Consider the following 1,153,433-nt stretch of genomic DNA (forward strand, 5'->3'; position numbering starts at 1 on the left):
TTTCTCTCTACTATGTTCCAAAAACATGTTACCCTAGTCTAATCGTGAGGAAAACAATAGTCAAATCTTAATTGAGAGATATAGATATACCTGACCAGACCAGGTGCGATGGCTCCTGTCTGTAATCCCAGCACTTTGGGAGACTGAGGCAGGAGGATCACTTGAGGCCAGGAGTTCAAGACAAGCCTGGGCAACACACTTTTACAACATAAAAACAGGCCGGGCACAGTGGCTCATGCCGGTAATCCCAGCACTTTGGGAGGTCAAGGAGGGCAGATCACTTGAGGTCAGAAGTTCAAGACCAGCCTGGACAACATGGTAAAACCCCAGCTCTACTAAAAATACAAAAGTTAGCCAGTCAGGGTGGCGACACCTGAGGTTCCAGCTACTCAGGAGGCTGAGGCACCAGAATCCCTTGAACTTGGGAGGCAGGGGTTGCAGTGAGCCAAGATCACGCCACTGCACTCCAGCCTGGGCGACAGAGTGAGACTCCATCTCAAAAAAGAAAACAACAACAAAAAAATAAAAACAATTAGCCAGCCATGGTGATGTGCTCCTATAGTCCCAGCTACTTGAGAGGCTGAGGCAGGAGGATCACTTGAGCCCAGGAGTTCAAGACTGCAGTCAGCCAAGATTGTGCCACTGCACTCCAGCCTGTGTCTCAAAATAAATAAAATAGGCCAGGTGCAGTGGCTCATGCCTGTAATCCCAGCACTTTGGGAGGCCGAGACGGGTGGATCATGAGGTCAGGAGATCGAGACCATCCTGGCTAACAAGGTGAAACCCCATCTCTACTAAAAATACAAAAAAAGTAGCCAGGTGTGGTGGTGGGCGCCTGCAGTCCCAGCTACGCGGGAGGCTGAGGCAGGAAAATGGCATGAACTCGGGAGGCGGAGCTTGCAGCAAGCGGAGATCACGCCACTGCTCTCCAGCCTGGGTGAATGAGTGAGACTCTGTCTCGGAAAATAAATAAATAAATAAATAAATAAATAAATAGACAAATACAATACAATAAAATAACAGATTGGCAAAAGAGTTTGTGGCAGAGAGAATTATGGCCCTCTAGAGATGTTTATATCCTAATCCCTAGAATTTGTAAATATGTTCTTATATGGCAAAAAGACTTTCCAGATATGATTAAGCAACTTGAGATAGCAAGATTGTCCAAAATTATCTGGATATGTAATCACAAAGAGCCTTATGAGGGAGGCAGGAAGAAAGGTCAGAGTCAAAGAGATTGAAATTTGAAGATGTTGTGCTGCTGGCTTTGGAGGTGGAGGAAAAGGCCATGAGCCAAGGAATGCAGGCTGCTTCTAAAACCAGATAAAGGCAAAGAAATAGATTCTCCCCTAGAACCTCCAGGAAAAAATGCAGTCCTACTTCCAGAATTGTAAGATAATAAATTTGTGGGGTTTCTTGTGTTTCTTTGTTTGTTTGAGACAGAGTCTCGCTCTGTTGCCCAGGCTGGAGCACAGTGGCACAATCTTGGCTCACTGCAACCTCCGCCTCCTGGGTTCGCGTGATTCTTCCGCCTCAACCTCCCAAGTAGCTGGGACTACAGGCTTCCGCCACCACATCCGGCTAATTTTTATATTTTTAGTAGAGGCAGGGTTTCACAATGTTGGCCAGGGTGGTCTTGAACTCCTGACCTCAAATGATCCACCCACCTCGGCCTTCCAAAGTGCTGAGATTACAGGCATGAGCCACTGTGCCTAGCCAATTTGTGTTGTTTTAAGCCAACACAAATTTGTGGTAATTTGCTTTCCAATTGCTTTTGATTTTTTTTGAGACAGGGTCTCACTATGTTGCCCAGGCTGGAGTGCAATGGTGTAATCTCGGCTCACTGCAGCCTTGACCTCCCAGGCTCAAGCAATTCTCCCACCTCAGACTTCTGAATAGCTGGGACCATAGGCATGCACCACCACACTTGGCTAATTTTTTTTTTTTTTTTTTTTTTGAGACGGAGTCTCGCTCTGTCACCCAGGCTGGAGTGCAGTGGCCGGATCTCAGCTCACTGCAAGCTCTGCCTCCCGGGTTCACGCCATTCTCCTGCCTCAGCCTCCCGAGTAGCTGGGACTACAGGCGCCCACCACCTCGCCCGGCTAGCTTTTTGTATTTTTTAATAGAGACGGGGTTTCACCGTGTTAGCCAGGATGGTCTTGATCTCCTGACCTTGTGATCCGCCCATCTCGGCCTCCCAAAGTGCTGGGATTACAGGCTTGAGCCACTGCGCCCGGCCGGCTAATTTTTTTTTAATGTTTTTGCTTTTTTTTTTGAGTTAAGGCTTGCTCTATCGCCCGGGCTGGAGCGCAGTGGTGTAATCTCAGCCTACTGCAATCTTGACCTCCCAGGCTCAAGCAATCCTCTCATCTCAGTCTCTCAAATAGCTGGGATTACAGGTGCGAGCCACCACAACTGGCTTTTTTTATTTTTATTTTTATTTTCTTTAGTAGAGACAGGTCTTGCTGTGTTACCCATAATGGTCTCGACCTCCTGAGCTCAAGCAGTCCTCCCACCTCAGCCTCCGAAAGTGTTGCGATTATAGGTGTGAGCCACCATATCCAGCCATTTTTTTAATTTAAAAAAATGTTTTTAATTTGAATAGCTTTTAAGGTACAAGTAATTTTTGGCTACATGGATTAATTGTAGAGTGGTGAAGTCTGGGATTTGAGTGCACACATCACTCGAGTAGTGTACATTGTACCCAATATGTAGTTTTTTATCACTCGCCTCCCTTCCACTCTCCCCCCCCGAGTGTCCATAGTCCATGATATCACTCTGCATACCTTTGCATATCCACAGCTTAGCTCCCACTTCTAAGCAAGAACATACGGTATTTGGTTTTCCATTCCTGAGATACTTGACTTAGAATAATGTCCTCCAGCTCCATCCAGGTTGCTGCAAAATACATTATTTTGTTCTTTTTTATGACTGAGCAGTATTCCATGGCTGGGTGTGGTGGCTCATGCCTGTAATCCCAGCACTTTGGGAGGCTGAGGCAGGAGGACTGCTTGAGGTCAGGAGTTCGAGACCAGTGTGGCCAACATGGTGAAACCCTGTCTCTACTAAAAATACAAAACAATTAGCTGGGTGAGGTGGCGTGTGCCCGTAATCCCAGCTACTCGGGAGGCTGAGGCAGGAGAATTGCTTGAACCAGGGAGGTGGGGATTGCAGTGAGCCAAGATAGCGCCACTACACTCCAGCGTGGGTGACAGAGTGAGACTCCCGTCTCAAAAAAAAGAAAAAGAAAAGAAAAGAAAAAGGAAATCTCCATACTGTTTTCTATAGAGATTATACTAATTTACATTCCATCAACAGTGTATATGTGTTCCCTTTTTATGGGGCAACTTGTTTTAGCCGCAGTAGGAAATTAATAGGAGTTAAAAGTTAAATCAAGGAAATCGCTTAGAAGTCAGAAAAAAAGGCTGAGTGTAGTGGCTCATGCCTGTGATCCCAGCACTTTGGGAGGCCCAGGCAGGAGGATCCCTTGAGCCCAGGAGTTCAAGACCAGTTTGGGCAACATGGCAAGACCCCAATCTCTACCAAAAAAACAAAAATTAGCCAGGCACTGTGGCATGCACCTGTGGGTCCAGCTACTCAGGAAGCTGAGGTAGGAGGATTGCTTGAGCCTGGAAGTGGAGGTGGCAGTGAGCCAGATTGTGCCACTGCACTCCACCCTGGGCAACAGAGCAAGACTCTGTCTTTAAAAAAAAAAAAAAAAAAAAAGTCACAAAAAAGACAAAGAAACATAAAATAGAAGAGACATGTAAGAAAACTAGAATATCGGCCGGGCGCGGTGGCTCAAGCCTGTAATCCCAGCACTTTGGGAGGCCGAGGCGGGTGGATCACGAGGTCAGGAGATCGAGACTATCCTGGCTAACATGGTGAAACCCCGTCTCTACTAAAAATACAAAAAACTAGCCGGGCGTGGTGGCGGGCGCCTGTAGTCTCAGCTACTTGGGAGGCTGAGGCGGGAGAATGGCGTGAACCCGGGAGGCGGAGCTTGCAGTGAGCCGAGATCACGCCACTGCACTCCAGCCTGGGAGACACAGCGAGACTCCGTTTCAAAAAAAAAAAAAAAAAAAGAAAAAAAAAAGAAAACTAGAATATCAATTCAGGAGGTCCAACATCCAACCAATAGAAGTTGCAGAAAAAAACAATAAATACAAGGGAGAAAATGATTTAAAAAAAAATTACAGGCCGGGCGCGGTGGCTCAAGCCTGTAATCCCAGCACTTTGGGAGGCCGAGATGGGTGGATCACGAGGTCAGGAGATCGAGACCATCCTGGCTAACACGATGAAACCCCATCTCTACTAAAAAATACAAAAAACTAGCCAGGCGAGGTGGCGGGCGCCTGTAGTCCCAGCTACTCGGGAGGCTGAGGCAGGAGAATGGCGTGAACCCGGGAGGCGGAGCTTGCAGTGAGCCGAGATCCGGCCACTGCACTCCAGCCTGGGCGACAGAGCGAGACTCTGTCTCAAAAAAAAAAAAAAAAAAAAAAAAAAAAAAAAATTACAGGAATTTTTCCAAGAATTGAAGAACACAGATTTCCTAAGGTTGGAAAAGTCTACTAAATGCCTGGAAAAATAAAGAAAATAAGATTTTCACCAAAGCATAGCCTCAGGAAATTCAGATCTTTAGGGATTAGAAAAAAAAGATCCAAAAGCTTTTAGAAAGAAAAAAGAAAATCTTATACAAAGAATCAGCAATCAAAATGGCATCATATTGGCTGGCACGGTAGCTCATTCCTATAATCCCAGCTCTTTGGGAGGTAGAGGCAGGGGAATCACCTGAGGTTGGGAGTTTGAGACCAGCTTAACCAAAATGGAGAAACTCTGTCTCTACTAAAAATATGAAATTAGCCGGGTATGGTGGCGCATACCTGTAATTCCAGCTACTCGGGAGGCTGAGGCAGGAGAATCACTTGAACTTGGGGGGCAGAGGTTGCAGTGAGCCAAGGTCACGCCATTGCACTCCAGCCTGGGCAACAACAACAAAATGGCATCATACTTCCCAATAGCAACATTGCACATAGGAGACAAAGGGGAAGTATTTTCACAATCTGTAGAGTACTGGTACTGTACTCTACCTCCAGCCGAACCTTCAATCAAATGCTACTGTACGAAAATACATTTTTAGACATTCTGATCTCAAAAAAATTATCTCCATGTACCATGTCTCAGGACACTATTAGAGAATGTGCTTTACCAAAACGAGAGGATAAACTATGAAAGAGGAAGATATAGTGTTCAACCCTGAAGGCAAGCAAAGTGGATGCCCAGGACATCAGTCAAGAGAAGTCTCTGGGTAGTAGCTATGCATAGGGAGTAGCATAGGGAGTAGCATAGGGAGAAACTTCCCCAGACTGGAATGGAACAGAGGCTTCCAGGCTGGGCATGGTGGCTCACACCTGTAATCCCAGCACTTTGGGAAGCCAAGGTGAGCGGATCACTTGAGCCCAGGAGTTTGAGGCCAGCCTGAGCAGCATGGCAAATCCTCGTCTCCACAAAAAATTCAAAAATTAGCTGGGCATGGTGGCATGCATCTGTAGTCCCAACTACTTGGGAGGCTGAGGTGGGAGGCTTCCAGAAAAGAGGTCTCCAGGGGGGAAAATGGAGCTGAGACATGATCTGACAGGTTCAAATGTAGACTATCCTATTAGAAGTATTTTTTTTTTACCTTTCTTTTATTATTATACTTTAAGTTCTAGGGTACATGTGCACAACGTGGAGGTTTGTTACATATGTATACATGTGCCATGTTGGCGTGCTGCACCCATTAACTCGTCATTTACATTAGGTATATCTCCTAATGCTATCCCTGCCCCCTCTCCCCCCACCCCACGACAGGCCCCGGTGTGTGATGTTCCCTACCCCGTGTTAGAAGTATTTAATGAAGATGCTGGGAAACTGAACCTATGAAAAACATTAGGCATTTTCTTAACTCTAGAAAAAGCAAAACATGGTTCAAGAAAGGAAATGTTATCAAATTTTACTTGGTCAGCAGTGAACAATATTTACAAATTCATAGACATGGAAATGCTGAACATGGATTTAAGTAAAATGTATAATACATCCATAGGACGGTGGGGAGGGAGAGGGCCATAAGAAGGATAAAATCTTTTTTTTTTTTTTTTTTGAGACTGAGTTTCGCTCTTGTTGCCCAGGCTGGAGTGCAATGGCGTGATCTTGGCTCACCGCAACCTCTGCCTCCTGGGTTCAAGTGATTCTCCTGTCTCAGCTTCCCGAGTAGCTGGGATTACAGGCATGTGCCATCACATCCAGCTAATTTTTTTGTATTTTTACTAGAGATGGGGTTCCTCTATGTTGGTCAGGCTGGTTTCAAACTCCCAACCTCAGGTGATCTGCCCACCTTGGCCTCCCAAAGTGCTGGGATTACAGGTGTGAGCCACCGTGCCTGGCCCTTTTTTTTGTTCTTTTTCTTTTTCTTTTTCTTTTTTTTGAGACAGAGTCTCACTCTGTCACCTAGGCTGGAGTGCAGTAGTGCCATCTCAGCTCACTGCAACCTCTGCCTCCTGGGTTCAAGCAATCCTCCTGCCTCAGCCTCCTAAGTAGCTGGAACTATAGGAATGAAACACCATGCCCAGTTAATTTTTTTTTTTTATTTGTAGCGATGGGGTCTCACTATGTTGCCCAAGATGGTTTCAAACTCCAGGGCTCAAGCGATTCTCCCACCTCAGCCTCCCAAAGTGCTGGGATTATAAGCATAAGCCACCATGCCTGGCCAGAGGGATAAAATCTTACCTGCCAAAACCTATAATATATAACATCAAAATCGATGAATACCAGAAAAAAAGCTAAAAGTTGAAAATGGTAACCTCTGGGCAGAGTAGCTGCTGGGTTTTTAAAAAATATGTAGGCCAGGTGCGGTGGCTCACACCTGTAATCCCAACACTTTGGGAGGCTGAGGCTGGTGGAAGATCACTTAAGGTCAGGAGTTTGAGACTAGTCTGGCCAACATGGTGAAACCCTGTCCCTACTAAAAATACAAAAATTAGCTGGGCATGGTGGTGGACGCCTGTAATCCCAGCTACTAGGGAGGCTGAGGCAGGAGAATTGCTTGAACCCAGGAGGCAGAGGTTGCAGTGAACTGAGATCCTGCCATTGCACTCCAGCCTGGGCAAAAAGAGCAAAACTCCATCTCAGAAATCAAAAAATAAAAAAATAAAAATAAAAAAATAAAACATATATATATACACACACATACACACACATATATTATATACCTTTGATGCACCAAATATTTATTACACAAGAAAATATGACCTCTTAGGTTATACATAATTTTCTAACAAACTATAGGAGTTGCTTTTTAAAATACTAGATAAAAGGGGGCTATTGATTAAATGAAGTTCCTGAGATGGTAAGAGGGTATATAATTCAGGACAGGAAGTGCTGATCATCTGGGGCTGGAGTTAAAGAGGTGAGGTGGGTGTGGTAATAGATACTCCTGCAGGTATTGCAGCTTCCAGGGGCAGAAAGTTGAGGAAATCCATGCCTGATAAAATAGGTTATAATGTCACCTGCTGGGAGCAAAGGGAGTCTAGGCGTTAAGCAGCTTGAAGACAGTGTGAAGGAACATACACAAGGAGCAGGATGTTACTGTGGAAATTTCAGGCTGGGCATGGTGGCTCACACCTGTAATCCCAGCACTTTGGGAAGCCAAGGCATGAGGATCACTTGAAACCAGGAGTTCAAGACCAGCCTGGGCATCATAGTGAGATCCTGTCTCACAAACATTTTTTTTTAATTACTCAGGCATAGTGGTGCACACCTGTATTCTTAGCTACTTAGGAGATTGAGGTGAGAGGATCGCTTGAGCCCAAGAGTTCAAGGCTGCAATGAGCCATGATTGCACCACTGCACTTCAGCCTGGGCGAGATAGCAAGGTCCTGTCTCTAAAAAAAAACAAAAAACAAAAATCGGCTGAGTCGCCAAAGTGGTAGATATTAAAAACCAAAGTAGTGAGTTGTGTAACAGACCATTATGCAGAAATTTCTTTTTTTCTTTTTCTTTTTCTTTTTTTTTTTTGATACACAGTCCACTTTGTCACCCAGGCTGGAATGCAGTGGCGCGATCTCATCTCACTGAAACCTCCGCTCCCAGATTCAAGTCATTCTCCTGCCTCAGCCTCCCCAGTAGCTAGGATTACAGGTACGTGCCACCACACCCTGACTAATTTTCGTATTTTTAGTAGAAACAGTGTTTCACCATGTTGGCCAGGCAGGTCTCCAACTCCTGACCTCAAGTGATTGACCCGCCTTGGCCTCCCAAAGTGCTGTGATTACAGGCATGAGCCATAGTGCGTAGCCTACCCTTTCTTCTTATACCAAGAATATAAAAGAGCTGGAGAAATTGGAGACAGAGGCAGAAAGAAAATTTTGGGAGGCAGCTGTGTTGTGAATCCCACTGCCCTTCAGGGGAAGGGGTCAAGAAGCTTCACTGCAAGGCAAAGGAGAAGGCTACGAGGGGCCCACTCAAAGCTTAAGATGTATCGCCTGCAGTTTAGAATCTGAAGGTCAGAAGTTAGGCTGGGCAACTGCTGAGGGATGAGGCCAAGCAAAGGAGGCTGATTGAGTAAGAACAAGCCCACATGCCAGAACTGGCCATGGCAAAGCATGTGTGAGTGCTTCCCATGGATAAGAGGGAGGTCATGCCTGAGAGGGAGCTGGAATGGGGCTGTAGCGACTTAGACCTGGAGGACTAATGTGTCCTTAGCAGAATGACACTGTAGGTGGCCACCAGGTGCCTAGGAGCTGTAGAAGGAACAGGTAGCCAGAGTGGAGATGCATAGACCTAGATCAAAGTTATTGCAAGTGGGGGACTCTCCCAAGAACCATTAAGTCCACAAGACTGACAGCTGTGAAGAGTTGCCAGATACAGAGAGTGTGAAGCCATCTAACCACACGACCAGTCAAGTAAGACATTTTCTGCCCTCTTCCTCTCTTGTTTCCTCCGCTCCTGGAAGGGTCAGAAACCAGTGAAACAGTGGGAGAAAGAAAAAAGGGTTCACTTTGCGTGGGTCCAGGGTTTCTGCCTAAAGCATGTCCTGTCCGGGATTACAAACAGACGACTTACTTTTGAATGGAGATTGAAGTTTTGGTTGCTACCACCATACACTGAACATTCGCATTTAACATTGAGATTGTCTTTTTTTGTGATTTAAAGTAATCATCTAGGCCCAGTCAAGATGGCTCATGCCTATAATCTCAGCACTCTGGGAGGCCGAGGCAGGCAGATCACCTGAGGCCAGGAATTTGAGACCAACCTGGCCAGCATGGCGAAACCCCATCTCTACCAAAAAATACAAAAATTAGCCAGGCGTGGTGGTGGGTGCCTGTAATCCCAGCTAATTGGGAGGTTGAGGCACAAGAATCACTTGAACCCGGGAGGTGGAGGTTGCAGTGAGCCAAGATCACACCACTGCACTCCAGCCTGGGTGATAGAGTGAGGCTCAGTCTCAAAAAAATAAAATAGGCCGGGTGCGGTGGCTCATGCCAGTAATCCCAGCACTCTGGGAGGCCAAGGCGGGTGGATCACCTGAGGTCAGGAGTTTGAAACCAGCCTGGCCAACATGGTGAAACCTATCTCTACTAAAAATACAAAAATTAGCCAGGCATAGTGGTGGATGCCCGTAGTCCCAGCTACTTGGGAGACTGAGGCAAGAGAATCGCTTGAACCCAGGAGGAGGAGATTGCAGTGAGCTTAGATCACACCATTGCACTCCAGCCTGGGTGACAGAGCAAGACCGTCTCAAATAAAAATAATAATAATAATAATAATAATAATAATAATAAAAGTAACCATCTAACTTTTTATTACCAATAAGTATCCAGAAAAGCCATGAGTCCATCCAAATATACATCCAAGGCAAAGAAGATAAACGAGCTCCACCAGAAAAATAAATAAATAAAGGGGCTGAGGAGATGAGAATAAAGTTGCTTTTCTGGCTACTCTGTTGTTCACACAAGTCAAGAGGAAGAGGGATGCCTATAAGCAACATGATAAAAAAATACAGATTTTTGAAACAAAGAGAATTGAGTTTGTAATGTGGCTCTGCCACTTCCTAGCTATGTGGCCTCAGGTTGATAACATAAGTTCTCTGAGTCTGTTTTCTGCATTGGAAAATGGAGCTAGTTAGGCACATCTCCCAGGGTTATTTGGGAGGACTAAACTAGATAACATTTGGAAAAAGACTTAAAAACATACTGGTTTTCTTCCTTTCTCCTCTTTGTCATAGGATGCTGTGGTTGGCTGGTCAGCCTGGTTAAGCCAGGGAAGATTTCCTGCAGGTGGTGACTCTTTACACTTTCTTCTCCAAAGGACAAAAGAGAAGCAGATTAGCAGAGGGGGATCATGGGGTGCTCCAGACAAAAGCAAGATAAGACTAGGGTTGATGGATAAAAAGCAGGATACCCAATTAAAGTTGAGTTTCGGATAAACAACAAATAATTTTTAGTAGAAAAAATGTTTGCGATCTACTGATACTAAAAAAAAGCCGTTATTTACCTGAAATTCACATTTAACTTAGTATCTTATGTTTTTACTTGCTCAATCTAGCAACCCTGAATGAGACAGAGTTGGACTGCTTAGCTACAGTGGAGAGAGTGGGCTGAGTGTCACACAATAGGACAAGTCCCATCCTTGTATCTACTTCTCTAGCTGTTTCTAGGGGTTCTAGTTGAGAGGAAGTAACTAAAGCTGCAGTATTGAGAAGTTAGCTTAGACTGAGTTGAATTGAGATGCTCTGAGTCATTTACACACAGAGCAAGCAGGCTGTGGAGGCTGGGCCCTTAGGACAACAGCTCTCCTAGCAGGTTGGCATCCTTTTATGCCTGGAAGCAGAGGAATGGATGACCTCAGAAAGGGTTCAGAAAGAAATGGAGGCAAGTTCTCCCCCAGTGCCTGCCCTACTGGCTTTTCAGGCCCAGCCAGGCCCTGGCTCCCCTGCCTGTTTAAAGAGGTAGAAAGGCACAGCTCAAAAAAACAAGATCCTGTAGCAGCAGCCCCTCATCGGGGAGGTGGGTGCATGCTGAATGCTGACTGGGCCCTTTGCTTTGTACCCATCCTGCTTATTCCCACACAACAAAAGTGCTGCTGAGCCGCCTGGCCAACTCCATTGTGCACTTACCACAAAGTGCTGAGTCCAAGGGCTTCCCTGGCCCCATGACCTCACTCCCTCTCCCCTGGCCTAGAAGCAAGGCCAGGGAGTCCAAGCCATTCACAAAATTCCATTGAGCATCTACAATGCTTGGCATGTAGCCCTGGTGTCGAGAAGCCCAAGGTTCGAACTGCCCAGGTTCCATTTGGGGAGCTGTCACAGTCCTCTTAATGTCAGATATCACCCCTAAATCTAACAGCGCACCCCTCTGGACAGCCAGTTTTCTCACTCAGTTGTGCAATGAGTGTGTAGGCTGAGAACACAGTTTGCAATCTGTGTCCCCAGTAGATCCATGCCCTTTAGAAAACTAGACTGACAAAATACGCTGCTAAAATTTAATAAAGAAAAATATCGGAAAACAAGAAAAATGGAGTGAATTTTCCAAATTCAAAGGAAACATTTTTTATGCTTTTTTTTTTTTCTCTAAAATCTGTGCTGCTTGCTCCCATTTGTCTCTATGAGAATCTGGCAAAAGATGGTATCTGACTTGGCACAATCAGTAATGCAATTACCATGTGGTGATGAGTTCTGAGTACCTAGCATTGCCCTAAACCCCTTTATTTCCCTTCCTCTGATAGCAGTGGTTAAGGTAGATATTACCATCCTACTTCGTGCCAGGAAGAAAGAAGATGGGCTTTGCAGTCAGATAGACATGTACTGAAGTCCCTGCTAGGTTCCCTGGCCCAGAACTTCCCTGGCCTCTCAGAACCTCAGTTAGCTCATCTATAAAACGGGTATTATTATTATTATTATCTACTTCATGGCATTGTGGTAAGGATTACAAAGGCACTGTCTGGTTTTGCAGTCAATGCTCAGTAAGCTGTAGTTAGTATTAACAAGGATGAGCAGGAGAGACCCAAACCCAGCCTGGGAGAAGGGATTCCAAGCTGGTTGCTCCCTTCATTCCCACTCCTTGAGTGGCTCTGCTTTAACTTTCCTGGAACGAGTTGGGGCTGGGGGCTGCAGCAAGGGAAGCAGCAGGGCCAGACAATGTCAGAGGGAGAATCCTCTAGAACTCTGTTAAAAACTGTATTGAGTTGATATTTGGAAGGCTTGGTGGTCAGTACTGGACAGCTGAGAATCCTCAATCTTTTGGGACTTAAGGTGATTGAGAAAAGTGGGTTGAAGCCAGACGAGGACTTAGGACTCCAGGAATGTTTGATGGATATTTGTAAATTGTTTGCACAATAACCCTGATTCCCACCTGACCCCCACTATAGTTCTGTGCATGTGCATTTGGGCTTTTCAATCAAACATAAAAGCCCCGCTTCTCCGCAAAAATTAAAAATTAGCTAAGTTGGTCTCCATGTACTAGCAATTCAGTAGGATGGAAAGCCCCCATATTACAATGCTGAGAGTGTGTGAAGCACAAGCAGGCCAGTTGTGGCTGGGGTGAGAAGGCCAAACTCAGCTGGGTGCTCCTAACAATAAGGACTATGCCACCAAAATCACAAAACCCATTCATTCATTCATTCATTCATTCAAAATATACTTATTGAGCTAGAAGTTATGCTTAGAGCCAAAACCGTAACAATGAATCAGGCAGGGTGCAGTGTCTCACACTTGTAATCCCAGTACTTTGCGAGGCTGAGGCCAGTGAATCCCTTGAGTCCAGGAGTTCGAGACCTGCCTGGGCAACACGGCAAAACCCTGTCTCTACAAATACAAAAATTAGCTGGGCATGATGGCACACACCTATCATCTCAGCTACCTGGGAGGCTGAGGTGGGAGGATTGCTTGAGCCTGGGAGGTGGAGGTTGCAGTGAGCCATGATTGTGCCACTGCACTCTAGCCTGGGCAACAGAGTGAGACCCTGTCTCAATAACAAAAAAAGAGAAACAAACAAACAAAAAAACCCAGTGAACTAGACAGATGAAGCCCCTGCCCTTTTAGAGCATGGAGCCTAGTGGAAGAATTAGATAGGTAAACAATGTTTTATTTTTTTAAATCACTTTGTTTTAATAGAAAATATGTTCTCAATGTTCAAAATTTAAAGATTACAGAAAAATATACTATGAAAAGTCTTGTCCTTTATCTGAGCCCCAAGTGCCTCAGTTCCCCCGAACCCTTGGAAACCAGTACTTCTAGTTCCTAAAGCAATTTCTGCAGCATGATCAATGTGACTTTGTGTAATTGGAAAAGCACAAGATGCAATGAGGACACACCGTGAGGGCCTAAGCCAGCCTAAGAGTGGATGATTGAAAAAAATGACTAAATGAGTGTTTCCCGAAGACCCTAATTCTGGAGAGGAAAGGAAGAAGAGAAGGGAGAGGAAAGGAAGAAGAGAAGGGAAAGGAAAGAAAAATCACCAACCATAGACAGCTAGTGCTTTAAGCCCTTGCACAGCCACCAGGTGGCCAGAGCATGCTATGATACCAAAAGCAACTCTGTCCCCTGCCAGACATCCGTCCAGACATCATGAGTTAATCAAGGCATCAGAAACATCCTTGGGGCAATGTGCCATGCTTAGCATCAGACTTACATGTCTAAGAGCAAGTGTGTCCAACTGGCAGCCTGTAGGTGGTGTGTGGCCCAGGACAGTTTTGAAAGCATCCTAACACAAATTAATAAACTTTCTTAAAACATTATGAGATTTTTTTTTTTGCAATTTTTTTTTTTTTTTTTTTTTTTTTTTAGCTCATCAGTTATCATTAGTGTTAGTATATTTTATGTGTGGGCCAAGATAATTCTTCTTCTAATGTGCCCCAGGGAAGCCAAAACATTGGACACACCTGGTCTGGAATGTTCTGCCCAAATCTGCAAATACTTGAATACATACCAGACCTCACCCCCTTATTTTTGGTTCTGAAAAAAAAGGGGGCACTGATGAAACTTGAGTCAGGGGCTGCAGAGGAAATGGGAGAACTTTCTTCTTCTCTCCAAGCTGCTATGAAATTTTCAATAGTATCTGTCATTAGAAAGAGAGTAGGGTAAGGAATCATAAGCCTACAATGTATCAGGCAGATATTCTATTTTTGAAGTTGAGAGAGTCTGAGTGACTTGTTCAAATCTCCCAGCCAAGAAACTGGGATTTGAACCCACATCTGCCTGGCTCAAAGACCTCCACATCCATTGCAGCCTCTTGCTTCTCACAATATCTGTGATGCTTGAAGAACACATCTGCCTCTTCAGGGCCCCTGGGGAGGCCCACGATTCCCCTACCTAACCTTCATCAAATGTCCTGAAGTTTCTGGGGAGAAGTCATTTTACCCTTTAAGGTACTATATACATAGTAACTTGGGCCTGTGAGATTTCCAAAGACCTAAAACAATACAGTAAAACTTCAAAATTGGCTGGGCATGGTGGCTCACACCTGTAATCTCAGCACTTTGGGAGGCCGAGGTGGGCAGATCACTTGAGGTCAGGAGTTCATGACCAGCCTGGCCAACATGGTGAAACCCTGCCTCTACTAAAAATACAAAAAAATTAGCTGGGCATGGTGGCAGGTGCCTGTAATCCCAGTTACTCAGGAGACTGAGGCAGGAGAATCACCTGAACCTGGGGGGCAGAGGTTGCTGTGAGCCAAGATCGCACCACTGCACTACAGCCTGGGCAACAGAGCGACACTCTGTCTCAAAAATACAAAAAAAAAAAAATTGGTTTTGGGCCGGGCGCGGTGGCTCAAGCCTGTAATCCCAGCACTTTGGGAGGCCGAGACGGGCGGATCACGAGGTCAGGAGATCGAGACCATCCTGGCTAACACAATGAAACCCCGTCTCCACTAAAAATACAAAAAAATTAGCCGGGTGTGGTGGCGGCGCCTGTAGTCCCAGCTACTCGGGAGGCTGAGGCAGGAGAATGGCGGGAACCCGGGAGGCGGAGCTTGCAGTGAGCCGAGATCGCGCCACTGCACTCCAGCCTGGGCGACAGAGCGAGACTCCGCCTCAAAAAAAAAAAAAAAAAAAAAAAAATTGGTTTTGAAGGTGTGGATGGCAGAAATTCTCGCCCCTGGCCTGGGTGAGCTAGAGGGGAGAAGCAAGGACATCTAGGTCCCTATCACCACTTGCCTAGACAACGTCACAGGAAGGCCCCTGGGAATCTGAGATGGAGCAGGTGAACCCTTCACATCTAGATGGTGAGTCCAGAGGAGGTATTCAGAGGGTTGCCTTCTTCCCCTTCCTACTGCTGCCCAACGATGGCCCGCAGGCTGAAAGAGCCCTTTCCTCCTGGAACTGACATGGGACCTGGCCTGTTTGGGAGCAGAATGGTGAAAGGAATTAACATTAAAGACAAAGGGACAGGCAGTCAAGGTAATTTGAGGAGGAAAAATTGCTTCATTTCTAGGCTCCTTCCCCTTTTGAAACAGATAAAGTTGCAACCCTTATATGCTCAGTGTTTATATTCAGAATTGCAGTTCTAGCCAGGGAGGTCTCTTTCCTCTCCCGGAATTTTCTGGGCCATTTATGCATTACTCCTGAGGGAGGGCCCGTGCAGGGCAGTGACTTTAGAACTGGGTTTGAGTCTGGGCTCTGCCATTATAAATATTGTGACCTTAGGCAAGTCACTTGATCGTTCTCTGTCTTAGTTTCTTCATCTGGAAAAGAGGTGAAAATAGCACTGTTGTGGTGGCTGTGGGAAAGTATTTCTTTCTTTTCTTGTGGAAAAGTATTTATTTATTTATTTATTTATTTTGTTGTTGTTGTTGTTGTTGAGACAGAGTCTCGCTCTGCTGCCCAGGCTGGAGTGCAGTGGCCGGATCTCAGCTCACTGCAAGCTCCGCCTCCCGGGTTCACGCCATTCTCCTGCCTCAGCCTCCCGAGTAGCTGGGACTATAGGCGCCCGCCACCTCGCCCGGCTAGTTTTTTGTATTTTTAAAGTAGAGACGGGGTTTCACCATGTCAGCCAGGATGGTCTCGATCTCCTGACCTCGTGATCCGCCCGTCTCAGCCTCCCAAAGTGCTGGGATTACAGGCTTGAGCCACCACGCCCGGCCGTGGAAAAGTATTTAATTCAAACCTTTCAAGTAAAGCATTTAACACATGTCTAATATATAGGAGTTATTCAATAAATGGTTTAATTCTTTTTTGAAAACCCCAAAAGTTATAGCTCCAAAATTTTAAAAGAAAATTACAAAAGTAAAAGGAATATTTAATAAAATAGCTACAGAGAGACTCATGTCTGCTAGTCAACTACAATTGAAGTCAACTCTTACATAGTTATATATAAATACAGCATAAAAAAGATTCCCAAGAATACAATGAACCATTTTTTCTCAATAGAGTTCAGAATTATAATAATTCTTTCACATTTTTAAACAACAGGAAATGCATATCCTGTATGGAAGTGAGGTGCATTTTGATGTGTTTGATATGACATGGGGTCTCCCAGGGTCTTAGGAAGATCCTAAGGTGGTGTGAGGAACCTGGAGAAGGACAAGAGACAAATACTCATGGCAGAGACCTCTGTCCTCACCCCCTAGCTGCTCTAAGATTAAGAAAGACTAGAGCAGCCAAGGCCTGCAGCAGCCAGCCATGCCCACAACAGAGGGGCCTCTCTGGATTTCTGTATCCCTGGTTTAAACAAAGGCCCAAGGGATGCCTGCCCAGCAAGCTGAACCACCAAAGCTCTGGGGATCAGGGGGAACAAAGGCAGAGGGACAGCAGAGTGCTGACAGGGCCAGAGGCCAGAGGCCACAGGGCTATAAAGAGGGGGGCCACAGAGCAAGTGGCACCAGATGGAGACCCAGACTGTGCAGCAGGAGCTGGGTGAGTAAGGCCCTCAGGGTGCCCTTGCCCTTCCTCTCCTTGCCCTGCAGAGACATGACCAGGAGAGGGCCCAGTTCTCCTGCCTAGTGTGTAGAGCCTTCTACGGTGGCTGGAGAAGACTGGGGAACTCTGGCGGAAGGCAGCCTTCTCTTGTCATCCCAAGAGGAGTCACTTATATAGCAATAACCACTGCCCTAGCAACCAAGGCTGGGGGGTGGGCATGAGCCCCCAAGAAATGAGCAGGGAGAAGGTATGGGGGCAGGACCTGGGAAATGTTGCTTATTCAGAGATTGAGAATGGAAAGATATATTACAGAGCTTACACGCATCATTCCTGGGCCCAATACCAGCCAGATGGAGGGCCATGAATATCTGTCCTAAGTCAAGAAACCTAATACACACCTGCCTGTCTTCCTTCTTCCCTTCCCCCCCGCTCTTTTCCTTCCTCTTTCTTGCTCTGTGATTCCTTTTTTCAAACTCATCCTACCATCTTTACTGTCTACCTAACCTCTATGAGCCTCAGTATCCTCATTTGTAAAATGGGGATAATGATGATTCTTAATTCATAGGCTTTGTGTGAAGATTAAATGCGTGAATGCAGGTAAAGCATTTAAAACAGGGCCAGACATGTAGATAGCCATTGTTGAGTGTTAACTACTGTAACTCTTTTCTTCTTCACTTTCCTTCAATAAGTCTTTTTCAATGTCTCCCAATCCCTCATCCCCACATGTGCTCAGCACGATGCTATACCAATCCCCTAGAAGACCCAGGCCTTGCCATTGAGGTGCTCACCAGGACATCCAACAACCAGAATACAGATTGGTACTGTGATGAGTGCCAGAAATCAAGAAAGAAGGCAAGTGGCTGTGGGCTGGAGAAGGCAGGAAAGCATCTGAGGAGGCAAGGTCAAGGTTGGGTAGGACCTAGGAGATAGAAAAGCAGAAAGGAATGGCCAGGCACGGTGGCTCAGGAGTTCCAGACCAGCTTGACCAATATAGTGAAACCCCTGTCTCTACTAAAAATACAAAAATACTCCGAAGAAAAAAGAAAGAGAGAGAGAGAGAGAGAGAGAGAGAGAAAGAAAGGAGCCAGATAAGGATGAGACCGTGAAGGGTTACAAGGGAGTTTGGAGCTTGGGATCCTGGCATGGCTGGTTGTTTGGCCAGTCACATGAGGGGTCTGGCCTAGGCGGTTGCCAGAGAGTTTATATTGTGGACAGAGGCAATGCTGTCACCTGAAAGCAAATGAGAGGACGGGGTTACAATGCTTGTCAGTGCTTTACCTGCATTATTGTTTCTGATCCTTTTGTTTTTTTTTGAGATGGAGTCTCACTCTGTTGCCCAAGTTGGAGTGCAGTGGCGAGATCTCAGCTCACTGCAACCTCCGCCTCCTAGGTTCAAGTGATTCTCCTGCCTCAGCCTCCCGAGTAGCTGAGACTACAGGTGTGTGCCATCACACCCGGCTAATTTTTGTATTTTTAGTAGAGACAGGGTTTCACCACATCGGCCAGGCTGGTCTCAAACTCCTGACCTCAGGTAATCCACCCGCCTCAGCCTCCCAAAGTGCTGGGATTACAGGCGTGAACCACTGTGCCCAGCCTATTGTTTCTGATCCTTACAATAACTCTGCACGTTGAAGCTTTACCAATGGAAAAACTGAGGCTCAGTCTGGGTGCGGTGGCTCACGCCTGTAACCCCACCACTTTGGGAGGCCGAGGTGGGTGGATCACTTGAGGTCAGGAGTTCAAGACCAGCCTGGTGAACATGGTGAAACCCCCATCTCTACTAAAAATACAAAAACTAGCCGGGCATGGTGGTGCATGCCTGTAGTCCCAGCTACATGGGAGGCTGAGGCAGGAGGATCGCCTGAGCCTAGGAGGCAGAGGTTGCAGTCAAGTGAGATTGTGCCACTGCACTCTAGCCTGGATGACAGAGCAAGATCCTGTCTCAAAACAGCAGCAACAACAACAACAACAACAACAAAATCCCGAGGCACAGCTAGTGAGCGGCAGAGCCAGAATTCCAACCAAAGTCTGTCTTGCAGACTTCAAGTCTCCTTTACCTTTCAAGGCATTCCGTCACCTCACCCTCCTCCCCAGAGGCCACCTCATTCATGTGTGCTCTGTCTTCCAGAAACCCTTCCAACCACGAAGATGGCTCAGACCAACCCTACGCAGGGGTCCCTGGGGCCATGGAAGGTAAGCCCACCCCCATCACATCCAACAGGGCAGGGGTGAGATGCTGCACAGAGCAGGCCCCAAGCCTGTGCTCATCCATGAAGCAGTGACTGACCAGAAAAAACCCAGTTTGTAGGGGAAAGGTCCACACAAGCTCCAGTGGTGTCAAAGGAAGGATCTCTCAGGATGTCCTGTTGGACAAAGGAAGGATGACTCTGGATGCCAATGATGGGTGGGAGATGATACCTAGTTTCCTAACTCCTCTCTCCTTCCCACTAAAGTCATCTTAAAATACAGCAGCCCAGCAATGATTATATCCATGGAGAAAATGAGGGCCCATAAAGAGATTTACTACTAGATCCCAAATCAATTACAGGACTCAGCCTTCCAGCCTGAGGTTGGCTTTAACCATTGGCTGAAGTGGCTGATCCTCAGGCCTCTCACTGGCCTCTCTCCAACACTCCCCATTCTCCTCATTGGCCAACTCACAGCTTTGGGAGTGGTCCTCTGGCCAGGTCCACAAGCCAGGTTTTAGTTCAAAGTGCAAAAAGGTTGACCATAACTCTCCTTTACACCCTAGGTTTCTATGGGGGTGTGGCTGGAGAAGCTAAGAATCTGTAAGGAACTCCTGGGACTCCCAGAATCCTGGCCTCTGGGCCATGCTTATGAAGGAACTGTGGTGGAATGGGAGCCCATAAGTCCTTGGCCTGTCCATTGGTCTAGCTGTTATCCCTTCAGACCATTTCTACAATAAACCAATCCTCCCTCCACGTCATCCCTACTCTGGGCAAATGAACACCAACCAGTGGCATTAATTCAGACCCCTTCCTGCCCTGTCTACACTGGAAGATACCTCATCAGACATCCCAGGCTACAGCTGGTAACAGAGAGCACCGAGTCAGACACAAATTAAGCTGTTGACCTGGGCCTCTGTTTTTCCTGATGTACCAGGTTCTAGCTCTCTTGTGCCATTCAATCTCATTTCAGATAACCATCTATGATCAGGAGAACTTTCAGGGCAAGAGGATGGAGTTCACCAGCTCCTGTCCAAATGTCTCTGAGCGCAGTTTTGATAATGTCCGGTCCCTCAAGGTGGAATGTGGCGCGTGAGTATGGATCTCTGTAGAACCACAGTCCCTTATTTCAAGTCCCTTCAGACATGGGACCATAGAGTGGGGATAGGGGAAGAAGGATGTCCCCCTAGGCTCTAGTCATTTCTCAGAGAGAGGCCTCAAAAGAAATCACTACATGCATAATTTAGTAAGCCAAAGCTAAAAGGAACATGAGGTTCTTAGGCCTGGTACTAGATTTCAGGGGCTGGATAAATACATACATACAATGGGGTGGGGCAGTGGCAGTAATCAAATTTTTGATTCTGGGGCTCACAGGCTGCTACCTAGGGTGCCCTCAGAACAGCCACAAGACCCTTGAGTTTTTCTTGCCTGCAGAAAATTGGTAAAGAAGAAAGTGTCAAGTGGCTGCCTCTATGGCTAACTCTCCTCCTGCATGTCCCAGAGCAGACACTGTTAGCTAATTTCTTTATGAAAAAAAAAAAACAAAAAACCTTAACCCCATGACTCCAGAGACATATTAGCTCCTGATTCATCTTTCAGGCAGTTTCTTGTTGATGGTTAATCTTGGTGAGGGAGACCTTCTCATTTTTGTCCTCTGACTCTTGGCAGAGTAGTTGAGACCTTTATCATTAGCCTGAAAACACCTAAGGAAAAGACTCGCCCTTGACTAGGCAGAACTGGCCTTGCATGTGGATAGGCTTCCACAAGTTGCTTGCCACCAATATTAAGCTCTTCAGTCCTTTGAAAGAAGTAACACTTTAAGGTGTCATCACTGAGACCCAATTGTGAAAAACTGAACTTGAGTGTTTCAAGTTTTAAGTATGGGGCACTAGGAGAAAGAACTTGCAAGTCACAGGAAAAAAGATACTAGTAATCCATCAGTTGCTTGTTCATCCCTGTGCTTTCTTAAGAATAAGTCAACTGGTTTGGCTTGAGCCAAAGCAATAGTCCAGGGGTGTCTAATCTTTTGGCTTCCCTAGGCCACACTGAAAGAATTGTCTTCGGCCACATATAAAATACAATAACGAGAGCTGATGAGCTAACAACAACAAAAACTCAAAATGTTTTGAGAAAGTTTACAAACTTGTGTTGGGCTGTGTTCAAAGCTGTCCTGAGTTGCATGCAGCCCTTGGGCCACAGGTTGGACAAGCTTGCAATAGTCAGTCACCAGATCCTGAACCAGGTATGGAGGAAAAAAAAAAAATTTTTTTTTTTTTTTTTTTTGAGACAAAGTGTTACTCTGTTGCCCAGGCTGGAGTGCAGTGGCACAATCATGGCTTACTGCAGCCTCCACCTCCAAGGCTCAACCCTCAGCCCCCTGAATAACTGGGACTGCAGTACTGTGTCACCACGCCTGGCTAATTTTTGAGTTTTGTAGACGGGGTTTTGCCATGTTTCCCAGGCTGGTCTCCAACTCATGGGCTCAAGCGATCTGCTTGCCTTGGCCTCCTGAAGTGTTGAGACTACAGGCGTGAGCCACCACACCCAGCCCGGAAATACAATTTTAGATTGGCTTTGCTAATATACTTCACTCAGACCAGTGACGTAGACAGACCTTTTCAGTGATAATCCCAAAACAATTATTACATTCATAAACCTGCTTAGTATACCTGTCAACTCATTCCTCACCTCTTGTGATAAATTACTTTGTACAGCTCTACTGGGATTGGCTTGATATTTTACCCCACTATTAACTTATCTAAAACGAAAGATGCCTTCTCCCCAAGGCCATATAGGCTTTGAACACCATGAACAAACACTACATGTCTTTGGCAGCTGGATTGGTTATGAGCATACCAGCTTCTGTGGGCAACAGTTTATCCTGGAGAGAGGAGAATACCCTCGCTGGGATGCCTGGAGTGGGAGTAATGCCTACCACATTGAGCGTCTCATGTCCTTCCGCCCCATCTGTTCAGCTGTGAGTCTCTGAAATTTCCACTTCTGTGCATATGAGGGATGGGACAAGAGGGTGTGGACAGACTGACGTTCATGCTATTTCTCATCAGTTATGCTGAATGTGGCAGGAAAAAAGACAAAAGCAAAAAAAAAGAGAAAACATCACTTTCTCCTCTAAGCCTGCTATTTGATTTTTCTCCACCAGGTGGTATTTCCCTTAAGCTAAAACTAAGGGTCTTACAGGTGGCAATAAGTGGATACTCAAGAGCCCAATAAACTTGTGAAACACTAGTAAATGAGTGAATGTCTTTACCCTGTAGTAAAAAGCAAATCCTTGGCCAGTTAAATTTCAATCTGTGCAACATTTTACCGCAGAAACAGGGAAATGCTGAAGTAACCTTTCGGTAAGTGGGAATGACTAAAAAATAGGCAAGTCTTCCATTATCTATCTACATTCATTGATAATCATCTTCTTGTTCTGAACACTTAAGTATTACTCAATAATGCATCAGGCTGGGATGTTTCTGGTCTTTTTTGGAAAGAGTTCAAGCAGAAAGCAGGATGATCTTCAGGGGTGTGCTGAAAAATAATCCCTGTATTAGGAGTTAGGTTGGGCTAGAACCTTTCCAAATATTCAGTCTATATGTGAGTTTCTCGTGATTTTGGTTAATAATCTCACCTTGGTTCAAAGTCTTGCCAAAATTCAACTGATGGAGAAGTTAACCGAAATAGCTCTAATCCAAACAAATAGTTCCCTATCTGGAAATTATTTCAATCTCACTTTTAAAAAAACATTTCATTTTTCCACCCTAAGTTATAACTGACCTACAGTAAAATGCACAGATCCTAAGTGCATATTCTCATGAGTTTTGAAAATATATAGATCCATGTAACCAACACTCTAACCATATAAAGAACATTCCATCATAGTTCCCTGGTGTCCCTTTCCACTCAGTTGCTCCCCTACCACTTTCTATCATCAAACAGTTTTGTCCATTTTTGAAGTTCATACAGGTTGGTCTCTGCCTTTTTAATGCTTGTGTAGTATTCATGTCCCCTACTGGACATACAGGTTATTTCCAACAACACACATACACACGCAAGCGCACACATACATATTTGGGCTTACTTTTTGTATTAATTTGTGAGATCTTTTTTCACATTAGTGAGTATTCATCCCTTGGTTGGCTGCATTTTGTTAGTACTTTTTCCCACTGTCAAATCCTCTTCATTGTTCCAAAATAGTGTATCAGTTATTTGTACATTCCAAATGTTATGGTATTTAAATTGGAATAAACAAAATTATGGGTAACTTTTTTCTCACATATCTGTTGCCTTAATCTTTTTAAAATAAATTATCACATGCTTCCTTGTGTAATCCAAAAAAGTGTTTCAATTTTGAAAAACATGAATGATAGCCATACACCAGTACTGAACATTTTAAAACAATTTCTGAATTACAGAATCATAAGGAGTCTAAGATGACCATCTTTGAGAAGGAAAACTTTATTGGACGCCAGTGGGAGATCTCTGATGACTACCCCTCCTTGCAAGCCATGGGTTGGCCCAACAACGAAGTCGGCTCCATGAAGATACAAAATGGGGCGTAAGTACAAAAACAGGGTTGGAATACACTTCAAAGTAATTCCTGAAGTTGCATCAATGGTTGTTTTAATCAGATTTCATATGTATTGGTATAGATGTCACATTCTAGTTATACATAATTTTGAATCACAAGTTCTTTATACCAACTACCACTTAAGGTTGCAGATTTATCTCCCCCAGACATGCCTCTATGGAAGAATTTATGTTCACTTATACCTCTTTTGATGATTAAGGCTAATCAACTAGCTGTAGCTGTATTATGCTTGCAAATAGTGCCTGACACATTTAGGATAGCTATATTTTTCTAAGACCAAAAGCATCCCATACCATTAAGTTGAGGAAAGAGGCTCAGATTTTGGGGTGTTAACCAGATTCCTAATTAGTTTTAATAATGAAATGTACTTTGAATTTCCCAGCTGGGTTTGCTACCAATATCCTGGATATCGTGGGTATCAGTATATCTTGGAATGTGACCATCACGGAGGAGACTATAAACATTGGAGAGAGTGGGGATCTCATGCCCAGACTTCCCAGATCCAATCGATTCGCCGAATCCAACAGTAGCTGATTAAAAGCTCCAAGTACGATAATTCCTCAAGCATGAGACCTTGCTAAGCACTCTAGAATGAGTTTTATGTTCTGCTCACAGACATTGCTTTCAAATGTTAGCTGCTGAAATCCACAATAAACATCATTAAAAACAAAACAAAACAAAACTTTGTAGACTGAATTAACTACCATGCTTCACATAAATCACACCTATGTGGATGAGAATTTTTTTTTTCTGAGGTGGAGTTTCACTCTTGTTGCCCAGGCTGGAGTGCAATGGCGCTATCTCGGCTCACCACAACCTCCGCCTCCCGGATTCAAGAGATTCTGTCTCAGCCTCCCGAGTAGCTGGGATTACAGGCATGCACCACCACACCCAGCTAATTACTGTATTTTTAGTGGAGATGGGGTTTCTCTATGTTGGTCAGGCTGGTCTCGAACTCCCGACCTCAGGTGATTCTCCCGCCTCGGCCTCCCAAAGTGCTGAGATTACAGGCATGAGCCACCAACGCCCGGCCTGTGGATGAGAATTTTTGTTGTTGAGACAGGGTCTGTCACCCAGGCTGGAGTGCAGTGGTGCGATCTGGCTTAACTACAGTGTCGATCTCCTGGGCTCAAGTGATCCTCCTGCCTCAACCTCCTGAGTAGTTGGGACTACAGGCGCCTGCCACCGTGCCTGGCTAATTTTTGTACTTTTTGTAGAGATGAGGTCTCACTATGTTGCCCAGGCTGGTCTTTAACTCTTGGGCTCAAGTGATCCACCTACTGTGGCCTCCCAAAGTGCTGGGATTACAGGTGTTGAGCCACTGCACCTGCCTGGATGAGAATTTTTAGTTAAGCTTCCATAAAACTCCACATTCTCCTTGTGTCCTTGCAAGTCACTTACCAGGCCAAGGACAATTATTCCTTATCTCAAAGAACAATAAAGCATATGACCTAAATGTTATCAATCTCTATAGTGACTGACACTTTTGGTAAATGTTTTTATGTCCTTTCCTCCCGTCTCCTGCTCTTTCTAATAATGCTGAAGTTGGCATTGATTTTCCTTTCACCTTGTGACAAATCAGTACTATAGAAACAGGAAGTTTCTCCAGTGTGTACTGCCACATATTTCAACATAAAGTTATGAATAAATTCAGAATACTGGCAGCTTAACATTCTAGTTGCTTAACTGCTTAGCTCAATTTTGATTTATTTCAACTGGAAAAGCATAAGACTTAATGTCCTGCAAAAAGGCAGGATAGCTCTGGATTTTTCAATAAGCATGCTAATTCTAAGCACTGTAAAAACCTCTATGATTAAAAAAAAAAAAAAAAAATTCACAGGACCATAGTACACTTAAGACTTAAATTCTTCACATATTTGACCCTTTGGAAAAAAATCATTATCAATATCACAAACTTAGTTTTCAGGTTTTTTTTTTTTTTTTTTTTTTTTTACTTTTTATCAGCTGAATTTAAGATTCGTCAGTAAAGACTTTTTAAAAAATTAAAGCACACAAAAGATAACAAACACCTCAGAAACTTTAAAATTTTTTATTCAACAATGTACACTTATTGTCTCTCAATTTGATCTACAAATTTCTCAAGTTTTTTTTTTTTTCTGATAAAATAAGTAAATCTGGGTATGGTTGTAGAGTGTTTGTATTATATTTTTAAAACACTGAACATGATGAAGTAAGACAACAATAAAGGAAGATCATCACGTAACTGACACTTCCTCAGAATCCATGACATCAGAAACAGCTATAGCAAATACCTAAGCATTTAGCAAAAGGGAAAATTTCTGGTCACTGTTCTTATATCTAGAAAAGACCTATATTTTTGACTGGGCAAAACAAACATTGAAACTTTTTTTGAGAGGGGGAAGGGAAAACATCCATTAACATAACTGTACTCCATTTATCATCCATTCCCCTAGATTAAGATGTAACTCAGCTCCTAAGTGCCTCTGCACAAGACAGAGAAATTACTTTGCTTTTCCAATAGGTTCTAAGACTGAACATAAGTGAACTACTGACAGATGCGGAAGAGGAACCATAGCCATCTAAGATGATGCTTGCTACACTCCTGCATTTCTGCCTTTTAAGGCCATGCAATTAATTATGGGTCACCTTTCGAGTCTTAACTGGATGACTTCGTTTTTAACTGCCACTATCAATGAAGATACATATAGAAGGGTTTTGCTGTGTCCTCAAAGGCAACATACTTGATGAAGAAGTAACCCTCTTCTGTACATTGAAAAAGCTATAAAATGGAAATATTTATTTTATATGTAGGAACACGGGGAAAATACCATCAGTAATATCTTCTACTTAAACATATTAGCCTCTCCTACAAAAGTCCTGAAGCAATTAAAAAAAAAGCTTTAAAAAAGATGATTTGACAAAACCTGGGCAGTACATCTATACATTATAAGTACACATACACACAAAGTAAAGCTATTTAGTACATGCACATTGCAGCACTTGAACCAAATGTACCCAATTTCTAAACTTGTTCTAATTAGCTTGGGCAATTTTTTAAAAGATACATGTTATCTTTAAAACCACCTGTGCTTTGATCTTACAAACAACTGAATAATTCTAATCTCAAGCCAGTCAATTCAGTAAACCAAATTTATGCAACAGCAATAAAAGTAAAAGGCTATCCTACCTTTAAACCAGCTTTAAGACATAAAATTGTCACCAAGTTCCATGTGACAAAAAAGGGTCTTTCAGTTTGAATTACTTTCCATTTCTATTTGATCAAATAAACCAAAATATTACTAAGGAAGAGCATCCAATGATTTGTAAAGCTGATAAAACTGCCCTGTTTCAAGAAAAGCCCTTTAATAGATACAAGTCAAGCTCTCGTTTAAATTGAACTTTATTAAAATAGGTGCCAGTTTTCCTCTCTCCTAGTTCCACTGATGAGCTAGCCCAGACCTATATAACTTTGAGCCAAGTTTCCAAAGATGGTAAAGCTAAGAACAGCAAAGTAATAAGGACAAATCGGTCACTTTTGGTAATGACACACAAATTAAACTTTCAAAACATGTGCATAGCTTTATTCATCTACTTAGATCTAACCTTTTCACGGAGCTTCGGCAAAATTCGAGTGTGCAAAATGCATTTCTAAAACGTAATGCAAGCAAAGCTTTCACATTTACACTGGCAGGAAATACAGAGAGAAACTAACAAGTCACATTAGGGAGAATTCAGATCTTTTTTTTTTTTTTAATGACAAGAATTGCACAGTTTATTATTTTGAGACAATTGTTGCAGACATAAATATTTTAAATTTTCTAAGCAAGGTGCTTTTAACAAAATTTTTAAAGTTGGAAAGAGCTGGTAACTTGGATCATAGCTCACGCAGAATTCCAAATTAAAGTGGACTCCATTATCTCCCTACATTTTGCAAACAATGCTTTGTATAACACTTCTTTAAAACACTAAAAGAGACAGCAAGCTGAAACTTTTTTCAAAGCACACAAGAAATGTTTACTTGAAGAAGGTGCTGAGGGGAGAAGAAAAGAGAGTGAAGAATCCTTTAATTATTTCCCACTACAGGACAGCCACTAATAGATTAAGAACAAAAAAGATACAACAAAAAAAGTAAATCACTTCCCCAGCTTATAAAATAGTTCCAGTTTGACAAGATCTATAACTTTAAACAGAGAGCACCAGTTGGGCAATAGAATGAGCATTTCATACTGCATAAAAATTAGTGAGGTGGTAAGAACCATCAACTATCTCAGGCATTACTACATGGCCTTTCCAATTCTTTTTTTTAATATACACGCAAGGCACATTGATATAAAAATAGATCTCTGGCCAACAAATATATTAAATAAGCAAATTAAAATTTTGGCTTTGCGATATTGGCAACATCAAAATATAACCAGATAGCTTTGGCCCACACATCTTTCTCATATTCCTCCACCTCATTTGGTGTTTCCCACCCATTATTTTGGGTTCAATCACCACCTTCAAGTTTGGGTATGTGCTTGAGAAATGACTTTTCTTCTTGTCAAGTAGCATTCTTACTAAAGTTTTCCTTTGCTAAGTAAAAAGACAAGAGAAACAGAATAGTTGGAGTTTTGATTGATTTGATTTAAACTAAATCTGATTGGTTCAGGGCAGCATTATTTCTTCTCTATATACAAACAAAATTAAGTCCCCAGCTTACATAGACAAATGTTTTCTAAAAGATCAGCAACATGTCAATGACACCACATCCTTTAAGCCATTCTTCCCAATTCCTCTTTCTGAGGCAGAGAGAGGGAGTAATAGAAACAAAGCTAAGATTTAAACTATTTTCAGTAGTAGAAGACATTTAAGGCCAAAAAGTGTACTACTATTAACAGAATTCTTATATTCCTAAGTTATTGTCCTTCATAGGCCAATATCAGCTGAGAATTAGTTACTTGTACTGATTCCCTCCCAAAGAGAATTTTATAATTCACTCACTCTTGTTAGTGGCTGTGCTACAGTAAAGGTATCAAAGCAACCTATGGTATATGTATGGTATATAGTAATGTAAAAAGTGCATCACATTCTTGATTTTCAGTTTCTCATAGCAGCAGCAGGATTAATCTAAGACAGAAAACAGTTGTATTTTCATTCTTAAAATGCAACAGTATCTAATGAAATGTATTCAAGATCATGAAAGGATCCTCCTCTATGAAGGATAAATGAAAACAGACTAATAATAATAGACAAACAGGGTAAACTAAAGGCATTCATTCATATTTACATATTAAAACCACTTTTGTTAACACCAAATCTTTACATCTAGCAAAAGAAATAAGCATTTTAAGAATAATGGAGACATTACTAAAGCAGTATCCATTTTCAGAGCCTTTGATTAGCACCTGAGGAAAAAAGGGTATATGGAAAGCTATATAATTTGCCCTCAAGTTAGTTTGTTGGTCTGAAGAGTATAACTTTGATATGCACTGAAAGTAAAACTAAATTGGAAAATAAATGTTTGTAGCTAGTTTAGTAAGGCTGTAGAAAAGGGATACTTGGCCCGGGCACGGTGGCTCACACCTGTAATCCCAGCACGTTGGGAGGCCGAGGTGGGCAGATTGCCTGAGGTCAGGAGTTCAAGACCAGTCTAGCCAACATGGTGAAACCCCATCTCTACTAAGAATACAAATTAGCCTGGTATGGTGGTGTGCGCCTGTAATCCCAGCTACTCGGGAGGCTGAGGCAGGGGAATTGCTTGAACCAAGGGGATGGAGGTTGCAGTGAGCCAAGATTGCACCACTGTACTCCAGTCTAGGCAACAGAGAGTCCGTCTCAAAAAAAAAAGGGGGGGGGATACTGCAGTATTATAAAATGGCTTTAGAACTCTGGACATAACAAAATTGTATGGATAAATAGGGAAGTCTGAATCAGCATCCCAGGATGGCTGTTCCATAGTTTCTAGCCCATAACTGATGTACCATTCCCAGTAATGCAAAAGCAATATTCCAATCATGCTGCACTGGGTGTTTTCATCATGCAGACAACTGAAAATTCTATTCGGACTATTGCTGGCATCCTTTAACTACTTTAAGACCTTTCTTGAGCAGCAAAACGGTGTGAAATTTAAAACTCAGTAAAGCAATGCTTTTGAGTAGAGCCAATGATTCATCACTCTCCCAGGTGGTCCCGGTTCTCACAAAGGTGATATATATTTTAAAAGAAACATTTTAAAATACCAAAACAGAAGCCCACCTTTTTCACCATGAAAGAATCTTGGTGCTCTGTTGATTAATTACATTAGTAAAAATAACATCGATATTAAGAACTAATGTTAAGCTATGTGCCTCTGGCAAACTTAGAGCAGCTATTTATGCTTCTAATCTTTTCCTCTGCCTCTCCCTTTTAAACAAATTATCAAAATTTTCTGGGGGTGAAGGGGAGGAGAGCAAATCCTACGTTTTCCTTTCAAATCCAACAGTTAAGTCATGGGTAGGGTTATTAAGATACTGCCCTATCAGACTCTACCTTGACTGGTGTGGCATCAACCAATCTGACCCTAAGGACCATTGTATTTGTCCTATAGCATAACTGTTCTGCACAGTTAACATATTTATACAAGAGGGATCAGCTGTTATTTGAGGATATGGCCCAGTGGCATAACTATACTCGTAATACCTGGAAATTGGACTTTTAACCTATTTCTCTGAAGAGACCCTCGCAGGAATGACTCCCTCCTTATTTACAGTGGAATTTAAATTGAGTAAAGTCCCTTTCCAATAGCCATTTGATACCTGACAATTTCACACTAAATGGCTTTATTTTAAAAAGTTTACAGCAATTACAAAAGATAAATCATTAGATGCCTCTGATGTGGGGAAGCAACAAGTCTAACAACCAAGTATGAAATTACCCTTATGTAATGTTTTTTGAAAATTTGTATTGTGGACAACTCCCATAGTTGAGGTTTTCCCTAAAACTGTTATTTGTAAAACAATGCAGCACTTTTCCTTTATGAAGTTTCTGCAGATTGAGTAATGACTAGGTAAGCAGATGACTAAGGAGGACAGCAAAATTCTAAAATGGAGAAACTCTCTGGCCATTTATTTCAAAGAAAAAAAAATCTGTTATTAAATTCCTAGTTATTGGAATTTAATCCCCTCCTAGAAAGTAGAGGAGAAAGGGCTGGCTACCATAGATGCTGTAAATACACTTTATGTGAAGGTTCATTACTAAGGAGGTTAGAAGAAAGGCTATGTAATTAACTTCAGTTCAGCAAAGTGAGGGTGAATAAAGAGAAAGATAATACACCCTGTGTGTTTTGCGGGAAAAAGGGATTATTGAGGACACCTACAAGAGTGGTATGTGACACAGAAGCCTACAATAATCAAAACAGATTTAAAAAGAAATCTTCACCCATAATTAGTATCTTCATAGCTATTAAAAAAATAGGTCATAATTTCATTCTTAGTGCCATTTTTCAATACTACCCTTTTAAGGATTTAAACCACCTGACTTTTTTCTGTGTAATGAAAACAAATGGCACAAAATAAATACAAGTTCATTCTCTGAATACTAATGTCTTATACACATTCATTTACTAATTTTTAATATCTCCATCTTTTCCTCACACACACTCAACACACACATACACATACATACACACACACCCCTTTTTCAGTCTTTATAATGGAGGGATGTTAAAAATCCCCTCTAGACTGTATTTGGTTTATGCTACAGTACTAATACTCTGAGTTGGAGGAAAATTCTTTACACCAAACAATAACACGTTATTTAAATGTGCTAAATTAATCACAGCTGAAGTCTGTTTAGAAGCTTACACAAAATAATCAGAAAACAGATCAACTCTTAAGATTTTTTTTTTTAATAAGTGCTCTGTAAGGAATTGTGTGAGGACCTAAGGAGAAAGATTGCAACAAATAGAGTTAAGTGTTACCAAACAGCACAAAGAGATTTGTCCCAAAGTCCTGCTTGTACCTAGGCAATTAAGTCTATTAACCTAATGCCCCCAAAATACTGACAGTTAATATGATGGGGCACTAGGGTTCTCAGAAAGTTAACAGACATTCCTAACTACATACCTCTAACCATATAATCAAGGAACTTTCAGTGGAGAAATCAAAGTGAAATGTTGCATTGTTTCATTTAAAAGTGAGACTCTCCAAAACCTTTGGACAGACAGAGAAGTGATACATTCTTTTTGGCTTCTCCAAACACTGAGGCCTGAGGGATATGGAAAGAAATTAGAAAAGCAACAGCTTTCTAAAAATGTTCAATCAAGTGTTGCTTCTAAGTTAAAAAGCCCAATTCATGTGGGGGCTGGGTTTGTCTTTTTTTTTTTCATTTTCAAATATATATTCATTCAATCTCTGTATGTCACAAACCCAGAAAGTTTCTTGTGAGTTGTGAGACAGAAGAACTTTAAAATTCCAGGCAAGCAAAATGGACATTTAAAAAGGGGGAGTGGTGAGGGGAATCTGGCCCTAAGGCGACAAGTGGTTACACAAGGCAATTGAACACACAGCAGAACTTTAAAACCTGTAAAACAAACTGGAGCCTTTTTTCCCTTTAATCAACCTTATATGTTTTTTTTAAACTTTTTGAAAATTTTTATTAAAAAAACACAAAAACACAGACTTTTTTCACTTCAGTTATGTGGTATGTTGCATTTTCCAGTTTGTTCAATGCTTTAAAGCTCAAGGATGCCTCTGCTTTCAATTGTACATGGGCCTGAAGCATCCTAGCTTTTGGCAAGCAGGCAGGAGACTCAACAAAAATCAAAATAGGAACAAGGCAGACTAAATGCAGGGCACATCTGTAAACATATTATACATTTGAAAATTACAATATCAGTAAAAGTGATACAGTTTACAGGTGAAATGAAACTATCTGGAACTGGCCTACCACAAGTTTCTGAACCTGGACTGATACAATAAGTTATTTTATATATATATATATATTATGTATAAAAAAAAGTTTTGTTTACATCAAGTGGAATTGGCAATCCATGCTTATACTTTTAAAATCTAAGCAGGGCAGAAATCCAGACTAAAAAGATAGTTACTCTACTCTATGTTGAGTCCAACAGCTTCTTTCATGAACTACTTGTTTTAAAAGCCTCAAATAATCAACAAAACAAGAAAACCCATCCATACTACAGTCACTCAAAACTGGACATTTCTAGGGGTAGAGCAAAAGTAGTTACTTTCTCCCCAAATACCCCAGGGGATCCAGTCTACTTTTATCAGAAGACTACAACTCTTTATATAAATGCCCTGATATTTTAACCTGTATTTGACATACATGGATATACTAATTTCTGTGTGTGTGATGTGATGCTGTGTCAGGCCAGACAACTTGTTATTATGCTACTAACATCACCCAATCTCAATTGGACCCTTAATTTCTGCACACACACACAAAAATTTATTTTAGCATGCTATACACAAGCTGCAGTGCAACAGGATGGCAATGTAATAAGACAGGGCTAATGCTCTTCTCTGCCCCAAAGAAAATTTCCAGAATTTCACATTATTTTCCTTAAAAACCCATCTTGCTCTAGTAATAAAATATATTTATTAAGATATAATTAGAAGCTAATAAGCTCAGAAGTATAGTTTGCATGAAAACACACCTTCTACAGTCAGGGTTTATTACCTTCTCACTGGCTAAAAACATGAAAAGTTTTAGTTTTCATGGACTTTTTACTTCCCCTTTTAGATTTTTTTGAGAAATTAAAAGAGAATTTACAGAAAGGTCTAAGTTTGTCTTAAATGTTTGATGAAAAATAAGGAAAACAGCACATTTAGTGTTAGTGACAGAGAGCAAGTCTGGAGCACCTACAGTTGAAAAGCAGAATATATTTTTGCTCCCAGTTATACAATTACATTAAAATATGGGCACAGGAATATTTTTCCAGATTGTATATCTAAGCCAAATGCTTGTTCTGCAACTTTTCTTTAAATGACACGCATAGATTCTTCAGTTGTTAAAGTCCAATATGTAACCGAAGCCAAGTTAACTATGTACCATCAACTATTCCAGAATTGTAGAACTTCAATGCCCTCCCCTATCCCCCCACCCCACAAAAAATAAATGGAAAGAAATAAAGTATTCCCCCAACACCCCACAGAGGCCGCTTAACTCCTGGCAAGACATGCAAATCATATTCGCTAAAAAAATACACCCTGCTAACTTCAAGGCATTTATCCAGCATTCTCGCAGGGCTTAATTAAAGTAAAACCAAAAAGATCAAGGGAGGAGTGGGGGAAAATGTTGAATCATTCTGGGTTCCCCGTCATTAGTGTATCACTTCAGTCACAGAACAAGATACAGAGATCTTTTAAGTGGATTTGCCTTTCCAGTGGGTCATTTGTTGCCCAAGTTGATGACAGCAGGAACTTTAGAACCACACTTGTTAAGTCTGTATTCATTAATCACTTGCATTCACACTTAAAAACAAAAACTAACAGAAGAAAAAAAACCTATTCAGTACCGGAGATTAAATAACCATGTGTAGTCTCTTGAAATAAATTTGATTCCTTAAGAAGTCTAATTACTTTCAGTTGCCTTTTTTAAATAACTATATATATATATATGTATATATATATATTTGTATATATTATCCTGTGATTCTACTTATGGTTCCTCTGCTGCGTTGAAGATCTAGGAGCATAAAAGCCTTGTGTCCCCCATGAACGATGGCTCTAATGCTGCAGAAAGGTTACGAATAGGCAGTCTGGTCCTTCATTGATCTGGACTATCCATGGCTTCATTGTAAGTGATTATCCTTTTGGGATCTAGAAAGGTTAAAAAATAAAAATAAAAATAAGTTCTAGAACATCAAAATACCCATGTTCCAATAACAAATCCCAAATAACCATCATTTAAATCGCCCCATTTTTTTATGAAAACAAAACTTCAAGCCCATTTCCTCTTTGTACTAACACACATATGATCCAGTTTCTCAACCTGGAAGTAGCTGTTTGGAATTCCAATGAATTCCAAGTACAGGGTCCTCTAGACAGTGAGGGCCTCAACTCCTACAGATCAGAGATGGTTGAGTTCACTTAATAAGAGTTTTATGTACTTCTACTGATTACAAAAGCAGTGTATTTGAAAACAGCAGCCAAAGAAAAAAGCTTGTCACCAATAATCCAATATTAAAAGAAACACTTGGATTTTTCTTTTGTTGTTCTCAGCAAATGAAGTCAAAATTTATTTATTTATTTATTTATTTATTTATTTATTTATTTATTTTTGAGATGGAGTCTGGCTCTGTCGCCCAGGCTGGAGTGCAGTGGCGCGATCTCGGCTCATTGCAAGCTCCGCCCCCCAGGTTCACGCCATTCTCCTGCCTCAGCCTCCGGAGTAGCTAGGACTACAAGTGCCCGCCACTTCGCCCGGCTAGTTTTTTTTTTTTTTTGTACTTTTTAGTAGAGACGGGGTTTCACCGTGTTCGCCAGGATGGTCTCGATCTCCTGACCTCGTGATCCGCCCGTCTTGGCCTCCCAAAGTGCTGGGATTACAGGCTTGAGCCACCGCACCCGGCCCGTCAAAATTTATTTTAACCAGTGTGGGAACTATCTAAGTAAAACCTGGCACCAAAAACTTGACATTAAATTAATTAGCAAAACTACTAATTCAGTCCTAATCAAGGCTTACTCAATTTCCCACAGTAACACCAGCCTTTATTCTCAGCAGTAACAGAAGCCTATGGATCTTTCAGATTCAAAATATAAAACTGTTAGAATGTGTCTGGACAAAGACTCCAGGGTTATTCTAAATTCTTACTATTTAGCTGCATGCTCCCCTCTTCTGGAGGGGCACTGTTTTTATTATATATATACTATTTTATATATATATACACACACACACACACACGTAATTTCTACCTATCCTAAGAACTTTTTCAAGTATACATGCTTTAAAAAAAAAAAAAAAAAAAAGGCAAGTCAATACAACTGGTTACCCAATAGAAAATTTTAAAGGCCTGAAAATAATATTGGAAAAACTCAAGTCCACTTCAGCCTAACAATCAATCTAGTTTAGTCCAGAGATAATATAATAATATCCTTTCTGGGACTCCTAGGGCCACCCACTGGAAACCCTCCATGAAGAACATGCTCATTCCAAAGAGTTAATGGCCATTTTACAGTAAAGACAGGTAGGTCTACTTTTTCGGGTATATTTTCTTTTCCTTTTTTTTTGGCGAAGTTTCGTTCCTGTTGCCCAGGCTGGAGAGCAATGGTGTGATCTCAGCTCACTGCAACCTCCATCTCTCATGTTCAAGCGATTCTCCTGGTTCCGCCTCTCTAGTAGCTGGGATTTACAGGCATGTGCCACCACGCCTGGCTAATTTTGTTTTAGTAGAAATGGGGTTTCACCATGCTGGCCAGACTGGTCTTGAACTCCTGAACCTCAGGTGATCCACCTGCCTCCGCCTCCCAAAGTGCTGGGATTACAAGTGTGAGCCACCGTGCCCAGCCTGCAGGGTGTATTTTTCAGTCTGTTTTTTTCATTTGTTTGGTAAGATACACAGAAAGTAACTCCAGAAGAAAGAGCAAAGTTGGGAAATCAGGGGAACCTACATTCTAGTCCTGCCACTTTCTAGTTTATAGGAACCTCACTGGAACTCATTTTCCTAATACGTAAAATAAGAGAATTTCTTACACATTTCAAGTTCTGAAATTCTAGGAATTTCACATCCATCTGAAACTCACTTGTATTAATGAGCAAAGTAAATGAGGAATAGGATACAATTCAGTTCCATGGTTCAAAAACCCAAATCTATTGTCAGTGACTACTACAAAACTCTCACTTTATTTCATGTATTCCACAATAATCATATTTTAATATATTCAGGAAGAAGGTACACAATAATCAGGATAATCTATTTTAATTTTTAACCATCTTTTCAGGGAATATCCAGCCCAGATAAGGCTCCTATAACAGCTAATATTTTTCTGAACTATGAATTTCAGTTCTTAGGCTATTTGTTGTCTACCACACAAATACAGAGAAAGACCAGCCAAAGTGGAAATACTTATTCATGTTGGTTTCCCACATTAAAAACATTTATGGCTTGTCTTACTTTCATAACCAGGAGGGGAAAAAAAATCATTCGTATCTTTACCTAGTAGGTAAAGAATACCTTCCTGTTTTTTTCACTTACAGTATTGCCCCATCCTCACCAGTCGTGGTATGGTAGTATCGTTTTGTCGCTTTTTCTTTTTTCATATTCACTCTTAATACTATCACTTTTTTTTTTCTTTGAGATGGAGTTTCACTCTTGTTGTCCAGGCTGGAGTGCAATGGTACAATCTCAGCTCACCGCAACCTCCGCCTCCTGGGTTCAAGTGATTCTCCTGCCTCAGCCTCCCGAGTAGCTGTGATTATAGGCACCTGCCACCATGCCCAGCTAATTTTTGTATTTTTAGTAAAGATGGGGTTTAACCATGTTGGCCAGGCTGGTCTTGAACTCCTGACCTCGGGTGATCCACCCGCCTCAGCCTCCCAAAGTGTTGGGATCACAGTTGTGAGCCACCGCGCCTGGCCCTACATTTTTTTTTTTTTGAGACAGAGTCTTGCTCTGTTGCCCAGGCTGGAGTGCAGTGGCATGATCTCGGCTCACTGCAAGCTCTGCCTCCCAGGTTCATGCCATTCTCCTACTCAGGAGGTGGGACTATAGGCACCCGCCATCAAGCCTGGCGAATTTTTTTTTGTATTTTTAGTAGAGGCGGGGTTTCACCATGTTAGCCAGGATGGTCTCGATCTCCTGACCTTGTGATCCGCCCGCCTTGGCCTCCCAAAGTGCTGGGTTGCACTCCAGCCTGGGCGACAGAGCGAGACTCCGTCTCAAAAAAAAAAAGAGAGAGATAGGGTCTGGCTATGCTGCCCAGGCTGGTCTTGAACCCCTGGACTTCAGCAATCCTCCCACCTTGGCCTCCCAAAGTGTTTGGATTACAGGCATGAGCCACCCAGTCCAGTTGCTAGTGCCTTTTGATTATAGTTATTAAATAACTCAAAATACAAAGTCTATTTGGTAAATTACCACCCATCTGTTAATCCCACCCAAAAATAATGTCCAGTGATTACTTATTAGTGACATTTTAAGTAATCTAATCATTCTTACCTTGCTTCTGCAAATTCCAAATAGATTCCATTTCTGCAAAGAAAAAAAGAGAAATACATACTAAGTTTTGGTGAACAAAGTTTGAAGCTATGTTTTTCATTTTAAATCTAAAAATCCTAGGCTGATTTACTGCCAGACCGGAGGTAGGGCTGAAAATGGCAAAATTCTATGATGCTCAGACAAAGCATTCACATTTTCCTATAATTTTTTTTTTTTTTTTTTAAAGACATGGTCTTGCTCTGTTACTGCAGCCTCCTAGGCTCAAGCTATCCTCCCACCTCAGCCTCTTAACTACAGCTGCATGCCATCACACCCAGCTAATTTTTTTTTTTTTTTCCTGGTAGAGACAGGGTCTGTTGCCCAGGCTGGTCCTCCCACCTCAGGTGTGAACCTGGCTCCTGTAATTCTTTTTTTTCTTTTGAGACTGAGTTTCACTCTTTGTTGCCCATGATGGAGTGAAGTGGCCTGATCTCAGCTCACTGCAACCTCTGCCTCCCGGGTTCCAGCAATTCTCCTGTCTCAACCTCCCAAGTAGCTAGGTTTACAGGTGCCCACCACTACACCCAGCTAATTTTTGTATTTTTAGTAAAGACAGGGTTTCACCATGTTGGCCAGGCTGGTCTGGAACTCCTGACCTCAGGTGATCCGCCCACCTCAGTCTCCCAAATGCTGGGATCACAGGTGTGAGCCATTGTGCCTGCCCAGCTGGCTCTTATAATTCTTAAGTGTCATGTAGATTATTATTATCTGAAATCAAACTGCAAGAATAATTTTGTCTTCACAAATTGTAAGGATACGCAAGAAGCATGCTACAGATAAAATAATACTTCTCCTAACAGCTCATCATTATTTAAAAAACACCAAGTATTTCTTGGTAATCCACTGACTCCTCAATGAGGTGCCCAAATTTTTTGAACAAAGCATTCATCAAATTTGACTAATTAAAATTGACGCTTAATTAGTTTAACCATTCAGGCAAGTGGCTCTAACCTCTAAACCACACCTTTCTTTCTTTTTTTTTTTTTTTTTTGAGACGGAGTCTCGCTGTGTCGCCCAGGCTGGAGTGCAGTGGCCGGATCTCAGCTCATTGCAAGCTCCGCCTCCCGGGTTTTTACGCCATTCTCCTGCCTCAGCCTCCCGAGTAGCTGGGACTACAGGCGCCCACCACCTCGCCCGGCTAGTTTTCTGTATTTTTTAGTAGAGACGGGGTTTCACCGTGTTAGCCAGGATGGTCTCGAACTCCTGACGTCGTGATCCGCCCGTCTCGGCCTCCCAAAGTGCTGGGATTACAGGCTTGAGCCACCGCGCCCGGCCACCTTTCTTTCTTTTTTTGAGACAGTTTCACTCTTGTTGCCCAGGCTGGAACACAATGGCGCGATCTCGGCTCGCGGCAACCTCCGCCTCCCAGGTTCAAGTGATTCTCCTGTCTCAGTCTCCCAAGTAGTGAGGATTACAGGCATGCGCCACCACACCCAGTTAATTTTTTTTTTTTTTTTTTTTTAAGTAGAAACAGGGTTTCTCCTTGTTGGTCAGGCTGGTCTAGAATTCTCGACCTCAAGTGATCTGCCCACCTCAGCCTCCCAAAGCGTGAGCCACCGCGCCCAGCCCTACCCACACCTCTTATTTTAACCTATAAGGTCAAAATGCCAATCCACACCTATTATTAAAGGCACACAATCCCCATTTGTTCCAATTTCATCCAAAATGTCTACAATGTGCTTAGTTTGGCATCTTAAAATAAGAAAATTATGTAGATGTCCAAATTATAATGACATACAGAGAATACAGTTAAAAACTCTACCTGTGATACATGAAAGCTTCAGCTATATATAGTCAATAGTAGTTGAATATTACACAAGAACCAAATAATTGGACCTTGAAAGGAAATATTCTATCTGGAGATTAACACAAACTACTTAGTAATAGAAATGAACTATAACAAACGTTAAGGATAAATAGTCTTTCTGTAGTAATAAAACTATCATTTTGAAACGACAAAAAGATTATTTTAACCCTGCTTAACTGTTATGTGTAACTACATTCCAATTTAACAGCAATCAATTATAATTAAAGAAAAGTAAAACCGAAACTCATTAAGATGGGATACATCTAGACTTGGGTTACAGTTAAGGCACAACATAATCCCTCCATAGGACTATAACATACAGATCTAAAATTATTATTTTCTGATTGTATGTGTATAAATAGGGGCCGGGAATGGTGGAATCATATTCCTATTTCTCTCCCCACTCCCCAAGCAAAAATTAAAACTGTGTCTAAAAACCAGTTTTTTTTTTTGTTTTTTTTTTTGCGCAGGGGGCAGTGAGCAGGGGGACAAGGTCTTGCTCTGCAGCCCAGGCTGGAGTACAGTGGCATAATCATGGCTCACTGCAGCCTCAAACTCCTGAGCTCATCAAGTGATCCTCCTGCCTCAGCCTCCCAGGTAGCTGGGACCGCAGACACATACCATTTGTAGAGATGGGGTCTTGCTATGTTGCTCAGGCTGGTCTTTAACTCTTGGGCTCAAGCAATCCTCCCTGCTGGGATTATAGGCGTGAGCCACCAAGCCTGGCACTTTTTTTTTTTTTTTTGAGACAGAGTCTTGCTCTGTCACCCAGGCCAGAGCGCAGTGGCGCGATCTCGGCTCACTGCGAGCTCCACCTCCCGAGTTCATGCCATTCTCCTGCCTCAGCCTCCCGAGTAGCTGGGACTACAGGCACCCGCCACCACGCCCAGCTAATTTTTAGTATTTTTAGTAGAGACAGGGTATCACCGTATTAGCCAGGGTGGTCTTGAACTCCTGACGTCGTGATCCACCCGCCTCAGCCTCCCAAAGTGCTGGGATTACAGGCATGAGTCACTGCACCCAGCCAAGCCTGACACTTTTAAAAAGTATCTTTTACAGTACTCTCGGCCTTTTGAAAATTTGTCAGATCCATATATTGGGATCAATTAATAATTCAGGATGAACAAGATAATTATCCAGATAAAATCCCATTCAATATATCATACTGATTCCCTGATTAAACCAAATCTGGGAGTATGCAGAAAAACTGCCAATTGTCCAAGCTTAGTTGTATGGTATGGTATGTCCATCAAATCTCTGCACAGACACCTATACAAAGAAAGGCAGGAAAATTCCCTTTCTCCTGAGAGGTCTAAAAAGGGGAGAACTATCTAATCTGGAGGAAAAAAAAAAAAAAAAAAAAAGATGACGGTCGGGAATTCTACTCATAGAAATCATACTTATCACTTTTTTTCCATTAGTTTCAAACAATGAGGAACAGTTTAAATGGTCTTTATTATCTTACAAATTTCTGGATTTCAGAATAGCCTATTTTAACAAGTCCAAATATAAGCTTTCTCTTGGTTGACCTACTGCAAAAAAACTGATCCAATACAACCAATATTTTTTAGTTTAGTTAAAGCACAGAATTTTCATATTTTTTAGCCAATAAACTCCTGAAGAATTTTGTATATAGTAATAACTTGATACTCATTTTGTCTACTGCAAAGATAAATCTATATTTAGTTGTATGTTGAAAAAAATAGAGATAGTCCGGGTGTAGTGGCTCATGCCTGTAATCCCAGTACTTTGGGAGGCCAAGGCAGGAGGATCACTTGAGGGACCAGCCTGGGCAACACAGGGAGACCCTGTCTCCTATTATTAAAAAATAAAAAAAAAAGAAAAAAGAAAAAGAAAAAAAAAGGAAAGAAAAAAAGTTAACCCAACTTTTCTTTTTTTTTTTTTTTTTTTTTTTTGAGACGGAGTCTCGCTCTGTCACCCAGGCTGGAGTGCAGTGGCCGGATCTCAGCTCACTGCAAGCTCCGCCTCCCGGGTTTACGCCATTCTCCAGCCTCAGCCTCCCGAGTAGCTGGGACTACAGGCGCCCGCCACCTCGCCCGGCTAGTTTTTTGTATTTCTTAATAGAGACGGGGTTTCACCGTGTTAGCCAGGATGGTCTCGATCTCCTGACCTCGTGATCCGCCCGTCTCGGCCTCCCAAAGTGCTGGGATTACAGGCTTGAGCCACCGCACCCGGCAACCCAACTTTTCATGTTACCCACCTATAAATAACATTTTCTTTTTTCTTCCCCACTGGAAACTCAACCTGTCCCTGCACTTTCCCCCTTTTTTTTGAGAATACACTTCAGAGTCACAGTAACAAACACATTGCTTTAAAAACAAAGCAAACATACACATTTTAGAATAAAGAAGACAAAACAACTATTTACAAACACCCAATTTAACAAGCTGAAGACACTTCTTTACCACAGCTTAAGGTTTTACTCAAATACTATACATTTAAAAATGATTTATGATAAAATGTTACTACCCTTAAATGTGAGCTCTGGAGTAGTGAATTTCATCATGACTTCTGAGGGGGAAATAGGGATGTATGATGTACCTATAAAACTAGCCATGAAGCAAGCCAACTTCTAGCCAAGAAATAAATCAGCATATTCCTAGTGCGGTGGCTCATACCTTTAATCTCAGCATTTTGGGAGGCCGAGGCAGGCAGATCACAAGGTAAAGAGTTTGAAACCTGCCTGGCCAACATGGTGAAACCCCATCTGCTAAAAATACAAAAAATAGTCGGGCATGGTGGCACATGCTTGTAATCCCAGCTACTGAGGAGGCTGAGGCAGGAGAATCGCTTGAACACAGGAGGCGGAGGTTGCAGTGAGCCGAATTCGCGCCACTGCCCTGCAGCCTGGGCAAAAGAGTGAGACTCCATCTCAAAAAAAAGAAAGAAAGAAAAGAAATCAGCATTATCAGAAATGCTGAACTGAGAACTGAATGCAATTTCCCTTCCTGTTACTTAATATTAATTACTTCTTTCACTACTAGTAACTTCATTTCCTTGATCAAAATTTAAAAGTTTCCCCAAAACTCAAACAAGGTTAGGATCAGAAAGAGAAAATGAATCAAATAGCATTTACATGATGCTATGCTTAACCTTAACAAAACTAACAAGAAATGACATGGCCGGGCGCGGTAGCTCACGCCTATAATCCCAGCACTTTGTGAGACCAAGGCAGGTGGATCACCTGAGGTCAGGAGTTCGAGACCAGCCTCACCCAACATGGTAAAACCTCATGTCTACTAAAAACACAAAAAAGTTAGCCGGGCATGGTGGCGGGCACCTGTAGTCCCAGCTACTTGGGAGGCTGAGACAGGAGAATCACTTGAACGCGGGAGGCGGAGATTGCAGTGAGCCCAGATCACGCCACTGCATTCCAGCTTGAGCAACAGAGCAAGGCTGTCTCAAAAAAAAAAAAAAAAAAAAAAAGAAATGACATTATCGATAGAACACATAGGAAAGGGCTGACATTACATTCTGTCCTCTTTTAGGTTACCTAAGTCTCAACTCAGAGTTTAAATATGAAATGTGTTCGTTTGTGATTTTTTTTTTTTTGAGACAGAGTCTCGCTCTGTCACCCAAGCTGGAGTGCAGTGATGCTATCTTGGCTCACTGCAAGCTCTACCTCCAGGGTTCACGCCATTCTCCTGCCTCAGCCTCCCAAGTAGCTGGGACTATAGGTGCCTGCCACCATGCCCAGCTAATTTTTTGTATTTTTAGTAGAGACGGGGTTTCACCGTGTTAGCTAGGATGGTCCCTATCTCCTGACCTTGTGATCCGCCCACCTTGGCCTCCCAAAGTGCTGGGATTACAGGCGTAAGCCACCGCGCCTGGCCCCTCATTTGTGTAATTTAATGTTTTGACTATCCCGAGAAGCAAAGCAAGTGAATAGTATAAAGAAGGCTAAGGAAGGCAATTTGAATTATACAAAATCATCATACACGTACAAGTTCAGTATCCTTATCTGAAATGTTTGGGACCAGAAGTGTTCTAGATTTTGGAATGTTTCCATTATATTATTGGACAAGGAGCATTTTCTTTTTGAACACCATGTCAGTACTGAAAAAATTTTGGATCTCAAAGCATTCTGGATCTTAGAGTCTCAGATTTGGGATGCTCCACCTCAGTAACTGATTCTTTGGGGTTTTTTTTCTTTTTCTTTTTCTTTTTTTGAGAGAATCTCGCTCTGTCGCCCAGGCTGGAGTGCAATAGTGAGATCTCGGCTCACTGCAATCTCTGCCTCCCGGGTTCAAGCGATTCTTCTGCCTCAGCCTCCCAAGTAGCTGGGACTACAGGCGCACGTCACCATACCCAGCTAATTTTTGTAGTTTTAGTGGAGACAGGGGGTTTTATCATGTTGGCCAGGCTGGTCTTGGAACTCCTGACCTTGTGATCCGTCCGCCTCGGTCCCCCAAAGTGCTGGGATTACAGGCGTGAGCCATCACACCCGGCCAATTTTTGTATTTTTAGTAGAGACAGGTTCTGCCATGTTGGCCAGGTTAGTCTCAAACTCCTGACCTCAGGTGATCCACCCACCTTGGCCTCCCAAAGTGCTGGGACTACAGGCATGAGCCATCACACCCAGCCTTGATCTTTTAACACTGCTCTCTTCTACACACACAGACACATCACAAAATCTAACTTGCCAGTTCTTTCTGAAGAGTGATCACAGCATCTAATTATGCAAATATTTATTGAGAAATGCCCACAGGGCCAGACCTAATAGAACCTAAGTAAAAGTTTTTGCTCCTAAGATATACCAAGTATATCTTAAGAGCAAAATCCTGTATTTTAAATCACTACCACCACCCAATCTGAAATTTCTTTATATCAAAACTTATATTTAGCTACGTCACTCAAATGAAAAGTTAATGTTCAATTTCCTAGCGCAGACTTTCTACGTAATACCACCCTATCACAATGCTTCCTATAGCGAAATGTCCACTTATCCACAAGTTCTTAATTCCAAGTTGATTGAAAAAAAATACTACTCACCAGCTCAGGGTATAGATGCAAAACCACAAAGAATCTGCCCTCTGTGAGCTTATTCTAGTAAGCAACTTCACTTGGGAGGGTGGGTTATCGGCAAGAGCATCAGCAATGAACAAAGGTTAGTGGTATGTGTGTGCTTTAACAAGGTATGTTTGAGCAGGGGTGAACAAACGATTACTATCCACCATCTGTTTTTGCAAATTAAATTTTAATGAGGGCCTGTGGTGGTTCAGACCTGTAATTGCAGCACTTTGGGAGGCAGAGGCGGGAGGATCACTTGAGACCAGCCTTAGCATGATGGTGAGACCCTGTGTCTACAAAACATTTAAAAACTAGCTGGGTGTGCTAACAGCACATGCTTGTAGTCTGTTACTCAGGAGGCTGAGGCAAGAGGATTGCTTGAGTCTAAGAATTCAAGGAGACAGTGAGCTATGATCATGCCACTGCACTCCAGCCTAGGCAATATAGTGAGAACACCGTGTCTTAAAAAACAAAAAAAAGTTTTAATGGAACACAGCCACATCCACTGTATATGTACCATCTATGACTGCTTTTGAGCTACAATGCAGAACCAAGTATTGAGTGGTTGCAACAAAGACGCTATGGTTCACAAAGTCACTAAGAGATTTAAAGAACATTATTCAGGGGACAGAGTAAAAAGCTACATATGAAATAAAGTTTATTACTTAATCATATAGGTGAAGGGAAGCCACTGAAGAAATCTAAGGTTATTGTACTAAATAGTAATGGTTCTTCCAGGTAATGAACAGAACAGAACAGATGAAGTGACAATATAGAGAGACAGCCCAATAAATGTTAAGAAGAAATGAAGATAGTATCTGAGATAGAAAAGAAAAAAATGGAGCTCTTAGAGAAATGGTCCATATAATCTAATGACAAAAAATTGGGTTAATGCTAATTCACTAAGGGCAGGAAAGAAAAAGCAGGTTTTGGAAAAGAATGAATTCAATTTAATATATATAGAATTGCAGCGATGATGTGGAATATATATGGTCTGAACTCAAGGTTTTTTTTTGTTTTTTTGAGACAGAGTTTCACTCTTGTTACCCACGCTGGAGTGCAATGGCTCGATCTCGGCTCACTGCAACCTCCACCTCCTGGGTTCAGGTGATTCTCCTGCTCCAGTCTCCCAAGTGGCTGGGATTATAGGCATGTGCCACCATACCTGGCTAACTTTTTGTGTTTTTTTGTACAAACAGAGTTTCACCATGCTGGCCAGGCTGGTCTCGAACTCCCGACCTCAGGTGATCCACCTGCCTTGGCCTCCCAAAGTGCTGGGATTACAGGCGTGAGCCACCACGCCTGGCCTCTGAAGAAGTCTTAAGATTATCCAGAGAAATTGACATAACATGAAAAGGGAACTCAAGGAACATTTGAGAAACAGAGAATGACCCCAAGACAGTTATAGTGAAGGTGTAGGATATAAGAGTGGGTAGAGTCAAGGAAATTCAAACTAAGGAATTTACAGAGGCAATGTTCACCTCTGGTAAATCTTAACCAAAGGTAAGACACTTGCAACTTTCTGGTTATCTATCTCTTTTTCTCTAGCCCAATGTCATTGCCCTGGCTCAAACAGTAGTATCTTTTGCATGTTTATGCAGTTGCCTTTTAACTGGCCTCCTTTGCCATTACTCAGGCCTCACTTTCCTTTAAAAATATAAATCTGGGCCGGGCGCGGTGGCTCAAGCCTGTAATCCCAGCACTTTGGGAGGCCGAGACGGGCGGATCACGAGGTCAGGAGATCGAGACCATCCTGGCTAACACGGTGAAACCCCGTCTCTACTAAAAATACAAAAAACTAGCCGGGCGAGGTGGCGGGCGCCTGTAGTCCCAGCTACTCTGGAGGCTGAGGCAGGAGAATGGCGTAAACCCGGGAGGCGGAGCTTGCAGTGAGCTGAGATCCGGCCACTGCACTCCAGCCCGGGCTACAGAGCAAGACTCCGTCTCAAAAAAAAAAAAATAAATAAATAAATAAATAAATAAATAAATAAATCTGTTAGCCAGGTGCAGTGGCTCATGCCTGTAATCCCAGCACTTTGGGAGGCCAAGGCAGGCAGATCACTTGCGGTCAGGAGTTCAAGGCCAGCCTGACCAACTTGGTGAAACCCTGTCTCTACTAAGAATACAAAAATGAGCCGGGCGTGGTGGTGCACACCTGTAATCCCAGCTACTCAGGAGGCTGAGGCAAGAGAATCGCTTGAACCCAGGAGGCAGAGGTTGCAGTGAGCCAAGATCGCGCCATGGTACCTAGGTGACACAGACAGACTCCGTCTCAAACATATATAGAGAAATCTGAAAGTGACCACACTGCTCAAAACTTTTCAATGGATTCTCACTGCCTACAGCAAAAGCTACTAGCACTGTGAAATTGAATTTGTATCTCCTGGCACCTGACACAATAGCTAGTACATCAACATATTAATTAGATAACTCAGTTATCTAATTATAAAGGACTTTAAACTTGTACTATTCACCTTCCTTTAAACAAACTGAATGGCTGGCAATCTTCAAACACTATTATTTCTTCCACCTAAAGTAATCTTACTATCTGGGCACAATAGACAGACTAACACCCACTTCTTTTTGGAATCCTGACTGCCCTTCCCTCACCCTGCCCCCACCTTACGGGTTCCAACTACATTTGGCACAATCCTGGCTCACTGCAACCTCCATCTCTCAGGTTCAAGCGATTCCCCTGCCTTAGTCTCCTGAGTAGCTGGGACTACAGGCACGTGCCACCATGCCCGGCTAATTTTTGTATATTTTTTTAGGAGAGATGGGGGTCTCACCATGTTGGCCAGGGTGGTCTCTAACTCCTGACCTCAAGTGATCCGCCAGCCTTGGCCTCTCAAAGTGCTGGGATTATAGGTGTGAGCCACTGTGCCCAGCCAACAAGAGTAATACATTTCTTTCCATGTGTTTCTCTATTAGACCAAGTTTCTCAATGACACAAACCCTCACCTTTCATCTATTTATCACTACTGCTTCCCACAGGGCTTGGTGCAATAAGTAAATACTGAGTTGAACAAATACTATTCATAAATCAGCCAGGAAGTAATAATATAACTGTAAACAGTATTAGGTAGACCCATTTGGCATTGCTCACACTCAACTTCTGACCTACAAAAACAGCAATTTCATATAATCAAACCAAACAGATCCGGCATTTAATTATTAAATCCCTCATGGAAGCTAAAAGGGCTAAAGCTAACTAGAAGCTTATTTTTTGCATTTAAAAATGAATAATACCATTGTCTCAGCTAATAGAACATTTTGTTTGTTTTTTGAGATAGTCTTGCTCTGACACCCAGACTAGAGTGCAGCAGCACAATCTCGGTTCACAGCAACCTCTGCCTCCTAGGTTCAAGAGATTCTCCTGCCTAAGCCTCCAGAGTAGCTGGGACTACTCTACAGGCTCACGCTACTATGCCTGGCTCATTTTTATATTTTTAGTAGAGACCGGGTTTCACCACACTGGCCACGCTGGTCTCAAACTCCTGACCTCAGGGGATCCGCCCACCTCAGCCTCCCAAAGTGCTGGGATTTGCATGTGCCACTGTGCCTGAACCTAGAACATCTTTTAAAAATTAACATCTAAAGTAAATGGCTCCACCAGAGATAGAGAATAAATCAAACATAATGCCAAACAAACTGACTCCCACAACTGAGAACCCCCAAATCAATTTATCACTAATCATGCTTTCCAATACCTTATTAAGACATTTTGGATCAAATCCTGTACAATTCGGCAAGGATGATATGATAAATTAAAATTCTGCTTTTCCCCTTTAATTCAGATTTGCCCATTTTTTGGATGATTACAGGTTATTATACCATGTTTTGCTGTTCTGATTTCCTTTTTCTTAACCAGTCTGCCATACTTGCCTATTCTTTTACAAAGAAGCTTGTCAGAAATTTCTACCACCCTTTTTCAGTTTGACAATACCCAGAGAGAAATATAGCCATGTTTTCAGGCCACGTGCAGTGGCTTATGGCTCTAAACCCAGCACTTTGGGAGGCCAAGGTGGGTGGATCACCAGAGGTCAGGAGTTTTTGAGACCAGCCTGACCAACATGGTGAAACCTCAGTGTCTACTAAAAATACAAAATTAGCCGAGCGTGGTGATGCACGCCTGTAATCCCAGCTACTCAGGAGGCTGAGGCAGATCACTTGAGCCCAGGAGGCAGAGGTTGCAGTGAGTCGAGATCACGCCATTGGACTCCAGCCTGGGCAACAAGAGTGAAATTCTGTCGAAAAGGGAAAGGGAAAAGGAAAGGGAAAGGAAGCGAAAGAAAGCAAAAGAAAAGAGAGAAGAGAAGAGAAGAGAACAGCATGTTTTCAAGTAATTCTGAATTAAGACAGTTAGAAGTCACCACCTTTTCAGTAGACCCCTTAATGAACTCTTCTCTGAAGCTACAACAAACCAGGATAAGAATTATCCAGACTACCCCTAAATAGAAACTCAGAACTCAAGTTGTTTTTGTTATTTTTCTCTTTTCTACTGCTCTACTTATTCTAATCCCATGTACTTTATAAGGGTAAAAGTTGCTTGGAATGGAACTGCTACTACTATAATAGTAATAAACAATTTCTGGTTTTGCTACTACCATTACAGTAATAGTGTCTGCTCTTCTTACAGCATAGATGGTTATTTCCCTCACACTCAGGACTTAAGCTAGTGAAATCTGGAAGTTAAATTTTAACTTCCATAAGTTCCTTACAAGTGATCTTTCACCAGTATCAAGGTGAATTTATTATTACTGTATTCATAAAGCAGACATCATGACACATCAAGAAGCCAGTATGGGTGCTAAACAGCCAGTATGAGTTCTTTCACTGGGAGAATGGAGATCTTATACCAAATTAGTAATTATTTGTTACATTCATTCCTATATGTCCCACATTATTATATCCTCATAAACAGGGATCCTTTTCAAATCTAGGGAATCCAACCAGGGCTAAAACCAAAGCAAACCTTAAAACTGTAAAATTTGCAGGTGCACATTAATAAGATTATTAGGAAGACAGCTGTGATGCCATAGGCATTCAGGTAGCAATTTCAATAAAATGCAGCAAACGTGAAAATACTTATTCACATTGTGTTTAGAAGAGAAAATTTAATATTCAGATCCTTCTGTAAACAAATGTCAACTATACCTAGTCCCTGTCAATTTTATGGATTAATCATAATTTGTCTCTTCATATTCTATTTCCTAAATCTTGTTGATGTAATCTTATCCATTCCCTTATGCCCTTTCCCAATCTAAAAGCTTTTTAAAAAAATGATTTTTAAAACTTCAGATCATTTACATGGTTGAAAATACAAAGCAGAAAACCTTTATTATACCTCTGCCTGCACTATTCCAAGAAACTGATCTTCTAGTCAATAGAAAAATGGCTTCCAGTCTACCCAAATTGGTGCCATATTAATCTACGTGAACATAGACCTGTAAGCAATTGCTTAATACCAACTGTTTTGTTTTTGAGACAGGGTCTCACTCTGTTGCATAACCTTGAGTGCAACAGCATGATTATGGCTCACTGTATCCTTGACCTCTTGGGCTTGGTGATATCCTCTATCTCAGCCTCCACATGCCACCATGCCCAGCTAATGCTTAAAATTTTTTTGTAGCAATCAGGACTCGCTATGTTGCCCAGGCTGATCTCAAACTCCTTGGGTCAAGCGATCTTTCTGCCTCAGCCTTCAAAAATGCTAGGATTATAGGCAAGAGCTACAGTATGCAGACTATATTTATTTTCATTTTTTGAGATGAAATCTCGCTGTCTCCTAGGCTGGATAGAGTGCAGTGGTGAGATCTCGGCCTCACTGCAACTTCCACCTCCCAGATTCAAGCGATTCTCCCACCTCAGCCTTCCAATTAGCAGAGATTACAGGCCTGCACCACTATGCCTGGCTAATTTTTGTATTTTCAGTAGAGATGGGGTTTCGCCATGTTGGCCAGGCTGGTCTCAAACTCCTAACCTCAGGTGATCCACCCGCCTCGGCCTCCCAATGTGCTGGGATTACAGGTGTGAGCCATGTCCGGCCCCAGCCTACTTTAAAATGAATAGATCAAAATGTCAGCATTTCAAATGCTTCATATCCTTCAGTGCCATAACAGCCATGCAAGACAGATCAACCCAGTTCAAACTGGCACTCTGACCAAACACACAACTCATATCAATTATTATTTCAAAAGACTTGGCTTCAAATGACCGAGATAACAACTTTTAAGAAGGCAGTTATATGTCTCAGGTACATACACTAATAGCCATCACAAACTAGACATGGTAGCTCATGCCTGTAATCCCAATACTTAAGGAGGCTGAAGCAGAAGGATCACTTGAGGGCAGGAATTCCAGACCAGCCCAGACAACATGGGTGGTGGCATGAACCTATGGTCCCAGCTACACACACAGGAGGTGAGGAGGGAGGATCCCTTAAGCCCAGGAGTTCAAAGGGTGCAGTGAGCTAGGATCGTACCACTGCATTCCAGCCTGAGTCATGGGGTGAGACGCTGTCTCTTAAAAAAGCCATCGGAGGCCGGGCGCGGTGGCTCAAGCCTGTAATCCCAGCACTTTGGGAGGCCGAGACCGGTGGATCACGAGGTCAGGAGATCGAGACCATCCTGGCTAACACGGTGAAACCCCGTCTCTACTAAAAAAAAAATTACAAAAAACTAGCCGGGCGAGGTGGCGGGCGCCTGTTGTCCCAGCTACTCGGGAGGCTGAGGCAGGAGAATGCCGTAAACCCGGGAGGCGGAGCTTGCAGTGAGCTGAGATCCGGCCACTGCACTCCAGCCTGGGCGACAGAGCGAGACTCCGTCTCAAAAAAAAAAGAAAAAAAAAAAAAAAAAAAAGCCATCGGAGCCAGGTGTGGTGGCTTATGCCTATAATCCCAGCACTTTGGGAGGCCGAGGCAGGCAGATTACTTGAGGTCAGGTGTTTGTGACAAGTCTGGCCAACATGGTGAAACCCCATTTCTACTAAAAATACAAAAATTAGGCCGGACACAGTGGCTCACGCCTGTAATCCCAGCACTTTCAGAGGTGAAGGTAGACGGATCATTTGAAGTCAAGAGTTCAAGACCAGTCTGGCCAACATGGCGAAACCCCATCTCTACTAAAAATACAAAAAATTAGCCAGGCATGGTGGTACACGCCTGTAATCCGCATTACTTGGGAGGCTGAGGCAGAATCACTTGAACCCAGGAGGCAGAGGTTGCAGCGAGCCAAAATCGCACCATTGCACTCCATCCTGGGTGACGGAGTGAGGCTCCGTCTAAAAAAAAAAAAAAAAGTTAGGACAGGCATGGTGGCCCACACCTATAATTCTAGCACTTTGGGAGGCTGAGGCAGGAGGATCGCTTGTGGCCAAGAGTTCAAGACCAGCCTAGATAAAATACAGAGACACCATCACTATATACATATATACACACACAAAACTTAGCTGGGCGGCCGGGCACAGTGGCTCATGCCTGTAATTTCAGCTACCAGGGAGGCTGAGGCAGGAGAAATCTCTTGAACCTGTGAGGCAGAGGATGCAGTGAGCTGAGATCACGCCACTGCACTCCAGCCAGGGCAACAGTGCGAGACTTCATCTCAAAAAATAAAAATAAAAAAATTAGCGAGGCATTGCGGTACACACCTGCTGTCCCAGCCATTCAGGAGGCTGAGGCAGGAGGATCACCTGAGCCCAGGAGTTTAAGGCTACAGTGAGCTATGATAGTGCCACTGCACTCCAGCCTGGGTGACAATGAGATCCTGTCTCTTTAATTTAAAAAAAAAAAAGGCTAAAAGGAAAATCCCAAGAATCAGAATCCACACAAATCCCTTTTATGCTCTATTGTATCTTTACTTCATACCCTCAACTGTACTAACACTCACATTTTTAAAAATCCGTATTACACTTACACTTAATCTAAAAAGTTTCTGTATTAAAAAAAAAAAGTCCTAGCCGGGCGCGGTGGCTCACGCTTGTAATCCCAGCACTTTGGGAGGCCGAGGCGGGCGGATCACAAGGTCAGGAGATCGAGACCACGGTGAAACCCCGTCTCTACTAAAAATACAAAAAATTAGCTGGGCGTGGTGGTGGGCACCTGTAGTCCCAGCTACTCGGGAGGCTGAGGCAGGAGAATGGCGAGAACCCGGGAGGCGTAGCTTGCAGTGAGCCGAGAGTGGGCCACTGCACTCCAGCCTGGGCGACAGAGCAAGACTCCGTCTCAAAAAAAAAAAAAAAAAAAAAAAAAAAAAGCCCTTGCCAGAAGCCGCCACCATGCACTTGGACTTCCCAGCTGCCAAAATCTTGAGTCAAATAAACACCTTTCTTTGTTGGGTGCAGTGGCTCACACCTGTAATCCCAGCACTTTGGGAGGCCAAGGCAGGTGGATCCACGAGGTCAGGAGACCAGCCTGACCAACATGGTAAAACCCCATCTCTACTAAAAATACAAAATTAGCCAGGCATGGTGGTGTGCACCTGTAATCCCAGCTACTCAGGAGGCTGAGGCAGGAGAATCACTTGAACCTAGGCAGCAGAGGTTGCAGTGAGCCAAGATTGCAACACTGCACTCCAGACTGGGCAACAGACTAAGACCCCGTCTCAAAACAAACAAACAACAACAACAACAACAAAATAAAATAAAAATACCTTCCTTTATATAAATAAATAGCACACCATTCCCAAAGAAGTGACATAATGTACTCTCTTACCCACTATTTCCAAATTAAGTTGCTGAACAGCTTATTTTTGAAGTTAGGAGAAATGCAGAAAACTTCCAATTCTAAGCCCAACTTCAACTCACTTAGAGATTACTACTGAACATTTGAAGACTACACTAAAGCACAAAGAAAATAATACAGATGTTCTTAAAGGATATTCCAGTAGCCCAACTGATTATGACTTCTTCTAGAGTTTAACTTAAAAAAAAAAAAAAGCCTTCACTTATAAAAGATCTTCAAATCTAATTCAAGTAAAGAAAAATGAGTGGGCCAATGGACCACTCATGGACTAATCAACATTTGGCAGGAATTCAAAGAACTTGCTACTCTGGAACCTAATTGAACTGAATATTATTTATTGTTCTAGAGGAGTAAAAATTTTGATGCCAATCTGATTAATTTCCAATCATGTCCAAATACAAAACTCAAGATGACACACTTTATCTAAAGCAAATTTTTTCATTAACACCAGCAAAACTAAATATAACTGCACCCATATAGGGGTATTCAGCTTATCTAAATACCACTGATTTCATATTCAGTTAGCCCATGGATAGGGAAAATGTATAAAGAATAATGCAAGTTAACATTCCCATTTAAAAATGGCCTGCAATTCCACATAATAGAAATTGTACATAAAACTATTAACCAGTCACCTAAGGGAGCATATCCCACGTTTTGTTGTTTTGTTTTGAAAGACAGGGTCTCACTCTGCTGCCCAGGCTCGAGTGCAGTGGTGCAATCATAGCTCACTGCAGACCTGGATCTCCCAGGCACAAGTGATCCTTCCTCCTAAGCCTCCCAAGTAGCTGGGACTACACATTGTTGCCCAGGCTGGCCTCAAACTCCTGAGCTCAAGTGATCCTCCCACTTCAGCCTCCCAAAGTGCCGGGATTACAGGCATGATCCAGCACACTGGGCCTCCTACAATTTTTTTGGAGATGGTAAGAGAACATAACACAACCAGATATCCTCTCAGGCTCACACAATGATCACCAGTGCAAAATACTTGGGTAAACATTTTCTAGTGACAGTCTCTAGAGGGCAGACGGCACAGAAAGCAATACCAAAAAACCCAACTCCCCCGGCAGAGGCTAACTAATGTACAATACATGTCTTAAAAAATGAAGCATTTCTTTTTGTCCTAATATTCCTAAAACAACCAACTCCTATATTTACCTCCAAAGAGCAGAGCTGGAGAACAAGTGAAATCAGGTAAATGTTATCTTTGAGAATTCCTACTCTTAAAACTTCCATTAAGCAATTCTACTACTTCCATTTTTAAGGAAGTAAAATAATATTAAAAGGACATCTATTTATTATACTCAAGTCTTCCAGCTTGCAGATAAAGAAAGGTATGCAGACTAGGAAATATGCTTAAAAGTCACATAAATTGCTTTGTTATTCATCTCTCAGGCAATATTTCTTCCAGAGAGAATATGGTAATGACCTAATTCCCACAATCTGGTATGGTCCCCCTTCCCTGCAAGTCACTGCCTAAAAGAACCACTATTAAAATGGGAATATACACTATGTACTAAGTGTGTACATGCATGCATGGAGTATGCATTTCTGTTAGAGAAGGGAGGAAGACATAGCAAAGTACGGGAATACTGAAACCCACTGTTCTCAAAAGCAAAAGGATATAAACATCATTCGTTAAACCTCATTATTTGCTCTAAAGATTTAGATTAGAGTTATGCCATACAGCAAAATTTTCTTTAAGACACAAACATATCACATTCTAAGAAAGTTATTAACATGAGGCCCGGCACAGTGGCTCACACCTGTAATCCCAGCACTTTGGGAGACCCAGGTGGGTGGATCACCTGAGGTCAGGAGTTTGAGACCAGCCTGGCCAACATGGGGAAACCCCGTCTGTACTAAAAATACAAAAATTAGCCAGGCGTGATGGTGGGCGCCTGTAATCCCAGCTATGTGCGAGGCTGAGGCAGGAGAATCGCTTGAACCCGGGAGGCAGAGGTTGCAGTGAGTCAAGATCACGCCACCGAACTCCAGCCTGGGCGACAAGAGACTCCATCTCAAAAAAAAAAAAAGAAAAGAAAGAGAGTTACTAGCGTGAAACTTGAAAGATATCTCGTTCCCTTTAAACTTGGGCTTTGGGGCTATAAAAAGGAGACTCCCAAGAGCCTGGTCTTGACTATGCTTATCATGCTTGACATTGTAATTTGTCTAACTTATTTTCTAGTTACAAATTGGCATCCATTACTCCTTTTAAGACTTATCAGACTCCTCTTCAAAAATAGTGCTTCTACTCATTTTAAGCAAATTAGAACTACTAAATGAGCTCACTAATAAAGAAGCATATGATACAAAAAGCAAAGGAGAAGCTGGGCGCAGTGGCTCACACCTGTAATCCCAGCACTTTGGGAAGCAGAGGGAGGCAGATCACGAGGTCAGGAGTTTGAGACCAGCCTGGCCACCATGGTGAAACCAGTCTCTCCTAAAAATACAAAAATAAGCTGGGCATGGTGGCACATGGCTGTAATCCCAGCTACTCGGGAGGCTGAGGCAGGAAAATCACTTGAACCCAGGAGGCAGAGGCTGCGGTGAGCCGAGATCCCACCACTGCACTCCAGCCTGGGCAAGAAAGACTCCGTCTCAAAAACAAACAAGAAGCTGGGCGCGGTGGCTCACACCTGTAATCCCAGCACTTTGGGAGGCCAAGGCAGGTGGATCACAAGGTCAAGAGATTGAGACCATCCTGCCAACACGGTGAAACCCCATCTCTACTAAAAATACAAAAACTAGCCGGGCGTGGTGACACGTGCCTGTAATCTCAGCGACTCAGGAGACTGAGGAAGGAGAATCGCTTGAACCTGGGAGGTGGAGGTTGCAGTGAGCCGGGATTACACCACTGCACTCCAGCCTGGCAACAGAGTGAGACTCCCTCTCAAAGAAAAAACAAACAAACAAGCAAAGGAGAAACAAAAAAGCAAAGGAAAGAGAACATATGTTCAATAAAATTTTTTTTAAAGCACTCGGTCAAAAGAAAATATAACATCAACACCTTTAAGCAAGTTCTCCTCACTTCTTTGAACCAGGTAGATCAATTATGTTTGTATTTTTAAAAACCATTTTAAGTTGGAAAAGTGAACATTTCTTCTAAGTTTTAATCATACTAGTTCCAAAGACCCTGAATCAGTTTGATGTTAGTTGCTTATCCACATTGTCATTCTCTTAAAATACTCTTAATATGAACAACTAATTCTCTTAAAATTCTTAATATAAATATACTAAATTGGCCAATAAAAATCTTTGCATAGGAAACAAATGAGTTACCTTTAGTGTGATATACAATAGCAGCCCTCAGGTCAAATGAACCCCAGCTATCATTCCTTTCTAGGCCTCTCTGGTATCTCTGTTCTTTGGCAGAGCCTAACAAAGTGTTCGTAGGAGAGGCCAGAGGATTTTGATTTTCTATCTCGTAGTCCTTTGAGAGAAACACTAAAGCACCTTGACTACTGGTGTCTGCTTTCTGCAGGTCACCTATATGACTGGGTTCCAAGGATAAGGCTCCACTCTCACTAGTAGTCCCAGATTTTAGAATGCTACCCAGAACTTGAGGACTAGTCCGTTTCTCCAGCTCATAAGCCTTGGGAAACACAGGATGCTCAGTTCCTGAGGGAATTATTTCAGCACCCTGTGAAACCAAAGTGGCAGGATATTCTCCTTGAAATGTCACCTCCATCACTTTATGCTCTGATGACTTCCCAATAACAGTCTCAGGGCCAGCACTGGGCTCATTTATAAATGATAAACCCCACTGATTCTGGAAGATATCCCCCAGGTTTTGCTGATCTGTCTGAGAGGGCAGATCCACTTGTGCTGTGCTCAACAGCATAGTTTGCATATTTGAAGGATAGATAAAAAGGCTAGTCTTAATTTGTTCAACAGCTGCTGAAGTTAGACTCATGTCCTGGAGAACTGAATCTGTCCCAGAAGAGACGGGTGTTAGAGTATTAGCAGCAGTAGTTAGCAGTGGCTGACCCCCTGGAGGATAAACATTTGCATCAGTTCCTGCTAAAACAGGCCCATTAGAAAAGTTGGCAGAAGTAACAGATTTCAGCGCTGACATAGGGACCTGGGACAAGCGACTTGATGACTGGGTCTGAGTTTCCCCAGTAGATGATGATGATGATGAAGATGAAGTTGGTGACACAGAAGAGTTTTGTATAGTTTTGTTGAGGTTTTCCTTAACTTTGCTTGCATAACTTATTTTAGGAACTATTTTAGCACTGCTATTGTCCACTGGAAAAACTGGGGGTGGTTTAAATAGGGTCCATGAGTCCTCTTTGGAGGCAACAGCTGAAGCATGCTTTCCTTTGGGCCGATCATCAAACTTTTTGCTGCTCACACCAGGTTTACTATCTGAGCTTTTCCGAAGCATATCACCCACAGCAGGTTTTCCTCGACTTGTTCCTCCAGGCCCAGTTTCATACTTCCAAATGGGCTTCGAACCATCTACTCGATTTCCCTTTTGTTCACTATAGTCAGGCTTGAAAGTTTCAAGTCCCTGTTTTAAGGTTGGGACAGTGGTCTCTTGTTGCATTATTTTGTCCTGTACTATATTAAGGTTTTCACAACCCTTAGCACTATTGCGCCTAGCTTTCCTTTTTTTAGGAGTTGTATATCCACTCTCAGATCCACTACCATCATTATCTGCTCCTTTACCCATATAACCATTAGTAATATAGCCAGAATTATTTGTTACCACACCATTTGGAATTGGTATAGTATCAGACTTATCTACAGACTGGTTCTCTCCAGATTTATTTTCATAAGACTTTCCATTCTTTTTGTCCATACTGTTTTTCTGAATGTAATTCTTGGTTTTAATTCCTGCTTTCCCAAAGGTGTTGGCCTTTACAGTCTGCTTCAGGCTAGTGTCTACAATTTGCTGGTTGCCATTGAGGACCCTGGAAATAGGGTTGGTGGCTTCATCAGAACTCAGGTTCTTTAAAGAGATTTCTCTTTCTCCAGCATTACCGTTTAGTTCACCATAGCCTAGGGGAGGGAAAAAAACGGTTTATTAAAAAAAAAAAAATCACAACATGTAAATTACACTAATACCTAACATTTAAGAAATGTTTATTTACTGTATGCTAGACACTATGCTATGAACTGTAGCTTTATATTATTTCACATCTCTATGAGAAGACACTTGTCAGCCCCATTTCACAGACTAGGAAATGCAATCTACTGCTAAGCAAAGCAAGAGGTAGAACTGAGCCAAAATTCAAAGCAAAGTCTGAGGCCAGAAAAAAAGACCTCTTAAGCAGTATGCCAAATACCTCTCATCTAACAAAATCAATCTACCCATCACTCTCACAAGGCTGTTATAAAATTTTCTTTTTTTTGAGACAGAGTCTCGCTCTGTCGCCCAGGCTGGAGTGCAGTGGCATGATCTCAGTTCACTGCAACCTCCACCTTCTGGGTTCACGTCATTCTCCTGCCTCAGCCTCCAGAGTAGCTGGGACTACAGGCGCCCGCCACCACGCTCGGCTAATGTTTTTTGGATTTTTAGTAGAGATGGGGTTTCACCATGTTAGCCAGGATGGTCTTGATCTCCTGACCTCGTGATTCGCCAGCCTCGGCCTCCCAAAGTGCTAGCATTACAGGCGTGAGTCATGCACCCGGCCTAAAATTTTCTTTACAATTCAGAGCAGAGATACCCTCTGGGTAAAAATCAAGTTTTATTGAAACAGTAATTATTACAAGGAAATTAAAGACTTCATTTCTACAAAACCATAAATAGCTGGTAGTCACTATCAGCAGTTTCCAATGCATCTATCAGACAACTATCTAAAACGTGTGAACTTTTTCTAAAGTATTCTTAAATTTCATTTTGACATTTCCCAGATATTGGATCACACTGTTAACACATGAAATTAAAATATCTATGCACCAATGTTTCTAACCTTTATAAAACATATTTTCTTCATTTTACATTTAGATAAACAGACTTTGAGAGATGAATTGTCAATCCTGACAATTGACAGAATTCCAGTTCTGTCACTGGAAATCTGACCTCCAGTCTATCTGCAATCCATGGTTTCCTACCACTATGCAATACTGCCTTGACTCAAAAGATGTGATGAGAAAATATCTAACAAAACTACAATAAAAAGGATCTAATTTTTTAGTGTTATGGTATTCAGGTTTAATTAAAAACTGCCAACTGCCAGTGGCTCATGTCTGTAATCCTAGCACTTTGGGAGGCCAAGGCAGGCAGACTGCTTGAGTTCAGGAGTTCAAGACCAGCCTGGGCAACATGGAGAAACCCTGTCTCTACTAAAAACACAAAAATTAGCTGGGCGTGGGGCATGTGCCTATACTCCCAGCTGGGGCTGCTAAGGGAGGAGGATAGCTTGAACCTCGGAGGTCGAGGCTGCAGTGAGCATGTACTGAGATGGCACCACTGCCTTCTAGCCTGGGTGACAAAGTGAGACCCTCTCTCAAGAAAAAAAAACCTTCAACCACCATAAAAAGTCAATTCTATTATAGCTAATGCAAATAGTTTTTCACTATAACAAAATGGTGCTATTAGTTATCTACCTTTTTATGAAATGTTCACAAAAGCATCCTGAGGTCAACTCATTAGAAACAGATATACAGGCTAGGTGCAGTGGCACCCAGCACTTTGGGAGGCCAAGGTGGGTGAATCATTTGAGGTCAGGAGTTCGAGACCAGCCTGACCAACATGGTGAAACCCTGTCTCTACTAAAAATACAAAATTAGCCAGGCATGGTGGTGCACGCCTGTAATCCCAGCTACTTGGGAGGCTGAGGCAGGAGAATAGCTTGAATCCAGGAGGCGGAGGTTGCAGTGAGCCCAGATTGGGCCATTGCACTCCAGCCTGGGCAACAAGAGCAAAACTCTGTTTCAAAAACAAAAAACAAAAAACAAAAAAACACAATAGGATACTCTACATATTTAAGGCAGCAGAAATGAGGACTCTAATAGGAACACTATTTTTATAAGTCTGAGAATCATTGTTCCAAAATAACTTAATGTATACGTCTATTAGATTCACAACAAGACTTACTCATTCTACATTAGAAAAAAAGGTACAATGGCCGGGTGCAGTGGCTCAGCCTCCTTTGGGAGCCTGAGGCGGGAGGATCATGAGGTCAGGAGATCGAGACCACCCTGGCTAACACGGTAAAACCCCGTCTCTACTAAAAATGCAAAAAAAATTAGCCGGGCGTGGTGGCAGGCGCCTGTAGTCCCAGCTACTCGGGAGGTTGAGGCAGGAGAATGGCGTGAACCTGGGAGGCGGAGCTTGCAGTGAGCGGAGATCGCACCACTGCACTCCAGCCTGGGCGACAAAGCGAGACTCCGTCTCAAAAAAAAAAAAAAAAAAAAAAGGTACAAATACTAAAACTGAACAAATAAAGGCATTTTCTTCTACTGTATTAAACTAACCCAAGAAAATATACTCAAGGCATAATCATTCCTAAAACAGACTGGCACAAAACTTGTACCACGAGATAATACATCTTATAAGAGTTATTTTTTTCCTTTTTTTTTTTTTTGAGACAGAGTCTCACTCTGTGGCCCAGGCTGGAGTGCAATGGTGTGATCCCGGCTCACCACAACCTCCACCTCCCAGGTTCAAGAGATTCTCCTGACTCAGCCTCCCAAGTAGATGGGATTACAGGCATGCACCACAATGCCCGGTTTCGCCACGTTGGCCTGGCTGGTTTCAAACTCTTGACCTCAAGTGATCCACCCGCCTTGGCCTCCCAAAGTGCTGGGATTACAGGTGAGAGCCACCACACCAACCTCTTAAGATTTCTTAGAACTCTTAAAGAGTTCTTAGATTCCACAGGGTTACATTTTTTAACATTTTTTGGCTGCTGGAAAAGCTATGACAGCCAATCAAATCAAATTTTTGGTGGCACAATTTTAACTATGAAACAGGAAGAATGTTTTCTAAAAGTTTATTTTTTCCTCAGAAAAATGCCAGGAGCAGTGGCTCACATCAGTAATCCCAGCACTTTGGGATCCCAGGCAGGTGAATCACTTGAGGTCAGGAATTTGAGAACAGTCTGGCCAATATGGTGAAGTCCCATCTCTACTAAAAATCAAAAAAAAAAAAAAATTAGCTGGGCATGGTAGCATACTCCTGTAATCTCGGCTACTCAGGGGGCTGAGGCAGGAGAGTCGCTTGAATCCGGGAGGCAGAGGTTGCAGTGAGCTGAGATCATGCCACAGCACTCCGGCCTAGGCCACAGAGTGAGACTCCGCCTCAAAAAAAAAAAAAAAAAAAAAGAAAGGAAACAAAAGCAGAAAGTCCCCTAAATAAAGGCTGTCATCATTTTTAATAGATATAACTTGGAAACAGTTAGAAACCAGCTGTTACGTTTTAAATAAGCTTTTGCATTGACATTCATTAATTTCATAGCATAACTTTTCGCTTTTAAGCTTCTTGTTCCTTTAATGTTGTCCTGTTGCAGGAATTCAAGCCACATTTAAAAAATTCAAAAATGTAACATACATTACCTAACTCTGGAGGGAATACAAGACTACCTATATCATTTAACATACCAACAGGTTAAACAAAGGTTTGTATCCTTGGGCCCATTAGTCACAACTTTTCAGATTTCAATTAAAGATGAGCAACTTGAAATAGCAAAAAATCCAATCTCCAAACTGAGCTGAACCAAAACTAACTAGAATAATTCTTCCTAAGATTCTAGTTTGTAGTGACTCAGCTATTAGAATTCACCAAACAATGAAAAAACGGCTTAGAAGCCACTGTGCTCCCACCTGTAAGTTTTAATAACAAAAAAGAGAAAGAAAATCTCGTTTAACTACATAAAACTTTCCTCATGACAACCTTGTTGGTATGTATAAAGTATGCCAGAAATAAATTTTTTTATATCTTAGATATTTAAGAAAAATGTAAACATTATAGAATAAATTTAAGAAATTAAAGGACTCCTAGCGCTTTTATTATTTAGGGCTGCTTATACATACTAATCCTACTTCCAAAAGACTCAGCAAAACTTGAGTCCTGATAAATCTAGCTTTTCAATTAGAAACAAATTACTCAACACATTTGGCCTTCTCTTGCGCCCTCTTCTGGATAAACAAAAAAAACTGTTCCTCTTTAGGTTTGTGAGTAATGGGTTACAAAAGCCTACCTCAACATGTTACAGATAAATTTCAAAAATATTGTAATGTTTTCTTAGTTATTAGCATAATGCATGTCAAAGCAACAGTACTGTGACCAAACCATACACTCGCCCCAAATTGTTTATACTCTGTCAAAACTCCTAATTCCAGTTTCCTCCTCTTTATCCACGTCTTCCGAGATAAGAAATATTTGGAGGAATACCACCTTGAATGGTTTAGGGGCTGCTTCTACATGTAGAGAGAAGTCTTGCAAGAGTATATTTACCTGACCGATGAAATACAATTTTTCAGTCTCAACAGTAATATTGCCTTATGCAGCCATAATACGGTAGTATTTTCTCATCTTTTGAACAAGATCTAACGCTAAAAAAATCTAGTTATGTAGTCCCTAACAGTTTTTAAACTGCTCTAAATCTTTAGGATTAAACACCTAACTCGTGTGTTACGTGTTCACTTCTGTTGCATACCATCGGGTCCCTAACGAACTCCCAAAATGGAAAATCTGACACTCTAATTTCAGTCTTCAAGTTACAATCTGCAATTTAAAAAGCACTTAGTTTTTCTCCAGCTCTCAACAATTCCTTCTATCAAATTTGATACGCTGGGTTTAACATACGCTTTATGCTTCCTTTCTCTTCGATTTATATAGAGCCCTTATTTTTCAAAATATGCGAGGGTTATAAACTTTTAAACTTACTTCTCGTGAAATACTTTCTTACATGACTTTTACCCTCAATTTCTCGTTTGTTAATATTAGTTTGGGGATCAATATCGACTTTAAAATACGAAAAAACACCTTTCTTTTTAACATGGAGAGAAGCCTCATCCGAGGCAAGATGGTAGTAATCTAACCTCATGGATGAGCCACTTGGGTTCACCCTTAAGGACAAGAAAGGGGGTCAAAAAGCTCGCCCTGTTCCTCATCCTAACATTTTAAAAAATCTCTCACCTCAAAGACACTACCCAAGCTCAGAAGGTAAGTGCCGGCTGGGGAGGGGAATGGAACAAGGTTTTTGTTAATTTTTTTTTTTTTTTTTTTTTTTTTTTTTGTAGAAAATGAGCTGCTAGAAGGAAAAGGCCCAAGTGAAAGCCTCAGAGGCGGAGTCGTGAGCGAACCTGGCAGGAGACGAGGTTCCTGTGGCAGAGAAACTCGTGACCGGGGAGCTGGGTTCCCGCTGGGTACCCCACCCGGCCTCAGGCACCGCCTCTACCCAAAATGAATCCCCCCGCCGCCCCCCCAGGCCTCCTGCCCCTAGGAGCGCCGCGGCCGCCGCCGCCGCCCGCGGCCTCCTTCCCCCTCAGCTCCGCTTCGAGGCCGGCTCCCCGCCCCGACTGCCCGCGCCTCCCGCCGCACCCGGGAGCGGGAAACGCGGCCGCTGGCGCGCGGGGCCCTGCGCAGGCCGCTCCCCTCGTGGCCGCTTCCCTCCCCCACCCCAACCGCCCCCGCCCCTCACCCCAGGGACCCGCCCGGGGCCTCGCGCCGCCACCGGGTTACACAACCCCGGCCGGTGACGGGGGAGGGGCGGCCGCGGAGCGGGGGGCGGCGGCGCCCCCGCAGTGCAGGGGGCGAGGCGGCGGCCGGTGGTGATCCCAGGTCACCCAGCTCCGACGCGCCGTGTGGCCCTCGACACCCTTCCCCCCCGCTCCTCAGTGGGCCGGAGTCGGTGACAGGAATCGGCTTCCAACATGGCGGACAGGAAGCGGCCCCGCGAGGAGGAGAGAACATTCCAGCCGCGCCGGCTCTGGGGGGAGCGGGCCCGGGGCACCAGCCTTGGGAGGAGCCGCGGGACAAGACTGCGGGGTCCGGCGCCCAAAAAAGGCGTCTAGTGGTGGAAACGACCCGTGAGATGAGGGGTCCCAACAGCCCCCCCAACAAGATGGGGAGCCCCAAGGCCACAGGTGGGCTTGGGGTGGCGGGTGAGGGGCACTTCCTCAACTCAGCCTACCTACCCACCCCTGGCCGCCTGCAAAAGGGTCTCGCGACACCATCCGAGGCGGGATTCGCTAGGCCTTCCTGAGTTACACCTCGAGGGATTTTTTTGGGGGGTAGGTTTACCCCATCTCAGGGCCCCCATATTGAGGTAACTCCAGGGACGCAGAGAGGTGAATGGAAAAGAATAACGAGGTTGGACTTGCAAGGCCGACCCAGTGGGTCTCCCTTCAGCCGGGGCGGGGGCCGGGAAGGTCACGCTGGCCTGGCTGGGCCTCTCCCATGCTGGAGGGAAGGAGGGCGCTGCAAACCCCATTGCTCAGCCCGAGCCCTAGAATGAAAGGGGCATCCCCAGAGCCGGAGGGCACACACACACACACACATCCCGACCCCGTCCGCGCTTCTCGGATCCAGCCCCACCCCCATCTCCCCTGTCCTCCACCCCCAACCCCCTTCCCCCACCCGTCCTCCCTCCCAGACCTGTTTTCTTCTTCGGCGTTTCCTGGTGCTGCTGGAGGGTGTGTTTCTGCTCATGTTTCAGCGGCTTTGGCTGGGCCTTGGGGCTGCCCTCGGCTCCATGCTGCAGGTATTGGTGAGGCTGCTGGTGATGATGGTGGTGGTGGTGGTTGTGGCTGTGGTTGTAGAAATAATAATGGTGGTGGTGGTGCGGCTGCTGCTGCTGCTGCTGAGGGTGATGGTGCGGATGGTGGTGGCTGTGATGGTGCTGAGGCTGTGGCTGGCCGGGCTTCTCCTCCATTGAAAGCGGCTGGGACTCCCTGGCTGAGGCTGCGGGCTGCTGCACCGTCAGGATCTGAGACTGCTTCTCAGGGCTCACTCAGTATATCTGAGCGCGTCTCGCCAGCGCACTGGTTAACCGAGCGATTCTGCGAGATTGGCAGCCGCGCTCCAACAATCAGGAGCCACGCTGTACCGCAAGCCCCGCCCCCAGCTCAAATCCTCTTTCCTTCCCCTTCGCCGCTGCCGCCTGGCCAACGCCACTTACCCTGTGCAACCTCACAGGGCCGGGCCTTCAACGTCAGCACTATGGCTCTCTCTTCTGTCGCTTTCTCTCCTTCACCACGCAGTCTGCGAACAGCACTTTCTACACTCCTCGCCGGCAAGCAAGCTCATGTCGAGGGTAGCAGATTCCACTGGCGATTCCACTGGCGCTGGGAGCCATCTGTTGGTTTTGCACCTATTAGAATCTGGTGGTTTTTTTGTTTTTTGTTGTTTTTTGTTGTTAATCCTTTTCCGGGTAACCAGAAAGGGAAGCTCAATTCCCTTAACCCTAAGACCACTAAAGGGGCAATACAAAAAGAGGAAATAAATACATTTTTAAGAATACAAGAGCTTCACAATCCAGTAGATCATTTTGTATTCTGGATTCATTTTGCTTTGTATTCATATGCTAATCTCTTCCTTTCCACGAAGGGATTATAGGGTTCCACAATGGGGTATCTGTGTAATTTTCTAAAAGGGCACAAAGGGTTTAAATCATTGTTTCTTTGTAGTTGGAGGCAAGGGGGAGCGGGAGGAATGAAAATCTACACTGAAGGTTGTGGGTTTTTTTTTTTTTTTAATTAAACTGCAGGTGAGGTCAACTATGGCACCAAAATAGGTTTTAGAATATGAAGTTTCAAGAGCAAAGGAAGGGGAGAAAGAGCATTTAAAAGTTATTAAGTGGGATTTTTTTTGCACTTATGGAAAAAATGAAATTTAAAGAAATATTCTGTAGCGTGTTGTAGTGTAGATTTAACTTATCCTGCATTACCACATCACAGTATGATTTTCAAAAGCAAATGTTAGAGCCATGATAGTGCTTACTCAGGAAAAGAGGGTTGTGATGGGGAGGGACACAGGTTACTGATAATATTTCATTTTGGGGGCTAGGTGGTGATTATACATATATTTGGTGGTGATTATTTGTTAAACAATATACAGGTAAAATGTACTTTTCTCAATGTATGTTATAGATTGGGGGATTTTTTAAATTGTAAAATATTCATAATATAAAACTTACCATCTTAATATTAAGTGTACAGTTCAGGAGCATTAGGTACATTCATATTGTTGTAGAACCATGACCATCATCCATCTCCAGAACTTTTTCATCATTCCAAACTGAAACTTCATACCCAATAAAAATACTGTCCTTTCCCTCCTCCTTCTATCCCTTGATAACCACTGTTCTGTTTTCTGTCTCTACTAATTTGACTATTCTAGGTACCTCATTTAAGTGGGATTGTACCGTATTTGTCTTTTTGTGACTAGCGTTTTTGCGTAATGTCTTCAGAGTAGCATATATCAGAATTTCCCTCTTTTTTAAGGCTGACTAATATTCCATTATATGTATATACCACATTTTGTTTATTCACTCAGCAGTGGACATATGGACTGTTTCCTCAATGTATGTTAAATTTTTGAATTTTTTAAATGTGGCTTGAATTCCTACAACAGGACAACATTAAAGGAACAAGAAGCTTAAAAGCAAAAAGTTTATGCTATGAAATTAATGAATGTCAATGCAAAAGCTTATTTAAAACATAACAGCTGGTTTCCAATAACAAATGTCATTGAGTCCTGAAAACCATGACCAAATTTTGGCATGTTCTGTATAGTGAAGATTTGTATTGCCTTGCTAAAATTGTATTTTATTTTATTTCATTTTGAGATGGAGTTTTGCCCTTGTTGCCCAGGCTGGAGTGTAATGATGTGATCTCGGCTCATCGCAACCTCCGCCTCCCGAGTTGAAGCGATTCTCCTGCCTCAGCCTCCCGAGTACCTGGGATTACAGGCACGTGCCACCGTGCCAGGCTAATTTTGTATTTTTAGTAGAGATGGGGTTTCTCCATGTTGGCCAGGCTGGTCTCAAACTCCTGACGTCAGGTGATCTGCCCATCTCAGCCTCCCAAAGTGCTGGGATTACAGACATGAGCCACTGGGCCCAGCCAGCCTTGCTAAATTTTAAAGAAAAACCTCTTTGGGGGTACATTTACCCAATTTTGAGAATGAAAACCCTAATAATAATATCATATCACAATAAATAAGTCTTTGCCATTGAATAATATTCTACCACATTTCCAATTATTAAAGAAAAAACAGGTCAGGTATGGTGGCTCACACCTGTAATCCCAACGCTTTGGGAGACCAAGGCAGATCAGTTGACCCCAGCAGTTCAAGACCAGCCTGGGCAACATACAGAGACTCTCTCTCTACAAAAATTTTTAAAAATTAGCCTGGCATGGTGGTGTGTGCCTATAGTTGGGAGGCTGAGATGGGAGGATCACTTGAGCCCTCAAGGTGGAAGCTGCAGTGAGCTGTGATTGTGCCACTGTACTCCAGCCTGGGCAACAGAGCGAGACCCTGTCTCAAAAAAAAAAAAAAAAGAAAAGGAAAAGAAAAGAAGAAAGAAAAGTATATATAAAATGTAGGATTATGTTGGAATTTTTTGTTGACTTAGACATTTAGTTGGAAGACTTGAATTTCTGAGTTCCGATTTCCCTGTCTAGGTTTTCTACATTATACTTGCAGGCAAACCAAAAGCACTCATTCTGTATCTCTGATTTATCACACTTTTGCCTGCCTTAGCTTTTCACTTACAGTTGTACTGACTGAGTTTAAGAAACTAAATCTTATTCTCAGATACTCTAGTTACTATGAATGTTGCCTTAGTAGTGTGCAGTAGTATGGAGAAAGGTTTATGATATAATGTAAGAAAAAATGCAGAATATTACATTCTTGTATACATTAGAATCATAATCTTGAAGAACATGAATTTTAAAAATAAGGATGGAAATACAACAGTAAAACATAGACCTTTTTTCTTCTTGATTTTTCTGAAGTTGTTGTATACAAAATATGTTTGGGATTTGCCATGAATGTTAAATATTCCATTATAATAATGCCCTAGGCTGGATGTGGTGGCGCACTCCTGTAATCCCAGCACCTTGGGAGGCCAAGGTGGGCGGATCACGAGGTCAGGAGATCGAGACCATCCTGGCCAACATGGTGAAACCCCGTCTCTACTAAAAATACAAAAATTAGCTGGGCACGGTGGCACATGCCTGTAATCCCAGCTACTCGGGGGGCTGAGGCAGGAGAATCGCTTGAACCAGGGAGTCATCAGAGGTTTCAATGAGCCGAGATTGTGCCACTGCACTCCAGCCTGGAGCCAGAGCAAGACTCCGTCTCAAAATAATAATAATAATAGTAATAATGCCCTAATACTAAACTGTTGTGAAAAGAAAATAACTGGTTCTACTTATTTCAAGCATGTTTTTATAAAATGGAATCTGCATTGATGAAAAAAACACAAGAAGGGAATATAGCATGAGTCTGATGAAATTATAGAGGCTTTTTTTAAAAAAAAAATTTCTCTGTTTTCCAAATGTTCGTTAGTAGTTGTTACTTTTCATATACTTTCTTTTTCTTTTTTGAGATGGGTCTCACTGTGTTGTCCAAGCTGGAGTACAGTGATGCCATCACGGCTCGCTGCAGCCTTGAACTTCCTAGCTCAGGTGATCCTCTCACCTCAGCCTCCCAAGCTGGGACTACAGGCACATGCCACCATGCCTGGATGATTTTGGGGTTTTTTTGTTTTGTTTTGTTTTTTGGTTTTTTATTTTGTTTTGGTTTTGAGACACAGTCGCGTTCTCTCGCTCAGCCTGGAGTCCAGTGTTGCAATCTCGGCTCGTTGCAACCTCTGTCTCTGAGGTTCCAGTGATTTTCTGCCTCAGCCTCCCAAGTAGCTGGGATTATAGTCATGAGCCACTGCACCTGGCCTTGTGAAAATTTTAAAAGTAATTATTTTTGTATTTTTTTCTTATTTTTCCCCAAAGATCTCACAAGTCAATTTTTTTTCTTCAATTTCTGTTGACCAGAATCCAGAAGTCATTAGAAATTTTTGCATTTTTCTTTTTTCTTTTTCTTTTTTTTTTTTTTTTTTGAGACGGAGTCTCACTCTATCGCCAGGCTGGAGTGCAGTGGCATGATCTCGGCTCACTACAACCTTTGCCTCCTGGGTTCAAGTGATTCTCCTGCCTCAGGCTTCCAAGTAGCTGGGACTACAGGTACCTGCCACCACACCCAGCAAATTTTTGTATTTTTAGTAGAGACGAGATTTCACCATGTTGGCCAGGATAGTCTCCATCTCTTGACCTCGTGATCCGCCCACTCGGCCTCCCAAAGTGCTGGGATTACAGGCGTGGGCCAGCGTGCCCAGCTACATTTTTTTTTCTTAATGAGAGTTCCCCAAAACCTAGATTCGCCTCTACTTATGGTCATTTTGGAATTCGACTTAGAAGTATTGTAATTGCAGTAAGTACTTTAAAGGATTATATTTCATAACAATACGGAAAAACATGGACACCAATAACTCAAGTACAAAAAGCAAAGCAAATTATATATATGTAGTATGACTGCATACAAAATACAAATTCAGGCCGGGTGCATTGGCTCAGGGCTATAATTCCAGGATTTTGGGAGACCGAGACGGGCAGATCACTTGAGGTCAGGTGCTCGAGACCAGCCTGGCCAACATGGTAAAACCCCGTCTCTACTAAAAATACAAAAATTAGCCAGGCACAGTGGCGGGTGCCTGTAATCCCAGCTACTCAGGAGGCTGAAGCAGCAGATTGCTTGAACCCAGAAGGCGGAGGTTGCCGTGAGCCGAGATCATGTAATTGCACTCCAGCCTGGGTAACAAAAGCGAAACTCCATATAATAATTATATATATATATAATTTCAGCCAGGCACAGTGGGTTGTACCTGTAATCCCAGCATTTTGGGAGGCCAAGGTGGGTGGATCACTTGAGCCCAGGAGTTGGTGGATCAGCCTGGGCAACATGGCAAAAACTCATCTCTAATAAATGCAAAAAATTAACTGGGTGTGGTGATATGTGCCTGTGGTCCCAGCTACTTGAGAGACTATGGTGGGAAGATCACCTGAGCCCAGAAGGTCAAGGCTGCGGTGACCCATGATTGCACCACTACACTGCACTCCAGCCTGGGTGTCTCAAAATACATACATATAAATTTTTTTTTTTAAAGTAAAGAATATATATATATATGTGTGTGTGTGTGTGTGTGTGTGTGTGTGTGTGTGTATATATATATATAAATTTAAGGACCATGAGAGAATTTGAAAAATAAAAGCAATTTTTTTTTTTTTTTTGAGAGGGAGTCTTACTCTGTCACCCAGGCTGGAGTGAAATGGTGCAATCTTGGCTCAACAACCACCACCTCCTGGGATCAAGCAGTTCTCCTGCCTCAGCCTTTCGAGTAGCTGGTACTACAGGGACTACAGGCATGTGCCACCATGCCTGGCTAATTTCTTTGTATTTTTAGTAGAGACAGGGTTTCACCATGTTGGCCAGGTTGGTCTCGAACTCCTGACCTCAGGTGATCCACCCCTCTCAGCCTCCTAAAGTGCTGGTATTACAGGCGTAAGCCACCGTGCCCAGCTGCAATAAATTGTTTTATTCATTTGTTCACTCACAAATATGTATTATGCAACTTTTATGTACCAGGTATTATATATATTTTTTTCATTTATTTTTACAGCTTTAGAAATTGGTTAAGTGTATTTGCAAGACTGTCTCGATAATCAAATGAAAATTTTCACAGGCCATTAATCTTATACTTTGTGTACTATGACAACCTAAAAGAGACAGAAATGTTTAACTCTCTGGGCTTCAGTGTTCTCACCTCTAAAATATGGAGGATGAGGTAGGTGGTCTCTAAATTTGTTTCTACTGTAGCATTCCATGGTCATATTCTCTGCTCTTTCTTCCCAAACCATGCATTTCTTTCATTGTAATAAAACCATACAACCACAGGAAATTTTGCTGAAAAAAATCTAGTTTTCAACTGTAACAATTGGCTGTAACTTTACAGAAATTATAATCAGAAACAGTATTATGTTGTTTTATATAAATGGAAATTGGCTCTCTGATGATAGTTCCAGTTTCAAAATGAGGCAAATCACTGGTAACATTCACTGTTTTATTTCAGCAGGAAAAGAATTTTATTAATGTATATTTCTTTTAGATCTTAAAATTTTTGCCTAGAGACACTAACTTCAAAAACTTTCAAAGGAATGGTACAGAGGTGTGGATAAATTAGGTTGGTCTCTTAATAACTGGAATATGATGATTTTTCTGACTATGAAAGTTTTTTTTAATGACATTATAAAAAGTATAATGGGAAAAAGTTTGAGGGAGAAACTACAGAGAGGTGTGAGCATAAGTTTTATAGTCAAATAGAACTGAGATGGAATCCCTTTCATGAAACTCCTTATCTTGTTTGGGCAGATTACTTAACCTCTCTAAACCTTAGTTTACTCATTTGAAAACTGAGGGTAATCTTATTGCCCAACACAGAAGGTTCAGTGAGGTTTAAATAAAATAATGGGAAAAAAGTTGTCTAGTATAGCACTTATAACATCGGTAAGTGGTACTTTTTTTTTTTTTTTTTTTTTTTGAGACAGGCTCTGGTTCTGTTGCCCAGGCTGGAGTACAGTGGTGCAATCCGGGCTCACTGCAACCTCCACCTCCTGGGCTCATTCGATCCTCTGACCTCAGCCTCCCTAGTAGCTGAAACTACAGGCGCACGCCACCATGCCCTGCTAATTTTTGTATTTTATTTTATTTTATCTATTTATGTTTTTAGATGGTGTCTCACTCTGTTGCCCAGGCTGGAGTACAGTGGCGCAATCTTGGCTCACTGCAACCTCTGCCTCCTGGGTTCAAGCGATTCTCCCGCCTCAGCCTCCTGAGTGGCTGGGATTACAGGTGCCTGCCACCACACTTGGCTAATTTTTTTTTTTTTTTTAGATGGATTCTAACTCTGTTGCCCAGGCTGGAGTGCAGTGGCATGGTCTCAGTTCACTATAACTTCCACCTCCCGGGTTCAAGTGATTCTCCTGCCTCAGCCTCGCAAGTAACTGGGATTACAGGTGCCCGCTATCATGCCTGGCTAATTTTTTGTATTTTTAGTAGAGACAGGGTTTCACCATGTTGGCCAGGCTGACCTCAAACTCCTGACCTCGTGATCTGCCCACCTCAACCTCCCAAAGTGCTGGGATTACAGGCGTGAGCCACTGTGCCCGGCTCACCTGGCTAATGTTTGTATTTTTTAGTAGAGACAGGGTTTCACTATGTTGGCCAGGCTGGTCTCAAACTCCTGACCTCAGGTAATCCATCCGCCTCCACCTCCCAAAATGCTGGGATTATAGGCGTGAGCCACTGCGCCCAGCCTGAGTTTTGTATTTTTTTTTTTAAGAGACAGGGTTTTGCCATGTTGCCGAGGCTAATACTAAATATTAAATATTTGTGATACTGAGTTATTAAATATTAGGTATATAAAGCTAACCTTTCAGATATTTCATTAAGGAAACTGAGTTTTAAAGAAATCGATTATCTATTTAACCAAGGATAGAGTGTTTTCCCAAATTTTGAAAGGACAGGCAGATGCTGTCAACTGAAATTCAAGAGCACATTCAGGCCGGGCACGGTGGCTCCTGCCTGTAATCCCTCCCTTTGGGAGGCCGAGGCAGGCAGATCACGTGAGGTCATGAGTTCAAGATCAGCCTGGCCAACACGGTGAAATCCCATCTCTACTAAAAATACAAAAAATTAGCTGGGCATGGTGGTGGTGCCTATAATCCCTCCCACTTGAGAGGCTGAAGCAAGAGAATCACTTGAGCCCAAGAAGTGGAGGCTGCAGTGAGCTAAGATCATGCCACTGCACTCCAGCCTGGGTGACAGAGTGAGACTCCATCTCAAAAAAAAACAAAAAACAAAAAAACAAACAAAAAACTACATTCAATCTCAATAGCAGTCCTCTCTAAGTGTCAGATTCCAAAGTGACTTTTGGCCAGGCACAGTGGCTCACACCTGTAATCCCAGCACTCTGGGAGGCCAAGGTGGGTGGATCACCTGAGGTCAGGAGTTTGAGACCATCCTGGCCAACATGGTGAAACCCTGTCTCCACTAAAAATACAAAAAATTAGCCGGGCATGGTGGTGGGCCCCTGTAATTCCAGCTACTCGGGAGGCTGAAGCAGGAGAATCACTTGAACCCAGGAGGTGGGGGTTGTGGTGATCTGTGATCACGCCATTGCCCTCCAGCCTGGTCAGCAAGAGTGAAACCCCATCCCCCCCACAAAAAAAGTGACTTTCGCTTTCTTCTTTCTATTTATTTCTCTAAATGTTGAACATTAAATATGTATTTCTTTCCTGTAAAAAGAAAAAATCGTTGTTTTTAAAGAATGAATTCAGCATTCAACTGTCTTATAAACATTAATCTAAAATAAAGACCAAGGGGCTGGGCGTGGTAGCTCACACCTGTAATCCCAGCATTTGGCGAAGCTGAGGTGAGAGGATCACATGAGACAAAGAGTTCAAGACTAGCCTGGGCAACATAGTGAGACTCTTCTCTACAAAAAACTTTTTTAAGATTAGCCATATGTGGTGGCCTGTACCTGTAGTTCTAGCTACTTGGGAGACTGAGGTGGGACGATCACTTGAGCCCGTGAGTTCAAGGCTGCAGCAAGCTATGATCGTGCCAGCCTGGTGCACTCCAGCCTGGGTGACGAGCAAAAACCTGCAAACAAAATAAAGACCAAGGGAATTAGTATGCCATTTTAAATCTCTAGAAGACATGATGAATTTATGTATGAATGAATTAATAAATATTTAGTTGTCAGTAGGTATATGCAGTATGTTAGAATCAATAGTTAGATGCATCCAGAAGTTTGTCTAAAGGTGATCCCTGAAAGTAAAACTAGTAAGACTCAACATAAACTGGGTTAAATTAGCCACTAATAAGAATCTAGTCAGTATGATTTGATGTCTAAGAAGCTATAAAAAAATTGCAACCTATTGGCCAGGCATGGCGGCTCACACTTGTAATCCCACACTTTGGGAGACGGAGGTGGGTGGATTGCTTGAGCCTAACTCTTCAAGACCAGCATGGACAACATGATGAAAACTTATCTCTTAAAAAAAAAAAAAAAAAAAAATTAGCTGGGCATAGTGGTGTGTGCTTGTAGTCCCAGCTACTTCGGAGGCTGAGGTAGGAGGATCACTTGAGCCCAGGAGATGGAGGCTGCAGTGATCCATGATCACACCACTGTACTCTAGCCTGGGTGACAGAATGAGACCATGTCTCAAAAAAAAAAAAAAAAAAAAAACCCACAAAACTACAACCTATTGATATTATTTTCTTCCTCTATTCTATTTTAATGCTTCAAATTAGTATTTCACATCGTATGATTGGTATTGTTAGTTATTGCTACTAACAATTTACCCCAAAACTTAGTGCCTTAAAACAACAAACATTGATTGTCTCACAGTTTCTGTGAGTCAGGAATCTGGGTGCTGATTAGCTGGGTGCCTCTAGCTCAGGGTCACTCATGAAATCAGTGGGAAGATCTACTTCCAAGCTCACCCATGGTTGTTGGAAGGACTTAGTTGAGGTGTCGGACTGAATAACTCAGTTCCTCACGACTTTTCACTGAAAGTTTCTCCATAGGGCAGCTCACAACATACCAATTGCCTTTCCTCAGAGCAAAGAACAAGAGAAGAAGCTACTGTCTTTTTGTAACCTAATCTCTGAAGTGGCATACAGTAATTAATACTTCTACATCCACTTGTTAGAAGTGAATTATTTAGGCTGGGCACAGTGGCTCATGCCTGTAATCCCAGCACTTTGGGAGGCCAAGGCGGGTGGATTGCTTGAGGCCAGGAGTTCGAGACCAGCCTGGCCAACATGGTGAAACCCTGTCTCTACTAAAATACAAAATTCAGCTGGGCGTGGTGGCGCATGTCTGTAATCTCAGCTACTTGGGAGGCTAAGGCTGGGGAATAGCTGGAACCTGGGAGGCAGAGGTTTCAGTGAGCTGAGATCTCACCACTGTACTCCAACCTGGGCGACAGAGCAAGACTCCCTCTGGGGGAAAAAAAAAGTGAGTTACTCAGTCCAACCTATATACAAGGGGAAGGGATCACACAAGCTGTAAACAGTAGGAGGCAGGGATCATTGGGGGTCATGTCACAGGGGTCATACCCTACTACAGGTATAAAAACATTCATCAAACTTTACTCTGCTTGCTCTGATGTCATCACTATATTCTGAATGTAATTTTATTTCATATATGAGTTGTCTACAAGGAGAGAAAGTATACTAACTAGCACACAGGTATTCCTCATCATTTATTACATTAATATTTTTACATGCTTGAATTTTGTCTTTTGTTGGACTTGTGATTTGGGTTACTGTGATTCCATGTCCCTAATACTAGTCAGTATCTGAACTGAACTTAGGACCAGACCCAGGACTATAGTTCTGCCTTGAGATGGCCTACCTGAGCAGTTAGGAGGCTGCTCTGGGCAGCAGAAGTGACAATATAGAATGCATACTTGAAAAAAAATGCATACATGGGCCAGGCACATAACTTGGGCTACGTTACTTGTGTATAAGCAAATTTTGGTGTAAGAAACATTTCTCCCAACACAACATCAAATTCTATAGTTCTATTAAAATACATACCTGTGTACCTTAAGAACTAGATGACTTAATTTCTCAGTGCAGTATCTACAAAAAGATAATGCACACACAGACACAGACACACACAAATAAGTGCATGTGTAACAGGTAAAATCTGAATAAGCTCTATGGATTATACCAGTCTCAACTGCCTGATTTTATTTTTTTATTTTTTTATTTTTTTTGAGACGGAGTCTCGCTCTGTCGCCCAGGCTGGAGTGCAGTGGCGCAATCTCGGCTCACTGCAAGCTCCGCCTTCCGGGTTCACGCCATTCTCCGGCCTCAGCCTCCCGAGTAGCTGGGACTACAGGCGCCCGCCACTGCGCCCGGCTAATTTTTTTCTATTTTTAGTAGAGACGGGGTTTCACCATGGTCTCGATCTCCTGACCTTGTGATCCGCCCTCCTCGGCCTTCCAAAGTGCTGGGATTACAGGCGTGAGCCACCGCGCCCGGCCTGCCTGATTTTAATATTGTGTTATAGCTGTGTAAAATGTCAACATTTGGCTGGGCACGGTGGCTCATGCCTGTAATCCCATCACTTTGGGTGGCCATGGTGGGCCGATCACTTGAGGTCAGGAGTTCGAGATCAGCCTGGCCAACATGATGAGACCCCTCATCTCTATTAAAAATAAAATAAAATAAAAAATTAAAAAAGCCGGGCATGGTGGCATGCACCTGTAAACCCAGTTATTCGGGAGGCGGAGGTAGGAGAATTACTTGAACCCGGGAGACAGAGGTTGCAGTGAGCCAAGGTAGTGCCACTGCACTCCAGCCTGGGCAACAGAGGGAGACCACGTCTCAAAAAAAAAAAAAAAAAAAGTCAACATTTGCAGAGGCTGGAGGAAGGGTACATAGGAATTCCCTATATGTTTCTTTGCAACCTCCTGTGAACATGTAACTTTTTTTTTTTCCTAAGATGTAGTCTCGCTCTGTCACCCAGGCTGGAGTACAGTGGCTGGATCTTGGCTCGCTGTAACCTCCATCTCCCAGGTTCAAGCAATTCTGCTTCAGCCTCCTGAGTAGCTGGGATTACAGGCACAAGCCACCACGCCTGGCTATTTTTTGTATTTTTAGTGCAGACAGGGTTTCATCATGTTGGCCAGCCTGGTCTTGATCTCCTGACCTCGTGATCCAATTGCCTCAGCCTCCCAAAATGAAAAATTTTTTTTGACAAATAATCTGTTCCCAAAGTAAATTTAGCCCTCAACCTCTTCTGTAATTTATTTATTTATCTTTCAATGTAATTATATTGTAAAGCCTTACTTGCTGCTGGACGCAGTGGCTCACGCCTGTAATCCCAGCACTTTGGGAGGCCAAGGCGGGTGGACTATGAGGTCAGGAGTTCGAGACCAGCCTGGCCAACATGGTGAAACCCCGTCTCTACTAAAAATACAAAAGTTACCCTGGCGTGGTGGCAGGCGCCTGTAATCCCATCTACTTGGGAGGCTGAGGCAGAGAATTGCTTGAACCTGGGAGGTGGAGTTTGCAGTTAGCCAAGATCGCTCCAGTGTACTCCAGCCTGGGTGACAGAGCAAGACTCTATCTCAAAAAAAAAAAAAAAAAAAAAAAATTCTTACTTGCATAATATTGACTTAAAACTAAAAAGTATTAATAAGAAAAGAGGCCAGACACAGTGGCTCACGCTGGAAATCCCAACACTTTGGGAGGCTGAGGTGGGCAGATCACGAGGTCAGGAGAGCGTGACCATCCTGGCCAACATGGTGAAACTCCGTCTCTACTAAAAATACAAAAATTAACTGGGCGTGGTGGCACACACCTGTAGTCCCAGCTACTCAGGAGGTTGAGGCAGGAGAATCGCTTGAACCGGGGAGGCAGGGGTTGCAGTGAGCCGAGATCACGCCACTGCACTCCAGCATGGCAACAGAGGGAGACTCTATCTCAACAAATAAATAAGAGGCCAGACACAGTGGCACATGCCTGTAATCACAACTCTTTTGGAGGCTGAGGCAGGAGGATTGCTTAAGCTCAGAAGTTCGAGACCCAGCCTGAATAACATAGTGAGACCCTGTCTCTGCAAAGAAAAATCTTTTTTAATTAGCCAGGCATGGTGTTGAGTGCCTGTGGTCCCAACTACTCAGGAGGCTGAGGTGGGAGGATTGCTTAAGTCCAGGGATCACCTGTGCCTGGGAGATCAAGGCTGCAGTGAGCTATGATCGCACCACAGTACTCCAGCCTGGGCAACAGAGCAAGACCCTGTCTCAAAAATTAATTAATTAATTAATAGTTAAAAAATAAAATATCCAGCCGAGCGTGGTGGCTCACCCCTCTAATCCCAGCACTTCGGGAGGCCGAGGGGGTTAGATCACGAGGTCAAGAGATCCAGGCCGGGCGCGGTGGCTCATGCCTGTAATCCCAGCACTTTGGGAGGCTGAGGCGGGCAGATCATGAGGTCAGGAGATCAAGACCATCCTGGCTAACGTTGAAACTCTGTCTACTAAAAATACAAAAAAATTAGCTGGGCGTGGTGGCTGGTGCCTGCAGTACCAGCTATTCAGGAGGCTGAGGCAGGAGAATGGCGTGAAACCAGGAGGCAGAGCTTGCAGTGAGCTGAGATCGCGCCACTGCGCTCCAGCCTGGGCGACAGCGTGAGACTCCGTCTCAAAAAAAAAAAAAAACAGAGATCGAGACCGTCCTGGCCAACATAGCGAAACCCTGTCTCTACTAAAAATACAAAAAATTAGCTGGGCGTGGTGGCATGCGCCTGTAGTCCCAGCTCCTCGGGAGGCTGAGGCAGGAGAATCGCTTGAACCCGGGAGGCAGAGGTTGACGTGATAGATCGCGCCACTGCACTCCAGTGTGGCAAAAGAGTAAGACTCTGTCTCAAAAATAAAATTAGGCCAGGCGCGGTGGCTCACACCTGTAATCCCAGCACTTTGGGAGGCTGAGGCGGGCGGATCACGAGGTCAGGAGATCGAGACCATCCTGGCTAACACGGTGAAACCCCGTCTCTACTAAAAATACAAAAAATTAGCCGACGCGGTGGCGGACACCTGTAGTCCCAGCCTCGAGGCTGAGGCAGGAGAATGGTGTGAACCCGGGAGGCGGAGCTTGCCATGAGCTGAGATCCGGCCACTGCACTCCAGCCTGGGTGACAGAGTGAGACTCCGTCTCAAAAAATAAATAAATAAAATAAAATAAAATAAAATAAAATATCCCGCTCCTTAAAAAGTTTATTTTAAGACAAAGTAAAGAGATATGAATACTTATGGAGCATTTTGTCAAGCATGAAAGTTATGTCTAAAAGGTAAAATGAAACTGTTTAGATTAAAGTCACTGTTGTGTATCAAAAGGAAAATCATGGTTAACTTAGCAGTACAGCATGGAAATTTCCACAGCCGTTTGGTAAAAGCAGATTTATCATTTGTCAGTTATTTAGTAAATGTTCCTCCCTCTATATATACATCTATCCTTCAATCCATCCATTCATCCAACCATGTCCTCTATCTTGAATTTGCAGACCATTGTCACTTCTTCTGTCCATCAAATCTCCCTCTGACTCACTCTTACAGACACTTGTCATTGAATTTAAGGACCACCCAGATAATCCAGGACAAACTCCTATTCTAAAAGTCCCTCATCACATCTTTTCACATAAGGTGGTATTAACTCTTTTGCCATAAGACGTGATATCCATAGGTTTGCGGGATTAGGACATGGACATATCTTTCTAGGTACCAACACTCAGCCCACTATAAAGTCATTATCTATGGAGAATTTTAGAATAATAGCAAAACTGACTAAAAGTCCACCTATTTTATTATCACCATGTGCAGCCAATTTTATTTATATTATAGTTATTTATTTATTTATTTAGAGACAGAGTTTCACTCTTGTTGCCCAGGCTGGAGTGCAATGGCATGATCTCGGCTTACTGCAACCTCCACCTCCTGGGTTCAAGTGATTCTCCTGCCTCAGCCTCCCAGGTAGCTAATTTTTGTATTTTTAGTAGAGACGGGGTGTCTCCATGTTGGTCAGGCTGGTCTCAAACTCCCGATCCCAGATGATCTGCCTGCCTCACCTCCCAAAGTGCTGGGATTACAGGCATGAGCCACCACACCTGGACTATTTTATTTATTTTTATTTATTTATTTATTTATTTGGAGACAAGATGTTACTCTGTCACCCAGGCTGGAGTGCAGTGGTGCAGTCTTGGCACACTGCAGCCTCAATCTTACAGGCTTAAGTGATCCTCCCATCTCAGCCTCCCAAAGAGCTGGAACTACAGGCATGGGGCACCATGCCTGGCTAATTTCCGGTTTTTTTGTTTGTTTGCTTTTGGAGAGACAGTGTCTCACTATGTTGCCCTGTCTGGTCTTAAACTCCTGAGCTCAAGCAATCTTCCTGCCTCAGCCTCCCAAAGTGCTGAGATTACAGGTGTGTGCCACCTGCCCAGCTGGCAATTTTATTTATTTATTTATTTATTTATTTATTTATTTATTTATTTATATTATTATTATTTGAAACAGAGTCAGCAAGACGGAGTCTTTCTCTGTCACCTAGGCTGGAGGGCAGCGGCGGGATCTCAATCTCTGCTCACAGCAACCTCTGCCTCCCAGGTTCAAGTGATTCTCCTGCCTCAGCCTCCCTAGTAGCTGGGATTACAGGCATGCTCCACGATGTCTGGTTAATTTTGTATTTTTAGTTGAGACGGGGTTTCGCCATGTTGGCCAGGTTGGTCTCAAACTCTTGACCTCAAGTGATCCTCCAGCCTTGGCCTCCCAATGTGCTGGGATTATAGGCCTGGGCCACCGTGCCCCGCCTCCAGCTGGTAATTTTAATTATCAGTGATGATAAAATACTCCCCATGGGAGCAGGCCACTCCCAGCCACCCCCCTTCTTGGTGCGCCACTACTGAATATTCCAATGCAAGCTATTTGGCCTGCCTTAACTTTTCAGGGCCAAATACTGCAAAAAACAATTTGGTTGCTCATCACCCCCTAATCTTGGTATGACTGACTCTCCATCCTTTAGGAATCAGTAAATGTCACCTCCTCAAGGAAAGTTGCCCTAAATATCCTATCCAGCAAGGCTGGTTCAACATACGCAAATCAATAAACGTAATCCAGCATATAAACAGAACCAAAGACAAAAATTGCATGATTGGCCGGGCGCGGTGGCTCAAGCCTGTAATCCCAGCACTTTGGGAGGCCGAGACGGGCGGATCACGAGGTCAGGAGATCGAGACCATCCTGGCTAATATGGTGAAACCCCGTCTCTACTAAAAAAATACAAAAAACTAGCCGGGCGAGGTGGTGGGCGCCTGTAGTCCCAGCTACTCGGGAGGCTGAGGCAGGAGAATGGCGTAAACCCGGGAGGCGGAGCTTGCAGTGAGCTGAGATCCGGCCACTGCACTCCAGCCTGGGCGACAAAGCGAGACTCTGTCTCAAAAAAAAAAAAAAAAAAAAAATTGCATGATTATCTCAATAGGTGCAGAAAAGGCCTTTAACAAAATTCAACAGCCTTCATGCTAAAAACTCTCAATAAATTGAGTATTGATGGGACGTATCTCAAAATAATAAGAGCTATTTATGACAAACCCACAGCCAATATCATACTGAATGGGCAAAAACTGGAAGCATTCCCTTTGAAAATTGACACAAGACAGGGATGCCCTCTCTCACCACTCCTATTCAACATAGTGTTGGAAGTTTTGGCCAGGGCAATCAGGCAGTAGAAAGAAATAAAGGGTATTCAATTAGGAAAAGAGGAAGTCAAATTGTCCCTGTTTGCAGATGACATGATTGTATATTTAGAAAACCCCATCATCTCAGCCCAAAATCTCCTTAAACTGATGAGCAACTTCAGCAAAGTCTCAGGATACAAAATCAATGTGCAAAAATCACAAGCATTCTTATACACTAATAACAGACAAACAGAGAGCCAAATCATGAGTGAACTCCCATTCACAATAGCTTCCAAGAGAATAAAATACCTAGGAATCCAACTTACAAGGGATGAGAAGGACCTCTTCAAGGAGAACTACAAACCGCTGCTCAACGAAATAAAAGAGGACACAAACAAATGGAAGAACATTACATGCTCATGAATAGGAAGAATCAATATCGTGAAAATGGCCATACTGCCCAAGGTAACTTATAGATTCAATGCCATCCCCATCAAGCTACCAATGAATTTCTTCACAGAATTGGAATAAAACTACTTTAAAGTTCATATGGAACCAAAAAAGAGCCCTCATTGCCAAGACAATCCTAAGCCAAAAGAACAAAGCTGGAGGCATCACGCTACCTGACTTCAAACTATACTATAAGGCTATAGTAACCAAAACAGCATGGTACTGGTACCAAAATAGAGATATAGACCAATGGAACAGAACAGAGCCCTCAGAAATGATACCACACATCTACAACCATCTGATCTTTGACAAACCTGACAAAAACAAGAAATGGGGAAAGGAGTCCCTATTTAATAAATGGTGCTGAGAAAACTGGCTAGCCATATGTAGAAAGCTGAAACTGGATCCCTTCCTTACACCTTATACAAAAATTAATTCAAGATGGATTAAAGATGTAAATATTAGTCCTAAAACCATAAAAACCCTAGAAGAAAACCTAGGTAATACCATTCAGGACATAGGCATGGGCAAGAACTTCATGCCTAAAATACCAAAAGCAATGGCAACAAAAGCCAAAATTGGCAAATGGGATCTAACTAAACTAAAGAGCTTCTTCACAACAAAAGAAACTACCATCAGAGTGAACAGGCAACCTACAGAATGGGAGAAAATTTTTGCAATCTACTCATCTGACAAAAGGCTAATATCCAGAATCTACAAAGAACTCAAACAAATTTACAAGAAAAAAACAACCCCATCAAAAAGTGGGCAAAGGATATGAACAGACACTTCTCAAAATAAGACATTTATGCAGCCAACAGACACATGAAAAAATACTCATCATCACTGGCCATCAGAGAAATGCAAATCAAAACCACAATGAGATACCATCTCACACCAGTTAGAATAGCGATCATTAAAAAGTCAGGAAAGATCAGGTGCTGGAGAGGATGTGGAGAAACAGGAACACTTTTACACTGTTGATGGGACTGTAAACTAGTTCAACCATTGTGGAAGACAGTGTGGCGATTCCTCAAGGATCTAGAACTAGAAATACCATTTGACCCAGTCATCCCATTACTGGGTATATACCCAAAGGATTATAAATCATGCTCCTATAAAGACACATGCACTCATATGTTTATTGTGGCACTGTTCACAATAGCAAAGACTTGGAACCAACCCAAATGTCCATCAATGATAGACTGGATTAAGAAAATATGGCACATATACACCATGGAATGCTATGCAGCCATAAAAAAGGATGAGTTCATGTCCTTTGTAGGGACATGGATGCAGCTGGAAACTATTCTCAGCAAACTATCACAAGGACCAAATACCAAACACCTCATGTTCTCACTCATAGGTGGGAATTGAACAATGAGAACACTTGGACACAGGGTGGGGAGCATCACACACCAGGGCCTGTTGTGGGGTGTGGGGAGTGGGGAGGGATAGCAATAGGAGATATGCCTAATGTAAATGATGAGTTAATGGGTGCAGCACACCAGCATGGCCCATGTATACATATGTAACAAACCTGCACGTTGTGCACATGTACCCTAGAACTTAAAGTATAATTTAAAAAAAAAAAAAAACCTATCCAAACCCTAAGTACCATCCCCCACTTATTTCCTGTATTTCTTTCACTCCACTCACTGAAATTTGTAGTTATTTTATTTATAAGTTAACTTTTTCATCTCCCTTACTAGTCTGTGAGCTCCTATACTTGTCTGTCATGTTCTAAGTTATCCCCAGAGCCTAGCACAGTGCCTGGCACATGGTAGATGCTCAATATATGTCTATTACCACTGTATTCTCCTCAGTTTCTGTGCTGCCAGCAAAGTGCATTTGCTCAACATTGGACAAATCCTTCATTCTTCATCTCCTGTCCATTACTAAAATAAAATAGCTGCTTGTTGTCTAAGATTGGTGAAATAGCCATTTAGCAGCGTAATTCAGAAACAGCTGCAGCGTCATGGATCTTAGTAAAGTTGTTTTCTCTCATTCCAAACTCCAACTCAGGCGTGATTAGGAATGTTTTATTCTGAAAACTCATGGAGATACAGTAAGATTGAATCATAAAATAAACTATAAATGTAGCATGAACATTTGAAAAGGGACCTATATATTTTGCTCAGGCACCGTATTAGGAACGATGGGAACCCAGTTAGGACCCCAAACTTGTCAAGTTCCAAACATAAATCATCAACTTCCTCTCTAAACCACATGCTCCTCTTAATTTCTTTCAGCATTTCTTTTCAGTAACATAACTGCTCACCTGGTTAGTTCTCCAGGCTCAATTCTGGGATTTCTTTTCTTTCCTTTTTTCCCCTACCTTCTCATTGGTGCTGGTATGCGCTCTCTTTTCTACTCTCTACATTGTCTTCCTAGGAGATCTTACCCATTTCCAGGGCTAAAATATTATCCCAGTAGTGTTCACTCCTAGTATATGTCCCCAGTCCTCTCCTCTGAACTCCAGACATGCACCTGTCCAGCTGTGATATCTTTTTAGATACATCACAAGCATTTCAAATTTATCATGTCCAAAACCAAACTCTGGCCAGCTGTCGTGGCTCATGCCTATGATCCCAGCACTTTGGGACGCTGAGGTGGGCAGACCACTTGAGGTCAGGAGTTTGAGACCAGCCTGGCCAACATGGTGAAACCCCGTCTCTACTAAAAATACAAAAATTAGCCCAGCTTGGTGTCACGCACCGGTAATTCCAGCTACTCAGGAGGCTGAGGCAGGAGAATCACTTGAACCCGGGAGACAGAGGTTGCAGTGAACCAAGATCATGCTACTGTACTCCAGCCTAGGTGACAAGAGCAAAACTCCATCTCAAAACAAAACAAAACAAGACCAACAAACAAAAAAAAACTCTTAGTTTTTCTTCTCCAAATCCCTTTCTTTCTGATCTTCACCATCTGTAATGATACCACCGTTCCCCAGTGACTTGCTCCAGAAAGTTGGGAGTCATACTTGTTTCTTCTTTTTCTTCCACCCCTTCAACTAGTTCATTGATAAGATCTATCAACTCTACTTACAAATATATACTAATTGGATTTTCTTCCTTCTATCTCCTCTACATCCTAGTCTAAGCTACAATAGTCTCCCAATAGGTCTCTCTGCTTTCATTCTTTTGTTGCCCCCTCAATCTTGGTGTCATCCTATCTACCTTCATTCTCCAACTCCTACCCATTCCCCCACAAAACACATGGAGTAATCTTAAAACATGAATCTAATCACTCCATTCCACTCTAACCTCATTTTATCTCACTCTCTGCTCAACCACTGTGTCACCACCATTCATCATGACTTTTACGTCTTTGCACAAGTTAGAGCCTTAGTACATTCTGTTTATTCTGCTCTTCCCATAGTACATTCCTGCTCTTCTTAAGGCTTGATTTAAGTGCCACTTCAAATAATCTTTTCCTTCCTGTCTTGTCAAAGTATTTCTTGCCTGTCCTACTCTTATTTGCATTTATTGTATCCTATACATTTTCTTCATAACACCTTATGTAATTAATATATTTGATTAATTTTCCTCCCTGGAAACTATGTGTTGTCTGTTTATGTATATCTAGCTCCTAGTGCAGTGTCTAGCATACAACAGGTATTTAATCGCTTGTTGAACAATTAAGTTGCCCTATTCTGTTTTGGCCTATAGGTTACAAGTGTGATACATTTGCACAACGTTGCGCAGAGGAAGAAAAAAGATTTTTTTGAGACAGGGTCTCACTCTGTTGCCCAGGCAGTGGGGCAGTCATAACTCACTGCAACCTCCACCTCCCCAGGCTCAGGTGATCCTCACACCTCAGCCTCCTGAGTAGTGGGGACTAGAGGCACACGCCACCATGCCTGGCTGATTTTTTCTATCCACACGCCACCATGCCTGGCTGTTTTTTCTATTTTTGTAGAGATGAGATCTCTCTACGTTGCCCAGGCTGGTTGCAAACTCCTGGAGTCAAATGATCCACCGGCCTCGGCCTCCCAGAGTGCTGTGATTACAGGCGTGAGCCACTGAGCCCAGCCATAAGGAAGACATTCTTATTCCTTCATTTCATGTCCATTGCTTCTAAAAAGTCACATGTCTGAGACTAATGACAGAGAGAGCCACTTATCTCCATAGTGCAGAAATAGCTGCAGTGTCATGGATCTTAGTGAAGATAATATCTTTCCCCACGATTAGGAAAATTCCATACTGAATCTTATAGAAATTTCATTTAACAACTGAATCATAAAATACAGGAAGGATTAATAGCATAAGGGGGGTAGAACAGAAAAGTTTTACCTGGCACAATAAGATATTTTCTTTAAACTAACTTCCGAGATAACTATACAGATATTTCTTTTTGCACACTTTCAAATCATCTCACAAAAATAGACAACATCTGTGGCCTGTGCTGGTCAGAAGTACGAAAGTTGTTTACAGAGGCATAATTAACCCACCAAGAGACCTTCATTTCCATAAAGAGGGGAGGCAAACTAATTTCAGATAAATCTGGTGTAGTAATTTCACCTAACAAAAAAGTGAGACTACATTCACCACTCTCTCGAATCTTACACAAGATGACAGTGTCCAAAGCAGTGTCTCTACCCCAACTATACTTCAGAGCTGTTTTGCTTACCAGGGCTTCCCAGCAACCAGGCCTCATCTGCTATCCCTCAAGCACACACTCTTTGGGCTATCAAAGCTATAATAGCATTCGAACAATAACAAAAAGTCCTCAGATTTCCTTATTGTCTATCTTTGAACAGTTCAAAGAGCTTCCACATTTATTTTTTTCGTAATGCTTTCTCTGTCACACTGTGACGTAAGAAAATCTAAGATTAGAGAATCTGAAGTTCAAATGGTTTGTTCAAAGCTGCAGTGAAATTACATACCACAATCAGAATCCATTCTCTCAGTTCCCACTAGACCATGTAGCTTCCCAAGGGATTTGAAACCTTTTATGAAAAAATGTTAAAACTACATATAATTATGAGTCTTGAGCATTTTTTTCTAACCTTCTTCACACAGAAAAAAAAAAATGTTAGTTTGTGGTTTTTAAATAAAATGGCTTTGTGAGGACAAACTTCTAAATTGCCTCATTCCAAATTCACATTGAAATGATCAAAGGAATAAAAATAGAGGGAAAATTTTCCATATGCCAGAAACTTTGAGGAATTTCTGCTAGTTAGAATGTGGAAGGTCCCAATTAGAAGGAGAGGTCAGTTCAAGATTCTATTTCTATAAAATATCTTATCACCCCGTTAGAGTTCTATGAACACCCCATTACTCAGGGTTGTAGACTAGGTGAGGGCAGTGGAAAGGGAAGATAGGGGATATACTAAGACCCATTCCAGTTCTTTTTTTTAGACAGTCTTGCTCTGTTGCTCAAGCTGGAATGCAGTGGCACAGTCTCAGCTCACTGCAACCTCCACCTCCCAGGTTCCAGCAATTCTCCTGCCTCAGCCTCCTGAGTAGCTGGGATTAACAGGCATGCGACACCATGCCTGGCTGTTTTTATATTTTTAGTAGAGACTAGGTTTCACCATGCTGGTCAGACTGGTCTCGAACTCCTGACCTCAAAAGATCAGCCCCCCAAAGTGCTGGGATTACAGGCGTGCACCACCGCGCCTAGTCACGTTCCAGTTTCTTTTTTTTTTTTTTTGAGACGGAGTCTTGCTCTGTCGCCCAGGCTGGGGTACAGTGGCCGGATCTCAGCTCACTGCAAGCTCCACCTCCCGGGTTTACGCCATTCTCCTGCCTCAGCCTCCTGAGTAGCTGGGACTACAGGCGCCCGCCACCTCGCCCGGCTAGTTTTTTGTATTTTTTAGTAGAGATGGGGTTTCACCGTGTTAGCCAGGATGGTCTCGATCTCCTGACCTCGTGATCCACCCGTCTCGGCCTCCCAAAGTGCTGGGATTACAGGCTTGAGCCACCGCGCCCGGCCGTCACGTTCCAGTTTCTAACAGAACTCTCCGCAATCCTCATTTAAGTATTATTGAAAGGTGGTCAAGCATAGACCTCTTTATGTTAAGATGAGCAAGTGGTAGTCAGGCTCAGTGCTTCATGTCTGTAATCCCAGCATTTTGGGGGGCTAAGGCAGGAGGATCACTTGAGGCCAGGAATTCTAGACCAGCCTGGGCAAGATAACGACACTCTGTCTCTATGTCCCAGCTACTTAGAAGGCTGAGGTGGGAGGATCACTTGAGCCAGGAAGGTAGAGGCCACAACGAATCATGATTGTTTCACTGCACTACAGCCTGGGTGACAAAGTGAGACTGTCTCAAAAAAAAAAAAAAAAAGAGCAAATGGAAAAAAATCATAGGACTATGAAAAGATGCTATAGGCCGGGCACAGTGGCTCACACCTGTAATCCCAGCACTTGGGAGGCCAAGGTGGGCAGATCACTTGAGGCCAGGAGTTTGAGACCAGCCAGCCAACATGGTGAAACCCATCTCTATTAAAAATACAAAAATTAGCCCGGCATAGTGGTGCGCACCTGTAGTCTCAGCTACTCAGGTGACTGAGGCATGAGAATCGCTGAACCCAGGAGGCGGAGTGCAGTGAGACAAGATCGTGCCAGGTGACAGAGCAAGACTGTCTCAAAAAAAAAAAAAATTATCTCTAAGGAACAAAAGTCAAGCTGGCCTCAGAATTCTGCAACTCTGTTTTTTTATTTTATTTATTTTTTTGAGACAGAGTCTCGCTCTGTTGCTCAGGCTGGATTGCAGTGGTGTAATCTCGGTTCAATGCAACTTCCACTTCCTGGGTTCAAGTGATTCTCCTACCTCAGCCTCCTGAGTAGCTGGGACTACAGGCGCCCACCACCATGCCCAGCTAATTTTTGTATTTTTAGTAGAAAGGGGGTTTCACCATGTTGACCAGGCCGGACTTGAACTCCTGACATCAGATTATCCGCCCATCTCAGCCTCCCAAAGTGCTGAGATTACAGGTGTGAGCTACCAGTCCAGGCAGAATTCTGCAACTCTGTAAGCCACAAGTCAATAAAGCATATTGTACAGAATTCTGAGGATAAATGTTTATAATTTAAGAATTCTACATTCAGCTAAGTTGTCATGCAATTGTGAAGACCTCAGAAATGAGTACTCAGATATAAAAGACTCAAAAATGATACCACCCAGGTTATCTGTTCTGAAAGAAAACTGCTCAAAGACATACTTCTGTTGAATGAGAAATTAAGAATAAAAAAGAACTATAAAAGGACTTATACATAATAGAACTTTATTTAAATGTCCAAAATAACTTTTGTAAGAAAAAATCGTAATGTAAAAAAAGAAATGTCTTTTTCCAAGAGGGATAATAAAGGTTTAAAAGGACAAATAACATTAATAAAACCAAGCTGGGAGGGTTGGGAGTGGGAGGTAAAAATGAGGGAAAATAAAAGTGTGCTAAATATTCCAACCATACACAGGATAAATCAAGAGGTGCTATTTCATTTTAATATTGAAAATAGGTGGGGTTTTTTAAAATTTAAAGGTAAGCACTTTTAGAATAAAACCAAGATGATTATCTTTCGAAGCAGTAGACAGCATTTTAAAAACAAAGAAAACAGTTCATATAGAAAGAGGCAAAAGGTGGGGTGCTGTGGCTCACGAGGCCCAGGCAGGTGGATCACGAGGTCAGGAGATCGAGACCATCCTGGCTAACACAGTGAAACCTGTCTCTTCCAAAAATACAAAAAATTAGCTGGGCGTGGTGGCGGGCACCAGTAGTCCCAGCTGCTTAACGGGGCTGAGGCAGGAGAGTTGCTTGAACCCGGGAGGCGGAGGTTGCAGTGAGCCAAGATCACACCACTGCACTCCAGCCTGGGTGACAGAGCGAGACTCTGTCTCAAAAAAAAAAAAAAAGAGAGACAAGAAAAAGAGAAAGTCACACAGAATATAAAAAAAATTAAGATGATTAAAATAGTCTCAAACATCAGAACATCTATTCAATCTAAGCTTTACCAGTGTGTGTGCGTGATAAACAATATCTTATTCATTCAATTATTATTTCCTTAATCTTATAGATAATAAAATCATGAAAATTAAGTTAGTAAAATGTGAAATGCTGTAAGAGCCGAGCGCAGTGGCTCACACCTGTAATTTCAGCACTTTGGGAGGCTGAGACAAGCGGATTGCTTGAGCCCAGGAGTTCCAGACCAGCCTGGGCAACATGGTAAAACCTCATCTCTAGAAAAAAATACAAAAAATTAGCCAGGCATGGTGGTGTGTGCCTATAGTCCCAGCTGCTCAGTAGACTGTTTTTTGTTTTGTTTTATTTTTTTGTTTGTTTGTTTTGGAGAGGGAATCTTGCTCTGTTGCCCAGGCTGGAGTGCAATGGTGTGATCTCTGCTCACTGCAACCTCCGCCTCCCAGATTCAAGCCATTCTCCTGCCTCAGCCTCACAGGTAGCTGGGATTACAGGCGCCCACCACTACACTCAGCTAATTTTTGTATTTTTAGTAGAGACAGGGTTTCACCATGTTTGTCAGGCTCATCTCTAACTCTGCACCTCAGGTGATCTGCCCACCTTGGCCTCCCAAAGTATTGGGATTACAGGCATGAGCCACCACGCCTGGCCTACTTGGGATATTGAGGTGGGAGGATCGCTTGAGCCCAGGAGGTTGAGGCTGCAGTGACCTGTGATTGCACCACTTCATTCTAGCCTAGGCAACAGAGCAAGACCCCACCTAAAAACAAAACAAAACAAAACAAAACAATTTCTATGGTAATTCCAGTTTGATTTAAAACATAGAAATGTACACGCAGCTATATAGCATAATGATTGAGATTATAGACTTTTAGATCTAGATTTGCATCTCAGATCTACCATTTACTAATGACATGATCTTAAGCAAATAAATGGATACTTTCAGCCTCCGTTTACTCATTTGTAAAGTAAGAATAAAAACATCTTCCCATATAACTACTGAGAGGATTACAAGAGGTAATATGTTTAAAAAGGAAATGAAGTTTCCTGGCATATTCAGTAAATAACTAGTATATCCTTATGTATGTGATTATTATTATTATTATTATTTTTGAGACAGAGCCTCACTCTGTCACCCAGGCTGGGATGCAATGGTGTGATCTCGGCTCACTGCAACCTCCACCTCCCTGGTTCAAGAGATTCTCGTGCCTCAGCTCCCTGAGTAGCTGGAATTATAGGCATGTGTCACCATGCCCGGCTAATTCTTTGTATTTTTAGAAGAGATGGGGTTTCGCCATATTGGCGAGGCTGGTCTCCAACTTCTAGCCTCAAACAATCCGCCCACTTTGGCCTCCCAAAGATTACAGGTGATAACTATTATAAATATATGTGTGCACCTACCCAAACATACACATAGAAATAAGGCTGAGCTGGCCAGGCACAGTGGCTCACACCAGCACTTTAAGAGGCTGATGCGGGCAAATTGCTTGAGCACAGGAGTTTGAGACCAGTCTGGGCAACATGGTGAAACTGTGTCTCTACAAACAATGTAAAAAATTAGCCAGGCAGCTGGGCGCGGTGACTCATGCTTGTAATCCCAGCATTTTGGGAGGCCAAGGTAGGTGGATCACTTGAGGTCAGGAGTTCGAGACCAGGCTGGCCAACATGGTGAAACCCCATCTTTACTAAAAATACAAAAATCAGCCAGGCGTGGTGGCATGCGCCTGGAATTCCAGCTACTCAGGTGGCTGAGGCATGAGAATCCTTGAACCCTGGAGATGGAAGTTGCAGTGAGCTGAGATGGTGCCACTGCACTCCAGCCTGGGAGATAGAGTGAGACTCTGTCTCATAAAAAAAAAAAAAAAAAAGATTAGCCAGGCGTGGTGGCTTGTGCCTGCATTCCCAGTTACTCAGGAGGCTGAGTGGAGAGGAATGCTTGTGCTTAGGAGGCTGAGGCTGCAGTGAGCCATGATTGCACCACTGCACTCTAGCCTGGGTGACAAAGCAAGACCCTGTCTCAAAAAAAAAAAAAAAGAGAGAGAGAGACAGAAAAGAAAAGAAGGCCGGGCGCGGTGGCTCAAGCCTGTAATCCCAGCACTTTGGGAGGCCGAGACGGGCGGATCACGAGGTCAGGAGATCGAGACCATCCTGGCTAACACGGTGAAACCCCGTCTCTACTAAAAAAAAAAAAATACAAAAAACTAGCCGGGCGAGATGGCGGGCGCCTGTAGTCCCAGCTACTCCGGAGGCTGAGGCAGGAGAATGGCGTAAACCCAGGAGGCGGAGGTTGCAGTGAGCTGAGATCCAGACACTGCACTCCAGCCTGTGCGACAGAGCGAGACTCCGTCTCAAAAAAGAAAAGAAAAGAAAAGAAAAGAAAAGAAAAGAAAAGAAAAGAAAAGAAAAGAAAAGAAAAGAAAAGAAAAGAAAAGAAAAGAAATAAGGCTGAGAGAAACTATACCAAAATGTTAGCAAGGATAATCACTAATGATGAGATTCTGAGTAATATTTTTTGTTTCTTTCTACTTTTTGCTTCTCCTTCATGCTTTTCTGCATCTTCTAAAATTTCTACAAAGAACATACTTGTTTTTACAACTAGAAAAAATACATTATTAGTTAAACTATATAATACAAAGTTGGTAGGATATCTGTACAAATAGAAATAATATATTATTTAGGCCAGGCGCTGTGGCTCATGCCTGTAATCCCAGCACTTTGAGAGCCTGAGGCGGGTGGATCATGAGGTCAGGAGTTCAAGACCAGCCTGGCCAACATGGTGAAACTCTGTCTCCACTAAAAATACAAAAATTAGCTGGACATGGTGGCGCATGCCTGTAGTCCCAGCTACTCGGGAGGCTGAGGCAGGAGAATCGCTTGAACCCGGGAGTTGGAGATTGCAGTGAACCGAGATCATGCCACTGCATTCCAGCTTGGGCAACAGAGTGACACTTCATCTCAAAAAATAAATAAATAAAATAAAATAAAATAAAATAAAAATTATGTCCATCCAAAAATAATGCCCACTCTTGGATACCTAAAATGCACAAAATTATCTATAAATGCAGCTGTGTCTTTCATATAGTTTAAGTTCAGTTTTAGCAAAACAAAACAAATGTCTTTTCCTTTGCATGGTGAATGCCTTAGAGTTACTCCAGAACAACATTGAATTATTCACATTGAATGGTGAATGCCTGGAGTTAATCCAGAATAATATGAAATCAAACTTTATTTCAGTAAGAACCTCTAAGCCTAAAATCCTGTAAACTGAATCAGTCTTGGTACATGTATCTATTCCAAAAACTAGTCTCTAAATATACAGAGATTAGGGCTTGGCACTAGGAGATTAGATGTGGTAGACAAATGCTACTTAATGGTGAGGGTAGAGATGGGGTGACAGTAGAAGATGCTTAAACCCAACATCAATCATTTAAATATTGTTAGTAACATTTATTTCCACCCCAAGCTATCCTTTACCAGAGTAGCATGTGATAAACAACATTTCATTCATTCATTCATTCATTCATTTATCCTCTCAATTAATATGTATTTAAAAGCCTGGTATACATGCAGGATGCAGCACTGTGTTAGGCACTGGGTTAACATGAAGAACAAAGCAGATAGGGGGCCGGGCGCAGTGGCTCACACCTGTAATCCCAGCACTTTGGGAGACCGAGGCGGGTGGATCACTTGAGCTCATCAGTTTGAGACTAGCCTGGGCAACAAGGTGAGATCCTACTAAAAATACAAAAAAATAGGCCGGGTGCAGTGTCTCACACCTGTAATCCCAGCACTTTGGGAGGCTGAGGCAGTAGATCACCTGAGGTCATGAATTCGAGATCAGCCTGGCCAACATGGTAAAATCCCATCTCTGTTAAAAATACAAAAAATTAGCTGTGCATGGTGGCGGGTGCCTGTAATCCCACCTACTTGGGAGACTGAAGCAGGAGAATCGCTTGAGCCCGAGAGGCGGAGGCTGCAATGAGCTAGGATCATGCCACTGCACTCCAGCCTGGGTGACAGAGTGAGACTCCATCTCAAAACAAAAACAAAAACAAAAAAATCGCCAGATGTGGTGGTGTGGTGGTGCACACCTGTGGTCCCAGATACTCAGGAGGCTAAGGTGAGGTGGGAGGATCACTGGAGCTCATGGAGTGTGGGTGTGGAGGTTGTAGTGAGCTAAGATCACGCCACTGCACTCCAGCCTGGGTAAGAGAGCAAGACCCTGTCTCAAAACAAACAAACAAACAACAACAACAGAAAAAAACAGACAAAAAAAACACACACACAGATGGTATCCCTGCCTGCATAGGGCTAAGAGCCTGGTAGAGAAGACAAATACACACACAAGTAGACATATAATTGCAAATTGTGATGAGTACTCTGGAGGAAAGTATAAAATACTGTGAAAGAGAATGAGGGAGGTGGAGCAGGAGAGGGATACCAAAACAGTCTCTCTGAGTAAGTGACATCTCAACCAGGACCCAAAAGATAAGAGTTAGGGGAGGGACCAGGCACGGTAGCTCACACCTGTAATCCCAGCACTTTGGGAGGCCAAGGCAGGTGGATCATGAGGTCAGGAATTCAAGAACAGCCTGGCCAAGATGATGAAACCCTGTGTGTACTAAAAATACAAAAATTAGCCAGGCGTGGTGGTGGGCACCTGTAATCCCAGCTACTCGGGAGGCTGAGGCAGAGAACTGGTTGAACCCAGGAGGCAGAGGTTGCAGTGAGCCAAGATCACACTACTGCACTCCAGCCTGGGTGACAGAGCGAGACTCCGTCTAAAAAAAAAAAAAAGAAGAGTTAGGGGAAGGACGGAGAAGAGGATTCCAGGAAGAGAAATGGCATATACAAAGGCCATTAAGATAGAAAAAAGCTTGGAGCCTTGGGGTAACTGAAAGAAGACCAGTGCAACCTCTTATGGAAAGGCATGTCTAGGCGTCCCAATAAGAACAGAGCACAGTGCAATGATACAAAACACAGATGGCAGCAGCACAGGTCTTTCTCAGGTCTGACACTTAACTGTTTAACTTTATTGCTGGGCCTTGTTTGAGCATCGTCAAAATGAGAATAATGGATTTCCTTCCTGAACCCCTTGTGAAAATTCATTCTATTTCATCTGTACAAATACTTGCCCTTTTGATAGTACATAAGCATATATATCATGTAATAATCAACAAAATGTGGCATTTTTACTATTAAGATGCACATTCTGAAGAAGAAGAGTAGAAACTCCCCACCAGTATAGGAAAGTGAAAGGAGAGAATTCGCGCATTAGCAATTGTCATTCACTTCCAGAGGGCTAATTATGATCATGAGCTAGGTCACCTATTTTTGTGAAAGTAAACTGTTATTTGCAAGGAAATGGTCTACTTGAAGCTTTCTCAATGGAAATCCACTGGCTTAGCCTAAGAGTTTTCTTGTAAGGTTTCTAGATCTTCATGGCTTTCACTTAAACTCTTGCTTTGAGCCATGTGGTACCTGGATAAGTGTCAGAATCAAACTGACAAAAATATATCCAGAGCGAGTCTCACCCCAACCTCTACCACAATTCTGCATTGGTCCTTAACTCCCATTTGCCAGGCACAGTGCTGAACACTTGCATACAATAGTTTAGTTAAGCCCTGCAACAACACTACGTATGAGATAGTGAATGATTGTTAATTTTTAGTAGTTGTATTTTTTGTTTGTTTGTTTGTTTTGAGACAGAGTCTCATTCTATTGTCCAGGCTAGAGTGCAATGGCGCGATCTCGGCTTACTGCAACCTCTGCCTCCTGGGTTCAAGCAATTCTCCTGCCTCCGCCTTGCAAGTAGCTGGGATTACAGGCGCCTGCCACCATGCCCGGCTCATTTTTTGTATTTTTAGTAGAGACCAGGTTTCGCCATGTTAGCCAGGCTGGTCTCAACTCCTGACCTCAGGTGATCCACCTGCCTCAGCCTCCCAAAAGTGCTGGGATTACAGGCGTGAGACACTGCGCCCGGCCTATTTTTAGTAGTTGTATTTTATTTTATTTTATTTTGAGACGGAGTCTCACTCTGTTGCCCAGGCTGGAGTGCAGTGGCGCGATCTCAGCTAACTGCAAGCTCCGCCTCCCGGGTTCACGCCATTCTCCTGCCTCAGCCTCTGGTGTAGCTGGGACTGCAGGCGCTCGCCACCACGCCTGGCTAATTTTTTGTATTTTTAGTAGAGACGGAGTTTCACCATGTTAGCCAGGATGGTCTCAATCTCCTGACCTCGTGATCCGCCTGCCTCAGCCTCCCAAAGTACTGAGATTACAGGCCTGAGCCACGGCTCCTGGCAGTAGTTGTATTTTATAAAGTATCCATGAACACTGAATTAGTGAATAGCAAGCCATTGCTCCTAAGGGATACACAGGGTTAGGTTCCTTCGAGCCTCTGATCACAATATTTTCATCAACCAATGAAAGACATTATGTTCAATAGATACTGTTGATTCCTTAACATTAAACCCATAGCTGGGTGTGGTGGCTCATGCCTGTAATCCCAGCACTTTGGGAGGCTGAGGCGGGAGGATCCCTTAAGCTCAGGAGTTTGAGACCCGCCTAGGCAATATAGTGATACCTCATCTCCAAAAAAATTAAAATTTAAATTAAAATTTAAAAATAAAAACATTGAACTCATGGCCAGCAGCATTATAACTCATGGGTGAATGAAGCTTATCTAACACACATATTTTTTCCATCTTTTTCTCCATTACAATTTTCTTGCACTTAAGAACTGTAGACAGAACTTCAGCAATACACTTGGGGGCCATTTTAAACAGTGAAATCACCAATAAAAAGCACAGAAATATAAAAAGCATGGCACTAAATAGACCACAAAGAGTACACTCGTTACAGTATGAGAGCTAAAACAAGAAGGCAAAGCATTGCCTTGTTCCACCTTGGCTAGGGACATGCATTATGGGCAGCTCAAATGCTTTCCTCTTCTGTAGTGTCAAGCAATGAGCGCAAAAACGTCATGAGTATTGATTTTGGGATTACAAATAAATTTTGGCATGTAAACAAATTCACAAATACAGAATCTGCAAATTATGAGAATAAATTATAGGGTAATGATTTTCATAATCCAGATGAAAAAATTGAAGATGAGAGAGGTTAAGGTCACTTACCCAAAGTTACTCTGATAATAAATGATAGAGATGGGATTTAAACACAGATCTGCCCAACACCAAAGCCAAATACACTTGACCACTATTATCTTCTGACGTCCTGAGAGTTTTCGTGTAAGTTCCTTTCTAAAAGTTCCCTTTAGTAAGGAACTAGTTAAACAAATTATGGTAGTAAAATTCTACGGAAAGCTACATAAGGTGATAAGTGGGTGATACTTTAGTATTACATTTCTACTATTTAATAAGAGCTACCAGAAGAGATCTTAGATGCTATACAAGGAATTTTCTATTTATTTCTTACTTGATTCTCACAGTTACCCTATGAAGTAGGTGCCATCAGAATTACCAGTTAATGGATTAGAAAATTGAGGCTCAGGGTGGGTGCAGTGGCTCACGCCTGTAATCTCAACACTTTGGGAGGCTGAGGCGGGTGGATCACTCGATGTCAGGAGTTCAAGGCCAGCCTGGCCAACATGGTGAAACCCTGTCTCTACTAAAAATACGAAAAGCTGGACATGGTGATGCATGCCTGTACTCCCAGCTACTCAGGATGCTGAGACAGGAGATTCACTTGAACCCGGGAGGCGGAGGTTGCAGTGAGCCAAGATTGCACCATTGTACTCCAGCCTAGGCAACAAGAGCGAAACTCTGTCCCCCCGCAAAAAAAAAGAAAAAGAAAAAGAAAAACAAATAGAAGAAGAATCATTTCTTTCTATAGGTGTCTTATTACTAGCATGAAAAATCTTTCCCCAAAGACATTCTCACTCCCCGCAGCAGACCTGTTTTTATATATCATTAGCCATAATATATATACATATATATATAATATATAATTATATCACATGCTCATGCCTAAACTTTGACTGGCTTAGCCCAGTGAAAATTCACCTCCTGGAGATAGGGAGGACCCAGATATCTATATCTTAATAAAACTGGGATTCTGTTAGAAAGAAAAAAATGGGAGGAGGGAGCTGGGTGCTGTGGCTCACACTTGTAATCCCAGCACTTTGGGAGGCCAAGGTGGGCAGATCATGAATCAGGAGATCGAGACCTGGCTAACATGGTGAAACCCCGTCTCTACTAAAAATACAAAAAATTAGCCAGGCATGGTGGCACGCGCCTGTAATCCCAGCTACTGGGAAGGCTGAGGCAGGAGAGTCGCTTGAACCTGGGAGGCGGAGGTTGCAATGAACCGAGATCACGCCACTGCACTCCAGCCTAGGAAACAGAGCAAGACTCTGTCTCAAAAAAAAAAAAAAAAAAAAAAAAAAAAAAAGTATATGTTGAAATGCTACCCCTAAGGTCATGGTATTAAGAGGTGGAGCTGGGTGTGGTAACTCATGCCTATAATCCCAGCGACTCAGGAGGCTGAGGTGGGAAGATGGCTTGAGGCTGGAAGTTCAAGATGAGCTGGGCAACATAGCAAGACCCTGCATCTAAAACACAAAAAAATTAGGCCCAACACAGTGGCTCATTCTTGTAGTTCTAGCACTTTGTGGGGCTCAGGCAGGTGAATTACTTGAGCCCAGGAGTTCGAGACCAGCCTGGGCAACATGGCAAAACTCTGTCTCTACAAAAAAATACAAAAATTAGCCAGGCATGGTGGTGTGCACATGTAGTTTCAGCTACTCAGAAGGTTGAGGCAGGAGAATTGCTTCAACTCGAGAGGTTGAGGCTACAGTGAGCCATGATCATGCCCCTGCACTCTAGCCTGGGCAATGAAGCAAGACTCTATTGGGAAAAAATAAATAAATAAATGAATACAAATTTTTAAAAATTAACCAGGCAAGGTGGCTCATACTTGTAGTCCCAGGTACTTAGGAGGCTGAGGTGGGAGGATCACTGGAGCCCAGGAGTTTGAGGCTGCAATGAGCTTTAATTGCACCACTGCACTCCAGCCTTGGCAACAGAGTGAGATCTTGTCTCTAAAAAATAAAAATAAATAAAAGAATTTAAAAAATGGCAAAGCCTTTGAGAATGGAATTAGTACCCTTATAAAGGAGGCCTGAGGGAGCTTTTTGCCCTTCTGCCATGTGGGGACATATAGAAGGTGCCATTTCTGAGGAACAGGGCCCCTTGCTAGATGTCAAATCTGCTGGCATCTTGATCTTGGGCTGGGAAGCCTCTAGAACTGTGAGTAATAAATTTCTGGTTTTTATAAATTAGCCAGTATCAGGTGTTTTGCTATAGCTTCCCAAACAAACTATGACAGTGTATATTATACATTCAAATTTAAATAAATCACAACACTTAAACTAGAGCCTTGCTACTCCACAGACCGTATTATCGGTATCATCTGGGATCCTGTCAGAAATACATGACCGGGTGCAGTGGCTTACGCCTGTAATCCCAGCACTTTGGGAAACTGAGGCGAGCAGATCACATGAGGTCAGGAGTTTGAGACCAGCCTAGCCAACATGGTAAAACCTAGTCTCTACTAAAAATACAAAAATTAGCTGGGCGTAGTGGCATGCGCATGTAATCCCAGCTACTTGGGAGGCTGAGGCAGGAGAATTGCTTGAACCCAGGAGGCAGAGGTTGCAGTAAGCTAAGGTAGTGCCACTGCACTCCAGCCTGGGTGATAGAGCGAGACTCTGTCGAAAGAGAGAGAGAGACAGACAGAGAGAAAGAAAGAGAGAGAAGGAGGGAAGGAGGGAAGGAAGGAAGGAAGGAAGGAATCTCGTTCCACATCCTAGACCTACTGAATCAGAATCTGCATTTAACAAGATCCTCCCAGGAGATTCATCTTCATATTAAAATTTGAAAAGGATTCAGGGCTGAGAGCTGTGGCTCACATCTGTGTAATGCCAGCACTTTGAGAGGCCAAGGTGGGAGGATCACTTGAGCCCAGGAGTTCGAGACCAGCCTGGACAATATAAGGAGACCTCGTCTCTACAAAAAAATAAAAAATTTAAAAAATTGAGCCCAGGAGGTCAAGGCTGCAGTGAGCCATGACTGTGCCACTGCACTCCAGCCTAGGTGATAGAGCAAGACCCTGTTTCAGAAATAAATAAAAATAAAAATAAATAAAAAGCAATGAGTTAGAACAGTCACCAGCTAGTAGCAAAATCTACTCTGGTTTTACTCACAAAATGTAGGTAGTAAAAGTTCATCTCCTCTAGCCCTAGAAGTTAAAGAATTAAATACTCCTAGCCAGGCGCAGTGGCTCATGTATGTAATCCCAGCACTTTGGGAGGCTGAGGTGAGTTGATCACTTGAGATCAGGAGTTTGAGACCAGCCTGGCCAACATGGAAAACCCCGTGTCTACTAAAAATAAAAAATTAGCAAAGCCATGGTTGTACATGCCTGTAGTCCCAGCTACTTAAGAGGCTGAGGCACGAGAATTACTTGAAACCGGGAGGCAGAGGTTGCAGTGAGCCAAGATCGCGTCACTGCACTCCAGCCTGGGTGACAGAGTGAGACTCCATCTCAAAAAAAAAAAAAAAAAAGTAAGTACTCCAGCCAGCAGTGGCATGCACCTGTAGTCCCAACTCAAGTCCCAAGGCCAAAGCAGGAGGATTGCTTGAGCCCAGGAGTTCAAGTCCAGTCGGGGCAACATAGCAAGACCCTATCTACTAAAAAAAAAGTGATTATATCTTATTTCTTCCCTTGTACTACTATTTTTATCCCCTCACTTTCTTCTTCTCTTCCTATGTGTCTGCCTGCCTCATCCCTTCCTCCTCTCCTTTTTAAATGCCTTGTTCCCCTAACTAGGTGATACACAGGTTTATAATAAGAACCATTTGTCCTGCAAGTTTATAGTGTAGTAGGCAGATATCAAAAAGTCTGGCTAGTGATTTACACACTAACTTCAGGGGAGCTATATCTAAAGAGTACAATGAAATAAAGCCCAGTTAGATTGCTCTACTTTCGGACTTAGCTCCAAATCAGAGGACAAATTATTTTTCATTATTTTTCTTACTAGAAAATGTTAGCATTTCAATTTTGGAATCAGACAAATCTGGATTCAGATATCATTCTTCAACTGTGGGCTGTGTAATCTTGAGCAAGTCCCTTAAACTCTCTGAACTTCCATTTCTATTTTTGGACTGCTTAAGCTCATGAGCTTTGTAATTAGAGAGACTAGCTTTCGGCCGGGCGCGGTGGCTCAAGCCTGTAATCCCAGCACTTTGGGAGGCCGAGGCGGGCGGATCACAAGGTCAGGAGATCGAGACCATCCTGGCTAACACGGTGAAACCCCGTCTCTACTAAAAAATACAAAAAACTAGCCGGGCGAGGTGGCGGGCGCCTGTAGTCCCAGCTACTCGGGAGGCTGAGGCAGGAGAATGGCGTGAACCCGGGAGGCGGAGGCTGCAGTGAGCTGAGATCCGGCCACTGCACTCCAGCCTGGGTGACAGAGCAAGACTCTGTCTCAAAAAAAAAAAAAAAAAAAAAAAAGAGAGAGACTAGCTTTCAATCCTGCTTTTTCTTCTTCTTACTTATGTAGACTTGAGCAAACTATTTGCTCTCAATAAAATACAGACCTAGGCTGGGCACAGTAAAATACAGACCAGGCCAGGTGCAATGGTTCACACCTGTAATCCCAGCACTTTGGGAGGCCAAGGCAGAAGGATTGCCTGAGCTAAGAAGTTTGAGACCAGCCTGCACAACATAGTGACATCATGTCTCTAGGACAAAATTTTAAAACATTAGCCAGGCGTGGTGGCACATGCCTCTAGTCCTAGCTACTCTAGAGGCTGAGGCAGGAGGATTGCTTGAGCCAGGAGTCTGAGGCTGCATTGAGATATGATCACACCACTGCACTCTAACCTAGGTGACAGAGCAAGATGCTGTCTCTAAAAACAAATAAAAAATTAAAAAAAATACAGACCAGGCAGGGCGTGGTGGCTCACACCTGTAATCCCAGCACTTTGGGAGGCCAAGGCGAGTGGACCACTTGAGGTCAGGAGATCAAGACTGGCCTGGCCAACATAGCGAAACCCCATCTCCACTAAAAATACAAAAATTAGCCGGGTGGGGTGGTGTGCGTCTGTAATCCCAGCTACACGGGAGGCTGAGGCAGGAGAATCACTGCCAGGAGGTGGAGGTTGCAGTAAGCCTAGATTGCACCGCTGGATGACAGGACAAGATTCCTTCTTAAAAAAAAAAAAATGCAGACCTACTTCAAAGGTTTATCATGGGAAAATGCGTATCAAGTGCTTATCACAATGCCTTGGCACATATCACATGTTCAATAATTATTAACTTTATGTTCTTTTCTTTCATTTTGAAATAAAGGTAATAAAAATCCACAGCAAAAGTGTTTGTGAAGACTTAGATGAGATGGCACACAGTCTGAAAAGTGTTTGGCACAAAAAAGTAAGTGCTCGGTAAACATTAGCTATGATAGGCACACAGAGTTGTTGTGAGGACTCAGTGGGATAAGATATACTCGTAATCATTGTTGTCCTCTGCTGACAATGGGAAATTCTCACCCTGAGTTCAGAGAATTTTAACTATACTGTTTTTTGTTTTTTGGAATTTTTTGACATGGAGCCTTGCTCTGTTTCCCAGGCTGGAGTGCAGTGGCACAATGTCAGCTACTGCAACCTCTGCCTCCTGAGTTCAGGCAATTCTCCTGCCTCAGCCTCCCAACTGGCTGTGATTACAGGTGCCTGCCACCATACCTGGCTAATTTTTTTTTTTTTTTTTTTTTTTTTTTTTGAGATGGGGTCTCACTCTGTCACCAGGCTGGAGTGCAGTGGCGCAATCTCAGCTCACTGCAACCTCCGCCTCCTGGGCTCAAGCGATTCTCCTGCCTCAGCCTCCCAAGTAACTGTGACTACAGGCACATGCCACCACGCGCAGCTAAGTTTTTGTATTTTTAGTAGAGACGGGGTTTCATCGTATTAGCCAGGATGGTCTCAATCTCCTGACCTCGTGATCCGCCCTCCTAGGCCCCCCAAAGTGCTGGGATTACAGGCATGAACCACCGCACCCAGTCTAATTTTCATAGTTTTAGTAGAGATGGGGTTTCACCATGTTGGCCAGGCTGATCTCAAACTCCTGACCTCAAGTGATCCACCCACCTTCGTGTCCCAAAGTGCTGGGATTACAGGCATGAGCCACCACACCCGACCTTGACTATACTGTTTATAACCTGCATGGGTTTTTAAAAAGCCATTCTAGGCCGGGCGTGGTGGCTCACGCCTATAATCCCAGCACTTTGTGAGGCCAAGGCGGGCAGATAACCTGAGGTCAGGAGTTCGAGACCAGCCTCAACATGGAGAAACCCCATTTCTACTAAAAATACAAAATTCGCCAGGTGTGATGGTGCATGCCTGTAATCCCAGCTATTCGGGAGGCTGAGGCAGGAGAGCCCAGCCTGGGAGGCAGAGGTTGCGGTGAGCCCAGATCGCGTCATTGCACTCCAGCCTAGGCAACGAGTGAAACTCTGTCTCAAAAAAAAAAAAAAAAAAAAAAGCCATTCTACACCTTGCTTAATCCCTACACTTATCACTTATTTACATCCTGGGATGCTCTAGAAGTCAGCAACCAGTCATTTCAACTCAGACCAGTCTTGGTAGTGTCTCTTTGATCCTAACGTCCTGCTCCTGAAATGGCCGGTGCCATCCAGCTTTTCCCAGATGAATAGCTGGACCAGACGTCACAAAGAGAAAAGGAAAAGCAGATGGAAAGAAATGTTCCAAAATCTTCTTTAAAATAAACGGCAAGGACTACGTCTGCCTGGGAAACCACTTTAAAGGCCATGCAAAGGATAAAAGGAGGAACGGTGGAAAGAGCAGCATCCAATTGCTATGGCAACTGAAATTTTGCAAATAAATACTTCAACATAGCTTGTTTATCAAACAAACTGACCTTTCTGTTCTTCGGTCCCCCTCCTGCTTCCTCATCCTTCCTTCATTAGTATACACCCATTCCTACCATATCTTGGGACAAAAGGAAAAGTATTCTCTCTGAGCCATTTCCCCTGCCCCCAAAATAAAATCTGGCAGTACATTGTTTGTTCATACACTGGAACAGGAAGTGTCTTTACTATATATCATGAACTCTGTCCCTTTACGGGTGTTGTCATATTGAGTTCCTGGGAAGTATGCTAAGCTAGGAACCTTTTCAAACTCCTGACAATCAAAGCCACACTGGTCTACTAATGACTAGCTGAGTCACCAAATTTCTCTAAGCCTCCCTTTCCCTGTGTGCATGAGGGAAGTACTGCTCTAAATTATAGGAAATATGGGCAAGATTTGGGTCATTTGTATTCTTATTCAACTGACCCAGTTTGGGCCCAGTCTCTCTTTCTAGCCTAAGCTCTCACTGGTCTCCTGTGCCTTAGCCAAACACGTCTATTGTTCCTGGCACACACATTTCTGTGCCTTGGCTCTTGCCATTCTTTCTGCCTGGAATGCCCTCTCCCCTTCTCTCCATTTCCTCCTTCTATTTTATTAAACTCTCATCTGTCTTCCTATATGTCTCAAACCAAATAGCACCTCTTCCACAAAGCCTTCTCTGATTCTATAACTGGTAGAGATCTTTCTTCTCTTATTTGTGTGCTTTTCTGGCATTTGTGGTTGCTTATGTGCATCTTTCATCACCCCCTGCCACCCCCAGAACAAATAAGCACCTTGAGAGCAGAGACCATGTTTTCTCCTTGAGCACCCCAAATTATAAGTGGCCTTTTAATTAGGTGTATCCCTCCCCAATTAACTTTTGACTTATAAGCTCTTTGGGACCAAGGGCTACTTCTTGTTCCCCATTATCTACCCAGCACCTAGTTCATTGCTTGGCACATAATTGGTACTCCAAAAACATTGGTTAAAGTAATGAATAAAAATAGATGCTTTTTGGGGAAATGAAGTTAATCAACTTGTAAACGAGAGCTTGAATGGGAAAAGTATGTTGAGCAGTTACAGCTGTATGGTATTCATTCATTCATTCATTCATTCATTCAGCAGTGATCAAGCCAATTTTTTTTTCTTTTTTTCTTTTTAGATGGAGTCTCAGTCTGTTACCCAGGCTGGAGTGCAGTGGCACGACCTGGGCTCACTGCAACCTCTGCCTCCCTGGTTCAGGCAATTTTCCTGCCTCAGCCTCCCGAGTAGCTGGGATCACAGGCATGCACCACCACACCCAGCTAATTTTTGTATTGTTAGTAGAAATGGGGTTTCACCATGTTGCCCAGGCTGGTCTCGAACTCCTGACCTCAGGTGATCCACCCACCTCAGCCTCCTAAAGTGCTGAGATTACAGGCGTGAGCCACTGCACCCTGCTGAAATTTTTTTTTTTTTTTTAGTTGAAGCGGGGTCTCACTCTGTCACCCAGGCTGGAGTGCAGTGGCACAATCATGGCTCACTGCAGCCTCGACCTCCTGGAGCGCAAGCAATCCTCCTGCCTCAATTGGGACCAAAGGTGCATGCCACACAACGGGCTAATGTTATTATTATTGGTTTTTAGTAGAGATTGGGGGTTTCTCATTTTGTTACGCAGGCTGATCTCGAACTCCTGGACTCAAGTGATTCTCCCACCTCAGCCTCCCAAAGTGCTGGGATTACAGACGTGAGTCAGTGCACCTGGCCCCAAATGAGCAATGAAAATCTTGACTTTATGAATTTTTTTTTTTTTTTTTTTTTTTTTTTTTTTTTTTTTGAGACGGAGTCTTGCTTTGTCGCCCAGGCTGGAGTGCAGTGGCACCATCTTGGCTCACTGCAAGCTCTGCCTCCTGGGTTCACACCATTCTCCTGCCTCAGCCTCCGAGTAGCTGGGACTACAGGCACGCACCACCACGCCCGGCTAATTTTTTGTATTTTTAGTAGAGACGGGGTTTCACCATGTTAGCCAGGATGGTCTCGATCTCCTGACCTCGTGATCCGCCCGTCTCGGTCTCCCAAAGTGCTGGGATTACAGGCTTGAGCCACCGCGCCTGGCCATGAAACTTATATTGAGGCTGGGCATGGTGGCTCACACCTGTAATTCCAGCACTTAGGGAAGCAGAGGCAGGATTCCATCTTGGAAAAAAAAAAAAGAGAAACTTATATTGTAGTGGAACAAGTAGAGAATCAACAAATACAAAAATAAATAAATTCACATTGTGAAGAAATACACAGGTCAATGAAATAGAGTCATTTTAAGTAGGATGTTATTTAAAGTATTGTTTGTAGGATTTCCCGACCTCTGCACTATGGACATTTTGGGCTAGATAATTCTTTCTTGCAAGAGGCTGTCCTGTGTACTGTAGGATATTTAGTAATATTCCTAGAGGCATGTAGTGGCCTCTAACCACTACAGGCCAGTAACAAATAATCCCTAGAGTTGTGACTATCAAAAAATCTTTCTAGACATTGTCAAATCTCTGGGGATCAAAATTACCCCTACTTGAGAACTATTGTGTTAAAGGGGTGCCTCTTTGAGTGAATGACATGAGCTGAGACCTAAAAGACAAGACAAAAATAAACCTTCAACACTAGTGAAGTATATTCCAGGCAGGAAAGTGGACAGCAGCACAAACAATGGGACCATAGTGGCCAAAGGTAATGAGTGAGGAGGGGAGTGACATATGATGAGATCGGAGAGATAGGCAAAGACATAATCATGTAGTTGCTTGGAATCATATAAGGAAACTTAGATTTCATTTTAAAGTAGTGGAGGCCATCAAAGTTTTGTGTGTTTTTATTTTGTTTTGTTTTTCTTGAGATGGAGTCTTGCTCTTGTCACCCAGGTTGGAGTGCAGGGCACAATCTCGGTTTACTGCAACCTCTGCCTCCCGGGTTCAAGCAATTCTCCTGCCTCAGCCTTCCAAGTAACTGGGATTAGAGGTGCATGCCATCACACCTGGCTAATTTTTGTATTTTTTTTTTTTTTGTAGAGTTGTATTTTTTTTTTCACCATATTGGCCAGGCTGGTCTTGAACTCCTGGCCTCAAGACATCTGTTCGCCTCAGCCTCCCAAAGTGCTGGGATTACAGGTGTGAGCCACTCACTGCGCCCAGCCAACAAGCTTAGTTTATGTTTATGTTTTTGAGGAGCTGCCTTACTATTTTTCATAGTCTCATACCATTCTACTTTCCCACCAGTAATGTATGAGGGTTCCAATTTCTCTACAACCTCACCAATATTTCTTGTTTTCTGTTTTTTGGTAATAGCCATCCTGATGGGTGTGAAACGGTATCTCATTATAGTTTTTTGTTTTGTTTTGTTTTGTTTTTTTGAGACAGGATTTCACTCTGTCACCCAGGCTAGAGTATAGTGGCGTGATCAAGACTCACTGCAGCCTCCACCTCCCTCGCTCAAGTGATCCTCCCACCTCAGCCTCCTGAGTAGCTGGGGCACCAAGCACATGCCACCATGCCCAGCTAACTTTTATACTTTTTGTAGAGATGGGGTTTTGTCATGTTGCCCAGGCTGGTCTCCAACTCCTGGGCTCAAGCCATCCACCCATCTCTGCCTTCCAAAGTGCTACAATTACAGGCATGAGCCACCACAACTGGTTGACTTGTATAGTTCTTCATGGATTCAGAATATTAATTCATTATTCAATATAAAATTTGCAAATATCCTATTTTGTGGATAAGATGGACGTTTTAAGATTTAGTGCCTGCTTAAGCAAATGCTGGGAAACAACTTCACCGAAACAAGCTCTAGCCTTGTTTCAGCTTGCTCCAGAGGTCTGGGTCGAGGTGATATTAAATAGTGGCTTAAAACAGTTCATGGTAGGCCGGGCGCGGTGGCTCAAGCCTGTAATCCCAGCACTTTGGGAGGCCAAGACAGGTGGATCACGAGGTCAGGAGATCGAAACCATCCTGGCTAACACGGTGAAACCCCGTCTCTATTAAGAAATACAAAAAACTAGCCGGGCGAGGTGGCGGGCGCCTGTAGTCCCAGCTACTCGGGAGGCTGAGGCCGGAGAATGGCGTGAACCCGGGAGGCGGAGCTTGCTGAGATCCGGCCACTGCACTCCAGCCTGGGCGACAGAGCGAGACTCCATCTCAAAAAAAAAAAAAAAAAAAAAAAAACCAGTTCATGGCTGGGCACAGCGGCTCACGCCTATAATCCCAGCACTTTGGGAGGCCGAGGCAGGTAGATCGCTTGAGTCTAGGAGTTCAAGACCAGTCTGGCCAACATAGCAAAACCCGTCTCCACTAAAAATACAAAAATTAGGCCTGGGACAGTGACTCATGCCTGTAATCCCAGCACTTTGGGAGGCAGAGGCGGGTGGATCACTTGAGGTCAGGAGTTCGAAACCAGCCTGGCCAACATGGTGAAACCCTGTATCTACTAAAAATACAAAAAAATTAGCGAGGTGTGGTGGCAGGTGCCTGTAATCCCAGCTACTTGGGAGACCAAGTCAGGAGAATCGCTTGAATCCAGAAGGCGGAGGTTGCGGTGAGCTGAGACTGCGTCACTGCACTCCAGCCAGGGTGACAGAGTGAGACTCCATCGCAAAAAGAAAAAAAAGAAGTACAAAAATTAGCTGGGAGTGGTGGTGCAGGCCTGTAATCTCAGCTACTCTGGAGGCTGTGGCACGAGAATTGCTTGAACCTGGGAGGTGGAGGTTGCAGTGAGCTGTGATTGTGCCGCTCTACTCCAGCTTGGGAGACAGAGAGAGACTCTCTCAAAAAACAAACTAACAACAAACAGTTCATATCTACTTCAGAGAACCCCCCTGAGAAGCTGGTTGTGTTTCAGATTTACCTCCTAGATATTTTATTTTCCTCCTTAAAGATCAAAGAAGGCAGAGGAAGCCATGAATGAGAGAGTCACGGTAAGGCTAGAAATAAAAGATGTCTTATTCTTATCACGACTGCACTGGATTATTCTCTTATTTTCTTTTCTTTTTTTTTTTTTTTTTTTTTTTGAGACGGAGTCTCGCTGTGTCGCCCAGGGTGGAGTGCAGTGGCCGGATCTCAGCTCACTGCAACCTCCGCCTCCCGGGTTTTTACGCCATTCTCCTGCCTCAGCCTCCCGAGTAGCCGGGACTACAGGCGCCCACCACCTCGCCCGGCTAGTTTTTTGTATTTTTTAGTAGAGACGGGGTTTCACTGTCTTAGCCAGGATGGTCTCGAACTCCTGACCTCGTGATCCGCCCATCTCGGCCTCCCAAAGTGCTGGGATTACAGGCTTGAGCCACCACGCCCGGCCTATTCTCTTATTTTCTAACTTAGTCTGTAAATTTCTTGATAGCAGGTACTGCTATATAAATTTAAAACTAATATTCTATTCAGCACCTAGCACATTAGGTTTTACATAGTAAATGCTCAATAAATTATTGTTTATTGATGTTAGTTGATTAGCAATTCCTATAATTCTAGAAGATTGTCATGAAGTGGTCTATATTATTTCATATGAATAATAACAGATTGCATTCTTACTTGAATATTTGATATCAAATAAATATTTTATAAAGTATTTATAAAATTATAAAATAAAGATATGCTATATAACTTATATTTTTCTTTCCTTTTTTTTTTTTTTTGAAATAAGATCTTACTCTGTCCCCCAAGACTGGAGTGCAGTGGCACAATCACGATTCACTGCAGCCTCGACCTCCTGGGCCCAAGCAATCCTCCCACCTCAGCTTCCCAAGAATCTGGGAGTCTCTGGGACTACAGGAATGTGCCACCATCCCTGGCTAATTTTTTTGTAGAGATGGGATTTCGCCATATTACTCAGGCTGGTCTTGAACTCCTGACTCAAGCGATCTGCCCATCTCAGCCTCCCAAAGTGCTGAGATTGTAGGCGTGAGCCACCATGCCCAGCTAAAATTTATTTTTAAATTCAATAGACATGAGGGCCAGGTTCAGTGGCTCACGCCTATAATCCCAACAGTTTGGGAAGTAGAGGAGGGCAGATTGCTTGAGGTCAGTAGTTTGAGACCAGCCTGGCCAACATGGTAAGACCCCGTCTCTACTAAAAATACAAAAATTAACTGGGTGTAGTGTTGCGCACCTATATCCCAGCTACTAAGGAGGCTGAGGCACAAGAATCACTTGAACCTGGGAGGTAGAAGTTGCAGTAAGTCAAGATCGTGCCCCTGCACTCTAACCTGGGCAACAGAGTGAAACTATGTTTTGAAACAAACAAACAAACAAACAAAAAACAACTTTGTTAATGACTAGACCTGTGATAGATTGGGAGGATTCAAAGGTGGACAAGGCAAATCCTTTGAAGAATTTGCAGTTTCATAGTTAAGTAGACAATAAGCAGCAACCATGCCATGATAATGGAGTGCTATAATACAAGTAAGCACTGGGTGCCATGGAGCAGAACATAAGGAGCACCTAAGTCGGTTCGTAATCGGAAGAAAGGGAAGTTGGAAAGGTTCCTGAGCTGCTTCTTAAGAATAAGTATGGGCCGGGCACAGTGGCTTGCACCTGTAATCCCAGCACTTTGGGAGGCCGAGGCGGATGGATCACCTGAGGTCAGGAGTTTGAGAACAGCCCTGCCAACATGGCAAAACCCCATCTCTACCAAAAATACAAAAATTAGCTAGGTGTAGTGACAGGTACCTGTAATCCCAGCTACTTGGGAGGCTGAAGCAAGAAGAATCACTTGAACCTGGGAGGGAGAGGTTGCAGTGAGCTGAGATCACGCTGCTGCACTCCAGCCTGAATGACAGAGTGAGACTGTCTCGAGACTGTCTCAAAAAAAAAAAAAAAAAAAAAGTATGATCAGTTCTTATAAGTACAGAAGTAAACTCTCGCATTTATGGTCAATTGCTTTTCAACAAATGTGCCAAGATAATTCAATGGGGAAAAGAAAAATCTTTCCAACAAATGGTGCTAGGGCAACTAAAACAATAAAAATCTTAGAAGAAAATATAGAAATACATCTTTAGGAACTTGAGTTAGTTAAAATCTTCTTAGATATGAACCTAAAAGCACAAAGCAGCAAAATAAATAAAGTGAATTTCATCAAAATTAAAACTTTTGTTCTTCAACGAAAGGCCTCTGGAAAGTAAAGACACCTCTCAAAATAGGAGAAAATATCTGCAAATCACATTTTTTTTTTTTTTGAGACAGAGTCTTACCCTGTTGCCCAGGCTGGAGTGCAGTGGTGCAATCTCAGCTCACTGCAGCCTCCACCTCCCCAGTTCAGGTGATTCTCCTCAGCCACCTGAGTAGCTGGAATTACAATCATGCACTACCACACTCGGCTAATTTTTGTATCTTTAGTAGAGATAGGGTTTCCTCATGTTGGCCAGGCTGGTCTCAAATTCCTGGCCTCAGGTGATCCGCCCACCTCAGCCTTCCAAAGTGCTGGGATTACAGGCATGAGCCACTGCACCCGGCCATGCAAATCATATATCTTAAAAGGGATTTATATTTAAAATATCTAAAGAGTCTTAAAACTCAATAATAAAAAAGACAACCTAATTAAAACATAGTAAAGGGAAGGATGAAATAAAATCATCTTTGTCACAGATGACATGATTATGTAGAAAACTGGAAATAAATGACGACAAAAAAAAAAAACACTTGGAACTAATAAGCAATTATAGCAAGTGATGATAGTTGCAGGATGCAAGGTTAGTATACAAAAGTCAGCCAGTTGCGGTGGCACGAGCCTGTAGTCACAGCTACATGGGAGGCAGAGGCAGGAGGATCACTTGAGCCCAGGAGTTCAAGGCTGCAGTAGGCTCCATGCAGTGGCTCATGCCTGTAATCCCAGCACTTCGGGAGGCTGAGGAGCACAGATCACTTGAGTCCAGGAGTTTGAGACCAACCTGGGCAACACAGTGAAATCCCGTCTCTACAAAATATATGAAAACTAGCTGGATGTGGTAGTATGAGCCTATAGTCCCAGCTTCTTGGGAGACTAAAGCAGGAGGATCACCTGAGCCTGGGAGGCGAAGGTTGCAGTGAACTGAGATTACACCACTGCATTCCAGCCTGGGCAACAGAGTGAGACCCCCATCTCAAAAAAAAAAAAAAAAAAAGGGTGCAGTGCATGATGATCACACCTATGAATAGCCCCTGCATTCCAGCCTGGGCAACATAGTGACACTGTCTCAAAAAAAAAAAAAAAAAAAAAAAAGCCAATGGCTTTCCTATATATCAGCAATGAACAAGTGGAATTTGAAATTAAAAGCAAGCGCAGGCTGGGCGCCATGGCTGACACCTGTAATCCCAGCACTTTGGGAGGCTGAGGTGAGCAGATCACAAGGTCAGAAGATCGAGACCATCCTGGCCAACATGGTGAAACCCTGTCTCTACTAGAACACAAAAAATTAGCTGGGCATGGTGGCATGCACCTGTAGTCCCAGCTACTTGGGAGGCTGAGGCAGGAGAACTGCTTGAACTCAGGAGGTGGAGGTTGCAGTGAATCGAGATCACACCACTGCACTCCAGCCTGGCAACAGAACAAGACTCCGTCTCAGAAAAAAAAAAGAAGGAAAGAAAACACAATTTCATTTACATTAGGCACCCTCCAAAATGATGTTTTTCTCTCATATGGAGTTTCAGTCTTATTGCCCAAGCTGGAGTGCATTGGCACGATCTCAGCTCACTGCAACCTCTGTCTCCTGAGCTCAAGCGATTCTCCTGCCTCAGCCTGCCAAGTAGCTGGGATTACAGGCATGCACCACCACACCCAGCTAATTTTGTATTTTTACTAGAGACAGGGTTTCACCGCCCTGGCCTCCCAAAGTGCTGGGATTACAGGTGTGAGCCACCAAGCCCGGCCTGAAATGTTTTTTTACAAGAGCACAAATCCACTTTTATTCATTGACTTTTCATTAGTTTAAATCCTTGAGGGGTACAGCATGAGGGTACAGCATCACTTGGATTCTGTGTCCAATAGCCTTAGCAGGAAGATTGCTTCAGAATTTGGCATGAACCATGCCACTGTTTCTGTGGGCCCGAGTTACCTTTCCCCAGATTACTCTTGTTTGGTTTGGTTTGCCGCCAGGAGTCACTTTGTTGTTCTTTGCTTTGTATACATAAGCACATCTCTTGCCCAAATAGAACTCTATTTCATCTCGGGCATAAACACCTTCAATTTTAAGAAAAGCTGTATGCTCTCTTTGGTTCCGGAGACTCTGCTTAGAGCCAGCAAAAATGGCCTTGGACCACAGCCTTCCAGACATATTTTCTTTTAGAAGATTTGTTCCCAGCAGGATCCAAGATGGCGGGAAAAAACAAAATGAAATATTTTGATATAAATCTTTTTTTTTTTTATTTTGAGACAGAGTCTTGCTCTGCTGCCCAGGCTGGAGTTCAGTGGTACAATCTTGGCTCACTACAATCTCCGCCTCCTGGGATCAAGTGATTCTTCTGCCTCAGTCACCTGAGTAGCTGGGATGACAAGCACCTGCCACCACACCTGGCTAATTTTTTTTTTTTTTTTTTTTTTTTTTTGTATTTTTAGTAGAGACAGGGTTTCACCATGTTTGTCAGGCTGGTCTCCAACACCTAACCTCAAGCAATCCACCTGCCTTGGCCTACCAAAGTGCTGGGATTACAGGCATACACCATCGCACCTGGCCTATATTTTGATGTAAATCTAACAAAATACGTTTAAGATCTAGGAGGAAAATTAAAAACTCTGATTTTAAAAAATCAAAGAAGAACCAAATAAATGGAGATATTCAATGATTGTAGGTAGGGAAACTCAATAAGACATCAGTTCTTCACAGCTTGATCTATAGATTTCAATATAATCCCAATCAAAATTCCAGCAAATGATTGTGTGGATATCAACAAACTAATTCTATAGTCAACACAATACTGAAGGAGAAGGCAAAGTTAGAAGACTGACAAAGTCAGAGGACTGATATTACCTGACTTCAAGACTTACTATAAAGCTACGGTAATTGAGACAGTGTAGTATTGCTGAGAGAACAGACAAATAGATCAATGGAAAAGAATAGAGACCAGAAAGAGCCGTGGCAGAAAAGTAGAGTGGGAGGGTGGTAGGATGGGGAAGGGAAGAGAGTGGAGAGGAGAGAAGGGTGGGTAGGGGAGGTGGAGGACAGATAGAAGATTCAAAATGGATGGAGAGACAATGCCTGGAATACAAACCAGGATGTGTTCTAGAGCACCTGTGGATAGGCTTGGAGAGCAGGCAGGACTCTTTTTCCTTTGAGACTGGGGAGAAAGATGGAGACTGCTGGTAAGACAGAGGTAATTTGTTCAGAGGCAGGGCAAGAAGTTGAGGGAATCCCTGACTGATGTAACAAGTTATTCATCCAGCAAATGTTTATTGGGCAACATTTATGTGTCAAGCCCTAAGCCTAGTGCTAGAGATTTAGAGATGAATAAGACAAGGCGCTTGCTCCCTCAGAACTTAGAGTCTGGCCAGGCATAGTGGTTCGCGCTTGTAATCCCAGCACTTTGGGAGGCCAAGGCAGGCAGATCAGTTGAGGTCAGGAGTTAGAGACCAGCCTGGCCAACATGGTGAAACCCTGTCTCTACTAAAAGTACAAAAAATTAGCCAGGCATGTTGGCGTGTGCATGTAATTCCAGCTACTCAGGAGGCTGAGGCAGGAGAATCGCTCAAACCTGGGAGGCGGAGGTTGCAGTGAGTAGAGATTGTACCACTGCATTCCAGCCTGGGCAACAGAGCAAAACTCTGCCAAAAATAAAAAAAACTTAGAGTCTAATGGTCTTTCTTTCTTTCTCCTTCTTTCTTTCTTTCTTTCTTTCTTTCTTTCTTTCTTTCTTTCTTTCTTTCTTTCTTTCTTTTTCTTTCTTTCTTTCCTTCTTTTTCTTTTTTTTTAGAGAAGGTCTCACTGTGTCACCCAGGCTGAAGTGCAGTGGCGTGATCTGGGCTAACTGTAGTGATTCTAGTCTCAGGATACAAGACATCCTGGGGCTCAAGCAATTCTCCGACCTTGGCTTCCAGAATAGCTGGGACTACAAGCGCCACTGCACCTGGCAATTTTTTTTTTTTTTTTTTTTTTTTTTTTTTTTTTTTGAGACGCAGTCTCGCTCTGTCGTCCAGGCTGGAGTACAGTGGCGCGATCTCGGCTTACTGCAAGCTCCGCCTCCCGGGTTCACCCCATTCTCCTGCCTCAGCCTCCTGAGTAGCTGGGACTACAGGCGCCTGCCACCTCGCCCGGCTAGTTTTTTTTGTATTTTTTAGTAGAGACGGGGTTTCACCGTGTTAGCCAGGATGGTCTCGATCTCCTGACCTCGTGATCCGCCCGTCTCAGCCTCCCAAAGTGCTGGGATTACAGGCTTGAGCCACCACGCCCGGCCAACCTGGCTATTTTTTATAGAGACAGGGTCTCACTAAGTTGGTCAGGCTGCTCTCGAGCAATCTTCCTGGGCTCAAGCGATCTTCCTGCTGTGGCCTCCCAAAGTGCTGAGACTACAGGCATGAGCCACTGCACCCAGCCCTCTACTTTCTTTATGAAGAAGAAGATAAAGTTTTGCTGGAAGGAAGTATGTGGGAGAGGTAGGGGAATTGAGTAGAGTGGTGAATATTTAGAATACTTTTTCAGGAAATGGGAAATCAAAAATGAATAGGAAAATGTAAGAATTGCTGCTTGCCATGAAGTATCGAGATGAGAACAGATATGTTTATGGTAGTATGAATCCAAAAAGTTATGTTATTTTTTTCCTACTAAATTTCAGTAGCTCAGATGAAGTAGTAGAGGAGATTGAGGGATAGATTCATCTGGAATTGGAGGCTTATGAGGTAGTTGCAATAGAAGGACAAGGAAGAGAGAGTTGACAGTGCTGGCAAGAGAAGAATTGAACTGATAAACTACTGGATAGGGAATTAGTCTCTTCAGTTGGCAAGAAGCAGAGACGCCCTTAGTTCAGGTTATCACAAAGGCTGAGGTAGAAGATAATGACACTGAAATGTAAGGGAGGAAGCCCAGGAAACTTGCGCCACAGGCAGGCATTGGGGAGAAATGAAAAAATGCCTAGAATAGGATGCAATAGAAGTTCTATTCTATTGAATATAAGTTCACCCCAATGTCAGCTCTAATCATCTGGTTTGCTTCTACCCTCTCAGAAGTAAATGCTCATTTGCTCCTTTTTCCAGGAATTCTCCCATATTCATAACTCAGCTTCTTACTGTTTAGTTTCTCTCTCTCCTCTTTTGCACATACTTACTACTTTTCCCTGTTTGTATTAATTTTTCTGTGTCGTGCATCCAAATTCCCCCAAAAGAGGACTTGATTGAATCAGTTAGATTCATCCAATTATGGACCACATTAAAGACTTCTGGTCTCCCCTTGTGTTTAGCCTATAAATGTTTATCTTCTGCTATTTTATAGATTTCTGATCTAGTCAGCCACAACCAGGGTAACACAATGATGGTGCCAGAAAAACGTCCCAACCCAGACTCCAAAAGAGGGGTTCTTGGATCTCATGCAGAAAGGAATTCAAGGTGAGTCACAGAGTGCAGCAAGAAGAGATAGTTTATAGAAAGCTACTCAGTTACAGAGTAGGGCATCGTTAGAAAGCAAGCGAAGGAATGAGCACTGTCTTTGTTTTGTTTTGTTTTTGAGACAGAGTTTCACTCTTGTTGCCCAGGCTGGAGTGCAACGGGGTGATCTCAGCTCACCGCAACCTCCGCCTCCCGGGTTCAAGCGATTCTCCTGCTTCAGCCTCCTGAGTAGCTGGGATTACAGGCATGCGCCACCATGCCTGTAGAAATATACCATGCCTGTATTTTCACCTGCTAATAGAAAATAGCTCGGCTAATTTTCTATTTTTAGTAGAGACAGGGTTTCTCCATGTTGGTCAGGCTGGTCTCAAACTCCCGACCTCAGGTGATCTGCCTACCTCAGCCTCCCAAAGTGCTGGGATTACAGGTATGAGCTACTGTGCCCAGCCTCTTTGTTTTAAACTCTTCTTATATAAAGGTCTTATCTATGTAAAAGCTAAGCTATGCCTACATGCGGGTAGGCTGACAGCATGACAACATTTATTACTTTGTTGATTTAAAGAAAGTTATCCTTGGCATTTTAGTGCGTAAGTACATCAAAGCATAACTATAATCATCTTAAAAGCATATATTGTTATGCGATATCGGGACATCTGGACATTCTGTGGCTGCAGGAGTTTGTCCTTGCAGGCATTATTAAGCTGCTTTCTTAGCTGTAAACATCTTGTGACCATGGGTCATAAACTGGTGAGGAATGTGCCTTGCTAGCTTTTAGATGGAGTTTATTTTAAAATGGTGTCAACCTTGCTCTCTGATATTCCTGTTTCCCTAACAATTATATAACTTACAGCATGGCCACCCCAGCCTACTTTTCTCAGAAAGGAATTGTGAGTAGAGTTTCATGGACCATGGAGGACTGCATCATAGAAAAGGAAAGAAAAGCAGGAGGGGGATTGATGGCCAGGTGTGGTGGTGTGTGCCTGTAGTCTTAGCTACCCCAGAGGCAGAGGTGGGAGAATCACTTACACCTGGGAGGTGGAGGCTGCAGTGAACCCTGATCACGCCACTGCACTTCAGTCTGGGTGATGGAGCAAGACTCTGTCTTTAAAAATGTGACATATATAGCTCCATAATCTTAAAGAACCGGAGTATTAGGAGTGGGGAAATGAAAGAGCTAGAAGGAACGATAAGGAATTTCAGATTGTTAGAAGGGTGAAAATAATGGGATGGTATAAGCCAAAAAAATGTTGAGGACAGAATCTTAGGTGGCTCATCCACATGAATAAAGTTACACAACCTAGAAGATGACAGATGCTAGGTTGAAAAAAAAGCCAGATTATCAAAGTTTGCAACAAATGTGGAGGCATGTCTTGGAAGTCAGTACAAAACAATGATCAGGAGAGATAAAAGATAAGATGAGGAAAGGGTGGACTGCAAAGTGTAGTGGTTGAAAATGCATCTGAGGAATGATGACATAATCTCTCATCCCCAGGATGCAGGGGACATGAGGGAATGCATAGGGAAACATGTATGTTATGTAAGACAAAATTAATGCCTAGTGTATATTAGAAGGTGCAGTAATCTATAAAGTAAGTATATAAGACACAGAAAGCACCATTCTATTGTTTTGTTTCACAGCTTTTGTCTGAAATTAGTGTATGTGATATAAGAAACATTAAATTGACCAGGCGCGGTGGCTCACACCTGTAATCCCAGCTCTTTGGGAAGCAGAGGTAAGTGGATCACCTGAGGTTGAGAGTTCCACACCAGCCTGACCAACATGGAGAAACCCTGTCTCTACTAAAAATACAAAAAAATTAGCCTGGGGTGGTGACGCATGCCTGCAATCCCAGCTATTCAGGAGGCTGAGGCAGGAGAATCGCTTGAACCCGGGAGGCAGAGGTTGTGGTGAGCTGAGATCACACCATTGCACTCCAGCCTGGGCAACAAGAGCGAAACTCCATCACAAAAAAAAAAAAAAAAAAAAAAAAAAAAATTAAATTTTAAAATTAATGTTTATTTTGCTAATAGTGTTAGAGATGAGGTAATTAAGCATCCTCATTTTACAGAAAGTTTCAAAAGGTTTAGTGATTTCCTTAAGGCTGCCCAGGCTGGAGCGCAATGGCGCGATCTCAGCTCACCCCAATCTCCGCCTCCTGGGTTCAAGTGATTTTCCTGCTTCATCCTCCTGAGTAGCTGGGATTACTGGAATTTAGAAGTTTTTTTTGTTTTGTTTGTTTGTTTGTTTTAGACGGAGTCTCGCTCTGTCGCCCAGGCTGGAGTACAGTGGCTCTATCTCCACTCACTGCAAGCTCCGCCTCCCGGGTTCATGCCATTCTCCTGCCTCAGCCTCCCGAGTAGCTGGGACTACAGGCACCCGCCACCGCGCCCGGCTAATTTTTGTATTTTTAGTAGAGACGGGGTTTCACCGTGTTAGCCAGGATGGTCTCGATCTCCTGACCTCGTGATCCGCCCGTCTCAGCCTCCCAAAGTGCTGGGATTACAGGCGTGAGCCACCGCGCCCAGCCTAGAAGTATTTTTTAAGCACCTTGGGATTACAGGCATGAGCCACCACGCCCGGCCTAGAACTTAGAAGGATTTTATGGGGAGGATGACATTGTTGGCCCAGATCTGTTAAACTGTTAAAGTGTTAAAGTTTGATTTGAATTTTTTTTTTTTTTTTTTTTTTTTTTTTTTTTTTTGAGATGGAATCTCACTCTGTTGCCCAAGCTGGAGTGCAGTGGCGCAATCTCGGCTTACTGCAACCTCCACCTCCCGGGTTCAAGCCCAGATTTTTGTGCCTCAGCCTCCAGAGTAGCTGGGACTATAGGCAGGTGCCACCATGACAGGCTAATTTTTGTATTTTTAGCAGAGATGGGGTTTCGCCATGTCGTCCAGGCTGGTCTCACTTAGCCAGGCTGGTTTGACCATGTTGGCCAGGCTGATCCTGACCTCAGGTGATCCCCATGCCTTGGCCTCCCAAAATGCTGGGATTACAGGCATGAGCCACTGCGCCTGGCCTCTGTTTGTTTGTTTGTTTGTTTGTTTGTTTGAGACAAGTTCTCACTCCGTTGCCCAGGCTGGAGGTCACTGGCACCATCACAGTGCATTGTAACCTCAACCTCCCTGGCTCAAGTGATCTTCAAGTACCTGGGACTACAGGCATGGGCCACCACACTCAGCTCATTTTTATTTTGTAGTGATGGGGTCTCCCTGTGTTGCCCAGGTTGGTCTAACTCCTGGACTCAAGTGATTCTCCTGCCTTGGCCTCCCAAAGTGCTGGTACAGGCATGAGCTACAGCACCTAGTCCTCTTTCTTTTCTTCTTTTTTTGTTTTTTGGTTTTTTGAGACAGAGTTTTGCTCTTGTCACCCAGGTTGGAGTGCAATGGCACAATCTCGGCTCACTGCAACCTCCGCCTCCCGGGTTCAAGCAATTCTCCTGCCTCAGCCTCCTGAGTAGCTGGGATTACAGGCACTCACCACAAAGCCCGGCTGGTTTTTTTTTTCCCCCTTTTTTTTGAGATGGAGTCTTACTCTATCACCCAAGCTATAGTGCAGTGGCGTGATCTTGGCTCACTGCAACCTCTGCCGCCTGGGTTCAAGCAGTTCTCCTGCTCAGCCTCCTGAATAGCTGGGATTACAGGCGCCTGCCACCGTGCCTGGCTAATTTTTGTATTTGTAGTAGAGACAGGGCTTCACCAACTTGGCCAGGCTGGTCTTGAACTCCTGACCTCATGATCCACCTGCCTCGGCCTCCCAAAGTGCTGGCATTACAGGCATAATTTTTGTTTTGTTTTGTTTTGTTTTGTTTTGTTTGAGATGGAGTCTCATTCTGTCGCCCAGGCTGGAGTGCAATGGCACTCTCAGCTCACTGCAACCTCCGCCTCCCGGGTTTAAGCGATTCTCCTGCCTCAGCCTCCCGAGTAGCTGGGACTACAGGTGCCTGCCATCATGTCCAGCTAATTTTTTGGTTTTTTTTTTGTAAAGACGGGGTTTCACCATGTTAGCCAGGATGATCTCTATCTCCTGACCTCGTGATCGGCCCACTTCGGCCTCCTAAAGTGCTGAGATTACAGGCGTGAGCCACCGCGCCCGGCCCAATTTTTGTGTTTTTTTGGTAGAGATGGGGTTTCGCCATATTGTCCAGGCTGGTCTCAAACTCCTGACCTCACGTGTTTGGGAGGCCCGCTTCAGCCTCCCAATATTTTTTTCTTAATAAACTTCCTTGTAAACCAGAGTACGGTTCTCAAGGCCAGCTCCAGCTCCACTCCTAATATTCTAGTTCTGACTAGTTCCAGCTACTGAAGACTGTGGTGGGGGAATCCCTTGAGGCTATGATTGCATCACTGCACTCCAGCCTGGGTGACAGAGTGAGACCCTATCTCAAATAAATAAATAAATAAATAAATTTCCTTGTAGCAAAGAGACACAGTCGGAATCAGTCTAATGATCTTCAAGCTGTTTATAAAATTAGGAGCTCCATAAGTATTGTGGTTGATGATTATGGCATTTCTCCCATGGAAGGCGTATTTTAAAGTAATGGTTGACGAAATACATCTCCCTTTCTCTTTCACTTTCCTCCTCTACACGTGCAACTCTTGGATGACAACTAAGCCAATCACTATATCTCGTATTCCTTTAACTCCTCTCACTCCCAGATTGGTTCAGGAACAGGAATGTAATCATATGACCCAACTAAGGATATTCAATGCTAATAAGATTAAGTTTTTGGAACTTTTTTCCGGCTATCAGGAAAATTGAGTCTCTTTTCTACTGGATGGAAGTACATAACTTCAGGACCTATTAGCAGCCAGCTTGGCACCATGAAAGGAAAGCCAGACCAGAAACAGAGTCATCACCAAGAAAGAAGATGTCATTTGAACCCTGGATCAAGTTTCTTCCAAGAAGAAGCAAGAAACTGTTTGACTGGCATATGAGCAATAATAAACTCTTTGTTGTTGTTGTTGTTGTTGTTGTTGCTGCTGTTAAATCAGTTCTGGTTGGCTTTTCTATCATTTGTAACATATAGTCCTAATACAGATAAGTTCTGGTATACAAAAACATAGTAACCATGTTTCTTTTTTTTTTTTTAAGATGGAGTCTCACTCTGTCACCCAGGCTGGAGTGCAGTAGTGCAATTTCAGCTCACTGCAAACTCCGCCTCCCAGGTTCAAGAGATTCTCCTGCCTCAGCCTCCTGAGCAGCTGGGATTATAGGCACGCACCACCATGCCAGCTAATTTTTGTATTTTTAGTAGAGATAGGGTTCCACCATGTTGGCCAGGCTGGTTTCAAACTCCTGACCTCAAGTGATCCGCCCACCTCAACCTCCCAAAGTGCTGGGATTACAGGTGTGAGCCACCACACCTGGCTGTAACCATGTTTCTTAATACAAGTCTGCATTGCAACTAGCTATATACAAAGATACAGTTTTAAACTGTGATTTTTGGAATTCTTGAGACTCTTAACATGCCATCACTCCACTTCACACTTTATTTGAAAACCATCAAAAAGAAAAATAAAAGGCCATGTCTTAAATACAGGTTTAAAAAATCTATTCAAAAATAATTTCCTCTTAATAAAATGGAAATCACTATATCCCAAAGTCAATTCAATTGTTGCAACAGATAAAGGATTTCTTTCCCTTTTCTTTTCTTATTTTTTTGAGATGGAGTCCTGCTCTGTCACCCAGGCTGGAGTGCAGTGGCGTAATCTTGGCTCACTGCAAGCTCTGCCTCCCGGGTTCACGCCGTTCTCCTGCCTCAGCCTCCTGAGTAGCTGGGACCACAGGCGCCCACCACCGCGTCCGGCTAAGTTTTTGTATTTTTAGTAGAGACGGGGTTTCACCGTGTTAACCAGGATGGTCTCAATCTCCTGACCTCATGATCCACCCGCCTCAGCCTCCCAAAGTGCTGGGATTACAGGCGTGAGCCACCGTGTCCGGCCTCCATTTTCTATACTTTGCTTTCACCCAAACTTAGATTCAAATTTAAACACAGATGTTTTAAGTGGTACATTAAAATACTCTTCATATTTGCTAAGATAGATAAAATGAATCTCTGACTTCCCATATAGTACTATGCTTGTTTTATGCAAAAACTGGAAATGAAGAAGTAAAAAGTGGTTTTAAAAAATGTGATATAGGTAGGTCTTAAATAAACATTGTTAAGCTGAGTAGTATAATATAGTAAGTATCATAAAAGGGATATAAGCAAAATGTTTTTGGAAGCCCAGAGAAGGGTAAAGTAATGCTGGCACAGTCAGAGAGGAAGTGACATTTGAGCTATGCTAAAAGATTGAGAAGGAATTTGCCAGGCAGAGAAGAAAATAGTCATACTATACAGGAGGAAGAGTTACGACATTTTCAAAGTCTGTTACGTAGTAAACTTTTCTCTGTCTGTCTTAGAAGCTAACAACTGAAAAATTACCTATTATTATTTGGGTCTGGCGTTGATGACTGTGAAGGCAATGTAGAAAATAAAGATTGGAAGCTGCTATGCCTTTTATGACCCAGTCTCTGAACTCAAACACCGTCACTTCTGCTGTATTCTTTGTATTACAAGCAAGTCACTTTGTATTACAAGCAAGCCCACACTCAAGAGGAGTGGGATTAAACTCAGTCACTTAAAGGGAGGAGTATCAAAAATGTCTGTGGACATATTTTAAAACCACAACAAATATCTAGCATACTGTTGCTCCTTGAGGGTAATCTTGGACACTCTTTTCTTCTCTATTAATCTTTTTTTGTTTCTTTTTTTTTTTTTTTTTTTGAGACAGACTCACTCTGTTACGCAGGCTGGAGTGCAGTGGTGCAATTTTGGCTTACCTCAACCTCCACTTCCCTGTTCAAGCCATTCTCCTGCATCAGCCTCCCAAGTAAGTGGGATTACAGACATGCACCACCAAGCCCAGCTGATTTTTTTGTATTTTTAGTAGAGACGAGGTTTCACCGGGTTGGCCAGGCTGGTCTCAAACTCCTGATCTCAAATGATCCACCCTCCTCAACCTCCTAAAAAGCTGGGATTATAGGCGTAAGTCACTGTGCTCAGCCTGTTTTATTGTGCTTTGGTTTGTTTTTTGAGACAAGGTCTCAATCCATCAGTGGTGTGAGCCACCGTGCCCACCTATTTATTTATTTATTTGTTTTGAGACGCAGTCTCGCTCTGTCACCCAGGCTGGAGTGCAGTGGCATGATCTTGGCTCACTGTAACCTCTGCCTTCTGGGTTCAAGCGATTCTCCTGCCTCAGCCTCCCAAGTAGCTGGGATTACAGGCGAATGCGCCACCACGCCCGGCTAATTTCTGTACTTTTAGTAGAGACGAGGTTTCACTATGTTGGCCAGACTGGTCTCAAACTCCTGACCTCAAGTGATCTGCCCATCTCAGCATCCCAAAGTGTTGGGATTACAGGCGCGAGCCACTGTGCCCAGCCTTCTCTATTAATCTTTATTTTCTTCCAAGCCTGGTCTTCCATTAGCTTTCCTCTTCTTAGTAAATGACACTACCTCCACTTAGTTACTAAAAGCCACAGTCATCCTTGATGCTTTTCTTTTCCTCAACCTCCATTCCCTAATAAATCCATCAGCAAAGATAAAGTATATACCATGTTCCTTGATATCTGTGGGGGACTAATTCCAGGTACCCCTTGGATACCAAAATCCATGGATGCGCAAGTCCTCCATACAAAATGGCACAGTATTTGCATATAGCCTACACATATCCTCCCATATACTTTAAATTATCTTTAGATTACATATAATACAATGTAAATGCTATGTAAATAATTGCTATTTACAAGCATTGTTTACAGAGTAATGACAAGAAAAAAAAGTCTGTACATGTTCAGTACAGATGCATTTATCCATTAAAAAAATTTCCATTCACAGTTAGTTGAATCCACGGATGCAGAACCCACAGATATGGAGGGTCAACTGTATATGTCATTTGTTTATTCCATCTTCCAGCCATTAATCCATGCCACCATGAACTCTTGCTTACTTCAGTGGCCTCATAACTTGTCCTCTTCTACCTTTGCCTTCCTACTGTCCATCTCTACACCCCAGCCACCTTTTTTTTTTTTTTTTTTCAGAGACAGGGTCCTCCTCTTTTGTCCAGGCTGAAATACAATGGCAAAATCATAGCTCACTGCAGCCCCAAACTCCTAAGCTTAAGTGATCCTCCCACCTTAGCCTTCAGAGTAGCTAGGATTACAGGGGCACACCACTATGCCTGATTAATTTTTTTAATTTTTTTTTTTTTTTTGAGACGGAGTCTCGCACTGTCACCCAGGCTGGAGTGCAGTGGCGCGATCTCAGCTCACTGCAAGCTCTGCCACCTCCCAGGTTCACGCCATTCTCCTGCCTCAGCCTCCCTAGAAGCTGGGACTACAGGCGCCCGCCACCACACCCAGCTAATTTTTTTGTATTTTTAGTAGAGACGGGGTGTCACCGTGTTAGCCAGGATGGTCTCGATCTCCTGACCTCGTGATCCACCCGCCTCGGCCTCCCAAAGTGCTGGGATTACAGGCGTGAACCACCGTGCCCGGCCTAACTTTAAAATTTTTAATTCTTATTTAATTTAAATTTAAATTTAATTTAATTTAACTTATTTATTTATTTTTGAGACAGGATCTGGCCATGTCACCCAGGCTAGAGTACAGGGGCGTTATCTCGGCTCACTGCAACCTCCGCCTCCTGGATTCAAGCAGTCCTCCCACCTCAGCCTCCTGAGTAACTGAGACTACAGGCGCATACCACCACACCTGGCTAATTTTTGTATTTTTTTCATAAAGAAGGAGTTTCACCATATTGGTCAGACTGGTCTCTAACTCCTAAACTCAAAAAATCTGCCCACCTCAGACTCCCAAAGTGCTGATATTACAGGCATGAGCCACCACTCCTGGCCTAATTTTTAAATTTTTTGTACAGATGAGATCTCACTATGTTGCTGACCATAGGTGTGAGCACCAGTTTAGACTGGCCAGCCAGCGTTTTTTTTTTTTGTTGTTGTTGTTGTTGTTGTTTGTTTGTTTTAAGACAGCCTCTCACTCGTTGCCCGGACTGAAGTGCAATGGTAAAATCATAGCTCATTGCAGCCTCAAATTCCTAAGCTAAAATCTTCCTACCTTAGCCTCCGAAGTAGCTGAGACTACAGGTACATGTTACCACACCTGGCTAATTTTTTTTTTGTAGAGACAGGGTTTCTTCATGTTACCCAGGCTGGCCTTGAATTCCTGTGTTCAAGTGATTTGTTTACCTCGGCCTCCCAAAGTCCTGGGATTATAAGCATGAGCCACTGCATCTGGCCCAGCCGGCCACCTTTTATTAAGCATGTACTTTGTGCTTTGCAGAACAATAAGTAATTTGCATGTATCATCTAATTTAATCCTCACACCCATCTGAGAAATAGTTATTACTATTTAACACCCTTGCTTAAAAACCTGTTTTCACTATTATAAAGATAATGCATCTTCACAAATATATTTTTTCCTTCTCCTGTTAAAATTATTTTTCTTAGGATAAATTTTCCAAAGCAGAATTACTAGGTTAAAGAATATAAAGATTTTAAAGCCACCAATAACCCTTTTTCTATTCTTACTTGGAGGACTTATCAGTTCTCTTTCTTTATGTTTAATTTTTCACAGTGGTGGGAGGTGGTCCTCCATTTTCTGATGTCCTGTCCATGAGTAGATACATGTTCCTGGAAAAAAGTCTAGAATAGTAGTTCTCAAGTTCAACTGCACATTACAATTACCTAGGGAGCTGTTAAAAATACCAATGCCAAGGACCCTAGATGTTCTGATTTAATTAGTCTAGAGGAGCATGAGCATGGACTTTTCTTTTCTTTTTTTTTTTTTTTTTTGAGGCAGAGTCTCACTCTGTCGCCCAGACTGGAGTGCAATGGCACCATGTCGGTTCACTGCAACCTCTGTCTTAAAAATGTCCATGCTTGGCCAGGTGCGGTGGCTCACACTTGTAATCTCAGCACTTCAGGAGGCCAAGGCAGGCAGATCACTTGAGGTTAGGAGTTTGAGACCAGCTTGGCCAACATGGTGAAACCCCGTTTCTACTAAAAATACAAAAATTAGCTGGGCATGGTGGCGGCTGCCTATAATCCCAGCTACTTGGGAGGCTGAGGCAGGAGAATTGCTTGAACCCACGAGGTGGAGGTTGCAGTGAGCTGAGATTGCAGTGAGCTGAGATTGCGCCATTGCACTTTAGCCTGGGTGACAAGAACAAAACTCTGTCTTTAAAAAAAAAAAAAAAAAAAAAGAATATCCTTGATGAAACAGAAAAAAATATATTGGTTTTATTAGATCCCTCAGAACATGTTTTTAATTATTTGGTATGACAAGATAAGTGTGCATGAAGCACTTCTGGTGCATATCAGAGAATGATTGGTGGTCATCTTGAGAAAAACCAGTTCTCTAGTTCATTGAGTTGTGAGCTAATCTTTTTCACTGACCACTATTTTTACTTGAAAAACTGACTAACAGACAAACTATGGCTATCAAAACTTGGGTATTTGTCTGAAATTTCCCCAAAATGAAGAACGTGAGCTTGTACGTCAATAAAAATAACTGATAAACTGATATTGCTTCTTGCCAATGACAAAATTTGAGTTTTCAAACAAAAATTAGAATTTTGAAAACTTATATCTACTACCATGATCTTGACAGTGTCCCAATACTTAAAGATTTTCCTGATGATAATAAATGTGTTTTTTTTTTTTTTTGCAGGGGGGGTATCATATAATAAAATGTGTCAACATTTGGAAGATATGCATATCTCAGGAACCAATATTTTTCAAATGACTAGTGCATATATTACATCATGCATGGGTAAAAGATCCATTCAAAGAGAAAGACAGACCAGTGGATTTTATTTTATATTTTATTTATTTATTTATTTATTTATCTTGAGATGGACTTTTGTTCTTGTTGCCCAGGCTGGAGTGCAATGGTGAGGTCTCAGTTCACTGCAACCTCCGTCTCCCGGGTTCAAGCGATTCTCCTGCCTCAGCCTCCCGAGTAGCTGGGATTACAGGTGCTCACCACCATGCCCGGCTAAGTTTTGTATTTTTTTTAGTAGAGATGGGGTTTTTACCACATTCCCCAGGCTGGTCTTGAACTCCTGACCTCAGGTGATCTGCCCGCCTTGGCCTCCCAAAGTGCTAGGATTATAGGTGTGAGCCACCACACCCAGTCCCAATCGATTTTAAAAAAACAGAGGACAAAAAGTTCCTTTAATAAGGCTTCAGATTGTACATTGCAACTAACTTTTTTTTTTTTTTTCTTTAAAGACATCAGGTCTCATTATGTTGCCCAGGCTGGACTCAAACTCCTGGACTGAATTAATCCTCCCACCTTAGCCTCCTGAGTAGCTGGTACTATAAGCCCACACCACTGTGCCTGGCTGCAACCAACCTTTAAGAAATTACAATTTGTTGGCCGGGTGTGGTGGCTCACGCCTGTAATCCCAGAACTTCAGGAGGCTGAGGCAGGTGGATCATGAGGTCAGGAGTTCAAGACCAGCCTGGCCAACATGGTGAAACCCCGTTTCTACTAAAAATACAAAAAAAGTAGCTGGGCATGGTGGGGCACACCAGTAATCCCAGCTACATGGGCGGCTAAGAGAGGAGAATCACTTGAACCCGGGAGGTGGAGGGTGTAGTAAGCCAAGATTGCGCCACTGCACTCCAGCCTGGGACAGGGCGAAACTCTGTCTCAAAAACAAAAAGAAATTACCGCTTGTTGCATTTCCATGTAGTATCAAAGAAAAACCACAATGATCAGAAAAAAACTATCTAAAAACTTCTTCCAGCTACATAGCTGTGTGAAGCCAGATTTTCTTCACATCCTTCAACTAAAACAACATATTGCAACAGACTGAATGCAGATGCATATATGAGAATCTACTAGCTAAAGCTGACATTAAAGAAATTTGTAAAAATGTAAAACACTGACACCCTTCTCATTATATTTTTTGTTTTGGAAAGTATAGCTGTTTTTCATAAAAATATTTGTGTTAAAGTACAATGTTTGCTGTTATTTAGTTTTAAATTCTAATACAGTAATTGATAATACACATATCCCACATAAACAAAAGCTCATTAATTTTTAAGACTTCTTGTTTGAGAACTACTACTCAAAATTTTTTGTTTGTTTGTTTGTTTTGAGAGAGGGTCTCTGTCGCTCAGGCTGGAGTGCAATGGCACAATCATAGCTCCTGACTATAACCTCAACCTCCTGGCAACCCTCCAATCTCAGCCTCCTGAGTAGCTGGGACTACAGGTGCACGCCACCACACCTAGCTTTTTTTTTTTTTTAATTATTATTATTATTATTTTTTTTTTTTTTTTTTTTTTTTTTTTTTTTGAGACGGAGTCTCACGCTGTTGCCCAGGCTGGAGTGCAGTGGCGCGATCTCGGCTCACTGCAAGCTCCGCCTCCCGGGTTCCCGCCATTCTCCTGCCTCAGCCTCCTGAGTAGCTGGGACTACAGGCGCCCGCCACCGCGCCCGGCTAATTTTTTGTATTTTTAGTAGAGACGGGGTTTCACTGTGGTCTCGATCTCCTGACTTTGTGATCCGCCCGCCTCGGCCTCCCAAAGTGCTGGGATTACAGGCTTGAGCCACCGCGCCCGGCCAATTATTTTTATTAGAGATAAGGTCTCACTATGTTGTCCAGGCTGGTCTCAAACTCCTGAGTTCAAGTGATCTTTCTGCCTAGGCCTCCTAAAGTGCTGGGATTACAGGTATGAGCCACTGTGTCCCGCCTAGAAGTTTTGCTAAATTTTAGAGGTCTAAAATCTGAAATAGTTAAGAACCACAGACCTTTGAAAAGGAATAGATGAACTGATTGCATATTCTCCGTGAAGATTATTTCTTTCAGTTAAAAGCTTTTGAAAAGTATGAAATGGCAATGAGTTCTAGATTCTATTCCTGGTAAGAACTTGCCAACAGCTCTGACATGCCAATTAACTGCTGACCCTTAATATTAATGGGTTTTAAACAACTCTTAGACGTTCAAATCGCAACTCCTTAATATGATATACAAAGCATCCTGTATAAACTGTGCTTTCCAAGAATTAACTGATTTAATTTGTGACAACTCTATGTAGCAGGTACTGTTATCATGTATGATTTGTACATTCTGTTGAACGAATGAATGAATACAATGAGTAAATAAAAATAAGAATTTTTTTTTTTGAGACAGAGTCTTGCACTGTTGCCCAAGCTGGAGTGCAGTGGTGTGATCTCTGCTCATTGCAAGCTCCTCCTCCCGAATTCAAGTGATTCTCCTGCCTCAGCCTCCTGAATAGCTGGGATTACAAGCACGCACCACCAAGCCTAGCTAATTTTTGTATTTTTTAGTAGAGACAGGAGTTTCACCACATTGGTCAGGCTGGTCTCAAACTCCTGACCTCGTGATCTGCCAGCCTCAGCCTCCCAAAGTGCTGGGATTACAGGTGTGAGCCACCGGCCCAGACTAAGTAATTTTTTTTTTTTTTTTTTTTTTTGAGACTGAGTCTCGCTCTGTCGCCCAGGCTGAAGTGCAGGGTCACGATCTCAGCTCACTGCAAGCTCTGCCTCCCAGGTTCATGCCATTCTCCTGCCTCAGTCTCCCAAGTTGCTGGGACTACAGGTGCCTGCCACCACACCCAGCTAATTTTTTTTTTGTATTTTTAGTAGAGGCGGGGTTTCACCATGTTAGCCAGGATGGTCTCGATCTCCTGACCTCGTGATCCACCCGCCTCGGCCTCCCAAAGTGCTGGGATTACAGGCGTGAGCCACCACGCCCGGCCAGTAATTTTTTTTTTTTTTTTTTTTTTTTTGAGACGGAGTCTTGCTCTGTCACCCAGGCTGGAGTGCAGTGGCCGGATCTCAGCTCACTGCAAGCTCCGCCTCCCGGGTTTACGCCATTCTCCTGCCTCAGCCTCCCGAGTAGCTGGGACTACAGGTGCCCACCACCGCGCCCGGCTAGTTTTTTGTATTTTTAGTAGAGACGGGGTTTCACCGTGTTAGCCAGGATGGTCTCCATCTCCTGACCTCGTGATCCGCCCGCCTCGGCCTCCCAAAGTGCTGGGATTACAGGCTTGAGCCACCACGCCCGGCCAGTAATTTTTAAATCTAGATCCAAGTTCAGTTTAGAAAAGAGAAGCATTCTCAATTCCAGCTCTGTTCACCCAATTAATGATCACTTCCTGTCTTTTTCCTCATTATCTGCAGTTTTCTTCTGTGTTTTTACTGCCACCTGCTTCTCTGTTTCATCTCTTCAAAAGTCTCACTGTTAATTCCTTTCTTTCTTGGGATTTTAGATCCCTCTAAATCTGCATGCACCTTTTGAAAACAAATACAAACATCACAATCTTTACCAACTAGTCTCATAAGAACTAACCTTCACGGAGTCATCACTACGTGATACATGCTTTACTGCATGACCTGACTTAGTCTTCATTGGGTAGCTACGGTACTATTTTTATCATCCCTATTTTACAGGGATGGGAAAACAGAAGTTAACAGAACCAAAATAACTTGGCCAAATTTCACAGCTAGATAGTGGTAGAGCCAGGATTTGATTTAAACCTGTGTCTTTTCCTCCTACAGCTTTAATTAGAAATAATTTACAAGTTATAAAATTCACCTATTTTAAGTGTACAATTAATGCTTAGTAAATTTATAGAGTTGTGCAACTATCACCACAATTCAGTTGTTAGAATATTTTCCTCACCCCAAAAAGTTTCCTTGTGCTCATTTGCAGTCAATTCCTGCTCCCACCCCTAGCACCAGACAACTACTAATCAGCTTTCTGTCTCTAAAGAGTTGTCTTTTGTGGAACTTACATAAATGGAATCCTACATTGCATGTAAATGGAATCTTTGTGTCTGGCTTTTTTCATTTAGCATGTTTTTGAAGTTCATCCATGTTGTATAATGTGTCAATCATTCATTCCTTCTTATTGCTGAACAATATTCTGTTGTACAAATGTACCATATTTTGTTTATCCATTCACCATTTGGGGCGTTTCCACTTTTTGGCTATTATGAATAATGCTGTTGTGAACATTCACATACAAGCTTCCGTGTGGTCATATATTTTCATCTCTCTTGAGCAGTACCTAGGAGTGAAATTTCTGAGTCATAGAGTAAGTTTATATTGAATTTTTTTTTTTTTTTTTTGAGATGGAGTCTCCCTCTGTCACCCAGGCTGGATTGTAGTGGCACAATCTCGGCTCACTGCAACCTCTGCCTCCTGGGTTCAAGCAATTCTCCTGCCTCAAACTCCCAAGTAGCTGGGACAGATACGTGCCATCAGGCCCGGCTAATTTTTGTATTTTTAGTAAAGATGGGGTTTCACCGTGTTAGTCAGGATGGTCTCAATCTCCTGACCTTGTGATCTGCCTGCCTTGGCCTCCCAAAGTGCTGGGATTAGAGGATTAAGCCATCGCGCCTGGCCTATGTTGAACTTTTAAAGAAACTCCAAAACTATTTTCCAAAGTGGCAGTATCATGTTATATTCCCACTAACAATGCATGAAGGTTCTAATTTCTCCACATCCTCATACACATTTGGCATTGTCAGTCTTTTTAAATATAACCATTCTAGTGAACGTAAAGTGGTATCTCTGTGGTTTCAGTTGGCATTTCCCTAACAACTAATGCTGTTGAATATCTTTTCCTGCATTTGTTAGCCATCCATATATCTTCTTTGGTGAGAACTCACGACTACAGAGTAAGTGCCACTCAACCAATGTTTCCCAAACATGCCATACTCATTCTTGCCTCTCTGCTTTTCATTTATTTATTTTTTTGAGACAGGGTCTCCCTGTATCACCCAGGCTGGAGTGCTGTGGTGCCATCACAGCTCACTGCAGCCTCAACCTCCCGGGCTCGAGCTCGAGTAGCTGGGACCACAGGTGCCTGCCATCAAGGCTGGCTAATTTTTGTGTTTTTTGTAGAGACGGGGTTTTGCCACGTTGCCCAAGCTGATTCAAACTCCTGAGCTCAGGCAATCCGCCTGCCTTGGCCTCCCAAAAGGAGACCTCCCAAAGTGCTGAGATTACAGACATGAGCCGTTGTGCCCGGCCACCTCTCTGCTTTTAAGTATACTCTTCCTCTAATCGAAAATGCCCTGTTATTTTATGATCCAAATTTACCATTTCAAACAATTTATCGGCCAGGCATGGTGGCTCACACCTGTAATCCCAGCGCTTTGGAAGGCCGAGATGGGTGGATCACCTGAGGTCAGGAGTTCAAGACCAGCCTGCCAACATGGTGAAACCCTGTCTCTATTAAAAATACAGAAAATTAGCCAGGAGTGGTGGCACAAGGCTGTAATCCCAGCTACTCGGGAGGCTGAGACAGGAGAATTGCTCGAACTCGGGAGGCGGAGGTTCGAGTGAGCTCAGAGATCATGCCATTGCACTCCAGCCTGGGCGACAGAGTGAGACTTCCTCTCAAAAAAAAAAAAAAAAATATATATATATATATATAAACTAGCCAGGCGAGGTGGTGGATGCCTGTAATCCCAGCTACTCAAGAGGCTGAGGCAGGAGAATCATTTGAACCCGGGAGGCAGAGGTTGCAGTGAGCTGAGATCACTCCACTGCACTCTAGCCTGGGCGACAGAGCGAAACTCTGGCACAAAAAAAAAAAAAAAGTAAGGCCAGACGCGGTGGCTCATGCCTGTAATCCCAGCACTTTGGGAGGCCGAGGCATATGAATCACCTGAGGTCAGGAGTTCATGACAAGGTGGCCAACGTGGTGAAACCCCGCCTCTACAAAAATACAAAAATTAGCACCTGGGTGTAATCCCAGTTACTTGGGAGGCTGAGGTGGGAGAATTGCTTGAACCCGGGAGGCAGAGGCTGCAGTGAGCTGAGATTGTGCCACTGTACTCCAGCCTGGGCAACAGAGCGAGACTGTCTCAAAAAAAAAAAAAATTATCCACAGATTCTCCTCTCCTATAAGAGTAATGTTGGTCCAAGCCTTTATACTTCCTATCTGTCACAGTATTCTGCATATAGCAATAAGACAATAAATGTTAAGTTTATGAATGAACTTTGACCTGGTTAAAACATACAAATTCTATTCCATTTCTGAGTAGAACAGATCCTCAATATATATTTTTTGAAAACAGGTACTATAGAAGATACAAAGACAAATAAAGCAAAATAAAATATAAAAATGTTTTATTGGCCAGGTGTGGTGGCTCATGCCTGTAATCCCAGCACTTTGGGAGGCTGAGATGGGTGGATCACAAGTTCAGGAGTTCAAAACCAGCCAGGCCAAGATGGTGAAACCCTATCTCTGCTAAAACTACAAAAATTAGCCAGGCGTGGTGGCAGGTGCCTGTAACCTAGCTACTCGGGAGGCTGAGGCAGGAGAATTGTTTGAACTTGGGCAGCAGAGGTTGCAGTGAGCCAAGATTGTGCCACTGCACTCCAGCCTGGGTGACAGAGTGAGAATCCGTCTCAAAAAAAAAAAAAAGTTTTATCATCTAATACGATGCACAGATATGGGTCCTGCTCTGGTTTGAATGTGTTCCCCAAGGAACACATGTTGGAAACAATCCCCGACACAACAATGTTGGGAGGTAGGGCCTAATGGGAGGTGTTCAGGTCATGAGGATGGAGCCCTTATGAATGTGTTAATGTCCATTTTAAAAGGGCTTGAGGCTGTGAGTTCTACGGCCTGCATTCACCCTTTGCCTTTCACCTGCCAAGGGATGACACAGAAAGAAGGCCCTCATCAGATGTGGGTCCCTTGAATTTAACCTTCCCAGCCTCCAGAAATAAATTTCTTTTGTTTGTAAATTACCCAGTCTGTGGTATTCTGTTATAACAACACTCAGACTAAGACAGGCCCAAATGATGCAAAAGTATATCCTCTGCAATTGTACTACCACTTCAGGCCTAAATAAGACCCAAAGGCCTAGTATCCATTTATCTATTAATTTGTTTAACAATCATTTATTAAGCATCTTTAATGTATTTGCCACTGTGTAATAGCTATTGTTAGATGAAGAATAGAATTAATAGATACGATCTTTCTATTTGTTCATAGAAAGATGAAAAGAAATGATAGGTAATCAAATAATTCTAATACAATGATAAGTGCTATAATAAAGGTTGCTCCGGCGGGTCGCGGTGGCTCACGCCTGTAGTTCCAGCACTTTGGGAGGCCTACGTGGGCGGATCATGAGGTCAAGAGATCAAGACTATCCTGGCCAACACAGTGAAACCCTATCTGTACTAAAAATACAAAAAAATTAGCTGGGCGTGGTGGCCCGTGCCTGTAGTCCCAGCTACTCGGGAGGCTGAGGAAGGAGAATCACTTGAACCCAGGAGGCAGAGTTTGCAGTGAGCCGAGATCGCCCCACTGTGCTCCAGCCTGGCGACAGAGCGAGACTTCGTCTCAAAAATAAATAAATAAATAAAAATAAATAAATAAATAAAGGTAGCTCCACCTGTAGGACTGCACATGTTATCACAGTGTCACAAAAGAGATGACTTTGATTTGGTTCTTTAAAAAAGAATATTAGTCAAACGAAACATAGGGCTTCCTGGTGTCATTCTGGCCCAGCTCTGGGTTTTTCCCTCACCACAAACTGTCAAAAAGCCTGATCCAATTTTGTATCAGTAAAATAATCAAGACATTCGAAAAAGTGCTGGACTGATCTGGGTTCCTGGGGTTATTGGGATAATGTTAACAATAGCACTTCCCCCCACATTTCCCCTTTTCTGGAATCATTTCTAGGTATATCCTGAGTTTTTAAGACACTTAAGTAGTTTTAGAAACTAACAAGGGTAGTCTGGGTGCGGTGGCTCATCCTGTAATCTTAGCAATTTAGGGGGCTGAGACCAGAGGAGAGCTTGAGCTCAGGAATTCAAGACCAGCCTGGGCAACATAGCAAGACCTCATTTCTACTAAAAACCAAAATAACTAACTTGGCATAGTGGCACATGCCTGTAGTCCCAGCTCTTCAGGAGGCTGAGGTGGGAGGATCACTTGGGCCCAGGTGATCGAGGCTGCATGAGCTATGATCATGCCACTGCACTCTAGCCTGGGCAACAGAGCAAGAACCTGTCTCAAAACAAAACAAAACACAACATACAACAACCACCACCAAAAAAAAAAAAAAAAAAAAAAAAAAAAGGAAAGGAAAAAGAAATCAATAAGGGTAGGAGGACCTGAGGACTAGATAAAAAATGAACCTCTTGAAAAAGACTGTCTTTAGCAGTCTGATCTCTCCAGTCCTGGAGGAGAGCCCAAGAGCTGGAGGTGAGCCCAAGAGCTGGAGGCTCTGTATTATAAATAGGGTTAGTTGTTCCCAGGTAAACCATTAGGTTTTTAGATCCCCAAATTCTGCCCATTGGTATTGCTCAGTTATTGTTTGGTTTTAGCCCATACAGCCTTTTATTTAAACCTCTCTTGGACGGCTTAATCTGGAAAGCAAAAAAGGATGATGGCCAAGGAAATAGGGAAAATATGGAACAGTAATATTTGTTCTGGGCATCATTATTCTGAATAACAAGAAGCTATTTCCACGGCCATCAACCTGGTGTAATGAAAGACATTCAAATTTCAGTCATAATTTGAATACTGATGCTGAAATCTTGCTCAAACTACTCAACACTATTAAATCAGAAGCTCTTTAACAGAAAAATAATCTACCTTTAATTCTTTGGTGAAAATTAGAAGAAAGTATGTAGCAACCCCTCGTTATCAGTTTGACGATGGTGATGATAATACTAATACTTCTACTACTCACTTACATTTATAGAGCATTGTCTATGTGCCTGGCAGATTTCAGAGTGCTTTCTATGATAATGATGATTTGTTGAATTTCTAAGTCTCAGTTTCTGATATTACATCAGCTCCCTACTACGCCTGTATGAAAGACCAGTGTGTTGCAGATCACTTGTGGACAGGAGTTTGAGATCAGCCTGGTCAACATGGTTAAATCCCGTCTCTACTAAAAATTCAAAAAAAATTAGCTGGAAATTGCTTGATCCTGGGAGGCGGAGGTTGCAGCGAGCCAAGATCGTGAAACTGCACTCCAGCCTAGGCAACAGAGTGAGACTCCATCTCCAAAAAAAAAAAAAAAAAAAAAAGGGCTGGGCACAGTGACTCATACCTGTAATCCCAGCACTTTGGGAGGTCGAGGTGGACAGATCACCAGATCACATGGCAAAATCCCATCTCTACTAAAAGTACAAAAATTAGCTGGGCCATGGTGGTGGGCACCTGTAATCCCAGCTACTCAGGAGGCTGAGGCAGGAGAATCGCTTGAACCCAGGAGGTGGAGGTTTGCAGTGAGCCGAGATCACACCACTGCACTCCAGCCTGGGAGACAAGAGCGAGACTCCGTTTCAAAAAAAAAAAAAAAAGCAAAGAAAAAAAAAGACCAGTGTGTTGCTGTTTGTCTTAGGCAGCTTGAGGTGCTGTAACAAAATACCGTAGATTAAGTGGTTTAGACAACAGATTTTGACCGGGTGCAGTGGCTCATGCCTATAATCCCAGCACTTTGGGAGGCTGAGGCAGGTGAATTACCTGAGGTCAGGAATTCAAGACCAGACTGACCAATATGGTGAAACTCCATCTCTACTAAAAATACAAAAATTAGCCAGGCTTGGTGGCAGGCACCTGTAGTCCCAGCTACTCAGGAGGCTGAGACAGGAGAATTGCTTGAACCCAGGAGGCAGGGGTTGCAGTGAGCCGAGATCACGCCATTGCACTCCAACCTGGGCGACAGAGCAAGACTCTGTCTAAAAACAAACAAACAAAAATAAAAAAAAAAACAAGCAAAAAAAACCCAGATATTTATTTCTCGAAGTTCTGGAGGTTGGGACATCCCAGATCACAGGGTCAGCATGATCAGGTTCTTGGTAATGGCCTTCGGCCTGGCTTGCAGATGGCCAACTTCCAGCTGTGTCCTCACATGGGGAGAGAGACACACACACACACACCTATCAAGACACTAATCTCAATATGGGTCTTTACTCTCAAGACTTCATCTAAATCTAATTACCTCCCAAGGTCTCACCCCTCAAAACCCACCACACTAGGAGTTAGGGCTTCAACATGCAAGTTTAAGAGGGGCACATTCTGTCCGTAACGTCGTTCTAGGAACTGCTTCTCCAACCTGGCTGCACATTTTATCATTCAGGGAGGCTTTTAAAAAATACCAATGCCTATATGCTAGACCAATTAACTCAGAATATCTGGAAGTAGAGCCTAGCTCCTCTTTGTAGATTGAACGAGAGTTAGAAAAGGGTAACTAAGGCCAGGCGCGGTGGCTCACACCTGTAATCCCAGCAGTTTAGGAGACTGAGGCAGGCGGATCACCTGAGGTCGGGAGTTTTAAACCAGCCTGGCCAGCATGGTGAAACCCAGGCTCTACTAAAAATACAAAATTAGCTGGGCATGGTGGCCACATGTCTGTAATTCCAGGTACTCGGGAGGCTGAGACATGAGAATCACTTGAACCTGGGAGGTGGATGTTGCAGTCAGCCAAGATCGTACCACTGCACTCTAGCCTGGGCGACAGAATGAGACTTTGTCTCAGAAAAAAAAAAGAAAGAAAGAAAGAAAGAAAGAAGAGGGTAACTCACATTCACATTTTCCCTCAGTAAGGAGCATCCAACTTCTTTTCTTAAAGCCTTAGTGGTCAGCCCAAGGAGCCCTGATTTCACTCAATTTTCACTCCGTTTCTGGGTTTCTGTTTTTCTATGTGGGAAGAAAATCTAAACAGAAGCTTCTTTGAGGATTTCTATGTTTTGTTTTAAGACCAGGTTTTGTTTTGTCACACGGGCTGGAGTGCAGTGGCATGATCAGGGCTCACTGCAGCCTCAGCCTCTTGGGCTCAGGTGACCCCCTCCTTTAACCTCCCAAGTAGCTGGGACTACAGGCCTGCAACACCATGCTGGCTAATTTTTGTAATTTTTTTTTAGATGGGGTTTCGCCATGTTGCCCAGGTTGGTCTTGAAATCCTGGGCTCAAGTGAGCTGCCCCCCTTGGCCTCCCAAAGTACTGGGATTACAGGCGTGAGCCACTGTGCCTGGCCAATTTCTTTTTTCTTTTTTCTTTTTTTTTTTTTTGAGACAGAGTCTTACTCTGTTGCCCAGGCTAGAGTGCAGTGGTGCGATCTCAGCTCGCTGCAACCTTTGCCTCCCGGGTTCAAGCGATTCTCCTGCCTCAGCCTCCTGAGTAGCTGGGAATACAGGCGTGTGCCACCACGCCTGGCTAATTTTTGCATTTTTTAGTAGAGACAGGGTTTCACCATATTGGCCAGGCTAGTCTCGAACTCCAGACCTTGTGATCCGCCCACCTCGGCCTCCCAAAGTGCTGGGATCCGGCGCCCGGCCACCTGGCCGATTTCTATGGTTTTTAAAGAAAAGGTGTTTTTGAGGCATGATTAACACAGTATTTTCCTTTTCTCAGAGTCCTATCAGGTCTCTTATTATTCGTTTCTGGGATAACTTGTGTTTTTCTTTTGAAGATACTCTGCCCTGGATTTACTAATTTGCTTACTATATATTGACTGCATTCCATGCATCAAGAGCTGTGCTGAGTGGTGGGGATTTAAAGAAGATAATGAATCTCTTATCCCTAAAGAATTCACTCTTCAGGGTAAGAGACCCACACAAATAACACATATAAAATGTGAAAAGTTAATGTAAAAGTATTGTGAAAGGCTCTGGGAAGGGAGCAGTTAATTGTGGACTATCAGGGAAAACTAAAAAGGGAATGCGCTTGCCCTTTGAGTTGAGCTTTAAGGACATGATGACAATATGGGATGGGAAGTAGAGGGAGTAGAGGGGGGCATTTCTGGGAGAGGAATAGTGCAAACAGTGGTTTAGAGGTGTGATGGAATGTTAAGTGGTCCAGTTTAACTCAAATTCAGGGCATTTAAGGAGATTATAGAAAATGAGAACAGTGGCTCACTCCCAGCACTTTGAGAGGTCAAGGCGGGCCCATCACCTGAGACCAGGAGTTAGAGACCAACATGGTGAAACCCCATCTCTACTAAAAATACAAAAAATTAGCTGGGCATGGTGGCGGGCACCTGTAATCCCAGCTACCCTGGAGGCTGAGGAAGGAGAATCGCTTGAACCTGGGAGGTGGAGGTTGTAGTAAGCCAAGATCGTGCCATTGCACTCCAGCCGGGGCAACAAAAGGGAAACTCCGTCTCAGAAAAAAAAAAAAAAGAATAGGATAGTAATTTCTATCTTATTTTAAGGAGGTAAAGATTAGAGGAGGAAGTTTGAAGAGAGTGGTTTAGCCTTGAAACAGCCATTTTGCAGAATGAAAAAGGGAGTTCACTAGGAATAATGACATCAGCTACCATTTATGAGTGCTTACTATGTGCTAGGCATTCTGCTAGGTTCACCATATATATTGATGAACTAAGCAGCCATGGTCCTTGTTCTCTTATGGAGCCTACAATCTGGTAGGGGAGATAGAAAACAAATAGGTATATTCTTTTTGGGGGATGTAGGGGGACAAGGTCTCACTCTGTCACCCAGGATAGAGTACAGTGGTGTGATCACTGCTCACTGCAGCCTTGACCTCCAGGGCTCAGGTGATCCTCCTGCCTCAGCCTCCCAAGTAACTGGGACCACAGGTGGAAGCCCCCATGACTTGCTAATTTTTTATTTACTTATTTATTTTTTTGAGATGGAGTTTCGCTCTTGTTGCCCAGGCCGGAGTGCAATGGCACGATCTTGGCTCACCGCAACCTCTGCCTCCCAGGTTCAAGCGATCCTCCTGCCTCAGCCTCCCAAGTAGCTGAATTACAGGCATATGCCACCACGCCCAGCTAATTTTGTAATTTTAGTAGACACAGGGTTTCCCCCATGTTGTTCAGGCTGGTTGCGAACTCCCCACCTCAGGTGATTGGCCTGCCTTGGCCTCCCAAAGTCCTGGGATTATAGGCGTGAGCCACTGCTCCCAGCCTGCTAATTTATTTTTATATTTTGTAGAGAGAGGGGTCTCCCTATTTTGCCCAGGCTGGTTTTAAACGCCTCTTGTTTTTTTTAGACAAGGTCTCACTGCGTCACCCGGGCTGGAGTGCAGTGGTGTGATCTGGCTCATTGCAGCCTCAACCTCTTGGGCTCAAGCAATCCTCCCACCTCAGCCTCCCAAGTAGCTAGAACTACAGACACGCACCACCACATCCAGCTAATTTTGTTTATGTAGAGACAAAGTCTCACTATGTTGCCCAGGCTGGTCTCCAACTCCTCAACTCAAGTGATTCTCCCACCTCGTCCTCCCAAAGTGCTAGGTTTACAGGTGTGAGCCACCTTGCCCAGTCTAGATTAGTATTTTTTTACATAGGTCTGAAGAGGAGACCGATGGGCCAGCCGCAGTGGCTCACACCTGTAATCCCAGCATTTTGGGAAGCCGACGCGGGCAGATCACCTGAAGTCAGGAGTTCAAGACCAGCCTGACCAACATGGAGAAACCCCGTCTCTACCAAAAATACAAAAATTAGCCCGGCGTAGTGGCGGGCACCTGTAATCCCAGCTACTCAGGAGGCTGAGGCAGGGAGAATTGCTTGAACCTGGGAGGTGGAGGTTGCAGTAAGCTGAGATTGCATCACTGCACTCCAGCCTGGGAGACAAAGCAAGAAAAAAGAAAGAGGAAACCTATGAAGTTTTGAAATAATAAGATATTGGATAAAATGGCATTCATTGGGAAATTGTCTCTTGTACAAAATGCCTAAGTAGGGTCTCTATAAGAAAACTGTAATTAAAGGGGAGTGAAAACAAACCCTTTGCTTACAGTTTCAGTGGGTTTAATGAAAATGTATTTATATGGATGAGCCAGCGCACCCCACATGCAGTTTGTATCTAATGTATTTGGATTTAGAGTTATTGCAAACAAATTCAAAAACACTAGAATAGATTCATTGTCTCCTATTTTCTGTAGGAGAGGCAGTACAACCTAATTGTTAAATTGAGGGCATTAACATTAGACAGACCTGGTTTTGATTCTTGCTCAGCCACTTCCTAGCCCTGGGACCTTAGGCAAGTTATTCAACCTCTCTAGGCCTAGTTTTCTCATTAGTGCTGTGCAGATAACAAAAGAACCTACTTCAAAGGATTGTTGTAAATATTAAATGAAAATTTAAAGCATTTAGCCCAGTGCCTGGAAGGCAGTCACTGACACATTCCATTGCAGAAAGACATAATAGAAACAATACAATATCAAACACTTATTATGCCAGCTACTGTGCTAAGTATTTTAAATTCATTATTTCATTTAATCCTTTGAGATAGGTATTATTTCTTATTCACATTTCACTTGAGGAAAGGGTGGTTTAAGGAATTTCAGTAACCAGAGAACTATACAAATATCCAGTTAGCACCATCACCCTCAGGTGTGTATGTGTAATTTGATGCAAACATACGCATGCATGTAAATCCAAGAATATTTACATACCCATTATTGCCTGTACCATGTTTGCTGGCACTTCCACCTGGATTGATGGTGCTGTCGTAACATAGTGGCATTAGTGGAACTGGCTGGAGGAGCACCCACTCAACCAGAATGGGTGTTTTATTGGAAAGGGTGATGCATTGCAAAGGCCCAACTCTGTCTCTACCTTGCCCTCAGACCTTGAATAAGTCATTTAACTAAGTCTTTGGGCCTCAGTTTCCTCATCTGTAAAATAAGGGGGCTGGCTCAGGTCTACTCTAATCAGCTCTGAATCAAAAGCAGCCCTCAGTCCTGCCACCTTGTATACGCAGTTCTATACAAACACACTCGCCCCCATGGCAACAGCCACTCAGCTCTCAGCAGCACTGGTATGCCGCTCTACTCCAGCCAACAGTACTATTTCCATCGCAAATTCCTGGGTGAATAGAGGGCTTGGATGGGGGAGGGATCTGTTCATCAGTAATCTTAAAGCCCCTGGCATTAAAAGAAAGTCTAGAATAAATTGTCTGTGGGTGGTGCATATGTGCTAAATCAGAAACATAGCATCAGCATTTAATTCACAATATCATCCTTCTAGGAGGTGGAGGAGCTATCTTAGCTGAGGTGAAATTTAGAGGGTCACTTTGCCACTGAAGTGCTGAGTCCATGAGTGGAGGAAACTGTGACCCAAGTTATTTAAAATTGGGGAGGATGCCAAAAGAACATTGCCAGAGGGTGTTTAAATCAATCTGGATTTTTGAGAAGCAATTCCAGTGTTTATTTCCAAGCTACATAGATAGACTCTCTTATTATCTTATTACAGCAGACATTTATCAGAGCTCCATCTTGGAAGCACAGAGACTCTGGGGCAAAGGGACTGAGAGTCAAGATTCAAGAGAAAGAGAACATCTCTTTTCAAAAAAAGGAGGAGATATCCTTGAGAAGGCTGCCCTATATCTGCCCTACCCTCTATTTTCAAACCTTCACCAAGTTGTTTCTAGAGTCTGTTGCTGATAATGGTGAAATGGTGATGATGACAATGATGAATTCATGACAAGGATTAGCTCTTGCCTTTTCTTCCTCCACATTGCATAGATTTGAGCCAAACGGGGCACTATTCTTTTATAACTCAGATGAAAAGGAAGTGGATGCTCACTAAGATACAGTTTGAATTGCCTTTCTCAGAAGGAGTGGTTCCAGGAGAAATGTAATAGGCACTTCACTAAGTTTCCAGCTGAGGGCAGCCGTGTTAGCCTTTGCTGACTGTAGTCAGAGACACAGCTGTGTCCATGAGCTGGGGCAATCCAGGAATGAATAGATGGTCTTTGCTGAGGATTGTATGAGCCGCACAACTTTCTGAGCTATGACATGCAGGGCAAATCAAAGCTGGCTGCTCCTTACAAACCTGTGGAGTTGGACTTGCTGTTTTTCCTCTTGCCACTAGAGGGTAGACTATGAAAAGAAGATTAGCGTATTTTTATCCTTGCCTAGTTAGCCCTGTACGAATTCTAAGTGTTCAAGGATAAGAAATCTTGATCTTGCTAACACATATTTCTGTCCAAGCTATTTCCTGGCTTACACATGTTCAATGGCTCCCTAAATTTTCCAGAATAAAGTCTGAGTTGATGAGAATGGCATACAAGTTCTTCCCAAATTCGCCTTGGTCTTCCCTCATAACTCTGCCCTTTAGTCCCCTGCTCTTCATCCAAAATACAAATCCTTGGGGAAGTAGTGTAGTGGAAAGAACATAGGTGTTGGAGCCAACTAGAAGTCAGTTAATTATCCCAGGCCACTAATTTTCCATCAGTACCACATTGTATGTCTATTGTATCTCTTAGAGAAACTCTTTGAGGGCAGGGACCATGTCCACCTTGCTCAAACTTGTATCTTTTTGTTTGTTTGTTTGTTTTGAGACAGAGTCTCGCTCTGTCACCCAGGCTGCAATGCAGTGGCGCAATCTCGGCTCACCATAACCTCTGCCTCCAGGGTTCACGCCATTCTCTTGCCTCAGCCTCCCATGTAGCTGGGACTACAGGAGCCCACCACCTCGCCCGGCTAATTTGTTGTATTTTTAGTAGAGACGAGGTTTCACCGTGTTAGCCAGGATGGTCTTAATCTCCTGACCTCGTGATCCGCTGCCTTGCCTCTCAAAGTGCCGGGATTACAGGCGTGAGCCACCACGCCCAGCCTCAAATATATATCTTTAGTGCCTAGCACTCTTCATGGGAGCTCATTAAATATTTATCGATCAAAACAATACATGAATGATTACATCTATAGCACTGTTGTCCTCCTGGTCCAAGTTACTACCACCTCTCACCTGCTCTGCAGTGGGGTCCCAAGTGGTCTCCCTACATCTCCTTTTGCTCATTACAATCCATTTTATACTCTGCAGCAAGAATGATCTTTCCAAAATGCAATTTTGCTTTAAAACCCTTCAATGGCTTCCCATTGCTCTTAAAATAAATACTGTTATATTCTGAATATGACCCACAAAGTAATTATAATTTCATTTATTAGCAGTTTGGCCACTTGCTAGTTATGTGATTATTAGACAATTAGTAAATCTCACTGAGTTTTGGTTTCCTCATCTTAAAAATGTGAACAATAGGCCAGGCACAGTGGCTCACACCCGTAATCCCACTTTGGGAGGCCAAGGCAGGCAGATCATTTGAGGTCATTGAGGTTCAAGACCAGCCTGGCTAACATGGTGAAACCCCATCTCTACTAAAAATACAAAAAATTAGCTGGGCGTGCTGACAGGTGCCTGTAATCCCAGTTACTAGGGAGGCTGAGGTAGGAGAATCACTTGAACTCAGGAGATGGAGGTTGCAGTGAGCCGAGATCGTTCCACTGCACTCTAGCCTGGGTGACAGAGTAAGACTACATCTCAAAAAAAAAAGAGAGAGAGAGAGGCCTGGCGCAGTGGCTGGCACCTGTAATCCTAGCACTTTGGGACGCTGAGGCAGGTGGATCGCCTGAGCTCAGAAATTCGAGACCAGCCTGGGCAACATGGTGAATCCCATCTCTACTAAAAATACAAAAAAAAAAAAAAAAAAAAAATTGGCTGGGCGTGGTGGCATGCGCCTGTATTCCCAGCTACTGGGGAGGCTGAGGCAGAAGAATCACTTGAACCCAGGAGGTGGAGGTTACAGTGAGCTGAGATCATGCCATTGAACTTCAGCCTGGGCGACACAGCAAGACTCCATCTCAAAATATATATATATACACACACACACACACATACATGAACAATAATTATTCCTACCTCATAGAATTGTTGAGAAGATTAAATAAGCTAATACACACAAAATAATGAGCATAGTGTTCTGTTCTGTGTTCAGTAAATGGTAACTACAGTTTTTAACACCTGAATGATGTAGTCCCTGCATATCTCTTGCTATTCCCCCTCATTTTCTAATAGTTTCATTAAGTTTCTTTCAGATCCTGGAATCCATGCTCTTGTTTTTTTTTTTTTTTTTTTTTTTTTTTTTTTTTGAGAGTGATCTGTTGCCCAGGTTGGAGTGCAATGGCAATGGCGCGATCTTGGCTTACTGCAACTTCTGTCTCCCAGGTTCAAGGGATTCTCCTGTCTCAGCCTCCCAAGTAACTGGGATTACAGTTGCCCGCCACCACGCGGAGCTTTTTTTTTTTTTTTTTTTTTTTTGAGATGGAGTTTTCACTCTTGTTGCCCAGGATGGAGTGCAATGGTGCGATCTTGGCTCACTGCAACTTCTGCCTCCTGGGTTCAAGCGATTCTCCTGCCTCAGCCTCCTGAGTAGCTGGGATTACAGGCATGTGCCACCAAGCCCGCCTAATTTTTTTGTTTGTTTTGTTTTTTGAGACAGAATTTCCCTCTGTCACCCAGGCTAAAGTGCAGAGGTGCAATCTTGGCTTACTGCAACCTCTGCCTCCCAGGTTCAAGCAATTCTCCTGCCTCAGCCTCCTGAGTAGTTGGGATTACAGGCATGTGCCACCACACCTGGCTAATTTTTGTATTTTTAGTAGAAACAGGGTTTCAACACGTTGGTCAGGCTGGTCTCAAACTCCTGCCCTCGTGATTCGGCCGCCTCAGCCTCCCAAAGTGCTGGGATCACAGGCATGAGCCATCATGTCCCCAGCTAATTTTTTGTGTTTTTAGTAGAGATGGGGATGCACCTGTTGGCCAGGCTGGTCTCAAACTCCTGACCTTAGGTGATCCGCCCACCTCAGCCTCTCAAAGTCCTGGGATTATAGGTGTGAGCCACCGCACGCAGCCTGCCATGCTCCTTTTTATTCCTACGTCTCTATCTGATCCCATGTGGAGCTTCCTTCCTCTGAGTAACCCTTCTTGATATCCCACGTCTTGTTTGGGTGACCCTGCAATGGGCTCCCATGTCATCCTAACACTCATCAAAGCATTTGTTATCTATTCCTTACATAGTGACTGACATTTAGCAATCCTTCGGTAAGTGTCTGTTGAATCAACTCCAGACACTGCGTTTCTCTTTCCCAGGCTCTTTGTACATGTTGTTTCTTATTTCTGTTCTAGACAGAAGATCAAGACTGCTACATCCACATTTCCTTCCCAAGGGAAACTTTCCCACCCACAGCCTCTGTTGAAGAGACAGCCCCTAGGTAGCCATAGTCATGTCCCTTTTGCCTTAGTTGACTGGACCAGAATTGGCATCTGATGCAATGGTGGATAATCCAGGACCTGGCTAGCAACTTCCAACATATCTGACAATTAAAAAGGAGTAGATTGATCAGATCTGTCTCTCTTTTTAAAAACGTATTATTTTTTAAAGATATGTGAAACGGGGTCTCACTGTATTGCCCAGGTTGGTCTCGAACCCCTGGGCTCAAGGGATCCTGCCCACCTTGGCCTCCCAAAGTGCTGGGATTACAGATGTGAGCCACTGCGCCTGGCCCAGATTCTCTTTATTTATTTATTTTATTTTTATTTTTATTTTTTTGAGAGGGAGTCTCTCTACGATGCCCAGGCTGGAGTGCAGTGGTGCAATCTCAGCTCACTGAAACCTCTGCCTCCCAAGTTCAAGCGATTCTCCTGCCTCAGCCTCCTGAATAGCTGGGATTACAGGTGCGTGCCACCATGCCCGGCTAATTTTTGCAGTTTTAGTGGAGACGGGGTTTCACTATGTTCGTCAGGTTGATCTCAAACTCCTGACCACATGATCCGCCCGCCTCGGCCTCCCAAAGTGAGGATTACAGGTGTGAGCCACCACGCCCAGCCTATTTATTTATTTATTTATTTATTTATTTACTTACTTACTTATTTATTTTGAGACAGCGTTTCACTCTTGTCACCCAGGCTGGAGTGCAATGGCACGATCTCGGCTCACTGCAACCTTTGCCTCCCAGGTTCAAGCAATTCTCCTGCCTCAGCCTCCCGAGTAGATGGGATTACAGGTGCCTGCCACCACACCCAGCTAATTTTTGTATTTTTATTAGAGATGGGGTTTTACCATGTTGGCCAGGCTGGTCTCGAAGCCCTGAGCTCGGGCAATCTCCCTACCTTGGCCTCCCAAAGTGCTGGGATTACAGGCATGAGCCACTGCACCCAGTCTCTCTTAATGTTTAAATTTTGAGTTAGCAAAAGGAGAAAATGCAGCTTTTTGTTTGGTTTTGAGTTTTGTTTTTTGTTTGTTTTTTTTTTTTTTTTGAGACAGTGTCTCACTCCATCACCCAAGCTGGAGTGCAGTGGCACAATCTTGGCTCAGTGTAACTTCCTCTGCCTCCCAGGTTCAAGCAATTCTCCTGCCTCAGCCTCCCATGTAGCTGGGATTACAGGTACCTGCTACCATGCCCAGCTAATTTTTGTATTTTTAGTAGAGATGGGGTTTCACCATGTTTGCCAGGCTGGTCTACGAATCCTTAACCTTAAGTGATTCACCCACCACAGCCTCCCAAAGTGCTGGGATTACAGGCATGAGCCACCAAACCCAGCCTGAGGATGCAGCTTCGAATGCTAAGAACAAAAGCTGAAATTATACCTAAAGAAAAGCTATTAATATTAAGATAAATTCAGAGCCATGAGGAATCAAGGAAACCTACAAGGAAATAGAAACTATGAGGCAGAGAATATTCATCTGAAGGGAAGAATAAGGAATCAATCAGTACTGGTGGAAGAGGCCCTGCCAGGAGGAAAATAGCTAAGTCATGCTAATGAGTGAACATTAGAGTGAAAATATTAAAAATGCCATTTCTTGCTCTTCTGGGCTCTTAGTTTTCCTGAGTTTCTGTGACATAGATCCTTAAAATAAAATTGTTTAACTAAATGGAGCAAGTTATTATTTGCAACCCAGAGTTCCTAACTGACACACCATTTCTCTGTTTTGGGAAAACCCAACCATCCTTTAAGGGTAAATTTCTGGCTCGCTCCTCTGTTTTCTCTCTTCATTTAGAGAAACAATTGTCACATTACCTAGATATTGGTTTGTCTCTCTCTACCCAGAGAATATCAGGCTGTGAACTCTTTGAGGACAGGTTACCTTGTCTGTGTTTCACAGCAGCATACCGTGTCTAGTAGTAAACTTGATATAAAAAAGATGCTCAGCATATAAAACCAGCTACTGTTCTAAGCACTTTATAGATTTGAATTTATTTAATCTTCCCCAAAACCTCTGAAGCAGATGCTCATTTTTTTTCCTTCATTTTTACAGATGGGGAAAGTGAGGCACAGAGAAAGGCTTACGAAAAGTTGCAAAGTAGAAGATTCAATCCAGGAAATTTGGCTCCAGAGTCCCAGAGCTTAACTACTATACTATATAGCCCGAACTAAAGAGGAAGGAGGGCAGGGAACACTAGTTAATATGAATATTTGAGCACTTATATAAAAGCACTTTCACACATAAGAGTCCCCTCATTGTGGGAAACTAGCCAGAAGTTCTATCCCTGAAATACCAAATACCCAGATTCTTCCTACAGGCACAGAAAAATGAAAATAAGTAAAGGGCACATGCAGACTTATTTTGTAAAAAATTCCAAGGACACCTGGTAGGTGGGTTTGATTTATAGGCTAATGTCTAAAGAAAGAATTGTATTAGGGCCGGGCGCGGTGGCTCAAGCCTGTAATCCCAGCACTTTGGGAGGCCGAGACGGGCGGATCACGAGGTCAGGAGATCGAGACCATCCTGGCTAACACGGTGAAACCCCGTCTCTACTAAAAATACAAAAAACTAGCCGGGCGAGGTGGCGGGCGCCTGTAGTCCCAGCTACTCCGGAGGCTGAGGCAGGAGAATGGCGCAAACCCGGGAGGCGGAGCTTGCAGTGAGCTGAGATCCGGCCACTGCACTCCAGCCCGGGCTACAGAGCAAGACTCCGTCTCAAAAAAAAAAAAAAAAAAAAAAAAAAAACAAGAATTGTATTAGAGTATGAAAACCTTTCATATGGGGCAAAGCAGCTACTTTCTCAGCTATTCCAAGAACTGCGAGTCTCTCCCTAAAGCAACAATTGAGGGTGTGTATGTGGGGTGGTAGGGAGGGTGGATATAGTGGTGATTCCATTTTGTATTATTGTTTTTAAAGGAGTCTGGCTTTAGGGAGCTCTTGCAGATGCCTTTATTGGCAGTGTCAACCGTTTCTTTTGAGTTGCCATGACACCCAAAAGACAAAGCTGGGGGGTTGTTTATTAGTGAATGATTAGGAGCCAAATAAAAAGGAAAGTTCTTTGAGGGAAGGCTGGGGTTGTTTGGGGAGTTGGGTGGAGATGGGTGTTTAAGTATTGGTATAGGGTTAATCCAGACAACTCTTGGCATGATCCATACACAAGCAACAAAGACCAGAACAAACAGGAAGGCTACCTAGGAGCTTTCTAGCATGGTTTCTTCTTCCCAATTGCCTATGTCTAGGAGAGATCTGAGTAAGTGACCAGAGGAGAGGTCTGAAGGTAGCAACTGTTCAGCACTGAAAATGTTAAGTATTACTGGTGCCCTGTACGGACAAAAAGAGTCTTTGGGCTCCTCAGCAAGTGAGGGAACAGCAGAAGCTGCCTGTACCTGAATAAAATTCACCAGGGAAGTGAGTGAGATTTCTGTTTGGGATGAATTCCTGGTGACACAGCCATATGGCTTTTACTGACTGCCATCCTCCAGATAGTATACTCTTTTTGGGGAGCAGTTAAAGTATACAGAAAATTGTGCTTTCCTCACTGTCATCTTTAATCCCTCCCCCATCATTAGCTGGAACTCTTAAATGAAGACTCAAGTGCCCCAATCTATCCTTCCAGCCTGAATTCCTGCCCAAGATTGAGGGCCCCCCTTCCCTTTCCCCAAGCCACTTCCCCACATCTCTGATTTTCTCCCTAGAGTAGGAGGCTCCAGGGGACCACAGCTGACTCTGCCAGGCACAGAGGGTTGAGTCATCCTGCAGGCGTCAGAGCTGTTAGCAACAGCTCTGCTGATCTGTATGCAGCTCCAACTCCCTCAGAGTTTTGGAGCCGTCTCGTTCAGAAGTAAAGAACAGAACACAGATGGCTGGTAACAGGATCCCACAGGGGCCTCCTTTCCCACTGAGCCCATCCTGCTAATCCTTTTACAGAAGACAAAATAAATGGTGAGTGGAGAGAGAGGAAAAAAGAAAAAAAAAAAAAGAGGAGTATCAGCTTCTGTATTGTTCTGTGGGTCCTGGTGCAAGGTCTCTGGTAACAACCCCAAGCTACTTACTAAATTTCCCAGGCATATTCCCTTCCTGATCCTTCTTTCTCTTCATCCATTTCATTTCCCTTCCAATCTCCCCTTCTCCAACCCAGTTCCCTTTTCTCTGTAATATCTTTTAATCTGATGGAGTATTTTGCCCGAATACCTTCTATTTGTGCCAAGCAATTCTAATCCATATGTGTATAGGACAATCAAAAGTACTGGGAGTTCTTGGCTGGGCGCGGTGGCTCACGCCTGTAATCCCAGCACTTTGGGAGGGCGAGGAGGGTAGATCACAAGGTCAGGAGATCGAGACCATCCTGGCTAACATGGTGAAACCCCATCTCTACTAAAAATACAAAAAATTAGCCAGGTGTGGCGGGCGCCTGTAGTCCCAGCTACTCGGGAGGCTGAGGCAGGGGAATGGCGTGAACCCGGGAGGCAGAGCTTGCAGTGAGCCAAGATAGTACCACTGCACTCCAGCCTGGGCGACAGAGCAAGACTCTGTCTCAAAAAATAAATAAAGGCCAGGCGCGGTGGCTCACGTCTGTAATTCCAGCACTTTGGGAGGCCGAGACGGGCGGATCACGAGGTCAGGAGATCGAGACCATCCTGGCTAACACGGTGAAACCCTGTCTCTACTAAAAAAAAATACAGGCCGGGCGCGGTGGCTCAAGCCTGTAATCCCAGCACTTTGGGAGGTCGAGATGGGCGGATCACGAGGTCAGGAGATCGAGACCATCCTGGCTAACACGGTGAAACCCCGTCTCTACTAAAAAAAAAAAATACAAAAAACTAGCCGGGCGCGGTGGCGGGCGCCTGTAGTCCCAGCTACTCGGGAGGCTGAGGCAGGAGAATGGCGTGAACCCGGGAGGCGGAGCTTGCAGTGAGCTGAGATCCGGCCACTGCACTCCAGCCTGGGCAGCAGAGCGAGACTCCATCTCAAAAAAAAAAAAAAAAAAACTAGCCGGCGAGGTGGCGGGCGCCTGTAGTCCCAGCTACTCAGGAGGCTGAGGCAGGAGAATGGCGTAAACCCGGGAGGTGGAGGTTGCAGTGAGCTGAGATCCGGCCACTGCATTCCAGCCTGGGCGACAGAGCGAGACTGCGTCTCAAAAAAAAAAAGAAAAAAAAAGATGCATTTAAAAATAAATAAACAAACAAACAAACAAAAACAAAAGTACTGGGAGTTCAGAGTCGCTTATTTCATCAATTTTATCTCTTGGGAGGTCCCCATAGCTCCTCCTCTTCTACTGAGGTAGCACTGTGCATTATAAACAACACTGACTTTAGGTCAGGGTGGTAGCTCACACCTGTAATCCCAGCACTTTGGGAGCCCGAGGTGGGTGGAACACTTGAGGACAGGAGTTTGAGACCACCCTGGCCAACATAGCGAAACCCCATCTCTACTAAAAATACAAAAAATTAACTGGGTGTAGTGGTACAGGCCTGTAATCCCAGTTACTCAGGAGAATGAGGCTCAAGAATTGCTTGAGCCCACGAGGCAGAGGTTGCAGTGAGCCAAAATAGTGCCACCACACTCCAGCCTGGGTGACACAGTGAGACTTCAAACTCTGTTCTAAAAGATATATAAACAGGTTGGGCGTGGTGGCTCATGCCTGTAATCCCAGCACTTTGGGAGGCCGAGGCGGGCAGGTCACGAGGTCAGGAGATCGAGACCATCCTGGCTAACACGGTGAAACCCTGTCTCTACTAAAAATACAAAAACAAAATTAGCCGAGCATGGTGGCAGGCGCCTGTAGTCCCAGCTACTGGGGAGGCTGAGACTGGAGAATAGCATGAACCCAGGAGGCGGAGCTTGCAGTGAGCCGAGATTGCGCCACTGCACTCCAGCCTGGGCGTCAGTGAGACTCCGTCTCAAAAAAAAAAAAAAAAGGTACATAAACAGATAAATAAAAAGTTAAAAATTCTGCTCTGCCATTTACTAAATATGTGAGCTTGGGCAATTTACTCAAACTTTCTGAGCTCCAGGTATTGCATCTGATGATATCTATACTAGCATCTACTTTGCCAGTTGGCTTACAGATTAGATAGAGGTAAACCATACTATCTGGAATATAATAGGTCCCCAGTAAATATTAATTCTCTCTCTATCCCCCCGCTGCTGTAAGTGCCAGGTCCCTGTTTTCAAGAACTGAAAGAAAAAAAAAATCTCCCACTGAGAAAGTTAGCATTCATGCTCAATTACTGCTGATACAATTGAGGTAAGAGAGTGGGAAGTGTGGGTGAGTTTTGCAAGACTAGAAGTCTTTGTAAAAACTAGCATGTGAATACACTAATGTTGGTTTTCCCCAGCACAGGGATTCTTGGTGAAGAGCGCTGATTTCCTCATGTTGGTGTTGCAGCATGGCTGATACTAATTTATTTTCCTTAGAAAATAAGATGCTGATGCCAGGCACGGTGGCTCACACCTGTAATCCTAGCACTTTGGAAGGCCGAGGCAGGTGGATTGCCTGAGCTCAGGAATTCTGGACCAGCCTGGGCAACACGGTGAAACCCCATCTCTACAAAAACACACACACAAAAAAAAAAAGGAAAAAGAAAGAAAAATTAGCCGGGTGTCATGGCAGGCACCTGTAATCCCAGCTACTCGAGAGGCTGAGACAGGAGACTCGCTTGAACCCAGGAGGCAGAGGTTGCGGTAAGCTGAGATCATGCCATTGCACTCCAGCCTTGGTGACAGAGTGAGAGACTCTGTCTCAGAAAAAAAAAAAAAAAAAAAGAAAAGATGCTGATTTGCTGATTGTGTGGCTTTAGGTAAGTTCTTATCCCTCTCTGGGCTTCACTAGAACAAAAGATCACTGCTCCTCTTCACTCCGGGAAATTAGGAGGATTTGTTGAAGTTTGTGTAAACTCCAGGTGAAAAGTTAAGTACAGGATGGTATTATCCTTGGCACTGAGAATCCCGGAAGTGTTTTTGCACAATCAGGTCAAATGCCATTGTTCAGTTTATGTGATCACCAAAGACTCAGCTGACACAGAGTTATGGTTTGACATGGTTCCTTTGTTCCAGATAATAAACATGTGTAATGTCAATTATACTAATTGTGTTTTGTTCTAGTCGAAACAAGAAGGAGGCTGGTGATGAGGCTGGGACATCATACTTCATTCTCTCTGACCAGGCGCACTCTGACAACACGTTTTTCCTGTCTCTCTTTGTAACTGGTAATTAGGTTCTCAGCTGAGCTGTCAGGAATCTTGATAGGTTTCCCAGGCAGTCACCATCTGACAATTTACAACTTTGGGCTTTTCACAACTGGCGTATTCCCCTCCAGGGAACGAAAGTTTCTCAATCCTATGTTCCTCCTATCATTCAAATAGTCTGATCTGAGATAAATGCTAGCTTTCTCGATGCATTATCTAATTCCAAAGCAGACTGTTGGGTCTCTTAGCAGTAATGGGGAAAATCTCTGTGTTCATGTGTGTCCTGAGCAATAAGGGCTGCCCCTATGGTGTGATAAGGGAGTGAAGGTCATCAAAGCCAGAAGTGGCACGGGTGTATGGGAATTTAACATAGCCTTTCAAAAGGAGAGGAAATAATAGTAAAAATTAGTAGAGTTGCTTTTTCTTTCTTTTTAAAAATAGACGGATCACGAGGTCAGGAGATCGAGACCATCCTGGCCAACATGGTGAAACCCCGTCTCTACTAAAATACAAAAAATTATCCGGGCATGGTGGCACGCCTGTAGTCCTAGTTACTCAGGAGGCTGAGGCAGGGAATTGCTTGAACCTAGGTGGCGGAGGTTGCAGTGAGCTGAGATGGTGCCACTGCACTCCAGCCTGGCAACAGAGCAAGACTATGTCTCAAAAAAAAAAAAAAAAAAAAAAAAAATAGAGATGGGGGCCGGCCACAATGGCTCACACCTAGCACTTTGGGAGGCCGAGGTAGGCAGATCACCTGAGGTCAGGAGTTCAAGACCAACCTGGCCAACATGGTGAAACCCCATCTCTACTAAAAAAAATACAAAAATTAGCCAGTCACAATGGCTCCCACCTGTAATCCCAGTTACTCGGGAAGCTGAGGCAAGAGAATGGCTTGAAACTGGGAGGCGGAGGTTGCAGTGAGCCAAGATCGCACCATTGCACTCCAGCCTGGGTGACAAGAGTGAAACTCCATCTCAAAAAAACAAAAAACAACCAAAAAAAAGGAAACTTTTTTTTTTTTTTTTTTTGAGACGGAGTCTCGCTCTGTCGCCCGAGCTGGAGTGCAGTGGCTGGATCTCAGCTCACTGCAAGCTCCGCCTCCCGGGTTTACGCCATTCTCCTGCCTCAGCCTCCCGAGTAGCTGGGACTACAGGCGCCCGCCACCTCGCCCGGCTAGTTTTTTGTATTTTTTAGTAGAGACGGGATTTCACCGTGTTAGCCAGGATGGTCTCAATCTCCTGACCTCGTGATCCGCCCGTCTCGGCCTCCCAAAGTGCTGGGATTACAGGCTTGAGCCACTGCGCCCGGCCAAAAAGGAAACTTTTTAAAAAAATTTTTGTACAGGTGTGATAATGATATTGTGGTAATGTTACAATAAAGGTCTTTGTTACAGATACATACTGAAGTATATACAGGTGAAATGTTATAATTTACAAGAGGTTTATTTAAAAATACTCCAGGGGCCTGGGAGAGGTGGCTCACACCTGTAATCCTAGCACTTTGGGAGGCTGAGGCGGGTGGATCACAAGTTCAGGAGTTTGAGACCAGCCTGGCCAAGTAGCCTATCTCTGCTAAAAATACAAAAAAATTAGCTGAGCATGCTCTACTAAAAACAAAAAAATTAGCTGGCATAGTGGGGCATGCCTATAATCCTAGCTACTCGAAGCAGGAAAATCACTTGAACCTGGGAGGCAGAAGTTGCAATGAGCTAAGACTGTGCCACTGCACTCCAGTCTGGGTGACAAAGTGAGACTTTGTCTCGAAAAAATTAATAAATAAATAAATAAATAAATAAACAAACAAATAAATAAATAAAAATACTTCGGGGGTGTTGAGTGGGTGTGAATGGCTCATGTCTATAATCCCAGCACTTTGGGAGCACTAGGCAGGAAGACTGCTTGAGTTCAGGAGTTGAAGAGCAGCCAGGGACACATAGTGAGACCTCTATCTCTACAAAAAAAAATTTTTAATTAGCTGAGTATGGTGGCACACACCTGTAGTCTAAGCTACTTGGGAGGCTGAATGCGGAGGACTGCCTGAGCCCAGGAATTTGAGGCTTCAGTGAGCTATGATTGTGCCACTGCACTCCAGCCTCGGAGAGACAGTGAGACCCTGTCTCTAAAATAAACTAAAAAAAAACAAAACAAAACTCCAGCAGGGAGAATAAGGGCTTATGGCAGAAGAGGTAAAAGAGAATGATAAAGTGTTTATATGAGTTCAAGCTAGGTGACAGACACGTGGAAGTTTATTATTTATTGCACTCCTTTTGAATATATTTGAAATTTTCCATAAAAAAATTTAAAATTACTAGGGAAAGCCTGAATCTCTTTCCACTCCCAAATGTATGAAATAACTAGAAGAGAACATTCTTGCTATCACAATTTCAGGAAAAGAGATCAGGATTGGAGGGGCATCTTTTAAGGGGTAGGTGAAGGAAGAGGACCCTGCCAGGACAGGAAGGTGGAAGGAAATCTGGTTTTGAGTGGTGTTGAAAAAGCCAAGGAGGAATACAGTTTCAAGATGGAAGGAGTGTCAATGATGTCAAATACTGCAGATGACAGGAAGAAAAGTATTAAATGACTTCACTAGACATTGCAACCAGGAAGTCAGTCTTGACCTTGGCAAGATCAATTTCAGTAGAGGTGGGAAGATAGATAATTTGGAATTCCAAGAAGCTTGGCTGTAGACAGAAGAGACGAAAGTAATCTTTCTTTTCTCCCCAAAGAAGAAGAAACTAGGGCATGTTTTTAATGCTGAGGGGGAGTTGCCATCTGAGAGTGGTTGACAACATAGGTGAAGAGAGGAATGACCAACTCAAAGAGCAAGGACCCTTACTACAAGAGGTAGTGTTGAGAACAAATCATATACACATCCCACTGAAGCAGATAGCTTGCTTTTCGGATCCTTATTTTAATTTTTATCTTTTTATTTTCAAGACTGAGTCTCGCACTGACGCCCAGGCTGGAATGCTGTGAGCCACTATGCCTGGCTGTGAGCTTTTAAAACAAGCAAACAAAAAGCAGGTTTGGTGCAAGGGCTCACACCTATAATTCTAGCACTTTGGGAGGCGGAGGTGTGAAGACTGCTTGAGGCCAGGAGTTTGAGACCAACCTGACCAATAAATCAAGACCCTGTCTCTATTTTTATCTTTTATTTTTGGAGACAGAGTCTTGCACGGTCGCCCAGGCTGGATTGCAGTGGCATGATCTCAGCTCACTGCAACCTTTGCCTCCCGGGTTCAAGCAATTCTCCTGTCTCAGCCTCCTGAGTAGCTGGGACTATAGTCGCACACCGCCACACCCAGCTAATTTTTTTTGTATTTTAGTAGAGATGTGTTTTCACTGTGTTGCCCAGGATGGTCTTGAACTCCTGAGCTCAGGCAATCTGCTCGCCTCGGCCTCCCAAATTGCTGGGATTACAGGCGTGAGCCACCAAGCTGAGCCTTTTTTTTTTTTTTTTGAGACAGAGTCTTGCTCTGTTGCCCATCTCACTCAAACATGTCTACAGAAGGATGCCTGATAGAAGTGTGGTTTTACAGACTGGAAAATAAAGCTGATCATGTACAGAGTTTCTTCTTGAGCTCTATATTCTCATATAATGTGATCCATTTTGTGAAAATCTTTTAAAAATGCCAATCCTTTTAAAATGCCCTGCACATGGAGGCAACAGATTCTTCCTTTTTAACCCATAAGGGCCAAGGTACTTGGGCCAAGTACGCAACAGTTGGTAGAACACAATTCAATATAAGAAAGTCCTGACCTAAAAACCTTTTAGTATCAAGTACCTATCAGATACACATCTGCACCAAGCCATTAATAAGTTAAAGAAGCCACCTCAGGCCAGGCGTGGTGGCTCATGCCTGTAATCCCAGCACTTTGGGAGACTGAAGAGGGTGGATCATGAGGTCAGGAGATCGAGACCATCCTGGCTAACACAGTGAAACCCCGTCTCTACTAAAAATACGATAAATTAGTTGGGCAAGGTGGCGGATGCCTGTAGTCCCAGCTACTCGGGAGGCTGAGTAATGAGAATGGCGTGAACCCAGGAGGCAGAGCTTGCAGTGAGCCGAGATGGCGCCACTGCACTCCAGCCTGGGCGACACAGCGACACTCTGTCTCAAAAAAAAAAAAAAAAAAGAAGCTCCCTCAGAGTCCAAAATAAATCCAGCCCTGAAGAAATGAAGCAGTGGATGGAAAAGTAGTACAATACAGCAGCAGTTAAAAACATTGACTTTGGGCTGGGTGCGGTGGCTCACACCTGTAATCCCAGCACTTTGGGAGGCCCAGGTGGGTGGATTGCAAGGTCAAGAGATCAAGACCATCCTGGCCAACATGGTGAAACCCTGTCTCTACTAAAGAAAAAATACAAAAATTAGCTGGGCGTGGTGGTACACGCCTGTAGTCCCAGCTACTTGGGAGGCTGAGGCAGGAGAATTGCTTGAACCCAGGAGGCGGAGGTTGCAGTGAGCCAAGATTGCACCACCACTGCACTCCAGCCTAGAGACAGAGTGAGACTCAGTCTCAAAAACAAAACAAAAACAAATTGACTTTGGGTTGGGTGCAGCGGCTCATGCCTGTAATCCCAGCTACTCAGGAGGCTGAGGCAGGAGAATTGCTTGAACCCAGGAGGTGGAAGTTGCAGTGAGCTGAGATTGTGCCACTGTACGACACAGTGAGACTCTGTCTCAAAAAAAAAAAAAAAAAAAGACATTGACTTTGGAGTTTCATGTAGAAGGTCGGTGACTGCCCTTACTTTGTGTCATTTTCATAACCAAGCCGAGGATTCTTTTCTTTATCTGTAAAATGGGGTTAATGTTACCTTCTTCAGAGGGTTGTGTGAAGATTAAGTAAGTTAGATTAAGTAACATGTAAGGTGCTTAGCACCATGCCTGGTCCATGGAAAATGTTTTATAGTGTTAGCTATTACTGTGTATGTGTAAGGAGGTAAATATTCATCCCACTTCTCTGACACTATCTTCTGGCAGGCATCCCATGATCAGTGCATCACGGTTGATTGTCTGGGACATCTGTGACTATAGGAAGGGTTGGGCAGCATGTTTGTGGACTGAGAGGTTTTTGGAATGTATCTTCAGAACCAGTTGGTGATTTTGTTATGCCCTTTGCTTTGGCTGACATCTGCCAGGATTAAAAAAAATCTACATCAATTCCTACCAGATTTCTGCCACACAGCATATGAAACATAAACAGCTGGCAATCAAAACATAAAATAAGTTAGTATTTTATTGGCTTGGGATTTTCTTTAGGCTTCCTCTTTGGACTTCTCTTTACCAAATAGGAGTAATATACCAGTAGGAAGTCTTTTGGGGCCAGGTGCAGTGGTTCACGCATATAATCCCACGAATTTGGCAAGCCAAGTCAGAAGGATTACTTGAGGCTAGAGTTCGAGACCAGCCTGGGCAACATGGCTGGACCCTGTCTCTACAAAAAATAAAGGTAAAAAAATTATCTGGGCATAGTGGTGTGTGCCTGTAAGTCCCAGCTACTTGGGAGGCTGAAGCTGGAGGATCCCTTGAGCTCAGGAGTTCGAGGCTGCAGTGAGCTATGATCACCACTGTACTTCAGCCTGAGTGACAGAGCAAGACCCTGTCTAAAAGAACAAAGAAGAAAGAAAGAAAAAGGTGACAATTCATATCAGCCTTTTTTTTTTTTTTTTTTTTTTTGAGATGGAGTCTCGCTCTGTTGCCAGGCTGGAGTGCAATGGCCTGATCTCAGCTCACTGCAACCTCCGCCTCTCGGGTTCAAGCAATTATCCTGCCTCAGCCTCCCAAGTAGCTGGGACTACAGGCGTGCACCACCACGCCTTGCTAATTTTTGTATTTTTAGTAGAGACGGGGTTTCACCATGTTGGCCAAGCTGAACTCGATCTCTTGATCTCGTAATCCGCCCGCCTTGGCCTCCCAAAGTGCTGAGATTACAGGTGTGAGCCCCTGCGCCCGGCCCAAATCAGTTTAAGTTTGGGAAAAACAAAATATATTAGGCCCTGTAACTGAAAAATCAGCGCTGTAGGAGCTTAAAAAGTTTTGTTAAGTGTTTGACTCTGTCTCCCTTTTTTCTGTCTCTCCACACACCACACCCAGCTCCCAATTCCTGGGTATTTTTCTCTATAGATTGAGTTTTGTTATAAAGTTGAGTGTCCATATTGGGGCAGGGGATACAGCTGGTGAACTGGGGACTTGGGTGCTTCCCACTGCTGCCACGTAGTTTAATACACCTCAACACTGAATGCTGCCATCAATACTGTTTACACACAGGAAATGAACAAGGAAAATTTCTAATATCTGTTTTAATCAAATGCTTCCTTTGGCCAGGTGCAGTGGCTCACGCCTATAATCCCAACACTTTGGGAAGCCAACGCAGGCAGATCACTTGAGGCCAGGAGTTCGAGACCAGCCTGGCCAACACGGCAAAACCCCTTCTCTACTAAAAATACAAACATTAGCCCAGCATGGTGGTGCATGCCTGTAATCCCAGCTACTCAGGAGGCTGAGGCACGAGAACTGCTTGAACCCGGGAGGCAAAGGTTGTGGTGAGCCGAGATTGTGCCACTGCACTCCAGCTTGGGCAATAGAGTGAGACTCTGTATCAAAAAAAAAAAAAAAAAAAAATGCTTCCTTTAATGGTATGTTGTATTATACCCACTAGAGACAGTGAGTGTCTCAAAGTTCAGGTTTTAAACAACCTCTCCTACATAACCAGCTCTCTCCTACTCACTGCGGAGACCTCTCCTGCATAACCTGCTCTCTCCTACTCACTGCTCAGAAACCCCTGAAGAAGGGACAGAGGTCTGGCCCGCTTATCATATGGCACCATGAAAATGATTATCATGAAACTTGCCCTTTATTTTTCCTCTTCATAAATTTACTCAACACAGAAATGTTAGAATATTGTAAATGTAGAATTTGAAGGCATTTGAAACTTTGTGAGGATGAGATCAGAACTTGGAGCTTATGAACCATAGACATGCTTCTATAAGCAATTTAAGCAGGTTTCACATAGATCATACGGAGGAAAGCTTGCATCTTGGTAGTTTATTTTATGCAACAGAGGGATGCTGGATAAGGGAGATGGGGTCTGCATGGGAAGAACTTTCATAGAAAGTCTAGATTTACATCATCCCAGTTTATGAGCCCAAAGGCAAAGCAAAACTCACTCTCACAAAGCAGTATATAAAATCCAAATGAACATCTCTGAGTGGTCCAGCTTGGGCTCTGTGTCATGTGCCCTTCCCTGGCCCAGTTGCTTCACCAAGGGGTGAGCTATTTTGGCTGCCCACGCTGTGATGGTGTGCCCATCTGTAGCAAGAGGCCCCAGAGTAATAACTCCACAAGAACTCCACAGAACAATGGAGAGGAAACTTCTCTAAGAACTGTAGAGTACTTAAAAAAAAATGGTTTCTTTTGAGACAGGGTCTCACTTTGTCACCCAGGCTTGAGTGCAGTGGTGTAAACAGGGCTCACTGCAGCCTCAAACTCCCAGACTCAAGTGATTTTCCCACCTCAGCCTCCCTAGTAGCTGGGACTATAGGTGCATACGAGCACACCCAGTTAATTTTTGTAATTTTTGTGGAGACGGGGTTTCCCTATGTTGACCAGGCTGGTCTCAAACTCCTGAGCTCAAGTGACCTACCTACCTCAGCCTCCCAAAGTCCTGGGATTGCAAGTGTGAACCACCACACCCGGCCATAGGGTACTTTTTGCCAGAAGAAGAGGGAGAAATTTGGGACAGACAAGAACAACAGATGTTCACTACAAGTGGAATGGAACTGCTAGTGAGGCTAACTGATATGTTTTTTGTGGGGATGCTAGCTACAGTAGAATATATTAGCACTTGTGGTCAGGTGAAAGAAAGCAGTTATCACCTGGATACAACAGAACTTTCATATGCAGACAGGATCTTCACCATAAGTCTGAGACATGGGTAGGGCATATTCATTTTACAGTATACACTTTTGGGAGTCAAGAGACGCAGAGAAGCATAGCAGAAAATACATAATTTACATGGCAGAACTAGCTATAACTGGTATGTACATCAGTTTGGGAAGCAGGTGACCACAACACATTCTTAGAACCTTAGACAATCCTGAAAACAACTGACATGTATAAGACTCTAGATATACCCATCAGCCAGGCACATAGCGCCAAAGTGACAGTAACCTCCAGAGAACTCTAGCATGTGTGTACATCTTTTCCTAGAGTTCTTGATCACACTAACCTTTGCGGCAGCTATTCTTCCATACACTCCAGGCAAACAGCTTTCAGTCACTCTTCTTGACATCTCCCACACCTAACCCAATTTCTGACACATAGGAGAAAATGTTTGCAGAATTATTGAACTGATAGCAAACATTTGTTGAATGTCATTATGTACATTATGCTAAGTTTGTGGACATAGATATAAATAAGACAAACATTCATATGCTCGTGTAGATCACAGCCTGGTGGGAAAGGCCAAAAAATAAACAGTTCTGTGTGAGGACTATTTGGTTGCAAATGAAAGAGAACCAGACCCAACGTAGCTTAAGAAAAATGGGAATGTTTTGGCACGCGCATGCCAAAAACTCCAGGGTCAGGACTGCCTTTAGACAGAATTAGTTCCAGGTCTTCAGTGATCTGGTTTTATCTCCAGAATGTGTTTTCCACTGAGTTGCCTTTGTTCTGGGGCTTCACAGCAAAAGGAAATAGCAATTCCAGTCTTTATATTCTCTCAAGGAAATAGAATTGCTTGAACCTGGGAGGTGGAGGCTGCAGTGAGCCGAGATCGTGACACTGCACTCCAGCCTAGGCAACAGAGTGAGACTCCGTCTCAAAAAAAAAAAAAAAAAAAAAAAAAAAATATAGGCCGAGCATGGTGGCTCATGCCTGTAATCCCATCAATTTGGGACGCCAAGGCAGGCAGATCACAAGGTCAGGAGTTCGAGACCAGCCTGGCCAATATGGTGAAACCCCCTGTCTCTACTAAAACTACAAAAATTAGCCAGGCGCAGTGATGCACGCCTGTAGTCCCAGCTACCCAGGAGGCTGGGGTAGAAGAATTGCTTGAACCTGGGAGGCAGAGATTGCAGTGAGCTGAGATCGCACCACTGCACTCCAGCCTGGGCGACAGAGCAAGACTCTGTCTCCAAAAAAAAAAAAAAAAAAAAAAGAAAGAAAGAAAAGAAAAGAAAAAAAAGAATATAGTGGTTCAGGGTGAAAGCTGAGTTTGACAACTGGCTTCACCACAAACCGGCTATAAGAACTTAGGTAAGTTAATCAAAATTCTTCTCTGTGCCTCAGTTCCACTCTCTCTCTCTCTTTCTTTCCCTCTTTTTTTTTTTTTTTGACAGAGTCTCACTCTGTTGGCCAGGCTGGAGTGCAGTGGCACTATCTCCTCTCACTGCAACCTCTGTCTCCTTGGCTCAAGCAATTCTCCTGCCTCAGCCTCCTGAGTATCTGGGATTACAGGTGTGTGTCACCATGCCTGGCTAACTTTTTCACCATGTTGGCCAGGCTGGTCTCGAACTCCTGACCTCAGGTAATCCGCCCACCTCAGCCTACCAAAGTGCTGGGATTACAGGTGTGAGCCACTGCACTAGGCCCAGTTCCACCATTTCTAAAAGGGAATATTAATTATACCTACCCAATATGGTTATTGTGAGGAGTAAATAAGTAGAGTGTTTAGAACTCTCTCTGGCATATAATCGGCACTCAATAAGTGTTAACTATTTCACTATTTTTGTTATTATCATCATCATCAAATTTCAGAAACTTTGCATAGTGGCAGTATTGTAACCAAAGAGATTTATCCGAGGTATGATTATTGCTCATTGAAAAATCAAAGGCTGGGCACAGTGGCTCACACCTGTAATCCTAGTACTTTGGGAGGCTGAGGCAGGCAGATCCTTTGAGGCCAGGAGTTCAAGACCAGTCTGGGCAACACGGCGAAACCCATCTCTACAAAAAACCACAAAAATTAGCCAGCATGGTGGCATATGCCTGTAGTCCCGGTTACTTGGGAAGCTGAGGTAGGAGGATCGTTTGAGCCTGGGAGGAGAGGTTGCAGTGAGCCAGGATCATACGATTGGACTCCATTTCGAGAATTTAATACATATATTACATTTTCGGGAGAAAGTAAGAAAACTTATTTCCCAAAAAAGCCAGAGAAAATCTTATTACACCCATTGGCTCTAATTGGATCATGTGCCCATCCCTGAGCGAGACTGGAGGATGGTCATACATACACTGTATACACGGATTGCTTAGGCCTGATCAACATGCTTCTTCCCTGGAGCACAGATCTACTATGGCCAGCCTGGTCTTGAACTCTTTACCTCAGGTGATCCGCCCATCTCAGCCTCCCAAAGTGCTATAATTACAGGCGTGAGCCACCACGCCCAGCCCAGAGTTAATTTTTATTCACGAAACTCACATAACAGGTTTATTTATTTCAGTCGTTTTGTTGGTTAAAGAACCAAGATTTTTTTTTGTTTTTCAGAGTGATTATTCTTTTAATACCTTTACTTCTCATCAGGTCCTAATTCTTATTTGAACAAGATTCCCCCTTTTGGGTCTGATAATTGTAAAGTACATGCAAGTGACCTGCTTTTTTTTCTTTTTCTTTTCTTTTCTTTTTTAATACATTTATTTATTTATTTATTTATGTTATACTTTAAGTTCTAGGGTACATGTGCAGAACCTGCAGGTTTGTTAACATATGTATACATGTGCCCTGTTGGTGTGCTGCACCCATCAACTCGTCAGCACCCATCAACTTGTCATTTACATCAGGTATAACTCCCAATGCCATCCCTCCCCTTTCCCCCCTCCCCACAATAGGCCCCGGTGTGTGATGTTCCCCTTCCCATGTCTAAGTGATCTCATTGTTAAATTCCCACCTATGAGTGAGAATATGTGGTGTTTGGTTTTCTGTTCTTGCGATAGTTTGCTGAGAACGATGGTTTCCAGCTTCATCCATGTCCCTACAAAGGACATGAACTCATCCTTTTTTATGGCTGCATAGTATTGCATTGTATTCCATGGTGTATATGTGCCACATTTTCTTAATCCAGTCTGTCACTGATGGACATTTGGGTTGATTCCAAGTCTTTGCTATTGTGAATAGTGCCGCAATAAACATACGTGTGCATGTGTCTTTATAGCAGCATGATTTATAATCCTTTGGGTATATACCCAGTAATGGGATGGCTGGGTCATATGGTATTTCTAGTTCTAGATCCTTGAGGAATCGCCACACTGTTTTCCACAATGGTTGAACTAGTTTACAATCCCACCAACAGTGTAAAAGTGTTCCTATTTCTCCACATCCTCTCCAGCACCTGACTTTTTAATGATTTTTTAATGATTTTCTGACTTTTTAATGATTGCCATTCTAACTGGTGTGAGATGGTATCTCATTGTGGTTTTGATTTGCATTTCTCTGATGGCCAGTGATGATGAGCATTTTTTCATGAGTCTGTTGGCTGAATAAATGTCTTCTTTTGAGAAATGGCTGTTCATATCCTTTGCCCACTTTTTGATGGGGTTGTTTGTTTTTTTCTTGTAAATTTGTTTTTCTTTGTAGGTTCTGGATATTAGCCCTTTGTCAGATGAGTAGATTGCAAAAATGTTCTCCCATTCTGTAGGTTGCCTGTACACTGTGATGGTAGTTTCTTTTGCTGTGCAGAAGCTCTTTAGTTTAATTAGATCCCATTTGTCAATTTTGGCTTTTGTTGCTGTTGCTTTTGGTATTTTAGACATGAAGTCCTTGCCCATGCCTATGTCCTGAATGGTATTACCTAGGTTTTCTTCTAGGGTTTTTATGGTTTTAGGTCTAACATTTAAGTCTCTAATCCATCTTGAATTAATTTTCGTGTAAGGAGTAAGGAAAGGATCCAATTTCAGCTTTCTACTTACGGCTAGCCAATTTTCCCAGCACCATTTATTAAATAGGGAATCCTTTCCCCATTTCTTGTTTTTCTCAGGTTTGTCAAAGATCAGATGGCTGTAGATGTGTAGTATTATTTCTGAGGGCTCTGTTCTGTTCCATTGGTCTATATCTCTGTTTTGGTACCAGTACCATGCTGTTTTGGTTACCGTAGCCTTGTAGTATAGTTTGAAGTCAGGTAGCGTGATGCCTCCAGCTTTGTTCTTTTGACTTAGGATTGTCTTGGCAATGCGGGGTCTTTTTTGGTTCCATATGAACTTTAAAGCAGTTTTTTCCAATTCTGTGAAGAAAGTCATTGGTAGCTTGATGGGGATGGCATTGAATCTATAAATTACCTTGGGCAGTATGGCCATTTTCACAATGTTGATTCTTCCTATCCATGAGCATGGTATGTTCTTCCATTTGTTTGTGTCCTCTTTTATTTCACTGAGCAGTGGTTTGTAGTTCTCCTTGAATAGGGCCTTTATATCCATTGTAAGTTGGATTCCTAGGTATTTTATTCTCTTTGACGCTATTGTGAATGGGAATTCATTCATGATTTGGCTCTCTGTTTGTCTGTTATTAGTGTATAAGAATGCTTGTGATTTTTGCACATTGATTTTGTATCCTGAGATTTTGCTGAAGTTGCTTATCAACTTAAGGAGATTTTGGGCTGAGATGAGGGCGTTTTCTAAATACACAATCATGTCATCTGCAAACAGGGACAATTTGACTTCTTCTTTTCGTAACTGAATACCGTCTATTTTTTTCTCTTGCCTGATTGCCCTAGCCAGAACTTTCAACACTATGTTGAATAGGAGTGGTGAGAGAGGGCATCCCCGTCTTGTGCCAGTTTTCAAAGGGAATGCTTCCAGTTTTTGCCCATTCAGTATGATATTGGCTGTGGGTTTGTCATAAATAGCTCTTATTATTTTCAGATACGTTCCATCAATACTGAATTTATTGAGAGTTTTTAGCATGAAGGGCTGTTGAATTTTGTCAAAGGCCTTTTCTGCATCTATTGAGATAATCATGTGGTTTTTGTCTTTGAAGAACCAAGATTTTTTATGACTGTACTTTTAGTGTTACTGAATAAGTACTGAAGGGGTTTTCCCTTAACAAAAAAAAAGTTTTGAGATAAAAGAATATAAACTGTACTTCTTCTCTGCATTGGAGTCTTTAGTTTGTTTGCTGCTCTTGTTCCAAAACTTCTCATTACTCAACTTACTAAACCCACAGACACTTTTCAAGAAGTTATCTCTTTTCTACCATCACCAATATATAGGGTGGCTTAGATCTGTATTTCCAAGTCTTACTGTCGTTCCAAGAATTACTATCAACTATTAGAATCTCAAAAACTCAACTGCATACTGATTGCGCTGCCCAGTGTACCTCTGAATCCCACCGGGGAGGGGGTGTCGAACCAAGTTGTGCAGGAATGGGATATTCCACACTCCAGGGCAAACTTATTCGTAGGATCAGTGGCGGGCTTTGGAGGTGGGAAGCCGGAAGGAAGGGGAGTGCAGATAAACCCTTCTGCAGATCTCCGGGGTGAAATGAGTGCACCTGATGCCCGCATGGCATTAGAAGCTCCCTGAACTCAGTGAGGGTATGCTGGACAGAGGCTGGGACTCCGGGCCACCGGGACAACTCCGCCCATAGCAAGCGTTGCGCGCTCCTGTGATGGCGCGCGCGCGCATGTAGTCGTGTCTCGCGCTGGGTCGGGCCTGTCAGGCGGGAAATCTCGCGAGATCAGAGACGGGGCTGACGGTCGGGAGGAGGGGAGTGGTGTCGGGGAAAGGGGGGGAACCTGGGCAGCGGCCGGGCTCTGTGGCTTCAGGGCTCGGGGAGAGAGAGGGAGGGTGGCAAAGAGAGTGAGTCGGTGCCGCCGCCTGCCTGAGGAGAGAGGAGGGGTCCCGCTCGCCCTGCGCCCTTCGCGGGCCGAGCGCACTAGGCACTCGAGAACATCTGAAGCCTCCCAGCCCCGGGGGACCCCGCCCCACCGTCCGCCGGCCGGCCCGCGGCCTCTCTTCCCTTTGTGAGCGCCCCCTTCCCAGGGGTGGTGGTGGTGGCGGAGGGCTGCGCGTGGGCCCGCCCGCCGAGGGGCCGCGGCGGGGGACCGAGAGGGCCTCGGCTGTGTGAGGACGAGAGGCGGCCGAGGCCCGGGCCGGTTCCCCCGAGGCGGCAGCGGCGGCTACGGCTCCCGGCACTTCCCCGCGCCATCTTAACTGAGCCCAAGCGCTAAGGGCGCCTCCTCGACCCCGGTAGTCCCTTCGCCCCCCCCCCCGCCGCCCCTTGTTGCAGAGCTTGGGCTGGGCGGCTCGCTGGGGCTCTTGTGGGGGGGGGGGCGGCGGTCTGTCGCCGGGCCCCCTCCTCCTCCTCACTCCTCACCCTCCAGGGTAGCGGCTACCAGAGCGCTGCCGGGGGCTGCGCCTGCCTGCTCCGCCCCAGACCTGTCGGCGAAAGGGTAAGGGCACCTCTGCTTTGGGAAAGGGAGATATGGAGGGGGGCGGGGAAATTCGGCCCACTCGGGCCTGTGTGTGGAAGACGGAATGTGGGGGTGGGGTGGGGGAGGGAGACAAGGAGGGTCTGTGATTCTGTGGGTGGGGTGAAGAAGCTGGTGAGCTGGGCGCCCTCCCGTTTTAAGGGGCGAGAGCAATTCCATTCCTTTTTCCTGAGGGTCACCGGAAGGGGTGTTGGAAGGGGGATGTTTCGAGGAAGGTGTGGCTCTCACAGGGAGACTGGCTTGATGTGCACCCCGGTTTAAAGGCGCGAGGTCCCTTTCCCCTCTGGTGCCTCTGCTCCTCCCGCTCCTTCTCCTTTGTAGTGTCTGTGTATTCTTGGGAAGGGAGACTGCTCTGAGTGGCTTGCTGGGTGGATTCCACCCCCTAGCACAGGAAATCTATACCCCTCTTCTGCAGGGGTGATGGAAGCGTTTCTCTCCCCCTACCCTTCCCCCTTCCCCATCCTCTAGTCTACTGCAATGCTGCAGAAGTCCAAGGCAGTTTCTTCATACACAGACTCATGTATACACAGAAGGGAGGGGGAGCAGGAGAGGGAAGTAATGGCGCTTCCCTTTAAAAGGTTACTCTTTTTCCTTTGGTTTTAAATCGATGACAGTACCGTTTTAATACTCTTCCCCTGAGATCTGTCCATGGGAAGTGTATCTGCTCCTGGTGTTATTGTTGGAGGATATGGCCTCTCGAGAGGGACTCCTCTTCTGTTAGAACAGTTTTGGTGTCTCTCTTTTTGAGAGATGTCTGAGTTGACATTTTTTTGTGAGCAGGTTGGGTTTTAATTAGAATTCAATAAAATAATTTTGTACCTCCTCATCCTCATTTCCCTTTTCTTTTTCTATGACTTTTGTAGTTCATTGGCCAGGCGCGGTGGCTCACGCCTGTAATCCCAGCACTTTGGGAGGCCGAGGCGGGCGGATCACGAGGTCAGGAGATCGATACCATAACACTGTGAAAACCCGTCTCTACTAAAAATACCAAAAATTAGCCGGGCGTGGTGGCGGGCGCCTTTAGTCTCAGCTACTCGGGAGGCTGAGGCAGGAGAATCGCTTGAACCCGGGAGGCGGAGGTTGCAGTGGGGCGAGATGGTGCCACTGCACTCCAGCCTGGGCGACAGAGCGAGACTCTGTCTCAAAAAAAGAAAAAAAAATTATTAACGATTATTACATACAGACAGCCTGTCTGATGGGCATTTCTCCCTAAGCTGCGAATTTTTAGGGTTAATACTGTTTTGTATAATATTGAAATTGGAATTTTTTGAAAATGGTTGGGTTACAAACCTTTCTGCAGCTGTTGCTTTGTTCTTATTAATCTGCTTAATTATTCTGTGATCTGTTTTCTGTAGTCAGTCATTTTTTCACTTCTTTTGCTACCTATCATATTTGTCTGAAAGCAGATCATCTTATCTGATTTACAGTAGTACTTGTTGGTTTTGTTCTTAGTTGAGTAGAAATAAATAAAAATTTAAACATTCTGGAAATGTGCTGCCAAGTGCTTTTTGTGACCAGAGTAGTTTTCAAGTCTCCATGTACTGATGATACATTTTTTTCTTTTTAAGTGTTTAGTAAATACTGGTGATGTGATTTTAAAATATTCCACATATGACTATTAGTAGAATTAAATTATTTTTTCCCAAAGTGAAGAAGAAGACTAAAATGTGTACAGATGAGTTGTCTTTGGTGTATTTAGTGTTTTCAGCTCTACTTAGTGACTTATTTTTAAATATTTCCAAATGCCATCTGCATTTTATGTTGTCATTAAATGTTGTCCAATAGAGCTTTTTTGGTGTGTTTGTTGCATTTTGAAACCTGTTTTAAGATAGGGATTTAAAGATGTTAGTAGTAGGGCCAGGCACTAATTTAGTTTCTGTCATTTTATATCATGATTTTGATGTAGGAGACATGGTTCGTTAAATAAATTTTATTTATTTTTTTCCTCAGAAGACGGAATTCTCTTTGCTTTCTTTATTGCCTTTTAATGGTCATCTCAATTCATTGAAGTGAAATAACACTATTCATTTGGGTATTTATTTCATGGGACAAAGCTGCATGTTGTTGATACGTAGAGTTTTCTCCATTATGGCAAATTATGCCAGGAAGTCTAATTCTCCGTATTATGGCTTGTTGATAATTAATTCATATATACTAGCATGTGTTGATCGAAGCATACTGCTCAGTAAAGAGTGACTGCTTTTACCTTGGAAAGTTGCAGGCAGAGAGGATTTATCAATAGAGGCTACAAAACTTAAAGGATTTACACAGGGTGTAGGTTAACTATTTACTTGCTATATTTCAGCATGCTATAATTAAGGAGTACTCTTCAGGACAACTGAAAAAAAAAACAAACAAAAAAAACTCTTTTTCAGAGCTGGTAGGAATGTTGCCTAAAAGTAGAAAAATATGTTCATGATCAATTAAATACATTATTAAGGAAAAATTGCCTGAGGGTTATTTCAGATGACCTCTGATGCCACTGTCAGAAAGAAAATGCTGAGAGCTGTTAGTCTGAGTTGATTCCAGATTAGTATGGCACTTCTTATGTTTCTAAATAGTTCATCTACAAAATGGCAGTGTAAATCACTTCCTGTTCTTTCACAACTGGCTCTTTCACTGGATTCTCTTTTAATGACTTAATTTTTGGCATTCTGATATCTGATTTGTTAATTTGGTTATAATTCTCATGTTTTATAGGTGGAAGAATTTCTGAGAATCAACTGAATTTAAAGGCTTTTAATAGTCTAAGATTATCTTGACAGTAAGAAAACATTGCTTCTAAACTAAAGGATAGTATTGCAAACAAATTTAAACTCTGAGAGGTTTTAAAGAAATACAGCAATGTACAGGATCAAAAATGTGAGTGCACTGAATAGAAAATAATTATTCTATTTTTTATAATGTCGATTTTGGGAGAAGTGCGGATATGGCAGGTAATTGAATGGGTAGTGATATAAAATAAGCTTTCTGTATAACAAGGTATATATATGATATTTGGGCCCATGTTACGATGCCATTTTAACAATAAGAAAACAACTCATTAGTTAACAGGATACTAGAAAGACTGGATGCTCATAACTAACCATGAGTATGATTTATTTTAATAATTTGCCAGTTCTTAGTAGACATGAATATTTAGTAAATCCAGAAGTTACCTAGGGGTCAATTGTTGGCTTTGAAATTAGAGTTGAGATTAATCTGTCTTTCATGTCTTTCACCTGGAAATAAATTCTGTGTTTTGCATTTGGCTTATTTGTATATTAAAATCACTTAATTTTTTCATTTGTATCTCTGTTTTGTTTTCAGTGGTCTTTATTATAACAACTAATTGCACTCATACTAATTTAATCTTTTATAAATGAGGAGCATTTTTGGTACATATTAGTTGAGGGCTGATGTTTGGATGAGGATCATATATGAACGAATCTCTTCAAAAAAGTATTTCTGGGCTGGGCGAAGTGACTCAGGCCTGTAATTCCAGCACTTTGGGAGGCTGAGGTGGGAGGATTGCTTGAGGCCAGGAGTTCAAGAGCAGCCTGGGCAACATAGCATGACCCTGTCTCTAAAAAAAATTTTTTTTTTTAATTAACAGGGACTAGGTGTGGTGGTTTATGCCTATAATCCCAGTATGCTGGGGGCTGAGGCAGGAGGATCACTTGAGCCGAGGAGTTTGAGGCCAGCCTGGGCAACATAGTGAGACCCTATCTCCAAAAAATAAAAAATGAAAATATTATGGGGTGTGATGGTGCATGATTGTTGTAACTGCCTGGGAGGCTGAGGTGGAAGGATTGCTTGAGCCCAGAAGATGGAGGCCGCAGTGAGTTGTGATCATGCCACTGCACTCTAGCCTGGGCGACAGAGTGAGACTGTCTAAAAACAAAACAGAAGCCGGCGTGGTGGCTCAAGCCTGTAATTCCAGCACTTTGGGAGGCCAGGGTGGGCGGATCACCTGAGGTCAGGAGTTCAAAACCAGCCTGGCCAACATGGTGAAACCCAGTCTGTACAAAAATTAAACAAATTAGCTCTGCATGGTGGTGGGTGCCTGTAACCCCAGTTACTGGGGAGGTTGAGGCAGGAGAATCACTTGAACCCGGGAGGTGGAGATTGCAGTGAGCTGAGATTGTGCCACTGCCTGACAGTCTGGGCGATAGAACGAGACTCTATCTCAAAACAAAATGAAACAAATAAAAAAGTGTTATTTCTCTAGTAAAGTTTCGCATAAAATTGAGAAGTTCATTAAGCAGAGTACCAACATATGCTCACTTACCTTTAGGTATGTGGACTTTTTTTTTTTTTTTTAAATTTGAGACAGGGTTTTTGCTGTGTCACCCAGGTTGGAGTGCAATAGGGTAATCACAGCTTATTGCAGCCTCAGCCTCCTGGGTTCAAGTGCTCCTCTCACATCAGCCTCCCAAGTAGCTGGCACTACAGGTACATCAGGTACATGCCACCATGTCTGGCTAATCTTTTTTTTTTTTTCTGTAGAGATGGGGTTTTGCCATGTTTCGCAGGCTGGTCTTGAACTCCTCAGCCTTGGCCTCCCAAAGTGCTGGGATTACAGACATGAACCAGTGCACCCGGCCTGACTTCTGTACTTATTACTAATGGCTGGATTTTAAAAATTATTCTTCAGGTTTTCCTATTATAAAATGTGAGAGGATACAACCTGTATTAGTTCATTCCATTGTATTCCATTGTTAAAGTATTTTAGTTTTTAGTAATTAAAAATTGATGTTTAATTTCATTAAAGATGTCTCATACCTTCTAAAAATCTACATGAATTAAAAAGTTGTGTGGAGGGACTAGCAACAATTATTTTCTTTTTCTTTTTTTTTGAGACAGAGTCTCGCTCTGTCACCCAGGCTGGAGTGCAGTGGCCTGATCTGAGCTCACTGCAAGCTCCGCCTCCCGGGTTCACGCCATTCTCCTGCTTCAGCCTCCCGAGTAGCTGGGACTACAGGCGCCTGCCACCACGCCCGGCTAATTTTTTTTATATTTTTAGTAGAGACGGGGTTTCACTGTGTTAGCTGGGATGGTCTCGATCTCCTGACCTCGTGATCCGCCCATCTCGGCCTCCCAAAGTGCTGGGATTACAGGCATGAGCCACCGCGCCCGGCCGCAACAATTATTTTCAATTGGGATGTTTCTGTCATCATTTGGTAACAGTTATTTCTGTATCAGTCTATTCTATTTGTGCCAGAAGCAGACTTTTTGTTCTAAAATACAGTCTAAGGCTGTACCTTTTTGATGACAAAATTAATTATCCTATAAAAGTTGGAAGAGTTTTTAAAATGGTAAGTACCTGGCATGTAAATAAAGTAAATAAAAGTATAAATTAGTAAGTGCCTTCCATAATAGATATACTACAGCCTCCTAAAAATGCCAGTGACCGTTATGCTGTAGGTTATTATTTAAATATAATGACACTTAATTACCATCTAATTTATCTTTAAAGCTGAGAAGGGGCTAATTTTTCCTTTTGATAAAATTATTCGATCAAATAGTTTTATGCAGGTTTAAAAGTAGATGAATTACTGCAACATTTAGAAAGACATTCAAAGTTTAGTTTCTGAGAAATGTTAATCAAATAATAGGATGGAACAAAACTTTCTGGTTTGCAGCTATTAATAATAAAATTGGCGCTTACTATATATTAATGTTGGCTGGGCGTGGTGGCTCACACCTGTAATCCTAGCACTTTGGGAGGCCAAGGTGGGCAGATCACGAGGTCAGGAGTTCGAGACCAGCCTGGCCAGCATGGTGAAGCCCCGTCTCTACTAAAAATACAAAAAATGAGCCGGGGATGGTGGAGCATACCTGTAGTCTCAGCTACTCAGGAGGTTGAGGCAGGAGAATTGCTTGAACTGAGCAGGCGGAGGATGCAATGAGCCAAGATCTTGCCATTGCACTCCAGCCTGGGCAACAGAGTGAGATTCCATCCCCCTCCCCCCCAAAAAATATATATGTCACCATTTACTAGTGTAAATGTGTAACTTTTTCGTGTTTTGTTTGTTTATGTTTTTTGAGATGGGGTCTTGCTGTGTTACCCAGGTGGGAGTGCAGTGGCACAGTCATAGCCCACAGCAACCTCTACCTCCTGGGCTTAAGCCATGAGTAGCTGAGCCTACAGGCCTGTGCCACCATGCCTGGCTTATTTTAAAGTTTCTTTCTAGAAACGGGGTCTCTATGTTGCCCAACCTGGTCTCAAACTCATGGGGGCTCAGGCAGTCCTCCCTCCTCAGCCTCCCAAAGAGCTGGGATTACAGGCATGAGCCACAGTGCCAGGCCTGTGGTAACTTATTTATCTAACTATTTATGTCTCACCTCCCTCCCCTCGCCCTCCCCTCCCCTCCCCTCCCCTCCCTTCCCCTCCCTTCCCCCTCCCCTCCCCTTCCCCCACCCTTCCCCTCCCCTCCCCCCACCCTTGCCCTCCCCTCCCCCTCCCCCTCCCCTTCTCTCCCCCTCCCCCTTCTCTCCCCTACCCACTCCCCTATCCCCTCCCTCCCCTACCCCTCCCCTCCCCCTTCCCCCTCCCCTCCCATCTCCCCTTCCCCTCCCCCTCCCTCCCCTCCCCTCCCCTCCCCTCCCCCTCCCTCCCCTCCCCTACCCCCTCGCCTACCCCCTACCTCCCCTACCCACTCCCCTATCCCCTCCCTCCCCTACCCCTCCCCTCCCTTCCCCCTCCCTCCCCTCCCCTCCCCTCCCCCTCCCTCCCCTACCCCTCCCTTCCCTTCCCCCTCCCTTCCCTTCCCCCCCTCCCCTCCCCTCTCCCCTTCCCCTCCCCTCTCCCCTCCCCTTCCCCTCCCCCCTCCCCTTCCTCTCCCCCCTCCCCTTCCCCTCCCCTCCCCTTCCCCTCCCCTTCCCCTCCCCTCCCCTTCCCCTCCCCTTCCCCTCCCCTTCCCCTCCCCTTCCCCTCCCCTCCCCTTCCCCTCCCCTTCCCCTCCCCCTCCCCTTCCCCTCCCCCCTCCCATTGCCCTCCCTCTCCCCTCCCCTTCCCCCCTCCCCTTCCCCCCTCCCCTCCCCTTGAGACGAAGTTTTGCTCTTGTTGCCCAGGCTGGAGTGCAATGTCATGATCTCGCTCACTGCAACCTCCGCCTCCCAGGTTCAATCAATTCTCCTGCCTCAGCCTCCCAAGTAGCTGGGATTGCAGGTATGCGCCACCATACCCAGCTAATTTTTTGTATTTTTAGTATAGATGGGGTTTCTCCATGTGGGTCAGGCTGGTCATGAACTTGTGACCTCAGGTGATCCACCTGCCTTGGCCTCCCAAAGTGTTGGGATTACAGATATGAGCCACTGCGCCCAGCTTTTCTTTTCTTTTCTTTTTTTTGAGACGGAATTTTGCTCTTGTTGCCCAGGCTGGAGTGCAATGGCATGATCTCGGCTCACTGCAACCTCCGCCTCCCGGGTTCAAATGATTCTCCTACCTCAGCCTCTGAGAAGCTGAGATTACAGGTGTGTGCCACCACACCTGGTTAAAGTTTTTGTATTTTTAGTAGAGACAGGGTTTTGCCATGTTGGCCAGCCTGGTCTTGAACTCCTAACTCCTGACCTCAGGTGATCCACCTGCCTTGGCCTCCCAAAGTGCTAGGATTACAGGCGGGTGTGAGCCACCGCACCGTGAGCCACCGCACCCTTTAATGTGAAGGTAGTATATACTGGGTTGTTTAAACAGGATAATGCTTGCAAAGTACTTAACTTACTGCCTGATACATGCTAACACTCAATAAATTGTTGGCTATCACACATTTGCTGCCTAATGTAAATGTTTATTAGTACATAAAGAGAATGTTCTTTTCTTTTCTTTTTTTTTTTTTTTTTTGACGGGGTCTCACTCCTGTCACCCAAGCTGGAGTGCAGTGGCACGATCTTGGCTGACTGCTGCCTTGACCTCCTCCCCGGCTCAAGTGATCCACCCACCTTTGCTCCCAAGTAGCTAGGACTACAGGCAAATGCCACCGCCCAGCTAATTTTTGTAGAGATGGGATTTTGCCATGTTGCCTGGCCTGGTATCAAACTCCTGAGCTCAAATGGTTCCACCTGCCTCAGCCTCCCAAAGTGCTGGGGAGAGTCTAATATTTAAGGATGAGTTGCATTATATAATTTTGATTTGATATTGGATTTATTTTTATTTATTTATTTATTTGAGACGGAGCCTCTCTCTGTCGCCCAGGATGGAGCGCAGTGGCATGATCTCGGCTTACTGCAACCTCCACCTCCTCGGTTCATGCCATTCTCCTGCCTCGGCCTCCCAAGTAGCTGGGACTACAGGCACCTGCCACCATGCCTGGCTAATTTTTTTGTATTTTTAGTAGAGACGGGGTTTCACCGTGTTAGCCAGGATGATCTCGATCTCCTGACTTTGTGATCTGCCTGCCTCGGCCTCCCAAAGTGCATGAGCCCAAAGGCCTGAGCCACTGCGCCCGGAGATATTTATGTATTTGGAGTCTGACATGTATTTTTGAAAGAAATAGTTAGAATATCAATGTAGCTTAGTAACTTTTTGCACCTATAATGAACTACTATGTAGTACTTAATGGGATTTTTTTTCTATCTTTGGGATAGATTCTCACTCTGTCACTCAGGTTGGAGTGCAGTGGTGAAATCAAAGTTCACTACAACCTCAATCTTCTGGACTTAGTGATCCTCTCACCTCAGCCACCTCAGCAGCTAGGACTACAGGCGTATACCGCCACACCTGGCTAATTTTTTTTTATTTTTAGTACAGACGAGGTCTCACTATGTTGCCCAGGTTGGTCTTAATCTTCTGAGCTTAAGTGATCCTTCTGCCTTGGTCTCCCAAAGTGGTGAGATATAGACAGGAGCCACTGTGCCCACCTCTGATGGGAGTTTTTAATTTATCACAGGTTTTCTTTTTCCTTTGTTGGATATAAAGCTTGTCTTAAGAAATGACGTTTCAGGCTGAGTGTGGTGGCTCAGGCCTGTAATCCCAGCACTTTGGGAGGCTGAGGCGGGTGGATTGCTTGAGGTCAGGAGTTCGAGACCATCCTGACCAATGTGATGAAACCCCATCTCTACTAAAAACACAGAAATTAGCTGGGTGTAGTAGCAGGCACCTGTAATCCCAGCTACTTGGGAGGCTAAGGCAGGAGAATCACTTGAACCAGGCAGAGGTTGCAGTGAGGCGAGATCATGCCATTGCACTCCAGCCTGGGAGACAAAAGCAAAACTCCGTCTCAAAAAAAACCAAAAAAACAAAAAACAACATTTCTTTTCCAGTACTTAATTTGTTTATTTAAGAAAAATTTGGTATCCCTCTTCTACCTTCTGGAACTTTTTTTACCATCCCTGGCTTTGAAGGGATTCAGAGTACCCATGTTCTTCTAAGTGGTTTTATTTAGGTATCTTTTGTGGGTGTGTCCTTACCTTGAAAGTGCCTTACGTTCCAAAATGTATTAATTCAACAAACTTTAAGTGATTATTTTGTGCCAGATAAGACAACATATCAGCCCTGGGAGAATTCCACCTTCTGAATAGTTTTCTCAAGCTAGATATTCATAGGAAGACAAGGACTTTCCTATTATTTTTAGTTCCTCTAAGCCAGTGCTTTCAAACTTTAGTTTGTGGTCCATTAATGGCTTGTAAATTCAATTTAGTGAGTCACAATAACAATTCTAAAAAGTGATGGGGAGTGTTAGTATGGTGCATAAAGTAAGGGTAAACATTATTATGGGAAACTTTTGTTTGCCTCTTTTTTTTTTTTGATGCCAGGGTCTTGCTCTGTTGCCCAGGCTGGAATGCAGTGGTGTGATCATAGCTCACTGCGGCCTCTACTTCCTGGCTCAAAGGATCCTCCCACCTCAGCCTCCTAAGTAACTGGGACTACAGGTGTGCACCACCACACCTGGCTAATTTTTGAAAAAATTTTTTTGTATAGACAGGGTCTCGCTATGTTGTCCAGCATGGTCTCAAATTCCTGAGCTTAAGTGATCCTCTTGCCTTGGCCTCCCAAAGTGCTTGGATTACAGGTGTAAGCTACTGCGCTCAGCAGTTTGCCACATTTTTATATGTTCTGGGTACCTGGTTACACTGTTATAACAGTGGGAGGCCACTGTTTGGCCTCCCAAAGTGCTGGAATTATAAGGGTGAGCCACTGTGCCTGGCCTAAAATTTTTTTACCTCATCCCTTTTACTTCTAATCTTCTGTCTCTGAAGTATGCTTGTTTCAATTTTTGCTTTTTCCTTTTTCTTTCAACAACTCTTCTTCAATCTCTATTGATTCATCTGTAGTCCATTTAGTGGTCATATTGGGTATATTTACCTTTCCTGGGTTTCAAAGCTTGGGAGATAGCAAGGACTTTGCCTAAAAGATCCTGGGCAGGGTACCAGTAGTTTTGGGTAATCATGGTAACTTCTGAGGTTTTTGTATTAAGGAACATGTGTTATCAGATATCTAATGTCACACCCTATGTGTGAGTGCAGTTTCTCATGAATTGCAGAATTTTAAAAAAAGAAGACTTTTTATTTTTTATCTGTTTATTTTTTTAAGACGATCTCACTCCCCTTCCCTATGCTAGAGTCCAGTGGCACAATCATGGCTCACTGCAACCTCGACTTCCTGGGCCGGTGACCTTTCACCTCAGCCTGCCAAGTAGCTGGGACTGCAGGCATGCGCCACCATACCTGACTAATTTTTTTGTATTTTTTGTAGTGATGAGGTTTTGTGACATTGCCAATGCTGGTCTCGAACTCCTGAGCTCAAGCAATCTGCCTGCCTCAGCCTCCCAAAGTGCTGGGATTATAGGTGTGAGCCACCGTGCCTGGCTGAAAACTCTTTATTTGGAGGATATTAAGAAAATGTCTTTTATTTTTATTTTATTTAGAGACATATATAGATTTAATTGAATTGAAATATGTCTGTTCATAAAATTACTATGTGACTAATTAAGTATATAAAGCGTACTTAAAAAGTACCAGGCCGCGCGTGATGGCTCACGTCTGTAATCCTAGCACTTTGGGAGGCCGAGGTGGGTGGATCACATGAGGTCAGGAGTTCAAAACCAGCCTGGCCAACATGCTGAAACCCTGTCTCTACTAAAAATACAAAAAAATTAGGCCCGGCACGGTGGCTTACGCCTGTAATCCTAGAATGGAGGCCGAGGTGGGCAGATCACAAGGTCAAGAGATCAAGACAGAGTGAGACTTATTCTCAAAAAAAAAAAAAAAAATTAGCTGTGCGTGGTGGCAGGCAGGCACCTGCAATCCCACCTACTAGGGAGGCTGAGGCAAGAGAATCGCTTGAACCTGGAAGGTGGAGGTTGCAGTGAGCTGAGATCATGCCATTGTACTCTAGCCTGGGTGGCAGGGCAAGATTCTGTCTCAAAAAAAAAAAAAAAAAAGGCCGGGCGCGGTGGCTCAAGCCTGTAATCCCAGCACTTTGGGAGGCCGAGACGGGCGGATCACAAGGTCAGGAGATCGAGACCATCCTGGCTGACACGGTGAAACCCCGTCTCTACTAAAAAATACAAAAACTTAGCCGGGCGAGGTGGCGGGTGCCTGTAGTCCCAGCTACTCGGGAGGCTGAGGCGGGAGAATGGCGTAAACCCGGGAGGCGGAGCTTGCAGTGAGCTGAGATCTAGCCACTACACTCCAGCCTGGGCGACAGAGCGAGACTCCGTCTCAAAAAAAAAAAAAAAAAAAAAAATCAGCGTGCTGCAATGTGTTACATCTAACCATTATATTTATGTTTTAGTTGATGTTTTTAATTCACTCATGATAGTAGTTATAAACTTCTAGTTTGTATTTTGGATTGATTTGTTACAATTTATTCCCATGAGACTGAGAAAGAGGTTTCAGAAAAAGTTGATGAACAGCATTACTAAACAAGGTCAAGGTTTTTCCGTTTTTAGACTTGGGGAATTTAGTGTTACTGAAAATTGGAAAAGCTTTGTCTCTTTGCCAAAAGTATCCATATCCTTGACTGTACTTGGTGAGGAAACTTTGTTCTTCATTGTTGTACAGAAACTTTGTATGGTATATGTTGTTTTATTTAATATATAGTATTTAAGTAATCTCCTACTGCTTAAATGGTAGATGATGATGGTGTTTTATAGGGCTCATTACATGATAGGAGTATGGTATTTCAGTTGGTTTTATTTACTAGAATAGAGTTCTGAGTCCCAGAGGAGCAATATAATGTGCTCACTTTCAGATTGTTTTTTGTTTTTTGTGTTTCTTTTGAGACAGGGTCTTGCTGTGTCTCCCAGGCTGGAGTGTAGTGGCACAATCACAGCTCAGTGTAGCCCTGACCTCCTGCACCGAAGCAGTCCTCATATCTCAGCCTCCCAAAGTGCTGGGATTACAGGTGTGAGTCACCATGCCTGGCCTAGATTCTTTACTTTGACATGTAGTTATTAGAGATAATGACTTTTTAATTCTCTAGAAAAGAACAAATAATTTGAAAATGGAGAAATTAAAAGATCATTTTATCTTCAGTTTAGGTAGTGACAAAGTATTTTTGTGTTTTATGTATGAATGTCTAGTTCTGTAAAATAATGCCATTAATCTTTAATCAAGAATGAAAAAGTTGGCTGGGCATGTAAAAAATAAAACAGTGTTGAGATATCAAATATTTCTCTGTGTGTGGGAGGGAGATTTTTTTGTTTTGTTTTGTTTTTGAGACAGGGTCCTACTCTTGTAAGAACCTGTTGTAAGACTCCAGACTGGAGTGCAGTGGTAGGATCACAGCTCACTGCATCCTTGATCTCCTGGGCTCAGGTGATCCTCCTGCCTCAGCCCCACAAGTAGCCACAGGCCTGTGCTACCACACCCAGCTATTTTTTTGTATTTTTAGTAGAGACAGGGCTTCACCATGTTGCCCAGGCTGGTCTTGGATTGCTGGACTCAAGTGATCCACCCAGCTCAATCTTCCAACGTGCCAGGATTACAGGCATGAGCCACCACACCTGGCCTGAAATATTTGCTAAAATAAGTAAAATAATTATGATATAAAAACTTTCGGCTGGGTATGGTATCTTCTGCCTGTAATCCCAGCACTTTGGGAGGCTGAGACAAGGGGATCGCTTGAGCCCAGGGATTCAAGATCAGCCTGGGCAACATAGTAAGGCCTCATCTCTACTAAAAATAAAAAATTAGCCAAGTATGGTGGCATGTGCCTGTGGTCCCAGCTACTCAGGACGCTGAGGCAGGAGGATTGCTGGAACCTAGAAGGATGGAGTTGCAATGAGCCATGATAGTGCTACTGCATTCCAGCTTGGGCAACAGTGAGACCTTGTGTCTAATTTTTTGACAATATGTTAAAGTACACTACCATTCTGTATTTTAACATAAATTTTATTAAAGTTAGGTGAAATGATAGCCTGGATTTTAGTATCCATTATTTTACTCAATTTTATTCAAATGGCACTATGAGATGTGTTCAAAAAATTTTTGAAACAGCGTCCTTTTTTTTGAGATGGAGTTTCGCTCTTGTTGCCCAGGCTGGAGTGCAATGGCATGATCTTGGCTCTCTACAAACTCCATCTCCCAGGTTCAAGCGATTCTCCTGCCTCAGCCTCCCAAGTAGCTGAGATTACGGGCATGTGCCACCAGGCCCAGCTTATTTGTGTGTGTATGTGTGTGTGTGTGTGTGTATGTGTGTGTGTGTGTGTGTGTGTGTATGTATGTTTAGTAGATACGGGGTTTCACCATGTTGGTCAGGCTGGTCTCAAACTCGTGACCTCAGGTGATACACCCGCCTTGGCCTGTGTATTACACAGTGCTGGGATTACAGAGTGCTGGGATTACAGGCGTGAGCCACCATGCCCTGACAAAACAGTGTCCTTTTAAAAATCCTTTTGGAACACAGTCATTAAGCCAGTTGGTTTACTCATGCTGCAGTAAATTTGGAAATCAATTTCAATTTAATGCTCTTTTGAGATACTCACATAGTTATAATTTGTAATTTGTTGGTATGTCCTATGCACCAAGTCAGAATAGTGATTGATGGAATTTGCTTTTAAAGACCACAAGTTTAGGCCAGGCGTGGTGGCTCATGCCTGTAAGCCCAGCATTTTGGGAGGCTGAGGTGGGTAGATCACCTGAGGTCAGGAGTTTGAGACCAGCCTGGCCAACATGGCGAAATCCCGTCTCTACTAAAAATGCAAAAATTAGCTGGGTGTGGTGTCTCTCACCTGTAATCCCAGCCATTCAGGAGGCGGAGGTAGGAGAATTGCTTGAACCTGGGAGGCGGAGTTTGCAGTGAGCCTAGATTGAACCTTTGTACTCCAGCCTGGGAGACAGAGCGAGACTCCATCTCAGAAAAAAAAAAGACCACCAGTAAGTGTAGCCAGTAAGTTATGTAGCTTTCATATCAAAGTAAGATTCAGCAATGACACACGTATTTTTGTATTTTTTGAGTGCAGCATTCTAGGCAGTGTGGTTATTAAAATAGGTTCAGTAATGACACATCTGTATTTATTAATAATTTTTTTGATGTGTTATTTTCTAGATACTGCGCCAGTATACAGCAAAGAGTAAGAATTGATCCCTCCATTTTGTAGTTTAGTAGGGATACAGGCTTGCAAGTAAATACGTACAATAGTGTAATGCAGGGTTTCCCAACTGTGGTAGTATTGACATTTTGGCTAGGATAATTCATTGTGTGGGGATCTGTGCTATGTATTATAGGATATTTTGCAGCATCACTAGCTTTTACCCATTAGATGCCAGTAGCATCACCCCTGGTTGTGATGATCAAAAAATGTTTCAGTTATTACCAAATGTCCCCTAGGGAGCAAAATCACCCGATTGAGAACCATTTATTTAGCTGTTATACAGGTAGAGTTAAGGGGTGTTTAGGAGTAGTGATTCCTGAGGGAGTGAGATTTTGTATGGGTCTTGAAAAAAAATAAAAGTGCAAAGGGTATTATATACCTGAGAGCATGAACGATCAATATTGAAGAGGGTGATAACTGATCATTTGTGGCTATAGGTTATTTATGTGATTTGGGATGGATGTCTGGCAAAATGAAGCCGAAAAGGTACTTTTGGGCCATATCTTTTTTCTTTTCTTTTTTCTTTTTTGAGACATGATCTCACTGTTTTGCCTAGGCTGGAGGGCAGTGGCACAGTCATGGCTCACTGTAGCCTTGCTTGACCTCCCTGGCTCAAGCAGTCCTCCCACCTCAGGTTCCCAAGTAGCTGAGACCACAGGAGTCCACTACCCACCCCCAGCCCCCCAACTGAGTAGCTGGGAGACAACTGGCATATACCGCCATGGCCAGCTAATTTTTGTAGCGACAGGGTTTCTCCATGTTACCTAGGCTGGTCTTGAACTCCTGTGCTCAAGTGATCCTCACACCTTAGCCTCCCAAAGTGCTGGCATTACAGGTGTGAGCTACCATGCTTAGCCATTTTTCTTTTTTTTAAACTGTTTAATTGAGGTATAATTAATGCAACAAAGTGCATAAATATGAAGTGTAAGCCTGTTGAATTTTTACAGATGTATATGTTCATGTAACCACCACTAAGAACAAGATAGAGAACATTCCTAGTACCTCTTACAGTTCTTTCTTTTTTTAGATACAGGGTCTTACTCCTTTGCCCAGGCAGGAGTGTAGTGGTGCCATCATAGCTCACTTCAGCCTTGAACTGCTGGGCTCAAGTGATCTTCCCATCTCAGCCTCCTGAGGAACTAGGACTGACTACAGGCATATATAGGAATGAGGACTTGTTGTGTTACACAGGCTGGTCTTGAACTCCTGGCCTTAAGCCATTCTTCTGCTTTGGCCTCCCAAAGTGCTGGGATTACAGGCATGAGACACCATGTCTGACTGTCTTTCTTCTTAAAATTTGTATTTCTGGCCGGGCGCGGTGGCTCATGCCTGTAATCCCAGCACTTTGGGAGGCCGAGGCGGGCGGATCACAAGGTCAGGAGATCGAGACCACGGTGAAACCCCGTCTCTACTAAAAATACAAAAAATTAGCCGGGCGCGGTTGTGGGCGTCTGTAGTCCCAGCTACTCGGGAGGCTGAGGCAGGAGAATGACGTGAACCCGGGAGGCGGAGCTTGCAGTGAGCCGAGATCGCGCCACTGCACTCCAGCCTGGGCGACAGAGCGAGACTCCGTCTCAAAAAAAAAAAAAAAAAAAAAAAAAATTTGTGTTTTACTGGTTATTCTTTCTGACTGCTTTTAATAGTAGGTGTCTCTTAACACAGTGCTTTTCTGTCTCTCTCTCTTCCTGCTTCCTCCCCAACTCCATCCTTTATACCCAATTGCCTGACTGAGATAATCTTTTTTTATTTTTATTTTTATTTCTATGTTTCTTTGAGACAGAATCTCACTGTCGCCCAGGCTGGAGTGCAGGGGCACAATCATGACTCACTACAACCTTGACCTCCCCAAGTTCAGGTGATTCTCCCACCTCAGCCTCCCTAGTACCTGGGACTACAGGTGCTCACCATTACACCTGGCTAATTTTTGTATTTTTTGTAGAGATGGGGTTTCCTCATGTTCCCCAGGCTGGTTTTGAACTCCTGGGCTCAAGCAATCCGCCTGCCTTGGCCTCCCAAAGTGCTGGGATTACAGGCGTGAGCCACAATGTCCAACTGAGGTATCTTACTCTTTTAGAAGACACATTGGGGTGAACATATCTAAATTGAACTCATCTTCTTAATCTTTTGCAAAAGGTTCCCCTTGTTTACCTACCTATTTCAATGTTAATAACATGTTTTGCTTAGTTTTGTTTCTGAGGTAGAGTCTAGCTCTGTCACCCAGGCTGCTGGAGTGCAGTGGCATGTGCTGCAGCCTCGAACTCTTGGGCTTAAGTGATCCTCCTGCCTCAGCCTCCCAAATAGCTGGGACTGCAGGAGCTTGCTGCCACTCATTCCTGACTAACGTTTTGATTTTTTGTAGAGATTTTCTAGATACTGTGCCAGGATACAGAAATGAGTCAGACTTGATGCTTCCCTAGCCTTGCCGTATTGCCTAGGCTGGTCTCAAACTCCTGAGCTCAAGTGATACTCCTGCCTCAGCCTCCCAAAGTGGCGGTATTACAGGTGTGTGCCACTGCACCTGGCCATAAGGTTTTTTTTTTGGTTTGTTTTGTTGTGTTTTGTTTTTGACACAGGGTCTTGCTGTGTCCCCCAGGCTGGAGTGCAGTGACGCAATCTCAGCTCACCCCAACATCTGTCTCCGGGGCTCAAGCTGTCCTCTCACCTCAGCCTCCCAAGTAGCTGGGACTACAGGAGTGCATTACCACACCTGGCTAATTTTTGTAGAGATGGGATTTCGCCATGTTGCCCAGGCAGGTCTCAAACTCCTGACCTCAAGTGATCTGCCTGCCTCGGCCTCCCAAACTGTTGAGATTACAGGCATGAGCCACTGTGCCTGGCCCATAACGTTTTTTCAGTTTTACCAAGCTATAATTTATTTGCAGTAATTTCACAAATTTTTAATATACAGATCAGTGGCTGTACCAATCACTTTAATAATAGAGTAATTTTTATTTCCCCCCAAAATTTCCTAGGCCCCTTTGCGGTCTCTTTTCAGTTTTATTGCTGTGCAGCCACTGATGTGATTTCTTTCTTCTTTTTTTTTTGGAGATGGAGTCTCACTGTGTCACCTAGGCTGGAGTGCAGTAGCACAGTCTTTGTTCACTGCAACCTCCGCCTCCTGGGTCCAAGCAATTCTCCTGCCTCAGCCTCCCAAGTAGCTGGGATTACAGGCACATGGTGCCATGCCTGGCTAATTTTTTGTATTTTGGTAGAGACGGGGTTTCACTGTGTTGCCCAGGCTGGTCGTGAACTCCTGAGCTCAGGCAATCCACCCGCCTCAGCCTCCCAAGGTGCTGGGATTACAGGCATGAGCCACCACACCAGGCCTCTGATGTGATTTCTATTGCTATAAATGAGGTTAGTCTTTTCTAGAGTTTCATAGAAATGGCATTATACAGTATGCAATTTTGTGTTTGGCTTCTTTCTCTTGGCATAATAGCTGTGATATTTATGTTGTGTGTTTCAGTAGGTCATTTCTTTTTGTTGCTTAGTAATAGTCCAGTGTTTGGATATATCACTGTTTATCTGTTCACTTGTTGATTGATAATTGAATTATTTCCAGTTTTTGGCTATTATGAATAAGATTGCTAGCAATATTTGTATATAGGCTTTTTTATGGACATATATTTTTATTTCTGCCAACCCTAAGTCCTCTAAATTAGAAACTTTGGGATTATTTTTGATTTGTTTAATCTCTTTTCTCAACTATATTCACACAAAAGGTTATGAAGTCATGGGATTTCTTCTTTTGAAATGTGTTTCATTCTTTGTTCTGTTTTCCAAGTATCTGTAACATTATTGTGAGAGGGTGTGTGTGTGTGTGTGTTTGTGTATGTAGCCTTATTTTAGGAGTAGGGGATATAAGGATGATTGTGCAGATGATATGTTTGCTCAGTGAGGTTTATAGTCAGGCGGGGATGCTGACATTGAATGTATAGGATGGGGAAAGGGGCTATTGCTGTTGGAAGCACTCTATCTGTAAAAGTATCATTTTAGTCCCTGTTTTTGTTCTAGTCTTATTGTTGCTATTTTTAGTTTGTTTTTGTTTTGTTGTGTATTTATGGATACGTATGTGGTGTAAAGTGGTGAAAAAGTTTGTTGTCATGGGTATTGTCATTGTTATGTGAGCCTGGGCAAAGCACTTAATCTCTGGGCCTCAGTTCATTGCCTGTAAAATGGGAATAATAATACTTTCCACATAGTGTTAAAAGGATTAGATGCATTGTTGTATGTATAACTCTTAGTTTTGTTTTTGTTTTTATTTTTGTTTTTTGAGATGGAGTTTTGCTCTTGTTGGCCAAGCTGGAGTACAATGGCATGATCTTGGCTCACCACAACCTCCGCCCCCCGGGGTTCAAGCAATTCTCCTTCCTTACCTTCCCGAGTAGCTGGGATTACAGGCACACGCCACCATGCCTGGCTAATTTTTTTGTATTTTTAGCAGAAACAGGTTTTCACCATGTTAGCTAGGCTGGTCTCGAACTCTTGACCTCAGGTGATCCGCCCATCTCGGCCTCCCAAAGTGCTGGGATTATAGGCATGAGCCACTGCACCCAGCCTGTATGTGTAGCTCTTAGAATAGTACCTGGCGCCGGGCGCAGTGGCTCACGCCTGTAATCCCAGCATTTTGGGAGGCTGAGGCAGGCGGATCATGAGGTCAGGAGATCGAGACCATCCTGGCCAACATGGGGGAACCCTGTCTCTACTAAAGATACAAAAAATTAGCCGGGTATGGTGGCAGATGCCTGTAGTCCCAGCTGCTTGGGAGGCTGAGGCAGGAGAATGGCATGAATCTGGGAGGCAGAGCTTGCAGTGAGCTGAGATCATGCCACTGCACTCCAGCCTGGGTGACAGAGTGAGACTCCATCTCAAAAAAGAAAAAAAAAAAAAGAAAAAAAAAGAATAGTGCCTGGCATATTGTGTTACGTAAGTGTTAGCTAGTTTTTTTTTTTTGAGATGGAGTCTCGCTCTGTCGCCCAGGCTGGAGTGCAGTGGCACGATCTCAGCTCACTGCAACCTCCACCTCCTGGGTTCAAGCGATTCTCCTACCTCAGCCTCCCTAGTAGCTAGAATTACAGGTGCCCGCCACCACTCCTGGCTAAGTTTTTGTATTTTTTTTTAGTAGAGACAGGGTTTCACCATGTTGGCCAGATTGGTCTTGACCTCAGGTGATCCACCCGCCTAGGCCTCACCAAGTGCTGGGATTACAGGCGTGAGCCACCGTGCTCAGCCAGCTAGTACTATTATCTTAATTCTACATTACTTAAAAGGCTGTCTTTTTCTCTCCCATTTCAGTTCCCCTTACCTATTGGTATAAGACTTATCTCCTTATGTAGTATCTTATTTTTTACTTCTACAAACCTACAAAAGTACTTTCTTTTTACTTTTTTTTTTTTTTTGAGACAGAGTCTCACTTTGTTGTCCAGGTTGTAGTGCAATGGTAGGATCTAGGCTTACTGCAACCTCTGCCTCCAACATTCAAGCAATTCTCCTGCCTCAGCCTCCCAAGTAGCTGGAACTACAGGCACATGCCACCATGCCTGGCTAATTTTTTTTTTTTTTTTTTTTTTTAAGTAGAGATGGGGTTTCACGGTGTTGGTCAGGCTGGTCTCAAACTCCTGACCTCAAGTAATCCACCTGCCTCGACCACCCAAAGTGCTGGGATTACAGATGTGAGCCACTGTGCCTGGTCTACGGAAGTACTTTCTATATCATAATCTGGCAACTCTTTGTGTCTATTTTTTTCAGTTGTGATGTACAAACAAATGCTTAAATGAATTTTTTTTTTTAACCAATGTATCTACTAAGATTATGTTACGGAAAGTTTCCAACATTCCTGAAGGCTCCCTCCTGTCCCTTCTCCCTCATAACCATCCCTCCATATCTGTTCTGACTCTTTACCATAAAGAATTTTTCCATGTAATTGTTTTCATTGTTTCTTAAGATTATCTGTGATTGACCCCTCCATATCTATACAGCCTCCTTCCTTCCTTCCTTCCTTCCTTCCCTCCTTCCCTCCCTCCCTCCCTTCCTTCCCTCCCTCCCTCCCTCCCTCCCTCCTTCCCTCCCTCCTTCCCTCCTTCCCTCCTTCCCTCCTTCCCTCCTTCCCTCCTTCCCTCCTTCCCTCCTTCCCTCCTTCCCTCCTTCCCTCCTTCCCTCCTTCCCTCCTTCCCTCCTTCCCTCCTTCCTTCCTTCCTTCCTTCCTTCCTTCCTTCCTTCCTTCCTTTCTTTTTTCTGAAACAGGATCTCACTCTCTCTCCCAGGCTGGAGTGCAGTTGTACAATCTCAGCTCATTGCAACTTCCATCTCCCAGGTTCAAGTGTTTCTTCTGCCTCAGCCTCCCGAGCAGCTGGGACTACAGGCATGCACCACCATGCCTGGCTAATTTTTGTGTTTTTAGTAAAGATGAGGTTTCACCATGTTGATCAGGTTGGTCTCAAACTCCTGACCTCAAGTGATCTGCCTGCCTCGGCCTCCCAAAGTGGTGGGATTACAGACGTGAGCCCCCACACCCAGCCGATACAGCCTATTTCTGATTACTGCCCAGCACACTTTGCCTATGTTCATGATGTCTCTTTTAGTGCCCTTTTGGTCTCATCTCTTCTTTCTCTCTGTCCATTCCAATCCTCTTCCATGAAGTTGTCCCCAACTGCTTCAGCTTATGTTGTCCTTGTTCTTCTCTAAGTTCTTTTTGGCTCATTTATCAGTGTCCCAGTTTAGTACTTAATGAGATATTTTCCTTTTTTTGTAAGTACTTAATTGTCTTAGCTTTTACTAGGACTATGGTTATTTTGTGTCCCTCCCATTTAATGGCTACCATAGGACATACAGTACTAATTGTTGGATAGAATCTAATTGAATTTTTAAAGTTTAAGTTCTTTAAGTGTTGGATAGCAGCTAGCAGTTATAGTAGATAATTTGGCAGTGAACTAGGGCAACTATTTGTATAACGAAAATAAAAAGCACAGCATAGCTTCATGAACGCATATAAATCTTGATACTATTCCACTGTATTAGACCGTAGTAGAATCAGAAATGCTGAACCCATGGGAATTGCTTGCATGGGTTACAGTAGGTCTATGAACTTCCTGAGGTTGTGTACAATTTGGTATGAATATGTACATGTGCATTTTTCTGGGGTAAGAATTCATACCTTAATTGGGTCTTCAAAGGTATCTGTGACTAAAAAAATTAAGATCCTGTGATCTAGCAAAAAATGTCATTTTACAGATGAGACAACTGAGACTCAGAATTAACACACAAGAGGAATGGCTTACTCATAGTCATTGTTACTCATAATGGTGATCCTGAGTCAACAGGAAATATTAATTAGGTTCAATGTGGTCTGCCTTATAAAAAGGGAAATAAGACTCCATGGAAGTGTCTGAATACAGTTAGGAAATATTTCCACCCCAAATAGTTAAACGTAAAAAAATTGAGGTGAAATTCACATAACATAAAATTAATCATTTTAGACCAGGTTTGGTGGCTCCTGCCTGTAAGCCCAGCATGTTGGGAGGCTGAGACAGGTGGATTGTTTGAGCTCAGGAGTTCAGACCAGCTTGGGCAACATGGCGAAACCCTGTCTCTACAAAAAGTACAAAAATTAGCTGGGCATGGTGGCCATGTGTCTGTAGTCCCAGCTGCTTGCGAAACAGAGGTGGAAGGATCACTTGAGTCCAGGAGGCAGAGGTTGTAGTGAGCAGAGATCACGCCACTGCACTGCAGCCTGGGTGACAGAGTGAGACCCTGTCTCAAAAAACAAAAACAAAAAACAAAAACAATAGCAAAATTAACCATTTTAAAGTAAACGGTTCAGTGGCATTTAGTACCTTCACAGTGTTGTATAGCTACCACATGTGTGTTCCAAAGCATTTTCCTTAACCCTCAAGGAAACCTTGCACCCATTTATTACAGCAGTTGCTCCCTATTTTCCTGTCTCTTCCGTCTCTGATGATCACCAGTCTTTGTTCTATGTCTATGGATTTGCCTATTCTGGATACTTCATAAAAAAGAAATCATACAATATTGTACAATACAAACATTTGTATACAAATACAAATATTTGACCTTTTGTTTCTGGCTTCTTTTTTTTTTTTTTTGAGATTGAGTCTTGCTCTGTTGCCTAGGCTGGAGTGCAGTGGCGCGGTCTCAGCTCACTGCAAACTCTGCCTCCTGGGTTCATGCCATTCTCCTGCCTCAGCCTCCCGAGTAGCTGGAACTACAGGCACCTGCCACAATGCCCGGCTAATTTTTTTGTATTTTTAGTAGAGACGGGGTTTCACTGTGTTAGCCAGGATGGTCTCGATCTCCTGACCTCATGATCCACTTGCCTCAGCCTCCCAAAGTGCTGGGATTACAGGTGTGAGCCACCACGCCTGGCCTGTTTCTGGCTGTTTTTACTTAGCATAGTGTTTTGGAGCTTCATCCATGGTGGAGCATGTATCAGTACTTTATTATTATTTGACACGGAGTCTTGCTCTGTTGCCCAGGCTGGAGTGCAAGTGGCATGATCCTGGCTCACTGCAACCTCCACCTCCAGGAGGGTCCATGTGATTCTCCTGCCTCAGCCTCCTGAGTAGCTGGGATTACAGGCACAAGCCACTGTGCCTGGCTAATTTTTGTATTTTTAGTAGAAATGGGGTTTCACCGTGTTGGCCAGGCTGGTGTTGAACTCCTGACCTCAAGTGATCCACCCGCCTTGGCCTCCCAAAGTGCTGGGATTACCCGCGCCCAGCCCAATACTTTATTTATTTATTTATTTAATTTGTATTTATTTTGAGATGGAGTCTTGCTCTGTCACCCAGGCTGGAGTGCGGTGGCACAATCTCAGCTTGCTGCAACCTCCGCCTCCCGGGTTCAAGCGATTCTCCTGCCTCAGCCTCCTGAGTTGCAGGGATTACAGGCACACACCACCATGCCCAGCTAATGTTTTTGTATTTTTAGTAGAGACGGGGTTTCACCATGATAGCCAAGCTGGTTTTGAACTCCTGACCTCAAGTGATCCGCCCGCCTTGGCCTCCCAAAGTGCTAGGAGTACAGGCATGAACCACTGCGCCTGGCCTACTTTATTTTTTTTTTTTATGGCTGAATAATATTCCATTGTATTTATGTACCACAGTTTGTTTTCCCATTCATTTGTCAATGGACATGTGAGCTGTTTTATACCTTTTTTTTGCACGGGGGTGGGGGAACGGAGTTTCGCTCTGTCACCCAGGTTGGAGTGCAGTGGTATAATCTTGACCTAGGCTCACTGCAACCTCCGCCTCCCGGGTTAAAGCGATTCTCCTGTCTCAGCCTCCCAAATAGCTGGGATTACACGTGCATGCCACCAAGCCAGGATAATTTTGATATTTTTAGTAGAGACAGGGTTTCGCCATGTTGCCCAGGCTGGTCTGAACTCCTGAGCTCAAGTGATCCACCTGCTCAGACTCCCAAAGTGCTGGGATTACAGGCGGTAAGCCACCGCACCCAGCTGTTTTATACTTTTTGGCTACTATGAATAGTGCTGGTGTGAACATACTTGTACATTAGTATGTATTGTTTTCAGTTCTTTTGGATGTATACCTAGAAGTGAAATTGCTGGGTCATTAACTTTTTAAGGAAATGGCCACCTATTTTCCATAGAGGCTGAACCATTTTACATTACCACCAAAAATATATGAAGGTTCCAGTTTCTCCACATCCTCTTCCAACAATTATTTCTCATTAAAAAAATTTTATAGCCGTGACTGAGTGTGAAATGGTTCTTCTTTGTAGTTTTGATTTGCATTTCCCTGGTGACTAATGATGATGAGCATCTTTTCATGCGCTCATTGGCCATTTGTTTATCTTCTGTAGACAAATATAAAATAAACATAATTCTCAAAGAGGTCTGCTTCAGTTAGCAAGAAAAATGTTTGAAGATGTAAAGTATTTGGTTCTTCTATATAATCAAGTGCCAAACTGGTACAAATATAGAATACTGTGGTAATTAAAAAGAGAAGATATGGTGAAACTGGTTTAAACTTTGTCTGAAAGCAAGTGTATGGGAACCCTTCTACCATTATGTACAGTTATAAACTGTAATGCAGATAATTTGATTGGAGGATTTTCATGCTTCAAATATTCACATATTACCCTTTGACTTGGCATTGAAAGATGTCTATTCAATTTTCTGCATTAAAGAACAGTTTTGCCAGGTGCGGTGGCTCATGCCTGTAATCCTAGTGCTTTGGGAGGCTGAGGCAGGAGAATCACCTGAGGTCAGGAGTTCAAGACCAGCCTGGCCAACCTGGTGAAACCCCATCTCTACTAAAAATATAAAAAATTAGCCAGGTTGTCAGGCGCGGTGGCTCACGCCTGTAATCTCAGCACTTTGGGAGGCCGAGGCAGGCGGATCACGAGGTCAGGAGATCAAGACCATCCTGGCTAACATGGTGAAATCCTGTCTCTACTAAAAATACAAAAAAATTAGCCGGGTGTGGTGGCGGGCGCCTGTAGTCCCAGCTACTCAGGAGGCTGAGGTAGGAGAATGCCGTGAACCCGGGAGGCGGAGCTTGCAGTGAGCCGAGATCGAGCCACTGCACTCCAGCCTAGGTGACAGAGCAAGACTCCTTCTCAAAAAAAAAACAAAAAAAAAAATTAGCCGGGCATGATGGCGGGCACCTTTTATCCGAGCTACTAGGGAGGCTGAGGCAAGAGAATCACTTGAACCTGCTAGACAGGTTGCAGTGAGCTGAGATTACACCACTGCACTCCAGTCAGAGCGACACGGTGAAACTCCTTTTCAAAAAATAAAAAGATTATGTACAGGGATTTTATTGCAACATTATTTATTTTTAGTTTTATTGGATAGATTTAGAAGTCTGATAATTTTTTTGCTCTTCTTCGTTTCAAAGCATAGAGAGAAATAAGTCACATGGAAGATTCACAGTACCCTTTAGATTTAATGGGAAAAAAGCTAGTCTTAAGACTTCTCAGAGAGAAGTATTTGGTTTTTCTAAGACTTCTCAGAGAGAAGTCTTAGAGAAATCAATTGGATCATCGGAAAAGGGGCAGTTATACATTGGAAATACAAATTAAATATTACATTGTCTAATTAAATGTTACATTAAATAATACAACAAATTAAATAGAACACATTGAATGGCTTCTTTCCTTAATGCAAGCTGAAAGTATGTATTTGCCATCTTTTAGGCTTGTTTAATTTTAAAACTTTGCTGAGTAACATTTTTAACTAAAACTTGAGTTTTTAGTTTTCCTCCTTGGACTTGTATTCAGTGTCACGTTTGATACTACTGTAGAGAGACAAAATTTGAACTCATTAATTTTCTAAAAGGGGTAATCTTCAGGGCAAGGCTATCTTTTATTCTTTTATATCTTTTAGTTTATTTAATCAATATTTGTTAAATGCAATTACAATCAAGTTTTTATCATATTTCCCCCTCCCACTTAATTATTTCTGAACCCAGCATTTACGACAGTGCCGGGGTTATGGTAAAGGTCTGAATTATGCTTATTTTAGTTTACCAGTTTTTTTTTTTTTTTTTTTTTTTTTGAGATGGGGTCTCACTCTGTCGTCCAGGCTGGAGTGCAGTGGCACTTTCTTGGCTCACTGCAACCTCCACCTCCTGGGTTCAAGCAATTCTCCCTGCCTCAACCTCCCGAGTAGCTGGGATTACAGGCGTCTGCTACCATGCCTGGCTAATTTTTGTATTTTTTATTAGGGGTTTTGCCATGTTGGCCAGGCTGGTCTTGAACTCCTCTGATCTCAGGTGCTCCACCTGCCTTGGCCTCCCTAAGTACTGGGATTATAGGCGTAAGCCACCGCCCCCGATCCCTCCCCTCCAGTTTTAAGTTGGGTTGTTTGTTTTCTTATTGTTTAGTTTTGAATTCTTTAGGTATTCAGGATAAGCCCTTATTAGATGTAGGTTTTGCAGATATGTTCTTTTCGTTTATGGCTTTTTGTTTTTTCCCACAAAAATTTATTCTTAAATGTACAACAGGCTCCAATACAACACTTCAGTCCAGCTATAGGTGGCAAAAGATGGTATAGCAGGGAATGAAATCAAGGGTCACCATCGCCTCAGGCACATGGAACAGCTTACTTTTTGCCAGATTTCTTAGTTACACCTGTGGCCAGGGGCGCCTTCCCTATAGTTTCTTCTAGTCCTCTTTTTGTTTCTGCCTTGTTCTGCTTTCTGGGCTGTTTCAGGGGTTCCTTCTTGCCATCTTTGTGGCTGGACATGGCACCTGCCGCCTCTTCCCCAGACCCTGCCACTGGAAACCCAGTTATGGCTTTTAAATTTTTTTCTTAATGGTATCTTTCACAGAGCAGAAGTTTTTAATTTTGATAAAATCTAATTCTTTCATTCTCTGTCTTCTCTCTCTTTTCTTTCTTTTTCTTTCACAGGGTCTTACTCTGTCATCTAGGCTGCAGTAGAGTGGCATGATCACAGCTCACTGCAGCCTCGACTTCCCAGGCTCCAGTGATCCTTCTACCTCAGCATCCCAAGTAGCTGGGATCACAGGCACACACTACCACACCCAGCTAATTTTTGTATTTTTAGTAGAGATGGGGTTTTGCCATGTTGCCCAGGCTGGTCTGAACTCCTGAGCTCAAGTGAGCCACCTGCCTCAGGCTCCCAAAGTGTTGGACTTACAGGCGTGAGCCACTGTTCCCAGCCTCTTCATTTTGTTTTGAGATAGGATCTTGCTCTGTTGATGAAGCTAAAGTGCAGTGGTGTGATTATAGCTCACTGCAACCTCAAACTCCTGGGCTCAAGTGATCCTCGCATCTCAGACTCCTTAGTAGCTAGGACTGCAGGCACATGCCATCATGCCTGGCTAATTTTTAAACTTTTTTTATTTTTTATTTTTTTGTAGAAGTAGGGTCTTGCTATGTTACCCAAGCTGGTCTCCAAGTCCTGACCTCAAGTGATCCTCCCACCTTGGCCTCTCAAAGTGCTGGGATTACAGGTGTGAGCCACTGCCCCTTGGCCTACACTGTCTTGAGTATTGCAGCTTTATTTATTTATTTTTTGAGACAGGGTCTCACTATGTTACCCAGGCTGGAATGCAGTGGTGCAGTCTCAGCTCACTGCAGCCTTGACCTCCTGGGCTCAAGCGATCCACCTGTCTCAGCTTCCTGAGCAACTGGGACCACAGGTGCATGCCACCATGCCCAGCTGATTTTATCTATGTGTGTGTGTGTGTGTGTGTGTGTGTATTTATTTATTTTAAGACAGAGTCTAGCTCTTTTGCCCAGGCTGGAGTGCAGTGGCATGATCTCGGCTCACTGCAACCTCCACCTCCTGGGTTTAGGCAGTTCTTCCACCTCATCCTCCTGAGTAGCTGGGATTATAGGTGTGTGCCATCATGCCTGGCTAATTTTTGTATTTTTGGTAGAGATGGGGTTTCACCATGTTGGCCAGGCTGGTCTCAAACTCCTGGCCTCAAGTGATCCTCCTCCCTTGGCCTCCTGAGTGCTAGGATTACAGGTGTGAGCCACTGCACCCAGCCTATTGTAACTTTATATAGTCATTCCTTGGTATCTGTGTGGGATTGGTTCCAGGACCCCTGTGGATACAATCCATGAATGCCTAAGTCACTTATATAAGATGATGTAGTGTTTGCATATAACCTACAAACATCCTCCTGTATACTTTGAATCTTCTGTAGATTACTTGTAATACTAAATGCATTCTCTACACATCACTTCATTCTTCTGGATTCAGTGTACTACTTGGTGCATGGCAAATTCAAGTGTTGCTTTTTGGAACTTTGTGGAATTGTTTTTTTCTGAGTATTTTTGATCCGAGGTTGACTGAATCCAGGAACGTGGAAGTAAGGATACAGGGGGCTGACTATAGTAAGTTTTGGCATCAGTTAGAGTTCTTCACGTTTATTCTTTTATTCAAGTTGTTTTGGCTATTCTGGGTGCTTTGCTTTTTTTTTTCTTTTTTTAATGTATGTTTTAGAATCAGTTTGTCAGTTTCTTCAAAAAAAGCTGCTGGTTTTTTGGGATTTTGTTGAATCTTTGGATCATTAGTGGGACCATAGATATCCTGACAATACTGAGTCTCCCAATCTATGAATTTAGTATATTTCTTTATTTATTCAAGTCTTTTTCTTATTTTCCTCATCAGTGTTTTGTAATTTTCAGCATACAAATCATACACACATTTGTTAGATTTATCTCTATTTTGTAAAAATTTTTTTTTTTTTTGAGATGGAGTTTCACTCTTAATGACCAGGCTGGAGTGCAATGGCATGATCTCGGCTCACATCAACTTCCACCTCCTGGGTCCAAGCGATTCTCCTGCCTCAGCCTCCCCAGTAGCTGGGATTACAGGCATGTGCCGCCATGCCTAATTTTGTATTTTTAATAGAGACGGGGTTTCTCCTTGTTGGTCAGGCTGGTCTCGAACTCCCAACCTCAGGTGATCCACCTGCCTCAGCCTCCCAAAGTGCTGGGAATGTGAGCCATTGTGCCTGGCAAATTTTTTTTTTTTTTTTTTTTGAGATATAGTCTCTCTCTCTGTTGTCTAGGCTGGAGTACAGTGGTGTGATCAAGGCTTACTGCTGCATTCATCTCCCAGGCTCAAGCGTTCCTCCCACCTCAGCCTCCTAAATAGCTGGGACCACAGGCACACACCACCATGCCTGGCTAATTTGTTTTGATTTTTAGTAGAGATGAGGTCTTGCTGTGTTGCCCAGGATGGTTTTGAACTCCTGAGCTCAAGCGATCCTCCCACCTCAGCCTCCCAAAGTGCTGGAAGTATAGGCATGTGCCACTGAGCCCAGCCGTGATTTTTAATTTTATTGAAAATGTTGTCTACCCCCCACCCCAATTTCAGTTTCATTATGAGTATGTAAACATACAATTGATTTGTTTGTTTTGTGAGAGGGTCTCACTCTGTCGCCCAAGCTTGAGTGCAGTGACAGAATCTTGGCTCATTGCAGCCTCAACTTCCCGGGCTCAAGTGATCCTCCCACCTCAATCTCCCAGGTAGCTGGGACTACAAGTGTTGCTGCAACACCTGGCTAATTTTTTTTTTTTTTTTTTGAAATGGGGTCTTACCCTGTCACCCAGGCTGGGGTACAGTGGTGTGATCTCAGCTTACTGCAACCTCTGCCTCCTGGGCTAAAGCAGTCCTCCCTCCTCAGCCTTCCAAGTAGCTGGGACTACAGGTGCATGCCACCATGCCTGGCTAATTTTTTATTTTTTTAGAGTTGGTTTCTGCGTGTTGCCCAGGCTGGTCTCAGACTCAAGCAATTCACCCGCCTCGGCTTCCCAAAGTGCTGGGATTACAAGAGTGAGTCACAGTGCCGACCATAATTGATTTTTTTGATATTGACTTTGTATTCTGCAACCTTGATAAATTCACTTATTTCTAGTAGCTATTTTGTAGACTGGGATTTTCTATGTACACAATTACGTTTATTAGTACAGTTTTATTTCTTACTTGCCCGTCTGAATGCCTTATTATTTTTTTTTTTCTTCTTGCCTTATTGCACTGGGTAGGTCCTAAAGTATAATGTGATGGTGGATATCTTTGTCTTATTCCTCATCTTATGAGGAAAATACTTAATCTTTTTTTTTTAGACGGAGTTTCACTCTTGTTGCCCAGGCTGGAGTGCAATGGCACGATCTCTGCTCACTGCAACCTACGTCTCCCGGGTTCAAGCGATTCTGCTGCCTCAGCCTCCCGCATAGCCGGGATTACAGGCATGTGCCAGCACACCCAGCTAATTTTGTATTTTTAATAGAGACGTGGTTTCTCCATGTTGGTCAGGCTGGTCCCGAACTCCTGACCTCGTGATCTGCCCGCCTTGGCCTCCCAAAGTGCTAGGATTACAGGTGTGAGCCACTGTGCCCAGCTGGAAAATACTTAATCTTTTATCATTGCATATGATATTAGCTCTAGGGATTTTTTTTTCTTTTTGAGGCAGTGTCTCGCTCTGTCATCTAGGCTGGAGTGCAGTGGTTCAGTCTCAGCTCATTGCAACATCTGCCTCTCAGGTTCAAGTTAGTCTTCTGCCTCAGTTTCCCAAGTAGCTGAGATTACAGGCACCCAGCACCATACCCAGCCAATTTTTGTATTTTTTTATAGAGACAGGGTTTCACCATGTTGGCCAGGCTGATCTTGAACTTCTGACCTCAAGTGATCCACCTGCCTTGGCCTCCCAAATTGCTGAGATTATAGACATGAGCCACCATGCCTGGCCAGCTATAGGGTTTTTATAGATGCTATTTATCAGGTTAAGGAAGTTTCCTTCTATTTGCGGTTTTCTAAGAGTTTTTGTCATGAATTAATTCACATTCATTTGTCAAAGACTTTTTTGGGGGACAGCTCTTGAACTCTTATGGTTATACTTTTGTGTGTGTGTGTTGAGACTGAGTCTCGCTCTGTTGCCAGGCTGAAGTGCAGTGGTGCGATCTCGGCTCACTGCAACCTCTGACTCCCTGGTTTAAGTGATTCTCCTGCCTCAGCCTCCCGAGTAGCTGGGATTACAAGCACGTGCCACCACACCCACCTTATTTTTGTATTTTTAGCAGAGATGGTGTTTCACCATGTTGGCCAGGCTGGTCTTGAACTCCTGACCTCAAGTGATCCACCTGCCTTGGCCTCCCAAAGTGCTGGGATTACAGGCGTGAGCCACTGCGTCCGGCCGGTTATGCTTTTTTAGACTGATAAAGTGAATTATATCGATTGATTTTTATTCCTGAGAGGAATCCCACTTGATAATGATATATTCTTTTGATAAACTGCCAGCATCTATTTGTAAATGTTTTTTGCAGTTTTTGCATTATACCCGTTTGAGATACTGGTTTATAGTTTTCTTGTTCATATCTGGTTTTGGTATCATGGTAATGTTGACCTCATAAGGTAAGTTGGTAAATGTTTATATACTAGAAGAGTTTATGCAGAACTGGTATTATTTCTTTCTTAAATATTTGATAGAATTTCCCTGTGAAACCATGTGGACCTAGAGTTTTCTCTAGGCAACACTTTTAATTATGAATTCCATTACTTTAATAGAAACAGTGGGTTAGGTTGTCTTTTTTTGTTTGTCTTGCTGTGTCACCCAGGCTGGAGTGTAGTGGTGCCATCATGGCCCACAGCAGCCTTGACTTCCTGGGTTCAAGTGATCTTCCGCATCAGCTTCCCAAGTAGCTGGAACCACATGCACACCCAGCTAGTTAAAAAAATTTTTTTGGGTGGAGATTGGGTTTTGGCATGTTGCCTGGGCTGGTCTCAAACTCCTGGACTCAAGTGATCCCACTCGACTTCTACAGTGCTGGGATTACAGGTATGAGCCACTGTGCTGTCCTCTATTTATCCTTTTTTTTAATTTTTATTTTTTGAGATGGAGTCTCGCTCTGTCGCCCAGGCTGGAGTGCAGTGGCACGATCTCGGCTTGCTACCATCCCCATCTCCTGGGTTTAAGCGATTCTCCTGCCTCAGCCTCCCGAGTAACTGGAACTACAGGTGCGTGCCACCACACCCAGCTGATTTTTTTTTGTATTTTTAGTAGAGACTGGGTTTCACCATGTTGGCCAGGCTAGTCTAGAACTCCTGACCAGCCTCAGGTGATCCGCCTGCCTCAGCCTCCCAAAGTGCTGGCATTACAGGCATGAGCCACAGCTCCTGGCCCCTCTGTTTATTTTTGAGTGAACTTTGATAGTTTGTGGTTTTTTTCATGTGGTTTTCTTCATTTCATGGGAGTTATCAGATTAACTGGTAAAATTATTCATCATAATCCCATATTTTTCTTTTAATGTTGATAGCGTCTGTAGTGATATCACCTCTTTAATTCCTGATACTGGTAATTTGTTTCTTCTCTCTCTTTGACATTAGTTTGTCTACAGAGTTACCTAGCTAGCTTTTGAGGCTGGCATGCTACTGCACGCCTATAATCCCAGCACTTTGGGAAGCAGAGGTGGGTGGATCATGAGGTCAGGAGTTTGAGACCAGCCTGACCAACATGGTGAAACCCCGCTCTACTAAACATACAAAAATTAACTGGGCATGGTGGCAGGTGCCTATAATCCTAGCTACTCAGGAGGCTGAGGCATGAGAATCACTTCAATCTGGGAGGCAAAGGTTGTAGTAAGTTGAGATCACCTCGTTGCACTCTAGCCTGGGTGACAGAGCAAGACTCCATCTCAAAACGAAAACAACAATAACAACAAAAATCTAGCTTTTGGTGTCATTGACTTTTCTTTATTGGTTTCCTTTTTTTTCCCCATTTTTTTGATTTTGGCTCGTTATTTCCTTTTGCCGTGTTGTATTTAATTTGCGCTTCCTTTTTTTTTTTTTTTAAAGTTTCTTAATCTGGATGTTTGTATTTTGATACTAAATATTTCTGCTTTTCTAATACAAGGATTTAATGTTATAAAATTTTCCTATGTCCCTGTATTTCAATTCAGAATATTTTCCAATTTCACTTTTATATTTCTCTTTGACAAACTATGTGTATTTAGAAGTGTGTTTAATTTCTAAATATTTAGGAATTTTCTTGATGTTTTTCTGATATTTGATTTATGATTTAATTCTGTGTGGTCAGAAAACATACTGTCTGAATTTAATTCTTTATTTATTAAAACCTATTTCAGGCTGGGCGTGGTGGCTCACACCTGTAATCCCAGCACTTTGGGAGGCTGAGGCGGGTGAATTGTTTGAGGTCAGGAGTTCGAGACTAGCCTGCCCAACATGGCGAAACCTCGTCTCTACTAAAAGCACAAAAAATTAGCCAGGCGTGATGGTGGACGCCTGTAATCCCAGCTGTTCTGGAGGCTGAGGCAGAAGAATCGCTGGAACCCGGGAGGCGGAGGTTGCAGTGAGCCGAGATAGTGCTACTGCACTCCAGCCTGGGCAACAGAGGGAGACCCTGTCTCAAAAAAAAACAAACAAAAAAGCAAACTTGTTTCATGGCCCACTATATGGTCTATTTTGGTTGTTCTATACATACTTGAGAAGAATGTGTATTCTTCATTTGTTGTATATTGTGTTCTATAAATGTGAATTATTAGATCAAGTTAGTTTGAGTGTGGTTTACGTTTTCTGTGTACCGATTGATTTTCTGTATTTGTTTTCTCAGTTATAGAGAGGAATGTTGAAATGTCAGCTATAATTATTCATTCGTTTTCAGATAGAAAGCCTGTACCCATACAACTTACCTTGTTTGTTTAGCTTCTCTCAGAGATCGTAGTCCTGTGTTGCCTCTTATTCAGTGTCCAAAAAGTAGTTTTATATTTTTCGAGTTTCTCAGGTGTTTATGGCAGGAAGGTAAATCTTGTCCTAATTAGGTTATCATTGCTCAGAAGCAGAAGTTGATCCCAAGTTTGTATACAACAAGTTTTAAAAACAATTTTATTGGTTTAAATTTTATCATAGTATTATGGCCAATATTGCAACATTGGTCGAAGTGTGAGAGCATGGAGTGATTTCACAGTTATTATGACTATGAATCTGTGCTTTTATGCACCAAGGGATAAATAGAGTTACATACTTCTGAAATGCCTGTTTGGGCTATTTAGCAGAATAGTTTATCCCAGAATAGGATTTATTAGGATAGTTGGTAATCACCTAGTTATATAAAATTAAATATTTAGTACTTCAGTAGTGAGAAGCCCTTGCTTTTTACTTAGCAAAACAGCGTCATTTAGAATAACTGCACATTATTTTTTCATGGAAACTCGGTTATTGTTTTTATAAGCAGAGTCACATAAATGGTTCATTGAACAGTAGTTATAGTTTGGAGACGGGGCATGGTGGCTCACGCCTGTAATCCCAGCACTTTGGGAGGTCGAGGTGGGCGGATCACTTGAGGTCAGGAGTTTGAGACCAGCCTGGCCAACATGGCAAAACCCTATCTCTACTAAAAATACAAAAATTAGCTGGGCGTCATGGTGTGCACCTGTAATCCCAGCGACTCGGGAGCTTGAGGCATAAGAATCGCTTGAACCTGGGAGGCAGAGGTTGCAGTGAGCCAAGATTGCACCACTGCACTCCAGCCTGGAGGACAGAGCAAGACTGTGTCTCAAAGAAAAAATAAAAAAGGTCGGCCACGGTGGCTCACGCCTATAATCCCAGCACTTTGGGAGGCCGAGACAGACGGATCATGAGGTCAGGAGATGGAGACCATCCTGGCTAACATGGTGTAAAACCTTATCTCTACTAAAAATACAAAAAATTAGCCGGGCGTGGTGGCAGGCGCCTGTAGTCCCAGCTACTCGGGAGGCTGAGGCAGGAGAATGGCGTGAACCCGGGAGGCGGAGCTTGCAATGAGCCAAGATCACGCCACTGTACTCCAGCCTGGGTGACAGAGTGAGACTCCATCTCAAAAAAAAAAAAGTAAATAGAGGCATGGTAACATTTGCTAAGGAAAGAAAAGAAATACTGGGCAGAGAAATAGGAAGACTCATCCACTTCTCCTTGGTTGCTAAAGTATAGAAGTTGGTTGACCTACATATCTTTCTTTGGAAGTTATGCTTATCAGAAAAAAGGAGGTCAGTAGTAGGAGATGCCTATTTTTGTGTCATGTGTTGGATTACTTGTCAGAAGTTTTCTTTGTTGACTGCTGACCTTTAGTTTCTCTTTTTGCTGTTTAGAAAATAGTTTGACGTTTTGTACAACTTACGTAAGTTTAAATTTTTTTTTTTTAATGGAACGTTTCACGAGTTTGTATGTCATCCTTGCACAGCAGCCATGCTAATCTCTGTATTGTTCTGGAGTTTTAGTGTATATGCTGCTGAAGTGAGCACATGTAAATTTCTTTTGGAATTTTTTTTTTTTTGAGACGAAGTCTCGCTCTGTCACCCAGGCTGAAGTACAATGGCTGGATCTCAGCTCACTGCAGGCTCTACCTCCTGGGTTCACGCCATTCTCCTGCCTCAGCCTCCCAAGGAGCTGGGACTACAGGCGCCCGCCACCTCACCCGGCTAGTTTTTTGTATTTTTTTAGTAGAGACGGGGTTTCACCGTGTTAGCCAGGATGGTCTCGATCTCCTGACCTTGTGATCCACCCGTCTCTGCCTCCCAAAGTGCTGGGGTTACAGGTGTGAGCCACTGTGCCCGGCCACCTTTTGGAATATTTTAACAGTTTTGGTGTAATTGTCATTTTTCGTTATAGATTATATACAAAATTTATTACTCTACCTGTACTAAAGATTAATGTGCTATTGAGATATACTGCTTTGTCTCTATTATAACAACCAGATAGTTAGAAGTACAGTTATTTAAAAGTTAGACCATTAAATTTGTTAGTAAATACTTATTGGTTTTGGGTTTTTGAGGTGGAATCTCGCTTTGTCACCCAGGCTGGAGTGCAGTGGCATGATCCTGGCTCACTGTGACTACCACCTCCCAGGTTCAAGCGATTCTCTTGCCTCAGCTTTCCCAGTAGCTGGGATTACAGACACACACCACCACGCCCCGCTAATTTTTTTTTTTTTTTTAATTTTTTAGTAGAGATGGAGTTTCACCATGTTGGCCACGCTGGTCTCAAACTCCTGACCTCAGATTATTCACCTGCCTTGGCCTCCCAAAGTGCTGGGATTGCAGGTGGGAGCCACTGTGCCTGGCCCATTTTGGTTCACTTTAAAACTTCTATCTGGGCTTGGTGGCTCCTGCCTGTAATCCCAGCACTTTGGGAGGCTGAGCCGGGTGGACAACTTGAGATTCACGAGTTTGAGACCAGCCTGGGCAGCATGGTGATACCCATTCTGTACAAAAAATACAAAAATTAGCTGAGTGGGGTGGTGTGTGCCTGTAGTCCCAGCTACTCGGGAGGCTGAGGTGGGAGGATGGCTTGAGCCTGGGAGAGCTGAGATTACACCATTGCATTCCAGCCTGGGTGGTAGAGCCAGATCTTGTCAAAAACAAAAACAAAACCAAAAAAAAAAAAAAAAGAATGAAACTTTTTACGTTAGTAAAGGAGATATTGAAAGATGATAAATTACGTTTGAAAATATCATTCTTGTAATCTAAGATCAAGTGAAATTAGATTCTGTTAAAATTGATAGGTCATTTAAAGATTGCAAAATTTCTCTTATTTTCATGCATTTTACATAAGAATGAATCAGTTTGATTCATGGTTACATTGATTTGGCACCTACTATGTTTAGGTGCTATGTAGTAGGTGAAAATGTAAAGGTGAAAAAATGTGACCTGTATCTGTAGAGAGCGTATTGTTCCAGGATAGGAAATCAAAGGAGAAAATAAGTAATTATAAGCTAGTATGATAAGTGCAGTTTCAGAGATATTTTATTATTACAGAAACACAGAAGAGGGTTCTGAATCCAAATTAGAGATTAGGGAAGAGAGTAACTATAGTAGTCTGGGAGGACATATAGGAGATAGTTTCTGAGCCAAAGGTAGAAAAAGGCATTCTGAGATGCAGTAAAAGGCTAGAAGAAAGAGAATATGGGAAGAATGTGTGGCTCCAAGCCAGGCATCTGTCTAAGGGGCGAGTGAGGACTGAAATTCAGCCTGTGTTGTGCTATCCATTATTTATGTCTTGTCCTTATGGAGTTGCACATCCTTAAAAGGAGTCCCTTTTTCCAATTTCTTAAAAGGGTCAGTGGCTTAAGAGGCCCCTTATATGTAGGACCAGCTGTTGGTACATTGTATGATTAGTTATGGATTTTGAATTTGATTTTCTATGCCTGTTATTCTCTAACTTAGATCTGAGCAACTTCAGGGTGTTCTGGAGTGGAATCCTGGTGAGATTATGGAAACCCCTAAATAACTTCTTATATTTTCCTTGAATATTTTGTAGTGAAGGAAAATAGATTATATGCTGGAGCTAAGCTGTCCAATATGGTGGCCCCTAGCTACCATAAATTTCAGTTAAACTTAATAAAACTTAAATAAAATTCAGTTTCTTAGTTGCACCAACTACATTTGAAGTGGAATTGGATGAGAATTGATACACAAGGCAACAATGAAATAGATTTGGAAGGGTGGATAAGATTTGTAGACAGATGTGGCGGTTTTGTGGATAGCATTCCAAGTAGAGAGAATAACATTAATAAATACATGTAATGCCATTGGTGGAAAATAAGTTTAGAAATGTAGTTTGGACCAAAATGGGGAGAACCCTGAAAACTTAACCTGGAGAAGATTATATAATATTGAGAACTTGTAGGTTACAGTTTTTGAGCAGGAGGATTGAGTGATGCTTTAGAAGTGCTTTAGAGATCTTGGCTGGGTACGGTGGCTCATGCCTATAATCCCAGCACTTTGGGAGGCTGAAGCGGGTAGATCACTTGAGATCAGGAGTTTGAGACCAGTCTGGCCAACATGGTGAAACCCTGTCTTTACCAAAAAATACAAAAAATAGCGAGGTGTGGTGTTGCATGCCTGTAGTCCTGGCTACTTAGGAGGCTGAGGCAGGTGGATCGCTTGAACCTTGGAGGCAGAGGTTGCAGTGAGCCGAGATTGTGCCACTGCACTCCAGCCTGGGCAACAGAGCGAGACTCTGTCTCAAAAAAAGAAAAAAAAAAGAATAGAAAGAAATGCTTTAGAGATCTTGTTTGAGTTAGGAGTGATGTATTTGTTAGGGTTTTTGGAAGCAGAGAAGTGATACCAACTATCTTAAGAAGAATTTTCTTGACCAGGCGCAGTGGCTCATGCCTGTAATCCTGGCACTTTGGGAAGCCAAGGCGGGCAGATCATTTGAGGTCAAAACTTCCATACCAGCCTGGCCAACATGGTGAAACCTTGTCTCCACTAAAAATACAAAAATTAACTGGGCGTGGTGATGGGCGCCTGTAATCACAGCTACTCAGAAGGTTGAGGCACAAGAATTGTTTGAACCCAGGGGTGGAGGTTGCAGTGAGCTGAGATTGCACTTCTGCACTCCAGCTAGACTCTGTCTCAGAAAAAAAAAAAGAAGAATTTTATTATAAGACTATTAAGTTGCTCATAGACTGAAAAGGAAGGCTGGAGAGAGTCTAGGATAGCTCCTGGGGTCTTGATACAAGGAATGAGTTGACAGTTTCATCAGGATGCCACCCAGATGAATAAGTGCCAACCGTTTTTTTCCAGACTTGTATCATTTGTTCAAGATTCAGAAACTCCAAAAGCCAAGTACACCTTTCCTAGAGGGGAATACCTAGGCAGAGGAGAGGTAATAATCTCAAAAGGAAATCTAAGACCATTACTAAAACATCCTCATAGATGTTGGGAGGCTGAGCAAGAAACTATTCTTTACTGTTCTGTACAGAATGGACTAAAGGGAATAAGACTAGAGATTGGAATGCTTGAGAGGTGTTTTGCTATAGAACAGACCTGAACAAAAAGTAGTGGCAATGGGATTGGCAGTGAGGGTTTTGATGTGAAAAATGCCGTGGAGGTAGAATCTGTAAAATTTAGTAACAAATACTTCTTTTTATATACACAGATGACTGTATAGTGCCTAGATAACCTAGAGAAAGTTGATGATGAGGTATTATGGAAATCTGGCTCTGTTACTTAGTAGCTATATGATAGTGAGCAAATTATTTACATGCTTTGAGCTTCAAGTATAATTTGAGGTGACAATTATTTTAAAACAGTTGTCAGATTTACATATATATTTTTCTTTTTTGAGACAACATCTGGCCGTTACTCAGGCCCGAGTGCAGTGGGTCAACTGCAGCCTCTGCCTCCTGGGCTTGGGGAATCCTCTCACCTCAGCCTCCCAAATAGCTGGGACTACAGTTGTGCACCACAATGCCTGGCTAAATTTTGTGTTTTTTTCTTTTTTTTTTGTAGAGACAGGATTCCACCACGTTGCCCAGGCTTGTCTCGAACTCCTGGGCTCAAGTGATCCTCCCACCTTGACCTCCCAGAGTGTTGGGATTACAGGCGTGAACCACTGCGCCCACCCCGGTTATGAGAATTAAATAAGCAAAATGCCTGGAATATAGCGACAAGTCAATGAGTGTTAGTTCCTTTCCCTATTAAACAGAAAACTAGAGGATATTTCTTTTGATTGTTTTTTGTTTGAGGGTGCTACAGGCAGGTGCTATAGTTTGTTATCTTTGTATACTTGGTTTTAGAACTTAATGCCTTTGTAGATTAGATGGGTATTCTTATGGAAACAGATGGGAAGTATTCTGGATTAGAAATCAGTTTTAGATTTAGAATTTTAAAATAAGCCTTTTATTTTTACTTAATAATTTCAGATGTACAGAAAAAGTACAAAGAAGATAGTACAGAGTTCTTGTAAACCTTTCATCTACTTTCCTCTGAGTTTTATTTTATTTTATTTTATTTTTGGAGAGAGTCTCACTCTGTCCCCCACACTGGGGGACACTACAACCTCCGCCTCCTGGGTTCAAGTGATTCATGTGCCTCAGCCTCCCAAGTAGCTGGGATTACAGGTGCACGCCATCAGGATCAGCTAATTTTTGTATTTTTTGGTAGAGACAGTGTTTCACCATGTTGGCCAGACTGGTCTCAAAGACTTGACCTCAAGTGATCTGGCCACCTCAGCCTCCCAAAACTACCTCAGCCTCCCAAAATGCTAGGATTACAGGTGTGAGCCACCATGCCTGGCCTTTCCTCTAATGTTAACATTTTAAATAACCACGGTCTATTTGTCAACGCTAACAAGTTAACGTTGTTACAATATTATTAACTTAACTACCAACTTTATCCAGATTTTCCACTAACATCCTTTTTCTGTTTCAGGATCTAATTTAGGATACCACCTTGTATTTAGTACCTTTAGGTTTTTTAGTTTTGTTATTAACTGTGACCTTAAGCACACCACCCAACCCTTCAGACCCTTGTCCATCTAAGATACCTTTTATCTCTGAAGTTTTGAGTTTGTTTAATATCTGTCATACAGTGTGCCCTATTTTTATTTTGAGATAAATAAGACTATAAGATCTAATCAATACACCTGATCTTGTTGACAGTAAAATTTAATTTTTATCTTGTAATTTTACTTTAGTATTAAAGGAAAACTATAATAATGTTGAGTTTTGGGAAGACTCACAAGAGTTTTTTCTTCCATTCGAAACAAAAAGATAAAAAGAGAGGACTTGTATTTTTCACCGGTAGAGGGTCATGACTCCAGGTTCTTGGCGTTTTGAACAAAGAATTGGTCAAAATGTCCAGCAAAGAAAAGAAAGAATGAAGTAACAAAAAAATGAAAGCAGGGATTTATTGAAAATGAAAGTACACTCCCCAGTGTGGGAGCACACCCGAGCTGCAGCTCAAGAAGCCCAGATGTAGAATCTTCTTGGGTTCAAATACCCCCTATAGGTTTCCCATTGGCCGCTTCATGCTCACCTCATGTAACTGAAGCGGTAGCCTGCAGTCAGTCTGATTGGTTGTGGAAAGCAGCCAACCAGAGGCTGAGGTGACGTTACAAAGGTCACACTCCTGTACAGACATCTGATTGGTTGCAAAAACTTTGTAACTTCACATCTGCAAAAAGCAACCAATCAGAGGCTGGGATAAAGTTACAAAGTTGCAAGTGAAGACTCCACCAGCAATCAGTCTAATTTGTTGGGGACAGCCAATTTCCGGTCTGCAGTGCTCAGGAAAGGTCAAAGGGAGTAGCCTCTGGTCCTTTTGTTACCTAGGCATGGAAAGTTAGGGTTTTCCTTTCAATTTAGTTCTAGGAAGTTGGCATGAAATAGCCTTAGGTTCCCTGACTCTAGACCCTATTGTCCTGCCTCATCTTTCTCCAAGATGGAGATGTGATCCCCATAAATCTTTATGGGAGGCAGAGGGACTGAAGGTCTTTCTTTTGTAACTGCTTCATGCTGATTTGGGGCGTAGTCCCTACCTGTTGGAGATCACGGAACTCTCACCCTGTTCTGTCTGGTGGAGGGAGGTAGCTTTTTGATAGACAGGGGTGGTGTCTTCACCTGGAACTGGCTGGAACCTTTGTTGCGTGATCATCTGAAGCTTGGTGGTCTCTAGGTGAGAGGAAATGAAATTGATTAAAAGACTTAATGGGAGTTTTGGGAGTGGATGCCTATGCTGTTTGTTATAGAAATTTGCTGGAGAAAAAACAAAACCTGGTCTGTTCTAGAATCTGTGTGTTTCCTTAAAGTCTTAGCACACATGACTCCATTTTGGCTTGGTTTGCTGGGGCCTAGTGCATGAATTTAGTCCAGAACAATGACCTCCCAGAATTTTGTTTAAAAAAACTCCCCCTTTTTGGTCAGGTTCTCACTTAGGTGAGAGTGCTTAAGCTCTGGAGTTTGAGGCCAGCCTGGGCAACATAACAAGAGTTGTCTCTACTAAAAATAAAACATATTAGTTGAGCGTGGTGGTGTGTGACTGTAGTCTCAGCTGCTTAGGAGGCTAAGGTGGGAGGATCACTTGAGCCCAGGAGATCAAGGCTGCAGTGAGCTGTGCTTGTGCTACTGCACTCCAACCTGGGCAACAGAGCAAGATCCTGTCTCTAAATAAATAAATTGTGAAAAATAACTTAGGTTTTTGGATTACTAAATTGGATACATTAGTGTAGCACACTTTATAGGAAACTCAAAGAAGATTGGCTTGAATGACTAGATTATTTTGAGTTAGAAATTTCTTTGAGATATTGAAGTGGAGACATCATATGGTTTTATAAGTAAATAAATGTAAATAAGTATGTTTATAGGTTAATATTTTTTTTTTTTTTGGAGACAGAGTTTTGCTTTTGTCACCCAGGCTAGAGTGCAATGGTACGATCTCGGCTCACTGCAACCTCCGCCTCCTTGGTTCAAGCAATTCTGCCTCCTTGGCCTCCTGAGTAGCTGGGATTACAGGTGCCTGCCACCATGCCTGGCTAATTTTTTTTTTTTTTTTTTTTTTTTGAGACGGAGTCTCGCTCTGTCACCCAGGCTGGAGTGCTGTGGCCGGATCTCAGCTCACTGCAAGCTCCGCCTCCCGGGTTCCCACCATTCTCCTGCCTCAGCCTCCCAAGTAGCCGGGACTACAGGCACCCGCCACCTCGCCCGGCTAGTTTTTTTTTGTATTTTTTAGTAGAGACGGGGTTTCACCGTGTTAGCCAGGATGGTCTCGATCTCCTGACCTCGTGATCCGCCCGTCTCGGCCTCCCAAAGTGCTGGGATTACAGGCTTGAGCCACTGCGCCCGGCCATTTTTTTTTCCTTTTTGAGATGGAGTCTCACTCTGTCGCCCAGACTGGATTGCAGTGGCTCAATCTCAGCTCACTGCGACCTCTGACTCCCGGGTTCAAGTGATTCTCCTGCCTCAGCCTCCCGAGTAGCTAGGACTACAGGCATGTGCCACCACACCTGGCTAATTTTTGTATTTTTTAGTAGAGATGGGTGCCAAGACCAGCTCAGTTTCGGAGACCCTAACCCAGCGTTGCTAGAGGAATTAAAGACACACACACAGAAAAATTAAGAGTGTGGAGTGGGAAATCAGGGGGCTGACAGCCTTCAGAGCTGAGAGCCTGGAACAGTTTTACCCACATATTTATTGACAGCAAACCAGTGATAAGCATAGTTTCTATAGATTATAGATTAATTAAAATGGGAAACAAAGGGATGGGCCAAAACAAAGGGATGGGCTGTGGCTAGATTTCTGCAGCAGGAACAAGTCCTTAAGGCACAGATCGCTCATGCTATTGTTTGTGGTTTAGGACCGCCTTAAGCAGTTTCCGCCCTGGGTGGGCCAGGTATTCCTTGCCCTCATTCTGGTAAACACACAACCTTCAGCATGGGCGCCATGGCCATCATGAACATGTCACAGTGCTGCAGAGATTTTGTTTATGGCCAGTTTTGGGGCCAGTTTATGGCCAGATTTGGGGACTTGTTCCTAACAGATGGGGTTTCACCATATTGGACAGGCTGGTCTCGAACTCCTGACCTTGTGATTCATCTGTCTTGGCCTCCCAAAGTGCTGGGATTACAGGCATGAGCCACTGTGCCTGGCCTGCCCGGCTAATTTTTGTATTTTTTTGTAGAGATGGGGTTTCACCATGTTGGCCAGGCTGGTCTTGAACGCCTAACCTCAGGTGATCCACCCACCTTGGCCTCCCAAAGTGCTGGGATTACAGGCGTGAGGCCCCCACACCTGGCCAAATTTTTTTTTCTTTTTCTTTCTTTCTTTTTTTTTTTTTTTTTTTTTTAGAGAGAAACAGTCCTGCTCTGTCTCTCAGGTTGTAGCTTACTGCAGCCTTAAACTCCTGTGCTCAAGGGATCCTCCTGCCTCAGCCTCCTAAGTAGTTAGGACTGCAGGTGTTTACCTCCACACCTGGCTAATTTTTAAATTTTTTGTAGAGACTGTGTCTTGCTGCGTTGCCTAGGCTGGTCTTAAACTCCTGGGCTCAAGCAGTCCTCCTGTCTCGGCCTTCCTAAGTGTTGGGATTATAGGCATGAACCACTGACTCTCCAGGGCGTTATCATGGTTATCTTTTTGAATTACTGGTAATGCAAGAGAAGGTAAGTAGAGTTTGAGTCTCAGTTACAGGGCTGATAAAAGAATGTAGCCGGGTGCTGTGGCTCACGCTTGTAATCCCAGCACTTTGGGAGGCCGAGGTGGGCGGATCATGAGGTCAGGAGTTCAAGACCAGCTTGCCCAACATGGTGAAACCCCATCTCTACTGAAAATACAAAAATTAGCGGATGTGGTGGCAGGCACCTGTAATCCCAGCTACTCAGGAGGCTGAGGCAGGAGAATCCCTTGAACCCGGGAGGTGAAAGTTGCAGTGAGCCAAGATCACGCCACTGCATTCCAGCCTGGGTGACAGAGCTAGACTCTGTCTTAAAAAAGAAAAAAGAAGAAGAGAAAAAAAGAATGTAAAAAGATTCGTCACTCTAGAAATCAACTAAGGCAGCGCTGTTAGCACTGCAGGACTTTTCCTTAGTTCAGCTAAAGACAGGGTTCTTGTCCGTCCCGTGGCCATGAAAATTTAGGCTTGCAGACAGTTTAAAGGGTGAGTGAAGCAGAGGATTTTATTGGGTGAAAACGGGAAATAGGGATACCCCGCAAGGCCGGAGTCTCCTGCTAGAGCACTTCCAGCCCTGCTGTTCAAATCTCAGGTTCTACACAGGAAGAGGAGGGGCCAGACCTCCCCCCAGCTGCAAATGGCATGAACCTCTTGAGGCTAAGCTCCAGTGGGCAGGCTGGTTGTAGTTCCTCTGGGGACCCCCTCCCACCTGGCTGTCTCATTTCCCCTCTAATCTAACAGTTGTTAGATTAAGGACACGGAGAAAGACTGATCTTAACTGCTTCCTGCTGACAGAGGGGGCTGTTTTGGGGGAAACAGCAGTCAGAGCCCCCTAAGAGGCCTATTTAGGGGTTCCCAGCAGAAAGGGTCACCATCCGAGGCTCTGGTTGCATGACCATTTGGAGTTTGATGGCCTGAAGGCAAGAACAGACAAACCGGGTTATTAGAAAACATGCATCAAAACGAAACAAGGGGAGGGGTAAGGACAGCCGAAAAATTCTGAGGCCTTTGACCAAATTTCACAGGGAGAGGGAGGCCAAAAGCTTGACTGGTAAAGAAACTTTACCCTTTTGCTGGCATGTTGGGCTTTTGGGTTCCCTTCCTCTGAGCCCAATCCTAAGCCAACCAGTTTAAAGTTTGGGAAATTAACTCTTTCTAGTTCGGAAGATGCGTTTAAGGGGAGTGTCTTGTAGTGCAGAAACACAATTACCTATTAGTGAAGAGAGAACTGAGGAGAAAGGGGAAAAGGCGCTTTTTAAAGGAGTCCCAGAGGTTCAGGATGCATTTGAAAGGGGTACAGATTGAAGATGAATGGCTACCCATCTAGAAAGAGGGAAGCAGACCTTCCTGGTTCCCTTATTTTCCTAGCAGATACCCCGGATACATGAGGGTGAGAGGAAAGAGTGTCTTCTTTCAGTCTTCTGTTCGTGCATCCCTGAGTTCTGGCAACCTTGTCAGGTGCCACCATGAGTACCAAAGTGGCTTGCATCCATGAAGCAGGGGTGTCTAGACAATAGGAATTATTTGTCTCACCTATGTCTCTTTCCCACCTACTGTCGGTAGCCTTGGAGTTCCCTAGGCCTCATTTATGCCATGGATATTAATGTGGCCTTTATCTGTGAAACAGGAAACTTGGAGTTGGCTTAATCAGTAGGAGTCAGCCACGCTCACCTGTGATGTGCCTTTTAACCTCTGTTGTCATTTGCCTCTGCCTCAGATCCAGTTTTTTTTTTTTTTCCTAGGGCTTTGACCCGAAATTTGGAATTGAGTCTGGGACAAAAATGTGTTTCAGGGGGTTGCATGGACTCCTTATCATAAGCCGAATGCTAAGGTCAAACTGTGGAACTGAGGCCTCCTGCAGTAAGGGAGAGGAAAAGATGTCTTGTAACACACCCAGATAACTGGTGGCGCTAGTTATGCTTGCTAGGATTTGGGTGCATGGTGCTTGGCTTTGGTTAGCTCCCTTGGTCTTACTTTCCCAAAAGGAAACCTGAGTGATGGGCATCCTGTGTATTCCCATCACCTGGAAGAATTTGAAGGATAATTGCTCAGAACTAGAATATTGGTCCAGATTTTTACGTTACCCATCTCTCTTGTTCTTTCTGAGGTGCAGCTGGAGATTGCTGGTTGGTTCACAGGAACAAGCAGGGTTAGTCTAAAATGTAGGTGAAAACTTAAAAACAACTAATGAGTTTCTAATTTAATGACAAATGTATGATAAATTGTAGAACATGATTTCTCTCTTTTCAGTTCTCATTTTTGTTAAAAAATCATGATAGGACTGAGTGGTTTGCAAAATCCCTTAGTCCTGTACTTGACCTGATGATTTGCCTAAAGTGTAGCAAGAATAATTATGTCTACATAGGCCTTTTAGGTTGGCCTATGGAACTCTATTCCCCAAAGAATCTCAGATAAGACCTTGAAACATCTATGAGTTGGGGGATCCTCTCCTTTTAAGGTCCCAAGATAAACTTGGAGCTCCTAGAATACACACAGATAGGCCGGGTGCGGTGGCTCATGCCTGTAATCCCAGCACTTTGGGGGGCCGAGGTGGGTGGATCACCTGAGGTCAGGAGTTCAAGACCAGCTTGGCCAACGTGATGAAACCCCATCTGTACTAAAAATACAAAAAAAATTAGCTGGGTGTGGTGGCTGGTGCCTGTAATCCCAGCTACTTGGGAGGCTGAGGCAAGAGAATCGGTTGAACCCGGGAGGCAGAGGTTGCGTTGAACTGGGATTGAGCCATTGCACTCCAGCCTGGGCAACAAGAGCCTCAAAAATAGGTAAAAAATTTTTGGCCGGGAGCGGTGGCTCACACCTGTAACCCCAGCACTTTGGGAGGCAGAGACGGGCGGATCACAAGGTCAGGAGATTGAGACCATCCTGGCTAACACGGTGAAACCCTGTCTCTACTAAAAATACAAAAAAATTAGCCGGGCGTAGTGGCGAGTGCCTGTAGTTCCAGCTACTCGGGAGGCTGAGGCAGGAGAATGGCGTGAACCCGGGAGGCGGAGCTTGCAGTGAGCCGAGATCCGGCCACTGCACTCCAGCCTGGGCGTCTGAGCAAGACTCCGTCTCAAAAAAAAAAAAAAAATTTAAATTTAAAAAATCAAAAAATTAAAGAATACTCACAGATAGTTTCCAAATTTTAGAGGCACCAGGCAGAGAGAAACATACATGCTCCAAATTTTTGTTTATAGGAGTATACCTTACTCAATTATTAAAGGCCATAAATAGTTCAAAATGAGTTTCCTTGACTCTGAAAAACAAAACAAGGATCAGCAATATTCCAACCAAAAGTCAAAAAGATTGCTTCAGCTTTCTGAGTTCAGTCCATTTCCTTAACTCTTGTTTTGCTTGATACCTGTAAACATTTCAGCTCTTCCATGAGTCCTGTTCATTTTCCTTTATTAAAATGTTACAGTCTCCAAAGTTGTCTGAAGTCTGTATTTGAGAGCACCTATTAAAGTCTTACAGCCTATTATAAACCATCTTCTGAACAGGATTAAAACAAGACAACAATCGTCTGTGAATAGCCAAGTGGTCAGAAACACAGTTGGCAAAGAAGTTTGGTTATCTCCATAGTTTACAATAACTTAACCTTAATTTTGATTGATAGCATATACTGGGACATTAGAATTTTAGAAATCCCATAAAAATTTGGAACATACATCAGCATTGTTTACTAAGATATAACCTAAAGAACATTGAAGGTCATTTTGGCAATTCTATGTACCTAAACACGTCACATAATCCTGTTTGCCTTTCTTTTCTAGACACTTCAGGGGCCCTCTGAAGTATCTGAAAAGCCAGATGCCAGGGAAGACAATTTTGAAACTGAAGTTTGTTTTTGGGAAGGCTGCTAAATGTACACACTTGATATTACGAAATAAAATTTGAGATTACCATAAGTTTTGCCAAAATGATGACTCAAAAATTTTAAAGAAGAAAAAAAACTTTTTTTTTTTTTTTTTTTTTGATATGGAGTCTGGCACTGTTGCCCGGGCTGGAGTGCAGTGGTGTGATCTTGGCTCTGCAAACTCCGCCTCCCGGGTTCAAGTGATTCTCCTGTCTCAGCCACCCGAGTAGCTGGGATTACAGGCACCTGCCACAATGCCTGGCTAATTTTTTTGTATTTTTAGTAGAGATGTGGTTTCACTATGTTTTCCAGGCTGGTCTTGAACTCCTCATCTTGTGATCTGCCCGCCTTGGCCTCCCAAAGTGCTGGGATTACAGGCGTGAGCCACCATGCCTGGCCCAAAAAACCTTCTATAATGCTTTACAAATTTTGCCAAAGAGCAGATTAGCACCTTAGGAAAACCTTGTGCTTTTATTTCAGTGCTCAATTTACAGAAAAACCATATAATACCCTCTTTCTAGGCAAAAGTTTACATTTCCATGCGTTCTCATAACCTTTTACTAAAAACCACATTTCACTGTTCTTACTCACCTTCCATGTAAATCTATTTCTGGTAGTTTCAGTTAACTCCTAGCAATTTTTAACTTTAAGGTAAAACTTGGTGAGTTGCTTTAAATGTGTGCTAACTGCAGCCAAGGTTTGCTCTCTTACTTAAGGGCATGGTTGATTCCATGTGTCCCCAGGCCTTAACAGTTGTGAAGCAGGCAAGACAGACAGTTTATAATCTCAAAACACTTAGGAAACTTTGGATTTGACCTGCATTTTACCATAGTCTTCAGGGCTATTTTCCTTTTTCTTTTTTTTTTTTCCTTTTCTTTTTGTTTTTTGAGATGGAATCTTGCTCTGTTGCCAGGCAGGAGTGCAGTGGCACAATCTCGGCTCATTGCAACCTCTGCCTCCCAGGTTCCTGTGATTCTCCTGCCTCGGCCACCCGAGTAGCTGGACTACAGGTGCGTGCCACCACGCCCAGCTAATTTTTGTATTTTTAGTAGAGATGGGTTTTCACCATGTTGGCCAGGATGGTCTCGATCTCTTGACCTCATGATCTGCCCACCCCGGCCTCCCAAAGTGTTGAGATTACAGGCGTGAGCCACTGCGCCTGGCCAGCTGTTTTTATTTCTTGAAGATTAAAGTCACATGAACTGAAAAGTACCACAGCATTTATTTTGCCTTAAAAAAATATTAGAGCCAAGCCTTTGTCTTTCTTTAGTCCAAATTAATTAGAGCTCTTTTTACAGGCATCACACGCAGTACACACACAGAGAAGTGGAAGAAAACCCATTTGCTGGGTGGGGCCCTTTAAGAGACAGGGCTGCTAGGAAAACATGCAGATGTCAAACCAGAAAGAAACATTCCCTAAGGCAGGATTGCTAAACAAAGACTTGCCTGGGAGTTAGAAGCCATGCCCTTAGGATGTTGGGAGGCTTGTAGCAGGAACCATACAGACATGCAAAGCACACCAGATTGGCCGCTGCCCAAGACTAGCCCCACAAATCCTTTTTCACAATTAAAGCTTTACAGAAAATATAAACTGATAGCTGGGGGACCTGGCCTACTAAAGGGAAAAAGATATTTTAAAGGTTAACCTGTTGATGGGTTAGAGAAGGGGAAAGAAAAGAAACAGTTTAAAAATGCCTGGGGAAGAACTTCTTTGAATTTTTCTTTTTTCTTTTTCTTTTTCTTTTTCTTTTTCTTTTCTTTTCTTTTTTTTTTTTTTTTTGAGACGGAGTCTTGCCCAGGCTGGAGTGCAGTGGCACGATCTCGGCTCACCACAACTTCGCCTCCCGGGTCCAAGTGATTCTCCTTCCTCAGCCTCCTAAGTAGCTGGGACTACAGGTGTGGGCCACCATGCCCTGCTAATTTTTGTATTTTTAGTAGAGACGGGGTTTCACTATGTTGGCCAGGCTGGTCTCGGACTCCTGACCTCTATTCTTATGCAAGTGGTTCCTTCACCAGGGAGAAAAGTTTAATTTCTGTCTCACAGAGTTGAAACCCCTTGGCTGGGTAAGGGGAAGGCTGCCCTGATGTGTCTGGGAACCAGTCTATTGGCTGTTCCCAGCCAATAGATAGGCTGTGTGGGACCCTTGGGCCATGCGTCCCAGTCCTGACATGGAGGGGAGAGTGGCTGGGATCTGCTGCTCCCCAGTCCCTCCTGAAAAAGTAGCAAAAGATGATGAAAAGGCCCCCGACCCCCAGGAGCGACGGGGTGGGGGTGCAGTTTCCCATAAGCTCAGAAGTCTGAGGATGAAAAGGCTTAGAAACCACAGCTAGAGGTTTTGAGTTCCCATTTACTCACTTTTCTCAAGCCCCATGCTGGGCGCCAAAAAGTTGCAGGACTTTTCCTTAATTCAGCTAAAGACGGGATTCTTGTCCGTCCCATGACCAGGAAAATGTAGGCTCCCAGATGGTTTAAAGGTGAGTAAAGCAGGGTTTTATTGGATGAAAAGGGAATAAAAGGGGAAACAAGGATATTCTGCAAGGCCAGAGTCCCTTGCTAGAGTGCTTCTCACCCAACTGTTTGAATCTCAGCCTCCACACAGGAAGAGCAGGGGCCAGGCTCCTCTGTGCTGTAACAGGTGTGAACTTCATGAGGCTCCACTTCAGTGGGCAGGCTGGTTGGAGTTTATCCAGGGACCCCTCCCACCTGACTGTCTCATTAGGACAGTTCTCCTTTGGAGATGACAGAACCAAAATACACCCTGGGAAAAGATCAGTAAAAAGAGGTCAAAAAGGGCAAATCTAAGTTTAACATAACAATTTAAAAGCAATATATTTTGAATATTGGATTAAATATTTGCTTCCTTTTGGTAATAATTTTTTTTTTTAACTTTTTTATTGAGATGGTGTCACTGTCACCCAGGCTGGAGTATGTTGGCACAATCTTGGCTCACTGCAACCTCTGCCTCTTGGGTTCAAGCGATTCTTGTGCCTCAGCCTCCTGAATAGCTGGGACTACAGGTGCACACCACCACGTCTGGCTAATTTTTGTATTTTTAGTAGAGATGGGGTTTCGCCATGTTGGCCAGGCTTGTCTCACCCTCCTGACCTCAAGTGATCTGCCTGCTTTGGCCTCCCAAAGTGCTGGGATTATAGGCATGAGCCACCACTCCTGACTGCTTTTGGTGATGATTCTTGCCTTACCTAAACTATAGTTAACCAAGTTGTTGCACATGTACAATGAGAATAGTTATACCAGAAGGGAAATTTTTTTTTCTTTATTTCCCCCATCATATTCATTTTATGTTGCACTGATAAGTTACTGTATTATATTATTTTATATATGTGAGTATCTTGGGTATTTTAACTATTCCCTTTAAATTTTCTTGAAAATCAGAAGTGGCGTGACTAAGATTTGTTTTTCTTTTTTTCTTTCTTTTTTTTCTTTTTTCTTTTTGAGAGAGTGTCTCTGTCACCAGGCTGGAGTGCAGTGGCATGATCTTGGCTCACTGTAATCTCCCCCTCCCAGGTTCAAGTGATTCTCATGTCTCAGCCACTGGAATAGCTCCCACCATGGCCAGCTAATTTTTTTTTTTTTTTTTTTTTTTTGGTATTTTTTCATAGAGACAGAGGTGCACCATGTTGTCCAGGCTGGTCTCAAACTCCTGTCCTCAAGTGATCCTCCTTCCTTGGCTTCCCAGAGTGCTGGGATTACAGACATTAGCCACTGCCCCCAGCTGGTTACTAGATTTTGATTATTGAGCTTAGTTCAGTAGTTTCATTTATCAGAAAATATGTTGAAGTTTGAATATGTTGAAAATATGAATACTTCTTGAAAGTACTGCTATGGAACTAATAAGACCAAGCTTTTGATGTAGATTTTATAAGTTCTAGGTATTTGTAATACTGGTATTTGTGTTACTGATACTTTTTAATTTTCTGGAAAAAACAGTTTTAAAAGTACTTCATATATGACTAGAACATAAGGAAGATTAAAACCATACCTGATTTTACCACCTAGAGATCATCAGTGTTTTGGCATATTTCCTTTATTATTGCTTCTCTGCATTTTTACTGTATAGGCAGTATATAGTATAGTAGTTAAGAAGGGATTTTCTAGGATGAAACCTCTTGGGTTCAGATTTCTGTTCCACCACTTATTAGGCTGTGTAATCTTAACAGATTGCTTGATGTCTCTGAATCTTGAGTTTCACATCTATAAATTGGGGATAATAAAAGTAGATATTGTTGTTCCCTGTATGCCAGGTACCTTGCTAAGTATACTATGTGTAAAATCTTACTCCTCCTGACATCTTTACTTAAGAAGTACTTAAAAGTGCCTTTAAGAGGATCAAATAAAATGTAACTTACTTGGTATAGGAGTTTTATATAATTCCTTTTTTTTTTTTTTTTTTGAGATGGAGTTTTGCTCTATTGCCAGGCTGGAGTGCAGTGGCACAGTCTTGGCTTGCTGCAACCTTTACCTCCCAGGTTGAAGCCATTCTCCTGCCTCACCCTCCCAAGTAGCTGGGATTACAGGCATGCACCACCACACCCACCTTGCTTGCTTGCTTGCTTATTTATTTATTTATGAGATGGAGTCCCCCTCTGTCTCCCAGGCTGGAGTACACTGGTGAGACCTTGGCTCACTACAACCTCCACCTCCCAGGTTCAAGCAATTATCCTGCCTCAGCCTCCCAAGTAGCTGGGACTACAGGCGCCTGCCACCACACCTGGCTAATTTTTGTATTTTTAGTAGAGACAGGGTCACACCATGTTGGCCAGGCTGGTCTCGAGCTCCTGACGTGATCCGCCCGCCTTGGCCTCCCAAAGTGCTGGTATTACAGGTTTGAGCCACTGTGCCCGGCCTAAGTTTTGCATTTTTAGTAGAGATGGGGTTTCATCATGTTGACCAGGCTGGTCTTGAACTCCTGACATCAAGTGATCTGCCTGCCTCAGCCTCTCAAAGTGTTGGAATTACAGGCCTGAGCCACTGCGCTGGCCTGTGTATTTCTTAACATTGGTTTTATAGAGTATATTTAACCTATTATTAAAACTTGTTTCTGATTAAACTCATTAGTCCATGTCTGATTAATTTTGGCATATAAGATAAGATACAATAATCTAACTTGGCTTTTTGAAGTAGAAAACCTGGAAGTGGGAAATAAGTTTTGCATTCTGTTTCAATTCTGATAAAATGAAGGAGTACTTATGCCTTTGGAACTGCCTTATATTCTTTTTTTTTTTTTTTTTTTTTGAGATGGAGTCTCACTCTGTCACCCGGACTTTAGTGCAGTGGTATGATCTCGGCTCACTGCAACCTCCGCTTCCCAGGTTCAAGTGATACTCCTGCCTCAGCCTCCCAAGTAGCTGGGATTACAGGCGCCCACCACTACGCCCAGCTGATTTTTTGTATTTTTATCAGAGATGGAGTTTCACCATGTTGGCCAGGCTGGTCTCGGCCTCCTGACCTTGTGATTCGCCCGCCTCAGCCTTCCAAAGGGCTGGGATTACAGGTGTGAGCCAGCATGCCCGGCCGTAACTGTCTTTATATTCTATGGGGAAAATGGTGTGGTGGATTAGCAATGTCTTTCTTCCACAGGTATAGGGTGATGGTATTGAGAAGACTGTTACAAAACATTCTTATGTATAATCCCAAATTTAAACATTGTTTCAATATTACATTTTTTAAATTTATTATTTTTATTTTTCGAATGTTCCAGTATTACTTTTTGAATATTCTGTTGAAAATACCATTTAAAAAAAAAAAAAAAGAAAATACCATTTTTATATGAATTCAGAGTAAAATTGGTTTGTGGATTTTTCTTTTTCTGTTCTGTTTACTATTAGAATTATGTGAGCATCAAAACAAATTTAAAAGTTTCTTTTCTGCTTTGAAGTTTGCAAATACCTATAAAACTATCAGGTTCTGGCTGGGTGCAGTGACTCATGCCTGTAATCCCAGCAGCACCTTAGGAGGTTGAGGCAGGCAGATCGCGTGAGCACAGAAGTTCGAGAATAGTGTGGGCAACATGGTAAAACCCATTGTCAAAAATACAAAAATCAGCTGGGCGTGGTGGCACATGCCTGTAGTCTCAGCTACTTGGGAGGGTGAGGTGGGAAGATCCCTTGAGCCCAGAGCTCAGGAGGTCAAGGCTGCATTGAGATCGTGGCACTGCATTTCAGCCTGCGTAACAGAGTAAGGAGACCTTGTCTCAGAACAAACAAATAAAGCTATCAGATTCTAAAACATGATTAGAAGTTGTTACTCTTTCTAATTACTGTCTAACAAGAGATAACATTCCCACCTCTTGAGTGAGTTTTAGTAATTAATTATTTAGTCTACTGTTGTTGGGCTTTAGTAATTAGTCTACTGTTTAGAACTTTCCAACTTTTTATTTTGAAAAATGTAAAACTTACCGAAAAGTTGCAAGTCTAGTAAAATGAATAGCCATTATACCTTCATGAAAGCTTACCAATCCATTAACTTATTGCTCTATAACATGTGTTGCTGTGCTACATAGGCACTTTTTTTCCCTGAACCATTTGAATTAGTTGCAGAATCATGACCCTAAATACTTCAGTATGTATTGCCCAAGAATATTTTCCTGCTAAGCACAATATAATCGTGATAGGAAATTTAGCAGCAATATAGTATTCCTATCAAATATACAGTGTTAGATTTTCTCTAATGTCTTTTTTTTTTTTTTTTTGAGACGGAGTCTCACTCTGTTGCCCAGGCCGGAGTGCAGTGGGGTGATCTCGGCTCACTGCAACCTCTGCCTCCCGGGTTCAAGCAATTCACCTGCCTCAACCTCCTGAGTAGCTGGGATTACAGGTGCGCGCCACCATGCCTGGCTAATGTTTTTGTATTTTACTAGTAGAGACAGTTTCACCATGTTGGTCAGGCTGGTCTTGAGCTCCTGACCTTGTGATCTGCCCGCCTCAGCCTCCCAAAGTGCTGGGATTACAGGCGTGAGCCACCGCGCCCAGCCAATAATGCCTTTTAAAGCTGGAATTTTTTTTACCCAATCTGGGATTCAGTCAAAGGCCATACATTGCATATTGTTGCCATGTCTCTTTAGTCTCCTCCAGAACAGTTCCCTATGTATTTTTTGTCTTTAATGACGTTTTCAAGAGTCCAGGCCAGTTGTTTTATAGAATTTCTGTTTTGACAGAAAATCCTTCTTGTTAGATTTGTTAGTGTGGAGTTATAGATATCTAAATAGTCCATAATTACAGGGCAAGGACTACAAATCTGTAGTCCCAGCTACTTAGGCGGCTGAGGCAGGAGAATCTCTTGAGCCCCAAGAGTTTGAATCCAGCCAGGGCAATGTAGTGAGAAAGACTCTGTCTCTTTAAAAAAAATTGTTTTTTAAAAGATAGTCTGTAATATGATAGTGGGTAGTTATAGGTATCTAATTTGACAGTCCTGCTTCCCCTCGTCATCCTCAGCTTAAAAGTAATATTTTAGGAGAATGTCTTCCAGTGTATGCATGGAATTTTAAAAAAAGAACAAAAATCTTTCTACTTTGCAAAGTTGTAACACTTACAGATTTTGAACTGTGATATTAAACTTAAAAAATTACTGCTTCACCCCTGTCTTGCGTTTACCTTTCTGACACTTGAGAATAGTCACAACTCCTTTTTTTTTTTTTTTTTTGAGACGGAGTCTCGCTCTGTCGCCCAGGCTGGAGTACAGTGGCGTGATCTTGGCTAACCGAAACCTCCGCCTTCCCGGTTCACGCCATTCTCCTGCCTCAGCCTCCCGAGTAGCTGGTACTACAGGCGCCTGCCACCATGCCTGGCTAATTTTTTTGTATTTTTAGTAGAGACGGGGTTTCACCGTGTTAGCCAGGGTGATCTCGATCTCCTGACCTGGTGATCCGCCTGCCTCGGCCTCCCAAAGTGCTGGGATTACAAGCGTGAGCCACCGCGCCCGGCCTTAACTTGCATTTTAAAAATTCACACAAGCAATGTTAATTGTAAGCAAAATAAACTAGAAAATTCTGATAAGGAAAATGACGAAAATAAGTCTTATATAAGTCCTAGCACTCACATAGAAAAACTGTTAACATTTTGGGTCAATACTCTTTCAAACTTGAAGGAATGTAAGTGCTTGTGAGAGAGACATTACAAGAATTTTTGTATTGTATTGTAACTCTGTGTTGTAGTTTGCTCTACAACCCCCCAAAAGTGGCTACAGTGTTAAACAGTGAAAGCAGGGAAAAGTAGAGGTACCATATGAGCTTATTAAAAGGAAACAGCTGGAAGGAGAGGCTCTTGTCTTATCAGTCAGTATTTAGATACTTATTATATACTGTAAATAATTCTTAATGGTTATATCAATTACTTTTTTTTCTTTTTCTTTTTTTTTTTTTGTGACAGAGTTTGCTCTTTCGCCCAGGCTGGAGTGCAGTGGTGCGATCTCTGTTTACTGCAGGCTCTGCCTCCGGGGTTCAAGCAATTCTCCAGCCTCAGCCTCCTGAGTAGCTGGGTTTATAGGTGTGCGCCACCACGCCCTGCTAATTTTAAAATTTTTAGTAAAGATGAGGTTTCACCATGTTGATCAGGAATTCCTGACCTCAGGTGATCCAGCCGCCTCCGTCTCCTAGTGCTGGGATTACAGGCGTGAGCCACCAGCCCAGCCTGTTGAGTGTTTTTATTACGAAAGTGTATTGCATTTTATCAAATGCCTTTTCTGTATTTATTGATTTGATTGTGGGTTTTTCCCCTTCATTTTGATAAAGTGATATGTTACATTGATTTCTTTTCATATGTTGAATCACCCTTGGATTCCTAGAATAAGTGCCACTTGCTCATAGTGTATAATCCTTTTAACATGCTGCTGGATTCAGGTATTTTTGTTGAGGATTTTTGAGTCTATATTCATAAGGGGTATTTGGTCTGTAATTTTTTTCTTCTTGTGATAGCTTCGTCTGGCTTTGTATCAAGGCACTACTGGCCCATAAAATGAGTTAATTCTTTAAATATTTGGTGGAAGTCTGGCTTGGTGGTACATGCCTGTAGTCCCAGACTTGGGAGGCTGAGGCTAGAGGATCACTTGAGCCCATGAGTTCGAGTCCAATCTGGGCAACATAGCGAGACCCCCATCTCTTTAAAAAAATTGTAGACGCCATGAGTGAAGCCATCTAGTTCCAGGCTGTTTCCTCTGACAGTTTTCTGATTACTGCTTTATCAATGTTTTTACTTGTTGAAATTAGATCTAGGTCAATTTAGTCTGTTGAAATGTTCTGTTTTCTTGAGTTAGTTTTGGTAGTTTGTGTGATTTTAGGAATCTGACCATTTCATCTAGATTACCTAATGTTTGTTCATATTATTCTCATATCCTTTTTATTTCTGTAAGTTTGGTAGTAACATCTCTGCTTTGGCCAGACATGGTGGCTCCCACCTGTAATTCCAGCACTTTGGAGGCTAGGGCAGGCGGATCACGAGGTCAAGAATCTAGACCATCCTGGCTAACATGGTGAAACCTCGTCTCTACTAAAAATACAAATACTAGCTGGGTGTGGTGGTGCATGCGTGTAGTCCCAGCCACTCAGGAGGCTGAGGCAGGAGAATTGCTTGAACCCGGGGGGCGGAGGTTGCAGTGAGCCGAGGTTGCAGTGAGCCGAGGTTGTGCCACTGCACTCCAGCTTGGTGACAGAGCAAGACTCCGTCTCAAAAAAACCCCCAAAAAATGAACAAAAAAACCCCAAATCTCTGCTTTCATTACTGATTTTAGTAATTTGAGTCTTCTATCCTTTTGTTCTTTTCTGTTTGGTTAATAGGTTTGTCTATTTTGTTTCAAGAGCCAACTTCTTGAAAGTTGGCTTTGTTGATTTTTCTGGTTTTTTTTTTTTGAGACAGGGTCATCCAGGTTGGAATGCCATGGTACAATCATGGTTCACTACAGACTCAACCTCCCTGGCTCAAGCGATCCTCTCACCTCAGCTTCCTCCCAAGTAGCTGGGACAACAGGCATGTGCCACCACACCCAACTAATTTTCACATTTTTTTGTAGAGATGGGGTCTCCCTAGTTTGCTTAGGCTGGTCTTGGACTCCTAGGCTCAAGTTGTTTTCCCACCTGGACCTGCCAAAGTGCTCGGATTACAGATCTCACCACTTACTGAGCCACTGTGTCCAGCCACTTTTTCTCTTTTTATGGTTTATTTTTTTCTGTTTTTAAAATATTTTCTATTTCACTTACCACTGTTCTGCTAGCATATTTTTGTAAGTTTACTGGCCATTTGTAATCTTATTCTTTGAATTGCCTATTTATGGAACCTGTTTTTTGTTATTGTTTTTGTAGAATGCTTTATGTATTGTGGCATATGTTAACAGCACCAGGACCTCTGAACGATGCTGAATAATAAAGGTTTCTTTTTGGCTGTAATAGAAATATATTTCACCATTAAATAGGATAGTATGGTTAAGAAAGTTTCTTCATCTTTCTAGTTTACTAGGAGTAAGTAATTGTGATGTATAAGTTTCCTAAAAAAATATAGTGGTATATCCGTACAATAGGATACTACTTAGCAATAAAAATGCTCACAACAGGCCTGGCATGGTGGCTCATGCCTCTAATCAAGCACTCAGGCAGGCTGAGGCTGGCAGATCACTTGCGCCCAGGAGTTTGAGACCAGCCTGGCCAACATGGTGAAACCCAATCTCTACTAAAAATACAAATGTGTAGGTAAGCCTGATTTGTCCTATAATCTCAAACTTCTTGCTGATATTTCTCAGTCTTATTTATCATTTCAGTTATTGGTATAATTACATATGTATGTGTGTGTGTGTCTGTTGAGGGAGGATATAGTAGATAGTATAATCTCTATGAATTCGGTGTAAAGAAGCAATTTTCTTTCTCCAGAGGACTGCACATTTTACTAAATTGGCTGTTTTCTAAGCCTGAACCCTTTGACTAACAGATGTAGGGAAAAGGGCTTTATAATATTAAATCAATTGCTTAGGACCAACAATGTCCTTTTTTTGTGAAAATCTGAAGGTTCTTAAAAGATGGAATACTATGACATTATCCTTGTTGATTCAAGGAGCATTCCTCAAGTAATACTGAATGTGCTGTAATTATCAGTACCTTCCCATCTTCTTTTTGTTGCTCTTGAATGATGTTATTGTCAATTATTTGACTATGTTTTGCAAATTTGGAACAGTTACTTATCTGAAAATCCTACTTTGGTCTGAGATTTTAAAATAAATTATATTGGATTTTATTCTTGTTTTATCAGCTTTCTTGGAGATGTGTGGGTTTATGATTGGATAAAGTGATACCACCCACAAAAATTATGTATGCCTTTCACATTTTCAAGTGTAAATAGCCTAATAAGTGCTAGGCTTCTCTGGTCTACTTTTGTGGAACCAGGAATAAATTAGATCTCATTGGCTGTTGATGTGATTGTTAGTTTCTTTTTATTGTTCGCTTTATTAGGAAGCATAATGGTAAATTACTTTAATGATATTTTCCTCTAAGAACAGATTAGATAATTTAAAAAATGTAATCTAATAGACTTTTTAAAGAAAATTGTATATGCTGTTTCATAGTACCTTTAAAAAACTTGTTACAAATATTTATATTTAAAACCTGATCTAGGCTGGGCGCGGTGGCTCACACCTGTAATCCCAGCACTTTGGGAGGCCAAAGCGGGCAGATTACCTGAGGTCAGGAGTTCGAGACTAGCCTGGCCAACATGGTGAAACCCCGTGTCTACTAAAAATACAAAAATTAGCTGGGCATAGTGGCACACACCTGTAATCCCAGCTACGTGGGAGGCTGAGGCAGGAGAATTGCTTGAGCTCTGGAGACAGAGGTTGCAGTGAGCCGAGATGGCGCCACTGCACTCTAGCCTGGCCGACAGAGTGAGACTATCTTCAAAAACAAAAAGTCTGATCTATGGTTTATCCACTTATATTAGTCCTACATTTTGTTTGGGTATTTATGTATGTGTATTTAGCAGACTAGAATAATTATGAAGTCTAGGATTGCTGTGAAAGCTCCTTGCTGCTGTTTCTTTCCTGTAGTTTTTTCATGACAGCTATTAAAAATGAAAAGACCTTTCTTTGTTAGTTTACATTGATGGCTCTGTTATAGCAATATTCTGAGTAGGTACAGGGCAACCAGGATGGTGCTAATTTTTATAATGTACTTTTAGGAACTTTAGTGTGTATGGAAAAGAAGCAGGTATGCACTGGATGCTGTTAACTCTAGTTTAACAATATAATGATGTATTTCAGAGTTGTCTTTTGAGGGTTCTCGTGTACTTATGTATTTTATTTTTTACTTTTTCCTGTCTTCTAACAATCCAGACAATATACATAGGTGTTATTGGATCTTCAGGTAATGTGAGTTCTTCACCTTTATTCTTTTTAAACAGTTATTTTGGCTACTTTGGAGCTTTTGCCTTTTCATATACAGGCTAGAATCAGTTTGTTGATATCTACAGAAAATCCTGTTGGACTTTTGAGATTGTGTTGAATCTATGAATCATTGAATTTTTGGATCAGTTAGAAGAGAATTACCTCATAACAGTATTGAGTCATTCAGTCTATGAATACATGTCTCCATTTAATTAGGTTGACGTTTATTTCTTTCACCAGATTTTTATTGTTTTTGCTGTATAAATTCTACCCACATATTATTAGACTTGTGTTTACTCAGTTTTTTTCCCATTGCTATTTTGTACATTTTTGGGATTTTCTGTGTGCACAATAATATTGTCAGTAAGTAGAGACAGTTTTCTTTTTTTCTATTACGTATGCCTTTTAGTTCTTTTTCTTTCCTTATAACACTGACTAGAACTTCTAGTACAGCGTTGATTAGGGGTGATTAGAGTGGATATCATTACCTTCTTTTTTAATTTAGTTTTTACTTTTAATTTTTGTGGGTACATAGTAGATTTATATATTTATGGGGTACATGAGATGTTTTGAAACAAGCATGCAATGCAAAATAAGCACATACGAAGAATGGGGTATCCATCCCCAAAAGTGCTTATCCTTTGAGTTGCAAACAATCCAGTTATACTCTTTAAGTTTTTAAAAAATGTACAAATATGGAACACTTTACAAATTTGCGTGTCATCCTTGTGCAGGGGCCATGCTAATCTTCTTGTTCCAATTTTAGTATATGTGCTGCCCAAGCAAGCACCCTTTGTGTTATTTCTAATCTTTAGAGAAAAGCTTTCAGTCTTCAAGCATTAAGTATGATGTTAGCAGCAGGTTTTTTGTAGATACCTTTAATAGGTTAAGGATGTTTCTTTCTATTCCTATTTTGAGTGTTTTAGCATGAATGGATGTTGTCAGTTTGATTTTCTGCCTCTGTTTATATTTCTTCTTTAGTATGTCTAGAATCGAGTATGACAATGATTTTCTGATGCTAAACCAGTCTTGCATTTCTAGATAAATCCTGCTTGATTGTGCTGTGGTGTCATTTTTATATATTGCTGAATTTAATCTCATTTTGTTGATGATATTTTGCTTTTATGTTGATGACTTTTGCTTTTATATTGGTCAGAAATCTTCAGTTTTTGTCAGTTTTCTGAAGCCATCAATGTCATGATGTTTTCATAAAATGAATTGAAGAATTTATGTAGAATTGGTATTATTTTTTTCTTTAATATTTAATGGAATTTGATAGTGAAACTGTCTAGGCCTGTAGTTTTCTTTCATATACATATGACTAATCAGGTTACTTTCTTGAGTGACTTTTTGGTAGTTTTTATCTGTCAAAATAATTTGTCCATTTCATTTGTGTTGTCAGATTTAGGAGCTTAAAGCTGTTCATTGTATTTCCTCATCTTTTTGATGTGTATAGGGTCTGTAGTGATACACTCTCTTTTGTTTGCATTATTGGTAATTTATATCTGCTTGTTTTCCTTTGTTAGTTTGGCTAGAAGCCTTTTCGTCTTACTAACTTCCTCTGCTTCCTCCGAAATAACCAATTTTTGACTTAAATTTTTTTCTCTATTGGCCTTTTGTTTTCTATTTCACTGATTTCTGTTCTGTTCTTTAGTATTTCCTTCCTTATATTTACTTTTGGTTTAACTTGCTTTTTTCTTTCTATATATTCTATATATTATATATATATTCTATATATATATATTCTATATATATATATATTCTATATATATATATTTTTTTTTTTTGAGACGGAGTCTTGCACTGTTGCCCGGGCTAGAGTGCAGTGGCGCGATCTTGGCTCACTGCAACTCCCGCCTCCCGGGTTCAAGCCATTCTCCTGCCTCAGCCTCCCGAGTACCTGGGATTACAGGTGCCCGCCACCACCCCCAGCTAATTTTTTTGTATTTTTAGTAGAGATGGGGTTTCACCATGTTAGCCAGGCTGGTCTCGAACTCCTGACCTCGTGATTTGCCCACCTCGGCCTCCCAATGTGCTGGGATTACAGACGTGAGCCACCGTGCCTGGCCTCTATATTCTTAAGATAGAAGCTTAGATTATTGATTTGAGTCCTTGTTTTTTCTAATATAGCAGTTAGTACTATAAATTTCCCTCTAAGCACTGCTTTAACTGTATCCTACACATTTTATGCTGTATTTTTTTTTTAATTATGTTTTTTTAAACGGAGTCTCACTCTGTCGCCCAGGCTGGAGTGCAGTGGGGCGATCTCAGCTCACTGCAAACTCTGCCTCTGGGGTTCACACCATTCTTCTCCCTCAGCCTACCGAGTAGCTGGGGCTACAGGTGTGCGCTACCACGTCTGGCTAATTTTTTAGTAGAGACAGGGTTTCACCGTGTTAGCCAGGATGGTCTCGATCTCCTGACCTCGTGATCCGCCTGCCTTGGCCTTCCAAAGTGCTGGGATTACAGGTGTGAGCCACCACACCCGGCCTGTATTTTAGTTTTTGTTCAGTTCATAATCTTTTTCTAATTTTCCTCAAAACTCCATTACTGACTCATGAGTTAGTTAGAAGTATGTCATTCACTTTCCACATGCAGTCATGCACCATGTAATGATGTTTTCAGTCAAAAATGGACCACACATAAAACCATGCTCCCGTAAAATTATAGTAACTGTATTTTTACTGTACTTTTTTTTTTTTTTTTTTTGAGACAGAGTCTTGCTCTGTCACCCAGGCTGGAGTGCAGTGGCCGGATCTCAGCTCACTGCAAGCTCCGCCTCCCGGGTTTACGCCGTTCTCCTGCCTCAGCCTCCCGAGTAGCTGGGACTACAGGCGCCCGCCACCTCGCCCGGCTAGTTTTTTTGTATTTTTTAGTAGAGACGGGGTTTCACCGTGTTAGCCGGGATCGTCTCTCGATCTCCTGACCTCGTGATCCGCCCGTCTCGGCCTCCCAAAGTGCTGGGATTACAGGCTTGAGCCACCGCGCCCGGCCTACTTTTTTTTTTTTTTTTGAGATGGAGCTGTGCTCTTGTTGCCCAGACTGGAGTGCAATGGCACGACCTCAGCTCACTGCAACCTCCGCCTCCCAGGTTCAAGTGATTCTCCTGCCTCAGCCTCCTGAGTAGCTGGGATTACAGGCGTGTACCACTATGTCCGTCTAATTTTTAGTATTTTTAGTAGAGGCAAAATTTCACCATGTTGGCCAGGCTAGTCTCGAACTCCTGACTATGGATAATCCACCCGCCTTAGCCTCCCAAAGTGCTGGGATTACAGGAGTGAGCCACTGTGCCTGGCATCTTTTTTTTTTTTTTTTTTTTTTTTTTTAAGGGAAGAGATCTCACTTTGTTGCCCAGGCTGGAGTGCAGTGGCTATTCACAGGTATGGTGAGAATGCACTACGATCTCAACACTCCTGGGCACAAAGTGATTCTCCTGCCTGAACCTCCTGGGTAACTGGGACTGTAGGCACCCACTACCATGTCTGGCTTCCCCCGTTTTTAGTAACTATATTAGGGGTATTAGGATGTTGTCCATTTCTTCTGTGTTTTTCAAAACTCCACATTGTTAAAGATATTAACTCTTATGTAAGTTTCAGACTTTTTAAAAGTGTATCTTATTATTTGAGACAAGGTCTCGCTCTGTCACCCAGGCTGGAGAGCAGTGGCACAATCTGCTCACTGCAGCCTCCACCTCCCGGATTCAAGCAATTCTCCCGCCTCAGCCTCCCGAGTACCTGGGACTACAGGCATGCACTGCTACACCTGGCTAATTTTTGTATTTTTAGTAGAGATGGGGTTTTGCCGTGTTGGCCAGGCTGGTAGGCTGATCTTAAACTCCTGACCTCAAGTGATCTGCCCACCTTGGCCTCCCAAAATGATAGGATTACAGGTGTGAGCTACCTTGCCCGGCCCTTTTTTTTTTTTTTTTTTTTTTGAGACAGAGTGTCACTGTGTCGCCCAGGCTACAGTGCAATGACGAGATCTTGTCTCACTGCAACCTCTGCCTCCTGGGTTCAAGTGATTCTCCTGCCTCAGCTTCCCGAGTAGCTGGGATTACAGGTGCCTACCGCTGCACCCGGCTAATTTTTGTGTTTTTAAAAGAGACGAGGTTTCTCCATGTTGGCCAGACTGGTTTTGAACTCCTGACTTCAGGTGATCCACCCGCCTGCCTCCCAAAGTGCTGGGATTACTGGCGTGAGCCACCACGCCCGGCCTTTTTTATTTATTTATTTTTAAATTCTTACAGATGTACTTCCTGCTTTCATACCAAGTTTATCTGTTTTTTATTATTTTTGGTGTCTTTTACTGTGTTTCCTCCTCTCAATTTTTCTTTTTTATATTGTCAAATATGTTTTTTTCTTACTGCTTTGCATGTAGATCATAGATAAGTTTCTTCATACTGATTACAAAGAAATTTACTCATATTTCCTCCCAGTACTTGTGTAGTTGCTTTTTTTATATTTGTGTATCTGATCCGTATGTAATTCTGATGTTCAGTTTGAGGAAAAGGTATGATTTTTCTCTCACTTGGCTTTTAAGCTCTCCTAACAACACATTTTTATCAAATCAGTCTTTTCCCCATTGATTTGAGATGCTTTTTTAAGCATTTAGCAGTTATGTTTATGGTAAGATATGTGATAGGCATATAGCCTTTTTTTTTTTTCCAAATGGATTGTCAAGTTTTCTCAACCTTTATTTCTTCTCCTTTAACTGTGTGTGTTAAATTCCAAGATAGACATACATGGGTTTGTTTCTGGGTCTTTTAGGTTATTAATTTCCTTGTCTTTTTGTTTTAGTATTTTACTCTTGTGATGGTGATAGTATTGTGTTATCCTTTGGTCTTTGGTAGAACAAGTATATCAATTTCCTAATTATTTCTTTTCTCTCTGATTTTCTGGAAGTTGTTATCCTGCATTTTCTCTGTTCTTAATAACTTTAATGTGTTTGTATATCTTAGTCTTATGCATACTGTTTGTTCTGTAAGTATTTATGGAAATGAAATTTTTAGGAATTACATAGAAGAGAATTAAATATATTGTTTTATTCAGCAATATTTATATAATATTAACTGTAGATGGTAAGGGGTAGAAGCTGGAGAAAGGATACAAAAATGAATGAGACATGCTGTGCCTGCTTATTTAGGAAAGAGAGAGTTAAATAATTGCAATATAGCATGGTAAATGCTGCAGGATGAGTTGGAGGCATAAAGGGAGAGTGATCAACTCTTCCTAATAGAGTTAAGATTTTGCAAACATTGTGACATTCAATCTAAATCTCGAAAGACTTTGAGTGGGAATTTGTTAGGTAGATAAGAAAGAAGATGCAGATCATGGACCCAGTTAGAAAATTTTAATGTAAAATAATTCTTCTAATAAGGGTACTAAAACTTATTCAGAATTCTTAAATACGGTCTTAAGTAACACTGAAGTTTGTTTTTTTAAATAGGTTGATTAATAGAAAATGTATACTTTGTATGGAATTTAGTTCAGCCTACTCAGTTTAGGAATGAGAAGTTAAGTGACTTTGCTGTGGTCACATATTCTTGGAAGAACTGTGATTGAGACTGCTCCAGGGAACTTCTAGAACAGGGAAATTGGTAAAAGTATGTGGGGCAGCCTTGGATGTATATTAGAAATTGAATGCAAATTAACAATGTATCTTTTTATTGCAGTGTAGTGTTAATTTAGGGAGGTACAAAAGATATATAAATGTATTTTATATAGTTACAAAGAAGTTTTCTAGTAAGAATTAAAATTGCTTCAGTTACTTGACAAGAGTTGGATGGAGCTGTTTTTTTCTCTTAAAAGTCTGATGAAATCAGGCCAGGTGTGGTGGCTCATACCTGTAATCCCAGCACTTTGGGAGGCCGAGGCAGGCGGATCACTTGAGGTCAGGAGTTTGAGACCAGCCTGGCCAACATGGTGAAACCCTGTCTTTACTAAAAATACAAAAATTACCTGGGGGTGGTGGTGCATGCCTGTAGTTCCAGCTACTTGGGAGGCTGAGGCAGGAGAATTGCTTGAACCTGGGAGTTGGAGGTTGCAGTGAACTGAGATTGTGCTATTGTACTCCAGCTTGGGCGACAGAGTGAGACTTTGTCTCAAAAAAGGAAAAAAAAAAAAAGCCTGATGAAATCAATTTTGGAGTTTTTAAAAATTGCTGAATTTGAGCAAGTTAAAATAAAATAGCTAACACTTACTGTAGTGCTTATTATGCCAGAGTATTACTCTATGCTTTGATTTATTAACTCATTTAACCCTCCCGATTACACTATGAAGTAGATTATTTCCTCCTTTCTTCCTTTCCCTTCCCTTCCCTTTCCTTCCCTTTCCTTTCCTTTTCCTTTTCCTTTTCCTTTCTCCTTTCCTTTCCTTTCTTTCATCTAACAAACAGGGTCTCTGTCTCTCTCTGTTGCCCAGGCTGGAATGCCATGGGGTGATCACTCACTGTAACCTCAAACCCCTGGGCACAAGTGATCCTCCCACCTCAGTCTCCCAGGTAGCTTAGGACTATAGGAGCACACCACACCACCCAGCTAATTTTGTAATTTTTTGTGTGGGAACATCTTGCTGTGTTGTCCAAGCTGGTCTTGAGCTCCTGGCCTCAAGTGATCCTCGCACTTTGACCTCTCAAAATGCTTGGATTACAGGTGTGAGCTTTCACACCTGGCCTATATTCATTTTACAGATTAGGAAAATGATATTACCTAATTTCAGAACTAGTGTTGCTGGAATTCCTATCCGGCAGTGTCATTCCAGAGTCCGGTTTCTGAAGCCTCTTAGTTATGACATCCAGTTTTGTTTTGTTTTGAGACAGGATCTCACCCTGTTGCCCAGGCTGGAGTGCAGTGGTGTGATCATAGCTCACTGCAACCTTGACCTCCTGAACTCCAGTGATCCTTCCGCCTTAGTCTCCGAAGTAGCTGGGACTATAAGTGCATGACACCACTCTTGACTAATTTTTTAAATTTATTTTTTTAGAGACAGGGTCTCACCATATTACTCACGCTAGTCATGAACTCCTGGTCTCAAGCGATCCTTCTGCTTTGACCTCCCAAAGAGCTGGGATTACAGACATGAGCCACTGAGTCTGGCTATGACAGCCAGTGTTAAAACTGGGTAATCTGATATAAAGGAATTGATAGGATAACTGCCAGGAAATTTTCTGGTTATCTGTATTTCTACTTATTTAATGAAACAGAGTTGATAAAGGGCATACTTTAATGTGAATCAGGTGAATCAAGTTTATGGCGAAACAGTTGTCTGTGTGAAATACATTACTTTCTCCCACTGTATTTTTCTTTGAATGTCTGTTAGAGTTGATTAATACCCTGGCATATGGTATCTGAACAGAAAAGGAAGCTTCCTGTTGTCAAAAATACTGTGGGCACATCTTGAGTTATTATGTATTTTTAAAATAGTCTCTTTTATATTATCTTCTCTATTGATGAGATAAGTGCATCAGAAGGGGATAAATTTTTAAGTATTGATTTAGAAAGCCTCCCAAAGTACAAAGATTATCTCATTTTTTAAAAATGCTGTATAATAGGAATCTGTTTTTGAAGTACCATAGGTGTTTATGATGATGAAACAGGTTTAGGAGCTACTGCAGTAGTATCCACACTGCCTTTTCAGTGAAATTTTAGACATGAGAGAAATTTGTAGATCAGTATATGACCTTATACTAATTATTCTTAACAGTTTTTGCCTTTTCTGATTTTTTTTTTTTTTCTATTTTTCTACAGTAGTTTATGTCAACGTGACTTCATTCATACAGATGAACCAAGGATCGGGATAGCAGTATAAAATTAGAATCAGACAGCTGACTGCTCAGCAGGATGCCATCAACTAACAGAGCAGGCAGCCTGAAGGACCCTGAAATTGCAGAACTCTTCTTCAAAGAAGATCCAGAGAAGCTCTTCACAGATCTCAGAGAAATTGGCCATGGAAGCTTTGGAGCAGTGTATTTTGTAAGTGTTAATGGCTTGATTTTAGTGACCAGCATTTACTTAATGTGCGCTCCTGACAGAGCAAAATACAGTGATGAAAAGAGATATAGGCCATAGTCATTTTATAGTCACTTGCATAGGTGGGGGGGAGAGAGAGAGAGCGAGAGCATGATTGAGTGAGTGTGTGTGTGTGTGTGTGTGTGTGTGTGTGTGTGTAAGATTCAAATATGAAAATAGATTTATTTATTGAACTACTTGGATTATTGAAAAAATGAGAAAGAATATTATTTTGTGGGCCAGGCTTGGTGGCTCATGCCTGTAATCCTAGCACTTTGCAAGGCAAGGTTGAGTGGATCCCTTGAGCCCAGGAGTTCGAGACCACCCTGGGCAACATGGTGAAACCCTGCCTCTACAGAAAATACAAAACTTAGCCAGGTGTGGTGGTGCACACCTGTAGTTCCAGGTACTCAGGAGGCTGAGGCCGGAGAATCACCTGAGCCCAAGAGGCAGAGGTTGCAGTGAACCGAGATTGTACCACTGCATTCCAGCCTGGGTTACAGAGCCAGATCCTGTTGCAAAAATAAACAAACAAATGCATAAATAAATAGAAAGAAAGAATAAGAAAAAAAATTATTTTGCTTTAACTTATGTGTTACTTTTTTAGAATTCTTAGCACACCTTTTTTATGAGTCTCATGGCTTGCATTGCTATAGAGTTAAATACTGCAAAACATAAACTTTGACTGATTTCTACTTCCATAAAGTCCCATTCAGAGTCAATCTTAGTCTTGTGGAGGTCTAGGATTATTATTTGACAGATATACCAAAGTCTGTTTCTTTTATATGCATTTGTGTGTGTGCATGTGAGTTAAAAAAAATTATCAAATTTGCTATTTTAATTATCTTTTAACATTTGCACAAACATTACCACCATCTACTTCTAAAACATTTTCATCACCCGAAATAGAAACTCTGTATCCATTAACAGTAACGCCTATTTCACCCTCCACCCAGCCCCTGGTACCTGTAATCTCCCTTCATCTCAATGAATTTGCTTAGATATTTCTAGATATTCATAGAAATGGAGCCAAACAATATTTATTCTTTTGATTTCTAGCTTATATTATTTAACTGATTGTTTTTGAGCTTCATCCATATTGCATTATGTGTGAGAACTTCATTCTTCTTTATAGCTGATAATATTCCATTGTATGTATAAACCATAATTTGTTTATGCATCTGTTGATGAACATGTGGGTTGTTTATACTTCTGACTAGTGTGAATGATGCTGCCATGAACATTGATGTGTATCTTGAGTCCCTGTTCTCAATTTTGAGTATGTACCTAGGAGTGGATTTGCGGGTTCCTACAGTATTCTGTGTGTGTTTGTGGAACTGCCAAACTGCACCACAGCAGTTGCACCATTTCCATTCCCACCAGCAATGTATGAGTGTTCCAATTTCTTTACGTCCTCAACAGTGCCTTTTGTTTTCCATTATTTTTATTATAACCATCCTACTAGATGTTAAGTGATATCTCATTGTGGTTTTGGTTTATATTTCCCTAATGACTGATGATGTTGAGCATCTTTCCCAGTGCCATTTGTAGATCTTCTTTGGAGAAACGTGTATTCCTTTTCCCATTTTTATATTTGGGCTGTCTCTTTCTTGTTGAACTGTAGGGGTTCTTTGTTTGTTTGTTTGTTTTGAAAAGGAGTTTTGTTTTTCTTGCCCAGGCCAGAGTGCGGTGGCGCAATCTCGGCTCACTGCAACCTCCGCCTCCCAGGTTCAAGCGATTCTCCTGCCTCAACCTCCCAAGTAGCTGGGATTACAGGCACCCACCACCATGCCCGGCTAATTTTTGTATTTTTAATAGAGACAAGATTTCACCATGTTGGCCAGGCTGGTCTCAAACTCCTAACCTCAGGTGATCCACCCGCCTTGGCATCCTAAAGTATTGGGATTATAGGCATGAACCACCATGCCCAGCCAGGGGTTTTTAGTGTATTCAGGATATAAAATCTTTATCAGATATATGATTTGCTAGTATTTTCTCCCATTCTGTAGTTTATTTTTTTTACTTTCTTGATAATTGTCTTTTGATACACAAGAGTTTTAAATTTTGATGAAGTCCAATTTTTTTGTTGTTCCTTATGCTTTTGGTGTCATGTTTAAAAATATATTGCCAAATTCAAGGTCATGAAGATTTATTCTTATGTTTTCTATGAAGAGTTTTATGGTTTTAGTTCTTTTTTTTTTTTTTTGAGGCAGAGTCTCGCTCTGTTGCCCAGGCTGGAATGCAGTGGTGCGATCTCGGCTCACTGCAAGCTCCACCTCCCGGGTTCACACCATTCTCCTGCCTCAGCCTCCCCCAGTAGCTGGGACTACAGGCTCCTGCCACCAGGCCCAGCTAATTTTTTGTATTTTTAGTAGAGACGGGGTTTCACCGTGTTAGCCAGGATGGTCTTGATCTCCTGACCTTGTGATCCACCCGCCTCGGCCTCCCAAAGTGCTAGGATTACAGGCGTGAACCACCTTGCTTGGCCAGTTTTACCTCTTATATTTAGGTCATTTATCTATTTTGAGTAATTTTTTTTTTTTTAATAAGGCAGAGTCTTACTCTGTCGCCCAGGCTGGAGTACAGTGGCGCAGACTTGGCTCACTGCAACCTCCACCTCCCGGGTTCAAGCAATTCTTATGTCTTAGCCACCCAATTAGCTGGGACTAGAGGCACATGCCACTAACCCCTGGCTAATTTTTGCATTTTAGTAGAGACGGAGTTTTGCCATGTTGGCCAGGCTGGTCTCAAACTCCTGACCTCAAGTGATCCTCTTGCCTTTGCCTCCCGAAGTGCTGGGATTACAGGTGTGAGCCACCACACCCGACCTATTTTGAGGTAGATTTTTGTTTTTGTTTTTTTGAGACGTAGTGTTGCTCTGTTGCCCAGGCTGGAGTGCAGTGGTACGTTCTAGGCTCACTGCAACCTCCACCTCCCGGGTTCAAGCAATTATCCTGCCTCAGCCTCTTGAGTAGCTGGGATTACAGGTGCACGCCACCACACCCAGCTATATTTTGAGTTAGTTTTTATATATGATGTGAGGTAGAGGTCTAACTTAATTCACTTTGGGTTTTTTTGTTTTTGTTTGTTTGTTTTTTTGAGACAGGGTCTGTCACTCTGTTGCCCAGGCTGGAGTGCAGCAGAGTCATTATGGCCCACTACGTCCTCAACCTCCCTGGGCTCAGGTGTTCCTCCCACCTCAGCCTCCAGAATAGCTGGGACCACAAGTGTACACCACCAGGTCCAGCTAAGTTTTTTGCTTTTTTTTTTTTTTTGGAAATGGGGTTTTGCTATGTTGCCCAGGCTGGTGTTGAACTCCTGGGCACAAGCAGTCCACCCACCTTGGCCTCTCAAAAGTGCTGGGATTATAGGTGTGAGCCACCACACCTGGCCCCAACTTCATTCTTTTGTGTGTGTAAATCCAGTTTTCCCAGTATATCTGTTAAAGAGACTGTTATTTCCCCCATTGAATTATCTTGGCATCCTTGTCAAATCAATTGATCATATTTCGTACATTAATTTCTGATCTCTTAATTCTGTTCCACTTACCTATATGTCTTATCTTTCTGTCACTACCACACCATTTTGATGACTGCAGCTTTGTGGTAAGCTTGAGATCAAGAGGTTTTATTCCTCCAACTTTGTTATTCTTCTTAAGGTTTGTTTTAGAGCTCCTTGAAATTTCATATGAATTTGAGGATTGGCTTTTTCTTTTTTTCTTATTACCACTTTCCCGTTGACATGGCTTTTTTATTTTTTCAAGAAAAGACTTAGAATTTTGATAGGGATTGAGTTGACCCTATAGATCACTTTTTGTAGATCTATAGATTACTTATCATAATAATATTAAGTCTTCTAATCCATGAACATAGAACGTCTTTCTAATCTAAATTAAAGATATTCTATTTATATCTTTAATTTCTTTGAGCATTATTTTGCATTTAGTTGTAAATGTTTCACCTCTATGCAACTTATTCTTAGGTTTTTGTTTTTTTTTTTTTGAGACGGAGTCTCACTCTGTCGCCCAGGTTAGAGTGCAGTGGCACGATCTCAACTCACTGCAACCTCCGCCTCCCGGGTTCAAAACAATTCTCCTGCCTCAGCCTCTGAAGTAGCTGGGACTACAGGCGCGTGCCAGCACGCCCAGCTACTTTTTTGTATTTTTAGCAGAGATGGGGTTTCACTGTGTTAGCCAGGATGGTGTTTTTTGTTTTTTGTTTTTTTTTTGAGACAGAGTCTTGCTTTGTTACCCAGGCTGGAGTACAGTGGTACGATCTTCACTGCAACCTTTGCCTCCCAGGTGATTCTCTTGCCTCAGGCTCATAAGTAGCTGGGATTACAGGCACACACCACCACACTCGGCTAATTTTTGTATTTTTAGTAGAGATGGGGTTTCACCATGTTGGCCCGGCTGGTCTCGAATTCCTGACCTCAAGAGATCCGCCCAAGTGATCTGCCTGCCTCAGCCTCCCAAAATGCTGGGATTACAGGTGTGAGCCACTGCACTTGGTTATTCCTGGGTATTTTATTCTTTTAGATGCTAGTGTAAGTGGAATTACTTTCTTAATTCTGTTTGAAATTGTTCATTGCTGATGTATGGAAACGTAGCTGTTTTTTGTATCTTCATCTTGTACCCTACAACTCTGCTGAGTTTGTATGTTCTAGTATCTTTCTGTTGAACTCTTTGAAATTTCTACATACAGTATTATATCATTTGCAAATGGAGATGGTTTTACTTCTTTCTTTGCAACTTAAATGCCTTTCATTTTTCCTGTCTTAATACCCAGGGCTAGAACTTTCAGTACAGTGTTGAACAGCCATGGTGAAAGTGAGCATGTTGTCTTGTTCCTGATGTTAGTGAGAAAGTCTTTTTAGCCTTTTACTATTGAGTATGGTGTTAGTACTGGGTTTTTAATAAATAACCCTTTATCATGTTGAAGAAGTTCCTTTTATTCCTATTTTTTTGAGTGTTTTTTTTTTTTTTTTTTTGAGACGGAGTCTCACTCTGTTGCCCAGGCTGGAGTGCAGTGGCCGGATCTCAGCTCACTGCAAGCTCCGCCTCCCGGGTTGATGCCATTCTCCTGCCTCAGCCTCCTGAGTAGCTGGGACTACAGGCGCCCGCCACCACGCCCGGCTAGTTTTTTTGTATTTTTTTAGTAGAGATGGGGTTCCACCATGTTAGCCAGGATGGTCTCAATCTCCTGACCCCGTGATCCGCCCGTCTCGGCCTCCCAAAGTGCTGGGATTACAGGCTTGAGCCACCGTGCCCGGCCTTTTTGAGTGTTTTTATCATGAAAGCGTTGGATTCTGTCAAATGCCTTTTCTGCATCAAGCTGGGTCGTGTGTTTTTTTTTTTTTCTTCATGTTATTAATGTGATATATCAAATTGATAGATTTTGTTAGGTTAAATCACCCTTACATGTCTGGGATAAATCAAACTTCATCGCGGTTTGTAATTCTTTTAATATGTTCTAGGTTTCCGTTTGCTAGTATGGTGTTGGGAATTTTTCATTCCACATTTGTAAGAGATGCTGGTCTGTAGTTTTCTTGTGATGTCTTTATCTAGTGTTGGCACCAGGGTAATACTGCCTTCATAGGGTGAGTTAGGAAGTGTTCCCCTCTTTTCTATTTTTTGTTAGAGTTTTTTAAAGATTGGCGTTAGTCTTCTTTAAATGTTTGGTAGGGCCGGGTGTGGCGGCTCATGCCTGTAATCCCAGCACTTTGGGAGGCCAAGGCAGGCAGATCACCTGAGGTCAGGAGTTCGAGAACAGCCTGGCCAACATGTCGAAACCCCATCTCTACTAAAAATACAAAAATAAGCTGAGTGTGGTGGCGCATGCCTGTAGTCCCAGCTACTTGGGGGACTGAGGCGTGTGAATCGCTTGAACCCGTCCGTGAGGTGGAGGTTGCAGTGAGCCAAGATCATGCCACTGCACTCCAGCCTGGGGGATAGAGCGAGACTCTGTCTCAAAAAAAAAAAAAAAAAGAATGTTTGGTAGAATTTACTAGGGAAGTCATTTGGTTCTGAACTTTTCTTTCTTGGGAGGTTTTTGATTACAGATTCAATCTCTTGTGATAGGTCTGTTGAGATTTTCTATTTTCTTGGGTTAGTTTAGTTTGTAAGTTTCTAGGAATTTGTCTGTTACAGGTTGAGCATCCCAAATCTGAAAATTCAGTGCTCATTCGAGCATTTCAGATTTTGGATTTTCATACTGGAGATACCCAGCCAGTAAGTATAATGCAAATATTCCAAAATATGAAAAAATTTGAAATCTGAAACACTTCCAGTCCCAAGCATTTTGCATAAGGTATACTCAACCTGTAATATTCTTATTTATAGAGACTATATCTCATATATAGTTCTATTTCTATAACGTTCCCCCATTCTTTTCTTCTCTCTTTTTTTTCTTTTTGTTTTATTTTATTTTAGTTTTTTTTTGAGACAGAGTCTCACTCTGTCGCCCGGGCTGCAGTGCAGTGGCATGATCTTGGCTCACTGCAACCTCTGCCTCCCAGGTTCAAGCAACTCTCCCACCTCAGCCTCCCAAGTAGCTGGGAATATACAGGTGCATGCCACCACACCTGGCTAATTTTTGTATTTTTTGGTTGAGTTGGGGTTTCACCATGTTGGCCAGGCTGGTCTTGAACTCCTGACCTCAAGTGATCCGCCCACCTCAGCCTCCCAAAGTGCTGGGATTACAGGTGTGAGCCACTGCACCTGGCCCCACATTCTTTTCTGATTTACTTACTTGCATCTTCTCTTTAATTCTGTGTGGAGATTTTCAGTAAAAGACTCTTAGTAAAAACTTCCCATGTTCATGTAAAGGTAACATACCAACTTTAAAAACAAAAGCATTGGTCCGCGCGGTGGCTCACGCCTGTAATCCCAGCACTTTGGGAAGCCAAGGCAGGTGGATTACGAGGTCAGGAGATTGAGACCATCCTGGCTAACACGGTGAAACCCTGTCTCTACTAAAAATACAAAAAATTAGCCGGGCACGGTGGTGGGCGCCTGTAGTACCAGCTACTCTGGAGGCCGAGGCAGGAGAAGTGCGTGAACCTTGGAGGCTGAGCTTGCAGTGAGCCGAGATCGCGCCACTGCACTCCAGTCTGGGTGACAGATCAAGACTCCGCCTCAAAAAAAAAAAAAAAAAAAAGCATTAAAGGAAAGAAACCATTAATTGTAATTATTTTCCTTTCAGGTAACCACTGATAATATTTTATTTTCTTTTTTTTACTTTTTTTTTTTTTTTCTTTTTGAGGTGGAGTCTGTCTCTCGTGCCTAGGCTGGAGTGCAGTGGCGTGTTCTCAGCTCACTGCAACTTCTGCCTCCCAGGTTCAAGTGATCCTCGTGCCTCAGCCCCCCAAGTAGCTAGGATTACATGTGTGTGCCACCATGCCTGGCTGATTTTTATATTTTTAGTGGAGACGGGGTTTCATCATGTTGCCCAGACTGGTCTTGAACTTCTGACCTCAGGTGATCCAGCCGCCTTGGCCTCCCAAAGTGCTGGGATTACAGGCATGCGCCACCGCGCCTGGCCTCACTTTAAATCTTTTCAGCTTTTAACATAATATGTGTATATCTCCTGTCATCCTAGTTTGACCAGGACGCTCCCAGTTTATCAGTGAAAGTCTTATGTCCTAGAAACACCTTAGTCCAGGGCAACCTGAGATGTTTGGTCATCCTATATGTATCTATAACACATAATGTTTAATGTGTATTCTGTCATTCACTATGTATTTTCTAAAACAGAAGCAAACAATATTGTTACGTATTTTGCTGTATTGCCCATTTTTTTCTATGTAATCATATATGTATTTGATATACCATAATTTGCTTTTTGTCATTCGATATGATTAGATATTTAGGTCATTCCTCCCCCTGCCTTTTTTTTTTTTTTGAGGTAGAGTCTCACTCAGTCACCCAGGCTGGAGTGCAGTGGCGCGATCTCGGCTCACTGCAAGCTCCGCCTTCTGGATTCACGCCATTCTCCTACCTCAGTCTCCCAAGTAGCCCAAGTAGCTGGGACTACAGGCGCCCGCACCACGCCTGGCTAATTTTTTGTATTGTTTTTAGTAGAGACAGGGTTTCACTGTGTTAGCCAGGATGGTCTTGATCTCCTGACTTCGTGATCTGCCCGCCTCGGCCTCCCAAAGAGCTGGGATTACAGGCGTGTGCCACTGTGCCGGACCAGGTCATTCCTCCCCTTTTTTTTTGCTATTAAAAATAATGCTGTGATGAACATCACTATATTTCCCTCTTGTGGACATTTTTGCCACTTTGGAGGGAAAAGGAATAAAAGGAGAGTAAGGCAGTGTGAATAACCTAGAATATAATGAAAAAGGATATTACACAGGAGAGGACTAAAGGGAGCTTTGAACTGTCAGTTATTAAGAGTTACAACACAGTAAGTAAAGCCATATGGTGTTAATGCCCAAATAGGCAAAGAGAAGAGTGAAACAGAAGAGTGAAACCAGAAACAGTAATAGTACAATATATTAATTTAAAAAGCCTTTTTTTGGGAAAATATTTTATTGTGTTTGTCCATTGGGTAGTTTCTTATGCAGGTACACACATACACACATGCACACACACACAGATAACAGTTTCTTTATTTACTTACAGGAATTAGCTCACTTGAAATGTGGAGACCCAGGGAGGAGTAGTGCTGTTTGAGTCCAAAAACCATCTGCTGCCAGAATTTCCTCTCCCTCAGGGGGAGGTCAGTTGGTTTCTTAAGGCTTTCAATTGATTGGATGAGGTCCATCCACATTATGGAGGGCAATCTGCTTTACTTAGAACTTACCGATTTGTTATTTATTTATTTATTGTTAGACAGAGTCTCACTCTGTTGCCCAGGCTGGAGTGCAGTGGTGCAATCTCGGCTTACTGCAGCCTCCACCTCCCGGGTTCAAGCGATTCTCATGCCTCAGCTTCCCAAGTAGCTGGTAGCTGGGATTATAGGCGTGTGCCACCATGACCAGCCAAAATTTTTTTTTTTTTTTTTTTGAAACAAAGTGTGGCTCTGTAACCCAGGCTAGAGTGCAATGGCACGATCTCGGCTCACTGCAACCTCCACATCCTGGGTTCAAGTGATTCACCTGCTTCAGCCTCCCGAGTAGCTAGGATTACAGGTACGCACCACCATGCCTGGCTAATTTTTGTATTTTTAGTAGAAATGGGGTTTCACCATGTTGACCAGGCTGGTCTTGAACTCCTGACCTCAAGTGATCCACCCGCCTCGGCCTCCCAAATTCCTGGGATTACAGGTGTGTGCACCTGGCCTGAGTTTACTGATTTAAATGCCATCCAAACAATGCCTTCACAGAAACATATAAATAGTATTTGACTAAAGATCTGGGTAACATGGACTAGCCCAGTTGACAGATAAAATTAACCATAACAAAAGGCCGGGCACGGTGGCTCACGCCTGTAATCCCAGCACTTTGAGAGGTTGAGGCAGGTGGATCACGAGATCAAGAGATCAAGACCATCCTGGCTAACACGATGAAACCCCGTCTCTACTAAAAATACAAAACAAACAAACAAACAAAAAAATTAGCCAGATGTGGTGGTGGGTGCCTGTAGTCCCAGCTACTCAGGAGGCTGAGGCAGGAGAACGGTGTGAACCTGGGAGGTGGAGCTTGCAGTGAGCCGAGATTGCGCCACTGTACTCCAGCCTGGGTGACAGAGTGAGACTCCGTATCAAAAAAAAAAAAAATTAACCGTAACAGTGTTGTATGATTACTCCACAGTTTGTTTCTCCATTCTTCTGTTGGCAGAAAGCTCTACTGTTTACAGTTTTTGGCTATTATGAATAAAGTTGCTGTGAACAATTCATGTACAGTTATTTTTTTATGGATGTTTTCATTTCAGTAAATATCAAGGTTGGGGTTGTTGAGTCATTGGGCAAGTTTATGTTAGTTTTATAATCAATTCCCAGATGTTTTCATCAAGAGGTAGAAATTTTACACTCCCATCAGCAGTGTATGAGAATTTGGTTTGCCCTTTATCGTCTCCAGCATTTGGTATTGACAGTCATTTTAATTTGCATTCTGATGGGTGTGTAGTAGTATTTCAATATGGTTTTGTTTTGTTTTGTATTGTTTTTGTTTTGAGACGAAGTCTCGCTCTCTTACCCAGGCTGGAGTGCAATGGCACGATCTTGTCACACTGCAACCTCTGCCTCTGGGTTCAAGCATTACTCCTCTCTCAGCCTCCCCAGTAGCTGGGATTACAGACATGCGCCACCACAGCTGATTAGTTTTTTGTATTTTTATTTTTTGCTTGCTTGTTTTATTTTACTTTATTTTATTTTATTTTTTTGTGAGACAGAGTCTCACTCTGTTGCCCAGGCTGGAATGCAGTATTGCGATCTTGCCCTACTGCAGCCTCCGCCTCCTGGGTTCAAGCAATTCTCCTGCCTCAGCCTACCAAGTAGCTGGGATTATAGGCATGTGCCACCACGCCCAGGTAATTTTATTTTATTTTTATTTTTTACTTTTTTGTATTTTTAGTAGAGATAGGGTTTCACCATGTTGGCCAGGCTGGTCTTGAACTCCTGACCTCAAGAGATCTACCTGCCTTGGCCTCCCAAAGTGCTGAGATTACAGGTGTGAGCCACTGTGCCCAGCCTAATTTTTGTATTTTTAGTAGAGATGGGGTTTCACCATGTTGGCCATTTATTTAAGGAGAATTTGTAGATTCTTGAGCTTCTGCTTTTCAGCTTCCTCTTCTGAGATTGTGCTTTTGTTAGCTTCTAACTCTGGCTTCTGTCTCCTCAGCCTGGCTTTCTTCTTGGACTGTTTCCTTTCACAAATTCAGAGATGAAGCTGGAGTAAATTTGGAGTTCATTTTGCATACTGTTGGTTTTTCAAGGATTGTAGTCTCTAAAGTTATGGCTGCATTTGTTGCTCTTTGGTAATTTTATATAATTGTTTTATATATATTGCCTGCTTTGTCAGCTCACTGCAAACACTGCCTGCTGGATTCAAGTGATTCTCCTACCTCAGCCGAGTAGCTGAGATTACAGGTGCCTGCCCCTATGCCCGGCTATTTTTTTTGTTTTGAGTAGAGATGGGATTTCATCATGTTGGCCGGGCTGGTCTCGAACTCCTGACCTCAAGTGATCCACCTGCCTCCCAGTTACAGGCAGGAGCCACCACACCCGGCCTCATTCTTTTTTTATGGCTGAATAGTACTTTGTATGTATGTACCGCATTTTCTTTAACCATTTGTCTGTTGATGGACACTTAAATTGTTTCCAGCCTTGCCTGTCATGAATAGCGCTGCAATAAACATGAGAGTGCAGATATCTCTTTGATAATACTGATTTCCTTTATGTTGGGCATATACCTAATAGTTGGATTGCTGGATGATATTTGGTAGCTCTATTTCTAGTGTTTTGAAGAACCTCCATCCAAACTCTTTTTCGTAGTGGTTGTGCTAATTTACATTCCCGACAGTGTATGAGGGTTCCCTTTTCTCCACATCCTCACTAGTCATATTATTTGTACTTACCTGGGCTTTTCATATATCCTTCTGTAAAGATGTGGTGTTTTGGAGCAGTTGGTCTTTCGTTGTTTTATTGGAAAGTTTTGAATTTCGGCGGGTTTTTGTCAGACCTCTTTAGGCCTGCCTATATGATCTACAAAGTGGGGAAAATAATGTTTCTTACCCTTTTCCTTTCATTAAAAGAGACGTAAGTCCCATCTTGGCAAAATATCAATGATTTAACTTTTTCAAAATAAAACTATAAAATTGCATTATCCCAATTCTAGAACTTTGTCAGTAGTCTTTTTTTTTCTGAGATGGAGTCTTTCTCTGTCACCCAGGCTAGAATGCAGTGGTACAATCTCAGTTCACTGTAACCTCCGCCTCCCAGGTTCAAACAATTCTTCTGGCTCAGGCTCCTGAGTAGCTAGGATTACAAGCATATGCTAACACACCTAGCTAATTTTTGTATTTTTAGTAGAGACGGGGTTTCACCATGTTGGCCAGGCTGGTCTTGAACTCCTGACCTCATGATCCACCCACCTCGGCCTCCCAAATTGCTGGGATTACAGGCGTGAGCCACTGTGCCTGGCCTGTCAGTAGTCTTTTTTTGACGAGTATGACTGAAGTTGGTATGTCTAGGATCAAGTATATAGTGGGAACTAAAGATGCAATGGGAAAAAAGAAAGATAATCAAGGGCTCTTGAAATACCTACTACATTACTCTAAGAAATATGGGCTTTATTCTGAAGTCTTCAGGGAGCCACTGAAGTACAACAGAAATATTTTATTTCCATTTGTGAAATAAAATTTACTCTTGTATTAATGTAGAGGAAAGGTTGGCATGTATCAGATCGAAGCAGAGAGACTGATTAGGATGCTTTTGTAATAATTTAGGAAAGAAATGTGGAGAGCTTAGTTAATAGCAGTGAGAGTGGAGAGGTGAGTAAACAGTTGAGAGTTAAAGTTTAAATCGGTAGAATGAAGAGCATTTATATTCTGATAAGGGGTGTATGTGGTAGTGTCTCACTCCTAGAGTAGAATTATTATTATTATTATTTTTCTTTTTCTTTTTTTTTTGAGATGGAGTCTCGCTCTGTTGCCCAGGCTGGAGTGCAGTGGCCGGATCTCAGCTCACTGCAAGCTCCGCCTCCCGGGTTTACGCCATTCTCCTGCCTCAGCCTCCCGAGTAGCTGGGACTACAGGCGCCCGCCACTGCGCCCGGCTAGTTTTTTGTATTTTTTTTTTTTTTTAATAGAGACGGGGTTTCACCATGTTAGCCAGGATGGTCTCGATCTCTTGACCTCGTGATCCGCCCGTCTTGGCCTCCCAAAGTTCCGGGATTACAGGCTTGAGCCACCGCGCCCGGCCTGGAGTAGAATTATTAAAGAGAGTGAGAGGAAGTGATTCTCTGTTGTTTGCACTTCCTTATGTGATAATTGCTAAGATTCTTCTACCCAAGCTGGATTATTTCAGAGAGCTGTAGTTGAAGGTCTCATAGTCTCAGAAATAAGATTCTAACAGGACAACAAAAACAAATTGTTCTAAGTCAGATATCTGGAGCTGGTTTAGGAGAGACTCGGAAATTAGGCATAATGTGTCGTCCTGGATTAGAAAAAAAATTCCTGTAAAGAGCATTACTCAGACGTTGGTGAAATTTGATGCGTATTATGTATGCATCTGGATAATGGTATTATATCAGTGCTGAATTTTCTAAATATGGTAACTGTACTTTGGTTATTCATGAGAATGTTCTTGTTCTTAGGAGATACATGAAGTGTTTTAGGAGTAAGAATCAGAATATCTACTTTCTAATGGCTCTTTAATTATAAAATAATGATAATGGTAACAATATGTATGTTTAGATAGAAAATTTCAAAGGAAATGTGGCAAAATGTTAACCAATAATTTTTCTATAGACAGGGTGAACAAATTACAGCCCTGACACCAAATCCAACCTGTGATGTGTTTTTGTTCAGCTCCTAAACTAAGAGCAGTTTTAACATTAAAAAAAGAAGAATGTGCAACATAGATTGTATGTGGCCCACAAAGCCTGAGATTTCTACTACTTGCCCTTTGGAGAAAAACTTTGCTCACTTCTGATCTAGAAGAAGGCATAACAAGGGTTCACTGTGCTGTGCCAACTTTGTCGTATGTTTGACAGATTTGTGTAATGAAATGTAGAGAGGGATTTTTTTTTTTTTTTTTTTAATACTGATTTAGGAGGCCAGAAAACTCTCCAGTTCAGGTTAGGACCATCCCAGAAACAACTGAATGAAAGCACAGAGTCAAGGTTAATGAACTCAAAGCAGGTGTTTTCTGTTATGCTTCTTGATGTGTGGGAAACATGAGCATGTAGATGAGGAACGTTTGAATGTAGTCCAGAATTGAATCTTTTTGCTGTAATTCTATTTCTGGGTCACTAATCTTCATATTTTGTGGTATCAGAGAAACCCATGCACACACTTTTCTGTTGTTACATTTCCTCTCATCCGCACTCCATGACAGGATGAAATGTGCAGTGTTTGTTTATAGACTATCTAAAGGAAGGACCCTGTGGTCAAATTTTTTTAGGTGGCTGAAAATAGCTCTTTAACACACTTCTAAATTTTAATTAATTGGCAGTTAGGGATAACCTCAAATTAAAAAATACTCAAATTGAGTCAGCCAGCATGGCTGTTTCATCAGGCAAGCTAATTAAGGGCTGGTATCATAGTGAGTATTTGAAACTAAACCAGAGAGTCAGATGTCCGAAAGGATCACTGTCTCTAGATTACCAGGAAGATAAACATAATCTTATAGTTTCCAATACCTTAAATAGAACCAATGTGATGTCAGTAGATGGGTCACACAATAAGAAATATAAAAGTCAAAGAGAACACTGGCTTGGGAACCAGGTAGCTTGCTAACAAATATGGTAGACAATGTATGGTCCCAGCGAAATCATTTATTTACTTTCTAACAAAGTAGGTTTTTGTTCCTTTATTGAAATGGGATGTAATATTTACCTGTTGTTTCCTAGTGTAAGATTTTACTAATCTGTTTTTTCTTAGCAGGTTTGCAAGTTTTGTATTTTCAGTGATTACAGTACATTGTTCGGTGGTGTTCACATTAGTCTCATGAGACCATTTATATATAATTAATTGATATAGTGATTTCAGATCATTCTTATGAATTTATTAAGATAGATCCCAAATGAATCTTCACAGACAATTTCCTAGTTTGAAACAAAATTATTTATTGTATGTATTTTCTTTTTCCCACTCTCTCTGACTATTTCTGTTCCCGTTTTTTTCTCAACAGTATCTAATTTGTCTTTAGGACTACAACTTATTTTGTTTTTGCTCTTTTTCTCTGTGGAGGTGAGAATAGATGATGTGTAGTATTGTGTTCTTTAGTTACTTACAGTTCATTTGGTTCTGTTCTACACAGTGTTTTATTATGTAAACAAACACTTTTTTTTTTTTTTTTTTTTTTGAGACGGAAACTGCTCTGTCGCCCAGGCTGGAGTGCAGTGGCGCGATCTCGGCTCACTGCAAGCTCCGCCCCCCGGGTTCACGCCATTCTCCTGCCTCAGCCTCCCGAGTAGCTGGGACTACAGGCGCCCGCCACCACGCCCCACTAATTTTTTGTATTTTTTTTAGTAGAGACGGGGTTTCACGGTGTTAGCCAGGATGGTCTCGATCTCCTGACCTCGTGATCCGCCCGCCTCGGCCTCCCAAAGTGCTGGGATTATAGGCTTGAGCCACCGCGCCCTGCCATAAACAAACACTTTTGCAAGCTTTCCTACTGTTACCTTACTCTCTACTAGAAGAACATCCCATCTTTTTTACAAGTTCATTTGTTAATATTCTATCATGTCGAGTAAAATGTAGAAAGTATTTACCCCTTTCCATATTCTTTATGCTATTCTTGTCATATGTATTGTATCTGTATATATTATAAACATATAATACAATGCCATAATTTTTGTTTTAGATAATTTTTTGCTTTCTAAATGCAAAAGAATGAAATTGGATTGCTACCTCATACTATATATAAAAATTAACCCAGGCCAGGCATGATGGCTCATGCCTGTAATCCCAGCACTTTGGGAGGCCAAGGCAGGCAGATCACCCAAGATTAGGAGTTCGAGACCAGTCTGGCCAACATGGGGAAACCCTGTCTTTACTAAAAATAAAAAAAATTAGCCGGGCATGGAGGCATGTGCTTGTAATCCCAGCTACTCGGGGGGCTGAGGCAAGAGAATCACTTGAACCTGGGAGGCAGAGGTTGCAGTGAGCCGAGATCATGCCACCGCACTCCAGCCTGGGTATCAGAGCAAGCCTCCATCTAAAAAAAAAAAAAAAAAAATTTAAAATAGATGAGAGACATAAATTTAACAGTTAAAACTATAATACTCTTAGAAGAAAATGTAGGGATAAATCTGTATAACATTTGTTTTGGCAAAGCCTTCTTAGATGGGACACTAAAAGTATGGACAACAACAGGATAAATTGGACTTCATCAGGATTAAAAACTTTCCTGCTTCAAAACAGTGAAAAGATAACAGGAGAAAATATTTGCAAATGATATATCTGACAAAGGACTTGGGTCTTGAATATATGAAGAACTCTTACAAGTCAATAATAAAAAGACACTCAATTTTAAAAATAGGCAAAGGACCTTGAGTCAAGATTTCTCCAAAGAAAATATACAGATGGCCAAGAAGCACATGAAAAGATCCTCAACCTCATTAGTCATGAATTTTGACATTATGCTAAATGAAAGAAGTCAATTACAAAAGACCACATATATGATTACATTTATATGAAATGTCTAGAATGGCCAAATCTCTAGGGACAGAAAGTAAATTATTGCTTAGGTCTGGGAGGTAGGTAAGGAGACAGGAGACTGATAGCTAAAGAATTTATGGGCCGGATGCAGTGGCTCATGCCTGTAATCCCAGCACTTTGGGAGGCCGAGGCTGGCAGATCACGCGGTCAGGAGATCGAGACCATCCTGGCTAACACAGTGAAACCCTGTCTCTACTTAAAAAAAAAAAAAAAAAAATTAGCCTGCCATGGTGGCATGCACTTGTAGTCCCAGCTCATCAGGAGGCTGAGACAGGAGAATTGCTTGAACCCGAGATGGGGAGGTTGCAGTGACCTGAGATAGTGCTACTGCACTCCAGCCTGGGTGACAGAGCAAGACTGTCTCAAAAAAAAAAAAAAAGAGTTTATGGAGGCTGGGCATGGTTGTTCACACCTGTAATCCTAGCACTTTGGGAGGCCAAGGCGGGAGGATGGCTTGAGCCCAGGAGTTCAAGACCAGTCTGGGCAACATGGCAAAACCTTATCTCTACCAAAAACTATCAAAATTAGCCAGGTGCAGTGGCACATACCTGTAGTCCCAGCTACTCAGGAGGCTGAGGTAAGAGGATTGCTTGAACCCACAAGGTTGAGGTTGTAGTGAGCTATGATCGCACCACTGCACTCCAGCCTGGGTGACAGAGCAGGACCTTATCCCAAAATTAATAATAATAATAATAATAATAATAAAGAGTTTATGGGTTTTTCTTTTTTTTCTTTTAAATGGAGAAAAAGATTTTTGTTGTAAAATATATATATAATGTAAAATTTGTCTTTAACTGTTTTAGGATTTCTTTATGAGGAGATAAAAAAATGTTCTGCAGGCCAGGCACAGTGGCTGACGCCTATAATCCCAGCACTTTGGGAGGCCGAGGCGGGCGGATCACAAGATCAGGAGATCGAGACCATCCTGGCTAACACGGTGAAACCCCGTCTCTACTAAAAAAAAACACAAAAAATTAGCCAGGCATGGTGGCGGGCGCCTGTAGTCCCAGCTGCTTGAGGGGCTGAGACAGGAGAATGGTGTGAACCCGGGAGGCGGAGCTTGCAGTGAGCTGAGATCACGCCTCTGCACTCCAGCCTGGGCAACTGAGCGAGACTCCATCTCATAAAAAAAAAAAGTTCTGCAATTGACCGTTCTAATGGTTGCACGTATCTGTGAATGTACTAAAGACCATTGAATCGTGTACATTAAAATGGGTAAATTGTATGGTATATGAATTATTTCTCAATAAAGCTGTTATATGACCTTTTAGTCCTATTAATCACAATCAGGGGCTCACAGATAGGTGAGTAGAGAACATTTTGGAAAAAGAAATTTATACCTGACGAGACTTATGTGGATAGATCTACTTCATTCTTTACAGTGAGTGGTACAGGTTTCCATTAACCAATCCACCGGCAGTTGAAATTAAAATGTCCTTAGTTCTTCACTGTACTCACGTAGCAGAATGCAGATAATAAGCTCTGTCTTTTTTTTTTTTTTTTTTTTTTGAGACGGAGTCTCCCTCTGTTGCTCAGGCTGGAGTGCAGTAGCGCAGTCTCAGCTCACTGCAACCTCCGCCTTCTGGGTTCAAGCGATTCTTGTGCCTCAACCTCCCGAGTAGCTGAGACGACAGACATGTGCCACCATGCCCAGCTAATTTTTGTGTTTTTAATAGAGACGGGGTTTCACCAAGTTGGCCAGGCTGGTCTCAAACTCCTGACCTCAAGTGATCAGCCCACCTCGGCCTCCCATAGTGCTGGGATTATAGGCTTGAGTCACCGCGCCTGGTCTTACTTAAAAAAAATTTTTTTTTTTTTGAGATGGACTTTCTCTCTGTCGCCAGGCTGGATTGCAGTGACTGGAGTGCAATGGCATGATCTCGGCTCACTGCAACTTCTGCCTTCTGTGTTCAAGCGATTCTCCTGCCTCAGCCTCCTGAGTGGGATTACAGATGCACGCCACCACACCCGGCTAAGTTTTGTATTTTTAGTAGAGATGGGGTTTCACCATGTTGGTCAGTCTGGTCTCAACTCCAGACCTCATGATCCGCGCGTCTCGGCCTCCCAGAGTGCTGGGATTACAGGCGTGAGTCACAGCGCCTGGCCCTTATTTAATTTTTTAAAGCAACCTTTATTGAGGTATAATTTTACAGGTGCTATCCTTTTTAAAAAAAAATTTTTTTTGAAGTATAATTTACATACCATAAGTCTACCAGTTTTAAGTGTACATTTCAATTATTTTTGGTAGATACAAGTTTTGTAGCCATCACTACATTCCACTTTTAGAACATTTTGTCTTTGGGAATTCATTAGAGCCTGAATTGAAAACGAGTTCTTGCACAGATGGTTTGAGATGGTTTCTAACCCTTTTACTAAACTCATTTTAAATATTTCACAGCTATTGCCTTGTACCTTCTTAATATTTATTATAATTTTTTTGCATATAGTGAGAGTTTGGCTCTTTTTTAAGAGTTAACTGTCATGTTTCTGTGCCTTTTTTTTTTTTTTTCCTTCAGAATTTCCACAACAGTATTAAATACTCATCATGGCAGCACTTTAAGGAGTCTGGTCTTGATCCTGATTAGCAGTTGTTTTCAATAGACATGATATGTTGAAAAATTACCTTGCTAATTTTGTTTTTCTAAGAGTTTGGCCTTCTCTACAATTGAATACATTTAGCATTAGGCCTATCTCACATTTTCAGCTTTTATTGAGAGTTTATATATGTTTTTCCCCTTGACTTTTAAAAGATGTGGTGAATTATGAAATGTTTTTCTAGTTTCAAAATTTTCTGCATTCCTGTGATAGTAATTTGTTTTGTTTTGTTTTTTTGAGACAGAGTTGCTGTCTAGGCTGCAGTGCAGTGGCACAATCACGGCTCACTGCAGTCTCCGCCTGCCAGTTTCAAGTAATTCTCTTGTCTCAGCTTCCCGAGTAGCTGGGATTACAGGTGTGCGCCACCACACCTGGCTGATTATTTATATTTTTAGTAGAGATGGGTTTCCATCATGGGTTTTTACCAGGCTGATCTCAAACTCCTGACCTGAGGTGATCCACCCACTTCACCCTCCCAAAGTGCTGGGATTACAGGTGTGAGCCACCACGCCCAGCCTGTAATAGTATATTTTATCCAAAGGAAAAATCTTTTAATGCCCTGTAAAATTTGGTTTGCTAATTTTAGAGTTTTCCCATCTATATTTACAAATGAAATTGTTGGTACCTAACTTTCAATTTTGTACTCTTTGTGAGGTTTTAGTTATAGGGTTAAACTGCCTTTGTAAAATTAATGGGATACCTTTTGTATTTTTCTCTTATATATTCTGGAAAGTTCCTTTGGTAGAACTGTTTTTCACTGAAGACTATGTTAAAGGTCATTCATTGGTGTTCTTTCCAATCTGCCATCATTGTTTTACTCATGTTATTGTCGTTAGGTCTGTTTTAGTAATTTGTTCTTTCCTAAAAAGTTGTCTGTTTCATTGAGATTTCAAACTTTATTAGCATAGACTTTTATACACTTGCATTGTATTGTCTGTTTATAGTACTACTCAAATTTCTGTATTTTTCTTCTCAATTAGATTACTCAAAGGCTTATTTTTTTTTATTTTTTTATTTTTTGAGATGGAGTCTCACTCTGTCGCCCAGGCTGGAGTGCAGTGGCCGGATCTCAGCTCACTGCAAGCTCCGCCTCCCGGGTTTATGCCATTCTCCTGCCTCAGCCTCCCGAGTAGCTGGGACTACAGGCGCCCGCCACCTCGCCCGGCTAGTTTTTTGTATTTTTTAGTAGAGACGGGGTTTCACCGTGTTAGCCAGGATGGTCTCGATCTCCTGACCTCGTGATCCGCCCATCTCGGCCTCCCAAAGTGCTGGGATTACAGGCTTGAGCCACTGCGCCCGGCCTCAAAGGCTTATTTTCTTATTTTTTTACTTTGCTTTATTTTCTTTCTAAAGTACTAGCTCTAGGATAATTTTATAAGTATTGCAGTATAGTGTTATTTTAAAAATTTTCTTTAAAAGAGGTTTTGATGTCCTTTTTGACATGGTAGTTTACAAATGCTTTTATATTCACAAAGAAATAGTTGCCTAGATTTCACCTGTTAATTTTTACAATGTTTCTTTCTTTGTTCTTCTTTAGGCACGAGATGTGCGTACCAATGAAGTGGTGGCCATCAAGAAAATGTCTTATAGTGGAAAGCAGTCTACTGAGGTAGGTTAAATGTGTACATTCTTGTTTTTTCTTATATTTATCTCAGAATAAATACATACATTCTTTTTTTTAATTTCTTTTTGAGATGGAGTCTCACTCTGTAGCCCAGGCTGGAGTGCAGTGGTGCAATCTCAGCTCACTGCAAGCTCCACCTTCCGGGTTCACGCCATTCTCTTGCCTCAGCCTCCCGAGTAGCTGGGACTACAGGCGCCTGCCGCCACGCCTGGCTAATTTTTTGTATTGTTAGTGTAGTCAGGGTTTCACCGAGTTAGCCAGAATGGTCTTGATCTCCTGACCTCATGATTCACCCGCCTTGGCCTCCCAAAGTGTTGAGATTACAGGCGTGAGCCACCGCGCCCGGCCAATATATACATTCTTATTGATATGTTAGAGGAAGACATAATTTTTAATTGGGAAGGAAGGGTGGGAATTTTTTAAGTGTTAATAGGTGAAGTATGCAAATCTTAAGTGTATATCTCAATGAATTTTTTTTTCCCAAACTGATGTACCCATTTAACTCTAATAGTGCTGAGAGCCATAAACAGAGCATTATTGCTCTCTCCAAAGTCCCCCTACTTGTGCCTTCTGCTTTTAATTTTTTTTTTTTTTTTTTGAGATAGAGTCTCGCTCTGTCACCTAAGCTGAAATGCAGTGGCATAGTCTTGGCTCACTGTAACCTTCGCCGCCTCTCAGGTTCGAGCAATTCTCCTGGGATTACAGGTGTGTGCCACCACACCTGGCTAATTTTTGTATTTTTAGTAGACACAGTGTATCTCCATGTTGGCCAGGCTGGTCTCAAACTCCTGACTTCAGGTGATCCGCCTGCCTTGGCCTCCCAAAATGCTGGGATTACAGGTGTGAACCACTGTGCTCAGCCTGCTTTCAGTTTTTTTTTGTTTTTTTTTTTAAAGAGATGGAGTCTCGCTGCACTGCCCAGGCTGGAGTGCAGTGGTGTGATCTCAGCTCACTGCACCCTCTGCCACCCGGGTTCTAGCAATTCTGCCTCAGCCTCCCGCGTAGCTGGGACTACAGGCACATGCTGCCACGCCCGGCTAATTTTTTATATTTTAGTAGAGACAGGGTTTCATCATGTTGGCCAGACTGGTCTCAAACTCCTGACCTCAGGCAATCTGCCTGCTCCCAGCCTTAATTTTTTAAACTGTTGTTTTAAATATTATTCTCTGTTTATCTTGGAAGGATTATCAGTTTCTAAAAATTAAAGTAGAATAAGATGTACTTGACAAATTATATTGGATATGACCTTTTTTTTAAATATATTTTTTGAGACATAGCATCTCTGTGTCCCCCAGGCTGGAGTGCAGGGTGCCTTCTTGGCTCACTGTAACCTCCACCTCCCAGGTTCAAGTAATTCTGCTGCCTCAGCCTGGATTACAGGCACCTGCCACCATGCCTGGCAAATTTTTTGTATCTTTAGTAGAAGTAGGGTTTCATCACATTGGCCAGGCTGGTCTTGAACTTCTGACCTCAAGCGATCCACCTGCCTTGGCCTCCCAAAATGCTGGGAGCCACCACACCTGGCCTATGATCTTTAAAATTGTTTAAACATTGTTTAATGCCTGTTTTAAACAAACTTTAATCAACATGAATCTATATCTAGTCTGAGAAACAAGCAATGTATAACAATTTGAAAAATTAAAAAATGAAACAATGCTACATTGAATGTACTTTAGTTCACTAATACTCTAATTAGTTCTCTTCAGATTATATTCTACCTAATTTCATAAATTTATGAAATGTAGTCTGCTTTTAAAAATCTACAATTCTGCCTGGCACTGTGGCGCACACCTGTAATCCCAGCACTTTGGGAGGCCGAGGTGGGTGGATCATTTTGAGCCCAGGATTTGAGACCACCCTGGGGAACATAGTGAGACCCCGCGTCTCAATCAAAAAATGAAATATTTATAAATGAAAAAAGAAAAACTCTAGAATTCTCTTTAATCTTAAATTACTTTTAAATTATTTTTAATTGTGGTAAAATATACAACATAAAATTTGCCATTTTAACTATTTTTGTTTTTTTTTTTTGAGACGGAGTCTCGCTCTGTCGCCCAGGCTGGAGTGCAGTGGCTGGATCTCGGCTCACTGCAAGCTCCGCCTCCCGGGTTTACGCCATTCTCCTGCCTCAGCCTCCCGAGTAGCTGGGACTACAGGCGCCCGCCACCTCGCCTGGCTAATTTTTTGTATTTTTTAGTAGAGACGGGGTTTCACCGTGTTAGCCAGGATGGTCTCGATCTCCTGACCTCGTGATCCTCCCGTCTCGGCCTCCCAAAGTGCTGGGATTACAGGCTTGAGCCACCACGCCCGGCCCATTTTAACTATTTTCAATTCCACATTTCAGTGGAATTAAGTACATTCACATTGTTGTGCAACCAACCATTATCGCCATGCATCTCTAGAATTCTTTTTATCTTGCAGCATTAAAACTCTGTAGTCATTAAACGGTAATTCCCCAGCCTCTTGCAACCACCAGTCTACTTTCTGTCTCCATAAATTTGACTAGGTACTTAATATAAGTGGAATCATTTGGGATTTGTCTCTTTGTGACTAGCTTGTATCACGTAACCTAATATCCCAAAAGTTCATCCATGTTGTAGTGTATGTCAGAATTTCCTTCCTTTTTAAGTCTGAAAAATATTCCATTGTGTATATGTATGTGTATATATGTGTGTGTGTGTGTGTATATATACACATGTATCTGTATCTGTCTGTTTCGGAGTCTGATTAGTCATACCTAGAACAAAAATTTTCATTTACCACATCATCTTTTAATATCTAATGTTGGCATCCTTCATGAAAATCTTTTTATGTTGAGGAATACATTTTTTTGAGTTTGCCTTCCAGAGTATTCAAATTTGAAACTTAAAGACCATGGAACAGATTTTCTGGATTTAGCATTTTATAATGTATCTTACACATTTTACACAAAACACTGTGAAACTTTTTTTTTTTTTTTTTTTTTTTTTTTTTGAGATGGAGTCTTGCTCTGTCGCCCAGGCTGGAGTGCAGTGGCGTAATCTTGGCTCACTGCAAGCTCCGCCTCCCGGGTTCATGCCATTCTCCTGCCTCAGCATCCCGAGTAGCTGGGACTACAGGCACCCGCCACCATGCCCGGCTAATTTTTTTTATTTTTAGTAGAGACGGGGTTTCACCATGTTAGCTAGGATGGTCTTGATCTCCTGACCTCGTGATCCGCCCGCCTCGGCCTCTCAAAGTGCTGGGATTACAGGCGTGAGCCACCGCACCTGGCCCACTGTGAGCATATTTTGCTGTGTTCTGTTAAGGCCTTGTGAAATAACATAGGAGGTATATGATCTTAAATCTAGTATAGAACATCTCTTTAAGTATTCTATTTATATTGCTTTCCTTGCCATTAAGAATATAGCCCAAACCAATGATAAAACTTTAAAAAATTAAAAAGAGCAAAAACAGATTTCTAGTCCTCCTCTCACACCTACTAAATCTGTAGAATTTCTGGGTATGGACCAAAGGATCTGTATTTTTAGAGTTCTCGGGTTGCTTCTTAAGAGTAACTGTGTTTAGGATGTGGCCTGAGTAGTTAAGGTTGTCATGAAGTAGCTTAAGACCAAAGGTTTATCTGTATTTCCTGATAGGTATTAGTAAACTATGTAGGAAAAGATTTTTGTACTGCTTGGTTTTTTTCTGTGAACTTTTCTATATAATAGCTAATTATTCACTAGCATTTTAGAGTCTGCATTTAGGAACTTGAATCTCAGAGGAATTAGTTCATTTGAGTTAAAAACAAAAAGAAACTCTAACATTTGGTAATAAAAATAAGCCAAAAACACAACTGGTGAACTTCATGGTATATAAATTATGTATCAATAAAACTGTATGAAAAAAAGAAAGGTTGAACTTTTGAAGAAAAATCACTGAATATGGTATATAGTTATCAACATGATTGGTGTATGATTGTAAAATTTTAATAAGAGTCATTAATGATAAATTTTATCAAACTCAAATTTATCTTACCTACCTTTAGTGAAATAATTTTGTAAATTATGTAATTGAGTTGTAAACTATAAGCATGCCTTGGAGATATTGTGGGTTTTGTTCTCAACCACTACGATAAAGCAAATATCATAAAGCAAGCCATATGAACTTTTTGGTGCCTAGTGCATATGAAAATTATGTCTAGGCCTGGTGCAGTAGCTCACTCCTGTAATCCCAGTACTTTGGAAGGCCAAGGCAGGCGGATCACTTGAGGTCAGGAGTTTAAGACCAGCCTGGCCAACATGGTGGAAAATCCTGTCTCTACTAAAAATACAAAAATTAGCCAGGCGTGGTTGCATGTGCCTGTAATTCCGAGGTACTTGGGAGGCTGAGGCAGGAGAATCACTTGAACCCAGGAGGCAGAGGCACGAGAATCACTTGAAGCCAGGAGGCGAAGGCTGTAGTGAGTCAAGATTGTGCCGCTGCACTCCAGCCTGGACAGCAACATGAGACTCCATCTAAATATATATATTTATATATATATATATATATCTCCATGCTATACTGTAGTCCATTAAGTGTGCAGTAACATTTTGTCTAAAAAAGACAATGTACATACCTTAATTTTAAAATATTTTCTTTCTTTTTTTTTGAGATGGAGTCTCACTCTGTCACCAGGCTGGAGTGCAGTGGTGCAGTCTCAGCTCACTGCAACCTCCGCCTCCCGGGTTCAAGTTATTCTCCTGCCTCAGCTTCCCGAGTAGCTGGGACTACAGATGCCTGCCACCACACCCGGCCTAAAATATTTTATTTCTAAAAAGATGCTAATGATCATTTGAGCCTTCAGCATGTCATAGTATTTTTGCTGCTCGAGGATCTTCTATGTTGATGGCTTCTGACTGATCAGGGTAGTGGTTGCTGAAGGTTAAGGTGGTTGTGGCAATTTCTTAAAATCTGATAACAGTGAAGTTTGCCCCATCAGTTTTCTCTTTCACAAAATATTTCTCTGTAGAATGCAATGATGTTTGACAGCATTTTACCACAATAAAACTTTCAAAATTGGAGTCAATCCTCTGTAACTCTATTACTGCTTTATCAACTAAGTTTATGTAATATTCAGAAATTACTTTCTTTGCCCATCTATTACAAGCAGTTTCTCATCCATTCAAGTTTTATCATGAAATTGCAGGAGTTTAGTCACATCTTCAGGCTCCATGGCAATTCCAGTTTTCCTGCCGTTTCCACCACATCTGCAATTACTTCCTCCACTGAAATCTTGAACCCCTCAAAGTCATTCATGAGGGTTGGAATGCACTTATTCCAGACTCCTGATAATGTTGCTAATTTGCACTGCCATCAGTCGGAAATGTTCTTAATGGCATCTATAATGAATTATTTCCAGAAGAACTCAGTTTACTTTGCCACTGTCCATCAGACAAATTGCTGTCTACGGCAGCTATAGCCTTTTTGTTTTGTTTTGTTTTTTTGTTTTTTTGTTTTGAGATGGAGTTCACTCTTGTCGCCCAGGATGGAGTGCAATGGCATGATCTCGGCTCACTGCAATCTCCGCCTCCTGGTTCAAGCGATTTTCCTGCCTCAGCCTCTCGAGTAACTGAGATTATAGGCCTGCGTCCCCATGCCTGACTGATTTTTGTATTATTAGTAGAGACAGGGTTTTGCTGTGTTGGCTAGGCTGGTCTCGAACTCCTGACCTCAGGTGATCCACTTGCCTTGGCCTCCCAAAGTGTTGGGATTACAGGCGTGAACCACCATGCCCGGCTGCTACAGCCTTTCTTTTCTTTTCTTTTCTTTTTTTTTTTTTTTTGAGATGGAGTTTCGCTCTTGTTGCCCAATGGCATGGTCTCAGCTCACCACAACCTCCGCCCCCTGGATTCAAGCGATTCTCCTGCCTCAGCCTCCCAAGTAGCTGGGATTACAGTCATATACCACCACGCCCGGCTCATTTTGTATTTTTTTAGTAGAGACTGGGTTTCTCCATGTCGGTCAGGCTTGTCCTGAACTCCCGACCTCAGGTGATCCGCCTGCCTTGGCCTCCCAAAGTGCTGGGATTACAGGAGTGAGCCACCGTGCCCAGCCAGCCTTTCTTAAATAATACGGCTTGGAACTCGAAATTATTCCTTGATCCGTGGGCTACAGAATGGATGGTGTATTCACGGGAATGAAAACAACATAAATCTCCTTTTATGTCCCTATCAGAGTTATTGGGTGGCTAGGTGCACTGGCGAAGACCACTAATATTTTGAAAGGAATCTTTCTGAGCAGTAAATCTCAACAGTGGCCTTAAAATATTCACTAAACCATGCTTAAACAAAAGTACTGTCATCTAAAGGCTTTGTTGTTTCATTGAACAAGCACAAGCAGAGTAGAATTTTTGGAATAGTAAATGTGCATTGACTTCAGCTTAAAATCACAAGCTGCATTAGCCCCTAACAAGAGAGTCAGCCTGTCCTTTGAAACTTTGAAACCAGGCATTTCATAGTTGCTCTGTAGCCATGAAAGTCCTAGATAGTATCTTCTTCCAACATAAGGCTATTTCGTCTACACTGAAGATCTCTTGGCTGGGCTTGGCGGCTCACACCTGTAATCCCAGCACTTTGGGAGGCCGAAGTAGGTGGATCACTTGAGGCCAGGAGTTCGAGACCAGCTTGGCCAACATGGTGAAACCCCATTTCTACTGAAAATAGAAAAATTAGCCAGGTACGGTAGTCCACATGCCTGTAGTCCCAGCTACTAGGGAGGCTGAGGCAGAAGGAATGCTTGAACCCAGGAGGCACAAGTTGCAGTGAGCCAAGATCATGCCACTGCACTCCAGTGTGGGTGACAGTAAGACTCTCAACAAAAAAAAAGAGAGAAAATCTGTTGTGTAATGTAGCTACCTTCCTCAATGACACATTGGCTAGATCTTCTGGATAACTTGCATGTAGCTTCTACATCAGTACTTGCTGCTTCACCTTGCACTTTTCTTTTTTTTTTTTTGAGACAGTCTCTCTCTGTCACCCAGGCTAGAGTGTGGTGGCACTATCTTGGCTTACTGCAGCCTCCACCTTCTGGGTTCAAACAATTCTGCTTCCTTTGCCTTTCCTCCCTAGTAACTAGGACTACAGGCACACACCAACACAGTCAGCTAATTTTTGTATGTTTAGTGGAGATGGAGTTTCACCATGTTGGCCAGGCTGGTCTTGAACTCCTGACCTCAAGTGATCTGTCCGCCTTGGCCTCCCAAAGTGCTGAGATTGATTATAGGAGTGAGCCACCATGCCGGCCTACCTTGCACTTTTATTTTATGGAGATGATTTCTTTCCTTACACCTGATGAAGCAACCTCTGTTAGTTTCCAACTTTTCTTCTTCAGCTTCCTCACCTCTCTCAGCCTTTGTAGAGTTAAAGAGAGTTAGGGCCATCCTCTAGATTAAACTTTGTTTTACAGGAATGTTGTGGCTGATTTGATTTTCTATCCAGGCCATTAAAGCTTTCTTCATATCAACAATAAACTTGTTTTGCCTTCTTATCATTCATATATCCACTGGAGTAGCACTTTAAATTGTCTTCGATAACTTTTTCTTTGCATTTACAACTTGGCTAACTATTTGGCGCAAAAGGCCTAGCTTCAAAGCCTGTCTCAGCTTTTGACATGCCTTTCTCACTAAGCTTAATCACTTGTAACTTTTGAATTAAAGTGACAGATGTGTGAGTATTCCGTTCACTTGAACACTTAGGGGTCACTATGGGGTTATTAATGGCCTAATTTCAACTTTATTGTGTCTCAGAGAATAAGGAGGCCCAAGGAAAGGGAGACAGACAGGGTAATGGCTGGCTGGTGGAGCTGTCAGAATACATTTATTGATTAAATTCACCGTCTTATATGGGCACAGTTCATGGCTCCCCAAAACGATTACAATAGTAACATCAACAATTACTGATCACAGATCACCATAACAGATATAATAATAATGATGAAAAAGTTTGAAATATTGTGAGTTACCAAAAGGTGACATAAAGGCATCAAGTGAGCACATGCTATTGGAAAAATGGTGCTGGTGGACTTGCTTTGACACAGGATTGCTACAACCCTTCAATTTGTTTTAAAAAAAAAGTAATATCTGTGAAGTACAATAAAGCGAAGCACCGTAAATTGAGATAGGCCTGTATATGAATATTACTTATATTTTATTTTTGAGATGGAGTCTCGCTCTGTCACCAGGCTGGAGTGCAGTGGCTCGATCTCAGCTCAGTGCAGCCGCCACCTCCCGGGTTCAAGCAATTCTCCTGCCCAGCCTGCCGAGTAGCTGGGACTATAGGCGCGTGCCATCATGCCCAGCTAATTTTTGTATTTTTAGTAGAGACAGGGTTTCACCATATTGGCTAGGATAGTCTCGATCTCCTGACCTCGTGATCCGCCAGCCTCAGCCTCCCAAGGTGCTGGGATTACAGGTGTGAGCCAGTGTGCCCGGCTGAATATAATTTATTTAAACTTTTTAATTTTGACATTTTATCTAAAAATTATCACATTTTGAGAGGCCAAGACAAGTGAATCACTTGAGGTCAGGAGTTTGAGACCAGTCTGAGCAATATAGTGAAACCCCATCTCTACAAAAAATAGAAAAATTAGATGAGCATGGTGGTGTGTGCCTGTAGACCCAAATACTTGGGAGGCTGAGGGAGGAGGATCATTTGAGCCCACGAGATGGAGGTTGCAGTGAGCTGAGATCGTGCCACTGCACTCCAGCCTGGGTGAAAGAGCGAGACCCTCCCAGTAAGTAAGTAAAACCAAGCAAACTTGCATGTTAACCCTTCTCAATTTAGTAATTACTCAATTTAGTATTACTTTTATTCTCATATAACTTTCTGAGGAAAAGCCCTGTTCATAATTCTTTACCTTTTTTCTCCCCACAGAAATGGCAGGATATTATTAAGGAAGTCAAGTTTCTACAAAGAATAAAACATCCCAACAGTATAGAATACAAAGGCTGTTATCTACGTGAACACACAGCATGGGTTGGTATTTGCTTTCCCCTTGTTGCAGTTTTAGCTGATTTTGGTTTATAATGAATTAATTCAGAATATCTCATATAGGTTGTGTAAACACATGCAAAATCACCTGAAATGTTAGTTCATACTGAAAGAAAACAAACAATATTTCCTAGAACTTGTAGGCAATAAGAGATGATAGAATTTTTGCAAGTCTTACTGCAGAGATTTTTCAGAATTCTGTTGACCTTTTTGTGTATAATAAAATGTCCTCTGACAGTTTTAGTAGTACCATTCAAACATTGTGAAAACAATCATGTTACTTGAGATTGAAAGTTAGCATATATTTTCTTGACATAAATGTACTTTAATGCATTTAACCAGAAAGATCTTGGTGAAATTTGGGTGAATCCTGGTGAAGTTAGAACTGATCATGATTCCTTGGCCGAATAATATAATACTAAAGATAGAGAATTGTTGCCCTTTATTATAAGAAGTAGAAATTAATTTTGTCCTTTTGTTACCAGGAATGGCCCCTTATTTTGAATAATTAGTAAGCCACAGCTAAGTATCATTTTAGTATACTTACTGTAGATTTAGATTTGTAGTGTTTGGTGCATTTTTATCCAGTTTGTTTTGGTGGTGGTAGTGATGACTTATAAAATTGAGGCTATGATTAACGAAAAAGCAGTAATATTAGACGGGTAACCTCTCTGCCTCTCAGGGTTCTCCATCCATAAAATAAGGATACTAATAGGACCTACCTCATAAGGTCATTCTGAGGATTAAATTGGTTACTATATAAAAAATACCTGGCACAGGCCGGGCGCGGTGGCTCAAGCCTGTAATCCCAGCACTTTGGGAGGCCGAGACGGGCAGATCACGAGGTCAGGAGATCGAGACCATGCTGGCTAACACGGTGAAACCCCGTCTCTACTAAAAAATACAAAAAACTAGCCGGGCGTGGTGGCGGGTGCCTGTAGTCCCAGCTACTTGGGAGGCTGAGGCAGGAGAATGGCGTGAACCTGGGAGGCGGAGCTTGCAGTGAGCTGAGATCCGGCCATTGCACTCCAGCCTGGGCGGCAGAGCGAGACTCCGTCTCAAAAAAAAAAAAAAAAAAAAAAAAAACCTGGCACATAGGAAGTGCTCTGTGTTTGCTTTCAAAGAAACAGCTGTGACCTAAGCTTTGTATATAGTTTTTCCTCAGTATCTGTGGGGAATTTGCTTCCAGGACACCCACCCCCAGGATACCAAATCCCTTCTGTAAAATGGAGTATCTGCACATAACCTGTGCACATCCATCTATGAATTTTTTCAATCATCTGTAGATTAGTTATAATACCACAATGTGAATGCCATGTAAATAGTTGTTATGTTGTATTGGCTTTTTGTTTTATTTTTGTTGTTATGTTGTAATTTTTTAAAATTTTATTTATTTATTTTTGAGACAGAGTCTCTGTGTCGCCCAGGCTGAAGTGCAGTGGTGCAGTCTCGGCTCACTGCAAGCTCCGCCTCCCAGGCTCACGCCACTCTCCTGCCTCAGCCTCCCGAGTAGCTGGGACTGCAGGCACCCGCCACCATGCCCAACTAATTTTTTATATTTTTAGTAGAAACAGGGTTTCACCATGTGAGCCAAGGTGGTCTTGATCTCCTGACCTGGTGATCCACCCACCTCGGCCTCCCAAAGTGCTGGGATTATAGGCGTGAGCCATCACGCTTGGCCAATTTTTTTATTTTTTCAATTATTTTTGATACATAGTTGGTTGAATCTACAAATCTAGAACCCACAGATGTGAAGGGCTGACTATACGTATAATTCTAGAGAACACAGTTTTCTGTCTTCTAACAATGATGAGTATTGTTACTATTTTGTAGTAATGGAATATGTGTATTTCTTCATAATTTTAATTAGTAATTATATATGAAATGCACAGCTTATAGAAGTTATTATTATGTTGGCATTATTAAAAGATTAATGTATCATTGGCTTGACTGCATTTAACAAATCACTGAATACGTATTTTTTATTAAAAAATTTTAAAAATATATTTTTCTGAGAAATATCTATATAACTATTTTTTTTTTAAGGTAAATGGTGACTAGAATTTTACTTCAAACTATCTTCTTGATCTACTGGGTAAACTTATTTTATCTTAAATAGAATCTTTATAATAATATATTTTAATGCTTTTATAATTTTTCCATGTAGCTTGTAATGGAATATTGTTTAGGATCTGCTTCGGATTTACTAGAAGGTAAGTTTCCTTTGATTATTATTATTTTTTCTTTCCTTTTTTTTTTTTTTTTTTTTTTTTCTTTTGAGAAGGAGTTTCACTCTTGTTACCCAGGCTGGAGTGCAGTGGCACTCTTGGCTCACCGCAACCTCCGCCTTCCGGGTTCAAGCGATTCTCCTGCCTCAGCCTCCCCAGCAGCTGGATTACAGGCATGTGTCACCATGCTCGGCTAATTTTGTATTTTCGGTAGAGATGGGGTTTCTCCATGTTGGTCAGCCTGGTTTCAAACTCCTGACCTCAGGTGATCCGCCCACCTCGGCTTCCCAAAGTGCTGGGATTACAGGCGTGAGCCACTGCGCCCGGCCTCCTTTGATTATTTTTTAAAAAGTATTCACAGAATAAAATGATAATTTAGTTTGACATTATTTAAATGATATTAATACCAAATAATGTCAAACTTTCCAGAAAGAGCAGAACTCTTAGTCTTCAAATTCTCAGCATGGTATATGCTGTCCTTATTAAATATTATATGTTATACAGTAGCTTAAAATAGTCATGTTTTCTCTCATTGTGACTTTACAAGTGTTTTTCTGAATTCTCTGTTATCCTGCTCCTCCTGTTCAAAACAAAGATAAGTGAGAATAAAGAGAGAGAACTCTGCTGCTATTGTTTTTACATCACCAAATAATTATTCAATATCATTAGCTAAGAGAAGAATTGGCTATGAACTGTGCTTTGACAACTGGCACAACTGTGTACAAGTTACAAAGTTTAATAATCTTTATCATCTTGGAAAATAAATCTCTTCTTGCTAAGTATCAGTTTTTTAAAATTGCCCCATGTATTAGATATGTATTTTTTTAACAAAAATGTTCTGTGTATTAATTATTTTCATATAAATTTTAAGTTCACAAAAAGCCATTGCAAGAAGTGGAAATAGCAGCAATTACACATGGTGCTCTCCAGGGATTAGCCTACTTACATTCTCATACTATGATTCATAGGTAAGTGCTTTGGAAATTATCATATGTTGATAAGTAAATGGCTTGTTGCATATTACCAACTTTAGAATTTATTAACCCTAAAGTTTTTATTGGTTAAAGCCAAATAAAATAATATAAACTCATTTTTTTTAGACTTTTCATATCCTAAAATGAACATAGTGGTATACTTGATCTCTCTAGGAATTTTTTTTTTTTTTTTGAGACGGAGTCTCGGTCTGTCACCTAGTCTGGAGCGCAATGGCACGATCTCGGCTCACTGCAACCTCCGCCTCCCGGGTTCACACTGTTCTCCTGCCTCAGCCTCCCCAGTAGCTGGGACTACAGGCTCCTGCCCCCACACCCAGCTAATTTTTGTATTTTTAGTAGAAATGGGGTTTCACCGTGTTAGCCAGGATGGTCTCGATTTCCTGACCTCGTGATCCACCCGCCTCGGCCTCCCGAAGTGCTGGGATTACAGGCGAGAGCCACCGCACCCGGCTCTCTAGGATAATTTTTATCTTTGCCTGTATGTGCTGCTTGACCTTGTAAAAGTATGTATACTTTTTAGATTAGTGTTAGAAACTTAGCTGTAGAATCATTTAATTTGCAATTGGATTGGGCATTAGAGAATCATAAAATTTTTCTCATTTTACAGGTAAAATCACTGATGTCTCAATTTGTGACTGTAATTTCCTAAGGGTTGCAAAGCTGAGTAGATTAGAGCTAGAACTAAATCTAGATCTTTTGTCTTCTTGGTAACTGATAATGACAGATTTATTCCATTGATTCCATGACATATGGACGAATAAAAGTTGCTTAAGGCCAGGCAAGGTGGCTCACACCTGTAATCCCAGCACTTTGAGAGGCCTAGGTGGGTGGATCACTTGAGGTTGAGAGTTCTGAGACCAGCCTGGCCAATATGGTGGAACCTTGTCTCCACTGAAAATATGAAAATTAGCTGGGCTTTGTTGTGGGCATCTGTAATCCCAGCTACTTGTGAGGCTGAGGGAGGAGAATCGCTTGAGCCCGGAAGGTGGAGGTTGCAGTGAGCTGAGACTGTGCCACTACACTCCAGCTTGGGTGACAGTGAAACTCTGTCTCAAAAAAAAAAAAACAAGCTGCTTAAGACTCTTTATGCTTTTGAGCTGTGGTCCTTGATAATCCTTGATTATGGATAATAACTTTGAAGTTAAAACATTTTATAATAAATTTTTGGCACTGGTATTGGTTCTAGCTGTTGTAGAAGAAAGTTAGTATTTTCTTATACATGTATGAACGAGGCAGTACATATTAAACTATATAATAGAGTCATTGTGAGTTAATGGGTTATCATTTTTTAACATCGGGATAAGATCTGAGAGATACCCACAAGCTAGTAAATAAGTGAGTGCCATAGTTGGAATTTCAACCTAAGTTTTTCTCAAATTTAAGATACCTCTCCATTTAAAAAAAATCAAATGTAAGAAAAATAGATTCACTTTGTGTTATGCTCTAAAATATATAGTAAGAATTAAGGGCTTGGAAGTTCAGCACTTTAATTTCTATTTTAATTTTTGAATGATTAAGTATATATTTAATGCTAATTAGACAGTCTTATTATATAAATACCTGTTTTCTTAGTTTAATAGACTGTTGCTGTTTCAGAAAAGTAAATTTGGGATCATTGATACTACATTATCCATATATTTCAGTTTTTATTTTATATTTAGGAAAACTATGCTAAAGTTTGTAAATGATACGAATACATCTTTATGTATTTACTTATTTTGAATAAGTCTTTTTCAAAAAGTTTGGAGAATAAGGTTCTTTATTTTTTTTTGTTTTTATGTTAAGTATGGATACTCAGAAATCTTATGTATGATAAACAGATTGTTTGCTAATTACAATGTATTTTTAAAAACCATTGTTTCTACCAATAAACAGAAACTAAAATATAAACTGTGTGCTCCAGTGAACTAATTTTCTTTTCTTTTTGCTGCTATTTGTCTTCTCTTTTAGAAAAGTATTACTATATGTTTATTTGAATTCTGTAATTTTTTGTTTTCTAATTTGAATATTAATTCTCATTATCCCAATTATGTGATTACCCCAGCACTTAATTATTTTGATTTCTCCTTCTCTATTTTATGAATTCTTGTTTTTTTTTTTTTTTTGTTTTAAACATAATCTAATGAGGGAAAGTTAAGTAATTTTCTGTATTCCCTAAACCTAGAGATATCAAAGCAGGAAATATCCTTCTGACAGAACCAGGCCAGGTGAAACTTGCTGACTTTGGATCTGCTTCCATGGCATCACCTGCCAATTCCTTTGTGGGAACGCCATATTGGTAAGAATAGTTAAAGCAGTCAGCAGCCGTTTTAAGTGTCTATCTGTGTTTAACATGAAATACAAATGAAGTGGAAGGTAAAGTACTGTCAGGAATGTTAAACTCGGCCAGATGCAATGGCTCACACCTGTAATCCCAGAACTTTGGGAGGCCGAGGCAGACAGATCGCTTAAGGTCAGGAGTTTGAGACCAGCCTGGCCAAAATGGTGAAACCCTGTCTCTACCAAAAAATACAAAAATTAGCCGGGCGTGGTGATGCATGCCTGTAGTCCCAGCTACTTGACAGGCTGAAGTGGGAGAATCACTTGAACCCAGGAGGCAGAGGTTGCAGTGAGCCGAGATTGTGCCACTGTACTCCAGCCTGGGCGACAGAGTGAGACCCTGTCTCTCAAAAAAATAAAAAAAGATTAAAAATTTAAAAAAAGAATATAGGACACTAATTGAAGGCATGAATTAGTGCTTCATTTACAAATAAGATACCCATAAGATTGATAATTGTGTGATTGAGTTGTAAGCTGCCCTGGCCACTTTTATCATGGAATACCATTTTTATTTGAAAGAAAGACACAAACTATGATTATTCAGTCTTCAGTCTTGGTGATTGTGGCAGATAATTTTCTTTAATAAACGACATGAGCTTATAACTTCAAGGAAAACAACTGACAATACTTGTTGCCAATAGTAAAATTCGATCTTTTAAGCAAAAATAGACTTTTTTTTTTTTTTTTTTGAGACGGAGTCTCACTCTCTCGCCCAGGCAGGCTGGAGTGCAGTGGCGTGATCTTGGCTCACTGCAACCTCCGCCTCTTGGGTTCAAGCGATTCTCCTGGCTCAGCCTCTTGAGTAGCTGGGATTACAGGCGCCAGCCACCATGGCCAGCTAATTTTTGTATTTTTGGTAGAGATGGGGTTTCACTATGTTGCTCAGGCTTCTCAAACTCCTGACCTCGTGATCCGCCCGCCTCAGCCTCCCAAAGTGCTGGGATTACAGGTGTGAACCACTGCGCCTGGCCAAAAATTAGACTTTTGTAATGGGATCCTGAGACCAAAATATTTGAGAACCACTGGCCTAAAGGATATGAAGTATTATAATCTGCAAACTGGAGCAGATGCAGAATATAATTGTGCCTTGGGAGCTTCTTTTTTTTGGGGTAGCTGTTACATGATAATGACGGGATAGTGAGAATAAATCTCACACTGTATATGCATTGCTAAATATTTACCTTACAACCTGTAATGCACTTAGTTCCCATTATAAAAATTCTTATGTCCAGATATATTGACTAGAATTCAAACCAGCGATCTCCAGGTAGATGACTTACATTCTCAAAGAATAGTATACTTTTAAAAAAAATCTTTAAATTTAAATGAACATTTTGTTCTAGGATGGCCCCAGAAGTAATTTTAGCCATGGATGAAGGACAGTATGATGGCAAAGTAGATGTGTGGTCTCTTGGAATAACATGTATTGAACTAGGTAAGCATTGTTCTTCATTACTGTGGATTAAGGTTTGATCAATGTTTTACATCAATTTCTGTACCGATCTATAAAAATTATAGATTTTTATCTTAAATGTCACTTTATAAGGGGGGCAATATATTTAGTAAGGTTTTCACTTTGGTTATTTGGTAATTTTTATTTATATTAGGGTTAGCTGTATTATATTTGCTCTGTTCCATTATATCCAAAATAATTTTCCACTGTGGTTTTAATTATGTTTGAGGAATCTATGTCTAACATTAATGAGTATTTGTTAAACACCTAGAATATGTTTATGATTACCGGATTTACCAGCTGTAGAAGATCTGTAAAGCATTTATAACTAGCTGGGGTAGTTACTACTGTTTTTTTGTTTGTTTGTTTGTTTGTTTTTACTTTGAATTAGGAATGAAATTAGATGTCAGACTGTCATACCTACATACCATTTTGTAACAGTTTGATATATATATTTGATATATATATGATTTATAAGATGGTAAGTCCGACTTCATTCAACAGGGGCCATGATGATAGGTATATGGATCACTGTAGCAGGGTCTTGCAGTGAAGGAGAGAGATTGGATTCAATTTCCTGTAGCAGTTTGATTTTAAGCACACATTTTGTTCAGTTGCTCATAAATGGAATGTGCTAAAAACAGTGGACCGTCATAACTTATGTGAGCCAATAAACTGTCACTGCAATTGAAGATGCTGGCCATCTTCTTGCTCTGGATTTCCCAATGGAGGTCTACCAGCCCAATAGTCTTTTCCTTTTCCTTTTTATCTTCTTTTAGAGCATTGCATTGCAGTAAACTTTACTTATTTATTTGTTTATTTATTTACTTATTTATTTTTGAGACATAGTCTTACTCTGTCACCCAGGCTGGAGTACAGTGGTGCAGTATCAGCTCACTCTAACCTCTGCTTCCTGGAATCAAGCAGTCCTCCCACCTCAGCCTCCCACATAGCTGGGACTGCAGGCGCACACCACCACACCAGGCTAATTTTTGTATTTTTAGCAGAGACAGGGTTTCGCCATGTTGTCCAGGCTGGTCTCAAACTCCTGGGCTCAAGCTGTCCTCCTGCCTCAGCCTCCCACAGTGGGGGGATTTCAAGCATGAGCCACAGCGCTCATCTAAGCCATTCTGAAAGGAGTGACTGAGGATGGAAAATAATACATTAAAAGTAAAATCTATTGGTAATTTTGATTAATCATTATCTACTCAAGTTTGTCAGTTTTCGAAAACAAGTATAGGGAAAATGAGGTAAAATGAAGGTAAAATCTTGCTTGTTATTACACAGTAGATTAAAGTTATGATTTCTATTACAACCAGACTACCTTGCAGTCCAGTTTTTTTTTCCTAAAACATAATCTTTAAGTATTTTCACTTTTGTTGGAATTCCTATGTTAACTACTCCCTTCAAGCTCCACATCCTGCTCTTTGTTTTATAGTTTAATAGCATCAACAAACAGAGATTTGGAGATGACCATAATGTCATACTTGTGATTTCTTTGTCTTAATTTGAAGTTTGCAAAACTATTTCTTCCATTTGAAAGTACCTTTAAGTGTCCTAAACTCTAATCTCTATTCTTTTACATATGATTCTTTTTCCTACCCATAGATCCTAATTAATTTCTTAAGAATCCTGGATACACATGTAGAGAAGCTGGTTAATGTACTCTTTGCCCATGGGATCCTTTTACTTTCTTAATGCTGGCTCATGCATACATGTGCCCCTCAGTGATAGTGAAATTGCATTAATGGACCTGTTAGATTTCATTGATATATTTTATTTGATTAGAAGGGATTTGTTGGCTCATTGTTCTGCTTAGAACAAAATATACCTAAATTTTGTAGTTTCCGTGAAATGGCTTCTTATTTCTAGCTTTTTATTCTACTTCATAAAACAGAGTTCCTTCACAATAGAAGTTTTTATACTTAAAGCAACTTTAGATGTGACTACCTTTAAATAATTTTACATGGGTGAAATATTTGAAATAACTTCTTAGAATTTTAGGCATTCATTTGGTATCTTCACTTTTATAATCTTTCATAATAACGTTAAGCATTTTACTTACAAATGTTTTGAATGTCTTGAAGTGCTAAGTCAGGAACTATATTTTAAGCCTGATTATGGTTATAGGTGAAAGGTCTAAAGTAGCACAGGCTAGGAAAACTTTTTGCGATGAAGGAAGTGTTCTGTATGTGTGGCTTTTCAGCTAAGGGAGTGAATTTTCTAAAATTTTGTTTAAATACATTTGCATTTAAATAGTCACATGTGGCCAGTTAGCTACCCTGTTAGATAACACAGGTCTAGAGGTATGATTTTCGTTTTTTTTTCTTTTCTTTCTTATTTTGGGGGCAGGGTGATAGAGTCTCGCTTTGTTGTCCAGGCTGGAGTGCAGTGGCACAATCTTGGCTCACTGTAACCTCCACCTCCCGGGTTCAAGGGATTCTCCTGCCTCAGCCTCCCGAGTAGCTGGGATTACAGGTGCCTGCCAGCAAGCCCAGCTGTTTTTTTATTTTTAGTAGAGATGGGTTTTCACCATGTTGGCCAGGGTGGTCTCCAACTCCTCACCTCAGGTGATCCACCCACCTCAGCCTCCCAAAGTGCTGGGTTTACAGACAGTGAGGTATGATTCTCAATGCAAATCAGATTCAGTCTTGGGACACATACTTATTATAATATGCTTTTCTATGTTGGAAGAGTTAAGGATAGCAAATTAAAACAAACTATTTTCTTACAGCATAGGTAATAGAAAAAATTTACATCAACCATACCATTATTGGTCTTGATAAACATAGTTGTGAATAGATAGACATGACTCTTTCATGCTTTAGTGTCACAAAGGTTGAAATTACTTGGTTATGTCTTAATACTAAGAAATCTTATAATACATAATTTTTCATGAGTGGGTTTGGTTACATGTTTCTTTATAGTTCATCTGATGAAAATTCTTAGTTTCTTGTTATTTGAGCTGCATGATTATATAATCTTTGTAAAAATGTAATTTATCATTTTAAATTACATAATATGTTTAGGGTATAAAATTATAGAAATACAAAAGGAGTGAAAAGAAAATATTCATAGTTCTACTGTCAGCTAGGTACAGTGGCTTTACATCTGTAATCCTAGCACTTTGGGAGGCCAAGGCGGAAGGATTACTTAAAGCCAGGAGTTTGAGACCAGCCTGGACAGTATAACAAGACCTTATCTCCACCAAAAACAAGACAAATTAGCTAGGCATGTAGCCTCACACCTGTAGTCCCAGCTACTCGGGAGGCTGAGGTGGGAGGATCCCCTTTAGCCCAGGAGTTTGAGGCTACAGTGAGCTATAATTATGCTACTACACTTCAGCCTGGGTGATAGAGTGAGACCCTTTCTAAACAAACAAATTAATTAAATTAAAATAATACAGGAAACAAAAGTACACAAAGTCATTTTTCCCGTTGAGAGGAATAAATGAAAATACTACATTTGAACCCATTTATCTCACCCTTTGGTGATTACTCTTCTGTATAAGTATATATAATTTGAACTCTTTCTCTGGAAATTTTATTATTGGACATTGTTTCTGAGATTTACTTTCTAGACCGTTCAGTGCTTCTGTCTCAGTTTCATCTAATTTCCTTTTGAATTTTGGAGGTATTAATTTTACAGAAGCAGTTCAAATTTATGGGTAGAGACAGTTTAGAAACATGCACAAGATAATAAGAAATAGTATCTCTAACTTAGAATAAATTTGGTTTAAAATTAAGTGGTGGCTCATGCCTCTAATTGCAGCACTTTAGGAGGCCACGGTGGAAAGATCACTTGAGCTCAGGAGTTGGAGGCCAGCCTGGGCAACATGGAGAAACCCCGTCTCTACAAAAAAATACAAAAAAATTAGTTGGGCATGGTGGCATGCGCCTCTAATCCCAGCTGCTTGAGGGGCTGAGGTGAGAGGATCACTTGAGCCCAGGAAGTCAAGGTTGCAGTGAGCTAAGATTGTGCCACTGCACTCCAGCCTGTGTGACAGACCAAGCCTTTATCTCAAAAAAAGGAAGAAGTTTAGTAGTAGCTTATAAAAATTTGAGACAGAAAATATTTGGCCGGGTGCAGTGGCTTATGCCTGTAATCCCAGCACTTTGGGAGGCCAAGGTGGGCAAATCACTTGAGGTCAGGAGTTTTAGACCGGCCAACATGGTGAAACCTCATCTATACTAAAACCGCAAAAATTAGCTGGGTGTGGTGGTGCATCCCGGTAATCCCAGCTACTTGGGAGACTGAGGCAGGAGAATCTCTTGAACCGGAGAGGCAGAGGCTGCAGTGAGCTGAGATCTTGCCGCTTCACTTTGATCTGGGTGACAGAGTGAGACTCTGACTCAAGAAAAAAAAAGTTATTTGAATTTATGAGAGTCTAATACATAAATTCGGTGAATCTCTTCTGTGATTTTTAGCCAAGTTTAATGTTCTTTGATAAAATTGAGAGATTTTTAATTTAATAGTGAATGACAAAATTAAAAAGATATGTTCTAGTTTGATATGTTTGATATATTGATGGTATACCATTTAAAAGACTTAGTGACCAAGAGGTTTATTCACACTGTAGGGTGAAGTGGAATGGGGATTCAGAATTTGAACAGAGAAAGGAGGGCATCTGCTTAAGGAGAGAGAAGATGATCACAAAGATGGGATATTGGTTACATGGGAGGAATTTATCAGATAGAAAAATATATTAAGGGCCAGTCGTGGTGGCTCATGTCTGTAATCCCAGCACTTTGGGAGGCCAAGGCTGGCAGATCACCTGAGGTCAGGAGTTCAAGACCAGCCTGGTCAACATGGTGAAACCCTGTCTCTACTAAAAATACAAAAATTAGCCGGGCATGGTGGCCCATGCCTGTAGTTCCAGCTCAGGAGGCTGAGGCAGGAGAATTGCTTGAACCTGGGAGGCGCAGGTTGCAGTGAGCTGAGATTGTGCCACTGCACTCCAACCTGGCAACAGAGCGAAACTCCGTCTCCAAAAAAAAAAAAAAAAAAAAAAAAAATATATATATATATATATATATATATATATATGTATGTATGTTAAGGATAATGAGAGCAGGGTTTCTCTCATTGTCAGAGAAGGATTTTACAAATATGGAAAGAGAAAGCTAGAAATAAACATGATGTTGTTGGATTGGAATTTGAGATATTGTACTACAATATTTATTGTTTTCAAATATAAATAATATGTATTTGTACACATAGGTGTATAAATGTATTGTGTACATGTATATATTCCCAACTCTGTTCATTGAGCGTGTCTGAGAGCAGTGACACCCCAGCAGCAGTAAGCACACCTAGCACAACAGCCCCTTGAAGAAATGATTGATCCAGGGTCTGGGCTAGGGAAAGCATAAGATGAAGCTAGGACATCTTAGTGTACCAGAAAGCAAGAAAGTAACCAAATAATAATGGGACCATGTCCAAAAGATACAAGCCAGCTTAAAAAGGTTTCTACTGTTCAAATATGAGATAATTTGAACATCAAAATAAATGATATAACTTATTAAAATAAAAATCTGTGACTCCATATAATAAAAGAATAAAGTTGAAAGTTTCGTGAGAAGCAGAATATTTATGTAGATTCAGAGTACCATCTTGCAAAATGCTTATTAATTACAAAGGAGAAAAGAGAAACTTCATCATGAGGAAGACTGGCAGACATGGGCCTTAATCAAGTGATCAAAGTGAATACCATCAATAACAGAACTTCTCAAAATCAAGTGCCACATCATAGGATACAAATTATAGCATTACCTCTGTGATACTCCTGCCAAAGGTGTTTAGCCTAACTCTGATAATAGGAAATGTCAGAAAATCTCAAAGTGAGGTACATTCAAGAGTCCTGTATATCTCAGTATCTTCAGAGGATTGGTTCCAGAACTCCTTCAGATAAGAAGATGTGCAGATGCTTAAGTCTCATATAAAATAGCTTAGTTTTTCATGTAACCTATGCATATCCTCTCATATACTTTGAATAATCTCTGGGTTACTTATAATACCTAATATAATATAAATGCCATGTAAGTAGCTGTCTTAAAAATTTGTATTTTTGGCTGGGCGCGATGGCTCACACCTGTAATCCCAGCACTTTGGGAGGCCGAGGCGGGTGGATCACCTGAGGTTGGGAGTTTGAGACCAGCCTGACCAACATGGAGAAACCCCGTCTCTACTAAAAATACAAAATTAGCCAGACATGGCAGCGCACGCCTGTAATCCCAGCTTCTCAGGAGGCTGAGACAGGAGAGAATTGGGAGGCTGAGACAGGAGAGAATCTCTTGAACCCTGGAGGTGGAGGTAGTGGTGAGCCAAGATCGCGCCATTGCACTCCAGACTGGGCAACAAGAGTGAAACCACGTCTCAATAAATAAATAAATAAATAAATAAAAATTGTTAATTTTTTTATTGTTAAAAAGTCTTTGTTGTTATTTTTATTATTTTTTCCCTAGATGTTTTCAGTCTGTGGTTGAAATATTTCAGTTGGTTGGTTCAGTCTGTGGATGCAGAACCTACAGATACAGAAGGGCAACCATACTTCAATTTGTCAAAGTCATGACTTCAACTTTTACCTTAAGAAACTAAAACAAAGAGCAAATTGAACACAAAATAAGCAGAGGATTATGATGATCAGAGCAGAAATCAGTTGAATAGAAAACTGAAAAACAATAGAGAAAATCAGTGAAACCAAAAACTAGTACTCTGAGATCAATAAAATGGTTAAACCTCTAGCCACACTAATCACAAAATAAAAGACGACACAAATTTCCAATATCAGGAGTAAGAGATTATAATCACTATAGATTTTACAGGTATTAAAAGAGTAATGGGGAAATATGAACAATTTTATGTCAATAAATTTGACAACTTGGATAAAATGAACAAATTCCTTGAAGATTGCCAATACTCAAAGCTCACTATTGCTACACGGGATATTATTGGGACATTTGAATGAAACTTGAATGTAGTTTGGGGATTGGATGATAGTCTTATATCACTATTAAATGGCCTGATTTAATGGATGTATTATGATTATTTAGGAAAATGTTCTTCTTTATAGGAAATATACACTCAAGTATATATTAAGGATGGTGAGGCATCAGGTCAGCAATTTGTTCTCATTTGATTCACTTGAAAAAGTTCTTGGAGGCTGGGTGCAGTGGCTCACACCTGTAATCCCAGCACTTTGGGAGACTGAGTTGGGAGGATCACTTGAGCTCAAGAGTTCAAGACCATCTTGGGCAACATGGTGAAACCCCATCTCTACAGAAAATACAAAACATAATTGGGCATGGTGGTGCACACCTGTGGTCCCAGCTACTCGGGAGGCTGAGGTAGGAGGATTGCTTGAGCACAGGAGGTCAAGGCTGTAGTGAGCTGAGATTGTGCCACTGCACTCCAGCATGGGTGACAGAGCGAGATCCTATCTCAGAAAAAAAAAGAAAAAAGGAAAAAAAAAAGCTCTTTGAACTCTACTTGCAATTTTTTGTATAAGTTTAAGATTGTTTCAAAATAAAATCATTAAAAAAGAAAAAAAAGAAAAACGTGCCCAGTACTAGAGTACCCCGGCACCTATTTTAACAAGAATGTTTCCTTTCTTTTACAGCGGAAAGGAAGCCTCCTTTATTTAATATGAATGCAATGAGTGCCTTATATCACATAGCCCAAAATGAATCCCCTACACTACAGTCTAATGAATGGTGAGTATTGTTAATATATATATTGCTCAATGTTGAATAAATGAAATGCTTTTTCATAATCTGTTATCAAAGTGATTTAATTTCAATTAGGTAAAATGTATCACCTTATAAGATATTAAAATAGATTTATTTTAGCCTTTTAAATATTATATTTATTCTTTATCGTGTTTCCATTTTATAGCATATGTATAACTGAGTTCAGAAAAGGATGGATGATGTCACATGAATGCAAAAAGTATTCATTTTTACAAGAATTTGTATTTTACTTTTTCTTTAAATTTAGGAATACCTAATCCTTATTAAATAATAAGTAGCATTTAAGCATTAATATTTTATAACTAAACTATATTTATTATTACAACCTATAGTGATATTTGATTGCAGGATGGTTTGTAATTTATATGATATAAAAATATAGGTAAAATGATTTGACTTTATCAAAATTACCAGGTAATTAAAAATTTTGGGATCACTCTAACTATAATATGTTATTCAGTTTTATCTGATATTCCTTCTAGGGCTTCGTTGATTTGATAAAATTTAGTTCATTCGTGTAAAGAGGTTTATGGACAACAGATTGACAATTTTAGAAAACTAGGATTTTTTATCAACAGTATAAAATTGTAGTAGAAAATTAATTCCTCAGGTGTACCTAGCATTTGATAAATTCTAGGGGAATAGCTAGCATATTTAATTAGTATTTTGAAAATCACAGATATGTAAATTAGGGGTACTTAATTATTTAAAGAGTACATAATTATGTCTCATTCATATAAGTCTTTGCCATTTAAGAGTGTGCCATGTAACTCTACTAAACTAATAATGCTAAAACTCTGTGCCAAAAGATTCTTTCTGTATAACTCTGTGTTTAGAATTATGTAGAACGAATCTTTTGGCACTGAGTTTAGGGTTATGGTATGCTTTAGTACATTTTGTGCTGCTGTAACAGAGTATCAGAGGCCGGGTAATTTATAAAGAACAGAAATTTATTTCTCATTTTCTGGAGGCTGGGAAGTCCAGAATCAAGGCACTGGCAGGTTAGGACCTGGCCCTCCTGCTTACAGTATAGTGCCTTTAACTCTGCATTCTTTGCGGGGGAGAAGCATTGTGTCCTCACATGGCAGCGAGCAGGAGAGAGAGAACCCTCTCCCACAAGCCCTTTTTATAGCAGCATTAATCCATTCATGACCTGAACAACTCCCATTAGGCCCCACCTCCCAACACTGTTGCATTGGAGATTAAGTTTCAACATCAGTTTTAGAGAAACAAAAACATTGAAACCATAGTTGATACATGTAAGTAATAAATATATTGAACACAGACTGTCTTTACACTGTGTTTGAGACTTGGGGATTTATAAAAGAATTCTTGCCTACAAAGAACTTAAAATCTTATTTGAATATTGGAGACAAACATTGATGGAGTAATTATTTACTGCCTTACTCACTGAACTCTTGTCAATAACACTATATAATAATGTGTTACAGACTTCTAACATTTTAAAAAATATCTTAATAGGTTTTCTAGGTTTAATGGAAGTCTTTCCCATTTGCTCAGGGGCACCAAATACTCAGGTATAAAAACGCTCTCTCCAGAGCAGACAGAGTGATATTCTGAAACATGCTATATGGAAGACGATCCAAGGGGCAAATAAGAAAAGAGCTTATTATAAGAAAGGCTTAGCAAAAAGGAAAAGAAAAAAAGGGAATTGGAAAGGAATATTATCTTGGGTTTGAATGCAAAAAAAAAAAAAATGTAGATAGGCTTCCCTCATTTTGCCTCAATACAGTAGTATGAGTTGTGATATTTAAATATGTAGGAGCAGGATTTTAAAGTAATCTGTGTGAATTTATCTTTGGAAAATGGTAAACATTCATTGGTTGCTTTAGATAGATCTTCATAGACTTACATGAAACTATATAGTCTCTGCTTTTTTTAAATCATTCCCTTTCCATTCCCCCTCCCACCAATAGGCACGTGCCTTGATTTGTGGATGTATTTTTAAAGGAAATAGCAATGTGTTCACTTGATACTTTCCTTTACAATAGGTCTGATTATTTTCGCAACTTTGTAGATTCTTGCCTCCAGAAAATCCCTCAAGATCGACCTACATCAGAGGAACTTCTAAAGGTCAGTTCTATTACAGTTTATTTATTTATTTTAAGACAAGGCCTCACTTTGTCACCCAGGCTGGAGTGCAGTGGCACAATCACGTCTCCTGCAGCCTTGACCTCCCAAGCTCAAGCGATCCTCCCACCTCAGCCTCCCAAGTAGCCAGGACTATAGACACACGCCACTAAACCTGGCTAATTAGGGTTTTGTCACATTGCCCAGGCTGGTATCAAACTCCTGGGCTCACGTGATCCACCTGCCTCAGCCTCTTAAGTGCTGGGATTACAGGTGTGAGCCACCAGTTCCATTATACTTTAAATTTGTTCTTACCCCTAAGAAATGATTGTAAATAATGTGTTTTATTATTTGATTCTGAATTAGGATTAAGTATACTCTACTAGTTTTTACTAATACTAGTTTTTTATACTATTGTTTCTGAGAACTTCTCTTAGATACTAAATTTTTTAATTTCTTTTTTCAAATTGATTAGCTGCTCTTACCATGTCTAAATAGAATGTATAGTTAAGTATTCAAATAGCTCAATACTTAATATGTTCAAGAATATAATCATGAGTTATAAATTTTAATTCATGTGGAACAATGTCTTTTTTTTTTTTGGAGATGGAGCCTTGCTCTGTCGCACAGGCTGGAGTGCAGTGGCCAGATCTGGGCTCACTGCAAGCTCCGCCTCCTAGGTTTACGCCATTCTCTTGCCTCAGCCTCCCGAGTAGCTGGGACTACAGGCACCCGCCACCTCGCTTGGCTAGGTTTTTTGTATTTTTTTTAGTAGAGACGGGGTTTCACCGTGTTAACCAGGATGGTCTCGATCTCCTGACCTCGTGATCCACCCGTCTTGGCCTCCTAAAGTGCTGGGATTACAGGCTTGAGCCACCACGCCCGGCAGAACAATGTCTTATTTCAAAGTTGATAAAACATAGTTTAGCTGGGCACGGTGGCTCACGCCTGTAATCCCAGCACTTTGGGAGGCTGAGGTGGGTGGATCACAAGGTCAAAAGTTCGAGACCATCCTGGCCAACATGGTGAAACCCCCGTCTCTACTAAAAATACAAAAATTAGCTGGATGTGGTGGCGCACACCCGTAGTCCCAGCTACTCAGGAGGCTGAGGCAGGAGAATTGCTTGAACCCCGGAGGCAGAGGTTGCAGTGAGCTGAGATTGTGCCACTGCACTCCAGCCTGGCGACAGACCGAGACTCCGTCTCAAAAAAAAAAAAAAAAAAAAAACATAGTTTAACTTTTTGCTTAATTTTTATGTATTGATCTGTACAATATTAATATAATATGAAAGAAAGATGACATGTATTTACATAATATGTTGGAGAAGAGAAACTTAAAAATGGAAATAATATCTTTGCTTCCTTTTTTGGAAATATATTTTTCTAACTTAGCAATGAAATATTTTAAAAATATGTGAGTTCTGTTGAGTTTTCAACAGGCTTGGTTGAGTAATTTAAACACATGATTAGTGTATGCTTTCTGGTCTTAAAAAATTATTTCATTTGGGCATCGACTGTCTTATTAATAGCAATAGTAGTATTGTTGAATTTAATATAGTTCTTAAAACATGTAGATTAGGCAGTAATAAGTAGGATTTGACTATCTTTTTGGGACCCTAAGGAATCTTCTTAATCTTTCACTGTAAGATTTAAGTCAACTATATTTACACTAATGTTTTAGAATTTCAAGGAAATTCAGTTTATTTTCACTGACACATCAGTTAAAGCCACAAGTTAGTTTGAAAGGGTCACATATATATTCAGCAGTATTATTTGCAGCCACAGTGTATAGAAAAACCATGCAAAATTTCAGTAATGCTTGAGAAATTCCAGGCAGTAAGCTTACTTGTCATTTCAGAAATGAAAGCCTGAATACACAGGCACTCATAGTAGCTAGTAGAAGCTTTAATATAGCTAGGAATTATGTTGGTTAAAAAAAATAAGCAAAATCTAACAAACAGTGAAACTTAGAAATAGAAGGTTTTGGCTGGGTGCAGTGGCTCACAGCATTTTGGGAGGCCAAGACGGGTAGATCACCTGAGGTTGGGAGTTCAAGACCAGCCTAACCAACATGGAGAAATCATGTCTCTACTAAAAAAAAAAAACAAAACAAAATTAACTGGTTGTGATGGCGCATACATGTAATCCCAGCTACTCGGGAGGCTGAGACAGGAAAATCGCTTGACCCAGGAGGCAGAGGTAGTGGTGAGCCGAGATCGCACCATTGCACTCCAGCCTGAGCAACAAGGGCAAAAGCCCTTCTCCAAATAAATAAATAAATATAAGGTTTTATGTTTTTGGATAAAACAATATTGTAAATAGTAGGCCGGGAGCGGTGGCCCATGCCTGTAACCCCAGCTCTTTGGGAGGCCGAGGTAGGCAGATCCCTTGAGGTCAGCAGTTTGAGACCAGCCTGGCCAAAATGGTGAAACCCTGTCTTTACTAATAATACAAAAATTAGCCGGGCGTGGTGGTGGACTCATGTAGTCCCAAATACTCAGGAGGCTGAGGCATGAAAATCGCTTGAACCCCAGGAGGCGGAGGTTGCAATCAGCCAAAATCGCGCCACTGCACTCCAGCCTGGGAGATAGAGTGAGACTGTGTCTCAAAAAAAAAAAAAAAAAAGAGGCCGGGCGCGGTGGCTCATGCCTGTAATCCCAGCACTTTGGGAGGCTAAGGTGGATAGATCACGAGGTCAGGAGATCGAGACCATCCTGGCTAACACAGTGAAACCCCATCTCTACTAAAAATACAAAAAATTAGCTGGGCGTGGTGGCAGTGCCTGTAGTCCCAGCTACTTGGGAGGCTGAGGCAGGAGAATGGTGCGAACCCAGAAGGCGGAGCTTGCAGTGAGCCGAGATCGCGCCACTGAACTCCAACCTGGGCAACAGAGCGAGACTCCGTCTCAAAAAAAAAAAAAAGAAAGAAAGAAAGAAAGAAGACAATATTGTAAATAGTGGTATACACCAAATTAAAGAAAAAGGAAGAATGGCCAGGCACAGTGGCTCACGCCTGTAATCCCAGCACTTTGGGAGGCCAAGGCAGGCAGATCACCTGAAGTCAGGAGTTCCAGACCAGCCTGACCAACATGGAGAAACCCTGTCTCTTTTAAAAATACAAAATTAGCTGGACATGGTGGCGCATGCCTGTAATCCCAGCTACTCAGGAGGCTGAGGCAGGAGAATCGCTTGAACCTAGGAGGCGGAGGTTGTGGTAAGCGGAGATGGCACCATTGCACTCCAGCCTGGGCAGTCAGAGGAAACTCCATCTCAAAAAAAAAAAAAGGAAGAATGTGACTGGCTTCTTACATTTGCCAAATAGAAGCAAAAGAAACCTTTCTAACTCATGTAGTAGTAACCCAGCCCACTAGTATTTGGTGATTAGATTCTAAATCTGCATATATTAATAGTATTCATTTGCCTGGCCCCTAGTATATATTATCATACCCCTATTTAAAATGATAGGAAGTATTTATCATGAGCTTCTTATCTTTTGGCCTAATTACATTTCTGTTGCAGTCTATCATAAAGAAAAAAACTAACGAAAAAATTTTAATATATGAAGCTGTTTATCATGGAATTAAAAATTAGAAATAGCTGCCCCAAATTAGAGTAATGGTTAGGTAATTTGGGCACAAACATTTGATGAAATATTCTACAAGCATTATGTTTATGAATTTGAAATAATAATTATTTTTTTGTTTTTGAGACAGACTCTTGCTCTGTCACCCAGGCTGGAGTGCAGTTACATGATCTCAGCTCACTGCAACCTCCGCCTCCGAGCTTCAAGTGATTGTCGTGCCTCAGCCTCCCGAGTAGCTGGGATTACAGGCATATGCCTCCACGCCCTGCTAATTTTTTATATTTTTAGGGTTTCACTATTGGCCAGGCTGTTCTTGAACTCTCTGGTCTCAAGTGATCTGCCTACCTTGGCCTCCCAAAGTACTGTGATAACAGGTATAAGCCACTGCGCCCAGCTAAAATAATAATACTTATTATGACTGTGAAAATTGAATAAAATATTGTATAGAGGCTGTGCGTAGTGGCTCATGCCTGTAATCCAATGCTTTGGGAGGCCATGATGGGAGGGTCACTTGAGGCCAGGAGTTTAACTCTACCCCCACCAAAAAAATCAAATAAAATTAGCTGGACATGGTGGTGCACACCTGTAGTCCTAGCTCCTTGAGAGGCTGAGATGAGAGGATTGCTTGAGCCCAGGAGTTTGAGGTTACAGTGGGCTACGATTCATAGTTACAACTCTTTGCTTAAAGAAGAAATAAATGTGAGCTAACAAAGGAGGTAAAAGTTGTCTTAGGAATTCAAGGATATCTCATGGAACTCAAGGGATGGCAGAATATGTCTTTCTGGAATTTACATGCTAACTATGTATCTACAAAACATTTTATATATAGAAAATTTCTGAAAAGAAGTATATTACAATGTAACTGTGATCATCATAATGGTGGAATTGTTTTTTCTACTTTTTGTATTTGATAAGGTGAAATTATATTAAACGCTAGTGATAAACAGTAATAATTTAATGGCTTTTAATCTCTGTTAGTATTTTATGCAGAATATTGTTCACCAGCATATAAAGATATTAGATATAAAGATATCTAATATCTAAATTCATCTTTCATAATTCACTATCATTAAATACATTCCTGTTGAAACTAGTATGACTCATAACTGAACACGTCTTTTGTGTGAAATCATCAGTTCTTAGAGTATGTAAACCTTGAGAGCTCTGATTGGACTTAATTCTTAGTGTTTAGACCCTTCAATTATTTTAACTCTGCATTTTTAGTTGGCCAACAAAAATATTATGTTCAAAATAAAAAGAGTAGTTGTGTATACACAGAGTATATGTATGTAAATGATAATTTTATAAATAGGAGAAATTTAACAGAATTATGTAGGTATAGATTATATGCATTATCTATCATAGGATATTATCTCTAGGGTCTGAGAAGGAGTACCTTGGCACTAATTGAAAAAAAATCAACCTTTTACCTTCTCCCCTATCTAGCACATGTTTGTTCTTCGGGAGCGCCCTGAAACCGTGTTAATAGATCTCATTCAGAGGACAAAGGATGCAGTAAGAGAGCTGGACAATCTGCAGTATCGAAAGATGAAGAAACTCCTTTTCCAAGAGGCACATAACGGACCAGCAGTAGAAGCACAGGAAGAAGAAGAGGTAACAGATAAAAAATGACTCCAATATTGAATTTTCACTATTGGTTTCTTTCCTTATGCAGCTTGCCCTGCCATAATTTACCTTATATACCAATGGTTTCCAGGTTGTATTTTCTTACCATTGGTCCTATAAAATCCCAGTTAGGAATAAAAAAAAGGTCCCTTTTTCTTGGAGAAATAAGAAAAATTAAAAAAAAATTTTTTAAGTCTTTAATCATGTTAGATTACATGCCCCTTTATGGTACACAGTGTCATAGTGAAGGTTCTGAGAAGTCCTTTGTTAAAGAAACCTGTTCACCTTTGTTTAATCTAGTCCTTCTCTAATTTCTTGACCACCGAACCTTTTTTGTTTTTTTGAGATGGAATTTTGTTCTTGTTGCCCACGTTGGAGTGCAATGACATGATCTCGGCTCACTGCAACCTCCACTTCCCTGGTTCAAGCGATTCTCCTGCCTCAGCCTTCCTGGTAGCTGGGATTACAGGCGTGCACCACCACACCCAGCTAGTTTTTATTTTATTTTATTTTTTGTATTTTTAGTAGAGATGGGGTTTCACCACATTGGCCAGGCTGGTCTTGAACTCCTGACCTTAGGTGGCCCACCCACCTCGGCCTCCCAGAGTGCTGGGATTATAGGCATGGGCCACCGTGCCCAGTCTGAGCCCTTTTTTGACCTATTGTCCAGTTCCATATGATGTGCTTTTGGAAGTTCTTGAAATACAGAATCTGAAGGTTGAATGTACTCTCTCAGAAGTCATGAGAAAGTTACTAGGCATTCTGCTGTGTCACCAAAGAAACTTGATTTCATTCCATCTACACCGTTCTTTTTTTTTTTTAAGACAGGGTCTTGCTCTGTAGCCCAGTTTGGAGTACAATGGCGCGGTCTTGGCTCACTGCAATCTCTACCTCCTGGGTTCAAGCGATTCTCCACCTTCTGCCTCCCAAGTAGCTGGGACTACAGTTGCGCCACCACGCCCAACTAATTTTTTATATTTTTAGTAGAGACGGGGTTTCGCTATGTTGGCCAGGCTGTTCTCCATCTCCTGGCCTCAAGTGATTCATCTGCCTCAGCCTCCCAAAGTGCTGGGATTACAGGTGTGAGCCACCGCGCCTGGCCTACACTGTTCTAAAATACTCATTTTACAGATACCAAAAGCAAGGCTCAGAATAAATTAAGTTGCTCACTGTAGGTAGAGGAACATGGGTTCAAATTCATACCTCTTTTACTCTCAAGACCAAGTTCTGTCTTGCCTCTTAGGGAGAATGGAAATACAGATTTGCTGTAGAAGTGTTACAGAACTTCCTCATGAAGAAATATACATATAAAGTATATTATGTGTAAAGCTATTTTTTCCCTCTAAATATTTTGTTTCTTCTTTGCCCCGTCAGAATTCGAAAATTTTATTCTTTTCTATTGGTTTTCATCGAGAGAGACCACTTTGCATTCTGAAACCATGAGCAATAGTTTATTTTCTTTTTCTTTTTAATATCACTAAATAATTAATGAACTGTCAAATATAAGACTTTCTAAACTTACAATTTTTGGATTTGGGGATTTTTTTTAGTTCTTAATGGTAGTCACTAGAAAATTGGGATTATTTCAGATATGTGAAATACTTTAATAAAGTGAAATTAATAAAATTCTATGTAGTTAAATTGTTAACAATATATGTGTTAGGCTAGGAATGTAAGAAAAGTCCCTATCTACATATATGTCTGTGTTTATTAAATTCTACGTATCTTAAAGAATTCTGGTATGGTAAGACTACTGTAACGTTAGTGCCCAGATACTACACCTGCCTGTTTACATCAGAATAACATTCTTATGATTGTGATTTGAAATAATATAATATGTAATTATTAGTTTACACAAGAATAGGTAGGAATTAATGGTAAATTATTTGGTGGTAAAAAGATAATCTGGTGTTCCCCAAAAACCTATTGAAATACAAAAAAGAAAAAGAAAGAAAGGAAGGAAGGGAGGAAGGGAAAGGTAATCTGGAGACTGTTTTCCAGAAGAAAGAAGAATCTACTTATGAAAGGCTGGTTTAATAAAAAAGAGTAACAACTACAATGAAGTTTCTAATACTTTTTTTTTTTTAAATGCTCCTTATGGAGCAGGGCTACCCCATAGGCACTGTACCCAGAATAGCCAGTGCTTTTTTTTTTTTTTTTTTTTTTTAAAGGAGGGATTTGTATTAACCAAGAATTATTGAGAAATGAGCAGGATCCCTATATATGCCCCATGAGAAGTATAAATGGTTATTTTAAAATAACAAGCAATGTAGATAAAATATTCTAGTTTGAAAATCACCCAAAAGTGATCAGCTGACTTTGTTTTAGACAGTTGGCTGAGTTTTTTTGTGATTTACTTGTTGGTCATTTTTGTTTTTCAATAAACTAACAGTTGATAAACTTCTTGGTCTTGGAAAATAAAAGCAATTTCTCATGATAGACCAACTTTCTGAGACTGTCTGCCAAGTGGTATGCTAGGTGCTTATAATCAAGAATTCAGAAGAGAGAGATGTATATAAATATTTGAACTGAATTTGAATGTTCTTTTCTCTTAGGAACAAGATCATGGTGTTGGCCGGACAGGAACAGTGAATAGTGTTGGAAGTAATCAATCCATTCCCAGCATGTCCATCAGTGCCAGCAGCCAAAGCAGTAGTGTTAACAGTCTTCCAGATGTCTCAGATGACAAGAGTGAGCTAGATATGATGGAGGGAGACCACACAGTGATGTCTAACAGTTCTGTTATCCATTTAAAACCTGTGAGTATTTGGATTTCATTGAAAAAAATTCAATGTTGGTAAACTGTTTTCTTCGTCTATTAGTTTAAGAGAAGGAAGAAGGAGGAGAAGGAAGTTTCCCGAAGTTTGGAACATGGCCGGGCGCAGTGGCTCATGCCTGTGATCCCAGCACTTTGGGAGGCCAAGCCGGGTATATCACTTGAGGCCAGGAGTTCAAGACCAGCCTGGCCAACATGGTGAAACCCTGTCTCTACTAAAAATAACAGAAATTAGCCAGGCTTGGTGGCACGTGCCTGTACTCCCATACTCCCAGCTACTTCGGAGGTTGAGGTGGGAGAATCACTTGAACCTGGGAGGTGGAGGTTGCAGTGAGCCAAGATCACACGACTGCAGTCCAGCGTAGGCGACAGAGTTAGACCCTGTCTCAAAAAAAAAGAAGTTTGGAGCATTTTTTAATGAAAAAAGCCTTGTTAACTCCTAACCTGTTATCTCCATTTGGAAAATTATGTTTTGAGAATACAAAAAGAATGTGGAACTATTTCAGAATATTAGAAGAAAAAGTACAGAAACCTCAAATACATTATTTGACATTATTTACATGGAAAATAAAATACTAAAAAATAGGAAAGATACACATAAAATTCATGATAATGGTTGCCTTTGGAGAGTGAGAAATGGTTGGGATGAGTGATGATCAAAAGTGAATTTTATGTTATCCGTAATATTTATATCTTTTTTTTTTTTTTTTGAGACGGAGTCTCACTCTGTCACCCAGGCTGGAGTGCAGTGGCCACAGTCTTGGCCCACTGCAACCTCCACCTCTCAGGTTCAAGCGATCATCCTGCCTCAGCCTCCCGAGTAGCTGGAATATACAGGTGTGTGCCACCCTGCCCGACTAATTTTTGTATTCTTAGTAGAGACGGGGTTTCACCATGTTGGCCAGGCTAGTCTCAAACTCCTGACCTCAAGTGATCCACCCACCTCAGCCTCCCAAAGTGCTGGGATTACAGGTGTGAGCCACTGCGCCAAGGCGTTTGTATCTTTTTTTTTTTTTGAGATGGAGTTTTGTTCTTGCTGCCCAGTCTGGAGTGCAGTGGCACCATCTTGGCTCATTGCAGTCTCCGCCTCCCAGATTCAAGCAATTCTCATGCCTCAGCCTCCTGAGTAGCTGGGATTACAGGTGCGTGCCACCACGCCCACCTAATTTTTTGTATTTTTAGTAGAGAAGAGGTTTCATCATGTTGGCCAGGCTGGTCTCAAACTCCCAACCTCAAGTGATCCACCCGCATCGGCCTCCCAAAGTACAGGGATTACAGGCGTGAGCCACTGCACCCAGCCTGTCTCTTAAAAATAAAGCTGAATATAATTGTAGAAAACTAGATTCTGGATTTAGGAAATATGGGTGTTTGCTGCATTACTCTTTATCCTTTTGAGTGTAAAATGTTAAACCTGAAAAATATTGAAAAGTCAGTTAACTCCTTTTAACAATTAATAGGAATGCTGAGGCTGGGAGTGGAGGCCCACCCCTGTAATTCCAGCATTTTGGGAAGCTGAGGCAGGCAGATTGCTTGAGCCTGGAGTTGGAGACCAGCCTGGGCAACATGGTGAAACCCTGTCTCTACAAAAAATTTAAAAATTAGCTCGGCTTGGTGGTGCATGCTTCTAATCTCAGCTACTCAGGAGGCTAAGGTGGTAGGTTCACTTGAACTCAGGAAGTAGAGGTTTTCAGTGAGCCAAGGTTGCACCACTGCACCTCTGCCTGGGTGACAGAGTGAGACTATCTCAAAAAACGAACAAACAAAAATAGGAACGCTTCCTTTTTCACTTCACAGCTTGTGTTACTATCTAAAAGTAGTAGGTACAATGGCTAAAAGATGGAAACAACCCAAATTATTCATCAACGGATGTATTAACAAATTGTGGTTTGTAGGCCAGGCACGGTGGCTCACGCCTGTAATCCCAGCATTTTGGGAGGCCGAGGCAGGTGGATCATGAGGTCAAGAGATTGAGACCATCCTGGCCAACATGGTGAAACCCTGTCTTTACTAAAAATACAAAAATTAGCCAGGCGTGGTGGCACACACCTGTAATCCCAGCTATTTAGGAGGCTGAGGCAGAAGAGTCGCTTGAACCCAAGAGGCAGAGGTTGCAGTGAGTCGAGATCATGCCACTGCACTCCAACCTGGCAACAGAATGAGACACTATCTCAAAAAACCAAAAAAAATTGTGATTTTTACATCCAGTAGAATATTATTCAGCTATAAAAAGGAATGAAGTTCTAATACATGCTGCCATATGGATGAATCTTGAAAACATTTTAAGTGATGAAAGTAAAATGTGCAAATTCATAGTGACAGGAAGTACGTTAGGAGTTACCAGAGACTGGGTGGAGGTCAAAATAGTTATTGCTAATGGACGTAGTTTCTGTTTGGGTTGATGAAAAAGTTTTGGAAGTAATACTGATAGCTGTACATCATTGAGAGTATAATTAATACCACTTAAAATGGTTAAAATAGGCTGAGCGCTGTGGCTCATTCCTATAATCCCAGCACTTGGGGAGGCTGAGGCAGGAGTATCACTTGAGGCCAGCAGTTCAAGACCAGCCTGGACAACATAGGAAAACTCCATCCATTAAAGAAAAAAAAAAAATAGCCAGGTGTGGCACATGCCTGTGGCCCCAGCTACTCAAGAGGCTGAGTAGTGAAGGCCCACTGAGTAGTGGAGGATCGGTTGAGCCTGGGAGATCAAGGCTGCGGTGAGCCTTGATCATACCACTGCACTGCATTCTGGGCAACAACAACAACAAAAAATTATTACCACAATTAATTGGTTGCTACTTAACTGATGTTCTATTCAGCTAACAGATTGAGTTCAGGGAAAGATATCAGTCCTTCAATTTTTTGCAACTGTTTTTGTTTTTGCTTATTTTGGACAGATGGCAGAAGTATTATAAAGATAACTCCATTGCTTCCAAAACCCAAGAGGCTTTGAGCAATTTTCTACTACTCCTGTTTAAAACATTGACTATATTGGCTGCATGTTTCATCATCTTTGTTTTCAAGTTATGTTAAAGCTTTTCAATTTTGCACATAATCGGTAGGATATAAATCTAGTCATGTGCCAGGCACAGTGACTCATGCCTGTAATCCCAGCACTTTGGGAGGCCAAGGCAGGCAGATTGCTTGAGCCCAGTAGTTCAAGACCAGCCTGGGCAACATGGCAGAACCCCATCTCTACAAAAAATACAAAAGTTAGCTGGCATGGTGGTGCATGCCTGTGGTCCCAGCTACCTGGGAGGCTGAGGTGGGAGGATCGCTTGAGCCCAGGAAGTTGAGACTGTGGTGAGCCGTTCAGGGTACCACTGCACTCCAACCTGGGTGACAAAGTGAGACCCTATCTCAAACAAACAAATCAATCAATCAATCTAGTCATGTGCATTTTCTTATCCTAAGTCTGTGTACTATTTTATACCCTGTACAGATAATTTATTCTAATTCTAATTATATTGAAAATAAAGCTGGACATATTGGCTTGCACCTGTAATCTCAGCACTTTGGAAGGCCAACGAGGGAGGATTACTTGAGCCCAGGAGTTCTAGACCAGCCTAGTCAACATAGGGAAACCTTGTTTCTAAAAAAATAAAACTAGCCTGGCCTGATGGCCTGTGCCTGTAGTTCCAACTTCTCAGGAGTCTGAGGTAGGCAGATGGTTTGAGCCTAGGAGGTTGAAGCTACAGTGAGCTATGGTCACATTACTGTACTTCAGTCTGGGTGACACAGCGAGACCCTGTTTCTAAAAAAGAAGAAAAGAAAAAAGAACAGCATTTCTACTTTTGGTTTTGCTTTTTAAAATTATGTCTGTGAGATTTGTTGATCAAGTTGTCTTTAAACTTTAATTTCCATAAAGATTCAAACTGTTCACCTTACATAGTATTATCTTTTTTTTTTTGCCTAGGAGGAAGAAAATTACAGAGAAGAGGGAGATTCTAGAACAAGAGCATCAGATCCACAGTCTCCACCCCAAGTATCTCGTCACAAATCACACTATCGTAATCGAGAACACTTTGCTACTATACGGACAGCATCACTGGTATGTACTTCCCCGAATTAAAGATAAATATATTTTTCATGTGGGACCTTGGCAATATAAACTCAAGTATAGCTATATGTTGTTTTGTATTTGGGTTTTATTTTGCGAAATACTCATTTAATATTTAATTGCCTGTTATGAGAAAGATGTTATTCAGAGAACTCTGAGAAATGTTAAACTAACAATGTCTTCATGACACGTACACAAAAAACGAGTATGTTAGAATATCTTAAATACTTAAGATAACTACAGGACACTAAACAGGAATTCAGATAACTTTTTATTAGGAGCATAAATGAAGTATTTATGAAATAAATAGTTTGAGTATTTAAAATTAGTAAGATTTAGGCACAGCAGGGAGAGGAGAAATGAATGGTATTTCCATATAAGAAGAATATGGACAGTAAGGAAATATATTGTGTGAGGCTAACCAGAAAGAGGGGAATATTGGAAATGGCAAGCAGTACAATTTGGTGCACTCTAAAGTCATTCTGATTTTCCAAATAATATGGATTATCTCTTCATTACAAGGATGCTATAATGGGGTACTTAAAATCTTAATCAGACAGATAAGTAAAACCAAAGCATGATAAAGGATCCTAAGGATACAATGAAATTACATTAAGATACCATAAGAAAAGTAGGCTATTAGAAAACATAATGGAAAGGCTGGGTTTGGTCGCTCATGCCTGTAATCGTAGAACTTTGGGAGGCTGAGGTGGGTGGATCACTTGAGCTCACGAGTTTAAGACCAGCCTGGGCAACATGGTGAAACCCCATCTCTACAAAAAATACAAAATTCAGGTGGGGTGTGGTAGCTCACACCTGTAATCCCAGCAATTTGGGAGGCTGTAGTAGGTGAATCGACTGAAGTCAGGAGTTTGAGACCAGCCTTGCCAATATGGTGAAACCTCGTCTCTGCTAAAAATAGAAAAATTAGCTGGGCATGGTGGTGCACCTGTAATTCCAGCTATTCAGGAGGCTGAGACTGGAGAATTGCTTGAACCTAGGAGGCAGAGGCTGCGGTGAGCTGAGATCGTACCTCTGCACTCCAGCCTGGGTGACAGAGGTAGACCCTGTCTCCAAAAAAAAAAAAAAAAAAAAAAAAAAAAAAAAATTCAGCTGGGTGTGGTGATGTGTGCCTGTAGTCCCATATACTTGGGAGACTGAGTCAGGAGCATTGATTGAACCCAGGAGATGGAGGTTGCAGTGAGCCGAGATCACACCACTGTACTGCAGCCTGGGTGACAGTGCCAGATCCTGTCTCAAAAAAAAAAAAAAAAAGAAAGAAAGAAAGAAATGAGGCCGGGCGTGGTGGCTCACACCTGTAATCCCAGCATTTTGGGAGGCCGAGGCAGGTGGATCACCTGAGGTCAGGTTTCAAGACCAATTTGGCCAACATGGTGAAACCTCGTCTCTACTAAAAATACAAAAATTAGCTGGGCATGATGGTAGGCACCTGTAATCCGGGTTACCTGACAGGCTGAGGTAGGATAATTGCTTGAATCCAGGAGATGGAGGTTGCAGTGAGCTGAGATTGCACCATTGCACTCCAGCCTGGGCATCAGAGCGAGACTCTGTCTCAAAAACTAAAAAAGAAAAAAAAGAAAAGAAAATATGATGGGGGAAAAAAAAGATATGATAGCTATCTGACTTCTCAACTATGTAATAAGCAGATGTTATAAATCCTATGCTGTCATGAATCTATATGACGTGGGGTTGGGAACGTAGTACCCTACCCTAAGTCAGGTTATTCCTACTATTCTGCAACATGTAAATAGCACTTTTAACAGAGCAAGTGGTAAAGATTGCTTAATTTTTGCATGACTATTTTGATAAATATGTTGAGAAGGACCAGCTTAAAGGAAAACCTCTCAGTAACTTGGCATAAGTTAAATCTTTCCCAAGAAAGTGTTCTGTCCCAAAGTTTGGCTTCCTCAAATCAATTAAGGGCATTTTAAATTTACAGATTTAATGAATCAAAATCTGAAAAAGATTTGTATTTTTAAAGCCAGTAGTTTCATTTATTTCACTTAAAATATTCAGAGCATAAGTAGTTTTTTAATACAAATAAGCATAGCTATATTATTCATTATAAGTGCTATATACCATCACAGCCTACCTTCTTCTGCCTTGGATTTTTTTCATTCAATAAAATGCACAGATCTTAGGTATTCAATTTGAAGAGTTTTTACAATTCTATACACCTGCCTTAACCGTCTGAAACAAGGTATAGTTATCCCTCAGTATCTGTGAGGGATTGGTTCCGGGACCCTCCATAAATCCCCAAATCCACAGATAAGCCAAGTCCCTTATATAAAATGGTGGTCCGGGCGGAGTGGCTCACAGCTGTAATCCCAGCACTTTGCCAGGCCGAGGCAGGCAGATCACTTGAGATCAGGAGTTCGAGACCAGCCTGGCCAGCATGGTGAAACCTCTTCTCTATTAAAAATACAAAAATTAGCTGGGCGTGGTGGCAGGCGCCTGTAATCTCAGCTACTCAGGAGGTTGAGGCAGGAAAATTGCTTGAACCCGAGAGGCGGAGGTTGCAGTGAGCTGAGATTTTGCCATTGCACCCCAGCCTGGGGGACAAGAGCGAGACTTCATCTCAAAAAAAAAAAAAAAAGAAAAAAATCAGGAGTTCGAGACCAGCCTGGCCAACATGGTGAAACCCTGTCTCTACTAAAAATATAAAAATTAGCTGAGTATGGTGGCGCATACTCGTAGTCCCAGCTACTCAGGAGGCTGAGGCGGGAGAATCACTTGAACCTAGGAGGCAGAGGCTGCAGTGAGCCAAGATCGTGCCACTGTACTCCAGCGTGGGCAACACACCGACCCTGTCTTTGAAAAAGAATTGAAAATGTTATCAACAAGATGAAAGATAACAAGTGTTGGCAAAAAGGGGAACTCTTACACATTGTTGGTGATAACCTAAATTAGTATGGCCATTTTGGAAAATGGTGTGGAGGTTCCTCAAAAAACTAAAAATAGAACTGCCATATGATCCAGTAATTCCACTTCTGGGTACATACTTAAAGGAACTGAAATTCGTATGTTGAAAGGATATCTGCACTCCCATGTTCATTGCAGCATTATTCAAAATAGCTAAGTCATGGAATCAACCTAAGTGCATATCAGTGGATGAGTGGATAAAGAAAATGTAGCATATATACACAATGGAATACCATTCAGCCTTAAAAAGGAAAAATCCTGTCATTTGCAAGAACATGTATGAATCTGGAGGATTATGTTAAGTGAGATAAGGCAAGCACAGAAAGATACCACATGATCTCGCTTTTATGTGGAATCTAGAAAAATAAAGTTGAACTCATAGAATAGAGGTAGAGAGTAGAGTGATGGTTACTAGAGGTTAGGGACAGAGAGAAATGGGGAGTTGTTGATCAAAATGTACAAAGTTTCAGAAAGATAGGAGGAACAGGTTTTGAGATATTTTGCATAGCCGGTTGACTATAGTTGACAATAGTATATTGAATATTTTGAAATAACTAAAAGTAAATCTCAAATATCTCACCATAAAAAATGATGCATAAAGAAGGTGATGGATATGTTAGATTGATTTAATTTAATATGTTGAATACATATATCAGTATATCACACTTGTACTCCATAAATGTATACAATTATGATTTGTCAATCAAAACATTAACATTTTTTAAAGGAATTGAAAACAGGTACTCAGATAAGTGCATGTACACACATAGTCACAGCAGCAGTTTTCACAGTGGCCAAAAGACGGAAACAATACAAATGTCCATCAGTGGATGAGTGGATAAACAAATTGTGCTATATACATACAGTGGAATTTTATTCAGCCGTAAAAGGAAATGAAATATTGATGCATACTACAACATGGATAAACTTCAGAAACATGCTAAGTGAAAGAAACCAGCCATAAAAACTCGTTTATTATATGACACTACTTATATGAAATATGCAGAATAGGTATATCTATAGAGACAAAAAGCAGATTGATGGTTACCAGGAGGGGAGAATGGAGAGCAACTGCTTAACAGGTATAGAATTTTCTTTTGAGATGATAAACATGCTTTATAACTAGATAAAGGTGATAGCTGCATGGCACGGTAAATATACTAAACATACTGAATTGTTCATTTTAAGGTGATTGATTTTATGTCATGCGTATTTTATCTTGTTTTTTTTTTTTGTTTTTTTTGAGACAGAGTCTCGCTCTGTTGCCCAGGCTGGAGTGCGGTGGCGCGATCTCAGCTCAATGCAAGCTCCACCTCCCAGGCCCACACCATTCTCTTGCCTCAGCCTCCGGAGTAGCTGGGACCACAGGCGCCCGCCACCGTGCACAGCTAATTTTTTTTGTATTTTTAGTAGAGACGGGGTTTCACCGAGTTAGCCAGGATGGTCTTGATCTCCTGACCTTGTGATCTGCCCGCCTCCGCCTTCCAAAGTGCTGGGATTACAGGCGTGAGCCACCGCGCCTGGCCTATCTTGATTTTTAAATTGAGGTTTTTCTTTTTTTTTTTTTTTTTTTTTTTGCTTTGTGGTCAGTGTTTTTTGTGTTCTGCCCAAGAAGTGTTTGCTTACTCCAGGGTTATAAAGATATTTTGTGTTTCTGCTTTGTGATTCTGGGTTTTACGTTCAGGTCAAATGATCCTTCTCAAATTAATTTTTATATATGACATAAGTGATATAGGGAGTGAAGGTTTATTTGTTTTTTTCTATGTAAAGAACCAGTAGTTTCAGCAGGATTTGCTAAAAACACTATCCTCTGAATTAACTTGACTTTCTTGGTAGAAAAATCAATTGAACATATGTGGATCTCTTTCTAGTTTTTATTCTCTTTCCTTGATCTACTTAGCCTATCTTAAAGCCAGTACCGTATTGTCTTGAGTACTGTAGGGCTGCATGTCCTCCAAATATTTTTGTTCCTCAAGATTGTTTTGGCTATTCTAGATTCTTTTATATCCCCATATAAATTTTAGAACCAGTCTATTTCTTTGAAAGACTTGTTGGAAATTTTCTTGGAATCTGCTAACATTGGGATATTTTATACTAATTCCCTACTTAGTTAATATAGAATGGTTTAAAAGGCTTTTCGAAGAAGAATGTTTTATTTTCTTCTTTTCCTTCCATTATTTGTATGTCTAGGTTACAAGGCAAATGCAAGAACATGAGCAGGATTCTGAGCTTAGAGAACAAATGTCTGGCTATAAGCGAATGAGGCGACAACATCAAAAGCAACTGATGACTCTGGAAAATAAGCTAAAGGCTGAGATGGACGAACATCGCCTCAGATTAGACAAAGATCTTGAAACTCAGCGTAACAATTTTGCTGCAGAAATGGAGAAACTTATCAAGAAACATCAGGCTGCTATGGAGAAAGAGGTGGCTTATTCAGTATTATTAATTTGCTTGTTTTAGGTTTTGAATGTCTCAGAATTAACCAACATGGCAGTTTGATGTTAGAGTATCTGTTCCAAGGAACCAAGCAAATTGGGGAAAAGGAGAAACATTTATGTGACTTATATAAAGGTTTCTGTAAATTGATATTACAAAAAAAGGTGATATCTGTGTGTCTTATCTCTCACTAATTTTGTGTGTGCATCATTTAAAACAAATCAGTCTTAAAACTATTCATTGGGGTAGTCCACTTTATAGTTTATGTAATAGCCAGCAAAATTTTGAATATGAAAAATTGATGTATTTTAATATCAAGTACTAGGCCTGGGAACTAATAAGACATGGGACCATTTCCTGATTCTTGAGAGTTTTATAGTGTCACAATCGGTAAGTTACTCAGTTATTTTAAGCTTTTCATTTTCTGGTTATCTGAGGAGTTTGCTAAATCTCCTGTCATTAGGTGATTTAGGTCTCAAAAAGTCATTTTTATTCTCTTTTTTGTATTTTTTGGAAACTACCCTTGAATTTCTGGCAGCATTTTAATATCAGAATGATTGAAGATTACTGTAATAAATACAATGTTGGAGGTTATAAGTTATGAAAGATTCAGATTCATGAATTTGATTCAGAATCAAATTCATTTGATTATTGACAAATAATTGTCATTATTTTACATGATAAAAGTTTAGTTTTTAGGATTTTTGTTATGTGAAACCTTTTCTTCTAATGTTTTCGGTTTCCCATTGTTTTACTTTTTTTCGATAGTCATGTTTGTCAAGTAGAATTTAGAATTCTCAGTAAATTCACACATATCATTAAAATATGTCCAGGTAGTCTGCAGTGAGGCATTATTTATCATAGCTACCCTCTTCTCCCTTTTCACAAAAAAAGAACCATTCTCATAGTAGTAGGGACTTTGACAAAATAATTTATGATATAAATAAATATTTGATTTTGAAATAATTTGATAAAACAATGTATACATATTTAAAATCCTCTGGGCATTGAATATTTTTATTTTTTATTTTATTATTATTATTTTTTGAGACATTCTCTCTGTGTTGCCCAGGCTGGAGTGTAGTGGCGTGATCTCAGCTCACTGCAACCTCTGCTCTCCAAGTTCAAGCAATTCTCCTGCCTCAGCCTCCCAAGTAGCTGAGACTACAGGTGCATCTACCATGCCTGGCTAATTTTTGTATTATTTTTATTTTAGTAGAGAAGGGGTTTCACCATGTTGATCAGGCTGGTCTCAAATCCCTGACCTCAGTTGACCTTCCCTTCTCAGCCTCCCAAAGTGCTGGGATTATAGGTGTGAGCCACCACACCTGACAGATATTATTTTTAATAGCTTGGGAAAAGGGGATACTAACATATTTAGGAAAACAATTGCTGAAGCAGATGTGCAATGTGATAACAAATTTGTTTTAAAAGTATATAACCAGGATGGGTGCAGTGGCTCACGCCTGTAATCCCACCACTTTGGGAGGCCGAGGTGAGAAGATTACTTGAGCCCAGAAGTTCAAGACCAGCCTGGGCAACATAGGAAGACTCTGTTTCCACAAAAATAAAAAATAAAAAATGAGCTGAGCATGGTGAAATACACCTGTAGTTCCAGCTACTCGGGAGGCTGAGGTGGGAGGATCACTTGAGCTCAAAAAGAGGCTGCAGTGAGCCATGATTGTACCACTGCACTCCAACCTGGGTGACAGAGTGAGACCCTGTAATACATTTTTTGAGACGGGCACTCGCCTTGTTACCCACTGGTCTTGAACTCCTGGGCTCAGGTGATACTCCCACCTCAGCTTCTCAAAGTGTTGGGATTACAGGCATGAGCCACAATGCCTACTTAATTATATACATACACATATATATGTGTGTGTGTATATATTTGAGACATGTACATTTATAGAAAAAATTAGAGGCCGGGCACAGTGGCTCACATCTGTAATCCCAGCACTTTGGGAGGCTGAGGTAGGTGGATCACCTGAGGTCAGGAGTTCGAGATCAGCTTGGCCAACATGGCGAAACCCTGTCTCTACTAAAAATACTAAAAATACAGGTGTCACACACCTGTCATTGCAGCCACTCGGTAGGCTGACACAGGAGAATCACTTGAACCCGGGACGCGGAGGTTGCAGTGAGCTGAGCTTGTGCCGCTGCACTGCAGCCTGGGTGACAGTGAGACTCCATCTCAAAAGTAGTAATTTTTAAAAAAGAAAAAATTACAAAAGATATGCACCAAAACAAGATTTTTCTTGTTTTTCTGTATTTTGTAAATGTTCTACAGTGAACGTGTATTGGATATAGAATCAGAAATAAAGTATAGCATTTGTTTCATTTTACTAAGGGATTGAGGGTTGGAAGGAGGGTATACTTCTGTTAAATGAAATAAAAAGTTGACAACATGTTTGACATTTCAAAGATGAGTTTCATCTTACTGATTCTATGAAGTTCAAATGATAAGGATGCCAAGTAGCACGTGTTTATAATTTGGTTCAGTCTTTTATTTTGGTAATGTTTCTACTGATTTCTTGTTCTTAGAAAATAAAAGATTTTTTTTTTTTTTTTTTTTTGAGACGGAGTCTCGCTCTGTCGCCCAGGCTGGAGTGCAGTGGCCGGATCTCAGCTCACTGCAAGCTCCGCCTCCCGGGTTCACGCCATTCTCCTGCCTCAGCCTCCCGAGTAGCTGGGACTACAGGCGCCCACCACCTCGCTCGGCTAGTTTTTTGTATTTTTTAGTAGAGACGGGGTTTCACCGGGTTAGCCAGGATGGTCTCGATCTCCTGACCTCGTGATCCGCCTGTCTCGGCCTCCCAAAGTGCTGGGATTACAGGCTTGAGCCACCGCGCCCGGCCAGAAAATAAAAGATATTCTTAGTGATGTATATTAAACTGCTACTTTAAATCTGTCTACTTAACTAATTTGATTCATTTTTTAAACTTCATATAGGCTAAAGTGATGTCCAATGAAGAGAAAAAATTTCAGCAACATATTCAGGCCCAACAGAAGAAAGAACTGAATAGTTTTCTAGAGTCCCAGAAAAGAGAGTATAAACTTCGAAAAGAGCAGCTTAAAGAGGTACTTATGTCATAAAACTTTTCAATAAATTTTCTGCTTATTAATTATATCCAATGGTGACCAACTCACAGAAGCATTAGGATAAAATTATGTTTTGTTGTTTGTGGTCACTAAATGGATATTAGTTTAAATGATGACTTTAATTATAATCAGTTACCCTTAACTGAGTTATCTAGTTGAGGATCTAAAATGAATCATTTCCTGAAAATATACTTTTTTTATGGTTTTATTTTTATTTATTTATTTATTTATTTATTTATTTATTTATTTTTGAGACAGAGTCTTGCCGTGTCGCCCAGGCTGGAGTGCAATGGTGTGATACCAGCTCACTGCAAGCTCCGCCTCCCGGGTTCACGCTATTCTCCTGCCTCAGCCTCCTGAGTAGCTGGGACTATAAGCGCCTGCCACCATGCCCGGCTAACATTTGGTATTTTTTTTTAGTAGAGACGGGGTTTCACCATGTTAGCCAGGATGGTCTTGATCTCCTGACCTCGTGATCCGCCCGCCCCGGCCTCCCAAAGTGCTGGCATTACAGGTGTGAGCCATTGCGTCCAGCCTTATGTTCTTATTTTTTGTATGTATTTTTTGAGACAGTCTTACTCTGTTCCACAGGCTGGAGTGCAGTGGCACAATCATAGCTCACTGCAGCTTCGACCTCCCATGCTCAAGCAATCCTGCCTTAGCCTCCCCAGTAGCTGTGAACACAAGCACGCACCACCACTCCTGGCTAATTTTTAAATTTATTTTTTGTAGAGACAGGGTCGTGCCATGTTGCCTAGTCTGGTCTCAAACTCCTGGGCTCAAGCAGTCTGCCCACCTTGGCTTCCCAAAGTGCTGGGATTATAGGCGTAAGCCACTGTACCTGATCACATTTTGTTATGTGAAACCTTTTCTTCTAATGTTTTTGGTTTCCCATTGTTTTACTTTAAAAGTAAACAGAATAAGGGGGATATTTGCTTATCAGTTTTTTTTTAGGTAGAATATGCTGATTATTTCTTTGTGGCTACAGGGTTTCATATTTCTTTGCCCTTTCTTGTGCTGCCCCCTCCCTCTGCTTTTTTTTTTTTCCCGAAACACAAGTCTCACTCTGTTGTACAGGCTGGAGTGCAGTGGTGTGATCTTGGCTCACTGCAACCTCCCCTCCCCCGAGGTTGAAATGATTCTCCTGCCTTAGCCCCCCGAGTAGCTGGGATTACAGGTGTGTGCCACCATGCCCAGATACTTTTTATATATTTTTTTAGTAGAGACGGGGTTTCACCATGTTAGCCAGGCTGGTCTCAAACTCCTGACCTCAGGCAGTCTACCCACCTCGGCCTCCCAAAGTGCTGGAATTACAAGCGGGAGCCACCACTCCTGGCTCTTGTGCTGCCTTTTTTGTTTTGTTTTGTTTTGTTTGTTTTTTTTGAGACAGAGTCTCACTCTGTTGTCCAGGCTAGGGTGCAGTGGCATAATCTTGGCTCACTGCAACCTTTGCCGCTTTGGGTTCAAGTGATTCTCCTGCCTCAGTCTCCTGAGTAGCTGACATTACAGGCACCTGCCACCACGCCCGGCTGATTTTTGTATTTTTAGTAGAGATGAGGGTTTCACCATCTTGGCCAGGCTGGTCTTTTTTTTTTTTTTTTTTTTTTTTTTGAGACGGAGTCTCGCTCTGTCGCCCAGGCTGGAGTGCAGTGGCCGGATCTCAGTTCACTGCAAGCTCCGCCTCCCGGGTTTACGCCATTCTCCTGCCTCAGCCTCCCGAGTAGCTGGGACTACAGGCGCCCGCCACCTCGCCCGGCTAGTTTTTTTTGTATTTTTTAGTAGAGACGGGGTTTCACCGTATTAGCCAGGATAGTCTCGATCTCCTGACCTCGTGATCCGCCCATCTCAGCCTCCCAAAGTGCTGGGATTACAGGCTTGAGCCACCGTGCCCGGCCACCAGGCTGGTCTTAAACTCATGCCATTCTCCTGCCTCAGCCTCCTGAGTAGCTGGGACTACATGTGCCCGCCACCAAGCGTGGCTAATTTTTTGTATTTTTAGTAGAGACAGGGTTTCACGATGTTAGCCAGAATGGTCTCGATCTCTTGACCTCATGATCTGCCCGCCTCGGCCTCCCAAAGTGCTGGGATTACAACTGCGCCTGGCCTGACAACTTCTTAAAGAGGATCATTATTCAAGATAGGCACCAGGAATGGAAAATGATATGTCTTTTAATTTACACTCCTGTCTTACAGGATGATTGAAATTTTTAGTTCATATAATTAATTAGCATACCGTGATACATCAATTGATTTTGATAAAATAAGTATAATCAATTTGATATTAATGATTTGTGTGTGTGTAGGAATTTGCCTTATAATCAGATATGTATGTCTTCTTGTGTACATATGGGTGGCACAAAGACTTGCTCTATACCCTGCCAAGTGAGCGTCATTGACAAGATTTTTCCAACTCTAAAGGGTATAATTTGTAGTATATTCCCATGACTATAATTCAAAAGCCAAACTCTATACTGGAACTTTGAGTTTGAAACAATAGTAAATAGAGTTTCCAACTATAAATAAATCTCCAACAAAATGCAGTTGTTTTGTTTTCCAGTGAAATTTAAAACAATGTGGAAAGTCATTAATTTTGATTTGTTCAGTGGTTATTAATGCTGAAAATTAAATACCATTCATAAAGTAGGTCTCTATTCTCCCATGGTTTTGTTTATTTTCCATTTAATTTCCAGTTTTCTTATATCGAATCCTTCCATAATTTTGCCAAAAATCTTAGCATCAAGGATGTCAAAAACCAAGAAGCGAGATGTTTAACTGTAATTTTGCCCTAGTTCACTTGCGATTTTTACCTAAAAGCACTATCTTCTGTTTCTTCTTGGGAAGGTTTTAAAGAAGGATGTGTTTTACTTTATTAACCAATCACTGTGTACTTCGAAGTTAGGAACCATCAGAAATGTAGCTGTGCAGAGACAAAAGGTACACGTTTTCTGGTGTACATATCTCTCTTTCCTTTCCGATTGAGTGGGTAACTCAAGAAAGATCTAAAGGCTGGGCACAGTGGCTCACGCCTCTAATCCCAATAGTTTGGGAGGTCAAGGTGGGCGGATCACGGGGTCAGGAGATCGAGACCATCCTGGCTAACATGGTGAAATTCCGTCTCTACTAAAAATACAAAAAATTAGCTGGGCATGCTGGCAGATGCCTGTAATCCCAGCTACTCGGGAGGCTGAGGTAGGAGAATCGCTTGAACCTGGGAGGCGGAGGTTGCAGTGAGCTGAGATCGCACCACTGCACTCCAGCCTGAGTGACAGAGCAAGACTCTGTCTCCAAAAAAAAAAAAAAAAAAAAAAAAAATGTTGTAAATACCACTTGCCTTCTAGAGATCATTGGTCATTGCCCTGCCTGAGTATTAGAGAAGAAACACACTTAAGAACTTTCATTTATTGATTGATTGATTGAGATGGAGTTTTGCTCTTGTTGCCCAGGCTAGAGTGCAATGGCGCGATTTCGGCTCACTGCACTGCAACCTCTGCCTCCTGGGTTCAAGGGATTTTCCCGCTCAGCTTCCCGAGTAGCTGGGATTGCAAGCCTGCATCACCATGCCTGGCTGATTTTGTATTTTTAGTAGAGATGGGGTTTCTCCATGTTGGTTAGGCTGGTCTTGAACTCCTGACCTCAGGTGATCTGCCCACCTCAGCCTCCCAAAGTGCTGGGATTACAGGCGTGAGCCACCGCACCTAGCCAATAACTTTTATTTAAAATTTACTGATGCAAAATGATAACATTCATTTAGGTAATTTTTATGGGGTTTTTGTTGTGGTGGTGTTTTTGTTTTTTTGAGACGGAGTTTCACTCTGTCACCCGGGCTGGAGTGCAGTGGCGCAATCTCGGCTCACTGCAACCTCTGCTTCCCGGGTTCAAGCGACTCTCCTGCCTCAGCCTCCCAAGTAGCTGAGACTGCAGGCATGTGCCACCATGCCTGGCTAAGTTTTTTTTTTGTTTTTTTTTTTGTTTTTTTTTTTTGAGACTGGGTTTCGCTCTTTTTGCCCAGGCTGGAGTGCAGTGGCGCTATCTCAGCTCACTGCAACCTCCACCTCCTGGGCTCGAGTGATTCTCCGCCTCACCCTCCCGAGTAGCTGGCATTACGGGCATGCGCCACCATGCCTGGCTAATTTTGTATTTTTGGTAGAGGCAGGGTTTCTCCATGTTGGTCAGGCAAGCTCCTCCTCCCAGGTTCATGCCATTCTCCTGCCTCGGCCTCCCGAGTAGCTGGGACTACAGGCGCCCGCCATCACGCCTGGCTAATGTTTTGTATTTTTAGTAGAGATGGGATTTCACCATGTTAGCTAGGATGGTCTCGATCTCCTGATCTCGTGATCCGCCTGCCTAGGCCTCTCAAAGTGCTGGGATTACAGGCGTGAGCCACCACGCCCAGCCTAATTTTGTATTTTAGTAGAGACAGTTTCACCATGTTGGCCAGGCTAGTCTCGGACTCCTGACCTCAGGTGATCCGCCCACCTTGGCCTCCCAGAGAGCTGGGATTACAGGCATGAGCCACCGTGCCTGGCCCTATTTTTATGTATTTTTACCTGAGTTGTTTTTTATGTTGCCAGGAGCTAAATGAAAACCAGAGTACCCCCAAAAAAGAAAAACAGGAGTGGCTTTCAAAGCAGAAGGAGAATATACAGCATTTCCAAGCAGAAGAAGAAGCTAACCTTCTTCGACGTCAAAGACAATACCTAGAGCTGGAATGCCGTCGCTTCAAGAGAAGAATGTTACTTGGTCGTCATAACTTAGAGCAGGACCTTGTCAGGGAGGTAAGTTTGAGCGATGAGAAATTTTAAATCCTTTATCAAAAGCATCTTTCCTGAAAATACTCCAATTCCATTCTAGTCTCAGGGACTTTGCACTTCTACTTGCCTCTGTCTGAATCATTCTTCCTCAGATATTCACATGGAGTGTTTGCTCCCTGTATATCTTTACTCAGATGTCATTTCCTTAAAATCTCTTAACCACCAATTTTTTTTTCCCCCAAGAAAGAGTCTCTCCATGTCGCCAAGTATGGAGTGCAGTGGCGCCATCTTGGCTCAGTGCAATCTTCACCTCCTAGGTGTGAGCGATTTTTGTGCCTCAGCCTCCCAGGGTAGCTAGGATTACAGGTGTGTACCACCAAACCCAGCTAAGTTTTGTATTTTTAGTATAGATGGACTTTCGCCATGTTGGCCAGGCTGTTCTCAAACTCCTGGCCTCATGCAATCTGCCTGTCTCAGCCTCCCAAAGTGCTAGGATTACAAGCATGAGCTACCATGCCTGGACTTAACCACCACATTCTTCTGCTTTATTTAAATATTATTCTTTGCAGCCAGGTATGGTAACTGTAATCCCAACACTTTGGGAGGCCAAGGCAGGCAGATCACTTGATTCTAGGAGTTTGAGACCGGACAGGGCAACCTGACAAATCCCTGTCTCTACAAAAAATATGTTTATTAAAAAAAATTGGCCGGGCGCGGTGGCTCACGCCTGTAATCCCAGCACTTGGGGAGGCCGAGGCGGGCGGATCACAAGGTCAGGAGATCGAGACCACGGTGAAACCCCGTCTCTACTAAAAATACAAAAAATTAGCCGGGCGCGGTGGCGGGCGCCTGTAGTCCCAGCTACTCAGGAGGCTGAGGCAGGAGAATGGCGTAAACCCAGGAGGCGGAGCTTGCAGTGAGCCGAGATCGCGCCACTGCACTCCAGCCTGGGCGACAGAGCGAGACTCCGTCTCAAAAAACAAAAAACAAAAAAAAAAATTAGCTGGGTGTGGTGGTGTGCACCTGTAGTCCCAGCTACCTGGGAGGCTGAGGCATGAATATTCCTGAGCCCAGGAGGTTGAGGCTGAGTGAGCCATGATTATGCCACTGCACTCCAGCCTGAGCTACAGAGCAAGACCCTGTCTCAAACAGACAGACAACTAACTAAATACATATGTTCTTCTTTGCACTTTTCTTTTTCACGTGAATATGTGTATGTTCACAAAACCATGTGTTTCTGCAGGGTAGGGAGGTTGTTCCTGACTCCCTCACTACAATGGAAGTTGTATGAAATCATAGAATTGATGCAGTTTTTTTAATCTCCAGTTTCTGATTCATAGTAGGCATTCAATAAATCTTAGCCAATCCACAAATGAAAAATGTTGATTTTTATTTTTATTTTTACTTTTATTTATTTATTTATTTTGAAACAGAGTCTCGCTCTTTCACCCAGGCTGGAGTGCAGTGGCGATCTCGGCTCACTGCAACCTCTGCCTCCCAGGTTCAAGCAATTCTCCTGCCTCAGCCTCCCAAGTAGCTGGGACTACAGGCATGCATCACCACACCCGGTTGATTTTTGTATTTTTAGTAGAAATGGGGTTTTGCCATGTTGGCCTGGCTGGTCTCCAATTCCCAACCTCAAGTGATCTGCCTGCCTCAGCCTCCCAAAATGCTGGGATTACAGGCATGAGCCACCATGGTCAGCCTTGATTTTTACATATGAGGAAATTCATTGGGCAGTTTTTGCCTCTGACCTGAAATGGGTTCCATGAAGTGTGTGTTGCCCTTAAATACATTTTTATCATCATGTGATTATTAATTGGTAAATGTTGTAGAAACTCTTCTGCCAATGAAAACAATTATTCTTGGCTGGGTGTGGTGGCTCATGGCTGTGATCCTAGCACTTTGGGAGGCCGAGGCAGGTGAATCACTTGAGGTCAGGAGTTTGAGACCAGCATGGCCAACATAGTGAAACCCCATCTTTACTTTTAGTAGAGATACAAAAAAATGAGCCAGACATGGTGGCAGACACCTGTAATCCCAGCTACTTGGGAGGCCGAGGCATGAGAATCAATTGAACCTGGGAGGTAGAGGTTGCAGTGAGCTGAGATCATGCTGCTATACTCCAGTCTGGGCCACAGAGCAAGTCTCCATCTCAAAAAAAGAAAAGAATTATTTTCATTATTAAGATACCTGTGAGTATAGATAAATTTCTGAGAGTGGGTTGAAATAATATATTTCATGCTTGTAATATATTATGCTTGTAATATAGCATAATTGTGCGAGTTTACTAATAAATTCAAATTAAAACAGTTGCATCCATTATGTAAGAAGAATGTAAAAGATTGATACATTCAATCCTAGTAATGGCGTGTGTTAACAGACACTATTAGTAAGACTATAAATTGATATTGCCCCTTTGGAGCATGATTTAACAGTAGCTTTTAAAATTTAATATGCACGTAGCATTTATCCATCAAATCCACTTCTAGAACTCTGTCCTACAGAAATAACAACATTATTCTATGATACAGTATAAATAGATACTTATTGAAACTTTGTTTTTAAAAGTGAAATGTGGGCTGGAGCAGTGGCTCTCACCTATAATACTTGAGGTCAAGAGTTGAAGGACAGCCTGGTCAACGTGGTAAAGCTGTCTCTACTAAAAATATTTTTAAAATGAGCTGGATGTGGTGGTGCACGCCTGTAATCCCAGCTACTCAGGAGGCTGAGGCACGATTATTGCTTGAACCTGGGAGGCAGAGGTTGCAGTGAGCTGAAATCGCACCACTGCACTCCAGCCTGGGCAACAGAGTGAGACTCTGATTAAAAAACAAAACAAAACAGTGAAACATAGAAGCAGCTTAAATGTCCAAACACACAGAGGAATGATTGAAAGAATTATGGCATCACAAAGCACTAGGTTACAATGAAACTTTTAAAATTTCTATGTACTGGCTGGGTGCAGTGGCTCACACCTGTAATTCCAACACTTTGGGAGGCTGAGGTGGGAGGATCACTTGAGACCAGGAGTTTGAGACTACCTTGGGCAACATAGCAAGACCCTGTCTCTACAATGTTTTTTTTTCCTGAGACTCCGTCACCCAGGCTGGAGTGCAGTGGCATGATCTCGGCTCACTGCAACCTTTGCCTCCTGGGTTCAAGCCATTCTCCTGCCTCAGACTTCCAGGTACCTGGGACTACAGACATGCACCACCATGCCCGGTTAATTTTTTTTTGTTTGTTTTTTAATTGAGACAGAGTCTTGCTCTGTCACCCAGGCTGGAGTGCAGTGGCGCGAGCGTGATCTCGGCTCACTGCAAGCTCCGCCTCCCGGGTTCACGCCATTCTCCTGCCTGAGCCTCCCAAGTAGCTGGGACTACAGGTGTCCGCCACCATGCCCGGCTAATTTTTTGTACTTTTAGTAGAGACAGTTTTCACCGTGTTAGCCAGGATGATGTCAATCTCCTGACCTTGTGATCCACCTGCCTCAGCCTCCCAAAGTGCTGGGATTACAGGCGTGAGCCACTACGCCCGGCTGTGTCCATGTTGTTAATCACCACACTCACCAGAGTAGACTGCATGTAAAATAATTGAATAGAATACTCTGAAGAAACTGAAAGGATAACTTAGGAGCCCAATTCAAATATAAAATTAGGAAGTAAACAAAAGAAAAATGTTAAACCTCTTGATATAGATGTAATAATGTCTTAAGCTAATGGCAATAAAATAATATGAATAAATAGTAAATGAATATGATAAGGAAATTTGTGCTACTAATTGCCCATTTAAAGAGGTAAAAGTCACAACCCTAATATTTACTATGCAATTATAATTGAATAACAGGGTTAATTACATCTGTTTACTGGTTATTCTGTTTTTTAGGATTTTTTTCTGGCATTATACAGCAGTAAATTATACCTTTGTCTTTTGTGTTATGGATTAGGAGTTAAACAAAAGACAGACGCAGAAGGACTTAGAACATGCCATGCTACTCCGACAGCATGAATCCATGCAAGAACTGGAGTTCCGCCACCTCAACACAATTCAGAAGATGCGCTGTGAGTTGATCAGATTGCAGCATCAAACTGAGCTCACTAACCAGCTGGAATATAATAAGCGAAGAGAACGAGAACTAAGACGAAAGCATGTCATGGAAGTTCGACAACAGCCTAAGAGTTTGAAGGTATGGTTAGCCTAAGCTTTTTGACAACAGGGAAGAGAATGAAAAGATATCCATGTAAGCAGGAAAAGTCTTAAGACGAATGTCTAGTCATAAAGAAATTGACTAAGCTTCTTTTCATTTTTAGCATCTTTGGTTGATTTTAATGTTGAAGGCCTGTTGCTACAGTCTTTTGCTTGTGTATTTCTCATCAAAGTACAAAAAAAAGTGGCCAAAACTTTTAACCATGGGAAGTGCCAGTAGATAAGAATCAAGATTCTTGTTTTAAACTTACCCAAGGGCAGAGCACGGTGGCTCACGCCTGTAATCCCAGCACTTCAGGAGGCCAAGGCAGGTGGATCACCTGAGGTCAGGAGTTCAAGAACAGCCTGGACAACATGGCGAAACCCTGTCTCTACTAAAAATACAAAAATTAGTTGGGTGTGGTGGCACATGCCTATAGTCCCAGCTACTTGGGGGGCTGAGGCAGGAGAATCCCTTGAACCCAGGAGGCAGAGGTTGCAATGAGCCGAGAACACACCACAGCACTCCACCCTGGGTGACAGAGCAAGACCCTGTCTCAAAGAAAAATTTACCCAAATGTCCAAGGTCAATATTATATTCTGCATGTCAACAAGCTAACCATTTGGCTTATCTCTGTTGTTCCAAGTAAAATTTTAGAACCATAATTTGCTGTAAATATGACTTGTACAAAATTTAAAAACATGAAAGTGCATTATAAAATAAAAAGTTTTAAGCTGCATAGCCACTAGTTAGAAAAATAATAACAAGAAAAAAGTTTTCTTCTTTATGCTTGTTCCTCCAGCCACCTGATCCATCTCTCTCAAGGACAAAGTCAACTACAGTTACCAATTCTGAAATTTTTGTTTGTTTTTGAGACAGAGTCTTACTCTGTCACCCAGGCTGGAGTGCAGTGGGGCGATCTCGGCTCACTGCAAGCTCCGCCTCCCGGGTTCACTGCATTGTCCTGCCTCAGCCTCCGTGTAGCTGGGACTGCAGGCACCCGCCACCATGCCCAGCTAATTTTTTGTATTTTTAATAGAGACAGGGTTTCACCATGTTAGCTAGGATGGTCTCAATCTCCTGACCTCGTGATCCGCCTGCCTCAGCCTCCAGAGTGCTGGGATTACAGGCGTGAGCCACCACGCCTGGCCCACGTGAATCTTAATATACAAAACCACCCACTATATAGTCTGTCATCGATGATAAGCACCTTAGTTGCCCTGTACATATCTGTACATTTTAAACTTTTGTTTATATTCAGTAAGGTCCAGTTTCCACAGTATTTCCTATTTAAAGCTTCCCCTGTACTCCTACCCAGCCATTTTTATAAGCTATTTGATATTTAAACTATAAAATGGTTCTTGGTTTTACTCTGAGTAACTGTGCTGGAGTACAGTGAAATTCATTCACAGAGGTAGTCTGTGTGAAAATCTAGAAACTACAACACACTCAATGGTATTCCCAATGCCCACCCAACTCCATTCAAACAAGCTGTCCTGAACAAAGTATAGAAACGATGTTAAGATGCTTTATTGTTTTCATGTGAATGTGAGTAAAATTTCACGTTGCTATGTCTTCAAAATAGGTAAGTTTTATTTACAGAGTGGTTATGTTGACTACTAACATAACCTTCCTTAGTTAATGCTTAGAAAAACTGGAATTGTAATGATATTTTAGATTTATTTTGTTTTTGCAGTAAGGAGATACATAATCATTTAGCTACAGAAAGACAATCTCCCATGAAAAGATTTTTAAACTAACATGTCAGCAAAGTCAATTGTGATTTTAAAGCCAACAGCACCGAGGAATAAACCAAACTGAAAGTCGTACTGTAAATCTGATATGACTGACTGCATTTCCCTGGGGCTTGGGTAATGGATAGTTGTTTGACATTTAACCATTTCTTTCTATTTCCTGTCATTAGAACTTTTCCGTTTTAAAGCTTATAAACAGTAATCTGATTCTCTCAGATAGTATATTAAAAGTGAGGAGAAAATAAAGCTTCATTAATCATAGTCAGACTTTAAATAAAATGCCTTTCTGATTACAGGTGAGCTCAAGGTTTCCTGTTAGGGAAGAAAAATCACCATTTTCCTCATATTTATGTGTATCTATTTACTTAGTCAACTGGAGCATTTTAACCCCAAATCATCACATTTCTATTTACTTAAGTAATTGTTGCCTTTTCCAGTTTTCTTCTTAAGTAGTGGAGGCAGAATTTAGAATATAGCATCAACTGTGTTTGATGGAGGAGAGGAGATTGCAGTTGGAACATTTTATTTATGTTGATTAGGATCTGTGGGGGTGGGGTGCTGTTTCTGTGGAAAGGGTCGGGTGAAAAATCTGCTGCCTACTCTGCTGTTTCTTCAGCTTTCATCCAGATGATGCTTTGTCAGCACTAAATGAGTAGAAATAACTGAAACTTGCATTCATCTCGCTTTCATTTGAGTCACACATTGAGGGATATAGTTTATTCTTAGTATAAGCATTAATTTTACTCTTGTTAAAGAAAAATTTTTCAAGGAGTTATTTTTTCTCATTAGGCAGGGATGTGGAATGATTACAGTATTCCTGGCACAATGTTTTTTTGTTTTTGTTTTTGTTTTTTTGGTTTTTTTTTGAGATGGAGTTTCGCTCTTGTCGCCTAGGCTGGAGTGTAGTGGCGTGATCTTGGCTCACTGCAACCTCCACCTCCCGGGATGAAGTGATTCTCATGCTTCAGCCTCCCAAGTAGCTGGGATTACAGGGGCCTGCCACCACACCCTCGTGTTTTTAGTAGAGATGGGTTTCACCACCTTGGCCCTGCTGGTCTCAAACTTCTGACCTCAGGTGATCTACCCGCCTCAGCTTTCCAAACTGCTAGGATTACAGGTGTGAGCCACCACGCCCAGCCCAGCACAATGCTTTAAAAATAAAAAGTTTTGGCTGGGCGCAGTCACTCACACCTGTAATCCCAGCACTTTGGAAGGCTGAGGCAGGGGATCACCAGGTCAAGAGACCATCCTGGCCAACATGGTGAAACCTCGTCTGTACTAAAAATACAAAAATTAGCCGGGCACGGTGGCGCGTGCCTGTAGTCCCAGCTACTTGAGAGGTTGAGGCAGGAGATTCTCTTGAACCCGGTAGGTGGAGGGTCAGTGAGCCAAGATCGTGCCACTGCACTCTAGCCTGGCGACAGAGCGAGACTCCATCTCAAAAAATAAAAATAATGTTCAGGTGCGGTGACTCATGCCTGTAATCCCAGTACTTTGGGAGGCTGAGGTCGGGAGTTTGAGACCAGTCTAACCAACATGGAAAAACCCTATCTCTACTAAAAATACAAAAGTAGCCGGGCGTGGTGGCGCATGCTTGCTGTCCCAGCTACTCGGGAGGCTGAGGCAGGAGAATCGCTTGAACCCGGAAGGTGGAGGATGGTGGAGGTTATGGTGAGCCGAGATTCCGCCATTGCACTCCAGCCTGGGCAACGAGGGCAAAACTTCATCTCAATAAATAAATAAATAAATAAATAAATAAATAAATAAATAAAAATAAAACCTTTTAAAAGAATGGATGCTATTTTACTGAGGCAGAAGATACTATCTAAATTTCATTGTTCCATTTCTGTCTAGAAGCACTTGAAACAACTTTGTTAACCATGAATGGTTGTTTTTGTTTGTTTTCGCTCTGTCACCCAGGCTGGAGGGCAGTGGCACAGTCTTGGCTCACTGCAACCTCTGCCTGCCAACTTCAAGCGATTCTCCTGCCTCAGCCTCCCGAGTAGCTGTGATTACAGGCATGCGCCACCACACCCGGCTGATTTTTGTATATTTAGTAGAGAAGGGATTTCGCCATGTTGACCAGGCTGGTCTTGAATGCCTGACCTCCAGTGATCCACCCGCCTCAGCCTCCCAGACTCTTGGGATGACAGGCGTGATCCACCACACCCCGCCTAAGAATGATATTTTAAAATGGTGCTACTCAGCCTGAGCAACATAGTGAGACCCTGTCTCTAGAAAAAATTACCAGCCTGGGGGAGCATAGGGAGATCTCATCTCTAAAAATAAAGCCAGGCACAGTGGCTCACGCCTGTAATCCCAGCACTTTCGGAGGCTGAGGCGGGCAGATCACGAGGTCAGGAGATCAAGACCATCTGGCTAACGGGGCAAAACCCCATCTCTACTAAAAATAAAAAATTTAGCTGGGCGTGGTGGTGTGCGCCTGTAGTCCCAGCTACGCAGGAGGCTGAGGCAGGAAAATCACTTGAACCAGGTAGTCAGAGGTTGCAGTGAGCTGAGGTCATGCCACTGCACTCCATCCTGGTGACAGAGCAAGACTCTGTGTCAGGAAAAAAAAAAAAAAAAGAGAGCATGATGACATGCCTGTGGTGGTCCCAGCTACTCAGAAGGCCGAGAGGCAAGAGGATCACTTGAACCCCAGGAGGCTGAGGCTATGGTGAGCCATGATCATGCCATGCACTCCAACCTGGGCGACAGAGTGAGACCCTGTTTCAAAAAAAGAAAAGAAAAAGATTAAAAAGCCAAACGTGGTGATGGCTCACACCTGTAATCCCAGCTACTTGGGAGGCTGAGGTAGGAGGATTGCTTGAACCTGGGAGGTCAGGGATGCAGTGAGCCATGATCATGCCACTGTACTCCAGAGCCTGGAGGACAGAGTTGAGACTCTGTCTCAAAAATAAAAGCAGGCTGGGCACGGTGGCTCAAGCCTATAATCCCAGCACTTTGGGAGGCCGAAACGGGTGGATCACGAGGTCAGGAGATCGAGACCATCCTGGCTAACACGGTGAAACCCCGTCTCTACTAAAAAAATACAAAAAAATAGCCGGGCGAGGTGGTGGGCGCCTGTAGTCCCAGCTACTTGGGAGGCTGAGGCAGGAGAATGGCGTGAACCCGGGAGGCGGAGCTTGCAGTGAGCTGAGATCCGGCCACTGCACTCCAGCCTGGGCGAGAGAGCGAGACTCCGTCTCAAAAAAAAAAAATAAATAAATAAAATAAAAGCAGTGCTACTAAGTGCCTCTACTAAAACTCTTAGCTAAACTAAGAGTTTCTCTTACTAGCTAGACGTTTCTTGACCCCTCACAAAATAAAGACATATTACTAGGATCTAGTGCCTCAGATGGTGAAAAATACAGAAAGGCATATTTAATGTTGTAGTATTGAGGGGAGTACTTCTTAGATACGTGTGTAAATTTGGTCACATATCCATTTGTTGCATGATGAATCAGCCAATCAATACCTGGCGGTATTTATATTAAGGTAAAAAAATAATTTCAACTATAGGTTCTGCCTCAGTGCAGTAAATCAATGTGTTGTCACTTGTAGGATCAACTGGTACACCTTGCAGAAACAGATCTCATCTTATTAAAACTTCTTAAAACCTGAGTTCATAGAATACCCAACCTGCTGATTAACCAAACACTAAAGCCAAAGATCTTCTGTCTCTAAACTTAAATATTTTCATCTTAGAAATGTTTATATACTGTAGTTCATGTCTGTTACCCCAACAAGAGGGCTGTCTCCTCACGTTAGCACATGAGTTTTGTTTAACCTTTGAAAGATTAGTTTTGTTATGGTTTTGTGTGTGTGTGTGTGTTTGAAACAGAGTCTCTCTCTGTTGCCCAGGCTGGAGTGCAGTGGTGCAATCTTAGCTCTCTGTAGCCTCCATCTCCCGGGTTCAAGCAATTCTCATAGCTCAGCCTCTTGAATAGTTGGGATTACAGGCATGTGCCACCACGCTGAACTAATTTTTGTATTTTTAGTAGAGACAGGGTTTCACCATGTTGGCCAGGCTGGTCTCAAACTCCTGACCTCAAATGATCTGGCCACCTCAGCCTCCCAAAGTGCTGGGGTTACAAGCGTGAGCCACCATGCCTGGCCAAGATTAGTTGACTGACGTTTAAGTTTTTGCTTGTGTTAAAGAGTAAACCATTGCTAAGTATATCTCTACCTAGTTTATTCTCTTAAGGAAAAGACCATTGTAATAACAGTATTAATAATTCCGAATAGAGATTTCCAAGTTAGCCTCACATTTGGTACATAAACTGTATAGTTGGAGTTGAGAGTGTCATTAAAAGAAATTGGGGGCAAGGCACAGTGGCTCATGCCTGTAATCTCAGCACTTTGGGAGGCCAAGTTGGGCAGATTGCCTGAGGTCAGGAGTTCAAGACAAGCCTGGCTGACATAGTGAAACCTGGTCTCTACTAAAAATACAAAAATTGGCCGGGCGTGGTGGCACAAGCCTGTAATCCCCGCTGCTTGGGAGGCTGAGGCAGGAAAATCGATTGAACCCAGGAAATGGAGTCTGCAGTGAGCTGAGATCGCACCACTGCACTACAGCCTGAGCAACAGAATGAGACTCCGTCTAAAAAAAAAAAGAACAGAAAAGAAAAGAACAGAACAAAAAGAAATTACAGCAAAGTGTTTCTAAAACAAACAGAATAAATGTGCTTTATTTTCTGTCTGTAGATCTGATAAGATATTGTCTCACCAATAAAGTGCTTTTATATCTTTTTTTTTCTTTCTTTCTTTTTTTTTTTTAGAAACCAGTGTCTCACTCTTGTTCAGCCTAGAGTCCAATGATGCAGTCACGGTTCACTGCAGCCTTGAACTCCTGGGCTCAAGTGATCCTTCTGCCTCAGCCTCCCTAGTAGCTAGGACTACAGGTGCGCATCACTGTGCCTGTCTAATTTTTAATATTGCTTTGTAGAAATAGGGTCTCACTGTGTTGATCAGGCTAGTCTGGAACTCCTGGCCTACAAACAATCCTGCCGTGGCCTCCCAAAAGTACTGAGATTACAGGCGTGAGCCACCATAATTGTATTATGCTTAATTCATGAGAAAAAAATTTAATTTTCTAAGCCACGCACAGTGGCTCATGCCTATAATTACTGTACTTTTAGAGGCTGAGGTGGGAGGATCGCTTGAGGCCAGGAGTTTGGAACCAGCCTGTGCAACGTAGGGAAACTTCATTGCTACCAAAAAAAAAAAATTAGCCAGGATCTGGGTGTGGTGGCTCATGCCAGTAATCCCAGCACTTTAGGAGGCCGAGGCAGGTGGATTGCTTGAGCCCAGGAATTTGAGACCAGCCTAGGCAACATGGTGAAACCCTGTCTCTACAAAAAATACAAAAATTGGCCAAGTGTGGTGGTTCACGCCTGTAATTCCAGCATTTAGGAAGCCAAGGCAGGCAGATCACTTGAAGTCAAGAGTTCGAGACCAGCCAGGCCAACATGGTGAAACCCTGTCTCTACTAAAAATACAAAAATTAGCTGGGCGTGGCGGCACATGCCTGTAATCCCAGCTACTCGGGAGGCTGAGACAGGAGAATTGCTTGAACTCGGGAGGCAGTGGTTGCAGTGAGCCAAGATTGCGCCATTGGACTCCAGCCTGGGCGACAGAGCAAGACTCAAAAATAAAAAGCCGAATGTGGGTGTGGCACACACCTGTGGTCCCGGCTACTCAGGAGGCTGAGGTGGAAGGATTGCTCGAGCATAGCAGGTTGAGGCTACAGTGAGCCGTGATTGTACCACCGCATTCCAGCCTGGGTGACAGAGTGAGACTCCATCTCAAAAAAAAAAAAAGAAAAAATGTAATTTTCTGTCATGAATATGCATAATAATCAAAGCTAATTTTAATATCTACTCAGGTCACTAACTTTATTAGTGAAACAACAGATACTGTTACAAGTCCTATCATAAATGGTGTTCTTTATGCCCTAATGTTTTAAATGAAGTTTTTTGTTGTAAAACTGCATAAATTTCAGTCAGCGGTTTGGCCAAATAGCCAAGTGCAAAAAGTATCTGCAACTTTATGATCTGACCTGTTTGGTTTTCCTCTCATTTTTTCCTAATAGTCTTTATTTTCATGTATGTAAGCATACCATATACCAAATACCTTGTGTTACAACTTACATAAATCTTTTTTTTTTCCCCCCCAGTCTAAAGAACTCCAAATAAAAAAGCAGTTTCAGGATACCTGCAAAATCCAAACCAGACAGTACAAAGCATTAAGAAATCACCTGCTGGAGACTACACCAAAGAGTGAGCACAAAGCTGTTCTGAAACGGCTGAAGGAGGAACAGACCCGGAAATTAGCTATCTTGGCTGAGCAATATGATCACAGCATTAACGAAATGCTCTCCACACAAGCCGTGAGTTTGCTTTTTTTGGGCAAAACAAATTTAGTGCCCCTTTTCTTCCACTACTTGAATGAAATCACAGCAATTAAAGTACTAGTTGAAAATGATAGCTCTCCTGCAGCTTGGGAAATGTGGTGATGGTTCATTTTCTTTCTATTCTCAACATTGCTTGAAAATGTCATGATGCATGAGGTATGTCATGATGCATCAATTTTCTTTTTTTTTTTCTTTTTTTTTTGGTTGAGACAGAGTCTTGCTTTGTCACCCAGACTGGAGTGCAGTGGCCGGATCTCAGCTCACTGCAAGCTCCGCCTCCCGGGTTCACGCCATTCTCCTGCCTCAGCCTCCCGAGTAGCTGGGACTACATACGCCCGCCACCTCGTCCGGCTAGGTTTTTGTATTTTTTAGTAGAGACGGGGTTTTACCGTGTTAGCCAGGATGGTCTCGATCTCCTGACCTTGTGATCCGCTCGTCTCGGCCTCCCAAAGTGCTGGGATTACAGGCTTGAGCCACCGCGCCCGGCCGATGCATCAATTTTCATTTATACATTTAGACAGGAGGTTCTAAATAGGCTCCCTGCCAGCACAGATCCCAACACCTTACTGAGATTGGCATATCAGCTTTGGGAAGCAGTGAGCAAAAGGTATTATTATAATGGGAATAAAAATGGTTGTGTTTGAGTACAAATAGAAAATTTTTTTTTTTTTTTTTTGAGATGGAATTTCACCCTGTCGCCCAGGCTGGATTGCAGTGGTACGATCTCAGCTCACTGCAACCTCTGCCTCCCGGGTTCAAGCGATTCTCCTTCCTTGGCCTCCCGAGGAGCTGGGATTATAGGCGCAAAATATTTTCCATATAAGAGCTTTGTAAACTTTTTTTTAAAGGGCCAGATAAGGCTGGGCACAGCGGTTCACGCCTGTAATCCCAGCACTTCAGGAGGCCTAGGCAGATGAATCACCTGAGGTCAAGAATTCGAGAGCAGCCTGCCCAACATGGTGAAACCCCATCTCTACTAAAAATACAAAACTTAGCCAGGCGCGGTGGTGGGCGCCCATAATCCCAGCGACTCAGGAGGCTGAGGCGGGAAAATCACCTGAACCCGGGGGGCAGAGGTTGCAGTGAGCCAAGATTGCGCCGTTGCACTCAGACTGGGCAATTAAATGAGACTCTGTCTAAAAAAAAAAGAGGGGGGGGCCAGATAAGACTTTTTAGACAGGAGGCAAAACTAAGGCTATTATGTGGGTACTTACATGACCGCTTAAGATGTAACCCTTTCAAAATGAAACATCATTCTTAGCTCATGGGCTGTAAAAGACAAAAGAACAGGCACCTGCCCATACTTTGCTTGTAGACTATGGTTTGCTGGTCTTTGTTCTATAGTTATTTCCACTACAGAGGAAGAGATTCAGAGATCTAAAGAGATTCTAAGTTTTTCTTAAGAAAAATGTGGTTATTCAGGCATCCTCCAAATAGCTTATGATAGCTTTATCTTCATAATACTATTGTTAGTTATTCTGCCTTTCTTTTTCAGAGATGTTTACTCCAAGATAAAAGACAGAATCCATAGGTCATGCATTGATAGCTAACAGTAGGATATATCTGTTTCGTTTTTTTTTCTCTCTCTCTCAGCTGCGTTTGGATGAAGCACAGGAAGCAGAATGCCAGGTTTTGAAGATGCAGCTGCAGCAGGAACTGGAGCTGCTGAATGCATATCAGAGCAAAATCAAGATGCAAGCTGAGGCACAACATGATCGAGAGCTTCGGGAGCTTGAACAGAGGGTCTCCCTCCGGAGGGCACTCTTAGAACAAAAGGTATAAGTAATAGAAGGGAAAATCATTGTTTTCAAATTAGCTTTTGTCAAAAGCGTTTTATAAATATATTTTCATGTTGGCAGGGGTCACATTAGATTTCTTTCACAAAACCACATTTCCTGAATTCTGGTTATGGCAGCAGTTTTTTCTTTAAAATTACTGATGAACCTTATCATTAATGAGCTCCAGAAATCAAGGGAATATAATTAAGTAGTAATTGCTAGAGAAAAGATATGGGTGTGTGAAGACAGTCAGTTGAATTTGAGAGTAGCAGCTCTGAATCCATGTTCCTCACTTCTGTGTTCCTAGCTTGCTCTACCTAAGGAGGTTGGAGAAAGACTTAACTAGTGAAGAAAGAGAGCTGCATTAATTGCCTGAGAGAGCCAGGGACAAAGGATCAGGAATATATACTTTACTTATATGTCCTTGGCCTGGAGCTATACAGATTGGTAGAGGATTATTGAGGGATAGAAGGTAAAATCAGTTCCACACAGGTGAAAAGTCAGGCTGAAAAAATGTTGTTTCTAGATGCACATCTTTTTCTGAATTATTCTTGTCAGATATATTAGAAAATAGAACTAGAATCCCCAAATTTCCATCCTTTGGGATACTAAGGTATGTGTGTGTGTATTAGGGAAAAGGGTGATGGACAAAAGGTTTTGAAAGGTAAAGAGAAGAAAGGCATTTGTTGCAAGAAGTGGAGATTAGGCTGGGCTTAGGCCTCCCAGCACTTTGGAAGCCAAGGCGGGAAGATGGTCTGAGCCTAGGAGTTCGAGACCAGCCTGGGCAACACAGGGAGACTCTATCTCTACAAAAAATTTAAAAAAGTAGCTGAGTGTGGTGGCACGCCCCTGTGGTCCCAGCTACTTGGGAGGCTGAGGCGGGAAGATGGATTGAGCCTAAAAGGTTGAGGCTGCAGTAAGCTATGGCTGCACCACTGCACTCTAACCTGGGCAACAGGGCAAGATCCTGTCTCAAAATAAATGAATAAATAAAACAGTGGTCGATTATCAATTGTATCCAGGATTCAGAGATACATTCCAGAACTCTTGAGTCTTAAATTCCCAACAACTGATGTAGTCTTAGGTCCCTCGGTCATTGCATTTAATACTTACCTAATGATCTTCCTAAAGTTGTCATTGTTTCTGGGCCATAGGCCTGTAGATTTTTCCTCTATTTCCTATAGTTCTTGTGCTAAAAATAGAATGCCTTATTAAAGTAAAAAATATATTTTAAACCAGGTGTTGTGGCTCATGCCTATAATCCCAGCACTTGGGAGGCGGAGGCAAGCAGATCGCTTGAGCTCAGGAATTCAAGACCAGCCTGGGCAACATGGCAAAACCCTGCCTCTACAAAAAATAAAAAAATTGGCCAAGTGTGGTGGCACACTCCTATAGTCCCAGCTACTAGGGAGATTTAGGTGAGAGGATCGCTTGAGTCCGGGAGTTAGAGGCTGCAGTGAGCTGAGATCATGCCACTGCACTCCAGCCTGGGTTACAAAGCGATACCCTGTCTCAAAAAAAAAAAAATCTTAAAAAATATCACCTCAATAAGATATAAGATATTACTATTTCTCTAGCACAGCTGTCTTTATTACTGGCTTCTTTGAGAGGTATTTGCATCTAAATATTAACTCAATTTTATTTCTTATTCAAGATGAGAAAGCTAAGGCCAGGCACAGTGGCTCATGCCTGTAATCCCAGCACTTTGGGAGGCCAAGGGGGCAGATCGCCTGTGGTCAGGAGTTCAAGACCAGCCTGGCCAACATAGTGAAACACCATCTCTACTGAAAATACAAAAATTAGCCGGGTGTGGTGGCAGGCGCCTGTAATCCCATCTACTCGGGAGGCTGAGGCAGGAGAATCCCTTGAATCTGGGAGGCAGAGGTTGCAGTGAGCTGAGATGGCGCCACTGCACTCCAGCCTGGGTGACAGAGCGAGACTCCGTCTCAAAAAATAAGATGAGAGGCCAGGCACAGTGGCTCATGCCTGTAATCCCAGCACTTTGAGAGGCCAAGGCGGGCGGATCACGAGGTCAGGAGATCAAAACCATCCTGGCTAACATGGTGAAACCCTGTGTCTACTAAAAATACAAAAAAATTAGCCAGGCGTGGTGGCGGGCACCTGTAGTCCCAGCTGCTCGGGAGGCTGAGGCAGGAGAATGGCGTGAACCGGGGAGGCGCAGCTTGTAGTGAGCCGAGATAGCACCACTGCACTCCAGCCTGGGCGACAGAGTGAGACTCTGTCTCAAAAAAAGTAAATAAAAATTAGATGAGAAAGATAGAAACATAAATTTTGAAAAATATAGTTTGTTCCATGTGCAAATTTCCTAAATCTGTCTCATTCCAACTTTTTTTTTTTTTTTTTGAGACGTAGTCTCGCTCTGTCACCCAGACTGGCGTGCATTGGCATAATCTCCACTCACTGCAAGCTCCAACCAGGCTTGAGTGCAGTAGCCCGATCTCCGCTCACTGCAAGCTCCGCCTCCCGGGTTTATGCCATTCTCCTGCCTCAGCCTCCCGAGTACCTGGGACCACAGGCGCTCACCACCACACCCAGCTGCTTTTTTTGTATTTTCAGTAGAGACGGGTTTTCACCGTGTTAGTCAGGATGGTTTCGATCTCCTGACCTCGTGACCCACCTGTCTCGACCTTCCAAAGTGCTAGGATTACAGGCGTGAGCCACAGCGCCCGGCGGTCTCATTCAAACTTTTATAGTTAAAATTTAAAGTTTTCTTTTAGGCTTCAGTATTATCACTAAATGAAAAACTCCCTATGGTATTTCAAGAATGGTGTTACAAGAGAAATATCGGCACTATTAAAGTGTGATTGTAATTTTAGCTCCACCTGGTGGTTAACAGTTAAACAGCATTAATTAGCATCTTAGTCTTATTTAATATCCTAACCAAAAACTGCATGTTAATACAAAGCCATTACAATGCAGGCATAAAATCAGTACTCATTGACTCATTGGTGAAGGTACAGTAACACTTTTATACAGTGCTAATACATCTTGGAAAGCAATTTGGAGTTGCATGTATGTATACTTGTTTGGTTTTTTTGTTTGTTTGTTTCAGCAGTCTCTCTGTATTGCCCAGGCTGGAGTCCAGTGGTACAATCTCAGCTCACTGCATTCTCCATTTCCCAGGCTCAAGCAGTCCTCCCACCTCAGCCTCACAACTACAGGCATGCACCACCATGACCACTAATTTTTTTTTTTTTTGGAGGGGGCAAGGGTAGAAATGGGGTTTCTCCATGTTGCCCAGGCTGGTCTCGAACTCCTAGGCTCAAGCAATCTTCCCACCTCGGCCTCCCAAAGTGCTAGGATTGCAGGCCTGAGCCACTGCGCCTGGCCTGGAGTTGTATATTTAGCCTTGTAAATGTTAAGTGTTTAAAACTTTGAGGAAAAGAAATCCAAATTACAGAAAGAAAGGAAAAGAAATCCAAATTACAGAAAAAAACACTGCATAAGTGTTAATTATAACAACTTTATAATAGTTTAAAACAACCTATTTAAAATGGAGAAATGGCTGGGTGCTGTGGCTCATGCCTGTAATCCCTGCACTTTGGGAGGCTGAGGCAGGTGGATCACGAGGTCAGAAGTTCAAAACCAGCCTGGCCAAAATGGTGAAACCCCATCTCTACTAAAAATACAAAAATTAGCTGGTCATGGCCCAGCTACTCAGGAGGCTGAGGCAGGGGAATCGCTTGAACCTGGGAGGCAGAGGTTTCAGTAAGCTGAGATCACGCCACTGCACTCCAGCCTGGCAACAGAGCAAGACTCCGTCTGAAAAAAAAAAAGTAAATATGGCCAAGCCAAACAATAAAATCTTACTCAGTCATTTAAATGATGTCTGCATAAACAGTACTAATAAGGAAAAATGTTTGTGATTAACAAAATTTTAAAAGACAAATCCTACTTGAAGTAATGTTAGTAGTGGCTATGTTAATGTGATAGGTTGATTTTTTTCTCTGTTTCTTTTTTAAATATGGTTTTATTCATTTCATAATGGAAAAATGCATACAATTAGTATTTAAAAGAGTAAAAGAACAAAGGATGGTACATCTATAGTGCTTCAAGGTGTTACTTGGTTTTTATGGCTAATATTTTGCCTTTCAAGCGAAGTATGTGACTGCAAGGCAGGCTGGGGTCAATTAGCAATCACTAAGACCCTGTACCCTCTCTACAAAAACTTTGTAAAATCCTAGAAGCTGTAATTTTTGCACTTTATGCTTGCCGGTTGTACATACAGATGAGGAGATATCTGAAAATAAATAGAAATGGAACTGGAGTGAATGTTAGTTGATTCTAGGTGAAAAATCATTCTGTTTGAAGATTGTTGTAAGTCTCCAAGTGAACCAAAAATTGTTCATTTAGGTTGAGACACAAACAAAATGAGCCTCACATGTACATGAAGTCTTGTTTCAATATTTGTCATCCTTCATTTACATTAAATTTTTAGATAACAACACAACTATAAATGTTAAATTATATGTGAAATATATATATATGAAAAGTAGTAGTATTTCCAGAGTATAAATGACCTTGTTTTATCATCTCATTTACTTTTCTCTCAAGATTTCTCTTAGTATTAACATCATGGTTAGTAATGTTTTTAAGTAAGAATTAAAATTTGGGGGTAGGTGCAGTGGCTTATGCTGTAATCCTAGCACTTTGGAAGGCCAAGGGGAGCGGATCACTTGGTGCTCAGGAGTTTGAGACCAGCCTTGGCAACATGGCGAAACCCCACCTCTACAGAAAAAAAAAAAAACACAAAAATTAGTTGGGTGTAGTGGTGTGCACCTGTCAGCTCCTCTGGAGGCTGGGGTGTGGAGGATTGCTTGAACCTTTGAGGTAGAGGTTGCAGTGAGCCAAGATTGCACCACTGCACTCCAGCCTGGGCGACAGACCAGACCCTGTCTCAAAAAACAACAAACAAACATATTTTTGCATAGGAAACAAATAAAAAATTGCAGAAGAGGCCGGATCACTTGAGATCAGGGGTTTGAGAGCAGCCTAGGCAACATGGTGAAACTTCTCTACCAAAAATACAAAAAATTAGCCGGGTGTGGTGGTGCATGCCTGTTTTTTTTCTTTTGTTTTGTTTTTTGTTTTTTTGAGACAGAGTTTCACTCTTGTTGCCCAGGCTGGAGTGTAATGGCATTATCTTAGATCACTGCAACCTCCGGCTCCCGGGTTCAAGCGATTCTCCTGCTTCAGCCTCCCGAGTAGCTGGGATTACAGGCATGCGCCACCACGCCCGTCTAATCGTGTATTTTTACTAGAAATGGGGTTTCTCCATGTTGGTCAGGCTAGTCTCGAACTCCCAACCTCAGGTGATCTGCCCACCTCAGCCTCCCAAAGTGCTGGGATTACAGGCGTGAGCCACCACGCCCAGCCAATTTTTTTATTTTTAGTAGAAATACCCAGTTACCCAGGAGGGTAAGGTGGGAGGATTGCCTGAGCCTGGGAGGTGGAGGTTGCAGCGAGCCAAGATCGTGCCACTGGACTCCAGCCGGGGTGACAGAGCAAGACCCTGTCTCAAAAAAAAGCAAAAATTGCAGTAGAATGTGGCAAGATATAATAACATTTCATAAGGTACAGCATAAATACAAAAGTATAGGAGTGATTTACTCTATAGGGGAGGGAAAGTGGGGCAAAGAAATCTCAGGGAGATGGAATAAAGAGTGCTTTCTGAAGGAAGAATAGGTTAACCAGGAACACAAGGAATGTGTAAAGGCGTGGAGAAATGATAAAATAAGAAATATTTGCGAGAAATTACAAACAGGCCAGGATGGACTGGAGTAAGAAGAGTTTGAAAATTGTTATTCTAAAACATGTTATTAAAAAGGCATTAGAGAGGCATTTTATATGAAGGTTGAAGGAGGACTTAAACATGGATTATTTTTCTCAGGGAAAGATACCAAATGTCTGTATGTCTGTACCATCTTCTTTGAGACTTATTTGCTCCACTTTTCCTCCCCTATAGAGCAAAAAAAAGTTCGATACTTTTTTTTTTTTTTTTTTTTTGAGACTAAGTCTCACTCTGTTCCCCAGGCTGGAGTGCAGTAGCCCAATCTTGGCTCACTGCAACCTTCACCTCCCAGTTTCAAGTGATTATCCTGCCTCAGCCTCCTGAGTAGATGGGATTACAGGCACCTGTCACCACTCTCAGCTAATTTTGGTTTTTGTTTTTGGGTTTTGTTTTGTTTTGTTTTGTTTCTTGAGACGGAGTTTCACTCTTGTTGCCCACGCTTGAATGCAATGACGCTATCTCGGCTCACCGCAACCTCCGCCTCCCAGGTTCAAACAATTCTGCTTCAGCCTCCCGAGTAGCTGGGATTACACACATGCACCACCATGCCCATCTAATCGTGTATTTTTACTAGAGATGGGGTTTCTCCATGTTGGTCAGGCTGGTCTCGAACTCCCAACCTCAAGTGATATGACCACCTCAGCCTCCCAAAGTGCTGGGATTACAGGCGTGAGCCACCGCACCTGGCTAATTTGTGTATTTTTAGTAGAGACAAGGTTTCGCCATCTTGGCCAGGCTGGTCTCACCTCCTGACCTGAAGTGATCCACCCGCCTCAGCCTCCCAAAATGTTGAGATTACAGACATGAGCCACCATGCCCGGCCTCGATACATTTTTTATTTCTGTAGTATCCTTAAAAATATCTTAACCCATTCTATTGCAGTTTTTTATTTGTATTTGCTTCCCATGAAAAAAATTTTGTACAGTTTGTTTGTTTGTTTGTTTGTTTTGAGATGGAGTCTTACTCTGTTGCCCAGGCTGGAGTGCAGTGGTGTGATCTCTGCTCACTGCAACCTCTGCCTACCAGGTTCAAGTGATTATTCTGCCTCAGCCTCCCAAGTAGCAGGGATTACAGACGTGTGCCACCACGCCCAGCTAATTTTTGTATTTTTAGTAGAGATGGGGTTTCACCATGTTGGCCAGGCTGGTCTCGAACTTCTGACCTCAAGTGATCTACCCGCCTCAGCCTCCCAAAGTGCTGAGATTACAGGCGTGATCCACCACGCCTGACCCATATAGGACTTTTGACTTTAACGGAATCATAATTCCACTGTGATATCTAACAGAATTCATAATAATTTTTTTTTTTTTTTTTGAGACGGAGTCTCGCTCTGTCACCCAGGCTGGAGTGCAGTGGCCGGATCTCAGCTCACCGCAAGCTCCGCCTCCCGGGTTTACGCCATTCTCCTGCCTCAGCTTCCTGAGTAGCTGGGACTACAGGCGCCTGCCACCTCACCCGGCTAAGTTTTTTGTATTTTTAGTAGAGACGGGGTTTCACTGTGTTAGCCAGGATGGTCTCAATCTCCTGACCTCGTGATCCGCCCGTCTCGGCCTCCCAAAGTGCTGGGATTACAGGCTTGAGCCACCGCGCCCGGCCTTTAATTTTTAAATGCATGTCTAAATTTCCCCTATTATCGCAAATCCCCAATCCCAGCACTTTGGGAGGCTGAAGTGGGAGGATCATCTGAGGTCAGCAGTTCAAGATCAGCCTTGCCAACATGGTGAAACCCCGTTTCTACTAAAAATACAAAAATTAGCTGGATGTGGTGGCACATGCCTGTAATCCCAGCTACTCGGGAGGCTGAGGCTAGAGAATCGCTTGAACCCAGGATGCAGAGGTTGCAGTGAGCTGAGACAGTGACATTCCACTCCAGCCTGGGCAACAGAGCAAGACTCCGTCTTGGGAAAAAAAACAACAACTTGATTTTACACATTTAAAAAATATAAATTATACTGATTCCCTGATTCCTAAGGGACATCTCTTTTTATTTTTATTTATTTTTTGTTTTTTATTTTTTTGTGAGATGGAGTCTCACTCTGTCGCCAAGGCTGGAGTGCAGTGGCATGATCTCGGCTCACTGCAACGTCCACCTCCCAGGTTCACACCATTCTCCTGCCTCAGCCTCCCGAATAGCTGGGACTACAGGGGCCTGCCACCACCATGCCTGGCTAATTTTTTGTATTTTTAGTAGACATGGGGTTTCACCATGTTAGCCAGAATGATCTCTATCTCCTGACCTCAGGATCCACCTGCATCAGCCTCCCAAAGTGCTGGGATTACCAGCGTGAGCCACCGCGCCCGGCCTTGATTTTTAAATGTATATCCATAGCGTCAAATAATAGACACTAGAGACTACAGAAGGTGGGAGGGTGGGAGATGAGTGAGGGATGAAAAATTACCTGTTGGGTATAGTGTTCCCTATTCAAGTTATGGGTGCACTAAAAGCCCAGACTTCACCACTACGCAATACACACATGTAAAAAAATCTGCAGTTGTACCCCCTGAATATATAAAAACTTTAAAAATTTTTTAATAAAGGGAAAAATTTAAATAAAATTTGAAACTCATGGACAAATGTACATCCATAAAATAGCCACTTCAAAGCTGAATGATTATTACTTCCTTTATTTATAGACTTAAAAAAAATAAATTGGCTCTCATTTTTCTTCCTTCGTCCAATCTCCAACAGATTGAAGAAGAGATGTTGGCTTTGCAGAATGAGCGCACAGAACGAATACGAAGCCTGTTGGAACGTCAAGCCAGAGAGATTGAAGCTTTTGACTCTGAAAGCATGAGATTAGGTTTTAGTAATATGGTCCTTTCTAATCTCTCCCCTGAGGCATTCAGCCACAGCTACCCAGGAGCTTCTGGTTGGTCACACAACCCTACTGGGGGTCCAGGACCTCACTGGGGTCATCCCATGGGTGGCCCACCACAAGCTTGGGGCCATCCAATGCAAGGTGGACCCCAGCCATGGGGTCACCCCTCAGGGCCAATGCAAGGGGTACCTCGAGGTAGCAGTATGGGAGTCCGCAATAGCCCCCAGGCTCTGAGGCGGACAGCTTCTGGGGGACGGACGGAGCAGGGCATGAGCAGAAGCACGAGTGTCACTTCACAAATATCCAATGGGTCACACATGTCTTATACATAACTTAATAATTGAGAGTGGCAATTCCGCTGGAGCTGTCTGCCAAAAGAAACTGCCTACAGACATCGTCACAGCAGCCTCCTCACTTGGGTACTACAGTGTGGAAGCTGAGTGCATATGGTATATTTTATTCATTTTTGTAAAGCGTTCTGTTTTGTGTTTACTAATTGGGATGTCATAGTACTTGGCTGCCGGGTTTGTTTGTTTTTTTAACTTTTGGGGAAATTTTGAAAAGTGGAGTTGATATTAAAAATAAATGTGTATGTGTGTGTATATATATATACATATATACACATATATTATGCATGTGGTGGAAATAATTGGCTAGATAGGGGATTTTTCTGAACATGGCAAAAATAAAACACAGCAAAGTGGCTTCAGTTATCACTTTTGGGTGTCTGTATCGTAAGAAGTTTTTGAAAAGATGTAAAGCCTTTTTATCCCATATCCCAAATTCTTATGAGCCACTCACAGCAGGCAGCATATGTTGAAATAAGTTATTACTGGTACACACCTGCATCCCCTCACTAATATATTTATTTGTTATTAAATTGATCTGACTTCTCAGCCTCATTTGGACTAAAAAAAGGAAGCAGAAATCCATGAACACATTACTTCTCGGCCTTTTGGCTAAGATCAAGTATAGAAATCCATGAACACTAAACGACTGCATTGACTTTTTCAGAGAGTAGAAAACAACCTAGTTTTTTTTTTTCCTGAATGCTTCATAGGCTTGTGAGTGATTTTTGTCCATTCAGTTGTGCCTTCTTTGTATTACGATAAGATGGGGGTACTTAAGGAGATCATAAGTTGTGTGGATTGCATTAACAAATCTGTGAGCCTTCAATGGGGAAGACCAGAAGGGTGAGAGGGGCCCAGAAAGTTCATATGGTGGGTATGTCCCGCAGCAGAGTGAGGTGAAGCTTACATGTCCTGATGTTTTGTTGCTTATACTGTGATATCTCATCCTAGCTAAGCTCTATAACGCCCAAGACCCCAAACAGTACTTTTATTTTGTTTGTACAAAAAGAAAGACATATAGCCAATACAAATCAAATGCCAGAGGTATTTGAATGATGCCATATTTGCAAATTGCCATCTATTGAAATTCTCATCACACTACATAGACATAATTATTATCTCCTTTTGGCTTATGTGATTTTCTGTTTACAAGTAGAATAGCCAATTATTTAAATGTTTAGTTGCCACAGTGAACCAGGAGTCACTGAGCCAATGACTTTACCAGCTGCTGACTAATCCTCATCACCACTGTAGATTTTGCTGCATGTGCAGGTCCTCTATTTTTAATTGCTGTTTTCATTGCTGCAGTACTTTACAAACTTCTAGTTCGTTGAGGCTTAGTGGCCATTTGGCATCAAGTTAACATCACACAATAGGAAACACCACTTCCACAAGTCTCAAGCCTCAGTGCTAAAGTACTACTGAAAAGGAACTAGGAAGTTTGGCCAATTAAGAAAAAAAAGTAAAAGTAAGTTATAGTGGTCAGGGAATCTCTTGACGAAAGCTAACTCTTTTTCAGGGGGCACATGTTTTGTTTTGTTTTTTGTTTTGTTTTGTTCTGTTTTGTTTTGTTGTACAATGAAGGATGAACCCAATGCTAAAAAGTCAGTTGTTTTGTTGGTTTTCCATTTTTTGTATAGAAATTGAGTTGGAGGTGGGTAGGAAGCTGTGAGTATGACTTGAAGAAAAATATCCTTTTCAGTGACAAATCAGAGTTTCTTACAAGTTACTGTCCTGCTCCCTTCCAAGTTGTCTTGAAGAATCCTTGCTGCTAACTCTGGATCCTGCTTCTCCTATAGTCAGGGGGCTCCAAGGTAGAACTCTCTTAAGTCCCTCTCAGTGGCACTCTTTGCCTAGACCAAACTAATGACCAAATAGTAATCAATCTATCGCTGTTGAAATCCTGGTTTTCTCAACCAAATTTTAAGTCTTCCCCAGATATGTCAGTCGAGTTGCCATGAATCCTCGCCTGTAGGAGTTTCTGAGATTCAGGAAACTGGAAGGAAATTAATGTTTTAATGTAAATGTTTTTAAAACCAAAATCACCATAGAGTTCACACAAAATTTTAGGCAGTGTTTCAAGAAGCACTCTTATGTGTTGTCCTTTCGGCCATGCTCCAGGTCACCAGTTTTTAGGTAAATATGACATGTACTTAAAATATCAGTGAAAGGGGCTTTTGGTTGTCTCAGTATCTTTTTTGCATTCAGGTATTATAGTGTTTCCAACAAATTGAGAAATCTACGTATTTGGTGTCAAATGATAAGAGAGAGCTTTAGAATTTAATAAAATATCAAAAATATAATTTGATACCCTTAAAAATTTTTCATAGATCTGGCTGCTCTGTACTACTGGATGGGTGGAATAGGGAAGCAGATTAGTTTTGCATACAAAACTCTTTCAAACCCAAAATACTACTGGTGGTACATTTTAAAGTCCAGTTGTGGACTTAAATTTAAGTCAAATTGAGTTACTGAGTCCATTCAGATCTCCAGTAGGGTTTTTTATCTTATGTAATTATTTGGCCACCTGTTTTACATGTAGATCATGACTCTGCCTGGATTTTACCATTAAGTTAATTTTAAAGTATATATATAGTTTACAAAAATGATTCAAATTAATTGCTTTGTATATGTTTGTGAGATCTAGCTTCTGAGGAATCTCATACATGGTAGGAACCATCACAGAGTAAAGCTTGTAGCAGAAAAATTGGAAAGGTTTCGAGATATCCTAGGGAAAGAGCAAGCACTCTCTGGGGAATCAGTGGGCAAATATCAATATTTGATCAAATTAACACTACCTCCTTCCCAGTGTTGGTGTTCACTCACTATATATGTCTTTAAGAAAATTAAAAGTGTGGAAAATTTGTGTAGCATATCAAGAAGTTGTAAATGCTATATCTGGTATCCAGAGGCTGGCTGTAAAAAGTTCCTTGGTGTCACTCTATCTCCCATTTTTTTGGTTAGCATTTTAAAAATGCAAAGCCACATACTTTGAAATATATTATTCCAAATTGAGCTCCCTTCCCTTTGCACATATTTTTTCCTCCCCTTATTGAAGTCAGCTCAAACCCCAAATTCTAGTATCCAGAAGTATTTTTGTTTGTATAATGTTATCTGAAAAATGTGTTTATATTATATTTTCAGAGCTGCAATTCTTATTTGCCATTTCAATACCTACAGATAAAGAGTCTTACATTTGAAGCCACACACACTGGTGTAATATGCTTAATACTCTAGGTCAAGGATTTGTTGGTAAATGGAACATTTTAGCATAGTCATTATGATATTTGGTTGCCTAGACATCAGGCAAACATTCAGTACACTAAAGAAACTATCCTGGACACTCCCTCCCACCTCCACCAATTTTTTTCTCACCCCCTTTTCAAAAATTGAAAACTCTATGAGTGTCTTTTTCAGACCATAAAGCAGACTTTAGTGACTTTCTATTTCTGTAAATACTAAATGTCTGGCATTTTAAACTTTTATAGAATACATTGTGTTGGACACTGGAATAATACTATTTATTTTCACCTGTGAAAAATGACTTCATTGTACTTGAAACACCTCCTTTGCATTTCTTCATTTGTGCCATTCACTAGTGGAAATAAATTGTATTATACCATGATCTACTGGCTTTTTAAAACTGTGTTAAATATGCACATTTTTGGCACAGCTATTATCATTTGTATGTATATATTGTATATACATATAAGTGTGTGTATAGATAGATGGATGGATGTAACTCATACTGTACATTTCCATCAGGGCACTTAAAGTTCTGTTATTTTTGTTTGGTTTTGTTATTTCAGTCCTCAGTTAAGGCAAGAATGCATGTGTTTCTTAAGAATGTGTACTCTGCGTTGATATTTATGAGAAGGTCATCATTAGATGCAGTCTTTTCCTTTTTAATCCCCTCTTGGCATTTGTGTGAGTGGAGAGGACGTTAAATAAAATTTGGAATCATAAGTTGCAATGCAGTAAAATGGTGCTGGGGAAGGAGCCAGTTAGTGTTTCTGTAAGTTTGTGTTGTGATGCAATAAAAGATAAGTAATGCAGAGAGAGATGAACCATGGAAAGTAAGAACACTGGTGGTGATTCCTCTGCAAAGATGATTACATCACACAATCTTCATGTGCTTTCTGTATGTATTTCTTAGTAGTGATACCATTGATCCTCTTACTTTTTTTACTCCATTAATACTAATAATTATATACTTTGCTGAGGATCAAAACAGCCAAGAAAGGAATTACTGCTAAAACATCTAAGATTCTCCTAAACTGTAACGTCAACAGGAAATGGCCACTGGGAGAGAAGGATTTGGTATTGGGTGAGGGGCTTTATCCCTTTACCTGCCTCTTCTTGCTTGCTCTAATAGTTCTTTGTGCACCTTCCACCACTTCTGAGCCACTACTATTCAAGTAGAGATTTGCCCCAACACATGAACTTTTTCCTTGGAGGTTTAAATGGCCCTGCGTTTTGTCCTATGCTCACAATGTGAAGTGTCTTGTGTATTCAAGTCAAAAAATAGTATGTTTAAGGTATATAAGTGTGAATCTCCTATAATGATGGAAGAAGATATTCTCTTGTCTTAGATAGAAAAGAGCCTTCTCTAAGAGCAGTGTCAAAACTTGGGCTGTCATCTTTGAGCTGTTTACCAAAATGCAGACCATTATTGAAGAAAAACAAATTCTCTATTTTGTTTTCCCCCATCTAACATGATAGTGCCCACAACCAGGTTGTAGCATTGCCTTTTAAAAGAGACTCACTCACTCTTAGTTTTTAAGAACTGGAAATTTCCCATCCTCAGATTCCTTCAAGGATGAAGAGTTGGCTGTACACTTAGCAGACTTGCCTCTTATATGCAAGGACTACTGATTGAAGTCTGTTTTGCTGTGTCTGGTTATGTTGTCTGCACTTTTATGAAATCACTACAATAGGTCTGCATTGGAAATGACAATTTGTAAAGAAGTAAGTTTTATTAAACACTGTCTAGAAAAAGAAAGTGAAGCTGAGAACTCTTCCTTTATTGTACTTTTATATTTTCTGCTGAATTCTGGTAGTTCCTTTAAAGTCATGTTGACTAATGTTTTCCTCCTTGTTTGTATTCAGATTTCCAAAATTTCACTCATACAAGGGAAGAGACTCCATCTGGCTTAATAGTAGTCTTTAAATCATAAGAAATATATAAATTAGCATGCACCTTATCTGCCTGTTGTGGGTTTCTTAAACTTGCACTTCCTACCCACCCAAAGACAGATATCCTTTAAAGAAAATAAAGGCAGAGAATTAAAACTGGGGAGCCATTTACTATGTCACCGTCACTGTTAATTGTTTCCCAGCAATCTAAACTTTCTGAAGTTTCAGAGGTTTTTTTTGTTTGTTTTTTTGGGTTTTTTTTTTTTTTTTTGTATATATGTCTGTGTGATTGTATTGTATTGTTTTGTTTTTAAATATACAAGGAATTCTTTAAGTAGAGAAAAAGGTTAATCCTCACTGAAACACCAGGATGCCCACTGGATATACTAATCTGAACATCTGTAGGTAGTTTGCCATGAAAAAGTGGAGAGAAGATGAGACTTTTAAATGAATGAAAAAGGGTATCTTGATGCCCAGAATTCCCCCCAAAGTACGGGTAATTCAACCTGCACAGTTTTGTTTCACTCAAAGTATTTAGCACTTGTGAGTGAAAAATCATGTAATTATCTGTAAATATGTAGCTAACAAATTGACCTAGTTTCTGTATTTTTTTGTTTTTGTACTAAAGTTTATAGGTCTGTGCCAGCTAGAGAGAAGTTGCTGTCATTACCAGTTGTGGTCCTAGCATCTAACCCTGAAACCATCCTAGGTGACATTTTTAGAATTAATACTTAAATGTTGTTAAACAGGGGGAAATAAAGCTTAATCATTGGTCAGGTTTGAGATCTTTTGCAGTGAAATAACTTTATTTAATATAAATGATCACATGTCCTCAATCATGAATGAGGTAGGGAGCCTCTCTCCCCCAGTGGCCATGTTTACAAAAGTGTGTTTTGTCTATAAAGTGCAAGTGTTTTAATGTTTATGTAAATTATGCAGGTGATAAAATGGTTTGGAACTGTTTATTGGGCTCTTTAACTGAATTTTCAAATGAAATGAACTATGCTTATTGCTGGCACATTGATCCCATTTCTGGAACATTACGTATGTTCTTTTGTCATTACCCAATTTAACCTCCCTTTCTCTGATATGCCTTGTAGCCAAAGTATTAAAGGCTGATGAACATAGACGAGGGAAATGCATTTCTTAGAAATCCATGAACTCTCAGTTGTATGCTTTCAGTACTCGTGTTAATATGTTTCTATGGCAACTCTGAGGTCAGTGGTTTAGAAATGAGATACCAGTGTTAATGAAAAGTGTGTGCTCTTTGCTTTTGCATGGCTTGGCTTAGTATCCAAGGTGTATTAGGGCCACTTGAAAGCATGAAGACCAGTTATATAGGGAACAGGATTCTCTCAGTGGCACATTTTGCTTTTTCTGAGCCCCAAATACATTGCCTGGGCATGAACATAGTTACCATAAATTGCACATGGTCATGGAGTGAATTATGTGACTTTAAAGGAGGTAACTGCCCAACATTTGCTGATTCTGGGTGGTCTATGTGACCGTTTGGCACGTATCCAAAAACCCAGAGGCTATTGGAACCCTTCCAACCCTTTTTCCTTTGTCATAGACAAGTGTATATATAACTTATCAAGATGTTGGTTGTCCTGGTGTATTGCCAGACAGCTCTCTTTTGGTTCCCATTCCAAATGTGCTGCTGTCCTTCTTTGCATTTCACAATATCAAAGAAACCACCACCCTTCTTCATAACAGCATTTTATGCCTTTTATTCCACATTAAATGGGAATTGTGCCTACTTAGGAGTGCCCCTCCAATTAATTACATGCGTCCAAGAATAATCCAAGCCAGAGACACAAGGTGGGAAAACATTTCAAACAAACAAAAAAAAGTCCTCTTAAGGCCAGTAATTTATCTGCAAAGGTATTTTATCACACCTTGACACCTTATATATGAGCCTGTTAGGAGTTGCAGGTGGTTTCATTGAGTAAAATCCAAGAAAAGAGAAGGATGTGTGTGTGGGGTTTCTATTAGAAGATAATTTTGTTCCCATTTTACCTTTCCTTTTTCGATCCTTCTCTGCTAGAACAGGTTAATTCTCCAAATCTTTTTTTTTTTTTTTTTTTTTTTTAGGGAAATTTTTACAAAAGCAATGGTTGGATGTAAATAACATTTAAAGTATACTGCACATAACTTCCCCGGACTGTTCCAATCTGATAATTTGTAAATGCTTTAGAGTTTTTTAAATTAACACTTGTGTTGCTAAATCCTATTTATGTAAATCTGCTAAAGTTTTTTAGCCCACTTAAAACTTAAGACAACCATTTAAATAATGGATGGGTTACTATAAGCAAATTAGCTTTCAGAACCCCCTTGTTTTAGTATATGAAAAAGCCTAATGCGCATTAATGAGGTTGAAGAGACTATGAGAAATATGTATAGTGTATATTTTAAAACAGCTTTGCTTGTATTGTGAAGATTTAAAAACAAACTTGAGATTTCTAACGTAACTATTAACACAGTTTTAACATAAGTTATCCCACTGGGTTTAAGAGCATCTTGAATGTATAATCCTTTTTGTAACCCAGGTTGGTTTCTACTTTTACCAGTCACCCAAACGTATTTATGTTTTTAGTTTTATGTACTCATTTCCCTTTGTTTTCCTCAAACAGCATGATTTTTTTTTGCACATGTAGAAATTTTTTAAAAGAAAGAAATTAGTACATCATTTTCTCTGGATTTTCTTCACTTCCGTCTTCCTTTCTACTAACCCCTTCCTTAAAGGCCATATCACTCCATTTGCATTATTTGTGCAAATGCCAGGGTTGGTTTTTATTTTTATTTTTGCTATTTACCTAAAAAAAGAAAATGCTTCGGTCAATTGCTTTTTTATTTAAAAAAAAAAAAAAAAAAGAAAAGAAAAAAAGCTGTAACCTTATCATTTCTGAGTAGACCATTGAGAGATGAATGCACACCTGTAATAGCCCAGGACCAGCTCTGGTGGCTAAAGGGAATATGTTAACTAAGCAAGAGGTTCTTTTCTAAAAGTGGTATCTGTTATCCACAATGTATTTCAGTTATTCCCACAAGTCAGGGGTCCAGATAAAATGAGGGTTATCAGCTAACTGATATGCTATCATTGAGGTTCATCAATGAATTTGTACATTTCTAGTTCCCTTTGGTGAAGGGAAAAATGATGATTTTGCAAGACCTAGATTTTGGCTTGGTTTCTTGCCTCCTTTTTTGGCAGCCTTCATCTTCTCATCTCCCAAACCCCTTGAGCCTGTAGGGTTTTCATAGTGGACAAAGAACTTGTGGTCTTTTAAAACTGGGACTGATATTTTTTTGAGAGAGTATCGTGTTGAAAGTGTGATGTTCTACCACTTTACCAATAACTAATTTTAAATACACACTGTCCTCTCGATTTTTGGACCAAACAGACGCTCACAGTGGAGGCTTATCAAGGGTTGCATTGGGGAAGAAGCCTCTCCCTTTCTGTCAGCACCAGCTGGTAAAGGTGACTGTACAGATGTGCATTTTCCTTTTGGTATAAATGGTCCACAGCACTAACTGGTAAGGCTTATTGTACAGTATATTGTCAGTATTCTTCTGGTTCAGCATACCTTATAGTTCATATATAACCTGTATTAATTGTATAGATCGTGCATTTAAAGCTGTTACCAAGTTGTCAGAACATAAGAGCGAAAACAAGGTCATATGTAATATTTTGTTTGTAAGTATCCTTTGTATCATAGCAAAGGAAATGTTTAAAAAAATCAACTGTAATAAAGTAATTTTAGTACACAGTGTCTGTCCAGTTTTTTAAAGCAATTTTATTCCCATGAAGATAAACTCTTTCTGTTGAGTGACTGTTGGATAATTACTGAACCTTAGGCAGTGTGCTGAATGTTGGGGTTACAAAAATGGGATTACCACTCAGACGGTAAGAGTGTACCATCTGATAAAGATATAAACCCTCGTCCGGGTGTGATGGCTCTCGTCTGTAATCCCAGCACTTTGGGAGCCTGAGGTCAGTGGATCACCTGAGGTCAGGAGTTCGAGACCAGCCTGGCCAACATGGTGAAACCCTGTCTCTAGTAAAAATGGAAAAATTAGCTGGGTGTGGTGGCGGGCACCTGTAATCTCAGCTACTTGGGAAGCTGAGGCAGGAGAATCGCTTGAACCCGGGAGGTGGAGGTTGCAGTGAGCTGAGATCGTGCCACTGCACTCCAGCCTGGGTAACAGAGTGAGACTCCGTCAAAAAAAAAAAAAAGAAAAGAAAAAGACATAAACCCTCTAGGCTAATTGGCTTGCCTCCTGTCTGCCCAGAGTGAAGTGGCCTATTGTGTTCTGGGTGTGAGATTATTCTAGTTGAAATTCTGACTGCTTGATCCAAGTTTTTAAATTTTATTTATACCTTGTGGTCTGCATAACTACAGCTCCGATACATGGAGCCATAAATGTAAGCAGTTCCCTTGGGTCTTGCACAAAGCCTCAAAAGGTAGTCTTATCTGGGCTTATCTCCCTAGATTTGAAAAATCACATTTTAGCCCTGTATGGGGGCAGTAAGCCATCAAATCAAGTCCTATTTAAAACCCTGTGACTTTTTTTTGTCAGAAGACTAATTCAGAGGGGGAAATGCTTAGGGGCTGGGATTTATGTTTTTTAATTTAAAAAGAAAATATGGCCGGGCGCGGTGGCTCAAGCCTGTAATCCCAACACTTTGGGAGGCCGAGGCGGGTGGATCACGAGGTCAGGAGATCGAGACTATCCTGGCTAACATGGTGAAACCCCGTCTCTACTAAAAATACAAAAAAAAACTAGCCGGGCGTGGTGGCGGGCGCCTGTAGTCTCAGCTACTTGGGAGACTGAGGCGGGAGAATGGCGTGAACCCGGGAGGCGGAGCTTGCAGTGAGCCGAGATCACGCCACTGCACTCCAGCCTGGGAGACACAGCGAGACTCCGTCTCAAAAAAATAAATAAATAAATAAATTTAAAAAAATTTTAAAAAAAGAAAATATGGCGAAGCATGATGGCTCAACCTGTAATCCCAGCACTTTGGGAGGCTGAGGCAGGCAGATCATCTGAGGTCAGGAGTTTGAGACTAGCCTGACCAACGTGGTGAAACCCCATCTCTACTAAAAATACACGGTGAAACCCCATCTCTATTAAAAATACAAAAAGTTAGCCGGGCATGGTGGCGGGCACCTGTAGTCCGAGCTACTTGGGAGGCTGAAGCAGGAGAATGGCGTGAACCTGGGAGGCGGAGCTTGCAGTGAGCTGAGATTGTGCCACTGCACTCCAGCCTGGGCAACAGAGCAAGACTACATCTCAAAATAAAATTAAATAAATATATAATAAAAATACAAAAATTAGCCAGGTGTGGTGGCACATGCCTGTAATCCCAGCTACTCAGGAGGCATAGGCAGGAGAATTACTTGAACCTGGGAGGCGAAGGTTGCAGTGAGCCAAGATCAGGCCACTGCACTGTGACCTGGGTGACAGACCGAGATTCCATCTCAAAAAAAAAAAAAAGAAAATAGCTTTTGGGTTTTTTGTTTGTTTTTTGTTTTTGAAGCAGCCTCTCTCTGTTACCCAGGCTGGAGTGCAGTGGTGTGATCTTGGCTCACAACAACCTGTGCCTCCCAGGTTCAAGTGATTCTTGTGGCTCTCAGCCTCTGAAGTAGCTGGGATTACAGGTGTGTGCCACCTCGCCCAGCTAATTTTTGTATTTTTAGTAGAGATGGAGTTTTTCCATCTTCGCCATGCTGGTCTTGAACTCCTGACCTCAGATGATCCACCTGCCTCGGCCTCCCAAAGTGCTGGGATTACAGGCGTGAGCCACCACACCCAACCAAGAAAACAGTTTTAAGTACCATTTTTTAAAGTATAATTTAGGGTACCTACCATATTGAAAAGAAGACTTAAAGTGGCAGTTTTTTAACTCCTAGGATGTCGATATTAAACTTTTGAGATTAACATTTATATAGTGTTTAATTTGCTTGCCTCAAACAGCTGTGTGGCAGCCAGATGCAGTGGCTCATGCCTGCAGTCATACCACTTTGAGAGGCTGAGGTGGAAGGATTGCTTGAGACCAGGAATTTGAGACCAGCCTGGGCAACATAGTGAGACCCTATCTCTACAAAAAAATAATAAAAATATTAGCTAAGCATGGTGACACATGTCTGTAGTCCTAGCTACTTGGGAGGCTGAGGTGGGAGGATCGCTTGAGCCTGGAAGGTTGAGGCTGCAGTAAGCCGTGATCATACCACTACATTCCAGCCTGGGTGTCAGAGCTAGACTTTGCCTTGCAGAGCCAGAATTAGACCCCAGACCTCATCTCCAGTATTTTCAACATACCCACCTGAATTTGGAGTAACTCAATGGGATTAAAACACAAGATTTCTACGGCATAAAGGTTCACACCTATAGTTCCCCCTACTCGGGAGTAGGATGGGATGAGGTGGGATGATTGCTTGAGCCCAGGAGTTTGGGGTCCAGCCTGGGCAACATAAGGAGATTCCGTCTCTAAAAAAAGATTCTGGCCGGGCGCGGTGGCTCACGGCTGTAATCCCAGCACTTTGGGAGGCCGAGACGGACAGATCACGAGGTCAGGAGATCGAGACCATCCTGGCTAACACGGTGAAACCCCGTCTCTACTAAAAAAATACAAAAAACTAGCCAGGCATGGTGGCGGGCGCCTGTAGTCCCAACTACTCGGGAGGCTGAGGCAGGAGAATGGTGTGAACCCGGGAGGCGGAGCTTGCAGTGAGCTGAGATCCGGCCACTGCACTCCAGCCTGGGTGACAGAGCAAGACTCCATCTCAAAAAAAAAAAAAAAAAAAAAAAAAGAATTTAAAATCTATCCTACCTGATTGTAAAAGAAATTTGAACATAAAATTAGTCATGGGAGGCCGGGCACAGTGCCTTATGCCTATAATCCTAGCACTTTGGGAGGCCAAGGCGGGTGGATCACTTGTGGTCAGGAGTCTGAGACCAGCCTGGCCAACATGGAGAAACCCTATCTCTACACAAATACACAAATTAGCTGGGTGTGGTGGCGTGTGCCTGTAGTCCCAGCTACTCGGGAGGCTGAGGCAGGAGAGTTGCTTGAACCCAGGAGGTGGAGGTTGCAGTGAGCTGAGATCACGCCACTGAACTCCAGCCTGGGCAACAAAGTAAGACTCTGTCTCAAAAAAACAAACAAAAAAAATTAATCAGCTAGCTTCACAGCCCTTATGCCATCACCTACATCACGTGATGTCAGCTGCAGAATCAGGGTCTTCCTGTATGTATCCTGGGCAATTAATAACTTTACCTTTTGCCACCCTATTTTCAGATACTTGTTCTTAACGGATACAGGGAGAGAAAGGCTGCTGAGGGTGTTAGCTCTGTGCAGGCTGTGCAGTGAACTTTAAAGAGTGCCATTTATAGATAAATGTGCATGGCTCCCCTCATGCAGTTGTGCACCCCGCAGCTCTGAAGAGAGATTCCCTGAAACCCCCACCCTTTTGTTAAAATCCTTTACGTTTTGGAGTTCAAAATGAACATTGTTTAGTACCATCTCAGACAGTGATTAGGAAAAGGCAAATAACATATGGCATAAAGAGCACTAATTTGGGTCTGGTCTTAGCCCCATCACTAACTGTGAGATCTTAAAAGTCACATCCTCTCTGACCTTCATTTATTTATTTATTTATTTATTTATTTATTTTTTGAGACGGAGTCTTGCTCTGTGCCCCAGGCTGGAGTGCAGTGGCGCGATCTCAGCTCACTGCAATCTCCGCCTCCCCGGGTTCACGCCATTCTCCTGCCTCAGCCTCCCGAGTAGCTGGGAGTACAGGCGCCCGCCACCTCGCCCGGCTAATTTTCTTGTATTTTTAGTAGAGACGGGGTTTCACCGTGTTAGCCAGGATGGTCTCGATCTCCTGACCTCGTGATCCGCCCGTCTCGGCCTCCCAAAGTGCTGGGATTACAGGCTTGAGCCACCGCGCCCGGCCCTCTGACCTTCATTTATAAGAAATAGAAATGCAGATGGTTTTTGACCAAAATTGATTTGAAACCGATAAGCTGTGACATGGTATCAGTGCGTGTGTACATATATGGGGGTGGGGATGGGGAGAGTTTGCCCTCAACTGGGCAACCCAAACCCAACCTATGAGGCTCAAAGGTGCTGCTCTTCCAGGCCCTTCCCAACTTTGCAGTGCAATTAACAGCTGGAACTTCTTAGCCTTATAAGATGTTGATCAGAGAATAAAGATTGTGATTTGAAAGCAGATGCCACTTCATCATGGAGGTCTTTGAGCTCTGGCTGAGGAATTAAATAGAGTCTTGGAGAATGGGATCCGTATGCTACTAACTATCTCATTATATCCTAACAGACCTTATAAATTAAGGCCTATACACATTCCCAGTCTTTTCATATGGAACAACTCATAAAATAACTTTCTCAGGGTCACTTAAGTCATCGATGAAGTAGAAACTGGAACCCACATCTCCAAACTATTACTTCAGTATCCTATCAACACACAAACACCATTTGTCCACTGAATAATGTATTTGTTGTAGGTACCATCAATTATCAGGGAATTGTACGCCTGCTGGGAAATTATTAGCCCAGAACAGGAGGCCTGGTTACTGATTAAACAGAGATGCTACTGGTTAGTGTTAGGCCACACGAGGCTAGATCTACAAAAGTGAGGCAACAACCAGTGGATAGAGAATGTGCAGTGAGGCTCTGCTAAACGCCACAGCAGGCAAGCATGGCTTAGTACACAGAGGACTTCAGAAGATAAACAGCACATATTTGTTTCTGGAGATTTAAAAAATAGTAACATTCCAGTGTTACAGGGAGACTGATTTACTATTCAGAGACAAATAAGTTGGAGAGAAATGTTTTGTTCAATCATACTAAATACTAAGGCAAGGTATTGCATTATTACAAGGAAAGACTACAGGGACTAGAGACTTACTTTTGATGCATGAGTATCTTATTGTTTCAATTAAGTATCATTTTACCTTCAAAACTTTAGCTCTGAGCAATTGTGACTAGAGCATAATCATTGTATATCTTAAAAATATATTCTGAGGCCAAGTGTAGTAGCTCACGCCTATAATCTCAAGTTTTTGGGAGGCCGAGGTGAGCAGATCCCTTGAACCTAGGAGTTCAGTTGAAGACCAGCCTGAGTAACATAGTAACAAACCCTATTTATACAAAAAATACAAAAATTAGGCAGGCATGGTGGTGTGTGCCTGTAGTCCCAGCTACTTAGGAGTCTGAGGTAGGAGGATCACCTGAGCTCGGGAGGTCGAGGCTGCAGTAAACCATGATCACACTACTGGGCACTCCAGCCTGGGTGACAGAGCAAGACCCTTTCTCTAAACAAAATAAAACACTCTGGCAGGAATGGTGGCTTATGCCTGTAGTACCATCACTTTATGAGGCTGAGGTGGGAGGATCACTTGAGCTCAGGAAGTTGAGGATGCAGTGAGCCAAGATTGCACCACTGCACTCTAGCCAAGGTGACAGAGCAAGACCTCAAACAAGCAAACAAAAGCCACAGACACACACACTCACTCTGGTCACTATAGCAGGGCATTAAAATTTATGTTATCTCTCAACTCCCAGGATCCTGGTCAGGTCTGTGGTTTTCTGATCCTTGAGTCCAGAAACCCACCTTAAGTTGTTACACACACTAAGATCATTAGCATTATTTATTTTAATTCACAGACCTTAGAGGAGAAGAAACTGGATATCTGATCTAGTTCATCCTCATTTCTTGCCACATGTTATCTCCATGATATGTGCCAAGGGGCAGTCTAGCTTGAATATCCCACTGATGATGGAATTATCATGGGAATCATGGGATAATAATCATGGGATTATCAGTGGGAATATCCCACTGACGATGAAGGAAACTTACTGTTTCCTGGGGCATTCATTTCGTCTCTGAGTACTTGGACACTCCCTATATACAACTTCTCAAGCCTTCCTGAATGCAATCTTATATCTGCAAATTGTGATAATGAGTCAAAGCAATTTCTGGTGTCATCCTTTGTGGCTTGACTGAAAAATCACAAATACTCCTTTTATTGGCATTGTTACCAAGTTCTACCAGAGTGGCCAAGTGTATCAGCTTGTTTAAGCAGGAAGAGGAATTCATGCTAAAGTTCATCTCTAAAGGAAGATACCTCGGCATTCATTACTAACGGTGACGGATTGAGAAAGGATCTTGTGGTTTGGGATGGAAGATGAATACAGAAGAGTTTCTGACTCTAGGTGGTTCTGAGGTTACGTTTAAAGTCAAGGTGACACTTCCTTGTTTTGAGACCTTTTTTCTTTTTTTGAGACAGGGTCTTGCTCTGTTGCCCAGGCTGGAGTGCAGTGGCATGTTTACAGCTCACTGCAGCCTTAACTTCCTAGGCTCAAGTGATTCTCCCACCTCAGCCTCTCTAGTAGCTGGGCATACAGGCATGCGCCACCATACACGGCTAATTTTTGTATTTTTTGTAGAGACAAGTTTTCACCATGTTGCCCAGGCAGGCTGGTCTCAAACTCCTGGACTCAAGCTATCCATCTGCCTCAGTCTCCCAAAGTGCTAGGATTACAGGTGTGAGCCACCATGTCTGGCCAAGGCCCCCTCCCCTCCCCTCCCCTTCCCTTCTTTCTTTTTTCTTTTTCTTTTCTTCTTCTTCTTCTTCTTTTTTTTTTTTTTTTTTTGAGATGGAGTTTTGCTCTTCTTGCCCAGGCTGGAGTGCAATAGTGCAATCTCAGCTCACTGAAACCTCCACCTCCCAGGTTCAAACAATTCTCCTGCCTCAGCCTCCCAAGTAGCTGGATTTACAGGCATGCACCACCATGCATGGCTAATTTTGTATTTTTAGTACAGACGGGGTTTTCTCTATGTTGCTCAGGCTGGTCTCGAACTCCCGACCTCAGGTGATCTGCCTGCCTCGGCCTCCCAAAGTGCTGAGATTAGAGGTGTGAGCCACCGCACCCGGCCAAGGCCTCTTTTCATCAGTATCCAAGTCTTAGGATATTGTCACTCAAAACAGAGATGATGGCTTCTCAGAGAATTTAGTGCTGTGTTTTTCAACTGTCATCTCCAGCCAAGCCACCCTGGAAATCTATATATAAATACATAAAATACTAAATTATGAGAATTAAGTTATAGCTTAGCACAATCTTGATATCAGAGATGAGAACTTAGAACTCACAGAAACTTTCAGAAGCAGTTGTCTGCTTTCCGCATTCTGATCCATGGCTAGAGACAGAGGACTCAATTGCCACTTCTGAATTAATGCCTCCCTTTAGTCATTGGCTTTTTGTTTTATTATTTTCATTATTATTTTGAGACAGGGCTTTGTTGCCCAAGATGGAGTGCAGTGGCGCAGTCTTGGTTCACTGCAGCCTCTGCTTCCCAGGCTCATGCGATTCTCTCACCTCAATCTCCCAAGTAGCTGGGACTACAGTCATGTGCCACCACACCCAGCTAATCTTGTATTTTTTGTAAAGATGGGGTTTCACCATGTTGGCTAGGCTGGTCCTGAACTCCTGGACTCAAATGATCTGCATGCCTCGGCCTCCCACAGTGCTGGGATTACTGCACTTTGCAGTGAGCCACTGCACCTGGCTCGTTTCCTTATTTGTATTAATTTTTTAACCTTACCATTTGAAGATGTTGGTAAATAACGGACACCAAAAAGGAGGCAAGCAAATAATGAGGCCTGAAGATCACTGAAGACCCACCACCTGCAAAGTCCACCTCAGTGGTACTTCTTAGATGTTTGGGAGGGGCTCACTGAAGTCTCGACCTCCAGGGCTGAAGCAGTGCTACCACCTCAGTCTCCCAAGTGGCTGGGACTACAGGGTGCACCACTATGCCTAGCTAATTGAATTTTTTGTAGAGATGGGGTCTTGCTATGTTGGCTAGACTGGTCTCAATCTCTTGGCCTCAAGTGATCGTCCCACCTCAGTCTCTCAAAGTGCTGGTACTGCAGGTGTGAGTCACTGTGCCCCGCCTATTGGTTGGTTTTGTTGTTTGTTTCTTGCTTCCTCAAACTCATAACTTGCCATTTTGTTCAAGGGCCACCCGTTCGTAGAACAGTGTGCCTGGGGCTCCTCCAGCTGGCTTCACACAATTAGCTATTTACCAAAGCAGAATTCACCTGTGTGATTCTTGAATCATTAGGCTAAAGGACAGGGTTATCCAAACTTTCCTGCTTGAACAGAAACTACACTTTCTCAGCAAAACAAACAAACAAACAAACAAACAAAACAGGCATTTCAGCCCTAGTCTTCAAGTAGTAATGGGAAAATGAGAGAATGTTCTTGGGATATGCAGTGGGTGCATCTAGCACAAGAGCCATGGAAGAGGAATACTTTAGGTTTCAGGTCACTGGAGTTCAGGGTTCAAAGGAATTAATGGAACCTCAACTGGGGCTGATTCTGCCATTCTTCACACTGTAACTACAAAGTTTATACATTTCTCTCCCTGGAAAACTTTTTTTCCTATCAAAAGGGAAAGGAAAACCAACCCTATTTATCCAAAAGCTATTCTACTGAAGAACCAGAGTCCTGCGATATCTGGATAGTTTCTAGAGAAACGATGCAGATTTTCACCCTTACGGACTCTTTAAGCTTTAGGGTTTAAAAACCACTAGGCTGCTTCCCATTTTGCAGGGCAACTGGGACTGCAAGACCCTAATTAACTGAAATCCCTACTATTCCAGATGTGGAGGGCAGCTGGTGGTAGGGGATGGCCAGATGGCAGTAAATATCCCTCACCAAGCCTTACACCAAGGCTGTTGTTCACAAGCAGTAGAACAGCTTCTGTAATTTCAGTTCCTTTTTATTTATCCTGCTTAGAAATGGCAAAAGAAAGTCAGATGAGGAATGTGGAGGAGGAGAAACAAGAAGTGTTTTTTTTCTTTTTTTTCTTTTTTGAGACAGAGTCTCACTCAGTTGCCCAGGCTGGAGTGCAGTGGCGTGATCTCGGTTCACTGCAAGCTCCGCCTCCCAGGTTCACGCCTGAGCCTCCTGAGTAGCTGGGACTACAGGCGCCCACCGCCACGCCCGGCTAATTTTTTGCATTTTTAGTAGAGACAGGGTTTCACCGTGTTAGCCAGGATGGTATCGATCTCCTGACCTCGTGATCCACCTGCCTCGGCCTCCCAAAGTGCTGGGATTACAGGCATGAGCCACCGTGCCTGGCCCTTTTTTTCTTTTTTTTTGAGATGGAGTCTCACTCTGTCACCCAGGCTGGAGTGCAGTGGTGCGATCTCGGCTCACTGCAAGCTCTGCCTCCCAGGTTCACACCATTCTCCTGCCTCAGCCTCCTGAGTAGCTGGGATTACAGGTGCCCACCACCACGCCCAGCTAATTTTTTGTATTTTTAGTAGAGATAGGGTTTCACCGTGTTAGCCAGGATCTCCTGACCTTGTGATCCACCCACCTCGGCCTCCCAAAGTGCTGGGATTACAGGTGTGCACCACAGCTCCCTGCCAGGAGGGAGATAATTTTTCACAACAGGATAATGTGCCTTAGACAATCGAGTGTTGTCTACATTTCAGTGCAGATTCTTGGAGTTATTTCAAAGTTTCTTCTGATTTGATCTAGAAGAACAAGGCTGGGGCAAGATTATCCAAACCTGAAATCATGGCCTCAGGAATACCTTTATGCCAAGTCTTGGGATGTGGGTTTTGGTATAAGCAGCTCTTTTCTTTACAACTGCTTTGCTGTTTGTGAGGTCAGAACAGGAGCCCTCTTTCTCAATGACGATTAAAATAAAACTTCAGGGTAAAGTTTTTGAATCTTAGCAACACATGGAAACATATGTCCTGTTGCCAAAAAAATTTTAATTGCCTAATCCAAACCAGAATATTTAGATCAACTTGTATACTGTATCTTCTCTGATGTACTATCTCTAGTCCTCAGCATTATTCTTCATAAAACCAAATACCCACTTAGTTGCTGAGTGGCCAGATCTAAGAGGAAGCTTCTCTGCCTTTAAAGGGATGGCCTTTTGAATAACTGAGCAGACAAAACATTGTAATGTGAAATATTTGTAAATCACTGGTCAGCTCTAGTCAACCTCTTGGTGCTTTTGTTTCCTCTGGTTCCAGATGTGTCTCCTGGCTCTGGAAAGGGAAAGGCCAGTAGTAGCATCAGAAAAGGGAGCAACTAACTAGAAAACACCTAAGTTATGAGGTTTGTACTTTTCCTGATTTAGAGAAAGTCCACATCTCAGGAGATAAACAGCTCTGGCTGCAGCTCTCTGGAGTAATCCCCTGAAATGGTGCCAGAGGGAGCATGTAGGGTAGCCAAGATTCTGACTCCTTGAATCATGGTCTAGCAAAGCCCTCAGACCCTGCATGAGAGCGCTTCCTATTTGTAAAATACCCTTGGGATCTCTTCAGTGAGGCTTGGGGGCCAGGTCAGCCCCATTCCCAGCTGGGACTTGCAGAGCTCCTCTGAGAGACTGGACCTTCACATTCCTTGAGATGGACGTTCACATTCTCTAACTGCTGGGCCCTCACCAGCCAGCCCCACTGCCTCTGCGGCCCTTCTCACACACAAGCCTGCTGCCGCAGGTGCCAGAGCATTCGGTCAAAGCAGGGCGCCACAACCACAGAGCAAATGAGGGAAGTGGGGCCGAGACACAAACATCCTGTCCTAATGACATCAAGTGGCTCCAGCTTGAGAATCGGGGTCACTGCCCTATGACATACACAAACGTCTCATCCCTCTAGTCACTGCCAGTAAGAGGGCACTTTCTCCTGTGTCCATGGGTTGAAAAAGTGCCATCCTTTGGCTTGTGATGTCAGTGATAGGAGACAGTGACTGGAACACTCCGCTGCTGACCGGATGAGTAGGGATATGCTGAGCAGAGGCCAGGCAGGAGATCTGCTGAGGATGAAGTGAGCGCAGGCTCGCAGGGCATTCCATCTCCTTCAAGGCACCAGTTTAAGAGAGAGGGACTGAATGAGGAGCACAGAGCCGGAGCTCCCTCCGTTCAGTCCACCCCATCTTTCCAGGACTCTCCCTTGCCCAGCTCTGTTTTTCTTTGCAGGACTTGGGGGTTCTTGGGCCAGGTCTCTCATCTTGTGTATGATCGCTTCCAGCTAAAGATCTCCTCCAGGTTGGAAGAGGAAGCGACCTCTCGCCTCTGCAAGGCTCCCCCGCGACGACGGCCCCCAAGGAAGGAAGCTCTGTGCCTGCTCAGCCCTTTCATCCTCTCCTCCATTCGGAAGAACTCAGTCAAGGCCCGGAAGGACTCCAGGATGACCTCGTGGCTCCAGGCTGGCAAGGGCTCCTGGCGCAGGAAGCCACAGTGGCCTCCGTGGCGGCTGAGCAGGAGGAAGAAGTAGGGGTTGCTGTGGAAGAGTTCAGTGGTCAGAGTGTGGTCTGGGGGTCCACACACGGGGTCGTCAGCACTGCAGATACATAGCACAGGCACGGCCGCCTCGTCCACATCCCGGAGGGGGTCGTTGCGGTCCCAGTAGGTATCCCAGCTGATGGGGAAGCTTTTGGTGTGGCAGAAGAGAGCCTCCTCAAACTCTCGAAGGGAACGGCTCCTGAACAGTCTGCTGGTGTCCACAGTGTCCTCCAGGGCTGTGGCATACCTGGCAGCGAGTTGTTGGGTGGGGAAGGTGGGAAAGAGAGGGAAGAATGAGAACATCAGGTGACAGCAGATGAGATAGAGAGACAGCCCGCATTCCAGATCTGGCCACAGAAGCTTTCTTTGGCCATTTAGGGCTTTGAAAAAATTTCATTTCATGGCCATCATTTAAAACCAGATGAGGCTGGTTGCGGTGGCTCACACCTGTAATCCAAGCACTTTGGGAGGCCGAGGTGGGTGGATTGCTTGAGTCCAGGAGTTTGAGAACAGCCTGGGCAACATGGCGAAAACCCATCTCTAAAAAAAAAAAAAAAAGAAAAAAAAATTAGCCTGTTATGGTGGCTCAAGCCTATGGTCCCAGCTACTCAGGAGGCTGAGGTGGGAGGACTGCTTGAGCCTGGGAGGTCAAGGCTGCAGTGAGCTATGACTGTACCATTGCATTCCAGGCTGGGTGATACAGACCCTGTTTAAAAAAATAAACAAAATAAAATAAAATAAAATAATAAAATCAGCCAGGCACGGTGGCTCACGCCTGCAATTCCAGAACTTTGGGAGGCTGAGGTGGGTGGATCACAATGTCAAGAGATCGAGACCATCCTGGCCAACATGGTGAAACCCCAGCTCTACTAAAAATACAAAAATTAGCTGGGTGTGGTGGTGCACACCTGTAGTCCCAGGTACTCGGGTGGCTGAGGCAGGAGAATCGCTTGAACCCGGGAGGCAGAGGTTGCAGTGAGCCAAGATCATGCCACTGCATTCCAGCCTGGTGACAGTGAGACTCTGTCTCAATAAATAAATAAATAAATAAAATAATAAAATTAGAAGATTTCACATAAAATGCGGGTGTCTGGCTTCTCTAGGGAAGTGGGAAGATCCAGCCACATGGGTGGGCATTTCTCAGCACAACAATGGGTTCCTCCTCCCTCCTTCTTATGTGAAGACGGTGCCCACTAGGCCTGTCATTCACAGCATCACTGCACCTGCCGATGTGCCCTAGGGGCAGCATTTGACTTCACAGCTGCTGACAGTTCTCCTCCTAACCGCAAATTCTGGCCCTCTGTAGAGAACTTGCTATGAACTGTAACCTCCTGAACTGCTCCTAGAAGAACTTGTTGGCTCAGAGTATCCAAACCAGCAGGTGACACGTCTGCTAATCATTCATATTTGACTTTAGGTTGCATTCATTGTTTTTATTTTTTTATTTATTTATTTTTTTTGAGACGGAGTCTTTCTCTGTCGCCCAGGCTGGAGTGGAGTGGCGCGATCCCCGCTCACTGCAAGCTCCGCCTCCCGGGTTCACGCCATTCTCCTGCCTCAGCCTCCCGAGTAGCTGGGACTACAGGCGCCCGCCACCTCGCCCGGCTAGGTTTTTTTTGTATTTTTTAGTAGAGACGGGGTTTCACCGTGTTAGCCAGGATGGTCTCGATCTTCTGACCTCGTGATCCGCCCGTCTCGGCCTCCCAAAGTGCTGGGATTACAGGCTTGAGCCACCGCGCCCGGCCTATTTTTGTTTTTTTAAACTAACATCCTGTCCTGGTAATGTCACATGAGTGTGATGTTGATCAGGTATAACTGGGGTAGATATTCCTACAGAGTGTGCTGCCTGGCAGAGGAAGCAATTGAGTCTGTAATTTACTGGGTGGATTCCTAAATGGGGGCCTCAGAGCAACTGCTTTGGGTAACAGAGAACATCTATGCTGTTTCTAGCCCCCTGGAGAGGGTTTGGCATTCTGACAAGGAGGCCAGGATGGGCAGCTCCGTCTTTTGAGTAGCTCAATCCAGCCTCAGTTGAAATTAGATGTTCATCTCTGACCAGGCACAGTGGCTCACACCTGTAATCCCAGCACTTTGGGAGGCCAAGGCAGGTGGATTCCCTGAGTCCAGACATTCAAGACCAACCTGGACAACATGGCACAATCCCATCTTTACAAAAAATACAAAAATTAACCGAGCATGGTGGCATGTGCCTGTAGTCTTAGCTACTCGGGAAGCTGAGGTGGGGGTCTGACCCCCACACCCCAAGTCTTTCTGCTACACCACACTGTTGCCATAATGACTTCGACCTCATTCTGCCCTCTCCTAAGAAAGCCAGAGTGCAGGCTGGGAATGTCACCTGAGTCCAGGAACTCAAGGCTGCAATGAGTGGTGATCCCGCCACTGCACTCCAGCCTGGGTGACAGAGTAAGATCTTGCCTCAAAAAACAAACAAACAAAGAGCTGGGCACGGTGGCTCACACCTGTAATCCTGGCACTTTGAAAGCTGGGGCAGGCGGATCACTTGAGGTTAGGGGTTCCAGACCAGCCTGGCCAACGTGGAGAAACCCCACCTCTACCAAAAAATATATTAAAAATTACCTGGGCTTGGTGGTGCACGCCTGTAGTCCCCAGGTACTTGGGAGGCTAAGGCAGGAGAATAGCTTGCACCCAGAAGGCGGAGGATACAGTGAGCCTAGATCATGTCACTACACTTCAGCCTGGGTGACAGAGTGAGACTCTGTCTCAAAATAAATAAATAAATAAAATAAATAATTTTAATAAATGCCTGTATGTGTGTGTGTGTGTGTGTGTGTGTGTCTGTGTGTGTATATACATATATATATATTTTTTTGAGACAGGGTGTAGCTCTGTCACCCAGGCTGGAGTGTAGTGGCCTGACCAAGGCTCTCTGCAGCCTCGAACTTCTGGGCTTGGGTGATCCTCCCATCTCCACCTCCTGAGTAGCTGGGACCACAGATGCATGCCACCACACCCAGCTAATCAAAAAAAGAAATTTTTGTAGAGACTGGTTTCCCTATGTTGCCCAAGTTAGTCTCAAACTCTTGGGCTCAAGTGATCCTCCTGCCTTGGCCTCTCAAAGTGCTGGTATTACAGGCGGGAGCCACTGCACCTGGCCTCAAATGCTACCATATTTCTGATTCTTGTCACCTCCAGGCTTAGAGACTGTGAGTAAACATTCTGGGCAGATAATCGTTTGCAGTGGCTTCCGGAGTGCTCTTTGCTGAGTTGTCAAGCTGCAGGCTAAGTGGTAAATGTCAGGTATCTCTGCTGTCGTGGGCCAGGTGCTCAAATTGCTAGGATACAGCCGGGGGTGCTGAGATGAGGCAAGGAGCCGGGGCAGGAGTCCCTGCTCTAGCACAGTAATACCGATGACCTTTAAACCCGCTTCCCCGGTTCTGTCTAGATTACAGGATTTGGAAGGCTTTGGAAGATGCGTTCAGAGAACTTTGCCCAAACTAGCCCACGCCTGTTTGTTCCAATGCTATGCATAGCTGTTTCTGTTTCTTAGCCAGCTCAGGCCCTCTATTCCTTCCATTCTGGTCTGCGGCCTCCGTTACCCACCTGCTGAGGGCGATCTTCTGGTGGATCAGAAAGCCCCGCTCGTAGGGCCAGGGTAGGCCAGTCTCGAACCACTCGCGGCAGCGCAGCACGGGTGAGATGCAGGCAGCGCCTGTCACGTAGCTGGAGGAGCCGCACTCGCCCAGGTAGGACAGTAGCAGCGCCGAGCCCGAGCCTTCACTCACCGCGAACAGCGGCGCCGCCGGGTGTCGGAAGCGGATGTATGTGACCGCCTCCTTGAGGTCGGACGGGTCCCCGAAAGGCTGCAGCCGGGGGCTGACCAGTGGGCAGCCGTGGTGGCCGCGACGATGGAAGATGACCGGGTAGTAGCCGCGCTCCAGGGCGAGCAAGCAGAGGCCGAGCACGTTGCGGGTGAGGCGACCCCACGCATTGGGGATCACCAGAAGCACCGCAGGAAGGCCCCCGGCGCTGGTGATCCGGCGGCCCCTAACACAAGGTCCCACCACCCAGTCCAGGGCCACCAGCCCATCGTCCGCCAACTGTAGGTACTCCCGGGCCAGCTCAGGCCCAGGCGCCACGGGCAGGACGAAGTGGCAGAGGGTCTGCAGGTGGGGCCCGGAGAGCCAGGAGCGCGGGCCGGGCTCCAGTGCCGCCGAGCGCCGCAGCGCGCGCAGCAGGCACTGGGCCAGGGCCGACGGCTTGCAGACAAGGCTGCACCCGCCCGGCAGTGGCTCGCTCCTGTCGCTGAACTGGTCCCCGGGGGCTCCGCCGTCCGCCTCCTCGTCGTCTCGGTCTTGGGCCCCCGGCAGGGTCCCCTCTCCGACGGCGCGCCCCCAGGGTCCCCGGAGCCGCGGGCTGAGCAGGCGGAGCAGGGCGAGCACGGCCAAGATGAGCGCGAAGGCGGCGCCCCATGGCGGCATGGCGAAGCCAGAGAGCCCCGGCGGGCGGCGGGCGGCGGGCGGCGGGCGGCGGGCGGCGGGCGGCGGGCGGCAGGGCCGTCTACTCCACGAGCTCCGCGCTTTGCCCGCGGCTCCACCCGCCGGCGGCGGCTGCCCAGGGCCCTCCCGCGCGGGCGCGCTCTGGATTGGCCGTGGCCCGGCAGAGGCAGCCAGTTCGGGCCCGGCTGCCCTCGCCCGGCCCCCACCTCTGCCCGGGCCCTTTGTACAGCAATTGCAACAAGTGGGAGCAGAGGGTGAGAGGAGCCGCTGCCACCAGGGAGGGAGGGCGCGCCGGCAGCCGGAAGGGAGTGGGGAGGGCACGAGCCGGGGAGAGCGGTGTTGGCCATAGAAACGTGGGAGGACTGGAGGCCGAGGCCTGGGGACCCGACTGCCATCAGGGTCTTCTGCCAGACCCTGTGCGCTGCGCCCTCAGAGGCCGATGAAGAGAAGCAGAAGGGAGAGGTGAGTAAGTCGCAGCTCCGGGCGCCAGCTCCCGGGCCCCAGCTCCCGGGCCCCCGTGGGGCGGCGGCTGCGCGCTCTGCCCTCAACCGGCCCCGCTCTCCCCAGCCCAGCCACGCAGCCCCGCAATAACTTGGCTGGGCGGGATCCCGCACCGGGCCAGCGAGGGCGGGCGCGGCGTCCGAGCCGCTGGCGGGAGGCTGCTGCTTCCCTGCCTGCATCAGTGCGGGCCCCGCGGACTTCTGGCCCCCGTCCCGGAGAGCTCGGGGCTCCACGTAAAGGAAATCTTCAGCCCGGGAGGGGCTTTCCCAGAAGGAGCAGCCCCACGCCTCCGAGAGTCAGTCGGAGAAAAGGACACACTCAGGCGCCCTGCGACAGGGATGCCCGTCCGACCTACAAGGAACGCCTCGTAAACCGGGGTGCATGGGAGACCAAGGAAATAACACGTTCTCGCTGTTTCCAAACTTTGGGATGGGCATCTCGACCCCTCGCTCTCTACCCACGTTTTCCCCCCAAATCCTGAAGAGGGAACCAGAACCAGCGCCCCGCCGCGGGGCGGGCCGGCCAGCGCACCTCCTGGGGGTGAGGCCTGTAGCTTCCCCATCCCGCGGCGACCAATCTCTTTCTGGACGCGCGCCCGCCACCGCTGGGCGACGGCGGAGGTGGGGAACACAGCAGCCTCTCGGCCGGCTCCGGCCTCCCGGGGCTTCTGGGTCTGGAGAGTTTGGGGAGCGGAGACACCCCAGAGGTTCCTCCGGGTTCGGACCCTATTTGCGAGGGCGGGAGTGGGGTGGGCCGACGGCGAAGTTCCAGAGGTGGGACCCTCTCCCTTCAGCAGTTCCTCCTGCTTTAATGATTCTGCCCCTCTTGTTGCAGGTCACACCGACAAATCTGAAGCGGGTTTGCCAGAGGAGTGTACCCGTCTCCCTGGCCTGGGCCACCGGGTCCACAGGGATCCCATTTCCGGCCCTACACCCCGCTCCACGATCCCATACGGGCGCTGCAGCTGTGTTCTGCAGGCTGCAGGGACGCGCTGAGACGAAACCCCGGACGAGGCAAGGAGCCCCTGCCTGCCCTGCTGAGACTTACGCGCTGACCCGGGTCATACACTTAACTTTTCCGGCTTCAGGTTTAGGACGCGTGCGCGCACGCTCCACTGCTGTGGGCGGGCATTGGGGCGGGGCGAGACCGGGGGCCCACTGTTAGGGGAGGGGCGCGCGCGAGCCCAGGGCCTACGGACGCGCGGGTGGCGCGGGCGGCGCTGGGGCTGGAGGGGCGGGACGCGCGCGTTCTCTCGCTGGCAGGGCGGCGGGCCGGGCCTGGGGCCTCCTGGGATGGCGCCTCCTCCGCCTTCGCCCCAGCTGCTTCTCTTGGCAGCCCTTGCGAGGCTCCTGGGTCCCAGCGAGGTAAGGTGACCCGCTCCTGGGAAGGCCTCGGCCCGGGAGCTCAAAGCGCTTTGCCAAAAGTTCGTCCTGGAAGGAGTGGCGCGCCGAGGGGGACGCGGAGTTCTTCCCCTGGCGGTCTGGGCCTGGGGAGGGAGAGGGCAGGGCCTCGTCGTGTCCAGTGCCCCAGCTCTGCGCTTTGGACTCACAGGTGATGGCTGGGCCGGCGGAGGAGGCGGGAGCCCATTGTCCCGAGGGCCTGTGGCCTCTGCCCCCGCAGGTAGGAGCCCTGGAGGGCCCAGGGAGAGAGGGGTGTGAAAGGCTAGCCCAGTCCCGCTCAGTTCTCTCCGCACCCTCCACAGTCACCATCTGGGGACCTCTGCCCGTTCCTCCGTCCTCAGTAGCCAATTCTCCATCCCAGCCTGGCGCTTGGGGCCTGCCGTCCCCTCCCCACCACACACACACACACACACACACACACACACACACACACACACACACACACGGAGTCCCCCAGCTGCCCTAAGCTCTGTTCTTTCCCCATGTATAGGTGTCACCAAGAGTGACCTACACACGAGTGAGCCCAGGACGGGTGAGTACAAGCAGGGGCCCACCCTTGGTGTCCACGCCTGGAGACAGGAGCTCCTAGCAGGCTTCCCCACCTTTTCTGCTGATCGACCCCATTCCTTACCACTTCCCTCAGGCAGAGGCAGGGCTCTAGTTCTCCACCCCACCTCCAAGCCCAGGACAGATCAGCCCCAGGACGGATGGCTCAAAGACAGTGAGCCATAGGCCTGTCATCTGCAGTACTGTGTCAGGATGCTGTTGGGTAGCTGGCTCTGTGGACAAGTGGCTGTGAGTGGAACTGTCTCTGAGAGTAGCTGGAAAAAGCCCAGGCTCCAGCTCCCTGAGGGGACAGCGGGAAGTCTCCTGACTTTGTGAGCCCTAGTTTTCTGTAGGAGAGGGTAGGAATTTTGTCTCTACCTGTGAGCAGCGAGGGAGGGTGTGTGCCAGCACCGGGGACAGTACAGAGCTGCAAAGTGGAAGGAGTGTGCCTCTGGTTCCCAGGCTCCACACTGCAGGCTCAGCTTCCGTGGCAGCCTCTCCATCTTCATTGCCAGCTCCTCTGATTTTTCCTTTGAAATACTTATTATTATTATTTTTTATTATTATTTGAAATGGAGTCTCACTCTGTCGCCCAGGCTGGAGTGCAGTGGCACTTACTGCAACCTCTGCCTCCAGGTTCAAGCAATTCTCATGCTACAGCCTCCCGAGCAGCTGGGATTACAGGCGTGTGACACCTACCTCAGCTAATTTTGTATTTTTAGTAGAGACAAGGTTTCACCATGTTGTCCAGGCTGGTCTTGAGCTCCTGCCCTCAAGTGATCTGCCTGCCTCAGCCTCCCAAAGTGCTGGGATTACAGGCGTGAGGCACCATGCCTGGACTGAAATACCTAACTTAAATTGGCCGGGCACAGTGCCTCATGCCTGTAATCCCAGCACTTTGGGAGCCTGAGGCAGGTGGATTACTTGAGGTCAGGAGTTCAAGACCAGCTTGGCCAACATGGTGAAACCCCATCTCTACTAAAAATAAAAAATTAGCCAGGCGTGGTGGCACACCCCTGTAATCCCAGCTACTCGGGAGGCTGCGGCAGGAGAATTGCTTGAGCTGGGGAGGCAGAGGTTGCAGTGAGCCGAGACCGTGCCACTGTACTCCAGCCTGGCTGACAGAGCGAGACTGTCTCAAAAAAAAAAAAAAAAAAAAAAATTCTCTGTAATAGCTCCAGGCCAAGAGTCATTGCCTCACTTTGCCACCTACCAGATTCCTTTCCTCAAACACCCTTTCATGAAGTCATTCCTCTGTTCACAAACTGTCAATGGCTCCTTATTTCCCACCTTATCGTGGCTGTACTCTCTGGCCTGGCTTTTCAGGCCTTACTTAAGTAAGCTTCGTCTGACCTCTCCACATCCTTGGTTCCTCTCCAGTTGTGTCAGGCTGTTTGCCACAGAAATGAGTTCCAGCCTCGCCCCCAGCACAGCCCCTTTGCTCCTGTTTATTCTCCTCCACACCTGGCCTATCCTGAATCAGAGAGTGCAGCTCCCTCCCCTCCTGTCATACTCTCCCATCCCTCTTCCCAGCCCCAGCAGGAGTCAGCTCCCCCTGAGACACTGCCTGATGGCATCAGCCTTTATTCCTCCCCTCCTCCTCTGAATTTATCTCTGATAATTTAGCAACTAATCACTAAGTTTTATTAGTTTGCTCTTTTATTTGCATTAGTTGTTTCCCTGAGTTTCTTTTTTTTTTTGAGACAGTATCTCGCTCTGTCGCCCAGGCTGGAGTGCAGTGGCGCAATCTCGGCTCACTGCAAGCTCCACCTCCCGGGTTCACGCCATTCTCCCGCCTCAGCCTCCTGAGTAGCTGGGACTACAGGCGTCCGCCACTACACCCGGCTAATTTTTTGTATTTTTAGTAGAGATGGGGTTTCACCGTGTTAGCCAGGATGGTCTCGATCTCCTGACCACGTGATCCGCCCGTCTGGGCCTCCCAAAGTGCTGGGATTACAGGCTTGAGCCACCGCGCCCGGCCTCCCAGAGTTTCTTATACATTCCTTGCAAGCAGAGTCCAGGAGTTCTTTGGCATCTCCTACAGCATCTAGCACAGCACTGAGCACCAAGTCAACTCAATCAAAGAGTAATGAATGATTGATGGAGTATTTCCATCCTGAGATTGTGCACCTGCTGCCTGCCTGCTCTGTATCTGGATGCTCTTGGGAGATTGTATAGATCGGATTGATGGTCTTCATTTGGGGGATGCTTATGGCTTGGATTGTGAACGTGTAGAGCCATTGTTACACCTGCAGGGAAATATAGCTCGAGTGTGGTCTGAGTCTGGCAGGATTATCCAGGCATGCTGTGAGCTTTGAAGGGTGGCACTTGATGGAAAGGAAGGGTGAAAGGAACACTCAGAGGCAAGAGCGGGTACCTGCCAATACCCAGGGCCCTTTGTCCTTTCCTGGACCCTGAAGGCAGAAGAGCCATCCAGCTTATGGGAGTACCTTTAAACTGGCCCCCTGGATGGGAGAACTTGAGATTCTCTGGGAGGGCTCTGGGCCTGCTTTGATGTCTGTGTGCCTTTCCTCCAGGCTGAGGATGTCACCTTCCTCTACCACCCCTGTGCCCACCCCTGGCTGAAGTTCCAGCTTGCCCTCTTGGCCTATGCTTGTATGGCTAACCCCTCCCTCGCCCCTGACTCCAGCCTCACGCAGGATCGGGTATGTAGCTGATGAAAGGTGCTTGCCTGGCCCTGGCAAAAGGCCCTGTGTGCAGGGAAAGAAAAATTCAAGGGTTTTCTCTTGCTTGTCCCCCACCTTCCTCATAGCTCTAACAGTTACCTCCTCTCATAGCCCCTGGTGCTGACTGCATGGGAGCTGGCGCTGGAGATGGCCTGGGTAGAGCCAACCTGGGCCGCCCACTGGCTGATGAGGAGGCGGAGGAGGAAGGAGAGGAAGAAGAAGGCATGGATCTACTGTGAAAGCCTTTCAGGGCTGGCGCCCACCGAGCCAACCCTGGGTAGAGGGAGGCTGTGCCGGAGAGGGTGTGTGCAGGTGAGAGGCGCTGGGCCCAGGCTTGTTGGTCCTTGGGTTCTCTGAGAGGGGCAGCAGGGTGATTGCTGTCTCCCCTCTCCTTAGGCCCTGGCTCTGGCCTTCGCTCTGCGGAGCTGGCGGCCCCCTGGCACAGAAGTGACATCTCAAGGGCCCAGGCAGCCCTCTCCCAATGGTGCCAAAAGACGGAGGCTGCGGGCTGCCCTTGGTCCCCAGCCCACTCGCTCAGCCCTGAGGTTTCCCTCTGCTTCCTCAGGGAGCTTGAAGGCCAGGCAGCCCATGGTGGGAATCCCTGGTAGGGAGAGTAATGCCCCATCTGTGCCCACTGTCTCCTTCCTGCCCGGGGCGCCTGGAGGCAATGCCAGCTCCAGGACAGAGGCTCAGGTGCTCAACGGGCAAGGCAGCCCTGGGGGCTGTGTCTGTTCAAGTCAGGCTTCCCCGGCCCCTCGCGCAGCAGCGCCTCCACGGGCAGCCCGCGGCCCCACCCCACGCACTGAAGAGGCCGCCTGGGCTGCCATGGCCCTAACCTTCCTGCTGGTGCTGCTCACCCTGGCCACGCTCTGCACACGGCTGCACAGAAACTTCCGACGCGGGGAGAGCATCTATTGGGGGCCCACAGCGGACAGCCAGGACACAGTGGCTGGTGAGGAGTTCCCACCCGAGGCCCCCACCCCACCTTGCGTGGCCCCGGCCCGCCGCCCCCCATGGCTTCCCTGCCCTCCCGCCCTTGACTGCTCGGCGCCTGGCCCACAGCTGTGCTGAAGCGGAGGCTGCTGCAGCCCTCGCGCCGGGTCAAGCGCTCCCGCCGGAGACCCCTCCTTCCGCCCACGCCGGACAGCGGCCCGGAAGGCGAGAGCTCGGAGTGATGGCCTAGGACCTGCCACTGTGGCATGCGGCTCTTCCCCGCACCTCTGCCACGTGGACCTATGCCACGTGGACCGCGCGCGGGGCGCCCCCTGGTGGCGGTGGCACGGCCCTGACGGAGCACCGCGGGGGTTTTCCTCTTTGTTGATTGCTGAGTGGGCGGCCAAGGGGAGAAAAGGAGCCGCTTCTGCCTCCCTTGCCAAAACTCCGTTTCTAATTAAATTATTTTTAGTAGACTCTGGAGTTGAGCTTTTGCATCTGCCGCACAGAGACACTCCCACCCGGACCCTAGTCCTAGGCCATGAAGGTGATATTTTTTGAGGCAGGCGTTTACCAGATTGGCCACCACCAGCCCGCCCCCGCTGGCCAACCTGTCCCTGGACATGGGGCTTTAGGAGTATCCTCGTGGGAGGGTGACATTATTGTCATACATGTTAGAATAGTTACATATTCCCAAAGTAACTCTTCCACTAGACAGATGTTCCCAGCACAGGGGCTTCCCTAGGGTGGGGGTCCTGGGGCACTTGCAGTCACCCTTTCACGTCTGCCACCTCCCTCCAGCCCCCATTCTCAGCATAAGAAACAGCTCATGGTCACTTCTTTATTTTTGATACAAATGTACATGACACGTCTTGACAGTCAGCCCACCCACCACCACACAGGTAGGGCCTGGCCCCCCAGGGAAGAAGCGGGATGGGGAGAGAGCTGGTGGGTCCCACCGTCTGCCTCTCCAGCCTTCCCAGGCTGCCAGCCAGGTTCCCAGACCTCCAGAGGGTGGGACCACAGCAGGTGCAGGTAGTGATGGTGGGTGCTGGCCTTGTAGAGGTTACAGGGAGGGGACTCAGCTCCACAGCCACCAGCTGAATCGGACACCCCGGGGAGCCAGCCCCAGGCTCAGGTGCTCTGTCCTCCACCCTAGCCAGCACATATTCCCCCTCCACACAGGAGCGGGAGGAGATGGAGGGAAGTGGTTTTTGATTTAAGTTCATAGAGAAGGGGCGAGAGTGGGGAGGGATCAGGGAGGCAGCGGGCAGGACCAAAACTGGTTACACGGGCAGTCCCTGGCTCCAGGTGGGGAAGGGAAGCTGAACCCCACTCTGGTCCCACTGCTCTGGTCCCCTCACCCCTCAAAACTCCAGATGGACCAGGCCTCCGGAACGGCACTGCCGCCCGCACACTCAACACGCAGGCACGCGGGGACACTCAGTTACCACGAAGTTAAAATTAAGGGGTGGGGAAGAAGAAAGGGAAAAAGAAAAAACAAGACTTTCCAGTGTTTGCTGCTGGGGACCCCCAGCACACAGGTTGGGGCCTGTGCCCTAGGCAGGGGCCGTTTGGCATTAAAGGGAGAGCAGCAAGGGGCTGGTAGCTACAGGGCAGGGACATCCATGGAGACTATGTACAAAGGAGGGGATGCCCCTGCTCAGCCCCCAATAGGGCTGAACTGGCTCATGGGGGTGGGTCGCATGTACGGAGAGCTGCCCCACATGGAGTGTCCCCACCCGCCCCTTTGCTGAGGGTGCCCTCGAAGGCGAGGGGCTGGGAGTGATGCCTTGCAGGCCCCTGCTCACTAGGAGTGGGGAGATGCTATATACAGAGGGGAGGTGCATGGAATGTGGGGGACAGAAGCTCCTGCCACCCCACCTCCCCATCCTTAGGGGCTTGACGGGTGGGCACCAGGGCGCCTGGCTACCAGGGACAGTGGCAGCACTAAGGGCACTTGTGCCAGTGGCTCTGTTGGGGTGGGGATTAATGTCTGGAGTGGCCCAGCTCCTGTGGCCAGTGAGGTCCTAGGGTGCAGGTGAGGGTGTGGGGAGAGAGGTCACTGCTTCTTCTCTCGGGTGGTGATGGTGACCAGCTGCTTGGCAGCCTTGGCGATGTCGTAGGCGCACTGGATCACCTGCTGAGTCAGCAGCTGGAAGTCCACTGGGGCGCCAGGCTCTGGCGGCACTGTCTTCCGGCACTCACTCTGCAGCCGGTAGGCGCTGGCGTTCAGCAGCCGCAGTGAGCTCCGCACTGGCTCCAGGGCTGGCCTCTGGAGGGGGCAGAAGTGAGGCTGGACCTTGGACTTTAAGCCGCCAGCTGCCACCAGGGCCCAGTATCTCTGTGTCTCCACCCGGGTAGCAATCAGATGGGATTCTCCACGCCTGCCCCAGCCCGAGGCCCTCCCACTCCTGGTCCTCTCTTTGGCCCCTGTACCTTTGGGAAGAGGGAGGCCATCTCGGTCACAGCCAAATGGATCTTCTCTGAGCAGGGCACGAAGCTGCGGGGAGAAGGGAGGGTATAAATCAGGGGGCTCTCAAGGGAGGTTCCCAGGGACAGCAGAACCTAGGGCCCCTCATGCCCTCTGCAACACCCTAGAAACCAACAGGAACTGCATCCCCCCCGCCCCCTCCACTCAGTACCTGTCATGCTTGAACTCCTGGGCTGCCCGCAACAGTTCCTGAATGTTCTTGGTGACCTGCTCTGTCTTCAAGATGACATCCTCTGTGCTGGGAAGCCCAGGATCGAGGTCTCCATCCAGGCTTTCCAACTCTGGGTGGAAGTCTTCCTCTTTGCCCAGCTCTAGAAACCTCTTCCCTTCCAGCCTGAGGCCCAGGTCCGGAAAAGAGAGACAAAGATATATATAGAGAAACACGTTCCAGCCTCGGAACCGCCTGCCTCGGTCCTCACAGACACACTGGGGACCCTCTCAACCTCCCCGCCTCGGTACATGAGCAGGCTGAAGACCCAGGGAGCCTCACCCCAGCAGTGGGTCCCCACTTTGTGTGTTCTCATAATCACTGTCGGCTCCGCTGCCATGGCGGGAAAGCTTGCTCTGGAGGGCGGAGGGAAGGGGCTGTGAGCGCTGTGCTCCTGGACCCACACAACCCCCAGCCCACATGGCCCCCAGCCAGGCTGTGGGCACTGGGTATGGAAACATTACCGTGTGGCGGCTTCCTTCCTGGGAGCAGGACAGCAGCGGGGAGGAGGGAGTGAAGGGCACAGCTGAGGCAGACACCCCCTTCCGGATCTGAAACCCAGGGCAGTGCTGGATGGAGTCAGTGTGCCCCACTGCCCCCTGCTCACCAGCAGTGCGGCAGGGACCGGGTCAGCCTAATCATCTTAGGCCCCGCATTCAGCACAGAGCCCAGAACCCCCTGGGGCTCAGAACCTACTGCCTAAGATGGACACGCCTTCCCCAGGCTTACCCGGTAAAGGCCAGCAGGGACGTGCACTGAATAGATGGCGTCGTCCTCTAGCTCCTGGGGATGTTAGCACAGTGAGCGTCATGGTGGACCCTGCAGCAGCCCCAACCATCTCCCCACACCTTGAGACCCACAGGTGACTCACAGTGCTGTGGAAAGGCTGCAGCCGTGTAGTAAGCTCGTCCCCAGGGGGGCCCCCGAAGGGCTTCAGGGCGGAGCCGGGTTCATACATGGAGAAGGCCTGGCGGTCCCTGCGGTGTGTGCTCCCGCCTGGTGCCATGGGTGTGTGTTCTGCCCGTTCACTGGGGAGTGGAGGTGTGGGCACTGGCCCTGGAGGCTGCCGGAGCTGCAGGTTCTCCGCCTGCAGCTTGTGGATCTGTGAGTGCAAAGTGCTGTCAACCCCCCTGGAGTCCTGGGGCTCCCCCTCCCACAGAGGCTGCAGCCTCACCTCTCGCTGCAGCCTCCGGAGCTCGTCGCTTAGGCTACTGTTGACCTTCATGAGCTGCTGCACCTTTGCCTCCGATGTAGCCAGGGCCTTCTTCAGCTCCAGGTACTCCTGCAGCGTCACAGCCCCATCAGACAAGTCCGAGGAGTCCATGCTCTGCAGAAAGAGACCTAAGCCAGTCAGCACCTGGGGGCAGGGAGGCCAACACCCACAGGGGACAGTTATTGAGGCTAGGAGCAGCCCGCCTGTCCCTCAGGCCCCTGGGCTACAAGAGGAAAGAACTGGGTCTCGGTGAAGGCCTGGGTCAGGGCACACGGGAGTGGGAGGGAGGGTGGGACTCGGACCCGGGCGCGGTTGCTCCGAGTGGCGCCGGTGCTACGCAAGGGTTCCTGGTCTGTGTCCTCGTCAGAGGCCACGCTGTCATAGTCGTGCTGGTCGTCGAGGTCACTCTGGCTCCGCAGAGACAGCTCAAGGTTGTCTGAGGACACAGGGGCGTCACTCAGGCCTCACTCCACCACACAACCCGTCTCTCAGGCCACCACTGGCAGAGAGAGCCATGTAGGAAAGACCCCTGGAGCCCCGCCCGCTGCCTGCACCACCCCCCACAACCCTCCCACCTGTGGGGCTGCTCAGGCTCTTGCCCTGCTGTCTCCGCTTGGCCTCACTGAGAATGTCGATGATCAAGGTGGCAAACTCTCGGGCATTAAAGCGGGCCAGCTTTTGTCGCCCCTGCAAGGCAGAAAGGGCCAGGCTGGCTTCAGGGGACCCCTTATAACTGACGCAGAGGGGTGGGGACCAAGCAGCAGGGCTTGGCTCTGCCATCTAATTTAACCCCAGCTAAAGCGTCCCAGCCTTGCTTCACCTGGCCAGTCAGCAGCTGAGGCCACGCGGGGCAGGGTATGATACAGTAGGGTGCCTGAGCAGAGGCCGGAACACCCGCCGGAGCTGCTCACCAAGTGCTCAAAAGAACGGCCTCCTGCCTCTTCCCAAATCCCAGTGCCAGCTGGGCCCTGAGGGAGGCCCTGGCAAATGCTGGAGAGCTGGCTCAGGCCCCAGCCCACTGCCGGATGAGGAGGGACCGCCCGGATGAAGGAGACCACCCCAGGCCCCCAACCCAGCCCCCTTACCTGATTCCTCGTGGCTGAGTATTCCGGGTTAACAGGCAGGAAGGGCACGACACTGCGCTCTGTCACCAGAGTGCTGTGGTTTTGGGTAGCCAGCCACACTGGAGGGGAGGGACAGGAGCAGATCAGCCACGGTGGCCAGGCCCCCACGGTGGGGGTGGGGAAGCACTGAGCCCAGCCTTCCTAGCTGCCCCCACGCCCATTGAGCACTGGTGTTCAGAACAGGGGTGCTCTTCAGGCACGCAGAGCTAGGCTGGGTCAGGGCAAGGCTGGGCACAGCCGGCTGGGGATAGACAAATGGAACAAGGCGGGTCCCACCCATCCAGACCCAGAGTTTGGGCTGGAATCCGGCTGTGGCCAGGAAGGAGTGATGCAGGAGGGCGGAGCAGTACCAGGGAGACAGCCAAAGTGGGAGGCTGCCAGAGTGAGAGGAGCCCCAGTCTGAAGCTGGGGGAGGAGCAGGCTAGCCGCCTCCCCCTCAGCACTCTGCCCAGCCTGGGATGCTGCCCAGGCAGGTTCACAGCCAGCAGGGGCTCATCTGCAGGCCTCTGAGCAGCCCCAACCCGAGGCACCCCTTCTTAGCCCAGTAAAGGACCAGAGACCCATGCCTGGGCCGCTCGGGTCCTCCGTGCCAGACACTCCTGTTCCCCGACTCACCTGCATCATTTTCTCTTCGATCCACCTCATCATACACGTCCATGGCGAGTTCCTCAAAAAGCCGATTGCTGAGCTGGAAGAAAAGAGGGGCCCAGATTTTGTCAGATGCATTGGCTCCCAGTGCCAAGGCCAGCTCCACAGCATGTTGTGAGCCTTGGGGAACCGGTGGCCTTCCTCGTGCTGCCCAGCCCCTACAGTCTCAGAACGGGTAAGTGGGAAGGGATCATGTTCCAAACTCCAAGGTGGGAGAGAAGGGACCAGTCCGTCCCCTTGTGGGGAGATCAGACTGCTGAGGCGAGTGAGGGGACAGGTCAAAGACTTGGAAAAGTTCACTGAGTCAGAGGCAGGGGAAGCAAGGGCAGAGGGTGGGGAACCAGAGAGGGGCCAGCTCCAAGTGTCAGGGCACTGTTGGAGCAGACTTACTGCCTGCAGCTTCTTCTTAGCAGCTTTGGCCAATTCGGATAGGTCCAGGCTGAGGGCGGAGGGAGACGAGAATTGGGAGGAGAGGAGAGACCTGAGAGGTGGCCAGGCCCATGCCAGCAACCTCCCCAACATGCAGGGATCCCAGGGAGATGGCACCCCAGATGCTGCACACCAAATGCCTCCCCACCCTACCCCACCTTCAGGCCTGCTGCCCCGGCAGGCACCATATACCTCTGAGACATGCACTTTTGCCGAGATCTAAGTCCAGAGAAAGGCAGCAGAGGGAAGAACAGGACAGAGGCAGCAGTTACCCAGGAGCAGGGCACGTCAGGCCCAGACCCATCTCCGTGCACACCCGGCCCAGAAGGGACAAAGCTCAACTCGTCTCACCGCGTCCCCCACCCCTCCTCCTCTGGCTTGCTCTTCCTCTCAGTGACCTGTTCATCCAGCACCAGTGTCAGCCACCTGGCAGTCACCTGAAGTCTCCTTCACCCTCCAGTCCTAGTGAAGCTCCCCATGTTCCTCAATCACTTGCTGCCTGGGCTTTGCAACAGTTTCTTAATCTCCCTCCTTCTAGTCGTGTCCCTACAATCCTGTTCTACCCAGCAGCCAGGGTGATTTTTTGGATACACCTGGCTGCACTATCCCTTGCCTTAAAGCACTGCAGTAATAACAGGTGCATACGGCACACTCCAACCATACTTCATCAGAATACCCTAGGGCCGGATGCAGTGGCTCACACCTGTAATCCTAGCACTTTGGGAGGCCAACCTGGGAAGTTCACTTGAGGCCAGGAGGTGGAGACCAGCCTGGGCAACACAGATACAAAGCAATTTAAAAATTAGCTGAGCATAGTGGCATGTGCCTGTAGTCCCAGCTACTCAAGAGGCTATGGTAGGAGGATCGTTAAAGGCTGCAGTAAGCTATGATCGAGCCACTGCACTCCAACCTGGGCAACAGAGCAAGACCCCAACTCTTAAAAAAAAAAACAAAAGCTAAACATTTTGCGTACATTATCTAATCCTCTCCTCCCTGAAAAACAGATACTGTCATCTCCATTTCCAGGAGAGGTAACCAAGGCTCAGAGAGGTCAAGCAGCCTGCAAGTCACACAGCCAGTAAGCAGCAGAACTGACTTCACACTTCTATGCCTGGAACTCTCTGCTCTTGGGATGGTCACTGCTCCTGCTGATGCTCTCGGGGCTGCTCATTCTCCTGCTTGTCTCTATTCCAGTCTTGCTCGTAGGGTTCCCTGCCTCCCATGCTGTGCTCCAGCCCCAGGGGCTGCCTCCATTCCCATGCAGCACTTCTACCTTCCATGCCTCTGCCTCTCTTGCTGCGCTCCCCCAAGGGGACTAGAATCACCTGCCTAGGCTGCCTCCCCAGCTAGACTGTGAGCTCCTCAAGGGTAGGGATTGTGTCTCAGGTGCCTCTGTGCTCCCAGTGCCAAGAGCAGTAGCTGGCTCCGGGAAGGTGCTCAGCTAATGTGCTGTTGAATGGAGCCCATATGTGGGTATATTTACCATACACACACATGCATGTAAACACGCACACACACACTCACAGCCCAGGTAGAATCAGACCACTGAAGTAGGAGCCTTGGGGTCTCGAGGAGGTCTGGGTTTAGGATCTGAGTTGCCCAGGCTTGGCTATGTCCATCTGCCCACACAGGCCCTTGGGGAGGAGAGCACCTCCTCTCTCCAGATCCAGGCCAGAAGGCACAGCCTGGCGGCCAGAAGGCACAGCCTGGCATGAGGACGTGGCCATCAGAGGTGGCCACCAGGTGGCACTAGCATCCATCTTATGTGCTGGGTGAGTGGCAGAGGGTGTCCCACACTGCCTGGGCACTTGGGGCCTCTCAGACGGAGGCAGAAACACCTCATTCAACCAGCCTCAGGGCACCTGCCTAATTTCTGAGCATGCTCGAGGCCTAGCGTGCAGTCTCAAAGTTAGTCACATCCCTGAAGCCCACCCATCTTTTCAGTGAGGAGCAGAGGCTTCTCTAAAGACAGTGGGGTCAGTGCCACTGAGACAGAACCCAGTGGCCCACCCTCCCAGCCGAAGGTAGCTTTTTTTTTTTTTGAGACGGAGTTTTGCTCTTGTTGCCCAGGCTGGAGTGCAATGGCGTGATCTCAGCTCACCGCAACCTCCGCCTCCTGGGTTCGAGGGATTCTCCTGCCTCAGCCTCCCGAGTAGCTGGGATTACAGGCATGCGCCACCACACCTGGCTAATTTTATCTTTTTAGTAGAGACAGGGTTTCTCCATGTTGGCCAGGTTGGTCTAGAACTCCCGACCTCAGGTGATCCGCCCGCCTCGGCCTCCCAAAGTGCTGGGATTACAGGCGTGAGCCACCGCGCCCGGCCCACAGGTAGCTTCTTACACCCAAGCCCTCCATGTACTTGACAGTCACAGGGCTCAGGCTATGCTGGCCACATACGGAGCTAACATTTTTTTACCTGCCTTGGGGCCCAGCATTAGGGACTGAGGACTAAGCTGTGCCTCTAGTCTCTGGGGGGTGGGGAGCAGGGTCCTAGGCCCCTGAAGCCTGGGCTGGGAGCTCTGGGGGTCAGCTGCCCACATGGCATCCAACAGCCTCTGGAAAGGGGCATCAGGTGGGCACTCACCTGTCAGCCATCTGTGGGATGATGTAATGCCCATTCTTGTGATCTGAACAAAAATAAAAATGCCAAGTCACTCACTAGAGCTGGGTGGCATCAGCAGCTGGGAGCCCACCTCACTGCTATGAGCAGGGCTGGCACCCAGAAGTGTCAGGGGAAAGGGGGGAGGGCAGGCCACCCCCAAGAGTGCTGGGAGCTCAGGGGAGGATGCAGGATGCCCACCCCCACTCCCTAGCCCCAACGATGCTGTGGCCCAGAGCCTGCAGCAATTTCACAGGAGCCAGTTGCCTAGCAACACTGCTCCCCAGTCGCTCTGTCACCATGGCACCTGCTGCTGGGTGTGTCCAGGTCCCACCTGCCCAGCCCAGCGAAGCCCGCTCCAAGCTCTGCTCACCCGGCTTGCGTCCACAGAGGTAGAAGGCCAGCCGGTCAGTGAGCTCATATTGGCATTCAACCAGCCTTTCCGCCAGCTCATGGTGCCCCGCCTGCCTGTGGGGAGGGGGTATGGCTCAGCCCTGCAGCAGCAGCCCTCACCCACACCCCCACCCACCCACGCTGCACCCTTCAGCTGACCCTCACCTGGCATAGTCAATGGGTGTGCGGCCATTAACATCAGGGGAGCCAGGGTCAGCCCCATACACTACAAGCAGCTCGGCCTGCAGTATCTGCCCTGCCTTGGCAGCCACGTGCAGAGGTGTTGTGCCCTTCTCTGGGTGGAAGAAGTTGGCCTGGGCACCCAGGGATAGCAGGCGCAGACATGTCTCCAGGTTGCCTGTCCGCACGCTTGAGTGCAGTTGCTACGAGGAGCAGAGCGTGCAATGAATACACATTGCGTGAGGCGCACCTCTCCACCTGCAAGCTGCACCCTGGCTGCCCCTGGGACGCCTAGCAGCTCCAAGGAGGCCTGCCCAAACCAGGCTATGTCAGGAGGACAGAGGCTCCCCACTAGGGGTTAATGCCAATCAATAAACGCTGCTGTCAGTCACCATCTACCACGTGTGCTGTGTGCCCTGCTTAAGATAATGTCTTCATGAAGTAGATGCTGTTATTTCTTTCCCATTTTACAGATGATGAAACTGAGGCTGTGAGAGGCTAAGCAACTACCCCCAGGTTTTCCCAGCTTCTGAGTGGCAGTTGTGGGCTTCTAGCCTTCTGTGTCCACTTGGTTGCTGAGGAGCCTCAGCCGCACATGGCTTGACCTAGCAATCTGCTCTTTCCATCCTGCCTACTGTTACCACCTGACCTTGCGGCCTTTGGGGCCCAGGCCTCAGTGGGGACAAAGGAGAGGCCTTCAGAGAGTCAAGGGTGGGAAGAAGAGGGGGCCACCCATCTGTTGTAGGGCCCCTCAAACCTTGCTGAGGTCTTTGGCGGTGACCCCATCATCGTCCCGGCAGGGAAGCTTGTGCACAAACGCCAGCATCTGGTACTTGGCCCTGATGAACTCTGACTTGATGGGGCTGCATGGGGCACACAGGAGGAATGGGGGGCATGGTGGGAGAGGGTGGTCACTTTGCCACCTCCCAGGGCCCTGTCCCAGACTGTGCAGTCTCTGCCCACCACCCCTCCAGCCCCACTCACTGGACTTTGTCTTGGGGGTTGGCTTTACGCCGGCCGCTCTGCACTTGTGCGGGGTCCAGCAGGGAGTGCTCCCAGATGGAGTTGGCCCCGTTGCTGGCAAGCGTGTGCACCATCTGCGGGGAAGAGATGCCAAATGAGAGAGTGCCCACTGCGTGCTGGGCACTGGGGGAAACACCTCCTGAGCGCCTGCTGTGGCTGGCGTAGCTGGAAACAGTACCAAGGGGGCCTACGGTGTGCCCACACCACCACACCTCCATCTAGTCCAGCTGCCCAAAGACACAGATCCCATGTAGCACTTCAGGTCGCATGATGAGTGTGCCAAGGCTCAGAGAGGTGAAGCGACTTGCTCAATGCTACACGACCACGTTGATAAGCGGCAGAGTGGGGGTGTGAGCTACTCTTCTGCATGAAGTGAGTAGATGGGAGGAAAGGGTCAGGATTAGGCTCTGCCCCAGCTGCCCCTTGGAAGCTGCAGATTCCAGACGGGGGTGTGTGTGGGTGAGGGGTAAATGCCCTCATGTTCAGCATGCTCTGCCTGTGGGGAAGGAAGAACCACCTGACCGAGCCCTGTACCTGCAGCAGCGTGGGAGGCCAGGCGCTGTGGCGAAGGTGCTTGACAATGGAGATGTGGCGTCCCAGGCTCCGGTGCACGCTGCAGCACTCGTCGCACACCAGCACACCCCTGCTGATGGATGCCCAGCCAGGATCTGCCAGAGTGAGGGCAAGGGTCAGCCGGAGTCAGACGATAGGCCAGACCTTCTGAGCACTGACCGCTCTGGCCCGTGCCAAGCTTAGTACTCTCCACACATTCACTCACTCAGTCCCCAACAGCCTAGGAGATGGGACCATCACTACAGTCAGGTTACCAGTGAGGGATCTCCGCAAGAGCTCACAGCTGAGGGCTGACAGAGCCATGCCGTTTCCTACATCCTTACCCCTCTGGGACATGCAGTCCCCAGAGTCCATTCAGCAAGCACAGGTTCCTGCCCTGCAGCCACTGCTACCAGTCTCTCAGCCTTTTCCCAGGAAACAAGGCGTCTGCCCTAGCCCATCCCGAAGGGAGGCAGGGATCCCCAAGGGGATGCAACCCAGATGCTGCTGCGTGCCAGATGCTGTTGAAACATGCCTGACAGATCACACCCATCCACAGGTCCTGCCTCTGGCCTCCTGCCAGCAGGTGAGGTCCTTTCATGCTGGAGCCTCCTGCCACCATCACTGAGGGTGTGAGCTGGAGCCCTCTTAAGGAACACGGACAGAGCAAAGGAGCTGGGCTTGACTGGGCACCCACTGGGTACCAGCTGGGTACATTATGTATGATGCTGCTTGCAACTGTCAGGCAAGGTAGGACATGCTACCTCTGCGATGAAGAAACAGTGGCTCGGAGGTTAAAGGGCTTGTTCAAGGTCACAAGGCTAATGAGTAGAATTGACAGGATGTGGCACTTTGATGCCTGAGACCATGCCATGTCCACACTTGCTGCTATCCTTCTGCCTCTATAGCCTGCTCTCCACTCTTTAGGGAAAAGTGAACTTTGGAAAGAAGAAGTGGGGCCAGGACTGGGTGGAAATTTCGGGGTCCTTCTCACGGGCAGAGGAGATGCCACCCATCCTAGGCCCCTTGGGAGATGGGGAGGAGACAGCTGCATACGACTCAGGCTGCAGAAAGGTCACGGGGGAGAAAGCAGGCATTGTGTGCCGCCTGAGAGTGGGGGCAGGGCGCCTCTCTCCCAGGACACTTTGCTCTGCCCAGCGGCCCCCGCCCTGTCTCAGGAAACCCTGTCCTGGGGTGGGGGTGGAGGACTGGCTCTCTGCCTTGCCCTGTACCGCTCAGGGTGTTCAGAAATGCCCCCACCAGGGGAGGGACAGCCTTAGGGGGATAAGAATCTCCCCCAACTAGAAGGCAATTCTCAGGCCCTTCCCCTCTAAGGACTTCCACCAAAGTTCCCAGGAAAATTGAGGAGACTCTGAGTCAGGGGTCCAGCCTAGGCTCTGCCCACAGCAAGTGGCCCCCGCTGAGGCATGGAAACAGGAAGTAAAGGAGGGAGGTCTGTCTTTGGGTTTAGGCTTTTTAAGGGAACCCCTCCCAATCAGGGCAACAGAGGGATGCCCAAGGTGACTGCCAACACCTTCCTAGGGGGCTGACTCCAGGGCTCAGGAGGAAGGGATGAGCCTTCTTCACCAAGAGGGGGAGTCCTAGCATGCACCTCTGTGCTGGCTTTACCCAAATAGTGAGGCACCCCAGGCGTGGAGAGCTCCCTCTCCCCACTCCAAACACCACTGGGTCAGGGGGCTGCCAGCCAGTCACCTCCGGCAGCCCAGGCAGGAAGCCGGAAATGATGCAGCCCAAATTCCTCTTGGTGGGGTTTCCTGTAAGTGGGGAGCCGCCCAGGGCAGGATCATAAATGGACTGACCCGAGGTCTACGGTCCTACCGGAGAAGCCAGGCGGGGAAGGTTGACTAGATATCCACAGCCAGGCGCTCCAGAGCCCCAAGCCATGGGCAGACCAGATGTGGTGAGTGACCCTGGATATGGCAGCAACCAAGACCAGGGTGCAGGAACGTGGTCCAAGGGTTTGCCTCGCACTTTCCCCCAGCCTGGGGGAGGGGTTCTGCCTCTCCTCCAGGTGACCTGAGAGGAATGGTAGGCAAAGGACACTGTCCTGGTCTGGGCAGCTGACACTGGTGTCATCTCATTTCTGGATGACACAGATGCGATGCCCACCCTAACCATTCTCTCTCCTCTCTCTGTGCAAGTGCCCTTGGGTCTACCCAGATTGTAGTTTAAGGTGAAGGGATCCTTGCCTCAAGAGGCTCCTTGGACCAAACCTGGGACGGAAAGGACAGGAACTATAAGGGAACTTGTCAGCCCTCCCCCTGGGCTTCTGGCTCCACCAGCAGGGTACGGGTCTGTATGTCTGGCGAGGTAGCAGGTGTGATCCTGGGATCACGTTAACCAGTGCCAACCCCAGGGAGGCCTCTACTATGGTGAATTCCTGCCACCACCTGAAGCCATCAGTGGCCTCCAGGGCCAGTAGGTTTGCACATACAGGCCAGCTTCAGGCCTCCCTCCCCTGAGCTAAGGGCCAGATCCCCACTAGACTAAGGGAAAAGCCCACATCATGACGGCAAGCAAGAGTAGTCCTTGGGGTAGTCAGAATGGTGGTTACCTCTGACTGCACAGACTGAGAGGGGGCACTTGAAAGCTCCCTAAGGTGATGGAAATGTTCTATAACAAGCTTGTCCAACCTGCAGGCCATATGCGGCCCAAGGCAGCTTTGAATGTGACCCAACACAAATTCATAAATTTTCTCAAAACATTATGAGACTTTTGTGCAATTTTATTTTATTTTTATTTTTTGCTTGTTTTAGCTCATCAGCTATCATTAGTGTTAGCGCATTTTAGGTGTGGCCCAAGAAAATTCTTCTTCCAGTTTGGCCCAGGGAAGCAAAAAGATTGGATACCCCTATTCTATAACATGATCGGAGTAGTAGTTACACAGGTATACACACATGTAAAAGCCCATCAGTGTGAACACTCAGGTGCGGGCACAGACACATACAAGTTCTACCTCAATAAGGCAGGAAGAGGAGCCCAACATTTGTACCACTCTGCAATCTACACTATGAAGAGACAAATCAGCCTGCAGCTTGTCCTGTAACATGTCCCCAGCCTTGCTCACCAGAGATGCCTAAAGGACAGGCATCTTGAGGCCTTCACTCTCACCCCCAGGGCTGCCAAAGTGGAAAAGGCTGAGATAGAAGCCCATGGGGTGAGGAGAGGCCCTTGACTGAGACCATGTGGCAAGGTGGGCCAAGGCAAAGGAAAGGGGAAAATGCACATTCTCCAGGGCTCCCTGCCCCCTTCCTCTCTTGGACTCCCCAGGCAGGCAGGAATGCACACGGTGCCTGACAAGGTGGCACAAGCTGCCAGAGCAGCCACACCATGTCCAGTTGCCTACCAACACACTCGCACTTGTCCCGTGTGCCCAGGCCCGGGAGCAGAGGGAGGATGGGGCTCTCTGGGAGCAGGCTGCATCTCACCTCTGACCTCCATGACTCCCCAAATTAACCAAGCACAAAAAGTCCCTGGCCCCACTCCTGTGGCTGGGACTGCAGGGCTCCTATCACAATAAAAGAAGGCTGTGACCCTGGGGTGGAGCGATACACCATGGGGCTGGCACTGGATCTGGACTCCAGACTGCTGGGTACCCTCATGCCTCTCTGCCTGAGATGCCACAGGACCCAGACCAAACACGTCGCTGCATGCCAGGGCCAGCATCCTAGGGTCCAGGTGTGGGATAGTCCCAAGCAGCCAGCCAGGGTCCCGACAAGAAGCCAGACACTCAGGGAGCGCCTGCCATGTGCTGGACACTTCGCTGGTGCTAGGTGGGCTGATGTGTAAGACTGTCCATATCCTCCCCACCCTACCATCCTCACCTTCTCACCACCTTCCTGACCTCTATTGTGTATCAGGGGAAAAGAGTCATCTGGGGCACAAATTCCTCTGACGGATGAGGACCTGGGAGTAGGAGCTGGGCAATCCAACACATCTGATGCCCACCATTCCTCCCTGAGCCCACTGGGCATCCAGAGGCTTTGGATGACATTCAATGCAACAGAGAAAGGACAACTGCCTTGCTGCCTTGCTGGTGCTGCCCTTCACCCCTCCACCCCAGAATCAGATCACAGCCCCCCCAGAAACCATTTCTACTCCAATTTCTTTGCCTCCTAATTAAGGAAACTGAGGCCCCCACAGTGAGGAAAGTCTTTTTGGGGTTACAGAGTAAGCTGGGAACAAAGGCAACACTATGCCCCAGGCTTCCCCGATAGGGTGCCTGCTAAGCCTCTCCTCCACATGCATGCCATGCTCACCCCATGGAGGTGCGGAACAGTGGGCAGACATTTATAAGGCAAGGTGTGTCCTCAGCCCTGCCATCCCCAGACCTGCCTGCAGCTGGGGGAAGGGAGTCATAGTTTCTTAGGGGTATGGACCCTCAACCCCAGGGCCCTCTAAACCAAAAGCCCCAAGGAGGAGAGTATCTTGTGCCCAAGCCCTGCTGGGTCACAGTTCCCAAACAGTCTAGCTTGGCACCACCCCCAGAACCACCAGAGCATCTGTGAGGCTCAACCTGTGGGGTCCTGGGCTTGCTCAAGGGGTGGCTGAAAGTTATGGACCCACAAACCAGCACCCCATAATCTCACTCTTAATAATGCCCACAGCCCCGCTAGAGTTCACAGACCTCCGAAGCCTGCCCAGGGGCCTACTAGGGAGATAGCTCCTTTTCTAAAGAAAGAATGGATGGGGGCTAGAGCTTCCCTCCCAGGCCAGCTGCAGAGCCCAGTCACTGGCTGTCCTCCCCCATCAGAAGGGAGCAGACTCTTGGATCATTACCCCTGACTTCCTCAGCAGGCCTGGGGGGTTTCACTCCAGCCCAGTCCTGACTCTGTTAGGAAAAAGAAGAGAACCACCATGTAAATACAGCCAGGAGGCAGGCTAGGAAGCCAGCAGGATGCGGGGAATCTAGGCAGTGCCTCCCACCCATTTCTCGCCAGACTGGGCTAGGGGACAGGGAGGGGCCGGGGCCCAGGATAGCTTGATGCCAAGCTCACTTTCCCAAGCGGGCCTTACGGTGAATAGGAACAGCAGGGTCCAGCCGAGCTGTTCCCAGTCACCACCAGCAGGCCTGGTGATGCCTCCCGATAAGACACCCGGGTCTGAACTGGCCCTGAACGCCAGGCCCCGCAAAAAAGCGCTAGCCTTAGGAACCCGCGGCAGGGAGTCCTGGGAGTAGCCACTGCTCATCTGCTCCTGAGGAGACGGTATCCAGGCCCCGCTGGCGCATCTGCCCGGCCCTCTGCTCCTTGCCCTCCACCACCCCGGCAGGCGTGCCGACCACGCGAGCAGCAGGTGCAAGACGCGGGGGTGGCACTGAGATGACACAAAACCACACTCGCCCCCACCTCCCAAGCCCTGCCGGCCTCCGCCACTGCCCTCCTGCCACCCCAGGCTGGCGCTTCCGTCGGATAGAGATGGAGGTGGAGGGGCAGCCAGCTGCCCGCCTCCCTCAGACCGAGGGGCGGGAGGCAGCGCCGGGAACGTCCTTCTTCGCTCGTCCACGGCCTCCAGGGAGCATGGGCCCCCCAGGACAGCCCTCCCGCCAAGGACGCGGCTCCGCAGTGGCCGGGGCGGGGGCCGAGCCCGGAGGCCGCAGCCCCCCGCCCCGCCCAGCCCAGCCCAGCCCAGCCCTCCGGCCCCGCACGGCGCTCTCGCCAGGCCCCGGCGCCCGCCCGGCGGCGGCCTGGCTGTGCGGTCCCGCCCCCGGCCCCGCCGCGCTTACCCGGGGCGCTGCAGTCCGCACACACCTCCGCTCGCGGCCCCTTTCGGGACATCCTCAGCGGCGACGCGGCCGCAGCCCTCTGGGCCAGCGTGGGGGGCGCGGGCGGCGGGCCCGGGCGGCGGCGGCGGCCCCTGCTGCCCGGCCCGGCTCCGGCGAGGCCCCGGCGAGGCTCCGCGCGCCCGGCCAACCGTCCGCCCCGGGGCTGGCCCGGAACCCGCCGTGCCCGCCTGCCCGCTCGCCCTCGGGCGCCCTCCGCCCCACGCCGCCCCGCCGCCGCTCGCGACTCCTCTCTCCGCCCCCTGCGCGGCTCCGGGCCGCTCCTGCAGGAAGCGGCGCAGGCCCTGCCCACCAGGGGAGGGGCCGCACCCCCGCCCCGCCGCGCGCTCCCGGCCGCGCCCCCTGGAGAAAGGAAGCCCGGGCGCGGGCGGGAGGGGGCGGGGGCGCTTAAAGGGGCCGCGGCTAATGCCCGGCCCCGGCGGGCAGCGGGGCCTGCGGTCCTGGCCTCCGCTGCGGCGCTCGCCTGGCCCGGAGGCAATGTGAGTCACCCTCACAGCCCCCTCCCCTTCACTTTCCGCGTGGGGTGGCCTGGGGGACGCTGGGCCGAGGGATGGCGAGGGCGGGGATTAGGCAGGAAGGACTTGGAGGCCCAAGTCCCGCTCCAGGTCAAAGGGGCTGTGCCTTGGGGTACCCTTCTATCTCTGGTTGGGGTGAGGTGTGCCTCCCGGTCCTGTAGGTGTCCACATCTGTGTGTCCAGGTGTGTGTGCGTGTGTCACACTCTTGCTGAATACGCTCATTGCCAACAATATGGACGCCCAGGTGCTAGAAAGGTCAGGCAGTGTATTCCCCTGCCTCTGGACTAAAAATATATCTATCTCTCCATGCATGCTTCCATCCAGAGAGGAATCTGGGCGGTTTTTAAAGACCTCCCAAGGAGTGACCACTGTGCCTGTGTGCACTCAAATCCACTTGTCATCCGCCTTATACACACGGTGTTTCTGGGCCACCAGAGGTGTGTGCGTCCAGAAAGGGTGCATATAACACAGAGGGGCCGTTTCAGGTGACAGCCTTTCTTCCTGGACTTCACACGAAGAGGCAGGCAAAGGCAAGGCAGGTGAGGGACGTGGGTGGGCTGGGGGGCAGGGAGCCTAGTTGGAGGCCTCACATGAGCACAGCCCCCGCACTGAGCATGCTCCCCCATACACGTGTGCCGCGCGTGCACCCAACCCCCAATCCCTGCAGCAGCAAAAGGCCCGGGCACTCTGCTTGTGGGGAGAGGGCAGAGGTCCCCAGGGCCAGACCTGGGGGCCAGGTCAGTGGTGACAATTGAGGAGGGGTTATCGAAGTCAGAGACTCCTGCTCGGTAACAGATGGGGGCAGTCCTTTGGCAGGGGTGCTCAAGTTGGTCGATTTATCCCAGCGGTGCCAGAGCGGCAGTGACTTGTGGGTGGGCAGGCTCCTTCCCTAGGGGAGACAAGTAATTCTCATGAGTCACACCACCCGAAATACATGCAAAGCTGCCTCCATCGCCTTTTGCTGCGGCCCGGATTGACAAGTTTGTTTGAAATCGCGATCCATGGGCTTTATTTATAATTGCACCTTAAAAAAATCTTTCAGGCCTCCCCTCCCCAGACAGCCAGCCGCTCAGCTGGTGGGGCTTTTGCAAGCAACGATACCTAGCTGCTATGTAGGGAGGAGTACTACCTGCCGCCCCGAGCTGCTCTCTCACCAAAGAATCCATGGGCTTTGGTGGCCCCAGTGGGAAGGGGGTAAGGGGCGGGGGGAGTGAGACGGAAGGAGTGGCCAGGCAGCCGGTGCCGGGCGCTCAGTCGACGAGCGGTGGCCTCCCGTTCACCCCCGGTGGACCCCCAGCCATGGAATTTCATTTATTAAATGTCGAGGAGGCTGCTGGCAGCCCTGCCGCTTGGCTGTCTTTGTTTCTCCGCTGTGTGGGCGCGTCTCGAGCACGTGGCAGCTGAGCGCGCAGGCGAAGCGCAAGCGACCTGGGTTCAGTGTCTACCGCCGCCTGGCAAAGAAAGAACCCGGCCGCCCAGGGGACAGCTCCCCACAATCGACAGCTCCCCACAACTCCCCCTGCCCTCGGACTCCTGGGCTTTGCTGGGGAAGAAGGATGACTCACTCTGCTTACCAACCCCCCGCAGCCCCACTCCCCATCTCCTGGTTGGCTCGGAGGCTACCTGGGAGTGGCCCCGGCGCGGACACACCGTCCAAACTTTGTTTCCCCCAGCCCCGTCACAGCCAAACTTCTGGGCCTGGGACTGGAGATAAAAGGGTTTCTGGATTCCCCCATGGAGATGTCACCACCCCAGGAAGCAGGACTGCTACAGTGGAATCACATACAAGGTTCGAAAGACAATTTAATAAGGAAACGCACTGGCTTGCTCCCGGCCACTCCTAGATGCCCCTCCCCCGCGACAGCCCCCCTCCCCTACACCAGTTGCAGCCACGACACTCTGCTGACCCCTGGTGGTGCAGGCGGGCAGCGGTCCCGGGCCGCCAGAGAAGCCAGCTGGCTCCTCCCAGGCGGGAGAAACGGGCGAGGCAGCCCGCTCCTCCCTCATCTCTTCCCGCCGGGGCCTGGCACCGCAGGGTGTGGAGGAGGAAGGAGAGAAGACCACACAAAGAAACCTGAGAGAGTTTGCAAGCTTTTGCTGGCACTTCCCACACAAATACTTCTTGGATTGTTGTTTTAAGTAGGGCCGGTGTGGAATCCCTTATTCCTGCCTTGTTTTGAGGTGGGCTCAAGAAGGCACCGTGCCTGGTCCCGCCACCTGTCTCGGCCCGCCTGGTTTGGGGAGGGAGGCGCTGTTTCCAGGGCAGTCATTATCCTTAGCTCAACCCAGGAGGTAGTATCTAGAGTCTCATTTTGAAGGGGAGTGGACCGAGAAAGTCGGAAAAATTAAGCAGTTTGCTTTTTTAAGGTCAGGCAGTTGGAGGTATTCGAACTCTGGTCTCTCTGACATCACAGTCCCCTCCCTCCAGGGACTGGTCCAAGCCTCTTGGTCCTTCCAGGCCTTGCAATTGGCGCCGAGAGGCCAATTCAACTTGTACCACACCCTCTGCAGGGACCGTTCTGGAAGTACCTCTTCGCCCTGGGGTCATTCAGGAAGAAGACAGTCTCTGGAATCAGTCACTTCCCTTCCTGAGGGACCAGCTGGGTGGAGGAGCGAAGCTGCCACCTGCTGCTTTCTCTGTCCAACTTCACTCTGGTTCTTGCTGGGGACAGTGTGTCTGGGGGGAAGGACCGTCTTTCCCGCCTTACTGGACATTCTGTTTCCAATGACATGTGTGGAAAGATGGAGTTTAATTTTCTAACAGGGCAGGGAAGACTCCTCAGAAATGTTCCAGGGGCCAGACCCCTGGCTGCGCCAATGACCCCTGGTACTGATGCCCCACATCTTTCTCAGGAGTTTCCCCTCATCAGTCACTGTCTTCTGGGAATCCGGATCCTTCTTCAAGGCCCCTGGGACCCAAGCTCAATTCTGAAGATTACACCTCCACCGTCTCCCAAACGCTCGAACTAGGCCCGTGCCCCTCCTTCCCCAGCAAAAGGCAAAATGCCAGCGGGGCAGGTGCACCCCAGCCCACCTGGCGTCAGGGCCCTGCCCGCGTCTGGGCCAGGCCTGACTCCCCGCCCATTCTCCCACGGGATCCGGGGACAGTGCGGACCCTCTCCGGCCACCTGCCACCCCCAGTTTCACGAGGCGGACTACAAGCCCCATGATGCCGCGGGGCTGAGCTGACAAGCTCTACCCGGGGCGCCCGGTCCCCTTCCTCTCTCCCCATCATCCCCGCATCCCTCGCCGGCCGCTCGGGCTGAGGGCCGGGCTATGCAGCTGCGGGGAGCAGGGGGCTGCGGGCGCGCGTCCCTGCGGCGGCGTCCCCGGGGCCCGCGCCCCGTGCGCCCCCGCGCCCGCTGCGGGCGCCTGCTCCCTCCGTCGAGCCGCGTCTTTGTGTGCGGGGGTGTGGGAGGCGAGCGCGAGTCCGCGCCGCGCTGCCGAGTGCCCGCTCCCTCCCAGGGCGGGTGGGGGCCTCTCCGCGCCACCCGCCGCCGCCGCCGCCGCCTCGCGAGGACGCCCGTCGCCCGCGCCGCCCGCACCGCGCCGGGCGCGCCGCCCCCGCCCGCCGCCGCTCGCACATGCCCGAGCCGCAGCCCCGCGAGCAAGCAGCGCCGGCCCCCCGCCCCGCGGCCCCGGGCCCCGGCTCCGGCGCCGTCCCTCCTCCCCGGCCGGGCGCCGCGGCCCCGGCATGAGGAGCGGGCGATGATCCCCGCCAACGCCTCCGCCAGGAAGGGGCCCGAAGGCAAATACCCGCTGCACTACCTCGTGTGGTACAACCGCCACCGCGAGCTGGAGAAGGAGGTCCGCGCCGGCCAGGTAGGAGCGCCGTCGGGTCGCCGCGGGGACCCCACGACCAGGCACGCCCGTCCGGCCAGGGGAGGGGGTGCGGCGCGGGCTGTCCCGCCTCCCCGGCGAGTTTGCGGCGCGTCTTTGTTTGCGGCCGCGGCTTTTGTGTTTGTTGACCGGGAAAGGGTGATGGGAGCGGGCCCTGCCCACTCCCCTCTGGCCGGGACCGGCGGGACCACACGTGTTTCGGACCCTCCTGGATGGGGGTAGGGGCCACTGTGCCCCTCCTCCGCCGGGGCAGTGAGGGCTGCAGGGAGGGGCTGCGGGCTGGGTCGGTGTTCCATGTGGTGGGAGAGTCCGCCCCAGCCAGTGGAGCAGCGACACCTCCCGAATGAGGGTGCGGAGGTGGGAAAGGCTTGCGTGGGGAGGGGGCCATAGGTCAAGGATGGGGAAGAGGCTGTGTCACATTCCCAGGCATCCCAGCCCCACCCAGCGCCCTCTCCCCAACGGTGAGCGCTTTCTCTTTTAGCTCTCAAACTGAGCAGATCCTTGGATCCCTCAGACCCCAGCCCCAGCTCAGGAACGGGGAGTGGAGAAAGACCCTCTTGGGAGGCCCCAAGGGCCTTGTCCAGGTGCTGAAAAGCGCTCTCCTGCCCTCTGGTGCTGGGGCCTGGCTTCTAGGCGCAGAGGAAGCTGGGGGGCCCTGGCTGCTGGAAGGACTTGAGGTTCTGCACACGAGGTGGGCTCCCTGGTTTCTGCTGGTCAGTAAGACCACGTGGGTCACCAGCTTTGGGCTGGGCAGTGGTCTCCAAGAAAACGGAAAAGGGGGATGTCTTCTGGCCATGCTTCAGGACAAAGGCAGGCACAGGTCACAGATTGCCACTTCTGCCCTTGGCACCCAGGCCACAGGTAGGCACTCATGGCAGAGATGCCCCCCCCCTCCAGGGTGGGCAGCAGGAGCCAGAGCTGGGCCCAGGCCCCATGGGTTGCTGCAGGTTGAGAACCCCAGTTTCAGTCTGGGTCTGAGACCCTGGGACCATGGGCTGGGGGTGGTTAGCGCAGTTGCCCGCTGTGGGAATTTACCTTCTGAGGGCCACTTCTTGAGTCAGGAGAAGTTCAGTCTGAGGAGCTGTGCAATCGCCAAGGGAAGCATGGAGGTGGAGGGCAGGCCATCAGACTGAGCAGGCTGGGGATCAGGATGTGTCTCTGAAGTCCCACGCTAAACCAGCTCCGAGGCCTGTACGGCATCCAGCTCTGCATGGCAGTCCCTGTAAATATCCAAGTGACCTGTGCCTGCAAGCCTCTGGGCGGGTCTGGGTGACCACTTCCTGTTACCTGTGCTTACGCCAGCACTCTCCAAGTTTCTCTTTGGACTGAACTCCTCAGACTCTGTCTCTGTTTATTTATCATAAAGGCAGTGCTCTGCAGCCATGAGAGGCCTGTTAAAGAGAGTGGGTTACAGTGCCCCCGGGAAACAGATGAACAAACAGGGCACCAGCCCCTGCCCTCAAGGAGTCTCTGTTCTGGTGAAGCAAGTATGAACAGGGAATTCCAGGTGATGTGCAGAGTGCTAAGACAAGGCCAGCCACCCTCTGCTGGCTCTTCTCTGCTTTCCTTTTCTGAAAGCAAAAGAAGACAAGCCTCATGTGGGAAGAACTTCCCAGGGGTCCAGGGATCACTAGGCAAAATGCTGAATCTCCAGAATGCCTCAGTCCCACTCCCTTGCCTGAGGGTGGGTGGTCCTTTCACTGCAGAGACTGGAGAGAGGCAGAATGCCCTGGTTGAAAAGACTTCTCCAGCAGGCCTCTCTGCTGATAGTCCTGAAGTGGGTGGCCATCTTGCTGGGGTAGGGGGCACTGGAGCCACTGCAGGTAGAGGTGTTGGGGGCTGCTCATGTGTTTCTCTCTCCCACCGCTCTGGCTGCCTCAGAAACAAGGTCCCAGGTTCACCCCTACCCCTGCCCCAGTGAGTTAATGTCTCCTTGAAATGGACACTGCCTGCCCTGGATGCAGGCCAGGGGGAATATAGGGCACTGGTGGAGGTTAACCCTTGTTCAACCACAGAGGAGCCAGGCCAGTCCTCTCCTTCCCTCGGGCATGCCAAAAAGGGGAATGCCACTCCGTGTGGGTGGGAGAGTTCCCTGGTTGTCTCCCCCTTCGAGGACTGGCCCAGAGTGAGGCTTGTATCCAGATGTACGCTGCCTACTCCCCAGGGCACCAGGCTCTGTTTTCTGCAGGGGGACCTGGGGACAGCCACCTAACATCATGATAAAAGCACTGTGGAACCCTGGCATCCCAGCCGGGGTCCCTGGCCTCTCGTCCCCCTGGTACCAGCCGCCACGGAAACAGCTCGGCTTTCCTCAAGCACTCAGGAGCTGGGTTTCCCTGGTCTTGGCTTGGCATAGCTGCCTCTTCTTCACTCCAAGAAAGCCCCGCAGAGGCCCTCTGTGGGCAGGCTTGGCAGTGCAGCTGGCTGAGGAGGGGGTCAGCATGGCCACCTTCAGAGGAGGTTAATGGGCTTTACTCAGGCCCTAATTGTTCTGCTGGAGGCTGGAAGCAGGGAGTGGTAGGCAGAGAGGAGGTGCCTGGTGAAGGGAAGGGGCACGCAGCAGTGCTGTGATGCCGGCGCGGTGCCCTGCTTGCCCGCGTGTTCCCTGCCAGGTCAAGGGGGACAGGGTTGGAGGCCAGGGAATGTGCCAGTTCCCCCTTGCCTGGCATGGCCAGCTGGGCATGGCCCTGGTTCTGGAGTCACGAGATCTGGAGTCCCTGGGGTGGGAGCAGGGGGAAGGGTTAGCCTGTGCAGCTCCCGTGGGAGGGACATGTGTAGGCTGGGCTTGGGGAGCAGGATTCTGCCCCTGGCAACCAGAACCCTGAAGTGGGCAGACTGTGGTCCCAGAGAAACATTTTCCTTCTCCCTGGGGCGTTCTCCACCATGGGCTTGCTTCCTGCTTTCCCTGTTCACTCTTCTGACCTAGAGGCAGGGGAGATGGGTTGTGGGGCCCGGGATGGGCGGGGAGCACCTCAGACCCCTCCCTTTGCCTACAGTGGGCAGTCCTGGATATGGGGCATCACCACAGTTGGTAAGCTAGGAAGCTCAGGAGAGGGAGCCGCAAACCCCAGAAACCAAAAATCAATGTGTTCTGGGATGAGGGGTAGGGGCTGCACGGGCAGGATGGGAGGGGCGACATGGAGGGAGAAGTCCAGGGTGCAGCCCCCACAGCCCATGGCCTCCTACGCAGCTTGAGGACACATCCTGCCTGCCTCCCCTTGAATGAGCTCAGGCAGACCTGCCCCGCCCCCCGCGTTGGGCAAGAGAGGTCAAGTAACGACCACACCAGACTCCTGCTTTCCTCCCGGTGGGCTGGGGAAGGGGCTAAGCAGGCATGGCCTTGAGCACAGGCTCTGCGTCCCTCACCTTCCTTGCAAGCACCATGTTTAGTCCATACATTAGGTGTATGCTTTTCATACTTCCCTTAACCAAAGGATTCTGCTCATGCTAAAGGAGTTTGGAAAGTACCCTGCTAGTGCACGTGGGTGTGAGGGGTGTTCCTGTGCAAATATGCTGGCAGCGCACACACTCGTTACACAGGAGTGGACTCCTGCAGGGCCAGAAGGCAGCTGGGCACGCGTGTGCTTGTACACTTAAGGGCACACGTGAGTACCTATGAGCGAATGGGTGTGTATTTGTATGGTACCTGTGTGTACTAGCGTGTGGTATGTGTGCCTGAGTGGAGGCCGGGGGGCTTTCTGCCCAGGGAGCCCCAGCTACGAAACTCCAAAGACCCCAGGTTTTGACACCAGCTGAGGCCTGCTGGGATAAGGAATCTCCATTCTCTTGGTGGGGAGGGCTGGGTGTTGGGTTTCATGGGAAACCTTTTCATTCCAGCAATTAAATAGCTAGAGGCCTCTGCTGAGGAGAAGCTGGAGGCCTCTGCTGAGGAGATTAATGAATTCTCCTACCTGGGTCCAGGGCAAGGTGCCACTTGCACTGCAGGTGGCACTCTGGGCTTGTGGGGAGAGCTGCTCTGGGGCTTGGCTGAGTGCCTGGGGTTCTGCATGGGGTGCATGGGGTGCTGAGCCATCCAGGCCTCCCTGGGGAGGCGCGCTGGGGAGCACTCCTGAGGTGTGGGGTGGGGAGGGGCACCATGCCTGCAAGGGAGTGCCATCCTGTCTCTGGGGCCTGGAGCTGAGGCACCTGAGTGGGAGGGAGGCAGCATCTGGAGCCCTGAGGCGAGGCAGGGGCCCTGCCAGCTCCCTAGGGCCTTATTAGCTGCAGTGGCTGCGGCATGTGGGACAGGGCTGGGAGGCCTGGATGGCTCAGCACAGCGCCATCGGGAGGCTCCAGACTTCCCCAGTCAGCTCGGGTCCTGTGGCCCTCTCCCACTCCCTCTGCAGGGCTCAAGACCCCACCCAGGTTGCAAGCCCGGGGGTCTAGCCCAACCAAGACAGGACAAGAGTAAACAGTGCTCCCCTTCTCTGTGGGGGGCCACAGCTCAGAGGCCAACAGGGGCCGGGCCCACTGGTTTTTTTGAGGCTTCCAGTATATTGAAAAATGAAGAAATGTCAGAACAAGGCTATAAAAATTATATAAATAATCTTAAATTATTTAAAATGTTTCATTTTTGACAAAGGAGTTCACGGTCATGCTTTAAAATATTTAACTGTTGGTAGAAGATGCGTAATGAAAAGCGGTGCTCCTTGCTCCGCCTCTCCCACCTCCCCAGAGGTGACCACTTCAAACGCTCCTGTCCTTTACCTCCCTAATTATACACAATATCGTTCCCTCCCCTCCCCCCCTCCTTTCGCCTCCCCTCCCCTCCCTTCCTCCCTCCCTTCTCTCTCTCTTTCTTTCTTCTTCTTTTTTCTTTTTTAATAAGACAGGTTCTCACTCTGTCACCCAGGCTGGAGTGCAGTAGTGTGATCATGGCTCAGTGCAGCTGCTGCCTCCCAGGCTCAGGTGATCCTCCCATCTCAGCCTCCCAAGGAGCTAGGACTACAGGTGCCACCATGCCAGGCTAATTTTTGTATTTTTTTGTAGAGATGGGGACTTGCCGTGTTGCTCAGGCTGGTCTCGAACTCCTGAGCTCAAGTGATCTACCTACCTTGGCCTTCCAAAGTGCTGGGATTACAGACCTGAGCCCCCCGTGCATAAACAATATACTTCTGCAATGATTTCTTGGTTAATTACCTTCCCCTCCTCGTGCCCCCTCAGCCTAGTACTCTATGCATTTGTCTAGCAAATATTTATGTGCCAAGTGCTGCCTGGGGAGTGGGGAACCAGCAGTGAACAAAGCAGACAGGGACCTGGCTGATGGGGCTTTGCTCGAGGTGCAGGAGGTGCTAAACAGGCACACTTGGTTGGGCAGTGGATAGAGCCATAGCAGCTGTCACCTCAGATGGGCTATCAGGGTGGGCTTTTCTTTTTTTTTCTTTTTTTTTTTTTTTTTGAGACAGAGTCTTGCTCTGTCGCCCGGGCTGGAGTGCAGTGGCCGGATCTCAGCTCACTGCAAGCTCCGCCTCCCGGGTTCACGCCATTCTCCTGCCTCAGCCTCCCGAGTAGCTGGGACTACAGGCGCCCACCACCGCGCCCGGCTAATTTTTTGTATTTTTTTAGTAGAGACGGGGTTTCACCGTGTTAACCAGGATGGTCTCGATCTCCTGACCTCGTGATCCGCCCGTCTCGGCCTCCCAAAGTGCTGGGATTACAGGCTTGAGCCACCGCGCCCGGCCCAGGGTGGGCTTTTCTAAGGAGGTGACATTTGAGCAGCAGCCTGAGTGAAGGGACAGAGAAAGCCTTGGGGCTCTCTGGAGGACCCTGGAGAATGTTCCAGGGAAGGTCGTTGGCGAAGGGTGGAGCAAATGAGTGCAAAGAGAAGTCTGGGGCCATTGGATTCCCTGCTAACTACGATGGGAAGCCACTGGAAGATTTTGAACTAAAGAGTGTCAGGACCTGAGTAACACTTCACAGGATGACTTTAGCTGCCATAGGTGAGGTGGACAATAGAGCTTGGGGACAAGGGGAGCAGCAAAAAGACAGTGAGGGGCTGCCAGTGAGAGATGGGGTGGCTACAGCCGCAAGGTGGTGGAAACTGGGAGGCTTCTAGGTCTGTTTCGAAGGCAGAGCCTACAAGTTTTCCTGATGGGTTAGATGTGGAGGGTGCGGGAAAAAGAGGAGATAAAGACAGTTTCAAAGTTGTTTTTTTTTTTTTTTTCCACCTGAAAATGAAGTAAATTCAGGTGATGTTTATTGTTTACGGGGCAGGTGCAGCTGTCCAGGAATGCAGAAAACAAGGAAAAGTTAAGAAAGTCACTTCCAGAATGAAGGCAAGAGAAAGGGCAGGAGACATCATGGAAAGCCAGGCTGTCCCATTTTGTTTCATGGATTCAATGATCTTTTTATATTTTCCTGAGGATGTAAATTACTGTTTTCCCCCGAAGAGTTTTCTTTTATTCCCTGCATCGAGAGAATTTCCTCTGGGTTCTTAGCATCTAATTTGTATGTTTTGGTTTGTTTCACATGGGAAGCTTTCATCAAGTGTCCAGTTTCTCCTGGCTGTTGGATCATATTTAAGAATGGGGCTGTGGAGTTCAGGGATGTGTGGGTGCTACTGTAAGGTGATCAGGTGGCAGGCTGGCCTGTTCATTGTAGGGTCACCAGATGTCTGTATTCTGAGGTCTTTGGGACAACTTCTTGCTTGGGTGGATAGGGTGGTGGTGGTGTGACCTGGCTGCCAGTAGTTCAGGACCCAGGCAGGGAAGGGGCTGCGGTTTCACGGGTCACTGGCTTTCAGCACCATACCTCATCCTCTGCTGTGACCAATACCCCTGAGTCCAGAGCATCTCATGCCCAATTTCTGCAGAGAATAAACCCCTGGTGTCCTGTGGTGAGGAAGGGGTTAATGAGGCTGGGAAGGGAACGAGGGGGCTCTGAATTGTAACCAGCCTCCCTGCACTCAGCTCTAGCCTCACCTCCACTTCTGCCTTCCCCACTGCCTGCGGGTCCTACCTACACCTTTCAGGGGGGCCTGGGGGGTCATCTGGCTTGCTCTTTACACAGACGTTTCCCTCTGTGGCTGCTTTAGTTTCGGCTTCCTCTGCTCCCCTAAGTCAGTTGGTGAGGCCCTAGCCACTTTCCATGTTCTTAAGTGTGTTGAAGTTTCCCATCTGCTGACATCTCTTTATTCTTGTGGGTTTTAAATATTTTATTGACTTTTTTTTGTTTTGAGACAGGGTCTGGCTTTGTTGCCTAGACTGGAGTGCAGTGGCATGATCTCTGCTCACTGCAACCTTCGGCTCCCTGGCTCGAGGGATCCTCCCACCTCAGCCTCCCAGTAGCTGGGACTATAGGCATGCACCACCACGCCTGGCTAATTTTAGCATTTTTTTGTAGAACGGAGTTTCACCACATTGCCCACGCTGGTTTCAAACTCCTGGGCTCAAGTGATCTGCCCACTTCGGCCTCCCAAAGATTACAGCATGAGCCACTGTGCCCAGCCTGACATTTTTTTTTTTTTTTTTTTTTTTTTGAGACAGAGTCTCTCTCTGTCGCCCTGTCTGGAGTGCAGTGGTGCGATCTCTGCTCACTGCAACCTCCACCTCCCAGGTTCAAGCAATTCATGTGCCTCAGTATCCCTAGTAGCTGGGATTACAGGAATCCCCCACCACACCCAGCTAATTTTTGCATTTTTAGTAGAGATGGGGTTTTACCCTGTTGGCCAGGCTGGTATCAAACTCCTGACCTCTGCTGACCTGATCGCCTCGGCCTCCCAAAGTGCTGGGATTACAGGCGTGAGCCACTGTGCCTGTCTCCTGACATTCTTATACATTTAACATTTTTTGGCACTCTTCAATCCTTTGTACAGATTCAGATTTCCATCTGGGATCATTTTCTTTCCACCTGAAGAACTCCCTTTAACATTTCCTGCACATCTGGCAATACATTCTTTTAGTATTTGTTTGTCTGCCAACATATTTATTTCTTCTTCAGTTTTGAAGAATATTTTCACTGGGTATAGAATTCTAGGTCAATACCAGTCAGACTGGATTAGAGGGAAAAAAAATTCTAGGTTGAAAGTTTTTGTTTTTGTTCTTTCCCCCAGCACTTTAAAGATTTCATTATATTGTTTCTTGGCTTGCATAGTTTCTGATATGAAGAATGTAATATTTCCTGTATTTGTTCTTCCATACATAATAGACCTCATTTCTTTCAATGCTTTTAGGATTTTCTTTTTACCACTAGTTTTCAGCATTTGATTATGATGGACCTTGGTGTAGTTTACCTCGTGTTTGTCTTACTTGGGGTTCATTGAGTTTCTTGGTTCTGTGGCTTTATCTTGGTATTAGTTTCCACAACAAACTACTACAAACTAGGTGAGTTAAAACAACAAATATTTGGCCAGGTGAAGTGGCTCACATCTGTAATCCCAGCACTTTGGGAGGCCGAGGCGGGCGGCTCATGAGGTCAGGAGATCGAGACCATCCTGGCTAACACGGTGAAACCCCGTCTCTACTAAAAATACAAAAAATTAGCCAGGCGTGGTGGCAGGTGCCTGTAGTCCCAGCTACTGGGGAGGCTGAGGCAGGAGAATGGTGTGAACCCAGGAGGCGGAGCTTGCAGTGAGCCGAGATCACGCCACTGCACTCCAGCCTGGGTGACAGAGTGAGACTCCATCTAAAAAAAAATAAATAAATTCTCTCACAGTTCGGGAGACGTAAGTACAAATTTGAGATGTTGGCAGGGTGGCAGTCCCTCCAAAGGCTCTAGGGAAGAGTCCTGCCTTGTCTCTTTCAGATTCTGGTGACTAGGCCACAACCCTCTTGGCTTGTGGCTGCAGAACTCTAGTCTCTGCCTCCATCTTCACATGGCCTTCTCACCTCTCTGAGTGTTTTAGAAAGACACTTGTCATTGGATTTAGGGCCCCCTGGGTGATCCAGGATTATCTCGTCTTGAGATCCTTAATTATGTCTGCAAAGACCCTTTTTTCATATAAGGTCCCATTCATAGGCTCTGAGGGTCAGAATGTGATGTGGACATGTCTTAGGAGGGGCACCATTCTTCAACCCACCATAGTAGTTTTTTATCACATTTAGAAAAATTTTGGACATTCTTTCTTTCTTTTTTGTTTTATTTATTTATTTATTTATTTATTTATTTATTTATTTATTTTGAGATGGAGTCTCCCTCTGTCACCCAAGCTGGAGTGCAGTGGCACGATCTCGGCTCATTGCAACCTCCCCTTCCCAGGTTCAAGCGATTCTCCTGCCTCAGCCTCCAAGTAGCTGGGACTACAGGTGCCTACCATTACGCCTGGCTAATTTTTATATTTTCAGTAGAAACGGGGTTTCACCATATTGGCCAGGCTGGTGTTGAAGTGACCTTGTGATCCATCCACCTTGGCCTCCCAAAGTGCTGGGATTACAGGCATGAGCCACCATACCAGGTCTGTTTCTCTAAATTTGTCTTATTTGTCCTACTTCTTTATTCCATCCTTTGGGATTCCAATACATATATGTTAGAGTGCTTGATAATGTCTTACAGATTATGAGGCTCCATAGAGACAGGGTCTTGCTCTATTGCCCAGGCTGGAATGCAGTGGTGAGATCATAGCTCACTGCAGCCTCAAACTCCTGGTCTCAAGGGATCCTCCTGCCGCAGCCCCAGAGGAGCTGGGACTACAGCTGCTTGCCACCATGCTCAGCTAATTTAAAAGTGGGGTTTTTTTTCTGTAGAGACAGGGTCTCGCTATATTGCCCAGGCTGGTCTTAAACTCCTGAACTCAAGCCAACCTCCCGCCTTGGCCTCCAAAAGTGCTGGGACTATAGAAGCCCAGGCAACTTTATTTTTCAGTACTATTTTTCTTTCTCCTCTGTGCTTCAGTTTGGAAAGTTCTATTGCTGTCTTCAAATTCACTGATTTTTAAAATTGTGCAGTATCTAATCTGCTGTTATTTTCATTCAGTGAATTTTTCATTTCAGTTACTGTACTTGTCATCTTTAGATGGTCCACTGGCTTTTTTTTTATACCTCTCATTCCTCTCCTCATGAACATCTTTTTCATGTTTTTCTTTAAACTCTTGAGTATATTGAGCCGTCTATCATCTTTATCACTTCTGGGTCTTGTTTCTATGAAATTATTTTTCTCCTGATTATAGATTATATTTTCTTCTTCTTTTTTTTTTTTTTTTTTTTTTTGGAGATGGAGTCTCGCTCCGTCACCCAGGCTGGAGAGCAGCGGTGCCATCTTGGCTCACTGCAAGCTTCACCTCCCAGGTTCACGCCATTCTCCTGCCTCAGCCTCCCGAGTAGCTGGGACTACAGGTGCCCACCACCACGCCCAGCTAATTTTTTGTATTTTTAGTAGAGACGGTGTTTTACCGTGTTAGCCAGGATGGTCTCGATCTCCTGACCTCATGATCCGCCTGCCTTGGCCTCCTGAAGTGCTGGGATTACAGGCATGAGCCACTGTGCCTGGCTGTGTCTAGTAATTTTTAACTGAATGTTGGACATTGTAAATATTATGTTAAGCATCTGGATTTGTTATTGTCCTTTAAAGAGTGTTGGGCTTTGTTCAGGCAGACTAGGTAAATTACTTGCAAATCAGCTTGACCTTTTTGAGGCTTTTTTTTTTTTTTTTTTTTTTGAGACAGAGTCTTCCTCTGTCACCCAGGCTTGAGTGCAGTGGCCCAATCTCAGCTCATTGCAGCCTCAACCTCCTGGGCTTAAGGGATCCTCCTGCCTCAGTCACTGAGTAGCTGAGGCTACTGGCACATGCTACCGCACCTGGCTAATTTTTTGTATTTTTTGTAGACACGGGGTTTTGCTGTGTTGCCCAGGTTGGTCTTGAACTCCTAGGCTCAAGTGATCTGCCTGCCTCAGCCTCCCAAAGTGCTGGGATTAGAGGCATGAGCCACCATGCCTGGCCTTCGATGCTAATTTTTCTTTTCTTTTTCTTTTTCTTTTTTTTTTTTTGAGATGAAATCTTGCTCTGTCACCAAGGCCAGAGTACAGTGGTGCAATCTCAGCTCACTGCAACCTCCGCCTCCTGGGTTCAAGTGATTCTCGTGCCTCTGCCTCCTGAGTAGCTGGGATTACAGGCACCCATCACCACACCTGGCTAATTTTTTGTATTTTTAGTAGAGATGGGGTTTCGCCATTTGGGCCAGGCTGGTCTTGAACTCCTGACCCCAGGTGAGCTGCCCGCCTCCGCCTCCCAAAGTGCTGGGATTACAGGCATGAGCCACTGCACCCAGCCTGAGGCTAATTTTTAACTTGTTAGGGTGGGTCTAGGTGAGCCTTTTCTCTAGGGATAGTTTAGCTCTACTACTAAGGCATAACCCTTCTGGGGTCTGATTAAATATACTTCTGCATTCTAGGAGGCTGGAGCTTGATTATCTCCCTGCCATTGGTGAGCTCTGAGAATTTACCATTTTATTGCTCCTTTTTGCATGGTATTACTGAGTTTCACTATACATATGTGTAGTTTAGTATCCAGCAAAACTCGAAGAGACCCCTGTGCGGATTTCTGGAATTTTTTGAGTAGTTTACTCCTTTCCAGAACTGTGCTCTGCTGCAACTTTTAGTACTCTGGCTTCCCTGAACTCCTGTCTCCATCTTCTCAACCCAGGAAGAGCACCATGCTCTGCTCGGGCTTCCCCTCCTTGAATTACAGTCTGGAATGTTCCTCCAGGCAGAAATCCAGGGATGTTACAGAGCTCAGCTTTTTCATTTTCCTTATTTCAAGGATCACAGTTCTGGATTTCTAAAAACTGTTATTTCTCTTTACATATATTTTCTATATAGAGTATGTGTGTGTGTGTGTGTGTGTGTGTGTGTGTGTGTATTTGAGACAGGGTCTCACTCTGTTACCCAGCCTGGAGTGCAGAGGTGTGATGATACCTCACTGCAGCCTCAACCTCCCAAGCTTAAGCGATCCTCCCACCGAGTAGCTCCGAGTAGCTGAAACTACAGGCACAGGCCATCATACCTGGCTAATTGATTTGTATTTTTTGTAGAGATGGGGTTTTGCCATGTTGCCCAGGCTGATCTCTAACTCCTGTGCTCAAGCAATCCTCCAACCTTTGCCTCCCAAAGTGCTGGGATTACAGGGGTGAGCCACTGTGTCCGGCCTTCATATATTTTGCAGCAATAATTTTCTCATTGTTTATGGTGGGAGAGTAATTTCATTTATTATGATAGAAGTTGAAGCCTTTTTATTGGCATTTTAATCAAGTTTTGAGGAGGAGAGGAGGGAGTTACATGCATGTGGTCAGTACACTGTTCTTTTTTTTGGAGATGGAGTTATGCTCTTGTCGCCCAGGCTGGAGTGCAATGGCATGATCTCGGCTCACTGCAACCTCCGCCTCCCGGGTTCAAGCGATTCTCCTGCCTCAGCCTCCCGAGTAGCTGGGATTACAGGCACCATGCCTGGCTAATTTTGTATTTTTAGTAGAGATGGGGTATCTCCATGTTGGTCAGGTTGGTCTCGAACTCCCGACCTCAGGCGATCCGCCCGCCTCAGCCTCCCAAAGTCCTGGGATTATAGACGTGAGCCACCGCGTCTGGCCTGTCAGTTCACTGTTCTTAACTAGAAGTCCTAGACTCTTGAAATATACTTAAATACTTACGTTTAAGGCCGGGCGCGGTGGCTCATGCCTGTAATCTCAACACTTTGGGAGGCCAAGGCAGGCGAATCATTTGAGGTCAGGAGTTGGAGACCAGCCTTGGCAACATATCAAAACCCCATCTCTACTAAAAATACAAAAATTAACCTGGCATAGTGGCGCCCGCCTGTAATCCCAGCTACTAGGAAGGCTGAGGCATGAGAATCGCTTGAACCTGGGAGGTGGAAGTTGCAGTGAGCCAAGATCGCACCACTGTACTCTAGCCTGGGTGACACAGTGAGACTCTGTCTCAAAAAACAAACAAACAAACAAACAAAACTTATGTTTAACAAACATGCTTTCTAAGCCAGGTGCAGAAGCCTGTAATCCCAGCTGCTTGGGAGGCTGAAACACGAGGATTACTCAAGCCTAAGAGTTTGAGACCGGCCTGGGCGACATAGTGAGACCCTGTCTCAATTTAAAAAAAAAAAAAAAAGAAGATTTTGTCTGGGCTCTGTGGCTCACACCTGTAATCCCAGCACTTTGGGAGCCCGAGCCAGGTGGATCACCTGAGGTCAGGAGTTCAAGACTAGCCTGGCCAACATGGTGAAAACCCATCTCTACTAAAAATACAAAATATTAGCCAGACATGGTGGCGAATGTCTGTAATCCCAGCTACTCGGGAGGTTGAAGCAGGAGAATCGCTTGAATCCAGGAGACAGAGGTTGCAGTGAGCGGAGATCGCGTCATTGTACTCCAGCCTTGCCAACAGAGTGAGACTCCATCTCAAAACACACACACACACACACACACACACACACACACAACAAAGCTTTTATCACTTTTATCACACAACAAAAATCTCATGCAATGTAATCATGTTATTCACAAAACTATAGGATTTGTACAAATTTTAATGCATAGTGTCCCACATGCACATGACCTGGTTGTGAAATTGTATGAATACCGTGGACTTGTTATTTCATTCCTGTCTATTACTCTGTTTGTTAAACCTCACTCGATAATGTCAGTGATCTAAATTGGTAGCCCTTCCTGAAGGTGGTTTGGGACCCCTAGGGTAGGTCTGGTCCCAGGTGAGCTCCTTGGCCAACAGCCTCTTTGCCACCCCACTTCAGTCCTGGGCTTATTCTTGGCAGGCAGGCCACTGGGCCTTGGAGGAGAGGACCCAACCAGGGGCCCTTGGTGGACAGGAAGGGAGGGAAGGCCCTCCCCCTTCCAGAGTTACTTTCTGTCCTGTCTTCTAAGCCCCTTTGCATCCACCTGACCCCAGCTCATAGTGTCTGTCTTTCCGTTGCCTTGTGAGGTTGGCGAGGCAGAGCAGCCCCAGCAGGGGGTGGGGGTTGCTGTCTGTTCCAGGGCTGTCGGGCTCCGGAGGGCTGTCTCCGAAGTGACTGGGGCTATATCTTCCACTCCCTCCTCCTCCAGGTGGACATCGAGCAGCTGGATCCCCGCGGCCGGACTCCCCTGCACCTGGCCACCACGCTGGGGCACCTTGAGTGTGCCCGTGTGCTCCTGGCGCACGGCGCAGACGTGGGCAGGGAGAATCGCAGCGGCTGGACAGGTGTGCAGCCCTGCTCACCCCAGCCCCACAGCCAGGGCCTCCCCATCATCATAGACCTATGGTTGGCTGAAGGATCCTGCCCTGTGACCTTGCCTCCCCCTCCCCCAGTGCTCCAGGAGGCTGTGAGTACGCGGGATCTGGAGCTGGTGCAGCTGGTGCTGCGGTACCGGGACTACCAGCGGGTGGTGAAGCGGCTGGCGGGCATCCCCGTGCTCCTGGAGAAGCTGCGCAAGGTGAGGCCCAGCCTCTCAGCCTCCATGGGAGCCCTTGAGCCCTTCTCCAGTGCAGACTTAGCCTCTCTCCCCTTCGTCCTCCAGGCCCAGGACTTCTACGTGGAGATGAAATGGGAGTTCACTAGCTGGGGTAAGCGGGCTGCAGTAGGTCGCTTCTGGGCTCTCTCGCACTTTAGGTCCTGCACTTGCTCCCTTGCCTGGAATGTGTTCTCATAGCTCTTCCAGTGGCTCCCTCCATCCCTTAGCTCAGCTCAGGGCCACCGCCTCAGCTAGGCCTTTCCAGATTGCCCCAGATACTGTCTTGATTCCATTATTATTCCCTTCACTGTGTCATGATTTGCTTACGGTATTCATGACCTGCCGTTCCTTGCTAGAAGGTAAGCTCTGAGAGGGCAGGAGTCCTGTCTTTTTCACCGTTGTATTCCCAGTGGCTGGAACACTCAGTAGGTGTTTCATAAATATTTGTTGAAAGAATGGATGAAAGAGTGAGTGAATGAATTAATAAATGGTGGACACTAGGGACTTAGTGGTGACAGAAACACGCCCGTCCCGACCTCAGGTTGCTCTTCTGCGTGAGTATGGTCAACATTGGCCAGGGAGGGGTTTCGGAGGAGAGGCCACTCTCTCATCAGTCCCCTCCCCCATTCCTGGCCACACGGATCCCACACCCCATGCCCTGAGCTGGCCCAGGCTGGGTAGGCCAGACTGGTCAAAGCCACCTCCAACCTCCACTTCCACCAGTGCCCCTGGTGTCCAAGATCTGCCCTAGTGACACCTACAAAGTGTGGAAGAGCGGCCAGAACCTGAGGGTAGACACCACGCTCCTGGGCTTTGACCACATGACCTGGCAGCGAGGGAACCGCAGCTTTGTCTTCAGGGGCCAAGGTCAGGCAGGCAGGAGGTGGGGCGGGGTGGGGACAATGGGAAGCAGCCCCAGGCCACCCCTGAACCCCCTGTGCTGTTCCGTGGCTGGCAGACACAAGCGCTGTGGTCATGGAAATTGACCACGACCGCCGGGTGGTGTACACAGAGACCCTGGCATTGGCTGGGCAGGACCGGGAGCTGCTACTGGCTGCTGCTCAGCCCACTGAGGAACAGGTGCTGAGCCGGCTCACCGCGCCTGTCGTCACCACGCAGCTTGACACCAAGAATATCTCCTTTGAGAGGTGGGTGGGCATGGCCTTGGTCAACCTTGAGCCAGCCCGGTGGGGTGCCTGCCTCAGCTGGACCACTCTGCTTCCCCAGGAACAAGACTGGCATTCTGGGCTGGCGCAGTGAAAAGACGGAGATGGTGAATGGGTATGAAGCTAAGGTGAGGCTGCAGCTCCCAGCTGCCAGCCCAGCTGCACTCTTGTCTGCAGCAAGCTGTGCAGGGGATTCTGGCCTCCCTTCCCCAGCCCTGGAGGTGCAGAAGCAATGCAGCGTGGTCAAGCACTTATATTTGGGTTCAAGGCACTGCTCTGGTATTTTATATGGATGTGTGGATGTATACACAGGGCATGTGCACATGCACACACACACTTAATCCTCACAACCCATTCTGGTAGGTGCTGTTCTATTAGTATTCCCATTTTATGCATGTTTATTGAGTCCTTTCCTTGGCATCCCATTTAGTCTTCACAACAATCCCAAGAAATAGGGATGATTGGTCCATTTTATGATGAGGAAATACAGGCTTAGAGTGGTTCTGTAACCTGTACAAGGTCACACAGCTGTTAAGTGGCAGAGCTGGGGTTCAGATCCTGGCTGGCCTGATCCTAGAGTCAGGCCTTTATCCCTAAAAGTCTTCCTGGCCAGGCGTGGTGGCTCACGCCTGTAATCCCAGCGCTTTGGGAGGTCAAGGTGAGTGGATCACCTGAGGTCAGGAGTTTGAGACCAGCCTGGCTAACATGGTGAAACCCCGTGTCTACTAAAAATACAAAAATTAGCCGGGTGTGGTGGCATGTGCCTGTAGTCCCAGCTACACGGGAGGCTGAGGCAGGAGAATCACTTGAACCTGGGAGGCGGAGGTTGCAGTGAGCTGAGATCGCACCACAGCACTCCAGCCTGGGCAACAGAGAGAGACTCCATCTAAAAAAAACAAAAAAACAAAAAAAACCCCAAAAGGCTCTGCCTGTTACTCTGGGACCCCTATGTTGCCCATGACATGAAAGCAGGACCTAACAAATGCCCTGGGTTTTGTGTGTGGTATCTCCTCTGAAAGCCTCCCCTGCTTCTGTAGGCTGGGAAGGCCTCTGTGCTACCCCCACCAGTGCATGGACCATGCTGTTGTAACTCCATTTTATTGTCTCCTTCTAGAGATTGTAAGTCTCAGGAGGGCAGGGATCATGTCTGGCTTGTTTACTGTATCACTGATGCCTACCTCAATGCCTGGCACAGAAAGGCTTCTCAAAAAATGTTTGTTGAATGAATAAGTGAATGAATGAATGAATGAATGAATGAAAAAATGACCTCATATATTTACTTATCCAAAAGCCTGGAGCAGAGTCTCTCCAGGACCCTTTGCTACAGGGAGTGATCCCAATGCCCTTGAGGGTAAGACACAGGGTAAGACCAGAACTGCCTATGAGCCCTTTCTTTATCTGTCCCCAGGTGTATGGAGCATCCAACGTGGAGCTCATCACCCGGACACGGACAGAGCATCTTTCAGAACAGCACAAGGGCAAGGTCAAAGGTAATGAGGCAGAGGTGGATGGGGAGAGGTATTGCAGGATTGCGGGAACCAGCTCCCACTTCAATGCTTCCATCAGTATTCCCACAGGCATCCTAGCAAGAGCCTGGATGCTTTATTCAGGCCAATAGATTTTAATTCAGGTGCCAAGCCCTAATGATGGATAGTGGCTTCCTAGAGTACTAAGAAGATTCTAAGGACTCATCTGGGTTCAGTGGAGAGGCATGCTGCAAGTGATTACTAATGTCGGTGTTGAATTTGGGAGGGGAGAGAAATGCCATGTATGCCATTTATTGGCCATTCTAGTCCAGTGGGACATATCCTAGTTAGAAAGTCAGGGGACCTTGCCATAGATTCTGTATGCCCACTGATGCCACACCTGATTCTGTGGGTACCAGATACTGTGTCCGAAGTGAAAAAGCATAATTTCTACCTCACAGGGGAACAACATGAAGTCATACCTATGAAAGTGCCTGAAGCAGAGCACACACACGCACATGCACACCCTACAATGCCTACTGGGGAAGGCGTTTTACTGTCCAGGGTCACCGAGCTGGAGAGGAGCACTTTTGGAAGTTGCTTCTGAGCCCTGGGCCTACTTTTTACTGTTTTTTTTTTTGTTTTTTTTTTTTTTTTTTTGAGACAGAGTCTTGCTCTGTCGCCCAGGCTGGGGTGCAGTGGCCGGATCTCAGCTCACTGCAAGCTCCGCCTCCCGGGTTTAGACCATTCTGCCTCAGCCTCCTGAGTAGCTGGGACTACAGGCGCCCACCACCTCGCCCGGCTAGTTTTTTGTATTTTTTAGTAGAGACGGGGTTTCACCGTGTTAGCCAGGATGGTCTCGACCTCCTGACCTCGTGATCCGCCCGTCTCGGCCTCCCAAAGTGCTGGGATTACAGGCTTGAGCCACCGCGCCCGGCCACTTTTTACTGTTTTAAGCTGTGCTCACAGAGGCCTGGAGCCCTGGCCCTTGGAGCCCTCAGTCCTCTTCAGGTGAAGGTGCCTGAGTATGTGGTTGGGTGAGCAGGCCCCACCCCAGGAAGCAGCCTCTTTCCTAGGTCTTGGGTGCTGTCACCTCTGATGAGGTGCCCAGGTGTGTGTGGAGCTACAGTGTCCTCTGAGATGCCACATTTCTTGTAGGCTGTAAGACGCCTTTGCAGTCCTTCCTGGGAATCGCTGAGCAGCACGGGGGCCCCCAAAATGGGGTGAGTGTGTGTAGGGGTACCCATAAGTGGAGGGGTGTGGATGTGGCTCAGGAGGTGGCTTGGGAGGCTTAGCATGGCCCATGTGGACCTCCTTTCCACAATGCCCAAGGCCATGTCCGTGCCACACTGGCAGAGGGGACAGCTCGGGGGCCCTGTGATGGCAAATGAGCTGGCCTGGCATCAGGAACTGAGGGGAGCTCCTGGGCCCCTCCCCATGTGGTACAGACCCTGATTACTCAGACTCTGAGCCAAGCCAACCCCACTGCCATCACTGCAGAAGAATACTTCAACCCCAACTTTGAGCTGGGCAACCGTGATATGGGCCGCCCCATGGAACTGACCACCAAGACACAGAAGTGAGGCCCCTGCCGGTGCTGGGAGGGTGGGGGGCTGGGGCTCCAGGAGATGCTGGGAGGCCATGGCTTCCTGCAGTGTCCCTCACCCCTTGGGATCTGGTGGGGGCAGGTTCAAGGCCAAGCTGTGGCTGTGTGAGGAGCATCCCCTGTCCCTGTGTGAGCAGGTGGCCCCCATCATTGATCTCATGGCCGTCAGCAATGCGCTTTTTGCCAAGCTCCGGGACTTCATCACCCTGCGCCTGCCTCCTGGCTTCCCGGTCAAGATTGGTAAGACTGCACCGCCATTTCTCCTGAGCCCGCGGCAGGCGGGCCAGGGTTTAGAGGAGGTTGGGGCGGGGCGGGGCGGGGCTGAGGCTGAGGTGTGAGGGGTTGGGTGGTGGTGCCTGATGGTTTCCTCATCCTCAGAAATCCCCATCTTCCACATCCTCAACGCACGCATCACCTTCGGGAACCTCAACGGCTGTGACGAGCCGGTGCCATCGGTGCGAGGCAGCCCCAGCAGCGAGACGCCTTCCCCAGGCAGCGACTCCTCCAGTGTCAGCAGCTCCAGCTCCACGAGTGAGGCCCCCTCCCCGCGAGAACGCCTGCCCCTCGGCTCTCCCCGGGGTGGGTGGGAGGGGCGCGCCCGGCCGTGCCTGACCCAGCCCCCGCGCCCCCAGCCTCCTGCCGCGGCTGCGAGATCTCCCCGGCGTTGTTCGAGGCCCCGCGCGGCTACAGCGTGATGGGCGGCCAGCGGGAGGCGGCGACCCGGGACGACGATGACGACCTGCTGCAATTCGCCATCCAGCAGAGCCTGCTTGAGGCGGGCAGTGAGTATGACCAGGTGCGTCTCCGCAGGCGCGCGGGTCCACGGGACTGCGGCGCCGCCACGGCTAACGCCCATGCCTTCCCGCAGGTCACCATCTGGGAGGCGCTAACCAACAGCAAGCCTGGCACCCACCCCATGTCCTACGAGGGTCGCCGACAGGACAGGTCAGTGCCTGCTGGGCCGGAGAGAATCCTCCGGAGAGGATCCTGTCTCCCCTAAGCCAGGACACAGCCCGGAGAACCCGCGGGGCCCTCGGCAGGGACCCTTCTGGTATCGGGATGGCTTCTGCCACCACTCTTTCCTGGCTCCAAGGCGGCAGTCAGGGGGCAGGGATCGAGGCCTCACCGCGGCGTTCAGACTCTCCCCAGGCATTGACGGGGAGAACTTGGTAGGGGCTGGGCTCCCCCACGACCAGGTGGGGGCCAGGACGCCGTGGGACTGACGGCCTCCACTAGAGGGTGGTGGCCCTGGGCCGCCCCGGAGCCTCCACGCCGTGTCCTGGCCCGGGCCGGTGGGTGGGTGCGCCCGGGAGCCCGCGACATTCCTTCCCCACCCCCAGGAGCGCCCCGCCCACGCCGCAGCGCCAGCCTGCGCCCCCGGCGTCAGTGCCCAGCCCTCGGCCCAGCTCAGGGCCAGGTTCCAGCGGCCACGTGTTCCGGAGCTACGACGAGCAGCTGCGGCTGGCGATGGAGCTGTCGGCGCAGGAGCAGGAGGAGCGGCGGCGGCGCGCGCGCCAGGAGGAGGAGGAGCTGGAGCGCATCCTTAGGCTCTCACTGACCGAGCAGTAGCGCCCCCTGCCGGGACCCTCGCCTGCGCCATGCGCGCCACGCCCAGGGCCAGGAGCCAGACAAGCCTAGGCCTGCGCGCCTGCAGAGCGGCGGCTGGAGACTGGAGCCACTGCCTCGCCGGTGCAGCAGCGCAGCAGGCACGATTCGGGGAGGGATTCGGCATGGCCGCGGGGTACCTTCCCAGCCCAGGGCCCTGGAGGCAGCTGGCACGGCCTGGTTCCCCTGCTTTGCTGTATGCTGATTCCCCAACCCGCTCCCCTGGGCTCAGATCTGTCCTGGGGCGGAGCCAGGCGGTCCTGAGGGCGAGATGAATCCTTAGAGGAGCGCTGTCCCCATCCCTTGCTCCTTGTGGCCGGTCCGCATTTCTGTTCACTAATCCCACTCCAGGACACTGCCCCTGAAGCCTTTGCATCTCTGCTCTTCACTCCTGGGGGTCAGCTGAGCTCCTCGCGTGCTGTGTCGCTGCTTTGTCCCAGACACAAACCAGCACGTCTAGGGCCCAGCCCCTCCCCAACCCCGGCATTTCAGCGTCAAGTGCACTTACCGGGGTACCCGGCTCCCCCAGCCCCCACACCCGTCCTGGGTCTCAGGGTGGTTCCAGCTTCTCCTTGGGCAGCCAGAAGTTGGAGTCCCATCCCCCAAGGCACATTTTTTTTTTTTTTGGGTGATCAGGGAGTGTGTCCAAGGTAGCCCCCTGGCCTGGGCAAGCCCTGACTCCCTCATGGTGCCTCAGAGAGTGGGGAGCATATTGGGCTGGGTAAGCACTAGACCCGAGTAGACTGGACACAAAGGGCTCGCCCAGGGCCCTGGCACCACCCCCACCCCTTCCCACCAGCTGCTGCTAGCCTCTGTGGTTGTACATCCCACTTGCCCCCACACGGAGACTGACTCTAAAACCCTTCATCCAATGGTGCTAACACCCGGCTCTCCCCTGCCCCACCTCACCCACCCAGAGAAGCACAGACCCCGCTAGGGGCAGGGGCCCACCGCACACCCTTGTCCCGGGCCTGTCTGGGACTGGCCTTCCCGGCTCAGCCCCTGAGGCTCAGAGGGGACACAAAAAGGGATGGAAGAAAAGAACAAAGAGAAACTGTTCCTCTCACCCCCTTCCCTGATGCCAGGGGCACCAGACTGATTCTGAGGCACAAATAAAAGAGGCTTCAAACCGGAGGCTTTTGCTACCTGACTTTACTGGGGGGAACACCTACGGTGTGGGTTGGGGTCCTTCTGAACCTCAGAGTGGGGAGAGCTCTAGGGTAAGAGGCTGCCTGGTGGGCCCTGAGCCCCGGAGTGCATCGCCAGGTCTCCCAGGAGCATGGGGGTAGCATTTGCAGAGGCTGGGGGTCTTGTTCCCCTCACTCCCACCCATGCAGGAGGCACAGACTGAACGCTTAGTAAAATGTTTCATTCAGTACGTCTTGTTTTTCTGAGAGAGGCAACAGCAGAGGGTTGGGGGGCAGTGTGTGTGTATTTGTGATGAACCTAATTTCTCATGCCACTTCTCTCAAGATTTCTCCGCGGGGGCTGCCGCGAGGAAGCCGCCCTCGCCCCTGTCGCTGGAAAGAAGGAAGAGAACTCTCTACCACAGACCTCTGTGGGTGTAACTGGGTCCGGCTCTGCAGCAAACGGGATGTGTATGTGTCTGCAGAACTGGGGTGACGCCCATCTGGTTTACCACTCAGGGTGATGGAAACCAGTGAGCTGATTAGGAGAAGCGCTGTCATTTTCCCCAGCCTGGGGGGACCCATCAAATCGCCACCCATCTGAGGTCAAGCTCAGGCTCCAATGTCCCCAAGCATCGCGTAAATACTAAGCACTTTCCCTGCCCTGGGCAGAGGACAAAGGGGGACACCACCTCGCCGTGCAGCACCATTGCTGGTCCCCCCCCCAGACCTCCCTAGGCCAGTTCCAGCCGAGTCCCAGACGAGGCGCGCCGTCCAGCTTCCGCCGGACCGACATGGGTCTCCCCTGTGCTCCAAGAGTTACGGTCTCCCGCGAGGGGCGGAGTTCCCCTCCCAGTCCCGCCCCCGGCCCCAGCCCAAGAGGGCGGGGTCCGGGACCAATAGCTGGGGCGGGGCCGAGCTTGTGCTCCCCGCCCCGCTCCGCCTGCCTGGCGCGCCGGGCTAGTCCGTGCCGTCCACCAGCTCGCACAGCATGTTCTCCAGAGCCGTGATGCGCTGCTCCTGGGCCTGCACCCGCTCGCGGAGGGCCTTGATCTCCTCCAGCAGCGTCTCCAAGGTGTGCTGCTGCTGGGGCGGAGGACGGAGAGGCCGTGTCGTATAGGGGCGGTAGGGGGAGATGTAGATTGGGCCAGGGTGCAGCAGGGTCGATCTTACCGACAAGGGGGCGTCGCTGGATGACTGGCTGCGGCGGGGGACGGAGGGCGGGCGCACGTCCAGGATGTTGCGCTTCGTGACCCGGAGCTCGCGGTGCTTCGGAGGCACGTAGCCGTCCCTCAGCGAAATGAGCACCGGATCGGCGTCCTGACCGGATAGCCATTCGTCCGCTTCTAGGGCCGGCTCCGGGCCCGGCGTATCCGGGTACAGATCGTCCTGGAACAGGTCTGACTGCGGGGGTGGGTGGGACAGGGGGACCTGCGTGAGAGGGTTGCGGGGCCTGCTCCGCTCCCTTCCGCCTAGTAGCCCTGCCCAACCCTTCTCCCGGCCCCTCACCTTGCGGGGCACAGTCATGATGATAGGTTCACACTTTCTTTCGTGTAGCTTGTAGAACCTATAAGGGAGCAGGGTTCAGCACCCCCGCAGACTTCCACGTCCTTAACTTCTCCTGTCTAAGACCAAGGGGGTTGGAGGCCAACACTTGCTGAGCGCCTACCATGCATATTGCACATTACACACATTATTGGTTCTATAGTAAAAGACTGAAGTTGAGAATGTAAGGCTAGTGAGCAGTGGGTCTGGCACTGAAACAGAACTGTCTTATCCCCCTGTCCCCCTTTTCCAAAGCACTGCATTACTGGGGAAGCCCCGTGGCTAGGACCCGACATGAGTAGGGGACAGAGGCGGGCAGGTGTTCGGGAGGGGCCAAGGCAGCTGACCGGGCGATCTCACACTTGCTGACATCCAGTCCCCTTTTGGGCATGAAACCCATGCCCCGCTGCGGCTCTTTGCTGCTGAACGTGTTCAGGTAGTGCACGAAAGGCGGCTCGTCGGTAATCTCAAAGTACCGAATGCTGCTGTCGCCCTGCAAAACCAGTCGGTTCAGGGGCGCGCCGAGACAAGGCCCTCCATATCTCCATCCAGCCCCGTGTTCTCCCTGCCCGGCCGTGAGCACCTTGCCACACAGGTAGACGATGCTGGAGTCGGGATCGTAAAAGGGCAATAGGACCCCGTTGCTTGTGTCCATCTCCTGCAGTGCCACTGGCTCCTCGAAGTTGTTCTGCCCGAGTACAGGAGGCGTGACCAGCCCTGCCCCACCCTCCCGTGCTACTTCGGGACCCCCAGAAGCCCCTTTACGCTTCCTGGCCTTCCCAGACCGTATGCCCCAAACCTCTAGTGACCAGAGTTGCAGGCCCCTCCCCTGGGCACGTCTCTCCTCCTCCCCTGCGCACATCGCTCCTCCTCCCGGGCACATATACCCGCTGCGCGCCGCATGCAGTCACAGCAAACCACCCCCAGGGACTCGGCATCACCAGGTGGGGGCGCCAGCGCAGGATCCTTCACGCGACGCAGCAAAACTGGGCAGAGGGGTGGGTGTGAGAATGGCAGGCGCTGCAGAGGTGGCAGCAGCCTTCAGTCCTGTCCAGGTGGGCATGCCCTGCGGGTGGGGGGCGCCTGGCCACTCTCCCGTGATGCCAGTCCCCGGGGCACACACCCCAAGCCTCCAGCTGCGTTACCGGGTCCCACAGGCCCAGCTCTCGCTGGCTCATGCGGGTGAAGCCGGTGGTGAAGATATGGCCCTGTCGCGTGAAGACGGCCCGCATGGGCCTCATCCCCTCGTGGGCCGCAAACCTCTCCTGGGGGGAGGGGGAGACAGGGAGGGACATCACCCAGCCGCCTGCTCTGAGCAGCATGGAGGGACGAGCAACCAGCTTGCTGACTTGGGTGTCCGGGGTGGAGGAGCGGAGGCGGGGAAGAGACAAAAGGGGCCTAAGCACTCAGCTTCCTGCGGGGCCACGGCTGGCCCCTGACCTGGAGAGCATCCGCGCCTGGAGAGAGCAGGAGGCACGCGGCTCTCAGCCGATCCCGAACCCTTAAGCGCGCTCAAAGGCCGATCCCTAGAGCAGGGGTGTCTGCTGGCTCCCCGGAGTCGCAGCGAGGCTTTTCCTGAACGGGGAGCTCCCCGCTCAGCTCGGGCCTCTTGGGCGCCAGCCACAGCCAGGGAAGGCGCTCCCGGCGGACCCAGCGAAGGAGCGAGCTAGCGCGCCCGGCGCGGCCTGGCCTACCGGGTCCCAGAGCGCGAGCTGCCGCTCACTCATCCTGCTGAAGCCGGTGCTGAGCAGCTTCCCGTCTGCGGTGAAGACAGCCCGCAGCGGGCGGGCGCCCTCGTGAGGCCGGGCTCTCTCCTGCTCGCGGGGTTAGTGGGTTAGAGCGCCCGCGCGCCCGCCCGACCGCGCTCGGCGCTTGTGCTCCACGCAGACATGCAAGCGGCCCACGCACCCGCACCCCAGGTTAGACTGAGGCCGGCGAGGCCAGGGCCTCAGCCCACCCAGGGCACCCGGCTGGGATAAGCAACATGCGAGGGTTGCCCCCCATCCCCCGCCCAGTGGGTCCACAAGGAGAAAGGGCCAGCCCTCGAGCCAGTGTCAGGCCCCAGACCCTGGAAGATGCGTCTGGGTGCCGGCTGAGAGGAGAGGGGTCCGGGAGCTCAGGTTTCATGCAGGTTCTGGTGGGAGGGTGGAGTTTCCAGCTTCTCCCCTCCTCAATCCCAAAGCGAGGAGCCCTTCTCTGAGCTTCTGAGATGCAAGGGAGGGGAGGGAACAGGAGCCGGGCAGAGAATTGTAGGCTGGGGGCTTACTTAGGGCAGAGACCTGTGGTTGCAGAGACGGGGGAAGAGGGCTAGTCTCTGGAGCAGGGATGTGACAGGTGAAAGCCAGGACCAGGGGCTCTGATAATGGTGGGTACAAGGTGCTGACAGCTGGCCACTGGTCAGGGGATGCTGGGGAGTGGCTAGGCCAGGCACTCACCGCCACCACTTGGCCTTTTCTGGGGTCAATGATGCGCAAGGTCTTGTCCTTGCAGGTGGTGGCTAGCAGGCTACCGTTGCTGTTCCAGCACACACTGTGGATGACATCTGGGTGCATATCATCCAGGCTCAGCAGCACCTCCCCGGTGCCCACATTCCAGATGATGATCATATTGTCACCACCTGCCCAGAGTGGCCAGGCATGGTCACCTGGGTCCCGCCTTTGCCACCACCCACCCGTCTATGGGGGACCCCTCCCTTGCCCCCAGACCTGCACTGAGCAGGACATTCCTGGCAGTAGGGTGCCAGGAGAGGATGCCCACACGCTTGGAGTGGCCCTCAAGTGTGATGATAGGTTCCGTAATGTTGCGCATGGGGGTATAGTCTGGAATCTGCCACACCTGGGTAGGAAGAAAAGGCATATGGTAGGTGGAATGAGGAGCCACCCTGTGCTTCCCTGCCGGCTCTCTTGAGTGGTAAGGGTGAAATGCAGGGCAAGATGTGGTGGCGCATGCTGAGAGCCAGGAGGGGGCACTGCCAGCTCTCCAGAGACCTCCCATTCACTCCAGCAGGGAGACTTCAGAGCGCTGCCCTGCTGCTCTGCAGGCACCACCTTGGCCATGGCTATAATTAGTCCTAAGCAGTGCATCCTGGGAAGGGGTAGGCATGTAGCTAAAAATAGTCTGGGAGCTGGGCAGGGCAGGGCTCTGGGACCAAGCACCTCCCTTATTACCACCCTTAGCACCTTCCCCAGCACAGGTGAGGCAGCCTTCCCTGCTCCCCTGCTCAACTGCCCAGCAGTAGCCCCCTGGCTCCTACCATGATGGTGGTGTCGTCTGAGGCACTGGCGATGACATTGTCATTGTGTGGACACCAGTCAATATCCAGCACAGGGGCAGTGTGCCCAGTGACCAGTGGGTAGTTCTTATCCACTCGCCCTGTCTGAGGGGTTGGAGAGGAAGATGTGGGGCTACTCTCCTATGAGGTTTTTAGGGGGTGGGTAGCAGATCTGCTTACACCTCAATTCCCTATTATCTATTTTCTTTTTGCAGATCCCTCTCCACATTTCTAACACCATCCAGTCCACTTGCTGCACTTTACCGAAGGCAGAGTTGAAACAGTTTAATATTAGGGACTCTGACACAGAGAGGTAAGATGGCCTCACCAAGGACACACAACAAGATACTCATAGAGCTGAGATTTGAACTTTCCAGTCCAGTGCGCTTCCAAAGACACCTACTTGGAGGAGGCTGTTCTTCAGCCCGTTCTCCTATTGAAATGTCTGTGGGATTCTCCTGGTGGAAGAGGTCAAGGTAAGGTAATAGTGTAGTGCTGGACAGCCCTTTGCTGGCCTCCCTTGGCAGATCTCTTCCTTGTGGACCACTTTCACCTTGGAACCACAAGCAGCAAGCATTCCTGGTGCCTACTATCGCCAAATGGGAGTTGGGGGCCCACCTATTTTTTGGTCTTCACAGGCTGCTTGTGGGGGTTCTGAGACTTCTGCAGGGACAGGCACTAGTCCAGACCAGGCAGCGGGGGAGAGGGTGGCTATGTGGTACTGAAAGAGCAGACATATTGGGGGAGGAGGCAGCTCCAGCTGAAATTTGAGCCCTGAGGCCTGTGTCCCAGGATGGTGTCTGCATTGTCTAGGGTGAGTCACTGGCTTTGTCAGGCCTCTTCCTGACCCTGCCCCCTGTGGAGCCTCCCCTAACAAGGTGTAGGGGCCAGAATCCAGGTCAGGGTCATACCTTGGGGGTGGGGGGGAGTCATCCTTGGGATGTGGATGGCCAAGGGGCTTAAGGTTATGAAGCTAACATGGCAGTCATTGCCTGGTCCCCATCCTAAGGGTAAGGAGGGCTCTGGCCTCATGTATCATGTTCCCCTTCCTTTCCCTTCCCTTTCTTTCTATTTCACTGCAACAGCCCTTGGAGGTAGCCAGGGACTCTTTGGATGGAGCCTGACCCTGTCCTCAGTTTGCTGCTCTGAGATGTGACTTAATCAAATGGTCATCTTGGGCTAGGGAGGAGGTTTTCCACACCCAAAACATGAGGGGATGCGGCATTAGGAGAGGCAGTGATGGAATCTGGCCAGGCTTGGCTGTGCTGTGTCCCAACCATCTCCATCACCCGGCTCCCCTCCTGGTCCCTGCTGGGAATGGGGTGGTGCGTGGAGAGGTGGGAGGGCTAGGGAGTGGGAGTAGGCCACCCTGATGTTAGGGTGGGGTGGGGTGGCCTCCCCTCTGGTCCTTGAGGGCTTGGGGAATAGGGAGGAGACAATCCACACAGACACTTCTCCTGACTGTGGAATGCAACTAGGTGAGAACACAGGCTGCCTTGGGAGTTCCCAGGGGCCCCGGCCAGTGTCTTCCCACTTGCTTCCTTTCCCTGGTCTCTCACCTTGGCCAGAGGCAGGACGATGAAGGCACCGCCGCCTCCAGCCTCCACAATAATGGCCAGGAATTTGGGGTTGACGGCACAGAAGGAGCTGTCCCATGTGACCTTGGACACACGGATATCCTCATAGGCCTGGTCGGCCTTTGCTGCCTGCCCAAACACATGGCGGAACTTGCTTTGCCGAACCACACGTCTGCTCATAGCTGCGGGCAGAGAGGTAGGATCTCAGTGCCCAGAAATGCTTTGGTCCTTAGTCCTGTGAGCTGTGGGAGGGAGGAGGAGTGGGGGGGTGGCTTATGAGAAGGGTTATGTGGTCAGGAGTCCGGTATAAGTCCATATAGTGTCTGGTCCTAGAAGCAGGGAGCTTTCTTCAAGGTGGTCAGAGTATGGGAAAGTTATTTTGCTGTGTAAAATGCTGTTTACAGTAAGGGGCTAGGATTTGGGGCCTGACTTCTCCATAGAGACCCAGGCTGAGGGGATTGTGGAGCCTAACGGACTGAAAGCTTTCTGGACGTTGGAATGTTTTTAGGAGGAGCCTCAACGCCACATTGCCCGCCTCCATCCCCCACCCCCCACCCCCGCTCCTACAGTCTTGATGAGCATCTCTTCACGGAAGTGATTGTAGCTCCAAGAGGCACCCTGTCCAGAAGCAGAGGCCTTGACCATTGGATCTTGGCTTAAAGCCAGGTATGGGGCCAGGACTGCACCACCACAGGATCCCGAACTTGCATCTCTGGAATAGTTCAGGCAGATGGGGTTTTGCCTTTTTCTAAAAATTTGCCAAAGGGGAAGTTCCTCCTGTCAGCCAACCTGAGTCCTTTCTGCTAGTGTTTTCATCCCATGCCTTGTGGGTGGACGGGTGGCAGCACAGAGTGAGGTGGGTCCCTCTTCTCCCACTCCTCTCTGCACTGGCTTCTCCAGGGAGCCCTGATCATGGTCTTCCGGCTTTTGCCTACCATACGCTTGTCCGGTTTCTCCTCTGGGTCCCCTGCCCTGGCTGGGCCTTCTTCCTAGTGAACTCTTCTGGGGGGGGATCCTCAACCCCATCCTCCACCCCTGCCCCCTCCGCGGCCAGGCCAGATTTGCAGGGATGGGGAGGGTGTGGTGCCTTTTCTCCAGCTAGGGCCTCTCTAGATGACACACTGAGTACTCCCAAAGCCCCAGCCAGTAGCTCCTGCCCCACCCCAGCCCCAGCATCCGCGTGCCCTTCAAGGCACGTCTGCGGCCCCGAGCCTGAGGCCCGGCCTCCCCGCACCCTTCTCCAGCCTCCTGCCCCAGCACTGCGTTCTTGCGAGACGAGGTGTCTGCGCCCTCCGGGAGCGCTGGCCAAATATAGACACCACGTCCTCCCCGCCCGAAACCGAATTTGGCGGCGCGGGGGGAGGGGGCGCAGACCTCTGCCCCTCAGGGACCCCGCCCGCTCCGCCGGCTGCGGTGGCGGCCGCGTGTTGGGGGCTGGGTACCTGGTCCTGAGCGGGCTGCGGGGCGCTCACGCTGCGAATCCTCTGCGGAGGGGGCCCGAGTGCGTAGGGGGCCGAAGAAGTCGTCAGAGCGAAGGAGCCGGCTCTCCGGGTGTCCGTAGTATCTGGGACCCGGGTGTCCGGCTCCACACTCAGGCCGCTGCCTGCGGCTCTCCAGGGCCCGGCGCCGCTGCAGCCCCAGCTGCTGCTGCCATCAACCTGAGGGGGTGGGGACTAGCTTAGGGGCGGGGCCAGAACCAAAGTTGCCCCGCCCCCTCTAGCGGCGGGAAAGTCGAGCGCCCCCAACCGCGCTCCGAGCTTCCGCTGGCCTCGGAAAAGCATCAAAAGTAAGTGTGCCGCTGTGTGCTGGGTACGCACGCTCTTTCCCTCCCTCCGTGACTCCCGGGTAAGCTGGGGAGGCTCGGGTTCGCAGACCCAGAGCAGGACGCTTGGAGAGGGAACCGGCGAGGGGGCGTGCTCCCCTAGAGCCGGCAGCCGTGCGAGATCAGGTGCCTCCGCCCGCATTCCAGCCGCAATCGCGCTCCCAATTTAGCTGTCCCGACCGGCCGGGACTGCGGGACTGCACGTCCAGGCGTCCCTGGGGGAAAGAGGCCCTAGAGGATGAGGTCCCAGGCTGATCTAGGGCAAGTGCGAGGGCACCCGACACCGGGCTGCGAATGTTATTGTTATGAATAGCAATAGCGATCATTTGAGAAACCTAAAATGCTGGCTGTGTGCTAGGCATTTCACCCCATTAGAGGGGATTCCATGGACCAGAGCAGGAAGCAGCTGAAAGACCAAGGAGAGGACCGAGTGTAAAGTGAACCCACCTTGACACTCCCTCCCCTCCAGATGCCGGGGGAAGAGGCTGGCACAGGTCTCTAGTCACATTTTAGGGGTCAGAGAAGCCAGCCCAGAGGCCAGACCCCTAATGTTTTCTGGGCCTTGTTTGAATTGGTGCCCAGCTGTGTTCCAGGTTAACTTCCCCCATATCCCCCAATATCCACAGAACTGAATGCTGACCGAGGTCAAGGAGATTAAAGATAAACTAATCAAAATACAGCCAGTGAAGACCAACCAGTCCCGTAGCTCCAGTCTACCCAGTGTCTTCACATTGTCTGGATTTCTTCCCTTGGATCATAGGGGCATCTGGGACCAGTTATTCCTTCCCACTCTCCAGTGCACACCTGGGAGCGAGTGAATGGAACACAGCGTTCCGGAGGGCAGATACCAGCACTGGGGAGAAAGGGGAGGGAAGGTGGTAGAAACCATGAAGGGCCCCACAAGGCTCCTTTGTTTCTCAGGAAGAGTCCAGGTGGCTTGTAGGGACAGACTCAAATCAAGAGCCAGTGGCTTGTAGGGGAACAGAATAAAAAACCGTTACGAGTGCTCCAGAAATAACTCCTGGCATAGGGGTGCGGGGGCAGGGTATGAGGGTACATGAGTCATCTCTCTTTTACCTAAAGATTCCAGGCACATGATTAGGAGGAAAATACCTGAGTGACTCAGTTGCTCCTTTACAACAATAACCCATGCTTATGTGCTAGGCACTGGCACTGTTCTAAGGGCTTTATACGTATTAATTTCATACTCTTAACAATCCTCTAGGCTGGTCGCAGGTGGCTAATGCCTGTACTCCCAGCACTTCGGGAGGCTGAGGCAGGTGGATTACCTGAGGTCAGGAGTTTGAGACCAGCCTGGCCAACATGGCAAAACCCCATCTCTACTAAAAATACAAAAATTAGCCAGGTGTGGTGGTGCACACCTGTAATCCCAGCTACTCAGGAGGCTGAGACACAAGAATTGCTTGAACTTGGGAGGCGGAGGTTGCAGTGAGCTGAGATCGTGCCACTGCACTCCAGCCTGGGTGACAGAGTGAGACTCTGTCTCAAAACACACACACACACACACACACAAACAAAAAACAATCCTCTAAGGTGGGTACTGTTATTATCCCTATTTAACAGTTGAGGAAATTGAGCCACAAAGAGGTTAGGTGACTTACCCATCACAACCTCAACAGGTAGTTGATGTAGCTATGATTCTTATCCACGTGGTCTGGCATCTGGTCCATGCCTTTCAGCAGCACGCATTTCTATCTGTCCCTGAAGGACAGTGCCACTTTATCTCACAAGTGCTGAGCTAAAGCGTAACAGAGTTTATACTGTGTGGCACAGAGGGAAGGATGCCTGGAATGAATTAAAAAACTGGTTCCAGTCCTGGCTCAATCGCCATATTTTTACAGCTCTCTAAACAGGATTGGGTCAGATTCTTTCCAACTCTGCGCCACTCCTTAGCAGAGTAGGGATTTTATGTGCTGCCTCCTCTGAAATGGCGTTTCCCCTACCCCACCCTCCTTCTCTTTAAAGAGAACAAGAGACTCCCTTCTAGAGGGAAGGGCTTGGGACTAGGAAGCAGGAATCCTTCAATGCATGCTCCCTTCAGTTCCATCATCTAGGAAGGGTGGTGCTTTCTGAGTACAGGGATTCAGATATTTGCTTGGGCCTGGCGTAGCTCAGCCCTGCCCTCTAGCCTTCTTCTGGCTGCCAAGGCCTGGCAGAGCTGTGAGTGGGCAGAGTTAAGGCAAGAAGAACCAATCAAGGAAAGGAGCTACTTGGGCTTCGTGCCTCCCTTTTGAACTGTTATCTCTGAACGGCAATCCATAGAAGACAGTCATGGATTTCATCTTTTAGGAAGCCATTTTCTGGATGAGGTAGCTGGCAACTTAGCCATGATTTGGTCCATCTGCTTTGGCTAGAAAACCAAGACTGAGCTTATCTAGATTGGTCAGGGATCCCAGGGTGAAAGACCTTACCTTCACCATCATGCACTCCAGCTAAAGACCAGCACTGTGCCCCTCCCACTTGATATGGATGATTCAGAATGAAGCAGGCTGACTTTAGTTCAAAGCAGTTTTTTCTCTTTTGGCGGGGGAGCGGGGGGAACTTCAGCAAATTTTGTTAGCAATTGGGAACTGGAAACTGAGCTCTTCCTAGATGATAGCCCTGCCTTGTATGTGATGAATGGCACCACTAAATATCTCAAGATGTTCATGTCCCATTTCTAGAAATTTTTCAGTGGGCTGAGGTGTTTCATTTATTTTTGGGGGCTCAGCTCTCTCTTCAGGGTGACATGATTGGGATCAATCATTGAAAACTACTGCTGTTCACTGTGTTTCTTCTTCTGACCCTCCCTCCTTCTCCAGCACCCCCCTCCTTTATTGCATCTGATGAAGTAAGTACACGTTTCATCTTCAAAATAAAAATTTATTCAATCTGTAACAAGAACATTGAATCTGCACATTTGCGCACAAGTTCACATTTAAAAACAGCGGAGCACATCAGTAATAAAAAAATCTATGATACAAGTGGAACATCCCAACCACCAGGAAGATTAAGGAAGGAGATGAGACCACTCTATATTCTGCTTCAAATGCCTCAAAAAGGTCCCAGAGATTCCAGGGAGCACCTGCTTTAATAAAATGTGAGCATAAAAGTTTGGGGTGGCTTGGGGCAAAGGTAACAGTCAGAAGGAGTCTTCTGGACTTGTTTTCCATGTTAGAACAAGTCCTGCAAAACAAAGCAGAAAGAAAAAAAAAGAAAAGAAAATAAAAGAAAAGGCACCTTTAGATATGCCAAGCAAACCAAAACCCAACAAAACGTAAAATTCAAACATTTCCCTGTGGGCTTACAAGCACTTCAGGGCCAGTTACCCAGGTTTTAGTTTGGGTATTAGCTCTGCACGTGTACACAGGACGCTGCCATCAGCATTGCTTTGAGGACACAGATGGCAGCACCAGTCAAATGCCTCTTAGGGGATCTTCAAGCTGATTAAGGATGATTCCAGTTTAGAAATCCTATCCTAGATCTCTGGGGCACTGAGAAAATGAGGCTGGTTATCTTCTCATAGCAGGAACCAGGGCTAGTCACCCTCCATTTCCAGGCTGGAAAAGTACAGAAGCACCTTGCAATAGCTTTTCATGGCGTCAAGGGACCCCACACCCTGGGAGAAGGGTTAGGAGTGTGCAGCTTCCTGCTTTGGTGGCAGGCCTTTTCCTAATATGGGTGTCAGAGGAGTTGAGACAGCAAATATGCTTGTGTCTAAAACATGCCTTGATCTTTTAGTTAGGAAGGGAAAACAAAGTCCAAGATGCTTTTAAGTTGGATTGATGCTGAAACAGCTAAAATTTCATCTTATCCACCATCAAAAGCAAAACAAAATTAAACAAAATGACACTAGCCATTCACCATTACAACCATCACTATAAGACACACCATCACTGAGGAAATGACAACTATTTCCATAGAGAGTGCTGGATGGGAGGGCAGGACATAGATGGAAGTCAGCTTCAGGGTATACCCACTTATTCACAAGGGCTGACCATGATGGCACTGCTCTGCATGAGGACTCACAGGACAGCTAGGGCACTGATGCCTGCAGGACTGTGTGGCCGACAGGATGATGCACATTTTAATATTCAAAATGTAAACAAAGCATCCACAAATAGTCCAAAAAAGCCAAAGAATGGCTTTATTTAAAAATTTTTAAATGCCCTTAAAAGTGACTTTTTGCATAATGTGTTCTTAAAAGAACTCTCACAAAAACATTTTTACCAAACATGCCTAGATCGCTTCAGAACTGAAATCCTCAGATGAAACAGGTGAACACTTCTGTGACCTGCTACATCTCAGAAGCTTCTCATAGGAAGCTTTGGGTTTACCCAACAGCATCTGTCTGGGGCCTGTGAGCAGGGGGCTCAAAGCCTGGGGCACTGAGATCTTCAGGCTGTCCTTGGAGCTCTGGGTAGTTAGAAAATTAGAAAGAGGAACTATCAGTAGGGATAAAGACAGAATCAAGAAATCCATAACCCTGTCTCAAGCCTCCTCAGAACCAGGAAAATACTAAAGATCCTGAAGAGACTGAGATGATAGGAATGATCCCAAACATTTAGAATCTGAAAGGCAACTAAAATTAGGAGAGATGAGTATTACAGTACTATAGTACCACATGTCTACTAGAGTATCCATTACTCCTGGGTGTTTCCAAAAATCAAGAAAGGTTGGGGTTTCCCTTTCTACTGACCAGGTTCAGCTCAAGTTCTGTATGCTTCTGGAGCTTTTACCCCATGCATCAAAACATCAACTCTTTTTACATATGTACATATGTGTACACATGCACACACACTCCTCCAAAATAAGTGAGAGTCTATTGGTGGTTGAGAGAAAGACAGAGAGAGAGAGAGAGAGAGGTAGACACTGGGCAAGAGTCAAAGTGTTTCCTATTCATCTTTGCCAGTCTATCTGCTCTTTCAGGTCTGGGCTTTCCATGCACAGAAGAAAAGGGAAAGAGGCCACTGGAGATTATAAAAGAGTCTGAAGAGAAGACAGTCTGCAAAGTCCTTGACAGTTCATTACGCACCTCCCCTGGACACTGCTCAGCTGTGTAAATAACCCAGGAACACCCAATTCTGGGAGTCTGAAAAGGCTGGCAAACACTCCTTGGCATGGCTGAATTACAGACACTCTGTAGAAGATGTTTATTAGGCAGGTAAATTAAACGATAAAAAAAAAATGTAATTATAAAAAGGCAGAAAGACTTTCCTTTGCTCTTAAAAAATTTTTTTCCCCACAGCATTAGTGGGTTTTGTCCCATCTTTGTTGTTATTTAATGCAATGAGTGAACATTAAACACAGTGGAGGGGAGAAGAGGGAAAAGTCCAAAACTCTGGTCCTGCTTGTACCTCTTAGTGTGGGATGTCATCATGGTAAGGGGTTACCATGAGTGGATGCCACTCTCTGAACTTCCAGGCAAATCCTCTCCCCACTCTGCCACAATTTCCTGCCCTTCCCCATCATATTGGTGGTGGAACTGCTTCAAGAAGGCAGGGCATTCTAGATGGAAGAGCCCTGGAAATCCATAACCCTGTCTCAAGCCTCTTCACATTAGTTCATACCACCTAACAAAACACTTTACAACACACAAATATCCAGGAATCACAAAACTGTGTGGATGATATACTTGAACATTCAAGGAAACTACTGAGCAACAGCACAGGATACACATAATCACTACACCATAAAGATGCTTTTAGCAAGTGGTTTCTGTCCAACCCGCCTCCTGATAGTGATGTCAGACCCAACCTCGGCTTCCACACAACTTCACAGCTCCTCTTAAGCCCCAGTGGCCCCGTCTACCTTTTCTCCATCTTTTGGGTTACCCTGCCATCTGCCCCCACCAAACTCTGGCCTCTGACATCACGCTGACAGTCTGTGCATTTGTATTTTCCTCTTCAGTGTTGTGACGAGCCAAAAACCTGTCTCCAGTCTGTACTCAGTCAATCCTCAGTAATGTGGACATCAACGAAAGCTAACAGAAAGCAATCTGCAAGCCTCTTCAGTTTTAGTGAGCTGCAGAGGTGTTTCATGCTAGACTAAATCTGTCTTCTGTAAGAAGCTACAAGAGGCTTGTTTATGGCAGGTGCTGCTGCGTTAAGGATCTCCACAACAGTAGCAAAGCGACAGCATCCTAAATGGAGTCACTGTGGGCACCTGCCCCTGGCTGAGGCCTCCCCTGTGGCCTTCAGCCTCCACTAGAAGCTTCCACTCTGAGCAACTCACGTATACTTCCTGGTTGTGGTTGAGATACTGGCAAACAATGTTCTGGGATTTCAGTCTCAGAAAGAAATCAGCTTTCAGTCACGCTGTAACCTAATGGGAGCCTTTAGGGGTGTCTCTGAGGAAGAAGTTACTAATGCATAATTTGGCAGGAGCTGGTGATTAGAAGTCTCCATTTAAACAACTACAACCACCATCAACATACTGTACAGATTCCTATCAACACCCAACGGTTTTATTTCCGGTGTCTGTGTGTTTTCCAGTTGCAACTCTACTCCTTCTTAAAAAGAATAAATCAAAAATACCCTACATAATGAACAACAAGACACTGTAAGACAGTGACAATATTATGTACATAAATACTGTGTACAAACTTTAGAGAAATGACAAACCTTCCAGGAAAAGGAAAAAAAGTGTTAACAGTGATAATACCGAAAATAAAATATTGCATTCAATGGATGTTAAACATATGTAATGTTAACAATTCAAATATAATCTATGAAATTTAAAAAAATAGGCAGCATGGGGACAACAGCATGGGGAAGGAAAATAAACTGGAAGAAAATATGGCCATTAAACTCAGAAGGCCCAAAGAATTATTCAAGTAATGGAAGGGTTAAAACCCTACATACGTATTCATTTTACAAGAACACACTGACTTTCGATTGCTGCTTTTCAAACATGTCACTGTTGTTTTCAGTTGGGAGGACACTGCAGGCACATTTTTCTGGTAGGGAGAGCCAAGATGCCCATCTGTGTGGATCCACCAACCCAGCAGTTTCTGGGCAGCAGCCTCTCCACCCCCAACTTTATGTCTTCCTCCTCTTATCATGCTTTCCTCTACAGAAGACCACTTGGATTTGGGGTCCTGTTTTAATTTCAAAAATAATTTTCTTGGGGAAGAAACTATATGATAAATTTGCAGAGCTGGCCATTATCATGCTTTACTGTAATGATACACTCTGGAATACCGGAAGATCCTCTTTTAAAGCAAAGCGGAACCTGCCTCCTTCAGGAACTCTAAAGGGCTGCGGCTGGACAAAGGCTGAGAGCCCTCTGACTTCTGGCTGCCCTTTAGCCCATTGGATGCCTCAGGTCTGGAAACCAAACCATCATCACAAAGGCAGGGGAACATTTCCAATTCCCAGCTTTATCTCCAAATAATTTCCTCCGAATCTGTTTCCTTCCCTCAATCAAGGAACCATGCCTTTTCTCAGAGGGCAAAATGAGAGGCAGGTGGCAGCTGACTGAAAAACAGCAATTTGCCTTTGATAAAGGTGTTCTCTGAAAATGACTTTTTTGAGGTTTGATTTTTTTAAAATAAAAAATGATAAACGGTCTTGCCATCCAGATCAAGCTCTCTTTCCCCTTACATATACACACACATACACACTGAAAACCCAAAACCTGCATGCGCCAGAAACAGTAAAATGACCAAAATATTATAAAATTAACCAATAAAGTGCATGTTCCTTACATATTACACCTGCCCCTTTTACAAACATTTCTTCTAGAAAGTCACATGTGTAGGCTCAGAATCACATGGTATTATAGAAGGGGTTGGTTGTCCGTTTTTTGTCATTTGCCTTTTTCAGTCTCCTAAGGGGGTGAGTTCTGCCGTGTTGCTGACGGGGTGCCACGGCCAGCCCTGGAGCTGGGCATGCACACTGCAGTCCCTGGGTCTGTAGCATGGGAAGGCCTCCTTCAGAACTAGTCAATTCAGGTCCTGCCCTGGGAAGCAAACACTGCTGACTGGAACCAAATTCTTTGGCATACTGCACAAGGGGCCTCTCCACTGGCTTGCTCTGCACAATACACTCTGTTGTTGTGAGCTGTTCTACAAAATACTTGGTGGGCTCTGGGTTGTGGGGGGCACCTGGGTTTTCTAGGGACTCTTGGTCCTCCATGGCATGCATGCCTGAGTCTGTTCTGAGGAAAGGCTGAAGCAGTTTGAGATGAGGGGATTCACAGGAGGCAGGCTCCCTCTCTGGTAAGCAGTCTTTACAGAGGTCCAAGTAACCTAATTTGGCGAGAGAAGCTGAGCGCCTCATTTGGGATGGTTTGGTGAGCCCTGCCTGGAAAACCACTCGAGACTCGATTTCTTTAGCACGCTCCTTCACCACACCGGGGCTGTGGCTGAGACCCTTTATGTTTTCACTACTAGAGCTATGTGGTAGTCGACAGGCTACAGGCAATGGGTCCAGTTTCTCCTGTAACTCCCCAGTGTTGTCACCAAGTTTGCTAATTAAACTTAGGTCTGCGCTACTCAGCTGGGAGTCCTTATATGGCACCTCACTGCCACTGGAGAGAGGGCTGTCCTGACTTTCTTCCCAGCTAACCTGTTCTGCAGAGGGCTCATCTGTGGTGCTGCTCTGCTCTGTGAAGCCCTCCAGGTGAACCATAGTCTGGGGATGCAGGTAATCCAAACTGGCAGACAGTAAGTGGGTTGTATGACTGACAAAAGGTGCCGCTGTCTCCAGGGCTGTTGACAGGCTGCTGCCTCTGTCTTCAGGGCTACTCAGCGTGGAGGTCGGGTGGTCAGTGGGCCTGTTGTGCTCAGGAGAGGAAGAATGAGGCGGAGGTAGCACTTGGGGGTGCAGAGAAACCTGGTTGGGGTCCAGAGTCCTGTTTAGATTTTCATCCAGTGTGCAGAGCACAGTGACAGATTTTTCCACGTTCACTTTCCTTAGTCCTTGCTCTCCGCTCTTCTCGCCGGTGGCTATTTCACTCCCTGACCCAGTGTGATTGGGTGATGTAACTGTGTGGGTATACTCAATGATTTCTACCCTCTTGGGAAGGGGAAGAGGGACTGCCTGTGTCTCAGACTCCTGGTATGGAATCACAGTCCTCAGATCCTTCAGGACTCCTTCCTGCTGTGTTCCAGTATCCGACCCTGGGCCCTCCTGAGGAGCTGGCAAGTGGTCAAACCCCAGCACCTTGGGAGCTGGAACAGTGGCATTCTGCTCAGAATGGGACAGTGAGCCAGCCTCAGGCCCACTGTATTTCCCTTTGCCTTTGCTCATCTCTGGTTCCTTGGGGACAAATGAATGTTCTGGGGTGGCTTCGTCACTCTTCCCTTTTGGTGCCAGGTCTGCCACAGAAGAATCATTCTTTGAATTCTTACGAGTGGACAATGAGGTACATGTTGAGGCAGCACCATGATGCTCTTGCTCCTGCCGTAAGCGCTCTTCAAACTCCAAGGTGGCTCGCCTCACAGACCCAGGGTACCACTTGGCACCTGGGTGCATCCCTGAGCCCTGGAGCTCTTGTTCCCCCTCAGCTGGTTCCCCTTCTTCCAAGTCTGCTGTAGATGAGCATGTGGTTAGGCAGCCTTCTGGGTTGCACATCCCTGAGTCTTTGGCTAGTCCAGGCTGGGCTGTGCAGGAGCCCTCGTCTTGCTCCAGATGTCCAGGTTTGTTCTCTGGGGTCTGGGCCCTCTCAAAGAGCAGCTCATGGATGCTGTTCTTCTTTGGTGTATGGCACGGGTTGGATAAGATGTCTCCTTTCAGTTGAATCTGTCCAACTCCTTGACTGATGGACTCAATTTCAGTGACAATTTCTTTGACTGAAATTGCATTTTCCAAGTGAGACTGCATGAAGATGTCTGGGCTGACCAGTTCTGAAATTGCCTAAGAAGAGAAAGTAGTGAGAAGATTATGGCAAATTGTAGTCTAACTGAAAATGCTTGATTTTCTGCTTATTAATCCTCTGATCCAGGACAACCTATCTGACTATGAGAATACCAATCATAGAGTTCCTGGGACCGTACTCTACCCATCTGTTTTGTCAGACTACAAGAAAAAACTGGATTCATCAAGGCTAGACATAAAATTTGTGATAGGTTGTGTTATTCTCTACTAAACTTTCTGTTCTGTTTACTCAAGCAGAATTCCAATCCAAAACTTTGCTCCCAAATGAAAAGCAAATATTTTTGGAGTCTCCTATAATCTATATTTTCCTAAGACTATGAGCCTCCAGGATTCAGGCCACACTGTAGTAAATGAAACCTTTCCCCCATGGCCTATCAACTTTCAGTTTGATCCTAACCTATCTGAGGGAAAGAGTTCCATTCAAGGCTAAGATACGTCCTTAGATATGTCCTGGTGATAGAGCTAGATGGACGAGGCTATCATTTGATTTCTGATTTGGAGACTCACTGTTCTCTTCACTCCTCTGTCTTGCTAGCTTTCACTCACATCCTCTCACTGCTTCCGCTAGCAGCAGCATCCCAGTACCTACAAGCAGGGAGAATGCACTGTCTGACTACCCAATCTCTAAGTTTCACATGGTTCCTTCTGGGAAAGGTTTACTTGGCTTACACAGTCACATGCCTTAGCAAACTTAGAAACCATAACTCTCTAGTATTTTACTATTTTACCAGCTATAAATTCCCAGATGGATTTAGAACAAGGCCAAAGAATACTGACCAATGCAAAATCAAGTCCTACTGTAAAAAAACAAAACAAAACAAAACAAAACAAAAAACAGAAGAATCTCAAAATCTGGGAATAGCCCTTGGATACCTCTTAAAGTAGTATCATTATGAGTATCAATCTAGTTAACATTTTTATAAGGCTTCGAAGTATATTTCCTTGGAACTGTTCTGGTCTTTCTCCTTCAAAAGAGAGTCATAGTTAGTATAATCTAACAGGGTCAGTAATGCCTTTGGGGGAAATGTGCCATGACATCAGGCAGAGGCAAACTTGCCAAGACTGGGAGAGAAGCCACAGTGGGCCCTGTATGTGCATGGGCCATGGAAGGAGTGCTCATATGACCAGGGACTGTGGAGAAGGCTATTTCTGTCAGTGCTGCTATAGTCACTGGTCCAAAGGAGAGCACAAGCAGTCTGCCTTCTCAGTAGAAAGGAAACAGAGGCACAGCTTTGGGGGTGGTGAAAAGACAGAAGCAGAGGCAAGAATCACAGCGGGGTAGTTAAGGAGAGAGAACAAATCGTTAATGGACAAAGTGGTAAATATAAGCAGACAGACATCAGGAGATGCAAAGAATCTATGACTAGCTCCACTAAAATCATTAAGTGAAGTTTGGTATGTTAGAGTAAATCTGTCACAGTTTATTCCCCAACTACTATATTGTATTAAGTATTTAAGATGTCAGAAGTATCAAAATATGAATAACTTGTGAGTCTTAGAATAAGTGTGAGTCTTAGAATTGATGTGATATAGTGATTCTTTCCCTGGTTTGAGATGGCTTGTAAGAGTATCCTAAAATCCACAAAGAATTTTAGGATTCTGTCTGCTGGCAAATTCATTTCCTTTTGATTCTCTTTTTTTTTTTTTTTGAGATGAAGGCTCACTCTGTTGCCAGGCTGGAGTGCAGTGGCGCGATCTCGGCTTACTGCAACCTCTGCCTCCCGGGTTCAAGCGATTCTCCTGCCTCAGCCTCCCAAGTAGCTGGGACTACAGGCACACACCACCACACCCAGCTAATTTTTGTATTTTTAGCAGAGATGGGGTTTCACCATGTTGGTCAGGATGGTCTCAATCTCCTGACCTTGTGATCCGCCTGCCTTGGCCTCCCAAAGTGCTGGGATTACAGGTGTGAGCCACCGTGCCCGGCCATCTTTGGGCTTCTCATTGTTCAGCCAGGACACTTGTTTTTGGTTCACTCCTTCCTCTGTCATCCCCTCTTAGAAGTGCTTCCAATGACACCAGAAAGGTAAATTCCTAAAAGGCAAATTCTTTAAAAAATATTTAAACCCTAAGTTTTCAAGGAAAATCTCAGGCAGATTCTCCATCAAAAATAAACATAACAGAATCCCAAATACTTTACCTTTGAAGAGAACTTCATTAGGTGGAAAACTACAAAGACAATTTTTACCTTTGACTGTTCCTCATCCATTGAAGATTCTTCTGATGCATGGGGAGTATTACTCAAAGAGCTGCTTCTCTGGTCATCAGTTGTCACTTTGGAAGGGGCTACTTCTACCACTGACAGTCGATAGCTCTCACTCCTTCCTCCACCCAGTTCCTCCATCCTTGAATGGGAAAAAGATCGTGACCGGGTTTCTTGGGAGAGCTCCACAAACTTCTCTAGGGCACTAAAAAAGTCAATGCGATCTGTACTGAAATCTGAGATTTCAGTCTGGCAACTGGGTTGGGGGCTTGGTGACTCAGGATCAGGGGACATGGGGAGGTCTTTCAGTCGAGATGTCAATTCTTCCATAGGCAGTAGGTGGACATTCATGTCTGCTTTCAGTGCGTCTGTCTCCAAATCTTCCACTGTTAAGTCTGGAAACTTGTTGGCCATTTCTGGGACATGTCCAGGCTGAATTAAGGCTTTGGATGCATGGCAGTTGTCAAGAGGAAATTTTGATTCATTCAGACAACACCCTGATGAGCATCCATTGATGTCATTTAAGTTTAATTCATCCTCAATCTGTCCAGCATGAAATTCCGTAGAAGTAAACTCCAAGCAGATCATTCTTTCTTTGGTACATAGGCCTTTCTGATTTGCATCTTGTGGGACCACATGTTCCACAAAGACAGGAGGTATGGGTGGGTGACTCTCCATGGTCTTCACCTCAGCAATCTGGTCTGCTGAGGTGGTGATCTCCTTCTTGTTGAGTTCTAGCCCAGGTTTGCAGATGGGTTCGTGGTGGTCTGAGAGGTCACTATCTGAATGAGATCTCCATAGTTTGTTATGCCGCTGTTTGCTGTGGAGGACATACACAGGAAATATCTTAATCTGGTTTGTAAAGATAATCAGCACCCTCCCAGGAAAACACCCCCAGATAAATCTTAACTTGTAAAAATGCTTTGTTATTGCTCAGTGGACTAGGCAATTAACGTTTGAAAAGACACTCAATTTAATAGCAAAAAACAAAGCAAAACAACAACAAATGAGTGTGAGATTTTTTTTACCTATCAGTCTGACAGGAATTAAAATGGTTGGTAATAGCCAGTGTTGATGATGGTATGGCTAAACAAGCCCTCTCATACACTGGTAGGAGTGTGAATTCAAAATTTTTGTTTTTTGTTTTTTTTTCAGACAGAGTCTCGCTTTGTTGCCTATGCTGCAGTGCAGTGGCATAATCTCAGCTCACTGCAACCTCTGCCTCCCAGGTTCAAGCAATTCTCCCACCTCAGCCTCCCGAGTAGCTGGGTTACAAGAACATGTCACCACGCCTGGCTAATTTTTGTATCTTTAGTAGAGACGGGGTTTTGCCATGTTGACCAGGCTGGTCTTGAACTTCTGACCTCAAGTGATCTGCCCACATTGGCCCCCCACCACACCCAGCTGAACTGTAGATTTTAAGACTGAAATCTGGCAATAGCTCTCCAAATTTAACATTTTCACCAACATTTCTTCCTTAATAAATTTTTCTTGGAGGAATGCTATTACAAGTGCATATAGATATCCATATGGCCAGGTGAGGTGGCTCACACCAGTAATCCCAGCACTTTTTAGGAGGCCGAGGCGGGTGCATTGCTTGAGCCCAGGAGTTTGAGACCAGCCTGGGCAACATGGTAAAACTCCATCTCTACAAAAATATAAAAAACTATCCAGGTGTGGTGGCATATGACTGTAGTCTTAGCTACTCAGGGGGCTGAGGCGGGAGGATTGCTTGAGCCCAGGAGGGTGAGGCTGCAGTGAGCTGAGATTGCGCCACTGCACTCAGCCTGGGTGACTGAGCAAGACCTTGTCTCAAAAAAAATAAAAAATAGGCCGGGCGCGGTGGCTCATGCCTGTAATCCCAGCACTTTGGGAGGCCGAGGCGGGCGGATCACAAGGTCAGGAGATCGAGACCACGGTGAAACCCCGTCTCTACTAAAAATACAAAAAATTAGCCAGGCGCGGTTGTGGGCGCCTGTAGTCCCAGCTACTCGGGAGGCTGAGGCAGGAGAATGGCGTGAACCCGGGAGGCGGAGCTTGCAGTGAGCCGAGATCGCGCCACTGCACTCCAGCCTGGGCGACAGAGCGAGACTCCGTCTCAAAAAAAAAAAAAAAAAAGAAAAGATATATAAAGATATTTACTGGCTGGCTGCCGTGGCTCATGCCTGCAATCCCAGCACTTTGGTAGGCTGAGGCGGGCGGATCGCTTGAGGTCAGGAGTTCGAGACCAGCCTGGCCAACATGGTGAAACCCCCGTCGCTACTAAAAATACAAAGATTAGCTGGGCGTGGTAGCGGGTACCTGTAATCCCAGCTACTCGGGAGGCTGAGACAGCAGAATTCCTTTAACCTGGGAGGCAGAGGTTGCAGTGGGCCGAGATTGCACCAATGCACTCTAGCCTGGGCACCAGAGCGAAACTCCATCTCAAATAAACAAACAGACAAACAAAAAAAGATATTTACTATGACACTATTTGTGATACTAAAAGATGAGACACCAAACAACAACAACAAAAAAGGATTTACATTATAATCCATACAACTATATGCTGTGAAGCTGTTTAAAAACTCTCAGGTCTACAGAAGTCTTCTGTGATAAGAAAAAAAAAAAAATTAAAAGGGAAAAAAGACCTGTCAGGTATTTTAGTGGAATGATAAACAAGGTATACTATTAAGTAAAAAAGAACCTCAAACACATTTGAAATTAGTGTCTATATTAGAATAATATACTCTTAAATATAATACACTCTTAAATAATATACACTCTTAAACAGTTCCCAAAATCCCAGCCAAAAAGAGAAAGGTGGCCCTGTGGATGGTCAGGTTCATCTGCCCAGGAAACAGGTCACTAAGTGTGGTCCTTGGGGGTGTGGTCTCCATGACTTACAAGCTGATGAGGAGTTACCAAACCGCAGGGTGGAATGGGAAACTCAGCCCAAAACAACTTGCCCTGGGCTCTGGGCCATGCCTGGGCTCTGCCGAGTCATGCTCAGGCGCCTGCACTAATGTGACCCCCTGTTTGTTCTCAACTCTGCACCTGCTCTCAGCTCCCCCTGCCTGTCTGCTGCTTGGGTGGGGCTCTCTCTGACTCATGCCTGCACAGCAGAGGGCTGCTTTCCTGGGAAGGAGTAGGTCAATCTTTTTATGAAGACAAGCTGTAATCAATCAGCTGGGTATAAGATGGGGTTTTCACCCTTCCCAAGCTGCATGAGCTCCAGCCACCCCTAGGAGGAGACAACATAACACATATCTCAAACAAGTGAGTGGCTATGGGAAGGGGAAAGCTGTTTGGATAGGTGGGGCCTAAGTTGTACATTATGACCAACTGAGGCCAGTGGTTTCCTCAGTTTCTTCTCCTATATGCGGCATCCTTGTTTCCTGAAATAAATATGACTCTATTCTCCAATTTCTATCCCTCACCTATCATGAGGATGTTCAAACCTGCACCAGCTTCTCTCACCCACCACAGGACAATGCCTGGGATGCAAATGCCTGGGGAGACCTCTCAAGGGGTGGCTGTTCTCACTCTTCTAATAATAGAACAGGCAAATGAGAAGTTTCATGATCCCAAGAACCCTCCAAAGTATGTTTGTGTGTGTTGTTTTTGTTTTTTTGAGATGGAGTCTTGCTCCATCACCCAGGCTGGAGTGCAGTGCCGTGATCTTGGCTCACTGCAAGCTCCGCCTCCCGGGTTCACGTCATTCTCCTGCCTCAGCCTCCCAAGTAGCTGGGACTACAGGCGCCCACCATCACGCCCGGCTAATTTTTTGTATTTTTAGTAGAGATGGGGTTTCACTGTGTTAGCCAGGATGGTTTCCATCTCCTGACCTCGTGATCTGCCCGCCTCGGCCTCCCAAAGTGCTGGGATTACAGGTGTGAGCCACTGCGCCTGGCCCCTCCAAAGCATGTTTTTAAAATTGCCTGCAGATTGCTAATCAGTCAGGAGAGAATGAGAGACTGAAGTTTTGCTAATAGGAAGCAACAGTGCATGTTTCAGAGGAAGTCTGACATTGCAGCTGTGTAACCAGCATGGATTTCCTTCTCTTCCTTCGGGAGATAATCATTAGAAAATACTGGGTTGGGGCTCTGGAATTAAACTGACACTTGTAAAAGAGAGAGTGAAAAAAAAGCCAATCTAAAGATAGGTCTGATGCTGCTGCCTTGTTTTCATTTTTGCAACAGGACCTGGAGGGAGAATGGCAAGCAGCTGATTCATCTCCGTTGCCTGTGAAACGCTGCTACTCCACGTGTAGCTTCTCACTCAGGGGACCCCTCCTCACTCCTCCCCACTCAGGCGTAACCTCTATTCTGAATTTTGTGCTTATCATTCCCTTTTTTTTCTTTATAGTGTCTACATGGTTTGTTCTTAATACTGCTTTGTTTTGCATTCTTGAACTTTATATAAACGGTATCCCACTGTATGTATTCTTCCTCAATGGATTTTTTTAAAAAGATTCATCACTGTGTATAAAGGTAATCCACAGAGTGTAATGAGTATGCCACAACTTATTTCCCTTCTGTTGGTTCAAGCAATTATCCTGCTTCAGCCTCCAGAGTAGTTGGAATTATAGGCATGCGCCACCATCCCTGGCTAATTTTTGTATTTTTAGTAGACACGGGGTATCACCATGTTGGACCAGGCTGGTCTCAAACTCCTGACCTCAAGTGATCTGCCTACCTCGGCCTCCCAAAGTGTTGGCATTACAGGCATGAGCCACCACGCCTGGACTCATCATGTTTTAGTTGGTTACACCAAACTGTTTTCCAATGAAGCTTTGTCCTGAGACAGTTTATTCTAACATTTCATCACTGGTAGGAATAGATGTAATATATTAAGATCATATCTATTATCTTAAACTGTTAAATTTTAAACTCAGTCGACTCCCCACCTCCCACCCCCTTCCAGGCAGGCAGCAAATAAACAGCTTGCCAAAAAGGAACTTCAGAGTTGGTCTATATCCTGGATGATATAACCAAGTCTCAGATCCTTTTCCCCCTTGAGTGGCCTGTGACCTGAATGTGGACTCATATAAAGACAGAGACATACATAAGGTGATTAGGTCATTCTGGGAAAGAATTGGCCTTTTACCTAGGTTAACGTACAAGAGGAAATTTTATCTTTATTTTTACATATTTTTAAGTTGTCAGCCTTGTGCAGGGGCCATGCCAATCTTCTCTGTATAGTTCCAATTTTAGTATTTGTGCTGCCCAAGTGAGCACAAGAAGAAGGAAATTTAAATGACAGATGCATAAGGTGTCCCATCATCTTGCTTCCACTTTCATATTGTTACATGTTTGGTGAAACATCAACTCTGAGAAAGTTATATAAAGGAAAAGGCTGCTAAAAATGGAGTACTTGCGCCTGTAATGTGGCTACTCAGGAGGCTAAAGCATGATGATCACTTTGATCACTTGAGCCTAGGAGTTGAGTGAGACTAGCCCGGACAATATAGACATTGTCTCTTAAAAAAAAAAAAAAAAAAAAAAGAGGGCCAGGAGTTATAGTAAAATTAGGCTGTCTATAGTTACTTTTCAGGGTGTTAGGCAGCCTGTATAAAGGAAGAGAAAAAGCATTATCTGAATATTTTTTTGTGTGTGATGTGCATCACCCAAGATGCTTTAAGATTATTTAACTGGAAAGCTAGTAAGAAAATCCTTTTAAATCTCAATTGCTGTTGGCTGACCAGGAGTCCACGTCTTTCCTTCTCAAGTTGCCTGCTGCCAGCTGACCAATGTGTACCAGCTAACTAGACCTCAATGTCTCCACCAGCAAAGTCAGGGTAAAAGACAACCCTGCCTCCTCTGGCCCTTGTGGCGGGGCACTCAAAAGAATCAAAACTGACATTTCTGAGGAAACGTGGCACACACTCTCCCTGGTCGCCACCCAGTGTTTCTTCCTTGCCCCCTATACACTGAAACCTAATACCACAGACACACGGTCCAGCTTGCAAATGGTCTGCTTGAAATCTATACCTGTCTAATGGAACATAAATCTGCCAGATACCTGCAGGATCAGAGTGCAAAATAACAAACAGGGCTGCTAGCAGTTTAATGGAGTTTCAAAACACAGGCACACACACAGACACACCCCACCTCCCTCCTCTTGTTTTGCTCCCATCCCCCATCTATAAAAACAGAAAAAATAAAATCAGATATGAATACTATAAGGTTTATGATACCCTTCTTTTTAAATCTAATGGGAAATATTAAACATTAGCCTTCTCCAGGCTCTTAATGATATACTGGAGGTACAAAAAGTCCCTTGTATTTCAGAGGGGCTTGGCCCATACCCTCACACTCTGATTAAGACTGTTACAAATTCATAAATCAGTACAGGAGCCTGGTGTCACTTTGAACACTTCTCTTCTACTAAGGTCAAAGCACTAAGTGAATGCCCTCAAACAGAGAGCTGCCACCTCAAATTAAACACCCAGGGCCACCCTGGCTAACCATGGAGCTAGAGAATGCTAGGATCAGGGCTCTGCCTCTTCGAGAAAACCACCACAGGCCTCTTGGGATAAAATATAATATGCAAGATCTAAACACTTGGACAGGAAATGGACTTTTTCTACAAACAATGGGTGAGATTTTTCTATGGATTTTCCTCTCCTGCTTACCTAAATGGCAAGGCTTGATAGAGCTTCATACAGTCACAGGAGTCTGGGGATTTTTTTCTTTGCTCTTCTAAGCAGGCAGATCTGGAGTGGCACTTTAGTGCTGGGCAAGTCTGCTGGGCCTATTCACTTGCCAGTTAGCCTACAAGTGCCATGGTTTCCTAATAACACATCATAGATTGCAGACCCTAACAGCTATATATCCAACAGCCATTTTTCTTACTGTCAGAGCCTGATTTGATTTGGGTGTTCACTATCCCATGGGTTCAGGAAATGTGGCACTTCCCTAGATCCAGAGGATAAATATGAATATGCTGTTTTTTTTTTTGTTTTTTTGTTTTTTTTGAGATGGAGTCTCACTTTGTCGCCCAGGCTGGAATGCAGTGGCGTGATCTTGGCTCACTGTAAACTCTGTCTCCCGGCTTCATGCCATTTTCCTGCTTCAGCCTCCCGATTGGCTGGGACTACAGGAGGCCCCTACCATGCCTAGCTAATTTTTGTATTTTTAGTAGAGACGGGGTTTCCCCATGTTGGCCAGGATGGTCTTGATCTCCTGACCTCGTGATCTGCCCGCCTTGGCCTCCCAAAGTGTTAAGATTACAGGCATGAGCCACTGCTCCTGGCCTTTTTTTTTTTTTTTTTTTTTTTTAAAGACAGAATTTTGCTCTTTTGCCCAGGCTGGAGTAAAGTGGCATGATCTCGGCTCACTGCAACCTTTGCACCTTGGGTTCAATGATTCCCCTGCCTCAGCCTTCTGAGAAGCTGGGATTTGTAGGTGCCCACCACCACACCTGGTTAATTTTTGTAGTTTTAGTAGAGATGGAGTTTAGCCATGTTGGCCAGACTAGTCTCGAACTCCGGACCTCAAGTGATCCACTCGCCTCGGTCTCCCAAAGTGCTAGGATTATAGGCATGAGTCACTGTGCCCAGCTGCGAATATGTTTTATCCAGTCCTGGAAATTCTGTTTTCTTGGCCATATGACCCAGTCCTGGCCAATGGGTGGGGAGCTTTTGGGGAAGGTCTTCCTATCCGGTTTAAATGCCCCTTTTCTTCAGCCAGATGCTGTACAATTTACAGATGCCTAGCGATGTGGCAGACATCTGGCAATCATCAGATAACCTCAAGGACCAAGCTGTTAACAAAGGAAGGTGGAACCGAAAGCTGTAGAACACCAGAGTCCATGATTACATTACCACTGAGCCATTACAGACAGTACTTCTGTGTTTTTTAAAGGAGATAAGTGGTACAACTTATAAACTACCTGTAGCTGGGTGTTGGGCTAGATATCTTTTATTTGCCCCTGCAGGGTCCATTCTTCAGCTTTTCCACCCTGTTTGCTGCTGCGGAGACTGATCTACAGACCACAACAACAGGTACCCTAGTTTTCTGACTTCCAGAGGGTTTGGCTAATGGGGAGTTCTGGAAGGAGACTGGAGGAAAGAGAGTGAGGGCAAGGTATTTACTCCTCTAGCTCCCTCAGCATGGGGCTGCCTCGGGCTAGCTGTGTCTCTCTGACAGAAAGTTATTGCTTGCCTCTGAAAGTGCCTTTCTCTAACAAGAGTCTCTTTCCAGGTTCTAGGAACTGCTTCCTCTCTTTCTGGGTCTAGGAGCTGCTTCCAAACAGCCCTGCTGATACAAGACCCTTGATTCCACTACAATGCCACGCTTGTAAATAGTCCCTTTATAAAACCCTCCTCAACAGCCGGGCGCGATGGCTCACGCCTGTAGCTTCCAAACAGCCCTGCTGATACAAGACCCTTGATTCCACTACAATGCCACGCTTGTAAATAGTCCCTTTATAAAACCCTCCTCAACAGCCGGGCGCGATGGCTCACGCCTGTAATCCCAGCACTTTGGGAGGCCGAGGCAGGCAGATCACGAGGTCAAGAGATCGAGACCATTCTGGCCAACATGGTGAAACCCCGTCTGTACTAAAAATACAAAAATTAGCTGGGAGTGGTGGCACATGCCTGTAGTCCCAGCTACTCGGGAGGCTGAGGCAGGAGAATCCCTTGAATCTGGAAGGTGGAGGTTGCAGTGAGCTGAGATCATGCCACTGTACTCCAGCCTGGTGACAGAGTGAGACTTTGCCTTGACAGACAGACAGATGGATAGACAGACAGACAGACAGACAGATAGATAGATAGATAGATAGATAGATAAAAAACCCTCCTCAAATAATCCTAATCTGAGTCTGCTGTTTCTTGCTGAAATCCTGATTGAGGTATTTGATTACTTGCAGCCAAAAGCAGCCTAAGTCACATCCCTACCACTAGATAGTACTTAAAATCCAGAAAACACCACAATATAGGAAATTCTAGGAACATTTTCCATTCCCGTTTTGAATGGAATATGTCTGGGGGTGGCAGGATGCAGTGAGAAATGCCATGGAAGTGGGAATAAATGGCACATACATGTGTCTTCTGGGTAGCCTTGGAGGAATATGAGAATCATATCTGAATAACTCTCAACAATACACAATAAACATTCATACACATTTTTATTCACAGTAACGCTCTGAGATGGATCTCTTGATTTTCATTTTATAGATGGGGTCAGGTAAGGATGAAAAATGTAAAGTAACTTCTCAGGGTTGCAGCAAGAGGGTGAACCAGGAATGGAAACCAGATCTACTGACTCAAATTCTGTGCTTTTCTCTCCTCAGGGCTTGTCCCTCCCCCTCCATGAATCAAGCCTAGGAAGCTGAGATGGAGCAAAAAAAGGAAGGGAAAGGGGAAAAAAAAGGTGATTTTGGGTTTATACTGCCCTTCTTATCCTCATCTAAGATTTTTCTGAAATTCCTTCAACAACTAAGGAAAACCACACACACTAAAAAAACCCAACCCAACAGCTTGCAGTAGCCTGGGATTCCAGAATAAATACCAAAATTGGCAGGACACATAGTATCCTTCCTCTCAGTGGGTCACGTGAGGACACTGTCCAACATCTGTCATGTGCGTCTGGGAATATATATTTATTTCTTGCTAAATGCTCAGATGCCTCTTTCTTGTGCCAAAAAGAACTGCTACATCCTACCTTCTGATCTAATCTAAAAATGCCATCAAAATCTGGCCCCAAAGACCTACAAATTCTTTTAAACACAGGATGCTTCAGTATCCTCCCAGCCTCCTAAGAGAATGGTTCAGATAAACTCATGCCAAATGTTGAGTAAATGGGAGGGGTTTTTTAGTGGAAACCATAATGCTATGCTGTGGCCACATTTTCACAATACTTCGGGGGTGGGAGGGTGATCCCTCTGCCTGAATAGGCTGGAAGGCTATGTAACATTTTGTTCAGGGGAAACACAGTCCAGATTCAAGAGTCAAGACCAAATCATAAGACTTACTGGAGTCAAACACTGGCACCAGCCCCAACTGCTTCTCGACAGCTGTGCCTTCACCCTAACAAAACCACCTAGAACATACCTACATGGAAAAAACAAAGCAGAATCTAGAAATCCACAGAATTTCAGCATGTAGCATCTCAGGAAGCTGATCCTTAAATCATTTAATATCTGATGCTTATTCCCAAGAGCTGCTGAAGGTGGCTTTAACCACCAAAAGGATAATAATGTAGTGCAATTAATTACTCATTTTATAACCAATTACCAAATTATTATTGAAAATGGCTGGTTCTTACCGATACAGGAAGACATTCAAGACCTAGTACTGAGTGGAGAGGTAGACTACAGAACAGTTTTCGTGGAGAAAATAGCCACCAAAATATGTGACAGAGTAAAACCTTGAGAAACAGGTAATGTCAACTGCTGTCTATGTGTATTGAGCTCATAAATTATTTTTTCCTTTTGCAATTTTCTGCATTTTTGAAAAGCATATATACAATTGGATTTATTTATTTATTATTATTATTATTATTTGAGACAGAGTCTCACTTTGTCGCCTAGGCTGGAGTGTGGTGGCATGATCTCAGCTCACTGCAACCTCCATCTCCTGGGTTTAAGCGATTCTCCTGCCTTAGTCTCCTGAGTAGCTGGGACTACAGGTGCCCATCACCATACCTGGCTAATTTTTGTTGTTTTAATAGAGATGGGGTTTCACCATATTGGCCAGGCTGGTCTTGAACTCCTGACCTTGTGATCTGCCCGCCTCAGCCTCCCAAAGTGCTGGGATTACAGGTTTGAGCCACCGTGCCCGGCAAAAAGATTTTTTTTTTTTTTTTTGTGAGAGGGAGTCTCGCTCTGTCACCCAGGCTGGAGTGCAGTGGCTGAATCTCAGCTCACTGCAAGCTCCGCCTCCCGGGTTTACGCCATTCTTTTGCCTCAGCCTCCTGAGTAGCTGGGACTACAGGCACCCGCCACCTCGCCCAGCTAGTTTTTTTTGTATTTTTTAGTAGAGATGGGGTTTCACCGTGTTAGCCAGGATGGTCTCGATCTCCTGACCTCATGATCTGCCCATCTCGGACTCCCAAAGTGCTGGGATGAGCCATTGCGCCCGGCCAGGATTTTTTAAATAAGAAAGAATTGTGTCTAGGAAGTGCTTTTATACCCAACGGGGTCATATACATCCCTATTCTGCTGATTTGTCACAAGATCAAAATTACTAGAGAAGGCTCAGTGAAACCAAGCACTGAGGTAAACAAAATACCCAAATTAGCAGATGGTGCTTATTTCTTTTTAAAGAGTGGGCCAAAGGTTGCAGTGAGCTGAGACTATGCCACTGCACTCCAGCCCAGGTGACAGAGTGAGACCCTGTCTCAAAAAACATAAAAAATACAAACAAAATATGAATGAATGGGCCAAAAAATTTCCAAGAATTTCAGCTAAGCCTTGCATTACCTTGGGAGTCATTGGTATCCTTTTTTTTTTTTAACAAGGCAGCTGAATCTAGTCTTATAAGATGTTGAAAAGTGGTATTAATATTTAGTATTTCCATCCTTTAGTTTAATTATATCAACCTGAAAGATTAAATGCTTAATCTTCCATACTAGTCTATTTGTTTTCTTTAAAAAAATTTTTTGGTACTGCTCCTTATGGGGCAGGGCTATCCCACTGGCAGTGTGTCCAGGGAAATCTTTCTTTTTCTTTCTTTTTTTTTTTTTTTTGAGATGTTTCGCTCTGTTACCCAGGCTGGAGTGCAGTGGTACGATCTCAGCTCACTGCAACCTCCACCCACGGGTTCAAGTGATTCTTCTGCCTCAGCCTTCCAAGTAGCTGGGATTACAGGCACCCACCATCATGCCCGGCTAATTTTTGTATTTTAAGTAGAGACGGGGTTTCATCATGTTGGCCAGATTGGTCTCGAACTCCTGACCTCAAATGGTCTGCTTGCCTTGGCCTCCCAAAGTGCTGGGATTACAGGCATGAGCCACTGTGCCCGGCCAGCCCATGCAAATCTTAAATGCTTACACTTATTTTTTGAAAACTGGATTGAGGCCGGGCGTGGTGGCTCAAGCCTGTAATCCCAGGACTTTGGGAGGCTGAGACGGGCGGATCACGAGGTCAGGAGATCAAGACCATCCTGGCTAACACAGTGAAACCCCGTCTCTACTAAAAAAATACAAAAAACTAGCTGGGCGAGGTGGCGGGCGCCTGTAGTCCCAGCTACTCGGGAGGCAGGAGAATGGTGTAAACCCGGGAGGCGGAGCTTGCAGTGAGCTGAGATCCGGCCACTGCACTCCAGCCTGGGCAACAGAGCCAGACTCCGCCTCAAAAAAAGAAAAAAAAAAAGAAAAAAAAAAAAAGGAAAACTGGATTGATAGAGAAATAAGTCTTTTTTGAAAAAATATCACATCCAAATCAGCTTGAGAAGCAGCTACCGAGAAGGACACTTCATCTTGCTTTAGGGAACTTAAAAGGAGGGAGAATCGGAGAAAGTCACTTAAGGACTCACCTTGCCAGCAAGATCCCCTGATACTCTTCCAGTTGTCTCATGAAGCTGGGGTTGGGCTTGGTCACTGTTCGTCTTTCTTTCACGTAGTCATAGGCTCGGTCCAGATTCCAGCCATATTCCTTCATTGCATAGGCAATCACGGTGGAGGCTGAGCGACTAACCCCCATTTTGCAGTGCACAAGGCATTTAGATCCATGTTTCCTTGTTTGGGGGATTAAGGTAAAGAACAGAGGAAAACACAGTAGTGGGGATATTTTAAAAGTTGGGTTCTACATTTTTCCAAGTATCCTTTTCTTGCCCTTCCATTTTCTTGCTATGTAATCTCTCTACTTTGGTGCACTCGTATACATTTATAATCAAATGTGTAGGTAGGGTAGGGTAGGCAGCTCTAATGTATTCTTAAGCAATATTCAATGTTAATATTATGCTTTTTAAATCCATTCAGCAAACATTTACCAGGCATTTACAATATGTGTAAGGCAATGTGCAAAGTGCTGGGATGCAAAGGTAAGTAACATAGCTTTTATCCTAAAGGGTAGGATTCAGTGGGAGAAACATACAATTAAAATGCAATATGGGGCTAGGTCTGGTGGTTCATACCTGTAATCCCAGCACTTTGGGAGGCTGAGGCAGGTGGATCACTTGAGGTTGGGGGTTCGAGACCAGCCTGGCCAACATGGTGAAACCCCGTCTCTATTAAAAATACAAAACTTAGCTGCACAGGCTGAGCATGGCGGCTCATGCCTGCAATCCCAGCACTTTGGGAGGCTGAGGCCAGTGGATCACGAGGTCAGTAGTTCAAGACCAACCTGACCAAGATGGTGAAACCCTGTCTCTACTAAAAACACAAAAAATTAGCCAGGCATGGTGGCCTGTGCCTGTAATCCCAGCTACTCGGGAGGCCAAGGCAGGAGAATTGCTTAAACCCGGGAGGCGGAGGTTGCAGTGAGCTGAGATGGCACCACTGCACTCTAGCTTGGGCAACAGAGCAAGACTCCATCTTGAAAAAAAAGAAAAAAATCAATATGGTAAGTGCAATGACAATTGGTCACAGGGTGTAGAGGGAGCATTTAAAATTTAGACTGGAGCCCATTTTGTGTGTGGTGGAGGCCAGTTCCCTCATAGCCCCAGGGGCATGTTTCATGGCTGACACTCTCCCGAATTACAGGTGTGACAGTGACTGAACTAATTTATTCAAATGTTATGAATTGTTTCCAGTTTAAGTTCCAGTAAGGGTTCTGTCCTTAGAAGAAAGTAGAAACCAGACGAAACTAACCCTCCTCTCTACTCAGATGTAGCCCTAAATATTACTTTTCACAACCCTGCAACCCGGGTCCTGTCTAGGTGGCTCTACCACCGAGGAGTTGGATGGGGGCATATGGTGTGCCACATGGCTTTCTCAGTGATGAGGGGGAATGAAGGAAAACCGTGGGGTTTTTTTCTCTTTTATATTAGGTGGAAGAAAGAGAAAACAAAGTTACCTAAAGCTATACTAACAAACAAAACCCCTATGTCAACATACTGGAGCTTATAATGGAATATGAACATGATTCAGTATGCTAATTATGCTAATAACACACTGTCTGGCACATACTTTCAAATACTAAATATTTGCTATACATATAAAAAAACCTGTGAATCTGCAGATTAGATCTTCTAGGTGCTTAAAGTAGGAACAACATTAAAAAATCTGGAAATAAGAACTGTTATTCTTATCCCTAGTATACATGGGCTCTGGAATCTTTCCCCAGTGACTATTCTAATAAACTAAAAATGTACATGTCAGCATAACAAGGGAAATCTATTCATCCGTTCACTCACTACTATGATGGTAGAAAAGCTTCCTTTCGGCCGGGCACAGTGGCTCAAGCCTGTAATCCCAGCACTTTGGGAGGCCGAGACGGGCGGATCACGAGGTCAGAAGATCGAGACCATACTGGCTAACACAGTGAAACCCCGTCTCTACTAAAAAAATACAAAAAACTAGCCGGGCGAGGTGACAGGCGCCTGTAGTCCCAGCTACTCGGGAGGCTGAGGCAGGAGAATGGCGTAAACCTGGGAGGCGGAGCTTGCAGTGAGCTGAAATCCGGCCACTGCACTCCAGCCTGGGGGACAGAGTGAGACTCCGTCTCAAAAAAAAAAAAAAAAAAAAAAAAAAAAAAGGAAAGGCTTGTTTTCAGAAGTTTATAATCCTGCTTCTGGAGAAAGAGACATATGAAATACTTCAGTATAAATGCAAGGAGGTATGAGGTTGAGTGCCAAAATAAGTGAGCCGGATAAGCTACAGGAATGCAGAGAATGGGCTATAATAATTGAAAGTCTCAAAGAGAACGTAAGATTAACCTCCCACTTGTGAATTAGGTACAAAATTTGGGTGTCCTAACATTAGTCGGGGTGTGTGTCTCTGTGTGTAGTTTAGCCCAAATGAATAGTAATTATCTCTTTTACTTATGGCACCCTAGGGTTTTCATTTAGACTACAGTTAGGAAGCCAAGGTGGTATGTTAGAAGGAAGTTTAGACATGTGCTCTATATTTTCCCATCAAGCTCTAATAACTTTAATGTATCAAGTTTCAGGTCTATGCCTGTAGGCATGAAAGGTGCTCAAACTTGGACAACCGTAAGTAAAATTCAATTATGAAATTCACTTCCATGAAGACATCTCTTTGACATATTTTCTTTTTTTTTTTTTTTTTTTGAGATGGAGTCTCGCTTTGTGGTCCAGGCTGGAGTGCAGTGGCCGGATCTCAGCTCACTGCAAGCTCCGCCTCCCGGGTTTACACCATTCTCCTGCCTCAGCCTCCCGAGTAGCTGGGACTACAGGCGCCCGCCACCTCGCCCGGCTAGTTTTTTGTATTTTTTAGTAGAGACGGGGTTTCACCGTGTTAGCCAGGATGGTCTCGATCTCCTGACCTCGTGATCCGCCCGTCTCGGCCTCCCAAAGTGCTGGGATTACAGGCTTGAGCCACCGCGCCCGGCCTCTTTGACATATTTTCAACTGGGCTTTTTTGGTGTTTGGCTTCTAACTCTTTTTTTTTTTTTTTTTTTTTTTGAGACAGAGTCTCGCTCTGGGGCCCAGGCTGGAGTGCAGTGGCGGGATCTCAGCTCACTGCAAGCTCCGCCTCCCGGGTTTACGCCATTCTCCTGCCTCAGCCTCCCGAGTAGCTGGGACTACAGGCGCCCGCCACCTCGCCCGGCTAGTTTTTTGTATTTTTTAGTAGAGACGGGGTTTCACCGTGTTAGCCAGGATGGTCTCGATCTCCTGACCTCGTGATCCGCCCGTCTCGGCCTCCCAAAGTGCTGGGATTACAGGCTTGAGCCACCGCGCCCGGCCTCTTTGACATATTTTCAACTGGGCTTTTTTGGTGTTTGGCTTCTAACTCTTTTTTTTTTTTTTTTTTTTTGAGACAGAGTCTCGCTCTGGGGCCCAGGCTGGAGTGCAGTGGCCGGATCTCAGCTCACTGCAAGCTCCGCCTCCCGGGTTTACGCCATTCTCCTGTCTCAGCCTCCCGAGTAGCTGGAACTACAGGCGCCCGCCACCGCGCCCGGCTATTTTTTTGTATTTTTTTAGTAGAGACGGGGTTTCACCATGTTAGCCAGGATGGTCTCGATCTTCTGACCTCGTGATCCGCCCGTCTCGGCCTCCCAAAGTGCTGGGATTACAGGCTTGAGCCACCGCGCCCGGCCCGGCTTCTAACTCTTGTAATGAAGGATCTGAAGTCAGGTATCCCCTAACCCAATTCCACCTTTCAGTGCCCCCACCCATGCTGGACTGTCCAGATTAACGCTGGTATCATATTAAGAATCAGGATCCTGGGCTGGGTGCAGTGGCTCACACCTGTAATCTCAGCAGTTTGGGAGGCTGAAGCAGGCGGATCACCTGAGCTCAGCAGTTTGAGACCAGCCTGACCAACATGGCGAAACCCATAAAATCAGCTGGGCATGGTAGCACGTGCCTATAATCCCCAGCTACTCGGGAGGCTGAGGCAGGAGAATTGCTTGAACCCGGGAGGTGGAGGCTGCAGTAAGCCAAGATTGCACAACTGTACTCTAGCCTGGGCGACACAGCAAGACACTGGCTCAAAAAAAAAAAAAAAAAAAAAGAAAGAAAAGAAAGAAAAAAGAAAAAAAAATCAGCGTCCTGATTAGGATGAGACATAGGAGCATTTAAAGAGATACTCTTAGGTGCTGATTTAGGCCTGCAAAAGCCTGAGTGTGAGTGCCCCCAGTTGTGCCCTGGGTACCCCATACAGCTCTCCCTAATCCTAAGTAAAATTAGCCTTGCTTTTCATTGGGACTGGGGCCTAGCCTTCTTGTACCTTTTCCTTATAGAACTAGACTATTCCAGTACCCTTGGATTCTGAAAAGAGACAGTATTTTTTTTTCCCCCTAAACCCAGGCTCAAGTGCCATGGTGCGACCACAGCTCACTGCAACCTCAACCTCATGGGCTCAAGCGATCCTCCCTCCTCCCTGAGCCTTCCAAGAAGGTGGGATCACAGACATGCACCACTGTGCCCGGCTAATTAAAAACAAATTTTTTTTTATAGAGATAGGAGTCTTGCTCAGGCTGGTCTTGAACTCCTGGGCTCGAGTGATCCTCCTGCCTCAGCAAGATCTTTGTTCAAGTCCTATCTTCACCACTTATTTGACCTCTCTGAATGTCGACAAGAGCTACCCCTCTGAATCTTAGAAAATACATGAAAGAACAGTAAGCATACCATGAATGGTATTATTACTGGGAATAATTTATTAATAGAATGCAAAAATACAAAGTACTCTTTTAGGTACTTGCTAGAGACTAAAGGAATAGGCTCAAAACTAGAGTATGAGGGTTTAGGGAAACTAAGAGGAAGAACTTCCTGACCATGAAGGTACTTAAGAGAAGTGTGAAATTATTTTTGAAGGAGTTTAAATACAAAAGCACTTCTCATCTGCCAGGGATGGTTTGAACATAGTCCTACCTGAAGGGAGATGTGGCAAACAAGCTCGTTTATGGTTCTCTCTAGCAAAGGAATAAACAGGATTGGCAAGGAAATCCCCAAGGACTTAAAAAAAAAAAAGCAGTGTTGACATTAATACCAAACACTGAGTTAATACAAATACTTTCACTAAAAGAGCCAATTAATTTAAGGAAGACATCAACAGAAGGGCCACGGAAAATTTCATCATTTCAAGTATCATAAAAATAGAGTAAGAGAGTAGGAAAAGATTTCCAAAGTTTGTCTCCTTGTCTTTAGCGGGGAGGACCAGTATTCTATCTAACTGGAATAATTTCTACGATATAACTTTTAAATCTCCCCACTGGCAACTTAAGGGTTTCATTCAGAATTTCTTCCTTCTCTCATTTCTGTAAAAAAATGCTGCAGTCTAAGTCTATTTTCTTTAATTCTGTGCTCAGTGGAAATAGCCAACATGAGGTTACCTTCTCCTAGGGGTTTATTTAACGTAAGTCACTAGTCTTTTGCCTAGGATTAAAAAGGTTTCAGTCTCCTCCTTTCTTTAGTTCCTTTTTCCTGAGTACCATCAGTAAGTTGTCTATAGCCCTCACAACCCAGCCATGCATGGGGCAAGAGTAACAGAGGTCACAACATTGTGCAGGACTATTACTCACTTTGCTTTAGAGATGAATTTGTAAGTGTCGTTCCAGTAAGCCAGGAGATCCGTTGCCTCTTCATCATATACCCGAATGTTATGATACTCAAAGACTCCTGGGAAGAAGTTATCTATCTCTCGAGTGACGTTCAAGATATACCGTACCCTGCAAGGAAACCAAGGGAGAATATGTGCTCTACTGCTCAGGCTAAATCCAATTCCCAGCAATGTTTTCTCTTACTTAAAACTTGTTTATTCCATAGGCTGAAATTAAATACAAAAATAATGAAGACAGCTAAAGAACTAAGAGGTTATATTTATATATTACAGAAATTATACAACAGGGTTCCTGGGCATACCTGGGCACCAGGGAATTATTAAGCAAAAGGTTATCCACCATGTTCAACATCTAAATTCCATTTTCAGTTTATGTAGTTGCACAATCTCATCTTTGATAGTATTCTGAAAATATGCCTCATATTTTACTCCAAAGAATCAACTTGAGGCCATAATCAGACACTTTGTTACTAAAATTATCAGCAATACAATTTATTCACTGAAAGTCATCTGTATAAAATCAGACTACTGACATGTACTCCAAGGAAAAAAACAGAGAATGAATAACGACTTCTTCCTATTTTTCTAAACGCCAGATTGTTAGGCTTTGTGCAATTACTCTCTCTTTGTGCAATTACGTGAAAGGCAAATGTGGAGAGAACTGGAAGGAGAAAAGCTGGACTTAAAACTCCCTTAAACTCATCTGACTGCATTACTGGCTGCTATGGCATTGATGTATCTGAAGATTCTTCCACACTAAGATGCTTGCAGAAGAGAATTTCTCTATCAAAACAGTCTTCTATTATCTTTCTCACTGTACAATCTCAATAAATGCTTGAGTTTCATTTACCAAATGTTATCTTTTCTTAATGCTCTCTGTTTAGACATAGCTGGATGTCTAAGTTTACTCCAACAATACAACATGGACTCACTCATTTCTCTCTGAGACATTGCTTCCTTCTCAGCACAAATATGAAGTTCTATAAACCCAAACTCTGAAATCAATGAAATGAATACAGAAAAAGAAAGCAGCCATAGCTAACCAAATCTGTGGTTAAGGTCAAGTGGCCAAAAATTTTCTCAGACACGAACTGAATCTGTTTTAACTTGGCATCAAAGCCCATTACTACAAAATTAAAAAAAAAAATTTAATTTAAAAAGTGAGCTTGGCCAGGCGCAGTGGCTCACGCCTGTAACCAGCACTTTGGGAGGCCAAGGTGGGCGGATCACCAGAGGTGAGGAGTTTGAGACCAGCCCGGTCAAGATGGTGAAACCCCGTCTCTACTAAAACTACAAAATTAGCTGGGCATGGTGGCACATGTCTGTAATTCCAGCTACTTGGGAGGCTGAGGCAGAAGAATTGCTTGAACCCAGGAGGCAGAGGTTGCAGTGAGTGAGCCGAGATTGCGCCATTGCACTCCAGTCTGGGCAATGAAACTCAGTCTCAAAAACAACAAAAAAAAAAGGTGCAATTGCTATGGAAAACAGTACAGCAGTTTCCCCAAGGGTAAACACAAAATTACCACAGGACTCAGCAATTCCTTTCCAAAGAATAAATCCAAGAGAAATAAGCCTACCCGAAAACTTGTACACAAATGGTCACAGCAGCATTATTCAAAACAGCCAAAGAGTGGCTCTTAGTTAGTTGATGAACATTAGTGATTTCTAGGAATTGCTGGGGCAGGGGTAAGAAGAAAAATGGAGGTGACTCTTGAAGGGTACAGACTTTCTGAGTTGGAAAAATGTTCTAAATGGATTGTGGTGATGGTTGCACAGCTCTGTGAATATACTAAAAACCAACAAATTATACATTTAAAATGGGTGAATCATATGGTATGTAAATTATATTTCAATAAAACTGTTAGAAAAAAAGGCAACACTCCAGCCTGGGTGACAGCAAAAAAAGGAAAAAGAAAAAAAGGCAGGCAACACACTTTCCTTATTTTATTTTATTATTTATTTTCCCCAAGATGGAGTCTTGCTCTGTCGCCCAGACCTGGAGTGCAATGGCATGATCTCAGCTCTCTGTAACCTCCGCCTCCCTGGTTCAAGCAATTCTCTTGCCTCAGCCTCCTGAGTAGCTGGGATTACAGGTGTGTGCCACCACTTCCAGCTAATTTTTGTAGTTTTAGTAGAGATGGCGTTTCACTGTGTTGGCCAGGCTGGTCTCAAACTCCTGACCTTGTGGTCTGCCTGCCTCGGCCTCCCAAAGTGCTGGGATTACAGGCGTGAGCCACCTTGCCTGGCCTCCTTTTATTTAAAATAAAAACGAACAATCTCCCACCTCTAATCCCATACCTCATAATGAATTATGGCACTATCTTTCTAGAGGCAGGACACAGCTTCCCAATCCTTTTCATTACAAAGCTATAGGCAGTCACTGCCAACTGGAACTGAAACTCCTTGAAACTTTTTTCCCATCTCAGCACCAAATGACTCTAGATAGAGTAACATTTTACTTTGGGTTAGATTCTGAAGTCAGTAGATTGGATGGAAATGGCCTTAATGTCAAAATTACCCTTGAAAATCCCGTAAGTCATCTATAGGCGGCATGGTTTTGTGTACAGATCCCTAAACTGTAATTCTTCACATACTAAAATTTAACAATCACTGAATTTAAGAAACAAGATCTAAGTAGCTATCGGTGAATTTGACCACAGTGTTTTTAAAGACAACTAGATATAGTTAGTTGCATTTTATAATTTAGTCTTCTAAGAAACAAATGAGATGATAGGTCTCATCTCCAGCTGGGGTTATATTCTAAATTCATATGTATATATGACATGATTCCAATGCTTTTGGCCAACACTGCTATACCACATCTCAGACTTAATTTTAACACTATATCTAAGTTTCCCAGAAATACAGTTTTTTTTTTTTTTTTTTTTTTTCTGACAGAGTCTCACTCTGTTGTCCAGGCTGGAGTGGAGTGGCATGATCGAGGCTCACTGCAGCTGCCACCTCCCGGGTTCAAGCAATTCTCCTGCCTCAGCCTCCCGAGTAGCTGGGATTACAGGCACCTGCCACCACACCCAGCTAATTTTTTGTATTTTTAGTAGAGACAGGGTTTCACCATGTTGGCCAGGCTGGTCTCAAACTCCTGACCTCAAGCGATCCACCTGCCTCAGCCTCCTAAAGTGCTGGGATTACGGGTGTGAGCCACTACACCTGGCCAGAATTACAGAATTTTTAAAGCTTGATGATTTGAGAAGTTTGTAAAAAACATTGTCCCACTCCTAAAGAAATCTTAAGGAGACTCCTGTATATAAAGCAGATGCAATGTTATTAATCTTGTTGAATTACGGGGTCCTTATGCTTCAGGGGCATTTCCAAATAAGGCAAATGGCAGACACAGGATTAGAAGTGAGGTCTCTGAGTTCCCAACACAGTTTGCTAATTGATTTTCTCTCCTTATCTGCCATCAGCCAAGTCACAGTTCTCAAATATGTGTGAATATACCTATCATTCATTCACATTTACTGAGCACTCTCTTATTATACAGCTCTGAGCTAGGTAGATAATAAGCTATAAACAAGACTAAGATACAGTCTCTGCCTTGAAGAACTCCAGACTCAATTCTTATTAAGTTTTCCAAGTTTTATTTAACTTCAAATCTTAAATTAAGCAACCAGATCCTCCCCCCACTCCCCGCCGTGGAATTCTCTGTATAATCATTTGGCTTAAGTCCTGTTCCAAGTTCCTTTTGCCAATTATGAAATACCTTTCATGTGGGGAAAAAGTAGGGCGTATTTATCCACTAATGGTGAAGATAACCAGGAGGCTTATGGCTGAGAAAACAGGCAGCCAGCAACCATCACTACCTCTGAGTCTCAGCTGGTCTTGTCTCTTTCCACGAGGAGTTAGCATGGCAAATTTCAGACCTGATTCAGGAGATCGAGACCACCTGGCTAACACGGTGAAACCCCGTCTCTACTAAAAATACAAAAAAAAAAAAAAAAAAAAAATTAGCCGGGCATGGTGGCGGGCGCCTGTAGTCCCAGCTGCTTGGGAGGCTGAGGCAGGAGAATGGTGTGAACCTGGGAGGCGGAGCTTGCAGCGAGCTGAGATCATGCCACTGCACTCCAGCTTGGGCAACACTGCACTCCAGCCTGGGCAACAGAATGAGACTTCGTCTCAAAAGAAAAAAAAAAAATTCAGACCTGATTTTCTCTTTTCTTATTGGGATGATCTGACCTCCTAAAGTGAATGAACTTCAATAAGAAACTTAGTAGGCATCAGCTAAGGGAAGAATGGCAGCTTTTTACTTGCTGAATGTTCACTGTAGTCTCCATTGTTACAATCAAACTTAATAACCATGCTGCTTAGGGACAATTTTTTAAACATAAGGTAGGTCCTCTTCAGTTTCAGAAGCTTGTCCAGTTCACATCCATAACCTACAGTCTTTAAGCAGCTTACTACACAGGATAGGGACTGAGTCTTACTTTATCTGTGGATCCCCAGCACCTAGCACTTTGTCCCACAGAAGATGCTCAATGAATGTTGAATGAATGGCTCTGTGAACCCAACATATGCAATTCTATGTATTCTTGCATAAAAATAAAAATTTGATTTTAAATATCACCAATGGTTTGCACATTTGTTTTTCAAAGCCCTTCAATTAAAGCAGCTGATATTTTTGGGAGGTGGCGGGACGAAACAGAGGGAGAACAGCTGTTTTTCTTTTCCTTTTCTTTTGTTTTTGAGACGGAGTCTCACTCAGTCACCCAGGTTGGAGTGCAGCGGCGCGATCTCGGCTCACTGCAAGCTCTGCCTCCCAGGTTCCTGCTATTCACCTGTCTCAGTCTCCCGAGTAGCTGGGACCACAGGCACCCGCCACCATGCCCGGCTAATTTTTTGTATTTTTAGTAGAGACGGGGTTTCACCGTGTTAGCCAGGAGAGTCTCGATCACCTGACCTCGTGATCGGCCTGCCTCAGCCTCCCAAAGTGTTGGGATTACAGGCATGACCCACCGCACCTGGCCCAGCTGTTTTTATTTTTCTTAGATTACATCTGATTACAATCAGTCAGATGCAACTCTTAAGATTAAAGTTATCCACTGATACCTCTTTGATGGGAAAAGGAAAAGATAAAACAGGGACTTCTGTCACACAGGGGTGCCAGCTACTGCTTTGTGTGCTTACCCTCGGTTCTGTAAGTCCTCTAAGTTGGAGGCATTCCATTCTGAGCCCTATGGAGCCAAAAAGACAAGGTTAAGGAGTATCAGCAAACCAACCAAATAACAATACTTGAAAAGGAGCGAGGGAAGGAGAACTTTCAAAAAGAAGACTAATAACATCCACCCAGTACCCTTTAAGTTGCCAGGCACTTCATATGTTATCACATTTAGTTTCCACAAATGATAGAGTAAGAATGTTATTTTCATCTTCATTTTTACAGATACAAAAACCAACTCAGAATTCAAATAATTTTTGCCCATGATCATAGAACAGCAGAGGTGTCTTTAACTATCATCCAATCTAAATTAGGTATCTTCTGTTATTCTTGCTTATAGTAATCTGATACTTTCCTCAACAGCATGTATCACAATTTGCACCTATATATTTATTTACGTGCTTACTTTCTAACTACCTTTAACATAAGCTCCTAGAGGTCAGGAACTAGCTCTTTTCTTCCCGATGGAAACCCACGCACCTTGCACAGTGCCTGGCACCTGGTAAGTGCTCAATAAACATTTGCTGAATTTTTAATAGATACAAAAGCAGCATTATTATGCATTGAACTACACCTTATTCCAAAGCTCACACTCCTTTTTTTCTGAGACAGCGTCTCGCTCTGTCGCCCAGGCTGGAATGCAATGGCGCAATCTTGGCTCACTGCACCCTCTGCCTCCCGGGTTCAAGCGATTCTTCTGCCTCAGCCTCCTGAGTAGCTGGGATTACAGGTGTGTGCCACCATGCCCAGTGAATTTTTGCATTTTTTAGTAGAGGCGGGGTTTCACCATGTTGGTCATGCTGGTCTCAAACTCCTGACCTTGTGATCCGCCTGCCTAAGCCTCCCAAAGTGCTGGGATTACAGATGTGAGCCACCGCACAGGGCCGCTCACACTCTTTTTAGTGCATCTAAGGAGTTAAAGTTGCATCTAAGGAGTTAAAGGATAGAACTTGTGTGTGGCAGGAGAAAACAGTGAAATAGCAGATTCTGTCAAATGAGGGAAGCATTACATGCAAAATTTTAAGATAGGGATAAATGGCAAACTTTGGGGGAGGAGTTTCTGTCAATGACCTGGAGGACACAATGATTAATATTTTGCCATATTTGCTTTCTTTCAGTACATATCATACTTTTTTCCCCCCAAACCATCTGAGAGCAATTTGTGCACCATGATACTTAATTTCAATACTTCAGCATGTATCATCTAAGAACATTTTCTTACATAATATCATGATCATACCAAAGACATGTAACATTAATACAATAACCTAATATACTATACATATTTGAATTTCTACAAATGTCCCCAAAATGTCCTTTATATTTACTCAATCAAGGATAATTCTTCACATTTTGTCATGTCTCTATCCTCTAGCTACATTTTTTTTTTTTTTTGAGATGGAGTCTCGCTCTGTCGCCCAGGCTAGAGGGCAGTGGTGTGATCTTGACTCACTGCAACCTCCACCTCCGGGGTTCAAGCGATTCTCCTGCCTCAGCCTCCCGAGTAGCTGAGATTACAGGCAAGCATCACCATGCCCAGCTAATTTTTGTATTTTTAGTAGAGATGGGGTTTCACCATGTTGCCCAGGCTGGTCTTGAACTCCTGACCTCAAGTGATCTGCCTGCTTTGGCCTCCCAAAGCGTGGGGATTACAGGCGTGAGGCACTGCACCCAGCCTACTTTCTTTTTTTCTTTTTGAGACAGCAGTTTCGCTCTTGTTGCCCAGGCTGGAGTGCAATGGCACAATCTCTGCTCACTGCAACCTCCTCCTCCTGGGTTCAAGTGATTCTCCCGCCTCAGTCTCCCGAGTAGCTGGGATTACAGGTGCCTGCCACCATGCCCAGCTAATTTTTTGTATTTAGTAGAGACGGGATTTCACCATGTTGGTCAGGCTGGTCTCAAACTCCTGACCTCAGGTGATCCGCCTGCCTCAGCCTCCCAAAGTGCTGGGATTACAGGTGTGAGTCACTGCGTGCTACTTTTTTTTTTTTGAGACAAAGTCTTGCTCTGTTGTTTAGGCTGGAGTGCAGTGGCACACTATAGCCTTGAACTCCTGGGCTCAAACCATCCTCCTGTCTCAGCCTCCTGAGTAGCTGAGACTACAGGTGGGCAGCACCATGCCTTGCTAATTTTTTTACTTTTGTTTGAGAGAGATGAGGTCTCACTATGTTGCCCAGGCTGGTCTCAAATTCTTGGCTTCAAGTGATCCTCCCCACCTTGGCCTCCCAAAATGTTGGGATTGCAGGAGTGAACCACCACACCCAGCCTAGCTTTAATCTACAACAGTCCATCTTCTGCTTTCTTTGGGAGTGTGGGAGGGGATCTTTCATAATATTGACATATTGACATTTTTGTAGACTCCACATCTGTTATCTTGGAGAATTCCCCACGATCTGTATTTTATTTATTTATTTATTTTTGAGACGGAGTCTTACTCTGTTGCCCAGGCTGGAGTGCAATGGCACAATCTTGGCTCACCTCAACCTCTGCCTCCTGGGTTCAAGGGATTCTCCTTCCTCAGCCTCCTGAGTAGCTGGGATTACAGATGCATGCCACCATGCCCAGCTAGTTTTTGTATTTTTAGTAGAGATGGGGTTTCTCCATGTTGGTCAGGCTGGTCTCGAACTTATGACCTTGTGATCCGCCCACCTTGGCCTCCCAAAGTGCTGGGATTACAGGTGTGAGCCACTGTGCCCGGCAAAAAGACTTTTTTTTTTTTTTTTTTTTTTTTTGAGACGGAGTCTCGCTCAGTCACCCAGGCTGGACTGCAGTGGCGCGATCTCGGCTCACTGTAAGCTCCGCCTCCCGGGTTCACGCCATTCTCCTGCCTCAGCCTCCCAAGTAGCTGGGACTAAAGGCGCCCGCTGCCACGCCCGGCTAATTTTTTGCATTTTTAGTAGAGACGGGGTTTCACCATGTTAGCCAGGATGGTCTCGATCTCCTGACCTCGTGATCTGCCTGCCTCGGCCTCCCAAAGTGCTGGGATTACAAGCGTAAGCCACCGCGCCCGGCCTGAATTTTTTTTTTTTTTTTTAAGAGGTGGGTTTCGTTATGATGCCCAGGTTGGAGCTCAGTGGCTATTCACAGGTACCATCATTGTGTGCTATAGCCTTGAACTTCTGGCCTCAAGTGATCTTCCTGCCTCAGCCCCCTGAGTACCTGGGACTGCAAGTGCATGCCACCATACCTGGTTTGTATTCAATTTTAGAGTGACTTTTCTATTATTTTCCATTTACTATTTTGGGCATACAAAAAAAAAGTCAGGCCGGGCGCGGTGGCTCACGCCTGTAATCCCAGCACTTTGGGAGGCCGAGGCGGGCGGATCACAAGGTCAGGAGATCGAGACCATCCTGGCTAACACTGTGAAACCCCGTCTCTACTAAAAAAATGCAAAAAATTAGCCGGGCGAGGCGGCGGGCGCCTGTAGTCCCAGCTACTCGGGAGGCTGAGGCAGGAGAATGACGTGAACCCGGGAGGCGGAGCTTGCAGTGAGCCTAGATCGCGCCACCGCACTCCAGCCTGGGCGACTAAGCGAGACTCTGTCTCAAAAAAAAAAAAAAAAAAAAAAAAAAAAAAAAAAAAAGTCAAAATCTTATTAAAAAGTAAACTTAGAGCTCGGGCGCAGTTGCTCACGTCTGTAATCCCAACACTCTGGGAGGCCGAGGCGGGCGGATCACCTGCGGTCGGGAGTTCGAGAGCAGCCTGACCAACATGGAGAAACCCCGTCTCTCTGGGTGTGATGGTGCATGCCTGTAATCCTAGCTACTCAGGAGGCTGAGGCAGGAGAATCGCTTAAAACCAGGAGGCGGAGGTTGTGGTGAGCCGAGATTGCGCCATTGCCCTCCAGCCTGAGCAACAAGAGCGAAACTCTGTCTCTCAAAAAAAAAAAAAAAAAAGTAAACTTAGAAGTCTCACTCTCAATCCTCTTTAATTCCTATTGGTGACATTTTCATTAGTTTCTGATTTATTCTATTTTGAAAAAATACAAGCAAACATATACTTATTGCTATTTCTTACTCATATTACCAATTCTTACACGAAAGTAACATGCTACATATAATTTTTTATTCATTGCTTTCATTTTACATATATTTCATTTTATATATCCTCAAAACCACTAAATGTAACAGTTCATAGAGATTTTATTCTTTCCTACATCTGCATAGTACTTCACAAGTAGTGATATAATAGTTTATTCAACTAGTCTCCTATGAATGATGTTTCTTATTCGTGGAAGCAGGTTTGCTGGGTCGAAGGCAGAATACAGTTTTGTTAAACACTGCTAAATTTCCCTCCATAGAGGCTGAAACAATTCTGTGGTCCCACCAGCAATGCATGAGAGCACCACTTTCCCCACAGCCTTTCCAATAAACTGTGTGGTTAAGAATTTTTGCCAATCTGATAGGTGTCTCAGTGTAGGTTCAATTTGCATTTCTCTTAGAAGTAAGAGTGAGCAACTTTTCATTGTTTAAGGTCTATTTTCTATCTTTGAGCTATCTGTTCATATCTTCTGAAAAGACAGACATTTTATTATTTATTTATTTATTTGTTTTGAGACGGAGTCTTGCTCTGTCGCCCAGGCTGGAGTGTAGTGGTGCGATCTTGGTTCACTGCAACCTCTGTCTCCCGGGTTCAAGAGATTCTCCTGCCTCAGCCTCCCAAGTAGCTGGGACTACAGGTGCGCGCCACCACTCCCAGTTAATTTTTGTATTTTTAGTAGAGACGGAGTTTCACCATGTTGGCTAGGATGGTCTCCATCTCTTGACCTTGTGATCTGCCCGCCTCAGCCTCCCAAAGTGTTGGGATTACAGACATGAGCCACTGTGCCTGGCCACCCTCTGTCTTTATTTGTAAAATGAAAACACCCTCCTCACCCCAGTCCTATATATTTAATGGGTACCTTTCCCTCAAATTATACATGCAAAGTTTTTCCCATATTCCCTCTCTCTGTCATAAATCCTCCTGCAGACTCTGTCCTTGCTCTCTTTCCTTCATGGCTTCATAGAAATAAAGTCAAATACTCACTTTCTGGATGGGCGCAGTGGCTCACGCCTGTAGTCCCAGCACTTTGGGAGACTGAGGTGGGTGGATCACCTGAGGTCAGGAGTTTGAGACCAGCCTGGCCAACATGGTGAAACCCTGTCTTTACTAAAAATACAAAACTTAGCCTGGTGTGGTGGTGTGTGCCTGTAATCCCAGCTACTTGGGAGGCTGAGGTATGAGAATCACTTGAACCCGGGAGGTGGAGGTTGCAGTGAGCCAAGATAGCACCATTGTACTCCAGCCTGGGCAAAAAGAGTAAAACTCTGTCTCAAAAAAAAAAAAAAAAAAAAAGCAAATACTCACTTTTTCTATTTCCTGGTTTCCCACATGTCTCATCCATAGCACTTGGGCCTCCACTCTCATCACTCTTGCTGATGTTACTAATGACCTCTCCTAATTGTCTTATCACCACTGTATCCTTATTCCATTGGCCTTCTCTGAGTATCTATCTGATATGGCTCATCATGCTCTCCTTCTAGAAATAGATCAGACTGTACAAATACCTAGTCTCATGCCTCACACAATAAAGAGGATCGACAAATGTTTGTTAATTGGAAGATCAAATGTGACCAGGAAACGAAGCACTATGAAAATTGTCGTGTTGTGTAAGTACTATCATATTACAGGTGATCTGTAATCTGGCCATTGAACTGGGAGAGCTCAAGGACACTGTGCTTAAGTTCCATTTAGGAAAAGGTCAGTAAGTGATGTACAGGCAAGGGCCCTGCTGGCTTGTTTTAAAAAAATATGGGAGGCTCTGAAGGCTCTGCTCAACCTTAGAAAACAAGCTCCTGCACCAAAGAAATAGGTAAGAACTACAAAGGACTTCAAGGAGACAGATGCCAAACAATAGGGGCTGAGAGGTTAAACTGGAGCCAGCGAAATGTGACCACCTCACTTCTTAATTTAGAAATCTAAATTCTTCATGGAACTCTGTCCAGTTAGATGAAAATAACACTGACGTGATGGATAAAGTCCCTGGTTTTCATCTACCTGTCCAGAGAGAGTTCAACCTGACAATGTGAAGTGATACCTATCCATTGGCAAATGAATTAAAGGCACTGGTTACTGACTCACTGAAGCCCATATAAAGTGACTTGGGCTACAGTCAGTGCTGCTTCAGGTTCAATCTGAAAGACCTGGAGACCACCTGGTATAATTACATTTCTGTCCTCAATACAAATGCCATATATATTAGACTTCTGGGGCTCTTCGCAGACCCAATATTCCCCCCCATGCTTCATAGGCTTATGGTGACAATTCTCCCGGGGTTTCCGTTATGTTTTATGTAATTACGTAAAGCATTTTCTAATTTTACTGAAGTATAAAATGAAACATTTGGACTATAATACATTTTAAAGTAAGTTCATTTCCATCTTTTACTTCGGTTCCCTTGCACTGTACGCTGGCCCAAAGACCCAAGTAACTGATTTCTTTTCATGTTATCCTTAGGAAATAGCCTTGCTGGAGTCCAACTGTCCAAGGAAAATAGAAGAGGACAGCACATTTATAGCAAATAAGGACTGTACTGTGGGAGTTCTGCTAAGATAAATACAACTTGACATAATATCCAAGGACTGGTATCTCTGTCCATATTTTATCATATCATTTCTATAAGCCTCAATACTGTAAGTCACATTACTGTGGCAACCAGGCATAAGCTCTTTATTAACTTTTCCTTCTAAGAGAAGTTTATGCCACACCTCCATTCAGGCACAAAAATCATGAATGTGATAAAATAATCCTTTTGATTACTGTCTCATCTATTTACACACCCTCTGTTTCTCTGCATCTACAGTAAAAGTAACCAATTTGATGACTTTTTTTTTTTTTTCCCCAGACAGAGTCTCGCTCTGTCTCCCAGGCTGGAGTGCAGTGGCGTGATCTCCACTCACTGCAAGCTCCGTCGCCTCCCGGGTTCACGCCATTCTCCTGCCTCAGCCTCCCGAGAAGCTGGGACTACAGGTGCCCGCCACCACGCCCGGCTAATTTTTTTGTATTTTTAGTAGAGACAGGGTTTCACCATGTTCACCAGGATGGTCTCGATCTCCTGACCTCGTGATCTGCACACCTTGGCCTCCCAAAGTGCTGGGATTACAGGCGTGAGCCACCATGCCCGGTGAGGATGACTTATTTTTTTATCTATTTTATTTTATTTTATTATTTTTTTTGAGATGGAGTCTCTCTCTGTCGCCCAGGCTGGAGTGCAGTGGCGCGATCTCCACTCACTGCAAGCTCCGCTTCCTGGGTTCACACCATTCTCCTGCCTCAGCCTCCCGTGTAGCTGGGACTACAGGCGCCCACCACCGTGCCTGGCTCATTTTTTAAAATGTATTTTTAGTAGAGACGGGGTTTCACCATGTTAGCCAGGATGGTCTTGATCTCCTGACCTCGTGATCTGCCCGTCTCGGCCTCCCAAAGCGCTGGGATTACAGGCGTGAGCCACTGCGCCCGGCCTTATTTTTTTAACTTTTAAGTTCAGGGTTATATATGCAGGTTTGTTACATAGGTAAACTTGTGTCATGGGGGTTTGTTGTACAGGTTACTTCATCACCCAGGTATTAAGCCTAGTACCCACTAGTTATTTTTTCCTGATCCTCTCCCTAGGCTGAATTTTTCTCTGAAAAGGAAACACTTTCCAAAAAGATGTCAAATACTGTAATGTCAAATCTTGGAAAAGATAATCAGCAGTAAAAGTTCTGACTATTTTTTAAATTCACAAGCAAAATTACTGGTTATGTGTCCAATATACTTGTTTGCCTGCTTTTCTGCAAAGGGTCTCTGTCAACATCTAGCTTTTTCTCAGCCAAATCGGACAGCCTCCAGGAGAGCTGTTGATACTGAAACTTAGTTGGGCAAAGGCTTCCAGCTCAGAGAAGTGATATGCTTGTAAGGGTGTAGAATCTCTTTTTCTAGAAACAACCTGGCTTCCCACCAATCAATTCTCTCTTCTCAATGCAGCTTTTATTTAAGCTATAATCTACACTTTCCCACTCCATACCAGCTGGATACTTTCCTTAATAAACAGATCTCTGTGCAGTATACTGCAGAGCTGAGCATTCTTCCAAAGGGAGGGAGAAATCCTGTTGCCTCTCTTTACTCAATCTGGTTGAGCTCCAGGCATGGCAGCTATGCACAAGATGAGATGACTTTGCAGAAAATCAACACCACTTGCAGCTAGAATGCCTCTTTTTCCATGTCAACTGCTGGGAAACCCAGCAGGGCAAAGACTCAATGGAGAAGAGATAGGGATTTGGACATAGGATATGGCAGCGTTAACAAAGGGAGGAAGCCACCAAGGAACAAGTATAATAAGATGTTTAGACAACTTGTTCATGCATTTACTTTGTTAGGTAGGAGTTAAATTACAGGGTTCCTCAATTTTGAAGCTTTTTTTTTTCCCCCAAATAAATATTCACAATGGAAATAAAATGTCCATTTTCTAGAATACAGAATTATACCTGAAGCTGAAGACATTTTCACTTGTTCAAAAATATGTACATATATACACAATGCTGATGTGCAAAAAAAGTACACAGATGTGTACTTAAAAAAACACTCTATGTGATACTCTAATAGTGAATACATGTAATAAATTTGTCCAAATCCATACAACGTACAACACCAAGAGTGAACTCTATTGTAAACTATGGGCTTTAGTTTATAATGATGTGCCAATGTAGACTAATGAGCTGTAACAAATGTACCACTCCGGTGGAGGAGTTGACAATGGCACAGACTATGCATGTGCTGGGATAAGTTGCAGATGGGAAATCTCTATACCTTTTGCTCAATTTTGCTGTGAACCTAACACTGTTCTTTAAAAAAATAAAAGTCGGCCGGGCGCGGTGGCTCACGCCTGTAATCCCAGCACTTTGGGAGGCCAAGACGGGCGGATCATGACGTCAAGAGATCAAGACCATCCTGGCTAACACGGTCAAACCCCATCTCTACTAAAAATACAAAAATTAGCTGGGTGTGGTGGTGGGCGTCTGTAGTCCCAGCTACTTGGGAGGCTGAGGCAGGAGAATGGCATGAACCCGGGAGGCAGAGCTTGCAGTGAGTGGAGATCGTGCCACTGCACTCCAGCCTGGGCGACAGAGCAAGACTCCGTCTCAAAAATAAATAAATAAATAAATAAAATAAAAAAATAAAAAAACAAAGTCAATGTATTATATCTGTGTGTGTATACACAAAAATATATATGTACATCTATAAATAAAAGTAAAAAAGATTGGAGCTGGGGGCAGTGGCTCATGCCTGTAATCCTGGCACTTTGGGAGGCTGAGGCGGGTGGATCAGGAGTTCGAGGCCAGTCTGGTTAACATAGTGAAATCCCATCTCTACTAAAAATACAAAAAATTAGCCGGGTGTGGTAGTGTGTGCCTGTAATCCCAGGTACTCGAGAGGCTGAGGCAGGAGAATCATGTGAACCTGGGAGGTGGAGGTTGCAGTGAGCTGAGATCATGCCACTGCATTCCAGCACGGGTGACAGAGCGAGACTCTGTCTCAAAAAAAAAAAAAAAAAAAAAGATTGGAAGGCAATATTATATAACAAAAGATGATGGTGATTATCAGTCTTGATGATTAAATAAATATAATAATCTATTGTCTTCTAAAAGTTTTAAAAATGAACATGGATTATCATTATTTTTAGACAGGGTCTCACTTTGTTGCTCAGGGTGGAGTGCAGCGGCATGATCATGGCTCACTGTAGCCTCCAACTCCCAGGCTCAGGGGATTCTCCTGTTTTGGCCACCTCAAGTGCTGGGATTACAGGTGTGAGCCACCACATCTGGCCAGAATTATTTTATTTATTTATTTTTTTGAGACGGATTCTCGCTCTGTCGCCCAGTTTGGAGTGCAGTGGCGCGATCTTGGCTCACTGCAAGCTCCGCCTCCTGGGTTCATGCCATTCTCCTGCCTCAGCCTCCCAAGTAGCCGGGACTACAGGCGCCTGCCACCATGCTCAGCTAATTTTTTTGTATTTTTAGTAGAGACAGGGTTTCACCATGTTAGCCAGGATGGTCTCGATCTCCTGACCTCGTGATCCACCTGCCTTGGCCTCCCAAAGTGCTGGGATTACAGGTGTGAGCCACCGCGCCTGGCCCAGAATGATTTTTTTTAATAAGAAAAAAACTCAAGACAGAAGATTACACCTGACAATAATGAAATCATGGTATTAATCTACTGGCACAAATGCTCAAATGCATTTGTAGTTGATTAGGGAAATGTAATTTTGGGGAAATTGGATTTTTTTTCTGCTTACAATACTATTAAAATTTGCTTGCATGGCCTAAAATATACCATTTGAGGAGTAGTTCTTGAGTGGGTCAAGAACACAGGGAAGCACGCATGAAATAAAACAGGTTGATCAGTCAGAAACTGACTGTATTTGATCTTCATCATGTCTATATTCTTTTAAGTGTTAAAAGCCAAGCTCAATGGGAAACTTGACTCCCAAGTTTGCAGCTTCAGTCACATGAGCTCCTTTTGACTACAGGTATTTGCCCTTCATAAAAATTAGTCTTCAAAAACAAAACAAAACAAAACAAAAACAAAAACAAAAACAGTTGGGAGGGCCCCATAGAATGAGTGACTCACAAGTTTTCTATAGATAACACAAAGTTTCTTTCCAACAATACAAGAGCAGGATGTATCTGAATCCTTGTGGAAGTATACATAAGAGACAACAAAGCCAGGTGCCTTGCAAATGGAAAAGCCAATGCCAGTTTTGTAGTATGATCTACAACCAGAAATGCCAACACATATTGGTCAGTTAAAGTAATGGAAAGTAAGTCCCCCTCCCAGCTCACAGCTTTTCATGAGTAATTTCATAGCTAATACGCCACTATGAATCACTCTAGACACATATATCCTAGAGTGTCAACAAGTTATTTCAGGGCACAAGTCTTCAAAGGCATAGTCTGAGTGTCTCATGAAATAAACACTTGAATATTCAGAGTGAGGTGGATCTAGTTTAGTCAGTTCCTGAGCATTTATTCCCCTTCTCTTGTGTTTCCCAGCTTCTAATCATTTCACAGTTTATAAACGTCCTCAAGAAGAGAAAGGAAGTGAAATTCAAACCAACTGATTGTAAGCATTTTTGGTGAAAGTGTGGGAAGTGGACACAAAATGAGGTTTTGGCATTCTCCATTGATTTTAATTATTCTTGTTAACTTTGTTCCCACTACATGTAACAGATAAGAACTAAAACTCTAACATTTGAGAGAGAAATAGGTTTTAGGATTTTAGAAGCTTTCATAATCTACCTGTCAGAGAGGTCTTCTTGGGCTAGTTACAAGGTCACTAAATGTTCAGGAACCATGAAGAACAATTTTTAGTCACCAATTTTTTGGTAATCGTAAAAGTAGGGACTCAAAGTGTAGCTACAAGGTTTCATATGTTTGAAAGTCCAGTAGTCTCCTCTCTCAGTTATATAGTAGCTCCCACCAGCTCTGCTCAGATATATTAGACCTTAGACACATTTGGCAGATTTGAGAGTGACCTTAAAGGATCATCCTATTTGGGGTCAGGTGCGATGCCTCATGCCTGTAACCCCAGCACTTTGGGAAGGATGAGGTAGGCGGATCACTTGAGCTCAGGAGTTCGAGACCAGCCTGGGAAACATGGTAAAACCCCATCCCCACAGAAAATACAAAAATGAGACGGGGGTGGTGGCACATGCTTGTGGTCCCAGCTACTCAAGAGGCTGAGAAGCGAGAATCACTTGAGCCTGTGAGGTTTAGGCTGCACTGAGCCGAGATTGTGCCACTACACTCCAGCCTGGGCAATAGAGCGAGACCCTGTTTCAAAAATAAAAACAAAATTAAAAATGAAGGCCAGGCACAGTGGCTCATGTCTGTAATCCCAGCACTTTGGGAGGCCAAGACGGGCAGATCACCTGAGGTTAAGAGTTCAAGACCAATGTGGCCAAGATGGCAAAACACCGTCTCTACTAAAAATACAAAAATTAGCTGAGTGTGGTGGTATGCACCTGTAGTCCCAGCTATTCAGGAGGCTAAGGCAGGAGAATTCCTTGAACCCGGGAGGCAGAGGTTGCAGTGAGACGAGATCGTGCCACCGCACTCCAGCCTGGGCAACAGAGCGAGACTCCGTCACACACACGCACGCACACAAAAAAGTAATAAAATAATTAGGAAGTGATGAGGTTTGAGTACTTATCACTTTTGTCTTTAATGTAAGTTACATTTTATTGATGTATAATAAAATTTAACAATTACCCCCGCCCATGAGTCCATAAGTACACCACTTAAAGTGGCCTTAAAACTTACCAAGAACACATGCTCAAATATTTGTGTAGGGCTATCCATTTGACCAAGGATCACTATCATTTCGTTGTCTATAAATTCCTTGAATTCCCGCAAGTTGCACACCATTTGCATTTCCAACTCTGTTCTTATCTGAAACAAAGATGACATATTGTACCCATCTCTTAAAGTCCCTCTATACTTTCAACCATGCACTATTTCCAGCCCCACACCTACTGTTATACCACTGCTAGCCTCGGAACAAACAAGGACTCAAGGTCTCTTACCTCTTTGGATGTAATATTCTCCAAATCCTTCTGCATCATGATCTCCCTTAATTTGGTTTTAATTAGCCTTTCTGTTCGTTCACGTTCAGTAGGTCTGAAAAGAGAGAAATAACGATTATTCTTAAGCAGGAATTTGACTAAGTTAATGAATGTACCATTTGATTAGGCTTCCAATTTAGCAAACCTTGCCTTTGTTACCCTCAAATTCATATTGTGGAAGCATGGCAAAATAAAATCATATTTTAAAAAGCTTATTAATTTTCAGAATGTACAGAATTTAAACATGTTAGAAATTATTACTTTGAAGAGGTTATATGTGTCTAAAGCCCTTAAATACATTCATGTATTTAGATCATGAGGGAGCAAAGATAATTTGGGTGTACTGATTGTAATATATATATTTTTTTGAGATGGAGTCTCGCTCTGTTGCCCAGGCTGGAGTGCAGTGGCGCAATCTTCGTTCACTGCAAGCTCCGCTTCCTGGGTTCATGCCATTCTGCCTCAGCTTCCTGAGTTGCTTGACTACAGGCACCTGCCACCACACTCGGCTAATTTTTTGTATTTTTAGTAGAGACGGGGTTTCACCGTGTTAGCCAGGATGGTCTCGATCTCCTGACCTCGTGATCTGCCCGTCTTGGCCTCCCAAAGTGCTGGGATTACAGGCGTGAACCACCGTGCCTGGTAGATTGTAATACTTTAATGGAGGACGACACCCATACTTGTTTCTGTATTCTGGGTATTACTTACTGAGCTAGAATACCCAGCTCAGTAGACCAGTACTATGACCTCCCATGGAACTAAGTCTCCTGTGGTTTAAAATGCCACCTTATGCTGATAAGTCAATGTTGTGGTTCTAGAAAATGGGAAAGAAAGAAGAATGATCAGGCTGGGCGTGGTGGCTCAAGCCTGTAATCCCAGCACTTTGGGAGGCCGAGACGGGCGGATCACGAGGTCAGGAGATCGAGACCATCCTGGCTAACATGGTGAAACCCCATCTCTACTAAAAAATACAAAAAACTAGCCGGGTGAGGTGGCGGGCGCCTGTAGTCCCAGCTACATAGGAGGCTGAGGCAGGAGAATGGCGTAAACCCGGGAGGCGGAGCTTGCAGTGAGCTGAGATCCGGCCACTGCACCCCAGCCTGGGCGACAGAGCGAGACTCCGTCTCAAAAAAAAAAAAAAAAAGAAAGAAAGAAGAATGATCCTGCCTTCTTCAATAAGGCAAATCCTCTCCCAAAATCGGTTGTAGAGATCAACTACTTAGAGCAGGGGTACCCAATGGGTACTGGTCAGTGGCCTGTTAGAAGCGGGCAGCAGAGCAGGAGGTGAGCGGCGGGCAAGCATTACTGCCTGAACTCCACCTCCTGTCAGATCAGCGGCATTAGATTCTCATAGGAGCGCAAACCCTATTGTGAACTGCACATGTGAGGGATCAAGGTTGCATGCTCCTTATGAGAAGCTAACTAATGCCTAATGATCTGAGGTGAAACAGTTTCATCATGAAACCATCCCCACCCCACTGCTCCCTGTCTGTAGGAAACCGGTCCCTGGTGCCAAAAAGGCTGGGGACTGCTGACTTAAGAGCCCTTCCATCCAGAATGCTTTCCTTTTAATGACAGTTCTCACAATATCTCTGTGAAACAGTTATCCTTGTTTTACAGGTAGAGGAAACAAACAACTGAAAAGTTAAATGACATGCTGATAACCACACTGGCGCAGGACAATTAGAACACTCAGCCTAGCCTAATGCTCTACCTGAAGGATTGTCACTTCCTTTAGTCTTCTGACTCTCTTAAAAATAAAATCACCCTTAGAACTTTAATATGAAATCAAACTAGGTAGCTGCCTCTCCAATTATTAGAAAAGTAGTGGTTCAATGTAACTAGATACTTCTCTTCTAAAGCATTATTTCAGATTATGCAGAATTTGAATGAGGTTGACAGGGAGTACTTTGTTTCATCTCCTCCCCAACTCCCACCACCTACTCAAGAAAGGTATCTGGCTCTGCACCTCCTTATTTGGAGATGAAAATGGACTAAGCCTTCAGGCATCCTGCCTGCCCTTGCTGCCTACAGCCTTATCGCTGGTTGCAAAAATAGCTTTGGTAATCTCCAGAGATGGATGCTCTAACCCCACAACCTTGGGGCTTCCCACCACTTGTGCTCTTAATTTCTCACGAACCCTACAGAATACAGCTAATACCTGAGGTGTTTCTCTTCAATCAGCCAAGGTATTCCGGGTCTTAACTAGGATTAAAATTCTTATCCATGCTTTATTTATCCTAGACATAGCTAATGTAGAAAATAAATGTATAATTTCAGTCTTCCATTAAAAATAAATATTGGGCCAGGTGCAGTGGTTAATGCATGTAATCCCAGCACTTTGGGAGGCCGAGGTGGGTGAATTGCTTGAGCTTAAGAGTTCGAGACTAGCCCAGGCAATTGGCGAAACCCCATATCTACAAAAAATAAAAATAAAAAATTAGCCAGGCATAGTGACACACAGCTGTAGTTCCACAGCTACTTGGGAGGCTGAGGTGGGAGGACTGCTTGAGCCCCAGAGGTGGAGGCTGCAGTGAGCTCTGATTGCACCACTGCACTCCAGCCTGGGTAACAGAGCAAGACTCTGTCTTGAGGAAAAACAAAAAGGTAAAAGCAAATTTTAGTACCTGTGTTCATGGGTCAGATTCCCTAGTTCCTAAGCAATTTTTCCTTTAATCCTTCACAGGTGTTTGAGGCAGAGTGGTTGGGGAGTAGAAAGACCTAGGTTTTAATCCCAGCCCTGCTATTGGTGGTGTGACTTCTAACAAGTTCCTTCTCTTCCCTGCACCTCTGTTTCCTTTTCTATAAAATGAGTAGAGCAGGCTGGGTGTGGTGGCTCACACCTGTAATCTCAGCACTTTGGGAGGCTGAGGCAGGTGGATCACCTGAGGTCAGGAGTTCGAGACCAGCCTAGCCAGCAGGGTGAAACCCTGTCTCTACTAAAAATACAAAAATTGGCCAGGCATGGTGGCAGGCACCTGTAATCTTAGCTACTTGGGAGGCTGAGGCAGGAGAATTGCTGGAACCCCGGAGGCGGAGGTTGCAGTGAGCTGAGATAGTGCCATTGCACTCCAGCCCAGGCCGAAAACAGTGAGACTCCATCTTAAAAAAAAAAAAAAAAAAAAAAAAAAAAAAAAAAAAAAGAGTAGAGCAATAATACCTGTCTCATGATAGTCTTATGAGAACATGTATGAAGTGCTGGCATAACACCAGATGTATATCCCATATATGTATATTCCCTTCTTCCTCCTTTCCCTGGATTTCAAAATATAAATTCACAGTAGAGTATTTAAGTCCATTTTGGCACACATTCTCCCTGTATTCTCAGCATCGTTTTATAGGCTTTTCTAGTCAACTTAGGGAGGAGGAGGAATGGAAAAAGCATTATAACACACAAATCTGCTTTTTCCTCCTCAATTTCATTGGAGAAAAATTTGGAAAATATGTAAAAATATAAAGTAAATAAAAACCACTGAAAATCCCTCTACCTAGAGATAATTATTAACAACACTCTGGCCTACAGCTTTCGTGTATTCTTTTTCTGTAAACAGACAAATTCTTAAAATATATCTTAAAATTAGGGTTATTATTGTACATACTAAGAACTAACAGTTAGTAAGCCTTTATCATTTGCCAGGGACTGCCTTTATGTTTTTTGCTTAGGGATGTAAACAGAGTAAGAGTAATTTTCTTCTTCTTCTTGTTTTTTGTGTAGTGTCAAAATCTTCGCTAATAAAATCTTTTTTTTTTTTTTTTTTTTTTTTTTTGAGACAAGAGTCTCGCTCTGTTGCCCAGGCTGGAGTGCAGTGGCACGATCTGTGCGATTTTCTCGGGTCAGTGCAACCTCCGCCTCTCAGATTCAAATGATTCTCCTGCCTCAGCCTCCTGAGTAGCTGGGATTATAGGCGCCTGCAACCATGCCTGGCTAATTTTTGTATTTTCAGTAGAGACGGGGGTTTCATCATGTTGGCCAGGATGGTCTCGAACTCCTGACCTCAGGTGATCCACCTGCGTTGGCCTCCCAAAGTGCTGAGATTACAGGTGTGAGCCACTGTGCCCAACTTGTCTCTAATAAAATCTGGAAAAAATGGGAAGAAAAGTTATCTCTCTCTCATGTAAGTCTGGTTTAGAATGTGCTTTTTTGAGCTAGATGAGACATCCATTTCTCTGAAACTCATCACCTAGCTGTAAAGCATGAAATCACCAGTAACATTTCCCATGAATTTTTATCTTTTCAATTACTGTGAGATTCTGAAAAGACCAAGGCTACTGAAAAGAAGGTCCTAGTAGCAATAACACCCTGTGCAAAAAAAGATTCCACTGCTTTTTTGACTGTTCCTTTCATACAATTTCTGGAAAGTTCACCTTTTCTAGTAAAGAGCATTTTTTAGGCCAGGTGCAGTGGCCACGCCTGTAATCCCAGCACTTTGGGAGGCTGAGGCAGGTGGAGACCAGCCTGGCAAACATGGAGAAACCCCGTCACTACTAAAAATACATAAATTAGCTGACCGTGGTGGCACACGCCTGTAATCCCAGCTACTCGGTAGGCTGAGGCAGGAGAATTGCTTGAACCGGGGAGGCAGAGATTGTAGTAAGCCAAGATCATGCCACTGCATTCCAGCCTGGGCGACAGAGTGAGACTTAGTCTCAAAAAATAGAATAAAATAAACTATTCTGTTAAAAAAAAAAAAAAAAAAACTCGGCCGGGCGCACGGTGGCTCAGCCTGTAATCCCACCACTTTGGGAGGCCGAGGCAGGTGGATTGCCTGAGCTCGGGAGTTTGAAACCAGCCTGGGCAACATAGCAAAACCTTGTCTCTACTAAAAATACAAAAAATTAGCTGGGTGTGGTGGTGGACACCTGTAATCCCAGCTACTCAGGAGGCTAAGGCAGGAGAACTGCTTGAACTCGAGGCAGAGGTTGCTGTGAGCAGAGATCATGCCACTGCACTCCAGCCTGGCGACAGAGCAAGACTCTGTCTTAAAAAAAGAAAAAAAAAAAAAAAAACCCCTCCCCCCGCCCAAAAAAAAAAACCAGGAACTGTTTTGGCATGACTTTAGGAATCTAAAGGAGAATCCTGTTTGTAAGGTCAGACAGTAACTAGCTACTCTTCTTTCCCTGCTGTAGAATACCTTGGAAGTGCAGAAAGATCAATTTAGAGCAAAAGAAACATCATGACGAATTTACAAAGCAGGCACTAAGTGTAAAAAAATTTCCAAAATAGCCACAGAAGTTTCAACACATAGACCTAAAAAGGAAATAAACATCAGCTTTACCTTAGGCTGTTATCTAACTCACAGTACACTAGGGAGATTTAATTAAATTGTACTGACAAGGACTTATCAACGGAAAGGTAGAGCAGAATAAGACATTTGAATGATAAAATATTTAAAAAAATTTTTTAAGTTAAAAATTAACAGGCTGGGTGTAGTGGCTCACACCTGTAATCCCAGGATTTTGGTAGGCTGAGGCAGGAGGACTGAGGCCAGGAGTTTAAGACCAGCCTGAGCAACATAGTGAGACCCCATCTCTAAAAAAATAAAAATTTAAAAATTAGCCAGGTGTGGTGGCACATGCCTGTAGTCCTAGGTACTTTGCAGGCTGAAGTGAGAGGATCACTTAAGCCCAGAAGTTTGAGGCTGCAGCGAGCTATGATTGTGCCACTGTACTCCAGCCTGGGTGACAGAGTGAGATCCTGTCTTTTAAAAAAAAAATTAGCTTAACAAGTTAGGCATTAAGTTGACTGGAAACATCTTGTTTTCTTAAGTATTACAAACATGACTTTGAAAGCTTCTTTATATCACCAGTAATGCTTACTAATCTGATTCTTTCAGATAATGCAAACTCAAACTTCAGCGCAACTCCTTTAAACTCAATTTTCAAATTAGTGGAATCTGAATAATGAAATTTTATGGTATTGCAGTTTTTGACTATGGAGACTCCACTGTGCCTTGGGGTGAAGCTTCTCAGGCCTTTGCAGGCAACAGCAAGAATAGGATTCTTCATATGTGGCAGATATGTGGTACTGACAGTGACTAATATTCCTAGGTAAGATTAATTCCCCAAGAGAAAAGATTAGGGAGGAACATGCTTCTTATGACTCCTCAGGACATAATGTAGAGAACTTCCATAATCCTTAGCAAACTGACTTACATGTCGGTGAAGAGAGCTGGAGAGTCGGGCCGGTGGGACTGGACATCTTGCATAGCATTCCATTCATTGACTGAGGATTGATCTGAGTTGATATGGCTCTCATAATAACTCACCCAGGTGAGAAATAGGCTGCCTGGGTAGTAGTTATGCGCTCTGGCGACTTCACAAGCCTTGTGTAAGCTCTGTAGTGCAGACCTGAAAGATATGCTGGGAAATGAGCACCACAGAACTGTGGGGTGCCAAAGGCCAATAACCTGTGTACCTCAAACTCTTCTAATTTTTAAATTCTATAGAATTTGTCCTCTGGAGAATCTACTCCTTGAAATTCAAGATTCTCCAATTCTGATTATACCATATTATCTACCCACAGCAAGGGACAAGACATTTGCTGAAAGATATGATGCATCATTAAGGTAGGGAGAAGATGGGGAAGGAGAGCTGACAACTCACCAGTGAAAAATAGGTCCAGGTACCTACGGAGCACATGATCCATGCAGTGACTGCTGTATCATTAGAAAACTAAAGATCTGACTAATTTGCCATATAAGGATTTGTTTCCCTCAGCACAGGATGTTACAGCATACATTTTCTGTAATTCTTAAGAGGCTTCACAAAGATCACATAGATGGATATCCCTAAGCCTTGAGGACATGTCCTTTAATGTTCAGGAAGTATTGATCTAATGATATTTATTATTCCTGCTGCCTTAGTCTCCTAGTCTCTTTAAATCCATGAGCTACTTTCTAAGAACAGATCTGGTTATTCTTTTTTGTTGAGACAGCGACTCACTCTGTCGCCGAGGCTGGAGTGCAGTGGTGTGATCTCTGCTTACTGCAACCTCTACCTCCTGGGTTCAAGTGATTCTCATGCCTCAGCCTCCCGAGTAGTAGCTGGGATTACAGGTGCATGCCACTACACTAGGTTAATTTTTGTATTTTTAGTTGAACAGGTTTTTGCTATGTTGGTCAGGCAGGTCTGGAACTCCTGGACTCAAGACATCCGTCCGTCTTGGCCTCCAAAAATGCTGGGATTACAGGTGTGAGCCACTGTGCCTGGCCTAACTCTGGTAATTCTGAGACTAATTAAACCTTCTGGCTCTCTCTGAACTCAGGAACCCAAGAAGAGTAAACAAATTGAAAAGTACATTTTTCATTATATATGTGGGAAAAGCTTAAGCTAGAAATACAACGAAGTAAGTTATACAAGAGCAAGAACCTTGCTACACTTTGTTTACCCAAGTGAGTAAAAGAATACCTAGTTCATAGGTGGAGCTCAATTAGTATTTGTTGAGTGAAATGTCATTAGCTATAAACTAATGTCTCTCTAAGAAAAAAGACATTATGGCCAGGCATGGTGGCTCATGCCTGTAATCCTAGCACTTTGGGAGGCCAAGGTGGGTGGATCACTTGAGGTCAGGAGATCAAGATCAGCCTAACCAACATGGTGAAACCCCATCTCTACTAAAAATACAAGAATTAGCCAGTGAGCAGTGGCACATGACTGTAGTCCCAGGTACTCGGGAGGCTGAGGTGGGAGAATCGCTTGAACCTGGGAGACGGAGGCTGCAGTGAGCTGAGATGGTGCCACTGCACTCCAGCCTGGATGACAGAGCAAGACTCTGTCTCAAAAAATATATATATATATTTTTGTTTCCCTCGTAACAAAAATGATGCATGTCTACTTTAGAAAATTAGGGACCTCAGAGAAAAGGCAGAAATATCCTGTAATCCTACCACCCTGAAATAACCGCTGTTAAGGTTTTAGTGTAGATTTTTCCAGTCTTTTTGGCTATGCATAGATGTATAATAAACAAAGATATGACCATATTCTCCATACCATCTATAACTTGCTCTTTTGTTTTACAGCCTATCATCAACATCTTTCCATGTCAAATATTTTTCAACTGGATCATTTTTAATGGTTGCATAATATTTAATGATATAGATGTACCATAATTTACTAATTCCTATTTTTCAATCATTTAAATTGTTTTTCATTTTTTGCTATTATTAGAACACTGACAAACATTCTTATAGCTAAAATCTTTGCACACATCCATGTTTACAAACATGGAGTAAACTCATAGAAGTAGAGTTACTAGGACAAAGATCATGCAAAATGATAAGGCATATTGGCAAATCACTCTCCAGAAAGGCTGCTCCAGTTCATTCTTCCACCAATAGTACATCACAGTGTTTGTTCCTTGAATCCCTGTCCACCCTATACAATGTAAATTAAGAAAACAAATTTAAACCAATTTAATAAGGGGAAATGTGTTGGTCCATTTTTATTAGGAAAACACAAATGTTTTCCTTAAAAAAAAGTTGCAGAGTCTTTTAAAAATGCTTTCTATTATTCAAAGTAAGCCAAAGTCTCAAGAGAATAATCTGAGAATTTCAGTTTCATTACACAGATTCAAAGGTAAGAGCCAGCTTAGTGTAACTTACAGAATGCCTAATGCATGTTTCTTCATCTAGGAAACACATGCTCCAAAAGCATATGCCACAGAGTCTGGTGCAACTGTCCTAAAATATACTCAAGGCCTAGGCACCTCAGATACTCCAGCTGCATCGGAGTGGGAGGCTGCAGTAACTATCTTCCTGTGAAGGAAACACCTGGTCTAAACGTTGCTTTGATCCACACATCATCTATTTTTTTTCTCCTGTGACTTCAACTCACTACTCCCCATAAGGTACATCAAGAAAAGTTTATTCTGCAATAAGAGCTAGGATCAGTTTACTTTTACAGGGATGTCCAATTTTTTGGCTTCCCTGGGCCACATTGGAAGAACTGTCTTGGGCCACACACAGAATACACTAATGATAGCTAATGAGCTAAAAAAAAAAAAAAAAAAAAAAAAAAATTGCAAAAAAAATCTCGTATTTTAGCAAAGTTTTATGAATTTGGATTAGAATTTTAGGAAAGTTTTATGAATTTGTGTTGGGCCGCATGCAAAGCCGTTCTGAGATGCATGTGGCCTATGGGCCATAGGTTGGACAAGCTTGCTTTAGAACATCAAAGCTTGATTTAAGGTTATTACTTGAATTAAGACTGCTCTGTACTCTTCCCCAAAATATACCTGAAAATGCTGTCATTTATGGTTGTTACTGCTGTTTGGATTTACTTGTTACTTAAGAACAGATAAGTCAGGCCGGGCGCGGTGGCTCAAGCCTGTAATCCCAGCACTTTGGGAGGCCGAGACGGGCGGATCACGAGGTCAGGAGATCGAGACCATCCTGGCTAACACGGTGAAACCCCGTCTCTACTAAAAAATACAAAAAACTAGCCGGGCGAGGTGGCGGGCGCCTGTAGTCCCAGCTACTCGGGAGGCTGAGGCAGGAGAATGGTGTGAACCCGGGAGGCGGAGCTTGCAGTGAGCTGAGATCCGGCCACTGCACTCTAGCCTGGGCGACAGAGCGAGACTCCGTCTCAAAAAAAAAAAAAAAAAAAAAAAGAACAGATAAGTCAATTGTCTTTAACTGAACCTTAGTCAAAGGAGGTCATAAATTTCCTAAGTTTTCCATGAGAAACTTACCTGCAAAATATGTCCTAACTCTAAAAATCTGGTCTAAACACATGACCTGAAACTGTCCTATCTCAATCACTGCAGGTAATGATAAGACTTAATTGTTCAGTGACGCTTTGGACTCCACCCACTTCCATCCTATCAATTCTGTTTTCAGGGGTAGATTATCTCCCCGGGGTCTTTTTCAGGCTCTTTTATTTCTTGTTTTGCTTGCATTCTGTCCATTCCACTCCTCACAGGGACTTCTACTACCTAACAGGCAGCTGAATAAGAAATCGAAATTCAAATCCCTGACTGGGGAATGAATTCTGAATCTTAGTCACATCATTCTCTGGCTATACTAGATAATTTTCTTTTTCTTTTTTTTTTTTTTGAGACGGAGTCTTGCTCTGTCGCCCAGGCTGGAGTGCAGTGGCCCGATCTCAGCTCACTGCAAGCTCCGCCTCCTGGGTTTACGCCATCCTCCTGCCTCAGCCTCCCGAGTAGCTGGGACTACAGGCGCCCGCCACCTCGCCTGGCTAGTTTTTTTATTTTTTAGTAGAGACGGGGTTTCACTGTGTTAGCCAGGATGGTCTCGATCTCCTGACCGTGATCCGCCTGTCTCGGCCTCCCAAAGTGCTGGGATTACAGGCTTGAACCACCGCGCCCAGCTATTAGATAATTTTCTAGATAATCTAAAATAAGAGAATAAGAGGCGAGGTGAAGTGGCTCACACCTGCAATCCCAGCACTTTGGGAGGCCAAGGCAGGAGGACTGCTTGAGGCCAGGAGTTCAAGACCAGCCTGGGCAACACAGAGACACCCCCATCTCCACAAAAAAATTTAAAAAATAAGCCAGGTGTAGTGGCACATGCATGTAGTCATAGCTGCTTAGGAGGCTGAGGTAGGAAGAACACTCGAGCCCAGGAGTTGGAGGCTGCCATAAGCTATGATTGCACCACTGCGCTCTAGCCTGGGCAACAGAGGGAGACCTTGTCTCTTTAAAAGAGAGACAGAGAGAGAGAGAGAGAGAGAGAGAAATACCTATCCTGTCTAAATGTAAGAAATACTCTCAGGGCAGTTATGTAACCCCTCCAAAGCATGTTTTCTCACCCATAGTAAGGGGCTAATAATATTATTTTGGGGGCTTGGTATGATGATTAAATAAAATCCATGTAAAACATCTGGCATGTAGTAAATAGCCCTGAAATGTCCATATGCCAGCTGATGGTTATTAGCAAGTATAATGTTTTCTCTAGGCTTTATTTGCATTATGCAAATAGCCACCAGCAGTTTAAATGGAAATTTATCTATCCATAAAGTAACTCTGTGAATGCTATCCCTGGTTACCTTAAGAAATAGCTAATGCAGGCCAGGCGCAGTGGCTCACACGTGTAATTCCAGCACTTTGGGGGGCTGAGGTGGGCAGATCATGAGGTCAGGAGTTTGAGACCAGCCTGGCCAATATGGTGAAACCCTGTCTCTACTAAAAAATACAAAAAAATTAGCCAGGCATAGTGGCACGTGCCTGTAGTCCTAGCTACTCGGGAGGCTGAGGCAGGAGAATCGCCTGAACCTGGGAGGCAGAGGTGGCAGTGAGCCGAGATTGCGCCACTGCACTCCAGCCTGGGCAACAGAGTGAGGCTTCGTCTCAAAAAAAAAAAAAAAAAAAAAAGAAAAAAAAGAAATAGCTAATGCGTAGCATTGTATGTTCTAGATTTGGCTCTTAGTCCACTAAGTAATTAACTTAGTCAATGTGTCCCTAATAAAGCTCAGTATCAACTGGCTTATCTAAACCGTTAAGTCTCTGCCAGAGCCTAAGAATACCACCTCTGAATTCCTCTGAATTTCACTTGTTCACCAATACTCAAGGCCTTCCAGTTGTTAAAAATTTGAATATTGCATTTCTAGGTCATCTTTAACTACGATGGTTACACAAACAGATCATTTAGCATTTTCAAAGCAAATTGTACCATTTCAGACATTTCTTACAAAATATTGCTCCAATAACATTAAAACACTTTTGTAGAGATAGTAAAAGTCATCTTACCACATTGCCTGCACAGATACAGGTTTGAATATGTGAACTCTGTTATCCGTCGATACACTGAACCCACTAAGGACAAATGAGAACAAGACAAAAATCCACAAATTAGGGTAGGTTATTTCAGTTGTGAGTTTTCACGGATGTATCCCAGGCTAACCACAACTGGCTCCGTAGAGGGAATCATCAGGCATTTCATGTAGAAGTTTTAACTAGAGAATAAGACTTGACAGAAAAGCTTTGACAGATTGTCTTGACTTCATCTACCAAGCAAAATGAATGGATTCCCATATTGGAGTTAGGGAATTAAATACAGTTTCCCAGTTGTAGCTATGGACAAAATGTTCTGTATATTTCTATTTGGAGGTCTTGTGGGTTCTTAGCAAACCTGACCCTGGTTTTATAAACTGGAGCAAACATCTTGGTCTCTTGGGGACACATTCTAAAAACATTAGGAGGTAGGGTGGGGGTGGGGTCACTGGAAGGAACTGGCATAGCAAAGGGGTTATACTGTAGGCTGACAGCTGGCAGAGGCGGCAAGAGGTTATTTGAAACAGAACATATCATCCTTTGGGAGAGCATTGCAACAGTCCCACATGCTCAGATTAAAGAGCCAACAAACTAGTTCTTCTTTGTCTTGATTCCTACCACAGTTGGCCTAGAAGAACAGAAGTGAGAGACCCTGGCAAGTTGTATTTTTACTCCACTTTACAAAACAGGAGTTTAAAAGGACTCATTGAGCTGCTGACATGAAAGTTCGGTTGGCACACTGGGCCTCCCTTTTAGCTGAATGAATGTGCAGTAAGATGGAGCCCCACCCCTTGGCTTTCTGTAACAGAATAAAAAAGGAAATCTCTTACCCATCACCATCCAAATGAATTAGCGTGTCGCTCCAGAGAGGCAAAACTAAGCCCATGGTACAAGTGCTACTGCAAGACAAGAAATAGTCCACAAGTTACTCCCTGTTACTCTGGGAAGCAGTCTTTTGTTTACTAACTCTTTCAACACCAAGGATAAACCCTTAAATTCTAAATTCTGGCATACGTGTTACAGTGAAGAAATTTCTATCATATCACTATTAATCTTATGTATGTCCTCAGGAGCTGTTTTAAAGAGATAGTGAGTCAGTTCCTTAAATATTTAATGAAGAAAACTTGCTGACTCAGCTTCCTACATTGTCATCTTGCAAATGACCACTATCTAAAAAATGCAGATGATTGCTGCTGACTTGCATTTGGCAGGTCTTAGCACAAGGTACAGTGCCCAACTGAACTGCAGTGATTTTTTTTTTTTTTTTTTTTTGAGATGCAGTCTTACTTTGTTGCCCAGGCTGGAGTGCAGTAGCACAGTCTCGGCTCACTGAAACCTCTGACTCCCGGGTTCAAGCAATTCCCCTACCTCAGCCTCCCCAGTAGCTGGGATTACAGGTGAGCGCCACCACACCCGGCTAATTTTTTGTACTTTTAGTAGAGATGGGGTTTCACCATGTTGGCCAGGCTGTAATCCCAGCACTGTGGGAGGCCGAGGTGGGCGGATCACCTGAGGTCAGGAGTTCAAGACCAGCCTGGCCAACATGGTGAAACCCTGTCTCTACACTAAAAATACAAAAATTAGCTGGGTGCAGTGGCAAGCGCCTGTTATCCCAGCTACTCAGGAGGCTGAGGCAGGAGAATCACTTGAACCTGGGAGGCAGAAGTTGCAGTGAGCTGAGACTGCACCATTGTACTCCAGCTCTGGAGACAGAGCAAGACTCTGTCTCAAAAAGAGTGATTCCAGAGCTCAGGAGATTCAAATCAAGACTGAAAGAGCTTATCCACATTGCAACCTGGACCTGAACAACAGAAACACAGCTACCATGCCAGAGTCCAGGAGCAAGACAGCTCTACCACAAGTTTTGTTGAGCAGATGAGATGAGCGCACAAAAAATTTGTTTTGAAAATGGCTTCACAAGATGAAGTCGGGATAGTTTTACGGTAGCTTTTTGCTTTGTATTTAGTGAGTGCTTAGCCAGGTTCTTAGCAACAAGTATAATTTGGAGTATAAATATGATGGGTTGGTAGCCCAGTGACAAATCCAGAAATTAACTATATAAAAAGATATAGACGCTGCAAAAGGGTGTGATCTATAAGCTTGTGACCAGATTTTGGTTAACCTTTGGACAAGTGACATTGATAGACAGGAACCAACATTACATTTTTGGCTTGTATTCAGGCCAGAATGCTTTTTTACATTAAGCAGCAGCTTTTTTAGCTGGGTGTGGTGGCTCACGTCTGTAATCCCAGCACTTTGGGAAGCAGAGGTGGGCGGATCACAAGGTCAAGAGATCGAGACCATCCTGGTCAACATGGTGAAACCCCGTCTCTACTAAAAATACAAAAATTAGCTGGGCATGGTGGTGTGTGCCTGTAGTCCCAGCTGCTCGGGAGGCTAAGGCAGGAGAATCGCTTGAACCCGGGAGGCGGAGGTTGCAGTGAGCCGAAATTGTGCCACTGCACTCCAGCTTGGCCACAGAGCGAGACTCTGTCTCAAAAAAAAAAAAAAAAAAAAAAAAAAGAAGTAGCTTTTTCACACAACAGGAAGGAAAGGCCTGAATAAGGCACACTTGGTATTTTTATCCAGGTTACCTCAGTCTCTCAAGATTTTTCTCCATTAAAGTATAACTACTTACTTTAGTAAATATTCAACTCATTCAATAACGATTTATTTAGTGCCTACTATGTACCAGACATTTCAAGGTGTCAGGAGTACAAAAAGAAATGGAAAAAAAAAAAACACAACAACAAACCACGAAGATCTATTATTTTATAACTTGAAATATATGTTACATTTTAGAAATCAAGATTATGCTGCATACTAAAAAATTTATTTAAATATAATACTCAAAGAACTTGTAAATGGGCTAAATGAATTGGCTGCGACATATTATTAAGAACTATTTGTACTTGTCATTATCTGGGTTCCACTTAGGCTTAATACTATTTTGAAGCATTAACATTTTACATTCTCAGATATGAAATGATACAAATTCAAATTCCTTCAACAACAACTGAGACAGAAATGATTTTAGATTACGTGAGCACCTGAGACTTCTTACAGTCCAAGGAACTCATTAAAGCGAGGATGTATGGGAATTTCATAATAGTAAGTTTAGCAAACAGAATGAAAACTAGTTTCTAGTGTTTCATGTCTTATTTTGTCTTCTATAAACTAAAATTTCCTTTGGCTAGTGACACTGGTCAGATATGAATCAGACAGGGCTATTGGCAAAAGATAGATGTAATTCACTGAGTATAAACTACTGGGTACCTATATTAATATGCATTCTTTCTGGTAAAGTTTAGGACAAAGTGAAAGAGATTAAGATTTAGACATGTGCTTGCTGATATTCTGGGTCAGGAGAATCTGCGGTTATTGTCTTCTGTCTCTAGGGGAAGATTCAATTGAAGCTTGGTGAGGTTCCTGTTCCTGTTTTATAGGGTTTTCAAGGGAGGGGGTCAGGGAGAACTGAACAAAGGAAATACTAGCTAGAACAGTGCTGTCCAACTGAACTTTCTGCAAGAATGGAAAATGTTCTATACATGTACTAATATGATAGCCACTAGCATATATGGTTACTGAATACTTGAAATGTGACTAGTTGGAACTGAGGAACTGAAATTTCATTTAATTTTAATCTATTTAAAAAGACACATGCATGCTGTATGCAGTCGCTCATGCCTATAATCCCAGCACTCAGGAAGGCAGAGGCAGGAGCTCAGGAGTTGAGACCAGCCTGGACAACATGGAGAGACCGTGTTCTCCACAAAAAGGAAAAAAGAAAGGAAGGAAGATGAAAGAAGGAAGGAAGGCAGGCAGGCAGGCAGGCAGGCAGGACGGCAGGCAGGCAGGCAGGCAAGAAGGAAGGAAGGGGCACATATGGTTAGTGGCTACTATACTGGACAATACAGATCTAGAGAGATTAAAAACCTAAATTAGAGGTCCTAAAATCCTAATGAATGTAAACAAGGTAGGTGCTGTTATAGGAAAATGCTTACTGAAAGCTCCGTTGCTTAATCAGAAGTTAAAACCATGCAGGAGAAAGCTTCCTAAATGTGGTTTACAAGCCCGTGTAAATTTAGAGCCTACAATTAAATGCTGTTAAGTGGTATACAAGCTAATAACTTTGGCTTTGGGAATCCCTGTGAATCCCCAAGTTATTTTCAGGTTGACTTCTATATAGGAATAAGGTAAACATTGGTTTGGGAAACTTTCTAGTGATAAAATGATTTTTTTCCCCTCAACATCAGGACAATTAGAATCATTCCCAGGCTCCTCCTCTCTTTGTGACTAAATTTCCCTAGGCCTGGGTCACACCCCTAGCTACTCCAAAGTTCCATTCTAGTCCTGAACCAGGAAGTCAATGCTTTGAGACATCTGGCAGGATTTCCTGAGGCTTATTATCCAGGGTGTAAAGATCTGCTTAGCAGCCACATTCCACAGTCTTCCGAAGGTTTCTCCAGAAAAAGTGGGAAAAATAAAAAAGGAAAGCAACAAACCTTAACGACACACAAAAAGGACAGGTGTTGTGTGTTATCTTTCATCATAGAATATAAAGTACAGCTAAAGCCAAAGGTACATAAAAAGTTCTGCTTTGAGTTTAAGGAGCCATCCTGTACCGCCCCTGCCCGCCCCTCCACCATCCTTTTTAACTCAATAAAAGGAAAAAGGAGGCATAACATTTGGTAAAAGCAAGGTTTAAGGACATGGATAAACAAAACAGATGGTAGTTTAAGTGGGATCTCTTTGGATCTGGGACCACTGGTATACTACCACAAAGGCTGGGTGCCCTATAATCACCAAAGTGAATCATTACTGACTACAATAGAGTAGGCCAGGTGCAAGGCTCATGCCTATAATTCCAGAACTTTGGGAAGCCCAAGTGGGAGGATCGCTTAAGCCCAGGAATTCAAGACCAGCCTGGCCAACATAAGGAAATCTCGTCTCCAGAAAAATAAGGAAAAAAAAAAAAAAAAAAAAAAAGACCAAATAGCTGGGTATGGTGGTGCATGCCTGTACTTCCAGCTACTTAGGAGGCTGAGGTGGAGGAATTTGAGGCTGTAGTGAGCTGTGACTGTATCACCGCACTTCAGCCTGGACAACAGAGTGAGACATTGTCTCAAAAAAATAAATAAAAAGGCAGCTTTTTAAATGTAACTTTGAAACCACTTGCTTTATATTGTGACTATCTAAAGATGAGATGAAGGTATGGAATAATGGTAAATTAGAAACTCAGAACCAAAGACATTCACTAAACATTCTTGTTTCTCAAGACTGTGGCTAAGATACTTATGTTCTTTAGTTTTATGTCTTGTACTTTAACAGCAGAACTGCACAAGATATTTTTGTGATGAAAGGCAACTGGGGTCAGGCACGGTGGCTCACGCCTGTCATCTCAGCACTTTGGGAGGCTGAGGTGGGTGGATCACTTGAAGTCAGGAGTTTGAAACTGGCCAACATGGCAAAACTCTGTCTCTACTAAAAATACAAAAATTAATCGGGCATAGTGGTGCACACCTGTAATCCCAGCTACTCGGGAGGCTGAGGTAGGAGAATTGCTTGAACCCAGGAGGCAGAGGTTGCAGTGAACCAAGATTGTGCCACTGCATTCCAGTCTGGGCAACAGAGTGATGACATTCCGTCCCCCTGCCCCCCACCAAAAAAAAAAAAACAACTGGAACAGGTTACTTAAAACGCAGTTTTCACATTTTGAAATGGTACCACCATACCTGTCATTAGAGGAGAAATCCATTCCTAGGACGATGCTTTCTTCGGTGTCTTGTCTACCATTAGTTGAAACCACTACCATATAGCGTGTTCGATTCTGGTAAGTACTTTCCAGTCTTACAGCCTGGAAGTTAGCACACAACAGAGATATTATGAAATTTAGAATGTTAATTTCAGATCATTTCAACCCCTTTTCATCAGCATCTTTAGCATACTCAGGAAGGCAGCAGAGTCAGTAGTTAGGAGACATAAATTAAAATCTCAGCTTGTATACTAGCTATAAAACCTTTGGTAAGTTACTAAATTAATTGGAGGGAGATATAATAATACCTATCTGTCTGGTTGTTTTAAGAATCTTATAAAATAATACATGTAAAGCACCGTGCTTGGCACACAGTAAATGCTCAATAAGATGTTTGTTATTAGCGTAATTTATACTAATTACCACAGTGTGTAATAAAGATTGAAGAGGGAAATGTGAGGTATATGAATGTGAGCATTGGTCTCAGAGATGCAATTCCCACAAACAATTATAATATGGAGCAAACTATTAGCAACATCTAAGGCGAGTATTGACTTTGCTATACTGAATTCCTGCATGTTAATGCACTATAAGATTTTCTTAAGTTTCAATGATAATTAAAGGAGATTGCATTTTCAGAAACTTCTCATTTTTTGTCAAAAGTTTTAATTTATTGCTTAAATTTTAAAAAGACCCTCAGAAAATTTGAATACGGACAGGGTCTTAGATGAAATTAAGGATTTACTGTTAATGTAATAATGGCATTGTGACTTTTTCTTAAGTACTGGGAGTGAAATGACATGGTTTCTGAGTTTTACTCTAAAATGTTCCAACAAAAAAATTTAACACAGAGTGGGGATAGATGAAAGAAGTCAGGCAAAAGGTTGATGGTTATTAAAGGTAAGTAATGGCCAGGCGCGGTGGCTTACGCCTATAATCCCAGCACTTTGGGAGGCCAAGTAGGCAGATCACCTGAGGTCAGGAGTTCAAGACCAGCCTAGCCAACATGGTGAAACCCTGTCTCTACTAAAAATACAAAAAAAAATTAGCTGGGTGTGGTGGCACTTGCCTGTAATCCCAGCTACTCAGGAGGCTGAGGCAGGAGGATTGCTGGAACCCAAAAGGCAGAGGTTGCAGTAAGCTGAGATCACACCACTGCCCTCCAGCCTGGGTGACAGAGTGAGACTCTAGTCCAAAAAAAAAAAAAAAAAAAAAAGCTGAGTAATGAGTTTATGAGGATGTACTTTCTTTCTTTCTTTCTTTTTTTTTTAACAGGTGTGAGTCACCATGCCTGGCTAAGGATGTACTTTCTACTTTAATATGTTTGGAAATTTTCTTAGTAAGTTCCAAAAGGTATCCTTTTTATTTTTTTTTTTTTGAGACAGAGTCTTGTTCTGTCATCCAGGCTGGAGTGCAGTGGCTGGACCTCAGCTCACTGCAAGCTCCGCCTCCCGGGTTTACGCCATTCTCCTGCCTCAGCCTCCCGAGTAGCTGGGACTACAGGCACCCGCCACCTCGCTCGGCTAGTTTTTTTTGTATTTTTTTTTTAGTAGGATGGGGTTTCGCTGTGTTAGCCAGGATGGTCTTGATCTCCTGACCTCGTGATCTGCCCGTCTTGGCCTCCCAAAGCCAAAAGGTATCTTATAAGCCTTAAAAATAAAACAACTACAGGCAACACATTCAAATAATACACATATATTTATGTATATATTATGAATATTTATGTAAATATTTATTATACATATACAATAACAATGCCAAGTGCTGAGGATTCAATGGTGGAAGAGAGAGACATGATCTATGCCCTCATTGAGTGTATAGTCTAGGCTACTCTTCTTTCATTTGTTAATAATTTTAAAGACAGCTTTTTTTTTTTCAAGAGACGGAGTCTTGCTCTGTCCCCCATGCTGGAGTGCAGTGGTGTGATCTCGGCTTACTGCAATCTCCGCCTCTCAGGTTCAAGCAATTCTCCTGCCTCAGCCTCCTGGGTAGCTGGGACTATAGGCACATGCTGCCATGCTTGGCTTTTTTTTTTTTTTTTTTGTATTTTAGTACAGATGAGGTTTCACCATGTTGCCCAGGCTCAGGCAATTCGCCTGCCTCGGCCTCCCAAAGTGCTAGGATTACAGGCGCGAGCCACTGCACCTGGTTTTTTTTTTTTTTTTTTGAGACAGGGTCTCCCTCTGTCACTCAGGTTGGAGTGCAATGGCGCGATCTCGGCTCACTGCAACCTCTGCTTCCTGGGTTTAAGCGATTCTCCTACCTCAGCCTTCCGAGTAACTGGGATTACAGGCGCACGCCACTGCGCCTAATTTTTGTATTTTTATAGAGACAGGGTTTCATCATGTTGGCCAGATGGCCAGGCTGGTCTCGAACTCCTGCCTCAGGTGGTGCACCCACTTCGGCCTCCCAAAGTGCTGGGATTACAGGCGTGAACCACCCACCTGGCAAAATGACAGATCTTTGAAGCCAGAAAAATGTGCTCTGGAGGCAAATTCTTCTGTGTAAAATAACCCCTCTTCCTTAGAGAAACAATTCTAATCCATCAACTGGCTCATTATATTTGTCAGAAATTTCTATTTGGAATTTTTTTTTCAGTGCTGCTGTTCTTAGAGTCTCCCTCCTCTTAACTCTGTCACTATTCCAAAATGGCCAGGCAAAGGGAAAAAGAGGCATAGTTACATAGCTCAAATGACCCATTTAGCAAGGCAGAGGTGAGATTCCCGTGGCTATCTTTTTGTCTCTATTCTGATACTCCTAGGAAAATTTAGGGAAGCATAAATGACAGAAGTGGCTACATTAAATCTTGTTTCTAATAAGAACAGATATAACAAGAATGTAATGCTTACCATTCTGATGCCAAATGCATAAGATAGAGAACTGTACTTCTGACTTCATGTTCCATGAAGTAATTGAGCATTTAAAACCAAATTCACTTATGAGAAGCTAAGAGGAACTAACATTTAAATAGACTAAGATCTAGAAGGCTGGGATCAAGAGTGGGACATTACACACACAGAACAATGAATAAATAGTAAATGTACATGTGGCCGACTGGGAGGCAGTACTGACTCCTTCTCTGATTGTAGACACACTCTACAACATGTTAATTCATCAGAAATCCTGGTGCAGGTAAACTAGAATTTCTTATAAACAAGATCTTGTATATTATTACATATTTACATTTGGGCCTCCCTTGGCCCAAGTTTCCTGAATGTATTAGAGACTCTTTTATTCTCTGTCAAGGCTCCAAGAATTTCTGGCAAGGCTCAAATACAAATGGCCTGGGAACAACTGAACTTTGTTTCTGACAATTTATCTACAACTCCTACACCAACCAGTGGCAATTGATTGGCTAAGTCAAAGCTGATAAAAGGAAAAATATAACTTTCATAAGTATTACCTATAATGCAAGTTACCAGGCCAAGTTAGAAGTGGGCTATAAGAGTTTCTTTGTAAGTGATATTCACTGCAAACATTAGTTGTCTCTTTTTTTTTTTTTTTTTTTTTTTGAGATGGAGTTTCACTCTGTCGCCCAGGCTGGAGTGCAGTGGTGTGATCTCAGCTCACTGAAACCTCTGCCCCCTGGGTTCAAGCAACTCTCCTGCCTCAGCCTCCCGAGTAAATGGGATTACAGGTGCCTGCCACTGCGCCTGGCTACTTTTTGTATTTTTAGTAGAGACGGGGTTTCACCATGTTGGCCAGGATGCTCTCAATCTCTTGACCTTGTGATCCACCCACCTTGGCCTCCCAAAGTGCTGGGATTACAGGCGCAAGCCACTTCGCCCGGCCAGTTGTCTCTTTTTAAAAAGTTTATTTTATAATATCAAAAGCATTTCAAATGTTTGGCTCACCCTTGCTTACTCAAACTGTAACAGAAGTTCCCAAACCTAATGAGAAGGGCCCCAGCCATTTCATACTGACTTAGGCTTGAATACCATGCATATTTCAGATCCATTCAATTTTCAGCTTCTTTTTTGTTTTTGTGTTTCACTCTGTTACCCAGGCTGGAATGCAGTGGGGTGTTCTGCAACCTCTGCCTCCCGGGGTCAAGCAATCCTCCCACCTCAGCCTCCCAAAGAACTGGGACCATAAGTGCCCGCCACCATGCTTGGCTAATTTTTTGTATCTTTGGTAGAGATGAGGTTTCACCATGTTGTCCAGACTGGTCAATTTTAAGCTTCTTAAATGGAAGAATAGCACTTAAGAGTTCCTGGAATTTGATCACAGGCCTCTAGATAGTACCTACAGTATTAATTCAACACCTATCTCCTAATTAGAAGGATGAGATAAAAATCTTTGAAGAAAAAATTCTGAAACGTGAGGGGATAAACCCAAGACTTTATTTAAAGTTCCTTTTAGGCTGGGCGCAGTGGTTCACGCCTGTAATCTCAAAACTTTGGGAGGCTGAGACAGGCGGGTCGCTTGAGGTCAGGAGTTCGAGATCAGCCTGGCCAACATGGCAAAATCCTCTCTCTACTAAAAATACAAAAAAAATTAGCTGGGTGTGGTGGCGTGTGTCTGTAATCCCAGCTGCTCAGGTGGCTGAGGCAGGAGAATCACTGGATCCCGGGAGGAGGAGGTTGCAGTAGGTTGAGATCACGCCACTCCACTCCAGCCTAGGCAACAGGGTGAGTGAGACCCTCAAAAAAAAAAAAAGTTCATTTTAAGCTTCAAGATTCTAGGTTAATGAATTAAAAATCTATGTGCCACAGCCATAAGGAAAAGTCTAACGCCCATCCTGGTTTGAGGTTTATTTCATATTCCTCCATTGGAGATAAGATTAAGCAAAATGTAATAATTTAATTTATTAACACAATCAAATAAATTTAAAATGACAATTTTGTTCATAATACCCTAATTTTGAAAATGACAGCATTTCCAATGTTTCTTCAGTCTCCAGAACTTATATTGAAATCAATGACTGGAATAAGACAATTGAGATGCATTTCATTAATCAACTAAAGTTCTCCTTGAAAAGGACACTACTGAAGTACATTTTAATTGTCTGAACAAAACAATATCCTGGATTTTAAAACTTGGCAGCAACAGTAACTGAGCTTATATTTCCAAGAAACTACATTTACTGCCTAAATTTGGAATGCTATTACAAGTTTCAGGTGAATTGTATCCAGCAGTCTTAGGACTGAAGTAGGTCTGAGAAGTCATCCCCTGCCTCTGCTTTATTCCTGAAAAACCCAACCTGTTTTCAAAGCTCATCTATCAAAGAATAATGCTATTCCCTCGGCATCTAATTTAAATCCTTAACCTAATTACAAGCAGTTTACAAACACCACCTGATAAAAGAGCTTCTCTTGGCTTAGAGCGGTGGCTCGCACCTGTAATCCCAGCACTTTGGGAGGCTGAGGCGGGTGGATCACTTGAAGTGAGGAGTTCGAAACTAGCCTGGCCATCATGATGAAACCCGGTCTCTACTAAAAATACAAAAATTAGTGGGGCGTTGTGGTATGTGCCTGTAATCCCAGGTACTCAGGAGGCTGAGTCACGAGAATCTGTGGAACCTGGGAGGCAGAGGCTGCAGTGAGTCGAGAACGCACCACTGCACTCCAGCCTGGGTGACAAAGCGAGACTCCATCTCAAAAAAAAAAAAAAAAGAAAAAAAAAAAAAAAAAAGAGCTGCTCTCTTCAGCATCATCTAACATCAGGAAATACTCCTCCTCAAGCTTAAACTGTACCTTTGCCTTTAATTTTTTTTCACCGCTGGGCACAGGGGTTCATGCTTATAATCCCAGCACTTTGGGAAGCTGAGGAAGGCAGATCACCTGAGGTTGGGAGTTTGAGACCAGCCTGACCAATATGGAGAAACCCCATCCCTACTAAAAATACAAAAAATTAGCTGGGCGTGGTGGCGCATGCCTGTAATCCCAGCTACTCAGGAGGCTGAGGCAGGAGAATCGCTTGAACCTGGGAGGCGGAGGTTGTGGTAAGCCGAGATTGCACCATTGCACTCCAGCCTGGGCAAAAGAGTGAAACTCTGTCTCAAAAAAAATAAACAAACAAACAAACAAAAAAAAGAATTTCTCTATACCAAGAGTCTTACATGCATGCCCCTGCGTGCATGATGTAAGACTCTTTGTGAAAAGAAATTAATTACCCCCAGTAAACTACATTATAAAGACCCAATGTCTAAGACAGGCAGTTCATCTAACCCATCAGAGAGAAAGGTTCCAAAAGTATGTAAATATTAAACGCTAGTCAAAAGAATGAAGCAAAATCAATAGCCAAAATTAAAATAGGCTTCACTTGTGACACTAGTAGACTAAAGAACACTGTCTTCAAAAGAAAAAGATTAGAACTTGAGGAAGTCTCTGAATATTTTTTTAAAATCAGTCTGTCTCTATGAAATTCTTAAATATGAATTGTATTCTGTGTAGCCATTAAAAACCACGATTTATTTATTGACATGGAAAGACATCCATGATAAACTATGAAGAAAGTAGGTTACAAAAAGGTATTTCTATTTTTGTCACATTTTTGTAGAAACAAAACAATGCTCTTCCTCTCACTCTTTACACTCTCTCTCTCTCTCATATATACATATTTTTAAAAGAGTGGAAGGATGCTTATCCAAATTGCTAACAATGATTTTCTCAGAATGTAGAATACAGAGTGATTTTTACTTTATTTATACTTTTTTGCATTGTTTGACTGGGATAAAAAAACCCCACATAATATATTTATAGCTAGAAAAAATAAACCAATTTCCATTTTAGAAGCAACATATGATGAAAACCAAAATAATAAAACTCCTCATTTTCTTAAATTCTCCTGCAAAGTACTCAAAAAAGACCTCTTTGTACCTTATCAGCACTTCAGCTTTAGTTAAGAACATCAATTGAAGTTACTTCAAATGTCCTGAGAATTCTTAATTTCTCAGATTATTGTTTTAATTAAATGGTTGATCTTTGGTAATGTGCAAGAGTACTATAAAACCACTTCCTTTATTTTACTAGCTACAGTTTTCCTAAGAACTAAAGTTAATGCTTGATGCCTGTATTTGGAACACAGAGCTTCCCTGGAGGAAAAGATTGGCTTCGTCCTATTTTCAATGCTAAAGCAAAATGTGTGGTTTGGTTGGGTTATTTAAAAAATAAAGGCAAGACTTTTAGTGGGTGCGGTGGCTCATGCCTGTAATCCCAGCACTTTGGGAGGCCAGATGGGGAGATCACCTGAGGTCAGGAGTTTAAGACCAGCCTGGCCAACATGGTGAAAACCCGTCTCTACTAAAAATACAAAAAATTAGCCGGGTATGGTGGCGCATGTCTGTAATCCCAGCTACTCGGGGGGCTGAGACAGGAGAATCACTTGAACCCAGGAGGCAGAGGTTGCAAAGAGCCACGATTGAGCCACTGCACTCCAGCCTGGGCGACAGAGATAGACTCCGTCTCAAAAAAAAAAAAGGCAAGACTTTCAGTTGACTATCAAAGTTCTAACCTTCTGCACAAATCTTAAGAGTTTCAGCATTCCAAATTTAACTCAAAACAAAAGCCTTTGCTTTGAGTCTACAAATGCTCCTTTCAGTTAGAGAAGTGCTAATTTGTCCAAAGTCATACAATGCATTGACTCATTTTCTTGAAGATGACTCACTCAATAATCTGAAACATAATGACTATGTGTTTGTAACAATTCAAAACAACTGTAAAATGACTTGTCATGTGAACTTTGAATTCAGAGGCGTAAGTTACATTTTCTGAATTTATTTTATGTAAAGCAACTGAAGATGCATATTTTAGTAAGAAAAGAATTGCCAGCTCTGCCTTCATAACTGCTTCCTTCATGTTCTTCCAAGTCTCTATGTAGTTAAAATTATTTTAATATTTAGAGGTTCACACCAAATTCCAGAAGGTTATCAATGAGAAAATGATAAAGTGATGTTACATCTCTTTAAAGCTTTAGCTTTACCAAAACACACAAATTTTGAAAGCTATCAGCAAATATTTATTGGGCATCCAGTATGTGCGTATGTGCAAATGATTGTTGTTATGGGTTTTCAAAGAGGTGTACTCCAAGCGTGACTCCTGGATCAGCAGCATCAGCAGTATTTCAAAACTGGCTTAAAAATACAAATTATCTCTGCTTCCCCTTTACTAATCAAACTCTGCATGTGCAGTCCAGTAATTAGTGATTTAACAAACCTCTCCAGGTGATTTTGATATATTTTAAAGTTTGAGAATCATTGCTTCAGATGATGATGATGATTATTATTAGAGACATGGTCTTGCACTGTTGCCCAGGTTGAGGGCAGTGGCGTGATCATGGCTCACTGCAGCCTTGACCTGCCAGGCTCAAGCAATACTCCCACCTCAGCCTCCCGAGTAGCTGGCATGCCACTATGCCCAGCTAATTTTTTACTTTTTGTAGAGACAGGGTTTTGCCATGTTGCCTAGGCTGGTCTTGAACTCCTGCCTCGGCCTCCCAAAGTGCTGGGATTACAGACATGAACCACCACACCCCAGTCACTCCAGATTATTAATACTGTAAGAATTGCATCCCCCTGTTCCCTTTTAAATAACAATAATAACATTATGATTATTTTTTGAGACGGAATCTCATTCTGTCATCCAGGTTGGAGTGTAATGGCGCAATCTTGGCTCACTGCAACCACCGCCTCCTGGGTTCAAGTGATTCTCCTGCCTCAGCCTCCTGGGTAGCTACAGGTGTGTGCCACCACGCCTGGATCATTTTTGTATTTTTAGTAGAGACATGGTTTTACCATGTTGGCTAGGCTGATCTCGAACTCTTGACCTCAAATGATCTGCCCACCTCAGTCTCCCAAAGTGTTGGTATTACAGGCATGAGCCCCTGCGCCCGGCCTTAAATAATTATTTAAGAAAGAAATATATCAAGAAATACAGACAAGATTTATATAAATGTATAATGTTACTTTTGGTTAGGATATAAAACATTAAAAAAATTAAAAATAAGATATAAAACAACTATGAAAGGATTCCTTTAAATTTTTATATATTCTAATCAGAGGACTCATTACCACATGCCTAGATTACTGCAATAACTACCTTAGCAGGCCTCCCTGATTTAAAATGATCTTTTCCTCCTCTCTATTCTGCATTAGCTTCTGAGGAATCTTCCCTAACTACTATAGCTGTCTCATGGCATTCTTTGGCTGAAAAACCTGTGATGTTTCACAACCGCTTATTTTGAAAAGGGAGAGGTACTACCTTTAGTTAGTAATCTAGAGCAAGCAGCAAGCTTGTGCAATCCATGGCCTATGGGTCACATGTGGCCCAAGATGGCTTTGAATGTGGCCCAGCACAAATTCATAAACTTTCTGAAAACATTATGAGATATTCCTGATTTTTTTTTTTAAATTCATCAGCTATCGTTAGTGTTAGTGTATTTTATGTGTGGCCCAAGACAGTTCTTCTTTTTCCAATGTGGTCCAGGGAAGTCAAATAATTGGACACTCCTAAGAGGCTCAGATGGGAAACGTAAATGAGGAAAGTAAGCCACGTGAATATTGAATGGGTAGAAATACTTTCCAATTTCCACAAAGAAATATGCTCATCTCGGTTTTGTTTTCCTAGTTTTATTGGAGGTACTACTACAACAGTGCAGGAATGATGACAAATGGTGACACTTGACTTAAGAAGACAATAGGGGCTGGGCACTGTGGCTCATGCCTGTAATCCCAGCACTTTGTGAGGCTGAGGCGGGTGGATCACAAGGTCAGGAGTTTGAGACCAGCTTGCCCAATTAGGTGAAACCCCGTCTCTACTAAAAATACAAAAATTAGCTGAGCGTGGTGGCGCATGCCTATAATCCCAGCTGCTTGGGAGGCTGAGGCAGGAGAATTGATCGAACCTGGGAGGTGGAGGTTGCAGTGAGCTGAGATTGTGCCATGGCACTCCAGGCTGGGCGACGGAGCGAGACTCTGTCTCAAAAAGAGGATTATGGTAAATTAAGAACCCATGCTAGACCTCACCTAACTTTAAAATTCTGGCTTACATTTTTTTAAAAAAACGCTGTGATCCAAACAAAACATATCTCTGGCCTATACACTGCCAGTTTGAGACCTCCAGTTTACAGCACTAAATCCATATTTGCCTGCCTTGTTTTCTAGTCTCTATCTTCCCAATAATAATCCCCATACTTAGACAGCATTTTGCACTATTCAGTATGTTTTCATGTCCAGTTGACCCTCTCAACAGAAGAGGTAGTCAGGAGATGAGGAAATGAGCATAGAAGGGTAAAGTAACTTGTCCAGTATCATATGACTTAGCACCTAAGTTCAAGTCTCCTGAGTCTGAAGCCAGCGTCAATCTTTGGCCATTTCACTCCTTCCTTGTCCTTCTCTATGTGTGTTTTTGCTTGTTAAGTCCTTATCTAGAATAATTTCTTTCTACCAGTCCAAATCTCATCATCTTTCAAAAGTCACCTCAAGCTCCGCTGACTACATAAACCTTCCTCATCTAGGTCAAATCCCCAAGTTTTTTCTTGATTTTCTGAACTTCAATTGTTATTATAATTAATAACTTACAAACTGGTGCTTATCAACAGTCTTAAACCATCAAATTATTTCACAACATTCCACATTATCTTCTGTCTTACTTCACATAGTTCCCAGCACTGTGTTGGGATGTAAAAATGACTGTTCGATGTTGGCTGGCTATCTTAGATAGTCTTTTGAGGAAGAAAATTATGATGACACCACTAACTTACCAGCCTGATGTTGTCTTCTGGGCGGAGTAATATGAACATTGCTTGGAGATGCTGTTGGAGATCGCCTGGTGAAATTTACAAACCAAAGGATAATTATTCTCCATTCTAACATTGACAGAGAGGATTCCTTCTACCTCAGTGACTTTTGTAAAAGAAAGTTCTGATTCATTAAAGGACTCTGATTAGACATAGAAAATTAAATGATTATTGACTTCTTTTAAAATGGAAAGAGAGACTGCTAGACTGCATCTTAATACATTTGCTTTTAGTCTATACTATATTAAAACTTAGGTCTGTCCTATGAAAGGTACACTTGAGACCAGTCTCAGTTTTGTATTATGGTGGATGTTGATGAGAGACTTGTTGTTGAGATCTGTTAGGCAGAGGCAGCACTCACTGGCTGTATTTTCAGGCTCACTGAAAGTAGCAATGAGGGCACTTTGAAAATGGGTGTAGTAGTGTAGTGTTAGAGGAATTATCCATAACTTTTAAAAAGCTAACCATTTTGTCATTCCTATTTCTATAATCATATGCTTTGGTTGCATTTGACCTAACAAGACTTTTGGATTCTCCCTAGAATAAGGTCAATAGTTTAAAATGACTTTCATATTAGTGACTGAAATTATTATTTATCTTAATTTTTTTTTGAGACAGAGTCTCGCTCTGTCACCCAGGCTGGAGTGTAGTGACTGATACTATAATGAGAGTATATACACACACACACACACATATGTGTATATATATTTTTATGTGTATATATGTATATATATGTATATACATATGTGTGTGTGTGTGTACATATGTATTTTTTGTTTTTTTTGAGACGGAATCTCGCTCTGTTGCCCAGGCTGGAGTGCAGTGGTGTGATCTCGGCTCACCGCAAGCTCCGCCTCCTGGGTTCACGCCATTCTCCTGCCTCAGCCTCCCAAGTAGCTGGGACTACAGATGCCTGCCACCATGCCCGGCTAATTTTTTGTATTTTAGCATTTTAGAGATGGGGTTTCACCATGTTAGCCAGGATGGTCTTGATCTCCTGACCTCGTGATCCGCCTGCCTTGGCCTCCCAAAGTGCTGGGATTACAGGTGTGAGCCACTGTGCCCGGCCAATGAGATTATATATTAAGTATGCCACATAAGGGATATACATTCTCCTGAACATATTATTAGGTTCTTTAAAATGGCCAACCATTATTTGAATCCTCACTTGTTCTTACACATTTTGTCAAACTAAGTTGAAATTTCTTTGTTTTAACTATTATAGATTTCCTCATATTCCTAGGAAATCCGAGGCTTTAGATAGCAGGAGATAAATAATGTACTATCATAAATTATGAAAATCTGTGAACAAAAAAACCTCACTCTTGCCCACTCAGATATTGCCCTTATTAAAGTCTAAGGTGACTGATACAGTCACATAACCATGAATGCCACTATAACTTGTTCTCACATTGGTCTTGAAATCTACATACTAATTTTCCTTCAGTTAACTAATAGCTGTTAATTATGAGATGAAATACTGTTATGTACAAGAAGTGGATAGAGGCAGGAAGAAAAAAAGTAGGTTGGCAAATGGGTTGGTGCGTTTATACAAATGACAGCAAGTCTGAAACTCTTTCCTTTCTTCTTAAACAGAATAGTTTCCTTACTCTCACCACTTTGGGAGGCTGAGGTGGGGGACTGCTTGAGGCTAGTGAGCTATGATTATGCCACTGCACTCCAGCCTGGGTGACAGAGTAAGACCTCACATTTAAATATAAATAAATAAACAAAAAACCAAACACCCACCCCCCCACCCCAAATCAAAAAGGATGGTTTTCACTGCTGGCTTCTGACCAATTAATTCCATATTGCAGAATCTTTCAATTTTCAAAATTAAAATGGAGAGTCATTATGTTTGGCCAGATCCATTCTACTACCTTTCAAGGCCAGGGACACAATCTTAAGTCTCATATGCGTAAACCCAAGAGAAAAGAAAACATATGTCCACCCAAAAAGTTGTACACGCATGTATATACAGCATTATTCATAATAGCAAAACAGTGGAAACAACTCAAATGTCTATCAAATGATGAATGGATAAATAAAATGTGGTATTATCCACAAAATGTAGTATTATTTGGTCATGAAAAGGAATGATGTACTGATACATACTATACCATAGATGACCTTTGAAAACACGCTAAGAAAAAGGAGCCTGTCTCAAAAATCCATTTATATGAATCCATTTACAGAACACCCAGAATAGGCAAATCTACAGAGACAGAAAGTAGATTCGTGGCTGCTTAGGGCTGGGAGAGAGGGTGAGAGAAATAGGGAGTGACTGCTAATGGGTATCGGGTTTATTTTCAGGGCGATAAAAATGTTCTAAAATTAGATTGTGGTGATGGCTGTACAACTCTGTGACTCTTCTAAAAACCAATGAATGTACACTTTAAATAAGTAAACTGGGTGAATTACATGGTATGTGGATTATATCTCAATAAAGCTGTTAAACAAAAAATAAAAGGACAAGTATGAGGAGATAAAGTGTTAGGTATAAACAATGAAAAGCTACCTGAGTTACAAGTTGCAACTGCATTAAGCAGCTGAGGATACTTTTTATTTTATTTTTTCCCGAGACAGGGTCTTACTCTGCCACCCAGAATGGAGTACAGTGACGCCATCACGGCTCCCTACAGCTGTGACTTCCTGGGCTCAAGCAATCCTCCCACCTCAGCCTCCAGGGTAGCCAGGACTACAGGTGTGCACCACAACGCCTGGCTAATTTTTTGTATTTTTTGTAGAGATGAGGTTTCACCATGGTGCCCAGGCTGGTCCCGAACTCCTAAGCTCAAGCAATCTGCCCACCTGGGCCTCCCAAAGGGCTGGGATTACAGGCACAGACCACTGCACCAGGCCGGAGCTTCTTTAAAACTAAGTTTCCTTCTGTCCTACCAGTAGAAATAACCAGAGGAAAGGATTTTTAGGGTGGAGAACTTCTGGAGGAGAACCCTAAATAGCAGCCCAAAGTCTCCACTCCGAACACTACTGGCCCAAAGATTCAGCTGGCTTTTCTGAAGCTCAGACAAAAAAAGTCAGGAGGCCTACTCAAATAAGCCTTCTTATGTGAGTTGGAAGCTCAGGTTTGTTAGCTGCAAAAAGTACTGCTCTGAGCAAACTGCATATCATTTCCTATTGGGCAACTGTTCTTCACAGAGTCTAATATAAGGCAATATATTGACATGGCATTAAGATAACCTTCCCTACATTTTTCCACCATATACTTCACTGCTAGGAGCTAAATTTCAATTTTCTATTGGATTTTATAGACTTTTCATTGTTTCCATTTAAAATACTGGCAGACATTCGCCTGTAATAGCCTTCTTTGCAAAATACTATTTGGATATTTCAAATGCAGGCCAGTTAAAAAATTCTAACTAGTTCAAGAAACACGCATAAGGAAATACAACTAGACACGGTAAGTCCTTGACCTGCTCTCAATTCTGCCATCAACTTGCAGTTACTGTGGGCTTGGCCAAGACAGCTTCACTTTATGTGACAGCCTGGCTCTTGTAAGCCAAGTTTATACTCGCACTGCCTCATCTGTTCCGGTCTGGATCACAAATCAAGTCCATTCAGCTTGTGTTAAATCTGCTTTTCTTTTTAGTATGAGGAAAGCTAAGTGAACGATGTCAAGCAGAAACCTGGGTGGCAGCTGAGTGTAGAAGTTTGACCAAAGAAAAATGCCAACCAGTGCCAGGAGCTTTAAAAGCCATTGACCCCATTAACTATTACATGCCATAGAGTAATTTGCCCAACATCCTAGTCAAACTGGATTTAAACCAATAATTTGTCTTCTTTTTACTGTAAGGGATAAATATCCACACTAAAAAGAAATAAAAAGCTTAGTGGGCATACTTCTTCCGCACATTCAAGTGTTTTGGGGAAGCGTCCTCCCCTACCCGACCTCCAGTACTGGACACTGGGGAGGAAGGTTTTAGAAAGTGCAATCCAAGCTAATTTCCAAAAGAGGTTATTTCCTCCCTTACTCTGAAAAATTTTCCATGGCTGGAGAGTTCTGGTAGGAGGAAAATATTGTCCAAACAAAATGGATTACAATTCTGAGCTGCCACAATTGCAACTAGGTGAAGGCCCAGACAAGTAGCAGGGCAGCCACTAAAATAGCAGATATTATCTCACTAAAGCTATGCTCAATTACTGGCTCAATGGGATCCAATATTTTTGGCTTTCACCTCTGACCTAAACACTTAAGGTTATTGTAGTCTTTGTTCCTTTCTTAGTAATTACAATTTTTTTTCCCACTCCTGGAGGTCACAAGTAGTCAAAGTGTCACATTTATGACAACAAGCAATCTGCCTCTTTGTATACTATTGATCAGGATTAGTGTCCTCAAGCTTTTATTTTTTTTCCCCAAAATGATAAATAAGGTCTGCCGGTAGAAGAGAAGCATCAGGTTATCTTCTTAAACTGTGGATATTCTACACCTGGAGATCTCTCTCCCTAGGACACATTTTCTACGGTTCTTTTTAAACGTCATCACCACAGGTGTTCCTGATTTTAGAGAAATCCAATATAAAATAATACAATGCATATACTACTGTTAGTTGATATTTCAAAACCAGAGCTTATACTCATTCTTTGTTTATTTGATGCCTCTTTGTTTATAGAAGTCCTCTGGGTTAAATTTCCAGTCTTTTTAGTGTATACAGTCAAGTAGTAGACACTGGCACTTTAATATGTGACGTAATAACTCATTATCACAGCAAAAAGTTTATCTTAGTATATTCTGTATCATTCTCCTCCTCATACCATCACTAGAGAGCAGAAAGAAATCAGAAATTGAATCTTTGATTAGTTGAAGTAACTCTGAATAAGATTCAAGGGAACAGCTAAACTTTTTTTTTTTTTTTTTTTTTGAGACGGGGTCTCATTCTGTCGCCCAGGCTGGAGGACAGTGGCACGATCTCAGCTCACTGCAACCTCCACCTCCCAGGTTCCAGCAATTCTCCTGCCTCAGCCTCCTGAGTAGCTAGGACTATAGGTGCGTGCCACCATGCCCGCTAATCTTTGTATTTCTCTTTTCCTTTTCCTTTTTTTTTTTTTGAGATGGAGTCTTACTCTGTCACCCAGGCTGGAGTGCAGTGGTGCGATTTCGGCTCACTGCAAGCTCCACCTCCCAGGTTCACACCATTCTCCTGCCTCAGTCTCCTGAGTAGCTGGGACTACAGGCACCCACCACCACACCCGGCTAATTTTTTTTGTATTTTTAGTAGAGACAGGGTTTCACCAGGATGGTCTTGATCTCCTTGTGATCTGCCTGTCTCGGCCTCCCAAAGTGCTGGGATTACAGGCATGAGCCACCATGCCAGGCCTAATTTTTGTATTTTTTGTAGAGATGGGGTTTAGCCACGTTAGCCAGGCTGGTTTCAAACTCCTGACCTCAGGTGATCCACCCGCCTTGGCCTCCCAAGGTGCTGGGATCACAGGCACGAGCCGTGCCTGGCTCTTTTTCTTTTTTTTTTTTTTTGAGACAGGGTCCGACTCTGTCACCAAGGCTGGAGTGCAGTGGTGCAAAGATGGCTCACTGCAGTCTCAACCTCCCAGGCTCAAGTGACCCTCCCACCTCAGCCTCCCAGGTAGCTGGGACCACAGGTGTACACCACCACAATTCACTAATTTTCTTTTTTTGAAGCCAAGTCTTGCTCTGTTGCCCAGGTTGGCATGATCTCGGCTCACTGTAACCTTCGCTTCCCAGGTTCAAGTGATTCTGCTGCCTCAGCCTCCAGAACAGCTGAGATTATAGGAATGTGCCACCAGGCCAAGCTAATTTTTGTATTTTAGTAGAGACAGGGTCTCACCATGTTGGCCAGGCTGGTCTCGAACTTCTGACCTCAGGTGATCCACCTGCCTCAGCCTGCCCAAATGCTGGGATTATAGGTGTGAGCCACTGTGCCCGGCCACACTTGGCTAATTTAATTTTTTTTTAATTTTAATTTTTGTAGAGATGGGATTTCACTATCTTGCCCAGGCCAGTCTCAAAGTCCTCGACTCAGGCAATCCTCTTGCTTCAGTCTCCCAAAATGCTGGGATTACAGCTGTGAGCCAATGTGCCTGGCCCACCTGAACATTTTTAACCTGAACACTCAAAACCTTAACTGAGGGCCAGGCGCGAGGGCTCACGCCTATAATCCCAGCACTTTGGATAACCGAGGCGGGCAGATCACCTGAGGCCAGGAGTTCGACACCAGCCTAGCCAACATGGTGAAACCCCATCTCTACTAAAAATGCAAAAATTAGCTGAGCGTGGTGGTGGATGCCTGTAGTTCCAGCTACTTGGGAGGCTGAGGCAGGAGAATTGCTTGAACCCGGGAGGCGGAGGTTGCAGTGAGCTGAGATTACACCATTCCACTCCAGCCTCGGCGACAGAGTGAGGGTCTCGAAAAAAAAAAAAAAAAAAAAAACCTTGGCCGGGCACGGTGGCTCAAGTCTGTAATCCCAGCACTTTGGGAGGCTGAGGCAGGTGGATCACCTGAGGTTAGGAGTTCGAGGCCAGCCTGGCCAACATGGTGAAACCGTGTTTCTACTAAAAATACAAAAATGAGGTGGGTGTGGTGGTGGGCGCTTGTAGTCCCAGCTGCTCAGGAGGCTGAGGGAGAAGAATCGCCCCCAGGAGGTGGAGGTTGCAGTGATCTGGGATCATGCTACAGCACTCCACCCTGACAAAGCGAGACTCCGTCTCAAAAAAACAAAATGAAACAAAAAAAATCTCAATCTTAACTGAGAAGTTTCATATAGCTTCATTAGAGTATTTTGGTACCTTCTTATAATTATTCTAACAAAAATGTATTGAACATCTACTAAGTGTAAAAGACTTAGTTTGCTAAGTGCTAAAAAAATGGTCTCTGAGGGTAAAAGAAAAGTGATTACAGCACAGTACAACACTTTCTTTCACCATTTAAAGAACTTCTGAAGAGATGGGGATGAGGTAATCAGCCTTTTAGAATGTAACACAAGATATAGTTACCAAGAAAGAAATAGTATATATGCCAGCGTTACCTGCATGTTTGTTCCGTCTGTGGCTGATTCTTGGTGTGGATGAGCCATTTCCCCGTGGTAGAAAAAGGGCAGCACCTTTGACAGTTAGAAAGCTCTCGCTGATGCTACAAGGAAAAAGTCAAAAGAAAATATATTATTTAGGAAAGGAAATCAAAGGATAGGATGGATAACCACTTTAGGATTCTCTCTTCCCTATTCCAAAGTTCCAACTTCATGGAACGAAGTAAAAACATAATCAAGAGAGGCTGTGGTTACTCACGCACACACTCCTGCCTACTCTAGACAAGTTTTCTTTCTTTTTCTTTTGTGAAAGGGAGTCTTGCTCTGTTGTCCAGGCTGGAGTGCAGTGGCGCAATCTTGGCTCACTGCAACCTCTGCCTCTTGGGTTCAAGCGATTCTCCTGCCTCAGCCTCCTGAGTAGGCTGGGATTACCGGCGCCCGCCACCATGCCTGGCTAATTTTTGTATATCAGTAGACAGGGTTTCACTACATAGGTCAAGCTGGTCTCAAACTCCTGACCTCAAATGATCCGCCCACCTCGGCCTCCCAAAGTGTTGGGAATACAGGCGTAAGCCACCGTGCCCGTCCTCTAGATAAGTTTTCTGAAACAAAACTTACAATATTCTTCTTTTTTTTCTTTTTGAGATGGGAGTCTCACTCTGTTGCCAGGCTGGAGTGCAGTGGTGCGATCTTGGCTCACTGCAACAACCTCCACCTCCTAGGTTCAAGTAATTCTCCTGCCTCAGCCTCCTGAGTAGCTGGGATTACAGGAGTGAGCCACTATGACCAGCTAATTTTTGTATTTTTAATAGAGACGGGGTTTTACCATGTTGGTCAGGCTGGTTTTGAACTCCTGACCTCATGTGATCCACCCACCTTGGCCTCCCAAAGTGCTAGGACTACAGGTGTGAGCCACTGAGCCCAGCCAAAACTTACGATATTCTATATACATTACATGGCGGCAGTTAAGAGCGGAGGCTCTGAAACCAGAATGTCTGAGTTTGAATCCTAGCTTTACTTCCTCCTACCAGAGTAGGCCTAAATTTCCTTATCTGTAAAACAGGGATAATAGGCCGGGCGCGGTGGCTCAAGCCTGTAATCCCAGCACTTTGGGAGGCCGAGACGGGCGGATCACGAGGTCAGGAGTTCGTGACCATCCTGGCTAACACGGTGAAACCCCGTCTCTACTAAAAAATACAAAAAACTAGCCGGGCGAGGTGGCGGGCGCCTGTAGTCCCGGCTACTCGGGAGGCTGAGGCAGGAGAATGGCGTAAAAACCCGGGAGGCGGAGCTTGCAGTGAGCTGAGATCCAGCCACTGCACTCCAGCCTGGGCGACACAGCGAGACTCCGTCTCAAAAAAAAAAAAAAACAAAACAAAACAAACAGGGATAATAAAATGAAGTTGTTGTGAAGAGCCAATGAGAACACAGCGTCTTAAAGTGGTGCCTAGTATACAGCAAAAAGCCCTTAATAAATATTAGTTATAAGTAGATTAGTAGAAGGTTATCAGTAATGATGTTTCAATACTGTCCTAATCAGATGTGAAGTATGTTACAATATTTAGCTACTAATAATAGGTCCAAAGTTTGCAAAAAAGATTTATGTTTAAAATATACACGACAGTAAAGTATTACCTCAAAATTTTACTACTGCCAACTTGCATCCCCATACTCAGTGAAAAGAAGTAGTGGGCAGGAAGTGTGTTTAACCCACTGGAGTTTGTCATTCACAAGATGATAATAAAGGTGCAGAATTACTGCTGAGGATAGCGGCTCTTCAAAATAAAATTACTGGTCTAGTCACAGTGGTTCATGCCTGTAATCCCAGTGCTTTGGGAGGCCAAGCCAAGAGGACTGGTTGAGGCTTGGAGTTTGAGACTAGACTAGGCAACACAGTGAGACTCCATCTCCAAAAAAATATTTTAAAAATTAGCTGGGGGTGGTATCACATGCCTGTAGTCCTCGCTATTCAGGAGGGTGAGGTGGGAGGATCGCTTGAGCCTAGGAGTTCGAGATTATAGTGAGTTATGATGGCGCCATTGTACTCCAGCTGGGGTGACAGAGCAAGACTCTGTCTCTTAAAAAAAAAAAAAAAAAAAAAAAAAAAGCAAAAAAAACTAGTGGATACCCATATATAACCAGAAAATAAATCTAAGTTATTTCATATCAATAAACTAAATAAGCCTTTCAAGTTATCCATCAAGTTTCTCACAGAATCTGAAAGGATAGAACTTAACTCACGAAGGCCAAGTTTAGAAATACTTAATAGGGGATTCTAAATTGCTTTTGAGTATAGCACTGCTATTGAAGGTTAGCTAGCGGATTGTAAATGACATTGTCTACTCAATATTTCCACTTGGAAATCTTAATTGGCATGTTAAATTCACGTTGCCAAAACTAAATTCTTGAGTTCCCCTACCCTTAAGTCAATCTCTGGCCTCGTTCTGCAGCCTCATTCTCCCAGTTGTTTAGGCAAAACACCTAATAGTCATCCTTAGTGTCTTTCCTTCCTATAATATATATCTAATCCATTAGCAAGTCCTGTGAGCTTTACTTTTTTTTTTTTTGAGACGGAGTCTCACTCAGTCACCCAGGCTAGAGTGCAGTGGTGCGATCTTGGCTCACTGCAAGTTCCGCCTCCTGGGTTCATGCCATTCTCCTGCCTCAGCCTCCCGAGTATCTGGGACTATAGGCGCCCGCCACCACACCCGGCTAATTTTTTTGTATTTTTAGTAGAGACGAGGTTTCACCGTGTTAGCCAGGATGGTCTCAATCTCCTGACCTCGTGATCCACCTGTCTCGGCCTCTCAAAGTGCTGGGATTACAGGCGTGAGCCACCGCACCCGGCCAGCTTTACTTTCAAATATATCTTGAACCTGCCCACTTATTCCTATCACCACTATCACACTGGTCCATGGCACCATCATTCCTTACTTGGACCACTATTTAAAAAGTTTTTCTTAAAAAAGCCTTTTACTACAGAAAATGTCAAACATACACAAAAGTAGAGGGAATACTATAATAAGGCCCCGTGTTCCCATCACATTCAAGCTTTAATTTGTGGCAAATTTTGTTTCTTCTACATCCTCACCCATTTACCTTGCCCCTGAAGTGAAACAAACCCCAGGCACTGTATGAAAACAAAAAACAAAAAACAAAAAAACTTCTTAACAGGTCTATCTGCAACCACTTCTGCCCTCCATCATCTACTCATCAAACAGCAACCAGAGTGACTTAAAAATCATATAGATCATACAGTGTCACTTCCCTGCTTAAAACCCTCCAAAGGCTTCCTTTTGTACTTATAAATAAAAAAGCCAGTCTTTAGCTTGGTCTTCAAGGCCCTGTAACATACTACAGGACTACTCCTTTGATCTTACATCATCTCCCCTTTTGTTTACCATGATCTGTGATTCTTCTTTCTGTTTCTTCGATGTTTCAGGGCCTTTGTGCTCTCTGTTCTCTACTTGGAATACTTTTCTTGTGGCCTGTTACTATGTAAGTCTCAGCTCCAATATCACTGCTCCTTCCCCCAATTCCAATCATACTTTATCCTGTTGTTCTGTTTTGTTTCCTTCAGAATATTTATCATAAACTAAAATTATATTTATTCACGTGCATACTTGTGGTTACCTTCCTATAGTAGAATATAAGCTCCATGAGAGCAAGGACTTAATTTTGCGCATCACTGTAGCTGCAGCACTGGAAACAGTGTAAGGCACATATTAGCTGCTTGAACAATAGGTGATGGATGAATGAATTTATCCCAGGTTTTTTCCACACTGTATATCTGTCCTGTCACTGTAGCAGAAACTGTAATTTAGGACAAGTCTCACATGTAAAAATAATCATTATAGAACTCAATATATGTGGCAGATTAATGGACTTTAAAATGTTTGATGATAGATTAGCAAATGAAATTAAATCACCTCTATAACGTTATCAGACACTGATTCAATTTTATCCTTTAATAAAGTCCATGAAGCTAATAAAACCTTTGAGGTAACCTGCCAAATAGACTGAAACATGTCTTCTAAAAACAAAAGAATAAACAAATGTCACTTTAAAAATTTGCATGCTGGCTGGGTGTGGGGGTGTCTTGATTTTGTTTTGTTTTCATCTTTAAATAAAGCATTGCTCTCTTGTGGTCTGTTGCACAAGCCTTGTCTGTTGTTACGTCCGTGATGTTCACATGCCACCCTACTGTGGGTCACTCTGTTCCACTCACATTACGGGAACAACCTAAAACAAAATGTCTGAGTGACAGGATGAGTGGGCTACACCACAGACAGGAAATGAAATTCACACTTTTGCCAACACAGCAACTGTTGCTTTACTAAATGAAAATATTTTAAAAATAAAGGTTAAATACTCTACCTATTCACCAGGCAAAGTAACAGCTTTGGACACTGTAGGTTCCAGTAAACAAAGGAGTTCGCTACATCTACAAAAGAAGTGTGTGTATTTGTTGAACAGTTTAAAACAATTGAACATACTTCAGTCATTCCTTTTGTAAGATAGGTAGTTTCTCTTTGACAAACACTATTTTAAGAACTTCCTGGTTTTTGGAGTTCAGTAATACTGTTTTTTTTATAGATATATTTGTTGCTTATGCTTTAAAGCATATCTAAGTACATTCTTGCTTTAAAGCATATCTAAATGTGTTATTTAAAATGTATGTAGGGCTTTCTCAAAGTAAGGGTTAAGGAGCTAAACAAAGGCCATTGGTTAGTTCAAAGCCACCTGGACTCTGAAAACTCCTGATTATAAAAGAAAGGTCAGGAACCAAACTCACATATAGTATAAATATCACAAATTCACACATAAGAGGCTTTCCTATTTGAAACACAAATGTCAATAAATTTTTCTGATGGAACAAAATGCACAAGGTAGGCCAATAGACTACTATTTGTTTTTTTTTTTTTTTTTTTTTTTTTTTTTTTTGAGATAGAGTCTTGCTCTGTCGCCCAGGCTGGAGTGCAATGGTGAGATCTTGGCTCACTGCAACCTCTGCCTCCCGGGCTCAAACGATTATCATGCCTCAGCCTCTCAAGCAGCTGGGACTACAGGCATATGTCACCATACCTGGCTAATTTTTGTATTTTTAGTAGAGATGGGGTTTCACCATGTTGCCCAGGCTTGTCTGGAACTCCAGACCTTAAATGATCCGCCCAAAATTGGCCTTAAATTGGCCTCCCAAAATGCTGGGATTACAGGTGTGATCCACAGCGCCCGGCCCGAGACTACTATTTAATACTATTATAATAGGTGCGATATAGGCTCCCAGAGACTTGTGGCAGACAATCTGGATGGTATAATCAATCCTCTTTATTCTGTGGCCCCAGGTTATGACCCCTCAGTTATCAAAAAAGTGACATTCTGTTGGTCACAAGGGGACCAGAAGTAAGTGTGTGGCTGATTACAAAAATCTCTTATCATAACGGAAAAAAATTCATAGCATGGAAGTGATAAAACAAAATTTATAACCACCACCAGAGTTTAGGGAGATAAAATTCCACTTGAAAATTAAATGCTTTATTTGCATCTGAAGAAAATTATATGTAAATTTAATTGCATATACTTTTGTGTAAGGTAAAAGGTTGGTATATCTTGCCAGAATAATAAAAGATTTATTATGTAAATATGTCTTTCTGAAATAGTTGCTTAAAAATTCAATTGACATGGAGTTGTCAGTTGTCTAATTAAAAGTCTGTTCTTGCTGGGTGCAGTGGCTCACGCCTGTAATCCCAGCACTTTGGGAGGCCAAGGCGGGTGGATCACCTGAGGTCAGGAGTTGGAGACCAGCCTGGCCAACATGGCAAAATCCCATCTCTACTAAAAACACAAAAAAATTAGCCGGGCGTGGTGGCGGGCGCCTGTAATCCCAGCTGCTAGGGAGGCTGAGGCAAGAGAATTGCTGGTACCTGGAAGGCGGAGGTTGCAGTGAGCTGAGACTGTACCACTGCACTCCAGTCTGGACGACGGAGTGGAACTCCGTTTCAAAAAAAAAAATCTGTTCTTTAAAAAGGCAGGTGAAAACTTTTTCATGTTTCTGAATTGACTAGTTCTGTAGAGTCTAGCACAGAAACAGAACAGCAGTAAACTCTATGAAGTCATTTGTATGTGATTACAGATGCCTAAGTTAAATATAACCCCAAAGGACTTAAGAACCCCTACAGTAAGGAATAAATGAGATAAAGATAATACTATTTTCTTGATCTAAAGAGAATAATTAGCTGCTTGATACAAATATGACAGGATCACCTTTCTAATAGAGCACTCGTGACAGTGAAGTCCTCCAGAGTCTTTATAACTTAAAAACATCTATGCTTCTCTTTGCCATAGACTGCTTGCTCAACAAGGGGAAAGTCAGCCCTGGTTAAGAAATATATATATATATGTATATATATGTGTGTGTATATATATGTAAATATGTGTGTGTATGTATATATAATGAGCTAATAATAGCTAACTCAACTATATATCTACTGTATGCTGGGTGCATTTTACACTACTTTATTTAACCTTCCTAACAATTCTATGAAGTAGGTACTAGTAAAAGACTGAGGGCTCAGAGATCATAAATTACTTGCTTAAGATCATACAGCTAGTAAGCCTAGCAAGCCTCAGAGCAAGGATTCAAACCAAGATTTGACTTGAAAGCTTATGTTCTGAATCATTCTCTACCATGTTGTTTTCGCTTTATGATATAGTTTATGGTAGACGAAATACAATGTCTTCCGTATACACCTTTTCAACAGAATGGAATTTAAAAGTAGAGTACAGGGGCTGAGTGTGGTGGTTCATGCCTGTAATCCCAGCACTTTGGGAGGCCAAGGAGGGTGGATCACTTGAGGCCAGGAGTTCAGGACCAGCCTGGCCATCATGGTGAAACCCCATCTCTACTAAAAATACAAAAATCAGCCAGGTGTGTTGGCTCACACCTGTAATACCAGCACTTTGGGAGGCCAAGGAGGGTGGATCATTTGAGGCCAGGAGTTCGAGACCGGCCTGGCCATCATGGTGAAACTCCGTCTCTACTAAAAATATAAAAATTAGCCAGGTGTGGTGGCACACGCTTATAATCCCAGCTACCTGGGAGGCTGCGGCAAGAGAATTGCTTGAACTCTGGAGGTGAAGTTTGCAGTGAGCTGAGATCATGCCACTGCACTCCAGCCTGGGCAACAGAGTGAAACTCCATTTCAAAAAAAAAAGAAAAAAAAAGAAAAAAAAAAAGGTAGAGTACAGGAGTGAGAGAAAACTACTGAAATCCATTTGGATTCCAACTCTTCTCATTTTCCCCAGCACTTTCCCAACAAGGCCATAAACAGAAAGACCATACTGAGGGGGATAAAGAACATGTCTGAGAGATGAATCCAGACAGTAGAGCAAGTTGTAATATCTGCTGGGAATGACGGTGGCATCTCAGTCTCAAAATATTGAGGAAAGAGTACTCGGCCTTAAAAATATTTGGGAAAGTGCTCTGTGACAATCCCTTCTGATCAAAATCACTTCCTAAAGTACAACATTTGTTAACTGGTAGTTTCTTCTTAAAAAGTGTGGAGGAAAAGGTCAACTAAGGGAAGAAAATACTTAACTGTTCTGAGGTTGAAATAATCTTTGAGGAATGTGGCCAGGGTGATCATCCATGACCAGCAGGAAGGTCAAGAAAGCAAAACAAAGCAACAACATACCTGGCCTAATTGCTGAACGTCAGTTGGATAGAAATTCCACTGTTCTACATGCACACATACAAGAAATGGCTCATTTACTATGAGAAATCAAGTGGCAGAAAGTAGATGTTATACTAAAATGAAGGAAGCAGATTTTCATGTTTATAATGTTTGTAATGCCAAACTCTGGAGTTGGTTTGAAAATTCTGCTTGAAGACAAAATCAGCAGGCATATTATTGTGTAATATTGGCTGCATGCAATATTATTGCACAAGGTGAGTGGTTGGTATTTACGTTAATTTCAAGTACCACACATAATCTGAACTCATACTTTCGTCTTGAAGAATACTCATCTAGCAAAAACTTTCAAATACATTCCACTCTCCCAATATTTTTCCCCTCCTGATAAGCTTTCTCTGCTTAGTTAATTTTCAGATTCAAGGTGCTAGGACAGCTTCTGTCAACCCCACTAGGTGGAAAGGAATTCATGTTCTCACTTGGTGTGACCACACCACAGACAGGGAATTTCAATATAAAAAGTTTCAAATATCAGACCAGAGTTCAAGGAACTACACAACTATCAATACTAATGCCTAATGAAAAAATCTGGCCAAACTCCTAAAACAGGAAGGAAAAAGTAATTATTCCTTGATGTATGCAACCTGGCTGCAAAAGTCAAAAGGACACCTCCAGGTAGTGAAGAAAATGTGATTCTGTAATCCTAAAGGAATTCAGAATACAACAGGAGAAAATCCAAACCCAAATATCGTACTGTTCTCTGTAAGTAGACATTCCTCCCCTACCCCCGCAGCATGACCAAACACTGAATATTAGAATGCCCAGCCATACCTGGAATCCTCTCTCTGAGGGCATTGATTTCCCAGACACATGCCTCTGAATGCAAGTGTCAGGATTATTTCTATCCTTATCACCAGACAAGCAGAGACTGGGCCACATGAGTAGACCAATTACTGGCCAAAGCAGAGAAGAGCTTAGGACTCTGGTTCTTACTCAGTAACAATAACCATCAGACTTAGTTCCAGCTAATCTTCCACTTAAACTCTGTTGCACAATGCCCAGCACAACTACACTAGGATGCAGCTATCTGTTTTTCCCCTTTCCTAAAACTGAAGGGGAGAAAAAGGATCTTTTTGTTTAAGACTGAGAGACAAATTCCAATCTGGACAAAACTCCCTGGTCATTTCACTACAGATCATAAATCGAAGGCAAAAACAAAACAAAAAACCCAAATTACTTGTTCTGCTCATTTTGAATGTTCATTTACTGATAAGATCTTCTAATTCCATTTTTGCTTTAACCATGTGCATCTTAGAAATGTCTGACAGAGACATAATTTAGGATCAATAATTTTACCACTGGCCATACAATTAACCTTCTAGTTTTTACAGATGGGGAACATCTGCTTTGACATTTGTTGTTTTTGGCTGTTCAGCAATAGATTTATCTTTTTCAATGTCACCCTACTCTCCTTTTGGGGAATCCATTCAAATGTGGTTTTGGTGGCTTCCAACTCTGGAACTGCAAGGGGTTTTGTAGGAAGCTGGAATGTGGCTTACATCTGGCCAGCTGGAAATTCTCCCCTTGGAATCTGAATCTCCCCTGGAAACTTTCCCCTGGGACCATACCCCATTATTCCTATTGCTTTGGATACATGGGGAGTGTCGAGGTATGGGACAGTCTGCTCCTGCTTCCTGGTCTTCCCTGAATGACCCTAGCTCTTTCCTTTGAATCCCAAATATCTGAGACAGGTCTCAGTCAGTTTAGGAAGTTTATTTTGCCAAAGTTAAGAATGTATGCCCGTGACACAGCCTCAGGAGGTCCTGACAACATGTGCCCAGTGTGGTCGGGGCACAGCTTGGTTTTATACATTTTAGGGAGACACGAGACATCAATCGATATATGTAAAATGTACACTGGTTCTGTCAAGAAAGGCGAGATAATTTGAAGTGGGGAGAGGACTTCCAGGTAATAGGAAGATACAAGACAAATGGTTGCATTCTTCTGGGTTTCTGATTAGCCTTTCCAAAGAAGGCAATCAGGTTTGCATTTATCTCATTGAGCAGAGGAGGGATGACTTTGAGTTCTGTCTGTCCTTTGTCCACAATTCCTAGTGAGGGAGGTATGTAGCTTTTAAAAATCTTAGTAGCTATCTTTTTAGGAATAGAATGAGGGGCAGGTTTGCCCTAAGCACTTCCCAGCTTGACTTTTCCCTTTGGCTTGGTGATGATTTGGGTGATGATTTGGTGATGATTCTGAGATTTATTTTCTTTTCATACATCTGTTCTCTAAGTTTGGTCCTCTAGTCTTCCATTAGGATGCCTGACATCTTTCTGACAAATATTTTACTTATGATAGTTAAAATTCATTTCTGGCTGGGCGCGGTGGCCCACGCCTGTAATCTCAGTACTTTAGGAGGCCGAGGTGGGCGGATCACTTGAGGTCAGGAGTTCGAGACCCATCTGGCCAACATGGTGAAACCCCCATCTCTACTAAAAATACAAAAAATAGCCAGGCGTGGTGGCATGTGCCTGTAATCCCAGCTACTCGGGAGGCTGAGGCAGGAGAATCGCTTGAATCCGGGACGCGGAGTTTGCAGTGAGCCGAGATCACATCACTGCACTCCAGCCTGGGCGACAGAGTAAGACTGTCTCAAAAACAAAACAAAACAAAACATTTCTGAGCTTGTGACAGAGAATCTAACATATCAACTGAAGCCCAGAGAATTTACTGATTTACCCTAAAATCACATAGCTAGTTAGCAGTAGCGCCAGGCTTAAGCCCCCATGTCATCTGACACTCTGGGCAGCACTTTAGTCCTTTATTCTGTTAGATGTCATTACAACAGGACATATTGCTAAATAATAGCTTAAACAACTAGCAGTTAAAAACACTGCTGGTCAAGGCTGGGCGTGGTGGCTCACACCCGTAATCCCAGCACTCTGGGAGGCTGAGGCAGGTGGATTACAACATCAGGAGTTTGAGACCATCCTGGCTAAAACAGCGAAACCCCGTCTCTACTAAAAATAGAAAAAATTAGCCGGGTGTGGTGGCATGCGCCTGTAATCCCAGCTACTCAGGAGGCTGAGGCAGGAGAATCACTTGAACCCGGGAGGCGGAGGCTGCAGTGAGCCAAGATTGCGCCATTGCACTCCAGCCTGGGCGACAGAGTGAGACGCCATCTCAAACAAACAAACAAACAAACAAACAACAACCAAAAAACACCACCACCACTGGTCAGTTCATCTGAAGAGAAGAAAGGCAGGATTCCACTGCAAAGCTTGGTATGATGCTTGTTCTACTTTTCTTTCTCTTTCTTTTTTTTTTTTTTTTTTCTTTTAGCTTTTGGTTTGAGTTTTAAAGTACTACCAAATCATGGAAGATCAGAGCTCGAGGGCCTTTAGGAGTGTAAGGCAGGGCTCTAAATGGAAGTAGTTGGGCCTAATTCACTATATGTCTTGTGAGACCAAGCACAGATCTAAAATAATTTTGACTTTTGAATACCTTTGAAAAGAACACACCCTATCCCATTCCTCCAGGTAGCCACCATTCTTGGATTTACACCAGGCAGCCTTGCTACAAAACACTTCTGAGTTTGAGCTAAGACCCAAAAGACCAGACTTTATCACGACACCACTGCTGTCTTCTTGTCTTCCTCTTTGTGCGGCCACCTTAGCAAGGCTCGGCCTCAGTCTTGCCTCCAGTAGCCATCCAAACATAACCACCACCTCCCTCACCCCCAAACAAAACCAGAAAACAAAAACCTAGGTGCCCAGGAAAGGAACTGGTCTCAAGCAACTTCCCAACACACAACCGACCCTAGTTCTCCTGGTGACTGACAGCGGTGGAGAGTTTTGTTTTTGAGAAGGTCCTCCTCCAAAGAGAGGAGAAACTGCCTCAGCTCAAAGGAACCCATTTCCCTTACAGACTGAATCCACAAAGCTTCTTGGTCCTGCAGCCCTAAACTCTAGATTTAAATACCATTTCAAAACGGAAAAATTTAAAAGCTGTCTGGACCCAAAAGTAAATGACCTGAAAAGTTCTTTCTCAGTATTTAAAATGCTGGATGTCTTGGTTACTAAGAGACATGACCAACATGTCTTTTTGTTTTGTTTTGCTTACAAACAAAATAAACAAAATAAAAGGAGATTGACTCAGAAAAACTGTTCAGCATTTGAAAAATAATTTCATTTGCATGATTCAACAAATGCCTTCCCAGGTATTTAAAAACACACCTGCAGAAGAAACGCAAATTAGGCTTTCAAGCATTTGGCCTAAGTGTCAAACCCTGTTTTCAGACCATTCTCTTTCACCCTTGGCAATGTGTCTTTGAGGCTAAGGTCATCTTCTGTTCTTTGTTGCTGTTACCTTCTGATATCCTTGTCACTCTTTTTTTTTTTTACCCCTTATCTTGTCCAATCTTATTTCCCCAATTCCTACTATAATCTTAAGATATTTCAGTGTTCATACAGATGAACATCCAACAACTTTGTCTCAAAATTTCCCATCCTCTTGGTCTTTAAAGACCTTCACTCCTTTTAGACTTCTAATTCACAGAGTCCCTCTGGAAGTCACGAGTTCTTGATGGACTTAATTTCAGAAATTAAACTCTCACTTTCTGATTACAACTCCCTCTCCTTGTAATTCCCAAGTGTTCACTCCCTCTTCAAGCTGAGGGAGACTCCTAGACCCCTGATTCCTCAATTTTTCCTTTTTTTTTTTTTTTTTTGTTTTTTGAGACAGAGTGTCGCTCTGTTGCCCAGTAACGGTGCAATCTCGGCTCACTGCAACCTTTGCCTCCTGGGCTCAAGCAATTCCCCTGCCTCAGCCTCCAGAGTAGCTGGGATTACAGGAACGTGCCACTGCACCCAGCTAATTTTTGTATTTTTAGTAGAGACGGGGTTTCGCCATGTTGCCCAGGTTGGTCTTGAACTCCTGACCTCAGGTAATCAACCAGCCTCGGCCTCCCAAAGTGCTGGGATTACAGACGTGAGCCACCACGCCTAGTGACTCCTCAGTTTTTTTTTAGGCTATCAACCTCCTTTTGGCTTTTTCTTCCCTAACCAACCTAGTCCCATGTCCTATTTCTTTCCTTTTTTTTTTTTTTGAGACGGAGTCTCGCTCTATCACCCAGGCTGGAGTGCAGTGGTGTGATCTCGGCTCACTGCAAGCTCCGCCTCTTGGGTTCACGCCATTCTCCTGCCTCAGCCTCCCAAGCAGCTGGGACTACAGGCGCCCACCACCACACCCGGCTAACTTTTTGTATTTTTAGCAGAGACGGGGTTTCACCATGTTGGCCAGGATGGTCTCAATCTCCTGACCTCGTGATCCACCTGCCTCGGCCTCCCAAAGTGCTGGGATTACAGGCATGAGCCACCGCGTCTGGTCCACATGTCCTATTTCTTTCTTTCTTTTTTTTTTTTTTTTTTGAGACAGAGTCTCGCTCTGTTACCCAGGCTGGAGTGCAGTGGCGTGATGTCAGCTCACTGCAACCTCCGCCTTCCAGGTTCACATCATCTCCTGCCTCAGCCTCCCAAGTAGCTGGGACTACAGGCACCTGCCACCAGGCCCGGATAATTTTTTGTATTTTTAGTAGAGACGGGGTTTCACTGTGTTAGCCGGGATGGTCTCAATCTCCTGACCTCGTGATCTGCCCGCCTCGGCCTCCCAAAGTGCTGCGATTACAGGAGTGAGCCACCACGCTTGGCCTCCATGTCCTATTTCTCAACTGGTTTCCCTACAATCTATTCTCTTTGCTCCTGATTTCCCTTCATAATACTACAGCTTAAAATGATATGGCTATTTGATGTGTTATTTATTATTATTATCTGTCTGAGCAGTAACTCTCTGTTGTTTAGCACATTACCTGACACTAAATAAATGTTTAGTAATTATAGTAATTCTACATTGGAATCAATGAAAGAAAAGCAGCTGAACACTTAAGGAGGTAAGAAACCATGCCTCTGGATGCCACAGCACATTCACGGTCTCAGTGCAAGGATATCAGAGATGACAGCAACCACACTGACTTGACTCAGCGGGGCACTTAACACCTCTGGACAGCTCCCTCTCCTATTCTTTTCCACTGTTATTTCAAACCCTCTCTACTCTCCCAAAGTCCCATTGCAACTCCTATTTCCTTCAACTTTCCACAGTTAACTTGACCTTCTACACTACCAAGAAAATGGAGGCTAGCTAGTGTGATTTCTCTCAATTACTTTCTCTCACCTGCAGACTTATCTCCTTCAATCTGAGAGAATGATGCATTCAGCTGTCACCTATGTCTTTGGTCCCATTCCCTCAACTCCTAGTTTTCTCTCTCTAGTGACTACTTCTCCTCAGCTTGGAAACATGCTCAAGTCTGGTCTTTCATACCCTTAAAAGAAAACAACCTCCATGCCCCCAAACCTTAACTTGATCCTGTGTTCTAAGTTCTTATTTATTTATTTATAAATTGCAGTCCAGAGGTCTTTTATTTATTTATTTTGTTAACACCTATTATGCCATGAATTCACAGGGAGTAGGTTCCAGCAGCTCAGGCTCCTTCCCATTGGTTCTCACAAAGTGTGCTTCTCTGGGTGGAGCAGGCTTCAGTTGAACCAAGGTACCTTTCTCTTTGGCTTCTTTCTTTTTCTGATCATTTTCCTTCACGTGTTTCAGGAAGCTATCTTGGCTCTTAGAGTGCTTTATGTGCTCAATACACACATTAATTCTCTTGGCAAGAATCTTGCCCTTAACTTGTTTGTTTACAACAATGCCAACAGCATGCCAGGTCACACTGCAGACTCTCCAGTTTAGCCATGGTAACACTTGTGGGGCATTCCTTTTTGGACAGCACCCATTCCCTTGATGTCTACATTATCACCTTTCTTATAGATTCGCATATACATGGCCAAAGGAACAACTCCATGTTTTCCAAAAGGCCTAGAGAACATATATCAGGTGCCTCTCCTCTTTCCCTTTGTGTTCGTCATTTTGGTGAATTACTGGAAGATGGCAGTTCCGGCTGAAAGTCTAAGTTCTTTTTATTAAGAAGGAAGTCTATACCTGCTGTCCCCATTTTCTTCCCTTGCCAGTCAATTTTTCTACCTACTGGCATCTTGCTTCTGTCTCACCACTCCTCTGAAACTCCTCCCCCACTCTGAGTTTGCCAATGATTTCCCCAGTGATAGATCCTAAGGACAAAGACCCCCAGTCTTTAGCTTAGCATCAATTTCTGCTCTTCATTTAATACCTAATGTGTACCGGCAAATCACTTTCTCCTTTTTGACTACCCTGCCCCTGTTCCCCTTAGTTTCTAAGACATTAAGTCCCTCTGGTATCTCTCTGACCATTCCAGTTCCATATCCTTTGTCAGTAACCCTACCCTATCCACTGCCCTTAAAACAGAGAGTCTGTTTGACCTTCAAAGTGCTTTGAAACATAAATTTATTGACAGTTTTTTTTTGAAGCAGGGTCTCACTCTGTTCACCTAGGCTGGAGGGCAGTGGTGTGTTCATGGCTCACTGCAGCCTCAACCTCATAGGCTCACGCAGTCCTGCCACTTCAGCATCCTGAGTAGCTGGGACTCCAGGTGTGTGCTACCATGCCTGGCTAATTTTTTAATATTTTGTAGAGATGAGGTCTCGCTATGTTGCCCAAGCTGGTATAGAACTTCTGGACTCAAGCAATCCTCCTGCCTTGGCCTCCCAAAGTGCTGAGATTATAGGTGTGAGCCACTGAGCTCAGCCCACTGACAATTAATTATACTTAAAAATCCAGCTTCTTTTGAACAATCATGAAATGTGAACACACATGTCCATCTAGCAACAACTGGCCAGAGATAAGCAGTGGCTGCCATTTTAGACATGAGATGTTGGTAAGTGCTATGGAGAAAAATGAAGCGAGAAAGAGTAACAGGGAGTGCTGCTGTGTATACTTACTTGTGTTATAAGATATGGCAGGGAAAATCTCTTCACTAAGCTGACATTTAAACAGAGATCTGTAGGAATTAGGGGAGGGAGCCATGTAGCTGTTTGGAAAAAGAACATTAAAGGCAGTTGGGGGAGCTGGGCGTGGTGGCGGGCACCTGTAATCCCAACTACTCTGGAGGATGAGGTGGAAGGATCACTTGAGCCACGAGTTTAAAACCAGCCTGGGCAACATAGCTTGCTATCTTAAAAAAAGGTAGTGGGAGCAACAGATGTAAAGGCCCTGAGGCAGAAGAGTGACTGGTTAGCTTGGGAATCAGCAAGGAGGTCAGGGGCACTGAAATGTAGTGAGCCAACAATGAGTGGTAGAAAATGAGACCAAAGAGGTAGAGAAGGGCAAGTGGTGTAGGGTTTCAGTGTTTCTACTTCCTCATTTGTAACTCACTTTCCAATACATTGTAATTGGGATTTTCTTTTGCTTGTAAAATCCAATGAACATTTTCTCAGTCCTTATCAAATGTCTGACCATTTGATATTGTTAACAACCATCCATCTTCTTGAAACTTTCTTATTATTCCTTCTATGTTTCTGACTATTCCTTCACATTCTCATTTGTGGGCTCCTATTCTTTTGCCAACTTCTAAAATATGATGTCTTCTATGATTTCGTGGAAGACCACTCCTCTCCTTCTTCTACATACACTCTTCTGAATGTCTTTAGCCAAACTTATGGCTATCACCATCCTATATGTTGATGACTCCTGATTAGTTATCTATTAATGCATAGCAAATTATCCTAAAACTTAAAAGCCTAAAACAATAAAAAACATTTATTATGTCACACAGTTTTTGAGAATCAGGAATTCAGGAACAGCTTAGCTGGGTGGTTCTGGCTTAAGGTCTCTTAAGAGGAGGCAGTCCCGTCCTGGCTAACAGGGTGAAACCCCGTCTCTACTAAAAATACAAAACATTAGCTAGGTGTGGTGGCAGGCACCTGTAGTCCCAGCTACTCGAGAGGCTGAGGCAGGAGAATGGTGTGAACCCGGGAGGCGGAGCTTGCAGTAAGTCGAGATCGCACCATTGCACTCCAGCCTGGGTGAGAGAGTGAGATTCCATCTCAAAAAAAAAAAAAGGAGGCTGCAGTCATCTGAAGCCTAGACTGGGACTGGAGGATCTGTTTCCAAGATGGCTCATTTACATGGCTGCTGATAGGAGACCTCAGTTCTTTGCCATGTAAATTTCTCCTCTGGGCTGCCTGAGTGTCCTTACGACGTGGCAGCTGACTTTCCCCAGAATGAGTGATCCCAGGGAGAACAAGGTAGCAGAACAATGCTTTGTGACTTAATTTTGGAGAACACACATCATAATTTCTGCAACATCTTATTGGTAATATAGGTCAGCCCTATTTAGTGTAGGAGGGGACTATATAAGGATATCAATACTGGGAGGCAACAACCACTATGGACCACCCTGGAGGCTAGCTGCCACAACTCTCTAACTGGCTCTCTAAAAGATAAGCTCTAACATCAGAGCCCCAGAACTATAAAATCAGCTGCCTACTGGATAGCTGTTGTTTATAATGGCAAGAACTTTACCATTATTTCACAAACGTTCATTTGTAAAAACTCAGAATCTGTTACAATGGCACGTCCATCAAAATATTCTCTTTGGGAGTTGTGTGATGGTCATGGTTATGGTTAGGTGTTGGCTCTGAGCACTGTGAAATAAAGTTAAAGAGGAGTTTGGGCCCGGTGTGGTGGCTCACGTTTGTAATCCCAGCTACTCAGGAGGCTGAGGCAGGAGAATAACTTGAACCCGAGAGGTAGAGATTGCAGTGAGCCATGATCATGCCACTCCAGCCTAACAGCCTAACTGACAGAGCAAGAGCAAGACTCTGTCTCTAAAAAAAAAAAAAAAAAAAAAAAAAAAAAGAGGACTTTGTAACTATCATTTATTGAGTGCCCAACTTGTGTTAGGCATGATGCCTAGTACTTTACAGCCACCATCTCACAACAACTCGATGAACAGAGGTTCTTCTTCCCATTTCACAGATGAGAAAACAAAGGTTTTGAGAGTAACTTGCTTAAACTTACCAATTACACAATTAGTAAATTACAGAGCAGGGGTCAAAATGTAGGCTTCTTTTCTTTTCTTTTTTCTTGAGACAGAGTTTTGCCCTTGTTGCCCAGGCTGGAGTACAATGGCACAGCCTCTGCTCACTGCAACCTCTGCCTTCTGGGTTCAAGCGATTCTCCTGCCTCAGCCTCCTGAATAGCTGGGATTACAGGTACCTGCCACCATGCCTAATTTTTGTAACTTTTTAGTAGAGACGGGGTTTCACCATGTTGGCCAGGGTGGTCTCGAACTCCTGACCTCAGGTGATTCACCTGCCTTGGCCTCCTAAAGTGCTGGGATTACAGGCATGAGCCACTGCACCTGGCCTATAGGCCTATTTTCAAGTTTTGTTGTTTTTGTTTAAAACATCACTCCCTGGCCCTCTAGCATTTTGAATTCTTTGCCTGTTCTATACAACAAGGACACCACAGTCGCATTTTAGCATATCCACCAATGCACCAATAGGGTTCTAAAAGTGAATTCTCAAATACTAGAACACCAAGGAGTTTTTTTGTTATTTAAAAAATTGAGTCAGTTCAGTGCTACTTTATTTCAACCTTACCAGTAATTCTCAAAATTCACTGGTCACAAAAACTGAACTCCATCTGCAAAACACGTTTCTCAATTTTCCTTACCAAACCATCTCTTCTATAGCTGTTTTCTGCCTTATTAGGCTAAACATAAAAAATATTTTGCTAGTAGGACCCCTTAAAAGTTCCTCAAAGTTACTAATTCCCAAATATCAAACAACAGGGAACAGAGAAAGGCATGGTAAAGTATGTTGACTCTCTTTTAAATCTACTGCCTGGTTTTCTCTACTATCGCTGGACTGCCTGACTTTTTAAAGTCCCTGGACAAATTCTTCTTTTTGTAACTGTTTAAATGCATATTACAGATCACTTGGGCCATGCACTAATGCACAAACAAAATCTAGGAGGGGCACTGCTGCCAGTGCTTAGGTTCTGACACTTGCAAAAGCAGTTAACTTTTGTTTAAAAAAAAAAAAAAAAAGTAATGATGATGGAGGAGGAGGAACAGGAGGAGGAAGAGAAAAAAAAAATAGTAAATGGCAAAGTCCAAATGACAATTTAAGGAGCTGTCAAAGAAAAGGGAAAAGAGAAAGCAAGTAGAAGTCACTGTCCTTAATTACCTTACAATTTTTCACCCATTCAGTGTTCCCTGCTTCCTAGTTTTTTTCCCCTTACAGAATCACTACAGAATTGTACCACTATTACAGATGAAAATTCACTCTACTGGTTTCTTGCAAATTTAATTTATTGAGCTTTCTTGATGGTCCATTCCTGTGTTTAACAGTTCAAATTCACTAAATGCACATTTTAAAGTAAATTTATGAAGACACAATGATCCACAGCTCTCGGGGAGCTGGGAACAAAGAGATCACATGGTAGTATTTTGCAGTACTCTAGAGTGCAATGTGAAATAACGGTAATTCCAAACATTTTAGTTAGGGTTTAGAAAAAGAGGAAAATATCCTAATCAAAATGATCCAAGAGTAAATTTAACTTTCATATGTGTTTTAAATGTACTGGAGGAAAGAAGTTAAGATTCATTATATATTTGCTGCAGCATAGGAACGGACATTGCAGTACAATCTCACACTTGTTCCCTGATTGCTTTCAGGTCTTGGTTGAGCTAGGTCCTATAACCTATCCCAATGGCAACTCAGGACCCAGGAAAACCAGGGAAAAAGGAAAAACTTTTAACCACCGGTTTTACTACTAAAGGCAAAATTTCTCTGCAATGATTGGAAGGAAAGCTATAATTCTGAGGATCTTTTGTTTTCTCACACTGTAAGACAGATAGCACAGCTGTATGTAAGTCCTGCAGACTTCCTAAGTCATCAGGGGACCCTAGACACCACAGGTCCAACCCTTGAAATGTCTAATTATCGGGGATTACGGTTTCTGAAAGGAAGGTGGCTGAAGATATTCAATTGTGAACTTTCTACCAAAACAAGGAAACATGGTCCATTTTGTTCTTTTTGTCAAACAAGAAAGGGAAAATGATGACGAGACATGGATGTGTCCTTATTCACCATTAAGAAGACATAATAGCTCTGAAAAGGGAGACAACCAGTTACAAGTGAAACACTGTTACTAACAAGATTAGTCAGGTATTGGAAGAAATGAGGCTTGCAACTCAACAAAAGGCAGAAAAGTACAGACACGCTTTTTTTTTCTAAATGAGGCTGTCCTTGGGTGGGCAGGGTAATGTTTCTTGAAAGTCAATGTAAGGCCGGGTGTGGTGGCTCACGCCTGTAATCCCTGCATTTTGGGAGGCTGAGGCAGGTGGATCACGAGGTCAGGAGTTCAATACCAGCCTGGCCAAGATGGTGAAACCCCATCTCTACTAAAAATACAAAAATTAGCTGGGCATGGTGGCCGGCACCCGTAATCCCAGCTATTTGGGAGGCTGAGGCAGAGAACTGCTTGAACCCGGGAGGTGGAGGTTGTAGTGAGCCAAGATCGCGCCACCGCACTCCTGTCTGGGCGACAGAATGGGATGTCTATTAAAAAAAAAAAGTCAGTGTAATTTACAACAGCAGTTTCTAAATATTAAAAAGTCCTTCACACGCATTATATGTCTTACTTTTAAAAAGTTGGATCTCAGCCATACTCTAAATACTAGAGCACTTGGGTTTCAAAAGTCAGAAAGGAAAATAAAAATAAGGACTCATCGACAGAGTACTGATAAGCAGCAATGCCCTTTCAGTAACTCAAGACCAAAAACCAAAAGATAATGCCAGGAAAAAAACAGGGAAGTGGCTAAATGACAAAGTATCTGAACTTCTGCTTAAGACAAAGGACATAACTAGGCAAAAAGCTATGCATGGGAAGATAACACGGCAGGAATGAAAACAGCATCAATAAGGATAGTAATATTGTGGGTGTTTTTTTCTTTTTGAAAATTTTCTTAAATTATGTTATTATACTGTGTTTTCAGTTTTTAAAAAGGACCAAAAAATGGGGAGGGGCAGTACAGGAAAACACACCGTGGGAACAGAGTCATGCACACAGATGTTTTGCGTAAGCTAAATTTTCAGACATCTGCCTTTGTGCAAGACTGGAAAAAGTAGAGCTGCTGTCAACAAGTTCTTCTCTGTAGTGAGAGAGGGGTGGAGCCTGAGAGAAAGTGAACTGTGAAGAAACCAACAATCCGAAGCCACAGGGCTGAAGAACAAATAGTTTCTTAGATTAAGTTCCTCATTTATGAGCTACTCCTCTTCCCAAAATGCTTTGCCATCGGCAATGTCTACTACTCAAATAAGGAGACCTTAAGCTGCCTATATGTCTCCACTTCAGTGATTGAGGTTCTCTGTCAGTAGCACTACTTAGCTCTATGCAAGATATCCTATCCCTGTGGGAGATGAGATATGGTACAATATACTGTATAAAAATCTGGGTGAGATGCAAATTGCCCCAATCCTCCCTTCATTTTCCAATTCCAAATAAAAAAAAGCTTATCATGCACAGAAAACTCATGTAAAAGCAAAGATAATACAGTTATTCATCTGCTCTACTGCCTTGCTTTGATATATGTTTAACTTTATTTCTGTTTAATTAAATGAATACTTCTGGGCCTATATTGTTTGCTCTTGCATGTAAGGCAATGAAGGGAAATTGCCATTCACACTGCTTTACACAGTGCCCCGTGTAACGCTATATACACAGTGCTTAATGAATGTGATCTGAAAATGGTAATAGGGATGCTGAAGACTCAAGCACACTCTGGAAGATAATAAAGTATAGAAGATACTACAAAACCTCTTCTCCGGTGCATGTGAAGAACGCGAAGGTGGCTTGGCAGGAAAGGAACTTAACATTGTGGGTTATTTTTTCTCTTTTTGAAAATTTTCTTAAATGATATTACTCTGTGTTTTCAATTTTTATAAAGGACCGAAGTAATTCTGGGGTGGGGGTAGGGCAGCTCTTCTGGCAGGTGAGAAAGCCCACATTTGTCATAAAAACCACAGGAAAGGCCTTATCTGTTCTTGTTTGCAGCCTTCAATCAGGCCTCATGCTAGGGGGAACTTCTTCCACTTGAAAAATAACTTTCAATTTACTTGCAAAGTTCTATCTGGTGTTCTGTCTTGAACTTCCCTTTTCTGAGAAGTTGGGTGTATTGTATGGGATACTCCCATACATCTACCTTCTGGGTAAGCTGACTACAAAAGACATGGGAAATCTCTTGTTCAGGCACAGTAGCCTCTCTTAGGTCCTATATACGCTCTTCTTCCTGAATTCTTATCAGCCAGTCAATTCCACATAGTTCGCAGGACCCTTATTTTCCTGTTGGTCCTGTCACAACAGACCAGATTATAATTTAATCAACTAGATACAGATTTTAACTCAAAGGTGTAATACATGCAAAACAGAGGAAGGTACCTGTTCTTTCTGTACTCATATAATCTAACTGGAGTTTTGAAATGTGGATGTCAGAACCTATTCTAGACGGGCAGGGTGGCTCACACCTGTAACCCAGCACTTTGGGAGGCTGAGGTGGGTGGATCGGCCTGAGGTCAGGAGTTCAAGACCAGTTCTGACCAACATGGTGAAACCCCATCTCTACTAAAAATACAAAATTAGCCGAGCGTGGTGGCACATGCCTGTAATCCCAGCTACTTGGGAGGCTGAGGCAGGGGAATCAGTTGAACCCGGGAGGAGAGGTTGCACAGAGGCAAGATCGTGCCATTACACTCCAGCCTGGGCAACAAGAGCGAAACTCTGTCTCAAAAAAAAAAAAACAAAAAAAAAACAAAAAAAAAAAACCCAAAAAACCTATTCTAAGGACCCAAATTTGGTAATTTTTTTTTTAAAGAGACGGAGTCTCGCTCTGTTGCCCAGGCTGGAGTGCAGTGGCATGTTCTCAGCTCACTGCAACCTTCACCTCCCAGGTTCTAGCAATTCTCCTGCCTCTGCCTCCCGCATAGCTGGGATTACAGACACATGCCACTATGCCTGGCTAATTTTTGGTATTTTAGTAGATAAAAGGTTTCACTGTGTTGCCCAGGCTGGTCTCAAACTCCTGAGTTCAGGCAATCCACCCACCTTGGCCTCCCAAAGTGCTAGGATTACAGGCGTGAGCCACCACGCCTAGCTGTTAATATTTTTTAAAGATGTTCTAGTTGATTCTGAAACTCAGTTTGGTTTGAAAACTTTTCAAGAATACATCATAGATTTCATTCAACAGGTATTTGTTGAGAGCTTATTATGTGGCAGGTCCCATTCAAGGCCCTGGAATATAGCAATGAACTTTTATAAAAGCCAGGGAATTGGCCAGGCGCAGTGGCTCATGCCTGTAATCCTAGCACTTTCGGAGGGCCAGGCAGGTGGATCACGAGGTCAGGAGATCGAGACCGTCCTGGCTAACACGGTGAAACCCTGTCTCTACTAAAAATACAAAAAATTAGCCGGGCATGGTGGTGTGCGCCTGTAATTCCAGCTACTCAGGAGGCTGAGGCAGGAGAATTGCTTGAACCCAAGAGGCGGAGGTTGCAGTGAGCCGAGATTGCACCACTGCACTCCAGCCTGGGCGACAGAGCAAGAATCAGTCTCCAAAAAAAAGAAAGAAAGAAAAAAAAAAAGGCCAGAGAATCCCATTATTGGGTATATACCCAAAAGATTCTAAATCATTCTACTATAAAGACACATGCCACATGCACATGTATGTTTACTGCAGCTATATTTACAATAGCAAAGACTTGGAACCAACCTGAATGCCCATCAATGATAGACTGGATAAAGAAAATGTGGCACATATACACCATGGAATACTATGCAGCCATAAAAAAGGAATAAGTTCATGTCCTTTGCAGGGACATGGATGAAGCTGGAAACCATCATTCTCAGCAAACTAACACAGGAACAGAAAACCAAACACTGCATGTTCTCACTCATAAGTGGGAGTTGAACAATGAGAACACATGGACACAGGAAGGGGAACATCACATACTGGGGCCTGTCAGAGGGCTGGGGGCAAGAGGAGGGAGAGCAGTAGGACAAAGACCTAATCCATGTGGGGCTTAAAACCTAGATGATGGGTTGATAGGTACAGCAAACCACCATGGCACATGTATACCTATGTAAGAAACCTGCACGTTCTGCACATATATCCCAGAACTTAAATTAAAAGAAAAAAAAAAGCCAGGGAATCAACAGATTTGTGACAGTGGAGGTAGAGAGAGACAAGTAAAATGTCAGGTGATAATAAATGCTGTGAAGTAAGCAGCAGGTAAGAGGCTAAAAAATGACAAGGTGCACTGCTGTTTTAGGTAAGGTGGTCAAGATGATATTTGGGCAGAGACGTAAATAAACAATAAAACAAACACACTGACTGCCCTCTCCAGAAGAGAGGGGAGGTAGAACTCTTCTTCCTCCATGGAGGAAGTCACACATAAAATCTATTCAATCCATTCTGGAGCCTGGGTAGGCATAAGTCAGGTGAAAGGAGGTTGGGAGGGAAAAGAAAGGAGATTCCAGGCAGCGGGAGCATGTGCAAAGGCCTGGTCAGGGAGAGAGAACAACCTCAATCCTATTGTATGGCAAAACAGTGGAGAGAGGGCTTCAGTAAAGATGGGGAGAGGTACAGATTTGGAAGGGTTTTCTATGGCTTGCTAAGGGATCTAGACTTTATTCTGAGGCTAAGAGAGAGCCAGAGTTAGCACTTCTAGAAAGATTCCTCCAACTACAATACAGAGAATGGATTGGAAGAGGGGTAAAACTTAGAAAAAGGGAAATAGATGTTACTTTGGTATTCCAGGCAAGAAACAAGGGTGGTCTGATCTGAGCTAATGAGAACAAAGAGAATATAGATACCATGGGGGCTATTTATCTAGTTTATTTTTTAGTACTATGGTAAATTTACTCCATGAAGATATTCAAATTATAAGAAAAACAAGATAAATGTTTTGATATGTGAAAATCTTTTGCATTCATAAAGAATGTTTTTTCCTTGAAGTTCTTGATTCTTCTGACAGGTCCTTGTCTTTAAAAAATTGCAAGGCTTTGAGTCACCCAGCAGGGTCAAAAAAGAAGTCTATCTACATGGCTATTGCCTTTCATACCATCTGCCTTTGCCCAAACTTTTCTCAAAATAGGTTTTTTCCACCATCTCAATTTTGTCTTAAGTTACACTTGTGAATCCTCAGATTTGGATATCAAATCTCCCTTAACCTATCTACCAGCTGCCAGCCAATCATCCTGGACAAGCCAGGGAAGCTTACAGGCAACTCGTCCTTATGTCATTTTGTTATCACACACGTCTCTATCATTTCCTGCTAGGCACCAAACTTACAGCGTTAGGGAGGAACAGCTGAAGAGAACGCTTTTACACAAAGGACTTCCCTCCGTCCTTATCCCCCATTCAACGGATATGGCAATATACTGACGGGCTCTAGTCAAATGAACAATAATGCAGATAAATTCTGAAACTACCATTTTAAACCAATAATAGACAAAGAAAGTTCAGTTTCCTGAACACAGTAACAAGGAAAAGATGAATCGGAAATCTGAAGCCGGCTTCAATCAAAAGAAGACAAGTGAATTTTACAAATTCATCTGTATTACATTACAATAGGATGTTAGTGAAGAACTGGCAAGCAGGTAATGCTAAATTTCTTTGACTCTCAGCTAAATTAAGTAATCCATTATTAAAAAGTATCTATGAGAAGACAGTTTTCAGGAACTCGAATTTCCCCAGTTCTAAAATCAGTAGTTGTGTAAAACATGGCAGATGGAGAATGAGAAGAGAATTTACATTAAAGATGAACCACAGGCTATCCCCTAGGAAACAACTGGTGGAGTGAGTCCAGAGAATAAGATTTGATCCAATCTGTATCTTAACCACAGAAAAGTTGTCATATTTTAATAGGTGACTAACTTTGCTTCTTACCTCTCTTCTACAAATGCAATTGTAACACTTAGAAAGATGTTAGAACCCACAGCTAGTATGTCACTGAAAGGGGAAAAACGGAAAACCCTTCCTCTAAGATCTGGAACATAACAAGGATGCCTGCTTTTACCACTGTTATTCGAAATAGTGCTAGAAGTCCTAGCCAGGGCAATCAGACAAGAAAAGAAACAAAGAGCATCTCAACTGGAAAGGAAGAAGTCAAATTATCCTTGTTTGCAGGCCAGGCGCGATTGCTCACACCTGTAATCCCAGCACTTTGGGAGGTCAAGGTGGGCAGATCACAAAAGGCCAGGAGTTCGAGGCCAGCCTGGCCAACATGGCGAAACCCTTTCTCTACTAAAAATACAAAAATTAGCTAGGCATGTTTTCGAACTTCTAGCCTCATATGATCCAGCCTCCCAAAGTGCTGGGGTTACAGGCATGAGCCACTGTTCCCCGGCAGATGACATGATCTTATATTTGAAAAAAACCTAAAGACTCCACCAAAAAACTACTAGAACTGATAAACAAATTCAGTAAAATTATAGGATACATAATCAGCATACAAAAATCAGTAGCATTTCTATATGCCAACAGCAAACAATCTGAAAAAGAAATTTAAAAAGTAATCCCATTTACAGTAGTCACACATAAAATTAAATACCTCAGAATTAACCAAAGAAGTGAACAATCTCTATAATAAAAACTATAACACACAGGTGAAAGAAATTGAAGAGGACACCAAAAAAGGAAAAGATATTCCATGTTCATGGATTGAAAGAATCAACATTGTGAAAATGTCTATACTACCCAAAACGATCTACAGATTCAATGCAATCCCTATCAAAATACCAATGACATTCTTCACAGAAACAGAAAAAATAATCCCAAAATTTACATGGAACCACAACATACCCAGAATAGTCAAAACCATCCTAAGCAAACCAAAACTACAATGAGATATCATTTTATCCCAGTTAAAACGGCTTTAATGCAGAAGACAGGAAACAATAAATGCTGGTGAGGATGTGGAGAAAAGGGAACCCTCATATGCTGTTGGTAGGTATGTAAATTAGTATAACCACTATGGAGAACAGTTTGGAAGTTCCTCAAAAAACTAAATAGAACTACCATACGATCCAGCAATCCCGTAGCTGGGCATATACCCAAAGAAAGGAAATCAGTATATAAAGAGATACCTGTACTTCCATGTTCATTGCAGCTCTATTCACAATGACCAAGATTTGGAAGTAACTGTTCTCCATAGTGGTTATACTAATTTACATACCTACCAACAGCATATGAGGGTTCCCTTTTCTCCACGTCCTCACCAGCATTTATTGTGTCCATCAACAAGTGAATGGATAAAGAAAATGTGGTACACTTATACAATGGGGTACTATTAAGCTATAAAAAGAATAAGATATCATCTTTTGCAACAACATGGATGGTCTGGAGGTCATTATGTTAAGTGAAATAAGCCAGGCACAGAAAGACAAACTTCACATACTCACTTATTTGTGGGAGCTAAAAATTAAAACAATTGAACTTACGGAGATAGGGAGTAGAATGATGGTTACCAGAGACTGGCAAGGGTAGTAGGTGTGGAAAGGAAGTGGGGATGGTTAATGGGTACAAAAATATAGTTAGATAGAATAAGATCTAGTATTTGATAGCACAACAGGGTGACTAAAGTCAACAATAATTTATTGTACATTTAAAATAAGTAAAAGAGGCCAAGCATGATGGCTCACACCTGTAATCCTAGCACTTCGGGACAGGCCAAGATGGGCAAATGGCTTGAGCTCAGAAGTTCAAGACCAACCTGGGTAACATGGTAAAAGCCCATCTCTACTAAAAATACAAAAAATTAGTTTAGTGTGGTTGCACACACCTGTGGTCCCAGCTACTTGGGAGGCTAAGGCGGGAGGACTGCTTGAACCCAGGAGGTTGAAGCTGCAGTGAGCTGGGTTCACTCCAGCCTGGGTGACAAAGCAAGACCCTGCCTAAAAAGAAAAATAAATAAATAAATAAATAAATAAATAAATAAATAAAATATATATAATTTGTTTGTAACACAAAGGAAGGAAAAATGCTGGAGGTGACAGATACTCCATTTACCCTGATATGATCTGACTTTTCTATTTTTTTTTTGGAGACAAGGTCTTACTCTGTCACCCAGGCTGGAGCAGAGCGGCATAATCACCGCTCACTGTAGCCTTGACCTCCAGGGCTCAGGTAATCATCTCACTTCAGCCTCCCAAATAATTGGGACTACAGATGTGTGCCACTACACTCGGCTAATTTTTTTTGGTATTTTTTGTAGAGACAGCATTTCACCATGTTGCCCAGGCTGGTCTCGAACTCCTGGGCTCAAGCAATCTGCCTGCCTCGGCCTTCCAAAGTGCTGGGATTACAGGCATGAGTCACTGCACCCAGCCTAATGTGATTATTACACATTGCATGCCTGTATCAAAATATCTCTTGTACCCCATAAATATATATACCTACTACGTACCCACATAAGTTTTTTTAATTTTAAAAAGATATGAAAATAAAATATGATGAAAAATATGATAAGGTGACTGTTACATTCAGAATATAGCTATTTGAGAAGGGGCTCATCACTAGAAGTTCAAAATATCTCTAAATCAAACCTTTCCATAAATGGACTTACAGTACTCAGATCATGTTTTCATTGACTTGGTAGAGGTAGATAACAGTAGGTACACACTTGGCTAAGACTCAACTGACCAGGATTTTCTAATCACACTTCACTTATGGCTGGGGGCCTTTGAGTCAGTTTCAGCATTTTACTCAGTTTCTCCATTTACATGAGATAAGGGTAGTATCTCAACATTTAAAGGCAGATAGGAAAAACGTGGAATTGACAGGTGACCTGGAGTTCTTGCTCTGTCACTAATGAATTATATAACATGTGGTGACACAATCCAGATCTCATTTCCTCATATTAACATTATAAACTCTTAAAAGTCAATGATGTTAGGAGATTATCACTGGGGACCTCAAAAGCACTCTATTAAAGATGAGATCACCATATTTCTATAGCATTAAATAAGCAAAAATACCAACTAGCTTTTTCATAGCAGAAAAAGTAATTTATTTTATTAATTAAATTAAATTAATTAATTAATTTTGAGATGGAGTCTCACCCTGTCGTCCAGGCTAGAGTACAATGGCACGATCTTGGCTCACTGCAACCTCTGCCTCCCGGGTTCAAGCGATTCTCGTGCCTCAGCCTCCTGAGTAGCTGGGATTATAGACATGCGCCACCACACCTGGCTAATTTGTGTATTTTTAGTAGAGATGGGGTTTCACCATGTTGGCCAGGCTGGTCTTGAATTCCTGGCCTCAAGTGATCTGTCCACCTGGGCCTCCCAAAGTGCTGAGATTACAGAAGTAATTCTTAAAGAATGCCTCTAAAGGTTATGTCACAATGGTCTGGGCTTCTCTGCAAATGTGACTGTTCAGCCCCTATAGGGTACTAAACCCTCTTTAGTAATCAAATGATTAATTTGTTCATTCATTGGATCCTTGCTTCCATTGGAAAATTTTTCTGCAAATTGAATCCTGTCTCTCCAGCCCCCTCACCCCACAACCCCAGTGTTGGTCAATTAAAAAAGAAAGGGATGGAGGGAGAATTTCTTCCACAAAAATTATTGTAACAGAGAGCCTGCTTGGGTGATTTTACGCTCACAAAAGAGGGTAAAAGACAGCTGCCTGAGCTAAAGCGTGGTGAAGTGGTATCTCCTGCATTGGTTATATTATTGATTCACTTAGTCCCCTAGAAAAGTCATTTTACTTCTCTGCATCTGAGTTTCTTCACCGGTGAAATTAAATTAATGATATCTACCTTGTCTCACATACTTGGGAATAAAATATTTCTTTCTTAGTAGTCAAAAGCTTGCAGAAGCATTCTAAAAAGTAGCAAGCACCAGGATTATATAAATGCAAATTATTATTCTAAAGAACATAAGGTACATGAAAAGCTTAGGCATTACCTTTCACATTCGGAATAAATGTTAAATTTTGGACAACGAAATAGAAACAGAACCCACCCTCCAGGCATGTTTTCATGTGGAATTAACTTCTGGCTTCTTTCTAAAATACTTTGCTTCGGCTTTTAAAACACTTTTTTGGTCTAGTGCAAAAAACTTTACCTAAGGAAATTGAGCAGCTGGAAAGAGCATTTCAGCCTATAAGCATAACAAAAAGTTTTCCTATTACGTTAAATATAATTCTAACAGTAGAAATGGAGACCAGCTAAGGTCATTTTACTGTCTCTCTCTATATCAGCCAAGTTCACACCTCGCTATATTTAGGTAAGGTATGCACACCCATTAAAGATAGAAGGAGACTCAGGCTTAGGCTCATAGCAGTGAGGTCATTACCTCAGCTGAGGGGAAAAGACACTAACAGAAAAACTGTATTGATGTGTTCCTTGGAAACCAACAGAAGAACCAATGATCAATTTTATTTCATCCTGAATAGATAAATGTATAATCTCTAATATGTACCTAGCAATCTCTACCACACGTAACTGGTACAGTCATGCCTAAAGTAAAGCAGCAAATATCTTTCAGGTAACTCACTTTCCAGAACTGCCTGCCACGCCTTAGCCAGAGACAAGAGCTACCCAGGTCAACAGGGTAAAATGTTCAGCAGTTTAGTCTCCTGGGAAATGGAAAAAAAAACAGGTTTTCAACCTGGGAATCACCATTGTATCAATAACACCAGGGTCTAGCTGGGAAGTCTTCCAGCAGTCTCTTAGTTGATAGCTTCCTGGATCCAGCATCCAGCAAAGAAAGAACCAAATGGGGACAGAGCTCACTTACAGATTTAGTAAAAACAAGCAAACAAATAAAAAATGAAACAAAAGCAAATCTTGTGGAACATGGATTTTCTAATAAAGAGTGTGTTGAAGCGAGTCAGGCACAACAGGTGCCCTCAAGAGGAATATAAGAAAACCCCACTAACAACCAGATGTTTTTGGAAGCTCCTCAACTGTCAGGGGAAAAAAATTAAATAAATTGAAAGAATGCAGTAAACATACTTCTGAAACATAAGTATTACAAATAGAAATGTTTATCTTCATTCAAAGAAACTGCATGTTGCAATTATGAAATTTCTTCTGCAGGAAAGTTAAACAGATGTTAGCTGTTTCCCCAAAGGTTCTCTAATGTCACTGAAGAGGATTATGAAATCTGTTGTACTTTTTTTCCAAATCAGCAGTTAGTGATATAAAGGTAGTATTTTGAATGTTTTACTTTCCTCTTCATATTTAAACAATAGTTACCAAACAGAAACTTAACATACAGTTTATATGCATTTAGGCATTCATTTTCCAATATTTACTTCTAAAGCAAAAGTTGTTTATAAATAGTTCAATACTTTAAAAAGGGTGAATTTTGAAAAATCTCATCTTGTTTCTTCTGTATTAAAAACACTATTTAATGAAAAATGTCTATCTAAATATTCTCATTTAACACTAAAAAGCTGAAATAATCCCCTTGGAGGAAAAAATTGTAAGATACGTAAGTTTCTTCTTCATAGAGTGTTTAATTTCTTTTCTTTCTTTTTTTTTTTTTTTTTGAGATGGAGTCTTGCTCTGTCGCCCAGGCTAGAGTGCAGTGGTGCAATCTTGGCTGTCTGCCTCACTGCTACCTCCACCTCCCAGGTTCAAGCGATTCTCCTGCCTCAGCCTCCCAAGTAGCTGGGACTACAGGCACCTGCCACCACACTTGGCTAATTTTTGTATTTTTAGTAGAGACGGGGTTTCACCATATTGGCCAGGCTGGTCTCGAACTCCTGAACTTGTGATTTTCCCACCTCGGCCTCCCAAAGTGCTGGGATGACAGGCATAAGCCACCGCACCTGGCCTAATTTCTAAGAGAGAGAAAATGGTCTGAGTTTTCTCAAGGCTTTCTATGCCTTGAAAAAGCCCAGAAATTTTTGCCAGCACAAATAAGAAAATGGCAATGAGGCAAAAATGGCACATACAATGTGGTTGCTCACACTTCCAAAAATTCATAACTATGCATGGTAGGCTGCAGAAATCAGCCATACTAGCAAATAATGGCTTAATGGGTTGAATTATTGGCCGTCAGTGCACAAACAGTTAAACACCACATTCATTCCACTAAATATCCAAGCCTAGGGCAGCGGTCTTCATTCCTAATCCTCGTAACAATCTCTTTATAATTAATTCAATAGGTACCTATAGTAAAAGCAATTAGAAACTCTCCTATTGCCTCTCAAACTTTTTCTTGAGAGTAACAACCTTAAATCAATTTTGCCTCCCTGGAATAGTTCAAGCACTAGCAATATTTTACCCTAATGTCGCTTCATTTTATTACCACATAGGTTGTGCTGAGAAACACAAATATTCAGGCTTTATTGTAATATTTCAAGTTTTCTTTAAACAAATACCATTCTTGGAATATCTACTCTAAGATTATTAAGAGGGAGAGAGTATTCAAAAGGCTGCATAATCCTCAATAGAGAGAAAACATTAGCTCATATTCTTTCAGCTTGGGGAAATCATGAGTGATTGCTTAAAAATGGATAAATAAATCTCCGTGGTTAAGTTCAAAAAGCTTAAAAAGAATTTACTTGGGTTTCTAAATCAAATACCTAAAGCAGTCCATTCAAGGTTCGTAATTGGGGGTGGGGAGGATGTTGGGGGAACGTCATTAGATTCCTTTGAGAATCAGATGAAAGCTATGGGCTTTTCCTCCAGAAAAAACTAATGCTCTGCTCACGTATAGGTCCACATTTGCATATTATTTCAGTGTATTCATGAATTTCCTGGTCCAAAACTCTGGACTAAAGGAACCTGATAAACACCCTAAAGAAATTATGGGTAGGTAAGAATTAATAGCCTCCCCACTACTACCTCTCACTTTTTATTTTTTATTTTTTATTTATTTATTTATTTTTTTTTCGAGACGGAGTCTCACGCTGTTGCCCAGGCTGGAGTGCAGTGGCGCGATCTCGGCTCACTGCAAGCTCCGCCTCCTGGGTTCACGCCATTCTCCTGCCTCAGCCTCCTGAGTAGCTAGGACTACAGGCGCCCGCCACCGCGCCCGGCTAATTTTTTGTATTTTTAGTAGAGACGGGGTTTCACTGTGGTCTCGATCTCCTGACCTTGTGATCCGCCCGCCTCGGCCTCCCAAAGTGCTGGGATTACAGGCTTGAGCCACCGCGCCGGCACCTCTCACTTTTTAATAGATAACAGCTCACCTTTAACAAGAGGCAAACACTGAATGATTTTTGCTTGGCTTTAAATTTGAAACCAGAGGAAACACAATGGATGGGAGTTTCACAGGTTCTTCTGTTAATACTGTGGACTCTCATTTTAGAGCATACTATAGGGCCAGATGTGGTGGCTCATGCCTGCAATCCCAGAACTTTGGGAGGCTGAGGCAGGTGCATCACCGGAGGTCAGGAGTTTGAGACCAGCCTGCCCAACATGGTGAAACTCTGTCTCTACTAAAAATACAAAAATTAGCTGGGCATGGTGGCACATGTCTGTAATCCCGCTACTCAGGAGGCTTGAGACAGTAGAATCACTTGAACCCGGGAGGTGGAGGTTGCGGTGAATTGAGATTGTGTCACTGCACTCCAGCCTGGGTGACAGAGCAAGACTCAGTCTCCAAAAATAGATAAATAAATAAGTAAATAAAGCACACATCAGGCAAATCCTATCAAGACTCTCTACCTGTCCCATCACGCTGTCTCCTTCACTCCCCATTTTGGAAAAATCCCTCTACAATAAACATTTCTAGCTTGTAATCCCAGCACTTTGGGAGGCTGAGGGGGGCAGATCACTTAAGCTCAGAAGTTCGAGGACAGCTTGCCAATGTGGAGAAACCCCGTTTCTACCAAAAATACAAAAATTAGCTGGGTGTAGTGGTGCGTGCTTGTAATCCTAGCTACCTGGGAGGCTGAGGCACGAGAATCACTTGAACCCATGAGGCGGAGGTTGCAGTGAGCTGAGACTGCACCACTGCACTAAAGCCTGGACGACAGAGTGATACTATCTCAGAAAGAAAGAAAGAAAAAATTCTATATTACAAAGATTTCCAAGCATTAAGTGAGAGTTGACCTTCTGAGGCCCTATAGTATTAGACATAACAGGATTTCAGTATAATAAAGGATTTTGGATAAGGTTTTGAAATTCATTAAAATTAAATCTGACTAGCAAATGAGGTTTTACACTTCTCTGAACTTGTTGGATACTCTAAAAATGTCAACAGCTACACAGAGCATGCCATTTGATCACAGCACTTATTTTCCAACAGTATGAGAAATTTAAGATCTTATGCAGAAAGTGATTCAGCATGAAAGGAAATGACTAGATTTAGGGCTTTACTGATCTTGATTTTATAATCCATGCTACATGGGAAAAGAGATTAAACAAAAGGTATAACAGTTACTATAAAGGCTAATTTTTTGGCCGGGCGTGGTGGCTCATGCCTGTAATCCCAGCACTTCAGGAGGCTGACGTGGGCAGATCACGAGGTCAGGAGATCAAGACCATCCTGGCTAACACGGTGAAACACCATCTCTACTAAAAATACGAAAAATTAGCTGGGCATGGTGGCACATGCCTGCAGTCCCAGCTACTCAGGAGGCTGAGGCAGGAGAATCGCTTTAACCCGGGAGGTGGAGGTTGTAGTGAGTCAAGATCGCGCCACTGTACTCCAGGCCTGGGCGACAGAACAAGACTCTGTCTCAAGAAAATAAAATAAAATAATAATTAAAAAAAGGGCCAGGCATGGTGGCTCACGCCTGTAATCCCAGCACTTTGGGAGGCTGAGGCAGACAGATCACAAGGTCAGGAAATCGAGACCATCCTGGCTAACATGGTGTCTCTACTAAAAACACAAAAAATTAGCTGGGTGTGGGGGCAGGCGCCTATAGTCCCAGGTACTCGGGAGGTTGAGGCAGGAGAATGGCGTGAACCTGGGAGGCGGAGCTTGCAGTGAGCCTAGATCGCGCCACTGCACTCCAGCCTGGGCAACAGAGCGACACTCCGTCTCAAAATAATAATGATGATGATGATAATAATAATAATAATTTTTGTAACAGTTAACAATCCTAATCTATTTTCATTATGTCTATTAATGCAGTGGCCGTATATTATTTAGATTATCTGTTATATATACCTAAAAATCAACTTACACATTTACATAAAATGTCTACACTTTGGTTTGTGGTTCAAGTAACAGTTTAACAGTTTTCTGACCATTTTCTCTAAAATAGTCTCTCCCTACCAGCTTTCTTTCTGTCCTGCAGCTAATTATTTATTTATAGTAATTTATTTACAGTCTGGAATGTAAGTTCCAGAGCTGTGACTTGGTCTTTTTTTGTCCACTGATGCATTCCTAGTGCCTAGAACATGGTAGGTGACCAATAAATGAATGTTTTACTAAGTAGGGATATAAAATTAACTACAGGCAAATAAGGCACAGTACAAAAGCTTGGGATATAAAGTTAGAAGACCTGAATTTCAGTCACTTCCCTTTTTTCATTTTCAACAAGTCATTTAATCTCTTGAACCTCAATCTTGTTTCTTTAAAATGATGCTGAAATACTACAACACAGGGTTATTCCAAGGGTTACTGCAAATAATAGAAGTGAAAACTTGTAGTATTACTATAACCCAGCAGTTATTCTCAGAACACTACCAAAAATTCCATAAAGTAGATTGATCTTGAGAAAGCAAGATACTCTGACACCTTACCTTTGATCTTACAAAACAGTAAAGGCAGAATGAAATAGTGAGAAAAGTCACGGGCTTGAACTTCACTTACCAGCTGGTTGACCTTGAGAAAGTCTCTTATTTATTTATTTATTTAATTTTATTATATGTTAAGTTCTAGGGTACGTGTGCACAACATGCAGGTTTGTTACATATGTATACATGTGCCATGTTGGTGTGCTGCACCCATTAACTCGTCGTTTACATTAGGTATATCTCCTAATGCTATCCCTCCCCTCTCCCCCCACCCCACGACAGGCCCCGGCGTGTGATGTTCCCCACCCTGTGTCCAAGTGTTCTCATTGTTCAATTTGCACTTATAAGGGAGAACATGTGGTGTTTGGTTTTCTGTCTTTGCGATAGTTTGCTCAGAATGATGGTTTCCAGCTTCATCCATGTCCCTACAAAGGACTTGAACTCATCCTTTGTTTATGGCTGCACAGTATTCCATGGTGTATATGTGCCACATTTTCTTTTTTTCTTTTTTGAGACGGAGTCTTGCTCTGTGCCCCAGGCTGGAGTGCAGTGGCGCGATCTAGGCTCACTGCAAGCTCCGCCCCCCCCCGGGTTCACGCCATTCTCCTGCCTCAGCCTCCCAAGTAGCTGAAAGCCCGGCTAATTTTCTTATATTTTTAGTAGAGACGGGGTTTCACCGTGTTAGCCAGGATGGTCTCGATCTCCTAACCTCATGATCCGCCTGCCTGGGCCTCTCAAAGTGCTGGGATTACAGGCTTGAGCCACCACGCCCGGCCATACGTGCCACATTTTCTTAATCAAGTCTTTCATTGATGGACATTTGGGTTGGTTCCTAGTCTTTGCTATTGTGAATAGTGCCACAATAAACATACGTGTTCATGTGTCTTTATAGCAGCATGATTTATAATCCTTTGGGTATATACCCAGTAATGGGATAGCTGGGTCAAATGGTATTTCTAGTTCTAGATCCTTGAGATCTTGAGAAAGTCTCTTAAACTCTCTGAGGCTTAATTTTCTTTTTTTTTTTTTCTTGAGACAGAGTCTCGCTCTGCTGCCCAGGCTGGAAAGCAGTGATGCAATCTTGGCTCACTGCAAGCTCTGCCTCCCAGGTTCATGCCATTCTCCTGCCTCAGCCTCCTGAGTAGCTGGGACTACAGGCGCCTGCCACCATGCCCGGCTAATTTTTTTGTATTTTTAGTAGAGACGGGGTTTCACCGTGTTAGCCAGGATGGTCTCGATCTCCTGAACTCGTGATCTGCCTGCCTCAGCCTCCCAAAGTGCTGGGATTACAGGCGTGAGCCACCGTGCCTGGCCTCTAAGGCTTAATTTTCTTACCTATAAGATGAGAGGAAAAAATACTAACTGCCTCAAAAGCATAATTGTTTGAATCAGATGTTATATGAATTACAAAAAAGCTTTTAAAACTATAATGTGGTGTATATATTTTTAATAAAATAAATTAATCAGTTTCCTAAAAACAAAACTCTAATCTTGATTGCCACACCAGCCAAACAGAAGGAAATACTATTGCAGAAGTTCTCACATGGAAAGAAAGTAAGTATACATATTCTCAACTCTTAGTGCAGGTTCTCCAACTTTGGCAAGAGGATAGACTAGAACAAGAAAAAATTTACAGGAAGATAAAAATATAGAGAAAACAGGGATTCAGAAACAACATAAATAACTAGCAGAGTTCTAATAAAATCCACTGTCTATTTAACTTCACATCTCAGTCAGGGATGGACTGTGACCTGTACAGGGTTTGGTGCCAGAAGGGTCCCAAAATTGGTTTAATGCTCTGCTGTCTTGAAATTCTTGTTTCTGAACAACAACAGCCCTTGCCTTTTCACTTTGCACCAGGCCCTGAAAATTATATGGCTGTCCCGCTCACAATCTTTTTACTAGACTACAGGACAAGGACAACAGCTTAGCTTACAGTCTTTCAATAATTCTATATGTAGGGACCCCTGCTAACTTAAAGGATATTCCCTAAAAAGTAAACTTTGAATCAGGCTGAAGATTAGGTATTTGTAGTATCTGAATTCTGAAGTTAGCCAAATACTTAGTAAAAGCCAATTTAATTAGAAAGTGTTAGCCCTAATAATAAATGCAAATAAGATTTGCCTTTCCTAATGCTCCATCAGATCCCAATAGGGCAAAAGGTGATGTTAGTATATGAAATACCTGAACCTAATCTAATAGACTTTCCATTAAAAAAACCAACAAAAGGCCCTAGTGATTGTGGTTTACCTTTGGTTTTTTTATTTGATACCTGCATTCTCACAGTAAGCAAAGCAACACACACAGAAACCATTTCTGGAGAGAAATCTCTAATACATCACAATTTAATTAAATTGCATCCTTTAAAAAAGCTTTCTTTCTTTCCTGCTCCTGCTGACTGCAGAAACAGCTAGTGATTTTTCTTTGACTGGAGCTGAAAGGCCAAAGCTGATGAGCTGAACATCTCTCAGGCTGCAATTCAGTTTTTGATGCCTGCACGTCAAAACAACTGCTTTCTCCTTAAAGCTGGATTGACCTCACACTATCTATTTTGAACTTTGAACTCCTTATCAGTCACCTTTGGTCTCTGACAGTAGGTGGACAGGCCAACCACAAAGGTCCACTCTCCAGTGAACAAAGGCTTGCTATGTAAAACGGATGAGCTGCGGGCAGAGATCCGATCTGAAGAGAAGATGCTGAACTCATCCTCTGTTCCAGCACCATGTCCAGAACTGCTGCCACTACAAAAAGTGAATCTTCACCCAAAAGCACTTTCCCTGTCTGTGATTTAAACACACACCGTATGGAAGCATCGTAGTCTCAAAGAGAGGCAGACAACCAACACTACTGAAGCCAGCAGTAACAGACAAGAAACCTCCTTCCTGTCTATTCTTTTTCTTTTATTACCCCCCCTTTTTTTGGTAAATTTGTCATAGGTTCCTGTGGATACTGTTTAGATCTGCTGGTGACATTTAAAGAAAGAGTCTTTGAGAAACATGCATACTTTTCTCTTTTCTCCTATATTCAATACTCATATAGCCTAAAAGATGGAAACTGGTTCAAGAATTTAAACGACTTGTTCCCTAAAAAGTTAACCTCCTCACCTTTGTGAAATATGTCAAGTGCTTTCTATAAATAAGGGCAGGAAATGCTACCTTCATAAGCATAGTCCTAGTCACTAAAATAATTTATTTGATCATCTTCTAAAATTTAAGTATCATAGTAAGACAGTACTATGGGAAATCTCAATACACTTAACATTTCCTAAACAGAACAATGAAATGTTGTTCAAGGTCTGAATGAATTTGCTACAGGACCTAAGCAAGTCTGTTTGCTTATCTTTTGGCTTTAAAATTCTTTAACTCTAAAATAGTGATAATTTTAGAATAAACTGACAATATGGGGAGCAAACTCAAATTCACAAACACTACCCATGTGCTCAAAAACTCCCTGGGATAATTAGTTTCCTCATCGTAACTACTGATGTACTATTATCTCATCTTTCCATTAGTTCTACTCAAATAGCTCACAAACTAAAGCATTTTTCACCAGTACTTAGGTATGAAAGAGGATCTTGATAACAAAGACAAATGAGAATCAATTTTTCTGGGTCTTCAAGTAGCTCAGATGAACTGAAAGATAGAATCGTATTTTTAAAAACTTTTATTTATCATTTCAGGAGCATTAGAAATATGAATTACTGCTGGGTGCGGTGGCTCACGCCTGTAATCTCAGCACTTTGGGAGGCCAAGGCAGGCAGATCACAAGGTCAGTAGATCGAGACCATCCTGGCTAACATGGTGAAACCCTGTCTCTACTAAAAATACAAAAAAGTTAGCCGCGCATGGTGGCACACGCTTGTAGTCCCAGCTACTTGGGAGGCTGAGGCAGGAGAATGGCGTGAACACGGGAGACAGAGCTTGCAGTGAGCTGAGATCATGCCACTGCACTCCAGCCTGGGCGACAGAGCAAGACTCCGTCTCACAAAACAAAACAAAAAAAAAGAAATATTAATTACTACAACTGTTGATGGGAATGTAGACTGGTCCAGCTGGTGAGCAAACCAGCAGTCTGTATCAAAAGCCCTAGACATATGTATGTCTTTTGTCCTAGCAATCCCCGAATTGACCCTTAGGATAGAAGCAAGGTTGAAGCACAAGGATGTTCATTCATTGAGGTTTTGTTTATAACTGCAAAAAACTGGACATAATCGAAATGTTCAACAATTGGACAGAATATGAATCAGTTTTATGGAAAACAACCAGCTAAAAGGATATGAAAGAAATGCATGTGGGGGGACAATGGCAGGATGTTCTCAATATGCTGAAATGAAAATAATGAGGCTACAAAGCAGTAGACATGAAAAAATCCCTTTTTTTTTTTTTGAGACATTGTTTTGTTCTTGTTGCCCAGGCTGGAGTGCAGTGGCACGATCTCAGCTCACTGCAACCTCCACCTGCCAGTTTCAAGCTATTCTCCTGCCTCAGTCTCCTCAGTAGCTGGGATTACAGGCGCCCGATACCACGCCTAGCTAGTTTTTGTATTTATTTTTGGTACAGACGGGGTTTCACCATGTTGGCTAGGCTGGTCTTGAATCCCTGACCTCGTGATCTGCCCGTCTAAGCTTCCAAAAGTGCTGGGATTACAGGCGTGAGCCACCATACCCGGCCAACAATCCCACTTTTCTTTTTTTTTTTTTTTTTTGAGATGGAGTCTCGCTCTGTTGACCAGGCTGGAGTGCAGTGGTGCGATATAGGCTCACTGCAACTTCTGCCTCCCGGGTTCAAGTGATTCTCCTGCTTCAGCCTTCCAAGTAGCTGTGATTACAGGCACGTGCCACCATGCCCGACTAATTTTTTGTATTTTTAGTAGAGACAGGGTTTCACCATGTTAAACAGGATGGTCTCGATCTCCTGACCTTGTGATCCGCCCGCCTCAGCCTCCCAAAGCGCTGGGATTACAGGTGTGAGCCACCAGGCCCGGCCGCTTCACTGATAAGACTAGTTCAGTTAAAAAAATAATAAAAAAAAATCACTCACCCAGGACAAGTTCTTCGTGTGTGTTTTTTTTTTTTTTTTTTTTGAGACAGGTTCTCGCTCTGTCACCCAGGCTGGAGTGCAGTGGCACGATCACTTACTGCAGTGGCACAGCTTACTGAAGCCTTGACCTCCTGGGCTCAAGCAATCCTCCTGGGTCAGCCTCCTGGGTAGCTAGGACCAGATGTATGTGCCACCACATCCAGCTATATATATATTTTTTAATTTAATTTTTTGTGGAGGTGAGGTCTCACTATGTTGCTGAGACTGGTCTTGAACTCTTGGGTTCAAGCAGTTCTCTGGCCTTAGTCTCCCAAAGTGCTGGTATTACAGGCATGAGCCACTGTGCCTGGCCAGAAGTTTATTTTTTATTTTATTTTATTTTTTGAGACGGAGTCCCACTTTGTCACACAGGCTGGAGTGCAGTGCCAGGATCTCAGCTTACTGCAACCTCTGCCTCCCGGGATCAAGCAATTCTCCTGCCTCAGCCTCCCAAGAAGCTAGGATTACAGGCCTGCCCACCATGCCCAGCTACTTTTTGTATTTTTTTTTTTTAGTAGAGACGGGGTTTCACCACGTTGGCCAGGCTGGTCTTGAATTCCTGACCTCAAGTGATCCACCTACCTCAGCCTCCCAAAGTTCTGGGATTACAGGCTTGAGCTCCTTTTGACTTTTTTTTTTGAGACAGAGTCTTGCTCTGTTGCCCTGGCTGGAGTGCAGTGGCGCAATCTCGGCTCACTGCAAGCTCCGCCTCCCGGGTTCACGCCATTCTCCTGCCTCAGCCTCCCAAGTAGCCAGGACCACAGATGCCAGCCGCCACGCCCGGCTAATTTTTTTGTCTTTTTAGTAGAGACAGGGTCTCACCATGTTAGCCAGGATGGTCTCGATCTCCTGACATCGTGATCCACTCGCCTCAGCCTCCCAAAGTGCTGAGATTACAGGTGTGAGACACCGCGCCCGGCCTTCTTTTGATTTTTTGAGACAGAGTCTCACTCTGTCACCCAGGCTGGAGTTCAGTGGTAGACCTCAGTTCACTGTAACCTCTGCCTCCCCAGTTCAAGGGATTCTCATGCCTCTGCCTCTCGAGTAGCTGGGATTACAGGCATGTCCCACCACGCTGAACTAATTTTTGTATTTTTAGTAGAGGCAAGATTTCACTATGTTGGCCAGGATGGGCTTGAACTCCTCGCCTCAAGCAATCAAAAGTACTGGGATTATAGGCATGAATCAGCACGCACAGCACAGAAGTTCATTTTTAAGCTGAGTTCATTATCAGCTTTACTGTATTTAATGGTAGACAGGTTTTTTTAAACGCCTAGGGGATTCTCCATTTGGAAATTTATCCTAAAGTTATTTATAAGATTGCCATAAAGAAGAGCATTGACATTCAATATTTATTTGTTGATTTTGATTCTAATTGAGGAAGAGACTAGATTTGTTTTTTTTTAAGCATAACAAACTTTTTCATTATGATACTATCATTTTCTGACAAACGGGGCATATGGCCTTACTGAGAATTTCTCCAAGCATCTAAAGTAGCAACAAAACAGGCAGAGAAACTTCCAGTAGCATGGGCATAGTAGACTATGATAACCGGGACTGACTATGGGAGAGCCACAGGGGTGAATAAGCCCCGGCACACTAATAACCAGGATTAATGCGTGTTCTTAAGAGACATGCTCAAGCACTTCCAGAGGGAAGCAATAAAAAAAGTATGATTAAACCAACAGTTTTTCATCTTTACATTAGAGATAACTAGCCAGTCTACTATATTATTCAGTTTTTAATTTTGAAAAAAAATTATACTGGGTTTAAATTCATTTGGTAAGAATCACTAAATGTTATGAAATATGCAATTTATCTAGTTTCAGTATGCCATTTTTCTTGGCATAGGCATTATTAGGGCATAATCTCTAAATTTTTAGTAGCTGCAGTATCTCTTTTTTGACTCAATATCATTAAATTATCATTTGGGCTTAGTGTAACATGGCATTTATATAGTTTTTGATCTTTACTGATTAATGTATAATCACAGGCTTACTATTTGTATGGAAGATTCTTGTATCCACTAGGGTGATTTTCATGTGTATTTGACTTAGAAACTAAAGAGTTGTACATTGCTTATACAGAACACTAAATACATTAAGCCATTAACTGGCAACTAGGCCATTAAGCTAGTAACTAAGCCAATAATAACAAGGAAAAACAGCAATCAGCACACCCTTCCCCTTATAGCTCACTCCATTGTAAATATTATAAGCCCTCTGTGTCATGGGAATAACCCTGCCTACCACGTGATGCTGATGTAATAATAATATCAAAAGCTAAGCACCTGGAGGAAGAAGAGAAAGAAGTTTTGCTTTGGATTACTGAAATGTGTGTGTTTTTTTTTTTAATTAAATAAACAAACCATAAAGCCACTAGCAGATAGTTTAATGATTTCTGTTCTTGTGTGCCTGTGGGGATTTCACATTGTGCTCACAGTCACTGGTACTGATTCAATAACAATGGCCTTGCAAAACTGGCAACCTTCCTAAATAAACTATGTAAAATCTGCAAACACTGGTTACTGTGCCTTGTGCCTAGTAGATACTCTGGATGCTCTGCCCATATGATATACCCAAAGTATGCTCAAAGTAATTTTCTTTTCTTTTTCTTTTTTTTGAAACAGTCTTTTTCTGTCACCCAGGCTGGAGTGCAGTGGCAGCATCTCAGCTCACTGCAACCTCTGCCTCCCAGGTTCAAGCGATTCTCATGCCTCAGCCTCCTGAGTAGCTGGGATTACAGGTGCCGTCACCACACCCGGCTAATTTTTGTATTTTTAGTAGAGACGGGGTTTCACCATGTTGGCCAGGCTGGTCTTGAACTCCTGACCTCAAGTGATCTGCCTGCTTCAGCCTCTGAAAGTGCTGGGATTATAGGCGTGAGCCACAGCACCCAGCTACAATGATACCCTTCTGTTCTCTGAATTTCTAAAGCATAAATTGTACTGTTCATCTGACACTTAGCAGGCAATAAATTGAGCTCTTATTTATCCTTTCATTGCCATCTTATTTCCTCAACAAACTGAGTTTGTGAGGAAACTCACTGCAGGAACCATGTCTTGTATTTCTTTATCTCTTACTTCTTACACAGAATAGATGCAATTTAGGATAATGATGGAAAGACACAATGTTTACCATTATGCTAGGGTGTCACTCTATTTCTCCTATAATTTGGCTCAGATCAAAAGGGTAAAATGAGCAAAAATTTAAGCTACCATTTGCTTCACACATATCATATTTAATCCTCACAGGTATTATAAGTTCCATTTTACTGATGAGGAAACTAAGATTTAGGGTGGTTATAAAATATGTTCAAAGTCACACAGATAATAAATGATGAACTCTGGAACTCAGGTCTGTTTCATTTCAAACACTACACTATTACTATTAGGTACAATAACAAATGGCAAGTAGTTATTCTGAATATGTGACCCAAGAAATCATTTAAGAGTTTTTAAAGAGAGTGTTTAAGGAACAGGATACTTTAAGAATTAAGGATGAGATTTTATTGAAGAGGGAAGGGCATCACAGAGGTAGGATTAACACAATGATAGATATCAAGTCTGGTCAAAGGAACTTCAAAGAATTCAGTTTTATTTGTTTGAATCCATTTATTTCACTCAGCTCTTAGGAAGAAAGATTTACATTGAGAATTCACACCCCACCACAGAAACCCTAACTTCTCAAACTAAAGCTCCCCCTAAAAATAGAGATGAGGCCAGGCGCGGTGGCTCATGCCTGTAATCCTAGCACTTTGGGAGGCTGAGGCAGGCGTATCACTTGAGGTCAGGAGTTCAACACCAGCTTTACCAACATAGCAAAACTCCGTCTCTACTGAAAAAAAAAACAAACCAAAAATTAGCTGGGCGTGGTGGTGGGCACCTGTAATCCCAGCTACTAGGGAGACTGAGGCAGGAGAATCCCTTGAACCTGGGAGGTGGAGGTTGCAGTGAGCTGAGATTATACCACTGCACTCTAGCCTGGGCGACAGAGCCAGACTCCGTCTCAAAAAAAAAAAAAAAAAAGAGATGATACAATTACGGGAAATTAAAATGTTTGATGTTCATGAGAACTGTGCATATTAACATTAAGAGAAAGAGTAACTTAAAGGGACACGGGACAGAGGAGAGTCCGGAAGAAATGGCATCTCTCAAGAGCTCTGTTGTAAGTGGTATTTATTTAAAATCAGAGAAAAAAAACTCTCATTCAATTTAGCCCTCATGGAGACTAACTGGTTTTTATGATACAAAATTCAAAGAACAGCAGAGACAAAAATGCACTGATAAGATGCTGAGCTCATAAACCTGACCAGCTTTTTGCTGGGGAGATGAAGTATGCTTAAAGTGTTGCTTAAGTTGCAAACAGATAAAGCCATATGCAGCATAAACTTTTACACAGTCACCACAGAAGACAAGCAATATAAAGTCCACAATTAGAATGCTCAATTAGAATGCTCAGGATATTAAATATCCATGTAAATTTTGATGGATAAATATTAAGTACAGATGATAAAAGTAACAACCATAACTGGAATTTTTATTGTTCTTTCTTGTGAATAATTATCTCACGTGATATCCAAAATGTCCTGAAATGAGGCAGATACCATCCTCAAACAAACACATACAACAATTTAAATAGTTTAGTTTATTACCAAAAAAAAAAAAATCAAGTAATTCTACTTCTTCTACCCTGGAAGCCTAAACTGCTACAACTTTTTAAGAAAGTTTATAATTGGCTAATACTGAGGCTTTTCTTTATTTTGGAGTGATTCAAACCTCTGGATTTTGTTGCTTTACCAACTGTAACTAAGCCAAATCCCTCGAATTACTAAAAGAAGGGTCATATCCCTCTAAAAATAGATTAATGCAGAAAACATAAGTTGTTAAATTCACACAACATGCAAAAAAGGTGAGCCCAAATTTGCCCTTTGGTGTGCAACAATAACTATTTATAAATTATTGGCTACGTTCTTTCCAAATTACAGGAACACCTAAAAAGGCCTTGATGTTCTTAGCATATTTCTTTAAGGTAAACTTATTTATGTTGGTTATACAGCAGTCATCCTGTATCATTCAACAATGCAAAGCTAACTCTAACCCTAACTAAAAATAGGATACTGATTTTTTTCTTTCACTTTAGAAATTGAAAAGGTATGTGAAAGATTCAGAAATTGTGTGATAACATCTACATCACTGTTCTTTAGCCCCAAGGCAGTTTAACATATGGTAGATTAATAGGACTCACATTTACAGGAAGGACCCAAGAAGAGATGTGAGCAAATACAGCAGTCTGAGCCTCTCTTACTCCCAGACCCAAAAGGTCTTAGAAACAGAGACTGACAATATATGTAGTTATTTGGCTTTGGGCAGTGTTTATCAGTGTTAAGTCTAGAGACATTTCCCAATTTCAGGAGTAAATACAGGTGAGCACAAAGGCAAATAGTAGTAATTTAGAAAAAAAGAAATCCATTCTAGACTTATCAAAAAGAAATCTTGACTTGAGCATATCACTACCTCATCATTCCTGTTCATCTTCATTGTGCAGATTTATTTTTCAGTTACCTTGGCTAAGTATGATTCCAAGAAGGCCAAAGATGAGAACTCTGTTTTTATACCCCTCAGTTATAGGCTAATTACTGCTCTACTAATTTTTTTTTTTTTTTTTTTGAGACGGAGTCTCGCTCTGTCGCCCAGGCTGGAGTGCAGTGGCCAGATCTCAGCTCACTGCGAGCTCCGCCTCCCGGGTTTACGCCATTCTCCTGCCTCAGCCTCCCGAGTAGCTGGGACTACAAGCACCCGCCACCGCGCCCGGCTAGATTTTTGTATTTTTTTTAGTAGAGACAGGGTTTCACCGTGTTCGCCAGGATGGTCTCGATCTCCTGACCTTGTGATCCGCCCGTCTTGGCCTCCCAAAGTGCTGGGATTACAGGCTTGAGCCACCGCGCCCGGCCTCACAAGTGTGGATAAACCCACAGACAGTTACCACAATAATAAAAACACAAATGCATCTTTATACTTTGACAGGGGATCATTAACTGTTCCTTCACATTTGAAGGCCATAACACCCAGAAGATTCACTAGATGTAAACCAATTTGATCAGTTTCTTTAAAATATTCAATTTTAAGGCTATATTCTCTAAGGATCAAAAATAACCACAAAAAGTCATTATTAATTTAAAATCAAAGAGGCATCTCATACCTCTCTTAAATATTAATATTAATATTAGTCTCTTTATCCATGAAAAAGAGAAAAAAAAGCCCTTAAACCATAAATGAATGCCTGGTTTCAATTACTCAATTATCAATTATTCAGTTATGTTTGTCCATTTCTGTAGAAGACAAGATCTAGATTTTAAGAGCCTCACAGATGATAATTATATTTATTCAATGAGAACATGGAAATTTTAAAATGTGAATGGTAAAAAAAAATTCCTAAAATAAAAACACTTGGAATAAAACTTCTTGGTTCCAAGCTTTAAAATACAGATAATCCTACTACAGAGCTGTTTCAGAGCACAGAAAAAAATGAAAAATTACCTAAATCATTCTGTAAATCAAACATAAGCTGGACGAAGACAGCATCAAAGATTCAACAAATATTTAGATCCCTAAATGCAAAAACCTTAAACATTTGTAAACCAAGCCTAGCAATATGTTAAATGAATAATGCAAAAAGGGTGTAGTTTAGTTTAGTTATGTAAGGATGATTCAATCTCAATAATTCAATGTGTCATTGCAATACCAGTAAAGGGGAAAATATTATTCCATAGATATAAAAAAGCAGTCAATAAAATTCAATAACTATACCTAACTGAAAAATCTTTGCAAATTAGCAACAGTAAGAAATGCCCTCAGCTGAAGCCTTCTTTTCACACAAGCCCACTAGTATCACACTATTTAACATTAGAAGGCCTAGCCAAAGCAATGAGAGTTATAAATACAGTCATGCGTCACTTAATGACAGGAATATATTCTGAGAAATTCATCACTAGGCAAAGTTATCATTGTGCGAACATCATAGAGTACACTTACACAAACCTATATGGTACTGCCTACTATATACCTTGGCTATATGGGATAACCACATAGGTGACAAACCTGTACAGCATGTTACTATACTGAATACTGTAGGTAACTGTAACATAATGTTAAGTATTTGTATCTCTAAACATATCTACGCATAGAAAAGGCACAGTAAACAGTAAAAATGTGGTACAAAAGATAAAAAATGGTACACCTGTAAGGGGCACTTACCATCAGTGGAGCTTGCAGGACTGGAAGTTGCTCTGGGTGTCAGTGAGTGAGTGGTGAGTGAATGTGAATACCTAGGACACGACTGTAATTACTGTGGACTTTATAAACACTTAGGCTACACTAAATTTATTTTAAAAACTTATTTTTTCTTGTTTGTTTTTTGAGATGGAGTCTTGCTCTGTTGCCCAGGCTGGAGTGCAGTGGCATGATCTCGGCTCACTGCAACCTCTGCCTCCCGGGCTCTAGAGATTCTCCTGCCTCAGCCTCCCGAGTAGCTGGGATTACAGGTGCCCGCCACCACACCCGATTGCTTTTTGAATTTTTAGTAGAGCCAAGGTTTCACCACGTTGACCAGGCTAGTCTCAAACTCCTGACCTCAAGTAATCTGCTCACCTCAGCCTCCCAAAGTGCTCGGATTACAGGTGTTGAGCCATTGCACCCAGACAAGCTTTCTCTTTTTTCAATAATAAGTTAACTTTACCTTACAGTAACTCTTTTACTTTATAAATGTTTTAATTATTTTAACTTTTTGGCTCTTTTGTAATAATACTTAGCTCAAAACACAGAAAAATTAGCCGGGAGTGGTGGCTCATGCCTGTAATCCTGGCACTTTGGGAGGTCGAGGCGGGCGGATCAGTTGAGGTCAGGAGTTCGAGACCAGCCTGGCCAACACGGCGAAATCCCATCTCTACTAAAATACATACAAATTAGCCCAGCGCGGTGGCACGCACCTGTAATCCCAGCTACTCGGAAGGCTGAGGCAGGAGAATCACCTGAACGCAGGAGGTAGAAGTTGCAGTGAGCCAAGATAATGCCACTGCACTCCAGCATGGGCAACTGAGTGAGACTCCATCTCAAAGAAAAAAAAAAATAAACAAATAAAAATAAAACAACAGAAAAATTGTATAAATGTACAAAAATATTTTCTTTCTTTATATCCGCCTCCTCCTTTTTCTTATAAGAGACAGGGTCTCCTCCGTTGCCCAGCTTCAGTGGCACAATCATAGCTCATTGCAGCCTCAAACTCCTGGGTTCAAGTGATCCTCCTGCCTCAGCCTCCAGAGTAGCTGGGATTATAGGCACAAGCTACTGTACATGGCTATATCCTTATTCCATAAGCTTTTCTATTTTTAAAATGTATTTTTTTGGCCGGGCATGGTGGCTCATGCCTGTAATCCCAGCACTTTGCGGGGCTGAGGTGGGCAGATCACGAGGTCAAGAGATCGAGACCATCCTGGTCAACATGGTGAAACACCATCTACCAAAAACACAACAACAACAAAAAAAAGTATTTTTTTTTTTTTACTCTTGAAACTTTTTTGTTAAAGACACAAACACACACACTAGCTTAGGCCTAAAGAGTCAGGATTACCAAGATCATTGTTTTCCATCTCTATATCTTGCCACACTAGAAGGTCTTCAAGGGCAATAACATATATAGAGCTGTCAACGTGTATGATAACAATGCCTTCTTTTAGAATACCTCCTGAAGGACCTGCCTGAGGCAGCTTTACAGTTAACTATTCTTTTCTAAGTAGAAAGAGAGTACAGCCTAGGCTGGGCACGGTGGCTCACGCCTGTAGTCCCAGCACTTTGGGAGGCTGAGGTGGGTGGATCACCTGAGGTCAGGAGTTCAAGACCAGCCTGATCAACATAGTGAAACCCCATCTCTACTAAAAATACAAAAGTAGCCGGGCGTGGTGGTGCATGCCTGTAATTCCAGCTACTCGGGAGGCTGAGGCAAGAGAATCGCTTGAACCCAGGAAATGGAGGTTGCAGTGAGCTGAGATTGTGCCATTGCAATGCAGCCTGAGCAACAAGAGCAAAACTCTGTCTCCAAAAAAAAAAAAAAAAAAAAAAAGAGAGTACACTCTATAATAATGATAAAATGTTCAATACAGTAAATACATAAACCAGCAACATAGTCGCTTATTATCAAGTATGTACTGTACATAACTGTATGTGCTATATTTTTATACAATGTAGGTTTGTTTGCACCAGCATCACCACAAACACATGAGTAATATATTATGCTATAACATTATGACAGCTACAGTCACTAGGTGATTTTTCATCTGCATTATAATCTTATGGGACCACTGCTGTATATGTGGTCTGTCATTGACCAAAATGTTGTTATGTGGTGCATAACTGCACTCAGAGAGACAAAACGCATTTACAGATAATACAATCATCCATGAAGAAAAGTCAAGAAAATCAAGTAAAAACATATACTAGATATTAGAACCAAGTAAGAGTTTTAGCAAGATGGTCTGATATAAAAGCAAATATCAAAAGTGATAGTTTTATGACCCACCTGCTGTAACTAATTAGAAAATGTCATGGGAAAGTGGAGCTCATTCACAAGAGCAACAAAAACTTTTTAAAATGCCCATGAATATATCTAATAAGAAATGTGTAATTATCATAAGGAAAACTGTACAATTTAAATGAAGAACATTTAAAAAACAGTGAATAATAGACCCACATATCACATTCTTCACTGGGTAGGCTCATTTTGTAAAACTGTTAATTTTTTCCAAAATTAATTCAGAAAAATTTCAATCAAAATCCTAGTACAATTTTTAAAAGTGAAAATTGGTAAGCTGATTCTAAGATTTATCTGGAAAATAAAATAAACAAAAATAGGACACTGAAAAATACTAACAAGGAAGTAAAGCACTGGCATACATTTGTCCACTAAATCTATAATAAGTAAAATGAGTACTGGTGTATGAACAGAAAAAACATGAACAGAACTTAAGAGTACAGAAGTATACTCCAAGCATCTGTAAGAATTTAATATATATGTAGCATTTCAAATTAGTGAAGTAAGAATGTATTAAATAATGGTATTAGAATAACTATCCAATTGGAAAAAAACGGTTAAGCTAGATTCTTCCCTCACACTATAAATAAAAATAAATTCCAGATGTTTTAAAGAGTTAAATATTTAAAAATGTAAACATGCTAGAACAAATATAAAATAATACTTTGATAATCCTGAGGATGAATGGTAAGAGGTTTTTAAAAAGCAAGATGCAAAATCTTGAAATCATAAGATAAAATACAACAAATGTGACTACATAAAAACGTGAAACTTTTATATGGGATGCAAAGTTAAAAGGCAAACAATAGGCTGGGAGAAAGTATTCTTGCCACATACTCAGAATATATATAGAACATAAAAATGAAAAAAGCCAAATATCAATAGGAAAATGGTCAGAAGCACAAACATTCAAATCACAGAAAAATCACATAAAAAGATGCTAAACCTCCATAGTAATAAGGGGAATTGTAAATAGAGAGGTATTTAAGAGCAGGGACTCAGGTACTCTGGAGTCAGACTGCCTGTGTATGCATCCTGGCCGGATAATCTCAGACAAGTTAACCTCTCTGTTCCTCTCTTCTGTAATTGAGGATAATATCTAACTCATAAAGTTGTTAAGAAGAGACAATGAAATAATACATCCACTGCTCAAAACAGTGTCCCTTAGATAATAAATGCTCGGTAAAAAATTATCTGCCTTTTTTTTTTTGTAGACAGAGTCTTGCTCAGTCACCCGGGCTGGAGTGCAACAGCATGATCTCGGCTCACTGCAACCTCCGCCTCCTGGGTTCATATGATTCTCCCTCCTCAGCCTCCCGAGTAGGTGGGATTACAGGCACCCATCATCATGCCCGGCTAATTTTTGTATTTTTGTAGAGATGGGGTTTCACCATGTTGTCCAGGCTGGTCTCAAACTCCTGAACTCAGGTGATCCCCCCCACCTCAGCCTCCCAAAGTGCTGGGATTACAGGCGTGAGCCACCGCGCCCGGTTTATCTGCTATTAATATTAATATTATTGGGGTTGGTGAAGATATAGGGAAAGATATGTTTACACACTGCTGGTTAAGAGCAAATCGGTAAAGCCTTTTTAGAAAGCAATTTGGCAATATGTATCAAATTTTTAACATATACACAACATTAGGTCCAGAAATTCCAATGCTAGAAATTTATCTAAAGAAATGTTTACATATGTATACAAAGATGTGTGTATCAGAACTGTGAGTGCAGCACTATAGGAGCTCTGGATTCAGAGACAAGAAACTGCCGGTTCTAGTTTCAGTTCTACCATCAAGCCATGTAGCCTTGTGCAAATCACTTCAGCATTTTGATTCTCTAGTTTGTTATGCTATAAAATGTGGACGATGACTTGCCCAATCTGCCTCAGAGGAAGACTTTAATTAAGTCAGGGTCCTTAGGCCATCATCACAGCATCATCTAGGAACTTGTTAGAAATGCAAATTCTCCAGTCACACCCTATACTTACAGAATCAGAAACTCTGGGGACTGTGGGTAGCAATTTGTGTTTTAACAAGCCCTCCAGGTGATTCTGATGCAAGCTTAAGTTTGGAGATGAGTTCATGTGAAAACCCTTGTACAACTACAAAGTGGAACTGAAAGAGCATTACTACTATTACTAATATAAAAAACAAGACTTTCTACCTTTTGATTTCATGAAAAGGCACATTTTGGATGAACATCCAATATGCTCCTCTACTGTTGAGCCTGAGCCTTAGAAAGCACTGATATGCTTCTGGGAAGTCAAGTTCATATATGAACCAAGTAAATAAAAATGTTTTAGGTCAAGTATAAAAAGCTTAAGGTAACCTCATTAGCAAATCAAGCAATGTTTCAGTGCCTTAGTTTCAAGACAAGACTTTTTTGATCAGAGGTTTTCATAATGGGAATATTTTATTTAGTTTTATTTATCTATTTTTGAGACAGGGTTTTGCTCTGTTGCCCAGGCTGGAGTGCAGTGGCACCATCTCGGCTCACTGCAACCTCTGCCTCTCTCGTTCACACCATCCTCCCACCTCAGCCTCCCAAGTAGCTGGGACTACAGGCATGCACCACCATGCCGGCTAATTTTTTGTAGAGACAGGGTCTCCCTGTGTTGCTCAGGCTGGTCTTAAACTCCTGGGCTCAAGGGATCCACCTGCTTCGGCCTCCCAAAGAACTGGGATTACAGACCACTGCACCCAGCCGGGAATATTTTAAATGGTAGTCTTTGCCAGCATTTTATCTAACAATTTTGTACTCTTTCCTGGGCTTTTTAGGACATAAAAATGGCCACTTGTTTAGTATATAATGATAACACTAACACCTTGGCTCCTTGCTTAGTGACTACTTCCCAGGGACTGGATAATAGCTCTCTAAAAAATAATACAGGCTTCCATATTTTTCAGAAGTTCAGGTTTTTGTTTTACTAAAATGCATGTACAGACCCTCAAAGGGTATGAACTTTTTACGATCATTCTCATCAGTCTAATCCAAGACTCTTGAAGTCTGACCAAATGCTACTCTGGGTTGCTCATATATACATTTTTTCTAGTAGAATTAACACTTAATAGTACAATAGTAACTATCGTTTATTTCTGGAATGATTTTGATCATTTATTAATGTTCTTCATTGACAGGTAAAAAATAATACCATATTTGGTGAGTTTTATACAGCGGCAAGGGTAGACCTTCATCTAATAATGATGACATAATTACCAATAAAATACAGTAATACCCCAGCTATTCCATAATTTCACCTATCATATATAACACAGTTGAAAGTAATAAGAGCCTATGAAATTGCCAAAATAGATGCCCAAAAGCCCACGCTCCAAAAGTCATAAACTTTCCTTCCTAAGAGAGTCCACAGGATTTCACTTTGGTCTATTTACTTTTTTAAATTTTATTTTCAAAGAGATAGAGGCTGGTCACAGTGGCTCACGCCTGTAATCCCAGCACTTTGGGAGGCCGAGGCAGGCGGATCACCTGAGGTCAGGAGTTGGAGACCAGTCTGACCAACATGGAGAAACCCCATCTCTAGTAAAAGAAAAAAAAAAATTAGCCAGGCGTGGTGGTGCATGCCTGTAATCCCAGCTACTTGGGAGGCTGAGGCAGGAGAGTCGCTTGAACCCAGGGGGCGGAGGTTGTGGTGAGCTGAGATGACGCAGCCTGGGCAACAAAAGCAAGACTCTGTCTCCAAAAACAAACAAACGAACAAACGGAAAAAAAAAAAAAAAAACAAAACAAGAGAGACAGTCTCCCTCTATTGCCCAAGCTGGAGTGCAATGGCACGATCATAGCACACCGTAACCTCAGATTCCTGGGCTCAAGCAATCCTCCTGCCTCAGTCTCTTGACTAGCTAGGACTACAGGCATGAACCACTACACCTGCCTGCCTGCCTATCTAACTACCCATCCATCCATCCATCCATCCATCCATCCATCCATCCATCCACCCACCCAACCACCCATCTATCCTCTCTCTTATCTATTTATTAGAGACAGGGTCCTGCTACATTGCCTGGGCTGGTCTGAAACTCCTGTCCTCCCAAAGTGCTGGGATTACAGGTGTGAGCCACTGCCCTTGGCTCCAATTTACTCTTTAACACAATTCACATAGGATTTGTTTCTTGGTGGTTTTTTTTTGAGACAGAGTCTCACCCTGTCACCCAGGCTGGAGTGCAGTGGCACGACCTTCGCTCACTGCAACCTCTGCCTCCCGGGTTCAAGCAATTCTCCTACCTCAGCCTCCAGAGTAGCTGGGACTACAGGTGCGTGACACCATGCCTGGCTAATTTTTTTGTATTTTTAGTAGAGACAGGGTTTCACCATGCTGGCCATGCTGGTCTCGAACTCCTGACCTCGTGATCCACCTGCCTCGGCCTCTCAAACTGCTGGGATTACAGGCGTGAGCCACTCCGCCTAGCTTGTTTCTTGGTTTCTAAACCTACAGCAAACCTGAGGGTAGCAAATGAGAAAGGGCAAAAAGCTCTTTTGAGTGGGTTCTCAGCAGTGACAAGAGAACCACTGGGCTAAGTGTACTCATGTATCAAGGCACCCCCCCGCAAATACAAAATCTTTTGAGTCAGTCTTCACTTAGGACCCTAAATCTGAATTGTTTAGCTGCTCCCACTAGTTGTTATGTCCATATCTGTACCACAGGGAAATGCTCACAGCAGTTGCGGTTTATAGAATCAGGTCTTAGAAATAACACTTCCCTTTAGGAAAGAGCTTCTTAATCTCTTTTGAGATCACAGATCACTTTGAGAATCTGATTTTAAAATATATTTATTTACTCAACATTTTCATACAATCTCAAGGGGTTTGATTTTTTGAAGCCAATCCATAGACCTCTAGGTGACCATGGACCTCAAATTAAGAACTTCTTTATTAGGTGCTAACAGTGGGTATACTTAAGTTCATAAAGTTTAGTAGTGTACTCAGAATGATTCCTAATAATTTTTTTAATGATGATGAGCTGCGCAACATTATAAATGCTAAATAAACATGACCTCTAAAGTAATAATAACAAATACAGTTCGGAAGAAGTGAATATTATAGCAAGTCTCTTCAAAGAAAAAAGAAGTGGCCAGGCACAGTAGCTCACTCCTGTAATCCCAGCACTTTGGGAGGCCAAGGCAGGAGGACCACTTGAGAATGGGAGTATGAGACCAGCCTGGGCAACAAAGTGAAACGCTGTCTCTACAAAAAAAAAAAAAAAAAAAAAAGAGAATCGCTTGAACCCGGGATGGGGGTGGCGGGGCAGCAGAGGCTGCAGTGAGCTGAGATCATGCCGCTTCACTCCGGCCTGGGTGAAAGAGTGAGACTCGGTCTCAAAAAAAAAAAAATCAGCCAGGTGTGGTGGCATGTGTCTGTGGTCCCAGCTACACAGGAAGTTGAAGCAAGAGGACTGCTTGAGCCCCGGAGGTCGAGACTGCAAGTGAGACGTGTTCAAGCCACTTCACTCCAGCCTGAGTGACAGAGCAAGGGCCTGTGTCAAAACAAAACAAAACAAGAAACAAAGAAAAAAGAAGTAGGGAAATAGAGACAAAAATAAAGGACAAATATTCCAAAAATTCTTTAAAAGTTTGTCTTAGTAGCAAAACTCAGTATAGCAAATATATTTTTTCAGGAAGTTGAAGATTTCAGCAGTCAAAGACAATTCCTCAGTCTGCCAAGTCTCAAAAGTGACCTTGCAACTACTAAGACAAAATACCATTTTTATAGTGGTTAAGGGCAGTGGCCTAGGAAATAGATCTAGATTCTAAGGACAGTTTTGTCATTTACTACCTATATGGCCTTGAGCAACTACTTAGCTTCTCTAAGCCTCAGTTTCATTATTTATAAACAGATCAAATTAGTTCGTAAGGTTGCTATGATGATTAAATGAGATAGATGTACATTAAACTCAGCACAGTGAAAGTGGTCAAAACACGGCAGCTATTAGTTATTAATTTCAATTAACTTTTTGTGTAGAGATTTACAGTTCACAAAGTGTTACCAAATATATGATCTCTTATGATCTTATAGGGTAAAAACCACTGTATCCCCATTTTACAGTGGAAGAAACTGATGTCAAATTATTTCCCAAAGACACTAACTAGCAGGAAAAACAATTTGGACTTGATTGACCAGAAAATATGATTCACAACTCCTTTCCCCCCAAAAAGTTTAGAATTTAAAAATTATTTTATGAGCTTCCTCTTGCGGGCCAACGTGCTCAGGGTCATGGGGCCGGCTCATGGGGCCTTTTAAAAATTATTTTATTATTATTTAAAGAGGCAGGGTCTTGCTCTGCCACCCAGGCTGGCAAGCAGTGGCACACTCATGGCTCACCGCAGCCTTGAACTCCTGGGCTAAAGTAATCCTCCCACCTCAGCCTCCTGAGTAGCTGGGACTACAGGTGTGTACCACCACACTCTGCTAATTTTTAAAATTTTTCATAGAGACAGAGTCTCAGTATGTTACCCAGGATGGTCTTGAACTTCTGGCCTCAAGTGATCCTCCTGCCTCCCAAAGTGCTGGGATTACAGGTGTAAGCCACTGTGCCTGGCCTTTGTAATTCTTTTTTATTTTTTTGAGACAGGGTCTTGCTCTGTCACCCAGGCTGGAGTGTGGTGGCATGATCACGGCTTACTGTAGCCTCAACCTCCGAGCTCAAGCTATCTTTCCACCTCAGCCTCCTGAGTAGCTGAGACTACAGGCATGTTGGTTAATTTTTTCTATTTTTCTTAAGATGGAGTCTCACTATGTTGTCCAGGTTGGTCTCCAATTCCTGGGCTCAAGTGATCCTTGCACCTCAGCCTCCCGAAGTGCTGGGACTATAGGTAAAAGCAACCACACCAGGCCCTTTTAAATTCTTTTTATTATGCTTATTAGGTTGGTGAAAAGTAACTGCAGTTTTTGCTATTACTTTCACTGGCCATGAATATACATAGCATAAAATTTACCATTTTAACCATTTTAAGTGTATATTTCTAGGGTATTAAGTACTTTCACACTGTTGTGCAACTACCACCATCCATCCCTAGAATTTTTTCATCTTCCTCAAATGAAACTTTGTACTCTTCAAATACAAATTTCCCACCCCTTCTCCCTCAACCCCTAGCAGCCACCATTCTACTTTACTTCTCTCTGAATTTGACTTCTATAGATAGGTACCTCATATAAATGAAATCATATAGTCTTTATACTTTTGTGACTGGCTTATTTCACTTAGAATAGTATCTTCAAGGTCATTCATACTGTAGCATATGTCAGACTCCTTCCTTAAGGCTAAATAATATTCTACTATACATACATACCACATTTTGTTAGTCCATTCATCCATCCATGGACACTTGGGTTGCTTCCACTGCCATTTTTAAAGTACTGTTAACACTATTATTTTCATACTGGTTATCAGTGTCAGATTATTCACCCATTAACTTCTCCTTCACTCCATGTCCCTTCCCCTTTTTAGACGGAAAATGCAAGTCAGTCAGTTTATTTAATTGTGGAGCTTTTACAGTACAGGGCAGTAAAACAACTTTTGTGATTTTTTTTCTATTTTTTTAGAAGCTCCACCATGAATCAGTCAGGGGTAAAAAAGAAACTCAAACGAGTTTAATTCTATTTGGTAGGCTAGGAGGGCAAACCATCTATGAAAATAATAAATTAGTTATACGATTATCTAGAAATCACCTTACATGCTATTCTCTAGACCTTTAATAAGGGATAATGTAAAGTTTCTGTTGTTGGACATTAAAAAGTTGACCTGGGAGGGAGACAGTAGCTTTGCTTAAGTGCAGAGTCTAGGAAAACCTCAGCAGGTGACTCCTCTGAAGCCACTTGGAATGAGTGTCAATACACTAACACAGACCAAACTGCTGCTAAGTAACCTTAAACCACTGCATTGATTTAAGGATGGAATCTAAATAGGAAAAGTTCCTCTACTTGATAACTGTGAGGTGAGATTAACCACAAGCTTCAGCACACACACTTCTCAGAACTTCAACTCTCTAGAGACTTCAAAAACAGCGACGATTTAAAGATGCACTTGCACTTTGGTGAATGAAGGTGTGCGTGCAGGTTTGGGCTGTGAGCACGTATTAGTAGTACAGGAGGAGAAAAAATAGAAACTACCGAAATCTAGCTTTCTGGAATCACTCCAGACTACAACCAGCAGGAGCGAAGAATGACCTTTCTTTTTGTAAATGGCTAGCAACAGAAACTTATTTAAAACAAACAAAACCCATAATCATGGAAGGCTGCTCACTAGCAGGACCCACAGGGACTCCCGCTTCCGATTTTGTCGACCACCCTTCACCCCAGTCTTCCAAGTGCCAAACGGCTCAGCTGTCACTCGGTCACCACAACTACTCACGGACAACTCGCACTTTCAAAGTCCCTCAAAGTTTACCGGAAATTCTCCCAAAGGATTCTTCCGTCCAATCCCACCCCGGGACACTTTCCGCCTCCATGAATCCCCCCATCGTTCTGCCCCAGCATCCTTCCCTCCAGACGCCCGGAGACCTCCAGGCACGCAGGATGCGCGCTCGCCCTCGCTTGCTTGTTTGTTCCCAAGGATGCTGGGGAAAGAGGCTGTTGAAAGACCAAACTTTCTGAGCGTTCGCGGAGGCAGAGGGCGCGCGGCGGACTCACAGCTGGTTGATGGCGTTCTGCGAGATGACCGCGTTGGCGGAGAAGTAAGGAATCATGTCGGGGCCACCAAGGCTGCAGGTGCAAGTGAGAGGCGCCTTCCTCTTGCGGGCCAACGTGCTCAGGGTCATGGGGCCGGCTCAAAGTGCACAACTCCGCATCCTGGCCTCTGCTCTGCTCCGGCACGAGGCGCAGGCGGTGCGGGAACCTGGCGGTGGAGGCGGGCCCGCCGGGTCGCGCGGAGGCAGCCGCCGAAGCCCCGGGACTGGCAGTAGAGTCCGGACTGACGGGCACCGCCAGCAGCCCGCCCCTACCCGCGTCCGGGGCGGCGGGGTGGGCGGGTCCTGAGAGCGGAGAGGGTAGGCCCGGCCAGCGCCCCGCCCCAGATCTCGGGACGCCCGCGCGGATCCCGCAGCGCGCGTCACAGCCTTTAGGGCATCCGGCGGCCTCCAAGACAGCGGTGCCTCGGTAAGGGAGTGAAGCTAGTCGGGGGTGCGCGAGAAAGGCTTGCATTTCTCTAAAGGAGGATGTTTCAACAGAAAAGTCCTCCCTCTTAAAGATTGGCTTTATACATTGTACCTCAAACCCGTTTTTGACAGATCTTAAAAAGTTTAAAGGCCATAAATTCACAAGTGCAACAAATATGTATCAGAGACTTCCTATGTGATGTGGAAATTCAGAGCTTACACTCACATACGTGTGTGTGTGTGTGTGTGTGTGTGTGTGTGTGTGTGTGTGTGTATATATATATATATATATATATTTTTTTTTTTTTTTTTTTTTTTAGACGGAGTTTCTGCTATTGTCGCCCAGACTGTAATGCAATGGTGCGATCTCGGCTCACTGCAACCTCCGCCTCCCAGGTTCAAGCGATTCTCCAGCCTCAGCCTCCCGAGTAGCTGGGATTACCGGTTTGCGCCACCACGCCTGGCTAATTTTTGTATTTTTCGTAGAGATGGGGTTTCACCGTGTTGGCCAGGCTGGTCTCAAACTCCTGACCTCCGGTGATCCACCCGCCTCGGCCTCCCAAAGTGCTGGGATTACAGGTGTGAGCCAGGGCGCCCCACCAGCTTTTTTTTTTTTTTTTAAACAGTTGAAGTTATGATCAAACAAACAAAACAATTTAGACTGTCGATAACATCTACTAATCTTTGTAAGTACATCTATAGAGGGCTTTTTTAGCCATCCCCCAATCCAAGGATTCACAGCCTTAGCTGCACATAGGAATTACTTGTGGTAGGTTTAAAAAATCTCAGTGCCCAGGCTGCACCTTAATAGAATTGGAATCTCTTGAAGGTGGGATTTAGACGTATTCTTCAAAGCTCCCCGGGTGATTCCAAAGTGCAGCCATGGTTGAGAAGGCAGGGTAGAGATCATATCTTCACTTTACAGATATGGTAACATTTAAGGTCTAAACAGATGACCTCGTTTATAAATAATGTCACTCAGGAACCCAGGTTTTATGACGTTTGATCTAGGGCTTTTACCTTCAAACGGTATTCCCTGACGTCTTTACAGTTTTAAGCCCTTAACCATGTTCCTTCCAATTCACTAAGCAGTGCCTTTCACCTGACCAGGGACCAGCTCTTTGTGAAATATGACTGCGCTCTCTCTCTCCTGAATGCTGTGCTTACAAAAGGGGCTGGCACGATGCAGGCATTCAATAGAAGTTAGCTTCCTTTTATTTTACCTTTCCAGTCTCATTATGCTACAGCAAATATTTTCAGGTATCAGCATTTTCAGCATTTTTGAATACTAGACTAAAATATGTATCATTGAAGCTGCCTTAGGAATTCTGGAGTCAGAAATTAATAATAATTTCTAAAAACTTCACTAACCAATTAGAAAACAGATTAAAATTAGGAAGAAGTCACTTTAAGACTCAACATGCTATAATCAAGAAAATAATAAGCCTTTGTTTTATATAAATATTCATGCCCTTTTCCCATTGGAAAGTTTGGCAATTTTCAAGATACTAGTAATGAAATAATCAATCCAAATTACAAGTTTTGTGCCTAAAACCAGAAGTACTCGTTAGTTGATTCTCCCATAAAACTTATGGCTGTTGCCAAATCACTTTGAGGGACTTGAAATACTGCAAACTCACACTGGAAAGAGTTATCTAAGTTTCTGAGATATCTGGTAATAGGAAAGCACCAGGTGGCAAGTGAAGAGTTAACGAAAAGTCTGGATCTTGGAGTTCATCATCTTCATCCATCTCTAGGAAGGAAAATGTTTGAAAGATTTATTCAGGCTGTGTCAGCAGGCACCCAAATGGTAGTGTAAGAAAAAATCTGCTGATACACCCCAAAATAAATTGCTTAAAATATCTGGCAAACTTGCCAGTTTGAAACTTCTTCCAGGCTGTAATTTATTACAGCCTCCTGCTGTGATTAAAAAAAAAAAAAAAAAAAAAAGCAGCAGGCACTTTAGAACAGCACTGTTAAGGTGAGTCCAGTTCCCAGTTCCTTTCATGACACAGCAGAGAGAGGATTTTATTGAAGTCAACACTAAATGATGCCATTTGGGACAGATAATGGCATGGTAATCATCTGTATCTGTCTGAAAAAACAGGAAATATATATTATTCAATTCATACTTAATATCTCTTGCATTTAAAAATGCCAGAGACAAAGATTTCATAAATATGTATCTTGTCTTTTATAAATAGGTTCCTATAGCGACGCCCCAGAAGTGCATAGTCCTTTCCTTTCTCCTCAGAAGACCTCTGTCAGTGTCTGTTCAGCAAAGGAGGCTATGTTAACATCCCTATCCAGGCTTTTTCAAAAGCTTCTCAAAGTTAAATTCTCACTTTGAACTGCAATATAGGAAATTGAGAAAGTGCTAGAACATGTCTCCTGCTTTTTTTTTTTTTTTTTTTCTTCTGAGACGGAGTTTCACTCTTATTGCCCAAGCTGGAGTGCAATGGCGCGATCTCAGCTCACTACAACCTCCACCTCGCGGGTTCAAGCGATTCTTGTGCCTCGGCTTCCCGAGTAGCTGGGATTACAGGTGACCGCCACCATGCTTGACTAATTTTTTGTATTTTTAGTAGAAACAGGGTTTCACCATGTTAGCCAGCCTGGTCTCGAACTCCTGACCTCAAGTGATCTGCCTGCCTTGGCCTCCCAAAGTGCTGGGATTACAGGCATGAGCCACTGCGCCTGGCCTGTCTCTTGCTTTTTTAAGAAAAAAATTAAATCATCTTTGCAAACTGGGATACCTTTAAGAAAATAGTTTTCTGCTACTGCCTGTTTTTAAAAGTTGAACAAATTCCTTTTCTTTGCATAGTCTGCAGAGTGTCAAAATCCCAATCAATTTAGTTTCAGCTCAATTTAATTCTTTACTCTCCACTGTCGGTAAACAAGGCGCTAGGGAGCAAGCTCTCTGTACCCATGCATCTAGGAATTCAAAAATGATTTCAAATTAGATTGAGCAGCATGAAATAAACTAAGTTAGTTTTTTACTCTACATGAAGTCAGAAGGGGCTTTCTCTAAAAAACAAATTTTGCACAAAGGCCCTGAAGAAAAATTGCTGCCTTTCTTTACATTCTGCTTGAGTTGGAAGATTTGAAATTAGCTTTGTCATGTCATTTGCCGACCATTTCAAGATTCAAAATGTGAATATTCTAAAATGTTGGCTCTTGACAATATTAGCTATGACCAAATTAAGTTTTTATAGGATGACACATTAATAGTATTTAAAATGTGGCTGGGTGCAGTGGCTCACGCTTGTAATCCCAGCACTTTGGGAGGCCGAGGCGGGCAGATCACGAGGATAGGAGATAGAGACCATCCTGGCTAACACGGTGAAACCCTGTCTCTACTAAAAAATACAAAAAATTAGCCGGGCATGGTGGCGGGTGCCTGTAGTCCCAGCTACTTGGGAGGCTGAGGCAGGAGAATGGCGTGAACCCAGGAGGCGGAGCCTGCAGTGAACTGAGATAGTGCCACACTGCACTCCAGCCTGGGCAACAGTGCGAGGCTCCGTCTCAAAAAAAAAAAAAAAAAAAAAAAAAAAAATGCTTAAGTAGAAAATGCTTAAAGTACTTCCATTACTGTGTATCCATGTATCCCTTATGGTATAATCACTGTAAAACAGTGAACACTGGAGACTTACATGCTGACCTAACTGTATTCCAGGACAGATCTGAAGGTACGCTGAAATGAGAATGAAGGATGTAGTAGATATGTTTTTGCTGCTGTGACAAAATTTCAACATGCGTAGATCACTTGAACTGATGCCAAAAGCAATATGCTATAAGCCAGGGGACCTAATCTGTAGTTCTAACATAGTCATTTAATAAACTGAGACTGGCCAAGTCCCTTCATCTATAAAATGGGATAACAAAACCCTAAGGAAATGTCCCTACATCTGTTCTTATGAGAGTTGGAAAATTTTTAGAAAGGAATCTCATCCTTCTGGAGAAAATGTATTTAATCCAGTTAAGCAGTCACCTAGTGCAAAGCAGTAGAGCCCAGTAGTTAAAAACTCTGGCCTTGGAATTAATAGGCCAGGTTTGGATCATACTGCAACCATTGGCTATGAATTTCGGTTACTTAGTCTTTGGCTCAGTACTTGGCACTTAATTTATGAAGTTATTGTGAGGATTAATTAATTTACATAAAGTACTTAAAAGAGTGCCTGGCACAAAAATTTACTCTTTCGCTTTAATGTCTGGCAACTTGAAGGTAAGACTCACCGTGCACCTTATTCACTGAGAAAATGAAAACGTTAGAGATTATCCTCTATGCTCTTCCACAAATCTGAAAAATAGCTAAAGTGGACAACATTAGAAAGTGGCAATGATGCTGATATCAGAAGTTCCAGGTTCTAGTTGCTTTGTCTATGGGCAAACCTTAATCTATCCTAGCCCTACTTTCTTTAATCTTAAACTGGGGTAATCAAACTGAGGTAATGTTTACCTCACGGGCTGATTAAGATACAGGGACAAAAGGCTGGCACAGTGGCTTATGCCTGTAATGTCAGCATTTTGGGAGGCCGAGGCAGGTGGATCACTTGAGGTCAGGAGTTCAAGACCAGCATGGCCAACATGGTGAAACTCCTTCTCTATTAAAAATACAAAAATTAGCCAGGCGTGCTGGTGGTTGCCTGTAATCTTAGCTACTCGGGAGGCCAAGGCAGGAGAATCGCTTGAACCTGGGAGGCAGATGTTGCAGTGAGCCAAGATTGCACTGCTGTACTCCAGCCTGGGTGACAGAGTGAGACTCTCCAAAAAAGAGATACAGGGACAAAAGTACTTTGTGAACAACACCAAATTTTTTTATTGTTATTATCATCATCATCCATATATTGGTCAATCAGCTTTCAATAATAGAAAGCTAGTTGTATTTGTTTTCTTTCATTACCCTGAAGTTGACGAATGAATGAATATTAAAATACCCGTCTGGGCACAGTGGCTCACACCTGTAATCCTAGCACTTTGGGAGGCAGAGGCAGGATAATTGCTTAAGCCCAGGAGTTTGAGACCAGCCTGGGCAAGATAGTGAGACCCCATCTCATTAAAAAAATAATAATAATAAAGAAAAAATATATATATATACAAATTTCCCCTATGTACCACCATTTCATCCAGGAAGTCTTTACTATGATTGTTTGCCAGGTAGTTTTACATTAACTCAGTATTACTATCTGTAGTAATGTGAAATGTGCAGTGCTCAATTTTTGTATTTTTAAAGCTTTCATGTAATAGCTTTAATTTACGTAATTTTAGTTTTAAAATACTTAGTCATAAGAAAAAATGATTATACCACAGGACCTATTTGTATTTTTATGTTTTCTCTAAGGGCTCAATGTAGAAAAATAAACGGTAAGTTAATCCCCTGAGTATCAAAAGGAAGAAAACCAACACTTAGAATTACAGAGTAATGCAACATTCTGTCTCCTGTTAATCTGTAAAACATTAGGACAAAACTCTCAAGATAATATCTGAATTTTCACCAAGAGGTATCTTACTACACTTAGTCAATGGCATTCTTTATATAATACAATAAACCAAACTCTGTAAACAAAAGCAATCATGTTTTGCAATCACCATGTGGCTAATTTTTTAAAAAAGAATATCTGACCATAGTTTTAAACACTGGATTGAACAATGTCACTGAACCTTTATAGTCTTTTCCATAGAATTTTTCCTCCATAAGAGTAATGGAAAACACTGAAAAGATCTGCCTATCAACTGTAGGAGAGGTGATCTCTAACGCATTCATCCCCTCATGGTCTTAAACACCATATGCTCCTGTAGGAAGAGATGCTGAAATGCTGCTTTCTTCAGGTTACAAAAGCCCCAAACTCTATTGTTTAGTAAAAATAATAGGTATTTACAGATCACTTTTCACATCAAACACACTTTACAAAACATTTAACCATTTAGTCCCCACTTTATCTCTTTAAATGTTTTCTTTTTTCTTTTTCTTTTTTTCAGACCTCTCCGAGATGAAACATTTTATTTTTTAAACTAGTTGTTTTTAAAATAATATTAACACATGCTGAATGTTTAAATCACTTTTTAGAATTCAGAAAGGTAAAATAAAAGTCACTATTCTCATTCTCATCATCTTACTCCCAGAGATGATTGTTATTAATATTTCCAGAAATTTTGCTTGTATACGCAAGCAGCAATAGATTGTAGCTGCTCTTTAAGAAGCACACACACACGCGCGCACACACACACACACACACACAGAATTATACGTATTACTCTGCTTGCATTCCCCCCTACTTATCACTATACCTTAGACATTTTTTCCATGTTATTGTAAATCTCCTTCATTCTTTCAAATGAATATAAGGCATTTTATTGTACAATCATATATAATCTATTTAAACAGTCTTTTACTTAGGGGCATTTAAGTTGTTTCCAGTCTTTACTATTATATACAATATCACTATGAACATGTGTTTGTATAATTTTTGTTCATGTCATGACAGGGATATTGAAAAAAATATTTGTGCATACATGTGAATATACTTGTTGGATCAATACCTAGAGGTGGAATCGGCAGTTTGAAATACTTTAAACATCTTAGGACTTGGTAGATATTGTCAAACTGCCCTCATAAAGAGTTTAGCTTTTTATTTTCCTGTGCATTCTAAGTGTCTCCTGCTACTCCATGATCTATTAAATTAACTCAGGGCCCAATTTGCTGTTCTATACCCCATCTTTTACACGTTACATTAAAAGCTAAAAATATATATATTAGAAAAGTAAAATATGCTTATGGAAATAAACTAGAAAATTTATAAAGAAAAACATTATGAGGAAATATATTATGGATTATTGTTTCCAAAGAACTACTTAGACTATAACAAGATAAATGTAAATTTTTTTTTTTTTTTTAGACGGGGTCTTGCTCTGTCATCCAGACTGGAGTGCAGTGACACAATCACAGCTCACTGCACTCTCAACTGCCTGGGCTCAAGCAGTCCTCCTGGCTCAACTTCCAAGTTGCTGGGACCGCAGCCATGTGACACTACACTTGTCAAGATGAGGTCTTGCCATGTTGCCCAGGCTGGTTTCAAACTTCTGGGCTCAAGTGATCCTCCTGCCTTGGCCTCCCAAAGTGTGGAGACTACAGGTATGAATCATCATGCCTGGCTGGTAAATGTAATTCTTAAGCTACTTTGAAGATAATATAATATTAAATTCAGAAGATTTTAAAATTATTTATTTACTTCTATTTTAGGAATATATTGGAGCTTTTCTATAAATTCAGAAGATATTTTAAGATCTGTTCAATGATAATGCTGTAGAACTTATTATAGTTGAATGAACCAAATGTGGCCTAATACCATCAGTATCCTAGAATGTAGTAAGACAGAGATAGAAGAATGGGAAGTGATTTTGGGAGTAACAAAGAATGGAGGCTAAAGGAGCCAAGAAGGTTTTGAAAATAAAATAACTGAAATTTTTGAGCTGACATTCAGTGTGTGTCAGGTGCTCTATTAAGAGTGTACATGGCCACTTTGGGAGGCTGAGGCAGGAGGATCCCTTGACCCCAGGAATTTGAGACCAGCCTGGGCAACTTAGGGAGACCCTATCTCTGTAAAAAAATAAATAAATTTAAAAAATAAAAAAAATAGAGTTTAAATGCACAATCTCACTTAATTCTTATAAACAATCCTGATTCTATTATTATCTCTATGAGGCTCAGAGAGGTTAAATAATTTGCCTAAGATTATACAGCAGTATTTCAAATCCAGTCAGTTATTCTGGCTCCAGAACCTTCTTTCTTAAACAGTATTCTATATTGTCTCCATGATGATGGAGGTTCATTACAGGTTTAAACTGAAAAGGTCTATTGCCAACAGGGAGAATTCTTGGGGACCTTAAATACCTGACTGCACTTGGTATTTTCTTCTCTACTTGATCCTACTGATGCCTAGCATGGTTCTGACAAAAATAGGGACATAACCTGGTACTAAATATAGCAGTAAGATGATCTTTTGGCTGCTATATACCATCCTCTTGCTACCAGATCCTTTAGAACTCTGTATTTCAAACTTATATTCATCACATTTTCCAAAGCACTTATATCTAAAGATATTTTTGTTTTCGTAGTTTTTACACAACATCCTACATGAAGGAGGCATTTAATGTATTTGTGAATGATGATGGCATCACCATCATCTTATTTGATGTTTAAAACTACTAGCTGGCTGGTATTATCATTCCTTGTTATAGTTAAAGAAAAAGATGAATCAGACTAACATTGAGTTGATAAGAAGCCTAGATTCTAGGCTTATTAGATGTGTCCAATTCATCCTACATATTATTGACAGATAACTAAATTCAGTTTGACTAATCTTTAATACCTGTATGCCAGGCACTATGTTACATGCTGATTATCAAAATGAATGAGTTAAATAACTTTTACACTAATTCCCTACTCAAACTCCCCAAATACTTCTCTATTCCCTTTCAGATCAAGTCTAAACTCTTCGTTCTAGCCTTCAGATCCACCATAATTCAAATCCTAATACAATCCAGTCATTACGGCATATAATCCTCAACTTCATCCTTTCTCTAACATAATCAGTGTTATGTTACCTTTCAAAACAAATTTTTGCTATATTTAGTTTTTTTTTTTCCTTTCTTTTTTTTTTTAGACAGAGTCTTACTCCATTACCCAGGTTGGAGTACAGTGGTGTGATCTCTGCTCACTGCAACCTCTGCCTCCTGGGTTCAAGAGATTCTAGTGATTCTCATGCCTCAGCCTCCTGAGTAGCTGGAATTACAGGCTTGAGTCACCACCCCCGGCTAATTTTTGTATTTTTGGTAGAGACGAGGCTTTGCCACCTTGGCCAGGCTGGTCTTGAACTCCTGACCTCAAGTGATCTGCCCGCCTTGGACTCCCAAAGTGCTGAGATTAGAGGCGTGGGCCACTGTGCCTGGCCACCTTGCCCAGCCTGTTTAGATTATTTCTATCCTGTCCTTCTATATTCCTGTCCTTCTATATTTTTATAATTAAGTAACTTTTTTTTTTTTCAAGATGGAGTCTTGCTCTGTCACCCAGGCTGGGGTGCAGTGGCATGATCTTTCCTCACTGCAACCTCTGCCTCCCAGGATCAAACGATTCTCATACCTCAGCCTGCTGAGTAGCTGGGACTACAGGTGTGTGCCACCATGCCCAGCTAATTTTTGTATTTTTAGTAGAGATGGGGTTTCACCATGTTGGCCTGACTGGTCTCGAACTCCTGACCTCAGGTGATCTGCCCACCATGGCATCCTAAAGTGCTGGGATGACAGGCGTGAGCCACTGTGCCTGGCCCAAGTCATATTCTCCTATGTTTAAATTGTTCCCATTCTGAGACCACTTCTATTCAGCCTTTCAGGTTTTCCATGTATAACATATTTTTCAAGACCTAGTTTAATTCTCAGCTCTTTCAATAATCAGAAACTCTATAGTGTTTTCATATCCATCTTCACTTGATTCTAATTAAAATCCTGTGTAGGTAAGAAGAGCTAGCTAGGATTATCAGCTTTATTTTACAGATGAGGAAACTAAGGCTCTGAAATTAAGGGACCTACCCAAACTCACATATTAAGTGTCAGAGCTAGGATTTGAACCTACGTCTTCTGATTAAGTCCAGTGATCAATTCCTGGTTTATAGTATGCTGTGACACTTTTCTAAGTCCTCTGGAATTTATAATCTATATTATGTTATTCGAAGTCTTATTTTCTATGCTCTATTTTGTGGCACATAATGCATATTTACATAGACAACAATTAGAGCATATTTATTTGTTGTCCTCTAATTGCTGCCTATATAACTTATCTCTCTACTGGAGCAAATCAGACACTGTAACTCTTTTCTGGACTTCACATAGCCTAGTATAGTGCTATGCGGGTCATAAGCACTAAATACATCCTGGTTAGATGACTGATCCTTTGCACTACATCACTTTATATCTTTCTTAAGGCCATCTTTCTTTCACACACACATTATGCTCTAGTAAATATTTCCTTAAAGAATCAATACATTAATGATGGAAGTTCTTTTTCCCTGGGAGCACTCCCTCACTAAATAAGGAGCAGCCCTTAAGACTCCTTTTCACCGCCTTTACATCTCTCTCTTGCTGCCTCTTGTTCTTTGGATAGATACCTCCTTCATACACAGAATTCAGTAGAGGGCCTGAAACACAACCTAGTAAGTAGGTAAGGGTTTTATTTTTATATTCAAGCCTGCTCTAGACTTTCAGGAGCCAAAAGTTCAAATCACAGCAGGACTGATTCAGCCCTTTCACAAGCAATTTAGTACTATGCAGTTTGTTTAGGATGGTCAAGTTTCCAGGCCCTGGCAGAGCAGCATCATTATCTCTCTTAGCCTTCATGTATCAACTTCCCTGGCCATATTTCACTTTCTATGTCTTTCTTCTCTGAAATCAGGTGAACATACAAAATCAGACACACATACAAAATCAGACATACATTTTTCAACAACCATGTCAAATATGTTCAAGGATTTACCACAATATTGGAAGTTGTTTTTCCTCTCTGGATTAGATAAAACCAACAAGTATGCAAAAATTACACTTCTCAATCCTTAGTAGAAAGGGGGCACTATTTATTATTCTTCAGCTAGTACATCAACTAACTGAGAAAAGGTAAGTTTTTTTTTTTTTTTCAGATTCTATTCAGTCCACCTCACAGCAACATAACAGCAGATGTTATCCTCATTTTACAAAATGAGGAAATTGAGGGCTACCATAGTATGAGGTGGGACAGAACTAAAATCAAGTCTTTTTTTTTTTTGAGACGGACTCTTGCTCTGTCACCCAGACTGGAGTGCAGTGGCAGGATCTCGGCTCACTGCAAGCTCTGCCTCCCGGGTTCATGCCATTCTCCTGCCTCAGCCTCCCAAGTAGCTGGGACTACAGGCGCCCGCCACCACACCTAGCTAATTTTTTGTATTTTTAGTAGAGATGGGGTTTCACCGTGTTAGCCAAAAATCAGGTCTTCTTACTCTTAGTTAATTGCTCTTTCTCTCTGTGGTGGTGAATTTTAGGCATCAATGTAACTGGATTACAAAATACCTACAGAACTGGTAAAGTATTACTTCTGGGTATGCCTCTGAGGCTGTTTCCAGAGACGACTGGCATGTGAGTTGGTGGACTGAGTGGGGAAGATCCAGTCTCAATGTAAGCAGGTACCAACCAATCTACCTGGGCTGCGGGGCCAAGATAGAACATAAAAGGAGAAAAAAAGCTTTCCTCTCTCCTCCTGGAGCTAGGATACTCTTCTTCTCCTGTCTTTGGATGTCAGAACTCCAGGCTCTCTGGACTTGGAACTCCAGGACTTACTCCAGTGAACCCCTCCAGGTCCTTAGGTCTTTGGCATTTGACTGAGAATTACCCTAAACACTTCGGCTTTGAGGCTTTTGGACTTGGACTGAGCCACACTACCGGTATCCCGGTGTCTCCAGCTTGCAGATGGCCAGTCATGGGACTTCTCAGCTTCCATAATTGCATGAGCCAATTCCCCATCTGTCTGTCCGTCTGTCCATCCATCCATCCATCCATCCATCCATCCATCCATCCATCCATCCATCATCCACCCATCCATCCTATTAGTTCTGTCTCTCTGGAAAATTCTTACTAATATATCCTCCATTACTCTGCTGGACATCCAGACTTCCCTTGAGGACCCCTTTGTATACAAAAAGAAAATCAACACTGCACACCTGGAATCCTACCTAACTAAACAGGAAGACTAAATCAGAACTGAGTTTCTATCCGTAGAAATAATATTACAATGTAAAAAGAAAAGGGGTCCTATTCCTTGTCATTACACAGTAGAATAGAAAATATATATTTAAAACTTATATACAGTTTTTGTTTAATTACATTTTTAAAAACATTTTACTTTTACCTGGAAAATCTTTTGTTTTTCAGAAATCTTGTTTTCTAAGCACCTCATGAAAAGACGGCAAACATTTTGACTCTCTTTTCAGAAGACCAGTATTCTACAAATAATACTAATCTTCAACATCTTAGTTTTATTAAATGCTCTTTAATTTCACTTTGTAAGATTTCTCCATCAGATGGTTTACACACCGCCTTTTGAGATTATTAAATATGAATTTTGTTAAAGTGATATGAAGACATTGGCAGTTTGAGAGATCATTGGGTTATTTTTATTTATTTATTTATTTTTAGATGGAGTTTCGCTCTTGTTGCTGAGGCTAGAGTGCAATGGCACGATCTCGGCTCACCACAACCTCCGCCTCCTGGGTTCAAGCAATTCTCCTGTTTCAGCCTCCCGAGTAACTGGGATTACAGGCTTGCACCACCACGCTTGGCTAATTTTTAGTAGAGACGGGGTTTCTCCATGTTGGTCAGTCTGGTCTTGAACTCCTGACCTCAGGTTATCCGCCTGCCTTGGCCTCCCAGAATGTTGGGATTACAGGAGTGAGCCACCGCGCCCAGCCATTTGGGTTATAATAGGAATCTTTCCACAGTGTCTGTTTCCTTAAAAATATATTTAAGACATAAACATATGAATAAGGAGCCTATACATACATGTTTCAAGGTAAGAAAAACCATGTATATAAGGAGTTCCTAAAGTTTATACTGTTTAAACTCATAAACATAAGATCAGAAGAGACGGAAAACAAAAATGACCTTATACTAAACTCAGCAATTCTGAATTGTGTTCATAATAAACCTTTCCTAATAGCCTTTTACTTTTTCATCCAAAACAAATAACTTGTAGTGAACAAGAAGGAAAGTATGTTAACTTAATTTTTTTTTTTTTTTTGAGATGGAGTTTTGCTCTTGTTGCCCAGGCTGGAGTGCAATGGCGGGATCTTGGCTCACTACAACCTCCGCCTCCTGGGTTCAAGCAATTCTCCTACCTCAGTCTCCCAAGTAGCTGGGATTACAGGCATACACCACCATGCCCAGCTAATTTTGTATTTTTTAGTAGAGACAGGGTTTCACCATGCTGGTCTTGAACTCTTGACCTCAGGTGATTCACCTGCCTTGGCCTCCCAAAGTGTCGGGATTACAGGCGTAAGCCACTGCACCCAGCCTATTAACTTTTAAAAGTTTCCTACATACTTCCTGGAGGAAAGTGAGATTCTAATTTTGGGGGTTGGGATTGGAGAGTAGAGAAGTGGATAAGAATGATGGGCAAAACTTTGGTTCTTATATATATGCTGCTGCTTTTTTAAAAATGAAATTTTTATTCAATTGGGAAAATCATACTGGGAGAGGGTAACAGTACTATAAAAAGTTAATCATCCGGTCATGAATTACATTTAAAACTGGAAGGTGCAGGATGGCAAGACAAGCAAGAAGCTCAACATTGCCAACTATGGACAACTTGAGTAAGTTTGACTTGTGTTTTACCTTAACCACCAGACCATTCCTTCTGTAGCTCAGGAGAGCACCCCTTCACCCCATTTGCTCGCAGTATCCTATACTCTTTGTGCTCTCACTGCAGTTCCCTTTGGCTTCCATGTTTTCCTTGTTCCCCTCCATGCCTAGCTGGATTGCAGAATTAAGTTTATGATTACCAAATAACAAAACAAAACTGTAAGGTGCCTATTGCTATACAAGCTTCCCTAGTTTCAATTTATACATTTATCACTCATTTACTCAGTAATTTAACAATTAGGTAATTCATGCTTATTAATTGCCAGGGCTTGGATTGGACCTTGAGGATAAAAAATGAAGAATGCATGAGATCTGGCAGCCTAGAAGGGAGACAAACTGGAGTGTGAAAAATGAAGCCCTTCTTTATCTTTCCCTTCTTTCTTTTCCCTTTCCCTTTCCTTTTTCCTTTCCCCTTTCTTCTCTTTTCTTTTTTGACAGGGTCTGGCTCTAGCACCCATGCCGAAGAGCACTGGCGCGATCTTTGCTCACCTCAACCTCTGCCTCCCAGGCTTAAGTGATCCTCTTGCCTCAGCCTCCCATATTATGAACTTTTCATTACTAAATTTATTCACCAAATTAATATACAACAGAATTGCAAATAATACAGTTCTCGAACAGAATTAGCAGCAAATTCACTAAAACTTTTTTCTTTTTAATCAGTGAGGAGACCATCCTTTGAATGTCATTTTTTGAGGATATATAGCTGTCTTTTATTTGTAGGTTCTGTTTTTTTTAATTCATAGAAAAGAAAGTCCTCTCCTGATCTGAATGTATGCATTCAAACTTATTCCCTAGGGTTAACCTTGGCTGTTTCATTTTGTCTGTAGGGTAGGGACTTATCCTGAGACAATGGTCTTGATAAGTTGGTAAAGCCATTCCATCACAAGTCATCAGTACTTTATCTGTGCCCTTGAGTTTTTCACAACATGAGTTGGTTTTAATTTTCAACATAATCTGAAAAGAATTCTTCAAATGCTTCAAATACTCTGTGTTTTGGGGAAGACATCAGGCCTAGCAGGAATTTGGATCATGAGCAGATTATAGAATCAGGCTCTGGCTAGTAGAATCCACATATCTGCCTGTGTAGATTCCTTCAGTAGCAGCTTGGCATGGTTCTTGCCAAGGTCCTCTGGAGCACTGCTGCTCTGTTGCCCTAAAGGTTGAAGGCCAGTTCAGTACTGAGGAAGGTTCTATTGGTGGTCTCAGCAAAAAGTGATAGCCCAAAGCCCAGAGACTCCTCAGGGTTGGCTCCTTTCATGTGATCCATGTAAATAAAGTAAGAACTTGTTGAACATGCTCCTCAAGAGTGCCGTGATTTAGTCAGCCATCTGAGGTGATACACCTACAGAGTATGCTATTCCTCTAACACTTTGGATTTTTCTAGGATCTGTGAGCTGAATAGGTCTCAAGATCTTCCTTCAGGACGTAAGAAAAATATTCTACCACCTCTATGAGGCATGCCCAACACACCATCTTTAGCTCAAATAACTTACCAACAATCCCAAACTATCTCAGCAGAAGGTTGTGGTCATAAAGAGCCAAGCAAAGAAAGTTTCCAAGTAAAGCCACCACTGTAATGGACATTACAGTTGTGCTCCACAGACCCACCATACAAAGGCCTACTTAATAATTAAGGGTTGTTCTTGTTTTGTTTATTTTCGTTCAATAATCATTAGTTTTTCCATCCACTAGCTTTGTGAAGTTGACTTCAAAATGTCTGAAGCCTGCATTGTGGTCTTTGGCATGGATCTTTTGGAATTTGATGGGGTGAACAGACACTGACACAAGAAAGTTGCAGCCTACAGAGGTGAAAAAGTGGATCTGGATTGTCATGTGGGTGCCATAGAGTTATAGGGGGGCTATCAGTGAAGCATGGAGGTGATGGTGATGGCTGTGGCTTCAGCTTCCTCTTGCAGTCCTCCTGACTATGTCTTTTAAAACGGATTAACTTTTAAAAGGATATTTGTATAGCATTTTGCAATTACTGAAAGTAGGCTTTTTATTCAAAAAAGTACAGAAACCACATTTTAGATTGTGGCTAAAATTTTAAATTCATGGCTGGGTGTGATGGCTTATGCCTGTAATCCCAGCAGTATGGGAGGCTGAGGCAGGCAGATCACCTGAAGTCAGGAGTTCAAGACCAGCCTGGCCAACATGGTGAAACCTCATCTCTACTAAAAATACAAAAATCAGCTGGGCATGGTGGTGCACATCTGTAATCCCAGCTACTCGGGAGGCTGAGGCAGGAGAATTGCTTGAATCCGGAAAGTGGAGGTTGCAGTGAGCTGAGATCTCACCACTGCACTCCAGCCTGGGTGACAGAGTGACAGAGTGAGACTCCGTCTCAAAAATAAAATAAAATAAAATAAAAATACATTTATTATGATTATCAGCTATTTAATCATTAAATCTTATACCTCACAGCATCTATCTAGTTCTTATTGGAAAGGTCTCCTTGGCTTTAGTAGTTAACACATACATACTTATGGATTATTGAGAATTGTTTATTTTGATGGAGGCAAACTCATATACTTTTAATTACTAGCCCATCCTATTTAAGGACTCATGCTTTGCTTATAAAGTGTTACTCAGGGACAACCTAATAAGAAAATGTATGGTGCACTGAAATAATGAAAATGCACAATTCCATGGTACCTACATTCATTCTGCAAAGAATAAGGACAGAAAGAGAATCTTCCAAGCACCAATCCTTGCCTTTAGAAAATTGAAATTTCATTACAAACAATTCTTTCTACAACCAGCTACTGGTTGATCTTACATTTCATCTGGTGTGCAATGGCTGCAAACAGCAGCCTCCTTGGTAGTGTTTGCAGCCTGTTGCTTGTATGGGTTACTCTAATGGATGCTGGAGACAGCCCTTTCCAATGTATATTCATGTCTCTGACCCTGCACTATCACCAAACTAGAAAAACAAAAACAAAAACAAAACCTGATCTGGAGGGTCTTTGAGATAGAGGTCACTGTTACCACATCCCTTCCTGCCTTGCAGCCTGTGCAGCCTGCCATGAGTGAGGGGACAGCAGATGGGAACAGTATCCTCTCAACTGTTCCTCAAGAGTTCTTGACTGTCAGCTCTTTCCCCTCCCATGAAAGGAATTCTCCTGATATGATTATACTGTTGCCTTTTCCCATTCCTCTTTCCCCTACTAGGAAAAAAAAAAAAAAAAAAGTACTGCAATGAATGTGAGAATATTTGTTCTAACATTTTACAGTTTTTCAATGAGAACTGAATTACGGGATATATAAATGTTTCGCATGGTGGAAAAAGGGTAGAGGTCACAATTTCACAGCTACCCAAATCACACTTCTCTGTTAATAAAGGAATTCTTTTAATAAAGTCATGTAGCCTGGATGGGCGTGGTGGCTCACGCCTGTAATCCCATCACTTTGGGAGGCTGAGGCGGGGTGACCACCTGAGGTCAGGAGTTCGAGACCAGTCTGGCCAACATGGTGAAACCCCATCTCTACTAAAAATACAAAAATTAGCTGGGCATGGTGGTGTACACCTGTAATCCCAGCTACTCAGGAGGCTGAGGCCAGACAATCGCTTGAACCCAGGAAGCAGAGGTTGCAGTGAGCCGAGATCACGCCACTGCACTCCAGCCTGGGTGACAAGAGTGAGACTCTGTCTCAAAAAAAAAAAAAAAAAATTAGCCAGGTGTGGTGGTGGGCACCTGTAATCCCAGCTACTCATAAGGGTGAGGCAGGAGAATTGCTTGAATGCTGGAAATGGAGGTTGCAGTGAGCCAAGATCATGCCACTACACTCTAACCTGGGTGACAGAGTGAGCCTCCATCTCCAAAAAAAAAAAAAAAAAAAAAAGAAAACAAAAGAAAAAAAAAGTCAGTCATGTAGCTAAGAGGATTTTCTTACTACTAAATAATCAGCATTGATAGGCCATTTGAGTTTTTATTAGTCTTTGGGTTTTTATAATATCCAGCAAAACAACTCTTCCAAAAGTCAATTTGGCAAAATCAATAATCGAAGGGACATTTACTTTGTTTGTTTTTCTTATACCATGAAGAATAACATCTGGGGGAAAAAGTAAAATGATTTACCTAGATTTGAAATATATACCTAATTTTTTTACTAGTGGAAGGAAGGAAGGAAGGAAAGAAAGGAAGGAAGGAAGGAAGGAAAAGGAGGCAGGGAAGAAGGGAGGGAGGAAGGCCGGCCAAATTCAGTTATGGCTGTGATAATCAGATTTGCTTTTCAAATCAGATTTAAGAACTATGGCTTTCACAGCCACCAGATACAGTACACATCATACAAATATAAAATAGTGTCTGTGAATACATTCTTCAGAAACAAAGAATACTTCAGTGAAATGAAAATTCTTACTGCTGTTAAATAGCTAGGAAAAGAGCCTTTAAAGGTGTACACTTAACCATCCCAGCAAGGCTACTCTGTACAATAGCAGACATTTAAGAAAATGAGAAGATAGCTCACTACACCCCCTGGTGGCCACCCCCCAAACACTTATAAACAACAGATAGTTCTCTATTCTGTACAGGAAGTGTAACCCACATGGTGGGAGGTTCACAGGGTGCAGAGAGGCCCACAGCAAAAGATGAACGGTGGCTGGGCACGGTAGTTTACGCCTGTAATCCCAGCACTTTAGGGTCCAGAAGTTTGAGACCAGCCTGGCCAACATGGTGAAACCCTGTCTCTACTAAAAATACAAAAAATTAGCTGGGCGTGGTGGTGGGCCCTGTAATCCCAGCTACTTGGGGGGCTGAGGCAGGAGAATTGCTTGAACTCAGAAGGTGGAGTGTGCTGAGATCGCCCCATTGCACTCCAGCCTGGGCGACAGAGTAAGACTCTGTCTCAAAAAAAAAAAAAAAAAAAAAGATGAACAGTTTCTATGTGATCAGTTACAGCCACTTTCTAATAAATGGAAAGCTCTACTTTTGTTTAAAAACAGCAACAAAACAAAACAAAACAAAAAAACAACTCTGGCCAGCCGCAGTGGCTCACACCTATAATCCCAGCACTTTGGGAGGCCGCCGGATCACCTGAGGTCAGGAGTTCGAGACCAGTCTGGCCAACATGATGAAATCTCATCTCTACTGAAAATACAAAAATTAACCGGGCGTGATGGCACGTGCCTGTAATCGCAGCTATTCGGGAGGCTGAGGCAGGAGAATTGCCTGAACCTGGGAGGCAGAGGTTGCAGTGAGCCGAGATCATGCCATTGCATTCCAGCCTGGGCGACAGATCGAGACTCCATCTCAAACAGCAACAACAATAAAAAACCCTCTGTTTCTCTTTCTAATGTATATTTCCTGTCCTAAGTGCAATCAATATTCAGCTTCTCCATGAAATGTTAACATCATCACTCTATTTCTTAAAGAAGAGTGAGGTGATAGAGCATTTTATTGCCAAATGGCTCAGAAAAAAAGTTCCTGGTATTGTGTTTATAATTTATCTGTAAGTATGAGATTGTTTCAATTTTTTTTTTTTTTTTTTTGAGACAGTGTCTTGCTCTGTCTCCAGGCTGGAGTGCAATCTCAGCTCACTGCAACCTCTGCCTCCTGGGTTCAAGCGATTCTCCTGCCTCAGCCTCCTGAGTTGCTGGGATTACAGGCACGCGCCTCCAGGCCCAGCTAATTTTTGTATTTTTAGTAGAGACGCGGTTACACCACGTTGGCCAGGCAGGTCTCGAACTCCTGACCTCGTGATCTACCTGCCTCGGCCTCCCAAAGTGCTGGGATTACAGGCGTGAGCCACCGCACCCAGCCTAAAAATTTTTTTAAAGATAAAAAAGATGAGGATTAAATTATCAGCTCATATTTACAATGGACCTGCTTTTTTCCCCACTTTTTCTCCCTTTTAAAAATTTAAGTACAATACTTATATTCTCAAGGCTTATATAGTCTTTAACTAGAACATATATATACTGATGCAGAAATACATTTTTCCTCTTTTCACAGCTGAAAGATGGACAATGTAGTAAATATATTGTCATGATATTTAAATCCATAGAAAAATTATTTCACCAAATAGGTTTGAATAAAGATGAAGTCCTATCTCAAAGATAAAAAATAAACAGAGCAAATACATGATAAAGAAAACCTGACAAGGTACCACAGAAATCTGGAAGAAAAATTTAGCTGCAAATTAGTAACAGTGCCACTGAGAAACCATCTCTTATATAAGGATATGCCCTAATCCTGTGTTTTTTGTTTTTTTTTTTTTGAGATGGAGTCTCGCTCTGTCGCCCTCGCTGGAGTGCAATGGCACAGTCTTGGCTCACTGCAACCTCCACCTCCTGGGTTCAAGCGATTCTCCTGCCTTAGCCTATCAAGTAACTGGGACTACAGGTGTGTGCCACCACGTCTGGCCAGTTTTTGTATTTTTAGTAGAGACAGGGTTTCCATTATGTTGGCCAGGCTGATCTCGAACTACTGACCTCGTGATCCGCCTGCCTCAGCTTCCCAAAGTGCTGGGATTACAGGTGTAAGCCACGGTGCCCGGCCCAATTTTTCTTTTCTTTTCCTTTTCTCTTCTCTCTCTTTCTTTCTTTAACAGAGCCTCGCTTTGTCGCCCAGGCTGGGGTACAGTGGCAAAATCTCAATCTCGGCTCACTGCAACCTCTGCCTCCCAGGTTCAAGCAATTCTCCTGCCTCAGCCTCCAGAATAGCTAGGATTACAGGCGCGCATCACCATGCCTGGCTAATTTTTGTATTTTTAGTAGAGATGGGGTTTCACCATGTTGGCCAGGCTTGTCTTGAACTCCTGACCTCCGGTAATCTGCCTGCCTTGGCCTCCCAAATCCCATGTCCGGGATTATAGGCATGAGCCACCATGCCGGCCCTATGTTTTCTTTTAACTGCCTTTAAACTATTTCTACTTGAATATTGTCCTGTTGTTTCACATATCCAAAGGCAAACTCTTCATATGGCTTCTGACAGAGTTCCCTTTTTTAACTAATATTATTTGTAGTACAGTAATCAATATTCTTCTATTCCTGTTCATTCACTAAGCATTTACTGAGTGCCAACTACATGCTAATTGGATACCCAAGTAAAAGACATAAACCCTATCCTCATGCTGCTCTCACACAGGAACTAGCTATTTGCCTGAATAACTGCAACAGCTTCCTTGATAGTTTTCTTGCCTCCCCTCCCCTCATGCTGTATAATACTGCCAGACTCCTTCTGGCAGTCATGTTATACATTTTTTCTTTTGTGTATGTGTGTGAGACCAAAGTTTTGTTATTACTCAAATCAGTCTCCCTGAAAACTTGAGGATCAGAGTTGTTTTTTGTTTTTGTTTTTTTTCTGAGACGGAGTCTCACTCTGTTGCCCAGGCTGGAGTGCAGTGGTGCAATCTCGGCTCACTGCGACCTCTGCTTCCTGGGTTCAAGCGATTCTCCTGCCTCTGCCTCCCGAGTAGCTGGGATTACAGGCATGTGCCACCATGTCTGGCTAATTTTTGTATTTTTAGTAGAGACAGGCTTTCACCATGTTGGCCAGGCTGGTCTGGAACCCCTGACCTCAGTTGATCCTCCCATCTTGGCCTTCCAAAGTGCTGTGATTACAGGCATGAGCCACCGTGCCTGGCCTGGATCAGAGTTTTGGTATAAAGGATAATTTGTTGGGTAGGGGACCATTGAATTGGGAGTGCTGATTGATTGGCTCAGAGATAAAATCATAGGGAGTTGAATTTGTTCTCTTATGCTGAGTCAGTTCCTGAGTGGGGACCATAGAACTGGTTGGCAGGTCCACGTGGGGTCATCTGGTTGTCAGAAATGGAAAAACCTTATGTATTAGTCAGAGTTCTCTAGAGGGACAGAACTCTATATAAATATATTTATATGAGAGTTTTTTAAGTATTAACTTAAAGGTCCCACAATAGGCCATCTGCAAGCTGAGGAGCAAGGAGAGCCAGTCCGAGTCCCAAAACGGAAGAACTGAAGAACCTGGAGTCCAATGTTTGAGGGCAGGACGCATCCAGCATGGGAGAAAGATGTAGGCTGGGAGGCTAGACCAGTCTGTCCTTTTTATGTCTTTCTGCCTGCTTTATATTTGCTGGCATCTGATTAGATTGTGCCCACCAGATTAAGGGTGGATCTGCCTTTCCCAGCCCACTGACTCAAATGTTAATCTCTTTTGCAACACCCTCACAGACAGACCCAGGATCAATACTTTGTATTCTTCAATCCAATCAAGTTGACACTGAGGATTAACCATCACACCTGAAAAGGCATCTCAAAAGGCTGATCTTAGGTTCACAATAGTGATGTTACCTTTAAGAGTAATTGGGGGCTGGACACAGTGGCTCATGCCTGCAATCCTAACACTTTGGGAGGCCAAGGTGGGCGGATCACCTGAGGTCAGGATTTCGAGACCAGCCTGGCCAACATGGTTAAACCCCGTCTCTACTAAAAATAAATATAAGCTGGGCATGGTGGCATGCACCTGTAATCCCAGCTACTCAGGAGGCCGAGGCAGAAGAATCGCGTGAACCTGAGATGGAGGTTGCAACGAGCCAAGATCGTGCCATTGCATTCCAGCCTGGGCAACAGACCAAGATTCCGTCTCAAAAAAAAAAAAAAAGTAATTGGGGGCCGAGACAGCTGAATCACTTGAGGTCAGGATACAAAAATTAGCTGGGTGTGGTGATGGGCGCCTGTAATCCTAGCTTCTTGGGAGGCTGAGACAGGAGAATCACTTGAATCCAGGAGGCGGAGGTTGCAGTGAGCCGAGATTGCACCCCAGCCTGGGTGACAGAGTGAGACTCCATCTCAAAAATAAAATAAAATAAAATAAAATAAAATAAAATAAAAAAATAAATAATTGGGGAAGTTGTGAATCTTATGACCTCCTAAATAATGGCTGGTAATATTTAGAATTAGTTATGTCATTCTTCTACACATAGATCTATCAAATCGAAACTCCTCTGCTTTTAAGGTATACACAGTTACCTTGTTACTGTCCTAAAACACATTAGTGCCTATTTTCAGAGTTTTGATGATATCCTTCCATTCTCCCCACTCTCCTATGTTTGGAATGCTACCCTTTTCTTCTCTTCTCCTATCTAAATCCCATTCATTCATCATGACTCAGCTCTTCCAAGAGGTTTTATGAGATTTCTCTGGCCCACATTGCTTTTTTTCCTCTCCTGCAAATTTTATTTTCATTGCTATCTTTGAAACAACTGGGGAAAAGACCGAATTTTCTTTTTGTTTTGTTCTTATTTTGCTTAATTTTTCCCTCATAAAGACCAAATTTTCCAAGGTAAAGATTTTTTTCAGCAGATAGTGAGTAATTTTTTATGTCCATGAAAGACTAAAGAGGAAGAAACTAGGCTTAAAAATAGGGGAGGGTTTCAGCTGAACATGAAAAATAATTTCTTCATTTTCAGAGTAATTAAAAAATAAAAAGTATAATATATGTATTGCTTGAATTGAGAGAAGAAATGTAAAACTCCTTTATACAATTCTTATCTTGGGGTTGGCACACACAAGAATGAAAGAATTCTACTATAATTAAAATTAAATTAAGATCTCAAAGTACTTTATTTCCTACCATACCTATTCACTATTCTCCTTAAAAAAGGTGTCCTGAGATTGCAAAGATACATTTCAGTGCAATCTTGTTCATTTTTATTTATCATCTTATAATTGTAATAGGTTGACCCATATGAGACAGCTGTTTACAGTTAATATGGTTGAATGTTGGCGTTTGATGTTTTTTTTATTTTTTGTTTTTGAGACGGAGTCTTACTCTGTCGCCCAGGCTCTGGAGTGCAGTGTTACCATCTCTGCTCACTGCAACCTCTGCCTTCCGGGTTCAAGCGATTCTCCTGCCTCAGCCTCCTGAGTAGCTGGGATTACAGGCGCATGCCACCACGCTTAACTAATTTTTGTATTTTTAGTAGGGACGGGGTTTCGCCATGTTGACCAGGCTGGTCTCGAACTTGTAACCTCGTGATCCGCCCGCCTCGGCCTCCCAAAGTGCTAGGATTACAGGGGTGAGCCACCGCGCCCAGCCGGTTTACTTTTATAGTTATCTTCCTGGCTATTCCTCAGTCAGCAAAGTGGGTCATCACACAAGAAAAAGCTGAGTCCATAAATATGCAAAAGAAATACTGGCATCACATTTCATCCATTTATCTTTTCACAGACAGGTTGGAAAGGTTCCCTGGCAAAACTCCAGCCAGCCTGCATACTGGGGTGGAGCTTCGGGAAGTTCGCACAATTTGCATGGGGCGGAGCCTGGCCCCTCCTCTTCCTTTGTGAAACCAGGGATTCAAACTGCAAGGCAGGAAGCGAACCAGCAGGAATTCTAGCCTTGCAGAAAGTCCCTGTTCACCTTTTGTTTTCCTTTTTGCCCCATAAATCCCATTATTCTCACCCTTTAATCGTCTGTGAGACAAAATTTTTGTGGCCATGGGACAAAGACCCCGTCTTTAGCTGAACTAAGGAAAAGTTCTGCAACAACAGTTAATGATATAAAACATGATTTTCTGTAATTATGTTATCTTTTTATGCCTGTCTTCTGAGAAAAAAAAAATATTGCTGGAGTTTAAATATCACAAAAAGGTGGCCAGCCATGGTGGCTCACACTTGTAATCCCAGCACTTTGGGAGGCTGAGGCAGGAGGATCACTTGAGCCCAGCAGTTTGAGACCAGCCTAGGCAACATAGGGAGACCCTGTCTCTACAAAAATAACAGAAAATATTAGCTGGGCATAGTGTTGCATGCCTCCTACTTGGGAGGCTCAAGTGGGAGGACTGACTGAGCCCGTTACTGTATCGCTGCACTCCAGCCTGGGTGGCAGAGCAACACCCTGTCTCAATCAATCAATCAATCAATCACAAAAAGGGGCTAGTATGGCATAAATACATTGTTTCTTAATTCTGGTAAAATAAACATAAAAATTCCATCCTAACCACTTTTAAGTGTACAGTTCATTGGCATTAAGTACATTCACAATGTTGTGCAATCACCACCACTATCCATTTCTAGAACTTTCTTCATCTTCCAAAACTGAACCTCCGTACCCACTAGGCAGTAACTTCCCACCCCATCCCCCAGTCACCATTATTCTGTCCGCATGAATTTGATTATTCTAGGTATCTCATGTAAGTGGAATCATACAGTATTTGTCTTTTTGTGATTGGCTTATTTCACTTAGCTTAATGTCCTCATTTTTACCCATGTTGTGGCATGTCAGAATTTCCTTTTTAAAGGCTGAATAATATTCCATTGTACATATAATACCTCATTTTGTTTATTCATTCCCCATTGATGAACGCTTGGATTGCTTCCATCTTTTGGCTACTGTGAATAGTGTTGCTATTAACAGGGGTATATGAATCTCTTGAGACCCTGCTTTCAATTCTTTTAGGTATCTACCCAGGAGTCCAGAAGTGGATTTGCTGGATCATATGATCATATTCTATTTTTAATTTTTTGAGGAATCACCATACTATTTTCCATTGCAGCTATGCCATTTTACATTCCTACCAATAGTGTACAAGGCTTCCAATTTCTCCATGTCCTCACCAATGCTTTATTTTGATAGTGGCCATCCTAATGGGTATGAGGTAGTATATCTCACTGTGGTTTCGATTTGCACTTCCTTAATGATTAGTGATTTTGAGTTTTTTTTTTTATTATTATTAGAGACAGGGTCTTGTACTGTTACCCAGGCTGGAGTGCAGTGGAACCTTCTTAGCTCACCACAGCCTTTAATTCCTGGACTCAAGCAATCTTCTCACCTCAACATTCTGAGTAGCTGGGACAGGTGTATGACACCACACCTGGCTACATTTTTTTATCTTTTGTAGAGATGGAGTCTTGCCGTGCTTCCCAGGCTGGTCTCAAACTCCTGGGCTCAAGAAATCCTCCCTTCTCAGCCTCCCAAGTGCTGGAATTCCAGGCATGAGTCACTGCATTCAGCCTTGAGCATCTTTTCATATGCTTATTGCTTATTTGTTTATCTTCTTTGGAGAAATGTCTATTCGAGTTCTTTTCTATTTTTTTAATTGGGTTGTATGATGGTTAATTTTATGTGTCAACCATCAACCTGACTGGGCCACAGGATGTCCAGTATTTGGTTAAATATTATTCTCAGCTTATCTGTGAGGGTGTTTCTGGATAATATTAACCTTTGAATCAGTAGACTGGGTAAAGCAGACTGTCCTCTCCAGTGCGGGTAGGCCTCACTCAATCTATTGAAGGCCTGAATAGAACAAAAGGCTGAATAAGGGAGAAGCCACTCCTTCTGCCTTTGAGCAAGGACACTGGTCTTCTATTTTCGGACTCAGACTTGGACTCAACGAATGGTGGACTGAGCCACCATTGGCTCTCCTAGTTCTTAAGTCTTTGGACTTGGACTGGAACAATCTCTATGAGACACCTTTTTTGGTTCTATTTATCTAGAGAATCCTGTCTAATACAGATATTGGTAATGAAAAATGGGGTGCTGAGGCTTTGAAACTGGGTAATGGGTAGATGCCAGAAGAGTTTTGAGGTGCATGCTAGAAAAAGTCAAGACTGCCATGAAGGGACTGCTAAAGGTAATTCTGGTGAGGGCTCAGAAAGGATAGAGGAGATCTGGAGAAAATACTTCCATCTTCTTAGAGAATACATAAAGAACCACGAACAGAATATTGGTAGAAATATGGATGGAAAAGCCCATTCTAACGAAGACTCAGATGGAAACAAGAAACATATTAGTGGACAATGGAGAAAAGGCAATCCTTGTTATAAAGTGGCAAAGAACGGGCTGGATTGTGTTTGTGTTCTAGTATTGTGTGGAAGGTAGAACTTGCAACAATGGAATTGGACATTCAGCTACAGTGGTTTCTAAGCAAAGTGGTGAAGGAGTGGTTTGACTCCTTCTGGCTGCTATAATAAAATGCAAAAAGAGAGAAATGAATTGCAGAAGGAATTGTTAAGCAAAAGGGAACCAGAACTTACTTGGAACATTCTCGGCCTGTGCATATTGCAAAAAATGAGAAAGCATGTTTGGAAGGGAACACCAACAGTGGGGCTGACTGACCATATAAGGATGGTAGTGTTGGTGTGAACCACAGGCCTAATCAGCCATCTCAATAGAAGCCAGGATAGAGAAGGGATTATGCAAACAGAAATACTGCAAGCTAGGATTAAGGGAAACAGAGAAAATGAAATGGAATAAAGGAAGACTGTGACTATGCATTATCCTTCAAGAAAGGGGAAGAAAGATCCCCAAAGGCAATTCAGTGATGATCATCAGGGCTTCTACTCTCATCACACCCACCATGGGTGGGGATCAGGGAGCAAGGCTGTCTTCACTTCAGTTTCAAAGGCTAGGACCACTGCCCAGCAGAGTTGTGTGGGCAGGGCTTTTGTAGAGAGACCTGTGGATGGCACTCCACTGAGCTGAAGGGGCAGGACCACCACATGAAGCAATGAGGGTGACACTGCCACTCAAGTGCATCTGGAGAGCAGAGCATCAACCAAGGAGGATTATTCTTAAGTCTTAAGACCTAATAGGATTTGCCTTGCTAAGTTTTAAACTTCTTTGGGACCTATCACTCCTACTTTCCTTCTGATTTCTCCCTTTTGAGATAGGAATATCTATCCTATGCTTACCTCACCATGGTATTTTGGAAGTGCTTAACTTACCTGATTTCACAGGTTCGCAGCTGGCGAGGAATGCTGGCTCAGAATGAATCATTCTTGGTCTTACCCATATCTGATTTAGATGATATTTAGATAAAACTTTGGACTTTAGGCTTCAGAATTGATGCTGGAATGTTTTGTCTTTTAAGGATGTTGAGATGGAATGAATATATTTTGTATATGAGAACATGAATTTTGTGGGTTCCCGGGCAAAATATTATGGACTTAATGTCTGTGCCCCCTGCTAATTCATATGTTGAAGCCCTATCCTTGAAAGTGATGGTATTTGGAGGCAAGGCCTTTGGGAGGTAGTTAGGGTTAGATGAGGTCATGATGGTGAGTCCCCTGTGACATGTCCTTATAAGAATAGGAAGAGACCAGAACATGCTCTCTCTCTCTTTCTCCCCACCAAGTAAGAACACTGAGAGAAGGTGGCTGTCTGTAAGTGTGGAAGAACACCCGTACGTGAACATGCCAGCACCTTGATCTTAGATTTCCCAGCCTCCTAGGACTGTGAGAAATAAATGCCTATTGTTTCAGCCACCCAGTCTAGGTATTTTGTTATAGTGGACTGACTAGGGTTTTGTTTTTGTTGAGTTGTAGGAGTTCTTTATATCCATATTCTGGATATTAACCCCTTATGATTTGCAAATATTTTCTTCCATTCCATGGGTTGCCTTTTCACTCTGTTGATAGTGTCTTTTGATGCACAGAAGTTTGAAATTTTGATGTAGTCTAATTTATCTATTTTTGTAGTTATGATTGTTATCTGTGAACAAAGCCATCATAGTTTGGTCTAATTGTACTGAAAGATTTTTTTTTTTTTGAGACAGAGTCTTGCTCTGTTGCCCAGGCTGGAGTGCAGTGGCGCAATCTCAGCTCACTGCAACATCTGCCTCCCGAGTTCCAGTGATTCTCCTGCCTCAATCTCCTGAATAGCTAGGATTACAGGCACATGCCACCACACTCAGCTAATTTTTGTATTTTTACTAGAGACAGGGTTTCTCCATGTTGGCCAGGCTGGTCTCAAACTTCTGACCTCAGGTGATCCACCTGCCATGGCCTCCCAAAGTGCTGGGATTACAGGTGTGAGCCACTGCGCCTGGTCTGAAAGATTATTTTTATGACTTTGTCGATAAATGGCATTTGGTTAAAATAAGATTATTATTGGCCGGGCGTGGTGGCTCAAGCCTGTAATCCCAGCACTTTGGGAGGCCGAGACAGGTGGATCACGAGGTCAGGAGATCGAGACCATCCTGGCTAACACGGTGAAACCCCGTCTCTACTAAAAAATACAAAAAACTAGCCGGGTAAGGTGGCGGGCGTCTGTAGTCCCAGCTACTCGGGAGGCTGAGGCAGGAGAATGGCGTAAACCTGGGAGGCGGAACTTGCAGTGAGCTGAGATCCAGCCACTGCACTCCAGCCTGGGCGACAGAGCAAGACTCCGTATCAACAACAACAACAACAACAAAGATTATTATTATTATTACTATTTTTATTTTTGAGACGTAGTTTTGTTCTGTTGCCCAGGCTGGAGTGCAGTGGCTCAATCTCAGCTCACTGCAACCTCCACCTCCAGGATTCAACCAATTCTCCTGCCTCAGACTCCTGAGTAGCTGGACTACAGGCATGCACCACCACACCCGGCTAATTTTTTGTATTTTTAGCAGAGATGAGGTTTCACCATGTTGGCCAGGCTGGTCTTGAACTCCTTACCTCATGTGATCCGTCTGCCCTGGCCTCCCAAAATGCTGGGATTGCAGGCATGAGCCACTGCCCCCGGCCGAAATAATAGATTCTTAATGCAATGTCTTTTTTGTTACCTGGAACTGGCCTTTAATTTTAATGATATGCTGTTTACTATTTAATTTCCTACTACAAGCTACATTTGAACCCACAAACTGACCAGATGAGTTTGGGCACACTTAATGAAACGATTCAATGCTGGTTTATTTTGTGGTAAGTGATGGAGAACTCCAAACAATCTATAGCAGTCAAACATACAAAAATCAATCTCTTACCATATAGCTACGAGGGGCATTCAACTGGCAGGTAAGATAAGTTTCTTTGCTCTGAGTCAGACTAAAGCCTTTAGATTTAGAAATAGCTTGGCAAACACACTAAATATAAGACATTACAACAGATTAGCAAATTTTGATTTTTTAATAGTTGCTACTAGGTTTTCTTCATTTCTTATTTCTATAAGTAATCCTTTTCTTGTGAAAAAAAGAAGCCTGCAAAAACCCTCTGCTGGTCAAAGTGACAAAGTATTGCCAAAAACTTTAAAAACAGGTCTTTATGGTTCTTCTTCTTTTTTTTTTTTTTTGTAAGACAGAGTCTCGCTCTGTTGGCCAGACTGGAGTGCAGTGGTGCGATCTCTGCTCACTGCAACCTCCATCTCCTGGGTTCAAGTGATTCTCTTGCCTCAGCCTCCTGAGTAGCTGGGATTACAGGCATGCATCACCACGCCTGGCTAATTTTTTTTTGTATTTTTAGTAAAGATGGGGTTTTACCACGTTGGTCAGGCTGTTCTCAGACTCCTGGCCTCCCAAAGTGCTGGGATTACGGGTGTGAGCCACCGTGCCCGGACTTTATAGTTCTTAATAGCTTGACAATTCAGTACTGTGAATAACAGAATAGACTTCCATTGCCTCATCATTAGGTAATTTTTTTGGAACAACAGTATTCCAGTGGATATTGAGTCAATATGTAAAGCTTGAAATTGACCCAGAGAGCTTTAAATCTGACCTCCTAGAAAATATAAGAATTCTTTTTTCATTCTAATGGGAATATGATTATGATGCCTCTCGTACACATTCAGTTAAAATTTATTTTGGGTTTCTATCTCCTTAGCCCTATGCAAAAGAATGACACTTCTCTTTGCTAAAGACACTGAGAAATTAAGCTTTAAGCCCAAAATTTATGTGATAACCAAGTCAGGAAAAATACTGCCAATAATCTCAGTTACTGATGAAAAGGAACTATTTTTATATTAAGTTATAGTTTACAAGAAGGAGGTATATATCAACAAACACCTGATAATATAATAATAATAATAATTTGTTTGTTTGTTTTGAGACGGAATCTCGCTCTGTTGCCCAGGCTGGAGTGTAGTGGCATGATCTCAGCTCACTGCAAGCTTCGCCTCCTGGGTTCCCGCCCATTCTCCTGCCTCAGCCTCCTGAGTAGCTGGGACTACAGGCGCCCACCACCATGCCCAGCTTATTTTTTGTATTTTTAGTAGAGACGGGGTTTCACCATGTTAGCCAGGATGGTCTCGATCTCCTGACCTCGTGATCCACCTGTCTCGGCCTCCCAAAGTGCTGGGATTACAGGCGTGAGCCACTGCGCCCGGCCTGATAATTATTAAAGAAGCATTCCCTTTAGCCAGCTTCTTCACAATGAGCATGCTTATTGTATCCTTTCTCTGTATCATCTAGAATGGCTCATTTGAGTTCAGAGGATACAAGTTTGGTAACATTGAAATGACCATCTAGAACTTACCAGACCTGTTTCTTGTGGGAGGGAGTTACTTTCAAAAACCCCTTAAAGGAGATAAAATAAATGTTATTTTATCCTTCCTAGATTTCTCTCACAATTGTTTTCTTTTAATGTCAGTGGGTACTGGCACCCTTCTAACAACATGCCCACTATTCCATGAGGGGGGGTAAAAAGATTTCACTGCATTTTAAAAGATTGGGTATGTTACTCAGTATACCCTTTGTATAAAAACAAAGTCAAATATTTACCAATCTGCAATAATTGCCAAAATTTGTCAAACATGAATGAAAAACACAAGTACAAAACTGAAGGCTGAAATGTTCTTCAGTTGATATTTTCCTAAAAGGTAAGGAAAATTTGCTTTTTTATTACCCTAAGATAATTCCTTGGATGCTTGGGTGAAAACTGAGCCAAAATTGACCTTTCTGCCTCTTTTTAAACCAGTGTACCATTTAAAAATCTTTCTGAGTCAGTAACTGGATTCCTAAAGCAATCACTCCCACTCTTTCTTTTTCAAAAGAGAGGAGGGTCCTCATACGTTGTCTCGAACTCCTGGCCTTAAGCAATCCCAAGTAGCTGGAATTACAGGCACAAGCCACCATGCCCAGCTGCAATCTGGTTTTTTGAGAGACCAAGGAAGCATGCTGGAAAACCAGGATAAGCTAATCTGATAATACGGAAAAAGAATTAGAGAAAAAACAATAACTACTACAAAAATATCCTATAACAAAAATGCTGTAGGATATAATAAACAAACATACCTCCTGGGCTGTGACCGGCATTCTTCCTCCCCACTGTCTGCCTCCTGTATAGACAGAAAATGAAAAAAAAAAAAAAAATTAAAACCTGAGGTTTCATATCATAATATCACTAGTACAATTTTACTAAGTTTCACATGTTGTATACTTGAACTAAATTACTCATGTTGTATACTTGAACTAAATTCTCGTCATAAAAAGTGACTTCAACTAACCCAGGAGGTTGATGTCAATAGAACTTATTCCTGGAGGTAACTTCAACAATAGTCCATGAACAAATTTCATTGACAATGAAGTGCTACTCATTAAAATAATTACCTCTGAAAACCAACTAAACATGTTATTTTACTGTTATGCTACTTCAGCTTCAAAATGAGTGGGCATTCTGACTACCACCAATAAATCTCATCAAGATAACCTATTAATGATTCTGATCCCCAAAGAACAACCTAAACAATGAACACCACTTAAAAGAGAGTGCTCATGATCAAATCACCATCAACATCAACATAATGGCTACCACTTATTGAGTACTTACAATGTGCTAGGCACTGTGTTCATCAACTTAAGTACATTACTCTACTTATTCCTTATAAACCCAGAAGGTTGATGGTACCAATTATTTTTAACTTATTCAAATACACACAATAACATAGGATAAATCAATGTGATATAAAAGCACTGACGGTTAATGACCCACCCAGGGATGCCAAACAATGACAACAACAAAAAGCACTGAATCATAGTTCAATTACAATATTTATTTCTTCTTAGTGTGGCACATAAAGTAATAGAAAGTCTTGTAACTTATGGCAACTTAGACTCAATGAATATTTTACAGATGAAGAAGCAAAAGGGAAATAAGTTGTCCAGGGAGACTCATGTGGTGAAGAATTAAAATGAAAAAATATTGACTCCCAACTAGCTGAAAAAGCTTATCATTTACCTCTCCCTGCCCTGGGTTGAAAATTGGTGTATGTTATGATATTATACAGATCTTCACAGAGGCAAGAATATTGACATGAAGGAAAAGTGAGGAAAGATGGAGAGGCTTTTTCTTTAAATTTGCTCCCTGACAATTTGTATTTGTTCTCTCATCACTTTTGCCCTATCTGGTAAACACAGAACTATTAGGTAGAAGGAGAAAAATAATCTCAGAGAATATGTGTACTGTCTGCCAACAAGCCACCTGCATTTTCATTTATGAAGCCATCCTCATCTACCTTTATATCATTCGGCCTCCATTCCTGGGCAGCCAAGGCTAGCCCTATAACTTTAATTCCCATGTTACTTTCATTATTGATTTCAAACATGTCTTTCTCTCTCTCTCTTTTTTTTTTTCCACCCCACAAAGGAAGAATAAAACAAAGATTCTGCTCCCAGAGGGAGTACAGGTAGAAAGTGTCATAGTGTATTACACTCTTTGCATATAAGAGAGAGGTTTTAGGTTAGAAAGGTATGCCCTGTAGAGACTGAAAAAAGGTTTAAAATGGGAAAGAACTATCTCTAGAATCAATAATCAGAACCTGGAAAGTTTGCAAGAATGAAAATGAAAAGACTCAGATAAACAAATGTAAATGTTAGATTTTTGTGCCCAAAGGAACTGTAATAAATAGATATGATTTCCTGGAATATCATTTAACAAAGAGTGCTTCAGTATTGTTATTATTAATATATCTCAAATTATAATGTAGTCTTCTCACATTTTTTCCTTTATTTTTTTATTTTTTTATTTTTTTTAAAGATGTTGTCTTGCTCTGTCGCCCAGGCTGGAGTGCAGTGGTGTGATCTCGGCTCACTGCAACCTCCACCTCCCTGGTTCAAGCAATTCTCCAGTCTCACCCTCCCAAGTAGCTGGGACTACAGGTGCCCGCCACCACACCTGGCTAATTTTTGTATTTTTTAGTAGAGACGGGGTTTGGCCATATTGGCCAGGCTGGTCTCAAACTCCTGACCTCAGGTGATCCACCCCCCTTGGCCTCCCAAAGTGCTGGGATTACAGGAGTGAGCCATCGCACCTGGCCACATTATTTTTTAATTGTACTAAATATTATATAAGAATATGCTTAACATACAAGTTATGAGGTACAATAAAATGAGAACCTATGAACACGATTCCACCTAAGAGCTATAATAGTACCAACACTGTTGCTTCTACCTGTCTGCCTCTTATCTCCCATTCCTCTTTCTATTATGTGACTACTGTCCCAAAGTTTATACTTTTTTTGTTTCTACCTCATTTTATTATTTAAAAAATTTCAAACATAAAATTGAAAGATCTTATAGCAAACTTGTATATCTACCATCTAGATTGTATATATTTTCTATACTTTTTTTTTTTTTTGACAGAGTCTCGCTCTGTTGTCCAGGCTGGAGTGCAGTGGTGCAATCTCAGTTCACTGCAACCTCCACCTCCCGGGTTCAAGTGCTTCTCCATTCTCCGCTTCCTGAGTAGCTAGGATTACAGGCATGTGCCACCATGGCCTGGCTAATTTTTGTATTTTTAGTAGAGACGGGCTTTCTCCATGTTGGCCAGGCTGGTCTCGAACTCCTGACCTCAGGTGATCCGCCCACCTTGGCTTCCCATGGCCTGGGATTACAGGCGTGAGCCACCATGCTCAGCCAATATTTTCTATACTTTTTTAAAAAATCATATGTTTATTCATCTCTCTTTCCATCTATCAGTCCATCTTATTTTTTGGATGTGTTTCGATGTAAGTTACTGATATCAGTACATGTGCTTTTAAATGCATAATAATTAATTAGAATTCAGTTTTTCTTTACAGTTTTTTCCTTTCCTTTTTTGTTTAGAGATAAGGTCTTGCTCTGTCACTTGGGCTACAGTGCAGTAGCATTATCATAGCTCACTGCAGCCTCAAACTCCTGGGTTCAAGCAATTCTCCTGCCTCACCCTCCTGAGTAGCTAGGACTACAGGAGCACACTGCCATGCCCAGCTAATTTTGTTTTTTATTTTTAAATTTTTGTAGAGACGGGGTCTCACTATGCTGTTCAGGTTGGTCTCAAACTTCTGGCCTCAACCTGTCTTCCTGCCTTGACCTTCAGAGTGCTGGGATTACAGGCATGAGCCACCGGCACCTGGCCAGTTTTTTTTTTTTTTTTTTTTTTTAAGGTAAAATTTATATACAATGAAATATACAATCTTAAGTGCCCCATTTAATGAGGTTTGATAAATGTATGTGTCTACGTAATTCAAACTGCTATCAAGAAATGGAACATTTCCATCACCTCAGAAATTTTTCTCATAGCCATTCCCAGTCAAAATGTGGCACCACCCACTCCTCAGGCAATCCTGTTTTGATTTTCCACCACAGATTTTTGCCATAAAAATTTAGTACACAGGATATGATTCCATTGTTCATTAAATGGGATTATATACTATGTACTACTTTATGGGAGGATTTTTGAAAAACATTCAGCATAATGTTTTTGAGATTTATCCCATGGTGTTGTATAAAATAGCAGTTCATTCCTTTTTATCACTAAGGATTCCATCACATGAATATACTAGTTCATTTATTCATTCTCTTATTGATGGGTACATTTGGGATATCTGAGTTTTTGCCTATCATGAACAAAGTTATTAGCCAGACATGGTGGTGCTTGCCTGTCATCCCAGCACTTTGGGAGGCTGAGGCAGGAGGATCACTTGAAGCTAGGAGTTTGAGGCCAGTCTGGGCAAAATAGCAAGTCTCTACCAAAAAAATAAAATAATTAGCCAGACATGGCACCTGTAGTCCTACACTGGAGCCTGAGGTGGGAGGATTGGTTGAGCCCAGGAGTTTGAGGCTGCAGTGAGCTATGATCACGCCACTGCATTCCAACCTGGGTGACAGAGTGAGACTCTAACATTAAATAAATAATGCTATTATGTGAATATTCTTTTGTGAAGTTTTTTTGGGGGGCAGTTGACATATGCTTTTATTTCTTTTGGGTCACAAGACAGATGCATGTATAGTTTTATATAAAATTGCCAGGACTTCTCCCAAAGCATTTACACCACTTTATACACTCATCAACAATGCGTGAGAGCTGTAACTTTAATTGGCAATTATTTTCCCCTATGGTTATTGTTTTCTAGGTTCTCAGAAACCTTTGCCTACCCTCTAGTCATGAACATAGTCTATCATATTTTCTTTCTTTCTTTTTTGAGACAGTCTCGTTCTGTTGCCCAGGCTGGAGTATAGTGGCGCGATCTCGGCTCACTGCATCCTCTGCCTCCTGGGTTCAAGTGATTCTCCTGCCTCAGCCTCCCAAGTAGCTGAGATTACAGGCGTGTACCACTGTGCCTGGCTAATTTTTGTAGTTTTAGTAGAGGTGGGGTTTCACCATATTGGCCAGGGTGGTCACGAACTCCTGAACTCTTGATCTGCCCGCCTCAGCCTCCCAAAGTGCTGGGATTACAGGCGTTAGCCACCGTGTCCGACTCAATCTTTTATATTTTAAAGAATGTTTCTTTAAAGAATATCAATAGGTCATATTTTTGGCATATTTAAATTTTTACAGAAAGAACATCATAACCATTATGATTATTATCTTTATGCATATTACATAACCTCATTGAGTGTTTCTTCTACACTAACACTGTTCTACCAACATGTGAGATGGCTATTATAATTATCCCATTTTAGGAATGAGGAAATTGAGGTACAAACTGGTTATTGCTTTTTGCCCACAGACAGCATTTGAATCTTATTTTATCTATTATGACAATCTTTGCCATTAACTGTAGTGTTTAGTACATTAACATTTAATACAATTTTTGATATTGTCAGATTTGTGTCTACCATGTTACTATTTATTTTCTGTTTGTCCCCTGTATTTGTATTCCTCTCTTCTTCCTTTTCTGCCTTCTTTGGTATTATTTGAATATTTTTTAGAATTTTGTTTTAACTTGCCTATTGGGTCTACCTCTTTGCATTATTTATTCCCTTGTTTTTTAAAAAATTACATATGCCTGTATTCTTAAACAATGTATTACCATTTTTGATTGTTTGAGGGCTTAAAAACTGTGTTATACTGTGTATAGTTTTCTCAATATGCTTTTTAAAAACTAAATATCATGCTTAAAAGATTCATCTACTTATTCATATAGCTATAGTTCACTCATTTTTGATGGGGTAAAATTCGAATATATCATAGTTTATCCATTCTATTTACACAGACTAGATTGTTTCTATTTTTTTGGTGACATACAAGAATGCTATCAGCATTCTTGTACCTGTCTTTTGGTGTACATGCAAAATATATCAACAGTATATATACCTATGAGTGAAACTGCAGGGTCATAGAGTAAATAAAGGTTCAACTTTACAAGATAGTACCAAATTATTTTCCAAAGTGGTTGTACTGATTTATACTCTCACCAGAAAGAGTAAGAGTTTTAGTTGATCTAAATTCTAGCCAACACTTAGGATCATCAGATGTTTTCCATTTTTGCCAATCTAATGTTATATCTCATTATGGTCTTAATTTGCTTTGTGTTGAGATTAACTAATGAGGTTGGGCATCCTTTCATATGTTTATGGGCTACTACTAGTTTCATATCCTTGCCCTTATTTCTAAAATAAGCACACCAAAAGAGGGATAATTCAAATTATTTTCAGTTTTTTGGTGGATTTTCTACCTATGAGAATTGTGATGAGAATATGTGGATAAGTAAAAAGCAAAAACACCCTTGATGCTTTCTTATAGGGCACAAGCAGCCAAAACCAGTTATGTTTACAGGGGTGAACTACATTTATTGAGTACTAGTATGGGCTAGGTACTTTAGATGTTGTTTCACTGAATGGGTACCACACCCTATGGGACTTATTCAAGGTCATAAATGGTGGAGTCAGGATTTGAACGTGGGTCTATCTTTCTGCTATAATCAGCTGCATCTAAACTAAGAATCTTACTTTGATACTTATACCCGAAGATGGCAATTCGGAGGGAGCTGAAGAAGGAATATCTTTTTTCATGGCTTATAATAAAGTAATATCCTTTGCATCTTTCCTCTATGACTTCTACACTTTAAAGTAGTGCCAGAAGTGTAGAAAATTCCTTTGTCTCCCCAAAAAAGCAAATCAGAACAGTGTTTTTCATACAAGATCCCCAAATATTTTTTTCTTTATGTTTCAATAGCCAGCCAAATGAATAATTTGCTTTCCCTTCTGTTTACTTCGAAAAAGAAACTTGAGGGAAAAAAACCTCAGCATATCAAGGCATTGTAGGTCTTAGGGTGAAATGGATTTAAAAGGAATGAAAAAAATGTTCAATTATGTTAATTTCAGCAGAATTCACTGCCAAAAAAGCAAAGATACAACATTTCTTATTTAATAAGAGTAACTATCAGGTAATGCAGTTATCTTGAACAGTAGCATTCAAATGGTAGCCAAAGGTGGAATGCTTACCATTCTATTTTAACAAGTGCAGAAACCAGATATAACCATCTTCCTTGTCAAGTAACTTCACACATTGTTACTGAAAAATGCCAAACAGTCAGCCTGTTCAAAACATTGGAAATTACCAGGAGAAAAGTGTAGAGACAGCTCTTAGTTTCTTAGTGAACAGAATACTTTCTGATACATAGGAGAATATCTAATTAATTAAATGACTAAATACATGTTTGTTGGCTTTTTTATGATCTAATTTCCAAGAGCCCTATTGTTAAATAGCTTTTAAAGAGTATAATTACTTCTTATGTTCTTAAGAAAAAATTGACCTAGAAAAAGTATTACATTTAATTTTAGGGTGTTCAGGAACCATTAAGTCTTTTTTTCTTTTCTTTTCTTTTTTTTTTTTTTTTTGAGATGGAGTCTCACTCTGTCACCCAGGCTGGAGTGCAGTGGTGTGATCTCGGCTCACTGCACCCTCTGCCTCCTGGGTTCAAGCGATTCTCCTATCTCAGCCTCCCGAGTAGCTGGGATTACAGATGTCTGCCACCATGCCCTGTAATTTTTGTATTTTTAGTAAAGATGGGGTTTTGCCATGTTGGCCAGGCTGGTCTCGAACTCCTGACCTCAAGTGATCTGCCTATCTCAGTATCCCAAAGTGCTGGGATTACAGGCATGAGCCAACATGCCTGACTCCATTAAGTATTAATTGAAAGATTAAAGCATTCTTATTAATCTGTTTACTACCTCATCAAAAAAACAGGTCACTAAATAAAATATGTCTGGAAAATACAGAAGCACCCAAGTAATATTTGCTGAGACACAGGCTTGGCGGAGGGAGATGCTGCCAGCCTTGAACACTGGGCTAGCAGAGTGTTAAGCAATATTTTCCCAAATCTTATTCAAGATTCTTTACACTTTCTATTTGCTCCAATCCAAGCCGTCTCATTTATCATTCTCCAAATGTACCAGTTGACTTCCCTTGTTCATGCTGTTGTATCAACCTAGAAAGCCCCTCTCCCCTCTCCTATATTCTTTTCCAGCCTTCAAAGCTAGTTTCAAACACTAGTAGTTTGTGACATTTCTTTTTTCTTTTTTTTTTTCTTTTTTTTTGAGACGGAGTCTCGCTCGCTCTCCCAGGCTGGAGTGCAGTGGCGCGATCTCGGCTCACCGCAAGCTCCGCCTCCCGGGTTCACGCCATTCTCCTGCCTCAGCCTCCTGAGTAGCTGGGACTACAGGCGCCCACCACCACGCCCGGCTAATTTTTTGTATTTTTAGTAGAGATGGGGTTTCACCGTGTTAGCCAGGATGGCCTCGATCTCCAGACCTCATGATCCGCCCACCTCGGCCTCCCAAAGTGCTGGGATTACAGGCGTGGGCCACCGCACCCGGCCTGTGACATTTCTTTTATCACCTGACTGATGCTCTCTGTCTCCCTCCAAACCTAACGGTTACTGCGCATCATTTTTGTAGTACTACCAATTCTGTTTCTGGGTCACAACTGCATACTTGTTTTATCTCCCATCATCAGATTGTAATCTCCTTAAGGGCAGGAACCATGCCTCATTGCCCTTAGCATCTCACTCTGTGTTTGGCACAATGCCCTATGTGCAGATGGAATTCAATAAAGAGTCGAATGAGTGACTGGAGCAGCTAACTAATGCCATGTGAACGCTTGAAGCTAACTAGCTATACATTTTCTGCTAGTAAGGACTCTATGCCAGTTACATTTTAGCCTTTCCAGGTTAAAAGAATGGTTTTTGTTGCTCAGGAGTCGCCTGTGGCTAAGTTCTGGCAATACCTTAATACCTTACCCAAAGGCTTTCCTTTTGCTTAAGCAGACAAAATCATTTACTTGCTCTCAATTTTTAAAAAATACTATTTTTTTTTTGAAAGATGAGATCTCGCTGTGTTGCCGAGGCTGGTCTTGAACTTCTGGCTTTAAGCAATCCTCCTGCTTCAGCCTCCCAAAGTGCTGGGATTACAGGTGTGAGCCACTGCACCCAGCCCACCTGCTCTCAATTATATATTCATTCATTCTCATTCATTCATTCATTCATTCAACATTCATTGACTACCTATTATGTTTCAGATACTAGGCACCAGGAAATGAAAGTAAGCACAACTGTCCTTAAACAGTTCATATTGTAGTGGGGGAGACAGTTCCATAAAACAGAAATTATAACGATATGTCATTTAGGCCTACAGCAGAAGGACATACAAAATGTTATAGACGCAACAGAGGAGGAAGTGACTAACTGTGATGTTGGGAAATCCTTCACAGTTATTTTTTTTTGGCTGGGCTTGAACTAGTGGGTTTTTGTCAGATGGAAAATAAGAGTATTGGCCAGGCATGGTGGCTTATGCCTGTAATCTCAGCACTTTGGAAGGCCAAGGTAGAAGAATCCCTTGAGGCAGGAGTTTGAGACCAGTCTGGGCCACATAGCGAAACACCGTCTCTACAAAAAAATAAAAATAAAAATAAAAAGTAAGTAAGAGTATTTCAGGGAGAAGAACAGACAAAAGAGCTGAAAACTGTAAATGAATGACAGTCTGATAAATTTGGGGAAGAGCAGCTGTGCATTTTTGAAGCAAAGGTATAGGTATTGGGGGTTAAGGCTATCAAGTAATATTAGTGTTATGAGTCTATAATGATGGAAATTCCAAGATAACAGTTCTATGATCAGAAAAGATGGTTGTGAATTGTCAATTCACTGGATATCAGATTATCCATCAGTTACCTCAGCCTTTGGAAATAAATGAATAGTAGGAGGTATCTATCAGACAGGAAAAAGGAATCTAGTAGTCTTTCTAAGAGACAGTATGTGCTTTGAAACTGGAAGAGATAATGCCATGCTTCTGGCTTTTGAAAAAAGTGGATATAAAACACACAGGCTTGAGGAGGAATAAAGGCACCAGGCCTGCCACTTGGCTACTTGAAAGAGAAGGCTTAGATCCACTGCTAGAAACAGAGGAAAAACAGCTGTTTGAGTTATTTATTGCTTTATAACAAATTACTGCTTTATTATATTTCATGATTTTATGGGTCAGAAATTCAAGCAGCACTTAGCTGGGTGATTCTTTAGTTCTACATGGTATTGCTAGGGGTCATTCAGTGCTATTCAGGTGATAGTTAGCACATGAGCTGGCATGGAAGATCTAAGCAGCTTCATTCATATGTCTAATGTCATAGCCTAGATGGGTGGAAAGCTGGGCTCAACTGGAAATGTCAACTGGAATGTCTAAACATGATTTCTAATTTATCTTGGGCTTCCTCAAAGCATGATATCCTCAGGGTTGGTCTTCTTGAATAATAGCTCAGGGCTCCAAAAGGGCTAGTCCTCCTAAAGGCTAGGCTCAGAGCTGGCATAATGTCATTTCTGCCACACTTCATTGGTGTACCAAAAAAGTCCAACACAGATTCAAGGAATTTGTGAGAGGAATTAGATTCCCCTCGCGCAATGGGAGAAGTAGCAAGAATTTGTAGCCATCTTTAATCAACCCTATCAACCCTGGTGATTAACTGAATAGGTGGAAAAAATGAACAGGAAAGAAAAACAGGTAGTTAATGATAGTGAATGAAGTAGAGCTCCTAAAGGCTAGGGCCATAGAGCTATTTAGGAGGGTAAGGCAGCTAACTCTTAGGTCAGTGCAAAGTGGACTGAAGGCCATATGGATATTTTTACAGGCTAATGTCTATAAAGAAGTGTTCTCCTTATTGAGAGGCTAAGGACAAGAAAGGATCTGCAAGTGTGGCAGTAAAGACACACAGTATGGTCCAAGACCAGAGTGTATACCTAGGCACTCATAATCTGAGAAAGCTGGTTTGGAAAAGGCTCAGACATGATCACATCAGGAGTTCCCATATAATCTGACCTTGTTTTAAAGTCTAATTTAGATCAAGATATATACTATTGGCTGGAATCAGGAATCAGATATTCAATTTAATCATATTTTATAGAGACGTGACATGCATTAAAGTAAAAATAAGAAAGTCAGAGGATTCTGGAATACTTACAATTAAAATCAAAGTCACATTATGCTTATTAATGTTATGACAGGGTTTAAGAAACCTTAAATAAATAAACTTTCTTCCCTATAATTTTCAAGCAATAGAAAACCTCTGTGAGACACCTGCTATTTCTCTAGTGTTTCTTTCAAACTCCTTTAAAATACAAATACGTGTGAATCACAGTCGGGATGGTCAGCAATGAAAAAGCGAGCTTGATTAGAATTTTGCTGAAATAGCTTTGATTCTAAAGAACGAAAAGTCCTTGGATAACAGCTAATTTAAGAGACATCACAGTCCAGTCAATGCCCTATAGAAAATCGGAGCTCTGGATGTGAAACTGTTACTGGATGTCTTTTGTCTTCAATCCTTATTCCACTTTTTAAAAAGTTATTTAATGTGTGTACTTGTGACAATTTCAGAGTTGTTATACAGTCTTTTCTATCACTAGAGATCAAATTCACTGGTTTTAGAAAGCAACAAGTCTTTGTCGTTGTTGTTGTTTTGTTTTTTTGAGCCAGGGTCACGCTCTGTTGCCCAGGCTGGAATGCAAAGGCACGATCGTAGCTCACTATAACCTCAAATTCCTGGGTTAAGCGTTCTCCTGCCTCAGCCTTCATGAGTTCACAAGTAGCCAGGACTATAGGTGTACACCACCACATCTGGATTTTTTTTTTGGGGGGGGAAGAAATGAGGTCTAAGTTGCCCAGGTTGGTCTCAAACTCTTGGCTTCAAGTGATCCTCCCACCTCGGCCTGCCAAAGTGCTAGGGCTACACGTACGAGCTACCACACCTGGTCATAAAAGGCAACAAGTGTTCTGAACCTGTCACATCTGACAGGCATGCAATATGGAAACTTCACAAGTCACTGGTTACCTCTGGGTTCCTTTTAGAACTTTTTTGGTAACAAAAAGCTCCAGGCCTCATGTCTATAAATTACTATTACTATTATTATTATAATTTTTAGATGGAGTCTCGCTCTGTCGCCTAGGCTGGAGAGCAGCGGCATGATCTCGGCTCACTGCAAGCTCTGCCTTCCGGGTTCACGTCATTTTCCTGCCTCAGCCTCCCGAGTATTTGGGACTACAGGCGCCCACCACCACGCCCAGCTAATTTTTTGTATTTTTTAGTAGAGACGGGGTTTCACTGTGTTAGCCAGGATGGTCTTGAACTCCTGACCTCATGATCCGCTCGCCTCAGCCTCCCAAAGTGCTGGGATTACAGGTGTGAGCCACTGTGCCCGGCCCTCATGCCTATAAATTCTTATTCTTTAGCTCTGACATTGGTCCACTGGTGTGCTGGAGCTGGCTAGGTTGTTAGATAACAATTGTTACATTTTTAGGAACCTTGTGAGACACATTGGTAGCCAAGGCAGATGTGTTTATCAGCAAAATCAGCAAATGCTACACATAAGCCCCTGCTTAGAAAACAGGCTTTTAAACATTTACCAGCATACAAGTTGTGGGGCCTGGGAATCAGTACATTAAAAAAGCTCTGTAGATAACTGATAAGCAGTTAAGACTGTAAACCTTTGGCTTAAAGGTTTGGAGAAACAACATCAAAAAGCCCAGGGTACACATAGCCTCTACCTACTCAAGGTACCTGTGCTAGGTAACTAAGGAGAGCAGTATGATTATAGAAACTCAGCTCTCAAAAAAAAAAAAAAAAAAAAAAAGTCCCTTCCTAGACTGTAAGCTCTGTAGAGCAGGACTATGTTTTTATAGTGCTAAGCATACAGAAGATGTTCAGTAGATATTAGACAAATTAATAAATGTAGTCCAAGATTTCACAACCAGTAAGTCGGAAAACCAGAAATAAACTAAGGCTAATTTCACTATATTTTGTACTTTTTTCCTCCGTTAAGTTATTAGTCATATACTTGGTTTGCCAATCCAGGATGAGTGCTTAAATATGGGGCAGACAGCATGCGGCACCCATCATAAGACAGTAAGAAGACTCTGCCTCTGTGTCATTCTCTTGTTTGCCAGAACCAGAAAAGTCAACAATCTCTTCATGATTATTGTCTCATGTGAACCACCCTGGAATGAATGCCATGTAGGTATGATTATAGCCTTATTTTTCAGTTGATGAATCTGCCTCACGGAAGTGAGAAAATTTGCTCAAAGTAACCTAAGAGTACACAGCCAAGCCAGGATTCTGTCTGAAAAGATCAAATACACCTTCTGCCAGAACAGGTTGCTCCTCTTGTGTTAAAGGAATGCTCCAGACTCTGCTCCCTTCTATTCAGGTGAAATTCCAGATCCCACTTTCTGAAGACCCCACACTTGGTCCATTTCCTTCATTATAGCCTGAGCCCTCAAGATGGACATAGAGTCTTATGTTCAGCCAAGGCATACTGATACAGCTGTACTAACTTAAAATATTGAAATAGTGGCTGCCTGGAGCCCCTCTAAGTATGTCACGATCCAGCAACAACCAGGTAAATGCCTAGTGCAGCAGGGGACTTCCAGATTTTGCTCCCATCTTTTCTGATTGGTTGATGGCTATACCATACTAGTTGTGAAATATTTTGAGTATCTCCTCCTCTACTTATAGCCACATCGCTTCTGTTCTCTAAACTTTGGTTTAAAACTCTTTAACTGTGATCTTAGCTTCACCTTGGGGATCCTGCCTGTATGCCACTTTTGCCTATATATGTTTTCTTGTTTGTCTGTCCTACCAGCTATACTAATTGCTTAGCCTGGCTTCTGGTTTTAGCACCAGGCCTCTGCTACACATGATTACCATGCTTCCACAAGAAACTTAAACAATAAGAGGCACTCACAACACTTGGAAGAGGCTAAATAAAATCTATCTGTTTTTTTCTTGTAGCATTAAACATTCTAATTGTTCATGGATATAAAGAACAAGAGGACTAACCAAGGTTACAAACGGAAACATTATCTAGAAATAAGGACGAAGAACATGTAAAAAAGGATAATGAAGCAACGCCGATTACTTAACAAATACTCCTAAATGAACAGCATAATTTTCTCAAACTTTCTAAAATCACTTTCAAACTACAAAGTAGGGAAATACAGTTAGTGGCCCAAGTAAAAAATAAATTAGAATATTTAAGATGTAGGTATACTGCCAAGACAGTTTTCATTAGGGGGAAATGAATTGTTACTATGTTAATATTTTAATATTTATATTTAAATCTAGACAATTAGCTTTTCAGCTATCAATAGAGGAAAAGAGTCAGCATATTGAATATCTCTGAACAGCAAATAATCAATATACTCACTGAAAGCTGCTGGAGTCTACAGGGGACACAGAAAAGTGTGAAACAGTACCATACTGAAGGAGGTCATCTGCCTGAAGGGGTAAGGCTGTTTTATCTGAAAAGTTGATCCAAAGTATACAGTATAAATGTATGGCACAGGAAGTACATGTCACAGGAATTCAGAATAGATATGAAGAAAAGAGAAGAGCAGTAGAAATACATTTGACACCTTGGAGTGGCAGTGAACTGACTAGCTGAGTTGAAACCCAGAGCTTTCCTTAAGGTAGGCTGCAAAGATAAGCTGCAGGAGACAGGACCCTGAACCTGATGCTATGAGCCAGCCAAGGAAGGTATTTATTAGCATCTTAGAAAATTATAAATATGTTGTTTTCATGGCAATTTTTTTTTTTTAAGGAAACAGACTACAATTTGGAAAGCCAATGGAGAAAAGTTAGGTAGTTTTTCTAAAGCCAGTGACACTGGTTAACTTAACTATGGGCCTCCACTAGAGGGCAGACGAGTCAAAGCTTACACTGTGGTTGAGAAAGCAGTGCATTCATAGAAAATTCCAAGAGAAAATTATTTTGTTTAAAGACCATTTCAGTGCCTTCAAACTTGGACAGTCTTTAGCTAGCAGATCAGTCTTTCACATAAAATCTTTCTGTGGTATAAAATGTTTCTTTTTTTTGTTCTGTTTTTGAGACGGAGTCTCGCTCTTGTCACCCAGGCTGGAGTGTGGTGGCACAATCTTGGCTCACTACAACTTCCGCCTCCCAAGTTCAAGCAATTCTCCTGCCTCAGCCTTCTGAGTAACTGGGATTACAGGCACCTGCCATCATGCCTGGTTAATTTTTGTACTTTTAGTAGAGACGGGGGTTTCGCCATGTTGGCCAGGCTGGTCTCGAACTCCTGACCTGAGGTGATCCTCCCGCCTCGGCCTCCCAAAGTGCTTGGATTACAGGCATGAGCCACCACAACCAACCTAAAGTTATTCTTAATTGCAAAATAGACCACTAGAAAAGTTATACTTTGGGAATCTGGCTCAGCTGACAGCCACATGTGCTTATATGTGGTAGGCATACCTGGAATGCCAACAACAGCACTCATCACTGACTATCTTAACTCGATCATCCCCACCCATCTCAGGCACATCCTAACCATCACCCAAGCTGATGTCTAACTATGTGTATAATATCTGGACCATAATTTCAATCTAGGTTCTCCTTTTCATTTTGGTCAACTGGGGAAGTTCTCTTTCTCTTTAAAGTCAGAAGTAAGGTGAGGACTCCAGACAGAGACTCTGATATGTATATTTGCCTCAGCAGGCTGAGGAGCTGTTATATGGTGGAGTGGGGGTTGGCAGGAGTCTTCAGTTCTCATTAACTAGAACACAAGGTGAATGTTAACAACTAAATAAAAAGGTTGAGAATTTCATTAAACTTTTGAGAGGCTAAGGCTAGATTTTGTAAAGTATTATGAACTCCTTTTTCTGCTTTGATCTCTTGTCAAAAAAAGATGTAAGAGCAGGGTGGGCATGGTGGCTCATGCCTGTAATCCTAGGATTTTGGGAGGCTGAGGCGGGCAGATCACTTGAGCTCAGGAGTTCGAGACCAGCCTGGCCAATATGGCAAAACTTCGTCTCTGCTGAAAATAAAAAAAAATTAGCCATGCGTGGTGGCACACGCCTGTAGTCCCAGCTACTCAGGAAGTTGAGGCACAAGAATCACTTGAACCTGGGAAGCAGAGGTTGCAGTCAGCCGAGATTGCGCCACCGCACTCCAGCCTGGGCAACAGAGTGAGACTCTGTCAATAAATAAATAAATAAATAAATAAGCAAGAGCAGTCCTATTTAGTAGCTTGATAGTCTGCCATTAGCTGGAAGTTAATTTTCCTCTACTCCTTACCAGTGTATCACAAGCATTTTCTTTTACCTACATCTTAGAAAATGATACCATTTAGTTTCAGATACAGGTACACTTCAACTGCAGGTGAATTTTGCTGTACTTAAAATCTTGTAGTATCTCTAATACCCCACTCCATCTTGTCTCAGACTTTACTGTTCCCTCTGCCTAGAACACTCTTCATTCCCCCTTTTGCTTGCCTACTTCTATTCATCCTTTATTCCCACATTCATGAGATGAAATCTAACTCTGTAGCCTACACTGCAGGGCAGTGGTGTGATTATAGCTCACTGCAGCCTTGAACTTCTAGGTTCAAGTGATTCCCCCACCTCAGCCTCCTGAGTAACTGAGCCTACAGGCACACACCAGCATGCCCGGCTCATTAAAAAAAAAATTTTTTTTAGAGACAGGGTCTCGCTTGGTTGCCCAGGCTGGCTGGCTTTGAGCAATCCTCCCACCTTGGCCTCCCAAAGTGCTGGGATTACAGGCCTAAGCCACCCCACCAGGCCTACTTATCTTTTAGATTGGAGCTTAGGTGTCCTTCTTTCCAGAGGCCTTCCTTGATCCCTCTAGGACTGAGTTCCATGGTCTTTCCAAATATAGCCATACTCCCTCTACAGTTCTCTAGTGTAGCAATTCTCATGCTGCCTGTTTACTTGTTTGTCTCCATATTATAAGCTTGAAGGCAGGAACTGTCTCTTGATCACTGCTGTATACTCAGCACCTAGCAATGCTGAATAAATATTTTGAATAAATGACTAATGTAAAAGAAAGGCCAAGTATTGTAGGACAGATTCTCCAACCAAGGTCCCCCATTTTCTATAATGTAGATTCAGTCTTCAAACACCATGATTTAAAATACAAAAAGATAGTAATTCCTCAAACAAGAATATTCATAGCTATAGCCACCCCACATTTTCACATACGTAATCATTTTAGAGACTGCACAACAGAATTCTCATAGAAACACAGATGAATGGGTCAATGTTAATAATAATCATAAATTAGGGAACTAATCATCATCATCTGCTTTTAGAAGTGGGTTTCATTTATTTTATTTTAGATAGTCATACCTAACAACTTTATGGCTTCTATTTTTTAACTTGCATATTTAAATAAGTTTCCCAGAAAGTAGTTCATTAATTCATCTACAATTTATTGTGGCATATGGTTGAAGATAGAGCTATCTAACATAATTTTCTCCCCAAATAGTTAATTGTTATTACAGCACTATCTGGCTATTTATCCATTTTCCCCAATCGACTTGAAATTCTACCTTAATCATACACTAAATATTTTCATGTACTAAGGTCTATTTCTGGGCCTTCTAGGCAACATCCGCTATGTTGATCTATTTCTTTCTTGTACACCATGCTATTATTAGCTTATAATTGTTCTCAATATGTGACTGTGAGAATCTCATCTTTTAATTTTAAGTGAGTGCACAATTTCACCCACTTAGTCTTCCAAATGACTTTGTTAGGTTTTCAATACCCTAAAAATGCCTTTAGAACAAGCTTGTCCAACCGGTGCCCAGAATGGCTTTGAATGTGGCCCAACACAAATTTGTAAACTTTCTTAAAACATTATGTTTTTTTTTTGTAATTTTTTTTTTTCTCAGCTCATAGGCTATCATTAATGTTTTTTTCTCTTTCCTTTTTTTTTTTTTTTGAGACAGAGTCTCGCTTTGTCGCCCAGGCTGGAGCGCAGTGGCGCGATCTCGGCTCACTGCAAGCTCCGCCTCCCGGGTTCACGCCATTCTCCTGCCTCAGCCTCCCGAGTAGCTGGGACTACAGGCGCGCACTACCAGGCCCAGCTAATTTTTTGTATTTTTAGTAGAGACGGGGTTTCACCGTGTTAGCCAGGATAGTCTCGATCTCCTGACCTCGTGATCCGCCCACCTCGGCCTCCCAAAGTGCTGGGATTAGGGGCGTGAGCCACCGTGTCCGGCCCATTAGTGTATTTTATATGTGGCCCAAGAAAATTCTTTTGTTTGTTTGTTTTTTGGAGACAGAGTCTCACTCTGTTGCGCAAGGTGGAGTGCGGTGGCCCAATCTCGGCTCACTGCAACCTCTGCCTCTTGGGTTGAAGCGATTCTCCTGCTTCAGTCTCCCGAGTAACTGGGAATACAGGTGTGCACCACCACACCTGGCTAATTTTTGTATTTTTAGTGGAGGTGGAGTTTTGCCATGCTGGCCAGGCTGGTCTTGAACTCCTGGCCTCAAGTGATCCATCCGCCTTGGCCTCCCAAAGTGCTAGGATTACAGGTGTGAGCCACTGTGCCTGGCCAGGAACTTTTTAATATTACATTTGATTATATTATATATTACATAATATATAATGGTTATTGCCGGCAATATAGAATAGCAATTCATTTCTATATATTTATTTTGATATTAACTGGTTTATTAAAGTTTAAAAAAAATTTTATATATTTTTTCATTTAATAATCACTTTTCAAAGAGTAAACGTAAAAAGCTATTCATTGAAATTAAGTAAACAAGTGCTTCCCCTTACAAATAAGATGGAAATACTTATAAATGAACTGTGAACCACAAGTTTTTTTTTGTTTTTTTGTTTTTTTTTTTTTGAGACAGAGTCCAGCTCTGTTGCCCAGGCTGCAGTGCACTGTTGCCATCATAGCTCACTGTTGTCTTGAACCCCTGGGCTCAAGTAATCCTTCCACCTTAGCCTCCCAACTAGCTGGGACTACAGCTGTGCACCACCATGCCCAGCTAATTTCTATTTTTTGTAGAGGCAGAGTCTCACTATGTTGTCTAGGCTGATCTTGAACTCCTAGGCTTAAGTAGTTTGCCTACCTCAACCTCTCAAAATGCTGGGTCAGGCATGAACCAAATAATTTAATGCAAGCTTCACAACCTAATCCTCTAAGAATTTGTATAATCTCAAGTATAAAAATATCTAAAGAGTTCGATTTTCTATCGACTTTTAATTTACATTTAAATATATATATAATTTTTTATATAAAAGAGGAGATTACATATATCCAACATAAGAACTGTTGTCAGGGAGCAAGTGGTAATACTTATCTCTAACCCTCATGGAAAATAAAAAGATAAAAGACTCATTCATTAAACTGTGAACCTTTTGAAACGAACTGTGTCTTATTTTTATATCCTGATACCTGGCCATAGTATGTTTTTTTTTTTTCTTTTTTAAGTCTTATTGAGAAATAATTCACATACCATACGATTCACCTATTAAAAGTATACAATTCAATGTTTTCAGTATCTTGACACAATTATGTTTTTTAAAATATATATTTCTGCTTTTTTTTTTTTTTTTTGAAGATGGGGTCTTGTTCTGTTGCCCAGGCTGGGGTGCAGTCACACAATCTTGGCTCACTGCAACCTCTGCCTCCCAGGCTCATGTGATCCTCTCACCTCAGTCTCCTGAGTACCTGGGACTACAGGCACGTGCCACTATGCTTGACTAACTTTTTAATTTTCTGTAGAGATGAGGTCTGACTCTATTGCCCAGGTTGGTCTTGAACTCCTGGATTCAAGCGATCCTCCTGCCTTGCTCTCCCAAAGCACTGGGATTACAGGTGTCAGCCACTGCGCCCAGCCTATTTATGCATTTTAAAACCATGCCGGCCGGGTGCAGTGGCTCACGCCTGTAATCCCAGCACTATGGCAGGCTGAAGCGTGCAGATCACGAGGTCAGGAGATCAAGACCATCCTGGCTAACGTGGTGAAACCCCATTTCTACTAAAAATACAAAAATTAGGCAGGCGTGGTGGCGGCCGCCTGTAGTACCAGCTATTGGGGAGGCTGAGGCAGGAGAATGGTGTGAACCTGGGAGACGGAGCTTGCAGTTAGCCGGGATCACACCACTGCACTCCAGCCTGGGCGACAGAGCGAGACTCCGTCTCAAACAAACAAACAAACAAACAAACAAACAAAAAACCCATGCCATATATTCAAAACCAAAAGTGTATACAGAGAGAGGGAGAGGAAAAAATAAACAAAATTTAAAGTCCAACGAAAAGATTTTTACCATACATAAAAGAATGAATTAATAGTCTCAACAAACAAGGAATTCCAATTAGAAAAACATAAACACCAATAAAAAAATGGGGACCGGGTGCGGTGGCTCATGCCTGTAATCCCAGCATTTTGGGAGGCTGAGGCGGGCAGATCACTTGCGGTCAGGAGTTCAAGACCAGCTTGGCCAACATGGCGAACCCCATCTCTACTAAAAATACAAAAATTAGCTGGGTGCAATAGTGAGCGCCTGCAATCCCAGCTACTTGGGAGGCTAAGGCAGGAAAACCGCTTGAGCCCTGGAGCGGGAGGTTGCAGTGAGTCGAGGTTGCCCGCTACTGCACTCCAGACTGGGTGAGTAAGACTCTGTCTCAAACAAACAAACAAACAAACAAACAAAAATGGTAAAGACTAGAAGCAGATAATTCACACAAGAAATACAAAGGAAAAGGAAGTGAAAATATATTTAGCTAGAAATTTACAAAACAAAAAATTTATAAAACAAAAATCCAAATAAGGATGCTGTATTGTATTTTTCCTAAGAAAATTATTTAAGCAGCCGGGCGTGGTGGCTCACGCCTGTAATCCCAGCACTTTGGGAGGCCGAGGCGGGCGGATCACTTGAGGTCAGGAGTTCGAGATCAGTCTGGCCAACATGGTGAAACCCCGTCTCTACTAAAAATACAAAAATTAGCCGGGCGTGGTAGCAGGTGCCTGTAATCCCAGCTACTCCGGAGGCTGAGGCAGGAGAATCGCTTGAACCTGGGAGGCAGAGGTTGCAGTGAGCTGAGATAGCGCCACGGCACTCCAACCTGGGGGACAGGAGCCAGACTTCGTCTCAAAAAAAAAAAAAAAAAAAAAAAAAAGCACCGGGAGCGGTGGCTCATACCTGTAATTCCAGCACTTTGGGAGGCCGAGGCGGGTGGGTCATCAGGTCAGGAGATTGAGACCATCCTGGCTAACATGGTGAAACCCCATCTCTACTAAAAATACAAAAAATTAGCCAGGTGTGGTGGCGCGCTTGTAGTCCCAGCTACTGGAGGCTGAGGCAGGAAAATGGCGTGAACCCAGCAGGCGGAGCTTGCCGTGAGCAGAGCTTTTACCACTGCACTCCGGTCTAGGCCACAGAGCAAGACTCCGTCTCAAAAAAAAAAAAAAAGAAAAAAATATCATTTAAGATAAAACAATAATATGCAATACTGTTGAAGGATTAGGAAAAATGGGCAATCTGTATCAACAGCTTTAGTACTGACCATGTTTTTGATACCTTAGAAAAATGCATTCTAATAAAAGAAATCAGATATCCTCAAAGGTTTATGCAGACTATTCATAATAGCAAACTATAAGTCACTTTAATGTACAAAAACGGGAAGTTGAGTAAATTAAGAAACTGCCATGTAATAGAACCTTATTAAGCCATTAGCTTATTTTGCCTAAGTGTTATATATTTAAAACAAAAACATGAGCAGAAAATAATAATTACTGGGGAAGAAGCAGGTTTCTTCTGGTATGTGAATTATAAGTGATTACTTTCTTATATATGATCATCTATATTTTCTAAACTTCCTACAATGGTCATATATTAATATATTATAATGGGAAAGTGAATTAGGGACATGGGGAAAATGTATAAATTACTGTTCCTTTTTTTTTTTTTTTTTTTTTTTTGAGATGGAGTTTCGCTGTTGATGCCCAGGCTGGAGTGCAATGGTGTGATCTCAGCTCACTGAAACCTCCACCTCCCAGGTTCTAGCAATTCTCCTGCTTCAGCCACCCAAGTAGCTGGGATTACAGGTGCCCACCATCACGCCTAGTTTTTTTTTTTTTTTTTTTTTTGAGTCAGAGTCTTGTTCTGCCGCCAGGCTGGAGTGCAGTGGCTCCATCTCAGCTCACTGAAACCTCTGCCTCCTGGATTCAAGTGATTCCCCTGCCTCAGCCTCCCAAGTAGCTGGGATTCCAGGCATGTGCCAACGCACCCAGCTAATTTTTGTATTTTTAGTAGAGATGGGGTTTCACCATGTTGGCCAGGATGGTCTTGACCTCCTGACCTCGTGATCCGCCTGCCTCGGCCTCCCAAAATGCTGGGATTACACGTGTGAGCCACCGTGCCTGGCCCCTGTTTTTTGTATTTTTTAGTAGAGACAGGATTTTGCTATGTTGGCCAAGCTGGTCTCCAACTCCTGACCTCAGATGATCTGCCCACCTTGGCCTCCCAAAGTGCTAAGATTACAGGTGTGAGCCACTGTGCCCAGCCTGTTCCTTTTCTTAATTAGATGTCTTATGAGGTATTAGGCAGACGAATACACATATCATCTAACCAATGTTTTAAGAGAGACTTAATAAGTTGGAAGATCATCAACAAGTGAAAGCCTCTGCTGGCAGATGGCTGGCTACCTAAATAAATGACACTCTCCCTTCCCCCTTCTTTGTACGGCAGATTCTAATCTCCTGTGATAGCCATGCAAACTCAGCTCAAATTCAGTCTTTTCTATCCTATTCAATGACCTTTTTCTCTAGAGCCCTGATTGTTTATTTATCTATTTATTTTTGGTTGGGGGGATAGAGTCTTGCTTGTCGCCTTGGCTGGAGTGCACTGGCGTGATCTCAGCTCATTGCAACCTCAGCCTCCCAAGTTCAAGTGATTCCCACGCCTCAGCCTCCTGAGTAGCTGGGAATACAAGCGTGCGCCACCACACTTGGCTAATTTTTTTATTTTTAGTGCAGACAGGGTTTTGCCATGTTGGCCAGGCTGGTCTTGAGCTCCTGGCCTCAAGTTATCCACACGCCTCAGCCTCCCAAACTGCTGGGATTACAGGTGTGAGCTACCATGCCTGGCCTAGAGCCCTGATTTTTAAACTGGGGTGCAAGTATCCCAGGGTCATACCTCAGTGTGGCAGGGATTATGGAAGCCAAAGAATGAATATAAAGTTTATTCCCAGAGCATCAAATTTACTTAATGGGAAGTAATATTTTTATAGTAACAGATATAGTGGTAGATCTATAGAGATATATTCATTTACATGAGGCTTAAAATAAACCATAAAAATTCAAGTAATGGGCTCCTTTAAACTTTCTATACCCAGACTGCCAGGGGTTCCCTATTCACTCTCCACTACTGTTACAGAAATTTCTTGTGGAAAGATTTGAGAAGCACTGCAGAGGACTGTTGTATGTAACTTTAAAATCAAGCCTGTGTTTAATTAATATTGAACAATTAAGATATAAGCTAAATGTTAGGGGTATGGTAGGTTAGTAGATATGAAGAGAAGATCGGATGCTTAAGATTCCTAGGTCTAATTCCTTGATCTACTTCTAGGACTGAAGGCATGTCACTTAACTTTATTGGGCTTCCAATACAAAATATGGAAAAAGAAGATTCTGCACTTAAAACAAAACAAAACAAAACTCAAAGCCTCCATGCTTAATTTACGGAAACGAAGGAGAAAATTTGAGGTCAGAAATCAGAATGTGATCTCACCCCCAATATAAATCAGGCCTAGCTAGTGATCCTCGCTAACACACTGAACATCATGAGGAGACCAATTACTAACAGCCTTTTATAGTTAAACACTCCTGGTTTTATTAATGAAAATAAATGACAGAAGAAAAAATTAACTGGCAACTTAATACAAGAAGATTTTAATTATACTTACAGAACTATTAACCTTGACATCCCACCAGCTCATGTATAATAAGAAAGCACCTCCCTCCCTAATATAAATCTAACTAAAACTACATGAATACAAAGTATTATATAGAGAAGGGTAAAATCTCCTGAGAAGCACTCTGTCATCTGACTTTCCTCTGCAATTTGTTGAAAATCAGCATCATGCATTGTCAACTTACAGACCACTCAAGCTACCTCAAAAGCTGCTCAGTTACATATTTAAAACAATATCCACTGTTTTTCTTTAACAACTTCCACACTGCCCTCTCCATTCTCTCCTCCAACGTCACTCTTACTTCCCCTTAAGGCTCCCATATACCTTACCCTCCCATTTTACACAAGCCTCATGAAGTTCTCTTCTTGGACTTCTTTGAATTTTTTATCTTGAGATTACTTTAGAAAACATTTATGCTCCAAAGTCTGAGAAAACTTTATTGATGCATCTTATCCCCTTGAAGAGAGAAGAAATTGTTGTAATCAACTTTTCAATACAATCTTTTCCTTCTGCCATCCTAAGGGAGTCATAATATGCCTCATCCATGACACTTAAGGTCATTAGAATTTTTATAATCAAGCTAAATAACCACAGGAAGTCTATGATGATATAGGCATATTATTCTGCTAATTATCCTACATTATCTATTAGTAACACACAGTCATCCCCTCCATATCCGTGAGGGATTGGTTCCAGGACCCTCCTTCAGATACCAAAGTGAGTGGATGCTCAAGTGTCTTATGTAAAATGGCATAATATCTGCAGATAACCTATGAACAATCTCTCATATACTTTATTTATTTATTTGAGTAGGGGTCTCACTCTGTTGACCAGGCTGGAGTGCAATAGTGAGACTGGAGTGCAATAGTGAGATCATGGCTCACTGCAGGCTCAAACTCCTGGACTCAAGGGATCCTCCCGCCTCAGCCTCCAGAGTAGCTGGGACTACAGGCATGTGCCACCACGTCCAGCTAATTATTATTATTATTATTATTTTTATGGAGACAGGATCTCGCTGATTTACCTAGAGTGGTCTCAAATTCCTAGACTCAAGCAATCTTCCTACTACAGCCTCCCAACGTGCTAAGATTACAGGCATGAGCCACTGTGCCTGCTTCCCATATACTTCAAATCATCTCAAGATTACTTACAATACCTAAAACAATGTAACTGCTATATAAATAGTTGTTATGCAGTATTTTTATTTGTATTATTTTTTATTGCTGTATTGTTATTTTTTAAATTTTCTTAATATTTTTTGATCCATGGTTGGTTGAATCTACCAAGGGTATTCTTTTTTTAATTCCTGCATCTGCTGACAGCAGAGCCAAGGGTATTCTTTTTTTTCTTCCTGCATCTGCTGACAGCAGAGCCAAGGGTATTCTTTTTTTTTTCCCGAGACGGAGTCTTGCCTTGTTGCTCAGGCTGGAGTGCAGTGGCGCGATCTCGGCTCACTGCAAGCTCCGCCTCCCGGGTTCACGCCATTCTCCTGCCTCAGCCTCCTGAGTAGCTGGGACTACAGGCGCCCACCACCATGCCTGGCTAATTTTTTGTATTTTTAGTAGAGACGGGGGTTTCACCATGTTAACCAGGATGGTCTCGATCTCCTGACCTCGTGATCCGCCCGCCTCGGCCTCCCAAAGTGCTGGGATCACAGGCGTTAGCCACCATGCCCAGCCAGCCAAGGGTATTCTTAAATCTAGATCTGCCCCTCCCTGACCAAAACAACAGAACTGGGGAGAAAGAGGAAGAAAAAATGGCAAACAACAAAGAGCAAGATGAGTACACCTGATAGGAAGCCCCCTCCTTTATGTCTTATTCTAATATAAATGAGAGTAACTTTGAAAACATCTATCCTATTGTCATTAAACATTTTTTCATGAGAAACTTGTACAGTTCCAATAGGCAGTTAGCTGTATGTATAAATTAAAAGAATCAATAAAAGGCACCAGCTGGCCAGGTGTGGTGGCTCACATCTGTAATCCCAACACTTTGGAAGGTCAAGACGGAAGGACTGCTTGAGACCAGGAGTTCAAGACCACATCGCTACAAAAAAATTTTTTTAATTTTTTATTTAAAAAAGGCACTAGCGGCCGGGTGCGGTGGCTCACACCTGTAATCAGAGCAGTTTGGGAGGCCGAGGCGGGCGGATCACCTGAGGTCGGGAGTTTGAGACCAGCCTGACCAACACGGAGAAACCCTGTCTCTACTAAAAATACAAAATTAGCTGGGTGTGGTGGCGCAAGCCTGTAATCCCAGCTACTTGGGAGGCCGAGGCAGGAGAATCACTTGAACTAGGGAGGTGGAGGTTGCGGTGAGCTGAGATCACGCCATTGAAAAAAAAAAAAAGCACCAGCAATTTCATAAAAACGCAATTCCTGGAAGCAAACACAAATATAGAAAAGCATTCCCCAGGTATGGGGTCAGTAAACACTTTCCTTGAGCAACTAGCAGGAAATATTACTTGCCTAATTTCCTAAGAAGCATAACTCTCCTGATAAACAATGCCTTGAACAGCCCATGAAAGAAATAACCAAGGCTACTAAGTGTTGGTAAAATGAAACATTACACAATACTATTTTGTATAAAATAGAGTCAACTGAAAATATGGAATAAGAAAGTAGTTATCAAGTATGCTGCAGATTAAAAAAACTCTCAAACCAGCAGAGTAAATTGAGATGGCACACAAAATGTAGGTTTCATGCTACATCTTCTGTAAGATCTAAGACAGTAACAGTAAGAAAAACTAAGCTTTGAAGAAAATCAGGAATAGCTTTCAGTTCTATCTATGTGTATTATGTGAACACATGCACATTCATTATCAGTCCAAAGTGCTTCCACAGACACTGCTTTTTATAAAGTGGTAATTTCCAATTTTCCTATGTTTGAGGAGTCACAGAATTGAATACCTGGTATGCACAATCCACTGGGAAGTAGGCAGTCATTAATAGACTGTTACCTGGGACAATTATAGAAGCTATGTAAAAATATTCAAATCTGATCCTCAGCCTTTAGAGCAACTGCACTGAATAGATAATAATTAATCAATGTTGAGTTCATAAATACTTCTTTCTTGGCCTATAATAAGGAAAGGGTTTAACATATTTCATATAAGTAAAATATAAGAAATATTTAAAAACATTTTTCCAGTGAAGTCAAACAAATCTACTTTTTAAATTCTAAATTTAAAAAGGTGTACTCATCTGGCTCTTTGGTGTTTGTCATTTTTTTCTATTTTACATGAACCAGTCCCCTCACATTTTCATACCAGGGAGGATGGACAAATAATTCCAAAGGCATGGTTCTTGTCCTTGTACTGGTTAAAGACCTAATGCTAATAATAGCTATGTGAATAACGTAAAGAGTTAAAGTAAATGTGAACTAAAGGGCAGACCACAGATTGTAAACAGCTAATTTTTGTTTCATACTTCACTTTAAAAAGCCTGTGTCAGCAAAGAAAGATCTGTTTCTGTACGGCTCTTAACACTAAGATTCTGCAAAATTAATTCACCACAGAAACATGGGACATGCCCATTCATTCAAGAACTCTCTCTTAAGTTTCTCCAGGCACTAGCTGTTGGTGCTAGCTGTTGGTATAAAACAGATCCAGTCCTTGCTTCAGTCTGATGAAAGAGGCAATCAAATGAACACATAAGCAAAAGTAAAATTACAACTACAAAGAGGAAATACAATACTACTTCTGGTGTTTGTCACGCATACACACTGACAGCATACCCCATGTCTAAACTCTTATGCTATCTGCAGTAAAAACTCCCTTCTAGAAAGTATTCCCCAGCTTCCTTTCATTCCTCTTCATCTGTTTACAGAATAAAGTAAATTTAAACAAAACACGCACACTGACTTTCTGATACAAAGAGTGCTGCCCTGGAGACTACCTCAACGAGAGGCCATGAATGTAGACTTTAGATTTTTAATTCTAAAGAAGTCTACTAGAAAACTAGCTAGAAAAAAAATTCCAATACATATGAAGTGCAGATTTGATTAAACTCAGCCCTTTGTCACCTCTCTCTTCCCAGGGGTCCTTGGACTATGCAGAAATTTCTGCCTCTCCTACTTGGGGGAATCAACCATGAGAACTCCAGACACTTTCATTTTTCTTTTCTCATATGCCCTCTAAAAGCATCTGAAGAGTCCATTAATTCCAAACCATATCAAGTCATTCTTAGCACTGCATCTCAGGGAAATATCTCAGTCAAAAACATATTTTGCTTTGACCCCCTTTCATCAAAGACTTGGCTCCTGCTTTTCAGGAAGAAAAATAATGCAAAATTCAAAGTCTCTGATCTTCAACTGGGCATAAGATCTCCTTTCCTAAAGTCCTGTTCTTTCTTCTTGCCTTTATCTTCTTCCTTGTATTATAAATTACATGCATTCACATCTTATTTATTTATCTATCTATTTATTTGTTTATGAGGGGGGTCTCACTCTGTTGCCCAGGCTGGAGTGCAGTGGTGCAATCATAGCTCACTGGAGCTTTGAACTCTTGGGCTCCTCCTGCCTCTGCCTCCCAAGTAGCTGGGACTCCAGGCATGTGCCATCACACCCAGCTCCATATTTACTAAGAGTAAAGCACTTAACAAATATTTATTGAACAAGTGAGTGATTGGAGCAAACAAATTACGAAAAAAAAATTCTAAGTAAGGAAAGGGAAAAATGAGTAAGGACTTACAAATAATGAAAAACCAGGGAGTAAGAAAACTTCTGCTACAGTATACAGCTTTTAAGGAATAAAAAACCAACCAACCAACCAACCAGATAACAAAGTCAATTTTTTTTTTTTTTTTTTTTGAGGTGGAGTCTCACTCTGTTGCCAGGCTGGAGTGCAGTGGCGCGATCTCGGCTCACTGCAACCTCTGCCCCTAGGTTCAAGTGATTCTTCTGCCTCAGTCTCCCGAGTAGCTGGGGCTACAGGCACGCACCACCACACCCAGCTAATTTTTTTTGTATTTTTAGTAGAGACAGGGTTTCACTATGTTGGCCAGGCTGTTCTCAATCTCTTGCCCTCGTGGTCTGCTTGCCTTGGCCTCCCAAAGTGCTGGGATTACAGGCCTGAGCCGCTGAACCAAAGCAATTTTAAGAATCAAAAGAATATCTATAAACCTTGGAATTCATGGTCATAAGAAACTGAAAACATGAGCTAAACAGTAACCTGGGTCAAATTTGTAGCTAAGTAAGGGCAAAGTAACTTAATATGATCACAGATAGAACGAGATTCATCAGCGTCTTATCATTCAATGCATTTGTCCTGTAAATTCAAAGATGCTGCTATCTCTGTGTACACTAGCCCACCCGCTTCAGCATCTCCAGTGATAAGTGACTTACCAGGTCACCTGAGACTGGCATTTAGTAAATGAGTACTGTACTTCCTTGGCTTCACTAAGTTAAGCAAATTTTAAGATACGAAAAGATATTTCTAGATATGAGAATCTATTGTTAAAATAATGTCATATAATCATTGAAAAAAACTTCCTATGAGCCAGGGACCCTTTTTTTTTTCTTTCTGAGATGGGGTCGCACTCCATCACCTAGGCTGGGGTACAGTCGCATAATCATAGCTCTCTGCTGCCTCGAATTCCTGGACTCAAGGTATCCTCCTGCCTCAGCCTCCCAAGTAGCTGGGACTACAGGTGTGTATCACTATGCCTGGCTAATTTTTAAATTTTTTGTAGAGATGGAATCTTGCCATGTTTCCCAGGCTGGTCTTGAACTCCTGGGCTCAAGTGATCCTCCCACCTCAGCCTCTCAAAGTGCTGGGATTACAGGTGTGATCTACCTCATCCAGCTGAGCCAGGGACTCTTAAATTTTCCTTTCTTCTGGTCCTAGTTTCCTCCAATTCCTATTTCCACAAAAGCAACTTTAACGGACAGTACTCTTGGCTTTGGAAAAATCAGCCTGGCTCTAGTTCTATGCAAATATCACTATGGGAGCTAAGACTGTCCATATTTATCACTAATAAGGTAGGGCTAATCTTCACTACCTAATCACATCTGCAAAGTGAATTCACTGTGCTGTGCTGTGATGTCAGTATTAGTGGTGAACTGAACATTTTGTTTATAAAATTCAAAGAGTTTGGGAGGAACAGGAGTGTGCCTGATATTTTTTCCTCAAAATACAATTTTTATCAGATTGCCTTTGAAACCTAAAAGAGTACCAGAGAACAGTTGTGAAAAAATAAAATTCTTTAGTTCTACTGAAAATTAAAATAAAAAACATCTATATAGATGAAAGGCAGAATAGATTATAATTTGTGAAATTTATACATTATAGAAAATAAACTGACTTTCTGTGATGGCAAAGTTGCTTTAATTAGAAATGTCTTTGAGGCCGGGCGCGGTGGCTCAAGCCTGTAATCCCAGCACTTTGGGAGGCCGAGACGGGCGGATCACGAGGTCAGGAGATCGAGACCATCCTGGCTAACACGGTGAAACCCCGTCTCTACTAAAAAATACAAAAAAAAAACTAGCCGGGCTAGGTGGCGGGCGCCTGTAGTCCCAGCTACTCGGGAGGCTGAGGCAGGAGAATGGTGTAAACCTGGGAGGTGGAGCTTGCAATGAGCTGAGATCCGGCCACTGCACTCCAGCCTGGGCAACAGCGCGAGACTCCGTCTCAAAAAAAAAAAAAAAAAAAAAAAAAAAGAAATGTATGTCTTTGAGGAGTTTCATATATTAAAAAATAATAGTTTCATATTTTTTAAAAACATATGAGGCATTGGAAATATTAATTTTGTGACAGTTTACAAAATGAAATACAGGTACATTTTGGGCACATATGATTACAAACCTATAGAAGAGTTTCTAGAACAGTATAAAGCAGGTATTTTTTTCACCCAACTCAGGCTTTGACCCTTGCACTGGGCTAATATTCCTCTGTGTGGATGATGCCTTCCTCACATTCCTCCAATTCTAACACCCCACATTGGGCCACCCTCTAATCCCTTCTCTCTGCAGTAACTCCCTCACCCTGCTTAGGTTCTAACATCCAACTCCGGGGTACCTCCCCTACGTGGATGCCCTCCTCACCCACTTGGGTGCCAATATTCCACACTGGGGTTGGGTGCGGTGTCTCATGCCTGTAACCCCAGCACTTTGGGAGGCCGAGATGGGCAGATCACTTTGAGGTTAGGAGTTCCAGACCAGCCTGGCCAACATGACGAAACCTCATCTCTACTAAAAATACAAAAATTAGCTGAGTGTGGTGGCGTGTTCCTGTAATCCCAGCTACTCGGGAGGCTGAGGTAGGAGAATTGCTTGAACCCAGGAGCCAGAGGTTGCAGTGAGCCAAGATCATGCCATTGCACTCCAGCCTGGGCAACAGTGTGAGACTCTGTCTCAAAACAAACAAACAAACAAAATTCCACACTGAGCCTTGGTACCCACTCAAAGACATCTATTTTGTTTAATCCCATCTAATGGCTTTTATACTGAATTGTTAGAGAAGAAAGGTGTTTTATTTTTTTAGCGCTTAAATTACAAATACAAATAAAGACAATTGAGCTTCAACTATGTGCAAGGCACTGTTCTAGGTCTAGTGGAACTATATAGCCCTCCAAGAGCTTCTTTTCTGACCGAGGAACCCACAACATCTCTACTTAATAGTCATATTTTTCAGTCACAAGTGGTTAAAAAAAAAAAAACTACCTGAACATGCCTTAAATAAGGAAAACTATCATCTTACATAACAAAAGGAACACAGTCGGTTACTTCAGTGGCTGAACTTTATCAAAGATGCAGTTTCCATATCTTTGTGCTCTGCCATCCTGATTGTGTCAGCATTGCTCTCAGGCTAATATGGCATCACGATGACTGCCACAACCAAGGTTCATCACATACATCCCCAACAGTCCCTGAGAAAAACAGACCCTCCTCTGTCTTTTTAAGTGCAAGGAAAATTGTCCCAGAAGCCTCCCAGACTCCCAAGCTTCCCCTCTAATTTCACTGTCCTGAAGTAGATCACATGCTCATGCCTAAGCCACCCTCTGGCAAGGGGATGGCACCCTCTGACTGACTGGGTCTAATCAGGATTCATGGGCTAGGGCTGGGCCAGTTTCCCTTGAGGTATTCAGCTACATGGAGGAAATGGATACCTACCTACCTGAACAAAACCAAGTTTTTAGGAATGGCAATAGAGAATGGATATATGGTATTCAACCAGCTGTGTCTGCTACAGACAACTGTGCCTGTAGTGTAGTTGTACACTTTACAACTTTGAATTTATATGTAATGAACATTTGTTGTTTTTGCCCGCCCCATCAATTCCTCTTCTGATAATAACTTATTTTCTTGCAGGGAACCATCCTTTCCTATTCTCCAGCTAGAATTACTGAAGAAAAAGATATCTTTCCATTAGGGTGGCTTAGCTGATAAAATGTACAACTAGAGTTATAGATGGCTGTTTTTTTCACTGCCTTATATGGAGAGCCTGCACGAAAATGAAACCAACATAGAAAACAGCAGAGGTATGTGGTGAAGAGAGATTACCTCGATGAAATAATTTGACACCCTGAATCCAGTCATACCTTAAATTTATCCCTTACACTTCCCAGTTCATGAACCAACACATCTTTATCTTCCTACTGACAGTTTCTATTACTCTCAATCAAGAGTCCTGACAAATACATTATATGCCACATTTTCCTATGTGCACAATCAAGGAGAGGTAGGAGAGGAAGAAAAATGTTTATTTCCTTTTAGAGGCAGAGAAATTAAAGTACCCAAAGGTTAAATGACAGATTAGTATGTTCTGCCCATGAGAATATGCTATCCTTCATGTAAGCTGGAGAATCCAACACAAAGAAGATTGTAATAATTATACAAATATTTAGCAAAATATTCCATAACATTTCAGTAAAAAAATGTAATATATTGCCTTTGAAGTCCAGGATTGCAGAAGTGGGAGAAAAGATGACATGTTTTATGTGGCATGAACAAATGGCATTGCCTGTAATACTCTAACATGGCTTAAAGAGGATGTTCATGCCCACAGAGCTCACTGCTGTCTGTAGTATATACTTACTTTGAAGACAAGAGGCACCTTCCTTGATGATTATCTGACAAGGACTATTAATTTCAAGGCCTCAATACTGATACTACATGGCTGCAAATCAGGCTTTTGTTTAATCTGTCCTTGAACCATTTCTCTATTTTCAGATAGCAAGGCCTGGTTAGGAAATGCCATCATTGTCCTGCCCACATAAGAGGAATTGTTATGGGCAAAGCTAGAGTGCTTACATAGTGTCTGAGTTTTAAATACCTGTCATTATAGACTTTGTCCTGCCACATGATATGAAACATGGCAAACTATAATTTGGTCAGAGGTCACAGCCCTAAAAGCAGGTTTAGTTCCTGTATGGTAAACCAGGAAATACTGCTGTTTACCTCTAGCCTACTCTTAATTCTGAACAAGAATAGCTATATATACTAAATATTTTAATAACCTAATTCTGTAGGCATTAGTGTTTTTAGATGTTATACTAAAATATTTTTTCACCTGAAGTGTTTAGAAAAATTTAATATAGAAAAATGTATTCCATACATGTATTAGTCAGAGGGGCTGCAAAAACATATAGCATCAAAATCTCAGTGACTGAAAACAACAGTTTCTCATTTATGTTACATGTCCATCCTAGGTTGGTGGATATTCTGTTTCATGTTGTTCTCTCTCATCTCGACTGGTCACTGTGACAGGGAGAATGGAATATAATGAATTATGCATCAGCTCTTAAGACTTATAAGGCTTCCACCTAGAAGTGACAAAAACCTCTTATATTTTGTTTGCCAAAACAGTCACATGACCATGTCAGTTCCCAAGGAAATATAATCCTACCAGTATGGAGAAGGAGAACCAAAAATATTGACAAACACAAATGATGACTACAATCATAGATAAGGATATCGTACTATACAAGATGCTTTCAGTTGCAAGCAATCTGACTCAAGAGAAACAAAAACGTAGTAGTTCATTTAACTGGTAACAACAGGGATTCAGAAGTGCATTGATGTTATTGGTCTTTATTTTCCACTCTTTCTTTCTGACTTTGCTTTCTCTTATTCTTAGGCAGACTGTCTCTGCGTGGTGGATGACCACCTACCACACCAAGCATATATATCATCCTTTTAATCAGAGTCCAGAAAAAAATTAACCCTTTTTACCTCCAGAGAGACCTATATCCATCTCTCAAAATGACAGTGGCCCTGTTTGGGTCACGTGCCACCATAATATCCAGGGAAGAGGAGTGCTTTGATTGACCAGCCTGACATGGGTCTATGGACATATGACCATCCAGTGGTAGAAAAGCAAGGCCAGGTGATTCTCAGCCCTACCAGAATCAGATGGAGTAAAGTAGACACAGTTCCCAAAAGGAAAAGATGAAGACCATACCAAAAGGTAGCAGCTACCTACCGAGAAAGCTCGATTTTTTCATTTCCTTCATAATTCCCCTCAACTCTGATGACATGTGTGAGACTAAATTCTGTAAATATAAACCCATGTAGTCTTGGTTTCATACTACAAATTGTTGCTGATGTTAAGCCAGGTCAATTGTAAAAACATACACTAGGGAACACATATGGGTAAATGCTGGGACAAAATTTCTTTAACTTATTTTGCATAAGGCACTTCTGAGTACAAATCCAAGCAAGTTACAAGGAAATTCCCTCTTGCAGAATGAACTGCTAACAAATTATTCTTGATATGCTTATATAAATGATAAAATAGCAACATGATTACCAGGCTTCTTCCAAGTGAGAGGCTCAGAGAAGATAAATGACTTCCCAGTCACAGACAACATGTAGTAGTGCTAGGATTTAAATCCCGGTTTGATTCTTTCCTTGGCAGAGGCAGAGGGTGAAATGGTAACAGGCATCAGATTACTAGCTTCATAAGGACAGCAATTTTTGTTTTTGTATCTGAAGCAACTGGAACAGTGCTTGGAACATACTAAGTTAGTGATAAAGAAGCCCAAGAATTAAGTTCCTTTTCCTATTTTAAGTAATAGTCAACAGTAATAAAAATAAATTTGGTTTTCTCACTTTGTCATTCTTCTAAAACTTGGCTAAACACATTCCCACAGTAATAAAATGCTTGGTTTCCAGGAAGTTCCAGGTAATATGCATTATGACTTGGCATATCCCTCAGTATAGCTTTTTGAAGCTGGACAGGACAAACACTAAACAATGAAGAAATAATTTAGGGAAAAAAATAAATAGAATGAATGAGTACAGAAAAAACAAACAAAAAAACCCCAGTGTAGCTACAACATCTGTAATGTGAACGTTTTTCTAAATCAATATAAGCCTTAGGTTTTAGTAGTAATGCTATCTAATATATTTCTTAACCATTTTAAAGAGGATTGTTACATATGATAGAACCTCTGCTTATCTTCCTGCAATAGCTGGGTTAAACTGTATTTCTAGCCAATTCCTAACACTCTCCTCATTACTAGAACAATTTAGCTGATGCTTTTGGTTCTTCACTTAGAGAACTAAGTAACACAAAAGACAGCCATGGAGGTAGAGCCATCATGTTAGACTAGATAAAGGATAAGATAAAAAAACTCACTTATATTTAAAAAACCAGAATTATTCACCATCTGTGAACCCTGCCATCACAGGAAGTCTTTAACAAATTCAGTAAGTGATCTTGATTGCAATGAACTCTCACTGACTACACAAGAAACTTAATTTTTCCTTTTGTAGCACTTGGCAGCAAAACCCCCTTTAGAATCCTGCTCTTTTATCTTCTTAAGCTACACAACAAATTTAAATACAAAGCAAAGACTTTCTCAGCAGGGTCTGAATCCACTGTGAACTTTTAGAATAGATTCCCAACCATTCAAAACTCCTCAAGACTCCTACAGAAAGATGGCATGCTTTAACCCCTCTTCTTAGTTCCACAAAAATGGATCAAAAGCAGAAATGTATGTTTTAGAGAAAAGGCTAAAGACAAAAGTCAGGCAGTGAGAATCCCTGGAAGCAAGTGATTTGGCGAACTTTAAAGCAGAAGAGAAAACACATTTTCTGGGTACCAATTCCTTAGAAAATATTAAATCAGAAGATCCCAGTTTCCGGGCCTAGAATTACATATTGCTGAATGAAATAAATCAATAGTATTTAAATGTTTTGTGAAGCTAGAACAATCTATTTTGGTAAAGCAGTTTTTCGGAATACATTATTAACATTTCAAATACTGTCAACAATTAACCTTGATCAACCTGAAGCTTTGCTCAGCAGTATAATTGCAGACGTTATCTAGTATTGCGGGAAACAAAGAGACACGGACGTTTCCAAGCAACTAACGACATTCTGTCATTTCCTGCAAGTGACAGAACCTTCTCATTGGTGTTTGTGAAAAGTCAGCTTCAAAGCAAAACCCTAGTGGGGTTAAAGTAAGCAACCCTTCTGCTTCCATTTCCATCTCCAAATGACATTTGTAAAATTAAATCGTATACATGTTTCTCTACCATTTGAGACTAGAGTCCTAAAGTCCATTAGTGTAGGCTAGACAAGTCCACATGTGACCTATGAATGGAGTGCTACTCCATGAGCCACAAAAAGTGGGTGGATCTCAGAGGGACATCTGAACCCTCATGAGATTGTTAGATTGTAATAGTGGCTGTTTATTAAAGGCTAACAATGTGCCAGGCCTTAGTTAAAGTGCTCTGCAACCATTATCTCGTTTAATCTTCACACTAATCCTCCAAGATAGGTATACTATTTATCATTTCCATTCCTTGGATGAAGAAATTAAGACAGAAGAAAAGTAACTTAACCAGGGTCGTATACATTCTTTACCACCACACCATAACACCATACTACCATTCTGTCAACTTCCCTTTTATTAAGAGCTCCATTCCCTGACAAGTGAGTTAACCAAACCAAATCACAGGAATATGACGGCTTGTGTGTGTGTGTGTGTGTGTGTGTCTGTGTGTGTGTGTACATACATACAGAGAGAGGGGGAGAGGAGAGAGGAAAGAAGGGAGCCTGGGTTCTTCCTTCGCTGCTGTATTCACATTCCTTGCCTGACCTCTTTCTTCAGGGTATGACTTTAGCTTCCATTTCTTGTGTATTTGTTACTATCTACCACTCATTTATACTTCTTTTAACCAATATGTACAGAGTACCTCCTATGTGCTAGACATTGCACTGATTGCTGGGGAAATAGTTGTGCTCATATAGAAGCCCATAGCAAAGACAGGCAAATATTTTTTAAAAATCTCAACCTGGTCACTCCCCAGCTGAAAACTCTTCAGTTGCTTTTTGTTGTCCAAGGAATAAAGATCAAGATTTTTTTTTTTTTTTTTTTTTTTTTTTTTTTTTGAGACAGTCTCGCTCTATCGCCCAGGCCAGAGTGCAGTGGTGCAATCTTGGCTCATTGCAAGTTCTGCCTCCCAGGTTCATGCCATTCTCCTGCCTCAGCCTCCGGAGTAGGTGGGACTACAGGCACCCCCCATCTCACCTGGCTAATTTTTTGTATTTTTAGTAGAGACGGCGTTTCACCATGTTAGCCAGGATGGTCTCAATCTCCTGACTTCGTGATCCGCCCGCCTCGGCCTCCCAAAGTGCTGGGATTAGAGGCGTGAACCACCACACCCGGCCAAGATCAAGATTTTTTATTTAGTTTATAAGGCTGCAGCATCTGGCCTTTTGCTGACTTTATCAGCACCAGCTTGAATTATTTTCTCCCTTATTTTCTTTGTTCCAGCTTTACTGACCTTCTTTCAGTTCCTTGAATGTGCCAGTTCCTGATCTGTAAGTTTTTTCTTCGCATCTTCCCCCGCTGACTTTTCCCTGGTTGACTTCAACTCATCATTAGAGTACAACTCAAAATACCAGTTCCCCAAGGAAGCTTTCTCTTGACCACTAACCTTAACATCACTTTTTCCTCCAAGCCAGGTTAGGTCCCTGATTGCTATATTCTCATAGTATTGTATAGTTTCTGATTTGCAGAATTTGTCATAATTTAAAATTTCATTGCATAATTAGCTGTTTAATCCCACCTTTCTCCACTAAAGGGTAAGTTTCAAAGGGAAGAATCATATTTATGGCTTATCACATGCACCACTATATCCTCAGCAACCAGTGCAGTGTCTAGCACATAAGAGGTACTCAGCACATACTGGTTAAAATAACAAATGAGTGAAAAGTAACCATATACATAAGAAATGGAAGCTAAGGTCATGCCCTTAAGACATAGGGGTCAGGCAAGAAAGCGTAAATACAGTCAGTGAAGGAAGTACCCAGGCCAGTTCTGCTCTCCTTTTGGTATTATGTCTGGTACAGCTGCTCCAGTCTGAGCCAGTTTAATTAGTTCAAGATAGAGATGTAGAACCAGACTAGTGGAAACCACAAATGGGGAAGGAAATGAAGCAGTAGTGCTTTAATGCATGACAATGAGAGATGGAGGCTGATCGTAAGTCCTAGGCATAACTTTGCATGGTAGAATTTAAATTATTACTACACAGCAACATTACATTTGATTAATGTGCCAGTGGATTTTAATTTTTACTTGTTATATGGAGCTCATAACTGGATGAGCCATAAAATCTGGGTGCCAGAATTGTTTGATATAGTTGTGGCTGCTTTGCAGCTCACCTTTAAGGCATCTAGCAGAACAGGGTGAGGGTCTGCTAGTGTTAAAGAAATTTGAGAAGGAAAAAAGCAGTTACATGTAGAAAGAAACCTCCCCCAAAGAACATTGAACACTTCTGTGTACATAACCTATATGCTACTCAGCTCCAAGGCTCTTCACAGTAGCCTGTAGAGATTCAATCTTAAATTGAAGGGGAAAAGGTAGAAGGATGTGTGTGATAAAAATCTCTTTCTCTCCTGTATTAACTTACGGCAAATACAATATTTCCTATATTTTCATCTTTAAGATGACAAATAAGAGACGCTAATCTAGACGTAAGACTCCAAAGAATCCCGGCTTATTTTTAAGTCTAAAGGGAATTTTTAAAATTTTCACTATAAGATACCATAAGACAACTCTTGACGCTTCTTGGCACCTCACCACCAGAATGCAACTGCTTATCCCCCTTTTTTTTTTTTTTTTTTTTTTTAAGAAAGAGTCTTGCTCTTGCTGCCCAAGTGCAATGGTGCGATTTCAGCTCACTGCAACCTCCACCTCCTGGGTTCAAGCAATTCTTCTACCTCAGCCTCCTGAGTAGCTGGGATTACAGGCATGTGCCACCATGCCCTGCTAACTTTTTTTTTTTTTTGTATTTTTAGTAGAGATGGGGTTTCACCATGTTGGCGAGGCTGTCTCCAACTCCTGACCTCAAGTGATCTACCAGCCTCAGCCTCCCAAAGTGCTGAGATTACAGGTGTAAGCCACTGTGCCCGGCCGCAACCGTTTATACTTAAGGCCTCTTTTGTGTGTTTTCATTCTTCTTTTGTCATTTATTTATATATAGTTTTTATGTAGTTGTAATCAGAGCATATACGTAAATTTTGCTCATTTTTCAAATTTGGCAAGGAATGGACTATTCTCTTCTTGTGCCACAACTGTACCTATTATACACATTTTCTCTATTACTGTACTTACCACACTGTATTTCAATCATCTTACTTATAAATCTGTCTTTCTAGGCTTTGGGCATTTGAGAATAAGAGCTATCTTCTTTCTCTCTTTTTTTTTTTTTTTTTTGACATGGGGTCTCGCTCTGTTGCCCAGGTGAGGGTGCAGTGGTGCTATCATAGCTCATTGCAGCCTTGAATTCCTGGACTCAAGGGATCCTCCCACCTCAGCCTCCTGAGTAGCTGGACTCACCATGCGCAGCTAAATTTTTAAATTTTTGGTAGAGATGGAGTCTCCCTATGCTGCTCAGGCTGGTCTTGAAGTCCTGCGCCCAAGTGATCCTCCCACCTTGGCCTCCCAAAGTGCTGGGATACAGGTGTGAGCCTGGCCCTCTTTTTCCTTTAAGTAATGTTTGAATAAATGAACGATGGCTATAAAATTTTGTTCTACCCATTTGTTTCAATAAATTTTAAAATTTCTTTCTTAATTGCTTCATTGACCCACTGGTCATTCAGGAGCATACTGTTTAATTTCCATGTGTTTATATAATTTCCATAGTTCCTCTTGTTATTGATTTCTAGTTTTATTCCATTGTGGTCAGAGAAGATACTTGATTTCAATTTTTTTTGGTTTTCTAGCTTTTTCTTTCTTTCTTTCTTTTTTTTTTTTTTGAGACAGTCTTACCCTGTTGCCCAGGCTGGAGTGCAGTGGCATTATCTCAGCTCACTGCAACTTCCACCTCCCAAGTTCAAGCGATCCTTGTGCCTCAGCCTCCCGGGCAGCTGGGATCACAGGTGTGTACTACCTCATCAGCTAATTTTTTTTTTTTAGTAGAGTCAGAGTTTTACCATGTTGGCCAGGCTATCTTGAACTCCTGGCCTCAAGTGGTCCGCCTGCCTCGGCCTCCCAAAGTGCTGGGATTACAGGTGTAAGCCACAGAGCCCAGCCATTTTGTTTTCTTTTATTTTGTTAAGGCTGGTTTTGTGGTCTAACATATGGTCTGTTCTTGAGAATGCTCCATAAGCTGAGAAAAATGTGTATTCTATAGCCAATGGATGAAATGGTCTGTAAATATCTATTAGTTCCATTTGGTCTATAGTGCAGATTAGGTCTGTTGTTTCTTTGATTTTCTGTCTGGATGATCTTTCCAATATTGAAAGTGGTGTGTTGAAGTACCCAACTATTATTGTATTGAGGTTCATCTCTCTTTCACTCTAATAATATTTGCTTTATATATCTGAGTGCTCCAATGCTGGCTGCATATATATTTACAACTGTTACATCCTCTTGCTGAATTAATTCCTTTAACATTATATAATGATCCTCTTTGTCTCTATAGTTTTTGTCTTGAAATCTATTTTATCTGATATAAGTATAGCTACTCTTGCTCTTTTTTGGTTTCCATGGGCATGGAATATCTTTTTCCAACCCTTTATCTTTAGTCTATGTGTGTCTTTATAGGTGAAGTGTGTTTCTTATAGGCAACAGATCATTAGATCTTATTTTTTCTCTATTCCATTATTCTATGTCTTTTGATTGCAGAGTTTAGTCCATTTACATTCAGTGTTACTATTGATAAGAACTTACTGTTGTCATTTTGTTATTTGTTCCTCCCTCCCTCCCTCCCTCCCTTCCTTCCTTCCAAAAGTCTTTTTCCCAACCTGTGGTTTTGACTTTGTTTATAAGATCTTTTAATGTAGATTTTTTGACTTTATGTACTTGAATTTAGCAATGTTTTCTTTTATTGTTTCTGGGTTTTGTGTCATAAAAAGAGCTTCCCTACTCTAAGATTATAAAAAAATTCTCCTACATGATATTCCTTGTGGTGTCAAATTCTTTACATTTAATTATCACATCCATCTGTATTTTGTCATAAAGTAAGGTAGAAAGGCAACTTGATTTTTTTCCATTCATTTAATATTAATTATATAATTTCTCATGAAACTATATAGTTTTAATTAAGTTTTTCACTTTAATGGCTTCACTATATTACCATAGTTTACTTAACCTCCTCTCATTACTAAATATATTCATTAAAATCTTAGTACATATAGTTTTTAAAAAATATAATTTCCTCAGAGGAAATATTCAAGAGTTAGATTTCTGCATCAAAGCATTTGATCATTATAACAACTCTTGACTAAAATGTCAAATTGCCAGGATCAAATCAATTTACAATCTTTACAACCAATCATCAAGTAAGATGCATATATGAATATGGTATATGAATCCTTTCCAAACAGAAATTCCCACTAGGCATTATTCAAATCTAAGCAGGTTTATAATCTACAATGAGAAAAACTGCATCACACTTCTACAGAATCTGACTAGCCTAAGAATTGCTGTTATTTCCTTGGAGGAAAAAGAATAAGTAGACAGATTCTTTTGAAGCAAAGGGCATTTCGGAAGAACTCTGTTGGAAAACGCTAAAAAAAACCCCCCCAAAAAAAAACAAAAAAAACTTTAGCCAAACAGGCATTGCACTGGACTCAGAAGAAGACCATAGCATTCAAATTCAAGGTTGTATTTCATTGTTCACCTTGGTCTTTTCCCTTCCCAAGAGCAGTTTCCCTTTCATCCACATTCTTTCCAGATACCTTAAGGTTCTAACCATCATCTAACACTCGTAGTCAGCTTCTTCCATGAGCAGTCTTCTGCTCAGCTCCTGGACCAGGCCCTGCAAATTAAGTTCAAGTAAGACCAGGAAATAAGATGTTGATCCACAGTGGAATTTCCAGCCCCAGCTCATGCATGACAGGAGGACACTTCCTCACGCAAATGCACCTAGTGCAGTTAGAGCAGATTTTCAGCTTCTTTGGAGCTGTGTCTCTCTCTATAATTTATTGAGATTCATATACTGTTTATAGCCCTTTCTTCTCTTTCCCTTGTTCCTGCTGCCTCCTGGGCTGTCCTTAAATAAGGAGGCCTGTCTCTACTAAAAACACAAAAAAATTAGCTAGGCGTGGTGGCGGGCACCTGTAGTCCCAGCTACTTGGGAGGATGAGGCAGGAGAATGGCATGAACTCGGGAGGTGGAGCTTGCAGTGAGCTGAGATCACGCCACGGCACTCCAGCCTGGGCAACAGAGCAAGACTCTGTCTCAAAAAAAAAAAAAAAAAAAGAAAAGCATTTTAGGAGACAGGTTTCTTTTGAAAGAAATATTATTAATAATTTATTATTTATAAATTTTATAATGCCTCTTCTGAAAATCTGGTACAGTGTCATGGTATGAATGCTTATATGACTAGAGATGTGAGTCACAACCTTGGGGTGGATTCCAAGTACATATCTGACAGGCAAAATGGCATGGTGAGCATAGCCTTGGAAACCAGACTTGAACTTCATCACTTAAGAGATGTGTGATCCTAAGCAAATCCCTTAAATATATCCCATAAATATATCACCATGTTAGAGAGGCCCTTCTTGAACATCCTTTATCTAAATAATAAATCTTATCATTTTTCCATTTGAATTTTTTATAACATTATCATATTCTGTAATTGAATATTTATGTTTTTTATTGTACCTTCCCTGATGGACTGTAAATTCCATAAAGGCAGAGTTTGCTTTGTTCATCACTGGATACCCATTGCCTAGTGTAGTGCCTGCCACAGAGTAGACTTAAATAATTGTGGAGTAAATAAGCTCAGTTTTCTCAAAACTCAGAAAACAAGAATATCTCTTCTAGAACAGGGATAAATACTACTGATATCAGAAATGTAATGTGAAATAATGTACATATGAACATTTCTTTTTACTAACCAGGCACATGGTAGCACTCAAGAAATGTTAGCCATCTTTTCAGTTATTTGTAGTTTTAACAGCAAGTCATGGCCTTTATAACTCTACCTTTCTAATTATAAAGTGAGAGGAAAAATTATTACCCCTTTTCTGCTGCCAAAGCACACTGTTGAGATTACAGAAAATACACAAAAGTCATTAGGAGTGACTCAGCAGACAGGTTCCACTGAGATTAAGAATTTGTTAAATTTACAACTCTCATGACATTTGTCTTAATCGGGGTTATCCATTGCTCTCTCCAAGGTTAACACTTCTTGCCTAATAGCTTTGAAATTACAGTTTCACCAGGACTTTACCTTCAGCACTAAGAAGATAGATATCTTAGGCTGGGCGTGGTGGCTCATGCCTATAATCCCAGCACTTTGGGAGGCCGAGGAGGGTGGATCACGTGAGGTCAGGAGTTCGAGACCAGCCTGGCCAACATAGTGAAACCCCTTCTTTGCTAAAGATACAAAAATTAGCCCAGTGTGGTGGCAAGCACCTGTAGTCCCAGCTACTTGGGAGGCTGAGGCAAAAGAATCACTTGAACCTGGGAGACGGAGGTTGCAGTGAGCCGAAATCATGCCACTGCACTCCAGCCTAGGTGACAAAACAGAGTGAGACTCTGTCTCAAAAAAAGAAAAGAAAAGAAAAGAAAATAGACATCTTAGATAGCAAACTAGGGTTGAGAAAGATTGTGCTTGAGTACAATTGTGACAGCACTCTAGAAATTCACAGAAAGAATGGAAAAAATTAATCTGGCTAAAAACACCCCAGTTATTACCAATTTCCAGTGACAGACAGCATCTTACTGGTGGCAGCGGTGGGCTATCCATTGTAGCTGCCAGCCGTAGTGGGGAGGCAGGGGTGGTGGCGGCAGGAGCAGCTATGGGAGCAGCAGTGGTGACGGTGGGACCCCTGTGGCCCATGTCCCTGAGGCAGCCAACTGCACCACCCCCACCCTCTCACGGCTGGGCAGGACCCACTCTCCCAGGCCCAGAGCCTCTGCCGTGGCCTCAATATTGCTCCCTGCCACATCCCAGGAGCCTGTGAGAACCCAGCCAAAGGTACAGCCAGGACTGGGCTGGTCCCAGGAGCATCAGGTTTGTTTGTAAAGGGTTGGCTGGGCCCACTGCGCCACCTGCATCTTGCCTGCTGCCACTGTGAGGGAAACCCAAAGAGGAGGCATGGCCAGGGCTGTGCACTCCATGGAGCTGGCGGGAGCTGGGGAAAAGCGGGAGCCCTGCCCCTTGCAAGTTGGCAGGGTGGGAGCTCCCCAGGCACAACTGCAGCTGCACAAGCTGTGGCTGTGACCTGGGCACCCCTGTGCTCTTGGGAGCCTGGAGCAGGCAGGAGCCCTGCCCTCCCAGGCACAGCTGCAGCTGCCCAAACCTCAGCTGCAGACCCAGGCATCACTGTACTCTTGAGGGCCCAGGAAGGCCCCTCCTTCCCCAGCAGGCATGGAAGTGCCTGCTCTCACTGTCTGGCTTCTCCTGGCTATTGGTGCCCACTCTGATCATGGGGCAAAGCTGAGGCTAAGCCTAGGCACTGTTGCAACCTGGCTGGGTGTGTGCATGCTTGAGGCACACTGACACACCAGCCCCCTGGCCCCCTGACCCCCTCCAGACACTGGGTTTTGGCACTGACAAGCATAAGATGGAGGTTGAGGGGGCAGGCCAAGGGTAGCTTGGTGTTAACCTGCAGGTGCCCCTTGGCATGAACAGCCTGGGCACCATGAATGGAAGCAGGAGGCAGGCAGGCTCCTAGGCAGATGGTGGTGAGTCCCTGGTGAAGTCCCACCTGCAAGCCACGAAGGGCCTGAAGCATGAAGGCCAGACTGCTGGACCCACAGACTGCAGTGGGAATTTGTGGTACTTTTTCTGGGCTGCCTATGGCCACTCATGAACCAACTGGTATGCACTTCCTTCCCTCTGAGGCCCATGAAAAGCCCCGGACTCAGCCAGACCAGAAGAGAGGATGGGATGACCTGCCTGCAGAGAGGAGCTACCCTCTCTGCTGGAGCTGAACACTCATCGGGATGACCTGCCTAGCAGACAGGGGCTACACTCTCTGCTTAGAGTTGAACGACACCCTGGCTATGGAGAGGAGCTACCCACTGTGGGTCTCCTCTGAACTGTTCTACCGCTCAATAAAGCTTCTCTTCACTTTGCACACTCTCCACTTGTCTGCATACCTCATTCTTCCTGGACACAGGACAAGAATTCGGGACCTGCCGAATAGCGGGGCTAAAAGAGCTGTAACACAAACAGGGCTGAAACACGCCCCCTTGCTCACCATGTTGCGGGCAACAATAAGGAAAGAAGACAATAAGGAGAGAAGAGCTTGCAGCCCTTTGGGGAACCCAGACCTAGAAGCTCAATGAGCCAGGGCTGTGACACCCTCTTTAGGGATCTGTGGTTCCTGGCATCTCTAAGCTTCCAGGTGCTATCATGTTCCCTGGTGTCAGCTGTGGAAGCTGCTTATGGTATGCCAGGCCTCCATCACCATGGCAACAGGGGCTGATGTCATACCAAGCCAAAAGATCAGGCTCTGCCTCTCCCACTGTAGCCAGCGTACCTGGCTGTGCACAGTAGCCGGACCTCACCCTTGCTTATACACCCCTCGCCACTCCATGCCTGGCTCGCCCTTGGCAGGTATGGGATCCAGGCCGGTAGCGTGACCCGAGTATAACCTGCCGGACCGAGTGGGCTTGGAATGAGCCCACTCATTCTGCAAAAGTTGGGCAAAGGCGCCACTGGCCACAAAGGTTTCTGGTTGGCAAAGCAATACGCCAAAAATCCTGTAACACTACCTCTTGAAATACGAAACTTGATTATTAAGTTAACTCTTCCTTCCCTGTACTTCTAATAACAGTGTATCTTTACAATATTCCAAATTCAGTCTTCAGATGCCCCCACATCTGTAATCTTATAATTCCCCACTAGGGAATTTCTGAGAATTATGATTTTCAACTCTGGCACACAATCACCTATGGACCTTTGTAAAGAAGAAATATGTCAGGTCTCATTTAAGACCTATTGAACAAGAAACTTCCTAAAGTGAGACGTAAGTTTCTATATTTTTAAAATAAACTCTACAGATTATTCTCGCATAAAACTAGAGTTGAAAATCACTAATGCATTTGACCCTGAACTCCTAGCACCAGAATAACAACATTACATTCAAGGGCAAAGGTAATCCAGCATAAGTTAAAGAGTCCAGGCTGGGAGTGTCAGGCAGACTTAGCTGTCACTACCAGCATGGTCACATACTTTAGGCAAGCTTGGTTTCTCACCTTTAAACAGGGACTACTAAAAGTAGTTGCCTCAAAGCCTTGGATTCAACACTAAACTGTATAAAAAGCATTTAGCACAATGGGTGTCACATGGTAAGTACTCACAGTAAGGGTCCTTCCCCTCACCCCACCCTTTCCAAAGGGTAAATTTTTCCCAAGCTATAATCTTAAAAATCTGAGAAAAACCTCAGCTCCTCCTGTTTTCCTTACTCTCCCAAACTAATATAAGAGGAAAAGATACCTGAGCAGAACCTGCCTCAGATTATGGAAGCAAGATAACTCAACTAGTTGGAGCTTTTATTTGGTTAATTTTGCAAATTTGGCCAAGGCTCCTTGTTTCTGCCTACAAATTGTTTCACTGCCACTTTCTGCATTCTTTGAAACATGCCAGATGTTTCAAAAATATAACTCTGGTAAAAAGAGGGATCAGGAGCCAGACCAATACAAATCCAGCACAGGAGAGCACGGTGTGTCTGAAGTATCATTTTTAGATTCTTTTAGCCAACGCATCAACTATGTGCAATTTACAATTAAATCACTGTGCTAAGAGCTATGGATAATATAAAGATGTATAAGAGAATACTTTTGGCCTTTCAATAGCCATTTCATGTATTTAAACAATATATTTTAGAAGTTGTCACAAGTTAGCCAAGCCACAAGCCAAATTAGGGATGGTGAAGAAAATGGATGATGGTCAGGATGTCCACTTTTTCTTCTTTTTTCTCCAGAGCTGAAGTATGAACTTCATTATGTCTGCAGACATAATGAAGACAGACAACAGTGGCACTGCCTTGACTCTGCTGAAGAGCTGGTGACATGAGGGAATCCTGCACCAGCCCTGCTCTCTGCTTGGCACAGATAATGTGCCAGGCCCTCTAAGCACTTTACATAAGTTATCTCATTTAATTCTAACAACTCAATGGGATAGGTACTATTATTATTCCCATTTTATAGATAGGGGAAATGAGGCTTAGAGTGAAGTCACACAGTCAGTAAGTGGTGAAACTGGACTCCGACCCAGGCTGTCTGAACCTTGAACTTGAGCTCTTTACTACATGATTCTGATTCTGAAAGTCTGAGAGAGACCTCTAAAGAGCATAGCCTGATATCCACATCAAAATCACAATGACATGGTCAAGAAGTCGGGAAAGTGGTTATTCCTGGTGTATGATGGCTGGGTGGGTGAGTCAGTAGTAACTGAAAGGAGCAAGGAGGGATTGGCGAAAGGGGGAAATAGTATTGGGGAGTTGTAATATTCCATTTCCTGATCTAGGTACAGGTTACATACTTCGTGATTGACCTGTGTTTGTGAAAACCTCAGATGGTGAAAATTCATTATTACACATAAAAGCACAAGTACACTGTTCCCGGCCGGGCGCGGTGGCTCAAGCCTGTAATCCCAGCACTTTGGGAGGCCGAGGCGGGTGGATCACGAGGTCAGGAGATCGAGACCATCCTGGCTAACATGGTGAAACCCTGTCTCTACTAAAAATACAAAAAACTAGCCGGGCGCGGTGGCGGGCGCCTGTAGTCCCAGCTACTCGGAGGCTGAGGCGGGAGAATGGCGTGAACCCGGGAGGCGGAGCTTGCAGTGAGCCGAGATCGCGCCACTGCACTCCAGCCTGGGTGACAGAGTGAGACTCCGTCTCAAAAAAAAAAAAAAAAAAAAGTACACTGTTCCCTATGTATATTTTACTTCAGTAAAAGTATAATATACAAAGTATAAAGTGATCTTTAATTATATTTTCTTTACTCGAGCTCCCTAGCATTATGTTGACACAGAAGAATAAGTCTTTATAGCCTTTATACCTTATGGAAAAGGTATGGTAAGTTTATAGTAGATTTGGATTATCTCATTTCAGTATCTTGCTTTTCTTTTAACAGAAGACTAACCAAGGAATTTCACTGAATAGAAAGAATAGAAGTTAAGTGTGTTGTACCTGAGTAATAAAATGCCTACAGCCAACTCTTAAAAAATTGTAGTCAATCTCACATTTTAACCGGCTGCTCAAGGAACAGATGTTACAATGTTACAAATGTTGCACATTAGATTTCTAATATGGCAGTGCAAAAATTAGCATAGCTAGAGTTAAACCAGTGTTCTTTTTCTGTTTTTTCTTTTCTTGAGACAGGGTCTCATTCTGTCACCCAGGCTGGAGTGCAGTGGCATAATCTTGGCTCACAATAGCCTCAACCTTCTGGGTTCAAGTGATCTTCCCATCTCTGCTTCCCGAGTAGCTGGGACTATGGGAGTGCACCACCTCTCTTGGCTTTTATGTATGTATGTATGTATGTATGTATGTATGTATGTATGTAGAGATGGAGTTTTGCTTTGTTGCCCAGGCTGGTCTTGAATTCCTGAGCTTAAGTGATCCTCCCACCTCAGCCTCCCAAAGTGCTGGGATTACAGGTGTGCACCACCGTCCCCAACCCAAACCAGTGTTGTTAACCCTTGATTCACATTAGAATAATCCTGGAAGCATTTAAAAAATACCAATACCTGGACCTTATTCACAGAGATCCTGATTTAACTGCATGGGGGTGAGACCCTGTTATTAATTTAAAAGATCATCAGGGCCAGGCACGGTGGCTCATGCCTATAATCCCAGCACTCTGGGAGGCCGAGGCAGGTGGATCACCTGAGGTCAGGAGTCCAAGACCAGCCTGGCTAACATGATAAAACCCTGTCTCGGCCGGGCGCGGTGGCTCAAGCCTGTAATCCCAGCACTTTGGGAGGCCGAGACGGGCGGATCACGAGGTCAGGAGATCGAGACCATCCTGGCTAACACGGTGAAACCCCGTCTCTACTAAAAAAAAAAAATACAAAAAACTAGCAGCGCGAGGTGGCGGGCGCCTGTAGTCCCAGCTACTCGGGAGGCTGAGGCAGGAGAATGGCGTAAACCCGGGAGGCGGAGCTTGCAGTGAGCTGAGATCCGGCCACTACACTCCAGCCTGGGCGACAGAGCCAGACTCTGTCTCAAAAAAAAAAAAAAAAAAAAAAACCCTGTCTCTACTAAAAATACAAAAATTAGCCAGGTGTCATGGCAGGCACCTATAATCCCAGCTACTCGGGAGGCTGAGGCAGGAGAATCTCTTGAACCTGGGAGTCGGAGGTTACAGTGAGCTGAGATTGCACCACTGCACTCCAGCCTGGGCGACAGAGCAAGACTCAGTGTCAAAAAAAAAAAAAAAAAAAAAGATCAGCAGGTGATTCTAATGGGCAGCCACAATGAGAACCACTGAGTTAAATAAGGCTAATTTCAAAAATAGCCTTTGTACCCAAGATTACTACAAATCTTATTTCTCCTCAAATGTCACTCAAGTGTAAGATTTTTAAAAGAAAATTATTTCTCATAATAATTATTCTGGGATAAAATCATTGAGCTATGCTTTCTTACATCTTATCCTGAAACAAAATAAATTTAACATCACATTCCTATTAGTGTAAATTTGCATCAGACCCCTTCCAAAGTAAAAAATAAGGATATTATTCATGGTAAAACTATGTTTGCCATTAGCAACACTTTTTTATCTTTTGTCTGACCACAGGCCCTAACAATCTTTCTACAATGCAGCAGAGGTGATGCTGAAACAATTCAAGTAATCCTAAACTCCTGTGGGGCAACTGTTTGCTACTGGCCAACTGCCATTTGAAACTCATAATAAAACTCATCTTCTTAGCACCAAATTTCCCTTTTTTTCCCCTCTTTTTCTATTTGTGTATGTTGGCTACTGAAATGTGTTCTGCAAATGAGTCTGAAAAAAGAAACAGAAAATACATATGGTATAGACAGCAGAAATGAAGAGGGTAAATACAAATTATCAGGAATGACAGGACGTGCTTGCTGTAGGCTTAAACACCATCCCCACCTTACAGCTAACCAGTTTGTTGTTGCATCTGGATGTTCATCCACTACTATCTTGTTTTTGCTTATAATCTCTAGAGATTTACAAAAGTAGATTTAATTACTATAGCAGGCTGGGCGCGGTGGCTCACGCTTGTAATTCCAGCACTTTGGGAGGCTGAGGTGGGCAGATCACTTGAGGTCAGGAGTTCGAAACCAGCCTGGCCAATATGGTGAAACCCCATCTCCACTAAAAATAAAAAATAATTGTTAAAAATAAAAAAAATTAGCCAGGTGTGAGTGGTGCACGCCCGTAGTCCCAGCTACTTGAGAGACTGAGGCATGAGAATCGCTTGAATCCAGGAGGTAGAGGTTGTAGTGAACTGAGATCGTGCCACTGCACTCCAGCCTGGGTGACAGAGGGAAACTCAGTCTAAAAAAAAATATATATATATATGTATTACTCTAGCAGTTTCTCCCTCCTAAGTGTAGTTTTCCTTTCTGAACTAACAAATCATTCATTGTTTTGATCATTCCAATACACTATATTTCAAGACTTAAAACATACAAGAACAGGATATCTCAGAAGAATCCTGAGGATTGAAGTCCTTTCTATCTTCAGTCTATAAGGACTGGCTACTCCACATCAGGCCTTGAATTAGAGTTTACCCTAATGTTGATAACTTTTAAAAATTCTTAAATCCTTCATCTTGAACTTACTATGAGGCTAAATCTTCTATCTCTCTCAAGCCATTTCTCCACTCCCCAAATGACTCTATGTTAAAAATCCCATACAAGCTGATTATCAACAAGGATATTGTATTCTGAGACACTGTCCTTTCCTAGAAGAGAATGCAAACCTGTAGTCCAAGAATGTAAAAATATTCTAAACCAAATAATTCTTACATTTTAGATTTTCCTTTCTTTGCATCTGCCTTTTCCACACTTGATTCTAGGGGGTGGCTTTTTCTTTTCTTTAATAACACAAAAGGCTAACATCTCTTCCTTTCACTGGGCTATTCAAGCATCAAAGCTTTTTTTTTGACTGCACAGAGTGTAATATTACATCCTTCAAGGATATAATAAACCAAGCAAAGGAATGAAACAGATCATAAAAATAGTATGACTATTCTATATATGACCTTCTGCCAGTTTGGTTGGGTAGGGGTTGGGGTGAGAAGACCAGGGAAATGAGATAAATAAGTTTTATTTTTAGGAAATAAACTAATATAACAAACATTTTCCTGACTACCAGGCTGGGGAAGAAATAGCCCTACAATGGTAAATGAATCCAGTTGTTCCTAGGTGACCACCCATAAGCACAATAATTGGAATCCCAGCTCATCCAGAGCATCTTCCTCCTTTTAGGTAGGATAGCAGTGTGTACAGGAGAGGGAAATGAAGAGAAGCCTCAGGAGTCTCAGTGCCTGTTGCTGTCACTAGCATCCCAACCTGCTCTAGTCACTGCCTACATTCCTTCTTATTTGAAGCCAAGGTGAAACTCTTGCAGCTAAAGCCAGTATCTTCTTTCTCTGTGACCTCTTCCAGTCACACTATCATCTTTCTCTAGGGGCAGATAGATCCTCTCCCCATTATGGAAACCTCTAACAAACCTGTGCACAGCAGAGGGAGCAAGTAGCTGCTTCTATCTATTACCTGGTTTCCTGGAGACTGAGTGGGATCAGAAAAGGGGCAGGGGCCTCTCTGCACTCCTGCCTTCTCTTCTAGGAAAGCCCCAAGAGATCTAAGGCAGCCAGCTCTCCAGCCAAATTGCCCTCCAGCCAAATTTGTTTTCACTTATCCAGATTTCTTTTCTTCTTCCCACATACTGCATGTAATGATTTTCTCCTCTCCTTTTCAGGGCTTTCCATGAATAGCCATAAAACTAATTCGTGAAGTGTAGATTATACTTTCTCTAAGGGCCCCTACTCCCCCGGGCCCAGTGATTTGCACATCAGTCAATCAATACTTGGTGAATGAATGAATTATGCAGAAGCAAATGAATGAATAAAACTAATTAAAGTTCATACTTCTCTTATCCCAAAATTGAAGAGAAAGTTGTTCAGTGATTGACTTTATCTTCTACTCCTCTTCTTTACATCAGTATTTCTACTTCAAATAATTATCAAGATCACATACCACTTCCTTTGCAGAAAATTAAGTAGTGGAGATTTCAACCATTTTGCTCTGCAAATAACTGCCCCCTCATCCCACCCCCAAGGTTAAGCCTTCAAATTAGGAAGAAGCTCTTCAATTCCATTTGACATGGGGGTGGGAACAGGGAAGTGAGAAAAGGGAAAAAAAAAGTGTGGGAAATACTCCCTGAACAAACAAAACAGGAGGAGGATCTAACACCTTTAAAAAGTCAGCCAAGTACATGAAACAACTCTTGCCTCTTGAGGAAAAGACACAAGGAATCTGACTTAAATGAATGAAAGGCTTGGCAATACAATAAAACAACCCAGAGTATTCTGTAAATACATATACCTAACTAATTGTTTCTCTTTTTTTTTGGAGACAGAGTCTGGCTCTGTTGTCCAAGCTGGAGTGCAACGGCGTATCCTCCCACCTTAGCCTCCCAAGTAGCTAGGACTACAAGTATGTGCCACCATGCCTGGCTAATTGTTTTATTTTTTTGTAGAGACAGGGTCTCGCTGTATTTCCCAGGCTGCTCTCGAACTCCTGGGCTCAAGTGATCCTTTTGCCTTGGCCTCCCAAAGTGTTGGGATTACAGACATGAGCCACTGTGCCTGGCCCCAACTAATTGTTTCTAAGGGAGAAAAACCATTAAAACTAAAGTTTCCTTTTCCCCACATGTGTCCAATTTCATGAAAATATTCTTCATGTAGATTCCCATGTACTAGTCTCTTTCAGACAAAATCAGCCAAAACAGTATGCCAGTATAATAAGTCCAGAGGACTCCACTGCAAACTGAACAAAATATATATATATATTTGAGATGGAGTCTTGCTCTGTTGCCCAGGCTGGAGTGCAGTAGTGCGATCTTGGTTCACTGCAACCTCCACCTCCTTGGTTCAAGCAATTCTTCTGCCTTGGCCTCCCAAGTAGCTGGGACTACATACATACACCACCACACCCAGCTTTTGTATTTTTAGTAGAGACGGGGTTTCACCACGTTGGCCAGGCTTTCTCGAACTCTTGACCTCAAGCGATCTGCACACCTTGACCTCCCAAAGAGCTGGGATTACAGGCATGAGCCACCGTGCCTGGCCTGAACAAAGTAAATCTTATAGGATACCATATAAGGAGACTGGCACATATTCCATCAATGAGGCTGCCCACTGGTGATGAGCTCATGATGGCTATCAGCTGAGATTTGACGTCAGCACTGCCCCTGCTTATCATACAACACTGGACAAAGATTATAACCTTTCACCCTCAGTTTGTCATCTGCAAAATACTGATAAGTGTTCACATGGATTCATCAGTTAATGTTTGCAAGCACTAAGAAAATGAGCACCACTCCAGCTATTAATGAATCACAATAACTTAACTCATGCCATTCCAGATTCATCAACACTGAATGAAGTGCAATTGCGTAAATAAATCGGTGAATGAGGTCCTGAAATGGTAACTGCATTCACTGTGACATGATGATGAGGAAGCCAGCCTCAGTGCAGGTAGTACTATGGTGATATACTTGAGAGACACATCTTACTTCAAGAGATAGTTTCCATTAGTGAAACTTCAACAATATTTATGGAGTGCTACTATGAGCAATAAATATCCTGATACTGACAGAATTCATTTTTTATGGTCAAGGTTTTTAGAATCTAGTTTTAGTCACAGCTACTTGTTGGAAGAGATCAAGTCAAGTAAAATTATAGAAAACAATCAAATCTGTAAAAAACAATACAGTTTTGAAATGTGTTATAATTCAGTTTATATAAACCATATTTTTTTAAATTTGTGAAGTAGGATTCATTCTATAGCAAGACACAGAAAAAAAATGTCCAAGTGGGAAAAAGTTTTGCTATGTTTCTAAACTTCAGTTTGATACAAGGACATCTTGAACCTCTCAAAATGGGGGAAAATTCCAAGAGCAGCCCAGTCTCCTATGGGTATAACAGTCCAAAAATATGCTTGAATAAAGTCTTTCCTCATAGTGCCATCCCTAATCTGCACAAGCTTCGCAGTGAAAGGCAGTACACCTTAAAAAAAATCAGATTGTCACCAAGTCTTCAACTCAGAGCCAGTGAGAAGCAAACAGATAAAAACGTCAGGTATCTGGGCTGAAAGGAGAAGCAGAAGGCAGAGACCAGGGCCTCTCACAAAGAGCTGGTCCTCTCTATTTCTAATTTTCATTAATATAACTGGGACGGTGTCTGCATTTTTGTAGCCAACCCCCTCATGTTTTTTTAGGGGGGGCTCAATAGGAGACAGTGATCTAAATGACAGTTTAGTTTTCCTGACCCACAACTCTTCCCTTCACTTCCTTCCAAAATACTTCTAATACCCCTTTAAGGCAGAACGATGTGTATGAACTAATGAGGCAAGAGTCCAGCAGAACTTGTTTTCCGGTCACAACACTGCTGAACAAAGTAGGATCTGTTCCAGATGGGATAAGGTGAAGAAACTGGCCAAAACCAGCAAATTGTGACAAGGGCAATCCCTGGCTGCCCTCATTGCTCATTAGCATGGACACTCCCACCAGCACCATGACAGTTTACAAATGCCATGGCAATGACCCAGAGGTTACTGCCCCTTTCCTAGAAAGTTCTAAATAACCCACCCCTCAATTTGCATTAACCTGCCCTTAATTTACATGTAACTGAAAGTAGGTATAAGTGAGTATAAATACACTTGCCAAGAGCCCACACGTTGCAGACTCTGGGTACACTACCTGTGAGTTAGTGCTGTTCCACCAGGAGCAGTACTGTTCAATAAAAGATTGCTGTCTAACACCACTGGCTTGCCCTTGATTTCTTTCCTGGTGAAACTAAGAACCCTCCTGGGCTAAGCCCCAATTTGGCCTGTCCTACTAGGCCATTCAATACTCGGGGGAAGTTCACTTATATCTCAGGATATTCTGAGAATTTCCAGACTAATCTCACTGCTCATTGCAACACACAAAAATAAGTCAATTTAAGTTGTTCTCTAACTTCAGCCTGACTCTGTGGGTAAGTATGCTGGAGGTTAGACGGGGTAAGTAAAATTTATAACATCTCATGAAATGTAGTTAGATAAAGTTCCACATTTAAGATGATCAGGTTGAGTTTCCAGTCCAGTGATTATAATACTATTTGGCTTAACATTATCAATAGCTAAGACATGTGAGGCCCATGTATGTGAGGAATAAAGGCCCTGTGGCAGCACCAATACCAAGCAGTTGCCACAGGGAAAAGAATAATACTATTGACCATTAAAAAAATGTGTACATGAGGGGAAAAAAAATCCCACAACAACAGTCATTCTTTATTGAAGGAAACTCAGTCAAGGTTCCAAGATGCTACATTTTTTTTCTGCTTCAATAGATAAGTTTTGAGTGGTCATTGCCATGGCATTATGCATATAAATGTACCATACTGTTTATATATACACTTATTCCAAGCCACCTATTTGCCTTCCCAGACTATTTGGCTGAATGGGGTCAAAAAAAAAGAATAGGCACTATATCAGTTGCATTTAATAGCCAAATTTACCCAAGAAGATTTTACTTGAATCACCAAAGTCTGTATAAAAACATATACCTACGTACATTGGAATCACTAAAGATTTCTGATTCTTCACATTCACAGCAAAGTAATGCTGCTGATTCACTGTCTTCCAAATGAGAGCTCTGTAATACAAACAAGATCATTTCAGAGATCCAAACGAATGGGCCCATAAGCACAAGGGGAAAAGCAAGCTGAAATCAGAGTCAGTGGTGTTAGCTCACAGGTGAGAAGCTGCAATTCTGATTACTGATGGCTATTTTGAGAGAATACCGCCAAGAAGGTGACTGGTTAGTTGACTGAGGAATGCTTGATCAACTGAAGCATTTCCTATGGTTTCCCGATTTGGGGAAAGATCCAGCACATCTTTTTCTGTAAAGCACATCTTTTTTCTGGGCGCAGTGGCTTAGGCCTGTAATCCCAGCACTTTGGGAGGCCGAGGCAGGCGGATCACGAGGTCAGGAGGTCAAGACCATCCTGGCTAACACGGTGAAACCTCGTCTCTACTAAAAATACAAAAAATTAGCCAGGCGTGGTGGCCGGCACCTGTAGTCCCAGCTACTCGGGGGGCTGAGGCAGGACAATGGCGTGAACCCGGGAGGCTGAGCTTGCAGTGAGCCAAGATCACCCCACTGCACTCCAGCCTGGGTGACAGAGTGAGACTCCGTCTGAAAAAAAAAAAAAAAAAGATGGTGCTGCTAATCCTTTATAGTATGTACTCTTAACTCTTCTCAGACTGGGGATAGATTTATGTTCATTTATCTTCGTATCTTTGGACGTATTTGATGCATTTGATGTATTTCTTTAGAGATAGGCTATAGAATATAGCATAGGGCCTGATTAGGGGATCTAACTCTTAGCCTAGCCTCATTAGCCCTCTGCTGCCAAGTGTTTATATGAGCCAAGAGACAGGCCGGGAAGAGTGGCTCACACCTGTTAATCCCAGCACTTTGGGAGGCTGGGGCGGGCAGATCACCTGAGGTTAGGAGTTTGAGACTAGCCTGGTCAACATAGTGAAACCCCGTCTTTACTATAAAAAAAAAAAAAAAAAAAAATATATATATATAAGGCAGGCGTGGCAGTGTGCGCCTGTAATCCCAGCTACTGGGGAGGCTGAGGCAGGAGAATCGCATGAACCCAGGGGGTGCAGGTTTCAGTGAGCTGAGATCATGCCATTGCATTCCACCCTGGGTGACAGTGCAAAACTCCATCTCAAAAAAAAAAAAAAAAAAAAAAGAGCCAGGAGACATGCCCTACCCAAATTCCCCAACAGAGGCCAGAAAACAATTTAAAACCTTTTCTTCTGTTCTCTAATCTCTCTAAAAATCTGTCCAGAAGACAGACAAGGAAAATAAGACAAAGGAGTGAAATAATTAGCTGGTAACATAGGAGTATTTCTCCCTATGACTAACAACTCAAAAAAGGGAACAGAAAAGGCTCCAACTCTGACGCATTAGATTCTATTCAAATGTTTGCTGTTTAGCTAACAGCAGCTGGAAACTGAGTTATCCCTACATGGATCATTGATGCATAGGTTTACGTCATTAAAACTTCTCACTACCAGTGGCTGAAACTTATAACTACTCTATGGCTATCCTAGTTGATTCCTACTTTAATTTTTCACAGGTAGAGCTGTGTTTCATCTGAAGTATACCCTTAGAGATAAGAGTTTTAGAGTACAAATAAACTTAAATGAAAGAAAGTAAAGCTCAGAGTTACTCTTTCTGATAACGGCCTTGCTCCTGGTTTACTTTCTTCTCATTTTTTTTTTTCTAGTCTGATCCTTTATCTACTTTTAGTTTTCTGTCTTAAAACCAAGTCTCATCTGGCATTATCCCTCTCACTTCCTCTTTTAGAAAATAATCAGAAATAACCAAATATTTAAAATCATTGTTGGCCGGGCTCAGGGGCTCATGCCTGTAATCCCAGCACTTTGGGAGGCCAAGGCAGGCGGATCACGAGGTCTAGAGATCGAGACCATCCTGGCTAACACGGTGAAACCCCGTCTCTACTAAAAATACAAAAAATTAGCCGGGCATGGTAGCGGGTGCCTGTAGTCCCAGCTACTCGGGAGGCTGAGGCAGGAGAATGGCGTGAACCTGGGAGGCAGAGGTTGCAGTGAGGTGAGATCACGCCACTGCACTCCAGTCTGGGCTACAGAGCGAGACTCCATCTCAAAAAACAAACAAACAAACAAACAAAAATAATTGTTAAAAATCCTACAAATGCAGTCTTTTTAATTCTTGTTCTCTTATATTTTGGAGGGGGGAAAATAAGAACATTTACACTCCATCTAGCTTAAAAATATATATAAAATATTAGAAGACTTCTGGAACTCGTATTAGGAAAGCTAAAGGCTTAATAATAAATATTCGAAAGAATTAAAATGGTAGAGATCAGAGCTGCTTTCAGCCTTCCCAAGGTCTCATACTACAACAGATAAAAATATAGATAATACTAAGCACATCAAAAGTGGCTTGTCACTGTTACAGTATAAAAACTGAAGAGAGGCCAGGCATGGTGGCTCACACCTGTAATCCCAACACTTTGGGAGGCGGGTGGATCACCTGAGGTCAGGAGTTAAAGATCAGCCTGGCCAACATGGTAAAACCCTGTCTCTACTGAAAATACAAAAAATTACCTGGGTGTGGTCGTGGGCACCTGTAATCCCAGCTACTCTGGAGGCTGAGGCAGGAGAATCGCTTGAACCCAGGTGGTGGAGGTTACAGTGAGCCGAGATCATGCCATAGCACTCCAGCCTGGGCAACGAGAGCGAAACTCCGTCTCAAAAAAAAAAAAAAATAATAATAATAATAAAAACTGGAGAGAGCTTGAGCCCAGGAGTTGGAAACCTGCCTGGGCAACATAGTAAGACCCCATCTTCATGACAAAAATAATAATAATAATAATCAGCCAGGTGTGGTGGCACACCTCTGTAGGCCTGGCTAGTTGGGAGGCTGAGGTGGGAGGATCACTTGAGTTTCGGAGTTTAAGCCTTCAAGTGAGCCATAATTGTGCCACTGCCATCTGGTCTGGGCAACAGAGCTAGATCCTGTCTCCAAAACAAAACAAAACAAACCTGAAGAGAGAAAAGTATAAATTAAACCAAAGTACACTAGTTAAGATGTTGCAGCTTTCTTTCTTATAAATATTTCAGATGTCCACACTAGCTCTTTCAAAATGACCTTTTGGCTGGGCACGGTGGCTCATACCTATAATCCCAGCACTTTCGGAGGCCGAGGCGGGTGGACCACCTGAGGTCAGGAGTTCGAGATCAGCCTGCCCAACATGTTGAAAATCCATCTCTACTAAAAATACAAAAATTAGCCAGGTGTGGTGGTGCTCAACTGTAATCCCAGCTACTGGGGAGGCTGACAGAAGAATCACCTGAACTCGGGAAGTGAAGGTTGCAGTGAGCCAAGATCACACCATCAGACTGGGTGACAGATCGACACTCTGTCTCAAAGAAAAAAAAAAACCAAAATGACCTTTCAAGAACACACTTGCATTCCTAAAGTTATTTTAAGACTTTATATGTATATATTTATTAATTGAAACAATTCATTAAGATACAAGGTATCCATTAAAGTGGGCTGATGGCATTACAACATAATGGGTTCATGGAACAAGTGTTTACTTGCAACCAACATATTTAGTTCTAAATTAAATTCTGAGAAACCTAAAGGAAGACAGAGGACAAAGGTCAAGTTCATTTCCCTGCCTCTGAGACCTGGTAATTCTTTTTTTTTTGGAGACAGCATCTCCCTCTGTCAACCAGGCTAGAGTGCAGTGGTACAATCTTGGATCACTGCAACCTCCGCCTCCTGGGTTCAAGCGATTTTCCTGCCTCAGCCTCCCAAGTAGCTGGGACTACAGGCACCCGCCACCATGCACACTAATTTTTTGTATTTTTAGTAGAGATGGGGTTTCACTGTGTTAGCCAGGATGGTCTCTATCTCCTCACCTCATGATCCGCCCACCTAGGCCTCCCAAAGTGCTGGGATTACAGGCATGAGCCACCACACCTGGCCAATACCTCGTAATTCTAATTCCTGAATTCTTTCCAGGTTCTGCAGAGTGAACAGTCTTTCTCATGACTATATGGGCTTATTCCAAGATTGCAAGGACAAATTAATATTTAGGACGTCTACTAAACTACACGATTATTTAAATAGATGCTAAAAAGCATTTGATAAAATAGTCATTTCTGGTTTCAAACATTTTTAGTAAGCTAGGAATACAAAATGCAGCCTTAATTCACTGCAGAGATTTTTTTTTTTTTTTTTTTCCTGGAGTCTCTCTCTCTCTGTTGCCCACGCTGGAGTGCGGTGGCGCGATCTCTGCTCACTGCAGCCTCCACTTCCTGGGTTCAAGTATTCTCCTGCCTCAGCCTCCGCAGTATCCAGGACTACAGGTGCGCACCACAACGACTGGCTAATTTTTGTATTTTCAGTAGAGACAGGGTTTCACCATGTTGACAAGGATGGTCTCCATCTCCTGACCTTGTGATCCGCCCACCTCGGCCTCCCAAAGTTCTGGGATTACAGGCATGAGCCACCGCGCCCAGCGTAGGTGGGCTTAATTATATATAGCACCTCTCAGTGGTAGGCCTTTACCTCAATCTCATTGCCTGAATGTCATATTGTAAATTCCCTCAATGTTTCTTCTAGCATGAGGGTGGTGATCTTCCCCAGTTTGTAGTGCAGATACCAATTCTCTTTTCTTTATTTTCTTCTTTTGAATGTCCTTTTGGCAGGAATTTTGAGGAAGACAAAGTCAAGCTCATATTCTTGCATTGGAAGTATCAAGCCCAAATCTTAACTAAACTGAGTTCATATCCTGGTTCTGCCACTTACTAGCAGTGTGATTTTGAGTACATTCCTTAATTTCTTTGAGCTCGATTTCCTCATCTATAAAAATGGGCACAACAAAACATCTATCTATTAGGGTTGTTGGAAAGATTGTATGAGAGATAACATAAGAAAAACATTCAGAGACTTAGAGCCAGGTGTGGTAACATGTGCATCTAGATACTAAGCCGCTCTGGAGGCTGATGTGGGAGGACTTGAGCCTGGGAGTTCAAGTTCAGCCTGCACAACATAGCAAGACACCTGTCTCTACCAAAAAAAAAAAGTAATTAAAAAAAGCACTTAGAATAACCTAGCTTCTGATGTTGCTTCTAATAATAATAAATTATTATTATTTTATTACTATTTATTACTGCTGCTTATAATAATAATAAATATTACTATAATAATATTAATCTCCTTCCTAGATGTAAAAGGCTTATACATTTGGGTTAAAATTTTCTTTCAAAGAAACTTTTGTCTTCAAGGGAAATTTTGCTTACATCAAGTCTTAAGTGTTTTTCATTCTTAAAGATGAAATCATATTCCCTACATAACCTGGAAGCAACTGAGCTCACAATGAGTCATTGATTTCCATTTATTGTACCCCTACTGTGTACTAAGTACTTTTCTGGGTGCTGAATTATTAGTAGCTAAGGTAAAACACCAAACAAAAAGGGAAAGGTAACTGAACAGGTTACAAAAACAGTTTTTTGCTTTTTATGGGGACGCAAAAACAACAAAGATAGGATATGACTTTGTGGAAACATGTCCCTTTGGCTAAGTATTGTGTGGAGAAACACAGGGGTTAAGATTGTTGGTAAGAAAAACACCTGCACATAACAAGAAGTTTCAATCCAGAACAGCTTCTAAGGAACAATTATAGTAATGAAGTTGCAATTTTTATATGGACTGTATGATGCAAGAACTCATGTACTAAGAAGGAGGTTTTCAAGAGTGTTAAAATCTAACGTATGCAGTTACCTAACAATTTATAAGCAGAAGTCTTAAGAAATAATACCACAAGAGGCCGGGCATGGTAGCTCACACCTGTACTCCCAGCACTTTGGGAGGCCAAAGCGGGTGGATCACGTGAGGTCAGGAGTTCGAGAACAGCCTGGCCAACATGGCAAAAACCCATCTCTACCAAAAATACAAAATTAGCTGGGTGTGGTGGCAGGTGCCTGTAATCCCAGCTACTCGGGAGGCTGAGGCAGGAGAATCACTTGAACCCGGGAGGCAGAGGTTGCAGTGAGCTCAGACTGTGCCATTGCACTCCAGCCTGGGAGACAGAGCAAGACTCCATATCAAAAACAAAACAAAACAAAATGAAGAAATAATCCCACAGAGTCAAAACCTGTTACCCTGTTGTTACTGTTAAGTCTCTTGTACTCTATTCTTGTTATAGATTATATGGTTTTAAGAGGCAGAGAACATTTACTATTTCTTTCCTCTTTCCTTTTTTTTTTTCCATCTTTCATCCTCGCTTTTTTTTCTTTTCTTTTTTGTGGTTCTAAGTGAATACATTGCAGCTGTACTTAAAGAAACTAGGGACTTTGAAAATGTACTATCAGACATAGGCCGGTCCTGGTGGCCCATGTCTGTAATCCCAACAATTTGGGATGCTGAAGCAGGCAGATCACTGAGCCCAGGAGTTTGAGCCCAGCCTGGGCAACACTGGTAAAACCCCGTTCTCTACTAAAAATACAAAAAATTAGCTGGGTGTGGTGGCATGCACCTGTGGTCCCATCTACTCAGGGGCCTGAGGTCGGAGGATCGCCTGAGCTCAGGAAGTTGAGGCTGCAGTGAGCCGAGATCACGCCACTTCACTCCAGCCTGCACAACAGAGTGAGATCCTGCCTCAAAAAATAAAAAGAAAAATATACTATCAGGCATCAAACAATAAAATATATTTACACCCCAAAGTCCAGCAACTTTGGGAGTAAGAGCTTTTAATCCTTTAAAGGCCAAGACATACCCTGGCACTTAGGTATAAATGGATTGACAAAGCAATTTCATAGTCTACATCTGATCCAACTAAGACAATTCTCTAAAGTCTCAGCTGAAATTATACATTTAAAAACAATTATTTCAGTTCTTTGCTGTATCTACTGAGAGAATGAAGACCATTCTTGGCAATAAGACTATTGACATTCCAGAAAATGCAGACATCACTCTGAAAGGATGCACAGTTATTCTGAAGAGCCCCAGAGGAAGTTAGGGAGGAACATCAATCACAACCATGTAGGATGCATTCTCCTTGGAAAAGAAGAGGTGCTAGGTTGAAAAATGATTGGGAAATAGAAAGGAAGTGGCTACTGCTTGCACTATTTGTAATCGTGTACAGAACATAATCAAGGGTGTTACACTGGGCTTCCATTACAAGATGAGGTCTGTGCATGCTCCTTTCCCCATCAACTTAAGTTATCCAGGAGCATGGGTCTTTTGCTGAAATCCACAGTTTCTTGGGTGAAAAATATATCTGGAGGGTTTAGATGAGGCCAGGTATTGCTTATTCAGTTATCTTAAGTCCAGAAAAATGTATTAATCTTTGGAGGAAATGACATTGAGTTTGTTTCAAATTCAACTGCTTTGATTTAGCAATCCGTAACAGTTAAAAACAAGGATAACAGAAAACTTTCAGATGATCTGTATGTCACTGAAAGAGGAACAGTTTAGCAGGCTGATGGATAAGATCTAAGAGTTGTCCAGCTATAGAAACAAGATATTGTATGGTTGCTAAGACCTGTTTGTGGTATTTTAATGATGCATTAAAAGACCTCTATTATAGCTGGGCTTGGTGGTGCATGCTTATAGTCCCAGATACGCAAGAGGCTGAGGTGGGAGGACCGTTTAAGCCCAGGAGGTTGAGGCTGCAGTAAGCTGTGATCCTGCCACTGCATTCCAGCTTGGGCAACAGAGTGAGACTCTGTCTCAAAAAACAAAAACAAACAAACAAAACCCTCCAAAACAATTATTTTAGTATGTAACACATGTATGTGGTAAACAACTAAGAAGGTGTCAAAGAGTATTTTTAAGTCTTCCTCCATTCCGGTCCTCCCACCTACTACAACCCATTTCTAGAAGTAATCACTATGCCAGCTCCTAAGGAATCCTTTCAGGATTATTCTGTGTATATACAAGCATTGTGTGTGTAGATGTTCTTTCTCCAAAATACACAAATGAAAGCACACTGCACCTATTTTTCTGCCCTTTCCTTTTAAACTTAGTATCTTTGTTTCACTATTTTTTAAAAACTACGTAACATAAAAAATAACACAACATAAAATTCACCCATGATTCAATTACCTTCCACCAGGTCCCTCCCACAACACATGGGAATTCAAGATTTGGGTCGGGACGCAGCCAAACCATATCATTCCACCCCTGGCCCTCCCAAATCTCATGTCCTCACATTTCAAAACCAATCATGCCTTCCCAACAGTCCCCCAAAGTCTTAACTTATTTCAGTATTCTACTGGTACCAATTTACTGCATTAGTCCGTTTTCACGCTGTTGACAAAGACATACCCGAAACTGGGCAATTTACAAAAGAAAGAGGTTTAATTGGGCTTACAGTTCCATGGCTGGGGAAGCCTCAAAATCACAGCAGAAGGCAAGAAAAAGCAAGTCACATCTTGCATGGATGGCAGCAGGTAAAGAGAGAGAGCTTGTGCAGAGGAACTCCTCTCTTTAAAACCATCAGATCTCATGAGACTTATTCACTATCATGAAAACAGCACGGGAAAGACTTGCCCGCATGATTCAGTTACCTCCCACCAGAGTTTCCCTCCCACAACATGTGGGAATTCAAGATGAGATTTGGGTGGGGACACAGCCAAACCATATCAACCATCTTAACTGATGTTTTTGAGACAGAGTCTTGCTGTCACCCAGGTTGAAGTACAGTGGCGTGATCATGGCTCACTGAAGCCTGGATCTCTCAGGCTCAAGCGATCCTCCCATCTCAGCCTCCCTAGTTGCTGAAACTAAAAATTACCACACCCAGGTAATTTAAAAAGTTTTTTGTACAGATGGGGGTCTCACTATGTTTCCCAGGAAGGTTTCAAACTCCTGGGCTCAAAAGATTCTCCTGCCTTGGCCTCCCAAAGTGTTGGCATAAGCCATCACACCCAGGCCCATCTTAACTATTGTTAACTGTACAGTTCAGTATATATTCATGTTGTTGTACAGTCAGTCTCTAAAGCTTTTTCATCTCAAAGAACTGAATCTATATCCATCAAACAACTCTTCATTTCCCCCTATTCCAGCCCTTAACAACTACCATTCACTTTGTTTCTATGAGTTTTGACTGGTCTAGATAATTCATGTAAGTGGAATCATACAGTATTTGTCTTTGACTGAGTTATCTTCCTTAGCGTAATGTCCTCAAGATACATGCATGTTGTAGCATGTGTCAGAATTTCCTTCCTTTTTAAGCCTGCATAATATTCCATTGCACACATATATGACATTTTGTTTATCCATTTGTCTATTAAGACATTCATTTCATTGTTTCTGATCGCTGCATAACATTTCATTGTAGAGATGTTCCACAGTTCAGTTAATCAGTCTCCTACTAATAGATTTAAGTTACTTCCAATTAAATTCATTTTCTAATATGCTGTAACAAATTACCGCAAACTTGATGGTTGAAACAACATACATTTATTATGTTACAGTCTAGAGGCAAGGAGTCCTAAAATAAAACAGTTGGCAGACCTGTGTTCCTTCTGTAGGATCTAGGGGAGTGTTACAGGCTAAATTGTGTCCCTCAAAATTCATATGTTTTTCAATCCCCAGTACCTCAAGATGTGGTTGTATTTGGAGACAGAGCCTTTAAAGAGTAATCAAGTTAAAATGAGGTTTAGTAACCTAGGGGTGGTTCCAATATAGGTGGGCCCTAGTCCAATATAGGTGGGCCCTAATCCAATATGACTCATATTCTCATAAAAAGAGATTAGGGCCACACGTAGTGGCTCATGCCTATAATCCCAGCACTTTGAGAGGCCAAGGCAAGAGAATCACTTTAGGTCAGGAGATTGAGACCAGCCTGGGCAACATAGCAAAACGCCATCTCTACAAAAAAAAATAAAAATAAAAACAAAATAGCTAGGCATGCCTGTAGTCCTAGCTACTTGGGAGGTTGAGGCAGAGGATTGCTTGAGCCCAGCAGTTCAAGTTTACAGTGAGCTATGATCACACCACTGCATTTTAGCCTAGAAGACAGAGCAAGATCCTGTCTCTAAATAAATAAACAAATAAATAAAAGAGATTAGGACGCAGATACCACCCAGAGGAAAGACCATGTGAAAACAGAGGGAGAGGACAGCCTTCTACAGGCCAAGAAGGTCAGCCTCAGAAGAAATCAACCCTTTCCAACACATTGGTATTTGACTTTCAGCCTGCAACTCTATGAGAAAATAAGTATTTGTTATTTAAGCGATCAGTCTGTTTAAATGGCTTATACTTGTTATGGTAGCCCTAACTATTTTTAGGAGAATCAATTTATTTGCCTTTTCTGGCATCTAGTGGCTGTCTGCATTCTTCGGCTCATGGCCCCCTTCTTCTATCTTCAATATCGGTAAAGGTGGATTGAGTTCTTCTCCTATCGCATCAATCTGACTTCCTTTCCTGGGTTCCTCTTCCACTTTTTTTTCTTTTTGTTTTTTTAACTTCTAAGTTCCCAGGTACATGTGCAGGTTTGTTATATGAATAAACTCATGTCACAGGGGTTTGCTTTACAGATTATTTCATCATCCAGGTGTTAAGCCTAGGACTCATTAGTTATTTTTCCTGATTCCCTCCTTTGCACCCTCCACTCTCTGGTAGGCCCTGGTGTCTGTGTTCCTCTCTATGTGTCCATGTGTTCTCATCATTTAGCCTCCACTTACAAGAACATGTGTTATTTGGTTTTCTGTTCTTATGTTAAGTTTACTAAGGGTAATAGCATCCAGCTCCATCCATGTTCCTGCAAATGACATGATCTTGTTTTTTTTCTTTTTATGGCTGCATAGTATTTCGTGGTGTATATGTACCACATTTTCTTTATCCAGTCTATCATTGATGGGCATTTAGGTTGATTCCACATCTTTGCTGTTGAAAATAGGGCTGCAATGAAAATACACATGCATGTGTCATTATGATGGAATGATTTATATTCCTTTGGGTATATATCCAGTAATGGGATTGCTGGGTCGAATGGTAGCTCTGTTTTTTTGTTTTTGTTTTTGTTTTTGAGACAGAGTTTCGCTTTTGTTTTCCAGGCTCAAGTGCAACGGTGCGACCTTGGCTCACTGCAACCTCCACCTCCTGAGTTCAAGCGATTCTCCTGCCTCAACCTCCTGAGTAGCTGGGATTATAGGCGCCCACCACCAAGCCCATCTAATTTTTTGTATTTTTAGTAGAGACAGGGTTTCACCATGTTGACCGGGCTGGTTTTGAACTCCTGACCTCAGGTGATCCACTGGCCTTGGCCTCTCAAAATGCTGGGATCATAGGCGTGAGCCACCGTGCTGGCAGTAGTTCTGTTTTTAGCTCTTTGAGGAATTGCCACACTACTTTCCACAATGGTTGAACTAATTGACACTCCCACTAACAGTGTATAAGCATTACATTTTCTCCACAATCTCCTCAGCATTTGTTATTTCTTGACTTTTTAATAATAGCCATTCTGACTGCTGTGAGATGGTTATCTCGCTACGGTTTTGATTTGCATTTCTCTAATGATCAGTGATGTTGAGCTTTTTTTTCATGATTGTTGGCAACATGTACGTCTTCTTTTGAAACGTGTCTCTTCATGTCCTTTGCTCACTTTTTTTTTTTGAGACAGAGTCTCACTCTATCACCCAGGATGGAGCCCAGTGGCGCAGTCTCAGCTCACTGCAACCTCTGCATCCTGGGTTCAAGCAATTCTCTTGCTTCAGCCACCGTGATTACAGGAGCGTGCCACCATGCCCAGCTAATTTTTGTATTTTTAGTACGTACAGGGTTTCGCCATGTTGGCCAGGCTGGTCAGGAACTACTGACCTCAAGTGATCCACTTGCCTTGGCCTCCCACAGTGCTGGGATTACAGCTGTGAGCTACTGTGCTCAGTCTCCTTTGACCACTTTTTTTCTTTTTTTTTTTTTGAGATAGAGTCTTGCTCTGTCCCCCAGGCTGGAGTGCAGTGGCAGGATCTCAGCTCACTGCAACATCTGCCTCCCAGGTTCAAGCAATTCTCGTGCTTCAGCCTCCCGAATAGCTGGGATTATAGGCGTGTGACATGATGCCCAGCTAATTTTTGTATTTTTAGTAGAGACAGGTTTCACCATGCTGGCCAGACCACTCTTGAACTCCTGGCCTCAAGTGATCCTCCCGCCTCAGCCTCCCAAAGTGCTGGGATTACAGGTGTGAGCCACCGTGTCTGGCCCTTTGGCCCACTTTTAAATGGAGTTTTTTGTTTTTTTTCTTGTATATTTGTTTAAGTTCCTTACAGATGCTGGATATCAGACCTTTGTCAGATGCATAGTTTGTAAACATTTTTTCCCATTCTACAGGTTGTCTGTTCACTCTGTTGATAGTTTCTTTTGCTGTGCAGAAGCTCTTTAGTTTAATTAGAGTCAACTTTTGCTTCTTCACAATTGCTTTTGGCATCTGTCATAAAATCTTTGCCTGTTCCGATGTCCAGAATGGTACTGCCTATGTTGTCTTCCGGGGTTTTTATAGTTTTGGGTGTCCCTCTTCTACTTTAACAGCCTTTGTGACTGATTATGTTGCATCCTGCCCTGATAATCCAGGGTAATCTTCCTATTTTAAAGTTATACATGATTAGCAACCTCAATTCCTCCTTTACTATGTTAAGATAACATATTTACAGGTTCACAGCTGATTAGAATGAGGACTCTACTGGGGGCCATTATTCTGCCCACCACCATAATCTTCTTCTTCTTTTTTTTCTTGAGACAGTCTCTCTGTGCTGTCCAGGCTGGAGTGCAGTGGCACGATCTCGGCTCACTGCAACCTCCGACTGCCGGGTTCAAGCGATTCTCCCGCCTTAACCTCCCAAGTAGCTGGAACTACAGGCGCCTGCCACCATGCTCGGCTTTGTATTTTTAGTAGAGACAAGGTTTCGCTATGTTGGCCAGGCTGGTCTTGAAATCCTGACCTCATGATCCGCCTGCCTGGGCCTCCCAAAGTGCTATAGGCATGAGCCAGCGTGCCAGGCCCATAATCTTCTTCTTTGAAAGCTTTACTGGGGGGAAACAATTGTTTTCTAGAATCCAATATTTACACCAATAAACTGGGAAGCAAAAAGTTAATTAAGTGCAATGGGAAATACAACACTATAGTTATATACTTTGCACATAAAGAGGATTGTAAAACTTAATATCAGCCACAGAAGGTTTGAAATAGCTTTTTCTGGAGAGGTGATGATTTGGATTTAACCCACTCATAGTATTTTACATAGGCTTTTTTTGTGATAAATGGTACAGATTTGCAAATTGTCTAGTATTAGGGGTACAATCTGTGGTTACTGAATTTAACTGAGTCAATATGAAAATTTAAATGAGAATAAATTGAGTGGTTCCTTCTTCTAGGCATCCACAGTTCCCTGTGCACACATTTTCTAACTCTTAACTCACTACTGTAATTATTGCTATACAGGTTCTTTTTCCCCTCTGGACTATGAGCTTCTCAACTTACATTGCCAGGGCCTGGCACAAGGTAAACATTCAATAAATGTTCAATGAATAAGTGACTTAGTATTAGTTGTTGCGATTCTTCCTTGTTGCTATAAAAATAATATAAAGTGAAGATAAGTTATAATCTTTGTATATAGATATAATTAAGAGACCAACAGTCTTCACTCCCCTGAACACATGATATTTGTTCCTTAATTAGTAATGGTAGTAACAGCTCCTACTGGAAGAACCAATTGTTACATGAAACACTGCCTCCCTTGGGCTCCAGATCAACATGGAAGCTTTAAGCCAAAAGAGCATCTTCATTTCTCAGAGCCTCTTAGCAGCTTGGCCTGTCAGTGCCTAAGAGAGTCAAGATACTCATGCCACATTACTCCCTACCTCTGGCCTGCAGTTAGCCTATTTCATTTGCAAAGGTATTGCTGCTCTTCACTCATTGCACGTAACATACAACTGTGTTATGGTAAGCATCATAGGCTTGTTTCTCCACTCACTGTGCCCTTCAGAAGGAACACATCTCTCAGTCCGAATCTCACCCATCCTTCAAAGCACCAGTCAAATCCCAGAATTTCAGGAGGCTTCAAAATGATGACTTCAGTCCCACTAAAGTAGGAGCTCCCTTCTGAACCTTCCTTGGGTAGGCAGGGGTTGGCAAACTATAGCCTGTGGGCCAAATGTGTCCCATGGCCTGTTTTTATATGGCCAGCAAGCTAAGAATGGCTTTTGCATTTTAAAAAGTTTTTTTTTCTTTTTTTTTTTTTTTTAAAAGGACAAAGAATGTGCAACAGAGACTGTATGTGACTTCTGACATCTTTAGGTGAGGCCTGAAATATTTAATAACTGGCCCTTAACCAAAAAAAAAAAAGATTGTCAATTCCTGGCCTAGAGCACACAATTCAGCCTAATGACAAATTGCCCAGAACTGTTCTCTAATCTGTGGATAGTCTTGTCTTCCTGTGGCAGTTTCTGTTGTCTACCCAACAGTCATCTCTAACCTCTTTTACCTACCAGTCCCAGTACTCAGGCTGACAATGCCTTTTCAGCTTAGCCTCCCTGAAGCCCAGAACAGTCATATATCCTAATCCTGGTCTCCAAGGCTTGAGGGCAAGTCTGCTATGGGCTTGTGGGAAAAGTTTTCCACCTTGACAAAGGAGATTTGAGAAAACAGATTGCCCTTCCTATGCCTTTGGATGCAGTTATGCAGATCTGATATCTAGAGCTGTGATAGCCATTTTGTGACCTCAAAAAGAGAGGCCCAAGGACAAAAGGAAGTAAGTTGAAGATGGTAGAGCAGACAGACAGAACTCAGAACCTTGACAACTGCATTAATCACTGTATCAAGTCTATAACTGCCTTGCTCCTGGCCTTCTCATCTTAAAAATTATCCCACTTTTAATGTGGTGTTCTGGTACTTTCAAAAGAAAGAATCTTAAATCTATAAGTAGATTTTGTGTGCTCGGAGAATAAGGCCCACATCATCTATGTCTGCACTTCTATAGTATGCACAGGGGTGTAATTGTTGGATCCAATTATTTTATGAGTAATTACTTTGGATAAAATTTATCACCCTTAAACTTTGAAAAGATTCTTGAGTGTACAAAAGCAAGTGAGGAGGCCAGCTTCTATGAAAGTAACTTTGATGGACAGGTACCATAAGTAAAGCATTTCAGATTTCTGATCTCATTCAGTACTAGGCTGGGCGCAGTGGCTCACGCCTGTAACCCCTGTACTTTGGGAGGCGGAGTTGGGTGGATCACCTGAGGTCAGGAGTTCGAGACCACCCTGGCCACCATGATGAAACCCCATCTCTACTAAAAATGCAAAAAATTAGCTGGGTGTGATGGCGGGCGCCTGTAATCCCAGCTACTCAGGAGGCTGAGGCAGGAGAATTGCTTGAACCCAGGAGGCAGAGGTTGCAGTGAGCCGAGACTGTGCCACTGCACTCCAGCTTGGGCAACAAGAGTAAAACTCCATCTCAATCAATCAATCAATCAATAAAATACTAAAACAACCCAGTAAGGTTACACACTCCAAATTCATATGAATGAAGTCTAAGTGGCAGGGTAGAGATTTTAATTCAGGCTCTTATAGATATACTCATACTTTTTCACAGTATCTCTCCTTGTCCTTCCAAGTCTTCTATTGCAACTAACAGTGATAAGATTTAAAGATTTTGCTTATCATTCTTTCAATGTTCACTTGATCACATCTCAGATCCCATACAAAAGCCACATTACTTGCAGCTGCAAATTCACACCTTCACACAGAGATAATCTGAATATTTACTTAAAAAAAAAAACAACAATAAACCCTGTCCTCTCCTTGAGGTAGTTTTGTTTGTTTGTTTGTGTTTGTATTTTTTCCCTTCTCTTTTTCTAATATAATCAGCTTCCCTAAAAGGGCATGTTTCTGAAATGAGAGAAAAAAATCCTCTAAGCAGTGATTCTCAATGTGGTCTCCAGACCAGCAGAATCACCTGAAAACTTGCTAGATGCAAATTCTTGGGCCCCACCCCGATCTACCAAATAAAAATCTGGTGTAGCACCCAGAAATGTGTTTTTCACAAGCCCTCCAGGTAATTCAGATATAAATTAAAGTTTCAGAACCACTGGTCCAAAGCATTTGCTTCTGTATATAGCACTTAAATCACTGCATTAAAACTAGAATGGTGGAATCCTATCATTCCTATGAAAATAGTTAGGCAGTGGGTCTCCAACTTCCAATGACTTCTCCAGGCACTGAAGAAACAGTTTCTCTACAACTAAGTTCAAATAAGAGATAAACGTCTTCTCTATTATACATACTTGACTCAGATACAAAAACAGACTTAATATTCTAAAATGGTAAGTCTACAATTAAAATAAGTATGAAGTAATTTCTGCAACTTAAGATTAATACAGTACCACAATTAAATCACTGCTGCTGTGTGGAGAGATAACATTTATTTTAACATCAGAGCTTGGAGGGAAGAAAAAGAATCAGCAGTTTAAACTCAATTTGGAAATTAGAGATCCCCAGTAGGAAAGCTTTACAACCCAGTTTCCTATCCAGTCTGTAAAATAAACAGGGAGGACTTGGGATTCAACCTCTCCCTGGCAGATAATTTGCTCAGAGTAAACATGCACTGTATCATTTGTCAGGGCTCTAAGGAACTTCTAACCCTAGTTTAAAGAAGAATCATGGATACCAAGAGGAAATCAGAAATACTCTAAAAAATCATTCCTTGAAAGGGAAGAAGACTTTGCTGACCTTAATTCCTATCACAGATTTCACTGAACCCAAATGGGGTTTGGTTTCATAATTTAACCTATGAAAGACAGAGATAGTTGAAGCTGAAAAGAAAATAGCAATGGGACCTGGAACAAAGTCTAATTGTGATTAATTAAAAATTAGTGTCTTCTAAAGACTACCAGAAGATGAAGAACAATAAATTTACAAATATCAGAAATAAGGGAGCAGGCCGAACGTGGAGGCTCACGCCTGTTATCTCAGCACTTTGGGAGGCTGAGGCGGGTGGATCACCTGAGGTCAGGAGTTCCAGACCAGCCTGGTCAACATGGTGAAACCCTGTTTCCACTAAAAATACAAAAAATTAGCCAGGCATGGTGGCGGGCACCTTGTAGTCCCAGCTACTCAGGAGGCTGAGGCAGGAGAATCACTTGAACCCAGAAGGCGGAGGCTTCAGTGAGCCTAGATCGTGCCACTGTACTCCAGCCTAGGTGGCAGAGTGAAACTCCATCTCAAAAAAAAAAAAAAAAACAAAAAAAAAAAAGAAAAGAAATAAGGAAACAAAGGAGACTATGCTGGAAGAATTTGAAACCAGTTTAGAAAAATCAATTAATTGGAAACAGTACAAAGATCATTTAGAAATTTATATGTAGATATTGAATTATGTTTTCTCAGAGAAACATTCCTAACCAATGCTTAGATTCCTAAACTAGCAACTGATACCAAAACTACCAAAAGCAAAGTGAGGTTATCTCCAGTGAGATGCAAAAGCAGTCGTTCATATGTACAGGTTATTCGGTTTACATAGAGGGCTGCTACTTGTATTTGATCAACACCTATATAGTGTAAAATGCACACTAAGTTAGGTACTATGACAGATTCTGAGTAGTAATCATCCACAAAAAAGAACAAGTTAATAAACAAGTTTATAAAGACAGGGAAAAGCCACGGAGCCAGTGGTAGATGTTCACTCCTGTCAGAAAACCCATGAAAAGAACAATGAGAAAAAAAATGGCAACAGCATCTCAGAACTTCTAGACCTAGAATATCAGGACACAAAAAAGAGTTTTGTGAGTTTAGAGTTATGTGTCTAGTTGCCAATTAAATGGCCAAGGAGAATTGAAATGTAATTCATAGAGAGGCTGGTTTGTCTCTCCTTAGGCAAACCAAGTATTATATTATTTTCCATTTTGAGTTAGGCTTCTGCTATTAACAAGTTAGCTGCCTATTTCCCTCCTGTTCTGTGTAGGAGTTTTTATTTATTTTATTTTTATTTTTAGAGACAGGGTCTCGCTCTGTTGCCCAGGCTGGAGTGCAGTGGCACCATATTGGCTCACTGCAAACTCCATCACCAGGGCTCATACGATCCTTCCACCTCAGTCTTCTGAGTAGCTAAAACTACAGGCCACGTGCCACCATGCCCAGCTAATTTTTTGATTTTTTTTTTTTTTTTTTTTTGCAGAAATGGGGTCTCCCTGTTGCCCAGGCTGATTTCAAACTCTTCGGCTTAAATGATCTTCCTGCCCCGTCCCAGAGTGCTGGGATTATAGGCATGAGCCAACATATCCAGCCCTGTGTAGGAGTTTTTAAAAGATCAGTCCTGTCAACTTCATGAGGTAACAGTAGGCTGGCAAAACAAGGAGATACTGCAAGGTTAATTCTGTGTGTGCTGAAAGCACGTAATTCTTTTGACCTCCATTCACTTGTAAATCACCTTACATATTATTTTTACAGTTTTTAAAACTGTAGCATTCTAGTTATTTATTTCCCTCCTCAGACCAATATATGACAGCTATCTGTGATTTAAATACAACCATCAACTTCCCCCAGCCCCTGCCACACAAACACTTAACAAAAAAAATCTGTGTAGCTTGATTTGGGACCTGGGCTATGAAAGTAAATTAGGTTTTAGAGATGCTAAGGTGTGTATCATGTAATATGATCACTGCATGTGTGCAAAGAGGTGGAGTTCTGTTATTTCCTTACAGAATGAAGGTTTGAAGAGCAAAAGGCAGCTATTTTAGAGAAACTAAGGAACTTCAGAAAGGCATTTGAAGAAAAGAAAACACTGAGTAAGAAAGGAGAGAAAAGCATCCCTTGAACATTTGTCTGGGGATGTATGCCAGGAAAGAAAGACAAGTTCAGAAAGATCGCTGTTACTTAGACTACCAAGGTAGGTGTCAGATGATTGTGAAAAGAGCCTATTTCCTCGCTAGTAAAGAGCTCTATTCCTTCTTTAATAAATAAGAGCTGAAAGATTTAGCTCTAGTATTAGAAGAGGAACTTAGATTGATATCAAGGAAGGCTAGAGATACCTAAAATTAAGATCTACCAGGCTGAACTGGGGGTAAAGTGAGTGATGGTCTTGTATTTGTAATTAATTTCCTATATAGCATTCTGACCACAAGATGTCCTCACACTGTAGCAAGGTCATTTTTGTATTCTAATTGATTAAGTGCACTATGATGAGAGAAGCTGCCTAGAAGGAACTAAGTGAAAGCTTGTAAACCTCAGGTATAATCTTTCAGAGATTCATTCCCTATTCTTTGGAGAAACAGTTATACCAATGATTAAAACTATCTGAGAAGAATATCACCAGAATAACTCTCTAGGGCTCTTCTTCCCTGATCTAAACCCTTGACATGTACTAAAAACTCACAGTCAATTTTGGGTACAGCGGAGGTAGTACCTACCCCTCAAGATCCTTAAATCCATAAAATTGTTAAAGATGAGAGAAGCCCAATTTTGTCCTAGTCTGCCTTTCTTCTCGGTCACTCACATTTCAGTAGCCAACACCATAGTGAGGTTGCCAAGCGCCTTGGGAACCGTAATGGAGGCAGAAGACAAGGTACTCACATAAAATTTAGTTCCCAGCTGGGTACGGTGGCTCATGCCTGTAATTCTAGCACTTTGGGAGGCCAAGAAGGGCAGATTGCCTGAACTCAGGAGTTTGAAAGGAGCCTGGGCAACAAGGTGAAACCCCATCTCTACTAAAATACAAAAAATTAGCTGGGTGTGGCAGTGTGCGCCTGTAGTCCCAACTTCTTGGGAGGCTGAGGCAGGAGAATTGCTTGAACCTGGGAGGAAGAGGTTGCAGTGTGCCGAGATCGCGCCACTGTGTTCCAGCCTGGGCAACAGAGCAAGACTCCATCTCAAAAAAAAAAATTCAGTTCCCACCAGAGAATTCTTGGAAGAAGCTCTGTCACATATTGGTCATGGGCCTGCAGAATCCTCCCCATTCCCCTGGATGGGGAGAAAAACAGGCAGACTTTTCAGTCCCTCTCATCCAGCATCATAGAAAATAACCTAGAAAAGTGGGACTTTATGGAATGCTAATAGAGGTAGCTCAGAGCTGATTACAGGTTGAGCAATGTCAGGAAATAAGCAAAGGGATAAGAGTAGAAATGTTTCAAAAAATTCTAGCCACAAAATAGCAATGCCCCAGAGTCAGAGAATAGAGGAGTGAGAGTGTCTAAAGAGAGATGTTTCTCAAAGAAATGAACATTTCTCTAAATTAGTTTCCATCTTAGGAAAAGGATTTTGGAGATGAATTCAGAAATTGCTTCAAGGAACAGATTCCAGAGAGATGGTCAATACAAGGGGTCTTACCTACTAAACCATAATTGGGAGGTGTCATGAGAACCACTGGGGTGAGAAATTCCCAAAAGCTAAAGGGGGATCTTAGTAATCTAGGGGCTTCAGCGATCAAGGAATGCCTCCTACTATCGAGAGTGTTGGCTGCCCGAAATCCAAACCAACCAGACCTTAAAGAGCAGCTTGCTGGTGATTCGAAGCTCATGTTTGAAGTAGGGCTTCAGAGATAGCCACAAGGCTGTCCCCTTGTAGTATCCCTTGCCTGGGATGCTTTGTGTCTTTATGGAGGTCAAAGAGAAACACCTTGGGTCCTTAAGCTTTAGGACAAAGGGAAGATTCAGGACAAGAATTTAGCCCTAAGTAACAAAAGCAAGAGACGAGAGACCCAAAATAGGAGAGCATCAAGGAAGAGATGAAAGATCAGGGAACTGCCAAGTCACAGGAAAGAATTAACCCTACCCAGGGCAAGAGATTAATAGAGACCCTTGTGAATAAGACCCCCTGATTATCGCCAAAGAAAAGAGTTCCTCTGAAAAGAAAATTGCAGGAAAGAATAAGCTGCTTTTGACAACGTTTTTTTCTCAGAAACAAGACGAAGCGCAGGAAGGTCGCCTGCAGAAATCAAAGTCTGTGTCGATCTCTGCACAGAATGCAGGCCCAGTTGAAACCAGAACTCTCTTCACAGGCAGTAGGAACAGATACTAAAGCATAGGTGTTTATGACAGTCATTGGCCTGATCCTAGAAAAAAACCTGGAGCTTAGGCATGGACTTCTTGCATGGGATACTGGTCAGTACTATTTTTTTTTTTCGGGTTTGGTTTTAGGATAGGACCTTGGGTCCCATCCTAGCTTTATGTCTATTAAAAATAAAACTATTTCTTTCGGGCCTGCAATTCTAGGAATTGATTATAATTATGTTAAATGACATTTTCCCAATGTTACTCATTGCAGCATTTATTATAATAACGATATCCTGGAGACTGGTTAAATACATTATGGTATATCTCTATAATGGAATACTATCTGAAATAAATAAAAACAAGGAAGTTTTAGATGTACTAATATGGAAATATTTCTAAGGCAGAGTAGGTAAAAAAAAAAGCAAAATATGCAATATTGTATACAGTATGTCATCATTATGTAAAAAAGAAGAATATGTATGTGTGTGCTTGCATGTCTATGCATAGCGCTTCTACAAAGAGACAAAGAAAACTATAAATATTGTTTGTGAAGAGGAGAACTGGATGGCCAGGGTATGAAAGCAGAGGATGACTTCACTATATACCCTTTATGAAGTTTTGACTTTTGAACTTTGTAAATGTATTACCTAGTTTAAAAAATTAAACAAAAAATAAATCTTAAAATCAAATAATAACAAAAGGACTTCTTTAGCCTTTTAGCAGTAAGCAAGTCCCAGAAAAAGCCAGATTTCATTAAACTCTGACATGTGAGTGAGGATACTGACAAGTGTGTCACACAGGCATCTACTACTGGGGTCTATGTGAACTTGTTTGGAGATCTTGAATACTCATAAATCTAAAATCTGTACATGAAATCATTCAGATACTGATTTAGCAAATTTCTAATGAACTGCCATGCCTTCATTGTCTATTTGATAAAAATAAGAGTTTTATCTTAGAGTTTTTCTCTTCATAATCTGTAACTTCTACCTCAATACAAAACAAACAGGCTTTCTTTTAGATGGATATGATACAATTGAAGTCTGCACACCCCAAAGGTCAGAATGGAATCTTTCATGAGTAAACTCTAATTGTAGACAAAGACTCTTCTATATCTGACAACATCATACAGGGCCAACTGAAGCAGTACTAAGACTTTCTGAAGTTGTTATATTCCCTTAAGCATTTCTAAAACTTTTCACATGAGAAAGTACGGAAGGAAAATATGGTATTTTTGGAATGAAACTCTGGCTAACAGGGTTATGGGGCATCTGAGAAGTCACGGGATAGGTCTAACTTTCTCAGAGGGGAGGCTGCAATTGTTGTTTTTTTTTTTCCTTCATTTCCAACATCTGCTCTTAAAATTAGTTCTGCACAAATGTTTGCAGATGCAGAGCAGCTGGTAGTCTTGCCTGCATTTTGCCCATTCGTGGATTGTAAGGAATTCACTGAAGCAGGGCTATTGAATTTTCCATTTGTGTTCCAATGTTTTCAGAGAACTGGCAAATTTATGTTCTGGAACATTGGACTTAGAATGTTAACATCCTACTGAATACTGGTTGGAGCTTGAGATATTCATAGCAGAATTGAAAGTTTACATCTAATCTCTCAAGGCAACAAGATTTGAAAATATACTCTCTTGCAGCCATTTGTAGGCAATTCCTTTTCATGTCAGTGTGGAATAAAGATATACTGTTCTATTTATATTAGTGCTTTCTGAATCATTTGATTTTTAAAATAAATGAGAAAAATAAACATGCCCTACTTAATTAATCAAAAATGCAAAATAAAACAAGCTCTACTTTCATCTTTCAGACTGGCAAAGATAAGAGACTATAAATGTTTCCAAACCTGGGAAAAGTGAAAGAGGAACTCTCACATACTAATGTCTGGGAATGTAAAATGGTAAAATTTTTCTGAAAGTAATATGACATTGTGTCAAAAATCTTAAAGATGTTCATTACCTAATAGTTGATTACAGAATTTAAAGAAATAGAGAGATGTATAAATATACAAAAAATATTCCCTATTTTTTTTCTTATATTACATATATCAGCTCAAATGTTCAACAACAGGTGAATAATTACATTGTAGCATACTGAAATGAGTTATTGTCCTTAGTACAACATAGGGAACTCTTATTTCAGCCAAATCCTTTAATAAGCCTGACTGATTTTGTTAAATGGAAAAACACTGATGGAAAGCAGTGGTCTATTAGACATTATGATTGCTCTTTGTTTTTCAAAGTTATTAAAGGGTTAAATTATTTCTTTTGTATTATGCACAGGTTTGTTTTTAAACTAACTTCAGTTCTAATTCTTGAAAATGGAGAGTTTACAGCTTTCAATTTGTTTTAGAATCTTATGGAATTGGTGACTATTATTATTATTACCCAGTGGCCATAACAGCACAGTATAACATCAACAGGAACTCTTGACTCCCATTCAAGAATCAAAATACAACAGTAATATTAAAAAGAGTGTATATCCCTATTCCTAGAGACGACATTAAGAAAGAAAGAAATCTCCCTCCCTCCCAAAAGAGAATAATGATATTTACAAAAGGTTAAGTGGCTACAGGAACAATAACTAAAGAAGGCATATAAGTCCTAGCATGGTGGCTTACACCTATAATCCCAGCATTTTGGGAGGCCGAGGTGGGAAGAAAGTTTCAGGCCAGAAGTTTGAGACCAGCCTGAGCAACACAGCAAGACCCCCATCTCTATAAAAATAAAAAATAAAAATTAAAGGCAGAGGAGCTAGTGGTCTCGTAACAAGGTGATATGGAGTACAGAAGAAGGAGGGTTTATAGGTGGATATTCCTGGTAGCGTAAAAAGTATTTTTGGGGCTGGGTGGGGTGGCTCACGCCTGTAATTCCAGCACTTTGGGAGGCGAGACAGGTGGATAGCTTGAGTCCAAGAGTTCAAGACCAGCCTGGGCAGCACGGTGAAACCCCGTCTCTACTAAAAACACAAACATTAGCTGGGCGTGGTGCTGCATGCCTTTAATCCCAACTACTCAGGAGGCTGAGGCATGAGAATCACTTGAACCCAGGAGGCAAAGGTTGCGGTGAGCCGAGATCATACCACTGCACTCCAGCCTGGGCAACAGAGTGAAACCTGGTCTCAAAAAAAGAAAAAAAAAAAGTATTTTTTGGTACAGTAAGGTGAAAGTAATAGAACTCTGAAGTGCTTCATGTTAGAAAGAACAATTTTTAAAATTAACTTTGCTAAGTTTTAGAGCTACGGAGTTAACGAGGCAAGCAAGCCAACCTGCAAGCAAAACAAAATATCCATAGTTACTTATGGGTTACCTAAAAAGCCAAGAGAAATAGAATTGGGTAGGATTGGTTTTAATACGACTTTTTAAATAAAAAATCTTTAAGATGTACATCTAACTGAAAAATCTCCAAAGAGGCCAGGCGCAGTGGCTCACACCTGTAATCCCAGCCCTTTGGGAGTCTGAGGCAGGCGGATTCCATGAGGTCAGGAGTTCGAGACCAGTCTGGCCAACATGACGAAACCCCATCTCTACTAAAAATACAAAGACTAGCCGGGTGTGGTGGCGCACGCCTATAATCCCAGCTGCTCAGGAGGCTGCGGCAGGAGAATCACTTGAACCCGGGAGGTGGAGGTTGTAATGAGCTGAGCTTGCGTCACTGCACTCCAGCTTGAGAGACAGAGCCAGACTACGTCTAAAAAACAAACAAACAAAAAAAACTCCAAAAAAATACATGGAACAAACATATGGAGAAAAGAAATATAAAAAACAAAGCCACAAATCCAGAAGAAAGGTTGAGCTGTAGCATTATCATCTACCAAGGCAAACATCAATCAACTTTTACTATTGGTATAGGACATAGGACCTGAATAGAGCAAATTTAAATTAATTGGAAATCCCCATCTAAGGGAAAGTTTCCTTCCATTTTTCCATTCCGTTTTTAGAAGAGGTTATAGACAAGAACAGAAATTGCTATCAGTGACTGACTGACTTAAACAAGCTTCTAGGGAAAGTTCTTGGCACATGAGATATTTGGTCAAGCTTCCTCCCTTTCTACATTTGTTTTCCCTTAAGAGGGAAGTGTTCAAAATAATATTTGGTTTCCAGAAAAGTTTATTAATAGGCTAAAGAAAGATATTTTATTAAAAGGGGTTTTCAGGCTGGGTGCAACGGCTCATGCCTGTAAACCCAGTACTTCAGGAGGCTGAGGCAGGTGGATCGGACGGGCTCAGGAGTTTGAGACTAGCCTGGGCAACATGGCAAAACCCCATCTCTACAGAAAATACAAAAATTAACTGAGCATGGTGGTGCGTGCCTGTAGTCTCAGCTACTCAGGAGGCCAAAGTGGGAGAATAGCTTGAGCCTGGGAGGTAGAGGTTGCAGTTAGCCAAGATTGTGCTACTGCACTCCAGCCTGGGTGACAGAGCAAGACTCTGTCTCAAAAAAATGGGGAGGGGGTGGGTGGGTTTCAGATTAACACGTTTAACTTAAAAAATAAATTTGGTTTTATAAATAAATATTTTTATATGGTTGGGCTTTGTGTCCCCACCCAAATCTCATCTTGAATTGTACTCCCTATAACTCCCATAAGGGAGAGAGCAGGTGGACTTAATTGAATCAGGGGGGCAGTTACCTCCATGCTATTCTCATGATAGTGAGTGAGTTCTCATGAGATCTGATGGTTTTATAAGGGGCTCTTCCCCATTTTGCTTGGCACGTCTCCTTCCTGTCACCTTGTAAAGAAGATGCCTTGCTTCCCCTTTGCCTTCCACCATGATTGTAAGTTTCCTGAGGCCTCCCCAGCCATGCTGAATTGCGAGTTGATTAAACCTCTTTATAAATTACCTAGTCTTGGGTATGACCTTATAGCAGCATGAGAACAGACTAATACTTTAATTATTTACAAATAAATAATTAAATTGCCTTTATGAGCTGTGAAAACAACATGGAGATGCAGAATTCTCTGTGATTGTCAGATAACATCTAACTCAGTCAGAAAATTAAATTAATTATAATGCTGCAGATTTTCAAAAGATTGGGCTGTTCCTGAGCCCTCTTTTCTCTCTCTATAACTTTCCCCCAAGTGATCCCATTAGTCCCAGGACTTTAAATATCAGCTATTTGCTGGTGACTCCCGAATGTACAGATGCTCCTCAACTTATGAGGCTAAGTTCCGATACAGTCAAAAAAATCATAAAGTCATAAAATCATTAAGCCAAACCATGGTAAGTTGGAGACTGTCTGTATATCACTCTCTCTAAACTCTGAACTCATATATTCAACTATGTGTCATCTCCACTGAGAGTCTCACAGGCATCTGAAACTTATCATGTCAGAACTATACTCCCCATTTCAACTTCCATTCTCTCCCCATAAGCCTGCCCAGGACTAGTATTTCTTATCTCAGAAAGCAATGCAAACACACACCTCAGTTGCTCTAATCAGAAATCTAAAGTGACCCTTGACCCTTTGCCTCAAGCCTCCTGTCCAGCTTATCAGTAAGCCCTGCAAGTTCTATATGCAAAATATATCTTAACTTTATATAACTCTTGTCATCTCCGAGTATCACCTGTTATCTGCAATTGCCTCCCTACTGGCCTCCTCCTTCTTTCCACCCTTATCTCCTATAGTCTCTTCTCCACACAGCATCCAAAAATATCTTTTGAAAGCACAAACATGGTCACTCCCATGTTGAAAACCTTTCAGTTGTATTTCCATAGTTCTTGGGGAAAAAAAATCAAAACTTCTTATTATAGTCTGTAAAGCCTCGCATGATGTCATCCTTGCCTACTTCTCCATAGTTTCCTCATTCAGCCCCACTACATTATGATCCAGCCACATTGCCCTCCCTTCAACCTTCTCAAACATGCCAAACTCTCTCCCACCTTGGGGCTTTGAATATGCCTTTTGTTTAAACAGCTCTTTTCCTTTTACCCTATGGCTGGCTCCTACTTACTCTTCAAACTTCACTTGGTATAACTCCATCATGAAGGCCTTGCCTAACATCCAATCTATGTACTGCTCCCTAGTTATTTCAGTCATAGAATTATCATGATTTGTAATTACAAATTTGTACACATGCTTATAATGAAAACTATAAATCACTGATGAAAAAAATTGAAGAGGACACCAAAAAAAAAAAAAAAAAAAAAAAAAGGAAAGATATTCCATGTTCATGGATTGGAGGAATCAAAACTGTGAAAATGTTCATAGTACATACACAAAGCAATCTACAGATTCAATGCAATTTCTATCAAAATACCAATGATATTCACAGAAATAGGAAAAACAACCCTAAAATTTATATGGAACCATAAAGACCCAGAATAGCCAAAGCTAGCCTAAGAAAAAAAAAAAAAAAAAAGGAGGAATCATATTACCTGACCTCAAATTATGCTACAAAGGAATAGTAACCGAAACAGCAGGCTACTGCCATGAAAACAGACACCTAGACCAATGGAACAGAATAGAGAATCCAGAAAGAAATCCACACATCTATAGTGAACTCATTTTTGGGAAAGGTGTCAAGGACAAAATTGGATTATTAGATGTTTTCTCCTATAGAGTTGTTTGGAGCTCCTTATGTGTTGTAGTTATTAATCCCTTGTCAGATGGGTAGTTTGCATATATTTTCTTCCATTTTGTGGGTTGTCTCTTCACTTTGTTGATTGTTTTCTTTGCTGTGCAAAAGCTTTTTACCTTGATGTGATCCCATTTGTCCATTTTTGCTTAGGTTGCCTGTGAGTTAAACCTCAAGAACATACATTGGGGAAAAGACAGTCTCTTCAAAAAGTGTGCTGAAAAACTGAATATCCATATGCAGAAGAATAAAACTAGACTTCTATCTCTTACCACATAAAAAAAATCAAACATAGTTGGATTAAAGAATTGAATCTAAGACCTCACACTATGAAACCACTACAAGAAAACATTGGGGGAACTCTCCAGGACATTGGACTGGGCAAAGATTTCTTGAGTAATACCCCACAAGTACAGGCAACCCAAGTAAAAATGGACAAATGGGATCACATCAAGGTAAAAAACTTCTGCACAGCAAAGAAAACAATCAACAAAGTGAAGAGACAAGCTACAAAATGGAAGAAAATACATGTAAACTACCCATCTGACGAGGGATTAATAACTAGAACACATAAGGAGCTCCAAACAACTCTACAGGAAAAAAAGTCTAATAATCCAATTAAAAAATGGGCAAAAGACTTGACAGACATTTCTCAAAAGAAGACATACAAATGGCAAACAGGCACGTGAAAAGGTACTCAACGTCACTGATCATCAGAGAAATGCAAATCAAAACTACAATGAGATATCATCTCAGCCCAGATAAAATGGCTTTTATCCAAAAGACAGACAATAATGCATGCTGGTGAGGATGTGGAAAAAAGGGAACCCTTGTAAACTGCTGATGGGAATGTAAATTAATACAACCACTATAGAGAATAGTTTGGAGGTTCCTTAAAAAACTAAAAATAGAGCTACCATATGATCCAGCAATCCCACTGCTCAGTAGATACCCAAAAGAAAAGAAATCAGTATATCAAAGAGGTATCTGTACTCCTATGTTTATTGCGGCACTATCTACAATAGCCAAGATCTGGAAGCAACCTAAGTGTCTATCAACAGATGAATGGATAAAGAAAATGTGGCCCTTATATACAATGGAGTACTATTCAGTCATTTAAAAAATGAGATTCTGTCATTTGCAACAACATGGATGAAACCGGAGGTCATTACTTTAAGCGAAATAAGCCAGGCACAGAAAGACAAACATCTTGTATTCTCATTTATTTATGGATCTAAAAATCAAAACAATTGAACTCATGGAGATAGAGAAGGATGGTTAACAGGCTGGGAAGAGTAGCAGAGAGGTGAAGGGGAGGTAGGGATGGTTAATGGGTACAAAAAAAAAAAAAAAAAAAAAAACCCAGAATGAATAAGACCTAGTATTTGGCTGAGCAGGGTGGTTCACACCTGTAATCCCAGCACTTTGGGAATTAGGCAGACTGCTTGAGTCCAGGAGTTTAAGACCAGCCTGGGCAACATATTGAGACCCTATCTTTACAAAACATTAAAAAATTAGCCAGGCATGGTGGCTTATGCCTGTAGTCCCAGCTACTTGGGAGGCTGAGGTGGGAGGATTGCCTGAGTCCAGGAGGTCAAGGCTGCAGTGAGCCAAGATCACGCCACTGCACTCCAGCCTAGGTGACAGAGCAAGACTTTATCTGGAAGAGAGCAAAACAGGGTGACTACAGTCAGTAATAATTGTATATTTTAAAAGAACAAAGAGGCCGGGCACGGTGGCTCATGCCTGTAATTCCAGCACTTTGGGAGGCCAAGGAGGGTGGATCGCCTGAGTTCAGGAGTGCGAGACCAGCCTGACCAACATAGAGAAACCCCGTGTCTACTAAAAATACAAAATTATCTGCGTGTGGTGGCACATGCCTGTAATCCCAGCTACTCGGGAGGCTGAGGCAGGAGAATGGCTTGAACCCGGGAGGCAGAGGTTGCAGTGAACCGAAATCGCGCCATTGCACTCCAGCCTGGGTAACAAGAGCGAAACTCCATCTACTGCTACAGATAAAGCAAGCTTCATGAGGAAATTATGCCTGGTTTATTCATCAGTGCATACTTACTGCCTAGCACAGTGTGTGACATATAGTTGATGTTCAAAATATATGTTTAGAATAAATCAATCAATGGATGAAGATTTTAAAAAAACAATTGGAGAAATAGATGGAAGCAAAGATGAAATAAGTATAGACTACAAATCTCCCTTATTACCTTATTCAGCACTCATATTTCTTCTAGATTTCCACTATTGTAGATATTCCATATTAAATAATGAGTTACTAGTCATAGTATTACCATAAGGCATATGCAACAAAAAGAAAATCCAGCTGTGTCCTACTAAATATACTATGCTATGATTGTAATAAGCAAATTAATGGTATAATACGAAACTCAAGATCTCAATTGTTTAATTTTCTGAGCTACATAAAAAATGGATAGGCAGAGAAACAAGCTCAAAGCAGCAAGTGAATAACAGAAAAAGTCTGGTTCAAGATTCATTGATATTCTGAAGTCAATCACAGGAAAACTTAACAAATACAGCATTGTGTTATTTGTCACAATTATACAAACTGCACAAATTGGTGGCTAAATTATATGACTTCCCCCCACATCTCTTTTCTGTACATTTTATTTTTTTAAATGTGTCCAGAAGCATATGGTTTTAAAATTTCATGGTAAAAAGTCCAAGAGCTGAAATATCATGACCATATTTTCCAAACAAAAAAATCAGAATGTTGACCTATTTTAAACTAAGAATACTGAAAATCCGTAATATAGTTTAAGTATTATCATTTCCATATTACAGATATACACGGACTCAGCCATGTTATCTATCCAAGATGAGTGATAAGTATAAGAGGCAGAATCAGTATTTAAACAGGTTTTTCTTATTCAGAGGCTCATGCTGTTTCCACTTCTCTACAGTGCTTTCTGTTGTTTTTTTTTTTTTTTTAAATAAACTTTATTTTTTAGAGAAGTTTTAGGTTCACAGCAAAATTGAACAGAAGGTGGACAGATTTCCTATACAGCCCCTGCCTCCACACATGCATATAGCCTCACCCATTATCAACATCTCCTATCAAAGTGGTACATTTGTTACAATTGATGTGCTGCTCATTTTCTCATTCATTCCAATATGAACTGAATGCCTACTAGGTGTTATTGTGAACAAATGGATATTAGAAAGAAAATACAACTCTTCCCTAAAGTTAATAAATACTCCCCAAATCAAACAAAACCTAACCTGAGAGAGAACAGACCACCTGAAAGAAGATCAACTGTCTTTTTCTTTGCGAAGTCTGCTCTAACAGCATGTGACATCCATTTGAGGCTTCCAGTCGGTCAGAAAATCATCAAAACAAGATGCAATGTTTCCAAATCCCAGTCAAAGCTCATGAAAATTAAGCTGGGGAAAGCATTGCCACAAATTTAATGTTGGGCATACTAAATTTTGACACCTAAAGATGTAAGAGACTAGAATGTTAAAAAGATAAAAGATGTTTTCAAAAATTTGTTATAAAATATTTTGCTTGGCCGGGCATGGTGGCTCACGCCTGTAATCCCAGCACTTTGGGAGGCGGAGGCGGGCGGATCACAAGGTCAGGAGATCGAGACCATGGTGAAACCCCGTCTCTACTAAAAATAGAAAAAATTAGCAGGGCGCAGGGGCGGGCGCCTGTAGTCCCAGCTACTCGGGAGGCTGAGGCAGGAGAATGGCGTGAGCCCGGGAGGCGGAGCTTGCAGTGAGCCGAGATTGCGCCACTGCACTCCAGCCTGGGCGACAGAGCGAGACTCCGTCTCAAAAAAAAAAAAAAAATATTTTGCTCATAAGACTCAAAAATAAGAGCAAACCAATTGCAAAGACAACTCCATATACTATATACACATGCTGCTAGGATGAAGAGCCTTCTAGTCATTCATTCGATTATCCATCCATCCATCCATCCATCCATCCATTATCCATTTAGCTAGCTGGCCATCAAACATCATTGAGTGCCTACTACATGTTGGGCACTCTGCTGAACAGTATACAGGATAGAGTGCAGTGACACAATCACAGCTCACTGCAGGCTAGACCCTCCAGGCTCAAGTGATTCACCTCAGTCTGTCGTGTAGCTAGGGCTACAGGCACGCATCACCACGCCCAGCTAATTTTTCTACTTTTTGTAGAGATGAAATATGTTGCCGATGCTGGTCTCAAGCTATGTTGCCTAGGCTGGTCTCGAAATCCTGCACTCCAGCAACTCAACTGCCTTGGCCTGGGATTACAGGCATGAGCCAACACACCGGGCCCATTTCTCCTTTAAACCAGAGGTTGAAAACTGGAAGCTTACAGGAAGAATACTCCCTGTAGAACTGTTCTGTATAACTTTCATGGTATGTATTTTTAATTAATCTGATTTTTAGACAAGAGATATACAGAGACTCCAACAATTCCCTAAGTCTTATATAGGCCCAATTCATATATTCATGCTCCCCGCCTGGCTTTGGCAAGCAAATGAATTCTGACTCTTGCTTTACACTGTGCTGCCTTCTCCAATAGTACAGGCTGAATTAGTTAAGAAACTTACTTCCCTTCCATCCCAATTCTCAAAGGCAAAGGTTTTTTCTTCTCCCTAAGAACACTACCTCATATTTGAGTAATACTTTCATAAAAATAACATTTTTTGTGTAGGACATTTTATAAAGATACAAAGATAAATGAATTTGCTCATGGTTACAAAGCCAATTAGGGCTAGACCTAATTGGGGGATTCCTGGCTCAGTTCCGGGGTCTTTTTATTAATATTAAGCCTTGAGCCCAAAGGACCAAACAGTATATCCCATAACAATTCATTTATGGCTCCATTCTTTCTTTCCAGAAAAATATTTATATCAAACTAAAATGAACATATTGAATTCTGAATAACATCTTTCATAAGTATAAGGAAATCTAAAAGATACGGAGTAGTATCTATGTGCCCATTATATATTCTAAATTGTGATTAATGCCTTCAAATACAAACATGTTAACCAATTATCACAAATGAAATGTAAGAATAACAAAGTGACTAAAGACTTTTTAAAGAACTAAAGATTAGAAACTAGAATTTGATACACTGCCAGCATCTGTACATGTGACGTATTGAAGATTTCCCAAACCTCAGTTATAGTAGCTATAAAATAAGTTTGTGATCAGTTGGCCACCAAAGAATAGTAGGATAGTTTTTCAGTGAAAAGGAGAAATAAAAATCCTTATATTAAATGCAGTTAGGGAATTGTGAACAATCTGTAGTGCCTATTTTCCTTCCTTCCTTCCTTCCTTCCTTCCTTCCTTCCTTCCTTCCTTCCTTCCTTCCTTCCTTCCTTCCTTCTTTCCTTCCTTTCTTCCTTCTTTCCTTCCTCCCTCCCTCCCTCCCTCCCTCCCTTCCTTTTTCTTCCTCTCTTTCTTTTTCTTTCTCTCTCTCTTGCTTTTTCTTTTCTTTCTTTCTTTTTCTCTCTCTCTCTCTTTCTTTCTCTCTTTGTTTTTCCTAAGACAGAGTCTTGCTCTGTCACCCAGGCTGGAGTGCAGTGGCACAATCTTGGCTCACTGCAACCTCTGCCTCCCAGGTTCAAGCAATTCTCCTGCCTCAGCCTCTCGAGTAGCTAGGATTATAGGCGCCTGCCACCGCACCCACGTAATTTTTGTATTTTTAGTAGAGATGGGGGTTTCACCATGTTGGCCAGGCTGGTCTTGAACTCCTGACCTCGTGATCTGCCCGCCTTAGCCTACCACAGTGCTGGGATTACAGGTGTGAGCCACTGCACCTGGCCCACCACCATACCTGGCCCTACTTTATTAACAAAATGAAATAATTATGAAAAGTACACTGGGGAGATGAAATCAGAACTTGAAAATTTCCCCAAAACTTTAAAATGAACTCAAACTTTACAGGCTTCAATGAGAAAAACAAACAAACAAACATCTCCAAACATTTCAATTGAGGAAAAAACTGCATTATTTGCTTCTTAAGATGTACAGGAAGTCATTTGGTTACAGAACTCAATGGCTGAAAGCTTCAGGGATATACAAAGATTGATACATAGCTGTCCTATTATACAATGCCAGTCTTAACTTCTTCTAAAATGAGAATGTAATTTTTGATATTTGGAAAATGATGTCTGGAGCATACTCACTGCTATTACTGATGGAAGTGTAAACTAATACAACTTTTCTAGAAAGCAATTTGGCACACTTATCAAAAACCTTTCAAAAGTTCACAGCTTTTTCTCTAGTAAATCCCTTTTGATGTGCACATTTCTTTCTCCCACTATCATCACCATCAAAAGAATCCAACAAATTTGAAATCATCAAGGATTTATAACTGGCCTTAAGACAGTAGCCTGGACTTTTCCCTGCACCTCACTATATACTCAAGGTAGCATTCTATTCTCACATGGAGCTTCACAATACATGCTTTTAAATAAAGATGCTGGCCAGGCGCAGTGGCTCACTCCTGTAATCCCAGCACTTTGGGAGGCCGAGGCAGGTGGATCACAAGGTCAGGAGTTTGAGACCAGCCTGGTCAAAATGGTGAAACCTCGTCTCTACTAAAACTACAAAAATTAGCTGGGCGCAGTGGCGGGCACCTCTAATCCCAGCTACTCAGGAGACTCAGGCAGGAGGATCGCTTGAACCCGCGAGGTGGAGGTTGCAGTGAGCTGAGATCACACCACTGCACTCTAGCCTGGGCAAAAGAGCAGAACTCCATCTCAAAAATAATAAATAAATAAATAAATAAATACAAATAAAATAAAATAAAATAAAATAAAGATGCTCCCAGCTGGAAGTCTACCAAGTTATCGTCAAAGACAATTTTTTTCCTTTCAAAAATTTTTTTGTAGAGACAGGGTGTCACTATGTTACTCAGGCTGGTTTTGAACTCCTAAGTTCAAGCGATCCTCTCGCCTCAGCCTCTCAAACTGCTGTTATTAAAGGCATGAGCCACCATGCCCAGTCCAATTTTTTTCTTAATGGCCAAACCATATTCTTATGCCTAGGAATCCTTTTGTGGTTCATAAGCATGATGACTGGGTTTTCATGCTTTGTGTGAGATGTGCCTCCTTTAAACCTTGTTTCAATATCAGCACATTAACTGTCTGATGTGAAAAGAAATAAAATAGAAAAGAAAAAAGAAAAAAACACTGTTATGCTTAGTGACAAGTTGAATTCTGGTATGGTAAAAGGCACCTATTAAAAACTGGTATTAATTTTTAGAGTTAATAAGTTCAAAGAATTTAAACTCTGAATGAGTACATTTTATATTTTGGGCTATATCTTTGTAATTCACACATCTTCCAAATCCTATGTTAGGTGTCATTTTATTGAGGGCCCACTATGTGCTTAACAGCTGTAAAAAGAAGAAAGAATTTTAAAAGACACAGAAGACACATTATCCTTTCTGAAGAAAGGTTTTTGCTAATCTCTATAGTAGTCAGGGCAACAGATTAGTCTTAACTAAATTACATGACATACTGTAATATCCAAATATAAGTTATACTGTATATAAATATAAATTTTTATCTATGCAAGACAAATTGATAAAACTGCACATTGGATACACTTTATAAGTTCTCCTGGAGTAAAGAATGGGAATGTCATCCTTTATAGTAAGGTTAAATTATAACAGGAAATAGATATTTAAGTCACAGAGGATGAGTTAATTCTCTTCCTGGCCAGCCTAACTTCTCCTTTACCAGACTAACTCCTTATTTAGTGTTTTAGACCAGTCCCCTGAGACCTGTTCCTATCAATGATCTCCTGTCTCACTTTTATCTTCTATCTCTTTCCCACTGCCATTACTTTGGTTCATTTCCTTTAGCACAGAAACATTTTCAAGACTACTGCATACTTTAAAAACAAGAAAAATATTTGACCTTGCATTCCTCCATCTAGATATAATCCTTTTTCTCCTTCTACTCATGAGAACTCTTATGAAAATGAATACTCTATTGTCACTGTTTCTTTACATATATATGTGTGTGTATATATATATGTGTGTGTGTGTGTGTGTATATATATATATATACTTAGAGAGAGAGAGAGAGAGAGAGGTTCTTACTATGTTGCCCAGGCTGGTCTCGAACTCCTGGGCTCAAGCAATCCTCCCGCCTTGGTTTCCAAAAGTGCTGGGATTACAGGTGTGAGCCACTACACCTGGCTTATATTCACTATTTCTGTTTGATCAATTTTTCTTCAACCTACCTCAATCAGGCTTCTCTGTCCCACCTCTCCACTGAAACTACTCTAGCCAAAGTCACAGGTGGCTTCCACACTACCAACTCATAACACTTTTCTTTGTATTATCGAATTTCTCAGTTGCATTTGACAGAATTGGACCATTGATTTTTTCCTAAAACTTTTGGCACACTATTTTCTACTGGTCTTCCACAAATTGCTTTCTGATTGCTCCTTTCAGTCTGTCAAATTCTCCTTTTCTACTTTTACCCCTTACATATGGGGGCTTTCAGGGTTCTGTCCTTGGCATCTGTCTCCATGGGCATTCCTTCGGTGATGTCATCTCTCTCACAGCTTCAAGAAACTGCAAACATTACTTTAGGATATTTTCATCACTGGTCTTCTTGGATATCTTACTGCCTAATTGGAACATGTTTGCTAACATATTCCACAGGATTACGTACCTCAGCTGGTCCACAACTGAACTCATCTTCCCACCAAAGCTTTACTTCTTGTATTTTTGTTAATATCATCTGCCATCTACTCAGCCCAACCAAGCTCAAAGTCTTCAAGAGTTAACCAGTCTTCTATCTTTATTTCACCTCATAATCCATCATCGGGCCTCTACCACTTTACTTTTTATATATTTCTCTAATCTATCTCATCCTGTCTATCCCAACCACAATTGCCTCAGTTTCAGCCTATGTTAGTTCTAGGACTTGGCAACTGAAACAATCCACTCTAAATTGTAACTCTAACCTTACATCTCTACATAAAACTTTTACGTTCCTCACTGCCAAAAGCAGTATTTCTTGTGTCAGGGTTACTTGTGGATGTTTCTAAACATGCATATTCCTGGGTCAATCTGCATTTTTACATATTTTTCAACTTATTCTGATGCAATGTAAAGCTTAAGTACAGGCTAACATTTAAATTTAAATTTCTTACCAAGGCATAAAAAGCCTCCAAGGTCTTGGCTCTTGCCTACCAAGTTTTCTAATCTAGCACCTCCCTTTTTCTCCCATCACATGCTTTATTATCTAGAGTACTGAATTCATCATGTGCTTTATTATCTAGAGTACTGAATTCATTTACACTTATCCAAGTGTCTTTGGCTTCCATGTTTTTGCTGTTCTTCCTCTTTCTTCTCACCAAGTCTTATGCAACCTATTGAGTATTATGCTTTTTTTCTATCAAGCAGATACTAACTTTTAACTCTTATTAACCAAAGAGTGGGATTTCTTGCTGTGGTATCATAAGAAAGGAAGGAAGGAAGGAAAGGAAGGAAAGGAAGGAAAGGAAGGAGGGAAAGGAAGGAAAGGAAGGAAGGAAGGAAGGAAGGAAGGAAGGAAAGAAAGAGAGAAAGAAAGAAAGAAAGAAAGAAAGAAAGAAAGAAAGAAAGAAAGAAAGAAAGAAAGAAAGAAAGAAGGGAGGAAAGGAAAGGAAAGGAAAGGAAGGGAAAGGGAAAGGGGAAGGGGAAGGGGAAGAGGAAGGGGAAGGGGAAGGGGAAAGAAAAGGAAAGGAAAGGAAAGGAAAAAGAAAAGAAAAGAAAAGAAAAGAAAGATCAGGTCTTTTCCCCCAGTTCCTGACACAGAGCTCCTAAAACCCTTGGAATCTCCTGAGTGATAAGAGTGATAGAAGCATCTTTTGTTCTAAGGAAGTGTCTCTTGGCTGGCCCCTAGATAGCTTTAGGGTGGGAGCTAGTCACCAGAAACACCAATCCTTGATTAGAAGGTTGGAATTTTCAGCTCCATCATGTAACCAGAGGAGTGGAGATTGAGTCAGTTACCAGTGACCAATTAATCAATCATGCTTACTGATATGGTTTGGCTGTGCACCCACCTAAATCTCATCTTGAATTGTAGCTCCCATAATTCCCACATGTCATGGGGGGAGCCAGTGGGAAGTAATTCAATCATGGAGGCAGGTTTTTCCTGTGCTGTTCCGGTGATAGCAAGTCTCACAAGATCTAATGGTTTTATAAAGGGAGTTCCCCTGCAAATGGTCTCTCGCCTGCCACCATGTAAGATGTCCTTTTGCTCTTCCTTATTCTTCCGCCATGATTGTGAGGCCTCCCCAGCCACGTGGAACTGTGAGTGCATTAAAACTCTTTCCTTTATAAATTACCCAGTCTCGGGTATGTCTTTATTAGCAGCGTGAGAACAGACTAATACAGTAAACTGGTAGCAGGTAGTGGGGCACTGCTGTAAAGGTACCTGAAAATGTGGAAGCAACTTTGGAACTGAGTAACAGGCAGAGGTTGGAACAGTTTCAAGGACCCGGAAGAAGACAGGAAAATGTGGGGAAGTTTGAAACTTCCTAGAGATTTGGAGGGCTCAGAAGACAGGAAGATATGGAAAAGTTTGTAACTTCCTAGAGACTTGTTGAATGGCTTTGACCAAAATGCTGATAGCGATATGGACAATAAGGTCCAGGCTGAGGTGGTCTCAGATGGAGATGAGGAACTTGGAAACTGGAGCAAAGGTGTTCTTGCTATGTTTTAGCAAAGAGACTGGTGGCATTTTGCCCCTGCCACAGAGTTCTGTGGAACTTTGAACTTGAGAGAGATGATTTAGGTATCTGGTGGAAGAAATTTCTAAGTGGCAAAGTGTTCAAGAAGAAGCAGAGCATAAAAGTTTGGAAAACGGCCGGGTGCCGTGGCTCACGCCTGTAATCCCAGCACTTTGGGAGGCTGAGGTGGGTGGACCACCTGAGGTCAGGAGTCTGGGACCAGCTTGACCAATATGGTGAAACCCCCTCCCTACTAAAAACACAAAAATTAGCCAGGCATGGTGGCGTGCACCTGTAGTCCCAGCTACTTGGGAGGCTGAGACAGGAGAATTGCTTGAACCCAGGTGGCAGAGGTTGCAGTGAGCCAAGATCATGCCACTGCACTCCAGCCTGGGCGACAGAGCAAGACTCCGTTTCAAAAAACAAAACAAAAAAAAGCTTGAAAAATTTGCAGACTGATGATGTGATAGAAGATAACCCATTTTCTGGGGAGAAATTCAAACCCGCTGCAGAAAGTTGCATAAGTAACAAGGGGCTGAATGTTAATCACCAATTATAGTGCTCCTTCAACCTCTATTACACAGTTCTGAAGACACTTTACCAAGAGTATATAGTATCTTTAAGCACTAAAGCTGGACAGGACCTTAGAGATTAAATATTTTTTTCTCGGCCGGGCGCGGTGGCTCAAGCCTGTAATCCCAGCACTTTGGGAGGCCGAGGCAGGTGGATCACGAGGTCAGGAGATCGAGACTATCCTGGCTAACATGGTGAAACCCCGTCTCTACTAAAAATACAAAAAACTAGCCGGGCGTGGTGGCGGGCGCCTGTAGTCTCAGCTACTTGGGAGGCTGAGGCGGGAGAATGGCGTGAACCCGGGAGGCGGAGCTTGCAGTGAGCCGAGATCACGCCACTGCACTCCAGCCTGGGAGACACAGCGAGACTCTGTCTCAAAAAAAAAAAAAAAAAAAAAAAAAAAAGATTTTTTTCTCAGATAAGAAAACCAGGACTAGAAAGATGAAAAGATTAACCAGAGCCAGAGTTAAGTGGTAGCAAAGCCAGATGAATGGCTCTCTTATCGAGCCAATGTAATTTCTTCAACATCATGCAGCTTATACTACTTTGGGGCCACCTATTTTACTTAATTATATCCCTATAGAGGATATTTTGTTAACAACTTAATACCTGAGATCAGTAGTAGTGTTATAAAAGCAAGCTATTAGCATAGAATACAATAAAAAAAAATCTTGGAGCAGGCATAGAAATTTTTGTACATCTTAGATATTGTAATTATGAAATTATTTAGTGAGGATTAATAGAGGATAAACTTGAGATTTAGTAAGAATAAACAAAAACAAAACAGAGCACTTTAGGTGTATTTCCTAGGTCCTATTTCCCAGACCCATCAAAAATGACATGGAATTCAAGATTGGAGTTTAAGACAAGAAGGGTAAGGCAGGCCAATTTTTGGTATGTGCTTTTAAGACAAGGGGCTCTGAAGTCAGATTGCCTGGATTCTAATCCTGTCCTACCCCTTATCTGTGCCTCAATTTCCTCATCTGTAAAATGAGGATGGTAATAGTACACATCTTAAGAGGGTGGTTGTCAGGACTGAATCAGATCATATTGATAAAGAGCTCAGAATAGTGCCTAGCACAGAGTAAGCCAATGTTGGTTGTTCTTATTTCTTTCTCTTTAAAGAGAAGAAACCTAGTCATCATAGTAGAATATACATAGTAGAGCGAACAGACCTACTTTTAAATGGTCTTCTGCAGTTCAGATTAGGGAATGCCATTACTAAATATTAATTTTAGAAAATAAATGATTTCAGCTTCTTTTAATGTAATTTAATGTGAAGAAAACATTTCTTTATCTTTTATAAAAACTAAGATGACCTTACAGAACACAATAAAGGTTTTACAGATTAGTATATGTGAAGATTATGAAAGAAACTATGCTGAGGCCAGGTGTGGTGACTAAACTGCAATCCCAGCACTTTGGGAGGCCAATACAGGAGGATCACTTAAGCCCAGGAATTCGAGACCAGCCTGGGCAATGTAGTGAGATCTCATTTCTACAAAAAAATTTAAAAGTTAGCCAGGCATAGTGGTGCATGCCTATAGTCCCAGCTACTCGGGAGACTGAGGCACGAGAATTACTTGAGCCCAGAAGGTTGAGGCTGCAGTGAGCCATAGTCATGCCACTGCGTTCCAGCCTGACCGACAAGAGTAAGACCCTGTCCCGTCTACCCTACCCCCAGAAAGAAACTGTGCTGAACCAGAGACGGCACTTGACTCTACCATGGAAACTAACAGATAGTGGTGAGAAAAAGCCTAAAATCACAAAGCCTAAGACTGGGGAATCTTTATGGTTCCATGGAATGGCTGGAAGGAGATTTGGAGAGAATCAGGCATTTTATTTCTTTCCCACTGAAATCCCAAGAAAGCAGAGTTGGAGAAAGCAGAGTTGGAGTTTTATATATGAGACTTAGTGCCATAGCATGGACAGCTTGGAAACTCGACAACTCTCTGGGATGGAATCCATGTAAGTGCAAAGCAAAAATCTAGTAATTGTTATAGACCAAATATTTTGATGGTTTATATTTCTACAGAATTAACAGCAACCTTAACCATACAAACAGTAGAAAAAGTCAGTATAAAGAAAGTGACAGCCAGGTGCAGTGGCTCATGCCTGTAATCCCAGCACTTTGAGAGTCTGAGGTGGGAGGATCACTTTAGGCCAGGAGTCTGAGACCAGCCTGGGTAACATGGCAAAATCACATCTCTACAAAAAACGTAAAAAAAAAAAAAAAGAAAAAAGCCAGGCATGGTGGCACATTCCTGTAGACCCAGCTACTCAGGAGGCTGAGGTAGGAGGATCATTTGAGCTCGGGAGGTTGAGGCTGCATTAAGCCATGACAGTGCCACTTCACTCCAGCCTAGGTGACAGAGTGAGACCCTGTCTTCAAAAAAAAAAAAAAAGAGACAGAGAGACTACTATGTTTCTAATTTAAAATAAAATTAAAGGCATTGTATATAAAATTTGAGTTTAGTTTTCTAAAAAAAAAAAAAATGGTGCTGAGACACCTGCAAAGCCACATGCAAACAAATACCATATACAAAAATTTACTCAAAATGGATCAAAGGCCTAAATGTAAGAGAAAAACCATAAAACTTTCAGAAGAGTCTGGGCATGGTGGCTCACACCTGTAATCCCAGCACTTTGGGAGGCCAAGGCAGGTGGATCACTTGAGGTCAGGAGTTCGAAACCAGCCTGGCCAACATGGTAAAACCCCGGCTCTACTAAAATACAAAAATTCGCTGGGCATGGTGGCACATGCCTGTAATCCTAGCTACTTGGGAGGCTGAGGCAGAAGAATTGCTTGAACCTGGGAGGCAGAGGTTGCAGTGAGCTGAGATCGTGCCACTGCACTCCAGCCTGGGTGACAGAGAGAGACTGTCTCAAAAGAAACAGACAAAAAACCAAAAAACTCTCAGAAGAAAACGGGTAAATCTTCATGATGTAGGATTTGCCAAAGAATTCTTAGATATGACACCAAAAGCATGAACAACAACAACAAAAATAGGTACACTGAACTTCATCAAATTTAAAACTTTCGTGCTTCAGAGTACACCATAAAGAAAGAAAAAAGACAACCCACAGAATGGGATAAAATATTTGCAAATTACTTATCTGACATGGGACTTGTATCTGGAATACACAAAGAACTCTTACAACTCAATAATAAAAAGACAAACAGTCCAATTTAAAAATGAGCAAAGGCCAGCCTGGGCAACACAGTGAGGCCCCATTTCTACCAAAACAAAAACAAAAACAAAAACAAAACAGCCAGGTATGAGATCAGACACCAAGACTGGGGCAGGAGGATGGCTTGAGCCCAGGAGTGTGAGGCTGCAGTGAGCTGTGACTGTTTCACTACACTCCAGCCTAGGCAACAGAGCAAGACCCCAGTCTCTAAAAAATTTTTAAATTACAAAAATAAAACACAGGCAAAAGATCTGAATAGATATTTCTTATGTGAGGAAGTGGCCAGTGAGCACATGAAAAGACGTTCAACATCACTAACCATTAGGAAAATGCAAACCCACACTGCAATGAGATAATACTTCATATTCACAAGAATGGCTAGAATCTGAAGTCAGGTAACAACAAGTATTGATCAGGATGTGGAGTAATCAGAGCCCTCATACACTGCTGGTGGGAATGTAAAATGGTGCAGCTGCTGTGGAAAACCATCTGGCAGTTCATGAGTTAAAAAGAGTTATCATATGCTCTAGCAATCCCTCTCCTAGGTATATGCCCAAGAGAAATGAAAACATATGTCCATACAGAAACTTGTACACAGATGTGTACAGCATCATTCATAATAGCCAAAAGACAGAAACAACTTAAATGTCATCAATGGATGAAAGGATAAAACACTATTATTATTTGGCCATAAAAAGGAATGAAGTGCTAACACAGGCTATGGCATGGATAAGCCTTGAAAACATGCTAACTGAAAGAAGCCAGTCACAAAGACAACATATGATCCCATTCATAGGCAAGTCCAGAATAGGGAATTTATAGAGACAGAGATTAGTGTTTGCTTAGGATTGGGCGGGGGGTTAGGTGGGATAGAGTGGTCATAGATAAAGGGGTTTCTTTCTCAGGTGATGAAAATTTTCAAAAACTGTGGTGTTGGGTGCATATATCTGTGAATATACCAAAACTAATGTATTAACTGTATAGTATTTGAATTATATTTCACTAAAGCTGTTTACTCTGTCACCAGGCTGGAATGCAGTGGCACGTTCTTGGCTCACTGCAACCTCTGCCTCCCATGTTCAAGCAATTTTCCTGCCTCAGCCTCCCGAGTAGCTGGGACTATAGGCACATGCCACTACGCCCAGCCAATTTTTGTATTTTTAGTAGAGACGGGTTTTCATCATGTTGGCCAGGATGGTCTTGATCTCTTGACCTTGTGATCCGACTGCCTCAGCCTCCCAAAGTGCTGGGATTACAGGCATGAGCCACCACACCCAGCCTGTGAGAAGCACCTGGACACACACTCCTCTGATTTGGATTTTAACCATGGACACTTTAGCTACAGTCAGTGTAAGGACCAGCCTGGATCAGGCCTAATCACAGACTGGATTCCCTGCACCAGTACTTTTCATATGTTAGTGCTTAACAGAATCACCCAAGAGCCTGTTAAAAACACACACAGTCCTGACTATCTCAAGAAAGACTGAGTGGGGCAGAGATGAAACCCACAAATCTGCTCTGCTTAAGTCCCCACATGAATCTAGTGCAGATGGTTAGCAACCACATTTACTACAAATATTTCTCTGCACTGTTATCTAGACAAAACCCATCAGATTTAGCCTTCACTTCTAAATAAATTATTTTTTTTTCAAAGTAACAAAAGAAGCAACAAAGGCACAGGTTTATTGAAACAAAAGTACACTCCACAGTGAAAGCAGGCTCAAGCAAGCAGCTCGAGAGCCCTAAATAAATTCTAAATTCTAAAATGTTGAATATTATGTGCTAGTAACAGAAAAAGAAAACAAAATAGGCTTCAAACTTCTGACATGTGAAGAGCAGACTAAATGTAACTGCAGAATGTCCAGACTTCTCATTTGACCAAAAGGACTATTCAATTATAGACAAAAGAAACATAATTAGCTAAAAAACTACAGAGCAGAACTGCATCATTATACAGTGACCCACTATAAATCAAAAGGTCTCAGTACAGACCACACCATGATTACCTGGTACCAAGAATATTTAATCTTGCACAATTTTATGGTTATAAGTCAGAACCTTATGTTCTGACTAGCCCATTAACTTTCCAGATTCTAGTTAAAACCCATCTACAAACTGAAGAGATTTTGTATAAACAATATATAGCTGAAGATATCTACTACTAAGAGGCTTTATAAAATTAGGAAAATGGCTTTTAGAATTTAAAAAAGTGCACAAATGAAGTAATAGCAGACTTTCTTTTTTTCTTTTCTTTTTTTTTTTTTTTTTAAAGAGATAAGGTCTTGTTCTGTTACCCAGGTTGGCCTTGACCTCCTTGGGCTCAAGTGATTCTCCTGCCTTATAGTCTCCCAAGTAGCTGGGGACTATAGACATGTGCCACAGCATTTGGCTAATAGCAAACATTTTAAATAGTAAACACATATAAATTAAAAACATCTGAAAGTTTCCAAAGCAGCCCCCACCCCCACCTCACCTATTAAAGGAATTCTAAGTACAGAAAAGATGCCCCAAAGTTTATAAACTGCTTCCCTGGTATGGATGAGGGTGTTGCTCTTTAGACCTTCAGGTTATTTACTCTTAATTCCTGAAAAGCCTGGTTTTCTAGTTGGAAGCAGATAGGAAGCAGCAAAGTAAAAGTAAAGAGCTGCTAGAGGAAGGCACAACGACAGTAGGGAATGTCAACAGCCACCACTGTGACAATGAAGAGGAAGATTCAGTAAAGCTACACAAAGTAGACCCAAGTTGGTCTGAAGGTTGTGGGTCACTGTTAAGTTCATTAACATTGTCTCGACCATGACTGACTAGCTTAAAATTTTTTTTTGTAAATTAAAATAAAATAAAAAGTAGACCCAAACACAAAAACAAAAAACAATCCTACTAGGAAAAGAAATTCCTAAAGGCATTTCCGTACTAGAGCTCAGTGCAATACTATCCAACCTTCCAAATCTCTCTCTCTCTCTGTCCTCTGGAACCTCTCTCCTCCCATTTCTTCCAGGATCTTGCTCCATGAATCATTCCCTCTTCCCGTACCCTTTTCTTTCCTAATGATCCCTTCCTTCTCCTCAGCAGAAAAATATTCTCAAATCTCTTCCAAATAACCCAAAAGAGCCCTTCTCTCACCCTAAATTTCCCTCTAGCTACTTCTTTCCTTGATACAAGGTTTTAAAAGAACAGTCTCTACTTGCTACCTTCCTTTCCTCACCACTCATTTACCTTCTAACCTGCTGCAACTGATCTTCTGACCACCCACTCCACCAAAGCTTTGGTGTATTTTGAATTTATGGTGAAATACAAAAGTTACTAGTATCCTAATTGCCAAAGTCAAATGACTTTCTACTCTTCCTTCTCTTGACCTCCCCAATACATCTGACCCAACAGTGCACACTTCCTTCCTGAAACTCCCTCTTTGCTTAGTCTGTGATGCCACACTCACCTGAATTTCATCCTAACTAGAGTACCTAGTCCTGGAATGTTAATGGAATTTAGGCAAAAAAAAAAAAGGGGGGGGGTGGGGGAGAATTGCTATGGTCTGAATGCATCCCCCCAAAATTCATATGCTGAAACTTAATCACCAACATGATAGTATTAAGAGGTGGGGCCTTCAGGAAGTGAGTAAGTCATGAGGACAGAGCCCTCATGAATGGAATTAATGACCTTATATAAGAAGTGCCATAAAACTGTTCACCCCTTTTCCCCTTTTGCTATATGAGGAGGCCGCATTTGCTCCTTCTACATAAGGATGCAGCAAGAAGGCTTTCACCATACACCAAATCTGCTGGCACCTTGTCTTGGACTTCCCAGCCTCCAGAACTGTGAGAAATAAAATTTCTATTATTTATAAATTACCCTTTCTGTGGTATTTTGTTATAGTAGCAGGAATGAGACTATGACAAGGGTACGTGATCAAATAGTTTTGGGAAATGTGGTATTAAAGTTAAGTATTTTCATTTACTACAGATTTTATCAGATCTTTAACATACTGAGGTATATTGTGACTCTACAAGATGAGGTTCTCCAATGTTTTCCCAAATTTCTTGACTACAGAACTCTTCCATGCCTTTTAAAGAATTATTTTACATAACAAATTGAGTTGGGAAACACATTTTGGGTTAACATTGCTCTTGATGTTCTTTTTCAGTCTTATTTGCAGGATTTTCCTTCATTAGCCTCCCAAATGTTCCATTCCCCAACAGTCCTTCTTTAGGCCTCTCTCGTCTCATACCTTAGCCACCTTTTCGTTCTCCACTTGTCTCATGCTACGTTCTCCATAAGTGATCTCATTCATATCCTCATGGCTTCAATACAGCTTTAGAGCCTATAAGTTTCTCTGCCACTTACTAACTGTGTAAGCTTGGATCTTGGTTTCCTAATTTATAAAATAATAACAACTCATAAGTACTAAATGACATATACAAAGTTTCTGCCACAGTACCTGACATATTTAAGCAAAGGCTCAATAAATGGTCACTATCATTTTTTCTTTCTCTAGCCTAGATCTCCTTGCTGAGTAACACATGTATGTATACAGCTTGGGACTTTCCTTTGCTTGTTTTATATATAGTCATCTCTTGGTATCCACAGGGGATTGATTCCAGGACCCCTACAGATACCAAAATCCACAGCTGCCCAAGTCCCTGTTATAACATGGCATAGTATTTGCATATAAGCTATGCGCATGCTCCTATACACTTTAAATCATCTCTAGATGACTTCGACGTAAATACTATGTAAATAGCTGTTACACTTTTTAAATTTGTATTATTTGTATTATGGTATTGTTATTTTTATTGGAGTTTTCCCAAATAGTTTCAATCCACAACTGGTTGAATCTGCAGATGCAGAACTTCCAGCTACAAAGGACTATTTACCTCAAACTCAAGATGTTCACCACCCACTTCCACCACTTAAACTGGCCCCAGTATTCTTTATCTCAGGGTATGGAACCACTATCTACCCAGATGCCTAAATCTGGAACACTGAAGCCATATTCTAGACCCTTCCTTCTCAGTTACCATCCTTTCCCCTTCCCCCAATTAAGTAATTAAATACATCTAGCTCTGCCCCCACCCCCCCATATAGCTTCAGATGTGCAAATCTGATCATACTTAAATTCTTCAATATTCCTCATGGTTTTCAAGACAAAATTCAAACTGGTATCAAATAAGGCTCTTCATGATCTAGCCTTTTTAGTCTCATCTCCCATCATGCCCCTTCTCTGACATATACTCTCCACTCCAACCACATAAAATCATATGTATTTCTACAAACGGCTATGCTTTAATGTTTTCATACATTCTATTTATATATAGATGTATTTTATACATTCTATTTTATTTACAGCTCAAATGTATAAAATACATTATAAAATGTATTATATAAAATTATTATATATATAATATATATACACCAAACATTTTGGTATCTTAAATATTGCATAGCTTATATGTAAATACTATGCCATGTTATAACACAGACTTGGGCATCTGTAGATTTTGGTATTTTATAAAATATATTTTATTTTAAATGTATTTTGGTATTTTATAAAATACATTATAAAATGTATTTTATACATTCTTCTATCTATATGGTCCATTCAATCCCATTCCCATCCACTTTATTGCTGGCTAGTTCCCACTGGTCTTTTTCATGAGTTTAATTACATGATATTCTAATCCTATCCTTTAAATTTTCTATGTATCATATGTAAAATGCAGCCTATACATTTAAATATTAATTCTCAACCTATTTAATATTACAAAACACAAGCAATTCATCCAATATGCTTAGGTAAAATTATCAACTCCACAATTGTCTTATTTTAGTAATGAGTAAGTCTGTAATTAAATGAAATTAACAGTTCTTCACTGACATCTATTTATTACCTATTTATCATATTCCAGACACTAAGGGGTTAAAAAAATGAACAAGAAAGGTTCCTGACCTCAATCTAATGGGACAGGGTGACAAAAATACTAATGTAATGCTATAAAGATATATATATATGTGTGTATGTATATATTTATATAATTTCTATGAGAACAAAGAGGAATAAATAATTCACTTAAGCAGTTACAAAAGAATTAGAACAAACTCTAAATAAAATGTTTTCTCTCTAAGATGAAATTTTTTACTTAAGAGTTAGATTAGGATAAAACTCAATCACTATCAAGATAAATTCCTGTTTCTAAACAAGTGACAAGTTGTATTTCTCTGTTGCAAAGCCTCACAGTATAACAGGATGTGGGCATACCTAAATTTTAAGTAAAAATTCTAAGTAGTCAAAAAGGCAAACATTAGAATATTCAGGAAAATCCAGCAATATATGCTCATGAATACAATATAGGTTTGTTGAGTCTAACCATCCCATTTCACAGACGTTCTCTGACCTCTGATTAACAAGAAATGGTTCCTCCTCTAAACTGCTAAAAGAGAATGAACTTTAATCTTACTAATATGTCTCAGTGTGTTGAGGCTCCTTCCTTCCTTCCCCTCTCTCTTCCTCCCTCCCTCCTTCCTTCCTTTTCTTTCTTTCTCCCTTCCTTCCTCCTTTCCTTCCTTCCTTCCTTGTTAAGAGAGTGTCTTTCTGTGTCACCTAGGCTGGAATGCAATGGCATGTGATCATAGCTCAATGCAGCTTCGAACTCCTGGGCTCAAATGATCCTCTCACCTCAGCCTCTCAAGTAGCTAAGACTATAGGCACATGCCACCATGCCTGGCTAATTTTTAATTTTTTTTTTTTTTGTAGAGACAGAGTCTCCTATCTCTTGCCCAGGCTGGTCTTGAACTCCTGGCCTCACGGGATCCTCCTACCTTGGCCTTCCAAAGTGTTGGGACTACAGGCGTAAATCACCCTGTCTGGCCATGGGCTCTCTTTTTTTATAGCAGCTTGACCTATTCCTTAACTAATAAGGCAGAAATGGCAATGAATGTATACTACTTTCTGAAAGATATGATACATGAAACTTAAAAATTAATTTCCAAAATTCACATTTGATATGCTGTAAGGTCTCTACTCAACTGCAAAGTAAAATACAAGCTCATATAGATGCATAAAAGCAAGCTTTGTTATGAGTGTGTCATAACCACTTTAAAACAGCAACCCCTTGAATGTTCACCTTAGATTGTTTTCTAGAATCCTCATCACTGTGGTAGCCATATGCCCTAGTCTGCCCATCCTAGTTAACACTTGTTGCACAGTGAAATGATCACTAGCATTCCTTTTATTCCATTATTATCCTGGTTTGAATAGCAAATTATAAGTTCACCCTATCTATCATCTACTTTCTGTTGCCCTTAAAAAAAAAAACCCTCAATAATTTGTCTTTTCATTCTGGAGGTCAGTTTCTATCATTTATCTTTAATACCTTTAGGAAAAAAAGGTATCCAGTTTTAACTACTCAGTCTCTGAGAGTAAGCGGTTAAAAATACTCTTCAATTTTACTATTAATATGCCTCTTCGCCCCTCCCTTACCCCATATTTGCTGTGAAAGAACACTCTTGCCTTCTTTAGCCCAGAAATTTTTTAAAAAGGAGATCGTAGAGGCATCTAGGAGAAGTAGGAAAAATGGACAAATTCTATATTAATTTTCCATGGTGAATACTTTTTGAGACTATCTCAAGGTAAAAGCAGAGAATTCAATTTAAGTTATAAAATAATAAACTGTCCAGGCACAGTGGCTCACACCTGTAATATGAACACTTTGGGAAGCCGAGGTGGGTAGATCACTTGAGGTCAGGAATTCAAGACCAGCTTGGCCACCATGGTGAAAACCTGACTCTACTAAAAATACAAAAATTAGCTGGGCATGGTGGCAGGTGCCTGTAGTCCCAGCTACCCAGGAGGCTGAAGCAGGAAAATTGCCTGAGCACAGGAAGTAGAGGCTGCAGCGAGCCAAGATGGTGCCACTGCATTTCAGCCTGGGCAAAGAGCAAAATTCTGTCTCAACTTAAAAAAATATATATATATATATTTATTTATATATTAAAAATATATATTTTAAACATATTTTTAAAATATATTTAAAATATATATTTAATATATATTTATATGTACAAATATATATTAAAATATATATAAATTAAAAATAAACTAATATTTCTTTTTTAACCAACACAACAGAATATGTATTTTTAAATGAGTTCTCTTCAAATAGTCATTTTGAGAAGTTGTATGATATACCACAACTTGAAGCATTTTCAGAATATCTGCTTGGAAACTGTGTTTAAGCCAGTGCATGATTTACAAAAAAAAAAAAAAAAAAAGTCATTTCACTAACTTATAGATAAGCCTATTTTTACTGCCTTTCCTTTACTAAAATTATTAATTTTGTGAATAATTCTCCATGGCCGAGAGCTCCTTCTCTGTTCTGCATCTCCCTGATAAATCCCTTAGTCTTTTGATGTGCCATCTGCCCCAGTGTTATGTATCAACCATTCCGCTACAGTTCTGAAAGCAGGAACTGATTATTCTACTCTTTTTCCCCTAGGGGCTGAAATATGAAAGACACTCAATTAAGATGTTTGGGATTGATTAATTAATATTCACCGAATATGGGTACAAGTTATTTTTGGCTATTTCCAAAAATCAAATTCACCTTCAAAGGAAGATTTGCTACCTTTGGAAATATTTAAAAGAACTGAAGACAATGCCAGAAAAAGGAGCTCCAAAGATGCCAAACAAATGTTGCATCATTTGCATAAATACATTGTCCAACATACACCCTCCTGAGACTGAACCAGGAAGAAAATGAATCCCTGAATAGACCAATAACGAGTTCTGAAATTAAGGCAGTAATAAATAGCCTACCAACTAAAAAAAAGCCCAGGACCAGATGGATTCGCAGCTGAATTCTACCAGAGGTACAAAGAAGAGCTGATACCATTCCTACTGAAACTATTCCAAAAAATTGAAAAGGAAGGACTCCTCCTTAACTCATTCTATGAGGCCAGCATCATTCTGATGACTAAACCTGGCAGAGATACAACAAAAAAAGAAAACTTCAGGCCAACATCCTTGATGAACATCGATGCAGAAATCCTCAATAAAATACTGGCAAACTGAATCCAGCAGCACATCAAAAAGCTTATCCACCATGATCAAGTTGGCCTCATCCCTGGGATGCAAGGTTGGTTCAACATATGTGAATCAGTAAACGCGACTCATCACATAAACAGAACTAAAGACAAAAACCACATGATTTTCTCAATGGATGAAGAAAAGGCCTTTGATAAAATTCAAAATCCCTTCATGTTAAAAACTCTCAATAAACTAGGTATTGAAGCAACATACCTCAAAATAATAAGAGCCATATATGAGAAATCCACAGCCAATATCATACTGAATGGGCAAAAGCTGGAAGCATTCCACTTGAAAACTGGCACAAGACAGGAATGCCTTCTCTTACCACTCCTATTCAACATAGTATTGGAAGTTCTGGCCAAGGCAATCAGGCAAGAGAAAGAAATAACAGGTATTCAGATAGGAAGACAGGAAGTCAAATTACTTTTGTTTACAGATGACATGATCATATGTCTAGAAAACTCCATTGTCTCAGCCCAAAAGCTTCTTAAGTTGATAAGCAACTTCAGCAAAGTCTCAGGATACAAAATTAATGTGCAAAAATCGCTAGCATTCCTATACACCAACAACAGGCAAGCAGGGCTAAATCATGAATGAACTCCAATTCACAATTGCTACAAAAAGAATAAAATGCCTAGAAATACAGCTAACAAGGGAAGTGAAGGACCTCTTCAAGGAGAACTACAAACCACTGCTCAAAGAAATCAGAGAGAATAGAAACAAATGGAAAAACATTCCATGCTGATAGATAGGAAGAAACAATATCGTTAAAATGGCCATATTACATAAAGTAATTAATAGATTCAATGCTACTCCCACTAAACTACCATTGACATTCTTCATAGAATTAGAAAATCTATTTTAAAATTTATATGGAACCAAAAACGAGCCTGAATAGCCAAGACAATCCCAAGCAAAAAGAACAAAGCTGAGGCATTATACCACCCAACTTCAAACTATACTACAAGGCTACAGTAACCAAAACAGCACAACACTGGTACAAGAACAGACACATAGATCAATGGAACAGAATAGAGAACTCAGATATAAGACCACACACCCAGGATTGATGGTGGCAACTGCTCCAGTCAGCCTGCCATTACTTGCCCAGCAGGGAGGTGTGGCTGGGGCTGCATGCTCCAAGAAGTAAGCAGGAACCCTGCTTCCTGGGTGAGGCTGCAGCCACCCAAGTTGTAGCTGTAGAATTGAGCCTCCTTGTGCTTTTGGGGAGCTGGGAGGAGGCAGGAGCCACCGCTCCTCAACCCGGATGTGCCTGCCCCTGCTGCCTGGCTTCTCCCTGCTGTCCACAACTGCTCAGATCTCGGAGTAAAGTCAGGAGAGCCTGAGTGTCACTGAACAGCAGTGGGAGGCAGACACAGTTCCAGGTGGAAGGGGGCGGGTCCCTGGTAAGGTCCCTCCCTCAGGCCAGGGAGGGCCTGTGGGCTGGGGGCTGGGCTGCCAGTCCCACGGACCAGAGTGGAAACTGGTGCCTTTTCCAGGACTGCCCATGGGCCAATCTGCATGCACTTCCTCACTTCTGAGGCCCATAAAAGCCCTGGGCTCAGCCAGAGCTGAGCAGACAACCGAACCGGATGACCAGCTGTAGAGAGGAGCTACCCTCTCTGCTGAGAGCTGAACACTCAATGGATGACCTGCCTGCCTACAGAGGGGAGCTACCCACTGCGGGTCTCCTCTGAGCAGTTCTAACACTAAATAAAGTTCCTCTTCATCTTCTTCACCCTTCACCTCATTCTATCTCATTCTTCCTGGATGGACAAGAACTCAGGCAAAGGCACCACTGGCCACAGAGGTTTCCGAAAATTGACACCCCAAAGATCCTGTAACACAACCATCTGAACTTAACCTGACAAAAACAAGCAATGAGGAAAGGTCTTCCTATTTAATAAACGGTGCTGGAAGAACTGGCTAGGCATATGCAGAAAACTGAAATTGGACCCCTTCCTTACACCACATGCAAAAATTAACTCAAGATAGATTAAAGACTTATATGTAAAACCCAAAAGTATAAAAACCTTAGAAGAAAATCTAGGCAATACCATTCAGGACATAGGCATGGGCAAAAATTTCATGACAAAAACACCAAAAGCAAGTGCAACACAAGCAAAAACTGACAAATGGGATCTGACTAAAGTGCTTCTGTGCACCAAAATAAACTATAATCAGAGTGAACAGACAACTCATAAAATGGGAGAACATTTTTGCAATCTATCCATCTGATAAAGGTTAATATCCAGAGTCTACAAGAAACTTAAACAAATTTAAAAGAAAAAACACAAACAATCCCATTTAAAAAGTGGGCAAAGGACATAAAAAGACAATTCTCAAAAGATGACATACATGTGGCCAATAAACATATGAAAAAAAGCTCAACATAACTCATTGTTAAAGAAATGCAAATCAAAACCACAATGAGAAACCATCTCATGCCAGTCAGAATGCTATTATTAAAAAGTCAAAAAACAGATGCTGGTGAAGTTGTGAAGAAAAAGGAACATTTTTACACTGTTGGTGGGAGTGTAAATTAGTTCAACCATTGTGGAAGACAGTGTGGCAATTCCTCAAAGACCTAGAGGCAGAAATAAAATTTAACCCAGCAATCCCATTACTAGGTATATACCCAGAGGAATATAAGTCATTCTATTATAAAGATACAAGCATACGTATGTTGACTGCAGTACTATTCACACTAGTGAAGACATGGAATCCATCTAAATACCCATCATTGAAAGACAGGATAAAGAAAATGTGGTACATACGTACCATAGAATACTATGCAGTCATAAAAAGGAATGAGATCATGTCTTTTGCAGGGACGTGGATGGAGTTGGAAGCCATTATCTTCAGCAAAGTCACGCAGGAACAGAAAACAAAAGACTGCATGTTCTCACTTATAAGTGGGAGCCGAGTGATGAGAACACGTGAATACATGGTGCGGAACAATACATAATGGGGCCTATTGGGAGTGGGGTGGGGAGAGGGAGAACATCAGGAAGAATAGCTAATGTATGCTGGGCTTAATACCTAGGTGATAGGATGATCTGTGTGGCAAACCATCATGGTACATGTTTACCTATGTAACAAACTTGCACATTCCTGCACATGTATCCCTGAACTTAAAAGTTGAAGAAAACAAAAAAATACATTGTCTATTTTCCTTAGGCACTAGAGAACAGTCTTTCGAATATATAAGCTCTGTTATGTTTGTTAAAAGAATCTGTCTTATTGCCCCATGGCCTAGAGCTCCTTAACTGAAATCTTCCAAATAAAGAAAGAAAAAACTCAGTCCAGAGCCAAACTGGCTACTCGTCATCAATATCTGGCCTTAAAAGTGTTCTTACTTTTAAAGACTCTCTAATTCTTCTCTCCCAGATAAAACTGCCAATCAATCAGCGGCAAAATGCATCAACCCTGACAAACTTTTTTTTTTTTTTTTTTTTGAGACAGGATCTCACTCTGTCACTCAGGATCTGGGTTTCAGTGGCGTGATCATGGCTCACTGCAGCCTTGACCTCCTGGGCTCAAGCAATTCTCTCACCTCAGCCTCATGAGTAGCTGGGACTATGGGCATGTGCCACAACCCTGGCTGTTTTATTTTTTGTAGAGATGGGGGGGTCTCACTATGTTGCCCAGGCTAGTCTTGAACTCCTGACCTCAAGTGATCTTCCCACCATGGCATCCCAAAGTGCTGGGATTTTGGGTGAGCCACTGTGCCCAACGCTGATAAAACCTTAATTGCTTTATAATCCTTTCCCTAAATTTTTCACTAAATGTTTCCCCAAGGCCAGGTAATCCATCTGTAATGATAGTACTTTGGGAGGCTAAGATGGAAGGATTGCTTGAGTCCAAGAGTTCAAAACCAGCCTGGGCAACATAATGACAACCCATCTCTCCAAAAAAAAAAAAAAAAAAAAAAAAAAAACTAAAAAATAAATTAGCCAGGTATGGTGGTAGTCCTGCTACTCAGGAGGCTGATGCAGGAGGATCACTTGGGCCCAGGAGATCAAGACTGCAGTATACAGTGAGCCATGATTGTGCCATTGCACTCCAGCCTGTGCAACAGAGGGAGACCCTGTCTCTTAAAGAAAAGTTTCTCTGACGCAGTGGCTCATGCCACTGTAATCCCAGAACATTGGGAGGCTGAGGCGGGTGGATCACTTGAGGTCAGGAGTTCCAGACCAGCCTGGGCAACATGGTGAAACCCCGTCTCTATTAAAATACAAAATTAGCTGGGCATGGTGATGCACGCCTGTAATTCCAGCTACTCAGGAGGCTGAGGCAGGAGAACTGCTTGAACCTGGGAGGCGGAGGTTGCAGTGAGCTATCACACAACTGCACTCCAGCTTGGGCGACAGAGCAAGACTCTGTCTGAAAAAAAAAAAAAATTGGCTGGGCGCAGTGGCTCACGCCTGTAATCCCAGAACTTTGGGAGGCCAAGGCAGGTGGATCACCAGGTCAGGAGATTGAGACCATCCTGGCTAACACAGTGAAACCCCGTCTCTACTAAAAATACAAAGAATTAGCTGGGCGTGGTGGCAGGCGCCTGTAGTTCCAGCTACTCAGGAGGCTGAGGCAGAAGAATGGTGTGAACCTGGGAGGCGGAGCTTGCAGTGAGCCAAGATTGTGCCACTGCACTCCAGCCTGGGCGACAGAGCGAGACTCCATCTCAAAGAAAAAAAAAAATTTTTTTTTCACCAAATCTTAGCTTTAAAGGATTTATTATTAAAAACTATACCCTACTGTAAAAATAGCTTGAGTTTAAGTTTTAATATGACTTCTCTTATAGGAAATTAGAAAAATCTCTAAATATATTTAACTAGGAGAATAAATTTCTATGTATCTTTCCAATTAACTAGACCTGTCCCCCTTTTTACTAATAAGCAATATTTCCAGGTATCATGGTAATGCTTGTATAGCTGTAAAAATGCCAAAATCAAATTTCCATGAGACCTAGTTCTATAACCACAGTAAGATTAAAAAAAAAAATAAGGCTCAGTAGCTGAACTTAATTAACTTTAAATGAATAAATCATCCAATCACAGATGAATGAGTGTCAAGGGACAGTAGAAGAAAAATAATCACAGGTAAGGGAGATTACATGACATTTAAAGACTTTAAAAAGTATAAGCTAATTATAACTCAGACGTTATAAATGCCATACCTTAAATTCCCATGATCACATAGTAGTGAAATTTAGCTGTTCTTACTATTAAGACTGTCATGGAACCAGGCTGTACACACAGATTCTTAGGAATTCTCAAATGTAAGAGTTAAATTATATGAAAAAGTTACCAGTATTTGTTATTTCCAGTGCTTACACTGAGCAAAAAAACCAACCTATCACATCACTACGAGTCACCTTAAAAAAAGATTTTCCGGCCGGGCGCGGTGGCTCAAGCCTGTAATCCCAGCACTTTGGGAGGCCGAGACGGGCGGATCACGAGGTCAGGAGATCGAGACCATCTTGGCTAACACAGTGAAACCCCGTCTCTACTAAAAAATACAAAAAAATAGCCGGGCGAGGTGGCGGGCGCCTGTAGTCCCAGCGACTTGGGAGGCGGAGGCAGGAGAATGGCGCAAACCCGGGAGGCGGAGCTTGCAGTGAGCTGAGATCCGGCCACTGCACTCCAGCCTGGGCGACAGCGCGAGACTCCCTCTCAAAAAAAAAAAAAAAAAAAAAAAGATTTTCCTCCTTTGTTAGAAACAAGACAGTCTTATACCAAGCAATAAGTGATGAGGTACGACTTTACTTTCAGTAAAGTCAGCACCTGACAGCAGTTGAATAAAAGCATATTACTGTTCTTAGAGTTTTATTCTATCACTATTGTTGTTGTTATTCTTGTTGTTGTTGTTATTATTTTTAGAAATGGGGTCTCACTCTGTCACCTAGGGTGGAGTGCACTGGCATGATGACAGCTAACTGCAGCCTCAATCTCTTGGAGTCAAGTAATCCTCCTGCTTCAGTCTCCCAAGTAGCTGGGACTACAGGTGTGTGCCACCACAATTGGTTACTTTTTTTATTTTTTGTAGAGACAAAGTCTTGCTATTTGCCCAGGCTGGTTTCAAACCTCCTGGCCTGAAGCAATCCTCCTCCTACCTTAGACTCCTAAAGTGCTGGGATTACAGGCTTGAGCCACCATGCCCAGCTCACTGTTATTCTTACTTTTAAATGTTGGATCCTCAAGAAAAATGTCCAAAAGGTGCACCCCTGCCCATTGTAACCTGTAAAATAAACATTTCCTTTAAGAAAAGGAAGGCCCTATTTGTCTTCCTGTATGGCAGTGCTGGAGATGCCTAGGCGGTATTTATGCCTTACTCTACATATGATTCATTAACTTGAGCACTACAGTCTGACCCAAGCGACTGAATTCCCAAAATAACAAATACACGTTATTCAGAGAGTAAATGTACAAAGATTATATCATTATATACACAATACTTTTTGTCAATAGTATAAGACCTTGTTAGACATATGTGTCAACACTATAAAACAGATCATTTGTAACTGTCTATGGTTGCATAAGCTTTGGATGAAAATGGTTAACATCCTTGATGAACGACTCCCAGATGAATTTTATCATTAAGGCTTCCTGACATCTTGCATTCTAGTTAATACCACTTTGTCTTTTGAAATCTTTACATTATCAACTTTAAGTATTTTTTTTGCTTTTGAAACCAAAATATTCATTTGTGCGAATGATATACTTCACAATTCAAACTGAAAAAAAAATGTTGCATATTTGTTTGGCATTATGTTAATTTTGGCCCATAAATTTGGAAGCAGTTATGTTAGCATTTTCCCTTGAAATACAATTGATAATTCTATATCCTTATCTCTAAAATGGTGACATTATTCCCTTGGCCATATTCATCTCTTACAAATCTTGGCAGATGTGGCAGAAAAAAAATCATCATTGGTCCATGCTGTTGAGCCCTGGACAACCTCCATTTCTTCATCCTCAAATATCACATGGTGCACCTACGGTAACAGTAACAGTTACCATTGATTGAAGGCTTAAAAGGGCTAGTTTCTATGCTAAGCTGAGTATGCGCTGGGTAGAAAATAAATATGAATAAAAATACAAGTTATATTTTAGTGCACATGATCTTACCTGCCATTCCACTCAACAAGTGTAGGTAACAAAGTAAGCATGAGATGGAAGAAACTGTGTCCCCTCAGACAGTCTCAGTTACAGAGTTGTATGCCCAAAACCATTTACTTTGTTCTTCGTGAGGGATTTAAGAGATTTTTTTTAGGATAATTTTTACTATATTTGATTTTTGCCCTATATGCTCACTTTAGAATCCTAAGGTGGGACTTCACTGTATCACACTTGGCCCTCATAAAGACTACGTGAAGTAGTATACAACTATAAGCCCCATTCTACAGAGAAGGAAACACCAAGAGAGGTTATGCAACTTGCTTGGCAGAGACAGGATTCCAAATTAGGTTGTTCTGATTCCAAAACCTCTGCACTTAATTACTATGGCATATTGCAATGTTATATATCAATTTTCCAGATAAGGAATGGGAGGCTCAGAAAGATTAAGCAAACTTACCCCCAAAAAACACTGCTAACAAGTCTCTATACCAGGACTTAAACTCAAGCTTTCTAATTTCAAGTTCCTTGGTGATATAATGAAATGACTGATAGAAGCTAGGAATCAGTAGTAGAGTACTGAAATGGAAGGAAAATATATTGTTTATAGTGTTTACACATTGGTGACTCACTAGCTAAGTCTGGGCCTCAGATATGTTCTGTTTAGCCTTGAAGATATAGTTATTTAAATCTGCATTAGTTGTTATACAAAGTTTGACAATAGCTATTCCAAACATTCTTCTCCCTTGCCGTCATTCAATGATTAAAATGGAAAGTCATATACTTGCTTTCCCAGGCTCTATTGCAACTAGAGCAGGCCATGTAACCTAGCTCTGGCAGGAGACTTAAAGAGAAATCTACTGGGAATGGGCAGTTGGTTTCCAGGAAAATTTTTGCTTCCTAATGAATGGTACAGCCATTGCTGGCACTGTACCTTTTACCCCTTTCTGCAACAAATATGGATGTACTGCCAGAGCTACAATAGCCATCTTTTATGTGCAAAAAAGCATAAAGATGGGAATCAAATACACTATTAATGGCAAAACAGAAAGATATAAACAACTTAGATCTTTATGGTACTGCTGAGCTGCTAAGTTAGTCCTGGACTATATGTATCTTCAAACTTCTTGTTAGATAAATCATAAATATTCCTATGGTTTAAATTTGGTCTTCTGTTACTTACAGTCAAAATAATTTCCAGCCAATTCAGTTGCCAATATTTAAAAATCAGAGGATTTCAGACAGGCAGAGTGGCTCACACCTGTAATTCCAGCACTTTGAGAGTCCGAGGTAGGAGAACTGCTTCAAGCCAGGAGTTTGAGACCAGCCTGGACAATACAGTGAGACCCCATCTCTACAAAAACTAAGAAAAAATAGCTGGGTATGATGGTATGCACCTATAGTCCTAACTACTCAGGAGGCTGAGGTGGGCAGATTGCTTGAGCCCAGGAGTTCAAAGGCTATAGTGAGCTACGACCTTACCACTACACCCCAGCCTGGGAGACAGAGTGAGATCCTGTCTCTAAAGTCCACTCCCCACCACCAAAAAAAAAAAAAAAAAAAAAAAAAAATCAAAAGATTCCATATAATCTGCTAATTACTAATGTTTCTTGAGATATAAGACTTTTCTGGCAACACTGGGTCTATACAGAGTCACACTGGCAGCCTCTGAAGATAGAGCTCATAGTCTCCTACTTATCACAGATCCTATTTGGCCAGCTTCACTAATGTAGGTCATCTGCCAAATCTTGTAGCCACACTTAAATGTACAACTTCCTGTATCTCAATCTAAGTCTGGTCTAGAACCCAAGTGGCCATCTGAACACCTACCATTAAAAAAAAAAAATCTCCAGCCAGGCACAGAGGCCTGTAATCCCAGCACTTTGGGAGGCTGAGGCAGACGAATCACCTAAGGTCAGGGGTTCGAGACCAGCCTGGCCAACATGGTGAAAACCATCTCTACTAAAAATACAAAAATTAGCCGGGTGTGGTGGCGCACATCTGTAATCCCAGCCACTTGGGAGGCTGAGGCACGAGAATTGCTTGAACCTGGGAGGTGGAGGTTGCAGTGAGCCAAGATAACGCCACTGCACTTCAGCCTGGGTGACAAAGCAAGATTCTGTCTCAAAAAAAAAAAAAAAAAAAAAACTCCAATTTCTACTAAAGATGTAGTAAAGGGCTTTTACACTAGCAAAAGCTCTCCTGAAACTGCCCAAAAGATAAGCTATTCTGACCTTTATTCTTGGAGCCAAACTTTGGCAATTATTTAACAGTAAAATGGGCAATTAAAGTAGTCAATTTTCCAGTTATGAAATTCTGTGAACTACTAGGAAGTAATATTTATAAATAAATTCCAAGATTCCAATAATAATCAAGAGTCCAAGAAGTTTCCTGTATTTCTTTCTTTCATTTTTTTTTTTTTTTCTGAGATGGAGTTTCACTCTTATTGTCCAGGCTGGAGTATAACAGCACAATCTCAGCTCACTGAAACCTCCGCCTCCTGGGTTCAAGTGATTCTCCTGCCTCAGTCTCCCGAGTAGCTGGGATTACAGGCAAGTGTCAACACGCTGGACTAATTTTGTATTTTTAGTAGAGACGGGGTTTCTCCATGTTGGTCAGGCTGGTCTTGAACTTCCGACCTCAGGTGATCCGCCTGCCTTGGCCTCCCAAAGTGCTGGAATTACAGGCGTGAGCCACCGCTCCCAGCCAGCTTCCTGTATTTCTTACATAGAAGTGGCAAGGCAATATAAAACCACAGCATCTAAAAGCCCCCAAGCAAGAAAGTAAGGTTGTCATTTGGTAGTCTCAGTAGCAAAGTAAGCTGGTACCACCACTGCACAGTCCTAGTGAAGGATTTAGGATTCTTGTATCCAAAGCTATCCAGCCAGACCTTACAAGTCACAGGTGAGGTGATGTTTTGAGACATTTCAAGGAGACTGTCATTTAGGATAGTTAAACAATACAGACTTTCACTACAAGCAGTTTCAAGAAATGACATGCCTATCTCAACTGCCAAAAGACTATTTCTGGCCAAGTGTGGTGGCTCAAACCTGTAATCCCAATACTTTAGGAGTACAAGGCAGGAGAACTGCTTAAGCCAGGAGTTTGATGCCAACCTGGGCAACACAGCCAGACCATGTCTCTACAAAAAATAAAAAAGGTAGCCAGGTGTGGTGGTACGCACCTGTAGTCCCAGCTACTTGGCAGGCTGAGGTGGTAGGATGGTTTGAGCCCAGGGGGTTGAGGTGAGCTATGATCATACCACTGCACTCCAGCCTGGGTGACAGAGAGACACCCTGTCTGAAAAAAATAAAAATAAAAAACAAACAAAAAACCCCAAAGAGCATTTCCTGTCAGTTCTTCAGACAAACATTAATAATTTAAATGAAGAGCCAATTATTTTAAAAATCACTCAACTGTGCCCAATGAGCATTAAATGAGGATGCAAATGTCCAATGCAAAAGTCCATTGCATCTCTATCTAAAAAGAATTTTAATAGCTTTAATGGTAGCTGCAGATAACAACAAACAACAGTTCTATCTTCAAATATACTTCATTACACATGACTTCATTACCATTACCAAGATGGCCATGCCAATTTCAATCCAAGGTGTACTATATACAACTTCTCATAAAATAACATATGAGAGAAATATATATTTGACACAATTCCATAAAGACTGAAATATGTCACCTATAATAAATATGCATCAGAAGCAAAGTTATCATAATTTTTTAAAAATTAGGTACTGTATATAATATTGTTCAGAAAGCAAAAAATTAAATCTACTAAACATTAGCAATCACTAGCAGTCACTGAACTCTCACTATGCAATAGTATCAGACATTGTGCTAAGCATTCATCTAGTTCTTGCAAGAAAGCCAACAATAATCCTATAAGATATGTATTAGAATTATCTGTACTTTACAGATAAAGAAACCGAGGCTTAGAAAAGTTAATTTGTACAAAGTCACACACCTAATAAGTGTTACAGCTGGATTTTTAACTCCAGAATCTAGCATAAGAACCTAAAGCCAACTTAACCACTATGATAGAACGCAGCCTATTTCCTGGAGAACAAGTACTTAAGACATACAAGCATTGTTAATTTGGCCAGAGTGGGAAACTGTCCTTTTGGGTCTGGATTTGGCAGGGTAGAAAAGCATACTGATGACCAGTGTATAAAATACTTTATTCTTCAAACTAATGTAATCAAGAAAAATTCAGCAGCATTAAAAAAGAAAACAACCTCCATTATATCAACTCACTGTCATATTGCCTATGGATCCTGAAGAAATTCTGCTCTCTGTGTCCAAAATGGTATTTCAGAAAGTCAGTAATAAATCAAGTGTAGTAGGCAAAAAGCAAAATAAGGAAAGATAACTTTTCTAATTTTAGAGGTTAAGAAATAACAATGCTACAAGGCATTTTCTCAACTATTGACCCCTTGAAATAGCATTTTGTATACTCAAATAATTTCCAAAGGCAACTGTCTAGTCAGTAATTTTTTTCCTTTGTCTGAATTTGCAGCCATATATAATCTAATTCAGTAAGGTTTCACTTTGGTTATAGCAACCATTTTACTATCTATATGTATCCCACAATATCATATTGTATACCTTAAATATATATAATAAAATTCATTTTTTAGAAAAAAGGTTTCACTTTGGAGTCAATACAACTATTGCACAAAGTTCTCTAATTTCTAATTAGAGAATCACTATTATGGTTATTTCGGAAATGTGAGCCACAAGTAAAATACAGAATAAAAAAGTACAAATGGGAGACTTCCGTATAACATCAGAACAAACAAACAGTAAAAACAAAGAACCTCAACCATTCAATTTTCTAAATCACATGTTCAAAATAAGGCAACTCACTTTAAAGAGTAGGCTATACCAGCAGCTTAAATCACATAAAGTCTTATACACGGTAGTAACTCACACGTGTTTGCCAATGAATGCAATCTAATAAAGTGAGAAAAAAAAATCTATGAAAAAAAGGTTTAAGCTGAGATCTGTTAAAACAGCCTTCTTCAAAGTGTCTTGAATTACCCAAAAGGACACCTAGAAACAAACCAAAGACGACCAACGTCTCTAACTTTCAGCAGACTGATACCCTGAACAGGCTGATCAATATAGAAGTCCAAATCATCTTTGTGCCTTGAAACGTTTTCATTTTTAAGCCACAACTACAATTTTCTATCAGACAGTTTCAAGAATATAAGAATACTTCTCGTGTGTGTGTGTATGTGTGTTTTGTTTATTTGTTTGTTTGTTTTTTGTAGAGACGGAGTCCCGCTACGTTGCCCAGGCTGGTCTGAACTCCTGGGCTCAAGTGATCCTCCCACCTTGGCTTCCCAAAGTGCTGGGATTACAGGTGTGAGCCACCATACCCAGCCTCCTGATTTTTTTTTTTTTTTTAATAAAATAACCTTGGCCGGGCACGGTGGCTCATACCCGTAATCCTAGCACTCTGGGAGACCGAGGCAGGCGGATCACCTGAGGTCGGGAGTTTGAGACCAGCCTGACCAACATGAAGAAACCCTGTCTCTACTAAAAATACAAAATTAGTCAGGCACGGTGGCGCATGCCTGTAATCCCAGCTACTCAGGAGGTTGAGGCAGGAGAACCGCTTGAACCCGGGAGGTGGAGATTGCGGTGAGCCAAGATTGCGCCATTGCACTCCAGCCTGGGCAACAAGAGCGAAACTGTCTCAAAAAAAAAAGAAAAAAAAAAAAGGCCGGGCGCAGAGGCTCACGCCTATAATCCCAGCACTTTGGGAGGCCAAGGTGGGCGGATCATGAGGTCAGGAGATTGAGACAATCCTGGCTAACACGGTGAAACCCCGTCTCTATTAAAAATACAAAAAATTAGCGGGCGTGGTGGAGGGCGCCTGTAGTCCCAGCTACTCGGGAGGTTGAGGCAGGAGAATGGCGGGCACCCGGGAGGCAGAGATTGCAGTGAACCGAGATCATGCCACTGCACTCCAGCCTGGGACAGAGCGAGGCTCCGTCTCAAAAAAAAAAAAAAAAAAAAGATTACCTTAATTTTTAAAAATCCTATAGATTAAAATCACACAAAATAGTGCTTAAATGAAAATGTCCTAAAAATATTTTATTTCTCCTAAAAGCCTTAGATTTAATTTTCAAGATTCTGTATCACACAAAATGTTTAGTAGGCAAGTATGGAAGGAGTTCCTGGATTTTTCAATTGCACCTTGCCTAACCAGACTTCCTTTACAGTCAATACAGTTTCCTTTAAAGTTTAATAGAAAACCATGGAATCAGCATAAAAATGCTCAGAGTTGTGAAAGTTTCAGTTTATATAGACAGATTAAGAAGACAAATCAGCATATCATGTTCACAGAAAACTCAGTGTCATTTTTTTCAGTACTCAAAAAAGAAATAGGTTGTTTCTGTTTTTTGATAGGATTCAATAAAAACTGTAAACTAAAAGCAACCAAAGCCTGAACCAAAGATCTCTTGTTATATCATATGTGAGTTCATTCACATGTTCTCCTATTGTTGCTTCAGACACTTATAGAAAAAGCACATTCAGTTGCTTTGGAAATGCATCTAAGAGCAGCATTCAATTTCAACTGCCAACTGCTCGTAATAGCCGGATTAGACAGATCATTCTTCTCACCTATTGTTTCCCTTTACAAGGATATATTTAAAGCCATGAATACACTCAGTGTCTTTGGATCTCCATATTTTAAAAAAATAAATGGCAATTACTATTTTGCCACATGATTTATAGTCTCAATCACTAAAAATACCAACACATTAATTATATGATTTGACTATACAAACTAAGATGACCACTTGCAACAATCTGTCCTACTATATAGAAAAACATTCAACAGATTAATATGCTGCTAAGCATAGCCTATTAAATGAATAAACTTTCAAGGGAAGAAGAATTTTAAAGATTACAGTTGGATTAATCTTTCTGTATGGTGCTCCAGGGTCATCACAAAATCAAACGCAAAAGACTTTGCTGTGGAAATTGGCAACTAAAACAAAGATTCTCTAATTTAAAAAAAAAAAAAAGAAGCCATTATGAAATAACAAAAACGTAAAAAGTAATAAAGAGAAACTAAACTCTGAAATAGGTTATCCATGTGAACTACATTGTCATAAAGCAAATAACTTCACCACCCAAATTTGTTATAATGAAAAAATTGCTTAATAACCAAATAGCAAGCCTAAATCACCATCATTATAAAAATGACTAATACTTTGTGAATACATGTATATTTGGTGCCAGGCATGGTGCTAATGCATTCCCTGGCTTACCGCTTACAATATTTTTGTGAAAGAAGTACCATATTGCCCCTATTTTACAGGTGGGCAAACCAAAGCATAGAGTGGTTAAGTGACTTGTCTAAGTCTAGTAAATTATAAACTCAGGGTTCAGATTTAAGCAGACAGTTTTCCAGACCCTGCACTGCCACTGTATCATGTTGTTAAAGGTTTTTGTTTTTTGTTTTTTTCTTTTCTTTTTTCTTTTTTTTTAAGAGAGAGTCTTGCTCTGTCACCCAGGCTGGAGTGCAGTGGCGTGACTCACTGCAACCTTGGCCTCCCAGGCTCAAGTGATACTTGTGCCTCAGCCTCCAGAGTAGCTGGGATAACAGGCGTGCACCACCCTGCCCAGGTAATGTTATAGGTATTTTTGAGGGCCTAAGGAGAGAAATAAAAATACTTTTAGGGCTTCTCCACCCTCATAAGGCTTATTTATGTTAGGATAACTGGCAGATAACATTTTTATTCTAAATCACAATCACTTTATCAAACCCCAAAGAATCAATGAGCTTCCTTAATAGATTAAGATAATGTGTTACAAGATGCTAACACGTGGTTTATCCTAATACTTGCCTGAGACATGCTTAATATTGTAATTATGAAGAAAGGACTATCTCAAATTCCTACTATTTCTATTTGTGTCTGATACAACAATAGGAGAATCACTGCTCCAATCAGCAAGTTGCATGGAGGTGTCTTCTTTAACTTCAATAAATATAATTTCTTACATTTCCTGATCTGTCTGTAGCAGGGGAAAAAAAAAAAGTGTTTGTCAGGTTTTTTCCTTTTTCTTTAAGTGAGGAAAAGTACAGAGGTGGGAGAGCAAGAATAGGCGAGGGGCAAAGTAATACCTACAAACACACACTTTCCAAACACAGAAGTTTCAAATCTGGCTGCCATGTCTTAGATAACAGTATCTTATAATAATCACTCAGTAGAAAAAAAAAAACTGGCTTCTAATTATAAATGAAACTGAAAGGAACTAATATCTAGAAGGAAAAAATTTATCTCATTTTGCTAACTGCAAAGATATTTTGCTCCTCCATCTTTTCTAATTTAGTTTTTTCCAAATTCCCTGACCATTATCCCCTTTGGAACTGATGTTTTCTTCACATGTACACATTTGGTTTGTGCCTTTCCTACCGCTCACTATACGAGGTAATTATAAATGCTTAGTTTATAGCTGCCTTCCTCACCAGACTTGTAAATCTGAACGCAAAGGTAATGCTTTATATCATCCCTCAGTGCTTTCTCAGGCTCTCAACAAACTTCTGCTGAACTGCCTTAGTATCAAGTACTAAGGCAGGAGCAGCAAAATGACACAAATTGCAATGATTCAAACTGTGGCAGGGCAAACGTAAAAGTAAATGATTAAAAAAGAGAATAAATCCCATCCTGGCTAACATGGTGAAACCCCATCTCTACTAAAAAATACAAAAAATTAGCAAGGCATGGTGGCGGGTGCCTATAATCCCAGCTACTCGGGAGGCTGAGGTAGAAGAATCACTTGAATCCAGGAAGCGGAGGTTGCAGTGAGCCGAGATTGCGCCACTGCGCTCCAGCCTGGGCGACAGAGCAAGATTCCAACTCAAAAATAAATAAATAAATAAAATTTAAAAATAGAATAAATCAGGCCAGATGCACATGGCTCACGCCTGTAATCCCAGCACTTCAGGAGGCTGAGGTGGGAGGACTGCTTGAGCCCATGAGTTTGAGACCAGCCTAGGCAACAAAGTGAGACCCCATCCCTACAAAAAACTAAAAAAAATTAGCTGGGCATGGTGGCGTGAGCATCTGTGATCCCAGGTACATAGGAGGCTGAGGCAGGAGAATCCCACTTGAGCCCAGGAGGTTGAGGCTGGAGGGAGCTGTGTCTGTACCACTGCATTCCAGGCTGGGTGACAGATGGAGATCCTGTCTCAAATAATCAATCAATCAATCAAACAGCACTTTGACACTAAGAAGGTAACACCAAAGGGCAGGGGGGTGGAATTTAGTCTAGTAGTTGCTTTCTGACTCTGACAAAGTTCAAGTCCCAGCTCTGCCATTTCTAGCTGGGGGAGTCTAGACACCTCCCGGAGACTCAGTTTCTTCATCTGTAAATTGAGAACAATAACAGTACTACTTCCAATGGTAATTGTGATGACTATTTAGTGCTGAACCCAGTGTCTACAATCACAAATTTGCACAGTCACTTTAAAGAAAAGCCAACTATATTCAAGGTAAAAATAAGGATGCAGATGTTAAAATTCAGAAGAAATTATCTTTACTCCTCCAGCCTTATTTTCTGCACTTTACATGGCATCAGCACTGTACTGCCTGTGGTTCCCAGCATATATTATGCTATTTGTAGACCTGTGCTTTAAGTTCTTGCTTAATAATGTTTCTTTTGACCAGGCACCGTAGCTCACGCCTGTAATCCCAACGCTTTGGGAGGCTGAGGCGGGCGAATCACTTGAGGTCAGGAGTTCACGACCAGCCTGGCCAACATGGCGAAACCCTGTCTCTACTAAAAATACAAAAATTAGCCGGGTGTGGTGGCCCATGCCTGTAATCCCAGCTACTCGGGAGGCTGAGGCAGAAGAATAGGTTGAACCCAGGAGGAGGAGGTTTCAGTGAGCCAAGATCACACCACTGCACTCCAGCCTGAGTGACAGAACGAGACCGTCTCAAAAAAAAAAAAAAAAAAGAACTCTTCTTTCCATCCTGCCACTCACCCCTAACCCTCTGTTTGCTGAACAATTCCCACTCACTCTTCAAGGCTCAAGTTATAAGTCCTTGCTGGCTTTCTTCCTCCTTCTCAAGGCTTATGTATTTGTGACAACTACACTGTAATCTACTGACCTATTTAATATCAATCTTTCTACTTCTACTCTAAGCTTCCTGAGGTCAGAGACGAACTGGCTGCTGGATCTCCAGCAGTGGTATAAATGAGTAAGTAAATAAATATGTGTCAGACATAAAAAAGGTACTAAATAAGTTTTTCAGAAAATTAAATCAAACAGTTCCATCAAATCTAAGCTGGAACAGAGTATTATCTCTCTCCATCTGTTTCTAAGCACATCCTTTCCCACTCAATAAATGAAGTACTTCCCCCAATCTTTCAGGAAGTCTAGGGAACCATGGGACCTTCCATTACATTTCAGAGCCAAGAGTACCTCACCAGGCTTTACCTTGACAGGGGCACTGTGATCAGTAGCTTTGCTGCTCAGAGGGGCAAGAAAATGCAGGGCAGTTTATAAAGGTATCTGAAGAGAAGTCAGTGCTGAGAAACAAAGGAAGGGAATGTATGAGATCACCTGCACAAAATAGCACTCACTAAATACTTCTGATTAACAAGATTCTTAAGGTTTTACTCATGTACATCCAGTCTCTGGCATATTTCAGGTTGGGTAAAGGGGCTCATCAAGAATTACACTTTTTTTAAAAAAAAGTGGAAATACTTTCCCTAATACTAAGTTTACTGAATGGAAAAACTACAGCTAGGTGTTTTTATTTTTTTTAATGGATTAACAAATAAACATAAAACATGGACATGTGAATAGCTTCAAAAGGCTAGGCACTACTGCAGACAACACTACAGCAGGCATTTAATGGAAAAACTGTAACTCTTAAGCTGCTGAAACCAGGAGTGATTTTGCTTTTTTTTTTTTTTTGAGACGGAGTTTCCCTCTTGTTGCCCAGACTGGAGTGCAATGGCGTGATCTCGGCTCACTGCAACCTCCGCCTCTCAGGTTCAAGCCATTCTGCCTCAGCCTCCCGAGTAGCTGGGATTACAGACATGTGCCACCACGCCTGGCTAATTTTGTATTTTTAGTAGAGATGGGGTTTCTCCATGTTGGTCAGGCTGGTCTCGAACTCCCGACCTTATCTGCCCACCTTGGCCTCCCAAAGTGCTGGGATTACAGGCATGAGCCACCACGCCCGGCCTCCAGGAGTGATATTTAATGGCGCTGCCTAGGAAGACAGTGCTGCACAGTGTTTTTTTCAGCGTGAGCATAATCTAGAAACTGCTCCCTCTCACTTAAAGCCAGATAGAAGAGATGAGAAACCTGAAGATACTTTTTGAGGACCAAAGGCCTTCTCTTTCTCTGGGCTTCCCAGGTACTTGAGTGAAAATTCAAAATGTAAACTAGTTTAAAGTTTATTTTCTATGCATGCAATTTAATAAATACTAAGTAATATATGAGACTTGCAATGGAACTTCAATGGAACACACTTCAGCTTATACCTGAATTAAGTATTTGGGAATTTAGTACCTCCCAAGGAAGAGTTCCACACCATTGGAGAAAAGGAGTGACTGTTTCATATAATGAACTAAGACAAGCTGCTATTTGGAACAAAATAAACATAATCCTTACTTCACATCATGTAGTAAAATTAATTTTAGACAATTAAAAGATATAAAAATAATACTATAAATAGCTTTAAAACATATAGGTCCAAATTTTTTCAGTAAGTAGAATATTTCTATCCTTATTGATGGAAAAGTGAACTAAGAAAAATAATTTTAAAAATCCACACACAAGACTGGATTGATGGTATTAAAATTTTGTAAATGTCTGTATATACAAATGAATAAAATAAAATAAAACAAAATGGCAAATGAAAAACCAGAGGAAAATTTGCAACATAACAGAAAAAGGTTAATACTCTTAGTATATAAAGAATACTTACACATCAATATGAAAAAAATAAATAGCCATGAAGAAAGCTGGGCAAAGAACATGAATAATTTACAAAACAAGGAATATATAATAAAACATAATAGTAAATATTTGAAAAAATGTTTAGCCTCTGGTTTTTAAAAATGTAAATTAAAACAACAATAAAATACTAGTGATTAAGAGAAGGGGTTCTGAGGTCAGACACCAGGCCTATAACCCTGGACAATTCACTTCACTTATCTGAGTCTATTTTCTCGGTAAAATCAAGAGAACAATAATGCTTACCCCACAGGAGTGATGTGAAAATTAAGCAACATGATGCACATAAGGACACAACACAGTGTCCGGTACACAGTAAGTGTTCAATAAATATCCCTATGATGATGATGATACTTAAGGCTGTGAGAGTACACTGAAACATTTTTATACAATGCTTGTAAACAAAGATTGATTCAACCTTTCCACAGGATAATTTGGCAACATGTATCAAAAGTCTTAAAAGTGATCATATCCTTTGGGCTTCTCAAGATATCTGTCTATGCTCAAAAACAGTAGAAGAACTCAAAATAGAAAAGATTGCTAAATATGACTATATCCATTGATCATCCATTGATCCATGTGTCAAATACTTTTTTTTTTTTTTGAGAGGGAGTTTCGCTCTTGTTGCCCAGGCTGGAGTGCTATGGCGAGGTCTTGGCTCACTGCAACCTCCGCCTCCCAGGTTCAAGCGATTCTCCTGCCTCAGTAGGAGTAGCTGGGGTTACCAGCACCCGCCACCACACCTGGCTAATTTTTGTATATTTAGTTGGCTGGTTTCAAACTCCTGACCTCAGGTGATGTGCCCACCTCAGCCTCCCAAAGTGCTGGGATTACAGGCGTGAGCCACCGCACCCAGCCCCATGCATCAAATACTTTTGAGCCCTGATAATACAAAAATATGCAAATGACCCAGTCCTTGACTTATAGGTTAGTGGGGGAGATAAGTAATAAAACAAGTACAGTAAAAAGATAAGAGCCACCATGGGTAAGTATACGGTGCTATGCTGTGTGTAGAAGGAGCACCTACCATGGTCTGAGGGGGTAGAGTCAGGGAAGCTTCCCAGAAGAAGTGACATTTAAGCTGAGACCTGAAGGATGAGTAGGAAATAGTTAGGTAGAGAGATGAAGGAAAAGTGTTCCAGGTAAAGGAAACAGCATGTGCAAAAGCCTAAAGACTAAAGGGAGCATGGGCACGTCAGCTTAACTGTGAGCGGTGTGCAAGGCAGGGACTTGGGAAGAGACAGGGCTGAAGAGGTAAGCAAGGCTGGATCATTTAAGGATCACTAGCAATTTAATTATAGACTTTAAGAATAATACAAACTGAATTTAAAAGCACTTAGTTTGTAACAAATATAATAGTTAATATTCATAATACATCACGAGGGTACACAAACTGAAAAGAATAGCTTATAAAAAGGAAATACAATTGAAGTGAGTGTTGCACAACTCTAAGTTAACTAAAAATAATTGGATTGTATACTTATTAAAACAGGTACATTTCAGAGTTTGTAGATTATACCTCAAAAAATATATCTTTTCAAAAACTTTAATGTAAATGCCTAATAAGCATTTGAAAAATACCTGACCTAATAATAAAATACAAATCAAACCAACTAGGTACTACCCTTTATCCTAAAAAATTAGTAGTGATTAAAATACAAATGAAATGAGGCTGGACACATTGGTGTGGGCTTATAATCCCAGCTACTCAGAAGGCTGAAGTGGGAGGATTGCTTGAGCCCAGGAGTTCAAGACTAGCCTGGGAAATAGCAAGACACCAACTCAAAAATGAAAATGAAATGAGAATATTCAGTGTAAATAAGGTTAGGAAAAATGAGCATTCCTATACTATGCTAGCTGGAATAAACATTAATTGAAATAACCTTTCTAGAAAGTAATATATAACAGAAGTCTTTAAAACAATTTTTTTTCACAGAGTCTCGCTCTGTTACCCAGGCTAGAGTGCAGTGGCACAATCTCAGCTTATCGCAACCTCTGCCTCCCAGGTTCAAGCAATTCTCCTGCCTCAGCCTCCCAAGTAGCTGGAACTACAGGAATGTACCACCACAACCGGATAATTTTTTGTATTTTTAATAGAGATAGGGTTTCACTATGTTGGCCAGGCTGGTCTCAAACTCCTGACCTTGTGATCCGCCCGCCTTGGCTTCCCAAAGTGCTGGGATTACAGGCATGAGCCACTGTGCCTGGCCTTAAAATTGTTTATACCCTATAATCTAGTAATTGAATTTCTTGAAATCTTAATAAATGTTCCAAACTGAGTCAAATATTTCTAGCCAATGATGTTCATTGTAATGTAATTTATAATAGAAAAACAAGGGCTGGGTGTGGTGAGTCACATCTGTAATTCCAGCATTTTGGAAGGCTGTGGTGAGAGGATTGCTTGAGCCCAGGAGTTTGAGACCAGCCTGGGCAACAGGATGAAACCCCGTTTCTCCAAAATATAAAATCTTTAGATAGGCATGGTGGTGCATGTCTATGGTCCCAGCTTTTTGGCTGGGCTGAGATGGAAGGATCACTTGAGCCCAGGTCAGGGCTTCAGTGAGCTGTGATTGTACCACTACACTCCAGCCTGGGCAACAGAGTGAGACCCTGTCTCAAAAAAAAAAAAAAAAAAAAAGCTGGGGGCAGGGGGGTTGGGAAAAAACTGAATGCCAACCAATAATGGAATGGAATGGTTAGAAAGAGTTAAAATTACTGAATGGAGCCTGGTGCAGTGGCTCACGCCTGTAAGCCTATAACTTCAGGCAGGCATGGTGGTGCACATCTGTAGTCCCAGTTACTTGGAAGGCTGAGAAAGGAGAATCGCTTGAACCTAGGAGGCGGAGGTTGCAGTGAGCTGAGATCATGCTACTACACTCCAGTCTGGGCAACAGAGTGAGACTGTCTCAAAAAAGCAAAACAAAACATACAAACAAAAACTACTGAATGCGGTCATCTAAATGATACAGCAATACATCTGTGATAGATACCAAACTTCTAAAAAAAAAAAAGATATAAAATTATATACATACAGCAGTACTTCAGCTTTATAAAATAAATGGTATATGTCTTTTTTTAAAAATCTTTTCTGTACTTCTCTATATTTCTGGATTTCCTACAATAGTCATTTCTAGAGTTCATGAAAATTTCTAAAGCTGTCTTCAAAAAATTCAAAGGCATCACTTTTTTTTTTTTCCTCTGTCACTGGTGCCTAAATCAGGAAAAGCATCACTTGTGTTTATACTTAATAGAAATCAATTTCATATCTGCCTTGGCTTTATTTTCTCAAGCTAGTGAGAGAGGTGTGCTATATTTAATCCATATGTGCATATAACTCAATAATATTTATTCAGCATCAAGAAATAAGATGCATATGTAAATGGATTTACGCATTAATTAGAATGTGCATCTTAAATGTCAAAACTTTGGTGAAACTTAGATGGACATCTATCTAAAAATACACCACACTCAATCCTGATGGCTTAAATCAAGATTTAAAACAAGAGTAAGCCTTCTTATGATGATTCAGAATCATCATTAGGAACACATAATAGTAGCTGTCAGGAACTACTGGGTCCTAGAGGGCTATCTGTCCCTATATTAATTAGGCAAGAATTGCTCAATTTTTTTTATTATGCCAGCTACTTGTGGGTTTTTTTCCCCCCCTTTTCCCTTGTGGTGAAACCAACAGGTATTTTTTCCCAGCACTATAGGGAACCTGCCTTTAGCAGCACCTGTAATTTTCCATTCTTATGCTGCTTTTGGAAATATGAGAATAAGAAAACTTAACATCCACATTTATAAGATTTATGTATAAATTAAGAGTTAATAGGCTTCAAACAAAGCTATCACCTAAAATGATTTGCATAAACTTAGATGATTCTGTTTTAGGTAGTCAAGGTTGCAATATAAATGATCTCCAAAGAGACTGTGAGTTCTTGATTGTGTTTCATATCTTGCACCTTTATTCAACTGGCAGTCAAGTCTCAGGATCAGAAACTGCATATGCTGTTTCTCTTACCACATCATGGAAAGAGATATAAACCAGGAGCCAAGGAACTTAGTTCTATGCAGTTATTACACCCACAAGTTTTGTCACTTTCAGCCAAGTCTTTTAACTGTGGTACCTGTCCTGCGTAACTTTTGAGGCTGCTTGAGAATTAAATTAGATCACAAACACACACACACACACCAAAAACCACTCTGAAAAGTACAGGGCACTACAGAAAACTAAAATACTATTACAGTATTATACTGTGTTTATTTAACCCTGGATCAATATAGGTATCAATTCAGAAAACTCACACCAGATTGGGGATTGGTAGGAGAATGGGCAGGAGATGATGGTCAAAGGGTACAAAGTCTCCATTAGACAGGAGTAAGTTATGAAGAGCTATTGTACAATATGGTTTCTATAGTCAATAATAATGTATTGCAGACTTGAAAATTGTAGCCGGTCACAGTGGCTCATGCCTATAATCCCAATTCTTTAGGAGGCTGAGACAGGAGGATCCCTTGAGGCCAGGAGTTCAAGACCAGCCTGGGCAGCAAGTCCCCAAGCAAGTCTCCATCTCTACAAAGAAAAAAAATTAAAATTAGCTGGGCAGTCCCAGATACTTAGGAGGCTGAGGTAGGAGGATCACTTGAGCCCAGGAACTTGAGGCTGCAGTGAGCTATGACTGTGCCACTGCACTCCAGCCTGTGCTACAGTGAGACCCCATCTTTTAAAAAAAAAAAGAAGAAAGAAAGAAAGAAAATTGCTGTGAGATTTTAAATGTTTTCACCACCAAAAAAGCTAACTAGGTGAAGTGATAGATGTTAATTAGCCTTACTTAATTATTCCATAATGTACACATATATTAAAACATCATGTTTTATACCATAAATGTTTTGTCCATTAAAAAGTAATACTTTTTTTTTTTTTTTTGAGATGGAGTCTGGCTCTGTCGCCCAGGCTGGAGTGCAGTGGCCGGATCTCAGCTCACTGCAAGCTCCGCCTCCCGGGTTTACGCCATTCTCCTGCCTCAGCCTCTGGAGTAGCTGGGACTACAGGCGCCCGCCACCTCGCCCGGCAATTTTTTTTTATATTTTTTAGTACAGACGGGGTTTCACCGTGTTCGCCAGGATGGTCTCGATCTCCTGACCTCGTGATCCGCCCGTCTCGGCCTCCCAAAGTGCTGGGATTACAGGCTTGAGCCACCGCGCCCGGCCACATTTTTTAAAATAAAAAAGAAGGTTTAAAAAAATTTATACCAGAAAGAACAGAAAGAGACAAAGATGATTCTTATATTGCCTTCTAGTAATCAGGAAACATCTATTATCTAAGAAGAACAATATCTATCCCAAGAGTTGGCATCTCTGATCCCTCCCCTCAAATCTAATCAGTTCCAAGTCTTTTCCACAACCCCTCACATCTGCCTCCTTCTTTCCTTTACCACTTCAAAATCCCAGTTTGGGCATTTATTACCTCACACCTGAGCTTCTAGAACAGCCTCTCACTGGCTCCACTCATGGCCTCTCTTTCTCAAAGTTCTCTGGCTCATATCTACTAGATCAATTTTCTTAAAATAGGCCTGGTGTGGTGGCTCATGCCTGTAATTCCAGCACTTTGGGAGGCGAAGGTGGGCAGATGGCTTGAGCCCAGGAGTTCGAGACCAGCCTGGGTAACATAGCGAAACCCCATCTCTACAAAAAACAAAACAAAACAAAACAAAAATTAGCCAGGCGTGATGGTGCGTGCCTGTAGTCCCAGCTACTGGGGAAGCTGAGGTGGGAGGATCGCCTGAGCCCAAGAGGCGGAGGTTGCAGTGAGCCGAGATTGTGCTACTGCACTCTAGCCTGAATGGCAGAGTGAGACTCTGTCTCAAAAAAAAAAAAACAAAAAAAAACTTAAAATACCACTGTGATCATATCTACTCAAAACCTCAGCAGACTCTTCATTACCTTCTCCATCAAGTTCAAACTCCAAACTCCCAAGCTCAGTAGTCCCTGTGCAATCCTAGCTGCCTCCTCACCTTTATCTCTTACTACTCTCCCAAACAAATCCTTCCTCAAACTGGTCTCTTTAATTCCTTCAGATATGCCCTGTACTCTTCTGCCTCTAAGTTTTGGCGTACACAATTTCTCTTCACTTGCAATACTCTCTTCTTCACAGCTCTCTTGGCCTATAGAAATTCAATCCATCCTTCAAGAACTAGTTTGAGAGCCACCTACTAGGCATACTTTTTCATCACCAAGGAGGAAAAGATGGCAGATTCTAAAGTTAGACATGTCTGGGTTTGAATTATAACTCCAGTCACTTACTGGCTGAGTGACACTGCGTATATTCCTTAAAACTCTTTGCCTCAGCTTCTTCATCTTTAAGATGGGGATAAGAGCAACTTCCCTAAGGCATACTGTGTAAAGTAAATGAATTAATTCATGTAAAGCACTTAACATGATGCCTGGCATAGATGAGGACCCAAGAAATGTTAGATATTGTTATTACTCTTACTATTAACATTGCCATTAGTGAATTTATCTTAATCTGAATTCAGATAATACTTATGGCCATTACAAACCCTTCACGTACCTACAGTATCATTCCCCTCCTTCTTCTTTTCCCTCTTACCTCATGTTTCTTCTTCCTCCAATGCCGCAGCCCCCCAGATTGCAAGATCCTGATGAACGGTCAATTTTTTATACATCTTAGTATCTACAATGGTCACTCACACCTAGCATATTGTTTAATGCCTAATGAAACAACACTAAAGAGCTGGCAGTATTAAAATGCCCTGCATCCTATAGTGAAAAAGTATTAACAGCGTGCCCAAAGTAATTAATTAAAAAATGTAAATTTCCAGCCTCGCAAAATTAAATCTCTTCTTTCATGGTTCTCTAGGTTCTTTTTGCTATTTTACAGCAAACGACCCAAACTATTCATGCAGCAAGAGATAGAACAGCAAAATATATGGAGGTCAGACAGCAGCCAAATGCTAGAGTACAAGGACCTCGAAACAACTCAGCTGAACACAATTCTGGATGAAATCCAAAAGGGAGACAATTTAAAGGGAAAGGAAGCCGGCTTATTAGTTATGCTAATAATGCTGATTGTTACACCAGCCTTAGGATTCCTTTGCATACAGGGTCAAGTATAAACAACTGAAATAACCAGGCTAGTACATATAGAAATATTAGTGATTCAGCTCAACAATGGAGCTTATTACGCGATCAATTTAATTACCTATGTCAAAAGTGACTATTAATATACCTCAAGATTCGAAAGTAACTCAAGTTTTGGCTAATGAAGTCATATCAAGTGTACACGGTCTTACTGTATACTAATCATTCACTTCAAGTAAATTAGTATGATGACAACTTGATATACATATATTATCATAGCATAAACTATTTTCAACAATGCCCAAGGAAAATAAATGTTACTATAGTACTGATTTCCAGTTTATTTGTATGACTTTAGTAACTTTCAATCAATTTATTCAAAATCAGGCCTAGTAACCACAAACCAAAGAGTTTCCTAGTGGAGTGAATTAAGAAGGTTTGATGGTATGTTAATGACTTTCCAAAAACTAGCATAAAGTACTACACATAAGAATAAACTATATTAAATTTTTATTCCTATGATACTTGTCTTCAGATGACCCTAAAATGTTTTACCAGCTTTGAAGTACAAGTATTCTCAAATCACAAAATCTTAGATTAGAAATAGAAGTCCCCCACTGCAGGAATTCTTTATATCACCTCCCAGGCAAAATGTTCTCCAGCCTTTGCTTGAATATTTCCAGCAATGTGCACTCACTATTTTGCAAGGCAGTGCACTCCACTGTTACAAATTCTTCCTTACAATCACTGGAAATCTGCCTCCCTGAACCAAGAATCCCAGTTCTGCTCTCTGAAACAACCCAAGATATGTTAACCTTTGAAATAAAATTACTTATTGAATTAAGATATAGTTGTCAATTTGGTCACACAAAATGCAATTAAAGCTCAGAAAAGAAGAAACCACAACCATACACAACAAAACTTTGAAATTCAGGAAATTATACTGAAATGACAAGCCAGCAAATTTCAGGATATCAAAGCTCACACCTCAGTTAACATACAAATATTAAGAGTAACCTGACTGAGTTTTGTTACAATGGAGAGTGGTACAGTGTTTATTAAATACCTTTTTTTGCAACTTGATACTACTAAATCCACCAACAGTTTTTAAAATTACAGTTCTGCAAGTAGTTCAAGGTGGTTTTCCCAGTTGCTCACATTTTCATTCAGTCTGTTTCTCTCTAAAACATCTGGGTGTTTGTTTTTTAAAGCCCATTCGCTCCACTGGTGCAATATATTGTTTTTAAAAATAAATATTTTCAAAAACGAAGCCTAAGAGAATGGAGTGTAAAAGAGTGGGGGTGGTGAGAGGAGAGAAGGCAAAGACGGGCCCAGCGGGGAAAGGCTGGTTACTGGGTATTCTCCTTCTGAGAGCATGCTTTATTGGCATAGGCATCTGAGGTAACGAGTCATACAAACACGACCTTATAACGAGAATGATCATGAGCAATGAGTGTAAGGCATAAATATCTGTAAGATGGAAATAATTTGGCACTGATCACCAAGCAGCACCAGATGCTTCAGGACCTCATAAAGGAAAGGTTAAGAGGTCCACGAAATAGAGATCATTGCCACCCTTTGGGGTGGGGGGGCAGGAGGAAGAAACCAAGGAGTAACTACCGTTGGGCAGTTCAAAGCCTGAACAGTACAGAGCACAAGAAAGCCAGCAAGTGACTAGGGGAAGGCACACACCCTGGCGAGTCCGAAGAAGGGTGTGCAGTGTGCAAATACTGAACGGGTCTATGAAATGGTGTGGGTAAGAGATGTGGGTGTGGGTAAGGGGCAACGCAGGAGGCTCACGGTCCCCTCCCTGCCGCAGAGCAACAGAGGGTAAAAGAAGGGGGAGGGTGAAAAGCAAGAATGACTCATTACCAAAAGGAAGTGCTCAAGCCATAGGGAGGCATGCCACAGGGGATTTCAGGGCGAGGACTGTGAGGAGCTAGGTGCTCAGGGTGATGGGGGCAAAAATCAACGTCTTGTAGTTCCTGCTGCTAGTCTTTAAGATGGGGGTGTGCGGGGTTCGCGGCAGCCGACTGCCAAGGCCTGGGAAGCGGCGCGGCGCGTGCGCAGTGGCGTTCGGCGGGACCCGCTGAGGCAAAGCGGAGCCGCAGTGACAGAAGCAAGCGGAGCGGCCGCCAGGAAGGACTCACCGAGGCGCAGGGGCTGGAGGTGGTGCTGGGGGTAGGTGACCGCTGGACCGTGACCAAAGCCATCTAGGCGCTGCTGGGTTGTTCCGGGCAGGGCATTCTTGTCCTGAGTGTGGGGGGCGGGAGGGTGACGGAGCCGGGATGGGGAAAGGGGTGCGGGGTGGGGATGAAGGGAACGGGGAGGAGGAGGAGGCCGCGGGAACGGCCGCAGACTCCGCACCCACCACCAGACTCTCGCCGACTGACGCGCCGAACGGGCGGCGGGCGGGCGGTTCGGCAGCTGCGGGGCACAATGAGCGCTCCCAGTGCGCAGGCGCCACCTGTCAGCTACCGCCTCTCCCCTCGGCGCGCGCCGCCGCCTGGTCGTAACCCTTGAGTTGCCGGAAGCCGGCCAAGTGCGTGCGCCTCGGGCCGCCGCACCCTCCTGGGTTGCCTCCTTTGCACTGGAATCGCGCGATTTGCCAGCGCTGGGTGCTGTGGAGTGGGGTGGGGGAAGGGGCCGAGGGGAGCCAGCCGGGTGAGGGGTCTCAGTCGAGTGAGGGGGCCGCTGGAGTCTTCACTCCTGAGAGACAACCATTTTATGAGGTGGGGCGGCGCACAGCTTAACCAACCTTAGAAAAAAGCAGCTGAGATGAAAATCCTGAAGCAAAGTGAGAAAGGGCTCCGCGGAGTTTCAGACCCTCTCACTGGGCGCAGACAGGACTGAGCTGGACCAGTTTACCCCCTTCGCCCCGGTTCTCGGGGGCTTTTTCTCAACTTTCCCACCCTTCCGTCCATGTTTTATGATGAGACTTCTGGAAAGAAAACCATTTTCCTTTTGATGCCCTGGAAAGGTTTGTGGTACCCTCATGCTTCCTCTATTGCCTGTCTAAAGACTTATTCATTATTCCTGAGAAGAGAAGCTGAGCGCGCCTGGGAGTCCGTGGAAGCCTGGCTCGAAGAGTTGTGAGGGTCCAGCCTGCTATTGACCTCTCACTTGCCTCCTGCTGTGAAGACATTCTCTTAGTTAAACAGGATTTGCTCGTTAAGCTTTCTTCTCCTTCGTCTCTAAATGTCATTATTTCATAGACCTATGTAAAAGTGAAGATTAAAAGATATTTTAAGGGAATGATTTTCTCAGAGGTAAACTCTTTGCAGAACATAAGCAAAGAATGTAATGGAAAATCAAGATTAAAAAGGAAAAAAAAATCGCACAATGCAAATATCACTGATTATTTACACAAAGAAAGAGAGTTGACAAGGCTGTTTCTCAGTTTGAGTGGATGAGCTGGTAAATACCACCGTACATATCAAAGCTGTAGGAAACACACACACTCGGGAGTTTGCAGTTATTAAAACCCACCCCCTCCTGTTTGTCACTCAAACACTCTTGGATCTCATTGCTCCTTTTAAACTGACAGGGCTGTCATGAGCTCTTTCTGGCTGCTGTACGGTTAAATGCCACAAGAGTCCTCTGTGCTGAGCCAGCCTTTGTTCTCTCCCTGGGGCCCTGTGGTTGAAATAATTAGCAGGGAGGTTCCATCAAGAATCAGACACTGAGGGTCCCTGTATTATACAGTCCTATACAGAGTGTAGTGCAGAGAAGCCAGCTGGTAGGCTTTTGCCCCCTGGTGGTGATCAGGAGTGCCTGTGAGGCAAAATTAAACAAAGATGTATGGTTCACAGATTAAACAATCTGACTGTGTTTTTCCCAGAGCTCCGTAGTAAACAGGAAAAGAGAAGGCAAGGTTCAGAAGTAAGAACTTTGAACCAATGCATGGGAGACCAAACAGGAAACTAGATACACAGCCAAGAAATACACATAGCTAGAAGCTGAATGAACTCAAATAAATGAAATATATGTGCTTTATGAACCAAAGTATCATTCTAGAAAAAGTAATACTCAAATCTGTAGGTCTTAGTACTTGTATGTTGATTCTCTGACTCAGGGACGGCAACAATGATGATCTACTTTTTCATGGTAACATACTCTTAAGAAATTCTCTTGGAAAACGTAGGACTTGAGTCCATTAACCTTGCAGTGAGAAAGCACTACCATTGGAATCAGAAGACCTGGTTTCTAGTTCCAGCTCTAAAACCTTATGCAAATGGCTTGAACTTTTTGAGCGTTAATTCCTTTATCTCTACAATGGAACCCTAACTGACAGGATTCTTGAGATAATGTATGGTAAAGTGCAGTATAAACTGTAAAGCCCTCTATGTAATTAAGATAACTTTTTTTTTTTTTTTTTTTGAGACAGAGTCTCCCTTTGCCGCCCAGGCTGGAGTGCAGTGGTGCAATCTCGGCTCACTGCAACCTCCACCTCCTGGGTTCAAGAAATTCTGCTGCCTCAGCCTCCCGAGTAGCTGGGATTACAGGGGCCCGCCACCACACCTGGCTAGTTTTTGTATTGGCCAGGCTGGTCTCGAACACCTGTCCTTAAGTGATCTGCCCACCTCAGCCTCCCAAAGTGTTAGGATTACAGGCGTGAGCCACTGCGCCGGGCCTTTTTTTTTTTTTTTTTTTTTTTTTTGACATAGAGTTTCGCTCTTGTTGTGCAGGCTGGAGTGCAATGGCATAATCTCAGCTCACTGCAACCTCCGCCACCCTGGTTCAAGCTGTTCTCCTGTCTCAGCCTCCTGAGTAGCTGGGATTATAGGCATGCACCACCACGCCCGGCTAATTTTATGTCTTTTTAGTAGAGACGGGGGTTTCACCATGTTGGTCAGGCTGTTCTTGAACTTCTGACCTCAGATGATCCTCCTGCCTTGGCCTCCCAAAATGCTGGGATTACAGGCGTGAGCCCCCGCGCCCGACCATCATTCTTTTTCTTAATAGTAGAAGTAGATTAGTGGTCAAGACATGTTTCATCTGTGGGTAAGTGTGGAACATTTTTGTTCCACATACCTAAGGTGATAAAATCCTGATCAAGAATTATGAGATAACAAAATTCACATTGTATCAGGAAGTTCATTTATTAATTTTCAGGGGAAATATTTCTTCCTGGTATATACCTTTTAAAGAAACTAAGATTTGGAAATTATTGGTGCATGTTCATTAATTTATTTACTAATAATTGAGAAAATATTTTTTGAATGTGTATCGTATACTAGACACTGCTTTAAGAACAAGAAATGTTTATCTACCTCTTAGGGGCTCAAAGCCAATTAGTAGGGGAAAACACATCAACAAATAATTAGAGCGTAGTTTAGTGGTACCATGGCTTCTGTCACCTCTGCTAGGCACGAAAGGAGGTATGTAGAAATATAGGAGAAGATTATATACATACAAAGTTCTATAGAAACAAAGCAGAGAAGGTCTGGGCAAATGTGGTCTTTATGATATTGGCTTTCAGGCTTTGTCTGCAGATCCCAGTACAGTCACTTTGTGAACAGAGCTGGACCACAGTAAGCATTTGATGAATCTAGGCTCTGTGCCCCATTTATACCTAATTTTCCTAGGCTCCACCCTGGTTCCTGCTAGGTCTTCTGGTGAACTGAGAGAGGAGGTATCTTCTAATAGAGTGAAGATCCTAGGATCCTCTTACTATTCTGGCTGAATTTGAGGAGAGAGAGGTCAAGAGCAGGATTCCCAAAAGAGGGAGCCAAAGATACAAAAGTCCTCCTAGTTCTATTTATAGCACTTTCACTCTTCCCACCTATGATGCTGGAGGCCTGGTTGTACCACTGGAGTCCATTTAACCCTTAACTTGTATCAATACTTCTTCTGGGGTGAAATTATAGGGGAGCTTGAAATCTCTGAGGTTAGCTGCTTCTTAAGCTTTGAGAACCTGATGAAAACTATTGACCTTCTCTCCAGAAAGATGTACTTGCATATTTCTCATACCTACTAAAACCTATCAAGGAACCCAGGTGAAGAATCCTGATCTAAATGTTAAAGGGGTGGTTCTTTACCTTTTTTTTCCACATCATGACATCCATAGAAATAATACTTGTACAGCACACAGGGATAAATTAAAGGGGATTTGGAGGCAACTAATTACATGGTACTTGGTGAAAAAAAATGGTTTTCTTTATATTACTTACTTTTAATGAGAAAATAAACATATTAAGGATGACACTAAATACTGAATTTGTATACGTTTCCAAATAAAGTTGTCTAAAAATTTAATGAAAAACCTGACATTGCTTCTCTAAACATAACTTTTTTTATACAGGATTTTATTATTGAAATGACTGCATGCAGTTCTTGAATGAGACAGTTTAACAGTGATCTCTTCAAATTCTTGGTGGTCATTATTGATGAGAACTTAGTTCATACAAGTAGGTGATAAAAAAAAAAAAGCTTTTTTTGTTTGTTTTTTTGAGACGGAGTCTCACTGTGTCGCCCAGGCTGCAGGCTGGAGTGCAGTGGCGCAATCTCCGCTCACTGCAAGCTCTGCCTCCCGGGTTCACACCATTCTCCTGCCTCAGCCTCCCGAGTAGCTGGGACTACAGGCGCCTGCCACCATGCCCGGCTAATTTTTTGTATTTTTAGTAGAGACAGGGTTTCACCGTGTTAGCCAGGATGGTCTCAATCTCCTGACCTCGTGATCTGCCTGCCTCGGCCTCCCAAAGTGCTGGGATTACAGGTGTGAGCCATGGTGCCCGGCCAAAAAAACTTTTAAACAATTTTCACAACAATTCAAAATTTACAAGTATAAATTATAATTGATAATATATCCACATTATCATAGGGTATTTCCTCATTACATTTGCCAATGGGAATTTCCCCATCTACCCAAACACTTTTCATGTCAAGCATCTATTGCAAAATATTGATAACGGTCTAATTTGCAGAGTATGATTGTGTTATTAGAGCAATAATTCTGCATCTAACTCGAACATAACTAAAAGGGCACATCAGATATAAACAAAAGGAAGAATTCGATATATATAAAAAGAGAGATTGTGAGCTGAGTTCATCAGGAGTACCTAGCAGGCGTCCCTGTCTTTCCTGGCCTTATCTGAGGCTGTAAGTCCTGCTCTTTTGGTACCTGGAACATCCTCCAAAGCTCAGTGTTTATGATAGGCAGCAATGTGTACTACAATTGTCTTATGAAAGTGATGACCTGGTAGAATACTCCTTGGCTTTGCTTGGCAAGAACTTCATTGTGCTGTCCACCAGCAGGACCATGGGCATACTAGGGTGGGTATTCACAACCTGATTTTGAGGGGCTGCTGAGAATCTCTAGATCACACTGCTTCTTGCCAGGAGTGAATTACCTAGATGTATCAACCACTCTAGTTCTTTTAAGTAACTCCTCAGGCTGAATAGATCCCTATCTTGCAATATGTCTGAAACTCATTCATTGCATACCAAATGAAGTGTTTCACTTAAAAGATTATGGCTTATATAGCTAAGCTTAAGAGAGAGAGAGAAAAAAAAGAGAGAGAGAGAGAGAGACAAGAAATCATGGTCCTATCCTTGATAATCCAATCCCTTATATTTGAAACAACTCAGGCATAATTATAAGTATAAATTAATATAGCACAGATATATAAGAGCTGAGAGCAACTGCAGTATTATTGAGTCATGTGTTGCCTTCACTTGGTTGCATTTTTTCTTAAGTTTTATAAAAATTTTAACTTTTACTAACTTCATTTAACTGTGTCCTAACAGGAGATAGAAACCACACCAGCTTGGGTGGGGTGCGGTGCCTCATGCCTGTAATTCCAGCACTTTGGGAGGCTGAGGCAGGAGGATTGCATAAGGATAGGAATTTGAGAGCAGCCTGGGCAACATAGTGAGACCTTATCGCTCCAAAAAATACCAAAATTAGCCGGCTGTAGTGGTACACACCTGCAGTCCTAGCTACTTAGGGGTCTGAGGTGGGAGGATTGCTTGAGCCCAGGCTATTGATGTTGCAGTGAGCTATGATTATGCCATTATACTCCAGCCTGCGTGACAGAGCAAGACCTTGTCTCAAAAAAAAACAAAAACAAAAACAAAAAAAACAGAAACTCTACGAGTTATTTGCCAAGAAATTTTAACAACGAATTAATTACTAGATGTAAAGTTATTAAGTAGATAACTTTTTTAGAGAAATCTAAGGTGTCACAGAGGTGAGTAATACCTCCCACCTTAAGGGCTAGAAAACAAAAAACAAAGAATCAAAGGGAAAAATTTAGAAATTTAGAGGATTGGCCCCACAGAGCTAAAACTAAAGTCTCTGAGAAGAAAGTGCTGCTCAGCTGGTATTAGTGCCTCTGAGCTTAGAGGAGGGGCTTCATGGCACCTAGGTTTCTGGGACACAGACTTCTGAAGCCAGAGCCCTGGCTGGCTGGTGGTGGTGCCTTAGAGTAATGAAAATTATAGAACTATAGAAAAACTACTACACACTGGATTCAGCTGTTGCTTCAAAAAGGAAATGCTCCTACCAGAATGAAGAAGCATTACTAGGTGAAGGACACAGGAACCAAAAGACCACAAGAAGCAGTCAGCCAATAGACAAGAAGGAGCAAGTCTCTTGTCTTTCCTTCAGGTGTGGGATGTCCCTCTAGTGCCCCCAGTTAACATAGTATAACAAAGCCAGCTGGCGAGGCAAAGAAATGTGATTTTCAGGGTCTCAGCTTTAGCAACAAAGAAGAGTAAAAATGGGTGAATTTGGAGATGAGACAATAATTTAATAACTGGCACTTGATTGATGTGGAAATTGATGCCAGAATGGAATTTATCTCCCATCCTCTGGTTTGCATATATCTCTTAAAGACAGTTAGAGACCTTGCTACTTCCTGCTCCTCAGATACACTCAGCATACTTTCATCAATGTGATGCAGACTGGGAAGTCAAGATGCTCAATATCTCTGTAGATTATATTATGGCAGGGAGCTAGAGAAATGATGTAGCCCTGAGGCAAGACTGTGAAGGGATATTGTTGGCCCTGCCAAGTAAAACCAAACTGCTTCAGGTGTTTCTTGCCAATTTATATGGAGAAATAAGCATTTTCTAGGACAATAGCTACACACCAGGTGCCAAGGGCTGTATTGATTTGCTTCAATAAAGATACTACATATGGAAGAGGAGGTGCAAGTGGAGGCATAATCTAATAAAATTTACAGTAATCCACAGTCATTCTCCAAGATCCATCCACCTTCTTCTTCGCAGGCCAAACAGACAAGTTAAATTGATGTGAGGTAGCTTTCATCACTCCTGCTTCTTTTTTTTTTTTTTTTTTTTTTTTGAGACAGAATTTCCATTGCCTAGGCTGGAGTGCAGTGGTGTGATCTCGGCTCACTGCAACCTCGACCTCCCAGGTTCAAGCGATTCTCCCACCTCAGCCTCCTGAGTAGCTGGGATTTCAGGCATGTGCCACCAAGCCCGGCTAATTTTCATATTTTTAGTAGAGACGGGGTTTCACCATGTTGACCAGGCTGGTATCAAACTCCTGACCTCAGGATATCCACCCACCTCGGCCTGCCAAAGTGCTAGGATTACAGGCGTGAGACACTGTGCCCAGCCTCACTCCTGCTTCTTTCAGATCTTTATTGGTGTCATTAATCTCTGTAATCCCCCATCCCCGCAACCCCAAGGAAGCAATATTTTTGTTTACTGTCCTGGTATGTTTGGAGGGGGTTTGAGAGGAGGTTTTCAAAGGCTTCAAGTTGGCCCTTCCTACTATAATAGTCCTTATTCCAGAGTCAGAGAACTGATATAGAGATCCTGCCAGTTACCAGTATCTCTGTTCTAATTATATATTCAGGGACTGATGAAATCACCACAGGGTGGTTCTATGGCCCTACTAAACCACTGTGATTCAAACTTGAGTTAAGACTCCATCTGACCACCACAAACCCCCACTTAACCTTATGGACTGAAGCGGTATTTTGGATCCCCAGGATTAACATCAGTTTAGAATTAGTGTTTAGATATCTCTGAAAAACCTGGATATTCCTTTTCCCTAGCACAAAGTCATTTTAGGAAATGGCCACCAATCTCTGTGGAAAAGACTTAGAGGAAGATTTTTCAGTATATTCTAGTGGCAATGCTACAGAGCTCTTTCTCAAAGGGACCCACCTTTCAATTAAGGAACTGGGTGAGAGGTTGGAATTCTCCATTGTGGTGACTAAAATTATATTATTGGCCCTCATACAGGCAGACCTTGGAGATATTTTGGGTTTGGTTCCAGACCACTACAATAAAGAGAACATCACAATAAAGTGGTCACATGAAGTTTTGGTTTCCCAACGCATATATAAAAGTTGTATTCATCCTATAGTCTATTAAGTGTGAAGTAGCATTATGTCTAAAAACTGTGCATACCTTAATTTAAAAATACTTTTTTTGCTAAAAAATGCCAACAATCATATGAGCCTTTACCCACTCAAAATCTTTTTGAGGATGGAGGATCTTGCTTCGATGTTGATAGCTGATGACTGATCAGAGTAGTGGTTGCTGAAGCCTGGCGTGGCTGTGAGAATATCTTAAATTAAGACAATTGAGTTTGCTACATTGATTGACTCTTCCTGTCATGAATAATTTCTCTGTAACATTCGATGTTGTTTCATAACTTTTTACCCACAGTGGAACTTCTTTCAAAATTAGAGTCAGTCTTGTCAAATCCTATCACTACTTCATCAACTAAGTTTATATAGTATTCTAAATCCTTTGTTGTAATTTCAATGATGTTCACAGTGTCTTCACCAGGAGTGATTCCATCTCAAGAAACTGCTTTCTTTGCCCATCTGTAAGAAGACACTCCTCATTCATTCAAGTTTTATTATGAGATTGCAGCAATTCAGTCACATCTTCAGGCCTCACGTCTACTTCTAGTTCTCTTGCTATTTCCATTACATCTGCAGTTACTTCCTCCACTGAAGTCCTGGGGCCCTCAAAATCATCCATGAGGATTGGAATCAACTTCTTCCAAACTCTGTTAATGCTGATCAATTTTGACTTCCTTCCATGAATCACAAATGTTCTTAATGACATCTAGAATGGTGAATCCTTTCAAGAAGGTTTTCAATTTACTTTGCCCAAATCCATCAGAATAATCACTATCTATGGAAGCTATAGTCTTATGAAATGTATTTCTTAAATAAGACTTGAAAGTTGAAATTGGTCTTTGATCCATGGGCTGCAGAATGGATTCTATGTTGGCAGGCATGGGAACATTAATTACCTTGTACATTTCCATCAGAGCTATTAGATGACCAAGTGTACTGTCAATGAACAGTAATATTTTGAAAGGAATCAATTTTCCTGAGCAGTAGATCTCAAGGGTGTATTTAAAATATTCCATAAACCATACTGTAAACAGATGTGCTGTCATCCAGACTTTGTTGTTCCATTTATAGAGTACAGGCAGAATAGATCCAGCATAATTCTTAAAGGTTAGGATTTTTGAAATGATAAATGAGAATTCGTTTCACTTTAAAGTCACCAACTGCATTAGCCCCAAACAAGAGAGTCAGACTGTCCTTTGAAGCTTTGAAGCCAGACGTTGACTTCTCTCCAGCTATGAAATCCTAGATAGCATCTTCTTCCAATAGAAGGCTGTTTTGTCTGCATGGAAAATCCATTGTTTAGTGTAGCCATCTTCATTGATGATCTTAGTTAAATCTTCTGGGTAACTTGCTGCAACTTCTACATCAGCACGTGCAGCTTCACCTTGCACTTTTAAGTTATGGAGATGTCTTCTTTCCTTAAACCCCATGAATCAACTTCTGCTAGTTTTCAGCTTTTCCTCTGCAGCTTTCTCACCTCTCTCAGCCTTCACAGAATTGAAGAGAAGTTAGGGCCTTGTTCTGGATTGGGCTTTGGCTTAAGGGAATGTTGTAGCTGATTTGATCTTCTATCCAGACCACTAACAGTTTCTCCATATCAGCATATCTGCTATATGAATTCTTCGAACACTTTTTGAACCTGGAGTGTTTGTTCCTTCTGCTTCAAATATCCTTGTTCCTTTGTTCCTTCTGCCTCAAATATCCTTCCCCCCTCCTTTACACAAAACTTTCTTACTAGTCTTTTACTATCCAACTTCCTTTGTGAGAACATCCATAACTACCCTGGGAAAATTAATTGCTTATTTCTTTGTTCCTTAACATTTTGTGTGTACCTCTACTCTTTTACTTTGCAGATTGAATTGCATCTGTTTCCCTCACTGAACTGGGAACTTTTTTTTTTTTTTGAGACAGAGTTTCGCTCTTGTTGCCTAGGCTGGAGTGCAAATGGCATGATCTCGGCTCACTGCAACCTCCGCCTCCCAGGTTCAAGCGATTCTCCTGCCTCAGCCTCCTGAGTAGCTGGAATCACAGGCACCTGCCAACACACCCGGCTACTTTTTTGTATTTTTAGTAGAGACAGGGTTTCACTATGTTGGCCAGGCTGGTCTTGAACTCCTGACCTCAGGTGATCCACCCGCCTTGGCCTCCTAAAGTGCAGGGATTACAGGCGTGAACCCCTGCACCCGGCCTAAACTGGAAACTCTTTAAGGCAGGTCATATTAATCCTTTTAAGCCCCAACATTTGCCTGCATATAGAAAGCACCCAATAAAGGCTTATTGAGTTGAATGTATCTGAATGCATGCAAACCAAATAGATTTTAAAAGAAATGGAAGGAAGCTTCTCAGCAATTTCAGGAGATGGACACCATAAGCAAAGAAATGAGGCTGTTGAGAATATACAGTTGGGAGCTATCACATACATTTATTTTCTATTATTTATTATTTATTAAGTGCTTCAAAAAGGCTTTGAGGCAGCTATTTTTAAATGTTGGAAACTTTTCTCTCCAAAGGCAGTACTTTTGGTTTATTTAGCTAGAACGTGTTATGTTGATAAAAAGAAAAGGGAATGGCCAGGTGTGGTGCCTCACACCTGTAATCTCAGCACTTTGGGAGGCCGAGGAGGGTGGCTCACTTGAGGTCAGGAGTTCAAGACCAGCATGGCCAACATGGTGAAAACCCATCTCTACTAAACGTACAAAAATTAACCAGGCGTGGTGGTGAGCACCTGTAGTCCAAGCTACTTGGCAGGCTGAGGAAGGAGAATCACTTGAACCTAGGAGGCGGAGGTTGCAGTGAGCCGAGATTGTGCCACTGCACTCCAGTGTGGGCAACAGAGTGAGACTCTGTAAAAAAAACAAAAAGAAGAAGAAAAGAAAAAAAAAAGGAAAAGAAAAGAAAAGAAAGGAAAAGAAAAGGGAATACGTTAGAGCATTAGATACATACTATTTCAAATTAGAGTATCTAGACTGTAACTGTCCTGGAGGCAGAGACTGTGTGAATATAATTTCGTCTTTACACAATACCTAGCTCATATATACATAAACTCTTAAATGATTTTTGGCATGGCAGTGATTTAATAATCTGTGAATCTACAGTCATTTGCAGTAAAGTGGGGATCTGGTAATTATTTAATACCTCGATATGAATAAATAAACCAGATAAGTCACATTCTTCTGGAATTCTCCCTTGCCAAAAAAAAAATGCTTTTTGAGATATTATTATTCTGTTCTCTATCTACCTTTCTTGCATGAATTAGGTAGCCATAAAAGTTTCGCTTTACCTCACCTTGTTATCTCAAAAATTAATGAGGATGACAATCATGTTAAAAAATGCAATTGCATTACTGTTTTTTTTTTTTTTTTTTTTTTAATGATAGTAGCGATGATTACTATGGTGAGTTTTCTTGTATCCCTGAGCAATGATCTAGCTTTGGTCAGTAGCAACAGCCATAACAGTAATACAGTTGGAAAAGTTCAGCAGTTGAGAATTTATCATTCAATAGAATTGTGGAGTGAGGTGAGGGCAGGAGCAAGGGAGATTTTTTAACTTATAGAGTACTTTGTGATGTTTATTAATATTTCTTTCTTTTTGTTATTAATACTGGTCTAGTAATATTCTTCTGTACCATTTGGTGATACCTTTTGGAGTCCAGATGAATGAGTCAACATCTCAAGAGGAAGTCAGACCTGATCAGGTTCTTGTCCTACATAGGTTTATTACATTTATGAGAAGATTTGAGATTCAACGTTCTTGGGAAAACTGAGATGCAAAATCATAGTCTATCATTTAATTATTTCTCTTTTTGGTTGAAGTATTCTGCATCAAGTTTTGACAGAAATGCTGAAAAGGGGGTCAAAATAACAGTTGAGTCATGGCGACCTGCTTCTAGTTGGTTGGCATTCCTTGATTATATATAAAAGTCTGTTATTGTTTGAATTTGTTGATACAACTACTTTGTGTAATTTTATTTGGCATGATATTTACTCATTATGTGAAATTTTTAAAAGTTAAAAGCTTACTGTATTAAAGTATAAGACAGTAGTTTAATCCACAGCTCTTTTTGGATGCCATTTACTAACACTGTTTCTATTTCAGGAAAATGGAAAAGACAAAAAGAGGAAATGGAACTCAACTGAAGTGAATGAGCTTCATGAGGTAGAGTTGGCATGAATAAATCAGATATTAATGCTGGAGAATAAACAAGATAAATCAATTTTCTTATGTAAAAGAAAAGATGTGGGTATTCAAAAAGATAAATAAAATTGCAAAAGGGAAAGGACAAACTCATGTTGATTATTAAGCTGATTCATTTGAGTAAGTTGTGGGAAACTTCCATAGACAGGTAAATTATTTGTGAAGAGCTGTTATAAATTACAGATAAATAAAGAATTCTTTCTAAAGTTATCCTAAAAACTGTAACGACCAGCTTTTAGGATCACTTTACTATCGTGCTGAAAATGTAATTTCCAGGTTAATCATTTAAGTAACTTTGTGTTTAAATAAATACAAGGCTACAATAAAGAAAAACATTTCATAGAAAAGGGGAGGCAATTGAAAATAGTCCTATAGATTCACAAGTGAGTTGACTAATGTGAGTTTTTAAAATATCCTACTGATTGTCGATGGCTGACACCTGTAATCCCAGCACTTTGGGAGACCGAGGTGGATCACTTGAGGTCAGGAGTTTGAGACCAGACTGGCCAACATGACGAAACTCCATCTCTACTAATAATACAAAAATTATCTGGGCATGGTAGTGCATGCCTGTAATCCTAGCTACTTGGAAGGCCAAGGCACGAGAATCACTTTAACCCAGGAGGTGGAGGTTGCAGTGAGCTGAGATTGTGCCGCTGCACTCCAGCCTGGGCAAGGGTGAAACTGTGTCTCCCAAAAAAAAAAAAAAAAATTCTATTGTCAGATTTTTAAAGTACATTAGCATGTATACAAAAACTATTTTGTTGCTATTCATAAAATTAATACTTTCTCAGTTAAGATGAAATGCTTTTTCTTTTTGCCACAAATACAGAAAGTGATTCTAGCAGTAAAACAGTAGCATTTCCAAAGGTCTGATTTCCCTATGCTATAGTTTCAAATCATGTTTCTATAAAGTGTTGTATAATTCAAGAATTAATGTCATCTAAAATGATTCCTAGCGTATTACTTTGTTAGTAATAGGAAGATGTGATGACATTTTGAACCAACACATTTTATCTTGTAAATGCAAAAAATACACTGTGATTACCTCTTTGCTTCTAGTATACAACATTATATCCCAGAAAAATTAACTAGGGATGTTTGGTTAACTCTTACAAAGCAATAAACTTTCCTTTACTTGGAATAATTTATACAACTTTGTGGAAAATCAAGTCACATTGAAATTGGTGATTTTTTTTCTCTTTTCAAAGACTTTACAGAGTGTGCCAGACGTTCCTGTAAAAGAGGCCACCAACAATGTGGTGGAGAAAGCAACGGATGAAATCAAATCCCAAGGTAGAGAACTAGCCTTTCTCTTATACAATAGAATCTAAAACTGGCCAGGCGTGGTGGTTCACGCCTGTAATCCCAGCACTTTGTGTGGCCAAGGCGGGTGGATCACCTGAGGTCAGGAGTTCAAGACCAGCCTGGCCAACATGGTGAAACCCCTTCTCTTCTAAAAATACAAAAAATTAGCTGGGTGTGGTGGCGGGCGCCTGTGATCCCAGCTACTCTGGAGGCTGAGGCAGGAGAATCGCTTGAACCTGGGAGGCAGGGGTTGCAGTGAGCTGAGATCGTGGATTGCACTCCAGCCTGAGCGACAGAGCAAAACTCCATCTCAAAAAAAAAAAAAAATCTAAAACTATCTTTAAAATTTTACTGGGGATGCATTCTTCAAGATTTTGCATTTTAAAGACATAATTTCAGGGGATATTTTATTTTATTTTTATTTTTTAGAGATGGGCCTTGCCCTGTCACCCAGACTGAAGTTCAGTGACATGATCATACTTCACTGCAGACTCAAAGTCCTGGGTTCAAGTGATCCTCCCACCTCAGCCTCCAGAGTTGCTGGGACTATGGGTGCACACTACACTACTTCACCCAGCTAGTTTTTTAATTTTTGTTTTTGTAGAGACAAGGTCTTGCTGTGTTGCCTGGGCTGGTCTCAATCTCCTGAACTCAGGCGATCCTCCTGTCTCAGCCCCCAGAGTCAGTGAGATTATAGGCCAGAAGGTATTTTAAATGCAATTTGGGAAATAATTTAAAATGTATTTCATTCACCTTCTATTAATGCTTTTGCGGCAATTTATGATTATTCATCTTGTACTTAACGATAAAATTTATCTAAGAAAACTGACTGACATCTAGCAGGCAACCCACTAATACAATAATCAAATGGATAACTCCAGTGATTTGGGATGCTTATTGTCGTTGGCCCTGTTTATTGTTTTTGTTTTTGGTTTCTTTTGGTGTTTTTTGGTTTTTTTTTTCCCCAAGACGGAGTGTCACTCTTGTTGTCCAGGGTGGAGTGCAATGGCGCGATCTCGCTTCACCGCAACCTCTGCCTCCCGGGTTTAAGCAATTCTCCTGCCTCAGCCTCCCGAGTAGCTGGGATTACAGGCATGTGCCACCACGCCTGGCTAAGTTTGTATATTTAATAGAGACGGGGTTTCCCAATGTTGGCCAGGCTGGTCTCGAACTCCCAACCTCAGGTGATCCGCCCACCTTGGCCTCCCAAAGTGCTGGGATTACAAGCATGAGCCACTGTGCCTGGCCTACCCTGTTTATTGTTTTTACACTTGTACTTGACCACATATTTATTCCATTTGATCCAAAGCTTGACTACTAGCCCCATCCTTAATCCAAATTCCACATAATTATGCAGATTGAAAATTTATAGGATTAAAAAGGCTTCAAAAAAGTAGATAAGACATTCATCTCTTTCATTACAGCTCTTTTAACTCCAAATACTTAGTGAAATCCCATACCACCAGAAATTCTTTACAATATGTAAAATTTAACAATTTTACTGTAATTTTTCTTCAATTTACAAGTATTGAATGTTTAGTATATGCTAGGCTGAACTAGGACTGAAGTATAATAATATCAAAGTGTTTTCTAAACTATAAATTGATATATAGATGCTAGTTGTAATTTTTAGGTGCTGGGTTTTGTTTTGTTTTTTTTTCCCCAAAGTGTTTTTCTCTCTTTTTAAACCAACTAAGAGTAACTATTTACTATTTCTTCTTAGTAATACACATTGTAATACATAGTCATTAAAACCCAAACTTTCACTTGGTGTGGTGACTTATGCCTGTAATCCCAGCACTTTGGGAGGCTGAGATGGGAGGATCATTTGAGGTCCAGAGTTTGAGACCAGCCTGGGCAACAGAGCAAGACCCAATCTCTAAAAAAAATTTTTTTAAGAGAAAAAAAAAAAGAACCAAACTTTCCTTCAAATTATGCTACAAGGCTATAGTTCCTGAAATAGCATGGTACTGGTATAAAAGTAGACACACAGACATAGTAGAGAACCCAGAAATAAAACCAAATACCTGCAACCAACCTTGACAAAGCATACAAAAACATAAACTGGGGAAAGGATACCCTATTTAATAAAAGTTGCTGGGGAAATTGGCTAGCTACATGTACAAGAATGAAACTGGATCCCTATCTCTTACCTTATACAAAAATCAACTCAGGATTGATCAAAAACTTAAATCTAAGACCTGAAACCTTAAAAATTCTAGAAAATAACCTAGGAAAAACTATTTTGGACATTGGCTTAGGCAAAGAATTTATAATGAAGACCCTAAAAGCAAATGCAATAAAGCAAAAAATAAATGAATGGGACCTAATTAAACTAAAAAGCTTCTGTACAGCAAAAGAAATAATCATCAGACTAAACAGACAACCCACAGAATGGAAGAAAATATTTGCAAACTGTGTATCCAACAAATAACTAATATCCAGAATCTACAAGGAACTCAAACAAATCAGCAAGAAAAAAAAAAAAAAGATTATCCCATAAAAAGTGGGCAAATGACATGAACAGACATTTCTCAAAAGAATATATACAAATGGCCAATGAACATGTGAAAAGGGGCTGAACATCACTAATCATCAGGGAAATGCAATTAAAACCACGATGAAATACTACTTTACTCCGGCAAGAATGATCATTATTAAAATGTCAAAAAACAATCGATGTTAGCATGGATATGGTGAAAAGGGAATGCTTGTACACTGCTGGTGGGAATGTAAATTAGTATAACCTTTATGGAAAAGAGTATGGAAATTTCTTTCTTTTTTTTTTTTTTTTTTGAGACGGAGTCTCGCTCTGTTGGCCAGGCTGGAGTGCAGTGACATGATCTTGGCTCACTGCAAACTCCGCCTCCCGGGTTCACGCCATTCTCCTGCCTCAGCCTCCTGAGTAGCTGGGACTACAGGCGCCCGCCACCATGCTCGGCTAATTTTTTCTATTTTTTAGTAGAGACGGGGTTTCACTGTGTTAGCCAGGATGGTCTCGATCTCCTGACCTCATGATCTGCCTGCCTCGGCCTCCCAACGTGCTGGGATTACAGGCGTGAGCCACCGCGCCCAACCGAGTATGGAAATTTCTTAAAGAACTAAAAGTAGATCTACCATTCAATCCAGCAGCCCCACTACTGGGTATCTACCCAAAATAAAATAAGTCATTATATTAAAAAGACACCTGCATGTATATGTTTATTGCCACACAATTCACAGTTGCAAAGATATGGAACCAACCTAAGTGCCCACCAATCAGTAAGTTTGGATAAAGAGCACTTTGGGAGGTTGAGGCGAGCAGATCACAAGGTTAAGAGATTGAGACCATCCTGGCCAACATGGGGAAACGCCGTCTCTACTAAAAATACAAAAATTAGCTAGGTGTGGTGGCAGGTGCCTGTAGTCCCAGCTACTTGGGAGGCTGAGGCAAGAGAACTGTTTGAACTCAGGAGGCAGAGGTTGCAGTGAGCCGAGATCATGCCACTGCACTCCAGCCTGGCAACAGGGCGAGACTCCATCTCAAAAAAAAAAAAGAAAAAGAAAATGTGGTATATATATATATACCATGGAATACTACTCAGCCATAAAAAGAATGAAATGATATCTTTTGCAGCAACTTGGATGGAGCTGAAGGCCATTATTCTAAGTGAAGTAACTCTAGAATGGAAAGCCAAATACCACATGTTCTCACTTAGAAGTGGGAGCTAAGCTATGAGTATGCAAAAGCATGCAGAGTGATATAATTGGCTATGGAGACTCAGAAGCAGGAGGGTAGAAGGAGGGGTAAGGGATTAAAAAAAACTACATATTGGGTACAATGTATACTACTCAGGTGACGGGTGCACTGAAATCTCAGACACCACCACTATACAATTTATCCATGTAACCAAAAATCACTTGTATCCCTGAAAATTAAAAAAAAAAAAAATTTAAAGAACCAAACTTTCCAACACTTACCCTGTCTTTCTTATAAACTTAGTACTGTTTTCACAGCTTCACTAACTTCTAAAAATTTTCTTACTGGCAAGTCTTTACTTGTCCTCTTCTACCTGTCTCTACCTCCTGTTTTTCTGATTTTACTTCCTTATACCAAACATCTACCACCAACACTGCATACATATACTTTGCCTTTACCTTAATCACTTGGGCCAGGTTTATAAATTAACTCATTCATTTTATTTTATTTTATTTTTTGAGATGGAGTCTTGCTCTGTCATCCAGGCCGGAGTGCAGTGGCACAATCTCAGCTCACTGCAACCTCCGCCTCCCGAGTTCAAACGATTCTCATGCCTCAGCCTCCCAAGTAGCTGGGATTGCAGCCACCTGCCACTACGCCCATCTAATTTTTGTGTTTTTAGTAGAAACGGGGTTTCACCATGTTGGCCAGGCTGGTCTCGAACTCCTGACCTCAGTTGATCCACCCACCTCGACCTCCCAAAGTTCTGGGATTACAGGCTTGAGCCACCATGCCTGGCCTAAATTAACTCATTCATTTTAAAGATGCCAAACACAATTTTGATCTAGGTAATTTGTTATACATTTAATTAGGTGTTCACTTTAATTAGTTTGTGGCCACATTTGCACCTACAAAACTGTACATATGTGTTCCATCAGGTAATGTATCACCTACCAGAAAACATATCAAGCAAGAGTTTGTGGTCTTTCCTCTTCTTGTACTTTCAATTTCTCTTACTGCTTTTCAATGTATGGTAGAGAGAAATGTGTTTTGTTTAAAATTATTTATCCCAGTATATGATATGTACTGAAAACATTGCAGTTGCTTATTCTGATATCATACGCAATGCAGTGTACTTATTTATTAAATGATCAGTCACTATTAAAACTTTTTTTTTTTTTTTTTTTTTTTTGAGACGGAGTCTCACGCTGTTGCCCAGGCTGGAGTGCAGTGGCGCGATCTCGGCTCACTGCAAGCTCCGCCTCCCGGGTTCCCGCCATTCTCCTGCCTCAGCCTCCTGAGTAGCTGGGACTACACGCGCCCGCCACCGCGCCCGGCTAATTTTTTGTATTTTTAGTAGAGACGGGGTTTCACTGTGGTCTCGATCCCCTGACCTTGTGATCCGCCCGCCTCGGCCTCCCAAAGTGCTGGGATTACAGGCTTGAGCCACCGCGCCCGGCCCCCAAAACTTTTTATTCTAAATCCCTCGTTTGTGAATGTGTGTGTATATGTGGGTATATACAAAGTAGGAAGAGAAACTGTTATTGCAATTTCAACAGGTCAAAGGAAGTGTCTTCATCCTTGTTACATATTTGTCAAAATTAAAGTCATGTTACCTTGATAAGCAGCTCCCAACATGCACTCAAATACATATCGTTGCATAGAAAATACTGTGGTTAAATGTATCATGTCAGTTCCTCATTTCTTTACCCTTGTTTTTCTACTTTTCAAACTGAGCTTAACTTGCATTTTGAGAATTTTTTCAACTATCAGTTTGCTCAGTTCTATTCTTATTACACAGCCCTAAGATTAACAATGTTTTATAGGAAACTGCCTTTTCCTTTACCTATTGAATTTTAATTCCGGTGGTGTTTAGTAGTACTTCTTTACCTCCTTCCTTTGCAGTAGTCATTCTAAATCATGTGCCAATGTTAAGAAATCCTAATAATAAGGACAAAGCAACTGAGTTTCAAACAGGGCCTGTGTTTAAAGAAAACATCATACAGCTTAAGTAGCCCTGCTGGGTCAATTTTCACCAGTTTAATCAGCAGCCAGACCCACTAATGTTATATGCCTCCTTGTGAAGAAAGAGCCTGCTAAGGCTTATTACAATATGAATTATAATTCATTCCTATTTATATCCTTAAATAGGCTTTGTACTGAGGCTCTGCCCAGCAGTGGGCCATACACTGAGAGCAGAAAATAATAAAAGTCACTTACAAGGCTAGACTTTTCAAAATATGTATAAGGAATTCTTTTGTGTCCCTACTTATTTAGTTGAAAGCATTTATACCCATAGTGCCCGGATAGTTCTTTTTATATTAGAAGGTAGACCACTAGAGTGGTGAAGATGTACATATTGGGGGCAGAGCTTGAAAGGCTCTTGATTCTTGGAAAAGTTTAGGAAGATGATCCTGAAAAAGAATTCCAGTGCCTGGCACACAGTGAGAAATTAATAGTTATTTATTGAGTGAGTATATAAATGAATAAATCAATCAATCTTAAAAGGTTTAGGATGTCCAACCAGAGACCTGTGAAAAAATCCAGTACCTCTCTGAAATTATTCAATTAAACCTCTGAATTCAATTGCCCTTGGGGCAGTGCTGTAATTTGTGATCCATGAATTCGGAGTTCACTCAGTCAAAAGACAGCTTCAGATAGGCTTGTTCAGAATCCTGATATTGACCCTGCTGTTGCTGTGCTGCTTTTTCTTGTTTTCATGGTTCTAAGAGAGAAGTGTTTAACTACAGTGGTAACCAAACACATGTCTACTTCCATTCTGTACATCAGTGGGGACAATGCAAGCACTAGGATTATTGCTTAGCAACCTATAATAGCCAAGTACACTAGAAGAACACTACCAGGCTGCAATGAAGATGGAGAGTGCCCTAGTTCATGTGTGAGTTTACTAATGAGCCATGGCAGATAGGTAGATATTAAGTTGCCATATATCCTTAATGCAGGAGGAGGAATTGTCTGCCTTGGGTTATGGAAGACAGGTTAAAAGGAAAGAGTACAGTTGACTCTTGGACAACACAGTTTGAATTGCATGGGTCCACTTATACACAGATTTTCTTCCACCTCTGCCGCTCCAAAACAGCAAGATCAACCCTTCCTCTTTCACCTCTCCTCAGTCTATTGAACATGAGGACAATGAGAATGAAAACATTTATGATGATCCACTTCCACTTAATGAATAGTAAATATATTTTATCTTCCTTACGATTTCCTTCCTTCGTTTCTTCCTTCCTTTTCTCCCTTCCTTTCTCCTTCTTTCCTTCCTTCTTTCCTTCCTTCCTTTGTTCCCTCTCTCTCTCCCTCCTTCCTTCCTCCTCCCCCCAACCTCTCTCTTTCTTTCTTTTTTAAAAAATAGATACAGGGTCTCACTCTGTTGCCTAAGCTAGAATATAGTGGTGCAATCATAGCTCACTGCAGTCTCTCCCTCCTGGGCTCAAATGATCCTCCTGCCTCAGCCTCCTGAGTAGCTGGGATTACAGGCATGTACACCACGCCCACCTAAGTTTTAAATTTTTTGCAGAGACTGGGTCTTGCTGTTTTGCCCATAGTGATCTTGAGCTCCTGGCCTCAAGTGATCATCCTGCCTCAGCCTCCCAAAGTGCTGGGATTACAGATGTGAACCACTGCACCTAACCTCTTATGATTTTCTTCATAACATTTTCGTTTCTCTAGCTTACTTTATTGTAAGAATACAGTATATAATGCATATAACATACAAAATATGTGTTAATCAACTGTTCATGTCTTCAGTAAGGTTTCTGGTCAACAGTAGGCTACTACCAGTCAAATTTTGGGGGAGTTGAAAGTTATACATGGGTCTTTGTGCAGATATCAGTTCCTCTAACCCCTACATTGTTCAAGGGTCAACTGTACATTACAACCTATAGACTTGAATGAATTCCTTCCTTTTTACACTTACTTAAAAATAAAAATAAAAGCATTATATATTTATGAGCATTGTGACAAAACAGAAGGGAAATACACCTTTCCCTCTTCCCCCACCCAAAGTAGTTAATGTTTGCAAATCCAACTTAGAGGTGAGGGGAAGCATTATATTACCCTCTTTACTTTTCCCATATTGGAATAAGAGAAGAGGCCAAGGAAGAAATCAAAACTTGGGAGAGAGATTGATAAATATTATCCACTATTAGATTTAAACATTCTGTAGATGAAATGTTGGCTTTTCCAGGGTTTCTTCACATACCAATTTTTCTCCTGGACAGAAAGATGGATACTATCTAAATAGGATTTAAAAGTATTCTTCAGGATATATATATATATAAGTATTATATATATATAAGTATTTTATTCTTTTTTTTTTTTTTTTTGAGACGAATTCTCACTCTGTCTCCCAGGCTAGAGTGCAGTGGCACGATCTTGGCTCACTGCAAGCTCCGCCTCCTGGGTTCACGCCATTCTCCTGCCTCAGCCTCCCGAGTAGCTGGGACCACAGGTGCCCGCCGCTATGTCTGGCTAATTTTTTGTATTTTTTTTTTTTTTTTTTTTAGTAGAGGCTGGATTTCACCATGTTAGCCAGGATGGTCTCGATCTCCTGACCTTGTGATCTGCCCACCTTAGCTTGCCAAAGTGCTGGGATTACAAGCGTGAGCCACTGCACCCAGCCAGGATATTGGTTTTTAAACCTTTTTAAAGCAGAAAAACCTTTTTTTTCAAATGAAAATTTGCTATGCTCTACAGTTATGTAAAACAAACTGAAGCATAGCCGCTCCAGTTACAAATAGTACAAGGAGTTTAGAGTCCTATGGCCTTTGAAACTCCCTCTTGGGACCCTGAGAAGCATAGTTCAAAAACCACTGCTTCACAGTAGGAACTCTTATTCTTGCAGGTGGTGACATAAATTGGTACCAATCACTCTGGGAAATAATTTAATAATATCTCCTTAAGATGAAATGCACTTACCTATGACCCTATGTCAATCTGTTCCTGCTGCTATAGCAAAATAGCATAGACTGGGTAATTTACGAACAGTGTAAATTTAGTGCTCACAGTTATGGAGGCTGGGAAGTCTAAGGTCAAGGCACCAGCAAGTTTGATGTCTGGTAAGGGCCTGGTCTCTGCTTCCTAGATGGCGCCTTGAACATTGTGTCCTCCAGAGGAGATGAACACTGTCCTCACATGGCAGAATAGATGGAAGGGCAAAAAAAAGGGAGGTGATTAGCTAGTTCCTTCCAGTCCTTTTAGAAAGGTACTGTTAATCCATTATTGAAGGCAGAGCCCTCTGACTTAATCACTCCCCCAAAGGTACCACCTCTTAATACTATCACATTGGGTCTTAGGTTCCAACATATGAATTTTGGAGGAACACATACATTCAAACCATACCACTTACAATTGAAATCCTAGTAATATATACGAGAGAAACCCTCACATGTGGACACAAAGAGACGTATGCAATAATTTTCATAATAGGATTGTCTTCATAGTAAAAAACAAAAACAACAACTGGAAATAACCCAGTCTATCTAAGAGAGAATGAATAAACACATTACAATACAGTTATATCATAAGATATTATGCAGCAGTGAAAATGAATGAACTAGACCTATACCTTTCAATATAGATGAATTTTCCAAATACTAAGTATAAAAAAGACTGTAGAATATATATAGAATGAAATATTTTTTATGAAATTAAAAAACAAGAATAATATATTGCTTAGATATAATAAAAAATAAGTGCATGGAAATGATAAACGTGAAATTCAGAATAGTCTATCTCTCAAAGTAGCAGTCTATGGGAGGCTTTAATATATAGGTATTTTTTTTCTTGAGCTAAGAGTAGATATATGCTACTTATTATATCATCATTATACTTGCAGGTCTTTAATATTTTGTAGTAAGTAAGGTTGAAAAACACTACTCTAGAGTTATAAAGATTCTGGTCTCTTGCTATTATTATATAATATTATTTATTGAGAGTTATTAATGGTTGGAGCACATCTTAATAACTACTTTCCAGTTAGGGTTAAAAATATTGAGTTTACCTGGCCATAGCAATCAGGCAAGAGAAATAAATAAGAGGCATCCAAATAGGAAGAAAGGAAGTCAGACTATCCCTGTTTGCACACTACATGATCCTATATCTAGAAAATGTCATATTCAGCCCCAAAGCTCCTTAAGCTGATAAACAACCTCAGCAAAGTCTCAGGATACAAAATCAGTGTACAAAAATCACTAGCATTCCTATACACCAACAACGGTCAAACCAAGAACCAAATCAGGAACACAGTCCCATTCACAATTGCCACAAAAAAAAAATAGTAATAAAATACAGCTAACCAAGTGATATGGTTTGGCTGTGTCCCCACCCAAATATTGAATTGTAGCTCCCATAATTCCCATATGTCATGTGAGGGACCCAGTTGGAGGTAATTGAATTGTGGGGAGCAGGTCTTTCCCATGCTGTTCTCATGATAGTAAGTCTCACAAGAGCTGATGGTCTTGTAAAGGGGAGTTCCCCTGCACATGCTCTCTCTCTTACCTGCCACCATGTAAGACCTGACTTTGCTCCTCCTTTGCCTTCTACCATGATTGTGAAGCCTCTCCAGCCACCTGGAACTGTGAGTCCGTTAAACTTTTTTTTCTTTATAAATTACCCAGTCTCAGGTGTGTCTTTATTTGCAGCATGAGAACAGACCAATACAGTAAATTGGTACCAGAAGAGGGGTGCTACTGTAAATATGCCCAGAAATGTGGAAGTGACTTTGGAACTGGGTAACAAGAAGAGGTTGGAAGTTTGTAGAGCTCAGAAGAAGTCAGAAAGATGTGGGAAAATTGGAACTTCCTAGAGCCTTGTTGAATGGCTTTGGCCAAAATGCTGATAGTGATATGGACAATAAAGTTCAGGCTGATGTGGTCTCAGATGGAGATGAGGAACTTGTTGGGAACTGGAGAAAAGGTGACTCTTGCTATGTTTTAGCAAAGAGACTGGCAGCATTTTGCTCCTGCCCTAGAGATCGGTAGAACTTTAAACTTGAGAGAGATAATTTAGGGTATCTGGGGGAAGAAATTTCTAAGCAGCAAAGGGTTCAAGAGGAAGCAGAGCATAAAAGTTTGAAAATTTTGCAGCCTGACTACTATGCAATAGTGCTATGTGTAGTACTATGCAATAAAAAAGAAAACCCCATTTTCTGGGGAGAAATTCAAGCCAGCTGCAGAAATTTGCATAAGTAACAAGGAGACACATTTTATTTTATTTATTTTTATTTTTTTATTTTTATTTATTTTTTTATTTTTTTATTTTTTTGAGATGAAGTCTTGCTCAGTCGCCCAGGCTGGAGTGCGGTGGCCCGATCTCAGCTCACTGCAAGCTCCGCCTCCTGGGTTCTTGCCATTCTCCTGCCTCAGCCTCCCAAGTAGCTGGGACTACAGGCGCCCGCCACCACACCCGGCTAGTTTTTTGTATTTTTATTAGAGACGGGGTTTCACCATGTTAGCCAGGATGGTCTCGATCTCCTGACCTCGAGATCCGCCCGTCCCGGCCGGCCTAGGGTACATGTGCACCATGTGCAAGTTTGTTACATATGTACACATGTGCCATGTTGGTGTGCTGCACCCATTAACTCGTCATTTACATTAGGTGTATCTCCTAATGCTATCCCTCCCCGCTCCCCCCACCCCACAACAGGCCCCGGTGTGTGATGTTCCCTTTCCTGTGTCCAAGTGTTCTCATTGTTCAATGAGCGAGGACATGCGGTGTTTGGTTTTCTGTTCTTGTGATGGTTTGCTGAGAATGATGGTTTCCAGCTTCATCCATGTCCCTACAAAGGACATGAACTCATCCTTTTTTATGGCTGCATGGTATTCCATGGTGTATATGTGCCACATTTTCTTAATCCAGTCTGTCATTGATGGACATTTGGGTTGGTTCCAAGTCTTTGCTATTGTGAATAGTGCCACAATAAACATAGGTGTGCATGTGTCTTTATAGCAGCATGATTTATAATCCTTTGGGTATATACCCAGTAATGGGATGGCTGGATCAAATGGTATTTCTAGTTCTAGATCCTTGAGGAATAACCACACTGTCTTCCACAATGGTTGAACTAGATTACAGTCCCACCAACAGTGTAAAAGTGTTCCTATTTCTCCACATCCTCTCCAGCACCTGTTGTTTCCTGACTTTTTAATGATTGCCATTCTAACTTGTGTGAGATGGTGACTCATTGTGGTTTTGATTTGCATTTCTCTGATGGCTAGTGATGATGAGCATTTTTTCATGTGTCTGTTGGCTGCATAAATGTCTTCTTTTGAGAAGTGTCTGTTCATATCCTTTGCCCACTTTTTGATGGGGTTTTTTTTTCTTATAAATTTGTTTGAGTTCTTTGTAGGTTCTGGATGTCAGATGAGTAGATTGCAAAAATTTTCTCCCATTCTTTAGATTGCCTGTTCACTCTGATGGTAGTTTCTTTTGCTGTGCAGAAGTTCTTTAGTTTAATTAGATCCCATTTGTCAATTTTGGCTTTTGTTGTCATTGCTTTTGGTGTTTTAGACATGAAGTCCTTGCCCATGCCTATGTCCTGAATGGTATTGCCTAAGTTTTCTTCTAGGGTTTTTATGGTTTTCAGTCTAACATTTAAGTCTCTAATCCATCTTGAATTAATTTTTGTATAAGGAGTAAGGAAGGGATCCAGTTTCAGCTTTCTACTTATGGCTAGCCAGTTTTCCCAGCACAATTTATTAAATAGAGAATCCTTTCCCCATTTCTTGTTTTTGTCAGGTTTGCCAAAGATCAGATGGTTGTAGATGTGTGGTATTATTTCTGAGGGCTCTGTTCTGTTCCATTGGTCTATATCTCTGTTTTGGTACCAGTACCATGCTGTTTTGGTTACTGTAGCCTTGTAGTATAGTTTGAAGTCAGGTAGTGTGATGCCTCCAGCTTTGTTCTTTTGGCTTAGGATTGACTTGGCAATGTGGGCTCTTTTTTGGTTCCATATGAACTTTAAAGTCGTGTTTTCCAGTTCTGTGAAGAAAGTCATTGGTAGCTTGATGGGGATGGCATTGAATCTATAAATTACCTTGGGCAGTATGACCATTTTCATGATATTGATTCTTCCTATCCATGAGCATGGAATGTTCTTCCATTTGTTTGTGTCCTCTTTTATTTCATTGAGCAGTGGTTTGTAGTTCTCCTTGAAGAGGTCCTTCTCATCCCTTGTAAGTTGGATTCTTTGGTATTTTATTCTCTTTGAAGCAATTGTGAATGGGAGTTCACTCATGATTTGGCTCTCTGTTTGTCTGTTATTGATGTATAAGAATGCTTGTAATTTTTGCACATTGATATTGTATCCTGAGACTTTGCTGAAGTTGCTTATCAGCTTAAGGAGATTTTAGGCTGAGATGATGGGGTTTTCAAGATAAACAATCATGTCATCTGCAAACAGGGACAATTTGACTTCCTCTTTTCCTAATTGAATACCCTTTATTTCTTTCCCCTGCCTGATTGCCCTGGCCAGAACTTTCAACACTATGTTGAATAGGAGTGGTGAGAGAGGGCATCCCTCTCTTGTGCCAGTTTTCAAGGGGAGTGCTTCCAGTTTTTGCCCATTCAGTATATTGGCTGTGGGTTTGTCATAAATAGCTCTTACTATTTTGAGATACGTTCCATCAATACCGAATTTATTGAGCGTTTTTAGCATGAAGGGCTGTTGAATTTTGTCAAAGGCCTTTTTTGCATCTATTGAGATAATCATGTGGTTTTTGTCTTTTGTTCTGTTTATATGCTGGATGATTTGCCTATGTTGAGCCAGCCTTGCATCCCAATGATGAAGCCCACTTGATCATGGTGGATAAGCTTTTTGATGTGCTGATGGATTCAGTTTGCCAGTATTTTATTGAGGATTTTGCATCAATGCTCATCAGGGATATTGGTCTAAAATTATCTTTTTTTGTTGTGTCACTGCCAGGCTTTGGTATCAGGATGATGTTGGCCTCATAAAATGAGTTAGGGAGGATTCCCTCTTTTTCTATTGATTGGAATCATTTCAGAAGGAATGGTACCAGAGGGAGCCACATTTTAATCACCAAGACATGCAGAAAATGTCTCTGGGACATGTCAGAGACCTTTATGGCAGCCCCTCCCATCACAGATCCAGAGGCCTAGGAGGGAAAAATGGTTTCATAGGTAGGGCCAAGGGCCCACCCTGCTGTGTGCAGCCTTGGGACTTGGTGCCCTCCATCCCAGCCACTGCAGCTGTGGCTAAAAGGGGCCAATGTACAGCTCAGGTCATTGCTTCAACAGGTGCAAGTCCTAAACGTTGGCCCCTTCCACATGGTGTTGGGCCTAAGGTTGTGCAGAAGTCAAGAACTGAGGTTTGGGAACATCTGTCTAGATTTCAGAGGATGTATGAAACTCCTGGATTTCCAGGCAGAAGTTTACTACATGATGGAGCCCTCATGGAGAACCTCTACTAGGTCAGTGTGGCCAGGAAATGTGGGGTTGGAGCCCCCACACAGAGTCCCCACTGGGGCACCACCTAGTGGAGCTGTGAGAATATGGCCACCGATAGATTCACTGACAGCTTGCACTGTGCACCTGGAAAAGCCAGAGATATTCAATGCCAGCCTGTGAAAGCAGCCAGGAGGGGAGCTGTACCCTGCAAAGCCATAGGGGCAGAGCTGCTCAAGGCCGTGGGAGCCCACTTCTTGCATCAGTGTGACCTGGATGTGAGGCATGGAGTCAAAGGAGATCATGTTGGAGATTTAAGATTTTACTGCCCTGTTGTATTTTGGACTTGCATGGAGCCTGTAGCCCCTTTGTTTTGCCCAATTTCTCCCATTTGGAATGGATATATTTACCCAATGCCTGTACCCCCATTGTATCTAGGAAGTAACTAACTTGCTTTTGATTTTACAGGCTCATAGGCAGAAGAGATTTGCCTTGTCTCAGATGAGACTTTGGACTGTGGACTTTTGAGTTAATGCTGAAATGAGTTAAGACTTTAAGGGACTGTTGTAAAGGGATGATTAATTTTAGAATGTGCGAACATGAGATTTGGGAAGGGCCAGGGGCAGAATGATATGGTTTGGCTGTGTCCCTTCCCAAATCTTGAACTGTAGCTCCCACAATTCCCATGTGTCATGGGAGGGACCTGGTGGGAGTTAATTGAATCATGGGGGTGGGTCTTTTCCATGTTGTTCTCATGAAAGTGAATAAATCTCACAAGATCTGATGGTTTTATAAAGGGGAGTTCCCCTGCGCATGCTCTGTCTCTTGCCTGCCACCATGTAAGACTTGACTTTGTTCCTTCTTTTCCTTCCACCATGATTGTGAGGCATCCCCAGCCATGTGGAACTGTGAGTCCCTTAAACTTTTTTTTCTTTATAAAGTACCCAGTCTGGGATATGCCTTTATTAGCAGCATGAGAACAGACTAATACACCAAGGAAATGAAAGACCTCTACAAGGAGAACTACATAACACTGCTCAAAGAAATCAGAAATGACACAAATGGAAAAACATTTCATGCTCATGGATAGGAAGAATCAATATTGTTAAAATGGCCATACTTCCCAAAGCAATTTATAGATTCAATAAGATTCCTATTAAACTACCAATGACGTTCTTCACAGAACTAGAAAAGAAAAACTATTCTAACATTTATATGGAACCAAAAAACAACTTGAGTAGCCAAGCAATCTTAAGCAAAAAGAACAAACCTGGAGGCATCAGGCTACCTGAGTCCAAACTATACTACAGGGCTACAGTAATCCAAGCAGCATGGTACTGGTACAAAAGCAGGCACATAGACCAATGGGACAGAATAGAGAACCCAGAAATAAGGCCACACACCTACAACTATCTGATCTTTGACAAAGCTGACGAAAACAAACAATGAGGACAGAGCTTCCTATTCAATAAATGGTGTTGGGATAACTGGCTAGTCATATGCAGAAGATTGAAACTGGACCCCTTCCTTACACTGTATACAAAAATTAACTCAAGATGGATTACAGACTTAAATGTAAAACCCAAAACTATAAAAACCCTGGAAGACAACTTAGATTATACATTCTGGACATAGGAACAGGCAAAGACTTTGTTACAAAAATGCCAAAACCAATTGCAACAAAAGCACAAATTGACAAATGGAATCTAGTTAAACTAAATAATTTCTGCACAGCAAAAGAAACTATCAACAGAGTGAACAGACAACCTACAGAATGGGAGAAATTTTTTGCAAACTATGCATCTGACAAAGGTTTAACATCCAGCATCTGTAAGGAACTTAAACAAATTTACAAGAAAAAAAAAAAAAACCATTAAAAAGTGGGCAAACGACATAGACAGACACTGAGAAGTCTAAGGCTGCAGTGACTGAGCCATGATTGTGACACTGTATTCCCGCCTAGGTGACAGAAAAGGCAAGCAAGGTATGAGAAAAGACATTTATAATGCCTATGTTCATCAAAGGCTTTTATTTGACTATACAGAGAATGCCTACAAATCAGTAAGAAAAGACAGACAAACCAGTAGAAAAATGGACAAGACTTGAACAGATACTCCATCAAAGAGAATATTCAAATAGCTCATAAACATAGAAAAATGTGTTCAAATTATCAATTATCAGCAAAATGCAAATTAAAATCACAGTGAGATACCACCACATACCCATTAAAATAGCTAACAACAACAACAACAACAAAACCAGATAATACCAAAAGGATATGGAATACAGGAATTCTATTTATTTCTTCTTTCTTTTTCTTTATACATGTGTCAACTCATACCTATGGTGGAATACAGAAATTCTGATACATTGCTGGTGGGAATGTAAATTAGTACAACCACTTGGGAAAATGGCTTGGCACTATTTAATAAAGCTGAACTCTATGATGCAGCATTTATACTCCTGGATACATACAAAGAGAAATGAATCTATATGTCTACCAAAGACATGTAGAGAAATGTTCATGGCAGTTTTTTTGGGGAATAGCCAAATCTGGAATCTATTAAATTGTCCATCAACAGTAGAATAAATAAATTGTAATATAGTTATACAATAATATACTATGTAGCAATGAATAACAACTGTTAAAAGAAAAGCTTTAGACAAATTGAACAGAGATGAATTGAACAAAGAACAATTCAGGAATCAGGCAGCCTCCAGAACCAGAACAGGATCAGAGCAACTCCAGACTCCGAGCTGTCACAGGGTTGGATGACAGTTACGGACAGAAAAAGGAAAGTGATATACAGAAAACAAAAGTGAGGTGCAGAAACAACTGGATTGGTTACAACTGGGCACTTGCCTTATTAGAAGCTGGTTTGAATAGCTGACTGCCTGTGGCTGACTGATGTTTGGCTGCTGTGATTGGCTCACACTCCGCTACTTGTTACAACAGTAGGTTATGGTCTTTTTACACATCAAGTTTGGTTACAGTTCACTATGTATGGAGAAACCTTTAGGCCAAATTGAATATTTGTATGGATGCAACTTTAGACCAAACTTGATTTAACACAACTAATGCCACACAACATGACCCTAAGTGGTTATGTTGTTGAGTAACAACAGACACACAAGAGCACATACTCTGTGATTCCGTTAATATGAAGTTCAAAAGCAAGCAAAATTAGCCTGTAGTGTTAGAAGTCAAGGGAGTAATTGAAAGAAAGAAAGTGGGGAGGGAGGGAGGGAGGGAGAGAGAGAAAGGAAGAAAGAGGTGGACTGGGGAGACAGAAAAAGAGAAAGAAGGGAGAAGGCAAGGGAGAGGAAGTAAGAGGTAAGAGGGGAGGGGGAAGGGGAATAGGAAGAAAAAAGGAGGGAGAGAGGGAGGAAGAGAGGAAAAGAAAGAAAAAAGATGGAGAAAAGGAAGGAAGGAAGGCAGGGAGGGAAGGAGGGAGGGAGGAAAAGATAGTGTTACTTTTGGAGGGAGGTCATGACTGGAGAAGTGACAAGAAGGGATTCCAGACCCTAGTGATGATCTTTATGTCTTCTGTGGGAAAATATATATGACATTTATTATTTTAATCATTTGTAATACTTGTCCTTCTGAGTCTGGTTTATTTCACCTAATATAATGTCCTCCAGTTCCATCCATGTTGTTGCAGATGACAGGATCTCATTCTTTTTTTATGGCTGGAATAGTCATGAAATAGTACTGTATTGTGTACATGTGCCACATTTTCTTTATCCATTCATCTCTTGGCAGACAGTTAGGTTGCTTCCAAATCTTGGCTATTGTGAATTGTGCTGCAATAAACATGGGAGTGCAGTTATCTCTTGATATACTGATTCCCTTTCTTTGGATTATATACCTAGCAGTGGGATTGCTGGATCATATAATAGCTCTATTTTTAGTTTTTTTTGTGGAACCCCCATACCGTTCTTCATAGTGGTTGTACTAATTTACATTCCCACCAACAGTATATAAGGGTTCTCCTTTCTCCACATCCTTGCCAGAATTCGTTATTGTCTGTCTGTTGGATAAAAGCCATTTTGACTGGGGTAAGATGATATCTCATTGTACTTTTGATTTGTATTTATCTGATGATCAGTGATGTTAAACACCTTTTAACATACCTGTTTGCAATTTGCATGTCTTCTTTTGAGAAATATCTATTCAGCTCTTTTGCCCATTTTTAGTCAGATTGTCATATTATTTTCCTATTCAGTTGTAAGCTCCTTATATATTCTAGTTATTAACTCCTTGTCAGATGGATAGTTTGCAAACATTTTCTCCTATTCTGTGGGTTGTCTCTTAATTTTGTTTATTTTTCCTTTGCTGTGCAGAAGCTGTTTAACTTGATGTGATCCCATCTGTCCACTTTTGGTTTGGTTGCCTGTGCTTTCGCTCAAAAAATCTTTGCTCAGTCCAATGTCCTGGAGAGTTTCCCCAATGTTTTCTTTTAGTATTTTCATAGTTTGAGGTCATAGATTTAAGTCTTTAATCCATTTTGATTCTGTTTGTGTATATAGTGAGAGATAGGTGTCTAGTTTTATTCTTCTGCATATATATGAGTATATGGTTTTCCCATTTATTGAAGATACTGTCCTTTCCCCAATGTATGTTCTTAGCACCTTTGTTGAAAATGAGTTCACTGTAGATGGATGGATTTATTTCTGGGTTCTGTATTCTATCCCATTGGTCTATACATCTGCTATAGTCTATCACATTGGTCTGTATGTCATGGTACTGCTTTTATGCCAGTACCATGCTGTTTTGGTTACTATGACTCTGTAGTATAATTTGAAGTCAGGTAATGTGAATCACATTCCTCCAGTTTTGTTCTTTTTGCTCAGGATGGCTTTGACTATTCTGGGTTTTTATGGTTCCATATAAATTTTAGGATTATTTTTTATATTTCTGTAAAGAATGTCATTGGTATTTTAATAGAAATTGCAGTGAATCTGTAGATTGCTTTGGGTAGTAAGGACATTTTAACAATATTGATTCTTTCAATCCATGAACATGGGATATCTTTCCATTTTGTGTGTGCTCTCTTCAACCAATTTCTTGGATCAGTGTTTTATAGTTTTCATTGTAGAGATCTTTCATTTCTTTGGTTAGTTCCTAAATATTTAATTTTATGTGTAGGTATTGCAAATGGGATTACCTTCTTGATTTCTTTTTCAGATTATTTGCTGTTGGTATCTAGAAATGCTACTGATTTTCATATGTTGATTTTTGTATCCCACTACTTTACTGAATTTATCAGTTTTAATAGTTTTCTGGTGGAGTCTTTAGGTTTTTTCAAATATGAGATAATATAATCTGCAAATAAGGATAATTTGACTTATTTCTTTCCATTTTGGATGCATTCTATTTCTTTCTTTTGTCTGATTACTCTAGCTAGCACTCCAGTACTATGTTGAATAACAGTGGTAAAAATGGGCATCCTTATCTTGTTCCAGATCTTAGAGGAAAGGCTGTCTTTTTTTTCCCCATTCAGTATGATACTAGCTGTGGGTCTGTCATATATGGCTTTTATTCTGTTGAGGTATATTCCTTCTATACCCAGTGTTTTGAGGGATTTTATTATGAAGAGCTGTTGAATTTCATCAAATGCTTTTTCAGAATCAGTTGAAATGATCATATGGTTTTTGTCTTTCATTCTGTTGATATGATGTATCACAGTGATTAACTTACATATATTGAACCATCCTTGCATCCCTTGCATCCCTTGTATCCCTGGCATGATGAAGGATTTTAAAAAATTTTTATTTTATTTTAAGTTCCAGGATACATGTGCAGTACATGCAGGTTTGTTACACAGGTAAACATGTGCTATGGTTGTTTGCTGCACCTATCAACCCATCACCTAGGTATTAAGCCCCACATGTATTAGCTGTTTATCTTGATGCTCTTCCTCACCCCACACCCCTCCAACAGGCCCCAGTGTATGTTGTTCCCCTCCCTGTGTCCATGTGTTCTCATTGTTCAGCTCCCACTTGTAACTGAGAACATGTGGTGTTTGGTTTTTTGTTCCTGTGTTAGTTTGCTGAGGATAATGACTTCCAGCTCCATCCATGTCCCTGCAAAGGACATGATCTCATTCCTTTTTTTTTTTTTTTTTTTTTTTTTTTTGAGACGGAGTCTTGCTCTGTCACCCAGGCTGGAGTGCAGTGGCCGGATCTCAGCTCACTGCAAGCTCCGCCTCCCGGGTTTACGCCATTCTCCTGCCTCAGCCTCCCGAGTAGCTGGGACTACAGGCACCCGCCACCTCGCCCGGCTAGTTTTTTATATTTTTTAGTAGAGACGGGGTTTCACCGTGTTAGCCGGGATGGTCTCTCGATCTCCTGACCTCGTGATCCACCCGTCTCGGCCTCCCAAAGTGCTGGGATTACAGGCTTGAGCCACCGCGCCCGGCCGATCTCATTCCTTTTTATGGCTGCATAGTATTCCATGGTGTATATGTACCACATTTTCTTTATCCATTCTATCATTGATGGATATTTGGGTTGATTCCATGTCTTTGCTGTTGTGAATAGTACTGTAATGAACATATGTGTGCATGTATCTTTATAACAGAATGATTTATATTCCTTTGGGTATATACTATATACCCAGTAATGGGATTGCTGGGTCAAATGGTATTTCTGGTTCTAGATCTTTGAGGAATCACCACACTGTCTTCCACAATGGTTGAACTAATTTACATTCCCACCAACAGTGTAAAAGCATTCCTATTTCTCCATAGCCTTGCCAGCATCTGTTGTGTCTTTACTTTTTAATCATCACTAATTAATTATCTTTTTGATGTGTTGTTGAATGTGGTTTGCTAGTATTTTGTGGAGGATTTTGCTTCAATGTTCATCAGAAATATTGGCCTGTAATTTTCTTTAATTAAGAAAAAGTATTGTAGCTGAATATTGTTATATTTTTCTGGAAAATTTTCTATTTTTATCCTTTTAGATAAACTTTCTATCTATATATATCTCTTTCTCTACCTTCTCTTTAAGGTCAATAACCCTTAACTTGGTCCTTTTGAGTCTATTTTGTAGATACTGTAGGCATGCTTTGTTCCTTTTTATAGTTTTTTTCTCCTCTGAGTGTGTATTTTCAGATAGCCTGTCTTCAAGCTCACTAATTCTTTCTTCTGCTTGATGAATACTGCATTTGAGGGGTACATTAATTGAATTTTTCAGCTCCAGAATTTCTGCTTGATTTTTTAAAAATATTTCAATCTCTTTGTTAAATTTATCTGATAAGATTCTGAATTCCTTCTCTGTGTTATCTTGAATTTCATCGAGCTTCCTCAAAACAGCTATTTTGAATTCTCTGTCTGAAGGGTCAAGTATCTCTGTGACTCTGGGATTGGTCACTGTGTTCCCTGACTTTGGTAAGATCATGATGTTTGCGGATGTTCACTGATGTCTGGGCATTGAAGAGTTAGGTACTTACTGTAGTCTTCACAGTCTGGGCTTGTTTGTACCCATCCTTCTTGGGAATGCTTTCTAAGTATTCAAAGGGAGTTGAGTGTTGTGATCTAAGCCTTCAGTCACTGCAGCCATATCTGCATTGGGGGCACCCCAAACCCACTAACACTGTGACTCTTGAGGCCTTGTAGAGGTACTGCCTTGGTTGTCTTGGGTAAGATGCAGGAGAATTCCCAGGATTACCAGGCAGAGACTCTTGTTCTCTTCCCTTACATCTCCCCAACCCCCTGCCAAAATGGAGTCTCTCTCTCTCTCTCTCTCTGTGCTGAGCTGCCTGGACTTGTGGGAAGAGTGACACAAGCCCCGCTGTGGCCACCACCACTGGGACTGTGCTAGGTCCAACCTGAAGCCAGCACAGTACTGGGTCTCACCCAAGGCCTCTGGCAACTATTGTCTGGCTACTGCTGATGTTTATTCAAGGCCCAGGGGCTCTTTAGTCAGCAGCTAGCAAATTCAGCCTGGCTTGTGTCTTTCCCTTCAGGGCAACGCGTTCCCTTCTGACCCAGGGTGGGTCTAGAAATGCTTTCCAGGAACTAGAGCCTAGAATTGGTAAATTTAGATATCTACTTGGTGTTTCATTTTACTGTAGCTTAGCAGGCATCCAAGTTGCAAGACAACATGCTTTTTACTCTTCCCTCTTTTTTCCTCAAGCAGGAGTCTTTCCCATGACCACCACAGCTGGGAATGTACTGGGTCATACCTGAAGCCTGCATGGCACTGGGTCTCACCCAAGGCAGTGAGTACTGCCTGGCTACCACTGATGTTCATTCAAGGCCCATGGGCACTTTAGTCATCAGGTGATGAATCCTACTTGGTCCTTCCCTTCAAGATAGTAGATTCCCTTCTGGCCCAGGATGTGTCTAACATTGTCATCTGGGAGGCAAGGCCTAGCATGGGGACTCCAGGACTCTGCTTGGTACTTTATTTTACTGTAGCGGAGCTGGTATCCAAGTTGCAAGACAAAGCCCTCTTTACTCTCCTCTCTCCTTTCCTTAATTGGAAGGAGTCTCTGCCAAAGCTATAAGCTGCACTGTCTGGAATTGGGGGAGGGGTGACACAACCACTCCCTTGGCTGCCCTAGCTAGTGTCTCACTAGGTCATGGACACCCCAAGTCCACTGGCTTTGAGCCCGGTACAGCACCAGGACTTGTCCAGGAACTATAGTCCTTATAGCCTAGATTGCCTTTCAAGTTTATTTAGAACCCCAGAGCACTTTAACCCTCAGTGGTGGGCTAGCTGGAACTCAGGTTCTGACTGCTGGGATGGACAATTCCCCTCTGGCCAGGGCTGATCTAAATGCTCCCTTTATGGGTACCAGCTGAATTCTGCCCCATGGTACTTTCCACTGTGACAGGGTAACACTGCGTGACAATGCAAAATCCCACAGTCACTGTGCTCTCCCTGCCCCAAGCATCATATTCTTTCTCTGTACTATGAGGCCACTGCTGGGGGATGGAGGAGGGGTGGTATAGGCAATTCAAGACTGTCTTTCCTGTTCTCCTCACTGCCTCTTTCCTTGATATGATATTAAAACCAGGTATTGTGATCACTCACCTGATTTTTGGTTCTTATGAAGGTGTTTTCTTGTGTAGATAGTTGTTCAATGTGGTGTTCCTGTGAGGGGAATGATCACTGGAGGGTTCTGTTAGGCCAACTTGCTCTGCCTCTCTCAAAATTTCATTTTAAAAAGATTTTATTTTAAGTTCTGGGATACATGTGCAGGATGTGCAAGTTTGTTACATAGGTAAGCATGTGCCATGGTGGCTTGGTGTACCTATCAACTGATTACCTAGGTATTAAGCCCCACATGCATTAGCTATTTATCCTGATGCTCTCCTTCCCCCACCCTCAAAATTTCATTTTTTCAATGGGTGAATGATATTTCATTGTACATATATACCTCATTTTGTTCATTCATCTGTGGACGGATGCTTGAGTTGTTTCCACCTTTTACTGATTGTGTATAATGCTGCCATGAACATTGATGTGCAAGTATCTGAGTCCCTGCTTTCAATTTTTTTGGATATATACATAGGAGTGGGATTGCTGGATCATATGTAGTTCTAGGTTTACCTGAAAAAATTAAACTATATTACTAATATTGATTATTAATTTTTTTTAAGAGACAGGGCCTTGGCATGCTACCTAGCCTGGAATTGAACTCCTAGGCTTAAGTAATCCTCCCACCTCAGCCTGCCAAATATCTGGGACTACAGGGACATGCCCCTGAGCCCAGCTCTATGTTTAATGTTTTGAGAAACCACAACAGTTTTCCACAATGGCTGCATCACTTTGCATTCCCACTAGCAAAGCACAAGAGTTCCAATTGCTGTCCATTCTTACCAACACTCGTTATTTTCTGAGTTTCTGTTTCTTTTTGTTTTCTTATTATCATCTTAGTAAGTGTGGAGTGGTATCTCATTGTAGTTATGATTTGCATTCCCTAATAACTCATAATGTTGAACATCTTTTCATGTACTTATTGGCCATTTGTATATTTTCTTAGGAAGAATGCCTGTTCAAATCCTTTGCCCATTTTTGAATTAGGTTGTTTTATTGTTATAGAGTTTTAGAAGTTCTTTATGTATTCTGAATATTAATTCCTTATCAGTTATTTGCTTTACAAATATTTTCTCTCATTTACTACATCATCTTTTCATTTTTTGACATAATTCTTTGATATACAAAAGTTTTTAATTTTGAAGTATATTTTATCTTTTTTTGTTTGTTTTCTGTGCTCTTGGTGTTGCATCCATGAAGTCATTGTTAAAGCCAGTGGTATGAAGATTTTCCACAGGTTTTCATTTTTCATCCAAGAGTTGTAAGGTTTTGTTTGTTTATTTTTAAAGACAGGGTCTCACTCTGTTGCTCAGGGTAGAGTGAAGTGGCATGATCATGGCTCACTGCAGCCTCAACCTCCTGGGCTCAAGTGATCCTCCCACCTCAGCTTCCCGAGTAGCTGGGACTATAAGTGTGCATCAACAAGCCTGGCTAATTTGTTTTTTAAATTTTTTGTAGAGATACAGTCTCACTACGTTTCCCAGGCTGGGAGAGTTGTATCATTTTCTCTCTTCAGTTTAGATATTTGATTTGTTTTCAGTTCATTTTTGTATGTAAGGTAAAGGACCAACTTCATTCTTTTACATGATGTATCAGGTAGTCTCAGCACCATTTGTTGAAAAGATTATTCCTTCCCTGTTGAATGGTCTTGACACCCTTGTCACAAATCAATTGACTATATATGAGAGTTTGTTTCTGGCCTCTCTATCCTATTTTATTGGTCTATACATCTGTCCTTACTCCAGTACTGTTTTATTTGTTGTAGCTTTGTAGTAAGTCTCAAATTCGGGTAGTGTGAATCCTCCAAGTTTATTCCTTTTTTTTTCAAGATTTATTTTGGTTATTCAAGGGCCCCTGCAGTTTCATATTAATCTGAGGATCACTTTTTCTATTTCTGTGAAAAAACTATTGGAATTTTGATTGCATTGAATGTATAGATCACTTTGGGTAGAAGTGATATCTTAACAATGTAAAGTATTCCTATCTATGAATAGGGACATCTTTCTACTTATTTATGTCTTCTTTAATTTCTTTCAGCAATGTTTTATAGTTTTCAGCATATATCTTCCACTTTCTTGGTTAAATTTATTCCTAAGTATTTTATTCTTTTTTTTTTTTTTGAGACAGAGTCTCGCTCTGTCACCCAGGCTGGAGTGCAGTGGCCAGATCTCAGCTCACTGCAAGTTCTGCCTCCTGGGTTCATGCCATTCTCCTGCCTCAGCCTTCCGAGTAGCTGGGACTACAGGCGCCCACCACCTCACCTGGCTAGTTTTTTGTATTTTTTAGTAGAGACGGGGTTTCACCGTGTTAGCCAGGATGGTCTCGATCTCCTGACCTTGTGATCCGCCCATCTCGGCCTCCCAAAGTGCTGGGATTACAGGCTTGAGCCACCGTGCCCAGCCAAGTATTTTATTCTTTTAGCTGCTTTTATAAATGGAATTGCTTTCCTTTTTCCCCCCATTTTTATTTTTTTGGAGATAGGGTCTCACTTTGTTGCCCAGATTGGACTGCAGTGATGTAATCATAGCTCACTGCACCCTTGAACTCCTGGGCTCAAGCAATTCTCCCACCTCAACCTACCAATAGCTGGGACTACAGGTATGTGCCACCATATCTGGCTTTTCTTTTTCTTTTTCTTTTTTTTGCATAGATAGGATCTCAGTACGTTGCCCTATTGAATTTGTTCAATAGCTCTAGTAGTTTTCTTGTGAATTCTTTCTATATATAGGATCATGTCATCTGTGAATAGAGACAGTTTTACCTCTTTCTTTCCAATTTGGATGCCTTTTATTTGTTTTTCTTGTCTTACAGCTCTGGCTAGAACTCTGGTATGATGTTGAACAGCAGTGGTGAAAGTAGGCATTCTTTTCTTGTTACTGATTTTCGGGAGGAAGCTTTCAGTGTCATGTTAACTGTGAATTTTTTATTTTTATTTGTGTTTTGAGATAGGGTCACTCTCTGTCGCCCAGACCAGAATGAGTGACATGATTATGGCTCACTGAAGCCTCAAACTCCAGAGTTCAAGTGATCCTCCCACCTTAGCCCCCCAAGTAGCTGAGACTCTAGGCATGTGCTATCACACCCAGCTAATTTTTAAATTTTTTGTAGAGACAGGATCTCACTATGTTACCCAGGCTGGTTTCGAACTCCTGGACTCAAGCAATCCTCCCACCTCAGCCTCCTAAAGTGCTGGGATTACAGGTGTGTGAGCCACCACACCTGGCCAACTGTGGATTTTTAAATAACTACCCTTTATTATTTTGAGGAATGTTCTCTCCGTATGCATTGAGATGATTATGTGACTTTTTTCCCCTTCATTTTATCAATGTGATGATTACATTGCTTGATTTTCTTATGTTGAGCCACCTTGGCATTCCTGAGATAAATCTGGAAAGATTTCATGTTGAAAAGGCTTTTGCTATGCTCTTGGATTTGATTTGTTAATATTTTGTTGAGGATTTTTGCATCTATATTCATAAGGAATGTTGGTCTATAATTTTCTTGTGGTATCTATCTAGCTTTAGTGTCAGAGTAATTCTATCCTCATAGAAAGACTTAGGTAGTGTTCCCACCTCTTCAATTTTTTACAAGCATTTGGTAAGAATTCATTTCATTTCTTCTTTAAATATTTGATAGAAGTAACTAGTGAAGCCATCTGATCCAAGACTTTTCTTTGTTGGGAAGTTTCTGATCACTGATTCAATCTCTTTACTTGTTAGAGATCTAATATGGTTTGAATGTGTGTCCCTTTCAAATCTCATATTGAAATGTGACCTATGATGTTGGAAGTGGGCCTAGTGGGAGGTTTTTGGGTTATGGAGTGGATCCCTCATGAATGGTTTGGTGCTGTTCTTGCAGTAATGAGTGAGTTCTCACTCTATGAGTTCATGTGAGGTCTGGTTGTTTGAAAGAGTGTGGTACCTCTTCTCTCTCTCTCTTGCTCCCTCTCTCACCATGTGATATGCCAGCTCCCCCTCTGCCTTCCATCATGATTATAAGCTTGTTGAGGCCTCACTGGGAACAGATGTTGGCACTCTTTCACATACAGCCTGAGCCAAATAAACCTCTTTTCTTTGTAAATTACCCAGTCTCAGGTATTCCTTTTTTTTTTTTTCCAGGTATTTCTTTATAGCAACACAAAATAAACTAACTAATGCAAGATCTTTTGAGACTTTCTATTTCTTCTTGAGTCATTTTAGGTAATTTCAAGGAATTGGTTCATTTCTTCTAGGTTATCCAATATGTTGGCATACAATTACTCACAGTATTCTCTTGTAACCGCTTTTGTTTTTGTTTTCCGAGATGGAGTCTTGCTCTGTCACCCAGAGCTGGAGCGCAATGGTGTGATCTCTGCTCACTGCTACCTCCACCTTCTGGGTTCAAGCAATTCTCCTGCCTCAGCCTCCCAAGTAGCTGTGATTACAGGTGTGTGCCACCACACCTGGCTAATTTTTGAATTTTTAGTAGAGACGGGGTCTCACCATGTTGGCCAGGCTGGTCTTGAACTCCTGACCTCGTGATCTGCCTGCCTCAGCCTCCCAAAGTGCTGGGATTACAGGCATGAGCCACTGCGCCCAGCCTATAATTATTTTTTTTTTTAAATATCTGTAAGGTTGGTGATAATGTCCCCACTTTCATTTCTGGTTTTGGTTATTTATGTATCTTTGCTAATGTTTTTGTCAGTCTAGCTCAGGGTTTATTCATTCTGTTGATTTTTTTCAAGGAACCAATTTTTGGTGAAATTGTTTTTCTCTACTATTTTTCTATTCTCTCTTTTATCTCTACTTTAACCTTTATTATTTTCTTTCTTTTGCTAGTTTTGTGTTTAGTTTGCACTACTTTTTCGAGTTTCTTAAGGTGTAAAGTTAGGTTATTGATTTGACTTTTTTTTTTTTTTTTGAGACAGAGTCTTGCTCTGTTGTCCAGGCTGAAGTGCAGTGGCGTGATCTCGGCTCACTGCAAGCTCCGCCTCCCAGGTTCACGCCATTCTCCTGCCTCAGCTTCCCAAGTAGCTGGGACTACAGGTGCCCACCACCACGCCTGGCTAATTTTTTTTTTTTTTTTTTTTTTTTTTTTTTTACAGAGATGGGGTTTCATCGTGTTAGCCAGGATGGTCTCAATCTCCTGACCTCAGATTTGACTTTTTTTAATGTAATCACTTACAGCTATGATTTTCCCTCTGAGCCCTTTTTTCACTGCATCTTACAAATTTTGATATGTTGTGTATTCATTTTCATTTTTCTCTTATTATTTTCTAATATCCCTTGTGATTCTTTTGACCCATTAGTCGTTTAAGAATGAGTTGTTTATTTTCTGTAGCTTTGTATGTTTTCTAGTTTTCCTTTATTGATTTCTAACTTCATCAAGTTTTGTGCTCTTCATTAAAGAGCAGATATTTTATATGGTGTCTATTTTTTTAAATCCATTGAGACTTGTTTTGTGGCCTAACATATTGTCTATCCTGGAGAATGCGCCATGTGCACTTGAGAAAATTATGTATTCTGCTGGTATATTGGATAGACTATTGTATATATGACTGTTAAAACTAAAGATAATTTTTATATATGGTATAAGGTAGGCATCCAGATTCATCCCTTCGCATGTAGATATCAGCTGTCATGGCACTGTTTGTTGAAGAGACTGTTTTTTCCATTAAATTGTCTTGGCACCCTTGTCAAAAATCAATTGGTTTCAGAGTAGAAGAGGAACTTTAAAAAATAATCAGTTGGTCATAGATGTATAGGTTTATTTCTGGACTCTCAATTTTATTCCATTGATCTATATGTCTATCCTAATGCCAGTACTACTTCAGTAAAGTTTTATAGCTTTCTTCATATTAGTCTGACACATTTCTGTTTGGTTTATTTCTAGATATTTTAAATTTTTGTTGCTATGATGAAATGAAGCTTTATAAAATTATATTTTCATTGATAACTAAAAATATAAAACATTTTAAATTGGTAGTTCCAAGGAAATCAATTTACTTTTGTATTTTAATCTTGTATCCTGTGTTTATTTGGTAGGCTTTTAAAAAAATTGTGGTAAATACATATACTATAATATTTACCATTTAAACTATGTTAAAGTGTACAATTCAGAGCCATTAAGTAAATTTGCAGTGTTATGCAACCATTACCACTGTCTAGTTCTAGAAAGTTTTTATCATTATAAATGGAAACTCCATTTGGTAAGCCTTTCAAAGCTGAAGATTTGTGTCTTTCTTCAGTTCTGAGAGATTTCTTACATTATTTATTTGAATATTTCATTATGTCTAACACTTGGCTTATACCTTCTGACACTTTTATAAGATTAATATTAAATGTTCTGGATTGACTGGGCATGGTGGTTCATGACTGTAATCCTAGCACTTTGGGAGGCCAAGGTGGGTGAATCACTTGAAGCCAGGAGTTCGATACTAGCCTGAGCAATATAGTAAGACTTTATCTTTACCAAAAAAAGAAAAAAATAGAAAAATTAGCTGAGCATGGTGGCATGTACCTGTAGTCCCAGCTACTCAGGAGGCTGAATATATGCTGTCATATATTCATATACATATACATATGGGTATATGGTGTCAACATGATGTGTTACTGTAAATGTTAATAATGATCATTAGGTTCAGATAATATTTCTCAGGTTTCTCTAAAGTTATTTCCCCCTCCCATTTCCATATTGTACTCTTTGAGAGGAAGTCACTATATGCAGTCCGCACTTAAGGAGAGGGGAGTTATGCTCTACATCCTTGATCGTGGAGTATCTACATAAATTATTTGGAATATTTCTGCACAGGAAATTTGTCTTTTTACTTATTTACTAGTCTTTTTTTCCAGCACTTCGTTACTTTCTGGCACTGCAAGATATTCTAGGCACTACAAGATATTCTTGTATATATTTCCTGCATATGAGATGAGCCCAATCCTATAATCAGCTGTATCTCCAAGGAGTTCTGATTTTTTTTTAATTGGAGAGTGATATTCGAAACCAAGATGTGAGCGCTAGATGGTCTACATTCTCTTAAGTGTTTAACTTTTAATTTCTTCTAACTTCTCTGCTCTGAGGATATTAATTCTTTGACTCCTTACATTTGTTCTATTTAATGGTATTTCCTTGGGTGGTATTAGTTATTCTGTTTGTTGAATTTAGTCATGGGGATGATTTTTCTTAAACATTCTATGAATGTGTGCTTACATTTGAATTTGAGATTCTCTATTTGCTTTCCTATAGAGTTATTGTTTTCTATAGTCTGATGCCAGTGGGGGAAGGACAAGATGTGCAGACAGTGAAGCTGTCAATAATTCATTTTCTCTGCGTGTGAAAATGCTGTTTCTCTAGCCTAAATATCTATATACCTTAACTCAGTGCAGGGGAAGACACTGATTAGCTCAAATGGGCATGAAGATATACAAAAAGGTCAGTCTTTCCCCTATGACCCGTATCTACATCCTCTGAACTTGGGGTACCTCAAATCTGCTCCCAAATTTTACAGTGGTCTCCACTGTATCTTTTTTGTGCTATAGTTTCTTCAATCAGTTGAATTCCCCTGCTTTACATTTTTCAGAGATCTTCAAAATTCCTGACAATTGAAGGCCCCCTTCATGATTGTAGTATTTTTATGCATTTTTTAAATTTTAAAAACATACACACAACTTTTCCTGTCATTGCTAGAGATTTTGGTAGGGAGGGGATGTAGATGCCTGTTCTCAGTCTACCATCTTGGTCTAATGTCTGCATCCTGCATTTTAAAAACGAAAACATAAAAGAAGCTGGGAATAAAATGAAGAGAAATATATTTAAATATACATGTGTGGTCGACTCTTTGCTTGCTCACCACACATTTCCTCACCTTTTTTTTTTGAGACAAAGTCTCACTGGAGTGCAGGGGCATGATCATGGCTCACTGCAGCCTCGACTTCCAGGGCTCAAGTGATCCTCCCACCTCAGTCTCCTGAGTAGCTGAGACCACAGGTGTAAGCCACCATGCCTGGTTAACTTTTTTATTGTTTGTAGAAACAGCATCTTCCTAATGTTGCCTAGGCTGGTCTTGAACTCCTGGGCTCAAGCATTCCTCCTGCCTCGGCCTCCCAAAATGTTGGGATTACAAATGTGAGCCACTGTGCCCAGCCTTCCCTACCTTTTTGCCTGCCAACTGAACCTCAGTGTTGTAGCAGATGAAAATAACTTGTTATCAGAGAACTTGATCCAAACTCTGACACCAGTAAATAGATTATAATTTGTCTATACTATTCATAGTAATACCATTTTCCTTTACCAGCCTTTGGTCTGGGCGTGGGCATGTATCCTAGTTAGGGCCGATGAAATGTAAAGGGAAGTCTTACAGTGGGGAGTCTGGGATCTTCTCCTATCGGATAATAAAACAGAGCCTCAAGAGGAGAAAATTCCTTTGTCCTCAATCCTTTTTTGCTGTGAGGAAGTGATGACTGGAGCTCTGATAGTCATCATGTGATCATAAGGTACAAGCAAAAAAATGAACGAAAATAAACAGAAACAGCCTAGGTACTTAATGAAATCACTGAACTGCTGAATGGCTTCTGATTAAGTCAACAATAAATGTCTTTATGGTTAAAGTCACTTTGTCCAATTTTCTGTTACTTTCAGCTGACCTTGTTCCAATCCACTGTGTAAATGGATATAAAAATTTTTTCAAATATTATTCTAAAGTCATGTAGATTAAAATTTGCTTCTAACATTTCTTACATTTCACTTTTTTTCCCCTCAGAATTAAACCTGGAGGGGCAGCGAAAAATTTCACCTGATTCAATAAAGGACTCTAAAACTGAAGCCTCAGGTAATATTGCAATTAGAAAATCTGCAAAAGTGATTTTTGCTTTAGATGAAACTGAACTGAAATCAAAGCTAGAGCAACCATGGAAGAAAAATCTTTTTGAAAGAATGGAGGCAAGAGCCCAAGCAATGCAGCAGAAAATAATAGACAAGGAAAATGTGAAGAAGGAACTAGAAAAAAAGGCTGAAAAAAAACTCCCTAGGGATAATTTGGCCAAAGAGTGGTTTAATACTGAAAGCATGACACTGAATAATCGTGCATATTTGCTTGACAAACTTTTACCTACCTTGGTTCCTGGAGTAGAAAACATGTTAACTCAAGTAGAAAAGAAGAAGGTTTTGACAGAAGTTGATACTCCAAGCAAGTTTGACCCAATTAATTATTTGGGGGAATATTTAATGAGAAACAATCCTAATTATATCAAAGACCCAGGAATATCTGGTTACCAGAGGGTGATGAAAGAAGTCACAGAAGACCTGAAGATATATGTTCCTGACACTATCTGCAACAGGTACAATCTGTTATAGTTTCAGTTCATGATCTGTCTCCTTACATTGAAAAACTAGTAGAGCCGGGCACGGTGGCTCAAGCCTGTAATCCCAGCACTTTGGGAGGCCGAGACGGGCGGATCGCAAGGTCAGGAGATCGAGACCATCCTGGCTAACATGGTGAAACCCCGTCTCTACTAAAAAATACAAAAAAATAGCCGGGCGAGGTGGCGGGCGCCTGTAGTCCCAGCTACTCGGGAGGCTGAGGCAGGAGAATGGCGTAAACCCGGGAGGCGGAGCTTGCAGTGAGCTGAGATCCGGCCACTGCACTCCAGCCTGGGCGACAGAGCAAGACTCCGTCTCAGAAAAAAAAAAAAAAAAAAAAAAAAAGAAAAACTAGTAGAAAAATAACATAATCATAGAGACAGGACTTAAAACAAGTGATTCTACAGTTATTCAGAAAGTATTTATTGAGCTACTAGTATGTGCTTCACTCTTTTTGAGTCACTGTGAAGACTAACAAAATAAATAAGTTCCTTGTATTCATAGATTTAATTATCTCACTATGACTCCAAGTGTATATTGATTTGTATTTTTATTTATCTCCCTGCACTGGAAAGTAAGCTATATGAAAGTTGGAACTTAAAAAAAATTTAGCTTTCCATATAGGCAATATATTCACCTGGTTTAAAGGCCAATATGTAAAAAAAGTTATACAGTGAAAAGTTTTCCTCCCATTCTTATCTTCCATCTACCCAGTATTCCACCTCCACCATAAATAACTTCTATTCTTAATTTTCTATAGATCCTTACAGAATTTCTTTATACATACATAAGGAAATGCAAACATGGATTATTAATTTTCTTTCTTTTACACAAAAGCATGTGATATGTGTTACAAATACCCATTTTTACCTGCCATTTATCTTTTGTCATGTAGAAGATTTTTTATTTCTATATAGTCAAATTTAACTTTTATGGCGTCAGGATTTTGAGGCACTGTTACATTTCAAAATATTAAAAGAATTCTTCCATGTTCTCTTCCAGAATTATGATTTTAATTTTCATTTTAAATATTGACTCATTTGGAATTTAACCTAGCGTAACATACAGGGATTCAACTTTATCCTTTTTCAAATGTCTACTTAGTGGTCCCAATCAGAGTTGAATAGTCTATCTTTGCCCCACTCTTTGGGATTGAGCCTTTATTAATAAATTCATGTATGTTTTAGAGTGTATTTCTGGATTTTTCCATCATATTCCATTGGTCAGTCTCCCTTTCATGCATTCATACCACACTGCTTTAATAATTGAGACTTTTAAACATATTCCATAGATCTGACAGTGCTGGTCCCCACTATTTGCCCTTCTTCTTTTCTGATGTTTCCTGACTATTTTTGTTTGTTTACTTTTTTTGTATGAATTATGGGAGTAATTGTCTACTTGAAGAAAAAAAGGGGGGAGAGAAAACCAAAAAACAAAACTTATAGGAATTTTTATTGAAATCTGATTACATCTATTAATATTCTTAGAAAACCAATATCTTCAAGACTGCAATTAGCCAAGATTACACCACTGCACTCCAGCTTGGGTGCCAGAGCGAGACCCAGTCTCAAACACACACACACACACACACACACACACACCCCAGAAAACTAACATCTTTAATAATGGTGAGTGTTTCTGGGTGTCTTTCCATTTGCTCATCTTATTTTGTATGAATTAGTGTTGTCCTAAAGTTTTTTTACAGCTGGGCATGGTGGCTCATGCCTGTAATCCCAGCACTTTGGGAGGCCAAGGTGGGTGGATCACCTGAGGTCAGGAGTTCAAGACCAGTCTGGCCAATGTGGCAAAACCGTGTCTCTACTAAAAATGCAAAAATTAGCCCAGTGTGGTGGTGCATGCCTGTAATCCCCACTACTCGGGACACTAAGGTGGGAGAATCACTTGAACCTGGGAAGCAGAGGCTGCAGTGAGCCAAGATGCACCACTGCACTCCAGCCGGGCAACAGAGTGAGACTCCGTCTAAAAAAAAAAAAAAAAAAAAAAAAAAATTATATAAGTTTTGTGTCTCACTCATTAGATTCAGCACTAGTTATTTTTATCATTCTTTGTTGCTGTTTTAAGCAGGACTTTCTTCTCTTACTACATTTTCTTTCTGGAATGTAGTCTGAAGTACTAATTTCTGTATATTTGTGTGCCCAGCTACCTGACTGAGTTCTCTTACAGTAACATTTTAGTTGATTTCTTGGGTTTTCTAGGGAGGTAACCATTGTCTTCAAATAATAGTAGTTTTCCTTCTTCCTTTTCAATTTTTATACTAACATCTTCCTACTACCTCCAATACAATATTAAATAATAGTGGTGATGTGGGCATCCTTGTCTTTTTACAACTTTAGTAGAAGTGCTGCTTCTGTTACTGCTTCATTATGGGCAGTTTTTGTATTACTAGTTCTATTCCATTTGGGTATGAAAAACACTTTATCTCAATGAGAAAATGTACCTAATTTCTACCTTTCAGAGTGATTTTTTAAAATTAAGACTAGATTTTATCAAATGCTTTTTCAACACCTATGAAAGTGATAGTATAATTTTCACCTTAGATTCCTTAATGGTGAATTTTATTAATAGATTTCCTACTATTCAATTGTCTTAGAATTCCTGAAATAAATCCTGCTTGGTTGCTATGTATTTGGGTACACTGAAATATGCTTCCTACTAGTAAGACAGAATAAATATTTCTTTCCTTTTAATTACAGATTTTCAGAATATGATATATATCTACCTGCCTATCAATAGTCACCTCCAGTGGCAGCAAATGAAAAATGTTTTCTCCTTTTGGGAAAGGGTTCCTTTTTCAGTATCATCATGGATGCATGGATTTTAATATATATTCAATATATTTTAATCAGTTATAGTCATTTTTTTCTGTTAGATGCTCAAATTGCACCAACTTTGGCTTCTGTGTTCTGACATTACCCCTTTAGTCTTTGAAAACTTCATGCATTTTTTAAATGGATTCTTGGCTCCTTTTAATGGGGATCACTCACTTGTGAGCTAGGAATGCTCATAAATATTGTATAGTCATTGTTTCTAGGCCCTTCAGGACTAAAACATATAATTTTTAGAATCAATGGCTTGTGGTCAGACGTCACCTGCAGCCTCTTCGGGCATGCCACCACTGCCGGGCCTGCTGTACGACCCCGCGGGCTCTTGCCCGTGTCTGCTCTTGGCGCCCGGCTCAGGAGGACCCTTCTTTATTTATTTATTTCTTTATTTATTTTTATTTTATTTTTATTATTATTATACTTTAAGTTCTAGGGTACATGTGCATAATGTGCAGGTTTGTTACATATGTATACTTGTGCCATGTTGGTGTGCTGCACCCATCAACTCATCGGCACCCATCAACTTGTCATTTACATCAGGTATAACTCCCAATGCCATCCCTCCCCCCTCCCCCCTCCCCATAATAGGCCCCGGTGTGTGATGTTCCCCTTCCTGAGTCCAAGTGATCTCATTGTTCAGTTCCCACCTATGAGTGAGAACATGTGGTGTTTGGTTTTCTGTTCTTGCGATAGTTTGCTGAGAATGATGGTTTCCAGCTGCATCCATGTCCCTACAAAGGACACAAACTCATCCTTTTTTATGGCTGCATGGTATTCCATGGTGTATATGTGCCACATTTTCTTAATCCAGTCTATGACTGATGGACATTTGGGTTGATTCCAAGTCTTTACTATTGTGAATAGTGCTGCAATGAACATACGTGTGCATGTGTCATTATAGCAGCATGATTTATAATCTTTTGGGCATATACCCAGTAATGGGATGACTGGGTCATATGGTACTTCTACTTCTAGATCCTTGAGGAATCGCCATACTGTTTTCCGTAGTGGTTGAACCAGTTTACAATCCCACCAACAGTGTAAAAGTGTTCCTATTTCTCCACATGCTCTCCAGCACCTGTTGTTTCCTGACTTTTTAATGATTGCCATTCTAACTGGTGTGAGATGGTATCTCATTGTGGTTTTGATTTGCATTTCTCTGATGGCCAGTGATGACGAGCATTTTTTCATGTGTCTGTTGGCTGTACGCATGTCTTCTTTTGAGAAATGTCTGTTCATATCCCTTGCCCACTTCTTGATCCAGGAGTGGACCCTGGTATCACTGAAGCCAGATGGGGTCTTGTGGCAGTCTGTTAGGGATGTGATCCAGTGCTTTGGAGGCAGGGATTCAAGCTGGTAGGGATGAAGATCCTGCGGCCCACTGGAAAGCGTCCTTGCTGACCACTACTGGGGCCTGCGAAGGAAGCTCTTCTACCCAGCCCTCCTTAGCTATGTGAGCTTCAGGCCTGTTGATGGCCATGGTCTGGGAAGGGTACAATGTGATCCATGCCTCGAGGGCCATGATAGGATACACTGACAGGGCTGAGGCTGACTCTGTGACCATATGCGGAGACTTCATCGACGTCCACATCAGCAGGAATATCATTCACACCAGCTATTCAGGGTAAGGGGTCAGAAAGAGATCCAGCTGTGGTTTGAAAGCAGTGAGCTGGTGAACTAGCTCCCCTAGACAGGGGCCACTGCAGGAGCGTCCTCCCAGCCAGAGGGCTCAGGCTCCCCTTGACCACCCCAGCCTTGGTCCACCAGGACCAACTAACTACCTCTGTCACAGGAACCCAAGCCCACACTCCTACAAGTCTCTCCCAGACCACTTCCCTGTGCACATTCTGCCCTACTCCAGCCTGGTGGACTTTGAGCCACAAACTTTACGTGCTTTTCTGTATCCTAGCCAGCACAAGATTGGGCCAAATCCTTTCTGCACCAAACTGCCAGACAATCTTTGGGGTGTCTTCAAACGTGGGTAGGGCAACCTCTCCTCCTGGAAAAGGGAAACATTAAAATTCGCTGTGCTGAGAAAAGAAATATATAATTTTAAAAATGAGTTAATATTGACAGTTGCATATTAAATATAATGTTTCAGGGTCTTTATCTAATTTCTTTGATATTTGCATTTCCTTTTTCCTTTTTTTTTTGAGACAGAGTCTCGCTCTGTCACCTGTCATCCAGGCTGGAGTGCAGTGGCGTGATCTTGGCTCACTGCAACTTCTGCCTCCTGGGTTCAAGCAATTCTCTGCCTCAGCCTCCTGAGTAGCTGGGATTACAGGTGCCCGCCACTAAACCCGGCTAATTTTTGTATTTTTCATAGAGACAGTGTTTCACCATCTTGGCCAGGCTGGTCTTGAACTCCTGACCTCGTGATCCACCCACCTCTGCCTCCCAAAGTGCTGGGATTACAAGTGTGAGCCATTACGCCCAGCCTGTATTTCCTTCTATCTTACACAAAAAATCTTGGTTCCTAATGATATTGACATAATTACTGATTTGTTTTATCCTGCAGTTTACGTAAAAACTTCAAAATAGCCCAGCGTGATGGCTCAAGCCTGTAATCCCAGCACTTTGGGAGGCCAAGATGGGTGGACCACCTGAGGTCAGGAGTTCGAGACCACCCTGGCCAACATGGTGAAACCCCATCTTACTAAAAATACAAAAATTAACTGGGTGTGGTGGCGTGTGCCTGTAATCCCAGCTACTCAGGAGGCTGAGGCAGGAGAATTGCTTGAACCCGGAAGGCAGAGGTTGCAGTGAGCAGAGATTGTACCACTGCACTCTAGCCTGGGTGACAGAGTGAAACTCTGTCTAAAAAAAAAAAAAAAGCTTCAAAATAATAATACCAACAAGCTTACTACTAATAAAAATATTAAACAAGGCCTTACATTTATTTGCAGCTTTTTCATCCTTAGAATATATCCTTGCCAGGTGCAGTGACTCACACCTGTAATTCCAGCATGTTGGGAGGACAATTTAAAAATTGTTAAAAAAAGTCTTTAACAATTAGGCCGAGGCAGAAGAATCGCTTGAGCCTGGGAGGTGGAGGTTGCAGTGAGCCGAGCGCCACTGCACTCCAGAGCGAGACTCCGTCTCAAAAAAAAAAAAAAAGAAAGAAATTCAGTTTAGCTTTGTGAAACTAAGACCACCAGAGGTTAAAAACACCTTCAAACAAACAAACAAACACTGAGTTTATTAACTTGCCAGGCAAAGGAATATATACCAGTGAAGACTTCACTGAATGGTTTGTGGAAGGGGAAAATTCAGGGGCTTTTAATTGTTTTATAATAGCTATACTTATAAGAACTAAAAACTTATCAGATTGTATAGGACAGAGTGAGTCCATAGGTCTGTACATGATTGATTAAAACAAGTCCCAGTTTTTAGTGGTCAAGAAAGAGTCTTCAGTTAGGTGTAGCAATGATCTGGTATACTGAGGTCACTCAAAGTTCATGTTCAGTTATCCACTTAAGCTGATTAGAACCAATTTTGATGTAATACAACTTTCACTTTTGATATAATCTAGGCAAATATTTCTGTAAATAGAAGATTTTCCTTATACAGCTTGAATTGATGGTTAGAATTTGGATTGTCATAACTAGGTGGGGAAGCATTTTTGCTTCTACTCTTTAATCAGGTTGATATTATGCTTTTCTTTAAAAGATCTCGAAACACTCATTCATGTGGGAAAACTGTTTTATTAGTTAACTTTTGCTGCATAACAAAATACTCCAAAACTTCATGGCTTAAAGCAATAGCATTTATTTGCTCATGATTTTGTAGATTGGTAACTTTGAGCTGGGCTCATGGCTCATCTCTGTTCCACATGGTATCAATTGGACTCACTCATGCAATGCAGTAAGATGAAATCTTTCAATGATATCCCTTTACTTTCAGAATAACAACCAAAAGTGATGACCTCAATTACTTTTGTAGTGGTTGGCAGACTCTTTGCAAAAGCAATGGAAGTAACTGGATCATCATCCAGCAGGCGAGCCCTTGCTCATTTCTTTGATGGTATTGTAGTGGAAGGACTCCCAAGTTCAATAAAAGAGGGCAAGCCCCAGTGTTCAAGTACTTTTCAACTTTCTGCTTACATTCTGTTTTCTAATGGCCCATTGGCCAAAGCATGTCACATGGCCAGAGGCAGACACAAGGAGTAGAGGAAGAGACTCCACTTCTTCATGGGAGGAGCTGCAAAATTATGTTGCATTCATAGAGACTTGCATACAGGAATGGGAAGAATTTATGACTATTTTTGCAATTTTACGTAATGCAGATTTTCTTCCCTTCCAGTCTGCTTATACTTAGAATGAATCTGCTTATAGGTTATGTCTGCCCTGTACTGCCCAAATTAAGAGTTTTGGATCCTTTAGAATTCTCTGGATTAAGGCCGGGCGCGGTGGCTCACGCCTGTAATCCCAGCACTTTGGGAGGCCGAGGCGGGCGGATCACAAGGTCAGGAGATCGAGACCACGGTGAAACCCCGTCTCTACTAAAAATACAAAAAATTAGCCGGGCGCGGTGGCGGGCGCCTGTAGTCCCAGCTACTCAGGAGGCTGAGGCAGGAGAATGGCATGAACCCGGGAGGCGGAGCTTGCAGTGAGCCGAGATCGCGCCACTGCACTCCAGCCTGGGTGACAGAGCGAGAATCCGTCTCAAAAAAAAAAAGAATTCTCTGGATTAATGTAAACATCTTCGTGAGATAATGCAGGCTACAGAAGACAAATTTTATTAATTCCCTGAATGGGTGACACAATCAATTTAAAATCCATTGGGATTATATTTTGAGTCTCATGTACAGGGGCCCAGAAGCACAAAACTATATTTTATGTCTAGTTATGGACATCAATAAATGGGAGGAAATGATGTCTGAGGTGAGACCTAAAGCATGTGGAGGATCTAGTCAGGCAAAGAGAGGGAGAAAAATATTTCAAGCACATGGGAAAATGACAGAAAACCAATTTTGTGAATTCATTTTTGTGTCACATGAGAATCTGGAGACACTCAGTACTTACCCTAAAATATCGTTTACTTATCTGTTCTGCCATTGGACCCTAAGCTTTATAATGGCAGAATCCATAGTAGGTGCCCAATAAATATTTATGTAATGAATGAGTGAGTGGCTTAGTGAGTGAGTGCATGAATGAATAATTTTAAAGAGCTGGGTGAAAAACACAGATATAGAAGACAGAGCCACAGAGGAATGAAGACAGAAATTGAGAAGAATCCTAGCTAGAGATGAGGGGGAAAGAAAAAAGGAGCAGAGGATGAAACAGATAAATAGCAGAAGGGGAGACAAGCAGAAGAAGGGACTGGGAATTCTGAGAGCTGAGCGGTAGAGATTTGGTTGGTTAGTAATTGCATCAGAGAAACTTAGCACTCCTTTAAAATACTTGTTAAGCCTAGGTGCGGTGGCTCACACCTGTAATCCCAGCACTTTGGGAGGCCGAGGTGGGCAGATCACGAGGTCAGGAGTTCGAGACCAGCCTGGCCAATATAGTGAAACTCTGTCTCTACTAAAAATATAAAAAATTAGCCAGATGTGGTGGTGGGCACCTATAATCCCAGCTACTTGGGAGGCTGAGGCAGGAGAATTGCTTGAAACCAGAAGGCAGAGGTTGCAGTGAGTCAAGATTGTGCCACTGCACTCCAGCCTGGGCAACAAGAGCGAAACTCTGCCTCAAAACAATAAATAAATAAATAAAAACAAAATACTAATCTTCCAGCAGTTCACAACCAGCTCCTTCTGTACTATTAAACTGCCTGTCTGCTTTTATTTTCAAACTTCAAATTTCATTTTTGAACACTTGTTTTTCTAGAGAATTTTGAAGGCTTTATGTAGGCATAAGGTAATGACTTAGATTTAGTAGTTTCTTTGGGTTATCAGATGTATCCAATTTACCAGTTCCCACTGAAAATCTTTTTGCATTTTAAAATATGTAAGATTGTCTTAGTCTTTCTTCTCTGAAAGATGAAGACTTGCCTCCAACATTGTTGGGAAAAAATTGTACTTGAAACCAGCAACTATTTTTATTATTCTGAGCCATTCTATTTGATTTCAATCAAAACCAGTTTGGGGTTTTTGGAGTGCTAATAGGAGTGATGCACATAGGTACAATTAAAAGCACAGTTTTCCCCCATTCTCAACCTGGGTGATGCAGTTCTGGCTGCAAGGGTAACTCTTATGCTCAGGACTTCAGCAGTGGCTGGCAAAGCATGTGGCTTTGGCTAGATAAAGGCAATTAGCCGAGATATACTCCTAGACAGATTTCTCAGAAGTTTGATCCAAGGCATCAGAATGACCTGAGATGCTTGTTATAAATGCATCTTCTAGGCTTCCACCCTAGACATGAATGCTGAGACCAGCTCGGTTGTGGAGACCCTAACCCAGTGGCACCAGAGGAATTAAAGACACACACACAGAAATATAGAGTGTGGAGTGGGAAATCAGGGGGCTGACAGTCTTCAGAGCTGAGAGCCTTGAATAGAGTTTTACCCACATATTTATTGACAGCAAGCCAATGATAAGCATTGTTTCTATAGATTATAGGTTAACTAAAGTGGGAAACAAAGGGATGGGCTCTGGCTAGTTATCTGCAGCAGGAACATGTCCTTAAGGCACCGATCACTTATGCTATTGTTTGTGGCTTAGGTATGCCTTAGGTGGTTTTCTGCCCTGGGTGGGCCAGGTATTCCTTGCCCTTATTCTGGTAAACCCACAACCTTCAACGTGGGCATCATGGCCATCAGGAACATGTCACAATGCTGCAGAGATTTTGTTTATGGCCAGTTTGGAGGTCCTGTTCCCAACATATTCCCCATTCTTGTTTTTGTAAGATGATAAAAGCAAAGGCAGCTTTATCACAGTGAGCTACTTACTTCTTGTAGGAGTCGGGATCTGCATCTGCAGACTATACAAAGACAAACAACACAGATTAAAAGCACAATCATCATTGAAATCACAGAGCTTCCAAGTGGTTTTATCCATTTTAATGGGTTAATAGCTGCTAATCCATCTGTAGCTCCTTCACGCACTCCAGTTCCTGGCATTAAGATCAGATATGCCTGGGATACTTTAAATATTTGTTCTTTTAATTTTGCAATATCCAAAGACAAGTTTGTAGAGTGTCCTTCTAGATGTTTTTTATTCTTTCCCAAATTTTGATCTTATTAAGAGCCATTAATAGTTTCCACAAGTCCTTATGTTTAGCTCCTACAATGGGCCATATCATTTGAGGTTGAGGTGCCACTATACGGCCATGTTTCCAGATAATAGGAACTCTTGCCATACTTCTTACCATTTCTACCATCTGACCATATTGTTTAGACCAGCTGAACATAGTGTGGCCATGGCACGCAAACTGAGAGGTGCAATTCAAGCTAAACATCCCCTTATGGGACCAATCAATAATGATTCCATACAAATCGTTGCACAGTACCTCTGCCTGTTCTGCAATGCAATCTTCCCAAACAAGTACATTCATTATCTCTGGCCAGGTCCAATTCTGTTTACAAATAGGTTTTTGAGGGTTGCATGCCTCAATTATAAGAGCAGATTCATTATGGTAAATACTGAGACCAGAAAGCATGTGTAACTGTGCCATAGAGTGATTACGTCTAGGCATTATTGCCAGCCAAGATTGATAAATATGCCCAATAAGTATAATTGTTCTCTGCATCAGCCCTTGTTGAAGGAATACTCATGGCAATGGTGATCACCACTATCATAGCTATCATTAAATTACTCATCATGACTGGTTATCCTGCTTTCCTCAGGTTTTCTTCTGCCATGTGTGACAGCTTCTTGATCTGTCCCCAGGTAGGTGGTTGTGTTCGATGGGTGTTGCTTTTGACAGTTAGGGTCCTCCTCAGTGTGAGTCTTGACATGTCTGCAACTGGTGAGTCTTTGGGATCTTCCCAAAACCTCTTTCTGGGCATCTGGCTCATAGTAAGGCTTTAGATGTCTCAATGGCACCCAAATTGGCTATTGATTCAGTCCTGGAGAAACACAAGCATAACCTCTACCCCAAGTTATTATTTTACCTATTTCCCAACTTTTTGTTATCAGATCCTTCCACCAAACCAGTTGTTCTGCTTCTGTCTTTGCAGCTGGTTTCTGTAGATGCTGTTCAGTTGCTGATAGCATCTGGCCTTTAGGCAGACTAAAAAAATTTAAAGTCAATAATGCTAGATTCAATTGCATCTGTGGTGTCCCATAGTCCCTATTTCTCCCCCTCTGCTTTGCAATTGCTGTTTCAGAGAGAGATTCATTCTTTCCACTATGGCTTGTCCTTGAGAATTATATGGGATACCATATTTAATATTCCATATATTTAATTAATATTATTCCAAATATATTAATATTCCAAATATATGGAATATTTCTCAATATTCCATATAGAGAAAAATGTAGCTAGAGCTTGACTAGTATATACTGGGGCATTGTCTGTTTTAATAGAAGCTGGAATGCCTGTACCGCAAAACACTGCAAAAGGTGATGTTTAACATAGGCAGAAGACTCTCCTGATTGGCATGTAGCCCAGAGAAGTTAGAAAAGGTGTCCACACATACATGTACATAAGCTAGTCTCCCAAACGAGGGAACATGTGTGACATCCATTTACCAAGAGAATTAGGTTCCAATCCTCGAGGATTAACTCCTCCTGTAAAAGATGAGGAATGCACCATTTGGCAAGTTGGGCATCGCTGGATAATAACTTTAGCTTCTTTCCAGGTAATGCAGTATCTGTGTTTGATAACAAAGGCATTAACATGGGTTAAATTGTGAAAGTGTCTAGCATTAGATATTGCAGTAACAACTAGTTGATCAGCCATTTGATTCCCTGCAGTTAAAGGTCCTGGAAGAGGTGTATGAGTCCTAATGTGAGTGATGTAAAAAGGGTGCATTGTACTCCTAACTGCTGCTTGCAATTGGGTAGATAAAGTCATCAGTTGTTAATCTGTATGAAATTGTAACTGAGCATTTTCAATTATTGTGTGGAATGAACCATGTATGAAGAATCAGAAATCACATTAATAGGCATATGTGGGGAAAAGAAAGAGATCAGCCTGTTACTGTGTCTATATAGAAAGAAGTAGACATAAGAGACTCCATTTTGTTCTGTATTTGAGATGCTGTTAATCTATGACCCTACCCCCAACCTTGTCCTTGCAAGAGACATGTGCTGTGGTAACTCAAGGTTTAATGGATTTTGGGCGTGCAGGGTGTGACTTTGTTCCTAGAAAAGCTAGGTATTGTCCAAGGTTTATTCCCATGTGATAGGATGAAACAATGTTGCTAAAAGGTTTATCTCAAGGCACAGGATTTTCCTTTAAACTTATTCATGTCACAGAGATCCTTGTTCTTATGTCTTACTGCTAATTTCCTCCCTAAAAACGATCCTATTGTCCTGCCACTCCCTTATCTTTAAGATGGTAAAGATAATTATCTATAAATACTAAGGGAACTCAGAGGCCGGTGCCGGTGTGGGTCCTCTGTAAGCTGAGCGCCGGTCCCCTGGGCCCCCGCTTTTCTTTCTCTATACTTTGTCTCTGTGTCTTATTTCTTTTCTCAAGTCTCTCGTTCCACCTAACGAGAAACACCCACAGGTGTGGAGGGGCAGGCCACCCCTTCAGGCATATTAAAAGCAGTCAATACCTCAATTACAGCTACAAGCTTCACTTTTTGAGCTGAAGTATAGGGAGTCTGGAAAACTTTACCTTTCGACCCAGAATAAGAAGCTTTACCATTACTAGACCCATCTGTAAAAACATTCTCAGCATCTTCAGTTGGTTTAAATTTAGTTATCTTAGGAGAATCCAATTAGTTAATTTCAAAAATTGAAACAATTTGTGTTAGGAAAATGGTTATCGAGAATACTCACAAATTCAGCTAAATGGATTTGACAAGTAAGACACTATTTATAAAAGCTTACTGTATTTGCTGTATTTGTGCCTTCATGAGAGGGACAATAACTTTCCCAGGATCATATCCGTGTAATTTAACAATCCGAGTTCTCCCATTTCCTATCATAGTGGCAATTTGATCCAAATAAGGAGTTAGAGTCTGTGAATCAGTATGTGGAAGAAAAAGCCACTCTATAAGATCTTGCTCTTGAACAATAACACCAGCAGGCGAATGCTGAGTCGAAAAAATTAGCAAATCTAGAGTCTTCTCTGAATCTATTCCATTTATTTGCGCCTTATGGACTTGCTTTTCAATCAGCTGTAACTCTGCCTTAGCCTTCTTTGTTAATTGCCGAGGGCTAGTGAGACTAGGATCTCCTCTAAGGATAGAAAATAGATTACTTATAGCATAAGTAGGAATGCCTAGAGCAGGTCGTATCCAATTAATGTCCCCTAGTAATTTTTGAAAGTCATTTAATGTTTTCAATTGATCCCTACATGTGGTTACTTTCTGTGACACTATTGTAGTGTCATTTACTAAGGTCCCCAAGTAGGAGTAAGTCTGAATTTTGTCAGGAGCTATAATTAAACTGGCACAAGAAATCAAGTTTTCCAAGTGATCATAACATTGGAGTAATATTTCTTGAGTAGGGGCAGCACAAAATATATCATCCATATAATGAATAATGTAACACTGTGAAAATTTTTTATGAGTAGGTTCAATTGCTTGCCCTACATACGTTTGGCAAATTGTTGGACTGTTCAACATGCCTCATGGTAACACTTTCCAATGAAAACGTTTAGCAGGCTGCAGGTTGTTTACCACAGGAATTGTAAATGCAAACTGTTCACAGTCTGGCTCAGCTAAGGGGATAGTAAAGAAATAGTCTTTTAAATCTATGACTATTAAAGGCCTATGTTTTGGAATCATAGCAGAAGAAGGCAGTCCTGGCTGCAATGTCCCCATAGGTTGTATAACTGAATTAATGGCTCTTAAGTCAATCAACATTCTCTATTTACCTGATTTTTTCTTAATTATGAAAACTGGAGAATTCCAAGGGGAAAATGTTGGAGCTATGTGTCCTTTTTCTAATTGTTCAGTAACTAAGTCCTCCAAAGCCTCCAGTTTCTCTTTACTTAGTGGCCATTGTTCTATCCAAATTGGCTTATCTGTTAATCATTTTAAAGGTATAGATTCTGGAGGCTTAACAATGGCCACCATAAAAAATGATATCCTAAACCTTGGTGGGAACTTTGTCTTTCCGCTTGAAGCAGTTCCTTGAAACCTTGCAAATTTTTTCCTAGTTCTACACCAGGGACATACCCCATTTCATACACTATATGTTGACTTTGTGGGCTATATAATTGCTCTGGAATTAGAACTTGTGCTCCCCATTGTTGTAATAAATCTCTTCCCCATAAATTTATAGGTACAGAAGTTATAATTGATTGAATAGTCCCAGGTTGTCCATTGGGCCCTTCACAAGGCAAAATATAACTACTTTGATACATTTCAGGGGCTTTACCAACTCCAACTATGTTAAATTGAGTGGGTTGAATTGACCATGTGGACAGCCAGTGCTGTAGAGAAATGATTGAATTGTTCACTCCCGTATCTACCAAACCTTTAAATTTCTTTCCCTGGATAGTTATAGGACGTTTATCAGTAATTTGATTCACCCAGTAAGCCGCTTTGCCTTGTTTATTTGTGCTTCCAAATCCTCCTGTTCATTTAATTTCATTTTTCCCCATTTCCACATATGGCACAATCAGGAGCTGTGCTATACGCTCTCCTGGCTCTGCTTTCCAGGGAACAGAAGTAGATATAACAATTTGAATTTCCCCATGGTAATCTGAATCAATGACTCCTGTATGTACTTGCACTCCTTTTAAATTTTAATCTAGACCTGCCTAGAAGTAATCCTATTGTCCCCACTGGCAACATCTGACTGGAGACAGCAACCTTCTTTAACAGTCCCATTACAAAAGGAGAACCTGGTCCATATTGATTAATAGCTAGTTTAAATTCTTTGAGTTATTAAAAAGGAAAAGGCTCAAATGTAGCTATATCTCCCTGATGATCTCGGGGGTGTATCCTAACAGGGAACTGCCAGGCCTCTAAATCACCCTCTCTTCTAGCTTGCTGAATTCCTGCCTGAATAGAACTGAGAGTGGTCGCTCAAGCCACTGCTCGAACAGTCAGTGGGGCAACTACTTTTTGCCCAGTGTCCTCCAGAAAAGAAACATCTGGAGGGTCAGGCCACTCTTTTTCTTCACAATAATGAGGGGATGCGGAAAGATAGGAACAAACCTCTCCCTCCTTTGCTGCTTTAGCTTTAGCTGGCCAACAAAACTGCTCTGTCACCTCTTCTGTTACTTCTTTTTTTTTTTTTTTTTTTTTTTGAGATGGATTCTCTGTCTCCCAGGCTGGAGTGCAGTGGTGCGATCTCGGCTCACTGCAAGCTCCGCCTCCCAGGTTCATGCCATTCTCCTGCCTCAGTGTCCCAAGTGGCTGGGGCTACAGGCGCCCGCCACCTCGCCCGGCTAATTTTTTGTATTTTTAGTAGAGGCGGGGTTTCACTGTGTTAGCCAGGATGGTCTCAATCTCCTGACCTTGTGATCCGCCCGCCTCGGCCTCCCAAAGTGCTGGGATTACAGGAGTGAGCCACTGCGCCCGGCCCTGTTACTTCTTTATACTTTCCTTCCTCCTCATCATCAGTGTGAAAAGGTTCCAAGGTGGAATGAACCAGGGCCCACACTTGTCCCATTGTTACCCTGATGCTTCCGAGCTCCCCTTCTTATTCACCATGGGGATTGCTTAAGAGTACTCAGGTGTCCTCCAGCTTAGTTCCACATTCTTCAACTGTCGCTCCAGCAACCCTTCAACCCGGGTTCCAGCCCCATGTATGCGCGCCATTTACCAAGACCAGCACAGTCATGGAGACCCTAACCCAGCGGCGCTAGAGGAATTAAAGACACACACATACAGAAATATAGAGTGTGGAGTGGGAAATCAGGGGGCTGACAGTCTTCAGAGCTGAGAGCCTGGAACAGAGTTTTACCCACTTATTTATTGACAGCAAGTCAGTGATAAACATTGCTTCTATAGATTATAGATTAACTAAAATGGGAAACAAAGGGATGGGCTCTGGCTAGTTATCTGCAGCAGGAACATGTCCTTAAGGCACAGATCACTCATGCTATTGTTTGTGGCTTAGGAATGCCTTAAGTGGTTTTCTGCACTGGGTGGGCCAGGTTTCCTTGCCCTCATTCTGGTAAACCCACAACCTTCAGCGTGGGTGTCATGGCCATCATGAACATGTCACAGTGCTGCAGAGATTTTGCTTATGGCCAGTTTTGGGGCCAGTTTATGGCCAGATTTGGGGACCTGTTCCTAACACCTGAAATCAATCCCTTCAGATGATTTCTGTGTCCAGGAAAGAGAGAAGTTCACTACCGTAAGGCCTTACTGCATCCAACCTTGTCTTTTCAGTATATATAGCAGCTTCTAGAGCTGTTTTTACTTCCTGTTTTTTAAGTTGTAAATCAATATCTTATAATTATATACATTTACAAGGTCAAAGTGGTGTTATAATTTGTGCATACAATGTGAAACAATGAAATCAAACAAATTAGCATATCTATCACCTCAAATACATATCCTTTTTTTGTGGTGAGAACATTTGAAATTTACTCTCAGCAATTTTGAAATGTACAATAAAACTTATTCATCTTGTGTAAATGAGATTTTATACCCTTTGACAATCATCTCTCCATTTCCCCCATTCCCAGCCTCTGTAACCACCATTCTACTCTCTGCTTCTATGCGCTTGTTTGTTTTATATTGCACAAATAAGTGAGAACTTGTGGTATTTGTCTTTCTGTGCCTGTCTTTTTTCACTTAGCATAATGTTCTCCAATTCCATTCATGCTGTCAGAAATGACAGAATTTCCTCCTTTTTTAAGGCTGTATAGTATTTCATTGTAGTTATTTATTTATTTTTATTAATATTATTTTTATTTATTTTATTGTTTATTTATTTATTTATTTATTTTGAGACAGAGTCTTGTTCTGTCACCCAGGCTGGTGCAGTCTCGGCTCACTACAAGCTCTGCCTCCTGGGTTCATGCCATTCTCCTGCCTCAGCCTCCCGAGTAGCTGGGACTCCCGAGTAGCTGGCTACAGGCGTGTGCCACCACGCCTAGCTAATTTTTGTATTTTTAGTAGAGATGGGGTTTCACCATGTTAGCCAGGATGGTCTCGATCTCCTGACCTCGTGATCCGCCCACCTCAGCCTCCCAAAGTGCTGGGATTACAGGCGTGAGCCACCGCGCCTGGCCCCTCCATTGTATTTGTAAACCACATTTCCTCTATCCATTTGTCTGTTGGAGGACACTTAGGTTGGTTCTATCACTTGGCTATTGTGAAGAGTGCCACAGTGAACATGGAAGTGCAGCCATCTCTTTGACAAACTGATTTCAAATCTTTTTGGTAAATATGCAGACATAAGATTGCTGGATCATGTAGTAATTTTGTTTTCAGTTTTTTAAGTAACCTCCCTACCATTTTCCACAATGGTCGTACTAATTTACATTCCTACCAATACTTCTTAAGTCTAGTATTTAGTTGGGTAAAATAAGGCCTACCTCTATAAAAAGTCAAATAGTAGAAAGTACTCTATGATTAATGCCAAATTCAATAAGTGCTTGTGGAAGAAGAGTTCACTACAGGTCTGAATCATAGATTTTATGGAGAAAAGACAGGCAAACATTTTCAAAGAGAGTCTGAATTCCTGTGTTCCAATCTGGATCAAATCCAAGGGTATTAACTCAACATGTTTTCTATATCTACGTCCTGCAGAGTATCCAAGATGAAGGAGAATGTTAAACAGAATAGAAAACAAAGAGAACACATAGACAAAATCAAAGTCAAGGTGGCCAACACACGGAAACAGGCTCTGCAGGAGCAATTTGATGAATGGATTCTAGACCCTAAAGGAATGATTCCTAAGACAGTGGTAAGAAAATTGGGGGTATATGTGAAAGGTAGGTCGGGTAAGTGGTAAGAGGGCAATTGCTAGAATACTGAGTAGCATACTAGAAGCCTCCCTTGAAATTTTCAGTATTGCTGAGGTAAGTCTTGACCTGTCTGGTCCATGAGATTGATTCCTTCAATTTATCTTGAGCATTACATTAAAAAAAAAAAAAAAAAATTCTAGCTAGATTTCTAAAATCTTGACTCTGGCTGAGGTTCCCAAACTCATCATTGTAAACCGAAATATATTTCATTTCTTTGTTTTTTGTGTGTGTGTTTTTATGTGTGACTACTTCAGTGAGACCTGCAAGACTGTCTCTTAGCTCTAGAGAACAGCCATACTCTGAGAGTTAAATGCTTTCTCTTAAGTGTATACGGATTTGGAAATACTTTTTCATTAGATACAATGCTAAGCATATTTTCAGTTTAAAGTGAATGATTAAAAATAGATCAGGGAAGACAAGTCACAGACTGGGAGAAAATATTAGCAGAAGGCATATCTGGTTGGGTGTGGTGGCTCACACCTATAATCCCAGGACTTTTGGAGGCCGAAGTGGGAGGATTGCTTGAGGCCAGGAATTTGAGACCAGCGTAGCTAACATAGGGAGACCCGGTTTTGACAAAAAAAATTTAAAAATTATCCAGGCTGTGGTTCCAGCTTCTCAGGTGGCTGAGGTGGGAGGATTGCTTGAGTCCAGGAGGTCGAAGCTGCACTGAGCCATGATCATGCCACTGCACTCCAGCCTGGGGAACAGAAAGAGACCCTGTCTCTTAAAAACAAAACAACAACAACAACAAAATATATCTATATATGTGATATATATGATATATATATCACATATATATGTCACGTATATATATCTGATAAATGACTGTTATCCAGAATATACAAAGAACTCTTAAAGGCTGAACAATAAGAAAACAAACAGCCTGGTTCACAAAAGAAAGTGTACATATGGCAAATCTTATTTGAAAGCATATGAAAAGATGCCAGACATCACATGTCATTAGGGAAATGCAAATTAAAACTTCAATGAGATACCACACACACCATTTAGAATGGTCGAAATCCAAAACACTGGCAACTCCAAATGCTGGTAAGAATGTGAAGCAGCAAAAGTTCTCATTCTTTGCTGATGGGAATGCAAAATGGTACAGACTCTTTGACAGACAGTTTGGCAGTTTCTTAAACATACTCTTAAAAGACAAATACTGAATTATTCCACTTATACGAGGTATCTAAAGTAGTCACATTCATAGAAACAGAATGTAGAATGGTGGTTGCCAGGGACTTGGAGGAGGGGAAGGGGAGTTATTTAATTCAGGGGTCCCCAACCCCTTGTGGCCTGGTAGGAGGTGGGCCATATAGCAGGATGCGAGTGGCAGTCAAGCAAGCAAGGAAAGCTTCATCTGTATTTGCAGTCACTCCTCATCACTCTCATTACCACTTGAGCTCCACCTTCTGTCAAATCAGTGGCTGCATTAGATTCTCATAGGAGCACAATAGGAACCCTATTGTGAAATGTGCACGCGAGGATCTGGATTTCATGCTCCTTATGAGAATCTAATGGCTGATGATCTGTCACTATTTTCCATCACCCCCAGATGGGACCATCTAATTGCAGGAAAACTAGCTCAGGACTCCCACTGATTCTACATTGTGGTGAGCCGTATAATGGCTCATAATCTATAATGTAATAATAATAGAAACAAAGTACACAATAAATGTAATGCGCTTGAATCATCCCGAAACCATCCTCCCCCAACCCCTGGGTCTGTGGAAAAAATGTCTTCCGGATCACAAGGTCAGGAGATCGAGACCAGCCTGGCTAATACGGTGAAACCCCGTCTCTACTAAAAAATACAAAAAACTAGCCGGGTGAGGTGGCGGGCGCCTGTAGTCCCAGCTACTCGGGAGGCTGAGGCAGGAGAATGGCGTGAACCCGGGAGGCGGAGCTTGCAGTGAGCTGAGATGCGGCCACTGCACTCCAGCCTGGGCGACAGAGCGAGACTCCGTCTCAAAAAAAAAAAAAAAAAAAAAATGTCTTCCACAAAACCAGTCCCTTGTGCTAAAAACAATGGGGACTGCTGGTTTAATGGATATAGAGTTTCAAGTTTGCAAAATGAAAAACTTCTGGCTGGGTGCAGTAGCTCACGCCTATAATCCCAGCATTCTGGAGGCTGAGGCAGGAGGATTGCTTGAACCCAGGAGATCAAGACCAGCCTGGGCAATATAGTGGGACCCTGTCTCTACAAAAAATTTTAAAAATTACCTGGTCATGATGGCATACGCCTATAGTCCCAGCTACTTGGGGGCTGAGGCAGGAGATAACTTGAGTCCTGAAGTTTGAGCCTGCAGTGAGCTATGATGGTGCCACTGCACTCCAGCCTGGGTAACAGAGACCCTGTCTAAAGAAAGAGACAGAGAGAGAGAGAGAGAGAGAGAGAGAGAAAGAAAGAGAGAGAAAGAGAAAGAAAGAAAGAGAGAAAGAGAGAGAGAGAGACAGAGAAAGGAAAGGAAGGAAGGAAGGAAGGAAGGAAGAGAGAGAGAAAGAAAGAAAGAAAGAGAAAGAAAGAGAGAAAAACTTCTGGAGATTTGTGACTATGTTTACACATATATACATACACTTAAGAATGGTTAAGTTGGTAAATTTTATGTTATGTGTTTTTTACCACACATAAACTAAACTAAACACACTCTTAACCTATGATCCAGCAATTGCTCTCCTTAGTATTTACCCAAATAAATTGAAAACTTATATGTACACAGAAACCTGCACGCAGATGTTTATAGTAGCCGTATTCATAATATCCAAAACCAGAAAGCAACTAAGAAACCCTTTACTGGAGGAATAGATAATAATGTGGTGCATCTATACAGTGGAATATTATTCAGTCCTAAAAAGAAATGATCTATCAAGCCGTGAAAAAGCAAGGAGAAACCATCAATGCGTATTACTAAGTAAAAGAAGCCAATCTGAAAAGGCTACATGCCGTATGATCCTAACTATTTGAAATTCTAGAAAAGACACAATCAGAAAGATAGTAAAAAGATCAGTGGTTGCCAGGAATGAGGGGAGGGAGGGATTTTTAGCGGAGTGAAATAATTCTGTATAATGCTATAATGGTGGATATATGTGATTATACTTTGTCAAAGCCCATACCAAGAGAGACCCCTATTATAAACTATGGACTTTGGGCGATAATGACATGTCAATGTAGCTTTATTGACTGTAATAAATGTGCCACTCTGGTGCAGGATATTAATAATAGTACATAGCTGTGTATGTGTATAGTATATGTGTGTGAGCTCTTTGTACTTTCCGCTCAATTTTGCTGTGCACTTAAAACTTCTCTAAAATATAAAATGTTTTTAAAAATGGACCAAGAAGAACTCGGAAATTTCATTTTTAGTAATTGAAGAACGAGAAAGTATAGAGGATTCTTCGGATGGCCAAAGTGCTTGCCAAAAGTGCCTTAGCTCCATCGTGCCGTGTCTGAGAGTTGCTAGAAATATCCCCTGGAGGGGGCAAAATGGGGTCACTGTCAGCATCCCAGTCCTAATCACACAAAAGGTTGGGAATCATTGAGAATATATGTGTAAAATAACTTTATATACCCTTCAGTATTCTAAGAGGAGACTTCAAAAAGTGTGTGGAAAAATTGAATTAAAAGATAATAAAAAATATAAACTTTATATCTCAACATAAGCTCCATCGGGCTGGGCGCCATGGCTCAGGCCTGTAAACCCAGCACTTTGGGAGGCTGAGGCAGGAGGATCGCTTGTGCCCATGAGCGCGAGACCAGCCTGGCCAACATGGTGAAACCCTGTCTCAAATATTAGCTTGGTGCAGAAGTAATTGTGGTTTTTGCCATTACTTTTTAAATGGCAAATAAATAAATAAAAAGAGGCCCCATCAAGTTTAAAGCACTTGTAAGTGATGATACCAGCCATTTAGTCCATCCCTAAAGAGCTGAGGGTTCTCAGAATTTAATCATTTCAATGCAGTCTTTTTTTCATTATTAACTGATGAAAAATAGGTGTCCTTTAATGATTTTTTTTTTAAGATTAGAAAATAAAAAATCAGAAGGAGCTAAATCAGGACTATAAGGTGGATGCCTAATGATTTCTCATTGAAACTCTCACAACATTGTTCTTGTTTTGTTAGTGGAGATGGGTGTTGCTATTTTGTCCAGGCTGGCACAAACTCACAGTTCTTCTACCTTAGCCTCCTGAGTAGCTGGGACTACAGGTGTGTGCCACTGTGCCCAGCTTGCCCTTGTTTGATGAGAAGAATGAGCAAGAGCATTGTTATGGTGGAGAAGGACTCTCTGGTGAAGCTTACCCAGACATTTTTTTTGCTAAAGCTTTAGCTAGCCTTTCTCAGAACACTCTCATAGTAAACAGATGTTATTGTTCTTTGGTCTTCCAGAAAGTTAATTAGCAAAATGCCTTGAGCATCCCCAAAACTATTGCCATGACTTTTGCTCTTGATCAGTCTGCTTTTGCTTTGACAGGACCTCTTCCACCTCTTGGTAACCAGCCATTGCTTTGATTGTGCTTTGTCTTCAGGATCATACTGGTAAAGCCATGTTTCATCTCCTGTTACAATTCTTGGAAGAAATGCTTCAGGATCTTCATCCCACTTGTTTAAAATTTCCATTTGAAGCTCTGCTCTTGTCTGCATCTGGTGTGGGTGCAATGGTTTTGGCACCCACTGACTGGAAATTCTTTCAACTTTAATTTTTCAGTCAGAATTGTGTAAGCAGAGCCAATTGAGATGTCTATGTGTTGGCTATTGCTCCTGCTGTTAACTTTTAGTCCTCTTCAATAAGGTCATGAGCAAGATGATTTTTTTTTCTTGCAAATTGGTGTGGATAGTCTGCGCTATGGGCTTTATCTTCAACATCATTTCATCCTTTCTTAAAATGAACTATCCATTTGTAAACTGCTGATTTCTTTGGAGCATCGTCCCCATAAACACTTCATAAAACACCAGTGATTTCAGCATTTTTCCCGCCAAGCTTCACCATAAATTTAATGTTTTTGCTTCAATTTTAGCAGAATTCATGTTGCTCTGATAGGGGCTCTTTTCGAACTGATGTCTTATCCTTTTTAGTTCTTCAAGCTAGATCTTGTTCAGACATAACAAGTTTCAACAAATTTATTTTGGTGCAAAAAAAAAAATTGAAATCCATGCATATTTTTTTCATAATACACATTTTCCATGAACTTTTTGAAGACCCCCTTGTAGAAAGTACATGTGACTTACTACTATTTCTGTCCTTGGGTTGGAAAGATCACCCAATACTAAAATAGAAAGACTATAGATGGTTTTTAGTCTAAAATAACAAATATGTGGTAACTGAGGAGTGGCATATGGTTTCTTTCTTTTTTTCCTCTTTTGATTTGCAGATTCAGAATGTTCTTCATGAATTCTTTCAAAATCCAGATTTCAAGCTAGGTAAGTCTGCCTATTACTCTGATATTTTTATTTTTATTTCTTTTTTGGGTGGGGGACACTGAATTCAGATGAAGAGTCAACATGAGACAGATGTAATTCAAAGCTCTTGCAGGTGCAATTAGCCTCTTCCATGCTGTCCAGATAGAGAATGTATAAAAGAAGAAACGCAATCTGTGATTCTCAGCCCTTTTAGTCTGGTGTCCATTTTATTACCAGTACTCTGCAATACTCTTTTATTATCCTATGACATTCCTAGAAAATATTCCTTACATACACAGAATTGTAAAAGAAAGATAAGATGTCATACTGTGATATAAAGGAGAAATATAAGGAAAGGCATAAGAAAATTGTATGCACTGGTTGCAGTGGCTCATGCTAAGATTTACCAGAGTTGAACATTGCCTCTGTAAACTCCTTAGTTTGAATTTCCTTGACTCTACCCACTCATATCCTACACCTTACCTATAACCCTCCTGGAGTCATTCTCTGTTTCTCAAATGTTGTTTCTTGAGTTCCCTTTCCATGTTACATAAATTTCCCTGGATAATCTCATCCAGTTCTGTTACTATATATACTAGGCTTAAGACTTCTTCAGAGGCCAGGCATAGAGGCTCATGCCTGTAATCCCATCACTGTGGGAGGCCAAGGTGGGCGGATCATTTGAGGTCAGGAGTTTGAGACCAGCCTGGCCAACATAGTGAAAGCCTGTCTCTACTAAAATACAAAAATTAGCCGGGTATGGTGGCGGGCGTCTGTAATCTCAGCTACTCGAGAGGCTGAGGCAGGAGAATCACTTGAACGCAGGAGGTGGAGGTTGCAGTGAGCCGAGATCATGCCACTGCACTGCAGTCTGGGTGACAGAGCGAGACTCCTTCTAAAAAAAAATAAAAGAAAAGAAAGAAAATTATATGCACTGTGTTTCAATATATAAATGCTTTGTTATAACTTCACTATAAGACATGATAATCAGACATTTCTACCTACTTATAATGTACCTTTAGATATAAGAAAAGTAAAATTATATACGGTTGACCATTTTATTTGTATTTGACATTTTGGAATAGGGCAAAATGAATATATATACATAGAATTCCCAGAAATGCAGACTGATACAAGTGTGTTGTATTACAATTCAGATACAATTTATGTTACTCCCTATTACACAATTTCTGAAACCGCAAACAACTCTAGGTAAAGTTCCAGAATTAAACAAAGTATATAATTCTCCCTCAAATTTTCATAGAAGTTACATTTTTGGAAAATTCCACAGCAAAATTATATTCTGCATTCATATGTAAAATAGAACTGGGTTCTAGGTTCAAAATTATTATAAGCAGGTTTTTCATCTACTTGAATGTCCTGCAGGAGGGGGAAAGTCTTTATTGTGCAGAAATTACAGGAGTTCTGCCTCTGCTCCTATTCCTCATCATTGTGGCAATAAAAACTCACCCAAAAATTTCCACCATGCTGCCTGGGAGGAAGGGAGGACAGCACCACCCCTATGGAGATTCACAGATTTTGATGCTTTTGTTTTCAGAAAGATTTCCCTATATGAAATTAGGTGGAAAAAAAAACAAAAAAAAAAAACAAAAAAAAAACCCTCACTTGTCCCATAGAAACTAGAGTTTGGGTCCTGAGATGTACATAATTTATATCCAATAGATTTTTTTCCCAATTGATTATTTGACTACTTTTGTTACATTGACAACAATACATTGTCTGAAGTCTGCTGTCACTTTTAAAAATAAAATATGCTTCCCATCTTCCTGATCACTGATCTCCAAGCATGATTTGGGCCTTACTGACAACCTTTTCTCCTTCTACCTGTTCTCACATTTTCCAAAAAACATAATTCTTCAGTCAGCTCATCCTTTACTCTTGTTTCAAAAAATCATTGAAATAACTTCATTTATTTTCAAATGAGGGTACAGAAGGAGTGAGTTAAGAGAACTCAATGTGGGATCCTGATAAAATTACAGAAATTCCAGAGCATTCCAATTGACAGTGATTGTTTCTTCTCTCACCTCCTATACTACAGTATTTATTTTCTCTACTATTCATTTGGTCAATAGTCATTGAGCCCTCACTTAGTTCCAGATACTGTAATGAGTTAGAGAATGCAAAGAGGACTGACAAGACATGTTTCCTGCCCTTAAGTTGCTCAAACTCCAGTCAGAGACAGACATATATACTTAATAGCAATTGTTACTGCTAGAAACCAGTCTGGTTTGCATAATCATCTGGAGCTTGGGGGAAGGTCTGGGATGGAAATGTCAGCTTCTAATGCATAAGCTCATATGAAAATGTATATAGTCCTCCTATGGCCATAATAACTGATATCTCATAATTAGCACTTACCAAATTCAAGAGTGATTGAAAAATCTTTTCTATGCCCTTGTGCCAACCCATGATAGGCAGGAAGAATTACTATTAGAAGTAGGAGAGGAAGCCAGTGTATAGTTCTTTCATCATAAGCTTTCACACAATTTATGAATTTTTCTCTTAGTATGGTCAATAATGATTACATAAGTTGTTGTATCAAATGAAGGTTTAAAAATCTGTATTTGAACTAACTGTCACATTCTTCATTTTGATCACTCTAATTTATGAAACTCTTCTCTTGTTTTTTTGTGATATCATTCTCTTGATTTCTTTCTTCTATTTTTGATCACCTTTTAGTGTTTTTGTTTCTTGACTCTTCTTTTGCTTGCACCTTAACTTTTGTTTTCCAGAGTTTCCTTTTAGGCTTTCTTATCACTATACACACTATACACATTCTCTGGGTTTTCTTATTCAAGTCCATGGCTGCAGCTGATGACTCCCAATCTATATACACATTGCAAACTTTCCCTGAGCCCCAGGTCCTATTTGAAAAAAAGCTACTATGAGTGGTAAATGAAAAAGCAAGTTGCACATCAAAATGATCATATTTATAAACAGAAAGACAAAAGGTACACGTGCGCATATATATGCATTTATATACATACAGAAATGCATAGAAAGGTTGCTGGAAGGATGATAAACTGCTGACAGTGGTTACATCTGGGGCAGAGAGGAGTGAGAGTGCTGATGGGAGGTAGCCAAAAAGGAAGATATTCATGTTTTGTTGCTTATATTTTTGTATTATTTGAATTAGAACATTTTTATGCATTATTTAATTTAAGAAACATTAAAGACAAAATAAAGTTTTTAAAAAGAAAGCGGCCGGGCGTGGTGGCTCAAGCCTGTAATCCCAGCACTTTGGGAGGCCGAGACGGGCGGATCACGAGGTCAGGAGATCGAGACCATCCTGGCTAACACGGTGAAACCCCGTCTCTACTAAAAAATACAAAAAACTAGCCGGGCGAAGTGGCGGGCGCCTGTAGTCCCAGCTACTTGGGAGGCTGAGGCAGGAGAATGGCACGAACCTGGGAGGCGGAGCTTGCAGTGAGCTGAGATCTGGCCACTGCACTCCAGCCTGGGAGACAGAGCATGACTCCGTCTCAAAAAAAAAAAAAAAAAAAAAGAAAGCTTGCAGAAGTGTTTTGTTTTAGGTCCTGCTAGTGTAAACCAACACAGATGTTTTTATAGCCTTTTATACTATTGATGTGCATATTTATTTCTGCTTTATATCAATCTAGATATTAAAAATATAGACTTTTAAAAAATATTTGGTTTGCTTGTTAAGCCAGGAAAAGTAAAAATTTTGTAGTATTTGGTATGTTACCCAGCTATATGTAGTTCACTTTATTGTAGTTATGGATAGACATTAGCTAATACATAATTTTATGCTCTTTTAAAGCACTATAGTATAAATATCAAATATATATTACAACCAAACTAACTAGCAAATAATCTTCATTTCATAAATAGGATCACACTGCGAACAATTGGATATTACTGACTCAACAGAACCAAGATTGAACAAAATGGAATTTACAGAAGTAAGAAGTTACATTATTTAATATTTGAATTGAATTATTTTGCCAGTTTCAATTTTCTGTTGGTGGCTGTCACACATCATTAAATTAGTATTAAATGAACACACAAAACTTATTTTATACATTCTAAAATATGTACTTTAAAATATTTCAACTCCTCTGAAATGAGGTTATATTTTACAGTTTCTTTCAATCAGTATCACGCATGATGTGAGAGTATAAAATACTACCACTGACGTCTTCTGGTAAGATCAAGAAAAACCAGCATCTTATATTCAGTGAAATCTGCTTATTCAAACAATAATGAGATCTAAAACTTACAAAAACTTTCCTATGGGCCAGGCATCATACATGAACTTGGTGAACCCTCTCAGTAACCCTTTCCTCCACTTTTACAGATGAAGACACCAAGATGTAGGAAGGTTAAATAACTTGCACACTGTTTCACAATTAGTAAAACCGGGGAAATTTGTATTCAGTCAGTTTTGTTTCAAAGTCTACATAATATTGCATATGAAAAAGTATGATTCTATTGTAATGGAATAAGTGAAATAAGCAATTTAATGGTACCAGAGTCCTAAGTCTTCCACAGCTTACTTGTATATTTTTTCATGTTTCTCCATTTCCCCTTGTTTTTCTCTGATGAGTTCCAGAGTCAAGGTAACTTTGTTTCTCTTTTCATATACCTTTGCATGACTGAAGGTGAAGATTATGCACTATATACAGTTTCAAAGTTCTATATGAGGTATCTCTGGAATTCTTTTTTTTTTTTTTTTTTTTTTTTGAGACGGAGTCTCGCTGTGTCGCCCAGGCTGGAGTGCAGTGGCCGGATCTCAGCTCACTGCAAGCTCTGCCTCCCGGGTTTTTATGCCATTCTCCTGCCTCAGCCTCCCGAGTAGCCGGGACTACAGGCGCCCGCCACCTCGCCCGGCTAGTTTTTTGTATTTTTTAGTAGAGACGGGGTTTCACCGTGTTAGCCAGGATGGTCTCGAACTCCTGACCTCGTGATCCACCCGTCTCGGCCTCCCAAAGTGCTGGGATTACAGGCTTGAGCCACCGCGCCCGGCCTGGAATTCTTTTTTAAATGACTATTGTATAGATAAGAATTTGGCAAATTCTACCTGAGTTATGTTCTAACTGTGTTTTCTTAGATTCTGTGTTTGTCTATTTGTCATCCATTACTCACAAGGCCAAACTAATGGCCAGAGTTGTTTATATCTCCCCTGTGATCCAGAACCCATACTATGAACCACCTCCTTACTAATTCTCACACACTGAGCTAATATTTCTCCTGCTCTAAGTCAACCCAGGACCAGGTACCAGACAACCAGAGATAGCCCTTGTGCCTCAGAGTCTGCCAGAATTATTCAAACCAGCCAATCCTCAACTGTTTAGCCTGTTGTGGCTTGCATTTCTGGAAACTCCAGTAAGGATTCTGGCTTAGGCTGTCCCTTTGCTCCTTTCTGTTCTGCCTCTTGACCCAAACCTGGTGCTTTCCCTGTGGTCCTGCATGGTGTGGCATGCTTCCTTCACTTGGAAGTCTTAAGTAATAAAAATCTTCTTTCAGTGGCATTAGCCTCTCCATGTCATCGTTCATTTACCTCCATGAATTAAAATTCCACAGATACAAATGAGACAAGCTACTGGAAGAAAAATACACAGAGTAACAAATGATGGTATTAAAATCGTTCATGAAAAGTCAAAGCTTTATCTCTTTAATACAGAAATAACATAACTTACATTTCTTTGCAAGGGACTGCCTATTTGCAAGGGACGTGCCTATTTGTCTTATATTAGTTTCCCTAAAAGTGGGCAAGTTAGAACATTTTCCTATTTTTTTCATTATAAAAGTAGGCCGGATGCGGTGGCTTATGCCAATGACTAGGGAGGCTGAGGCAAGAGGATTGCTTATGACCAGGAGTTTGGGACCAACCTAGGCAACACAGTGAGACCCTCATGTCTAAAAAAAATTATAAAATATATTAATCTTATGATATGTGAATTATATCTCCATAAAAGGTAATATAGGTTCATTATAGAAATTTAAAGACATAAAAGTGTAAAGAAGTAAAAAATTTTAAATCCACAATTTACCACCAATAAAAGCCACTGCTAACACTACATTTTTTTGTATAATAATAATAGCTAACACTTTTTACCCCTTTTTATGTGCCATATTGTGTACTGAGGTTATTACATGCACTTTCTTGTGTAATCGTTACAACTGAGTTATTATTATCTTCATTTTGCAAATGAGACCTAAAAAGATTGAACACCTTCCTTGAGATCACACAGCATGTAAGTGACAGAGCTGGACCAGACCCAGGTCAGCCTGACTTCAAAGCTCATCGTGGTCTTGACCCTTGTGCTTTACAGTGTCTGTTATATTCATAGTGAGACATGTAAGGTTTCAGTTTTAATTTTGTGGGTTTTCCATATAGATTTTTGGTTATGCCTAATATATTGTATATCCTACTTTTTTCACTTAATATCATCTCTTGATCATTTCTCTATGTCAATAAATATTCTTTAAAACATGCTTAAAAATTTTTTTATTTTGAAATAATTATAGATTTACAATAAGTTGCAAAGATAGTACAGAGAGGTCCCATATACCCTTCATCCAGTTTCCCCAAAGGTTATATTTTCCATGACTTTAGTATAATATCAAAACCAGGAAATTAATGTTGATATAATGTGTGTGTATAGTGTTATGTTACTTTAGCACATATAGATTTCTGTTACCATCACCAAAATTAAGATACAAAACTATTTCAGTACCACAAAGGTCTACTGGGGTCTACTGGTAATGACATTTTGGCAGTTCAGGGGAAATGTAGAAACCTTACCTTCCTTTAAGTCATTTTGCACTTTGCCACTTATAACATCATTGCCTTAAATATTTCTCATATATACATCACGTCAGGCACTGTTACACTTTGCTTCAACTGTTAAACATCATTTAAAAAACTCAAGATGAGAAGAAAACTCTGTTGTATTTACCTGTGTTTTTTGCTTTTTTCATTGTTCTTCCTTCCCGATGTTTCAAGATTCCTTCTTTTATGCATTCTATTTAGAGAATTTCCTCTAGCCATTCTTTTAGAGCAGATCTACAGATGAGACAAATTCTAGTAGTTTTACATTGTCTAAGAATCCCTTTATTTTTCCTTTATTCCTGAATGATAATTTCACTGGATATAGAATTCTTGATTGAAAGTTCTTTTATTTTAGCCCTTGAAAATGTTCTATCATTTCCTTCTGATCTCCATAGATGAAAAATCTACTTCATTCAAATTAGTTTTCCTCAATAGGTAAAGTATTATTTTTCTCTTGTGGTTTGTATTTAGTGTTCTGAACTCTGAAGACATGAATGTTAGATCTTTTATTGTAATCCCACATGTTGCTGAGACTCTGAGATTCTGTTATTTCTTTTTTCCTCTTTTTTTTTTTTTTTTTTTGTCTGTTTTTCCCTCTGTTGTTCAGACTGGGTAAATTCTACTGTTCTGTCTTCAAGTCCATTGATTCCTTTCTCTGTCTTCACGTTGATGCTAAGCCCATACCTTGAGCTTTTTATTTCAGTAGTTTTTATTGTTGTTGTTGTTCTTCTTTTTGGGACAGGGTCTTGCTCTGTTACCCAGGCTGGAGTGCAGTGGCATGATCACGGCTCACTGCAGCTTCAACCTCCCAGGCCCAAGCCATCCTCCCACTTTAGCCTCCCAAGTAGCTGGGACCACAGTCATGCACCACCATATCAGGCTAAATTTTATTTCTGTAGAAACAGGGTCTCCCTATGTTGCCCAGGCTAGTCTCAAACTCCTGAGCTCAAGAGATCCTCTCACTTCAGCCTCCCAAAGTGCTGGGATTACAGGCGTGAGACACTGTGCCCAGCCTTGTTGTTGTTTTTTTAAGAAATGTGGTTTTGGGGAGGGGAGAAAAAGAAAAAAAAAAAAAAAAGAGATGTGATTCTCCCACCTCAGCCTCCTGAGTTGTATTTTTCAAAATTTTCATTTTTTCTTAATGTCTTTTATTTCTTTGCTGAGACTTTTAAGTTTTTAATTTATTTTAAGCATGTTCATAATTGCTTGTTGAATTATTTTTATAGTGGCTGCTTTAAAATCCTTCTCAGATAATTCCAACAGCTGCGTCATCTCAGTGTTGGCATCTGCTGATTAAATTTTCTCATTCAAGTTGAGATTTTCCTAATTCCTCATACAATATGTGATCTTTTATTTTGTCTTAGACATTTTGGTTATAATGCTATTGATGCAGGACTTTTTGCTCCTTAGTTCAGCTAAAATCTAGGTTCTTGTCTCACAACCAGGGAAATGAGGCACCCAGACACATTGAAGGGTGAAGATGGATTTATTAGGCGAAAAGAAAGCTCTCCACAAAGAAAAAGAGGGTCCATCCAACAGGTTATCACCTCACAGACTGAATACCAGGTCACCACATGGGAGCCAAAGAGGCCTGGCTTCTCCTCTTGCATAAGGCCTGAATTCTTGGTGGCTCTGCCCCAGTCTCCCGATGCATATATGGGCCCCCAATCTGTTGCAGGCATGCCCAGGCAAGACCCTGTGCAAGGTTTCCTTAGCTCATCCTGCATCTATCACTATGAGACTTGGGATCTTACTTCCATCTTCTTTTAAAAAGCTTCCTCTGATACCATGCTGGTGGAAGAAGGGGAGGGCCACCTCTCTACTGCCAGGTGGGCATAAAGATCCAAGTTCCCCATTCAATCTCCATTGCAATTTCAGAGGCAGGGGCAAGGTGCCTTGTTATTGCTCAGTGGAGGCGAAAGTTTTTGATTTCTCCAAACGTTACATAACAATTTAGTTTTAGTTTAGTGTTGTGAAACCTCAGCCTGAGTTTCGTCTGGTCTGTTGGGCCTGGTTCAGGAGCTTAGTCCGAAACAACTGCCTTCTATAATTTTTATTCAATAACCCTCACCAGATACTAACTCTGTGGGCACTTTTTTTTTTTTTGAGATGGAGTCTTGCTCTGTCACCCAGGCTGGAGTGCAGTGGTGCGATCTTGGCTCACTGCAACCTCCACCTCCCAGGTTCAAGTGATTCTCTTGCCTCAGCCTCCTGAGTAGCTGGGATTAGAGGAGTGTGCCACCACTCCTGGCTAATTTTTTTTTTTTTGTATTTTTAGTAGAGACAAGGTTTCACCATGTTGGTCAGGGTGGTATTGAACTCCTGACCTCATGATCTGCCCGCCTCGGCCTCACAAAGTGCTGGGATTACAGGCGTGAGCCACTGTGCTTGGCCTTTGTGGGCACCTTGATTTGGACTTTCCAACCTCCAGAGCTGTAAGAAAATAAATCTCTGTTGTTTAAGTCACCCAGTCTATGCTATTTTGTTATTGCCGCCTGAGCTAAGACACAGTTTCAGTGTTAGATTCCCAGAAATGGCACAAATATGTCAAAGAATAAATATTTGAGGTTTTAGTATCTGTTTGTCAAATTGTATTCTTGGTTATACTGATTTATTCTCCTCAGCAATGCGTGATGGCTCTCAAGGCACCGTATTGTCAACAACAGTAGGTATTATTGAGTATGAGAAATCTCTGTGGTGAGGCCAAGTCAGGATTGCATGAGTCCAGGAGTTCAAGGTGGCAATGAGGTATAATCAAGCCACTACACTCCAGCCTGGATGACAAAGCAAGACCTTGTCTCAAAAAAATAAAAGTAATTTGGTGGCATTTTGTTTTTTAACTTATCTTTGCAATTTCTGGTGAGATTAAAAATTATGTAATTTAAAAATTTCTTCTTATGTAAATTATGCATTCAGATCCTTTGGCCATCTAACCTGATGTTTATTTTTTCTTATGGAGTTGTAAATGTTCATTATATATTAAAGGCATTATTATTTATGATCACAAATTGCATGTATTTGTAAACTACAGATATAATCCTAAGCCTTCCACTGATTGAACAGACCCCCTCTTAGCCAAGGGAACCCCAGGAAAACCTTAAAAACTGAATTTCCTGCCGTGACAGGAAGGGAGGTCAGGCATGCCTCTTTCTATCTCCTCCCCTTTGGAGTTTAGGCACTGTAACTGATCATCGTTAATGTTAAAATACCAATACTAAAACTGACAAAACAGACTCTTTTTGGCAATAAGATACTAAGTTATAAGCAAGACCTAAGGCCATGCCAGGTAAGGGTTAAGTCAAGGCTGTAGGCCATCAGTCTTGCCACATAGCAGACTTATCTTAACTTAAAACATTCCTTTCTGCTGACTCCAAGTTTTAGACAGAGCCTTACTCCTTTAAACAATTGCAAATTAAATAATCTCTGAATCCACCTATAACCTGTAACCCTCTGCTTCAAGGTATCCCATCTTTTGGGGCCTAACCAATGTATACCTTCCGTGTATTGACTTAGGTCTTTGCGTGTAAATTCTGCCTCCCTAAAGTATATAAAACCAAACTGTAATCTGACTGCCTTAGGACCACTTACTCAAGGCTTCTTGGGTTTGTGTTTTTCTCAGGCTGTGGTCACTTATATTATCTCAGAATAAACTTCTTTAAATTATTGTATAGAGTTTGGATTTTCTGTTAACATATTTTTCAACTTTTCTCAATTGTTTTAAAATTTTGGTGGTTTCTAATTTACAGAAAATTTTTAAAATTTTATGCAAACAAATTTATAGATTTTTTTTGGAGTCTTTTTATTGCTCGTATGCTTAGAAGGTTCTCTCCTTCCCAAATCAGTTAAATATTCACCTAGTTTTTTCTAGCTGTTTTTACTTTTTAAAATTAACTCGAAAATTGTTTTGATAAATAATAGAAGGTGAGAATCTAACTTAATTTTTTTTCCCTAAAATGGTTAGCAAAGCATATCACTATGTTTATTAAATAAACTTTCTCTTTATAAGTAGCTAATTTTCCAAATGAAAGTTTTTCTGCATTACTATGTTCCTTCTTTCCAATGGAAAATAAAAGTAGAACATTTTACAAAATTTGAATTACTGAGATTTTATCTTTATTTTTTTGAGACAGAGTCTCGCTCTGTCACCCAGGCTGGAGTGCATTGGCACAATTTCGGCTCACTGCAGCCTCAACCTCCTGGGCTCAGGTGATTCTCCCACATCAGCCTCTGGAGTAGGGGGGAATATAGGCGCATGCCACTTTGCCTGGCTAATTTTGTTATTTTTGTGGACATTAATCTCCCTATGTTGCCCAGGCTGGTCTCAAACTCCTGGATTCAAGTGATCCTTCCGCCTCTGCCTCCCAAAGTGCTGGGATTATAGGTGTGAGCCACTGCGCCCGACTGAATGAGAGATTTTTTAGCACCCATGTAAATTCGATTTTTACAGAAAGAAGAGTATAGCATGAATTTTTTCAAGAATGTGTATATTTTAATACACTACCTATTGTCCTGTTGATATAAGATAAATCAAAACCAGAAGGATGGAAAACAGTCTTTTTTGTTGTTGTTTTTGCTTTTAGCAAACTCGGCTGCAAATAGCATACACAATATTAGATAAAATTTTTTCAGTCATCCCAAGATTTATTAGGGGAAGAAATGGGTAAACAAGCAGTGGATAAATTAGAAGTGGTAAGAAAACCCTAGTTCCATGTGGTTTCTTCTTACTTTGTCTGCTGTTGATGAAGCTGTCAACCCTCCATTATCTTTTCGTATTTATTGGGAAAGGCAATTTAATCTGCCAGACTGAAATGAAAAGATAAATCATGGTATGACTTCTTATTCTTGTTCAGTTGGGAATAAATTTATTCCAGAGTCTTATTTTACTCATAAACTGCCCAAGTAACATCATTGGAATAAATTTTTTAAAATTATGCAAACTGCTATTAAGAGAATATTGTAAAAATGAACCCCTTGTTCTTCCCAATTTATAGAGACAGAGGTCTTCTCTGACCATGTCAGGTTAAAATGTAACTTTTCCTATCCTTCTGCATGGTTGGAGACTTCTAAACAAAGTCCAAACAATCATATTTCCATAATTCCAAGATGAATGGTTTGCCTGCTGCATCTCTGAAATCAAGGTGCATCATTTAGCCCAGAGTGGTGACTCATACCTGTAATCCCACAGTTTTGAAAGGCCAAGGCAGGAGGATCGCTTGAGCCTAGGAGTTCAAGACCAGCCTGGGCAACATAGTGGGACCCTGTCTGTACAAAAAATTAAAAACTTAGCCAGGCATGGTGGCTCACACCTGTAGTCCCAGCTACTCAGGAGGCTGAGGCCTAGGAGGATCGCTTGAGCCTGGGAAGTCAGGCTGCAGTGAACCATGATTGCACCACTGCACTCTGGGCAACAGAGTGAGACCCTGTCTCAAAACAAAAAAACCCAAAAACCTGTGTCATTTGATAAAATAGTATGTTTTCCTCTCTTCCCCAATCCCCAAAATCTATTAAGTCAACAGCCCATCTAATGATTGATGGGTTTTGCTAATCAAAAAACTAAAAGCTATACTGTATGCATTTTATAAGCTAAACATCTAATACAAAAGGACGAAAAAAGATGAAAATAAGAAAATTGTTAAAGGAATAGCAGACACATGAAATAAACAAGTAAACAAACAAAACAGCAGATTTCAAGGTTAAAAATCATTTAATGAGATCAAGACTATTTTTTATATTTGTAAATGTGAAAATTTTATATTTTAAGGCCAGGTGTGGTGGTTCATGCCTGTAATCCTAGCAATTTGAGACTCCGAGACAGGTAGACCTCTTGAGGTTAAGAGTTTGAGACCAGTCTGGCCAACATGGTGAACCCTGTCTCTACCAAAAATACAAAGATTAGCTGGGCATAGTGGCATGTGCCTGTAGTCCCAGCTACTCGGGAGGCTGAGGCAGGAGGATCGCTTGAACCCAGGAGGCAGAGGTTGCAGCGAGCCGAGATCATGCCACTGCACTCCAGCCTGGGTGACAGAGCAAGAATCCATCTCAAAAAAAAAAATTTTTTTTATTTTAAAATTTAAAATTAATGAAGTTAATAGGACTCTCTTAAGCTTTATGAGTTTATAGCACATTGTAATAGAATATATAAAAATATATTAGAAATAAAAGGTGAACAAAAAATGCACAATAATTGTGTAGATTTTTAAACTTTTTTTGGTAGCAGCTTTATTCAGATATAATTTACAAAGTGCATTTATTTCCTATGGCTGCTGTAGCAAATTACCACAAACTTGGTTGCTGAAAACATCAGACATTTATTTTCTCACAGCTCTGCAGACCAGAAGTCCAAGATCAGTATCAGGCCAAAATGAAGGTGTTGACAGTGCTGCACTACTCTCAGGAGGGTCTGTGGAAGAATTTGTTCCTTGGCTCTTCCAGCTTCTGGGGGCTGTTGGCATTCCTTTACTTGTGGCTGCATCACCAGTCTCTGTCTTTGTGGTCACATTGCCTTTTCTTCTCCTGTCTGAGAAATCACCCTCTTAAAAGGATATATGTGATTGCATTTTAGGGTCTACCTAGATAATTTAGGATAATCTCCCCATCTCAAAATCCTTAATCACATCTGCAAAAACTCTTTTCCTGTATAAGGTAGCATTTACAGATCCAGGAATTAGGACCTTACATCTTTGAGAGCCATCATCCAACCTACTATACCTACCTTATACCCATTTAAAGTGTACAGTTGAATGTTAGTATATTTGCAGAGGAGTACAGCCATTAAAACAATCAATTTTAGAACATTTTCACCCCCAAAAGAAACTCTATACCCATTAGCAGTCACTCCCCATTTCCTTTCAAACCTCCAGCCCTAGGCAGCCACAAATCTACTTTCTGTCTCCATAGCCTTGTCTATTCTGGACATTTGATATATATGGAATATATAATATGTGGTCTTTTGTTTTTGGCTTCTTGTACTTGTCATAATGTTTTCAAGGTTACTCCATGTTGTAGCATGTATCAGTACTTCTTTTTATTGCCAAATAATATTCCTTTTTATGAACATACCACCTTTTATTTATCCACTCATCAGTTGGTGGACATTTGGGTTGTTTTCACTTTTTGGCTACTGTAAATAATACTACTGTGAACATTTGTGCCTAAGTTTTTACATGAATATGTGTTTTCTGTTCTCTTGGGAGTGGAATTGCTGGGTCATGTGATAAACTTTATGTTTAACCTTTTGAGGAACTGCCAGACTGTTTTCTACAGCGGTTGCACATTTTACATTCCCACCAGCAGTTTACAAGGGTTGCAATTGTTTCACATCTTTGCCAACACTTACTCTCTGTTTAGGTTTGTTTTGATTTTTATTATAGCCATCTTTGTGGGCATGAAGTGGTAGCACACTGTGCTTTTGAAATGCATTTCCCTGACAGCTAAAAATGATGCTGAGCACCTTTTTGTGTTCTTATTGGTCATTTCTTTTTCTCTCTCTCTTTTTTTTTTTTTTTTGGTGACAGAGTCTCACTCTGTTGCCCAGGATGGAGTGCAGTTGTGCAATCGGCTCACGGCAACCTCTGCCTCGCAGGTTCAAGCAATTCTCCTGCCTCAGCTTTCTGAGTAGCTGGGATTATAGGCACCTGCCACCACGCCCGGCTAATTTTTGTGTTTTTAGTAGAGACAGGGTTTTACCATGCTGGCCAGGCTGGTCTCGAATTCCCAACTTATTGGTCATTTCTGTATCTGCTTTGGAAAAAAATGTTTATTCAGATCCCATTTTAAAATTGGGTTGTCTTTTTATTATTGGATCATAAGTGTTCTTTATATATTCAATCCTTTGTCAAATATATGATTTATAAATATTTTTTCCCATTCTGTGGGTTCCTTTTTAACTTTCTTGATGGTGTTATCTGAAGCACAAAAGTTTTAAATTTTTATGAAGCCAAATTTGTCTATTTTTTTCTTTTGTTGATTTTGTTTTTGATGTCATATCAAAAAACCATTGCCTAATTCAAAGTCATATATTCCTATGTTTTCTTCTGAGAGTTGTATAGTTTTACCTTTTATGTTTATGTCTATTTAAGTCTTTGATCCACTTTGAGTTAATTTTCGTCTATGGTGTGAGGTAGTAAAACTTTTAACAAGTCTTTGATAAATTGAAGAGGTAAGAAACAAATAAGAATATAAATAACCTATTAATATCAATAACTCATTATATAAGTATATATTGAACTTTAATCCTTACAGTGACCCTCTTCCAGTTTTCTTAAAATTTTGGTCAAAATCCATCAAAAATAGGCCACCAAGAATGCCTTATAAGTTCCAAAAGGTAGAAATATGACATGTTATATTATTTTATTATGATGTAATACAGTTGGAAAACAATAAACTTAAAAATTAAGTCCAACCATTTGAAAATATTTAAAAAACTCTCCTTAATAACTTTTGAATCAAAATCTTATATCTAATTTTATGGAATGCTACTAAATGTGTACTCAGTTGAGAAATTATAGTCTTAAAACTTTTAAATGAGATATGATGAGGAATTTTTGAAACACAGATAAATACAAAAAAATAGAATAATGGCCAGGCACAGTGGCTCATATCTATAATACCAGCACTTTGGGAGGCCTAGGTGGGAGGATCTCTTGAACCCCAGGAGTTTGAGACCAGCCTGGGAAACATAGGAAGACCTGTCTCTACAAAAAATTTAAAAATCAGCCTGGCACAATGGCACGCACCTTTAGTCCCAGCTACTCAGGAGGTTGAGGCGGGAGTATCGCTTGTGCCCGGGAGGTTGCAGCTATAGTGAGCTGTGATCACCCCACTGCACTCCAGCCTGGGTGACAGAGTGAGAACTTGTCTCAAAAAAAGAGAAAAATAATAACTTACCAAAAAACCAACCAAACAAAAAACACACACAAAAAAGAATAACGATATGCATATTACCATCACTCAGAATTAAATCTTGTTACCTTGGCATATTTTTCTAAGGAAAATTATTCAATTTTGTAAAAATTATACAGGACCATTAAAAATAATCCAAACAACACATAGAAGTACAAAGACAAGAATTTTTAAATCATCGTAAATTTCTTAGGTAAACATCAAAACAGGTTTATATGCTATGCCACTACAGATAGATGGGTACATAGCAAGTAGATACCATAAGTAGTTACAAGCATTTGATTACTTAGAAATAAAAATATAATTGTACTTGACTCCAACAGAGGAAAAAGACACTAAAGTGAAAATAAGGGAATTGCTGAAATTAAACATACCTTCACAAAATTTATTCTAAAGACATTCTAAGAAATAACTATACATACTTGTATATCTCTATCTCTATAGAGATATATATCACAAGAGTGCAGTCATTTTTTAAAACCACATATTTTAATTTTGGAAATAACAATTGATATCCTACTATAAAAGATGAGGGTATTTAATATTTTCTCGTATCTTTCTATCTTTTTGTCTATTTCCCAGTTTTAGTTATTTTATAATTTTTATTTTATCCAGATTTACACTGTTCACCTTCTTTTCTGTAATTACAATTGCCATAGTCGATTCATTTAAATTCAATATTTAAATAGATCCAAGCCTCATTTCCTATCCTTTTACAATGTGTTTTGCTATTCCCAAATTATTTATTTTGATTCATCTCTTACTTGGCTGAATTTATTGTAGTTTTTTAAAGAAGATCACATGGGTGCTATATTTTCTGAGTTCTTATATGTTGAGAATGTCTGCCTGCATAATGCCTTTATACCTAAACCATACCTTGGATGGTATACTGTAATTGGGTCATTTTTTTTTTCACCTAAAACAACATAAACATTGCTTAATTGCTTCCTGGTATTGAATGCTGTGGAGAAGTCTGATGTCAGTGTTTTTTTTTTTTTCTTCATTCATTTTAATTAGTTCAAAAAATATTTTATTGATTGCCAGGCATTGTTCTATGCTCTGTTATTACAACACTGGAAAAAAAGAAAACAGAAAACAGAAAAGTCAGTGTCTTCCTGTTGCTTACCTTGTAGATGACTTTGTTGTTAGCTGGGATACCTTGAAGTTCATCCTCAAAGTCAAAGAGTTTAAGTAGAATAGTCTTGGTATAGAGCATTTTGTTTTAAAAATGTATTGAATATGGTGTGATCTTTTGATTTTTATTTTTTATTTCAGGAACATTTTCTCATGTCTTTGAATACATCTTCTATTCTATTTTTGGACTGCCTACATTAGGGAAACCAAATATCCTTATGTAGGATAAGATTTGTTCTTTGTAATTTTATTAATTTTCTTGTCTTTTCACCTGAATTCACTGTGATAATCTAAACCTTTCTCTCTGTCAATAATTCCATTTTATGACGCTTGCGCTTTTAAATTTTGATGCTCAGTTTGGCTGCTTACACCTAAACTCTACCCTTTTATCTCATTCTGCTGTTTCATCAGCTTATCTTTGAGTTCTTGTCATATTGAATCTGTGTTCCTCTTAAGTTGTTCTATAGCTTAAAGCAATAGTGAGGAACTTCTTTTTTTTTTTTTTTTTTTTTTGTAGATATTTTTTGCTAGATTGAGTATATCTATTTGCTTTTATTCTCCCTGTGTTATTTGCACAGTTGCCACAATCCTATGTTACTTCTTTTCGTAGTCCTTGTGCTTGCATGGTCCTGCCCTAATTTCTATTTATTCTGATATGGTGTGGATGCTTTCTTGACTTTCTTCCTAGCCTGACTCCAGTTTGTTTAGAGGCTTGACATTTTCTTTTCTGGTGACTCTTCTGATTCCTGGTGTTAGAATAAGAGAGGAGAAGAGGAAAGTGCCTCTGGAACAAATGCAGTCTTTGTAAGAATGCCTAGGCTTTGTACTCTCTTTTATTCCATCCATTTATTCATTTATTTATTTAATAAATATCTGTTTGCCCTTGGTTTATAATGAGCATTCTGATAAATACCAAGTTTAAGAGTTTCCCTCTATGCTTAATTTAATTGGGTGTTTTTAAAACAAAAATTGATTTTGAGTAATATCAAAAGGCTTATTTTATATATTGAGTAATCATACGATTATATTGATTTACTCTATTAATATAATGAATTATATCAATAAATTCCCAAATATTGAACCATCCCTCTGTTGTTTTTTTTGTTTTTGTTTTTTTTTTGAGATGGAGTTTCACTCTTGTCACTCAGGCTGGAATGCAGTGGTGTGATCTCAGCTCACTGCAACCTCCGCCTTCCTAGTTCAAGTGATTCTGCAGCCTCAGCATCCCGAGTAGCTGGGATTACAAGCGCCTGCCACCACACCTGGCTAATTTTTGTATTTTTAGTAGGATGGGGTTTTGGCATGTTGGCCAGGCCGGTCTCAAACTCCTGACCTCAGGTGATCCACATGCCTTAGCCTCCCAAAGTGCTAGGATTACAGGCGTGAGCCACCGCGCCCAGCCCACCCTCTGTTTCTAGAATAAGCCTCACTCATGCATATTTTGGAAGAATTCCTAAAATCAGTTTTTAATTCTCAGTTGTAGCTTTTGTTCTTCATCTATTGTTCAGCACCTCTATTTGGTTTACTAATTTATTTTTATCAATATTTTTAATTGACTAATTATAATATATTTGTACAATGTGATGTTTATATATATAAAATGTAGAATGATTAAATCAAGCTAATTAACATATTCATCATCTCACATCATTTTTCAAGATTCCACATACGTGAGATCATGTGGTATTTGTCTTTCTGTACTTGGCTGATTTCACTTAGTATAATGTCTTTCATGTTTATCCATGTTGTCACAAATGACAGCATTTCCTTCTTTTTTAAGGCCAAATTATATTCCATTGTGTATATACACCACATTTAATCTACTCATTGTTAACGACTACTTAGGTGGTTCCATATATTGGCTATTGTGAATAATGCTGCAAAGAATATTAGAGTACAGATTTCTTTTTGGCATATTCTCTATTTAGTTAAAAATTGTGTTGTAGTTGTTATTTCTAAGACTATTTTCCTTCTTTCGGCTTAGTTTAAGTTGGATTTTACCTATGCACTATTCTTTTTTTTTTGTTTTTGTTTTTTGTTTTTTTTGAGACAGAATCTCACTCTGTTGCCCAGGCTGGAATGCAATGGCGCGATATCGGCTCACTACAACCTCTGCCTCCCAGGTTTAAGCAATTCTCATGCCTCAGCCTCCCGAGTAGCTGGGATTACAGGCCTGTGCCACCATGCACAGCTACTTTTTGTATTTTTAGTGGAGGCGAGGTTTTGCCGTATTGGCCAGGCTGGTCTCAAAGTCCTGACCTCAGGTGACCCACTCGCCTCGGCCTCCCTAAGTGCTGGGATTACAGGCGTGAGTCACTGCACCAGTCCCACCTATGCACTATTCTTGAAGTCTGTAGTATGTAGTCTTGTTTATAAATATACTCTGAGACCATATGAAGAGACACCCCAAGATCATATGAATTCGTCTTTCATGTGATGGCAGTTGACTCTCATCCTCCACAGCAGGCTCAAGCCTGACCTTCCAATAATGTGACTCTGAACCAATGCAATTAAATTTTTTGTACCTCATTGTGGTCACTTTTTAATGTGTATACCAGCTATTGGGGTTGCAGAGGTAAGTGAGGAGACAAACAGGCAAATAATTACAAATTATTGTAATGAAATTTATACTAGAAGATATCAGCATGTCAGAGGAGGAAATTAACAGAGTAGATGAGCCAGGATGTCTCAGATAATACATATAGCTGGGTCTTAATATGTATATAGCTGGACAGATGTAGGAAAGGCAGAAAGGCTTTGCAGGAAGGAAGTGAAACAACATGTAAAAAGACAAAGGTCTGAAAGAGTATGGTTTGTCTACATGGTAGGAAATAATTTTTTTTTAACTAGGATGTGAGGAATATGACCAGGGAAGGATCAGAAATAAGAGAGGAAAGTTAGGTTGGAACTCAATCACAAGGGTATTATATAGAATGCTAATGAGTTTATATAAGTATTATTAGGTATACATCACCCTTACCCCATTTTCTCCTTTGTGTGTGTCATTTTTTATATACATAATATATAAATATAAATTTGTATATAAATATTTAATAAATATATATTTTCTATGTAAGTATATTATATAAATATACTTTTATATTTATATAAAATATAAGTATATATTTGTGTGTTGTTATATATTTGTTAAATATTTATAGATAAATATAATATATGTAACATATGTATATAAAACAACACACAATGGAGAAAATGGGGTGATATACATTATTTGTTATATATATATAAACAAATATAATTTTGTTTTAATGGATGGCTTGAGCTATTAATATTAGTTTTCCTGGCATTTCCCATCTTCTCTTCTTGAAATGCAAAAAGCACACAGTCAGACACTTTCATTATAAAGAAGAGCTGTTACCTGAACAGAAACAAGAAAGTATTTCTTACATAGAAATATTTATTGAAAGTTTTTAATTATCTCATCAACAAATCATTGGGCCATCCCATTTGACGAGTAAGTAGTGTTTGGAGCACTTGCTTTCAAAGAGATTGCTTTAAAGCTATCTTATCAGTACTCATTTAACGAAACTGGAAGATAACGTAATAATAAATGGTGGGCTTAACGCGGCGATGTTACACACAGGTGCCGCCTAGTGGAGACACTATGTCATACAATTGCCCCTCAGATCATTTGTAAAGAGCAATGTACTTAGTACTCAGGAAGGAGTATGTTTGGAGAAAACTGAATCATTGAGTAATAATTAATATAGAGAAAAAGAGAAATGGTAAGAATGAATGTCACAGATGACTTCATATTCCTATCATTTTCCTAGCATATCTGTTTTCTGATGGATAAATGAACAGGTGATAATCTCTTTGTTGACTGTGACCCTCTCTCACTTTTCATCTGTTTTATCATAGTAAATGAAGACCCAAAGTAACTACTTTAGAATGTTTACTTCTGGTCTCTTAGTTATTAAGTATATACCAAATATTTACTCAATACAGTAATGCATTGTTTTGTTTTTTTTTTTTTTTTTTTTGAGACGGAGTCTCGCTCTGTCGCCCAGGCTGGAGTGCAGTGGCCGGATCTCAGCTCACTGCAAGCTCCGCCTCCCGGGTTTACGCCATTCTCCTGCCTCAGCCTCCCGAGTAGCTGGGACTACAGGCGCCCGCCACCTCGCCCGACTAGTTTTTTGTATTTTTAGTAGAGACGGGGTTTCACCATGTTAGCCAGGATGGTCTCGATCTCCTGACCTTGTGATCCGCCCGTCTCGGCCTCCCAAAGTGCTGGGATTACAGGCTTGAGCCACCGCGCCCGGCCTAGTAATGCATTGTTGTATGGGAGTGCGTCTGTAGGTATATGCAGGAATTTATTTCCCTGTATGAGAGTTGGAGACACATGTGTGCACAGACACACTGGATGGACTAGGGTAGGATCAGAGAAGGAGAGGATCAAAATATTAGTAAATTAAGGACACATGCAGGCACACATGCGCACACGCATACACACACAATTACAAAGCAATAAACGGCAATGAACAGATGCAAACATTATAAACTAGTATATTCATTGCTGCTGAGGGATGCATAGCAGAAGAAAAGTGAGACTTCAGCAGGGCAGGTTTCGTGTAAGAAACTCATCTGGTGGTCATGAGTTTTAATTTTCTTCCACCTTCCTCTTTGTTTCCTTACTTCAGAAAGAACCTTAAGAACAATGTTTTCAACATTGATATACTGACAGAAACAATTTAAAAGGTAGAATATATTGGGGTTTCTTTGTTGTTTTGTTTTATAAGTCAAGTGTTTAGAAATATGTTTTAGGACTATATCAGGTTTGTTTTAAATTATAAGAACAATTTGATCCCCAAAAGACAACTCATTCCAGGAGACAAAACTTAATAATTTGTATCACTTTTAACACTGTTGCTGAGTTCCCTATACAAGTTTGAAAAGACATAGAAGTGTTAGCCCTTAGATTTCAGTGGCCTTGCATTAGAAAAACAAACTATATTGTCTTGTGTTCAGGTCAAGAGTATGCAGATGTTGTTAGGTGGATCCTTTCTGAAATTCCCATCGTTTAATCTGACAGAGGATCTACTGTTTCATTTCATTATCTAGTTGGTTAATTTGTTTACCTACAAAAGAAAACCACTGTAAAAGTATATTTGTTTTATTCAAACATCATTAATGTAGTTATTAAAAATTTAATTAACTTTTTAGGTAGGAAAGTTCTCTTTTATTTCCTGGACTTCTTTAGTTGTACATGTTCCTCTGATTTTATTATTCTAACAAGGTCCATACAGAATTCTCTTGGTTTCAACTTCCCATCCTTGATGATAAGAATATTGCTTTCCTTCTAGTCTAGAGAGGGCATCTTTCTTTTGTGTTTTAATTTTTTTGTAGAAATGAGGTCTTGCTATGTTGCCCAGGCTGGTCTCAAATTCCTGGCCTCAAGTGATCCTCCTACTTCAGTCTCCCAGAGTGCTAGGATTTCAGATGTGAACCACTGTGCCCAGCAGGAGGCATCTTTCACAAGAAAATTTCATCTTCTGCTTTTAAAAAACACAAGGAGGTCAGAATGATTTTCTTGCACCTTCTTTTTTTTTTTTTTTTTGAGACAGTCTCGCTCTGTCGCTCAGGCTGGAGTGCAGTGGCGCGATCTCGGCTCACTGCAAGCTCCACCTCCCGGGTTCATTCTCCTGCCTCAGCCTCCCGAGTAGCTGGGACTACAGGTGCCCACCACCATGCTTGGCTAATTTTTGTATTTTTAGTAGAGACGGGGTTTCACCGTGTTAGCCAGGATGGTCTCGATCTCCTGACCTCGTGATTCACCCGCCTCAGCCTCCCAAAGTGCTGGGATTACAGGCGTGGTGGTCTTTTATTTATTTATTTTTTTAAGCGCCTTTAGCTCAGAATAATTCTTATGGCAAAGTAACATATTTGGGGGTGGCATATTCTGAACTTCTTCTCATGTATACCATAGAATATGAACTCTCTATATACTTTATTATGTGTGATTGTCCCAATGGAATGATGATAGAAAGATGCTGCAGACACAGCTAAAAGCTGTAATGTTTCTTTTATGGCAAAAGATACAGATATAGACAGTTTGTTATATAAAGCAGGATACAACACAGCATGCGTCCAAACAGAAGTCTCCCAAAGCTCCCCACAGGGATTATACCATCAGCATGGATTGAGGTATAGAGTGTCAAGCCGTCCTGGCTTGCCTGGGACTGAGGAGTTTTCTGCAACAGGAAACTTTCTGTGTTAAAACCAGGTTTTTGGTTCCAGGCAAAGTGAAGCACTTGGTCACTCGATTTGAGGAGTTTACTTGGCTATACTTACATCCTATCCGGACCTTACTTCCCACCTGATTATTGTGGAGACTCTAGCCCCACATCTATCTACTTACCAGGGGCAAGTGAAAACACCCAATACATTCCTGTTTATTATGAGACTGTATAAAGTGAAGGTCAGTTTCCCAGGTGCATTCTTCAATAGGCCTGGGCCTCAAGCAGTCTGAGGTCCACTCCCGAATCATATAATGGGTTTAAGAATAATGATTTGCAAAACTACAAATACTAGAAAGTATGGGATTCAGATATTGACTTTTGATTCTGCTACACCGAGGAACTGTTGTATCCCTTAGCCAGGAGGAATAAGGGCCATGCCTCTGCCTGGATTCTCTTTTTTGGGACTCGTTCTGTTCTTGCTCAGTGGTGGTCCACTCTGAGATGGTCACTTCCTTATGGGATTGTTTAATATCAGTCATACAATCTGAGGCCTTCAAACTGATGTGGCTCCAAGTTTAAATTTTAAAGAGAAAGGCTTCCTCAACTGTACCCAAAGATTCTGTCTTTCCTTTAATATACTCTACTAAATCCAGGCTGTACATTTTTCTTACAATGATATTTATCTGAATGACTTTCTATTCTGTCTCTAGTTCATCTGTATCTTGTATTTTTTGCTTGTTTTACTCATTTTGTTTTTTCTGTGCTTTGAGATGTAGCATGGAAAGACAGAAAAAATAATCACAGCTTTTGGCAAGGTTGAGGCAGCAGTATGCTGTGACAATATATGAGAAAACCTTGGGGAGAAATGAGAGAATTCTAAGCCGGGAAAATAGGCGAACTACCCTCCAACTGGATGTGTCTCTTCCTAGGCAGTCTTCAACTGTTGAAACAGATCAAGGACCTACCTGATCAGCAAATCCTTTTTGGCTGTATTAGTTTGCTAGTGCTGCTATACCAAAGTACCACAGATTGGGAGGTTTAAACAACCAAAATTTAATTCCTCACAATTGTGGAAGTTAGAAGGCTGAGAAAAGGTGTTGGCAGGGTTGGTTTCTTCTGAGGGCCTCTCTCATTGGCTTATAGATGGCTGATTTTTCCCTTTGTCTTCATAGTCTGTACACTCTGTACATGTCTAAGTCCAAATTTCCTCTTCTTTAAGAACACTAGTCAGATTAGAGCCCACCCTATTGACCTCATTTTAATTTAATTACCTCTTTAAAGACCCTATCTCCAAATACAGTTACATTTTGAGGTACTGAGGGTTAGGCTGTCAACATATTAATTTTAGGAGGTAAAACTTAGCCCATAACATTCATCATCAGAGGCACATTTTAAATCTGTCATTTTTATTATTACTAGACAATAAATTTGGCCTTTGTTCATTTGTTAAGCAGACTTTTGAAAAATCAGAAGAGTTAAAAGTATGTTACAGATTTGTTAAGTACAGATGCTCTTTGACTTATGATGGGATTACATCCTGGTAAATTCATTGTATGTTGAAAATATCTAAGTAAAAAATGCATTTAATTCATCTAACCTACTGAACATCACAGTTTAGCCTACACCATCTTAAATGTGCTCAGAACACTTATATTAGCCTACAGTCGCAAAATCATCTAACACAAAGCTTATTTTATAATAAGGTGTTGAGTAGCTCATGTAATTTATTAAATATTATACTGAATGTGAAAAACAATTGTTGTATGGGTACTCAAAGTACAGTTTCTACTGAATGCATATCACTTTTTTGTCATCATAAAGTGGAAAAATTGTTAAATCGAACTATCATAAGTCAGGGACTGTCTGTATGTAATTAGCCCTAATCGTTTTTTTTTTTTTTCTAAAGATTCCTCCCTAAAACTGGAAAGTTAATTCTCTGCCCACAGGCTGTATGAACACACCATTTCCTCAGTGATAACAAATATAACCTGAGTACTTCAATATGCTGTACTCCTTGTTTGCACTCCTCGTATACTACCAGCGCTTACAAATACTGTTTGGAAGTTAATACCTAAGATAGATAGTTTCCAAACATAGTTTTCTTCCTATTGCTCTTATATCACCCACTTCATCAACTCTTCAGTATGTCTACAATTAAATAAGTATGAATCCCATTGGCCCAGAGCTATAGAATCTTACAATAGCTATTAAATGTGATATTTACCACATTCTCAGCATTAAGTCAGACAGGAAAATCCCAGAATTCATTACATTGGGACTTAGCACACAGAGATAACTTGACTAAGTACAGTTTGAATGTTTAACAGCTCACAGAGATATTAACTGAAGGATATTGGTAATTTATTCTTAAATTAAGCAATCATTGCTTGGAAAGGTATGAAAACATGGAGGCTCCTATCTATTTTCACCTTTTTCTGTTTTTGTAAGAGATATTGGCAAACTTCTGTAATTCTTATATTTGGAATTTGATTTGTAGTTGATATTGCCAACTGTTAGTCTTTATGCCAGCTAGCCTATACTTACAGAACAATCAGAATATGCAAACTCAGAAAACCCACAGACTACAGCTCCAGAATATTGTTTTTCCTTTAGAACTTTCAGGGATGAAAAATCCAGAAGTGTCTCTCAGAAAAAGATGTTTGTTTTTTTGTTTGTTTGTTTTGAGACGGAGTCTCGCTCACTCTGTTGCCTAGGCTGGAGTGCAATGGCGCAATCTCGGCTCATTGCAACCTCCGCCTCCAGGGTTCAAGCGATTCTCCTGCCTCAGCCTCCTGAATAACTGGGATTACAGGCACCCACCATTATGCCTGGCTAATTTTTAATTTTTAGTAGACAGGGTTTCACCATGTTGGCCAGGATGGTCTTGAACACCTGACTTCAGGTGATCCGCCCACCTCGGCCTCCCAAAGTGCTGGGATTATAGGCGTGAGCCACTGTGCCCAGCCCAGAGAAAGGTTTTTTAACTAATTCTTTTTTTTTTTTTTTTTGAAACAGGGTCCTGCTCTGTTGCCTAGGCTGGAATGATGTGGTTATAGCTCACTGAAACCTTGAACTACTGGGTTCAAGTGATCCTCCCACCTCAGCCTCCTAAGTGGGACTACAAGCATGCACCACCACTCTTGGCTAAATTTTTAAATCTTTTGTAGAGATGAAGTCTTCCTATGTTTCTCAGGCTGGCTTCAAGCTCTTGGCCTCAAGCAATCCTCCTGCCTCAGCCTTTTAAAACTAATTATTGATTCAATAGCATTCCCACAGCCAGAAAACTCATATGGCTTTGAAGTCAGTTCCCAAAAACTTAATTTAAAACAGGATGATTCTTCCAAATACCAATTTTTTTTCAGCATTAGAGGACTGAGCTACAATGCTGCCAGAAAATGTCAATTATTCAATAATTCTAACTTATGAGTAATATAGAAAAATACCTATTAGTCAAGTTAAAAGTCATTAAGGATCAAACAACAGGATCTTAGGATACGGGACTAATTAGGACCAGATACCCCAGATCATGGAGTTCAGTGGTTCTCAAACTTTAACGAGCATCAGAATTACCTGGGAGGCTCGTTAAACTATAGCTTGTTGGGCCCTACCCCCAGAATTTCTGATTCAGTAAATGTGGGGGGTGAGGGGGCTCAAAAATTTGCATTTCTGACAAGTTCTCAGATGATGCTGATGCTGTTGATCTAGGGATCACGCTTTGAGAACCGCTAATCTTGTTGGGTTTTCTCCTTCTAAAGTTGTTTATCAGCTAAGAGGACTGTTTATTTAATGAAGAAGATGTTCTTGGCCAATTTCTTACCTACCTCAAGAGTAGACAAGCACGATGGCTGAAGAGAACTTACTACGTGAAACACCCAGATCGTACATACCATAACTCAGTGAGGTAACTACTACTGTGATACCCATTTCACAAATGAAGGGACATGAGAACAGGGAGTTGAGCCCAGACAGGCTTCAGAGTAAGTTCTTAGCCGTTTCCACTACTCTGCTTCCCATGGTAACAGATAAGAACTTAACTGTGTGCATTGATCCATCAAGAATAATGACAGTGATCCTGGGTACAGTGGCTCATGCCTGTAATTTCAGTACTTTGGGAGGCTGAAGCAGGAAGATCACCTGAGCCCAGGAGTTTAAGACCAGTTTGGGCAACATAGTGAGACGCTATCTCTACACACACAGTTTTTTTTTTTTTTTTTTTTTAATTAGCCAGGTGTGGTGGCTCGCACCTGTAGTTCCAGCAACTCAGGAGGCTGAGGTAGGAGGATCACTTGATTCTTGTGGTCAAGGCTGCAGTGAGCCATGATTGTGCCACTGTACCACTGCGCTCCAGCTTGGGAAACAGAATGAGACCCTATCTCTAAAAAAATAAAAACAAAAATTATATGTCAATGAAATATGCCAAAAACATGTTCCATTTTAAACAAATTACTAAAGTGGAACATGATTTTTACAAACCATGTTAAATGCATGCCAATTACAAGAACCAGAAACCAACCTGAGCTGTACAGCTGAATATGAAATGTGCACAATCCAAGGGCTTCAGGAAGAGACTAGAACGAGGACTTGGAAAGTGTTAAGACTGCTTCTCTCTGCTTTCCATTTCATCTGTTTCTCTCCATAACAGACTTTCCCGGCAGTCTCAGTTCACATGGAGGAATCTGGCCACCCCAAAACTCTTAAATTTACATTTGAAGGGTGGCAAAATATGCTACCCCAAAACATTCCACTCTGGCATAAGGATTACTTTCAGCTAAAGGCACTTGAAAAATAGATACAAGAAGGGCATTCTAATCTCCCTTTTTCTTCCTGAAAATAGGAAGTTAAAATCTCCATGTGAAAGATGTCCTCCCTGTATTAGGAGAAAGGAAACATTATTCAATCGGGAGTCTTAGCTGAGAGAATTCTGTACAAACAGACCTTGTTAAGATAATTATTATCTTCCTTTTAGCTTCCCAACATAATTTAGTTACTTTTCCACAATTGCCTCTCTTTGTTCAACCCAATATATTAATAAAAGCATGTAGTTTTTGCCATTTCTTTGGGTCTTCATTTCTTTATGACAGCTCCTATGTCACATAAAATTTATATTAAATCTTTATGCCTTTCTCCTACAAACCTATCTTATGTCAATTTAATTCTCAGGCCCAGCCAAAGACCCTAAGAGAGTAGATGTAAAGTTTTGCCTCGACTACACATTCACAAATTCAGGCCCACTCAGATTAATTGGCTGTTACTCAGTTGTAATCACCAGTTCCTAGTGGAGAGAATCTGAATGGCCTTAAGTGTTTCCCCTGGTTCAATCATTTATGGCTATGGAAGTGGGGTCATGCAGTATAACTTTGGCTACTTCTGTGCGTGAGGCAGGGGAGGAAATCATCGGCTGTGAACAGAGCTCACACTTTAAAAGGAGTGCTCTCAGAAACTCTTGCAGTGCTTGATCACTTCTCTCTATCACAGGATACCTTCTACCTCTTATAGTAAAGTGTAGACCAAGAATGTAATTCGTTCCTGACCTATCAAATTGGCAAAAACTCAGATGCCAATACACACTGATGGTGAGGCTGAGAAGAAATAGTCACTCATGCATTAGTGATAGGAGTGCAAAAGGGTGCAAGCCCCATGTCAAACCTACAAAATATTCAGGTGCATTAATCCTCTAAGCTAGAAATTCCACTTCTGGGAATCTACTCAACAGGGATCAAGAGAAATGGCCGAAGAGTTTAGAAGTTTTCAGTCCCTGTACTTTTAAAAGAAGATCATAGACAAAGGATATCTTATTGCAATATCAAAAAACAAAAAGCCACCCATGATCCTTGTCCCTTACACGCCAGTAATTAAATGCAGCCAGTCTTGCAATACATGTGCTTTTGTATACCATATATATATACCATAGAAAAACTGCATTCAATTTTTAGAATTTTTAATTTGCAGGTAGCATTTTACAGGCAACTACTGCTATTTCATACTGTGAGGAAAATCTGCCCTATATAATGTTGATGTGATATAGAGGGAAATAGCTCCAAATATATCTAGTCCCACTGATGTGTGGTACTGGGGACTGCATTAGTTACCTCTCTCTGCATCACAGCTTTTAGAGCAGCTAACATGAAAATGCTTCATCTAAGTGATAAGCAAATCATATGGAAACATTTTACAGCCAATGTATTTCATGCACATTGGTTGAATCCTGGGGAAAATCCAAGTAGAGCATGGTTTTAAGTCAATCGTTTATCCTCTTTTTTTCCCTGTAGTACATCTCTTCACATATTAAAGACCTGAAGAGTGAAATGTTTGAGGAACTCCTTAAGCACCTTTGCCACTCTGCAGATGAATTCCGGGAGGTCATAAAAGCTGACATGCGGAGGCAGATGTTCGCTGAACTCTTCCTACATTGTGACCATGGGAAGGTGGGTTAAGACATTTAAAGAATTGCTTCTTGGCCAGACATGTGGCTCACGCCTGTAATCCCAGCACTTTAGGAGGCTGAGGCTGGTGGATTGCTTGAGCCCAGGAGTTTGAGACCCATCTAGACAACATGGTGAAAGCCCATCTCTACAAAATAGATACAAACTTTACTGAAATATATTTGTTTATGAACCTTATATTTATTTGTTTGTATCTCCATGTCCAGAAAGGATTTAAGTAAGCTCACAAGAATAGAGAAGATGCAACAACAAAATGTAAACTAAAAGTAGGATGAAAGAAGAAAAAAATAAGAGAGGGGATAGCAAATGAAGCTGGAAACAAAGCCCCAAATAATGACCTAAATAGTCCTCGTGGGTTGTTTACAAGTTTGGATCTAAGATTCCTAGCAGTGAATGTGAAAAGGAAAACATGACCAAACACACTAATGACAATGTTTATAAGATAATTACTGACCGGGCGCAGTGGCTCACGCCTGTAATCCCAGCACTTTGGGAGGCCTGAGGCGGGCGGATCATGAGGTCAGGAGATCGAGACCATCCTGGCTAACACGGTGAAACCCCGTCTCTACTAAAAATACAAAAAATTAGCCAGGCGTGGTGGCGGGTGCCTGTGGTCCCAGCTACTTGTGAGGCTGAGGCAGGAGAATGGCGTGAACCCGGGAGGCAGAACTTGCAGTGAGCCGAGATCACGCCACTGCACTCCAGCCTGGGCAACAGAGTGAAACTCCATCTCAAAAAAAAAAAAAAAAAAGATAATTACAAACAAGTGCTAAGAAGTACAGACATTTGGGGTTCAAATTTTTATTTTTATTTTTTATTCATTATACTTAAATTTCTAGGGTACATGTGCACCATGTGCAGGTTTGTTATATAAGTATACATGTGCCATGTTGGTGTGCTGCACCCATTAACTAGTCATTTACATTAGGTATATCTCCTAATGCTATTCCTCCCCCTTCCCTCCACCCCACGACAGGCCCTGGTGTGTGATGTTCCCTTCCTGTGTCCAAGTGTTCTCACTGTTCAATTCCCACCTATGAGTGAGAACATGTGGTGTTTGGTTTTCTGTTCTTGCAATAGTTTGCGGAGAATGATGGTTTCCAGCTTCATCCATGTCCCTACAAAGGACAGGAACTCATCCTTTTTTATGGCTGCATGGTATTCCATAGTGTATATGTGCCACATTTTCTTAATCCAGTCTGTCATTGATGGACATTTGGGTTGGTTCCAAGTCTTTGCTATTGTGAGTAGTGCCACAATAAACATACATGTGCATGTGTCTTTATAGCAGCATGATTTATAATCCTTTGAGTATATACCCAGTAATGGGATGGTTGTGTCAAATGGTATTTCTAGTTCTGGATCCTTGAGGAATCGCCACACTGTCTTCCACAATGGTTGAACTAGTTTACAGTCCCACCAACGGTGTAAAAGTGTTCCTATTTCTCCACATCCTCTCCAGCACCTGTTGTTTCCTGACTTTTTAATGATCGCCATTCTAACTTGTGTGAGATGGTATCTCATTGTGGTTTTGATTTGCATTTCTCTGATGGCCAGTGATGATGAGCATTTTTTCATGTGTCTGTTGGCTGCATAAATGTCTTCTTTTGAGAAGTGTCTGTTCATATCTTTCACCCACTTTTTGATGGGGTTGTTTGTTTTTTTCTTGTAAATTTGTTTGAGTTCTTTGTAGATTCTGGATATTAGCTGTTTGTTAGATGAGTAGATTGCAAAAATTTTCTCCCATTCTGTAGGTTGCCTGTTCACTCTGATGGTAGTTTCGTTTGCTGTGCAGAAGCTCTTTAGTTTAATTAGATCTCATTTATCAATTTTGGCTTTTGTTGCCATTGCTTTTGGTGTTTTAGACATGAAGTCCTTGCCTATGCCTATGTCCTGAATGGTATTGTCTAGGTTTTCTTCTAGGGTTTTTATGGTTTTAGGTCTAACATTTCAGTATTTAATCCACCTGGAATTAATTTTTGTACAAGGTGTAAGGAAGGGATCCAGTTTCAGCTTTCTACATATGGCTAGGCAGTTTTCCCAGTACCATTTATTAAATAGGGAATCATTTCCCCATTTCTTGTTTTTCTCAGGGTTGTCAAAGATCAGATGGTTGTAGATGTGTGGTATTATTTCTGAGGGCTCTATTCTGTTCCATTGGTCTATACCTCTGTTTTGGTACCAGTACCATGCTGTTTTGGTTACTATAGCCTTGTAGTATAGTTTGAAGTCAGGTAGCGTGATGCCTCCAGCTTTGTTCTTTTGGCTTAGGATTGACTTGGCAATGTGGGCTCTTTTTTGGTTCCATATGAACTTTAAAGTAGTTTTTTCCAATTCTGTGAAGAAAGTCATTGGTAGCTTGATGGGGATGGCATTCAATCTATAAATTACCTTGGGCAGTATGGCCATTTTCACAATATTGATTCTTCCTATCCATGAGCATGGAATGTTCTTCCATTTGTTTGTGTACTTTTTTATTTCGTTGAGCTGTGGTTTGTAGTTCTCCTTGAAGAGGTCCTTCACATCCCTTGTAAGTTGGCTCCCTAGGTATTTTATTCTCTTTGAAGCAATTGTGAATTGGAGTTCATTCATGATTTGGCTCTCTATTTGTCTGTTACCGGTATATAAGAATGCTTGTGATTTTTGCACATTGATTTTGTATCCTGGGACTTTGCTGAAGTTGCTTATCAGCTTGAGGAGATTTGGGGCTGAGATGATGGGGTTTTCTAAATGTACAATCATGTCATCTGCAAACAGAGACAATTTGACTTCCTCTTTTCCTAATTGAATACCCTTTATTTCTTTCCCTTGCCTGATTGCCCTGGCCAGAACTTCCAACACTATGTTGAATAGGAGTGGTGAGAGAGGGCATCCTTGTCTTGTGCCAGTTTTCGAAGGGAATGCTTCCAGTTTTTGCCCATTCAATATGATATTGGCTGTGAGTTTGTCATAAATAGCTCTTATTATTTTGAGATACGTCCCATCAATACCGAATTTATTGAGCGTTTTTAGCATGAAGGGCTGTTGAATTTTGTCAAAGACCTTTTCTGCATCTGTTGAGATAATCATGTGGTTTTTGTCTTTTGTTCTATTTATATGCTGGATTACATTTATTGATTTGCGAATGTTGAACCAGCCTTGCATCCCAGGGATGAAGCCCACTTGGTCATGGTGGATAAGCTTTTTGATGTGCTGCTGGATTCGGTTTGCCAGTATTTTATTGAGGATTTTTGCGTAGATGTTCATCAGGGATATTGGTCTAAAATTATCTTTTTTTGTTGTGTCTCTGCCAGGCTTTGGTATTAGGATGATGCTGGCCTCATAAAATGAGTCAGGGAGGATTCCCTCTTTTTCTATTCACTGGAATAGTTTCAGAAGGAATGGTACCAGCTCCTCTTTGTACCTCTGGTAGAATTCGGCTATGAATCCGTCTGGTCCTGGACTTTTTTTGGTTGGTAGGCTATTAATTATTGCCTCAATTTCAGAGCCTGTTATTGATCTATTCAGGGATTCAACTTCTTCCTGGTTTAGTCTTGGGAGGGTGTATGTGTCCAGGAATTTATCCATTTCTTCTAGATTTTCTGGTTTATTTGCGTAGAGGTATTTATAGTGTTCTCTGATGGTAGTTTGTATTTCTGTGGGATCGGTGGTGATATCCCCTTCATCATTTTTTATTGCGTCTACTTGATTCTTCTCTCTTTTATTCTTTATTAGTCTTGCTAGCGGTCTATCAATTTTGTTGATCTTTAAAAAAAAAAAAAAGCTAGCAGAAGGCAAGAAATAACTAAGATCAGAGCAGAACTGAAGGAGACAGAGACACAAAAACCCTTCAAAAAATCAATGAATCCTGGGGTTCAAATTACAGTTAGGAGCTTCTCTTTATTAAAGGGGCCCTTATGTACTGAAGTGAAAATCTTTTATGATGGGATTGTAATAAATTAAACAATGACTTTTTTAGGGCAATTTCTTATAGTTATTTCAAATGTAGGCAAACGATGCCACACTGGACTGCAATTCAGAAAAAGCAATTCTTAAAAGAACCAATATATTGCAATCTAGGTTCTCAAATTCCTGCTAATTTGAATGAAGCCAGGAATATATTTTATAAAATCTGAAATGTCTATGTGTCTTTCAGTCAACCCTTATTGAATATTGCTTCTTTTAACAGAGTTTGTAATAAATATTGGGTGACAAGTGTCAAAGTTTTACTCCCTGGTAAAATGCCCGAAGGATAACTATTCTCTGTTGGCCAATTTAACACCAATTCGTGTGCTGTAACAAACGTAGTGGGATAATATTTAGAGCAATTAACTGAGGTTTGCTTTCATTCTTTGCTTTTCTTCCCATCATTCAAGCAGTAGTTATATGCAGGGGCGGAAAAACTACACCTGCGTCCTTGTAGGATCCCTGCTGGGTCTGAGCATTAAACTGACATGACAGAATAATAGGAGAAAACCGTACAAATTTAGTTACAAGTTTTATATGGCACGGGAGTCCTCTTAAGGAAATGAAGGCCCAAAGAAGCACTTAGAGTCAGTTACTTATGTATTGGATTGGACAAAGAACAGCAAACTGTGAAAATGTGACTAAATTATATGGGGAGTCTTAAAAGATAAGAGTTATTCTAACAACGTCTGTACAGTATTCTGTTGGTCTCAACTTCTCATCCTTGAAGATAACAATTATGCCTTTCCTTATAGTATAGGGAGAGTTACTTTCACATGGGAATTTCATCTTCTGCTTTGAAGAAACAGCACAAAGGTCAGGTGATCTTCTCATATCTGTTGCTTTTCAAGTGTCTTTAACTTAGTCAATATGCCAGAATAGCATATTTTAACCCCCTCAGAGGAAAGATAGAGTCTCAAAAAAAGAAGTTATATGAGTTTCTGAATGGAATATATATCTGGGAACAAAGCCCCAAAATGCATAACATAATGACTATGTATATGTCTTATACACACACACGCATAAATAACTATATATTTATATATATTTAATATATATTAATATATATATGAGTCTCTCTCTCTCTCTCTATATATATATATATACTATATATGACCAAAAATAGATGACCAAAAACTCTCTCTCTCTCTAATAGAGATAATCCATTCTCTAATAGATATCAATATCCATTCTCTAATAGAGAGAGAGAGAGAGCGAGAGAGAGCACCTGTGAGAGACAGAGCCTCACTCTATCACCCAGGCTAGAATGCAGCAGCATGATCATAGCTTACTACAGCTTCTACCTCCTGGGTTCAAGTAATCTCCCACCTCAGCCTCCCAAATAGCTAGGATTACAGGCATGTACCACCATGCCTGGCTAATTTTTAAATTTTTGTAGATACAGAGTCTATGTTGCCCAGGCTGTTCTTGATCTTCTGGCTCAAGAGATCTTCCCACCTTGGCCTCCCAAAGCCCTGGCATTACAGGTGTGAGCCACCACATCCAGCCTCGAATCTATATTTTTAACCAGCAGCTGAGACAAAAGTTCTAAAGTTCTAAAAGCCCAGACTTTAAATGGAAAATGCTGGGCTCTTAAGAAACAATGGAGAATCATAAAGTAAAGAATAATGCAAAATGTGGCATCAAAGCAGTTATTCTATCAATGGGAAATTGTGACCAGCTGATGAGAGAAGGAGGTTGGAGTGCATGTGACTAGAGTTTAGAGGTTGTCTGGTTCCCTAAGTCAGGGTTAGCACCTGATCTTCCATTCCTGAGCTCCAATCATGGTTGGAGATTGAGGGCAACATTATTGACACCCCTGGAAATTCCAGGTAGGTTGAGAGGAAATTTAAGAACAACGGGCACTTATACTTCATTTTCTAAGTGTAGCTCAGAGAAGCTTCATAGAGAAGTGCTAAATTCAACATGGCACTAAAGAGAAAGAGTAGCAGCTATAGAAGGTAGGGTGTAGGTAGATGGGCCTGAAGGTACTCCCTTTCACTCCTGTGGCCAGAGGAAAGATGATGACTATTCCTAAATACCTGTGTGTAAAGGACAGTGGGTGTGCAGAGATGATGACTGTGAAAGTTCTGGGAGTACTCTCAAGAAGACACCTGGGTTAGGACAAGAAGAACTATGGACATAAATAGCAAATACCAAAATAAAACTTCCAGATGACTCAATGAGATGAAGTACATACACCACAGTCACAGTCAACAAGTACCGTGGCTGGCACTGAGCTAGACTCTCCTTTATCTGATGGCAGGACTCTATATAAGCACCCCCACCCCCCAAAATATGGGCAAAAGATATGAACACACAATTCATGGAATCACTATATACTCAATAGATGACCAAAAATAGTTTTTAATGATAATACCTATCGCTGATACGAATAGAAGAAAAACATTTCTCAAACATTCCTGGTGAAAATTTAATAGTTGTATCTTTGCAAAGCATTCTGGATATATCTACTTAAATAAAAAATACATACATGCTTCAGCCAGGCAAGCCATTCCTGAAATTTGTGTTCCATAGAAATAAAAGCATTAGTAAATTAAAAATACACATACAGAGAAAATTCTTGATGCATTGTTTATAAACGAAGAAAAAGAGAAAGAGAGGTTAATGAAATACTATATAAGGGAATGCTTTAAAGCCTCCCTATTTCCTGAGATACAACAATATTAAAATTAGGCCAATTAATAACCCTAAAAAGGGTTATTAATTGTATTCAAGTGAAAGGAAGAGTCACATAACTCTCACTTTAAATCAAAAGCTAGAAATGATTCATCTTAGTTAGGAAGGCATGTTGAAAGCCAAGAGGTGGCTGAAAGCTAGGCCCCTTGCTCCAGTTAGCCAAGTTGTGAATGCAAGGAAAAGTTTTTGAAGGAAGTTAAAAGCACTACTCCCACGAAGACACAAGTGATAAGAAAGCAAACAGCCTTATTTCTGAGAGAAGTCAATGTCTGGCCTCAAAGCTTCAAAGGACTGGCAGATTCTCTTAGAGGCTAGTGCAACCAGTGACTTTCAGTTGAAACCAGCGCTCATTGACCATTTCAAAAATCCTAGCCCTTAAGAATTATGCCAAATCTACTCTGCCTGTGCTTTATAAAGGAAACAGCAAAGCCTAGATGACAGTAGATATGTCTGTGGCATAGTTTACTGACTATTTTAACACACTGTGGAGACTGACTGCTCAGAAAAAAAGATTCCTTTCAAAATATTACTGTTCATTGAGATGCACCTGGTTACCCAAGAGCTCTGATGGAGATGTACAAGGAGATGAATGTTGTTTTCACTCCTAGTAACACAATATCCATTCTGCAGCCCATGGATCAAGGAGTCGGTCATTTTCACATTCAAGTCTTGTTACTTAAGAAATACATTTCATAAGGCTATAGCTTCCATAGATAGTGATTCCTTTGATGGATCTGGGCAAAGCAAATTGAAAATCTTTTATAAATAATTCACCATTCTAGGTGCTCTCGCCACTGTTCCATCTGTGATTGAGCACCCTTTCTGCAGAAAGGAAAGACTGCCTTGCTGAGAGATCTTTTATCTCCATGCTGACTTTTCTTCGTGGCACTGATTATCTATTTCTAACAATTTTGGTATTTCTAACAATTTTGGTGGCCCGTATGGGGATACATTCTCCTCTGGTGTTGGTCTCTGGTCCTTTCTCATGAGGAGGTGCCCCGCCACCTCTTGCGGTGGCCTCAGGGGTAAGGGACCGAGACCCACCTGGTGTGACGAATAAACCCAGACTCTCAGCAACACGGAAAGAAACCAGCCAGCAACCTGGGGTAAAGGATCCTCACATACTGTGGTGACGAGTCTGTGCACAGACCAAGGAAGGAGAAGCCGCAGGAGCCGTCTTTTAGCACAGCTACCACCCTTAGAATTTCTGGTAAACCAGCACCAGCCTGAGAACCACATCCTCATCAAAGGGTGGAAAGAAGGGAAACTCAAGCCAGCCTGGGAAGGACCCTACTTTGTGCTGCTAACCACCGAGACTACTGTTCGTACAGTGGAAAGGGGATGCACACATCACACCCGAGTCAAGCAAGCGCCGTTATCATCAGAATCATGGGCCATTGTTCCTGGATCAAGCCCTACCAAATTAAAGCTAAGAAAAGCTTAGTCTATCCATCTTTTATTTGCTTTCCTTCCCTCTAACTATCCCTCATTGTGTCAACAGTGTAACCAAATCAGATTCACCACAGGTTATAACATTTGATGCTTGCCTTGTTATACCTTGTGGCAGTTTGCAAAGCCAGAGACAACTCTCTACTTCAGAAAAATACCTCTGCCCCTCCAGGGAGGCCACTGCCACCCCTGCATCTTGCTTGTGGTGGAGGTACCAAGATACCCCAAGTTGAAATTTATATGCTCAGTGAGTGAATGTCATCTGGATCAAGGCTGGACCTCCGAGGAGGGATGTGCCGACTTAAAGCCATACCTCTACCTTACTAAAGGGATTGCCCACCCGCCCCTCGCCAATTGTCAATCCCACCAGTGTAACCCAGTGCTTATATCCATTGCTGTTCCTACCACTAGCAACTCTAACCCCATTTTAGAGCGTATCTATGGTTTAGGATTAGAAGTCACTGGAAAGGATCCTATAGGCTTCTTTAAGATGCGCTTTGTTCTCCCTCCTCCACCTCCTACAACTGCCCTTTTCTCAAACCTATGAAATCAAACTACATCTTGCCTCATGCCAAATGACAAAAGCAAAGTCTCAGTAGTAGAAGTAGAAGACCTAAGGCAAACCAGTGCTACTGAAACAGGGTATAAAGATGTAAATGCTTTGTTAGAATGGATTAAATATTCCATTTGCACTTTAAACAAAAGTGACTGTTACACTTGTGTGTACGGTAGGCCAGAGGCCCAGGTTGTCCCCTTTCCACTAGGATGGTCCTCAAATCAAGTGGGCATGGAGTGCATGGTAGCTCTTTCTCAAGATTCCACTGCCTGGAATAATGAATTGTGCCAAGGTCTTTCTCTGCTATTTCCTGAAGTTCAACACCCTGTGGGTCAGCCCCCACGGGTCATCCATCCTCCATCTTCCAAAACCAATGTTACCTTGTGTCTCCAATGACAAGGGGAAAAATTTGGCATTCCTTGGAGACTTAATAGGATGCAGTGAAGTCAGACACTTCCAAGAGCTGACCTATCAGTCCGCCCTTATCCATCCCAGAGCAGATGTATGGTGGTATTATGGAGAACCTTTACCGGACACTCTGCCAAATAATTAGAGCAGTACTTATGCTCTAGTCCAACTGGCTATCCCTTTTACCCTGGCATTTCATCAATCAAAAAAAGAAAAATGTAGCCTCAATTCTTACCTCTTTAACAACTATAATAAGGTATACTCCTTCTTCTTAGGTGCTATGTTGTACCATACATCCAGAAGTTAATCAAAACAAGCTAAGCCAAGACATGTTAAGTGAGTTTGAAGAGGAAACTATAAAGTAAAAGAGGAGGAAATTGTAGAAAGTAGAAAAGTTCCTCTTCAAAGCTCGTCATGGTTTAAAAATAAAATAATAGACACTAGGAATAATAGCTCCTTACTCTAAAGCCTCCTATCAACTATTAGTTCTTACAGTTTAGCCCAGTTAGTTGCTTTGGCTTACTCAGGCATGTCTGGATAGGCTCAGGCAAATCTTAGCTCATAGCTTGTGCCCCTTGCTTATTTGGAAATGTTTTTGCTTCCTTAAACCTTTCGTAAGCAACTTCCTCTCATTCTTTGTTCTTCCCTGCACTTACCCATTTAGGGAAGTTTTAAGCTATTAGCAAAGCGGGTATCAGTTTAAGAGTGTGAGGTCCAGCTCCAGCCAATGGATGCAGGACACAACAGTAAAGACGACCCAGATGCATAAGGGATAAATATGTCTGCTTTTCCTTTGTTCAGGTGTGCTCTTGCCATTGTTCCATATGCAATTGAGCACCCTTTCTGCAGAAAGTAAAGATTGCCTTCCTGACAGAAAGAAAGAAAGAAAGAAAGAAAGAAAGAAAGAAAGAAAGAAAGAAAGAAAGAAAGGAAGGAAGGAAGGAAGGAAGGAAGGAAGGAAGGAAGGAAGGAAGGAAGGAAGGAAGGAAGAAAGAAAGAAAGAAAGAAAGAAAGAGAAAGAAAGAGAGAGAGAGGAAGGAAGGAAGGAAGGAAGGAAGGAAGGAAGGAAGGAAGGAAGGAAGGAAGGAAGGAAGGAAGGGAGGAAATAATTCGCCATTTTAGATGCCATTAAGAACATTTGTGATTCATGGGAGGAGGTCAAAACATTCAACAGTGACAGGAGTTTGGAAGAAGATTTCAACCCTCATGGATGACTTTGAGAGCTTTAAGACTTCAGTAGACAAAATAGCTGCAGATATAGTGGAAATAGCAAGAAAATTTAGAATTATAATTGGAGCCTGAAGATGTGACTGAATTGCTGTAATCTCATGATAAAATTTGAATGCATGACAAATTTTTTCTAATGGATAGGCAAAGAAAATGGTTTCTTGATATGGAATCTACCCCTGGTGAAGACATGAGCATTGTTGAAATGACAACAACGGATTTAGATTATCACGTAAACTTAGTTGATAAAGCAGCAATAGGATTTGAAAGAATTGACTCCAATTTTGAAAGAAGTTCTATTGTAGATAAAATGCTATCAAACAGCATCGCATACTACAGAGAAATCATTCATTAAAGGAAGAGTCAATAGGTGCAGCAAACTTCATTGTTGTCTTATTTTAAGAAATTACCACAGCACACACCCACCTTCAGCAACCACAATCCTGATCAGTCAGTAGCCAACAACATTAAGGTACAACCTTTCACCAGCAAAACAGCTATGACTTGCTGAAGGCACAGATGATCATTAGCATTTTTTAGCAATAAAGTGTTTTTAAATTAAGGTGTATACTTGGTTAGGCGATTAATCTATGGTACCCTTAAGAAACTACAGTTTAAGCTATTGCACACTTAATAGATTACAGTATAGTATAAACATAACTTTTTTTTTTTTTTTTTTTTTTTTGAGATGGAGTCTCACTCTGTCTCCCAGGCTGGAGTGCAGTGGCACAGTCTTGGCTCACTGCAACCTCTGCTGCGTAAGTTCAAGCGAGTCTCCTGCCTCTGCCTCTGCCTCTGCCTCTGCCTCTGCCTCTGGAGTAGCTGGGATTACAGGTGTGCACCACCACGCCCAGCTAATTTTTGTATTTTTAGTAGAAATGGGGTTTCGCTGTGTTGGCCAGGCTGGTCTCGAACTCCTGACCTCGAGTAACCCACCTGCCTCAGCCTCCCAAAGTGCTGGGATTACAGGTGTGAGCCACCACACCCAGCCATAAACATAACTTTTTTAAGCACTAACAAACCAAAGTGAATTTGTGTGACTCGCTTTATTGCAATATTCATTTTATGGCCATTGTCTGGAACTGGACCTGTGGTATCTCTAAGGAATGCCTGTCCTGATATCAGGAAAGAAAGAGGGAACATCACTACAGACCCTGCAAACATTAAAAGAATGATAGGAAACATTATGAACAACTTTATGCCAATGAATTTGCAAATTACATTAAATGGATAAATTCCTTAAAAGACACAAATTACCAAATCTAACTCAAAAGAAAATAGGAAAACTAGATATCCTTATATGTATAAAGAAGTATAATTAATACCACTAAAAAAACATTCCACAAACAGAATGCCTGGCCCAGATAGCGTTACTAATAAATTCTACCAAACATTTAAGGAAGGGATAATTTCAAATCTACATAAACTCTTAAGAGAAGAGGAAGGAACATTTCCCAACTCATTTTATGGGGCCAGTATTATTTTGATATGAAATCCAGATAAAGATATTTCAATAAAAGAAAACCATAGACTAACAGTCCTCATGAACATAGACTCAAAAATCTTTAAGTTAATTTTAACAAATCGGTTAAGCAGTACATTAAAAAGGATCAAATAGAGCTTAATCCAGGGATACAAGGGTGGTTTAACATTCAAAAATCAGAGCTGAGCATGGTGGCACGTGCCTATAATCCCAGCTAATGAGGACACTGAGGTAAAAGGAGTGCTTGAGCCCAGGAGTTTGAATCCAGCCTGGGCAACATAGTAAGACCACCCCCATTTCTTAAAAAAAAAAAAAAAATCTGTCGAAACAATTCATCACATTAGGAGACCAAAAAACAAAACTATATAACTGTGACAAAATTCAACACTCATTTATGATAAAAAAAATTTTTTAAAAACCTCTCAACACACTAAAATTTCTTCAACCCAATAAAGCACATCTATGAATAACTTACAGCTATACTTACAAAGGTAAAAAATTTAATGATTCCCTCCTTATAACAAGGACAAGGCAAGGATATCCACTCTTACCACTTTTATTTTACATTGTACCGGAGGTACTAGTTAATTAAATAAAGCAAGAAAAAAAAAGAAAACTCTCTTATTCACAGACTACATGATCTTCTGTGTAGAAAATCCTAAGGAATCTCAAGAAAAAGTTGAATTCACTAAAACAAATACATAAATTTAGCAAGGCTTCAGGATGTAAAAATCAATACATGAAAGTCAATTGGATTTCCACATACTAGCAAAGAAATATTGGAAGATGAAGTTTGTAAATGCCATTTATAATAACATCACACACATGAAATACTTAGAAATAAATTTAACAAAGTATTTGCAAATATCTACAGGCTGAAAACTATGAAATATTGTTAAGAAATGAAAGACCTAAATAATAAGAACGATCCTTTATTGTTTCTGTCAAAGACTATATTAATGAGTCAAAAAATTAAGTATTGTTAGTCCCCAAATTGACTTACAAATCCAACACGATTCCAATCCAAATCCCAGTGAACTTATTTACAGAAATTGACAAACTATTCTGAAATTCGTGTGGCATTTCAAAGGACTCACAACAGCCAAAACAATGTTGACAAAAAATAGACATCACCAAAATTAAAAATTCTGCTCTTTGAAAGATACTAGAATGAAACAACAGCTATAGACTGGGAGAAAATATTTGTGATGCATTTAATGACAAAAGACTTGCATTTTGACCATATAAAGACTCCTACAACTTTATAAAACAACCCAATTTAAAAAATCATGGGCATGCCAGAAAAGAAGATATAGGTATATCCAATAAGCACATGGAAATATGTTCAGTTATTCATCAGATTATAATTAATCTGATCAATTATTTATCAGATAAATAATCATCAATTTTTCATGCAAACTGAAGCCACAGTGAGATAAAAATTAAACCTACTAGAATGAATAAAATTTAAAAGACTGGCAGAGTACAGTGGCTCACGCCTGTAATCTCAGCACTTTGGGAGGCCAAGGTGGGCAGATCAGTTCAAGATGGGAGTTCAAGACCAGTTTGGCCACCATGGCAAAACCTTGTCTCTACTAAAAATACAAAAATTAGCTGGGCGTAGTGGCCATACCTGTAATCCCAGCTACTGAGTGGCTGAGGCATGAGAATTGCTTGAACCTGGGAGGCGGAGGTTGCAATGAGCCAAGATCACACCACTGCACTCCAGCCTGGGCAACAAAGCAAGACTCTGTCTCACAAGAAAAAAAAAAAATCTGATATTCATTATAATTAAAAAGAAAAAAAACTGACAATACCAAGTGTTGGGAAAGATATGGAACAACTTAAATTCTCTTAGATTGCTGGTAGGAATTATACAACCACTTCAAAAACAGTTTTGACAATTTCTTAAAGAGTTCAATATACACTCCCCATATGACCTAGCAATCAGCAATTTCTCTCCTAGATTATGCACCTAAGATAAATGAAATGAAACAAATTAAATCATATAATTAAAACTAAAAGACTTATACGTGACTGTTCTTAGCAGCCTCATTCATAATAGCTTTAAGCTGGAGACAACCCAAATGTCCATCGACTTGTGGATGGATAAACAAATTGTAGTATATTCACACGATGGAATACTACTCAGTAATAAAAGAGAATGAACCACTGATACAATAACACTGATGAATCTCAAAAATATTATTCTAAGTGAAAGAAGGCTGAACCAAAGAATTCGCCATTATTTTATTTATATAAAATTATAGAAAAGGGAAAAGTAATTTACAGCAATAGAAAGCAGATCAGTGGTTTCCTGGGACCATGAGTGAGGGGACTGATTAAGAAGGGACATAAGTGGCCAGGCACGGTGGCTCACGCCTGTAATCCTAGCACTTTGGGAGGCCGAGGCAGGTGGATTGCTGGAGCTCAGGAGTTCAAGACTAGTCTGGGCAACATGGCAAACCCCCTTCTCTACTAAAAATACAAAATATTAGCCAGATGTGGTGGCATGTGCCTGTGGTCCCAGTTACTCAGGAAGCTGAGGCAGGAAAATCACTTGAACCCAGGAGGTGGAGGTTGCAGTGAGCCAAGATTGTGCCACTACACTCCAGCCTGGGCAACAGAGCTAGACTCTGTCTCCAAAAAGAAAAAAAAGAAAGAAAGAAAGAAAAAAAAGAGAGACATAGGGAGCTTCTGGGGATGATGAAACTGTTCTACAGCTTCACTGTGGTGGTACACATGAGTGTATACATTGTCAAAACTCATTGAACTATACACTTAAAATTGGTGCATTTTATTGAATCTATACTTCACTAAAGTTGATTTAAAAAGACAAGAATGGTCTGGGCACAGTGGTTCACACTTGTGAGGGCAATATAGTGAGACCCCCTCTCTACAAAAAATAAACAAAAATTACCTGGGTATCGTGGTGCATGCCTGTAGTCCTATCTACTCAGGAGTCTGAGGCAAGAGGATCAATTGAGTCTAGGAGTTCAAGACCTGCCTGGGCAACATAGTGAGACCTGGTCTCTACAAAAATAAATGAATACATAAATACATAATAAAATTACAAATAAATAAAAAAATAAAAAAAAATTAGCTGAGTGTAGTCGCATGGCACCTGTAGTCCCAGGAGGCTGAGGCAGGAGGATAGCTTGAGCCCAGAAGTTAGAAGATATAGTGAGCTATGATCATGCCACTGCACTCTAGCCTGGGCAACAGAGTGAAACCTTGTCTCAAAGAAAACAAAAACAAAAATGAACAAACTAATCGATAATGATAAATATCAGAATTATCACCACCTCTGGAGGAATTATTGACTAAGAAATAGTAATGGAGCCTTCTGGCAGTGATGAAAATGTGCTATGTCTTTATCCGAGTGGCAAACATTCAGTGAGCTAAACACTTAGGGTTTGCATACCTCGTTGCATATTTGTTACTCCTTAATGAAAATTTTCTTAAAAATAATCACTTACGGTTGCTTGGGATGAAGTGCCTATTAAAGGAAAAGCTTTTGCTGCATTTGGCCATAATTACAATAGTGATGACCCCTGGGGTTGTCAGTGGGTGGGCTTCATCTCACAGTATTAAAGAGGTTATAGAAAGTAAAAGACACGCTCAGGACTTCAAACTCTCAGCTCAAATTGCAGTCAGAAAACCTGATCATTATATAGAAATCTCTATTTCTTATAGCTTCAGGGCAAATATGGATGAAAAATCAGCCCCCAAATAAATGTGACAGAATCAAGATGCAAGTTGAATTCACAGACTTGCCAAATCTTTTACATAAAAGTTAGCACATTAGAAAATAGATGAGACCCTGAAATTTGGAATAGTTACATATGGGTGTACTCAGAGGAATCTGAGACTTGAGCCACAATTCTCCCTAAGCTTTCCTTTGCAGGAGAAGCAATACCTTCTCTCCTGTCTGAGACTATTAGCTTTTCTTTCCTTAGAGATCCTTTAATAACTTGCCTTGGGGCAATTAGTTTGCAAGGAGATGTCTGTTTTCTTCACGATCCACCTGTACAACATTCATTGCCTTTAAATCCAAAATTGGAGACTCATCTCAGTATTTCTCCAGGAATACTAGTTCAAAGTCTGTCTTGAAAGATGAGTGTTGGTACTCCAACAGATCAGTAAGTTTTTGCTAATTTCTAGTAGCAGAAAGCTGGGTAATATGTGTGGGAATTGATTATAGTATTTTCAGACTAAGAAGGATAGATATAACTTTGGATTGCCTCAAATTTATCAATATTGGTATACTTTGCAGTATATACTTAGCAGTAATATTTTTGGTTTTAACAATTTTATTGGTAGATTAAATAAAACCTTGACTCAAAGATAGCCTATATTCAATGAGGTTGAGATGCCAGAACCTTCTTGGCTTACTATACAGTAAGAAATCTAAAGGCTTTCAAGATTTCTGAAATTGATTTTTCATATGTAGCCTCTATATGTGCACTTCTACCATATTGCCCAGGACAGCCCAAATGACATTCCCTTGAGAAATAACTAAAGAAATTAACGAGGGGAGCACCAACATCACTAAAAAGTTCTGTGGTAGCTGTCCTGGGGACAATGGTGAGAGTTACTGTCACTGAAGTAAACGCTGTAATTTCAAGGGAAATGATTGTCTTCTAGAGTGACAAAAGATACATGACATTTAACTACCAGAGACAAGGCCCACTAGTCAAAGTTAGTGCTCATAAGTGTAATTAATCATGGTATTTTGATTCAGTCTCAAAGATCCAAGGCCATATTTTAACGGATCCAGTTTGTCTAGGACTCACACTGTGGTTGGTTCCTGAATATATACTTGGAATTACCATAATGAGTAGTGGGAGTTAAAGTGGCCATCTAAATGTTTTCTTGGTGATTACAGTTTCCTTAGGAATTAAATGGATAGGATACCTTCTAAATTATTACTGGATCTACTTACAGAAAAGCACTAACTATAGGTCCAGAAACATGAGATACCACAATGGAGAATCTCAGTCTCTCACCCAGATGCCAGACTTAAGTCAGATAGTATACCCAGAACTCTTTGGTTGAAGGGAAGGTTGGGTCTCTTGGGGAAGAATTCTACCAGACTTCCTCAAGTATATATCGTAGATTTTACTCTAGGCTTTACTCAAAGGGCCCGTAGCCATTTATTAGGGTGAATATGCATTGGCAAAGGAATATCACAGACTCAGGGATTACCAGATACTGATTCCAAGTTAACATCAATTCCTAGGATCCCAAAGCACTCCCATGGGCCACTGGGTAAAGTTAGGGTGTATAGATGTCAGACAATAAATGCTATTTTGGTCAAAGGTTATGTCACAGGCCCAATTAATCTATGGACTTAGCTATGGTTATTTCTGGTTCTTGGATGTTTAATTGGAATAGACACGCAGCAACCAACAGAATCTTCACATTTGTTCTCCATATTGGGAACTGAGGACTATTATGGTAGGAAGGACCTGGTATTATGGTAACAGAAACTCCTGAACTTTCCCTGTCTGCCAGAATGTTAAAAAAACAAATACATAAGCAGATAACAAAACAAAAAAAAACTCCACAGAGATAGATATGAAAATATATAAAGGATTTAGGGGAAGTAATCCTATCACATTCTTATCTAATTTTCCTGTTTTGTCTATGTAGAAGGTGGAGGATACATCTTTTTTTTTTTTTTTTCTTTTGTGAGACAGTCTTACCCCGTTGCCCAGGCTGGAGTACAGCTGCACGATTTCAGTTCACTGCAACATCCACCTCTTGGGTTTGAGCGATTCTCCTACCTCAGCCTCCCAAGTAGCTGGGATGCGTGCCACCATGCCTTCTAATTTTATGTTTTTAGTAGAGATGGGGTTTCACCATGTTGCCAGGCTGCTCTCAAACTCCTGACCTCAGGTGATCCGCCTGCCCCAGCATCCCAAAGTGCTGGGATTACAGGCATGAGCCGCTGCACCCAGCCTACATCTTGAAGAATGTAGATTACTGTGGTTCTATTTATGTGGCTATTCCAGGTGTGGAATCTTTACTGAACCAAATTGACATAGCTCTCTCATTCACAACAACTATTGGTCTGGCAAATGCTGTTTTCTCTAGAGAAGTTTACAAGGACCAAAAGAATTGATTTCACCTGTCAAGAATAGCAATACTTTTCACTGCATTCTCTTAGGGCGAAGGCAGTTCTTCTTTTCTGTATTGTAATCTAGTATACATAGACTTTGATTGTATTGACATATCACAGAACATTACATAGGTCCATGATATCCATCATGATGATTGGACTTGATTAGCTGAAAGCAGCATTAGATGCCTTGGTAAAGTAGCATTAGATGTCTTGGTAAGTAAGCTAATGTGTGTCAGAGGATGGGAGATAAGCCCCATAAAAATACAGGTTTATGGTCTTGTTAACATTTTTACTTTGGGAGGCCGAGGCGGGCGGATCACGAGGTCAAGAAACGAGACTACCCTGGCCAACATGGTAAAACCCTGTCTCTACTAAAAATACAAAAGTTAGCTGGGTGTGGTGGCATGCGCCTGTAGTCCCAGCTACTCGGGAGGCTGAGGCAGAAGAATTGCTTGAACCCGGGAGGCGGAGATCGCAACTCCGTCTCAAAAAGAAAAAAGAAATTTTAGCAGTCCAGTAGTTCCAGGTGTAGGGTAAATTGTTGTACCGTGTGCCACCTACCACTAAAAGAGAGGCACAATGCCTATTGGATCTTTTTTATATTTTAAAAACAATTGTTGCCACATTTGCATGTGCTGCTTTTATGAATTAACTGAGCACATTTGTGTGTGTTACTTTTATGCATTAAATGAGTCATCAGCTTCCAGAGTGGGTCCCAGAGAAAGAAAAGGCTTTGTAGGCTTTTCTAAACTGCAGTGCAAAAACTCTTCTTTACTTTGTGCCTTATTATATAGAAGATCCTACAGTATTTAGAGGGAATATGGCAATTTGGAATTGCATTTGGAATGCTGTGGCAATTCAAACAATAAAATCATATTGTAGTTCCCTTGAGTTTTGGAGCAAAGCTCTACCCTCTACTCAAGTTTGTGATTCTCTTTGAGAAAGTCCTCCTGTGTGTTTTTTTATTCCAATAATTCATAAAACTGTATACTTAGGTTTTATGCACTTTTCTGTTTATAGGGTATATATATATTTTAAAAGGTTTAGTTAAAAAAAATTTAGTTGGGAAAAAGTTTCAAATATAGCAAAAATAGTTACAAATGAAAAACAAGTTGGGGAGAATTTCCCTGATTTTTTTAACTTTTATTTAATTAATTAACTAATTTTATTTTTTGAGACAGGGTCTCACTTTGTCACCCAAGCTGGAGTGCAGTGGTGGGATCTCGGCTCACTGCAGCCTCCACCTCCCAGGCTTAAGCCATCCTCCCACCTCAGCCTCCTTAGTAGCTGGGACTACAGGCATGTGCCACCATACCCAGTTAATTTTTTTATTTTTCGTAGAGATGGGATTTTGCCACATTGCCCAGGCTGGTCCAAACTCCTGAGCTCAAGTTATCTGCCCACCTCAGCCTCCCAAAGTGCTGGAACTACAGGTGTGCACCACCTGCCCGGACAACTTTTATTTTAGACTCAGGGGTACTTGTATGGGTTTGTTATATAGGTAAATTGTGTGACATGGGGGTTTGATATACATATTATTTCGCCACCCAGATAATAAGCACAGTACCCTACAAGTAGTTTTGTGACACTCTCCGTCCTCCCTCCACTGACCCTCAGGTAGGCCTCAGTGTCTGTTCCCTTCTTTCTGTCCATATGTACTCAGTGTTTAGCGCCCACTTATAAGTGGAAACATGTTGGTATTTGGTTTTCTGTTCCTGTGTTAGTTCACTTAGGATTATGGCCTCCAGCTCCATCCATGTTGCTGCAAATGACATAATCTCATTCTTCTTATGACTGCATAGAATTCCATGGTGCATATGTACCACATTTTCTGTTACTTTTTTTTGTTTTGTTTTGTTTTTTGAGACGGAGTCTCACTCTGTCGCCCAGGCTGGAGTGCAGTGGCGCGATCTCGGCTCACTGCAAGCTCCGCCTCCTGGGTTTACACCATTCTCCTGCCTCAGCCTCCTGAGTAGCTGGGACTACAGGCGCCCGCCACCGCGCCCGGCTAATTTTTTTTTTTTTGTATTTTTAGTAGAGACGGGGTTTCACCGTGGTCTCGATCTCCTGACCTTGTGATCTGCCCCTCTTGGCCTCCCAAAGTGCTGGGATTACAGGCGTGAGCCACCGCGCCCGGCTTTTTTTTTTTTTTTTTGGAGACAAGGCCTCACTCTGTCACCTAGGCTGAGTGTAGTGTGATCACAGGTCACTGCAACTCAGACTCAAGCGATCCTCCCACCTCAGCCTCAGGACTAGCTAGGACTACAGGTACATACCACCATGCCAGGTAATTTTTTCTGTTTCTGTAGAGATGGTAACTCACCGTGTTACCCAGAGCTGCTCTTGAACTCCTCAGCTCAAGTGATCCTCCCTCTTCAGCCTCCCAAACTGTTGGGATTACAGGCATGAACCACTGCGCTTGGCTTGTACCACATTTTCTTTATACGGTCTACCATCGGTTCATATTTAGGTTGGTTTCCATGTCTTTGCTATTGTGAATAGTGCTGCAATGAATATACGTGTGCATGTGTCTTTATGGTAGAACAATTTATATCCCTTTGGATATATACCCAATAATAGGATTGCTGGGCCAAATGGCAATTCTGCTGTGAGTTCTTTGAGAAATCACCGAACAGTTTTCACAATGGCTGAACTAATTTACATTCTACCAACAGTGTATAAGCATTCCCTTTTTTCTGCAACCTTGCCAGCATCTGTTATTTTTTGACTTTTTAATAATAGCCATTCTGACTGGTGTGAGATGTATCTCATTGTGGTTTTGATTTGCATTTCGCTAATGATTAGCGATGTTGAGCATTTTTTCATATGCTTGTTGGTTGCGCGTATGTCTTCTTCATCTTTTTTTTTTTTTTTTTCCTGAGACAGGATCTCATTCTGTCATTCAGGCTGGAGTGCAGTGGCACGATCACGGTTCACTGCAGCCTCAACCTCCTGGGCTTGAGCGATCCTCCTACCTCAGCCTCCCAAGTAGCTGGGACTATAAGCCACGCCACCAGGCCCAGATAATTTTTGTAGAGATGGGGTTTCACTATGTTGTCTAAGCTAGTCTCAAATTCCTGGGTTCAGGTGATCTGCCAGGCCTCCCAGAGTGCAGTGATTACAGGCACCAGCCATGTATGTCTTCTCATGAAAATTGTATATTCAGGTCGGGTGTAAACAGAGTGAACAGACAAACAAATGGGAGATAGTTTATTTTGCTGTGCAGGAGCTTATTTTTAAAATAAACTTATATTAATTAAAATAGCTTTGGCTTTGGTACTGGAATAGACAAATCAGTGGAACAGAATATTAGATCTGGCATCAGATGCAAGAGCATGTGGGAATTTAGTATATAACGCAGGTGGCAATATAAATCATTGGGAAAAGAAGTAATCAATGAGTTATGCTAGGACAATTAATTTTCCATATTGGGAAAAATATAAAAGTAGATTCCACCCTCATTAATGAGGAAAAGTGAGTTCTGTCTAATTAGAAACCTAGATGTGGAAAACAAAATTTTTAAAATTTTAGAAGCAGCCAAGTGTGGTGGCTCATACCTGTAATCCCAGCGACTCCTGCTGAGGCAGGAGGATTGCTTGAGACCAGGAATTTGAGGATGCGGTGAGCTATGATCATGCCACTGTACTCCAGTCTGGGTTACAGAGTGAGACCCTGTCTCAAAAAAAAAGGAAAAAAGAAAAAGAAAATTTAGAGCATATATTTGGAACTTAAAATGGTTTGTGCTTATTTGGAGTATTCCTTAGGAGCATTCCTTAGTGAGACCCTGTCTTAAAAAGTTTTAGAAGCAGCCAGCCATGGTGACTCACACCTGGCTGCTTCTAAAATTTTTAAAATTTTGTTTTCCACAGCTAGGTTTCTGATCAGATAGAACTCACTTTTCTCATTAATGAGGGTGGGATCTACTTTTATGTTTTTCCCAATATGAAAAAGTAATTGTCCCAATATCATTCACTGATTTTTTACTGTATATCAAAGAGAAATGATTTATATGTTTGACTACCTCAAAATTAATGTATATCCTCAAAATTAATGGATAACGTTGATATGGCTAAACTCACCAAAAGTTAAATTGAAAGATGAGATAAACTGGGGAAAAATATTTGCTATGTAAATAAAAGAATGGTCATTCTCAAAATTTTACAAATCCATAAGAAGTAGACAACTGGGTGGAGCGCAGTGGCTCACACCTGTAATCCCAGCACTTTGGGAGGCCGAGGTGGGCGGATCACGAGGTCAGGAGATCGAGACCATCTTGGCTAACACGGTGAAACTGCATCTCTACTAAAAAGACAAAAAGTTTAGCCAGGCGTGCTGGCAGGCATCTGTAGCCCCAGCTACTCGGGAGGCTGAGGCAGGAGAATCGCTTGAACCCAGGAGGTGGAGGTTGCAGTGAGCCGAGATCACGCCACTGTACTCCAGCCTGGAAACAGAGTGGGACTCCATCTCAAAAAAAGAAATATGCAACTGGTCCCAACTGAAAAATGAGAAAAGGATATGAAAAAGCCATTCATAGAAGATGAAAAACCCAAACATATAATAAGCACATGAGAATATATTAAATCTCACTAGTAATCAGGGAAATGCAAATTGATAATAATGATACCATTTTTATCTATCAGATTAGAAAAAATAATAAACTCTAATAATATCAAGCATTGATGTAGATATGGAGAAATAATACTGTCATTCAATGCTGGCAAGAATGTAAATTGGTAATAACATTTTGTGAAGCAATTTGGCTATAACTAATAAAGTTGAAAGTGCATATATTATACAATCCAGTAATTCCACTTCTAGTTATTTACCCTAGAGAAATGTTTGCATATGTACACAAGGAGCTGTGTATAAGGATATCTATTGCAGCATTATGTTGATATCAAAATACTAAAAATAATAAAAACGCCCATCAATAGAGGAGTTTTTTTTTTATTATTATTATGGTGTTTTCATATTACAGAATGCCTTATTGCAGTTAAAAAGAATAAAATATATTTCTTTACAGATATGAATTAGATCTCAATGTTAAGTAAATAAAAGCAATTTGAAGAAAGACATATGTACTGTATCAGGTTTTTTTTTTTTTTTTTTTTTTTTTTTTTAGATGGAGTTTTGCTCTTATTGCCCAGGCTGGAGTGCAATGGCATGATCTCTGCTCACCGCAACTTCCGCCTCCTGGGTTCAAGTGATTCTCCTGCCTCAGCCTCCCGAGTAGCTGGGATTACAGGCACCCATCACCATGCCTGGCTAATTTTTGTATTTTTAGTAGAGACAGGGTTTCTCCATGTTGGTCAGGCTGGTCTTGAACTCCCAACCTTAGGTGATCCACCCACCTCGGCCTCTCAAAGTGCTGGGATTACAGTCATGAGCCATCGCGCCTGGCCGATATCAGGTATTTTTGTTTTTGTTTTTGAGACAAGGTCTTGCTCTGTCAGCCAGGCTGGAGTGCAGTGACATGAACATAGCTCATTGCAAATCAAGCAATCCTCTGGCCTCAGCCTCTGGAGTAGCTAGGACTACAGGTGTGCACCACTATGCCTGGCTAATTTTTTACTTTTTGAAGCAATGGGGGTCTCACTGTGTTGCTATATCGGACTTTTTAAAGCACATACACAAAATGTTAACAATTATTATTTCTAGGTGTTGGGAACACATATGTTAATTCTATCATTTTCTATATTCTATTATTAAAAAGTTTTTCAAAAATAACAATGGAAAAAGAACAAGTAGGGTGCAGTTAATTGTTTCAAGTGACATACTCAGGTCAGGTAAGATAAGAACTGAACATTATACATTGGATTTAGCCAACAATAAGTCAGTCACAAATAGTTCTTAAACATTTACTAAGTAGAGGTCATTTTGACATGTCATAGAATGAGAAAGTAGAGTATAAGCCTAAAGGCAAGATATAACTTTCCTGATTTTGATGCTGCAGCTTTTACTTACACGATAATGATTGTTGTGGTGGTAGTGATGATGAAAGCTTCAATAAGCCACGTTCCAACTGCATAAAAATCTTAAATCTCCTGTAACAACTAATCACAAACTTTCTTCTTTGCTTAGGTAGGGTTTTTGGATCGGCAGAGGACATTGGCCTTGCTGGAATTGTTCTATGACCATAGTTCACAAATGCTTAGGAGTTTACTTCGAAACCCACGACAATGTAAGTGCCACTCAGAGGGAGTATGTTCAAGCTGAAGTGTCACTTGATATGTACTGATATGATACACTGATATGATAACACAAGATTATTCTACCACCATGGAATCCCTTCACATAATAGCTTTCTTAGATCATGATAACTGTATCTAGTTGTTTATTTCCTCCACAAAATTCACTCTTCATCACAACTAGATGTATTTTTCACCACAGTGCAATACTCAAAAATTTTATATCAGAACTCAGTGAGAACTCAATTTTAAATTCATGCAAATGAAGAAATGCTCTAGTGACAGTCTGAATGTTTTGGAAATTAAGTTTGTAATGGTAATTCCATTTTATCAACAAAAAAATTTTTTTGAGACAGAATCTTACTCTTCTTGCCCAGGCTGGAGTGCAGTGGCATGATCATGACTCACTGCAGCCTCAACCTCCCAGGTGGGAGATGATTCTCCCACCTCAGCCCCCTGAGTAGCTGGGACTACAGGTGTATACCACCATGCCCAGCTAATTTTTTGTATTTTTAATAGAGAGAGGGTTTCACCCTGTTTCCAAGGATAGTCTCAAATGCCTGGGTGCTGGGATTATATGTGTAAGCCACTGCACCCAATACCCAACTTAAAATTATAAGATTTATAAGAATAATATTTCCTTTTCCCAAGCATTTTTACTTGTGTACCTTTACTTATACAGTAAAATGTCCTTTTTATGTTATTTCCAAGACAAATAGAATTATGGGGTTTATTTTTATTTTATTTTACTTTTTCAGAGATGGGGTCTTGCTATGTTGCCCAGGCTGGCTTCAAACTCCTGGGATCCAGCAATCCTCCTGCCTCAGGCTCCAGAGTAGCCAGGACTACAGGCATGTGCCACTGTGCTCAGCTTTTTTCATTTTTTTTTTTTAAAGAGAAGGTATCATACTGGCTGAGTTTCTCAAAGCATGTCTTTTTTTTTTTTTTTTTTTTTTTTTTTTTTTGAGACAGTCTTACTCTGTTGCCCAGGCTGGAGTGCAATGGCGCAATCTCAGCTAACTGCAACCTCTGCCTCCCGGGTTCAAGCGATTATCCCTGCCTTATCCTCCCAAGTATCTGGGATTACAGGTGCCCGCCACTACACGCAGCTATTTTTTTTGTATTTTTAGTAGAGACGGGGTTTCACCATGTTGGGCAGGCTGATCTCAAACTCCTGACCTCAGGTATCCACCTGCCTTGGCTCCCAAAGTGCTGAGATTACAGGCATTGAGCCACCACACCTGGCCAAGAATGTCAATATTTTATTTTTGTGTGAAGATTTATTACTTGGATACTTACAAATCTGTGGGTGATATACTTGGAGTATTTCTGAAAATTGTGAGAATCACAATTTTATAGCTTACCACTACTGTTTTGGGAGAAACGGGGACAGTCTTGTGGCATGATTTCCACTCTTTATAGTACAGACACCAGGGTTTTATTGTCGTTGTTTAACAGTGGGATTCTGTGAATACTATCCAGTCTTTCCCTAGTATTCTGTTCCAGGTGCCCATATAAGTTGTAGAGGAAAATAACTGAGGAATGAAGAACATAGAAGAGGGAAAGAGATAGGGGGGAAAATGAATGCTGGAAAAATATAGCCTCAGTGAAAGATTGTCATGGATAAAGACTTGCTTTTTATATTGCAGATATTGAAAATATATTTGAGATGAAAGATGTGTCCCCTTTCCCATCCCTATGCGATGCTTATTGTAGGGGACTACAAAGGTAGAGGACAAATTCTATTGGCCTTGGCAGTCTAAGCAACACTCCAAGTAGCAAAAGGAGAATCCTGTTTATTTCCAAAATCACACCTTTTAGGAAGGGATGATTTCTAACTTAGTAGTATAAGTTCTTTTGGATACCTTTTTACTTTTTATTGTGTTGCAACCAAAGATAACTGATATTTATTTAGAGCAATAGGTCTATATTACAATCTCTGTGCTCAATGCTTTTCTTTGCATTAATTTAATAGCTCTAATTCTGCATTATAAGATCAATGGTTTAAGTGAATATTTTGTTTTCTGCATTAGGGCCATTCATTGAATTTGAAGAGATAAACTTGACTGAGTTGTGGGGAGACATGGATAATCAGAAACACATTTATGAAGGTTTTGACGAAGTGCTCTTAGAGATGAATACATTACTTTCTGCAAAACATGCTAGCAAAACCCAAAGTAAATTATTAGAAAGTCCAGATCAACCTAAACTTGATGAACAGAGAACATCAACAACACCACCAAACCCACCAGAACAGTGGAGAGGAGTAACTGCAGAACAAGGACCACAAAGAATTTCAACTGAAGAACAAGGCAAAAAGTCAACTGCAGAACAAGAACTGTACACAGAATCAGTAATAGAACCAGGAACCCACACAGAGTCAACTCTAGAACAAGAGTCAAGTAGAGGGTTAGTAACAGAACAAGAAACACACAGAGAGTCAACTACAGAACAAGGACAGCAAAAAGGGTCAATAGAAGGACAAGGACCACGCAGAGTGTCAGTTTCAGAACAAGGGGCACGCAGAGAGTCAGTTGCAGAACAGCGGTCACGCAGAGAGTCTATTGCAGAACAGGGGTCACGCAGAGAGTCAGTTGCAGAACAGGGGTCACGCAGAGAGTCAACTGCAGAAAAAGATCGACGCAAAGGGTCAGTAGCAGAACAAGGATCACGCAGAATGTCAACTGCAGAACAGGAATCACTCAGAGAGTCAATAATAGAAGAACCATACCAAAAATCAGAACAAGCACCTTATGGAGAGATAATTTCAGAAGAGCAAAAAGACTCAACTTCACAATCAAGAAAAGATAGTATCTTAAAAAGTACAAAATATGGGGAGCCTATACCCTCTGAGTACATTGAAGTCCCTCTACAGGAAAAGAGGTCTTGGGAACAAGCATATGAAGAGGAAGTATTCCTGAGTTCTGAACTGCAAGAGGAAGTTCCAACATTAAGTAGAAAAGATCACTTTTCAGGTAGTAATGCAGTTCTTCTACAACATCAGCTCCCTGTTTCATGGAATGGTTTTTAAAGTCTTTTCAGAAAATACTCATTTAAGTCAGAATTTTTTTTCTGGCATATCAGGTCATGCAAATCTCAGGCATATTTTGCTGCTCAACATGAGTCTAGACCTTGAACAATAATCAATTAAGTTAATTACATTCACCAGTGAAATGCAAACCAGAATGTCTCTATTGTCAATTTATGTGTAATTTCCATTGTACTAGATTATAGAAGTGTTTTAATTGGGTTTCTGGAAAGGTAGGAGAAGCCCTTTTGTTTTAAATGTAATGTCTGATACTAGAAACCATTTTAAAATTTTTCTTTTATTTCAACTGTAAATGGGTCTTTTTTCAGTTAAATATAAAATATATGTTCTAGAAGAGTTTCTGAAAGTCATATTTAAGACAGAATGCACCCTGAATTTCAAATATTTATTCTCATGTCTTTGGTCAGAATTTAGGCATACAGTAGTTCTCCCTTATCCATGGTTTTGCTTTCCACAGTTTCAGTAAACCGCAATCAACCACAGTCAGAAAGTATTACATGGAAATTCTAGAAATAAACAATTCATACATTTTAAATTGTGCACCATTCTGAGTAGTATAATGAAATCTTGCACCTTTTGTTCAGTATGTCCATGTTGTCTATGTTACCTGCTCATTAGTCACTTAATAGCTGCTGGATTATCAGATTGTCATTATGTTGCAGTACTCTTGTTCAAGTAACCCTTATTTTACCTAATAATGGCTCCAGTCACAAGAGTAATGATGCTGGCAATTTGGATATGCCAAAGAGAAGGCATAAAGTGCTACCTTTGAAGTGAAAATGTGAAAGTTCTCAGCTGGGCACGGTGGCTCATGCCTGTAATCCCAGCACTTTGAGAGGGTGAGGCAGGTGGATTGCTTAAGCCCAGGAGTTCAAGACCAGCCTGAGCAACATGGCAAAACGCCATCTCAAAAAAAAATTAGCTGGGCATAGTGGCATGCACCTGTAGTCTTGGCTACACAGGAGGCTGAGGTGGGAGGATCACCTGAACCTCAGGAGGTTGAGCCTGCAATAAGCCATGATTGTACCACTGCACTCCATCCAGCCTAAGCAACAAAGTGAAACCCTATCAGAAAGAAGAGAGAGAGAGAGAGAGAGAGGAAGGAAGGAAGGAAGGAAGGAAGGAAGGAAGGGAGGGAGGGAGGGAGGGAGGGAGGGAGGGAGGGAGGGAGGGAGGGAGGGAGGGAGGGATGAAAGTTCTCAACTTAGGAAAGAAAGAAAATTGTATTCTGGGGTTGTTAAAATGTACAGTAAGAACAAATCTTTTACTTATTAAATTGTGAAGAAGGAAAAAGAAACTCATGCTAGTTTTTCTGTCACACCTCAAACTGCAAAAGTATATGTACTATCTTCAGTTTCAGGCATTCACTAGGGATCTTGGAACATATCCTCCCAAGTATAAAAAGAGGGCTACTGTATAGTAATACCTAGCTGTGAGGGTGGCTGGGAAATATAGCCCTCATTTTGCATGGCCAAATTGGATACAATAATAGCTTTTGCTACAGAGCTGCTTTCAACAATTCAAGTTATTAATTTATTCACTGTGGTTGATTACGACACTACATATATGGGAAAGTACTTAGAGTTTTTTGTGTTCTGTATGCAAGGCATTTCTATCACTTATTAACCTTAGAATAGCTAATGGAATATGTAATGTCTAATTCATAAGCATTTTCATTTGTACCTTTTAGAAACTACAAAAAAGGAAGTTCAGAAAGACAAGTCCTGTGAACCCAAGTCCCAAAAAATAGAAGGAAAGTCATGGTCAGGTAACTCCTCATTTAATCCTCCTTTCATTTATACCCTAGAACAAAAATATTGTGAAAGTGAAGTTTGATTGGCTGCGTTATGGAATGTGTTTTTACAGGTGAATTTTTTACTTGCAACTGGAAGATGAAGTATGTCACATTTGAAGATGAGGAACAGGCAAACTTAATCTATGGTAACTCCAGGTTCGCAGGTACATGTTAACAATGAAAGTAGGAAGAATAGATGGCAGTCCAATAGATGGATTTAATTTACTCTGGTACTCGATGATAAAGACTGCATTTAGCTAAGGCAGAATGGGAAGGTGTTCCTTGCATTATTTTGTCCGTAAGCTGGTGAATCTAAATATATACCAGATAGATGTATTTGGTGGTGGTGTACTATTGATGGTGGAATGTGCTATTGATGAGTGCTCTTCTGCTTTGAAACTTATCGTATTAGTATACATTTTTTAACCATGATATGACCCTACCACCACTTTAAAGCTATGATCTAAGCATACAGAGAAAATCAGATACTAGATACTAAAACTCAATAGAAATCATTTCAGCTATGCCTTTCCCTGGTAGGGCCACATCTAAACATATGAGACAAGTGAGAATCTTATCTTGTTTTTGAAGACTTACAAAGAAAGATCTACTCAGCAGAGCAGAGTAGTTTCTGGCTTTCAGACAAAGCATGTCTTTAACAATGATTGTTCCAAAAGCACTCATATTTCACTAAAATCCTATTATATTGTTTTGGCTTTCACATCAACAAGTTGTAGAACTAAATTAGATCAAGATTATCTTCTTCCTACCTGCAAATTTTTCTCTCATTTAAGCCTCAAATAACAAACTTTCTATTCTCAAATTTTCTGGTGAAAATGCATGGCACTGGTCAAGCTCTTGCAGCCTGCTAATTCATGTTGTTCTTCTTAGTCATCTTTATATCTATATACAATTTTATGTATATAAAAATTGTGAGTAATCATTTGTTTGTCACATCAAATCTCATATAGAAGGGCATGAATGATTGAATCAATGAATAAATCAAATGGAAGTCACTTTGCTGACATTTTATGAAATGTACTTCATATTATAATATTGAGCTAAAAGGTAAATATAGTAGTCAAGACTCTTGGAGAAAGGAGTTGTGGTGGTGGTATTTAGTAATTTATTTAACTAGAAAGTTCAGAGTGCAGCTGTTTTCAGGCACAACTAGATTCAAAGGCTCAACAATAGCAACAGGATACTGTCTGTCTGCCTCTGAGCCCTGTTTTTCTGTGTCACTTTTAATTTGAGACAGTTTTCTCCATGCTGTGACAAAAATGGCCATGAAAGCATCTCTAAGCTTATATTCTACTAGTTCAGCAATCAGAGTACAAAAAGAATGATTCGTCCCTAATAGTTCTTCCAAAAGTTCTAAGGCTAACTCTCATTGGCCTATAGTAGGTTACATTGCTATCATATATGAATTGTTAGCTGGACGTTTATCACATGACCATCCATGGCACCAGAGTGGGAGGCACAGTATGACCTGACTCATCTGAACTGACAATGGAGAGATGTTTTTTCCAAAGAAAAAAGGAGGATGCTGTCCTCCTGAAGGGAGCATGGATTCCTGACAGGCAAAAATAGCAGGTATTCATTACAATAGGCACTCATTTATTTTCCCTAACTGAAAGACTTGTTCACTTTACTGTTTGGTAATGTTTCCTGCTTGATAGATTTACACTCAATTATCAGAAATATTCAGTCCTGCAAGGAGGTAAAAGGCAGAACTGCCTTCAATGGAGTTTCATTCAATCTGCTCCAGTTTGTGCAACTCCTGGAGACATTTGTTGGTGAAGATGCTCCCTTGAGTGTCAGCGAGACTCTCACCTCCTTTTTTAAGGAGGGCTATGTTGAAACAGAACAAGAGAAAATGAATGCCTTAGAACAGGTGGGTAGTATTATTTATTAATAATACAAATGAGGTCACTATTATAAGTAAATCTCTCAACCTCAGTTGCTCCTGATATGGCTCATGTTAAAAAATGTACAACCAAACTGATCACTTTATTTCAACAAGCATAGCCGTTAAAGATTCTATTTTATCATCAAATATTCTAAGATCACACCCCAGAGAACTCATTCCCTTAATAATAACATGATTGCTTCTGGCAGGAGATGGTTTATTGTACAGCTTTATTCTTTCTCTGAAGGTTGACAAGCAGATATGGATATATGCAAAGATGTGTGTGTGTGCATTATACGCCTGTGTGTGAGTGTCTTTATGAGTACACACACCTGGGGTATGATTATGGCTGAGTATATGTTTTTACTCATGAGCACCCAGGTAGTACATATTTCCTAAGAACTTACTACTTACTTGGGTGACACATTAGCTTATATGAACAATTTCTTGTCTCTTACATGAAATATGTCAATTACTTTCACTAAGCTTTTTCAGTAATCATCAGCCCTATGAGTCTTTTCAGCCTAATTCTAGACAATTCCCTTTACCTTCTCAATTCCAGTTCCTCCTACTTAATCAAAAGGTATATATTCATTTTATTTTTGCAATTAGATCTATCTAGACATTAATTCAATTACTATCTCGCTAATATAGTTAGCCTAGTGAAAACTCTAAAAGATAAATAAAATTAATGTCAAATATAATCAATCTTAAATATAAAAAAAGAATTTTTAAAACACAGCCATTTTTCATTATTTAAACACTGCCATTCATTCCCCTTCACTCAAAACATATTCCTTAGGGCCAGGTGCAGTGGCTCATGCTTGTAATTCCAGTGCTTTGGGAGGCTGAGGAGGGAAAATCTCTTGGGCTCAGGAATTTGAAGTTACAGTGAGCTGTAATTATGCCACTCTATTCCATCCTGGGTGACACAGCAAGACTCTGTCTCTAGATAAAAATAATAATAATTTTAAAATCCCACTAAGAAGTCAGGCAAAGCACTCTGTGTATTTATCACATTCCTGAACAACTAGAGAAGGAGTGGAAAAGAATGGTCAAAGATTCTTAAGGTTTGTAGAAGAAATTTGCACACACACACACACACACACACACAAATGATTCTTAAGGAATACTAATGCAGAGAATGCCTGTTGTTGTTCTTTTTCTTCAAAGCCAGTCAAGTTTAGCAGTGGGAGGTTGTATACCAACTTTAGTTGACACTAATGTTAATAAGTTCTGATAACCCCCTACCATGGGACCAAACAAGAATGTCTGTTTTGTTTTGTTTTTGTTTTTGTTTTTGTTTTTGTTTTGGCCTAGAGGTAAAACAGAGAAATGGTATTTAAGGGATTAAAATTAATCACTGCATTTTCTTTTCTAAAAAATTGAAAAAAAATTTTTTTTAAGACTGAGGTCTTGCTATGTTGCTCAGGCTGGTATCCAACTCCCGGCCTCAAGTGATACTCCTGCCTCAGCCTCCTGAGCGGCTGGATTTACAGGCATGCACCACTGCTGAATCACTGCATTTTCCGTTAATATCATGCTTAGCCCCAAAGTAAACCTGTTTTAATAAAAGATGCTGGACTTTTTTAGGAATAAACACTAGCACAATGAACATGTATCTTCTGTGCTTTATTATCCTGTTTGTATCCCAGTTTAGCCAAAATGCTTTCCAAGTCCGACGGAGGCTTCTTCTAGAAGCCATCTTTCAGAAGTGGGACAGTGATGGCTCAGGCTTCCTGGATCTGAAGGAAGTTGATGAACTCTTATACACATACAAGGAGGGAATGGAAAAAGAATCTATGAAGAAAGGTAAAATATAAGAATGTTCTTATTTAAATTGTGGTAATTAACTTGGCTTCAAGTTTCCCAGTACACATATACAGTTAAAATACTGGTTATGCTAAAGCCACGAGATAACCCTTCATGTCTCCTAGTATGGCTATACATTTATCTTATTTATTTTTAATTTCTAAAAATAGAGATGGGAGTCTCACTGTGTTGCCCAGGCTGGGCTCTAAGTCCTGGGATCCAGTGATCCTCCCACCTCAGCCTCCTGAGCAGCTGTAACTACAGGTACCTGCCAACTGTGCCCAACTCTGGCTCTAATCTTTTAAGTGGAAAATAACAAGTGTTGGCAAGGATGTGAAAATATTAGAAGACTTATGCATTTGTCAGCACAGTCAGAAGTGGAATATGTTGCAGAATGCTTTGTCCAAAATCTTAAATCTATATAGTTATATTCCTTCTGTATACCTGGCTACTCTCACTTTTAAGATTAAAAGAACCCAAGCCATTCCACAGTTCTGCTTGTTCTCTCTTCTTGTTTTATCTCTTTGTCTTCACTGGCTTACAAATTTCTCTTCAATTTACTAACTTCTTATTCTCCTTAGTGACTTTTTATGTATTATATTTGTCTCTTATGACCAATATTTACCAGTCAAAAGCCACTAAAATTCTCATTCCAGTATGATAAATTCCTTTCTTCATTTTATTAGATCTTAATTTAAATTATTTTTCTCTTCACTGGGTTTAAAGATTTAGCTGGCTAACTTTGGTGTACCAGATTTTCAGTTTTTAAAGTATATAGTAAACAAGGGAAAGAACTGTCAAGGTTAGTTAAGTTCTTCAGCCCTTTCAAAAATCATTGTATTGGTTGAGCTTCAAATGTTCCTAAGTTTATCAATTGTCATGTTCTCTTCAGTAACTGTGTCTTCTACAAATTTTACATTATACTACCTGGCTTGTCTTACGATATATCCAAAGAGAATTTACTTAATGAAATTCCAAAAGACATAATGATGTGATTTTCACTTATAAGATGGGCAAATTTCATAACACAAAGCCACATCCTACAGAGAACACTAGACAGTAGTTACAGCAGCTGGGTTCCAATACTGGATCTTCACTAAATGATCCTGTGATCTTTGGCAAGTTCCTTAACCTCCATAGACCCAAGTCTCCTTGTTTGTAAAATGAAGGCTTTAGATATGATGAATCTTAGAATTTAAGGAACCTAAGGGTAATGTTATAAGGAAGTCCCATAGATTAGATGATATGGAATCCAATTACATGGAATTATATGGAATCATATATATGAGTAAGGTATAGCAATAGGGACAGACAGATAGCATAAAATATGAAGGATTAAGCCCAGCAAATGAGAATAAGGATAGCAATGAGGAGGCAGAATCTGCTGCCAGATAAAAATGTCTGCAAACAAGAATAATTATTCTCTCCAAGGGCAGGCTTATACAAAATGACTCTCAATAAACACATATTGGTAGCCATTTGGTCTGAGGAGATGATTGCTGAGCTGATGGCAGTATGGAAGAAGAAAAGCAGATTTATCCTCTTTAAAAAGGAAGATGATTCTAAATTTCAAGCATTGCTAATAACTTATTGGCAAATCTTCAAACAGCTCTTTTGTTTGTTTGCTTGTTTTGCTCTACTCTTATTGCTTCTTTGTCCAAGATTTAAAATTGGGATTTAAGTAGCATAAAATCATAGGATTAGAAGTTTTTAGAAAGGTTTCTGCTGGTGTCCTCAAAATGGAAGATTTCTATATGGAAGAGGAAACTTGAAACTTTTAGTCTGTCATCCCCCTTCCCCCCCAACCTTTTTTTTAGAGACAAGAGCTCACTCTGTTGCCAAGGCTGGAGTGCAATGGCATAATCATGGCTCACTCCAGCCTCTATCTCCCAGGTTCAAATGATCCTCCCATGTCAGCCTCCTGAGTAACTAAGACTATAGACGGTGCCACCATGCCTGGCTATTTTTTTTAAGACAGGGTCTCACTATGTTGCCCAGGCTGGTCTTAAATTCCTGGGCTCAAGAGATCCTTCTGCCTCAGTCTCCCAAAGTTCTGGGATTACAGGTGTGAGCCACTGCACCCAGCCTCATTTCCCCTTTCATTCCTGTCTGATACAACCTAATCTTTTTGGGCAGAAACATCACAAATAAAAGCTATAGAACATGTGACCTGTCTGCATTGTTGAATTTAATGGAATAAGTAATTTTTTCTCCATTACTTTTCATAGGATAGCTATTAACATTATTGGGTTTGCCTTTTAATTTTCTATTTGAATGACTAAATTTGCTTGAATATGTTCATTTCTATTTCAATAGGACATTTAACTCTTTTATAATTAAAACATTTTAGAAACATTTATTTCGGTAACATCAGCAAGATGGCCAACTAGAAGCCCTTAGGGCCTGTTTCCCTCACAAAGACAAGCCAGAACAACAAATAAACAACTACATTAAGAAAAATAACTGAGGGAGAGTGCCATCTTGCCTCAGAGGAGTAGCAGAAATCCTGGTGAGCACAGAAACTCAAGATGGCCACATAGAGAACAGAAGGCAATGCCAGGTCTCCACTACCCCATCCCCCAACCAGGATCAGGTGGGAACTGGGAAGAACTTCTACCTATGAAGTGAAAGTAAGCAAAAGGATCCCAGCAGCCCCCATCGACACCCTGGACACCTACACAGCTCACTACTAGGGTCCCCTGCAGTCCTCACAGGCATTAAGCCCAGCTGAGGGAGCTGCCTCTAGACCACATACCTGTGCTCTCTCCAGAGAAGAAGCTGACACAGTGCCCTGACCCTTGTGGCACATGTGGCTACTGCACTACACCAACTTGGGATTGGAACTACGGCTGGAGTGTGTCTTTCTCAGGGGTGAGTAGTCACGACACCCCTTCATCCCTGGGGCTAAGCCACCACCGAACCATCTCAGGCCAGTGGCCCAGCATCCCCAAGCGGAGCTGCAAGCACTCTTCCACATGAGGCCAAGTGGAGGTGGAGTCACTCCATCTCCCTCTCCCCTCATTCCCTTGGGCCAAAGCTGAGACAGTACTTTGCCTCCTAGAAAAACAATTCATTGGCCACTCAAAGCAGTCATTCCTCCTCAGTGCCTAAGTTGAAGAAACTCCCTGCATCCCAAGAAATGGTGCCTTGGCCACCCCCAGCCCTGAACTGAAGCAGCACATTGCCCTCTGGGAATTGGTACCCTGGCCAAACTGAGCTGCTACACAACCCAGTGCTGAGTTGATGTCGTAACCTGTGTCCCAAGGAAACAGAGCATTGGCTGAACTAAGGAACTCTGCCTTACAGTCCAAACAACTCTAGTACCTGGCTTCTCTGGAGCTGTACTAGACCCCTAGAGTCTGAGTGGCTGAAATACCCCTCTCCCTGGAAAGTGGAGTCACTGCTATTCTTTTCCTTGTACTTCCTAAGGCCCGAAGAACAGCTGTGCTCTGCTTTTCTGGGTTACTTGCTGCCATTGTACCTGGTCTTACAGTGTCTTGGATAATGCTGAGCCCCACCATTCCATGGTCTTGTGTCACTACTACACAGTGCCTCATGCCCTGAGACCTGAGTTGCCTTTGAGTTTTATTTGTTTAGGTTCCCATATTGCAACCATATCCTCCTCCTGGGCCCAAACCTCCACAGCAAGCTTCCTCTCTGGAGTCAGGCCAGTACTGTGCCCTGCCCCCCAGGGGTAAAATCACAGCTACAGCCCAGCCTCCTGGGCTCAAGCTGCTAGGACGTGCCTCAGAGTCACAGATCGTGTCTCTATGGGCAACCTACACCCAACCTTGCCACAGAAACCAAACCTGCACCCCAAGACTCAGGAGCCACAATAAGTTTGGGAGATCCTGTGCTTAGGACCCTAACCCCACACCTGCTCTGAGCAACTGCACCTGGAACCCAGTGCCACTGCAGCTGCTTATAGGCCATGTCAGACCTGACACCAAGAGGGATCCCCCTCAGCTAAGTTTCCCCATTGTGGGGAAAACAAGAGTAGGAGGACTCCAAAAGCCCTCAACTTCAAGGACATTAATAACATATGCCGCTGCTGCTGCTCTCACAAACTTTCTACAGCCAAGGCCACTGAGGTGCCCACAGGTATTGCTGATGTTGAACACAGTTAAAGAAACTGCACAGAGACTATACCATTTCACCTATCTGGAAACAATGTCGCCACATCCATCCCAATGAGCACACAAAATTTCAACTACAGGTGAAAATCTTCCTCTATAAAAGCCACTCTAGAAAGTTTGGAAGAGGCAGTTATTCCACCAAGTACACAGACATCAGTGCAGGTACACAAGAAACATGATAAAGCAAGGAAATATGGCACTACTGAAGGAATATAACTCTCTAGTAACAGACACTGAAGAAAGGAAATTAACTAATTGCCAGGAAAGGAATTTAAAATAATGATCTTAAGGAAACTCAACAAGACAAGAAAATTCGATTGACAGTTCAACAAAATCAGGAAAACAAATCCCCATATGAATGAGAAATTCAACAAAGAGATGGAAGTCATAAAAAAGAAGCAGACAGAAACCCTGCAGCTGAAGAATTCAATGAATGAAATAGAAATACAATAGAGAGCTTCACCAGCAGACTTATTAATCAAGCAGAAAAACTAATCCTTGAACTTGAAGATAGGCCATTTGAAATTACCCAGTCAGAGAAAGAAAAAAGAAATAAGAATGAAAAAGAGTGAAGAAAGCCTACAATTATTACTATTAAGTGAACAAATATTTGTATTATGGGACTTCCAGAAGGAGAAGAGAAGGGAAAATATGTTGAAAACCTATTTAACAAAATAATAGCTGGAAACTTCCCAAGTCTGGGGAGACATATGGACATCCAGATCCAGGAAGCTCAAAATTTCCCAAATAGATACAGCCTAAAATTCCTCCCCAAGGCAAATTAAGGTCAAATTGTCAAAAGTCAAAGACAAAGAGAGAACTCTAAAAACAGCCAGAGAAAAGTATCATATAAGGGAAAGCCAGAGAAAAGTCACATATAAGGGAATCACCATTAGACTAACATTGGAGTCCCCATTAGAATAACAACAGAATTTGTTGCAGAAATCTTATAGGCCATAAGAGAATGGGATGATATATTCAAAGTGCTGAAAGAAAAAAAAATTTGCCAACCAAGAATAGTATATACAGAAAAACTGTCCTTCAGAAATGAGAGAACAATAAAGTCTTTCACAGATATGCAAAAACTGAGGGAAAGTATCACCACTAAACTGGCCTTACAAGAAATGCTCAAGGGAGCCCTATATCTGGAAGTGAAAAGATGATAATCACTATCATGAAAACATGCAAAAATATGAAACTCACTGGTAGGGCAGATATACAAAGGAGAAATAAAAGAATCAAATCCTATCACCAAAGAAAACCAGTACACTGCAATACTAATAAGAGGGGAAAAAAGGAACAAAGGATATACAAAACAACCAGAAAACAATTAACAAAATGACAGGAGTAAGTACTCACCTATCAATAATAGCTTTGAATATAAATGGATTAAATCCCCCACTTAAAAGATATAGATTAACTGAATAAATTAAAAACATGACCTAACTGGCCAGGTGCAGTGGCTCATTCCTGTAATCCCAGCACTTTGGGAGCCGAGGCAGGTGGATCACAGGGTCAAGAGATTGAAACCATCCTGGCCAAAATGGTGAAATCCCATCTCTACTAAAAATATGAAAATTAGCTGGGTGTGGTGGCACGTGCCTGTAGTCCCAGCTACTTGGGAGGCTGACGTGGGAGAATTGCTTGAACCCAGGAGGCAGAGGTTGCAGTGAGCCGAGATTGCACCACTGCACTCCAGCCTGGGTGACAGAGCCAGATTCTGTCTCAAAACAAACAAACAAACAAACAAACAAACAAAAAATGACCTAACTATATGCTGCCTAGAAGAAACTCGGTTCACCTGTAAAGACATATGTAGACTGAAAGTGAAGGGATGGAAAAAGATATTTCACATGAATGGAAATTGAAAGCAAGCAGGAGTAGCTATACTTAGACAAAACAGACTTTAAGTCAAAACTGTAAAAAGAGAAAAATGTCATTATATAATGATAAAGGGATCAATTCAGCAAGAGAACAACTCTAAACATACATGCACCGAACATCAGAGCACTCCAATATTATAAAGCAAATATTATTAAATCTAAAGGAAGAGATAAACTCTAATACAGTAATAGTTGGGGACTTCAACACCTTACTCTCAGCATGGGACAGATCATTTAGACAGAAAATCAATAAATGGGACAGATCATTTAGACAGAAAATCAATAAAGAAACATTGGATTTAAACATTAGACCAAATGGACATAACAGATATTTATAGAACATTTCATCCAACAGCTAGCTGCAGAATACACCTCTTTTTTTTCAGCCCATGGAACATTCTCCAGGATAGATCACATGTTAAGTCAGAAAACAAATCTTATTAAATTTAAAGAAATTGAAATCATATCAAATATCTTTTCTGACCTCAATGAAATAAAAATAGAAATCAATAACAAGAGCAACTTTAGAATTTAAACAACGTGCTCCTGAATGAGCAGTGGGTCAGTGAAGAAATTAAGAAGGGAATTTAATTTTTTTTGTAATTTTTACTTTTTTACTTTTTAATTTATTTTTTAAAATTTCTTCTACTGAGGTCCCATGACATCATAAGATTTCTTGGAACGAGAGAAAATAGAAACACAACATACTAAAACCTATGAAATACAGAAAAAGCAGTATTGAAAGGGAAGTTTATAGAAATAAATGCTCACATCAAAATTGTAGAAAGGTTTCAAATAAACAATCTAACAATGCATCTCAAGGAATTTGAAAAGCAAGAATAAACCAGACTCAAAACTAGTAGAAAAAAAGAAATAATAAAGATCAAAGCAGAAATAAATAAAATTAAGACAAAAAACCCAAAAAAATCAACAAAACAAAAAGTTGGTTTTGTAAAAGATAAACCATATTGCCAAACCATTAGCTAGACTAACCAAGAAAAAAAAGACCCAAGTGAATAAAATCAGAAATGAAAAAGGAGACATTACTACTGACACCACAGCAATACAAAGAATCATTACTGACTATTACAAACTATATGCCAACATAATAGAAAACCTAGCAGGAATGGATAAATTCCTGGATACGTACAACCTACCAAGATTGAAGCAAAAAGAAATAGAAAACCTGAACAGACCAATCACAATTAACAAGACTTAATCTGTAATAAAATGTCTCTCATCAAAGAAAAGCCCAGGATCTGATGACTCCACTGCAGAATTCTACCAAATATTTAAAGAATATCTAATATCAGTTCTTCTCAAACTCTTTTAGAAAATTGAAGAGGAAGGAATTCTTCCAAACTCATTCTATGAGGCCAGCATTATGCTAATACTAACACCAGACAAGAACACAACAACAACAGAAATAGAATTATAAGCCAGTATCCCTAATGAACATAAATGTAAGATTCTCAACAAAATGCTAGCAAACTGAATCCAGCAACACATTAAAAAGATCAATCACACAGAGAATAAAAGAAAGGCTGGGTGTGGTGGCCTTTACCTCTAATCCCAGCATTTTGGGGGGCCAGGACAGGAGGATCACTTGAGCCCAATAGTTTGAGACTAGTCTGGGCAACATAATGAGACCCTGTCTCTATAATAATAATAAGAAGAAGGAAATAAAAGATCATTCACCCTGGTCAACTGGGATTTATCCCAATAATGCAAAGATGATTTAACATACAAATATCAATAACCATGATACATCCCATCAACAGAATAGACAAAAAAATCATATGACCCTCTCAATAGATGCAGGAAAAGCATTTGATAAAATTCAATATTCCTTCATGATAAAAACTCTCACAACAAGTTAGGTTTAGAAGGAAAATACCTCAACACAAGAAAGGTCATACATAACAAAGGCAACATCGTACTAAATGGGGGAAAGTTGAAATATTTTTTTTCTAAGATCTGGAATGAGAAAAAGATGCCCACTTTCACCACTTTTATTCCACATCTGTTTATTCTAGATGTCCTAGCCAGAGCAGTTAGGAAAGAGACAGAAATAAAGGGCATCTAATTGGAAAAGAGAAAGTCAAATTGTCCCTGTTGTAGATGACATGATCTTATATATAAAAAACCCTAAAAGCTCCACCAAAAAATTATTAAAACTGATCAACGAATTCAGTAAAGTTGCAGGATACAAAATCAACATATAAAAATCAGTAGGCCGGGTGCGGTGGCTCACGCCTGTAATTCCAGTACTTTGGGAGGCCGAGGCAGGCAGATCACGAGGTCAGGAGATCGAGACCATCCTGGCTAACACGGTGAAACCCCGTCTCTACTAAAAATACAAAAAATTAGCTGAACGTGGTGGTGGGCGCCTGTAGGCCCAGCTACTCCGGAGGCTGAGGCAGGAGAATGGCGTGAACCCGGGAGGCGGAGCTTGCAGTGAGCCGAGATCGCTCCACTGCACTCCAGCCTGGGCGACAGAGCGAGACTCCGTAAAAAAAAAAAAAAAAAAAAAAAAAAAAAAAAAAAAAAAAAAAAAAAAAAAAATCAGTAGCATTTCTATACATCAGCAATCAACCAGAAGAAAAAGAAATTTTAAAAGTAACCCCATTTACAGTAGCCACAAAAAAATACAATACATAGGAATAAATTTAACCAGGGAGATGAAAGACATCTACAAGGAAAACTGTAAAACGCTGATGAAAGAAATTGAAGAGGACACCAAAAAATGGAAGACATCTCACGTTCATGGATTGGAAAAATTAAACTTGTGAAAATGACCATACTACCGCTGTCGCCAGCTGCTGACGCGGGCAGGTCCCATGTGGGGCTGCCGGTGCCGGTCGCTAGGGCGGTAGACATCACGCTGCTATTCCGGACCAGTGTCAAGACGGTGAAGACGCAGAACAAGGCGCTGGGAGTGGCGGTGAGCGGCGGAGTCGATGGCAGCCGGGATGAGCTGTTCCGCCGCAGTCCCTGGCCCAAGGGCGACTTCTCCAGCCGGGCCCACGAAGTGATTTCTCACATTGGCAAACTGAGAGACTGTCTTCTGGAACACAGGAAAGATTATATTAATGCTTATAGCTATACCATGTCTGAACCTGGGAGGATGACAGACACAGAACAAGACCAGATAGACCAGGATGTCCAGATATCCATGAGGACCTGTTCAGAAACAATTCAACAACTACCAACAGAAGCTCACAAGGAGATACATTCCCAGCAGTGAAGGAGCACAGGACTGCTGTTTTGGATTTCACTGAAGACTACTTAAAAAAAAACAGTGTGTAAACTTTACTCAGAACAAAGAGCCATCCGAGTTAAGAGTGGTGGATAAGAAAAGATTATCTAAGCTGAAACCAGAACCAAATACAAAGACAAGATAATCCACATCTGAGAAAGTTTCACAGAGTCCTTCAAAAGACTCTGAAGAAAACCCTGCCACTGAAGAACATCCAGAAAAGATTTTGGCTGAAACACAACCTGAATTGGGAACCTGGGGAGATGGCAAAGGTGAAGATGAATTATCCCCAGAAGAAATACAAATGTTTGAACTGGAAAATCAGCGACGAATTGGTGAAATGAACATCTTGTTTGATGAAGTGAGGCAGATCGAAGGGAGAGTGGTTGAGATTTCCAGACTTCAAGAGATATTCACGGAAAAGGTTTTGCCACAGGAAACTGAGATTGATAGCATTCACCAGTTAGTTGTGGGGGCAACTGAAAATATCAAGGAAGGCAACAAAGACATAAGAGAGGCCATTAACAACAACGCTGGCTTCCACGTGTGGATCCTCTTCTTCCCCATGATGTGTGCTCCTTCTCCTTTCTCTTCCTCGACTGGTACCACAGCTAGCCTGGGCTCCGGGGGCCCAGCACGAGAGTCCTCATGGGCGCTCACAGACTGCGTACTCTCATGTACCCCTGGTGCTGGAGCATGGTATGACCAGATTTTACCACAGAGCCATTTGAAGAGAAAGGGGTTCAGACAGACAGACATACTCCCCCAAAAGGGATACCCAGGCCGATGGTGTTCAGCTGAAAAAGAAAACAGTGGGAAGTGGCCTATGTAGCCATCATAAGGCTAGACAAACTGAATGCCGGAGCTGGTAATTAGTTGTTCCTGAACTTGAGGCTGCCTTGGCAGGGGGGCTGCTCCAGTAGCAGGGGCACAGCAGGTCTCCAAAGCCCCCAATTGTCTCAGGGTTCTAAGGAAGTCACTGACCTTTCCCATCCCAGTAGCTACAGGGAAGAACATAGTTAATCACGTCTCTCAACAAATGATTACTTCTTTGTTTCCTTGTGGCTTCCTGTCTGTCTGAGTCAACCAATACAGATTCACCGGAACATAGAAAAGAAAATTCACATTTGCCTTGTTAATCTAATAAATACAATTACAGCCCCTTTAAAAAAAAGAGAAAAAGAAAATGACCATACTACCAAAAGCAATCTACAGATTCAACACAATCCCGATCAAATACCAATAGCATTTTTCACATAAATAAACAAAAAATTCGAAAATTTGGCTATCCAAAATGCCATGGATAGCCAAAACAATCCTGAACAAAAAGAACAAATAGATATCACACTACCAGACTTTAGAATATACTACAAATCTCTAGTAACCAAAACAGCATGGTACTGGCATAAAAACACATAGACCAATGGAACAGAATAGAGAACCCAGAAGGAAATGCATATATTTACAGCCAACTGATTTTCAACAAAGGTGCCAAGAACATTCATTGGGAAAGGGAGAGTTTCCTCAACAAATATTGCTGGGGAAATCGGATGTTCATATGAAGGAAAATAAAACTAGACCCCTATCTCTCATCATATATAAAAATAAACTCAAAATGGGCCAGGCACTGTGGCTTATACCTGTAATCCCAGCACTTTGGGAGGCCGAGGCAGGTGGATCACCTGAGGTCAGGAGTTCCAGACTAACCTGGCCAACATGGCAATACCCTGTCTCTACTAAAAATACAAAAATTAGCCAGGCATGGTGGTGCACGCCTGTAGTCCCAGCTACTCGGGAGGCTGAGACAGGAAAATTGCTTCAACCCAGGAGGCAGAGGTTGCAGTGAGCTCAGATTGTGCCACTGCACTCCAGCCTAGGTGACAGAGCAAGATTCCGTCTCAAAAAAAAAAAAAAAAAAAAAAAACTTCAAATGGATCAAGGACTTAAATGTAAGACCCCCCAGACTATGAAACTACTCATGAAAACATAAGGGAAACACTTCAGGACATTGGTCTAGGGAAATTTTTTATGGAAAAGACCTCAAAAGCACAGGCAACAAAAACAAAGTTAGACAAGTGGGATTATTTCAAACTAAAAAGCTTCTGCACTGCAAAGGAAACAATCAATGGAGTGAAGAGACAACCTGCAGAAGGGGAGAAAATATTTTCAAACTATTCATCTGACAAGGGATTAATATTCAAAATATACAAGGAACTCAGACAAAGCAATAACCAAAAAAAGAAAAAGAAAAATCAAATAATTCAAATGAAAAAAGGGTAAATGAGCTGAATAGACATCTCTCAAAAGAAAAATGATCAACAGGTATATGAAAAAATGCTTAACATCACTAATCAGGGAAATACAAATCAAAACCACCATGAGGTATTATCTCACCCTGGCACAAAAAATAACAAATGCTGGTGAGGATGCAGACAAAGGGAAACCCTTATACATTGTTGGTGTGATGCAAATTAGTACAGCCATTACTGAAAACAGTGTGGAGGTCCCTGAAAACACTAAAAACAAAACTACTGTGTGATCTAGTAATCCCACTCAAAGTATATATCCAAAAAAAAGGAAATAAGTATGTCACAGAGATTTCTACATTCCCATGTTTATTGCTGCATTACTCACAACAGCTGAGATATGAGATCAGCCTAAGTGTCTATCAGCAGATGAATGGATAAAAAAATTTGGTCTATATACACAATGCAATAGTATTTAGCCACCAAAAAGAAAAAATTCTGTCATTTGAAGCAACATAGATGAGGTTGGAGGGCATTATGTTAAATGAAATAAGTCAGGCACAAAAAGATAAATGTTACATGTTCTTACTCATATGTTGAAGCTAAAAAAGTTGAGCTTATTTAAGGAGAAAGTAGAACAGTGATTACTAGAGACAGGGAAGGTTAAGGGTAGAGGGGATATCCAAAGGTTGGTTAATGGATACAAAAGTATAGCTAGATATGAGGCGTAAGGTATAGTGTTCTGTAGCACTGTAGAGTGACTATAATTAACAGCAATTTGTTGTATATTTTCAAATAGCTGGAAGAGCAGATTTTGAATGTTCCCAACACAAAGAAGTGATAAATGTTTGAGGTGATGTATATGCTCATTATTCTGATTTGATTATTATATATTGTGTACATGTATTGAAATAACACTCTGTACCCCATAAATATGGACAATTATGCATCAATTAAAAATAATAAAGGCAAAAAGTACAGTTGGAAGTAATAAAACATTTATTTTAAAACAAAACAACAAAAAGCATTTTGGTGATACTTTTTGTCACAAAGTTACAGAAACCATGAAAATTAAGAGCCATAGTTATTTAAAAGTCTCATTGAAAAGCACACAAGAGTTTTTTAAAGAAACTGAAAACTGGACAAGTAGCTAGCATAAAACTCCTGTTGCTATTCCTTTGCTCCGGAACTCTGGAATAAAGAATCTCTAAGAAAGTCTTCTATCTTTCTTTGATTTCCATAACCTTGACACTTTTGAAGATTATAAGTTGGTTGCAGTATGTCCTTCATTTTGATTTATCAGCTGTTTCCCCATGGTTAAATTCAGGTTATTCATCTTTGTCAGAAATATATCACAGAAGCAATGCTGTGTTCTTCTCATTGTATCTGATCAGAAGTCCCATGGTAACAACGTTGACCAGTTGATTAAGATTATATCTATCAGGCCCCTCCACTTTAAAGCTGTTTTTTCCCCCTTTGTAATTAGTAAGTACTTCCTGGGTGTCCATTGAAACCGTATAAACCATTCTTCCTTTTTGTCAACTTTTCATTTATTCATTTATAGCAGTATGTGTTCATGGTTTCCTTTTTTAGTCAATGGGTTATAATCCAATACTATCACTATTTGTTTTGATACTCATATTGTCCCAGTTTTAGACAATGGGAGTTCTTTCACTCTGGCTCCTGTGTCCTCCCCTCCCCACGCCCATGGTTTTTTTTTGTGTGTGTGTGTGTGTGTGTGTGTGTGTTTTGACACCAGGTCTCACTCTCTCACTCAATCTGGAGTGCAGTGGCACAACTGTAGCTCGCTGCAGCCTCCAACTCCTGGACTTAAGTGATCATCCTCCCACCACAGACTCCTGAGCAACCGGGACTACAGGTGTGCGTCGCAAGCCTGGCTCATTTTTCTAATTTTTGGTATGGATGGGGTCTCTCTGTGTTGCCCATGCTGGTCACAAACTCCTGGCCTGAAGCAACCCTCTCACCTCAGTCTCCCGAAGTGCTGGGATTACAGACGTGAGTCACCATGCCCGACCCCAGCATTTCATTATGAAAACTGTCAAACATGGCAAAGCTGAAAGAATTTTACAGCGATACCTATATACCCACCACATAAATTAATCATTTTTATTTTACCTCACTTCATTAATATTTTACCTCACTTTTTAATCTGTCTATTTATCTCCCTGTCCCTCAATCCTTCCATCTCTCTTATTTTTGATGCATGTAGCGCATTTTAAGTAAATTATAGAAATCAATACGCTTCTCCCTAAATACCTCAGCATGCGTATCATTAATTAGAGTTCGATATTTATTAACAGTTTTTTTCTTTCTTTTTGCACATGGGGAAAGAAGGAAGTTTTTTCCTCTTGAGACCAAATTTCCATAAAATGAGATGTACGAATTTTAAGTGTATATTTGCTGAGTTTTGACAAATACATGCCCTGTGCACCCCATACTCCTATCAAGATACAGAACAAATAGCACAGTGACACACCTGTAATCCCAGCTACTCGAGAGGCAGAGGCAGGAAGATCGCTTGAGCCCAGGAGTTCGAGATCAGCCTGGGTAATATCACAAAACCCATCTCTTAAAAAAATAAAAAACCCATCTCTTAAAAAATAAAAATTAAATAAAAGATATAGAACAAAACAAGTCCTCACGCCTCTTTCCCATTCAGTCGCCCACCCTCCAGTCCCCAAAGCAACCACTTTTCTATTTTCTACCATAAATTAGTTTGATCTCTTTAGTATTATCTGGAATTTCATAAAAATGAAATTATACAGTATGCACCTTGGTTTTAGAGAGTTTAAACTCTATGTACTCTTTTGTGTATGCCTTCTTTCACTCAGTATAATTTTTACTTTTATTTTTTAACATTTTCAGGGAGACAGAGTCTCACTCTGTTGCGCAGGCTGGAGTGTAGTGGCGTGTGATCATAACTCACTGCAGCCTTGAACTCCTGGGCACAAGCAATCCTCCCGCCTCAGCCTCCCAAGTAGCTGGGAGACTACAGGTGCACACCGCCATGCCTGGCTAGTTTATCAACTTTTTGTAGAGACATCATGTTGCCCAGGCTGGGCACTAACTCCTGGCCTCAAGTGATCCTCCCTGCTCAGCCTCCCAAAGCTCTGGATTACAGTCATAAGCCACTGGGCCTGGTCGACTCAGCATAATTTTTCTTGAGAGTCTTAATATGTTGCTACATGTATCAGCAATTTGCTTCTTTTTATTGCTGAGGAGTGTTCCATTGGATGAATATACCATGGTTTGTTTATCCATTTTCCAATGTATGGACACTTGGGCTGTTTCCAGTTCTCAACTATTATAAATAAAGCTACTCTTCACAATCTTAAGTAAATCTTCTGGTGACTATGTTTTCATTTCTTATTAATGAATACTTAGGAGTGAAATATATATGTTTAGCTTTATAAAAAACTGCCAATTTTCTGCCAATTTTCTGCATCCTTTTAACACGTATCCCTCATTCTTTGAGCGTGTCCTTGCTTTCTGGCACAAAGAGATCTTCCAGGTTGGTCTTATATTTTCCCTTCTTTCACCCTGGAATCATCCATCTCCCCAAGCCAGCATCTGGGTTCTACACGTGCTCATTACTCGTGAGTCTCCTCTCTCAGATTTCTCAGTGGACAGATGTAGAAACTGTATGTGTGTGTGTGTGTATGTGTGTGTATGTGTATGCATGCACGCACTCGTGCACACCTGTGCGTGTACATGTATACATTTATATCTGCACGTACCTTTCTGTCTACTAATATTAAAAACCATGAGTTCACACTGGTAATTCCAAGTCCAGTCCAACACAACAGGGTTCATTCTAGTTTTTTCTCATTCCCTTTTGTAGTTCTGTTTTCTCTGGCTGTGTTATCCTAAATATATTTATTTATTTGATTGATCCCCCAATGAATCCATTAGTTCTATATGGAACTAATCTCCCAGCACTGTTGCTGTCCTCTCTTCCACACTGATTTCCTTTTTACTACACTTAAGTTCTAACATCTTGCACTAATTGGCCCTTCCCACATGGCTATCCTCCTTACTCTGCTTAGGTTCTGATAGCCCACAACAGATCACCCCCTCCAAGTGGATGTCCTTTACATAGTCCTTAGGCTCTGACACTCCATGCCAAGGCACATTTTCATGTGGATGCCCTTGTCAATCCACTCAGGCTCTGACTCCTTACGCTGAGCTGACCCCCAACCTATGTGGATGGCCCTTCCATGTAGACACCCTCCTCACCCTGTTTAGGTTCTGACCTCCCAGGCCAGGCCATCCCTCGATTTGGAGGCCCTTCTCACCCTGCTCAAGATTAAACACCCCATGTTGGGCGTCCGTCTCATATGGATACCCTATTTGTACTGCTTGGAATCTGACACCCAAGTTAAACCACCTCTCTGTAAGGCCATCCTCTTTACCCACATGGACCGAAGATTGCCCTTCCACATGGATACCCTCCTCGCCCTGCTCAGGCTCTGACAACTCTTGCCTGGCTAACCCTGCACAGATTTGGGCCCTGATATCCTGCTTGGTGCCACATTGACTTCACCTGACCAGGAACAGATGCTTACCTTGCTCTGCCCCACCTAATGACTTTAGGATCAAATTGTTCAAGGAGGCAAAAGAATGAAAGGGAAAAAAGAAGAAGAAAATGGAAGATGAAGAATCCACAAGGCACTTTTAATCTAATTGAGGATTGTACTAGTTAAGATCCTTTTGGCTCAAGTAATAGAGAACCCAACCCAAAGTGTTTACACATAAGAGGAATTTATTCGTTCATACAATGAAAAAGTCCAGTACTGGTTTAGGACACAACTAGATTTGGGAATCCAAATAATGACATTAGGACAGCTGTCTGGTTCTTTCTCTTTCTCTTGCTGTCTTCTGTTTTAGCTGCACTATCATACAGCCTCTACCTTTGCGGTAACCAGGTCCAGTTTCACATGCTCACAGTTTCATTCAAGTCCAATGGGAATAAAAAAGAAAGTATCTTCTTCCTAACCATTCAATCAAAAAGTCTGGCATTCGTCAGTACTAAACCAACCACTCTGGCTAAAGGAATAGAATGTCATGACTGGCTTAAGCCTGAGGCACATGCTCCACCTCTAGAACTGTGAATGGAACCCCATTCAAACACATGATCAGAGATGGGAATGAAGTTGCTTCCCCAAAGCAAAGTTAGAGATACAATTACTCAGAGAAAGGTAATTGGATGCTAAGATGCAAAAAATCAATAAATGTTCAGCTACAGAAATGAGAAGCTCACACATGATATGATGTCCATAAGTACCAGGTAGTATTTGTTAATTGTCAAATAAATGGTGTAGAATAGATGCTATTGTCTTTCAAGAGGAGGATAAATCACAACAGAAGTCTTCTTGAGGGAGGAGGAACTTTGAACTATACTTTAAAGGGGAAGGGTACATACCCTGTGACTTATTAATTTATAACAACTGTCAAAGAATCTTGCACATATGCACCAGGAGACATTTACAAAATGCTCATAACACTGTTCATATGAGTAAAATACTGAGAATAACTTAAACACCCACTGATAGTAGACTAAATCAGTAATGATATACTCATATAATAACACACACTGGTGAAAATGAATGAATCATAGCTACAGTAACAACATGGAAAGAAATGTTGGAAAGATAAACAACAAGGAAGATACGTAGCATAGTGTTGAATAAAAAAGTATGTCCCAGAAAACTACACATGGTTTGATAACCTTTTTCTAAAGTTTATAAACATGAAAAAATGGCTGAGCTCGGTGGCTACACCTATAATCCCAGCACTTTGGGAGGCTGAGGGGGCAGATCATCTGAGGTCAGGAGTTTGAGACCAGTCTGGCCAATATGGTGAAACCCCACCTCTACTGAAAATATAAAAATTAGCCAGGCATGGTGGTGCACACCTGTAATCCCAGCTACTTAGGAGGCTGAGGCAGGAGAATCGCTTGAATCTGGGAGGTGGAGGTTGCAGTGAGCCAAGATTGTGCCACTACACTCCCGCCTGGGTAACAGAGCTAGACTCCGTCTCAAATAAATAAATAAATTTTAAAAATGCAAAACTAAACCACATATTGTTTAGAAGTGTGTGTGTGCATGTGCGCGTGTGTGTGTGTGTGCGTGTCAAACACATATATTGTTATGTAACTATAATAACACTGGGAAAATTAAAAGAAAGGTAAAGATAAAGCCAAATTCAGGATATCAGTGGGAGATGTGAGGAGGCAGGGAATGGAATAGGGCAGATCACAGAAGAATATATGTTACTGGTAATGTTCAGATTTGGTAGTAGGTTCATGATTATACAATTACAAAAATAGAGAAGAGATGTGAATACAGAAGTGTGCAAGACATGGTCAGGAACCATGAGTAGAATGGAGATACTGCAGCAAATAATTCCTATATGGTATTAGGGGCAGATGTGATTGGAAATAGACTGGATCCAAATATGGTAGGACTTTGAACCAGGGAATTGCCTAATGCAAGTTGTGTTTTAATTTAATTTTACAAACATGTATTGAGCATTTACTATTGTTAAGTCAATTACAAAGTGATAAAAGCTGGCTTTGGGGTTATGAAAGTATGAAAGAAGAGGAGTGGCCACACTGCCAAAGAGTAACAGGATAGAATTAAGTGGCTTATTGGATATGGAAGGCAAAGGTAGGGAAGGAATCAAAGCAAACCTTGAGGTTTCACCAGGCTAGGTGGCAAAATCAAAACAAAACAAAACAAAAACAAAGAAGTTGACACATGAGTCATATTGAGTTCAGCATAGAAATTCATTGTAAAATATTCCATTGGGCTCAGAGATGCCTTTGATATACTTGGTTTTCCACTAGAGCAGTCGTCCAGGGCAGTTCATCGTAAGAGGAGAATGAAAATTACCCCCACCGATGAGTGAACTTTTGGTTAGTTCTTGGTTTTGTGTTTGTGTCTTTTAGCTAAACTACACATCCAATTTCCAAAGCCACACCCTGGTCACGAAGTGAGATTGTCTTCAAAACAATTTCAGAATTACATAGAATTGGTTGTATCTGAACTCAGGGGCAATGAAGACCGAGTTCTGGAAAGTGTTGTGGAATTTCTGATGAATGCTTTAGAAAGGAGCCACATTGAGAGTCTGAGGAATTGTGCCAGGCGGAAGTGGCTGCACCAAATCCAACGTGCTGCAGAGACAAGTGGAGTGTCCCTAGAGCCGGTGTATAGTGAGGCCTTTAAGGCCCTCACGCAGGTACGTTTTCTAAAGTGGTATGTGAGAGGAAACATCTCCTCACAGTAGGCGATGTTCAATATCCGCAAAAGAGGAGCATCCTGAATTCTCTTGAAAAATCGCTGGGTGCTGCTATAGATATTTTATTCATTCCAGTCCATTACAAATGGCCCGAAGCCTAGGAGACGCGCAACTGGAGTGACTGCTGGTTGACAAGATAGAAGCAGAGTAGAAAGGTAGAAAAGACAGATGTAGAAGAGATGTCTTGGGATTTCTAATTTCATTTCTGCTCAGAGTCAAATAAGCCTAGAATGGACAATAGACAGATTATGTAAAATATCAGTAACAAGCTGTACAAGCAGTTCAAGCTACATTTCCCTTGCATGGTATTTTGGGAGTCAGTTTTAAAAGGAACTATTTAAATCATAAACTCATTATCGAGTCTGACACCACACAGTATTTCACAGCATTGCCTAGAAGCAAGCTGAGACTACTGCAGAATCCTGTCACTTAGAACGCATGGCTGTGAGGGGCCACTGCCTACAGCCTTGCCACCTCCTCAGAGACTCCCAGGTTGCTGCTGTTCACAGGCAGAAACAGCATGGCTGCCTTCTACATGTATCATAGATTCCACTGATCCAGGGAACCTGTGCCAGTCATCTCAGCTAAGTAGCGACACTTGCTCAATGGAATCATCTCCTGAATGGCTGAATTTTCCAGTGTAGTTGGAAATGGGGCACCGGGACCAAACAACCACTCAAGAAAAAGAGGCATTGTTCTAGCTTGCTTCAGAGATCTGTGGTATTGTGAGAGAAATCTCACTACACATTTGTTAATGACTCCATGATCTTGTATGTGGAAAGAAGGAATAAAGGCAAAAGAAATGGGCATGGAAAGCAAACCCAAATATATAGAAAGAGGAGAAAAATATCAGGGAAAGTGTCTCACATGTCCCCAATTTATGGATATGTTTAATGTATGTATTGACACATAATATTGTTAATAACATAATAATATTTTAGGTACAGAGAATTTGTAGTTGCAGAAATAGTAGTTGCAGAAAGTCTGCAATCTTGGGCCCAAAAAAAATCCTTCCTGAAATTACAAAGATCAAATATACAAAGTGTGTTAAGAGTTCCTTGAGAGCATTTTTTTTCACATTCACATTCACAGTTGATGGTCAAGAAATATGAGTGAAGTGAAGGCATATTCTTGGCCCAGCTCTCTAAAATCAACACTTTTAATAGAAACACAGACTATTTGACTATAGGTCAAAGGAATCCAAGTTTTAAACTTCTAAATTTGAGTAGACCTGAAAGTTCTCTGGTTTTGTTTTTCTTTTCCAGTAAACCAGGCCAGTTGGCATAGAGGAAACCCCATTATCCTCACTAAAACTCAGATTTAGGGTATAGCTATGGTGTCAACTTTTTCCTCACTGCCCATGAATAGTAATATATGCATTCTTTATTCAGGAAAATGAAACTGCTGGGGTCAGATGCATGAATTAACCAGTGAGGGGGACATGATTAGGGGAGTTCTTTGGCTGTTAGCAAACACATGGTCGGAAATGTTTTGCCGTAGGATGCTGAAGCCCATGGAAATAAAAAGATCAGTGCTCACATTTCCCTCTTAGAAGAAAACCTACTACTGCCTGAGAAAGGGAATGTTCTATTGAGGAATGTGGCTTGCACCTTAGATGATGCTCTATTTGTACTGAACAGAGTGCTCTACAGGGACATGAAAGGAATCAGGTAAGAACGTCTTTAAGAGGCTGGTTTTACCCTCCTAAAAAAATAATTCCCTTTCTAAGTAAACTGGCATCAAGATCCCAGCTGGCTGCTCAAAAGAGAAGTGGCTCAAGTCACCAGTGCTTCTGGAGTAGAAGCTGATGGCTTCCAGTCCTGGATGATTTCACCTATTTCTAGAGCCCGCTCTTTGGCAACGATTCGCCACACAGGGACTCTACTTCACAATATCAGTTCAATTATTTCTGCCTGCTCCGTAAGTTATGTCTCTGGAGTTCTGTTTATATTTGTTTTCTATGTCCACATCTAAGTTTTTTTTTTTTTTTTTTTTTTTTTTTAAGTCTTTCTCAAGTCAGACCTCCAAACTGGTCATCTTATCGAGTCCACTGCTCGGTCATATAATGCCACAGATTGTGAATAGAGAATCGCTCTAGCTTCCTCCATGGTTTAATCTAAGTCTCTCCCTGTGCCTTTCTTCCATCCTCATACTCTTTTTCCTCAGCTTTACAGTAGTGGATGAAGGGAAGCCGATCCATGTTCCCCAAGTTCAGTACCACGGGAACATCTTCTTCTGGGACCAGTCCCGTAATAAGGATGATTGTAATGGGTCATTCCTGGCTCTGCCTCTTCAAGATGCATATATGAGGATCTTTGGGGTCTTGGCTGTTGACACCCTTAGAGATCCCCACGAAATAAACATCTTTCTACCTCATGAGATCAGATTCTATCAGGTAAGTCATAGACGTCTTCAAGAGCAATGGTAGGATGGCCTCTCCTTCTAATACTTTAAGAGTGAAACCTGAAATCCGATGAGAGTAAAGCTGTGTATACAGATAACATCATCATTCTTGCTCCTGTTCCCTGAATGTATGTTTCAGTCTTTTGAGAAGTTCCCCATTACTTATGGGAGGACTTTCAGCCTCAGTTCATATCCATGCCTCAGCCTCATGTGTCCCATAGCATTTATCACAGGAATAGAATTTTATGCTATAGAACAGAAATCCAACCATTAGACCACTAAGACCTACAAAGCGGGAATGAACTTTTAGAAGGGACAGATTTGTGTTTTACTAATAGTGGTATCTATCTAGAAATCTTTTGTACTTTCTACAAATGGTACTAACTCTGATATGCATCCCCATAGGTCTTGATTTCAGTGTTATAATTTTTGAGGATGAAAAATAAAGAAAAAGGCCTAAATGTTTCTTGAGTATTCATGTTTTCAAATTGGATCACAAAATGATAGGCACTTTTAAGGTCATGAAATAGCTAGACCATTTCTACAAGCATTTTTATTTAATTTGTGGATAGAACTTGCAGTAAAGGAAGATTGAAAGCCTTTATGGAGACAATGAACTGTGGACTATAGCAGCGAGTTAGGAACTTGAACTTGCTATGCCCTTATCATTTGTTGCCCTGTAAGCCTTTGGCTCCTTATGTTTATTTACCATTATTTTTCACTTTCTCTTCCCATTTATTGGGTGGATAGTTGAGGAAGTGGTAGAACCTCTTTCTCTGGACATGTTTTTAATAATAAAATTCATTCTCATCTGACATGGAATTATGTGACGATATTGAAATGCAGGAGTATGAAGTTATCAGTAGGTGAAGTATATATAGTCTTGTGAGAGAGGTAAAGGCTTCTGGGTTACCCTTAGATGCCTTGAGTCCTAAGATAAAAGGCATATAATTTTGAAGAGTTTGTGATTCCTAGAGTTTCTTGACAACAAGCCCACATATGGGTTCTAAGGATTTCCCATCCCTTCTCTGTGGAACAGGGTCTTCTAATGCCTATAAGAGGACTATGTAATCTAGCACGCTGTGGGTCTTGGAACCAAACATGTCTTATACTGTTGATCTGATGATAGTGGCCATGTCTGCACAGATGCAGGCATTAACATTGGTATCCGATCAAGGCAGCTCCTACCCACCTGCCTAAGATTGGCATTCGTTCTTGGCTTTTTAACATTTTTTTTCTCATTTCAAAGTTTATCTTGTTCCTTTGATGCTATTCTCTACTAGCACATATCACAAATTTCACTGGATGACTATCAAAAGCATAAAAACTTATGTGGGTCTCTCTCTTTACACCTCTGACTCTTTTTTTGTGAAACTTGCTCTGTTTCCCAGGTTGGAGTGCAGTCATGCGATCTCCGCTCCTGAGTTCAAGCAATTCTCCTGCCTCAGCCTCCCAAGTAGCTGGGATTACGGGTGCCCACCACCATGCCAAGCTAATATTTGCATTTTTAGTAGAGACAGGGTTTCACCATGTTGGCCAGGCTGGTCTCAAACTCCTGACCTCAAGTGATGCACCCTGACTTGGCCTCCCAAAGTGCTGAGATTAAAGGCATGAGCCACGGTACCTGGCCTATGCCTTTGATTTCTTGATGATCCTTTTTTTATAGTAGAACCTGGAACATTGCCCTTTGAGGACTGCTGAATAATTTGCAGGAAGTAGATTATCAAGAAGTAATTAAATTACTGGTAAAGGTAATCCGATTACTATATTACTAATTATTTTTTCTATTTTAAAAAGAGTAGGCTATTTGAATTTTCTGTCTCTACAGGGTGTTGCCAATGTCTTTAGCACTGCCTATCACTACGTCCACAGCCGGGAGCACATTCTGCATATTGTGATCACTGGCATTGGCTGGCTCTTTGACGTCACATCCAGCATCACCTCCATCACTATGTACTTTGTAGAGCCTAGCCCAGCCCAGGTAGGCAAGGTTCAGTAGTGGTAGATCTCTCCAAGGTAGCCAAGTGTCTAGATGTTATTTCTTGCTAATATTTGAAAACCATATTAATTAGCTATTAGTCTAACTGAAGACAGATTTCCCAATACAAGACCCTTGATTGTGAGTGACAGGAATCCACCTCAAATTGCCTTAGCCAAAAGGGAGAATTAACTGACTCACGTGACCAAAATGAAGAAATGGCGGGAGTCAAGCTATCTTTCAGGATGGCCAGATCTAGGGATTTGAAACCATCAGTCCTCTCTTGTGTTCATCTGTCCACCTCTCATGTTTGTTTCCCTCTGTACATTGGTTTTGTTCTTCCAGCTAAAGATTGGCTTCTTCCACAGAGCAAGTCAGATGCTTACTAAAAGCATCCAGTAAAAAGTTCCAGTTTGGAAAACCCAAGAAAGAAGACGGAGTCTCACTCTTGTTGCCCAGGCTGGAGTGCAATAGCGCAATCTCAGCTTACCTCAACCTCCGCCTCCCGGGTTCAAGTGATTCTCCTGCCTCAGCCTCCCAAGTAGCTGGAATTACAGGCATGCGCCACCATGCCCAGTTAATTTTGTATTTTTAGTAGAGATGGGGTTTATCCATGTTGGTCAAGCTAGTCTTGAACTCCCAACCTCAGATGATCCAGCCACTTCGGCCTCCCAAAGTGCTAGGATTACAGGTGTGAGCCACTGTGCCGGGCCAGAAAACTCTTTTTGACTTATACTGAGATATGTACCCCTGGCCAGAGTGTGGACTTTACAGTAATGGGCACCACTCACCAGAATCATATGGGTGGAGTGGGAAGGGACTAGGAGCTGCTGTTTTGGAAGGACTCAGTTATATGACACCAATTTTTTTTAAGCCATGAATTCTTGCTATTTGCTTTGCTTCTTTATACTTTGTGTTAGGATTTTGCATATGATGAGAGTGGGTGGAAAGGTTTTTCCTTTCAGAAAGGCTGAATGACTCTGGGAGGTGCTTGGTCGGGTGGTAGCGTCACCTGGTTGTCTCCCAGTCCCTTGGCTGGCCCACGGCAGGCATGTCTGCACTTCCCTCCGGGCTGCTTCTTTCCTTTTTCCCACCAGGTCCCTACTTCCCTCCCTCAGTGGCTGGCTCAATCTGATGAGGCCTTCGTCAATGAGGGCAGAATCATGGACTCTCTTGTGGGTTGGCCAGGCCATGGAGGCAGAGAATGCCTTGTAATTGGCACGGCTATTGAGGGTGTGGTTGGGAGCCTCCAAGGGCACTTAGGATTGGGGCAGAGCACCCTGTTTGAAGGGCCCCAGCTATAGTGGCCCTTCAAAGCACATGGGGTCCCAGGGAAGATTCAGAAGAATACTGTCAGGGCCTTAAGAGAAACAACACATAGGGCACCATGGAAAAGGCCAAAATAGCCCAAAGCAGTCAGCAAGAAGCATGACTTCAGCAGCTATAGGTTCAGAATCAAGAGTCCACGGACAAAACCACTAGGGTCACATCCCATCTGACCTGGACTGTCTTATGGTGGTGAAGAAGATCCTGCCAAAAGTCGAGGGAGAGAAGGGCCACCCAGCAGCGGGTTGTGAGTGAGATCGTGGTGGGACAGAGACCAGAACAGCCTGGCTAAGCTCTTTTCAAGCACTCAACGATCATAGCTTCCTCAGCCTCCCTCTTCCCCTTCTGCAGCCCCTCCAGATTCACATTTCTCTCTCTTTTCCAGCCTGCTCTGTGTCTCAAAAAATAAACCAGTATCCATGGGCTCTTTGGCCCTTTGGCTTCTGCTTGAGTTTGTCCAATGACAGCTGCCAACAGGACACTGGAGGGCAGAAGCAGAGTGCAACTGGGGCATTGGTGCTTCTGTCTCCCTCTCTGCCAGGTTGCTGTGGGTTAGCTGTGTTTCTCTCCTAAAAGCCACTTCACCTTTCATCAGGCAGTCCTGTCCACACAGCTGTCCTTTGTTGGTTCTGGTCATTGCTTCCCCCGCCCACACCCCATTTCCCCACCTCTTCAGGCTAAGAGTGGTAACAGCTCTTCCTTATTACCAGGTCGGGATTCTAAACACTGCCTTCATAAATAGTTCCTTTATTGAACTCCCCTTAAATTACCCAGCTGAGGCAATCTGCTTCCTTGTGATACCCTGACTGATATGAATTATAAAGTAAATTCTGAGATACTCCCCCTCACCTCAAGCCCATGTTCCTGTAAGGTATAGAGTCATAGAGGAAAAAAATTACTGCTCTGTTAACAGTAACCATAGATGAATAAAAACAGATTCAAATTCTCTTAGGTATGAAATTCAGGGTATTTTTTTTTTTTTTTTGAGACGGAGTCTCGCTGTGTCTCCCAGGCTGGAGTGCAGTGGCGTGATCTCGGCTCACTGCAAGCTCCGCCTCCCGGGTTCACGCCATTCTCCCGCCTCAGCCTCCCAAGTAGCTGAGACTACAGGCGCCCGCCACCACGCCTGGCTAGTTTTTTGTATTTTTAGTAGAGACGGGGTTTCACCATGTTAGCCAGGATAGTCTCGATCTCCTGACCTCGTGATCCACCCGCCTCGGCCTCCCAAAGTGCTGGGATTACAGGCTTGAGCCACCGCACCCGGCCGAAATTCAGGGTATTTTACTTTATCACCCCAAAGCACCTCTGTCTATTTCTTTGGAGAACCTAACTTATTAAATAGGTAACTGTGGCAGGCAGAATAATGCCTTCCCCTAAGATGTCCATGTCCAAATTCCTGGAAACTGTGAGTATGTCACTTTACATGGCAAAAAGGATTTTGCAGATGTGATTAAGATTAAGGAATTTGAGATGGGGAGATTATCTTGGATTATCCAGGTGAGCCCTGGATCGTATGAGCCCTTAAAAACAGAGAACCCTTTCTGGTTGTGATCCATGAGAGACAGGAGGATGGAGGAAGAGTCAGAAAGATGGTGAGTTAACACCCCACTGCCGGTCCCGAGATACACAGGGCTGTGGACAAAGACCCAGGGCACTAAGGGCAGCCCCCGGCTGACAGCCAGCAAAGAAATCAGTACGGCAGTCTTTTATTTCCCTGGGGTGTCAAGAGAGACAAGTAGCTAACACGGGTGCCTGGTTTGCTATCTTAAGTCGTGGCAATGTAGGCTTTTGGAAAAATTTGAAAGTCAGACTGGCCGGTGATTTCTCCTTTCTACCTCATCACATTCCTTTTCTAAGGCAGTAAACAGACTTTCTGCTTGAATGAGAGGGAAGAGGAGGGGAGAGACTCTCAGGAGGAGAAAAATGTAACACTACAATTAATGTTTCACATCGCACATTTCCTAATAGGAAGCAAATTTTCTTTTACCTCAGGGATTTCAAAAATGTTGTCATTCTGGAACATTTTCCTCACTTCATCGCATCACCCTTAGGCCCTATATGAAACAAACTATAATTTATATCAAGTGATATAAATAGTTCTTACGAAGTAGAAGGCCATGATTTTCTCCCACAAGAAGATCATTTTTTAAAGATATAATTTCTTCCAACAATTATTTATAAATTTAACAAAATTCCAAGAAAAATCTCAACATGATTTTTTAAAAACTTGACAAATGATTTTAATTTTCACAGGATAGCTAAGAATATGAGGGTTAAGAGAACATTTACAATCTTGGTCTGGAGAAGGATTGCTACTTACACCAAAGGTTGGAACAATTAAGGGAAGGTTGATACATTGACTAGATAAAAATGTAAAACTTTCTTGCACCAGAGTTATAAAGAAAATTAAATTGCATGTGACAAACTGGGGGAAATTACCATTTACCTGGCAAAGGGTTAACATGATTATACACAAATCAATGAGATTTTTTAAAAAATCCAAAAGAAGGCCAGGCCTGTAATCCCAGCACTTTGGGGCGGATCACGAGGTCAGGAGATCAAGACCATCCTGGCTAACCCAGTGAAACCCCATCTCTATTAAAAAATACAAAAAACTAGCCGGGCGAGGTGGCGGGCGCCTGTAGTCCCAGCTACTCGGGAGACTGAGGCAGGAGAAAGGCCTAAACCCGGGAGGCAGAGCTTGCAGTGAGCTGAGATCTGGCCACTGCACTCCAGCCTGGGCGGCAGAGTGAGACTCTGTCTCAAAAAAAAAAAAAAAAAAAATCCAAAAGAAAAACAAGCAAAGGGCAAGTATACTTCGGGAAAAAAAAACCCATGCAAACGGTTTATAAACATGTAAGAAAATATTCAATTATTCTCAATGAGATAAATACAAAGTTAAGTAAAAGATAATTTTTACCTAGTAAATCGAAACTTTCTTTTCTTTTTTTTTTTTTTTAGAGACAGGGGTCTTCCTATGTTGTCCAGGCTGGTCTCGAACTCCTGGACTCAAGCTGTTGTCCCATCTCAGCCTCCTAAAGTGTTGGGATTACAGGCGTGAGTCACCACGCCTGGGCCAAAAAATTTTTTAACTACAATTTGAAATAGCTGTTAGACATCTTAGAGGAGATATTGAATAGGCAGTCGGGTATAAGCCCTCGGTGTTTGGGTAGAAATCCAGGCTAATGAATAAACGGCATTTAAAGCCATGAGACTGGGTTACATAACATTGTCAAGGTATTCAATGCCGCTGAATTGTACACTTAAACAGATGGTTAAAATGAGAAATATGCTATGTATGTTTTACCGCAATACACAAAACAAAACACAAAACCATGAGACTGGAAGGGATGACCAAAGGAATGTGTGAGAAAAGAAAAAAAAAAGTCTCAGGACTGAGCCCTGAGGTGCTCCAAGTGTTTGGAATCACTGTGGCTCAAAAAATTGTACTGACTGTGACCCACAGTATGAAAAACATTTTCCATCCTGACTCCTTACATGAACACGCGGGCACACACATGAAACAGAAATTTCACAAAAGAATACCTACTTTCCCTACATGTTATATTTTCTGATATTCTCTCTTTTATTTCATTCCTTGTTTTTTACAAAAAAAAAAAAAGTGTATGTCAAACAAGAAAAAAGGAAAAGAGGATAAATATTAAAGCAAAGGAGATAAACAATTTGCAATGGGAAAGGAGAGCATGGATAGATATTGGAGACGAAAGGGGAAAAAAATAACAAGCCAGAACCAGAAGAAAGAAAAGGAGGGGAAATATAATTGCAGCCTTTTCCCAAAAGGCTTCCTAGGAAATTTTACTAGGAGTGCTTTTCTCACTACTGAATAATTGCTGAGGGGCTCGCTGAATTTACAGTTTTTGGTCCGACTAAAATCAAATAAAGAATAAACTTAGTTTCAGGCATATTATTTTAAGCCGCTTATTTTCTGTATTATGCTTCTGATCTAACAGCAGGAGTGGTCAATTTATACAATTTTGGAGGGAAAAACAGGAAAGTTTTGGCTAAACATTTAAACTTAGATACACAGGGTGAGATTTCAATATATATATATTTTTTCAGTCTAGTATGTAACATTAAGTAACAAACCATGAAAGAAATAAATTTGGAAAGAAGCTAGAAGCCCAGTCGTCAATATGGGATAATCTTAACAATTTTCCAAGGATAATGTTGACAACATTTCCCTTCTAAAGAGTTTGGAAGAACCCTTGGGGTCATGGAGTATAGAGGCAAGAGGAAATTTCACATTACAAAGCAGCGGTTCCTCTTCCAAGCACCATTTAGCATGCAGCCTCTATGGATCTTCTTGTCATATTTCTTCTTTATTCCAATAATTAGTTATCTTTATTTTTATTTTTTTAGAGACCAGGTCTCATTCTGTTGCCCAGGCTGAAGTGCAGTGACATGATCGGAGCTCACTGTGGCTTTGAACTCCTAGACTCAAGCGATCCTCCTGCCTCAGCCTCTGGAGTAGCTAAGACTACAGGCATGCTCCAAGAATTATTTTTTCAAAGGAATGATTCATAAAAACCCCTCTTTACATCTCTTAATTGAATTTGTGTTTCCTACAGTTACTGTATTTACAGAATATGTTAATATACTTTCATAAATAGTTTCTATGAAAAAAATATTGATCAAAAGTCATTAAAATATTTTCACAACCCACATGTAAGTTGTGTGTTGACCTACAGTTTGAAAACTTCTTAGAAGTAAGGGAAATAAAGAAGCAAAGAGAATGAGGATTGTTTAGTGAGGTAGAAGGAGAACCAGGAGAGAGTGTCGTCCCAATAGCGAAGTGAAGAAAGTAAATCGGCCGGGCGCGGTGGCTCACGCCTATAATTCCAGCACTTTGGGAGGTCGAGGCGGGTGGATCACCTGAAGTCAGGAGTTCGAGACCAGCCTGGCCAATGTGGTTAAACTCTGTCTCTACTAAAGATACAAACAAACAAACAAACAAAAAATTAGCCGGGGTCGGGCGGGGTGGCTCACGCTTGTAATCCCAGCACTTTGGGAGGCCAAGGAGGGCAGATCACATGAGGTCAGGAGTTCAAGACCAGCCTGGCCAACATGGTGAAACCCTGTCTCTACCAAAAATACAAAATTAGCTGGGTATGATGGCGCATGCCTGTAATCCCAGCTACTTGGGCGGCTGAGGCAGGAGAATTGCTTGAACCCGGGAGGCGGAGATTGGGGTGAGCCAAGATCGTGCTATTGTACTCCAGCCTGGGCAACAAGAGTGAAACTCATCTCGAAAAAAAAAAAAACAACAATTATCCTGTTCTTTAATAGTACTAAGTAAAATGACACTGTCCTTAAAGCCAGAGGTCATCTAAGCTTTCCTTTTTTTTTTTTTCTATTTATCTGTCCCCAAAAGCTTTAATGGGAATATGAGGTCTACTTACTCCTCTCTAATGAAATGTCTTCCTCTTTTCAAGGATTCAGACTATGTTTTACGCAACATGATGGTTACAGGGCAGCTGGGTCTAACAGAAATCCACAAAAATCCTCCTACCATCCACAGGAAGTCATGCATCTTCAGGTACGAGACATGTCTGTTTTGTTTGGCTGCCAGAACACATCCTTCTGCTACAGTAGTAGACCTGAAAGACACAGCTTCTGGCTCTGGCCCATACACACTGACTTGTATTCTTTCTTTTCAATTTAATTTAATTTAATTTTTTTTTTTTTTTTTTTTGAGACGGAGTCTCACGCTGTTGCCCAGGCTGGAGTGCAGTGGCGCGATCTCGGCTCACTGCAAGCTCCGCCTCCCGGGTTCCCGCCATTCTCCTGCCTCAGCCTCCTGAGTAGCTGGGACTACAGGCGCCCGCCACCGCGCCCGGCTAATTTTTTGTATTTTTAGTAGAGACGGGGTTTCACTGTGGTCTCGATCTCCTGACCTTGTGATCCGCCCGCCTCGGCCTCCCAAAGTGCTGGGATTACAGGCTTGAGCCACCGCGCCCGGCCTAATTTAATTTAATTTTAAGTTCCGGGATACATGTGCAGGATGTGCAGGTTTGCTACATAGGTAAACTTGTGCCATGGTGGTTTGCTACACCTATCAACCCATCACCTAGGTATTAAGCCCCGCATGCATTAGCTATTTTTTCCTAATGCTCTCCCTGCCCTTGCCCATTGACAGGCCCCAGTGTGTTCCCTTCCCTGTGTCCATGTGTTCTCACTGTTCAGCTCCCACTTATAAATGAGAACATGTGGTGTTTGGTTTTCTGTTCCTGTGTTAGTTTGCTGAAGATAATGACTTCCAGCTCCATCCATGTCCCTGAAAAGGATATGATCTCATTCCTCTTTATAGCTGCATAGTATTCCATGGTGTGTGTATACCACATTTTCTTTATCCATTCTATCATTGATGAGCATTTGGGTTGATTCCATGTCTTTGCTACTGTGATTAGTGCTGCAATGAACATATGTGTGCATGTATCTTTATAATATAATGATTTATATTCTTTTGGGTATATACCCAGTAATGAGATTGCTGGGTCAAACGATATGTCTGGTTCTAGGCCTTTGAGGAATCACCACACTGTCTTCCACAATGGTTAAACTAATTTATATTCCCACCAGCAGTGTAAAAGCGTTCCTATTTTTCCACAGTCTCACCAGCATCTCTAGTTTCTTGATTTAAAATCACTATTCTGACTGGTATGAGATGATATCTCATTGGGGTTTTGATGTGCATTTCTCTAATGATCACACTGAATTTTATTCTGATTGGCTTTTAAAGAAAAATTTCAGCAGAATGTTGTCTGCATGGGACATATTGGCTCTTTTTTTCCCTAGTCCTTTTTTCTTGAGAGATGGGGTCTCGCTGTATCACCCAGGTGGGAGTGCAGTGCTATGATCATAGCTCATGCCAGTCTCAAACTCCTGGACTCAAGCTAACTTCCTGCCTCTGCTTCCCAAATAGCTGGGACTACAAGTATTTGCCAAGCCCAGCTCATTTAATTTTTTTTATGGTGCCCAGCCTTCCTAAGTCCTTTTTAAAACAGATTTCATTGGCATTTTATTTTAAAATTGCAAGTTTTAAAGCATGAAAGTGTTTTATTTTCAATGAATTTCCTTGTAAATATGGAATTCAACAAAAAACCCACCATAATTATGAATAATATATTCACATCACTCATCAGAGCTCATCTGTGAATGTTAGCAAGGCTGTGAATGTGTCTTTTTTATTTAAAGAAGACGTGCAGGGGCAGAGTTGGAGAGAAGGCAGAGCATGTTGTGTTTAATAAGTACTTGGTTCTCAATTACTTAGAATGACTCTCACTTGTCAAATGCAAGGAACACTACTAAAATGTGTACAAATGTAAACAGATCTTAACTGAGAACACACCTATTGCAAAAGGGAATGACTGCTTCTTAGGGGGTCGGTGTCGTTGAGTAGGCAGTAACCCAGTCATCCCAGACTAGTAGGCTAATTCAACATTTAATTACATATGGCAATTAAGTTTTAGCTTGGCCTCATGCCAGAATGTTCATTCACTCTCAAGCTCTTTTCCACATAGCTATTCCTTGTGCTGGTCAAGAGCTTTACAGAAGTCCTTGTAATACCCAGACTCATAGCCCTGGATTCTTTTTTTTTTTTTTTTTTAATTTTTTATTATGTATTTTTAAAATTATACTTTAAGTTCTAGGGTACCTGTGCACAACGTGCAGATTTGTTACATATGTATACACATGCCATGTTGGTGTGCTGCACCCATTAACTCATCATTTACATTAGGTATATCTCCTGAGGCCCCTCCCCCCCAACCCCCACTACAGGCCCCAGTGTGTGATGTTCCCCACCCTGTGTCCACGTGTTCTCATTGTTCAATCCCCACCTATGAGTGGGAACATGCATAACCCTGGATTCTTGTGTGTAACTTAGAACAGATGTCTTTGGAGGAAGTCAGTTGACCAATGGGCTCTATTGTTATGCCTGGAAAGCTTAGTATGATGCATTACTACTATGGCAGTCATCAAGACACAACAGAAAGTGGTGGCTCAGCAGCAGCAAAAGGGGTGGGAAGAGCAGAAGGACATCATCTTACCTGTTACTGTAGGATTGATATAGAAACTATAAATGTGCTTTTTGAGGATGCAAAGTACCAATTTTTTACAAATACCCTAAAGAAATGGCATATCAGAATTAATGTAGATGGGGAAAAGGAAAAGAAAGAAAAAGAGGTGTGTCTGTGCCTCACCAAGAGAAAGAAGCAGCCGCTATATTTCCATGAAAAATCTCAAGTCTCTCACTGAGGCAGATGCTATAGATGCTCTACCCAGATTCCCAAAATGCCTTTTTACCAGCTTCTGTAGGCACGGCTACAAGTAACGGCTCACACCGTAACTTTCTCTGGAGGAGTGCCCTGGAGCGATTGGAGCTCCTCACCAGGAGGTACCTAAGAGATGTGTAAACACTCCCCCAGCCCAAACTGCTCACACACACACAGGGCAGCTTAGAGCCAATGACTGACTAGTGCTAGGATACAAAAGACCCCTCCCTTTGTCTCAAGGTGGAACAGATTCTTTGGTACAATTGACCTGTCAGAGCTCCCCTTGGGATCAGGCCGAGGCTAGACTTCATGTGAAATTACATTCTTACTTAGCTTCTTCCCCTTGCCTATCCTGCTTCCCTCAGTCCCTCACAGGTTTCTCCAGCAAACACTCGCTCAATAAATCACTTGCATAAGGATCCCTGTCTCAGGCTCTGCTTCTAGGGAACCCGACCTAACACGCTCATCATTTCTGCTGGCACTCCACCAAAGCATAATGGACAATAAGTAAACAAAAGCATAATGGACAATAAGTAAACAAAACATGAACACCTTCAGATAAGTAAAGACAACGAAGCAGAGTATCATGATGGAGAGTGGCTTGGGCGCTGCTTGCTACCTGAGATTGGGTGGTCAGGGAAGCCTTCTCTGCAGAGGGGATGTTTGAGCAGAGACAAGAGTGAGCAGACAGACAGCCACGTAAAATCAAGGGCTAGAATGTTCCAGGCAGATGAAACAGCAAGAAGGCCTGGCATGGTGGAAGTGAGGTAGGCACAACAGAGTAATTCAATATGTTTGGGTAGAATGATGTGAACAGGCAGAAGTTTAATATCTTTGTGCTTATTTGGTTTTGATTTCAGAGATTTCCTCTTTAAATGTACTGACAGTTCAGAAGTCGTTCTGGCCTCTGCCTGTGGAGAAACCCACATAGTAGTTCCACTTCGTGAGAGAACAGGAGAGGCTCTGGGGGTCCTCGATTTTAACATCGGCCGAAATAGGATGTTGTTGTATCAAGAATATAAAGATCTACAGAAAATGATGAAAGTGGTCCAAGTGGCCTGCTATGAAATCCTTGGCGAGTTATCTGGAGAGAGAGAGAAAAAATATGTCTTAGGTATTGTTCGTGTGGCATCAGCCTAAATTCACAAGTTTAATAGGTTTTGGGGAAATCACAGGCAGTGCAATGAAATATGCACTTTCTAAAATGAATTGTTACAATATACAGACCTTTCCAGGTAAAAGGAATTCCCTTATGCAGTCTTGCGCTGATGAGTAATGTCTACAAATTAAAGCAAACAGCCAGGAATCACATTCTCTTGGTTAGATTCATGTAGTTTTAGAACTGGAAGGGCTCATAAAGGCAAGCTAGAACTAACATTTATTAAATGCCCCCATTATGTGTTTCAGGTATTATTTCATTTAATCCTTGCCATAACCCTATGAGGTGAATAGTGATACCCCATGTACAGGTGAGGAAAGTAAGCAAATTGCCCCCAATCACACAGTTAAGAAATGGTGAGGGCTGGATTTGAACCTATGTTTGGGTGCTCTTCCCACTATGTTATACAGCATTAAGTAATCAGAACATCTCGTTTTACAGATAAAGATGCCAAAGCCTGCAAAAGTAAAGTGGATTATCTAAGGTCCAATAGCAAGCTGGTGGGAGAGGCAAGACAAGACTTTAGTTTTTGTAATTCCATATCCACTAGGCTACTCTCAGTGCAATGCCAGCTTGGAGAGAGGGAGGGAGGAAGAAGGCATGGAAACCTTTGGCTTCCTAGAATGAAGTGAATGGAATTAGAAGAGTAACACTATGTGGGATTAAGCCAAAAGATTTGTAACTATGTCATAGAGTGGGATAAGAAGAAAGGAGAAAATTCATGTCTCCTGAGTGTTCACTATGTGTAACACCTGTAACTAAGCACTTTTACATATATCATCTTCTCTAACTCTCACAGCTAACCAAGGAAGTAGGGATTAAGCCCATTCTCACAGAAGAGGAAAAGGATATTCAGAGAGACAATAGACTAATAAGGTGGACAGCGTGTGTTCCAACCAGGGTCTAACTCTAAAACCCAAGTTTTTGCCTTTTCTCAAAGCCTCTTCTATGAGCTTCACCAGGAGTAATTTCCTTTCTTTCTTTTGATTTCATGGCTAAAGAAACTAAGGTTGTTTAAAACCGAAGGATATGGTCTGCTTTTTCTTGACAAAAAATTTACTATCATATGTTCAGAATCCTATGAAAAAGTAATATACAGCAATGTACATTAGACTGAACAGCAAGGTGAGCTATCATTTTGTTATTCCAGAGATTGAAAAGGTCGGGGAAGTCCAGCGGGCAGGAATTCTCTTCTTCCGAATCATGCTGCTCGAGCTACAGGAAAGCATACAACTACTCAATTCCATGGAATTTGTGTCACTGTTGCTCTATGACCATACTCTTCTAACAGAGCCAAATTATCCTCAAGACAGCAAATCCATAGAGCTGAAAGCCAACATGGAACTAGTGCGTGACACCCTGAAGGCGGTTATCTTGTTCTTTCATCCAGAGTTGGAATTTTCCAGTGACTTTGGAAGTTGGGATAAGTGTAAATTTGTAAGTTTTTTTTTTTAAAGCACCTTTTAAATTGAAGAATCACCTAAACAAATTTAAATGTACAAATCATAATTGCATAAATCGTAAGGGTACAAATGCGAGAATTTTTACTGAGTGGAACGTGTTCATGTAACCAGACCTAGATCAAAAATAGAACATTTATAGAATCCCAAAAGCTCTCCTTTGTACCCTTCCTCATCATCCCTTCACCCTACCCACCCCAAGGGTAACCATTACCTTTTTTTTTTTTTTTTGAAACGGAGTTTCACTCTTGTTGTCTAAGCTGTAGTGCAATGGCACGATCTTGGCTCACTGCAACCTCTGCCTCCTGGGTTCAAGCAATTTTCCTGCCTCAGCCTCCCAAGTAGCGGGATTACAGGTGCCAACCACCATGCCCAGCTAATTTTCTATATTTTTAGTTGAAACTGGGTTTCACCATGTTAGCCAGGCTGGTCTCAAACTCCTGACCTCAGGTTATCCTCCCACCTCAGTCTCCCAAAGTGCTGTGATTACAGACGTGAGCCACCATGCCTGGCCATGGGTAACCATCATCTTCCCTTCTAACACCATTGATTGGTTTTGCCTATTTTAAAATCTATATAAATGGAATTATGTAAGCTGTTGAACTGGGCACTGTATTTCTGCTTGCTGGTGATCCCATAAATTTTCTCTTGTTGTTTGTTCACAGTATATTAACAAATATTTAGTCAACAATATTTGTGTCTTTGATCCAACTGCCAAGCATGTGGAAGTTAATGTACAGCTCATTGATGAATATATCAGAGGTAAATTTCCACTTAATTACAGCCTAAATCTATAGCAACAGCAATAAAACACAGTTGTGATTAAGAGATTTTTATTAAGATAAAGCAAGTGGGTCATAAATTCAGTTTTTAGGAGAAAATAGTTATAAGTCTTCTAAGAGGAGGGACACTATCTATAATCTATTGCATCATTCCCCAAAGTCACTGTCTATGCCACACATATGAGAATTCAAAAGCACATCTATCTCCCACTTATTAACTACATGTGCATTATTTATTTTTAAAAATGCAAATGGGGCTGCAATGAGAATAGAAATGTTAAGCAAAAAGGCTATCTTTAGCTTCAATAAATAACCAAAGAAAATAATAGACTTTTTCAGGGAGGAGAATCACCAAAAATGGACAGCAGCAAGGCTCTCGGGTTGGAGAAAACGATTAGTTGTTTGACCACAGGGAACAGGCCGCATATGAAAGTAAATATACAAACAGAGGCCCAAGGTCCTCCGCTGACCCGTATTCTCAGAGGTCTCAGGCTGTGATGAGGAATTCATTTAAAGTTTGTTTTTTTCTTTGTTATTTATGAAAAATAATTCATAGTTGGGAAAATGGCTCTGTAGAAATTGCTCACTAAATCTATCCCTTTCCTCCTCTTCCCGCTCTCCTACTGTGGAGGCTCTAGACCAACGCAGAAGGGTTTCTGGATTCACAGGGAACTATCCTAGCTGATTCCTGAGCAGCCTTGACCACCAACCCTTCCCACCACCTTCTGCTTTCCAACAGTGCCCTCTGATGGAAGAAATACTAATTGCAGTTAACGGAGCCCGACTCAGCCAGAAAATAGCCCATAGGCTCCCCAGTCACTGCCGCCAAGCCTTTGGTTATACCAGTCTCCGCAGCAATCCCGAGAAAGTTCGTAGGTCACCCAGATACCAACGCTGTCTCCTTCAGATGCAGTTACATGAGGAAATGCTAAGCTTCTTGCTTAGGGGAAGGGAGAGGAATTCTTCGGGGTGCCTTTCTATTTGTGCCAGAAGGAGAGGAGTCTTCAGGCAGGGCAATCTGCTGCTCAAAGTTTACCTGCCCTAGCAGCTTTAAGTAAGGGCCCTACTCCACGAATCTACCCAGAATGAAATGTCACCAATAATACCTGTAGGCTCAGCCTGTGACAGGCAGAGACTGCTAGACTATATAGCATAGCTCCTAACCCACCACGCCTTCCAAACTATTACTTTACCAAAAGGGTGGAATTACGGCTCGTAATGTGCCCATACTTTCTTAGGGCTTCTGCTGCCAACTCTTACCCCCTCTTCATCCTAGTTCAAGAAAAGGGTATTTCCTAATGTAAATGACGAGTTGGTGGGTGCAGCAAACCAACATGGCACATGTATACCTATGTAACAAACCTGCATGTTGTGCACATGTGCCCTAGAACTTAAAGTATAATAATAATTTTTAAAAAAAAGAAAAGAAAAGAAAGAAAAGGGTATTTTTGACTGGGCACAGTGACTCACACCTGTAATCCCAACACTTTGGGAGGCCAAGGTGGGCAGATTGCTTGAGCCAGAAGTTAGAGACTAGCCTGGACAACATGGCAAAATCTTGTCTCTACAGAAAAAATATATAAAAACTAACTGGGTGTGGTGGTGCACGCCTGTAATCCCAGCTACTCAGGAGGCTGAGGTGGGAGATGACTTGAGCCCGGGAGGTTGAGGCTGCTGTGAAATGTGATCATGCCACTGCACTGGGCAACACAATGAGATCCCATCTCAAAAACAACAACAACAAAAAGGAGGTTTTTTTTTTTATTCTGGTGGAACTCCACGCAGCTGTGTCCTGCCTTTAGATTGAGCCAGTCATCTGTGAAGTAACATTGGGTAGCTTTGTTGAGCAGGCCTGGCCTCCCAAGACCGTGCCATTGCAGGTGAGTGCTGCTGACATACTTCCCTGTGGGGGACCCTGTGACTCCAGTGAGCACTCCCAGACAGCTGTGTATGCACTAGTACATCAACAGCCTACTATTCTCTGTCACTTCGCCTAAGATAACTCCTAGTAGTTGGTCTCTTCTACCTGGAGATTCATGACTTGACCACCTTCTCAAGGACCTATTCTCCCCACCCACTTTGGACCTCTGCTGCCAGTCTCATCTGGTCATTCAGGATGCCCCATATCTGCTCCATGTCCCCCTCCCAGGAGTTTTAGACAGATGTTGCCTGCTTGGAAATGTTCTTAGACCCAGAGGCAAGAAGAGCTGTCCCCTATCGCAAGTATAACCAGAATCACTTTTCTGTCTAGAACCTGGGTGTCTGCCAAGTGACTGTACCTCCTCCTCTAAATCCAAATGTTTACAAGTCCACAGACATTGGTCTCAGCAGGAGTGCCCCAGGCCCTCCACTTCTCCTACATGGTTCCCAGAGCTCCAACTCTGCCAAAGCAGCCAGAGGCTCAGTGCTGTCACCATTTGTAAAGAAACCCACTAGCTTCCACAATAAAATGACACCATCATCCTCTAAGAGTGACAATGAAGGAAGGTGCCTTCCCATCAGCAGGGGAGGACTGCTGGACTCACAGTCCTAATTAACTTTATCTTCAAGATTCGCCTTCCCTGGAAGATCCTTCCCTAATTGCTACTGCCGCCACCGCGGTGGCGCTCGTAGGTGCCACGCTCCCTGCAACTCCATTACAAAAATGGAACATGACTCATTCCTTAATCCCCACTGCACAGCTAAGGACCTGACAGGAACCTTGGTAGAATGATTCTACCGACAATCCAGAAATAACAAGTAGGAAACAGCACTGAATCTGCAACTCTGAGGACGTGCCTTTTTCTTTTAAATGGGTCAAGCCAAAATGGACAACCAGATGACAGGAACATAGTTCTGTCCTATTCATTTAAACCTTCTGTGTGCTAACATTGCTTTGGATTCAATTACAGTTCTCTGCTGTCTTTTGGACTTAGTCATCTTGAATGGAAATTGCTGTTGGCTCCCTCTTATAGGAAAAAACTTGCCATCACAGCTAGACTTGGGTTTAATAGAGAGCTAAGAGTGTGCCATTTATTTACAAGTTGCTCACAGATTTTAGGCCATGGAGGAGGAAATATCAGTTCCGCTTGAGAACAGATTTCCTTTGTCCTGGCAAGAGCCCCTTAAAAAGCCCTTTTAGTTACGAGTTATGATATTAGACAAGTACTCACACCATGCACGGAGAAGGGTATAACACTCTGTGCTGGGTAAAGATCTCAGGCCTGAAATGCTTCGATTTCCCATGCATGCAAACCCCTTGCCTTTTCAGTTCCAAGTTATTCAGAGGAAAAAAGAAAATCAAACCAGCCACTTGCTTTATGTTTCTTATCACTTCTTGTGATTTAAATTTTGAAGTTTTCTAGCAGTAGTTATTAAGAGGAATAACTAAACACAGTTCTACATGTGTAGATAACATCACTGCTACTTTCATATCTGATTAAAGGCTTTTAAAAATGAACTTGATGAGAAGTAGAGCATGATGGCGTGCACCTGTGGTCCCAGCTACTTAGGAAGCTGAGGCACAAGGATTATTTGGGGCCAGAAGTTCAAGGCTGTAGTGCACAATGATGGTGCCTGTGAATAGCACTGCACTCCAGCCTGGGTGACATAGTGGACACCGACTGTAGAAATTAATAAGAACAGTTTTCTATTTAATTTGATACTCATTTTTTAAAAATTTTAGTGGCTGTTAAAACTGTCTTTTATCCTGAAAGGATATAAATATTATACATATATGTGTGTGTGTGTGTATGTGTGTGTGTGTATATATATATATATATTTTTTTTTTTTTTTGAGATGGAGTCTTGCTCTGTCACTCAGGCTGGAGCGCAGTGGCCCAACCTCAGCTCACTGCAATCTCTGCCTCCCAGGTTCAAGAGATTCTCCTGCCTGAGTAGCTGGGACTATAGGTGTGCACCACCACGCTTGGCTAATTTTTGTATTTTTAGTAGAGGCGGAGTTGCACCACTTGGCCAGGCTGGTCTCGAACTCCTGACCTCAGGTGATGCACCCACCACGGCTCCCAAAGTGCTGGGATTACAGACATATATATATATATAAAAAATAGATATTTTATGTATATATATATATTTTATATATATACACTTTTTTTTTTTTTTTTGAGACAGAGTTTTGCTCTTGTGGCCCAGGCTGGAGTGCAGTGGCACGATCTCGGCTCACCACAACCTCCGCCTCCTGAGTTCCAGCGATTCTCCTGCCTCAGCCTCCCAAGTAGCTGGGATTACAGGCATGTGCCACCATGCCCAGCTAATTTTGTATTTTTAGTAGAGACAGGGTTTCTCCATGTTGGTTGGACTGATCTCAAACTCCCGAGCTCAGATGATCGCCTGCCTCAGCCTCCCAAAGTGCTGGGATTACAGGCATGAGCCACTGCGCCAGCTTTAAATTTTTTATTAAAGTACTTGAAAAGGTCACATAGAACTAAAAGCCTAAAAAGAGTCACTAGCCTATATCTTCTCTTTCATTCTCTTCAGTCCCCCTCGCCAGAGGCAACCGTGTTTTGTCCTTTCACTCTTTCTTCTTGGCATTTGCACATCTATTTCTATTATGCACATATTGCTATCTTTTGATTCATCAATTTTAAACCTTATCAGTCAATTTCCTCTGATTAAAAATGAAGATTTCGTTCTGTTATGCCACTATTCTCTTACCCCATCCTCCCAATATAGTTGTATTTATAATTTGGGGTTAAATAAAGATGCAATGTTTACATGATTTTGCCTATGCAAATATTATACACACCTGAGGATTGTAGCATATTTTGATTCCTCATCTTTTTTGTTTTTCCTGAAGTAAATAATTGTCTTTTATTTTATTTTTTATTTTTATTTTTTTGAGACGGAGTCTCGCTCTGTCACCCAGGCTGGAGTGCAGTGGCCGGATCTCAGCTCACTGTAAGCTCCGCCTCCTGGGTTTATGCCATTCTCCTGCCTCAGCCTCCCAAGTAGCTGGGACTACAGGTGCCCGCCACCTCGCCCGGCTAGCTTTTTTTGTATTTTTTAGTAGAGACGGGGTTTCACTGGGTTAGCCAGGATGGTCTCGATCTCCTGACTTCGTGATCCGCCCGTCTCGGCCTCCCAAAGTGCTGGGATTACAGGCTTGAGCCACCACGCCCAGCCTGTCTTTTATTTTTAAACTTTCTTAGTTTTATTTGTAGTTCTTGATAATTCCCACCCCTTCCGTTTGTCTCTCCCATAAGATAGTTCTATCAGGTAATTTATTAGGTCTAATTTATTTTCTTTTCCCAAAGCCATCTCTTCTAGAGATCTCAATTCCTCTGTTTTTGTTTTGTTTTGTTTTGTGTTTTGAGACAGGGCCTCACTCTATCACCCAGGCTGGAGTGCAGTGCCACAATCACAGCTCACTGCAGCCTCAACCTCCCTGGTTCAAGCAATCCTCCTGGCTCAGATTTCCAAGTAGCTGGGACTATAGGCGCGTGCCATCAGGCCCAACTAATTTTGTTTATTTTTGTAGAGGTGGGGGGTCTCACTATATTACCAGGCTAGTCTTGAACTCCTGACCTCAAGGGATTCTCCCGCCTCGGCCTCCCAAAGTGCTGGGATTACAGACGTGAGCCACCATACCCAGGCCTCAATTCTTTCTATCTAAAGTCTTTCCCCTGCCCCCAGATCTGCTACTCAGCTGCCTTCCTGAGATTCACTTCGCCCCTATTGTAGGAATTTAATTTGCCATTCTCTTCGTCATTCTTGGTCTAGTCCCTTGTTTTCAGGTAACATGTCTCCGGTAGTTTTCTGAGAAAGAGTGTGTAAGTGGTAAATTTTTTGAGACCTTTCGTTTTTGAAGATGTTTTTATTCAGTCCTCACACTTGATTTCTACTTTGCTGTGGAAGATAATTTTGAAGACATTGCTCTATTGTCTTTTTACATTTTTATTTATATATATTTTAAATAAAATACATATTGTTTAATCTATAAATAAATAATAAAATATATAAATAAATAATATATAATAAATTATATATAAATAAAATAGATATTTAAAATAATATTTTTAATAAATATATATTTTATATATATATACTTTTTTTTTTTTTAGATATAGTCTTACTCTGTCACCCAGGCTGGAGTGCAGTGGTGTGATCTTGGCTCACTGCAACCTCCACCCCCAGGGTTCTAGCAATTCTCCTACCTCAGCCTCCTGAGTAGCTGGGATTACAGGCGCCTGCCACCACGCCTTGCTATTTTTTTTGGATTTGTAGTACAGATGGGGTTTTACCATGTTGGCCAGGCTGGTTTCAAACTCTTGACCTCAGGTGATCCACCCATCTCAGCCTCCCAAAGTGCTGGGATTACAGGCGTGAGCCTCCGTGTCTGGCCAGGTTTTATATATTTTTAACAGACGGGGTCTTGCTGTATTGCCCAGGCTGGACTCAAAACTCCAGGGTTTGCCAGGCACAGTGGCTCATGCCTGTAATCCCAGCACTTTGGGAGGCTGAGGTGGGCCGATTGCTTGAGCCCAGGAGTTCAAGACCAGCTTGGGCAACATAGTGAGACCCTGTCTCTACAAAAAACTTGAAAAAAAAAAAAAAAGCTGGGAGTAGTGGCATGTGCCTGTAGTTCCAGCTACTCAGGAGAGCTGAGATGGGAGGATCGCTTGAACCCAGCAGGTTGAGGCTGCAGTGAGCCATGTTTGCACCACTGCACTCCAGCCTGGCCACAGAACGAGACCCTGTCTACAGAAAAATAAAAAAAAAACTCCTGGGCTTAAGCTATCCTTCCACCTCAGCCTCCCAAGTAGCTACTACAGTACTACAGGAGTGCTGCCACCGCACCTGGCTTTCCACTGTCTTTTAAAAAAACTGAGACATAATTCACATGCCATAAATTTCACTCTTTGTACATTTTAAAGTGTAGAATTTAGTGGTTTTGAATATATATCCCAGATTGTGCAATTATCACCACTATCTAATTTTAAAACATTTTCATCACCCCAATAGAAACGCTGTACCCATTAGCAGTCACTCCGTCTTTCCTCTCCCTCTAGCTCCTGGGAGCCACTCATCTGCTTTCTGTCTCTACGGATTTGCCTATTCTGGACATTTCATGTAAATGGAATCACACAATACGTAACCTTTTGTATCTGGCTTCTTTCACCCAGCATAATGTTTTCAAGGTCCATCTATGTTCTAGCTTGTATCAGTACTTCATTTTTGTGTGTGTGGCTGAATAATATTCTATGATAGAACACATTCTGTTTATTCACCCATCAGTTGATGCACCTGTAGGTTGTTCCCACTTTTTGGCTACTGAAATTATGCCTCCATTAACATTTGTTTGTAAGTTTTTGTGTAAACATGTATTTTCAGCTCTCTTGTGTATATACCTTTGGAGTGCAAACATATGGTAACTCTATGTTTAACTTTTTGTGGAAAAGACTCCATTGTCATCCAACTTTAAAGATTGCTGTTGACAGCCTGGGCAACATAGTGAGACCCTGTCCCCACAAAAAAAATGAAAAACTTTGCCAAGTGTGGTGGCACATGCCTGTAGTTCCAGCTACTCAAGAAGCTGAACCCAGTTAAGGCTGCAGTGGGCTATGATCATGCCACTGCACTCCAGTCTGGGCAACAAAGTGAGACTTAATCTCTTAAAAAAAAAAAAAAAAAAAAAGGCAAAGGTTGCTGTTAAGAAGTCTGAAGCCTTTCTAAATCGGTGTGACCATTTTTTATCTCTCTCCAGAAGCTGTAGAATCATCCCTTCATCCCCAAAGTTGCAAAAATTTCATAATGATATGCCTTTTTATGGGTCTGTTTTCATCATTTGATCAGTGTACTAGCTGGGCTTTTTTCAATTGTGAAATCTAGGTTGTTAAGTGCTGGATGATTTCCTCCATGGCATGAAGACTGCTACTTAACAGCTGTGCAATTTGTACACTGCACAAAGGTGCTCTGCTAAGGAGGTGGGTGGGGGCCAAAATGTATCCCGGATTCCATTCACTAGACTGTGTGCCTTAACCTGAAGCTACATCTGCTTGGAGGAGGAGCATCTTTTTCATTCACCAAGCTCTGTGCCCACAGGATGCATTCCCTCACAGTAGGTGTGTTTTCCTCACCTTTACACCAAGGGGACCTATAACGCTGGTGGTGGCCCTGCCCTCTTTTTTCTGTATTCACTCTTTGGGATTCCTATTATTCAGACATTGGATCTCCCAGATTTAGTCTTAAAAATCCCTATATTTTCTCTTCTTTTTCCTAAACAACTCCAACAAACCCTTCTGAACCCTTTGAGGATTCTGGGATATATAGAAGGTTGGTTCTAGGTTTTCTCCACTGCTGATTTAGGATTCCACTTTTCTCCTGTCTGCTACCACTTCTTCACCTGCTTTATATTTCTCAAATTTTGTTGTTCTGTCTTTCAATCAACTAAAATTATCTCAGTGCTCTCCATGTGACAGGCCCTGTTCTAGGTTCCTAGGGTACAGTAGTGAATGACATAGACCAAGATTCCTGCCCTCAAGAAGCTTACATTCTAAAGGGGAGAGCAGAGGATAAGCAATAAACGTAATAAATTATATACTATGGTAGAAAATAAGTGCTATGGGGGAGAAAAGCAAAGTAGAGTAAGGCGGTGGATGCAAAGGTGGGAGGCAGGGAGGAGGCACGGGCTGAAAATTTAAATAGAGAAGTCAGGTAGGCCTTATCAAGAAGGTGAGATTTAGGCTGGGCGCGGTGGCTCATGCCTGTAATTCCAGCACTCTTGAGAGGCTGAGGTGGATGGCTCACCTGAGGTCGGGAGTTCAAGACCAGCCTGGCCAACATGCAAAACCCCATCTCTACTAAAAATACAAAAATTAGCTGGGCATGGTGGCAGGCACCTGTCATCCCAGCTACTCAGGAGGCTGAGGCAGGAGAACTGTTCCAACCCAGGAGGCGGAGGTTGCAGTGAACCAAGATCACGCCACTGCGCTCCAACCTGGGTGACAAAGTGAGACTCCGTCTCAAAAAAAAAAAAAAAAAAAAAGTGAGATTTAAGCAAAGATGTGAAGGAAGCGAGGGAATCATCCATATGAATGTAGAAGGAATATTCCAGGTGTTGCTTGATGATATTGTATCCTAAGAAAAGAAAGAGTATTCCAGGCAGAGAAAACAGCCAAAGCAAAGGCCCTAAGGCAGGAACAACCAGTGTGTTCAAATAGCAACAAGAAGGCCACTGTGTCAGCAGCAGGGTCAGAGAATGGGAGGTAAGTAAGGAGATGAGTTCAGGAGGTAATGGAGGACTGAATCAATTAAGGTCTTGAAGACTATCATAATGTCTTGATTTTATGGCTTGTGGTGATCCTCCTGCCTTATCCTCCAAAGTGTGGGATTACAGGCATGAGCCACAACACCCAGTGAAGTAGAGCCATTGCAAGGTTTTCAGCAGAGGAATGATATGACCTGTGTTTTAAAAGGATCGCCCTGCTTCTATAATTAGAAGACACTTTGGAGGTCAAGAAGAGATGCAGAGAGACCAACTAGAGGAGCTGTTGCAGGAATCCGGATGAGAGATGAGGAATGTACCAGTGGAAATGGTGAAAAGTTGTCATATTATATATATTTGAGAGGCAGAGTCAAAATATATCTTGACAGTTTGAGTGTGAAATGAGAAAGAAACAGAGGAGCCAAGACTGACTTCAGGGTTTGGAAGGATGGAGTTACCATTAGCTGAGATGGAGAACATGTAGGTGGAGCAGGCTTTGGTCGGGGGAGATGAAGTGTTCAGATTTTGACATGCTGAGTTTGAGATATCTATTAGATATGGAAGTAGGGATGTGAATATGTAGATGGTTAAATAAATCTGGAGTTTTGGAGAAAGGTCTAAGCTGGAGATACAAAATCGAGACTGGTTGGTGAATAGATGATTGGCAAAGGGAGGAAAGTCTCGGTGGGAACACTGAGTAGAGACAATTCTGAATGTTTTGCCACGAAGGGGAGCAAAGAAATGGTGTGGTAACTGGAGGAGACAATGGGGTCAAGGTTTTGTTTTGTTTCTCAGATGGGAAAGATAACAGTAGGTTTGATTCTGATGGGAAATCCTGTAGAGAGCAAGAAGTTAACAATGTTGAAGATAGAGAATTCCTGTAGCATTGTCCTCAAGCACGTGAGAGAGGATGGGCTGTTGTTAGAGTAACCATACATTCTATATTTACCTTGGAACAGCCCAAGTTTTTGCTTGTTGTTCTGGTGACTTCTCCAGTTAGCATCCTCTCTCTCTCAAGTGTACCAATTTGGACAATGAATTACTTGACTACCCTGGATCTACCGCACCAAGGGAGGAATTGGCGTAAGACAGCAAGAGGATAGAGAACATAGGTGCAGATGAGAGTGAGGGGTAGGTGTGCTGGTGGGAGTCTACGGAAGTTGCCTTCTGCTTGTGTCAATCTTACAGTGAAGCTCAAAGCAGAGTCATCAGCCAGAGTGAGGATGGGAGAGGAAGTTGTTGGGACTTTGAGAGGACAGGAATAGGAATTAAATATTGGTGTTTCTTTTTTCCTGATCTTTCTATCGTTGTGTTTTATGTCTTCTTTAATTAATTAATTAATTATAGAGGCAGGGTCTGTCTCTGTCATCCAGGCTGGAGTGCAGTGGTGTGATCATGGCTCACTGTAACCCTGAACTCCTGGGCTTAGGTGATTCTCCTGCCTCAGCCTCCTGAGTAGCTGGGATTACAGGCATGAGTCACCACGCCCAGTTCCTATGTCTTCTTTTTCTTTTTCTTTTCTTCTTTCTTTTCCTTTACATTAGTCTTAGTAGGAATTTCAGATGTAGCAAAATTGAATGCATGTTAATCATCTAGAAAAGCATTATTCATTCAATTTCTTTCATATTTTAACTTGGTGGTCTCCAAAGTTAAGTGCAAGCACCCCAGAAGATTTTTTTAAAAACTATCTCTGGGGTGCAAGAAAAATATCAAAGATGATTCTGTTGAGACACTGAAAGACAGACAGAAAGAAAAATACCAAAGGACTAAGGACTTTTCTTTTTTTTTTCTTTCTTTTTTTGGAGACAGGGTCTTACTCTGTCACCCAGGCTGAAGTGCAGTGGCACGATCTTGCCTTACTGCAACCTCTCCCTCTCAGGCTCAGGTAATCCTCCCTCCTCCCACCTGAGCCTCCCTAGTAGCTGACACTAGAGGCCCACACCACCTTGCCTGGCTAATTTTTGTATTTTTTGTAGAGACAGACCATGTTGCCCAGGCTGGTCTTGAACTCCAGGACTCAAGCAATCCACCTGCCTTGGCCTCCCAAGTGTTGGGATTACAGGCGTGAGCCACTGCACCCCACCAAAGGACTTTTCTTTATAATGTTTTTAACTCATTGTTAATTTCTACTTTTTTGTTTAAAATGTTTTAAAATAAATAATTTATAAATATATATATATATATGGGGTAACATGCTCAATGTTTGTTACTGATAGAGGTACATGATCAAAAGAGCTTGGAGGCCACTACATTAAACTATGAATTTTGTAAATATAATTTGCATTGATTTCAATTTACACATGACTTGATTTATAGCTACATCATTAAAAAAGCCACTACATGTGATATTGTACAGAAATTATGTGATATTGTATAGAAATTATGCTTGTGACATTGTACAGAAATATGCTTGCAATGGGAATGAAACTGATTCCAGCATTCATCCTGGAACAAACTTCCCCCCAAACTTTGATTACTCGAGAAAAATGTGTTTTTAACTCCCCATGTAACACTGATATTTTTCCTGATAAATCTGGGAGGCAGTACCCTACAGTGCCTTTGGGACCACATTAAATTAACAATGACATATTAAGTGCCTGATTGCCATGGCAGATGTAAATTCTCCTGCCTACAAAAAAACTGATTGAAATTTGCATACCTGACCGGGCACGGTGGCTCACGCCTGCAATCTCAGCACTTTGGGAGGCCAAGGCAGGTGGATCACTTGAAGTCAGAAGTTCAAGACCAGCCTGGCCAACGTGGTGAAACACCATCTCTGCTAATAATACAAAAAAATTAGCCAGGTCTGGTGGTGCAAGCCTGTAATCCCAACTACTTGGGAGGCTGAGGCAGGAGAATGGCTTGAACCCGGGAGGCAGAGGTTGCAGTGAGCCAAGATCGCACCATTGCACTCCAGGCTGGATGACAAGAGCAAAACTCCGTCTAAAAAAGAAAAGAAAGGAAATTTGCATACATATACCCTTCTATTGCTGCAGGGACCTTCAGTTCATTGTGTGTGGCTGTAATATTAAGGAGTGACTTGGGGTATGTGAAGCAATAGAAATGAGAACGAAAACTAAGAGAACTAATGAAGAGGAACAGCAAAAAATGCAGCTGATCTTGGATTGTTAGTTGAAAGGAGCAGTTACATTTTAGCTTTTGTACTTGAAGCTTAAGTACTTCTTTCTTTTTGCTTTGCCCATCTATGCTAATTATCCATCATTCCCAAAAGATTTAATTTTATTAATCCAGTGTTAAAAGCAGAGATCCATAAATAGAGTTTTAATTCAGAAATATCCTACTATAGCCCAGTGTTTCCAGCATAATGAATTCACCATGTAATTAAAAGTTTGATTAAACTAGAACCTACAAAAATATCATGTTTCTGAACTAATGTCCATAAATAGACTCAAAGGTCGACCCAGTATTCTCTATACATTAGATGTATTCAAATAATTTACTATACACTTTTCCAAAGCAAAGCAAAAAAAAAAAAAAAAAGCGTTATTTCTATGGTTGTAAAAGAAGCGTTTATCCGCTTGAAAAAATTACTAAGTCTGTGTGAGTGGGGTCTGTCGTGGGCCAAGCTGCAAAGATCTGGCATGCATCTACCACAAGAGGGCAGTAGCACTCAACCGTTAATAGGGAACCCAGCAGAGCGCTGGAGGCTCATTAGAGGAATCATTAGAGCAGGTCGTTAACGCATCAAGCTCTGGAAAGGACAGGGAAACAGGAACCACCGTCCAGACACTTTCGGAGCTTCTGTCTCGGTAACAATAAGACAGGAAATAAGCAACAGGGTCTTGTGAAAGAGAGCGACCTCGCTCACCATCCTCGTGTCGTTGAATCACCATGGAGATGGCGACTAGCTTAATAATGGCTGCAGATGGGCGTCTGCTCATGTGGATGTTCAGATAAGAACACTGTGGCAGGGGTCAAAGGAACAGAGCTCTTCATGGGCATTACGGAAGGGCGGAAGCAAAGCTGAGGGGAGCAGCAAAGCTGAGGGGAGCAGCAGAGCTGTTCTGTCTCCGAAAATTAGGACTTTTAGGAGTGTCCTAGGTTGAATTTTATTTTATTTAGCTTCGTATCATTGAGACATTAAGACTATCTTTAGAAACCTGTATCATTTACCTTGTAGGGTTTCCAGGAAACTAATTCATAGAAAGAGAGATGAATTGGCCGGGCGCAGTTGCTCATGCCTGTAATCCCAGCACTTTGGGAGGCTGAGGCGGGCAGATCATCTGAGGTCAGGAGTTCGAGACCAGCCTGGCCAACATGATGAAACTCCGTCTCTACTAAAAATATAAAACTTAGCCAGGCGTGGTGGTAGGCGCCTGTAATCCCAGCTACTTGGAAGGCTGAAGCAGGAAAATTGCTTGAACTCAGGAGATAGAGGTTGCAGTGAGCCCACAAGGTGCCACTGCACTCCAGCCTGGGCAACAGAGTGAGACTCCATCTCAGAAAAAAAAAAAAAAAAAGAAAGAAAAGAAAAAAGAATTGTAAAACAAATGCACCTTCAATATTTTAAGTACGTATGTCGATTGGTCTAGTGTTGCCCATAAAATGAATCAGGTATTTTGAGTGTGATCTCATGAGCAGCACCTGTTTTTGTTTTTATTCCTAATTCTCTCTAATGTTACTGAGCTATAATCTGGAAAGACGTTTAGTATTTGAAAAACCTAATTCATTATTCCTTAATTTAATGTTTCAGTTTAACATTTATTGAAGACTTACAACTGAATGAGAAAAGACAATGCCAGGGTGGTGTGTGTGTGAGCGTATGTGTGTGTTAAAACAGAGCATTTTAGAAAATTAATTGGATCCACGTTTTAAAGTCAGCTTCAAATAAAAATTGAGACTTGTGAATGTTTTCCACATTTTATGTGCCTTTCCTATCCCGTAGTATACCTTTTGTTGTATAGTTCCTTCCAAACCATAGGGCAGCTAAACCTAATTCAGAGAATCTTGTTCCTTTGTGTTGATAAAAGACAAGAAAATAAAATATGTTCTGCTTAGCAATTCTAATAGATCATTGCCATTACTGTTAATAAGCTATTGGATGGAAGACTTGATATTTAAAAGCTTTTGCTCAATTAAAAAAAAAAAGCCAGGTGCAGGGGCTCATGCCTGTAATCCCAGCACTTTAGGAGGCCTAGGTGGGAGGATTGCTTGAGGCCAGAAGTTCAAGACTAGCCTGGGCAACATAACAATACTCCGTCTCTATGATTAAAGATAATGAATAAAGTATTTATTTATAATTATTAATGAATAAATTATTTATTTATAATTATAAATAAATAAATAATAAAGCTTGAACTCAATTATAACTAAATGGTTTACTCAAATCAGCAAACATGTATTGGGTTAGGCAGTGAGTTAGTCACTAGGAATAACAGAAATGAATAAAATAGACTTGTGGGTGAGAGGCACCTGAAAGAAAGGGGGTAGTTATTATTATTATTATTATTATTTGAAATGGAGTCTCACTCTGCCACCCAGGCTGGTATGCAGTGGCACAATGTCAGTTCACTGCAATCTCCACTTCCCAGGTTCAAGCGATTCTCCTGCCTCAGCTTCCCGAGTAGCTGGGATCACAGGTGCCCACCACCATGCCTGGCTAATTTTTGTATTTTTAGTAGAGATGGGGTTTCACCATGTTGGCCAGGCTGATCTCGAACTCCTGACCTCAAGTGACCTCTGCCTCCCAGTGTGCTGGGATTACAGGTGTGAGTCACCGCACCCAGCTAATAGTTAATATTTTTGAGCAACTACTCTGGGACAGATCTTCACAAATATTTTCTCAGCCTCTGGTCCCAGCTACTTGGGAGGCTGAAGTGGGAGGATCACCTGAGCATGGGAGGTCGAGGCTGCAGTGAGCCATGATCATGCCACTGCACTTCAGCCTGGGCAACAGGGCAAGACCCTGTCTCAAAAGAAAAAACAATTCTTCCAATTTTGTTTTATGGGAGAAGAAACTGAGGCTCAGAGCAGTTAAGTGACAAAACTCATTGGTGTAGAGCCAAGATCTGTTAAACTCTAGATAGTCTTTCCATTGGACAGAACCCACATCTGTTCAACTCTATGTAGTCTTTCCATTGGACCATTCTATTTGAATATTAGTCACTGACTCCTGGGAAAAAGCAACTTTTATGAATGACAGTTTAACAGTTTTCAATTTTAAAAACTTAAAACATATAATGGTGTGCAGTTACTACATAGCTTTAAATAATTTTTAATTAGAAAACATTTCAAACATGCAAGTATAGAGAATAACACCTGCATAGTCATTATGAAGCTATATTCTATATCCAACCTTAACACTGTGTTTCAGTTAGACTTTCTAAAGAAAACATTAGAAGAACAGTTAAGGATTCCTATCCTTCCTCGATCCCACTGTCTTCTTGTCTTTCCCTAGAGATAATACTATCATGAATTTGGTATTAGTTTCATGCATGATGTCCTATTTTTACCATATGCTAATGAATCCATAAATAATATAATACTATCTTGCAGGTTTTAAAACTGTTTAATTGTGTCTAAAAGTACATATTATTCTATAACTTACTTTTTCTATTGAATATTTTGAGATTTATTCATGAATACAAATAACTAATTCTTTGTTAACTGCTGTCAAGTATTCCATTGTATGACTACACCAAAATTTATCCATAATCCTATAAATACAAGATTCTGCTTGGTTTTGACTCAAAACATATCTAATGAACTTTAATCATAATACTGGAACTTATCATCTTAATAGTGAAGTGTAAAACTATCCACTCTTACTTTTTTCTTCCTGATGCAGGTCATTCCCGAACCGAAGTATGGAAATTTGGTAATGTTGTCATTGAACATCTATACCACTGGATACACATCTGTTCAGCTCTCACGAAGATAACCAAAAAACTAAATAGTTCTATTACACCCCCGTTGCCCTCCAAGACTGACAATTATATGTATGCAAAAATGCCAGGGGAAGGTTTGCAAGATAAGTGATAATGAATGATAATGGAATTGGTACTGTATTTAGGATCTTTTGTTCATGTTCAGTTTTGTTTGTTAACTATAAAATATTTTCCATTGGAAAGGGGTACCGATAAACATCTTCTGCTCCTAACATTTATCTCAGCACTTTCTAAACCCAAAAGTGGTACCTAAGAAGAAATTTAGCCAAAAAATATCCAGCGAAGGTAGCCATAGCCAAGTGTTTCAAGTATGTTATAGAATATATTTGAAAGCTTCCTTTCAGTTTGAGCTTTGTATCTGCTGTGGAACTGTTATGGTTGATTGAGTAGTTATTTTTCATTCTTATAAGGTGCAAAGTAACAACTGAGGATTTAGAAAACAAGAATACCAAACAGAATACCAAATAATAAAGATAAACCAAAAGAATACCAAATAATAAAGATTTTTAAGAAATGGACTGAGAATTGTTTTTCTAATTTTTCAAAGACTTATAGCATCACCTCTTCCCTCTCTCTGCCCCCCTACTCTTGCCTTAACAACTCAAGTCATTTTTAACTTATTAATTTTTAATTTTTGTGGGTACATAGTAGGTGTACATATTTATGGGGTACTCAAAAGTGATTTTAATGAACAGAAATTCTTGTGGGAAAATGTCCATGACTCATGGAAAAAAGAAGACACTTTTTAAATGATAAAAACCTCTTCAGTTTAAGAAGGGCAAAAAGAATTTATATTTGTTTAAAGCTTGTTTTTGTGACGAACTTTACTGCTCTGTGGTGAGATTTCATCTTTGCAATAAGATATCTGATGACAGAGTCCAGTTTTAATAACATTTTGGGAAATTAAACTTTATTTTCTTTATTAGATTGACAAAATGTGATGTGTCCAAATATCTTATAATTTGAGATTGGCTGTCCCTTTTTAACCTTTTCTGATAAGAGGGCGGTGTTATTACCAGTCCTCCTCTCTAGGATGATCACATGCCGGTTTTAACCTATATGCCTGTTTCATATTTGGAAGAGGGCTTTTTAGGGCATTCACAGCAACATTTCAAGAAACAATGTTCTTGAAGATATTAAACTGATAACCACATATCCTGATGGCTTCAGAACAAGTTTACAGAGTTCATTGTGAATACAAATGGCATTTTAGGGAGCAAGGAAGGAAAGATTTTGCAGAATGCTATGTTTGTAACCATTATCCTGGAAATCAAATTAACTAAATGACTTCTAGCTTGATAACAAATATCATACATTTGCATGGCACTTTAACTTGAAGTATTTTCACATACTAGCTTATCTGATTCTTCCAAATATCTCTAAAGTGGGTAGTCCTGATATTATCTCCATTTTATTTTATAAATGAGTTGCTCACTTCACAATGGGTATAAGAGGCAGAGCGGACCTAGCACCTAATTTCTGGTTTATTGCCCTTGCAGCACCCTAGAAATCTCACTCACACTTTCCAGCTTTCTTACTAGGCTAATGACCATGCTGTCAGTCTTTTGAAAACTACTTTAAAATTTGCAGCCAACAAGCCAGATTGGTTAAATTTATTAAATAATCATTCAAGTAAAATACTGTCCTTCAACCTTAGGAGCTTATATTTTGAGTGAGGAAGATGTTATTTATACCTGACAAAGGTTAGATACAGATTTATATATAAATCCATTTATTTCACTGTTAATAGATTATATTTACATATGCTTCAGAAGCTTGGACTCGATTAACTGAATTTGTTATTGGCTCTTTCCTCACAGTTCATAGGTAACAATGACACTGCACAGTGTAGACCATCCAGACCACTTTCTTTCCTTTGCTTTCTTTTTTATTTTTTTAAGTGACGGGGTCTCGCTCTGTCCCCCAGGCTGGAGTGCAATGGCTTGATCATAACTCACTGCAGCCTTAAACTGCTGGACTCAAGTGATCCTCCTGCCTCGGCTTCCCAAAATGTTGAGATTATAGGCATGAGCCACTGTGCCCAGCTTCACTTTCTTTTATACTTTTGGCTTGTCATGATTCAGGAACATCATGAAGTGTAAAGATAATGACTTTGGAATCTCAAAAAAGCTCCAACTGCCTTTTTAAACAGCTTTACCAACATATCCACATACCATAAAAGTTACCCATTAAAGTGCAGAATTAATTTTTGTTATATATTTACAGAGTTGTACTACTCTCACCACAATCAATTTTAGATTTTTTTTTTTTTTTCCCCCGAGACGGAGACTTGCTCTGTTGCCCAGGCTGGAGTGCTGTGGTGCATCTCGGCTCACTGCAACCTCCTGGGTTCAAGCCTCCTGGGTTCAAGCGATTCTCCTGCCTCAGCCTCCCGAGTAGCTGGGATTACAGGTGTCGGCCACCACGCCTGGCTTTTTTTTTTTTTTCTTGTATTTTTAGTAGAGACTGGTTTTTGCTAGTTTGCCAGGCTGGTCTCAAACTCCTGACCTCGTGATCTGCCCACCTTGGCCTACCAAAGTGCTGGGATTACAGGCGTGAGCCCCGAGCCTGCCAAACATTTTGATCATCCCAATAAGACACCACATACCCATTAGCAGTCACTCCCCACTTTCTCCTACCCCCAGCCCTAGGCAACCGCTAATTTTTTTTCTCTACGGATTTGCCTATCTGGACATTTTGCATACAATATGTGGTCTTTTGTAATTGGCCTCCTCTTCCCTCATTTTTTTTTTTTTTTTGAGATAGAGTCTCACTCTGTCGCCCAGGCTGGAGTGCAGTGGTACAATGTTGGCTCACTGCAACCTCTACTTCCCGGGTTCAAGTGATTCTTGTGCCTCAGCCTCACAGGTAGTTGGGATTACAGGCATGCACCACCACACCTGGCTAATTTTTGTATTTTTAGTAGAGACAAGCTTCACCATGTTAGCCAGGCTGGTCTTGAACTCCTGGCCTCAAGTGATTGGCCCCCTCAGACTCCCAAAGTGCTGAGATTACAGGCATGAGCCAGTGCACCCAGCCAATTCCCTCTTAATCTAAATAGGCTTAAGCGACCAGATGCCCTGAACTTCTGGACATTATCAATCCTCCAACTCAGAAGACCATTTGAAGGTAATTTAAGAATTGTGCAGGCCGGGCGCGGTGGCTCATGCTTGTAATCCCAGCACTTTGGGAGGCTGAGGCGGGCAGATCAACTGAGGTCAGGAGTTCGAGACCAGCCTGACCAACATGGATAAAACCTATCTCTACTAAAAATACAAAATTAGCTGGGCGTGGTGGCTCATGCTTGTAATCCCAGCACTTTGGGAGGCTGAGGCGGGCAGATCAACTGAGGTCAGGAGTTCGAGACCAGCCTGACCAACATGGAGAAAACCCATCTCTACTAAAAATACAAAATTAGCTGGGCGTGGTGGCACATGCCTGTAATCCCAGCTACTCGGGAGGCTGACGCAGGAGAATCACTTGAACCTGGGAGGCGGAGGTTGCAGTGAGCCAAGATTGTGCCACTGCACTCCAGCCTGGGCAACAAGAGCGAAACTCAGTCTCAAAAAAAAAAAAAAAAGAATTGTGCATTCCTCTCATATAGGAGGTTTTCTGCAACGCCACTCCCACAAAACCTCACTTCACATCATCAACGCCATGTTCTTACTCTCCTTTCACAGAATCTTGTTACGAAGACCTCTCTCAGGATCAGAAAAAGTAACTATTGGATACTAGACTTGGTACCTGGGTGACGAAATAATATGTACAGTGAACCCCTATGACACAAGTTTACCTATATAACCAACTTGCACATGTACCCCACAACCTAAAAGTTAAAAAAAAAATTTAAAGCAAAAATAAAAATTTTAATTAAAAAACTCAACTGATAAGATCAGTGAATTAAATATTGCCTATTTCACCTGTTTTCTGGTTATAAATATAGCTCACCACTTTGAAAGTAGGGCCATTGTGAACCATCTTTGGTCTAGAATGCTGTCCAGTTCCATAATCTTTTTCTTGGTCAAATTTGTTAAATTTATAAATAAATAAATATTGCCTAATTTCTCTGCCCTTAAGCTTGGTTATTACCCTCAGTAGGTGTACCATCTCCTAGTCATTAACCGTATTTAACCTGTCCTCCATCTACTGTCTGAGCTTAGACTGTCCTGCCCAAGCACTTCAAGTGATGAGGCAACTCTAGGTGGCCATTACGTGATTGACTCTCTAGTTACAGTTGTTTGAATTAGGGGTGACCCCTTACCAAAGTGAGACCAATTTGTGAAATGGCCTAATATAAAAAGCACCCAAACCATGGACAAGCCAAACTGGGAAACAGCAATGGGAGCAGTGTCTAAAAGGAAATTAAGGCCGCGCACAGTGGCTCACGCCTGTAATCCCAGCAGTTTGGGAGGTCGAGGCGGGCAGATCACTAGGTCAGGAGTTCGAGACCAGCCTGGCCAATATGGTGAAACCCCGTCTCTATTAAAAATACAAAAATTCGCTGGGCGTGGTGGTGCGCACCTGTAATCTCAGCTACTCGGGAGATGAGCAGAAGAATTGCTTGAACCTGGGAGGTGGAGGTTGCAGTGAGCCAAGATCGCGCCACTGCACTCCAGTCTGGGCAACAGAGTGATACTCCGTCTCCAAAAATAAGTAAGTAAATAAATAAATAAAAACTAAAAAATAATAAAAGGAAATTAAGTGTTTAGAGAGGCCAAAGGTGTCATGAGAGGCCTTGAAGGAAGTTGGTGCATAGTGCCTTCAATATGCTACAAGTTAGCAGAAACTATAGGTAGAGAAAAGGTGTGAGTAGTTGGTTGGGGAAAAGATTGGGTGCAAAGAGAAGAAACTGAAAGTAGTAAAGTTAACATTAGTAACACTAGTGTCAAAAGATTAAATGGAAGATCCAAGGGTTTCGGTAATGGATCCAATTTAGTCAACTGTTCTGTTCTGGAAGTTGAAGATGATTGGAAATTTCTGTTGTATAATAACCATGAGGATGGTAGTGATGATCTATCTTTTACTGGTTTACCCAGCTTGTCCTTACAGCATTTCCGGTTAAAGTTTCAAAAGTTGGGTTCCAAAATGTTAGGAGGCTTCTCTGTGCCCTTATTCACCGCTGCAGTTACCACCACTGCTGCAGACTCTACAACACTGCATCTGAGAAACTGTCCCTTCTAGCCTAGGGAAAATCCCATGACCGCTTCATTAAAATGTCCCAAAGGCAATGGAAGAATACAGAATATACCAATTGAAAAACTCAAATTATCTAGGATATTGAGTTCCCCCCTGGGTAATTATGGGTAACTAATTCCCCATTCAGTCTCTTCAAGCAAGAGGCAGGCAGCCCTGGCAGGGGGCTTTATTTTTTACTCTTTATTTTAAGCAAAGTAACACATACTCCTAAAAAGTCATTCTGTTACACAAGGTCTGCTGAGACCACGGCATTTCCCAGCCCCACCTTACCTCTATTTTCCTTGCTTCTGAATCAACTACTTTCAATTCTTTTTGCTCAGGAGTTGGTAAACAGCCCATTGGCCAAATCTGGCCAGCTGCCTGGTATGGTAAAGTTTTATTGGAATAGGTATGCCCATGTCTACGGCTGCTTTCACATTATCAGGGCAGAGTTGAGTAGTTGCCACAAAAACCACATGGGTCACATGGACTAAATTATTTGCTATCTGACTGCAGTAAAAGTTTGCCAACCTCTATTTTAGCTGTGGTTTTGACATTTACCTCTATATTGTTAAATTACATGCTTGTGTGGCTATTTTTGTTTTTCCGATTTAGGCAATATCTATTAATCTCCCAGTATACAATACAAAGATTTAGCTCCTTCCTCAGCATACATGCACACACACTTCCCATCCATTCTTCTCAATATTATTACATAGTAATTTAATCAGAATAGATCAATATTCAGTGTTTATATTATCATGATTATGTATGCTATTTAGAGCTTAGCCATGTTGTAAATTACAATTATTTTCCATTCCTGTACATCCTTTTGCTTTCCCTAGAGTTAATGTCAAAAGAAAACCGGAGTGGCTATATCACACAAGTAGATTTCAGAGCAAAGAATATTATAATGATAAAGGTTATTTGATAATGAAAAGTCAATTAAGAAGACATTACAATCGTAAACCTAATGACAGAGCTTCAAAATACATGAAGTTAAAACTGATAGAACTTCAAGTCTATAGTGGTTACCCAGGACTGGAGGATTTGGAGGAAAATAGGAGCGACTAATAGGTACATGGTTTCTTTGCTGGGTATTAAAAATAATCTAAAAGTGGCCAGGCGCAGTGGCTCACACCTGTGATCCCAGCACTTTGGGAGGCCGAGGCAGGTGGATCACCTGAGGTCAGGGGTTTGAGACCACCCTGGCCAACATGGAGAAATCCTGTCTCTACTAAAAATACAAAAATTAGCCGGGTGTGGTGGCACATGCCTGTAATCCCAGCTATTTGGGAGGCTGAGGCAGGAGAATCGCTTGAACCCAGGAGGCTTGAACCCAGGAGCTTGCAGTGAGCCAAGATGCACCACAGCACTCCAGCCTGGGCAACAGAGCAAGGCTCTGTCTCAAAAAAAAAAAAAATCTAAAATTGATTGTGGTGAGGGTAGTAGAACTATGACTATACTAAAAATACAACTTTACTATACTAAACACCACTGAATTGTACACTTTAAATGAATGAATTGTACGATATGTGAATTACTGCTCAATAAAAATTTTAAAAAAGATTTTTAAAAATATTATACTAGACAGAAATCTGAATCTACACAAAGACATGGAAACATGAGAAATGATAAATACGTGGGTAAACATATTTTTCCTATTCAAAAAAATCTTTTTAAAAACGAATTTACTTTTTATAGCAAAAATAATTTATCGTGCATTTACGACATAGTGACAATAGCACAAACTAGGAGATAAAATGGAAGTATACTTTTGTAAGCTTCTTATACTATACAGAAAGCGGTAGATTCTTACTTTAAGGTAGACTGTGATAAGTTTAAGACATATATTAGAAACCCTAAAGCAACAGCTTTAAAAAATAACAAGCAAAGAAGTATGGTCAATAAACCAACAAAGGAGGCTGAAGCATGAAAATCATAAGCTGAATCACAGTTGGGAAAAGTAGAAAACAGCAATCATACTTTTTTTTTCTTTTTTTTGAGATGGGGTCTGGCTACGTTGTGCATGCTGGCGTCAACCTCCCAAAGTGCTGGGACTACAGGCCTGAGCCACCCCACCCAGTCTGCAATCATAGTCACTTTAATGAAAACGTTTTAAACATCCAAATTAAACGGAAGAGACTGTCAGACTGGATAAAAAAGACCCAACTATATTCTGTCAACGTGTGATCCAATTTGAATCTAAATACACAGATTAAAATAGGTTGAAAAACATACACTATGCTAGCATTAATCAAAAGAAAGCCAGTTATATTTAGAGCAGACCAAGCAAAGAATAAAGGAAGAAAGAGGGCCACTTCTTAATGCTATAGAGGTTAATGCAAGAGAACATAACAATCCTAAATGTTTACATACCTAAGTTCAAAATACATGACACAAACTGATAGAATTGAAAGGAGAAGCAAATTCACAATTATAGTTGGAGACTTCAACATCCTTCTCTCAGTAATTGATCTCTTTGGCTGCTCTGAGACTAGTCTGGAATGAACCAAGAGTGAATGAGTGCACAGATGTGGGTAGAGTTTTCAAAAAGGTATCATATATGGGCCGGGCACGGTGGCTCATGCCTGTAATCCCAGCAATTTGGGAGGGCGAGTCGGGCGGATCACCTGAGGTCGGGAGTTCGAGACCAGCCTGACCAACATGGAGAAACCCCGTCTGTAGTAAAAATACAAAACTAGCCGGGCCTGGTGGCACATACCTGTAATCTCAGCTACTCGGGAGGCTGAGGCAGGAGAATCGCTTGAACCCAGGAGGTGGAGGTTGCGGTAACCGAGTTCGCGCCTTTGCATTCTAGCCTGGGCAACAAGAGCGAAACTCCGTCTCAAAAAAATAAACAAATAAAAATAAAAAATAATTTTGGTCCCATGTAAGGTATTATTAATACACGGATTTTCATTTTTCGCCTAATTATCCTGAACCAGTTAAACTGAACACTTGGAAGTGGGTAGGGGGAATATCGATAGCCATGGCCGTGGTTTTCAAACTTGAGTATCAGAATTACCCGCGGGTTAAAATTCAGATAACTTTCTCCACTCCAAAACTTCTGATTCGGCGGGTTTGGGGTGGTGCCCGAGAATTTGTCATTTTAACAATATCTCCCGTTGTGGTGATGCCGCTGGTCGCAGAACCACACTCTGGAACAACTGGCCTAGAACGTTGTCATTCTTTTCTCCTACAGATTTTGAGGCAGCCGGTGGGCTCCGAAACAAAACAGAGGCCACGGGATCCGATTCCCAGTACGGTGGAAGTGACTCAAACCAGCCACTCAACAGACAAGCAGAATCCGGGCCACCCAAAGCCGCGCGAGAGTTTAAGTGACGTCATCGGCGTCAGCGTCACGGTGGCGTCGGCCACGTTCAGCGGACACGGGAGCAAGATGGCGATTCCGGGCAGGCAGTGAGTGATGCGGGAGTTAGGGTCAGGCTGGGGGATGAGAAACTACGGCGACTGTGTCTTTGGCCGAGGAGTTTTAAATGCGCTGGAAGTGAAGGGACTGTGTCTTCAGGGGTACAGACGGGAAAAAACGAGAAGTCCTGAGGAACGTAGATTCCCCTCCCCCGTACATTTTCCAGGATGGAAGCTCGAAGTTTGAGGGAGAAACTTGTGAGGAAATAAAGGAAGTTAGGCTGAGGGGCAGAGAGCGAGACTTTTCTATTTTCCAAAAGCTCGGTCTGAGGCCCCTCAGTCTTGCTTCCTACCCCGCGCTTGAGTTTCTCCCCGCTTGGATGCTCTCAGGGGCAGTGTGAAGAGAGACAATTCCTGGCTTCCTTAGAGGGCCTTGTTCTCCTTGGCAGAAGCTCAAGTCCTGATTCCCGCCCTTCCTTCTCGTTTTAGGAATATTGTTCTGAGAAGCCACAGAAAAAGGGTAGGCATATAGGAAATTGGGATATACGTTGCCGCAAAAGAGACAAATACTGTACGTACTTGAAAGGTTTACCTTTGATGTGTAATCCTTAGTTTTGATGCGGCCTCCCGTGATCTCCGCATCTTAAAGGCCAAAACGTGAGAAACTGAAGGAGGTGGATCTGATGGGATGGTTCGCTTAGCAAAGCACGTGATCTTAATAAAGTGTAATGCGAACTTGCCCCATGGCTACTTGGGTTTCTCAGTTAATCTTTTAAAAATTTTAGTGAGTTACACTATCCAGTCAGTTCTTAGAAACTGTATAAGTACACAGTAGGAAAAAAAAAAATCTGGCCATTTTCTTGACTTGTTAGACCACAAGGATAATTGAAAGCATTTTAAAATCTTTGGTGGACATGAACTAAACTTTCCACTACACATTTTTTTTAAAAAATGTTACCATCACTTCGCCATCTTAAAACATTTCTGAACTTTTCATTTACTTCTCTTCTTTGATAAAAATGATATTCGAGTTTGGCCCGTGTCCACAAATGATCACTTAAAGTAATAATTATAGAATCTTACGGCATGTTAGAATTTTGACATCACTGAGAAGCAGAAACAGTCTGTTATGTGTTCATAAAGCTTATGACATGTTTTGATTTGGTAGCTTCATGTGGAAGAGATAGATGTATTTGTTAACATTTAAACATAATGGTTTAATTTCTATTTCAAAAAAAATATATGCAGGTATGGGCTTATTTTGCCAAAGAAAACACAGCAGTTGCACCCTGTTTTGCAAAAACCATCAGTGTTTGGGGATGATTCTGATGATGATGATGAGGTAAGGAAACCTATGTTTTACTCGTACATTGTTGGAAATGTAAATTTTTTAAAAATTGAACTTGCGACTCTGATACCTTTGCCTTTGTTATTTGTCAGTACAGTGAAGTATAATTTACAGAACTGTCAAAAAGGAATGTGTAAAGAAAGCAGCTCCACCGATTTTTTAAAATATTTTTTTTCTTCTAAAAGCTGTGAACTTTACCTTTAAACAAATACACAGTCTTTTCAGACTACTGAAATTGTCATAACAAAATTGTTGGTGTAAAGATCCCTAGGTATGAAAAAAAAAAAAGATCCCTAGGTATGAGTTATTAAGATGTCACCAATTTCCTACAAATTTTTATTAGCAAAAGCAGTTTTTAATTTGTTAACCATGAGCTAAGATCACTATATAACAGTTCTTAACAACACTACTTTTTTTAAATTCAGTGTCTGCCAAATGTAATTGCTCAGTTATAATCATGGTAGTAAATAATTACCCTTGATAGTACTACAATAACATCTAATATAAAAATTTTCTATTACTTTGGGAGGCCGAGATGGGTGGATCACGAGGTCAGGAGATCGAGACCATCCTGGCTAACACAGTGAAACCCCGCCTCTACTAAAAAAAATATAAAAAACCTAGCCAGGCGAGGTGGCAGGCACCTGTAGTCCCAGCTACTCAGGAGGCTGAGGCAGGGGAATGGCATAAACCCGGGAGGCGGAGCTTGCAGTGAGCCGAGATCCGGCCACTGCACTCCAGCCTGGGCGACAGAGCGAGACTCCGTCTCAAAAACAAAAAAAAAAATTTTCTATTTTAGCAGCCAAAACTTTTTCTGTGAAACTCACAGTTATATATCAGAAACAACCACAAATGTGTGCTTTTCTTTTCTTTTTTTTTTTTTTTTTTTTTGAGTCTTGCACAGTTGCCAAGGCTGAAGTGCAATGCCGTGATCTCGGCTCACTTCAACCTCCGCTTCCTGGGTTCAAGCTATTCTCTTGCCTAAGCTTCTTGAGTAGTTGGGATTACAGGCACCTGCCATCATGCCCACCTAAGTTTTGTATATTTTTAATATTTTTTGTAGAGACAGGGTTTCACCATATTGGCCGGGCTAGTCTCGAACTCCTGACCTCAGGTGATCCACCTACCTCAGCCTCCCAAAGTGCTGGGATTACAGGTGTGAGCCACCACGCCCAGTAAATGTGTGCTTTTCTAATACTCCTGTCATGTTTTAATATTTTTTTTTCTTTTTTTTTTTGAGACAGAGTTTCGCTCTTGTTACCTAGGCTGAAGGGCAATGGTGCAGTCTTGGCTCACTGCAACCTCTGCCTCCTAGGTTCGAGTGATTCTCCTGCTTCAGCCTCCCGAGTAGCTGGGGTTACAGGTGCCTGCCACCATGCCCGGCTAATTTTCTTTTGTTGTTGTATTTTTAGTATTTTTTGTATTTTTAATATTTTTTGTATATTTAGTAGATTTTCCTGCCTCAGCCTCCTGAGTAGCTGGGATTACAGGTGCCCCACCACCACGCCCAGCTAATTTTTATATTTTTAGGAGAGATGGGGTTTCACCATGTTGGCCAGGCTGGTCTTGAACCCGACCTCAGGTGATCCACTCACCTCGGCCTCCCAACGTGCTGGGATTACAGACGTGAGCCACCGTGCCCAGCCTCTTTTTTTTTTTTTTTCAGATGGAGTCTCCCTCTGTTGCCTAGGCTGGAGTGCAGTGGTGCAATTTCAGCTCACCGCAACCTCTGCCCCCTAGGTTCAAGCGATTCTCCTGCCTCAGCCTGCTGAGTAGCAGGGATTACAGGAACGCACCATCCCACCTGGCTAATGCTTGTATTTTTAGTAGAGGTGGGAATTCACCATGTTGATTAGGCTGGTCTCAAACTCCTGACCTCAGGTGATCCACCCACCTTGGCCTCCCAAAGTGCTGGGATTACAGGCATGACCCACTGCGCCTGGCCGTTTTTCAGTTTTTATTATATAATAGCATGGGTAGATAATTGAACATATTTGATATTTCTTTGCTACTTTTGAAGACATTGGCTCTGTGGCTCACACTTGCTAAAAATTGAGGTATCATTTACATATAAAATTCTCAGATTTTAAGTGCTTGATGATTTTTGACAAATGTATATGCCCCAATCAAGATTTAAAACGTTTCGCTCTCTCCCAAAAGGCCTTCCATACCCTGCTGCAGTCAGTCTACCTCTCCACTTGCTGCCCTAGACAAGTGCTTGTATTTCTATCACTAGATTAGTTTCGCCTGTTACAGAATTTCATATAAAAACTATCATACAGTATGTACTCTTTTATGTCTGACTTACTCCACTCAGTATAATGCCAGATTTATCCAGTAGTTGTAGAATCACTTTTTTCTTAAAATGGATTTTTTTCCCGCTTAACAGTGACTTAAGTTTTTCTTCCATTTTTCTGTTTTTATTTCTTCATAAAAGTTTAGAGTAATTGACATAAGAACTAAATCAAGGTTACTAGTTAAATCTCCATTTCTGCGTAGCCAACTAGAATATTTTCAAATGGAATATTGAGGAAGTTACTAATTACAACTTTTGAATTTTTAATTATGTTGTTTCATTAATAAATATTTAATACCTACTATAGGTTAAGAGTTGATCAGTTTTGCACCTGTAACCTCTGTACTTTTTATTATGTAGTACCCTTTTAACAGTTTTTTTGGGACCATATATAGTGTTGCTTTCAACCAGTGTCTAGTCTAGTGGGGAAGACGGACATGTGAATATGAATATAAAGCAGACTGAAATTTGAAAAGGAAACGAATATACTGAGGATTCCTGTGTGCTTGTTATACTTTATTTGATCTTCAGGATCACTCTGTGATGTATTATTTCATTTTACAGGTCAGAAAATTGAAGCTCAGGTTAAGTAATTTGTTCAAGGCCATGTGGCTGATAAATAAGTGTCAGGATTGGGATTTGAACACAGGCGTATCTGACCTTCAAACCTATACTATTCGTTCTTCTGTCTTGCCTTGTTTTAACAATAGAGTTACAGAATGTGAATGAAATGTAGAGAATGAAATGATTCACTTTGCAGGAATAAGCATTTAAATAACATTCAAGGCTGGTTTAGATTTAAATAGGCAAAAATAGAGGTGGAAATAATTTCAGTTGGGAGAGAACAGCAAGAAATACAGAATGGCATACAAGTACAAGGCATTTTTGTGGAATACTGTGGCTGGAGAATAGGGTGTATAGGAAAAAAGTGTTGCAGATGAGGTTGTAACAGGATTGGGCCAGATTGTGGAGTACCTTAAATTTTTTGTATAAAATTTCAACTTTATATTTTTAAGTAGTTTTTGAGCAATTTGGTAATATTATCACACTTTTACCTTAGGAAGATAACTCTTGAATTGTAAAGCAAAGAAAGGGAGAAATGAGAGATAAAGTTCAAAATGCTCGTTAGCAAAGCTTGTTAGAAGGCTTTTTTAGCAGTTCAGGTGAGAGATCTTAACCTAGGTTGAGGTCAGTGGGAATGAATGGGGAAAAATGTGAGAGATACCACAGAAATAAGTAGGACCTGGCAGCCACATTGAATATATGGGAAAGTAAAGAGATGAGTCCTTATGCAAGATCCTTTTTTTTTTTTTTTTGGTCATCATTTTTCCTTGTTAAAAAAAATGTGTAATTCACACACTGTATACCATTTTAAAGTGTACAATTCACGGTTTTTTGTTTGTTTGTTTTTTTGAGACGGAGTCTTGCTCTATCGCCCAGGCTGGAGTGCAGTGGCACAATCTCAGCTCACTGCAACCTCTGCCTCCCAGGTTCAAGCAATTCTCCTGCCTCAGCCTCCTGAGTAGCTGGGATTACAGGCACCCACCACCAAGCCCAGCTAATTTTTGTATTTTTAGTAGAGATGGGGTTTCGCCATGTTGGTCAGGCTGGTCTCGAACCCCTGACCTCGTGATCCACCTGCCTCGGCCTCCCAGAGTGCTGGGATTATAGGCGTGAGCCACCGCGCCTGGCCAATTCACTGATTTTTAAGAGTTGTGCAGGCATCACCACTATTTAGAACATTTTCCTCACCCAGAAAGAAACTGTGTACCCATTACCATCACTCCCCATTCTCCCCACCCCTAAACCCTGGCAGACACTAATTTACTTTCTGTTTCTATGGGTTTGCCTATTCTGCACATTTCATATAAATAGAATCATGCAATAGGCTGTCTTTTGTGTCTGACTTCTTTCACTTAGCATGATATTCTCATGATCGTAACGTGTCAATACTCTTTATTACTGAATAATATTCCATTGTATGAATGTACCATATTTTATCTGTCAGTGGTAGGCATTTGGGTTTTTCCCAATTTCTGGCAATAATGCTGCTATAAATACTTGTGTATAGGTTTTTTGTGTGGACATGTTTTCATTTCTATTGGATATTGTATTGGATATATACCTAGGATAGAATTTCTGGTTCATATGATAACTCTGGTTTTATTTATGTGTATATTTTTTGAGACAGAGTTTGGCTCATCACCCAGGCTGGAGTGCAATGGCATGATCTCAGCTCATTGCAGTCTCTGCCTCCCTGTTTCAAGCAATTCTTCCGCCTCAGCCTCCTGAGTAGCTGGGGTTACAGGCACGTGCCACCATGCCTGGCTAATTTTGTACTTTTAGTAGAAATGGATTTTTACCATGTTGGCCAGCCTGGTTTCTTTGACCTTCCAGTCAAAGCCAATGGACAAGGGAGCTACAGCTTATTTCTTAGTGAATGGAATATAAAACCATTCTTTAGAATAATTTCCTTACCTATAAAAAAAAAAATCAATCCGGTTAATTCCAGCTTGTCTTTTTACTGAGAAGTAAATTTCTTAGTTGAGTATATTTAAATATTTGTGAGATTTGGCCAGGCACAGTGGCTCAGGCCTGTAATCCCAGCACTTTGGGAGGCTGAGGTGGGCAGATCACTTGAGATCAGTAGTTCAAGACCAGCCTGGCCAACATGGTGAAACCCCATCTCTACTAAAAATACAAAAATTAGCTGGACATCATGGTGGGCACCTGTAATCCCAGCTACTCAGGCCAAGGCAGGAGAATTGCTTGAACCCTGGAGCCAGAGGTTGCAGTGAGCTAAGATCGAGCCACTGTACTCCAGCCTGGGTGACAGAATAAAACTCCGTCTCAAAAAAAGATCTAAAAAAATTGTGAAATTTGACTATATATTAAAATCTCTTTCATAATTAGTCAACAATTTAAGCAGCAGTTAAATTATTAGTGCTGTGGAAAATACAGAAGAAAGATAATTTCTTATTCCCCTCCTGAGGAGAGGGTTTGATACACTTGGAAAGGAGCTGCTATGAAGCCAACTTAATCTATTCTTTTCATCAATTCAGCAGAAGCATTTAAGATCAGATTTTCTCTCTAGTGGTCCAGCAGAGGGAGCCCTAGCACATGAATTGTTTTCCTTTTGTGCTTGCATCCGGGGTTAGTTTAGTGGGAAAGTGGTAGTCTGTCCCTTTTAATTGTAATTTAAGCATTTCCTCCTTTCTTTTTTGAGACAGAGACAGAGTCTGGCTCTGTCACCCAGGCTGGAGTGCAGTGGCGCAATCTCAGGTCACTGCAGCCTCCACCTCCCAGGTTCAAGCAATTCTTGTGCCTCAGCCTCCCAAGTAGCTGGGATCACAGGCATGCGCCACCAGGCCCAGCTGATTTTTGTATTTTTTGTAGAGATGGGGTTTTACCATGTTGGCCAGGCTGGTCTTGAACTCCTGGCCTCAAGGGATCTGCCTGCCTCAGCCTCCCAAAGTGCTGTGATTGCAGGCGTGAGCCACCATGCCCAGCCTAGTAGAAATTGTCAGAACAAATTAGAACTAATTATCATTTTGTTCAAGGTGGGAGAGATGGTGGGGGGGGTGAAAGTTTTTACACCATATGAATAAGAAAGCATATTCTGATGCTGCTCTCAATTCATAAGTAAGTGGTTTTGCTGTCATCGTAATATATTTAATCTTTTTTTTTTTTTCCAATCCTCTCTTTTCTGGTCTCACTGTCACCATGTTCATTCTTTTCTCTTGGATTATTTTAATTGTTTCATAACTACTTTCCTTATCTGTCTCCTCAAATTATTTCAGATATTGTTGTCAGATTGATCTTCATGAAGCAGTTATAATCACTGATTTTCAGTCCTGAACGTAATTATGTTTAAAATCTAATCTTGACTTTGGAAACTTTCTCTGTTCTTTGCCCCTAAAATGCTTATTAGTATTTTCTCCTAACTGTTCCTTCATAAAAAGTACACTGTCGTGCTTGCAGTTTTTCACAGCTCTGCTTTTCTTTACAGTGCAAGTCTTCTCACCATTTTTTTAATGTCTAAATTATAGCCATCCTTCAAAACCCAGTGCAAAACCTACTTCTTTCAAGATACCTTCTTTGATTTTCCTCACTGGAAAGAATCTCTTCCTTTTTCTTACATTGTTACTGCACTTAGCTTTTAAAATCTTGCATTATAAGTTGTTTACATACATGTCTTGTCACTGTACTGGATAAAGTATGAGCTCTGTGAGTTAGGGTCTGGCCATCTAGCCTAGCTTCATTTTAATTTTTTGAAACAGAGTCTTGCTCTGTTGCCCAGGCTGGAATGCAGTGGTGAGATTTCAGGTTACTGCAACCTCCGCTTCCCAGCCTGAGTGATGTTTTAGCCTCTGCCTCCTGAGTAGCTGGGACCACCGGTGTGAGACACCACTCTTGGCTCATTTTTGTATTTTTTTGTAGAGACAGGGTTTCGCCATGTTGCCCAGGCGAAAGCTCTTGAGAGCTCTTGAGCTCAAAGTAAAACGCCCACCTTGGCATCCCAAAGGATTACAAGCATGAGCCACTATGCCTGGCCTAGGCTAGCTTCTAAAAATCAGTAAGATTATTTATTCAGGTGTTTTAGCTGTCTGTATTGTAAAGAGCCAGGTAGTAAATGTTTTAGGCCTTGCAGGGCAACTGTACAACTTCAGTCTCAGTGTGAAAGCAGCCATTAGGCAATACATAAATTATGAGCATGAGTAATAAATGTGTTTTAATAAAACTTTGTTTATAAAAATGGAGATGGGCTGTATTTGACCCATAGCCTATAACTTGCTGACCACTGGTCTGTATGATTGTTCTTAAAAGTATTTGTGATAGCCGGGCGCGGTGGCTCAAGCCTGTAATCCCAGCACTTTGGGAGGCCGAGATGGGCGAATCACGAGGTCAGGAGATCAAGACCATCCTGGCTAACACGGTGAAACCCCGTCTCTACTAAAAAAATACAAAAAAACTAGCCGGGTGAGGTAGCGGGAGCCTGTAGTCCCAACTGCTTGGGAGGCTGAGGCAGGAGAATGGCATAAACCCGAAAGGCAGAGCTTGCAGTGAGCTGAGATCCGGCCACTGCACTCCAGCCTGGGCGACAGAGCGAGACTCCATCTCAAAAAAAAAAAAAAAAGTATTTGTGATAACAAATATTTCACGAGTGTTGTAAGTGACCAAAATGGTTAGATGTTGCGTGACAGATTAAACATTGAACTCCTTTTTAGATGTTTATCTATGATAAATGCCTGCCCATTTTGCAGAGCATAATGAATTTTCCTTTTAATGTCAGCAATTGAAATGTTTATTTCTAAACAATGGTATACTGGTGAAATCTAGTTTTGTAGCATAATTTATATGCCACTAAGAGATACGATATATACAATCTGAAAATTGTTGCACTTTTTTTGGAGGCGAGGTTTTGCTCTGCTGCCCAGGCTGGAGTGCAGTGATATGATCACGGCTCACTACAACCTTGACCTTCTGGGCTCAAGTGATCCTCTCACTTCAGCACTCCAGTAGCTGGCACCACAGGGATATGTCATCACATCCGGCTAATTTGTTTATTTTTTGTAGAGATAGGGTCTCCCTTTGTTGCCCAGGCTGGTCTCAAACTCCTGGCCTCAAGCAGTCCTCCTGCCTCAGCCTCCCAAAGTGTTGGGATTACAGGTGCGAACTACTGTAACTGGCCTGGTTGTGGCTTTTAGATAAAGAGACAAAACTTTTTAACCACTTTAAAAGAGAGTATTAAGTTTAGATAGCTAAAATTTATTAACTTAGTTTTACATTTTATTTAATTTATATTACTACTTCTTATTATTATTATTTCCATTTCTTGAGACAAGATCTTGCCCTTTCACCCAGGCTGGAGTACAGTTTGTGCAATCGCAACTCATGGCAGCCTCAACCTCCCAGGCCGAAGCACGCCTCCCACCTCAGCCTCCCAAGTAGCTGGGACTACAGTCATGCACTACTATGCCCGCTTAATTTTTTTTTATTTTTTGTTGAGGTAGAGTCTCACTATGTTGCCTAGGCTGTTCTGGAGCTCCTGGCTTCAAACGATCCTCCTGCCTCAGCCTCCCAAAGTACTGGGATTAGAAGTGTGAGCCACTAAGCCCAGCCTCCACTAGTCTTTTTAACCATTGTTTTCCATTTCTGAGGTCTTTGACTTAATTTCATAGTTTTTCAACATGTGCTCATTGGGGCATTATTTCTTAAGCTTTTGATTGTTTTTTTGTTTTTCTTTTTTTTTTTGAGACGGAGCCCAGGCTGGAGTGCAGCTCACTACAAGCTCCGCCTCCCGGGTTTACGCCATTCTCCTGCCTCAGCCTCCCAAGTAGCTGGCACTACAGGCGCCCGCCACCTCACCCGGCTAGTTTTTTGTATTTTTTAAGTGGAGACGGGGTTTCACCGTGTTAGCCCGGATGGCCTTGATCTCCTGACCTCGTGATCCACCTGTCTCGGCCTCCCAAAGTGCTGGGATTACAGGCTTGAGCCACCGCGCCCAGACTAAGTTTTTGATTGTTAAAGAATGCTTGCCCATTGCTTTTGTCACTTAAATATCTACTTGATTGGGTGTAGTATTTCCAGAATAACAATTTATTTCAAAATCTTACAGAATTAGTCATTTTTTTTCTGGTACTTAATGTTCTTATCAGGAAGTACACTATAGGTTATTTTATCCCTACTTCTAGACTTTTTTTAATTGGCTTGGACTACTGGAGAGTGTATTCTTTTATAGCCTTTTTAATTCAATGTGTCTTGCTGCAAATAATTTTGAATTTTTTTTCCAGGAATACGTTGTTGCTTGTTCTCTAAATATTTAGCTTTTTCTTCATTGCATTGAAATTTACTGTCATCCACGCGCTAGGTTATCATTTTGGAGGATCGCCTTTTCTTCCATGCCATTGTCGTGCGTTCATTCATGCACTCACCAGACACTTACTGATCACTTGCCCTGTGCCGATGAGACATAACAAAAGCCACTGCCTCAGTGGCACTTAGATTCTAGAGGTGGCACCAGGTGGTGGGGCGGGGTGATAAGTAATTAACATAACAGAGAAGTAAGTTACATGTGAATTTAGAAGATTACAGAGCTGTGAAAAAGTAGAGTAGGGTAAGAAGAATTAAACAGGTATTTAGGGAAATTACTCAGTCTATGTCTTTTTCTCTCTACTAAGATTAAACTTTTGTCAGTGCTTCAGTTATAGCTTTTCTGTTTCTTACTGTTTCTAATTTATTTATTAGCTCTATTGGTGTTATTTTAGTCTTCAATATGTTTTCTTTAGCTCTACAGTTTTTCTGTCTTTTATTGTCCCCTCATCTGAATATTAACTTTTAAAATTTAATTAGTGATCTTATTTTGAAAGAGTTTGACAGGGAAGAGACAGAGGAAGAGATGGAAATGATAGTTCGAAGAAATACAGGTATACCTCGGTGATATTGTGGGTATGTTTCCAGACCACTGCAGTAAAATAAATATCTCAGTAAAGCAAGTCCCTAGTGTATATAAAAGTTATGTTTATGCTATGCTATAGTTTTTAAAGTGTGTAATAGTATTATAGCTAAAAAAAAAAAGCCTATACCATAATTTTAAATACTTTATGCTAAAAATTGCTAATGATCATCTGAGCATTTAGCCAGCAATAATCTCTTTGCTGCTGGAGGGTTTCGTCTCAGTGTTAACGGCTGCTGCCTGATTAGGTAGTGGTTGCTGAAGGCTGGGTGGCAGTAGCAATTTCTTAAGTTTGAAACAAAGTTTGCTGCATTGACTGACTCTTCCTTTAATGAATTATTTATTGATAACATGTAATGCTGTTTGATAGCATTTACCCACAGTAGAACTTTAAAAATTGGAGTCAGTCCTCTCAAATCCTGCTGCTGTTTTATCAACTAAGTTTATATTACATTAGTACAATCTAAATTCTTTGTTGTCATTTCAACAATGCTCATGTCGTCACCGTTGAGTAGATTCCATATAAAGAAACCAGTGCAAGGCTGGGAGCGATGGCTCACACTTGTAATCCCAGCACTTTGGGAGGCCGAGGCGGGTGGATCACGAGGTCAGGAGATCGAGACCATCCTGGCTAACATGGTGAAACCATCTCTACTAAAAATACAAAAAATTAGCCAGGCATGGTGGCAGGCGCCTGTAGTCCCAGCTACTCGGGAGGCTGAGGCAAGAGAATGTCATGAACCCAGGAGGCAGAGCTTGTGGTGTACCACTGCACTCCAGCCTGGGCAACAGAGCGAGACTCCGTCTCAAAAAAAAAAAAAAAGAAACCAGTGCAGTGGCTCACACCTGTAACCGACACTTTGGGAGGCTGAAGTAAGCGAATCACCTGAGGTCAGGAGTTCAAGACGACCCTGGCCAACATGGTGAAACCCCGTCTCTACTAAAAAATAGAAAAGTTAGCCAGGCATGGTGGCACGCGCCTATAATCCCACCAACTCAGAAGGCTGAGGCGGAGAATCACATGAACCCAGGATGTGGAGGTTGCAGTGAGTCAAGATCATGCCACTGCACCCCAGCTTGGGCGACAGAGCGAGACTGTCTCAAAAAGAAAAGAAAAGAAACCTTTTTCTTTGCTCATCCAGTAAAATAAATTTGTCATCAATTCAAGTTTAATCATGAGATTGTCATCAGTTCAAGTTTTATCATGAGCAGTTCAGTCACATCTTCAGACTCCATTTGTAATTCTAGTTCTCTTGCTAATTCTGCCCCATCTGCAGCCACTTCATCTACTGAAGTCTTGAAGCCCTCAGTCATTCATGAGGGTTGGAATCAGCTTCTTCCAAACTCATATTAATGATGTTTGGCCTCTTCCCATGAATCACAAGTGTTCTTAATGACTTCTAGACTGATGAATTTCTTTCAGAAGGTTTTCAGTTTACTTGCCCACCCATTTCTTAAGCTGTAGAGTTTAAGAAATGTTTTTTTTTTTTTTTTTTGAGACAAGGTCTTGCTTTGTCACTGTGGCTGCAGTGCAGTGGTGCAATCTTGATTCACTGCAACCTCTGCCCCTGGGCTCAAACAATCCTCTCACCTCAGCCTCCCGAGTAGCATGGACCACAGGCACTGACCACCACAGCCGGCTATGTTTTGGTTTTTTTTGTTTATTTTGGTACAGACAGGGGTCTCACCATGTTGCCCAGTATGGTCTCCTGGGCTCAAGCAATTCACCCACCTTGGCTTCCCAAAGTGCTGGGGTTACAGGTATGAGCCACCACACCTGGCCTTGACATGTATTTCATAAATAAGACTGGAAGGTCAGAATTGCTCCTTGAACCATTTGATCCATAATGGATAGTGTGTTGATAGACCTGAAAACAACATTTTTCTCCTTGTACATCTCTGTCAGAGCTCTTGATAACCTGATGCATTGTCAGTGAGCAGTATTTTGAAAGGAATCTTCTTTTTCGAGCAGTGGGTCTCCATGACGGGATTAAAATATTCAGTAAACCAAGCTGTAAATGGATGTACTGTCATCTAGGCTTTGTTTCATTTGTAGGGCACAGGTGAGTAGATTTAGCATAATTCTTAAGGACCCTAGCATTTTTCAGATGCTCAATGAGAGTCAGCCTTTGAAGCTTTGAAGCCAAGCATTGACTTCTCTTGGGCTTTGAAAGTCCTAGATGGCATCATCTTCCCATAGAAGGCTGTTTTGTCTACATTGAGAATCTGTTGTTTAGTGTAGCCACTTTCATTGATGGTCCTAGTTAGGTTTTCTGGATAACTTACAGCAGCTTCTGAATTGGCTTAAGGGAACTTAGTGGCTAGTTTGATCTTCTCTTTAGACTACTGAAATTCTCTCCATATTAGCAATAAGGCTGTTTGCCTTCTTATCATTCATGTGTTCGCTGGAGTAGCAACTTTTAATTTCCTTCAGTAACTTTTCCTTTGCATTCAGAACTTGACTGTTTGGCTGCAAGAAGCCTAGCTTTCAGCCTGTCTCACCTTTCAGCATGCCTTCCTCAGTAAGCTTAATCATTTCCAGCTTTTGATTTAAAGTAAGAAACCTGCTACACTTTCTTTCACTTGAACACTTAAAGGCCATTGTAGGGTTATTAGTTGACCTACATTCAGTATTGTAGTGGCTCAGGGAATAGGAAGGCCTGAGGAGGGGGAGAGAGGAGAACACCGGTTGGTGGAGCAGTCAGAACACACACATTTGTCAGTTAAGTTACCCATTTTATCTGGGCATGGTACATGGCTTACCCAAGCAGATACATTAGTAACACCAAAGATTGTTGATTATAGATCATTGTAACATGTAATAGTGAAAAAGCTTGAAATATTGTGAGAATTACCAAAATGTGACACACTAACATGAAGTGAACACATGCTGTTGGAAAAATGGCACTGATAGACTTACTCAGTGGTGGGTTGCCACACAACTTCAATTTGTAATAAAATGTACCGGTGAGGCACAATAAAACAAAGAATGCCTATAATGGTACAGTCAATGTAATTTTCCTTTTTGTTGTTGTCTTAGGATAGAGAGAATTTGTGTAGGTTTCGGCTGAAAGAGAAGCAGTTAAGGAAAAACGAGAGATTTTACAGCTAAGGAAACCTAGGGTGTCAAGAAGTTAGCTGGTCCATAGCACACACAGAGTACTTAGATAATAGAGCTAAATTTTGAATCCAGGTCTGCTTGATTAAAGTCAATGCTTTTAAACAATTTAATGTACTCCCTCTGAGAGTTAGTTTGTTCATCATGGAATTTCCAAAGTTTCAGAGAATGGATTTCAGAAACAATAGAAAAGGAGTTAGTAGGGGACTGGTAAAGATCAGGTTGACTTCAGAGGGTCAATCTTGTTAATTATTTGGAAAGGGAACACAAATAGAAGTTGTGGTCAAATGTGCTTTTTATCATGTGAAATTACACAACTTTGCCTTCCAGTGACCTAGGAATGTTTTGAGGAGATTAGAGGATATCCCATTGTCTGGAGATATATATATGTTTTTTATATATATATATATATATATATATATATTTTTTTTTTTTTTTTTTAATAGTCTATCCCAAGGGTTTTCAGTGGGTATGTTGCTACTTCAAGAGGACATTCAGAAATTTGTGGAGTGACTTTTGCTTATCACAATTGTATTTATTTATACTTACTTATTTATTTGTTTGAGACAGGGTCTTACTCTGTCTCCCAGGCTGGAGTGCAGTGGTACAGTTACAGATCACTGCAACCTCTGCGTCCAGGACTCAAGCGATCCTCCCATTTCAGCCTGCTGAGTAGCTGGGACTACAGGCACATGCCACCATGCCCAGCTAATTTTTGTGTTTTTTTGTAGAGAGGGTTTCACCATGTTGGCCCAGGCTGGTCTTGAACTCCTGGGGCTCAAGTGATCCACCCACTTCAGCCTCCCAAAGTGCTGGAACTATAGGTGTGAGCCACCATGCCTGGCGCTTATCACAGCTATCTTAGGTAGGATGTTGTTGGCACCAGTTTCTTGTTTTGTTTTGTTTTTGAGACGGAGTCTTGCTCTGTCTCCCAGGCTGGAGTGCAGTGGCGCGATCTCGGCTCACTGCAAGCTCCACTTCCCGGGTTCACGCCATTCTCCTGCCTCAGCCTCCGGAGTAGCTGGGACTATAGGCGCCCGCCACCACACCTGTCTAATTTTTTTGTGTTTTTAGTACAGACAGGGTTTCACCATGTTAGCCAGGATGGTCTCGATCTCCTGCCCTTGTGACCTGCTTCAACCTCCCAAAGTGCTGGGATTGCAGGTGTGAGCCACCATGCCCGGTGCTGGCACCAGTTTTTGATGAGGACCAGAGGTGGTAGATAACTGTGCATCTCATGCCCCGATTCATATAGGTGAAATCCCTCTGAACATGCATATAGATGAAAAACTGCTTATTTTATTTTATTTCATTTTTGTGATCGTGGCCCACTGTAGCCTTGGTGTCCCAGTCTCAAGTGGTGGCTCACGCCTGTAATCCCAGCACTTTGGGAGGCCAAGGCGGGTGGATCGCCTGAGGTCAGGAGTTTGAGACCATCCTGGCCAACATGACGAAACCCCCCCTCTACTAAAAATACAAAGATTAGCTGGGTGTGGTGGTGCACATCTGTAGTCCCAGCTACTTGGGAGGCTGAGGCAGGAGAATTGCTTGAACCTGGGAGGCAGAGCAAGACTCCGTCTCAAAATTAAAAACAAAAACAAAAAGAGTATTGGGTATGATATGATTGAGAACTACCAGTCTGGGCTTTCCCCACTGACATAAAAATGGCTTATTTATTATATATTAAATTTCCATAAATATGTAGGTTTGTTTCTTTGGACTATTCTGTTTCATTGATTTTTTTTCTTTAATCCTCCTTCAATACCGTATTATTTCAATTACTCTAGCATTATAATCTCTTTTAATATATGATAGGACAAAGAATAAGAAAAGCTAAAGTTTATTGAGCACTTTGTGTATGTTAGGCATGGCTTTACGTGTTTGGTATGAATTATCTCATGTAATCATGTGTTAATTGATTTACCATATTTTATCAAATCTAAGATGCTTTGATATTGATGCTTTCTTGGTGTTACCAGAAAGTGTCAATGAAAACTTTTCAGACAGACATCATTATTGCTTCCTGGGTGACAGCATTTTTTTAAGAAGTCATTGATTTCTGAGAGGTTAAGATATGAAGAATCTATGTTTTAGAATCAGTGAAATAAGATGTCATTATTCTCATTTTATAGTTGAGGAAACAGGCAGAAAGTTTAAATAACTTGCCTGAGGTTAAAAGCTGATTGACTTAATAATCCATATGGTTGATTGGGGTCTTTTAAAGTTATTACATTTTCTAAGCATTTATTGCTGATACACAGCAAAAGTAATTATATACACACACACATTTGTACATATGTCATATTTTATGTATATATCTAAGGATTTTTTTTGTATGTGGGTATAGTATCTGAGCACCTTGCTAAACTCTTTCATTAGTTGTAATAATAGGTTAAAAATCCTCTGGATTTTCTGGGTAGGTGATCATATTACCTGAAAATGATTTTAATATTAATTAATATTTTAATACCTTATGAAGGTATTTCTAATGTTTCACCATTAAGTATGCTATTCACACTAGGTTCATGGTAAATATCCTTTTTCAAATTAAGGGAGTTTTCCTGTATTGTAGATTTGTCATTCCCAAATCTTGTTTACAACTATTGGGCAATCCTCTTTACTGAGTCTGTCTTTATAGAGTCCTTCTATCAGGTGCCCATCCCTGTGAGAGAATATACTTCCTACCTTCTTGATATCAGGCTTAGCCGTGAGGCTTGCTTTAGCCAGTGGAAGTGATGTATGCTGTATCTGAGCAAAACTTCTGGAGTCGTTGCCTGATTAAGTCATTGCTTTTTCCCCCTTTGCCATTTGAACAGTATGTTGCATATAGGTACTGTGCCTTCAGCTTCAGTCCTAGAATGAAGACAGTGAGGAGCCACGGCTGTCCACAGTGGACATGTAGCATGAGTGAGAAATAAACCTTTGTATTGTAAGCCTTGAGACTTTGGTGATGTTTGTTAACACAGGATCAATTATCAAAATTGACCAATAACTTTAGTTGCTAAACATTTTAATTAGGGATTGAATTTTGTCAGCTCTTTTTTCAGTATCTGTTACTATTGTGAATTACATTGATAGATTTTTTTGAAAAGTGAAACCACTCTAAAATACTAGGATAAACTGGACTTAGTCTTGGTGTATTATTCTTTAAATGTGCAACTGGATTTTATTTGCTGTTTTTTAAATTGTAAAATATGCATAACATAAAATTTACCATTTAAGCATTAAGCGTGTAGTTCAGTAGCATTAAATGCATTTACACTGTTGTTCAACTATTACCATGGTCTACTTTGAGAACTTTTTTATCTTCACAAACTGAAACTATATACTTGTTATACTCCCCTTCCCCCATGCCCTGCCCAGTCCTTAGCAACCACCATTCTACTTTGTGTCTATAAATTTGACCATTCCAGATACTTCATATACATGGAATCATATAGTATTTGTCTTTTTGTGACAGGGTTATGTTTCACTTAGCATAATATCCTCAGGGTTCATCCATGGTATAGCATGTGTCAGAATTTCCTTCTCCATTGTATATGTGTGTCACATTTTGTTTAATCTGTTCATCCGTGCCTGGACCTTTTGGCTATTGTGAATAATGCTGCTATGTACATGGCTACACAAGTCTTCATTTCATTTCCTGCCTTCAGTTCTTTTGAGTGTACAGTTGTCCCTTGGTGTCTGTGGGGGACTGGTTTGAGGTCCTTCCTCTCACAGATATGAAAATCTGTGAATGCCCAAGTCCTTGATATAAAATGGCATAGTATTTGCACATAACCTATGCATGTTCTCCCATATACTTTCAATCATCTCTGGATTACGTGTAATACCTAATACAATGTAAATGCTGTGTAAATAGTTATACTCTATTGTTTAGGCAATAATAGCAAGGAAAAATCCTGTACATCTTCAGTACAGGCACAGTTTTTTTTTCCAAATATTTTCAAACCATGGTTGGTTGGATCCATGTAGATGGAACCCACAGATACGGAGGGCCAACTGTATACTTTGGGTGGTGGTGGGGAATTGTTGGATCATATGGTAATTCTGTGTTTAAGTTTTTGAGGACTGTTTCAGTCTTGAGGAACCACCACAGTGGCTATATCATTTTACATTCCTACCAGCAATACACACAAGTTCCAATTTCTCTACATCCATTCACAGCGCTTGGTATTGACTGTTTTATTTGATAGTAGCTATCCTAAGGGGTATGAAGTGGTATCTCAAGTCTTTGCCCTTTTATTTTTATTTTTATTTTTATTTTTTGTTCCCTGAGACGGAGTCTTGCTCTGTCGCTCAGGGTGGAGTGCAGTGGCACAATCTCTGCTCACTGCAAGCTCCACCTCCTGGGTTCATGCCATTCTTCTGCCTCAGCCTCCCGAGTAGCTGGGACTATAGGCGCCTGCCACCACGCCCAGCTAATTTTTTGTATTTTTAGTAGAGACGAGGTTTCACTGTGTTAGCCAGGATTGTCTCAATCTCCTGACCTCGTGATCTACCTGCATCAGCGTCCCAAAGTGCTGGGATTACAGGCATGAATTGCCGCACCCAGCTGTCTTTGCCCATTTTTTAATCAGGGTTTTTGTTCTTGTTGAGTTGTAGGAGTTCTTATATCATCCGTGTATCCAGATATATGATATGCAGATATTTTCTCCTTTGTGTGGGTTGCCTTTTCACTCTGTTGGAAGGGTCCTTTCCTGCACAAGTTTTTAATTATGCTGATCCAGTTTATCAATTTTTTTGTTACCTCTGCTTTTGGTGTCATATCTAAGAAATCATTACCAGATCCAGTTTCATTAAGCTTTCTGTTTTCTTTCAAGAGTTTTTTTAGTTTTAGCCCTTATGTTTAGGTCTTTAATCCATTTTGACACAAAATTTTTATGTACAGTGTGTTTGCTGTTAAGTTGCATTGGCCTATGGTTTTCTTGTGCTATTCTAATCTGGTGTTGATTTTGCTTTCTTTCTTTTTTTTCCTCTAGAACAATGACTCTTCAGGTGTGAAATGGGGGTAGCCCTTGGGAATTATTTAGGATCTGCAAAACCAAAACTTTTTCACAGGAATACTAAGACATTATTTGAGGCTGGGCGCGGTGGCTCATGCCTATAATCCCAGCACTTTGGGAGGCTGAGGCGGGCGAATCACGAGGTCAGGAGATCGAGACCAGCCTGACTAACATGGTGAAACCCCGTCTTTACTAAAAATACAAAAAATTAGCCAGGCGTGGTGGCGGGCACCTGTAGTCCAAGCTACTCAGGAGGCTGAGGCAGGAGAATGGCGTGAACCCGGGAGGCAGAGCTTGCAGTGAGCTGAGATCGCACCACTGCACTCCAGCCTGGGCGACGGAGCGAGACTCCGTCTCAAAAAAAAAAAAAGACATTATTTGCTTTTTACTCTTGTAGTCTCACAGGTATACAGTGTTTTCCAGAGGCTGCTTACATGTGATATTATAATTGAGCACAGAGCACATACTAGAATTCAGCAATCATTTGTTAACAGATTTGCAAAAATACAAAATACTTTGACTTTTCTAATTTTTTGAAACTAGTTGTTTTTCATAACTAGTTTTATAACCTTTGATAAGAATGTTATTAGCATGAAATGGGTTATTTTATAGTTAATTAATAACTTAAAATTTTCTCTTTTAATTTCCACTATGGTAAATATTGACAGCTAAATCCATGCTTATAAACAAAAGCTATTTGGGTCCTCAATAATTTTAAAGAGTATGAAAGAGACCAAAATATTTGTGAACCTCTGTTTTAGGACAGTTAACAGAACTTTTGTTAAAGTTAAAGGTAATATATTTGGAATTGGTCCTTCAGTATTTCAGTTTCTTCTTTTTTTTTAATTGTTCAGATTTTTTTTTTTTTTTTTTTTTTTTGAGATGAGTCTCGCTGTGTGGCCCAGGTTGGAGTGCAGTGGTGTGATCTTATCTCACTGCAACCCTTGCCTCTCAGGCTCAAGCAATTCTCCTGCCTCAGTCTCTTGAGTAGCTGGGATTACAGGTGTGCACCACCATGCCCAGCTAATTTTTGTATTTTTAGTAGAGACGGGGTTTCACCACATTGGTCAGGCTGGTCTCGAACTCCTGACCTCATGATTCACCCTCCTCAGTCTCCCAAAGTGCTGGGATTACAGGCGTGAGCCACTGCGCCCGGCCCCACATTTTACTTTTTCAGCTAATTTTGGTTATTTACATTTATTTATTTATTTTATTTTATTTTATTTTATTTTTTGAGACAGAGTCTCGCTCTGCCGCCCAGGCTGGAGTGCAGTGGCGTGATCTTGGCTCACTGCAAGCTCCGCCTCCCGGGTTCACGCCATTCTCCTGCCTCAGCCTCCCGAGTAGCTGGGACTACAGGCACCCGCCACCTCGCCCGGCTAGTTTTTTTGTATTTTTTAGTAGAGACGGGGTTTCACTGTGTCAGCCAGGATGGTCTCGATCTCCTGACCTCGTGATCCGCCCGTCTCGGCCTCCCAAAGTGCTGCGATTACAGGCTTGAGCCACCGCGCCCGGCCAGTTATTTACATTTATTTAGAGACAGGGTCTCACTGTGTAGCCATGACCTCCTGGGCTCAGGTAGTCCTCCCACCTCAGCCTCCTGAGTAGCTGGGATTATGGCATGTGACACCACGTCTGGCTAATTTAAAAGAAAAAATTGTTTTGTAGAGATGAGGTCTTGCTATGTTGCCCAGGCTGGTCTTAAACTCCTGGGCTCAAGCAGTTCTGCTTTGACCTCCCAAAGGGATTATGAGCGTGACCCACCACACCTAGCTGGAATCAGCTTTTTGATTATTCATTGTCCACTGTCTTTTAGTTTTCTATTATATTACTTTTTTATCTTTATTATCTCTGTATAATCTTTCTTTGATATTAGTTCTCTTTTAAATTCTTCAATTTTTTTCTAAGAAATTTATTAATAGCTGTAAATTTTTCTTCAGTGCTGCGTTGAGTGCATGCCACAGGCTTTTATTTAGTGACCACATTGTGTATTTTTTTAGACATAATTTGTAATTTTTGTTTTGATTCTCTGTTTTTAATACAAAACATTTAGAATTATGCTTTTAATTTTCAAATATTTGGCCTTTTTCCTCCACTTTTTGCTGTTAATCCTAACTCATTTTGTCTGTAAACATGTCTATGGCCCATGTGACTTCTGTTTTTTGTAGTTTTTTGACATTTTCTTAGTATCTTAATACATGGTCACATTTTGTGACAATTCATCTATGTTTGAAATGAATGTTTTTCCTGTTTTCTTTAAAGTACGATATACATTTACATACTTATGTACGTTTGAATATGTATTTGTGTATATATTTGTGCTTTGTTTATTAATTGGTCACAAGCAAATTGGTTGTCGTGGCAATTTTTGAAACTTTAAAAATGTGAATATCGGCCAGGCGCAGTGGCTTATGCTGGTCATCTCAGCACTGTGGGAGCCAAAGTGGGCAGATTCATTGAGCCCAGGAGTTCAAGACCAGCCCGGGCAATGTGGTGAAACCTCGTCTCTACTAAAAATACAAAGAATTAACTGGGCGTGGTGGCCCGCACTTGTAGTCCCAGCTACTTGGAAGGCTGAGGTGGGAGGATCACTTGAGCTCAGGAGGTGGAGGTTGCAGTGAGCCGAGATTACGCCAGTGCATTCCAGCCTGGGCAACAGAGTGAGACTGTCTCAAAAAATTTTTTAAAATGTGACTGTCTTCAGGTGGGGCTTGCTCTCTTTGACTAGCTGTAGTTTCTTCCACTCCCTACTCTATTACAAGAGGCTGTATCTCTGTACCTTGCAAGCAATCTGAGTTTGTATCTCTTGTCCAATCTTAATGCTGTTATTCACATCTATATCCTTTCTCACTGGTCTACATGATTTTTTTTTTATCTGTGTGGTGTGATAGTTTTCCACTATGGTTATAGTGTTTTAAATATCTCTCTTTTGAAATAAGTTTTACGTTTATGTATTTCAAAACTATGTTAGATATGTAAAGACTCATTACATTTTTAAAAATGTATTTTATGACCGGGCGCAGTGGCTCACACCTGTAATCTCAGCACTTTAGGAGGCCAAGGCGGGCAGATCACAAGGTCAGGAGATTGAGACCATCCTGTGAATGGTGAAACCCCGTCTCTACTAAAAATACAAAAAATTAGCTGGGCGCAGTGGCGGGTGCCTATAGTCCCAGCTACTTGGGAGGCTGAGGCAGGAGAATGGCGTGAACCCAGGAGGCGGAGCTTGCAGTGAGCTGAGATTGCGCCACTGCACTCCAGCCTGGGCGACAGAGTGAGACTCTGTCTCAGAAAAAAAAAAATTTTTTTTAATGTATTTTATTTTTTTAGAGATGGGGCGGGGTGGGTTTTGCTTTGTTGCCTAGGCGGGAGTGCAGTGGCTCTGTCATAGCTCACTGCAGCCTCGAACTCCTGGGCTCAAGTGATCCTCCCACCTCAGTCTCCAGAGTAGTTGGGAATATAGGCATGTGCCACCACACCTGGCTAATTAAAAAAAAAAAAAATTATAGAAATGAAGTCTTGCTATGTTCCCAGGCTGGTTTGGAACTCCTGGTCTCAAATGATCCTCCCAACTCAGTCTCCCAAAGTGCTGGAACCTCACCCGACCTAAGTATTAGAAACAGTATCTTAAGTGTGTAGTCCAGTGCATGACACAGAAGTGCAATAAGTGGTAGCTATATTGCTACAATAATAATTATATCTGTGCAGTAATTATTATTCATCATTAGTGGCCTGAAAGTTTCCTGTGTTGTCTCCATCCCACTTTGTGTTTGTCGTATTTGGTAGCCTGGCTTTTTAATGACCTTTTAATAGAATCTTGATCGCCAATTTGGGTTTGTGGCCATTCACTATGTACCATTATATTAGAAAAATTCCATAAATAAGGCAGTAATGTCCATAATTACATTTTTGAGTTATTGTTTTTTTGGTTTGTGTACAATCTCATTGCACTCTTTTTACTCAACCTGTTTGACAGTTTCTAATTAGAAGGTAATATAAGCTTTACTTCCAAATTTATGAAGTTAAATAACAAAATTAGCTTTGTGTTTCTCCAAAACCATACACATCTGCTTCCATATACTGACAGGCTTTGATATTACCCATTCCAGCTTTACCATAAAAGTCATTAAAATAAAGTTTTTCCTTTATTTTCATATTGTGTTTCAGTGTGTGTTGTCAGACAAAAAGCAATAATCCCTCATCTCACTCTTGAATTTATCAAAAGCTGAAAATAAAATAGATCAGATCACTTTCTGAAGCAAAATTACTTTATTAGTTTAGTAATAATTTGAGGTTACTTTAAAGATAAGAAGCAGCATTTGGAAGGAGATTCATTTCCTGCCTTTGGGCTTTATCTGCAAGAACTACATCTTTAGTGTCAAGAGATTGTGTATTTATAACTGAACTTTAATAAAGTCTGTACTGGGGACACTGCACACCTGACTTGGTCATTGTGATTATATATTAGGTGCCAAACTATTGCTTGTCTCTTGAAAAAAATACCAAGTGTTTTTCATTAAAATTTGGCCTGTGTAGAAAAGGTTGTAAGACCTTTGACTGTTCATTATAAGTGTGCCAGTTGTTACCAACATAGTTAATGATGTTCCTTTTGAAAATAAGTTTGTGTTTCTAGCTGGAACAAACTTACGGAGTTTTTCTTTTATTGGTTAATTAAGCAATAATTGGAAAACATGTCATTCTAGTATATATGTTTTCACTAAAGCTTATTAAATATTTGCATTTCTGATAGCACAGTAGGGTGACTAGTCAATAATAACTTGTATATTTTAAAATAACTGAAAGAATGTAATTGAATTGTTTATAACTAAGTATAAAAGCTTGAGGGAATGGATACCCCATTCTCCATGATGTGCTTATTTCACATGGCACGCCTGTATCAAAACATCTCTTGTACCCCATAAATGTATGCATCTACCATGTATCCACAAACATTTTTTAAATAATTTTTTAAAATAGTAAATATTTGTTTTCCTACCACGATTTTTGGCTAACATTACAGAATATTGAAAACCATATTCTGATTTTTTTCCCTTTAATCAGTATCTTAGACTATATGCGAGTGTCAGGGAACTATACTACTTTCCTCATGAGCAATCTAAAATTACCCTCCTGTTCACAACCCCTTTATGCTTCTCCCACCTTTTGCTATGGTTTTTGTTGTTTGTTTTTTAACCTCAGAGCAATTATCACACAGGCATGTAAGTTTTTTTTTTTTTTTGAGACAGAGTTTCACTCTATTGCTTAGACTGGAGTGGAGTGGCACAATCTCCCCGCTGCAACTTCTGCCTCCCAGGTTCAAGAGATTCTCCTGCCTCAGCCTCCTGAGTAGCTGGGATTACAGGCATGCACCATCATGCCCAGCTAATTTTTGTATTTTTAGTAGAGACATGGTTTTTCCATGTTGGCCATGCTGGTCTCAAACTCCTGATCTCAGGCGATCTGCCCACCTCAGCCTCCCAAAGTGCTGAGATTACAGGAGTGAGGCCACCGTGCCTGGCAATTTAAGATTATTTTCAAACTGCATCCTTCATGGAATTTATATATGTATTTGCAACTGTATGTGTATGTATATGTATAGACACACACATCTGTATGTCAATATAGATATATCTGTCTTTCTGGAAGTACGACATCTCTTTTACAAAGGAAAGAACTGTTATGCCTATGCATACAATACACTTCTTTTTTGAAACATGTTCAGAGAATTGTTAGTCATACTTCTCATTTCAAGGCGCACACTCCTATCATCAGCCCAGCCTGCACAAAGCTCTTTTCTTCTTTATTAATTTTCCTCTTCTGATCCCCTCTCATTCCCCTTTGAATATATATATGTGCTGCTTGGATATCTGTGTTTGATATATGCGCTGATGTGTTTGATATATATGCTACTTAAATATCTCTGTATACTTTTAAATTATGTTTTGAGTACACATGATTTTATAAACATAGATGTACTGCATTATGTCATTTTTTAAGTCCATACTGCATTACAATATGTATGCCTAGTTAATTGTTTTTAACTACAGCATATACATCTACTGTATTTTACCTATTCCATTCCTTCTGAGATAAACACTTCAGTTCCCTGCTACCACAGTGATGTTATTTTAAAAAATTATCATACAAGTCCCAGTAGAAACCCGTGCAACAGTTTCTGTGGGAGTATATATTTAGGAGAGGGATTTCTAGATCATAGGATATGTATATAAATTATTGCACTAAGGCCGGGCACAGTGGCTCACACCTGTAATCCCAGCACTTTGGGAGGCCAAGCTGGGTGGATCACAAGGTCAAGAGATTGAGACCATTCTGGCCAATATGGTGAAACCCTGTCTCTACTAAAAATACAAAAATTAGCTGGACGTAGTGGCGCACACCTGTAGTCCCAGCTACTCGGGAGGCTGAGGCAGGAGAATCACTTGAATCCGGGAGGTGGAGGTTGTAGAGAGCTGAGATCACGCCACTGCACTCCAGCCTGGCAACAGAGCAAGACTGCGTCTCAAAAAACAAAATTATTTCACTAACCACTTTCTGAAATGGCTGTATCAGTTTACATTTTCATTGGTGGCCACTGTTGTTATTCTCATCAGCACTTTATTTATTTACCTTTTCTTTTGGAGACAATTTTTACAGTACCATCCACAAATAGTGGATGCATTTTTTTCCTGATTTGTGGGTTATCTTCATCATGCTGTATGCATTTACATATATCCATGAAACTGCTGCTAAGCTTTCCTGTTTTATTTTTATATGTTGCTGTGCCAAAACATTGTTTTGTTTTAGACAAGGTCGCACTCTGTTCCTCAGGCTTGAGTGCAGAGGCATGACCATGGCTCACTGTAGCCTCGATGGACGGGGCTCAAGCAATTCTCCCACTTCTGTCTTCCAAGTAGCTAGGACTGCAGGTGCATGCCACCATGCCTGGCTAATTTTTGTATTTTTGTAGAATTGGAGTTTTGCCATGTTACTGATGCTGGTCTCAAACTCCTGGCCTCAAGCAGTTCTCTTGCCTTGGCCTTTCAGACTGCTGGGGTTATAGGTGTGAGCCACTGTGCTTGACCAAAACATCTTTTTTTATTATTACTATAACTTAGTGTATCTAGTTGGGTGAGCACCCTACTCTACACTTCTTTTTCAAACTTGATCAAACTATTTGTGGACTTTTATTATATAGATAAAGTTTGTGAAATTCCTTCAAAATTAAAACTATTCTGAGATTTGTATTGGAACTGCCTTGGATTTATAAGTTATATTAGTCTTGAAGGAACTACATGTTAGTGTGGTATAGTTCTTCCTTCATTTAGACTTTTTAAATTTTAAATAGAAACAGTGTCTTGCTATCTTGCCCATGCTGGTCTCAAACTCCTGGGCTCAAGCAGTCCTCCCACATTGGCCTCCCAAAGTGTTGGGATTATAGGTGTGAGCCACCACACCCCTCCTAGACTTTTTTTATGAGGTAATTTTTTACCCCATTAAGGTCCTGTGCCTTATCTGTAGTTTAATTCCTAGATACTTCCTACATTTTGTAGCTACTGTGAGTGGTACCATATTTTTAGGAATATATATATTTTTAAGAGTCTTGCTCTGTCCCCCAGGCTGGCCTACAGTGACGCAATCTTGGCTCACTGCCACCTCTGCCTCCTGAGTAGCTGGGATTACAGGCGTGCAGCACCATGCCTAGCTAATTTTTGCATTTTTAGTTGAGATGGAGTTTTGCCCTGTTGGCCAGGCTGGCCTCAAGCAATCTGCCCACCTGGGCTTCACAAGGTGTTGGGATTACAGGCATGAGCCACCACACCTGAGCCTAATCATATTTACTGTAATAGTTTGTCTACACGATCTGCTTCATCTCTTCTAATCCTTATACCTCTATTTATTTTTCCTGTTTTACTTTATTAGACAAGGTTTCAGTAGTATGTTGAAAAATGTCCTTAGTGGGCATTCTGACGTGTCTATCCTAAGTGGAATGCTTCTGAAGTTTTTTCATTAAGTTTGATTTTTGTTATTGGCTTTTGGTATATAGACTTTTTCTTTTTCTTCTCTTTGAGACGGAGTTTTGCTCTTGTTGCCCAGGCTGGAATGCAATGGTGCGATCTCGGTTTACTGCAACCTCCACCTCCTGGGTTCAACTGATTCTGCTGCCTCAGCCTCCTGAATAGCTGGGATTACAGGCCCCCGCCACCATGCCCCAGCTAATTTTTGTATTTTTAGTAGAGACGGGGTTTCACCATGTTGACTAGGCTGGTCTTGAACTTCTGTCCTCAGGAGATCTGCCCACCTCGGCCTCCTAAAGTGCTGGGATTACAAGTGTGAGCCACTGCACCCAGCCAGAGTTTTTTAAGTTAAAGAACTCTTATATTCATAGTTAACTGACCAACTTTTCTTTTTGTTTTTTTTGTTTGTTTGTTTGTTTTGTTTTTTTGAGACCGAGTTTCACTCTTGTCCCCCTGGCTGGAGTGCAATGGTGCAACCTCAGTTCCCTGCAACCTCTGCCTCCCTGGTTCAAGCAATTCTCCTGTCCCAGCCTCTGGAGTAGCTGGGATTACAGGCATGCACCACCATGCCCAGCTAATTTTTTGTATTTTTGGTAGGTTTCCCCATGTTGGCCAGGCTGGTCTCGCAAACTCCTGACCTCAAGTAATCCGCCCGCCTCAGCCTCCCAAAGTGCTAGGATTATAGGCGTGAGCCACCACACCTAGCCTGACAATTTTTTATAAATTACAGATAGGTACTAAATGCCTTCCTGAATTTATTGAGCTAGTTAAGTCGTTTTTCTCCTGTGTTTCATTAATATGGTTTATTAGATTGATACATTTTTAAGTGTTAAACCATTCTTGAATTTCTGGCTTAAATCCTTTTGAGCAGGATGTTTCATTTTTAATATGCTAGTGAACTCAATTCACTAAAGCTTGATTTAGGGTTTTCAAACATCTGTGTCTGTAAGTGGAAAAGGCTTTGTTTATTGTCTAAAAATGTCTGTAGGATTTTAATTTATGGAGGTGACAAATGACATAGTGAGACCAATGCCCTTTAAAAGAACATTATTGTTATGTACGTTTACTGACAAGAGGAGACATGCCATTTTATGCAGGGCTACATGGGGAAGAACCAGTTTGGATCAGGAAAAGCATAGTTCAGAGTCTTTATTATTTTATTTTTCATGGGAAAGAAAGGGAAAAAGTTTAGTATTGGCTAGTTTGAACCATGTCAGTTGCCTCTGGGCTGTAGGGGTGATCACCAGTTTTTTCATATCTGGCCCTGGGCAATGAAGGCAGAGGACTGTTGATTCCTGGCTTAGGGGCCAGAGGAGATGGTTTTAAGTTTGGGCTGTGGATTGGCTGATTTACAGTTTTTAGAATATGTATCTGTTCTGCCCAGGTTTTGAGATTTAATTGTTCACGATAGTATTTTTTAAATCTTTCATCTACTGTTACTTGCATCTCTTTACTTTTCTTGATTAATCTCACCAACAGTTTGTCCATCTCACAAAATCTTTTCAAATAACCAGCCTTTGATTTTGTTCATCTATATTTTGTTGATTTATTCTCTGATTTCTGCCCATATCCTTATTGCTTCCCTGGGTTATCTTGTCAGTCTTCTCGAGTTTCTTTTTGAGTACCATTTTAGCTGTATCTCGTAAGTTTTGGCATGTAGTGTTTTCACTGTTATATGTTTATAAATATTTTGTAGTTTCCTTTATGATTTGTTTAACCTGAAGACTTACAAGTATAGCTTTTAGTTTTGACATACAGGTTTGGTTTTTTCCAAGGATATTTTTATTGCTGTTTCTATTATTTTATTCAATTTTTACTTTAAAAAAATAGAGATGGGGTCTTGCTGTGTTGTCCAGGCTTGTCTTGAACTCTTGGTCTCAAGTGATCCTCCAACCTTGGCCTCCCAAAGTGTTGGGATTACAGGTTTGAGCTACTGCACTTGGCTGTTATTTTTATTCTTATGTTTTATTGTGTTATGACTGAAGAACATAAGATTATCTGATGTATATTTTTATTCTTGATCTATTTGTTTCAGAGAGGAGTAAGTTAAAATTGCCATCTAAAATGGTTACTGTCCTTATATTTCTGAGAGTTGCTGCTTTTTTCATTTATTTAAAAAACTTTATTTATTCATTTATTTAAAAAACTTTATTGAGATAAAATTCACATAGCAAGGCCAGGTGCAGTGGCTCATGCCTGTAATCCCAGCCCTTTGGGAGGCTGAGGCAGGAGAATTGCTTGAGCCCAGGAGTTCAAGACTAGCCTGGGAAACATGTCTCTGCAAAAAAATTTAAAAATTAATTGGACATGCCTGTGGCACATGCCTCTGGTCCCAGCCACACAGGAGGCTGAGGCAGGAGCATGACTTGAGCCCAGGAGGTCAAGGCTGCAGTGAGCATTTATTAGTACATCATTCCTTTTTATGGCTGAGTAATATTCCATTGTGTTGATATACATGTCATCTTTGTTGTTTCTACTTTTTGATTATTACTCCTGAGTAAGGCTACTGTGAACACTGGTGTACAAATTTTTGTGTGGGTATATGTTTCACTTCTCCTGAGTGCATACCTAGGAGTGGAATTGCTACGTCATATGGTAACTTTACTTTTAACTTTTTGAGAAATTGCGAGAATGTTTCCAAAGTGGCTATACCATTTTACAATTCCACCAGCAGGGTACGAGGGCACCAGTTTTTCCACATCTTTTTTTTTTTTTTTTTTTTTCGCTCTGAGACGGAGTCTTGCTCTGTCGCCAGGCTAGAGTGCAATGGTGCAACCTCGACTCACTGCAGCCTCCCAAGTAGCTGGGACTACAGGTGCACGTCACCACACCCAGCTAATTTTTGTGTTTTTAGTAGAGACGGGGTTTCACCATGTTGGCCAGGATGGTCTCGATCTCTTGACCTTGTGATCTACCCGCCTCGGCCTCCCAAAGTGCTGGGATTACAGGCATGAGCCACCACGCCTGGCCGTTTTGTTTTGTTTTGTTTTTTTGGAGTCTCGCTCTGTCACCTGGGTTGGAGTTCAGTGGTGCGATCTCGGCTGGCTGCAATCTCCACCTCTTGGATTCAAGTGATTCTCCTGCCTCAGCCTCTGGAGTAGCTGGGATTATAGGTGCCCGCCACCATGCCTGGCTAATTTTTGTATTTTTAGTAGAGATGGGGTTTTGTTCTGTTGGCCACACTGGTCTCGAACTCCTGACCTCAGGTGAAGTGCCTGCCTTGGCCTCCCAAAATGCTGGGATTACAGGTGAGAGCCACCACACTTGCCTGTTTCCACATCTTTATCAGCATTTGTGACTCTTTTTTATTTTAGCTATCCTGTTGGTTATGAAGTGGTATTTGAATGTGGGTTTGATTTGCATTTCCCCAATGTCTAATGATGTTGAGCACCTTTTCATGTGCTTTTTGGCCATTTGTATATCTTCTTTGAAATAAATTTGTATTTCTTCTTTGAAAAAAAAGTTCAACTCCTCTGTCCATTTTTTAGTTTATTTGTCTTTTTATTGTTGAATTGTAGGAATTCTTTATGGGCTGCAAGTTCCATAATAGATATATGATTACAAATACAGTTGATTCTTGAACGATACAGGGGTTAGAGATACCAACACCCGTGCAGTTGAAAACTTTTGACTACCCCAAAACTTAACTACCAGTAGCCTAATGTTGACCGGAATCCTCATTGATAAACAACTAACACACTTTTTATATGTATTATGTACTGTATTCTTACAGTTAAGCTAGATTTTTAAAAAATGTTACTAGGAAAATCAGAAGGAAGATATATAATAAAATATATTTCCTATTTATTAAGTAGAAGTGGATCATCATAAAGGTTTTCCTCTTCATCATCATCTTCACATTCAGCTGGCTGAGGAGGAGAAGGAGGGATTGGTCTTACTGTTTCTGAGTGCCAGAGACAGAAGAGGTGGAGGAGGTGAAAGGTGAGGCAGGCACACTGGGTGTAACTTTTACTTAAAATCTACATAGAGATGTACCTATGCAGTTCAAACTTGTATTGTTCAAGAGTCAACTGTATTTTTTCCCATTCTGTGGGTTGTCACTTTCCTTTTTTTATTTTTTTTGAGACGGAGTTTTGCTTTTGTTACCGAGGCTGGAGTGCAGTGGCACAATCTTGGCTCACCTCCACCGCCACCTCCTGGGTTCAAGTGATTCTCCCAAATAGCTGGGATTACAGGCATGCGCAACCATGCCAGGGTAATTGTGTATTTTTAGTAGATACAGGGTTTCTCAATGTTGGTCAGGCTGGTCTCGAACTCCCGACCTCAGGTGATCTGCCTGCCTTGGCCTCCCAAAGTGTTGGGATTACAGGCGTGAGCCACACACCCAGCCTAATTTGTCACTTTCCTGATGGCTTTTGAAGCAACAATTTATTTTGATGAGATTTGAAATAATTTTTTTTTTTGTTTTTTTTGAGACGGAGTCTCACTCTGTTGCCCAGGCTGGACTGCAATGGCGCGATCTCAGCTCACTGCAACCTCTGCTTCCCGGGTTCAAGCGATTCTCCTGCCTCAGTCTCTGAAGTATCTGGGACTACAGGTGCGCACCACTGTGCCTGGCAAATTTTTGTATTTTTAGTAGAGACAGGGTTTCACTCTGTTGGCCAAGCTGTTCTTGAATTCCTGACATCATGATCTGCCCGCGTCAGCCTCCCAAAGTGCTGGGATTACAGACATGAGCCACTACACCCAGCCTATTTATCACTTTCTTGATGGCTTTTGAAGCAACAATTTATTTTGATGAGATTTGAAATAAATTTTTTTTTCTTTTGAAACGGAGTCTCACTCTGTTGCCCTGGCTGGAGTGCAGTGGCACAATCACAGCTCACCGCAACCTCTGCTTCCTGGGTTCAAGTGATTCTCCTGCCGCAGTCTCTCAAGTACCTGGGACTACAGGTGTGCACCACTGTGCCTGGCTAATTTTTGTGTTTTTAGTAGAGACAGGGTTTCACTCTGTTAGGCAGGCTGGTCTTGAGCTCCTGACTTCATGATCTGCCCGCCTCAGCCTCCCAAAGTGCTAGGATTACAGGCGTGAGCCACTGTGGCCAGCCTAATAGGTTTCTTTTTGTTTTTGTTTTTGTTTTTTTTGTCATTTGGACTTTTGGTTTTAGCTACACAGATTTTGTCATGTGTCTAATTTAAGGTCACAAAGATTTACTTGTATGTTTTCTTCTAAGAGTTTTATAGTTTTAGCTAAATGTAAACATTTAGATTAACTCCATTTTAAGTTATTTTTTGCAAGGTAAGGTAAGGGCCCAACTTCATTCTTTTGCATATGCGTATCTAGTTGTTCCAGCACCGTTTGTTGAATAGACTGTTCTTTCCCCATTGGATTGTCTTGGTGTTGCTTTATTTACTTGAAAGATACATTGTTAAAAGCATAAATGTTTATGATTGCTATTTCTTCTTGATCTGTTCCTCAGTATCTAGTACCCTACTTTGTTCTTCACATATGTTTCTCTTTAATTGTTTTTCCTGATTTTATAATTTCTATCAAGCTTTTGATTCATATTTGCCTGTCATATTTTTTCCCACTCATTTATTTTCAGCTTTTTTTTTTGAGACAGAGACTTGCTGTGTTGCCCAGACTGGAGTATAGTGACATGATCTCAGCTCACTGCACTGCAACCTCTGCCTCCCAGGTTCAAATGATTCTCATGCCTCAGCTATCCTGAGTAGCTGGGATTACAGGCGTGTGCCACCACACCCTGCTAATTTTTGTATTTTTTAGTAGAGATGGAGTTTTGCCATGTTGACCAGGCTGGTCTCAAACTCCTGGCGTCAAGTAATTCGCCTGCCTCAGCTTCCCAGAGTGCTGGGATTACAGGCATGAACCACCGTGCCCGGCCTATTTTCAGCATTTTTATATCCTATTGTATTTAGACTCTTTTTACAGACCTCCTATTTCTGGATCTTTTAAAAATCCAATCCCAGAGTTTGTCTTTTTTTTCTCTCTCTCTTTCATTTAATAGGTTGAATTTTCTTTTCCTCGTTTGAAATGTACATATTTCACTGTGTTTCAGTTATAATTTTGGTCGTTATCCCAAACCAATCTATGCATAGATTTATATGTTTGGTTTCTTTTATTGTTGTTGTAAGTATCTTTATGTCACCCACTGTCTTCAACATAAGTACCATGGCACACTCTGGCTACCTTCTGGTTGTCTTCTCTCCCTCTCTTCCACTTGCTGCTTGCCTTGCCACTGTGTTTATATCATCTAGATGAGGTGTTGGCAAACTGTGTCTCATGTTGACATCCTGTTTTAAAATAAAGTTTTATTGGAACACAGCCTTGCCATTTGTCTGTCTGTGGCTAATTTTGTGCTACATGAATAGATGCAACAGGCCACATGGTCCATCAGCCTGTGTATTCACCGTTTGTCCCTTGAGGAAATTTGCTGACCCCTGCTCTGGATCTGTGTTAATATGATAGCCAGTAGTCTTAGAGGCTGTTTAGCTTAAGTAAAATTTAAAAATTAGTTCCTTGGTCACATTAGCCACATTTCATGTGTTCTATAGCCACATATGACTGGTGGCTAACATATTGGACAGCACAAGTAAATATTTTAGCCATTTCAAAAAGTTGTATAGCCCTGCTCTAGATTTGGTCCTGGATTGTTATGGTTGTTTTTTGTCTCATTTTTAAAGATAATATTAGGGCCAGGTGTGGTGGCTCTCATGTGTGCTGTAATCTCAGCACTTTGGGAGGCTGACGCAGGAGGATTTCTTAAACCCAGGAAGGAGTTCAAGACCAGCCTGGGTAACGTACTGAGATCTCTACAAAAAATAAAAAAATAAGCCAGGCGTGGTGGCAGGTGCCTGTGGTCCCAGCTACTCGGAAGGCTGAGGTGGGAGGATTGCTTGAGCCTGGGAGCTTGAGGCTACAGTCAGTCGTGATTGCACCACTGCACTCCACAGTGAACCCTGTCTCAAAAAAAAAAAAAAAAAAATTAAGTTTTACTAAGTTGTGTATTTAGCTTTCATGTATCTCATAATATTATTATTGGGAGTACAGGTTGAGTATCCCTTTCCTAAATGCTTGGGGCCAGGTGTGGTGGCTGGTGCCTGTAATCCAGCACTTTCTGAGGCTGAGGCAGGAGAATTGCTTCAGCCCCGGAGTTAAAGAACAGCTGGGCAACACAGTGATACCCTGTCTCTACAAAAAACTAAAAAATTATCCGTGTGTAGTGGTACATACCTGTAGTCCCAGCTATTCGGGAGGCTAAGGTAGGAGGATCGCTTGAGCCTGGGAACTCAAGGCTCCAGTGAGCCATGATCATGCCACTGAACTCCAGCCTGGGCAACAGAGTGAGACCCTGTCTCAGAAAAAAAAAAAAACAAAAAAAGAGAGAGAAAGAAATGAATGCTTGGGACCAGAAGTGTTTCAGATTTCAGGTTTTTTCAGATTTGGGAATATTTGTATTATACTTAATAGCTGAACATTCCTAATCCAAAAATCCAAAATGCTTCTTTGAAAATACTGTTGACACTGGAAAAGTTTTAGATTTGGGATTGTTGGATTAGGGATATTCATCCTGTACTTCCTTTATTTTCAAAGAGGGCTTTTATGAGGCAGACCTTCTGAGATTTTATGTGCTTAAAACATCTTTACTTTTGATGATAGTTTTTCTGGATATATACACTTTTTAGTTCAAAGTGCTTTCCATTAGCACTTTAAAGTTACTCCATCTGGGTAATGTTAATTAAGATTTACTACCTTTTTTTAAAAAAAATTTGTGAGTGTGAAGTAGATGTATATATTTATGGAATATGTGAGATATTTTGGTACAGGCATGTGGTGCATAATATGGATTACTTGTTCTTAAATCCCAGGTTGCTGATGAGATATTTGATGACATTCTGATCGTACCCCTTTATAGGTGACCTACTCTTCCTTGTTGGAAGCTCTTAGAATTTTCTTTTTATCTTTGATTTTCTTAAATTTCATTATAATGTATCTAGTTGTTGTATATACAGGTGTGTGTGTTTTATTTATCCTCTGTCCTCTTTTGCATTCGGAACCTGTTCAATATGATATTTTTCTCCAATTCTGGAAAATTACCAGTCATTCAAATAGTTCTTTGAATCTGTTTAGTTTATGTGTCTTCCGCTGGGTCTTCTGTTACGTAAATATCTTTCATATCACTATACCTTTTTTTGTTTTGTTTTTAAGATACGAGGTCTCATTATATTGCCCAAGCTGAAACGCAGTGGCTATTCACAGGCATGGTAATAGTGCACTGTGCCTCAAACTGCTGGGCTCAAGTGATCCTCTTGCCTCAGCCTCCTGGCTATAGCTAGGACTACAGACATACACCACCGTGTGGCTTTTTTCTGTTTTTAAGCTTTTTACCCTTTCCGTGCGTGTTCTAGGAGTTTCTTAGCCTAATATTCTAACTTATTAAAACATTTTTCAGCTATATCCATTCACTCATTTACCCATCTCTTAATTTAATTAATTAATTAATTTATTTATTTATTTATTTATTTTTGAGATGGAGTCTCAGTCTGTCACCCAAGCTGGAGTGCAGTGGCATGATCTTGGCTCACTGCAACCTCCACCTCCCGGGTTCAAGTGATTCTCGTGCCTCAGCCTCCCTAGTAGGTGGGATTACAGGCACCCACCACCAAACCCGGCTAATTTTTATACTCTTAGTAGAGACATGGTTTCACCATGTTGCCCAGGTTGATCTCAAACTGCTGACCTCAAGAGATCCGCCTGCCCCAGCCTCCCAGAGTGCTGGACTTATAGGCGTGAGCCACCACGCCCGACCCATCTCTTAATATTTTTATTTTGACTATATTTTCCATGTACATTATTTCAGATAGTTTCTGTTTACCTTGTCTCTCAGGACACCTTGCAGTAAATCCATCAGGAAGTTGCTGTTTATCAAGCACAGACCCTCATGGAAGTTCATTGAACAAACAGATCAGGGCTGCCACCTCAACCTGACTAGACTGCTGCTCTGATGTTACCTTCAGCACTAGGTTGGTGTTGCTTTTTTGCCTCAGAGGAGACTGAAGACAGATAAGAACATTTCTGAAAAACTCTCTTTCATCCTACCCACCCCACCCCCGCCTCAAGTGGTGTGCCCTGTACTTTTCAACCCTGGATTGCTACACTGCCCTCCCTTCATTTACAAAAGCGAGCTTGTGCCTCCCCAGGGGTTTTTACAGTTTTATGTTTACTTCTCACATTTAACCTCCCTGACTTGTAGAACCTCTTTAGAGGGAGGGAGCCTGACTTAAGAGGAATTGGAAGCTGAGTATAACTAATTTTTTATATTATATATATTTGGCCTTTGAGTACGTAAGATTTATTTCCACAAATTTACTAATTATATTTAAACTTTTACTAGTTGTTTTGTATTTAGTCATCACATGTTCTCTTGTTAGTGGGAGAGGAACATGAGAGGCCCTGGGCAATGGAAGTAAACTGGTCTAGAAATACTATGATAATTCAAAAAGTGGAGAATTTGAGTTTCAGTAAACAATTAAATTTTGTTATTGATACATGCTGTTTGTACATATTTACAGGATACATGTGATATTTTTACATGCATAGAATGTTAATGACCAAGCTAAAGTATTTAGGCTATCTGTCATCACTAGCATTTATCATTTCTATGTGTTGAGAACATTTCAACTCCTCACTTGTAGCTATTTTGAAGTGTACAGTACATTGTTGTTAGCTGTAGTCACCCTACTCTACTATCGGACATTAGAACATATTCCTCTATCTCACTGTATGTTCCTACCCATTAGTACCCATTAACCAGCCTCTCTTTATCTTCCTCCTCCCCCAAGTCCTTCCCAGCCTCTGTTAACTATCATTCTACTTTCTACCTCTATGAAATAAATTTTTTTGTTCATACATATGGGACATGAGATTTTGTCTTTCTGTGTCTGGCTTATGTTACTTAAGATAATGACCTTTGGTTTAATCCATGTTGCTATAAGTGACATGATTCCATCCTTTTTCTTTTTTTCTTTTGTGAGTTGGAGTTTCGCTCTTGTTGCCCGGGCTAGAGTGCAGTGGTGCAATCTTGGCTCACTGCAACCTCTGCCTCCTGGGTTCAAGCAATTTTCCTGCGTCAGCCTTCCAAATAGCTGGGATTACAGGCATGCACCACCATACCCGGCTAATTTTGTGTTTTTAGTAGAGACGGAGTTTCTCCATGTTGATCAGACTGGTCTCAAACTCCCAACCTCAGGTGATCTGCCCACCTCGGCCTCCCAAAGTGCTGGGATTACAGGCGTGAGCCACCGTGCCCAGCTGATTGCATTCTTTTTTATGGCCAAATAGTACTCCACTGTGTAAATATACCACATTTTCTTTGTCAATTCATATGTGATGGAGACTTAGGTTGATTCCATATTTTGGCTGTTGCGAGTAGTGCTGCAGTGAACATAAAAATGCATGTATCCTTTTGATATATTGATTTTCTGTCCTTTGAATAAATACCAGTGGTGATATTGCTGGATCTTACGGTAGTTCTGTGTTTAATTTTTTGAAAAATCTCCATACTATTTTCCATAATGGCTGTACTAAGTTACATTCCCACCTACAGTGTATGAGAGCTCCTTTTACTCTGCATCCTTGCCAGCATCTGTTAGTTTTTGTCTTTTTGATAATAGCTATTCTAACTGGGTAGGATGATATCATTGTGGTTTTGATTTGCATTTCCCTGATAATTAGTGGTGTTGGCTACTCCTATGTATTTTGAGAAATCGCTATTACCCACTTTTTTCCCTTTTTATTGATATATAATAATTTACATATTTATGGTGTACATGTGTTTGTTACATACAAAGAATATATAATGATCAAGGCAGGGTAATTGGGGTATCCATCACCTAGAATGTTTATCATTTTTATATGTTGGTATCATTTCAAGCCCTCTCTTCTAATCACTTTGAAATGTACATATTATTATTGCTAAGTATAGTCACCTTTGTCTGCTATCAAACATTGGAACTTATTTCTTCTATCTAACTGTATGTTTGGGTACATAAGAAATAAGTTCCAGTGTTGGATAGCGGACTAAGGTGACTATACTTCTTGTAGTCTTTGTCTGTCTGCTCTCTTTATCCCCCCTCTCCCTCCCCTTCCCAGTCTCTGTTATCTATTGTTCTATTCTCTATGTCCATGAGATCAAGTTTTTTAGCTCCCACATATGAGTGAGGACATGCAGTATTTGTCTTTCTTTGCCTGGCCTATTTCACTTAAAATAATAATCTCCGTTTCTATGCATGTTGCTGCAAATGACATTATTTCATTATGGCCAAATAGTATTATTGTTTATGTATAGCACACTTTATCCATTTATCTGTTGCTGGGCATTTAGGTTGATTCCATGTCTTTGCTATTGTGAATAGTACTGTGAGGAACATATGAGTGAGAGTGTCCTTTTGATACACTGAGTTCTTCTTTGGATAGATACCCAATAGTGAGATTGCTGGGTCTTAATGGTAGTTCTAATTTTACTTTTTGAGAAATCTCCATACTGGTTTCTTTAGGTTTGTTTTGCTAATTTACATTCCCACCAGCAGTGTATAAGAGTTCCCTTTTCTCACCAGCATCTGTTATTTCCTGTCTTTTTAATAATAGAGGTTCTAGCTGGGGTAAGATATCTTACTGTGGTTTAGATTTGCATTTCACTGATGATTAGTGATTAGCATTTTTTCATATACCTGTTGGCCATTTGTATGTCTTTTGAGAAATGTCTATTCATGTCCTTCACCCACTTTTTAATGGCTTTTTTTTTTTTTTTTTTTTTTTGCTATTGAGTTGTTTCAGTTCCTTCTATATTCTGGATATTAGTCACTTGTCAGATGAATATTTTGTAAATGTTTTCTATCATTCATCAGGTTGTCTCTTCTGCTGAGGGTTTTCTTTGCTGTACAGAAGCGTTTTAGTTTAATACGGTCCCATTTATCTATCTTTGTTTTTGTTTACTGTGCTTTTGGGATCTTGGCCATAAACTCTTTGCCTCAACCCATGTCCCTGGAGCATTTCTCCTATGTTTTCTTCTAGTAGTTTTATAGTTTGGAGCCTTACATTAAGTCTGTCATCCATTTTGTTTTGATTTTTGTATATGGTGAGAGACAGGGGTCTAGTTTTATTCTTCTCCATGTGGATATTTAGTTCTCCCAACACCATTTATTGAAGAGGGTGTCCTTTCCCCAGTATACGTTCTTGGCACCTTTGTCAAAAACCAGTTGGATATAAAGATGTGAGTGGATTTATTTCTGGATTCTCTGTTGTGTTCCATTCTGGTGTGTGTGTCTGTTTTTATACCAATACTATGCCATTTTGGTTATGATAGCCTTGTTGTATATTTTGAAGTCAGGTAGTGTGATGCCTCCAGCTGTTCTTTTTGCTCAGGATTGCTTTGGTTATTCAGGCTCTTTGTAGTTTCATGCAAATTTTAGAATTGTTTGTTCTAGTTCTGTGAAAAATATTGGTATTTTGGTAGAGATTGCATTGAATCTGTAGATTGTTTTTGGTAGAATGGTCATTTACACCATATTAATTCTTCTGATCCATGAACATGGGATGTCTTTCCATTTTTTTGTGTCCTCTTTAATTTCTTTCATCGATGTTTTATAGTTTTCCTTGTAGAGGGCTTTCACCTTGGTAAAATTTATTCCTAGGGTTTTGGTTTTTGTTTTTAGTTTTTGGAAATAACATTGCTTTCTTGATTTCTTTTTCTTCTAGTTTGTTGCTAGTATATTGAAAGCTATACTGATTTTTTGTGTTGATTTTGTGTCCTGCAGCTTTACTGAATTTGCTCATCAGTTTTAAGAGGTTTTTTTTTTTTTTTAGTGGAGTCATTTGGTTTTTCTAAATATAAGATCATGTCATCTGCAGAGAGGGACAGTTTGACTTCCTCTTTTCCAGTGTGAATGTCTTTAATTTCCTTCTCTTACCTGATTGCTTTGGCTAGGACTTCCAGTATAGTATTGAATAAGAGTGGTGAAAGTGGGCATCCTTGTCTAGTTTCGGTTCTTACAGGAAAAGCTTTCAGCTTTTCTCTGTTCAGTATAATGTTAGCTATGGATTTGTCATATATGGCCTTTATTATGTTGAGGTATGTTCTTTCTATTTATTTTTATTTATTTATTTATTTATTTTTGAGATGGAGTCTCGCTCTGTTGCCCAGGCTGGAATGCAGTGGCACGACCTCAACTCACTGCAACCTCTGCCTCCTAAGTTCAAGTGACTCTCTGCCTCAGCCTCCCAAGTAGCTGGGACTACAGGCATGCGCCACCATGTCTGGCTAATTTTTTTTTTGTATTTTTGGTAGAGATGGGATTTCACCATGTTGGCCAGGCTGGTCTCAGACTCCTGACCTCAAGTGATCTGCCCGCCTTGGCCTCCCAAAGTGCTGGGATTGTACATGTGAGCCATTGTGCCAGGCCGAGGTATGTTTTTTCTGTGCCTAGTTCATTGAGCATTTTTATCATGAAGGGATATTGAGTTTTATTGAATGCTTTTTCTGCCCCTATTGAGATGATCATATGGTTTTTGTCTTTCATTATGTTGATGTGATATATCATGTTTATTGATTTGCATATGGTAAATTATCTTTACGACTCAGGATAAATCCCACTTGATTGTGGTATATTGTCCTTTTGATGTACTGTTGGATTTGGTTTGATAGTATTTTGTTGAAGACTTTTGCATCTATGTTCAACTATGGCCTATAATTTTTTTGTTTTGTTTTGTTTTTTAATGTTGTGCCCTTGTCTGGTTTTAGTTTCAGGGCTTCACAGAAAGAGTTAGGAAGAATTCCCTCCTCTTTTATTTTTTGGAATAGTTTGAGGAGAATTGGTATTCTTTGTAAGTTTAGTAGACTTTGGCAGTGAAGCCATCAGATCCTGGGCTTTTCTTTTTTAGATTTGTTGTTACTAATTCAATCTCATTACTCGTTATTTGTTCAGGTTTTCTATTTCTTCCTGATTCAATCTTGATAGGTTGTATGTGTCCAAGAATTTGTCCATTTCCTTTAGGTTTTCCAGTTTGTTGGTGTATAGTAGTTCATAGTAGTCTCTGATGATCTTTTGTATTTCTGTAGTATCAGTTGTAATGTCTCCTTTTTCATTTCTGATTTTGTTTGAGTTCTTGGTTGGTCTAGAAACATAATTTTGTAAAATGATTTTCTTGTTAAACACTTAAACCATCATTCTTGATCATCTGATGTGTAGAAGACACTGTACTGGATACTACTGGTAGTAAGTAGAAGGCTGAATAAGACAGATCCCTGCTCTCAAGGATATTTATTATACATTATGAAAATGAATTTATAGATAATTCAAGTTAACACTAAAATATCTTCACTTCTGAGAGAAGCTAAAATTTCAGAAGCTACTAAGGGGCTTTGTTAGGATTAGGGCCTTTTCTCATGCGTAACCAGGAATGAAAGACAGCCTTACTTTGAGAAGACCATTAACAGGTGAATGGATAAACAATTTGTGCCATGTCTATACAATGGAAACACTACTTGGCAAGAAAGAACAGACTTGATACATGATGTGAATTAATCTCAAACTATGCTGAAAGAAGTAGATAACCCCCCCATACAAAGTATATATGTTTCTGGGTTTTGGCTATTACAAGTAAACTGGCTATAAACATTTGTATACAATTCTTTATGTGTACATAGGCTTTCATTTCTCTTAAGTAAATACCTATGCATGCAATGGCTGGGTCGCTTAAGGTATCTGTTTAAATAGTCATTTTTCTAATTATTAGAAATGTCACTTCTTTCTTATACTAGTTTTCTGTATATGCTTGTGTTCATTTTTGTCTCTTGTCTATGGATCTGCTTTGTACTGTATTAGCACTATTATATATACTGTTTTAATTTCTGTGGCTTTATAATATATCTAATGCATATTTTGGGGAAATTTTTACCCTGTTGCTTTCCTATGGAATTGTTTCAAATAGACACATTTTTAGTTTACTTGCATATTCTTCAAAACCTAAATGTTTGAATATTAAAGAAAATGTGGAAAACAAAGTTTTCCTTTTGTGATGAGGTACAGTATTGTAAGACAGTTAGATTATGAGAATCTTGTCCTATGTATGGGATTTGAGTCATCAGTGGTGAACTGTTGAAGTATGACTTGTCAAAGATGATACATTCAGATCCTTTTGGATAGGAAGTGTAATTTTTCTTTTGTTCGTATTTAGAACCATTCTAAAAACACAGCTATGGATGAAATGATCTCTCTGTGACATTTTCCCTGTCACATTTTTATGTTGTAAGAGTATGTCTTTGCTTGCCAGTATACCTTGCCAGGGTTGAGTAATATCATTTTTAAAATCTTTACCAACATGATAGGTGATAAAAGTTAATATTTTTATTTTCACCTCTGTAGTTATTGCTAAGATTGAATATTTTTAATATAGTTAAGAGTCATGTATATTTTCTCTAAATTTTCTCTTCATAGCCTTGTCTTTTTTTTTTTTTGAGACGGAGTCTTACTTTGTTACCCAGGCTGGAGTGCAGTGGTGCGATCTCAGCTCACTGCAACCTCTGTCTCCCAGGTTCAGGCGATTCTCCTGCCTCAGCCTCCCGAGTAGCTGGGACTACAGGCGTGTACCACCATGCCTGGCTAATTTTTTTATTTTTTATTTTTAGTAAAGATGGGGTTTCCCCCTGTTAGCCAGGATGGTCTTGATCTCCCTACCTCGTGATCCGCCCACCTCAGCCTCCCAAAGTGCTGGGATTACGGGCGTGAGCCACTGCACCTGGCCAGCTGTGTCTATTTTTTTCTGTTGTAGTGTTTGTCTTAGGTCTGAGCTTATGTAATGAAAATGTTAGGTACTCATCACAGCTCTTAAACTGTGTACTTACAAGAGTTGTGTGAATATGGACAAATAAGGCCCCTAGTAGAGATTGCTGAGTTATAAGACTTTTAATAAGTGATCTGTTACTAAGTTTAAAAAAGAACAAAAGAACAGGAAGTTCTCAGAGCACAACAGAAAATTTTAGCCGTGAGCCATTTGAAAGAAGGATTGGTTTTTGAACTGTTTTTGTTTAGCTAAGAGCCATTTTGGATAATTGGGTAGGTACAATTTTATTTAAGAAAGAAGCTCATATGTCCCATTGTGCTTTATTAGTTATGGAATAATTATTTCTGCAAAAAGAAAAAACTCAGAACCCATTACTAAATTTTTGTGTTAAAATTAATTTATGATTGAAGGTAATTTAATAATATAAATAATGGTCTAGTATCTATAATTTTTTCAGTGTCATTAGACTATGTTTTGTTTCCTGCTGAAGGAGTACCAATAATACAGACCTAATTCCTTTTTTTTTTTTTTTTTTTTTTTTGAGACCGAGTCTCACTCTGTCATCCAGACTGGAGTGCAGTGGCATGATCTCAGCTCACTGAAACCTCTGCCTCCCGGGTTCAAGCGATTCTCCTGCCTCAGCCTCCTGAATAGCTGGGATTACAGGCACATGCCACCATGCCTGGCTAATCTTTTTTTTTTTATTTTTAGTGGAAACGGGACTTCACCATGTTGGCCAGGCTGGTCTCGAACTCCTGAGCTCAAGTGATCTGCCCGCCTCGGCCTCCCAAAGTGCTGGGATTACAGGCATGTGCCACCACACCCGGCTAATTTTTTTTTTTTTTTTTCAAAATTATTATACTTTAAGTTCTAGGGTACATGTGCATAACATGCAGGTTTGTTACATATGTATATTTGTGCCATGTTGGTGTGCTGCACCCATCAACTCGTCAGCACCCATCAACTCGTCATTTACATCAGGTATAATTCCCAATGCAATCCCTCCCCCCTCCACCCTCCCCGTGATAGGCCCTGGTGTGTGATGTTCCCCTTCCTGAGTCCAAGTGATCTCATTGTTCAGTTCCCACCTATGAGCGAGAACATGCGGTGTTTGGTTTTCTGTTCTTGTGATGGTTTGCTGAGAATGATGGTTTCCAGCTGCATCCATGACCCTACAAAGGACACGAACTCATCCTTTTTTATGGCTGCATAGTATTCCATAGTGTATATGTGCCACATTTTCTTAATCCAATCTGTCACTGATGGACATTTGGGTTGATTCCAAGTCTTTGCTATTGTGAATAGTGCTGCAATAAACATACATGTGCATGTGTCTTTATAGCAGCATGATTTATAATCCTTTGAGTATATCCCCAGTAATGGGATGGCTGGGTCATATGGTACTTCTAGTTCTAGATCCTTGAGGAATCGCCATACTGTTTTCCATAATGGTTGAACTAGTTTACAATCCCACCAACAGTGTAAAAGTGTTCCTATTTCTCCACATCCTCTCCAGCACCTGTTGTTTCCTGACTTTTTAATGATTGTCATTCTAACTGGTGTGAGATGGTATCTCATTGGCAACAAAAGCCAAAATTGACAAATGGGATCTAATTAAACTAAAGAGCTTCTGCACAGCAAAAGAAACTACCATCAGAGTGAACAGGCAACCTACAGAATGGGAGAAAATTTTTGCAATCTACTCATCAGACAAAGGGCTAATAATATCCAGAACCTACAAAGAACTCAAAACAAATTTACAAGAAAAAAACAACCCCATCAAAAAGTGGGTAAAGGATATGAACAGATATTTCTCAAAAGAAGACATTCATACAGCCAACAGACACATGAAAAAATGCTCATCATCACTGGCCGTCAGAGAAATGCAAATTTTTTTTGTATTTTTAGTAGAGACAGGGTTTCACAGCCAGCCTGGTCTCGAACTCCTGAGCTTAAGCAGTCCACCCTCCTCAGCCTCCCAAAGTGCTGGGATTACAGGCGTGAGCCACTGTGCCCGGCCCTGATTCTTTTCTGATGGTTACTACCGCCCAGGAGGTAATCAATTTAAAATTGTATAGTGACACAACAAAGGTCCATAGTCTTTTATTTTCTCTTCGATTTATCTGAGCTAACTGTAAAGGTTTTTTGATTTTTTGTAAGTCTCCCTTTTAGGTCATATCTGACTGTTATTCAAAATGAAGCAAGTATTAGATTGATCAACTAATTTTTATTCTCTACACAGAACAATGGAGGGAGAAGAAAACTAAGAAATCTAGTTGCAGTGTTTTTCTTAATTCTGCAGTTTATGGTGCCTATACTTTGACCACTTTTTGTTTTTTTTGTTTTGTTTGGTTTGGTTTTTGAGATAGAGTCTCCCTCTGTCACTCAGGCTAGAGTGCAGTGGCGCGATCTCCACTCACTGCAACCTCCACCTCCTGGGTTCAAGCAGTTCTGCCTCAGCCTCCCCGAGTAGCTGGGACTACAGGCGCGCACCACCATTCCCAACTAATTTTTTTTTTTTAATTTTTAGTAGAGACGAGGTTTCACCATGTTGGCAAGGCTGGTCTTGAACTGTTGACCTCAGGTGATCTGCCCACCTCCACCTCCCAAAGTGCTGGGATTACAGGCATGAGCCACTGCACCCGGCCAGTGACCACATTTTTAACCCTTATAATATGTATGTGTGTGTGCGTGCGTGTGCGTGTGTGCGAAGTATTGTTTATGTTAATTTTGTTTGTAAAATAGACCAGCCACTTTCTTCCCTTTTTTTGTGGGTTCCTTTCTTATTTGGAATTAAAGCTAACTGGAACCTACTAACTCTTAGACATAAATTTGAATGTTGACCAAATATGGCTCCTTTCCCACTAGATTGTAATCTTTTTGTAGCACCTAGTCTAAGTGCTGTCCACATGTTAGGCTCTCAGCATGTTTACTGAGTTAACTTTAAACATTTGGAAGGAGCTGCTACTTCAGATTTTTGGAAAGGTATTTTCCTGAGATTTTGATGAAGAACCTATCTTGAAATATTAGTGTGTTTTTTGTACTTTTACAAAAGTTCTAATGTTTGCATTTGAACCTGTTTATAAGTTGATTTTTTTTTCCTTTGAGATAAAGTCCCTTATAGGAAGTAAATTTTGTCTCCCTAAATTTAAAACTAATGATTTTATTAGAAGGCACCATTGGCTGAGCATGGTGGCTTATGCCTGTAATCCCAGCATTTTGGGAGGCAAAGGCGGGAGGATTGCTTGAGCCCAGGGGTTTGAGACCAGCCTGGGCAACAAAGTAAGACCCTGTCTCTACAAAAAAATTAAAAAATTAACTGGATGTGGTGACATACATCTGTAGTCCCAGCTACTCCAGAAGCTGAGGCAGGAGGATTGCTTGAGCCTGGGAAGTTGAGGCTGCAGTGAACTGTGATCATGCCACTGCACTCCAGCCTGGACAACAGAGCAGGACACTGTCTCAAAAAAAATAAAAAAGAAGCCACTTTTAATGAATATTCTCCTGTGTTACACTGCAAACTGGTCCTCAGGCATAGAATTAGAATAATTGTCTACCTACTAATTCTGAAATGAGTCAATTAATGACTGTATTGTGTGGTTTGGTCACATTCAGCCTTCATCTTTTTTTAAACAGCTATTTTTCCCTAGATAACTTGTAAGCTAAGATATTTTGTGGCAAGAACGAAATATTTTTGCAATGTTTATACTAAACAAAATACAAAATATCCTTGAAAATAATGCTGATAGAAAAGATCCAATCTCAAAAGGATATACTGCATAATTCATTTAACATTCGTCAGACACAGAGATAATGGTTGCCAGGGATTAGAGACGGAGGAGGATGAGTACGGCTTATAAAGGAGTAGTGCAAAGGAGTATTGTGGTGACTGGTACAATTAAGTGTCTTGATTGTGGTGGTAGTTACATGAAGCTATGTGTTATAAAATGGCATGGGACTACACACACACACAGATGTATATGTATAAAAATGGTGAAATCTGAATAAGCAGTGTGTGTGTACCAGTGTCAGTTCACTGGTGTTGATATTGTACTCTATGCAACTTACTAACATTGGGAGAGGTTAGGTAAAGGGTACGCAGTACTTAACTGTACATTTCTTTGAAGTTTAAAAATACGCTTTTTAAACAAGTACTTCCCCTTCTCACCCCAAACCGGGGCAATTATTAAAAACAAATGTCTGTTCATTTGGCGTGTCCTTGGTATCTTGCCATTTGATTATAGCAGCACAGCAGAGGATACCCTCAAAGGAGAATACTCTCTAACCTACTCAGGTTTGGGGGCAGTGTATTTTTGTTTATGAATAGTTCCTAGTAAAGCCACTATCAATTCTAGAAAACCCATTTCTAGTTATGCTACAGCTCCCATGGTTAATTAAGTATTCAAATATGTGCATCCTACATTTTCCTGTTTATGGACATACTGAATATAAAACCTTCAAGAATCTTAACACAAAGGAAAACATATACAGCCTTTTAAATATTCAGCAGAATAGATTTTTCTAATTCAGTAAATGGAAATATAATTATATTAATGTCACTTCAAATAAATATCAACCTTACATTTTATTAAGCACACTGATAAATGTACTATAAAGAGGAATATTGTTTGCATGCTTTTCTGGTGAATAATTTTAACTATAATACTCCAAGAAAAAAAAAAAAGTATAGCTACTGTGTTCTCATAACTTAATTTTGATTTGTTTAAATATAAGCATTTCTTCAGCTATATATTTTTAAACAGAAATGTAATAATAACAAAAATGGTAGCTAACCTTTGTGAGGTAGGTACTAATATATAGATGAGGAAACTGAAACAGGAAGAAATTAGCACACCTAGAATAACAAGCTAGCAAGAGAGAGAACAGTTGTAGACTGTTTCTGAGCCTACGCTTGTGAACGTTATTCTGTACGTCCTTATGCTATACAGTATAGGAACTCTGAAGTTAGAGATTAATAATCTTTGCAGTTATATTTAAATTTTGTTTTATTCATAGGACACACATGAAATCTATTTCTTCTCTTGCTGAGTTCAGTAAGATCAACCCTTCCCTGATTTATGATTTAAAAGTTCTCTTAAAATTTGTGTTAGTATTTTTAAAAATTTTATACAAGTTTATGGGGTACCTGTGAGATTTTGTTACATGTATATAATGTTTAGGGATCAAGTCGGCAATTAGTGTTTGTTACCCAAGTACAATACGTTTCTGTTAAGTATAGTCACCCTGGCTGGGCGCAGTGGCGCATGCCTGTAATCCCAACACTTTGGGAGGCCGAGGTAGGCAGATCACTTGAGGCCAGGAGTTTGAGACCAGCCTAGCCATCATGGTGGAACCCCATCTCTACTAAAAATACAAAAAAATTAGCCAGGCGTGGTTGTGCGCCCTTGTAATTCCAGCTACTCGGGAGGCTGAGACAGGAGAATTGCTTGAACCCGGGAGGCAGAGGTTTCAGTGAGCTGAAATCACACTACTGCACTCCAGCCTGGGCAGCAGAGCAAGACTCCATCTCAAACAAACAAAAAGGGTAGTCACCTTACTCTTCTGTCAAACACTGAATATATTCCTTCTATCTTACTGTATGTTTGTACCCTTTAACCAGCTTCTCTTCATCCTCCCCACTTCCCTCACTTACCCTTCTCAGTCTCTGTTATCTACCTTTTCACCCTACCTCCGTGTGATCAAATTTATTTTAGCTCCCACATGCAATTGAGAACATATGATGTTTATCTTTTTGTGTGTGCCTTATTTTACTTAAGATAATGACCTCAAGTTCCTTCCAGGTTGCTGTAAATGACGTGGTTTCATTCTTTTATGGCCAAATACTATTCTGTTGTGTATGTATACTGTATTCGTATTTTAGGGATACCTCTAAAAATGTAAAAAGACTTGACCTTTAAAAACATAAGATCTGGCCAGGCACGGTGCTCACGCCTGTAATCCCAGCACTTTGGGAGGCCGAGGCCGGCGGATCATGAGGTCAGGAGTTTGAGACCACCCTGACCAGTATGGTGAAACCTGTCTCTACTAAAAATACAAAAATTAGCTGGGCATGGTGGTGCACACCTGTAATCCCAGCTACTCAGGAGGCTGAAGCAGGAAAATCACTTGAACCCAGGAGGCGGAGGTTGCAGTGAGCCGAGATTGCGCCATTGCACTCCAGCCTGGGCCGCAGAGCAAGACTCCATCTCAAAGAAAAAAAAAAAAGATCTTACTGATTTTGCCTTTAATTGTACTAGTTATTTTTCTATCTGATCTGAATCTAGATGAGTTTTTTATGTTATATAGAAGATCATTTTATGTATTTTTATGTAGGGTTACTATTATAGAAAAAAGTAAGAGTTTTACTGCTACTCTTTTAAGCTTTTTGTATTTGTTTAAACAGGTTTTTGGCATTTTAATCATCATCCTTAGTAGTCATTCATTGTTAAAGTACCTTTATTTAGAAAATTGAGAATCAAATGACCTTCAGAAGAAGATCGTCAATCTTTCCTGACTTTTTCAGGTTAGGTTCAGAGTTATCCACTGATGCTGTTGAATTCTAGGGATATAAGTTTGTGAATAGAATATGTAAAACTATTGCACTCCTTCCATTATGTTACCTTCCTGTGTAAGTAGTAACAGCTTGTTTTTTCAACAGTCATATTTCATTCTTCTAAACAGCTGTAAACATAGAAACAAAATCTTTTGAGATATCTCAAAATAGATACAGATTACATTGGAAAGGCGTTTCCCAGTCTGTGTATTCTATACTTTATAAAAATCTGAAAAGGTAAAGCCGTGTGTTTTTCTTTCCCAAGTTTTCTTTTTGAAAGTTATTTTTTTTTTTTTGAGACGGAGTCTCGCTCTGTCGCCCAGCCCAGGCTGGAGTGCAGTGGCGCCATCTCGGCTCACTGCAAGCTCCGCCTCCCGGGTTCACGCCATTCTCCTGCCCCAGCCTCCCGAGTAGCTGGGACTACAGGCGCGCACAACCGCGCCCGGCTAATTTTTTGTAATTTTTTTTTTAGTAGAGATGGGGTTTCACCGTGGTCTCGATCTCCTGACCTTGTGATCCGCCCGCCTCGGCCTCCCAAAATGCTGGGATTACAGGCGTGAGCCACCGCGAAAGTTATTTTATTTCCCTGAGTATCCTCTATAATAACCAAGTTACATAGTTTAGATTGAAGCAGCCAGTTTGAAAGGCAGCAGGTAAACTCTGACAGATTAAAGGTGACAGACTGAAGGAGGAGATAGGAAAAACTAATAAAAGCAAGTAAAAGAGGAAAACATCCAGCATTTGGAGATGTATTCTCAGTCAGTCCTGAAGACATCAACTCAGTGGTCAAGAAAAACATTTTTCATTCATACTAATTAGAAATACAGACATGAAAATACATTGGAAATATTTACTGTTACTTTCAGTTTTGGTATTTAAAATTGATATTCTAATGAATGAAAGTGTCATATTACATGTAACAGAAATTTGCATTAAATGAGTAATACATGTAATACACAGCTAGTGTACTTAGCATAGCACCTAGCTCAATACATGTTAGCAGCTGTTACTGCTTTTGTTGTCAACATCTTTCCCCCAATTAGTCAGTTTACCATCACCTAAAATGTCTTTAGTTCTTTGCATACTTATTTAATTTATTAAATATGTACTATATTGTAAGACCTTTGTGTATTAAATTTATTTGTCTGTGGTCATAGAGAACTATTTTGTTCTGGTTATTACCATGAAAAAAAAAAAGCACCAATTGCTGATACAATACAACTGAAGATAGCAAGTGTTAATAAACTAGACTACTATAATTCTAGAGCTGAGGATTATATTTAAACATATGTATGTTAATATGTTTAAATGTATATATGTTTAATATATATGTTACTTAGACATGTTTTTATCTATATTTAAGACTTCATTTTTTTTTAAACAGCAGTTTTAGACAGCAAAATTGAGACGGACAGGGATAACCCATGTAGCCCTAGCCATAAAAAGATGTAATTCACATAGCATAAAATTCACCCTTTATACAGTTCAGTGTCAGTATATTTGCAAATCCTGATACTTTAAAAAAAATTTTATTGTGCATATTTAAGGTATATAACAATGTTATGGGATATAGATGGTAAAAAGGTTACTACAGTAAAGCAAATTAACATATCCATTATCTTACATACTTTTTTTGTTTCTGTGGCAAGAGCAGCTACAATTAATTAGCATGAATACCATATATAGTACAATTTTATTACGTATTGTCCTCATGTGGTACGTTAGATCTCTAGACTTGTTCATCTTGTTACATCCCTGCCTCTCCCCATTTCCTCCCACCCCACCCCTAGTAACCATTGTTTTTAAGTTCTTTATCTCTCAGAGATTCCACTTACAAGTGATGTCAGGTACTTTTTTTCTTTTTGTGTTTGGCTTACCATGTAGCATAATGTCCTCCAGGTTCATTCATGTTGTGCAAATGGCAGGATCTCCTTTTTAAAGGCTGAATAATATTCCATCATACATATGTACCACAGTTTCTTTATCCATTCGTCAATGAACACTTAGGTTGTTTCCATACCTGGCTATTGCAAATAATGCTGCAGTGAACATGGGAGTGAACATGATACCTTTACCAGGTGGTGGCTTCATTTCCTTTGGCTATATGCCAAGAGGGATTGCTAGGCTGTATGGTAGTTCTATTTTTAATTTGTTTATAAACCTCCATACTGTTTTCCATATTGACTGTACCAGCCTACATCTGCACCAGCAGTATACAAGAATTCCCTTTTCTGACACCATGCTAACCTTTGTTATTTTCTGACTTTTTTATAATAGCTATTCTAACAGGTCTGAAGTGTTATCTTATAGTGGTTCTGATTTACATTTCCCTGATGATTAAAGCCTGATACTTTTAAGGAAACATATTTTTCTTAAGTATTTTTTTTTCTTAGCTGTATGTAATCTTTACTTTTGCCCATGTGATGACTACTTCCTGTCTTCCTCTTGCATTCTTTTACATTTTTATTCTCTTTGATTCTCATCTAATGTCATATCTCTTTTGGAAAGGGATTCCTGATTCTTCATATACATCTAGTTGCCTTCTCTGCCCTGGGCTTCCCAGCCCTTTGTTTATTCCTTTATTATATTGCTTATCACATTTATATTGTAATTCCCTTTTTTTTTTTTTTTTTTTTTGAGATGGAGCCTGGTTCTGTTGCCCAGGCTGGAGTGCGGTGGCACAATCTCGGCTCACTGCAACGTCTGCCTCCCGGTTCAAGTGATTCTCATGTCTCAACCTTCCAAGTAGCTGGGATTACAAGTGTGCTCCAACACTCCCGGCTCATTTTTGTATTTTTAGTAGAGATAGGGTTTCAACGTGTTGGCCAGACTGGTCTCAAACTCCTGGCCTTAAGTGATCCGCCCGCCTCAGCCTCCCAAAGTGCTGGGATTACAGGCATGAGCCACCGTGCCTGTCCATATATTATAATTATCTCTTTAATTGTCTTCCCTTTCAGACCATTTATCTGAAGCAAGATCTTGTTTCAGTCTCTGGCCTTAAGACAGAGACTGTTCTTGCTTTTTCACTATCCTCAGGACCTAAATATGCCTGGTATGGAAGGCTTTTCAGTACATAGTTTTTGAATGATTATAGCCACGAATAGTTACTGCTGTCCCTAAGCTTTAAGCATAAACCAAGAGCTTGATACACTATATTGAGTGGTGAATGTTAAAATAATTTGCTTTTTGTAAGCTGGGAATCATACCATTTTAGTGTTGGAAGGTACCTGAAATATTATCTAGTCCAGTCTTTCCCCATTTCACACACTCAAACACACACACACACACACACTCACTCTCTCTGTCTCTCTCTGTCTCTCTCTGTCTCTCATGTTCACATGAAGCAAATTGAAATCCATAAAGGTTGAATGACAGTAGTGAGGTTAGGATTAAAAATTCATGTTTCCTCATTTTTTCCTGTACCATTCTATTTTCTCTGATACCTTATAATCTATTCTGAGGATTTACAATGCAAATTCATTTATTTCCTGAAGTTTAGGGGAGAAACCCTGAAAATGTTAGTTTAATTCGTATTATTATCTTTTTACTTTTAGCTATAAGTGGGCACCTGAAAATGTTAGTTTAATTCATAATATTATCTTTTTACTTTTAGCTATAAGTAAGGCACCATTGCCAACCAGAAAACAGGTTGAGCATCCCAAATATGAAAATCGAAAATCCTAAATGTTCTAAAATCTAAAACTTTTTTGAGCACTAATGTGAAGCTCAGAGGAAATGCTCATTGGAGCATCAGATATCAGATTTTCAGATTTGGGATGCTGAACCACTGAGTATTTTAAAAATCTGAAATACAAAACATTTCTGGTCCCACGTATTTTAGACAGGGGACACTCGTACTGGAAAAGAAATTTTAAATTTTTTAAAAAGTGATAATATATTTCTGTTTGATAGACCTCCGTGAGTGAAAGCCTTCAGAGGGAAGCTGCTAAGAAGCAGGCCATGAAACAGGTAAGGTAGAAGACTGGGATAAGTGCATGCAGTGAAGCATTTTGGCTCATTTTTAAGCATCAGTTTTGGTATCTAGGTGCTGAGACTAAAACAGAGTAGATTTAAGGAAAAACACAATGAAGAATTAGCTCCTTATTGCTGTGCTATAGATTAAACCAGTTCTGCTTGTAGATGACTCATTAGTCTAATAATGGATTGTTTGGCCTGTTGTTATTATTGAATTCTTGCTAGTGAGCTTACTTGGGGAAAAAAACCTTTTCACAATCAAAATGGTTTCACAAACTTATAATTATTTGAAACTCATCTGCCAAGAAAGAAGAATATCAGAGATAGATAAAAATATATAGACATAGATATTTATTTATTTTTGAGATGGAGTCTTGCTCTGTTGCCCAGGCTGGAGTGCCATGGTACACTCTCGGCTCACTGCAGTCTCCGTCTCCTGGGTTCAAACAGTTCTCCTGTCTCAGCCTCCCAAGTAGCTGGGACTAAAGGCGCATACCACCACGCCCAGCTAATTTTTGTGTTTTTAGTAGAGACGGGGTTTCACCATATTGGTCAGGCTGTTCTGAAACCCCTGACCTCAGGTGATCCGCCCACCTCAGCCTCCCAAAATGCTGGGATTACAGGCGTGAGCCACCGTGTCTGGCCTGATAATTTTAAAAGACTTGCTAGTACCTTAGTGTTTCCAAGTACTTTTTACATACATTTATCTTTTACAATTCTCACAAACTTGTCCATAGTCCTGATTAAGAAATCTGAAACTCAGAAAGAATAAAGTGCTCCTTAAGATCATACTACTAAATATCAAACTAGGCCTGAAGACTTACTAATTTTTCTACTTCTATACTAGTATATCTTAGATTTTCTGCTATAGAATGTAATGAAATTAAACAATAGCAAGGTGCCTTTCTTTTTCATTTTAAATTATTTATCCTCCACATTAGCTTTATAATTTTTGATACTATTTCCTCTTTGTCTAACTGGAAACCTGCATAAAGGTGAGTTTATTAAGCACTTTGTATGTGCCAGGCATCATGTCAACTATGTTTTAAGAATGATCTTTAATTCTTACAATAATTATGCTTTTATAATCCTTATTTTGTAGTTAAGGAAATGAAAGCAAGAAGAATTTATGTGATTTGCATGAGACCACATAGTTAATAAATGGTAGGGCTGTGTTCAAAACTAGACAGTGAAACTTCAGAACCTAAGCTTTTAACCACTGTGTTTCACACCCTCCTGGAGGAATTAGCACAGAAGGATATATTTAGTCATTTTAAGATAATGTCAAGAGTTTCACAGTGAAATATAATGTGTAACTCAGCAGCCTCAGAATGATTTAATATACACATAAAACATAAAAAAACTGATTATTTAATATAAACACTGTAGTGCTTTGAGTCAGAATTTTGGAGAGACCGTTAAATTCAACTTCCTCACTATGTAAATGGGAGACTTAGTTCTGGAGAGTTGGGTAACTTATCCACGATAATACAGGTATCTTGTTTTCCAGGATTATTTTAACATTTTTATGCTGCCTTTTTTTCTTCACTTAAAGCATTAATCCCAAATCTAATTTTATTCTTAACTCTGTCTTATTCAAGACACTTTATCTGTTTAGTGAGACTTTTTCATAGTTTGCTTGGAAATTAGGAATGCTGCTACAACTGTTATACCTTTCACCTGCTTTCTGCTGTTTTTTTTTTTTCTCACATGTATATTACATACTCTTCCATTTGTTCCCCACTTGGTTGATTCAGCTTGTCGAGTCTTTATCCATACCAGTTGAAGCTATTTTTCATTTTACTATGAAGAATACTAGCTTGATTGCATTTACTGAATCTTAGAGAAAGTGCTCTTTAAAATGGGGTACTTTAAACGATTTTTTTCTTCTTTTATCAGAACCTCAAGTTTACAGAACCAATGATGGCAACATTATTGTCGTATTCCCTATTTCATTGGGAAAACTTTCAGTATGTCATCAGGAAATAAAACATTTGCTGTAGGTCTCTGGTAGATATTTGATGCTAATCTAAGGAAATTGTTTTCTTAGTTTGAGGGTTTTGTTGTTTATTTGTTTAAATGGTAAACTATATACAGAAAGAATACTACTTCATGACCATGTTGGTTTTATACCAATAATGTGAAGTCAGCTTAACTTTAGAAAATCAATTGCTGTGACTTCACATAAGTGGCATAAACCTAACATGAGCATAAAATGTTATCCTTTTCTTATATTGTTGCATTTGGCTTACTGAAGTTTTTGAGAGTTTTTAAGTATTGAAGATTTTTGCGTCATAAGTGAGACTGGGCAGAATAGGGTAGTTTTCCTTTTCTTTCACTATAATTACCCACATTGAAAAAGTCTGATAATACCAAGGTTTGGCGAGCCTTATACTATGAGCTAATATAATACTGTATACATTTTGTTTGTTTCTACTTCATTTTCTGTCCTGACAGATTAGTGTTTTCTTCATTCTATTTTCTTTGGGTTTATTTTGTTATTTTTCTAACTGTTTGAGATGGGTGCATAGCTCTGTTTTCTGTTCTTTCTCTTTTCTGATATATGCATTTAATGCTATATGTTTCCCTCTAAGTACTTCTGTAGCTGCGTCTTATAGATTTTGATAGGCAATATTTTTGTTGTTTCATGCAAAACATTTTCTGATTTGCATTATGATTTCTGGTTTGACCCATGTATTATTAATTTCTGAACATAACGGAGGTTTTTGATTACCTTTTTGTTATTCATTCCTGATGTGATTACTTTGTTTTTTTGCTTGTTTGTTTTTGGGGTTTTTTTGTTTTGTTTTGTTTTTGTTTTTGTTTTTGAGATGGAGTCTCGCTCTGTACGTAGGCTGGAGTGCAGTGGCTCACTGCAACCTCCACCTCCTGGATTCAAGTGATTCTTCTGCCTCAGCCTCCTTATAGCTGGGATTACAGGTGTGCACCACCATGCCTGGCTAATTTTTATATTTTTAGTAGAGACAGGGTTTCACCCTGTTGGCCAGGCTGGTCTCCTGATCTCAGGTGATCCGCCCACCTTGGCCCCCCAAAGTGTTGGGGTTACAGGCATGAGCCACCACACCGAGTCCCTAACATGATTATTTTGGGTTCCAAGACACTGCACTGTATTGTTTCATGCCTTTAAAACAGGTAGAGGTTTACTTTATGGTCCAGTATATAGTCAGTTTTTATAAATATTTCTTCTGTGTTTGAAAATGTTCTGTATTGATATAAAAATTAGCCGGGCCTGGTGGTGTGTGCACCTGTAGTCCCAGCTACTCAGGAGGCTGAGGCAGGAGAATCACTTGAACACAGGAGGTGGAGGTTGCGGTGAGCCAAGATGGTGCCATTGCACTCCAGCCTAGGCGACAGAGCAAGATTCTGAACCCCCCCCAAAAAAAGAAAAAAGAAAATGTTCTGTATGTGCCATTGGGCCAGTTGTGTTAATCCATATATATTCATACTGTGTTTTTGTTGTTGTTGTTGGTTGGTTGGTTGGTTTTTTTGTTTTGTGGGTTTTTTTTTTTTGTCCATTCTGTTACTGAGAGGCATATGTTAAAATCTCTTGCTGTGATTGTGGATTTGTCTATTTTTCCTTGGATATCTGTTCAGTTTTTGCTTTATTTATGTTGCAACATAGTTAATAGTAACATACCTACTCAAGTGCTCCCCTACAGCTCTCCTCCCAACATATACAAAGGCATGTCATCAGTTTAAAACAGCCCTGGCCGGGCTCAGTGGCTCACGCATGTAATCCCGGCACTTCAGGAGGCCGAAGTGGGTAGATCATGAGGTCAGGAGTTCGAGAACAGCTTGACCAACATAGTGAAATCCCATGTCTACTAAAAATACAAAAAATTAGCCAGGTGTGGTGGCACGTACCTGTAATCCTAGCTACTCTGGAGGCTGAGGCAGGGGAATTGCTTGAACCCGGGAGGCGGAGGTTGCAGCGAGCCAAGATGGCGCCACTGCACACCAGCCGGGGCAACAGTGAGAGACTTCGTCTCAAAAAAAAACAGCCCTCAGTCTCCCTTTTCCCTTGCTTTTTGTTATTGTAGTGGTGATTATTTCTTAGATTCCATGTTTCCCTTTTTGTGTTATCCAGGCTGGTTTTGGGGAGTGAGCAGGAGTGCCATTTCAACATCTAGGCAGGAGAATCTTTCACTTTCTAAAGGTTGAGAAGTGAAAAAAATGAATTTCTTAATATTTTAAACAATATTCTAGAAAAAAGGTTTTTCAGTTAGCATGTGCATTATTCACAGTTTAAATGTTGGTATGTAAAAACCCGAGTCTATCAGATAGATTCTTTTGAATTACATCATCCTGTCACTTAAAAAGGATCCCTCTTGGGTTCTACATTAGCCAATCTAGCAATTCAGGAAAAAGTTAAAGTGTATAGACTCTGTACTTCAGGAATTTACAACTGGGGGCAAAAGGCTAAGATTTGTAAAACAGGAAATGAAAACACCCATGCCTGGCATGGTGACTCAGGCGTGTAATCCCAGCACTTTGTAGGGGCGCTGAGGTAGGTGGATCATTTGAGCCCAGGAGTTCAAGACCAGCCTGAGCAACATGGTGAAACTCTGTCTCTACAAAACATATAAAAATTAGCCAGGCATGGTGGCACACGCCTATAGTCCCAGCTAGTTGGGCAGCTGAAGTGGGAGGACCACTTGAAGCCTGGGAGGCAGAGGTTGCAGTGAGCCAAGATTGCACCACTGCACTCTAGCCTGGGCGACAGAGCGAGACCCCATCTCTTAAAAGAAAAAAAAGAAAAATATATATAGTGTATTATTAAGGGCTAATTATTGCAGAATAGAATGTTCCTCAGTGTTTAGAAGAAAAATCATTGGGGGTTAGAGGCCTCAGAAATGGGCTCAAAGAAGAAGTAGGACTGGCCCTTAAACACTGGATAAGATTTTGATAGCTTGAAAGAGGAGAAAAAAACATCATTTAAGATGGAAGGAACATGATAAAGGCAGAGACTTTATGTTTGACAACTCTAAAAATGATAATGAAAGTTTAGTATATAATACAGGTCTGTCAAAACCAAGGTTAGGTGTTTCCATCGTACCTTTTGACCTTTTGATGTGGATAATTATATACAAATGAATAGATGATAATAATAGTTGATGTTTATTGAATACTTATTCTTTATCAGGCTCTAAGTGTTTTAAGTTTAGTCATTTAATTATAACAGCTTAGAATGTAAAGATAATTATTATTCTTTCCCTTCTAGATGAGGAAATTAAGGTACCAAAAGATTATAAACAAACTTGCCCAGAGTAATTAGTCAGTGTAGAGCCAGGATTCATACCCAGGCAGCCTGGCTCCAGAATTTATTCATATTTCGTATCTGAAATGTGATTGTAATTTTTATGATATATTTTCAATTTATGAACCATTCTCAAAAAACATAGATTTTGTTGTATCTATTGGCTGGCTCATATTTTTGAAACATGTTTAATTTTTTTTTTTTAAGACCAAACTGGAAATCCAGAAGGCCCTTGCAGAAGATGCTACTGTGTATGAATATGACAGTATTTATGATGAAATGCAGAAAAAAAAGGAGGAAAATAATCCCAAATTGCTTTTGGGGAAAGACCGAAAGGTTTGTTAGCTGAAATAACACACTTTCTTTGACCTTGACCTACATTTTGTGTTTTAATCTTATTTTAACATGAGAATGATCTGAGAAAAAGCTTTTAGGTATGTGAAGTGTGAAGAGTCCCTAATTCCAGATATTATAGATTTGATCTTAGAACTCAAGAAGTACTACGTGTATTATCCTAACAGGCCAAGTGAATTATCTAACAATTTTGTTTTTTGCTTTGAAACCTTTGCAAATAGTTTTTTGGAAACTTTTCCTTAGAATTCTAGTGTACCAAATTTGTACTGCTCCTGCCCTGTGTATGTTTATTTTTGTTTTATTATCCTCTCATTTTTTTTATTTCTTCCTAGCTGGTAACTGAATCATCTGCCTGCACCTATCATGATTTTATTTTCAGTGAGAAAAAAATGTGGGATGGGGAAAAACTGAAATAAGTTCAGATTTTCTTTCTATCAACTCTTGTTCTTTCACAAGCACAGGCTGATTTTAAGGGCATTTGCATCTGACAGTTACCTACTAGTAGAGTGATGGTATAAAATTATATTAAAGCTACTATTTTAAATAGTCATATTTCTACTAAATGTGAAAAACTAGCAGGAACTTTTCTGATTTTTTTTTAATTAAGAGAATATCAGAAAAAAGAAAAAAATTATATTTAGTTTGATTTTTTTTAAAGTTAAATGACATTATAAACAATTTCTATCTCTGCTACACCTAAATTTTTATTGAAAACAGTTTCAATATTAATCTTGCTAGTAAGTTTATATTGAATGTAGGGAAGACAATCTTATTTGGGCTGATCATTTCTATCTTAATGAATTCATTATAAAAATTGTAATATTAACAATTACTATTTTTTTACTCTTTTCGTAAATCTTTTTTATTTCCTTAGCCCAAGTATATTCACAACTTGCTAAAAGCTGTTGAGATCAGAAAAAAGGAACAGGAAAAAAGAATGGAAAAGAAAATCCAGAGAGAACGAGAAATGGAAAAGGGAGAGTTTGATGATAAAGAAGCATTTGTGACGTCTGCATATAAGAAAAAACTGCAAGAGAGAGCTGAGGAAGAAGAAAGAGAAAAGAGGGCTGCTGCACTGGAAGGTAACATGAAAGAGTGGGAAAGGCACAAGGAAACAGTAGCAGAATCTCTACCCTGTGGTTAGCTGTTTGCTCTGTCACTGAATTTTTGGGTTATGAATTTGTGATCATAATTTATGTTTAGGAATTCAAGACATGAGAAATATGGTATTATATAGTACTATAAAACAGAGAGGAAAGTTTAAAAACACAGTTGAACTCTTCAGTAACTATTATTTCTACTAGACTTAGTTCTCATTTTGTGGCTTTTGCCTTAGAACATGATTTGAAATGTAAAAACATTTATTACAAAGTATAACACCATGGCATTTGTCAGAAACAATATAAATATAATTTTAAACCCTAGTTACATTTTTCTGGAATGAGAAAATAATAGAGTAACACCACTCAAGGAGCATCAATGAGGCAATTAGAAAAAGAATAACATTAATTGAAGAAAGAATAAAAATTGGATGAATTAAGAATATCTTAATGCTTTAGTGCTTTCTGCTCATGATTATGTCTCAAGATCTAAGTAGAGTATGTATTTATAAAATACTTTTTTTTTTGAGACTGGGTTTCTGTCACCCAGGCTGGAGTGCAGTGGCTCAGCCATGGCTCACTGCGGCCCTGACCTCCCAGGCTCCAGTGATCCTCCCACCTCAGCCTCTTGGGTAGCTAGGACTATAGGAACATACCACTGTGTCTGGTTAATTTTTGTATTTTTTGTAGAGGTGGGGTCTCACTATGTTTCTAGGGCTGGTCTCAAACTCTTGGGCTCAAGTAATCTTCCTGCCTCAGCCTCCCAAAGTGTTGGCATTACAGGCATGACCCACCATGCCCAGCCCTGTAAATGCTTTAATTGACAAATGCTCATCAGCCTTTTTTTATTATTATTATTTTTTTATCTGAGACAGAGTCTCGCTCTGTCGCCCAGGCTGAAGTGCAGTCGTGTGATCTTGGCTCACTGCAACCTCTGCCTCCCGAGTTCAAGTAATTCTTATGCCTCAGCCTCCCAAGTAGCCGGGATTACAGGCATGTACCACCACACCTGGATAATTTTTATATTTTTAGTAGAGACGGAATTTTACCATGTTGGCCAGGTTTGTCTTGAACTCCTGAGCTCAGATGATCCACCCACCTTAGCCTCCCAAAGTTCTAGGATTACAGGTGTGAGCCACTGCGCCTGGCCTCTTCAGCTTTTAAGCAGAAGAAAACCAAGTCTGTAACATTCTGTCTAAGCATGTACTATGTGTTTAGAGTGCCAGTCAGCAGTCTTTCTATAAAGGACCAGATAGTATTTTAGTATTTATATTTTAAGACTTTAAATTTATAAATTCATATTTATGAATGCCAGATCGTATTCATACTTTAGGGCTTTTTGTATGTGTGATCTCTGTCGCAGTTACTCAGCTCTGCTTTTGTAGTACAAAAGCAGCTTTGGACAGTACGTAAATGAACAGGGCTTTGTTTCAATAAAAATGTATTTACAAAAACAGGCAACAGGCCCAATTTGGCCTGTAGGATATAAAAACAGGCAACAGGCCCAATTTGGCCTGTAGGATATAGTTTGCCAAATCCTGATCCAGAGAATAGTTTACACACTGTATGTTATATACTCTACGTCTGTAAAATGAAACTGCACTGTGCCTTATTGAATATATTCTAATTTTTGCTTTCCCTCTGTTAGCATGTTTGGATGTAACCAAGCAGAGAGATCTCAGTGGATTTTATAGGCACCTATTAAATCAAGCAGTTGGTGAAGAGGAAGTACCTAAATGCAGCTTTCGTGAAGCCAGGTGAGGAGATGTATATGATGTATATGAAATATTTTGAAGAAAGATACTGTTATAATAATCTGTGGTTGTGGGGTCATTTTAACCCTCTGAAAGATGGAAGATTACAACATTGCATATTGTGTTGTCAGCCAGCCTTACCTAATTGAATGAATGGCTAGAAATTTGCCGTTTCTTGATTTTAAAACCTACAGATTTAGTTTAAGATCATTTTTATTCTGCAGTTCACAGAAATTGTTACATTAAAACATAGTCAGTGATTGAGTTTAATATTATTGTAAAACCAAAGACAGACTTTTAATGTATAAAGTTTCTGAATTTTTAAGTGACTTACAAGTCTTAACAAGGGAGAGCAAAATCTTCAAGGGAAAGCAAAATCAAATTGTGGTTTTTTTCTTTTTCTTTTTTTTATTTTGAGATAGAGTCGCACTCTGTCGCCTAGGGTGGGATGGAGTACAGTGATTCAGTCATAGCTCACTGCAACCTTTGCCTCAGGGGCTCAAATGATCCTCCCAAGTAGCTGGGACTACAGGTGCAAGCCATCATGCCCAGCCAATTTTCTTTTGTGTTTTTTGGTTTTTTTTTTTGGTTTTTTGGTTTTTTTTTTTTTTTTTTTTTTGAGATGGAATGGAGTCTCGCTCTGTCGCCCAGGCTGGAGTGCAATGGCGCGATCTCAGCTCACTGCAACCTCTGCCTCCCAGGTTCAAGCGGTTTTCCTGCCTCAGCTTCCTGAGTAGCTGGGACTACAGGTGCATGCCACTATGCCCAGCTAATCTTTGTGTTTTTAGTGGAGATAGTTTCACCATGTTGGCCAGACTGATCTCGAATTCCTGATGTATTCAGGTGATACATCTGCCTTGGCCTCCCAAAGTGCTGCGATTATATGCGTGAGCCACCACGCCCAGCCTCTTTTTGTATTTTTGTTGTAGAGATGGGGCTTTATGTTGCCCAGGCTGGTCTTGAGCTCCTGGGCTTGAGTGATCCCTCCATCTCAGCCTCCCAAAGTGCTGGGATTACATGTATGAGCCACTGCACCTGGCTGCTTTTTTTTTTTTTTTTTTAAATAAGAATGTAGGTATTCCTCATGATCCTTAAAATGATTGGTGCTTGGTACCTTAAAATGATTTTGCTGTCAGAATTAAGGAGAAATTTGGAAAGAATTAGGTGTCTACAATGTAAGTCTTATATACATGTTCAGATAGTATATAAAAAGGAAAGTGATTTATTTTCAAAAATAGGACCCAGCCTTCATAAAATGTAAGACTTACATATCAGGGGCTAGAACAGCACTGTTCAGTATGTAGGCACTGGTCACGTGTAGCTACTTAATTTAAAGTAAATGAAGTAGGTTGAGCATGGTGGCCCACGCCTGTAATCCCAGCACTTTGGGAGGCTGAGGCGGGCGGATCATGAGGTCAGGAGATCGAGACCATCCTGGCCAACATGGTGAAACCTTGTCTCTACTAAAAATACAAAAATTAGCTAGGCGTGGTGGCACATGCCTGTAATCCCAGCTACTCGGGAGGTTGAGGCAGGAGAATTGCTTAAACCCGGAAGGCGGAGATTGCAGTGAGCTGAGATTGCACCACTGCACTCCAACCTGGCGACAGAGCTAGACTCCATCTCAAAAAATAAAATAAAATGGCTGGGCGCGGTGGCTTACTCCTGTAATCCCAGCACTTTGGGAGACCGAGGCGGGCGGATCACAAGGTCAGGAGATCGAGACCATCCTCGCTAACATGGTGAAATCCCACCTCTACTAAAAATACAAAAACAAAAAATTAGCTGGGCGTGGTGGCAGGAGCCTGTAGTCCCATCTTCTCGGGAGACTGAGGCCAGAGAAGGGCATGAACCCAGGAGGCGGGGCTTGCAGTGAGCTGAGATTGTGCCACTGCACTACAGCCTGGGTGACAGTGCAAGACTCTGTCTCAAAATAAATTAATTAATTAATTAATTAATAATAAAATAAAATTAAAAATGTAAATAAAATTTAAAGTTTTGATCACAGTGGCCACATTTCAGATACTCAGTTGCCATATTTGGCTGATGGTTGCCATACTGGGACAGCTCAGATATGAACATTACCATTTCTTGAGGCATTTCTATTAGTGCTGGTCTAGAAGGTAAAGGATTAGAGGATTTTTGAATAAAGTTATAAGGTATTACAGGAGTGGTGAGATGATTATGCCATAAGTATGTAGCTGAAGATAAAAGAGTCTGTCCTAAGCAAAAAAAAAAAAAAAAAAAAAATTAACAGAAACGGTTCTGAGTAGATCTGAGTCCGTGTTGCTAAGGAAGGGAAGAGGTAGGAGAATAAAATTAAGGTGAGGAGAGGAAGTTTATGCCCCACTCCCTCCCTGCGCTGCTAGGTTTTGATTATAAAATTGGTGAGAAGTATGAACCTAAGAAACTGTATTTGAAGATTCAGGTTTTGGATGGAAATTATACATTATGTCTTTGTATTAGAGTTTCATCTGGAAACTCTGTAATGTTGTTGACATAGTTGTACTTCTCAGAGTCTAATAATCAAATTCCTAACTGTTAGTGGGTCCTTTAGCCAAGATAGTTCTGCCAATAATTCCTGGAGAACCAAAGTTGTTGCAGCATTAGTGTGGTTAGTAAGTGATTAGTAAGAATCACTGAGTGATTCTTATTTACATTATACTCACTGTGTGAATAGTACAGAGTTAACTGTACTTGCCAGCTGGAACAACGTAAGTAATATAAATAATTTTAGTGCTGTTGATTCTAATGGACAAATTAATATATTTCCATTTTGTGATAGGTGCCAAGGAGTATATCAGGATACTAGTGCGTTTTTCATCATGAGAGAGAGTAAATATTTAGGATTATATTTGCCACTGTTTTGCTGTGCAGAGATTATCTTCATGTATTTCTAGGACTATTTTTATAATTTTTTGAAAAGAAAAAGGCCGAGCATGGTGGCTCACGCCTGTAATCCCTGCACTTTGGAAGGCTGAGGTGGTTGGATCACCTGAGGTCAAGAGTTTGAGACCAGTTTGGCCAATGTGGTGAAACCCATCTCTACTAAAAATACAAAAATTAGCTGGGCGTGTTGGTGCAGGCCTGGAATCCCAGCTGCTCAGGAAGCTAAGGTGAGAGGATCACTTGAGCCTGGGAGGCGGAGGTTGCAGTGAACAAAGATTGTGCCTCTGCACTCCAGCCTGGGTGACAAACTGTCTCAAAATAAATAAGAAAGGAAACAAAAAATCTAAGAGTCACAACTTAAGCTTCATGTTGCGAAAACAGAACTTAGATTCAGAACATATCTTACTTTTCCCAATTATTCTTTGTCTTAGGCTTACCAAAAAATGAAGACCTGTACGAACCCTTGCCTGTAGGTTCTAGTAATATAGTAGACAAGGGCTAATTTTCTCTTTTCACTTCTACAAATATTGGACATGTTCTGAATGGTATGAATTTGAAATTACTAGTTTGCATAGACATCAGGACCTTTTTGCATTTGGATAATCAGATAGTGTATATCACTATAGGTGTATTGATTTGAGTATTGATAAAAATTATATGAACCCTTCATTCGCTTATTACAACTGATAATGTGGCATTTTTTCTGCCCTTTTTTGTTTTTTTGTTTTTAAGATCTGGTATAAAGGAAGAAAAATCAAGGGGCTACTCCAAAGAAGTAAGTTCAAAAAGCAGAATACCACAGGAGAAATGCATTCTTCAAACTGATGTGAAAGTAGAGAAAAACCCAGATGCGGACAGTGACTTTGATGCTAAGAGCAGTGAGGATGATGAAGTAGAAGAAACTAGAGTGAACTGCAGAAGGGAAAAGGTCATAGAGACTCCTGAGAATGACTCCAAGCACCACAGGAATCAAAACCACTCTCGGTCACCTAGTGAAGAAAGAGGGCACAGTGCCAGACACCACACGAAAGGATCACGAACATCGAGAGGACATGAGAAAAGGGAAGATCAGCACCAACAGAAGCAATCCAGAGACCAGGAGAACCATTACACTGACCGTGATTACTGGAAAGAAAGGGATTCTCATAGGCACAGAGAGGCCAGTCATAGAGATTCCCATTGGAAGAGGCCTGAACAGGAAGATAAACCAAGGTCAAGGGACCAAAGAGAAAGAAGTGACAGAGTGTGGAAAAGGGAGAAAGACAGGGAGAAATATTCCCAAAGAGAACAAGAAAGAGATAGACAACAAAATGATCAGAACCGACACAGTGAGAAAGGAGAGAAGGAAGAGAAAAGCAAAGCAAAGGAAGAGCATATGAAAGTAAGGAAGGAAAGATATGAAAATAATGATAAATACAGAGATAGAGAAAAACGAGAAGTAAGTGTTCAATCTTCAGAAAGAAATCGAGATAGAAAGGAAAGCAGCCCAAATTCTAGGGCAAAGGATACATTTCTTGACCAAGAAATATCCAACAAAATGAGAAACATAGCAAAGGACAAAGAAAGAAACCAGGAGAAAGCCTCTAATTCTGAATCATCACTGGGAACAAAACACAGACTCACAGAGGAAAGGCAAGAGAAGGGTAAAGAACCAGACAGACCACCTGAGGCAGTGAGCAAGTTTGCAAAGCGGAACAATGAAGAAACTGTAATGTCAGCTAGAGACAGGTACTTGGCCAGGCAGATGGCGCGGGTTAATACAAAGACCTATATTGAGAAAGAAGATGATTGATGGCTACCCTAAGAGAAAGATAGTTTGGAGGGCATTTTAAATTTTATGTTCAAAATTTTAGGTTAAAATCAAAAGTCAGTCTTAAATTTTGGATGTGGATGTTTGGCTGAATTTATATATAGTATGTACTCATCATTACCACATTCTTTGTTGTATTCAAGAACTGTGAGAGTGTGCTAATTTCCTGTAGGTACATAATGAGGAAAATTGGCTCCACCACAACCATTAAAAAATAATTTTGGCCAGATGTGGTAGCTCGTGCCTGTAATACCAGCATTTTGGGAGGCCAAGGCAGAAGGATCACTTGAGGCCAGGCATTCAAGACCAGCCTAGGCAGGATAATGAGACCTTGCCTCTATTTAAAAAACAAAAAGCCTGGCATGGTAGTGCATGCCTGTAGTCCCAGCTGTTCAAGAGGCTGAGGCAGGAAGATCACTTGAGCCTAGGAATTTGATGTTACAGTGAGCTGTGATCATACCACTGCACTCCAACCTGGGTGACAGAATGGGACCCTGTCTCTAAAAAAAAATTTTTTTAATAAATAATTTAACTCTTCTAATAATGTTTTGTTGCAGGAGCTGTTTGTTTTATAAATATTGTATTTAAGATAAAATACGGATTTGAAAAATAGAAAATATACTTTATGTTCTGAAATTTGTATTAAAGTGTAAAATGTGAATCATACATCTTGTCTAAATAGCTTACAGCATAGTTGGCTTAAATGAAAATAAAATGATATGCTTATACATTTTATGCATTTATTTTAAAGTAATTTTACTCATGTCACAGTTCATCTTTTTGCTTTTAGTAGAAATTAATTTGTAATTCTGAAACCTTGACAAGTTAGTAAATTGGTTATGTACATAAATCACTTTTGGTTAAAGGTGAAGCTGTGGAGACATTAGCCTAAATGAAATTAGCTAAAGATCCAGGTGGCCTATTTCTAAACATATCTTGTTTTACATACTCTGAAAAAGATAGTGCAGTTTATTACAAGTTCCACTTGTGTATAAAAATAAAACTAGTATCTTTCTCCTGAGTCTTTGAAACTCGGGAGAAATAATTATACACTGTAAATATTTTGTTTATGGGGAAAGATGAATGCTGTGGAGAAAATAGTTCTCTAATAGGTCTTCCCGTTACGAAAGTGCTGTTTATCTCTCTCGCAATACTTTATCATAAAGAGTTAGCACACTTTCTTATTTTTAGAAGGATAAACTTGGTTTAATAAGAATGCTGACTAGATGAAAAACATTATATATTAAGGGTCAGATTTAGCATTTATAAATCATTTTATTGTATTGTACCTTTAAAACCAGAAAGGAAAAGTCACAGGAAAGTTAACGCCCGAATCTGTGACTGATACATTGAATGTCAGTTACATCCTAATACTCTAAAGTCAGTCAGTGACAGTGACAAACTCCCAAAATCACTGACTTGGTGTACACAAAGGGAGCAACATAATGTAAGTATGGAAAGGTAAAAGGGTGACATCATGGAAGGACCATGAGTGACAGACAAAATCTTTAACTTTGGTGGGGAATATGGTTTCTTTGTTAGGATTGTTTTATAACTAGAGCCATGCATTGGGAAGATTAATTTGATCATAGGGTGCAAGGTAGTCCAGGAGGAGAGACTGATGTCAGAGACATCTGATGATAAACTCAGTTTCCCTCTCCCAGAGGGAAAAGCTCAGAGACTTTTACAAAGCAGCTTGGATCCTTAGATAGGAAAGCTATAAATTACTTTTATTAACTGACTTAATTTGACATAAATCAGTATGAGAGACTGCAAATGAAGAGTTTTCTTCTGTCTCCTCCAAATATACAGAATGTTGGTTTTGCCTCTCTGGCATTCATTCCCCCCTTTTCCTGGTAACAGCACCTTGATTTGTCCTTGAGAAAACACACCTTTACTACCCTTAGTCCACGGGTTCAAATGGGGCAGAATAGCCTACAGGAAGGGTATGCAACTCAAGCTAGGCTGATGCTGGTCCTGTTGTCAGAATGTACAGAAAGATGTTTTCTGTTGTCTTTGCTGATTATGGCGATGAGGTAAGTCTTGAGTGTCATGAGAGAGTGCCTTGATGCCTGGCAGAAAAAAAAAGCCCACAAAAAAAGCCAAACAGAGAAGGACAAAAAACCTGATGATTGCTTTTGCATCTCTGGCTCTAGTGTAGCTTTTTTTTTTTTTTTTTTAAGACATTTAAACCAATACTTTTCCCTTTTTCTGTTACGTTAGTTTGAATTGGATTTCTGCTGTCACAACTCAAAAAGTCCTATTTGATACAAGGTTCCATTCATGATAGCTCTGTGCCAAAAATTACCAGAACACTCTTAGTAAATTGTTTTGTTGTATAATGTTTAAAGTGCACATGGAGTTTACAGCTTAATGGATTCACACAGTACACCTAGTTTAAAAAGCCATTACCTGTGCCATAGAAGCTCCCCTTAAACTTCTCTCCCAGCCTACTCTTTCTGACTTTTAGCACCATAGAGTAGTTTCGCTTGTTTTCTAGAGTCTTTACTACTTCTCCATTCTGTTGATGGACATTGGTTATTTCTTTTTGGGTTGTGAATAATAATATCTCCAGGTAATATATCTTCTAGGTACATTATTGTGCTTGTCTTCTAGTACATACATGTATGTTTTGGTTGGGGATTTCTGAGGAATGGAATTGCTGATTCATAGGGTATGCTCATGTTCTGCTTTAGCAGTTAACTACCAATCAGTTTTCGAAAATATTTGAACTAAAAGGCACTCCCTCCATCAATGTGTGAGAGTTCCAGTTGCCCCACATCTTGCTCACACTTGGTATTTGTCTTTTGGCTTTTTGTCTTTTAGCTACTCTGGTAGGTGTTGTGGTATCTCATGATTTCATTTTGTGGTTCCCTGATGGCTCTTATATCTTTATTAACATTTAACATTTCGGTATCTTGGCGAGGCAGGGGGTGGTATTTGTTTTTGAGACAGGGTCTTCCTCTGTCACCTAGGCTGGAGTGCAGTGATGTGATCATGGCTCACTGCAGCCTTGACCTCCCAGGGTGAAGCGATCCTCCCACCTCAGCCTTCCAAGTAGCTGGGACTACAGCTGCATGCCACCACGCCTGGCTAATTTTCTGTAGAGACGGGGTTTTGCTATGTTGTCTAGGCTGGTCTCAAATTCCTAGGCTCAAGCTATTCGCCTGCCTCAGCTTCTCAAAGTGCTGGGATTACAGGTATTAACTACCTTTCCAGTCCCTGCTTTTTTTGGGGGGGGGGGGCGGTGGTGGAGAGGAACTCTCTGCCTTTTTCTTAATCCAGTACAGGTTTTGTTTTGTTTTGTTGTGGAGACGGAGTTTCCCTCTTGTTGCCCAGGCTGGAGTGCAGTGGCACGATCTCGGCTCACAGCAACTTCCACCTCCCAGGTTCAAGTGATTCTCCTGCCTTAGCCTCCCGAGTAGCTAGGATTACAGGCGCCTGCCATCATGCCTGGCTAATTTTGTATTTTTAGTAGAGACGGGGTTTCTCCACGTCAATCAGGCTGGTCTCGAACTCTCGACCTCAAGTGATCTGCCCGCCGCGGCCTCCCGAAGTGCTGGGATTACAGGCGTGAGCCACCTCGCCTGGCCCCGGTACAGGTTCTTCATATATTCTAGATACGAGTTGTTTGTATGGACCTTCTCCCTCCCCTCTATGACTTTACCTTTTCACTGTCTTAACAGTATTTTTAATGAACAGATAGCTCTAATTTTACAAAGTTAATTAAAATTAATAAAATTTAAGATAAAGTTCCTCAGTTGCATTAGACATTTCAAATGCTCAACATATGGCTGGTGGCTGCCACATAGGGCAGTGCAGGTTTATAGAACATTTCCACTGCAGAAAGTTATACTGGTCAACATTTTCTAGAAGCATTATTGCCTATATTTCCCATTTAGATCTACAGTGCACTTGGAATTAATTTTTGTTTGTGGAGTAAGATAGGGATTAAGATTTTGTTCCATATGGATGTCAAATACACTCAACAATGAATGACAGTTTGTTCAGATTAAAACCACAGTGAATACCATTACACTTCCACAAGGATGGCAAAATGTTAAGAGTCTTCTAATACGAAGTGTTGATGAGGATGTGGAGCAACGGTAATTTTTTTTTTTTTTTTTTTTTTTGAAACGGAGTCTCACTGACGCCCAGGCTGGAGTGCAGTGGCGTGATCTCAGCTCACTGCAAGCTCCGCCTCCCAGGGTCACGCTATTCTTCTGCCTCAGCCTCCGGAGTAGCTGGGACTACAGGCACCCGCCAACACACCCAGCTAATTTTTTCTGTTTTTAGTAGAGACGGGGTTTCACTGTGTTGGCCAGGATGGTCTCGATCTCCTAACCTCATGATGTCATGATCTGCCTTCCTTGTCCTCTCAAAGTGCTGGAATTACAGGCGAGAGCCACCATGCCCGGCTCCCTTTTTTTTTTTTTTTTTTTTTCCCAAAGATAGTCTTGTTCTGTCGCCCAGGCTAGAGTGCAGTGATGCAATTTCAGCTCACTGCAGCCTTTGCCTCCTGCTTCAAGCAGTTCTCCTGCCTTAGCCTCCCGAGTACCTGGGATTACGGACGTACACCACCACACCCGGCTAATTTTTGTATTTTTGGTAGAAACAGGATTTTGCCATGTTGGCCATGCTGATCTTGAACTCCTGGCCTCATATGATCTGCCTGCTTCGACCTCCCAAAGTGCTGGGATTACAGGCGTCAGCCGCTGCACCCAGCAGCAACAGTAATTTTTGTGTGCTACTAGTAATAGGTGAACTGGTACAACATTTTTGGGAAAAGTTTGGCTTTACCTAGTAACTGACACTGCATGTTTCCTATAACTCATGTTCCACAGATGCACCAGGAATATCTGTAATACATTTTTCATAAATGATACAACCTAAATCTCCATCAGTAGTAGAGAATATATAGCTAGGCGTGGTGGCTCACGCCTGTAATCATAGCACTTTGGGAGGCCAAGGTGGGCAGACTGCCCGATCTCAGGAGTTCGAGACCAGCCTGGCCAACATGGCGAAACCGCATCTCTACTAAAATTACAAGAAATTAGCTGGGTGTGGTGGTGCGTGCCTGTAATCCCAGCTACTAGGAAGCTGAGGCACGAGAATCACTTGAACCCAGGAGATGGAAGTTGCAGTGAGCCGAGATCATGCCATTGCACTCCAGCCTGGGTGACAGAGCAAGACTGTCTCAGAAAATACATATATATATATATATATAAAATATATAAATATATATAAAACAAATATATATAGAATATATATAATTATATATATATTCGCACGCACACATAGGCAATACAACAGTTAAATGAACACACTAGAGCTATACTCAACTTGGATGAATTTCAGTCTTGTGAGAAGAAGTAATATATATAGGGGGAAAAAAGGCAAAACTGTATTAAAAATACATGGGTAGGTGGTAAAAGGGATTATAAATGTGGAAAGGAAGAAAATTAGAATGAACTTTCTAGTGTTGGGTTGGAATTGGAGATATTGGTGTGACCACATGGTTTTTAAGATATGGAATTAACTATTAAATTCATATTATTTATACACACTTCCGTCCAGTGAGAGGGCTGAGGATCAGTGACAGCTCAGTAGCCATGAGAATACCTAACACCTAGATCGTGGTTTCTGAATCTGCTCTTGACTAAAAGGAACCAGGGCTTCTTGGAGATATAACTGATTTCAGAGCTGTGGCAGAGAAAGTACAAGCTGGTCCTGAAACATCTCACTCTGGAAAACAAGGAACTGGTCCAAGAATGATGGGGACATGTCAAAAGCACACAGAAACCAGCTTGAAGGGACTTTCTCACTGGCTAAATTTGGGACAAATTGAGCATCAAAATAAATAATAATGGGGGCAGGTGCTGTGTTTCACGCCTGTAGTCCCAGCACTTTGAGAGGCTGGGATAGGAGGATTGCTTGAGCACAGGAGACCTCCTTGGGCAACATGGTGAAACCCTGTCTCTACACAAAATACAAAAGTTAGCCAGACATGGTGGTATGCGCCTGTGATCCCAGATACTCAGGAGGCTGAGGCAGGAGAATCACTTGAGCCTGGTCGAGGCTGTAGTGAGCCATGATTGCCCCACTGTACTCCAGCCTGGGCGACACAACGAGACCCTGTATCCAAAAAATGAATGAATGAATAAATGAATAAAATTGATTATAATCCATTGGATAAAACAGGAATCTATTTTAAAAAGCAAATGGATTGATGAGGACAGGATATTTGCACAGTGTTAGAATAACTCCATCCCCCAAAATATTAATGACAAAAAGAAAAGGAACTTTACAGTGGAAAGCCCGGTGGACACCACCTTAACCAAATGATTGAAGTTAACATCACCAGTGAGGGGACAAATCAAAATCACGATCCACCTGGTAGGAGGCAGGGAAAACAACACAGCACTATTCCAGTGATAATCCTGCCAAAAATACATACTGTATTTCATTAGGAGGAATTGATCTTCAAACAAATCAAATTGAGGGACATTCTACAGAATAACTTGCCCATTAACGTCAAAGGCTTCAAGGTGGTGAAAGTCAAGGAAAGACTGGAAAACGGTTCCAGACTGAAGAAAACAAAAGAGACATGAAACTAAATGAAAATGATTCTGGACTAGATCCTTTTTCCTAAAGATCATTGAACAGGGTCTGAAGATGAGTTGACAGTCATGTAGCAGTGTTACTTTCCTAACTATGATGGTTTAATTGCGGTTATGTAGGAGAATGTCTTCATTTGTCAGAAACACATCCCTCATTTTCATTTTTGTAGTTAGAATCTATACTTTAAGATATGTTCTACTTTTTATTCAAGTCCATTTATTCAGATCTCAGCATTAACTATCCTCTCCATCATTTTACATACTGAATTTTTTAGTTTATAAAAACCATGTCTCTGGGTGCACTGGCTTATGCCTGTAATTCCAGTACTTTGGGAGGCTGTGGCGGGCAGATTGCTTGAGCCCAGGAGTTTGAGACCAGCCTGGGCAACATAGTAAAACTCGGTCTCTATTAAAAATGCAAAGAATTAGCTGGGCATGGTGGTGCATGCCTGTAGTCCCAGCTACTCAGCAGGCTGAGGTGGGAGGATCACTTGAGTCCAGGAGTCAAGGCTACAGTGAGCCAAGATCATGCCACTGCACTCCAGCCTGGGTGACAGGATACTTTGTCTCAAAAAAAAAAAAAAGTGTGTAAAAAAAAATACTGGTAATCATTTTGAGATCTTTAGTTATTACTTAGTGATGTGTTCCAAAACTGGAGCTGAGACTCCAAAGAGAATCCTGTAATTGAAATATTACACTTGATACTGGAGTTGCCCCAACTCTCTATAAAGCACTGACAGCATTAGCATTTATTTTAAATAATAACAATATCCCTGGAAAAGCAGCAGCACCCAGAGTGACCACTAAGCCTTAGTGATAAGAAATGGCATCTCATATCTGGATGAAGCAGTTATCTCTAACAAAGCCTAGGATCAGATTTGTGGCATACCAATGGCACATGTGAAAATCATTCTGGTGTGACATGTAGCCTCATTTCTGGTCCCATTTTATTTTCTCGCTGTTGTTTTTCTTTCTTTTTGTCACCCGTCTTTGGCTTATGTTATCCTTTATTTTGGGAATCCCTACCTTAATACCTCTTTAAACAAGTCCATGTAAATCAGTTAATTTGAATCTAGTACAAGGATTAGATTGAGTGTGGTGATGGTAACTGGAGAGTCTTTAACTGTAGGGCAGGAGGTCTGTTAGGAACTGGGCCACACAGCTCATTACCACCCGAACTTCACCTCCTGTCCCATCAGCAGCAGCATTAGATTCTCACAAGAGTGTGAACCCGGTCGTGAATTATGCATGTGAGGGATCTAGGCCGTTGTGTGCTTCTTATGAGAATCTAATGTCTGATGAACTGAGGTGGGATAGTTTCATCCTGAAATACCCCTCTGCTCCCCACCATCCATGGAAAAATTGTCTTCCATGAAACCGGTCCCTGATGCCAAAAAGGCTGGGGACTGCTGCTGTAGGTTACGCGCACATGTAATGATATATCAGTAACAGGTTCTTCCACTATGTTAATTATTCTTCCCTATCACACTTTAAAATGAGATAGAACATCCTTGAAGTTTAGAAACAAAACCCATTCTGCAGTTGAATACTCTTTGGATTTCTCAAGCTTCTATGGATGCTAATTTTAAAGCTGAACATGTAAATAACCTTTGGGCTGGAATTAGAAAACCCAGGCATAAGGCCGGTCCTGGAACGTCCCAGGTGTGTGAACTTGGACAAATCAATCAACCTCTTTGAGCCTCAGGCTCCTCATCCCGCCCCCATCGTCACCTGGGAAAATACATCTGTCACCTAGACCTCTGGTGATCCTATGGGGAAGCACATTATAAACTAAAGCTCTTCACAAATTACAAAGAATTATATTAACTTATTTAACTTTACTGAAATTGAATACATCTAATTCAATGTAGATTTCGTACTGCTATGCAGTGATGTTTTGGAAGATGTTTAAATATTTTGACTATATGGTAAGATTTTTATTTTAACCTTAAGAGTTTAGAATTTTGTTTTTTTTAATGATATAACAAATCATGATATTAAGCATTAATTACAGTAACAGTTCACAGCATAAATCATTTATTGATATCTCACAATCTAACTTGAAATATTTAGAAACACTGCATAAATGAATACAAGGGCACTATATGAATTTTAGAAAGGGGACTCTTTTACACAAATAAATTTAGGTTTAATTCTGCCAGATAAAATTAACTTTAGATATGTCCAACACGCAATCAAAAGTATTCTGAAAAGTTGTATATAAATCAAATCATAGTTTAAATGCCATTCACAAAATAACTGTAAATTCCCCAATTTTATCTTTTAAAATATGCATTCTTCATATATCACTTTCTTAAGATAAAGTACACCTTTAATTTTAGAGTGTAAATAAGAGTAATCTTTCAAAATATCGTTTAAAAAATTAGTAAATGCTCGTATTTGTTTATGATATTTAAGCAAAAAGATGGGACATCCTTCACCAAATATTTTTGTTTGGACTGTCAGTATTTAAAAATTGTTAGACACGACTCTTATCTACTATAATTAGAGTCTTCAGTTACATAATTGAAGGACCGATGCCATCTATTCTCTCCCCCAAATGACAAAGTTCTTAGTTCAGTAGACATTCAAACTTATTCTGATGAGGTCCTTCACCAATGCACACTGTCTCCAAATTAGAGTTGACTGGTGAAGAAAGTTTATTTTGGTAGCTTTAAAAAAATACTTGCACTGGTGGTAGAGCAGCTTGGCATAGATTCTGTGAGGCGTTGGTAAGAGAAATACCACCTGACATTCCAACTGAACTATATTGTGAATCATTTTCAACAAAAGAGCTTTTCTGTTGCAAAGGTGACTGTTTTTGAAACACCTAATATAGAAACAATACTGAATTGATTTCAACTATATGAAACAAAAAGACAGACATATTTAAGATTCCATCCTAAAATATTTATCTTTTCTATTGTGGCATTAAACCAATTGAGAGGGTTTTTTGTTTGTTTGTTTGTTTTAAGATGGAGTCTTGCTCTGTCACCCAGGCTGGCGTGTAGTGGCATAATCTCAGCTCACTGCAACCTCTGCCTCCTGGGTTCAAGTGATTATCCCACCTCAGTCTCCCAAGTAGCTGGGATTACAGGCGCCTGCCACCATGGCCGGCTAATTTTTGTATTTTTAGTAGAGATGGGTTTTCACCATGTTGGCCAGGCTGGTCTCGAACTCCTGACCTCAAGTGATCTGCCTGCCTTGGCCTCCCAAAGTGCTGGAATTATAGGTGTGAGCCACCGCGCCTGGCGGAGAAGGTATTATTTCATTCTAGCAGGGGCAATAAAACTCCAGTTCACTTGTCTTTAGTGCTCTCAAGAGCAGAGAAATTAGCTTGGTCCCCAGGTTTGGGTTTGTCTCTGCCTCTAATGGCATTATCTGACCTTTAAAATATTATTCTATCATTCAAATTTAGAGATAGTTAAGCAATGAAGTGGGGAAAGGGCAATACTATGGAAAATAGAAAAAGAAGACTTAAAGCTTTAGAATATTCTTTCAGTGGAACTAAGCGTAACAATTTTTTTTTTTTTGAGACGGAATTTCGCTCTTGTCATCCAGGCTGGAGTGCAATGGTGCTACCTCAGCTCACTGCAACCTCCGCCTCCTGGGTTCAAGCGACTCTCCTGCCTCAGACTCTCAAGTAGCTGGAATTATAGGCGCCTACCACCACACCCAGCTAATTTTTTCTATTTTTAATAGAGACGGGGTTTCGCCGTGTTGGCCAAGCTGGTCTCAAACTCCTCATGTCAGGTGATCCTCCCACCTCAGCCTCCTAAAGTGCTGGGATTTCAGGTGTGAGCCACCACACCCGGCCTCTTGTGTATTTCTTACTGATACAATTACAAGAAAAAAAATTAACTTCAGTCTTTAAATAATGTTACAATTCAATTCTATTTTTAGTTTTTGTTTTTTTATGAATGCTACATATAGATGTAAAAGGTCTTTAAAATATTATTTTAAAATCCACCTACCTACTCTTAAATTTAAAAAAAAACAAAACAAAACGTAGTAGTATTGATAAATAGGGGTCAAATAAATGCATACTATGCAGAACAGACAGAGATTTTTATTTATTTATTTATTTTAGTTTAATAAAGTTTGAAAACTTTCAAAGCTCCTGCACAATTCCCTTAATACCAGGTTTGGCAAAACTCTAATTCTGTTTGAAAAGGTGTTTTTTTTTAAAGTAGCATATTTGAACAATGTCTAAGTATGTAGGGTGCAGAGAATCCATAGCTGAATATCTTCATAAAGCAAGTTCTTAAAATGTGCAAAGCTATTAGGTTGGTGCAAGAGTAATCACGGTTTTTCTTTTGCCCCAACTAATATTTACCACCGAATATGCTGGCATTTAGATCACTTCCTTCTTTTCAGCATGCTAGACGGTAAAGAGAATGGGCATGAGGCGGCAGGAAGAATGAAAGAGTGAAGATAATGGAGCTAGGTCAGTGAGGGACATTTCTAAATTCCCCTCTTCTTTTCCTCTAGTATTCTGGGAAACATCTCAGCAGCTATCATATAAGGAAAGTATCTCACTAGGAGAAGCAAAGAATCAGAAATAGCAGGGCATGGAGAGAATGCAGGAAGCAGGCCAGGGTAGACAAGGCTGGGGAAAGGGGGCCCAGGGAGAAAAACCTAGAATTGGACAGCACGTTTCCTCTGCTGTCTGGACCTTCTTTTTATAAGGTTGTTAGAATTAAATTTCATTTATACAGAGAACTGAAGTGATAGGCGGCCAGATGATGAAGTCCTTTTGTCTCTGATGAGGATTTATTCCCCTCAAAATTCTGATAAGGAATTCCCATGCTACAAATATTAATTTGCTCCTCTACCTATGCCTCTGAGAGTCACGAGCCACCAAAGGCCAAATTTACCTATCTATGTTAAGGGCTTTATGTGAAATGAAAGGTGATTTACTGAGCTGACCACTTCCCAAGCAGCCTTACTTAGACTCAATCTTAAAAATTATCTGGAGGGCTCACAATTGTGACTGCCAGTAAGTGGTGAGGTCCATGTAAGGCTAACCCAGACTCTCCAGTTGCTCTTGGAGTGAAGATGCCTTGGTTTAGGTTAGGGTGCCAGATCTGTATGCCCCAGGGCTAAGCAAGAATCTGATTTTCTCTCCTCTCTTCACCTAGCAAAGCAACCTGGACAGTCACACTCAGTCGCGTAAGGCAGACAAAGCTTAAACCAGGTCAGGTAAACACTGAAGGGGCATGCGACAAGATCCACCTGCAATGTACTTCACAGCCAAGCCGCAGTGACTAATGAAATAGGCCAGATCTGCCTGTGGAACACTGTTGTGAATGTTTAGCACAGAGAGACAGGAAGGTGGCAATGAGGTGCAGCAAACGCCAGAGGCTGGCCCGTAAAGGAAAGTTGTGGGCCAAGCAGTGTCGCTGGAAAAGGAGTGGGTGGCAGAGCATGTAGTAGTGATTGTACCCTTCAAATAATAACCTCCATACACAATTGAGTCGGTAGAATTTGTTAATGTAAGAAAAATTTGGGGAAATTCATATATTTGTAATGGGCCCAAAGTATTGGACTAGAGATAAGAATACACTGAAACAACAATATACACAGACTCACATGCTTACATGGACACATTATTTTTCATTTTAGCTTCTTACATCTTCCTTTCCTGACACCACAGCAGCACACGGATTAGAAGGTTCTAGTAGATTCCAGCAATAAAATTCTGTATGCTACTCAGAAAATATGTGGCTAGTGAGATAGCATCCCTGTTCTCTCCTACTCAGTTTACGTTTTCATGAACAGTGAAACCTTTAGAAGCAAACAGGTATCAGATAGCAGTGATCATACCAAGAAATGATACAGGAGACTTTCACAGACTTGATTCTAAACCTAATCCTAACTGATAGGGTGCTTTTCATCACCTCCATTCACATCCTCGCACGTCCAAAACAGGCCGGCTCAGCTGCGTCACAGTCTACCGTGGGAATATGTCCAGGGGAGTCCATGGAAATGAGTGGCTGGAGGCCTTGAGTCTGGGCACCATCGTCTCTTGGAACTGTGTCCCTGTAGAGAAGGCCCTTTCCATCATCAGGCTTAGCTGGAAACTCATCCACTTGGAGGGGACAAGGCAGGCGTGGCTCGTCAGAACTGGAGGAGGAGGTTGTGGGGAAGCCTTTTTCCTCTCATTGAGTGTGTTACACAGCATTCAAGCGGACGTCCCCACAAGGAATTTCTGTTGGTGTTTCTGGGGTGATACTTTTAATAATACGCTATTGGGAAGAAAATACAACGTTATAAACATTCTTGTAATTTTTAAAACTTGCAAAAATAGCCAACATTAATATTAAAACAAAGCTTAAATAACACTTCAATAATATCTAACAGCGAGTTGGAATTTGACTTTCCTTAGGAAAAGAATTCCCAATTTATTTACTCTCAAATATGAATTAAAATGATATATTTAGGAACTATACGCATCTGTAAACTAAGAAAATCATTATAACACTAATGGAAGAAAATGATGAGCCTTCAATAGAATCTCTGATGGCCAATAACACGCTTTTGAAGGACTTGGGAAAGGGTACACTTTTCTCTGGACAGAGGAGGCTTCTGCGGCCACACAGGGCTTGGGGAGCAGAGCAATTGCTGGGTTTTGGCCCCCATCCCCTCACCCAGGCTCCTTGTCCCCTGCAGACACACTGCAGCCATAGTGCCCAGTGCTATCAGCCACTGTAACAGCCAGGATGTTACTAATTTAATGAATTCACCTGTAAAGCAATACTGGTTAGTTCATACAAGAGTGTAAATTATCACATAGTTAAATTGTAAAAGATGCGATTATTGAAATCATCACTTCTAATGCAACATTGTGTTGATGTAGTACTCATCACAGAGAAGTGGCTGAGAAGGTCTACTATAGAAACAGCTGAGGTACACAGAAGCTTTAAGATGGATCCGAAATATACTTAGGCTTAAGTATGAAATATACAACCTGCCTTGTAAAACTCAGCATCAGAGTGGCAAAAAGCAGCTCAGGGATATGGAGAAAAAAAACCAGCAGCACTGCCTGCAGAGGCTTCGAAAAATCTTTATTAAGTGGCTTAATAAAATCTTTTTTGGCCAAAAGTCTGTATGTATCATAAGCAGACAATTTGGATCTCAAAGCATCCTTTGATTTACTGATCTTTAGGCGAAGTTCTGCTCCTGTCATTTTTATTTTGGACTGAAAACGTCTGGAGACGCCTTCAAGCTTTTCTATTTTCTCTTTCTGGGAGTTTGTTGTTTAAGGAATAGGGCCTATAAAATTCAAAAAGTTCCAGTCCTACAGTTAATGAAATGCACTATAGGGCAAAATGCACAAAATTGCACATTTTATGCTCCTCATGACCTTAGTATCTGCGCACTGAACTCTCACTAGAAATCCGTTTTAAAAGGAGTCATTGCAGGGCTCATCAGCTGCCAGAGCATGCCGAGTCACGGAAAGCAGCCTTTCAGAAGGCACACATTCCCACAGATTAACATGTGAACTATGCCTGATTCAACAGAATGATGACTTGTTAGTTGAGAACTAGACAGAGATCACTATAACGAGCCTTTTTTTTTTTTTTTTTTTTTTAGAGTCAGGATCTTGCTCTGATGCCCAGGCTGGAGTGCAGTGGCACAATCATGCCTCACTGCAGTCTTGAACCCCTGGGCTCAAGGGATCCTCCTGCCCCAGCCTCCCAAGTAGCTGGAGCTACAGGTGCATGGTACCGTGCTCGACTCCTAGAACTTGTCTTAAGTGGAGCTATCACCAAAGCTCAGAGAGAGAAGAGATCACCGAGGTATTTGGTGGGGCAAGGCCAGCAATGAACAATGTCGTAAAGTCAAACACTTGGCTTTTGTGCCCTAACCTACCCACATGGTCTGCCGCCCTGTTGGTGACTGACCACCCAGGATGCCAGGCCCACGTCTGTTTTCTGTACTTTGTCAGCATTCTAGTTGCCAGGCCACTGCTGCTCTCAAAATTTGCCAGGCCCTGGCCTTCTGCAAGATGATAACAAGTTAATGTAAGAAATGGATTCCTCTTGATATCTTCATAAACGTGTACTCATTAGGGACCATTTTCCAGTATCTTTGGGTGGATTATTAGTAGTTTCTGCAAAAATGACCTAAGCCAGTGGATGACTCCAACACGAGATTTCCAGGCTGTGGGTATGTGTGATACCCTTCAAATTACACCAGTAAGCGGTGGCTCACTCCACAAACGCCAACCTTGCATATGGCCAGGGCCCAAAAGGATTTAATATGAGGCTTCCCTCCCTCACAGACAGAAAGTTACAGACTAGCAAGTCTGGTATTCATAAAGAATTGTGAAGAATTCTAGACCTTTGGCAAAAAAAAAACACAGCAATGCTTTATTCTCAGAGATTAAACATGCACATGGGCATATTTTTGAGAAGTTTTTTTGAGAAGTCCTGAGGTAAACAAACCCGTTTATTTATTTATTTAATTTTTTTGAGACAGAGTCTCACTCTTGTTGCCCAGGGTGGAGTGCAGTGGCTCGATGATCTCAGCTCACTGCAATCTCTGCCTCTCAGGCTCAAGCAATTCCCATGCCTCAGCCTCCTGAGAAGCTGGAACTACAGGTGCTCGCCACCACGCCCAGCTAATTTTTGCATTTTTAGTAGAGACGGGGTTTTACCATGTTGGCCAGGCTGGTTTTGAACTCCTGACCTCAGGTGACCTATCCACCTTGGCCTGCCAAATGCTGGGATTACAGGTGTGAGCCACCATGCTCAGCCAAGAAACCTGTTTAACTTGCCTTAGTCCAGCGTCTCCAAAAATTACCTGACTACATAAACTTTTTCTCCAGCAATAATACCTGTGACAGCCCCTGGAACACACTTTGGGAAATGTTAATATGATCGAATGAGCACATTTGAAAGATGAGGAAACCGAGGCCCAGATAAGGTGAGTGTCTGCCAGAGCCGACTAGGGCCTTTTCCATGGTCCGCACTGACAGGGTGTATGTACCACACTGCTTCCGGGTAACCACTGCTCCCCGTCTGGTGGTCCCTCATGAAGACTGCCCTACCTACAATTAGTCTTACCTCTACTGCTAACGGATCTGACACACTTTTGGGTGGCATTCCCTTGTGGCCAACTGGGGAAATTTGTGAGAAAGATGGCCAGGATCTGAGGTGTAGCCTGTGACTGAAGAATCCTGACATTTACTAACCTAACACGGTTCCCACCTCCAACCTTGGCCTCTGGATTTGAAGCAACAGAGCTCATAGACCATCACAACTGCCATGACGGACGACCGGAAGGAATGCGTTCAGTGACTCTGGGTAAGAGAGTGTGCAGGAAGCAGCACGGGGCTCAAGGCTCTTTGCGGGGAGTGCAGTCACGAGAGGGCTGCTTTGGCTCTAGGAAATTAGTAACTACAGAGCTCAGAGTTCTGTTCACCCAGAATTCAGTTTTCCTGTTTCGAAAAAGAAATGAACCCAGTTGTTCTCAGAAAGGGCTGAGGTTTGGCCGAGTGCAGTGGCTCATGCCGGCAATCCCAGCACTTTGGGAAGCTGAGGCAGGAGAATTAAGCTCAGGAGTTTGAGACCAGCCTGGGCAACATAGTGAGACCTTGTTTCCATTAAAAATTTTAAGAATTGGCCAGGCGCCTATAGTCCCAGTTACTCAGGAGGCTGAGGTGAAAGGATCCCCTGCACCCAGGAGTTTGAGGCTACAGTAAGCCATGATTACACCACTGCATTCCAGCCTGGGGTACAGAGTGAGACCTTGTCTGAAAGAAAAGAAAGAGCTGATGTTTAATTGCCTGTGTTCTCTTGCTTCTCATTTCTTATGAAATGTCTTAGGATGACTACTGTGATGGTCTCATGTCTAAATTTTGCTGTAAGATCTCATATTAGCCCACCCCTGGTCTCAGGCTATTATAGATTATGCTGAGTAGCTGGGACTACAGGTCAGTGCCACCATGCCCAGCTAATTTTTGGAATTTTAGTAAAGACAGGGTTTCACCATGTTGGCCAGGCTGGTCTTGAACTCCTGACCTCAAATGATCTTCCCGTCTTGGCCTCCTAAAATGCTGGAATTACAGGTGTGAGCCACCGTGCCCGGCTGGAAATAAGGAAACTTCGAGAGGATTATTCCCCACCTCCGTGTCCTTGTCTGGTAATAATGCCTGCTTGTTTACCTCCCAAGGTACTTTGATAACAGAATAGGATACTTGACATGCAGATGCTTTGAAAATGGCACTCATACAAATTGTAAGGTACTGTTATTAACGTTTCTACAGCGCATTCATTGCTGAAATGAATCTTGCTATTCTGGCAAAACATTTTTACTCCAATGGTTTGAGCTAAAATTATGCTATTGTTAGACAGCTAACAATTTTGAGCTAAAACTATGATATTGTTGCAACATCCTTATTTTGTGATGATTTTCAAAATAGTACTTGTCACATTGCTGTTAGAAAAGTCACCATGGACATTTCCCACCACAATCGCCACTTAAGATTTATGTATTGCTCCAGACATCACAGATCTGATGTCCATGGCCAGTGGCAAGCAGGAGGCAGGGGAATTGCCTGACAAGTTTGAGCATAGCCCAAGCTGAATGCTCTGGTGCACCCAAATGATCAGCTCACTCTTTTACCCTTGCACTTGAGGCTTTGGGAGATGCCTTAAGATGACAGTGACAGCCATGAGAGGTCTTTGCTATGGCGCAGGTACATACATATATAGGGTTGCGTGCCTCCTGGTGAATCTCATTTTGAATAGAGGATAACAAGAGAATCCTTTTCTCCCAAAATAATTAGCAGTCTGCACACACACATATACAAACTAGCACGTACCTCCTTAAATGTCCCTGGAGTGCTGATCAGCCGATAAGCTATGTATGTGGGGATGCAGACGAAAGATGAGGTTCCTATGCAGTAACCCAATATGATACTCCAGTGGGGATAATTATATTGGAAAAGTCGTAGCTGTGGTGGGCTCATCAGAAAACTGCAAATGATGAACTAAAACAGAAATTCCAAGAAACATTAAAAACCTTAACAATAGCCACGCAGATAGAGACATTTCCGATACCATAAACACCAAACGCTAAAGGTAAGATACTTTTAGGAAATTCCCAAGATGTGATATATCCTGGATTGAACTCTGACACACAGAATTACCAGCCTCTGTACCCAAGCTGCAAGACTAAACCAGCCAGGTGCTTTCCCTGATTTTCCTCCCCAGCCCTCACTTCCTATAGGGGGATGTTGCAGTAGCCCTACAGCTGCCCCTACAGTCAGGGAGCCTGCAGCTCCCACTTCAGGACGGGCCTCTGCCCAGGCGAAGAGACTGGCAACCTTGAGAGTGATTTGGGCCTTGTCTTGCCAGAAGGCAGACGAATAAACTGGGTGACCTCTCTGCAGCCCCCGCCAGGCCCCGGGCTTCCTCTGCTCTGTTTTCATTGCCTTGCGTTTCTGGCTGTGGTTGTTTTTGGTCAGACGGAAGGTGCCTGATGTCCAGGAAAGATAAGAAGGTTCTCAAGACCCAGAGAGGACTCAGGCTCCTGGGGGTGTGCTCCTTCTCTCATTTTCTTGAGCTCTCTGCCTTCTGCATTAAGCTTCATCGCCTGGGATTTCAAGAAAGATAGCTCTGCCACCAGGCATCCCAGCAGTGAATGACTGCCTGCCACAGGTCCTCATCGTGAAAGGAATTATGGAAGGAAAAAAAGCAGCTTAATACACCTTTCACTTGAACATACTGTGAGAATTTTGACCAAGAAAAATTTCACAGTGTGCTCCCAACACCCGGTTTATGAGTTTTCTTATTTCATTGGTTTCCATATTTTGCTTAGTACCACTGTGCCGAAATCGTTATTGCTCTTGATTTAATTGTATTTTATTATTTCATAGTCATAAAGAAGACAGTAATGTAAATTATTTGTGTGGTTAAACATCTATTTATATCTTTTTTTTCTCTGTCTGCAGGTAATAAAATGGGAAATTGCTAAACACACATCCATCCTCTGAGCGGTGCTGTCTTAAGTCTAGGAGGAAGCCTTCAAAACAGGAGCCTGGTCAATTGCAAACCTTCCTCCTAACCCACGCTCCTCATCCCCAGAGCCGGCTACGGAGGAAGATTGGGAACAGGGAAGGAGGATGTAGTTAGAAGCCATCCCGGCTAATTGTCTCCTAATGTCAGGTGTATGGAATCCCACTCAGTCGTCGGGGGCTCGACCTCTGGCTGAGGCAAGTGCTACTTCAGAAACCCCCTCACACATCCTGGCTTCTACTCATGCACAATATTTTCTTTCCTTCAACTTGGCTGCAGTGAAAAAGAATATTTTTAGTAAGCTACTTGTTGTTTACCTAAAGCAGCCTTAAGAAGCCCAAAGCAGGGGACCTGTTAAGTAAACGCAGAAGTGGAAGACAGATGTGCCTCTCTCAATCAGGCACTACGGCAGTTGGCTGTAGAGGGGGTGAGTATGGCAAACATCATGGGAATTGTGAGCAATGCGCCCACATCCAAAGCTGCACGTGGGTTTTACTGGGCAAAGAAACGCAATGACTGTGTACCAAGAGTTTACCCAGTCTGACAGCCAGAAATTGACAGAAATGAACAGACTCCAGTCCCAGAGCACAAGGAGGCACTCACCTCAGGCACAACATTTAAGCGGGAGCCCAAATCAAAATAAATAATATTTTATTACAATTTTTTAAAAGACAGGATCTAACAGGGCCAGATTAGGGTAAAGCGAGTGAGGTAAGACGTACAAGTACAGGGCTGGCCCCTGTGTTTATTGAAAATGTTGATATTTTGTTAATCATAGCTCTTTCAGAATTAATTTGTATTTTTAAAAAATATTACATTAAAATAATATTCATCATGAGTACTGAGCTCTTTGGTGCCTTCTTAAATTTTATACCCACAGTGAATGTTTTACTTGCCTTCATGTCTCCCTAGACATCATTTCCTCACTGTGGGGGGAATAAATATGGAAGTAAACACACAAACAAACAAACAATCTTTCTGCCCTCAAGGAATTAATCCAATGACTCTTCTTCCTTTGAAAAACAAATAAAAATGTTTAAGTAGATTATTGAGAAGTACTGGTAATAATATAAATTAATAACCCATTTATGTCAGGGCTCCTGCTTCTGGTAGGATGGGCTAGGCGACTTCCAACAACCCTCATTGAAAACAACTAAAACTTCTGCATTTAAAACCACATGCATTTCAAATGTGCCTAAAAGCATCAGGAAGCTGATAAGGTCATAATGAGCTCCCAGGCCAACATCTCAGGAGCCCAGAGCTTGCACCAGAGTCACTGCACCCCGGAAACATGTGCTGCTTGGTGCAAACATTGGCTTTGATTTTGGAAACCTCGAGGGTCCGGGGAAAGGAAGTCAAGGAGGAATTCTGGGGTACAGAGAGACACATGCAGTGTCAAAAGAACAAGCATGTTGTCCATCATAGATAAGTTAATGTCAAGGTGTGTGGGTACAAAAGAAGTACAAAAAATAAAGGGCTACCCCAAGAAAGTCAAAACACAGAATACAAAAAGGGCTGTTTTTGTTTCTTTTTTTTTTTTTTTTTTTTTTTTAGACTGATTCTTGCTCAGGCCCTGCTAATTTTTGTATTTTTAGTAGAGACAGGGTTTCACCATGTTGCCCAGGCTGGTCTTGAACTCCTGACCTCAAGGCATCCGCCTGCCTCGGCCTCCCCAAATGCTGGGATTACAGGTGTGAACCACTGCACCCAGCTGTTTTGAAAGGGGACACAGAACAGCTGGATGCCAAAGAGATGTCATAAAACAAAATGGGATAGCCTACATACTCCTAAAAAGCTGGAGGTGGACTGAAGGAACAATCTAACAACATTTCTGGCTCTAAAAGACAAAACAAAAACAAAGTTCCAGATAAATGAAAGAACTGAAGAATAGTGCCTGCTGGTGTGCATGACATCAGTTTACCCCAGGCTACCTCAGCACACTCCTGGGAGGCCAGCAGGCTATCCATCTTGGACAGGGGCACGTGAACCAAGGACAAAGTGAATATTGAACACATCTCAACACATGGACAACCCTTGGGACTCAACTGTCTCACCCAGGTCCTTTGGTAATACATGGATTCTAGTTTTGACGTGCATTTTTGCTTAGAGAGCTTTGTGTCATCTTAAAGAAGATGCATACAAAATTGTAAACACACAAGTACTAGTACCCCATCAGGGCCCCCATGAAGAGCACAGCAGATCCTTCCCTGGTCTTGAACAGTTCTTTTTGCTGTGTGACTTTGGACCCTTCAGTTTACATTGGTAAGCCTCAATCTCCTTTCTTTTTTCTTTTTCTTTTCTTTCTTTTTTTTTGAAACAGTCTTGCTCTGTCACCCAGACTGGAGTGCAATGGCATGATCTCAGCTCACTACAACCTCTGCCTCCCAGATTCAAACAATTCTCCTGCCTCAGCCTCCTGAGTAGCACCCAGTACCACGCCCAGTTAATTTTTGTATTTTTAGTAGAGACGGGGTTTCACCATGTTGGCCAGGCTGGTCTTGAACTCCTGACCTCAGGTGATCCGCCCGCCTCAGCCTCCCAAAGTGCTGGGATTACAGGCGTGAGCCACCGCGCCCGGCCTCAATCTCCTTAAATGTAAAACGGGAGTGCCAGAACTATAACCACTTCATAGAACTATCGTGAGGATTTATAGAACAGTGGCTGTAAGTTGAGCCTGAAGTCTAGCCTGGCATTTAGCGTTCCATAAATTCTGAAACTGAGCAGAGGTGTGACGCGCCAGAGTGACTGAAGCCCAGACTACTCCATGGTGTTAGGAGTCAGAAGGGTGGGGAACCATGGTGGGCATAGTGGCTGGGAGGGGGCACAAGAGGGGCTTCTGAAGTGCTGGTCATGTTTTTGTCTCCTGGTATGGTTTTGGCTACATAGGTGTGCTCAATTTATAACATTTCTTTGAGATGTACACTTATGATATGTATATTAATACTTTTATGTATATGTTATTCTTCAATACTATTTATTTATTTATTTTCTAAGATACAGTGTCGCTTTGTCACCCAGGCTGGAGTGCGGTGGTGCGATCTTGGCTCACTGCAACCTCCGCCTCCTGGGTTCAAGTGATTCTCCTGCCTCAGCCTCCTGAGTAGCTGGGATTACAGGTGCCCATCACCATACCAGGCTAATTTTTGTGTTTTTTTTAGTAGAGACGGGGTTTTGCCATGTTGGCCGCCTGCCTCAGACTCCCAAAGTGTTGGGATTACAGGATGAGCCACCGCACCCAGCCATTACAATTCATTTTTTATGTATCTGGGGGCAAGTCTTTCGCCAGGGCAAGGAGGAACAGGGAAATCGCAACTCACCAGGAGAAACAGAGGGCTGATGGCCACCCAGCAGATCCTCCAGAACCAGCCCGGGCTGAAGCCCAGCATTTCCTTCACGTCCCTGCAGAACTGAGTGATGCCTGGAACCGCCCAAGGGGAAGAGAGGCAGAGGCTGAGAAAGGGCACAGGCTGTGCTGCTGTGCCCTGATTCTCTGGGAGAGTCAGAGTCACAGAATCAGCACTGGGAATGACAAGGGGAAATGACAAGCCGGAATTCCTACCCTGGACACACAGAGTAGCTCTGGAATTTCTCTCTAGGAGGAGTGCAGCAACAACAATCTGGTCCGAAAGTGGGACTGGGGGACTTGTCACAAAACTGCATTTTTTTTTTTTTTTTTTTTTTTGAGACGGAGTCTCACGCTGTTGCCCAGGCTGGAGTGCAGTGGCGCGATCTCGGCTCACTGCAAGCTCCGCCTCCTGGGTTCACGCCATTCTCCTGCCTCAGCCTCCTGAGTAGCTAGGACTACAGGCGCCCGCCACCGCGCCCGGCTAATTTTTTTTTTTTGTATTTTTAGTAGAGACGGGGTTTCACTGTGGTCTCGATCTCCTGACCTTGTGATCCGCCCGCCTCGGCCTCCCAAAGTGCTGGGATTACAGGCTTGAGCCACCGCGCCCGGCCTCAAAACTGCATTTTTATAGCAAGCAAGACTCTTTCTACATAGGGTGGGAGGACGGATGTGCATCTGGAAGGATGGATGGGCATCTGGGAGGATGGATGGGCATCTGGGAAGAGACGCACACCCTCTTCTTGGTGCCGCACTGCCTTCCTGAGAGCTGAGTGTGTGTCTGATTTCATTGTTATTGTAAAAAAGTTGAATTTTGTCCAGGAATGGTGAATCCGTCTGACAGACACTGGCTTTGACCATGACACTGGAAACTTTCAAGGGAAATTTTTAACCACAATATTGCCCATTCATATGCCAGATCAAGATCAAGGTTCTTCTACAAAAAGTCACTGGTGTGGAAGTGAGAACTGAAAACTCCCAAAGAAGAGTGAGAAATTGAGAAGGAGAAGGTGCTCTGTGGTTGCTTCCCCGAAAGGTCCCAGCAGTTCCTAGGGCAGGTCTATGGAGATTCACACAATTGAACTTGGTCCTCTGAATTGCCAAGGAGGTAGGAAGATTTCTTCTTTTTTTAAAAAAAAAAAACGGGCCTGTGTGCAACCCAAAATGTGTGTCCCCTCCTGGATAATATGTGTAACAAATAACATGCAAAAGTGGTTTACTTTTGTCTGTTTTTGGGTTTTTTGTTTGAGACAGACTCTCACTCTGTTGTCTAGACTGGAGTGCAGTGGCATGATCTTGGCTCATTGCAACCTCTGCCTCCCAGGTTCAAGCAATTCTCCTGCCTCAGTCTCCCGAGTAACTGAGATTATAGGCATGCACCATCATGCCTGGCTAAATTTTTTGTTTGTTTTGTATTTTTGGCAGAGACGGAGTTTCACCATGTTGGCCAGGCTGGTCTCGAACTCCTGATCTCAGGTGATCCACCTGCCTCAGCCTCCCAAAGTGCTGGGATTACAGGCGTGAGCCACCACGCCTGGCCGAGACTCTTACAGACCCATCGTCGGGAGGTCACATCTTGTAAACTGCCCTTCACCGCCTTTTTTGGTGAAATCAGCCCTTTGCCATTGTGCCAGCTGATGGTGTAGAAGGGACCCAGCTGGCTGAAGGAAGCGTCTTACCATAGAACCAAGACACAGCGACTGCCTCGATCAGCGCGACAGTGAGCACTGCAGGCCCCGTGGCGTACTCCTCCAGCAGCTTCACCACGTAGGCCCCTCCCTGGAGGGGAGAGCAGAGCCTGGGTGAGGGCCCTCTGAGGTGCCACCCCTTCCAACTATAGAGACCTGTAGGGGCTTCCTCACTTAGAATCATTCTGGAAAAATCCCACCTGGGACTGAACATGAGTACCCCAGAAACTGCCTCTTAGGCCGGGTGTGGTGGCTCATGTCTGTCATCCCAGCACTTTGGGAGGCAGAGGTGGGCAGATCACCTGAGGTCAGGAGTTCGAGACCAGCCTGGCCAACATGGTGAAACCCCATCTCTACTAAAAATACAAAAAATTAGCCAGGCATGGTGGCGGGCGCCTGTAATCCCAGCTACTCAGGAGGCTGAGGCAGGAGAATTGCTTGAACACAAGAGGCGGAGGTTGCAGTGAGCTGAGATAGCACCATTGAACTCCAGCCTGGGGGACAGAGCAAGACTCCATAAAAAAAAAAAAAAAGAAAGAAAAGAAACTGTTTCTTGGACAGGCCTCTGCAGTGTGGGCAGGTTTTACCCACTCAGACGCCTCTTCCCCCATCCTGTGTAGTTCATTCTTCTTATTTCTTCTCCCCATTAAACTTTAAGAGAAAAACTCCAAAGGGCCTTGGGTTCTATTTTAAACTTTCTTCAACTTATTGAACACCTGCTGTGGACCGGACCCTGGAGAATCCCTGCCTCTAAAGACTGAATCCAGAAGGGCCCAGGATATCAGACACATTAAGGGCCTTGGTCACAGTTTTGCCTTCTGTCCTAAATCATGACTCACTGGGGTTCCACTCAGTCCCTGTGTGACCCCCACTCCAGGGCCATCAGGGTCAGGGCTTAAAGATGCACATCTGCAAAATCTGCTTCAGAGTATTTACTTCAGTTACCAAAAAAAAAAAAAAAAGAAAGAAATCTCTAGAGAGGGTGTGACTTTTTTACCATTGCAAATTCTGGAGGAGACCAAGCAGCATGACACACATGACATGCAAAATGTCAGGGCAGTATCCCCACGAAAGCAGCTCTAAAGAGTGGAAATAGGCTGGAAAAGCAAATCCTAATTTTCTCCAGATAGTTTTTGAAGCCTGAAATCCAGTGGGATCTACTGTAAAATGCTGAGAGTCGGTGGATACTATGCACAGAGTCTACAAGCAGATGTGCAAGAAACAACTTTTCTTCTCCTTGATGAAAAACCTTTTTTTTTTTTTTTTTTTTTTTTTTTGAGACGGAGTCTCACGTTGTTGCCCAGGCTGGAGTGCAGTGGCGCGATCTCGGCTCACTGCAAGCTCCGCCTCCCGGGTTCCCGCCATTCTCCTGCCTCAGCCTCCTGAGTAGCTAGGACTACAGGTGCCCGCCACCGCGCCCGGCTAATTTTTTGTATTTTTAGTAGAGACGGGGTTTCACTGTGGTCTCGATCTCCTGACCTTGTGATCCGCCCGCCTCGGCCTCCCAAAGTGCTGGGATTACAGGCTTGAGCCACCGCGCCCGGCCGATGACAAACTTTTTAATGGGAGTAACAACCTCCCCTCTTTTGGTCTGAAAGCCAGGGCACCGTGTGAGATGGAAGGAGAGGAACAGCTTCCTTAGTGCTCTGTTGCCCTAGGGGAGGCCAACTCAAAGCTGAGGGGGTGGTACTCACAAAAGTCAGGGTGACCAGGGATCCAAAGAAGCAGGTGATGACCACGGCGAGCACGAACCACTCCCGGCGCTTGGCCCAGATGTGTGGGAACTCATCCAGCACAGCTGTGATCACCCCCTCCAAGCCTGCAAACTGGGAGGTACAGGCAAGCAGTCACAGTGGAGGCTTTGGGACAAGGCTGTAGCCTTCAGAACAGTGAATGGGAGGGAGGGGTAAGGGGGTAACGTTGCTGAGTGACTGGTCAAGCTGATTATCACCAGTTCCCCGACTCAATGGACCATGAAAGCATCTCAAAGAGTATTTCGCCGTTTTACACTGTCATTTAAAGCCCGTCACTAAGGAGAGCCAGGAAACAAAACAGAACACGTGGACAGAACTTCGATATATGAGGTCTCGGGGAGACTTTCTCTGCACCAGAAAGGCCAACTCAAAGCTGAGACTCACTCCACACTAGTAATTCCAGGCCCTGAACTGAACGCTTGGCAAAGCAGACACCCAGGAGAGACCTCGCCCTGGCCTGTAGGCGCCATAATTGGGCCAAGGAACAGTGCTCATGTATGTGAGCCTTGGGCCTGTGCCAGGCGCTTGACCCACAGTATCCCATGAATGACTTGAATGCACCAGAGGGTGGTAAATGCTGAGAGGTCAGTGGGGGGTGTGGGGCACCAGAAGGGAGCAGCCACCACTGCTTGGGATGGCCTCGGGATGGGAGGGAATTGAGTCCAGCTGCGTCCTCCTCCTTTCCTCTTCATCCTCCCACAGCCCACTTCCCCTTCCCGTGTCCTCACCGTGCTGTCCAAGCCCAGCGTGATTAACATCAGAAAGAAGATGATGGCAAAGAAAGTGGACGCTGGCATGTTGGCTATCGCTTCTGCATACGTGATGAAGAGGAGGCTGGGACCTGAGACAGAGGGGAGAGAGGAGGAGGTGGTTGACAAGACCTATCCTACAAAGATGTCACAGAGGAAAACTCAGCCACAACAAGTTATAATTCTCATCACAAGACCTTATGCACGAATCAGGTTTTGACACACACCAAGTGCTTCCTCACTCTCTACTCCGTCTGACCTGGCCACCCCAATTCCTGGGAGGCAGGAAGGGTGGGGCCTCCATCTTGAAAACTGTGTGCCCTCCATGAACCCTGGGGGTGGGTAACAGACCCAAGACCCAGAGACTGGCAAAGCTGCACACAAGAATAAGAGTTTCCACCGTGTAACAATTCTGTGGGATTTTTCAGGACCCGGATTGACATTTCTGAAGTCCATGGCAGTTACCCCCTCTGATGTCTTCAGCTCCAGAACAGTAGGAAATGTTACATTGCTTTCCGTAGAGTCACAGAGGCCTTGGAATAAAGACCTCTTTCTATTGTGAAGTCCCTTTTGATAGTGTGAGGGACATGTCTTCAGCCCCTCATGGGCTAGCTAGGGGTGCCCTCGTTTGGGGCATGGGGTTGGTCAAAGCACCGAATCAGGCCAAAGATACAAGCTTGTTAGCAAGAAGGCCCTGGGACCTCGCCCACTAGATGCCGTCATCTGTTTTTTCTACCTCTGTCGCTTTTTTCTTTTTCCACGAAAACTTCACGGTAAAATAGAGTGGTCATATTGGCTAGATTTTCTTTTTCTGCAAGGCGCAGTTCTACGGATAAATGATTATTTGCTTACTAGACTTTGAGCCATCGCAAGACCATCACAGGAAGCAAACACGGGTTTTAAAGCCATCATCAGAGTCAACATTTCAAGCCCACAGATTTTGAAGGCCCCAGAACTGGGTGTCAAGGGAATTGCCCTGTCCCTGCATGGCCTGAACACATGGAAAGATCTCCAAGGCATCAACCTTCTCTCAAATCTTTGAATAAAAAATGTTTTTATTTTGGAGACAGGGTCTTATTCTGCCACCCAGGCTGAAGTACAGTGGTGTGATCATGGCTCACTGTGGCCTTGACCTCCCAGGCTCAAGCAATCCTCCCACCTCAGCCTCCTGAGTAGCTGGGACTACAGGTGTGCACTACCATACCCAGCTCATTTATTTTTTACAGAGGCAGGGTCTCACTATGTTGCCCAGGCTGGTCTTGAACGCCACCATGCCCAGCCTTCTTTGGAAAATTTCAGGAACATTTAGAAATAAATCAAAATAACTTTTAAAAGGTTCAAAGCAAAGCAACTCAGTAGGAGCAAGGGACCTGCACAAAACCTGAGGTCCTACCTGCATCTTTGGCCACCTCAGACACATCTTCATTCCTCATCTCAGCCATGTAACCGAGCACCGTGAAGATGACAAATCCCGAAACGAAGCTCGTCATGCAGTTCACCACGCTGGTCACCAGGGCATCTCTGGAGGAGAAAACCCAAGGGGCCGCCTGAGACAGTTCCAAGATCAGGGCTCTAAGGAGCAACTGTCTATGTGCCTGCCCTGCCTTAGACAGGCCGGCCACAGCAAGGACAAGCAGGCTGAACTCAAGGAACCTCAAGCCTGTCCTGGAGCCCCTTCCCCTCCTCCCAGAGCCCAGCTGCCGAAGCCTGCAGCTCCGACTGCCATGACCACCACACACGGTGCAGGGAGAAGAGCAGTGGGGGGTGCTTTAAAAGGTGATCCTGCCAGCGCAGACCTCTCCATTTCAAACCAGCCTTGTTCTGGAGCAGGGCCCGGGTTGCAGTGGGGGCCAGGACAGGGCCTGAGCCTCACATATGTGAGATCCTCAGAGTTAGACTTTGACATTATCTTCAAACTAAGTCACAGACTTCCAGCCAGAGAGATACTCTCATACCTTTTTTCTTCTCTTTTTTTTTTTTTTTTTTTGAGTCGAAGCCTTGCTCTATTGCCCAGGCTGGAGTGCGGGTAGCACGATCTCGGCTACCTCCGCCTCCCGGGTTCAAGTGATTCTCCTGCTTCAGCCTCCCAAGTAGCTGGGATTACAGGCGCCTGCCACCATGCCTGGCTAATTTTTTTTTTTTTTTGAGACGGAGTCTCGCTCTGTCGCCCAGGCTGGAGTGCAGTGGCCGGATCTCAGCTCACTGCAAGCTCCACCTCCTGGGTTCCCGCCATTCTCCGGCCTCAGCCTCCCGAGTAGCTGGGACTACAGGCGCCCGCCACCTCGCCCGGCTAGTTTTTTGTATTTTTTAGTAGAGACGGGGTTTCACCGTGTTAGCCAGGATGGTCTCAATCTCCTGACCTCGTGATCCGCCTGTCTCGGCCTCCCAAAGTGCTGGGATTACAGGCTTGAGCCACCGCACCCGGCCACCTGGCTAATTTTTGCATTTTTAGTAGAGACAGGGTCTTCCCATGTTGGCCAGGCTGGTCTCAAACTCCCACCCTCACACTTTTAAATGACAGCCTCATCATACAACTGCAGGGTGGTGTCCCAGTGCAAGGCCACATTGCTTAGGGTACATGTGAATTTCCCTCCCACCTTTAAAAAAAAACCAGTTCTACAATTATCTTATGCATAGCACAAGGAGATTGCTGGATGCTGCCATCTGTGATCAATCAAAATTAAGTCTAAAGATGATGGGTGATATTTATGTATTTATTTTTGAGACAGGGTCTCCCTCTGTTGCACAGGCTATAGTGCAGTGGCATGAACACAGCTCACTGCAGCCTTAACCTCCTGGGCTCAAGCAATCCTCCTGCTTCAGCCTCCTGAATAGCTGGGACCATAGGCATGCACTACCACACTCAGCTAATTTTTAAATTTTTTGTAGAGATGGGGTCTTGCCATGTTACCCAGGCTGGACTCAAACTTTTAGGCTCAAATGATCCTCCTGCCTCAGCCTCCCAAAGAGCTAAGATTACAGGTGTGAGCCACCGCACCTGGCCTAGTGGGTGATATTTAAAACCATAATTGGTGTAACACTTCCTATATTGTTAAAATTTCTGAAATAGGATTTTGTTGCAAAAATTATGGCATTTTGGCTGGGTGCAGTGGCTCACGCCTGTAATCCCAGCACTTTGGGAGGCCGAGGTGGGTGGATCACCTGAGGTTGGGAGTTCGAGATCAGCCTGACCAACATGGAGAAACCCTGTCTTTACTAAAAATACAAAATTAGGCCGGGCGTGGTGGCTCAAGCCTGTAATCCCAGCACTTTGGGAGGCCGAGACGGGCGGATCACGAGGTCAGGAGATCGAGACCATCCTGGCGAACACGGTGAAACCCCGTCTCTACTAAAAAATACAAAAAACTAGCCGGGCGAGGTGGCGGGCGCCTGTAGTCCCAGCTACTCGGGAGGCTAAGGCAGAAGAATGGCATGAACCCGGGAGGCGGAGCTTGCTGTGAGCCGAGATCCGGCCACTGCACTCCAGCCTGGGTGACAGAGCGAGACTCCGTCTCAAAAAAAAGAATTAAAAAAAAAAGAAATACGAAATTAGCCGGCATGGTGGTGCATGCCTGTAATCCCAGCTACTTGGGAGGCTGAAGCAGGAGAATCACTTGAACCCGGGAGGCAGAGGTTGCGGTGAGCCGAGATCACACCATTGCACTCCAGCCTGGGCAACAAGAAACTCTGTCTCAAAAAAAAGAAAAGAAAAGAAAAGAAAAATTATGGCATTTTGTGTTAGTCAAAATAACGTGATCCTCACACTTTTTGTTTATATGTAATACAAATAATCACGTTATAATTTTTGTTGTTAAACACATTGACTAGTTAAACCTAACTATGTAATTGGATGTTGCAGCTTTTTGTAAACTTACTTTGCAATCTTTCTTTCTCTCTCTCTCTCTCTCTTTCTTTCTGGAATGTTGCTCTGTCACTCAGGTTGGAGTGCAATGGCACACTCTTGGCTCACTGCAACCTCTTGTGCCTTAGCCTCCCAAGTGGCTGGGATTACAGGTGTGCACCACCACGCCTGGCTAATCTTTATATTTTTAGTACAGACAGGGTTTCGCCATGTTGGCAAGGTTAGCCTGGAACTCCCGACCTCAGGTGATCCGCCTGCCTTGGCCTCCCAAAGTGCTGGGATTACAGGTGTGAGCCACCATGCCCAGCCTCTTATTATTTTTATATAGAGGAGCACTGACAAAACCGAAGGGCCTGGGGCCCCTCTCAGCCTCTGAGCGGTCCGGGTGAAGCCCTGGCCTCAATGAGTGCTCTGGCCATGGGTGAGCTGGTCAGGGGCCTGCAGTACCCTTGAGGGGCAGTGGCATCAAGGCCTAAACCTGGCCAGATTCGAGGCCGTCGGTCCAATCACCTTCCTCCACACTGGCTGACTTTCACTCACGCCACTTTCAAGCTTTCTTTGGGGACCCCAGATACTCACTGGTAGCAGTTGTTGTTGAACTTGTTGTAGCTAGCAAAAGCCAGCAGGACCCCAAAGCCCGGACCAAGAGAGAAGAAGATCTGAGCAGCTGCATCTATCCACACCTGGAACACAGCAGGGGTAAGGGCCTGGGGTGAGGGGGAGACACAGGCTGACCCTGGCACCAACAGGGTCGTCTCTCCTGCCTCCATGTGGCTAAGTGCAGAGGCACAAAACCAGCTTTTAAGGCTCATTCCAGGCATAGCCATAAATCAAGTGCCAACAAATGTGATTTCTCTTCCTATCATCTAGGCATAAACCCATCCAGTGGCCTCAACTGTACTTTACTGCTTGTATTTCTTGGTTAAAGTATCATGGCAGATTTGCACACTAAAGCCACATTTCAGTTGTCCCTACTGTCCTATGTGGAGGAGGACCAGCTTCGTTTAGTAAAATGAGACAGGTACAGATACTTCCCTCATTATCTTACCCCTGTCTCTAGGAGTTTCTGCCAGTTGGGTTTCAAGTAGAAGAGAACACCCCTCCAGGCTCCAGGGAGGGTGGCGCCCCTCACCAGCAGGACAGAAAGGATGATATAAGGGAAGGTGGCTGTCACCCACACCACCTGTAAGGAAGAAGGGCGAAAGCATGGGTTATCACCATGCTGTTCCAGGGAGGGGAGGGGAGGGGAGGGAAACAGCGGAGGGGAGCAGGGGAGGGGAGGGGAGGGAGGTGGGTGGATGGACGTCAGTGTCTCTTATTCTTTTTTTATTTTTTATTTTTGAGACGGAGTCTCGCTCTGTCGCCCAGGCTGGAGTGCAGTGGCCAGATCTTGGCTCACTACAAGCTCCGCCTCCCGGGTTTACGCCATTTTCCTGCCTCAGCCTCCCGAGTAGCTGGGACTACAGGCGTCCGCCACCTCGCCCGGCTAGTTTTTTTTTTTTTTTTTTTTTGTATTTTTTAGTAGAGACGGGGTTTCACCGTGTTAGCCAGGATGGTCTCGATCTCCTGACCTCGTGATCCGCCCGTCTCGGCCTCCCAAAGTGCTGGGATTACAGGCGTGAGCCACCACTCCCAGCCGTGTCTTTTATTCTTGAAGACCTTGGGAAAGGAGGGCAAGGTGGTGTGGCAGAAAGATCACAGCCCTTGGAATCACACAGACAGGATCAGATTCAGGTTGGCCAGTAGAGCTACCTCTGAGCCCACTACGCATCTGTAAGGTTGAGGGAGTATCTAGCAGGAAACAATAGCACTGGCCAGTGTATAAAAAGCACTGAACATGGTCCACGATGGGTTTCCAGTAAATTATTGCCACAATTATTAATTGTGGTACTACCGGTGGGTTAAAGGAATTTTGAAAAAAAAAAAAAAATCATGTAATGGTTCTTGGCATTGGCCCATTTCTAGAAAATATTGTTTTTTCTTTTCCTTTTTTTTTTTTGTGTGAGACAGAATCTCGCTCTGTTGCCCAGGAGTGTAATGGCATGATCTTGGCTCACAGAAACCTCCACCTCCCAGGTTCAAGTGATTCTCTTGCCTCAGCCTCCCGAGTAGCTGGGATTACAGGCGCCTGCCACCACGCCTAGATATTTTTTTTTTTTCTTTGGTGATGAGGTTTCGACATGTTGGCCCGGCTGGTCTTGAACTCCTGGCCTCAAATGATCCACCCATCTCAGCTTCTCAAAGTGCTGGGATTAGAGGCGTGAGCCACCATGCCCAACCCACTTCTAGAATTTTCTAACAAATGTGGTGAAGAGAGAGAGGGTGCATCACAGAATGTGTTTGGTGTGGAAGGAAACAGTGCTGTCTGTCCTGGCTACTGGGTTTTGAGTTTGAGAGCCTGTGGGCCCCTGGGCAGGCCCGGCTCAGCAGTCAGAGCCCTCCTCACCTTGCCAGAGGTCTTGACGCCTTTCCAGATGCTGAAGTAGATAACAGTGAAGATCAGCATGATGCAGAGGGCCAGCTGCCAGCTGATGCCCCCCAGGTCCTGGAGCCCCTTAGACCGGTGGATCTGCAGGACGTGGCGCCTGGGGCGAAGGAGAAAGAAAGGCCCCTGAGAGGCTCTGGAGAGTGACCTGGGCACACATCTGTGCTGCTCCTTTGAGGGTGCCCAGGACAAATGGACACTGTGCTGCTAGGACCAAGTGGTCACTGAGGCCCAGGAAGAGCTGGGATTGGCCCTGCCGTCCTGAAGGACCACAAAGCCCATTTGGCTAACACCCCGGGAAGAGTGTTCAACCTAAAGGCAGACTTCCTGGATTCTCCTTTGCTGGCTGGGACCTGAACTCCTTTGCCAATGTGACTGGCTTTTGGGAACATGAGGGATGTGTAAGTGTGGGGAGTCGGCTCTCTTCCCTACCCCAAAGTAGCTCTCTCTTTGGGCTGCCATTGCCTGAAATTCCAGCATTAAAGAATACTACCTTCCCCAAGCTGCTTCTTCCAAAGGGTAGATGCCACTTATGAAGTTAACACATTAAACCATTTGAATAGTTTTGAACTTTCAAAGTACTAGGATGCTTTGCCTCCATGACATTCGGCTGAGAGGAGGACCCAGAAGAAGGGGAGTAATTTTGGAATGTGAAGGGAGGGACGGGCTTGGGCGCATTGGAGCAACCTGGCTTGGCACATGAGAAAGTGCAGGGAGGCACAGCAGCGCCAGGCCGTGGAGCACTTGAGGTAGAGTTTCCCAACTCAGAATTCTGCTACTCCCACCCCTGATAGCTTCATCTCTCAGAAATCTGCCAGGAGAGAGGTGGGGAGCCCTTGGCCCTGGCCTTCCTAAGAAGACAAATCCCAGGGGTGTGGCCTGCCCCATCAGGCCCACCCGTCACTTACATGCACTTACGTGTAAAATTCTTCAGCTGGGGAGGTGGAATGGAGGGTCCAGGTGATGTTGTCCTCAGAGAAGTAATTGGTGCAGTTGCCAGTGTTCCAGGAGTTCTTGCAGCTGGTCCAGGGCAGCTGGTCCGTGAAGGAGGAGATGAGGTAGTATAGCGCCCAGGCCATGATGGTGTTGTAGTAGGAGGCAATGTAAAAGGCAATGATGCAGATGGCATAACCAATCCCTGGGCAGTGGGTGAGACGGGGAGACAGAGGCCAAGTTTAAGGGTGGCCCAATGACAAAAGGCTGAAACGCGGCATCGGAAAGCCCCGCAGCCCAGCAGAGGGGTACAGGTGGGTGCCGCCCTCCGTTCCATTTCAAGGACTCCAGGCCACCACGGGAAAAGTGGCCCTGCCGTGAGTCACTCGTATGTATTTGCAAGGTAACATGTTTTGGAAAATGTGTACATGTCTTGCTAATGCTTTAAAATGTTTACATTCGTTTACTTCTCATTGCCATTTATTCTGTTTCTCTTTAACCATTTCACACCACTTACACAGTCAAAGCCTTAATTACTCAAGCCATCTCCTAAGGCCTGACTGATTCCAGGAGAAGGTCCCCAGCTCCCACCCACTGATGGAAATCCCTTCCTGAGAGGCTCCACTAACCCACCCCACCAAGCCCTTCAGTTACCTTTGAAAATCGGGCAGATTTTCCTCCATATTGAAATGCATCCATTTCGGTGGTACTGTCCCAGCGCGAGCTCCATGTAAAAGAGCGGGATTCCCCCAAAAATGGCCATGATGGTGTAGGGGAGGAGGAATGCCCCTGAGGCAGATGAAAGACAACTTCACTTCCTGCCCACCTCTGTCCCAGGATAGCCCAACCAATCTGTGACTCCGAGAATCACAGTCGCCAGATGATGTGAGTGTCACGGAGCCACCCTGGGCTGAGTGGCCTCACGGTATGCTCCTCTGGTCTTACTGCTTTGCCAGAAGCAGTCGTAGGGGGAGCGCCATGACTAAAATGAGGTTTCAGAGGAGGCCAAGAGACCAATTGGGAAGAAAGCCGGGTTTGGGAGTCAACAGAACGGGCAGGACCACGTCCCCTTCTGACTGCCTGGAGAACCCTGGGCCACTTCCTCTCTCTGAGCCCCAGTTTCCTCCCTATAAAAGAACACAGTTGAGGAGAGCTGAGTTTCCCAAATGTAGCCACGCATCATAGTCACCTAGATTCCTGGGTCTACCCCAGACCTCCTGAAGCAGAATCTCCAAGCATGGGTACAACACAAAAATTGTGTTCAAGCTCCCTAAGGTGATTCTGATGCAACCAGGACCTGGGATTCTCGGAACAGATCACCTGTGACAATCTGTAGCAACAGCTGCAACCATCTGTGAGTCACCGAATCAGTATCTTTGTTCATCAGTATTGTCTATGGCTCCAGACACACGGTTATTGATATTTGGCTACACTTCCATAATTCCACTGAGCCGGAACGCTCCCTGACAAGCGCCGTTTGCAGGAGGGGCTGGACAGGGTAGTTTTCACAGAACAGGAAAGCACAGAGCTGCTACCTAACTGGAGATGCTGGTGTCTCCGGGATCTTGTGGCTGAGGCTGAATTTAAAAATATCAAGTTGGGGAATGTTCACCTGCAGCCTGAGTTTTTAGCCTAAAGTGGGGGTCAGCTATGATTTTTCCCTGATAATTTTACCTGCTGTAAAATGCTCTGAACCCAGAAACCTGAGGTCCATGCAAGTCATAAAGGTCCACGTAATTTACAGTCACACTGGGTAAGGCTGGCTCGAGAATAAAACCATGTGTTCTTGTGACGGCCTTCCTCCAAAGAGCCTGCTTGATCAGCTTTACGCTGGGGAATGAGTGTAAGGGAAACGTCACCAGTGACCCAGCCCCTTACATAATGCTCAGGGTAAAGGTGAGTCCTCTGGAGCAGGAGATAAGGTGATTATGACTTTTGCTCCTCCTAGGCAGGAAGCTCTGAACTTCCCAGGGGCCCCCTGGAACTACCTTTGTAGCTGCATGGACAGAAATCCTTAAAAGAGACAGTAAATCCAGGCCATTCTGTGTTAGGTCATGGGAGAAGTGAGAGTGACACAAATGGATGATCCCCAAACCTCTTTTTAACTGCCCTCCCAAATCTGTTGTCACAGCTTCCATCAAAATCAAGCTTGATTCATTTGACACCCACTTCTTGTTATTTTCCTGTGCTGGTAACAAGTCCAGAGGCCCCAAACCCACTCACTTTCCCCCACTGCTCCGCTCTCCCCCAGGTTCCCATCTTCAGGCCTACAGTCAGCGACTATTTTTGATAATCTATAAGTTACCTACTTGATAGGCTTTAGGGGTACAAGGAACAAGATAGGGCCTCTGGCCTCAAAAATCTAACATCCCAGGAGGAGATAGGAGGGCCAGCCATTCGTATTTTGAGGTTGGCATTAATGTCATGCTGTGAATCTAATCCAGCTTAAATTCTGCCCAGACTGGTAATTAAGACTCTGGACCTACGTTGATGCCCTTCTCTGACCTCACACGGGTCCAAAGGATCAGAAGCATCTGGGACGCTGAAGCAACCTCCAAATTTTCCCTTACGCAGGCCTACCCTTCTGGACTCTTCCCAGCAGAACTTGCCAGCAGGAGTGAAGGGACTCAGCACAGGGCTGATGGCCATTCCCTCACTGCTAGCTGAGGGAGGACAGAGCCTGGAGAATGCAGGATGAGAAGGTGGCCCTTCAGTAAATGGAGTGCTAATGATGCTGGAGATCTCTGAGGTCAGGCTTGCGAGGGCTTCACCCAGCTTCAACCCGGAGAGCCTCAGACACACACCCTTCAGCTTTTGGCTTGCTGGAAATTTGACTTTTCTTTTCTTTTTTTTTTTTTTTTTTGAGATAGAGTCTAGCTCTGTCACCCAGGCTGGAGTGCAGTGGCATCATCTTGGCTCACTGCAACCTCCACCTCCCAGGTTCATGTGATTCTCCTGCCTCAGCCTCCCAAGTAGCTGGGACTACAGGGGCCCACCACCATACCCAGCTAATTTTTATACTTTTAGTGAAGATGGGGTTTTGCCATGTTGGCAAGGCTGGTCTTGAACTCCTGACCTCAGGTGATCCACCTGCCTGAGCCTCCCAAAGTTCTGGAATTACAGGCATGAGACACCATGCCTGGCGAGATTTGACTTTTCGACCAGCTCGAAAGTCTAAGCCATCATGTTCCCAGACTTACACCAGTGAAGACTGAAAAGATGTGATCTGTGTTCTGGCCTCTCAAGAGGACCTACAGCCCACCCCAGGTCGCAGCCCACCCGGGTCACAGCCCACCCGGGTCTCAGCCCACCCCGGCTCACAGCCCACCCCAGGTCACAGCCTCTACTCGCAGCCTGTGATACTGACCTCCTCCATTCTGGTAACATATGTAGGGGAAGCGCCAGACATTGCCCAGGTCCACAGCATAGCCAATGACTGAGAGGAGGAAATCCACCTTCTTGCCCCAGGTCTCCCGTTCCCCTTGATGAAGCTCAGCCACTAGGGTGGTGGTGGCCGCCGGGATAGAGTGCCGTGTATCGTCTCCCGCACCAGGACTTGGAACTGCTGAGTATCCATTGGATATTTGCCCGGACTCCACTTTGTCCCCTGGGGTGGGAACAACCTTCTGTAGAACTCCATTTTCCTGACAGTCTTCTCCATCCTTACACGCTGAGAGCTGCTTCTGAGAATTTAAGGGTGTGGTCTCCATCCTGCTGGTTAGTAAATGGCACTGATGTCCATCTGCCAAGGATCCCAACCGAACTCTGGGTGCTTGGATTTGTGGATCACCTCCGAGCTTTCTATCGTCGGGATTGACACGTCAGGATTGACTCTGTTGGAAAGAAACACAGAGGAAGGAGAATAAAGTTAGACATTTTACTCGTCTTTGGTATTAACTCATCATACATCTTAAACTACGTTAGCTAACACGATTACAAATGCATCTGTTAAATGTGAGACATCCTATTTGCTACATGGCAGTCCATAAAATCAACTAAATTTCTCAACCTATACAGGGCATCAAATTACAATCAAGTAATTTCAAAAGGAAACAACAAAACCAACAAAAATAGATAGCAAATCACCAAGTTTTGCACAGGCTGGACTGGAGAGTAAAGCACTCGCTTCCCTTTGAGCTACTGGAATCTCACCTTATGGTTTGCCAGCAGCTCAGAAGAACGTGAGGGAGGCTCCCAAGTGTCACAGAGCAGCGCCTTTGTCTTGGATGCCATGTTGGGGAAACAATGACAAGCAAAGGCGTTTCTGCCTTTCAGTAGGCAGGACAGTCCTCGCCAGCATTTAAGCTGCACACCCAAAGTTACATTTTGTATCAACTACAGACACGATTTTAAAAGGATAAAAGCAAAGGACAGAGGTGAAAAGGCCTCCCTTTGTGAGGCACCCCAGCTCCTTAGCTATGGACTCTGTCACTCGTCTTTTAACCCCTAGGAAGGTTGGGGCAGCTTTGAGCTGCCTCCAGCTGTGTCCAGTCTATCTGCACATGGCCTTTCTGCGTTCCCATTATGCATCTGCAAGCCCGACTGGTCCTTAAACGGCACTGCTGCTCACCATTTACTCTTCTTGCCACTTGCCAGCAACTCCTGTGGCTAAGCCCCTTGTTATTCTGCAATAGCGGGCAAGCAAGGTCGCCTTGCCTCCAGGAGACCCAGGGAGAAGAGCGTGCAGGTTACCGACGCTGGAGTGGCTGGTGTAGCCGTCCCCCTGCGCCTCCATCGGGAGGGCCCAGCTGGGGCTGCTGTGCCTTCACTTCACCCCCGTGGCCTGGGCGCAGGGAAGTCAGCTCAGCTCTGAATTGAGGTCTGAGTCGTCAAACATGGGGTAGAAATTTGAGCCCTTTTGGACTTTAAACCTATGGCCTGTTATAAAGTTGTAAGCAGCAGTTGTAAGACCGTTCAACTGCTCACTCTGTTTCTTCTGGGCCTGAGCTTTTCACACTCTTGAAACAGTTTGGGAGTTGAAATATGTTTCTGCCTAGCTGAGATGACACTGGACACTTCTAGAAAAGATAGCCAGGGATGGACTATTTATAACTGCAATGATCTGAGGCTAACCCTCCAGATCCAACAGTTAGGAGGATGGCTAGGGACTGGCTAATAGAAACGGCACATGGTGTCTCCTGCCTACTTGGGGTTTTCGGTGACTGCAACTTAACTATCTACACACGTGAAGACAAAAACATAGTAAGTGAAAAATCAGGACACAAAATAGTAGCTTCACATGGATGACTATGGTTATAAATATGAGCAAGGATTAGACAAGAACACCAGGGAATGTCAGTCACTAGGGTTGTGCGTTTGCTGCGTTTTCTCTGCAAAGTGGAAAATAAAAATTTTAAAGGGATTGATGGTTGCCAAAAATATCTACAGCAACAAGGGATAAATCAGCTCCATGTAGCCAGGGGGTGTGTGTGTGTAAGGGGGGGGTAGATATCTTGGGCTGTACCCCACTGTTTGGGCCCTCCGCCACCCACCCCAGGCTCAAAGATGTAAACACCACTCAGAAGGATATGAGTTTCTGACAAGAGCAATCTCCATAACCTCATTCCGCTCACCATCTATGCTACTGTCTGGCCTTGGCCTCCCCCTGCTTCCCCCTTCCTTGGGCCCTCAACTAGGCTTGATAGGCTTTTAAAATAACCACACATGCCCTCACCCACCACAGGTAACCATTTTACCAGGCCAACGGATATTATTATTTTATTACATGATGAGATGTCAATGTATTTAAATATTCAGCTAAATTAAACCTGAACTTGGTGGTCAATGGTTGTGTTGTTTAAGAAGGCCTCTGTACTTCCCTCCGGCCTATATCAATTACATGTTTTGTACATTTAACAACTGATGAACTTGAAGGCCAAATGGCAGGGAGGAAGAGCTTTTCCTTGTGCGGCCAGAGGGCACCAAGCTGAAGAGCTGCCCCACCCCTTGCTCTTCCTCCGGCTGGCCTTCCACAATTTTTTTTTTTTTGAGACAGAGTCTTGCTGTGTCGCCCACGCTGGTGTTCAGTGGCACAATTTTGGCTCACTGCAACTTCTGCCTCCCGGGTTCAAGCGATTCTCGTGCCCCAGCCTCCGAGTAGCTGAGACTACAGGTGCGTTCCACCATGCCTGGCTCATTTTTATATTTTTAGTAGAGATGGGGTTTCACTATGTTGGTCAGGACGGTCTCGAACTCCTGACCTCACATGATCCACCCGCCTCGGCCTCCCAAAGAGCTGGGATTACAGGTGTGAGCCACCACACCCAGCCTGGCCCCACAGTTTTCTGCAAGAACCTCTTCTATTTTCAGTACTGCCACTTTCCTCTCACTTGAACAGAAGCTCCAGTTGCATCACCCAATCTTTCCCTGGCCTCTCTACCCAGGCCCAGAGGGTCTACGGAAGGGAAACTAGGTCCATCTCAGAAGCAATACTTTGGGGAGAGGAAATAAACATTTAGGCCGGGCGCGGTGGCTCACGCCTGTAATCCCAGCACTTTGGGAGGCCGAGGCGGGCGGATCACAAGGTCAGGAGATCGAGACCACGGTGAAACCCCGTCTCTACTAAAAATACAAAAAATTAGCCGGGCGCGGTTGTGGGCGCCTGTAGTCCCAGCTACTCGGGAGGCTGAGGCAGGAGAATGGCGTGAACCCGGGAGGCGGAGCTTGCAGTGAGCTGAGATCCGGCCACTGCACTCCAGCCTGGGCGACAGAGCGAGACTCCGTCTCAAAAAAAAAAAAAAAAAAAAAAGAAATAAACATTTAGCCACAGCAGTGAGCAGTTACGCTTCTGCCTCAGGGGCCAAATGATTTGTTCTGGACTTCGTTTACCTTCTCCCTTGAGGCATCCTGCAGAGAGGGTAGAAAATGGGTTCAGGTAGGTAGACTTTGGGGGACAATGTGTGTTCTCGGGAGTCCTCAGGGCTTCAGCCCCGAAGGCATCCAGTCCTGAATTCCTGGCGACTATGACGAGCAGCTCCTGGAAGAGTAATACGCTGTTTCTGTGTGTTCTGAGCCATTACAGAGGTCTTGTTTCCTGAAATATCCCCTAGTTCTTTTTAATTTTTTTAATTAAAAAATTTTATATCAATAGGCTGAAGTGGCATCAGTGCAAGAAAACCCAGAGCATCCCTCAGACAACTCATGACCGGGCAGCCTCTCCCCAGAGGCTGTCTCTCTCTATCCAGTGGTGCTTTCTGGGGTTCTCCTACTGAGCCCCCACCCCTCATCACAGAATCTGGGATGCAAACAGAAAGTTACAGCCACTCAAAGGAGACACACGTCTCCTTTTCTTAACTCACTCCTCTGCCTCTGCCAGGTAGAGGAAAACTCCTCTCGGTGACTAATCGGGTCGGCTAGGAGCAGATGCCGTGTGCCTGGGGCCCTTTCTGCCTGCAAGCTCCTGCCTGTGGAGCCCCAGACTCTCTTCTCATTTTTTTTCTGATTCTGCAGAGCCCTGGCTGGCTTTTTCTATCAAGACTTGCACATAATAATGGCTGAAAACAAACTGGCCCAGCAATAGAGAAGTGTGAGTTGTTAAGAAGGTTGGTTTCTGAGAATGCCCTCTTCTAAGCTTTCTTTTTTTAAAAGGTATTTTTATCCTGCTGGGTGGAAAGATTGCAAACGAAGTTCATGTTCCAGCTGTGACCTTCTCCAGGCAGCCTCTGAGTTTCTCCATGGCCAGAAAAAGCCCCCGAAGGAAGCCTTCCTTTGCATCTTGGATGTGTGCTGTTGTTCCAGGTCGTGCTGGTGACAGGCTGAGGGTGGTGCCATGGACCCCATCTCTGCAGTGGGATGACAGCTGGCAGGCAGGAGCCTCGCCCCCCAGGTCTCTGTACATGAGGGGTGCAGTTGACCAGCCAATGGGCGTAGTTGACTTTCTCTTCACTCTCCTGAAGTTAATGCACTCCATTTCCCCAATCCCTGACTCCAAGTAAAAAAGGAGCGTTTCTATTTAAACTTCTCCTGATCAAATCTCCATTCCTCTTTCCACACACTCTGTCTCTATAGCCAGGAGCAACCGGTACCTGAACAAGCATGCAATCATCATGACTGGTCATAAACACCCAGCCCTTTGGAAATGCCTGTGACATTCCATCTACTTGAAGTCCATCAGTGCCTTCTAAGCAGAAAGACACTACAGAAATGTTGAACTTTGACTTCATGCGTCAAGATCAAAGTGAGTTCATTTCTCGGGAAACTCAACTTTCTTTTTCAAAACAAACAAAAACAAATGAACTGTGGGTTTAACGCTGATGAGATAGGATTAGTTACAGGTCATAGAGGCAACTGGTAGTTAGTATTCTCTATTCAGAGGGAGGCCGAAGTTCCCAGGGCATCTCCCATGGGTGGTGGGAATTACAGAATGCTGGTGCCGCCCGGAGCAGTAAACATGGAATCTGGCCCTCCCCGCGGAGAAGTACTCCTTCAGCAAAGATGTACGCAGGCCCACATGTGCTAGGCTCCTCAGGAAGGAGGCAGGCAGGCCGGGCCGGGTGACTCACCACTGCAATCCCAGCACTTTGGGAGGCCAAGGGGGGCGGATCACCTGAGGTCAGGAGTTTGAGACCAGCCTAGCCAGCATGGTGAAATCCTGTCTCTACTAAAAATACAAAAAGTAGCTGGGTATGGTGGTGGGCACCTGTAATCTCAGCTACTTGTGAGGCTGAGGCAAGAGAATTGCTTGAACCCAGGAGGCGGAGGTTGCAGTGAGCCAAGATCCAGCCACTACACTCCAGCCTGGGTGACAAGAGTGAAACTCTGTTTCAAATAAATAAATAAATACATACATACATACATACATACATACAAAAATTAGCCAGGCGTGATGGTGCATGTCTGTAATCTCAGCTACTCAGAAGGCTGATGCATGAGAATCGCCTGAACCTGGGAGGCAGAGGTTACAGTGAACTGAACTGCGCTCCAGCCTGGGCGACAGAGTAAGATTCTGTCTCAAAAAAAAAAAAAAAAAAGAAAGAAAGAAAAAAGAAACAACAGGCGCAGTCCTGCCTGCATGGTGTCCACAGGCCAAGCCCAAAATCTGAAAAGGAAGACCCATTGCTAGGAAAAACACGATGCTTCTGGAGAGAGGCTTGGTGCTGCCGCACATCCCGTGGTGAACGGTGGCTGCCGCTGGCTTGCCGCGGCATGTTTAGATAGCTTACATGTTTTGCACCACAGTTGCCCCACGCTTTAAGTATTCTTTTGCTGCTATTGCACAGTTTCTGTCACAGGACCTCGGCTTTCGGCTGATCCTTCCTTGCAGGCTCCGCAGTGTAAAATGGAGGCTCACGTTTGCATCTGCGGAAGGCACCGCTGTGTTCCAGAAGTGTGCAGGGTCACAGGGGCACAGGTTGGAAGCCATAGGGACTCCTGGCTTGCCTTTCCAATGAATTGAAGAGACTTCATGATAGAAATGAAGAGAATAGAGAAAATCTGCTTGTTTTTTTGGGCAAAAAGGGTAGAAATGAACTCCACTATCACAGCCATCTTCTTATCCAAAGGATTCCTTATATGACAGAGTCAAACAGCTTCGTGGTTTTTCTGTTTGTTTGGTGTTTGTTTGTTGTTTGTTTGTTGTTGTTGTTAAGAGACAGGGTCTTGCTCTGTCATCCATGCTGGAGTGCAGGGGCACGATCACGGCTCTCTGCAGCCTCAACCTCCCGGGCTCAAGGAATCCTCCCACCTCAGGCTCCCGAGTAGCTGAGATTACAGGTGTGTGCCACCATACCCAGCTAATTTTTTGTACTTTTTTTCAAAGACAGGGTTTCATCATGTTGCCCAGGTTGGTCTTGAACTCCTGGCCTATAAGCGATCCTCCTGCCTTGGCCTCCCAAAGTGCTGGGATTACAGGCATGATCCACTGCACCCAGCCTGGTTTAATTTTTTGGAGAGGAATTAAGAAGGATAAAATTCTCAGGGCCATTTGGGCCTGTTACCATGAGAAAGGAAAAGAATCTCTGTCCAGAACTTTCCCTGCCTGGGAGAGGATAGCCCTGGGCTTCTCTCTACACAGAGTATAAAATCTAGAGGATTTGCCCCTTGTGATGGGGTTAAGAGCCCCCCGAGAGGCTGGCCAAAAGGACACTGGATTAATTTTGACTTTACTAGAAAGAAATGAATTTGGCATAGCAGACATGAACAGTCTCCTCCAGTGAACATAAACAGTTAAGCCCAGACTAACTTCCTTCCAGAGTCATCCTTCATTAGTTCCTATGTTCATAACCCATAGCTCTCCTTTCTGTTTCAGGTCTGCACTGGAATCCCTGGTCCACCACTTACTGGCTGTGTGACTTTGAGTAGGTCACTTAACCTCTCTTAGCTTCCATTTCCGCCTGTGTAAAAGCAGACTGTTAAAACTGCTACTTCCTAAAGGCTGTCATGGGAATTAAAGTATGACACATGCTTAACTCAGTGTCTAGCACAGGGAAGCATCAATCAATGACAGTGAGTTGATGTCAGTATCACTACCACACATCCGCAACCCATTCTGCCTTTCTACTTCACACCCTAGTCAGGGAAACTAAGGCCCACGAGACTTGAGATTTAAGTGATCTCTGGCTCCCAGCACGGGCCTCAATGGGTCATGCTTGTTTCTCTCAATCAGTGCTTGGGGCCACCTGGGAAACAGACTCCTGGGCTGCTCTCCCAGAGATTCTAATTCAACAGATCCACGTGGGCACTCAGGGATCTGCAGTTTTTAACAAATACTGCAGGTTACTAAGGGGCCAGTAGGCACCAACAGTGCCGTGTGCGTCCCCACCCTGTAGCTTCCCTTCCTCTAATTATCCTGCACCCTCCAAGGCCTGGCATAAACTTCTATGCACCTCCTCTCACCACTCCAGCCCAAAATACACTCTTTCTACTCGATTGTCATTTGTCACTCGCCATTGATTACCAGGTATCATTAGTTATCCTTTTAAGTACATTTGCTTTGTGTTCCTCTGGAAGCAGGGGCTATGGCTGCACGTCCCTGAGTCCAAATACTTGCAGACTGGAGCAGGCCCTGTACAGCTCTCAGCACGGAGGGCTTGTTTTCGGTTTCCTGGCTGGGCAAGGGTGTCAACAGATCTGAGCTCCATGTGAGGTGCTGCTCTTTCCCTCCTCCCTGGAGTTAAGTCAAATAGGATCAGGGTTCTATTCTAAGGGACCCTACCCCTCCCTGCCCCTCCCGCCAGGAAGACTGGCATGCATCTTGGTAGCAGAGGAGGAGGGCTGCCTTAAAATCATTTTCATGGACTATGGACAGGAAAAGACTGGCATGCCTAGGATTAAAGAGCCCAGGATGGGCTTTCAGACTTTGAAACAAGTACTGGCAGGCACACCCATCAGCGGCCTGGGCTCCGAATGTTCATCTGTGAGCTGGCGGTTTGGAACTTAGAATATATTTCCCACCCACAGAAATAAACGTGGTAAACTAAAGCATCTGAAATGAAAGCTGTGATGAACACAGCATTGTTAAGTGCTACAAGACGGTGTAGGGGTGGGGAGGGGGTTGACAATGAGACTGATCCGAAGTTCTTTCTTTCTTTATTTTAACCTTCTTTTTGGTTCTTAAGGAAAACTAAATTTAAGGAAAGAAGAACAAGGAGCAGGGAGATCCTTGTACAGATTCCATGGAGGTGTCTTTTAGGCACTTTTGAGGTAGTTTTGTTTGTTGTTCAATTTAAAAATACAAAACAGAGATGAGGTCTCCCTATGTTGCCCAGGCTGGTCTTGAACTCCTGGACTCCAGTAATCCTCCTGCCTCAGCCTCCCAAAGTGCTGGGATTACAGGCATAAGCCACTGCGCCCAGCCCAAGTTCTTTAGAAGTTGATGACATGGGCCAGGTGCAGTGGCTCATGCCTGTAATCCCATCACTTTGGGAGGCCGAGGCGGGTGGATTACCTGAGGTCAGGAGTTTGAGACCAGCCTGATCAACATGGAGAAACCCCGTATCTACTAAAAATACAAAAATTATCCAGGCGTGGTGGCGCATGCCTGTAATCCCAGCTACTTGGGAGGCTGAGGCAGGAGAATCGCTTAAACCCAGGAGGCAGAGGCTGTGGTGAGCTGAGATCGGGCCATTGCACTCCAGCCTGGGCAACAAGAGCAAAACTCCGTCTCAAAAAAAAAAAAAAGAAAAAAAAGAAAAAAGAAGAAGAAGTTGATGACATGAATTACTTGTGACACATAATTTCACAACTTACAACTTTTTGCAGAAAACAAAACTGCTTTTACTCTGTTACCGTAGTATATTTAAATGTGGACGAGGCTGGGAAAGAGACTTGAGAAACTCAAAACAGGTGATGTGTTAGATTAAGCAGGATTACGAGTGTCACTTACACCTTCTAAACACTCCTTTACTGTTGTGATAAATACAATTTATGCAATAAGTACAAATCAAGATAAAACACATGGGAACATGTCCACACACAGCTTCTCTTTTCCTTTGTACGGGTATATTACTAAGATTACCTTTGTGTAAAACAGACATGATTGGGCCCACAAAGGGACCCAAGACAGGGAGAAGAGGGAAAAAGCCCCAGGGAGAGGGTGCTATGAAATAAGGGTGGATTTACCTGTGGCTGCTTAGCAAGGTGGAAGAGGGAAGCGGGGAAAAACAGGTTTGAAGTGGAATTACAAAATAAAATGGGAGTGGAGAAGAGAAAAGAGAGGAGAAACTGGCCCATTTCTCTGGGCGGGGAATGGAGGGGAGAAGGAGAGGTGAGGTCAGGTGAGGTGAGGCTGCTGGAGGAGAGGGGTGCATCCAGGTGGAGAGGGGGCGTGGAGGCCACGTGCGGCCACCTCTTCAGCCACAAGGTGTTTGGAGTTTGGGTGTTGCTGCTCAACGGTGCCTCTACTCTTAGGTCAAACATTTCTGAGATGTGCTTTAGTGTGAGTCACACAGTTGGGGACACTCACGAAAAATCAGTTCATCCTCACACACCATTGCATCAATCTAGTTCTCAGATATGCACTGAGATGAGAGCAAGAAAAGCTTTCTGACCCCTAGTTTACAGTCTCACAAAGTAACACTGTAAGCTAAAAAGGACATCACTGAGACAGTGGGGGAAATGGGAATATGAGCTGTATGTGTGATAATAGTATTGTATCCATCTCCAGTTTCCCCAGCATGAACATGGCGCTGTGGTTATGTACCAGAAGGTCCTTGTTTGTTGGAAATGTATGCTGAAGTATTTAAGGAAGAAGTATCTGGAAGTCTGCAAACTCTCAAAGGTTCAACTATATATATTAGTTATATATATACATATACAAATATATAAAAGGCATAATAATATTAATGATTTTACATATTACACATATCAAATTATATATATACTGCATATGCAAAAATTAGATCTATGCATAATTAGAGTGACTTTGTACACAAATTGGCAAAATGTTAACTGGGGAAAATGGACCATATCTCTGATTTTTCAGTTGAACATTTTCAAAAGAAAAAATAATTCTAGCCCTCAGCCAGTGCTGGGAAACTTCCAGTCAGCCAAAGCTCCCTGCTGGCCAGAACAGCTTATCTCCCCTCTCCCCTCCAGGCTCCTCCCTCTCTGTTCCTTCGGCCCAGCTCCCCTCCCCTGAAACACTGAAACACGGGAAAGGGCAAGCTAATTTGATTCGCCTTTTAAAGACGACATGCCCACCATTACGGAGGGAAGAGAAGAGAGTGAAAGTACAAGAGTCTCAAGTTCCAGGCCTGGCTCTGTCCTCATGAGCTGTGGGCGAGCTCGAGCCAGCCACACACAGAGCTACGGGGAGCAGAACCCCTCCCTGGTCCTTCCGGGTCTCACACTCTCTAATTCTTGGCCCCTTAGAGAAAACAAATCGGCTTATTTTATTTGACAGTTCAGTAACAAAGGAAATGAAATGCACTTTCTTCCTGGTATCTACACAGAAAGATCACACCAAAACCCAGGATGGCAAAGGCCTACGTACTTGCCCCCTCCCACCGGCTGCCCACCCAGCCTGGGGCTCTGGGCTCTCCCGAAGCGCACAACGGGCTCGCTGTGTCCCCAACGTGGCTGAGAATTGCTTGCCCAGATCACCACCTGGTCTCGTCACAACCCCTCCTGTCACCTCTGCCCTCCCTACCTCAAATAATGTACCTGAAGAACTTGACTTCACCATCCCAGGAGACCCTCCCAGGAGACAGACCCGTCTGTCACTCCTCAGTACCTGAAGGCCCTGGGACATTGCCTCTGTGTCTCCACATCACTGGGGTGCGTCTCTCCTTTTGCAGCCCAGGGGCTTCTGGGATTAATGGAGGTCCGTCCAGTCCTGGGTGCTAAAGAGCCTGTGGCTTAAATCCCATTAACAAGTCCCCTTGGTTCACAGTTGGGATGGAAGCTGGGGAGCTGCTGCCAGGTTCCAGGGGGGCCAAAGGAAAGATGGAAATAATAATAAGACAGTCAGACTGCCTCACACCCACTTTATCACTACTCATTTTGTCACCTCATTAGACACAGGGCTGGGAAAACACTTGCTCCCATTTAAAAGCACGTTGTTGACATTCAGTAAATGAGCCTTTATCTTCCCAGTCACCCAGAGCGAACAAAAGTCAGGCTGAAGGGAGCAGCCGCTGCAGAGACCAACATTTCTGAATGTGAACCAAAGTCAGCACGGTGAGCTCCACCTGGAAACACCGGGCTGTGCAGGCCGATGGTGGAGCCCGTGCACACCCTAGAAGAGCAATTTGCCTTTCTGCTCAGGGAAGATCATTGATGCCAGGTTTCTATGAAAGGCTAGTTTCATGTTTTCCCCTGGATTCCTCCTAGAAAGATGGGAGTTTTCTTTCCTTGGAATGTCATTTTGCCTGGTTAAGCCCAGAAACAGATTCTCTGTAAGAGCAAGGGAGTGTGCCTCACTTGTCCCAGTGTGGACAAACAGGCACTTTTATGAGAGGTTTCGCTCCACACCCACGTATATTCCATGAACACTGCAAACCTCAGGGGAGTGCAGGCGGCTGTCAGTAGCCCAGGGACTGGACAGGAAAATCGGCGCAGCCCAAATTTGTGCTGCCAGGGGGCTGTTTCTACCTCACCACACCCTGGGCATCTTGCAAAGGGCATTTGGGCAGCTGGGGGGTTATTGGGCCCCTGTTGGTTGGATGTGGTTAAGGTGCGGGGCTTAACTCACGTGTGTCAGAGTGTGCACAGCTTCTGCCTTAGAGTGAAACCCGAGGGGATCCCCAGGAGACCCTGATTTGAAGGTGATCTCTGGGTAGAGAGTACTAGCCCTGCAGCCTTTTTGCACCATCGTTTCAACTCGTGTTTTCTTCAAGTGGAGAGGTTAGGGTCACGGTTGCAGAGTGAGTTGGAGGGCACTCGGACATCGTGTTAGGCAGGCCTCCTCATAGCCCCTCATTTAGAGCTGAGGACCACGAGGAGCTGATGTGTTACTGGGAATAATTAAGGTCTGAGTTACCTTCTCAACAACAGCCAAAAATGACTGTATAATGTTTGCTCTGACTGTCCAGACATCTTTAGAAAAAGTCAAGTCATGACCATATCCTGTTGATTCATGAAGCCAAATTAAAATTAAGCTTCTTCAGGAAACCCTGCCTTCTATGTTCTCTCCAATTATACCATTCATTCCACAAGTAGGAAGCAGAAGGAGCCGCCACGTATTGGCTTAATGTCTGGAGTTACCTGTGTTTCTGTTTGGCAGGGGACATCCAGGGTGTTTAGGAAGCAAGCACCTGCTGTAAGAAAGAGACTGATCCATGCTCCTAACCCCCCCTCCAGCCAAGCATCCCCATTCTTCAGGCACCTCACCCATTTGCAAAACTCTTCAACATGCCTCTCCAAGTTTCATCAAAATGCTCAGACGACTCTAAACATCCCCCAAGAGGAATTCCTGAGGTCTTTCAGATTCCATTAAAACATCAACATTATTCCCTCTATCCCACTCCTAGTATATATATATTTCTTAAACAACCAGATTGGAAAAAATGTGTTGGAATATCTGTGTTGGTGGTTACATCTCTGAGAGGTCTTAGATGGATCACCACAGTGTTGAGGGAACTTTTGGTTAACTGTGAAGCAGTTCCAACCTGTTCTTTAGTGGGAAAAAGAAAGAAAGAAAATAGAAAAGCCCATGCCCCAAGTGGCTTGCTCAATTTACACAAACTTCCTAAGGACCTGCGTCTCACTCATCCATGCTGGAACGGTCACTGCAACCCGAGTGCGTGGTAGGAAAATCCAAACCCTGGGGCCTCAGTGGCTTCACAGAAGCAAGTAATGGGACAAAGAGTCAAAGCTGTGTGCTCCCTGCCCTCCTAAAAACCCAACACTGACGCTGCCCACAGTTCTCTGTTTCATTAAACACAAGTCCCAATGTCACCTTCTTAGACATTTTTCCTATGTAACTGAAGGCAAAACACATTAAATATTTGATCTCGTCTTCCTATGATGAGAGTTAGCTAGCAGGCTCATAAATAATCCATTGACCTGGTTCACTTTTCTGGACAAAACTGATCGTAAAAATACACACACAAAGCCTTTGCAATGTCTGATTCAGAAATTCTACCCCTCTTAAATTCTTCAGAGTCCCAAATGGAAAAGGAACAATTCAATATGTAAAAGCCCCAGTTCAGAAGAAAATCTGCTCCTTAGCCCAAGACCCAAATCCACTCTCGAGCTCCAGAGAGCTTTTTTTTTTCAAGAACAAATTTGAATGTACACAATTTTCAAGCAAATGATGGTTATACCCTTCAACCACGCAGCACAGTCATTGCAGTTGGAGTTACACATAAATTCTGAATGGCCTGTGAGATGTCTGAGCGCGCCTCAGCTCTGACAGTGAAACCACCCAAGCGCGCGGAGACTGGGCCCACTTAAGCGCCACTCAGAGATTTCTCTAGCTATCCGGGCATTTGTGTCAACCAGAACTCTCCCTTTGCATAAAGCCACCTGCACGCGATGACAGTAAAGTAAAGATCAAACCTAAACCATGAGTTGAAACGAAAGCAACTTTTCCCAAAGCGCAGGACAGCACTTTGCTCAAGACCCTCTTTAAGGGGTCTTTCGGGGGTCCTCAAGAGGTTGCAAAGCCACTGCAACCACAAAGGAACCCCCTACGCCCGCCCCCCAGGCTCCTTTGAGCACTCCACGTTCCTGGTCCCCCACCCCGGCCGGTCCGCTTCAGCTCTGGCTCTTGCTGAGCTTGGAGGGCGCAGGGCCAGGATCCAGCGCCCACCGCTGGGGCGCATACACGTCCTCGCCTCCTCGCCGGGCGGTGAGGCGCAGCGGTTCTCTCCCCCTCCCTGAGGCGGGGAAGAAGTTCTGGAAAGAAACGTGGGTTCGAGGCGGAGAGGAAAAGCGGACCCACCTGCAGGGCTGTGCCAGGAGGCTGGTCCCGGGCTGGGGAGGCGGCCGGGCCTCGCGCCCTCGAGGCACCGGGCAGCGCTGGCTGTGCGGAGGGGCGCCCGCGCGGCCGTATTTGTACCCGCGGCCCCTCACATGGTCTGATCTCTAGATAGCCGCCGCCAAAGAGCTCTTGAAGAATTTTTGCGTCACTTTGAGGCGAATAAACTTAATGCTTCCCCGCGGCCGCGGCTCGGCGCTCCCGCTGGATGGGGTTGCGCTCGCCCGGGAGGGGCCGCGCTACTGGGCGGGGTGCGCGCCCGACCCCAGCGCCAGGAGGGGAGGGACCCCCGACACACACACGCTCGCAGGGAGGAGCGGAGCGCGGAGCAGCAGGCAGGGTAGGGCAGGGCCGAGCGAGGAATCCTGACTTTCCTGCTCTTTAACTTTGCGGGAGGGGGGAGGCTGCACAACGGGGCACGGGGTATGCGCCTCCCCTGCCGCCCCCCTCCCCCAGAACGGCACATAGGGGTCTGCTGGTGCCGCTTCCTCTTGACCTCCAACACCTCCCCATCGCCCCCATCCCGAAACCTGCTTTTTCTTCCTGGGACGTTAACAGTACTTGGTACCCATGCGTTTATCTGACTGCTGGGATGTGAGTTCAGCTTAGCCTTGTCTAATTCCTCTCTGTCCCCAGAGTCTCACAATAAAGACTTCCACAATGAAGGAATGAAGAACTGGTTCTCATTTTGTTAACCAGCTACTGTTCAAAGCTGCGTCAAAACGGAGCACAGTGCTTTGGGAGGCTGAGGCGGGGGAGGATCGCTTGAGCCCAGGAATTCGAGACTAGCCTGGGCAACACAGCAAGACCCTATCTCTAGAAAAAAAAAATTTTTTTTTTAATTAACCGGGCGTGGTTGCCCGCACCTGTGGTCCCAGCTACTCAGGAGGCTGAGGTGGAGGATCAGCTGAGCCCAGGAGGTCGAGGCTGCAGTGAGCCGTGATGGAGCCACTGCACTCAAACCTGGGTGACAATTTGAATTATCTGAAAGCGCCCAGCAGGAGCCTATTGTTTTGAACCATGTGCATGTTATTTTGATAATTTTTTTCAAAAAGTTTAAAAATGGATTTAATGTTAATACCCTTTTTGCTAAAATTATTTAAAACTTTAAAAAGGGCACATGCAGTACTTGCTTTGGGTTGTCCCTGAGGCAGAGAGGAGAAGGCTCTACCTCTCCCCAAGAAGAGGCCAGGAACGATAGGAAGTAGAAGACCGAAAGGAAATAGCAGTAACAAGTTTGCAGCTCCAGAGAAGCCACAGCCCCTTGTACTTGGAGGAACTGACCCCTGAAAACTGTGCGGCCGGTTGGGCTGAGCGTCTAGAGGGGGACTGAGCTGGACAACCATGGGCAAGCGAGGGCGGCACCCAGCGGGAGGAGTCCGCGCGGGATTCTGGTGCCACCTAGACGCCAGGGCGGGGACCGCAAGGTGGGCGGGAGGCTTGGAGCCCGGGATGCAGGGGGATACTGGGAGGGTGCAAGGGGAATGCTGGAGGGGTGCAGGGGGGATTCCGGGGGGTGCAGAGGGTATGTTGGGGGGTGTAGGGGGATGCCGCGAGGGGTGCAGGGGGGATAATGGGGTTGCAGGGGAGATCCTGGGAGGGATGCAGGGGGTTGCTGGAAGGGCTGCAGGGGGGATGCTGGGCGGTGCGGGGGAGATGCTGGGGGGTGCTGCAGGGGGAATACTGGGGGGTGCAGGGGGGATGCCGCAAGGGGTGCAGGGGGGATAATGGAGGTGCGGGGGGATACTGCGAGGGGTGCAGGGGAGATAATGGGGATGAAAGGGAGATCCTGGGAGGGGTGCAGGGGGGATGCTGGGGGGTGCAGGGGAGATGCTGGGAGGCTGCAGGGGGGATGCTGGGGGGTGTAGGGAGGATAATGGGGGGTGCAGGGGAGATCCTAGGAGGGGTACAGGGAGATGCTGGGAGGGCTGCAGCAGGGACATTAGGGGGTTAGGTGCTGGCATTCAGAGCGGCAACGCCAGGCGGGGGATTCCCCAACAAGCTTGGGAATTTCATCCCCAGGGGCAGCGCCTGCATGGGGGTGGGGGCTCCTCCTTTCAGATGAACACAGTTGTCTGCTGCCTCCCACGTTCCACTTCTCGTTCTTTTTTTTTTTTTTTTTTTTTTTTGAGACGGAGTCTCGCTCTGTCGCCCAGGCTGGGGTGCAGTGGCCGGATCTCAGCTCACTGCAAGCTCCGCCTCCCGGGTTTACGCCATTCTCCCGCCTCAGCCTCCCGAGTAGCTGGGACTACAGGCGCCCGCCACCTCGCCCGGCTAGTTTTTTGTATTTTTTTTTAGTAGAGACGGGGTTTCACCGTGTTAGCCAGGATAGTCTCGATCTCCTGACCTCATGATCCGCCCATCTCGGCCTCCCAAAGTGCTGGGATTACAGACTTGAGCCACGGCCCCTAGTTCTCGTTCTTGAATGAGCATGTTTGTGCCGTATAGGCAAGGGCAACAAAAAACGCGAGGTGCTGTTTCCAGGAGGGCCAAAGGAGGGGGGCAGGGGCGCTGGGAAGAGGCGCCAGGACGGCGGCAGGGGTGACTTTAGCGCTTGGCCACCAAGACCAGGTCTGTCCAGTGTGACTTAATACTTCTTAACTGTGCAGTCTCGTGAACTTGACCTCATCACTCCTGGCCTTCCTTCTAGATTCTTTCTAGCCGAACATCCATTCCTGCCCAGCGCGCAGCCCCTCCCTACGGCACTGCCCTGTTCTGTGCGGGTGCTGCCTAGAGAGTGGGCACCCTGTGGACCTGGGTCAAATCCCGGCCCCCACCCTGTACAGTCGTGTGGGCTTGGCCGAGCTCCTTAACCTCAAGCTGTCTGGCCTTTGTGTCTCTGTCTGCGAAGTAGGGAGGATGATCTCAGTGGGCACTGCCCAGCTGTGGGTGGGGAAGGGACCAACTCCTTGCAGGCCCTGTGCGCTGGGCCCTTCCTCCAAGGGGGCCTTCGACCCATCCTCTGTCTGGCCGAGTGATCCCATCTCCTCCTCTCTTGCTCCCTGGCTGCAGGCACCCACCATTAGCAAACGACATTAGAATTACACAGACGGCCCCACCCTGATTCCCCCTGCCTCCCTGGCACAGTCCGCACACAATTGGTCCAGACCCTGCCCCTCTCTTTAAACAGGTGTTTCTCTTTCTCCTGCCCTAGGCACCATCCCACAGAAGGGACAGGCCCACCCGCAGGTCCTCACCTCCACAGAGCCAGCCCTTCTCCCCACTGGAGCAGCCCCGCTCTGCCTTCGACTCATCGCCACAAGCGCCTTGTCCTTCTCCGGCCTCCCACTCCCTCCCTCTGAACCCGCACCGCGCTCCCCTGCCAGGCGGTCAGTCGACTGCCCCTCCCCGCCTCCAATTCAGGTGGACAGGTTTCAGCGTCCACCGCCCGGGAAGGGGCAGCCCCGCACCCGTGCCTCCCCCACCTCTGGGCCGCTCCTTCCCAGCCTGAGCCTGACAGCATGAGGAAGTCACAACCTCTGTTGCTTCAGAGACCTGGGGAGGCTGGGAGACCCTATCCTGGGCGTGGAAGGCAAGAGGGAGCCCTGAGCGCGGCAGGAGGGAAGCAGTGTTGCGAGGAAGAATCTAATATCTATGACCTGCGTGCGCTTCAGGTAACAAACAGCGGGGAGCGTCGTGGTGGTTGGGGTTCCTTAGAATGTGAATGCAGGTGTCAGCGGGTGGCCGCAGGGAAGGGATGCAAGCCAGAAACCCAGCAGGCACCTGGGAAGCTTGGTGCTGGTGATGTATAGGGACAGCCATGGAGATGTCAAGGGCGATAGGTCCTGGGCAGCTGGGAAGAGGCTGCCAGGCGATCACCGCACGGCAATGTTTTTCTTTGTTCACCTGCTTGAGCCCAGAAATAGTGGGGCTTAGAAGCTGCTCTGGGGCTCAGAATAAACGTAGGCTTTCGCTTTGAGAGGTAAGGAGCACATAAATATTTACACCTGCCCCAAACACCGCCAAGAAAACCCACTTACTGGGAGTCTCAAAGGCCAGCAGTGAGTCCTCGGTGGAGCCAGCCAGGACCCAACCATGTGAATCCCGTGATCTCCCTCCAGAAGCCTTTGGTGCCATCTGTCTGTCCTGCCTCTGCCCTGTTTATACAATAAAGGAAGAAGGAGGCCCACCCCTCCTTGTGGGCTTTTTCTCAGGCCCAGGAAAATGCTGACAGTATTCTGTCCTTAGAGTGTCGTCTTGCTCCATTCCCACCAGCGCCTCCCCGACACCCCCCGTTTTTCCTGGGACCTGGCGTGGTTTTGGTGACTCTACATTCATGTTCAGTGGCACCTCCAAGGCAGGACTTGCTGCCACTGGGAACCTTGGGCTCCTCTCTACAGAGGTCTCCATGGGAGCCCCTAGCAGGCCCACCCCATCCAGATGAAGCAAGCTAAAGGGAGCTCCAAGCAAGGTCCCTTTGGGAATGCCGGGGGTGTGGGAGAGGAACAGATCAGGTTCGGCCCTAAGGAAGGCCAGAAACATTTGGAAGTAGGTTCATTTTGTCATTGGTCACTTTTCCTAGCTCCTTCCCCCCATATTCCTTCAGAGCCTTCTGCCTTTGCTAAACCCTCCTCCTAGCACCCCATCACCCGGTCTCCCACCTCCCTCTCCCCAGCCGCACTGTCCTCTCCACTTGAACTCCCGTTATCTCTTATCACGTGTTATGGCAGCAGCCTCACCACACCACCCACTCTATGATAGCACCCCAAACCCTCCCAGAAGCATTTGCTGGGCAAATGCTAATGCCAACAACAATAAGACTTTTAAAGCGCTTTCTAAGGCCCATAATTGACTCCCTCAGTCTTCACCAGGGGCGCCCCTGCTGCTTCCACAACCCCATTGAGAGGCACAGTCATAATTGTTTAAAATCAGGAAGTATTTTTCAGATTAGCGTCGACGTAAGTTTCCATTGCTACCCTTGCTTAACTCATTGTATATTCAGACTTCATGGAGAACTTTTTCTTTTTCTTTTTTTTTTTTTTTTTTTTTTTGAGACGGAGTCTTGCTCTGTCACCCAGGCTGGAGTGCAGTGGCCGGATCTCAGCTCACTGCAAGCTCCGCCTCCCGGGTTTACGCCATTCTCCTGCCTCAGCCTCCCGAGTAGCTGGGACTACAGGCGCCCGCCACCGCGCCCGGCTAGTTTTTTGTATTTTTAGTAGAGACGGGGTTTCACCGTGTTAGCCAGGATGGTCTCGATCTCCTGACCTCGTGATCCACCCGCCTCGGCCTCCCAAAGTGCTGGGATTACAGGCTTGAGCCACCGCGCCCGGCCTTAACTTTTTCTAAAAGTGGGGGAAAGGTGGGAGTGGCTGATGTGGAAAGGCCCAGCTTGAAGGACACTCACACATGAGGAGAAATCAAGGTTGTAGGTGACCCCCAGACTTTACAGATACTGTGACTACCCCACGATCTAGCTGCAATCTCTGTGAGCCAGGGTGTAGCAAGACAAACCGGAGACAAAAACCCTCAGACACCGGGCTGAAGAAGGAAGTGGTTTATTCAGCTGGGAGCATCAGCGGACTCATGTCTCAAGAACTGAACTCCCTGAAAAAGAAATTCCTGGCCCTTTCAAGGGCTTACAACTCTAAGGGGCACACGTGAAAGGGTTGTGATAGATCGAGCAAGCATGGAGAACGTGGCTGGGGGCTACATACATCAGCTAACAGAACAGAAAGTTTTGCAATGCTTCCTCATACAATGTCTGGAATTTACAGATAACACAAGTAGTTTAGGTCAGGGGTTGATATTATTATATTATTATTATTATTATTATTATTTTTAACCACCAGGACCAGGTGGTGTCAAGGCCATCTGGCTATTTATCTTACTTCTGGTTTTTTGTGTTTTTTTTTGACTTTTTGCTTTTTTCATTTTCTTCTGTCTTATAAACTAGGCGTGGGCCAGGGGCGGCAGGGGGAAGGTGGAGAGGGGGAGGTGGGCAGCAGGAGAAGTAGTGGTCTCCTTCCTTAAGGGTTTATGATTTCTACTTCCTCCCTAGGGGATTCCCTTCCCTGACTGCATCAGCCAGGGCCACACTCTGGAGGGCAGCTGTTTTTCCCTTCCACCTTGGTGGAGATGTTGACGCCAGAAGCACAGAGAACCAGGGAGGGCCCCACCGCCCTGTACACACACAGAGCTGTTGGAGCACATTGGTCCCTCTCCGAATTTCCTAGACTCTGGGTTCCCAAGGGACAGGGTGCTTGCTGCCTGTCTCCATGCCTCAACACCTATCACTGTGTGGGCGCACAGCAGCCTCCATCAATGTACACACTGGCAATGAAGGGCTTGGAAAATGCCTCTGAGTCTTACCAGACTTCATGCCATAAAACCAGGGCCCCAGGGGCATATCCACCAATGGAGTACCATGCAGCAGGTAAAAAGAGTAAGGCAGTTTTCTATGGGCTGATCTGGGGAAGTTCTCAAGATTTATTATAAATGGAGGGAAAAAATGTACAGAACAGGTGTTACTCCAATTTGTTGAGGGCGAGGCATGGGGGCTGATATGTGTATTGAAATCTGTAAGTGCACAGAAGAGACTGGGAACAGTAGGTGCCTTGGAAGAAGAGGATATTAGGGTGGAAGGAAACCCCCTTTGTCAACGTCTACCCTGCTATACTATTTACATATTTGCCATGTACAGGTGATATTTTTATGAAACTTTTTCAGAAAAGCATTTTTTAAATTATAAAAGGCAAAGAAAGAAAGGGGTAAGGGTGGAAGGGAGGGAAAAGAAAGAAAAGGAGAAGAAGTGGAAAAAAGATGTTCTAAGGGGCCTCAGGCGTCTCACAAAGGAGGGAGGAGCCCTAGGGAGTTCAAAGGAGCTCAGCTCCATGTTACAGCAGACGCACTACCCCACTAATGTTGCCACATTACACATCACCAGTGCTGTTCACTTAAGGAGTACATTTTTTTTCCTATTTATTAGCAAAGATGCTGGGAGCCAAGAGGTGAAGTCCAAGGCTTTGCTCAAGACTTGATCAAAGAGTTAGACCCACTCAAAACTCAAGCCCTCTGCTCCCAGCTCCTGAAGCCAATCCTCTCTCCTGGAGATCCTCAAAATGGAAATCCTCAATCCCATTTCCATTTTTCTTTCTCCTGCTCAAGTTTATAAGACACTCACCCTCTCTTTGGCTCTTCTTCCTCTCAGCAAACTTCAGGGTAACTGTGTCTCTCCGTCTAGGAAGGGCTTCCCTTACTTTCTTCTTGGTGAGCTGATCACCCTCACCCTTGATGTCTGTGTTCACTGTGGGTTGAAGTTACTTTAAAACCAGTCAGCACGTTTCCTTCTCCAACGTCAAGCCCTTTCACAATTATTACGGAGTTTACTGGAAGACCTCTCTCATATAAAGTCACCTTCTTTTTCAACTGGTTCACGCATAAACATGTTATTTTCCCTAGTAAATGACTAATTCGGTTGGAGAGAAGCGAATCGTTTCAACTCCTAGAGGGGCTCCCACAACACTGGACACATTGAAGAAGCTCCATGAGAACTGTTTTGAATAAAAGCTGCCATTTATTGAGCCTCTGCTGGGTACATTATATGAATTATCTTCTGTCTCTTTTCTACCATATGGGAAATATGCAATATAAACTGGTATTATTTTTGGATAACTATATATGTTATCAAAAACTAAATTACGGTTTTCCTCCTTTTCAGGCTGAGTTCTCATGTTTAATAATTTTTTTTTGAGATGGAGTCTCGCTCTGTCATTCAGGCTGGAGTGCGGTGGTGTGATCTCAGCTCACTGAAACCTCTGCCTCCTGGGTTCAAGCGGTTCTCCTGCCTCAGCCTCCCAAGTAGCTGGGACTACAGGTGTGCAACACCACGCCCAGCTAATTTTTGTATTTTTAGTAGAGACAGGGTTTCACCATGTTGGCCAGATGATCTCAATCTCTTGACCTTGTGATCCGCCCATCTCGGCCTCACAAAGTGAATAAATTTTAATATTGTTTTTCAACAAAGGAAGTACAGAAATGGAGGCTCAGAGAGGTTAAGTAGCTTCTCCACATTTATACAGGCTTGCCAGGTATAAGCACTTATATGGTTGCCAAGTGGCAAGGCCAGCATATCTGAGTCCAAAGGCCCTGGTCTTCCCATTGTGTTGGGCTGATTTGAAGGTTCAAGCAGTGAGGAAGCCAGGTAAGCCTCTGTTGTTCTCTCCCTACCTATTCTCCCCGCTGCCACGCACCTGCATGAAATGAAATTGAGACCTTAATGTGAAATGTTGGAATACAAAGATCTCCGGGGGCTTTGTTCTCGTTCTAGTTGTCCCTACTGAGCAAGTTACAGTGAAGCTGACTTCAGGTTTATGTAAAAACTGTTCATTAATTATAGCTGTCAGAATGGAGGGTGTGCTCAGTGTCAGCCTACCCTATATTTCTTATGAGCCAGGCACTGAGAATACAGTCACTAGTAGGACAAGGTTCCCGCCCCTGGGAGCTGACAGGGAGTAACTGACTTTGAGGAAAACAGACAATACACATATAAATACATCGGTACCTCCAGAAAGTGGTAAGTGCTGTGAATAAAATAGACCCTGTAACAGCATGGAGGTGGCAGAGGCAGGGGGAGGAGGAAGTTGGCTCCCTAAAGTGGTCAGAGATGGCCTTGACACTGAAGGCGTGACCCGAATGAGAAGCCAGCCATGCAAAGACCTGAGGGAAGAGCTTTAGGTAGAAGGAACAGCAAGGAGGAACAGCAAGGAGTTGGAGATGAGCATGGTGTGTCTGAGGGACAAAGTGCGGGACAGGGTGGGAGGTGGTCAGTGGTTGGCCGAAGCAGAGTGTACAAGAAGGGGAGTAAGTCGAGTGTGGACAGGTGGGCAGGGGCCACAGTGAGAGGCTGTGTGTACCTGTCATTCAATGTGTGCAAGTAGAACTTAAAAGACTTACTCGTTTTGGAGAAGTTGTCCTAAATATGACCATGCTCATCTGGAATTACTTTAAAAAGTGGAATCTAATTTAACAAATGACTAACCAGAGCCACAGTGGACAGCGGTGCCCACCCGCACACTGGAGGAACGGGACTTCAAGTACGAGTGCCCTGGTGCTGCCAACAGCAAATTAGAATTAAGTTGCTCTTTACGGACAAGCCAAGGCAAGCAGATGGGGCCACACCACATCCTGAAGGCATGTCTCATTATCATGTCTTGGCTTCTTGGACATGTAGGGTCACCATTACTCAGGCCGGGACTTCCCAGAGGCCACAGTCATGAAGCTCTCCTCTGGTGACACTTAAGATTCGGAGTTAAAGCAAAAGACAACTCCATGCCTTCCCATTTCCTCATTCATCACCCAAATATTAGCAGTTTCTTCCAACTGAGACCTCTAGCTACAACTTCAGCCCATTTCCCTGATCGTTTAGCAGAGAAGATAAACCCACCATGCTTCAATTCTCCCCTCTGGATCCTAATTTCATTTACAAAATGGATTTTATTAAGTATTTGGTAATGAAGATTATCTTTTTTACATATTGCTGCATTTGGTTTAGGACTTTGCATCTATGTTTATGGGTGAGGTTTACATGTATTTTTTCCACTATCCTTATCAGGGTTATACCACCCTCATAAAATCATTCTTTAGGCCATAAAGTCATTTTTTACATCTTGCCTATTGAGCTAATCAAGTTGCTCCTGAGAAGACTTCCAACTTCCTGGCTACTAGAGTTCTAGGAGCCAAGGATGGCAAGAAGATTCAGAATGTAAATGCTCATTTAATCCCCTTGGGGATTCACCTGACACCTATACTTTTTCTCTCTCTAATGGGCTGATGAACGGAGGAAGGGCAGTCACCAAGCTGGTGGGTATGGAAGGGGACCCAACAGACATTCAACCCTTTGGTAACCCTCCCTTCACACCCAATTCCAGAAGTCATGCTTTCTGTTGCTACCGTATCTGCGCTTTTCGGGGGACGATGCACTGTAAACCGATTTGCTCATCACTGGCTTTCTCCACCAGGGCTCAGTGAAATTCAAGTTTTTCAGCTCTGCTAAATCTTCCAAGGTCTGCATCTGCTTTCTGGGTTTAAATATTTCATTGACTCCTCTCCTGGCCTTCCTGAGCTTGTGGATTTGTCTTCTAAACAAATCCCTTTACTGTTGCTTTGAGGGTATCTTCTAGTTTTCTAATATTTTTCTAATATTTGCAGCATCTATAATATCCTTTTAATTCCATGTGTACTTAAAAAATATTTGTCAACTTTTCTTTAAAAGAACCAACTTCTGGCTTTGTTGATGGCATGCTTAATTTCTGTGCATATCTACTTTCTTTAGGTTTATTTTGCTGTTCTAATTTCTTGAAACAGATGTTTAGCTCAATTTTCAGCCTTTATTACATCCTAGCATAATTTTTATATTTAGATTTAGAATAATTTACATTATTCTATTATTCAGAACTATAAAATTCTGTAATCTTAATACATTAATGTAACATTAATTTAATGCTGTAAAATTTTTAAATTACTGTTGTAGCTACATCCCTCATTTTTACATATTTTTATTATTGTTCAGGTTAAATTTTCTTCATGATTTCTTCTTGGACCCATCAGTTAATTTCTAAACATACAGAGGTCATCTTGTAATCTTTTAATTTTGGTTTCTAACTTAATTGCACTGTGGTTGGAGTGTGGTCTACGTGGCAACAACCTTTTCAAATTTGTTGAGGTTGACTCTACTGTTCAGCGTGTGGTCAATTTTTGAAAAAGTTCCATATGTGATCAACATGAAAGTGCAGTTGTTAGATGCATTTTTTTTTTAAACAGGTTCATGCTCGGTCATTGGTTTCCACACATCTGCGCTTTCAGGATGAAGATGTGGTCTTCTACACATGTCCATTTTACCAAACTCGCTAAATGCTTAAATCTCTTACATACTTACCTGAATTTTTTGTTGCTTGGTCTATGTGAAGTATATTAAAATCTCCCACTATGATGTTGGATTTCTTATTTTTCCATATAGCTGTTTTTGTTTTACATATTTTGAGGCAATGTTATTAGGTACGTAACTTAGAATCTTTATGTTTTTCTGAAGAATTGGGTAAGCGTATCATTATGTAGTGGTTCTATCTGTAGTAATGCTTCTTGTCTTAAGGCCTGTTTCCAGGGCTGCGGTGTTCCACAGCTCTAGGGAGGACATTCACATTACAGTTATGCAAATAGCATACCCTGGAATTAGACCGTCTGTTTCGTTATTCGGAGTGGCCTTAATTTTGTGGGTTATGAATATAACTTCTCAGTTTTATTTTGGTTAGTATCTGCCTGATGTATCTTTTCCATCCTTTCTTATATTCTAGGTTGCCTATGTCTCTCTCTTGTCATCACATATGGCTGGATTTCTTTTAAAAATCCAGTTTGGCTTTTTTTTTTTTTTTTCCTGGAACATTTAGTCCATTTACATATAATTATTGGCACATTTAGATTTCTCTCTAGTATCTTATTTTGGATGCTCTATTTGTCCTGCCTTTTCTTTCTCTACCCTATCTTGTCTTCTTATGGACTGATTGCATTTTTCCATTCTATTTATTCTTGACTGGAAACTGTATCCTCTGCTTATTTTTAGTAGATACTACAGAAGTTTTTGGCACACATGTTTACATACCAAAGTCTGAAGTTAAACAATGTATTTATCTTCTTCCTGCAAGACACAAGGATCTTAGAGTATGTTCATTCCTATTACCTCCCCTCCCTAGTTATCTGCTACCTTCATGGATTTTAGTTTCACCTTTTTTCAAACCCTGTAAGACTCATCTATAGTTGCTTTTTGTGTAGCTGATCCACATAACAATCATGTTCTTTATTCTACATTCCTTGATACATTTCAACCCTTCCATATGATCACTTCCCTTCTGTTGGGGCAAACTCAGTTTTTTTGTGAAAATGTCTTCTATTTCACCCTTGTTCTTGAAAGGGTGGGCCAATCTCAGTAAGATAACTTACTGACCTATTCTAAGGCTGGGCCCAACAGAGCCTCACTCCCCACCCTTGCAGGGACCCTGGATCTGGGCAGAACATTTACATGGTAGAGAACAGTCCTTAAACAGGCACTTGGAAGCCCTTTGCAGATGCCGGTGAGAACCGGCAGTCTGGGAAAGAGCACACATCTTGCAGAGAAGATGAGGAGGGAAAAGCCCTTTTCCTGTTTTTCACTTTCAAGAACATGAGCCAGCCACCTGGCTGCTTTCTTTTGTAGTTAAACAAACACTTCTTAGACAGATCCCATAAATCAGCTTATTTTCATTTAGCAAAGTTTTTATTCAAAAGCTTCTCAGCACCGTCTAGTTATCAGAAAGAATGGATATCACCTTTTCCTGCCCACCCAATCCCCAGTTCCAAAGGCAGAAGTTAAACCATTTGGCTAGAGCTCCCCCTAATGATTGTAACTGAGACCATGATAAGATTTTGGTTGTTCTCACCCAACTGTCTCTAAGCCTCTACTCAAACCTGACTCAAGCAGAGATGTGCACCCCACAGTTCAGAACAGGAAGGAATCATGTCAGACCCGATCAACCTCCCATTTTTGGGCTATTAGAGGCACCAGAAATTACCTTGAAAAAATGGAATTCAGTGACTGCCATCTAAGAAAGACAGTGATACTGTCCAGCAGCATGCAGTTCCGAGAGCTCAATTCTTAGGCCACCTTCCCTCCACTCTACTCTAGGAACAAGGAGCATTAGGTCTGTTTTCTCTCCATACACCTCAATCGCTCATCCTCTCTTGTCTTATTAAAACACAGACACAGAACCAAACTTTTTGACAGTTAAAGACAAACAATTACATCTGATTAAAATGCTAAGAGATCCTGAGCTGTTAGAGATGAGGAGAGTAGAGAGTATGACCTGATCTTTCCCCCTCCTTTTTTTCTTTAAGAGTATTCTGTTTCAGCATAAACCACACTTCCCAAAGAGGTTCCTGGTGGAGACTGGAAATCTGACTGCGTCCTGTGGCAACACATAGTCCCTTGCATAACTTTGGCTTCAGTCCCTGGATCTGTCCTTTGCAGCTACGTCAGGTTCCATGGAAGGAGGAAAGAGCTGGAGGCAGTATCACTCAGCCAAAGCTCCCATGGGGTCCCACGCTGGCAGGACAATGGGTTCCTGCTCTAACACAGCTAGCACCTCTTCAGGGACATGCTTCCTGTCCACCACCACTTCGTAGACATACTCAGAGAACCACTCATCTGTCATGCACAGGTAACCTGGAGAAAAAAAACAAAAGACTTATGAGTACAGACGGCAAGGGGCAAAGAGCAGAAACCCTTTTTGTAGGATAAACCTTTTACAAAACTGATATTCATACATATTTTTCAGCTTTCCCATCTGTAAATTTCATTTAATTTAAAACCTTATTAGCAATTCTGTGAAGCAGACAGGACAGGCATGGCTCTATTTTTAGAAAAATTAGAAAACTGGGTCTTAGAGTAACTAGGTGATGTGCCCAGGTCACATGGTGAGGTTTGGAGCTGAGCCTTGGACCCAAGGCTAACACCAGATCCTGTGCTGCTGCTCTCTTCCTCAGCTGCCTTGGTGATGGTGAATGACTACCTGTATACTAGTAGGGAGGCAGAAAAACTTCTCATTCATACAGCCACATCTAGGGCATAAATTTCTAGGGTCAGAAGGGCAAGCACCCCATTTCCCTTCTTACCCTACCAGTGTCAATGGCTGTTCTCCCCCATTCCTTTCTATCACACACTCCTACAACAATCAGGTAGGCTGCTGTGAGCATTTTGATAGGGTCATGTCATCATTCCTAGATACGCACTTATTTGCAGATGATACTGTGGGAGTGAAATGATCAAGCAGTCCTTGTTTTTCCTAGGAGGAAATCTATGATGAGGATCAGGCAGAACTAGAAGAATGAGACATCTGCTTAACCTGTTCTCCTTAGGAAGGCCTCTCCAGTGGGTTAGGACTATACAGAGGTGTCCTGGCACTAATGCCCCATTTAAGGTTGAGAGCTCAGCTGAGAGAAAAAGTGTGGTGTCATCGGGTACCCATCCTAGTAATCGTCGTCTTCCCTAAGGAGGATTAACCTGCATCTCAGGCTCCACTAGGCCAACACAAATTCCCCTTCAGAAACCAGATCCTCATCTCTCACCTTACACAAAAATCAACTCAGGATGGTCAAAGGCTGAAATCTAAAACCTGAAACCAATACAAGTTCTAGAAGATAACACTGGAAAAACTCTTCTAGACATCGGCTTAGGCAAAGAATTCACGACTAAGACCCCAAAAGCAAATGCAACAAAAACATAAATAAATGGGACCTAATTAAACTAAAAGCCTTCTGCACAGCAAGAGAAATAGCAGTGTAAACAGACAACCCACAAAGTGGTAGAAAATCTTCACAAACCATGAATTTGACAAAGGACTAACACCCAGAGTCTACAAGGAACTCAAACAAATTGGCAAGAAAAAAAAATCTCACCAAAAAATGGGCAAAGGACATGAATAGACAATCTGGAAAAGAAGATACACAAACAGCCAACAAACACATGAAAAAATGCTCAATATCACTAATTATCAGAGAAATGCAAATTAAAACCACAATGTGATACCACCTTACTCCTGCAAGAATGGCCATAATTAAAAAGCAAAAAAATTATAGATGTTGGCGTGGATGTGGTGAAAAGGGAACACTTTTACACTGCTGGTGGGAATATAAACTAGTACAAACACTAAGGAAAACAGTATGGAGATTTCTTAAAGAACTAATGATCTACCATTCGATCCAGCAATCCCTCTACTGGGTATCTACCCAAAGGAAAAGAGGTCATTAAATGAAAAAGACACATGCACACATGCATGCTTATAGCAGCACCATTCACAATTGCAAAAACATGGACCCAACCTAAGTGCCCATCAACCAACGAGTGGATAAAGAAAATGTGACATTTACATATTGTGGAATATTACACTCAGCCATAAAAAGGAAAAAAAATAATGTATTTTGTAGCAACTTGGATGGAGCTGGAGACCATGATTCTAAATGAAGTAACTCAAGAATGGAAAACTAAATATCGTATGTTCTCACTTATATAAGTTGGAGCGAAGCCATGAGGATGCAAAGGCATAAGAATGACATAATGGACTTTGGGCACTCAGGATGGAAGAGTGGGAGGGGTGGAGGGATAAAACAAAGACAACATACCAGTGTACACTGCTCAGGTGCCGGGTGCACCAAAGTCCCGGAAATCACCACTAAATAACTTATCCATGTAACCAAAACCCACCTGTTCCCCCAAAACGATTGAAAGTTAAAAAAACAAAAACAAACAAATCTGTTCTTTCAGGAACAGATCTCCAAAAAAACTTAAATTGGAAAAAAATGCTTTACCCAAGCCATTGCTAATAAGAAGAGCAAAATTAACGTGAGAGACTGAAGTCCATATATTTAACAAGAATGGGCTGCTGGGCCACAGACAGAACACAGAGCAAACGATGTGTACTGAATCAAGAGCAATGCAGGCACACACATCCAAGGGCTACCCGGACTAGCAATGGCCATCAGCACCACGACTGTCATCTGACTGTATCTGATACTTGTTTTACAGTAAACACCGGAGCCATTTTTCTCTGAAAGTTTGTATCAGCCTAGACCTGTCCTATACCATTTCCCACTACACAGGACCCAGGGAAAGGAGAAGTAGGTGTTTCTACCAAGAGGGTCCCCTAGTGCAGCAGTTTTCAAGCCTCTTGGCCTCAAGCCCTGCCCTTTACATTCCTAAAATTATTAAGGACCTAAAACATTCTTTATGTGGACTAATATCTATCATAACTTACTATACCAGAAACTAAAACAGAAAGCTAAAAATATTAATTCATTTAAAAATAAGTATGAAAAATGAATATAAACAATATATTTTAAGGAAAAAATAATTATATTCTGTAAAAAAATATTTTTAGTTAGAAAAGTGGCACTGTTTTACATTTTAATATCTGGATTTGTAGAAGACAGCTGAATTCCAGTATCTGCATCTGTGTTTAATCTGTTGCAGTATGTTGTTCTGGTTGAAGCAGATGAAGGAAATCCAGCCTCACAAAGATACGTTGCTCAAGGGCAGACCCTGCACACCCCCTGAAAGGGCCCTAGGGAGAACTGTTGCTCTTGAGGCAAGACTGGTTTAAATAATTAAAAGGCAACTATAGTGGTAAGTCTAATTTTGTATGCTAAATGGCGTGACAAAGGGCACTATTTAACCTGAAAACACAATTGATTTGTGAAGTCATCTATGCCCAATCCTGTTTTTCACCTCTGACAGAAGTCAGAGACAGATCATCCTGATGTGGCATAGCATACGTTTACCCTCAAAAACACTGGAGGCCAGAGCAGTGGCTCACACCTATAATCTCAGCACTTTAGGAGGCCGAGGCAGGTGGACTGCTTGAGCCCAGTTGTTCAAGACCAGCCTGGGCAACATGGCGAAACCCCATCCCTACAAAAAATATAAAAAATAATAAAAATAAAAATAAATAAAAAAAATTCGCCAGTGTGGTGGCCTGAGCCTGTGGTTTCAGTGAGCCAAGTTCACACCACTGCACTCCAGCCTTAACAGAGTGAGATCCTGTCTTGGGGGTGGGAATGGTGGGGGTTGGGAGTGCCCTGTAAAAGTGTTCAAGTGCTCCGACCAAGGCAGATAAAGGAATGCATCCTTGTCTCTTGATAAGCTGGCCTCCTGGACCCAGGGCCCCTACTTTCAATAGATGAGAGACGGAAGGAGGGTACAGGCCCATTCTGCAGCCTGTGCTACTTCTGGCTTGTCTTGATTATATATTCCAAACTTTCTGGCTTTGTTGGTGTCAGGACCTGGCCCTTAATTAACATCACTCACACCAGTGCCACCAGGTTCTGGCAACGAAAGTTCTGTCCGCTCAAAGGTCAACTAGTGCATATATTTAAAACTAAAACACTGCATCCTAAGTGAGTGTTTCCTGAAAACTCAGCATCTGCCTTCCCAAAAAGGAGCTTTCAGCAAGCAGGAGAGCAGGCTAGGGAACACCGCACTGTTTGAGACATTAGTCATCCCTTCCCTCACCACAATGCAGGCTGAATAAACACCTGCAGTAGCCCTGGGCAGTTAGGCAGGTGAAGGATAGAAGCAGATTCATGTAATAAAATTCTGTGTCCTTTCAACAATACTATCACCATACAATCAAATGAATCTTCAAAGAATGCTCCCAGAATATGGACAATAAGTACATCTACACTATCTTGTTCCAAAAGCATATCAGATTAAGTCCTCACAAATTAAAATTCCTATCAATTGTAATCCACCCTTTCAATGTCCCTGCCAAGAGGACCCACCTTGATTAGTCTCTCTCTTCAGGATATGAGTTCTTTGGGGACCCACAAAATCCTCACAGTCTAGGTAGCTGCCAAGTAATTGCGCCCTATGTAGATAATGAACTTGCGGCTGCCGTAACTGTTGACACTGTGTGTCTTGGAGTTTGACTGAGAAGATTAGGATCAGCATGTCTGAAATCTGTGTAGGAAGCAGCAAAGCACTGGCTCAGGCAGGATTCGGGTGGCACTTTTCATTTGTGGGAAGGTACGGTTCCTAACCCTTAGGCCCACTGGCCATGAGACACAAGCATTCCAAGAGAAAAAGAAAAGAAAACAAAATAAAAACCTGCTCCAGGGATCCCAAGGTTACACTGAGGGAAACAAATAGATAAACAGATAAAGAAAGTCAGCTTTAGGAACTAAGGTGAAATTAAATTTTGTTTAAACTTTAATGTCTTGTTTACATGCAATGAGAAAGAAAGAAAAGTGAACAGTCCTCAAAACAAAACACCTCAAACCAACCAACCAACCAACCAAAAAACACTGGCAATGTTTCTGTGTTTTGTAACAGAAAGGGTAGGGTCGGTCTGTAAAGGGAAAAACAGTGTCTGTGAATATAGCTGTAGACAGGTTAGGTGAAATTCATTCAGAAACAGAAGAGTTTCACATAGGCTAGTTTAAGAGAAAAACGACGCTTTACCTAAGAAAACATTTTTTTTTTTCTGAAATTCCACCAGAGATGTAAGATTTAAGCCTTTCAGACTAAAGAATACAAAGAATATAAAATATTTATATTTTAACATATTAGAAATATTTTATATTCTTTGTCTTGTTCTATGAGGTATTTCACCTCACTAACAAACTATATGTGGCTGTTATTTTTTGCCATTTTTAAAAAAGTTGTGACAAAATGAAGGTATCTGTTCTGCTCTAACGGTCTGTCTGGCAGCATGAAACTAAGCAGCTGGACCACCAACCCTTCATTCAGTCACTGCCAATCTTTCACCTGGCGGTCGGAACTCCAGGTTGAAAAAAGGCTCCCAGAAAGGAAAGTGGAAGTCTCACTGGCACTTGTCTTCTATTTCAAGCTTCCTCATCACCAGGGAGAAACCACCTCACAGAACAGGAATCACTTGATAATGAAGTTGTAAAGACTGTGTAGCAACATGAAAAAATGTTTAGGTAATAAAAATAAAGTGGCATATCCTGTATAATTACAACTACGTTACAAATATAGATGTACATGAGAAAAAAAAACCATGAACAGCAATAAAACTTGAGAATTTTATGCCATGGGATAGGAGATTTTCTCTCCAAAATTTCTGAAATGTTACACTGCTTTTTAAAACTCCTTAAAAATTACCCAAAGACTCATCATAAAAAATTCTGGAAACATGAAAGGAGGAGAAAGAGAAGACAAATAATTTTTAAACTGCCTACAATCCCACCACCTTGGGACACATGTTCAAGCTCTGTCAAATTTTACATGGATCCTTGATAAAGTTTCTATATGTACTAGAAGCTATAAATTTCATTAAAATGAGACATCTTACATGGTGGCCTTGTATTACAAAGTAATACACATACTGTTTTCCAATTAATCTCTTTCCTTATTGATAATGAAATACATCTATCTACATCATAATTTTTAAGTACTGAATCTACATGATTAAATCAAAACACATTTAATCAGTCCCCTATTGTTGGAATCCGGACTGTTTTTTCATGCTTAGAAACAATACTGTTATAAACGTTTCTGTAGGTAAATCTTTGTGCACACCCTTAATCATCTACATTCATGCACTGCGTAGTGACATTTTGGTCAGCAATGAACTACATATATGATAGTGGTTCTATAAGATTATAATAAGGTATTTTTGCTGTACCTTTTCTATGTTTAGATACACAAATAACACTTAGCACTATGTTACAACTACCTAGAGTATTCAGTATAGTAACATGCTGTACAGGTTTGTAGCTTAGGGGCAATGGGCTACACCATCAAGGTTTGTCTAAGTACAATCCATGATGTCCACACAATGACAAAATCACCTAATGATGCATTTCTCAGAAAAGATCCCTGTCTTAAGCAATGCTTCACTGTATTAAATTTCCTTATATCCTAATCAATATCTGGTATACATAATTACTAACTTTCTTCTTGGATCCAATTTGAGTCTTTTCTCCTTTTATGTGTTTGCTTGCTATTGACAGTTTTATTTTCTAAAGCGTCTGAGAACTCTGTTCATTTTTTTTTTTTTTTTTAAGAGACAAGGTCTGGCTAGGCATGGTGGCTCACGCCTGTAATCCCAGCACTCTTTGGGAGGCCTAGGCGGGCAGATCACGAGGTCAGAAGTTCAAGACCAGCCTGGCCAGCAGGGTAAAACCCATTTCTACTAAAAATACATAAAATTAGCTGGGCATGGTGGCACGTGCCTGTAGTCCCAGTCACTTGGGAGGCTGAGGCAGGAGAATTGCTTAAATCAGGCAGGTGGAGGCTGCAGTGAGCCAAGATCGTGCCACTGGACTCCAGCCTGGGTGACAGAGTGAGACTCTGTCTCAAAAAAAAAAAAAAAAAGAGAGAAACAAGGTCTCACTGTGTTACCCAGGCTGAGTGACACAATCATAGCTCACTGCAGCCTCAAACTCCTGCGGACATGCGATCCTCCCACCTTAGCCTCCCAAGTAGCTGGGACTATGAACATGCGCCTCCTCACCCAGTTAATTTTCTTAATTTTCGTAGAGATGGGATCTTGCGATGTTGCCCAGGCTGGTCTTGAGCTCCTGGGCTCAAGCAATCCTTCTGTTTTGGCCTCCCAAACCTCTGGAGTTACAGGTGTGAGCCACTATACCTAGCCCTCTGCATATTTTAAATTGGAGCTTTCTTCTTTTTCATAGTGATCAGTTATAGTACACTCTATATTTATATTGGTTGCAAACATTTTTTTCCTATTATGTAATTTGCCTTCTAATTTAGTTTATATTTTCTAGCCTACTAACATTTGTTGTTGTTGTTGTTTCGAGACAGAGTTTTGCTCTGTAGCCCAGGCTGGAGTGCAGTGGCGTGATCTCAGCTCACTGCAACCTCTGCCTCCCAGGTTCAGGTGATTCTCCTGCCTCAGCCTCCTGAGTAGCTGGGAATACAGGTGTCCACCACCACACCCGGCTAATTTTTCGTATTTTTAGTAGAGATGGGGTTTCGCCACTTTGGCCAGGCTGGTCTCAAACTCCTGACCTCAGGTGATCCACCTGCCTCGGCCTCCCAAAGTGCTGGGATTACAGGTGTTAAGCCTTTGTGCCCGGCCCATTTTTGTTTTTATTAAGTCAAATTTATTAATCTTTTTCTTTTTGGTTTCTAACTGGTGTTATGCTTACAAACATTTTTCTGCTATTATAATGAAAAACATACAAGAAAAAAGAAGGATAATCGATAAGAAAACATCAGAAACAAGACTCTCAACGAAAAACTCCATTACTCACTAAGGCCTTGGCATAGTCCCCAACTATGAATCCAGACAATTTCAACAGATAATTAAGTAGTGATAATTTGTCAACCACTTCTGTTAGGTATACACTGGGTGAAGCATGACCTAATACTTCCTTGAATTTGTACAGGTTATGTTGCAAATGTGCAAAATGACACACTGCCTATGGAATGGTGTCCAGAGGTGTTAGATCTGTCCTTTTCAGTATCTAGAAAAATTACAAATGCATTTACCCTCTTCATTAAGCAATGTCATTTCTGGGACTTCAGGCTACAGATACACAATACTTACATGCATACAATATGAATTTATGTGCAACAAAGTTAATATTTATTTGGCACTTACCATGTGCCAGGCACTATTCTAAGCACTGTACATATATATAATAACCCACTGCAATATTGTTTGTAATAGCAAAAGACTGCAACAACTCAAGTCCCATTAGTAAGGGAAATGGTTACATAAACTGTGCTAGATCCAGACAATGGAAGATAATGAAGCTGTACTGATATACTGATAAGGAAATGTCCCCAAGATACGCTGTGAGAACAAGATGCAGAGCAGGCGACCTAGTGTGCTACCACTAGTGTAAGAAAAGGAGGCAATAATATACTTAAATATGTGTAATGTTAGTACTACAAAAACAAGGAAAGACATACCAGAAATAGAAACAATAACCTAAGAGAGAGGTAGGGGAATGAAGAGTGACGGAGATGGAAACAAAATTCTTTCATATATCTTTTTATATTTTGATTTTGGAATGATGTAATTTCATTATCTACTAAAAGAATTACACTTTAGAAAACAAAACAAAAAAATGCACACATATATACCCCCAAAACTCTGTGAGGACTTTACACTTCACAATGCAATTTCACATCCCTATCCTGGTTTTCATTTTAATCCTCACAACAATACTGTCAGACAGGAGGGCAGTAAGTAAAGCCGACATCAAACCCAGGTCTTAAATTCAAATTCCGTCTTTCTCAATGGGCTCAGCTTCCTCCAGTTGAGCACTCTGTGGGCAAAGAGACTTGGGAGGTAGTTATGGCTTCAGCAACAGACAGCACTTAGTCTAGCTCAGGTACCTAACTTTGAAACCAACTCCATCTGCTCACAAATCCCATATCAACAAACAGGAACCCAGTTTTTGTTGGGTCCATTTATAATGTATTTTGTATCTTCTATTTATTTATTTTTTAGCGATGGAGTCTCACTATCTTGCCCAGGCCGGACTTGAACTCCTGGGCTCAAACAATCCTCCTGCCTCAGCATCCTGGGTAGCTAAGACTATAGGTGCATACTACCATGTTTGGCTAGCTATTTTGTCTGTTTAAATCAAAGAGACAAGAGACACCATGTGTTCTAAGTGCATGTATTTAGAAAGACAGATAACAGGATGGGTTGGATGTTTTTTTTTTTTTTTTAAAAAAAAAAAAAAAAAAAAAGGCCAGAGGAAGGGAACCAAAACCACCACTTATAAGTATGACTGCCATTTGAAACAGTGATGAGAGAAGAGGCTTCTTCCTCCAGAGGAAACATAAAATTCTGGCTATGTGGTGAGGACACATTTACATTCATAAACCATTTGCTGATAAAAGAAGAGATACTCTTATAGCCGGATATTACTTGTGGCCTCTTTCAGAAACAAAGGTTAGAAAGTACCATTTCCCCAGTAAATATACCAGGAAAAATGCAGGGTGGAAAATGCGGTAGAGAAAAGGAGTTGTTTTGGTTTGTGGTTTGTATTTTTTAAACCCATCCACCACAAAGTTCAGTCAGCAGAAGTGTCCACAGCCTGAGAAGTGCCCTCTGCTAAGGAGCCCAGAAGCAGCCTGTTCACCTCCCGGCTGACTTCTTTCTCTAGACCAATGAGCACGAGCCAGGCAGCCCTGAGGGCACACACAGCTCTCCAGGATCTCTGAGGGCGAACCCAGAGAGGAAAGCACAAATTTAGATGCCATCCAAGGGTCTTGTTTTCCCACTGAAACTCAGTGACTTTTCTCTCACCCCAAACTATTGCTACTCCTATTTGTTTCAGACAAAGTCTGCTTGTTGGTCATTCCTCAAAAGCTCTATGAATGGCAAGTCACATTATTTCTTAGCTTCACTCCTCTGACCTGTTCAACGCATGCTCCAAATGCCAAGAGCTGCACTTCTCAGCCACCATTTCTCTGGCTGGCCTCCCTCTCCCTTTTCAGAAAAAAAGCCACACCCCTAAAATCCTCCCTAAAGAGGGTCACCCTTGAAGAATCCCTACGGAGGCCTCACAGTTCCAGTCACTGACCACTTCCCTTGCAGTTTATCCCGTGTGTGACTCTGCACTTATTCTTGTGTTTATGTTTTACAGATTTTTTCTTACAGTAGGTTACAAACACCATATGGGGCCAAGACTTACAGTCTTAATTGTCCCAGCTTCAATTCCTTGCAACTCCACTGTACGTAGCCTTTGAGGGAACGAAGTACTGACATGCTGCCAATGGAGCATAATAGGATAGCTGGGCTTGCACCCTGACCCCTCCTAAAGTTTCAAAAAACTACCTTAAGTCCAACCCAACAGCTTTTCTTCTTGACCCATTTTCTGTCTGCTCTGCTGTTCCACTATGTACCACCATGTTCTTCCTGACGCCCTCTAGTCCTGGGCTTCCAAGGTGCTCTCTCCAACCCTTCACCCTTTTCAATCACCTCAGCTTCTATGTCTTCCTATTGTCTCCCCACTGAGGGAAGGTACTCCCTAGTTCTTCTTCTGTCAACTGCCTTCTTGGAAAAAAATTCATCCCTTCTTTGCTTTTCTCGGTCTATTTATCCTATATCTTACAGTCTGAGGAGCACACCATGAATGCCACTTCTGTCACATCACAGCCCTCTTCAAATCCCCTTCCTGTGTCACAGGTGAGTAAGTATAAATTCCTCTGAGGGTCAGAGACATTCACTCCACCATGGCCTATGCACGGTTCCTTGCATCCCATCAATAAATGTGAGTTGATGCTACTGCTAATGGTTTTTCCTCAGCACTAGGTTTATTCACTTTCACTGCTTTCTCTCACGACACTAAGCCCACACTATGGGTCATCCACCCAGTACACTGGTGATGTAGCATAATGATCACACTAGGGCACTGAATTTAGAGATCTGAAACTGGAACCATGGGGCAAGTTAGATGCCCTCCTCTTGAAGGGAAAGGTTAGGGAGCTTCATGTTCTTGTTCTCTTGCCCTCATTAGTCTATAGAAAACATTAACAAGAGTAGCAATGGGAGCTCTAATATTTCTAAGCACTTCTTATGCGCCTGGCATGGTTCTCACAACAACCCTATGAGATAGGTCCAATTATTATCCCTATTTCACAGATGAGAAAGCTGAGGCTCAGACAGGTTAAATGTCAATGACCACTGTGACACAGCCAATATAGATAGGTTAGCCAGGATGCATACCCAGGTGGTCTGGCTCCAGATTCTGTGCTTAAACCTCCATCCTTCTTAAGCCAACGCAAACACACCTTGGAGATAATCTGGTGAAAATTATAGATCCTATCTACAGGTAAAAGCACATCTATACACAAAACTCTACTTTAGATATGAGGAGATTTCTCTCTGAAGCAGATGCTTCATTGCAGGTTAAGAGCTCTGTCACACAGTCTATCCTTGCCCACATAATGATAATCCTCTCTTAGTCACATACTTTGATCAGGAAGCACCAGTGAACTGGAGAGTACATGCTTCCTCTATTCCATCTACATACACTATTTCTCAGCCAAAGTCATACAGGCTTTTTGGTTAATAAAGATGTATGATGAAAAGCCCTTCTGAGAAGGCTGGGCACGGTGGCTCACACCTATAATCCCAGCACTTTGGGAGGCCGAGGTGGGCGGATCACTTGAGGTCTGGAGTTCGAGACCAGCCTGGCCAACAGGTGAAACCCTGTCTCTACTAAAAATACAAAACAAAAAACAAAACAAAAAAAAACTGGGCACGGTGGTGGGCACCAGTAATCCCAGCTACTCAGCAGGCCAAGACATGAGAATCGTTTGAACCTGGGAGGCAGAGGTTGCAGTGAGCCGAGACCACACCACCGCACCCCAGCCTGGGAAGACAGAGCAACACTCCGTCACAACAGTAACAACAACAGCAACAAAAAGCCCTTCTGAAAGAACCCAGAATCCAGATTTGCTGGTAGCAGCACTTTTCCCAAGCCTGGAGAGACATGAAACCCTCCAAGGTGACAAAACAAATTTGCATCTTGCCCTTTTCTCGGAAATCAGAAACCTGAGGTTTTAAGTTCTACAATTCACTCTCGTTTCAGCAAGTCTGGCCCAACATTACCTATAATTTCCATTATTGTACTAGAGATCCAGAACTGAACCTCAAAGAGACCTGCAAATAACTGATTGTCTTTTGTAAGTAATATATACTTTTAGGGAAGCTATCTGTGTCAAATTAAGAGATTTGAATTCCAATTCTCTCTCTGATTCTGTGGAACCCGAACAAGACACAACTGTCAGTAAGTTTTAGTTTCTTCACATAAAACCTGGGTATAATCACCCCCGTTCACATCCTGAGTTACTCTACTCTGATGTCATGAGGATAAATAAATAGAAATTATTAGTGAACTTTGAATTCTCATGAAGCAAGACGCCCTGTAGCTTTATGTCTCGACTACCTCCAAAAGAAATATGGGCTGTTTATAACTCCTTAGATTTATATAACAGTATACGGTTTGAAAAATGCTTGCATATATTATTTCATTTGATGGCTACATACAAACTGTAGGAGCTCATAAAGAAACAAATTGTCCATGTTATTGATATAGAAATGTGACACTACAATGAGTTAAATTACTGCCCTGCATCTAAAATCAAGAATTAATTATTAGTAACTGTCTCTCAACTCACCTGGTTCTACAACATAGCATTATATGAAGAATATGATGGTTTTTATGCCTAGCTTTGAATATACCATCTCCAAAATCACATGTGGCAGTTTGGCTGGTGAGACAATTGAAGGTCATAATGTTGGTTTTTAGGAAGCAGCAGAAATCTAGATATAATCTGAATTGGTAACATGTTTCTTTCTAATCTCTAACATGCCAAAGTCTCTTTAACTGAAACCATTTAGAGGCTCCTTTCTAGAAGGAAGTCTGAAAATTTTCCTAAAATGAAAGAAATCAGGAACAGAGAGGCTCATTTGTAAGAAAAGATTAAAAATGTGGGTTAAAAACAATTTCAAATGTTCATGTATCTGAAAGGAACAAAAGCAATGTGAAAAATGGAAAACTCATCTTGGTTCAAAATGAAAATCAGAAGAGACTGAATTTTTAAAGGTAAGTATTTTCCTTCAGTGAACATTGCAGAATTTAAAAATATCCCTCATATCTTCACTTAAAAGTTGTTACTTATCATATTGAGAAACTAGACCAAATAAGCATTAAGAACTATATTTTGATAATTTCACATCTAGAGCTCTGCTGTGTCAGGCTCTAGAAATGGAATACAATCTCATAACTAAGTGAACCAATCACAAAGAAGTAAAGTTTCATAGTAAGACTGGTTCATTAGAAAGACCATCTAGGAATTTTATTTATTGACTATCAAATACACTATTATTTGCATGATAGAATATTGATAACTACTGAAGGTGGGTGACAGGCATATGCAGGGTTCTTTAATACAATCCTGTTTACTTTATATATGTTTAAAGTTGTCCAAGATAAAAAGTTAAGAACTAAATAACCTTAGCTGGGCGTGGTGGCTCACGCCTGTAAACCCAGCACTTTGAGAGGCTGAGGTGGGCGGATCACAAGGTCAGGAGATCGAGACCATCCTGGCTAACCTGGTGAAACCCCGTCTCCACTAAAAAATACAAAAAATTAGCCAGGCATGGTGGGGAGCACCTGTAGTCCCAGCTACTCGGGAGGCTGAGGCAGGAGAATGGCGTGAACCTGGCAGGCAGAGCTTGCAGTGAGCTGAGATCGTGCCACTGCACTCTAGCCTGGGTGACAGAGCAAGACTCCATCTCAAAAAAAAAAAAAAAAAAAAAAAAAAAAAAGAACTAAATAACCTTATTATAAAGCAGTATGGACAAAATTCAGGGAGGTTTTGGGTGGCTGCATAGTTTCTTACTTGCCTAAGTCACAAATGTGCTAACATGGGACAAACCCTCAGAGAATGCCCCATTCTTCACTCTTTACCCAGATTCCCAGCCACAAACGATGCTCTAGGGGCCTTTTCTCCCAGTGTCAGACATTTACATAACATCTCCAGGTCCTTCATACAGTTTTATATCCCCTCACCCACTGTTTCTGGTCACCAATGACCATGAACTGACCTGTTATTTCATGAGTGGATGACATGCTACTAGAACAGGGAAGCTGAGAAAAAGCACAGTTTAGTGGTTAAGAAAACTGGCTCTGGTATCAGGCCATCTGGGTTGTAATTCTGGCTCTATCATTTACTAGCGAGGGGATCTGCAGGTCACTTTGGCTTAAAGATTAGGCTCTTCTCAGATGAATTTTTGACTAATAGTGAGAGGAATCAAAAGTGACTTCCTTGATTTTAAATTCTTAAATATTTTACAAAATATTTTTATCAACGTTTCAAAATGAAAGATAATATATCAAATCCCAAAGTCTGTTCCCTCATCTAATTGTGAAATCCATTTCTGATATGATCCATTAACAAGGTACAAAATGGATAGTCAAGTATTTTAAGAAGGAGGGGAGAAGAAACCTTCTGTCTATTTTATGAAACAGTCAGGTTATCTGTTACAAAACAGTTTCTGGGCAGGAGGGCCATGAACATAACCAATGGGGAGAACCAAAGCCAGGGCTGGGCAAAGGCAGCTTGCCCAGGTATCTTTGCTCTGTTTATCTCCAGCATGTATTATCAACACTGCTTTTTCAGAAACATCAATCTTAACAGTAAAAAATCCCAAAGAGAACAGCAACAAACTGTTAACAATGTTATCTACAGAAACAAAATCCCAGCAATGCTTCTTAAGGTTGTCATGTCTCCCAAGAGAGCATAAACAGAGGTCCTGCCTCAGACATGCCAGCCAATGTCCACTAGGATGACAGAGAAGAAGGCCCTGCTGGGGTAAACACATATTGCCAACATAATAACATACTATGCGCTCTCCTAAGGTCAGGCCAAGTGTGCCAATTAAATTAGATCATGTTTTCTTTCCTTCCTTCCTGTTAGGTTAGAAAGAACATTACCAAGAAATACATGAGAATAATTTATTTTGGCTTGAATGAATGATTCCCTGCCTCCACTCCAGTTCTGTTTCTTATCTTTTGGCTCTCTACTGAAATGCTTTGCTGTGTATAATCACGGGCATTTCAGTTATTTGAGAACAAAAAAGTTAATCTTTACTAGATAGCTGCAGATTTCACTAAGAAGGATTATAGAAGAGTTACAGGGATAGCAAGATCCTGTATTATACAGTTCTCTCAGCATAATAATGAAATGAGTTGTTAGCAGAAGCAAAACTTTTAAGAGGTAAAGCTAAATGGAAAAATTATATAAAGTAAAGTGACCTAAAATTAAGTATTTAGGTTCAAAATAATAAAGACAGTAACTCACACTACATAAAACACATTTTCCTGATTTTACAAGTGTTTATCCTCTATTAACCAGATAACACTACTATCTTCAAACTCACTGACTATTACAGATGGAAAAATATCGCAGCAAGCTGACGGATCCAGGCTCTTCTAAACAAATATAACTTTAGTTCTTCTCCTAGGTGGTAAGCTACATGATAACAAACCCAATTAGACCAGAAATGAAACAGAAGCTGCAGGGGGTTCACTGGAAGCAACAGGAAACTTTAACTCAGTATCTTATGTTTGCTACAAATAATCAAATCTTTCAAATTTAAGACAAGTATCCATCTCTTCACTATCACCAACTTACAGATACGACTAAATTGTGAGTTATTTTTACTCTGTCTGCTAGCTTTGCTGAGGTTTAAACCCTTCTCTATTTGACCCTATTGTGTATTTGTCTCAAAATAAAATTAACCTTACAAGAAACTGCCAATTTTAAAATGTTGCATTCTAATTCATAATAGTTAACTTTGGCACCCCTGAAATCACAGAACAATTATAGACATCACAGAAGGTAGACATGCAACTATCTGATGATGAAGAGAAACGCAGTAACAGCATTTGTATTTGTTTACATATAAACACCGGGCTGCTGAGTTTCACAGCAGATTCCAGGGACAGTCAGCCAAAACCCACCAGTGATTTTTCTCATAGGGAGATGAAAAGCCCTAGAATGACAAATAAATGGTCTTCAGATTTTGGCTATCATATACAAGCCTGTGCTGCCCAATCAGCATACTAAAGTGCTGTCAAGTTCAAAACTTAGCTTAACAGACTCTTCTAAAACAGCAATTTTCAAATACGAGCTATGGAAGTCAGATACGCTCACGTCCAAACCTCCACACCCCGTCCTCTACCTTTTACCCTTGGAAATCCTAGCGCTGTGAGGAACATAGCTGGAAAATCACTATTCTAAACACAGAGAGGGGCAACAACAAGGAGTTGCTAAAATCTCTTTTTCTTTCTTTTTTAAAAAATAAAATGCCTAATTCCTGTTGGGTAAAATGTATGCTCAAGTTTGTTTCCAAGTATCTCTCTGCATGTCAATTCTCTGGCTTTCCTACCTGGTTTCTCTCAGTTTTCTAACTAGTCTGCTAAGCTGCAGTTAATGTTTTTCCTAGCCAGAATTCATTGGTTAAAAGAAAAAGGACTCTGGGGAAGAGTTGGCTACAAAATGCCCCCAGCACACACACATCTACGTGTTCATATGTACACATATGCCATGGTGGTCACCACTTTTGGTTTGGAACCCTAAAAATTAAAGTGTAAAATCTCCTTCAAAAGCTATTACTAAAGACAGCCTTTAAAAATATGGTCTCAAAATTTTACAATAATACACCCTAAACTGTTAATCAATGGTGATCTCTAGGTGGTTGGATTATCAGAGACTTTTTATCTATATTTTAAAATTTTTCCACAACTCACATATTACCTATGTTATTTTGTTTAGTCTACCTAGTGTAAGTTATGACTTCTCCCTAGGTTTTGATTTGTCAGTATAAGGAAGTTCTAAGTGGTAAGCAAAGTGTTCATTTCCACTTTAGGCAATGGTAACTTCTACGGAGTCTCTAATAAATGCCTAAAGAAAGCTTCTTGCCAGTCCCATTCTCCCATATAGAAGGCTTCTGACTTTCTAGAGTACTGATGTAGTAGATGAAAATACATCAAGGCTGGGTGCAGTGGCTCACACCTGTAATCCCAGCACTTTGGGAGGCCGAGGAGAGGAGATCATGAGGTCAGGAGATTGACACCATCCTTGCTAACACGGTGAAACCCCGTCTCTACTAAAAATACAAAAAATCAGCCAGGCGTGGTGGCAGGTGCCTGTAGTCCCAGCTACTCGGGAGGCAGAGGTAGGAGAATGGCGTGACCCTGGGAGGTGGAGCTTGCAGTGAGCCGAGATCTGGCCACTGCACTCCAGCCTGGGTGACAGAGCAAGACTCAGTCTCAAAAAAAAAAAAAAAAAAGAAAAAGAAAATGCATCAAATGCCATATAGCAAGTGTCCTGAACCTCAACCTCCTCACTAGCCAAGTGGTCTACAAAGAGGGGAGGATTAACATAGTTTGGAACAAATGCAGCACATAGCGGTCTCAGAGTCAACCTGGGAGTTCAGGCATGCCATAATGGTCAGGGGAATTCTGGGGGCAAATCAGATCCTCAGATTTTTCTGTAGAATAGTCTAGTCAGTGAGCCAATTACTGAGAAATCCTCCACACTAGAGCAGCTTGACACCGAGAAAGGCAGAGTAGAGCAGGTTCAGTCACCTGGAGTTAGTATTACCAAACTGAGCTCACCTTTGTGGCCATGGTCTTCACCCCATGAATTCTCCACTCTCCATTTTGTGAAAGCACCATCCTGATCATCCTGCAAAAAAGTGGATGATGGTGAGTAGTATGAAGCCAGATTCTCCCTGCTGAGGTGTCATATAATTTTAGCTCTTCTGTAGCCACTTGAAAGAAACAGCCTGCTCTATACAGGCAGGATATACTTGGTCAGGGCCATAAGTTTCCTACTATCACTAAAGGGATAGATACTCCAATAGAAATGGAATTTGAATCTCTTGGGGTAAAAACATAATAAACTAACAAAGCAATAAATACTATTTCATCCTTTCTATTCTATTCTATACGTAAAATAAGCATGTAAAAATGCTACTTGACTACGAAAAACTGTATTAAGCTACTAAAAGCAGTAAACACCATTTGAAGCTAGGGATTCTTGCTTTTAATCAATCAATATTGATTAAAGCAAATGCATCCTACTTTATTTTAGGAATAATTCTAAAACCTGGTCAGCCTTTTTTAAACAAAACAAAATAAACTCATCATCTGCCTGATTTTCTACTTGGGGAAACCAAATAATGATACTCTCCAAGTGCATTCTTTTACTGATCCAGTTACACAAATATTGAATTTCATAGAAGAGACTGAATGGCAAAGCAAAAGTAAAAAGACCATTTTCATAAACAAAAGCCAGGCAGTTCTACTTTTCTCCTTCTTCCATCTTCATTATTAACATAAGCTCAATTTTTGTCTTCTTAAAGGTACAGTGATACTCATCATGATAACCTTCATTTACAGCCTTTACTACAGTGACACAGAGAGAGACAAGAGGAATGCTCCATTTGGGAAAAGACTTCTCTTTCATGTTTATTCAGGACATTTACTGATGTCAAAGCAACTTAAATCTTTGTAGCATGAGAAAAGCACTGACTCCTGTATTATCGCCTAATGATTTCATCTGTCAACTCCCACTTGCAAATAACTATATGATGAGTCTCATCTATATGGGATTTGGTTCTCTTTGGCTCTGCTAACCCAAACACTCCACTCTTGGCAGTTTTCTTGGATCTCAGTAATTTTCTGTCTCACAAATAGCGCCAACAAACTCACAAGTTTCAGACACCCTTACCTGTACTAATCCTTACTCTTTGCCCCCAAATCCTTTAAAACCATATCGTTATATACTATACATTCTGCAGCTGGCATATATCTGTTTTGGTTTTCTATTCCTCCCACTGTAGTCCAACTTTACTTTCCTTTTAAATATCACTGTTAGAATCAATGTCATCTAAAGCGATATAGTTACTTGTATTCTCAGTCTTAAAATGGTTCCTATGTTTTCCCGTTGGCCAATGAATTCCTGGAGTGACCTAGATCAAATTGTTCTCTGGGTCATCTACAATTACAAAATTATTAATACCTGGAACTCCCTTATAGGGATTCCATGATATCAGCGACAAAAGAAAGAAAATTGTGGAACTACAACCACTAGTATGCATTTACCTCTGTACTATTACTCAAGTGCAGTTCAAACTCGTTTTTGGGATCAAAAACTCTAGTGGAATGAAGAGAAAATGTTCAATATAAAATTCTTGTTAAAATAATATAAATTCTGCTTTATACCATTAGCATGTAAGGTAGCTCCATTTTCCTAAGGAAATAAACCATGCTAATCAAAGAATGGAAGTTCCCAAGAAAATGACAGTGGTATTCATTATTTTTATTTCTGAAAAATAGGAATATTCTGTAAGAGAGACAGAAATGATAAAAAGCAGAATTTCTCTTGGAGATTACAACAGGTATTGTTGGTTTGTTTAAAAGAAAAAAAAAAAAAACTCTCGGCTGGGCACAGTGGCTCAAGCCTGTAATCCCAGCACTTTGGGAGGCCAAGGGAGGTGGATCACTTGAGGTCAGGAGTTCAACACCAGCATGGTGAAATCCTGTCTTAAAAAAAAAAAAAAAAAAAAATTAGCCAGGCCTGGTGGTGCATGCCTGTAGTCCTAGTTACTCAGGAAGCTGAGGCAGGAGAAGAGCTTGAACCCAGGAGGTAGAAGTTGCAGTGAGCTGAGACTGTGCCATTACACTCTAGCCTGGGCAACAGAACAAGACTCAGTCTCCAAAAAAAAAACAAACAAAAACAAACTCTATATAGTTTAAAAATTTATTTAAAGAGCTTTAGTTTAGTGATAAAGCACCCTTATTTGAAAAACCTTTTCATGTATTTTATTTATTTATTTATTTATATATATATATTTTTTTGAGACAGAGTCTTGCTCTGTCACCCAGGCTGGAGTGCAGTGGTGCAATCTTGTCTCACTGCAACCTCCGCTTCCCAGGTTCAAGGAATTCTCCTGCCTCAGCCTTCAGAGTAGCTGGAATTACAGGTGCATGTCACCATGCCCAGCTAATTTTTGTATTTTTAGTAGAGGCAGGGTTTCACCATGTTGGCCAGGCTGGTCTTGAAGTCCTGACCTCAAGTGATCCTCCCGCCTCGGGCTCCCAAAGTGCTGGGATTATAAGCGTGAGACACAGTGCCCAGCTAAAAACCTTTTTTAAAAAATTATTTATTTATTTACTTTGGGACAGAATCTCACTCCATCGCCCAGGCTGGAGTGCAGTGGCATGATCTTGGTTCACTGCAACCTCCACCTCCCAGGTTCAAGCAATTCTCCTGCCTCAGCCTCCCTAATAGCTGGGATTACATGCTTGTGCCACCATGCCCAGCTAATTTTTGTATTTTTAGTAGAGACAGGGTCTCGCCATGTTGGCCAGGCTGGTCTCAAACTCCTGACCTGGGGTGATCCTCCCACCTCGGCCTCCCAAAGTGCTGGGATTTCAGGCATGAGCCACTGAACCCGGTCTAAAAAACCTTTTATAACCTAACTTTATGTTTGTTTATAATTCAAATATGAGAATTTTGTTAAATTGGGGTGATAACACTTTTAAATCACCTTTTGCTATTTTAAAATGGCTTTTCGTGATCTACATAAGTAATGCAAATTATACTCCACACATTCTCCTGGGTAACCCTGACAACCTGTTTCTTGGTGTGGGAGTCTCGCTAACTACAGAGCTGAGATTATCGACGAATGGAATAATGAGGAAAACAGCTCGCTGGTTTGTAAGACCTCAATCTTTACATTTATTTATGAAAACTACATGAGGATCAGAAATATCAGCATTAAGACTGCCTCTTAAGTTCAGGGCACCTTTATACCATACTGTTTGATCTCATATAAAACTGAGAATACCTCAGAGTTCTACTACTTAAAGCACTAGCCTTATAATTTGCAAGAATGTAATTAAACCTTTAAGACCAAGTTTTGAATATGGAGAGAGAACAGGGATCTTAGATGCTGTGGGGTTGAAAGGGCACCCTTCAAGTGAAGTAGTTGGAAGAGGTGAGAAAAAGGTACAGACAGAAAACGCCATTCCACTCACAATTCTGCATAGAGTATAAAAAACAAATCAGGACTTTTAGATAGGCTAGTTATGAAAATGTGGCATAATGATATGCTAAGATATTTCTAAACATTTTAAAGATCATAAATCTAGTGGATAGGAGAGCAAAAACAATTCTCTATCAAACTATTTTCTAGCCGGGCACAATGGCTCACGCCTGTAATCCCAGCATTTTGGGAAGCCGAGGTGGGCACATCACCTGAGGTCAGGAGTTTGAGACCAGCCTGGCCAACATGGCAAAACCCCATTTCTACTAAAAATACAAAAAATCAGCTGGGCGTGGTGGCAGGCGCCTGTAATCCCAGCTACTCACAAGGCTGAGGCAGGAGAATCTTTTGAGCCTGAGAGGTGGAGGTTGCAGTGAGCTGAGATCACGCTACAGCACTCAAGCCTGGATGACAGAGTGAGTGAGACTCCGTCTCAAAAAAAAAAAACAAACAAAAAAAACAAACCCAAAACGATTTTCTAGAACAATTTATGCAAGGTAGTTATTCTGTGAGTTTCCAGGAATTAGGTTAGAAAGAGAATATTTTTGCTTGTGGTGGTAAGGAATTAAAGTAGTTCAAGTTCTTCCTTCCTGATGATCCCTGAGCACAGAGGGGAAAATATCTATTTTTACTGACTGGAAGTGAGGAGTTTATTTGCGAAAGATAAAATTTCAGTTGTTTCCAACTGTGTATCCTAGAAAAAGCGGTATTACTATACACACTATTTCACAGGAAATTCAAAATACTTTATATCCAATTTCCTGAAGCTCTGTATATAACTAGTAATGGGTATGGAGTCCACAAATTACTGTTATTGACATTTTACTGCAGAAGAATCTGAATGACAAATGAAGGGAAATCTGAACATACATCATCAAGATATGAACACTTTCAGGGCACATTTTGATTCCTTATAAAGCAGAAGTTACCTTCTCTCAAGTTCCCTTGCTGACTTCTCTTTACACCATGACCTTCCAAAGTTACACAGTTACTTGGTCGTTCCCTGCTGACCCGAATTCTCTTCATAGAAAGTTTCTATTTTTATATTACCTCTAAGCACGCAGTCAAGCCCCAAGTGACGCAGGTACGATGTCTTACTTGGAAACTAACTTTTAACAGAAATCATATACACTATAAATGAAGCTATGTTGGGTAAACAGTCTGCAGGAGAATGTAGATCCATCTGTGCAAACACTCCAGCAGGCATGCTGAGGGTCATACCTTCTCTGAGACAGCAGTGAAGGTCATGGCGTGGGTCATAAGTGACTCACCAAAAGTCAGCCTCTCTGCTTTATTCATGTTCTTCAAGGAGACACCAAACACTAACTCATGGTCATAGCTGTAAAAAGAATGATAGTAGAAAATAAAGGGAATATGATCATAGGGAAAACTGGCTTTTGGTTGTAAAAGGAATTCAGAAGAAACTGAAGGGGCTCAACAGCTCCAAATAAATAAGGCTCTAGCTGTAGCTCTTCAGAAAGAATATGGAACATGCAGAACTTAGTCTCTCAGTGGGAGTCCATTCTCTACATGTCACAAGTGTATGCAGGAAAAAAAGGAGATGATTAAACATAAATTCTCCACATCAGAAGCTGACAAGTTTACATTGTCATTGAGGCAAGAAAACTTTAAAAAATAATGAAAAAAGCTTTTGAAGTAACTTCTTAGAAAACTGGTCTCTTTTGAGCTGGTAGAACCAACTAGTTTCTGAATTCATTTAAATCATTGCTGATTAAAATTTAAATAAATAATGCCCAAAATATTGGGGAATATTTTTGCATAAGCACTACACTCACACTGTTAAATACAAAGAAACAAAAGCCAAAATACATGTGAGAGATATCCTTGCGTGTTCTAGTTAGTGTGAGAGACACACTTGGGAGTTGCATCTACCTGCTTTCAAAATTTTTTAAACCTCATTAATTCTCTTTTTAGCAGATTTCTCTGACTATCAAGATATTTACTCAACTTCCTACAAGTAACAACTACTTAAAAGTAACCCTAAAATGGAGAATGGTGAACTGTCAAGGAATCCTATATGATTTAATTTACAAATTAACCTTCATTGTCATAAATGACCAGGAGGAATGCTTTAAAGTATGCATGCAAATTAGTCCCACTTGTCACAAAGACAAAATACAAAGCCACTAAAGTAACACAGCAAATGGGAGCCCTGCAAATCTTTCATTACATTCCCAAATGTACTGAACACATTTACACAGTAGTCAATTATTTTTTTAAAGTGTCTTTCTCATAGAGGATGGCTTTTTAGGAACACTCAACGATTTCTACTCAGATAGAAAGTATTGTGATCTTGATGTCTCGGGTTAGAGTATTTAAGTATGTGGAGTTTCTGCTATGAATCCTCAAACTCTACAGGATGCAAAGAAAGAGACTCGCCGTTAGGCCAACTTTCATCTTTGGATAAACCTCGGCAGAGTCATTTTGTACCAAGAGCACACTCTAACAGCAACAACCCACAAATGACTTTCTATTTTAAATTTCCTGCACTCACAGATTCATGTCACTGAGGCCCAGCTTGCCATTGAAGTGTTTTCCAACATCACAGCCAAACCACACAGCCTAGAAACAGAAGAGAGAGGAAGAAAGTCAACATAAACCCCATCTTCCTATTATACCAAAGAAGTAAAAGATGTTTTAACCCCAATGTGCAAAATACAAAAACAATACCAACCTCTCCATCTTTGATGGAGGCAGCAACCATCTTTTTCAGGAAGTCAATGGGCTGGTTGTTGTATAGAGTTTTTCTCCCTCCAACCATATTGCTTAAGTATTCCACCGTGTAAAGTTTGTTGTACTTGTGCTGGGGCCTAGGGTCATTCACTAAACAAATCTATCGAGAGCAAAAACATATTGATTAGGGCATAAAACCAGGAATGTCAAGCAACACACAGCTCTCCTCTAGGTTCATGTTTGCATCAAGCTCATCATCTCTGCCTACAAGCTAAGTACTACAGCCACATTGTTAAGTAACAAAGAAACAAAAAGTGGCAAAATACATGTGAGAGAGGTCCTTGCTTATTCTGATTCCTGTAAGAGACCCACTTAGGAGACACATCTACCTGTTTTTCCTACTAGCAAGAACTGCTCCAAAAGCAATTTTTTTTTTGAGACAAAGTCTCACTCTGTCACCCAGGCTGGAGTGCTGTGGCACCATCTCGGCTCACTGCAACCTCTGCCTCCTGGGTTCAAGTGATTCTCCCGCTTCAGCCTCCCAAGTAGCTGGGATTACAGACGTGCACCACCACGCCTGGCTAATTTTTGTATTTTTAGTAGAGGCGGAGTTTCACCATGTTGGCCAGGTTGGTCTCAAACTCCCAGACTCAGGTGATCCACTCACCACAGCCCCCCAGTGTGCTGGGACTACAGGCGTGAGCCACCGCACCCGGCCCTCAAAACTCATTTTGAAAAATTACATGCACTGAGTAAGAAAAACTGGAGAGCTAATCACAAGGCCCCTGCTCTCAAGTTACAAGACAGGCATCTGCTTGGAAGAGGATCAAGAAGCCAATAAAAGGAAGAGGCTCTGATCATCCTGGTAGGCAGATGAGGAAGACCTAAAGGGAACAGGAAAAATGAAGATTGCTCCCTTCAACAAGAGAGTTCCCCAAGGGGACCTCAGTGCAAAAGTGCTCTGACTCCATGGTAAGAAATACCCGATACACTTTCATTGTCTTTGCACTTGAGAATGATTCTGGTCCTAGACAGGAGCGTATGTGGGAATTAAAATCACTGCTGGCTTACAGTTTAAAAAGTCTCTGAAGAGGAACACTGGGGAAAGGCTGATAAATCCTGGCACCACCAACTTCATTAGCTACATAAAATACTTCTAAGGAAGTGGGGAAAAATGTTTGCTGTCTAGTTTGATACTCATGCATGCTAACCAAGAATCTTATACCATTCCCTGTGATTAACAGCCATTTGAAAGTAAACAGCCAGTGACTACCAGTGCCATTCACCAACCTTATCTTCCATATTGAAGAGTGGCTTGACATGCTCCCTGTAAAACTCCAAGGGTGTTATGGGGCCAATCTTCTGATAATTTTTATCTTTGTCTCGATACTCCCAGGTGAATGTCTCTGGTGGATTACCCAAACAGATGCACACCACTCGGAATATCTGGAAGAGAGGAGGAGGAAAGGTGAGAAATGGCTAGGGGGAAATGTTATTTTTTTCACCTCTTCTTTTTCCTTAAGCTTAGGAAACACAAGAAGTTAGTGGCTAAATTCAAGCTAAAAATTTCACAAGAAATCTAATACTGCGTCAAAAATTGGAAAGCTGATGTCTGAGATTTGGTACCAGTCAACTTAGGAGTTCTCAAATAAACACTGTGAACAATGCAATTCTGAAATGTTAACATTTCGTGCTTAGTACTTGTCCTGAAAATTAAAACTTCCTTAGCCAAGAATCTGCCTACCATTGATACCCAGCAAGATCTGAGTTGCTGCTCTGCTGATTATTTTTCAAGTAACAAATAATGACAAATTTTATAAATGGATTTCCTTCCCTTTATACATTGATGTTTTCCTTATTACAACAGGTGTCTCTACTTATAGGAAAGTAACTAATTTTTCAGCTGCAGTTGGATGACAATGCCTATTAAAAGTATTAGAAGAGGAGGGCTAGGTGCAGGGGTTCATGCCTATAATCCCAGCACTTTGGGAGGCTGAGGTTGGAGGATCGCTTGAACTGAGGAGTTCAAGACCAGTCTGGACAACGTAGTGAAACCCCATCTTAAAAAAGAAAAAAATCAGCTGGACGCGGTGGCTCATGCCTGTAGTCCCAGCTGCTCAGGAAGCTGAGGTAGGAGGATCGCTTGAGCCCAGGAGGCAGAGGCTTCAGTGAGCCATGATCGTGCCACTACACTCCAGCCTGGGTGACAGAACAAGACCCTATCTCAAAAAATACAAAAATTAGGGGCACATGTTCTCAGGATCTCCTGAGGGCTGAATCATGGTTTAAAAAAAAAAAAAAGTACAAACATTAGCCAGGCGTGGTGGCCTGAGCCTGTGGTCACAACTACTCAGGAGGCTGAGGTGGGCTGACCACTTGAGTCCAGGAGGCAGAGGTTGCAGTGAGTTGAGATCACACCACTGCACTCCAGCCTGAGTGACAGAGTGAGGACCCTGTCTCAAAAATAAAAAGAAGAGGAGTAACTTTTAGTAATAAGGTATAATTTTTTGGGTTGTGAGACAACATATTTTCTAATGATGTCACAACACCTTCAAGTTAACATCATTACAATCCAAGGATATATTTTATATTTTTTTCATTTTATAGAAATGTAAATAAGGCTGGGTGCAGTGGCTCACGCCTGTAATCCCAGCCCTTTGGGAGGCTGAGGCAGGTGGATCATGAGGTCAGGAGTTCAAGACCAGCCTGGCCAACATGGTGAAACCCCGTCTCTACTAAAGATACAAAAAAAAAAAAAAAAAACTAGCTGGTCATGGTGGCACGCGCCTATAATCCCAGCTACTCGGGAGGCTGAGGCAGGAGAATCGCTTGATCCCAGGAGGCAGAGGTTGCAGTGAGCTGAGATCATGCCATTGCACTCCAGCCTGGGTGACAGGGCGAGACTCCATCTCAAAAAAAAAAAAAAAAAGCAATGCAAAAATAGAAAAAGAGATACACCCTGCACAAGGACAGAATAAAATATTTCATCTTCTATATCAAATGTCCTTCTTTTTAAAAACATAACACTATGATCTGCCTCTCCCTTTTGCATCCACAGTCACCACCCTGATCCAATCATCTACTACTTGCATTATTTACGCCACACATTTGTATCTGCTATCACATTCAAGAGAAACAGATTTTATATTTACCAAGTGTGCCTATTTTGTGCTAGATACTATGTACTTGCTAGGTCCACTTCATTCTCGTAATACCCTCTCAAGGTATATTTCCCTCCACTTCCGCTTCACCTTGTTTTTTCTTCTTTTTTTTAAATCAGAGATTGAGACACAAAGAAACCAAATAATTTACTTAAAGTCACACAGCCAGCAAGTGGAAAACCACAATCTAAACTGAAGTCACATGCTGTCAATGACAACAACAATAAAGTATTGCTCCTTGGCTACAGGATTTAAAAAGGGAAGATGTACTGACTGTCTACTTTGCTGTACTATCCTTCATTACCATATCTCTTAAGCCTCTCAACAAAGATGGTGGATATTATCCCCCTTTTACAGATAAGGAAATCCAGGTTCAGGGAAATAAATCACTTTCCGGAAGTCATAGAGCCAGTAAATGGCAGTATCAGGATTTGAACTCAGGGCTGACTTTAATATGCTGTTTCCAAAGTCCATCTATTTGCCATTTACTGTAACTTTCTAGTTTTCATATAACTTGTCTCTCATAAAAGATTATACACTTCTTAAATATAAGAACCAGATCATGGATATTTCGTGTCCTTTATAGCATCTAGCAATGCTGGCGACATGACATAGATATACCAGCTGATCTGAACATTGTTCCATTCTCCATATCACCACAGGAGAATTTTAAAAGGACTGCTTTTCTCAACTCACGTCCCTGTTGAAGATCCAATGTTTCCTTACTACCTCCCACAACAAATCCAAACTCCGTGACCTAATTCCTTTTTCTTACTTTTTAACTTAGGCGTAACATATGTTAAGTGTGTAAAACACACTAACAATTCGTTTTTTAAAAACATACATATATACCCATGTAACCATCATTCACATCAATATACATAACATTTCCAGGCTCTGGAGGTTCTCTGGTCCCTTTGCTGTTAAATAACCCACAACTTCCACCAGATCACCACTATTTTTACTTTATAACCATTGATTAGTTTTGCCTGTCCTTTAACTTCGTATAAAAGTATCCATAGAACATATCTTTTGTGGCTGGTTTCCTTTGGCTGACATAATGTCTGTGAGATTCACACACATTGCTGTGTATGTGAGCAATCTGTTCTTCACTGCTGTGATTCTATCTTAACAGAAGCAAGTTAACTTAGAGAAGAAGTTATGCTTGCCTGTTGTTTTGTTTTGTTCTGTTTTCCAAGATAGAACCTTCCTTTATTAAGATTTACTGTGTGTGTTATGAGCCTGAACATCTGGTCATTAAACCATCTCTCTTTTAACATTATATCCTTCTCAAGTTGGTTTCTACCACAGAAAGGAGGCAGAGTATCACATAAGCAACTGTAATTGAGTTACTCTAGCCAAGGATTAATGAGCTCTGTTTGGGATTCATAGTCATTTTGCATTTGCTCAGTGCCAAGACTACAAATGACAACTTTAGGCGTCTGTCATTATGAAGAAGACATTGCCACTGGTAACTATGGTCAACTCAATGGCAATGAAGGTGTACAGTCAGAACATACTTAGATTAGAAAGGTTTTAAAGACCTAAATGATGTGTATTTTCAACTAGTAACTATTGTTACATGTGTATCTACATGTAGTAGTGGAATCATTTCGATCAATTCTCAGTTATCCAAGGGTGGTAAATTCAGCTCAGCCAGGCTCTGGCCAAAAAAGGAGACACAAGGCCAGGCCCAATTAAGATGAAGATAACTAAGTGAATTTCTGTTTACTTTTAAACATATTCTAAAGATAAATACAAATGTTTTACACTATAATTTGCAAAATACCTTATTATGTACTTGACTCCCTATTTAAAGTAAAAAGGGTTAAATTCCTCCTTCTCCCAAATAAATAGAGGAAATCTGCATTTCTGCTATCTAAATGAATTCTACAGTGAGTCCTTTTGTAAGACAATACTTATGCCCTTCACATATATTTTATAAATCTGAATTTTAATAGATATAATTAAGGCATAAGTAAGGATAAGGGTGATATTTCTTTCTTTTAGATTTTAGTAAAACTTTGTAACTTGAGATATGCTGCATTGCTTTATACTATTTGTTTACTATGACTATAAATTATCCAAAGTCATTAATACTTAAGTCAGTCTGTAACACTCTGTAAGGAATATCTGACTCTGAGCCAAACAACACTAGTTAATTAAATAAGCTCCCATTAAAAAAAAAAAAAATGCTCTGAAGAATAATTTCCATGGTCTCTGATACTAGATTTTTTTGATAAGAGACTCTGCAGTTCTGAAATAACATTCCCTGGGCAGTGAGCTTTAGATATCCAAGTCTGCTCTCTGGTGGGCAACACTGGAGTGTCACCTGCTTCTCACAAGATCTATTTGGCATTCAGCACAGAAAAAGATGCTGCACGTTGAACACAAGAGATTATATTGAATTGAATAAAATAAGAGTACAACCACATCCCTCAGAATATAATTACACATTAAATTAATATTAAAACCAACAATTAGCCCATTTAGGGAAATGTATTTGTGACTTTAATTGAAATTGCTCACTTCCCATCCCAGTACTTCACATCTTTTCTCCTTTACTTTTCCCCATTGCACTTATCTTCTGACACATTATACGTCTTATACACTTGTCTTTCCCTACTAGAACATCAACTACACAAAGGTAGGTATTCTTTTCCGCGTTGTTCACTGTTCAATCTCCAATGCCTAGAATAGTGTCAGGTACATATATTAAGAAATATTTACCGAACACATGACTCCTTTTTTGTGGGGGGGAGCAGGGGACAAAGCCTCACTCTGTCACCCAGGCTGGAATGCGGTGGCATGATCTTGGCTCACTGCAACCTCTGCCTCCCAGGTTCAAGCGTTTCTCATGCCTCAGCCTCCCAAGTAGCAGGGATTACATGCATGCGCCACCCACCATGCCTGGCTAATTTTTTGCATTTTCAGTAGAAACAAGGTTTCGCCACGTTGGCCAGGCCAACGTGATCCACCGGCCTCCCAGAGTGCTGGGATTATAGGCGTGAGCCACCACGTCCAGCCCCACATCCAGCCCCGGGCACTTTTGTCATTTCAAACCAAATTTAGAACCAAACTGATAAAGGGTGTGGACTTGGAATATGGACTTTCCAAAATGGTGGAAAGCTGAAGGCAAAGATATACATGGCTCAATGACACCTGGCAACAGATTCTGCTCTTCCTCAACTCCTTAAACAAATAATGATGTGATCCTATTAATTCTGAATCTGGTTTAAAAAGAACAGAAGCAGCCAATGTTTCTAATTATTCCCTTAAATATAGATTACTGAGAAAGGTCCCCTAAACTTGTGATATAAGTCCCAGAGTATAAAGGACAGCCTGCCCAAAATTGAGCTAAATTTTTTGATTGATGGAGACCCTTCACTGATACCCTGGGGGCAGGTGTATGTCAAGGGAAGCTATGCTGAGTGCATCTGTACTTGTCTCTTGCGGCCATTTGTCTTCTGATTAAGATTTTGTATCTTTAGCTAATTAAATAGGGAACTTAAACTAACCTACAACAATGTGGATTATATATAGTCCCTTTCTAGCAACCTATAACTGGAAAAACTGCAGCTGGTGCCAGAAAGGTCCAAGCCCTATTTCCAGTTTAAACATATTTCATAAGAAGGTGAATTATAAAGAAGGGTCTTTCCTCTCAAGTCTCATTTTATAAAGGAGCTCCATTGTAACCGATCTCTAAAAATATTTTCAGGCCAGATGCAGCGGCTCATGCCTGTAATCCGAGCATGTTGGGAGGCTGAGGTGGGAGGATAACTTGAGCCTGGGAGGTTGAGGCTGCAGTGGGCTGTGTTCGTAACACTGCACTCCAGCCTGGGCAACAGAGCAAGACATTATCTCAAAAAAATAAAAAAAATAAATCTCTCTAATGGAGGATCTGTTTATTTTAAACGACTTGCTGAAGTACAACACGGTAAAAGAAGTGGAATCCGGAGAGAAAGGTAAAAGAATGAGACATGAAATAAGGGGAAAGAAAGTGTAGATCCCAACTTAAAGACAAATGATACAGGACTTAGTTAATTCCCATACCCAAGACAGACATCAAATGAGAGGAAGAAGGAAAGATGCAGCAGTTGAGAGTAAGGCATAAATCTTAGAAGCCGGAGAACCTGAAACAGTTTTTTAAGGCAGCTACAGGCAGACACAGAAAGAAGGAGAGGTTAGAATAGTAAGGTAGTTCGAAGATGACAACCAAACTACTTGAAAGACAGCAAAACTTCATGTCATTCTTCTGCTCAAAAATCTTCCTGACTTCTCATTGCCTGTTGAACTGGGGCGAACTCTCATGCTAGTACTCTAAGTTCTTATTATCTGTGTCTAGTTTCACCTTTCCACTGTTAAGGCTAAAAGATTTCAGTGCTTGAAACCACCGCAGAAGAGACAGATTCTTAAGTCTTCATTTGTATTTGCAATACTGGGTTGTTGAGAAAGTAGTACAGTCAAGTCTAAAGCACTGTAAAAACATTAGTTACTTCTATTATATAAAATGCAAAGCCCTACAATCATTTACCCCAACTTATTTTTTAAGAGACAGGGTGTCACTCTGTCGCCCAGACTGGAGTGCAGTGGTACAATCATAGCTCACTGCACTCACTGCAACCTTGAACTCCTCGGCTCAAGTGATCCTCTCGCCTCGGCCTACCATGTAGCTAAGATTACAGGCACGCACCAACACATCCAGCTAATTTTTTCATTTTTTTTGTAGAGATGGGGTCTCTCTGTGTTGGCCAAGCTGGTCTCAAGTTCCTGTGCTCAAGTGATCCTCCTGCCTTGGCCTCCCAAGGCACTGGGATTATAGACACGAGCCACCGTGCACAGCCTACCCCAGCTTTTTTCAGTTTTACTGATGGAGAAAAGAGTCTCAAGGGTAAAACAACCTATTGATCAAAGAATAGAATGCTCACGAGAACACTAAAGCAGTCACAGAAAACAGCTCAACTCTGAAAAAGGTTCAGTGCCGTGGGTCAATGAGCCAGTTATAGGAGAGAAGGAGTAAGGAACCTACCTTAGTGACTATTTATTCACAGAGGAAGAGGAGAAGGGAAGACAGCTCTCTACTACTTTCTGCTAGGGAATGAAGGAAGGGCAAAGACCTGTTTGTTTTTTGTTTTTTCAAGTAAAACACCTAAGCTTGCAAAAGCAGGCAAAAAAGCAGATGCCTTCTGGAGGCATTAAATACGTTTTCGGGCACAGAAAGACATAAAAGGGTACACTTTAAAAGTATAGGCACTTCTGTGATGTTAAAGGGAATGAACTCATATAGATGATAATAGTTAAATGATCTTGAGATTACTTCTAGAGGTGTTTATATCAAAGAAAGAAACAGAAATGTGGACTATCTGGCCCCACCCCACACCTACTGAATCAATCTGCATCTTAACAAGATCCCAAGGTGATTCATGTGCACATTAAAGTCTGACGGCACTACTTTAGACCACATCTACTCTTTCTCTCTTCCAAAACCTTGCTTCTTCAATTATTATTTCTCTCATTCACACCTGCTATCCTTTTCTACACATTGGTTCCCTCACACTGCCCTAATTGCCAAAAAGCCTTCTTTCCTATCTGTAAGTCCACCCTTCAAGATCCCAGGACGTTATCCCAGTACTTTTCCTCGTCCTCCACATCCAGTTCATCAGCAAGTCCTGACAGCTTCACTTCCAAAATATATCCTGAAAAATTTTTTGTTTCTGAGATGGGGTCTCGCTCTGTCACTCAAGCTGAAATGCAGTGGTGACAATCATAGCTCACTGCAGCCTAGAACTCCTGGGCACAAGTGATCCTCCCACCTCAGCCTCCTTCTAGCATATGCCACCACATCTGAACATTTTATATATTTGATGTTAAAAAAATATTTTTTAATCAAAGATGTCTTTAAAATAAAAATGCAGATAACTAGGTCCTATTCTCAGGGAAACTGACTTTGTGGATCTGGGACAAGTTAGGCCTATATATTGTTTTTAATAGCTGAGAGCCACTGCTATAGAATTTCCTAAGTCAATCATAATGGCTTCTTTTCCCTTTTTGTGGCACCGACAAATATTGTTTTTGGTCTTTGATTGACTGATTGATTGATTTTTAGAAATGAGGTCTCACTGTGTTGTCCAGGTAGCACTTGAACTCCTGGGCATGTGGACTCAAGTGATCTGCCTTAGCCTCCCAAGTAGCTGGCACTACAAGTGTCACAAAACAAAAAAGAGAATTCTTTTTGTTACAAAACAAAAAATTTACAAGTGTTACCACCATGCCTGGCTATGTTTTGCTTTTTAACAGACAAAGTTTTTTTGTTTTGTTTTGTTTTTGAGACAGAGCCTTGCTCTGGCACCCAGGCTGGAGTGCAGTGGCACAATCTTGGTCTCTGCCACATGCGGGGTTCCAGTGATTCTCGTGTCTCAGCTGCCCAAGCAGCTGGCATTACAGGCGTGCACCACCACGCCCAGGTATTTTTTTCGTATTTTAGTAGAGACGGGGTTTTGCCATGTTGGCCAGGCTGTTCTTGAACTCCTGGCCTCAAGTGATCCACCTGCCTCGACCTCCCAAAGTGCTGGGATTATAGGCATGAGCCACTGCGCCCAACTGAGAACACATTAATAATTTTAAGGGGATCTGCAGGCTAAAAAAATGGACACTGAGATAACATTGCAATAGAGGTAACCACACATCTCCAAAACAAATCTGCCTTGCCTGTCATCTCAACAAGCAGTCTACACCTCACTTCTCAGTAAGAATGCCTTTAGCATAAACACATTTTATTCAAAGCTATCTGAGCTTCATGGTTGTTGATTAAGTCATCATTTTGACTTGCCTACAAGGTTACACAAATCATAGGTACTAATTTGTGGCTTTAAAACTGCAGCTAGATTCTTCATTACCAAAGAGTCAGGTTCAATGAAAAGAAGTCATCTGGGGGATTGTAAAAATTTTAAAACCTTATATACAGGGCCACGCATGGTGGCTCACACTTTATAATATATGCAATCTTTGAGAGGCTGAGGTGGGAGGATTGCTTGAACACAGGTGGTAGAGATAGGCCTGGGAAACATAGTGAGACTGAATCTCTACACAATTTTTTAAATAAATGAGCTGGGCATGGTGGCATGCACCTGTAGTCCCAGCTACCTGGGTGGCTGAAGTAGCACTTGAGCCCAGGAGTTGAAGGTAATAGTAAGCTATGACTGCGCCTCTGCACTCCAGCCTGGGCAACAAAGTGAGCTCTGTCTCTAAGGGGGAAAAAACCCTTACAGAATTCTGTAGTAAATAGTTTAGGCAGAATCATTAAGTAAATAATCCTATAAAATACTCATACTCAGGACTTGGTAAAGTTGGATGTTACTATTTCTCAGAGGCAGGAGTAGGGGAGGAAAAAAACATGTGAAACATATCTGCCCTAATTCTTATCAGCCAATTACCATGCTCTACAAATGATGAGGACATCAATCTTAGACACATCATTAGTTCAAAGATCATTAAGCAAACATCAAAGGCCAAAAGGATGCTTATGATCTACAGCAAGTATTATCTAGGCCCTTTCCCATAACTGTTTGCAGAACCCTCATTCCTACTATGCCCCCATCTTTTTTTTTTTTTTTTTTTTGAGATGGAGTCTCATTCTGTTGCCAGGCTGGAATGAGCGGCATGATCTCGGCTCACTGCAATCTCCGCCTCCTCGGTTCAAGTGATTCCCGCCTCAAACTCCCAAGTAGCTGGGACTACAAGCGCACACCACCACACCTGGCTAATTTTTTGTATTTTAGTAGAGACGGGGTTTCACCATGTTGGCCAGGATGGTCTTGATCTCCTGACCCTGTGATCCGCCCGCCTCAGCCTCCCAAAGTGCTGAGATTGCAAGCGTGAGCCACTGTGCCTGGCCCCCACCATCTTAATCTAACCCTAAATAAAGGCAAATTATGTAGCAGATATAGCCTCTGCAAGACAGATTCCCCAAAAATCCAATAAGGAAAATATTTCAGATCCTGAACTGAATCTCAGACAGGTTTACCTAGGATCACAGACTGTTAAGTAAAAGAGTCAGAATTTAAACCCATGTATGTCTGACTCCAAAGCCTATTTTTTTCCTACTATACTAAGATGCCTCTCTTCCATAAGAATTTAAGAGATAAAAATGAGATTATTTAAATGCATTTGGTAAATGAAATTTCTGCATTCGTCCACTCAACAAATATTTAAGAAACAGCTATTGTGTCAAGCACTAGGCTAGACATGTTAAACATGAACGGAGTCTTTAGAGCTTAAGGAACTTGTCCCAGGATATATGGCTATTAAGTAATGAGAAGACTAGAACTCAGATAGCCTGACTTCAGAGATTACACCCTCCACTACTCCACTATGCTGCGTCTCTAAAATTTAAAGGAAAACAGGAGTGAAACACTGCGTGTTTTCCACCGCAGTGGAAAAAAAAGTAGGCCATTTTAACTCCATAGTCTTGAAACGAAGCCTAATTAAGGGCCCACTGGCTGACAAACATTTATTCTTTCCTCAAACCAATTTCAGTTTTATGCATATTCATTCTGGACATGGATAGTATTAATAATAAAGATTCTTAACTGTCTTGATCATAAATAATATTACCACCACATATTTTAGTGATTTTTACATTTTCCAAAATGTTTTTACATACATTATTTTAACAAATATAACCATCAATAACTCCCTGTCTTTATTTCTACAGAAAGAAGCCAAATGTTCTGGCATCTATCCAACATCCCTTATTATCTCTGCCTTTCTAGCTTAATTTGCTACCCATCATACTGACAAAAGTTATGTTTCAGCCACACGATTCCCTGAAGGTTCTATCTCTGTTCATGGCACTGTTCATATAATTCCTTTTGCCTAGAATGGTCTTGTTATCTACCTGGTAAATTCTGACTACTCTTTCAAGAGCTATCTTCCCTATGAAACCTTCAGCTCACTGAGCTAGTCACTTCCTGCTCTATGACCACCAAATCAGTTTTACACATCTAGCATAGGATTTATTCTAATTATAGATGTGTTTTTCCCAAGAGACTGAGCTCTTTAAGAGCAGTGACTATGTCTTTCTCACCTGTTTCCTCAGTGCCAAACTCATAGAGCGTATTTAGCATTTATGAAATGATAAAAGAATGATTATACAGACCACTCAACCAGCCATTAGAAAACCTAAGCCCAAGTCCTATACTAAAAGGCAAAGTAAGTTTTAATCTCAGTTTTTTCAGTGTAAAATAAGTAATTTTCAATTCAACTAAACGTTCGTTGCCATGACTAAAGCTTCCTAATCATTAGTTTAATAGATGGGAATATTCTGAGAGTTGTTTAGAAGGGTCACAAAAAAATCCAAATTTTGTTATTACCTCCTCCATCATGACATCCTGTGTGGCTGAGATTTCTCCTTTGGTTGCTCCACTGTGTACCAGGTTCCGTAGTCGTATACAGAATTCTCTCATCTATGACAGAAACTTATTCAGCACTCCAACAGTTACCCAAATTCAATCTAAATGAGTCTCATAGACCAACGCAAGTTCTATTTTGAAATATAACTCAGGCCAGACCCGTGGCAAAGTTCATAAAGGCAAATGTGTTTTTCTTCAACTTGTCCACTTAAACACATAGCTAAAAATGCTTTCCATAAGGAGCAAAGGCATACATTATTCCTCCAAAATACTAGATGGAACTGCTCCTGCTCTGCAAACATCATATAAAGATGTTTTATGTGTCTGGGCATGGGGAAAACACATGATTACATAATGCCTATCACTCAGAAAAAGCAGGAGACAATTATGCCACTATGTTACTCTAGTAGATTTTTACTTAAGAATTTCAATAGCTGTCCATTTTTCCTTCTCTGCCAACTGACTATGACTATGGTTATGCCAGCCCCCAATAAAATTTTCATTTTTTCATTTCATTTTTTCACTAAGATAAAGGTGAGTCTGAAATTTAACCGCAGTGCTAAAGAAGCTGTTGCTCTCACTTCAAATGGAATCAAATGTCATATTATTAATGATCTTTTAGCCTTTCGATAAAAATCCCCAGCGTTTCCAGGGTGGAAAATAGCCCACTTCTAATGTTGGGGAGACACACCTATAGTTTATTTTAAAATGTAATCTTTCTCCCAGGGAGATGAAAAATCCAATTTTGGCCTCATGGATTAGGACAGCAGATTCTGGCAACTCCTAGTTCTCAAAAACGAGGCCTGGCTAGAAAAGCAGCATCCCCGTAGGAATTATAATTCTCCTCGGGAAAACTGGTTATGTAGAGAAGACACAATGATTCATTAAGATAATGAAGCAAATAAAAAGCAGTTCAATAACTACAACAAATCTTTAGTGGGTGGATAAACCACATTGATGTGGTCTGGGGAAGTCTCAGAACACAGCACACTCTTTAAGGAATCTTGCGAATAGTTCTTTTGGTTTTACTAGCACATAAAGCAGTTCTAGTCCACCTCCACTGGAACCAAGTGAGAGACACAGCATCCTGAGTGCTTGCGGCCAGTATTAATTGGACATGGGACTTTATTTCCTAACTATCCCCCTAAGAAGACATTAACATCAACAGAAATAAAAGTGGAAGTTTTTTAAAAGCAAAAACCCTCTAATATTAATTATTTTTAAAGTTATTATGTAGCTACATTGCTTTTGACAGACATTGACATCAATAGTTATCTTGTACACAAACAGTATACACTGAAATACCCAGGAACCCCTTCTAAAAAGTAAGTTTTAAGGAAAGTACACTAAACTCAATCCAACCCTGCTTCATATATTGTACCTTGTGATTCAGAATATCATTCATCCTTCTGGTTGCCTCTGTTGTATAAGATTCAGGAAAGCATTTCTTAGGGATAACACCATATTTTTCTAAAAGAAAACAAATTTCAGTGTTAAATAAGGTAAAAGATTAGAAACCCTGGCAAAAATAGTGATTGTTTCAAAAAATAGGCCATATTTTGCTGGCTTAATTCAGAAAATCTTATACTTCATATTATTAAGCAGGGTTTTTTTTTTTTGTTTTTTTTTAAACAGAGTTTTGCTCTGTCACTCAGACTGGAGTGCTGTGACACAATCCTGGCCCACTGCAGCCTTGAATTCCCAGGCTTGGCCTCCTGAGTAGCACAACTATGGCGCATGATACCATGTGCAGCTAATTTTTTTATTTTCTGTAGAGACAGGGTCCCACTATGTTACCCAGGCTGGTACTGAACTCCTGGGCTTGAGCAATCCTCCTGCCCTGGTCCCCCAAAGTGCTAGGATTACATGCCTGAGCCACCTTACTCAGCCTAAGTAGGTTTTTAATGTGCATATTTATCTGTCTATGTTAGAATTAATTCTATTCTTTTTATCTACTATGCTTTGTCATTTCTCAGCCTTTTGGTCAAGATGAAGTGTATCTATCATACTTTTGTGAAGTGCTCAGCATGATGAGATTTCCCCAAAAGATGTTTTGAAGACATTTTAAAACAGCTACAGTTTTCACGTGTTTCCTGATTACATCAATGGAGAAGAAAACAATTTTTTCATGGAAAATTAGTTCTACTTAATACTACCTTTTCTTCTCCAACCCATCCTTCACAGTAGCTCTCTCCTTACTCCTCATTTAAGAAAGGCACTTTATAGGTGAGAATGTGAACTAAAGGTTCTCAGAAATAACGATATAACCTTCTTGGAGACCAATTCTACTCTGTACATAACCACCAAAGAAATGGCCCATGTCTAACTACAGGCTTACTTAATCACGCTGAGTTTCAGTTCCATTAAAGAAAGAACTTTTACCAACAATATTGACAAGCATATCCCATTGGCCACCATCATTTGCAGGGTTCATAAGCAAAAACTGCACCAGCCTCCCATCCTCAGGCTCCTTTCTCTGGGCTGTGTCCACAAAAGCGTTCAAGAAGAAGTAACAGCGCTCAACCTAAAGAGTAAAGAAAGTTAAATAAAATTAAAAGAAAAAAGAGTTAGTAATTTTACTGGCATTATCAACAGAATGGGAGTCTTGGAATTACTAAGGAATCAACATAATAGTTTTTTGTTTTATTTTTAAAAACATGAACCCTTCGTGAATTTACATGTCATCCTTGTATAGAGGTCATGCTAATCTTTTCTGTATCACTCCAGTTTGGGTATTTGGGATGCTGAAACAAGAACCATAAGTATTTTTAAACTAAAATTGGTAAATAAACATCAGTATCTGACTTCATCAGAATATGTGAAGTTTCTTATACTTGTGTATGTATTCCAATATATTGCGTATATGTGTACAGTGTTTACATTTCAATGCTAAAACAAAACCTGATATCTAAAGTCTTTAATCAATAAACATTTAATGAGCACCTATGTAATATATATTTTGTTTATTTATTTATTTATTTTTAGACAGGGTCATGCTCTGTTGCCTAGACTGCAGTGCAGTGGTACAATCTCACTGCAGCCTCAACCTCCTGGGCTCAAGCAATCCTCCTACCTCAGCCTCCCAAGTAGCTGGGGGGACAGGTGTGCACCACCACACCTGGCTAATTTTTGTATTTCTTGTAGAGACGGGGTTTTGCCACGTCCAGACTGGTCTCGAATTCCTGGGCTCAAGCAATCCTCTCACCTCAGCCTCCCAAAGTGCTGGGATTACAAGCATGAGCCACTAAACCAGGCCAGTAATATACATTTTGAAGATTAGGAAATGGAATATGGCCAGGAGTGGTGGCTCACACCTGTAATCCCAGCACTTTAGGAGGCCAAGGCAGGCAGATCACTTGAGGTCAGGAGTTCGAGACCAGTCTGGCCAACATGGTGAAATGCCCTGTCTCTACTAAAAATACAAGAATTAGCTGGGCATGGTGGCATGTGCCTGTGATTCCAGCTACTTGGGAGGTTGAGTTGAGAGGACGGCTTGAACCCGGGAGGCAGAGGTTACAGTGAGCTGAGATTGTGCCACAGCCCTCTAGCCCAGGTGGCAGGGTGAGACGGTCTCAAAAAATAAATAAATAAATACATAAATAAATAAACAACGAAATAACATTATTTACTGTTTTTCAGACAAGTACTTGAGAAGGGAAATTAGGTCCTAGAAAAGAACAAATAACCTAAAAAGATGTTAAAAAGGGAGATACACTGAATTGAATATTGAATATAAAATTTAAAATTTTAAATAGACAAGCAAAATATAGCCACCTACCAACCAAAAACAGTTCTTGCCTTTGAAAGAGTCAACTTTTGATACTCTGGAAGTCAGAATAAAAGGTGTCTCACCCATTATGAAAGGGCAGGGTATAAATGGAAAAGCAACAAATGAAGAGGCAGTCTCTACCAACGCTGAAATCAATACAAAAAGAATCTTGCCAGATCCGTCCCCTACCTTGTCCCAAAAAAAGAGGTAAGATTGACTAAACTCAAATTCTTCAATATTTAATTTTTTCATGAATGGAAGCCTCATAACATTCAGACAAGAAAAGATCCAGCATCGCCCTGAAACAAGAAAGCACATCAAGAAATTATGAGGGTTCACACAGACTGCACTGCTCCAACTGTTATTTCCCACCAATGAACTCATGACAAGATCTGGACAATTCAGAAAGAGTAAATCAGAAAGAGCAGAAAAATTAAAAACAAAACAAAACAAGAAAGGTGGTAATTATTATTAGCAATATATGTGCAAAGGTTTAATATCTTTAACACAAAAACACTCTTTACATATAAAATAAAGAATCCATTACATATCACCCAAGAAAATCACATTAGAAAAAGAAACATAGCTAGAAAACTGTGAACAGAGACCACAAATAGATCATTCAGTGGCCAAAAAAGATACAAATGACAAAGAAGCAGTTGTAAAAGTTAATGATAAAGACACCTGTTAAGTGGGGAAAGATCATTTCTTATTTCATTTGGGGAAATAAACATCATTATCAATCTCGATAGGAATCTAAATAGGCATAAAATACCTGAATGCAATTTGGCAGTACCTAGCAAAAGCTTTAAAAAGTCCCTACCCATCCGGCGGTGGCTCACGCCTGTAATCCCAGCACTCTGGGAGGCTGAGGCGGGTGGATCACCTGAGGTCAGGAGTTCGAGACCAGCCTGGCCAACATAGTGAAACCCTGTCTCTACTAAAAATACAAAAATTAGCCAGGCAAGGTGGCGAGCACCTGTAATCCCAGCTACTCAGGAGGCTGAGGCAGGAGAATCACTTGAACCCAGGAAGCAGATGTTGCAGTGAGCCGAGATGGTGCCACTGTACTCCAGCCTGGGTGACCGAGGGAGACTCCGTCTCAAAAAATAAATAAAAAATAAAAAACCCCTACCCTTTAATCTGGAATATGCGTTCCAATATGCTTCAATATAGGGTGATTGTATATGCTTCCGTATAGGCTGACCTTAACGTAAGTCAATACTCCATTCTCCTAGTGATAAGCCAAAAAAGTGGAGATATTTCCCTAACTGGATTTTATAAACACTTCGAAACATATAGGAATAGTAAATTGTCTACCCATAATATTTTAATAAATTTTTTTTAGGAGACAGAGTCTCACTCTGTCACTCAGGCTGGAGTGCAGTGGTGCAATCTCAGCTCGCTGCAAACTTTGCCTCCTGATTCTCATGTCTCAGCCTCCTGAGTAGCTGGAATTACAGATGCGTGTCACCACACCCACCTAATTTCTGTACTTTTAGTAGAGCCAGGGTTTTGCCATGTTGGCAAGGTTGGTCTCGAACTCTTGACCTCAAGTGATCCATCTGCCTCCGTCTCCCAGAGTGCTAGGATTACAGGCATGAGCCACAGCACCCGGCCAATATTTTATAAATTTAAATATATACTTAAAATCATGTTAACATAAATTGATTTAGAAGTACTGTTTTTCCTACTTCACATTTCATTTCCACACTGATTCATACTCTTCACATGTACCTAGCCATCAGTGTCTGTGCCATCATTAGATCCACTCTTTCAGTCAGCACACGTCATCTCTCTTCCTCTAGTATGTTTGAGTCAATGTTTTGAATCCATGCATGATGCTGTCCCTGAAAATTCTATGCCAAGCATCAACTATATAATCAGATTCTTCATTTGTCCTGTATGTGTATAATCACAAACTCCATTATCACCACTTCCTGTTCTGACTTACATGATCTTTAAAAGGTCTATTTACAATGATATGCAACATCAATTTATTCTAATTTGTCGCCTTTTAAAAAAAGCTGATTCAATCAAAGGATCTCTGTAAGCATGCAAAGGTAGTACGCATCTGAGGTTTTTCAGAGTAACGTCTTCTCCAAATTGTACTCTACTTCAAAATAAAGTAACTGAGAGCGCCCATTAGAAAAATCCTTTAAGGTCTTAAATATAGGGAAATTATCTCTTTTCTGAAGGAAAATTCTGAGGGAAAATCTTTGACTTGTATTGGGTATAACTTTTTTACTAATATGAAAATACGTTTATAATATATTGGTAAGTGAAAAAGATAGGTAGCTTACATAACAATGCATAAGGTATCAATCCACATTACACACACACACACACACACACACACACACACACACAGACCTGACAAATATACAGGAAAAATATTCACTTGGTATTTGCAAATATTCTACATTAAACAAAAATAATTTTGTAACAAGAAGAAAACTCTAGTTAACTACAGTGTTTTTTGAAAGTCACCAGTGCCTTACTATTAGTCTTTACCTTAGATTTACCTGTATGTCACCTCTCTTCTATATGCTATATATTTCTAGTAGAAGGGATCTGGATGCACTGGTGATGTGAAAACTGCATGAAAATAAACTACATAGCTCACATGCTATTTGGATCTTTTGTATATAAAAGTGACACTGCAAAATGTGTAAGACCTGACCTGTTCCCTAACAAGTCACTGCAATCTAAACTATGTAGGACCACTGTGACATTACTAACTGTATCATCTGTAGCCTGAGAGCCCATACCACTCCAAGCACTTTCTTCTAGAGCAAAACATTAATTATTGTAAGGTCTTGATTTTTTCCTTAACATTTAAAAAATCAACTTTATTCAGGTAAAATGTACATACAATAAAATGTACTCAAGTTAAATGTGTGCTTTGTGAGTTCTGACCGACTCTAAACAAGCACTGATGTGCTTCCTGTCCATATAGATAGACTGGGGGTCTTCAAGTAGATAAAGACTTTAAAAAAATCCTTTTAGTACAATTTTGTTGTGAGAATGTGCTCCTTATTTAGATTGTTGGATATCCAATCTTTCACTATACCTGTTTTTTTTCTGAGAGTGGTGCTAGAAAGCAGATAGCAAAACGAGACTTCTTGACTAGTAAGGCATGAGAATAGAACTTTTTTCTGTATTACAAATTGATCTACTGGTGGGAACTGAGCCCATCAGCACATTAGCGTCAACTGTAACCAAGAAACAAATTTAAAAGTAACATCTGATGACATTTTAATGTAATTACATTGTGTCTTTTCTATTTCATAGTATAGGGCCTTCAGGGCGTTTCTGGGGAGTCCTCCAAGGATATGAACCTTTTCACATATTCTGTTTTGTGACCAAAACCATGTATCTCCAAAACATGGGCTACAAACCACAAAACATCGGAACATAATATAGTCAATTACACTCAAACGTATACTCGTGGACATGTCACTTTAGTATTCTAACCACATGTGCTAACAAGCCACAGAACACCAAAACAAACCACATTGGTAATGTTCTTAGACCTGCCTGTACCTGTGCCTCACTCTCTAAGAATTTACAACCAGTTCTTTCAGTACGAATTTAAGACCACTCTCAAGTAAGACACCAAAATGGGACGCTGTCAGGAAGGTCAAGGAAAGTATGGGAGAAGTTGAAGCCCACACCTGAGCTCTTCTGGTTGGTGACTGGCTTGCCCTCCTGGGACACCGCGTGCTGGAACACATGCTGCGCGCGCTGCACCGTGGCCCGCTTCAGACAGATGTCCAGCAGGTCGTGGGTGGTCCCGACATTCTGGGCAAGTACGAACTGGGAATCAGAATTCAGTTTCTGTATCAGAGCAGCTACCTTCTCCGAATTCAGTCCTGTTGGGAGACCAAAACGGGATTTTAACGCCAAAAAGAGGGGGAAGAGGGCTGATCTGGGGCTCCCGCGTCCCGGATCTAACTTCGTAGGCGCATCCTGGGATGCCCGCTGCAGCGGGGAAGCCCATGAGCTGCATCCTCCTCCAAGGCGCTGTCTCCCTCCAGGCCGCTCCAGCTCGCCCCGAAAGCTCCCTCCCCGCCATCGCCCAGGGTCCCAGCCCCCGGCCTTCCCCGCCGCCGGGCCTCACGGGGACCGCGGAGCTCCTCCAGAGAGGACCGCGGCGGGGGACGGCGGCACCTCACCCGCGCTGCTCATGGCGCCCACGCTGCCCGGCGGCGTAACGGTAGCTTCCAGGGTCCTCGGGCGAGCGCCGGGGTTGCGCTGCGGCTCCCAGCCTAAAGCGCCGGACCTGCCTCTCGCACCCGGAGCGCCGGAAAAAGGAAACCGGCTTGGTGGTGGCGGCGGGGAGGCTGAGGCCGGGAGAAACGGGGTCCGCGGAGGGACAAAACTCCCCCCTCGCGTTGCTGACTCAGCGCCGTCGGGGCTGGCCCCGCCCGGGGGAGGGCCGACGGGGGCGGCCTCGCTGACGCGCTGGGTCAGCCAGTGCCGGGGGCCCGAGGCCGCGCCTGCCCCCGCGCACTACCGCGCAGTTGCTCTGCGAGGCAGGGCGGTGCCGGAGCCCTCGCCCCCTGGGTTCCCGCCTCCGGGCCGCGCGAGCGCCCTCTCGGTATCAGGCCCGCTCCGAGGAGGGAGGCTGACGTGTTCCCTACGGGCCCAGACCCCAAGTACTCTAGCATCGGGGAATCGTCCCCAGGAATCCTTGTGAGAAGCCAAAAGGGAGCTCGAGGCGGGAGGGAGGAGCTGAGAGGTCCCATAATTAAGCATCAGGCTTAGGACGGGTCACAAGGAATGCACCCGAAGGCTCTTCCTATAGGCTTCGTTTGCTGACCAATCACTGCATTCTCAATGGCAACTGGTTGCTTGGATTCTCGTCAGAAGCAAATAATTGTCTTTGAGGGGAAATTGGAACCAAGCTCTTTCCCACCCACTCCAAAGCTATTACCAGAGTTCTACAAATAGACAGCTGCTCATTTCAAGAACGCTACCCATTTGGTCTTAACGGAGTTCACGAGTGTCTCCTGTATAGTCCAGCATGTCCCGTTGGGTTTAACCTAGGAGGATGACAGAGGCTAGCCTTATGCCTCAATATTGTTTTGCCGAGTTCTCTACAAAACTAACTGATGCTTCCCCCTCTAGGCTTTCAAGATAACAGTTTCCCAAAGTTTTGAGATTGTAAAAACCTTGTTTTTGTTGATTCCGTTTTTCATGCCCCGAAATCTCAGCCCTTAGTAAGATGTTGGGCTAGAACCCAAAGAGGGTAAAACAAAAACACTGAAACCCTGTATCTGCTATTCAAAACAATAAGGTTTTGTGTGTGTGTGTGTGTAACCTAGAATCTAGGTCTTCTTAGGTTGAAAACCATCGCAGTTCTAAGGAACTCTGATATCTGGAAAAATCCATACTGAGGCACCAGTCATTCAAGAAAGCACAGTTTCTATGTCCCTAGAGAGACTCAGCTAAAAATTGGGGCTATAACATAGCAACTATTTTAAGTGGGCCCATCAACCATCGTATTCTGAGGTTCTTTCAATATCTGAAAAAGAAGAGGCTGAGAATTATACAGAAAGAAATCACTGGTCTTTTCACAAAATGATGTTCAAGCATCCTGTCCAATTCAAATAATAAATTTTTATTCAATATCTAACATGTACTATGCACTGGACAAACTACCGATGACATAGAGATGAACAAAACTTAATCTTGCCCTTAAGAAGCTCAGTGTAGTAGGAAAGAAATGCAAAACAACTTTTAGACTCTCTGTAGTAGCATACCAATAGCGCTGTAGACTGTAGAAGCAATGAGGAGAGCACCATCAATTAGGGCCAAAGGGTGCCTGAAAATAGAAGTGACAAGAGAGCATGATCTTGAAGAGTGGATGAGATTTTTATAAGTTAAAGAACAGGAGAAGGGCATTCAAGGCACCAACGAAGGCACAGAGAATAAAATCATGTTCGAGAAAGGGTGCATTATAATCGGATGTGGCTAAGAGCAAGGCATGTGTTGAGAGCAGAGGCAAGGTGTAGGACTGGAAAAGTGTGAGTTTGGGCCAAGATATAAAGGGTTTTATGTGCAATGCCTGAGCATCTAGACTTTATCTTATGGTTAATTAGAAGACAAAATGGGTTTTGAAACAAAGGAAAAACATGCTGAAGTCCGTGTAAAAAAAAAAAACCTGGTGGCAGTGGGGAGAGTGATTTGGAGGGGAGAGGCTCTGGAGATGGGGAAACTGCCTAGAAGGTTCTTCCAGTAGTGAACTTGGGAGAGGACAAAAGCCTTAAATTGCAGAAAGGGAAGAGGCATCGATAATCTTGAGGTTTTCAGCTGAATAAGAAAATGGAAGGTGGTATCATTAACCAAGAGAGGGCATACAGAAAAATAGGTATATTTGCATATTTGCAAGTGTGCAGATCTGAACTGAGTTTGGGCTATAGCAACATTAGGATGCCCACAGGACACCCAGGAAGAGAAGTTCAGGAGGTAGATGAAAAGATACCTAGAGATTAGGTGAGACACATAAGTTCAAGTTGGAACCATGGAAGTCAGCAGGGTTACAGAGGGAAACAGGATAGAGTGAGATAGAGATGAAGACCACAGATAGTGCCCTGGGCTGCAATGTGCAGTGGCACAGGGTGTTCATGGCACAAGGGCACCAGGCTGAGTGTGGTGAGTAGAGACTAAAATGCAGTCCAGGCTCTGCTTGCCAAGCCATGCACCCTGGCCAAGGCTGTGCACAGAGTATGATGTACCTTTCACTACTTTTTTTTTTTTTTTTTGAGACAGAGTCTCGCTGTGTAATCTCGGCTCACTGCAACCTCCACCTCCTGGGTTCAAGCAATTCTCCTGCCTCAGCCTCCTGAGTAGCTGGGATTACAGACACGCACCATTATACCCAGCTAATTTTTGTATTTTTAAGGGAGACGGGGTTTCACCATGTTGGCCAGGCTGGTCTTGAACCCCTGACCTCGTGATCCGCCCACCTCGGCCTCCCAAAGTGCTGGAATTAAAGGCGTGAGCCACCTTGCCCGGCCCCTTTCATGACTTCTTATAAGGATGCCATATGGGGGTAGCATTAGCTCTGAAAATGATAATGTTTAAAGTATAGATGAAAACAGAGGAGCCAGCAGAACTAGAAAGAGCAGTCAGAGAAGTAGGAGACCTGGGGAGTTACGTCCTGGAATCCCAGGAAGGCAAGGCGAGGACAGTGAATTGAACTAAAAGCTGCAGAGAGTCAAGTAAGATTGGTTTTGGCAACTGGGTTGCAGGCAACCTTAGAGAGGGCAGTTTTAGTGGAGGGGAAGGGTGGGCAGAAGCCACATTGTAGTGAGTTGAGAGGGAGGTAAATATTAGGGAAGCTCTTTGGGGAGAAAGGGTAAATTTATGTCTACTGGAGGATGAAAGGAAGGAATCAGTACAGATGAGAGATTAAATATACGTCAGAGAGGATACAATTGCAAGAGTAAGAGCTCAGGAGGAGATGGAATCACTGGGGAAGGTGGAGGGGACCAGTTTTACAGCTATTGCCACCCTTTCCATGCTGGCGATTACATTTCTCCACCCCATGCCCAGAGATTTCTATCATCATCTCTTTGCCAGCATCCTGCTCTGTCCTCATCATCAGGGTGGCACCCTTATTACCAGATTTCCACCCAGCAATTCACACCCATGCACTCAGCCCCCATGTGGGCATGGTGAGGAGGTACAGAATAAAACTGGTTTCCCAGTGGGTTGCCCCCAAATGACCCACCCAGGAAGACATTTCTCCAAGAAGAAAATTCTTATGTTCTAGCCCTCTTATTCCAGCCAGAAGAGATGTTGTACAGCCCAGTGACACCTCATGGGACAAGGCAACCAGAAACAGAATTCTAGTATGAAGTCCATAATATTAAAAAAGAAAATATTGCCTGTAATCCCAGCACTTTGGGAGGCTGAGGTGGGAGGATTCCTGCCTCGAGTTAAAGGCCAGGAGTTGAAGGCCAGCCTGGGCAACATAGTGAAATCCCACCACTACAAAAAAAGAAAGAAAAAAAGAAAAAATTTTAGAAAAAAATTAGCTGAATGTGGTGGCAGACACTTTTAGACCTAGCTACTCAGGAGGCTGAGATGGGAAGATCACTTGAGCTCAGGAGTTTGAGGGTGCAGTGAGCTATGATCACACTGCTGTACTCAGCTGTCTCTAAAAAGAAAGAAAAGAAAATCTTTATAAATCCTGTGAGGCAGCACCATCTGCCACAGCAGACATGCCTTCTGCCTGTTGCTTCCACACCACTCTACCAAGTTAAAGCAAACAAGGCCAGTCTCAAGGCAAATTGATTGCACACCCTGTGTCTCCTCCTTTGCTGTCCACCAATCTTTGACATGTGTTTGTCAACTACTTCTTTTTTTTTTTTCTTTGAGATGAAGTCTCGCTCTTGTCTCCCAGACTGGAATGCAATGGCGCGATCTCGACTCACTGCAATCTCTGCCTCCCAGGTTCAAGCAATTCTCCTGCTTCAGCCTCCCAAGTAGCTGGGATTACAGGCGCCTGGCCACTACACCCAGTTAATTTTTGTATTTTTAGTAGAGACGGGGTTTCACCATGTTGACCAGGCTGGTTTCAAACTCCTGACCTCAGGTGATCTGCCCACAAAGTGGGCAGACCTCAGGTGGCCTCCCAAAGTGCTGGGATTATAGGTGTGAGCCACTGTGCCTGGCCACAACTACTTCTATTTCGATAGAAAAGACCAGGTTTTTGTGTTGAATGGAAGTCTACGCTAGAATCTAACACAAACATTCTCCAATTCTATGAAACTCATTCATACTTAAGTGTTGTCCCACTTACTCCAAGATTTGCCTTGGTTAGAGAAGCCTTCTTATATTTCACCAGACGTGATAGTCAACTTCAGAGTTCACACACCGGTAACCTATTGGAGCAAATTCAGCTTTGAGACATTTTGTTTGGCCTGCATGGTAATTTAAAATTTTTGAGCTGGCCGGGGTAGTGGCTCATGCCTGGAATCCGAGCACTTTGGGAGGCTGAGGCAGGCAGAATGTTCAGGAGTTGGAGATCAGCCTGAGCAACATGGCATGGCAAAACCCTGTGTCTATAAAAAATACAAAAATTAGTCAGTGTGATAGTGTGCACCTTAGTCCCAGCTACTTGGCAGTCTGAGATGGGAAGGTTGCTTGAGTTTGGGAGGTTGAGGCTGCAGTGAGTCATGATCATGCCACTGCCCTCCAGCCTGGATGACAGAGCAAGACCCTGTCTTAGAAAAATTTTTTTGAGACAATATTTATAATTGGGAAGTTTTGGATACAAATCCGGGTAGCTGGCTTCTCTTTAAAATATTATTGTTGGCCAGGCGCGGTGGCTCAAGCCTGTAATCCCAGCACTTTGGGAGGCCGAGACGGGCGGATCACGAGGCCAGGAGATCGAGAGACGATCCCGGCTAACACGGTGAAACCCCGTCTCTACTAAAAGAATACAAAAAAAAAAAAAAACTAGCCGGGCGAGGTGGCGGGCGCCTGTAGTCCCAGCTACTCGGGAGGCTGAGGCAGGAGAATGGCGTAAACCCGGGAGGCGGAGCTTGCAGTGAGCTGAGATCCGGCCACTGCACTCCAGCCTGGGTGACAGAGCAAGACTCCGTCTCAAAAAAAAAAAATAAAATAAAATAAAATAAAATATTATTGTTTTGGCTGGGTGCAGTGGCTCATGCCTAGCATTTTGGGAGGTCGAGGAGACAGATCACTCGAATCCAGGAGTTTAAGACCAGCCTGGGCAACATGGTGAAACTGATAGGTAGTCAAATGCCTAAGCAGATAAGGGCGGGTCCCCAGCGAAATCACACCTTCAAGCCAAAGACAGTTTAAAGCCTGAAAGCCAAGCTACAAGTTTTGGATAAATCCATGGACTGAATTGAGAACCCCTCTTCCTGTTTGGCATGCTTTCCTGTGACTGAACCCCATCCTTCACATAATTTACATATACCTACCCTTCCCTAATTGATTTTTTACACTGTTGTGCCTTTGTTTTAGCCTTTTTGCCATACCTACAAACCAATCAGCACACACTGCCCTATTCTGAGCCCATAAAAGCCCTGGACCCAGCCACCCTGGGAGAGAGACCACCCAACTTCAGGTGGGGGACCATTCTCGCACTCCCTCTCTAGTGAGAGGTATTTCATCGCTCAATAAAACTCTTCTCCATCCTTCTCACCCTTTGATTGTCAGCGTAGTCTCATTCTTCTTGGACGTGGGACAAAAACTCAGGACCCTGCTGAATGCAAATACAAAAAGGCAATAACACTGTAGCCCTCTACCCCACATTGGCACCTAGCAGCTGCCCCCCACTAAGGCAGGGCTGAGCGAACCCCAGAGCCATGGGCTAGAGCAGGGCAGTGGGACTGACAGAATGGTTAACCCTAGACTAAAAGAGCTGTCAGTGTGTTGTAACACACTCTTCTGGGGCTTCAGGGTCACAGGCTTCCCTGTTTGGGCACCACCACGTTCCCCTCACCTGGATGCCAGAGTCCACCACAGGAGTCTCTTGCAACAGGCGTGGTTCAACCACAGGCACCACATGGAGCCTCTCCTATGCCAGCACTTGGAGCTACTGGCCAGACCCTGCACTTGCTCACCCACACATCCCTTCCCACTGGGGGCTGAGCGTGCAGTTGTGGTGCCTGTGGGATCTGTGCTGGAGCACAAATCAGGCACGGCCTATGGGCCGAGTAGGCTGAGTGCCTCCTGCAACAAACCCAGTGCCAAGCGAGGCCTGGGCAGGGGCATCACTGGCCAGAGGTCTCTGGCTGGCAAAGTGGCCGAGAAAAATCCTGTGTCGAAACCCATCTCTACCAAAAATACAAACATTAGCCAGGTGGTGGTAGTGTGTATCTATAGTCCCAGCTACTTGGTAGGCTGAGGTGGGAGAATGGCTTGAGCCTGGGAAGCAGAGGTTATAGTGAGCAGAGATTGCACCACTGCACCCCAGCCTGGGCAACAGAACCGAACCCTGTTAAAAAAAAATAAAGAAAAAAAAATACTGTTGTTTTCCCGTGATAGTAATTTCTGCATCAAAAGAGGGAAAAAAAGTGTTACATTTATTGCCTGTGGATATTTATGTTTTCAACCCCTGATTTAGAATGACCTGGGTGGAGTTTGGGAAAATTATTTCTCCCTTTCCACTATCATCCCCATTCTTATCCTTGTAATTCCCACCTCCCTAAGATGAGCAAAGCTAGCAGGTGCTGACCCTGCCAAAACTTTGAGATACTGGATCCTGGGGCTTTTGGGGCCCAAAGGAGCCTATATCCCTTCACTATAATTTTTCTCCAGAATGTGGCGTGCACTCATCTGAGTCCAGGAGAACTGGCAGCTTTCTGACTTCCACCTTCCCTGCCACTCCTAAACTCCATGTGGGCTTAACCCAACCCTGTGACCCCTCCTTAAGCCCAGAGAACTTTAGATTCAGGTTTTAAATGTTTCAGCATATTCAACATTAGTTGTAGATTATGTCTGGGGTTTTTTTGAAACATGATCCAATGTTCTTGAATGTTGATCCAATGTTCTTGATGTTTACACCCACATTATTCTCACCTCTGGATATAACATTTCTGCTAGTCACTGCTCTAGGTGCTAGCACTTCACAGAGCATTCTAGGCAGAGGAAACAGCACATGCAAAGGTAGAGGCATGAATGGCCTTGAGTCTGATTCAAGAACAATGAGAAAGTTTGGTTGAGTTTTATGAGCATTTGAGATATGCAAATTTGGAATCATTCATTATAAACCATTAATAGTACTTCATTATATACACAAAATTTGAAGTGGTGTGAAACCTTTGTAATATTTAGTATTTGTCAGGAATTGCATACTTTCAAACCTGGTGGTGGTAAAGTGAATTAGAAACTGTTTATGCTAGTGCCACATGGCGGAGCCATTTTAGCTGGAAAAATAGTATCTTTCCTTCAATAAATTCACATTTATTGCTATGAGAAAAATAGTCTTGGATTTTGGAAGTTTAAATTTTATGTGAAGATTTCAGGAATGTATCCCTTTCATAAAATTCGGCTGCTCTAGAATTTGGTGTGGCAGTAGCATAGAGTAAATGGCGGGGGAAAAATGTATATAGGAGGTAAGAAATGAGGTTGAAAAAATGGTTTATAGTCAAACTATGAAGCCCTTTGAAAGGTATGCATCTTTTACTCATGGGGATATGACTGTACTCACAAAATCCTCCTCTATCAGTAAAAAAAAAAAAAAAAAAGAGAATCAACTTCAAATTATATTTCCCATAAAGGGAGTAGGTTGACATTATATTTCCCCCAAATTTCTCTCTTTAATTCATTTATTTAACTGCTTATTGAACGCCTACCGATTGGCAGCAACTGTACTAGAAACTTGAAATACAGAAAATGAAGGAGACTCGTCCTTGACTTCAAGAAGCTTCAATCTAGTACGGAAAATGAACACAACAAAATTAATCATTATTTTTTGATTAATACAAAAAATATTCAGCTGGGTGTGGTGGCTCACACCTGTAATCCCAGCACTTTGGGAGGTCAAGGCAGGTGGATCACTTGAGGCCAGAAGTTCAAGACCAGCCTGGCCAACATGGTGAAGCCCCGTCTCAAAAAAAAAAAGAAAAAAAATTAATTGAGCATTATTACATGTCAGGCACTGTATTAGATACAGAAATACAGCCGGGGGCGGTGGCTCACGCCTGTAATCCCAGCACTTTGGGAGGCCGAAGTGGGCAGATCACGAGGTCAGGAGATCGAGACCACGGTGAAACCCCAACTCTACTAAAAATACAAAAAATTAGCCAGGCGCAGTGGCGGGCGCTTGTAGTCCCAGCTACTCGGGAGGCTGAGGCAGGAGAATGGCGTTGAACCTGGGAGGCGGAGCTTGCAGTGAGCCGAGGTCATGCCACTGCACTCCAGCCTGGGTGACAGAGTGAGACTCTGTCTCAAAAAAATAAATAAATAAAATAAAAATAATAAAAATGATACAGAAATACACAGGAAAACCAGATAGACAAGGTTTCTCCCTTCTGGTGCTTGCATTCTGGTGGGAGAGTTAGACAATAAACAAATATATGACATATAAAAATATGTCACTATTTCAAATAGTGACATAAAGAAAATAAAACACAATGATGTGATAGTGACTGGCCAGGGGGAGTAGTGGCATTAAAGCCCTCTTTAAGGAGGTGACTATTTGTTCTGAAACTGAATGACAATAAAGGTCTGGCTTTGTGAGGCTCTGTGGGAGAAAGCAAGGGCAAGGGCCTTATAGAAACAAGCACCACTTAACAAGATCATTGGGTTCATTTTGCCTGCTGCCCAGATAGAGCCAATTTATCAAAACAGGGGAATTGCAGTAGAGAAAAGGCTTAATACACACAGAACCAGCTAATTAGGAGACCACAGCTTTATTATTACTCAAATCAGCCTCCCTGAAAACACAGAGGCTAGGGTTTTTCAAAGACAGTTTAGCAGGCAAAGGAATGGGTTCAGCTGATTGGTTGGGGATACAATCATAGGGATGTGGAAACCCCAGTCCTTGTGTGCTGAATCTACTTCTGGGTGGGGCCACAGGACCAGTTGACTCAAGAGTCGTGGGTCTGGGTGAGGCCATCTAGTTGTCAGAAACGCAAAAGCCTGAAAAGACATTTCAAAAGGCCAATCTTAGGTTCTACAATAGCAGATATTCTACAATAGTGATGTTATCAGTAGGAGTAACTGAGAAAGATGCAAATCTTGTGACCTCTGTAATAATGGCTGGTCATTGTTCACGCCTAGATCTTACAGAATCCAGGCTTCTCTAATCCTAACAGTGATCTTTCATTAGTTTTACAAAGGCAGTTTAATTTGGGGAAAGGCTATTATCATTTAAACTATAAACTAAGTTTCTCCCAAAGTTAGATTGGCCTAAGCCCAGAAATGAACAAGGATAATTTGGAGGTTAAAGGCAATATGGGAGTTGTTAGATCAGATCTTTTTCATTGTCATAATTTTCTCACTGTTACAATTTTTGCAAAGGCAGTTTCACTTCCTCTTTCAAGTCCAGTGGAAAAAAGTCTGGCTTTTTCTTACTCCCTCCTAAGAGTGAAGGCCAACTTTCCCAGAGGCTTTCAGCAAATCTCTCCCTGAATTTTGTTGTCCAAAAGGAGATTACATGCCTTACCCTTACCTCCATGAAGCCTGTCCTTACTACACTGGTCAATTCCCCAAATTGTATTGTTTCTCCTCAGTGCTACAGAGATGGGATGGGTGTCGAGAGTTAATCACAATGTTCACTGCATCATCATAAGAAATTTAGGTTTTATTTGAAGTGTAATGAGTTTTAAGAAATAAGACATGATTTGATTTATGTTTCTAAGGGCAACTTTGAGGATAATTGTAGAACATTTAATGGGAAAATATAATATTAAAATATATACACATCAAACAAGCAAAAATATATATAAAGAACTCCAAAATATCAATAGGAAAAGACGAACAACCCAATAGGAAAGGAGACAAAAGACTTAGACAGACATTTTACAAAAAAGAAAGCATAAATGGCAAATAAACAATGATGGTGGAAATACAAACTAAAATGCAAATAAGATGCTTTCACTGGCAAGGGATCCCTATCCAGGCCCAATGAGAGGGTTCTTGGACCTTGCACAAGAAGGAATTCAGGGCAAGTCCATACGGTAAAGTGAAAGCAAGTTTATTAAGAAAGCAAAGAAATAAAAGAATGGCTACTCCACAGGCAGCACAGCGATTTGGGCTGCTTGACTAATTATAGTTATTTCTTAATTATATGCTAAGCAAGGGATGGATTATTCATTAGTTTTCTGGGAAAGGGGTGGATGATTCTTGGAACTGAGGGTTCCTCCCCGTTTTAGAGTAACTTTTTTTTTTTTTTTGAGACACAGTCTTGCTCTGTTGCCGAGGCTGGAGTGTAGTGGCACGATCTTGGCTCACTGCAACCTCCGCCTTCCAGGTTCAAGCAATTCTCCTGCTTCAGCCTCCCGAGTAGCTGGGATTACAGGCACCCGCCACCATGCCCAGCGAATTTTTGTGTTTTTTTAGTAGAGACGGGGTTTCACCATGTTGACCAGGCTGGTCTTGAACTCCTGACATTGTGATCCATCTGCCTTGGCCTTCCAAAGTGCTGGGATTACAGGCATGAGCCACCGTGCTTGGCCAATATAGGGTAACTTCTTGACATTGCTGTGGCATTGGTAAACTGTCCTGGTGCCAGTGGGAGTGTCTTTTAGTATGCTAATGTTTTACAATTAATGTATAATGAGGAGTGAGGATGACCAGAGGTAGCTTTCATTGCCATCTTGATTTGATGGGATTTGGCTGACTTCTTTTTTTTTTTTTTTTTTTTTTGACACGGAGTCTCGCTCTGTCACCCAGGCTGGAGTGCAGTGGCGCAATCTCGGCTCACTGCAAGCTCCGCCTCCCGGGTTCACGCCATTCTCCGGCCTCAGCCTCCTGAGTAGCTGGGACTACAGGCGCCCGCCACTGCGCCCGGCTAATTTTTTTCTATTTTTAGTAGAGACGGGGTTTCACCATGGTCTCGATCTCCTGACCTTGTGATCCGCCCGCCTCGGCCTTCCAAAGTGCTGGGATTACAGGCGTGAGCCACCGCGCCCGGCCTGGCTGACTTCTTTACCATATCCTTTTATCAGCAAGATCTTTGTGACCTGTACCTTGTGCCAATGACCTATTGCATCCTGTGATTGAGTGCCTAACCTCCTGGGAATGCAACCCAGTAGGTCTCAGCCTTATTTTACACAGCCCCAATTCTGGATGGTGTCGCTCTGGTTCAAACACCTCTGACTATTCCCAGTTTATACCTAGACAAGCAAAAAATTTTAAGGCAGGCATTAAAAAATATGTTGACAATTCTTTTATACTGCTGATAGAAGTATAAATTAATATTACCACTTTAGAAAACTTTTGTCAACATTTCGTAAAGTTGAAGACAAACATACTCCATAATCTAGCAACTCTATTCTTGTGTATATTTTCTAGAGCTATTCTGTCCAGTATGGTAGCCACTAGATGCTTGTGGCTATTTAAATCTAAATTAAGTAAAATAAAAATTTAGTTTTTCAGTTATAATAGTTATATTCCACGTGCTTAATAGCCACACATGGCTGGAGGCTACCTCATTGGATGCAGAGCATATAACTAGAACATTTTCATTATCACAGTAATTTCTCTTTCCCTAGATAAATTCTTACATACATGTACTAGAAGTCATGGTCAAAACTGTTGATCCTAGCTTTGCTGGTGGTTTCATAAAAACTCAAAAAAAATCCAACAGTTCATCACAGGAATTTGTATAAATTGTGATATAGTCATATAATGGAATATTATAACACAGTAGTAAAAATCTACATGGATGAGTTTCAGAAGCAATGTTGAGTACAAAAATCACGTTGCAGAGCAAATGGCATGAAATCTGTTTTCAAAATTTCAAAAACAAGCAAAGTCAAATAATTTTTTTTTTTTTTTTTTTTTTTTTTGAGACTGAGTCTCATTCTGTTGCCAGGCTGGAGTAGAGTGGCTTGATCTCGGCTCACTGTAAACCTCTGCCTCCTAGGTTCAAGCAATTCTCCTGCCTCAGCCTCCGGAGTAGCTGGGACTACAGGCACCACCATACCCAGCCAATTTTTGTATTTTTAGTAGAGATGGGATTTCACCATGTTGGCCAGGATGGTCTTGATCTCTTGACCTCGTGATCTGCCCATCTCGGCCTCCCAAAGTGCTGGGATAACAAGTGTGAGCCACTGTGCCTGGCTTAAAGTATTGTTTAGAAATATATACATAGATGGTAAAATATATTTTTTTAACAAGTGAATGTTAAACACCAAATTCAAGATAGTATTTACCCTTGGGGAGGAGACACTGAGCTTCAAAGGTATTTATAGTTTCCTATTTTTTAATTTTTTTTTGAGACTGAGTCATATTCTGTCACCCAGGCTGAAGTACAGTGGCGCGATCTTGGCTCACCACGACCTCCACATCCTAGGTTCAAGCGATTCTCCTGATTCAGCCTCCCAAAGTAGCTGGGATTACAGGCACCTGCCATCATGCCCGGCTAATTTTGTATTTGTAGTAGAGATGGGGTTTCACCATGTTGGCCAGGCTGGTCTTGAACTCCTGACCTTGTGATCCGCCCACCTCAGCCTCCCAAAGTGCTGGCATTACAGGCATGAGCCACAATGCCCAGCCTAGTTTCCTATTTCTTAAGCTGGTGTTGAGTACATGGGTGTTCATTCTACAGTATTTGTTATACCCAATTTTATATATTATGTATGTATTTGTATATATGAAATATTACTTCTTTAAAAGGTCATTGTGACTGCAGTGACTTAAGAAAGAAAGGAAGGCTGGGCGGGTGGCTTACGCCTATAATCCCAGAATTTTGGGAGGCCGAGCCGGGCAGATCACCTGAGGAGTTCTAGACCAGACTGGCCAACACAGTGAAACCCTGTCTCTACTGAAATACAAAAATTAGCTGGGCGTGGTGGCAGGCGCCTGTAATCCCAGCTGCTCAGGAAACCGAGGCAGGAGAATCGCTTGAACCTGAGAGGCAGAGGTTGTAGATAGCCGAGATCGCACCACTATACACCAGCCTGAGTGACAGAGCAAGACTCCATCTCAAAAAAAAAAAAAAAAAAAAAAGGAAAAAGAAAAAGGAAAAAAGAAAGGAATATAAGCAGAAGACTTGTTAGGAGGCTATAATTTTTCCAGGCAAGAGGCGAATGGTGACCTGGATCAAGAAGGCAGTGGTGGGGCCGGGCACAGTGGCTCACACCTGTAATCCCAGCAATTTGGGAGGCAAAGGTGGGCGGATCACTTGAGGTCCAGGGTTCAAGACCAGCCAGGCCAACAGGGGGGATATCCTGTCTCTACTAAAAATACAAAAATTAAAAATTAGCTGGGCGTGCTGGCGAGTACCTGTAATTGCAGCTATTCGGGAGGCTGAGGCAGGAGAATGGCTTGAACCTGGGAGGTGGAGGTTGCAGTAATCTGAGATGGCGCCACTGCACTCCATTCTGGGTGACATAGCAAGACTCCATCTCAGAAAAAAAAAAAAAAAAAGGTAGTGGTAGAGATGAAAAGAAACAGATGAATATGGAACATATTTTGGAGGTGGATCACATTAACCCTAACCCTAACCCTTGTGCTGTGGTAGAGATTTGCATGGTGTGATGTGGAGTGTGGAGGAGGAATATCTAAGTCAAAGCTCCCTGGGAGCTTTAGGGAAAGTTTCTTGGAAGAGATGACAGATCATCTGAGTTTTGCCCGGTTAGGAGTTTGCCAAGTGATAATGGCTGTGGAAAGGAATTCCAGTTAAAGGAAATATGGAAAAAACTTTTTTTTTTTTTTTTTTTTTTGAGATGGAGTCTCCCCTGGGCTGGAGTGCAGTGGCATGATCTCGGCTCACAGCAACCTCCACCTCCCAGGTTCAAGCTATTCTCCTGCCTGAGACTCCCAAGTAGCTGGGATTATAGGAACCTGCCACCACGCCCGGCTAATTTTTTAAATTTTTAGTAGAGATGGGGTTTCACTATGTTGGCCAGGCCGATCTCAAACTCCTGACCTTGTGATCCGCCCACCTCGGCCTCCCAAAGTGCTGGGCCCCAAAAGTCTTTTTTTTTTTTTCTGACATGGAGTCTTGCTCTGTCGCCCAGGCTGGAGAGTAGTGGCGTGATCTCGGCTCACTGCAAGCTCTGCCTCCTGGGTTCACGCCATTCTCCTGCCTCAGCCTCCAGAGTAGCTCAGATTACAGGTGCCCGCCACCACACCCGACTTTTTTTGTATTTTTTAGCAGAGACGGGGTTTCGCCGTGTTAGCCAGGATGGTCTCGATCCCCTGACCTCGTGATCCGCTCACCTTGGCCCCCCAAAGTGCTGGGATTACAGGCGTGAGCTACCGCACCCGGCCCCTTAAAAGTCTTAAAACAACGAAATCTCTGGAAACTGAGCACAGCTGAACTAAGGAGAGAGAGGGCAGGGGCCGAGTGTAGACAGCCACCAGTGCCCACAGAGGAGTTAAGACCTTATCCTGGAAGATGCAGGGAAACTGTCTTTATTTTTCTTTCCTCCTGCCAGGGAGAAAGGAAGATCCTTGTGAAGAGCAACAAAATAAGGTGCTGATCCTCAGCGCTGTGAGGATCTAGAAGGAAGTCCTGGTTGGGCTACCCTAAAAATGCTTTTTTGCATTACTCACTCTTAAAAAGTGACTGCCACAATCACCAAAAGCTAAATTTTGTTGAAGTACAGAAAGATTGGAACAAAGATAAAAGGAAAATAAGGGCAAATGGAAGAGAAAGTGACAGAGGTGAAACAGAGGAAATTGGACTTGAGAGAAAATCACAATTAAATATCACTGGAGACCTTAGATCCCAGTTTCCTTCTGGGAATGCTGTTAGACTGGCATTACTTAAAGATGCAAAACCAAAGCTTTCTTTAATTCTTCCTTTGTTTATGAATTACATTCTTTACTATCTGAAGCAAATGTTTAAGTATAATAATTATGGTGTTTTTTTGTTTTGTTTTGTTTTTGTTTTTTAAGACAGGGTCTCACTCTGTTGCCCAGGCTGGAGTGCAGTGATATGATCTCGGCTCACTGCAATCTCCGCATCCTGGGTTCAAGCGATTCTCCTGGCTTAGCCTCCCAATTATCTGGGATTACAGGTATGCACCACCATGCCTGGCTAATTTTTGTATTTGTAGTAGAGACGGGGTTTCACCACGTTGGCCAAGCTGGTCTCGACTTACTGACCTCAAGTGATCCACCTGCCTCAGCCTCCCAAAGTGCTAGGATTACAGGCGTGAGCCACCACACCTGGCCAGAGGCTTAAAAAAAAAAAAAAAAAAAAAGCATAAAAATCACAAAACAAAGTGAATATGCAGGAGTTGGTGGCTCAGTTCCACCTTTTCCAGTGCATATCCTTTGAAATGTTTTTTCATCCAATTTCCACTTTTTGTTCTCACCTGATTTTTCTTTCATTTAATTTTATTTCTTCCTTGTTCCAACAAGAGTGATTCATGAGATAAGAGTAAAACTGAAGACATTACAATGCAAATGAAAACTAAAAACAAAAGATAAACATACATCTTACCCTGAAAGAAAGAAGAAAGAAAGAAGAAAGACAGAGAGAGAGAAAGAAAAAAAGAAAGAAAGAAAGAAAAAAAAAAGAAAGAAAGAAAGAAAGAAAGAAAGAAAGAAAGAAAGAAAGAAAGAAAGAAAGAAAGAAAGAAAGAAAGAAAATTGTTCCCTAAAAGTCCTCAATTAGAACTCTGAATTTCTTACATTAAGTAAGAAAGGCAGCATGGAGTTAGGAAAAAGAGGCCAAAGTTTGAAGTCTATTATACCTGGTTTTAATAGCTCTAGTATTTTAATGGCTTTAGTATTTAATACTTTTAGTGTTTGTAGGTATTCATTTAATCTCTGAGTCTGTTTCATCTTCTGAAAAGTGGGGTGGATAATAATACTAGCTATAGTAGCTAAAATTTATTGAGCACTTCCTGTGCCACAGGCATCGTTCTGCTTTCTATACAAGCTTTAGCCCGTTTAATCTTCACAATAACCCTAAGTCAGGAGGTGGGTTCTATTACCATTCCCATTTTATAGATGAGGAAGCACAAGAACAGAAAGGCTAGGTGACTCGCACATAATAACTTGCACAGCTAATAAAGTGATAGAGTCAAAATACAAACCCAAGCAGTCTGATTCCAGAGATTAAAAACTTAAACTCTCAGCCGGGCGTGGTAGCTCACACCTGGAATCCCAGCACTTTGTGAGGCTGAGGCGGTGGATCACTTGAGCCCAGGAGTTCAAGACCAGTCTGGGCAACATGGCAAAACCCCGTCTCTCCAAAAAAAAAAGCTGGGCACGATGGCATGTGTCTGCGGGCAGCTACTTGGGAGGCTGAGGCCAGAGGATCACGTGAGCCTGGGAGCTGAAGGCTGCAGTGAACTGTGATCACGCCACTGCATTCCAGCCTGGGTGACAGAGCAAGACCCTGTCTCCAAAATACAAGCAAACAAAAACTTAAGCTCTCTAAGCCTAAGGATCAAAAGATGTAATGTAAGTGAAAGCACTTTGAAACTCAAGCACTTTAGACATACCAGTCTATACAATAAACCTGCAGATTTATAAATGGCTGAGTGTTTTCCTATGGCATTTTTCTAATTGTCCCAAAGCAACCATTTGTGGATAGTTAATGGAACATAATCATGAAGTTTTTCTTAGGCACACAAATTTGCAGCTGTTAAGTTTTCACATTAGCCCATTTTAATTTATCTGATATAGGTAGAAAATAATGAAGATCACTCAACATGACAAACAAGGAATCATTGATAGAAGACTTTGTTATATGACTGATAGCATTGTAGAATCATACAAGCATTATCCCTACATTTAGAGTGATCAAGAAATTGTGACTCTTTGGCTAGGCATAGTGACTCATGCCTGTAATCCTAGCATTTTGGGAGGCCAAGGCAGGCAGATCTCTTGAGGCCAGGAGTTGAAGACCAGGCTGGCAACATGGTGAAAGCCCATCTCTACTAAAAATACAAAAATATTAGCCAGGCATGGTGGCACGCGCCTGTAATCCCAGCTACTTGGGAGGCTAGAGGGTGAGAATTGCTTGAACCTGGAAGGTAGAGGTTGCAGTGAGCCGAGATCATACCGCTGCACTCCAGCCTGGGCAACAGAGTGAGACTCTCAAAAAAAAAAATTGTGAATCTTTAGCAGAAATATGAACTTGTTAATACATCATTAAATATTGTCTTAAAAACGAGTATAACTCACATCTCAAATTGGAGCAAAGTCCTTTAGACTGGTGATTTCCAAGTGAGTCAAGTTTGTTATTGAACACTTTTATGAAGTACCATAGCTATAAAGTCATTTCAGGAATTCAAGGCTGTGATTCTTGAGTGGCAACAAAGTTCATATCCTCTTTGGTGGAATTGTTTAATGATGCCCTTGAGCTGCCTAGGAAGTAGTAAGGCCTCCTAAGAGTTGTTTCATTATTATTTTGGGAGTTTTGGTTTTGTTTTTTTTTTCTTTTTGAGACAGAGTCTTGCTCTGTCACCCAGGCTGGAGTGCAGTGGCGTGATCTTGGCTCACTGGAGCCTCTGCCTCCAGAGTTCAAGCGATTCTCCTGCCTCAGCCTCCTGAGTAGCTGGAACTATAGGTGTGCACCACCACGCTGGCTAATTTTTTGTATTTTGTATTTTTTCTATTTTTTTGTATTTTGTAAGAACATGGCTCACTGCAGTCTCAACCTGCCTGGCTCAAGTGATCCGCCCACCTCAGCCTCCAGAGTAGATGGGACCACAGGCCCATGCCACCAGGCCCAACTAATTTTTGTATTTTTTGTAGAGAAGAGGTTTAACCGTGTTGTCCAGGCTGGTCTCGAACTCATGGGCTCAAGCAATCAACTGGTCTCAGCCTCCCAAAGTGCTGGAATTAACAAGCATGAGCTGCCGTGCCCCATCTATTGTTAAACTTTTAAAAAATAGCAGTCATATAATGTGAGGCCTCACAGGATCTTACAGATTATCTTCCGGTCTAGTCCCTTAGTTTTGAACCTATAAAATGTTACATCATTTCCTTGAGTTGAGCAGTTCATTAGTGGCTGAGCCAGGATGAGGGGCCAGGTTTTCAAACAACTGTTCACGGATCTGGTGGCTTCATGTATATCTGGTAGCTACAACTTCTCCATGAGCAGTGTTGAATACATACAGCACAGTTGCGTGACAAACTACAGGAATCTGACTACTCCCTTCAGCACTGACCATGTTCAAAGATATAAGTGGAATTGTGACTTACTCAAGGATGAGGCTCCAAAGTCAAACACAAATTGGTTGTAGTCAAAATTATCCTTGCAAATTCTTTGGGAAGGCATCATCGGAGACCCAAATATCTCCTCTTTGTAAGCACCATAGAGAAAATTTTTATTCCAGAATGGAGAGGGCTATTTCGTGGTTGAGAACCAAATGAGGTATCTGGCTTCCTTTTAGGGACTATGTTGTACAAAAAATATAAATTCTTGAACACTAGACTCACCCTCAGCACACAATAGGCTCAAACCTAAAGAGCCATGAGGGAACTGGGACTGACCAGGGGAGCTGACGCTCCTCCCACTCTTGTGCTCACTTCAAGGCATGTGTTCTTTGAGTGGAATACAAGACTCATCACGGCACTTCAAGCTGTGTGCATGTGTCTCTCTCTCTCATCTCCCTTTCCCCATTTGCCCCTCCCTCCCTGTCTTTTTATGTTTGCTTTTTAAAAAGTTATTATTTTTCGAGACAGGGTCTCGCCCTGTCACCCAGGCTGAAATGCAGTGGCATGATCATATTTCATTGTAGACTCAACCTCCTGGGTTCAAGTGATCCTCTTGCCTCAGCCTCCTGAGTAGCTAGTAGTACAGGTGCATGCCACCATACTTGGCTAATTTATTTATTTATTTATTTATTTGAGACAGAGTCTCACTCTGTCACCCAGGCTGGAGTACAGTGGCACGATCTCAGCTCACTGCAACCTCCGCCTTCCAGGTTCAAGTGGTTCTTCTGCCTCAGCCTCCCGAGTAGCTGGAATTACAGGTGTGTGCCACCACGCCCAGCTAATTTTTGTATTCTTAATAGAGACGGGGTTTTGCCGTGTTGACCAGGCTGGTGTTGACCTCCTGACCTCAAGTGATCTGCCTACCTTGGCCTCCCCAAATGCTGGGATTACAGGTGTGAGCCACCTCACCCAGTCTAATATAAAAAAAAATTTTTTAGAGACAGGGCCTCTCTGTGTTGCCCAGGCTGGTCTCAAACTCCTGGCCTCACTGCTTTCTATTTGAATTCAAATGTTAAATGTGTCAATAATGGAGATTAAATAAGTCTATTTATGTGTGCTCCTGGAATATAGGAGTATCATATACATGTTCATTCTTAGTGTAAAAGACAATTTAGCCTAGTGGTTAAAGACCCAGGACCATAGTATCTTGGCCCAAATTCTGGTTTAGCCACCAACAAGTTGTGTGACCCAGGACCCATGACTTAAATCCTCTGTGCCTCAGTTTTCTTCCCTGTAAAATGGGTATGATTTAAAAATAGAATCCTTGTTCTGTGATTGTTAAGATTGAGTTATAACATGTTAAAAGTGCTCATAACAGTACAAGGTAAGTGCTCACAGGGGTGTAACTTCTGTTAGGTGAAGCCACTACACGTCAGGTAATGCAGAGAACTCAATGTTGACAATTCCTGACAATACCCTATGGAAACAATTAGTATTTGTGTGAGATCATTTATTTTTTCACCTCCTATTGCCACTTTTCCTGTCAAATCACCTGTAAGGCAAAAGGACCTAATGATTGTCCTCTACAAAACTAAGAACAACTGTAGTACTTACTTAGGACCAAAAGGCAGGGTGATGGGAGAAGTGACTTTTCTTACTAGCTCTGTTACCTTGGACAGATCACTTAACCTTTCTGAATTTTAGTATCATTTAGTTGCAAATCATAAATAATGATAGCACTACCTATCTCACAGAGTGGCTGTGAGAATCAAACCAAATACCTGTAAAAATGTTTCATAAACTGTAAGGTAACATGAAAATATGAGATTGTTATTACTAAGTACAATTTAAACAGAGGCTAGCAGTAGTGCTGCTATCAGGAGTGTCAGAAGAATTAAGGACAAATCATTCATGAATTCATGGGTTTCCACAGCAACACTTTACTGTAGAGATATGTTGGCAGGAACCCCAGATCTTCCATTTTTTGTGAATATGTATATATAAAAATATATATATAAATAAAAATATACATATATATGTGTGTGTATATATATACATAAAGAAAAAGGAAGCTCTGAACTTCTTCCATTTTATATATATATCTGTATATGTACACATATGTGGGTGTGTGTATATATATATGTGTGTGTATATATGTGTATATATACAATTTTTTGAGAACTCAGGGTTTTTTGTGAATTTACAATAGTGTTCGCCATATTTTCCACCAGTATGTATATGTAAACAACCCGTGATGTAAGTTGTTTGCCACGTAGCAACCTTGAGGTTGCAGAGATGCATTCTTGGGAAAAGATTACCTGAGTATTAGGAAATATGTGATTAATGTGTCAATTTTATTCCCTGTAGTCTCTGGCATGAGATTAAGCATGATTTGATTTTTTAAAACAAAATGAGACCAATTTTATTCTGGTTTGCACCACTGTTATTGCACTAAGTTATATTGTTTCTCAACCCTTCCCTTTTCTTGACAATAAAATGGAGGCTTCAACGCCTACCTTTCAGGGGTTGTTGCACAGATCGGAAATGATCTATGCAAACCCCTTGACAAAGAGTAATACTTGGTGATTATTATCATCAGGAGGACAAGCAAATATTTAGGGCAGCAATTCTCAGTTCCAGTCCTGCAACACTGCAGGGTATTGCAAATCAGCTCAAGGAGTGTTGTAACATTTCCAAAAGTCTCTCCAACTAAGATTATTGTAAATTTCCTTTACTTCCGGAAATAATTTCTCTAGAGGTCATTAGAAGTGGGGTTGTACTGATATCACTCTCAGCATATTACGAGAGAGGTGAAATTTTTATTATTCAACCTTTACCCCTTCTGTGATATCCTCTTTGCTACTCCAGTCCCAGGCTTTGGATCAGCCCGGGTATAAATCTCAGCTTAGTCACTCTCTATACATTAATTATGCATTCTGAACCCAAGTGTCCTCATCTCCAAAGTTGCAACAATCATGACCAATTCATAGGATTGTTTACAGTCCAATCATGTGCACAAAGTCCTCAGCAGACCATAACTAACTGCTCCCTGACTTAGCTCCTCATGATCATGCCTGATCTCTGGGGAAGCAATGAGTGAGAATTCCAAGAGCTGTTTCACAAAGATCTCCACGAGACAATGAAAGCCCAAGGCAACTCTGTTATAACCTACCTGCCAGAGGATGGCATATATTGGGTAAGAGGATTCTTCTACTCTTAGACATTCAGGATTAAAACAAACAAACAAAAAACATTTTTAAATTAGGGGAATCACACATAAAAATTCAGATCTCTGACTTTTCTTAAAGAATCACAAGATCTGGGCCGGGCGCGGTGGCTCACGCCTGTAATCCCAGCACTTTGGGAGGCCGAGACGGGCGGATCACAAGGTCAGGAGATCGAGACCACGGTGAAACCCCGTCTCTACTAAAAATACAAAAAATTAGCCGGGCGCGGTTGTGGGCGCCTGTAGTCCCAGCTACTCGGGAGGCTGAGGCAGGAGAATGGCGTGAACCCGGGAGGCGGAGCTTGCAGTGAGCCGAGATCGCGCCACTGCACTCCAGCCTGGGCTGGGCGACAGAGCGAGACTCCGTCTCAAAAAAAAAAAAAAAAGAATCACAAGATCTGGCCAGGTGCAATGGCTCACACCTGTAATCCCAGAGGTAATCCCAAGGTAGGTGAATCACTTGAGACCAGGAGTTCAAGACCAGCCTGGCCAATATGGCAAAACTCTGTCTCTACTAAAAATACAAAAGTTAGCCAGGCATGGTGGTGCATGCCTGTAATCCCAGCTACTTGGGAGGCTGAGGTATGAGAATCATTTGAACTCGGGAGGTGGAGGCTGCAGTGAGCCAAGATCGTGCCACTGCACTCCAGCCTGACAGAACGAGACACCGTCTAAAAAAAAAAAAAAAAAAAGAAGCAGAAGATCTGTCCCTGATTATAATTATCAGCCTTCTTTTGGACACAGATGTGCTCTTCGTTTGCCACACTCCCCACAACTCCCTATTATTGTACATCTAGCCTGCTTCACTCGTTGACCTGCTTGACACCTGTAAGAATTTGAATCTATGACCCCTGGCCAATAGGGTCAGGAAAGTAGTCATGATGGTGGTGATGACAGGGGCAAAGCTGGTGGGAAAAGAGGTTTGTGAGGTTTTCTTCAATGATTCAAAAAGCCTTTTGGCAATGATTTTATCTTTAACCTCTAAAAGACTGCACAGGTTAACTAAAGCACCAGATTTCTTTGCTTTTAGGTGAAATTCTGCCAACTGGGTAACTGTATTGTCATAAAAGATCAAAATAGCAAACAGATATCATTGATTAATGTTTTAAAAATTGGAAAAACAGATAATTCTTATTACTACTTTATTGTTTGTTTGTTTATTTATTTATTTATTTTTAGACGGAGATTCACTTTTGTCGCCCAGGCTAGAATGCAATGGCATGTTCTTGGCTCACTGCAACCTCCGCCTCTCAGGTTCAAGTGATTATCCTGCCTCAGCCCCCCGAGTAGCCGGGATTACAGATGCCCACCAGTACGCCCGGCTAATTATTTGTATTTTTAGTAAAGATGGAGTTTCACTATGTTGGCCAGGCTGGACTTGAACTCCTGACCTGAGGTGATCCACCCGCCTCAGTCTCCCAAAGTGCTAGGATTACAGGTGTGAGCCACCGTGCTCAGCCTTATTAATATTATTTTTGAGATGGCATCTCACTCTGTCGCTCAGACTGGAGTGCAGTGGTGTGATCTTGGCTCACTGTAACCTCCGCCTCCTGGATTTAAGCAATTCTCCTGCCTCAGCCTCCCTAGTAGCTGGGATTACAGGTGTGCCATGCCACACCTGGCTAATTTTTGTATTTTTAGTAGAGACGGGGTTTCACCATGTTGACCAGGTTGGTCTTGAACTTCTGACCTCAAGTGATCTGCCCACCTCGGCCTCCCAAAGTGCTGAGATTACAGGCGTGAGCAACCGCTCCTGGACAGATAATTATTATTATTTAATAAATAAAGTTTGCTTCATAGATTAGTTCTTGGAAAAATGGGGCCCAAGAAAGAGAATGTGACAATAACAAGAGGTATCCTTATTAGTGGAAAGGTTGGGAAGGGAGCCACGGGCATTGTCACTTCTCTGCTGCTACTTTTAGTCCTATGGATCAAAACCAGAAGAATGAATGTTGGAATTTCAGGTATCTCATGGTAAGTGGGAAAGACATCTGGAAAAAGGCAGTGGAGTCCTCTTTTGAGTCCTGAAATTTCATGTCCTTCTCAGGCAGGCTCACTCATGATTTTAGTGTTAATAGTATACATAGTTTTTAATACAAGTTCTGTTTTTTCCATACTGCAAGGCAAAATGCAATGACCATTTACAATATTGCTGAGCTCTGTTAAAGCTAGTCAATGTTCCTTACCTGTGCTAATGTACAAGGCCACTGTATTTTATAAGGGTGAGGAAACTCTTTACTTATGACCTGTAATTCTCAAGGATTGTTATATGTCCTAGAATAAAGCTGATTCAAAATTCTACTAGGTGGGGCAAAGGGATTACATTTTCAGTCTTTCTTGCCAACTCTTTCCAGCATTTAACTAAATTATGTAGGATCTTTTGAGAATTATAGACTTTTGAAGCTAACGTGTACTTTAAGGATAAGGATCTCCTAATCTAACCTCCTCATTTCCTAAATGTCCAAGAGTGTTTTCCCTACCCAAGTTAACAGAGCCAACACTAGAACTCTGGTCTCCTGATTCCAAGTCCAATTTGATATGTATGTTTTCTGTTTCCTTTTCCATTTTAAACTATCCCAACCATCATTGCCTGAGATTTGTTTTTTGCTTTATAGTCTCACGGCTTCTACTTAATCGTCTAAATGTTCAGATTTTTACATAATTCTATTTTATCCTTACAGCATTCTCCTAGGGTTTCCAGATTCTACTTTGAGAAATCTCGAGTGAGGAACGTGATCTGGAGGCTTCCCCACAAAACTCTGCTGGATCCTCCAAGAAGACAGAGAAATCTGTAACCCACAGTCTGTAGTGGTCTCTCTCATCCATTCCATACTGAAGTTTCCAAGGAAGCACAGAGAGACGAACAGGAGGATTATGTCTGTTCTTTTTAGAAACAAGTCTGTTCAGATTTCATACATGCTGCTAATTTCTTCTTTTTGCTTCTATGTCAAGAAGGCTTTTTACCACCTGTCTGACAGCAGATTTCTCTTGCACTGTGGCACATTTAGCTTCTGCAAAATTAGATGAAAACAGTTTTGTTTTGTTTTTCTAAGACAGAGGAGGAGCACAGAGGAGACATCAAAGATGATTCTGGCCAAGGCTGCCTCTCCCCACAAGCTCCGCCAGTTGTGTGGGAAAGAGAAGCATAAACTCTTATGGGGCAAAAATGAAGAAAGAATGGAGGTGGGGAAAGTCAATGATAAATTATAAGAGAGCTGCGGTTTAAACAGGAGATGTATGAGAAAAGTACAGGCTGACTCATCAATAGTACAGATAGTGTGGCACAAATGACCATTTTCATTGCTGTTTGAACATTCATTGCCACATAGAGCTCACAAATTTTGTGACCCTGTCAACGACAATGAGATGAGAAAAACAAGAACATATGCTGAGTTTTTCATAATACTAAATTTATTCTATTTAAAGGAGCATCTTATATTTCAAGATTATAGTCTTCTTTCTTTTTTTTTTTTTCTTTTTTTTTCTTTTTTTTTTTTGAGACGGAGTCTCACGCTGTTGCCCAGGCTGGAGTGCAGTGGCGCGATCTCGGCTCACTGCAAGCTCCGCCTCCCGGGTTCCCGCCATTCTCCTGCCTCAGCCTCCTGAGTAGCTGGGACTACAGGCGCCCGCCACCGCGCCCGGCTAATTTTTTGTATTTTTAGTAGAGACGGGGTTTCACTGTGGTCTCGATCTCCTGACCTTGTGATCCGCCCGCCTCGGCCTCCCAAAGTGCTGGGATTACAGGCTTGAGCCACCGCGCCCGGCCTAGTCTTCTTTCTTTAGTCCTAAAACATTTCTTTTACGAAATGACAGTGAAGGTAGATAATAATTGATTTTTTGTTTGTTTGTTTTTGAGATAGAGTCTTGCTCTGGTGCCCAGGCTGGAGTGCAGTGGCGCCATCTCAGCTCACTACAACCTCCGCCTACCAGGTTCAAGTGATTCTCCTGCCTCAGCCTCGCAAGTAGCTGGGATTACAGGTGCACGCCACTACGCCCAGCTTTTTGTACTTTTAGTAGAGATGGTTTTCACTATGTTGGCCAGGCTAATCTTGAATTCCTGGCTTGAAGTGATCTGCCTGCCTCAGCCTCCCCAAGTGCTGGGATTATAGGAGCCACCACACCTGACATAACTGGTATTTTTTCATGTGCTTCCTGGGCAACTGAAAAAATTGATTACTCTGTTGTTTCCTCCTTTTTTTTTTTTTTTTTTGGTTTTGCACCAATTTGTGAGACCCAAGCATCTCCTACCTAGAAAAAAAACACACTAAACAGTAAATTATTACCAACCTATTTGAAACAAATCTCATTAATATATACCTCAAGGAGAAGACTTAAAGAAATCTTACTTTTCATTCTTAATAGCTGTCTCCATAAAAATATTCCACAAGTGTATCAAATTAGCCCTAACAACTACTGTTAAGTGATTAATGAAACAGGAGTGACAGGAGTGAATTTAATAATAGCGATAAATACAGATGGGACTACATAACTTTGGAGGTCCTGATGCAAAACTCTCTCTGTATTCGATGGTATCTCAGCTTTCTCATCTGAAATGAATGAAGACATTAATTATAATGATGCTCATAGCAATAAGAAAAAAATTCAAAACAAAACCCATACTCTCTGACAACATGCCTTTGTTCTTATTACTTACTACCCACTCCACATATGCTAGAAGCACTAAACGAAGCTGCAAAGAGAAGGCAGTATGAGGATGAATGTGGTTCCTGGCCTCGTCGTAAAGCAGTATGGAGCAGTGGCTTCCCCCAGAGCATTTGCGTTGTGTGGCAATAAAATGCAGTTGCACAAACGTTAGGCAAACTCACTTAAGGAGAGAGCAGGCTTAGGACCGAAGGTGTTCTCTGTTCTAGGCAACTTTTCAACCTATCTTCCTCTAAAGTGGAGGCAGATTTTCCTCCACCTTCTATTCTTCTTTGAACTCCTTCCCCTTCCAGCACCTCCCATCTCTAGATTTCCAAACTCTAGGAGTTTGTCTAGAGTAATGCATATTACTGCTATTCATCTGCTTATTTAAAAAGCACTGGTCCCGGCCTAGAGTACTTACAGAGCTGTTTCCCTGTGAGGGTCTTTATCCTTCATGCAGAGCTAAAAGCAAACATGGCAATAAATTAGCCTGCTTTTTAAGGCCCATGGAGAAATATTTTGAATGCATTAAGATGGCTTGAGGACAGGGGCATGGAAATACAGCCACCTCTGTATTGGCTCAGGTGTTGTTTTGGGGGCCACACTAGTAGTTATTATTAAATGCAGAGAAGATGTAACTTTTAGTTAAGATACTTCCAGGATCTTAGATACTCGAGTATTTCTTTTTTTATAGAAAAAAAATGTGGCCGAGTGGGGTGGCTCACGCCTGTAATCCCAGCACTTTGGGAAGCCGAGGAGGGTGGATCATTTGAGGTTGGGAGTTCAAGACCAGCCTGGCCAACATGGTGAAACCCCGTCTCTACTGAAAATACAGAAAAAAAAAAAAAAAAGCCAGGTATGGGTCGCGTGCCTGTAGTCCCAGTTACTCTGGAGGCTGAGTCAGGAGAATGGCGTGAACCCGGGAGGTGGAGCTTGCAGTGAGCTGAGATCGTGCCACTGCACTCCAGCCAGGGTGACAGAGCAAGACTCCGTCTCAAAAAAAAAAAAAAAAAAAAGGTTTGTGGCTGGGCATGGCAGCTCATACCTATAATCCCAGTGCTTTGGGAGGCTGAGGCAGGCAGATCACTTGAGCTCAGGAGTTCGAGACCAGCCTGGGCAACATGGCAAAACCCTGTCTCTACAAAAAATACAAAAATTAGCAGGGCATGGTGGTGCATGCCTGTGGTCCCAACTAGTTGGGAGGCTGAGGTGGGAGGATCACTTGAGCCCAGGAGGTTGAGGCTACAGTGAGCTGTGATCGTGGCACTGCACTCCAGCCTGGGAGAGAGAGTAAAACTCTATCTCAAAAAGAAAGAAAGAGAGAAAGAGAGAAAGAGAGAAAGAGAGAGAGAGAGAGGAAGGAAGGAAGGAAGGAAGGAAGGAAGGAAGGAAGGAAGGAAGGAAGGAAGGAAGGAAGGAAGGAAGGAAACAACAACAAAAATATGCTTGGGATTGGAATAGGGAGCGGAGTGAATTGCTTCTTGAGAGATGTGGCTGCCCTGTTACTATGTGTTCCAAGGAGAATGCCCCTCGCTGAATGATGCACTCAGCCTAGGGCTTTCTGCCATATTTGCTCTTCTTTGGCATTGGCTTAACTGGCAGAGTCAAATGCATGGCATTAACCTATGCATGCACATATTCTGAATCATACCAGCCAATGAGGATAACTACTTTATAGTTCAAACCCCAGCCCACTACAGCCAGGGCATCTGGCTATAGTCCAGAGGTGAGCAGCCAGTGCCATCTTTTTCATGCAGATCTCTGAATCTAGAGCAGATGTTCCTCCTTATACTTATTTATCATACCACAGGTACCATAGCAACAATAAAGGGAAATTTAAAAGGAAGGAAAATCAGCCCCCAATTCCCTACCCCTGGCAACACAGCTATTTTCAATTCAGGCTTTGCCCATGTGCACTTCTCTTCTTTGTAAATCTGTACTCATAATAGACCATATAATTTTTATTCCCTTGAGCAACTATATTTTAAGATCTCATGGTAGAAAGACCAGATTTGACTTTGCCAAGAAGGGTTCCTAACTGAAGTCACTTATATTTCTAGCTTTCTGCCTTTATTCAGATGATCATTTTTTACTTAAATAGCTCAGAATACTTAGATACCTCCATTATTTTCTTTCTTCTAGCAACCAGTCCAAAGCACAATGTCAGAAAGATCACAACACACGCAGCAATAATGGGCTCTACTGGGACACTCACAGTTTTATCTGTTGGAAATGCAAACACAGGGAATAAGAATGAACATTTACATACTTCCAGTACATCCCAGCAATGGTGCCTTGAACTTTATGTATATCATCCCCTTAATTAAACCTTCTCAACAATCTCAAAAGATAGATATGATTGTCCTCATTTTACAGGTGAGGAACCAGGGGCTTCGAGGGGTTAGAATGCTTGTCCAAAGTCATAGAACTAGGCCGGGTGCAGTGGCTCATGCCTGGAATCCCAGAACTTTGGAAGGCCAAGGCAGGCAGATCACTTGAGGTCAGGAGTTCAAGACCAGGCTGGCCCACATGGTGAAACCCCATCTGTACAAAAAAAAAAAAAAAAAAAATAGCTGGGCATGGTGGTGAGTGCCTGTATTCCCAGCTACGTGGGAGACTGAGGCAGGAGAATTGCTTGATCCTGGGAGACAGAGGTTGCAGTGAGCCAGGGTCGCACCACTGCATTCCAGTCTAAGTGACAGAGCAAAACTCTGTCTCTCCAAAAAAAAAAAAAAAAAAGTCACAGAACTAGTAAATGGCAGAGGCAGGTTTTGAATCTGTTCCTTGGTGGATTAATAACTTATTGTAATATGAGTAACTCCCCTAAAACAAGTAGGCCATTTTGTGCCTCCTTCACCCACAGTTTTTGCCACACGCAGAGCAGAATTAGATTGAAGTCAACGGTTTTGCCTGGATTTTGAAAAGCCCAAAATATATTGGGAAGTATCCTGGGGTGGGTGAGGGAAGAGAGGGAGGAAGGCTTTGAGAGCAAGAAGAGAAAGGGTGGAGAGCTTTCTGGACTAAGAAGGAGAGAGAGGTCTGTGGGCCTCAAAAGCAGTGGGGAGCCTTGTACCTGTACTACGATGGTGCCCCAAGCAGGTGACAAGACATTATAGAAGGTAGGTGGCTGCATAGTGTCTCTAGGGAAGTAGGAATCTAAGCATTAGCCTTCCCAACCTTGGCAAAGGTTTCCGCATCTCTCTAAATGCCATGCAAAGACAGAGGGCCTACTTCTAACTGGGACTAGGAAGAGATCAGCAGCAACCACGACAGCTTGGAAGTGAAAGCCTACTCCTTTATTTTCTAAACACCAGGCAAACTGAGAGCTACTTTTTTTTTTTTTTTTTTTTAGACAGAGTTTCGCTCCTGTTGCCCGGGCTGGAGTACGGTGGTGCAATCTCGGCTCACTGCAACCTCTGCCTCCCGGGTTCAAGTAATTCTCCTGCCTCAGCCTCCTGAGTAGCTGGGATTACAGGCGCATGCTACCATGCCCAGATAATTTTTGTATTTTTTAGTGGAGATGGGGTTTCACTGTGTTAGCTAGGATGGTCTCGATCTCCTGACCTTGTGATCCGCTTGCCTTGGCTTCCCTAAGTGCTGGGATTACAAGTGTGAGCCACCGCACCTGGCCAAGAGCTACTTTATTTATCAGTCACTATAGGCATAGTGCCTGTGTTTTCAAGCTTTCTAAGAGCCTCTGAAAATATTTGAGACCCAGAAAAAAATGATTGGCCCCAAGATATGAAAATAAAGTAGCAAAATTAATCAAAATTAATCAATGTTTAAGCATCTGTAAAATGCAGTCTGGCATCAACTATAACTCAACTGTTAAATAATGATGTTTAAACCTCAAGAACCAAATGAGTAACTTATTTATAACAAAATTCAAAATCTATACAAGTTATAAAAATTCTTTCAAAAATTTTACAGCAGAAAGCACAGATAATGTGCTTTGCTTTTAATATCTTTAATATGATATGGAATGAAACTCTCACAAGTGAAAGTGAAAGCCAGGCAGGGCGGCATACGTGTAGCCCCAGCCACTTGGGAGGCTGAGGCAGGAGGATTGCTTAAGCCCAGGAGTTCAGGGTTATAGCACCCGATGATTGCACCTATGAATAGCCACTGCTCTCTACCTTGGGCAACAGAGTGAGACCCTATTTTTTTTTTTTTTAGACAGAATCTCGCTCTGCCACCCAGGCTGGAGTGCAGTGGCTTGATTTCAGCTCACTGCAACCTCTGCCTCCTGGGTTCAAGCTATTCTCCTGCCTCAGCCTCCCGAGTAGCCGGTACTACAGGTGTGCAACACCATGCCAAGCTAATTTTTGTATTTTAGGTAGGTAGAGACAGGGTTTCACCATGTTGGCCAGTCTGGCCTCGAACTCCTGACCTCAAGTGATCCGCCTGCCTTGGCCTCCCAAAGTGCTGGGATTATAGGTGTGAGCCACCATGCCTGGCCAACCCTATTTTTTAATTAAAAAAATTTTTTTTAGAGATGGAGCCTGGGTATGTTGCCCAGTCTGGTCTTGAACTCCTGACCTCAAGCAGTTCTCCTACCAGGGCCTTCCAAAGTGTTGCAATTACAGGCGTCAGCCACTGCACCTGGCAGGACCCCGTTTCTTAAAAAAATAATAAAGTAAAAGTGCTTAAGGTCAACAAAGGTTTTTAAGTGACATTGTCCAAGCCCCTGGATTCCGATGCCACCCAATGAGGGGAAGGAGCTTCAGTCATTGCTTAAATAACATTTTAGGCATTTAAAGGAAATTAAGCATGTGCTATTTCTTGTACAATTGAGTTTATGGATTGAGGTGCAGTCAACAAATATTTACTGGGTGACTAATGTGTGTTATGCACTGTGTTCAGCTCTGCAAAAAACAGGACAGGTGTGGAAGGCTCCTCTGCCTTCATGGAGCTCATCTTCTAGTGGGGGAGACAGACATTAAACAAACAGATACTACAGATTAAGTATTAGAAAGGAAACAGGGTCATGAAATAGCAAGTGAAGGGCAAAAGCCAGGGAAGAAGGGAAGAAGTGACTTTAGGTAAATTTAATTTCAAAGCCCAATTCCTATATACCTTAAGATTATGAAGTAGGGTTTATCTTCCCTGTCCCCATAACTGTATAACACACTAACCAATTATTATTATTATTTTTGGAGACAGAGTCTCACTCTGTCACCCATGCTGGAGTGCAGTGGCATGATCATGGCTCACTGCAGCCTCGACTTCTAGGGCTTAAGAGATCCTCCTACCTTAGCCTCCTGAGTAGTTGAGACTACCAGTGCGTGCCACCACATCCAGCTAATTTTTCTATTTGTTGAAGAGACAGCGTCCCAGCAAGTTGCCCAGGTTGTTTTGGAACTCCTGGCCTCAAGCAACCCTTCCACTTGGCCTCCCGTAGTCCTGGGATTACAGGCACGAACCATCCCACACAGCCTGTAATTACCTTTTTTATAATTTTCCTGCTCTTGATAATTTTGGGGAATAAATGGATTAAATTTTTGCCCTCTCTTGGCTGTTTCTAAACATTATTCTCATGAAGGTATGGGTCACATCACCCCTATGGAGAAACTTTGCTCAGTGAGCCTTTTTCTAGTAAGCCCTGGTTCTGTACTAGCCAGCTCTGGGACACACCAAAGGGCCCTCACCTTACTGGGGAGCCCCTCACCTTACTGGGGAGCCCCTCTATTTGCAAGATGTCAAAAGAAAGGGGAAGTAAAGGTGGGACAATTAGAAAAAGAAATCAGAATTCATTCACAGGTTGGAATATTTTTACCAAGTCAGATAAAATGAAGCCACATGTGACAGCTCTTATTCTGTTTTTTATTTACTTATTTTTTGAGACAGAGTTTTGCTCTTGTTGCCCAGGCTAGAGTGTAGTAGTGCGATATTGGCTCACTGCAACCTCTGCCTTCTGGTTTCAAGTAATTATCCTGCCTCAGCCTCCCAAGTAGCTGGGATTATAGGCGCCTGGCCATCACGCCCGGCTAATTTTTTTTTTTTTTTTTTTTTTTTGTATTTTTAGTAGAGACAGGATCTCACCATGTTGGTCCGGCTGGTCTCAAACTGCTGACCTCGTGACCCACCAGCCTCAGCCTCCCAAAGTGCTGGGATTACAGGCGTGAGCCACAGCGCCCGGCCAACAGTTCTTATTCTATAAACAAACTGAAGTAAACAACCTTACCCATTGGCTTGCTTTGGATTTCAAATTTCTGTTGAAAGTGACTTTGGTCTGGGCATGGTGGCTCATGCCTGTAACCCCAGCACTTTGGGAAGCTGAGGTGGCAGATTGCTTGAGCCTAGGAATTCAAGACCAGCCTGATCCACATGGCAAGACCTCATCTCTACAAAAACAATTTTTTAAATTAGCTGGTTGTGGTGGCACGCACCTGTCCCAGCTATTCAGGAGGCTGAGGTGGGAAGATCGCTTGAGCCTGGGGGGATGAGGTTGCAGTGAACTATGATTATGCCAATGCACTCCAGCCTAGGTGGCAGAGCGATACCCTGTCTCAAAAAAAAAATAAAGGAAAAGAAAGAAAAAAGAGACTCTGGCGAGGGTAATTGCATAACTGCGCCTCTCCCCTTGTCCTGTTTTACGGTCTCATTTGTAACCAGATCTGATATTTCCCTCCCATATTCATCATGGTTAAATAATCCCAACACATGGGCTAAATCTTGTGCTCAAGAAAAGATCTGTGATGTCATCTGTAGCTTTGCATGGCCTCATTTAGGTACTTCCTCACTGAGCCGTGAAGCCAGGAGAGGCCTCATGAAAGCATTTAGCCTGAGCCCCAGCAGCAGAGCATTTACGCCACCAGCCGTGGGAAGTAGCTAAGCAAGAAGAAATAAGAAAAACAAGTTAGTTTGGAAGAGCCCCACCCAAAACAAGTTTCTGCCCACCTGAAAGCCAATTTGCTAAGCTAGCATCCTGATTGCCACATAAGCTGTATTTTTTAAAAATGTGACACAGAACAATTATGATTTCTTCTTAACCAGGAGGGATATAATTCCCTGGCCTCCAAGTGTGGTGTTCATAGTCACTTAGGATGGCAGGGCATGAGGCCCACCCTTCCATGCTTTTGTGGTCTTGCGGGAGGTAAATAGCCACAGAGCTTTTTCACTGCTTCTATCTCATGGGTACTCAGGATATTTGTGGGTTTGGTTTTTAAAACAAGGAGCCCCTGAGCAATTGTTAGTGCTCTGCAGGACGAATTACTGGTCATTCCAGGAATCACAGTGACGGGCATTCAACCTCCAGTAACTCTTCTTCCCCACCAGCCACTCTGTTCATATCCCATAACCTTCCCCTCAAGGGGAAGGAAATAAGACACGCTAAGGTTCTATCACCACAACACTTCTGGCAGGGGTTCAGTTGGCTTCCTGGGGACTGGCAAGACTGGCAATGAGTGGGTACAGGGAGGCAAATGACAAAGTGAATAATGTTCTAACAAGATATGGGAGTCTCAGCGTGTTGGGCCGCTTCTGGTGTGCTAGCGTGAGAGCAGACAACGTGTGAATGAGCATTTTCGGCATCTGCTACCCCAGGCATTTTGCCTTTCTCTTTTTGTATGAGCAAGAAATATGAGGAGGGAAAACCCCACAGATGGTCATTTGTTCTGTCATTGTAGAGGTGATAACCCTGGGTAGATGAAGCATGAATCCAAGAGAAAGGGCTTTTTTCCCCCTTATTTTTTCCTACTCTCTCTGCTGATTAGCCTACAGGTTAGAATTTGAGTTAGGAGTGGTTGTAGAGATCCATTTTCTTATCTAGTCATAATTTCTCTTCTCTGTGTGTTTTTTACTTCTCTTCTGTTAGTTATGAAGCTATGAACTCAAAAGTCCAGTTGCTACACACCTCGTTGCCCAGAAGAATTCATGGAAATACTCCTCCCTAAAAGCCAAGCAGAATTGTTTCCTATATTTTGTTCTAAGAAAGGATCTTTGCTCAAAAAACAGTGTCCTGTATGGAATGGGCATGATTTCCCTAAAAGGATGGATCAGGATTCTTAGTGGAAAAATCCTTGGATGGGGATGATTCTCCAAAGAAAATCCTAGCCACTAATCATAATTGTTATTATCATTTATTGTCACCAAAAATATTTACGAGCATCTGGCGTGAGTTTTGCACTGTGCTGAGTATTACTTAAAAAGAGAGTTACCTTTAACAATCAGGTGAAAGTCCAAGCTCTCCGTTTGCAGAGATGATTTTGCAGTACAACTGTAGGTTCCGTTGTCAGATTTCTCGACTTTGGTGATTGACAGCTGAAAAGACTCACTTGTCTGTTGGATTTGGTGATGGCTTTTCTCTAAATCCAGGAGACTACTGTTTTTGTACCACATCATTTGAGCCTGGGGGTTGGCTTTCACACTGCAAACCAACTTCACGTTACTGCCTTCCTCAACTGTTTGGAAGTTGTTTCCACTTAGGAGAGGAGGAACTGCAAGACTCAAAGCATTTAGATTTAATTAGCTGATAAGCAATAGTTCACTGTCAGAGTTCAAAGTCTTCCTTCAGTCTATCTCATGTGGTCATTTATTCATTTGACAAAAATTTATTAAATACGTACTGTGTGCCAAGCACTGGGGTAACAAGGGCAAATAACACTTCCAGTTCCAAACCTCATGGGACTTTTAATGTGACGAACAAGACAAACCATGAAACAATATATGATTATAAGCATGATATATAGTAATGAATCTATGATAAGCAGACAATGTGTAACACTACCCAAGAGTATAACCCTTGAGTCTTTGTTCTCTGAGACTTAATAAACCAACCTGTGCTAGTGTTGCACAAAACAGTACAAAATTAAGAAGGCATACACTGCAATTAGACCTAATTCCATCTACACCATTGACTGTGACTTTGAGACAGTTAACTAACTGCTAAGGCCTCTGTTTCTCATGTAAAAAAATGGGATAATCATACATCTCCTGAGATGCTGTAAAGATTAAATAAAATAATCCCTGTAAAGAATTTGCCACAGTGCTAGCTACTATTATTATTACAGTGGTGGTGGTTTTGAGGGTTACTCTCACCGTCTGTTTTTGCATTTTATCTAACCATTGCCTTGGTAACATATTTACCAATGCATCTCTATGCATCTCTGCGTTTTCTCAGTGGTGCTCTAGAAATAATGTCCTCCTCCCAGGTGTTCTAAGCATGAGAACTCTGGCATCTGTGGAAGGCAAGTGAGTCCCTCTCATCCCTCTGTGTGAGCAATTCCTTCTTCCCTCTACAGTAAGGGGAGTTGTAGACCCATAGACAGTCAAACATGTATATCACCTTGCATATTCTGGCAGAAGTGCAGAATAGTAATGAAATGGTTGGAGAGTGGGAACTAGGAAAAAGATAGAGATGGAGAAGGAGGAAAAAGGAGCTTGTATAATCTGCACACTGAATAATTAGACCCTGAGTAGGCTGTGCTATTAATAACTCTCTCAGAAGAATGATATTTTGTTGCTCTTTGGAATGAGCTTGAATTCTGTATCAAATCCAACAAGGATGTTATATGGTATTCAGATATGCAGGAAGCTGCTGGAATAGAGAACATAATTGCCGAATAGAACAATTCCATTTGTGGACAGATTCTGTTAGTGATTTCTTTTTATTTAACTATTTGAAATTAATTTAAGCACATCAGTGTATGTGAATATCTCCTCTGTAAAAATTAGTACTTTTCAGATAAAGCTAAGATCCAAGCTGGTCACTTCCTGACCCCCAGAGATACCCGCTGCTATGAGTTTGGTGTAAATCCTTCCCTATCTTTCTTTTTTCTTAAATAGTTTTCTATACATATAGTGTACCCATAGGAGATATACCGTATTATTTTAGGGGCATGGAAAGGATTTACATAAAATACTTCAATTCTCTCAATAACTTGCATGTTTTTGAGATATGTTCATATTGAACCACAGAGATCTAGCTTATTGCTTTTAGAATGCATTACTTTAATCATTTGTGTTTTGATGAGCATTAGGTTGTTTTCATTTTAAAATGTTAAACAATGATACAGTAAACATCCTTGTACATATCTCTTTACGCCTATGTGCATGTATTTCTCCAACATCTAGAAGGAGAAATGCTGTGTCATAGGATACGCACACTTTAAACTTTGATAGGTATTATGAAAGAGGTGTTCTCAATTTAAACTTTCAGCAACGATGTATGAGAGAAACTGTTTATCCATATTCTCCTCCAAACAGTGTATTATCAAGCTTCCATTTGGTTCTTGATCTGCTATTTATAACAATAATGGTCCTGCCTTTGAAGGGTACATAATATCCTTGTCACGTTTTATGAGCTCATTTTGATTTATTGGTTGATGACTTTGTGTCAGTACTGTCATTATGGATTACTGAGCAATTAACTATACACACACACTTAGCAACAATGATATTTAGGAGATTCTTATAAAAAGAATTTAAAAAGTGGATTGAGGCTGGAAAACTGAAAACAATTTCTTTAAGTCATCAAATCACAAATCACATTGTTGGCATTTCTGCCGTGTTTCCCTTAAGAGGGTTCCATCAGCCCAGGCAACATAGCAAAACCCCGTCTCTACAAAAAATACAAAAATCAGCTCGGCGTGGTGGTGTGTGCCTGTAGTCCCAGCTACTTGGGAGGCTGAGGCAGGAGGATCACTTGGGCCTGGGAGGCAGAGGTTACAGTGAGTTGAGATTGTGCTACTGCACTCTAGTGTAGGTGACAGAGTGAGACGTTGTCTCCAAAAAAAAAAAAAAAAGAAAGAGGTTTCATGGAATAAGCACTTAAGCACTAGGTTAGAAGCTTGGGAATTAGTGTTTTGTTCTCAGCTGCAGCTATGATTTGAGCCCCTAGTCCGGGCCTTAGTTTCCTTAGCTGTCTTTTTTTGGCAGGGTCTCACTCTGTTGCTTAGGTTGAAATGCAGTGGGCAATCATAGCTCGCTGAAGCCTCAACCTTCTGGGCTCAGGCGATCCTCTAGCCTCAGCCTCCCGAGTAGCTGGGGCTACAGGTGTGTGCCAGCATGCCCAGTTTATTAAAAACATACTTTTTTTTTTTTTGGTAGAAATAGGGTCTCACTATGTTATGTTTGTAGAGATAGGGTCTTTCTACCAAATCGTACTGCATCATCATACCTCACCCATCGCCATACCATCCACACCATTCTCATGCAGAACCAGCTTTTCACCCAATGACCCATGTGATCACCTACATAATATCACTTGACAGTCCCCTAAGCCTATACAGTTCCACCAACGGGTTACCAGTACCTGGAACCCAGTCATTGAAGAGCTTCACCTTTTTTGACTTTAAGGTAATGCTTAAAGATTCCCTAATGAAAATCTTTTTTTTTTTTTTTTTGAGATGGGGTCTCACTGTGTTGCCCAGGCTGAAGTGCAGTGGTAGCATCTCAGCTCATTGCAACCTCCGCTTCTTTAGTTCAAGCAATTCTCCTGCCTCAGCCTCCTGAGTAGCTGAGATTACAGGTGCCCACCACCGCACCTGGCCAATTTTTGTATTTTTAGTAGAGGCCAGGTTTCGCCATGTTGATCAGGCTGGTCTCGAACTCCTGATCTTAAGTGATCCATTTGCCTCTGCCTCCCAAAGTGTTGGGATTACAGGCATGAGCCACTGTGCCAGGCCATGAAAATCTGTCTAAGCAGAACACAAAAGCTAGGTACTACAAAGGAAAAGACTTGTAGCTTTAAATATATAAACATTTAAAATTTCAATATGGCAAAAAAGAACTACAAAAATTTTCAAAAACAAGTAGGAGAAATACTTACAATTCAAAATGACAAAGGACTAATTTCCTTAATCCACAAAACCCTCATACAGATTAATGAGCAAAAGGCATAAAACCCAACAGAAAAAAATGAGTTAAGGATACAAGCAGGCATTTCATGGAAACAAACAAAAAAGGCCAATATGTTTACATAAAGGTGAACACCCTCATTCTTAATTTAAAAATTGAAAATAGGCTGGGCGCAGTGGCTCACACCTGTAATCCCAGCAGTTTGAGAGGCTGAGGTAGGCAGATCACTTCAGGTTAGGAGCTTGAGACCAGCCTGGCCAACATGGTGAACCCCCGCCGTCTCTACTAAAAATATAAAAATTAAAAATTAGCCGAGTGTGGTGGTGGGTGCCTGTAGTCCCAGCTACTCAGGACGCTGAGGCAGGAGAATCGCTTGAACCCGGGAAGGCAGAGGTTGCAGTGAGCCAAGATTGCGCCACCGCACTGCACTCCAGCCTGGGCAACAGAGCGAGACTGTGTCTAAAAAAAAAAAAAAAAAAAGAAAGAAAGAAAAAAGGAAAAGAGAATTTCAAAGGAGGCTGGCAAATTCTCAGAGTTTGACGATACTCAGTGCTCATGAGGGTGAGGGGAAATAGGTACTCTCATGCTTTGTGGTGGGAGCGTAAATTGGGCAATTTGGCAATACCAAGACCTAGATTTCAACTACCACTTCATATGTTACAGACATTACAGACCCACTAGCCGTTTCTGTTCCCCTCACTCACAAATAACATTCAGTGCCACCGAAATGGACACGGAGGGATCCCTCCCCAGCCTGCAGGTAAAGCTGATTCCGTTGTCATTTTCACTGATGGAAGAGACACAGACAGAGCTGGAATTGATTTTGTTTCCAGATTTCAAATCCACTCTCCCCTCCTCTCGGTACCAGAGCAGTTCTTCCTCTCTGGTGTGGTTTTGAACAGCACATATCAGAGACACTTGGGAGCCAGGTGTAGTATCCAGGATATAGTTCTCAGTTTTACCATTCACAGTTAAAACAGAACCTGGGAGTGTAGAGAGAAACTATTTAGATATACAGAGTAAACAACCTAAATGCTCATGAACAGGGGATTGGTTAAATAAGTTATGTTACATCAGTAGAACAAAATAAGCTCTGAACAATTAAAAATAGTCGTATTGATCTATATGATTTATATTGAAAAATATTCATAATGTATTGTTAACTGAAAAACAAAAAGATTAAAATGTGGTCATCAAATTTTGGTGCACGTTGGAATCACCAGGGGATCTTTTAAAAAGTACTGATGTAGCCGGGTGCGGGCCTATAATCCCAGCACTTTGGGAGGTAGAGGCGGGAGGACCGTTTGAGCTCCGGAGTTCAAGACCAGCCTGGGAAATATAGTCAGACCCCTTCTCCAAAAAAAATAATAATAATTTAAAAAAACATTAGCCAGGCGCGGTGGTGTGCATTCGTACTTCTAGCTACTTGGGAGGATAAGGTGGGAGAATCGCTTAAGCCCAGGAGGTGGAGGTTGCAGTGAGCCAAGATCGCACCACTGCACTCCAGTCTGGGTGACCGAGCAAGACCCTGCCTCCAAAAAAAAGTACTGATGCCTGGTTCTCATCCCCAGACTTCTGATTAGTTGACGTGAGTGCAATCTAGGCATTGTGTTGTTTAAAGCACCTCACCCCCAGCCCCCAGGTGATTGTAATATGCAGTGAAGTTTGAGAAGCACCAGGTTAGAAACCAATACATACAGAATGATCATATGCGTGTGTGTGTATGTGTGTATGGTATACATATACACATACACACATTTTCATGGAAAAAAGACTTAGGAAAAAATCCCATATATATTGAATACACACACACACACACACATGCATATATGTATATACATATACACATACCATATTTAATTTGTTTACTTGAAGGGATTGAAAGTAGGAAAACAAGGGAATGAAATGGAAAAATATTTAAGGTATAAACATTAGGCAAAAAATGCAGAATATAAGTTAAAGCTCTAATAATTACTACAAATGTATCAAAATTGCACATGCATATGAGTAAGAACTGATTTGAAAACACTTTTATGATTAAATGATAGGATTATGGACAAATTGGGTCTTGCATCTATAGTGTTTTAATATTGTTTTGGCAGTGAAGAAAAATAAAAAGATGTTTAAGTAGCTGGGGTTTGTGTGGTAGACAAGTCTTCGTGGGTTGGGTGATCAGGATACATAGTAGGTTTTTTTTTTTTCTTTCAGCTCTGACTTTTAGAAATCTATTCATTGGCCGGGCGCGGTGGCTCAAGCCTGTAATCCCAGCACTTTGGGAGGCCGAGACGGGCGGATCACGAGGTCAGGAGATCGAGACCATCCTGGCTGACACGGTGAAACCCCGTCTCTACTAAAAAAATACAAAAAACTAGCCGGGCGAGGTGGCGGGCGCCTGTAGTCCCAGCTACTCAGGAGGCTGAGGCAGGAGAATGGCGTGAACCCGGGAGGCAGAGCTTGCAGTGAGCCGAGATCTGGCCACTGCACTCCAGCCTGGGCAGCAGAGCGAGACTCCGTCTCAAAAAAAAAAAAAAAAAAAAAAAAAAAAAAAAAAAAAAGAAATCTATTCATTGCGTAGTAATACACTTGAATTTTGATTTTTATTTTCCTGGTTTAGAAGCAAGTAACAAAAGCTAAAAAAGAATTTTATCTATCATAAACCTGTAGCCTGGATAACATTTGTTGATATGTTCTGTAAACACATTAACCTTCCTTTTAAAAAACTTAAGCTGGCTGGGCACGGTGGCTCATGCCTGTAATCTCAGCACTGTGGGAGGCCAAGACAGGCGGATCACCTGAGGTCAAAAGTTTGAGACCATCCTGGCCAACATAGTGAAACCCTGTCTCTACTAAAAATAACAAAAAAATTAGCCAGGCCTGGTGGCGGGCTCCTGTAATCCCAGCTACTCAGGAGGCTGAGGCAGGAGAATCACTTGCACCAAGGAGGTGAAGGTTGCAGTAAGCTGAAATCAGGCCACTGCACTCCAGCCTGGGTGACAAGAGTGAGACTCTTTCTCAAAAAAAAAAAAAAACTTAAGCTACTTGTAAAGATAATCGTATTGTCTAGTATTTTTTTTTAAATATGGAATATTGAGTGGTTGTCACCTCTGGATGAAAGTATTTAGGGAGATTTGTACTTTTTTTTTTTAATAGATTGCCTAATTTATTTTACTATGACTATGCATTACTTTTAAAATCAGAAAAGAGTGGTAGGGGAGCAAATGCTGGAAAGATTTTCATGTGAAATGGCATGTTCAGATAAACAGAAGATTATTTGGGGTAACATTAGTAATAAAATGCATTAAAATGTAGGAGGATTCTGGTGGTGGCTCTGGAGAAAATAGAATACTTCACCTTGTCTTGTAATAATAAAACCCTAAAAACAATATTTTTCCTTTTTTTTTTTTGAGACGGAGTCTCACCCTGTTGCCCAGGCTGGAGTGTAGTGGCGCCATCTCAGCTCACTGCAAACTCTGCCTCATGAAATGGATTCACACCATTCTCCTGCCTCAGCCTCCCAAGTAGCTGGGACTACAGGCACCTGCCACCACGCCTGGCTAATTTTTTGTATTTTTAGTAGAGATGGGGTTTCACTGTGTTAGCCAGGATGGTCTCAATCTCCTAACCTCATGATCTGCCCGCCTTAGCCTCCCAAAGTGCTGGGATTACAGGCATGAGCCACCCGCCCGGCCTCCATTTGATTTTTTATTGTTAGCTAACTCCTATACTGTGAGCCATGCTAACTGTGTAGTCATTTCAATTTGGAATTTAAGGATATATCCAATGCCCATTGATCATTTTTCTTAATTGGAAATTTTCCTTTATCTAAAAAGAGGTCAAAAAGAACTTTAACTTACTTGTCATCTCACGTGGCAGAAATAAAATTACTAAGAGAAGAAATCTTCCCATTTGCATTACAACACTGCTGTTCCATGCCATCTTTAATGAGTTAAAGTAGGATCTACTAAGGGAAAAATAGTGCAGTTGGTTTTGTACTTTGGTTTGTGAACCTTCCTTCTGTCTATTATGCATTTAAAGTGAAGTCCCAGATGAATCATCCCAGCTGTAACGGTACTACTTCTAGCTTTTAATTAAACAACGCTGCCTGACTAAGTTCAAAGTACATTTAGTAGTAAGATTTTTTTTTTTAAAGCAACATAAAGAAAACCACAAGGAAATAGGCTGTGACAGATACAGCAGCATTAGGGTGCCCTGGGGAAGATAAAACCAAGAGACTTCCCTAGAGAAACTGATAGAATTTCATTTTAACAGAATGAAACTTGTGTCATTCTCAGACAGTCCCTACTGAATAAAGTAATTCTTGTTCTGAAAGTTTCTCTTGGGTCGTTTTTGTAAAGATGTTCTCTGGTAATAGAGAGTTTTTGAGATTACTCCAAATCCCATGGATTGAAATGGTGTGTACTTAGGAAAGACTCAACTGAAACATGGCCTCTAGTTTAAACCATGTTAATCTTGCCTGTCTCCCACTCTTCTCTCTCTCTTCCCCTTGACCCATATGTACTAAAAATAATAAATAACAAAGCTGTCCTTTCTCCCTTCTTGCTTTTGCTTCACCTCTCCTTCTCCCTAAGATACTCTCCACTTCCATCTGAGGAAAAAAACATATATTCATTACTTCCTTTCAAGAGTACTACTATAAATATAGTGGAACCACATATGAAAAACTTTCTGTGCAACAGGGACTGTGCTAAACACTTTACATACATCATTTCTGTCACAATTAAGCCTCCCAACAACGCTCTTGAGGTTATTTCTATAGATTTAAAGAGATTATGTAATTTGCCCGGATCTCACAGACAGTAAATGTCAAGGTCAGGATTTGAACCCAGGACTCCCAAGACCATGCTCTTAACCACCGTACTACTACCCTACTCTTAACCACCTTACTACCCAATCTACTGCCTAGAATAATATTCTTTTCCTTTAAGAAGCTGCTGTTAGACTGGGTGCAGTGGCTTATGCCTGTAATCCCAGAACTTTGGGAGCTGAGGCGGGTGGATTACCTGAGGTCAGGAGTTTGAGACTAGCCTGACCAACATAGTGAAACCCCATCTCTACTAAAAATACAAAAAAAAAAAAATTAGCCAGGCATGGTGGCGGGCACCTGTAATCCCAGCTACTTGGGAGGCTGAGGCAGGAGAATCACTTGAACTTAGGAGGCGGAGGTTGCAGTGAGCCGAGACTGTGCCACTACACTCCAGCCTGGGCGACAGAGCGAGACTCGGTCTCAATACATACATACATACATACATACATACATACATACATAAAAAGAAGCTGCTGTTATTCTTTTCCAGTTCCTGACCACTTGGAGTTCTCTCCCTTTAACACCAGTATTAAACTACAAGAGCTGAAATATACCTATACCTACTCTGCTCCTCCCCGTCCCAGGCGTGTCCCAACAGGAGTGAGTTTCATTCATGCCAGGCTTACCCTTTCTGGCAGACAAGCCTGCATCAATCTTTTCGTAAGATGCAATTACTACTAATATTGATTCTTTTGTAATTTTAAATATTTGCCAAAAAGATTTCTATCACAGTGTTGTAACAGTTATGATTGCAGAATGCAGTCAATAGTAGAATTTTCTCAAGCACTCTCCACTACAAGTACTCAATAAAAACTGAGAGTGCAGGCTTCTTGCCAGACCTCACCCCGTCCTATTAAGGGGGCAAATCTATGTCTTCTCTTTCCTTCCACTCCACCGACACGGCAACTTTTCAAAATGTATTTCCCTCACTTGGCTTGATTTTAATCTGTATGACTCTCTACTTTCTATATAAGACAGTCTTACCACTTACCTCTTGAACTCTGAGAAGCTGACTTCCTTGGCCAACTGTTCCTCTGCCTGAAAACCCTAAATGCTTTCCCTGTTACAATCCTTTATAATACTTGAATTTGAACACTTTATGACAGTAGGATCAAATAAATAAGATAACTTGGGTTCAAAGTCTGTTTCTCTTTATGGAGTCTTAGAGAAGATAGTAATTGGGAAAGACATCTTCTTAAGATCTGAGTTTCTATGTGTACCTAGGTTACTAGGTGGGGCCGGATGTTAATAACAGGGATGTGTTGTTTCAAGAAAGCCTGAACTTGTGCAAAACTCTGTAGCGCATCTCACTGAATATTGTCATATTTAAGTAAGATAGCTGCGTTTTGATCGTCTACTAGCCTGGGGATTGTGATGGTACAAGTCCAAGAAGGAGTTTGATTTTCACAGATGTCAAAACATTGGAAGATTCTACATAACTTAAATAATGCTGGAAAAGTCTTAGTTACTGCTGGTAACCCAAGCCCAGTCCATAAACTGTACCGAGCCAGGCATAGCAGGGAGCCGTTTTTTTTTTTTGTTCGTTCGTTTTTTGAGACAGGGTTTCACTCTGTCACCCAGGCTAGAGTGCAATGGCAAGATCGTGGCTGACTGCAACCTCTGCCTCCCAGCCTTCCAAGGAGCTAGGACTACTGGTGTGAGTCACCATGCCCAGCTAAACTTTGTTTATATATATATTTTTGGTAGAGATGAAATTTCGCCATGTTTCCTAGGCTGGTCTCGAACTCCTGGCCTTAAGCAATCTGCCCACCTTTGCCTAGGGAACAGTTTTATCCTCTTGAGACTCTCACCCGATTGGGGGATCCTTGCATTACACTATGTTTATGGTATTATTAACAATGCAAATTTTATCTGCCAAATACTATTGTTCCCATTTACACAAAAATATAACAGAAGAATATTTATAGTTATCCACACATTTGAACACACTGTTGAAGCACACCAGCAATCTGCCTCTTACTAGCTATGTGACTTTGAAAAGTTATTTAACCTCCATGAGCCTCAGGGTCTTCATCAATACAATGGAAATAGTAATAGTGCCCTCCCTATGGAGTCACTGTGAGGATTAAATGAAATGAAGCATGTGAAGCTGCCACACAGTAAGCTCTTAGTAAACAGTAGCTCTTATTACTATTATTATTAATACAGGCTGAGCAGGGCATCCTAAATCAACACAACCTCACTATAGCATTGTTCAAGCAAAAATCAGAGCTAAGAGCCGCTCCTGTTGGCTGGGTTGCAAGCACCACCTAAGCAGGTTTTGAGTTTGCCTCTCTAGGGATCCAAGATTGTCATTTTAAAATGAATTTAGCAATGGAGCGATGTCTTGGTTCTTGGTCCCTCCAAAACAGACCCTGAGACAGAGCTTTTGAGTGCAAGTAGTTTATTTAAAGGTGATCTTGGCCAGGCACAGTGGCTCACTCCTTAATCCCAGCACTTTGGGAGGCCGAGGCGGGTGCTTCATTTGATGCCGGCAGTTCGAGACCAGCCTGGCCCACGTGATGAAACCCCCTCTCTACTAAAAATAGAAAAATTAGCTGAGCATGGTGGCGGGCGCCTGTAATCCCAGCTACTCGGGAGGTTGAGGCGGAAGAATCCCTTGAGCCTGGGAGGCGGAGGTTGTGGTGAGCTGCGACCTGGCCACTGGACTCCAATCTGGGTGAGAGAGTGAGACTCTTTCTCAAAAAAAAAAAAAAAAAAAGTGATCTCAGGAAGCATAGTAAGGAAGTAAGATAGGGAAGGGAGGAAACTAGTAAAGCATGTGTTAAAGGTTACTATTGTGAGCAATGTCCTCCTGGAGCCTTGGACAAGGTTGTATTCGGTGGAGCACACCTCCGAATCAACTTCTGATAGGGAAGGAAGTGTTAGTATTTATCACCAGCTTCTCTCCATCTCCGGCGACTGAGGGGCGCTCTCAAGGTGTTGACTCTCTGGCACTTTCAGCCTGCCCTGTGAGGGCAGAGTGTACTCTCTCAAGCTGGCCAAGATGTCCAGGCAAAGATGCTCAGGAAGTCACGGGCTATACGGGAACTCTTTGCAAGTAACTTCTAGGTAGGCCAAGGGGATGTGGGTAGAGCACCACCAGCAACTTCTATAATTGGATATTAGGTGGTATTAGGAAATAATGATTAATTATTATTAGTTGTGATAATGGTATTGCCGTTATGTAGAGAATGTTCTAATTCTCAGGGGATGCCTGCTGAAATATTTATGGGTCAAGTGTCATGATAATTGCAACTACCTTTCAAATGATTCAGCAAGAAAAGTAAACACATAAACACACAAAGCGAATATAGCAAATGTTAACATTTATTCAATCTAAATAGGGGTCTATAGATCTTCATTGCATTATTGTTTCAACTTTTCTGTATGACATTTTTGTCACCAGAATATTGGGGAAATATATTCAGCAGATATTTATTGAGTATCTGCCATGTGCTAAGTATTCTAAGCACTGGGGATGTGACTTGCGGCCAAGCCAATATGGTGGCTGTGTCATGAATTAGGGAAAAGATGGCTTCTCTAGTCACTCTACTGCCATCTGTGGAAAATTGTTATAATAACTCTACAAAGCTATGATGTCTGTAAGACGAATAGTGCTTCCAGGTCTCCATAACATTAAATGGTGATACATAGATGAAAAACAAGCTCTGGGCTTTTGAAGGTCTTACATTGTAGAGTAGAACGTTAATGATGATCAGTAGCCATGCAGAGTGGCCTCAGGTGCTGAGCAGGGATTTCAGATAAGCAAAATGGTATAATGGCGCCCCTGCTGGAGAGTCAAAGAAATCATATGACTTGTGCAAGCTCATATAAATCCCTGGAACAGTCCTCTTTCCTAGACCTGGCAGAGGGAAGAAAGCATTTTTCTGTAAGTAGTTAAGCCCAGTAGTTAACCATTAAGCCTAAGTAGTTTGACTGTTTGCAGTATTTACAGAGTCCAATACTCCACAGCTTCCACAGTGACTTAGACCAAGAGGGAGAGAGGAAAAGCAGCCTCCAGTCTGAACATTCCTGGGAATAAAGACCAATCTGGCAGGGTGTGGTGGCTCACGCCTCTAATCTCAACACTTTGAAAGCCGAGGCGGGTGGATTGCTTGAGCCCAGGAGTTCGAGATCAGCCTGGGCAACATGGTGAAACTTCAACTCTACAAAAAATAAAAAATAAAAAAATTACAAAACTTAGCCAGGCATAGTGGCATGTAGTCCCAGCTACTTGGGAGGCTGAGGTGGGAAGATGGATTGAGCCCGGGAGTTTAAGACTGCAGTGAGAGTGATCGCACCACTGCACTACGGCCTGGGTGAAAGAGCGAGATCCTGTTTCAAAAAAATAAAAAAAAAAGACAATCTGCTTCCCAACCCCAAGGCCCAGGTACTTCTAGAAGGGTAACAGACAAGGGAGTCCATGACTCTCTGATTAAGGCAAGTATTAGAATCACCTGGGGGAGGCTCCAGTACCTTTCCTTCCTCAGTCCTGATGAGACTTAGAAATTTCATCTTTAACAAGCCTTCCAAGGGACTCTGCACAGCGGTTTGTGAATCTCCTTTTGAGAACCATGGAGTCAAATTCAAGGTACAAGTTGGGTGCTCTGCCCTGGAAGGGGATGTGTGCACAGGGGCGCCTTATGGGAGGCTGGCTGGATGGGTTCACAGGCCTCACAGTACTTTCTGTTGTATGGGAATGAAGAACAGGAGAGAGAAACAACCAATCAGAATGTGGGAAAGGCCTGCAGGCTAGGGCAGCGGTCACTGAGCACTGCCATCCCACAGTCTTTGAGCTGTGACCAAACTTGGTATGACAGAGAGAGCAACTCAGGAAATAGCTAGAGGGCCCGGGGGCCAGCAGGGTCATCTGGCCAGGTCAGTGGGAATGCCACTGATGGTTTTAAAGTGACAGAAAAACTAGAAATCTGACAGGCATAGCCTAGCAATGATTTCTCTCTTTTTTTTTTTTTTTTTTGAGACAGAGTTTCGCCTGTTGCCCAGGCTGGAGTGCAGTGGCATGATCTCGGCTCACTGCAACCTTTACCTCCCAGGTTCAAACCATTCTCTGCCTCAGCCTCCCAAGTAGGTGTGATTACAGGTGCCCGCCACCATGCCTGGCTAATTTTTGTATTTTTAGTAGAGATGGGGTTTCACCATGTTGTCCAGGCTGGTCTTGAACTCCTGACCTTGTGATCCACCCCCCTCGGCCTCCCAAAGTGCTGGGATTACAGGTATAAGCCACTGCACCCAGCCAATAGAGTGGTTCTTTAGCAACACAGGGACCCAGTGTGTTGCCTTTTCCATCCAGAATCCAACACAGCATTCTCTAGACTGCTTAAAATTGGACGTAGCTTCTTTTTTTTTTTTGAGATAGGATCTTGCTCTGTCACGCAGGCTAGAGTGCAGTTGTGCGATCTCAGCCCACTGCAACCTCTGCCTCCCGGGTTCAAGTGACTCTCCTTCCTCAGTCTCCCGAGCAACTGGGATTACAGGTATGCACCACCATGCCCAGCTAATTTTTGTATTTTTGGTAGAGACAGGGTTTCTCTAGCCCAGGCTGGTCTTGAACTCCTGACCTCAAGTGATCCTCCCTCCTCAGCCTCCCAAAGTACTAGGATCACAAATGTGAGCCACCGCACCTGGCCTGGTCATAGCTTAAGTGACAATCAGTGATTCTCTAACCTCTCATTCCCCATTATTAGGATTCTTCCATCACCAGAAATCTTAAACCTTAAAGCAATACCTGAAGGGCTATCTGAAAAACGTTGCCAGATTTAGCAAATAAAAATACAGGGCACTCAGTTAAATTTGAACTTCAAGTAAATAACTAACAAATATCTTTTTAGTATAAGTATGTCCTAGGTAACTACTATGTGCTAATTCATCACAAACCAATATTTTAAGACTTATATGTTAAAACATCATGTTTCTCTGGAATTCAAATTTAACAAAGCATCCTGTCTTTTATCTGGCAATTCTCCATCTGTCTTCTCCCATTTTTCGTACATGAAGAAATGAAGTTCAGGGAAGTAAAGGGACTTGTCTAAAGTAACACAGCTATTTAGTGGCAGAGCAGGGATTGGAATGCTTTCAAGACTCTTGGCGGCCACATGGCATCTTTTTCCAAGTGTCTAACTTCAGAGTTTTAAAAGTTGGCTTCTTGAATTACTATGGATGAGCTTTAGAGTGTCAATGAAACCGCTGGAATTGTAGGCAAAACTGTGTGTGTGTGTGTGTGTGTGTGTGTGTGCATGCGCATATGTGTATTTGTCTGGGGAGATGGTCTTTCATCTTAGCCTGAGTGGACTAAGACATCATTCTATGCTCTACAACCTACCTGTATCAAAAACAAAAACTCCTCTGAACTACCCTATATTCTCCTTCCTTCTTTGCCCTCCATGAATTTTTCATTTGAAGGGAGGAGTCAGAGAAGTAACTTTTTGTTTATTTATTTGTCTATTTATTTATTTATTGAGACAGAGTCCTGCTCTGTCACGCAGGCTGGAGTGCAGTGGTGCGATCTCGGCTCACTGCAACCTCTGCCTCCTGGGTTCAAGTGATTCTTCTGCCTCAGCCTCCCGAGTAGCTGGGATTACAGGTGCATGCCACCACACCTGGCTAATTTTTGTATCTTTAGTAGAGACGGGGTTTCGCCATGTTGGCCAGACTGGTCTCGAACTCCTGACTTCAGGTGATCCGCCCACCTCGGCCTCCCAAAGTGCTGGGATTACAGGCGTGAGTCACCATGCCCAGCCAGGAGAACCAACTTTAACCAGATACCTATTGTACGCTGAGCCCTTTACACATGTTCTACCATTCAATCCTCACATCCACCTAGAAAGTGCCTATGACGAATCACCATTTTACAGGTGAGGAAACTAAGGCATAGCCAGCTCTCAGGGTTAAGATGATAAAACTAATAAAAGAGTAACCCAAGTGAGAATGCTCCCAAAACCAGTGCCCTTTCCCCCAAAGCTTCCTGCCTCCAGACTGATAGCAAGCAGGAAACTATCTGTCGGTATTTAATTCCTCCACTTCCTCCACCTATTGGGACTGACCCAGAGTTGACAGCAGGAACACCTGTACGACAATAGGTAGAAGGTAGCAGAGATGTGACCTTTGCGACCTTTGCAACTGACCACTAGAGGTCCCTTTTCATACATAGTGATTTTGAAGTTAGACTGCTAGGGGTTAGAGAAGATACTTCCTGGGAGGCGGGCTCTGTCTGTTACAGAATTAACTGGTCTATTTCATACCAGGCAGTCCGGGAGTGGCCAGGAGTGGCCGTGTGACACAGCAGGAGCAATACAGAATAAAATGGATCCCTCTGAAGAAGGCGGGTGATGTCCTCCAGGATCAGTCTTGAAGACAGGGTTTTCAAGTGGGAACACAGCAGGGTTCTAAAGCTTCCTCCTCATCCAAAAGGAAAAACACACAGGACATTCCACCACCCACCGTCATCAGGCAAATTTCCAATTTCCTTTGGAGTGTAGTCTGGCTCCAGGGGCATATTTACTGGAAGCTAATGAAGCTTCGCCTTCAGGCACCCTCATTTGCATAGGCCTGTTCTAAAGGCCCTGACCTTAGTCACTTTGTATTTTTAATTTTGTGGGTTTTTTCCTTAAAGGAACTCCCCCACCACCACCACCGTCAAGTATAAAAACATCAGGCCGCAGAGGGCTTGGATCTAGTCCTCTCTGGCTCTAGGTTACAGGATTTCAGAGAAGAGAAAAGAGAATGGGGAGAGTTTCAAAGGGAAGCCCCCCTCGAAACTAATAAGAGAGGATTTCCTGTGGGATGAGAAAGAGCTCCATACATGGGCCATAGAACAAGGTAGTCATTTGATCTCCAAAGAATTGAAATTGTGGGAGCACCAGACGTGAAGGAGCCCCCTCTTCTTGCCTGCTGGGAGCTTTCCTGAGCCAGTAGGAGTTTGCCAAATCTTTAGAAGCAGGGTGGTTCACTGACAGCTCTGTAGCATCCTGTTCACTGCTTTCTGAATAAACAAATCGTCTTGCCAACAATTGTGTAGATTTTGAGGGGGGAAACCACACTATCGTTCCAGATTTTTTTTTTTTTTTTTTTTTTTGAGACAGAGTCTGCTCTGAAGTGCAGTAGTGCAGTCTTGGCTCACTGCAGCCTCCACCTCCGGGGTTCAAGGGATTCTTGTGGCTCAGCCTCCTGAGTAGCTGGGATTACAGGCACATATCACCATGCCCAGCTAATTTTTGTATTTTCAGTAGATATGGGGTTTCACCATATTGCCCAGGCTGTTCTTGAACTCCTGGCCTCAGGCGATCTGCCCACCTTGGCCTGTCAAAGTGCTAGGATTACAGGTGTGAGCCACCACACTCAGCCTAGTTCCAGAATTTCTATGAGTTGTGATAACCTACGAACTTTACAAAGGAGTAAATAACCAAGATGGAAATAGCAATTTTGTTTGGGAGATATGAATGGATTCTGGAATAAAAGCAAAAGCAATATCCACACCTTTAGAAGCAGAGGAGTGGAAGGAGCTGGGAGGTTTTCCGTTTCTGAAAGAGGGCAGTGGTGGAAACCTGCAACCAGCAATCTTCTGGAACTGGCTTGCATCGACTGGTGGGAGCTGACTCTGTGTCTCTTCCCAGCTCTACACTCAGTGACTTCAACTTGATAGCTTGAAAGCCACAGTGGGAGTATTTACACCATTGAAATTGGCAATTGCTAAAAATCAGGGCTCTCCCCACTACTGGTTGTTAACCCTTTACCAGCACGTCATTGCCTGAACCTCACCACTAACATACACACACACACACACACACACACACACACACACACACAGAGCACAGAACCTGCAAGCACTTCTCCTGCGTATTTATGTGTATGCATAAACACAAAAAGAATCACCTATGCACACTTTCCCTTTGTAGCCAGCTTGGATCTCAGCGGCCCTCCCTGCTCTGTCATGCTGACAGCTTTAGTGTTTTCCTACTATTTACATCCTGATCTCTGACGGTGATCTCTCTCTTTCTTGAATTCATAATTGTTCTTTCCCTTACATCATGAGACCCTCAGTATTTCAGGGATTAAGTATCTAATTGTGAATAATTCTAATTCTGAGGCAATAATAGAGTCAGGCCAGTAGATTACGCTTTATATCCCCAAGTGAACAGCAAAGACAATAATATAAAAATTGCATGGTCTCCTCCAAATGGAAACCACGTTAAGATGTGGCCAGTGTTCTCTCAAGAAGTTCAAAGGCCTCCCTGAGTTCTCACCAACCTACACCTGTTCCTCTTGCAAATGGAGAAATTTGAGATGAGCATCTGAGCATCTTTGTGTCAGATGGACAGGAACAGGTCCCAAAAAGTTGTGTGACTTGCTGAGGCCAGACACAACCATGGATGTCACTTCTCAGCCTGAAAAACTTGAGCTGCAAAATGTGACATAAGAAACATCAGGGAGGGACTGACGTTTGCGTGTCTACTTCAGTCTGTAATTTTTTTTTTTTTTTTTTTGAGATGGAGTCTCACTCTGTCACCTAGGCTGGAGTGCAATGGCACGATCTCAGCTCACTGCAACCTTCACCTCCCAGGTTCAAGCAATTCTGATATCTCAGCTTCCCGAGTAGCTGGGATTACAGGTGCACACCACCACGCCTGGCTAATTTTTGTATTTTTGGTAGAGACGGGATTTCACCATGTTGGCCAGGCTGGTCTCTAACTCCTGACCACAGGTGATCCTCCTGTCTTGGCCTCCCAAACTGCTTGGATTACAGGAGTGAGTCACTGTGCCCAACCTATGAATAGTCTTTGAGGGAGACATTATTATCCCCAATTTCCAGATGAAAGAACTAAAGCCCAGGGAATTTCCCTAATCTATTTAAGGACATACAACTAGTAGGTAGTAGAATAGCTTGTTAATAATTTAAATCAAATTTTAAAAAATCAAATAGAATAGCAGGGCTTGTTGGGAAAAACAATCCACAATCCTTTGTCCTGTTTCTCTCTCCCTCTTCCTTCCCCTAAGTTTGCTCCCTAAGATAATTATTTTAAGACTTTTAACTAGTTCTTCTAGTTCTTCTGTTAGTCACCTTAATAGTGTTATATTTCACCGATCAGCTTATTATTAGAAGAAGGAGTGCAGCAACTTTGTTTTGTTTATTTTTTGGCTATAGCCTCAATGTCTAGAACAGTGCTTGGCACATCATAAATGTTTGTTTTTAAAGAAAACTCATCATTTCTTTTTTTCCTTTTTTGAGACAGAGTCTTGCTCTGTCACCCAGGCTGGAATACAGTGGTGCAATCTTGGCTGACTGCAACCTCTGCCTTCCGAGTTAAGCATTTCTCATGCCTCAGCCTCCCAAGTACCTGGGATTACAGGTGCATGCCACCACACCCAACTACTTTTTTGTATTTTTAATAGAGATGCGGTTTCGCCATGTTGGCCAGGCTGGTTTCAAACTCCTGGCTCCAAGTGATCTGCCCACCTTAGCCTCCCAAAATACTGGGATTACAGGCATGAGCCACCATGCCTTGCCTGTATAACATCACTTCTTGATTTATTAATTGACCTCCTGCTATGAAAGATGAGGATCTAGTACCCTAACATTTTCCTTTTACCTCCCCAACTGCTGTCCATTAAGGTTTTATCAGTATTTTAAATGCCTCAGCTACACCTTTGTAACTATAAGTAATGCTCATACACCTTTGTTTTCTGTTCCACAACTACAGATAATATCTTTGGACTTGAGTGTGGAAGTCTTGACTTCATTACAGGGATGTCTAACTTGAGGGTCCATGACCTTCCACTCCGTACTGAGCCTCCCACACTGACCATTTCTTGCCTAGTGAGTGCCCCTCTGCCTAATATTGGGAAATATGGATTTTGAACTAGAAGCATTCTTGGGCCTTCTTCTACTAAAGGAAATTAGACTGAAGTTAATGGAGCGAGTCCTAGCTAGTGTGTCAAATTAAAGTTAAAGTTAGTTCAGAAGCATTTGAAAAAACATCCACAGTACAGATTTTTTGCTGACAATTTCTTGTTCTCTAAGGTGAATTCCTGCCCTTCCCGGAAGGCAGGGAATATATTTTACAATAGGAATACTTTGGGTCTAAGAAATTGCTGGATACCCTTGGTTCTCCACTGCTATAAAATACCATGGAAATGCCCCATGGGTCCCCTGAGGCAAGTGATTTTCTTGGCATGCTATGAAAAGGAGAGTGGGAGCTGAGCACAGCCCTGGAGTAAGCCCGGGTATGGATTTCACTAGATAAAGTCACTGACACTGCGGAGCAGAGGCAGTGAAAGAAAACAGTCACGGCCTTTGTTTTCCCAGGGCCTCTGGCTGGCGTTGCACACACAACGCAAACACTGTCCACGTTGGTGCTTTATACAGATTTTTTTTTAAGGCCAGTCAAGTGAATCAATGAGAGTAGGGAAGGAACAAAGAAATCTGTAACTGGTCTTGATCGATTTGTTGTAAACACCACTGCACTTGCACCGGCCTATATAGATTTTTTTGTTTGTGTCCATTCCCTGCCTACTTTGAGAACTCATTTGTCTTTTATCTGCACTTCCTCATCCCTGGCCACTCCTACTCCTTGTTTTTAAAGCTATCTGCTGGATCTGTGGATCTCAGTTAGACAGGGATTTGATGTACAGGTCTTGTACCTGTCAGGCCTTTGGACTTAGGCAGCACCCAGGGCAGATAGCAGGAGAACTTAGATCAGGGCCCCACCACCTCTTGCTCGTCTTGTTACCTGAAGAGGAAGCAGAGGACTAGCCCCTGCCCCACTCCAGGGCCATCCCTGTGGTTCAGCGGGAGCATACAGCTGTCGGCAAATTGCAACATACTCTGGACACAGTCCATTAACACATCCTGGTCCTTACCCATTATCAGTGGAAACCTGGCAATGTTTGCCATAACTTTTGTCCTACACTTAGAGACAATATGCCCCCCATTAGAAGCATCATCTAGGAGGAAGTAGTGGGGCAGCTCAGGTCACAGCAAGACTAGATTTGAATTGCATAAGTTTAGGGTTTGTACTTGAACAAAGCCACATCATTAGTTAGGATTACATTCAGTTAGGCATAGCAGAAAAATGTAGAAATGGCTTAAACAAATATGACAATATATTTTCTCTCTTATACTTAGGAAGTCCAGAGATAGTCAGCCCAGGACTGGTATGGCAACATTTGTCCCTATCATGGAAGGAAAAACAAGCTTACAGCCACGCCAGCTGAAAAAGGCCGGGGGAAACCCACCAGCTTTGTAGTAGATGTGTACCTGAGGACACCAGACTTTTAAGTCACAATCCAGCTTACTTAGGCCCTGTATCCATCTCTTTTTTTTTTATTTGTAATTTTTTAGAGACAGGATCTCACTCTGTCATTCAGGGTGGAGTACAGTGTGTGATCATAGCTAATTGCAGCCTTCAATTCCTAGGCATAAGTGATCCTCCTGCCTCAGCCTCCCAAAGTGCTGGGATTACCGGCATGAGCCACAGAGCCCAGCCCTTGCACTCATCACCTAACACCTAACATGGCTGGTCAAGTTCTGCCTACTGGATCACAGAACACTGAGGATGCAGGCCATGCCGGATGGAGGGGCCTTTGAAAGCTTCACTGACTAAGACCTGTTGAATCTTAGTTCACCTGGTCCACAGAAGTATATGGATACTGTGTGAGGCCAACTCTGAGAGAGCCCCAGCGATCCTCGCTTCCAAATATTTATGCCCTCGAGGTAAACTCCTCCCCTTATGTGCGGGCTGGACCTAGTGACTCATTTCTGACAAACAGAATGGGGCAGAAGTGATAGGCCATCAGTTCTGACACGAGGTCACAAAAAGACTGTTTTCTCTTGCTCTCTGGCTCACTTGCTCTGGGAGAAGCCAGCTGCCATGTTGTGAGGCCCATTTGGCAAGGAACTGACTTCTTCAGACAACATTGAGGAAAGATAGCAGGCGGCCACCTGAGTGAGCTGGGAAATGGATCCTCCTCCTGTCAAGCCTTGAAATGATGCAGCCTCAGCTGACGGCCTGATCACAACCTCATGAGGAATCCTGAGCCAGAGTCACCCAACTAATAGCCTGCACCCAGATTCCAAACCCACAAAAATCATGAGATGATAAACATTTGCTTTCAGCTTCTTAGTTTTGGGATACTCTGTTATGCAGCAATACATAACGAATACAGATTTATATCTTCTTTAAAAAATTCTGCTAGTTTATTCTCATTCTTGACTTTTAAAATTCATTCATTGCTCAATCAGTCCTGAAGTAATAGGTTCAAATCATGCAGGAATGTGACTACAGAGCTGAGATAACTCATGCGAAAGTACAGAAACATCTTTACAAGCTTTATGAGTGTCTACAAAGAAATACTGTAAGTCACTTCCTTTATTGAAAAAAATTGTGAGAGTGTTCTGGTAGCATGCTTCCAAGGGGAAAAGCAGAATTTTGTGCTCACTGCCTGTTTCCTCTCACAACATTCTGAAAAGTCATTTAGTGGCTGTGTACTGATCATATTTGCAAACTTCAACCCTGGTTCAAGGTCAAGGCACTTGCTCTCTGTGAGTGAAGCAGTGTGTGATTGGTATTCAGGCGCAACCTTTTATTCCTAACTAGGAATGTTAGGGTTACTAACACCCTTCTTTGCTGAACACGTGGCCAGGGTTCCATCAGTACTGACTCCAACATACATTTTAATTGTTATAGATGAAAAATCTCTTCTCCCATAGCATGAGTCTGCAATGATAAATAGAATGAAGCATTATTGTATACTTTTCTCTCATATATGTGGGACACATATCCCAAAGACTGACTTATGCTCAGCATATCAGCTGTTTCCTTCCTATGTGAAGGGAAGTATCTTCTAGGATGTACACACGATAGTAATTGCTCCTTGTGAGATTATGAAATATATGGTCATCCCCTTTCCTGGCATACATCTCCTGCAATCCTTGGACTCTCCAAAGTGATGTGTCTTCTTGTATGTTAATGAGATAACTGGTGGCTGGCAGCCCCTTGGTAGCTTCAGGTTGGGGGCTGATCACCAGAAAGACCAAGGCAGGTTTAGAGGGTTGGGACTTTTCAGCCCCACCTCCGAACCTGCAGGGAGGAGACAGGGTTGAAGGTTAAGTTGATTACCAATGGCCAATAATCTCATCCATCATGCCGACCTAATGAAGCTTCCATAAAAACCCCAAAGGACAGGGTTTAGAGGGCTTCTGGATAGCTGAACGTGTGCAGGTTCCTAGAGGATGGTGCCCAGAGAGGACATGGAAGCTCTGTACCCACTCCCCCAAACCTTACCCTATGCATCTCTTCACCCGGTGTTCATTAGTACCCTTGGTAATGTCCTTTTATCAACCAGTAAACGTAAGTGTTTCCCTGAGTTCTGTGAGCTACTCTAACACATTATTCTAACCCCAGGAGAGGATGGTGGAAATACTGATTTATAGGCAGTCTGTCAGAAGCACAGATAAAACAATGTGGGGCTTGCAATTGGCATCTGAAATGGGGGGCTGGCTTAGGGACTGAGCTCTCAATCTATGGGATCTGATGCTATCTCTCCAGGTTTGAATTGAATTAGAGGACACTCAGCTGGTGTCTGCTGCAGAATTGATTGCTTGCTTATTAGTGGGGAAACCCACATTTGGTCTTCTGTGTTGACTACTGAGTGAGAGTACAGGCGAAACGGAGTTTGGTTTTATCCTGTATGTTCTCAGACGCTTTCACATTGTGTGTCGTTGAATTTTCATAACAGCCTAGACTGTCACCAGATAAAGGACTTCTGTTTGCTTTCTCTTCAAGCATAAAATGTGTCATTAGCTTTGTAAATAGATTTATACTTTTTTAGCACTAGAGTGATTTATAGCTTTGTTTTGCTAAAGAAATATAGATATCAATGATGTGGCTATAGTTTTGGTCTTGTCTTTGCCTCTAGATATAAAATTTTCAGTTTGAAAAGTATTATTTTGTTCTTAGTCTAGGAAAAAAATTCATTGCTTTTCGGAGAAGTCCCCATATTTTGTTTGAAAATGACACTATAAAAGGATGGGTGGCTTATGAACAAGTTCATTATAAACAATACACTGAGCAGTCAGGTGTGGTGGCTCATGCCTGTAATCCTAGCACTTTGGGAGGCTGAGGCAGGTGGATCACGAGGTCAGGAGTTCAAGACCAGCCTGGCCAACATGGTGAAATCCCATCTCTACTAAAAATACAAAAATAGCCAGGTGTGGTGGGGAGAGCCTGTAATCCCAGCTACTTGGGAGGCTGAGGCAGAGAATTGCTTGAACCTGGGAGGCGGAGGTTGCAGTGAGCCCAGATCACACCACTGCACTCCAGCCTGGGTGACAGAGCAAGACTCCATCTCAAAAAAAAAAAAAAAAAAAAAGACACTAAAAAAGGATGGGTGGCTTATGAACAAGTTCATAATAAACAATACACTGAGCGTCCGGGCTCACACCTGTAATCCCAGCACTTTTGGAGGCGAAGCAGGCAGATCTCTTGAGGCCAGGAGTTTGATACCAGCCTGGCTAACACAGTGAAACACTGTCTCTACTACAAATGAAAAAATTAGCCACATGTGGTAGTGCACACCTGTAATGCCAGTCACTCAGGAGGCTGAGGCAGGAGAATCCTTTCCACCCAGGAGGCGGAGGTTGCAATGAGCTGAAATTGTGCCACTGCACTTCATCCTAAGTGACAGAATGAATGAGACTTCATCTCAAACAAACAAACAAACAAACAAACAAACAATACACTGAGAAGTAGAGATGAATACATTGCTAGCCCAGTGTATCAGTCAGGGTTCCAGAGAAACAGAACCAACAAGATCTCTCTCTTTCTCCCTGTCTCTGTCTCTCCATCTATGAATGAAGAGACTTATTATAGGAATTGGCTCATGTGATGATGGAGGCCAAAAAGTCCCATGATGTGTCATTTGGAGATCCAAGTTGGAGAACCAAGAAAGCTGGTAGTGTAATTCATCCCAAGTCTGAAGTCCTGAAAATCAGGGAGCTGATGGTATAAAGTCCTGGTCCAAGTCCAAAGACCTGAGAACTGTGAGTGCTGATGTCCAAGGAGAGGTGAGATGTATGTTCCAGCTCAAACAGAGAATTTGTCCTCCCTCCACCTTTTTGTTCTATTCCGGCTCTCCATGGGTTAGATGATACCCACTGAATTAGTGAGGACAGATCTTTACTCAGTCTGCTGATTCAAATGCTAATCTCTTTCAGACACACCTCACAGACACACCCAGAAATCATGTTTTACCAGCTATCTGGACATTTGTTAGCCCAGTCAAGTTGACATGTAAAATTAACCATCACACACAGTAAAATCCAATTTTTGGACACTCATCAGCCCTTTTACTACTATAGTGTTATTTTGGGACTATTTATGTAAAATAATCATATTTTCAGAGGCTTATCCTGTCACATACAGGGTCACACCATAGTTTAAGTAGAGTCCTGTTCGCTATTTGACTTTTTTTTTTTTTTGGAGACTGAGTCTCACTCTGTAGCCCAGGCTGGAGTGCAATGGTGTGATCTCGGCTCACTGCAACATCCACCTCCCAGGTTCAAGCCATTCTCATGCCTCAGCCCCATGAGTAGCTGGGATTACAGAGCCATCACACCTGGCTAATTTATGTATTTTTAGTAGAGGCAGGGTTTCCCCATGTTGGCCAGGCTGGTCTTCCTGGCCTCAAGTGATCCACCTGCCTCTGCCTCCCAAAGTGCTGGGATTACAGGCGTGAGCCACTGTGCCCGGCCAACTTTTGTTTTTTTGAGACAGGGTCTCACTCCATTGCCCAGGCTAGAGGGCAGTGGCTTGATCATAGCTCAGTGCAGCCTGGAACTCTTGGACTCAAGGGATTCTCTTGCCTCAGCCTCCTGAGGAGGTAGGACAACAGGCATGTACTGCCATGCCCAACATTTTTTTTTTTTTTTTAAGAGATGGAGTCTTGCTGTGTTTCCCAGGCTGGTCTCAGACTCCTGGCTTCAAGTGATCCTCCTACCTTGGCCTCCCTGTTGGGATTAAAGGTGTTAGCCACTGCACCTGATCACTATTTAACTTTATAATACTGTTATGATTTGTGGTATTTATATTTCTATGTTCATGACTTTTTTAAAAACTTTAATGGATTTAAGATACATAAAATTTACTCTTCTAAAGAGTACAATTCTGTGGTTTCTAGTATATTCACAGAATTGTGCAAGCATCCTGACTAGTGTTAGAACATTTTCATCCCCACAGAAAGAAACTCTGCATCCCTCAGCATTCGCTCCCTATTTCTCCCTCTGCCTTACAGTCCCTGGCAATTACTAATCTCCTTTCTGTTTCTATGGATTTGCTTATTCTGGACATTTCATTTAAATGTAGTCATACAATATGTGATCTTTTCTATCTGACCTCTTTTTTTTTTTTTTTTGAGACAGAGTCTCACTCTGTCTCCCAGGGTGGAGTGCAGTGGTGCAATCTTGGCTCACTGTAAGCTCTGCCTCCTGGGTTCATGCCATTCTCCTGCCTCAGCCTCCCAAGTAGCTGGGACTACAGGCACCCGCCACCACACCTGGCTAATTTTTTTGTATTTTTAGTAGAGACAGGGTTTCACCATGTTGGCCAGGCAGGTCTTGAACTCCTGACCTTGTGATCCACCTACCTCGGCCTCCCAAAGTGCTGGGATTACAGGCGTAAGCCACCGTGCCTGGCCTTTTTTTTTTTTTTTTGGAGACGGAGTCTCACTCTGTCACCCAGGCTTGAGTGTAGTGGCGTGATCTCGGCTCACTGCAACCTCCGCCTTCTGAGTTCAAGCGAGCCTCCTGCCTCAGCCTCCTGAGTAGCTGGGACTATAGGTGCACACCACCCTGCCCGGCTAATTTTTGTATTTTTAGTAGAGATGGGGCTTCACTGTATTGGCCAGGCTGGTATTGAACTCCTGACCTTGTGATCTGCCCAACTCAGCCTCCCAAAGTGTTGGGATTACAGACGTGAGCCACTGCTCCTGGCCTCTATCTGACCTCTTTAACTTAGCATGATGATTTCAAAATTCATCCATATTGCAGTATGTGACTTCCTTCCTTTTTATGGCCTAATATTGTTCAGTGTATGAATATAACACATTTTTGTTAATTTGTGCATCCTGGATGTTTGTATTGCTTCCAGTTTTGGCTCTTTTGAGTAATGCTACTATGAACATTCATGTACAAGTTTTTTTGTGGACATGTGTTTTCATTTCTCTTGGGTGTATATCTATGAGTGCAATTGCTGAGTCATATAGTAACTCTATGTTTAACATTTTGAAGAACACCTAGCTTGTTTTCCATAGTGATTGAACCATTAACAATTCCATCAGCAAGGTTTACAAGGGTTACAATTTGTACAAGGGTTACAATTTGTCCACATTTTCATCAACACTTGTTATTGTCTCTTCTATTTTAGCCATCCTTGTAAGTGTAAAGTGTCGTCTCACTGTGAGGGGTTTTTTTTTTTTTTTTGGTACAGCTTTATTGAGATATAATTTACCTACATACTGAGATACAATTTACCCATTTAAAGTATACAATTAAATGGTTTTTACTACATTCACAGTTGTGCGACGTCATCACAATCAATTTTAGAATATTTTCATCATCCACAAGAGAAACCTCATACCCTTTAGCAATCTTGTTGAGGTTTTCATTTGTATTTCCCTAGTATGTAATAACATTGAACATCTTTTCATGTGCTGCTTGGCCACTTGTGTATTTTCTTTGGAAAAATGTCCATTAAAATCTTTTGTCCATTTTTAGTTTTTTTTTTAATTGTTGAGTTGTAAGAATCTTTATATATTTTAAATACAAATCCCTTATTAGATATATGGTTTGCAAATATTTTCTTTCATTTTGTGGATTGTCTTTTCATTTTCTTGACAGTGTCCTTTGAAACAGGTCTTGCTCTGTCACCCAGGCTGAAGTGTAGTGGCGTGATTATGACTCACTGCAGCCTCGACCTCCTGGGTTCAAATGACCCTCCCACCTCAGACAGCACTGCCCATCCCCCAACCCCCAGTAGCTGAGATCACAGACATGCACCACCATGCCCAGCTAACTTTTAATTTTTTTTGGTTGAGATGGGGGTCCCCCTGTGTTGCTCAGGCTGTTCTGGAACTCTTGTGCTCAAGGGATCCTCCAGCCTGGCTCTCCCAAAGTGCTGGAATTACAGGCATGAACTCCCACACCCAGCCTGAGAGAGTCTTTGTAGCACAATTTTTTTTTTTTTTTTTTTTTTTTGGAAACAGAGTCCTGCTCAGTCCCCCAGGCTGAAGTGCAGTGGTGCAATCTCGGCTCACTGCAACCTCCACCTCCCGGGTTCAAGCCATTCTCCTGCCTCAGCCTCCTGAATAGCTGGGATTACAGGCGCCCGCTATCATGCTCAGCTAATTTTTGTGTATGTGTGTTTTTTTTCTTTTTTTAGTAGAGATGGGGTTTCACCATGTTGGCCAGGCTGGTCTTGAACTCCTGACCTTAGGCAATCCACCCACCTCGGCCTCCCAAAGTGCTGGGATTACAGGTGTGAGCCACCACGCCCGGCCTGTAACACAATTTTCAATTGTAAAGAAGGCTAACAGTTATGTTTCCTTTTGTCATGTATATGTCTGGTGTCATATCTAAGATACCATTGCCTAATCTGAGGTTATATTTTCTTCTAAGAATTTTATAGTTTTAGCTCTTCTATTTATGACCAGATTTTTTTTTTTTTTTTGAGACGAAGTCTCACTCTTGTGGCCCAGGCTGGAGTGCAATGGTGTGATCTCGGTTCACTGCAACCTCTGCCTCCTGGGTTCAAGTGATTCTCCCGCCTCAGCCTCCTGAGTAGCTGGGATTACAGGTGCCTGCCACCATGCCCAGCTAATTTTTGTAATTTTAGTAGAGACGGGTTTCACCATGTTGGCCAGGGTGGTCACGAACTCCTGGCTTCAGGTGATCCACCCGCCTTAGCCCACTAAAGTGCCGGGATTACAGGCATGAGCCACCGTGCTTGGCGCAGAATTTATTTTGTGTTAATTTTTGCCTGTGGTATGAGATAGGAGTCCAAATTCTTTTTTTTTTTTTTTTTTTTTTTTTTTTGCTTGTGGATATCCAGTTGACCCAGTACCATTTGTTAAAAAGGCTATTCTTTCCCCCATTGAATGGTCTTGGCACCCTTGCTGAAAATCAATTGACCAAAAATAGTAGGGTTTATTTCTGAATGCTCAATTCCATTCCATTGATCTATGCGTCTATCCCTATGCTATTAGCACACTCTCTTGATTACTATAACTTTATACTAGGTTTTGAAATCAGGAAACATGAATCCTTCATCTTTGTTCTTCTTTTTCAAGGTTGTTTTGGCTTTTCTGAGTCTCTCGCATTTCCATATGAATATTAGGATTAGTATATCAATTTCTGCAAGAAAAGATGCTGGTATTTTGACAGGAATTGCATTAAATATGTAGATCAATTTGAAGTATTGGCATCTTACAATAACAAGTCTTCTGATCCATGAACATGGGATGTCTAGGTTTTCTTTAATTTCTTTCAATAGTGTTTTATAGTTTTCAGTGTACAAGTCTTGCACTTCTTTGGTTAAACTGATTCCTGAGTATTTTGTTTATTCTTTTTGACGCCATTATAAATGAAATTGTTTTCTTAATTTCATTTCTGGATTGTTCTTTGCTAGTGTATATAAACACAATTAATTTTTGCAGTTGCTTTTATATCTGGCAACCTTACTGAACTTGTTTATTAGTTTTAATAGGTTTATAATGGATTCCTTAAGATTTTCTATATGTAAAAGTAAATCATGTCATCTACAAATAGAGATAGTCTTCTTTCTTTCTTTCCTATCTTGATGGCTTTCTTTTTTTCTTATCTGATTGACCTGACTGGAATATCCAGCACAATGTTTAATAGAAAGTGAACATTCTGGCCAGGCACGGTGGCTCACACCTGTAATCCCAGCACTTTGGGAGGCTGAGGCAGGTGGATCACGAGGTCAGGAGATCGAGGCCATCCTGGCCAACATGGTAAAACCCTGTCTCTACTAAAAATACAAAAATTAGCCAAGTGTGGTGGCATGGGCCTGTAGTCCCAGCTACTCAGGAGGCTGAGGCAGGAGAATCGCTTGAACCGGGGAGGTGGTGGTTGCAGTGAGCTGAGATTACGTCACTGCACTTGTGACAGAGCAAGACTCCATCTCAAACAAACAAACAAACAAAAAACAAAGAAAGTGAACATGCTTGGTTTGTTCCTGATTTTAAGGGAGGTTTCAATCTTTCACCATTAAGCATTATATTAACTGTGCACTATATGAATATTTTAATGAAACTGCTTTTGAGCTACTTGTCCATTTTTCTTAAATTGGAAACATGATGCACTGTGATAGTAATAATTAAAATGAAAATTTAATCATTGTCCAGTCAGAGTTTCTAGTTGGAAGTAACAGAAACTGACTTTAGCTTATTTAAGCACGAAAGAAATTTACTAATGACATACTGTGGAGGAGGAGAGAGAAATAGGTTCAGTGAAGGATTAGAACAAGAAGGTCCCAGGAGCAACCAAGACCACAGGCTAAACTTTTACCATAAACCCATCCAGGAAAGCCATTACTGATGAGCCACTAAATGCCACAGCTTGGAATGGGGGCCCCAAAACACTGA

The 1,153,433-nt window shown here is 42.4% G+C and overlaps 14 protein-coding genes, 4 non-coding genes and 5 pseudogenes across 127 annotated transcripts; 10 read left to right on the top strand and 13 right to left on the bottom strand.

Annotated features, from left to right (window-relative positions):
* The first annotated feature begins 15,317 nt into the window (after positions 1–15,317).
* Positions 15,318–24,332, top strand: CRYBA1 (crystallin beta A1). The gene is made up of 7 exons (XM_065532194.1): positions 15,318–15,432; positions 17,624–17,797; positions 19,019–19,083; positions 20,050–20,168; positions 21,912–22,053; positions 23,495–23,637; positions 24,053–24,332. Exons 1-7 carry the CDS (start codon positions 15,318–15,320, stop codon positions 24,198–24,200), a joined length of 906 nt encoding a protein of 301 aa, XP_065388266.1. The 3' UTR covers positions 24,201–24,332.
* Positions 24,333–25,704: 1,372 nt separating this feature from the next.
* NUFIP2 (nuclear FMR1 interacting protein 2) lies at positions 25,705–65,326 on the bottom strand. Its single transcript, XM_005583302.4, has 4 exons — positions 64,961–65,326; positions 56,689–58,413; positions 37,790–37,822; positions 25,705–34,454 (listed from the first exon to the last, which is right to left on the bottom strand). Exons 1-4 carry the CDS (start codon positions 65,235–65,237, stop codon positions 34,402–34,404), a joined length of 2,088 nt encoding a protein of 695 aa, XP_005583359.2. The 5' UTR covers positions 65,238–65,326; the 3' UTR covers positions 25,705–34,401.
* A 47,541-nt stretch (positions 65,327–112,867) lies between these two features.
* LOC102123152 (large ribosomal subunit protein eL33 pseudogene) lies at positions 112,868–113,218 on the bottom strand (annotated as a pseudogene).
* Positions 113,219–163,453: 50,235 nt separating this feature from the next.
* LOC141408893 (U4 spliceosomal RNA) lies at positions 163,454–163,577 on the top strand (annotated as a pseudogene).
* A 3,826-nt stretch (positions 163,578–167,403) lies between these two features.
* TAOK1 (TAO kinase 1) lies at positions 167,404–334,424 on the top strand. 5 transcript variants are annotated; one of them, XM_045375198.3, is made up of 21 exons: positions 167,404–167,874; positions 168,009–168,077; positions 236,013–236,237; positions 256,735–256,806; positions 265,692–265,793; positions 267,976–268,021; positions 268,908–269,004; positions 271,196–271,309; positions 272,694–272,785; positions 280,422–280,515; positions 282,564–282,645; positions 287,671–287,838; positions 290,406–290,609; positions 294,543–294,677; positions 299,820–300,056; positions 303,021–303,149; positions 307,742–307,945; positions 311,868–312,107; positions 320,040–320,252; positions 321,870–322,052; positions 330,556–334,424. In XM_045375198.3, exons 3-21 carry the CDS (start codon positions 236,106–236,108, stop codon positions 331,015–331,017), a joined length of 3,006 nt encoding a protein of 1,001 aa, XP_045231133.1. In that variant the 5' UTR covers positions 167,404–167,874; positions 168,009–168,077; positions 236,013–236,105; the 3' UTR covers positions 331,018–334,424. The 5 variants fall into 5 exon arrangements, with proteins under 5 accessions (XP_045231133.1, XP_073875027.1, XP_015293586.1 ...); XM_074018926.1 differs by having other exon boundaries at positions 282,590–282,645; XM_015438100.4 differs by having other exon boundaries at positions 167,404–167,648.
* LOC123569584 (U6 spliceosomal RNA) lies at positions 203,285–203,390 on the bottom strand. The gene has a single exon (XR_006693406.1). It is a non-coding gene; the product is annotated as a U6 spliceosomal RNA (small nuclear RNA).
* LOC123569688 (U6 spliceosomal RNA) lies at positions 228,958–229,058 on the bottom strand (annotated as a pseudogene).
* A 14,541-nt stretch (positions 334,425–348,965) lies between the features above and the next one.
* On the bottom strand, positions 348,966–356,075 carry ABHD15 (abhydrolase domain containing 15). Its single transcript, XM_005583305.5, has 2 exons — positions 355,092–356,075; positions 348,966–351,756 (listed from the first exon to the last, which is right to left on the bottom strand). Exons 1-2 carry the CDS (start codon positions 355,967–355,969, stop codon positions 351,231–351,233), a joined length of 1,404 nt encoding a protein of 467 aa, XP_005583362.2. The 5' UTR covers positions 355,970–356,075; the 3' UTR covers positions 348,966–351,230.
* A 135-nt stretch (positions 356,076–356,210) lies between these two features.
* Positions 356,211–362,530, top strand: TP53I13 (tumor protein p53 inducible protein 13). Of its 8 annotated transcripts, none has more exons than XM_015438106.3 (8): positions 356,211–357,108; positions 357,323–357,501; positions 358,040–358,108; positions 358,379–358,420; positions 360,972–361,100; positions 361,233–361,433; positions 361,518–362,073; positions 362,184–362,530. In XM_015438106.3, exons 3-8 carry the CDS (start codon positions 358,043–358,045, stop codon positions 362,294–362,296), a joined length of 1,107 nt encoding a protein of 368 aa, XP_015293592.2. In that variant the 5' UTR covers positions 356,211–357,108; positions 357,323–357,501; positions 358,040–358,042; the 3' UTR covers positions 362,297–362,530. The 8 variants fall into 8 exon arrangements, with proteins under 8 accessions (XP_015293592.2, XP_015293591.2, XP_065388408.1 ...); XM_015438105.3 differs by having other exon boundaries at positions 356,211–357,028; XM_065532336.1 differs by having other exon boundaries at positions 356,211–356,449.
* Positions 362,531–362,881: 351 nt separating this feature from the next.
* GIT1 (GIT ArfGAP 1) lies at positions 362,882–378,965 on the bottom strand. Of its 4 annotated transcripts, none has more exons than XM_045376199.3 (21): positions 378,665–378,965; positions 372,901–373,034; positions 372,328–372,440; positions 372,101–372,206; positions 371,329–371,546; positions 371,144–371,238; positions 370,756–370,798; positions 368,363–368,389; positions 368,132–368,180; positions 367,709–367,781; positions 367,055–367,152; positions 366,545–366,656; positions 366,272–366,405; positions 365,931–366,083; positions 365,628–365,858; positions 365,486–365,539; positions 365,221–365,307; positions 365,039–365,112; positions 364,700–364,882; positions 364,494–364,557; positions 362,882–364,329 (listed from the first exon to the last, which is right to left on the bottom strand). In XM_045376199.3, the coding sequence occupies exons 1-21, from the start codon at positions 378,714–378,716 to the stop codon at positions 364,117–364,119; spliced, it is 2,313 nt and encodes a 770-aa protein (XP_045232134.2). In that variant the 5' UTR covers positions 378,717–378,965; the 3' UTR covers positions 362,882–364,116. The 4 variants fall into 4 exon arrangements, with proteins under 4 accessions (XP_045232134.2, XP_045232133.2, XP_045232136.2 ...); XM_045376198.3 differs by having other exon boundaries at positions 362,882–364,350; XM_045376201.3 differs by lacking the exon at positions 368,363–368,389.
* Positions 378,966–379,119: 154 nt separating this feature from the next.
* Positions 379,120–404,437, top strand: ANKRD13B (ankyrin repeat domain 13B). Of its 5 annotated transcripts, none has more exons than XM_074018928.1 (15): positions 379,120–379,200; positions 397,074–397,209; positions 397,318–397,442; positions 397,527–397,572; positions 398,184–398,327; positions 398,419–398,608; positions 398,688–398,754; positions 400,035–400,116; positions 401,251–401,315; positions 401,541–401,671; positions 401,781–401,938; positions 402,077–402,229; positions 402,331–402,494; positions 402,567–402,643; positions 403,039–404,437. In XM_074018928.1, exons 4-15 carry the CDS (start codon positions 397,548–397,550, stop codon positions 403,265–403,267), a joined length of 1,485 nt encoding a protein of 494 aa, XP_073875029.1. In that variant the 5' UTR covers positions 379,120–379,200; positions 397,074–397,209; positions 397,318–397,442; positions 397,527–397,547; the 3' UTR covers positions 403,268–404,437. The 5 variants fall into 5 exon arrangements, 4 of the variants coding, with proteins under 4 accessions (XP_073875029.1, XP_015293607.2, XP_015293608.2 ...); XR_006693282.3 differs by lacking the exon at positions 379,120–379,200 and adding an exon at positions 382,461–383,059 and having other exon boundaries at positions 401,836–401,938; XM_015438121.4 differs by lacking the exon at positions 379,120–379,200 and adding an exon at positions 382,461–383,059 and having other exon boundaries at positions 401,748–401,938.
* Positions 404,438–404,440: 3 nt separating this feature from the next.
* CORO6 (coronin 6) lies at positions 404,441–412,491 on the bottom strand. 50 transcript variants are annotated; one of them, XR_012425454.1, is made up of 12 exons: positions 412,266–412,491; positions 410,806–411,005; positions 409,229–409,351; positions 408,681–408,810; positions 408,411–408,592; positions 407,099–407,240; positions 406,863–406,961; positions 406,559–406,663; positions 406,323–406,468; positions 405,940–405,997; positions 405,604–405,834; positions 404,441–405,513 (listed from the first exon to the last, which is right to left on the bottom strand). XR_012425454.1 is itself a non-coding variant. In XM_065532334.2 (12 exons), exons 7-12 carry the CDS (start codon positions 406,911–406,913, stop codon positions 405,391–405,393), a joined length of 714 nt encoding a protein of 237 aa, XP_065388406.1. In that variant the 5' UTR covers positions 406,914–406,961; positions 407,121–407,240; positions 408,411–408,592; positions 408,681–408,810; positions 409,229–409,351; positions 410,806–411,005; positions 412,266–412,491; the 3' UTR covers positions 404,441–405,390. The 50 variants fall into 50 exon arrangements, 15 of the variants coding, with proteins under 15 accessions (XP_065388406.1, XP_073875036.1, XP_073875035.1 ...); XR_012425455.1 differs by having other exon boundaries at positions 404,441–405,516; XR_012425468.1 differs by having other exon boundaries at positions 407,121–408,254.
* Positions 412,492–415,507: 3,016 nt separating this feature from the next.
* SSH2 (slingshot protein phosphatase 2) lies at positions 415,508–721,520 on the bottom strand. 21 transcript variants are annotated; one of them, XR_012425448.1, is made up of 17 exons: positions 721,278–721,520; positions 641,767–641,847; positions 586,393–586,436; positions 495,899–496,002; positions 488,843–488,907; positions 478,122–478,243; positions 473,217–473,285; positions 472,363–472,428; positions 466,809–467,003; positions 460,617–460,710; positions 460,354–460,482; positions 447,985–448,031; positions 442,805–442,951; positions 437,193–437,393; positions 434,690–434,768; positions 424,715–425,549; positions 415,508–422,505 (listed from the first exon to the last, which is right to left on the bottom strand). XR_012425448.1 is itself a non-coding variant. In XM_005583319.4 (16 exons), the coding sequence occupies exons 1-16, from the start codon at positions 721,338–721,340 to the stop codon at positions 420,415–420,417; spliced, it is 4,353 nt and encodes a 1,450-aa protein (XP_005583376.3). In that variant the 5' UTR covers positions 721,341–721,520; the 3' UTR covers positions 415,508–420,414. The 21 variants fall into 21 exon arrangements, 18 of the variants coding, with proteins under 18 accessions (XP_005583376.3, XP_005583379.3, XP_073875015.1 ...); XR_012425449.1 differs by lacking the exon at positions 641,767–641,847; XM_005583319.4 differs by lacking the exon at positions 434,690–434,768.
* Positions 429,841–429,948, bottom strand: LOC123569695 (U6 spliceosomal RNA). The gene has a single exon (XR_006693495.2). It is a non-coding gene; the product is annotated as a U6 spliceosomal RNA (small nuclear RNA).
* On the top strand, positions 571,241–571,366 carry LOC123569608 (small nucleolar RNA SNORA70; annotated as a pseudogene).
* On the top strand, positions 676,366–676,468 carry LOC123569643 (small nucleolar RNA U13). Its single transcript, XR_006693457.1, has one exon. It is a non-coding gene; the product is annotated as a small nucleolar RNA U13 (small nucleolar RNA).
* On the top strand, positions 721,196–905,721 carry EFCAB5 (EF-hand calcium binding domain 5). Of its 4 annotated transcripts, XM_015438107.4 has the most exons (23): positions 721,196–721,308; positions 733,575–733,634; positions 734,885–734,969; positions 766,874–767,450; positions 785,091–785,247; positions 790,681–790,729; positions 794,582–794,652; positions 820,030–820,185; positions 844,180–844,279; positions 846,320–847,261; positions 849,026–849,103; positions 849,202–849,294; positions 850,810–851,024; positions 852,695–852,851; positions 871,346–871,635; positions 873,196–873,365; positions 873,862–874,090; positions 875,927–876,079; positions 882,856–882,959; positions 886,557–886,810; positions 888,006–888,292; positions 888,981–889,077; positions 905,108–905,721. In XM_015438107.4, exons 4-23 carry the CDS (start codon positions 767,047–767,049, stop codon positions 905,296–905,298), a joined length of 4,197 nt encoding a protein of 1,398 aa, XP_015293593.2. In that variant the 5' UTR covers positions 721,196–721,308; positions 733,575–733,634; positions 734,885–734,969; positions 766,874–767,046; the 3' UTR covers positions 905,299–905,721. The 4 variants fall into 4 exon arrangements, with proteins under 4 accessions (XP_015293593.2, XP_073875023.1, XP_073875024.1 ...); XM_074018922.1 differs by lacking the exon at positions 888,981–889,077; XM_074018923.1 differs by lacking the exons at positions 886,557–886,810; positions 888,006–888,292; positions 888,981–889,077.
* LOC141408773 (syntaxin-18 pseudogene) lies at positions 861,381–862,881 on the top strand (annotated as a pseudogene).
* Positions 905,722–913,757: 8,036 nt separating the features above from the next.
* Positions 913,758–981,257, top strand: NSRP1 (nuclear speckle splicing regulatory protein 1). 14 transcript variants are annotated; one of them, XM_074018941.1, is made up of 10 exons: positions 913,758–913,805; positions 914,244–914,274; positions 915,003–915,096; positions 944,809–944,935; positions 949,864–949,999; positions 967,282–967,338; positions 972,830–972,958; positions 973,851–974,058; positions 975,725–975,833; positions 979,452–981,257. In XM_074018941.1, the coding sequence occupies exons 6-10, from the start codon at positions 967,330–967,332 to the stop codon at positions 980,509–980,511; spliced, it is 1,515 nt and encodes a 504-aa protein (XP_073875042.1). In that variant the 5' UTR covers positions 913,758–913,805; positions 914,244–914,274; positions 915,003–915,096; positions 944,809–944,935; positions 949,864–949,999; positions 967,282–967,329; the 3' UTR covers positions 980,512–981,257. The 14 variants fall into 14 exon arrangements, with proteins under 14 accessions (XP_073875042.1, XP_073875041.1, XP_065387221.1 ...); XM_074018940.1 differs by lacking the exon at positions 944,809–944,935 and adding an exon at positions 945,430–945,551; XM_065531149.1 differs by lacking the exons at positions 944,809–944,935; positions 949,864–949,999 and adding an exon at positions 945,430–945,551 and having other exon boundaries at positions 914,244–914,325.
* A 9,941-nt stretch (positions 981,258–991,198) lies between these two features.
* SLC6A4 (solute carrier family 6 member 4) lies at positions 991,199–1,031,397 on the bottom strand. Of its 6 annotated transcripts, none has more exons than XM_005583333.5 (14): positions 1,031,313–1,031,397; positions 1,017,357–1,017,822; positions 1,014,644–1,014,778; positions 1,013,975–1,014,194; positions 1,013,018–1,013,156; positions 1,011,620–1,011,754; positions 1,011,151–1,011,254; positions 1,008,103–1,008,230; positions 1,006,689–1,006,801; positions 1,005,901–1,006,032; positions 1,004,198–1,004,297; positions 1,002,493–1,002,593; positions 997,981–998,148; positions 991,199–993,397 (listed from the first exon to the last, which is right to left on the bottom strand). In XM_005583333.5, exons 2-14 carry the CDS (start codon positions 1,017,697–1,017,699, stop codon positions 993,323–993,325), a joined length of 1,893 nt encoding a protein of 630 aa, XP_005583390.1. In that variant the 5' UTR covers positions 1,017,700–1,017,822; positions 1,031,313–1,031,397; the 3' UTR covers positions 991,199–993,322. The 6 variants fall into 6 exon arrangements, with proteins under 6 accessions (XP_005583390.1, XP_005583391.1, XP_065387218.1 ...); XM_005583334.5 differs by lacking the exon at positions 1,031,313–1,031,397 and adding an exon at positions 1,028,160–1,028,236; XM_065531146.2 differs by lacking the exon at positions 1,031,313–1,031,397 and adding an exon at positions 1,018,560–1,018,805.
* A 12,176-nt stretch (positions 1,031,398–1,043,573) lies between these two features.
* BLMH (bleomycin hydrolase) lies at positions 1,043,574–1,088,801 on the bottom strand. Its single transcript, XM_005583335.5, has 12 exons — positions 1,088,658–1,088,801; positions 1,088,157–1,088,354; positions 1,084,669–1,084,778; positions 1,083,093–1,083,234; positions 1,082,092–1,082,180; positions 1,080,672–1,080,764; positions 1,069,430–1,069,585; positions 1,068,141–1,068,299; positions 1,067,961–1,068,028; positions 1,066,667–1,066,784; positions 1,062,009–1,062,078; positions 1,043,574–1,044,537 (listed from the first exon to the last, which is right to left on the bottom strand). The coding sequence occupies exons 1-12, from the start codon at positions 1,088,668–1,088,670 to the stop codon at positions 1,044,386–1,044,388; spliced, it is 1,368 nt and encodes a 455-aa protein (XP_005583392.2). The 5' UTR covers positions 1,088,671–1,088,801; the 3' UTR covers positions 1,043,574–1,044,385.
* LOC123569576 (U6 spliceosomal RNA) lies at positions 1,083,361–1,083,469 on the bottom strand. Its single transcript, XR_006693398.2, has one exon. It is a non-coding gene; the product is annotated as a U6 spliceosomal RNA (small nuclear RNA).
* A 26,128-nt stretch (positions 1,088,802–1,114,929) lies between the features above and the next one.
* On the bottom strand, positions 1,114,930–1,130,895 carry TMIGD1 (transmembrane and immunoglobulin domain containing 1). 2 transcript variants are annotated; one of them, XM_005583336.5, is made up of 6 exons: positions 1,130,788–1,130,895; positions 1,127,638–1,127,916; positions 1,123,294–1,123,572; positions 1,117,254–1,117,357; positions 1,115,556–1,115,596; positions 1,114,930–1,115,037 (listed from the first exon to the last, which is right to left on the bottom strand). In XM_005583336.5, the coding sequence occupies exons 1-6, from the start codon at positions 1,130,867–1,130,869 to the stop codon at positions 1,115,034–1,115,036; spliced, it is 789 nt and encodes a 262-aa protein (XP_005583393.2). In that variant the 5' UTR covers positions 1,130,870–1,130,895; the 3' UTR covers positions 1,114,930–1,115,033. The 2 variants fall into 2 exon arrangements, with proteins under 2 accessions (XP_005583393.2, XP_065387231.1); XM_065531159.2 differs by lacking the exon at positions 1,117,254–1,117,357.
* Between the last annotated feature and the right edge of the window lie 22,538 nt (positions 1,130,896–1,153,433).

The sequence above is a fragment of the Macaca fascicularis genome, chromosome 16, assembly GCF_037993035.2.
Source record: "Macaca fascicularis isolate 582-1 chromosome 16, T2T-MFA8v1.1".
NCBI lineage: Eukaryota > Metazoa > Chordata > Mammalia > Primates > Cercopithecidae > Macaca > Macaca fascicularis.

Coding starts and splice junctions, on each gene's coding strand:
- CRYBA1 (XM_065532194.1), top strand. CDS start 15,318: ATGGCCCGCAGGCTGAAAGAGCCCTTTCCTCCTGGAACTGACATGGGA. Junction 15,433..17,623: donor CAAAGGGACAGGCAGTCAAG/GTAATTTGAGGA, acceptor ACATGTGCTCAG/CACGATGCTATACCAATCCC. Junction 17,798..19,018: donor TCTGAGGAGGCAAGGTCAAG/GTTGGGTAGGAC, acceptor TCTGTCTTCCAG/AAACCCTTCCAACCACGAAG.
- NUFIP2 (XM_005583302.4), bottom strand. CDS start 65,237: ATGGAGGAGAAGCCCGGCCAGCCACAGCCTCAGCACCATCACAGCCAC. Junction 58,414..64,960: donor AACGCCGAAGAAGAAAACAG/GTCTGGGAGGGA, acceptor TCCCTCCCCTAG/GCTATGGTGAACTAAACGGT. Junction 34,455..37,789: donor TTGGAATTTGCAGAAGCAAG/GTAAGAATGATT, acceptor TAACCTTTCTAG/ATCCCAAAAGGATAATCACT.
- TAOK1 (XM_045375198.3), top strand. CDS start 236,106: ATGCCATCAACTAACAGAGCAGGCAGCCTGAAGGACCCTGAAATTGCA. Junction 303,150..307,741: donor GAAAAGAGCAGCTTAAAGAG/GTACTTATGTCA, acceptor TTATGTTGCCAG/GAGCTAAATGAAAACCAGAG. Junction 307,946..311,867: donor AGCAGGACCTTGTCAGGGAG/GTAAGTTTGAGC, acceptor GTTATGGATTAG/GAGTTAAACAAAAGACAGAC.
- ABHD15 (XM_005583305.5), bottom strand. CDS start 355,969: ATGCCGCCATGGGGCGCCGCCTTCGCGCTCATCTTGGCCGTGCTCGCC. Junction 351,757..355,091: donor CAGAAGATCGCCCTCAGCAG/GTGGGTAACGGA, acceptor ACTCGCTGCCAG/GTATGCCACAGCCCTGGAGG.
- TP53I13 (XM_005583306.3), top strand. CDS start 357,781: ATGGCGCCTCCTCCGCCTTCGCCCCAGCTGCTTCTCTTGGCAGCCCTT. Junction 357,853..358,039: donor GGCTCCTGGGTCCCAGCGAG/GTAAGGTGACCC, acceptor TTGGACTCACAG/GTGATGGCTGGGCCGGCGGA. Junction 358,421..360,971: donor CACGAGTGAGCCCAGGACGG/GTGAGTACAAGC, acceptor CCTTTCCTCCAG/GCTGAGGATGTCACCTTCCT.
- GIT1 (XM_045376198.3), bottom strand. CDS start 378,716: ATGTCCCGAAAGGGGCCGCGAGCGGAGGTGTGTGCGGACTGCAGCGCC. Junction 372,207..372,327: donor AACCCCCAAGACAAAGTCCA/GTGAGTGGGGCT, acceptor TGCCCCATGCAG/CCCCATCAAGTCAGAGTTCA. Junction 364,558..364,699: donor CAGGAGTTCAAGCATGACAG/GTACTGAGTGGA, acceptor TTCTCCCCGCAG/CTTCGTGCCCTGCTCAGAGA.
- ANKRD13B (XM_015438121.4), top strand. CDS start 382,514: ATGCAGCTGCGGGGAGCAGGGGGCTGCGGGCGCGCGTCCCTGCGGCGG. Junction 398,328..398,418: donor CTTTGTCTTCAGGGGCCAAG/GTCAGGCAGGCA, acceptor CGTGGCTGGCAG/ACACAAGCGCTGTGGTCATG. Junction 400,117..401,250: donor GCACAAGGGCAAGGTCAAAG/GTAATGAGGCAG, acceptor CATTTCTTGTAG/GCTGTAAGACGCCTTTGCAG.
- CORO6 (XM_005583330.5), bottom strand. CDS start 411,003: ATGAGCAGACGTGTGGTTCGGCAAAGCAAGTTCCGCCATGTGTTTGGG. Junction 409,352..410,805: donor TCGTCCTGCCTCTGGCCAAG/GTGAGAGACCAG, acceptor CCAACCCCTCAG/ACAGGGCGAGTGGATAAGAA. Junction 408,593..408,680: donor GAATGTCCTGCTCAGTGCAG/GTCTGGGGGCAA, acceptor CACTCTGGGCAG/GTGGTGACAATATGATCATC.
- SSH2 (XM_065532327.2), bottom strand. CDS start 555,100: ATGCAAGCCTTTCTCGCGCACCCCCGACTAGCTTCACTCCCTTACCGA. Junction 496,003..554,348: donor ATCCTTTGGGAGAATTTCCG/GTAAACTTTGAG, acceptor TTTTCCTTGTAG/CATCAGCGAGAGCTTTCTAA. Junction 488,908..495,898: donor CAGACGGAACAAACATGCAG/GTAACGCTGGCA, acceptor AAATTTCACCAG/GCGATCTCCAACAGCATCTC.
- EFCAB5 (XM_015438107.4), top strand. CDS start 767,047: ATGGAGGCAAGAGCCCAAGCAATGCAGCAGAAAATAATAGACAAGGAA. Junction 852,852..871,345: donor AAAAGAATCTATGAAGAAAG/GTAAAATATAAG, acceptor TGTGTCTTTTAG/CTAAACTACACATCCAATTT. Junction 876,080..882,855: donor TAGAGCCTAGCCCAGCCCAG/GTAGGCAAGGTT, acceptor CCTCTTTTCAAG/GATTCAGACTATGTTTTACG.
- NSRP1 (XM_005583311.4), top strand. CDS start 913,786: ATGGCGATTCCGGGCAGGCA. Junction 972,959..973,850: donor TTTTGGGGAAAGACCGAAAG/GTTTGTTAGCTG, acceptor TTATTTCCTTAG/CCCAAGTATATTCACAACTT. Junction 975,834..979,451: donor TGCAGCTTTCGTGAAGCCAG/GTGAGGAGATGT, acceptor TTTGTTTTTAAG/ATCTGGTATAAAGGAAGAAA.
- SLC6A4 (XM_005583333.5), bottom strand. CDS start 1,017,699: ATGGAGACCACACCCTTAAATTCTCAGAAGCAGCTCTCAGCGTGTAAG. Junction 1,014,195..1,014,643: donor AATCTGCCCGATTTTCAAAG/GTAACTGAAGGG, acceptor CCCACTGCCCAG/GGATTGGTTATGCCATCTGC. Junction 1,008,231..1,011,150: donor TTCAACAACAACTGCTACCA/GTGAGTATCTGG, acceptor TTTCTCCTCCAG/AGATGCCCTGGTGACCAGCG.
- BLMH (XM_005583335.5), bottom strand. Junction 1,082,181..1,083,092: donor TATGCTTGTCAATATTGTTG/GTAAAAGTTCTT, acceptor GTTTTCTTTTAG/AAAAATATGGTGTTATCCCT. Junction 1,066,785..1,067,960: donor GGCCTCAGTGACATGAATCT/GTGAGTGCAGGA, acceptor TTCTTTTTACAG/CTATGACCATGAGTTAGTGT.
- TMIGD1 (XM_005583336.5), bottom strand. CDS start 1,130,869: ATGGCATGGAACAGCAGTGTTGTAATGCAAATGGGAAGATTTCTTCTC. Junction 1,127,917..1,130,787: donor TCTGCCACGTGAGATGACAA/GTAAGTTAAAGT, acceptor CTACACTCCCAG/GTTCTGTTTTAACTGTGAAT. Junction 1,117,358..1,123,293: donor CTTTCACCTGATTGTTAAAG/GTAACTCTCTTT, acceptor CATTTCCAACAG/ATAAAACTGTGAGTGTCCCA.